Source organism: Ahaetulla prasina, chromosome 2, assembly GCF_028640845.1.
Source record: "Ahaetulla prasina isolate Xishuangbanna chromosome 2, ASM2864084v1, whole genome shotgun sequence".
NCBI classification, from domain to species: domain Eukaryota; kingdom Metazoa; phylum Chordata; class Lepidosauria; order Squamata; family Colubridae; genus Ahaetulla; species Ahaetulla prasina.
Window position 1 is genome coordinate 107,668,245 of NC_080540.1, and position 1,153,433 is coordinate 108,821,677.

A 1,153,433-nucleotide genomic window follows, 5' to 3' on the forward strand; every position below is an offset into this window, starting at 1 on the left:
AAACATGCTGCCACAAAGCTGGCTGCCAAGAAAGGAAAGTCGTGGTAAGAGCCGTGGTAGCGTAGTGGTTAGAGTGCAGTCCTGCAGGCTACTTCTGCTGATTGCTGGCTGCCAGCAGTTGGGCAGTTCGAATCTCACCAGATCTCACCAGGCTCAAGGGTGACTCGGCCTTCCATCCTTCCGAAGTGGGCAAAATGAGGATTCAGATTGTTGGGGGCAATATGCTGACTCTGTAAAACACTTAGAGAGGGCTGTAAAAGCACTATGAAGTGGTATATAAATCTAAGTGCTATTGCTATTAAATTGTCTCATGCGTAATTGTCAAATGTCCCTCAGGTCAGGCTCCCAGGCCATGGCCAAATGAAATACACTGCCTTATACAGTGTAAGCCGCCCTGAGTAAATGTAAATGTAATACAAAAAAAAAAAGTCTTGTTGTGGTCCATTATGAAATACCTTTTTCTAGCACTTCGCATGAGACTACAGCCTTTTTACATGTCACTGAACCACAATTCCCAGTTAGGTCAGCTCAGAAAGCTGCCAGTTAGGCTCGCACAACTTCTGGAAGGACACAAGGTGTTTCTTTTCCCCACCCTCCCTTTCACAAGCTATGAATTCAGGGCAGTTACTTTTTGAGTTGCCCGTTTCACTTTCACAAGTGTCCTTTTGTTTTTGTTGTTATTGTTGTTGCTCCGGTTAGTAAGAGTCGGAGAGCCCGAAGCTTTGGAGTAAACCCGCCTGGGACCCGAGCTGCGAAGGGCGAGCCCAAGAAGCCGCACCTGTTGCCTTTCTTCCCGTAGCCTACAGGATTTATAGCGGGTAGCTCCGGACAGTTTGGGAGCAACGAAGAGCGCTCACCCCTTTTGCCCCAGCTCAGCCCAGTTCAGCTCAGATCAGATCAGCTCAGCTAAGCTTTGGAGGGCGAGGAGGACGCTCCGCCGACTCGGGACAAGGAGTCATCAGAGACAGAGCCTCACCAGGAAGCACCAGAAAGCACGGCGGGAGCGTCGGCGCGCTCGACTCCAGGTGCTGAGAACAGCCGGGCGAGCAGAGCCCTTTTGCCTCCCGCTGCTTCTTCGCCTTCTTTCTTGTTTTTCCTCCTCCTCCTCCTCCTCTGTCTCCTCCGCCTCTTTCCTTCTGGAGCGGAGAGACTCCCGGCTGCAGTGAGCGCGCTGTGATTGGCCGCGCGGGGCGAAAAAGCAGGCAGAGCGCGCGGCGTTTCCTCCGGGAGAGAAGCCGAGTAGCGGGAGAGATCGAAGCCGGGAAGCTGGGCTGACTGAGCTCGCCTCGTACCTTTGGAGCCGGCTGGACGATCGGGGGTGGGTAGGGGGACTTACCGCCTTCCTCGCTCTCCGCTCGCTCCTTTAGGGACGGTAACTTTGCAAAGACTCACACGAGACTTGCAAAGGGACGGGGCGCCAAAAAAAAAAAAGACGCGGGAGCGGACCGGCTAAGGTAGAGTGCTCCTTCCTAACGCGATCGCTTCTCTACTTTACGAGGCGCTGCAGACAAGATGCAGCCGGCCGTCGCTAAGTGGTGAGCCGTACCCTGAATGGGGGCGCCCGGACTTCTCTTCCTGCCGTGGTAAGATAACAGATTCGGAATGCCTTCTCAACCGATCAAAGGGAATATTGCTATTCGGTTCGCTATGTCTAATTAATTGCTTTACTAATAATCATTACCCTCCGTTATCTCTCACCCACCGACTCCCCCCCACAAAAAAAGAAAGAAAGTAGCTAGCGATTTCTCCCACCGCAGTGGAATTGCCTATTTATTAAGCTTTGGTTACCTGGTGGTGAGAAAATACTCTGCATGCGTTCAGAGGTCCGCTTTTCTTTAGAGGTACCTGAACCTACATTTTTTTTAAAAAAAAAGAAGAAGAAGGATTGAAATGAAGTCTGAGAGCACACTTCTATTTCCAGATAGTTTGAGATCTAGAGAATGTCAGATACTGGGGATTCTAAAACAAGGCAGTTAGAAATTTGGGGAAGGTATTTCCTACCTCAAGGCTAGCCAGAGATAATTTAGGCCTGATTGGTGTGATGGTGAGAAATTTCCCTCCCCATAAGCCCTATAAGGCATGTCTGCTACCTGATGTGGACTGCTGAAATCAAAATGCACCAAATAGCAGCAAAGAATGTAGACTTTTCTTTGTCTCTTCATTGACATTGAGTGATAATTATTTGTACCCTTTTCAACCTATACCTTTTATGTTCAGAAGAGGCTGAAGTACCATCATCTTCAGACAAACAGGATGATGGGAGTTGTAGGCCATTGCAAACGGAGGAGGCTAAGGTTCCTAAAATTCCCCCAGAGAGCCCACCTCTAAATAAAGCTTCAGTGTAGCTCAATAGAGTACATCTTACTGCATCAACCTGTTGGAAAAATAGGACAGTAAAGGGACCTACCTCAGGAAAGCAATTCATACCACACGAAAGCCTGACTAGAAGATGCTGAAGGCACTGAATGAGATGAAAATAAGTATTTTCTTCAGCTTTGTATTACCTAAGTGTTGCTGCGGTATCTTTTTGTTTTGTGTAAGCAGAAAGTCTACAAAGAGGAACACAAAACAACTTGGAACTTTGCCTCATTTATGGTCTGTGTCCCTCTGTAGTCTCTTAGCAGGTCAGAGGACTGTTTTATTATTTCATTTATAATTGCATTAGGCATGGCTCAGATGCTACCAAAAAAAAAAAAAAAAAATTCCCACCCCTCTGACGTAATTAGAGAACCTCTTAAGTGTCTTCCTGAGTTATTTCAGCACCATTGAGTAGTGTTCATTCACAGAGAGATACAGTATATATATTGCAGCAGCAACAGAAGAGAAACAGATGCAATTCAAAAGATGCGGCGGTAAATAGTGGCAGTTTATTTTAAATGTGGAAAGAAATGTATTAAGAGGCTGTCCTGGAAAGATAAGAATGTGTCACTTCTGGAGTGGAAAGAAGAGAACTGACGATCATGAGAGCAAAATATGATTTCTAAGAAGGTGAGGACTGATGCAAAGAATAAAATTAAAGGACCCAAACTGTTTAGCAGTCTTAAGCCAAGCACAATCATCAGAAAGTGCTTCTGTATGTATTTCTCTTCGTTCTCCTGGTGTTCCCAGTGCAAAGAAAAATAATGGTAAAATACATTATCAAAGACAGACTGCTTTTGCAGAGCTGTTCTGCCTTGTATCGCGCACTAAAGTGGGATAGGTGGTTGGAAGAGGGAACCTAGTACAAGGTGTGTGTGTGTGTGTGTGTGTGTGTGTGTGTGTGAGAGAGAGAGAGAGAGAGAGAGTGAGAGAGAGAGAGAGCACTATTGAATTTGAAAATTCATTGTGCGTACTTGTTTCATTGCTTTGTTTCATCAGCAATTGTGGCTTGTGTTTGATATGTCCAAAATAATGAGCATGTGAAGGTATTCCGTTGGCAATACTGAGGAACAGTTTGCCAATCAGCATGTTTCATACTTCATATTGCAAAACTTTAATAAAATAAAAGGTCATGTCTTGAATGTACGGATGTGTTTTGGTCATATTATAAGAAAGGATAAATATTGCATAATGCATAATTGCAGTAAAAAACCCACAAAGATTAACTTGGCTGTTGCTTTCTTACAGAAATGAACTGGCTAATGTTGGTGACATTTTGACGATCCATGGAGAAGCAAGAGGGACCGGTTCTTTAACAAGCTGTCAGTCCCTGGCAGAGGGTAATGGAATCAGAAAGAAACAAAGTTGGACATGTGCTGGTAAGGAATATTCAGTGGAGACATGTTGAATTTCTATCTTTCTATCGATTGATAAATGCAGAAAGTTTGATGGATTTTTTCTTTGTCACCCTTCATTTTCTTTTGCCGTTGCTGTTAATAAAAGGAGAACTTCTCTGTTAGATGGAAAGAAGTTTCTGCAGATCTCCTCCCCCTCCCCACTCCAAACAAATGCAACTAAATGTTGTCAAACATTTTTCCTCTATATTGCCAGACTGGGAAATCCCGAGGACCTCCAGAAGTTGTTCAGTGGCAACCCAGTCAGTGTGGGAAAGAGTGAGCGTGGGATACTGGGAACCATTGTTCAGCCTTATCTAGAGGGCTACTGGTCCTTCATTGCTCCCTGAAAAGCTGCTAAATTAGACTCAAGCTCTGTGAATAGAATAAGAATAGAAGAGGAGAGGAGAGTTGGAAGGAACCTAGAAGGTCTTTTAATCCAACCTCCTACTTAGGTAGGAAACCCTATACCATTTCAGACAAATGGTTGTCCAATCTCTTCTTTAAAACTTCCAGTGTTGGAGTATCCACAACTTCTGAAGACAAGTTTTTCCACTGATTAATTGTTCTGTCAGGCAATTTCTTCTTAGTTCTAGGTTGCTTCTCTCTTTTATTAGTTTCCATCCCTTGCTCTTTCACAGCAAAAGCTCCATTGAAAGGGCTGGTTCCAGATTACTTCTTTTAATTTCTCTCCTCTATGAGTCCAAACAAGTCTGGGAGGGAAATTATTTACCTCATGGATGAAGGCCAAAGTAAGCAAGGATTAATTAAAATGACAGTTTTGTATTCATTATATCACAGTAGTACATAAATGTGATTTGTTTTTAATTGGGAGGTCATTATTTTCCCCATTTTATAGGCGGGAGCAATAAAAGCCAAACAGTAGTAGCAGTAGAACCAGTAGTAGCAGTAGGACCAGTATTGGACCACCAATACAAGGAAATACAAGCTTTCCTTGTATTAATTCCTATTTGTTGTCAAGCAAGATTGGAAGCCCTGCCGGTGCAGTGAGAGGCGGGCGGGGGCCGCCAGCCTTCTCAGCTGAGGGAGGAGGGTTTCAACCGGTAGGTGCCTCATTTCCCACCCTCGGCTTATACTCGAGTCCCCAGTTTACCCCAGTTTTTGGGGTAAAATTGGGGACCTCGGCTTATACTCGGATCGGCTTATATTCGAGTATATACGGTACCTCATGGATGAAGGCCAAAGTAAGCAAAGATTAATTAAAATGACAGTTTTGTATTCATTATATCACAGTAGTACATAAATGTGATTTGTTTTTAATTGGGAGGTCATTATTTTCCCCATTTTATAGGCGGGAGCAATAAAAGCCAAACAGTAGTAGCAGTAGGACCAGTATTGGACCACCAATACAAGGAAATACAAGCTTTCCTTGTATTAATTCCTATTTGTTTTCAAGCAAGATTGGAAGAAAGTGAGTCAGCTGTGATGTGAGGTAGGTTAGGTAACTATGTTCCTTGATTGCTAAGCAGCACCTAGTATTGTAGGAATGGGCATCTGTAGCTTTTATTGGTCTTTTTTTTAAGGAGGGGCCATTTGCAGTGCTTTGTTAGAAGGAGGAGGGAAGGCGGCTTAGCTTTTCCTCTTTGAATAACAATTAGAATCTGTCTGAAAGAGGGAAGTCAGAGAATGAGCCATTGAGCCAAGCTCTAGAAATTCATGACAAACTTCCATCCTTCCCATTTTCCATTCCTGTACCCTCAGCCACAACCTGAAGCAACATCTGTTTGTCATACTTAGAACCAGTGGAAAAGATCATTGTCTTGCTTTGAGCTTCTGCAGATGCTACAGATGCAAAATCTCATTGCCCAAGTCCAAAAGAAATGGAGGAAATAAAAAAAAAGAAAAAGATGGGCAGATGAACCAGGTAGAACTGACAAAGTCCTGTTTAGCTTTGCTCATTTTGTTTGGGTTACTGAAAGGGGGATGCACAGCTGTCAAACTAGCAATAGCTTAACACAAAGGACCCATAGAAGGAGTAGGTGCAGGGATGAAATCCAGCAGGTTCTGACAAGTTCTGAAGAACTAGTAGTGGAAATTTTGAGCAGTTTGGAGAACCGGTAGCGGAAATTTTGAGTAATTCGGAGAACTGGCAAATACCACCTCTGGCTGGCCACAGACTCGGGTGGGAATGGAGATTTTGCAGTATCCTTCCCCTGCCAAGCCCACCAAGCCACACCCACAGAACTGGTAGTAAAATTTTTTGGATTTCATCACTGGGTAGGCGAGGTTTTTCTTTTATGGGAAGTGGAGCTACATTATCATTAAAGCCAGCTAGAAATGAATGGGCTCACCTCTCCCACAGCACTGCTCACCCTGTTAGAATCCATAGCTCTGGAGCCGCTTTAAGACTGGCAGAGTCCTTGAGTGGATGTGTCCTTAGTGAGGCAGATATAACTGAGTAGAGGAAGGAGAATATATTGCTTGAAATGCCTCTCAAATAAACTGTTGCTCTTGCTTTTATAATCTGCGGGAGGAAGGTCCTTTCCTGCTCTTACATACACAGAACGATCATACTCCTAGTTGACTAAAGAAGTTGTAGAGCTGAAATACAGACTTACCTTTCTGGAATGAAGAGATCTTGCACCGATGATGTTACCCAGTAATGAAATGTATGCAAGAAAACAACCAAGCTCAGAGAGCACCAAGGACCCCTCAGATCTTACTCTGTGCAAAGTAATCTTTATGTATGTGACTCTGATTCACTTGGACTTTTTTTGTTTTTAAAAAGGCATTGTTCTAGATCATAGTACCTTTCTGGGACAATTTGACTGTATGGGTCTTGGAATACCATTTGTACTACCTCTGATCTAAAAGTCCTAGAACAGGGGTCCTCAAACTTGGCAGCTTTAAGACTTGTGGACTTCAACTCTATGGTAGCTGGAGAATTCTGGGAGTTGAAGTCCACAAGTCTTAAAGCTGTCAAGTTTGAAGACCTTTGTCCTAGAGGATGATGTTATAAGATTATTGCTTAGCCTCATGTCCTTGGCTCATGGAGCTGCTCAGGGTTCTGTATTGTCTTCCTTCCTGGGGAAAGGAGGAGGGGAGAGCCAGAACTCTGCTGCGGCATCTTGTCCCTATGGCGATAATGCTTAGTAGTTTGATTGATAATTTGGAATTTATAGAAAGCCTGATTCTGACCACAGTGAGGGATTAGGGAGAAACAGAGTTTCAGTTCAGATCAGAGCTGAAGTTTGTAGATGGAGCTGGCACTGTATGAAGTTGCAAGATCAGGTGTTACTTCAAAGAATTCTTGAGCGGATCCAACTTCCTGGCGGACACCAAGTGATTGCTGCAGCCAGGAGCACTGTGAATAGTTGTGGCTAGCTAGGCAGCAGTACCCTCTGGAAGAGAGAAGGTAGCCAAAGTGATTGATGTCTTCAACGCCTCTCATTTAGATCATTGTAACATGCTGCCCTTGAAAAGTGTAATGCATCAACAAATGATGATTCTATTGGATATAAGGTTTAGGAGAAAAATTATCACCTGTCTGGAGCCAAAAGTCTGTAGAGATTCTCAGTCATCCAGGTCATGGTTGTCCCAAAGGTGCTTTTTCAGGAAGCAACTGGACTTTCTTGTTTTTTCTTTGAAGACTTTTTGCTTCTCATCCAAGAAGCATCTTCTCTCTTAGCTATACAATTTGGGATGAACCCTTGGAATGATGTGGGAGTGGGAATGGATTTCCAGAGAAAAAATTGCAGATTACAGGAACCAGGAGCACTACTCAGATGAACCTGAGGACACAGATAAATGTTCAAGTGCTTCAAGGACCCTCTAAAAGGATGCAAATGACCAGCTGTCTGCAAGGAACATAAATCCTTCCATTCCCCACTGTCCTTCAGAGCTGAAGAAGCTTCTCGGATGAGAAGTGAAACATTGTCAAAGAAAAAACAAGAAAATCCAGTTGCCTCTTTGAAAAAGCACCTTTGGGACAGTTGGAACCATCTATATTTGCTTCGCTTTAGTTTCTGAACCTGGGTCTCTATTCTTGTTTTGGAAATCCTAAACAGGTTAGTGGTAGAATATCGGCGAAGATGCTACCTCATATATAAATATACCCTTATATACCTTCTTTATCATAAATGCTGTGCTACAACCTATCACAAGATTAGGTCAATCAGTATAAAGAAACTTTGCTGTGGCAACTGTGGGCTCTTGACTGTTGCTGCAATCTTTACTGGAATGTAGAAATGCAGAAAATCATATTGTTTCACTTGGGCTTTGATGAACAATGATTAATGTTAATATTGTTTTGTTCCGCTTTTTATTTTTGTTTTAAAGCCATTGCCTTTCATTTTATGTAATTTATTACAGGAGAAAAATCTCACTGGACAGGCAAGTGATTTATAGGTACTCAATAATAAAGAACAGAAGAACAAACTCATTTGAATGAATTACCACTTTTTATAATATATGGAAAGGTCAGCTAGAAGGAGGAAGGCAAACACTGAAATTAGAGGTCACGCTAAGCTATGATGTGGTTTGTTTGGCTTTGGCTAAATTTGCCTGCAAGCCATATCAAGCATGAGGTGCTTTGAGCATGAAACAGCTGTTTTGTGTGATTTGTGCATTGGAAAAAACCCTCACATATTTTGGATAAAACACAGAACAGTTGTTTCAGGTAGAAATCATTTGAGTGAGTTTTTTTTTAAGCGATGTGGCTGGAAGTTGTCTTGTCTCTTGCAATTGGAGTGTTAGCTTTTGAGTTCTCCTCAGCACAGCATTGGGCCATATTCTTGCTGCTCTTAGCTTACGTTTGGTGGAGCTGTATGAAGTGTTTAGAGCAAAGCAGCATGCAGTTCAGGAGCACATGGTCAGTCGGCATATTGAGGGAAGTGTTCTGGATCTAAGGGCCATTGAAGAATGGCTGTAGAAAAGTTGGGGGAAGAAATTGCTGTGAAAGACTCAGGCTCCGATTTTTGCTTCTGCTGGTCTGGTGCTCTTTTGTGCATAGTCTCTGGTGCCTGCCTGTTTCTAAAACAGTTTTCCCAGCCTGAATGCCAGCATATATTTCTTTTAGTTTCAACTTTGATTCAATGGGATGGCTAGTGATTTTACTCAGACACAAACAGGGGAGGGGAAAATCCCCCTTCCCAATCTCTTGATTTGCAATCAGCTCCCTTTTGATTTTAAATAAGATTTCCTTCGTATAATCCTCTTTTTTCTCAAATTAGGCCTACTTCCTTCTTTGGCCAAACTGATATTGTTAACTTTGCTGCTTGCTAGATATACATGGACACATTAAACTGAGTGCAGTAGTTAAGGTGCGGACTAGCCCAAAAGATACAGGTAGTCCTCGGCTTATGACCACAATTGAGCCCAAAATTTATGTTGTTAAGTCAGAGATTTGTTAAGTGAGTTTTGCCCATTTTAAGACCTTTCTTACCATAGTTGTTAAGTGACTCACTGCAATTGATAAGTTAGTAACCTGGTTGTTAAGTGAATTTGACTTCCATATTGACTTTGCTTGTCAGAAGGATAGTGTAACCATCATAAATATGAGTCAGTTGCCAAGAGTCTGAATTTTGAATTTTGGGGATATTGCAAAGGTCGTAACAGTCATAATTCACATTTTTCAGGGATGTTGTAACTTTGTGCTGTTGTAAGGCAAGGACTTCCTGTACCTACATTCAAGTCCACTTTGAACTATAGAAGCTTACTGGGTGATTTTGGACCAGACACCCTCTGTCCCAGGGCATGTTATTGAGGGAAAATACTTGGAGAAGGCAATACACCTGTCTCGAAAACTAAAGGCTGCTAATAATCCCCCCTTTGTTATTAAAAAAGCTTGAAAGCTTTTTCCCCAGTTCTAATTCCCAATTTAGAGCCAGCCAGGTGCACTCCCACAACTTTACACCCCTCCCCACTCATTAAGCACCTCCTGCCTGAGCGAACTAGGCCAGTTAGAGGGCTAGTCAGAGTAGGTGAGAGCAAGAATGTTTGTTTATTAAATTGCTATGGCCACCCATCTCAATTACATGGTTCAAAACAGCAAAACAATAAAAGTCACATATAATATAAAATAGCAGCTGACATTGTAATGACACAAAGTAGACCTTTACAATAAATACAGCCACAAAATGGGTTTCCCCCCTCCCAATAACAAGGCCTCAGGCTTGATTGCAAAACCAGTTCTTTAAAGCCTCGTGAAAAACCAATATCCAAAACCGATATTCAGGGGATGATGTTTCAGAGGGTGGGCAACAAAACAGAAAAGATTCCGTGATCTTGCCAGATGGCATTCCCTTCATGTCTTGCCTCTCCTGTCAGACTAAGGAGTCAGGTAAATCTCATTACGGAGGCACAATCTTATAATATTTGCTGATTTGGGGGAAAGACAGGAAGGCAACAATTGTAAGGAGGCTGGATTTTAAGAGGGCTCCATCATAAGCATAAGGTGAAGAAAGAGCATAGAGCTGGAAGAACTAGAAGAGGTAGTGATGATTCTGGGAGTCAGCCCATTCTCCTCTTACTACGAAGGGGCTAAGGACACAGATTAAGAGAAGGGGAATATCATTCCCTTCCAATAAACCAGAGTTCATGCCGTTTAGTGACATCCCAGTATCACCAAGGGAAGAATATTGTAGGCCTAAGGAACCTCATATTATGGGATTGTTTTAAGCTTCTTCTTGAAGACTATCCATTTTCTATGCAAAGCACCTGCCATCAGGAAGAAGGACAACATGCATCTTTTTATCTTGGATATCCTTTATAGACGCCATTCTAATTACTAATTAACAGTGAGTCACTTTCAGGTAAAAGTAGACTACCAGTAAGGCATTTTCAAGCAAAGCAAGCTGCCTGCAGGATGGTTATCCAAAGGCATCAGATGTGACATGTGATATCATGCAGATAAATGCTTGGAATGATCATGACCATTTGGCATGATGAAGGAGATGGGATTCCAAGACTTTTATCTGATGGTTTCTGACTATTCCCTCAAACACAGAAGGTGTTGGTACTCTTCCTGTATCAACACTGGGGAGAAGAAATGTTGGCTATGCTGTGAATAGAAGGCTGTTGTGCTTACTGTATAGCTTCTTCATCTTGGCATTTGGAAGACATGCTTATTGCCATCATCTCATAGTAGACTGGTTGGGGTGAAGGGCGGGATGTCTGCTATTGTAAATTGCAGCACTACTCATGTTATAGAACAACAGGTGGGTATTGTTTCATACCAATGTGCTGGGCAGGCTTCACATGGAATGAGATAAATGTAGCCATGAACTGCATGGCTGACAGCCAGCTTTCTGGGCAGCAGAGTTTCAACCATAGCTTCATAGTTATGGACAATGGAACCAGCATTAGAAGGGCAGCCCATGAGGCACAGCTTTGCTGTAGTGCTGCAGTGCTCACAAACTACATCTGTTTGTGCAGGCTGGGCCAACATCATAATTATCCCAACTGACATCAGATTTGCCACAAAGACTGTCAAGGTTAGGACCAGGTTACTTACGAGACCGCCTACTGCCACCGTTTGCCTCCCATCGACCCGTGTGCTCTCACAGGGAGGGACTCCTCAGGGTACCGTCAGCAAAGCAATGTCGACTAGCGGCCCCCAGGGGGAGGGCCTTCTTTGTGGGGGCTCCCATCCTGTGGAACAAACTTCCCCCAGGACTTCGTCAACTTCCTGACCTTCGGACCTTCCGCCGCGAGCTGAAGACATATTTATTTATTCGCGCAGGACTGGCATAGGATTTTAGATATTTTGTTTGGTTTTTAATCTTATTTAGGGTTTTATTGTTTTAAATATATTTTAATTCGGGCCAAATTTAATAAGTTTTTTAATTATTGTTTTATCTTGTATTTATTATTGTTGTTTTGTTTTATCTGGCTGTGAACCGCCCTGAGTCCTTCGGGAGAAGGACGGTATAAAAATCTAAATAAATAAATAAATAAATAAATAAATAAATAAATAAATAAATAAATAAATAAATGCTGTACAATTTCTGTTACTTTTTTACTGTGATTGTAAAGGGAAGGGGAATAGTAGACTAGTGCCTAGATTGAATCCCTACCTCAACATCTTATTACTTATGATGTCCCCATCTGGATGAACTTCACCAACCTAATGTTCAACTGTCTGCTTAAGAGCCAGTGGTTGTACAAGGCATGTGAAGCTACTTGAGTGGCTGTCTCCTCAACCATGGAGAAGTCATGGAGGCTGATGGTTGAGGCCTCTTAAGTACAGTTATGCTGGGACATGTTCATTTCTTAGAAGACAGAAGTCTAATGTAAAACCCAAGAAGGTGAACTCCAAGGACAGCAAAGATTAGGCAATTAATTTCACCCTGAAAGTCCTTTCCCAGCCTAGCATTTCTGCCTTTATTTATTAAGGGATGGTAGGCATGCTGGTGCTCTTATGCACGGCCCTTACAGACTTCTTAGGAATGGGGTAAGGTCAACAGTAGACAGTCTTAGGTTAAAGTTTTGGGGGGTTTGGGGTGAGACCACAGAGTCTGGTAATGCATTCCAGGCATTAACAACTCTGTTACTGAAGTCATATTTTCTGCAATCAAGTTTGGAGCAGTTCACTTTAAGTTTGTATCTACTGTGTGCTCATTTATTGTTATGGTTGAAGCTGAAGTAGTCATTGACAGGTAGGACATTGTAGCAAATGATTTTATGAGCTATGCTCAGGTCGTACCGAAGGCGAATAGTTCTAAATTTTCTAAACCCAGAATTTCAAGCCTGGTGGCATAAGGTATTTTGTTGTGAGCAGAGGAGTGGAAGACTCTTCTTGTGAAATATTTCTGGATGCGCTGAATTGTATTAATGTCTGATATGCAGTGTGGGTTCCAGACAGATGAGCTGTATTTGAGAATTGGTCTAGCAAGTGTTTTGTATGCTCTGGTTAGTAGTTCCAGCTTGTTCCTAGAAATCCTTCCTGACAAACTCATATAATAGGAAGAACTTTGGTTATGAAAGTGGTCAAAATGGAGGAGAAAAATTTAGATTGCATTTTGGAGGAAACAATAAGCTGCCTAGGTCATCCTTTTTGATCAGTCACAGAAGCCAGAATCCTGGCTCTGATTCCTTCAGCGGGAAAAGAAGTATTGTCTTTAGGCACGGCCAATAATGCAGAATCTTCTAGCCTGAGCTATTTGAGTAAATCAGAGGTGGGCGAACAATATACATACCTCAGTTTTTGGCAATTAATGACCTGATTTGGTGCTTTATTGCCTGGCAGTACTTCTCTTGCTCATCATCCTAACATCCTGAGCAAGAAAGTGTGCTCCAAGACAGGTGACCACTTACGTTGCATTAACTCATCTTCTACAACAGGGGTAGTCAACCTTTTTATACCTACCGCCCACTTTGGTATCTCTGTTAGTAGTAAAATTTTCTAACCACCCACCTATTCGTTCTCATTCTCACAAATCTAACTGTGTACTGACCAGTGTGACCGCAAACAAAAGAGCCTGCGCCGTGTATTGTCATCTGCGCGTGCCTCTTGCGCATTGTGGATTGGATTTGGGGGGGTGCTGGCTACTAGCTCTGCTTGTCTGTTACAGCTGGGTGGTGTGGGGGGAGATGCTCTTGTTTGCGGTCGCACTATAGTGCCATTTGGTTTCACTTACGTAACATGAACTAAACTTATGTGTGGGCGATACAATTAGTATATTTTCAGAAATTTAAATTGTCATGGGGAATTTTATGAAAACCTAATGAAAATGTTTTTAAATAATGCTATGAAATTTTTTTAAAAAGTCAATTAAATTAAAAAAAAGGAAAGTGCTTCAGTATCGGACAAAACCCCTACCACCCACCATGAAAGCTGGAACGCCCACTAGTGGGTGGTAGGGACCGGGTTGACTACCACTGTTCTACAAGATGAAGCTCCTCTTGCTGAACTTCTACTGGAGGGGAAATTTTGATCTAGATCTTTACCCTATTCTTCAATTTTATGGCAGCAGCGTGTCCACTATCCAGATATGGTGACTGCTATCCTTAAGCATACTTAAGTCACACTCTGAGCTAGACTTTTCCTTAATGGAATACCTCATACTAGGATGAGAGGCTCACATCACCTAAGAAATGCATACTGGCCATTTCTTTCAATTATGAGCGAACTTCTGAATGTGGCACAGTTTGGAAGACAGTCCATGTGGATTTATTTAGTCCCTGCAGCATCAACTGTGTTGCAATGTTGCATTCATTATCCCCTCCTCCCATAGCTCCTGACTCTTCCTCAGTCTCATTGCCTTGCCACTATCTATGATCCTTCACTTAAGGACAGGGATGACCCAGATGAGTGATACAAAGTGTATTGGATCTTAGGCCCCCATATATTGAGAGCATACACACATAACATTGTGTGTATGCATTGGTTGCCGGTGGTCTTCTGGGTGCGCTTCAAGGTGTTGGTTATCACCTTTAAAGCGCTCCATGGCATTGGACCGGGATATTTACGGGACCATCTGCTGCCGACAGTTACCTCCCATTGTCCGATACGTCCAGTGCGCACCCACAGGGAGGGTCTTCTTAGGGTGCCGTCGGCTAGTCAATGTCGGCTGGCGGCCCCCAGGGGAAGGGTTCTCTGTGGGGGCCCCGGCTTTATGGAATGAGCTGCCGGTGGGACTCCGTCTCCTCCCTGATCTCCGGACCTTTAAGCGCGAGCTCAAGACTTTCTTTTTTCACCAAGCGGGGCTGGCCTGATTGATTTTAGTATGGGGGTTTTAGTGGGTTTTAATAGGGTTTTTACCAAGGTTTTAGTTTTGATAAATTTTAGCTAATATTTTAAGTTACAGCGATTGAATCAGTTTTTTAAATTTGATAGTGTATTTTAAATTTGTTGGGATTTTTGTTGTTTTATTGGCTGTACACCGCCCTGAGTCTTCGGAGAAGGGCGGTATAAAAATACGAATAAATAAATAAATAAACATGGAAGTGACCAGCAGTGAACAGAGACCCGAAAGGAAAAGCAATACTATTCCTGATGGCCTGGAAAGTAAACCATTGTACTTTGGTAAACAGGAGTTTAACATGTATTTAATATACCTTTGAAAGAAAAACCAGTGATGTGCTGGAGGTCATTTCACTGGTTTGTTGTTTTTGTGTGCATCAGTACAATTGTCCCTGAGTTGACACCCAACTGATATGATTTCAAAACATGCTAGCACAATGCTGGTGTGATTAGTTTGTCAGTTGTATGTTCCATCTCTTTGTGTTGAATTCTGTGCATGGTCTTAGCTTTGGTTGGGATCCAACAAGCGTATGCAATGAATATGTTCAAAGGCAAGCTTGTCTACAGAACAAAAGAGCAGCAATAGAGAGCACATGCATGCATAGTCAACAATCATCAATGTAATTGTTATTTCTCTCCTATTCTCCTATTTTATGCTGGGTTGGTTTGGTTTAGTAGGTTGTTTTGGAGAGAGTTTTTTTTTTTAGTTTGGTATTATTCATATAGTTTGTTGCATTTTGTGTGTTGAATTCTCGTGCTCTTTTTGTTTATGGAAACTTTATACGGCATTGAAAAAGGCGGAAAGATAACTATGGCAAATCTGAAGTACATGTAAAGGGTGATATCTTATGTTCTTGGCTGTAAAATTAGATTTATCATATTGATTAAGTTTTATTTTTTTTAAAGCGTAAATGTAACTCTCATTTTGACTAAACATTAATTAGAGATTTTCTTCCAGGTTGTTCTCTTGCCCTGTAGGAAGTGATGGACTGAAAACATTGTGTCTTGTGTGAGAGATCAGAAACACAGCATTAGCCTAGCTGTCCTCACATTAAAGTAATTAAATTAGAATTCACATATGGCAGAAAGGCTAGCCCTAAGGCTACCAGATCTGAGCTGGACAAATCCAGGTGAACAGTAGATGACAGCAAAGATTTAACATTTTATGTATTTCTTTTCAAGGTATCTGATTTTTGCAGTTGTAGAGAATTATTCCAAGTAGCATTGAAACACTTGAAATTTTCTTGAATTTGGTTTTGTTGAAATACAGAATACCCAAACTGATTTAAGTTCAAACTTCAGCCAACTTTAAAAATAGGATTTGAACATTGAAAGAACTTTTGGTGTACAACATTTGTTTCAAGCTGAAAACAATGCACTTTGTCTGTTTCATACATGTCTTTAATATCTAGTCACCCCGACTTGTAAACATGGATAATGATTTGGTGTGTTATGTGACTCCAATCAATTGTACTGTAGTTGTCTATAATTCATGGTAATATGCTATAAATCAATTCATGCCAATTTATAATAACCAATTTTGGGGCAAGTAAGCTTAAATGGGAGGACTACCATTTGTAAAATAAAATACTGACACATTTATTGCTAACATTAAATTTTAAACATGAATTTTTCATTTACATTAATAATTAACAAAGAACAATCAGACCAGCTAGCTTATCTCACCTTTGTGGCTTCCAGATGTGTTGAATTAAAAGTGTCATTTATCTCCAATTATTTCCTCTATCTTGGTGTGTTGGTGCACTTCAAAATACCTTGAGTGGCATCTTGATTTCATTCCACTTTAAGAACATTTAAAAATGACTCCAAAGTAAATATTTTATAATAAAGCTCCATGAAAATCTGAGTCACTGAAATTTAGGAGCTGTATTTTTTGATACTTTGTAGCTAATATTAAAGGAATCTATTAACTGCTGGTATCTCAAAAAATCCCAGTAGCTATCCAGAGTACATTTGTTGGAGCATGTAAGTCCTTTTTCTTTAGATGTATAGGTAAAAAAAAGTTCATTATATTATCCCTAATATTATCAACTATCTCTAACAATTCGGTGTTATAGCCCATTATTTGGAAATTCCTCACATGGTCAATTACAGTGATCCCTTGGATATACAGAAGATCTTTGCTAAAGCTTTTGGAGCTGTGAAGGTATTATGAAGCTGATGGCAAGACTCCAGAATACCTTCATAAAATTGACTGCAGTTTTGTCTGAGCACTCGTCTTTAATTAAAAAAAAAATCCCTGCATATTGCTGCAGGCTGCAAAAATGCCAAGAAATCCAGAATAAATACAATTTGTGCAGTACCTATAAAGGACAATATTTGTAGTTCTGGGTTGAAATGGATGATGTTACCTAGTTTGGGTAATGAAACCTCTGCAAGAAATAATCAAGCTCAGAGAGTACCAAGGATCTCCCCCCTAATTTTGCCATGCCACAATGTTAGATTTAGCATTTTTCAGCTAATATTCTTGTACCGTCTCTCAAAATGAAAACACTTCGATATCTTTTTCCCCTTCTGGTGTTTTTTTCAACTACTCAAATTGTTTTTCTTTCTCTGGGTTTGGACTTTATAGCAAGTGTTGAGATGATGTTGGGTAGATAAATGCCTGAAGAGATTTGGGAATGATTTTCCTTCTGTGTTTTCTATAAATCCTTGCTCACCTTGTTGTTTGTTTACCTAGGCTTTCAAGGTCTGTGTGCTATTTAAAGTACAAATGATTTTGTGAGAATTATTTAACACAATGTGAGTTCTTGCACATCACAAGTGGAAACATACCATACCATATGGATCTTTAAAGCCTGCTACCAAAAAAAAAAAAAAAAAAAAAAGGCAGATTTTAATTTTCAAAAGCTTTAATTTTGGAAAGTTCACTTTTGAGATTTCTCTTAATAGCAGTCCCTGAATGTAGGGACACAGAAGATTATATTAGGAAGGCAATGATGGAAGAAAGAGATACAGTTGCTGAGCCATGAAGGGCTTTAAAGATGATAAACTTCATCTTGAGCTCAAGCAAACTAGTAACCAGTGTGGTCTCAAAATAGCGGATGTACAGAGAGAGATCATGTACTGCCTACAGCTGCTGGACCAGTGAATGAGAAGAGGCCACTCAGGTGCCATCTCACTTAAATCTGCAATTGCCCTCTCATTCCAGAAGGCAACTGCTCACCTAAGCTGTCATTATTACCACAGACTTTCATCAGATGATGCTGTGTTTCTAATCATTCATTGTGCGCAATCTGGCTTTAGAGGTTCTGCAGAATGTTTCTGGCATGTTTCAGGGTTGATTATCTTCCCTTTTAGAATAGCTGGTTTGCAATACAGAGACATCCATTCATATATATATATTTTTTAAATAGAGGAATATTCTCATGCTTTCCTTTTAGTGAAAAAGGCGATTCCAGTGAAATAAATTAACTTCAGAATAAATTGCCGAAGTGATAGTTGTGGTGATCAGTTGTAAGTCTTGGCCTTCATTCCTGGTAGCCTTTATTGAAGGGAAGATGCCCAGGTATTATTCCTAGTTTACTGTATTCAGAAAGATACTTATTGATCCCCTTTGGATGTAACACTTTGTAGTTGTTGGGAAAAAAATACAAAGCAGGAAACCCTTCTGTCCCAAGATGCTTTGTAACCTGAGACATAATCCGATGAAGGGGGAAAAAAGAAAGCAAAATTGAAGAGATTGCTTTCTTTCAATGCAGCTGCCTCTAATCTGGTCACATTACATAATCCATTACCCTTATTGTTATAATAAATAATTTCATTTAAATGAGAAAATAGTCCTAAATGAATAAGAGTGGCTGCAGATATACAAGTAGCAGAGGGAGATGCATCTAGTAATAAGTAGTGGAAAGTAAATTAATCTGAGAGAAGACAAATTGAGCTTAGACAGTTTATGTGATTAGGTGAACAATTATTGAAAATAATGGGAAATGTAATTACTACCCAGCTTGCACTATGATTAGGTGTTACAGTGGCAACACTATTCTTATTAAACAGTTCAGCACTGCAGAATTTCAGTGTGGGCTGTGCTTCTGGCCATACCTCAACTGAGCTGTGATTTCTATGCATGTTTATTCAGAGGTAAGTCCTACTGTGGAAGTAAGACCTCAGAAATGGCATGCGAAATAGAGTTTTAGAACTGGAGACCAAATCTGATTTACAGATACCAGATTCAAGGTGTTACTATTTTAAAGAAAATATGTCAGTTCTGAACAGACATATATTTCAGATTTTACAGTGGGGAATTATTTGGGGGGTGTGTGTGTGCATGTGTAGGAAAAGCCAGAAATATTTTAATACATCCTCCTCCATTCTTTCTAAAGTTTACAACTTTCTATATTGGGGTTGAGTATGTAGGAAAGACCAGAGCTCTATTGACATACCAGCCTCCATTCTTTTTTAAATTAAAATACTAAGTTTACACCTTATCACTTTCCATGTTATTCTCTCATCTTTAATATTTTTTTCCTCACACTTTTCCCTGAAGTAGGAGGAAAGCAGATGTTAGAAGGAATTGCCAACTGGTGCACTGCGTCCAAATGAAGCACTTTCTTCACTTTAAATGCTGATATATCTCTCATGTATGTCCATCACCAATGAAGAGACTCTAGAGACAAAAATCTTTACAATTTTTGCAAGTTTCTCTCAACTGATGGCAGAGTTTTTCTTCTCTTTTTTTTTAATGAGGAAGAAAAAGTCAATGTTATGTTTTTTCGTCTAGGAGTCTGCACTCTCTGAAAAATGTTTACAACACTATAGTAAAATATGAAGGGAAGACATTGTAAGGGTCTTTTTAAAATCAAATGAGAACATCCATGAGGTTGAAGAGCGATGGATAAAAGTGTACTAACAATCAATAGTATTACACGATTTTTCACTACCTCATAACAATAAAAGAAGCACAAAACTATATCCCAAAGAAGTCTGAAGAACCCTGAGAATGAGTTAGAAAAGTAGAAAGAAATTGTAAGGAGGATTTGGTATAGCATTAGTTCAAACTGTATTGCTGTAATGGAATGTAGTTTATTGTGGGTTAATATATTGTGTGAATTGAGACATGGTTGACAACTTAGCATGATATGCATGGCCTAATTAATTCTGGCTAATTTAACAAACCCTGGTTAAACAAGTGATAGCTTAGTACTGAAAACTGTGACTTCAGCCTTTGTTTTTATTTGCTGTGTCCTAATTCTCATTTTTTGAAGTTGGTGTCCTCCAGTGATGGCATGGGGGATGTGCAGAGACCACATTTCCCAGAATTCCCAGTCAGCATGATTGTAGCAAGGAGTCCTCTTGATATTTTGGTTTTACAGTATGATTTCAGTCCATGTTATTAAGCAAGCATATTCAAGGAGGCATACTGATTAATAACAGAAGTCTTTTTCTGATAATGGGCTACTCATAGATGGGAGATGACAGCAAGTTTTACTGCCATATGTTGAACTCTTATTTTAGTGTCTTGCATCCAGTTCTATATTTCCTAGGGCTTCTTAACAAATGCATTTTTGTTTCTTTTTGTTGTGTTTCCATGTTTAATGGAGTAAATCCTATGCTACTCCTACCTGCACTTATTCAGCTTATTCTACACTTGGTTAGACTGAAGATATGCCCCACACAAGCAGTATAAAGTTAATGTTATAGCTGGTGAAAACAAAGATATTTGTATGATTGTTCATGCTGGAGTAGCAGCATTTTCTACAGAGCAAGAGCTGATGCTTGCTTTAGTAAGGTAAATATTTCATTTAAATTCAGATTAAGCAAAGAAAAATAAAAGTGTATTTCCTCATCCTAGTGGTTAGACCGGACTTTATTCATTTCGTTGCCAGATTCAACTCTTGCAATTTACGTTTCTGTCTGTTGGCTGTTTTCATAGAAATAATTTACAAAGTTTAATTTGAGCTTCCAAGCTTCCAGTGTGGTTATCTTATGCTCTAGTTTTCATTTATATAAGCTTACAACCTGATAGCTTTTATTGGAAAATGACAGGTTTTTGATTTAAAAAAAATACAAGAACAGCATTTATGCTTTTGTAAGAAGTTTCTTCCTTTTTTTAAATAGTAGAGTAAATGTAATGCAGGACAGAGATGGGTTTGTTAAATTGTATAATTTTGGAAAAGGCAAACAGCATTGTGTTAAATTGTGTTCTTCTATGTATTATATCATGCCAAACTGTTAATCTTTTATAAAAATTGTAGTTAGAAGTTAGTGATCTGCATGGTGTTTTAGATACAGTTTCAACTACTGTAATCTGAAATGAAGCTATAAGATTGGCATTGTGTCTCTAAATAAATATAAAACTTAATTATTGCACAGAAATTAGGATAAAATTGCAAGAAGTCTGTTCCTGTAAATATTTACACAAACTGTTATTTTTTGGGGTGGGGTAGGGGTGGGGCAGGGAACAGATTTAGGAAAAAGATCTAATGAGCAGTTATTACCATCAAATAAAGGCTTGCTTCATTCTGGTATGCAAAGCAATCCTCTTAGATGGATCCTATAAGCATTCAGTGCTGGTCAGTAGATGTTGAGTATATTGCAATAATATAAGTCGGTGCTCTTTCTACTATTAATAAACTTAGGGGGTGGCTTCTCATGCATTTGATGTCATAAATCCACAGCATTTTTTTCTTATAGGTTTTTTAAAAATAAACATTGGCTATATTTTTATTACAGGTTCCTTGTTTTTCCAACTTTGTCCAAATGCTAATCTCTGATTATTGTCTTGATACTTTAGTTGTTTTGACCTTTTCCCAAAAAAATAATGGCAAATTTCTTTTTGAAAGATAAACATTCTCATAGATGAGTAACAGGAAAATTTAACCCTTCTCAAGTTTCCTGTAAATTCCCATCCTCTCACCATTTCTCTCCCTTTTGACTAGTTCTCGGTTATGTGATGGTGTAGGAACTGGAGTAGGGAAGCAAAAATCCTTACATGGGGATGGGAGCAAATAATTGGTGAGCTTAGAAAACAGGAAAGCTCAGGAATGCTTGGTATCAATAGTTGTCTTTCTCGCATTGCTGCCATAAATAAAAGACAGAGTAACTAATGTTCACATTCTTCTACATATGGCTCCATTATGGGCATCTTGACTAAACACTGGTATAAATATGAAGGTCAACATACATAAATTCCACAAGGTGCAATGTTAACATGTTTTGTATTGACTAAAAGCTGTCACCTCTTCATCTCTTATCTAAACAAACTCCTCCATAGAATTATATGTCAGAAACTCACCCCTTTTAAAACTGAATTAATGTAATATCAAGCCAGTTTTATGCCTTTCCCGATGTAATTAATGTATATCCAGAAACTTTTAATATAGAGTTAGATACCCTGGGTTACATCTGAAGTGTAGCACTAGCAATAGGACTTTTACACTGCTTCACAGGGCTTTACAGCCCTGTCTAAGATGTTTACAGACTCTGAGTATTGCCCACAACAATCTGGCTCCTCATTTTACCAACCTCAGAAGGATGGAAGGCTGAGTCAACCTTGAGCCTGGTGAGAATCTAACTGCTGGCAGTTGGCAGAACTAGCCTGCAATATTGCATTGCACCACAACAAGCTCTTAAAATCCAATGTATCAATATCCTTACCAAGCAACAAAACTTATCTCTTAAAAATATAAAAAGAGTTATATAGGATTCCCCACATCCTGATTGCATTGACTTCAGTGCACGCAATCATATAAAATTACACTGAATGGAAGAAGAAGAACAGTGTAATAACAAGGAATGTCCCATTGAACATTTTGCCCCTGAATTCCTCAGGACCTCTAAAGGCTCTGAATAGAGCTGTGTAATCCAAAGAAGATACAGGCATGCATGAGAAGGTGGAAAGATCAAAAGGGAACAGATATGTCCGATGTAATAGCAATAGCACTTATATACCACTTCACAGGGCTTTACAGCCCTGTCTAAGCGGTTTACAGAATCAGCATATTGCCCCCAATAATCTGGATCTTCATTTTACCAATCTTGGAAGGATGGGAGGCTGAGTCAACCTTGAGTTGGCGAGAATCGAACTGCTGAACTGCTGGCAGCCAGCAGTTTTTATTTATTTATTTATTTTTGTCACAACATCATACAAAAAAATTATATAGTATATAAACATATATATGAGTAAATATTAGGAGGTATAAGCATATATATATATATATAGGAAGAAGAAAAGAAAAACAATAGGACAGGAACGGTAGGCACGTTTGTGCGCTTATGCACGCCCCTTATGGTCCTCTTAGGAATGGGATGAGGTCAATAGTAGAAAGTTTTTGGTTAAAGCTTTTAGGATTATGGGAAGAGACCACAGAGTCAGGTAAAGTATTCCAAGCACTGATGATTCTGTTACAGAAATCATATTTTTTGCAATCTAGATTAAAGCGGTTGACATTAAGTTTAAATCTATTGGTTGCTCTTGTATTATTGCAATTAAAGCTGAAGTAGTCTTTAACAGGAAGGACATTACAATAGATGATTTTATGAAGTAGCCTGTATTACCACTGCTGGTAATAGTTGAGGGAGTAGAGCAGAGGTATCAAACAGGCGGCCTGGATACATCACGCGCAAGCCATGCCCATCCCAGCTCCGCAAAGGAAAAAAACAGTTGTGAAACATCACGTGATGTCAATGTGATGCCGCGAGTTTGAAATTCGTAGAGTGAGCACTTTAAGTAGACAGCATTAAGTAGCTAAAATTCATTTTTGATAAGAAGTTCCAAATAATTGGTATTGGGTTTATACTGTTTTGATACTCTAAGTCTTTCCAGCATTATAGCACTAAATGTATAGTTGCAGCCTGTGCCTAAGCAGCTACTGTATATTTTCTGAGAGATGATATTAAATACAATTTGGCATTGACTTCATCCAAGCCATATGAAATTCTTCATTCTACTTTGTACTTCCAGTGGGAAGAATTTGTCAGGCAGCATTTCAGTTCTTTAACATTTGGTTATCTCTAGAGAATTGAAAATGGACAGCAAATAATGTATCGCTCCCAAAAGAAGTTGTTTGAGGATTTAAATGCAATAATGAACTTGGTCTTGTTTCTAAATGCTGTTATTCACCCTAGCCAATTATTTTATGTTTTGTTATCTGCGCAAAGGATTGTGCACGAATATCAGGTCCTTGCAATATGCCTTGATTGAGAACTATCAAAAGAGAGAGAACTGTTGGGAAATATTAGTTATTTTTCCTTTTCTCCCATGCTTCTACTTGTTTTCTATAATTTTCTTGTACTCTGAGGGCAAACTGATGATGGGAGAGAAAGTGAATGCTTTCTCTGTAGCTCTGAACAAATCACAAAAGACATAAAACCATGCACCCAAATGAGTTATTTACATTCAATAAATTGGCTTAGAAATAAGAAGATAGGAAGAAACGAGGTTTTGCCTGTTGTTTTTAAAGTAAGCCAAAGACCATACTTTGGCAGTTCATTTTATAAAAAAACCTTCAGGAATCAGATAGCTGAAGTGAAAATACGTTAGATTCACCCTGAAAGTTGAACAACCATCTTGCCTAGTTGCTGTTGTAGCATGAAACTTCTACATCACCCTCAACTGACTTTGAACCAGAATATGCAAGAATATCAGAACCTTCCATGCTCTGTAAGACTCTCCTCAAATCCTTTGATGCTCAAAAGCTTGATCTCCTAATAGCCTGATCCCTATTCCTAAGTGTGCAAGATTTGCTGTTGCAGCATATCACCAATTCAATCCTAGAAAAGAATGGCTTTGCACTTGCAGCTGCTTGGTACTGTGATCTCCCCTATGGCTATGCTCTCCACATTGTAAGCGGCAAGAGGAACATTTTGGAAGAGCAACGAATCCTTTCAAGTCAGTGCCAGGATTTAACTGCTTATGTGCTATAATAAAAAGGGACCTGCAGACCTGTGTAGCCGATAGCTGAACAGACTAGTGTGTCTTTAATCAGCTTGCGGTGACAATAATAAATGAAACAGTTTATATCCTCTTCCTGGAGTTCATGCGTAAGCAGCACTTTCTGGAAGATAGTTCTAAGTAATTAACATTTTTCCAATCCATACTGCTTTCCTTTGGGAAATAATAAACAATTCTCTTTATTTTAATTGTGCTGAATGGGAAATAGACTCAAAGTTTTCTAGGTGTTATTTCGGTTAGACAAAAGTGTTTTTTTTAAAAAGTCAACTGCTAAATATTCATGACTGATTCTCTGTATGTTAATGCCTAGAGTTTCATCAGACTGAATCCTTTATATTATATGGATAACACTGTTTGAAAAATATTCAGATGATCAATTTTTAATGACATATTTAAGCCTAGATCACAGGAATCTGGCCCTTGGCACCTAGTGAATCATAATCAAATAGGAGTGAGACAATTGTGCAATGCATCCAAATTGTGTAGTTAAAAGAATATTTTCTTTACTTTGCTGGAACACAGCTGTTGAATACTCCAAAGCTGGATGAGTAATCTTAATCATAAGGTTTAGTTAGGAACAGCACAAGATAATATCAGGCTTATATAAATACAGTGTCAGAAACAAGTGCTTGGGTTATCACACTAAATAACTAGTTGATTATCAGGTAGCGTTGTTTGCCTAAGAAAGGGCTGATTACTTTCTCTTGTAGTATTTGGCAAAATTGTTTCATAGAACATTTTTCTGAATTGGTTTTGAAGCAGTCTAATGGTGAACTTGTGAAAGGCATGCTACAAGCACAAAGAGTGTGAGGAAGAGAAAAAGAAACATAATGTGTGCTGAGATAGTTTTGTTTACAAGTCCCATGGCTCCCTATTATTTACTGGAAGTTTGAGGCACCCTTCAGAATGATGGAGAATGTGCTATTTTTCTTTGCAGAGGTGAGCAAGGTTATCTACTTGATTTTAGTCTTAGGAGTCATGTACTCTTCCAGTGTTTCAGATACTTCACTAAAACAAATTATCATTTCCTGAGCATAGAAAGTTCATTGTCCAGCTTGCGTAGAATATTCTGACGGGTCTTAACAGATGCACTACTAAATTTGGCATTTTCCATGTTGCATTTCCTAATGCTTTAGAGGATTGTTGTATTGCTCGATGAGCAAAGATATACAGGTAGTCCTCAACTTACGACCACAATTGAGCCCCAGATTTCTGTTGGTAAGTGAGACAGTTGTTAAGTGAATTTTGCCCCATGTTACAACCTTGCTTGCCACAGTTGTTAAGTTAATCACTGCAGCTGTTATGATAATAACATGGATCTTAAGTGAATCTGGCTTCCCTGTTGACTTCGCTTGTCAGAAGAGCGCAAAAGACAGCATGATAGTGTGATCTCACCACACTGCGACCGTCATAAGTATAAATCAGTTGCCAAATGTCTGAATTTTGATCACAAGACCGTGGGGATCTTGCAGTGGTCGTAAGTGTGAAAAAAGGATCATAACTCACTTTTTCAGCGCTGTTGTGACTTCCGTTACTAAATGAACTGTTGTAAGTTGAGGACTACCTGTAAAATGATGTGGGGAAGAGAAAACAAAGGTGATTACCAAGAAAAACTCTCTGGAAAGAATTTTGTAAATAGAAAGCATACTAAGCAGTATTCAGTGATCAGAAAATATCAGTTCAGATACTGTTTCTAGACCAGGGGTCTCCAACCTTTTATTTTATTTATTTATTTTATTTTGTCATAACAATATATGTAGGTATCATACAAAAGATTGTATAGTATATAAACACATATATGAGTAAATATAAGGAGGTATAAGCATATATATAGGAAGAAGAAAATAAAAAAAACAATAGGACAGGAACGGTAGGCACGTTTGTGCGCTTATGCACGCCCCTTATGGTCCTCTTAGGAATGGGGTGAGGTCAATAGTAGAAAGTTTTTGGTTAAAGCTTTTAGGATTATGGGAAGAGACCACAGAGTCAGGTAAAGTATTCCAAGCACTGATGATTCTGTTACAGAAGTCATATTTTCTGCAATCTAGATTAAAGCGGTTGACATTAAGTTTAAATCTATTAGTTGCTCTAGTATTATTGCAATTAAAGCTGAAGTAGTCTTTAACAGGAAGGACATTACAATAGATGATTCTGTGAGTTAAACTTAGGTCTTGTCGAAGGCGACGGAGTTCCAAGTTTTCTAAGCCTAGGATTTCAAGTCTGGTGGGATAAGGTATTTTATTGTTTTCAGAGGAATGGAGAACTCTTCTTGTAAAATATTTCTGGACACGTTCAATTGTATTGATGTCAGAGATGTGGTGAGGGTTCCAAACAGGTGAGCTGTATTCTAGAATTGGTCTAGCAAATGTTTTATATGCTCTGGTTAGTAGTGTGGTGTTTTTGGAAAAGAAGCTATGCAAAATTAGGTTTACAACTCTTAGAGCTTTTTTTGCTATGTAGTTGCAGTGGGCTTTGGCACTTAGATCATTTGACATGAAAACTCCAAGGTCTTTAACAGGATGGGGGTCGTCTGTAAGGTAATGTCCATCTAGTATGTACTTAGTTTTTGGGTTCTTTTTTCTATATGTAAGATTGAGCATTTGCTGGTTGAAATTTGGAGCTGCCAATTTTTAGACCAAGCGGTTAGATGATCAAGGTCGTTTTGAATGATAGAAGTATTGTCTGTGGTGTTAAATAGTTTGACATCATCAGCAAAGAGAACACAATTACTTGAGATATGGTCACAAAGATCATTAATGTATAGTATAAAGAGTGTTGGTCCAAGGACGCTGCCTTGAGGAACGCCACTCTTGACAGGAACAGGATTTGATAAAGCATTGCCAATTTTGACCACTTGTTGTCTGTTAGACAGAAAAGCAGATATCCATTTGTGGAGGGGTCCTGAGATGCCATAGGATGTTAGTTTTAGGAGAAGTTTATCGTGTACTACTGAGTCAAAAGCTTTGCAGAAGTCTATGTAGATTGCATCTATTGATTTGCCTTGATCGAGATTTGAAGTCCATATGTTTTTGCAGTGGAGAAGTTGTAAGTTACATGATAATTTTTTCCTGAAACCAAATTGTTTGTTGGAGAGTAGGTTGTTAGTTTCTAAGTGTGAGGTAATGGATTGGTTGATGATAGATTCCATGACTTTGCAGGTGACGCAGCAAAGGGAGATCGGTCTGTAGTTTTCGACTAAGCTGGGGTCTCCTTTTTTGAAGATAGGGATGACTGTGGCTAGTGACCAAAGTTTGGGAAGAGAACTGGTAGTGAAAGCTTTATCAAAGATAATACTTAGAATCCCCCAGCAAGCAAATTTTGGGAGTTGAAGTTCTCCAGGCTTAAAGTTGCCAAGGCTGGAGACCCCTGGTCTAGATAACATAAACCTTTCTGTGTAATATTCCATGAAATTTTCCAGACATCTGCTTTGTGTCTCATTACCATAGCTGAGCCATATGGAGGAGTTCCATACTGTGATTTCTAAACAGGAAAAGTCTGCTCACAGTGGATCAGGCAAGTCTGGATAAGCAAGATCTCGAAGTCAACAAGTTTGGCAAAACCAGGGCCGGGATGCAAAGGAAATTAAAACCTTGGACCAGAAGGATGCTGTCTCACATTGCTGAGCTGCAATTCCCAGCATCCCTCTCTGTGGTTTAAGCAGCTGGAAGTTGTTTGTCAGCAGTAGCAGAGACCTTGACACTTGCCGTAAACTGAAGTCAGACATCTAAGATCTTGCATATGTTTAATTTTACTCCTTCTGGAGAAGCTCTTATGACAGTTTAAACACAAGTATCCTGGTTTTATTGTTTATTTGTTTTACACTTTGTCTTTCTGCAACCACAGAATTTTTGCAAGAGTAAGGAAAAAAAGAAAACCAGGGATGTGGTGGCTCAGTGGCTAAGATGCTAAGCTTGTAGATTGAAAGATTGGCCGTTCAGCGGTTCGAATCCCTAATGCTGCATAGGTTCTGCCAACCTAGCAGTTTGAAAGCACGTAAAAAAATGCAAGTAGAAAAATAGGGACCACCTTTGGTGGGAAGGTAAGTGTTCTGATTATCTTTGGCATTTAGTCATGCTGGTCACATGACCATGGAGACATCTTCGGACGGTGCTGGCTTTTTGGCTTTGAAACGGACATGAGCACTGCCCACAGAGTCGGGAATGACTAGCATATATGTGCGAGGGGAACCTTTACCTTTACCTTTAAGAAAAAAGATACTGAGATTTTGCTATGGGCTCATCTTCTGTGCTGGAAGTAAAGTAAAGCCTTGAACATGGAATGAACAATTATTCCTCTGAGAAAGCAGCCTGAACAAAGCTAATTTCTGTGCCCTTATTAAATTCAATTAGTAATGAAGTTTAATAAACTGAAATGTTCTTGATCAGCATAACTAAAATATTAAACCGAGCTATGCTATAGCTGTCTAATTATGACATATAATAGTGAGTCAATAACTGCCTGTGTTGTGTCCAGCTTTTATAAAAACTTTAATGTGATTTCTCAAAGTTAACTCTTTAAAAAAAAAGTATGAATTTTGATCTTTTTTTTTCATAGACATCACTGGAAATTTATCTGAGCATGTCACAGCATTGCCTTAAGAAAATATCGCTCTATCACAGCATCAGTGTGTAAAAAACGATAGTTCTATATTGAACCTCAACAACTGAGTTTCGTGAAAAAATGAAGAAAGTTGGACTGTGCTCTTACACTAGTCTATGTTGTTGGTTCTATAGACCAGGGGTCTCCAGTCTTGGCAACTTTAAGATTTGTGGACTTCAACTTACAGAATTCCTCAGCTAGCTTGCTGGCTGAGGAATTCTGGGAGTTGAAGTCCACAAGTCTTAAAGTTGCCAAGATTGGAGACCCCTGGGATAGACTCAACACATTGTGTGGTAGAGTGAGATTGGGTAGAATGCTATCAGTTTGTGGGAGAACACAGTTTAATGACAGATGGACATTTTTATTTATTTCCTTTTAAATTTATATGCCACCTATTTCACTGATAAGCTGACAATGCAATGAATATCTGTTACTTTGGCTTTTTTTTTAATTGAAAAAGTTTTAAAAAACAAACAACATTTTTCCCCCTTTCCCCCCCTCCCCTCTCAAAACTCCCTCCCCCCCTCCCTTCACCCTGCCCCCCGGCTTCCGGGTCAATCACAAGGTATTGTTACACATAAACCAAACATAGAATAAGATTTTCCCCTTCTAATCCAATTAACCTCATCCGAGTCTTTTCATTTCCTAACCTCCCCCGTAACATTCTAAAATAATACATCCTAATTATTCAAAGGCAATCTGATATCTCTTAATCTGATATCTATTTTGTAAATAATCAGTCCATTTTTTCCATTCAATTAAATATCTTTCCTGCGTATTGTCTTTCAAAAAGGCTGAGATTTTTCCCATCTCAGCCAAGTTGATAACTTTCAATATCCATTCTTCTATTGTAGGTAATTCTTTTTTCTTCCAATATTGTCCAATTAGCAGCCTTGCTGCTATTATTAAGTTCAAGATCAATTTAGTCTCAGTCACTGTACAATCTGTTATAATTCCCAAAAGGAAAAATTGCGGCGGGAACTTTATCTTCTTCTTCAAGACATTTTGAATAATCCACCAAATTCTTATCCAAAATGCCTTAATTTTCTTGCAAGTCCACCAAATATGAAAATATGTAGCATCATCACATTCACATCTCCAACATTTCGCTTGGATATCAGGATACATACATGATAATTTTTTGGGCTCTAAATGCCATCTATAAAACATCTTATAAAAATTTTCCCTTAGATTCTGTGGTTGTGTAAACTTAATATTTCTAACCCAGATTTTCTCCCATGTTGCCAACATTATTGGTTCCTGAATATTCTGTGCCCAATTTATCATACAGTCCTTTACCAAATCCTTTTCTGAATCTATTTCAAGCAACACATTATACAATCTCTTTATATGCTCCTGGGTCTGATTTCTAATTTGCTTTATTAAATTTTCCTCCCTTTGCATTATACCAACTTTTTGATCTTCTTTCCATCTAGCGCTTAGTTGCCCATATTGAAACCAAGTATATTTCCTCCCTTCTTCATTTAATACCTGTAAAGATTTTAATTGCAGGCTACCTCTTTCAGCATACAAGTGTTCTTTATAAGTAATCATTTCCTGTTTATGTTTACTTTGGCTTTTTGATTGCATTGGAAAGCAGACGAGGTCAGCTTTTCTGTAATGAAAGTCCAGAATTGAAAATTTAACTTTTTAAAGGGGGTATACTTGACACATCTACAAGTTGCATCAAAAGAACTACAAAAATTTGCACTTAACCGTTAAATGACTAGAAGGATGCCATAATATCATCGAAACTCACTAAAAAAGTTTATTATGACAATGATAAAAGCATTCATTGTTCAGGAAACAATTCTTTTGCCATTTTCTATACTAAATTAAATCTGCATAATTTGAAATCAAATCACAGGGATAGCATTTGTATAAGGGGACATTAGGGTGATTCTTTACTTTTTGTACAGTCCTGTTTCATGCCCAGATTGTAAAAGGGATTAGAGAATTATCAGTTTCAGCAACATTGCATTATAATGGTTATTTCTAATTTCTAACATTTGGCATTATCCTACGTGATTAATTTATTCACCGGGCACTTCAATAAAACATTGCTTGCTTTATATAAATTAGCATCTTGATTGTATACAGGCAGGTATTTAATTGTGGTGGATCTTAAAAAATGCTATGACAAAAAGGGCTGAATGGTAGTCTCTTTTTAGTAAGGAGACTGTCCATTGCTGACAATCTGAAAATGGGGAGGTCCAAAGATGTTTTATATCAAAATGTGACAAATGGTTGGGAAGAAGAAAAGAAATAGTTGAGATCTGTGATGGTGAACATATGGCATGCATACCTGAAGTGGCATGCGAAGCCATGTCACCTGGCACGCGTGGCATCGCCCGTTCCTGTTCTGGGTTTCTGGTGCGCATGCGCATGCGACAGTCAGCTTCCGTTTTCCTGCGTGAGCATGCACACCGGCCAGCTGATCATTGCGCATGCATGCATGCCAGAAACCCAGAAGAGAAGCTGGCTGAAACCGGAAGTTCAGCTGAAACCGGAAGTTCATTTTTGGGTACACGCATGTGCCCTGGGCAGCTCCTTTTCTGGATTGTGGCCCAGAAACACGGGCACTCCCTTTTTGGTACTCGGTGCCGAAAGGATTCGCCATCATTGGTTTAGATGAAGAACTCCTTAATTCATCCTGTCTTCAATGGCCTTCTGCATCATAGGTACTGAGAGCTAAAACGGAAGATGAAGGTATACTACGTTCGAAATGTTAATTTCTGTTGGATACACTATTTTTAATTAGAGGTAGGATTAACAGAAAAATATGACTCAGGTATCCTTTGTTGAAAAAAAAAAGGTTTAGGGCTCCCTGACCAATTTAGGATAACTAAATTGTGGAAATCTTTTAAATCTCCTTGGGGATTTTTTTGTTACACTATATATGTATCTGATAATCCCTGAGATAATATTATTTCAAAATATAGGACCAAAAATGAAATATTGAATAGATAAAATACAATTTTTAGCAGAGGTCTGGTCTGTGTCGTCCTGTTACCATTCTTCCTCCTAATAATATCCTATCCTTGAGAGTAAAAATTCTCTTTCAGTGTCAATGGTCCTGTATACATTTAGTGAAATAAACCATGAGCAACTACTTGACCAGAACTGAAGAGTCAAGGAAGCAGACAGGAATCTGCAGTCTTGCCTCCAACTCTGGAAAAACTGTGTGCTCCACTTCCAATTCCACTTCACATATGCAACAGTAGAAAAGAAATGTACTGTGTTAATTCTGCTATTTAAGGGGAAAAAATCCTTGATTAAGAGTTGTTGTTGTTGTTGTTGTTGTTGTTGTTGTTATTATTATTATTATTATTATTATTATTATTATTATTATTATTTATTGAATTTTTATACCGCCCTTCTCCCGAAGGACTCAGGGCGGTGTACAGTTATTTTTTAGATGAAAAATAATAAAATAAAAATAAAAGTAATTTCTAAAAGGGGTCTTCAGACTAGTTTCCCTTTTTAGAATTGCCATGAAAATGAAATTGAAATGAAAATGGTGAAAATGAAATTCAGTGGTGAAAAAAGTAAGGTTCTACATTTAGGCAAGAAAAACAAAATGCACAGATACAGTATATGTGGTACCTTGCTCAATAGTAGTACCTGTGAGAGGGATCTTGGAGTCCTAGTGGATAACCATTTAGATATGAGCCAGCAGTGTGCAGCAGCTGCTAAAAAAGCCAACACAGTTCTGGGCTGCATAAACAGAGGAATAGAATCAAGATCACGTGAAGTGTTAATACCACTTTATAATGCCTTGGTAAGGCCACACTTGGAATACTGCACCCAGTTGTAAAAAAATATGTGGAGACTCTAGAAAGAGTACAGAGAAGAGCAACAAAGATGATTAGAGGACTAGAGGCTAAAACATAAAAGAACGATTGCTGGAATTGGGTATGTCTAATTTAATGAAAAGAAGGACTAGGGGAGACATGATAGCAGTGTTCCGATATCTCAGGGGTTGCCACAAAGAAGAGGGAGTCAAACTATTCTCCAAAGCACCTGAGGGCAGGACAAGAAGCAATGAATGGAATGTAATCAAGGAGAGAAACACTGATAGTTAGAACAATTAACCAGTAGAACAACTTGTCCCTAAGTTGTGAATTCTCCCACGCTGGAAGTTTTTAAGAAGAGATTGGACAATCATTTGTCTGACATGGTATAGGATTTCTTGCCTGAGCAGAGGGTTGGACTAGAAGACTCCAAGGTCCCTTCCAACTATTCTATTCTATTCTATTCTATTCTATTCTATTCTATTCTATTCTATTCTATTCTATTCTATTCTATTCCATTCCATTCCATTCCATTCCATTCCATTCAATTAATCTATTACTATCTGTGTTCATCTGAATGCAATATTCTGGCACTGGCTACTCCAAAGTGACTCTGAATGGTACATTAAGAACATAAACCCATGATATTTACATTTCAGCCCTTTATATGAGATAAGTTTATCAATATTTTTAGGGTCTCACCTAATTCAAACTTATGATGGAACCTAGTCAGAAAATGTACCAGGTACCCAAAAATCTTAGTTTGAACAAATGGGACATAAGTCGAATTGCACTGAAACCAAAGAGCTTCCATTGTTGAGATTGATTGGAAGATATTTGATACTTGCTGATGTTGGGCTTTCTCTGGAAAACAGTAAAGAAAATGTGGAGGGAGTAATATTTTCAATAAAATAAGGCAAGCGCTGGTTTCCTCACCTCCTGATCTCCAAGCTCGTTGCTTTCTTAGAGTCAGAAAAGAGACTACCAGAGTATAAGGGCAACTGATATTACTTGCTGGATAATTGCTGCATTTTGGGAAGGTAGCAGCACTCTAGAATCTCTTTCCCTTGAATGTTTCCACTTGTGGAAGTGGACTTGGATGCTATAAAATGGCAACTTCCTAGAAGTATTAATCTGAATGAGAAAAAAATTAAGGAAGATAGTAGAACTTACTGTAATGATCAGAAACAGATTGCTACTCCAATAGAGTGCCTTTATTTAGAAATAAATTGGGTCCAAACTGATGCTCATTCAGCTATAATTTATTGCCAATATTTTCAGTTTTATAAAATGTAGCCATAGAAACTGCAAACTAAAGATGGAAAGCAGCTGTGTATGTGAGAACAGAAGCTTTCTAAAGTTTTTAAACACACACACACACACACACACACACAGACAAGTTCTTTGGCTGCTGAAGGAAAAGAATACAGTTATTTTTATTTTCCTTTTCTAAGTGAATATTGAGATTATTAGCAGAATAACAATATGAAATAAAAGTATTGCAATTCCTCTTTCTCTACCTTGTAACTTTTTTTTTAGTTTAGTTTTCCATCCTTAATGTTCCTTTGTTGCTTTTGAACTTAAAGGAAAACATAATGAAAAACTGACGAAGCTCGTTCACCTTTCTTTTTAATTTTAGGATTGTGCTTCTGCACTGCAAGGATGATAGTGCTACTGTATCGCAATGATTTTTTTTTTCTCCCTAGTAATTATATTCCATAAATACAACCTTTATTGGAGATCCAGGATGTAGATTGCAAGGATAAGATTAAGTTTACACATTGGTATAATGTGTTTGCTTATGAATTTGTGTACTGTGTGAATCTTGCCACTGTTCTTTATAAACCGTGGTTTACCTTTTCATACTGCGAGCGAAACTAAGAATGGAACCTGAAAGTCCAACCAGAATTTCCTCTCACTTCCCAATGGAAAAAATATGGCAATATGTCTAATTAACTCACAATTTGATTTTAAATAAGAACCCAGTGATACCCATGAAAGCAGATTTTGGTAGTGCTCATCATTCCTTTTAAGATAAAATGAACTACATGGCTGCTGTTGGATTTTGGGCTAAAAATCCAGATAACCACCAGATGGCAGCAAAGAGCGTATTGATAACTGTATAGGTAAAGGTAAAGGTTCCCCTTGCACATACGTGCTAGTCGTTGCCGACTCTAGGGGGCGGTGATCATCTCCGTTTCAAAGCCGAAGAGCCAGCACTGTCCGAAGACGTCTCCATGGTCATGTGGCCGGCATGACTCAACGCCAAAGGCGCACAGAACGCTATTACCTTCCCACCAAAGGTGGTCCCTATTTTTTCTACTTGCATTTTTGCGTGCTTTCGAAACTGCTAGGTTGGCAGAAGCTGGGACAAGTAACGGGAGCTCACCCCGTTACACTGCAGCACTAGGGATTCGATCTGCCAAGCTGCCGACCTTTCGATTGACAAGCTCAACGTCCTAGCCCCTTGAGTCACCGTGTCCCCTTGGTAACTGTATAGAGGTCATCAAAATTTTTGTAGTTCTAATAAAGCTGTTGCTGAAGTTTAGCAATAAGTATCGCTCTTGGCTCTTTATGCCTTATTTAGCAAATTTGCAAGTTAGGTGAATAATACAATGCACGTGTCATTCTCAGCTTCTGTGTCTTGTGTAGTGAGCCTCTTATCTCCATGGAGGAAGATGTTTGACTTATACACTTGGTTACACTTGGTTGATGATGGAAAGTTGGAGATGCTGGCAGTACAGTTGAATCTGCCATTTGTTAGTTCACAGTTAAGCACCCGGATCCTTCTGTTTCTGCATTACCAGACTTGTTATGATGACAGAAAGTTTCCAGAATAATAGACAAGTAGGCCTGTCTTTCTTCTTTGTTCCTATGTTATTCCTTAATGATTTTTTTAATGTGAAGATAATGACTGAATTAGAAAGAAAGAGAAAATGAACTGCACTTCAAGGAATTTGTTATTTTGATCAATGGAATAATTCATTTGATCTCTGAACAACAATTGGAGAGGAGGCAGACTGAAGGAAAGGAACTCTTATGGATAGCTTATGTTCTCTCAAAAGGTTGAATTTCTTATGCAAATATAAGTGATAGACAGATGGCAGGTTTAAAACTGCATATTTAATGCAGCTCCAAGATACTTTTGTAATGCAGAAACTTAATTTAATTTTTTAAAAAACAAACAATCTGTTCCACTATGAAGTTGCAGACATCACTAACTAATGAATATCCTGTTTTCCCCAAAATAAGACATCCCCTGATAATAAGCCCAATCGGGCTTTTGAGCGCATGGCAATAAGGCCAAACACTTATTTCAGGATTCAAAAAAATATAAGACAGGGTCTTATTTTTGGGGAAACACGGTATGCTTAGATAATCTTGAAAGAAATTGTCAACTATTAGACTTACATGGTATATATAAATTCATTCTGGATTTTAAAATCAGTACAAATCAATATTGGAATTAGGCATGTGTTCATTATTTCAGTATTCACTCTTCATTAATTCTTTTTTCCTTTTTAATTAAAGTATCAACACCAAAATTAGAAATAAAATGGTAATCAATCAATCGATTTAATGTCACTGTTCTTCTTCCATAAAGTTGATTTAAAAATTTGAGGGGAAATTTTTGTCTTTTTGAAGGGCTCCTTGATTTTGAGGTTTGAATGGGATGTATCATTCCAGGGTATTCTGGTGTTAAACAAGTCATATTAATCATATTCATCTAGAATTTATTGGAGTTTGGTGTTTTAATATGCAAATAATTGAACCACAAAATTAATAGTTTTTTTGGATCATACTTTGTATCTAGAAAATTACAAAATGTAGTTTATATTTAGTTTAAATAAATCAAATTAAGTACCTAAAAACAACCAAGCTGAATTAAAAGATTACAAGAAATGTATGAAAACTAGTTAATCTTGAAAACAGAAACAGAATTTAATTAGAAAAAAATCAATGTGAGCTTAAAAAAAAAAGTCCAGCTCTGCTAAACTATGCATCTTTGTGGTTTGCCAACTTCAGTAAGCATCTGATTTGATTTTAACTTTGTAAAGTGATCTCACATGAATAGCACTTGAATATTTCATTTTTTCCATCAGAACTTCGACATATTATACACCTACAACTGCCTAAGTAATTTCAACTGTTTCTTGGACATTTTCCCTCTCTGTAATGGCATCATGAGTTTGGTAGGCCTTGATGATGAAAACATTGTGCCATTTCTATATTTGTATCTGGTTCCACATACAGATATAATTATAGATATATTGCTGACGTATTGATTTTTTCCATTCTCTGTTATGTCATTATACTTGTTTGGTTTAGTATAGCAATTGTATTTTTTCTATTACTATAATAAATACAGAAACTGCTACAAAAGCTGATTGGTTTTATTTTTAAAATACTTTATTTATACAGAATTCTACCTGCACATCTGCAGTCCAAGGATATCATAAGCAAATTATCTGAAACAGAAACCCTTCTGAAACTATAATGTCAAAAATGCCTTTCGTAAAAGCCAATCCCAATATTTTAAATTTCTACTCCCACTTGGGATTTTACCCATTATATAATATACAATATCTTGCTAAAATTATATCATACCTCAGCCTGAAGATATATTTAATTCTTTAATGTTCAAGACCTCAGTTTTAGAATTTAATGTTAGTAAAGCAACTGAATGTAATCTGGTTCCAGAACTCAGTTTAATTGTATTTAGAAATTGAATCCAAATAGTTACACTTTATGACTGCACCAAGAAAAATGGCATAATCCCATATCCACATAGTTACATAGTACATAGTTACAAATAAAAAAAGAAATATCAGTTAAGTTGAAAATGCTAAGCTCACAGGGGTGTCCAGTTAGTTTAAGAGTGCAGTTCTTATTTGGAAAAATAATAGGTATAGGAAATGATCAGGCTGAGAGGTAAAACATGTCATCAGTCTCAAGTTCCTTCAGCCCACTTTGAATTCCATTGACTATTTGCTTTGACTGTTAGTTGTTCAGATTCTTGTAGAGACCATAAATTTACAATAAACTTTTCTATTCATTTGAACTGCCTAGACTTTCTGATGTTCCCCTGCTTGACAGTACGTTTATTTTGTGAACATCTGAATAGTGTTTTTAAGATGGAGAGAGGCTTCTTGAGATTTACTCAATTCAGGCTTTCAAACTTTAAAAAGGGCTTCAAGGAGTAAAAGTGGTGGAGACTTAAAGGTTTTGGCTGTCTTGAGAGAAACTTGAGGAATTTGCCCAAAAGATAAGTGGATTGTGGGGGGAGGGGGGAGAAGAGAAGAAATGAACTCGCCACAATTTATCTAGTTACACACTTAAGGGAGATAATTATTGATATTAAGGCTGTTTGTCCACTGTAAGTTTAAAGAAAGTTGTTCTTAAAAACCTATTCTTTTGTCTTTTTCTCTTTTACTGAGGTGGATGGGAGGTATATAGGAACAAATTATACACAGTTTATCAATACCCTGCCCTGCTTTTTCAAATCAAAGCATATTATTCAAAGCAGATAAAATAAATACAATGATTTTCTTGATCAGCTAATGCATGCTTGTTGACATTGCCACAGAGTTCATTCCAGCTTTAACTGCTTTAAGCTGATCATTCTCGGTTGTCATTAATTATTAATCATCGGTGTAGTTAGGTGTTGTGTCCTGCGTTCTGCACCAGGTCTTAAAACAATTGAGATAACAGATATTATAGCTTTGTGTGTGGGGTGTCTATTAATTGAACTATATCTACCTGTTAAAAGTATATGAAATAATAATTATTATTCAGTTCAATTAAATATTTCAATTATCTCCGGGAGGGGGGGGAGAAAGGCACAGTAGATACAATGCTATATCACTAATATCTTTTACAAACTCACAGTAGTGTGAATTTAATTTTTCTCTCCCATTAATAAACAATTTGCATTTATGTAATGAAATCAAGCCTCTTCGCCTACTTATTATATATTAATATTATAATGCCGTTAAACTACACAGTTTAACAGACAGCTCGTTCTTATTTTTCGTGTTTTATAATTTGATTATGCTGAATTAATTAAAAATGAAATATTTATAAAAAAATTAAAATAAAAAGGTTAAAACGAAGAATCCAGAGTAATACCGAAATAATCTAACTTCCAAAATAAAGAAGTACGATTAAGATGAAGAGAAAAAGAAGCTACCACCTGGAATATCATGTTATGAAGAGAACAAGCCCCAAAATATTGACTTGATTGCTTGAAAGTCTTTTTCTTTGCCCCTTTGTGAATATTTTTTTCTTTATAGCACTGCATAAAGATTAATCACTACTTCCAATTTATCCTTCTAAGATAAATTCCAGTAAAGTATAGGAAAGTGACGGGCGCATTTTGGAAATGTCTTGGAAAAAGTTATTTAAGACATACGTGACCCCAAGACCTGTGCTTTTTTTAGCCTTTCAGGAAATTGTTGCCGTTTAAGATTTACAGTACATCACTTTCATGAGTGGCCTTTTTGCCAAAGCAATGGGCAGATAAAAGAAATCTGAGTCAGGGTCAGAACTGTTACATATGTAAATATCTCAGGCAAGTTTCTCCCAATGGTGAAATCCAATTTTTTTTTTACTACCAGTTCTGTGGGCGTGGCTTGGTGGATGTGGTGTGGCTTGGTGGGCCTGCTGGGTGAAGGATACTGCAAAATCTCCCTTTCCACCCCACTCCAGGGGAAGGATACTGCAAAATCCTCATTCCCTCCCCACTCCTGGGGGAAGGGTATTGCAAAATCTCCATTCCCGTCCTACTCTGGGGCCAGCCAGAGGTGGTATTTGCTGGTTCTCCAAACTACTCAAAATTTCCACTACCGGTTCTCTGAACTGCTCAAAATTTCCACAACCGGTTCTTCAGAACCTGTCAGAACCTGCTGGATTTCACACCTGGTTTCTCCCTAGTTTACACAAAGAAAAAGGGAATGAGAGTAAGAATTCATACTTGGAAGATTCTGTTACTATAACTTCACAGTAAAAGTAATATTGGTCCCCATGACTTTGGCTTCCTAGTCTGGCCTGCCTTGATTTGCTGACAATGAGTAGCATTCCATTTGATCTTTATTAGCTATTTATTATGTTTGTTTTAAACATTCAGAAGAAAAATCCCATCTTCTACCTTTGATCTCATAACAGCCCTGAAAGATTATAACCAACCGATATCCATCCCATGATTTACACTGTTCAGCAGGAAAGGCTTGTAATGTTATAGAGCTTTCTTAATAATGAACCCACTTTCCTTCTTTTTTTAAATCTTAAAACAGATCTTTGTTGTTTCTGTTTTAGGAAGGGAGGACTGATGTATTATCAGACCATCCTTAGCGATCCCATAAAATGAACATCTGAAATGATCACATCATCATATGAAGTGCTTAAAGTAAGTGGCAGTTTCTTGATAGAATACAAGGTAAAAATAACAGGTACATTACCCTAAAGGCATTTCTGACATGGCTTATATAATATTCATAAAATGCATCCAAGTTCTCTTTTCGCAGTACATTCTTTCTGAGGATAAAGATTTCATAACCAAAGCACAGTTACTGCATTTCCAGTAATAAATATCTCAGTTCCTATTCTTATTAGCTCTGTTAAGGTTACATATGGCAGGATCAGGAAATTGCAGGCCACACAAACTTTTCTGTGTCTTCCCTGTACTTGCTGTTGGAATTCTCTGATGCAATTTGGCAGCAAAGTCAGTGCTGGTTTTTATTATTTGCAGCATTTTATATTCTAAATCTATTTGGCTGACGTCTAGTGTGAATGCTCTTGAACTAAGGGCATATCCAGTATGTTTTTGGGCTGTTGTGGACCCTCCACCATGTCATTCAGAGATCAAGAGTAGCCTTAGTTCCCCTCTCTAAAGAAAAAAAAAATCCTACCTCTACTCTGTAGTGATTTGTACATCAAGGCCATAGGCTGATCTGAACTGTGAAAAGCCCTACAAATCCATTATAGAACTGCTGTTATTAGCTCTCTTTTTGTCATCACTTCTTCTTCTGACACTCTAGGCTGGTGTAATAATATTCTTTTCCTGTATCACTGAAAATGGACCAAGACAGGGCTGTTAAAAGATACATGAAGGACACTATAGGTTATTAACCCCATATGTAGAGAACTTAAATAATTCATTTTAAAGCAATTTTCTGAATACCGGTAGTTGCCTACATTTTTCTAAGAGATGCAAGTAATTTTGAGGGGTCTCTATTTTTTAACTACTCTGCATTATCACCCAACCTTTCATTTTTATTACACCCATTTAATTTTATTTTGCTGCAAAATATACAGTATTTTCATAATCCTCAGGACTGGCATTGATGCTGGTGCGGGTGGGAAGGTGAAGGAGTTTAAAATCAGAAACCCTCCAAGGTTAAATACTGGAATTTGGTACAATGCTAAAATTAGAAGAAGAAGAAAACACTAAGGAACCCCAAAAAGGGAAAAAAAACCCTACAAACACCCTGTTCTGTGATTATCAGTCCTCAATTATAATAACATTCTGAACAGGACAGGTCTGAATACTGAATCGAGTACAATTGGGAACATTATTAGGACATATTCCAGGCAGAAATCTGAAAGCTTTGTGCCAGCTGCAGCTGCTTATAGTGACAGTTCTGAGGCACATCCTTCACCCACAATGTCCCAGCTATTCTTTGGAGAATATTTTACTTTGTGCTAATGCATTTATATTAAATATCTAGCTGTGAATAAAAGGATCTCTTGCTTTCAAGAGTCCCAAAAATCAAGAGGTATGAGAGAGGTATGCAGTTGAGTACCCCAGGGCTCTGTTTTAGGCCCAGTACCCTTCAACACCTTCATCAATGATTTGGACGAGGGTGTAGATGGGGAACTCATCAAACTTGCAGACGACACCAAGCTAGCAGGAATAGCCAACACTCCAGAAGATAGACTTAAGATACAGAAGGATCTTGAGAGATTTGAACATTGGGCGCTATCTAACAAAATAAAATTCAAAGGTGGAAAAAAAAAGGTTCTACATTTAGGCAAGAAAAACAAAATGCACAGGTACAGTATATGTGGTACCTTGCTCAATTAGTGGCGACTGTGAGAGGGATCTTGGAGTCCTAGTGGACAACCATTTAAATATGAGCCACCAGTGTGCTGCAGCTGCCAAAAAAGCCAGTTCTGCATAAACAGGGGGATAGAATCTAGATCATGTGATGTGTTAATACCACTTTATAATGCCTTGGTAGTGCAGAAAAGAGCAATAAAGATGATTAGGGGACTTGAAGATAAAACATACAAAGAATAGTTGCTGGAACTGGATAAGTTTAGTCTTATGAAAAGAAGGACTAGGGGAGACATGATAGCAGTGTTCTGATATCTCAGGGGCTGCCACAAAGAAGTGGGAGTCAAGCTATTCTCCAAAGCACCTGAAGGCAGGACAAGAAGCAACGGCTGGAAAATAATCAAGGAAAGAAGCAACTTAGAACTAAGGAGAAATTTCCTGACAGTTAGAACAATTGATCAGTTGCCTCCAGAAGTTGTAAATGCTCCAACACTGAAGTTTTTAAGAAGAGATTAGATAACCATTTGTCTGAAGTGGTGTAGAGTTTCCTGCCTAAGCAGGGGGTTGGATTAGAAGACCTCCAAGGTCCCTTCCAACTCTGTTATTCTAAGATTCTCAAGAGAATATGGAAAATGTTTACTCTTTTTAAAAACTTTCTTGTTCCTTTTCCTTTTATTGATTGTTTCCTAAGTGTATTTCCTAAGGGGAGAAAAACAATTATTTTCTTGTGAATTGCATTTAGCCATTATTCATTTTTATCTTATTCTGATCTGTGACCATAATAAAAGATTGATTGATTCATCTTTATCAGAAGAAAAATCCTGGGAAGCAATATTAGAAAAGACAAAGGGGCAGGATGTGGTCATCCCAAAGGTATTTTTCAAAAGGCAATTGGACTTTCTTGGGGTTTTTTTCCCCTTGAAAACATTTCTCTTCTCATCCAAAAAGCTTCTTCAGTTCTAATGAACTGAAGAGGCTTCTTGGATGAAAAGTGAACTATTGGAACATTCATGCTTCAGTCATGATTCACAAGAGGAACTTTGGAATATGTGAGAGGGCAAGTAAAGTCTTGTTTTATAGTATCTCTATCTGTTTTTAGATTTCCTTATGAGCCTAAATACACGAAAGCAACTGTATCTTTTTTGAAGCTTGTAGAGAAGTCTGAAGAAGAAATGAGTGCTTTAAAGAGGTGCTATACTCCCACATCAGAAAACCTTTTCTGAATCATTTTCACAATGTAGCCGCTACTTTAGCGTAATTTTTATAGTACTGTATGTAGTCCTGTAATTGAGGCAGGCCAGTCTGTTACATAATTATTGAAAAGGTCAGTCAGCTACAGCCACTGTAGCATTCTCAGTTAAAGCATTGATGACTGTCTACTCTCTATGTAGTGCATCCAGTGAAGGAAGGCTATCAGTTCTGTGGCTTGTTGGTTTCACTGCTGAACTGCAGTTACTATTAAGAAGATTCCTAAACAAGGAACATTTCTTTGTTCCTACAGGCTGTGCCTTCCTGTAACTTGAATCCATATTCTTTACTCAGGAATGAGAAAGAATAGACCTTGAACATCTTCATTATATGCTTTCAGGTATGTGAAGAGTGCTATCATATCTGCCATTAGTCATTATTTTTACTAAAGATGTCAGGCCTGGAAGCCATCTTTTTCATTGGGCCTTCAGGCTTGCCACGTTTCCCTCTGTGGGAAACTGGGAGGGAGGATTGTATGGAGCTAGGGTGATATATAGTCATAATAACATTCCTTTCTCAGAGAGTCAAGAACATCTTGCCCTGGACAGCTGGAACTGGGAGGCATCTCCAGTTGGGACAGAGCTTTAATTGGACCAAGTGATGGACATGTGGGTGCTGGACAGGGTCTTGAACTTTCCTTTGGGTGGGGAAAACCTGGAAGCTTTCAGATTCGGGTTTTCCCAGATGTGCCAATATGACATCTCTAATAAAATGGAACTTTGAAGAACTTCAAGCCTTGGAGTTTTCTTTCGTTGTGGGTGTTACTTGGAACCCTGACAAAAGGAACATCTGCATATTAATCAACTTGTCGTTCATTCACCTCATTTATTGAAATGTAGATGCTTGAAATCTATACGGTACTTGGGATTATGTTTTGGTACATCATTTGAGATTCTCAGAGTGTTGACCATATAGGTAAGAAATTCTGGAGCAATGAAGGTGACCTTCCCCCCCCTCCTGTATTTTTGCTCTTCCTGGCCAGAGTGTAACACCGATTTATCATCTGATATAAACTCTACCTTGCATTCTAAATAGGACAAACTAGTGCAAAGTCACTGTGCTAGTTTACAGATTTTTATCGAGAAAAGAGGCTATGAAAGAATGAGGTAGCCCTTTGGCCATTTGAATCAAACATGGCCTAGAATCCACAAGGACAATCCGTCACTTAGACAGGGCGTGACCTCTGTGAGGGTACAAAATCATTTTCTATGCATGAAGTTTGCTGAGAAGCATTTTTGCTTTTTTTAAAAAAAATTCCTTTGTTGCTTCCTTCTAGAACATCCTCCCCTATTGCTTAGTTTTCACAGTTGTGACACATACTACAGTTCCTTGAATTGCCCATCATTTGAATTTTCAGCTTCAGAGAGGCATTTCTGTGTTTGTTACTTCTCTTCATTGTTGCCAAGGCACTGAATGTGCTAAGTCACTTTCCTTAAACGTTTGTTGGTTGGAATTCATTCAGTTCACTGTTAGGCTGGTATAACGCGGAACATGTAAGGCATTGCCAATATGTAAATACGTATAATGTAAATTAAGATAGTCATTCCAAAAATACGAAGGCAAACATTGCTTGGGTTGCCATCTATACGCACTTACTGAAACTGTGTCTCACTCAATGTGAGGGGATTTACTGGAGAAATTAAGACGCACGGTTAGGCCAACTAATTTTACAAAAGAGGAAAGCCATTTTAAGACCGCTTTTGCCAAGAAACTCAGTCATAACGGCTTGTCTGTTTGTAATGCGCCTTTTGCTTATTTGCTCACATTAGTTTAGCATTGTTACTAATATTTTTCTTCTTTTGGAAAGCTAAAATAAACAATGAAAATTTAAAAAAATTCTAAAACTTGAAGCTTTGAGATATGCAACTAAGGAAAATGAGTCTCCCTTCACTAAGGAAGCAGATGGAAAATATGAGGGGGAAGGAATATTATACATGTTTGCCAGCTTGAGTTATTTATAAATAAAAGGCAGGATTAAAAAAATGTAATAAGTAATAAAACATTACTAAAGTGAAGAAAAAAAAGTAAAAATACTTTTTCCTCTTTAAGTAGTTAAATGTAAAGCACCGGTGGCAAAGAAGATAAAAAAACTATCAAGGGCAATATAAAGTTAGGCACAACACGAATTTATGTTCTAAGATGACCAGAATCAATTAGAGTCTGGTGCTATTTTAGTTGACTTAAATAAACAAATTAAAAGGCTGCATTTGCTAATAATATAGGACCCTCTGTTAGATACACCATTCCATCTTCAGTCTGAGGAGGAAACTTTTGCTATAGGATGATATTTCTGATGTTCTAATTCCCTGAGTTTTATTTTTGCTTGAAGAGGGTCTGACAATGTTGGGACAGGTGGTTCTTTGGCACTAGAAGATCACTACTATCCCATTGAGCTTTATGGGATTGTCTTCTGGTTTCGGACTAGATACAGGCCAACTGGCCCCCTCTCTAGGACCTAGGAACTGGTACCTGGCCTTCTTTGTATTTTGTACCTGCAGGTGCAGGTTGACATGGGATTAGTGGGCTATCTAGAGTGAAGGTGAGTGTGTTGTGTTGATTGTGAGTTTGTGGTGAGTTGGTGGATGATTGTTGTGAGTAGGATGGACCTGGGGATTTAACGGGGAACATCAAAACCATCTGCTTTGGTCAGATATGTTGAGATTTTGAAAGTAGGCTGCCATTTGGAATGCCTTTTTTGGAGAACGACCTTGAACTGTAGAATTATGCTTTTGCTATTCTTGCTAGTATTTTGCTATTCTTGCTAGCATTGCTTAACACTTTTCAAGGTAAGATTTATTTAAGATTCTTTGAGTTAAAATAAACTTTATTCATCAGAAGCAACCACTTCAATAGTCCTGTCCACTCACACTATGACTATCTAGGACAGCCACAAAAATATCATGAAGAAGTATAGATGGTATAAGACTGCAATATTGTGGATGGAAAAAAAGTGTTTTGAAATATCACGGAGTTGCAGAGAGCCCACATTTCACAGGAGACCAAGACAGAGAATCCATGTCAAGGGAATTTTCATTTATCAATTTCTATTTCAAATTCCATTTTGATTTTGGTATATAATACTTTCTGTGATAACCTTACCCAATTGGAATTTAAGATAGTAGTCTGCTTTAGTCTGAGCTTATTAAATCATATGTGAGCCAGAGATTGATTAACAACAATTTTTAGATAATTAAACAGGAGATAAGACAATGAAGTATATCAGATTTCAGCGTTATGCTTTTTCTCCCAGAAGTTTCTTTTCTTCTTCCTTAAACTCTTCTTTTTCTTCGAGATTGGAACTATAGTCTATCCATCCAATCTGAGTTACATTCTACCACAATTAACAGGATTGTCTATTTGGATGTAAGGATCAAACGTGTACTGAATCTAAATCTAAATGTGAGTGATGTTTAAAACTTAAATTTAACCGCGTCTTTAAAACTTCTTTAACTTACTCAAATATTATAACATTTCTTAACATCTTCAGTGGGTTGGGTAGGGAATTGTCTTCTGGCAAATAATCAAACATAGAGAGCACTAAGAACTTCGTAGTTAGGCCCCGAGCTATAGCTACTCTGATATATAATAAGAGATACTGACAGTAATTTTAGAAAATTGTTTTAAGAAAATACAATATGTGATTCCACACTTCACATTGCCTATGGGATGATGATTTACTACTGACATACTTCATTATTTATTTTATTGTCTTATCTTTTCTATGGTTCATTTTTTAAAATTAGATCTTGAACAGAACTGAATTTGTTTCTGATATGCAGAAAATGGACTTTTTATGACTTTCGCTAACTGGATAACATTATCAGCAGTAGATTTAGCATTTTTAGCTTTTTCTGTCTAGGGCACATGTATGTATGTATGTATGTATGTATGTATGTATGTATGTATGTATGTATGTATATAGAATTCTAGACAATAAGATATATTTAAAAATTATGAACATTTTGTTTCATTTTTTATTCTGCTGTAAATTATGATTGTTCAATTTTCTGGCTGAAAATGATAATGTTTATATGACCTTAATAAACTGTCACACCTATAACACAAAAAGGGAATTTGGGAATTGTCTTCAAATAGCAATAGCTCTTAGACATGTATACCGCTTCACAGTGCTTTAGACTTGTATACCACTTCACAGCCCTCTCTAAGTGGTTTACAGAGTCAGCATATTGCCCCCAACAATCTGGGTCCTCATTTTACTGACCTTGGAAGGATGGAAGGTTGAGTCAACCATGAGATTTGAACTGCCAAACTGCTGGTAGCCAGTGATCAGCAGAAATAGCCTTCAGTACTGCACTCTAACCACTGTGCCACTCTTAGGCAAGAGAATAACTTTGCTTCTCTGACCCTGTAACTGTACTACTACTTTTTCGTAATGCTAAATTACGACAATTAATTTTAAATTAATCTTTACATTATTTAATCTGCTTGGTTTACTTTTCAGAAATGCAAATATAACAAAGATTTTTAAAAATGGTATGTTTTTTTTCTATGTACTTTTATAATTCTATTTATAATTCCTCACGCAAGTTTGAATATATGGTGATCACATAATAGTATTTACTAGTGGAATAAGGGTGTATCACTGGTAGTAAAAATAGCTTTTAATAATGAAGGCTGCTTACGCTTCAGCTCTTTTTAAGAGGTTAGATGGGAATCATTTAAGATACTCCTAGGAAAAGGAATTTCAAAATATCTATAACTGTATTATTTCAAAGAGCCCTAATTTATTTTCCATACACATTTTTCAATTTTTTTTGTGACAGCAAATTCATGATGTTCTAAAGTAAACATGTATTTGTACAGCAAGCAACATGGTAATTTTAAAATAATTAAGCACGTTAAATTCTTAGGTTGCTTTTTTAAACTTGTCTGATAAAGATATGCCTTGCACACATAATACAGTTTTTGGATTGCTAAGTTTTAACATGTAGCATGAATAACAATTTCTGCAAATAAATTTTACAAACTTTTTTTTTCTAAGCTTTGGATAAATAAAATACAATTTTTATAAAAGAATCAAAACTGAATAAATAGAAAGTTCTGAAACTATCAAACATTTACAAGAGCTTTGGCTGACTAAAATATAGTTTAGGTAACATAAGGATAACCAATAAAATAGGAAAATCATAATAAACTTAGAAAATTAATACATTAAATAAAAACAGACTGTATTATCTAAAGGAACTGATAAAATATAATGTTTTTCAGAATACTAAATTCATTATATTAACAATTCTGATACTATTGAGCTAAAATGAATATTTTCAAATACATAAAACTTAACAGGCTTACTTCTGTTGCTTTTCAAATGTTTAATGAGAATTAAAAAACCCAAATTCTCCCCAAATTCAGATAACTTTAGTAGCTTCTAGATGAATTCTGAGTTCTAATACACTTCAAGTTGTTAACGCAATATGCAAATGACATAACAGAAAAGACAGCACGGTTGTTAAGTGAATCTGGCTTCCTCATTGATTTTGCTTGTCATAAAATAGTCATGACCCGGGACACTACAACCGTCGTAAATACGAACCAGTTGCCATGCATCCGAATGTAAATATATGACTATGGGGATGCTGCAGCGGTCATAAGTATGAAAAAATGTTCTTAAGTCACCCTTTTTAGTGCCTTTGTAACTTTGAATGGTCGTTTAATGAACTGTTATAAGCTGAGGACTATCTGTATATTTTAGCTAAATTATTTCATCTGTGATGAGTAATAGCTCATAATCACTGGAAATAGGTTGGGTTCCTAGAGGGTATTAGCTCGACATTTAGTAACAGTAGGCAAACATGCCTGAAAAATAGTTTGGTTATTACTAGTAATCTTTGTGTTGTACATATGGAATGCTCTTTACATAAAATCACCACATGACATTCGCTGTGTGCCAAGAGATTAATCTATAAGAAAGAAGTATTTGACATATACTGTGTTTGTTTCTATACTCTTGTCAAGATTGATTAATGTTTGTCTTAGGTACTGATTCAATATAAATAAGTCTTTCTCCATGAAGTATGTAAAGAAATGTGACATCATCAATGAATAACAGAAAGAGGCAGTATCTTTTATTGCCATTACAGAAAATCCTAGAAACTAAGTTAGGTGGCAGAAACAAGCCTTCTACTTAGAAAACCAAGACTAGTAAGCAGTGTGCAGATCTCTTTCTATATCAATTGCAAATTAGGTTAAATACTGTGGTTGAAAGCATCAGTTCATTCTATAAAGAACAGACTCTAGTATATTCATAAACATAATATTTGTATGAAGACATGACTCAACCTTTTTTGCAAGCTTATAGAACTCTTTGCTCTTAAATTGGAGTTGAAGCAACTCTATTTTAAGCAATTATAAGATGGAGTTGTTGAAAAAAAGTTGCCTGAAGATGTTTTGCAGACTGATTAAGCCTGTAATTTTCTTGTCAGTGAAATTTTAAATTTTATCATATATTTAAGCCTGCTTTCGATTTTTGAAAAGAATGCATGAAATAGGCACTGAATCACTTTATATTAAAAATTCTTTTTTGAGGATTAAATTGAACATATTTGAATTGTGTTCTTAGAATACTCTCCTGATAAAATTGGAACCTAGGGATGAATACGTGAAGAGGAAAGGATTTAAATAGTCTTTCATTTACTTTTCATCACAAGTTTTATTTTTATACAAGAATTTTATATAGCTGAATTATGGTCATTTTTAAAAAGAGCAGTTTAAATAGAGCAGTTTTTAAAAAGAATAACATTTATTGAATAAAAGCTGACCAATTACTTTTCTATATAAGTAAAAAGATTATTTTTTTAAATAAACAAAAAACAAAATCCATATATGTGGTACCTTGCTCAGTAGTAGTAACTGTGAGAAGGATCTTGGAGTCCTAGTGGACAACCATTTAGATATGAGCCAGCAGCGTGCTGCTGCCAAAAAAGCCAATACAGTTCTGGGCTGCGTAAACAGAGGGATAGAATCAAGATCACATGAAGTGTTAATACCACTTTATAATGCCTTGGTAAGGCCACACTTGGAATATTGCATTCAGTTTTGGTCGCCACGATGTAAAAAAGATGTTGAGACTCTAGAAAGAGTGCAGAGAAGAGCAACAAAGATGATTAGGGGACTGAAGGCTAAAACATACGAAGAAAAGTTGCAAGAACTCGGTATGCCTAGTTTAATGAAAAGAAGGACTAGGGGAGACATGATAGCAGTGTTCCAATATCTCAGGGGTTGCCACAAAGAAGAGGGAGTCAAACTATTCTCCAAAGCACCTGAGGGTAGAACAAGAAGCAGTGGGTGGAAATTTAATCAAGGAGAGAAGCAACTTAGAACTAAGGTGAAATTTCCTGACATAACAATTAATAAGTGGAACAATTTTCCTGCAGAAGTTGTGAATGCTCCAACACTGGAAATTTTTAAGAAAATGTTGGATAACCATTTGTCTGAAATGGTTTAGGGTTTCTTCCTGGGCAGGGGGTTGGACTAGAAGAACCTCAAGGTCCCTTCCAACTTTGTTATTATTATTATAATAGTGTGGGAGAAATGATACGAATGGGTAGAGGAAAGAGGTAAAAGGCAAGGAAAGATCAAATAAAGAAGATATAGGAGTAGAAATGTAACAACAAATAAGAGGAAGCAGAAAAAATGTAATTTGTAGAAATAAAATTGTGTACACTGTTATTTATATCTATATATGTAAATAAATTAATATTAGACTTTTATGTAAGGATACATTGAAATAAGGGAGGAAAAAGTGGACAAGTAAGAAATGATTAACCGTTGTGAAATTATTGGAATGAAACTATTGTTTAAAGACACTTTTTATTTTTTGAAAAATGTTTAATAAAAATTATTTTAAAAAAAGATTAATCGCTAAGGGTCCTTTATAGGTTTATTACTAGGACATTAGAAAACCATGATCCTTAAAATGTCTTAATATGTTTACTCAATGAGAATCATCACAATAAGGTTTCATACCTTTTTTTATTTAAATTTTTTATATGAACAGTGAACAACAAATATTAAAAAGAAAGAACTGTAATGAAAATAAATGAAGTACAGATGAGCAAATATTTAAAAATGTTTGCATGTTTAAAATGTATATTACATTTGAAATCTCAAGGAGAAATTCAAAATGTTAAAAGCGATTCCCTGTCTGAAGAGCTAAAACTTGATACTCAACATGATATTCACTGCAGTTAAGGGACTTATACCCTGTTAATCAGCTATTTATATAGCTTTAAGAAACTTGTTCTGCAATGCCTCTAAAATAATTTACATAATTTGGGTTGGGTTGGGATTACATGATATTCCCCCCTTCCCCCTAAACTGCTTCATTTTCACTAGGTGGAAACAGTCTTTTCTTCAAGGAATTGAACTTCAGTGAGCATCTAACTCCATTTCACATGACTACATTCATTCAAATTAGGAGGTCTGAATCAATCGGTGCCATTTGTAGCACTTGGAGATTGGTGCCTCTCAAATGTTACATGACAACAGTTAAAAGAAACAAGAAGATCAATGTTTTATGTTTGGGTTTTTCTGTCCCACTGCCATAATGTGAAATTAAATCAGTGAACCTGGTTTGTTTTTGTAATGAACCTCTGATGAGAGGACTCAGTAATTTTTATTGTCAGTTTGTGTTGTTTATGATGGAGCAAATGCATGAGGCTATTCATGATTCTGGGCTGACGACCTATAATACATTTTCTTCAATTCAATCATAGTGCAATACAGCAGCTAATGCTTTCTGTTGATCAAATAAATGTAATATCATTGCATGTAAGGACTAGTCATCCTTCTACCTCATTCTAACCCCAATTTGCAGAAATCCAGTTTAAGACATTTCCAAAGTACCCCCTTGCCGTTATCCTTGCTTCTGTCATGGTTGTTACATGTCAATACATGTACCTTGTATTGTATTTATTTATTAGATTTTTATCTCAGTTAATAAGTATCTCAAGGCAGTGAACGTACTTAATACTCCCTCCTCTTATTTTCCTTACAACAACAATCCTGTGAGGGGGTTTGGGCTGAGAGAGAATGACTGACCCAAAGTCATCGAGCCAGCTTTCATGATACTAAGGCAGAACTAGAACTTTCAGTCACCTGGTTTGTAGGGTAGCACGTTCACCACTACACTGCCTATTCAAATTATTATTCTGGTTTTGTGAAATAGTCAACCAGATGTTCAGATTGCATTGGGCATTTTTATCCATCCATGGAGACCTTTCCAAGTACTTGGGATAGGCAGATGTTGATGTTTGATGGTGTTAGAGGTATCATCACAGGATGTAAACTGCTTTTTGTAAAGTAAAACTGCTTTTTGCAACGGACTGCTGGTGAATTTGTCAATGCCAATGGTGTTCAAGTAGTGCTCTAATTGTTTTGGGATTGCACTCAAGCTGTCTATTACTATTGTTTTCTTTTGCCACATTCATTCTGTTTTCAGGTCTTTTTATTTTGCTATCTTCTCCAATTCTTTTTCTTCTATTCTGTTGTTTCCAATTACTGCCATGTCCATTATCCAGACTTTTTTGTCTTTCTTATCAGCAATTATTAACTTATGTGGCAAGTGCCTGCCTGAATTCTAAAGTCCCAGAGCATTTCAGCTTCTTCATTTTCTATTATTATTTTACGAACCCATCTGTTCATGCTTACAGGAATATGATATTTCTTACAGATCTTCCAATGTACCATTGTTGATACTTTGTCCTGCTGTTTTTTGAAGTCTGTGCAATCTTCTTGAAGCAGCTAACCTGGTGATGCACTCTTTCTTCAGCTTTTTTGCAGAGGTGGCACTGGCTGTGTGTTGCTGTCTTCTAGTTCTGGCTTTCTGTGCATTTGTTCTTTAAGGCTTGGTCTTATCCAGCCAGAATTTCTAAGAATCTTAATAGTAATTTGAATTTTGTATTGGATGTTACTATTTGATGGCTGAATTTCTCACAACACTGTGTTATATATTATATTTAAAAAGTGCATTTTAGTGCCTCAATGTTTAGATGTTTTCGTTTTTTGTGTGTCTGAACAAGTCCCTTCAGTTGTTGGCCATTGGCTCCTTCTTAGGGCTTAGAAAGAATGGCTGGTCCCAGTCACCCAACTACTTCTGCACCTAAGGTGGTACTAGAATTCATGGTCTCCCAATTTCTTGCCTGGTGCCTTATTTATTTATTTATTTATTTATTTGTCACAACAATATACATAGGTATCACACAAAAAGATTATACAGTATATAAACATATAGGGTGAGGTCAATGGTAGATAGTTTTTGGTTGAAGCTTTTGGGATTATGGGAAGAGACCACAGAGTCAGGTAATGTGTTCCAAGCACTGATGATTCTGTTACAGAAGTCATATTTTCTGATTTATGTTCTGCACCAAACTTTATTAGAATAATTAGATTTTTTTTTAAATTTCTTCATACTAGGATTGGATTGCCTACATTACTTGGTGGATACTGAACATTTCAATAGGGGCACCTATATTTTACATTGCCAGGGTTATACTTTTTGCTAATGGTAAATAGCAGATGAAAGATAGCTATGCAATTATATTAGAAATTGTAGCCATGAGTGGGAACATAAGGTTATTTTCAAAATGGACTAGTAGATTGTTGTTGCTAGATGGTCAAAAAATTGGATTAGATTGAGGATTCTGAAAATCTTTCTTCATTTAATTTATAGTTTGTATCACAGAGAGAAAGGCTTTTAATTTTCTATTTCTGTCTGCTAATCCTTGTAATTTGAAATCTGCCAAAGATAAAGCTTTTACAGGAAAGTCAGATTCTTGTATAGCAACTGAGCAGAGAGCTCTGCAAGGTATTGAGAAAGTGTTCACCAACACCTGACTCAAAGGACTTGTGTTCATTATATTGATATCAGCAATGCTGAATGTGTTTGAGGTGCATATGTCCTCATGTCTTTGTCCAGTGATTGATGATAGAGTTAAATGCTTTAAACATATTAACAAGTGGCTGTTTTGACCACACTGCTAGAACTATAAGAAACTTCCTTGAGTCAGTTCAAGCCAGGGGTGAAATGCTCCCAGTTTGGACCAGATCGCCCGATCTGGTAGCAATGGGAGCAGGTAGTTCAGAGAACCGGTAGCAAAAATCCCTACCCCCCCCATTGCCCATGCCTCGCTGTTCCTCTTCTCTGTTCCTGAAGCGCTAGGTGGTGATATAGCTGCAAATGGCCTTAAATGACTGCCTCGGCACTTCAAAGGGCCGCACTACAGCTGATCAGCGCTGTAGGAATCTAGTAGACCGGGGCCTCTATTTTTAAAGACCGGTGCCTCTCAGTAAAAGGAAAGTGATAGACCAGGGCCTCTATTTTTAAAGAAGGTAGACTGGTGCCTCTCAGTAAAACGCAATTGGTAGACTGAAGCCTCTATTTTTAAAGAAGGTAGACCGGTGTCTCCGAAGTTTTTTATACTTTATTATTTTTATTATTTATTATTATTGACCATGCTCATTCAGTCACCTGACCACCAAGCCACACCCACCAATTAAGCCACGCCCACAAAACCGGTAGGGAAAATTTTTAGATTTCACCCCTGGTTCAAGCTTATTGTCAGAGTCCTTGTAATTCAGGGCCAATAGTAAAATTGTAATTTTTGGAGTGTAGAATGGTAATTAAAGTAGAGATGATATTATATATAAAACTTCATTAAACCGATCGTTGCTTAGAGCTGGAGAATTTAAAAAAAATCATTAATAGTCAGATCTACTTATGTTATACATGGATTTTCTAACCTTATTTAAAGACTACAATAGCGTTTGAAGTTTATACCTTTTTAAACAAAACAAAGAACCAATGAGTCAACAAACTACTAAACCTCCAGTAATTAATCTTCTTTTATCTCAAGCTCCCTCATCTGTTATACTGTTTATTGCATGATGGTTCTGATAGACACTTCCCTTTTTTGCTCTACCTTTTTTTGCTTCCTCTTGGATGTGTTCCCAGGGAAAGATTGTTTGTTTTCAAGGAGAATCTCATTTTTAATTCTACTGGAGACATTTGTGGGCATGTATGTCGGAAGAACTAATTGTGATCTATAATTGTGGTCTCCAAGACACTGTTTGAGGGTAACAATTCAAAGTAAGCTTCCAAAAGCACGAAACATCTGCCATTTGTTTGCTAGATTTATTGTTTGCAAATAATTATAAGGGCCAGGCCACAAAAACACCCCAATGGAGATTTGTCTAGAGCAGGGGTGGGATTCATGTAATTTAGCTACCGGTTCGCCAAGCACCAAAAATGAACTCCTCCTTCTGTGTATGTGCTTTGCTAGCACATACGGCTTTCACACATGCGCATGGCTTGAAAATGTGGCTAAGTAGGATGGCATAGTGCCGGGGTAGGTGGGCGGGCCCACCCGCAGTTTGCTACTACCAGTTTGTCTAAACTGGTCCAAACTGGCTGAATACCACCTCTGGTCTAGAGGGAATAAGCATGTGACAATTTGATTAAACTGTTATAATTGTGGGGATCACATCAGAGTTACTTGAATTGGGAAATCTTTATGGCTGGTATTCACCTTAATGTGTTTCAATGCCTTGTCTGCACAACTCCCCCCACCCCAAATTTCCTTGTGCCCATTTTATGGTTTTATAGATATGTATTATAAAATACACTGGTTGATGCCATTGTTGTAGCAACAGCGTGTTTACAAAATATAGAGTTAGAAACACAAATACTTTTTCTATTTAATGCATAGGTTGGGTACTTTGGTTTATATTTTATCATATGGAATTGTCCTAATCTAGCTGTTAAAATCTGGACCCAGCTCCAATTTCAGTGCAAGATTATACACCACTGACAAGCTGGGTGATTAGCCAATTAGAGCTGGAAAACATTGCAGGGAAAGAAGTGAATGGTTTTGTTTTCTTATAATAAGCAAGCAACAGTGGGGTTAAATAAACAGTAATTTTGCAACAATCTTGTGATTAGAGAGCTGATTTGCAGTTGGCTACTTCTTAAGACAGAGTATGAAGTCCATGAGGAAACAGAGTGTTGTTTTCACGAATAAAACAAGCCAAGTGTATTTTGATGGAATGAAATGGTGATTGGCTTTCTTGGTTTTTCTGCAGGCAGTTTTATTTATTACAAGCTTGATTAGTTGATTTGTTTTGATAGATATGGAACTTTTTTTTAGTCCCGTACCTATTGTTGGAAGAAATATCCATCTGGGTTCAGTTCCAAGTGGGGACAAAGACACTGGAAACATGGAGGCTGCTTGGAAAGATGGTTTAATGGTGGCCAGGATCACATGACTTGAGTTCCTGAACAGAAAAGGGCTGAGATCCTGTGTGTTCCCTGGCTTTATGCTTTTTCTGAGCTTTGAACTTTCTGGGGCACAAGAAGAGTACCCTGATTGGCTGTCAGACTCCCAGGGGGTGGGGGTCTTAGCTAGCCTTGCTGGCTGATGTAATCTTCCCAGGTGCCATGTGGTGAGTTTCAGTTGCTAGATGGGTTCTATTATGATGCAGATGATGGTTGACAAAGGTGTCTTTAAAACATGTTTCTCCATTTCTCATCCAGGGAAATATATTCTGCCTTTTAAATATTTTCTAAAATATTTCATTCTTCTAGGAGGGGGGTGGGTGCTAAATTCCTACACTATCAATACGAATCAACTAAGCAAGCTATTTTTTGCAATGAATAAAACTGCCCACAGAAAAGCCAAGAAAACAAATCACCATTTCATTTTTTTAAAAAGAAGTCTCCATAGAGCTTTGTAAGATCTCTTTTCAAAAGTTGTACAATCTCCCCTCTCCCTTTGTTGTGTTAAACTAATTACAATATAGAAAAAAAAGGAGGGGGAGGAAATCCTAGGGTTTGTTCACTTACATTTTTGTGTGTTTTATATGTTTCCAAATTGAGTATATGAAAAGTGCTTGATTTGCAATTTTGCCTGATTGGAAGTCTGATATTTTCTTGCCTTTTAAAGACCATGAAAAAATATTACAATGTTTACTAGCTAGTAGAACTTTAGTAAAACTACATTTTCTATTTCAAAATAACTTGTTGATAAAGGCATATCGCAAAACATACATTTATACCACTGTTGGGATTGCTTTCCTAGAAATTAAGACTGTTTGAATTTGTAAATAGCTACTAGCAAGTAGCAACAGAATAATCTTTCAGCTTCACTTTAACTAGTTTTCCTTCCCTGCTTAAGTACTAAGTCAAGAGATGGATAAGTTACAGCCATATTTGCCTCCTATTTACAATTTATAAATCTCCATGGTATCATGTCCACATGGATATATGCCCAACTAATTTTTGGTGGCATAATATTTTTGTTCACTTGAATTCAGCCTCCATTAAAATCAGCCTGAATTTGTTCCCTTTAGCCCTGCAGCCATCGATTTTAATTATTTAAAAAAGAAAATACTAGAACCTTAAATTTGATAAATGCTTTTAAGAGGTTTTGACTAAACCACAGCACTTTGAAATGAAAACTTGGTGAAATGCCGCATATTGTTGGTATAAAGAGCCCCAAGGGTTCTGATATCTGTGCACATGTTCACCATTATCCATCAGGGGCCACGGTGCAGATTTGAGCACTAAGAACTCAATTGCCAAATCCAAAAACAACTTTTTTTAAAACCAACCAACCAACCAACCAACAAACAAACAGACACATTGACAGGTAAGCAGGTTAAACTAATCCATGGCAAAGAATAGAACAAGTTCCAGAGGGGAAAGAGATGTTGGAAGAAATATCCAGCTGGGTTCAGTTCCAAGTGGGGACAAAGACACTGGAAACATGGAGGCTGCTTGGAAAGATGGTTTAATGGTGGTCAGGATCACATGGCTTGAGATCCTGAACAGAAAAGGGCTGAGATGCTGTGCGCGCCCTGGCTTTATGCTTTTTCTGAGCTTTGAACTTTCTGGGGCACAAGAAGAGTACCCTGATTGGCTGTCAGACTCCCAGGGGGTGGGGGTCTTAGCTAGCCTTACTGGCTGATGTAATCTTCCCAGGTGCCATGTGGTGAGTTTCTGTTCTAGATGGGTTCTATTATGTTGCAGATGATGATGGCCCATTGAGAAAGGTGGGGAGAATGAGTGAGTTTAGCTGAGGCTTTAATGGCCCATTGACAAAGGTGGGGGGGGAGTCAGGAAGCTCCTTTGTCTTTAAAACATGTTTCTCCATTTCTCATCCAGGGAAATATATTCTGCCTTTTTAAATATTTTCTAAAATATTTCATTCTTCTAGGAGGGGGGTGGGTGCTAAATTCCTACAATCCCTACTTTTTTTTTTTTTTTCAAAACGTGAGTTTTGAAACATGCTCTTGGCAAAAAATTAAAATTGATCAAATCAATGGGTGCTTTTAATTTTTCTGATGCAAAGGAAGCCATTGATAGAGACAACAGAAAAAAGATTCCTTCAGTGGCTCCCAAAAGCTTTCAACCATGAAGGTCTAGCAGCCAGGGGAAAAGTTCTGGTAAGAATTTTACAGTATCCAATTTTCTATGCCAATTAATTTCAGCTGTTAGATATCACTTTCTGGGAGCTTCCAGTCAGGTTTCAAGCAAGCACACATCCCAAAATTTTCACAGCCATGGTTTTCCTTTAAATTACAGGCTGCCCATTTCCAAGGGTTGGTTACTGAACCTGCCCTAGCTCTTACTTTAGTGCATCCAGATTTTTTTAGTCCAAATTGAGGTTAATCAGTGTGCAATCCAGGCTTTTTCCTTTTTTTAAAAAAAAAAATTATACACAATGAGCCCTGGGACTTCTACTCATGAGACCACCAGTGCAACGTATCTTGCTTTACTGGGCAACTGGGCAGCATCATTTGTGAGTCATAGTCAGGGCTTGGGTTTTGGATATCACTTTTTCTGCTATCTCTTCAAGAGAGGAATTGCCTGAGGGGGATGCCCCTCCCCCATGGAATTAGCAGGGAGATCTGACTCCTTGGGCTTTTAGTGCCACAGAGCAAAAATCAACCTAGGAGAAGTCTTGTGTGGAGGTAAGTGAAGGGAATAGTTTCAGTCTAATTCTGAATGGTGTGTCTCTCTGTGTGTGCCTGTGTATGCAGCTACTTTTACAATACAGGCAATACAAACATTTTGGACATATTTCCCTCCCACCAGACAAAAATCTAAGGTGTTCAGAACTTGCTGTGGTAGCCACTCAAATACAATCCTTACATGAGTACTTTAGACTGATTACAATGTAAATGAGACAAGAAAGAAAACCTTACAATGAATTTTCCACCCTCCCGCCATAGTCTTTTCAGCTGTCTTCTGAGAATTGAAAAGAGTCTTTTAGTCTTTACTTATACATCTCAGGGTCCTTTCTTTCATATCTTTTGGGTAGCATGCTTGGTAATAAGGCTGGTTAGTCAGGCTTGGAAGGTCTGCTCCACTCTGGTTGCAGTGATGACTTTCAGTGGGGGCTGGATTCAAACTCAATTCCTGACTCCAACAAATGGAAGGTCTCCTCTGGGGGCAGCATCTGGAACCATGTGCTCTGCTTCCACAGTTGCAGAGTCATCTTTTCAGGGCTGAAAGACATTAGCACAGAATCTCCTCCCCACTTTTGTGGGTAATCTTCTCAGGAAAGGCATTGTAACAGGATTAAAAAAGGAGGGGGGTAGATATCTTGCAGGCAGAGTTTGAAAAGAAACAACACATCAATATTGCAGTTACTAAAAGATAATGCAGTTTCAACAAAATGCAGTTTCAACAACTGATGAGAAAGAAAAAACTGGATTCGCATGCTTCAGGAAGAGGATGAACAGGTAAAATCATTTAAACACACAGTAAATGCAAGACTGATTTTTTTTCTCTTGTAAGTGAACTTAAAACGTTTCCTCATAAACTTGAGTTGTTACTTTAAGATAAAGAGAGAGAAGGAGAAAAAAACAGAAATGAAGTTTCTCTGTACCCTATTCCCGGTGGCCACACAAAAACAGGGTAAAGCCTCTTTCTTTCTTTTCTCTCTCTCTCTTTTCCCATTTTCATTGCTTCAACCTTTTGTTTTTCTTTTTCCCTAACAATTTAAAATTCTTGTCTCTAGAGATCAGATACATTTTACAGTTACAATTACCTCAAGGGCCCACAAAGACAGACATACACACATAAAAAACAAGGAGGACAAAGAGAGGAAAACAAAACTGAGATTTACACACACACTGATCATTCCCGCCATAAATCTCAGTTAAATTAGGGAAGGCACAAATCTTAACAGACAGACCACGTGGTTCCATAGAAGACAGAGAAAGAGACAAACAAACAAACAAAACAAAAACCCAAACATTCCTATTTATATATTTCCCTTTTCTTTTAAGTACCTTTATTTAGCCAAATTTGTTTCCTATTCTCATCTCTTAGCAAAGCCCATTTATTACACAATTTCCTCAATTTCTTTTTCCGCATACCAGGCAAAACTGGCAGCCGCCTGGCATCCCAGGCCCCAAGCAGGTCTCCTAGGGGATTTCCCGCCACCCTCGAGCTACTGCTTCCCATGTTTCCCTCTCCGATGTGAGGTTTTATTTTTCACTTTGGCTTAGCCGGGTGGACCCTCCTACAGTTTTCAGAAAAAAAAGTTCTGGGAAGGACTTCGACTCCCTTCTGTCGAAGTATGGGCCCCTTCCTGTTAAGGGAGCTTCGTTTTGGATCAAAAAGGTGATCCCAGAGGACCTACTGCCCCTCCAGCAGGTACGAGCACCTCCTCAACACTGCTTCCTGCTTTGCTTTCTCTAAAATACACTAGTAAACTCTACTCTTTTTAATTGTCCCCTTCACACTCACTTTCCTTTTACTCGGCTCCCGTTCCTGATAAACACAAAGTTCCACGTTTGGCTTCCCCCCCTTGCTTTCTCTAGCCTACCGGTCACGGCTTGGTGGAGCTAGCAGTAGGCAGAGGTGCGGCTAGAGGTTGCTCAAAGAGGTGGAATCAGACTGTTTCCTCAGGTGGAATCCCACACACAGACTTCTTCCTTCCCTAACAGAAGGTCCTGTGCTCTGGCAAAACCCCCATGCTCTCCAGACTTTTGGTCTTTCTGCGGCTAGGAAATGCACAGAGGAAGCAAGATCCAGCTATGATTGGGAGAAGGGCTCTCTCATTCACACACATGCAGGCATACACATATTTCCCATGCTTTTCCATGCTTAAAATTAAAATTTAGAGGTACTCACCTTCTTTCCAAGCAGTCTTTGAGCTCAACACTCAAAACCCCTTTAAAACCTAGTTCCAAATGGCCAAGGTCCAGGAAAACTTACCCACAGACTCAATGGGTCTGCTGCTAGCAAGGGAGGCTTACCTGGGCCAGGTCCATTGGTTAGGTTAGCTTGGAGTCCCATCTGTGGGTGCCAATTGTTGGAAGAAATATCCATCTGGGTTCAGTTCCAAGTGGGGACAAAGACACTGGAAACATGGAGGCTGCTTGGAAAGATGGTTTAATGGTGGTCAGGATCACATGGCTTGAGATCCTGAACAGAAAAGGGCTGAGATCCTGTGTGCTCCCTGGCTTTATGCTTTTTCTGAGCTTTGAACTTTCTGGGGCACAGGAAGAGTATCCTGATTGGTTGTCAGACTCCCAGGGGGTGGGGGTCTTAGCTAGCCTTGCTGGCTGATGTAATCTTCCCAGGTGCCATGTGGTGAGTTTCTGTTCTAGATGGGTTCTATTATGTTGCAGATGATGATGGCCCATTGAGAAAGGTGGGGAGAATGAGTGAGCTTAGCTGAGGCTTTAATGGCCCATTGACAAAGGTGGGGGGGGGAGTCAGGAAGCTCCTTTGTCTTTAAAACATGTTTCTCCATTTCTCATCCAGGGAAATATATTCTGCCTTTTTAAATATTTTCTAAAATATTTCATTCTTCTAGGAGGGGGGTGGGTGCTAAATTCCTACAGAGGTTTGGTAGGATTCTCTGAAGGGAGATGAGCTGAGTAGCTTGGAAGGCATGGGACCAGGCTATCTTTGGAACCTGCCCATCCCACCTGCTCAGGCAGAGAAGGTATGTTACAAACCCTGTCAGTTAAATAACTTTGCCTTCATTTGTGAGAATCTTCTCTGTCATTGTCCCTGCCCATAGAATATTTTCCTCCCAGAGGTGAGGCAGGGCCCCATTCCAGCGGTGCGTTTCAAATTTTTTTACTACCGGTTCTGTGGGTGTGGCTTGGTGGGCATGGCAGGGGAAGGATACTGTAAAATCTGCATTCCCACCCCACTCCAGGGAAGGATACTGCAAAATCCCCATTTCCTCCTGATCAGCTGGGACTTTGGAGGCAGAGAATAGATGGGGATGGGAATTTTTACTATCGGTTCTCCAAACTACTCAAAATTTCCACTACCAGTTCTCCAGTTTAATTATTCTCGTGTCCTTCTTGAAATTTTAATTCTAATATTTTAATGCTTATATACTGTTTTTATATTGGTGCCTCTTTGAGGGAGAAATGTGATAAACAAACAAACCAAAAAAATAAAGGTAAGTTCTTAATTGGTGGTTTCTTAAGGCCTGGTGAAATCTTCTATGAAAAATGGTTTGTGTGATAGCTTATAGGGCACCCTTGAAGAATAGATGAACTTTAAACATTTGGGGAGGAATGCTGGTTCTGCTCTTGTTAGATTAAGGAACATCAGGTTAAAGTGAAAGTTTTACTTGTATAAGGATTATTCTTATATTATTCATGTTGTCTTGTATTCTTGTGTGGACTGCACCAGTAGAGGCTAAACCAATTTCATTGTATATGTGATGTACAATGAGAATAAAGGCTTTGAATTTGAACTTGAATTAACTATTCTCCACTCTTTGGAGGCCCAGCTGTGATTTCTGGCTGTCTAGTATGAGCTGCTGTGCTCTGCGATCATTTTGATTGAACAGTGACATCTTTTAGTACCAAGGAAGGAATACAGGTAATTCTTGACTTATAATAGTTCATTTAGTGACCATTCAAAAATGGCAGTGCAAAAAATGACTTATGACCGTGTTTCACACTTACAATCTTTGCAGCATCCCCATAGTCATGTGACCAAAGTTCAGATGCTTGGCAACTGACATATTTATGATGCTTGCAGTTTCCTAGGATCATGTGTTCACCTTTTGCAACCTTCTGACAAACAATGGGGAAACCAGTTTCACTTAACAACTGTGCTATTGACTTAACAACCATATTATTAACTTATCAACTGCAGTGATTCCCTGCAAGAATGGTTGTAAAATGAGGCAGAACTTCACTTAACCAATGTCTCACTTAACCACAGAAATTTTAGGATCAATTGTGGTTGTAAATCGAGGACTACCTGTATTTTCTCATGGTGCCTATCCTCTGGAATGAGATTCTCCCAAGACTTTTATGTGGTGGTGTTCCTGAAGACCTTGAAAGACCTTGATGGTGTTCCAGAAGACCTTGAAAACCTGTCTAGTCCCCCAGGCCCTTGAAGTAAGGTGGATGTGGTCCTCTTGTTAGCTGGATCTTTGGCTTTAGATTGTGTTGTCCAAATGGATGTTGCTCTGTACATTAATATATGACCCCCACTTGCAGATGACCCCCACCCTGTTAAAGACCTTGGAGTTTTCATATCAAATGATCTAAGTGCCAAAGCCCACTGCAACTACATAGCAAAAAAGGCTCTAAGAGTTGTAAACCTAATCTTGCGTAGCTGCGGTGTGGCTCAGGCTGTAAGAAGCCTGTTATTAAAACACAGCTGCCTGCAATTACTGCAGGTTCTAGTCCCACCAGGTCCAAGGTTGACTCAGCCTTCCATCCTTTATAAGGTAGGTAAAATGAGGACCCAGATTGGTGGGGGGGCAATAAGTTGACTTTGTAAATATACAAATAGAATGAGACTATTGCCTTACATACTGTAAACCGCCCTGAGTCTTCGGAGAAGGGCGGGATATAAATGTAAATAAAAAAAACACTACACTACTAACCAGAGCATATAAAACATTTGCTAGACCAATTCTAGAATACAGCTCGCCTGTCTGGAACCCTCACCACATTTCTGACATCAATACCATTGAGCGTGTCCAGAAATATTTTACAAGAAAAGTTCTTCATTCCTCTGAAAACAACAAAATACCTTATCCCACCAGACTTGAAATCCTAGGCTTAGAAAACTTGGAACTCCGTCGCCTTCGACAAGACCTAAGTTTAACTCACAGAATCATCTATTGTAATGTCCTTCCTGTTAAAGACTACTTCAGTTCTAATTGCAATAATACAAGAGCAACCAATAGATTTAAACTTAATATTAACCACTTTAATCTAGATTGCAGAAAATATGACTTCTGTAACAGAATCATCAGTGCTTGGAACACTTTACCTGACTCTGTGGTCTCTTCCTTCTGAAAGCCTCTGAAGCTCTGAAACGCAGCTTCAGAAAAAAAGCCTCTGAAGCTCTTTTTGGGAACTTCTTTTCTGAAGCTCTGTTTGGGGCTTTTTTTCTGAAGCTCCAGTTCTGATGCTTTTTTCACCCTCTGAAACCGCCATTTGAGAAGCTGGGCGGGGCTACATTCAGAGTATAAAATGCACCCAGATTTTCACCCTCTTTTTTGGGGGGGAAAATGAGTCTTTTATACTCCAAAAAATATGGTAGTTGACTGTAGTTGAGCAACTTATAAATAGCTAACTTGGCTTTGTTTAAAATGTCTCCACATTCATCTGTCTGGCTGTTCTTGTTATTCCAAGAAATGTGCTTAGGCTGGGCAAAGTTATTTTTAAGATGAGCATACTTTTAATGAATTACAGATCCAGTTGGTGAAGAACCAAGAAAGCAACAGTACCTAGAAACTGCTTTGTGACATATTTTTATAATAGAACATATTGAATAATTTAGTAATAGATATTTAGAAGGGATTTTATACCTTTTGAATACCTATTCAGCATCTATTGCCTAACAGTAAAAGTGCCTCATAAAATCACTTTTTCTCAAATAGTGGGAGCTCTTTTTAAAATGAATTGTAGGAGGGATTCAGCTGCACAGAGCATTCTTTGGTCTTCCAATGATGGAAGATGCAGCCACTTCCTTTGCTTGAACATCTACTTAAATACTGTTTAAATTATGGTGGTCCTCCGCAAAGTTGGGATGATTGTCAGCTGATCTCACAATAATGATTGCTATAATATCAGAAATGTAATGATAGCTACTTCTATGGATAAACTATGTCTAAAAGATGTTAAATCTGATGCAGAAATAGAAGAACCAGAAATAGTGAGTAATTTAAAGAAGTATGGATTACAGTATAGAATAAGCACTTACAGTGAAATGACAAATGACAAATCAAGAGAATGACTTTGATAAAGACTTTTTACGGGATATATAAAAGAAGTTGGTTAAGGTTTTGAAAATAAAAGTGAAAACAAAATTGATATATCCAGTGGTGGGTTTTTACTGATTTATTCCTGTTTGGGTGAACTGGTAGTGGCGGTGGCGGGAGGCTCCACCCACCCACATGGATGTCACCATGGTCTCCCTGCGCATGCGCCGAAGCACCACGTGTGAGTGAAGCAAGAGCGCACGCATGCTCACAGTTCCGAACCAGTAGAGAAGGTGAGTGGAATCTACTACTGGATATACCAAAGAATGATCCAAATAATAACTTTTTACTGGATTTACAAAAAGGATTATCTAAAGCCTTGGAGAAGGCTTTGGGATAGGAAAAGGAAAAAAAAAATCAGAGAGACCAAACCCTACAACAACTGAATGAATCAAAGATCACAATTGTTAGAAGTAAATGGAAAAAATATAAAATTGGTTTGTCGCTTTATTGGTTTGGTAACTTTATCTAGGTTAAAGTGATTTCTTTTAAAACAAAAAATAAATAAAATGATTGTATAAAGCTCTGGTAATCCTTTATGTACTTTTTGTTGACATCAGGACTGAAATGTGTAGAAGAGAAGAGATATTTGTATGTAATTTCATAGGGGTGAAAAGTTTATCAAATTTGTTTTTAGTTGTGATTAAGATCTGAAATTACTTCTTCATATATTTCTTTCCCTTTATTTTACTTTCTGGTTTTTTTGTTTTATTTTTTTTCCAGACTCCCCCCCCCCCATTTCTCTGTTTTCTGAGTTTAGTTTGTATTTGCTTTTACTATTGTGGCTAAAATCTTTAATAAAAATTATGGGGGGGGGGAAGAGTTAAGTATCTAAGCGGTGTAGATTTTTCATTCATAAAGGTCTTTTACTTGCAATTAAGTAGATTAGAAGATACTATATTAATTACTTCCTGCACAAATGAAAAGTAATTATCTCCCACAGAAAATTAGGTGCTGCATTCTTTTAAATATTTATCCAAATACATTTAAAACAATTAAAATAATCAGACGGGCTTGTCGATCACATACCTGGCTCTTTGCTGCGTGACTACAGTCCTACCCGAGTTGTTGGAGGTGCTTGCCGGAGTGGCGGTTGAGACCCCCAGACTTATGGTCATGGGGGATTTCAACTTGCCATCGACCGGCTTATCATCGACGGCGGCTCAGGAGTTCCAGGCTTCCATGACTGCCTTGGACCTGATTCAAGTAACTGATGGCCCTACGCACAGTGGGGGAGGCACACTGGACCTGATTTATATCTCTGGACAGTAGTTAAATGATCTGGATTTAGGAGATTTAGTAATAGAACCTGTGTCATGGTCAGATCATTTTCTCCTTCGACTGGACTTTCGGACCGCCAACCATCACTGCAGGGAGATGGAACCAATGCGTTGGTTCTGTCCCAGGTGCCTGATGGACCCTGAGAGGTTCCTGACGGAGCTTGGGCCGTTCCCTGAGGATCTGGCCCACGGCACGGCTGAAGAACTAGTTGTGGCCTGGGAACAGGCCACGGCTGGGGCTTTGGACCGTGTTGTGCCTTTGCGGCCTCTGACCCGGCGTAGATCTCAACCAGCCCCTTGGTTCTCTGAGGGGCTGAGAGAGATGAAACGCTGGAGAAGACGCCTAGAGAGTACCTGGAGGTCCAGCCATTCCGAAGCTGACCGGACACTAGTTAGGTCTTATTCTAAGACTTACCTAGTGGCACTGAGGGAGGCGAAGCGTTCTTACGTTTCCACCCTCATTGCGTTGGCAGATAACTGCCCGGCCGCCCTGTTTCGGGTGACCCACTCTCTGCTTCATCAGGAGGGGCGGGATGACCCCTTGCAGGGACGTGCAGAGGAGTTTAGTGGTTATCTATACGATAAAATCGTTCAGCTTCGGGATAGTTTGGACCAAAATTGCGATGATCCAAATGAGAGGACGGAGATGCGTCTTGCTGAGATTGTTTGGGATGAGATTGACCCTGTGGCTCTCGAGGACGTGGACAGGTCATTGGGGAGGTTACATGCCACCACATGTTTACTGGACCCGTGTCCCTCCTGGTTGGTGCTGGCCACACAGGAGGTGACACAAGGCTGGCTCCAGATGCTTAAGGCTTCCTTGTTGGAAGGGGTTTTCCCTGCCGCCTTGAAAGAGGCGGTGGTGAGGCCCCTCCTCAAGAAGCCTTCCCTGGACCCAGCTATTTTGGGAAATTATCGTCCAGTCTCCAACCTTCGCTTTGTTGCGAAGGTTGTAGAGAGTGTGGTGGCATGGCAGCTACCCCAATACCTGGATGAAGCTGTCTATCTAGACCCGTTCCAGTCCGGCTTCCGGTCCGGATATAGTACGGAGACAGCTTTGGTCGCGTTGGTGGATGACCTCTGGAGGGCCAGGGACAGGGGTTGTTCCTCTGCCCTGGTCCTATTAGATCTCTCAGCGGCTTTTGATACCATCGGCCATGGTATCTTGCTGCACCGGTTGGAGAGTTTGGGAGTGGGAGGCACCGTTTATCGGTGGTTCTCCTCCTATCTCTCTGACCGGTCGGATGGTGTTGACAGGGGGGGCAGAGATTGACCGCGAGGCACCTTACTTGTGGGGTGCCACAGGGGTTGATTCTCTCGCCTCTCCTGTTCAACATCTATATGAAGCCGCTGGGCGAAGTCATCAGTGGCTTTGGGGTGAGATACCAACTGTACGCTGACGACACTCAGCTGTACTTTTCCACACCGGGCCACCCCAACGAAGCTATCGAAGTGCTGTCCCGGTGCTTGGAAGCTGTACGGGTCTGGATGGGGAGAAACAGGCTCAAGCTCAATCCCTCCAAGACGGAGTGGCTGTGGATGCCGGCATCCCGGTACAGCCAGCTGCAACCACAGCTGACTGTTGGGGGCGAGTCATTGGCCCCAATGGAAAGGGTGCGCAACTTGGGTGTTCTCCTGGATGGACGGCTGTCATTTGAAGACCACCTGACGGCCGTCTCCAGGAGAGCTTTTCAACCAGGTTCGCTTGGTTCGCCAGTTGCACCCCTTCCTTGACCAGGATGCCTTATGCACGGTCACTCATGCTCTTGTCACCTCTCGCTTGGATTATTGCAATGCTCTCTACATGGGGCTCCCCTTGAAGTGCACTCAGAGGCTTCAGTTAGTTCAAAATGCAGCTGCGCGGGTGATAGAGGGAGCCGCATGCAGCTTCCATGTAACATCGCTCCTGCGCAGACTGCACTGGCTGCCTGTGGTCTTTTGGGTGCACTTTAAGGTTCTGGTTACTACCTTTAAAGCGCTCCATGGCTTAGGGCCTGGGGACTTACGGGACCGCCTGCTGTTACCTCATGCCTCCCAACGACCCATACGCTCGCACAGAGAGGGACTTCTCAGGGTGCCGTCCACCAAGCAATGTCGGCTGGCGGCCCCCCAGGGGAAGATCCTTCTCTGTGGGGGCTCTTACCCTCTGGAACGAACTCCCCCCTAGTTTGCGTCAATTGCCTGACCTTCGAAACTTCCGCCACGAGCTGAAAACACATTTATTTATTCGAGCGGGACTGGCTTAAACTTTTTAAATTCTTAAATTTTTTGATTTTAAATATTAATTTTAACTGGGGTTGTAATTTATATGAATTTTAAGGGTTTTTAGGTTTAAACATTTTAAATTTTGGCCAATTATATAATAAGTTTTTTAATTCTTTGTTTTAATTGTACACTGTTATTGTTTTATATTGGCTGTACACCGCCCTGAGTCCTTCGGGAGAAGGGCGGTATAAAAATCTAATAAATAAATAAATAAATAAATAAATAAAATATTATTTGGATTTTTAAAATTAAAATACATGATAAAAAAAACATTGTCAGTTTCTTCAAATCAGCAAATTGATTACCACCAGCCAATTTTCCATTGCTTAAAAACAAAATGATCAGGGTAATTTTTTGATCCTTTATTTTACTTTTACAAGACATTACTTTTTTTTATAGCATAACTGTAGATTTTTCACTCCAGCCTTATAACATAATGCAAAGTTTTGTTCACCTTTGCTTTTAAATGTGTGACTGTTTTTGATGACGTGTTCTTTGCTACTGTGGATTGGGAAACTGAAAATTCTGGGAATAAGGATAAAAAGTAGGTAATTTCTATGCAAATGATAAGCAGTGTGAGAAGTGTACATTATTTATTTTAGAGCAATTTTTGCAATTTATGAATAATATTTAAAATATGTTCCATGAATGAACATTATACAGTTTGTGCAGTTTGTACAGTTTGTGCAGTTCGTGCAGTTTGTACAGTTTGTGTTTGTGATAAAAATGATACACCACTTCTGCTTTGGATATGAAAGACTGATGTCATAAAGAAAGCAACTGATAATTTTCCAGTTTATGTTTAAATGAAGAAGTTTTTTAAAGTTACATATTTAGGTTTTAGGAGGTAGGGACAGGAAAGGGAAAACGTTGCCATCCTCTACCTCCCAAGCTATAGGACTTTAGGTTTCAGATGGAAATTCTCCTTATAAAAAAATTCCATTGGGCAAGTTAACTCAGATGTCTCACTTCTAAAGTGGCTGGGCAATTGTTTCTTTATAATAACAAATTTAAATAAACCATTTACTGTTCTTAGTCTACTTCTTTTAGTAAAAATCCCTGACAATTCCTGTTTTTTTGTCCCCAAGGTTCTTCCTTGCCATGAAAAGTATTGGCTTCTCTTTTTATTTTTCCCTTTTAGGAACACTTCTAATTACATCCCCCTCAGAAGCTGAAGTTACACTTCTTAACAAAGGCAAAACACATGGATTTGACCATGTTTTGGCATAGACAGTTGTGTGCCACTGAGTGATAAAGATATGCTGCACAAAAGTCTTCATTGGTCTGACTTGAGAGTGGTATAATTGGAATGTCAATTTTTGTTAGAGCTTTTATTGCAAACAGAGGACTTGTTGGAGACAAATTATCCCTTTCATCTTTGCATGTAATCAATAGACTTCAGATTGCGGGATGGAGGTCATACCATATTCAAAGACATCTAATGCAAAAACTTGGGACCTGCTTCAAGATAAGAGTTGCCTCTAGATGACATGGGCAGCACATAAATCTAATAAATAAATAGATAAAATAAAAAATAAGGGTGAAAAATATACATGCATACATTTCTCTTGATTTTTTGAAACTCAAATTCTCTTATAAGGAGGAAGACTTATTTCTTAATCAGATTGCTTGTTCAGCTCAAAAAATATCACATGCTCACAATAAAAAAGCTTAGACTACTGGAAACCCAAACATGGGCTTTCAATGACACAATTCCTGGCTCCTCAGGTATTGCCAAGGCAAAAAGCAGACCATAATGGCAGTGGTGAAATCTATTTTTTTTTACTACTGGTTCTGTGGGCGTGGCTTGGTGGGCATGGTTTGGCTTGGTGGGCTTGGCAGGGGAAGGATACTGCAAAATCTTCATTCTCTCCCCACTCCTGGGGGAAGGATATTGCAAAATCTCCATTTCCTTCCCACTCCAGGGGAAGGATGTTGCAAAATCTGCATTCCCACCCCACTCTGGGGCCAGCCAAAGGTGGTATTTACCAGTTCTCTGAACTTCTCAAAATTTCCACTACCAGTTCTCCAGAACCTGTCAGAACCTGCTGGATTTTACCCCTGCATAATGGTCCTTAAGAAATTGGAGTTCTTAATATGGTTTCTCTTCCATTGGGATATCTAATGAGAAAAGCATGGATTGTTTTGTTAAACTATGATTCTTTTGACCAATGAAATGTTTGAAGCTGTACTTCAGAGTCACCATTTGTTATGTATTTGAATTCTTGGAGGGAAATTTGGGCAGGAAAACTTTTTGCACGTTGCTAATTGGCTGGTGCCTCAGCCTGAACAGTATATAAGGAGGACTGTTCTCCTGTTTCCTTGCTGGGTTCTCACAATAAAGTTAAGAGCTGTTGTCACCAATGACTTGTCTCCTGCCTCCTCATTTCTCAAACTCAACACCATTTGTGCATGGAAGTTGTCAAGTGACCAAACCAAGAGATTGGCAAATAGTCCCTAGCAATATAAATGTTTAATCATTGTGGTTAAAAAAATAGTACTGAGCTAGTATATCTTTGACAGGCTCTGAAATAAGAACATCGTCATTGTTCATTAAACAGACTCCTGTTTCCCTTATAATGTAATTGTTGGGGGGAGTCATAGGGGGATGTCTTGTTAAGTGTTCAGGAGTAGTTTTCAGTAATTTTTAGTCCTTTGAAGTAGATCAGATCAGCCAAAAGAAATACTAAAGTTCTAGTTAATTATTTTGGCTATGATATACGTTTTGAAAACCTCCCAGTATTTTCCCTTCCCTCAAAAGAAAAACAAGGCAAGTGAATCTTGAATTTTCTTTCTCGTATTTTCCTGTGTTGAGCTTGTGTTTTTCGAATGGAAATGCAATAATATCAGTACACAACCAATTTGTGACTTTGGGCCAGTGTCCCTCAGTTCATCCTACCATGTAGAATGATATTTGTGAAGAAATAAAAAAAGGAGGGGAGAATATGTATACCACTCTGACTGAAGGAAAAATGTCATACGAATCAAATAAATAAATGGATTGCTGAAGGGTGCTAGAACAATCCTGGCTACTTCATACATGACACTTTGCCTTTGCTTTATTTTATTCTGCTTCACCCCAATATAACCTCCATGGCATAAACTATTTTTAATGAGGACGTGTCTCAATTAAATCAGAATAAAGCACACCACTAGCACAAAATGTGATTACTTACCACTCTAAGCAACCCTATTGCTTAAAAAATGATAAAATACTTTTATGGGAAATAATAGCTTATGGTGCAATTTTGGGGGAACCTGAAGCCAAGGTTTTGATGTGAATCTGCCATTTGTTTCACTATATTGAATATTTCAGGAGATTCTGGCAAAGATTCATGTAAGGCCTAGGTTTTTCTGAAAGAGAAAGAAAGATCTAACCGTCAGCTAGTTTGTTTAAAGCAGGAGTTGATATAATTCAAAAGTATATATATATATATATGTATGTATATATTTGTTTTCTGAGGTTTTCGCGGGTGTTTGTATGTGGGTCTTTGGTTATTCGGGTTTTCTCCCGCGTAAAATTGGAAGTGTCTTGGCGACGTTTCGACAAAGTCTCATTCATCTTCAGCTTCGTGCTTCTGGGAGCAATGTGTGATTGGAGCTGTTTCTTCCTTTTTAACTGCTAGTGGGGGTTTGAACTGATTGGGTGGGAGCTTGGCTGTGCTCTGATTGGATGGGGTTTTTTTGTGCTCTGATTGGCTGGGGGTGTGTCCTGTTTGGGTGGGGGCTTGGTTGTGCTCAGATTAGTCTGAGTTGCAGGGGGATTTGAGCTGGTGAGCTGCACTGCTGCTGTTTGGCTTCGTGTTCATGGTCGTGCTACATCTTCATAATGGGTGTCAGTCTGCTGCATGTATGGATTGGAGGGGTTTGAAATGGCTAATGTTGCAGCAGCGGTCTGGCTTCTGGTCTTTGGTCGTGCTTCCTGATCAGTGTGGGTTTGGGTCTGCTTTCTGGGTGGATGTGTGGTGGTGACATCCTGTGTGGACCTCGTGAATGTGGGTCTGGTGTCATTCCTCGTGTTAGGGACTCGTTTGTCAATAAGGGCGGGTTTCCAAATGGCTGGTAGGCGGGAGGTATCATCTCGTTTGTTCATGCTGTGTGGGCGTTTTTCTATCTCGATGGCTTCTCTGATTATTCTGTTGTTAAAGTGTTCAGTTTTGGCGATAGTTCTGGTCTTTTTAAAGTCAATATGTGGCTTTAAGGTGTTGGACCTGGGAAGAAGTTGGTTCCTCTTTTTTGACTGAGTTCTTGTGTTCTTCAATGCGTGCACTTATTCTTCTGTTGGTTTGTCCGATGTGTGTGGTGGGGCAGGCGGTGCATGGGATTTTATATACTCCTTGATTTTCTAACTCAATTTTGTCTTTGGGGTTTCTTAGGATGGTGGATATTTTTTTGGTTTGTGCAGAATGCTGTCTTGATGTTATGTTTGTGGAGGATCTTGCTGATTCTGTCTGTGGTGCCTTTTATATATGGGAGGAGGGCTGTGCCATTTTCTTGTTCTCTGTCTTGGATTTTAGTGGGGGGTTCTTTTTGGATTAGTTTGGTAATCTTATTTCTCTGGAATCCATTGGATGTTAGTACATTTGTGAGAGTGTGTAGTTCGGTTTTTAGGTGTTGTTCGTCAGCTAAGTGTTTTGTTCTAAAGATGAGTGTCATGGCTACGGAGTTGATCTGTGCTGGGTGGTGGTGTGAGAGTGCGTGCAGATAGCAGTTTGTGTGTGTTTTCTTCTGGTAGATGGTGTGTCCTAGGGAGCCATTGGGTTTCTTGTAGACTAGGAAGAAAATGGTAAGTGAACACCTGTCTACCCTAGACGAGTTCAAATCACCAGGACCGGATGGATTACACCCCAAGGTTCTGAAGGAACTGGCAGACGTGATCTCAGAACCACTGAACTATATCTTTCAAAGATCCTGGAGCACAGGGGAGCTGCCAGAGGACTGGAAAAGAGCTGATGTAGTTCCCATCTTCAAAAAAGGGAAAAAAACAGACCCAGGAAACTACAGACCTATCAGCCTGACCTCAATACTGGGGAAGATTCTAGAAAAGATAATCAAGCAACGAATCACCGAACACCTAGAAGCAAACAAAGTAATAACCAAAAGCCAACATGGGTTTGTCAAAAACAGATCATGCCAGACTAATCTTATCGCATTCTTTGACAAAATGACAAAATTAGTAGACCAGAGGAATGCTGTCGATATAATTTACTTGGACTTCAGTAAAGCATTTGATAAAGTAGACCATAACCTACTACTAGATAAAGTAGAAAAATGTGGGTTAGACAGCACCACCACCAGATGGATTCGTAACTGGCTGACCAACCGCACTCAACGTGTAGTCCTCAACGGAACTACATCCACATGGAGGGAAGTATGCAGTGGAGTACCCCAACGCTCTGTTTTAGGCCCAGTACTCTTCAACATCTTCATCAATGACTTGGACGAGGGGATAGATGGGGAACTCATCAAATTTGCAGATGACACCAAGCTGGCAGGAATAGCCAACACTCCAGAAGATAGGCTCAAATTACAGAAAGATCTTGACAAACTTGAACATTGGGCGCTATCTAACAAAATGAAATTCAACAGTGAAAAAAGTAAGATTCTACATTTAGGCAAAAAAACCAAAATGCACCGGTACCTTATATGCGGTACCTTGCTCAATAGTAGTACCTGTGAGAGGGATCTTGGAGTCCTAGTGGATAACCATTTAGATATGAGCCAGCAGTGTGCAGCAGCTGCTAAAAAAGCCAACACAGTTCTGGGCTGCATAAACAGAGGGATAAAATCAAGATCACGTGAAGTGTTAGTGCCACTTTATAATGCCTTGGTAAGGCCAGACTTGGAATATTGCATCCAGTTTTGGTCTCCACGATGTAAAAAAGATGTTGAGACTCTAGAAAGAGTGCAGAGAAGAGCAACAAAGATGATTAAAGGACTGGAGGCTAAAACATATGAAGAACGGTTGCAGGAACTGGGTATGTCTAGTTTAATAAAAAGAAGGACTAGGGGAGACATGATAGCTGTGTTCCAATATCTCAGGGGTTGCCACAAAGAAGAGGGAGTCGGGCTGTTCTCCAAAGCACCTGAGGGTAGAACAAGAAGCAATGGGTGGAAACTGATCAAAGAAAGAAGCAACTTAGAACTAAGGAGAAATTTCCTGACAGTTAGAACAATTAATAAGTGGAACGACTTGCCTGCAGAAGTTGTGAATGTTCCAACACTGGAAATTTTTAAGAAAATGTTGGATAACCATCTGACTGAGATGGTGTAGGGTTCCTGCCTAGGCAGGGGGTTGGACTAGAAGGCCTCCAAGGTCCCTTCCAACTCTGTTGTTATGTTATGTTATGTTATGTTAAGACATCTAGGAAGGGAAGTTGGTTGTTAACTTCTGTTTCCATGGTGAACTGTATTTTGGTGTGTAGGCTATTGAGGTGTGTGAGGAAGTTGTCAAGTTTTTCATGTATATGTATATGTATATATATAGCTCTTGATTGAACATTTTCAGTGACACCTCTGATGCAATTTTCACAAGCAGTGAATTAATTGCCACAAAGTTCATATTTTTCCACTAACCTTCTATAATGCATTATTTAAGGAACATAATTAAGCAACACTCAAATATTTATTGTTTCATTTTCTTTTGTTAAGGGTGAATCTGCTCCATAAGTGTATGAAAACAGAGCTTAGAAACATTCCATTTATTTCTTTAAAAACAGCAAAAACACTATATGATTTTTCTTTAACTCTTACTTCGGTATTTTTTAAAATGGATTGGGAATAAAATTTGTTCTTGAAGAATATCCTGCCCTATAATTGCTTGGGCTGGATCTGACAGTCATAGCCACGAGGGGATGATAAGATTCTGAAATCCTAAATGTGTAGTTGGTCTATTGTTAGCTCCTCTGATAACTTCGTATTACTTAAAAGGTCATGAAAGTTAAACAGTGTATGACTTGTGCCAATAATGAACCGGAATAGCATCACTCTTGTCTAAATAATATAATACAGGAGAAATCTTTGGATGTAGTACAGCCAAAATGATATACCTTTAAAGTCCAGTTAATTCTTTAAATTGGAGAGTTAAGTGTTTGACTTGGAAATTTATAGCAGAAAAATTAAGCCAGTGAAGAAAAGTACTCAATTTTAAAAATCCTGGATAAATTCTGTAAAAGTTAGATAATTGATAGAATTCATGCCTCAAACGGCATTCTATACCTATGCTCTTACGAGTTCTAGGTTAGATTGTTGCAATGTGTTACCTTATGCTTTGAAGACTAAAGCCCTCAAACAATTGAAAACTGAAGTGGCAGGAGGTACCAAAATATAGTAGACCACCTATTTGTGATGTAAAAGTTGCCATAATCACATAATACCAATGTTCTGGGTGATGTATTAATTGTTAGTAGATAAATTGAAGATACTGATTATCACCTACAAAGTGATCTATGTTGGCATATATATTCAGAATCACCACCTTCTAATAGAGCTGATCTGCCTAGAAACTGGAATATTGAGTCCCTCTCTCCATGTGACATTTGGGATATAGGACCAGGAAGCAATGTTTTTCTGTTTATGTTCTAGCTATCCCTGGATAATCGGATGGTAGTTTTCAGGAAAGTAGTAAAAACAAAGCTGTTCTGCAGAACTTTAATTTATAATCTTAATGTTTAGTTATAATGTGAGTCTGGACACTAGAGCTACTTATTTATTATGCAATCATTTTATTTTATCATATGGTTTTATGGCTTGTGTATATGTTGCAAAACGCTGGAAGTCCATGAATATTATAAATAAATCAGTAAATAGCAATAGCAATAGCACTTAGAATTATACACCACTTCACAGTGCTTTACAGCCCTCTAAAAGCAGTTAAAGGGTCAGCATATTGCCCCCAACAATCTAGGTCTTCATTTTACCAATCTCGGAAGTATGGAAGGCTGAGTCAACCTTGAGCCAGTTAAAATCGAACTCCAGACTATGGGCAGAGTTAGCCTACAATACTGTACTCTAACCACTGCACCACCAAAATAAATGCTGGCTATAATCCCATCTAACTGTACAATAACATTATGTACTTTTGCAGATAAGAATAACCAAGTGATGGGTTCTCTCTTCGTTGAGAGAAAGAAGTCTAAGAAAAATAACCCATTCTGTTGTTTGCAAGTTGTGTCTGTTGGCATTCCCATAGAGAGGGAAGGAAGATAAAGAGCAAGAAAATGGAATTATCTATAAACTAGTATCCATATCTTTATCTCAGCAGTGGTTATTTTTTACCATGTTTTATTATTAGCTGGTTTACATCAATATCCTTATTTTTTTCTGAATACTGTTTAAAGTGCAAGTCATTGCACTAAGCAATTGACAGAAGGCTATGCAGGCTAAGTTTGGTTGTTTAGGATTGGGGTTGAAAACTACCAGGAAATCCCTGGACTTGATTAGGAGATGGTAGGCTTGATTGGGAAGCCAAAAAACTAAACAGAAGAAAGCTTTGGGGGAACCGCCATTTTATGACTAAGAAAGCTACATGTGTGTACCAATGAGATCACCTGAAATTGAACTCAGTTGTTCAGCTTTACCTTTACCAAATCCAAATCTTAAAATGGTTCAGGGCTACGTTACTTAAAGAATAACTGTGAGCATGTAATTCCTGCAGTGAAATCCTTCACCATGACTCACCATGATCTGAATGCATTTGTTACATACATATAGGAGAGGTTTTTTATTGGTGATAATATTCAGAAAATAGAACTCTATCAGGATATGTATAACAAAATCTTATTCAGATAGGCCATCTATTTATGTTGATCAACAAAGTCCTTTTTAATGTTTTAAATATGATTTTCCCTCTGCTTCTTATGGGTGGCAACTGGAGCCCATAAATTTTAATATGTATATTGGCCATATCAAATGTGAAGAAGTATTAATACACTATTAATGAAAAGCTTGCACATTTGAAATTGGAAATAAAATAGTATTTAATCTATTTTTTAAAACAATTTTCTGTGGCCTACTAATAATCTGTGGGCAAATATTATAGTATAGTAAATCTATATATATAAAAGTGAAAATCATTCACACTGTAATCATGAAATCTCCAGAATCTTCAAGCCTACAAACTTGAAATTTGCCATGTATGTTCCTCTTGGCTTCTAGGTGCTCACTTAGAAAGGATTTTTTGAAATGACTATCAGAGCATTAGTATTTCCTATATTACGATTAACACACTCTGATGCTAAGGAGTTCTACTCCCCCTCCCCACCTGAAAATAAATTGTTCCAAATGCAAAATACAAGCAGAGAAGAGAAGTGGAGTTTCTCTTTCAGTTTTACTTTCACAGCAGCAACCAGGAGATAGGATAGGGGAGGTTTCTGTGGGGCAAGGCTGAGGGAGAGAAGGGGGGAGGAGAGGCCAATCTTAACTACTCATTAATTTTCAAGTTGTAAGTGCAGATTTATCAAGCCCAATCACATAGTTTCGTAATGAAGCATGGGTATCCAGCTAGTACTAAAAATATAAACTAAATTAGTACAATAAAATCATAATTTTAATGCATTATTAAAATAAAATCAGCAATTGCAAAACATTAAGAACCACCAATAAATACCTATAGCTAAATCTATGGAAACTGGAAAATCTCTTCAACTTGTGCCCTAAGGAATATAATATATGCATCAGGCATATATACATCAGGCAAACCTGTTGTTTGCAGACTTCCTGAGACAGATTTACTTGATCTTAGAGACTGTAGGTATGGAAGGAAGCAATTTTTTATGTGACCAGTGCCTAACTGTTCCAGGACTTCTCCTTTAGTTCAGAAATGGATTGATAGCTAGTACAGAAAGGGAACAATTGATATACAGGTAGTCCTCGACTTACGATTACAATTTAACCTGAAATTTCTGTTGCTAAGTGAAACATTTGTTAAATCAATTTTGTCCCATTTTATGACCTTTTGTTGCCACAGTTGTTCAATGAATGATTCTAGTTGTTAAGTTAGTAACATGATTGTTAAGTGAATTTGGCTTCCCCATTGACTTTGCAATGGGGAAGGTTGCAAAAAGTGATTTATACGAGACCATGAACTGCAACCGTCATAAATATGAGACAGTTGCCAAGGGTCTGGATTTTGATCAGGTGACCATGGGGATACTGCAAGGTTTTTATGTATGAAAAATAATCACAAGTCACTTTTTTTCAGTGACATTTATTTTAATAGACTTATGACTGGCAAATTAATTTATGCTAAAGAGGGCTCTGCGTGGAGCTGCCAGAATCCTTCCTGCCCTTTTCACGTAACCCCTCCTCATAAAGGACATACAGAAAACATTTTTCTTTCTCCTAATTTTTGAGCTTATTCTTCCTTTTAGCTTTTTTTCCTTTCTATCATTAAGGTATGTTCCATTGTGTACTTTTGAGGCTATGCTGTGCAACATAACAATTTTAATTAGGATAGGGTCATCCTAATTGGATATCAAAATATATAACAAGAGAGGAAAAAGGTGTGTGCGTGCATTTGTGAGGGAAGAAGAACAAGATGTTGCAGGGTACCTGATATCTTTGATTTGAGTGCAGATGGTGTGTGGGGGAGGCATCCTTCATCTGCAGAAAGCTATAGGTGGAATATCACTATAAGGGTAAGATTTATTTGATAATAGCAATTATATGATAAGTGAACAGAGTAGAAGGAATTTTTATTAGAAGACAGTTCTTTGAGGATATAAAGATTAGGCACTTTATGGTATTGTGGAGGAAATTCTTTAAGAGCCTAGATATGACAAGTACAGCAACAATTATTAAAACTGCAAAGAAAACCACACAGATGACATCTTTCCCAGCAGGACAGAAATTAATAGGAGACATATTGGGAAGTGAGAAAGCAGGATCCTCAATGAATTTAAAAAGTATGCAGTCGACATTGAACATGATTCAGGAGGTGATTTTCAAAACACAAGAGTCAATCAGGAAGACCCATGAGGAATTGAAGAATGACAAGGGAGAAGTAAAAGAAGATATAGGGAAATTAGACAATAGAATGGGAGAAATACAAGAGACAATTGGTAAAAACGAGCAGAGAATAAAATCGGTGGAGGTAAGAACAGAGCAAACAGAAGAAATTGGAAGATACAGAAAAAAGACTGTGGGCAGCAAACAGAAAACTCAAAGAGGCACTAACACACCTTGAATTAGATAAATCTGTGTTCTATCTAAGATTCCAAAACATAACAGAAAATAAAGAAGAAGACCTTATGAATCTTATGATGGAATTGTTGGCTGATAATTTGCGGATGAACAAATCTGAAATGCAGAATGGCATTGATGAGTTATACAGAGTGCACATTAACTATGCACGGCAACACAAGTTACCTCAAGAAGTGCATGTACGTTTTACAAAAAAAACGATCAGAGATGAAATTTACAGGAGGACACAGGATGCATTGTTGACCTATAAAGGGAAAGAAGTGCTGACTCTTAAGCAAGTACCTAGAAGTTTGAGAGAGCAGAAGCGAAATTATCATTTCCTCTCCTCACAACTTGTCAAATACAAGATTATGTTCTGGTGGCTAAATTAGAGTCGATACGCTTGACTCTTAAGCAAGTACCTAGAAGTTTGAGAGAGCAGAAGCGAAATTATCATTTCCTCTCCTCACAACTTGTCAAATACAAGATTATGTTCTGGTGGCTAAATTAGAGTCGATACGCTTGATAAAGCCCAAGAATTTTATGATCAATGTATAGTGACAGATGAGAAATGGGAGAGTGGAGCTCTTGCATAGAGAGAGAGAGAGAGAGAGAGAGAGAGAGAGAGAGAGAGAGAGAGAGAGAGAGAGAGAGGGAGCAGTATATATAAAAGATTGGCTACAACCAAGACAAATTTACAAAGATGATGACGGGAGAATTTTATTAATTGAAATAATAATAAGACAAAAACAGATTTTATTGGCAGCTATCTACGCAACAAATGCTAACCAGGGGGAATTTTATTATAATCTACATAGGAAAATAGTAGAATTAGAACCAGAAAATATTTGCTTATTAGGAGATTTCAATATGGTCGTAGATCCCCCCCCAAAAAAGGACTATATATCGGGGGGCAGGGGAGCATAAGAAGAAGAGGAAAACACTACTGACTACCTTTTTTGATATGATGCAAGAGTTGAATCTAAAGGAAGTTTGGAGAGAATTAAATCTACAAAGAAGACAGTACACCTTTTTCTCTAACCCATATGATTCATGGTTCAGGATAGACCTGGCATTTGGAAGTAAGTATTGGAACTAAGAACCTGGTATTTGGAACTAAGCAAAAATATAGAGGAGGTAGAGAAAATACCAAATACATGGGCAGATCATAACCCACTGATATTGAAATGGAAAGGAAGAGTAAAAAGGAGAGGGAGGTGGACCATGAATCAAAGGGTGTTAAAAGAGAAAAAAATATTTTTATTTTGTTGAGGTTGATTTGGGATCCAGTTGTTTTATAACTAGAAATGAATTTATTAATGCTGTATTTATTATGTTAAAAAAATAGGGTTTATGCAGTAGAAAAAATCGTGGCAGGCTATTTCTTAATTTCTCTGAATAGAAACATTTTAATTTAGCTACTTTCAGTTTCTATACCTAAATTTATACTTCATGTTTTTTTAATATATACATGATGCTTTAATATATACCAATAAGTTACTTCAGTCAAACTAATTAAAGTGTTTCTTATACTAGCTGTGCCTGACTGCGCTTGCAGATGGATTATAAGCTTTCTAACGGATAGGAAGCAGCAGGTGAAGTTAGGTTAAAATCACATTGAATACCCATTGAATTAGCACAGGAGCCCCTGTGGATGTGTGCTGTCTCTATTACTCTTTTCTCTATATTCCAATGATTGCACCTCAAAGGATCTCTCTGTAAAAGTACTGAAGTTTGCAGATGATACAACAGTCATTGGTCACATTCGTGACAATGATGTGTCTGTATATAGACGAGAGGTAGATCAACTGGCCCTGTGGTGCAGCTGGAACAAAGTGGAGCTGAACACTCTTAAAACTATAGAAATGATAGTAGATTTTAGAAGAAGCTCTCCTATTTTGCCACCTGTTACAATATTAGGCAACACAGTATCAATAGTAGAGACCTTCAAGTTTTAGGTTCTATTATCCCCAAGGACTTGAAATGGACACCTAACATTATAGAAGAATTATTGAGTCTGTCATTTGTACCTCAATAACTGTCTGGTTTGGCACAGCAACAAAACAGGACAAGTAAAGATTCAATGGATAGATAAAACTGCAGAAAAAACAACTGCGACCAGCCTGCCTTCTATTGAGGATCTGTACACTGCACAAACCAGAAAGAGGGCTGAGAAAATATTTACAGACCCCTAACATCCTGGACATAAACTGTTTCAATTTCTCCTCTCTGGATGCCCCTATAGGGCATTGTATGCCAAAACAATAAGACACAAAGACAGTTTTTTCCCTTGTGCCATCACTTTGCTGAACACCTAATTCCCACAACGTCCTAGGCCTAAAGATATTTGGCCTAGATATGTAGTAGGACTACATTGATATTATCCTTCCCATCTTCTAATCTTTCTCATCTTCTCACCTTTCCTACTAGCTTCTCCTATTGGTATCTATGATTTATCATTTCTAACTATCTGATGAAGTTTGTACCTGTTGTATTATGATTAATGAAAGTATCTATGATATATGACCTATCACTTTATACGTACACTGAGAGCTTATGCACCGGAGACAAATTCCTTATCCAATCATGGCCAATAAAGAATTCTATTCTGTTCTGTTCTGTTCTGTTCTGTTCTGTTCTATATATTGTAGGAGCTGTAACTATGCTAAGACATATGGATCTCACTATGCCTTTTTTGTCCTCCTGACTCTCAGATCTGTTGAGCTACACTTGCTGTAATTCTTTGTGTTGCAGGTTTGGGCAGGATACTTCTGAAACTCAGGGAACTCTATTCACTAAAAAATTATTATTACAAGCCCCTATATTAAACAAAATATAGGCTTGTAAGATAAACAATATCAGCAGGCACACTAAATGGTGCATTAATTCAAGTTCTATGGAGTTTAATGTTCTAATGCACACTAAATGGTGCATTAATTCAGTTCTATGGAGTTTACCTCCACATCCCAGGAAATACTTGTGTATGTTAGATGGCAAGTAAAGGTGAGCATTTGAAGATGTGTTTGCAAATTTGCTTAGAGCAATAAAAGGCCAACAATCTGTTTGAAAGGACAATATTTCCAAATGATATTTTCCATCTTTTCAAATCAGAGATATATTTTTCCTCCAGGTCTTGATATAAGAGCTTGTTTGAATTAATGTATTGCTATTTATATTCAGCCTGTTGTTCCCTTCCCTCCTGCTGCCTTCAACCTTTTCTTAAAAGCAGGAAGAAAATTTGGAATGCACCAAATATCTATTCAGTGTAGCATCTTGCTTCCATAATCATCAGTCAATGCTTTAAGGCAACCAGGAAACTAATTTAAAGCAATAATCATTTCCCAGTGTTGCTACCCAGCAACCAGTATGATGCATTTGAACTGAAATGTTATATTAACTGTAGGACAATGAATCAATTGCCATTCTATCAATTCAATCAAAATCTCCCTGCCTTCCTCTCTCCCTCCCTCCCCCCCCTCTCTCTCTCTCTGTGTGTGTGAGTGTGTGTGTGTGTGTGTCTTTCTCTCTGCCATCAGAGCTACTGAAGTTCTTGTCTCTTCCTGGACCCCATTCCTGCTATAGAATAAAAAGGAGAATATGACTCGTAGGAATAGTAAACCTGGTTTTTTTTCACAGAGATCCACATTATTGTGGGATGTATAAATATGCTTTTTACTAAAGTGAAGTTGTCCAGGATTTATCTGAAAGCTTTAAGAATTTCATAGCACTAATTTTCTGGAATGTCTTTCCTGATTCCAACATGGATCCTAAATATCCTGAAACTGAGAAATAGCAACAATATTTAGGCTTATATACCATCCCATAATGTCTTACAGCATTCTGTAGGTGGTTTACAAGATAGAAGCATTATTTGTATATTGCCCCCAACAATCTGGGTCCTTATTTTACCAACCTTGGATGGATAGATGTCTGAGTCAACCTTGAGCCCTGCTAGGATCGAACTCCAAGCTGTTGGCAGAGTTTGCCTGCAATACTGCATTTTAACCACTTGTACCAAGATTCATGTTATGTTTGAAAGTGGAATGTCCACATTTTTAATAGAGACAGTTACAGGGCAGAACTCTTCGAATTTAATGAGTAATATATTGACATTAACATTTTTGTATGAGGTAATATAAATGCTATTCAAAATAGTTTTGGGATGGCATGCTTCTGATTTTTAGGGATAGAATTCCATACCAGAGGCTTAGACATCCATTTATTTCCAGATGACTGTTGTCACAGCCATATTTGCCTTTCCATAAAACAGGGTGGAACATTACCCAGAGTGTTTACAGCATTTTAACAAAAGAAGAGAAGCTATATTTTAAGATTGTCTTTGATAAGAGGATATGGGAACAATGGAAACAGGAAACCTAAACAGCATTAAATCAGATCTGGGGAAAATGACCCATCCGCTTTATGTTCCCAGCTCTTTTAAGTATATGTCTGTTGACTGTAACTGTAAATATTAATGCTTCTATTTCCAGTTCTGTCCTGCTAACATTGCAGAGTAATACTGTATATTTTTGAAACCAAAGTATAAACAGACAGAGCTAACACAGATATTTAATTGGCTCCCCCAATCATTACTTTAGGAAGTTTTATTTCTTTGGATGGAAACTTCTCATCCCACTCTGCTTCAGATGATAAAATTGGAAACAGCAGATGACACTATATAGGAACAAGAGATATACCACCATAATTTTGCTTATGAGGAAAGGAAAAATTAGTCTGGCAATTGTAGATGGAAAATCTGTTTATTAGAAGACAAAACATTCTCACTGATTTCAAGTATAAACTTGTCAGCTTTATTTCTTTTATGTATTTCTAGGGTTAGATGATTAGGATTTTTCTAGGCTTCTTCACATTCTATACAATTCTTAGTTGCTAGATACAAGAGAAAACTTCAGCAAATAACTCTTTTTGCCAGCACAGCTTTGGAATGACTGTGTTGTTGTTATTATTCGAGTATATACTGTATATCTAGATTTTGCACCTGGCTTTAGTAGCCACCTCCTCACCTTTCCACAAAAAGATACTTTGGAGGTTGCAAATCCTCTGGAGAGATGGCTGAGACTGCTACATCTGTCATACTGCATGTTTTACATTAATTGAACCAAGGAGAAAGGCTCAAGATTTCAAAGTCTACCTATCGGATAATTTAGATGCTTCCAATTTAATTGTCTGTTTTGCTTCAGTAGTCAGTTATATTTATAGTTATTACTCTTATTCTTTAGTCACCTTTTATACATCTTTCTCTGCCAAAGATATCTTAAAGTACCACAGAGCTAGGATAAACATTCAGTAATTATGCTCTTTGGGAATATATATAGTCTTTAATAAGAATCTAATACGTGTCACTTGTAGTACTTCTTGAAATGTCAATGTATATAGAGGCTGCTCCCAAAATAATCACTTTTCCAGCAAAAGTCTGTCTGATTCTCACTTTTTGCCACACTTTTTGTGATTTTGCCATCACCAATAAGACCTACTTTGACTTGTCAAAGTATTTATATATCAACGCAATTTTAAACCTGGCACCAAAACTAAAAGGCAGCCTGGATGATTGCTTCTGCTTTGTGTAATATATGTGTAATCAAGATCTCTACGCATCCATATTTCACATAAGTGTACTAGCTGAAGTTTCAAGTACCAACAATTTAGCCATGTTTATTAATAGATAATATGTTTTTTTGAAAATATACCTTTGTTTTAAATAATGATAATAATATAGGCTTTTATTAAGAGCATTGTTGGTGTAGAGTAGAGTAGAGTAGAACAGAATAGAATTATTTTCTGAGTTGGCGAAGGAAGAACATTTTTTGTTGTGCTTTTTAATGACAATTTTGATGTTAGGTGTCCATTTTAAGTCCTGAGATATTATAGAATCTAGAAATTTGAAGATCTCTACTGCTGATACTGTGTTATTTAGTATTGTAAGAGGTGGTAGAATAGGAAGACTTTTCCTAAAATATTTCTTAATATTTTTAAAATGTATTTCTTAAAAGATCAAAAGAGAAATGAATATATATATATATATATATATGTATGTATGTATGTATGTATGTATGTCTGTCTGTCTGTCTGTCTGTCTTTGGTTATTCGGGTTTTCTCCTGCATAAAATTGGAAGTGTCTTGGCGACGTTTCGACGAAGTCTCATTCGTCATCTTCAGGCTTCAGCTTCGTGCTTCTGGGAGCAATTGCTCCCCATTGCTCCCAGAAGTACGAAGCTGAAGCCTGAAGATGACAAATGAGACTTCATTGAAACGTCACCAAGACACTTCCAATTTTACGCGGGAGAAAACCCAAATAACCAAAGACCTACATGCAAACACCCGCGAAAACCTCAGAAAACAAATATATATATATGGCAGTTCAAATCTCACCAGCTCAAGGTTGACTCAGCCTTCCATCCTTCCGAGATAGGTAAAATGAGGACCCAGATTATTGTTGGGGGCAATATGCTGACTCTGTAAAAAACACTTAGAGAGGGCTGTAAAAGTACTATGAAGTGATCTATAAGTCTAAGTGCTATTGCTATTGCTATGTGTGGGTGGGTGGGTGTCTATATACATATATACATACATACATACATACATACATACATACGTACATACATACGTACATATATATACATGTGTGTGTGTTTGTGTGTGTGTGTTTTTATATATTTTATATATGTATGTATGTATATATATATATATATATATATATATATATATATATATATATATATATATATATATATATATATATATATATATATATGTTTTCTGAGGTTTTCACGGTGTTTGTATATAGGTCTTTGGTTGTTCGGGTTTTCTCCACGTAAAATTGGAAGTGTCTTGGCGACATTTCGAAGTCTCATTCGTCATCTTCAGGCTTCAGCTTCGTGCTTCTGGGAGCAATGTGTGATCGCAGCTGTTTCTTCCTTTTAACTGCTAGTGGGGGTTTGAACTGATTGGATGGGAGCTTGGCTGTGCTCTGATTGGATGGGGGTTTTTTGTGCTCTGATTGGCTGGGGGTGTGTCCTGTGTTGGTGGGGGCTTGGTTGTGCTCAGTTTAGTCTGTGTTGCAGGGGGATTTGAGCTGGTGAGCTGCCTAGCTGTTGTTTGGCTTTGTGGTCGTGCTACATCTTCATAGTGGGTGTCAGTCTGCTGCATGTATGGATTGGAGGGGTTTGAAATGGCTAATGTTGCAGCTGCGGTCTGGCTTCTGGTCCTTGGTCGTGCTTCATGATCAGTGTGGGTTTGGGTCTGCTTTCTGGGTGGATGTGTGGTGGTGACATCCTGTGTGGACCTCGTGAGTGTGGGTCTGGTGTCATTCCTCATGTTAGGGACTCGTTTGTCAATAAGGGCGGGTTTCAAATGGCTGGTAGGCGGAGGTGTCATCTCGTTTGTTCATGCTGTGTGGGCGTTTTCTATCTCAATGGCTTCTCTGATTATTCTGTTGTTAAAGTGTTCAGTTTTGGCGATAGTTCTGGTCTTTTAAAGTCAATATCATGTCCTGTGACTTTAAAGTGTTGGACCAGGGAAGAAGTTGGTTCCTCTTTTTGAATGAGTTCTTGTGTTCTTCAATGCGTGCACTTATTCTTCTGTTGGTTTGTCCAATGTATGTGGTGGGGCAGGCGGTGCATGGGATTTCATATACTCCTTGATTTTCTAACTCAATTTTGTCTTTGGGGTTTCTTAGGATGGTGGATATTTTTGGTTTGTGCAGAATGCTGTCTTGATGTTGTGTTTGTGGAGGATCTTGCTGATTCTGTCTGTGGTGCCTTTTATATATGGGAGGAGGGCTGTGCCATTTTCTTGTTCTCTGTCTTGGATTTTAGTGGGGGTTCTTTTGGATTAGTTTGGTAATCTTATTTGTTTTGGAATCCATTGGATGTTAGTACGTTAGTGAGAGTGTCTAGTTCGGGTTTTAGGTGTTGTTCATCAGCTAAGCATTTTGTTCTAGAGATGAGTGTCTTGGCTACGGAGTTGATCTGTGCTGGGTGGTGGTGTGAGAGTGCATGCAGATAGCGGTTTGTGTGTGTTTTCTTCTGGTAGATGGTGTGTCCTAGGGAGCCATTGGGTTTCTGTAGACTAAGACATCTAGGAAGGAAGTTGGTTGTTAACTTCTGTTTCCATGGTGAACTGTATTTTGGGGTGTAGGCTATTGAGGTGTGTGAGGAAGTTGTCAAGTTTTTCTTTCCCGTGTGGCCAGATTATGAAGGTGTCGTCTACATATCTGAGCCAGAGTTTGGGTTTGTGATCAGATTTTTCTAGAGCTTGGGTTTCAAAGTGTTCCATGTAGAGGTTGGCAATGACAGGTGAGAGGGGTGATCCCATGGGTGCTCCTTCTATTTGTTTGTATTTTTGTCCATTATAGATGAAGTATGTGTTGGATAGGCAGTGGTTGGTCAGATCTAGGATGTGCTTGGGGGGGTTATATTTGTTTTGGATAGCTGTCAAGGCTTCTTTGATTGGCACTTGGGTGAAGAGGGATATGACATCAAAGCTCACGAGTAGGTCGCTGGGCTGTAAGTTTTGTTTCTTTATGATCTCTATGAACTGGAATGAGTTTTTTACATGTGAGGTGATGGATTCTGCATAGGGCTGTAGTTGTTTGGCGAGAAATTTGGCTAGGTTTTGTAGAGGTGAGCCTATGGAGCTGACTATGGGTCTGAGTGGGGTTCCTTCTTTGTGTATCTTGGGGAGGCCATAGAGCTTAGGGCATCTGGATGATTTCTCTCTGGGAATGATTCTTTGTTGGATTTCTTCGCTGATGGGGGAGGCTTTTATTTTGGATCTAGTGGTTTTTTCTAGGTAGGTGGTGGGGTCTGTGTTTAGGGGCTTGTATGCAGGGTCTTGGAGTAGGTTGGTTAATTTGGTTTGGTAGTCAGATGTGTTCATAACCACCGTGGCGTTGCCCTTGTCTGCTGGTAGGATTATTATGCTGGTATCTTTTTTCAGGTTAAGTAGTGCTGTCTGTTCCTCTTTGGGTAAGTTGCTTTTGGGTGGCTTGCTGGTGCAGAGGATGTTGGTGATCTCGAGTCTGATTTTGTTAGCGTCATCGGGGTTGATTTTGGTCAGGCTGGTTTCAACTCCGCATATAATGGTTTCGTGGGGATGTATTTTGGGAGTGACTGCAAAGTTGAATCCTTTGGAAAGGACATCGGTTTCAGCTTTGGTGAGGATCCTATCTGAGATGTTATGCACTGTTTGTTTCATGTGTTGCTGTGAGGGTGGAAGGGTTTGTTTCTGGCGTTCTTGTAGTCTTCGGAGCTTGTTGGTGTGCGTGTCTGTCTTGAGGGTGGTCTGTGTTTGACTCTCAGGCGGCAAGTTGTTTGGATTTGTCCCAAAGTGCAGGGTGCATCTTGTTGCTGAGTTTGAGGTGAAGTGTGAGGAGATCTTTGTTGATTTGATCTAGGAGGAATCTTTTTGTGTGAAGTTCATTTCTGATTAAGGCCAATTCTGTTCTTTTTAGGATGCGTTTGGTGGCTGCAGAGTTGGAGTGGAATTTCAATTGGAAGCATTTGGGGATTAAATTTTGATCGCGGCAGTTTCGTAGGAATGCGAGGTCACATAAAATGGAAGCTCTTTGAACTTCTAGTTTTTCATAGGTCCTGGTCAGATGGTGGATTTCCTCCCCGTAGAGGTGCAATATTTGTTTTCTGAGGTTTTCACGGGTGTTTGTATATAGGTCTTTGGTTGTTCGGGTTTTCTCCCGTGTAAAATTGGAAGTGTCTTGGCGACGTTTCGACGAAGTCTCATTCGTCATCTTCAGGCTTCAGCTTCGTGCTTCTGGGAGCAATGTGTGATCGCAGCTGTTTCTTCCTCTTAACTGCTAGTGCGGGTTTGAACTGATTGGGTGGGAGCTTGGCATGTATGGATTGGAGCAGACTGACACCCACTATGCAGCAGACTGACACCCACTATGAAGATGTAGCACGACCACGACCACGAAGCCAAACAACAGCAATGCAGCTCACCAGCTCAAATCCCCCTCAACTCATACTAATCTGAGCACAAACAAGCCCCCACCCAAACAGGACACACCTCCAGCCAATCAGAGCACAAAAAAACCCCATCCAATCAGAGCACAGCCAAGCTCCCACCCAATCAGTTCAAACCCTCACTAGCACTTAAAAAGGAAGAAACAGCTGCGATCACACATTGCTCCCAGAAGCACGAAGCTGAAGCCTAAAGATGACGAATGAGACTTCGTCGAAACGTCGCCAAGACACTTCCAATTTTACGCGGGAGAAAACCAAAGACCTACATACAAACACCCGCGAAAACCTCAGAAAATATATATATATATATGTTTTCTGAGGTTTTCACGGGTGTTTGTATATAGGTCTTTGGTTGTTCGGGTTTTCTCCCGTGTAAAATTGGAAGTGTCTTGGCGACGTTTCGACGAAATCTCATTCGTCATCTTCAGGCTTCAGCTTCGTGCTTCTGGGAGCAATGTGTGATCGCAGCTGTTTCTTCCTTTTAACTGCTAGTGGGGGTTTGAACTGATTGGGTGGGAGCTTGGCTGTATGGATTGGAGCAGACTGACACCCACTATGCAGCAGACTGACACCCACTATGAAGATGTAGCACGACCACGACCACGAAGCCAAACAACAGCAATGCAGCTCACCAGCTCAAATCCCCCTCAACTCATACTAATCTGAGCACAAACAAGCCCCCACCCAAACAGGACACACCTCCAGCCAATCAGAGCACAAAAAAACCCCATCCAATCAGAGCACAGCCAATCTCCCACCCAATCAGTTCAAACCCTCACTAGCACTTAAAAAGGAAGAAACAGCTGCGATCACACATTGCTCCCAGAAGCACGAAGCTGAAGCCTGAAGATGACGAATGAGACTTCGTCGAAACGTTGCCAAGACACTTCCAATTTTACACGGGAGAAAACCCAAACAACCAAAGACCTACATACAAACACCTGCGAAAACCTCAGAAAAATATATATATATGTTTTCTGAGGTTTTCACGGTGTTTGTATATAGGTCTTTGGTTGTTCGGGTTTTCTCCGTGTAAAATTGGAAGTGTCTAGTCTCATTCGTCATCTTCAGGCTTCAGTGCTTCTGGGAGCAATGTGTGATCGCAGCTGTTTCTTCCTCTTAACTGCTAGTGCGGGTTTGAACTGATTGGGTGGGAGCTTGGCATGTATGGATTGGAGCAGACTGACACCCACTATGCAGCAGACTGACACCCACTATGAAGATGTAGCACGACCACGACCACGAAGCCAAACAACAGCAATGCAGCTCACCAGCTCAAATCCCCCTCAACTCATACTAATCTGAGCACAAACAAGCCCCCACCCAAACAGGACACACCTCCAGCCAATCAGAGCACAAAAAAACCCCATCCAATCAGAGCACAGCCAATCTCCCACCCAATCAGTTCAAACCCTCACTAGCACTTAAAAAGGAAGAAACAGCTGCGATCACACATTGCTCCCAGAAGCACGAAGCTGAAGCCTGAAGATGACGAATGAGACTTCGTCGAAACGTTGCCAAGACACTTCCAATTTTACGTGGGAGAAAACCCGAACAACCAAAGACCTACATACAAACACCCGCGAAAACCTCAGAAATATATATATATATGTTTTCTGAGGTTTTCACGGGTGTTTGTATGTAGGTCTTTGGTTGTTCGGGTTTTCTCCCACGTAAAATTGGGAGTGTCTTGGCAACTTCGTCGAAACGTTGCCAAGACACTTCCAATTTTACACGGGAGAAAACCCTAACAACCAAAGACCTACATACATACATATATATATATATATATATCTGCCTACACTGTTTCATTGTTAAATAATTCAGTCCACTGGAACTGGGTGGCTAATATAAATAAATAAAACCAAAAAAAATATTTTTTTTAAATAGAAAAAAATAAAAATTTAGTCAACTTGAAATACAATACTACAATTCAAATGTCAGGTTGGAAATGCTGCTTCTTTTTCTTTCTTCTACTTAACTTTCTGCCTATAGAGCCCTCAAGATGGTGAATAAGTATTTTTTTTAAAAAGAAAATACACTTAAATACACACACAGTTTAAATTCAGTGTCAGCTAGATCAAAGTAAAAAGGCCTGGTGAAAGAGGAAGGTATTTATCCTTTTCCTAAAAGCAGATGAGTGGAGGCTGAGTACAGCTCCTGAGGAAATGCACTTCAAAACACAGGAACAACCCAAGGAGTAGCTTTTTTCCATCTTCCTGATAAAATACATTCTCGGAAATGAAGATACTTTCGAGAAGATCTACTGTACTGATTTGGTGCCCAAGTTGATTCATATCAGGATAGGTGATTCTTCAGCTATATTCCCTCTAAATATGTTGATAGATAACTATAGCAGGTTTGAGGAAAGGACAGCACGTAAGCTATCAAGAAAGAATTGAAAGAGTTAATGCAGGAGAAATTCTTTTTAAAAAATATTTTCACAAACTATATTTAAACAGTTTTTACTCCCTTGCATTTCTGAAAGGTCAATCATGGTATAATACTTACTGATTTGTCCCTTTGAAATAAAGTAAGCTTTGCATTCTCTGATCACTCAGTTTTTATGACAAGTGGAATAGTTGATGGGCCAATTGTTTCCTTCTTGGAAGGATGCCCTTTTCACTGGTTTCAGTGGGACACCAAGATAAGAAGGGCACATTGGTGAGGTTTGGCCGTCTCTAGATAGTAGTAGTTGGCAGCAGTGAGGCTTTTGGGTCATGTTAGCTGGCAGAAGCAAGCTAGCATAGTGCCAAAGAAATAGGCAGGCTGCACAGAAAGCCTTTGACAACCCTTGCTCCATCTTTTTTAAAAAAGTAATTGTTTGGCCCACATTTAATCAGTAAGATCTATAAAACCTAAACAAATTTCTATAATATAAACGAACATAACATTTTTGCTTTTCTCTTTTATGTCCGAGAAAATGTCTTCTTAAGTATGAGCCCCTCTGTTATAAGAGAGAAATGTTTCAGTTAAATATAAGCTTGTTATCAGCTCTTCATAATATTTTTATATCTTATTTATAAGACTTGGAAACGTGTTTCTAACCGGTCATGATGGAAGCTTCAGCGTGCTACTGCTGGACTACTTAAAATCAGTGACTATTTATCCCTAAGTTTCAATTTGCATTGCTGAATCAAGCAATACAGTATTTCCACAATTAAAAAAGAAGGAGAAGAAGGAGCAGAAAAAGGAGGAAAATAACAAAAACATATCACCATCATCTTCATCATCATCATCTCACCAAACTGCGATCATAAATGAAGGTGTAAATTCCCTTATCCCAAGACAGAATTCTAATCATGCATCCCATTCCCATTAAAAGTTACTTATAAAAAACATTGAATTATAAAAATGTTGTCACATCTAACCTGATCCTCAGGCAATGTAGATAGTACTGTGGTTTATCCACTGACTCTCTAAAACATGTTGCTATATGACTGTTAGATTGTAATATCACAAACAGTTTTCTGTTAGGTGAATCATCAGCTCTCTGTGCAAATAAGGCCATTCCTCATGTATTTTAACATGTATTTTAACAGTGAACCCAGATTCAGGAGATGTAAGTATTAAACAATCAACATTTGCTCATTCATTCTGAAACAAATTGGAATATGTCAGAACAGGGAAGAAACTTATCCTTTCTACTTAATCTGACATCACAGGCCACATTCATTTTTTCTCCAATTTAATTTAATCTTGCACAAACAAGATTGTGCAAGCCAATATGTTCAGGCAATACCATTAAGCAGCAATGGCATTTTTGTAATTAAGTTACAATAGACATGAATAAATGTTCCAATAGATATGGTCCAATAGACATGAATAAATGTTCTTGGGCAAAATGCATCTAAGTCATCAATTAATATTTTCTTCCTTTCTAGCTGTAGGTGCCAATGAAGTTATGATATGTTATCTAGCTTAACTGAGGGTGGAAAACGTGTTTTGGAAAGAGTATATGAACAGTTTTCAAAAAACAGGTTTTTTTTCTCCTTGGTTGGGCTTATATTATAGAGTAAATTATTCTCAAAATTTAGATTAGGTCTTAAATATAACATTAAATTAAAATAAAGTAAAAATTAACAAATATCTTTATTCAAGTCTGTGGCAAGTAACATTTGAAGTTTTCCTTAGGTGAGAAATTATTAGATCAGTATATACAAAACATAAATTCATTGGCTCAGATAAGCTTGTTGTGGGTTTCTAAAGTCAATATTTTATAGCTTGGTAGACTGATATTTTTGATTAAAGATGATATGCAATTCATGAGACTTAAACTTTAAATTATGCACCAGAGGGAACGCTGAGAGAATTAATTCTACATTAAATAGTTAGACTCCATTGGTTATTTTGAATTTATTTATAACACCATGAACATGTTCATGTTTTCTTGGCAGCAAAATGCAAATGGATTTCTACTTTCTTTTTGTACTTTCTTCCAGAGTGTTTTTCTATCTTCCCAATGTAGCCTTGAGGTTTCCTGGTAGTCTCCTATCCATCTACTGACCAGGCTTGATTCTTTTTAGCTTCTGAGTCCAGACAAAGTCAGTTAGATATTCAGTCAGACATCTGCTGAGATATTTATTATTTCCATACCACAGAGAATTTGTTGAGAATTGTTTCTTCAATATGTCCCTGCTTATAAAACTAACAATTTTGTTTTTAATAGGTTATTAAACTAAATATAATGTGTGATCCAACATGTGAATAAATCTAAAAAAAAGAAGGTGATTGTGGCGAAATGAGCATGAGAAAGAAATTGAAAGGAATAAGTCTTTTTTGCCTTAACACAAAGTCAAACTCAGAGGAAAATATCATCATTTATGTAGCTTCTGAGCAAGAATAGCTAAAAGAAAATAGCATAATCCTGTATAATTTCATATCATGCCCTTTCAATTATTACTGGCCACATCATTTAGAACATCTGTAGGCCCTGTGTACTATTTTATACCTTCACCAAGCCTAGCACTGTGAAACATCCTGTAATTCTGTTTTTAGTAGTTGCTGAATTCAACAGTTTTGTTGAGTTTTTATGACAACCTATGGATGATTTAATAAATATGGAGGAATCTGGAACTATAGATTAAAATTAAATTAAAACTGTTTCAACTCCTACCATCAAAACGATGCTATAGAGCATTGAACACCAGAACAACTAGACACAAGAACAGCTTTTTCCCAAAGGCCATCACTCTGCTAAACAAATAATTCCCTCAACAATGTCAAACTATTTACTAAATCTACACTACTATTAATCTTCTCATCGTTTCCATCACCAATCTCTTCCCACTTATGCCTGTATGACTGTAACTTTTTGTTGCTATCATTAAGGGTTAAATTGCAACCTATGACCATCATTTGGTCATAACACAATACCAATGAAGAAGAAAAATAGTAGATCTCAAAAGAAACCAGCATGGATGCATAAAGAACTGTCTAACAAATTGAAAGACAAAAAGGACAAATATAAAAAGTGGAAAGGGGGGCAAATAACTAAGGCAAAATATCAGCAAATAGCCCGAACCTATAAAGATGAAGTGAGGAAAGCTAAGGCTCACAATGAACAAAGGCTAGCGACAAAAGTAAAAAATAACAAAAAAAGCTTCTTCCAACATGTTAAAAACAAGAAAAAAGTCAAGGAAACAATTGGCCCATTGCTGGGAGAAAGTGGCAAGAAGATGACAAGCAACAGGGAGAAAGCAGATCTACTTAACTCATATTTTGCATCTGTCTTTACACAAAAGGAAAAAACAATCCAACCTATCAAAAACAGCACTACAAAAAACAGATTAGAAACACAAGTTAAAATAGGGAAGAAAATGGTAAGTGAACACCTGTCTACCCTAGACGAGTTCAAATCACCAGGACCGGATGGATTACACCCCAAGGTTCTGAAGGAACTGGCAGACGTGATCTCAGAACCACTGAACTATATCTTTCAAAGATCCTGGAGCACAGGAGCTGCCAGAGGACTGGAAAAGAGCTGATGTAGTTCCCATCTTCAAAAAAGGAAAAAAACAGATCCAGGAAACTACAGACCTATCAGTCTGACCTCAATACCGGGGAAGATTCTGGAAAAGATAATCAAGCAACGAATCACCGAACACCTAGAAGCAAACAAAGTAATAACCAAAAGCCAACATGGGTTTGTCAAAACAGATCATGCCAGACTAATCTTATCGCATTCTTTGACAAAATGACAAAATTAGTAGACCAGAGGAATGCTGTTGATATAATTTACTTGGACTTCAGTAAAGCATTTGATAAAGTAGACCATAACCTACTACTAGATAAAGTAGAAAAATGTGGGTTAGACAGCACCACCACCAGATGGATTCGTAACTGGCTGACCAACCGCACTCAACGTGTAGTCCTCAACGGAACTACATCCACATGGAGGGAAGTATGCAGTGGAGTACCCCAAGGCTCTGTTTTAGGCCCAGTACTCTTCAACATCTTCATCAATGACTTGGACGAGGGGATAGATGGGGAACTCATCAAATTTGCAGATGACACCAAGCTGGCAGGAATAGCCAAAACTCCAGAAGATAGGCTCAAGTTACAGAAAGATCTTGACAGACTTGAACATTGGGCGCTATCTAACAAAATGAAATTCAACAGTGAAAAAATTAAGGTTCTACATTTAGGCCAAAAAAACAAAATGCACCAGTACCGTATATGTGGTACCTTGCTCAATAGTAGTACCTGTGAGAGGGATCTTGGAGTCCTAGTGGATAACCATCTAGATATGAGCCAGCAGTGTGCAGCAGCTGTTAAAAAAGCCAACACAGTTCTGGGCTGCATAAACAGAGGATAGAATCAAGATCACGTGAAGTGTTAGTACCACTTTATAATGCCTTGGTAAGGCCACACTTGGAATATTGCATCCAGTTTTGGTCACCACGATGTAAAAAGATGTTGAGACCCTAGAAAGGGTGCAAAGAAGAGCATCAAAGATGATTAGGGGACTGGAGGATAAAACATATGAAGAACGGTTGCAGGAACTGGGTATGTCTAGTTTAACAAAAAGAAGGACTAGGGGAGACATGATAGCTGTGTTCCAATATCTCAGGGGCTGCCACAAAGAAGAGGGAATCGGGTTGTTCTCCAAAGCACCTGAGGGTAGAACAAGAAGCAATGGGTGGAAACTGATCAAAGAAAGAAGCAACTTAGAACTAAGGAGAAATTTCCTGACAGTTAGAACAATTAATAAGTGGAACGACTTGGCTTCAGAAGTTGTGAATGCTCCAACACTGGAAATTTTTAAGAAAATGTTGGATAACCATCTGACTGAGATGGTGTAGGGTTTCCTGCCTGGGCAGGGGGTTGGACTAGAAGGCCTCCAAGGTCCCTTCCAACTCTGATGTTATGTTATGTTATGTTATGTTATGTTATTTGTGTTGTAAATGTTGTACCTTTGATGAAGGTATTTTTTTTTTCTTTTATGTACACTGAGAGCATATGCACCAAAACAAATTCCTTGTGTGTCCAATCACACTTGGCCAATAAAATTCTATTCTATTCTATTCTAGTGTAGGCTGATTTGCTCTTAATAAAGAAATGCTGAAATGATTTCTCATGCAATATACAATTATTTACCCAACTTCCATATGTACTGTTCAGTTTGTATGATCAAAATGTTAAATATATTTGATTTATGCTACAGCTACTATAGGGCAATGGGCAGGATCCTGAACTAGGACTGGGAAAGTCCAGGATTACTAATCCTAACCCTGTGACTAAGAGGGGATTAAAAATATGAGAAGAATGTTGTTGTTGTTAGTTGCAGAGTCGTATCTGACCCATTGTGACCCCATGGAAAATGTTCCTCCAGTCCTTCCTGTCCTCTACCATCCTCTGGAGTCCATTTAAACTCACGCCAACAGCTTCAGTGACTCCATCCAGCCACCTCGTTCTCTGTCGTCCCGTTCTTCTTTTGCCCTCAATCTTTCCCAGCATTAGGCTCTTCTCTAGTGAGAAGAATAGTTCTATTAAATTTAAATTCTAAATTCATTAAGACTATGGTTGCTGAATATCTAAGGTGCTGCCACAAAGAAGATATCAGCCTATTCGGCAAAGCATGCAAAGGGAGAACAAGAAACAATGGATGGAAACAAATTAAGTAGAGAATCAAACCAAAACTAAGGAGATATTTCTTGACAGTTAGAACAATTGATCGGTGGAACCACTTGCCTCCAGAAGTTGTGGGTGCTCCAACAGTGGAGGTTTTTAAGAAGAGATTGGACACAACCATTTGTCTGAAATATTATAGGTTTCCTGCTTGAGCAGGGAGTCCACAAGACTTCCAAATTCTCTTCCAATAAGGAATCTGCTTTAGAAATTTATTTCTTTAAAATAATATTATTTTCCTTCCCATTTTCAAGCAGGATCTGCTTGGAAAAGAGATACTAGATAAATGTATATGAAATGCCAACTCTTTAATAATAATCCTCTCTCTTAGGACTACACTTCTTCTGTGGATGCTGAGGTCCCAGTTTTTCATGCCTGTTGCCTGTGATGGATGTGAGGTAAGAAATACTGTATAGTCTTGTTTTAGTAAAAAGTGAGCAATAGTAGTAAAATATGTTCAATGCACCCTTCATCTTTTCCTGTTACCCTGTGATGAAGCTCAGGGTAGAATAAGTCAGGAAACTGGAAGATATCTTTTAACGCATGTTGCTTAATTCTTTTCAAGAGGACACTTTAACAACTTCATAGGGCACATGCCAATCAAAGATGACTCTGCCTTATCTTTTGTGCCCTGCAAAGTAAAGGAAAACATTGGGCATTTTCATCATAGTATCACTAGCTAAAACACAAAGTATCTTCCCTACACTTATTCTACAGTTTATCAATGCCGCACTTTTGTGTGCTTGCTACTTCAGTTTTTATCTCCTTTTTCTGAAGTTGGAAATCCATCTGCAGAAAAGGTCAGGGTTTCCTAACCTAGTAACAATAAGATATGTGGATTTTGACTCTCAGAATTCCCTAGCCAGAATGGGTGGGATTTGATGAGGAGTCAAAGTCTACACATATCTTAAGGCTGCTGAAGTTGGAAACAACGGAATAGAAAATATACTAAGCCATGAACTTAAAGATCTAGAGCAGGGGTGAAATGCTCCTGGATCGGACCGGCTCACGCGATCCGGTAGCGATGGCGGCTGCTGGTTCGGAGGACCGGTAGCAAAAATCCCTGGCCCCGCCCCCCATCTCTGCTGAGCCACACCATCAGCAGAGGGGTTTTTTTTTACTTTTAAAAGAAGGTTTTGCTTCAGCCTAAACATGCCTTTAGAAGTAAAAAAAAGCCTTTGAGGATCCCGCCCCTTAGCTGAGATCGGCAGAGCCTTTAAACTTAAAAAAAAAATTAAAGGCTATTCTGAGGAGCTCACCTGAGTTCCTCATCAGCAGAACCTTAAAAAACATGTTTTCTGTAGAAAACATGCAGAAAACCTTCCTTTAAGAGAGTCTAAGGCACTTACCTGATTACTGATCGACCTCATGGCTTTTTTCCCAGCCGGAAAGCCTCAGTTTCATTTTCAGCACCAGACAGAACTCATCTAATTTAGCTAATCTATTTCATCACTGAGTGATTAATGCTGGCTGGCTTTGCTGGCTGAGGAACTCTGGGAATTGAAGTCCACAAACCTTAATAATAAAATAAAATCTTTGTGCAAGTGTGTTTCTGTAGTGTTTCTCTCTAACTACACAAACACACAAAATCTCAGAAAGCTGTATGTGGTATTGTGTGTGTGTGTGTGTGTGAGAGAGAGAGAGAGAGAGCTGTGTTGTGTTTTATTTATTTTATTTATTATTTATTTATTATTGGGTGTGTGTAAAGTGTGAAAGTTGGTTTTTGAGCTTTTTGTGGCTGTGTGAAGTGTGAAGTGCAGCTGCTTTTACATTATGTGTGAGTCGTGTTGTGTTGTGTTGTGTTGTGTGTGTGTAAAGTGTGAAAGTTGGTTTTTGGTACCTCTTATTGTTTTTTTATACTTTGTTTATTATTTTTATTATTTATTGTTATTGGCCACGCCCACCCAGCCATCTGACCACCAAGCCACACCCACCAATTAAGCTACGCCCAAAGAACCGGTAGGGAAAATTTTTAGATTTCACCCCTGATCTAGAGGTTATTGCTATTCTGACAAGCACTGATATGTTCTTTTACGAGGTAATAGAACAGGGAAGGAAACGAACTAGAAAGGAAAAATGGCCCAGCCTGAATAACTCTGACTTTCCTATTAAATCTGTAAAATTGATGACTTTATCAAGGTGGAAAGTTGGTAGGATCAAGCTGAAAATGTTGGCCAAGTCACATATGGCAGAAAAAAGTACTGAAGTGGTGAGTTCTTGATTAATACAACTTGTATGAAATTAACTTTTTCTGAAATATGCAGAATAGTATAGTATTTAGTTAATGCTTCAGCAAAACAGACTAATAAATTTTCAGTCCCAATTTATTTTTATCTGTAGGTACTGTATACTTTAAAACAAAATATATTGAACAAAATGTATTAAAATGAAAATGGGAATCAAACTGATCCCTTTTGCTTTTGCTTTTATACAGAAAAATTAGTATATAGTGTAAGAAGGCTAGTTTGTATACACTTTTAGTTGAGCTGGTTGAAGGAAATGTGTAACAATAGTATTAAGGTAATTGCCATTTTTAGCCTTTTAGTTAGTAATTGAAGCAAAATGATAGTGGTAAAGATATTTCTATCATGTTTGTTTTGTAATGGGTTTTGAGAACTAGACCTATCGGTCTAGAATATATACCAGTTATTTTTTTATTTGACTTCACTACCTCACTAACAAGACACTTGGTAGAACCTTAAAATTATTAAGTGCCCATTGCTATTTCTAATTTGGAACTCTTTAAACATCCACATTACAAAGGAATAATAAAACCTAGTTCACTCAAAAGCTACATTGTAAGCGCTCTCTGTGATACCCTATTTCCCTCAAAATAAGACATCCCCTGATAATAAGCCCAATTGGGCTTTTGAGTGCATGGCAATAAGGCCAAGTGCTTATTTCAGGGTTCAAAAAAATATAAGACAGGGTCTTATTTTCGGCGAAACACGGTAGTAGGTATAATTTTTTTTGTTCAGAGATGTCGTATTTGATTTAAAAGAATATATGTCTTAAAAAACAGCAAAGCAAGCTGATCCAAACAATAACAAAAATCAAAAAGATAAATATCATATATATTTATATGTAGGAAGATTTCTGTGTGTGCGTACATGTATTCATTTACTCTGATTCTACTTTAATATGGACATTTGGATATCAGTCTTTTTATTTTTGTATATGTATCTGATGCATAAATGAAGCACTGCAGTCACTGTCAACAGACAAAACAACAAAAAGGTTTAGAGCTATGCATTCCTAACAGCAGATGGCAGCAAAAAGTCTTCACTGGCTTTTGGTTTTTACACCTTCAAACCAAGACAACTTGCAATGTGAGACCCAATTATACTAGAGCCAGCTAGGATATAATTCATTGCTTCCCATCCTATTATTGATTTCATGTAAGAAAGATGACTATCTGTTTTTTTATTACAATCAACAGTAAATTTAGCTTAGGGGCTCATCTCAAGGTTTCAAACTTCCTATAAAGACACTTTTACTCCTACAGACTCTTTCATAACAAGCTCTTCAAAACTGCAATTATTTGGCTTAGTTTCAGTAATGAGTAAATTCAGCTGGTGGTGTTAATAGGGTAAATCTAGAAATGAATTACATGTTCTAAAATGCAATATTTCTAGCCTGGAATTGCCACAAAACTAGGTGTATCTGATAAAGATAAGATTTAGCACTACATGTAAGTGACAGTTCATCATAGAGGAAGTTGTCCATGGGTATATTATATGTGCATGTCTATTTTATGAATTGAGACATGTTAGATCTGAATCAAACTATAGCTGTTGAGATTGTAGAAATATACTGCATCCAGCTACAAATAAGAGTGAATGTTTTGATGTTTCCTTAAACAAAAATTAGATTCTGAGTAACATACTGAGTAACATACTAGACCAATACACTTCTTGTTATTTTGCAAGATTTTTTTAAAATATAGATGATTCTAAAAACAAGTTGCAGCCTGAAGATGAACAGTCTGCTCTGCTCCCCACATTCTCTTCCATGAGGGAATTGGATACATATGTAATCTGTGATTATTAACTTCAAAGTTCAGTGACATCATGATGTTGGACTGAGAGCAAGAACATCAAGTCCTAGTCTACCTCAGCCACAAAAGCTCAGCGATTGACTGTGATGTAGTCTCAATGCCTCACCTTACTTACCTCACAATGGTGATGTGAGGTAAATTGGAGTGGGGACTTGTATATTATCTTTGTTCTTGATGAACTCAATGAATTCCCTATTGACTTCTGTTGTGTTAAGAATCAGTAAGATGCTATATAAATCTGTGATCCTATTAACAATCACAAAAACAAAAAACTGTCAAATATTATGGGAAGGCAGTAATATGAATCCTAACAATGGAATATTAATATTCTCTTAATTTAGTTCCAGGAATTTACTCTAAAATAAAATATTTGTAGTCACACGTGGTGGTGTTTAAACATTTGGGAAATTAACAAAGAGCCAAGTTTCTTTGTTAAACTTGCTCACAAAAATGTGGATCCACAGTTCTTTACAATATAGCATTGTCTTTTTTATTTTTTTTGGCTACTTGATGTTTAACAGCAATTATTATGACATTAACAAAGACAAAAGAAAGCAAATGAATCCACTTGATATATGAATGGTTAAGAGACAGTTTAATATGCTTTTGTATTGATCACATCTGTGTGCACTTATAGAATTTTAATAACCAACAGTATGCATGTAAATTAGACATCTGGTTTACAGAAGAATAATTAAACACCAGCTCTCATGTAGTGCATGAAGAGAAATGAGTGACAGCTTTGATAGAAGGATCTAGTATAGTTTCATAGAATTATTCCCCCATCAGGAAGGGTTTATAGCAATGTGGGAAAATTGAGCTGCAGGTTCATTTCTACAGAGGAATCATTGAGTCTGTCAACTGCACTTTTATAACTGTCTGGTTTCGCTCTGCAACCAAACAAGACAGACATAGACTTCAACAGATAATTAAAACTGCAGAAAAAACAATTGCTACCAACCTGCCTTCCATTGAGGACCTGTATACTGCACTAGTCAAAAAGAGGTTTCTGAAAATATCTACAGACCCCTCACATCCTGGATTATAAATTGTTCAACGTCTATCCTCAAAACATGCTATAGGACACTGCACACCAGAACAACTAGGCATAAGGACAGTTTTTTCCCAAATGCCATCACTCTGTTAAACAACTAATTCCCACAACACTGCCAAATTATTTACTAAGACTGTATTACTATTATTCTTCTCATCTTTCCTAGTACCTATCTCCTCCTACTTATGACTGTTGCTTGTATCTTTACAATTTATATTGTTTTATTTGTTTCCTAGTATGATTTGATTGCTTATAGCAGGAGTAGTCAACCTTTTTATACCTACCTCCCACTTTTGTATCTCTGTTAGTAGTAAAATTTTCTAACTGCCCACCGGTTCCATAGTACTGTGCCGTGTAGCATCATCTGCGCATGCCTGTCGCACATCGTGAGTTGGGTTTGGGGGGGAGGCGCCGGCTACCAGCTCTGCTTGTCTGTTACAGCTGGGTGGTGTGGGGGGAGATGTGCGAGCTATTCTGGGATGAGGCTCTTTTGTTTGCGGTCGCACTATAGTGCCATTTAGTTTCACTTACGTAACATGAACTAAACTTATGCGTGGGCAATACAAATAGTATATTTTCAGAAATTTAAATTGTCACGGAGAATTTTATGAAAACCTAATGAAAATGTTTTTAAATAATGCTATGAATTTTTTTAAAAAAGTCAATTAAATTTAAAAAAAGGAAAGTGCTTCAGTATCAGACAAAACCCTACCGCCCACCATGAAAGCTGGAATGCCCACTAGTGGGCGGTAGGGACCAGGTTGACTACCACTGGCTTATAGTAACCTATGACTATCACTAAGTGTTGTATCCTATGATTCTTGAGGAATGCATTTTATTTTTCTTTATGTATACTAAGAGCATATGCACCAAAGACAAATTCCTGTGTGTCCAATCACACTTAGCCAATAAAGCATTCTATTCTATTCTAAATGAGATGCAAATATTATCTGATGTCATGATCTTTGCTGCTGGGAACAATTTATGGCTCTCTTTAAGAGTAATTGGGAAAGCACAGGATTTGACTCAGGAACACCTGATGCAGAACAGAATATAGTTGGCTGTAGGGACTACTCAGGTGTCTGCTATTTGCCTACAAGTTCCATGTAGTAAAACAGGAGAGAATATATTGCCATATATTATGATAATATTTTATATAGAATTATAGAATTCTTTATTGGCCAAGTGTGATTAGACACACAAGGAATTTGTCTTTGGTGCATATGCTCTCAGTGTACATAAAAAGAATACATTCATCAAGAATCATAAGATACAACACTTAGTTATACTCATTTTGTAAAATGGGTATAATGTTCAAAATGTTTTATCTGGACTATTTCACGAACTTTTTTTTTTAACTTTTAAAAGCATCAGCCGAAGAGGTTGTAAAAAAATGATTTTAAAAGGCTCTGATGATCCCAGCTGAGCCGTGTGATCCTCAGAGGCTTTTTTTTTTAACTTTTAAAAGTATTTTTTCGGCCGAAGAAAAAATGTTTTTAAAAGTTAAAAAAAAACATCATTTGATGATCGCGTGGCTCAGCTGTGCATGGGGGGGGGCAGGGATTTTTGGTACCGGTTCTCCGAACCACGCATCACAATTGCTATCAGATTGGATGATCTCATCCGAACTGGGAGCATTTCACCCTGGACTATATGGATTTTAAATTTTAATTAAATGTGACATAATTTAAAAGTTTAAACACTTTCTTAAATTGGCAATATGGAGTCTTAGATATGTGAGGAATTAATTGAGATGTTTAAAAATATGCGTGAGTCACTAAAGAGTAATAAAAAGTTAGAAATTTTGCTTAAACATGTAGAACAAGAAATAGGAGAGAAGGTGGCAGAAGACAGCATAAATGAAGAGTAAGAAAATAATATTGAATGAAAAGGAATTGAAGGCAAAAAGCAGTTAGATGATTTCACTGGGATTTACAGTGGCAAAAAAAGAGTGGATAGGAGGTAATACCCCCAAAAAGAATCAATCAAAGGGTAAAGAGGGAAATAGTGGAAAAATATTAGGAGAAAACATGGAGAGAACTGTTTTAATAATATATATAAAAGTGGGAAAAAAGAGTCAGAAGAAAGAAAAAGAAGAAGTTAAGAGAATGAGAAAAAAGGAGAAAATTATCAAGAAGTGGAATTTTGGAGCAACCAAGAGAAAATGGTTAAAGAAGAAAAGATTAGTGGAAAAGAGGAAGGGAAATAAGGTAAATATTAGTAGATTTAAGGGAACTGTATTAGTATTATTAATTATGGATGGTCAATTAAATTAAAGGGTCTTAATGTACGATTTTAATACGATGATGTATATTGTTTATAATAAAACAGAATAGCAAATGAAATGTGAAATGGTAATTTGTTTTAATTTTGAAGACAATTTTAATTAAAACACAAAGTTGAAATGTTAAAAAGTGGGATGGGGATTTTGAGAAATATATTTCTCAAAATAAGAAATAAGATAATTAATTGATGTTATTGTAAGAGATTACGAATTAAGGGTGGATAGTGATACTGTTTATGTATTATGTATTAAGAAAAATTAAGATAAGACAAAGAAATATGGAAAAAGAATATCATGGCTGAAATTGGAAATATGTAAAATGGACCGGGGGAAAAAGAACAATATGGTAGAAGTTGAAATAACAAGATAGGGTGAAAAATGATTAATTCATGATAAAGAACTATATGAAAGATATAAATGGAAAAAATGGGAAGATTGGAATAGATTAAAAAGATTAATATATATATAATGTATAAGATGTACCCGGTCAACACTGTTCATAAAATATGTATGATAAAGAAATTTTTTAATAAAACTTGTTTACAAAAAAAAGAACATTTGGCTTATATAGGTCATAATGTTTACATTCTACTGTAGTTCTCAAAGATATAGTGCTATCTTGGTATGCTATTTTTTTTACAATTTAGCAATGACTTTTAGGGGGAAAAACATAGGATGCCTGATAATCAGTATTGCTGCTATACCAATTTAAACAATATACTCAAACTACCCCACAATGTTTGAAAATTTTCATCACACTATTTTTCACATAATGCTATGTGAAATTGCAGCAATCAATCTACTTAGGAATTGCTACCTAATAATTGAGCTCATCTCTTGATGATGATGTGATTACATAGAATATATCCATCTTGTTTTCTTGTCAATGAAATAGGAAAGGTTTGGTATTGTTGTCTTCCCAAGCCAAATTTACATCTTTGGGATTTTTGAGTGAATTCCTATCCAAGTATTAGCCAGATCCAATAGGAGCAGTTTCTAAATATGCTATATAAAAATGTATTAAAATAAAACTTAGTTTTTTTTCAAGTGTTGACAAGGTTAACTAGGTCCTGCCACTCGCTTTATTTGAAGTCTGATCTATAATTTTCTAATTCTGCCTTTTATCTTCCTACTGCTATATTTGGTCCCTTCTTAGCCAATGTTACACATAATATTTCACATTTGATGCAATATTATTGGCATGAACTCCATTCATACCAAAAAAAACCAACCTTCTTGTAAAATGTTGTTCCGGCTAGCTGTACAATCCTAGCTGTACAATCTCATCTGTTTGCTTAAGCTATTATTTTTCCCCCCTAAATTCAAAGTCTTGTCCATCATGAAAATTAGTATGGGCCACTTGTTGCCTGGCAACATTCACATAAAAGTAGTATACATTTCAAATATGTGTCCTTTTTTATATACATCAGTATAATTTTCAATAAAATCATAGGTAATATAAAAAGTAGACAAAAAGATTGTGTCTGATGGGGAAGAGAAAGATTTCTGTTGCTTGAGATGTATCTTCAAAGGAGAAAAAATGAAGGGTAATATTGTTTATACATTTTCTTTTGCTGAAAAGCAATCATGTTGAATTATATCTAAATTTTTGAGATCCTGTAAGCAATGACGTTGGACCTTTATTTTTATTTTGGAGCAACAAACGGAGTCAGCCTTTGGCTGTTAATGTCTCTCCTTTATCAGGTTAGCAAGAGGTCTATTATATACTAGTTTAATTACTGGCAGATTAACTCTTTTATTCCCTTCTGCTCTTTCATTTCCATAATAGCTGCTTCATTTTTTATAGTAATGAATTTAGCAGGTTTAGCTGATGCACCAGCTGTGCCCTTTTCTAAATTGAGGTAGCTTGATAGTGACTGATATATTAGTAACTTCCAGTTTGAGCTACAGTGTTGTGTACAGTACAGTATTCTTGAAATCAGTTTAGAAAATTTGTCTGATAGAAAATTCAATTATAAAAGTTTTAGTTGGGCTTAAGATAGAACCAATTCTGAAGGAGCTATATTGGTTGACTCTCTATTTAAAGCCTTACATTTGAACATGCTTATCACCTACCCCAATATACATTTCTTCTTTATTCTCCTGTGTATAAGGGTAAACAAAGAGAGTCTTTCTTTCTGTTTATTCTTTTAGATAAATTCTTTTGCTATCTATCTATCTATCTATCTATCTATCTATCTATCTATCTATCTATCTATCTAATGCTGGTATCAAAAATTATTTTTCTTTTGCAGGTAATAAATCAGGATAAATTGTCAGTTATAGATCAACAATGTACTGAAGCCTAGGTATTAAGTAAATAAAGATATGGTTACTAGCGCATTCTATATTTTGAATTGTTTTTAATGAATTGCAAAGTCAGTTCAGTTCCATTATCCCTCATCTTCTAAGATGGTCCATGTTGATACACATGCTAAAAAGTCATTCCTGAGTGACGCTAGACATGATAACCAAAGCCTGGAGACAGATATTGAAAATCCTGCTTCTAAGAGAATGCATCACATCTATTGTACAGGAGTTTGGCTGTAGTTAATTATTTTGTTCCAAATGACCCAATTTTGCCTTTTTGTCAAAAGACAACTGGACTTTGTTTTTTTCTTGAAGACATTTCACTTCTCATCTAAGAAGCTTCTTCAGTTCTAACAGAACTGAATCTTGGGGACAACCAGAACCTAGATGACTGAAAATCTCCATAGACATCTTGTTCCAGATCTCATTTGGACTTCTTAAACTATGATCTGGGCTAGATTAGGTTGGATTCTACTTAGAAACATACTAGATATTTTCCAAATAAACCTTTATTACATATTTTTAATTTTCCCTCAACTAAGCATTATTTAAAAAATGATCTGAATATGACTAAATGCAGGTTCTGTTTCACTGAGGAACAGGTAATTTAGTAATCAACATTTAGGTGAATGAAAGGAAGAAAAACTTTTAAATTCGGGCCATTTTGGAGATGTCAGTTCTAGGATTGAGTAGAAGGATTGTAATTAAATTAGGTATTCAAATAATTAACATTTCTGTTTAGATTGCAGATCTATACATAACTCAGGATAAGCTTCACTGAAAAGAATGAAATTGTTTTGCCTTTTGGTTTATTTTTCATTTATTCTTGTGATAAACCTTCCTTGTTAAACAGGGCTAGGTTACTTTACTAGGTAAACAAAACACTTTGTGTCTATTATCATTCTTAGCCAGCTTTGTGGATAACACTGAATTATTCTAAATGGTGATATTCAAAGAAGAGAATGGAGCACATTGGACAAAAACACTCCTAGATTAACACTGTTGCTGGCATGGCAATAGTGGACCAAAAAATATCAATAATAAAGGTAGCATACTTTCTGCAAATTCAGTTGAGTTTGCAAAAAAAGTAGGAAAGCAGGAAAAAAAACCCAGACATTTTTGATTAAGGAATTATAGGGAAAGGATTGAAAATCTGTCTACTACGCTAATACTTAACATATAGCATTGGTGTGAAATATTATGGATTTTTCAATGTTTTTTCTCAGAGATGATTTAGTTTTGAAAAATAAAAGAGTAAGAAAAATAGGTTGTTCCACTATCTAAGAAAGCATATAGTATTTGCTCTTTTTTCTATAAAAAAAGATGACTGAAAAGAAACATGGTTAAAAATTTGGTGAACCTTATTACCAATTCATACTGACATGGCTTGAAAATCAGCTGAGCTCCCCAAATCCAAAATGGAAACTGCTTTATTTATGAATTAGTCAATGTGCATGTTTCTATAAATAGGTTGACAGAGTCAGCAGTAGTATTGAAATGGATAGAAGTCACATGGAGAAGGAATTGTGTGTGTATACCCAAGCCAGTTTTTGACGACCGGTAACTACCTGGACTAGGCCCTGAAGTTTTCTTGGGGAGCCTTTTCAGAAGACCACCCAAATACTTGCCACTACCAGCTCCCTAGGGCTGAGAGAAAGCGACTGACCCAAGATCAAATGGCTTTATGCATAAGGCAGGACTAGAACTCTCAATCTCCCAGTTTCTAGCCTGATGTTTAACCACAAGATCAAACTGTCTCCAAAGATAGAAAAGGGCAATTTTTTTTACTACCGATTCTGTGGGTGTAGCTTGGTGGATGTGGCATGGCTTGGTGGTGTGGCAGGGGAAAGATATTGTAAAATCTCCATTCTAAGCCTACTCCAGGGGAAGGATACTGTAAAATTTCCATTCCCTCCCCATGAGCTGGGACTTGGGAGGCAGAGAATAGATGGGGGCAGGGCCAGTCAGAATTTTTACTACCGGTTCTCCGAACTACTCAAAATTTCCGCTACCGGTTCTCCAAAACTGGTCAGAACCTGCTGAGACCCACCTCTGGAAAAGGAGGACTGTTTGGAATACAGCTGCTTTAGATTGTTTATTTGTGTTTTGTTCTCGTGAGCTGTCCAATATGTAGGTTAAATATTTTCCCATTTCTCTGGGGGGATGGGGGAAAGTTGAGCAGTGGGTGATTGCAGGCATGGAGACACTTTGCAGCAAGTCTGCTTCCAGAGTCCAGACCTCTAATTGCTTTCTAAGGCAAGAATTTGTCTGGAAAATATTATGACCTCCCCAATCATCTCTCAGGTAATGCGGTTGGCAGTCAAGGCCTAGTGTCCTGAAAGGCCCTTTCAATTAAACTGCCAGCTCTCTTTATATAAACTATAACTCTGTTGTATGATGACAGAATTATATGTGTTACTGTACTGCATGTTGTATAGGCTTTTAACAGAGTTGAATAAATTGATGGAAGTCAGGTCTAACAGTGGCTGATAGGCGTGATGGCTTACTGGCATTTTAGAACCAGAAGCAGGATATTTCTGAAAATTAGCCAAACAAGAACAGAAAACTATATCGCGGAGCAAGTGCAGCTTTCAGCTGTGATTGTTAGAAATAGGACCCTCACCTTCTTGAATGCCTATTTAAATGCAGCATTTAAAGCATTGTGCCACAGTAATAGGAATATTATTGAGGCACATTAAAATGATTTGCTAGAATGCAATAGGCTGTGAGAATAACTTTAGGAAGCAGGAGGAAGAGCTGTACATAGACAACAGTCTGACAAAATATATCTCAGTCTATATAAGGCAGGGAGGTAGAGAAAATACCTCAGAAAGGGCACTCCGTACTCCTTTGGAAAGTAAAGGAGGGGAGAGGGAAAGTACTTCCAGACTTGCAAGTTTCTGTTATTGTGATCTTACAATAAAGGTAGTGTTAGTACTCATGGTTTTGATGTCCTCTCTAGACTACCCTGAAGGGCTGACACAAAATGGTCTCTGGGCTTTTAAAGTTTTTATCCAACTAGTTAGACTAGCCTGATTTATCTGCTGCGATATTTCAAAGGCTGTATTGCAGTTGGGATGGAAAATGGATCTGAGTCCCAAATATGGAATCTGAGTCCGTTGTCCCAATTATTCCCTAGCAAGAACCTGACCACATCCATCCATCCATCCATCCATCCACATCTGATTCTCATCCTCTATCTTATGTTTAGCGACAGAATTGGTACACAGTTTATGAAGCATTAAATGTCATTTTGTTTTTATAAATCATGTTCTTGTCACTTTGATGCTTGCTGTGCTAGTATTCCCACTGGAAAACACAGTGTTTGCCTGTTTTACTATAATTGCATTGTGACTGGGGACCACATAGGCTTACAGGAAGGATAGCAAAACTTGGCTATTGCATTGACTAATGCACTGAAATCTTCAAAGACTATATGCAACCTATAGGTATCACCTGCAGGTTTGAAGAATTACAGATCAAGAGCACCCCAGGACAAAATTTTGCAAAGGGAACTGCTTGCTTTTCCTTTTTTAATTAATGATTTAATAGTTTCCTTAAAGAATTGAAGCACAGGAATGTAAAGATGTCCAAATTTTGAAACAGTAGCAACTGTTTAAGCATGAGCAGCTCCAAGCTAATGACCTGCTTCTTAACACCAGGAGAAACCCCTCAGTGGCGTGTCCAATTTTCCATCAGTATGGATTTTTCTTGCTGTCCTCTTTGTCCTTCTTACAAGGACCTCAGAAATGAAGTTTACTTTCCATGTGACACAGAAATACTTACACTTAATCTATTCATCTACTGTATATATATTTGGTATAACAAACCGGGCTGTCAGGTACACAGTTGAGCTAAATGAATTCTGCCACTTTTTCTTGTTTTCTCTAAAGAAAAGAGAAGTGATTTTTTTCCCTCTTAAGTCATCCATGTCGAGTTTTAGGATAGTATCTGACCACAACAGAAGTATTTCCGAAAAAACAGAATTTTATGTGTGGCAGCTATGTAAAATTCAGACAAATCATATGCAAAAACGATTGCTAGAGCAAATAACAGTCAGATTGTCTGTGTGTCAACTTGCCTTGTAAGAAATCTGTTATGTGTAGTTTTCTCATTCAGGGCCTGGGTGTGTGACAAACAAATGAAGAAACTGGCAGCTGGTTTAATATTTTCTGGATGAAGTTTCATATTTGAATTATGGAGAACAAAAGTAGTTCTCACTTTTAGTTATTGCTAATGGAAGATTTGGCAAGATAGTTATATATGCTGATTTCATATCTTTATGTTAAATTCCTACATTCGGTTTATAATATTTACATTAGAAAAGAGTGTCATCACATAACTCTGTCTTCCTCTCCATGATGATTTTATGGGTGTTTAAAATGTAACCCACAAGTTTAAGATAGTGTGACTCTGCCTGACATTCAGGTTAATCATAAGAATTACACAACAGTTGTTCTGAACAATTATATAAATATGCCAAGATAGAACTTTTCTACTTAGGACATATTAAGAACAGGAAGAAATTTGGTCATTCAGGTAGAATTTCCATCTTCTTTGGAAAAGATATTCAGATGCTGTGATTTGTCCATGCCCATTAAGATCAAACTTTTTTCCCCCTGTGAAAGTCCATGAAAGTGAAAGTTCAGCTTTGAAGAAGCCGGACAGAAAAATGTTTCTACTTTTGGCCATTGGTTGTCTAGGATTTTAGGGAATTCAAACCTTTATTGTCAGTGCACAACATATGTACAATGAGATTGGTTGAGCTCCCTTATACCATAGATAGAAAAAAAAATACAGCAAATGGATTATAGACAAAATAAGGTCAAAGTTCTCATTCAAGGCTCAAATCAGCAGGCTCAAATTACCTAATTTTGGACACATTATGCAAAGACTTAGGCTTTCTTGAGAATGGTAGGAAATGTAGAAGGAAAGAGAAGAGGTCAACCTTCAGCCAGGTGGATGGACCAATTCCTATAACAATGGGTTCATCACTGGAAGACCTGAAGGACGCAGCTGAAAAAAAAAATCTTTCATACATAGTTGCTAAGATGGCAGAAAATCAATCAATCAATCAGTCAGTCAATATTAATGTGTAAGGAATGACCTTGGGAGAAAGCAGGAAGAGCCATAGCCTATTAGTATTAACAGTAGAGACCTTCAAATTTCTAGGTTCTACCATATTGCAAGATCTAAAATAAACAGCTAATATCAAAAACATCATCAAAAAAGCACAACAAAGAATGTTCTTTCTGTGCCAATTCAAAAAGCTCAAACTGCCTAAGGAGCAGCTGATCCAGTTCTACAGAGGAATTATTGAGTCTCTCATCTGTAACTCTATAATTGTCTGGTTTGGTTCTGCAACCCAACAAGAGAGACACAGACTTCAGAGGATAATTAGAACTACAGAAAAAACAATTGCTACCAACCTGCCTTCCACTGAGGACCTGTATACCGCAGGAGTCAAAAAGAGAGCTGTGAAAATATTTACAGACCCCTCACATCCTGGACATAAACTGTTTCAACTCCTACTATCAAAATGACACTATAGAGCACTGCCCACCAGAACAACTAGACACAAGAACAGTTTTTTCCCGAACGCCATCACTCTGCTAAACAAATAATTCACCAACACTCAAACTATTTACTAAGTCTGCACTACTATTAATCTTCTCATCTTCTCATCGTTCCCATCACCCATCTCCTCCCACTTATGACTGTATGACTGTAACTTTGTTGCTTGTATCCTTACAATTTATATTGATATTGATTGTTTCCTAATTGATTATTTGTACCCTATGGCTATCATTAAGTGTTATACCTTATAATTCTTGATGAATGTATCTTTTATGTACACCGAGAGCATAAGCAGCAAGACAAATTCCTTGTGTCTTGTCCAAATTCCTTGGCCAATAAAAAATTCTGTTCTATTCTAGTCTTGTCTAGTCTAGTCTAGTCTAGTCTAGTCTAGTTTAGTCTATTCAATGGTCAGATGAAAGGTGGCTGAGCTTGCAGAAGGAATTGGGGTGAGGGGGCATGTCTTTCTAGTTTCTTACACTGTAAAGGCGAGAGAAGAGAAATGTATTTTCAGACTTGTAGCTAATAGTTCTGGGTATGCTTTTGTCCGGACTACTTTGGAGAGTTGACGGCAATCTTGAAATTCTGAAAGCTGATACATTGTCTCTTATCTAACCTCTGTGAGGCTACAGCTTTTCTTTCTGTCTCTCAAGATCATTTCCACAACAGTACAATCAATTTCCTTATTTTGTAAAGCATTCAAGTATTAGCTCTAAGTGCCATCTCTTTTGTATGTGTGTGTGAGACATCATGGTGCCTATAAAAAGGGATAGTTATAGTACTGTGATGGCAGAGTACTGCTTTGGTTTGTTATACATTATCTCCTTATATTGTCTAAGTTTTTTTCTGTTTCTGTGCTCTTCAATCTTCACTTAGGTAATATTGGTTTTCTTTAAAAAATATTATTTTGGCTTTCAAAAATGTAGATTATATGAAATATAAATCTTATATGAAAAGTAGTATTTAACAGTACAGTGTTTATAGTTGTATTTTAAACATTAAAGTATATCATTCTAATCTACCGTGTTTTCCCGAAAATAAGACCCTGTCTTATATTTTTTTCAACCCTGAAATAAGCGCTTGGCCTTATTGCCATACACTCAAAAGCCTGATTGGGCTTATTATCAGGGGATGTCTTATTTGGGGGGAAACAGGGTAGTTAGTTTCTCATCAATCTAAGTCTAAGTGCTAATGCTATTGCTATTGACTGAAGAAAAAGGAATGGCTAGGGTCACCCAGTCAATTTTAAAGGCAGGTTGTTAATTTCCTAGTCAAAGGTTTATATCATGTTCCAGTGTTGGATCTACCTTAAAATATGTCTCAGACACACTTTTTTTAAAAAAAATTTTTATTAAATTTCCAAAAGTTAAAATACACAATACAAAAAAAACCCCACAATATACACACACAAACACACACACACCACACACACACACACACACACACACACATATATATATATAAAACACATAAAGACAAACGCATCAAAATTACATTACTCATAATAGCTTTTCCTACATTGGTATCTCTTATTCTATTTAACCTCTATATACAGATTCTACTTCTAAGTATCTCTATAAACCAACATTCTTATTTACATTATCTTAACCTCTATTCAAAATTCAGTCTCATGGCAAAAATCTCCCTTAAGTTTTATGCTTACTCTCCAGCCAGGAATATTCAATAGTATTCAGTATCTTCCCTTTCCTTTATTTCCATTGATAATCTATCCATTTCTGCACATTCATATTTTTTTATTATAATTTGATCCGGTAGAATATCCGGATGGTTCCAATTCTATGCTATCACAATTCTACATGCCGTCAATATGTATATGATATATTGTATATTAGTTTCCATTTTCCCTTCTAGAATGCCCAATACAAATAGTTCTGTTTTGTTTTTTTCCCCTTTTTTCCCCCTGTTATTTCATCCAGCCAGTTTTTTATCTTCCCCCAAAATTTCTTAATCTTAGGGCAGGTCCACCACATGTGGTAGAACGTCCCTTGTTTGTGACCACATCTCCAACAATTTGGGGACCTATTTGGAAACATCCTGGCCAATCTCACTGGTGGCAAATGCTATCTATAAAACATTTTGTACAAATTTTCTTTATAAGCAGCTGACATCAGATAAATATGTCCAAAATTTCTTGCCTAACTGATCATTGTTTCTTTAACGATTTCTTCTTCCAGTTTGAATTTTAACAAAAAATTATACATTTTGGTAATCATTTTCCCCCCAGATCCCAGTAATATCTTATCAAGTTCCAATTGTTCTCTCTATATGCCAAATTGTTCCTTATCTTTTTTGTATTTTGTTCTGATCTATAGGTATGGCCACCAATCTATTTTTATTCCTTGTTTTCTTAAATCCTGTTCTAACTTTAAATTTCCATTTTCATCTAATAGATCCGAGTATCTGACTATTTTATTTAAACCCTATACATTGAGATAGATTATGGCCTCCATCGTTGATATCCAAATTGGAACTTTCATATAGCGATTTTTCTTTATAACATCCCAAATATTGATCAAGGCATTTCGCACTAGATATTTCTGGAAGTATGTATGCATCTTAATTTTCCCCTCCCAATTAGAGGTCACGGCCTTCCAGTATTAAAATTCTCTTATTTCTCAATTGAATCTAATCCTTTAACCAAGTTATTGCGGCTGCCTGATAATATGATTCCCAATCTGGTAGGCCGAAGCCTCCTTTGGTTCTGGAGTCCTGCAGAAGTTTATGTTTTATTCGGGCTTTTTCCCCCCGCCAAATAAATTTACCTATCATTATGTTTAGGTATTCAAAAAACTGTTTCCCTAGCCTAATTGGTATTGATTAAAATAGATATAACAATTTAGGTAATATATTCATCTTTTTATGGCTATTCTACCTATTAAAGGCTCAGACACACTTTTGTTGTTGTTATGCTTATTATAGAGTTTGGGTGGTTGCTGTTTCTCATATGCAGGAATGAACACCAAGTAAGTTTCCTGTTAATATTACAGGAATGTGAAGGAAATGTCAGACAAATTTAATATTAATTTGTAGGGGCCTCTGTGGCTCAGACTGGTAAGACAGTCTGTTATTAACACAGCTGCTTGCAATTACTGCAGGTTCTAGTCCCACCAGGCCCAAGGTTGACTCAGCCTTCCATCCTTTATAAGGTAGGTAAAATGAGGACCCAGATTGTTGTGGGTAATAAGTTGACTTTGTATATAAATATACAAATAGGATGAAGACTATTGCTAACATAGTGTAAGCCGCCCTGAGTCTTCGGAGAAGGGCGGGATATAAATGCAAATAAAAAAATATATTCAAGAACATAAGGCAAAATTCTATTTAGTATAGACAGAAATAGTTGAATGAATATTAGAAGAAATTTCATTATCATGTTTCATTCAAATGCTAAGAAACTAAGGAATGCTCTTTGAATCCAGAAAATTCTTTCTAGGTTAAAAACAACAACAGTTGTTAAGAAATGAGGAGCAATGATAAATTAAATGAAAAAAACCAGGATGTGATACAAGATGGAGAGAATTTTTCTTAGACTGTCAAAATGTGGAGATTTTATTTGTTGTTGATGTTAACCAAGAATATAACTTCTAATGAGAACGTCATATGTGGAAGGTGAAAAGATATATCAAGAATGTCTATGGAGGTTCTCAGTCATCCAGGTCATAGTTGTCCCAAAGGTGCTTTTTTCAAAGGCAACTGGATTTTGTTTTTCCTTGAAGAAGTTTCACTTTCTGAACTGAAGAAGCTTCTTGGATGAGAAGTGAAATGTTTTCAAGGAAAAGCAAAGTCCAGTTGCCTTTGGGTATAGTCCAATTCACAGAAACAAAGTACTTCAATCATGAATAGTCATCATAACTATAATTATACTCCAGTTTGTTATGGCCAGATCTCATAGGGAATATTCTGTTCAATTAGAACTACCGCATTTTAGAAGGGTATTAAAAAATGAAGGGAAGAAAAACTTTTTAACAATAAGAATGCTTAAACAATAAAATAGACTCGGGATTTGATAGGCTGTCCATCATTGGAATTATTTAAGTAAGTTCTTCACCACTTAAATAAATCCTGCCATCTCACTTTGTCTAAGTGCTGGGCAGAGAAGGACATTTCTAAATAAAGTACTGAATTGCAATGCCAAATATTTTTTACCCATTAAGGTAAAATGGATAAAGGTATAAAGCCCAGAAGTATTGTTGCATATAGGAATAATTCTGGAGGCTGGCATTTTCCTTCACAGCTTTATATGAGCTACATTTTATTATGTTTAGTTAAATGAATCTAAAAATAATAGAATCAGCTGAACACAAACACTGATGACAGTAAAAAAGTTATCCATGGACAGTTGTAGCTACAATATAGGCTCCAAGAATAGCTGGTTTACAAATTCTCTTGCAGTTCTGTGCTCTTGTTTCTCTCTACCTCACTGTCTGCCTCATTTTTAGGAGTTGATTTTACATGGCACAATACTCTGATTAAAAATGTGTGATATATAAAAATACAATATTTTTGTTCTGGGCAATCAAAACAACAAATATTATTGATAGTTATCAATTTCTAGCTGGAGAAGACAGTAAAAGAAGACAAATGATATATACTGAAGAATTCTAGAATTTTTTTTTGGGGGTTGCTGTACATCTAGATTTCCTTAACAATGATTAGCTGCCCTGAGAAATGAAAGAAGAAGAGGGGGAACAGAAAGCAGCATGATGATTTGTGGGAGAAGAAAGGAAAGAGAAATCAATAAGAAAGTTGTTACACACACAGTTAAATTTCTCAAGCAGTGTCTGTCACATGGCAGCTAATTTATAATGGCTCTTCAAAAACACCCACACTTTTCAGCAATGCTGTCTGAAGCAGTTGCTCTTCTTGTTCATTCCTTTGTTTTTAACAGCTTCTTCTTTTTTCACAGTGAAAGGTAAAATAACCCCTCTTCAACTAAAAAAAAATAGCTAATTTTTTAAGAAAAAAAACTTTGCATCAATACAATAACTCATTATCAGTCCTTAGATCCCCAAAAATACAGTGTGTCATATGCTGAAACAGGGAGTGTTAATTATTTTTTTAAATAGTCTACAATCAACTTCACTGACATATTGAGAAGGGGGCAGAAAGATGAAGTCCAGATAAAGTAATGCTTTCAAAAAACATCTTGATTTCAAGGAAATTCAAAATAATTTTATCCATTTGGCTTCTACATTTGTCTAGTTGCTTATTTTTTGGTATTGGAAGAAGATTAATGAGAACTATGTCATAGCTCTAATAGTACCTGACTTTCTCACAATGCTCCAAGCAAGCAATTAACTGATAAAAAAAACAACCTATGAAATATCATTGCCCTGTAATACAGACCTTTTCAGGTAATAGATTTAGATTTTAATCTAAAGCAAAGGTTTGTGTGTGTATCCTCCTCTGTTTTTGAAATGAAATATGTTTTCCATGAAAAGTATGAATACTAATTACATTTTCTTTTTAGAACTTTTTTTTTTTAATTATTTGCACTTATATCCCGCCCTTCTCCGAAGACTCAGGGCGGCTTACACTATGTTAGCAATAGTCTTCATCCTATTTGTATATTTATATACAAAGTTAACTTATTGCCCCCCCAACAATCTGGGTCCTCATTTTACCTACCTTATAAAGGATGGAAGGCTGAGTCAACCTTGGGCCTGGTGGGACTACAACCTGCAGTAATTGCAAGCAGCTGTGTTAATAACAGACTGCATTAGTCTGTTGAGCCACCAGAGCAGCAGAGGGTGTTTCCTGCTTTCTTTCGCTTTTATTGTTTCATTCTGGTGTTTTTCTCTCTTTGGAACTTGTCTCTGGATAGAATCTTTTAAAATTTAAAGTTTCTGCATTGTCCCTTCAGTTATACCTAGATGCCTTATTGAGTACACAGTTGTCTTATGCCGAAATGAAATTGCATCATATGTATATAAAAATAAACTGACTTATTTAGCCTTACTTCCTTTAAAGTTCTGCCATTAAGAAAATGATTATATGTAGGATGGCTTATGTTTCATGTGCTAGATGTGAAAATATGCAGATAGAGACACTTCAGTCATGGGATCTGGGTGATATGCATGCCAAACTCAGAAAAATAAAGAGAAAGAGCAATCAATAGATCAATTTATATACTATTTTACCTGTTCAAGCTATGTATTAACTGGTGCAAAAATTTCAAGCAACAACTTTTCCTTTGAAATTTCTAGATAAACTAGTTGGAATACAGTTAAGACAACCTGCCTGTTTGTTTCAATGACTGAAGGATAGAGAGTGTAGACGGAGGGATATTCTAGTTTGCCTCCTTTCATTCTCTCTTCTGCATAATATAAGGAAAATTGTAGCCTGATAGATGACTTATGATAAGGAATAGGTAATGGGAGCATAAGCCTAAAATCGAAACATAAGCCTAAAATTGAAAATCAGGCTTGTCAGATGCTACATCTTTTCTATCCTGCTCTATGGAGTGGAGAGTTGGTCTCTGATAGAAAGCCACTTGAAGAGACTAGAAGCATTTGAAATGTGGATTTACAGGAGGCTATTACACATAAATTGGGTTGACAAAATCAGAAATAAGGAGGTGATAAGCCGTCTGGGAAAGCCAAGGGAAATCATCAAAACCATAAAAAAGCGAAAGTTAGACTATTTTGGACATGTGGTACAACATCCAGAAAAATACGGCATACTTCACTTAATCCTCCAAGGAAAGATTAAAGGCAAACAAGGTCCAGGTAGAAGAAGAACATCATGGCTTCAAAATCCAAGGGATTAGTTTGGACAAAACTCAACAGCACTTTTTAGTGCAGCTGTTGATAAAAATAGGATCGCCAACATGATCGCCAACTTCCGATGACGGATATCACACAGGAAGAAGAAGAAGAAAAGAAGCATGAGTTCATGTGAATTTCTTAGTGGGTCTTGCTGACCATTGAATACTTCCAGAGTATGTCTGGGATCAGACTTGGAACAAAAATGTTATAATAGTTCTAACCTCCTTTGGAAATAAAAATCCCATAGTGAGGTGCTGGCTGCAATTTTGGCCACTAATATTTGGGTTTAAGTCTTGTACATTTTTCCTTAACTACCAGAAATCACTGAGAAAAATAATATTGAAGTATTTGGTAATATACACCAATGTATGAAAATGGTGTAGTTTTGTTTCTTTGCCAAGATGGCAAATATCTAGGGCCAGTTTGGGGATGGATGACAACTAACACTAACCCAGATTAGATGGAAATATTATACTATATGTTTTTCCCACTCAGATGGCTGCACCTGGCCTGCTTTGGCTGACTTTTTTTAAAATAAATTCAGCATAGTTAGTACATATATTGAAAATTAGGCCATCATACTCCTATAAAGTATCTTTACCTACTTGTGTTAAGAAATCTAATGAAGCAGACAGGAAATCTATTATTTTAGGCCTATCTGTCTTTTAATACCTCCGTGGTGTAGTTTAGATCAACAAATAATTATAGACTATTTTATTTATTTGGAATATAAAATACTGTACCACTGCAGAGTTGCACATGCAGTTACTATAAAGAACTTAAAAATAAATCATGGCTGCCTGAAATGGCCATTCAGGCAGAGAGGAAATTAAAACTGAAACTCACTTGATATTGGGAAATTAAACTGCTGTCCCTGAACTTTAATGGAGGCTTCCATGCCTGCATTAAATGATCTACATTCTTTCACAGCTTCATAAATTGGCATAGGGTGAACTGATTTTCTTTTAAAGGAAATCTGAGAAATATAGGTGATATTTCATTTCGGTCACAACTGGAGTGTTTTAGGTACCTCATGCTAAGACTATGAATAAAGTCTCACGCTCTAATCTACAGCCCTAGGCTACCTTGAAGGTCTCCCATCTATGTATTAGCGGCTTCAAAATTTGCAAAATATGTTGGGAAGATGAATGATTTAGTAAAATGCATTTTTGCCTCAATGTAGGTCAGCAAATATACTCCTTTCCCAATTTATGCATCAGCCTGTCCAGAACTGTAGAGAACAATGGGCAAAAAGAATGTTAGATATTTCCAAAAGATGAAAGCTATCTTATAGTCTTAGTTTGACATAACCCGTATCAGATATTCTATAACTTTGTGCTTCTGTGTTCTTGTTTCTTATCATGAGACTAGTGTCACAGCCTGGAACCCAATGGAAATTAATAGTTAGATTTTTTTTAAAAAAATCTAATAATCTAAAAATTGGGTTTCCATGTGGCTTCAAAATAATATAGGATGGAGGTACATTCATCCTTCATGGAGATCCAAGTAGTTCTGGGTACTTGGTTTGCCCATGTTCAGCCACTGCTGCACAAGCTATACTGACTCCTGGTTTCCTTCCTGATGCAATTCAAGGTGCTGGTTATCAACTAAATTGCCTGAGGCAAGGTTATCTCTGACAGCGCCTGTCCCTGAGGACATAGGCCTATTCTATCAGTTCAGATAAGGTAGACATGTTCCAGGCCCTTCCTTAAAGGTATCATCTGCAAGGACCTTGGATACATTCCCTTTTTGTTGTTTTTGCCACCCTGACTCTTTGGAACACCCCCTCCCCCAATATTCAGAGGTAACCCATGGTTTTGGAGAACTGTTCCAAAGAGTCAGAAGAGCACCCAAAAAAAAGCTTCTTACCCATACTTTTGGTTAGAATAAAGTGAGCTCACTGCCTGGTTCCAAAAATTAAGAAAGACACATTGAGATTATGGAGATTCTCAATTATCCAGGTCATAGTTGTCCCAAAGGTGCTTTTTCAAGAGGCAATTGGACTGTCTGCTTTTTCTGTTCTTTGAAGACATTTCATTCAAGAAGCTGAAAAAGTGAAACTTCTTTAAAAAAAAAAGATAAAAACCAGAAAGTCTAGTTGCCTGTTGAAAAAGCATCTTTGGGACACACATTGAGTTTCTTCTAAGCAGTTTATTTATTGTTTCTCACCTCCAGGCAGAAATCTCTTTTTTAATCTTTTATTTATTCTGTTTTTATTTAATATTATTGTGAACCTTCTAGAATTATCTTGAATAAGGTTGGCAGCTATCATCATTATGGTAGGCACCAAATCATCTTCTTCACCAAAGATCAGGGGTGAAATCCAGCAGGTTCTGGAGAACCAGTAGTGGAAATTTTGAGTAGTTCAGAGAACCAGCAAATACCACCTCTGGCTGGCCCCAGAGTGGGGTGGGAATGGAGATTTGGCAATATCCTTCCCCTGCCACACCCACCAAGCCACGCTCACAGAACCGGTAGGGAAAAATTTTGGATTTCACCCCTGCCAAAGATGGAAATTTTTCCCAAATTAGTATTTATTGAATTGTATTTATGTCTTCTGTCTGAAAAGAGTGATCAGGACAACTTCTAGCAACAGCATAAAATAAGAAATCAGGTTTAAAAGCATAGAATTAAGAAATGTAATTAAAATTTAAAGCAATCAAATTATCAATCATGTCATTGTTTTTAGACCAAGAATACCTTTTTAAAAATATTTTAGAACTTTTTCTCGGACTTTTAAAAGATGTCTCTTAAATTTGAGTCCCTGGAAGTGGAAGATTTTTTTTTAAATGTCATATTATGTAGAACTATATGGAATTTTATAAGTGTAATTATGAAAATCACTGATGTAAAAACAGGAAGAGAGAGGACTGGAGAGCCAAACTGACTACTTAGTTATACTCAACTCAAGGTATTTTGATCACTGCAGAATCAAACCAACTTGTTTCATAAACTGACCAAAATGCAGTGACCCAAAGTCTGGAGCAGGCATTGAAAGTAATTATAGAAAAGACTAGAAACCGTTCAGATTATAGCAGACAGCCTGACAGTCTCTGGTGTATTACTTGCTGAAGCCATAATTGCATTTTTAGTTAAGTTAAAGAATGCTCAGTGGGACAGAACTGCCTAATTAAGTGTAAGATTTCTCTAGATGCAGCCAGTTGTCATTTTATTTGAAGTTCTGCTACTGTCTTACCTATGGAAGCTGAAATCTCTCTTGGATAAAATATTCATGTTACTTTGTCATAATTTATTCTATGAATTACAAGACACAAATAGATGGAGGATAGTAGATTAAGTTGTTAACAGAAAGGCAGATTGAATGGAAAGGCCTATGAGTTGAGATTCAGGATAGCAATAGCGTTTAGTCTTATATACCGCCCCATAGTGCTTTACAGCCCTCGCTAAGCAATTTACAGAGTCAGCATAATGCCCCCCAACAATTTGATTCCTCATTTTATCAACCTCGGAAGGATGGAAGGCTGAGTCTACCTTCAGCTGGTTAGCATCAAACTGCCAAACTGCAGCCAGCCATCTGTCAACAGAATTAGCCTGTAATAATTTAATAATTTAATTTAATTTAATTTAATTAATAATAATAATAATAATAAATAAATAAATACTACATTCTAACCACTATGCCTCCACAGATGGCCTTTGAGTCTCCACAATCTAATATATGTGCCCTGAATGAATGTAGAAGACAGTCTTTTGCTAAATACCCCTGTTATATTAGAGGGTTAAAACCCTTCAACTGTTTCTGAAAAGTAAAATAGTATAAGTGGTAGATAATATCCTAGAAAACTTCACCTGATACAATTGAAAGAAAAACAATGCTTGTATTTTTTCTGAAAATCTCTTTTAAGAACTTTGAACTTACATCTTGTTGAACTTGTTGATCCATCAGCAATATTGATGTGCTACTTACCCTATGATTACATAAAGTAACCATATGGAAAGGAGCCATGCATGAATCCTTATCTTTAAAGCCATTCTCCTCCTGCCCTTCTACCATGTATAACATCTCAATTGGAAAGCCTTTTCTGACTGTAGAGACTCAGCACAGAAATTGGAGCACTATTTATACAAAATGCAAAATTGTGATTCTTCCATAAATTCAGGAAATGTAATTGTTATGCTGAATACAATGGTAGTTGTAACCCTGAATGACAAGGGTTAGGTGTGACTTAATTGTAAGGCAGTAACAGAGTTGGAAGGGTCCTTGGAGGTCATCTAGTCCAACCCCCTGTTCTCGCAGGAGACTTCTGATAAATGGCTGACCAGTCTCTTGTTAAAAGCCTCCAGTGATGGGACACCGACAACTTCTGAAGGCAATTTGTTCCACTGGTTCATTGTTTTCACTGTTAGGAATTTTCTCCTTAGTTCAAGGCTGCTTCTCTCCCTGGTTAATTTCCATCCATTGTTTCTTGTCCTGCCTACAGGTGCTTTGGTAAATAGGTTGGCTCCCTCTTCCTTGTGGGAGCATTTCAAATATTGGAAGACTGTCCAAGCTTTCCATCTATTAATAGAGGAGACTTATGAGTAGAAGCTACTAAATGGTGATGGACTATCACCATTTGGACCAAATGGTGGACCAAAGCCCTGAAGAAGTACAAAAACATCTTGTCCTGAAAATTTGTAGTAGTATAATAATAATAATAAAAATTCTCCAATTCTGTCTTGCTATGCAACCTCATCATGGGAGTTTACACATGTGGAGATTAGTGAAGAATGCAAAGAGTATATACCCCTGGCAGAGTCATCCAAGACATGAAAATATACCAACTGCTCAGCTAAAGCAAACAAACATTTACATTGGCAGCAGCAATATAGGAAAATATTGGATTTTCATGATTATCTGGTTAATCAGGACAAAAGGATCATTTCATGGTATATGGGAGAAAATAATGGTAAACCATTTCTATTTGCTATCAAGAAGACCAAATGGAAAAAAGTTAGATTTTGTGGACAACCCCTTTAGTGTGATATTCATCCAAATTTATGTTCACCTGGTGTAGTCTGAACTCAACAGAACATTTAAATGAGTTACAGTATGTTGCTTGGAGCTGCAGATTGGAATACCAAAAGTTGTCATAAAAAGGAAGAAAAGATAGTTCAGCTGTATGACCTAAGAAACAGAAATGAGATTGGCTTATCAGTTTCTGTCAACCCAATGATTTTTCAGTGCCTGGAACAATACCCCCCTTAAAATCCAACTCTTCAGTTATTTCAGAAGATTTTGAAGATCTGGCTTTGCTCCCAGGCCTAAGATCAGGATAGCAGCTCATGATAGTTACTGATTTCTTGCTAAGTTGTGTTTTTTTCTGGACGTATATGCTTTTTTTTCTGTTTTATTGTTTCCTGTCCTTGAATGTAAACCATTCAGACTCATCTAGGAGTCAGACCGCCCCTCCCCTCTTCAATGCAATAAATAAATAAATAGATAATAAATTCTTCTAGCAGGCAAACAGCATCTATCTACATGGAGGTTACCAGATGGAGTGGATAGAAATCAATTTGCTTTTTTTTATTGGTACAGAGAAGGGGAAGAACTCAATTATCACAGCAAAGACATGACCGGAACATATCACAAACTGTTCAAGTAAGAAAATAAAAGCAGCCAAATGAAGCTAACCAGTTTTCATGATACTATCTTGAGCACATGCCCACTCTTTTCATGATTTCATTTTTTTGGGGGGTAAATTATGTGTAAAGTTCTTACATCTATAACCTAATAATATGTACAATTTAAACAATCTAAATTATAGAAAACACATGTACTATATTTTAAATTCATATGACTGTTCAGTGCCCTTTGTAGCTGTGTGGACAATTAAATCTGGATTCAAATATGCTACACTTGTGCTTATATAGGGTAGGATTTTGCTTGCATTTTAAACTCTTAGGAAATTGATTTCAAATATGCTACACTTGTGCTTATATAGGGTAGGATTTTGCTTGCATTTTAAACTCTTAGGAAATTGAATTCAAATATAACTTGTGGACCCTAAGCTCCTTTCTGGAAAATAATCTATTACAATGCAGGCTTGCATAAAGAGTTAGCCGGTATGAATTGAGTTGCTGCTGAAAACATATGTAAATTTAGCTTATGTAATTTTGTATTAGAAAGGAAATAGTAGAAATAATGTACCACATTGCAAAAAGAAGTGTTTAAATTTCTTTACTCTAACAGTGAAAAAAAGGTTTACATTTTTGCAACCAAGTATAGAATATTAAAATAAGGTTCAACGAATTGCTACTGTGTAAGTTTGTCATTATAAATTTATGAACAGAAGACAGAACAGTTATAAGAACCCAATATTTTGTGAAGGAGAGGTGAAAGTTATTCCATTCCAAAGAGTATGATCACTTAATAATGGTTGAATTCAGATATTAATTGAAGTACTGTATAATTGTTCATTTCAGAATTATAACAGGCCATAATTAACGTTTTCATCTGATTCAACACTGTCTATAATAATTCATTAATGCATACTCAATTATGGTTTAATTTGTTCCAGTTTCTTCTTACTTAAAGATTCAGTAATTAATACGATTAGGAATTAAATCTACTTTCCCAGAATTCAGATTTGTGGTTTTTTTATTTTTTTATTTATTTTTGTCGCACAGTATATATAAGCATAAGCATGAAACAACTATACAACACATAAGCATATATATGAGTATGTAATAACTATATTAATTGGATATAACGAAGGAAAACAATAGGACAGGAACGGTAGGCACATTTGTGCTCTTATGCACGCCCCTTACAGACCTCTTAGGAATGGGGTGAGGTCAATGGTAGATAGTTTTTGGTTGAAGCTTTTGGGATTTTGGGAAGAGACCACAGAGTCAGGTAGTGTATTCCAGGCATTAACAACTCTGTTACTGGAGCGGTTAACATTAAGATTGGAGCGGTTAACATTAAGCTTAAATCTATTGTGTGCTCATGTATTGTTGCAATTGAAGCTGAAGTAGTCTTTGACAGGAAGGACATTGTAATAGATGATTCTATGAGTTAAACTCAGGTCATGTCGAAGGCGGCGTAGTTCTAAATTTTCTAAACCCAGGATTTCAAGTCTGGTGGCATAAGGTATTTTGTTGTATTCAGAGGAGTGGAGTACTCTTCTTGTAAAATATTTCTGGACATGTTCAATTGTATTGATGTCAGAAATGTGGTATGGGTTCAGACAGTCGAGCTGTATTCAAGAATTGGTCTAGCAAACGTTTTATATGCTCTGGTTAGTAGTGTAATATTTTTGGAGAAGCTACGCAAGATTAAGTTTACAACTTTTAAAGCCTTTTTTGCGATGTAGCTTTGGCACTTAGATCATTTGATATGAAAACTCCAAGATCTTTAACAGGATGGGGGTCATCAGTAAGGTAATGTCCATCAAGCTTGTACTTAGTGTTTAGGTTCTTTTTTCCAATATGTAAGACTGAGCATTTGCTGATTGAGATTTGGAGTTGCCAAGTTTTAGACCATTCAGATAAGAAGTCCAGGTCTTTTTGGAGGATAGATGCATTGTTGGTGTTGTTAAATAGTTTGACATCGTCAGCAAAGAGAACACAATTACTTGTAATTTGGTCACAGAGATCATTAATGTATAATATGAAGAGTGTTGGTCCAAGAACACTGCCTTGGAGAATGCCACTTTTAACAGGAACAGGGTTTGATAGAGCATTGCCAATTTTGACCACTTGTCTGTTTGATAGAAAAGCTGTTATCCAATTGTGGAGGGGTCCTAAGATTCTCTCTGGATATTCTTACATGGCAAGGTGACGTCCTTTAGACAACAGGTGCAATTTTTTTCTTTTTGCTTATCCAAGCAAAGAACAGTGAAGACACTTGTTATGATGGAAAAGACAAGTGTTGTTTGAATTACATTCTGCTTTGGCTATAAGAGATCCAAGAATGTCAAGCTGAATCTCTTGCTTCAAAGATTTCTATTTTCCTGACTTCAACTGAATGTTCATATCCGAGAACCACAACATGGCTGCATCACATAAATATACTGCTATGGGCACTCTCATTTTTCTGACACATTTCAAGAAAGCTATGGAAATCTTGGGGAACAATATTGAAGCTTAATCCAAAAAACAAACAACAAACAAAAGCAGGTTCATGTGATCAGTTGAGCAGAATGAATTCAACCTGTATGGGATTGAATGGCATTTCTCTTACATGCAAATTTGAAGTTGTTCTAATCTAACCATTAACATGAAAACCCAGAGTCTGACTGAGACCAATATTCCCATTATAGGCTAGTGCTTATTCCTGGAAAATGCTTATGTAGGCATGGTCATCACAACAGGTTTGCTGTTATATCTCTCTGCAAATGGCTTCCTTTTGAAGAGAGTTCCTGTAAAACATTGAATTGTTGAAACATTTGAACTGATTTGAGGGATTTGTTTTGGAATCCTATCCAACATGTTGGTAATGGCCTTGACTAGGGTACAACTTTTTTTGGGAGGGGGTATAATCTTCTATTATCAGCTTCTTGCTAATTTTCCCAGCACCATAAGAAATGGATGGAATTTTTTTTCATTTGGGGTTAGTGTGCTTGCTCTGATTGATTTGGGATTGACTGAGAGGATTTTGGGTGCAAACTAAGTAGGAAATTATCTTACAGTAATTTTCCAGCCCAAATATCATCATATAGGTACTGTCGGTTATATATTTTTGGTCAAAAAATTGAATATCTGAACAAGCTGTTTCAATAAAACTAAGGTATATAAATTTAATTTCTCTGTAATTAATTGAAGAATAATTTTGAATATAGATTGAAAAATTAATTACAAAAAATGCCTTAAAAATTTGTCCTGAAGTTTTGAACTACAAAATAGGAGTAGCATTAGGGATTGGTCACCCTACATGTAATGTTTTTTTTTCTTACTTTTCTACTTACCCTGTAAGTAGACCAATTTTCTTGTAAATTATGTTTATTTACAACCATTAAAGGTAAAGGTAAAGGTTCCCCTTGTACATACGTGCTAGTTGTTGCTGACTCTAGGGGGCAGTGCTCATCTCCATTTCAAAGCCGAAGTGCCAGCGCTGTCCGAAGACGTCTACGTGTCATGTGGCTGGCATTACTCAATGCCAAAGGTGCACGGAACGCTGTTACCTTTCCACCAAGGTGGTCCCTATTTTTTCTACTTGCATTTTTATGTGCTTTTGAAACTGCTAGGTTGGCAGAAGCTAGGACAAGTAATGGGCACTCACGGCAGCACCAGGGATTCGAACCGCTGAGCTGCCGACCTTTCGATCGACAAGCTCAATGTCCTAGCCCCTGAGCCACCGCATCCCTTCAACCATTACAACCATTAGTTGTTGGAAATTAGTGTGGTTTCTGCAGACGAAGAAGCTAAATTATGTACAGAGACTCAGAATAACCAAACCAATTTGGCACTGCCTATTTATATTCTTGAGGGTTTACATCTGTATCTTTTCTTTACAGCTCAACTGAAGGATTTGGCGTGGCAGAGAAGATTACACTGCTCACTTTTATTTCAGCAGTTATTCTTATGGCTATCCTGGGGAATCTACTGGTGATGGTTGCCGTATGCAGGGACAGGCAACTGAGGTGAGTCCTTGCATATGTTAGTGTCAATCTCTTTGCTTCAAAGAGGTTCAAAAAAATGAAATAAAAAGATGAAAAACAACACTGAATGTCAACAGTATGATAAAAAACATTCTGCTTCCCGCTCATGCCTGGCTGTTAGTGTCATATCAAACTTCTGATGTTTGCAGTGTGTTTGAGATTGGAATATATGTAGTTGGTCTGTACATGTCTAGCATTTATAATTCTGTTTTTTAAATGGCTTTTATTGAAGATTTCTAACAGTAGTAAAAGCTAATACAAAATGAAATTAATGAAAGAGAAAGAATGGAAAAAAGAAATATAGAGAAAAGAAAATTCAGAAAAGAAATGAAGAAAAGAAAAAGAACGAAAATATTTAAAGAGTGACTTCCAATCTTCCTTACATCAAGTGCCAGCAAATGTGAGACCCCTTCTCCCCCTTTGAAATTACTTTATATATATATCACTTCTTTCCATTTCAATCCAAAATCCAAAAACAGTGAATCTTTTCTAGTTTCAGCAAAAAACTCATAAAGGGTTTCTAATATTTTATAAAAAGTATTCATTACCTTCATCCCTCATCAAATAAATCAGTTTTATATTCTTTGCTCTTACATAGTGTTCTGACATTGTTAATCATTAATTTGATATTGAAATATTGTTCTTCAATATGGATATTCTCCAACCATATCTTTTATCTGTTTTTGTCTCCTCCTCCTCCCCCTCCCCCATCATCCTATTATTTCAAATTTAACTAAACCATTAAAACATTTAAATTCTTGGTAAGCTTTTTGTCAGGGCACAGTCTCTGTTTAAAGGGGTCCTTCAGTAATGGCTATTGAAAGGATAAAGCAATTCTGAATTTTGGGATCATTATGTGGGTAGTTAGCTGGTTGGAGAAGATGTGCAGAATGGCTCAAGAAGGTGTTTCTTGGTAGAACTGGAAAGTCTGCTTGAAGTTCTAAATCTATGGCCTGCTGTTTGAGATCAGCTTGTGTGCCTAACCCATCAAAGTGATAATAGGCCATGAAAAGCTATAGAGTTATAGTTTGGCATATGTTACTTGGCACCAGGGAGACTGAAAGCTGTCAATCATAATTAAAGGGGTCAAACCAGCTGAAAAAAAGAGAGAGCTTAAGCCAATAGGAGAAGATGAAAATCCAGACAGAAGTAGGCCAGTTTCATGGCGAAGGACCAATTTTGAAATGCAACAAGGGGATTAAAGAAATGGGTCTCAAAAACTTAAATTGAACTCTTTCCAAAAGAAGGAATGATCTGTAGGGGCCCAGCTGATGCCAAAAAGTAGCTGGACTTGGATCTTAGCCAAAAATATTTTAATCACTGCTGAGCTCCTTTTGAAGAATTGATTGATTTGATTAAATGTGCTGCACAATGTTCTTAAGGTGAAATCCTTTAGTAAAGATTCCATGGTCTCATTAGGATTAGAGCAGTGGTTCCCAACTTGTGGTCCTCAGAGCCCTGCAGGGCTGCCATGTCATCACAGGAGTTCTGTGAAGATTTGAAGACATATTATGATTTAAATTTTGGGGGACCTTGGCAACAAAGGGTATTTAAGGGAGTCCATGGTGAAGGAAAAAAAAAGCTAGACAGAGTACTAAAAAGCAGAGACATCACCCTGCCAACCAAAGTGCGTATAGTCAAAGCTATGGTTTTCCCAGTTGCAATGTATGGCTGTGAAGGTTGGACCATAAGAAAGGCTGAGCGCCGAAGAATTGAGGCCTTTGAACTCTGGTGCTGGAGAAGACTCCTGCGAGTCCCTTGGACTGCAAGGCGAACAAACAAGTCAGTTCTAGAGGAGATCAACCCTGACTGCTCTTTAGAAGGCCAGATCCTGAAGATGAAACTGAAATACTTTGGCCACCTAATGAGAAATAAGGACTCACTGGAGAAGAGCCTAATGCTGGGAAAGATTGAGGACAAAAGAAGAAGGGGATGACAGAGAACGAGGTGGCTGGATGGAGTCACTGAAGCAGTAGGCATAAGTTTAAATGGACTCCAGAGGATGGTAGAGGACAGGAAGGCCTGGAGAAATGTTGTCCATGGGGTCACGATGGGTCGGACATGACTTCGCAACTAACAACAATGGTGAAGAAAAAGTTGAGAACCACTGGATTAGGGTTTTCATTTTGACCTCTGCTGTCTGTATAAAAAAAATTCTAGACTATATGGACTTAAGAGAGAACAATGAAGGTTTTAAAGATGTGGATAAATTATCCAAAGAAAAATTGGATGTACTGAATTCACTTAAGCATTTAAAAACAAGAAAAATAAAACAACTGGAAAAATTTAATTCATGAGTATTTGACATCCATAGACCTCACACATCACTGTTCTGAGCAACAGTTGCCTTGATAACCACTAGGTACCACCACCCATTTAATTTGATTATGTTTTAGAGACTTTTATTGAAAAATAATTTAGAAAGAAACTAGTGTTTTATTGATGCCTTCCAGGAAATAGATATCTTTCAGAATTGATTAACATTTATTAACCTGTCAGAAAATTTCTTAATTTAGAGAAAAGAACAAAACCTAAAAACAAACTATTGTGGGATGTTTCTTTTCTTTCTTTCTTTTTTTGGAAGCATAGATTTTCATTTTTGAAAAACCTTGTTTTCAAGCTTGGTTAATTAAAGCATTACAACAGATAATTATACCATTACTTATCACTAATACATGATTTTATTTTTATTTTGCTTCTGTTTTGCCACACAAATCTTCATAGCAAAAAGGAGCCTTGAATAAAGTGAAGCACTTGTACAATGCTTGCTATTTTGATCACAACTTTTGAAGAACATTGTTTTTTATTAAAGCTATTTAATATTTAATATTTAACCAGAGTGTAAAGCATTTTAAAATATGAAAGAAAATAAATACCAATCAGCAATAGAGAAAATATATTAAAATGATTATATATCTTCAATCAAGTAAGGTGTCAACTTGAAAAGCATTCCTTTTTCAAGGCTGTATCCCAGGTTACCAGAACCAGGCGGAGAGGCTGATCTCTGCAGCCCGTGAAAGTGCTCCTTTGGAGAATGTCATTTATGATACACTCTGGGAGGAGGGGCGAAACAGGGTCATAGTTGGGCTGTAAATTACATGGGACAGAGCTGACTTCACTTGGGTACCTGCTGACATGTTGCTCCTAATAAATAACTGGATTTTTTTTTGAAACTTGGCTTGAGGCTCATGGTTTAATTAGGGCATCTGTCAGAACCCTGGCATAAGGATTGAAACAGGATATCTCTTTTTATTCTTTACACACACAGTTGCTGTTTTTTCTCTAAGTCGTGTCTGACTGTGTGACCCCATGGATCATGTTTCCAAAAATTTGCCCAAATTCATGTTCATTGCGTTGATGACACTTCCTAACCATCTCATCCTTTGCTGTCACCTTCTCCTTTTGCCTTCAATCTTTCCCAACATCTTGGGTCTTTTCCAGTGAGTCCTTTCTTCTGATTTGGTGACCAAAGTATTTGAGCTTCAGCATCAGTATCTGTCGTTTCCAAGAACAGGATTGATTTCCTTTAGGATTGATTGATTTGATCTCCTTGTGGTCTTCTCCATCACCACAATTTGAAAGCATCAATTCTTCAGTTCCTTATGGTCCACCTTTCGCAGTCATATATTACTATTTGGAAAACCGTAGCTTTAAATATATGTACCTTTGTCAACAAGGGGATGTCTCTGCTTTTTAATATGCTGCCATAGCTTTTCTCCCAAGGAGCAAGTGTCTTTTAATTTCATGGTTGCAGTCACTGTCTGCAGTGATATTAAACCCCACCCCACACCCCAATAAAATTTGTCACTGCTTCCATTCTTCCCGTTCTGGAAGTGATGAGATGGGAAGTCTTGAACTTAGCTTTTTTTTTAATGTTGAGTTTCAAGCCAACTTTTGCATCCTTCTCTTTTATCTTCATCCGTTCCTCTTCACTTTCTGCTATTAAAGTGATATTGTCTGCATATCTGAGGTTGTTGATATTTCTCCAAACAATCTTAATTCTGGCTTGTGATTCATCCAAGCCGGCATTTTGTATGATGTACTCTACATATAAGTTAAATAAGCAGTGTGACTTACACATAGAGAGACACAAGCAAATTAACTCCAAACAAGTATGTTATTTATGTCAAGTATTTTTATTTGATTAGATTGCCAACTTAATAATCTATTATTTCTTGGACAGTTACATCCAAAGCAAATATTACTGTATAGTGCTTTAAGAACAGAATTTCATAGCTGTTGCAGAGGAACAAAAGTGTGTCAGATTTTCTTTTCTTTTTATGTGTGCAGTATAGTAAAAGACTCCAAGCCTTCAAGGTAGCAATTAATATTAGAGTAAGGAAATGAGTAGTCCATTGTGTACTGATGTAGAAGGAAAGCTTTATTACATATTTCAAAAGCGGAAATACTTGAGTGGCAAGGGAATTTATGAGAAACGTTGGTAATTTTTTTCCAGGTTCTCAATTCATAGTTGTGACAGTTGCAGAGACAACTACAAACAAGAGTCTTGGTTTATATGTCATTCTCTTCTTGGCATCAATCTACATATCTTTTGATCCTAGCTAAAGCTTCTGGGGCTGCAAACTTTATATTGAAATAGTTACTGCAGTTCCAATACTAATTCTAGATTCTAAAGAATCTGTAATGTATGGATTGTTTTTAGTTTCTCCATTCAATCACGACCAGTTCTTGGAGACTAGCTGCACAAGTCTCTGTACGTTTCTTAGCAAGGCTTTTCAGAAGTGGCCTCCCTAAGATCATCTTGCTGGCTTTGTGCCCAAGGTGGGACTAGAATTCAGTCTCCTGGTTTCTAGCCTGGTGCCGTAACCACTATACCAAACTAGCTCTCTATATAGTCTGTAATGCTTGGCAAATACTGAAACGAAAATTTTCTCATGCATGAGTAATGACCACATTCAGGACCAGAAAACAGTTTTATACCATCTTTTTAGAAAATTCTATAGTCATAAACATTTTTAACAATACAATAGGATGCTTCAAAATGTATGAAATCAAGTTACTATCAGAATATTGTTAATTAAAATGCATCATTTTGATGGATAAATTATATTTTTTTACCTAATGTTTTCTGACCATGGTTGCTAATGACAATTGTTTTAAAAATGGGGTGGGGGAAAAGCACTTGAAGTGAGCTTGTTAAAATAGAAAAAGTACTAAAATATAAATCAGTTCTGTATGGTTGATGAGGGTAATCTGCAAATCAACAGATTAGATAATTTTCACCTTCAGAAGAAATAGAATTCCTTTTGGAGCAACTTTTATAAATGAACAAATATTAAATAATAAAATGTGCATTTGATTAATACAGAAATAATACAGTAAATGGTTAAACGATTTTAAATTCAGAACTAACTGCTGTCTAATACAGTACTTAATGCTTGTATATCTCATTTTACAGGAGAATCAAGACCAATTATTTCATAGTCTCTCTCGCCTTTGCTGACTTGCTAGTATCTGTTTTGGTAATGCCATTTGGAGCAATTGAACTGGTTCAAGATAACTGGATTTATGGAAGGATGTTCTGTTTGGTTCGCACTTCTCTTGATGTCCTCCTCACTACTGCATCAATTCTTCATCTGTGCTGTATATCATTAGACAGGTAGGAGCAAAGACATGTATATTTTATTTTATTTTGTACTGGTTCCTTACAATCTATACTTTTCAGTAAGATGTAAATTTAAGAATAGACTGTAGAGAACTATTTTATATGCAGTGCTTGCTTACTCTCTGCACCACCTGTCTTCATTAATAGGTGTTAATTCTGCATAAGGAGTGAACTATATAAGCTGGATACCCCACAATTGGCTGGAGGAAATTTTGTGTTCCTTTTTTGCTTTTGGGGAAAGTTTGAGAGTATTGATCATCATAGAAGCTTAAAATACCTGCCATACCTTTAAAATTCCAAACCCTCAAAAACATGCTGATTATTCCTAGGGTTTTATGTGTGTACTTACTTTTTGGGCTCTTAAAACCTCCTGAGGTTCGAAACATAAGAAAGCCCAACATGTTTGTTCTTGTTTATTACAAGTAATATCACAAGGTACTAGCTCTGCTCTTAATGGCCCCGGGCAGATAGCAGCTTTTCCAACTAGCAAATGTTATTTAAGACATAAACTTTCATGAGCTGTAGCTCTCCTCCTTAGAGCTGTCATTGCTTAATGCAGAAAAATATTGCCTTAATTTTAGAGTTTTATGACTACAGAAAGGGATTGTGGTTTTTATGTTGTTTCGTGGATTATTGTCACACAGGAGTGGTCCTGGGCTGCAATAAAGCAAGCTTCAGATGACCTTCAAAACATTATACTGCATACTATGTGTCTGTCCATATTGCACTTAGTCACATTACTACAATAAACAAAAGAGTTCCAAATGAGGGGATAATATGGGAACAGTAGCACCTCCAAGAGAGGAAGGTATTTCCCATTCTTTCTTCAAGAATACCCAGACTGCCCATCAGTTCACCATAAGGCTTGACATCCTACATCATAGGAAACAGACTTAGAAGGAATAGGCCAGTGGTGGGTTGCTACCAGTTTGCCCTGGATCAGGTGAACTGGTAGCGGTGGCAGCAGGAAGCTCTGCCCACCCACTTGGACGCTTCTGCGCATGCGCAGAAGCTTCTGCACATGCACATGCAAGTCACGAGTGTGCATGAGCACGCGTGTGCCCATGAGCGAACCAGTAGCAACAGGATTTGAAACTCACTGCCTGAATAGGCCATTCATCCAAAAGTGGGTTTTCTTCTCCAAGGACTAATTTCAAGCCATCTTTGCATTATCAAAGGCTGCTAAATGGAAAAGGGATAAGTACAATAGCCTTGAATACCGACAAATCATTTTTATGAAAAGGAAGACATGCAGGCTTTCATCCTGAAGGCAAGCTCTGAATTTTGATTAATAATGGAAAAGTGATCCATTATTCACACTGGGGTTAGGAATCTAAACGGCTCCTTCGAACTTTATGCTTCTATGATTTTATGATGCCAGAAAATGTGGGTTAGATACTTCACCTGGGAGCATATATAGTGTGGCATACATGAAGGCATGTCACTGATACTAACCACCCTGTTCTCCAAAGTAAAATTAGAAGTTGGTGACCAATTTTAAGACTAAGCTTAAAATGTCCTATCAGATCTCCTGCTCTTCTTTCTCTCTCTCTCTTTTGGTCCTGCCTCACTGCCCTAGGCAAATGATACTTGTGAAAGTGGTCTGTGATAATGACTCTGTTGCTTGTGTCTTAGCAGGAGCTGACAAGCCATTGTAACTAATTGTCAAAGCCATCTTAAGCACTGAGCTATATAATTGAAATTCACAGTACCAGGTTGCCAAAAGCAGTGATTTATTCCTTCAGAATTGTGACTGGATGCTTGAGAATATCGGCTTTTTCAGTGGGATTTATCTGCTTCTATATGTCAAGGGTTTTCTGTTATGGTTTTCGTGCTCTTTGCGTGTCATCTTTGCCTTCCTTTTGGGTCCTGACCCTCACTTTAAGGGCATCTCTTTTTCTGCAACTTTCATAAACTAGTTCAACTTCTTCCCTCAAGAAGACGCTATAGGGCATTGCACACCAAAACACCAAGACACAAGGACATTTCCTCTCCCCATGCCATCACTCTGCTAATTCCCTAATTCCCACAACACTATCAAACTACCTAGTAGGGCTATATTACTATTACTCTTCTCATCTTTCCTACAGGTAGTCCTCGACTTAAAACAGTTTGTTTAGTGACCATTCAAAGTTACAACAGCACTGAAAAAAGTTTCTTATGACCAGTTTTCACACTTTTGACCCCATGGTCATATGATCAAAATTCAGATGCTTAGCAATTGACTCATATTTATGACAGTTGCAGTGTCCTTTTGAGACCTTCTGAGAAGCAAAGTCAATAGGGAAGCCAGATTCACTTAACCACAATTTGAATTTAACAACTAATTTGTTAAATTAATTTAACAACTAATTTAACAACTACAGTGATTCCCTTAACAACAGTGGCAAGAAGAGGAAACTCACTGAACAAATGTTTCACTTAGCAACAGAAATTTTGGGCTCAATTGTGGTCATAAGTCGAGGACTACCTGTATTTCCTTATCTTCTTATGACTATAACTTTGTTGCTTTTATCTTACAATTTACATTATTTGTTTTATTTAGCATCCTAGTATGATTTATGTTAATTTCTTATTTATGAAATAAGAAACTATCACTCAACTATCGCTGAGTGTTGTATCTTATGATTTCGGGAGACTATATCTTATGATGATTATGATCATGATTTATCATTTGTTGCTTGTATGTACACTGAGAGCTTATGCACTAGGGACAATTTCCTTGTAGGTCCAATCACAGTTGGCCAGTAAAGAATTCTATTCTATTTTATTTTTTAAATGAATCTCTAAAAGAGTGCTAAAATTCAGCATAAGAAACTAATATTCTAATATTCCACTAAGGCTAAAATATTACTAAAAACAGTTTTTGCTGGTGGAGATATATAGATATATCGATATTTTTCCAACCAGTACAGAACTATTCCACTGATAGATTTGTCATTTGATGGTTCCTAGAGAGGCAAATATCTCGTGTATGTAAAATCCTTCCATTTTAAGCAAAGTAACCTTGTTAAGATGCTCACGTGAGATTCACATACATGGAAGATGTACTAGGAGAGCCATGCTGGCAAGTCAGGAGGAGTCCGATAACAGTTTTTCTAACTAAGACATTTTATTTAAAAATGTAAATTTATTTCAGTTTATTTAAATTAGTGCAGAGTTAAAAGAGGAGGAACGTACTTTTTTTTTTCCCCTGCAGGTGATATTTCCTGATTTTCAGTTCTCCATCTGAACCTGACTGTTTTTTTTCTCCTTCTCCTTTCTCTTAAGGAGGAATCTTTTAGAGATCCTGTTCCTGTTCCTTCTCAGTAGTAGAGAGGGAAGATTTGCAGAATGAAAACTAGTGATGGAGAGGGGCACATCTGCACACCCAAGTTCTGTTGCTTTGAAACAAAGCGCTATCTCTGGTGTAATTTTTGTGATCCATTGGCCTTGAAAAATATAAAAATATGAGCTGATCTTTGGAATTGTGCCAGCTTGTTCAATAATGACAGGAAGCAGCTGTGACAGAAATAAATGACAATTTAGTACATGGCCACAGCTGATATTCTTTATGAGACTTCTATGGACGATGCTAGCATTTCCAGGGTACAAAAATAGGAATTACAACAAAATTCTTCTGTTATTTTTTTATTCTTTATTCAGCATAATATATATAAATACTGCTGCACTCTCTCCTCTAATTACAATAGAACAGAAATGATATTATTCCCCAAATATTATACACAAGCACATAAAGTAAGCATATTCTTCTCATTTATCTAGCTATTTTCTTTGAATATTGATTTAATCCGATAACACCTTTATTAATTCAGTAAATTCTCCTTTCTATTGACCCATGGATAGTAATATACAGTATGTATATGATTACATTTCAGTACATAAAACATAGGAAGTATTCTTTGCATATTAAACACCATTTGTCTATGGGGACTAACTGCCTCACGAGAACCAGGGCTAGAGTCATTACTTCATTAAGCTATGTGATTAACTTATTAATGACTTGCCTCCTAAATTAGAGAGAGCTTCATTTCATCAGTGCTGGCCATCTGGGTTCTCATGCATCTATTGACCAGAACTGACCTGCTGTTTGTTTGTTTTTTTAAACAGGCAGAACCTTTTGTTCTCAGCCAGTGGAAGAAACCTAATGGCTGATTTTAGGCTTCCTGCAATCTATTTTATAGGGCAGTAAATGAAGGAATGACGTAATGGGTCAACATTCCTGCACCCAGCCTTTTCTTGCCCATGTGTGGACTGATGTGGGTGCATAAGTGCACCCGCGTGCCTACCATCCCTGTCCTAATATTCCTTTTTTTACTTACTCTTTTCATGTATCCAAATTATGTTTATACTTTTACTTGTTATCTTATATAAGATTGACAAAATAAATAAATAAAATAAAATTTTAATAAGATTTATTGGCCGTGGATGCCCCAAACCTTTCAATATATTAAACTGGGAATATATACCATAATGACATTTTTAACCAAGTTGCCTATTGTTTATGCTTTTATTGCTGATACGTTGTTTTATTTAGGGCTTTCTATTTTCTATAAACTACCTTGGGAAAAACTGTTTGAAGGGCAGCATACACCTTTTAATAATAAATATGATATTAGGAGTGTCAGTTCTCCTGCATATCCATCACATGCTGATAGAAATATATCATAGGACAGCTCTGTAGGAAAAAAGAACTAATGCAAATGTGGCCCAGTTCTTTCACTTGCAAATTCACTTGGCAGGAACTACATCAGTTTGCATTTTTGCTCAGTCAGAACTGAAGCTTTAGTCCTGAAACCCTGTATGAAGTCCACACAAAAAAAGGACAAGCAATAAATGATGAGAGGACAGACTTTTTCTGCCTAGAGGAATCTGATTCACGGAAGCATCTAAGGCACAATTCACTACTGGCAACACTCTAGATCTCAGAAAATATTCTGGAGAAGAACAGGATGTAAATGGATGTCAGATGGACCTTCCTAGGAGTTGCTTATCAGAAGGCCTGCTGCTCTTTGCCTGTATGCCCTAGCAAGTGTTTGCTTATTTTATTTTCTTTGGAATCTGTCTATTCTGTTTTTGGAACATCTATCATTCTTTCATGAAAATCCATTGTGTAATGTGAAATGTAGCCTTGCTTAGTTTCATCAGCTTGTTGATTGATAAAGAGTAAGCAAAAGAGGTTCTTTTGAGATAATAGAGTCTGGGAGATGTTTGTGAATCGTGCTAGTGCTGAATTCTCAGACTAAGAGTTTGGGGGCGTCTCTAAACAGATTTTTCCCCAGCTATTTTCCATTTTGTATCACATACTTGTGATAGGAAAGATGATGGCATGCAGTAGAACTTTCCACAATCTGGGAGAACTCTTTGTAAAATATAAATGCCTTTTTTGCTTTCCTTCCACCCCATCTTGCTTATTCATTTAATCCCCGTTAATGTCTACAATACATCTAGCAATTTGGCAAGGCAAGGGAGATAATGACTAGGCTCAGAAACAATTACTCAGGTTTGAAAAGGATTGTCATTAGCTTAAGAATGTAAAGCCATTCTTTAGCACAGTCCTAGAAAATTCTAACAGAAGAATTGTGTATTATTCCATGAAAGAACATTAATAGTTTCAACCTTTTGTATTAAAAGATCCGTTTAAGATTTAATTGATATCTAGTATCTGGAAAATAAAATATTAAGAAAAATAGGCCTTTCCTCTGATCTACGTAGAGATACTCTTATATCTGTGTGGCTGACATTTCATGATTGCAAAGTTCAACAGCTTTTTGCAGAGACATACCTTGTTCCCCTCTGCTAATAAATCTCTTTGAATATATAGAAATCCAAAACAAAGATTGTATCTGTAGTCCTAAAGCTACATAATATTGAGATATATTTCTTCCACATCTATTTTGCCTTGAAATTTCTGATTAAATGTGTACAGTAAATGATTAGTCCCTGTTTATCCCTCTAGCACCTCTGTGATCAAGGTCTAAGATCTTCAAATGCCGGTTCAGATCCTTCTCAGAGGTGTTAAATGTCATTGGCCGTGGTGTTCTTCTAAGCCACTTGCAAGACTTTGATGTTGGAGATACTATGTAGTCTATCTACCTGAGTGCACAAGTCCAACTGATAGTTATGGGGAGGGGAACATTCAAGTTTTTGGATATTCCAGTGTGTATCCCATAGAGTAAATTCTCAGTCTTAGTAAAGACTGAGATTCTTCTTAAAATCAAGTAGTTTTTGTAAATATCTTTACATAATCTCTAATATAGATTCCATTCTAGATGAGCCTGCTGAATTTTTCTACAGATGAAAACAAACCAAGAGCTGGAATTGAGCAGCTGGAATTAAAACAGATAAAAGTAATTAATTCCTAGTCCCAGCTATAAATGAACTACATTCCTCCTCCTAAGGTATTTTAGTTGTTCAGCTATAATGAAGGAGAGTTGCTGCAAAAAGGAAATGAAAGAAACAGGACTGATGTTGAAGGGCACAAATGAATCCTTGTAATTGGGACAGGAAATCACTGATGGAACATCTCGGTTCTACTCGGTTCAACAGTGTTTTACTAATCTGTTTTTAAATATATGAGAACAATAATTAATTATATTGTCACTGGCAGCCTCTCAGAATACTTTAGTGGAACCCTCTTGCAAAACATGCATGTATGTTAATAAATAGATTTTCTTAGCTCAGACTTATTAACATCACAGAAATAGGATCATGATTTAGACACATAGTGCAATACATGCTGTGCAAGGTTACAATTATTGATTTTTGCTCCTTCCTTAAAGCATGTATTTTGGCTCTTTAAGCCCTAAATAAATAGATCCAACCAAGCAAGACATTAGTAACTGAGTTTGCCACTCTGGGAGCAATTTCTTCAATGCCCAAGAAACACATCTAAATAATACAATTTGGGATAAGCAAAGCCCTCATAATTAAACAGATTTTGGTAATAAAATATGGTTTTGAATAAGATGAGTTTAATTGCAGCTGTGAAGTAAAATATTCTTTTGAATAGGCCAAGTCCCTTATTATTATCTTTATTATTTATTTAAATTAGAACTGCCCACTCCCATAGACTCATCTGAGCTCTTAATCAATTTCTGAAGATAATAAGTTGTTTGAATAAGGAAAGAGCTTGCCTGAAATACTTAGGCAGTTTTTAAAAATAAAATGAAAGATTTGATAATGAAATCTTTTACACATTTCAGTGACAGGGTCAGATCCTCAGAAAGTTTTATACACAACTGTCAAAATCATGCTGCATCTTTAAGTGTCTTGACACCGGCTTATGTACGTATCTAGATTCTCTTTCATTCAGTGTACTTTATATGTGAGCACTACTAAAGCCACATTCTTACATGTATGGAATAGAGAAGAACTTTATATACACTGCACCAAATTCAACAATAAGCATAGTACCCAATCCGGTACAAAATGGGAGAAGTGGATCAAGTTTTGCAATTTTTACGCCATGTACATATAACCACATGTTCCAGACAATCACAGAAAACACCAATGTGAATTCTTTGGAACCCTTAAGTTTTGCTACAGTACAGGGGTGTCAAACTCACGCCATCATGATGGCATCATGTGATATATCACAGCTTCTTTCCCCTTCACTAAACTGGGCATGGGTGTAGCCAGCGCATAACGCACCCAGCCTATGGGGCCACAAGTTTGACAGCCCTGCTACAGTAGGAGAGTAACCCTGAGATTCATCACAGAGACATCTGAGTTTTCTCACATTCATTTCTCACATTCATTCAATCCACCCTTAAACTCTCCCATCTCTAAATTCAAAGCTTGGTAAAAGTCTATGGAGATTCTCACTCATCCAGGTCATGATTGTCCAAAGGTGCTTTTTCAGGAGGCAACTGGACTTTCTTTTTTTTTTTCTTTTGAAGACATTTTGCTTCTCATCTAAGAAGCTTCTTCAGCTCTGACTAGATGATGGGGAATGGAAAGATTTATATTCCTTACACACAGCTGGTCATTTGCATTCTTTTAGGGAGTTGTTGAAGCACTTGGAAGTTTATTTCTGACCTCAGAGTCCCCTGATTAGTGCAAATGGTTCCTGTAGTCTGCAATTTTTTCTGGAAACTGCCACACCATTCGAGGGTGCTCATCCCAAAGTGCATAGCTAAAAGTCTATGGAGATTTTCAGGCATCCAGGTCATGATTGTCCCGAAGGATTTTTTCCAGGAAGCAACTAGACTTTCTTGTTTTTCCTTTGAAGAAGTTTAGCTTCACATCCAAATAACCCTTGGTAGATAAGCTATGTGTGGCATCAGCTGGCAGACATGGTGTGTGTACTTCTCATTCCATTTGGTTTTCCCCTTGTAGAAGGAGCACTCCTACATTACTATTTCATTTAGCTAACCAGCTAAACCCAATATATTACCTCCCAGCTCCTTCCAGGGATCTGAAACCAGCATTACACACTACATTACACACAAAACTTGCAATAGTGCCTATCCTGTTGGAGAATGATTTCTATCTTGGTCTACTGTAAATCTTCTCTTTGCTAAAAACATGTCCTCCTGAGGCATTCTTTTCAGGGGAAATAGTGCTTTTCTCAACTATGACCATGCCAGCTATTCTAGGATACTTGGGAATAGTGCTAGCTTGGTTTAGATTCTGCTTTGCCAAGAGTGTTATTATACATTATGTTGTCAAATTCTGTTTCCTAATTAGTTATCAGCAGCTCAAACAACATCTATTTATATGTCAAACTAGAAATGTTTTTCGAGTAAGTTCCTGTTTTTAACCATGCTGCACATTTTATTATATTTATCCACTTTAGAGAACTTCACAAATTTGTTTTGCTTTATATGTCTCTGATGGTATCAGCAAACTTGGCCAGTTTAGTTCTCATTTAGTTCTCCTCAGTTCTTAATTAAATTTGTGGAAATTATTACCACAATATTCAGGACTGGGATATTTTGGATATGGCAGGCTAGAAATTACTATTCTAAAATGCACATATGTTCTTCAGTCTGGTTTATTTCAATCTTATCTATCAGAAACCAGTTTTAACATTCTTCCACTAAAGTATAATTCTAGGATCCAACACAGCTCAGTTCTCAGCATTTCCCTTTGAATTCCACAACCCAAAGTACATGGAGTGCAATCTTTTATCGTCTTGAAGCTTCCCAATTCATTCGGTTAAATGAACTGCTGTTAATATTTTTTTTTTCTTTGCATTTATATCCCGCCCTTCTCCGAAGACTCAGGGCGGCTTACACTATGTTAAGCAATAGTCTTCATCCATTTGTATATTATATACAAAGTCAACTTGTTTTGCCCCCCAACAATCTGGGTCCTCATTTTACCTACCTTATAAAGGATGGAAGGCTGATGGGCCTGGTGGGACTTGAACCTGCAGTAATTGCAAGCAGCTGTGTTAATAACAGACTATCTTAGCAGTCTGAGCCACCAGAGGCCCTATAATCCATAATGGTCAATAGTTTTCAAAGAAATTCCTGATATCTGAGTAAGTATTTGACTTGGAGATGCTTTCCCCTTCCATAGATAAATGATAAAGGCAGATGCCTATGTGCAAGCTAATACAAGTCTATGCACTTTTAGCTGTATAATCTTTATCATCAAAGTTTGTTAGAGAGGATTGCTGCCTCTGAAGAGTGTATATATCCAATATATTCTGAAGTTCAACAAGATCATTAAAATTTCAGTGGAATTCTTCTTCAGAGAAAATCTAAACATGGGAATGTTTTTTCTTAAAACTTTACATTTTTTTTAGAAGTTGAACACATGGAACACAATAGAAAAGATATTAAGATAGCAGATATTTAGTATTTGTAAACAGATAAACAAAAAGACCACAAATTGGCAAGAATGCAGTGGGAGTGGGAGCGATTTCTGACTTCCTGCTAGTTTCCCCATTGATTTTGCTTGTAGGAAGCTGGCTGGAAGCACTGGTCATACAATCATGATCCAATGATTATAGGGACGTTGCAACTGCCACATCTTTGTGAATAAACATGATCTAAACATCATGGAAATTTCAATTCCAGAGAAATAAATAATGAGTCCTGGATTTTTTACATTTTTTTTAAGTTAGCAGATTTTAGGTATCTTGATTTAAAAATTGTTGGAATGTAGCTGTTCAGGCTAACTTGCAGGTACAAAAAGATAAACACAATGAGCGTTTTAATAGTATACAGATAGATAAATCTGAAGACTCACTGCAGTTTATAGAGGTAATAGAATTCTCTCTCTTCCCCCCCCCCCTACAACTGTACTCAATATATTACTAGAATTTCATTGTTACTAGTTAACTAAACATGTAGAGGATATCTTGAGCCTGTATTTATAACTATATGTGTGCAAATTTATGGAGAAATATGCCTATTAATGTGGGAACCCCAACAAATATGAAATTTTAAGATGACACTTTTATAGGCTTTGCTTTTATTAGTTATCATAACCTTACATGGCCCTGTCAGCTGCTGATGACCAAAAATTCATAAACCTATGAAGCAGAACAATCTGATTGAATTGTTTTCTCATTGTGGTTAAACTAGCAAAATTTCCCAATGGTTTCCATATCATTTTGCTACTTTAGTTTTAGTGAATTCAGAACCAGGGGATTTCCTGCTCATTTTCTGTCTCCACAGACAGAAAAGTACTTGTTGGTACTCCACAGACTGGTAAATATTCAATGCAAAATTGTTCCAAAGCCATTATCAGGTGCTATCCTTTATTTTTATTTATTTTTATTTTATTTATTTTGTCAAGCATGTATTTTATGACAGATACAAGTTTAAACATAATTATAAATACATGTAAAGGATATGAATAAAAGAAAACATTAGGACAGGAACCATCTCTTTAAATGTGAAAGAATTAATGATTTGACATCCTCAACAGGAACAGTCCTTAAAGCAGCTGTGTCAGACTCAAGGCCCAGGGCCTGGATCCGGCCCATGGGGTACTTAGATCTGGCCCACGGGGCCACCCTAGAAACAGTGAAGGACTGGCCTATAATGCTTCTGCCAGCAAATATTTGCTCCTAAGCTCTGTTTTCAGATTCCATCACCTCCTGCAACCCTCTGCCAGTGAAAATCGAGTTTTCCGTTTTCACTGGCAGAGGGTTGCAGGAGGCTGTGGCAGTCAAAAACGAAGCTGGGAGCCTGTTTTTACTGGCAGAGTACTTGGGTCACCACAAGCACCCCCTACAGGAATGATGTACATTCTTCTTCTGCGCATGCGCGTTATGGCGGCGTTCTGAGACTTCGCGGAGACGGCGGCTGAGAGTCCGCAGGCCGCAATGCCGTTCTGTGGGCCGCCTGGCTGCATGGTCTCGGCCCGGTATGCGATCCTTCCGCCACCCGAGAGCGAGGTCTTTGGCCCCCATTGAGCTCTCGGCTGCTGAGTACGGAGCCGAAGTCCTCTACAGCAGCGGATGGCGGCGGCCATGTTGGGGGGGGCGTGAGAAGACGCCCAGCCTGACTCAGCTGTTTGTCGGCCGTTTCGGCCGCGGATGCAATCAATCGGCTGGGGAGCGGGCCAACCGTCGACGGCGGTATGCTGGTATGCGGTATGCCGAGTCTTGGGTGTTGGACCGCAGGTAACATCGGTGGCTGGAGTGGGGCCTGCACGGGCATGATTATTGCCCCTCCCCCTACCCTTCTCTCCTCACTTAGCCCTAAATAAATAGATCCAACCAAGCAAGACATTAGTAACTGAGTTTGCCACTCTGGGAGCAATTTCTTCAATGCCCAAGAAACACATCTAAATAATACAATTTGGGATAAGCAAAGCCCTCATAATTAAACAGATTTTGGTAATAAAATATGGTTTTGAATAAGATGAGTTTAATTGCAGCTGTGAAGTAAAATATTCTTTTGAATAGGCCAAGTCCCTTATTATTATCTTTATTATTTATTTAAATTAGAACTGCCCACTCCCATAGACTCATCTGAGCTCTTAATCAATTTCTGAAGATAATAAGTTGTTTGAATAAGGAAAGAGCTTGCCTGAAATACTTAGGCAGTTTTTAAAAATAAAATGAAAGATTTGATAATGAAATCTTTTACACATTTCAGTGACAGGGTCAGATCCTCAGAAAGTTTTATACACAACTGTCAAAATCATGCTGCATCTTTAAGTGTCTTGACACCGGCTTATGTACGTATCTAGATTCTCTTTCATTCAGTGTACTTTATATGTGAGCACTACTAAAAGCCACATTCTTACATGTATGGAATAGAGAAGAACTTTATATACACTGCACCAAATTCAACAATAAGCATAGTACCCAATCCGGTACAAAATGGGAGAAGTGGATCAAGTTTTGCAATTTTTACGCCATGTACATATAACCACATGTTCCAGACAATCACAGAAAACACCAATGTGAATTCTTTGGAACCCTTAAGTTTTGCTACAGTACAGGGGTGTCAAACTCACGCCATCATGATGGCATCATGTGATATATCACAGCTTCTTTCCCCTTCACTAAACTGGGCATGGGTGTAGCCAGCGCATAACGCACCCAGCCTATGGGGCCACAAGTTTGACAGCCCTGCTACAGTAGGAGAGTAACCCTGAGATTCATCACAGAGACATCTGAGTTTTCTCACATTCATTTCTCACATTCATTCAATCCACCCTTAAACTCTCCCATCTCTAAATTCAAAGCTTGGTAAAAGTCTATGGAGATTCTCACTCATCCAGGTCATGATTGTCCAAAGGTACTTTTTCAGGAGGCAACTGGACTTTCTTTTTTTTTTGTTTTGAAGACATTTTGCTTCTCATCTAAGAAGCTTCTTCAGCTCTGACTAGATGATGGGGAATGGAAAGATTTATATTCCTTACACACAGCTGGTCATTTGCATTCTTTTAGGGAGTTGTTGAAGCACTTGGAAGTTTATTTCTGACCTCAGAGTCCCCTGATTAGTGCAAATGGTTCCTGTAGTCTGCAATTTTTTCTGGAAACTGCCACACCATTCGAGGGTGCTCATCCCAAAGTGCATAGCTAAAAGTCTATGGAGATTTTCAGGCATCCAGGTCATGATTGTCCCGAAGGATTTTTTCCAGGAAGCAACTAGACTTTCTTGTTTTTTCTTTGAAGAAGTTTAGCTTCACATCCAAGTAACCCTTGGTAGATAGGCTATGTGTGGCATCAGCTGGCAGACATGGGGTGTGTACTTCTCATTCCATTTGGTTTTCCCCTTGTAGAAGGAGCACTCCTACATTACTATTTCATTTAGCTAACCAGCTAAACCCAATATATTACCTCCCAGCTCCTTCCAGGGATCTGAAACCAGCATTACACACTACATTACACACAAAACTTGCAATAGTGCCTATCCTGTTGGAGAATGATTTCTATCTTGGTCTACTGTAAATCTTCTCTTTGCTAAAAACATGTCCTCCTGAGGCATTCTTTTCAGGGGAAATAGTGCTTTTCTCAACTATGACCATGCCAGCTATTCTAGGACACTTGGGAATAGTGCTAGCTTGGTTTAGATTCTGCTTTGCCAAGAGTGTTATTATACATTATGTTGTCAAATTCTGTTTCCTAATCAGTTATCAGCAGCTCAAACAACATCTATTTATATGTCAAACTAGAAATGTTTTTCGAGTAAGTTCCTGTTTTTAACCATGCTGCACATTTTATTATATTTATCCACTTTAGAGAACTTCACAAATTTGTTTTGCTTTATATGTCTCTGATGGTATCAGCAAACTTGGCCAGTTTAGTTCTCATTTAGTTCTCCTCAGTTCTTAATTAAATTTGTGGAAATTATTACCACAATATTTAGGACTGGGATATTTTGGATATGGCAGGCTAGAAATTACTATTCTAAAATGCACATATGTTCTTCAGTCTGGTTTATTTCAATCTTATCTATCAGAAACCAGTTTTAACATTCTTCCACTAAAGTATAATTCTAGGATCCAACACAGCTCAGTTCTCAGCATTTCCCTTTGAATTCCACAACCCAAAGTACATGGAGTGCAATCTTTTATCGTCTTGAAGCTTCCCAATTCATTCGGTTAAATGAACTGCTGTTAATATTTTTTTTTCCTTTGCATTTATATCCCGCCCTTCTCCGAAGACTCAGGGCGGCTTACACTATGTTAAGCAATAGTCTTCATCCATTTGTATATTATATACAAAGTCAACTTGTTTTGCCCCCCCAACAATCTGGGTCCTCATTTTACCTACCTTATAAAGGATGGAAGGCTGAGTCAACCTTGGGCCTGGTGGGACTTGAACCTGCAGTAATTGCAAGCAGCTGTGTTAATAACAGACTATCTTAGCAGTCTGAGCCACCAGAGGCCCTATAATCCATAATGGTCAATAGTTTTCAAAGAAATTCCTGATATCTGAGTAAGTATTTGACTTGGAGATGCTTTCCCCTTCCATAGATAAATGATAAAGGCAGATGCCTATGTATGCAAGCTAATACAAGTCCATGCACTTTTAGCTGTATAATCTTTATCATCAAAGTTTGTTAGAGAGGATTGCTGCCTCTGAAGAGTGTATATATCCAATATATTCTGAAGTTCAACAAGATCATTAAAATTTCAGTGGAATTCTTCTTCAGAGAAAATCTAAACATGGGAATGTTTTTTCTTAAAACTTTACATTTTTTTTAGAAGTTGAACACATGGAACACAATAGAAAAGATATTAAGATAGCAGATATTTAGTATTTGTAAACAGATAAACAAAAAGACCACAAATTGGCAAGAATGCAGTGGGAGTGGGAGCAATTTCTGACTTCCTGCTAGTTTCCCCATTGATTTTGCTTGTAGGAAGCTGGCTGGAAGCACTGGTCATACAATCATGATCCAATGATTATAGGAACGTTGCAACTGCCACATCTTTGTGAATAAACATGATCTAAACATCATGGAAATTTCAATTCCAGAGAAATAAATAATGAGTCCTGGATTTTTTACATTTTTTTTAAGTTAGCAGATTTTAGGTATCTTGATTTAAAAATTGTTGGAATGTAGCTGTTCAGGCTAACTTGCAGGTACAAAAAGATAAACACAATGAGCGTTTTAATAGTATACAGATAGATAAATCTGAGGACTCACTGCAGTTTATAGAGGTAATAGAATTCTCTCTCTTCCCCCCCCCCTACAACTGTACTCAATATATTACTAGAATTTCATTGTTACTAGTTAACTAAACATGTAGAGGATATCTTGAGCCTGTATTTATGACTATATGTGTGCAAATTTATGGAGAAATATGCCTATTAATGTGGGAACCCCAACAAATATGAAATTTTAAGATGACACTTTTATAGGCTTTGCTTTTATTAGTTATCATAACCTTACATGGCCCTGTCAGCTGCTGATGACCAAAAATTCATAAACCTATGAAGCAGAACAATCTGATTGAATTGTTTTCTCATTGTGGTTAAACTAGCAAAATTTCCCAATGGTTTCCATATCATTTTGCTACTTTAGTTTTAGTGAATTCAGAACCAGGGGATTTCCTGCTCATTTTCTGTCTCCACAGACAGAAAAGTACTTGTTGGTACTCCACAGACTGGTAAATATTCAATGCAAAATTGTTCCAAAGCCATTATCAGGTGCTATCCTTTATTTTTATTTATTTTTATTTTATTTATTTTGTCAAGCATGTATTTTATGACAGATACAAGTTTAAACATAATTATAAATACATGTAAAGGATATGAATAAAAGAAAACATTAGGACAGGAACCATCTCTTTAAATGTGAAAGAATTAATGATTTGACATCCTCAACAGGAACAGTCCTTAAAGCAGCTGTGTCAGACTCAAGGCCCAGGGCCTGGATCCGGCCCATGGGGTACTTAGATCTGGCCCACGGGGCCACCCTAGAAACAGTGAAGGACTGGCCTATAATGCTTCTGCCAGCAAATATTTGCTCCTAAGCTCTGTTTTCAGATTCCATCACCTCCTGCAACCCTCTGCCAGGGGAAATCGAGGTTTCCGTTTTCACTGGCAGAGGGTTCTGAAAACTAACAGTCAAAACGAAGCTGGGAGCCTGTTTTTACTGGCAGAGTGCTTGGGTCACCACAAGCACCCCCTACAGGAATGATGTCAAGCTGGCCACTCCAACCCTGGCCGCACCCACACCAGCCCCCTGAAGTCAAACACAATGCTGATGCAGCCCTCAATGAAATCAAATTTGACACCCCTGTCCATAAACCAGCTCCATTCCTCTGAACAGCAAACCACACAATTGAAGAAGCCTATAGGATTGTGGCCCAACAAGCCATAAAATTGTAAATAATGAAAACATAAGATTTCTTTTTAGACGAAGGCTTGTCACTGTCAGATTAAGTGGCCTGCTGGACCAACCTGTCTCTCTTGAAGTGTCTTAGTGTGTTATAACTTGGTTAATATGACAGTTGAAGTGAGGGAGTCCTTTTTGACTGAATGCTGTTGTTCCTATACTTTTCCTGTCCTCTCAAAGGGTCTAGTTTAGTATGCTCCTAAGAAGTGAATATGCTTCTATGGTATCAGACACAAACCTTTAGATTCTAAATACTTTGAGAGAGTGAAAGTGTATGTGTGCGCAGAGACATCTCTGTGTGTTATCTATTGTCTCAGTTTGTATGGGTACATCATCTACTAATGGCAAATATGGTCATAATAGGCAGATATGGTCATAGTAGGAGATTAAAGGAAAATCCACTTACCTTCCATATCTTGTTGGAAAAAAAATACTGTAAATTGCATATTCAGAATGGCTTTTGGAACTATCTTCAGAATCTTTACAACTTCTGTTCCTGAAGTGATACCATAATCTCTCCATATATTAGTACATTTTTATAATTTATCTCCTCCATTCTTTCATTAATAATGTGGAGACATTGCTAATGGGCTTCAGGTTACCACTTTTGATTTTTGTACACCAAACACATGTTCTTGCATAAAGATAGACAAATTCTAATAAAAATTACTGGAAATCTCAAAAAGAAAAGGAATATTTCTAATCTCCTCCCACTCATCTCATTTAAAATGTTCTTATATTTACTGCAAGTGGGGAAAATTAACACTTAATGGGAGAAGCACCTAGGATATGATATGCAGTTTCTTTTGGAAATGGCTATAAGAAGTATTACCTTACATGAGCATACTATGAATATGTCCATATTCTTGTGTTCTTTTTCAAAAGATTTATTGACAATCCTGAAGAATTTCTATGTATCTTTCCAGTTATTTTAAACAGTAAAACTTATCTCTGATCTTTACTCCATATATAATTGGCTAAAAAATTTACTTCCTTTATTGATTTAACATTTTTATTGCGTTATAAGATAAAATAAGATACAAAATACAAAAGTAAATAGAGAACTGTGGGGCGGTGGAGAGAAGTAAGGAAGGGTAGGGAAAGAAAGAAAAAGAAACATTGACTTCTGACTCTCTCTGTTGCAGTAAAATAAGCCCTTAATATCAAATCACAACTTTTTGTTTTTCATAATAATATAAACAAGCCATTTCTATAAAGAACTATCAATCTAATCGGTAAAACCCAAAATCAAAGTTTCATTCTTTCATTCACTTCAAAGCACAAAGTTCAGAAGCGGTCTCCATGTGGAAACAAAAGTACTTATATTCTTTTCTTTATTCAAAATAGACAATTTTGCCATTTCAGTCAACTCCATCAACTTCTGCAACCATTTGCCATGGTAGGAGTCAAAAGGTCCTTTCGTTTTTGTGTGTACAATAGTCTTGCTGTTGCCAACATATATAGTAACAAAATTCCAATTTTTTTCACCAGGTCTTTTTCCATTAGGCCCCCCCCCAAAAGTTCACTTCCTTTCTAACTGGGATGTATCCCATTATAAACTATCATTTTATCAGACTGCAATCTGCTACACCTCTGTTCACCTTTTTGGAGAACAAACTTTCATTCCCTGCTTACCTTTGTAAGAAGGGACCTTACTTCCAAAGTAAGTATTTTTATTTTATTTTATTTTCCAATAAAGCTGACAGAAACAGCATTTCCCAGCTTTTGATGTTTTAATCTGGATGCCACAGTGTCACAACACAAGCTCCTTTAGAATTATGGGCAACACTGCAACTCAGGTAGTGTAGATTGGCCTTGTGGTGCAATGCCGCAATGTGCTATAATTTCATGCACACACCCCATTTCATGGGAAATCTGCTGGTTGATGAAGTCCATTTGGGAACCATTGGTTGAAATGACGCTGGAAGCTCATGTTTTGCTTTGTAGCATGTGATTCTCTCTTTGGGTCGCCCCCTCCCCGCCCTCTCTCTCTCCACATAAAAGGTCAAGAAGGCGAAAACCCTGGGGGCCTCAAGGGAACTGCCAGCAGGCACTTCCAGGCTTCATGTTGGGGACTCAAGCCCTGGCACATGTTAAATAAATAAACACATTTTTTTGTATTTTAATGATCTCATCATACGGTCTCATATTATGCAGACACTGCTTTTAAACATTCATCTCCAGTAAGGATTTTACCTTTGAGTAGGCTCCCTGTGTGGAAAGCAACTTTTTTCTGTCTTTTTCTTCGTTCTATCAATAAGTTAAGTGCTAAGCTATCCTTAATGTTGACAATAGTGCCATGCTTTTCATTCTTGCCAGTATATGACCACCTGTGCAGACCTTTCGACACATTTAGCATAAACATCAGCAGGAGGGGAAAACTTTCCAAGACAAGAATCATTAAGATGTTCCTCAATAATGCTTTCCTGTGGTTCAAATAATGACAGTTGCCTCCCTATTCACCAAATATTTACATTTTTAATGCTACCACAGTGTGTCTGCCACACTCTGGAGGTGAGTTAGATGCTGCTTCAGATTTCTTGCATATCTCAAGGTTGTTTGCATGATGAAAATAAGAAGAGATGGAGCCCACAGAATTGAAAGAGAGAAAAATCCATAGAATAGAAACAGTTAAAATTCATTTCTATTATATGAATTTTTCTTTCTTTCCTCAAATTTGCTTTTCTTGAGACTTCTAGAGGCATTTAGTCCTCTAACCTTTCAAACTGGGTTAGATCAAAAGCAGAGTGGCCAGACCAGGTTAAACAAGGAAGGAAGGAAAGGAAGGTAGGTAGGTTCCATTAAACTCCATTAAGTTTTGCTTGAATAGTACAAGGTATTTTAGATATCTTACTGTTAGCTAAATGATAAACCAACAAACAAAGAAGATTGGGATAACAGTCCACAAAAAACGAGAAAGGAAAACTCCTGAAGGCTATAAAAATGAGCTTAGATAAATAGAAGACAGACACAGATTGCCATATCTCCCTTAATCTCTCTTTTTTTTTTGATCCTGTTGTGGTTGACTTCAGGGCAGAAAGATTCTTTCAAGACTGCTTGTGCATGTTGGCTTGTATGAATCAATAGAGCAGCATAAAGCCACATGAGTTCAGAGCAGCATTTCACAGGGAAAAAATAAGAATATAAAACCATCAGTAGCAGTTTAAAAAGCCAGATACCGTTAATTAAACATTGTAAGAAAACAGAGGAACGGTTTATAATGCTCTTTAGCTGGAGGGAGAGCCAAATGTTCATTCTTTGGGTAGGAGTTTTACAAAGAGGGCAACACTCTTATTAACTAATCTTGCAAAGCCCCAGCCTGCAGCCTTGAACATAAACAACCTTTCATAGTTTGTTTCATATTCTCACTGAAAGCATCCAAACTAAAACGAATGTACTTCTTTGAAAGAACAATAAGAAACCAATTTGAGTTTGGAGGTTTTGAGAAGAATGAAAAAGTTCATGAAGATTTTGTTCTGAATAGAAAATACTACTGTAACTTTCATCCACTTCTGAACCTTTTTCCCTACCAAGGAAATTCAGAAATGCATAAAGATGACATTTATTTCCCTATTGTTGGAAAAATCACTGTGACCGTATCGAAGAGCAGAAATAAAAACTATGAGGTACATGAAAGGAAACAGCAGGAGTAAGGGAAATCTCATTTGATTCAGACATGTGGCAAATTTTCTCATTTGTAAATTTTGTGTGCTTTAAATTTAAGACTATCAGACCTTTCATGTCCTCGGATAAAATAGGACAACATTCTAAAGCAGGGCTGTCAAACTCCCGGCCCGCAGGCCAGATGCGTCACGCACTGGCCATGCCTACCCTGGTTTTAGCAAAGGAGAAAAAAGTCCTGATACATCACATGATGACAACATGATAACACAAGTCTGACATCCCTGTTCTAAAGGAAGTGGGATATGAATGTGAGCAATGTGGAGATTCTCAGTCATCCAGGTGATGGTTGTCCCAAAGGTGCTTTTTCAAAAAGGCAACTGGACTTTTTTTCCCCTTCAAGATAGGATCCTTGAGTGTCTCAGACTGCTAAGACAGTCTGTTATTAACAGCTGCCTGCAATTACTGCAGGTTCTAGTCCCACCAGGCCCAAGGTTGACTCAGCCTTCCATCCTTTATAAGGTAGGTAAAATGGGGACCCAGATTGTTGGGGGCAATAAGTTGACTTTGTATATAATATACAAATGGATGAAGACTATTGCTTGACATAGTGTAAGCTGCCCTGAGTCTTCGGAGAAAGGTGGGATATAAATGCGAATTTAAAAAAAAGATGTTTCGCTTCTCATCCAAGAAGCTTCTTTAGCCAGAACTTCTTGGATGAGAAGCGAAATGTCTTCAAAGAAAAACAAAGTTTCAAAAAGTAAGCCATACCGATCTTGCTTTTGCTCTTTATTTATGCTAGTTTTCTCTTCTTGCCATTCCAGGTACTATGCCATCTGCTGCCAGCCATTGGTTTACAGGAATAAGATGACTCCACTACGCATTGCTCTATTGCTGAGTGGCTGCTGGGTAATCCCAATGTTTATTTCTTTTCTTCCTATAATGCAAGGCTGGAATAGCATTGGCATCATGGAGTTGGTGAGTAGATCTGATGTGATGTGAAACCTATTCCAGGTCAAAATCAGAATACTTTTATTTTGCCTACAGCCCTGCATAGCCTTGAATGATTGCATACCATTGTTACTGATTTACAAATGAAGGCAAAAATACATGTCCCAGGATAATGTTGCAGGACATTATTTGAGTCAGTCACCAGGACCAGAGGTTTAGACTTCCAAGCTTTTGGACTCATGCTAGAGTCCATCCTCAGGGAAGCTCTCTAGTAGTGTGTGTGCTTTGGGCTGTTCTGTGTGTGGTAATTACGTGGCACCTGTTGTGTGTGGCTTTTTATTGATTCAAATATAAATTACATAAATTATAAATGTAACATACATTTTGGAGGTATAAATCCTGCTCTAGGTTCTCAATATTATCTACAGTGGCACAGTGGTTAGAATGCAGTATTGCAGGCTAACTCTGCTCACATTTCCAGGAGTTCATTTCTCTCAGTCCTGACTGATTCAAGGTTGACTCAGCCTTCCATCCTTCCAAGGTAGGTAAAATGTGGACCCAGATTGTTGGAGGGAAATGCTGACTTTGTAAATCATTTAGATAGGGCTGTAAAGCACTATGAAGCGGTATATAAGTCTAAGTGCTATTGCTATATGTTTTCCATTCTAGGCCTTTTACAGTCAGCCTTTCTTCCCCCTTGGAGAAACCCTTGAAATAATGTTTGGGTCCTATAAAAATGGCAACCAATATTATAATTTCACAATACAGTTCATTTCGAACCTACACAACTCTGTCTACCACAGTGTAAAGCAGCAGGCCAGCAGCTGAGTCATGGTCTGTAAAAATTCCCATCACTGTGTGCACTAGACTTGTGCACTAAGCAAACTTTATTTTTCTGTGATGTTTTCTCGTAGTGACTTGTTGTGTAATTCTTGGATTCCACAAAATATCACTTATGAAAAACTGTTCTAGGTTCTCAATATTTAAAATTATATAATAATAATATTTAAAATTATATAATAATAATTGAAGAAGAAAATTGCAAAAAAAAAACCTAATAAAAAGCATTTTTGAAACAAGGCAAATAATGTTAACACCGATCTATAGTTCTGTAGATGATTTTAGTTTAGTTAAAGTATATCCCACTAAGATTTGAGCTAAACTAATCTCTGAGCTAAACTAATCTCTGGGGGGAAGGGAGAGCCTTTGAATTTTTTTAAGGATAACTCCATTTAATTCTTGTTTTGTAGCTGTTTAAATTAAAACTAGCACAGGCTCTGGGGTAGAACAGGAGGTGAATCTCATGTGATATTCTGACTTTTCTGAATAAATTGTTGGTTCTTTTTGAACTTTTGATTATTGTAGTGTTTTTATTATATTTTTTACTGTGTAAACTATTCAGAGTGATAAGAGATTAGGACAGCCTATAAATAATATAAAAATAATTAATGGTACTGTGCTCATCCAGTCCAAATATTTCAAAATGTTTCCAGATAACTTACATCATCATATTTGGGTAGCTAAATTTTTTTCCATATCATAGACCTGAGTAAATGTACCCTCCAAAATGTATGTTACTTGCATTTTTCTAATAGCTTTAACTAACAGGCTCATTCTTCAACTTGCCATTTTCTGCTATTTCTGTCTCATTGTAATTTGGATGATTACTATAAACTTGATTCCTTAGTTATTAAATGATTTCAGTCAAGGAAACAATTGGCCCATTGCTGGGAGAAAGTGGCAAGAAGGTGACAAGCAACAGGGAGAAAGCATATCTACTTAACTCATTTTTTGCATCTGTCTTTACACAAAAAGAAAAAACAATCCAACCTATCAAAAACAGCACCACAAAAAACAGATTAGGAACACAAGTTAAAATAGGGGGGGGAAGGTAAGTGAACACCTGTATACCCTAGACAAGTTCAAATCACCAGGACCAGATGGATTACACCCCAAGGTTCTGAAGGAACTGGCAGATGAGATCTCAGAACCACTGAACTATATCTTTCAAAGATCCTGGAGCACAGGGGAACTGCCAGAGGACTGGAAAAGAGTTGATGTAGTTCCCATCTTCAAAAAAGGAAAAAAAAATCAGATGCAGGAAACTACAGATCTATCAGCCTGACCTCAATACCAGGAAAGATTCTGGAAAAGATAATCAAGCAATGAATCACCGAACACCTAGAAGCAAACAAAGTAATAACCAAAAGCCAACATGGGTTTTGTTGTGTCTTGCCCGCCCTCAGAGCAGCCGGGGCCTTCTTATCTGCTCCCGAACACGGAGGAATGTATGCCTCCCGGCCCCAGTCCTGGCTTCATGCCCAGACAAACTGCAGAAGAAGGAGCACCTCCCGGCCCCAGCCCTGACTCCATGCCCAGGCAAACGGAGCAGCTAGACCCCTCCCCCTCCTCCACAGCATGTGAGCCTGAGGAGGGTTTATTACCAACAGCTGATTGGAGTGATCCTCGCATCAGAAGATTGGATAGGCGGAGGCAACAGAAGGAAGGGAGGGGCAGGCCTTAATGAGTGCTGAGTCATGGAGCCACACCCCATGGCCTATATAAAGGATCTGCTTTCTGGCAGTCTCTGAGTCAGGCAAAAGTCGAACTTATCTTGCTGAAGTCACTTACTGGTCTCCTGCCTGCTCTGAGGACTTTGCTAGGACTTTGGACAGAGCTGCAGAGGCAAGCCTGATTCGGATTTCCCTGACCCGGCCGTCAGCGGAGGAGTGGGACACAACAGGTTTGTCAAAAACAGATCATGCCAGACTAATCTCATTGCATTCTTTGACAAAGTGACAAAATTAGTGGACCAGAGGAATGCTGTCGATATAATTTACTTGGACTTCAGCAAAGCATTTGATAAAGTAGACCATAACGTACTACTAGATAAAGTAGAAAAATGTGGGTTAGACAGCACCACCACCAGATGGATTTGTAACTGGCTGACCAACCGCACTCAATGTGTAGTCCTCAATGGAACTACATCCACATGGAGGGAAGTATACAGTGGAGTACCCTAAGGCTCTGTTTTAGGCCCAGTACTCTTCAACATCTTCATCAATGACTTGGACGAAGGGATAGATGGGGAACTCATCAAATTTGCAGATGACATCAAGCTGGCAGGAATAGCCAACACTCCAGAAGATAGGCTCAAGATACAGAAGGATCTTGATAGACTTGAACATTGGGTGCTAACTAACAAAATGAAATTCAACAGTGAAAAAAGTAAGGTTCTACATTTAGGCAAAAAAAACCAAAATGCATAGGTACCGTATATATGGTACCTTGCTCAATAGTAGTAACTGTGAGAGGGATCTTGGAGTCCTAGTGGACAACCATTTAGATATGAGCCAGCAATGTGCAGCAGCTGCCAAAAAAGCCAACACAGTTCTGGGCTGCATAAACAGAGGGATAGAATCAAGATCATGTGAAGTGTTAATACCACTTTATAATGCCTTGGTAAGGCCACACTTGGAATATTGCATCCAGTTTTGGTCGCCACGATGTAAAAAAGATGTTGAGACTCTAGAAAGAGTGCAGAGAAGAGCAACAAAGATGATTAGGGGACTGGAGGCTAAAACATATGAAGAACGGTTGCAGGAACTGGGTATGTCTAGTTTAATGAAAAGAAGGACTAGGGGAGACATGATAGCAGTGTTCCAATATCTCAGGGGTTGCCACAAAGAAGAGGGAGTCAAACTATTCTCCAAAGCACCTGAGGGTAGAACAAGAAGCAATGGGTGGAAACTAATCAAGGAGAGAAGCAACTTAGAACTAAGGAGAAATTTCCTGACAGTTAGAACAATCAATAAGTGGAACAACTTGCCTGCAGAAGTTGTGAATGCTCCAACACTGGAATTTTTTTTTTAAATGTTGGATGACCATTTGTCTGAGATGGTGTAGGGTTTCCTGCCTGGGCAGGGGGTTGGATTAGAAGGCCTCCAGGGTCCCTTCCAACTCTGTTATTATGTTATGATTTAAATGACAATGAAAAGTTTGCTCCCTGAATCCAAGAAATGAAAATGTCTGTAAAGTGAAAGTACATTTAGTTCATACCAGTAGTCTGTGTTTATTCATTTTGAAATGTTTGATTAACAGTAAAAAAGTTAAAACAAGGCTGGAACATTCAAGACCTCAGAGATAGTTTACCACCTTTAAATCTGTTTTTATAAGCCCTGGTATTCTTTCTGGTCACAAAAATTATAGAATAGTATTCTATAAGACTGAGGTCAAAAGCACCCTAAAATAATGGTTAAACTGTAAAATAATTTCTTTCTCAAGCATCCCTCCAAGACTTAGGTGGAACAATAGGAAAGCCTGTATTCATTTTATACTTAATTCTAATGGGGGAGATCTTGGTTATATAAGATAGGGAGATGTCTGTTCTATCTCAGAGGTAGATCTGAGTATGTTTACTGCAAGAGGGTTTCCTTAAACAGGGGTGTCAAACTCGATTTCATTAAGGGCCACATCAGGGTTGCTTTTGACCTCAGAGAGCTGGGGTGGGTGTGGCCATGGTGGGCATGGCCAGCTCAACATCACTTGTGTTGGGGGGGGTGCCCATGATGGCCCGAGTGCTCTACCACTGAAAATGGATTCCTGAGCTCCGTTTTTGGCTGTGATGGCCCCCTGCAACTCTCTGCCAGCAAAAACGGAGCTCAGGAGGACCATGCGTGGCTCTCCTGAGTTCTGTTTTTGGCTGTGACAGCCTCCTGCAACCCTCTGCCAGTGAAAACAGAGCTCAGGAGGGCCATGTGCAGCCCTCCTGAACTCCATTTTTGCTGGCAGATGCACCATGGGCTTTTACTGTTTCCAAGGCGGCCCCATGTGCCAGATCTAAGCATCCCACTGAATGGATCTAGCCCACAGGCCTTGAGTTTGACACCCCTGTCCTTAAAGAACAATCCTTTCAGTTTAAGGATAAGCAACTTGTCCACCTTATCTAGCTTTCTGTATCGATAGTATACCCTGGGGATGGGGAGTCCTGGATCTTTGTTTTTGTACATGATAACTGCAGTAACATTATTGTATGCATAAAGATGGAAAGATTTGGCACTACTTAATATGGAGGAATGGTTAATGAAGATGATGGAACTTTCTGAGATGGCTAAATTGACTTCTTTGATAAAAGAAAATACAATATTTATGTTTATTGCTCTCATATGGACCTTTTGCATAAAACAGAAAATTGATAATTAGAGAGTACAGATTATAGAAAGAAGAAAATTATGTTTGAATGATAAAACAAGAGGTACATTTATCATCGTACTTTTAACTGCTGTAAAAAAAGACCAGAAGCTATTTCTTTGTATACTTTTTCTTTCTTTGCTATTTTTTTCTATTACTTTCTTGCACTTTTAGTTTTCTCTTTAATTCCTTTCTTACTTTATATTAGCTGTATTAGTACTTTTTCCTTTTAAAAATATTTAATAAACTATTTTATATTTCATAATAAATTTTTAATGTAGCAATGAACAGGACAAAAGTAAAATCTAATGGTCTGATACGAGGCTTTTGGGCAGCCAAAATCTTTAGATAGTCTCTGCCAGTCTGCTGAGATCATTAGAGCTACTAACCACATGGAAGCACAGGGAGGAAGGGTTTGTGGTTCTACTTATCCTTTTTGTCATATAGCCTAGAAAAGTGTTTGTTTGTTTTTTGTTTTTGAGAGGGAGGAATCACCAAAAACCATAAAATTTTGGACAGTTCTCTTTCAGCCGTGTGTTCTGTTTCTTTAGTTCTCTAACTACACAGATCCAAGAGCCTCTGAAAACTGAGTCTTTGGCAATTTTTGCACTGGAAAGCCTCTCTGAGCTGTGATGAATTTCAAGGATTTGAAAAAAAAAGAAAAGAATATGGGGTTTTGAGTGGTACCAGAACTCACTATAAAAACCTAGAATTTCTAAAAGTGAAAAGAAAAATATAAGTTTATGCAAACAGAGCTATAAGAAATACAAGCCTTTTTTCAGGAACTCAAAAAGATGGAACATATTTTATTCTGCAGGGTGTTTTTTTTTTTAATTCTCTTTCATCATTTATGGAAATAATGTTGTTAATCTACTTCCTAAAATTCTTGTTATTTTAACAAAATTTTCAAAAAGAGGCTTCCATAGCAATGTAACTCTTCATGATTGTAGACAGATAAATATAACTAACCATCAACAATGAGATCCAAACCGTTCCTGTCCTATTGTTTCTTTTCGTTATATCCAATTAATATAGTTATTACATACTCAAAGTCATATATATGCTTATATATTGTATAATTATTTCATGCTTATGCTTATAAATACTGTGTGACAAAATAAATAAAAAATAAAAATAAAATATTTGAGGCAATTATTAAGTCTACCTCTCTCCATAATATTGATGGAATTGTCATTCTGGAATCTTCCATATCTGAGATTTCTGGTTTTACAGCGCGGTAATCCTAGAAGATTATGATAGGAAAACAAAATTGCTCTTAATTTTTTTCCTCAATTCGTTTCAGAAATATTATAGCAGGATGAGGTTTTTTTACTATTAGACTTAAAAGAAAACAACAGTGCTTTGAATGCTGAGTCACACAGCATACATTGCATGGAAGAAACATTAATTCTTACATATATTCTGGATATCCTTTCTCCTTTGTTAGGCATACAGGATGATTGACTACATGTACAGCATTAGACTGCTTCCCAGAACACTTCAGTAGATCCATTGTTCAAATAAAACATTTGCTTCATTAATCCCCTCTCTATTCTCTATTCTAAAAGTTCATTTTTCTGTAGTTATTGCTTGACATTGACAGTATTGAAACTCTATTATTCTCTAGATGAAGGATTCTAATCCATGACAAAAACTGCTGTCAATAACACATGAGAGGCAATATTAACTCTTTTCATGGGTCTGATACAATTTTTGTTTAAATCATAGTAACCATGCAAATTCTATAGCTTTTGAGATTTTTTTTTAAAAAAATCACCTTTCCTGTCTCAGGAAACCATGAGCAGATGGAGAAAGTTCTGAACCAGTTTCCCTACTCAGCCTCTCCAAATGTATTGAAATCACAACTCCTAACATTCCCTTCCAGCATACAGTAGCTGAATGAAATAATACTGATATTTGATATCAATTCTGTTATAATGGTTTATTGCTTACGCAATGTGTAGAATAGTCTTTTCCAGCATGCTACCCTCTAAGTATTTTGAAACCATAGTTTCCTGATCAGGATATTACATTATCAGTCAGTGGCATTCATTGCAATAAAATACAATGTTTTCCTTAAAAGCTTAGTAATGATCAGTTTTCTTTCTCTTCCCATCCTTCCTCTCATCAAAACTGATATATGCTGGACAATAGAACAGATTTTTACAAACTCAAAAAATAGCCACTCAAAAATAACCACCCAAAATAACCAGATTTTGCTCAAAATCTGGCACCATAAAATTTTAATGAATAATTATTAATTGCACTTTATTTGTTCCCCGTTTTGATATTTTCTTTTTGAAGTAGTCCAAAAGTTGTTGAAAATAGAAAAAACATTCAAGAGAGTTAACAACAGTGGAAAAATAGAACAAATATGAATAGGACAAATCATAATTATAAAAGAAAAAATGGGTTAATTGTGAGATAAAAATTGTATTAGAGGTTGGTGAAGAAAGATCTGTGATGCTAACGTCATTTGTACGCAATGGGTAAATGAAGCTAAGAAAGAACATTTTATTTTCAGGGATATTTCAGTAAGCCTCTAATATTTCTGTGCTTTTTTGTGTTTGTTTGTTTACCTTCTCAGGTAGAGAAAAGGCAGTTCAACAATGCATCCAACTCAACTTACTGCATATTCATGGTGAACAAGCCGTATGCCATCACCTGCTCAGTCGTAGCTTTCTACATTCCATTTCTGCTAATGGTTCTAGCCTACTACCGAATATACATTACAGCAAGAGAGCATGCTCACCAGATACGAATCTTACAGCGTGCAGGAGCACCAACTGATGGACGACCCCAACACCCGGATCAGCATAGCACACACCGTATGAAGACTGAGACTAAAGCTGCAAAGACCCTCTGTATCATCATGGGGTGTTTCTGCTTGTGCTGGGCACCTTTCTTTATCACAAACATAATAGACCCTTTCATACATTATGCAGTTCCTGGTCAGATATGGACCGCTTTCTTGTGGCTGGGATACATCAATTCAGGACTGAATCCCTTCCTTTATGCATTCTTGAACAAGTCTTTCAGACGTGCCTTCCTCATCATCTTGTGTTGTGGTGATGAACGATATCGAAGACCTTCCATCTTGGAACAAACGGTACCTTGTTCTACCACTACTATCAATGGATCGACTCACGTACTCAGGTGAGTTCAAGACTATCTACTTTGATGGATGCTTAAAGAATAACATACTTCTTTTTTAAATACATGTTTGAGAAAATATGTTTTTCTAACTATGTTTTTGAATTCATAAAGGAAAGCTAAGATTTTTACTTTTCAGAGAAAAAGAGGTATATGTAATTTGTAATTTTGCAAATGATTGTATATACGTTTTCAGGTGGAGGGAGATAAGTTTTGTGAAACATTTACAGGAGAATAAAATTTCTTGTCCTAAAAAAAAAGAACTTTACTATCCTAAAATTTAAATTTTCAGAGAGATGTTTAAGGATGCAATATTTCATTTTTGTATGAGACAGGTTAAGGTAAAAGTATAGAGGTGGTGTGCTTGTGTGAACAAAATTATATTGTGTTAAATAAGAACATGGTTCAGTGAAAAACATAGGTCAAAAGATATATCTTAAACAGGTGCTGAAAGTTTAAAAGGTTCGGCACTCAGCGGCTTTTGATACCATCGACCATAGTATCCTGCTGCACCGGCTGGGGAGTTTGGGAGTGGGAGGCACCGTTTATCGGTGGTTCTCCTCCTATCTCTCTGACCGGTCGCAGACGGTGTTGGCAGGGGGGCAGAGATCGACCGCGAGGCGCCTCACGTGTGGGGTGCCGCAGGGGTCAATTCTCTCGCCTCTCCTGTTCAACATCTATATGAAGCCACTGGGTGAGATCATCAATGGTTTTGGAGTGAGGTACCAACTGTACGCTGATGATACGCAGCTGTACTTTTCCATCCCAGGCCACCCCAACGAAGCTGTCGAAGTACTGTCCCGGTGTCTGGAAGCCGTACGGGTCTGGATGGGGAGAAACAGGCTCAAGCTCAATCCCTCCAAGATGGAGTGGCTGTGGATGCCGGCACCCCGGTACAGTCAGCTGCAGCCTCGGCTGACTGTTGGGAGCGAATCATTGGCCCCGGTGGATAGGGTGCGCAACTTGGGCATTCTCCTGGATGGGTGGTTGTCTTTTGAAGATCACTTGACGACAGTCTCCAGGAGAGCTTTTTATCAGGTTTGCCTGATTCGCCAATTGTGCCCCTTCCTTGACCGGGATGCCCTATGCACGGTCACTCATGCTCTTGTTACCTCTCGCTTGGATTACTGCAATGCTCTCTACATGGGGCTCCCATGTAACACCACTCCTGCGCAGGCTGCACTGGCTACCTGTGGTCTTTCGGGTGCACTTCAAGGTTTTGGTTACTACCTTTAAAGCGCTCCATGGCTTAGGGCCGGGGTACTTACGGGACTGCCTACTGCTACTGAATGCCTCCCACCGACCCATGCGCTCGCACAGAGAGGGACTCCTCAGGGTGCCGTCCGCCAAGCAATGTCGGCTGGCAGCCCCCAGGGGGAGGGCCTTCTCTATGGGGGCTCCCACCCTCTGGAATGAACTTCCCCAGGACTTCGTCAACTGCCTGAACTTCGGACCTTCCGCCGAGAGACTTATTTGTTTATTTGTGCAGGACTGGCATAGAAATTTTAATAGCTTTTAATATTTGATATAAATTTTATGGGGTTTTTATGGTTTTAAATGGTTTTAATTTCGGCCTTATATTTAATAAGTTTTTTAACTATTGTTTTATTGTGTATATAACTGTTGTTTTATTTTGGCTGTTAACCGCCCTGAGTCCTTCGGGAGAAGGGCGGTATAAAAATTCAATAAATTTTAATCTAAATCTAAATCTACCATCCATAATGAAACAAGGAATGAATGCCAATGGGCTACTTATATACAAGTACAAAACACAGATTCCTGGGTCTTTGCATAGCAAATATCTGGCAGTTGCAGTACCTTCAAGATATCTCCTCTAGATCTCAGCTAGGAGGCAGACAAAACATTTCCTAAATTCCAATAAGCTTCTCATCTCTGCATTATCTAATCTCTGCGTAATGAAATGCTTTCTGAAAAATAGATAGATATTTGATCATAATGACAATTATTTTGAAGCATTTCCAATGGCAGCATCAGGTTAATTAATTTTTCTTGCTGATAGTGCTGTGGGATGAACAGTTTTGTTATTAAAAGAAAAAAAATGTTAATAGGTAAATAATGGACACTTTCTTGCTGCTGCAACTTTCATTCCTTAGTCTTTGAGGGGTTGTTCCTTTAAAAAAAAAACCTGATAATTCAAGCAGTTTAAGAGATGAAAATCAAATCACAAATCTCATCTGTTGAAAATAAAGATTCTGCAATAAAAAAAATTCTTTTAACATTATTCTATTAAAAAAGGAAAAGAAAAAAAGATAGGAAAATAACACAACCCACCTGTTCTTTTACATTGCCTGCCCCTTCCCTAAGAGAAGGGGGAAACTGACGGCATCTTAAAAATTTCACCTTTGCTGCTTTGCCTGTTACATGAAGTGGGATTTGCAAAACTGTCAAGGCAACCTTTCCTTCAGAGGAACTGGTGGGCAGTGATGTTCAGGAAGGCTAAAGCAAAACTTCTCCTTCCTTCTCCTAGTTTGCAGGCAGGCATCCTGTAGAGTGCTGTCTGAAAACTGTACAAAATTTTGTATGATATGTCTAGGAAATGTGAAAAATTGTAGGTCATACTAGTAGTTTCAATTACATAAGGAACATGTGTTGAATAATCCTGAAACCTTATTTGTTTATTTGAATTATTTACATCCTACATTTCACCACCTGATAAAGTTGTTTTCAAAATCCAGTTGCTCTTAAAAGGGGTATATGGTTTTAAAGGAAGCCATTTTAAAAAAAAAACCACAGCAAAAGAAAGGTTTGAAGAAAATACTCTTGATTGAAAGCTAAAAGAAGAAAACAGTCAATACTACATTAACATCTTTAAGTAAGTAAAATAAATTTGTATTTTAGGGCAAATCTCTCAGTTTTGTTTCTGCGCAGTTTTTTTTATTTTCCTCAGCAAACATTACATGAAATCTTGTGTATGCTTCTTCTAAAACTGATTTTTACATAAGAGTTTTCTGTCCTGTATACTTGCAAAAACATTTCTATTATGTAATGTATTATTTGTGCTGTACTTTTAACCATTGCTACATTTCATGAGTAGTTTTGGAATTGCAAACCACATCATCAAATTTCCAAAAATGTCAATTTCTGTGCACATGGAAAGATGTTGGAAATTGATTTACAAATCAGATTTCTTGTCCTGCGTAATGCACGGAAGCATCTGTAAAGCAGAGCCTCAGAAAAACTCAACCGATGGATAGATATGGAAGCAGACTGTTGGTGGGGCCTTTAGTCCCCCAATCTTTTTGTCTATATATGAAGATATTTAATACTACCCAGGATCATATATGCAATCAAGCAATTAGTATGAGTCATGGTGGAGAGACCTTTTTCTTACTTGCAGAAAGGTTTTATTGTTTACTTCTCCTACTTATGGTTGGAAGTTGTCTCATCTTTAGAAAATTAACTTCAGGAATTTCCTGCTTTAAGGTAGAAGCAGAGCCTTCTTAAAAATGTGGAAGTATGTGATACGTGTTGTGATATGTGTTACCTAGTCCAGGGATAGGTGGCTATTTGGTATCTTGGTAATATTTTTGCAGTTTGCATGGGATAAAAAACATGAAGAAAGACAAATCATGTCTATCGTATTCAGATGAGAGGGGTATGTTCTGTACTTTCTATTACCTTTTGTTTCTTTTCCTCAGGAGGGTATTTTTTATTTATTTTTATCCCACCTTTATTATTTATACAAATCACTAAAAGTGGCATACCTATCTAACAGTCCTCCATCTTCCTATTTTCCTCACAAAATCCAGTGAGGTGGGTTGGGGAGAGAGAGAGAGAGAGAGAGAGAGAGAGAGAGAGAGAGAGAGAGAGAGAGAGAGAGAGCGACTGGACCAAATCACCAACTTTTATAGCTGAAGTAGGACTGGAATTCATGGTCTCTCTTGCTTTTTAATCTGGAGCTTTAACCACCAGATCAAACCGGGTCTTTTTGTGTGTGGGGGGGTGGGGGGGTATTTTTTAAATTATTGTCCCAAGACATTTTGAAAAGGCAGCTATATAAAGAATCTAAACAACAATTGTAATATTATTTTTAATAGGGTTTTTTTCTTTTTAAATATTATATATTTTAGAGCTTACTAAACATCTTTTTTTCCTTTCCTCAAAATAATGGTAAATTGTTATATACAAAGGAAAAATTGCCCTGAAAAAAAGCTTTTTTCTTCTGAGTCACATAATTCTTATTTAATTTATGGAACCATATAGATATATCCGAGTCATCATTTGTCTGAGATTGCTGTTGTTTGTTGTAAAGATCATATGGACTTATGACCTTTAATTTTTACTTAGTTGCTATGAAGGATAATGCATAAATGTTTGAAGGGATCAGGTAGTTTTCCTTTTGCTGGTTCATCTTAAATAAATGTTAATGCCTCGATGTTTTCCAGACTCTATTTAACCATGAAAATTTGCTCCATCATCATGCCAACTCACTTCTATCCATCCTCTCTCAGCTGGAGACCCTTAATGATCGATCGAATATGACTGCACAGAAATGCGTGCTGTGCACCCGCTTCATCAAGCCGCAATTAGGTTTTGTTTCCTCAGCTTCCTAAACTGATGAAGAAGCTGTTTTGTTAGCTTCCTGTGTGACTAAAAACTTTAACTGAGAATTAAGGATGGAGACTCATCCTGATTTTGATTGGTGGTCCATTGTGCTCGCTTTAGAGGTGGGCTTAGATTATGTGAGCTTTTTTTTTTTTTTTAAAGAAAAAAGATGTCATTCAACTCACCCAACTGATAGTATTAGGAGGGCCTTCCTCCTACCCCAAGAGGCTTATTTTATACCTCTATCTATGTACCTGGGTTTGAATAGTGGAGTCTTATAAGTTAGTGGTTCCTCTGAAGTTATTATCAGAGCTGGAAAAAAACTTTCTCAGTGTATCATGGGAAAGGTATGGTTCTCCAGCTATGATCATCTCTGGTGTAGAAGAAAGCAACAAGTGTGCTTCATTGATTGACCAGCCACCTGCAGCTTACCAAGAAATCCAGCTTCCTAACTGTAATCTGTCACACAGGAAGATTTTTACAGCAACATTCTATCTCCAGTGGATCTATAGACTGGAATTTCTGGAAAGAAAATTAACATCACAACTTGGGATACAATGAGAGTTAGTGTTGTGGCTCCGCCCCCTGGGCCTGGCCTCCTGGAGCCGGATGACTCGGAGAGTGAGGAGGAGGAGCTGACAAGGCCTCCTTCCCCCACTGGACCTGCCTCCTCCCTGGCACCGTCTCAGGTTCCAGTTGCAGGCCAGGAGGAGAAGGAAGAGCTGACAAGGCCTCTTTCCCCTGACCCCTCCTCCTCCCTGGCAATGCCCAAAGAGCCAGCTGCGGAGGATCAATCTTGGCTCGATCCGAGACACCGACATCGAGAAAGGCGTGAGCAGCAGAGGAGGAGGTGGGGCAGGCCCAGGGAGTGCTGAGTCATGGAGCCACACCCCACAGGGGATAAAAGCGGGTGGGGTTGCTCTGTAGGCCCTTGTGTCGGACAAAGCTACGAGCTACTAGGGTGAGCTTCTTCATACTCTTGGATTGAAGGCTGGGATTTCTGTGTGAGTAACTTTTGGATTATTCTGTGGGCTCCTGGTTGCTTTGGCAACGGATTGTCAGCACTATGCCACTTGATGAGAGACTTGGCAAGCACATGAAGAAATGGTGCCAGAACTGTTCTCTACCAAAGGACACTCGGCCGATTGTAAATAAATTGCTGGCAGACGGCCTTGGCTGGTGCGTGCTCATTGGAAAGTTGGGGGAGGGGAACAGAACAGTTAGGATTCCTGGGATCCTGGAAACAATTCACAACTACTTTTTATTTCTTTGTTAAATGGTTGAATATTTTCTGCACCTCATAATACCAAATTTTCCATCCAAAAGAACATGTGGATTTGGTAAGAGAAAGAGAATATAAAGAAACTAGACTGAGTCATTATTTTGGTGATATCTCCTAACCTAATGCTTGTGTATCTCCATGCTTTCTCTCTGACCCATGCTATATCCCTATTAACCTCCCAAACACTCACTGTACCTCTTGCACACCCCTCGCACCACAACCTGTGCCCCTCCCTACACCTTTGTGCACCCTCGCTGACCAGTGCAGCCCTGATCCATGCATGCCTACAAGTCCTCTTTTACCATGTGGCATCTTAACCCCATTCCTAAGAGGTCTGTAAGGGGCGTGCATAAGAGCACAAATGTGCCTACCGTTCCTGTCCTATTGTTTCCTTTCGTTATATCCAATTACTATAGTTATTACATACTCATACTCATATATATGCTTATATATTGTATAATTGTTTCATGCTTATGCTTATATACACTTATAAATAAATAAATAAATAAATAAATCCTCCTCAACCTCCACATGCTTCTCATGCACAGCCTCACACCTTGCGCAATCTCCCCCACCAGGCAGCAGCCACTTACCTGCCTGCCAGCCTAGGATGTCCTGCCAGCTTCCCCACTGACTTTCTTCATGGGAAGTTGGCAGGGAGCTTTGGAAATGACAATAACCTGACCATGTTTGACTATGGTGGGGAGGCAGCATAGCAGCCCTGAAGCAGCCACAACTTTGCCAAAATTATGCCTTCTGTAAGTTAGCCCATTTGAAATAGAGGTAGTCCTTGACTTACAACAGTTCATTTAGTAACCGTTTAAAGTTACAACTGCACTGGAAAAAAGTGATATATGACCATTTTTCATACATACCACTTTATAATGCCTTGGTAAGGCCACACTTGGAATATTGCATTCAGTTTTGGTTGCCACAATGTAAAAACGATGCTGAGACTCTAGAAAGAGTGCAGAGAAGAGCAACAAAGATGATTAGGGGACTGGAGGCTAAAACATACGAAGAACAGTTGCAGGAACTGGGTATGTCTAGTTTAATGAAAAGAAGGACTAGGGGAGACATGATAGCAGTGTTCCAATATCTCAGGGGTTGCCACAAAGAAGAGGGAGTCAAACTATTCTCCAAAGCACCTGAGGGTAGAACAAGAAGCAATGGGTGGAAACTAATCAAGGAGAGAAGCAACTTAGAACTAAGGAGGAATTTCCTGACAGAACAATTAATAAGTGGAACAACTTGCCTGCAGAATTTGTAAATGCTCCAACACTGGAAATTTTTAAGAAAATGTTGGATGACCATCTGTCTGAGATGGTGTAGGGTTTCCTGCCTGGGCAGGGGGTTGGACTAAAAGACCTCCAAGGTCCCTTCAAACTCCGTTGTTATTATTATATTATTATTATTATTACTTATGACCAATGCAGCATCCCCATGGCCATATGATCAAAATTTGGATACTTAGCAAGTGACTCATATTTATGATGGTTGCAGTGTCTTGGGGTTATGTGATCACCTTTTGCAACCTTCTGATAAACAAATTCAGCAGGGAAGCCAGATTCATTTAACAACTGTGTTACTAACTTAACAACTCCAATGATTCACTTAACAAGGGTACCAAGAAAGATGATAAAAAGGGGCAAAACTCACTTAACAATTGTCTCACTTAAGAACAGAAAGTTGGGCTCAATTGTGTTTATAAGTTGAGGATTACCTGTATGTTAATTCAAAAACTGTTGCCCTATTATTTGATGTTTTGCTAATTGAAGATTACAAACAAAGAAACTGGCACGAGAGTTTTATTCTATATAGATTCAGCATAGTTTAATGGTTAAGGTGTTTGATTAGGAGTCAGGAGACTGTTCAAATCTAGCCACAACTGTAAACTCATGGCTGACTTTGGGCCAGTAACTCTCTATCAGCCCAAAGTACCTCACACGTTTGTTATTTTAAAAAAAATTGGGAAGAACGAATGCTATGTATGTTGCCTTATAAATACAGCACAAATTCTATCTTTGCAATTTATTTTCCCTGTGGGTGAAAATGTGTTACATTAAAAGAATATTTCCTGACATTCCTGAACTTATGGGTTATTGAGAAAAAAGAATAGCAAAGGTTTTTTTTGTGTGTGTGTAAATACAATATACAGTATAAGGTTCATCAGCAAATTGAGGGTGACTTTGATGATAACCTCTATTTTGATGTTATAAAAGATACATTCAGTCAAGCATTGAAGAATATTTTTCATTTATCTTCTGTAACTCTTGTCCTAATGTTTATTTCTGTATATATTTTCTAATTCTCTACATTTATATCTATATCTGTGTATGCATTTACTCATACGTTTATTCATCCTGCTGCAGTTATGGATTTGTATTAATTTACTTTTGTAGACATACCTACCCATTTAATATATTTGATAGTGTTGCTAGAAATAATGGATCAAAGTATGGGAAAGGAAAAGATTTTGAAATGGATTCACAAAGAAACTATTTAGAAATTTATTTCTAAATAAAAGTGTCAAATCAACACAATCAAATGCAGATAGATGTAGCACAGTAGTGGAAAATAATTTATTTACAAACCTCCTCCCCCCAAACTTTTATAAGGAAAAAAAGAACTGTGCAAATTCAAAAGCAATGTAATATTTACATTGATTCTGAACATTAATTAAGGAGATTACTAAACACTGTTTTGTATATTATTCTGAAACTGATTCAGTAAAGACTGCAGATTTGCAAGCATGTTCCAAGGATGTCAGAAAAAAATGCATTTCCATCAGAAATTAGACACTATGTAACCACAAATCAAAATTCCAGAGGAAACTAGCTCTTTTCCCCCAATGATGTCCTTGTGGTGTTGTCAGAAGCAAGGTTATGCATCTTTTAGAAGCCAGAACCACATACCAAGTTTCCTACCTTGTGTGGGAGTAATATTTTAGAAATATAAGTGCACATTTAATGACAAACTTTTAGTTTCTGTCTCAGATAGCATTCTCACTACAGAAGGAGTTAAGTGGCAACAGCTGGGGTATGTATGCAAAGACAAATTCCTTGTGTGTCCAATCACACTTGGCCAGTAAAAAATTCTATTCTATTCTATTCTATTCTATTCTATTCTATTCTATTCTATTCTATTCTATTCTATTCTATTCTAACTACAATGCTAAAATGTGGCCATTTTGAGATTTTTCTGAGACATGGTATAATAAAAGCCTCAATACACTGCAGAAAAAAGATGATTGAAGGTTTCTCAAGATAGATTACAATTAATATTCTGAATTTAGAATCAATGTGTCACACTGGCCAAATAGGTAACACAAAGATTTTTATCAGAACAATAAAAATATACCATTTCTAAAATCAAAGAAATACTTTAAAATTCAGGGAAATCTTTTTAAACCTGATGGATTTTTTTTTTTGGTGGGGGAGGCCAATTTAAAGCAAAGAGAAGCTATGAATTCAGAAAGAAGCTATGAATATGTGCCCCTAGTTTTTTTTTTAAAAAAATTTTTTTATCATAACTACTAGCATAACTAATGTTATAAGTAGATCCTTTCAGTGTGATGCTAAGGAAATGATCAAGCAAAGTCAGTCCTTGATAAATTGCTGCATATGATTTAAATAATTAAAGGACAACATTAGCCATTTGAACTAAATCCAGAAGTAAATCAATAATTGGTACAAACTACTATTTGAAGAGAAACAATATTTTTTTTCCTCAATGAAAGTGGATGAATATTTTAATTCATTTTATTTTTAATTTTTTTTATTTCTTAATCATCAGCACATTGCCACCCATCTCACTATCCAAAGTGACTCTTTAATTTTAAATTAAGAGTTGTGGGTTTTTTCCCCTTTTCAGGCAAAGATAGTAGTGTAATGTGCTCCATTAGTGATCAGCACAAGCAACTTGAATTCTGTTCCAAGGAAAGCTTTCAAAAAGTTTTGAAATTCAAGTTTTGAAATAAATTACCAGTACTTTATACATTGTTTAGTCTAGATGTAACAATTGTCATGCCTATTTTCTCCAGCTGAAAGCATTGTGAAATCATAGATGTAATAGTATCCATAACCACTTCCCTTCATATCCATCAACCAACCTTCCTTCCTTCCTCCCTCCCTCCCTCCCTCCCTCCCTCCCTTCCTTTAGGAACCAAATCCTTGTACACACTAATATTTATTTTTAGGATACATTTTATGTCTCACAACAGTCCCACTAGAATAGTAAAAAAAAAAAAATCCAAGGAGATTAATTTGCATTCTGGTAAATGAGCATTTTATAACAGATTGTGGCTATTGTGTTAATCATTTTAATAACAGATAACAAATAAATCTCCCCTAGGAGTTATTTGTAAATGGACTACTTTACTCTAATCATTCTAGATTTTTCCCCAGCCATTACCAATACTTGAGACAACATTAGTTAGCCAGCACTAGCAAACCAACATTAGCTGTGCAGTTTCCCACAGTTGTGCTAACACAAGATAGGCAAAAGTTCACAAATTACAATTTTGAGTTTTATATAGGAATGCAGAACTGGTTGTACAACCCTATTATGTTATAAGCTTGTTTTCAAAGCGGGGAAAAATAGTTACGATGGGGAGGTGTTTTTGTAGAATTAAAGAAACTACGCATTTGATCCTATTTGCAAGCTTTATGTATTTAGCAGCTACTGTATAAGTAGTGTGTTGTTAAAACAAAAGCCGCACTGTGCCAAACAGCAGACTTGAATGCACTCTAGCCAAAGTAGAATTGAAATGGGAGCCTTGACATTTGGATTTACTCTCCTGTTTACAAATATTAATGATAGGTTTAAGTTTCAGTTCCTTCCAGCATTAAAACAGCAAGTTTATTTAATGAAGCATGAATATGATGAAGCAGGAGAGCTTTTATTCCAGTCAGGCACAGATATATAAAACTGAAAAAAAAAGGCACCATCAGATATAAACTAAAACGGTTCATAGTTGAGCTTAAACCTTTTATGGTATACTGAACTGAATTTTGTAGAATTTTTGGATTTTGGGAAAATATGCCATTCTAAGAGTTGCATGTAACAAGTATAATTTATTTATCAACATTTTTATTGAATTATAAAGTATTATAAATGATAACAAATATAATCTAGTAGAATTCAACATTCAAGTGGTTACATCAAACTACAATATCTAGATATATGGCTATGTAAGTGCTTCTCAAAGTTGTAGAAAACCTCTCTAAGTTCAAGATCAGAATTTGGGGGTTTATAGAAGCCTGCCTAAAAAGAAAGCTAATTTTTCATGCAATAGAATTTATTTTATTTATTTTTATCCCACCTTCATTATTTTTATAAATAAGTCAAGGCAGAGAACATACATAATACTCCTTCTTCCTCCTATTGTACCCACAACAACAACTTCTAAATCAGTTGGGCTGAGATAAAGTGGCTGGCCTATAGTCACCCAACTGCCTTTCATGCCTAAGACTAGAACTCAGTTTTCTAGTTTTTAGCCTGATGTCTCAACCAATAAATCAAAAAAATTATCTATGGTTCAAATTAAAATCCTACCTGTAGAAGTTTTTCAAATAGTCATATCTCTCCAACCTCAAATTCTCAGCCCAGCAAGAATTTTCTCCTACCTGTACAAAATTGCTGGTCCTGGGCTGCCTTTGACAAAAATTATTGCAAAACTTTCCTGTTAATACAGAGGCCAACTAAGATTCATGCTTGCAAAGGGATCGTTAAAGGCCATTGTTCCTTGGGATAATCTCCCAGAGCCAACATACATAAGGGTGGATTTGGACTGTTACAACTCTTTTCTATGCTCAAAACCAGTGATCACTGGGGCTACCTGGTTACTTGTCTCTGCTTTCCAAAATCAAATAAAAATAGAATTAAAAAGGAAGTCCCACTGATAAAGAAATATGGATGCAGAAGACATTAATGAAACATGCCAAAACAGATCTCTTGAGATTTGATGCAAAAGACTGTTGGATGTTTAATGACATTACTTCCCTGTCACATACGGATTAATGAAGTACGTTGTGAAGATATTGTTTAAAAAGTAACCTGCAAAAGTTCAATTGAATAGAATTAGCGAGTTGTAACTGAAAGATTGTCTTCAGAGATTTGTATTCTTGTGAGAATTATTGCATCTCTGATGGATGGAATAAAAAATACTTTATTGAGAAAAGAAAATGATAGAAGTGGTACACCAGTTATTATTGAACTACAGCTCCAGGCAGCCTAGTCAATGTGGCCAATGAACCATGGGATGAATTTATGTACAGATGTTGCATTTTGGGAGCCTTTAAGATGCTATTTTGTGAACAGGTTTTTTTGTATATTTTGTACTGTATGACTGTTATATTTGTCAATAAGATGCAGTTCTTTTTAGTGCTATACTAGTGTGTGTGTGTGTGTGTGTGTGTGTGTGTGCATGAACATGTAAGAGAGAAAGCTGGCTCTCTAATTCAAAAAAATCTGAAAATAGCCAGTTCTTATTACAAATTCGTAAGTAAGAGGAAACATGCAACTATGTAGCTAGTCTTTCCTGCTGAACGTTTTCTCTTCTTACAAATTTGTAAAGAACACCCACCTTCTATGTTTGATCATTATCTTAACCAATGAGATTTTTTTTTTGCTCTTTGTTTCAAGACACTTCAAACTTCAGCATTGAGTTATACATTTTGAGGGCTGTAAGAGAAAGACAGTAGAGACGGTGCAACTAAATCTGCTGTGGTTTTGCCTGCTTATATTTAAATTGTCCCTGTGGTTTTTGTCCATAAGGATATTCTTGCCATAGGAAGCTTCATAAGATGTCATTGGAGGGCTCCAAGTTGACGTGAATTTCATTTCCATTGCTGTATCTAGCAATATTTGAAAGCATTTTGTCATCTTGACCTTTGGGGGAGGGGCATTCAAAGTAACTGCTGCATTCTCTGTTAAACTACGGGAAGTGATACCTTCTGTGCAATTTATCGTAATACAAATAGTCCTCGACTTAGAACAGTTTGCTTAGTGACCGTTCAAAATTACAACGGCATTGAAAAAAGTGGCTTATTTCACAGTTATGACCTATGCAGCGTGTCATCAAAATTCAAATGCTTGGCAACTGGTTCATATATATGACCGTTGTTGGGTCCCAAGGTCATGTGATCCCCTTTTGTGACCTTCTGACAAGTTAAGTCAATGGGGAAGCCAGATTCACTTAACAACTGGGTTACTAACTTACTAACTGCAGTAATTTACTGAACAACGGCAATAAAAGTTGTAAAGTGGGGCAAAACTCACTTAACAAATGTCTCACTTAACAACAGAAATGTTGGTCTCAATTGTGGTTGTAAGTCGAGGGCTACCTGTAGTTTACCTTTTCCTGTTTCTATTATTTTGAGTGGAGGGTATTTTATGCATTGTAAGTAAATGCAACTCAGGTAATGAGAGTCTTGGGAGTCAAGGGTGGCCTTGATAATCTGAAATAATTGGATTACAATAATGGGCTAACAAGATAAATTTCAACATGGAAAAATGCAAAATCCTTTATTTGGAAAAATCAAATGCATGAGTTTGGAATGGGAGAGATCATACTGGGCAGCATTATAAGCAAAAAAGAACTGGGTGTTTTAATGAATCAAAACTGAAGATGTAGAAGATTGGTTAGACTTTTTCGAGAAGTCAAAAAAAAGCTAAATTTTATTGGCATTGTTGTGACCCAGGCCCAAGTAGGTAGTAGGAAACTCAGTCAGTGAAAAAACAAACAAACTTTATTTGAACAGCTGAGAATTAGTTCATTCTCACCGTAGTTCAACTAAATTAAAACAAATTCCTCCCAACACAAATTCCTCAATCCTATCACAAACCTTGGTCCAATTAGGCAAACTGCCAAAGGCCTTTCTTGGCAAATGTTCAGAAGACACCGATACAAAAATAAATGCAAGAAAATGAAGTTGTTTTCCGGCAAAGCCCAAATGCCCTTGCTGGTCTGTTTTAAGCCTTATGGGAGGGGCCAATCATCTCTTGGCCCTACTCCTGAGTCTTCCTCTTTGCTTGAGCTGCTCTTGCCTTCTGGCAGATCTTCTCATGTGTGCATTAGGAACAGACTCCTCCTGTTCCTCTGCCTCACTACTATCAGTCTCTGGAGGCTCTCACTCCCCAATGGTCCTGGCCCCACTTCAGCCTCTGACACAGAGCCCGCATCTGGGTCTTCCCCAGCCTCATCACTGTCTGACTCCGTTGCCACCTCCACAGGCTGCTGGCAAACCACAACAGGCATCATGAAGAATTCCCTCTTTAAAAAGTAGAATATTTTGAAAGATCTTTAAAGATGGAGTAAGGATTTTGTAGCAGTGGATTCCTTTACTTCAAAGGGTTGGATAACATGATCACAAGGTCCTTTCAAATCCTCATATTCTATGAAAAAGGAATGAACTTACTTAAAATGCAGTGATTTTAAGGTAAGGATTCACCAAAGAAAACTCTTATAACTTAGTAAAGGGATTTAAGTGTTATGGATTTTGGGGGGAATGGCATGAAATAAAGGAACCTCCACAATATTTGAGGGTTTAACACAACAACATTGCCATGTTTCTAGGTTGCCTCAAAGGTGCTTTTTCAGAAGGCAACTGGACTTTCTTATTTTTTCTTTTGAAAACATTTCGCTTCTCATCCAAGAATCTTCTTCAGCTCAGTCCTTGAAAAAAGTTGGAGGTTTTAGAGGTCCATGATCCCCTAAAATGATGCAAATGACCAGCTGTCTGCAAGGAATATATACCATTCCATTGCCCACTATCCTGACAGAGCTGAAGAAGCTTCTTGGATGAAAAGCAAAGTGTCTTCAAAGAAAAAGCAAAGTCCAGTTGCCTCCTGAAAAAGCACCTTTGGGACAGCCTTGATCTAGATGGCTGAGAATCTCTACAGATGTTTCTAGGTTGTTTTATGTGCATGTAGAGGCGTATATACCTTCTGCCAATTAGTAAAAGCAGTTGTATATTGGCTTATCATGATTGCTGCCTAAGCCTGGTGAAAAAACGTCTCTTGCACTCAGGAGATTGTAGCCTTATTGATAGCATTCTCCATCTGCTGGTAGACTTACTGTTACTAAACTTCCATGAAATCCAACTGGTTTTTTTGTATTGTTGATATTTTTCACTTCCAAAAGGCTTTCATAGATTGACTCAGAAAGGGAGATTGTAGGACAGCACTTGTAGAGGGCAGCAGATTGGAGGAAGTAATTGTAAATTACATTTGCATTTGGATGGATTTTATTTTGACAGATTCCTGGATTAAGTATTCAGAGGCTTTAGATAATTTAAACAGACTTTCCACTATTGCAAATGGTCTAATCTAGCCAATACAAAGTCTAGCTCCCTATGGGAGACAAAGCACTGGTTACAATACAGCATTATTAAATGATGCTCCCTGTATAATGCAAGAACAGACAGTGGTTAGGGAGGGAAATAAAGACCAGTCAATGTCAATCTGGTGCCTCCATTATTTTTGAAATGATCTTTAAAAAGCTATGTAAGTGACAGCTGTAATTTTTGTGACTGCCGTGATTTTAAGTTCCTTTGTATTAGCTTTGTCTCCTGCATAATAAGTTGAAAGCCACTTGGCCTTCAAAATATATTTTTGGATAGTATTGAATAGTGCATCAGGTTTGTGAATAATTCCTTTCTGCTTCCTCCCTCTACTACCATTCCCATATTACGCCAGTAAAGTCTTTTCACTTAGAGTACTTCTAATTTGGCAAAATGTTTGGCTATGTCATAACAGGCACAGTCTCTTTAGATAAGGAAGCCATTGTTGAAGCCATCTGAACATTCCAGGATTCTTAAGAATAAAACTCTAGTTTAACTGGATATATATACCCTTAGTAGTGAGAGCAGAATGAATCTTGCTGTTTCACATAGGACTAATATGTGGTCAGATATTCCTGTCACCATTATGGATTAATCAATCTCACCCTCCCACCCATACTTGTAATAGGTCACAAAAAAAAAACAGTTGCAAAAAATGGTCCCCTGCCCATCGATGACTAGCAATCAATATTTATAATGTAACTGTTTGCCATTCTGAATCCTAAATCTAGACAGAAACTGATGGAAGATACATCAGGGGGTATTGTATTTTAGGACTGTGCAATTTGATGGGATTTGGTTTTGATGATGAAGAAGTACTTTAAATATACATGTGGCCGTGAACCTAGTATCTGTTTATAACTGATTAAGCAGTAATATGTATTTCCAAGTTCACACAGCTGCAATGCAAGTAGCCCTTAAGCAGCTGCATAATTCTAGGAAAAGGAAGTTTCCTTGATGTGTTGAAGACAACAGTTGTGTTGATTTTTCCATTCATTCCAAAGCATCTCTTCCCCATCAGATCCAAAGTATTGAACATGGACACTTCATTTTGCTCTTCCAGCATCATGATTAAAAATCCCAAGAAACATAACTTGACCTAAGAATAAGAGAGTAATAATATATAGACAAGCAATTACCTCTGTATTACAGGTATAGTCTTCTAATCTACAATATTTTGTAGTCCTGTTCAGATTTCATATTATACTAATACGTGGAGATGCCTCTGCCTGCCAATATTGCTCTTAAGAAATAAACTTTTGCAATTTCAAATGATCAGACATCATTTAGTGCTGATGTCTTCTACATGGCATAAAGTGTTACGTTATCAAGAGATTTAGCTTGCACAAAAGCCAGTAGACCCAAAAGCTTTATTCTGTTAATCCATTTCTTCCCCAGGGAAATAACAGTGGCAAGGTAGGGTTCTTGCAACTGATCAAGAGCTTATGGGAGACTGTGATGACCACTTTTCTAGGAATAGGATAGGCTAGGAGGGGAGACAATATGATACATGTCTTGGAAAGTCTTTGGAAAACTTAAACCCCCCCTTTTTTTAAAAAAAGAAAAAAGAAAACTCTTCTTGGGTTGGATATATTTTCTTTAAGATCAGATTTTTTAAAAATTAGAAGATCAACAAAAATGATTAGGAGAATGGAGGCACATATGAAGAATGGTTGCATGAATTGGGTATGTCTAGTCCGATGAAAAGGACTAGGGGCAGTAGTGGGATAATTTAACAACCGGTTCTCTGCCCTAATGATTTCTTCCAAGAACCAGTTTGCCAAACTGCTCAGGCAGTTAACAACCGGTTCTCCCGAAGTGGTGCGAACTGGCTGAATCCCACCACTGACTAGGGGTGACATTATAGCAGTCTTCCGGTATTGGAGGGATTGTCATAAAGAAGTCCTGAAGGCAGGACAAGAAGTAATAAATGGAAGGTAATCTAGGAGAGAAGCAACCTAGAAATAAGGAGAAATGCCCTGACAGTCAGAACAATTAGTCAGTGAAACTGTTTGTCTCCAGAAGTTGTGGTACTCCAACACTAGAGGTTTTCAAGACGATACTAGACAGCCATTTGTATAGTGTTTCCTGCTTGAGAAGGATTGGACTTGAAGACCTCCAAAGTCCTTTCCAACTCTGTTATTCTGATGTACCACAAAGAGTCCCCACTCATCAATTTTCCTCAAAGCTGGTGCTCTTCAGAATATCATTCCCCAAATTCTTGGCCTTCATGGCTCCTAATAGTAATCCATAATGTGGGTACTCCATTGCTGGAAGTTTTCAAGAAGAGATTGCACAGCCATTTGTCTGCAATGGTATAGGGTCTTCTGATCAAGGCCTAGAAGACCTCCAAGGTCTCTTCCAACTCTGTTATTCTGTGTGAACATTATCTAAGCAACGACAAGAGTGAATAATGTTTGGCATGAATGGGTTTGTAGAGGAATATATTTCAGGGCTGTCTTAATTCACCCACTCACAATGACGTTGCCCTGTACTCTGCAAAATGAAAAATGATTTTTTCCCCCTGAAGAAAGAACAAAATATTATCTCCTGTCTTTGCCATTTAAAATATTTTGTGTGGGGATAGGCGTATGTGGATTTGTGTCAAGGGAAATGCTTTGGTTTTAAGAAGTAAAAGTTCCTTCTGCAATTCCTGAAAATATGATCTTCCAGTGTATTTTCTCTATCAACAAATAATGCTATATTGAACAGCAGTTTCAGTTGTGAATGAAAAAATACTTTGATCCAGAAAGAAATATCAGCATCAAACTAATGCAGCTTTTTAAAATTCCACTCAGCAGCTGGCATCAGAAAGAAGTTTTGGTTCTGATTGCCCCAAATCCATTGGAATTGGTGATTCATATCTAAGCTTTTAATGTAATTTGAAATCCATATTTCCAGCCCATAGCAATTGCAACACAGCATTCCTGGGATAAAGCATAGCAATTCTCTCTTTTAAAGATACAGCAGGAGGCTAGTTAAGGCTTAAGAGATTTTGCAGCAACAAGATTCAACAAGAACCAGATAGTTCTTTTATCTCCATAGAGGATCAGACTGGTTTCCAATCTTAGGCTCTTTCCATTACTAATCATGAAAAATATTTACTGACTGAATGCAAGTTGATAAGAAGGCACAAATGTTTCAGCCATTCATTTCATTCCTAGACTCAATAATGGCATGAAGTTGAAAGGGGCAATTTAGATCAATGAAACCAACCCTGCACTTGGTACAGGAATCAGAATGAAACAAAAGCATTCCTGAGAAATATATATCCAGCTTGAACACATCTAGCAAAGATGGCCCTATTCACTGGTTTCTCTTTCAAGTTGTTATTTCCCACAGGGTTTTCTCTCCTTCTTTAGTAAACTTTGGTTTCTTTTTCTTTCTACATCTTCATATATCTATTAACATGGACTCTAATCCTTGAAAGGTAATGTTGAATCTGCACAACTTTATTCCTGTAGCAACGGTGTAACATGGTTGCCTTTTGGGGAAGATTCACCACCAAAAAACCCTTCCCGGAGCTGCATATGCCATTAGAACAATAGATTAGATGAACAAAAAAGTTAAAAGGAACCTTGGGGAACTCATGACCTAATTGTTAATGCCACTAAGTCAAACTGACCAGCAATCAGCTCCACAGGAAGGCTATTGAAATTGGCTGGATAACACAATCTCACAAGTCTGATTATGCTGCATCTTTTTTCCCTTCTTATACTCCAGTGAATTAGGGAGGTAGCTGTCTGAGCTGCTTCTAAATGTGGTCACTTTGCTCTAGACTTAAAAAGTGTTTCAGCACCTTTTGCCTAGGTAGCAGGGTTTTTTTTAATTATTTTTTTTTAATGTATATCCCGCCCTTCTCCGAAGACTCAGGGCGGCTTACATTGTGTTAAGCAGTAGTCTTCATCCATTTGTATATTATATACAAAGTCAACTTATTGCCCCCAACAATCTGGGTCCTCATTTTACCTACCTTATAAAGGATGGAAGGCTGAGTCAACCTTGGGCCTGGTGGGAATTGAACCTGCAGTAATTGCAAGCAGCTGCTGTTAATAACAGACAGACTTAGTCCGTTGAGCCACCAGAGGCCCAGTTCTTGCACATGTCTGATTTATTGCACATCTAAATATTTATTCCATCTTTAGACCGATTCCTCTCCAGATCTGTTGAATCTGGAGAGGAATCTCTGTTGAAGTATCTTCCATGCTCTTTCCACTAGTGCAAGAATCCAATGGGTTAAGGGTTTAGAAATACTACTCACTCCATTGTTTGTTTTTTTACTTCAGTTGCATACGTGGAAGGGATTTTGGTAATGTCAGACTTCTTTGGTCAAACTTCTTCTTTCTGATATTGCATGATTTGATTCTGAGCTTAGCCACCAACAATCCATAATCTGAATCACAATCAGCACTCAATCAGATATGCCCTGACAGCAAGGACTAAGCTGGACAAATCAATGCTTGCATAGGAAATAATCTGTCCGGTTATGGTGCAGTTTGTTTGATGAGATCCAAGTGTATAAGTGATGCTTATGCTGGTTGAATCAGCAGTTCATGATTTAAAAAAAAAAAAATTAAGGGTAAAACTGAACCAAATGATTACCTGCCTCATTCCTCTCTCTAAGTCCAAAGCTTCCAGTGATGCCTGCTTCTGCTTGTCTACAAACTTTTGCACTGAAATCATTTATATGTGTTTTGGAGGCATTTCCTTCAGAGATTTTTCAATGCTGACATAAAAAGCCCTCTAGTTCAAGCTCTGTTGCATCAGTTGTCAGGATGTAGACTTGGAGAATGGTGGTTTTGAGAGGTTTGGAAGAGATTCCAGTGGTCCTAATGCAGTCATTAATGATTGAGAAGCTTTCCACTGCTTGGGCATATTTCTTGCTTATGATACATGACATTACGTTCATTTTCCTGATCTCATGTTCTGAGTAATAGATAGTGAATTCCTCAGACTGGAAATAGCTGTTGTCTATCCAGACTAGCTTGTTGATACTAGGGAAGTCATCTGTTACAATGTTACAAAGAATCATTTATTACAATGTCCTTCCTGTTGAAGACTACTTCAGCTTCAATCGCAACAATACATGAGCACACAATAGATTTAAGCTTAATGTGAACTGCTCCAATCTTGATTGCAGAAAATATGACTTCAGTAACAGAGTTGTTAATGCCTGGAATGCACTACCAGACTCCGTGGTCTCTTCCCAAAATCCCCAAAGCTTTAACCAAAAACTAACTACTATTGACCTCACCCCATTCCTAAGAGGTCTGTAAGGGACGTGCATAAGAGCACCAACGTGCCTACCGTTCTTGTCCTAATGTTCCCCTTGATCGTATCCAACTCGTATAATTATTTCATTCTTATACTTATATATATGCTTATATGTCATATAGTTATTTTATGTTTATGCTTATATATACCATTGTGACAAAATAAATAAATAAAAATAAAATAAAATAAATAAGTCTATTTTCCATCTGGCCATCTCCCGTTTGATGATATCCAATTTACTCTGGCTCATCCCTCAGATATTCCACATTGCTATCCAATATGTCTTTGTGTAGCACAGATCCTCGCTTTCACCAATGGTTGTGTTAACAGCCAGGATCCCATCATTAGTGCCTTGATTACTAATTGCAGATCTTTGCTCTTTCTGAATAGCCAACAAGCTGGGGGTTCTATCATTGAGCATCATATCCAATTTATTTGAGAGGCCTTCCATAAAATTTTCTTGGCAAAGTTTTTACAAGGTAGATCCCTGGCTGTTGCCTCAACCTTCCCCATTTATCCAGGCTTGGGTCTGGAATGCAAGTGATTAATGCAAAAAAAAATATTTTATTTTTATTTTTTGTCACAACAGTATACACAAACAAATGTCATATATAAAACAGTATATCTTGAAGAAAATATATATATATATAATTAAAATTATGCATCAACTATATTAATTGGATATAATGAAGGGAACAATAGGACAGGAACGGTAGGCACATTTGTGCTCTTATGCACGCCCCTTATAGTCCTCTCAGGAATGGGGTGAGGTCAATAGTAAACAGCTTTTGGTTGAAGATTTTGGGATTTTGAGTAGAGACTATGGAGTCAGGTAATGAGTTCCAAGCATTAACAACTCTGTTACAGAAGTCATATTTTCTGCAATCAAGTTTGAAGCGGTTGACATTTAGCTTGAATCTATTTTTTGCTCTTGTAATATTGCGATTGAAGCTGAAGTAGTCTTTTATAGGAAGGATATTGCAATAGATGATTTTGTGTGTTAAACACAGGTCATGTCGAAGTCGATGGAGTTGTAAGTTTTCTAATCCCAGGATTTCAAGTCTGTCGGTATAAGGTATTTTGTTGTTTTCGGAGGAGTGAAGAACTCTTCTAGTAAAATATTTCTGGACTCGTTCTATTGTGTTTATGTCAGAGATGTGGTATGGGTTCCAGACGGATGAGCTGTATTCAAGAATAGGTCTGGCAAATGTTTTGTATGCTCTAGTTAGTAGTGTAGAGTTTTTTGAAAAGAAGCTGCGTAAAATTAGGTTTACAACTCTTAGGGCCTTTTTTGCTATGTATTTGCAGTGGGCTTTGGCATTAAGGTCATTTGATATGAGAACTCCAAGATCTTTGACAGGGTGGGGATCGTCAGGGGTGGGGTAATGTCCATCAAGTTTGTACTTGATGTTGGGGTTCTTTTTTCCAATATGTAAGACTGAGCATTTGCTGGTTGAGATTTGGAGTTTTAGCTGTAAAATATATCATATTGTCCTCTATTGAATTTTTTTAAAAAAATTAAGAGTTTTATTTCAATAGAAATATACTACTTGTTTCTATGTTTCTTCTCTTTGGTCTTTCTGATTTATAGTTTTCTCCTTGGACATTAAACAGAGATCTGGAGAGGAAACTGTCTAAAGATGAAATAAAGCCATTCATTAGATTTTCAGCAAATTGCTCTTAAACATTTAGGAGAGAAATGCTCTATTGGAGAAGACCATTTTTTTCCCCAGTTCCCAGGTCAGCTAAAGATAGCTTTTGTACTCCTTGATCTGTTCAGTATTTAAAAGGCAACTCTTTTATTGTTCATTTTCTTGGCTGTCCAATCTGCCTAGCCTCAAAGCTGCTTCTCTGGCTATTAATCACAATGTCCATATGTGTTTATAACTATTTAGGAAGATGTCTGGATTTTTCAAATGAGGTTATCTGTAGTAGGCTAGCTTTCTTATCTCTCTCCGGGCATGCCAGCTTTGGGGCAGCTGGTTTATGGTAGGTATAAAGAACAGCTGTTTGATAGAAAGTGAACAAATTCAACTTAGATGTTCCCCTGTAGTTAACTGTGGAATATGCCATCAAATGCATTCTTTTATTCTTTTATTCTCATGCACAATAAACCCTGGAGCAGGAAGCACTTAATTCTGACAGATTAAAAACAAATGGATTGGTAATTGAGAAGTTTTCTCATCTCTTCTCAAAAAAAAAAAAAAACCCAAACAAACCCCAAACTCCACTAATTCAATGGTTGAGAAAAACATGTATCCCTGGTTCATTGCTTCAGATCAAATACAATATTCTTCTTCTAGTGTTATAAAATAAATTCTGGATATTACCAGAACCCGACCCCTAACCCTAAAAAATTCCCAATTCTGGTTCTTTTGACAATGTTCTGCTACTGGGCATTTTGTCTAGAAGAACATAATGTCTTCTTGGAATATATTGATTCAGAGTCATATTAATATTCCAATTATATCTGCCAAAAATACACACACAAAAAAAAACCAGAACAAGACCAAGCCAATTTGGTCATATTTAATGATAATTCTGGATTTCACTTGAGATAATGGAACGTCTATCTTTCTAAGGAATAAGGTCATACATTTAATGTTAAATTTGGCTAATTTTCATAATTTGGGCCTATTAAAGGTGTTGGTTTTTTTGAAAGGTTGAAAAGGTTTGAGGTAATAATCATATTCATGTATTCTACTTTGACAGATATTACATGTTATCAGAACAATGGTATCCAGTTTAATTGTGATATTTATATTACAATAGATTTTTTTTTCTTTTTGCAACAGTTTATGAAAATGTCACTGCGCATTATTTCTTTATGCCTGTTTTTCTTTAATCTCTTTTTGTAAAAAGCTTTTAACTGGAAAATGATGGTAGAAACTTTCAGGAGTTTTATTGATTTAAAAAAAATCTGAAAATTACTAAATTCCCTGCAGCCATTTCAGTTAGTTCTGCAACTAATGCTCTTTATTTAAATAATTAATTTTCTCCCACGTCTGACTTAAATTAATCTTTTCAGATAAATCTACAGGTATAGAAAATCTGTGTTGCAATAGCAGACATTTAGAATACTCCGGCAATAGATTAAAAAGGCTTATGCATTGATGTGACATATTCAAAACTGTATGAATGGAATCTATACTGTATGATGAAGGCACAACTATAATATATCTCATCCTAACTGTCAATGTATCTAGTGCAGAGGTGTCAAACTCAAGGCCCGCAGGCCAGATCTGGCCCACAGGGTGCTTAGATCTGGTCCATGGGGCCACCCTGGAAACAGCAAAGGACCGGCCCATGGTGCCTCTGCCAGCAAAAATGGAGTGCAGGACGGTCGCGTGCATGTTTTCTGTTGTGATGGCCTTCAGCAGCCCTCTGCCATTGAAAATGGAGCTTGGGGAAGGCGCATGGTCTGTACTAGTTTCATATACTGAGAACCCTTCACAGAAGTTGTAATAGTAACTGGATCTTTCGTCAGGAAAATAAAACTTTGCAACATCAAATATATAGCAAAAATTATCTGTTTGGAAAAAAAAAAGCCTATTCTACTAAACTAAGGCGGTAGAACTCTCAATTGCAAAATCCAGACCATAATTCAGAGAGATTACAGTGCCCTCTTTTCATCAGAATGAGTTTAGTAGTGGTAGTGGAGCGGTAGAAGTGCCTGTTTGCACCTGAGCAAAGTATTCTTGTGCATTTCTTTTAAACCTGTGTAGTTGAGGGTTCCTACATTGTCCTTCAGGTGAAACACAAAACTTTGTGAAGTAGGGAAGATGATGTAAGTTACATCTAGCGTACTACCTAGGTATATGGTAGCAACCTAAAATGAAATAGAAAGTATTTTATAAGCCCGACTTTAAATAAATGTTAAATAAAGGAGTAGAACTTTTCTTCTCTAGGACCATGGCTATAATAACCATAATATCTAAGTTTATTTATAAAAAGACCAATTTATTAAAACATCAACCTTTATTAGCGTCTGCTTTGGAAATTTTATTGAAATGCCATGATAGTTAACAAAAATATAGGTTTTCTTTAATGAGCATCCTTGCAGATATTATAGATTTTTTAAAAAAATGTAAAAAGGGAGATTTGTCAGCATTGGTTGGTGCATGTTGCAGCATCTCAGAAAGTTTTGGCATTTTGCTGGATTTTGCATATTATCTGCCTGCAAGACAAGAAAATTTCATGCTCATCCACAAATAATGAGCACTATAGTATATAATGGGATTGGAATTTATGCTTCAAAACACAAGGTGTAAATCTGGATTTGAAATTTCCCTTTTTTGTAAGGAATTGTTGTGAATATTATTAGCAAATTCAGACCAGTGCCCCAACTTTAAAAGGCAAAAAGACATTGACAAGAGTTAACTTCCCTAATTAAAATATATATATATTGGAAATGATAATATTTTTATTAGTAACTCAAGATGGCATTATTCCAGCTTGCTAGTGTACAGTGTGGAGGGATTGTATCAGGGGTGAAATCCAGCAGGTTCTGACAGGTTCTGAAGAACCAATAGCAGAAATTTTCAGCAGTTCGGAGAACTGGCAGCGGAAATTTTGAGTTGTTTGGAGAACCAGCAAATACTACCTCTGGCTGGCCCTGGAGTGGGGTGGGAATGGAGATTTTGCAGTATCCTTCCCCGAGGAGTGGGGAGGGAATGGAGATTTTGCGGTATCCTTCCCCTGCCACACCCATCAAGTCACGCCCACAGAACCGGTAGTAAAAAAAAATTGATATCACCACTGGACTGTATTCTGTAAATGCAGATTATTCAGGAAGGCCTTTTATACCAGCTTAGCTGGTATAAAGTCGTATAAAGCAGAAATAGATACACCTCCCCACCCCCCAGATCACTTGTCATTTCTGCAAGTGATCTGGTACTTCTTTGGAAAGTTCTTTCATCTGAAATGTGATTAAACTTACCATTTTCTTTATTTGGTAGGATTTCTTTATTTCTTTTTTTGGTAGAAAAAAATTCTCTAGTTTGATGGCAGACTAATACAGAATTCAGAAATACTTGGTTGGATAGATCAGGGGTTTCCAACCTTGGCAACTTTAAGCCTGGAGGACTTCAACTCCCAGAATACTGGGAGTTGAAGTCCACCAGGCTTAAAGTTGCCAAGATTGGAGACCCCTGGTATAGATAGTGTTCTTGTAAGTGTATGTTCAATGTATCGTTTCTGGGTAAACAGCCAGCAAGTTCTTCTCAAAAAAGCTCCTTCATGACCGAAGATTGAGAGAAAATTCAGGATGCCTTCAGAACAGAGAAATATAAATAGGTGTGGAAAAGCAAATGCTGGGACATGAAAGGCAAGTAGAGAAACTCCCGAACTCCCTTAGCAGTGATCTTTGTCTCTCTCACTTTGCCTGCTGTTTTTCTGTCTGCTAGACATACACAGACTTTTTAGAAATGTTCTTATTATCCAGTCCTCCTAGCTCTTCGGTTTCCCATTTCCCAAGCATTTCTCAGCCTCTGTCCTAACTGTTAGTTAATTTGCACCACTATGAAAGCAGCAGAAATACAGCAATCCAATGAGTCGACTTGGTCTGTAGATGGCACAGACCTTGTCAGTTCATTAAACAACAGCAACAGGATCAAACTGCTGGCGGTTCATTAGCCCAGGTACCTCGTACTACTGTTTTAATCCACCAATCAGATGAAGAAAGATTGTAGGACAAAGAAGACAGTAATGTCTCTGGGCGAGAGATGGGAAAATTACTGGGAGAGGGTCAGATGTATCTCAGAAAAACTGGTAGAGATTTCTGCATCTTATGACTGAAGTAAAGTTGCATCCTTACAAGCCTAATGACTTGCATTTTCCTTTTAAATCAGTTGCTGCATACATTGACACTGTGGCAATTATATCAACCCAAAAAAATAATCACAAGAAAGTACTTTTTAAACTTTCATTAGGATTTCAGCTATTTATCTTGAGATATTTTTCCTCTCGATTTCTATCACTAAACTTCCTTTTTTTAAAAAAAAACATAAATTTTCTTAATTTTAATAAGGATTTCTCTTAATCCAGAGTTTTTCAGTTTAGACTTAATATCTTAAAAGTTCTTCAAATATATTCAGTTGATTATTGTAATTATTGAGATTTAACAATACAGGATATGTTACTGATTTTAGTTAAATTTATAATCATTCTTATATGGAGCAAAAACCACCTGCTATAATAACTGCATTCTTTTGTTCTTTTGCTATATATTATCCAACATCAAAAGGCTGCTTCAATTCCAAACAAGTAATAAGATAAGATAGATAAGATAAAATAACCTTTATTGTCACTTTTTCTGGGTATAAAGGTAATGCTAAATGTTCCCCTCGCACATATGTGCTCATCACTCTAGAAGGTGGTGCTCATCTCCGTTTCAAAGCGGAAGAGCCAGCGCTATCCGAAGACGTTTCCGTGGTCATGTGCCGGCTTGAATAAACGCCAAAGGCATGGACCAGTGTTACCTTCCCACCAAAGGTGGTCCCTATTTTTCTACTTGCAGTTTTTACGTGTGTTTGAACTGCTTGGTTGGCAGAAGTTGGGACAAGTAACAGGAGCTCACCCCATTACACGGCACTAGGATTTGAACCGCTGAACTGCCAACCTTTCGATCGACAACCTCAGCATCTTAGCCACTGAGCCACCACATCCCAATTATTTTGTGTATAGGCACACATTAAAAATGACATTCTCACAAATACATATACATTTGTACATATGTACAAATACATATACATATGCTTATACAATGAAATGCTGATGCCTGCTCTCAATCATATCTAGCGCTCTCTCTGTCTCTCTCTCTCCCATCCATCATCTATCTATCTATCTATCTATCTATCTATCTATCTATCTATCTATCTATCTATCATCTAACTTGTAATGGTGTTACTTAATGCCATATTTAATCTAAACAGAACAAATATGTTCCTGGTCCATAGAAAGACCTGGGTTAGGGAAGTAAGATGTGTACACAAACTTTCTTCAGCACCTATGATCTACCTTCCTTTTAATGCCTGCAGTGCTGTCCAGAGTATCCAGTGGAAAGTCTGTCATTTTTATCTGACAATTTCATATGCACTTTGACAATTTCATATGCACTTTGGACCCCAGCTCCTGAACAGGGAACAATCATTAACCAAACTTCAGTCACAGAGTTCTAACCTTCACAGTTAGCTCCAGTTTCCCTGAGCTGTAAAAAGGACTGCTATAAATTAGTTTGGGAGTCTCACTGGGGGGGGGGGAGTAAACAACTCCAAACAATGTGATTAGAGAAAGTCTATTGTAGCAGTGCTAAATTAAATCCAGATATTTATCTTTTACCATTGCGGAAAGGCAAAGGAAGCCTAGGAAACAAAAATTAGACTCTAAAACAGCACAAGTAAGATTAATGTATTTTTTGTAAATATCTACTCTGAAGGAAAGTGATAACATTGAAAATAAAACCTTTTGTTAGAAGATTTGAGATAAACCCTTCTTTTTGTGTTTCGTCTGACTTTGGAAATGAATATATTTATAATCAAAACATCTTGAAAGTTGGATTTCTATTGATGCACCAATGCAGCCAATTTATTTCCTTAACTAACTGCTGACACACTAGCAGGGCCAAAGCTGAAGGGAAGGGCAGGAGGTAAAACACAAAAGCCATGGGCCACCAAGATAGATTGGAATGTAGGATTTAATTGGTTTGCTCTGTATGAGTATGTATAAATAGCTTCATTATAAATGGAGGAGGAGGAGGAGGAAAAGGAGAAGGAGAAGGAGAAGGAGAAGGAGAAGAAGAAGAAGAAGAAGAAACCTCCACTGTCTTGTTTTCTGTGTCAGTGTCAGGGTTCCAAGTAATACATGGTGAACAAAACTCCGAGGCAGGTAGATTCCTCAAAGAATAGTTTTATTTGGGCATATATTGGCATAGTCCTGGTGAAAACCAACCCTGAAGGTTCCCATGGTTTTCTTTTCTTTTCTTTTTTAAATTTTTTATTTATAACACACACAACATAACAAACACAAAACACATAAGTTATATTCCCTTATTACAACTATTTTGTAGCGATAATCTTCTAATATTTACATTTTCTCTCATTTCCCCTAATAATATTTATATCCTTCTTGTCCCATTATGGCTTATTACTCTATAATTTCTGTCACTCATAATATTTAAATTTATACATTTTATACACTATCTTACAGACGTCTTTCACCTAATTAAAAGTAGAAGTTTTTTCCCCTCCCCAAACGAACAGTCACATGGTCCAATCAAGGTGCTGTTTGGTTGCCTGGTGACAATACTTCTCCTTCCTCTGACCAGGTATGAGAATGTCCTTGGTTCCCAAGAGAACGTATTTTATTTTGGCTACAAAACCCCAGCTATCTCTAATCCCCCATCCCTATCTCTCAGCTCCAATGTGGCAACACTGAAGCTCAAAGATGGCTTCCGCCAGGTCAGCTTCAGGGTTGACAGTCAATTGCTATCCTTGCAAAACAAAATACATACCCAGTTCAAAAAGGACCTTGTCAAAGCTATTATAGTGGATCACAAACTGAACATAAGAAAACCTGCAGAAACTTGAATGTAAAGACTGGCATACAAATCTTCAAAATAAATACACTAATGAATAAACATAAATGCTAGCAACAGTTGCAGATTGGCAAATTGATGTATTTTATGTATTTCTGTGGCTTTCCAACAAAAGATCTCCAACAAGGACCAAAAGTCTGAGACTATCCATTTTCATTGGATATTTAAAATTTTAAAAAGTTAGGGTTTAATTATGTATCCCATCTTCGCTATTTTTTACAACAATGAATTTTAGCAATAATGAATGCAAAAGGAGAAAACTAATTAGTTTCAGGCAACTAACTTCTCAAGAATAAAACACAGGTAAATGATATGATAAAATTACTGGCTATAATAAAAATATCTGAAGCAGTTGATTCTAGGTGACATGCCTAGGACCACCACATTACATCAATCGCCTTTCAATTGGGTGGCTTGCCAATCCATAAACTGTTTTCAGTAATAATCCTTATAGGTACTTCAGAGACAATCCAATCGTTTTACAGTTTTCTGCTCTTTTGCTTCACTTCCTGAAAGTCACATGAATAATTATTTTCTATCTAAAATGTATCTTATTCAATAATGTAAAAACCACCATATGCGTATTCATTAACAATGGATTAAAAAATCAGTGCTGTTTTGGAATGACAGTCTAACTTATTCTTTGAAAATGATTAGGAAGAAGTCCTTGGATCTTGTTGATGTGCAGTAGCTGTTTCTTCATCACAGCAGCCCAATCTACAGCAGGCTCTCTTATGAGCCTAAAAAAAAGGGCACTGTTTTTTAAAGAAAGGATCCCTTAAAGCAGGGGTCTCCAACCTTGGCAACTTTAAGAATTGTGGATTTCAGATTGTTGGGGGGGCAATAAGTTGACTTTGTAAAAATATACAAATAGAATGAGACTATTGCCTTATACACTGTAAGCTGCCCTGAGTCTTCGGAGAAGGGCGGGATATAAATGTAAATAAATAAAAAAAAAACTCCCAGAATTCCTCAGCCAGCAAAGTAAAGCTGGCTGAGGAATTCTGGGAGTTGAAGTCCACAAGTCTTAAAGTTGCCAAGGTTGGAGACCCCTGCCTTAAAGCCCCAGTGTCATTTTTTTTTTCAAGTTCACATGGATGATTGGGCTACTTTAACCAATAGCAAAATGGTTTGGTGTTTGTATTCATGCAATATCCCTCAGGCTTCTTCCATACCATTTCTTAAACACTCACTGCCCTAGTAATTTTTGTTTGGGTCACAGCCTAGAAATCCATTCCAGGCAGAGGTGGTATTCAGAGGGTTCGGAATAGTTCGGGAGAACCTGTAGCGGTGATTGCCGGTGGGCCCACCCTGCCCCCACCCCTTGCTCTGGCATAATGCTGTCCTGTTTAGCCATGTTTTTGAGGCCAGGTGCGTGCGCAGAAGGCACGCGTGTGAGCAAAACATGTGTGGAAGGTGGTAAGAATATGTGAAACCCATCGCTGATTCCAGGCCTTTTCAGTCCCTCTAGATTGAATGTGCTGAAAGATGAAGCAGGCACAGTTTCTCGTTCACATACACACCTGCCTGCAACTACAATGATTCAGTTACACCTACAACCCATTAGGGAGGGGAGAGGAGGATGGAGAAACAGGCAAAATCTTGTTTGCATATTCGTGAGCTCGGCATCTCTGATAATAAAGGACAGCTTCTGTCGTGCTGTGGCTGCACTGAATGCCTACTATTTCCTTGTTGTATGTCCTCTACAGTGGCATTTCTGATTTGAGTATGCTTTTTAAAAAAGTAATTTAAATGGTGTTTCAGCAAATTAAATCTTTCTGCTATTTCATATGCATGATTGTTTCCTGTTTCAATATGCTTTGCCCAGCCAGCTTGCATAATGAATTAATTCTTCACTTTGGGAGCATTAGCATGAAATAGGAGTATAATTTCCTTATGGGTTGCTGGAGCCCAATGGCAGCAGATTTCCAGGTGTTCCATTAATGCCTCCTTCACAGATAAAACACTGGCAGTGAGGTTTCTTCCCAGGGGCCTGGCTGGATCCACATTTGGGAATTCCTTAAGCTCTTCTGCTTTGCTGTCATGCATAAATAATCCCATAGAACAGGCTACGGTCTCTCCTCTGTGTTCTTTTTCTCCTTAGACCTTATTAATTGAAGTGTCACATTAGCTAAGATACTGAAAGCCTGAAAAGCTTCCATCATGACCTTACCTTCACATAAGACATTGCATTTGATTCTTTGGGGCTTATTAGTAAAATACATGGTCCTTATCTTGTGTTAGTTAAGTTGAAATAAAATTGTCATTAGCACAGAGGCTTGCAGGTTGTTGTCTATTGTCCTGGGATTCAGAAGTTGTGGGAGCTTCATCCCTGGAAGCTTTCAAGAAGAGACTAGACTGCGATCTGTCAGAAATGGTGTTGGGTCTCCTGCTTGGGGGTGGGGGTTGGACTAGATGACCTACAATAGGGCTGGGCAAATATGGCAGCATGCTGGCTGAGGAATTCTGGGAGTTGAAGTCCACAAGTCTTAAAGTTGCCAAGGTTGGAGACCCCTGCCTTAAAGCCCCAGTGTCATTTTTTTTTTCAAGTTCACATGGATGATTGGGCTACTTTAACCAATAGCAAAATGGTTTGGTGTTTGTATTCATGCAATATCCCTCAGGCTTCTTCCATACCATTTCTTAAACACTCACTGCCCTAGTAATTTTTGTTTGGGCCACAGCCTAGAAATCCATTCCAGGCAGAGGTGGTATTCAGAGGGTTCGGAATAGTTCGGGAGAACCTGTAGCGGTGATTGCAGGTGGGCCCACCCTGCCCCCACCCCTTGCTCTGGCATAATGCTGTCCTGTTTAAAGTTAGGAGGATCTGGGGATGAAACTGAAAGTTCAATAGCAACTTCAGACTTGATTTCAGAAAAGCCCAGAATTTAGTTGCAGATACTTGGATACTGCTTTTCCTGTATTTGCCCACGTTTGTTGGCTTCATAGGGGAATCTCTCTATAATATGCAGAATCAATATTGGTTCATGTTGAACATTAAAAGTCTGTTCACCCTTCCCATCTGTTCCTGCTATTCTTTTTTGAGTAGAACAGACATCACAATCAACCTGTCTTTATCTCCAAGCTGCTTAATTGGAAAGTTGACAATAGTATATTTTTCTAGGCATCTGGTATTATCATGCAAGGGATTTATCTTTAGATTTATTTTCAGACAGCTTTAGACATTTTTGATAGAAGACTTCTTTTGAATAAGGAAGAAACTTCAGATGGTAGTTTACTGATATTGGATCAGAATGTTTGGCATGATTTTGATCCAGAATATTCAATATGAGAGAACATATTCCAAGATGGCTGCCTATATAATGTGAGACAGTCTAGCTCAGTTATTTGCATCACAGTTCTCAATCCACTAGAACTGGCTTAGAGAAATCTCCCAGATTTTTCTTCCTGCAAATGTGACTTGCAGTTACAGAATGAAAAAAAAGCAATAACTAAATATTTAGGGTCTATACCGGAATGCACCATATAATAACATAATTATTGCAGTCATTGATAATCATATGACCTTTAAAAATATTTTTTTTATTGCTTGAGTTCTTTCGGTGGCAGTAGAATACATTGACTCCTAGTATCTGATAGGCCAACTATGTTCTGAATGTAGTTTGATAGAAGCAGAACAGAAATTTCAAAACAGGACTAGGCTATGAGTAGTAGGGATGTGCCTGAAATCAGAAACGCATTTGGAAAAAATGGTCATTTGGTACAAATCCTTTGTTTATGTAATTAGTATGTATAATTACACAATGATTACATAAAGAATGTGTGTACTGTATACATACACACATTTATATTCTGGGAATGCTCAGGAATCTTTGGTAGGAGACTGACCAGAAGCTATGGTAACAGTGCACTTAAAAAGGGCCTACTGGATCACCCCTGAGTGCGCATTTGCTACCACTTCAAAGAACTCAAAAAGCAAAGTGAGTTATTTTTTGCAAAAATCACACTGGCGAGTTCTGCCCACCTGTCCAGTCCTGTCTTTCTGCATGCTTAATCATTTTATCTGTAATAAGGTCCTTCCAGTATGCCCAGAAAGAGATGCTTAAGCTTATTTACATCTCTCTGTGGGATTTCCCCCCCACCCCAAAACTGTATACACAATTAGTAAATATAGTGGTTAGAACTTCAGTATTAAAGTTCTAACCACTATATTTGCTGGTTAGGGCTAGAGTTCTATTGTTCATTAGAAGTTATGGAAATTTTGTATTTTATTGGACATTTATGAATCTAAAGATGATTTTAATAGTGTGAAATGCACTATAGCAGTGATGGAGAACTTTTTCCGTATGGAGTGCAGAAAAGGGAGCACATGTGCACTTGTCAGGGCCGTGACCAGGAAGAGGAGCTGCCCAGGGGGCATGTGTGCCCCAGATAAGGTGCTTCTGGTTTCCAACGCCCACCTGTGTGCCGGAAAGCAAGTCTTCTGGTTACTGCCTCACATGCACACAAAGGCCAGCTGATTGGCGTGTGCACATGCACACCAGAAACCCGGAAGAGGAACGGGCAATGCTGCGCATGCCAGACTACATGGCTCCGCATACCACTTTGGGCAAGCATGCCAAAGGTTCGCCATCATGGCAATATAGCTAATGAAAAATTAAGTGAAAAATAATAATATAAATATAAAATACAATACTTAAAGCTGGCACATAGCCATAAAAATACCAAACACCATCAAGAAGAGAGAAGGTTTTTAGCAACAAGCCCCTCTTGCATTGAGTCAATAACAACAAATTCTAGCTCTGTTTGGACATTCTGGGACTCTGGCGACAGCAATGCAGATTCAGTGGTGGTGGGGACAGTCTTCTAATTTTTCCTGTGCAGAGGAAAGCTGCCTGTAACAAACTTCATTTTCTGTCTCTGTGGATCTTCAATACAGCCAAGTATTTTAGAAAAAGTTAGGCGCCCAATTAACATCATACTGGAAAGTCACTGAATAGCCAATTTAACTGAAAAAAATCCTTCTAGGGAATTTCCCATTCCCTTTTTACAGAGAACAACTGTTTAAAGGCTCTTTCTTAATATCTGTGCCTCTGTTAAGTTTGCAGCCACTTCTGAGTCTTTTCTATTACAAGGATGCATTTGAAAGTACACAAAACTAAAACAATAACTAAGGTATCAATACCTTTCACAAATCTGCTGCTTTCACAAAGAGATTGCTCTGTAGTTTTACAGAAACTACATTATTATCCATTATATTATCCATATTTATTCTACTGTATCAGGATTTTACAAATGGTGCTTTCAAACAGAGTTTTCTCCTCTCAGTATCTCTAAGAGGGGGATTATTTTTCTGAAAAGTAAACAGTTATATAGATGAAGTCCTATTTGCTTCTATTCCTCCTCCTTCACCTCAGCTATAATGTATGCACCACCCTGAGCAATCACTTTGCCAGTTTATAGACTCAGTCAGACTGATGCATTTACAATGAATGAGACTATTTCTGTGGTCTATGTGAAGAACAATGAGGTCAAGGATATTGGAGCAAGACAGCTTCTCTCATTTTGTTCCCATAAAAACCCTGTGAGTTAAGTTCAGATGAAATTTATTTTATTCATTCATTCATCAGCTATATATTTTACCTTTCTCAAGGGGACATACGCAGGTCAAGCTCCTCCCACTTTTCTTCACAGCAACAACCCTGTGAGTTTGTTGTGCTGAAAGAGACTGACTGCCCCTAAGTCAGCTGGTCGTTTTCAGGGTAATTCCAATTGTCTTTTAATATTCCAGTTGTAAAGCATTGGAAAAAAAAGAAACCGAGGGCTTCATTTTGGCTGCTCAAGAGCAAGTTATTCAAAGTAAGGAGATCAAGGACAGAACTGAAAAATTATCAAATAATTGAAAGTGCAGATTGTGCAAAGAAGCATAAAAACAGTACATCATATACTCATTATTTTTATTATAGACACAAAAATGTGGAATTGTAGCTGCCACTTCTTTAACTGGTGTTGGCCCTCATACACATCAGGTTCTTCCCAAGAACATAGGATATTGTGTAGTATTAGACATGATGCATAGTATTATACATCAACATATTATGTCTAGATCCAAACAGAAGGCAATTAACAGGTGGCAATTTGTCTCTGATTCTCTAAGTGCTGTCCTGTATTATTTTGGTTTTGCACCCAGTGTACCAATAACTACTAGGACCCTTAGGTGCCATTTATGTCATAATCTTTCAATTTTGATTTATTTTATGATCTTTTCAAATTCTTTTCTATTATCCCTTGATATTTCCACAGCGACTAGCCACACTTTCTTCTTTTCAACTACAGTTAGTTCTGCTGTGTTATACTCAGAACTTTATCAAATTGTATTCAGAAATTCCACAATATTTTAATCTGCTCGTTTTCAAGTACTTTTCCAACTCTGTGTTCCTAACAGTTTTTCATTTCCAGCATATCATAATTTTTTCAGATGTTTCAGTGAATCATTTTGTCAACTGTGTTATAGTGTTTATAATTAGTTTGTGCAATCTTCTTTCATGAGTTGAGCATATGAATCTATTGTTTCTTCTGCTTCTAGACACAATCTGAACTTTGAATAATTTGACAATTTTGCAGTTCGGCCCTTGACTGGTAACTTCAAATAGCTTGTTCTTGAGCAGCCAAAATCAAGTCTTCAGTTTCCTTTGTTAATGTTCCAGTTGTAAGCCATTGCCAGGTTTTATCTTTATCCATTTTCCCCTTTATCTTTTTGGGGGGGAAATGACCATATAATGCTTTTTCTTGCTAGCTTTCTGTTCTTGTTTTTATTGCATTATTTTGATATTCATGTTTTGTTTCCTATATATACAGTAAATTCTAACTCTTAACTTGTATCCATGTTTCTTCTGTTTATGTAATCAGCCAATGCCTGTTTTCTTTTTCAGCAATTTGTCAAAAGAAACAATGGATCATAAACTTATTATTATTATCTCTTTTATTCATTAAACATGAAACGCAGTCAACTGAACATTTAAAAATGTATCATAAATACCATTGATTGGTGCTAATGGTTGATATGGGTTGCCCCCAGCCTCCTAGGATCAACCAAGTATCTTCTTAAAATATACGATAGTCCGAGTAGCACAGTTTTTTGCAGTTCCGCTGGTGTTATTGCAGGAAGCAGCAATTTCTTGATGTGTTTTGTAAAATTCTTGGACATGGTATCAAATACCCCGATGACAATGGGTATCACTGTTACATGTTTCATCCATAACCGGGTAGTTTCAATGGCTAGGTCGAGATATTTCATGATTTTTTCCAGTTCTTTTTCTTCAATTCTGGCGTCTCCTGGTACAGCGATGATGATGGTGGTGGTGGTGGTGATGATGATGATGATTCAAAATCACATTGTTAATGGCTTGGTTAAGAATATTAATATAATATAAGATTATCAGAGAAAATTCATACTGGTTTGAGGCAAAGTATGTATTGAAGGCTAATCTCATTTTTTCAAGAAGACGTCAGAGTTAAAAAGTATTTTGCAAATTGAACTGCAAAGAATATTTAAATGGAATAATTTTATTTGCTATGCAAATTATGTTTCAGAATGTAACATCACGTCTGTGTAAATGCATACCTCCATCATTAATTTTAGATGGTTACATGATATTGAGCTACTACAGCTAAAGTAGTTTATTTTCTATACCTGGAATATATAGCAGACTTGTCTATAATACAGGGCGTGACATCTGATCTGCAGTTAGATAAAATAAAGTGTGAAATGCTTAAAGCATGACACTGCGAATATAAAAAAACAAATATCAGAGATGTTTTTTGACAGATCAAAAAAACCCTGTCCCCAGAAATTATTTTCACAACCAGCAAGGTTACTATTTAAGTTAATTTCACTTGCAATTATAAGACATTATAAGAAAAGAAAGGAAAGGAAAGAAAAGGAAAGGAAAGGAAAGGAAAGGAAAAAGTTTAAAGCTTTCCTAAACAATCCATCAGCACAAGAGAATATCTTTTGAGTACTTCCAGAAACCACCTATTAAAAAGATTATATTTAATCAGAGCATAAGAGAACCGTATCATAGATTAGGACTGACATATGTATGCCTTGCTTTTATCGATCTCAAAGCCTCTTTGCATTAAAGAATGTCCTGTTTTCTCCTTGAATACATTCTTTTTCATTAGCTTAGTCAAAACATAAGGATTTTCATTTGATCCACATTTGCACAGCCCTTTGACAAGCAAACCATAACTAACAATTTATTCAAAATAGTGTAATCTAAGAGACCATTTGGTAACATTAATTCCCAGATCAAATTTCTGTGCACATTGTTTTTCCTGAAGGTTAAAACAATATCTATAACTATTCTTGGCATTGCTTGTACATGGAGTCAATGAGAACACTGTTGTAAATAGAATGAATCTATGTGGGATTCTTTTTGTTGTTGCTAGCTAGCCAGTCTGATATGATGATGAGGGTTTTTGCTGGTTGCTTAGGGAACAAAATGAAAGAAGGGAAAGTTGTAATTACATTTGATGAAAACTTCACTATAGCTACTTAAAGAAAGTAATGTACATAGAGTTTTAAGCAAGTGTGATTCAAGTTCCAGCATCTTATGAGATCTACAAAGATTACATAGCAGCAAAAACTACTAAGGTGACATGCAAATTTTCTCCTACTTTATTGTCCACTTTCTTGTGTTGAGGTGGAAGATTTAATTTAGTTGAAGGAAACATGCAGAGAAGCAAGGGGACATGGGATACTAGGCTTTTTTGGGGGGATGGAACAGGCTATGTACATTTTTGGCTTTTGCTCAGCAGGCTAAATGCCCATGTTTTCTTCTGTTTAACTGGTATTCAGCTTTAAGGCTAAAAGTATAGGGTTGAGGACAAAGTTGAAAGCTGCCATCAACATACCTGCAGTCTGCCCCATCTGTAGATCTCCTATTAACTGTGAAAATATGCAGGGGGTTGTAATAAAATTCCATAGAATGCATTAAAAACTTTCCCATGGTGTCAACAGTAGCAATTACACACAATACGGAACCTGCTGATTTTTGTAGACTTCCCCTTGCCAGAATTAGATTGGGAAGTGGAAAGTCAGTAAGTCTATAGTTTCTATTCTCTGTTTTCACTGAATTAAAGGATTGTTCACTGCTGCCTCCCCAGTTTTGGGGATCTTGTTTCTAATCCTGTAGGCCTAATCATTAAACTACAATAAAGTATTGTGACTTTATATCCATGCTTGCTTTTGTGTGTTATTTTAATAAAACAATACTGTCTCTTATATACTGGATTTCTGAACAATTAAAATAATAGAAGTTGTGACAGACGGTGAGTCACAACAGAAGAATTGATACAAGGAAGGATTATCAAGTCAGTAGAAAGATAGTTATGGATCTCCAGACTACTGTGAACAAGTTTGAATCTCCCGAGACAGACCAGTTATACTGAAGAGCCTTGAAGATGTCAAAACCAAAGAAGCTTCTTGGATGAGAACTGAAATGTCTTCAAGGAAAAACAAAGAAAGTCCAGTTGCCTTTTGAAAAAGCACCTTTGGGACTCCATGATTCTGACCAGATCGTGAGATCCAGTAGCGATTGTGGCCTTTGGTTCAGCGATCCGGTAGCGATAGCCAAACCATCAGGGACACCCGCCGCCCAGGTGTCATTACGTTCTGGTTTTAACCAGGAAGTAATATGTTTTTTACCTTCTGCGCAAGTGCAGAAGGTTGTTGTGTCTGTGGGCCCTGAGCCGGGCTTCCTGGCAGAGAGTGACTCGGAGAGTGAGGGGGAAGAGCCGACAGGGCTTCCCTCTGCAGAAACTTCCTCTCTGACTCTGCTCCAGATTCCAGAGGCAGGCCAGGTGGAGGAGCAGGAGCTGACACGGCCTCTTTCCCCTGACCCCTCCTTCCCTCTGGCAACACCCCAAGAGCCAGCAGAGGAGGATCAATCGTGGCTAGATGCAAGGCAGCGATGCCGAGTGAAGCGTGCGCAGCAAAAGAAAGGAAGGGTGTGTTGAGTCACGGAAACTTCGGCTGCTTTATTGCGAGACTCAGGAATTGGCTTTTTGGCTTCTGTTTACTTCTGAACTCTGGGTTGCTCCAGCAACAGACCACAGTAGCATTGAAGAGATAAGGAGGACTTGGCAGACAATCGCAGGTTGCCAGAGCTGATATCCATAGCAAGAATAAATTGCTGGCAAATACAGTCAGCTCGTGTGTCTTCTGGGGGTGGGGTTGAGGGGGCAGAACTAAGGTTTTGCACATGCGCAGAAGGTCTGCAAGTGCATGTGACACTCATGCATGGGCGGGGCATGTGGATGTCCAAGCCAGTAAGGAAGGTAAGTCGATTTCACCGCTGTTGTGGACCCCTGGTCTACAGTGTATAGTCTTTTGTTTCTTTTGTTTCAAACAGGCTGTGATATTTGTTTTACCCCAGTGACCACAGGCATTTGCCTGGAATCACATATAGCACTGAAATTGCATAAGGAATGGAAACACATTTACTTCTAATTTTGCTATAAATTTTGCCTCTCTGTGTTCATGTGAATCTGTTCAATTTGATAACTGTAACTATGTTTAATCCGATAACTGTATGGAAATCTCTTAGGCTTTGGAGGAATGCAAATTGCAAACTATGCCTTTGCTCACAGCAGTGCATCTGCATAGGTTCATTGTGAAAAAAGAATCTTAAATAAGTTGTGGGTTTCCTATCTGCAAATTCCTCTTTCTATGCCTCCCACCCCCAGCTGCAAGATTAAAAAGGAGAAGGAATGTATCATTTTTCAACTTGCCCTGTTTGGAAGTACCTCTGCTACTCTGAAAAATTGATGTTATAATACCACTAGAAAAATTGTGTTGTTTATTACTTATAATTAAGAAATTCTATGAGCCGTGATGGCACAGTGGTTAGAGTGCAGTAGTGCAGGCTATTTCTGCTGACTGTTGGCTGCCTGCAATTTGGCAGTTTGAATCTCCCCAGACTCAAGATTGATTCAGCCTTCTGAGGTGGGTAAAATGAGGACTCAAGTTGTTGGGGGCAATAGGCTGACTCTGTAAACTGCTTAGAGAGGGCTATAAACAGTGGTGGGCTCCTGGTGGTTCGCACTGGTTCTCCTGAACCCTATGTTAATTTTCTGAGCAGTTCGGTGAACTGGTTGTTGGAAAAAATCTTTTCCCACTTCTCAGGGCTAATCCTGCAAGGAACACAGGAAGGAAAGATTCTAGTGTGCCTGTATTTCTAGCCTAATCCTTATCTTAATTGCTGCCCTTGCTGCCTTAAGTGTTTTCAGAAACTGCCCAGACTTTCTGTCTGTACCTGAGCTTCTCTGCATTCCCCCCCACCAGTTTTTTGTGGTAATTTTATTCCTGGGGCTTGAACAGCTATTTACAGAAGAGTTGGCATAGCCATAGAAGAAATGGCTGAGAGGCAGGATGAAAGCTTGGCATTCTGTCTGAATTTTTTACTGCCTTTCTGAGAAAATGTGATTTTTCCTTAAATCCGGATGATTACCTTAGGCTATCTTGTGAGGTGAGTGAGACCAGCTGGTATCTTTAAGTGGTACGAATGGATCTAAGGATTGCTTCTCCTGGGTGCTTTGTCAGTTCACTGAGCGCAGGAGTCTCTTGTCTATGGGGATTCTTCAGTCATCCAGGTCTTGGTTTCCAGAAAGTCCGGTTGCCTCTTGAAATAGCACCTTTGAGATAGGAGTCTCTTGCATTGCTTCAAAGTGACCAAGCTACATGATTGCTCACTGATATTAAGTGGATCTTCCTTCCAATTTGTTATAGTTTGCTCTCATGATAATATGGCATAGTAATATGGCACCAATTGTAAAAAGTTAGCACCACCACCATCCTCTCCTAGAAGAATAAAATATTTTGAGAAATAGTAAAAACGAAGAATATATTTCCCTGGATTAGAAACATGTTTTCTTGGAGTATAGTGACCAGATGTCCCGCTTTTGGCAGGACAGTCCCGCTTTTTAATAATTTGTCCCGTGTGCTGCGGCAATTCCAAAAAGTCCTGATTTTTTTTTTGTTTCACTCCCATTCTGAAATTGGGAGGCGGCAACGCAAGAGGAGGAGGCGGAGAAGGGGGAGTGGCGGAGAAGGGGGAGCGAGAGGGAGGAGAGACGCCGCTTGACTTCACCCGAGAGGAAGAGAAGAGCGGAGAGGAGAGCTGAGGAGATCCGAGCCTGCCTGGAAGAGCCGAGAGGAGAGCCGAGCCTGCCTGGAAGAGCGGAGAAGCAGCAGCCGCTCCTCCTTCTTCAGGCAGGTTGCAAGACTCAGCGTGCATGCGCAGCCCCCCCCCCACCATGGTGTCCCGCTTTGCCATCGCTGAAATCTGGTCACTTTATCTTAGAGGGAGAAAGCAACCCTCACCTTCCTTAATAGCAGATGTCAGCACTTAAGATATAAAGAGATAGATAGCTATATTCATAGGCAAAAATTCCCTATAGCAAGGTCTGAACAAAGACAGAATGGGATTAGCCTCACTCAAGTTGTTAATTTGTTAATTTGTCTCTTTAGCTCAGCATTTTGTAGCCCAAATATGCCCACTCACTTTCTTGAGAGCTTAAATGACTTCTGTGTTAAAGGGTTTCACTTTATGAGCAAGAGTTGGTTGTATTTTAACTATTTTAATTCTTCAATGTGCTCTGGCATGCTGCCTGATTTGTAACTCTGGGTTGCAGTATTGCTGAGGAAAAGGAAAGTATTCAGACAGAATGGTTTAGTTTTCCATGACAGCTGTGACTCATTGATCTTCAGTGTGTATTCCCACATTTCTAATTTAATGATTGGTATTTAGGGCAGCTTTTTGCAAGCAAAGAAACTTTTTGTATTTTTCTACAGGTAATCCTTGATTTACAACCATTCATTTAGTGACCGTTCAAAGTTACAATGGCACTGAAAAAAGTGACATGACTGTTTTTCACATTTACGACCATTGCAGCATCCCCATGGTCATGAGAGGCCGGGCGAGGCTAAGTTCCCCTTGACGTGAGTGACATCACTCAGTCAGTCACATGACCACCCTGCCACACCTATCCAGCTGGTCATTAGGGCAGAGAACCGGTTATTAAATCATTTGAAGCCCACAAGTAGCAATATATAAGTCTAAGTGCTATTGCTAGGTCCACCAAGCACAAAGAATCTACAGCATGATTACAAATCTCTCTTTTTAGAATATTGAAGGTAGTAAACTCTGATACTATTTGGAAAGAACAAATAGATCAGTTATAGACTTCTTTCTTACTTCCAGAAAGTTTATTTTAAACTGATGCTTAAAGGTAATACTTTTAAATTTGTCTCACTGTTTCTCTAGGAGTAAAATAATATTAAAGCAATATGGAAACCATGCCACATTAAAGGCAGAAATCCAAGACATTATGGCAGTATAGAAAAATGTTCATCTGGCTTTCTCAGAAGGATCTTGGTAATAGGCTTATCTGTAAAGGAAATGATTTCATCTTAATTTGAGTTAATCTGTCTGGAACTTCTAGTGGGAAGAGTTAGATATAAGGAAAGCATGTAGTCTGTGAGTTTGTTTACTATATGCCCTTATCAAATATGGGGATGAAATAAGAGAAAGCTCACATTTTGATCCATGGAGATTTTTGTGCATGGGCCCTAAACTTGTGAATGAAAGGACTAAATCTGCTGTTACTATCTGAAGAATGGATATAACTCTGCAGTGCATATGCTTTGTGTACAAAAGTCCCACTTCATTGTAACCCAGAGGAAATAATTGTTTTTGTCAACCCCTGAAACTGAGCTAGGTAGACCAGAAGACATGCAAACATCTACACTGTTAAATATGTAAAAAAAGAAGTCAATGAACACACATTTTATTCACAATTCAGAATAATGAGATAATATAACAAATTAATGAACTGCGGTGGCCGCAGTGCAGGCTACTTCTGCTGGCTGCCAGCCAAGTTCAAGTCTCACCGGTTCAAAGTTGACTCAGCCATCCATCCTTCCGATATCAGTAAAATGAGGACTCAGATTGTTGGGGGCAATAGGGAGACTCTGTAAAACTGCTTAGAGAGGGCTGTAAAAGCACCGTGAAGCAGTATATAATTCTTTTTTTTAAAGTTTTTTATTAATAATTCAAAATTAAAAACATTGGACATAGATATGACATCACTGGTTCCAAGCATCGTCCAACACTTTAAACTAATACATAATAAACTAGTGATAATATAATAATATATTTCTTAAACCTTGTATGTTATTTACACATAATATAATAATAATAATAATTTATACCTTATTTCTATGCAATTATGCATATCTATATATGCATGTACCTATCTATAAAATTCACATACCCATTTATCTATAATAACGTATATATTTCTAGTCTAACACTACACATTTGTCTCGGCTATCCTCTTTTTATCTAACCCATCATAGAATTTTACCCAGATTTTATAGTACAGTGTTTTGCTTTTATCCTTGAGTTCCAAGGTGAGTCTATCCATTTCTGCACAGTTGAAAAATTGTAGTAGTATTTCCTCTTCAGTTGGGGTATCTTTCTCTTTCCACTTCTGAGCAAAAGCTACCCGTGCCCCTGTAAGTATATGCAGTAATAGATAATTTATGTCTTTCTTGTATAAAGCAGTATATAATTCTAATTGCTCTTGCTGTTGCTAATAGGAAAGGATTCTTAATTAAAACTTAGACAACCCCACAATGTCAATCAAAATGAAATATGGCTTCGATAAATGACCAGAAAAAGCAAGCTCGTGCTTCTTTCTTTCACAATCTTGAAGAAAGAACTTCTCCTATTGAATTAGTTACCACTGTCAGAGTAATAAACTAGATAAAATACTAAGGACCATCATCTATACTTTCTTCCAGGAGCTGGTTGATGCATCATTCTGGTTATTCCATGTTATTTGCACAATCTTTGCTAGGAGTTTAATTATCTGATTATTTGTGCCTGTATCTCTCATTAATCCTGTTTTGTGTTTTTCTTTCCTTTCCTCCCTCGTCCCATTGTGTCTGTCTGTCCCTCCTTCCTGCACTAAAAGTGGCTGTTCCACTATCTCCAAGTTCCTCCTGCTGTTCTGCAATAGACCAGTTCCTGTCTAACCCTGAATATATTCTGTAAGTCTTTTATTTTATTACATAGGATTACACATACATGTATGTGCATGTTTGTGTACTTATCATTTTTAATAAACTTCCATAGCTTTTTTCATCATTTCATGGATCACATCTGGCATTTAGTTGGAAAGGACCCTGAAGAATTTGGCTTATAGGTCTTCTGCTTCCCTCTGATGATTTCACCAGAAAGTTTATGGAAAACGAGATAGGGAGTGTCTGTTTTATTGAAGCAAAAGATAGATGAGCCATATCTAGGACATCTTTATGTAGCAGAATATTTCTAGGTGGTCCTAAAAGAATGCTAGGAAAATATAATAGCAGCAACTGGAGTATCAGACTAGAAAAATGGCATCAAAATAACCGATGAACCTCAGTGTAATTTTCTATAGTGACAACTAAATATTTGTAAATAAATTCCTGAGTTAACAGTGATTAGCCAGAAAAAGGGTCTTAGGGATCATGGTCTTGGATAATTCAATGAAAGCATCCATCCAAAGTTCACCCACTGTAAATAAAGGCAAACTCTGCCATGGGATCATTAGGCAAAGAACAAAAATTGAAACTACTGATATGTAATGCTTTCCTAAGGATGTACTATACCAGTGATGGCTAACCTTTTTCCCGTCACGTGCTAAAAGCAGAAGGAGCGCGGGGGTCATGTGCGTATGTGCCCATACCCATAATTCAATGCCCCCTTGCATGTGCGTGTGACCTTCCTCCCCATGCCCTCCCCCCCGTTTTGGCACATGATGGCATGGTAGGCCCGTTTTTCCCTCCCAAGGCCCAAGAGGCTTTCTTGGAGCCTGGGGAGGGTGAAAACAGGCCTTCCACACTCCACTGGAGGCCCTCCAGAGGCCAGAAACCCCCCATGTGCTGACTTCCGGTGAGCCCAGAAGGCATGCACTGGAGCTGAGCTAGAGCAATGCTCGCCTGCCCACAGATATGGCTCTGCACGCCACCTGTGGCACGCGTGCCAGAGGTTCACCATCATGGTACTATACAGTTCTTATATCAAAATGGGGCTTGTTGAGCTGGGAAAAAAAAGAACCACCCCCACCCCCCCCCAAAAAAACCAGTCCAAATAATGAAGAAATTAAATCAATTCACCTGGAAAGAAAATCTTACAATATACATCACCAGAGTGGTTGGCTTTAAAAAAGACATTAGATTCATGGAACTTAATTTTAATAATGGCTACCGATCTTGATGATTTTATAGGATATTCTGTCCCATCTGAGGTTGCTGGGGAACATAAATGAGAAGATATTCATGCCTGCATAGCCTTCTTGTGGCTTCCCAATGACAGCCTGCTTGGCCACTTGGGAAATAAAATGCTGTGACTTCAGTAAATGTGTTTTGTCATTTGTCCCTCCGTGCCAGAACTTATTCTGGTCTTTCTGTAGCTCTCCTTGACAAAGCAAGACAGGAAATTATGTAGAATTTACTGCAAATTAGAGGATGTGTCAATTTCTAGCAAATCCAAAGGACAAGACAAGTGGCAATTGCTTTTATCGATACTTCTGGGCCTGAGTAAGTTGAGTGATAAGGATAAACTACCGTGATGCAGTAGAGGCACCAATCATGCACAAAAAGAGTTTTATCACATCAGGAGAAAGAAGGAAAGGAAGGTGGTTTTTTTTTTAATAATTTTGTTTTATGATTTTGTTTGTCCAGCTGTCTGCTCAGTAGAACAAAGATGATGGATTTTATCAGGGACACAACAAAGCAGAGAGCATAACATTGAATATCTGGCTGGATAGATTGATGGATTTATTTGTTTATTTACCTGTCCCGGAATGACACACAAGGAAAGTAGGAATTTTATACAGAGATGCAACTAAGTGCTATTTTTAATATAAATCCCATCCAGTTACCTGCCTTCCAAGTTGTCCATCACTTCTATTGAAATCTGTTTTATATGGACTTTTGCATTCAAGAAAATCTCTAAAATATAATTTATACAACAAGAGCCCTTAAATTAAAAAAAAGAGAGAGAGAGAGATCTGAAAAATGTCAACCTTGTTGCAGAGGATAATGGAAAGCAGTTAATTAAATGATATTATCAATATGTAGTGCTTCCTATTATGGAATTAGTTTTTTCCACTTAGTTATTTTGGATATTTTATTTTTATTTATTTATTTATTTGATTTCTATCAAATATCATGGATATCATGTTTGATGTCTGGGAATCTTGATATTATAATGACTATGAAATAAAAATATAGGATGGTAGAAATGTTTTAAAAAGAGAAGTCTCTCCTCCCCCACTTCTCCCCTAATTTTTTATTTTATTTTTATTTATATATTTATTTATCGAGTACATATTAGATAATATATATAAGCATGAATTGAATACATAAAATGAATACAGTTAAAGGGAACATTAGGACAGGGACGGTAGGCACACTGGTGCTTTTATGCATGCCCCTTACAGACCACTTAGGAATCGGATGAGGTCAACAATAGACAATCTAAAGTTAAAATTTTGGGTGTTCTGGGATGAAACCACAGAGTCAGGTAGTGCATTCCAGGCATTGACCACTCTGTTGCTGAAGCCATATTTTCTGCAATCGAGTTTGGAGCGGTTCACTTTAAGTTTGTATCTATTGTGTGCTCGTGTATTGTTGTGGTTGAAGCTGAAGTAGTCATTGACAGGTAGGATATTGTAGCAGATGATTTTATGAGCTACGCTTAGGTCATACTGAAGGCAGCATAGTTCTAAATTTTCTATGCCCAAAATTTCAAGTCTGGTGGCATAAGTTATTTTGTTGTTGTTTTTTGTGAGCATTTTGTGCATTTGAAATGAATGACACTGAATTAAGAGAAATAAGCTAAAAAGAGAGACGATGTAAACAAATTGCTGAGAGAGAGAAGCTAAAACAATTAGTGAAGAATTTGATTAAAAAGTCATGACTTCTTTAGAAATATTTTTTATTACTCAAAAAAACTGGAACACAGAGCCATTACATGGCTCAATCTAAAAGTTTATGGAATGAAGTATAACTTCACACAGCAGTTGTTAGAGAGGATAGCATTTATTGTACACTTTGGGACTTTTATAATGGAAAGCAGGCGAAAAGAATAAAACAGAATAAAATTTAGAACCATTTTTTTTCCTTCTGTGTATCTGTTATCAAATGGTCAGAATGTTGTCACTGGATTGATTCAAAGTATAATGTCAGATCAGTTCTTAGCAAAACATATGTCTATTTCATTTTAGCTTTTACAAGATGGAAGATACTTTTACTTCTTTTCATTTTGAATTGTTTAATGTTTGGTACTATTTTTTAAACATACCACTCTCTGATAAAATGGAATTAGGAGTGCTAATATATAGAGCCCAAAAGCTGTATAATATGTAAAAAGAAAAAGAAATATGGGGCAGCCTTGGTTGTCCAAATTGACCTGAAGCATTAAAACAACTGAAAATCGAACCCGCCAAAGAAAATTGCGAGTGACATAAATTACTAAAGCAATTCAAATATTTAGAATGATAACTATGGGAAATAAATAAATAAATTAATTAATTAATTAATTTAATTAATTCAGCAAGTACTATATCTAAAATACACAATAATCAGTATTCCATTCACTTTCGTTGCACAAGAAATATAAAGAAAACCTATTTAATGACTGCAGGTGTAGTCACAAGTCTTAGAATTAGAAATGAAGTATTGGATAGCTTCTGCCTTAAAGGAATTATCTATCAAGTAATATGCCATAGATTAGCTCTCATAGGATTATTGAAATCTTAGAAAAGATTTTCAAATATTGTGATGTGTCTGGACCTGCAAAGAGTGAAATCTTGAGACTGTGGTTTTCTATATGAAGTTCCACAGATGCAAAAGTTAGATTTTGGAAAGCAGCATAGAAAATGTATTGGAGCTTTTTAAATTTTATCTTGGAAAGAATTCTTGACAATACCATGAAGAGATGTGGAAAAAACAATTTGAGCATAAAACAAATCAATCCAGTGTCAAGGAACAAATCCAATCCAGTCAAGGCATAAATGATGGGCTCAAACTACCATAGTTTAGACTCATTATGCAAAAATCTAGTACCCTTGAGAAATCCATAATGCTCAGGAAAGTATAAAGAAATAGAAGGACAACCAGCAGCAAGATGGATGGGTTTGATAACAACAAATGCACCATTAAGAAACCTAAAAGGTCAGGGTGAGAATAGATCATCTTCAATGTTTTTATTTATTGATTTGATTTATGTATCTTCTCAGAATCACTTGTTGAGATGGACAGCTATAGGAATCAAATTATTAATTGATTGTATTTGACTTGATTTGATTTGTACTGCTACCCAGGATCACTTGTTGAGATGGGTGGCTGTAGAAATAAAATAAGTAAAATATTGAAGAAATATTTTATTCGCCACTGAGAGTTGACACTAACTTGATGGCACTTAATCTATCAATATCACCTCCAGTGATTTAGATAAAATATTTTAGTAGAAACAGAATTATCTATTTTAGAAGAACCCTTTAAAAGATGTTCAGGCTAAACAATGTCTTTTAACTGTTCAAATTATCATAGATATATTTATGTGGATGGTAATAATGATTAGGAAAATAAATGAGCTGAAAGATGCATTTGACACTCTTGGTAAGCTATGCAGAGAAAATATGCACCTAATTCCAATTGATAAAAATTCAGAGACTCTGACTATTAAAAAATAAGAATTGAACCCAATGAATAAAATGCAGCATGTCTCAAGAATCCTTACACATATAAACCAAACAAAATAACATTAAACATTGCTTATAACAGGAGTTGGTCATTTAATAGACTTCAAAGCAATGTCTTCGTAACAGCACTGATCTTAAGGGAAGTTACTCCCATGCTGTGGATGTAAGAAGAGTTTTGTTAACATCTGAGCATACCACCCTTCAAACTTCCCTGCTTTGTTGATATCTCTCCCATGCCTGTGTTCAAGGACAAAAAGAAATCAAATTCCCACGCTATTCCAAGGAGAGAGGGGGGGAGGGGGGGAGGAGGGAGGGGGGGGAGAGAAAGGGAGGGAGGGAGGGAGGGAAGCCAACTCTGAGCTCCAGCTATAATGTTTCAACACTTTCCAACTGTTAAGGTATTCACAGCCACTCAAGTACTCCCCTTTGTTGAGGCAGAACCAAGATGGCAACACTATGTCTGGCCTGAAAACAACCTGCTTACCTCCTTGAGTTTGATGCCATGGGAGGAACCCATTTTTTTGGCTTCTGCCTCCTTTCCTGCTGCCTCTTTCTCAGCCTGGCTGCCTTTAGTTTGACTCTCTGCTTTTCTTCTTGGGCCTTGGCGCTGCCTAATCCATCTATTTTTCATACAGCACTCCCAGGATGGCATCTTGTCTTTCTTCTTCTTCCTCCTGTTTGATTAGCAGTTGTGTTAGCCTGACACTGGGGGGAGGTTAAGAAGGGAGGGAAAGAAGGTGCACTAATGCTCTAATCTGTCAGGTCAATCTTTGCTGGAATGTTCACTTTATTCAGAGTAGAGCTGGAAGGGACTTTGGAGATCCTCTAATCCAGGGGTTCCCAACCTTTTGGACCACAGGGACCACTAAATTCATAATTTAAAATCCTATGGACCACTAATGTGACCTGCATAATGACTGGCTGGGTGGGCATGGCTAGGTGGTCATGTGACTGGGTGGGCATGGCCAACTCGATGTCACTCATATCACAGGGCACCTCACTGGCTTCTACTCACCCTTCTCTTCCCAGCCTCTCCTTGCCTGCCTACCCAGGCTCCTTAGGGCCCCAACAAGGAGCAGTTGTTGGAGTTAAGCAGCCACCACGAGAAAGAGTTGGCAAAACAACTCAGTTCAAATTGAATCTGACCAAGAAGGAGGCTCAGCAGAAGCACCTCACCGAGGACTATGATCATAGGCTTTCCAAGCAGAGGGAAGACCTGTGGGAGTGCAAGTCCAGGTACCGGCACTTGGAGGCTCAGCAAACTGAGATAGTCAGCCAGTTCCAGGCCATGATGCAGTCCCACTGGAACAAAGCTCTCTGGCTCTTCGCCACCAGGGGCACTTCCCTCCAGCCTTTGCCCAAAGTCCTGCACCAGGAGGCTGAAGTAGACCCCAAGATGCAATCTGATTGGTTTATTTCCGCATTCTTTTAGGCGGGAAAATTAGGGCTTCGCTATTGGTTGTTGTTTTGGACAGCTCACTATTTTAAGAGCTGTCAACTCTTTTTCTAGTGTTGATTCTGTTCTGGAGTTGCCTTGTTGTCAATAAATGGTTCATGTTACAAGCCATCTCCTCATTCATGCCGATCCTTGCTGAGATTATAATACTCATTACAAAAACAGGCAAACAAACAAACAAACAAACAGATATTTAGGAGGAAAAACTGATTAGAAGCATCAGTGTGCTTTCCTTCCCTCCCTTTTTAGCTCTCCTTCAGTGTCAGGCTAACAAAATTGCCAATCAAACGGAGGTGGGGGGAGAAGAAGAGGAACAAGATTCCTGCCTGGGAGGTCTGTGTGAAGAATAGATGGACTAGGCAGAGTCAAATCCCAAGAGGAAAAGCAGAGTCAAACTAAAGGCAGCCAGAAAGAGGCAGCAAGAAAGGAGGCAAGCAAGATCTGAGAAAATGAGTTTGAATTTTTATTTTTTTTATTTTTTTTGAGGGAAAAGTTCTAGCCATTTCCCTTGGCTGTAGCAGCTTCAGAAGAGAAGAGTCAAACCAAGACAGGAACAAACAAGCAAAAAAGGTGAAGAACAGAAATAGAAAATGGAAATTGAAATAAATAAATAAAGGGGTTATTCCTCTGCCCTGGTCCTATTAGACCTCTCAGCGGCTTTTGATACCATCGACCATGGTATCCTGCTGCACCAGCTGGGGAGTTTGGGAGTGGGAGGCACCGTTTATCGGTGGTTCTCCTCCTATCTCTCTGACCGGTCGCAGACGGTGTTGGCAGGGGGGCAGAGATCAACCACGAGGCGCCTCACGTGTGGGGTGCCGCAGGGGTCGATTCTCTCGCCTCTCCTGTTCAACATCTATATGAAGCCGCTGGGTGAGATCATCAATGGCTTTGGGGTGAGGTACCAACTGTACGCTGATGACACGTAGCTGTACTTCTCCACCCCAGGCCACCCCAACGAAGCTATCGAAGTACTGTCCCGGTGTCTGGAAGCCGTGCAGGTCTGGATGGGGAGAAACAGGCTCAAGCTCAATCCCTCCAAGACAGAGTGGCTGTGGATGCCGGCACCCCGGTACAGTCAGCTGCAGCCGCGGCTGACTGTTGGGGGCGAATCATTGGCCCCGGTGGAGAGGGTGCGCAACTTGGGCATTCTCCTGGATGGGCGGTTGTCTTTTGAAAAACACTTGACGACCGTCTCCAGGAGAGCTTTTTATTAGGTCCGCCTGATTCGCCAGTTGCGCCCCTTCCTTGACCGGGATGCCCTATGCACGGTCACTCATGCTCTTGTTACCTCTCGCTTGGATTACTGCAATGCTCTCTACATGGGGCTCCCCTTGAAGAGCACCCGGAGGCTCCAGTTGGTTCAGAATGCAGCTGCGCAGGTGATAGAGGGAGCCGCACGTGGCTCCCACGTAACACCACTCCTGCGCAGGCTGCACTGGCTACCTGTGGTCTTTCGGGTGCACTTCAAGGTTTTGGTTACTACCTTTAAAGCACGCCATGGCTTAGGGCCAGGGTATTTATGGGACCACCTACTGCTACCGAATGCCTCCCACCGACCCGTACGCTCGTACAGAGAGGGACTTCTCAGGGTGCCGTCCGCCAAGCAATGTCGGCTGGCGGCCCCCAGGGGAAGGGCCTTCTCTGTGGGGGCTCCCACCCTCTGGAATGAACTTCCCCCTGGACTTCGTTAATTGCCAGACCTTCGGACCTTCCGCTGCGAGCTGAAGACCTATCTGTTTATTCGTGCAGGACTGGCATAGGAATTTTAAGTGATTTTTAATATTTTATATAAATTTTATGGGGTTTTTATGATCTTAAATGTTTTAATCTGGCCTTATGTTTAATAAGTTTTTTAATCTATTGTTTTATTTGTATATAATTGCTGTTTTATCTTGGCTGTAAACCGCCTTGAGTCCTTTGGGAGAAGGGCGGTATAAAAATCCAATTAATAATAATAATAATAATAATAATAATAATAATAATAATAATAATAATAATAATAATAATAATAATAATAATAAAATAAAAAAGACAGATTGAGCTGCCGAATCAAGTATGCTCTATAGCATAAGGATGCATAAATTTTAAGACAAAAAAGTAGAGTTTGGCAAAACTCGAGACATAGAATAGAATGATATGAAGATTCAATGAAATTTAAAAATTTAGTGTAGATACAGGGGTAAGACAAAGTAGATGATTAAAAGAGAATATTGTAAAATATTAGGTTCTGAAATAGTTGAAAGCATTTGTAATTTACAGTTACTTTTCTTTTTGGTGATGGTGGGGGTTCTTGTTCTTGTAAAATAATGTCACCCATCCATTGAAAGGAAATACAAAACATTAAAAAAAAAGTCAACCAACTGTTCAGGTTTCCATTGCTTTTGTGTTTCTACTGAATCCGATTATTTGTAATTCAAAATAAATAAATAAATAAATCTGCGAGAAGATGAATTTTTGCATGATACTTTGCTCTAGAAAAATAAAGGAAATGTAAAGGAATCAAGCAACTGACCACTTTTTCCCCCATTTTTAATGAGCCAATCAGAACCCTCCTCTATTTATCATGTGCTTAAGCATATCAGCAATGAGAAGAGCAAGAGTATGCTCATCCCCATAGAAGCAGCAGTAAAAAGAGATTTTGATGGAAAGAGAATGCCATATACAAAAGGAGACTGCAAAAGGAGAATGTAATATGATAGATAGATAGATAGATAGATAGATAGATAGATAGACAGACAGACAGACAGACAGACAGACAGACAGACAGACAGACAGACAGACAGACAGACAGACAGATAAAAGATAAATGGACTCAGGATAAATGGACTCAAAAGACACCTTACTGCAAAAGGAGAATGTAATATGATAGATAGATAGATAGATAGATAGATAGATAGATAGATAGATAGATAGATAGACAGACAGACAGACAGACAGACAGACAGACAGACAGACAGACAGACAGACAGACAGGTAAAAGATAAATGGACTCAGGATAAATGGACTCAAAAGACACCTTACTGACCAGAATTTTAGCCATAATCGGCAAAAAACACGAACTAAGCCCTGTGGAGATTATTCCTCTGTTAAGTACAACTCTGGAGATTCAGGAGATTACAGTAATGGTGAAACAGATAATGCCAAGTCTGAAAATCATGTCTAAGGAGCACTCCTCAAAAAATTGTTTAAGATTGCCTGTTAATTCACATTTTTTAGGAATTGAGTATTTTTTCCCTAGAATATTGATTGGTATTTCCAAATGCAGGGTTAGATCTTTCATGGATTAGATTCCTAAGTGTAACATTATTTCTTTATAGAAGACACGGGCTGTGGAGGACACAGAACTTGACAATTATACTATATCATCTCTGAAACCTACTAGATACAGGAAAGGAAGTGGCTAAGTAGAGCAGTATATATATTTGGGTTTCATTGGTGGTGGAATTGAGATTCATTACTATGCTACAAGTCTCCAAATCAGATCTTGTTTTCCTATATTATTATTAATTTATTAATATTTATTTTCTTTAATCAGTACAAAAACAAAGGAAAGAAAAATGGTAAACATGTAGGTAAAATCTTTAATAGAACAGATGCCCAAAGCTCTGATCATACTAGTCAGCAATTTTGACACCAGGATTGGTACAAAGGATTATTTATTTAGGAATGTTGTAGCTCTTACCTCTTGTAAACCCAGAAACTTTTCTCTCTTTAACTCTAGAGATAGAGGAGTTAATTTTGCAGAGTGATGCTTGAGTCACTTAATAACTTAGATATGTTAATCTTGAATTGTATTTAGGACAGTAAGACCCTGAGAGATTCCACTTTTTGGTGTGACCTTGGAGTGTTTTTCATCTTGACCATGCATGGTTTCATTACAAAACTGTGGGCCAAATTAATCTCTTTTCTACTATTTCCAAGGAAATTCTTGGAGAACTTCTATAAAATTCCTGTTTTGTAGGCAGAATCCCTTTTCAAGTAGGGATCATGTTTATTCACATTAAACAGAAATCTAGAGAACTAGAATAAATTCCATTTTCTTCTCTGAACAGATGTTGGTGGTTTGTTCATCATATTGTTATTTCTGTGTTAAAACATCTTTGTGGGATGATGAATTCGAATGAAAAACACATTCTACAATTTCCATTAGCAAATTCTTAATGTTAATACCAGATCATATTTTTTTAGACTTCAAAGGCAGAGTGTTGATTAGACTCCGGCAGAAATACATTCATGTTGCTAAGGCAATTTAGGAACAGAGTGATTCATCTTAATAGGGAATTAGCAGTACTAATTATGATCAAATGATTAATGCTGACAGTCTGCAAAGGAAACATGGATAGGGAGGGGTAAAGGGAGCTGTGATTGTGGGAAACTGCCAAGTACATAAGTGAGGGATCATCAAGCTCATTCAAGGCTGATAAACATATAGAATAATTTTAATACATTATTGTTATGAGCCAAAGGACAGAATCCTTGTGAAAACTTTATTAGTGGAAAAAGAAATATGGAGAGAATAAGTTTAAGTTTTAATTTATAAAGCAGAAGCTTTTTGTGTGTATTATAGTGTTTAGCTGTATGTGATATTTTGTTGCTATTCCAACAGTTGACTGCATCAGCAGAATTTATTGGAAAGATGTCATAGGAATATTAAGCATTCATTAAGAAACATTTAGCAGGTTATCTGTTACTGCACTACAGTATGGGGCTCTCCATCCATGGTTTCCTCCTGAAGCATAGTTTACATCTATGAGACAATTTAATTCTTCTCTTACTGCATATCATAAATCTTTTCTGGACGGTTTGAGAATGTTGGGTCTCAGGAGTAGGAGATACAGGAAAATTATGTTGCATGAATGAGAATCCACTCATTCAGCACAAAGTTGTGCTGCTTGATATTTACTTCCATCATCTCAGTCCCTGGTCAGTGATGGTTCAATCAAAGGAAGTGCTGTTTTGAGATTAGGCTGAATATCTAAAGATGTAGCAATCGCAGAAGTAGGGTGGACAAAAGCCAAAACAAGATCCGTTAGGAGAAGTAATTAAGAAGGAACAAATCATTAAGGAAACAAAGGAGAAAAATGTCACCTTAATCAGGCAAAAGAAATTGGGCATGAGAACATGGAAAACCCATCCCCAAGTCCCATCAACAGCTACCAGACTTAAAAAATAGCAATGCAAGGACTTTGGGGAATAAAAGAGATCCTGAAATCTGTCTACTCTTGGACGCAACTTAGAATACAGACTTGGCAGCTTCCATCCCTTTGGCTAGTGGCTGCCAGCTGTGTTGACAAGAATGTGGATAAGTGTGGATGAGTGTGTGCATATGGGAAAGAGCATTTACTGTATATAGAAAGCATCTTTGAGACAACGAGGACTTGGATGATTGAGAATCTCCATAGACATTCTGTGTTGCTATTTTCCAGGGCTGTGAGTAAGTGACATTAACTGAACCTGGGAGCACATATAGCAATGTAAAAGTCAGCGGATCACAGAAATGTAAGACATTCAGAACAAGGGATCTGGATAGTTGTTCTAGATCAGGGATGTCCAAACTTGGCCCCTTGAAGAATGGTGGACTTCAACTCCCAGAATTCCCCAGCAAGCAACTTGCTCATGTTTATAGCTCATGCTGGCTGGGGAATTCTGGGAGTTGAAGTCCACCATTCTTCAAAGGCCAAGTTTGGACACCCCTGTTCTAGATACTTAGAAATTGCTATTCAGGACCATGGAGAGCGATTTGGATACAGATAAATTCAAATTATTCCAGCTCACTTCTGAAATAGTTGGCAACAAATAAATCTGGCTAGGAGATACCTTTTAGAACGTTATCATCTTCATGTCTTTTAATTTAGAATTGTATCTCTAATCATTTCCTTCTTTAGAGGGGTGCAAATCAGAGGAATTTGCTAGTGAATACTTGTCCATATGAGAATGCTTCTGAGATACTGGATTATCCTTGAGGGACCAACAGCACTTCCTTTGAATTCCTGGGACTGGGTAGGAGTTTTAGTCTAAAAAGCCAAGATGTCAGGAAGCCAGAAACTAATTTTGCTTTCTTGGATTTGCCACTCCCAAAAGTTGAGGATTTACTATCCTGAGTCATACATATATTATTGACATTATATTGAGTTAATGGGTGTTTTATTGAATGTAAATTCCAAACTGCTTAGCATAGGTAGTTTATAAATAATTGCAATAAATACTCCTTGGGAATTTTAGGTAATGAGAATTAAATTGATGAAAATCAGAATGCACAGATATATTTGAGAAGTCTGTCTTGTTGACCTGAGGTCTATATCAATAAATTATTGTGTATTTCTTCAATTTACACTCTGCTTTTTAAAGCAGCTTGAGTTTTGAATTTTTGTTAGAATAATTTCCACTTTCCAATAGAATCTATGTAAGGACTGTTACACTAGAGACTGTTGGTCTCTACTAGACATGGAATTGATCATGCAGACATGGAATTCTGTCCCTTCTTCTCCCTTTGCATTTTTAAGGCTTCAGGTTGTAGAAGGCTACAATAAAACTGAGACTACTACTTAATGTAAAACACTTGCTACTATAAGGGAATTCAAGATGTTCATACTTCAGTAATTCCAAGTATATGAGCAGAAAGCATTTGAATTATGTCAAATACATATAACCAGAATCTGAGAGAGTCAAAATGGATATCATAAATAATCTGACAATTTAGACAACGTAGTATTTTTGACCCACAATTGATGCTATTCTGAATTAGATAAGGATTAACATAGATAAGGATTAATAATTTTTCTTATCTAAAATGGTATAGGTTCTTCTGCTTGAGCAGGAGACTGGACTAGGACCTCCAAGATCCCTTCCAGCTCATTCTATTCTAAAAGAAATAACTGAATCTGATGGGCCTCTGGTGGCTCAGCAGATTAAGTCTGTCTGTTATTAACACAGCTGCTTGCAATTACTGCAAGTTCAAGTCCCACCAGGCCCAAGGTTGACTCAGCCTTCCATCCTTTATAAGGTAGGTAAAATGAGGACCCAGATTGTTGGGGGCAATAAAGTTGACTTTGTATATAATATACAAATAGATGAAGACTATTGCTTAACACAGTGTAAGCCGCCCTGAGTCTTCGGAGAAGGGCGGGATATAAATTTAAAAAAAAATCTAAATAACAATTAGCTTTAGTAGGTGATTGAACTTAAAAGTTAAGAATACCATGATTTTGTAAAGATCAGAAATAAAATAATTAAATTAGGTTCTTGATTTTGGTTTAATCAGTAGTAAAATATAGTAAATAAGTCAGAAACAACAGTACTTCATATTCTTAAATATAGCCCAGAAATCTCTTTGAGGTTCTTTATCTTGGTATGATTGTCCATTGTGATGGAATGTGCACCTGCAGGAGTGTGTGTGTGTGTGTGTGTGTGTGGTTTGGCAATACACAGCTTTCTCAGAAGGCGACCCAGATCAAGAAACTGCTCAGTCATACGCTGGAAGGGGGAGGAGGGAGAAGTTCAGTGTAACCACGCCCTAGTATCTGTCAGGATACATTTAGTAAGTTAGAAAATTATAGTTTTAGCTTGGCAAGATTCTATCTATTAGGAGTAAGAAAATAAAAGATTGAATTTGATGGCATTTATTGTCTCATCTCTGGACTAGGACCTCACATACCTCTAGTATTAATGTCTATAGATAGAAAATGGAAAATACAGAGATTCTGATACAAACTGAATTTCAAATTTTTCAAATAAGTTATGGTCATGAACAGGGACATTTTCTGAATACTAAAAAAAAGTGAACTGTGTGATCTATAAACAGTTCTAATATTTACCCTTGCACCCTTGCTTCTGAAGTTAGACTCTAATAGCAAATTGTTCAAAGTTGTTGGTTAGCAGGGGGGGAAGGCATCTTTTTAGTTTCTTAGATTCTAGTTAGTAAAACTAAGACATAGTTTTACTCCAGTCAAAATTCAAATTGGAAGCCTTACCAGCAACCAAGGTTCAACAGCAAGTTAATATATGCTTCTATTTCCAGAGAAAAATTAAGATTTCCAAAGAGATTTTGGCATCATACATGAAGCTTCATTCATGAAGATACTTAAATAAAAGACTCTCCCTATTTTCACAGCATTTCTGACTGTTTATCCCAAACCAGGTTACTGAATGAACCAACCAATTCCAGAGTAGATCATTCTGCATCAGATACCTCCTAATACAACTGCATATTCCTTTCTCCTTGCCTCCTGGCTAAATATGGATTGAGAGCGAATCCATATCTAGCCAGTTAATCCATCGACTGAGTCAATGAGATTCTAGTTCTGGTGTTCAGGGACAAAGTCATGGGTGGTAGGAGGGTATTTTTTCTTCTCCAATGGCTTTTCTGGGTCTGATCTGTTTAGTACCTTGTTTGCTCTTATCATAAATGAATAAAAATAAATTCCTGATGATTTCTGTAGAGAAATGTGGAAAAGTGGGAGCTGGATAGCATCACGCCTTCTTATGCAAAAGGAATATTATGTATTTAAATTATGTATTTAAGCATTGAAATGATAAAGAACTAAAGCATGCCTTCCAAGAAAATAGTAGACAAGTCAATATATCTTTTTCATTGAAGTGCTCTTGAAGAGAACTGTTTCTCCATCCGAAGCCCTCACACAGATGAATACCAGTGGAAATAGATAAGAAATTATTCAGCTTTGTGATTCTGCAATGTGACAGCCAGAATGGAAATTTCTCCACTCTCTGAAATTTGGACAATCGACTTTCTCACAGAGTCGGAAATATGTCGGTTCTTGCAATACTCGCTATGCTGTGCTTGTTTGTTTTTGTTTTTATTTCCAGCTGGTTAAGGGGAGGCTGGTGTGTTTATATCAGTAGCTAAACATTAACATGCTAGAGCAGCAGACTAAAGGATTGTCCATCTGCTTGAGCTCTTGTCTTCCTGGTGAATCATGGTGCAGATGGCAGCGCCATTTTCAGAGCTATAAACAGTATCATTGTCATAGCTCTTTGAATGGTACTGCCGTATGTACTGAAAAAACAGCATTTAAATGTATAAGGGTCTTGGGTCAAGCGGATTATCTTCCTAAATAATGTGGAATCCTGAAGTGGGACTGAATACTCCATGAAACTTCAGAGGAAATACTCCAAGGATGATTTTATTTGTTTAAACGAACTGCAAAGCTGCTACAGTGAGTTTATCAGACAAATGCATATGTTTTGATCCATGGGAAGAACAGCAAGAAGAAAATAGCAGGAGACAGTTTGTAGGAACTACAGTGTCCATGGGGTAATCTATTTCATTTTTTGGTATGTGTATGTGTAAATGTATGAGATAATTTTTTTCAATAAAGCAATGGGCCAAATCTATTCTTCTGTCTGTTTACCCTAGTGAATAACAATACCCATAATCTGTGCTGCAAACGCAGGGGGGAAAAACATTGAAAATGAAAGAAATTCTTCTGAATAGAGAGACTAGGCAGAACAAATAAAAACTTTCAATGGATAGAAACGTTCATTACATTGAAAGGAAATGTAAGCGCTATCATGACATAAAGTATATTTCAAAATAAAATTTCAATTTTTAAAAAAGTTTAGATTGGGAAGCGTCATTTCAAAGAGTATAATTTGATAAAACCTAAAGTTGGTCAAAGTTTTAATATACCTCTGAAGTAGAAATGGAGAAGTTAAAGGTGTTCTGACCTAGGCTTCCTTAAAAAGCATGAAGCAGAGTCTTGGTCCCGGCAAAACCCCTTTTATTTACACGACTGTGAATTCCTTTCATTCACAGTCAGCAAGGTTTGGCAAATAGTCTTTCAGAGGAATATTTATCAATACAAACCTTATCTCGCTTGGAAAGCTGCCAGATAACTAGTTTCCAAACGCAATTTAAGGCAAAATGTGGCACAGAGTCTCTTAGAGTCACGAACAGAACTTTCTAGTCTTGAAACGACCGATCAAACAAATTGTTTCCTGAAAAAGCCCACTCCATGTTCGCTCCTTTTTTGTTTCCTATGGGAGGAGCCAATTGAAGTCATAAATTGAGGCCTACCTGTACTGTAGAATATAGTAATAAGAGTTGGAAGGCACCTTGGAGGACTTCTAGTCCAACTCCCTGCCCAGGCAGGAAACCCTACACCATCTGAGACAGATGGTTATCCAACATTTTCTTAAAAATTTCCAGTGTTGGAGCATTCACAGCTTCTGGAGGAAAGTTGTTCCACTGATTTAATGGTTCTAACTGTCAGAAAATTTCTCCTTAGTTCTAAGTTGCTTCTCTCCTTGATTAATTTCCACCCATTGCTTCTTGTCCTACCCTCAGGTGCTTTGGAGAATAGTTTGACCTCTTCTTAGAGAAAATAGCCCCTGAGATATTGGAACACTGCTATCATGTCACTCCTAGTCCTTCTTTTCATTAAACTAGACATACCTAATTCCAGCAGCTGTTCTTTATATGTTTTAGCCTCCAGTTCCCTAATCATCTTTGTTGCTCTTCTCTGCACTCTTTCTAGAGTCTCCACATCTTTTTTTACATCGTGGCAACCAAAAGTGAATGCAGTATTCCAAGTGTGGCCTTACCAAAGTGGTATTAACATTTCACATGATCTTGATTCTATCCCTCTGTTTATGCAGCTTAGAACTTTATTGCTTTTTTGACAGCTGCAGCACACTGCTGGCTCATATTTAAATGGTTGTCCACTAGGACTCCAAGATCCCTCTCACAATTACTACTATTGAGCGCGATACCAAATATACTGTACCTGTGCATTTTGTTTTTCTTGCCTAAATGTAGAACCTTACTTTTTTCACCATTGAATTTCATTTTATTAGATAGCACCCAATGTTCAAGTCTGTCAAGATCCGTCTGTATCTTAATCCTGTCTTCTGGAGTGTTGGCTATTCCTGCTAGCTTGATGTTGTCTGCAAATTTTGTGAGTTTCCCATCTATCCCCTCGTCCAAATCATTGATGTATTCTTTAATGTAGATACAGCCCTTACTGATCTAAACTTTTCTTCTTACCATATTATGCATCAAAGAAATAAACATGTGGTAAACATCTCCTGTCATCTAAATATTCTTCTTTAGTCAGTGTTTTTCTCAAGAATTCTTTTTGGGTCTAAATATCCTAGTTTTTAATTTGTTGTTTTGTTGAGCAAGTAAGAATTGCAATAACAAATGAGCTGGGCAAATGGCCATCAAGTTTTTTCCTTACTGTTGCCAACAAGACGAGATTGGAAGACCAAAATTGGAGCAAATGCAACAACGGCAAAGCTGTCAGTATATATTCATAATACAAGCTTAAGTAAGTTCAAGCAGTAATGGTCCCTTATAGATAACATATTACACAGCAATTCAGAGATTTTGAATATGGGTTTTACAAAAGCAATTCCAATTAAAAAGCCAATTAGAAACAGATGGCATGATTTAAACAGATATATCAATAATCTCCAGTGTTTAATATTCAAAGTATGGTGTAAATATTTAGACACTGTTTAGCAGCTGTGACAATAAATGAAATAAATGGGAAGAATGCGTTATCATTTTTTTTAAAAAATAATGTTTTGACTTATGTTTTATTAGTTGTTTATCTTTTACTTTGTTTTTATATATTTATTCTTCTGTGATTTCTGTTTAAATAATCTGTCCTTGTGCAGTCAAAAAGCAATCTATCTGATCATTAGAGTACTGACTTGTTCTATTAAACCTGAGCATTGCCTTGAAACAATGTTCAAGTTTCTGATTTAATATTGATCAGTAGTAGCTGCTGCTGTTAAAAATGGAAATCCAATTTTGAAATTGAGCAGTACTTAAAAGTTTTTCTGTGACTGTCTCTTTCTGACAGTTTTTATACTGATAAGGTCTGCAACTTTCTGCCGAGTACTCTGATCAATAACTTTCTGCAGAATATTCTGAAGGTTTTGAAAGGATAATAGAACTAAACTATTTTAAGTGTCAAGATGAAAATATGTATAGAAACAGTATCTGTGATGAATTGATTACACACTAAAATATCCAGTCCTCAAGAATGGGTACTTGAAAGCCCATTGGCAAGCTACGCAGTTCATGTGTTAGCAGTGTTACAGGAGGGTATTAAGGTGTACTCATAACTATCGACACCACAGCATTTGAGAATAATCTTATTCAGCAGCTTCATCTAGAACAGAGGTGTCAACCTTGCGATGACACATCATCATGTGACATGTAGCAACTTTTTCCCCCTTCACTAAAATGGGTGGGCATGGCCAGCGCGTGACGCATCCGGCCCACGAGCCACAAGTTTGACACCTCTGATTTAGATATTAAACAGGAATGGGGAGAGAATTGAGCATAAGGAACAAGGAGAGCCAGCACAACACCATACCTCCTACTATCAACTTCTTAAGCCTGTCCAGAAGGACACCATCATTAATGGTACCAAAAGCTGCTAAGAAAGTAGCTTGTCCCAGCATGGATTATCAACATTTAATATCATCTCAGTACTGCACCCAGGTCTGAATCACATGTTAAAGAGATGCCCATCATATACTTCTTCCAGAGTCCTCTGCAATTGCAGTCTAACTACCTTCTTAGAAAGGAAAGTTTGAAATTGAATCCAACAATAACTCTTGAGGAGATAGATAATCACTCCCTTAAGCAGTGATATATGAATCAAACTACACAATGCCTTTGTTTCCATACATTCAAATTTATCAGAAGCCTGGGAAATGTTTGGCATTATACGTATATGAGATTATGTAGAAGACAAGATCAGTTATCTCTAGTAATGGGTATTAATTGGTTATTAATCCTGGATTTATGCATACACATGAATCATTTTGGTCCTCCAGTCCATTTGTTTTTGTTCTATGAGAGAAGCATTTTGGTTTTCCGCAGAAAGAAAATTGGTTCATGCATTTGGGTTGATAAACAATACGGTACCAAACAAATACCAAAATAATTTCAAGTTCTCAAATGTGTGTCATTAAATGCTTGCAACATAAATGCAAACTGTAAGATTTATGCAGTCTCTTTGTCATCTACCTACATCTATGAAACATCTTCTCTATGAAGAAAAGTAACTGTGGAAATCTAAATGCCAGTTATTTAAGACTGAAAAGATGAACACATTAGCTCTTACCTTGTTTCTTTCTATACCCTGAGAACCAATCAACCTCTTTGTTACTGGATGAATTAAAATATTGTGTAAAGTGTAATGCCTAAAGATAGAACAAAGTGTTACTACAATAAAATGAAAAAAAAATGACAGAGATAAAGAAATTTTGTGAAATACTTAATTAGAACTAATTAGGGAAAGTGATTTATAACAAAGAATGGGAATGAATAAAGCAGAAGTCTGAACATTGGCTCTAAGATACATTAGCTTTAAAATTTGCCTATGGCGAATGGGTTCACGCAAATAGTACACGCTGGAACAATTTGTGCAGTAACACACATTATTACTGAAAGCTAAGATTAAAATTTCAAAAATTATCGTACAAATTAATTTATTGAACATACTTTCCAAAATTCACAATATACAATTTATCAAGTTTTTTAGTAGGAAATCTGCTAATGAATGATGGATGCTAGAATCTGGTATTGGAGAAAATTAAATTATACGAGTAATTCATATTGTACTTCAGTTCTAAAACAATTAAGAGCAGAATTATTCAGCAGTAAGAACACTAATCTATGTGTGAATGTGTTTTTGTTCATATGCTGCAAATTCAGCAGGGTTTATAGAAGATATATGCACATTAAATATGCAATACTGAAACAAAAATAATTTGTTATAATTAAATTCCTTTTCTTACCGAAGCAATAAAAAACTATCCTGTGATCATAATATCAATCTCATCTGCCAAAGGACTGCTAAATTCTTGGGCATTTACCCACAGAATATACTGATATCACATAGCAATAGCACTTAGACTTATATATCACTTCACAGTTCTTTTACAGCCCCCACTAAGTGGTTTACAGAGTCAGCCTATTGCCCCCAACAATCTGGGTCCTCATTTTACCCACCTCGGAAGGATGGAAGGCTGAGTCAACCTTGAGCCTGGTGAGATTCGAACTGCCAAATTGCAGGCAGCCGGCAGTCAGCAGAAGTAGCCTTCAGTACTGCATTCTAACCACTGTGCCACTGCAGCTCATATGCAAGATTATTTCAAAATTTCTGGATGATGAAAAAGAATTGTTCCACATTAATGGTGATTTTAGTCCCCATTAAAAAGGATGAATAGAATAACAGAATTGGACGGGATCTAATCCAACTCCCTGCTCAGGCAGGAAACCTTATCCTATTTTAAACAACAGGTTATTCAATCTCTTCTTAAAAACTTTTAGTGTTGAAGCACCCAGAACTTCTGGGGGCAAGTCGTTCCACTGATTAATTGCTCTAACTGTCAGGAAATTCCTCCTTAGTTATAGGTTGTGTCTCTCCTTGTTTTTATCCACTGCTTCTTGTCCTGCCTTTAGGGGCCCGTCTTCTTTGTGGCATAAACATAACATTATTGTAGTGTAGTAAGTAGCTATCAGGTTAGCTAAAAGAAAAGATTTGTGCAGAAAGATTATTATGTGGGACTTCCCAAATACCATGCAAATCAAATCTTGCTTCAGAGAACATAATAGCATCCTGTACTGTAATGTTGTGGTAACTACTGCTGCTCTTGTTGTTCAGAGACAGCATGGGACTCTCTGGAGCTTAGACCAGTCAAATCTCTTTATTTTGATCGACTGGCATAATATGTTAGGCATATTAGGCAAGGGGTAAAATCCATCATAATTTTCTATTTTTCTTCCCCTGAAAGAAATGGAATACCACAAATATTCCAGTTCCTTTAACTGGAGACCTATTTAAAACTTCCTCATCTATGTTTGTGCTTAACCCCCAACCCTCATCCTCCATGATCTTCTGAAAAATTGAAGTTTATAAAAAAAAATAAGAGTGAGGATTATGCTAATTATCGGAAGCCAAAAATTATCTGGCTGTTGTTTTTCCATAAAGAGTTGGCTTTATCTCAAATGATGTGTCTCCTTGTGTCTTATCAACATTGCTGATAAGAAACCTGTTGCTTCTCTTCTCTTATAGCTTTTGCTTAATCTTAAAAGAGAAAGTTGATTGTTGTAACTTTGAAAGGGAAAGAAAGGTGGATGCAGTAGATGATTTCTAACATTTGCTCCTTGGACTATGTCTTCTTGAGCTTTAACCATTGATTTTATACAGGCCACTTTGGGGCAAGGAAGCGCTCTCTTATCATATAAGACAGTGAATTTTTGTTCTTTTATCTGCTGCTTTAAAGACAAAAATCATTCTCCAAATGTTACAATATCCATTCTAGAACAGGTTCCTAAAAAGTAAAGATGTTGGTACTATGCTTCTAAACTTCCAATTCCAACTGCTATCTCCTTAGATCCATCCAGACTTTCTCTGTTAAAGAAAACACTTTAACACAAGTGGTGTCTAATGCACTTTAGTGGGCATGAAAGATAATTTTCTACAAGAAACTATTGTAATGTACTAATTGGTTCTAAGTCTTTGACTGCTGTGTTTAATCACGAACTTCACAGAAAATGCTTTGTTGGCAGTAAATGTTGTGCCTAAGAGATATTTATTCTAAAAGCCTTGATTGCTGAAACTTGGCAAGCATTTTTGCTTTGTAAAACAGGAAGCATTAAGTGTAGGCAAGTTGGAATGCCTTTCACACTATCAAAGATTGTACCATGTTAAATGTAATGTTACTGATTGTTAATTCCAAAACATTGTTTTTAGATTTGTTGTACAAGCTTCCCTTTGTTTTACAAGCTACTCTGCCAAACAGAAACTCAGCCTCATATTGAAAGAAAAGCATTGTACTGATGGAGTACAATGCTGCTGGACAATTTAACAATTCAATTTAATTATTTAAAATGAATAAAAAATATTTTATTTTTTTGTCATTCACATTTTTTAAAATTTAACAATTCAATTTAATTATTTAAAATGAATAAAAAATATTTTATTTTTTTGTCATTCACATTTTTTTAAAATTTGAATTTATATCCCGCCCTTCTCCGAAGACTCAGGGCGGCTTACACTATGTCAAACAATAGTCTTCATCCATTTGTATATTATATACAAAGTCAACTTGTATTGCCCCTCCAACAATCTGGGTCCTCATTTTACCTACCTTATAAAGGATGGAAGGCTGAGTCAACCTTGGGCCTGGTGGGACTTGAACTTGCAGTAATTGCAAGCAGCTGTGTTAATAACAGACAGACTTAGTCTGCTGAGCCACCAGAGGCCCAAATCTGTCCTTCCTTTTGCATCCTTTCTTTAATGATTCCATTCCACAATTTCTTTGGTATCAGTGTAACTCTTGTCCTGTGATGAGATAGCCATGGCAAGTTGGCTGTGATAAGTTAGCCATGGTGAGTTGGCCACAGTGAGTTGGCTGTGGTGAGTTTTCATAGACCCTGTGTGGATTTATCCATACTTGGTTCATTTTAACCCATTCTTGTAACACTTAAAATTGGAAAAACGGTTTGCCTCATGCTAAGTTTTATTTGATGTTGGTTTGCCATGTGGTACAAACCCAGCCAATCATAGATTTACTCAGTAAATCTTATTAACCAACCCAATACATTGCAATCTTACGCCTAAGTGCAGATCATGAGTAAGTACACCAGACTTTATAATAGATTGATTTACTGATAATAGATTTACTGTAGTCATTTGGAAAGCGTTTTTTATTCCTATTATGGCCAATATCAGCAGCAAACTCTTTGGGGGTTTTATTGCATACCATAAATGTATGCTTATTGGGAACTCTGATTTGCAGAATGTGTAATCGTTGCAAATTTTAGTAATCTTTGACAATGACTCATGTTGATTCTGGCACTCCTCCTGTTTCTTGGAAGGTGGGAATCACTGTAGCCACCCATAATTTTATTTTTCTAAGAAAACATATGCAATATTTATGCAGCCAAAAGTTATTCTTGGAAATAAGGATGGTGATAGAAGTTAGAGCTTTGTGTTGCACATACAAGCTTATTCCATTTAAGGTGAAACCTCTGTTTAATGCATCAACAGGGGTTGTCCATTATACCCACTCAATTAAAGAGTATATAATTTCTTCAATGATATCGTTGTGCTAATAGAACTAAAGGATAAATTTCACCCATTGCATTCCAAATCAACTTCAGTTAGGTCACTTTCTCTGCATATATTTTTCCCCTACCCTTCCATAATAACTATATTATTTTGAAAAACTGTTTTGCCATTAATATATTTCAGTTAGTGTTCAGAATTCCAGAAAAGAATCAAAATACAAGCAAATAGGGATGCAGGAAATATAAAACATTTTAAACATTGAGAAACCAGAATTATAGGTAGTCCTCGACTTACAACAGTACATTTATTGACTGTTCAAAGTTACAACAGCACTTAAGAGACGTTGGCCATTTTTCACACTTACACACTTGTTGTAGCATCCCCCGATCACCTGATCAAAATTCAGACCCTTGGCAACAGACTCATATTTATGATGGGTGGCAGTGTCCCAGGGTCATGTGATCACCTTTTGCAAACTTCTGAGAAGCAAAGTCAATGGAAAAGCCACCCACACTTAACAACCATGTCACTAACTTAACAACTGCAGTAATTCACTTCACACCTGGGGCAAGCAACATTGTAAAATGAGGCAAAATTTACTTAATGTCTCACTTAGCAACATAAACTTTGGGCTCAATTGTGATATAAGTCAAGGACTACCTGTACAACTTAGGGTGTAATGTTTTCCATAAGAACACTTTTTTCTTGTTGCTGTACCTAGATCATTTCTCACAACTCGGAATAGATTATGATGTTGATAGAAAAGATCTTGCAACCTCTTTTGTGACTGAGTCTGAGAACAAGAGGAGCATACTATCTTCCTTTATCCAGGGGTGAAATCCACTTACCTTCACTACTGGTTCGCAAATGGGAGCGCACATGCGCAAGCACTTCGCTCACACACAACACCTGTGTGCATGCGCAGCACCTTCTCCCCATCGCAGAGCGTAAGAAACGGAACGTGATGACGTCCAGGTGGGTGGGCGGAGCCTCCCATCGCCGGCACTACAGGTTTGCCTGAGCCAGATAGAACCGGCTGCATTTCACTACTGCCTCTATCCTAGCAGAACAACTATATGGAAGAAGAGATGTGAGAGCTGTTCAAAAGCCGGAGTGTTTAGGCTATTATTCAAAATGTTGCAATCCCCACTTTTTTCATGCACATACATGAGCATACATATCCACAGCTATGTATTCCTCTAAAAAGCTGACAACATAAAATCAGACGCAGAAAATAGATGGATTAGCCAGGAAGGAAGAAATGTATAAGCCAATATACCCACATAGAAAACCCTCCCCATTTTAATTCACAGTTTATGTAATGACTTTTCTGCTCTCCTTTGAACTTCTGCAAAGTGCCACTTCACAATTTCTTGCAGGCATTAAAAATAGTATTAGCTCAGGGGTTGGCAACCTTAAACACTCAAAGAGCCACAAAGCTCCTAACTGGAAGCCCCCCGTTCAAATTCTGGAGCCAACAGGAAGTCCGGTTCTCCCACCATAGTCTCCTCCTAGCACTGCATCCTTTTTCCTCTGCCAACCAAAAATCCAGTTCCCCCACCATAGAGTCTCCATCTAGCGTGGCGTCCATTTTGCTCTGCCAACCAGAAGTCCGGTTCCTCCACCAAAGAGTCTGCTCCTAGCACGGAGTCCTTTTTTCCTCTACCTGTCCTAACTGAAAGCCCTATCAATTGAGGAGCCAAACAGCAACAGGGATACCAAATGGGAAAGACCAAGATGTGAGAGGTCTTTGATTTAAGAGGACTTTGAGGACTCTTTTTCTTTTTTTATCAAATAATGTTAATCCTATTTTAGGGCAACCAGTAGAATCCTAAATATTTCTGTGCTCAGCATAGCAGGAATCCTTGTCAACTGTTTTCAGCAACTGTGGGTGAATGTGGTTTTAAAGACCACAAAAAAAGAGTCTGCCAGTTTTCAATTATAGGAGCTAAGAAGAACCAGATCTTTTGAATATATTCATCTCAGATAAGACTATGTACACTATTTTAAATAAAGATTTGGAAGATCCTTTAAGGGCCTCAAGTGAGAAGCATGCAATCAAGTCCTTTCAAATCTTTCTTGCTATTATGGCAACTCAGTCCGGTGGTGCAAGCGAGATTTTATGATTATATACAATTGCTAAATTGTCTCATAAAGTTAAGCGTTCTGACTCAGGGGAAAAAAAGACACACTAGGGATATAGAAATAAGGACAAGTATGTAATTCCAAACCATTTGGCAGCAGAACAATCAGGCAGCCTTGGTGATAATAAAGTTTCAATTGCTCATGTAAATTTTGGAAGCTGAAATTTAATCATGGCACAAATCAAATTAAGATGCTAATAGCTCCCATGATAGACATAGCAGGGTAACCAAAATTATTTTGGTGGCGATCTCAACATAAATTAGTCTTTTCTTTGGCTTGTTTGCTAGGAACAGAACATGCCGTTGCATTTGAACGAATAGTTTAATATGACAAAACAGTGAGGCCCATTCTGTCAAACATGGAATTTGAAGTGGTACATTTGAAGATGTTGTAGGAGCCTTGGATGTGTAAATGTGTTTAAGGTTCTAGCATGAACAGCATGGACACAAAATTGAAGGCTTTTAACTCTTGGCAGTAATAAAACAGGTTGATAACTATGCTGTACGATTCTAAGACTTTAAAAATCATCTAGCGAAGCACACTCTCAAACATAGATTTGTGTGGGTGGGTGTGTCTGTGTGTGCATTTTATGGAAATATGGTTATCTATAGTTCTCTATATTTGTAAACAATGTTTGTCAGCAGCATAACTTTATGTGTTTATCCCAGATACACCCAAAATGGAATTTCAGATGAGATGCTACCCAAGATTGGTAGTCAATCCCCTCATATGCATAAGGAACTGCACATGAATGAAAACTAGAAAACTCAGATACTTTTCCTTAATTATTCCCTTCTATAGCAAAACCAAATGACATTTTTTTTTCTTTTCTTCTTCTTAGCCCACAGTTTAACTTCCAGAAGAAAGAAAGAGGCCAATACTTTCAAGTGATAAAGAGTGGTGTTGCATAAAGATACTGCTGTTGTTTTAGTCACGATCTTTGCTCCATATCATGAGTGTCAAACTTGATTGTGTCACGTGTTTTTTGGGGGCCTGTTTTTTCCTTTGCAGAGCTGGGGTGGGCATGGCCTCTGCATGATGCATCCAGCTTGCAGGCTGCCAGTTTGACATATGATATACTAAAAACCCTGCCTTTGATAGTAGTTCAAACCAACAGATCCAATTTGAGGTGCTCTGCTACGGAGCTTGCTGTACTATTTTTCTGCTAGTAAGTGTTGTTTCATTCAACAGTTATAGTGTGAAGAAAAATGCTCAGGGCAAGATACGACTTTTCAGCCACAGATTCCAGCAGAGACCTTTTAGAGGCTTAACCTTTGCAGGAATAGCCGCTCTGGGAAGGAGTCAGACCTTGCTCAGTAAAATCAACCACTCTAGACTCTGTGCTCTATGTCCAAAGAAACTTATCTTGGACAAGTCAAACTGCTGACAAATGTTCTTACTTTCACTATAGAGTTTTTTCAACCATTGAATGATTGACTAAAGCTTTATTATAAGCTAATAAGGCCTAGAATCAAACAGATATTTGTATTGTACAGTTTGTATTGAATAGTTGGAGGTTTTCTTTCTTCAAATCCATTAGGAAGCAATTGTATGGAACAGTGCAGATGGGAAGTTTTTTGAATTGTTTGTTGTATTATTTCATAAATGTTACTATTGTTTAAAAGGATGGGTGTGTCAGACCTGGAAGTCATCTTTTACATTTGGGTCTTCAGGCCTGCCACATATTCTTCTGTGGGAAAATGGGAGGGAGGATTGCATAGAGTATGGGTAAAATAACATTCCTTTCTGAGAGAGTCAAGGACGCCTTGCCCTAGCACCTGGAGTCAGATGACTTGGAGGTGTCTCCAGTTTGGATGGTGGATGATTGGACCATGTGATGGACATAAGGGTGCTGGGCAGGGACTTGGGTGGGGAAAACCTGGAAACTTTCAGATTCGGGTTTTCCCAGATATGCCAAGCCTCAGAGACTTCTTTCGTTGGGGATATTACTTGGAACCCTGACAGCATGTTAAATTAAAAACTTTACTTAATAGAACAGAATTTGGTCCAGTAAATTAATTAAAGAATACTTTTTTAAAAAAGTATTACAGAATATAAGATTTGGAATAGATTTTCGAGATTAACTACTCCATGTTTCTGACCAGGGTAGAAAGCCACAACACCAACAAATAACTACCCAACCTGTGTTTTAAACCCCCAGGCCATCCCTTCCAGTGAAGGAAAGTCCACCACTTCCTGAGGTGCGGCACTTGGTGTGGCAGCCCATATATTATAGATTTCTCTTTTTCCTCAGTGGTACATGCATTAACCATACTTAATAATTGGGTTTTGTGTGTAGGTATTTTTGTTTTGTATATTACACTGTCCTAAGTCCAAAGTGATAATTATAAGGAAGGAAGGAAGGAAGGAAGGAAGGAAGGAAGGAAGGAAGGAAGGAAGGAAGGAAGGAAGGAAGGAAGGAAGGAAGGAAGGAAGGAAACCTTATCTGAACAGCAGGAACCAAAATATTAGTTTAAAGCAGTGGTTAAATAGAAATTTTTTTACTGCCGGTGTGGGCATGGCTTGGTGGGCATGGCTTGGTGGGCATGGCTTGGTGGGATGGCAGGGGAAGGATATTGCAAAATCTCCATTCCTACCTCACTCCAGGGAAAGGATACTGCAAAATCTCCATTCCCATCCCACTCTGGAGCCAGCCAGAGGTGGTATTTGCCGGTACTCCAAACAATTCAAACTTTCAGCTACCAGTTCTCCGAAATGCTCAAAATTTCCGCTACTGGTTCTCCAGAACCTGTCAGAACCTTCTGGATTTCACCCCTAGTTTAAAAGTCATACATATTTACTGAGTGCTCACATATTCCAATAAGTCTTGTGTGTATAGTTGAAAAAGTTCAGTTCAGATTGATTTTAGCAAAGCATTTAAATGAAAGTTCACTGTCATGAAATAACAAAAGAATGTCAGGAACAAATTATTTATTAGCAAGGACAATGGAATAATAACATTTTAACATATCTGAAAAGCCTTCTTTTCAGTTTCCTATCAATTTCATTATTGTACACTTTTCAATGGATTTATAAACAGAACTGTTGTTATATGATTATATAAATATTATAATAATAATATCAGAGTTGGAAGGGACCTTGGAGGTCTTCTAGTCCAACCCCCTGCCCAGGCAGGAAACCCTACACCATTTCAGACAAATGGTTATCCAACATTTTCTTAAAAATTTCCAGTGTTGGAGCATTTACAACTTCTGCAGGCAAGTTGTTCCACTGATTAATTGTTCTAACTGTCAGGAAATTTCTCCTTAGTTCTAGGTTGCTTCTCTCCTTGATTAGTTTCCACCCATTACTTCTTGTTCCACCCCCAGGTGCTTTGGAGAATAGTTTGACTCCCTCTTCTTTGTGGCAACCTCTTAGATATTGGAACACTGCTATCATGTCTCCCCTAGTCCTTCTTTTCATTAAAATTTACATATTCAGTTCCTGCAACCGTTCTTCATATGTTTTAGCCTCCAGTCCCCTAATCATCTTCGTTGCTCTTCTCTGCACTCTTTCTAGAGTCTCAACATCCTTTTTACATCGTGGCGACCAAAACTGAATGCAATATTCCAAGTGTGGCCTTACCAAGGCATTATAAAGTGGTATTAACACTTCACGTGATCTTGATTCTATCCCTCTGTTTATGCAGCCCAGAACTGTGTTGGCTTTTTTGGCAGCTGCTGCACACTGCTGGCTCATATCTAAATAGTTGTCCACTAGGACTCCAAGATCCCTCTCACAGTTACTACTATTGAGCAAGGTACCACATATCCGGTACCTGTGCATTTTGTTTTTTTGGCCTAAATGTAGAACCTTACTTTCTTCACTGTTGAATTTCATTTTGTTGGATAGTGCCCAATGTTCAAGTTTGTCAAGATCTTTCTGTATCTTGAGCCTATCTTCTGGAGTGTTGGCTATTCCTACCAGCTTGGTGTCATCTGCAAATTTGATGAGTTCCCCATCTATCCCCTCATCCAAGTTTGCCAATATTAAATGGCAAATTCTTCCAAAGAGATGGGATTACCATTAATAAAGTCCACTTGTAGATTTCCCTCTGCCTGCAAGGGTAAAGAAGTCATAGTATTCCCTTCTGAGCTTTTTACTCAAGTCAGGAAGAATGTATATAAAAAAAAGATGATCCTGTAGGAAACAGTGAATATGTAGGTTTTCTCTGGACAATCCCCTTCACTCATTGCAGCCCAGAGAAGCCAAAAGTTTGGACCCATATTTTAGATCAGCGGTCTTCAACCTTTCTGGCTTTGTAGCCCAGTGGTGTGGGTGGGGGAGGAGAAGGGATAGTTCTGTGAAGTAGCAGGTGCTTGTGCTTGGACACGTATCTCCATTTGCATAAGTGAAGGACACATATCGCTCATGCAAGTGGAGCTGTGTGGGCTCATGTGTTTGCCCACCCCTTATGCAGCCCAGTTCTGAATGGGCTGCGTCCCAGTATGAGCAACAGCGTGGGGGTTGGAGACCATTGTTCTAGATCATCTTTCACATATTGCATAGATCCAACCTTGGGGTGGTGATGGGTGCACGAGTAACTCTCAATGAGACCTGCTACCTCAAAAAGGATTGCAACTAGTGTCCCAGATAAAGTTGTGCAAAGGCATGCAGGACTACAGTAGTGGTGGGTTCCAAATTTTTTTACTACCGGTTCTGTGGATGTGTCTTGGTGGGCATGGCATGGCTTGGTGGGCGTGGCAGAAGAAAGATACTGTAAAATCTCCATTCCCACCCCACTCCAGGGAAAGGATACTGCAAAATCCCCATTTCCTCCTGATCAGCTGGGACTTGGGAGGCAGAAAATAGATGGGAGCAGGGCCAGTCAGAATTTTTATTACCAGTTCTCCGAACTACTCAAAATTTCCGCTACCGGTTCTCCAGAACTGGTTAGAACCTTCTGAAACCCACCTCTGGACTACAGCTACAGTTTCTGCTGCTTAAACAAAATCCATGAATTCAGGTGAAATAGTTGGGGAACTGACCTGAAAAACTGTGATAAAGGATTTGTAGCATCAAAATGGAAAGCAGAATTGAGAAACTAAAGCCCCACCCTTTTTGAATAGGCATCTCATGCATTTACCAAAAAGACTGTTCACATCTATCCCTTTGATGCTGTTTGACTCCCCGTTGCAGATGTCCCAACTTCTATAGCTATCCACATTCAGTAGCCTCATGATCAGAACGCAGAGAGTTGTTGAAATAAATATTTAATAGTTATTCTGTAGGAAGCGATGCCAGATGCATACATCATTCTCGACTAATAGTAAGGGGCAGAAAATTAGCATTGTTGGAATGCAACCATGGAAACGGGCCTCTTTGGAAAAAAAGAAGCTAAAATCATAATGCATTCAGTAAAAGGGGCTTTTTGTAAGTCTAAATTGTTTGAGATCTATGACTTAAAGGCACTCTTATATTAATAAAAATAAATATAAGACACAACAAAACATAGGAAAACATAAATGCAATAATGAGTAGAATTCCTGACCATCTGTTCTTCTGTAATAGTTCACTTGAAAAGGCAATCTTTCTGTTCTCTAGTGAACAGCTTTGATAATTATCTTAATTACCTTAATATAGAGAGATAGAGAGATAGAGATGATAGAGATAGAGATGATAGAGATAGATAGATAGAATTTTTTATTGGCCATGTGTGATTGGACACACAAGGAATTTGTCTTGGTGCATATGCTCTCAGTGTACATAAAAGAAAAGATAACTTCATCTAGAATTCTAAGGTACAACACTTAATGATAGTCATAGGGTACAAATAAGCAATCAGGAAACAATATCAATATAAATCGTAAGGATACATGCAACAAAGCTACAGTCATACAATCATAAGTGGAAGGAGATGGGTACGATGATAAGATTAATAGTAGTGCAGATTTAGTAAATAGTTTGACAGTGTTGAGGGAATTATTTGTTTAGCAGAGTGATGGCATTCGGGAAGAAGCTGTTCTTGTGTCTAGTTGTTCTGGTGTATAGTGCTCTGTAGCGTCGTTTTGAGGGTAGGAGTTGAAACAGTTTATGTCCAGGATGTGAAGAGTCTGTAAATATTCTCACAGCCCTCTTTTTGACTCGTGCAGTATACAGGTCCTCAATGGAAGGCAGGTTGGTAGCAATTGTTTTTTCTGCAATTCTAATTATTCTCTGAAGTCTGTGTCTGTCTTGTTGGGTTGCAGAACCAAACCAGACAGTTATAGAAGTGCAGATGACAGACTCAATAATTCCTCTGTAGAACTGAATCAGCAGCTTTTTGGGCAGTTTGAGCTTTCTGAGTTGGCTCAGAAAGAACATTTTTTGTTGTGCTTTTTTGATGATATTTTTGATGTTAGCTGTCCATTTTAGATCTTGCAATATGGTACAACCTAGAAATTTAAATATAGATATAGATAGATATATAGATATATCTTGGACATAACTTGATTTTTAGCCAGGTATATATGGAGCTGAGTACCTTTCTGTATCATTAGCATCCATTGAGAAATTTGTATTTATCTCTATTTCCACACTACACAAACTGTATTATACCCATTCCAAGAAATGTGAACTAACCCTGAGATGAACTACCTCAACAAATGAATGAATGAATAGTATTTATTGCAGTCAGTGACCAGAAAGGCAAACAAGAACTACCTCAAATATTTATCTTTACTCCAGTCAGTATATCAACAACTGGCAGATGACCTGAATGAGTTTTACTGCAGGTTTGAAAGGAAACTACAGCCACCTATCTCCATAACCCCCATCTCAGACACACCAACAACAGCCAAGCCTCCTACAACTGACCCCATTTCATTGGGTTCACAACCCCTAGTGATCACAGAAAAGGAAGTGCAGGACCTATTTCACAGACAAAAGCCAGGAAAAGCTCCAGGCCCAGACAAGATAACTCCTTCTTGCTTAAAAGTCTGTGCTGACCAATTGGCCCCCATCTTCACCCATATTTTCAATAAATCACTAGAGATGTGCTATGTTCCTTCTTGCTTCAAACGCTCTACCATCATCCCAGTGCCGAAGAAGCCCACCATCAAGGAACTGAATGACTACAGACCAGTTGCTCTAACATCTGTAGTCATGAAAACCTTTGAAAGGCTAGTGCTTTCCTACCTGAAAACCATCACGAATCCGCTGTTAGACCCCTTGCAATTTGCATACCGAGCAAATAGATCAACAGATGATGCTGTTAATATGGCTCTGCACTACATCCTACAACATCTTGAGTCTCCAAAGACCTATGCAAGGGTCCTTTTAGTAGACTTTAGTTCAGCATTCAATACCATCATTCCAGACATTCTTCTAACTAAGCTAAACCAGCTACAGGTACCGGAACAGACTTGTAAGTGGATCACAAGCTTCCTAACAAACAGGAAGCAGCAGGTGAAGCTAAGCAAGATCACATCAAATACCTGTACAATTAGCACAGGGGCGCCCCAAGGCTGTGTGCTCTCCCCACTTCTCTTCTCTCTGTATACCAATGACTGCATCTCCAATGATCCATCTGTTAAGCTACTGAAGTTCGCAGATGACACAACAGTGATTGGTCTCATTCGAGACAATGACGAATCCGCATATAGACGAGAGGTGGAACGACTAGCCTTGTGGTGCAACCAAAACAATCTGGAACTGAACACACTCAAAACCGTAGAAATGGTGGTAGACTTTAGGAAAAACCCTTCCATACTTCCACCTCTCACAATACTTGACAACACAGTATCAACAGTAGAAACCTTCAAATTTCTGGGTTCTATCATATCGCAAGATCTCAAATGGACAGCTAACATCAAAACATCATTAAAAAGGACAACAAAGAATGTTCTTTCTGCCAACTCAGTAAGCTCAAACTGCCCAAGGAGCTGCTGATCCAATTCTACAGAGGAATTATTGAGTCTGTCATTTGCACCTCTATAACTGTCTGGTTCGGTTCTGCAACCCAACAAGAAAAAACACAGACTTCAGAGGATAATTAGAACTGCAGAAAAATAATTGCTACCAACTTGCCTTCCATTGAGGACCTGTATACTGCACGAATCAAGAAGAGGGCCGTGAAAATATTTGCAGATCCCTCGCATCCTGGACATAAACTGTTTCAACTCCTACCCTCAAAGCAGCTATAGAGCACTGCACACCAGAACAACTAGACACAAGAACAGTTTTTTCCCGAAGGCCATCACTCTGCTAAACAAATAATTCCCTCAACACTGTCAGACTATTTACTGAATCTGCACTACTATTAATCGTTTCATAGTTCCCATCACCAATCTCTTTCCACTTATGACTGTATGACTATAACTTGTTGCTGGCAATCCTTATGATTTATATTGATATATTGATCATCAATTGTGTTGTAAATGTTGTACCTTGATGAACGTATCTTTTCTTTTATGTACACTGACAGCATATGCACCAAGACAAATTCCTTGTGTGTCCAATCACACTTGGCCAATAAAAATTCTATTCTATTCTATTCTATTCTATATCGTCCAAATAGGTATGTAGAAAAATAAGACAGTTTATGATAACTGAAAGAAAAGTCAAAACCAAATGTAACTTCATCTGTGTTCCAAAACATTGAGCGCCATATAAAAAGCTTTCTCAGCATTCAAGACAATCATCTGCTGATCCAATTTATCCCATGTTAATATCAGAACTCTCCCATCCTAATTTGGAAATACTGGATGTGCATTCACTTAAAGGTGAAGAACACCTAATAGGTACCTCATATGAAGAGTATCAGATAGCTGAGGGAATCCCTTCCTGGTAAATTTGGGATGAATAAATAGCTGAGAGGCATTGTGATGTATGGACCGAAAGTTGGGTTACACAAGGATGGACATCTAATATGCAATAGTTTTGATCTCCGCAACTGATCTAGCTTTGTTATTATGGTAAGCATAAACAACTACAGGTAGTCCTCAACTTATGACAACAATTGAGCCCAAAATTTCTATTGTTAAGTGAGACATTTGTTAACTGAGTTTTGCCCCATTTTATGACCTTTCTTGCCACAGTTGTTAAGTGAATTACTGAAGTTGTTAAATTAGTAACTTAGATGTTGGCTTCCCCATTGACTTTGCTTGTCAGAAAGTCACAAAAGATGATCACATGAGCCTGGGACACAGCAATGGTCATAAGTATGAACCAGTTGCCAAGCATCTGAATTTTGATCACATGATCATGGGGATGCGTCAAAGATCATAACTGTGCAAAATGGTCATAAGTCATTTTTTTCAGTGCTGTTGCAATTTTGCCTTACACATTGTAAGCCGCTGTTTGCTGTTGCCTTACACACTGTAAGCCGCCCTGAGTCTTCGGAGATAAATGTAAATTTTAAAAAAAAAATTTGAACGGTCCACTAAATGAACTGTTGTAAGTCAACTGTTGTAAGTACCTGTACCTCCTGCTCAAAAATCAAAAACCAAAAAATCCCCACAAGATTGTTCCCTTCTCATTTTGAAAACTCAAATGTAGCACCTAAGCAGGTTTTGTTACCGTGGCTGCACTTATTTAGCAAAACATCTATGGAGATTCTGACTCTCCAGGTCATGGTTGTCCCAAAGGTGCTTTTTTCAGGAGGCAACTGCACTTCCTTATACTTTTAAGGGTATTCTTTGCATTTCAGTTGGAGATGTAGACAACACAGATTCATCTCAACAGCCTTTGTCTGTGAAGGGACACAGGGCAGAAAACATCCTGCAGCCAAGAAGGCTCCACACCCATTTGTGTTACTCAGGTGACCCGGAGGACACAGATAAACCTCCAAGTAGCCTCAACAATCCTCTAAAAGAATGCAAATGACCAGCTGTCTGCAAGGTATATAAATCCTTCCATTCCCCACCATCCAGTCAGAGGTAAAGAAGCATCTTGGATGAGAAGCGAAACGTCTTCAAAAGAAAAAAACAAGAAAGTCCTGTTGCCTCCTGAAAAACCACCTTTGGGATATTTCTATTTAGCACTTTATCATGCATGTGTGGATGTATGTATATTTCATATGTTGACACTCTAAAATGTATGCACCATTAAAGCATGGAGACTCACAGAATTGTGCTTATTGTTTGGGCAATCTAAATTATTGATTAAAATGGCTAAAACAATTTTTGTCTAAAACAATTAGAGATCTTTACTTGCTTACTTCAGAGGAAAAATGTATAAGTTTCAAATAACAGCAATTAGAAATATAGTCATCAGAGCTTGGTCATGTTGCTGTTTTCCAAAGGGATTTTTTTCAGTTATGATTCATCCTTTGCAGAAATACTGTGGGGTCTGTAAAGAGAAATTCTAAAAAAAGATATTAAAACCCTTTTAAAAAGCTGTGTGATGTATTCAAGATAACAATTGTATTATGCAGCAGATTTCAAACCCATCTTTGGGTTTGGCAAAACAAGTGGATTTTGATGCCTAATCCATTTCATATTGCTGCAACAATTTAAAACTCTGTGAGGATTGTCTCATTTCTAAAATATGAAAAAAAAATCCTTCTCTTGTATTGTTAAATCCAGAAATAACTCAACACTTTAGAGTAACAGCCATAATTCCATAGCTATTTCTGCTTCTCAGATATAGTAATGCAAGATAAACTATTAGGTAATCTCTGACGGCCTGAAAAGCAGGATTTAATGACTGCATTAGATGATGAAGAAACAGAGAGATATAATGCACTATGAAAATAGCTTTCTCTCATAACATTACTGCTCTGATAACATTCTCTTTCTACCACTAACGGATTTGAAATTCATGTTTGACTATCTATAGGATTTGCATATGCTGATTTTTTCAATTAATTACATTTAATTAATTTTGTTAATACTGGTTTATTTTAATATTAAGAAAGAATTGGATTTAATTTTGCTGATTATCGGTCAATACATACAATATGAAATATTGTATATGAAATGCAAAAGGGCATCAAATGCTTTTGATTCTTAATCCTGTGCTCCACAATATTTCTCTCTGCTTCCATATGACAGACCCAATTTGAGGATATTTCATGTTGGCAGCCAATAGCCAGCATAAATAAACTACTATGCGTCACTGAAGTACAGACATTTCTGTATATTGGTAGACTAGTTTTTTTATGTCATATGCAAAGCTATATCTTTCCCTTCTCACAAAGTCATGTTTCAGCTGAAATAATGAATGTGGAAAAGTTCTGTAAGAGGAAAGCTAGATTTCATTAAACATATGAATGTATTTGTAAAGTCAAACTCAAACACATTCACTGTTTTAAGAAAATCAAAATGTAGACAATTATTAAAATGTCAAAAACACTTTTTTAAGTGGGAGTAGATGCTTTCAGAGGGTTTCATAGAGTTAGTTGGATATCTTTACTTGGAAATTCTTTAACTAATCAGTGGCCTTAATTCTGATGTGGGTGATGCATAGACTTCAGCAGTTAACTCTTCAAATTTTGGATGGGAGATTTTTTTCTTTACAAAAGAGTAGAAATGGGAGTAGAAAATCATTAGGAAACACACTATTTCTATTTCTACATTCCAACCCACACAAATTCATACAGATTGCCCAAAATTATGTTGTTGAAATTCAGGCATTTTGGGTGTGAGGTTAGATGCCTAACGGGTTTTTGAATTAGAAGTGGGAGCAATTCGCCTTCCAGAGGCTTTTTTATCCAACCCTTAAAAGAAAAATGGTGGATGGATGGAGGAATAAATGAAGCTGAAAAATTGGTTTCTTTCTTCCTGTGAATCAACTAACATTCCCGTGCTTTTGCCTGTGGCCTTCTAGTTGTTCAAGGGAATAAACTGCAGCTCTTAATCCTGGGGATGTTTCAGCTGGATTTCTCATAGAAATTTGATTTCCCATATGACTGACATTATAATAGATAGAGCATCTAACCAGCCTTAGGTGATCTCAAGAGCTGGGTCACATTCTTGTAAGTGCCATGGTGAGCTGACGACTTACTGGCTTTTGCTGGCTAGGGAGACAGATTTTGAGAAGGGAATTGTACTGGATGCTGTATCCAAACCAGCATGATCTCTCCTGAGTAAAGGAGAGAGACATGAGGTTGTTTATATGACTCTATACAGCTGCTCCTCATGAGTAGATTACAAAAACTGCTATCTTTATGGTCAGCTAAGTAGCTGGAGTAGCTAAGTGGAGTAGCTAAGAGTCAGGATGACATCAAGGTCACACTTGCAAAGCAGCCATTATGAATATTAGGCTCCACCAAGCCTTATATATTAATCTTTTTTTAAAAAATTTTTTTGCATACTGGAGAGGTTAAAATCCATTGGACTGATAAGGTTTTATTGTAGTCATCTTGTGAGCTTCTACCTCCTTAAAAATAATGGTTTGGAAAGTTAACAATTGATTAAGGGACCAGAGGGAATTGGAATGATAGTTTTGCATTATTTAGAAGCTATTTTCTTATGGGAAAGTGGAGATTGCTTTTTTTCTTTTTCTTTTTTTTTTAATAATGAACCTTAAAGGCTGAACACTAGAGACAAAGGAAAAAGAAAATGGATCAGAAATCCTCAGGGAAAACTTTTGAATACTTTTTAGCTAAGTGTTTGGACAGAATGGATCAAATGCTTGATAAAATTGACAGGGCATGTATTAACGAAGTGTAAAACAAGAAGAGCTACAATGGATACCTATGAAATTAATTGGAATGGGGATTCAAATGTAATACAAATAGATCTGATGGATGACTCATTCCCTAAAAGGAGATGAATAGATATTAAACCAGGGAAATGATTTGGATTTTTTCTTTCCTTCTGGATATACAAAAGAGGTCTGCTAAAATTTGGAAGGACTCTTTTACAAATGACAAATACATTTTACTTATTAATACAAAAGAATGTTAATGTTCTGAAGGATTTTCTTTCAGACACAGATGAGCAACAAGCTACTTCTGAGAATTTTTTTTGAAGGGGGTTAAGGAATAATTTTAAATAGGGAAGATTTATAAGATTGCCTTGTTCAACCAGGATTAAAAGAAGAAAATAGTTATATCTGGTTGCTCTTACAGGTCTTTTGCTGACAAAGATTGATTGACGTAGCATTTGGACTTTGTTTTCTTTGTCAAGAGATGAATTATGAGAAGCAGAGAGATTACATTTTATTTAGAGATGATGATAAACTAATAAAATTGATTTTACCTACTGAGGTGAAGTTACTTCTTTTTTCCTTCTGATTCCCCCTTTATCCCTTATTATCTTTTATTTATTTATTTATTTATTTAGAACAGGGCTGTCAAACTTGTGGGCCATGGGCCCGATGCGTCATGCACTGGCCGTGCCCATGCCCAGTTTAGCGAAGGGGGAAAAGTCACAATATGTCATGTGACGACACCATGACTACGCAAGTTTGACACCCCTGATTTAGAAAAATGGTATTGCTGCCTACTTGCACATGGTGACTCAAGGCATCTTACAAGGACATAAAAACAAAATAAAAAAGAAATAAAAAGAAAAATAATAAAAAAGAAAAATAATAAAATAATAACCACACCTGCCCAACCCACCCTGGTGACAACACACACTCATACCAGCTATTTAATGGGCTCCATTCTGCTCTGGGTTCCCCAGACCCACTGGCAGAACCACATCTCCAGGGCCTTCTGAAAGAGTATTAGAGTGGGGGGCCAGTCTAATCTCTGGAGGGATAATTTTCCAGAGAGAGGGAGCCACCACAGAATAGACCTTTTTCTGGGGCCCACCAAATGTATCTCCTTAGAGGACAGGGACCCGCAACATTCCTTGCCTCCCTACTTAAGTGGGTCAGGTAGATGTGATCAGCAAGAGAAGGTCCCTCAGATAATCATGAAGAGCTTTAAAGGTGACAACCAGCACCTTGAATTGTAACCAAAAATAAATTGGCAACCAATGCAGCTTCTGCAGGAGCGATGATACATATGCATACCAAGGTCCGTACAAAACCATGTGGGCCACTGCATTTTGAGCTTCCAGATGCTTTTCAGGGGCAGGCCCATGTAGAGCATGTTGCAATAGTCAAGGCGGGAGGTGACTAGGGAATGAGTGACTGTGAGTAGGGATTGTTGGTCCAGGAAAGGGCATAACTGGTGCACTGCCCACAGTTACATAAAGGCCCTCCTGGCCACCTGCTCGAAAAGCAGGAGTACAAGTCCAGAAGAACACCCAGATTATACACAGGGTCTTTTTGGGGCAGTGTCACCCCATCCAAGACCAAAGGTGGCAATTCTCCATGGACCAAAGAACCTCAATCCAGAGCCAGTCAGTTTTCCCAGGATTCAGTTTCAACCTGCTGCTGCCCAACCAGCCCCTAACAGCCTCCAGGCACTGTGAGAGGAGGACACGGTATCACTGAACTCCCCACAAGCTGAGATATACAGCTGGTATCATCATCATATTGATGATATCTTGGTCCATGGTGATGGATGATCTCACCCAATGGCTTCATGTTGAATAGGTTCGGAGAGAGTACCAAGTCCTGTGGGACACCACAAAATAGTGGGTGAGGCTGGATCACTTGCATTCTAGTAACATCCCCCATTCCCAACCCCCCAAGATGCTCCAGAAGGATACCATGATCAATGGTACTGAAAGTTTCCAAGAGATCAAGTAGAGGAAGGATGGATACACTAGCCCCATCCCGCTCCTGCCAGAAATCATCAAAAAGTGTGATCAATATGATTTCTGTCCCATATCTAGTCCTAAATCCTGACTGGTAAGAGTCTAGATCAGGGGTGTCAAACGTCATCATGGTGGTGTCACATGACTTATCAGGAATTTTTTCCCCTTTGCTAAACTGGATGTCAGCGTGGCCAGCACATGATGCATCCGGTCTGCAGGCTAGGAGTTTGACAGCCCTGGTCTAGATAATCTGTTTCATTCAGAAACCTCTGGAGCTGCCACACAACCATCTTCTCAATAGTCTTTTATACCTTTCTCCTTCCTTCCTTCCTTCCTTCCTTCCTTCCTTCCTTCCTTCCTTCCTTCCTTCCTTCTTTTTCTTTCTTTCTTTCTTTTTGCATTTTTGTAGTTTGTTTTAACTTTCATTCTCTTTATTTATAATTCTAAATAAAATTACTGGGGAAATAAAAGAGATGAGCTTGGTTGATACTTAGATGGAAGACAGGCAGGAAATCCCAAGACTGTTGGCTAAAACTGGGATTTATTTTGAAAAAGGAATCTTGCATATACACACAGAACATACAGAACACACACACATGCACACAAACACACAGACACACAGGATTCCCACCTGTGCTCTAAGAAGGAGAGAGCAGATGCTTTGCAGTCTGCAATAACTAACAGAGTCATCTTAATCTTTGTGCTTTATGTCTTTATGATGCGATTGTGAATTATCTTGTTTGTGTTGTAATTAAAGAGCTGAGCAGATGGAGGAAGATTGATTTCAAGGCAAGACATCTACTGAAATAACCAAGTCAGGGTTCCCAATACAACCCTGATCTATTAAATGGAGGATTATGTACTCTCTGTTTTTTATTGAAGTAAGACGGCACAGAGACAGATATTCTTGAGAACAATGATCCATAGTGAAGTGTTACTTAATAGCACAATGGATAGGGTTGTTTTAGTCTTAATGTTGTTTTAGTTGAATGTGTATGCATCATGCAGATAATTAAAAATTAATCTTACTCTCCCTTTCTCTCTCAATGTTAACTGTTTCCCACAGTGATTCTAAAGCCATTTCTATCCCCAAAGGTAAAGTTTCCCCTCGCACATATGTGCTAGTCGTTCCTGACTCTAAGGGGGCAGTGCTCATCTCCATTTCAAAGCCGAAGAGCCAGCACTGTCTAAAGATGTCTCCGTGGTCATGTGGCTGGCATGACTAAACGCCAGAGGCGCACGGAACACTGTTACCTTCCCACCAAAGGTGGTTCCTATTTTTCTATTTGCATATTGCTTTCAAACTGCTAGGTTGGCAGAATCTGGGACAAGTAACAGGAGCTCACCCCGTTACATGGCACTAGGGGTTTGAACTGCTGAACTTCCAACCTTTCAATCAACAAGTGTCTTAGCCTCTGAGCCATCGCGTCCTTTTCTATCCCTAAGCCAGATGAAAAATCAACAGATCACCTTTTAATAAAAGTTTATTGAAATCTATCTTATTCCTAAAAGTTGAATTAAAGCCACTGCAATGTTTATTATTTTTTAAAACATCTGGGATGCATTGAATGCCACCCAGATTGTGCAGGGCAATGAAGTGAAATTGAATTGAGCGGTACTGAGTTGTCTTTTGCTTAGCAAAATTTGTATCGGTTAACTTGGAGTAACTGCATCCATCAAATGCTGCTCTTCATTTATTAATCAAAATTAGAGAAGAAAATCTGTGTAGCATTTTCCATCTTAGTAGTCGCACTGCGTTTTTACAATGAAAAGATAGGCATGTCTAGAACCTGAATGGTGCCCTCTTTTCTACAATAGAAATTAGGATTCTTAATAGAGTATGAGAGGAATCCAGAGCTGAGCCCGGGTGCTTCCTGTTTCCAAGAGGTGATAAACACTGTGGCAGAAAACATGGCATAGGAATGATGCTACACTTCTCAAAATATATGACACCCCCCACCCAATAATTTATGGCAGCCTTAGTTAAAATCAGGGCTGATAAAAGTAACAGTATTATAGGTCCATTTGGGAGCTAGGATATATAGGTAGTCTTTGACTTAGAATTTGTTTAATGATTGTTCGAAATTACAAGGGCACTGAAAAAAATGACTTATGACCATTTTTCACACCTAAAACCATTGCAGCATCACGTGATCAAAATTTAGACACTTAGCTGCTGACTCGTATTTATGACCTTTGCAGTGTGCTGGATTCATGTGATCACCTTTTGCGTCCTTTTGACAATCAAAGTCAATGGGGAAGCTAGATTCACTTAACAACCGTGTTGCTAACAACAACTGCCATGATTCACTTAACAACTTTGATAAGGAAGGTCATAAAATAGGGCCATAAAATGGGGGTCCCTTAACTATCCCATTTAGGAACAGAAAGTTGGCTCAATTGTGAGCAGTTGAGGACTAGCTGTATTAGGATAGGGATTAAGGCTAGGCTGGGATGAGTAGAAAGTTTGGGCTTCCAAAAAAAATAGGATAGCACTGAAATCTCCAGCACCATGGGAGTCACTGTTGTGGGGCAAACCTTATATTCCTTTTTCCTAGATGAAAATAAAAGTAGGAAAAATTGGCCAGCCAGTTCCAGGAGAGCTTTGCAACCTGGAGTTCGCAGAATTATCACAGCTGCTACAAACCCTGTCAGGAATTTCAAAACCACACCACAGTCTCTGCTGCTGAAAAAATGAGACGTAGATGAAAAAAGGGCAAGCCTGAGAACTGAAATTCTGGCTCTGCCCTCGCTTACTTGCTTCAAAGGAGCTTCAGGTGGGTCGAGAACAGCCAAATATCTTTTTCCAATTTAATTTCCAGTAGAGAAATCTGGCCATGAGCACAATGTTTTATGGACCTTTGTTTATTAAATGTGTGTCTGTAAAAATGAGTAGGCTTCTAGAAATGTATCTTCTTCTGCTCAACCTTTGTTAGAAGGTCCAGTGAAATCTGCCTAATGAGTTAAAAGAAAAAGAAGAAAGAAAAACCAGACAGCACAACAATTTATCTCACTAAAATACAAGACGTGCTAGCAGCTCTGTTCCCACAAACCTCTATCATTTGTTTTGTGTCCAGTGAAAACAAACTCTTCTGAGAGTTGATAGGAATGGGAGAAGAGTGATTGTACGAGCGATGTAAATATGTGCCTCCAAATGCAGTGGCGCCATTGCCATGGCAACATAAAAGCAAAGCTGGCTAGAAAAAAATTGAGCAGATGCACAAATGACATTGTGGTGCCACAGCTGCATTTAAACAATGTTCCGAATAGCTGTGACCCAAGACTTATTCCTGAAATAATGTAGGAAAGACAGTGAATAATAAATCATACCCAAATATTGGCAGGTTGGAAGCCAATTGCAATTGATGTATGTGCTTTGATTTGCTAGGAAATGGTTAAACTGACAGTGGAGTCAGGCTAGAAGCCAGAGGGCCCTGTGAAAATTTCATCTAATGGAAAATAGACTTTGCTGGCTGCAGAACTGTGGCTGTGAACCTCATGATGTTAGCAGCAAACTTGCATTGAGGCAGTGCTTCTCAAATAGTGGGGTGCGCCCCCCAGGGGGGGCGCAAGGCTCCGTAAAGGGGGGCGCATTTGACCTCGGCAAACACTGTCATAACAAGCTAAGCCCCGTGTTTTACAGTCGCGCGGGGGGCGCGAAAAATGTTTTCTTCTTCCTAGGGGGCATGACAGAAAATAATTGAGAAGCACTGCATTGAGGCAACATTTTAGTCTAAAACTGTATGTTTCTTCTGAGAGGAAATTCCTGGGGAGAAAGGTTGATATTTAGCTTTATAGATTACTGCATCATAAGGCCTTCTAATACATGCTGCTCGCTGGAAGTGACCTGTGACTAAATAAGGAAAATAAAGATTTTATCACATTTGCTTTTTACTTTCAAGTGGCTTGTTGTTTACTACTTTTCTAACTTGGTTGTTGTTTTTCTCACCATACATTAAATACATTTTAACGGGAGGCTCATGGAGCAGAGACGTTCTTTGAAGTAAGAATTAAAAGACGACAGGCTCAGCAGGTGGTAGCTTCTAACTGATCTTGACTGATTTGGAAAAAGGAAAATTAGGTGCACTTAATACTTGAATAGGAAAGGGTCAACTAATCATGGAGCTCCCAGTAGAAGGCAAACCTCATGTCCATGAAGTCACAAGGAATTAAGTTGATTCAAAAGGAATTTCTATGTACTTCACTTTTAAAGAATGCATAACTCTCAGGAAAAAAATAATAATAATTTGGTTAGGAGGAGATAAACTGAAGGGAAAGAGTTTATTTGTTTGTATACTGTATAGCAATGTTTCTCAACCTGGTCACTTGAAGATGTGACCTTTAACTCCACTTTAACTTTTAACTTTAACTTTAACTCTCTAATTCTCTGGGTAACCAGCATGGCTGACTGGAGAATTCTGGGAATTGAAGTCCACACATCTTCAAGTGGCCCAGGTTGAGAAACTATACAGAATATCTGCCAGCGTGGGTTGGGTGTCACCATGAGTTTGGGAGCATGAGGACGTGTGCTTAACCTGAGATTTAAGTGTAGCTGGGAGAATGCCCAATTTAGATTTCTTTTCTGAAACGTGTGTATTTCCCTGATTAATAACCATTGCATGTTGTGAAATTGTCATTCTGCTTTTATGTGAGCATGTGTGTATTTATGGTAGTGGAGAGATACGGAGCTCTAACCTATCACTAACTCATGAGTAGCAAGGGGAGGGATTCAGGTGATTAGCTGTTTCTCAGTTGGACAGGAAGGCCCTGCAAATTACTGTAGAAGCCCTCCTTTTTTTCTTCCTGATTGGGTTTGGGAAAACTGGAACCAGTAAGATAAAATTGCTAAAGAAAATATAGGCAAACACCTTCAAGATCTTTTCAGTGCTGCTTGGGCTCAGTTTGAGTCCTGTGTTAGACTTTGTTTACTCTGTCTGTTTACAGGTTAATAATTTATGCAGCTTGGTATAGCTAAGACTGTTTATGGAAGTCTTTGCTAGTTTTTGTCTAAATGGAAAAGAAAATCTTTTAGTTTTTGTTTCCCAGTGTTAGGTCTGTACTAGCACAATGCAGCTCCAAACTGCCTGGCCTTCTAATACAATGGGAAAGTGTATCCATATATTTAACTTTTACTCACAGAAAAGGAGAATTTGTTTCTTTGCCCCTATCCTGCTTCCAGTAAGAGGGCAACTCTCCTCTTAAGAAGAGGTGATGGTAGCATAACTACTCCCAGGTGCAATAGTCAAATCCAGACACCCAGAAACTCAGACTATGAGTCTGATGGGAATCTCAAAAAAGGCTATAGCAAATTGTGTAGATCAGGGGTGTCCAAACTTGGTCCCTTTAAGACTTGTGGACTTCAATTCCCAGAGTTCCTCAGCCAGCTTTGCTGGCTGAGGGACTCTGGGACTTGAAGTCCACAAGTCTTAAAGGGACCAAGTTTGGACACCCCTGGTGTAGATGTAGGAATCATATATCACTCCCTTTCTTTGCCACAAAGCACCTGATGTTCTATCAGTAAATTTTTCCTTAGTTCTAGGTTGCTTCTTTCCTTGATTAGTTTCCATCCATTTTTTCCTGTCCTGCCTTCAAGTGCTTTGGAAAACAGGTTGACCCCCTCTTCTTTGTGGTAGCCCGTTAAATATTGGAACTCTGCTATCATGTCATCCTTCTTTTCATTAAACTAGACATACCCAATTCCTGCAACTGTTCTTTGTATGTTTTAGCCTCTAGTCCCCTAATCATCTTTGTTGCTCTTTTCTGTACTCTTTCTAGAGTTTTGACATCTTTTTTATATTATGCCAACCAAAACTGGATGCAATATTCCAAGTGTGGTCTTGTCAAGGCATTATAAAGAGGTATTGACACTTTGTGTGATCTTGATTTATTGTTCATTGTAATGCACTTGCAATGTCTCTCCTATTATTATTAGGAGAGAATGGGTTTCTTAAGACTAAAACTGAGCATGGATCTGAGCTAGAAAAGAGAAACAGGATTTCCAAACATACATCACACCCATCAGCATCTCCTTAAATCAAACAGCATGAAAATGGCCCTGCATACCCCAAATCACCTTTTTCTCTTCCAAACATTATTGCTAAATAATAATTTTTCTTTGGACCTGAACATATGTGAACTTTGGAGGACTGAAAGCACATTGTTTCCAGCATGGTACATATGACCAAGCAAACTAAGTTTATTCCTAATGTCATTAATAGGTGTAATGCGGGGGTGGGGGGGAGGTTAGGTTAATCATCTTGGAAATTAAATTATACCCAAGTCTTCATTTATCCATGAATACATAAGTGGAGGGTTTCTGTGAGCTGTTTGATCTTCTTTTTCACAATCTTCCTAATTGTTGGACTGATCTATCTAAAAATAAGGCTGAAAAGTCCAACTGCTATTTTTGAAGATCTCCTCCTGTTTTCTCAAAGTCCTTCTCCAAATTGAAGAATTCCATTTTTTTAATATTAACCACCTGATCCCTTTTCCCATCACATAAATTCTCTGAATAGTAGAAGAAAAATATCAGGATCACTTACAAATCAAATCAAGCTTTTTGGTTTGTCAATGATTGTATTCATAAATATTTATCCCAAAATATTCCTGGATAAGAAAGGGTTACCTTCTTGATATACCATGGAGAATATTGTGGACCTTGGTATTTTTATATGCTGTGGAAAATGCTGAAAAAAAGAGGGGCATCTGAGATAGCAATGAGAAACACTTAAATGATCAGTGCATATTTCATCTTAAATTTGCTTTCCTGAATAACAGAGCTGTCCATTTTCATTCATAGCCTGTAGGGGGGAAAACTCTTTCAAGTCTAGCAGCGCTGATTATTATGTATTAGGTCCTCCTATGTGTATTTGTGATAAGCTGAATTTATCAGAAAAAGGAGAGGCAATTCAAGCTAATTTGTTCTGAGGAAAAAAGCACAAGGAAACACCGACTAGTGCTACAGTTGTGTTTAAGAAATCCCGAGCTGTATATTTAGTAACATTAGTAAAGAAAGAAATTAGACAACAATATCTGTTTTCTTTAACATTTTTGATATTTCAGCTCATATTCTCAATAAAAAACATAATCCAAAGACTGCGTGATAGTAGCTTTTGAGAAGAGCAACCACCTATTTAATTTTAAATTTGGATTTTCAGATTCTTGGAAAGTGAAGCATAAAGGATCTTCATGAAGAAAATGCAGCCTAGAACTTCATACAGGGGCATTCAAGGCATTTCTTTCACTGGTTTCTAATGTCATTTCCCCCCTTTTTATAGGTACACAGTCTTGTACAATGGTCATCACCTGGAACCTGACAAGCTTCCAATCCACAATGATCCAGAATCCCAAGAGTCCTGCTTCTAACAAGTGGTCTATGCTGAAAGACACAAGAGGTTCATGCATCAGGAACTTAAATGCCAGATTGATATTGTCTGCGTTGCCATAATGCTGTCTTGTATTGGCTTCACATTGGCACCAACAGCTCAAATGTGCTTTACAATAACATAGAGCGACATGGAGTGGTACAAAGTTACTGTTGCTTCTGATTGATGCTTGGAAGTCATAATGCTTTGCATGTGATGAACAAACGATAAGCGACATGCTTGATTGTCTTCGTGTTTGTTCTAAGTGATATGTCAGTCACACATCTTTTTCTTATGTGCTAACAATATACGTCTTTTCCCCAGACCTTGAAGTTTGACCTGAAAGTGCTAAAATGCAATTATATTTCTGCTTTACCAAAAACTGAGGTTGTTTCTCAATTATTTTTAATAACAAGCTTTGCCGGTAATGCAACAACAAAAAGGACGCATTGCTGTGTGTTGTTTTTCCTAGGCTGCCTGTAGATGCCAAAGAACATAAATAATATTCTTGAAGGTGAAATTGATGCAATACAATGTTCTGCAACCCCCATCAAAATGAACTACTGTAAGAAAAATAGTCAGTTAAAAAGACTCATTTTTCACCAGTCAGAGCCCATTAGCTTTAAATCTCCTGACATTCTCCTTAGGATTTTCATCTCCTGATCTTACTGATTTGAAGGAAAAGGGGACCTTAAAAGGGGATTGGGGACTTAAACAGTTGAGGAAACAAATAGCTCCTCTATATCAGCCAACTAACTGGCTTCTTGTGGTATGTTTACTTAGGCACATTGAAATCACCTCTGTAGTTTGATAATGTATTAGGAAGAACAATTGACTTGTTCCTTAGGTCATTTATTTCTCACCCCAATTGTCACAAACTGGGACATTCATTCTGGGATGGTGAACAATGAACATAAAAGCAACTCAAGTGTCTGAGTAAATCAGGATTTATTATGATCAGTGTCCCAAAGAATCAGGGCCGTAAAATAAATCAGGAGGAAGCCATCTCCAGGAACAAATGACAAAAGCTTCGGCAGATTGCTGAAATAGTAATGGAAGTAAGAACAGTGACTAATGAAGGACAGGATAGCAAGGAAAAGGTTAGTCTGCAGATTCTCAGTGGAAGATTAATTGACTGAGCTCCCACAACATTCTACATAGTAATGTGACTGGTGGACATGTGATTTAGGGTGTAAAACCCAGCCATTAAGGTTTGTAAACTGTGTTTTGTGGACCAGTATGTTGTGTGAGCTCTGAAGTTCAACAGGGTGAAGATCAGCAGCAGAGACTTTATAGAGCAGTGTTGGTGAACCTATGGCACTTCTACTTAGCTCTATAACAGTGTTGGCAAACCTTTGGCATTCTCACGTGCTGGCCGCGTGCCGAAAATGGCATGCAAAACTGTCTTGTACTGAATGTGTGGCCTCGCCGGCTCCTCATTGCATTCCTGTACTCAAACGCGCACCAGTCAGTTGATCGTCGCGTGCGCGGTGCCGACGGACCCCGGAAGTGTGGCGATCCATCACACATGCACACAGGCACCCGGCCCTCCGGGTTGGTGTTGCGCGCATACGCAATGACCGCTGCACTTCCAGGGTTGCTGGCACTGAGTGTGCGACAGCCAGCTAACCGGTGCGCATTTGAGCACAAGAACGCAACGGGAGCCAGCGAGGCTGCACATTCGGGATGGGACAGTTTTGCGTGCCACTTCCGGCACGCGGCCAGCACGCGAGAACGCCAAAGGTTTGCCAACACTGTTATAAAGCTAAATAGAAGTGCACCAGCACCTTGAGAAACCTAATGTGGTATCACATCACCTGCCTGGAACAGTAAAGCTGCAGTGTTGCCCCTCTGGATTAACAGATCAACCTATAGCTCCTTTGCTTGACGTGCAGGAGGACATTAGACGCTGGTTGCTGGGAATCTTAAGCTTTCAGATGCCTCGTCCCTTTCCTGTTGTAGTTGTTTTTCTTCTTCTTGCACATTGCAGAGCTATTTCTCAACATGACTGTCTGTTTCAAAGGATGAAAGAAGAATGTCATTGTCAACAGTTCTTTCTGTTGTGTCCTGCATGCAGATGTTACTCTCTATATTAAATTTTCCCCTTTTTTTCATGTTATATTGACAGGCATGGCTGAAGACCCAAGGGATGCTGGAAGGTTGATTTTCATGTTCTTGGAAAGAAACAGTTCAAGTATAAATTTGTAGGAGGGCTGTGCAACATTTCAGCATTGATTCCCAAAAGGTGGTTGGGAGACACAGGAGCACAAACGTAGCACCTGTCTGACATTATTGAAAACAGCTGCACGGTCCTGCCTGACAGGTGCTGTACTTGCACAGTTCCAAACACAGGAGCACCTTTTGGAAATTAGGTCTGAATCATTGCATTGTTCTTATTTGTCCTGTCCTTGACTGAAAATCTAACCCAAAGATGAGAACGGTGTTCAAGAAAGTGGATAGGTACTTTGTTACATTGTGTAATTATGTACAGACATTTTTTTTAATATACAGAAGATAATTCTGCATTATTTATTATTATTTTTAAAATAAATATTTGCCCATTAAAGGCTTCTACGTGTACAAGCTAACACCTTGTTAGTTTTTCTTTGTGCTTGCTATTTTATTATTCTGTGCTTCTGCGACAATTACTCAGAGGAAAAAGAAGAAAGTACCTTTTTAAAGGGAACAGAGCAAATGCAATTCAAAAATAGTGTTATTGGCCTGATCTTGGCAGGTGATCTGGTTGCAAGTTTTTTTATGCTGGCCTTCTGTTAGTCTCTGGGGTAAGTGCAACTGACTTTAATTTGAATGATTGACAATGTAACCTTTTTCACATCTGCTTAGAATCTCATTAACATCAGTAAGATTTAGTCCAAGCTAAGTGTGTGCCACAGACTTCAGTTTTGTTGTGTTCATTCCTTCCAATTGTACAAGATATATCCCACCATTGAACAGGAATATATATATATATATATATATATATATATATATATATATATATATATATATATATATATATATATATATATATATATATATATACATATATATACATATACATACATATACATATATACATATACATATACATATACATATACATATACATATACATATATATATATATATATATATATATATATATATATATATGTATGTAGGTCTTTGGTTATTCGGGTTTTCTCCCGCATAAAATTGGAAGTGTCTTGGTGACGTTTCAACAAAGTCTCATTCGTCATCTTCAGGCTTCAGCTTCATGCTTCTGGGAGCAATGTGTGATTGCAGCTGTTTCTTCCTTTTTAACTGCTAGTGGGGGTTTGAACTGATTGGGTGGGAGCTTGGCTGTGCTCTGATTGGATGGGGTTTTTTTGTGCTCTGATTGGCTGTGGGTGTGTCCTATTTGGGTGGGGGCTTGGTTGTGCTCAGATTAGTCTGAGTTGCAGGGGGATTTGAGCTGGTGAGCTGCATTGCTGTTGTTTGGCTTCGTGTTTGTGGTTGTGCTACATCTTCATAGTGGGTGTCTGTCTGCTGCATGTATGGATTGGAGGAGTTTGAAATGGCTAATGTTGCAGCTGCGGTCTGGCTTCTGGTTCTTGGTCGTGCTTCATGATCAGTGTGGGTTTGGGTCTGCTTTCTGGGTGGATGTGTGGTGGTGACATCCTGTGTGGACCTCGTGAGTGTGGGTCTGGTGTCATTCCTCGTGTTAGGGACTCGTTTGTCAATAAGGGCGGGTTTCCAAATGGCTGGTAGGCGGGAGGTATCATCTCGTTTGTTCATGCTGTGTGGGTGTTTTTCTATCTCGATGGCTTCTCTGATTATTCTGTTGTTAAAGTGTTCAGTTTTGGCGATAGTTCTGGTCTTTTTAAAGTCAATATCGTGTCCTGTGGCTTTAAGGTGTTGGACCAGGGAAGAAGTTGGTTCCTCTTTTTTGACTGAGTTCTTGTGTTCTTCAATGCGTGCACTTATTCTTCTGTTGGTTTGTCCAATGTATGTGGTGGGGCAGGCGGTGCATGGGATTTCATATACTCCTTGATTTTCTAACTCAATTTTGTCTTTGGGGTTTCTTAGGATGGTGGATATTTTTCGGTTTGTGCAGAATGCTGTCTTGATGTTGTGTTTGTGGAGGATCTTGCTGATTCTGTCTGTGGTGCCTTTTATATATGGGAGGAGGGCTGTGCCGTTTTCTTGTTCTCTGTCTTGGATTTTAGTGGGGGGTTCTTTTTGGATTAGTTTGGTAATCTTATTTCTCTGGAATCCATTGGATGTTAGTACGTTTATGAGAGCGTGTAGTTCGGTTTTTAGGTGTTGTTCGTCAGCTAAGCGTTTTGTTCTGGAGATGAGTGTCTTGGCTACGGAGTTGATCTGTGCTGGGTGGTGGTGTGAGAGTGCGTGCAGATAGCGGTTTGTGTGTGTTTTCTTCTGGTAGATGGTGTGTCCTAGGGAGCCATTGGGTTTCCTGTAGACTAAGACATCTAGGAAGGGAAGTTGGTTGTTAACTTCTGTTTCCATGGTGAACTGTATTTTGGGGTGTAGGCTATTGAGGTGTGTGAGGAAGTTGTCAAGTTTTTCTTTCCCGTGTGGCCAGATTATGAAGGTGTCGTCTACGTATCTGAGCCAGAGTTTGGGTTTGTGATCAGATTTTGGGTTTCAAAGTGTTCCATGAGAGGTTGGTAATGACAGGTGAGAGGGGTGATCCCATGGGTGCTCCTTCTATTTGTTTGTATTTTGTCCATTATAGATGAAGTATGTGTTGGATAGGCAGTGGTTGGTCAGATCTAGGATGTGCTTGGGGGTTATATTTGTTTTGGATAGCTGTCAAGGCTTCTTTGATTGGCACTTGGGTGAAGAGGATATGACATCAAAGCTCACGAGTAGGTCGCTGGGCTGTAAGTTTTGTTTCTTTATGATCTCTATGAACTGGAATGAGTTTTTTACGTGTGAGGCGATGGATTCTGCATAGGGCTGTAGGTGTTTGGCGAGAAATTTGGCTAGGTTTTGTAGAGGTGAGCCTATGGAGCTGACTATGGGTCTGAGTGGGGTTCCTTCAATCAGAGCACAGCCAAGTTCCCACCCAATCAGTTCAAATCCCCACTAGCAGTTAAAAAGGAAGAAACAGCTGCAATCACACATTGCTCCCAGAAGCACGAAGCTGAAGCCTGAAGATGACGAATGAGACTTCGTCGAAACGTCGCCAAGTCACTTCCAATTTTACGCGGGAGAAAACCCGAATAACCAAAGACCTACATACAAACACCCGCGAAAACGTCAGAAAACAAACAAATATATATATATATATATATATATACCCCTACCTACTCTGCTCTGCAGGCCCCATATAGCTATTAATTTCCACGGGTGAACACTTCTGTCCTGAAAAAAAAAGCCTTGATTTCACTTTTAAAGGGCAGAGAAAATTAAAAGCCTTTCTAGCTGGGTGGTTTTCTTGGCAACAGTAAGTCAGTGATTTCTTATTCTATTTTTGGAGGGATCGTTTTAAAAACTAACAGTGCTTAGTTTTTTGAGCTATGCTAATATCAGCAATGAATCTCTTAAAGGGAAGTTTAAACCAGGTTTCAACCTGGAGAATTAGAGAGCAAACTATGTAGAGCAGGTGTCTCCAACTTTGGCAACTTTAAGCTTGGGGGATTTCAACTCCCAGAATACCCCAGGCCAGCTTTGCTGGGAGTTGAAGTCCTCCAGACTTAAAGTTGCCAAGGTTGGAGACCCCTAATGTAGAGGGTACCAAATGCAATATTTATGAGTTTTAGCATAGATTTGAGTTAGGATAGGTCAGTGGGTTGGTCAAGTCATGCATCATGTACACTGGTATCTCTATTTCCAGTAATCAAGAAACTGGGGAAGAACCAGCTGCTGTTCTGTTCCTTTTTGCTCTCCATGGGAGGGCTTATAGCATGGGTGTGTTCTACTTACTTTTACTACCAGTTTGCAATGGGAGCGCGTGTGAATGTGCGCTTCTGTGCATGCGCAGATCGTCCATAATGACATCCGCTTTTACTACCGGTTCACAAGAACCGGACAGAAGCAGGATCAACCCACCACGGGCTTATAGGCTTTTTAATGGACTATGCTACTACCACATATATTCATTATACATATGTCTCTCTTAGGCCTTGGGAATTCTCTTAATCTTCTTCCCTCCATTCCCTAAGCAGCTTTGCTCATGTGGTGAGGCTGAGAACTACTGACCTGCACGAAGCACATGTAAGTAAAGAGCCAATAGCATCTTCACATCAAAACGTCCGACCATTCTCAGTTCCTTCCAAATATTTCTCCTCTCTTTTTCAGATGTTCTCCAAGACACATGGCATAGTAATACTCATCCATAGGAAAGTTCCATGTGCTTAAAAATTGTTTAAATGACTTGGGTGGGGTCCAATCACGCTGCAGTTTCTTAGGGGAATTAACCACAATAAGACTTGTACAAGGTTCTCTTATACAGCCCTGACACAGATAAAATAGTTGTCATGTGACTGGAAGAACAACTATTTTAGAATTATAAGTATGTTATAAAGTACTGTAGGGATTCTAGGGCTTCTAGATGTTGTTGAATGACCATTCCTAACATTTGTTAACATTGGACATTACACAAAGTTTCCATTCGTGATCACTTTTTATGTTTTCACCTGAATTTATTTGTACCATGCCAATAAGTCTGACAATTAGGTTTGATAAACAAGCAGGAACAATTTTTATATCCTGAAAAGTTCTTGTGCAAGCTTGGTTGCCTTAGATTAATGCCTAAGATTAATTAATTAATTCTAATTAAAGCACCTTTACCTGAACTCTTTAGAGGGTCTTCTTTTCTGTTGAATAAATCCATGTTTTGTTGAGGGTGTGCTGGTCATTCTTCCCAAGTAGAATTCTGCTGGATGTTTTATTTATTTTTATCATCTGCACACATTACACGGAGCAACAGGTTTGCCCCTACAATAGATTGAAGCTGCACTATGGATGGCAATCAGACTTGGAAAAATTCTTTTTCTAAGAATTACACTGTAGGTCATGCAAAATATATTCTGAAAGAGATTCTATTTTATGGAAATAACTTCTACGTGCGCAACAACTGATCTCTCCTGAATCCATTAGCTGTTTGTTTTTTCAAAGATGCAATAAAGGAAATTTAATTAATGTATTTTACAGAGAACATTAAAAAAAAACACTCTGAAAATTACTAAAAACTAAGAGAAGATGGTAAATACTTCAATTAAAAGTTGATCAAGCCTGCCTGGAAGCTGGATGGCAATAAGTGTGCAGCTTAAATGCCAGGATTGTAAAGCTACACAGCTTATTTGAGACATTCAGCTAAGCGTTTTGTTCTAGAGATGAGTGTCTTGGCTACGGAGTTGATCTGTGCTGGGTGGTGGTGTGAGAGTGCGTGCAGATAGCGGTTTGTGTGTGTTTTCTTCTGGTAGATGGTGTGTCCTAGGGAGCCATTGGGTTTCCTGTAGACTAAGACATCTAGGAAGGGAAGTTGGTTGTTAACTTCTGTTTCCATGGTGAACTGTATTTTGGGGTGTAGGCTATTGAGGTGTGTGAGGAAGTTGTCAAGTTTTTCTTGCCCATGTGGCCAGATTATGAAGGTGTCGTCTGCGTATCTGAGCCAGAGTTTGGGTTTGTGATCAGATTTTTCTAGTGTTTGGGTTTCAAAGTGTTCCATGTAGAGGTTGGCAATGACAGGTGAGAGGGGTGATCCCATGGGTGCTCCTTCTATTTGTTTGTATTTTTGTCCATTATAGATGAAGTATGTGTTGGATAGGCAGTGGTTGGTCAGATTTAGGATGTGCTTGGGGGGGTTATATTTGTTTTGGATAGCTGTCAAGGCTTCTTTGATTGGCACTTGGGTGAAGAGGGATATGACATCAAAGCTCACGAGTAGGTCGCTGGGCTGTAAGTTTTGTTTCTTTATGATCTCTATGAACTGGAATGAGTTTTTTACGTGTGAGGCGATGGATTCTGCATAGGGCTGTAGGTGTTTGGCGAGAAATTTGGCTAGGTTTTGTAGAGGTGAGCCTATGGAGCTGACTATGGGTCTGAGTGGGGTTCCTTCAATCAGAGCACAGCCAAGTTCCCACCCAATCAGTTCAAATCCCCACTAGCAGTTAAAAAGGAAGAAACAGCTGCAATCACACATTGCTCCCAGAAGCACGAAGCTGAAGCCTGAAGATGACGAATGAGACTTCGTCGAAACGTCGCCAAGTCACTTCCAATTTTACGCGGGAGAAAACCCGAATAACCAAAGACCTACATACAAACACCCGCGAAAACGTCAGAAAACAAACAAATATATATATATATATATATATACCCCTACCTACTCTGCTCTGCAGGCCCCATATAGCTATTAATTTCCACGGGTGAACACTTCTGTCCTGAAAAAAAAAGCCTTGATTTCACTTTTAAAGGGCAGAGAAAATTAAAAGCCTTTCTAGCTGGGTGGTTTTCTTGGCAACAGTAAGTCAGTGATTTCTTATTCTATTTTTGGAGGGATCGTTTTAAAAACTAACAGTGCTTAGTTTTTTGAGCTATGCTAATATCAGCAATGAATCTCTTAAAGGGAAGTTTAAACCAGGTTTCAACCTGGAGAATTAGAGAGCAAACTATGTAGAGCAGGTGTCTCCAACTTTGGCAACTTTAAGCTTGGAGGATTTCAACTCCCAGAATACCCCAGGCCAGCTTTGCTGGGAGTTGAAGTCCTCCAGACTTAAAGTTGCCAAGGTTGGAGACCCCTAATGTAGAGGGTACCAAATGCAATATTTATGAGTTTTAGCATAGATTTGAGTTAGGATAGGTCAGTGGGTTGGTCAAGTCATGCATCATGTACACTGGTATCTCTATTTCCAGTAATCAAGAAACTGGGGAAGAACCAGCTGCTGTTCTGTTCCTTTTTGCTCTCCATGGGAGGGCTTATAGCATGGGTGTGTTCTACTTACTTTTACTACCAGTTTGCAATGGGAGCGCGTGTGAATGTGCGCTTCTGTGCATGCGCAGATCGTCCATAATGACATCCGCTTTTACTACCGGTTCACAAGAACCGGACAGAAGCAGGATCAACCCACCACGGGCTTATAGGCTTTTTAATGGACTATGCTACTACCACATATATTCATTATACATATGTCTCTCTTAGGCCTTGGGAATTCTCTTAATCTTTTTCCCTCCATTCCCTAAGCAGCTTTGCTCATGTGGTGAGGCTGAGAACTACTGACCTGCATGAAGCACATGTAAGTAAAGAGCCAATAGCATCTTCACATCAAAACGTCCGACCATTCTCAGTTCCTTCCAAATATTTCTCCTCTCTTTTTCAGATGTTCTCCAAGACACATGGCATAGTAATACTCATCCATAGTAAAGTTCCATGTGCTTAAAAATTGTTTAAATGACTTGGGTGGGGTCCAATCACGCTGCAGTTTCTTAGGGGAATTAACCACAATAAGACTTGTACAAGGTTCTCTTATACAGCCCTGCACACAGATAAAATAGTTGTCATGTGACTGGAAGAACAACTATTTTAGAATTATAAGTATCTTATAAAGTACTGTAGGGAGCCTAGGGCTTCTAGATGTTGTTGAATGACCGTTCCTAACATTTGTTAAAATTGGACATTACACAAAGTTTCCATTCGTGATCACTTTTTATGTTTTCACCTGAATTTATTTGTACCATGCCAATAAGTCTGACAATTAGGTTTGATAAACAAGCAGGAACAATTTTTATATCCTGAAAAGTTCTTGTGCAAGCTTCGTTGCCTTAGATTAATGCCTAAGATTAATTAATTCTAATTAAAGCACCTTTACCTGATCTCTTTAGAGGGTCTTCTTTTCTGTTGAATAAATCCATGTTTTGTTGAGGGTGTGCTGGTCATTCTTCCCAAGTAGAATTCCGCTGGATGTTTTATTTATTTTTATCATCTGCACACATTACACGGAGCAACAGGTTTGCCCCTACAATAGATTGAAGCTGCACTATGGATGGCAATCAGACTTGGAAAAATTCTTTTTCTAAGAATTACACTGTAGCTCATGCAAAATATATTCTGAAAGAGATTCTATTTTATGGAAATAACTTCTACGTGCGCAACAACTGATCTCTCCTGAATCCATTAGCTGTTTGTTTTTTCAAAGATGCAATAAAGGAAATTTAATTAATGTATTTTACAGAGAACATTAAAAAAAAACACTCTGAAAATTACTAAAAACTAAGAGAAGATGGTAAATACTTCAATTAAAAGTTGATCAAGCCTGCCTGGAAGCTGGATGGCAATAAGTGTGCAGCTTAAATGCCAGGATTGTAAAGCTACACAGCTTATTTGAGACATTCAGCTAAGCAATTGCAGCAAGTCACAATCAGCTGCATACCAATGTAATAAATGACAAGCCATAAAATAAGATGATTTAAGGCTGGGAGTAACTGCATGTTGATGCCAGGAAGAAAACAGACATATAGGAGAAGCTCAAAGGCTGTAAGCAAAAAAAAAAAAGCCGAAGTAGTACTAGTTAAAACCTGAAAGGTCTTAACTAGTTGGATAATGAAACATCTGCAAAGAAACAGCCGAGCTAAGAGAGCAACAAAGACCCAAACAAAGGACTTGATTGTAACAGGAAATGTACATGGAACTATTCTGTCTAATCTGATTTTTCTTTAATAGTGATGTTACAATGGAAAAAGTTACCCCTAGCCAAATGCCAATGGCTTTGTCAAACCTGCCCTAGATAGGTCCCTAAGAAAGAAAGACCCTCGACTCCATTTGGTTGGAGTCCATTTGGTTCTTTTACCAAGAATTAGTGGTTGCAGCAAAACCAAGGCCAGAACTGAAGTTCCCACACACGCAAAGTGTTACAGAATTTCCCCTTCTCTCTGCCCCTCACTCCTGACTAGTCTGTCTTCATCAAATGGTATGCCGCATAGGTGTTTGGGGAACAGCTCAGATGTTTGGTGCCACTTGGTGCATTTTGCATTCCTATCTCAGGCTCTGAGGCCTTAAAGACAGGAATAGGCTGGTTCTCTCATCTCTGGCTTCCATCAAATTTGCCAGTCCCTCCCCTCCCCTTGCTCATCCCTACCCTCTGTATGCTAATTGCCTACTTCCTCTCCCCGCCCCCACCACTTCCTCTAACAATTTATGACAAGTTGCCAGCAAAGCCTAAGGTGAAGATTGCAGATCTGACAGGCTTTGTTATCAAGCCCTTCCTGGATATTATTTCAGTACTTGTGATGGACCAGGGGCTTCCATTGCATTGGAAGCAACAGATTCCTTCATGGGATACAAAGCAAGACACCAACCTTCTGTCCAGCCTCTTAATCCTGGTTTGAGCCCACAGCATTCCTGATCTAAAGCAAAGATCTCTACCTAAAGCAGCACTCACTCTGGAAATATAATCCCATTGAGGTCAGACACCTTGAGATAAATGGGGAGGGGATACTTTTTGAACAGGCCAGCCCACTTATGATGGACACTGTTTAGATTATCTGAATATTGGGTAGGTTGAATGCCACCACATGTTTACTGGACCCGTGTCCCTCCTGGTTGGTGCTGGCCACACAGGATGTGACACGAGGCTGGCTCCGGGGGCTTACAAATGCTTCTTTGCAGGAGGGGGTCTTTCCGGCCGCCTTGAAAGAGGCGGTGGTGAGGCCTCTCCTCAAGAAGCCTTCCCTGGACCCAGCTGTGTTAGGTAATTATTGTCCGGTCTCCAACCTTCGCTTCGCGGCGAAGGTTGTAGAGAGTGTGGTGGCATGTCAGCTACCTCGGTACCTGGAGGAAACCGTCTATTTAGACCCGTTCCAGTCCGGTTTCTGACCCGGTTACAGCACTGAGACGGCTTTGGTCGCGTTGGTGGATGATCTCTGGAGGGCCAGGGATAGGGGTTGTTCCTCTGCCTTGGTCCTATTAGACCTCTCAGCGGCTTTTGATACCATCGACCATGGTATCCTGCTGCACCGGTTGGAGGGATTGGGAGTGGGAGGCACCGTTTATTGGTGGTTCTCCTCCTATCTCTCCGATCGGTCGCAGACGGTGTTGACGGGGGGGCAGAGGTCGGCCCCAAGGCGCCTCACTTGTGGGGTGCTTCAGGGGTCAATTCTCTCGCCCCTCTTGTTCAACATCTACATGAAGCCGCTAGGTGAGATCATCAGTGGTTTCGATGTGAGGTACCAGCTGTACGCTGATGACACCCAGCTGTACTTTTCCACACCGGACCACCCCAGCGAAGCTATCGAGGTGCTGTCCCGGTGTCTGGAAGCCATACGGGTCTGGATGGGGAGAAACAGGCTCAAGCTCAATCCCTCCAAGACGGAGTGGCTGTGGATGCCGGCATCCCGGTACAGTCAGCTGCAGCCTCGGCTGACTGTTGGGGGTGAGTCATTGGCCCCAATGGAGAGGGTACGCAACTTGGGCGTTCTCCTGGATGGATGGCTGTCTTTCGAAGATCATCTGACGGCCGTCTCCAGGAGAGCTTTTTACCAGGTTCGCCTGGTCCGCCAGTTGCGCCTTTCTGAACCGGGATGCCTTATGCACGGTCACTCATGCTCGTGACATCTCGTCTGGACTACTGCAATGCTCTCTACATGGGGCTCCCTTGAGGAGCACCGGAGACTCAGGTAGTTCAGAATGCGGCTGCGCGGGTGATAGAGGAGCCCTCGTGGCGCCCATGTAACATCCCTCCTGCGCAGACTGCACTGGCTACCTGTGGTTTTCCGGGTGCGCTTCAAGGTTTTGGTAATGATCTTTAAAGCGCTCCATGGCATAGGGCCGGGTTATTTACGGGACCGTCTGCTGCCACCGAATGCCTCCCACCGACCGTGCGCTCCCACAGGAGGGACTCCTCAGGGTGCCGTCAGCTAGGCAGTGCCGACTGGCGGCGCCAGGGAAGGGCCTTTTCTGTGGGGGCTCCCACCCTCTGAACGAGCTTCCCCAGGACTTCGTCAACTTCCTGACCTTGGACCTTCCGCGAGCTTAAGACACATCTATTTATTTGCAGGACTGGACTAGATTCTTAAATTTTAATTGTTTAAATTTTAGATTTGGTTTTAACTTGGGGTTTTATTATTTATGTCTATTTTAAATATTCGGCCTATTTAATAAGTTTTTTAGATTAATGTTTTACTGTGTATATTTATGTTGTTTTTAGATGGCTGTACACTGCCCTGAGTCCCTAGGGAGATAGGGCGGTATAAAAATATGAATAAATAAATAAATAATAAATAAATATTCTTCCCAACTAGAATTGTCACCAGAATTGATAGATCATCTATAAAATGAGAAATTACTAACCAGGAAAATTAGGACCCCCTAGAAAGTTGTAGGCATCTCATTTTGGCCATTCTGACATGATTTTTAGGAGTGTCTGAAGGAGAGGAAAAGGGCATAGTCAATAGTCAAAATGACAGCAAGAGCCGAACACTTCATTTGAAGGAAGCTAGTTCTTCCTATAATTAAAGCAGATGAGTAAAGTCAGCCAAACTAGACTCCTGTCTTCCATTGGGGTTGATGGAATTACCCAGCTTTCTTTACTTAAGAAACCTGGTAGGAAAATAACTTTTAGTGACGCAAAAAATCAGCAGGCATTTTGTTGGTCCAAAGCCATTTTCTCCTCCTCAACAATTCAGGTGAACAATCATATAGTTGAGACCTGTGAGCAGCCACAATTCTTGTCATGTATACATCTCATCCCAAACATTTAGGCATCATTCAGTTTCCTGCCTTCCTTCCTTGGATGCATTACGGGCACAATTTGCTCCAGATAAGGAAAACTTGTTGCTTTTTAAAACAATAAACTTATGGAAAGTAGAGCTGGGGAATTCAAATTTTAGAGCCACTGGGTAAAGTTAGCAATTGTTCACCATTAAAAGAAAATAGCCTGTAACTATTCATGTTTTATTTACTCTGTTAGTCTTAACCTACCCTTTTATGTTGTGCACGATCCCCTGATTGAGAAACATCAATACAGGAAGAATAACCACTGAGAGAAGCCACTGAGGGAACCTGAGAGCTTTGTTCTACTGTAAAGAGTTTCTACAGAATATCCTACAAAAAAAGTAGAATATCCAGTCCTAAATCTAACCTTATATTTGGGGACGTTATCTGCTTTCTCTATATACCAATGTTCAAAGGTTACTCTGAAAGTAACAAAAAAAAGGTATGCCAAAAATCAAACAAAAGAATTATAATTTGTACAAAAAGAAAAGAAAAAAGAATTAAAATCCTTGCTGGATTTATACCTTAAAACTAAACAACATTCAGAGGTGCATAGAACAAAAGAGAACTCAAGAGACACCGACGTACATTTGGTCAGCAAAACAACTTTTCCTTTTACACCTGAAGTACTAAAGAGAAATTTCAGTAAACAGATAAAAAATCAGAAGCCAATACTTAAAATGGTTTTGCAACAAAATGTGCTATAAGCCATATCAAAGGTATACAACAGCATGAACAAAGTGCAGACATCTAACCATATCACATCTACCTAAAGTCTCACATTCTCCAGGAACAAAAACAGCACAGGAATGTTCAGAGCAAGACTGTCTTGCCCAATCAAATGCAAGGTTGCCCTTCTCATAGTGAGCATACTTTCCATAACTATGGACCCCCCCCCATTACATTGGCCCTTCCCACCTGGTCAGGCAGGGAATTCAATGTAGATCTCACAAAGATTTCAGCACTGTTCTGACCTAGGCTTCCTGAGACAATAAAAAGCACACATTAGTCCCCAAAACCCTCTTTTTATTTCAACGGCTGTGAATTATTGTTCATTCACAGCCCGTAATGAGTCACAAAAAGTTGGTGAAGAGTCCGACAGAAGTCTGCCACAGTCCTTCAGGATAAGGCTGATAAGTACCCACCTTTATCTCACTTGACGTGCCGCCAAAGACCTAATTGGCAATTAGCTTTGCAAGGAAGCACAGAGCCAAAACAGAGCTTCAGAATTTAAGCCAACCAGACGAACAACGTTGCTTCCTGCAAAGGCTCATGTGCCTTTGCTCCTCCTTATGGGAGGGCCAATCATCTCCAAGCCCTACTCCCAAGTCATCCCTTTTGTTTTAACTGTTCTTGCCTTCTGGCAGCTCTGCACATGCGTGCAGGCTCCCCTGTTCCTCTGCTTTGCTGATGCCTGACTCTGGAGGCTCCAGAGGTGAAATGCTCCCGATTTGCACTGGCTTGCCAGATTAGGTAGCGATGGCAGCTGCTGGTTCGGAGGACTGGTAGCAAAAATCCCTGGCCCCGCCCCCCCCGCCTCTGCTGAGCCACACCATCAACAGGTGTTTTTTTTAACTTTTAAAAGTTTTTCTTCAGCCGAAACATGCCTTTAAAAGTAAAAAAAAACCCTCTGATGATCGCGGAGCTGAGCAGAGATCATCAAAACCCTTTAAAAGTTTTTTTTTAAAAACCCTCTTCAGCCGAAGGGGGGAAAAAATGGGGAAAAAAACCACGAGGTTTTAAAAGCCTCCTCTGGAGATTCCAGAGGAGTTTCCTGATCCTCACAGGCTCTTAAACTCACTTTTTAACAGCCCCCACTTACAAGAGCCCCCACCCATGCCCAGCCAATTCCCCCTCCTCACTTACCTATAATTACTGCTCCTTTCGGCAACGGCATGCTTTTTCTTCAGCTACTGAAGAAAAAAAAAAGCTTGCTTTGACTTCCTGCTTTGCTGACTGAGGAACTCTGGGATTTGGAGTCTACAATAAAATAAAATAAAATAATAAAATAAAATAAAATATTTGTGCAGCTTTCTGAGATTTGGTGTGTTTCTGCAGTGTTTCACTCTATCTACACAAACTCACAAAATCTCAGAAAGCTGTATGTGGCATTTGTGTGTGTGTGTGTGTGTGTGTGTGTGTGTGTGTGTGTATGTGGTGTGTTTGTGTGTAAACTGTGAAAGTTGGTTTTTGAGCTTTTTGTGGCTGTGTGAAGTGTGAAGTGCAGCTGCTTTTACATTGTGTGTGTGTGAGTCAGTTGTGTTGTGTTGTGTGTGTGTAAAGTGTGAAAGTTAGTTTTTGATACCTCTTATTGTTTTTTATACTTTGTTTATTATTTGTTATTGGCCACACCCACCCAGTCATCTGACCACCAAGCCACGCCCACCAATTAAGCCATGCCCACAGAACCGGTAGGGAAAATTTTTAGATTTCACCCGTGCTCCAGAGGCAACACATAAGTCCCAGATGGTCCTGGCCCCCTCTCTGCCTCCATCGCAGAGCCCTCATCCAAGCCTTCTCCAGACTCCAGAACTGCCCATGTTCCTCCCCAACCTCCTCATTGTCTGACTCTGTTGCCACCTCTGCAGGCTGCCGGCGGACCACTACAAGTATTGGTGCAGGAATCCAACATCTGACAAAGGCTTTTGATCACTATCCTTAGTTTCTCTTTTCTATAATCTGATTAATATTAAATGACCTTTAATGAAATGATTGTATTTCTGAATTGCACCGTAATAACTAGACATCCATATATAACATTATTAATTTATGCTTTCATTTTCTTTATTGATTAACTGGATCCCTGCTCCTTCTCTACATTCACACTCTGACACAAATTGCTGAAATAGAATTTTATAGTTCCCTTAGTCTGTCCATTGCATAATGCAGCATATTCTGCTAAATTGCCTTACCTACAACAGTGTTGACTCACTACACCTACATTCACACCTACATGAATGTCGCACCTACATTCATATGTACGTGTAGTGATGACTTATCCTGTACTTTATCTGGAGCACACACATACATGCCATCACATTGCTTCAGTGTAGGAAACCTTTGTTCCCATTGTAATCTAGTTTTTCCTTGTAAAAAAATCAATTTAGAGAACACCTGCCACAAAGCAGATATTTATTTGCCTTCGTGCTGTAGCCTTTCCCAACCTGTGCATGATGCTATCCATCATTTTTGTGATTGGTGCAATATCAATAACCCAGAATCATAATTTTGGGAGGGGATGCTTAGATTCAGCCTTTGGCCCCAGGATTGAAGTGTCTCATCTGAATAAGGACACCAATTTGTGAGAATAATAGTCTACTTTTATTAGAAAGGAAGGTGGAAATATTTAGGCTGGAGTTTACTTAGGAATTCATATACAATGAATTATTGTTGAAGCTAGAATTGTTCTGTAGGCAATTGATTGTTATTTATTAAAAGTTTGGCAATAAGGACACATATCCAAGCATCTTGAAGAGATAAATCATTTTTTAAAGAATCAGTTGTCCTGAAGAAAGAGTTTATGAGACATGCTGGACCTCAAATATATCTCTGAAATCTATTCTTCCTGCTGTTTCAGATACTGTTACAACTTTGGTGTATTGTACTTTAAATCAAGTTACCTGGAAGTACACCTGGAATTGGGATGTCCTTTGGAACTGATATTTATTAGGTTATTCAAAGTTGGTGTTTTGCAAAGCAGATCCAACCTGCTTTGATCTGACACACAAACTCATTCCCCACAGTTTTAAAGCAGCTGCATAATTTGAAATATTTACCTTCATATGCCGATCCTGATTGTAAGCGTGAACCATGTTTCCTGTAGACTCACCAGTGTCATGTCTGTGCATGTAGAGACATTGTACAGTGTTTGACAGTTGACAGACATTCAAAGACATTGACAGTCTTTGAAGCAACTGTAGGTTTCTTCCACTGGATGTAGCTGCTTGAACAGCTTGAGAAGTATTTCACTAATAATAAAACATCACTGTGGACATAACATAACATCAGAGTTGGAAGGGACCTTGGAGGCCTTCTAGTGCAACCCCCTGCCCAGGCAGGAAACCCTACACCATCTCAGTCAGATGGTTATCCAACATTTTCTTAAAAATTTCCAGTGTTGGAGCATTCACAACTTCTGAAGGCAAGTCGTTCCACTTATTAATTGTTCTAACTGTCAGGAAATTTCTCCTTAGTTCTAAGTTGCTTCTTTCTTTGATCAGTTTCCACCCATTGCTTCTTGTTCTACCCTCAGGTGTTTTGGAGAACAGCCCGACTCCCTCTTCTTTGTGGCAGCCCCTGAGATATTGGAACACAGCTATCATGTCTCCCCTAGTCCTTTTTGTTAAACTAGACATACCCAGTTCCTGCAACCGTTCTTCAGATGTTTTATCCTCCAGTCCCCTAATCACCTTTGTTGCTCTTCTCTGCACTCTTTCTAGAGTCTCAACATCTTTTTCACATCGTGGCGACCAAAACTGGATGCAATATTCCAAGTGTGGCCTTACCAAGGCATTATAAAGTGGTACTAACACTTCACGTGATCTTGATTCTATCCCTCTGTTTATGCAGCCCAGAACTGTGTTGGCTTTTTTAACAGCTGCTGCACACTGCTGGCTCATATCTAAATGGTTATCCACTAAGACTCCAAGATCCCTCTCACAGGTACTACTATTAATCGTTTCATAGTTCCCATCACCAATCTCTTTCCACTTATGACTGTATGACTATAACTTGTTGCTGGCAATCCTTATGATTTATATTGATATATTGATCATCAATTGTGTTGTAAATGTTGTACCTTGATGAACGTATCTTTTCTTTTATGTACACTGAGAGCATATGCACCAAGACAAATTCCTTGTGTGTCCAATCACACTTGGCCAATAAAATTCTATTCTATTCTATTCTATTCTATTGAGCAAGGTACCACATATACGGTACTGGTGCATTTTGTTTTTTTGGCCTAAATGTGGAACCTTACTTTTTTCACTGTTGAATTTCATTTTGTTAGACAACGCCCAATGTTCAAGTCTGTCAAGATCTTTCTGTAACTTGAGCCTATCTTCTGGAGTGTTGGCTATTCCTGCCAGCTTGGTGTCATCTGCAAATTTGATGAGTTCCCCATCTATCCCCTCGTCCAAGTCATTGATGAAGATGTTGAAGAGTACTGGGCCTAAAACAGAGCCTTGGGGTACTCCACTGCATACTTCCCTCCATGTGGATGTAGTTCCGTTGAGGACTACACGTTGAGTGCGGTTGGTCAGCCAGTTACGAATCCATCTGGTGGTGGTGCTGTCTAACCCACATTTTTCTACTTTATCTAGTAGTAGGTTATGGTCTACTTTATCAAATGCTTTACTGAAGTCCAAGTAAATTATATCAACAGCATTCCTCTGGTCTACTAATTTTGTCAAAGAATGCGATAAGATTAGTCTGGCATGATCTGTTTTTGACAAACCCATGTTGGCTTTTGGTTATTACTTTGTTTGCTTCTAGGTGTTCGGTGATTTGTTGCTTGATTATCTTTTCCAGAATCTTCCCCGGTATTGAGGTCAGACTGATAGGTCTGTAGTTTCCTGGATCTGTTTTTTTTCCTTTTTTGAAGATGGGAACTACATCAGCTCTTTTCCAGTCCTCTGGCAGCTCCCCTGTGCTCCAGGATCTTTGAAAGATATAGTTCAGTGGTTCTGAGATCACATCTGCCAGTTCCTTCAGAACCTTGGGGTGTAATCCATCCGGTCCTGGTGATTTGAACTCGTCTAGGGTAGACAGGTGTTCACTTACCATTTTCTTCCCTATTTTAACTTGTGTTTCTAATCTGTTTTTTGTAGTGCTGTTTTTGATAGGTTGGATTGTTTTTTCCTTTTGTGTAAAGACAGATGCAAAATATGAGTTAAGTAGATCTGCTTTCTCCCTGTTGCTTGTCATCTTCTTGCCACTTTCTCCCAGCAATGGGCCAATTGTTTCCTTGACTTTTTTCTTGTTTTTAACATGTTGGAAGAAGCTTTTTTTATTATTTTTTACTTTTGTCGCTAGCCTTTGTTCATTGTGAGCCTTAGCTTTCCTCACTTCATCTTTACAGGCTTGGGCAGTCTCAGTATATCCAAGATTTTAGAGATTAACTTCTCAGTTTAATATAAATCAAAGTCTATGGGTTGTGTAATAAAAAAAAAGAGAAATTTCTTTTTCCAAATATCAAACTTGATTTTTCCAAATATGCAAACTAGGTTGCAGAAAACATGACTTCAGCAACAGAGTGGTCAATGCCTGGAATGTACCACCTGACTTTGTGGTTTCTTCCCCAAACCTCCAAAACTTTAACCTTAAACTGTCTATTGTTGATTTCACCCCATTCCTAAGAGGTCTGTAAGGAGTGTGCATAAGTGCACCAACGTGCCTATCATCCCTGTCCTACTGTCCCAATTTATTTGTATTCATTTCCTGTATTCATAATCATGTTTATACTTACATCTGTTATCTTATACCTGCTTGACAAAATAAATAAATAAAATAAATAAATATGTATCCAAAGATCATGATAATGATCCATTTGAAACAAACTAGTGCAAGATGTAGCCCTTTCATTGAGGATTATTGACCACAATCTACCACACTGGTCCAATGCAAGTTGATAGACAGATGTTCTTCAACTTGCCAGATAGCTTCCATATTGAAAAGAGAATTAGAAATAATCCTGACCTCACTCTTTATATAACACCAGCTCTTAATGACAGTATTACTTCATTGTATATGACTACTTTGAAGTAGCATTTTCTAAGGTCTTAAGCAATGACACGTCTTCTCTCTCTTGAATTGAAAATTCCAGGAATTGCTCCTGCATGTAAAACACCATCTTTAAGTTATGTCTGTACCCAAACTGAATTATTCTCTTCATATAACATATATGAAGCATCATTAATATTGGAAAATACTGTGTAAAGTTGTTGTTCTTGCTATCAATTCCTACCCACTTCGTATCTTTTGGTCTGAAAAGTAGAGCTACATGAGTCATTTTTGTTCGCAATATTGCTCATACACTAGATCAGACTTAAGTAGAAATCCAGGCTTATAAAATTATTCATCTAACTTCTGGTGCCCCTATTAATTTGTAAGCAAAGTATGGTAGAATTTTTTTTACAGGTTTAATTGTATGAGGGGGAAACATTTTCAAAATTGTGCAAGAGTGCATCCACCCACATGAGAAACAGAAAGAGAGAATCCTTTATTTCATATTACTGTGAAAAAAATTCATTACATTTTAAAAACCAATCAAATTGCCAAACAATTTTTTAGTTGCACTCCAAGCTGATTATCCTTGTCCTAGAACCATGTACAGACTCTAAGTACAGCATAATACTCATTAAATAGCTAATGAGAACAAACAGCTTAGATGTTTACTTCTGATTTAAAATGTTATTCAGTGGGTGGATCATCAATTCTATTCAAGATATATCCATCTACAAGTTCCCCCAAATACTGACATCCACTTATCAAGAACTTCTTGGGTCCAATATTTAAGTGGAAATAAGCTACAGCATCCTTTGCACCAACACATATGAAAATATTTTTAGGAATAGTTTTCAGTCACACTTGGAACAACAACAACAAAGCAAAACAAAAATATAATTTTCTCTCTCAATGTTACAAAACTACTCTATATTGCTCTCAATGAATTTGAAATCTTGTTTAATTTTAGTGAAAATGTCCATAAAAGGAAGATTTTTATTTCTCTTATAGTCTTCTGTAACAAGTAGTTGGATAAATCCTGCCTTTCTAAACTTTGTAATAAATAAAGTAATAAACTTTCTCATTTGATATAAGAGACAAGATTATTTTATTTCAGAACCATTCTCTACCACTAGATGGAATGTGGCAAATGTCTTTCAAGGAAAAAAGCAACTTAATTTATAGTTTTCACTATCTTTGGAAAAGTTGGGAGAGAGAGAAGTTTGGACAAATAAGGGAAATGTTTGTTCCATTTATCCATTTACTTGTATTTCATCTTTTCAAAGATCTTCAAAGAAAGGCCATAGCAGAACCCCTGCTTGAGGCTTAAACAATCAGTTTCTGTGGATGGGATTCATCTAAAATCAATTCCTTGCTAACTTCTGGACCTTTGAGATAAGAACAGTACAATTCCTGCCCTCCAGTGTAGCAAGAGAAGGCAGAAGATTCATATTGCTGTAATAAGAAGCCACCTTTTCAACTAACTTTCTGCTTTCAAAAATGAAAAAGATGGAAGAGAGACAGATGATCTCATTATGTTGACTGCGCCTTTAGATATCCTGTTTACTCTTTCTAGGTTTGTAAACTTCCATAGAAAAAGTAAAGCAACGAAGACCCATAGATCAGGAGTTATCAAAGGATGTTGTGCTCTAAGCTCTAGAATGATAAATGAGTTTGTGTAGATCCCTTCCTGTAAATAAAACAAATTATTTCTTTGGGGTTAAGAATAAAGTAGAAATAAATGTACCGCATATTTTCAGTAATAATAGTTTTAGTTGTACAGTATGTAAAACAATAATAGAATCTTGCAACTTGATAAAATTAAAACTTTAACTGATCACATCTAAAACCATGTTTTAAAGAGAAATGGAGATTTGCTTAGTTTTTCCTGATTCCTGAAATCTGGGTTTTATTTTTAGGTAGCTGTTCCCACTTCACTTTCCATGGTATAGATTAGTATTTTCTCTTCATAACAGCAACTATAGAAATTTCCAGCCTGGCTGCCATCTTGTCCAGACTGGCAGCAAATTCTGGTAGCAAGGGTTAAAATTAGGGCACTAACCATAGTGGTGCCAAAGCTCCCTGACACCAGTAACTATTTGTATAATCCAGTGACAGTTCAGGGTTAAGGAGCACCTCCAAACTCTGAACCTACTCTTTCCAGAGGAGTGCAATCTATCCAGGGCAAGGTTCACCTCAATCCTCAAGCTCACTTTTCTCCTTGCTGCTAACATTACTGGCTTGTCTGGATTTCAATTAAGTTTCCCTCATTATAAAGATTAGGAGGCATCAAGATTATTGATGACTTTCTTGGATTTTTTTGATGGGAAACAGTAGTGAAAAATGGATGGCACAATCCCACTATAAAACTTCAAATGATCATTGCAGACTGGGTAGCATGGGGACAATATATAATTGTGGGATAGATTAGGTCAACAGCCTATGTGTTTGACCAATAATCCTCTAGCACTACCTTCTGGACACATTCGAACAGGAAGGGCCAGTGTCCACAAAGGTCCAGCTCTTCCAGATAGCCAGAGAATATCAAGAGAAATGATATTAACAGCTATAGAGATATCTACAAAACTTACTTTTAGATATCATTATACATCAATGATTATATAATAATCATGAGCCAGGGTGGCACAGTGGTTAGAGGGCAGTCACTGCAGGCTACTTCTGCTGTCTTCCGGCTGCCTGCAATTTGGCAGTTCAAATCTCAGCAGGCTCCAGGTTGACTCAGCCTTCTGAGGTCAGTAAAATTAGGACCCAGATTGTTGTGAACAATATGCTGACTCTGTAAACCGCTTAGAGAGGGCAGTAAAGCACTGTAAAGCAGTATATAAGTCTAAGTGTAGTGCTATTGCTATTTCCCCCTCCCTCTCATAAGTTGCCTTAACCATTAGGGCTCCTAAAAGAATGAATCAATTTTATGTTGCACCATACCTTGGGAAGCACTTCTTTTACAGTACATCTGAAAAGCAGAATATCTACAATAACTTCTCCTTGGTAAATCTTTAGCAAACCTGTTCCTGTTGAGAGAATTAAGAGGTCAAGTGTTATCTTCTTTCCTTGAATACTGGACATACTTATAGAAAACATACACAAGGTATTTCTATCCTTTCATTATGTTCAATTTCAAGCCCTTCAATAATTTTTCTTACTTCTATTATTTGTTATGTCTTTTGAAGTCTCCACTGCACTTCCTTCATCAGGTCTTCTCTTTTTATGATCCATTCTCTTAGATTCTGCTGGGTCTACTCACTTCTTATCATGGTAGCTTTTTCTTCAATTCCTCCCTAATTCAGGCCTCATCTTGAGGGGCCACAACTGAGGAAGAGTTGCCCTGCAAGACTGCATTTGGGGGGGGGGGGCTATCCTTTTAGTCTTATGCTGCTTGCTGAAATTTCAGAGAGATGGTACTATTAATATCTCAGAAAAACCCTGAGAACCTGACAATTTTCTCCACTAAGATGTCTAGAGGAAAGAGGAATTTTGAGGTGAGTACAGCTTACTCAAGGAATTGAATTCCTGAACAGAGCCTTTTCATTATCTTCCCGCTCCAATTACTAATTCTTCAAAGTATGCCAGTGAAAGGATTCAGGGAGAAAAGGAATTGATACCTGCTAAATGGATTACAGGGAATAGAATAATCTGAGAATATAGTTGAGGTAATATATCACAAAATATCTAAGCATTTTGGAAAACACTTCTCATAAGCAAGCTTAAAAGAGTAGACCATGACAGAGGATACACTGTATAAATTAAATATTTTTAGAAACGCATATCCACCTACTCACCCACAGAATTGTCTGATTGGCAGTACAATGAAACTTTGATTTAACCAACTCCATTTAGTGGTCTTTGGCTGCAATGAAGCAAATTTCCATCTGGATATCCCTTGAAATAATGGACAAGACACTGAATAGGAAGAAGTCCACATGAGGTACTGAAATGTATGATAATTTACCTTAATTTTATGGCATTGTGTCATTTTTATCTTTATTGTTTAAATGACAGTAATGACAGGAAATGATGTCATTTGCATCAATTGTATAATGGTGCCATTATACAAATAGCATAAATTTCCATGATGATATACTTCTGTATTCACCCTAAACGGTCTATTCAGACAAGTTTTCACTGCAATATTTTACAAAGTTGGCTCCAATGATAGACAACTGCTAAATGAATAGGGTGTAAGCTCCAACAGTATTTTTTTATTTTTATAAGTTGCCAAAATTCTGGCGAGCAATTTATAGAATCTAATACACCTCACTTAAATAAGTAATACCTTAGTAGTCAATGTTAGCAGATATGTGATAAAACAATACTTTGACAAATATTGTGGCTTTTATATTACACAAGCAAAAAAAGGAGTTGATATACAGATGAGCAAGACTGTTGCACAGGTAAGTGACTTTATTTTTAGACCTTTTAGATCTGTAAAACAGCTACATCTAGTGGCTGAATTGTTTCTAGGTTTGATTCCATAGTTCTCTGATGGGGGAATTTAATAGGTGAAAAGCAAAGAACAAATCTAAAGCATCTTAGATAAGAGGATCTTAATCACTTTAATAATAAACTTATGTGATTTATATTTCAAAATATTGGAATGATTTATAGAATTCATTACTTAGAATGGAAAAAAACATCCATGAGATGTGGAATATCCTGAACATAAGAATACTTAAAATAAAGTCTAGGTTGATCCTGTAACATCAAGATACTGCTAGGCGGCCTTTAGCAGCCCATCTCAAATGGTTAACATTGGGATGGAGAAGACTCCAGGTTGAATCACTCGTTTCCTCATGCTTGATAAGGTGTAATCTAGACAATTTTACTAATTGTTTTCAAGGAGAGCGTAAAAGGCCATGGTTTAATAAGAGGAAAAATTAATTTGATACGATTAGATCTTGACTAGCTATTTAGGAAAAGGCATGATCAATAAATTTGGTGGGCTAGCTTATATCCTGTGCTAAGGAGATAACATTCATAATTATTTGGTTATTGGAATATGAACTGACTATATTAGAATCGGCTTTAATAGAAAGAAATGCAAAATTTTTCATTAAGGGAAAATATTACATGCACGAATATAGAATGGGGAACATACATACATGAAAGATTATTATAATGTATTATAATCAAGTTGTTTAGGAAAATCTTATGGATGTAAATATGAATATGAGTCTGCAGTGTCATATAGCTAAAAAATAGCCAAAAATAGGTTTGCAAAAATTTTGATTTTATATCATGGAATTTAACTGCTCCACTTTATTCTATATTGGTCAAACTCCACCACAAATATTATGTCCTTCTCCGGATCTACTCTTTAAGAGGAATTCAGGCAAAACTGAAAGGTTTATAGAATGATAACAAGGATAATCAGGATGCCAGAAACCATTCAAGCCTTGGGAAGACTGAACAGGGAATATCATAGCACTTTAAATATTTGCAGCTGTCACACAGAAGGCGTGATTAAAATCTGTCTTTCATCATCTTACACAACAGGATATGGAATAATAAGTTACAGAAAGCAGATTCGGACTAAATGTTAGAAAAATCTTTGAAACAGATCAAGCAGAAACTAACAGTGATGTTAGGAGTTAGTATGAATTCTTGCACTGAATTAGGAATCAGAAACCAAAGCAGCCCCTTCCAATTATGATTCAATTTATACCATATAAGCAATTTGACTTACTTAACTACAAAAATAGCTATGTCTAGTACTGAAGATTTATTCTGAGGAAAATTTCCAATATTTGACTTTCATATATTTAACTGAATAGAATAGAATAGAATAGAATTTTTTACTGGCCAAGTTTGATTGGACACGCAAGGAATTTGTCTTGGTGTATATGCTCTCAGCGTACATAAAAGAAAAGATACATTCATCAAGAATCATAAGATACAACACTTAATGATAGTCACAGGGTACAAATAAGCAATCAGGAAAGAATCAATAGCAATATAAATCGTAAGGATACAAGCAGCAAAGTTACAGTCATACAGACATAAGTGGAAGGAAATGGCTGATGGGAACGATGAGAAGATTAATAAGAGTTCAGATTTAGTAATAGTTTGACGGTGTTGAGGGAAATTATTTGTTTAGCAGAGTGATGGCGTTCAGGAAGAAACTGTTCTTGTGTCTAGTTGTTCTGGAGTGCAGTGCTCTATAGCGTCGTTTTGAGGGTAGGAGTTGAAACAGTTTATGTCCGGTTTATGTCCAGGATGCGAGGGGTCTGTAAATATTTTCACAGCCCTCTTTTTGACTCATGCAGTATACAGGTCTTCAATGGAAGGCAGGTTGGTATTTAACTTAACACATATATAATATTGACAATTGATTCTTACATATGCCAACTAATTTGAATAGAATTTACATAGAGAAAACTAAGAGTAGAATTACAGGTTTAGGAACAAGTAAAGGACAAGAGGGAAAGAAATAAATCCAGAGCAGATTGTGAATTGACAGGCAGGGGGAAGAACAGTTTATCAGTTATATTTATTAAAAGTGTAATCATATATCTGCTAACATCTATGTTCTTACATCAAAAATAAAAAGTTATAAATATGAAAATATAATTAATGAAAAAGATTTACAAACATATCCTCAGGAAAATATCCCCAGGTAATATCTTATAATACACTAAGTTCTCTATTTTAATATTGATTTTATACCCTGTCCTTTTACCAAGAAATAGAACTCACAGTCAGAAATCCATTTTACAATGGATGACAACTGTATCAATTGGCAGCTCTTAATATCTGACAGTTTAAATCTGTATAGTTTATCAAGAGTCTGGTTTCAAAGCAACCTCATCAATGTGGCATGTTGTTTTAATTACTATTTTATTAATAAGCTTAAATTCAAACTACTTGAACCAGAATCAGGATGCCCACAGGGAAATTGTCTTCCATGGATACCAAATTAAGATTCCTGGTCAGCAGTCATGGTTTGTTTGTTTGTTTTGGACATTGCCTGTTTACTATCTAATTGCAAACTGTACATACCAGATTTGCATTGACCTTGGTTGGCTTAATTCTTTACTTTATTGCTTCTACATTTAATTAAAATTTCCGAAAGATGTCTGTACAAGAGGCCCCTTTGGATTAACTCTACAAACTGCATCACAGATCTTTAAATAGTTTCAGGGAAACATACAGCAGTACATACACAAGAGAGTGGTGTGGTAGCCTAGTGGTGAAGATGCTCACCTCCCACTCACAGGGTTGAGAGTTCAGTCTTAGATAGAGGCAGATGTTTCTCTCCTAGGGCACAAAGAAAAAATATCTGCTGCAAACTCCACATGGGCGTCAAAAAGGGCATCCAGTCAGTAAACACTCAGCTCCATCCAGTCGCCCCAGCTCTACCCTGAATAAGGATTACACAGATATAAAAAAGGGAGTTTTTATACATACATGAATCTTGAAGAGTAAGAAGCATCTGTAAATGTTTTGGAACACAATATGTGAAAACAAAGAAGGTACACAGAAGTTAGGATTCATAAAAATTCCTCTCAAAATTAACTCATTCATACCATTAATAGTCGCTTTGCTACCCCATTTTTAGCATCAGACTTCCCTCTTCCCAAATTATAAGATTTGCAGGGACATAAGAATTCTATTAGCTACTGCTCTAGTAGGAAAACAAGTCTAGCGTATATTATTATGATAAGAAAAAACATATTGATGCTTTTGTTATAGCTTAGTTTCAGGTTTGGGAAACTACAGGTTGTCTGTGACTTAAAATAGTTCAATTAGTAATCGTTCAAAGTTACAAGGGCACTAAAAAAAGCCAATGGGGAAACCAGATTCACTTAACAACTCTATTACTAATTTAATTACAGTGATTCACTTAACAAATGTGGCAAGAAAAGTCATAAAATGGAGCCAAACTCACTTAACAAATTTCTCACTTAGCAACATAAATTTTGAGCTCAATTGTGGTCGTACATTGAGGACTATCTGTATCACAACTACAGGCAGTCCTCGCTTAATGACTAGTTAACAACATTCAAAGTTATGATGGACTCAGAAAGGATACTTTATGGCCTTTAAAACACTGTTTTTTATAAGCTGGATTCACTTAATAACTTGCTTTATGCCCATTGTAAACAAGATTGCAAAATTGCATTGTATCACATGCTGGACTTATGACTCAAATTCTGAGCCAATTGTAGTTGTAAATTGAGGAGTACCTGTATACCACTGCCTCCCCCAGACCTTTCCAACTGAGAAACTAGCCTCAACTTTGGTTGAAAACCATAATTTACCCTTAAAAATTGTATCCCTCCCCCAAAATAGAAAAAAATCAAGCTGCTAATCTTTGTAAAGTGTAATATGGGGAAATGATACAAAGGCATGTACACACATATATACACATTTTATTTTTGATCAAAGACCACTTGTCAATTTTACACTACACGTAATCAGGAAGACAATAAAAAAGAGAGAAAATGAAATTCTCAAACAATTAAAACACGGTGAGATTCTGATTTCCTATAACAATAATCTCCAAATAGGCAAAGCTTGAAGACTTTTCCTTAGATCTATGTCATGAAACATTTATTGATTTTCACAGTCCCAAGTCTGAGTAGTAGGTAGATCTCAAGCATGAGAAAGAAATTTTTAAGAAAGAGTGGAAAACAACTGCAAACCCTAGAATAAAAAGACTCTTAGCAGGCCACAGAAAACATCTCCAAGCTGTTATTTCTTCCAAAGGAAGTGCTTGCTAAAAAGCACTGATTGAAAGGGTGTCCAAACCTCTGTAACTGCCACAGTTCATTTTTTTTCACTAAAAAAAAATTCAGCATCAAAAGTAACTTTGTACCATGTAGAGATTCTGTTAGATTTTGTTCACTAAAGAATTTACTGAAGCATATAATTTGGCTAGAGCTCCCTAAACCTTTGCATGCAATTACTGTTTTCTGAAAATAATGGATTATCAAACCACAAAATGCAGCCAAGTTGTTTCCTTGACTATTTGGGCTAGTTTTGTGTATTGATCAATTAGGCCTTCCACCTGTTCTTTTTCACCAAGGTTTATAAGATTATTGTATTTGAAATAGAATGAAAGAAACAGTGTTGGCACCACATTTAGCCCAATGATGTACCTTCGAGCTTTTCTTCTATTGTCATGTTTAAAATATGTTGATGAAGAAATGATGGTTATAGAACAAATTTTTATCTGGTAAGAAAGATAAAGTACAGAATGTGGAACCACAAATGACAAGGCTGGAGAATGATTTCAAAAAGGATGCTTTCCTGGATACATACAAGAAGCCGACTGAGCAAATTAAAGGAAAAATACAAATGATAAACCATGACAATGGCCTGGAAAACATTTTCGTATTAGATCTACAAAAGGGGCTTGTTGTGGTGAAGATGATGTAACTTGTGTGGATGGTTAAATTAACTTCTTTGATGAGAGAAAAAACAAAATATACACTTATGGTTGATTGAAGCCCTTTAAAGACCACCTTGCATAAAATGGCACAAAATGCTTTTGTAAGTCTCTCTCTCTTTCTGTGTGTGTATACAAAATATGTGCAGTGGGATAAATAATTGAAATAAAATCTTACAACAGTATTCAGTTGAATTAAAAATTAAAACTTTTGGAAGTAAAAGGTAGGAATATAAGGTTGGCTTATGAGATCAAGGTTAAAATACTTTTTCTTTCAATGTTCTGCTAACCCTTTAGCAACCTGGCTATTTCCAGGATTGAAAAGTAGATGCTTTAAGGACTTGCTTATAGATAAAAGATGGGATATGGGATGAAGGGAGATCAGTTTAATCTTATAGGGGAGTGAGGTGTTATTAAATTTGGTTATACTTGTGAAGAAAGTTGGAAGTCACATTTTTATATATTTTTCTTTTATTTATGTTTTCCTTTTTAGCTTCTTCTTTAGTTTAGGCTGCATTAATTTTTATTGTTGTAATTAAAAAGCCCTTAAGATTCTTTTCTAGACTTGTTTAAGAATGATCATATTTAATCCTCCCATTAATTTTCTTGGATAAATAAAATGGAAGAAATATTAAAGCATCAAGTGGAGAGTGATCACTCTTGAAGCAAATATGAACAGCTTCAGCATTCGGACAAAGTGTCAATACTAAAACCACCAGCAATAACAACAACAGAATCAAAATACAGCAATGTCCGATCCCATACATGATCCGTAATGTTTCTCAGCTATTATTTATTTTTCTTGTAATTGTTGAGGGATACAAACCATTTTCAATGTTTAACAGTATCAAAATTATTAATAATCTCAAAATCCAAAGATCATTGCTTTTATAGTACATCCAACTGTATTCCAGGAAATGAGGATCTGTTGAGCTTCATATTACTTCAAGACTTTCCTTTACTTTACTGAACTGAATGAGACGTAAGCTGGTTTCATTTTTTAAAATTTTATCTTTTGTCCTAATTCATTTGCAAAGTTCCTCTTGACACATTTTGTTGGCTATTCTCCAAGTTCTTCTAGGCTACTAAGTCTTCTGCGACTGATTTATCAACTGTTCTCGATTCCTGTCCATTAAATGGGTGATATCATTTGGAGTGATTTGCCCTAACAAGCTTCCTCTTACAGATAGCTACATGGAATTATACAAATATTTGCTTTCTAATATTATATCTGCTCCATCTGTTCCTTCAGGTTCCTTGCCTGAGAGCTGGCAAAGCAACATTTTAACTGGGAGAGTTTGTGTATAGAATCATCAAGAAACAACTGTCAACCTACAAAGACTTTCAGCTTTGGTAATAAACTAAAAAAGTTGTTTAACACATCTGTTCCTGAAAATCTTAATACAGGCAATTTTTAAAACAATTGGCGCTCTAAATGTCACATTACCTAATTCTGTATACTTTTATAGTTCTCTTTCTTGGTAAACATTTGAGCATTTAAAATAAAATTGTGCTACATCACTTGCCCTTAGAAATGTTTCCAACTTTTTCAAATAAAGTTTCACAATGTAAAAGCTGGCTTAAGGAAAAGACACAACTACTTTTCAAACAGCCTTACCTTCCTTGGTTGACATTATATTTGACATGAAGTGCAAGCATGAGGTATCCTTCGTATTGGAATCCAGAGACTTCGACAACTTTATCACCCATATGTGTATCCATTTTTCTGTTGTAGTACAATTTAGTAGGGGAGTTTGGGATCTTAAATTGCAACTAGGCAATTGAAAGTATCATTCATTTCATAATGTGGCTATAACAGATTACATGTTCCTTTAAGATATCTTACGTTTTTATTGGGTGTCCAGAAGTTCTTTGTAGCCTGAAATGTTTCTCTATTTGCTTAGTCCACTTCTGGTCTTATTTATTTCAAACAAATACAGATAAGGAGGAGGAGGAAGAAATAATCAGTTAACAAGTGTACCAGTGGAACTTTTGAGGAACATCTAAACATTTGAAGGTTGAGGAGTTCTGATAAGTAAAAGACTTCATAAGTGACAATTATCCTTTTCAAATATAAATATTATTATTAAAAAAAATCTGTGGTTGGCTGGGCTTGAGGACATTTCCTCCGTTCTATTACTAAAGCCAATGTATTAACACAAGGGATGAACACTTGCTAATGGAATAATAGAATGTAAATATATCAACCATGAACTTAGGCCCAAGAGGTTTGCAAAGGAAATACCAATGATTTGATAGTTTGAAATGGTTACATCAGTCTTCGAAAGGTCACCATTGAAAAGTTAAACTTCAATGCTCTTTTAATTGCTCTTATAAAAAGCAAAATAGAAGTCAAATGACATCAGTATACGTATACGCTAGTGTGCAAACACTGACACTCACATCGAACACAACTCAACCACAGAGAAATATACATACAAATTCCTATTGTTTATACAATTAAAAAAATACAAATAAAATGAAGCCAACTTTTATCATGGGGCTTAGTTCTGTACTAATATAGAACGTAAATCCTTGACTATTCTTTTTATTCTTGCTTTTCACACCCCTCTTTTCAGTGGCACTAATGAATGCAAAAAGTATAATTATTGCTTCAGACCAGCATGAAAAAGCAGAGAGATAAGCTCTCTAGAGACATACATAATAGAAAAACACGATTGGACACCAATCACCATACATTTCCACTTGCTGAGCAGGAAACCTATTCATAGCTAACTGCTATTAAGAAATGGGTGTTTTTTTTGAACTTTGATTATTTAACTTTCAGTGTCAATATATTACTCGAGACAAACTGGTAATCTTGTTTTTGAAATGCCTAATTATGCGACTAATTTAGCTATCTCAAGGCCATCCAGAGAAGAAAGGAATATGCTGTCATTTTCAGAGTTCACAACACAGCAAATAAACAATGGAACTGAAGTGCAATTCTTCTTTTTGATTGTTGTTATAATAGAAATAAACGTCGCATCCATTAACATAAGAACATATTCAACAAAATGTTTATCTAATTATTATATAGTAAAATGCTATAAACTTCAGATGAATTAAATATCGTGACAGGACAATAACTATTGGCAATATTATTTGGTTTTGATACTAGTTATAAGCATAGAAATTATTACACAAGATATTATTTTTTGAGACTTTTCGGTCCCTATCAGAGGATGTTGAAAAGAATTATGATACCAAATGGACTCAGGAAACATGTTTTGGGTAAATCCAATCAAATAGATGTAAAAAGTAGCATCACAGAATTCAGGCAAAAGTAACAGGAGCAGCCATACATAGAAAACTATGTAAGTGGACTAGTTTGTTTGTTTTTTTAAAAAGAATATATTTGCATCTTTCCTGAAAGTAATACCTACTAAAGAAGAAAACTGCAACAGAGGAAATTCATTTATTAGTTTATTGCTTTTGAACCCTCTATCCCACCTGTGCTTTCATTTGAACACTCAGGCTGATTTTAATTTGGTTTCTGGGATAGCTTTCTACAAATCATTTGCATGGCTGCTCTTTTCCCCTTCTGCCATTTGACAGTGGTTTAAGGTCTTCCAATTTCACTTCCCCTTGAAAAATGCACAAGACTCAAAAAGCTGTTCAACAAATTTACTCAGAATGGACTCTTAGATGTGTAAGGGGGGCATGGTGGGGGAAGGCACAGATTAAAAGACTCTTGTGACTCCTGAACACAGCATATATAGGGTTTTGCTTCTGGCAAACCAACAAAAATACTGCTATGAATTATATGAGCTAAGAAATTCAAATGTTTTGCTTTGCCGTAATTAATTGCCTTCATTAAAATAAAATTTGAATTAAATCTCATAATATAAACATATGAAATAAAGTCAACTTCATGAGGATTTTTTTTTATGTAGGGTCCTCAGCATTCACTGCAACTTCTCCTGATACATTTACTATTGTTCCAATAGATGTTGGGGTAATCGTGAACCACATAAATTCGAAGATTTCTCAGTGCACTACAGCAGTGGGTGAAATCCATCTGGTTTCTATGCTTTGGCAATGCCAGTCAAACACAGGAAGGCTCCGAGAGAGCTTGCAGCTGGATGCATTCAGATGTAATCGTCCTCTACTGGCTCTCCATTAACATCACAGTAATGGATGAAGATAGCAACTACCCTCTGGAATACCCCTTTCTTCATCTGACGGAGTTCAGAGATTTCTTCACCTATCGTTTCCATGCAGATATCTGCTGACAGTTGTCCTTTTCTCCGGGGAGCGTAAATAGTAGCTAATTTTAGATGCAAAGAAAAAGAGAATGGAAACAAATTTAATTGTCACTGGAATGACAATTTAAAACAAATCCATAATAAATGCTACATCAGGCATAAGCATTCGTATTTAACAATCTATCATATAAAAATAGCTTCCCATTGAAAAATTAATAACATGATTTGAATTATTATGAGATATATAAATGTCCTTTTAAAGCCCAGCTTGATTAGACCTTTTCCTTTCTTGTTGGGCTTCAATGCTACTTAAAGCCAATATCATATAAAATATTTTCAAATATACATCTATAGAATTTGAAAAGATACAAATACAGTCTAGAATACCTTCCTACACTTTAGTACTCTAAATTCCTTTCTCAATTAACCATGGGGGAAAAAAATCGATAATTGACATATTGCTTCAGGAATTTTTTTTAGAAATACCGTAACTGATTTAGAAAATTAAAAGAAAAATCTAGGATGTTATGCAGAATGCAAAAACAAACCTGTGTTCTTTATCCAAAATTAACTACCTTCATATTCTGGATTTTATATTGCACTAGCTACAGACACTCCTATATAAATTACCCAAATTCATCTAAAGCCATAAATTGCTGCAGCCAGATTTGACTTCTTTAGGAAGGTCAGCTGATACCCCAACAGACAAACAGGGCAACACACATAACTATACCAGCAGACTGGAACTGCTATTCCAAAATTTGCTTTAACTGATGCTTTAAAGTCAGCTACTGAATAGCTAGCAAGGATGGCATTTTACAACATGAACACATATCTTATCAATTCCTTCAGAAATGAGCTTAGCAATTCGATAATGAATGGCAAATATCCTCTAACATTCCAGAAGTCAGGTTATAGAATAATGGATATAAATTACAGAAAGGCAGTTCCTGCAGGCAAAACGCCCTAAATGCAATTCACTATGGAGCCATTTACAAGATAAGTGATAAGAATCTTTCCCAGGCTGTGCTCAAGCCAAGTTTAGACAAACATCTACTGTGGATATGGATGCTTTGATCTAGAGTTTGAAACAGAGGGACTGCAAAGCCTAAATGAACACTTCAAACTGTGTTACTGCTATGGAAGTATTTAAAACAATTACATAAATACATCAATAAGAAGTACACAGGCAAAGATATTCCCTGTAACACTGTAAATATATTACTTTTGTTTAAAATGAAACTACATTATTATGTAATGCTTCAAGTTCCCTGGTAAACACAGGGCACTCAAACGTTTACTTACTCTTTTCATCATCTTCAAAATCATATCTTGCATAGCCATTAGGATCAGCTGTCCTCAGGGACCTCAACCATGGGAAATCTGTTATCATTGAATAGGGAGCTCCATCCACAACACCTACAGCAGAACAGCCAGAAAATAGGTCTCTGAACTTCTTTTTTCAATTGAAATAAGCTTGTCTTGCCTACAACTGTCTTAAACCTTTGATGAAGAAGCATTCATAAAATAATACAAATATTTGGTTATCTGCAAGATATACAAAATAGGATGAGGAGACATATAAGTTGCACCTCTTTTGTGTATCTGACTACACACTGATAGGTGAAACATGGCCTACATATACCTTCTATGCCTTTACATTATGTGTTGTTGTGGCACACATGTCACTTTTAACACAGAGAAGTCTGCCACTAGGAGGAAATTGCTCTTCTCCTGTGCTGTCATTTTGCTTTGCTGAACTGTACTGAACTAAGGAAATCTAAACGTTTGTAATACCATATGCATATCAACTGAAATTTTTCTTCCTTGCAGGCATTTCACATTTTCATCATGAAAAATAAATTAATTTTAAATATAATCTATATTTGAATATTTAAATATAAATACAATTTAAAATTTAAATGTAATTTATAATTTTTAAAAAATCTAAAGCTGGAATGAGCTATTTTTTGTTGTCTAACATATAGGCTATAATTTGAGAATCTTTTCTTAAGAAATTTTTATAACTGCTTTCAAGTTCTCTGTAATACCTTCTAGAGTGTAAATATCTCTCCCCCAGGGATATCTTGTATATTTTTTTAGATCGTCTTCTGTTCGTGTGGCTTCAGGAAAGAATTCATATTTAATAAGCTCTCTGAAGGACCAAATGAAGAAAACATATGCAAATAAGGTATTTATCAAAAACAATCTAAGATGTTGAAATTACAAACAGGACTTTCCCAAACTGACACTCTACAGATGTATCTTAACTCATGATTCCCAGCCTCCCTCTTTTGTTGGCAGTTGTTCGTCTTCAACTCCCATACATTTTATCGACTTATTCGATTTAGAATATTACTTAAGTAAATATTTAGGGTAATTGCAGAACATATAAGGGAATCAATTTGTGGACTCCTCTTACAGGCAATAACGTAACAAGTACAGCTGTGCTAGAGTGTGATTTAACCTTCCTCCATGTGTAAAATATAAGCTGAAAGTATTAATATAGATACCTATTCATTCACAAACACACACAAACTATACATGCACACATGAATGTATGTATCTACTGGCTCTTCACCCAGAGCTCTGGCAAGAAAGTGTGAGATCCCTCATTTCATCAGGCAGGGCACATTTTATATTTAAATTTTATATTTTATTGATTTGATTGTAATTTCTTTCATAGTTGTAAGGTGTTCAGTCATTGCAAGTTGGGAAGCATAAAAGTTTAAATAATAATACTACCACTACTGTTCTTTCTAAAACTCCAAAAGAACAAAATTTTTCAAAAGATGTCTGACTTTAAAGACTGCCATTAATATTTCAGGCTTCTTCTACCTGAACCAAATCAGACCAACTGTTTTATTTGAAAAAATCAATGCCATCATCCTGAAGCTGGAAGTTGTCTGTCCCATTCAATTCTGAGGAATGCATGTGCTCACAAACAGAAACACAAACAAAAATGTTTGGCGATAAAGAGCACATGTTTAGCTGACTTACTGATTGATATTTGCTATTGTGTCCATCCAGCTGCGAATCCGGACTTTATTGCGAACATTTGGAGGATTACTGAATTCATGAATGACACATATATGATATGGATAAGGACCACTAAATATTTTTTGCTCAAGAGTCAGTGTGTCAACCTGTAAAATGGGGAACAACATGCTTCTAACAACAGAAAATAGCAAACTACATTTCTGCAGACAGATAATTTCAGTAATTTTCACCATAAAGAATACTTTTGAAGATTTCTGAATCTATTTTACTAAACATAGTATAATTTAAATGTCCCTGTTATATGAGCGATAGATTTATGTGTCGTTACCCCCCCCCCAAAAAAACCCCTACTCTATATTTTATTACTGATCTCCAATAGAGCATATTTATAGAAGTGAGAAACAACATTTATTTAAAAGATATGTGCCCATTTTGGGTAATTTGCGCAGGTTTGGGAAGTACTGATATAATGGTGCAACAAATATAAGATGAATAAAAAAATCAATTAAAATATGCCGTTAAAGTCAGTTTATGCTAGTAGTCTTCTTATGCTAAGAAGAAAAAATAGCGGAGTATAGAACAATACACAAACTCTTTTGCTTAAGTGACAACTAGCTACATACCTGTTGCATTGGACGAAGGTAAATAATCCGGTTTCTTTCTGGAGGCATCCGGAGTATCTGATCTAGGACCTGATCCATATTTAATTTCTTGCACTGAGCATAATCGAAACGATTGACAATGGGTGCATTCTCTACTTTTAAGTGCTTAAGAACACGACACCTGGTGGCTAAAAGGAAAAAGCAACCAAGTAAACAATTACACATAAAAATTAGTCATTTAATATTACAGCTGTGGGAGACGAAATGAAGAAACTAATCTCAGATTGCCAAGCTTTATGAAACAGTTTAGCATGGACAGTTAGCTTACTTTGCATGAAGTTGCTTTGAAAAGGCAACAGTTGGGAGTCACCAACCTAGAAGAGTTATTGAGGGCAAGACAAAGGTATTAATCAGGGGTGGGTTCCAAATCCCGTTGCTACTGGTTCACTCATGTGCACGTGTGCACTTGTATGCGCAAAAGAGTCCAAACAGGTGGGCGGAGTCTCCCACTGCCAACGCTATCGGTTCACCTGATCCAGTGCGAATCAGTAGCAAACCTCACTGGTATGAATGTTTTAAATCTTTACATCCATGAGCCTCTTTATTTACTTAACTAGGAATAGAGGTAATGAGTGACATTTTAAATGCATTTAGCCCATAATGGTGTATCCAAATAACCAGAGAAGCAGTAGATACCTTTTCATGGAATGTACTTAAGCAGCTAGATTAACCTCCTGTACTGAGGAGATTGAATGTGATGACCTAAACCATCACTATATATTAACTCTATAATTCTACATTTTATTACTGATCTGATTTTCTCCAATAGAGCATGTTTATAGACATGGAGAAACCATATTATTTATTTTGTTTATTGATTTAAAAGACTTTTATGGTTCAGCTCGTTAAGAAGATTACTCCATAATTTCCACCAAATTTCAAAAATATTTCTCAAGCTTCAAGAAACAAAATGTATGACTTCTGCTTGATATCACGATGCTATCAGAAGCGAAAACTGGGACTCAGCGAACTCATGCCAAATCCCTTCATTGGAGGGCCCCATAAGGGGCTAAAGTCACCCTGTAAGGGTGACAAAGAGTGGAGGAGTGCCCTGCAGGTCATGAAGAGCAGCGGCTCTCTTACTTTATCCAGGGCTAATTCCCCCTCAGCCAACAACAAAGAGGAGTGGCGGCCATTATGGCTGCCGTGAAGCTTGGGCAGCCGAAGAAACTGTGCTGGAGCGGTGTGGATGAACAGTGACTGGAACTGGGTGAGGTGACTTTTTTTCCTATTTAAAACCTACCCCCAAAAAAATTAACTCTAGAAAAGAGACTCTTTGAAGAGTTTGTTTAAGCAGCAAACAATTACAGACATAAAAACTTTAAAAACACAGAAAGATTGGATCTCTAATTTTTATTGGCAGTAAGGCATTTTAAAATGCTGAAATTACTGTCAGAATTTTGATTGTTTGAATAAATACAAATGGAACTTGTTAGAATCTATGCAACGGTGAAGTTAAATGGAAGGTGCCATCTACTGGTGAATGGAATACAATACATCCCTACATCCCTAAGAAAAATACTGATAAGACACAGGAGAAAGTGAAAATAACATCTGTAGGACTGCTGTGCTATCTATTGCTTTATACTTATCTATTCCATGACTATTGGAGCTCTAATATTGAAAATACAGAAGACATTTAAGTAAAGTGACTTTTAAATATCAGGAGTTATGATTGAATTTATGGTGGGGACTTAAGGAGATATTTGGAAATTTTCCTTGATTACCTAAAAAGAGCTAAATTGACTAACTGTGGGGCATAAAGAACCGTATTACTGTATTTCTGGAGGAGCAACATCAGGACTGAGTAAATGGTTTCCCGATTAACTTTCTGAGGGCAAAAATAATTGGGACTCTGGGGCAATGAAAGAACATTGAAAGATTACTGAGCGATATTTGGACTTATCAAAAAAGAAGGCAAGATGTTTTAGCAGAGGGAAACAAGTTGGTTGCAAAAAAATTGGTGGCGATGTTTCAAAGAATTCATACTATGACAAGGAATCACAGAGAAATAATGGACTAACGTAAATGGGAAGTTAGAAAGTGTTCCACAAGGAATAATGATTAAAAAACCAAGGAAATAGAGGAGACAATGGAGAGACCAGGGGAAAAGGCAGAACTAAATAAACAAACAAAAGAAGAAGATAAGAGGGAGAAGGTAATAAAAACTTATGAAGCAATTCAGGGAAAGCTCATGTTAAAAAACCAAAAAATGAGACTGGATAAACAGAAAGATATCTTTGAAAAGAAAATGGAGAGTTGGACAAATCCTCTGGAGGCTTGGCAGTGAAAGATAGTACAGATGGAAGAAATATCTAAGCTAACCAGGAAAGAGGTAGACAGAGATGAAGACCCAAGGGAAGAATTTGGGAAGCAAGTCAAAAAACATATAAGAATTGAAATATTAAAATGGGCAAGAGATGACAGACAGAGGAAATGTTTTGTAACACAAGATTGGCTTTATATTAGGAGCTTATACAGAGGCAGACACAAGAAATACGGGAAATGTTATTATGCACATTTTAAAAATAATATATTAAAAGTAATAGCTACACACAAAGATTAGAAGTTGAAAGATGGTGATACTATGTACGTTCTAATGATACTTCTTGTTATTAGAATGGGGGACTAAAATGTTGAACAATTAAATAATGAAGGCTTATATTTTAATACAAAAATGTATAAGAATATTATTACAATTACATAAGTATGATTTAAATAACAAATAATATCAATATTATCATTACTACCTGTATTCAAATGAATGATACACAGATGCCTCACTGTTCATGTATTGATACTGATGTATATTAAGAAAAAAGAAACAAAATGTACATACCATGAATGAACATCATTTTAGGGCAGTCTTTCAGCACCAGGTCTGTTATGCCACAGTTAGTCAAGGTGATTCCAACAAGGTTTTTTGATTTTAGTGTTAAAACCTAGAGAATTTATTTTTTAGAGTTAAAAACTACTACATGGACCACATCAAATCAATTAACCAGTCAAATTATTAATTGCCAGGATACCTAATGCGGGGTGACAAAATGTGGGCAGCACTGAAAATGGAGATCTATATCTGAAATTCTCTTTTCTTAGAAAATCTTTCTCCTTCTCTCCTGGCATCTGCAACGTTCTTAACGGGAAAACACTAGCTACTCTGGCTGATACTGAAGTGTAAATTGCATGCAATCAACTTAGAAAGAAAATATATTTAGAAAAGACAAGTGTCAATCAACAATCTGACTGATTGTCCATAATTCTGACCCAAAGTACTCACCTGGATGTGGTCATCCTCAATCACAGGATCACTGGTGCTTGTAGATTTGTCAGCTGTCCGTTTTCTCTTCACTGAATGTCGAGATTTTGGTTTGGCTGCTTCTGAGAAGGCAAAATAAAATAAATGATTGGTTACAGTTGTGACAGTTTTAAAATACTGACAATAATGATGTATCTTGAAGATTTCCTTCGAAATTGCTAGATAGAATTAAGATTTCAAAATCAATTTCAGAATGGTGGGCAGTGACCAGTCAATGTGACAAAATATTAAGAACTACTTCTTTTGGAATGGTTTTTTTAAACATTTCAGTCTATCCCGAAATCCAAGAAAAGAAAATGAAATAGCACAATTTTATGGTGTTAGAAAACCATAAAATGTTAAAATGACACAAATAATTGGCTGAAGTTTTACCAAGTTTCATTTAGTCTGTTACAGAAAGCAGGAAAAGTTCTACATAGTATTTTCTATATATGACTTGCACAAATGGGATTAGATGTGTACTGTACAATTAAATAAAATGACATGATTCCAGGTGTAAGTTAGGTAATGCAAACATTTTAGGATTAAATATTTAAATATGTTAATGCATTAGAGAATATGAAACTGCCATATCAAACCTCAGATTACAGAAGGAATAGAGTAACTAATAATTAACCAATATTTACTTCATAATAGTGATAATAACTGCCAAAGTGTTGGAAGTAGTACTTCCCAAGAGATTTAACTGTTTCTTATGTCACTTTACAAACAAAAGTAAATTATACAAGCCCAGATGTAGTACCACAGATATGATTCAAAGCAAAAATGCCCCGGAAATGTTCATATTTTGGACCTCCACAGCTGAAACATATATGTTATTTTACTGTCTGTATAATTGCAATGAAGCAACGATGTGAGGATGACAGTCATTGTGGTAGAAATCATTTGCGTTCCACGTAAACAATGATGGAGGCATTCAGAATTCCTACTGTCATTATAATTGACAATGAAACGCCGGAGAAGACGCCTAGAGAGCTCCTGGAGGTCTAGCCGTTTAGAGGCTGATCGGACACTAGTTAGGTCCTATACTAGGACCTACCTGGTGGCACTGAGGGAAGCGAGGCGTTGCTACGCCTCCTCCCTCATTGCGTCGGCAGATAACCGCCCAGCCGCCCTGTTTCGGGTGACCCGTTCCCTCCTTCACCAGGGGGAGCGGGATGACCCGTTGCAGGGACGTGCTGAGGAGTTTAACGGTTATCTATACGATAAAATCGTTCAGCTTGAGGGCGGTCTAGACCAAAATTGCGATTCAGATGAGGCGCCTGAGGTGGTCTTGGTGACATTTTCTGGGATGAGTTTGACCCTGTGGCTCCCGAGGACATGGACAGGTTGTTGGGTAGGCTGAATGCCACCACGTGTTTACTGGACCCGTGCCCCTCCTGGCTGGTGCTGGCCACTCAGGAGGTGACACGAGGCTGGCTCCAGGCAATTACGAGCGCTTCCTTGTTGGAGGGAGTCTTTCCGGCCGCCTTGAAAGAGGCGGTGGTGAGGCCCCTCCTCAAGAAGCCCTCCCTGGACCCGGCTGTCTTAGGTAATTATCGTCCGGTCTCCAACCTTCGCTTCGCGGCGAAGGTTGTAGAGAGTATGGTGGCATATCAGTTTCCCCTGCACCTGGATGAAACTGTCTATCTAGACCCGTTCCAGTCCGGTTTCCGGCCCGGCTACAGCACGGAGACGGCTTTGGTCGCGTTGGTGGATGATCTCTGGAGGGCCAGGGATAGGGGTTGTTCCTCTGTCCTGGTCCTATTAGACCTCTCAGCGGCTTTCGATACCATCGACCATGGTATCCTGCTGCGCGGGTTGGAGGGATTGGGAGTGGGAGGCACCGTTTATCGGTGGTTCCCCTCCTATCTCTCCGACCGGCCGCAGACGGTGTTGACAGGGGGGCAGAGGTCGGCCCCGAGGCGCCTCACTTGTGGGGTGCCGCAGGGGTCGATTCTCTCGCCCCTTCTGTTCAACATCTATATGAAGCCGCTGGGTGAGATCATCAGTGGCTTCGTGTGAGGTACCAGCTGTCGCTGATGACCCCCAGCTGTACTTTTCCACCCCGCGCCCCCCCAATGAAGCTATCGAAGTGCTGTCCCGGTGTTTGGAAGCCGTACGGGTCTGGATGGGGAGAAACAGGCTCAAGCTCAATCCTTCCAAGACAGAGTGGCTGTGGATGCTGGCATCCCGGTACAGTCAGCTGGGTCCTCGGCTGACTGTTGGGGGCAGTCACTGCCCCGATGGAGAGGGTGCGCAATCTGGGCGTTCTCCTGGATGAACGGCTGTCTTTTGAAGACCATTTGACGGCCGTCTCCAGGAGAGCTTTCCACCAGGTTCGCCTGGTGCGCCAGTTGCGCCCCTTTCTAGACCGGGATGCCTTATGCACGGTCACTCACGCCCTCGTGACGTCTCGCCTGGATTACTGCAATGCTCTCTACATGGGGCTCCCTTGAGGGGCATCCGGAGGCTTCAGTTAGTCAGAATGCGGCTGCGGGTGATAGAGGAGCCTCGTGGCTCCCGTGTTACACCTATCCTGCGCAGACTGCACTGGCTACCTGTGGCCTTCCGGGTGCGCTTCAAGGTGCTGGTGACAATCTTTAAAGCGCTTCATGGCATAGGGCCAGGCTATTTACGGGACCGCCTACTGCTACCAAATACCTCCCACTGACCCGTGCGCTCTCACAGAGAGGGACTCCTCAGGGTGCCGTCAGCTAGGCAGTGCCGTCTGGCGACACCCAGGGGAAGGGCCTTCTCTGTGGGGGCTCCCACCCTCTGGAACGAACTCCCTCCAGGACTTCGTCAACTTCCGGACCTCCGAACCTTTCGTCGCGAGCTTAAAACACACTTATTCATCTGCGCGGGACTGGATTAGATTTTAAAGTTATGGGTTTTAAGGGGTTTTTATTATTTATACTATTTTAAATTTGGGCAATAGAATAAGTTTTTTAATTGTTGTTTTTAATCTGTATTTATATGTATTTTAACTGCCTGTGAACCGCCCTGAGTCCTTAGGGAGATAGGGCGGTATATAAATTTGAAAAATAAATAAATAAATAAATAATTAAAATACAGTACCTTTAATTTGGAAAATGAATAATCATGTAAGAAAGATGAAACATGCAGGAATTACCATTGGATATTTATTTCCCCGAGTATATATTTTAAATTGAAGAACTGACTATAGAACATGGTTAACAATATCTTTTTTGTGTGCTGACAGTATTTTTTGGTTCACCTTATTGGGAAGGTGTTCAACATTGCTAAAATTCTTAGGGAATAGTACAGGTTCTATGGGAGTCATACTAAAGTGGTTAGAGAATATCATTGAAAGAACTATACTGATGAAAACAAGTATAGAACTACAATGTAATACCATAATAGGACTCCTATATGAAATCAACTCAAAAATGTCATTCCAAAGCAGCTTTCGTTCTTCCATTTCTATTCATATGCAGATCTGTTAATACAAGAATTGGGATAATAATTTTAAGAAGGCATGTCTGCTATTATAATAATATATCACTTTTGTATTCTATACTTCTTTGGAGCTAGGATGACAAAGCAAGACTATTTATACAAGACAGTAATTTACATAATGTAATCTTACCTGGCTGAGACACCAAAGGCACATGGGTAAGTCTACTTCTGGCTCTTGTTAAAGGCCTACGAGGATAATCTTCATTGTATTCCATTTCAAACGGTGCTTGCTGTAAAGTATTGTCCTCCTCATTAGCAGTCCCACAGACACCCTCCTCAGTCCTCTCATTATTGGCTTCCCCTGAGGAATCACAGTTTGCTAATGTTCTCAGAGAAAGTTCTGCTCCTCCCACAGATGGTCCATTTGTATCACAGACTCCACTGGTAGATGGACATTCATCATCAGAGGCACCATTAGTTCTCTTTTGCTGGCTCTGAGGCACATAGCAGGAACACCTGGAGCATAAAGAATTTTCTTCATCATCCCGTTCGCTGGAATCTTCATTCCTACAGAGACACTTCTCAGAATCCTCTGCAGCTACAGAAAGGGACTCAGTAGAGCTATCTGCTTTCCTGACATCTTCCAGGCTTTGAGAAGCAGCAGAGGACGAGCTTCCTGGAGGTCCAGTATCCCCACCACAGCTTGGGTTACAATCTTTGTTTTTATTTTTTTCTGTGGTCACATCACTGGCTGCTTTCATATCTGCTTTAATCTGCTCACTGGTGACTTGACAGCCCTTTTCACAGCTGCTCTCCTCAGAAAGAAAAAGTTTCACCCGACTGGCACTACATCTTTTCCGAAGTGGAGCTTTGCCTTTACCACTCACGGCTGCAATATTGGAAAAGCAGAAGAGCAATATAAAGTAATGCAAAGCCTTCAACGCAGACAATTACAGGACACAGGACACATAAACGTAAGTCTTAGGTTCACTAGAATAGAAAACTCAGGATAAAAAGCTATGTAGTGATAGGAATTAAGATAGCAAAGGTCAGCGAGGGATAGCAGGGGCCAACAAATAGAGTGAGGGTAGTCAAAAAGGGCAAAGATGGGCAGGTAGGGAGAGCTGAAGCACAGGCTGTTTGTCAGGGCAGGAGAGGCATGAGGCCCCTGTGTAACTGCCATAGTTATCAAAACATTTTTTAAAAAAAAAATCAAATAATTTTAGATAGTGAATTTTACTGAAATTAACAAATGGGTTTTGGAATTTAAAGGCCACAAATTATTCTGTTGGAAACCCTAAACTTGAGTTAGAGGTGAGAAAAGTAAAAGTTGTAATTTTTGTTGCTCAAGGTTGAAATGAGGAGTCTTTGATGCTCTCAGAGCTTGGTTGTTTTCTTGCAGATATCAATGCTAGTGATGTTGATGTTACCTAGTTAGGGTAATGAAACATCTGCAAGAAAACAACCAAGCTCTCAGAACACCAAGGACCCCTCATTGTAATATTTTCCCCATCCAAACTCATGGGCCTCTGGAAATCCATCCCCGCATTTTAAAAACTTCCTGAAATTAGTTAAGTATTAACAGTCATTATGCCTCCCCATAAACCGATGTAAAGTTTAAATGTTAAGGCATTTGTAAATTTAGTAAATATTGTGAAGGTTTGAAATTCCTAGATACAACTAAAATTACCTACTTCATCATCCTTTTCTGTAACTATTATACCATATTTTTCAGATGGTAAGACTCACCTGACTATAAGACGGACCTAAATTTAGAAGAGGAAAACAACAACAACAAAAGTTTTTGGCCTACCCCTTTTCAGCCTTTTTTTCAGCCTGTTTCCTGTGGTTTTTTTTTTTTTTTTGTCCCATTTTCAAAGCTTTTTTTGGTCCGTTTTTGAGGCTTTTTGGGGACTTTTCCCTTTTTTGTTTTCTAGACTTTTTTGTTTTTTTCCAAAAAAATGGGCCAAAAAAAGCCCGGAAAACAGGCTGAAAAAAGCCTCAAAAATGGGCTCAAAAAGCCTCAAAAACAGGCCAAAAAACCCCTGAAAATGGGCTAAAAAAAGGCCTGAAAAAGGCCCGAAAACAGGACGTGCGGAGGCCAAAAAATGGCTGGCAGGTGGGCAGAGTTTTGGCAATATTTGGTCTAAGACACAGACATTTTCACCCCCTTTTGAGAGACAAAAAAGTGCAACTTATAGTCCGAAAAATACGGTAATTTATACAACAAAAATGCTAAGGTATGTGTTATTTCAAAAAAAAGGGGAAAAAATAAATATACTTGATATTAATATAATATCAAGGAATCATAGATCTGTCAGATTATCATTCTGAAACAAATTTGAACATATTGAGCATTTTACAAATTACTGTAAAACTTAATGGCTTAGTTCAGATTATTGCAAATGAACCTGTATAAATTCTGAAACACGCACATTCCCTTCACCTCATTAAAACCCAAGAGGAGAGAGAAAACGGCCACATTAAATCACAGTGTCTTCCTTTGTATGAATTTAAGAGAACTTATAGTATGATTTGATCCCTCAAACTTCGGTTTAATATCCTGTCTTATTTATTTAAAATTCCAAGATCTAGTTAAACTCAAAATACAATCCATGACTGGATTTAATTATAAACTCCTTTTAAAACAAACTAGACATCTATAATCTGCTGGGCCATCGTTTCAGAGACATTTCCTTACCTAACCAGAGAAACAGAATGGCCTTAGGAAGGCAAAAAAGCAGTGGGAACAGAAACAATTTTCAACTTCCTGTTGGCTTGCCCATTGATTTTTCTTGTACGAACTGGCAGGGAGTGTTGGAAAGGTGTGATCACGGCAGTATGGCCACACAGCAACACTGAAGCAACCACAATTCATGAGCCCTGGATTTTGGACATTTTTTGAAGTATGATGATTCAAAAATTGGTGCCCTATAATGCACGATTTGTCCAATTAATGGTTACAATTAATCAAACAGAAGAGTTTCAGTAGTGTATAGCCTGTACTCCAATATTAATTCTGAAAGGAATCTTTATTGAACAAGGCTGCTGTTAAGGTGATCGAAGCTGTAAGTATACCCTGCGTCTATATTATTATTATTATTATTTATTGAATTTTTATACCGCCCTTCTCCCGAAGGACTCAGGGCGGTGTACAGCCGGAGATAAAATACAAAATATGTACAATTAAAACAAATTAAAACATATCAAAATTACAAAAACGGCTAATAATTAAAATTAAATTTAAAATATTTAAGAATATTAATAAAACCCCAATTTAAAATCAAACTATTATGCCAGTCCCGCTTGAATAAATAAGTATGGTTTTTAGCTCACGACGGAAGGTCCGAAGATCAGGCACTTGACGTAGGTCAGGGGGGAGTTCATTCCAGAGCGTCGATGCTCCCACAGAGAAGGCCCTACCCCTGGGGGCCGCCAGCCGACACTGTTTGGCGGACGGCACCCTGAGGAGACCCTCTCTATGAGAGCGTACGGGTCGGTGGGAGGCATAGGGTAACAGCAGGCGGTCTCGTAAGTACCCGGGTCCTAAGCCATGGAGCGCTTTAAAGGTGGTAACCAAAATCTTGAAGCGCACCCGAAAGACCACAGGAAGCCAGTGCAGACTACGGAGCAGTGGTGTTACGTGGGAGCCACGAGCGGCTCCCATTACTACTCGCGCAGCCGCATTCTGGACTAACTGCAGCCTCCGGGTGCACCTCAAGGGCAGCCCCATGTAGAGAGCATTGCAGTAATCCAACCGAGACGTAACCAGAGCGTGAGTGACTGTGCATAAGGCATCCCGGTCAAGGAAGGGACGCAACTGGCGGACCAAGCGGACTTGGTAAAAGGCCCTCCTGGAGACGGCCGCCAGATGTTCATCAAAGGACAGCCGTCCATCCAGGAGGATGCCCAAGTTGCGAACCACCTCCTTTGGGGCCACTAACTCGCCCCCAACAGTCAGCTGCGGATGCAGCTGACTGTACCGGGGTACCGGCATCCACAGCCACTCCGTCTTGGAGGGATTGAGCTTGAGTCTGTTTCTCCCCATCCAGACCCGTACAGCTTCCAGGCACCGGGACAGCACTTCGACCGCTTCGTTGGGGTGGTCCGGGGTGGAAAAGTACAGCTGAGTATCATCAGCGTACAGATGATAACTCACCCCGAAACCACTGATGACCTCACCCAGCGGCTTCATATAGATGTTGAACAGGGTAGGTGAGAGAATCGACCCCTGAGGCACCCCACAAGTGAGGCGCCTCGCAGACGACATCCCCCCTGTCAACACCGTCTGCGACTGGTCGGAGAGATAGGAGGAGAACCACCGATAAACGGTGCCTCCCACTCCCAATCCCTCCAACCGGCGCAGCAAGATACCATGGTCGATGGTATCAAAAGCCGCTGAGAGATCTAATAGGACCAAGGCAGAGGAACAACCCCTGTCCCTGGCCCTCCAGAGGTCATCCACCAACGCGACCAAAGCCGTCTCCGTGCTGTAACCGGGTCGGAAGCCGGACTGGAACGGGTCTAGATAGACAGCTTCCTCCAGGTGCCGGGGGAGCTGCCACGCAACCACACTCTCTACAACCTTCGCCACAAAGCGAAGGTTGGAGACTGGACGGTAGTTTCCCAAAATAGCTGGGTCCAGGGAAGGCTTCTTCAGGAGAGGTCTCACCACCGCCTCTTTCAAGGCGGCGGGGAAAACCCCTTCAACCAAAGAAGCGTTTAAAATCCCCTGGAGCCAGCCTCGTGTCACTTCCTGAGCAGCCAGCACTAGCCAGGAAGGACATGGGTCCAGTAAACATGTAGTTGCATGCAACCTCCCCAGCAACCTGTCCACGTCCTCGAGAGCCACAGAATCAAACTCATCCCAAATAACCTCAACAAGACGTGTCTCCGCCATCTCGGTTGGATCATCGCAATCTTGGTCCAAGCTATCCCGAAGCTGAACGATTTTATCGTATAGATAACCGTTAAACTCCTCAGCCCGTCCCTGTAGGGGGTCATCCCATCCCTCCTGATGAAGGAGGGAACGGGTCACCCGAAACAGGGCGGCCGGGCGGTTATCTGCCGATGCAATGAGGGTGGAAACGTAGGAACGTTTCGCCTCCCTCATTGCCACTAGGTAGGTCTTAGTAAAAGACCTCACTAGTGTCCGATCAGCCTCGGAACGGCTGGACCTCCAGGTACTCTCTAGGCGTCTTCTCCGGCGTTTCATCTCTCTTAGCTCCTCGGAAAACCAGGGAGCCAATTGAGATCTACGCCGGGTCAGAGGCCGCAAAGGCACGACACGGTCCAAAGCCCCAGCCACGGCCTGTTCCCAAGCCGCAACCAGTTCTTCAGTCGTGCCGTGGGCAAGATCCTCAGGGAACGGCCCAAGCTCCGTCAGGAACCTCTCCGGGTCCATCAGGCGCCTGGGACGGAACCAACGTGTTGGCTCCATCTCCCTGCGGTGGTGAGCGGCGGTCCGAAAGTCTAGGCGAAGAAGAAAATGATCTGACCATGACACCGGTTCTTTCACTACATCTCCTAAATCCAGATCATTAACCCACTGACCAGAGATAAAAATCAAGTCTATCGCGCCTCCCCCAATGTGTGTAGGGCCATCAGTTACTTGAATCAGGTCCAAGGCCGTCATGGAGGCCTGGAACTCCTGAACCACCGTTGATGACAAGCCGGCCGATGGCAAGTTGAAATCCCCCAAGACTAGAAGTCTGGGAATCTCAACCGCCACGCCAGCAAGCACCTCTAGTAGCTCAGGTAGGGCTGTAGTCACGCAGCAAGGAGCCAGGTACGTGATCAACAGCCCCATCTGATTCCGATGGCCCCATTTCACAAGGAGGGATTCACAGCCAGCTATCTGAGGAACAGTGGACTCCCTCGGCTCCAGACTTTCTTTGATCACAACCGCCATCCCCCCACCCCTACCTTGGGTCCTCGGCTGATGGAATGCACGGAAACCCGGAGGGCACAGTTCAACCAGGGGTACACCCCCTTCTGCGCCCAACCAGGTCTCCGTAATGCCCATAAAGTCCGCGGACTCCCTCTGAATAAGGTCACAAATCAGGGGAGCCTTGTTGACCACGGACCAGGCATTGCAGAGCATCAGCCGAAGACCCAAGCTCTGAGGGTCTTGACCATCCGGGGAACGAGTGAGTACTGGGGGGCCGGAGCACGTGATCGCTTTTAAACATCGACCACGTGCTCCCAAAGGACGATACGGCCCCCTGCCTCTGCCATATCTGCCCCTCCCACTTACCGTACAGATGGGATAACACTCTCTGCTCTGTACAAACCCCTCCCCCCGTCTTCGGATCAACTGAAATAGTGTCGTGAGCACGTGCTGGGACTGGACATACCCTCCCCGAGGGGTTTCCCCCAACACCCACCCTCCCTCCCCCCCCCCAACCCAAGCCCGTCAATTTCCACCCTCCCCGTAAAATTCCCATTAAAACTCCCCTTAAAAAAACTCCCCTTAAAAAAACGGTTAAAACAATTAATTAAAAATCCCCTAAGTCTCCTATTCTTGGCATGCCATCTCTCGGGGTTCCAAAACCCGTCCTATAAAAAGTGTGAACATCCTATTAAAATAGGATTTGAAAAGCTATACTATTTACTATTTATTAATCAAAGATATGTAACTGCCCTTCTCACCAAAAGTGACTTGGGCAACACACAATTAGATAAAAACCACAAAACCTCAGATATTAGAAAACTGCTATCATGTCTCCTCTAACCTTGCTCTTCATTAGACTAAACATAACCAGTTCCCACAACTGTTCATTGTATGTTTTAGCTTCCCCTAATCATCTTTGTTCTTCTTCTCTGTAGTCCTAGAATCTCAATATCTTTTCTGTATCGTGGTGACCAAAACTCGATGCAATATTCCAAGTGTGGTCTTACCAGTGCACTATAAACCAGTACTAACACTTCACATAATCTTATCCCTCTGTTGATGCAGCCTCGGACTTCATTGGCTTTCTTTGGCAACTTCAACACATTGCTGGCTCATACTTAAGTGATTGTCCACTATTTATTTATTTATTTATTTATTTATTTATTTATTTATTTATTTAATCAAATTTTTATACCACCCTTCTCCTTCTCACTAAGATTCTGAGATGCCTCTCACAGTTATTGTTGAGCCAGGTGCTATCTATTCTATACTGGTGCATTTGGTTTTCCAAATGTTTTGGTATTTCAAAATTTCTCTTCTCAATAGAATTTGAAGCGCTACCCAGACTCATTTTGTAACACAGAAATTATTTTTCTACATACCCAAGGAAATTAAAACTCTCACCTAAGGGCTCCTGGATTTCCACTGGATCTCTAAGTCTTTCCTCTCCATCTGAGTAACTTTGTGCAATGCTGTTTGTGATACAGGATCTTGAGCTTGCCATGTTTTCATCTTCATCTTCACTGTCAGAATCATGGACTGTAATGGGTGCTAGGTTTACACTAGGCTGAAGACCACTAGGTCCTGAAAAAGACGAGAACATCAACAATCAATTATTCATGTTCCTTAAGTCATGATTCACCTTGATTGAGCATGTCTCACCTTGATTCAAACATGTATATAAGCTAGCTGGGTTTTGTATTAAGGTTTGGAATACCTACCCGGAGGAGTTTCCGCAGTCCATATATCTCTGTTTTTCTCTTCTTCAAGTTCCCTTCAAACACCACAGAGAGGAATAAAAACAAATGTGTACTCTGTTTTGTATCAAGCTGGAATGCTTTACAACCCTCCTTTAGACATTCACCTGAACATACTGAAGTCTTAAAAGCAGATTCACCACTGCTTCCAAACATTCAGGTGGGAGGTCTGAAGGGAGCTAGATGCATGTTCACATGAATGCAAACACAACTACTGGTGTGACATGTTCCTTGCTTTCTTCAGGCCCAGATGATATTCAGAGCTGAATATACAAGGGTAGTAATCCTTCAGACCTCCCACATGGGGGCCAGAGAGAGGTCGCATTGCATATATGACTCCAATCTCTATCTACTCTGAGTCCTTCACATGATTAGGCAAATTAGATTTTGTTTTTTGATGTTCTCCAAATCTTCTAGTTCCTTCCTGCCACAATCAATTAGTACCTATTAGTAATCTATGCAAATAGATTAATCCAGCTGTATATTTGTAAAATTATAAAAATGTATTCTGTTGCATAAATATAGCAAAAAAAGAGAAAAATGAAAGGTATCAGATGTTGCAATGACAACCAGCGATTACTAAAAGCCTTCTTGTTGGTTGGAAGTAATGTTTTCTTGGCCAGAAAACTACATTTCTAAGGTATCTCTGCACGACACCAATCCTCAAAGAAAAGGATGCATAATTGTATCTCAACTGAACAGCAAAGTAGCAAGTAAAGTGTATTAACACTCAGAACAAGGTTAATGTGGTATACCAGGCAGCAGTGCAAGCTTGAAATCCAAAGTTCTTATCTTGCTAGAACTATTAACTTATTATATATGTATAATGCAATATAATATAAATAAGCAAACAAACATGTTTTAACAATGAATCTCAACCTCCACATCAGCAATATAGGAAAATCTATGCAGTCGTTAGAAGTTAAAAATGACTTGATGGCACTTAATCAATTCAATGAATCAATGGTCTATTTCCAAAGTAATGTAACAATTGCTGTACAGAAAATTGATTTAATATTTGAAAGCAATTAATGTCAATATCAGATGTTTAACTTCAAACTGTTTTGGGCAACTACCGTCCAGTCTCCAACCTTCGCTTCGTGGCGAAGGTTGTTGAGAGTGTGGTGGCACATCAGTTACCCCAGTACCTGGATGAATCTGTCTATCTAGACCCATTCCAGTCCGGCTTCCGACCCGGGTACAGCACGGAGACAGCTTTGGTCACGTTGGTGGATGACCTCTGGAGGGCCCGGGATAGGGGTTATTCCTCTGCCCTGGTTCTCCTAGATCTCTCGGCGGCTTTTGATACCATCGACCATGGTATCCTGCTGCAATGGTTGGAGGGACTGGGAGTGGGAGGCACCGTATTTCGGTGGTTCTCATCCTATCTCTCCGACCGATCGCAGACGGTATTGGCAGGGGGGCAGAGATCGACCTCGAGGCGCCTCCTTTGTGGGGTGCTGCAGGGGTCAGTTCTCACGCCTCTCCTGTTCAACATCTACATGAAGCCGCTGGGTGAGGTCATCAGTGGTTTTGGGGTGAGTTACCAACTGTACGCGGATGACACCCAGCTGTACATTTCCACCCCTGACCACCCCAATGAAGCTGTCGAAGTGCTGTCTCGGTGTTTGGAGGCTGTACGGGTCTGGATGGGGAGAAACAGGCTCAAGCTCAACCCCTCCACGACTGAGTGGCTGTGGATGCCGGCATCCTGGTACAGTCAGCTGCAACCGCGGCTGACTGTTGGGGGCGAGTCATTGGCCCCAATGGAGAGGGTGCGCAATCTGGGTGTTCTCCTGGATGGACGGTTGTCTTTTGAAGAACACTTGGCGACCGTCTCCAGGAGAGCTTTTTACCAGGTTCGCCTGGTCCGCCAGTTGCGCCCCTTTCTAGACCGGGATGCCTTATGCACGGTCACTCACGCCCTCGTCACTTCTCGCCTGGACTACTGCAATGCTCTCTACATGGGGCTCCCCTTGAGGTGCACCCGGAGACTACAGTTGGTTCAGAATGCGGCCGCACGGGTGATAGAGGGAGCCGCTCGTGGCTCCCATATAACACCGATCCTGCGCAGGCTGCACTGGCTACTTGTGGTTTTCCGAGTGCACTTCAAGGTGTTGGTTACCACCTTTAAAGCGCTCCATGGCATAGGACCGGGATATCTTCGGGACCGCCTTCTGTTACCACATGCCTCCCACCGGCCGGTACGCTCCCATAGAGAGGGTCTTCTCAGGGTGCCGTCCGCCAAACAGTGTAGGCTGGTGACCCCCAGGGGGAGAGCCTTCTCTGTGGGCGCACCTACCCTCTGGAACGAGCTTCCCCCAGGACTTCGACAACACTATTAACCAGAGCATATAAAACATTTGCTAGACCAATTCTAGAATACAGCTCGCCTGTTTGGAACCCTCACCACATCTCTGACATCAATACAATTGAACGTGTCCAGAAATATTTTACAAGAAGAGTTCTCCATTCCTCTGAAAACAATAGAATACCCTATCCCACCAGACTTGAAATCCTAGGCTTAGAAAACTTGGAACTCCGTCGCCTTCGACAAGACCTAAGCTTAACTCACAGAATCATCTATTGTAATGTCCTTCGGGTTAAAGACTACTTCAGGTTTAATTGCAATAATACTAGAGCAACTAATAGATTTAAACTTAATGTCAACCGCTTTAATCTAGATTGCAGAAAATATGACTTCTGTAACAGAATCATCAGTGCTTGGAATACTTTACCTGACTCTGTGGTCTCTTCCCATAATCCTAAAAGCTTTATCCAAAAACTTTCTACTATTGACCTCACCCCATTCCTAAGAGGACCATAAGGGGCGTGCATAAGTGCACAAACGTGCCTACCGTTCCTGTCCTATTGTTTTTCTTTTCTTCTTTCTATATATATGCTTATACCTCCTTATATTTACCCATATATGTTTATATACTATATAATCTTTTGTATGATTCCTACATATATTGTTGTGACAAAATAAATAAAATAAATAAAATAAATAAAAAATAAAACTTCCTGACCTCCGGACCTTTCGCCGCGAGTTGAAGACATATCTATTCTTTTGAGCAGGACTGGCTTAAATAGGGTTTTTAAATATGGATTTTAGTGGGGTTTATTTCTTATATTTTGTATGGTATTTTAAATTTAGGCTATTTTGAATAAGTTTTTTAAAATGTGTTTTATTGTAATATATTGTATTATTTTATTTGCCTGTTCACCGCCCTGAGTCCTTCGGGAGAAGGGCGGTATAAAAATTAAATTATTATTATTATTATTATTATTATTATTATTATTATTATTATTATTATTATTATTATTATTATTATTATTATTATTATTATTATTATTATTATTAAACTATGCCACTTTAAACTGTACAATTTATTCTAATAGTAATAATATCTTGGTGAACCTTAACAGCAATAAACTGATTTGCATGCAACCAGTGAAAGAAGTAAATAAGAGAAGGATGTTGACAGGAAAATTACCTGCTTGTTCTTCATCAATTTCCATGGGAAGAAGTGCTTGATTAGTTGCAATTGCTTCACTGTGGCTCTCTACCAAAGCCACTCCATCTTCCTGCGCCACCTCCTCTATCTCATTCAGTGCTGTAAAAACAAATAAGAATGATCCAAATACAAACAAGAATACCTCTATCCATGAGTTGGTAGATGTTGTTCATGTATAGCTAGCTGTTCATGTAGGAAATCTTCCAAATGGAACGGCATCACTCTTAGCTTGGAAATAACTAATGGACCATTTTTAAATTTTAAATTTTGATGGAGGCTTTCCATGTTGTACTGTACAATGTAATCTGAGAGAGAAAATGTAGTTTCCAAACTAAAAGATAAGAATGCTTACAATAAAAAGATCATAATTCTACAAACTTTATAGTAATTCTAATGTACAGAATTGCAATATACTCTTTCCATCTTTGTTCTAATTTCTTTAAATTGGTTTCTATCTGTTCATTGACACTCTTTAGCGTACTAGTTCAAAACAGGAACTCTTTCAAGTTTGGAAAATGCTCCCACCCCCCCGTATTATTCTCTTTGTTCCTATCTTCAATCACTTTATAAATATAATAATATGAAAAAGACTGTCAGTTTGGTACAGTGGTTAAAGCACTATAAATCAGGAAACTGTGATCAATGGTGATCTCGGGCCAGTCACTTCCTCATAAAAAAAAGGTAATGGCAAATCACTTTTGAAAATTTTGCCAAGAAAACTTGGTAGCTTAACACTGCACTGGCTGAGCACATGCACAGCACATACAGATATTGAAATATTCTGCAAAGCTAACGTTTCAGTAGCAGTTCAGAATGGCAGCTGATAGTAACAGATGCCAAATGCATGTTACGTAAATTGTGGCTTATTATAGCTCAATAAGCACACTTGTATAACAAAAGGGAAATAAATTGTTTATAGGACACACTGTGATTTACATACACAACACACAGAAGGATGTGAACATAGATAGATTGTACAGGTTTAAGTATACCATGAAAACCAGTTTGGTGCAGGGGTTAGGGCATCAGGGTAGAAACTGGCAGATGTGAATTCTAGTCGTGCTGAAGAATAAAACTAGCTGTGTAATCTTGGGCTAGTCACTTTCTCTTGACCTAGGAAGGAGGCAATGGCAAACCATTTTTGAAAAACCTTGCCAAGAAAACTGTAGGGACTTGTCCAGACAATCTCTGAAAATTGGGCATGACCAAATGGAGAAAAAAAGCAGAGGATAAAAAATTAGTTTAGTGATAGGTATTAAGTTAAAAGTGAAGAAAAAGAAAGATGTGAAACTTCCTTGGAAGGAGAGGATGATACTTTTCTCCTTGTTTGTGGCCTATATACCATATATAGACACTCAATCACATTATTTAAAAAATATTAAAAATTATTAATAAAACTTACCATCTGCTGCATTCTGCTGTTCCTCCATCTGTTCCTCCTGTCGCAATTCATTCTCTTCATTTTGATCATTGGGTTGCTGATGGTTATTATGGTGAATATTGGCATTATTGTTCTGGTTATTGTTGTCGTTTTCATTGTTGGAGTTCTGGTTGCTCACCAAAGCAGAGGAAACTCCAATTCCTGTACCTGCACTCAGACCTACACGAGCACATCCCTGAAATACATTAAAGGATTATTGACAGGCTACTCACAAGAGTTGCCAGAACGGAATTAATCAAAGATCACAAGATTACAGAAAACTGTGACATTTGAACACAATGTGACTGTTTCTGACCTTCATAGATACTTCAATGCTCTTCTCCAGAGAAGACCGAATACTTCTGAAATGGCAGTGAACCCTTCTTGATGATAGGCTGTATAAACACTGCTCTTTTATCTTTGTGTGTTATTGGCTTAATATGAGGGTAAATAATACTTTTTAGTATTAAGAAAAGTGCCAAAGCAGCTTCTTTGAAGCTTCTTTGCCAAGTTATTCTGCAAAGCACAAATGTTTCCTTCTCATGCCGGATAGAAAAGCCTGAGTATTGTAACCTGACCTGGCTCTGCTGACAATGAAGCTATTTTGTCCAGTATTGGTTCACAACATGTGACCCACTCCTTCCCAGGCTGAGTTTTGCAGATCTTCAGAAGGTAAGTGAGGGATTCTGAGGGCCCTTGAAGAGGACCGTTTGGAATCTGGTGTGTCCAATGCCTTTGGGGACCTGGAAATGCAGGAAATTTGTGTGTGTGTGTGCACATGGGAAATTGATAGATGGGCGTTCTACGGCACCTCTGCAAAAATAAGAATTCTACAGAACCCACCCAGTCATTCTTCATTCTGTAGAATTCTTATAGCATTTTTTTTTTGGGGGGGGGGGTTTGCTGTAACTTTGAACAGTCATTAAATGATCTGTCGTACCTCGAGGATTACCTGTAGTTTTATAATCAGCCTCTTGTTTCATACTTCAATTGTAACTTGCAATACTGAACTAGTTTTCAACACTTATGTCTTATCATTATGCAGAATTAATCTGACTTGAGACGTGGAGTGCACACAAGTCCTGCTTCCAGATTCCGACCATCCTTGCTGCTTTCAACATTTTCTTTCAAATTATTATGAAAAAATACCAAAAAACAGGATGCAGGAAAACACTGGAAAATTACGATGAAGCTTATGGAAGGCTCATGTTTTCAACTCAGGCTTACTCTTTGTGTGAGTAGGTGATTGCCTGCATAGGATTTTAATTCCATACATTAACCAAATGAAATGTTATCTATTTAAAAGCACTCAGTAGAAGCTTAATGTACTGGGTTTTGGTGCACACTTCAAAACTTATCATTACTTTTTTATGATCACCTTGGGTGGTTCCCGAAACATCTGGTCCAGAGAGATAAACTCCAGGCTTGGTAGTAATTCAATAAACTGACTAAAAGAGTCTAGTTTTATTGCATGGCATCTCACCAGGGTGAGATCAAAAAGCCGAGTCCACCTTGAATGATCTAGAGAAAAAACAAATGGGCTTATCACAATATATTTTCCTAAATGCCCTTTCCAAGTTTGAATAAATAATTACTCTTCTTCGACCACATCAATTTCCTTCTTCACCGCTATCACTCCAAAAGAGGATTCCCAATTATTCTAATTAATCTATTTTTCTGAAAGGCTCTATTTTCACAGGTAGCTAGTTACAGAGAATAATAAATATTATTAAGACTTAAAAAAAACCCCACCCCTCTCAAACTTAAAATATATTCCCTTTGTTACAGTACAGATGAGACACAGAAAAATAACAAATCAAGCATCTTGGAAATTAATACTAATTATTTCAGAAGCTTAGAGTGGGAGCATTGAAAAATGAAGATTTTTTGTGACTGATCACAATGAGTTTAAAATCTATAGGTTACAATGAAATAATTCCTTCCATTAGCACAGCTTTCATTTCATGTTTCCTCTGTTCATGAATTGAGTAGATATTACTCACTGAATCATGAGTGGGTATCCATTTAATGTTCAAAGAATGCATTTAACACTCTCCTAGCTTTGTAATCAGGGGTTCATGGTCCAGGCAGGTTTATAAAAGCTACTAAGCTTTTCATAAAATGATCTGATATACTTTATTAAAATACATTTTATATGAGGCTATTCTTGAATGCTTTAGAAACTACAACTAATATTTAGGAACTAGAGCGCTCAATAACACTTCTTGGTTTACATATGCATTGAATACCAATTAAATACTGAGCTATACTCAATATATTATTAGTTTATAATTCCCTAAATAATCTAAGACCAAGTTGAGGAGCTGCCACTTTCAATACTTCCACCTAAGCTTACTTGCTCTTTATGTTCTATGGAAGATCCCTTTGTTATGATTACAATAGGTCTACAGACAGCTGAAGATAATTTAGTTTAAAAGATTTTTTTTTTAAAAAAACTATGGAACCATTATGAGGACTCTGTGTGCAACTACTTCTCTGACATTTTTAAAAAATATTTGCTTATGTATTTTACAATATATATCCAATATAAAATAACAATGACCTAGTTCTCATACAAATAATCATTACATTAGTATTCATTATAACCACTATGGTTCATTTGCTCTTCCCCTAATAGTTGTGATTTTATGGTTTTAATTTTTGACTCATTTATCATATGGGATTGTTCTATTTTTGTTACTTGTATTGTAAGCCACTTTAGATTTTACAAAAAAAGAACTAGAGGTATAGAATAACAATGTTAATGTCCGATAGTATTCATCACTCAGTAAAAAATGGAATAGTAGTGCTTCCTTTCATGACTATACGAATTAAAATAAAGTGGCATTTTTAGATCAGTCATGTAGGCTGACATGATGAAAACATATAGACCTCAAAATTGTCATATACACAACAAAAACAATTCTTAAAAATAATCCATTTATTTAAGGAGAGGATATATGAAATTTATTTTAGCAGATGTTAGTGAGTACAATACCTGTGATCCAGCTACTTGGATTATGTAAATGAGGGCAGTTGTATATGACAAGATATTTAATTGAAGAGAAGACTTCATTTACTGCTTTCATTCCTATGTCCGTGATAATGCCTGGATTTTCAACCACATCAGCTAATCCGTATTTCACCAGATCTGCATTGATCATTTTACCTAGACACAGAGAAAGGAAAAAAAGAACCATTTTTTTTCTATAACTTTATATGGCAATGCAGTCTGAATACTGGCCACAAAGCTATTTACCTCTTGGTCTTATAAAACAAGAATAGCAAAACGAAAGAAAAACGTATTTTTTAACAGTCACAAACTTAAGGACTGATCTGTAAGAGCTAACTTAACAAACTGTGCTAAGATTAAATTCTACCCAGCCCCTACTTTATTTCTGTTTTAAAAGTCACTCAACAACAATCAAGTTTAGCATAATTAATTATTCTATTAATGTTAAAGAATATGATAGAATGGGCTGCAAAGTTGAGATATACAAAAACAGTAAGATGAAACACCAATATCCCATTACAGCTACAAAGTTTCTGTGAAAGAATCTTTAGCAAATTTGTTATTTCCTTACTTTCCTGGCATACACAAAGAAATAAAGCTAGGTGTAAAACTCTACCATAGGCCTGCATAATATATAGCCTGCAAGCCACATATTTTCAAAAAGTAACCAACTAACTGCCACCAAATGTTACTGCCTGTAGGAAGGATCTACAGCTTCCAGCTAGTTTTCACATCCATGTCCATCTCAAAAGGCACATCAGTACCTCTAGGTTTCATGGACACTGCCAGCTTTGCTGCTGCCATTGTGCTGTTAGCTGCCAAAAAGCTAACTGGCCCACTAGTTATTTCTTTGTGATCCATGATTATTTTTAAGGTATGGTCCTTGGCAGTGATGGGTTTCAATTTTTTTTACTACCGGTTCTGTGGGTGTGGCTTGGTGGGCATGGCAGGGGAAGGTTACTGCAAAATCCCCATTTCTTCCCAATCAGCTGGGACTTGGGAGGCAGATAATAGATGGGGGCAGGGCCAGTCAGAATTTTTACTACCGGTTCTCCGAACTACTCAAAATTTTCGCTACCGGTTCTCCAGAACTGGTCAGAACCTGCTGAAACCCACCTCTGGTCCTTGGTCATTTGCAAATTGTGCAGGCCTGCTTTACCATATATTATTGCTAAAAAGACCCACCAGTATATACTTTGGTTATTTCCTTTGCACATGCTTGATTAAACCTTCTTTAGGAAATGAGAACTTCCAATATTTTTTTGCAATAAGACCTATGCACATTATCTCATTCTATGGTTTCATCAGACCAAGGTTTAATTTGCAAAAGAGAAATTCCCAATGATGTACAGAGAGTTTTCTGCAGCTAATCTCAAGAAATGAAATGCTGTCCAGGCCATGTATACATACTATTATAATCAAGATTCCTTCTCTAAATCCCAAGCAAGTTTGATGAGCAACCAAGACTTTAGGGTTGCCTCTAGATTACACAAGAATGTATCTTAACATTTGTACTCCTTTTAGGCAAATAATAAAATCCAGATCTACCCTAGCTGCTGATAGATAATCAACAGAAAGAGTGAAGGGTTTCATACACTGTAACAAAAACTCATCAACGTATCCAAGATGTAGTGTTTCAAACTGGGAAATTCCAATTCTGCCATTTTAGAGCAGAGAATACTCCATCTTTGGTTAGGGAAGGCTGAATTGCATTTCATGCAACCTGAAATAAATGAAAACCAAAAAGGAAGTAAATGTTAACGTGAGTCCATTGATATTAGAACCCCTGTTCAAAGCAAAGCAACAACAGAACACCTTTATTACATCAATATTATTTCTTGGTAACATCTTTTATGATATATATTACATGAATTAAGTAAATAGAGAACAAGCCATGGCAAAAAAGGCACATTTAAGAAAGCATAAACAAAACTGCATGGATGGTAATTGGCAAATGGTAATGGTTAATAGTAATGATTGAAGCCTCGTCAGTCAATAGGAGTGATGATTTACCCACCAGCTGATCAGGTACTTAAGAGCCAAGGACCTGGAGGTACAAGGAAACTATGGCCAACAATATTCTGTATTTCTCGGAGTATAAGACGCACACACACCCTTAAAAGTGGGTGGAAATGTCTGTGAGTCTTAGAGTGAATGCTGCTGAAGCCCCGCCCACCTGCCAGCACCCACCCGCCGACTGTTTTCAGCCTCTGTGTCTCATATTTTTGACCTCCACATGCCCAATTTAAGGCCCGTTCCAGGCTGCGGGGATCACCATAATCCATCGCTACTGATCGCTGCCTCCATGCGTCACATTTTCGGCCTCTGCACATCGCATTTTCAGCCTCTGCACGCATTTTTTGCCTCTGCACATCGCATTTTCGGCTGGTTCTAAGTGGTGGGGATTGGTGACAGTCCCCGCCGCCTGGAACGGGCCAAAACACAATGCACAGAGGCCAAAAACTGGCATGTGGAGGCCGAAAACATGATGCACAGAAGCCGAAAATGTGATGTGTGGAGGCGATGATCAGTGGTGATGTGCTGTGGTGATCCCTGCAGTATGGAATGGGCTTTAAAGGGAGTACGCATGGAGGCCAAAAACATGATACACAGAAGCACCGATGGGCTGTGGCGATCCCTGCAACCTGAAACAGCTGATTGGCAGTATTCCGGAAGGCCCATCCAACCACCAATCAGCTGCTCATGCTGAATCGGGCTGCAATGATGTGCTGAAGTTGACCAGGCTATTTGCTGTTTGCTGCAAGGATGCTAGCCAGATGAATACTGATGGATGCTGGTAGGAAGAGGCAGATTTTTTTTTCTTGTTTTCCTCCCCAAAAACTAATGTGTATCTTATACTCCGGAGAGTCTTATACTCCGAAAAATATGGTAATTACCTTCGTGCAGCAGTTATGATGAGGTAGCCAAGATCAACTTCCAAAGCATTCTTGCAAGCTCCTAGAACTATAGTGTGCAAATTTCTGAAGCCCCCTGAAAATCCAAAAAATAAAAAAGTAATAATTTCCATTGTGTTTCAGGAGCAATAATCACAGAAGAAATGTTGGAAGCAAAACTGAAAACCCAAACTTTTCATTTCTACTTTAGCATAGTATGTGAGTACTATTAGATAACAGATAATAATCTCAGTATTGGAAAAGATGTGACTTTGGAATATATGAAGCACTTGGAATTATTCCTGAAAAATAAATTCAACAGTCAAATGTTGACAAATACATACTTTTCTCCTGTACGTCAAACAATATAAACACACATCCTTCACTGCAACTCTACGCAAGTCTGAAACTTCTTTTCTAATATATTAAACAATTTTTAAAACATTTTGATTCACACTCCAGGATCATGGGGTTAGTCCAAAGCGAAATCATACTCCTAGATTAAAGAGAATAAAGAACATGTACACTAAGAAAACCTTTGGGGTGGGTGGAATGGGACTTATTTCTACTGTTGATACTGTGTTGTCAAGTATTGTGAGAGGTGGAAGTATGGAAGGGTTTTCCTAAAGTCTACCACCATTTCTACGGTTTTGAGTGTGTTCAGTTCCAGATTGTTTTGGTTGCACCACAAGGCTAGTCGTTCGACCTCTCGTCTATATCGGATTCGTCATTGTCTCGAATGAGACCAATCACTGTTGTGTCATCTGCGAACTTCAGTAGCTTAACAAATGGATCATTGGAGATGCAGTCATTGGTATACAGAGAGAGAGATGTGGCGAGAGCACACAGCCTTGGGGGGCCCCTGTGCTAATTGTACAGGTATTTGATGTGATCTTGCTTAGCTTCACCTGCTGCTTCCTGTTTGTTAGGAAGCTTGTGATCCACTTACAAGTCTGTTCCGGTACCTGTAGCTGGTTTAGCTTAGTTAGAAGAATGTCTGGAATGATGGTATTGAATGCTGAACTAAAGTCTACAAAGAGGACCCTTGCATAGGTCTTTGGAGACTCAAGATGTTGTAGGATGTAGTGCAGAGCCATATTAACAGCATCATCTGTTGATCTATTTGCTCGGTATGCAAATTGCAAGGGGTCTAAGAGCGGATTCGTGATGGTTTTCAGGTAGGAAAGCACTAGCCTTTCAAAGGTTTTCATGACTACAGATGTTAGAGCAACTGGTCTGTAGTCATTCAGTTCCTTGATGGTTCCTTGATGCCTTGATTAGCACAGCTTTCATTTCATGTTTCCTCTGTTCATGAATTGAGTAGATATTACTCACTGAATCATGAGTGGGCATCCATTTAATGTTCAAAGAATGCATTTAACACTCTCCTAGCTTTGTAATCAGGGGTTCATGGTCCAGGCAGGTTTATAAAAGCTACTAAGCTTTTCATAAAATGATCTGATATACTTTATTAAAATACATTTTATATGAGGCTATTCTTGAATGCTTTAGAAACTACAACTAATATTTAGGAACTAGAGCGCTCAATAACACTTCTTGGTTTACATATGCATTGAATACCAATTAAATACTGAGCTATACTCAATATATTATTAGTTTATAATTCCCTAAATAATCTAAGACCAAGTTGAGGAGCTGCCACTCTCAATACTTCCACCTAAGCTTACTTGCTCTTTATGTTCTATGGAAGATCCCTTTGTTATGATTACAATAGGTCTACAGACAGCTGAAGATAATTTAGTTTAAAAGAGTTTTTTAAAAAAAAACTATGGAACCATTATGAGGACTGTGTGCAACTACTTCTCTGACATTTTTAAAAAATATTTGCTTATGTATTTTACAATATATATCCAATATAAAATAACAATGACCTAGTTCTCATACAAATAATCATTACATTAGTATTCATTATAACCACTATGGTTCATTTGCTCTTCCCCTAATAGTTGTGATTTTATGGTTTTAATTTTTGACTCATTTATCATATGGGATTGTTCTATTTTTGTTACTTGTATTGTAAGCCACTTTAGATTTTACAAAAAAAGAACTAGAGGTATAGAATAACAATGTTAATGTCCGATAGTATTCATCACTCAGTAAAAAATGGAATAGTAGTGCTTCCTTTCATGACTATACGAATTAAAATAAAGTGGCATTTTTAGATCAGTCATGTAGGCTGACATGATGAAAACATATAGACCTCAAAATTGTCATATACACAACAAAAACAATTCTTAAAAATAATCCATTTATTTAAGGAGAGGATATATGAAATTTATTTTAGCAGATGTTAGTGAGTACAATACCTGTGATCCAGCTACTTGGATTATGTAAATGAGGGCAGTTGTATATGACAAGATATTTAATTGAAGAGAAGACTTCATTTACTGCTTTCATTCCTATGTCCGTGATAATGCCTGGATTTTCAACCACATCAGCTAATCCGTATTTCACCAGATCTGCATTGATCATTTTACCTAGACACAGAGAAAGGAAAAAAAGAACCATTTTTTTTCTATAACTTTATATGGCAATGCAGTCTGAATACTGGCCACACAGCTATTTACCTCTTGGTCTTATAAAACAAGAATAGCAAAACGAAAGAAAAACGTATTTTTTAACAGTCACAAACTTAAGGACTGATCTGTAAGAGCTAACTTAACAAACTGTGCTAAGATTAAATTCTACCCATCCCCTACTTTATTTCTGTTTTAAAAGTCACTCAACAACAATCAAGTTTAGCATAATTAATTATTCTATTAATATTAAAGAATATGACAGAATGGGCTGCAAAGTTGAGATATACAAAAACAGTAAGATGAAACACCAATATCCCATTACAGCTACAAAGTTTCTGTGAAAGAATCTTTAGCAAATTTGTTATTTCCTTACTTTCCTGGCATACACAAAGAAATAAAGCTAGGTGTAAAACTCTACCATAGGCCTGCATAATATATAGCCTGCAAGCCACATATTTTCAAAAAGTAACCAACTAACTGCCACCAAATGTTACTGCCTGTAGGAAGGATCTACAGCTTCCAGCTAGTTTTCACATCCATGTCCATCTCAAAAGGCACATCAGTACCTCTAGGTTTCATGGACACTGCCAGCTTTGCTGCTGCCATTGTGCTGTTAGCTGCCAAAAAGCTAACTGGCCCACTAGTTATTTCTTTGTGATCCATGATTATTTTTAAGGTATGGTCCTTGGCAGTGATGGGTTTCAATTTTTTTTACTACCGGTTCTGTGGGTGTGGCTTGGTGGGCATGGCAGGGGAAGGTTACTGCAAAATCCCCATTTCTTCCCAATCAGCTGGGACTTGGGAGGCAGATAATAGATGGGGGCAGGGCCAGTCAGAATTTTTACTACCGGTTCTCCGAACTACTCAAAATTTTCGCTACCGGTTCTCCAGAACTGGTCAGAATCTGCTGAAACCCACCTCTGGTCCTTGGTCATTTGCAAATTGTGCAGGCCTGCTTTACCATATATTATTGCTAAAAAGACCCACCAGTATATACTTTGGTTATTTCCTTTGCACATGCTTGATTAAACCTTCTTTAGGAAATGAGAACTTCCAATATTTTTTTGCAATAAGACCTATGCACATTATCTCATTCTATGGTTTCATCAGACCAAGGTTTAATTTGCAAAAGAGAAATTCCCAATGATGTACAGAGAGTTTTCTGCAGCTAATCTCAAGAAATGAAATGCTGTCCAGGCCATGTATACATACTATTATAATCAAGATTCCTTCTCTAAATCCCAAGCAAGTTTGATGAGCAACCAAGACTTTAGGGTTGCCTCTAGATTACACAAGAATGTATCTTAACATTTGTACTCCTTTTAGGCAAATAATAAAATCCAGATCTACCCTAGCTGCTGATAGATAATCAACAGAAAGAGTGAAGGGTTTCATACACTGTAACAAAAACTCATCAACGTATCCAAGATGTAGTGTTTCAAACTGGGGAAATTCCAATTCTGCCATTTTTAGAGCAGAGAATACTCCATCTTTGGTTAGGGAAGGCTGAATTCGTACTTCATGCAACCTGAAATAAATGAAAACCAAAAAAGGAAGTAAATGTTAACGTGAGTCCATTGATATTAGAACCCCTGTTCAAAGCAAAGCAACAACAGAACACCTTTATTACATCAATATTATTTCTTGGTAACATCTTTTATGATATATATTACATGAATTAAGTCAATAGAGAACAAGCCATGGCAAAAAAGGCACATTTAAGAAAGCATAAACAAAACTGCATGGATGGTAATTGGCAAATGGTAATGGTTAATAGTAATGATTGAAGCCTCGTCAGTCAATAGGAGTGATGATTTACCCACCAGCTGATCAGGTACTTAAGAGCCAAGGACCTGGAGGTACAAGGAAACTATGGCCAACAATATTCTGTATTTCTCGGAGTATAAGACGCACACACACCCTTAAAAGTGGGTGGAAATGTCTGTGAGTCTTAGAGTGAATGCTGCTGAAGCCCCGCCCACCTGCCAGCACCCACCCGCCGACTGTTTTCAGCCTCTGTGTCTCATATTTTTGACCTCTACATGCCCAATTTAAGGCCCGTTCCAGGCTGCGGGGATCACCATAATCCATCGCTACTGATCGCTGCCTCCATGCGTCACATTTTCGGCCTCTGCACATCGCATTTTCAGCCTCTGCACACATTTTTTGCCTCTGCACATCGCATTTTCAGCCTCTGCACACATTTTTTGCCTCTGCACATCGCATTTTCGGCTGGTTCTAAGTGGTGGGGATTGGTGACAGTCCCCGCCGCCTGGAACGGGCCAAAACACAATGCACAGAGGCCAAAAACTGGCATGTGGAGGCCGAAAACATGATGCACAGAAGCCGAAAATGCGATGTGTGGAGGCGATGATCAGTGGTGATGTGCTGTGGTGATCCCTGCAGTATGGAATGGGCTTTAAAGGGAGTACGCATGGAGGCCAAAAACATGATACACAGAAGCACCGATGGGCTGTGGCGATCCCTGCAACCTGAAACAGCTGATTGGCAGTATTCCGGAAGGCCCATCCAACCACCAATCAGCTGCTCATGCTGAATCGGGCTGCAATGATGTGCTGAAGTTGACCAGGCTATTTGCTGTTTGCTGCAAGGATGCTAGCCAGATGAATACTGATGGATGCTGGTAGGAAGAGGCAGATTTTTTTTTCTTGTTTTCCTCCCCAAAAACTAATGTGTATCTTATACTCCGGAGAGTCTTATACTCCGAAAAATATGGTAATTACCTTCGTGCAGCAGTTATGATGAGGTAGCCAAGATCAACTTCCAAAGCATTCTTGCAAGCTCCTAGAACTATAGTGTGCAAATTTCTGAAGCCCCCTGAAAATCCAAAAAATAAAAAAGTAATAATTTCCATTGTGTTTCAGGAGCAATAATCACAGAAGAAATGTTGGAAGCAAAACTGAAAACCCAAACTTTTCATTTCTACTTTAGCATAGTATGTGAGTACTATTAGATAACAGATAATAATCTCAGTATTGGAAAAGATGTGACTTTGGAATATATGAAGCACTTGGAATTATTCCTGAAAAAATAAATTCAACAGTCAAATGTTGACAAATACATACTTTTTCTCCCTGTACGTCAAACAATATAAACACACATCCTTCACTGCAATCTCTACGTACCAGTCTGAAACTTCTTTTCTAATATATTAAACAATTTTTTAAAACATTTTGATTCACACTCCAGGATCATGGGGTTAGTCCAAAGCGAAATCATACTCCTAGATTAAAGAGAATAAAGAACATGTACACTAAGAAAACCTTTGGGGGTGGGTGGGAATGGGACTTATTTCTACTGTTGTCCTCCATAACCCCATACCCTCTTCAGTCCCCACAGCTGCACTATTCTCCAACAACATAAATATGTTGCTTTATTGTTAGCCAACTTTCTCTATTTCAACAGTTAGCAAGTTCAGGAACTGCAGCCAAATTCGAACCTCTCACAAACACATGTTCACCAAGAGAACATTTTATCCCTTAAGCAGCCCAAGGGGAAGTATTAACTCCTTAAATTTCAAATATAAGAATTCTGTATAGTTAGATGTACCTAGTATTTTTTTTTACACTAAAAGCAACCCCTATCTGAAGATATTAGCAATATTAATTTCTATAAAGGAGATGAAGAAATAATGGAAAAGAACTGTTCTTAATTCCAAAGAATTTACATACCAGATCTCCAGCTGTCTTCTACAACATGCTGAATAAGTCCTCCAAGAAAAGGAACTCGAACCAATTCTAGATGTTCCAAGTTTCGAGCAGAAGCTAAGCCAGTGACCAGGGGAACATACTTCAATGAGTTTGTGGGTCCTATAGAAAAAAGAAAAATTGTAATTCACATTCAGAGGCAGCTAAACAGAAGCATAGAAATGTTAGCATATACTTTCTTTTTAAATAACATTTCAAGCATTTCCATTTATGTGACAAAACTGTTATTTTCTCAGTAAAGAATGCAAAAGCAGAAAATGCATAGATACAAAGATATTTTGCCTACATTTCTACATTCCAGTAATTCTGCAAAGTCATGTTTATTTTTGATATATGGGATAAAATTTCCCTGTTTACTCCAAATGACGTAACTAAATCTTGTGTCATATAGGAGAAGGCAGCTGACTCAACTTATCAGAAAAAAAATACTTCCATTTTCAAACTGTGAACAAGGAACAGCAATTTTAACAACTGAATCAGTATTAATCCGATTTGAAGCATAGACTGATACTGACATTACATATTAATAATTAATAATCCATTTCTTTACAAATGCTTGAAATGTTTAGGAAAATGTACCATATTTTAACCTAGATAATGTCTCAAACAGCAAGACTGCTTTTACCTGCACAATTTCTCATGACAAAAGTGCGTAAGCTGATGCAAAGGAAATCCTTAAAAGGTTGTGGTTTGGTGATATTTCAGTTAATAAATACCATTTAAGGTGTTAAGCTTCTTTTCTTTTTCAGCAGCAAAGTGAATTACAACTTTAAAGAACTTTATTACTTTATATTCATTTATTTTAAGTATAGATTTTAGATTTTTAAACAAATATGTTTAGAGCTTTTATATCTTTCAAGTTATTCAAATTATCCCCTCAGCAGGTATATAATGGCATCCAATTCCAATATCATGTTGGGGCTTTTGAGCAAGGGAGGAGGAACGTGAGCACTGGCATTCCGGGATTTCCCTTTGTTTAGAGCTGGGAATCCTCCTTCCCCCTTTTGCACTCCCTCCCTCCCTCCCTCTCTCTCTCTCTCTCACACACACACACACACACACACACACACACACACAGACTTCTAAAGTCGATTGGCACAATGAAAGGCAAAGACCACAATTGTTTTAAGAAAGAAGCTTTAGCAGGGAGGGGGGATGGGAGGGTGTTTTAAGTTTTGGCAAACAGCCAGGCCAACTGTATTGGAGAAGGTCACACAACTGGCCTTAACATTTTAGCTGCTGTCTTTTTCCTCACACTTGGGTTTAATGATATTAGAGACCCTTATTGCCCTGCCAAAAAAAAACAAGGAGCCACCCCAACGCCTATGAAAATTAACCTTCTCTGCCAAGAGACACTGTGCAGGGTATTTTCACTATTGGTGTGCATACAGGCTTAGATTTGTGCTGGGTTCTTAGTGCTTAGAGCACTGACCTTCAGAGGCACCCTGGTCCCTTGGAAGCTAAAGGAGGACTCATTTTCATGCTTGCAGTTGTATTGTCAATTTCTGTGAGACAATGTTGTTGAAGTAACTCACTCACTCATTCATTCATTCATTCATTCCTTGTGTGTCCAATCACACTTAGCCAATAAAAATTCTATTCTATTCTATTCTATTCATTCATTCATTCATTCATTTATTTTGTCAAATACATATTAATAATTATATAAATATAAGCATGAATTGAATACATAAAAGGAATACAACTAAAGGGAACATTAGGACAGGGACGGTAGGCACGCTGGTGCTCTTATGCACGCCCTTACAGACCTCTTAGGAATGGGGTGAGGTCAATACTAGATAGTCTTTGGTTAAGGCTTTGGGGATTTTGGGAAGAGACCACAGAGTCAGGTAGCACATTCAGGCATTAACAACTCTGTTACTGAAGTCACATTTTCTGCAATCTAGATTGGAGAGGTTCACTTTTAAGTTTGAATCTATTGTGTTCTCGTGTATTGTTGTGGTTGAAGCTGAAGTAGTCATTGATAGGAAGTACATTGTAGCAGATAATTTTATGAGCTATGCTCAGGTCATACCAAAGGCGGCGTAGTTCTAAATTTTCTAAAGCTGGGAATCCTCCTTCCCCCTTTTGCACTTTTATTGTTTTTCGTTCAAATAAATATTCATGTTATTTTACTTGGCTCTATCTTTATTTTTTACATTGACCAGTAGCTGCCTCATTTCCCACCCTCGGCTTATACTCGAGTCAATAGTTTTTCCCAGTTTTTGTGGTAAAATTAGGTGCCTCGGCTTATATTCGGATCGGCTTATACTCGAGTATATACGGTATGCATAAAAAATAACAGATCTAAATCTCCTTGTTAAAATTTATAGCCTGCTTTTCTAAGAACCCACAGCATAGCAACCAATAAAATTATAATTTAAGTATCCATAAAACAACTCTTCAGACTGTTATATAAAACTATATCCTCCAGGACTATTTTGATAAACCACATTGATACATTATAGCTAGTTACATTAAACTGGTCAATTTTTACAACTCCATTGCCAAATTATTTTTCCTCACTCTGCAACTATACACAAAGCAAACATAATCAGTGTATATATAATGTGATTTTATGTAATACACTGTTATTTCTATGCTATGTTTCATTCATAGATTGCAGACTTCTTATAGTAACAGATTGCATTTTAAGGGGCAACTTCCAGTTTAGTTGAAATACAAAATGCATGTGAGTTTTTAATTACAGTTGCTTCAGATGAAATCCAGATTCAAGGGCATAAATTTGATCCATAAAATACAAACCCATCTGTCCTTCCAAATTGTCTCCAGTATCTTCTAAATTTGTCCCCTTAATTCTTATCCAGAATGACAGCTGTCAAATGAAATTACATATTTATGTTTTGAACACATACCAAAAGATTTGGGCAAGCCTGTAAAGCTTCTAGTACCCCGGGAATGCTGAAGGCTTCATAACCCCGAACCCTACGTCTGTCAAGGTGCCTGGGATGAAGGCCATATAGCTGCTCAATGTCTGGCATTTTCTTCAGCAAGGTTAGGAAGCTGGAATCTGTGAATCCTACACAAACAATCCGTATTTCATTCTTTAAATTATAAACTGTTATGTAGATGCACAAAAACAAGTAACTATCTTTATTTTATCATATATACACCACCATTTCTATTTTGGCATATTCTTTTGTAATTTTAGAATTCAAAGACAGCAGTGCAGAAAGATGTTACTACTATTGAGGAAAAATTGAACTTATGCAAGAAGATAACATAATTGAAATAATAGTTTACAAATGGAAGGTGTTAAATATATATTTAATCAAATAAATATTTGATTCCCCAAAGTATAATTTGATAAGTGGTATCACAGATCTGTTATAATGGATTACAATGACTAGTTTTTTTCATCACACATCTTGGATGTGTGTGTGTGTGTGTGTGTGTGTGTGTGTGTGTGTGTGAGAGAGAGAGAGAGAGAGAGAGAGAGAGAGAGAGAGGGAAGGAGGTTTAATTTCCACTCAAGTACATTATTCATGTACTCCCAGTTTTAAATTTTCCTTCAAAAGGAAGAAAAGTTGGCTCATTGCTCTGCAAGGCTTCCTTATTCCCTACTTTAAAGGGATACTAAACTTGCCCTTTCTGAATCTGTAACTTCTCCTAAGTTTTTCTGACCTTTTAGAATGCCTGCAAAATTTTAGGCAATTTCAAATACTTTCCATAGCAATCTACAATAAATCCCCAGTGATTCAGGATAATGATTAATTTTTAAAAATAAAGTTCCATTTCAGAAGATCCCTATTTCATTACTTCTGCCTAGCTGACTGCCTAATCAAAAACTGCTTTCTCTTAAAATACATACATGTTACTAAGAGCTTCTGCCATCTCTTTAGTATTCAGGGAAGCTTTGCCATACACACATAACATTTGTGGAAATTGTTTTTTTTAATGCTATAGCTAAGCAGAAAATGTAATTAAAGTTGTCAAGTTTACAGCACCACTTACCAGTGGGCATATATTCCCACCAGCGACCTGCGCAGAGATCCACAACTTTTACTACTCTTAGATACAAGATGACAGCTTCCTTTAACTTCCGGGAGAGGCATTCCATGCACATGATATCCTGCAGGGGAAGATACCTTCAGGAAGGAAATAAAATGGGATTAATTCTTAGATGATTTCTTTCCTCTACTATTATACTAAAGAACAATTTGTATACTAAAGAATATCGATTAACAACTACAGCAAGAAATAAATTCAACAGAATGAAAACAGAACTGTAATAAAACAGGTCAGTTGATTTATTTATTCTTTTTCAATCATCAAGTAACAATTGTTCCTTTGAGAGAATCACATCCTAAAATATTAAAAAGACAAAGACATCACACGTGTAAACCTTGCCATTCAATCATGGCACCAGGGCTTCAAAATTACCAGGCTGAATTTTTAGAATACCTGGTAATTGTAATTTGTCAGGCAATGAAAAAACAATAAGTTACCAAAGAGGATATTTGATAAATGAATGCTGCTCTATCCAAAATAGAGAGAAAACCCTCTCTGCAGTACATTTTTTTTATTTCATAGGCCAATGATTATTCAGCAATGATAAATCATTACTACACCAAAAGAGATAATCTGAATCTTCTTTTGAAATGAAACTTTTAAAACAATTCAAAAGGCCTCAAAGGTAAAGGCAGGCCCTACTTTTAGAAAGCATTAAGACCTGGCTCTTTCAGAAGGCCTTTGGATATGGTGAGTATGGTTACTTGCTCCTGAAGAGTAATATCCTAAACAAGTGGCGCTAGGCACTGTGAATGATTATTATACTTTTTTTCTGCAGCACGAAGCGTTTCACAAAGTAATGCATGATGTATTGGCATACTGTTACCCAAACCTCTAAATGGAAGCAGTTAAATGTCAACATTAGGCAGATGCTTGTTATCACTGACCATTAGTGAATGAAAGGAGATATTAAAACTAAAACAAAATCTGTTTTCTTACCTAAAGATATGGCAAAGCACTTCATGTGAAAGCTGGTTCATGTAGTCTTTCAGCTCAGCAGCTTTGATGCATACAGGACTTTCCCGGCTTGTGGAATACACTTTCATGTTTTTCCGTCTAGGCCCCATTTTGATTGTATTTGCAGATTGCAGAGTACTGCACTTCTAAGGACAGTGGAACTGAAAGAGAAAATTAAAATAAGTGAACAATTTTAATGGCAATTTAAATTAACATAAAGCCTACGTAAAATTTATATCTGCACAAAGCTTAAAAAATATAATGCAAAACCGAAGAGCAGCCTTCTGGAAAGATGTGTTATACTCTCCACTATGCACAATATCTTCCATTTGGATGTAAGGATGGAAAACACTTTCTAATTAAAAGAAAATGAAACCCAAGTCACATCTCTTGTGAAAAAATCATTAGTGTTAGTGAAGAATTATAATTAGTGTTCCAAAGCCAAAGGAAAATGTTTTTTTTTTATTAGCCTAGTCCTGCATGACTCCCCTTAAGTTCTTAACAAATAATATCATGCATTCATATTCAGTCACAATCACAATTTATTCCAATGGGGCTTATCTCAAATTCAGAGAGAATTGCTAACATAAGTAATGAAGGATTAAAACTGGGTAGCAAATTTCAAAATACATTTGTTCTTATAAGAAAGTTATATACCAACTCTTCTGCTGTCTTAGAAATAAATCTCACTGAATTTAGCAAAGGATAGTTAAATCAATATTCATAAAATTAATTTAGAAATGCAAGTGGCCACTTTTTGTAAAAATTATTAGACTTTCTGTATAATTTCCCACCAAACTCTCTATTTACAATCTTCCCACAACTGTACACTGTGCAATCCAGATAACATGCCATGCCTCTCATAAAGTAGCCTATAATTTAAAAATAAAATACTGCATAACAAGTTCATCAGTATCACAAGATTTTGCATCTGTTTGAATCACAGTCTAGCAAAGATTCAATGCAGTAAATAAATGCATTATTCAAAGGAATTAACAATTATACTACAGAATATATACCAAGGGTTTTTTTTATTCATAATCCAAGAAATTCATTAGTTTCCCCTTCAATTTGGCTGAATCCACACAACCAAATAGATGATGCTCAGATGGATTCCAATTTATTCTGTGAAGCCAGTAATTGTATTTTGGTAACAACATGCAATTATGCACACTTGTTTTGTGATAATCCATGACCGTATTAAAATGGGAAAAATCATTATTTCAAATTCTGTAAACTGGCATCACCCATGTGCTAGCATTATAATCCCCTCTACCTACAAGATTGTAGGTCATTCCAAGGGTTTGAAGAGCCCATGAAAAGCAGAATAGAATAGAATAGAATAGTATTGGCCAAGTGTGATTGGACACACAAGGAATTTGTCTTGGTGCATATGCTCTCAGTGTACATAAAAGAAAAGATACCTTCATCAAGGTACAACACTTAATGACAGTCATAGGGTACAAATAAGCAATCAGGAAACAATCAATATCGATATAAATCGTAAGGATACAAGTGGAAGAAATAAAAAGACTCATTTGGTGCCGGGGGCAACAACGAAACCATAATAGAACTGACCCCCATCTCGCTTTTTTTTTTTTTAAGACAACAGGAATGAGGAAATCAGGAAAGAGTTGCTTGTCAAGTTTGGGAGACAAACAGCAAGACCAAATCCAACCTTCAACCTCAGCTGTGTAAACCTAAACAAGTCAGTAGGGGAGGGTTTGTGTGTGTTTGGGGTTAAGTGTCTTCCTTGCTCCTCCAGAAGAGACGAGGTGTGTGTGTGTGTCCCTTTCTCTTCCCTCCTGCCTTTTTTTAAGCTCCATCACCAACCCTTCGCCCTTCCTGGGCTCCCCAATAACCGCTGAGCATTCCTTCTCAGTCCGATAAGTAGGCCGCGGGTGCTCAAGCCAACAAGACACGGGAAAAAAGGCTGGTCATTCAAGAGCGTCATTTTTTTTTTTTACCCACCCCTTCTATTGACATCTCTGGGTTGTCCGGAAAGAGGGAAGGTCAGAAATCAGCGTTGACCCCCCCCTCCCCAAAAACGGTCTGCCGTAAGACACACACACACACCCCCCACCTCGAAAGCAACGGGCAAAACAGCCCTGCCTGCCCAACCGTCAACTGCCCTCCCCCAGAGCACCAACAGCGACCAAGTCCCAACCACCTCTTCCCCCGGCCGCCTACCTTTCCTCATTGAGACGCTAATCCGAGCAGCTCAAGAGACGCTTTCCCCCCCCACCCCATCCCATTGCCTCACAACACTTCCGCTTCCTGTCCATCCCTCATTACTTCCGCAAGATCTGTCCCGCCTCCCCAAGAAAGAGACCACAAAGAGAGGGGGAGAAAGGCGGACGAGTGGTCCCGCAACCTTCACTTCCGGCAAGCTAGCGACCAGATTTAAGATCCGGAGGGAAAGAGATTTATAAAAGCCGTCGCTGGGTGATTTTTTTTTTCCCATTCTCTTTCTGCCTTTTGCTCTTTAAACCGGATTCTCTCATTAATTTCAGCCTGGTTAGAAAATTGAGCACTTTCTCCCCACCAAGCATTGGCAAATCTATAATTTTGCTGATTATCCTAGCCTTAAAAGAGAATTCCCCAGCTGCAAAGAGATATTGCAGCTCTTTGCATCTTCGTTTTCGTTTCGCTTTTACTTGAAACTCATAGCATTGCATCAAAAGAAGTTTTTTTTTAAAAAAATTCTTGATCCTTTAAACCTCGACGCGGGTTCTTGTGTAAATGCTTGATCTGAAAACAATGGTCAGAACATTTTTTTAAAAATCCCGCAGAGGGAATTTTTGGACAAAGAGATTTATGCATTTTGCTTGCTTTTTCTTTTTGTTTTTTATTGAGGTGAACAGTGGTTTAGTAGAATGCCTTTCATTGAACAGCAACAACGGTGCTTTCGTGAGAGCATCCAATGAAGAGCAAGTGGGCGGTGCCCGGTGAAACTGTCCCCGCATATGGCGGACCGCATCACTCGGGAACCGGAAGTACACTCTTTGGACTGGGTCCCCTGCGTCCTGCTGCCCTCGCCAGCATGGCCACCGCGCTGCTCCTTCGCCGTCTGTCTTTGGCTATGGCCGCTCGGCCGCCCCGACGCTTTCTGGGCGCGGCGGCCACGGCGCATTTCCAGCACCTGCTGGTGGAGAAGAAGGGAGCCGGGCAGAGGGTGGCGGTGATCCAGCTGAACCGCCCGAAGGCCCTGAACGCGCTTTGCGACGACCTGATGAAAGAGCTGAACGAAGCGCTGGACGCGCTGGAGCGGGACCCCGGCGTGGGCGCCATCGTGTTGACGGGCAGCGAGAAAGCCTTCGCCGCTGGCGCCGACATCAAAGAGATGCAGCACCGGACTTTCCAAGAGTGCTACGGCGGCAACTTCCTCGCCCATTGGAACCGCCTGGCCAGCGTCCGAAAGCCGGTCATCGCCGCCGTCAATGGCTACGCGCTGGGCGGCGGCTGCGAGCTGGCCATGATGTGCGACATCATCTACGCGGGCGAGAAGGCGCAGTTCGGGCAGCCGGAGATCTTGCTGGGTACCATCCCGGGCGCCGGCGGGACGCAGAGGCTGACCCGAGCGGTCGGCAAGTCTCTGGCCATGGAGATGGTCCTGACCGGGGAACGGATCTCGGCCCAGGAAGCCAAGCTGGCCGGCCTCGTCAGTAAAGTCTGCCCGGTGGAAAAGCTGCTGGACGAAGCCATCGCCTGCGGGGAGAAGATCGCCCGCCACTCCAAGCTGGTGGCCGCCATGGCCAAAGAAGCGGTCAACGCCGCCTTCGAGCTCACCTTAGCCGAGGGCAGCCGGCTGGAAAAGAGGCTCTTCCACGCCACTTTTGCCACGGAGGACCGGAAAGAGGGGATGAACGCCTTTGTGGAGAAGAGAGAAGCCAAGTTTAAAGACCATTAATTCCTCCCACGTGTAGCCTTTTGGGAGGAGGGCTAGAGACGGTGGTGGGCTAGGAATGCAATTACCTTTATAGAAGACAGTATTGCCAAAAGAGGCCTTTGATTTGCAGTCTCTGGACCCTAAAATTACAGCTGTCTCCTTGCCAGAAAGTGGTCCCAGCTCTAATTATTGGCACCATGGTGGGCAAAAATCAATTTCTTTGGAAAGGTGGTAATTCAAAATAAAATTAACCCAATTTCCCTTAAAAGTGATCTTTGCAGAATGCCTGGGATTACATAAAAATGGAAGCTTTTGTGTCCACAGTAAATGGGCAAAAATTTAAGGTGAAAGGAATAGTTAGTACGGCACTAGAAGATGGATTGATCTATCCATAATTCTTTTAACTTGGTGATAAATCTGAGCTTTAGCTACCGCTATCCCATAGAAGCTGGTGTGATTGCGTGTGGTTAAAAAGTCCCTAAGCTCAGTTCTAATCAAGAATATGCTGGTGCATCAATGGAAGAGCTTCATAAACTAGAGTTAATAACAAACCAGTAAGTGAGAAACTGCTGTGTCATTGCAACAGAAACTTAGTTAAAACATTCTGTTCTGGATAGTGCTGTTTGTTTAGGTGGATTTTCAACATTTTGACTTATTGTCTTTTGAGAGCGGGCATCAGAATTTTAATTTTTAATGTGTGACAATGTGTTCGCAGAAAAAAAATGACAGTAAAGTTAATCGTATAAGCTAATGAAAAATGCAAAAACAGTATTCTCACGTACTCCACTGATTGCAATAAACACTTAATAAAATGATGTCATTTAAAAATAGATTGTATCCCTTGCCCGGTCTGCCTTTCATCTAATTTTTTTTTTAACAAATAGTTTTATTTGGATATATTCAGGAGTAACTGAGGTAAAAGGGGAGTTGCTTACTCCAATAGTGAACATCATATTTCTCTTTACTGCTGCTCTTAAAAGCTTTTTGCCCAAGATAGCTAATAGAACCGTCTCTGAATTTCAGCACTAGAGCATCAGCCATTGCTTTTTTGCCCTATAATTTTAGGAATAATCTGTATAATAAATTGTAACACTAAGTAATGTATTTTAGTTCACAAAGCCATGTGTAGGCCATTTCTGTCTTGGAAGGCAATCTTGTTCTGGATTGGTCCTGCTCAGCTATAGTTATGGCTTGGTGACCTCTCAGTAGAACTCACTGCGATGCACTTTAGATCGAGTTGTCCCTGAAGAACACTGAAAGCTACATCTGGTACAAAAGATACAAACCTCAATAGTTAGGAGCAAAACCTGATTTGTCTAAATGACACCTCTACTGCAAGAGTTGCACTGCAAGAGTTATTAGTAAGCTTTTTGGGTACAATTCAAGGTGCCAGTTGTCACATTTAAAACCTAATATATCTCGACCTGGGTCTGACAACATCGGGATATCTGACAGCTATTTCAAATGGATTGCCCCCTCAAGAAGAGCTGGAAGGGAAGGCTTGTTCTGGGTGTGATTCCTTTCTCAGGGTATTGCTACACTTTCTGAACAGCGTACCCCTGGAAATTAGAGCAAATGCAACCCTGGAAATATTTGGAAGACCATGAAGACCTGGCTTTTTCTCAGATTTCCAGAGGCGATGGTATCAATTCTCTTGTAGAAGGGATATTGATAGCTGGTTCACTGTTTCTTGGTGTTTTTTAATACTGTATTATAGTCTTTCACCCTGTTATTGTATGTATAGGTAGTCCTTAACTTACAATCACAATTAAGCCTAAAATTTCTGTTGCTAAGTGAGACATTTGTTCAGACATTTGTTTTGCCCCATTTTATGACCTTTCTTGCCACTCTTGTTAAGTGAATCACTGAGTCAGTTAAGTTACTAACACGGTTGCTAAGTAAATGTGGCTTCCCCATTGAGTTTGCTTGCCAGAAGGTCACAAAACCCTGGGATACTGCAACCGCCATAAATATGAGTCAGTTGCCAAGCATTCAAATTTTGATCACATGACCATAAGGATTCTGCAACGGTCGTAAGTGTGAGAAACAGTCATAAGTCATTTTTTTCAGTGCTGTTGTAACTTTGAACAGTCACTAAATGAACTATTGTAAGTCAAGGACAGCCAGTACTTGTGAAACTATTCAGCTATTGTTTATGAACTGAAATGGAAGTTAGGAAAACTGGTCAATGTCCAGAAATCAGGTTTCTTAGTAAAATATAGTATATTTACCTCAACATGGTGAACTTAAACCGAAAGCCCTGATCAACTTGGGACCAAGTAGAATAGCCCATTTACTTTCACATGAATCTATCCAGACCATATAGTTAAGACTCTCCACCGATAACACATTTCCATTCTTCATATGCATAGTCAGACTGTTGTCTAAACTTTAATAGGCCATTTTGCTTCTATACTGTAGAACACGAGTGTCAAACTCAATCGCGTCATGTGATGTATCACAGAGTTTTTTGCCTTTGTGGAGCCAGGGTGGGCGTGGCCTGCGCATGATGCATCTGGCTCACAGGCCTCCAGTTTGACACTCCTGCTGTAGAACGTTACAACCTGTAGTCTTTTTGACACCAATATTAGTTTATGATATGAGGAAAAACAATTTTCTTTTGACCTTTTTGTCCTTTTTGAACTGGTCTAAATTATAATCATAGAACCACTTTGAAAAATTTATATATATGACTAAATGTGTGACATCACAATGCAAGCTTCTCTCTTCCATATCTGAATCACAACATCACACACTTGGACAAAATTTATGTAGAGACTCACATTTTGTTGCTAACCTTCCTGCTGCACACAGTTATGTTAGTTGCGTCAATGTAAAACATCAGTTTATCACTTAGGTTTAACTTTTTATTCAGAGAAATAAGAGATATTAAAGGTATGTTTGAATTTGCAAGTCAACAGCTTTTTTTATTGCTAATTAGATAGACACTGGACCAAGAGTTGTTTCCAAAGCCTTTTTCATTCTTTAAAGATGTTCCATTCAACTTAGCACTTGGTCTTCTATTCCTAAATACAAGGAAGGAACAAGAAAAGAGAAAACTATTAGAAATCCTCATTACTAAGAAAGCATTTTTTTTTAATTTAAAAAAATGCATTTGCATTTATGCTTTTTTCCTTGATACTTGCAAGTAAAAAAATCCCAATAGTAGTAGAGATATAGTAGTTTTGGGTAAATCTGCTCTGTGTCCCATTAATTTTTATTTGTGCCACCACCTCCTTATTTTTCATATCAACATGACTTCTTCAATATTTTTTACCATATTTTTTACGCCTCTGAGTCAATTTTACGCTTCACAACTGCCTGAGCTACTCTGTAGGTGTTTTGGCAAGATTTAAGAGAGGGAGTGCCATTTTCTTCTTCCTAAGGCTGAGAAAGAATGTGACTGGCTCAAAGTCACCTACCTGGCTTCATATCTAAGGTTTCTGGTTCTCCTTTCTTCTGATTTTTAGCTTAGTGCCTTAACACCAAACTAGCTGTTTCTCAGATCAATACTGCTAAAAATTTAGAAACTCATGGCATATGAGTACATTTTTAAATCTGTGATCAAAGTTGATATTCTGCCATTTTCTATCCTAGGTAGATCTACTGGAGATTCATGCAATATGACAGATTGGATATACCTTTTTGGAGCATGCTCCTTCATGACGTACGCCAATTTTATGTCCAGTTGTCCTGTAACAGCAGAGAAGTAATTTGTGTGAATGACTAAAGCCTAGAACTGTACCGCTCCATTTTACAGGGATTATATTAATTGAAATGATATATAGAAAGTGCTTGAAGATTAAAAATATTTCTATTTCACCTTTTGGCTATATGATCCCCAAAGCATAGCATAAAATAATGGCATCTAAATTAAAAACTTACAATAAGATTCAATCAGGAAAGGAAGGAAGGAGGGAAGGGAAGGAAAGGGTAGGGAAGGAAGGAAGAAAGGAATAGTTCTAGTTAAAAACAACAATTTTATTATCTAATGGTAAAATAGTGACTGGGTTAATTGCTTAACAGATTTCAGGAGGTAATTCCATAAAGAAAATGCTTTATATGTTTTATATATATAAAATAATGAACTGATATAAATTATATAGAACAGTGAACTGGTGATCAGGTTTCTTATAGCATTCACCTATTGCCTTAAGCCCAGGTTGTCAAACTTCCAGCCCATGGGCTGGATGCATCATGCACTGGCCATGCCCACGCCCAGTTTAGTGAAGGGGGGGAAAAGTCCAGATACATAGTGTGAAACTGCCTTGATGTTTGACACCCCTGCCTTAAGCGATACTGTAATTTTTTTTAAAAAAAAACGTGATTTTGAAATCAACTATTATAGCTTATAAACTTAAATGTATTATTTTTATGCAAGAATCTGGCTACTTCAATAAACCATGCATGAACCAATGACTATGTGTGATATTCCTCCTTTATTTAGCGTTCTACATCATAATGTGGTGTTTGGCTTAATGTACTGTGTAAATCCACTTCATCATGATTAATTCACTAAGTCTTGATTTGAGAAACTGTAACTCAGTTTGAGGAAGTTAGGCAAGTTTGTAAGCCGTTCTTCAGAATCTGACCAGTTAGGTATAGGCCAAGGACAGAATTTTAGGAGGCTAAATCACATTAATCACATATTCATGATGAAAAATACAGCTACTTAAAATTTCAAAAAGCTTTCTAGACAGGATCAATGCCAGAGTATGAGTGGCCTTTTGGAGTAGTGATCCTGGACCACTAACTGTTCCACTGCCCTATATGGATATCTGTTCTCAAAGGTGATACCTATGCCACTAGTCAATAGAGCTGCAGCCTAATGTGACTGTCAAGCATAGCAATTATTTGCACATACCATAACAGCTGTTATACAAGCAGGGAACAGAAGGAAAAGGGTTTGCTCCCTACCATTCACCATATAAAGAAAAGAAGAGTGGTAGTGGACAGGCAAGATAGCAATGGTAGAATGAAAGGGCCAATGAAAAAATTAAGCCCCTATTGTTGCTGTTGGCTGGAGTCAGCCATTTCTTAATTTCTCCTAATGCTATATACTGATGCAGCCAGCATGGTGGGAAATGAAAATGAGGACTACACTTGGCAACTGATGCCATTCACCACATTTTCCTCTCAAAATTGGACGCAGCCAATGCCTGGCTGAGCATGCTGCAACTGATCCTGAACTTTACACAGATAAAGAGCTATGCTCAGAATAGGGAATGAGAGGTAAATACAACATAATGGGACCATACATTTGGAAAGGCAAGCTACTTACTGTATATGTACAACACTCATTGTCTAATGTTTCTTTCAGTTGAGTTTTGTTTTTCGCTGAGCTTACCAGATTCTAGCACACAAGACACACAGGTGGGGATAAGTCTTCCCATCAGTGCCACATACTGGCACATGATCTCGTGGGCAGTCTGGAGCCGTGCCCTTTTGTGGTTGTGGATATTTACTGCAGTCAACCTACAAAGATGTTCCAGACAGTTTTAACAAATGCTCTTTGGTATGGCTTATTTTGAACAATCTGAGAAGACAGCTGTCCAGATCTGCTTTCCTGTTTCCTTCATACTGGGCCCCTTATGGGCTCATAATTTTATTTATATGTATTTTGTTCATTTATCAAATTTATTTGCTCCCATTTCATAGCCCAGGCCACTCTGAGGGTCTTAATATCCAGATAAAACAAACATTCAATAATTATAAATATAAAAATGGATTAAAATTACAAAAAAGAAAACAAATTAAAAAATAAGGGTATGGAGGGGAGAGATTAGACTCTCTGTCAGTGTATCAACCATTTCCAGCCAATAGACCTCATGTCGGCCATCATAGCTGGCTTTTAAAGGCTTTATGAGCTAAAGGAGAGAGAATGGATCCTATCATCTGTGACAAGATGTTCCAAAGAACAAGAGCCAAATAAATAAATACTAGTAAATAAACAAACCCATTTCTGGATCCCATAGCCAAAAGTGGGACAAGTGGATCCTATTGGGAAAATTCAGTTCCACAGGTACCTTGTACCCATGTCATAGAGGGTTTTAAAGGTAATAACTAACACCTTGAATTGCACTCAGAAGCAGATCGCAGCCAGTGCAGCTCATGTAACCGTGGTATTATGTATGCCACCCTAGAGGCCTCTAAAACTGTCCTGCTGCATTTTGGACCAATTGTAGCTTCCAAATACTCTTCAAGAGTAGCGCCATGTAGAATGTGTGTGTGTATATATACCATGTTTCCCTGAAAATAAGCCCATCTTATTTTTTTTGAACCCTGAAATAAGATGTATATATGTCTGTGTGTGTGTATGCGTGTGTGTATGAAAAACATGTTTCACATCAGAATGAGATATAATTCAATTTTAAATTACATAATAGTAATACTTACACATTCTCCTTCATGTGCCATGTCTAGTTTGGGTTAACTTCTAAAAAAAGATCTGAATTTAGCAAATCTGACAGTCGAGTTTCAAAGTAAGATAGACAACATTTTAAAAATTAGCAATGCATATTCTAGGCATTGTTTTACATTCAAGAAATTTCTCTTATGCTAATGGTTACCACTATGTTAGTTAGTATCCAAACAGGTCAAGTGTTCCCCCCCATTTTTTACCTTCTGCTACCAAATGGGAAGAGATATACCCATGGCCTTTATAAGGCTGAGGATCAGTCTTCACATAACTCAAACATTGTTTAGTTAAATAATGTAGGTAAATAGAGGATTACACAAACTCTGTTTTGAGTTGTGACCTACAGATGCCCCTTAAAATATAAATCAACATGAATTTCTGCATTAGATTGTAGATTAAATTTTCTAGATGCTTGGCTCTTTTATTTTATCCTGGAGGCTAATGCCATTTTTTAACTAGTGTGCTGTTGTGTTTAAATAGAGGAAAGATGGAAGCACTTACAAGATTTTGGAACATAATTCACATTTGTTAGAATAAGTCTTGCCATCTGTTCCACACACTGGATCATAGATAGGAAGACAATCATACTGTTCTTTTTTATCTTTTGGATATTGGTTGCAAATAATCTGCAAAATAAATAAGGAGAAATCAGATTGCAATAGGAGTCCCTTTTTCTTTGTTATTTATATTTCAGAAAAGCAAAGTTTGCTGAATTAATGTCCCTGCTAATTTTGGAAGAAAGCCCAAAAGGGCATGTGCTATTTGCTTTAGGAATCTGTTTTTCTCTTTTGTTTTTTTATTTTAAGGGCTACCTGAGTTAAAAGGAATGTGGTTAACTATTAATGATTTAACTGGAATGTGGCACAATGGACTAACTTGTTGTGGAAAGAAGCCAATAATACACATTTAGAGGACAAGTAGTAATTTGTTAAAATAACAGCAACAGTTCTTCTTTCTCTAAACATGCCACTTTTTTTTTAACAGAGTAACAGAGTTGGAAGGGATCTTGCAGGTCATCTAGTCCAGGGGTCACCAACCTTTCGGACCTCAGGGACCACTAATTCATAATTTTAAATCCTATGGACCACTTATATGATCTGCCTAATGACCAGCTGGGTGGGCATGGCTAGGTGGTCATGTGACTGGGTAGGTGCGGCCAACTCAATGTCACTCATGTTGAGGGGCGCCTCGCCAGCCTCTACTCACCCCTCTCTTCCCAGCCAATCCTCACCTCCCCACCAGGGCTCCTTAGGGCCCCAACAGGAAGCAGTTGTTGGAACTAAGCAGCCACCCTGAGAAAGAGTTGGCAAAACAGCTCAGTTCAAATTGGATCTGACCAAGAAGAAGGCTCAGCAGAAGCACCTCTCTGAGGACTATGAGCATAGGCTTTCCAAGCAGAGGGAAGGCCTGCGTGAGTGCAAGACCAGGTATGTGCCTGAAGGCTCAGTGGGCTGTCATGGTCATCCAGTTCCAGGCCCACTGGAACAAGGCCCTCCGGCTCTTCACCACCAGTGGCACTTCCCTCCAACCTTCGCCCAAAGCCCTGCACCAGGAGGCTGAAGCAGACCCAAGTTGGAATTTCTGCCCCCCTTTGACCCGCACAAAAAGACCCAGAAGGGGGAGACTCTCTGCATCAACACAAACGTTCATTGCATGTATCCGGCCCAGGAGCCATAGTTTTGAGGACCCCTGATTTAGTGCAATATAAAAAATGCAAATAATTTTTCTGTTGACCACCAAAATTTTCTCACGGACCATCTGTGGTCCATGGACCACCAGTTGGTGACCACTGATTTAGTCCAACCCCCTACCTAAGCATCTGCATCTGGGCTCTACCTAGGATTGGACTCACAACCTCCTGATTGTGAGGCAAGAGCTCCACCTCTAGGCCACAGCAGCTCCTAAATAAATTAAACTAAACTAAAAGATCAGCATGCAACTTTGACACTAAAGATCAGCAATCTTCTTTAGTGAGTGTTGCTGCCAAGGTCACATAGTAGGTGAACTATAGGAAACAGTGATGGTTCAGAAGCCAAAGTGGGTGGCTTCTCTTTGTGACATCCTGCTTCTTCTGCTCTCCATCAGATATCCTCAATGGAAGTATCACTCCAAATCACAAGCAATAATCTTTCCGTACTTTATTCTGCTTTGGCCAGAACTCACCTTGAGTAATATCTAACTCTGAGTCCCCAACTTTACAGAAATTAGAATAAATCCAGAAAAAGGATATAGAACATATAAAAGCTAAAGGAACTGTTTAGAATTGAGACAAGAACACTGGAATTGGGCTGGTGATGGTATGCTTTGTAATAGCATTTTTCAAATACCTGAAGAAGGTCAAATTTATTTTCTCTCCCTGCAGAAATAGTGTATTTTTTTTTCCAAACCTGTACCTGCGTGGTTCTTCCCAAATGCAGGAAGACAGATTCATTTTATTTTGAGGAAAGCTTTGCAACAGTAGAATGGCACATGGGAATCAATTACTTTGAAAGATGGTGAACAGCCATCTATCTGGAAAGATTTAATTTGGGTTCCAGCACTGAGCAGGGAGGCTTGATGTTCTAGCTTCAATATAGCACCCTTTTAACTCTAAAATCCTGTTCTTCTATTCCTCCTTTCATTCCTTTTGGCCTGCTCTTCTGTTCTTTTAAGCGGCATGGTTGCATATGTTCTACTATAAGTTCTAAGAGCCGTGGTGGTGCTGTGGTCAGAGTGCAGTATTGCAGTCTACTTCTGCTGATCACTGGCTGCAAAGATGGGATTCACTTACCTTTTCTACCGGTTCGCAAATGTGAACAAGTGCGCTGCCTCTGCACATGTGCATGGCCTTCCACGCATGCTCTTTGCTTGCACATTATGTCTGGGTGGGTGGGCAGAGCCCCCCGCAGTCGCCACTACTGGTTTGCCCGAACCAGAAGAACCGGCTGAATCCCACCACTGACCAGCTGACAGCAATTTGGCAGATCGAATTTCACCAGGCTCAAGGTTTACTCAAATGAGGACCCAGATTGTTGTGGGCAATATACTGACTCTGTAAACCGCTTAGAGAAGGCAGTAAAGCACTGTGAAGCGGTATATAAGTCTAAGTTCTATTGCTATTGCTACCAGAATTGAAACTGACCATTTTAATTCCAGGATTTCAAACTGCAAATTACAGAAAATGGCTCTGAAACATAAAGGTCTCATCTTCAACAATTGCCCATCAAGCATTAGATTGTTTATATTTATTGTTACATAGAACAAAGAATCATAGCAAAATACTGAAACTTTAATTCCATGACTGTGAGCATAATTCAGCTGCTAAGCAAAATTGGAATATATATGTCAAACTATAAACTGACTTTATGTCCTGAGATCCCAGGAACTGAAAAATAATAAAATAAGCAAATAAATAAAAGCTGCCAAGACTAAAGGTTTATCTGCATTTAAAATGCTATCCTTCTTAATTCAAGCCATTTTAAGAAAACCTTGTCTTGACTGAGAGACTCTGGCAGCAGCTTGCAAGATATTCAGTCTGGACTACAGGTACCCATGTCTGCCAATGGACAGTTCTATTGCTGCTGCTGTGACCTCCCATTTCTCCAGTCCAGGAAATTCTCAATATCTTTCTTCCACTGAATTAACCTTACTTTTCACTTATACCAATTTATACACCAAATACACACAACTCTATATACATACATACATACATACATACATACATACATACATACATACATACATACATGTAGGTCTTTGGTTGTTCAGGTTTTCTCCCACCTTTCAGGCCACTGTAAAACAAGTGAATATCTCCCCAATCTATTTAATTATGCACTTATGCAGAGAAAGTCTATGGGACTTTACATCTAGGGAAATGGGGCATCTCTGCCTTCTCCATTTTTGTTCTTGTTAAATCAACTCCATATATTTTTAAACAAGCCTTGATCTAGGATTGGGGGGGGGGGAGAATAGGATGGTGGGGTTTGTTCTGCTTTTCTCTCCTTGTATTTAAAAGAATTCTGGAAATTTAAATAATATTTAAAACTGCAACAAGTCATCAATTTTAATGGCATTCAGCTTAAATATTTGGAATTTATCTGTTAGGTTCGGGAAGTAACGAGGCTGGAGACCAGGGTAGTGACAACAGCTCTTTAATATAGGGTGAACCCAGCAACTGGCTGGGAGAAAAACCTCTCCTTTTATACAGTTCTACTGGAGGCTTCGTCCAATCAGCAACGTGCTGATTTCCCGCTCAAATATTTAAAGGTACAAACATGAATACATAACACTCCTCCCCTCCCAGAAAACACTTTGCCTCTATTTACATATTTATTTACATGTTATTTTTCGACGTAGTCACGCAAATAACCTGGGCGTCTCCTAGTTCTTTCTGACCTGCGCGGTTCAGTTCTGGGTGGTGTTTTGAGCTGGTCGGAGGGCTGTTTCTCCTCCCAGCTCTTTCTCTGAGCCAACGGGCTCCGGATTATTGGCCGACTCTTTTCTTGGCCTTCCGGCCTTGGATTATTTTTGAACCTTTCCCTGCTGTTTCCCTCGGGAACCTGATGGCGTCGCTGGAACTCTGGGACCTCAGCTAAGTCTTGCGCCTCCCCCGGGTCATTGTCAGCTGTGAATTCAAATTGGTATTGGTCATGATCTGTTTCATTTGGTTCGGTTTGATCAGTTATTCGTTTCCTTATCTGATCTATGTGGCGCCTCCACACTCGGTTGTCTGGTAGCTCTACCACGTACGATTTTGGGCCGGTTATCTTTATTATTTGTCCTGCGAACCAACTAGGGCCGTCCCCATAGTTTCGGGCCCACACCCGGTCGCCTATGCTCATTTCCCTTGTCTTTTCTAGTTCCCCCTTGTAACCCTCTGGTGTGTAATGGGGATTCAAACGGTCAAGTGGGCACCGGAGTTTCCGTCCCATTAGTAATTCGGCTGGGCTTTTCCCGGTGGCCGTGCTTGGGGTTCTGTGCTGAACGGCCAGGAAAAGTCTATCTTTGTTTGCCAGTCACCTGGCTTGAGCCTGGACAATGCCTCCTTAGCGCTCCGGACGGAACGCTCTGCAAGGCCATTCGACGAGGGTGGAAAGGCGCAGAGAGGGCATGTCGGATGCCTCCTCTGCCAGGTATTCTTCAAACTGGGCTGCCGTGAATTGGGGCCCATTGTCGGACACCAGAGTGTCCGGCAACCCGTGAGTTGCAAATAGGTGGCGCAGGGCTGCGATTACTGCTCGGCCGTAGTGGATTTCATGAGTATGATCTCCAACCATTTAGAGAATGCATCAACAACCACTAGGAACGTTTGGCCGTGGAAGGGCCAGCAAAATCAATGTGGATTCTTGACCAGGGCCCTTGGGGCTTTTCCCATTCCTGACTGGGGCCGTTGGGGTAGAGGTCTGGACTCTTGGCAAGCCTGGCATTTCCCTACCCTCTCAGCAATCTCTGCGTCCATGAGTGGCCACCACACATAGCTTCTAGCTAACCCCTTCATCCTTACGATCCCTGGGTGACCCTCGTGGAGGAGGTCCAATACCTTTCCCCTTAATTTATCAGGAATTATTACACGATCACCCTATAACAGGCACCCCCCTTGAGCCGAGAGCTCATCTCGTTTTTTAACAAATTCTTTGAACTGTTCGCCCGGCGGCGGCCACCCTCTCTGTACCCAACCGAGTACAGTCCTTAACACAATGTCGGTATGATGCCGAGCCACTTCCTTAGATGTGACTGGGCCAGAGTCCAAAGAGTCAATAAGCAGATGGGCGCCCCCGGAGTGGGGTCTCGGTTGCCCCTGGTAGTGGGCATCGCTTAACGCCTGCATGCCCACTTCTTTTCCTGGTCGATGCTGCAGCTTGTACGAATAAGCGGCTAGGAATATAGTCCATCGGGTCAGTCGTGGAAAGTGCCACAGGCGTTGGCGATCGCCAGCCAGTATCCTAGTAGCGGTCTGTGGTCAGTCACGATTTCAAAATTCCGCCCAAAGACATATTCGTGGAATTTTTTAACCCTGACACAATGGCTAGTGCTTCTTTATCTAGCTGGCTGTAGTCTCTGGGAGGACATCGTTCTAGAGTAAAAGCTATAGGGGCTTCTGTGCCGCTTTGGAAGTCTATGGCTGAGTACAGCCCCCACCCCATAAGGGGAGGCATCGCAAACCAGCACTAGGGGTAATGAGTTGTGATATTGGATGAGCAGGCTATCACTTGAGAGCAGGTTCTTTACTGCTTCAAAAGCCCTATTTTCCGACTTTCCCCAAGACCAAACAGTATTTTTTCCTAAGAGCCTATGCAGCGGTTCCGCAACGGTTGCTTTGTTCTTTAAAAAGACCGCGTAAAAATTCACCAATCCCAGGAATGCCTGCAGCTCTGCTTTGTTTTTGGGCGCTGGAGCCTTCCTAATTGCCTTAACCTTGCTCTCAGTGGGGTGAATTCCTTTCTTGTCTATCCGGTAGCCCAAGAAATCGACGGATTCGACCCCTATCTGGCATTTGTTTGCCTTGACTTTTAATCCGGCTGTCCGGAAAATGCCCAAAACCTTTCTTAACCGCTCCCCCAATTCCTCCATGTTTTCCCCTGAAATTAGGACATCATCGAAGTAGGGAACTACCCCTGGGAGCCCCTGCAGTAGTCGTTCCATTAGGTTTTGGAACAGCCCTGGTGCCACACTAACCCCAAATTGCAACCGGGTGCACTTGAAGGCCCCCCTGTGCGTTACAATCGTTTGGGCTTCGGCTGTGCGGGCGTACTGGCAGTTGTTGGTAGGCTTGGGCCAAGTCTAACTTTGCAAAGACTTGCCCTTGCCCCAAAGAGTGCAATAAGTGTTGCACCAGGAACGGGTAAGCGCTTTTCTGTAAGGCTTTGTTAAGCGTCGCCTTGTAGTCAGCGCAAATTCTAATTGACCCGTCCGGTTTGATTGGGGTGACGATTGGCGTCTCCCACTTTGCGTGATCGACTGGCACCAAAATCCCTGATTTATGAGCTTGTTCAGCTCCTTATCGATTTTGGTTTTAGGGCAAAGGACTCTCCTCGCCTTAAGCCTAATGGGGGCTACCTGGGGTCTAAGTTGAAGGAAATAGGGGTCCCCTTGTACTTGCCCAGGCAGTCCTTGAAGACATCTTGAACTCGTTAAAGAGAATGTCTTTCAGGTTACAGTCACTTCTGTAGATGCAGTCACTCCCATGCCCAGGGCACGAAACCAGTCTAGTCCCAACAGACTGGGCAGAGTTCCTTCGGCGATCGTGATGGGCAGGGTCTTCTTGTGTGGACCGTACTCGACTCGGACGGAGGTGGTCCCTCGAACAGGGATGCGATTCCCTGGTAGTCGTGGACTCGTGGCCGTTGTGCTTGCAGGTGGCGCCGCGACAGACGGCAGTGACTTCGCCAAAGTGTCCCAGGACATGATGGTGATCGCTGATCCCGTGTCTACTTCAAGCCGGCACCGTACTCCCTCTATTTTGGCTTGGTGAAGATCTTCTTCTCCACTGGTTGGGCGCCTATGACCACAGTTGTTTGGTTGAATCGCGCCTTTTTGTTTGAGCCAATCGCGGGTCGCCTTGCCGATTCAGCGCTCTGATTGGCGATTTGAATTTTCGGCGGAAGGTTGGGCGCTCGACAAACTTGAGCTAGGTGCCCTTTCTTCCCACACCGCCCGGCATCGCGTCTTTAAACTTGCAGCGTTGCGCTGGTGTTGACCACCGCAGCTTCCGCATTCATCTCTGTCCCTTTGTCGCGTTTCTCGGTTCGGCAGACCCCTTCCTCATCTTCACCATCGGATTCGGTCTGAACCTCCTCCTGGTGCACGGGTTGCCTTGCGCTCGCCTTGGTGGAAGGCTTCTGCAGTGTCTCTGCCGCTTGGGTGGACATTTCATGTGCTCTGGCTTCGTCCAGGCGTTGGCCAGCATTAGGTTGCTCTTTGCTAGCAGCCGTTGCATCGGATGTCTTTGACCCTCGGATGAGTTGCTCGAGGAGCACCTCGTCTAGGTCACGGTATCCGCAGTCCTTGGGCGCTTTCTTAGGGCGGCCATGTAGTCACCGATGGATTCGCCTCCATCTGCCTTCGCTCTCCGAATTCAAACCGCCGCACGTATTTGGACGGGCGTTGGTGTCAGTGGTTTTTAGTAAAGTCTGTAGAGTTGGCCATGACACCGACTGCAACGGTGTTGGCTCTGCCAGGGCTTCCGCGATATCAATGACCTCCGGACCACAGTGGCTTAAGAAATAAGCCCTTTTTCGGTTATCTGGAACTCCTTGCAGTTCGTTGGCTTCTAGAAAGCTTTCGAAACGGGTCATATACGTTCCCCATTTCTCCTTGGCCGGGTCAAACGGTGCGGGCGGAGTGTAACTGGCCATCTCCGCTTTTCTGCCCTGAGTTTGCTGGGTTCGGGTCTATCGTGCTTCAGCTCGGTTCTGGTTCTCCTTAGCCTCGAAATCCCACCTTCGTCGCCAATGTTAGGTTCTGGAAGTAACGAGGCTGGAGACCAGGGTAGTGACAACAGCTCTTTAATATAGGGTGAACCCAGCAACTGGCTGGGAGAAAAACCTCTCCTTTTCTACCGGTTCGCAAATGTGAGCAAGTGAGCTGCCTCTGCACATGTGCATGGCCTTCCACGCATGCTCTTTGCTTGCACATTATGTCTGGGTGGGTGGGCAGAGCCCCCCGCAGTCGTCACTACTGGTTTGCCCGAACCGACTGAATCCCACCACTGACCAGCTGACAGCAATTTGGCAGATCGAATTTCACCAGGCTCAAGGTTTACTCAAATGAGGACCCAGATTGTTGTGGGCAATATACTGACTCTGTAAACCGCTTAGAGAAGGCAGTAAAGCACTGTGAAGCGGTATATAAGTCTAAGTTCTATTGCTATTGCTACCAGAATTGAAACTGACCATTTTAATTCCAGGATTTCAAACTGCAAATTACAGAAAATGGCTCTGAAACATAAAGGTCTCATCTTCAACAATTGCCCATCAAGCATTAGATTGTTTATATTTATTGTTACATAGAACAAAGAATCATAGCAAAATACTGAAACTTTAATTCCATGACTGTGAGCATAATTCAGCTGCTAAGCAAAATTGGAATATATATGTCAAACTATAAACTGACCTTATGTCCTGAGATCCCAGGAACTGAAAAATAATAAAATAAGCAAATAAATAAAAGCTGCCAAGACTAAAGGTTTATCTGCATTTAAAATGCTATCCTTCTTAATTCAAGCCATTTTAAGAAAACCTTGTCTTGACTGAAAGACTCTGGCAGCAGCTTGCAAGATATTCAGTCTGGACTACAGGTACCCATGTCTGCCAATGGACAGTTCTATTGCTGCTGCTGTGACCTCCCATTTCTCCAGTCCAGGAAATTCTCAATATCTTTCTTCCACTGAATTAACCTTACTTTTCACTTATACCAATTTATACACCAAATACACACAACTCTATATACATACATACATACATACATACATGTAGGTCTTTGGTTGTTCAGGTTTTCTCCCGCCTTTCAGGCCACTGTAAAACAAGTGAATATCTCCCCAATCTATTTAATTATGCACTTATGCAGAGAAAGTCTATGGGACTTTACATCTAGGGAAATGGGGCATCTCTGCCTTCTCCATTTTTGTTCTTGTTAAATCAACTCCATATATTTTTAAACAAGCCTTGATCTAGGATTGGGGGGGGGGGAGAATAGGATGGTGGGATTTGTTCTGCTTTTCTCTCCTTGTATTTAAAAGAATTCTGGAAATTTAAATAATATTTAAAACTGCAACAAGTCATCAATTTTAATGGCATTCAGCTTAAATATTTGGAATTTATCTATCTTGAATTATGCTGTCTAAGATACAGTTGTGATGTAAGATAACAATCATCAGTGGGTTTTTTTTAAATAACCTTCTTCGTGATTTTTTAAGAAAATTGTAGCATGAAATGATATGAGTGTTAAGAAAACTAGCCCAGGCATCTCATTCTGTATCTTTTAATACATCTATCAGAAAAAAACAGTATCAAGGCCAGCTGATTGAATCTTGTGTCTCAAAACAACAAAAAAAGTAATTCCTGCACACTTCATGTATTGGAATGTCCATATTTTGCTGTAGGTTTTATCTATTTCTTTTCATATTTCTGTCATCCCCTTCTGTAATAAACCTAAGGTCTATTAAAAAAATAAAGCAATAAATTATAACATTTGCCATCAGTAGTGAAATCATATAATAATCTTCCTGTACAGGGGAATAAGTATATTAATTATATTTTTACAGATATTAATTTGGGATTAATCAGAATCTTACCTAAAAATAAACAGCAGTTTACCAGGCAAAGGATCACACATGTCGTTGTGAACTTCATGGCTAGTGAACTCAGTATATTGTTCTCTCTGGATTTTGAGTACACTATCCAGTCCAAGTACAAATGTTTGCAGTCCTATTTATGCTAGAATACCTGAAAGCAACGTCATTCTTCATCTTAATCACAGTGACCTTTAACAGTGACCTTCTTAAATAATTTTGATGATGTAACCTAAGGTAGTTTGTTTGCTTTCCTCTTTTCATGCACAATAATTTAAAATATGAGTCAGGAGGAAATCTTGATGGCTTAAGTCCAATAACAGTTGTTTTGTTCAGCTGAGCCTTTTTGCTGGCTAAATGGGTAAGGAGGTAGTTTTCACCATTTCTCCCTCCCCTATATCAGCCATTATTGAAAATCCATTGTTCAGTGTTGGGATCTTTCCAAAACAGTAAAGAAGTTGACCTTAAGGTCTGCAAACATGGTAGGAATTGAAAGTAATGGGTTTATTTCTTTCAAAAAGGAGACTGTTCTGAATTGAATTCCTGATGGAAGCATTTCCGCTGGTAGAATATAATGTCTACGTCCAATCTTCTATTTATATATAACTGCTTTAAATTTCTATGTGGTATTGTATGTGAAATTTGGGCCTAGAAGGTGTGTAATATCACAGACAGCTAGAAAAGCAAAGAAATGGATCACAGAAGAACTAAGCTAAAATTCTCACTTGAAACACTAGTGACCAGTGTCCAACTATTATATTCTGAACACATTATGCACATCTCAGTTCCTTTCAGAAGTCCATAATGCTTGGGAAAGTTAAAAGAAACAAAGGAAGAAGATGGCCAGCTGCAAATGGAATGTATCCAAGTACACTAGCAATGAATGTACTACTGAGAGCTGTAAAGGGGCAAGTGGATGACAGATAAGAGTCAATATTGATTTGGTGGCACTTATCCATCCACCCACCCATCCATCCACCTACCATTCATCCATCCATCTGGAGTAAGAGCAACCTAGTAGGTCTTTGGATTTCAAAAACTGATAAAAATACAGAATAATAGAAAAAGAAAAATTAGAAAAAAGACAAGCAAGAAAAAGAAGAATTAAAAGTGTAACAAGAAAAAAACAAAATAAAACCACAACATGTAAAACATACGTAGTAACCAACAAAATAATATTACAAAATATTTCTACAATCAAAACAGATTTAGTCATCAAATCCCAAAATCATAATTTCATTTCTATCTCTATCCTTTTAAAGCAAGAAGTCCAAAAAAGGTTTGCAAATGGAAACAAAACTAAGACATTTTTTTTTGTTTTTCATCAAAGTGGTCAATTTTGCTATCTCAGCCAGCTCCATTAATGTCACACAATCTATTCTCTGTGCATATAGAAGTCTGGCTGATGTTATCATATATAAGAATAATATCCCAGGTTTCCTTTCAACCTGTGTATCCATCATACCTAAAAGAAAAACCTCTGGTTATAATTGGACATCGATTTTTAATATTTTCTGTATCAAAATATATTATTTGTTCCAATATTTCTTAGCACTCTTGTAAGCCCACCAAAACCCACTTCTCATTGGTTACATTTCCAACATTCTATTAGATATTATGCAAAAGTAAGGAACCGACACAAGTCTATATCTTATCAGAATCAGAGATTGCAAAATCCCCTTTAGAGGTTGAGAGGGCTTCTCTTTGCCACATTGCCCTTTCTCACATTACCAGGGAAGTTCCAGCAGAACCTGAAATATGAACATCCGGTCTATAAGGAAGGGTTTCTCCCCTTGCTTGGTTTAAAGAGGCTTACAAGGATTGCTTGGGATGGGACATAATTGAAATACTGGTTAATAACTATTGGTTAAATTTGTGAACTATGGTGGGAAGAACTTTTTGCACTGAAGATCAAACTAAACTATATGTGGCAGACTTCTGAGTTATTCCCTATGTTGTACATTTGTTCCCTGAAGGAAAAACTGCCAAACTGCACATTTCAGTAAAAAAAAAAAAAAAGTGGTCAAGAAGAAGCATTTTCTTTCCTCTTTCTAGGATATATCAATTTACATTTGTTATTCACACTAGCTTTCCTTCCTACAAAGGAAGATACACAGGTGAACAAATTGAGTAGAAGATGGCAAAATAGAGAAATAGAGAAAAAAGATTAAACAGCACTTAATCATCATAAATATGGGACAGTTCCCCAGGGAGGCCACTGTGAGGACCAGGGGTGAAATCCAGCAGGTTCTGACAGGTTCTGGAGAACCGGTAGCGGAAATTTTGAACTGTTCGGAAAACTGGCAAATACCACCTCTGGCTGGCCCCCGAGTGGGGTGGGAATGGAGATTTTGCAATATCCTACTCCTGCCATGCCCACCAAGCCATGCCCACAGAACTGGTAGTAAAAAAATTTGGATTTCATCACTGGTTAGGACCATCACATTTGGTCCAGTTGTACTTTTCAGTTGAGGGAGTTTATGTAAGGAAATATCTCTGAAATGATGACAAGTTGTATAGTAGTGTATACTTAACATTATTACACAACCTGTCATCATTTCCTTATCTAAACAATGGAACAAAATGGTCATGGGTGGGGAAAAAAGCAGTGGCAGTAGGAGCAACTTCGAACCATCTGTTAGCTTCCCCATAGATATTCCTTGTGGGCAGCTGGCAGGGAGCATCAGAATTCCTTCCTTCCTTCCTTCCTTCCTTCCTTCCTTCCTTCCTTCCTTCCTTCCTTCCTTCCTTCCTTCCTTCCTTCCTCCCCTCATCACTTACCTCAGGATATGCCAAACTAGATGTAGGAAAGCATGTAACTGCAAGTAGATAAATAGGTACCACTTTGGTGGGAAGTAACAGCATTCTGTGTTTTGCCATAGGTTCTACACTGCAGCATGATGACATGCTGGCCACGACTGGAATCATGATAGCGCTGGCTTACCATTTTGTACAATGGCCTACAAAAACAGAGATGAGCACTGTCCCCTAAAGTTGGCTATGACTAGCAAAGTAAAACCTGCAGGGATAGCTTTACCATTTTTTTTAACTTTCTTTACAAAGAGCAGGATATTTGGAGGTACTTTCTGCTGAAGTTCCCCTTTCGCAGAATGGGGAACTTAAATAAGGCCTTTATGATTATTTTATAATTATGTGTCAAATTTTTCAACTTTTGATTTCCAAACATTAAGGGTGCTCAAAAGTTGTGATATGCCTTGGGGATTTTAAAGATATTTTGGTTATTTTAATATAATTTAGATGTACTGAGTAATTAACTACATAAATATCATAACTTTTTAACATTTTGTTTCATGATATTGTGTATCATGTTACTGTGTGTTTGCTGTGCAGGGAATTAAGGAAGTTAACTCAATAGAAATATGCAACTTCCATTAAGGTGGCAATTAAAACCACAACAGACAGACATTTTAAGACCACAACAGACATACATAGTTCATAAGTGGCTCAGGCCAAGACCTTCCTAATTCTTGGAAATACTGTATAAGAGGAGATACAATACAATCATTCTTGCAAGTTTCCATTATTCTAGCAAATCTCAATAAAGCTACTTATAAGAAACCTGTGTTGATTTTTTTGATCTACTCTACCTAGTGGGATTGACATGCTGTGAGGTGCTTATGGTCAGAATGATTAAAGGAGCATAAAAGGATTCAAAACAAACAACACATAGTAATAAAGGAAGTTCCATCTACTTTCAGCCTGGTTTAAATTTTGGAAATCTAATTATTCAAATTCATCAATAGCACCTTTAACAATTAAGATAATTAAATTAATGGTCTCCTAGCAATTGTAATAAAAAGTTGTAAAACGATTTGTTTAAATAAAATAAAAATAAATAAAAATTGTTGGTGAAAAATAAAAGAAGCAGTGAAATAAAAGGAGGAGAAATATTACAACTACAAGTTCATCTCATCTGGACCATCATATTATTCAGCTAAGGAAACAGAATGATTGCTTCATGAAAGCTTCATTTAGAATAGACCCTATGGGTTAAGGTTAGGTTGCATCAGATTGCTAAAGCGCTACATTCTACTTTTGTAGAGGATTAAAACCCAGCCTTGAAGGAGGAATGCAAGAATAGCTAGGAAAACATCAATGTACTCTTGAGATGGTAGAAGTGATAAAGGAACTTTCTGTTTTGATTCTCTTTAGTATAAAAATGCTTCTATCAGATGTTCAAGATTCTGTTATTATATCATGCAACAATAGGCTTTCAGTAATTCTTGTGGTGTCTATTTCCTAACCTGGACAATCTTGAAGGGCTGACAATCTGCCACTTAGCATTCTGAATTAAGGCAAGAAACCGCCAAGCTAAGCCTGACATCTTGTGGCTACATAGGCATATCCACATAATATTTGTTTTGGTAAAAATACAATTTTTTTTTGTCATTGGGAACATTTGACAACTTCTCAGGTTTACAGCCTTGAGAGCTGAGTAATCAATACCGAGTTACTACCCAGTATTAACGAAATCTGAATCTGCTTAGTTTCTGAGCTTTAATAGCGATAGCACTTAGACTTATACACCGCTTCAAACTGCTTTACAGCCTTCTCTAAGCAGTTTACAGAGTCAGCATATTGCCCACAACAATCTGGATCCTCATTTTACCCACCTCAGAAGGATGGAAGGCTCAGTCGATCTTAAGCCTAGTGAGATTTGATCTGCCAAACTGCTGGCAGCCAGTGATCAGAAGAAGTAGCCTGCAGTACTGCACATCTTGGTTATCATTCCAAGATGGCGCCAATGAAGGCTGCCTCAGTGAAATGCTCTCTAATGGTTTCTTTATTTCTAATTATTTTCTGTGACTCACTACGGATTTCCTACTCATGAGACCATCTGCTAAAAATTAAGCAACATTTCTTTAAGGAGCAGCTTTCTGTAATCTCACCCCCCCACCCCCGTCTTTATAAACGCAGAGGAGATTCTAACACAGAAAGAAGCAATTTCTCCGGAGCCATGGATTACCAAAAAACCCAAACGACAGAAGTGGCAAAGGAGAGATAAATGAGAAGGAATTCTAATCAAACTAAGAAATAAGAGAAATAAAACTCCACTGCCTTCAGTTTTCCTAACCAATGTACGTTCACTTGCAAATAAGATGGATGAAATACTCCTCTTAAACAAATACAATTCTGATTTTCACAATTCAGCAGTCCTATGCTTCTCTGAAACCTGGTTAAATGAATCAATTGAAGATAGCAGCCTGCATATCCCAGGGTTTCAGACTGAATGATCAGACAGAATTACAGAAACATCTGGTAAAAAGAAGGGAGGAGGCTTATGCCTATATATTAACAGCAGCTGGTGTCAGGATTTAACTGTAATTTACAAATTCTGTGATGACAATTTAGAGACTTTAATTATCAACTGCAAACCATACTATTCACCTCATGAATTTTCCTCATTTCTTCTAATTGCTGTTTATGTCCCACCACAAGCCTATGTAAACAAGGCATTACGAAGTCTAGCTGACCAAATCATGGAGGCTGAAGCCAAATACCCCGATTCACTGGCCATTATTTTGGGAGATCTAAACAAGGCAAACTTAAGGAAAGAGCTACCAAAATACTTTCAGCATGTCAATTGTCCCATTAGAGGCAAGAATACTTTAGACCATCGCTACACAACACTAAAAGATGCTTATCTGTCTTTACCACGAGCAGCTGTAGGACACTCTGATCATTGCATGATTCATCTTGTACCTGCTTACAGGCAAAGACTTAAAACCGCAAAACTAACAATTAAATCAGTGAAGACCTGGACGGAGGAGGCAAAATTAAAGCTATAGGCCTGCTTTGACTGCACTGATTGGAATATTTTTGAAGATACCTCTGCAGACCTGGATGAACTCACAGATACTGTAACATCATATGTCAGCTTCTGTGAAGACCTATGTGTACCTACAAGAAACTTGCGAATATACAGTAACAACAAACCTTGGTTCACACCTAAACTTAAGCAGCTACATCATTCCAAACAGGAAGCCTACAGAAAAGGTGATAAAATGCTGTACAATCAGGCCAGAAATGCACTAACAAGGGAGATCAGAGCAGCAAAAAGAAGCTACTCTGAAAAGCTAAAGAATCAGTTCTCAACAAATGAACCAGCAAACATGTGGGAAACTCTTAAAAATATCACAGGCTATGGCAAACCTCCTTCCTAGGCTGAAGGAAATCAACAACTGGCAGATGACCTGAATAAGTTTTACTGCAGGTTTGAAAGGAAACTACAGCCACCTATCTCCACAATCCGCATCTCAGACACACCAACAACAGCCAAGCCTCCTACAACTGATTCCATCCCACTGGGTTCACAACCTCTAGTGATCACATAAAAGGAAGTGCAGGACCTATTTCACAGACAAAAGCCAGGAAAAGCTCCAGGCCCAGACAAGATAACTCCTTCTTGCTGAAAAGTCTGTACTTACCAATTGGCCCCATATCTTCAATGAATCACTAGAGATGTGCTATGTTCCTTTTTGCTTCAAACGCTCTACCATCATCCCAGTGCCGAAGAAGCCCACCATCAAGGAACTGAATGACTACACATCAGTTGCTTTAACATCTGTAGTCATGAAAACCTTTGAAAGGCTAGTGCTTTCCTACTTGAAAACCATCACGGATCCGCTGTTAGACCCCTTGCAATTTGCATACCGAGCAAATAGATCAACAGATGATGCTCTTAATATGGGTCTGCACTACATCCTACAACATCTTGAATCTCCAAAGACCTATGCAAGGGTCCTCTTTGTAGACTTTAGTTCAGCATTCAATACCATCATTCCAGATACTCTTCTAACTAAGCTAAACCAGCTACAGGCACCTGAACAGACTTGTAAATGGATCACAAGCTTCCTAACAAACAGGAAGCAGCAGGTGAAGCTAAGCAGGATCACATCAGATACCTGTACAATTAGCACAGGGGCCCCCAAAGGCTGTGTGCTCTCCCCACTTCTCTTCTCTCTGTATACCAATGACTGCAACGATCCATCTGTTAAACTACTGACGTTCGCAGATGACACAACAGTGATCGGTCTCATCCGAGACAATGATGAATCCGCATACAGATGGGAGGTTGAATGACTAGCCTCATGCGACCGAAACAATCTGGAACTGAACACACTCAAAACCGTAGAAATGGTGGTAGACTTTAGGAGAAACCCTTCCATACTTCCACCTCTCACAATACTAGACAACACAGTATCAACAGTAGAAACCTTCAAATTTCTAGGTTCTACCATATCACAAGATCTAAAATGGACAACTAACATCAAAAACATCATAAAAAAAGGACAACAAAGAATGTTCTTTCTGCGCCAACTCAGAAACCTCAAACTACCCAAGGAGCTGCTGATCCAGTTCTACAGAGGAATTATTGAGTCTGTCATTTGCACCTCTATAACTGTCTGGTTTGGTTCTGCAACCCAACAAGACAGACACAGACTTCAATTAATAATTAGAACTGCAGAAAAAACAATTGCTACAAAATTGCCTTCCATTGAGGACCTGTATACTGCATGAATCAAGAAGAGGGCCATAATAATATTTACAGATCCTTTCACATCCTGGACATAAACTGTTTCAACTCCTACCCTCAAAACAACGCTATAGAGCACTGCAGACCAGAACAACTAGACACAAAAACAGTTTTTCCCCAAACACCATCACTCTGCTAAACAAATAATTCCCTCAACTCTGTCAAACTATTTACTAAATCTGCACTACTATTAATCTTCTCATCATTCCCATCACCAATCTCTTTCCACTTATGACTGTAACTTTGTTGCTTGTATCCTTACGATTTATATTGATATGGATTGTTTCCTGATTGCTTATTTGAACCCTATGATTATCATTAAGTGTTGTACCTTATGATTCTTGATGAACGTATCTTTTCTTTTATGTACCCTGAGAGCATATGCACCAAGACAAATTCCTTGTGTGTCCAATCACACTTGGCCAATAAAAAAATTCTATTCTATTCTATTCTATTCTATTCTATTCTATTCTATTCTATTCTATTCTATTCTCTAACCACTGCACCACCACAGCTCTTTAATGTAGTAGGCCAGATGTAGAAATTAGCCTCCTTCATTATCCAAAAGAATTGGTGTGTTTTTAGTAAATAGCCCTCTTAACAAAATAGGATCTTTTGCCCATGAGGCAAATTACACATGAAACTTACTAAAACTTTTATTTAAAAAATAATTTCAAATATTATTTTGAAAGTTTTTCACATTTTGACTTGTTCCACTTTGTGCAACCTTTCTCTTTTTATTCTCTCTCCCCCCAGGAGGCACATTCACAATCAAACTGCAGTTCAGTTTAAAAATTAGAATATATGTTTCCAAGCCATTTACTGAGCATATTCCTTCTAATGAAAATAATTGACTCCCTTTTTTAAATGAAGGAGAATGGGTGCTATGGTATATGCACCAGGAAGCGTGAAAGCAGCATTTTTATCAAAGATTATTTTTCAGTGTACCAGGTAAAAGGTTCATGTAAATTGAATGAAGAGATATAATTTAGTTTAATTAACTTTATTCTATTAGCATATCAAGAAAATTGTTTTTTTTACAATAGACACTAAAGATAATATATCTTTGTACAGAAAAGCACAAGAATGTATTCTCCTTAAGAATAATGTTTTCTTTTTTTCAGTCTTCATTATTATCCATGTTCCTGAAAAATAAAAGGAGAACAGAACATACATGTAAGTTTTATCATAGCAACGAAGAAAGCTTCAGGTGAGTAGATAAAAGTGTCTGATAGAAAATACGTTCTAACTTAGAAGTGGAAATGAAATTTTAGCAGGCTTTAATCTATCCCTACCAAGATCAAATAGGAAAACAAAATCAGGCTCTTTTAACAGTTTGTGGAGTTAAGAAAGCTACAGCCATTTTCTGCAGACTAGAAGTCTTCTTTTTTCCCCCCTCCCTTCTTCCTTGCCGATGGTTAACAATGCTATCAGTAGCACAGTCTTAAAGATAGCTCCTTCTGGTATATCTGCTCTAGTTAAGTAGAAACCCAGACATGACTGGTCAGTTCTGGACAAAAGTAGTAATTCTCCTGTAAACTGTTTGGTAATGGGACTCTGAACAGGAATTTGCCCTTTCCGATCCTTGTCTTCAAAAAAAAGAAAAAAAAAGAATAAGGATTGGGGAATTGTGGAACTAACATTCTTCCCCCTTGCATCATGATCTGAGAAGGAAGCAAAATGCTTCAATAGTCACTCCAACAGCCTTGGTAAAGCTTGCAAAAGAAGCATCAAAGGAGACTTGCTTCCAATAATATATGTAGGTAAGATCTGCAGTTTATTTAGCCTCTTTCCCCTGCTCCCTCATGATAATGGATTGAGGCCTGGATATCCTGACTTCTAGCTAGAAATCTGGACCTCAGCACAATTCAGAAATGCTTAGCTTGAACACTTCACCTGCCAACATGATTCCACTGTTGATAACTACATCTTGTAAATTGTCCACACTAGGCTGCCTTGGTAAACTGGAGGAATTCTCTTTTTTGAAATATTTGGATGATATTTGGATGATAAGCTAAGTAATACTCCGAAATCAAAGAATGTAAGGGCAAATCACTTCCATAACATATCAGTGCACACATTTCTATCTGCTAAGTCAAGAGGTGTCCACTCCATAAAAAAAAGAGACTTGACTCTGTCAGACCCAATCATTCTCCCATATATATTTTTTCTTCCCTCAGGCCTATAGCACTTAGACTTATATACCACTTTACAGTGCTTTACAGCCCTCTCTAAGTGATTTACAGAGTCAGCATATTGCCCCCAACAATCTGGCTCCTCATTTTACCAACCTCGGAAGGATGGAAGGCTGAGTCAGTTTGAACTCCCAGACTGTAGGCAACTGGCAGTGAGCAGTGAGCAGTGAGCGGAAGTAGCCTGCAGTACTGCACTCTGACCACTGCACCACCGCAGCACTATACTATTATTATTATTGCTGCTGCTGACTTTTCTTTCCACTTTTCAGCTCTATCACCTGGCTGTCATTTTCCAGTTTAGAATTTCAAAGGAGCAGAAAAGTGCTTACCCTACCTTCAGAGAACACTGCCAGAGAGACATGGGGGAATTAGGGATGTGGGGGGAGAGAAAATGATAGATAAATATGTATATACATACCTAGTTCTATCACTCTGTCTTGCATTTGCCTTCATGTTCTAAGGCAGTATCAGGCATTGCCCTTGGAGGAAGAAAACAGAAATAAGAAGCCTCATGAGATGACTTCATCACATATTTCAGAAGCTGGCGTTACATATTGGGATAGAAATGCTTTCTGCCCCAAAGTCATCTGTAGCAATGAATCGAGGGCCTCAGGCCAAAAATAGATAATGTCCAAAAATGTCTTTGGGCTAGCTAGGATTTCCATTACAAAGTACTTGCAAATGCACACAAACTGCTTTTCCCGACATCTCAGACTCATATACAAATATACCCGATAGAATCTTTTTCTTTCTTTCTTTCTTTTTTTGCTGGCACAAGCCTGCTGAACAAGCCTGTCAACAACTGATTTGCAATAGGCTTGGCCAGAAGTAAGATTTGGGGCAAGCACACCTACTGCAGACTGATTTGCTTGCTCTCTAGTATTTTGCTGCAATTCCAAGATATTCTACACAAGCTGTCTGCTCCTGTGTTCAGGTTTAACCAGTGGTGGGATTCAGCCAGTTCGCACCACTTCAGGAGAACCGGTTGTTAACTTTCTGAGCAGTTTGGTGAACTGGTTGTTGGAAGAAATCATTAGGGCAGAGAACCGGTTGTTAAATTATTTGAATCCCACCACTGGGTTTAACTATCTAAGGGTGCCTATTATAGACATGGCAGCTATGAGCCAGACTTTACAAACACACTTCGCCATAGCATGTTGCACTACACTCTTGCTTTAGAGGTAAGCCACTGTGATTGTGGAGACTGACTACAAATGCCATGCCAGCTACTTACCTGGCAGACCTTCCTTTTGTGTACCGTTTTCTCACAGTGCTGGTAGAGCAAAACGTGTGAGTTCCTTGCCCTGGCAGATGTGATCAGCAGAGTTCAGCACATGACAAGAATATGCATTGTTCTTTTAGAATCCATTACCTCCAATCTCCTAGGCATGGCTCTTAGGAAAATAGATTTCCGAGGAAGTGTGTGCGATAATGTCTTTTTAAGAGCAGAACTTCAACTGATCTAGTTGTTAGCAACAAATCCTACAAATAGTTTGACTTACGTTTTCATATGACAAAGTGCGCATATATTGAAATAGGAAACACCTTGCTCGGAACAGACTGGTTCATATATTGTTGAACATAATTCTATTGGTTTGGCAAATATGCTGCATTCATCCTGCAATAATAATTCAATATTCTTAATTGAAAGTTGGAACAAATCAGTGAAAAAGAAGTAATAAGATGGTTAATTCCTCAGCTTGTGACTTAATAAAAGGGCATTTTGTGATTACCTGTTTTGAATAAGCAAGCAACTCTCCCATGGCAACTATACTGTGACTATACATTCAAATTCCAAATCAGGCCAGCAGATAAAATGTTGCTTCTCTGCTGGATATAAGTTGATAATAATGAATATCATATTTTCTGTTTGAATCAGTGGAGGCTTCCTACGCATTGCAAGTGATCAATGTGGAGTAGATAGTTCAGCTGGTACTGATACATTAAATTCCTGCCTATTTTCTATGATTCAGAGGTGCCCAGGTGCTCTTTTTATATAACAAGCAACATGCTCACAATAAGGAACAGGTTGCATTCAGCCCATTCACATGATTTCATTTTGATTTGAAAATAAGAAATCAAGTGATTGAATAGTCTGTTTCAGGGAAAATATGGTGCTTTGGGACATTACTGAATAATAATAATAATAATAATAATAATAATAATAATAATAATAATAATAATAATAATAATAATAATAATAATAATAATAATAATAATAATAATAATATAAAATAAAAGGTTGGGAAACAATCTTTGCAATATATTGCAATAATGTAAAAGAGAGTCTTACATTATTTTTGTATTGAATACAATTTGACGATTGTATATTGAGAATAATTCTGTGATAAAACAGGTGTTTCATATATGACTCATGATAAAATATTCATTATTACATACCTCATTTCCCCCGTTATTTTTCTCTCCCTCCTGTTCTTCTCCTTTCTTCTTCTGTTTTTCAGTTTGTTCTTGTTTCTTTTCTTCTCCTTTTTCTACATGCTCCTCCTGCTTGTTTTCTATGTCTTCCTGCTCTTCCTTTTTCTCACCTTCTTCTTCCTCTTCTTCCTCCTTTTTTTCATATGGCTCCCATTTCTCTCCTTCTTCTTCCTCGTCCACCTTCTTTTCTTCTTCCTCTTCCTCCTCCTCCTTTTTATGGTGTGGCTCCCATTTCTCTTCTTCTTCCTCCTCCTCCTCCTCCTCCTCCTCCTTTTTTTCTTCTTCCTCTTCTTCCTCCTCCTTTTTCTCATGTGGCTCCCATTTCTCTACTTCTTCCTCCTCCGCCTCCTTTACTTCTTCTTCTTCTTCCTCCTTTTTTTCCTGTGGCTCCCCTTTCTCTTCCTCCTCCTCCTCCTTCTCCTTCTTTTCTCCTTCTTCCTCCTCCTCCTCCTCCTTCTTTTCTTCTTCCTCCTTTTTATGGTGTGGCTCCCCTTTCTCTTCCTCCTCCTCCTCCTTCTTTTCTCCTTCCTCCTTCCTCCTCCTCCTTCTTTCTTCTTCCTCCTTTTATGGTGTGGCTCCCCTCTTCCTCCTCCTCCTCCTCCTTTTCTCCTTCTTCCTCCTCCTCCTTTCTTCTTCCTCCTTTTATGGTGTGGCTCCTCTTCTCTTCCTCCTCCTCCTTCTTTTCTTCTTCCTCCTTTTATGGTGTGGCTCCCTTTCTCTTCCTCCTCCTCCTCCTCTTCTTCCTCTTCTTCCTCCTTCCTCCTCCTCCTCCTTTCTTCTTCCTCCTTTTTATGGTGTGGCTCCCCTTTCTCTTCCTACTCCTCCTCCTCCTCCTCCTTCTTTTCTTCTTCCTCCTCCTCCTCCTTCTTTTCTTCTTCCTCCTTTTTATGGTGTGGCTCCCCTTTCTCTTCCTCCTCCTCCTCCTCCTTTTCTTCTTCCTCCTCCTCCTTCTTTTCTTCTTCCTCCTTTTTATGGTGTGGCTCCCCTTTCTCTTCCTCCTCCTCCTCCTTTTCTCCTTCTTCCTCCTCCTCCTCCTCCTCCTTTTCTTCTTCTTCCTTTTTATGGTGTGGCTCCCCTCTTCCTCCTCCTCCTCCTCCTTTTCTCCTTCTTCCTCCTCCTCCTTTTCTTCTTCCTCCTTTTATGGTGTGGCTCCTCTTCTCTTCCTCCTCCTCCTCCTTTTCTTCTTCCTCCTTTTATGGTGTGGCTCCCTTTCTCTTCCTCCTCCTCCTCCTCTTCTTCTTCTCCTTCTTCCTCCTCCTCCTTCTTTTCTTCTTCCTCCTTTTTATGGTGTGGCTCTTCCTCCTCCTCCTCCTCCTCCTCCTTCTTTTCTCCTTCCTCCTCCTCCTCCTTCTTTTCTTCTTCCTCCTTTTTATGGTGTGGCTCCCCTTTCTCTTCCTCCTCCTCCTCCTCCTCCTCCTCCTCCTCCTTCTTTTCTTCTTCCTCCTTTTATGGTGTGGCTCCCTTTCTCTTCCTCCTCCTCCTCCTTTCTTCTTCCTCCTTTTATGGTGTGGCTCCTCTTCTCTTCCTCCTCCTCCTTCTTTTCTTCTTCCTCCTCCTTGTTATGGTGTGGCTCCCTTTCTCTTCCTCCTCCTCCTCCTCCTTCTTTTCTCCTTCCTCCTCCTCCTCCTTTTCTTCTCCTCCTCCTTTTATGGTGTGGCTCCTCTTCTCTTCCTCCTCCTCCTTCTTTTCTTCTTCCTCCTTGTTATGGTGTGGCTCCCCTTTCTCTTCCTCCTCCTCCTCCTCTCCTTCTTTCTCCTCCTCCTCCTTTTCTTCTTCCCCCCTTTTTTGGTGTGTGTCTCCTTTCTCTTCTTCCTCCTCCTCCTCCTCCTCCTTCTTTTCTTCTTCCACTACCTCCTCCTCCTTTTTATGGTGTGACTCCCCTTTCTCTTCTTCCTCCTCCTCCTCCTCCTTCTTTTCTTCTTCTTCCTTTTTATGGTGTGGCTCCCATTTCTCCTCTTCTTGCTCCTCCTCCTTCTTTTCTTCTTCCACTACCTCCTCCTCCTTTTTATGATGTGGCTCCCCTTTCTCCTCTTCTTGCTCCTCCTCCTTCTTTTCTTCTTCCACTACCTCCTCCTCCTTTTTATGGTGTGGCTCCCATTTCTCCTCTTCTTGCTCCTCCTCCTTCTTTTCTTCTTCCACTACCTCCTCCTCCTTTTTATGGTGTGGCTCCCATTTCTCCTCTTCTTGCTCCTCCTCCTTCTTTTCTTCTTCCACTATCTCCTCCTCCTTTTTATGGTGTGGCTCCCATTTCTCCTCTTCTTGCTCCACCTCCTTCATTTCTTCTTCCACTACCTCCTCCTCCTTTTTATGGTGTGGCTCCCATTTCTCCTCTTCTTGCTCCACCTCCTTCTTTTCTTCTTCCACTATCTCCTCCTCCTTTTTATGGTGTGGCTGCCATTTCTCTTCCTCCTCTTTTTCTTCTTCCTGCTCCTCCTTTTTTTCATTTGGCTCCCATTTCTCTTCTTCTGGCTCCCATTTTTCTTCTTCTGGCTCCCATTTCTGTCTTTCTTCCTCCTCTTGTCCTTTCTGCTCACACTAATTGATAAAATATATTCATTTTTATATAGATATACAACTCCTGAGTTCTTTATCAGTTTCATAACTTTAAACTCCGAAGCAGTACATGACAAGAGTTTAAGACTTATCTCATTTCACTTAACAGGGTGGGAATTGTTGCTCCAATGACAGCAACCTACGTTAGTAGCAGCACTCAACATTATATTAAATATGACTGGGGAATAGTTTTGTGGAACATGCATTGTTCCAAATGGCAAAGGAATAGTTTCTATTCAGTATTCATATCTATGATAGATAATTTTCTTTGCATCAAGTGTTGTGAATGCTCCAACACTGGAAATTTTTAAGAAAATGTTGGATAACCATCTGACTGAGATGGTGTAGGGTTTCCTGCTTGGGCAGGGGGTTGGACTAGAAGGCCTCCAAGGTCCCTTCCAACTCTGTTGTTATATATTATATAAGTATACCATATCTTTAGGTGAGGGTTTCATTCCCAGTATGGAAACATTTGGAGTTACAGTGTAGAGCTGGAGTTAGCAGTTGGTAAGAATAAAGCCAAAAAATGATTGGTTTAAAAATGGCAGCCAGGCTTTGGTTTGGCCTGTCTCAAAAAGTATAGCATAACTCAAATTGCTGCACATGAGTTTTTGGTCAATGTGTTAACTAGTTGATTTGTGAGAAAGATTGAGCTGGTTGCCCTTTATATGTGTGTTGCCTCAGACTTCAGCTGCATGAAGCCACTGAATCAGGGTCAGGTGTCATCAGCCCGTGGATATACTCTGTTATAGATCTCATCCCTGACAGGTTCTTCTTGAAGAGTAGATAGCAGCCGTGGCTAGCAAGGCCTTCACATAGATTTATTTTGTGCACCTGTTGCATCTTTTCCTGGACTGGGATATTGTCTTATGCTTATTTATACTTTGATCACCTGTTAGATAGAGTACTACAATGTACTCTACATGGGACTGTGTTTGAAAGCCATTCAGAAGCTATAGCTGGTTCACAACAGATGACATGATCAGTGATGGGCAGGCCAGGTCTATAGGGATTAATTTTCATTTTGTTTGTATATGTTTGTATATGTCAAGCTGGCCAGATTCAGTGTAATTGGGTGGTCTAGAAACTTAAAGTGTATAAACATCTTCCTGATCTTTCTGTATCAAGTGCAAAGACATGAAAAAAGATGCTAAATCCATTAATCTCAACCCACAAAGTTAAGAGGAAAGAGTAGAACTCCATATACCTTATAAAAACCTTACTTCATATATTCATCTTGGTGTCTCAATTAGCGATTCTTTCTTTCTTCATTTACCTTCAACCTGTTTCTTTTATTTTCTCCTCTTTCTTTATTTTTCATTTCTCATCTTCCCGATTTCACTCATGTACTCCTTCTCCTTTTATTTTTTAATCTTATTTTCTGTTTTTTTTCTCCATGTCTCAATTAAACTCTCCAACAATGTCCAACATATGCAGAAGTTTCAATAAAGGAGAAGCAAATGCACATACATTTGCATACACCCCAACACACACACACACACACACACACCAGTCAAAGTCCTACTGTTCTGTACATAATGCACATATAAAAAGTGCTGCTATGATTGCCATCTTTTTGGCCATTCATGCAGGTATTAGTGCAGACCAGGAAAAGGACAAGGAGAAAAAAAACATCAGCATGGTAGAGAGCATTGGTGTCATCTCACAAGTAGACAAACAGTGCTCCATTCTGTGCTAAGAACTGATAGTTGCAGGTTCATGGTTCACATCAGACCATGTGTAAATTAAGATTTGTTTTGTACTTTAGCTTGTTTACGTGAAACTGGATTAATGCTTGTAATGTCTATTCACTGACTCTCCAAAGATGTTTTATTCTTTATATTTTTATCTCTCTATTCCACAAGTAATTGGGTGGGGCCAGCAATTTTGCCTTCTTTTCTTCTCACACCATGTATAGTATATTAATATATACTCTTTTTTGCTGGCGTGTGTATTATTTCCTCTCCCACATTCTTGAACAGGGCACGATAATGCATACTGAGTATTGACGGATAGGATATGCTGAGCATGGAAGAGTGAATAAATCAGTAACAGTGGACTTGACACTATGTCAACTCTGAAGTGAACCTGGCTGAAGCCATCTTGTACTGCACCGTAGTTGCCACGAAGCCTGAGAGGGGGAAGGGAGGGGGAAGTAAATAGCCCGGCTAACCGTCAAAACAAAAAGTTTTCCTGTGGGAACTAAGATCATTGTAACTGGTGGCTGTTGAAAGAGGAGACGAGCCTGCCATCCATCCTTAACTGGACAATGTGACCGGTGACATCTGAGAGGGGGATTTTACTTTTTTAATCAGGTGAAAATTACGGGAACTGTTAGAGTTGCTTTTCACCGGCTGTGCCAATATGATGTATCCAACAAACATATTCTTTGAGGAATCTACCTGTCTTGGAGTTCATCTTTCAATGGGTGCATTACTCAGAATGCCAATACACTATTTCAAAATAAAATTTAACAATCCCAATTTGCTGTAATATATACTATACACCAGATAAATCTTATATAGTGCTTTTGTAACCAATACTGATATTTCAGCAAGCTTCTGAAATCTCAGACAACCTAATCAACCCAAACTTTTTGCTTGGTGGGAGGCACTCCAGCTACCACTTGGCACATGAAAGTAATTCATTGGGGCCTCTGTGGCTCAGACTGCTAATGCAGTCTGTTATTAACAGCAGCTGCTTGCAATTACTGCAGGTTCAAGTCCCACCAGGCCCAAGGTTGACTCAGCCTTCCATCCTTTATAAGGTAGATAAAATGAGGACCCAGATTGTTGGGGGCAGTAAGTTGACTTTGTATATAAATATACAAATAGGATGAAGACTATTGCTAACATAGTGTAAGCCACCCTGGGTCTTCGGAGAAGGGCGAGATATAAATGCAAATAAAATTAAAAATTAAATTAAATTAAATTAAATTGTATTCAGGTATATTGAAGCTACTTTAGCCATATGAGCATAAGCAGAGAGACACCAATCAGTCTTTTTCAATCAAGCCTGTCACACAGCCTCTTCCATTGATGTCTGTCTGCAATATTTATTAAGAAGATGACTTCCTGCGGCCATATGGTAGATTCATTTATAATGCTTGAATAAAGATGTCAGGGTAGTGGAAGTAAGAGTAATCAGCAGAACCAAGTTTCTTTTAGGACTGTAACTAAAGTTGGCTCTATTTTGCTAGGAAAAGAATGGATGGTACAGATACAACCATCAACCTTTGAGTTGATAATGAAGATATCAAAGTGGAGAAAGGATTCTACCTTTTAGGATCAACCATTAACAGTAAAGGTACTTGCACTGAAGAAATATGCCAGAGACTAACAGCCATGAAGGCCTTGGAAAATTTTGTGATGTGTCTACACCTACAGCAATAAGAATTACGCAAGCCATGACATTCCTTGTGACATTCTGTGTTGGACTTTAAAGAAGCAGGATAGGAATAGTATTGATGCTTTGAAGTTTGGTGTTTGAGAAGACTACCAATAATACTGTGGACAGGAAGAAAATAAGCTAACGGATCATCGAACAAATCAATTCTTACTTGAGGCACAAATAAACTAGCTCAAATGATCCTACTCTGGATTCATTTTGTGCAAACCTAGCTCTTTGGAAAAGGCATTTATACTAGAAAGGGTGGAAGGAAAGAGAAGAAGGGGACGACCAGCAGCAAAAGTGGCTGAGCTCAGTTATAATGGTGAGGAGTGCATCATTAGGAGACCTGAAAGAAGAGGTTAGGGATAGATTGTGATAGAGAAATGTGGTCACAAGGAGTTGAAAACAACTAGATGACCCACATAATAAATTAAAACGCCTCGATAAACTTTATTAAGAATCGGAATGTTTAATATAAAGGAAAAATAAAAGGGTGTATTATAAAGGTATGAAAGGTCTACAAAGGAGAGACTTCTTTTTTTCCAAAGTGGGAGAAATGATACCATCTACTGGACACTACGAATAATTGAATAACCTGTCTTGTTCTAGCAAGTGAATGAGGTTACATTGCAGCTTGCAGGTCGTTTAGTGCTTATGATGTATATAAGAATAACCTTGGGAGACAGGGGAAAGAGATGTTGCCTACAGAATGGGCAGAAAAGAGGGGCCCCAGCTGCATAATGTGCACAGAAAAAGGATCAGAAGTGGCACACACACACACACACACCTTGCAAGTTCTCAGGCTGTGAGGGAGATCACAGGAGATTTGTACTTTCAGACTTGTGGATCAGTGGTGGTATTCAGCCAGTTCTATCCAGTTCGGACGAACTGGTAGTGGCGGTGGCGAGAGGCTCCACCCACTCGCACGGACATAATCACGTCCTGTTTTTGACGTTCTGCGCATGCGCACATGCTCACATTTGCGAACTGGTAACGAAGGTAAATGTATACCACCCCTGTTGTGGATTTATGTTAATGTAGCCTTACAATAAAACAGAATTAGCTCATCAGGTTGTGTTTCCTGTCTGGTCTACATGATAAGGAGGACACTTCTTCACAAATTAACACAGAAGAAATCAGAGAATAATAGGAAGTGTGGCTTTGTAGCTGAATAGAATAGCATCCTAAATGATTATTATTGATTATAAATTCTCATCCCTTTTAATTCTCTCTTTTATTTTGGTCTTTAGCAGTGATGGCCCCTTAAATTAAATCAGTATATTTGAAAAATCTTCAGGCTTCAGCTTCGTGCTTCTGGGAGCAATCCTGGGAGCACGAAGCTGAAGCCTGAAGATGACGAATGAGACTTTGTCGAAACGTCGCCAAGACACTTCCAATTTTACGCGGGAGAAAACCCGAATAACCAAAGACCTACATACAAACACCCGCAAAAACCTCAGAAAACAAATAGATATATATCTATCTATATCTATCTATATCTATATAGATATATATATATATTTACATATATATATATATATATATATATATATATATATATATATATGTCTTGGCATAGTCGGGTCTTTTCCCGTGTAAGGTTGAGAGTATCTTGGCGACGTTTCGATGAGGTCTTGTTCATCATCTTCAGGCTGGTGCTTTCGGCTTCGTGCTTCTGTAAGCAAAGCATGGTCGGAGCTGCCATCTCTCTATAAATACTGGTGGGGAGGTGGGGAGTGTTGCTGTGAGCGGGTTAGTTGGCTGTGTGGTTGCATCTTGATTGGTAGATGGAGTGGGAGTTTGCTTTCTTTGCGTGGGGATCAGAGGGGGCGCAGCAGCAGGTGGCTGCTGCGCCCCCTCTCCGATCCCTACACAAAGCAAGCTGACACACGCCATGAACACATGACAGGACCTCGGACTCGGAGCCAGGCCAGGGCCCGGGATGCTGCATCACAGCCATCTGCTCAAGACATCACAACACAGAACTCCAGAGGCCACAACACCAAAGCTCAGGAACAAAAGACTAGGATCACACCCACACAGGATGCTGTGAGGCAGCTGACCAATTTGCAAGCACCCACTCCATCTACCAATCAAGATGCAACCACACAGCCAACCACCCCACTCCCAGCAACACTCCCCACCTCCCTACCAGTATTTATAGTGAGACGGCAGCTGCGACCACGCTTTGCACACAGAAGCAGGAAGCCAAAAGCACCAGCCTGAAGATGATGAGTGAGACCTCATCGAAATGTTGCCAAGATACTTTCAACCGTACATGGGAAAAGACCCGAATATGCCAATACCTATACCCGTGAAAACCTATGAAAACATGCATACATACATACATACGTACGTACATACACACATACACACATATACATACATACATATACATATACATATACATATACATATACATACATACATACACACCAGTCTTTTGTGCATATTTCAGTTTATATATGAGGAAATAATTTTTCCTTAAGACCTTTTGTGATTTGATACAATAATTTTAAATTTTACTCAAGTCTCTTTACAGCAAGTTATTTTTTATATGGTAAAGTAGCCTAGCATATCTGGAAAATTATAGTAGCTTATGTATTTTGTTTTTAAAGCTGTTGCTATGATTTGGATATCTCAGTATTTATCTCCTGCAATATTCTGAAATCTAAAGCTTAAAAGAGTTATTATAATTTATTTGTTAATTTTATAAAATCAATTTTGATTTTGTGTAGTTTGTCTCCCTCAAAGGAAAGGAAAGAAAGTCATATATCTCTAAGCTATATAACCAGGCAATTGCACTGCAGAAATTACTTATTTGCAAAAGGAGTGGTAGTGTTAGTCTTACATTTAGTTGCAAAAAAAGGGCATCTTAGTTATAATAGTCTTGTCATTCTTAGACACTGAGATTAGGGGAAGGAGTCAAGTGAGGTATCCCTGCAAGGTAGGTGAATTTCAAGAAGTAAGCCAAAATAGGATTCAGGGGCAGGGTTTAAAGAGAATTTTTTGGGTGCGGGGGAATGTTTGGAACCTCTATCAATCTACTCTACAGCTTAGCCATTCTTCTATAACAGTATACATAATTTTATGAATGGAGTAATAATTTTAAAAGTTCCATGAAGGAACAAGCAGATTGGGAATGATTCCAGGTACACAAATTGGCACTTTTCCATGATATTTACCTCATGACATTTTTGTGTGCTATTTTGGGGTAACTTGCCTTTTCTATGCACTGTCCTCCATGCCGTATGTTAATAGTAGCTCCGTATTTCCTTAAAAAAAGGTAACATAAATGTTATCATTCAATCAATTAAATCACAAAAAATTATTAATCACTTCCACACAAATAATACTGCCCATGAACATTCAGGGACAGAGAGAGAGAGAGGGAGGGAGGGAGGGAGGGAGAGGGAGAGATGGTGGAAAAGTTTAGTACAAATAGTTGTCCATGTTTATTTATTAAATTGCACCCTTGCAATTATCCATATTTTACTAAATGCAAAATATACTGACCTCCACGCTTTGCAAAAGAGATATATATTAGCATACGTCACTCCATTAGTAGCACAGAGAGGGTCATGCTCATTAGTGCATATCCTTATTTCTGGGTAGATCCAGCAGAGATCTTGCTAAAGGAGTAATGGGGGAAAAAAAACACAAGACCCAAGCCATTGCATGAAAAGATTGCTGTATGCAAGTATACGTTTGACATGTAATGCTGATTAGCATGCTTAATTCTCATGTCATGTCCATTTCACTCAGGAAATTAAATCAAAGAATGTCAGATTTTTCTCTACCTTTTCCCATCTTTTTTATATAGCAAGAGGTTGAAACTTGCTATATTGAAGTTCGATCAAGGCTGTCAAACTCAATTTCATTAAGGGCCACATCAGGGTTGTGTTTGACCTCAGAGAGCCGGGGGGGGGGGCATGGGCATGGTGGACAGTGCCAGCTCGGGGACACCTGTGGTGGCCAAGTGCTAAGGCAGGACTTCCCTGAGACACTCCCTCACTCTTATTATAATTTCCTTCCTTCCTTCCTTCCTTCCTTCCTTCCTTCCTTCCTTCCTTCCTTCCTTCTCCTTCCCTCTTCTCCTTTCTTCTTCCTTCCCTTCTTTCCTTATTTTTCCTTCCTTGCTCTCTTCCCATTTTTCCTTCTTTTTCTTTCTTTCCTCTTTCCGTTTCTCCTTTCCTGTCCCTTCTTGCATGCTCAAATGCAATGCTCAAAAGGAAACATTTTTCCTTTTTTTGGTTTTAGTTTGTTCTGATAGCCCTCTGCCAACAAAAACGGAGCCCGTTTTCAGCTGCAACGGCCTCCTGCAGCCCTTTGCCAGTGAAAACAGGGCTCAGGGGTCCTTTTGGCCCCATGCCCCATTTTTGGCTGTGATGGCTTCCTGCATCTCTCTGCCAGCAAAAACAGAGTACAAGGGGTGCACACAGCCCCCCCCCCAGCTCCATTTTCACTGGCAGAGGCACCATGGACTAGTCCTTTTCTGGCTCCAAGCCAACCCTGTGGGCCAGATCTAAGCACCCCATGGGCCAGATGCAACCCACGGGCCTTGTGTCTGACACCCTGAGTTAGACTAATGGAAATGGCTTCAAGATACAGTGATGCTGAGTCATGATATTTTTAAAAGGCAGTCAACCTTATTACCATCTTTCACAGCAAAAGTAGTCAACCTTTTCTTCCGAGCTTCAAGAGACACATTTTTAGCTTTTTTAAAATATATTTGGACTGAGAGAAACTTTTATTCAAAATAGGTACTTTAAGCTCACAACACCAGCGTGCGCGCACACACACACACACTCACACACTCACAATCCCAAGAATTTAACTGCCAGAAATCGTTCATGGGATAAATACATATAAGGAAAATAGTATCAGCTTCCATTTTCACTGTTACGATATGCACACACACAAAACACATCCCCAGACACACTCCCATACACACCTACACACTATTTTTCTCCTTCTAAGCTTACAATATGATCATGATTTGCCTTCTGTACCTTGATGCTCCTATACTGCCATTACTTGTTCCCTAGTTAGCCTAAGCTTTAAGTGGATCCTTTTGTCTCTTTCATATAATAATGAATCCTTTAATTTCCCCTTTTAAATTCAAGTTAAATTCAAAGGATCAAAAAGTAAAAATCCATTACTTATGCTTTTCTAGATTTCAAATAATGTTAGCATTGTATTATGTTCTGTAAAACTTAGTACTGGATTTGCTATATATCTCCCATGATTTTAGTAAGGCTTTGATGGTGGGGAGTGTGAGTTTGAACTTCCTGCCAAACTATGGATTAGATCAGGGCTGTCAAACTCCTGGCCCATAGGCCAGATGCCTGATGCACTGGCCACGCCCAAGCCCACGCCCAGTTTAGCAAAGGGGGACAAAGTCCCAATACATCATGTGGTGACACCGTGACGCCATGATTTGACACCCCTGGACTAGATCATTAATGTTACTAATGGTTTTAGTATGTTCTCTCTCTCTCTCTCTCTCTCTCTCTCTCTCTCTCTCTTTCTCTCTCTCTCTCTCACACACACACAATTTAGCATCAGTTCTACCTTGAATCTCTGGTTACAGAATGAAAAGTCTATAGAAGTAGATTAAAATTCTAACATATACCTTGCATTCGCCTTTATAGCTTATGCCAATGTTAACTCCAGTTGTCCTTGCAGGGGAAATAGAAGGAACAAATGTAGCAATGAGTCTTAATTAAATTGACATTGATAACAATTTCATGTTCTCTTGTTGCATATTTTGGAACATGGCATTCAGTATGTTTGCTGCTCAGCAGTATACTTGAATCAAGCTGCGAGCTCTGGTGAAAAAAATAACTCATGAAGCAGATGAAGTGCCCAAGACACTGATGCACATGGCAGAACTTTGTTAGCAAAATCTCGATACATTACACAAATAATTAAATATTATTGCACTTCTAAAGACTGTTTATAAATTTCCTCTTACAGTAACCCATAAAAGATTAAGATGTTATTCCAATAGCTGAAGATGACTACTATATTGTTAGTGCCCTGCAGGTTAAGTAAAAATATCTATAATAATGTACAACATATATATTTATTTTATGCTTCAGTTTATATGTCACCCTATTTCCAAAGACCCTGAATGGCCGCCTCCTGGGAACTCTTCTTATAAATTGCTTACTTACCTTTTTTCAAAACAAAACATACATTTGTTATCATATGTTTTTCCATTGGTCCCACAGACTGGACTGTACTCCTTAGTGCACATTGTAAAGTACTTGGGAAATTCACTGCAATCATCCTGCAATGATAATGAAAATGTTCAGTGTTTATTCTCCAAACCAACTTGGTTTTTTTATATTTGTCCACCAATAACAACATACAGTCTTTCATGAAAAATAGAAGCATATCTTTTAAAAACATATGCAAAAGCATACTGATTAGAAATTACACATCAGAAAGGAGAAAAATTATACACAATTATATCAGAAAAAATGTGGCTACCCTATTGGACTGTAAATATCTAGATAATTATTAGCTAACAAACTATGTGGCCATCTCAATGTTGCCTGGAATTTTTTGGTTCAGAAATGGTAGCTTTGGAGAAAGTAATTTTGCCGAGAAAGGGGAAAAACACTAGTACAGGTAGTCCTCAACTTACAACAGTTCATTTAGTGACTGTTCAAAGTTACCATGACCCTGAAAAAAGCAACTTATGACAGTTTTTCCCATTTATGACATTTGCAGAATGCCCTTGGTCACATGATCAAAATTCAAAAATTTGAATATTTATGACAGTTGCACTGTCCAGGGGTCATGTGATCAGCTTTTGTGACCTTCTGACAAGCAAAGTCAATGGGGAAGCCAGATTCACTTAACAACAATGTTACTAACTTAACAACTGCAGTGATTCACTTAACATCTGTGGTAAGAAAGGTCATAAAATGGGGGTCATAACAAATGTTTCACTTAGCAACATAAATTTTGGACTCAAGTGTAGTCATAAATTGAGGACTAGCTATATTAATAATCTGTTTCCAGCAAAAAAAAAATATTCTTTATCCTTCTCTCTGTTATTAAATGGTACTATATTTTAAGGCAGATTGCTACTTGGCAAAAGTGCCTTTTAAAGTAGTCCTCAACTTATGGCAACAATTGGGACTGGAATTTCTATCGTAAGTCATTGAAGTCACAAAGCGAGATTTCACATGACTGTACTGACCAAATGATTGCAATCCTAGCTCTCCCCATTGCACTGATTAACTGAACACCCACCCCAATCTAAGCCATCTTGAGGTTGGTCCCTGCCATCCCCTAGCCTCAGTGAGGTAAGAGATGGCCTCCAACTCTCCCCGTGTGCCTATCAGCCTTCCCCATCTTTGTTCTTTTGGTCATCCTGCACTGGAAAGCAATTCCAGAACTGTGCAACTCTGCAGCTGCTTTCCTCAGGAAGCTTCAGGTAACAATCATTCACTAACTGCCTTCTCTCCCCAACTCCATGTTGCTCCCCAATCCACCCCATCAAACAAGTCTGCAAGTATTCTTTTATTCACTAACAAGCATTCATTTGCCCAGTTGCCTTCTCTCCCATTTCTCTTCATCAATCTTTCACCTTTTTGAGTCCAGCAGTTCATTGCCTTTGCTGTCTCCTTTTCAAACCCAGCATCTCTGGCAAACATTTCCTACCCATGGTTAACACTGCACTTTCTTCAGAAAGATTTGTGAAGACGGTGTAGCTTTAGCTACTTCAGAAATGGGAAGAAAGTCTTGTGAAGAAGGTGCAGCTTTGTGAAATAGCTAAAGCTGTGCTGTCTTCACAAACCTTTCCTTTCTCATTTCTCCAGTGACTCTTGCCTTTGCGTTATGTATCCAAAATACTTCACCTTTAACATCATTATTAAAACTTCCAGTAAGTAGCCTGGTATTTATTCATCTAGTATGGAAAGATTTGTTCTTCTGTTATCAATAACACCTGCCTACTCCAGATCCTTAGGAAGCCCTTGATAGGTAGATTAAAATATTAATATTTGAGGCCAGGAAAAATGGTAATTGGGTCAAACTATTTAAGAAACATGACTCTAAATCAATGAATGGGCAATACATTTTCTTTTTTATATTCATAGATTTCTTGGCAAGACTATATTAGTTTAGAATAAAATCAGGTTTTAGAAGCATTGTTTTCAGTGTATTTTGCATTTTATCCATTTACAAGATTCTATCTATTTCATAATGTAATCTGCCTCAGAAATCCTTCTGAAGAAAAGGTGGTATAGAAATTATTAATTACTAATACAGATTACTATTATAATTACAAGTCATATTCAAGTGTCTGAAAGAAATAGGAGGTCTTTTCAAAGGAATGTTTAAAAATTTGATTTCAAATTAAGTATAACAATAATACTTACACATCTTCCTCTATATGCTAGATCTATATAATTTCTGCACCTAAAGAAAAACCCTGAAATTAGCAGACATTTTACCATAATGATACTTATTCCTTATATAAAACTGTTCATTAATACATGTCACAATTGCACGCACACACATGTGTATGTATATGTATGTATGTGTACACACACACACACACACATATGGAACCTTTGATTTTGTAATACAACATAATCTTTTCCATAAATAGATATTGGGACATCTAGCTGCTGAAGATAAGATCCACCTCCAACATTCTGCCTTCCTGAAGGACTTTAAAAACTGGCTCTGCCATTTGGCCAGGGGCCTTGTTGAGGGCACTCTGTGCTGAGGATGGTTGGTTGAGTGAGAGACAATAGCCTATCCTTACGCCATTTATCCTCTTGGTTTTTATCCTTTAATTGTTGTTAAGTGTGATGTTTTTATATGTATGTGTTTATGTCATTGTAAGCTGCCCAGAATAAATTGGATAGCAGATAGCGAGATGGGTAGCATATTAAATAAATAAATACCATGTTCCAAATGTCTACTGCTATCTTAATCCAATTTTAATGAAACTATCTTTCATTTATATTAAGAATGTTGAAAAAGGAGAACTGATGATAATTTTAGAATTGCTCTTTCTCAACAGCTGAACTTATCTATTTTTTTCCATATATCTGTGTACCAGTGATGGATTTCAAATTTTTTTACTGCTGGTTCTGTGGGCGTGGCTTGGTGTCCGGGGCATGGCTTGGTGGGCATGGCTTGGTGGGCTTGGCAGGGAAAGGATACTGTAAAATCTCCATTCCCTCCCCAATCCAGGGAAGGTTACTGCAAAATCCCCATTTCCTCCCAATCAGGTGGGACTTGGGAGGCAGAGAATAGATGAGGGGGGGGGTGGCAATCAGAATTTTTAGTACCGGTTCTCCAAACTACTCAAAATTTCCGCTATTGGTTCTCTAGAACTGGTCAGAACCTGCTGAAACTCACCTCTGCTCTCTGCTGTGTGTGTGTGTACATACATTCACACATACATACGTACGTAGGCATACATTCATTTTGGAGTGCACATGATAAAACAGACTTTGGTTTACAACAGGTAGAAAGCACTTAAATCACTAGAGTACAAATAATAAAGTGAATTTTCCACTAAACATCTGTAATAATATGTCCAAGTTCCTTGGTGATCAAGAAGAATGGATTACTAAATGGAAAAGGCTTCTACTGTATAAACCCCACAATGGCTTAAAGTGACCTTCATTCAGCAGTCATATTGAATAACAGAACAGAATAACAGAGTTGGAAGGGAAGTTATAGGTCACCTAATCCAAACCCCCATCCAAGCAGGAGACCCTACACCATATTGCTTTCTGTCTCAACTGCTTTGCCATATTAATATCCATATTAATATTTCAGTGACAGGATACTAGTCAAATAGATTGGATGAAGCAGAGGTGTGTTAACCTGGATCTACTGAAAGAGATAATAAGATGACAGCTGAAGAACAGGTGTGATAGCAGTTTTTTTCTAAAAATTGTTACTATTAACCACCATTCTGCTGATTCCTACATTATTCACATTATCAAATATTCACATGATTTCGTTGCAAAGCATACATTCGTTGTCATAAGTATGTCCATCAGTTCCACAAACTGGCATATTCTCCTTATGGCAGTGAAGCAGGCCTTGCTTAGAGGTTTGGTACTGTCTGCAGTTAAGCTGGAAAAGGAAGGTGAAATGAGATCACAAAGTGCAATACACAGGATATTGTTATTTTCCTTAACATCGTAGGAGTAAAATTGACTGTTTTACTTATCTACTTATATTTATTTCTGAGTAGTTGGGCATTGGGTTGCACTCTAAGGGCCTGTATGTATTTCAATGGGTTTTACAGATTAGGCTCAGGTAGGAGCCTATATAATTCTCTTATCTCTTCAAATTATTAGTGCACTTCAGAGCTGAAGGCAAACCTGTACTTCAGAGCATGTGGGACATTCACTTAGCTCTCCTCTGCAACTTAAGGCAGCTGTGTCTTGTCCAGCAGTATCTACAGAGGTGGGATTCAAAAAGACAAAATAGTATTGGCAGCAGTAGTGGGTTCCTCTTACCTTCACTACTGGTTCGGAACTGGGAGCACATGCTAGCTTCGTTTGTGCATGGCGCTTCTGCACATGTGCAGGGTGGGTGGGCGGAGCATCCTGCCGCCACCACTACTGATTCGCCTGAACCGGTAGAAACCCACCACTGATTGGCAGCCATCAAAGCCCTTCTCCTTTTAAATGGATGTTCAGAATACCATGTAAATTGTCTTGCTTTTCTGATCCTTTTCACCTTGGAATATTGTGGTTTAATGGTGGAACAATGATTTAAAAAATGGGCGCAAATATGGTAAAGGTCTGGGGATTTATGTTGAATGGAGCAAATTGACTTTTCCCTATCTCCAGTGCTTTACAGTACTTTCTGAGTGGTTTACATTATCAGCATATTGCCCCAACAAATTGGGTCCTCATTTTACTAACCTCAGAAGACTGGAAGTCTGATCAAACTTTCTGGCTGTGGCAGAATTAGCTGCAATACTACATTCTAACCACTGTGCCACCATGCTCTATGACTGAAAATTTGGGGGCTTGTGTATCTCATCATCTCTGGAGGGAACTTGCTGAGGAAGGCACAAGGATTATGTGGTTTGGGATGAAGAAGTCCAGGAGTTACATGGAGTGCCTAATCATAAAATGGCTTTTGTGATACATACATGCCATTTCTCCCAAATTACCTGTAGCGTAATCATTGCAATACCTAATCTGTTTTCATTACTGCATGTAGTCCTTGACATGTAACCAGTCTTTTTTATGCCGGTTCAGAGTTATAACAGTGCTTTATGGCCCATAAACAACTTCTGGTCATAGTGAAATCTTGTTCTCCGGCAGTCATGTGACTGCTTTTCAGATGCTTGTCAATCATCTTGCCTTTACTATGGTTGTAGCATCCTGTAGTCACATGACTATGATCTGCAACTTTTTTTGCCAGTTTCCAGCACAAAAAAAACCCACAAACCCACCCATTAAGAAAAATTGATTTGCTTAATAATCATACTGTTCACCAGCAGCTGCATGATTCATTTAACAACCGCCATGAAAAATGTGGGAAAAACAGATCTAGTCACATTGGTGCCTCAACTTATAAACACAATGACTTATGATGGAATTTCCAGTCCCCCAAGTGCAGTCATAAATTATTATTGGCACAATGGTTAGATGACTAGAGGTTGGAAGTGGAGAAATGTTCAAAGAATAAAAATAGGAGATTAAAAGAAGCTGCTACAACAGCAGAAATGCAGAGAGAGCTTTAAAATACATTTCTTATGTTTCTGAATCAGTATCATCCATCCCCATGACGCTACCAAAATCTGCATCACCCAACACTCTCCACTCTTAAGAACTAGTCATTTTGTCTTTTTTCGGGTGATCCTTAAAGTTTCTCATTTATATTTCAAGGAATCAGATTCTCTATTCAGACCATAGGAATCCCTCCTTATTTTTTTTTTCTTTCCCTATCAGGTTAATCTTTAAATCTTCTTAATTTCTCCAATTGCTCTGCATTCTAACTTTAGTATTTCCTGTTTCCCTCTTGCATACTTTATTACATTACCTCATTTCCTGCTTTCTTTTATCCCCTGTTCTCTATTGGATTGTGCCATTTCTCAGAATAGGGAGTCTATGTTCCATCTTCCATCTCAGGTCACCTGTCTACCCTTCCTGATCAGACAACCGTAACAATCTGCCATCTTCTACTTTTTTATGAGTTTCCTGAAAGAGCTTCAGAAGAACTTGCCTCTGCCCAGCCATCTTTTTTACATATTACGAATGTATTTTGATTCTATGGGACTAAATACATTTTCTAACAGATGGATGACAGACATTTTAAGGTCAGCTGAACAGCTGTTGCTTTAAATGGCTTTCTAAATTATAAACTAATTTTTACAAATTTGTTTACCAAACAAATCAATAAAAGGTCCCTTCAGAATATTAGATCAACACAGGGACAGATGCCTGTAAACTGAATATGACACCACATTGACAGTCTCTAGGTTACAACTTCCTATAGAGCAGTGGTTCTCAACCTTTATAGTGCTGCGACCCCTTTAATACAATTCCCCACGATGTGGCGACTCCAACCGTAAAATTATTTTTTTTAGGCAGTGATCTCAGCGTGCCTCAGCAGCTGCAGAAGGGGGAAAAAGCAGCAAACTGTTTTTTTGAATTTATTGCACCTGAAGCCGTATTGGCTAGCGATCTGAACTGCTTGCGATTGCCTTGAGGATGGAGACATTAAAGCGGAGGCTCCTCCCCTATTAAGTTTATCACGCCTGAAGCCAGATTAGGCTAGCGATTGGGAGTGATTGCAGCTGGCTTGAGAGGGAGACATCAGAGCAAAGATTTCTTTTTTAATTCATCACTACTGAAGCCGAATTCGCGATTCTTCGACTCGCAAGTATACTTCCCATATTTCCGATGGTCTTAGGCGACCCCTGGCAAATCGTCATTCGACCCCCAACGGGGTCACGACCCCAAGTTGAGAACCGCTGCTATAAAGTTGCTTCTTGTTAAGCCAGTGTTCAGAATACCATCTGCACATTTCCTCCTTCTGTCTTAAGCTCTATGAGAGTTAATAACTTACTTTTTTTTTTACATGGAGGGTCGGTATATGAACCACTTTTTGGAACAAATGGCTTTTAGGTGGCATGGCCAGGATGTGGCCAAAACCTGACCAACCTGGCCAAATGTCAGTCTTAACCTGAGAGAAGGAAAAAAAAATCTGATTTAAGAACTAAATGGAAATTGATCTTTTAAAACACCATCTGCTTCTTGTAATCTAGTGAATCATGGGAATCTTCATTGAAACATGCAATGAAGCAGCTGAATTTTTTTTTTACTGCAGTCTTATATTTAACAGCATGGCTTGATAGCCATTGCTCACTCAAGATTAAGTCAAGTGTGCAGGCTATCAAGGAAATATGGCCTGCCCCTTCCCACTTTCACCAGCCAATTTGAATTACTTCTGGTCAGTGAAAAGAGAAGTCACTTTTTCCACAGCCGCCACAGAGATGCAGCAGCCTGTCAGAAAAGAGGCAAATCACCCTTTGCTTGAGATAAAACCCTTTTCCTTTTGCTCATCTGCTGTAAAGGCAGTAGACTTCAATTCCGTGCGGATTCTCTACTTCAATGGCAGAACATGGACTTCTGGCCTCTTAGCTAGAAAATACATTATTTTACAGGTTGCTGACTTTTATATATTTATTTACACAGTTGGTATATTGTGTGTTTATATGTCTGCATTTCAGGTTGATCTATGCAAAACAGCCTTTCATTTATTAAGTGCAGAGAACCAACTGAGATGACCTGCAAAAAAACCCTATATGTTGACAGTTAGCAAAACATGACTTAAGCGTAGGACCAAAAGAAAATATTAGGGGGAAAAAATTAAACTCCCTCCCTCATAATTCTTTATCGTAAAAGAGCAGGGGACAGATGTTGCTGTAAAAGCCTTTAAAATTCTGTTATTATATCCTATATCAGTACAGTTACAGCAGTGGAGTCTTTCTTGATCTTTCTTGATCTGACAAGTATCAAAGGGCTGACATCAAGTTTACACATGTGAAATTTCCATACAATCACTTCTTACAAAGGATAAGCCAAATTGGTACTTCCATTTTTCAATTTGCTTTATTGCATCTTTTCCTAATTTGATTCTTCTGCTAGGGGAGGAAATGACCTGTGACAATTCTGTGTGTTCATTTCTATGTATTTGGTTCTTGGTAACAATGCAGAGGATATGCAGCCTTGCAAATCTATTTATTAACAGTATCACAAGCAGGGGATTTCTTGAAGGGTAACAATAATCCTGTCACCCTTTCCCTGCTCTTACTCTTAAAATCTGAATGGTTTCATTTTGGGATTTGGTACTTAATCAAATTTTTAAGTACCAAGAAGTTTTTTTTAAGTTTCAACATGGTCTTCAGGCTTGTTTCCCTTGCCTAATTGTTGATTAAATTGAACCAGTCTATGATCCAGTTCCATTGGTTATATAAAATAAGCGTTTGTAGCTTTATCTGGTATGGAGCCATTCCCTGTGGCCAAACCTATCATCTTCATGTAGAAATGGGGCTACCGATCTGAGCTGCGAAAATACAGACAACGATACAGAGAAAGACATTCTGTCCTGCCGTTTCTTGATTGTCCATATATTTGCAACCCAAATCTGGTTGCCCTAATGGAAGGGAAGAATGAATTGGCATTACTATTCATTCCAGGACTATGTGCAGTTAAAAGCAGGGGAAGTCCCACAGCATATTAAGCAACTAATCTATTTCATAGATGTATATGCATTTCATGATATTCATTTTTGAGACAGTTCTTTTTGTTTCTGATATGAAGAATATGGGAGCTTTCTGTCCAGTTCCTAAATAAAAAAAGAAAAGAAAAGTGATATAAACAATATGTTACCTGACCTTTTCTGAAGCTTGAACAGCTGAAAAATAATTTCAGAAAGTATTAGAAATGTTCAGTTGCAAGGTATATTCAATCCCTCTTATCTCACAGTTTTATTAAGTACTTGCATTTTCAATTATTAAGATCTAATTATTAAAACATATGAAGAATGGCTGCAAGATTTGAGTTTGGCTAGTTTAAAGAAAAGAAGAATTAGGGGGTGATATGATAGCAGTATTCCAATATTTCAGGGGTTGCCACAAAGAGGGGGTCAATATTTTTTTATTTGTCACAACAGTATATATAAGCATAAGCATGAAAATAACTATATAATATATAAGCATATATATGAGCATAAGTATGTGATAACTATATTAATTGGATATAATGAAAGGAAACAATAGGACAGGAATGGTAGGCAGGCTCTTATGCACGCCCTTTATAGACCTCTTAGGAATGGGGTGAGGTCAATAGTAGAGAGTTTCTGGTTAAAGCTTTGGGGATTTTGAGAAGAGACCACAAAGTCAGGTAGTGTGTTCCAAGCACTGATAACTCTGTTACGGAAGTCATATTTTCTGCAATCAAGATTGAAACAGTTAATACTGAGTTTAAATCTATTATTATTATTATTATTATTATTATTATTATTATTATTATTATTATTATTATTATTATTATTATTATTATTATAATAATACAAACCACCAGAGGACAGGTCAAGAAACAATGGGCTGGAAACTAACCAAAGACAAAAGCAACCTGGAATTAAGGAGAAACTTCCTAACAGTGAGGACAATTAACCAGTGGAACAGCTTGCCTTCAGAAATCGTGGGCGCTCCATCACTGGAGGTTTTTAAGAAGAGACTAGACAATCATTTATCTGAAATAGTATAGGTTCTCCTGCTTCAGCAGGGGGCTGGACTAGAAGACTTCCAAGGTCCCTTTCAGCTCTATTCTAAGAGGCAATCATCAGATACTAAAAACAGTACCATAGAAAATTAATTAATGTTTCTATTGTCATTCACTACCCAGAGTCACTGGTTTGAGATGGGTGACTGTACAAATTGAATGAATGAATGAATGAATGAATGAATGAATGAATGAATGAATGAATGAATGAGCATTTGGCTTTCTGGTGATGTTTTGTTATGGCTGAATGTCCTCTGAGGTGTTTGCTCGGAAAATTAACAATACTGTCAGTACCCAAGGAACTTTATTGGGTCCATTGATTCTAAGTTCTCCCACCATAGGATCCTCAGCAGCCCTTCCTCATTGCTGCACTAAAAATGAAAATAGAACAATGATTCCCTGACCTTATTTACTCAGAAGAGGCTAACTGAGAGCTGTTCTTCCCAATGATATTCTACATGACCACTGTGGAATTTCCTTAGGAAGGCTATGAACAAGGTTGCAATTGAAAATGCTTATGTTCTGCTTCTTCATCTCTCTCTCTCTGTCACATGGTTCTTATGTGAAATATTAGCTGTCTGGATTACTTTCACAGAAAAGCTTGTCGATTGGGCAGATATAATAAATTACTGAATAAAACATCGATCTTTTAAAAATACTTTTTTGGCAAATTTCATGCTAATGGTTTCATGCCACGATAATAATAATTTCCCAGCATTTTCTCTTTTGGGTACTTGTATGATGTACTTCCTAAAAGGACCATTTCAATGTGATGCAAAAGTACCACTGCTCCTGCTTATTGTTTATTAAATGGACATTCTAACCAACATCTAGCAACTTGAGTGGTTTACAGTTGTTAAGAACATGGAAAAACAAAGAACAATGCAAAAATACAAAAACATCAGAAGACAAAAGAACAATGACGGCAAAGAAAACAAACCCAGAAGAGAACAAAAAGAAAAAAGGAAGGAACTTCAGTTGTCCTCATCAAAGGCCTAGGCAAAATGACTGGGGAACTTCATTCCAGAGGGCAGGTGTTACTACAGAAAAGACACACTTCTGGTATTCTGATAGGTGGATTGTTTAATTGATGGAACCTGGAGTGCACCAACCATGCAATATTGAACTAGGTAGGCTGATACTATAGGGCACACATGGTTCTTCAAGTAACCAGGCCCTATACCAGTGATGGCTAGCCTTTTCTGGACCGAGTGCCCAAAGCGTGTGCAAACACCCCCAAAATGCAATGCATGCACATGCCCCTGATGCGCCCCGCTCCCATGCATGCACGCTTGGCCCCCTGCACATGCCCTGCCCCATGCGCTGGTGTGGCAGAGACCCAAAGACCAGCTGGTGGGAGGTGCATGCGCATGCATGGCAGAGCTGAACTGGAGTGACAGCTCACGTGACCACAGAGGGCACTGTGTGCCACCTCTGGCACACGTCCCATAGGTTCGTCACCTATACCATGTACTATGCCATCTACTATTGGTGCTTTCACTGGGGTGGGAGGTGATTTTATTATATTAATTTATTATATGACTCTTCTTTTATTAGTTTTATTGTTTTTATATGAGGTTTTATATTCTGAAAGCCGCTTTGAGCTGCCATGTGCGAATAGGCAGCAATATAAATTTCCTAAATAAAAATACTATTATTTTTAAATGCTACTGCTGGTGGTAGGTTGAAGTAGTTTAGACAAGAAGCATAACCAGAGCAGCAGCACTATATTTTAGGGTTACATTAAACAGAATCATGCAAGACTGAAAGTATTTTCCCCTTCTCTCATTTTAGTCTTTAGTCCTTTCTGAAACACTTCCCATGTTTCCCCCTACCTGTTGACTGAACTTCCTTTTATCAGACCATTGCCGAGGCTGCCTCCAGTCTCCCAAGGTCATTCTCATGTACCACACAATATGAGACAGGCAGAGAGAAAGTATTTGCACATCACTCCTGGTCAACGTACTTGACAAAACTCATGAAAGAATGACCAGGTTTACCTCAGTGAATTCCTACAGCACCAGCAAACTTTGGTCTCAGACCCGATATGTTGAGATTTTCTCTCATTAGGTCTAATAACTTGGCTGATGAGCCTTTTCTAGGTTCTTTCATCATTATTGACTCAGAGCATATTTGCAGTACCCTTTCCAGTTGCAGTTTAAGTCTAAACCTATCCAGATTAAGATGACTGCAACATTTTGAAAAGGATACAATCTGGATTGGAGCCTTCCACATCTTGGACAGTTCCCCTGCTGCTATGCCCTCTTGATTTGTCTACCAGAGGAAAGTAGTGGACAATAGCCTTTTTTTTTTAGGAAGGTAAAAAAAAATGTGTGTGGTGTGTATGCATGTGTACTGTAAAATATACAGGCTCCTTTCTTGATGGGATCTAGGAGGTGTCCCTTTTCTGTTGCACAACCTGCCTTGTGAAAATCATCTCTTTCCCTTCACCCCTTGCTGTCCCCAAAAGTGTCTCCTATCCTTTTAAAGTTCAAGAAGGACCTGAAAACTTTAATGCATCTATACGTAGGCACAACAACCACTGTCCACTTTACATTTAGCCAGCTTCAAAAAGTACAATTACATTAAAGTATATTTCTTTCATTTTTAAAACTTTAAAACTTCAAAAAGGTGTTTTGCTGCCTTTCTTACAATGTTATTTCATTGGCCCAGTTGCACAGGCAGAATATCTGAAACCCTTCATATTTTTTTTAAACTACTTTTTCTCTGTCATCTTTTTCTTTCCTTTGCTTACTAAGTTCAGAATGCACCATTTCGTCACTTCTGCATTCATGGGGAGACCTGAATCTCCAATGTCCTTAAGATATTTATACAAGTGACTGCAGAAACAATGAAACAGTGCACCAACATTTACAGCCCAGGAAAAATAGAAAGATTAGGGAACAAAAAGCAGTAATTACAACAGCAACAATAACAACAATAAATATTCTGTTATGTTTCCAATCTTGAACATTATATATGCGAATCATGCATTCCAATTACTATTACTATTGAGATAACAATGTAAATGACAGCAAAGTACTTTTTTGAAGAAGCACATTGAAAAAGACAGCAAGGGGTGTCCTTTCTCTGCAGTGTAGCTAATAAAATATTATCGGGGAGTAAAGCACACCAGCAACTGGTGTGAGAAAATACAACAGGAAAATCACCTCCAAGGTTTGAAAATGGGAGCGGGGGGGGGGGATTAAAGAACAATGCTGTCCATTCCTAGAATCTAAAAATACAGTAATTGCTGCCCTGTTCTGTAACAGAACAATCAAGCCATAATAATAACATGAATTTATTTTGATACCAATTAATTTCTATAGGTGTTATTGCTACCTAGTCATAACTTAGACTGAAAGAACTAAACAAGGAAAGTTACTAGGACTAACCAAAGCCTCACTAATTTTAAAAATCCTAGTGTGACTAAGTGCGAATCCAGCCCACTGCCTTAAATTCAGTGTAGAAATTCACTATCCACCTTAATTCTTCTAACGACAATTTAATGCATCAGGCAGGCAATAGAGGCCGACTAGCCCAAGTGTGTCAAAAACACATCAGCATTTCATAAAGCAACACACTTATTACACTACCTTGTTATGGGTTTTTTTTTTTTTTTAAATGTGAACAAAGAGTTCTGTATGAAGTTATGATCACTTACAGAGATTTGAAAATCAAAGCATAATACTTACCTGAAAAAATACAGCAGTGTTTTAGAGAAAGAATCACAAATATTGTTATTACTATCTTCATGACTAATGAAGCCAGCCTTTTGTTCTTCCAAGATCCAGCTACTGACTCCCTCTAAGAACTTAGTGACAGCAATCATGAATGTACTTATAGCACTCCATATCTATAGAAGCCATCACACTCTCTCTCAACCAGGACAGAGTTTATCACCTTGCTCTTTAACAATGGGCAATCTTACGTTATTTCAGCAGGGCAGACGTAAGGAAACAGGAAAGCAGCCTCTTCTCAAAAACAGCTCAACAATGAGATATAAAAGAAGCCCTCCCACTCTCCTACTCAGTGAGTATCTTCTCAGGGATTGTAGGATAGTATTTTTTGAAATAGAATAGAATAGAATAACAGCGTTGGAAGGGACCTGGAAGAGGTCTTCAAGTCCAACCCCCTGCTTAGGCAGGAAATCCTATACCATTTCAGACAAATGGTTGGCCAATCACTTCTTAAAAACTTCCAGTGTTGGAGCATTCACAACTTCTGGAGGCAAGTTGTTCCACTGATTAATTGTTTTAACTGTCAGGAAATTTCTTCTTAGTTCTAGGTCTAATCTATGCCAATGGCACTACACATTATTACTGCTTTATGTCTTTTTGTAAAGATCACTACTACTTCTGTAAGCCTTGGGGTTTCCTTAAATGTGCTTGTAGACCCTCTTGTATTTGCATGCTGCAGTGCTCCCTTTTATTTAATTTGTTAGATTCCCATCTTTCCTTCAAGAACTTTAGATGACATTCATAATACTTACTGCTCCAATTTTTCCCCACAAAACAATGCTGTGAAGAAGGTTGGGTTGAGAGTGGTTGACCCAAAGTTACCTAATGAGTTTTCATCACTAAGGTTAAATTGAAATTTCAAATTCAACCCTTTCCCCTTTCAGTATATATGATTGTGCCTCAGTAGGTGGCAACATTTGGTCAACCTTGCTGATGTTGCAAATCAAACAGGACTAGTCCTGCTTAGTACTTAGCTAAGTTGCTAAAGTTATGCCAACTCTTTCCTCTTTCCTAGTGGCAAATTAATGCATTTTGGAAGATAATAATGTTGATTTAATTGTGAACAGATTTTTCTAACATGATGTTCATTGAATTCCATTTCCTTTGTGCTGATAGCTATTTCTCCTGTACACAATCACTTCCTGACTGCATTCTAAATGAATGTAGAATCTAGCCAATTGTGGTTATCTCAGAAAGGTAAGCCATAGCTAGATGAGGAAATATTTGTGAGTGGGACCAGCAGAAAATAACAGGCTGTTGGCAAGACAGGAAAGTCCAGAAAGCATGAGCCACGGTGGTGCAGTGGTTAGAGTGCAATACTGCAGGCTACTTCTGCTGAACACCAGCTGCCAGCAGTTTAGCAGATCGAATCTCACCAGGCTCAAGGTTGACTCAGCCTTCGATCCTTCCAAGGTGGGTAAAATGAGAACCCAGATTGTTGGGGACAATATGCTGACTCTATAAACCGCTTAGAGAGGGCTGTAAAGCACTATGAAGCAGTATATAAGTCTAAGTGCTATTGCTATCCTGAAGGCAGGTAATGGTGAATCATTTTCATAGCACCCACAGGAAAATAGCATGGAGCCATGCTCAAATCTAGGACATTGTTAATATATGATTACACACAATACATGGAAATGTTAATAAAGCATTTGTAGTGCACATTTTCATTTCTAGCACAAAAGAATGTGTCACTCAAACTTTCAATATAAAGAACACACTTGGGTTCCATTTGTACCTTTCTTTTGTATAAGTTAAGGAAGAAGGTTACTTGCAGGAATCAAGAATATATATCAATAGCCATCCATCCATCCATCCATCCATCCATCCATCCATCCATCCATCCATCCATCCATCCATCTATCCATCATCTATGGAGGGCCATCACATATTACCTTATATATGGGACACAAAAGTCCAAATGTCTTCTTGAGAAAATATCCTCAAACAGAAAAAATGAGCTGGACTGGTCCCAAGCCATGATTTGAATGGTACCCAGTAGATACTGTATATATTCACATATAAACCAAGAACTTTAGGTGCCAAAATACAGCCCCCATATTGGATTCAGTATATCCAAAGATGGCATTATCTATGAGTATGTATGCATGATGATACATAGAAAGAGTGGCTTTCTATGAGATGGTCATTCTCTCTCTCTCTCACACACACACACAAATATAATATATATATTTGTTTTCTGAGGTTTTCACGGGCATTTGTATGTAGGTCTTTGGTTGTTCGGGCTCCCACATTGCTCCCAGACGCACGAAGCTGAAGCCTGAAGATGACGAATGAAACTTCGTCGAAACGTCGCCAAGACACTTCCAATTTTACACGGGAGAAAACCCAAACAACCAAAGACCTACATATATATATATATATATATTTGTTTTCTGAGGTTTTCGCGGGTGTTTGTATGTAGATCTTTGGTTATTCGGGTTTGGTTATTCTTTGGTTATTTGGTTAAACGGCACAGCCCTCCTCCCATATATAAAAGGCACCACAGACAGAATCAGCAAGATCCTCCACAAACACAACATCAAGACAACATTCTGCACAAACCCAAAAATATCCATCATCCTAAGAAACCCCAAAGACAAAATTGAGTTAGAAAATCAAGGAGTATATGAAATCCCATGCACCGCCTGCCCCACCACATACATTGGACAAACCAACAGAAGAATAAGTGCTCGCATTGAAGAACACAAGAACTCAGTCAAAAAAGAGGAACCAACTTCTTCCCTCGTCCAACACCTTAAAGCCACAGGACATGATATTGACTTTAAAAAGACCAGAACTATCGCCAAAACTAAAAACACTTTAACAACAGAATAATCAGAGAAGCCATCGAGATAGAAAAACGCCCACACAGCATGAACAAACGAGATGATACCTCCCGCCTACCAGCCATTTGGAAACCTGCCCTTATTGACAAACGTGTCCCTAACATGAGGAATGACACCAGACCCACACTCATGAGGTCCACACAGGATGTCATCACCACACATCCACCCAGAAAGCAGACCCAAACCCACACTGATCATGAAGCACGACCAAGGACCAGAAGCCAGACCACAGCTGCAAGATTAACCATTTCAAACCCCTCCAATCCATACATGCATCAGACTGACACCCACTATGAAGATGTAGCACGACCACGAACACGAAGCCAAACAAGAGCTATGCAGCTCAACAGCTCAAATCCCCCTGCAGCTCAGACTAATCTGAGCACAACCAAGCCCCACCCAAAGAGGACACATCTCCATCCAATCAGAGCACCAAAAAAACCCCCATCCAATCAGAGCACAGCCAAGCTCCCACCCAATCAGTTCAAACCCCCACTAGCAGTTAAAAAGGAAGAAACAGCTGCAGTCACACATTGCTCCCAGAAGCACGAAGCTGAAGCCTGAAGATGACGAATGAGACTTCGTCGAAACGTCGCCAAGACACTTCCAATTTTACGCGGGAGAAAACCCGAAAAACCCGAATATATATATAAATGAACGATTCAATCAATCAATCAATTGATCAATCAATAGTATCTGTATATTCCATAGATCAGAGTGCTCTAACCTTTCCAGCTTTGCAGACCAGCTTTGGGAAGGAGAGAGGGAATGGTTCTATGCGATCAGCCAGCAAGTGCGCATATATGCATGCACAGTCCATTTGCACAAGTGGCAATTGCACGTGCCTTCCACTCTCGCAAATGGAGTGTGTGGCACATGCTCATCTGCTGCTTGCACAGATGGAGCATACGCTCACCTGCCACTTCCACAGTCCAATTCTGAACGGCTCATAGCCCAATAGTGGGCTACAGCTCAGGGATTGGGATACCTGTCATAGATAATCATGCATAAAGCCAGCTATAGATAAGCTGACTTTAATTCTTTTATCCAAAATACCACCAAAAAATGTGCTTCCTGGTATATGCCATTTGTGAAAAATTAAATCGTATAAAAATGTTGACAGTCATCTTATCTATGGATGGGCTTATATATAAGTATGTATGTTATGTTATAAATATTAAATATAAAGGGCTCTTATTTGTAAACCTTCTTTGAATATTGAATATCATTTATTACCTGTTTTATGTTTTCACTGAAACTTTATAAGAATTAACATGGATAGTGTGATGGGTAACTTACAGTCTGGCCCAGCACCAATCATCCTCCATGCACCTGCTTTCTCCTCTCTGAGTCAAGTAGAGAAACCTGAAGAGGGATTTTGCTTGTTTTCATTTGAATGTAAGCAGAATTAAGTTTATCAGTGCAGAAAAAGGCTACATTGTAGACTGGGAGGCCTTTATTTATTTATTTATTTATTTATTTATTTAATCATATTTATATACCACCCTATCTCCCGAAGGACTCAGGGCGGTTCACAGGCACTTAAAAACACATAAATACAATATAAAAGCAATTAAAAAACTTATTCTAAAAGCCCGTTAATTAAAATATAAAAATAAAACCCAATTAAAACCCATAAATTTAAAATCTAGCTCAGTCCTGCACAATTAAATAAGTATGTTTTAAGCCCGCGGCGGAAGGTCCGAAGGTCCGGAAGCTGACGAAGTCCGGGGGGTAGTTCGTTCCAGAGGGTGGGAGCCCCCACAGAGAAGGCCCTTCCCCTGGGCGTCGCCAGACGACATTGCCTCGCTGACGGCACCCTGAGGAGACCCTCTCTATGAGAGCGCACGGGTCGGTGAGAGGTATTCGGTAGCAGTAGGCGGTCCCGTAAATCTTTGATCTTATCCCATAAAACTAAAGACCTATTTGGATGAAAATGACAATAGACTCTAGCCAAATATTAGCTAAGCAAAATGTCTCTTTTGTACCTGCCTAGATATTTTCATTTTCTTTTCCTATGCATCATCTTCAGATCTTTTCTGAGAATCCTTAAATATGCCATGATCTGAAGCTATCACATGTGAATCCAGTGTCTGCTGAGAATCAAAAAGCAGCCAGAGATTATGGACATGCTCTTTCAAGAAAGTGTAACACCATCCCAGCTGAATTTCAATCCAGAGTCCAATTTTTATTAACCAATTACATTGTTTGGATTTAATTTCAGGTTATTCACTCTTATTCAGCCATTACTGACGTTTGGCAGTATTCAACAACTAGTTTCTTGCAGTTAGTTGGGAAAGACCAGTAAAGGCCAAATTCCAAGAATCTTCCCAGGGGTATGATTTACTTACCTTCCCTACCGGTTTGGAAGTGCACATGCCCTGCGCGCTTGCTTCACGCACATCACATGTGTGCGTGGACCCTCTACACATGCACAAACCATTCTGTGCATGTGCAGAGGGTAAAAAAACTGGTTACTTCCTGGTTTTAATGATGGATGGGTGGATGGAGCCTTTCACTGCCATCGCTACCGGTTTGCCAAACCAGTCCGAACCAGTAGGATTTCACCCCCTGAATCTTCCCCAGCAGATTCATAAAGGTTTGAACATCAATGCGGGCTGCGGAACGAGAAAGCAAGTTGAAGTTTGGTGACATACAATATGTTAACTGTGGTATTGAACTCTTGTATTGGACGTGGCATGATAGGAAGATCTAGGTCCACTGAAAATTAATGTCTCTGATATCCAGTTGGGTCAAAGAGCCTATAAGAATACTATGACTGATGATATCAAAACTCACCAAAAGAAGTGAGAGAATTGTGAGAACTATACCTCGCGTATCTTCTTTCCAGTATCAGTCATCCACCAATGCAATGAAAGCAGTTTTAGTACCATATTGAAGCCAAAAGGCAAAATTCAAATATGTGCAGGCAATCAATATTACTCAAATACAGCCAGAGTTTCAAGGCCACTACGTTCTTGATCTCCTATTTATAGGTAAGAGTCATTTAAAATGGGCCTCTGGTGGCTCAACAGACTAATGCAGTCTGTTATTAACACAGCTGCTTGCAATTACTGCAAGTTAAAGTCCCCCCAGGCCCAAGGTTGACTCAGCCTTCCATCCTTTATAAGGTAGGTAAAATGAGGACTCAGATTGTTGGGGGCAATAAAAGTTGACTTTGTATATAATATACAAATGGATGAGACTATTGCTTAACACAATGTAAGCCGCCCTGAGTCTTCGGAGAAGGGCGGGATATAAATTCAAATAAAAAAAAAATTGGGACAGATCTACGGTCATCAGGAAAGACTAGGAATCCCAAATTCCTCCTGAGTTAGCGATATCCTCAGTACAAGAAAGTTAGAATAATGCAATAATCCAATACTAAGTGGCATATAAATAAGGTGATATTGTTAGAACATTGCATTGGTTTTATTTAAAATAGCTTGTACAATTGTACCACTTCATATCAGAATAACAATGGGTACCATTTATGTAGAAAAATAACAGCATAAAATTTCCGATGGAACCCATCTCATTACTGATACTATGCAAGTTCAGTGAAGATTAAGTATGATTCAGATTTAAATGTGCTGGATTCCCCCCCCCCCCGGGGTATGATTATTTTAAACAGAGGTCTGTCAAGGTACAAAATAGATATACCCCCTTTTATCATATGCCCATAAAATTACAGGGCTAATTTGGTAATCCCTGGGTGTTATATGAAAACTTCATAGAAGAAGGAAGCATAGAGGACCTGAGACTTGTCAGTGAATCATTTTTGCTTTTATTTTCAGAATCTTCAAGCAATAGTTAGTGACTTTTTAGAAGAATATTTACTGAATCTTACAAACTGAACAATCAGTGAGAAATATTTTATTCTGTCCATATATCTGTGTGCCCATATTTTGAACAAAGCTTAGATTGAGTCACATTTGTAACAGCTGGAGAGTAGGTCCTATGTACTAGAAGGCTAGCTCTCTGGTTGCAAAGTTTGATTATACCAAATTAAAATGAATTTAGTAAAATTTGATTTATTGATCAGTAGAAATAAACTTTCTAACACTAGCAATTAAAAATCTAGGGAATAGTTTTAACAGAGATGCATATTTTTCTTCATCACAAATAGCACTTCCTGATTTGCAGTCAAGTCTTCTTTCATTTGTCTTGGAAAAGAAAAAGAAATCGTTACTCTAATGTCATTGAAGATAGTCATCTTCTTGAGCCTGTCATTTGCAGTATTGAGAAGAAATATTCTATTTACATGACTTCATTTTTCTTTCTCTTAACCTACTCATTTATATTTTAGTGTTCTAAGAGATAGTTTACTGTTTATATAGGAACTACAGTCTTAGTGTGGAAGATTTGCACTTGCCCTCCAAAGTAATTTCAGTCTTGCCTAAGATCCATCTGATAGCACCCTTAGTTACATAGGAATGACCACAGTGAAAGAATGGAACAATATTTAATGGAGCAACAATAATGTGCAAATATTTAGATTACAAAAGTTTTTTTCCAGGCCCTGGGCAGATTCTGACCAAGATTTAAGTATAGTATATTTTAGGTACTTGCATAAAGTTGGGCCTACAAGGAATGGACCCAGTACAAGACTTCAATTGCTCTCAGCTGTGGGACGATCAGAGGATCAAAACTGCTCCTATTTCATAATTTGTTCAACTGAAGGGCAGTCTCTCTGTCACAACATAAGCTTGAAAACCTTGAGATGTTTACAGAACTCTAAAGTTAATAGGATTACTTAGATGTAAATGCTAAAAAGGGAAATTATTACAACAAATATATGAAACACAGGTACTGAACTGATTTATTTTTGTGCTTCTCTATAGAATCAGTATTGGGGATAGTTTATCTATGCTTAGCTTTACAGTCAGAACAATAAAGGACAGGCTGTATAGTAAGCTTTTTCATAAATACCTCTTTTAGAAGTGTGTCCAAATCAAAATCTTTCTTCTATGTCTTTTATTTTCTGGTCAGTCTGCTGGGTAAATAAAATAATGAATGAAGCATTAAAATGTGCAGTGAAAATTGTGATGTGCTAGTATCATAAAATAGTATCATAAAATAGCATTTGTAAATCCAATATTATCTTTGGAACACATACCATAATTTAATTAAACAATCAGATTGATGGTTAAGGTGATCAAGATAGACCCTACAGTGGCCAACCCTCAATCACCATGAATGACTCCACCATTGAGACACATCAAGAACTTTTGAAAACATGTCTGCCTGGAGCAGAACCAGCTCAAACAATATATATATTACTTTTGCTGGTTCATATTAAAGGCCTCTCCAGTCCAATATCCTTTTATTCATGGTGCTCAACTGAATGCCTATCAGAAGGGAAGTAAAATCTTATTTCCATTTGGCTGTAATTTTTAATTCAGGTATATGTTTACAAACTACTTTAACATTAGGTACATGATAAATACAGTGATGACATTGCATCACTTATTTATTAAATTTAATATAATGTAATGAATGAAAGCCAGCCACTAGCCACAAAATAATACCATAGATGTAAACATGATTGGAAGTATATTCTTGTATATTTTCTTGATTCATAAAAACCATTATGAATTAGGAAAGGAAAATCAACTATGATTGAATAGAAGAATACCATCGTATATACGGTATTGTTAAAAGTCTTTAAGTACACCAGCAGACTCTTTCTACCTCCTCTGAAAATGTGGGCCTACAGAAGAAAGGTTGTTTTAACCTCACGTTTGGTTAAAACAATGGATAATTCATTTTGTCAGAGTCTCTGAATGTAAGAAAATGGCTGAAGTGCATTGTAAGTTGAAAGCTTCTGTTGCATAAAACTGAATTAACTACTTCAGAATGTATTTAATTTAATATATTTCATGGAACCTCTTCAAAGAATTGGTTAACAACATGACCTGGTTGAGGTCAAATGTGTTGTGAAGCATATTTTAATAGAACTTCATATACCATAGGATGAGAAGCTCATCATTTTTATCTTTTGATCACATTCACCATCATAAGGAAGTAAATAGGCATGCACATTGTGGCAGCATTTGGAGATGGGGCACCACAGGTATAATGATAGATTCTGATAGGAAACTCCCAGATCATCTTTCCTCATTATTTGTCCCCCCTCACTCCATAAGCCAAAGTTGTGGTTGCTTTGGTTCCATCCCTATGTCCTTTCAGATCAATCTCCTGGGATTCCCTATTCAACAGCAGCAGGAGCTGTCCATGTTATTTCTTTGCTTCAGAAACAAACAAAGTGAGCAGCCAAGGTCTACAAGTTTATAATGTTGACTAGACTACCGGGTTTTGCATGTTGTTGGCCAGCTGAAGGAGAGGGACTGTTGGCTGACTGACGTAGTAAAGTTCTCAGTAGCCAGAAGACAAGGACTCTTTTAAACTGGGCCAAGGATGCTTGTAAAGGTCTGAATCAGGCCTATCAGTACATGTATGGTGATAGATTTTCTCAGATCTTATTCCAAAATCTATTAGCTGGCAACAAACTCTGTGAACTGTTCATTAAGTGTCTTGCTAAACAACACCTGAATATATTGTTGTACGTCAAACCATTGGTGTCACAGCCTAGATTGAACTCCTTTGTGCAGCTTGTTAGGGATTTGAGAAAACTCTCTGTATTTATCCTTCAATCATAATTGGCAGTCAGCTTCAAAGGTTAAACAATTGAATGAAGAATAAGTATTGTGTTTCTCCCTCTCCCTATAATTGCAGAGATTATTTTGGTAAGAGTAGAGCTTCGTCATAAGATTTTCAAACATTTATTGTTAGCTCCACACAAATTCTTGTGCAAAACAAAATTAAGAAAACAACACCAGAAAACAGATGGAAAAAGACTTTTTCTTTTTTGGCAAATGGATCACATTTAGCTGAGCTAAATGTTTGATATTTAAATAAAAGTTGGCTTTATATTGTGGTAGCTTATTACAACTATGGCAGTATGTAAACATTTATGGTTATTGATTAATATAATTCAAAGAATTGCTAACAGGTTATGACGATCAGTTATTCTTTCCTTGGGATTTAGAAGCTGTATCTATTACAAAATATACTATATAGGGATATTGCAGGGTATGAAAATATGGAGTATAATGGTAAAAGGCAAAATTAACTCTTGCTCTATCTGCCAAATCAACAATCACCCTCTTCCACAACTGCAATTCTCCCTTGAAAGGGAAACTTCCTTTCTAAACAAATGTATCTTCCTTCACAGCTTCAGATCTGTGAGGAAGATGAAGAAGAAACATAAAAATATTAGATGCTGATACCAAGTACTTCTCCAATGTTTTCAGCAGGAGTTTTCCCAGACTCACTTGGAGAAACCAGTGACAGAAATTGGGGCCTGTGTAACGAGGAGGAACCAGATATTTGGAACTGCAACTCTCACAAACTTTTCTCGGGGCGTGCATAAGCGCACAAACGTGCCTACCGTTCCTGTCCTATTGTTTTTCTTTTCTGCTTCCTATATATGTTTATATGTGTATATATTATATAATCTTTTTGTATGATGTTGTGACAAAATAAATAAAATAAAAAATAAAAAAATAAATAAATATCTGGATTGGTGGGAGGCTGTACTTCAAAAATCAGGAAGACATTAGGATGCCTAACCTGGCTGCAGAGTAAATTCTGAGGGAATGAAATTTCTTTCTGATTAGTTCCTCTTGTTCCTCTTGTTCCACAGTGTATATTGATCCACTCTTAACATTAACATCCTCTTGTTCCACAGTGTATATTGATCCACTCTTAACATTACAATACTTTAAATACACAACAGTTCAGCTTGAGGAAAATCTATTACAATGGGTAAACAATGGGTGGAAACTAATCAAGGAGAGAAGCAACTTAGAACTAAGGAGAAATTTCCTGACAGTTAGAACAATTAATCAGTGGAACGACTTGCCCCCAGAAGTTGTGAATGCTCCAACACTGGAAAATTTTAAGAAAATGTTGGATAACCATTTGTCTGAAATGGTGTAGTGTCTACTGCCTGGGCAGGGGGTTGGACTAGAAGGCCTCCAAGGTCCCTTCCAACTCTGTTGTTGTTGTTGTTGTTGTTGTTGTTGTTGTTGTTGTTGTTGTTGTTATTATTATTATTATTATTATTCTCTCTTTTTTTGGCTTCTATTGTTTTCAAGTCAACCTGATTCTTTATTTTTACCTTCACTTTTGTCAAACTTTTCCACATATATGCTGCATAATTTTTAATTCTGTCTCTTTACTGCTGAAGTTACAAAGTGCTAATGGTGAGAAATTCTGAAGGTTGAAGTAACTTTTATTTGAAATATAAACTTATTTAGGCAGGTAATCCTTGGCTTGCAACCACAATGGAGCTTGGAGTTATGGTTGTAAGTTGTTGCAGTCATAAGTAGAGGCACACATGACTAGACACTATTTTACAACCATTCTTATGATGGCTATAAAGCAAATCACTGGGGCCATTAAGTGAATCACATGATCATTAAGCAAACCACACTGTTGTTAAGCATGTCCAATGGGCATTTTTGCCATTTTCTGCTGAAAAACAGCAAAAAATGTTGCAAATATAGTCACGTGACTGCAGAAACAGTTGTCAAGTGTCCAAATTCAATCACGTGACCAGGAGGGGAGGTAGCAGTCAAAACTTTAAAGATGGGCTGTAGGCAGGGGTGAAATGCTCCCGGTTCGGAACAGATTGGGCGATCCAGTAGCAATGGGGGTGGGTAGTTTGGAGAACCGGTAGCAAAAATCCCTGCTCCTCCTGCACATGCCCACTCAATCGCCATTTGCCTCCTACTTGGCAGCTTCCTGCTTCTTTCAGTATCGCTCGCTATTCTGGTCTTGCTTCAGCTGCTGCAATCAATTGCATCAGCTAGCAACTGAATCTGCCTGCCTGCAATCCATCTCATCGGTGAGCAACTCAATCTGCCTGCTTTTTCCCTTGAACTGGGTAAGTAAGGGGAGGAGCTTTAAAAAAATAGTTAATTGGGGTTTTTTTAAGGAGTTTTTTTTTTAGACATAGCAATTTAAAGTTAAGGAAGTTTTAAAGTTAAGGAAGTTTTAAATTTAGCTGCTTTTATCTAAAAATATAAATTAAATAAAATAAATATTTGTGCAGCTTTTTGAGATTTGGTGTGTTTCTGTAGTGTTTCACTCTAACTACACAAACACACAAAATCTCACAAAGCTGTATGTGGCATTTTGTGTGTGTGTGTGAGTCAGTTGTGTTGTGTTGTGCTGTATGTGTGTAAAGTGTCAAAGTTGGTTTTTGGGCTTTTTGCGGCCATGTGAGGTTCCTGCTTGTTGCAGGGGCCATTTTGGGTGAGGTGCAGCTGTTTTTACATTGTATGTGAGTCAGTTGTGTTGTGTCGTGTGTGTGTAAAGTTTGAAAGTTGGTTTTTGGTACCAATTATTGTTTTGTGTACTTTATTATTTTTATTATTTATTGTTATTGGCCACGTCCACCCGGTCACCTGACCACCAAGCCACACCCACCAATTAAGCCATGCCCACAGAACCAGTAGGGGAAATTTTTAGATTTCATCCCTGGCTGTAAGTAATCTATCATAACTTCAAACAGTCATTAAACAATTAGGCATAAGTTAAGGATTACCTATATCAAATGGTCACAGAAAAGTTTCACCACTACTGGATAATTTCCAGTTTAGTTTATAGCCAGCACAATCCCAATTAACCCTTGTATTCAGAGCAGAGCAAGCACACATGGCATTTTATACAGCTGACAAAAATGTGATTTGATGTGCTTCTTCAGTTATCCACCTCATCACTGCCAAATACAGCAGTTCTCAACTGTAAACATAGAATAAACAGCTAGTATTATGCTGCCCACTGCTAAAATAGAAACAGTTTGTAATTTCCTCTTGTTGTTTATTACTATTATAATTGTAATCAACCAATATAGCAAGTTAGCCAACTTTGGATGATTTAAAAAGTTATGCAGGACAGAAAGAAAGATATGCAAAGGAAAGAAAAACTATATAAGAAAAAATGCTAAAACATATCCAAACCATGTCAAAATATTTGAATGACTGTATATACTGAACTGAACTGAGCATAAACTTTGACTATAATACTATCCAAATTGAAACCAATAAAGAATACTACGAAAGGAAAAAAAAAGAAAACTAGAAAAGATAAATTATAAAATAGATTTGAACACTTTAATGTAGCCCTCCAAAGTTTCCAAAATAATTGAGTATACTGTCATAACCAAAGAAAAAGGATCTAGAATATGAACAAATATTTAAGAAAGAATATTTGAAAAGTTACTAAGGAGTACATTCCAAAGGGATCCATTCAGTTCAACTAAGCTTCTCTGTCTATTACAAAAAAAAAAAAAAAGGAGAGGAGGGGAGGGGAGAAGCTAAAGGAGAACATAGAAATGCCAAGAAGGCAGATAGGCAAGCTCAGTTACACTATAGTTCCCCTCAGGTGGCCACTCAGTTCCATTACAGTTCCCCTCATGTGGCCGCAACCATTTTTCTTAGCAAGGGACTTACCCCTTGTTCACATGGCCCTTGGTGGACTATTGTGATATTGTTTCCACTCAACCTGAAAGAAAGAAGAATTTGCCCTCTGATTCACGGGACACATGCAATGGCCGCAGCCGGGAGAAGTAATCGAGGTTGTCCCCTAGGATCTCTAAAGGTCTCAACAGAAGAGCCTTCAGAGTGATCTCCATGGGCTTTCCTCAGTCAATCTGACTTTTGTTGGGGACCCATTCATCTGGGCAGCAGGAGCCCCCCAGAGGAGATTTTCTCATCCAAGTGGACAAAGATCTCAATATCTAACCTTTTGGCGAAACAAAAAAAACATTTATTGGGGTGGGTGACACCATCACTGCCACAGATGGCAGCTGACTCCAAAGTGCATGGGTGGGGTTTGAGTTGCACTGTGAAATTGCTGCACTCATCCTGTGAAAAGAAGGAGAGAGGTTTTCTCCAGCATCCTTTTCCGAGGGGTAAGGAGGCTGATCCTTGGCATTATCAGGATTTTGGGGGCACGTTCTAAACTGGGAATGCTTGAGAACTTCTCTGCCTCCTTATGCTTCCAAGTTTAAGAGGCACGTCAAGGTCTATGGAAACCCGAGAAGGAGGAGAGGTGAGTCTAGTTGCTTTTCCCGTGTCATTTACCTTGACCGCAACTCTCCTTTGTGCCATATCTGAAGTTTTCCTCCACTTTCCCTTTAGAAACAGGAAAGAAGAACAGGTGAGGGGTGGGTCAGCCTGTTTCTGACACAGTCCTAAGGTTTGGGCAGCAGGGGGATACAGTAGTTGGCCCATGAGCTATCACTTGCTTGTAACGATGTGCCATTGAGTTCCAGAGTTAGAAAGCGACTCACCTCCTAGCTTTGCAGAATTCACAGAAGTTTAGATAAGTCACATCGTCAGTTCCACAGAGAGGATTGTATATTTTGGGGCAACCGGGCAAGTCCTGGAAATGGCTGCAGATGTCTACCTGAGGCGGCTGTTGACCCTAGGAAGGGAGAGCGATAAAATCCCCTTCTGAACTCCCCATTCTTTTGGAAAACACTTGATCATGAAGGTTGTCTGTTGCCTTCTCTGATGCAGCACCTTTCCTATGGAACAGCCATCCTACGGAGATTTTCATGGCTCCAATTCTGTGGGATTTTGGTCAGGCATTAAAATATGGGTGTTCCTCGCACATTGGAGCCTTGAGATAAGAAAGGACTGCGAAATGCCAGGAAGGGAGGTGGCATTCCTTTACCATCAAGAATCCATTATTCCTGACGGTAATGGATTCATTACCACTTTTGAGATGTGAGGTAAAGAAAGGACTGGGAATGCCAGGAAGGGAGATGGGCCACTCAGTTCCATTACAGTTCCCCTCATGTGGCCGCAACCATTTTTCTTAGCAAGGGACTTACCCCTTGTTCACATGGCCCTTGGTGGACTGTTGTGATATTGTTTCCACTCAACCTGAAAGAAAGAAGAATTTGCCCTCTGATTCACGGGACACATGCAATGGCCGCAGCCAGGAGAAGTAATCGAGGTTGTCTCCTAGGATCTCTAAAGGTCTCAACAGAAGAGCCTTCAGAGTGATCTCCATGGGCTTTCCTCAGTCAATCTGACTTTTGTTGGGGACCCATTCATCTGGGCAGCAGGAGCCCCCCAGAGGAGATTTTCTCATCCAAGATCTCAATATCTAACCTTTTGGCGAAACAAAAAAAACATTTATTGGGGTGGGTGACACCATCACTGCCACAGATGGCAGCTGACTCCAAAGTGCATGGGTGGGGTTTGAGTTGCACTGTGAAATTGCTGCACTCATCCTGTGAAAAGAAGGAGAGAGGTTTCCTCCAGCATCCTTTTCCGAGGGGTAAGGAGGCTGATCCTTGGCGTTATCAGGATTTTGGGGGCACGTTCTAAACTGGGAATGCTCGAGAACTTCTCTGCCTCCTTGTGCTTCCAAGTTTAAGAGGCACGTCAAGGTCTGTGGATATTATAGATATTCCCTAAGGATTACAATTTAATCACCAAGGTTATCAGATTCTTCTAGGGAACGGTTTAGATTGATTCTTTTTAAATTCCTCAATTAGAAAAGCTTCTAGCATGTAATTTGCCGTTTACACTCAGCCATTAATTTTTCTGTATTCTATTGTTAGATATGTCTAGTTTGCAAAAAAGATTTTAGGGAGTATTGTCATTATTGTAAGATATTATATAATCAATACCTTTTCTTTACATTCTCCTTTATATTTCACTTTTAGATCTTTCTCTTCTGACCTAAAAGAAAGGGGGGGGGGAAATAAATATTAAAATATATCAAAACTGTTAATTAGGTAGTGTCATTTAATTAAGGTTGTCAAGGACATATTGATAGTCTTTCTGCTGACTTTTATTGTTTATTGCATGTGCTATTCTAGATCCGAACTCTTGCGCCTGCGAGGTGCCCCCGCCTCGTGGGAACGGCCTGTTACCGAAGGCCGGCCTCAATGATGGGTCTTGGGACCCACAGAGGTGGCATGCGAAGAAGAAGAGCCTTTGGGGTTTTTTAGATAGGGCATTTTTAAGGGGTGGGAGGGTAAGGGTGGGTATTGGGGGAAACCCGTCGGGAGGGGGTCCAGTTCCTGCGTGTGCTCGCGGCGGTAAGTTAATAGGTTGGAAGGTCACGGGGGGGTTGTGTTCCGCCTGTTGAGGGTGGTTTTATTTGTACGGTAAGTGGGAGGGGCAGATATGGCGGAAGTGGGGGCTCATATCGTTCTATGGGGGCGCGCGCTCGATGTTTGCAGGCGGTCGCGCGCCCCGAGCCCTCAGACTTTCCCCGTTTCCCAGATGGTCAAGACCTTCGGAGCCCGGGCCTTCGGCTGATGTTATGCAACGCACGGTCCGTGGCCAATAAGGCCCCCCTAATTTATGATCTTATCCAGAAGGGTGCCGCGGACCTTATGGCCGTTACGGAGACCTGGTTGGGCGCAGAAGGGGGCGTGCCCCTTGTTCAAATGTGCCCGCCGGGTTTCTGAGCATTCCATCAGCCGAGGGCCCAGGGTAGGGGTGGAGGGGTGGCGGTTGTGATTAGAGAGAGTCTGGAGCCGAGGGAGACCACTGTACCTCAGATTGCCGGGTGTGAATCCCTCTTTGTGAGGTGGGGTCATAGATGTCAGATGGGCTAGTTTGTCACGTACCTGGCTCTTTGCGGCATGGCAGCAGCCCTGCCCGAGCTCCTGGAGGTACTTGCTGGAGTGGCGGTGAGACCCCCAGACTTATTGTCATGGGGGACTTTAACTTGCCATCGACCGGCTTGTCATCTTCAGCTGCTCTGGAGTTTACGGCTTCCATGATGGCCTTGGACCTGACTCAAGTAGTTGATGGCCCTACCCACATTGGGGGTGGCACCCTGGATTTGATTTTCATCTCTGGTCAGTGGTTGAAGGATCTGGACTTGAGGGATTTAGTCATTGAGCCTTTGTCATGGTCAGATCACTTCCTCCTTCGCCTAGACTTTCAGATCGCCACTCAACACCGCAGGGAGACGGAACCAATACGTTGGTTCCGTCCCAGGCACCTGATGGACCCGGAGAGGTTCCAGACAGAGCTTGGGCCGTTTCCTGAGGGTCTGGCTCATGGCTCGGCTGAGGAACTTGTCGCGGCTTGGGAACGAGCCGCGGCGGGGGCCTTGGATCGTGTCGTGCCTTTGCGGCCTCTGACCCGGCGTAGGTCTCAACCAGCTCCCTGGTATTCAGAGGAGCTGAGGGAGATGAAACGCCGTAGAAGACGCCTAGAGAGTTCCTGGAGGTCCAGTCGTTCGGAGGCTGATCGGACACTAGTTAGGTCCTATACTAGGACCTACCTAGTGGCAATGGGGGAAGCGAGACGTTGCTACGTCTCCTCCCTCATTGCGTCGGCAGATAACCGCCCGGCCGCCCTGTTTGGGTAACTCGCCTCTCCTTCAACAGGAGGCGGGATGACCCGTTGCAGGGACGTGCTGAGGAGTTTAGTGGTTATCTATAGGACAAAATCGTTCAGCTTCGGGACGGTCTGGACCAAAATTGGGTAGATCCGGGTGGGATGTCTGAGAGCCGTCTTGTTGAGGTTGTTTGGGATGAGTTTGACCCTGTGGCTCCCGAGGACATGGACAGGTTACTGGGTAGGCTGAATGCCACCACATGTTTACTGGACCCGTGTCCCTCCTGGTTGGTGCTGGCCGCATAGGATGTGACACGAGGCTGGCTCCAGGGGCTTACAAATGCTTCTTTGTTGGAGGGGGTCTTTCCGGCCGCCTTGAAAGAGGCGGTGGTGAGGCCTCTCCTCAAGAAGCCTTCCCTGGACCCAGCTGTGTTAGGTAATTATTGTCCGGTCTCCAACCTTCGCTTCGCGGTGAAGGTTGTAGAGAGTGTGGTGGCATGTCAGCTTCCCCGGTACCTGGAGGAAACCGTCTATCTAGACCCGTTCCAGTCCGGTTTCCGGCCCGGTTACAGCACTGAGACGGCTTTGGTTGCATTGGTGGATGATCTCTGGAGGGCCAGGGATAGGGGTTATTCCTCTGCCTTGGTCCTATTAGACCTCTCAGCGGCTTTTGATACCATCAACCATGGTATCCTGCTGCACCGGTTGGAGGGATTGGGAGTGGGAGGCACCGTTTATCGGTGGTTCTCCTCCTATCTCTCCGATCGGTCGCAGACGGTGTTGACGGGGGGCAGAGGTCGGCCCCGAGACACCTCACTTGTGGGGTGCCTCAGGGGTCGATTCTCTCGCCCCTCTTGTTCAACATCTATATGAAGCCGCTGGGTGAGATCATCAGTGGTTTCGGTGTGAGGTACCAGCTGTACGCTGACGACACTCAGCTGTACTTTTCCACACCGGACCACCCCAACGAAGCTATCGAGGTGTTGTCCCGGTTTCTGGAAGCCGTACGGGTCTGGATGGGGAGAAACAGGCTCAAGCTCAATCCCTCCAAGACGGAGTGGCTGTGGATGCCGGCATCCCGGTACAGTCAGTTGCAGCCTCGGCTGACTGTTGGGGGCAAGTCATTGGCCCCAATGGAGAGGGTACGCAACTTGGGCATTCTCCTGGATGGACGGCTGTCTTTTGAAGACCACTTGACGGCCGTCTCCAGGAGAGCCTTTCACCAGGTCCACCTGGTTCACCAGTTGCGTCCCTTTCCAGACCGGGATGCCTTATGCACGGTCACTCATGCTCTCGTGACATCTCGCCTGGACTATTGCAATGCTCTCTACATGGGGCTCCCCTTGAGGAGCACTCGGAGACTCCAGGTAGTTCAGAATGCGGCTGCGCAGGTGATAGAGGGAGCACCTCGTGGCTCCCATGTAACACCCCTCCTGCGCAGACTGCACTGGCTACCTGTGGTTTTCCGGGTGCGCTTCAAGGTTTTGGTAATGATCTTCAAAGCGCTCCATGGCATAGGTCCGGGTTACTTACGGGACCGTCTACGGCCACCGAATGCCTCCCACCGGCCCGTGCGCTCTCACAGGGAGGGACTCCTCATGGTGCCGTCGGCCAGGCAGTGCCGACTGGCGACGCCCAGGGGAAGAGCCTTTTCTGTGGGAGCTCCCAACCTCTGGAACGAGCTTCCCCCAGGACTTCGTCAAGTTCCTGACCTTCGGACCTTCCGCTGCGAGCTCAAGACACATCTACTCATTTGCGCAGGACTGGACTAGATTTTTAAAAATTTTAAATGTCTAAATTTTAGATTTGGTTTTAAATTGGGTTTTATTGTTTATATGTCTATTTTAAATTTTGGCCTATATAATAAGTTTTTTTAGATGAATGTTTTACTTTGTATATTTATGTGTTTTTATATGGCTGTACACCGCCCTGAGTCCCTAGGGAGATAGGGCAGTATAAAAGTATGAATAAATAAATAAATAAATAAATAAATAGTCTCTGCAGTAGCCTTAAATATTCAAAACAGTCAAGATTGTCTTGAGTGGTCAAGGCAGAGTTTGAAGAAACTGCAATGCCAAGCGTTTCTTACCTCATCGCACAGAATGCACATAAGTTGGAATAGGTCATTTTGTTTGTGGCACAGATAGGCATATAATCATCCATGCAGTAAATAGGTTTGCCTTTCATAAATTTCGGAAACTTACTGCAGTCATCCTGCCATCAAAATTAAATAAGAATTAGAATACTAAGTAAGTGGCTGTGGTTTAGATCATGGTGTTTATTTCAAAATGAGTAGAAGTGAATTTCTGACTGCTAGCACCAACTGCAAGATGAAACTTCTAAAGCTTGTTGGATGCTCTGCTGCTAAACAGCAACAACCACAACCTGTCTTTCTGTGAATGTTGAAAAGCATCACAGTAGAAGACAGTGATAAAACACTTTTGTTCTGCAGAAACAAAATGGACATCACCTGCAGTTCAACTTGAATGCAACTCACTTAATGTACTTTGATCTTTGCTGAGGGTCAGCTAGTGCCTCCATTTGTATTGTGGCCCATGTGAATCATAAAAAAATGATGCTGGTACTAACCTCTTCTCCATTTTTACTAGCAGTTCCTAGAATGAAAATATAGAGTTATACACTATAGACACCAGAAGGCAGTATCTCAAGAAAAGAAATACATAGATTCAAAGTTACACAAAAGCCTGTTGGACCATGACAAAAATTTACCCTACATTTATTAATTTTACTTCATCAATTTAGAAAAGAAAAGAAAGCTATAATTTTTTTCCCTTTGTTCAGAGAAAGGCAAATAGATTTCAGTTGAAGGAATTAGGAATCAAGGAAACTTTTTGTACTAGCCCAAGATGGTCTTTTGCCTTTGCCTTTGTAAGTTTGATGTCTATAAGTTGGACATACTTGGTGTTACTTGGAACCCTGATTCCTGGAGCTGAACCTGAGTCTTCTGGCACGAAAATCTGATTTCCACTAGTCTTACTATGCGTCTCGCCTCCCCCTACTGTCATTTCTTTGAAGTCGAATGTCACTTTTCCTGGGACCATGAGCTGCTATGGAGACCAAGAGGAGACACTGTTTCTTTAAGGAATTGCTGACAAGTGAAATGTTCATTCCACACATGTGCCAAATTGTCTTTTCATATTCATATCCAGATTATTGACAGCCTGTATCTAGATCATCTATAATGTCTAGATCATCTAGATCTATATTCGTCTCTATCTATAGCTATAGCTATAATCTACCTACCTACCTACCTACCCACCCCCAACCCCCTCTTCTTGAACCTCAACTCCCCTTTTCCATAAAAAGAGAAGAAAAAGGAAAATATTAATACTAATACAATTACCTTCTATTCATTAAAAGCTATTTAGTATTTTGTTATTTCAATCTCCATTATATATATCTTTCAAAAATAATCTTTCAAATATGGTGATAATTCTACCTTCTCATCTAAGTCCATTAAATTTAAAGTCCAATCTTCTGTAATAAACAATATCCCATCTTCCAATGTTGTAATATCAAAAATTATTCCTCAGTAAACCTTATAATCCATCATATTTATATATCCATCATACATAATAATAAACATCATCTTTCCTTATATGAATTTAACATTTACCTCATATTCTTCCCCATATTCCCCATACCATAACTTTCTAAACAATTTACACTCCATTTATCATACAATCCATAACTTCTTTCTACTTTTTATATTCAGAAATATCGCTTATAATTTACCCTATCCCATGAAAGGAAAATCTTTTCATTTGAAAATATTACTTCTTTACTCCTTGCTGTTTACGTTTAGTAGTTACAATCATACTTTGATCTTTCTCTACGGCTTTCTGTGTTTCTTCTCCCAAATTTACAGCTCCAATTTTAGGTTGTATTTGCTTTGCTTCCTTTTCCCCCTTTTTAAGCATTCCCACCTCTCCTTTCATTTTAACTTCTAACAATGGCAAACTTCCAACCTTCAATACTTTAGTATAAAAATCTCTTGCTTTAAAAACTATATTAAGACAATATCTCCCTCCCTTATAGTTTACTGTTAATCTAGCTGGTACATTCCATCTATACTGTATCTGGAGATTTCTAAACTGATCCACCAAAAAAGCATATTCTTTTCTATTTCTTAACATTTTAGGAGGAATTTCTTTCAATACCAATACCTCTTGTCCCAATATTTGAATTTTATTTTTATAAGAAACTTGTGAAATTTCATTCCTAATCTTCCTAGATGTAAAATAAATTACTACATCTCTTGGCAAATGTCTCAGCTTTGCAACCCATGAATTAACACGGTAATTTTTTTCAATTTGGATTTCACCAAGTCCACTGGTTTCTGTCCAATCAGCTGTGCAAAAATCTTTTTTAAGTCCTCTCATTTATTTTCTTTCAAACCTCTTACTCTCAATGCAAATTCCATAACTCTGTATTGCAATAGAACCCACTCTTCTTCTGCTCTCTCTGCCTTGATCTTTATTTTAATCTTGCCATTATGGAAACTTGGTGGGATGAAACTGACAAATGGAACATACAGCTAGAGGGATATAAATTATTTAAAAGAAATAAAAGAGGAGGTGGAGTTGTACTATATATAAGAAATAACTACATCTCTACAGAAATAGAGCACAACAATGATGAAAATCATCTTGAATGTATTTGGGTCAATATAAAAGGGGTGAAAAACGATATTGCCATAGGTCTATACTATAGGCCACCCAACCAAACAGAGGAAGTAGATGAACTTTTTGCTAGTCAGCTAACTAAGGTATGTAGGAAGCACATCACAGTAGTAATGGGGGATTTTAACTACCCTGACATCAACTGGGAAACAAACTCTGCACCAAGTGGAAGATCCAACAGGTTCCTAACAAACCTAGCAGACAACTTTGTTTCCCAAAAAATAGAGAAGGCAACAAGGGGATCAGCCATACTGGACTTAATTCTCACTAACAGAGATGAAATGATAGAAGGTGTTGAAGCTACAGGAACCTTGGGGGCAAGTGACCACGCAATATTGGAATTCGACATTAAGCAAATACAAGTAGTAGAACAAAGTCAAACTAGAGTCTTGGACTTTAAGAGAGCTAATTTCAATAAACTTAGAGAGAGCTTGAGAAGGATTCAATGGATGAGAATCCTCAGGGGGAAAACAACTCAAGAAGCTTGGGAAATTTTGAAAAGTGAGATTATAAAAGTGCAGTCTAACACAATACCAATGAAGAAGAAAAATAATAGATCTCAAAAGAAACCAGCATGGATGCATGAAGAACTATCTGACAAATTGAAAGACAAAAAGGACAAATATAAAAAGTGGAAAGAGGGACAAATAACTAAGGCAGAATATCAGCAAATAGCCCGAGCCTGTAAAGATGAAGTGAAGAAAGCTAAGGCTCACAATGAACAAAGGCTAGCGACAAAAGTAAAAAATAACAAAAAAAGCTTCTTCCAACATGTTAAAAACAAGAAAAAAGTCAAGGAAACAATTGGCCCATTACTGGGAGAAAGTGGCAAGAAGATGACAAGCAACAGGGAGAAAGCAGATCTACTTAACTCATTTTTTACATCTGTCTTTACACAAAAGGAAAAAACAATCCAACCTATCAAAAACAGCACCACAAAAAACAGATTAGAAACACAAGTTAAAATAGGGAAGCAAATGGTAAGTGAACACCTGTCTACCCTAGACGAGTTCAAATCACCAGGATTTCATCCAGTTTTGGTCGCCACGATGTAAAAAAGATGCTGAGACTCTAGAAAGAGTGCAGAGAAGAGCAACAAAGATGGTTAGGGGACTGGAGGCGAAAACATATGAAGAACGGTTGCAGGAACTGGGTATGTCTAGTTTAATAAAAAGAAGGACTAGGCGAGACATGATAGCAGTGTTCCAATATCTCAGGGGTTGCCACAAAGAAGAGGGAGTCGGGCTGTTCTCCAAAGCACCTGAGGGTAGAACAAGAAGCAATGGGTGGAAACTGATCAAAGAAAGAAGCAACTTAGAACTAAGGAGAAATTTCCTGACAGTTAGAACAGTTAATAAGTGGAACGACTTGTCTGCAGAAGTTGTGAATGCTCCAACACTGGAAATTTTTAAGAAAATGTTGGATAACCATCTGACTGAGATGGTGTAGGGTTTCCTGCCTGGGCAGGGGGTTGGACTAGAAGGCCTCCAAGGTCCCTTCCAACTCTGTTGTTATATTATATTATATTATATTATATTGATCTGGAGCACCTCTATTTTATTTTTTAAGTCCAAATTAACTTGATTAATTTTTTCAACTCTATCATCCAACTGCTTTATATTCTCTGCCTTGGTCTGAAACTCCTCTATTTTGCTTTCCCATTCAACTCTTTATTACTCCGTCAGAAATTACATCTGGAGTAATCGGAGTTCAAACACCAACGCGGAAGATTTGATAGACAAAACCATTCCATAAAGAAGACTATGAAACTGGCAAATAACTTTGTGCTTCTTGTACTAACCATCTGCTGCTTTTCTTTTGAAGCACATGTCTTCAAACCCAGCATTTTAGTTAGGACTACTAAGAGAAGAAATACACTTTCCTAAAGAGTCTCTTTTGTATTATGTGTTGGAAGAAAGGTCCATCTGGGTTCAGTTCCAAATGACACTGGAAATATGGAGACTACTTGAAAAGATGGTTTAATGGTGGACAGGACCACACAGTTTTGAGGTTCTGGGCAAAAAAAGGCATGTGTGTGTGTATGTGTGTGTGTGTGTGTGTGTGTGTGAGAGAGAGAGAGAGAGACAGAGAAAGAGAAAGAGAAAGAGAGAGAGAGAGATTGATTGATTGATTGATTGATTGATATCCTCTCCTGGGGCCCGCCTTGGAGCTTCCTGTTCCTGTGTAAGAAATGTATTCTGATTGGTTGTCAGATTCCCATGGGGCCATGCAGGGATACCTTTGTAGGTTGCCTTGAGTGGCAGGCTTGGCTGAATCTTGCTGAGTGATGAGGTAATGAAGCTACTATTATGTCCTGAGAGTGAAGGTCTTAATCCCATCACCCTGGAGCTGAAGTGGGGGGGGGGGGCAGGGAGCTGCAGGGAGCTGCTTTTTCTTATTCTTTTGTCATCCAGGGAAATATAATATTCTGCCTTTTTAATATTTCCTAGAATATTTCATTCTTCTAGGAGATGGGTGGATGCTAACTTTCTTACATATGGAAAACTTCCTTTGTAAAAGATCACATATATCTATGTGCCTTTTCTTACAAACATTCAGAGATACAGTTGAGGTTATATTATGAAATCAGGGCTTTAGATTTCACACACCTTTGTGCAATGTGGCCAATTAGTTTTGCTAAATAATAATCACAAGTTAGGGTAAGTATAGTATAATTCTAATAGCTGCAAATTATTAATATGCAGTTCCTTTTGGGATAGCCCCAATCTCTTCTTTCTTGCAAAGAGTTGTAAAATATCTACTGTTTACTTTTCTACTTTTTAGTATCATTTTCATCATTCTGGACCTGGAAAAGATAGATCTGCCAGTTAGCCTTAAACTGCAGATATAAAATATGATGAAAAGGTTTCTATGGCTTTGCTTAAATTATTTATTTATTTAATTTAAATATTTAATTCTTTATTTGGAAGTTTTTTTTACTGAAGCTGGGCCATCACATATTTTTGCACTAGGAAAGCAATAGTGAGAAAATACCTACTCTACATACATTCATTCATTCATATATACATACATACATACATACATACATACATACACACACACACACACACACACACACACACACACACACACTATACATGGGGGAAAATACCAACTATACAATGCTCACTTAAGCAAGCAATGTAAAACACAAAAATGCTGAAACGCATAACATTTAAAGAAGGTGAGGGAAAATTGCTAAACCATAACAAACTTAGCACACAAGGTGAAATAGCTCTCTTAGGCATGCTAAATGAAAACTTAGTTGCATCTTATGAGTTAAAGACTTAGTGCAACATTTTCCCTTCCTTTCGCCTTGAAAATCAATTTAAAAAAGTCACAGTGCTGAATTTTCATCGCATTACACTTGTGTCAGGAACAGCAAAGTACTTACAGCTTGAAAGGATTAGCTGGTGATATCAAGTTGCCTGGGGATACCCAGTATCAGGCTCCTTTCATATCTCCATCAGGAGCTGGAGTGAAGGACAGGAGCTCACCCCACCCCAAGGTAGCATTCAGGTCTTGAAGCGGGCTTGCTAACTTCTAAACCAGCATCCTAACTAAAATTTTTATTACTTGCGACCATAAATGATGTAGTGCAGGGGTCTCCAACCTTGGCAACTTTAAGACTTGCTGGTTGAGGAACTCTGGGAGTTGAAATCCACAAGTCTGAAAGTTGCCAAGGTTGGAGACCCCTGATGTAGTGTATCCTCATTTTATGCAACCATGGCCTACATGATAGTAGATTTCCCACTACTATAATATAATGTTGAAGTGGGTTCTTGACATGTAAATTGTGCCACAATATTGGTGGAGGGTTATTCCTGATAAAGTTGAGATAGGAATCTTTTTCAAAATGTCTTACGTCTGCAAAATCAAGGGCTTCTATTTTTTTTTTTTAAAAACAACTTCTAAAGTACTTTATCTTTAAAGGTGGAGGTAGGGAATTTGAACATACTTTTCCAAGGCAAAGATGAAAATAAATTACAGCTAATATTTATATTTGATCCTGTTTTAATTACATTTCCTTATTTCATTAAATGCCTCCCACCGACCTGTACGCTCGCACAGAGAGGGACTCCTTAGGATGCCATCCGCCAAGCAATGTCAGCTGGCAGCCCCCAGGGGGAGGGTCTTCTCTGTGGGGGCTCCCACCCTTTGGAACGAACTTCTCCCTGGACTTCGGCAACTGCCGGACCTTCGGACTTTCCGCCGAGAGCTGAAGACCTATTTGTTTGTTCGCGCAGGACTGGCATAGGATTTTAATAGGATTTTAATTAGTCTCAATGTTTTAACATTTTAAAATTTGGGTTTTTATTCTAAATGTTTTAATTCGGCCATTTGTATAATAAGTTTTTTAAACTATGGTTTTATGTGTATATTGCTGTTGTTTTTTATTATGGCTGTAAACCGCCCTGAGTCCTTCGGGAGAAGGGCGGTATAAAAATTAATAAATAATAAATTAAAAAAATTGATATAAAATAATGTAATTATATTAATGTAATTATGGGTATCACTTTACATGGTAAATATGTCAGTATATTTTGTAGATTGTCCTATTTGAAGACAGTCTGATAACATTTCTGTGTTTTTAGTTGAGCAAATAGCCCAACTCCTATTTGCATATTTCATAATTTTTTTAATCTAATCATTGTTAATTTGAAAAGTTATAAAATCAAATTTTAATCGCATTATTTAGAAGTTAAGCTTCTCTTAGCGAAGCTCTGAGGTAAGATTTTGGGTTAATCATTCACAATTAGTACTGTTTTCTTCTTGCCTCAGCTTTATTCTGTGAGCACATTATCATCTACATAGTCTGGAACATGTTGCTTTATTATTGTAATAATCTTTAATAAGCAGTCTTTAGGAATAATATCTAAATACTGCTAACTTTGGTGACTAGATTTCAAACTCCACTGACATTCGGAGAAACATTTTGTTTCAGTGCTGATTTAACTCTTTTCTATGGGTTCTTGACATGTAAATTGTGCCACAATATTGGTGGAGGGTTATTCCTGATAAAGTTGAGATAGGAATCTTTTTCAAAATGTCTTACGTCTGCAAAATCAAGGGCTTCTATTTTTTTTTTTTAAAAACAACTTCTAAAGTACTTTATCTTTAAAGGTGGAGGTAGGGAATTTGAACATACTTTTCCAAGGCAAAGATGAAAATAAATTACAGCTAATATTTATATTTGATCCTGTTTTAATTACATTTCCTTATTTCATTAAATGCCTCCCACCGACCTGTACGCTCGCACAGAGAGGGACTCCTTAGGATGCCATCCGCCAAGCAATGTCAGCTGGCAGCCCCCAGGGGGAGGGTCTTCTCTGTGGGGGCTCCCACCCTTTGGAACGAACTTCTCCCTGGACTTCGGCAACTGCCGGACCTTCGGACTTTCCGCCGAGAGCTGAAGACCTATTTGTTTGTTCGCGCAGGACTGGCATAGGATTTTAATAGGATTTTAATTAGTCTCAATGTTTTAACATTTTAAAATTTGGGTTTTTATTCTAAATGTTTTAATTCGGCCATTTGTATAATAAGTTTTTTAAACTATGGTTTTATGTGTATATTGCTGTTGTTTTTTATTATGGCTGTAAACCGCCCTGAGTCCTTCGGGAGAAGGGCGGTATAAAAATTAATAAATAATAAATTAAAAAAATTGATATAAAATAATGTAATTATATTAATGTAATTATGGGTATCACTTTACATGGTAAATATGTCAGTATATTTTGTAGATTGTCCTATTTGAAGACAGTCTGATAACATTTCTGTGTTTTTAGTTGAGCAAATAGCCCAACTCCTATTTGCATATTTCATAATTTTTTTAATCTAATCATTGTTAATTTGAAAAGTTATAAAATCAAATTTTAATCGCATTATTTAGAAGTTAAGCTTCTCTTAGCGAAGCTCTGAGGTAAGATTTTGGGTTAATCATTCACAATTAGTACTGTTTTCTTCTTGCCTCAGCTTTATTCTGTGAGCACATTATCATCTACATAGTCTGGAACATGTTGCTTTATTATTGTAATAATCTTTAATAAGCAGTCTTTAGGAATAATATCTAAATACTGCTAACTTTGGTGACTAGATTTCAAACTCCACTGACATTCGGAGAAACATTTTGTTTCAGTGCTGATTTAACTCTTTTCTATGGGTTCTTGACATGTAAATTGTGCCACAATGTTGGTGGACAGTTATTCCTGATAAAGTTGAGATAGGAATCTTTTTCAACATGTCTTACATCTGCAAAATCAAGGACTTCTATTTTTTTTTAAAGCAACAACTTCTAAAGTACTTTATCTGAGGTGGAGGTAGGGAAATTGGTCTACAGATTCCAATCCATTTTTTAACTTTAGCAATATTGCCAATCAGGTGTTCTACAAATTCTCCTTCATCTTTGTTTTTCCCATCTGTGCCAAAAAAAGTGTCCATCATTGTCCTTTCCATAGGTGGCTTGTTAAGGACATGAGGTTATCATTGATAGACCTTTTGTATGAGTTCCTTCTATTGAGTGTCCCTCATGCAACACTTGACACCTTCCCATTTGGTGTGTCCAATGGTAGATCATCATCTTTTAATGACCCCATAATCCCTTGCAGGATGGAGTCTGAGCAACTGAATGGAGCTGAGCGTTTACTGGCTGGATGCCCTTCTTGTCTCCAATGTGGAGTTATATTCAGCAGATATATCATCATTGTGCCCAGAGAGAGAAATATCTATCTCTACCTAGGATCGAATTCACAGCCTCTTGATTGTGAGGAGAGAGCTCCACCTCTAGGACACTGCACCACTCTCAGGTATATCCAATGGTAGATCTAGTGGAGAAAAAAAAATTTTTTGGGGTCACCACTTGGGGTAGAAGGAAAGGGAAAGGAAAGGAAAGGAAAGGAAAGGAAAGAAGGAAGGAAAGAAGGATTACATTTCAACATTTCACCATGCAACCAGTAAACTTGTAAACAGCCAAAAAAATGCCTAGGTTTTACTGTTTGATCCATGAACCTGTAAAAATAAACAGTTCATCCTGAAGGGCTATGTCATAGAGAAATGGATACTTCCAAACTTCTTTCATTATCTAATTAGAGTAGAAGTATTTGCCTATAATGGAATGAAACTCAGCTCTGCTAGTGTCATAAAATATGAGAAAGCACTATTTTTTTATTCAGAGCAAGAAGACAAGCAGGCTTTGCTTACACGGTAGCTTGAGGGCAAATAGAAGAAAATGGCATGTATTCCTGTCCCTGGAAAACGGTTAGTGGGTCCTTCTTGTGGGGAACAAATAGTAGTGGCAGATATGTGTGCTTTGCAAGTATGGAAAACAAAGTGCTACATAGTGTACTTTTCTAAAGCGTTTGAATACAGCACTTTGAAATGTTCAGTGTCACTGAGAATGGCAGGAAGTCACTTTTATGTGAACCTAGTTTAAATACTACATCAATAATTACTGAAATTCATAGATATGAAAACCTTCGGCTTTTCAGATTGTCAATACATGTTATTCAAGAGAAAACTCTCTGATTCTGATAGTTCTTTTTGGCACATTTAGTGAATTGAATTGAATACTTTATTTGGCCAAGTATGATTGGACACCCAAGGAATAATGATGATTATCATCATATAATCACAGTAACAGTAATAATAGGGGGAGTAAGAAGGAGAATCAGTTTTATGTGAGCATAGGTTAAATACTACATCAATAATTACTGAAATAGGAAAACCTTTGGCTTTTCAGATTGCCAGTAAATGTTATTCGGGAGAAAACCCTCTGATTCTGATAGTTCTATTTGGCACATTTAGTGAATGCTTTATTTGGCCAAGTATGTTTGGACACTCAAGGAATTTGTGCAGAAGCTCTCATTGTATGTGCAAAGCAACAGAATAACGATGATTATCACCATATAATCACCATAATAGTAATAATAAGAGGGGGAGTAAGAAGGAGAATAATAAGAATAAATAATAATGCTGCAGGCGTATTACATGGAGGTAAATACACATAGACATTAGGCAGCATTTTGAGAATTAGGTACAGCAGAGTAATGGCCTGAGGGGGAAAAACTCTGTTTCTGTGTCTAGTTGTTTTGGCCTGCAATGCCCTATAGCACGACCTACAAAGTGTGTATAAAATATTGAATATTGAATACAATAAAGTCAAATGATGCATCCTAATGCAAGAGATAAATAATGATTCTTGTCATTTAGAACTGGCCAGAGGTGGGTTCCAGCAGGTTCTGACCAGTTCTAAAGAACTGGTAGTGGAAATTTTGAGTGGTTTAGAGAACCAGTAAATACCACCTCTGACTGGCCCCACCCCCATCTATTCTCTGCCTCCCAGGTCCCAGCTGATTGGGAGGAAATGGGAATGGAGATTTTACAGTATCCTTCTCTGCCATGCTCACCAAGCCACGCCCACCAAGCCACACCCACAGAACCAGTAAAATTTAAACCCACCACTGGAACCGGTCTAACTACCAATTGCATAGTAATAATTTTCATGTTAATAATTATGCAGCAAACATTAGAATGGTCAAAAGCCACAGTTTGGGGCAGCTGAGGCACTTACTGAAGTGGGTTTTTTTCCCCAGCAGTCTTTGCTGACTCACCTCAAAAGGGGAAGCAGACTCTTGCATGTGAGCAAGCTGTGGGAAGGAAATCTGTTTGTCAGATTTATTTATTTTTTGTTTAACTTTTACCTTTCTGCTGATTTTTCTCTTGATTTCAAAAACCACTGGATATATATTGTTTTGAAAAATCTACCCAAGCATCTAGATTGATCCCCAAATACATCCTTTTATAGGCTTCTGCTCCATGGATCTGACAGAGGACTCTGATCTCAAAATCCCATATGGTAATTCATAGCTTTTATAATGCCTACAAAATAGCAGCACAGTTAACAGTACCACTATTGAAAATGGTGTTTTTTTTAAAAGTCTATTCTTGCTGTATATCACATTGCTGTTTTATAACTATTTGTGGTTTGTAAGTGCAACACACTAGGTCAGTGGTGGGGTTCAAGTAATTTAACAACCGGTTCTCTGCCCTAATGATTTCTTCCAACAACCAGTTTGCCAAACTGCTCAGAAAGCTAACAACCAGTTCTCCCGAAGTGGTGCGAACTGGCTGAATCCCACCACTGCACTAGTTGTTCTTTAGGTGTTCTGTAAAGGAAGGGTTGACCCAACTCTTCAGTTTTAATTGATAGGCTGAAATGTCCACAAGTAGAATATCTTATAATCCTGATATAAATTGTATTCAACAAAAATTGAGCATGGAACTGCAGAGAATGAGAAATAAGTGCAGAGCCTATGACAACTGAAAATCAATATATCAGTAAATTAATTACAACAATGTTTTAGATGAAATAGCATTACTAAATCATTTTGATGAAGGATCCACTATTAATTGTGTCATTGTATTATGTGTTTTTTATTTTATAAACTTTCTCCCTCCCTCCTGCCCTCCCTCCCTCCCTCCCTCCCTCCCTCCCTCACCACTGCTCAAAGTGATAGTGTAATTAGTAATATAGTGATTAACTATACCCATGTGGCATTTTACAATGCAGTAAAAATACAATGAAGTATAATCAAATATCCATAATATATATATTTAAATAATACAATACAATAAGATAAAATAAAATAAAGCATCAATAACAACGATAACAAAGCAAGGGTATCAATTCATCCTCCGTACATTCCTCTAAACAATTCAGTTTTTAAAAATTTATGGAAAACCAAGAATGAGGGAGGCAAATTTAATTTCCACCACCAATTCAGATAAATACACAGTAAATATATGAACTCAGTTACCACAGGACTTTAAAATATTTTAAATATTACATAAAAACAAAATCACAAAACTTTTTTCTTTAAACATTTTCTCTTACAGATTTCTGTAACAAAATTCTCAATTTATATTGCGTAGGCTTGGAATTTTTCCATCCTCCTGGCTGGGAATTCTGTGAGCTATTGTCCCAATATTGGGGACAGGCTTCTAGGTAAAGAAAACTGATACAATTCTAAAGGCATCAATTTTAAAAGTCCTTTATAAATATATAATAACAATTACAACAATACATAAATAAGTATAACAAAAACTTCAGCAGGTGTTAATTTTCAGTTCTGACACCTGCAATTTTTTTTTACTTCCTTCTGATCTCGTGGATGGAATTGTCTGGTTGATCTCACATGAGATTCCTGTGATGTCTAGTTGATCCGTTATCTAAAGTAAAATGGAGGGAGAAAGAACGGAATTTAAAATATAGCATCTTCAGCAACATATCTCTAGACAGATACTTGTTATCTCTAGCAAGTCCACTTGTAGAATTTGTCTTAATATTTTATCTCTATTCATATTATCTCTAAATAACCACTTTCTGTTATGAATTTTTTCCCAATCCTTTTGTACAGAAAGTGTAGTAATCTGGAAGACATATCACTGTTTTTATTTTAAAATACTTTTTGAGGACTGATGAGTTGGAGGCATTGGTGACTCTGGTGATTGTCTCAACTAGTCCCTGCAGTTTTCTTGGTAAGATTTCAGAATTGGTTTGCCATTGCCTACTTCCTAGGGCTGGCAGTGACTGCCTATCACCGTCAGCCCTGGGCGCATGATCACCCAGCTGGCTTTATGGCTAAGGCAAGACTTTGAAGTCCTCCAGAGTCTAGTTTAGTACCTTAATTATGACACAAAACTGGCTTTCATTAAAGCACAGGAAATAGTCATCTAATGACCATAATTTGGAACTGGCAATTGGATAATTAGGTAAAGTGGTTGCTAAGTGAAATAATGAACTGTGCATAACATCTTATTTCAGCTTGCTTTTGCTTAACCCATATCCCTTATTTAAAAGTAAGAGGAAAGAATCAATAAGCTCAAAGGCTGTTCAGTGTCATGACTTTCACCCATGGTTCTACTTTTTGAACACAGTCTGGGAGGAAGAAAAAAAAAAATCCAGGGGAGTTAAATATTGTATTGCAGAATTGTTATTGCTTGCAATATTCATTCCTCTCCCTTTCATCATACATTTAAACAGTTTTTCCATATATTTGAAATATCCACTGACCTGAAAAATCTGCTTGACCAGAGAGGACAAAAAAATAAATGGTTTGTGCTTCACAATCTTACTAAAATTTCAATATTCAGCAGTGTAAGTTAATTAATTTAAGATTCAGAGAAACTCTGTTGTGTTAACTTTCTTTCTCAATGTTTTTTTTAAAGAGTGGAGAAAAGCTAGTAAGTCCTCAAAATTTTCTGCTCTGATGAAAATGAAGCATAAAAGCCATAATTTTAGTAGACTGAATATATAAATTATGGGGGAAAATAAAACTTCGGAAGGAGATGGTGGGGAAACAGCACGTGGTCAAATTGTGGGAGATGACTAGGTTGAGGCTGAGAGACGGGTCAAATGTGTCATCAGTCTTGAGTCCCTTCGTTCCCACAAGAGATCTAAGCCTAAATCCACCTTGAATTCCATTGTCTCTTATGTATCGCCAATTTACTTTGACCATTATTACTTCAGATTCTTGTAGAGTGTTAACATGAATAAATCTTTATTCATTTGAACTGCTCTGGCTCCTGATTTTGTATGCAAAACTAGCAAATTAACCATTTTGTTTATTATATGTTATGAACAATATAGCAAATCATGTGGCTATATTGTTTCTCATATGAATCATTATCAATAAAAATTATTGGATTTTTAAAAATTATTAGTTAATATGTGCAAAATTATGAATTAGAACATTTGTATAATAAGGTTTATATTGAATAATCTATTGTGTGCAACACATTTTGTTTCTGCCTAAAAGAAATATTCAGGTTTTGCCAATAATATAAAGTGACTGTAAAAAAAAAACTCATATAAACCCATGCAATAAAACTGTGACCACTAAAAATGGTGGTGACCACTAAAAATGAGCTCTATTTAATCATACCTGCAATTTGACCAATTGCTCCAAGCAGAATGGGTGTTATAATAATCCCGGGATCGAATTAAGCAGTGGTAGCCAGAATAGCAACGCAGTTTCTTAGTAATGGTCATGATGTCTCCATGATCAAATAATGATTCTTCAGAAAACTGAGAATAAAATTACAACTTCCATTTAATGAATTGTAAATTCATTTACCAAGCACATAAACCTAAAAAGTATAGAGTCTCCAGAAAGGATGTGTCCATTCTCCTAAATCAAGACAGACAAGGATGGGGCCATTGAATTCAATTCAGTTCAATTCTGATTACAGACTGATTAAAGACAATTATAAATCCCTCCTTGTTCTGTTTGCATAACAAATCAGGGGTGAAATCCAGCAGGTTCTGACAGGTTCTGGAGAACCCGTAGCAGAAATTTTGAGCAGTTTGGAGAACCGGCAAATACCACCTCCGGCTGGCCCCAGAGTGGGGAGGGAATGGGGATTTTGCAATATCCTTCCCCTGCTACGTCCACCAAGCCATGCCCACCAAGACACACCACGCCCACCAAGCCATGTCCACAGAACTGGTAGTAAAAAAAATTGGATTTCACTGCTGTAACAAATCTATCAGGTTCAGTTGAGAGAATGTGACTGGTCCAACCTAGTGGGTTCTATGATCACATGGGGATTTGAGCCTAGGTCTCTTTAACCTCAATACCTTAATCAGTAGACCATCTGCTCCCTACAGATGATCTTTCCAGATTTTCATTATGCCCATTGAAATATATGAAAAGTGCTAAAACTGAATTGGCTGAAAATTCATGAGATTAATATCAGGCAATAGAAACTGAATCATTGAAATTTCCCAACCTTCACTATTAAGAGGTCTTCTGCTATGGAGCAGATGAAAAAAGATCACTGCCTTTCAAGAGTTCCAGATGTATCTATACAGGAAAGCAACAGGAAGCAACATTCCTAAAAATCTGGATCCTTGATTTAATCCAGAAAATTCATTTTGGAACGCTGCTATAGGCCATTGTATGCCAAGACAACTAGAGAGACAATTCCCGTGTACCTTCATTCTGCTGAACAGCTTATTCTCCATAGTACTGCCTTATGCTTAAGTATATTTACCCATGTTGTATGGCAGTTATTATTATTCTCATCTTCTTTACTACCCCTCTTATAGGTATCATTATTATGATTATTATTACTCTATTGCTTTGAATGCACATTGAAAGCTTTTGAACCAGAAAAGGTGTGTCTAATAACACTGTGTGTCTTGTGTGTCTAATAACACTGGGCCAATAAAATATTCTATTTCTATTAATTCATCAAAAATATATGAGATAAAACAGAGATAGACAACTTGATACTTGTCACAGATTTTGAGTTACTTCATTCTCAGCTAATTTGATTAAAGTTCAATGTTTCAGAAATTTGTATCCAAACTTTTATTGGATAGCAAAACTGCCTACACCAGATTGTCTGCTTCTAGTTCATCAACTATCTTATTTCCTGTTCTCATTATTGTCATAGTTCTGCTGCAGCTGTGTGTCTTAAAATATCTTCAAAGAAAGTACATGTGCTTAAAAAAATTACCTGTTCATTATTGTTGAAAACCATTTTGATTTGGTATGTAAGCCCAAAATAAGAAACTGGGGTGCTCCAGGTTGCAGGATGTAACAAAATCAATGTGCCATTTGTGGTAACTTGGCACGGAGAAATATCCGGCTTTACTGCATGAAACAAGTAAATGAATATTATATGTAACTGTATCTATTTTAGTTAAGACTTTTAAATTATTATATACTGTTAACATTTGTCATTTTTAATGAGCTCAGAAGGGTCACATTTATTTCAAGGCTGTAATATGATTGCATATTAGCTACTTGTTCTTTTATTATGGGAGAAAACTGGCATGAACCAACTCAAAGCAAATATTTCAGAATAAGAAAGGTGATTGTCAAAGAAAAGTCAACAGGTCGAAGTTCTTACGCTGATATGTAAGTTTCCTTGAAGCCTACAGTATAGTTTTTGTATGAAAATCTCGGTAGCCTATATCAGAATTAACACATTTGTGGACCTCTAAATATTCATTCATTCATTCATTCATTTGTCAACAAAAACAAGGAAACAAGTAACAGTATAGAAATAGACATGGACACATGAAAATTTGGCACACAAAAAAAGGATATAAATTGGCAAAACATAGCCATAAACACATAGAATGGATTACATATAATTGGGAACAGTAGGACAGGGATGGTAGGCACGCTGGTGCGCTTATGCACGCCCCCTTAGGGACCGCTTAAGAAACATGAAAGGTCCATGGTAGACAGTTTAAGGTAAAAGGTATGGGGATTAGAGAGACTAATGAAAGGATCAGGTAGAATGTTCCAGACATTTACTACTCTATTGCTGAAGTCCTATTTCCTACAAGTAAGATTAGAGCGAATTGAGTTTAAATCTAATGATAGCCCTTGTGTTATTATGGTTGAAATTAAAGTACTCATTTACAGGTAGAACGTTTTGGTAAATAATCTTAATTTAATAATTAATAATAATTAGTAATAATTAGTAATAATTATATTATTACTAGTAATAATTAATAATTAATAATTATTATAATTAGTAATAATTCTAGACTACAATTCTCAGAATCAGCATGGCTAATGATCAGATTAAGGGAGCTAGAGTCCAGTACGTTCAGAGGGAGCTCACCCAGATTACATACATGTGATTAAAAAATTATGCTCTAAGATCATCGTAAGTGTAAATGGTGTCAAATCTTTGTGAAAATTAGCCAGGTGGTCTGTGTGTTCACCTTGGCACGTAGTAAAAAGATTAAGCAGGCCTGATTATTACTGACTAACCTGGTTAGCACCTGATAAGAGACTATTTGGAATTCCCTTGGTAAGGAAAAGAAAGGCAATAGCAAATCACTTCCAGACAATTGTCAAGAAGCTATTTGAATGTGATCATGAAGTTATAGAAGTCAAACTCAGCTTTTGAGACTTGGATTTGAAATACATATGAAGAACGGTTGCAGGAACTGGGTATGTCTAGTTTAATTAAAAGAAGGACTAGAGTGACATGATAGCAGTGTTCCAATATCTCAGGGGCTGCCACAAAGAAGAGGGAGTCAAGCTATTCTCCAAAGCACCTGAGGGTAGAACAAGAAGCAATGGGTGGAAACTAATCAAGGAGAGAAGCAACTTAGAACTAAGGAGAAATTTCCTGACAGTTAGAACAATTAATCAGTGGAACAACTTGCCTTTAGAAGTTGTGGGTGGAAAGTTGTCTGGAAGTTTTTAAGAAGAGATTGGATAACCATTTGTCTGAAATTCTACAGGGTTTCCTGCCTAAGCAGAAGGCCTCCAAGGTCTTATTGGACTAGAAGGCCTCCAAGGTCTTATTATACATGAAAAATCAAAGACATTGTAAGCCTGATGGGCAGGGAGGTTTTCATATTTAAACATTATCCCTGAAATGAGACAATCCTGATTTGGATAAGTGCATTGTTTATTCTTGTCCCGCAAATAGTTTTGATTTGATTTCAAAAAAGCCACTCAGAAATTTTCATTGGAAAATGACACCTTCTTTTCTCTCAGAAAGACTCACGAACAAGCTTATGTTGCCCTCTACTGTCCATATTATATATTGCAGTCAAAAGGAGAAATTATTTTTGTACATTGTTATTTTTGGTTTGTTCTCTCAGCCTGTTGAATTGACAAAATGAAATATTTTGCATGACTTACAGATGTCCTTGATGAAGAAACGTCTAGTATGTTTCTCATAGACAAATACATCCGTCAAAAAAACATGAAGAAACACTACAATTGGTTCATACTCCTCAGTATATGAACAGGGATTTTCTCTTCTGCAGGAAGCCGAATATTCGGTGTTTGTTTTCTCAGAATTAATGTCACAAATTAGTGTTCCAGATCCAGACCTGCATTTGAAACCAAGATCCAATTGAGCCATGATTTGAACCTCTTCATTTTTAAAAAATCTTAACTAATAATCAGATTTAAAACATCCGCAATGAAAATAAATAAATATAGACTTCAGAAGATATGTTCTAGAACAGTGGTTCTCAACCTTTATAGTGCTGCAACCCCTTTAATACAATTCCCCATGATGTGGCGACCCCTTTAATACAATTTCCCATGATGTGGCGACCCCAACCATAAAATTATTTTCGTTTTGAATTTATCGCGCCTGAAGCCGTATTGGCTAGTGATCTGAACTGCTTGTGATTGCCTTGAGGACGGAGGCATTAAAGCGGAGACTCCTCCCCTATTAAGTTTATTGTGCCTGAAGCCAGATTAGGCTAGCGATTGGGAGTGATTGCAGCTGGCTTGAGAGGGAGACATCAGAACAAAGATTTCTCTCTTTTTTAATTCATCGCGCCTGAAGCCGAATTCGGCTAGCGATTTGAAGAGCTTGCAGCTGGCTTGTGGAGTCAACCATTGGAGCGCGATTCTTTGACTCGCAAGTATACTTCCCATATTTCTGATAGTCTTAGGCGACCCCTGGCAAATCGTCATTCGACCCCCAACGGGGTCCCGACCCACAGGTTGAGAACCGCTGTTCTAGAAGGTTACCCTTGTATTATTGTTAATATTAGTATTGTTAGTTACACTGAATTCACTTATGGGATCAGAACATTTAATAGCTCTATCCCACAGTTAGTTTTCATGGATTAGATAATTTTACCAGTAGATAAAGACTACACTTTATAATGATCATGAACATTCACTTTGCCCTAGTTTAAACAATATGACAAACCCAATGCTATCAGCCATTACATTATTGGCTCATTCGTCTCTTAAAAACATTTCATATACAATGCTTTACTATGTATTCTACTTCATTAACAAATTTTATTTTATTGACATTAATTGAGACCATTTTAAAGCGCATAAGCAATAGTTCCGAATTCTAATGAAGTTTCAAAAGGATGAAAATTGTACTATGACATCGCTGCTCCATCGTTCTTGCACTGCAACATCATATGAAAGTACATAAGAGGCAGAGTTTATGTCACAGTTCAAGCTTCATCACTTGTCCCTCCTTCACAAACAGCTTTCTAATCAGGGTATTTGCAAATTGCATATAATCTATGTATCCGTGCCTGATTCATGACCTTCCTTTTAACCTGCAGTTAACAATTATATGTGCAATATAATAATACATTAAATGACTTACTTCATTTGATTTCCATCTTCATATTCAATCCGAAATTTTAAGCTTGGATTTTGACTCTGCACTTTCCAAAAACATGTGAAGTTCCCTGAATAATTATTTGCTTCACAGTAGAAATAGGCCTTTTTCTCTGGATCTAGAGGGGAAAAATAAAATGGCCTTAAAATACAGCATGTTTTAGAACATGCTAGTGACTATTTCTAATTTATGATTTAATGCAGGGTATTTTCAGGGCATTGAAAGCATCAAGATGAATTTAAAAAATGTAAGAAATTATTTTGCGAATATAGGTAAAGGTAAAGCAATAGTTCCGAATTCTAATGAAGTTTCAAAAGGATGAAAATTGTACTATGACATCGCTGCTCCTCGCACATACGTGATAGTCGTTCCCGACTCTAGGGGGCGGTGCTCATCTCCATTTCAAAGCCGAAGAGCCAGTGCTGTCCGAAGACGTCTCTGTGGTCATGTGGCCGGCATAACTTGTGCTTTGATATGGCCTGTAGGCTAATCAAAGCTATCATTTTAAACTATATTTTATTCCAATTTCCTTTTAAATTGTTTTTATTTAGATTTTAGTAATAATTTGTGTCTGGAACTCTGCACTTTGATAGGGCCCAAGGGCTAATAAATAAAATAAAGTAAGTACCAGTCCAAACAATATTCCAAAATACATTATTGATTAGAAAAGCCCTTCCTATTCCCATCCTTAATTTTATTCCCTTTCCACAAGCAAGTAAAAAGTGTAAACAACCTTGCTGTTGAGTATTGAGAAATAGGCTGCGTTTGTCCATGTGAAGGAAGCAATGGGGGAAGTAATACTTTTCATTCTGTTCCTTCAGGGAAGAAGGAGATTGATGATGAAGATGATGATTATTATAGAGAGAGACGTGGAAAGATTGACAAAAGGACATGGGCATTTAGGACAAAACTTTCTGTCCCTGAAGTTCTGCCCATGATATCATAGCATCCGATTATTACATCCCTCATTTAGGATTCTTGTGCTAGCAAATCCTAGTGTCAAGGATCTGTATATAATGCCTTTATATTGGATAGTTTTGGGGTTCTGCAAGGTATACAGAGCATCTGCTTCCTTAGTTAACACTGTTGGATTAAATGTAGTTTTGGGGATCTCAATTCTCATGCTGAAGCTGTTTCCTAACTTTCTCACAGCTTAACGACAGCTATCAAGTCCATATAGCTGTTCCTGAACATCTTAATTTGGGGGATAGCCACTTGCCAGGTTATTGTGAATATGGATCATTGGTCAGATCTATGGGGCAAGAATAGACAATACCACCTGCTACTTGTCCTCACTTTACACTGTCATTATTATTTTTTTAATAAGTTGACTGGTGCATTGTTCAAATGCTATAATGTTTCTTTTTTTAACAGGCTGGGGTATTTAGGAGCCAGAGTGATATCCCTCTTTCTTATAAGTAGTAGCAAAATTGATGAAATGATATACCAATGAACTTGGGAAAAGAAAGAAAGAAAAAAGAAAACACATTAAAGTAGTTGACCCTGGGAAAGAAAGAAAAATATACTAAAAAAATAACAGGTTTTTCACAACTGATTTTATTTTTGCATGGCCAGGCAAATGTTATTAACGGAACATCATTGCTAATAACAACTGCAGTATTGACTTTGGAGCCCAACAGGGAAAATGGAAGAAAGGAACATTTATTTAAAACCTGATTGTTGTACTTGCATATTGATGCTTTAACTTTGTATTGCATTTTTTTCCAAAATGCATATAAACATATGCATGTCTAGTGAGAGAAAAAGGAACAGCGTAACAGCTGTGGAATTATCCAGCATCTTGATCTGGACAGAATTTTCTTAAAGTGGCTTCATGACTTTAGTGTGAGAATGGGGCACGATCATCTTAAGAATACAGTACGGAAGTACTCTTGTCAAGTAAGTGGGTTAGAGTCTTGTAATCTGATTCACCTGTAATCATAGGATCCCTTCATTTTGAAATTTAACTCTCACAACTTATTCAACTCTGTAGAAGTAGGAAATTCCATCTGTTTGGTGGAATTTGAAAAATTCCTGAACACTTTTAGGGGGATTTCTGGATTAACATTTTGGTTTTTTCTGCTAAATCCCTTCAGAGCTCTGAAAAACTTGGAACTGTTAGGCTAAATTTCATTGACAGGGTTTCTAAACTGAGAAAAAACTGTCAGAAACACCCCACAGTATCAAGTGCCCAAAAATACCTTTACGTGTCTCGGCACAGAAACATTTTATAGGAAAGAAACAGAAGCTAAAGAGAAATGATTAACCTAGTGAAAGTTGTTTGAACAAGAAAATGGAGAATATAAGATGAAATCAAAGAACAATTGGTTGTATAGGGATTTAGTTTTTACTACTTTTTGTATGCACAACTAGGAGAAAGATTCAAGTTAGATCAGCACATTTGAAATTAAGTTTCAAAAAGCAGAATTTGAAACTAAATTAAATACAAACGACAAGCAAGTCATTGCCAAAAGTTTTGCTAAAATTTAAAATGACAGATGAACAAGTGGAAAAAAAATGTATGGTAAACTGGCTAAGACTTTTGAAGATAAAATATTGTTGGAATAGTAGGAACATTTATATTATGCAATAACTTAAAAGAGAATAATATTTGTATTACTTTTATCTTGTTAAAATTCTTCAATAAAATTATAAAATTAAAGAAGAAACAGTACGCAGTATCGATACTGCTCAAAGGCCTTACCTTTCTTGAGAATTGGTTCATCTATTTCTCCTTTTTCATTCTTCTTTGTAATGTAAACAGCATTGGAACTTAGAAGCTCATGTGTAGTGTCACTCCAACAGGTATAATTGCCAGCATCTGGAGTCCCTCTGATTCTTATTGTCAAAGTCCTGCCATTTCCTACCCGTTTCAGGCCTTTCTTCCAATAAACTGATCCATGCTGACTTTCAGATGTGTCACAGATGAGCATCAGGTTTTTGGGACGTGCTGAATTATCTGAAGACCACTGGGATTCTACAAAGTATTCTGAACATTGCAAAATCATTAAGTTGTAAAAGGCAGGCAGTGGTCAACCAACTGGTTCATCTAGAGCCCAGTGCATGTACCTTAAAAATGCTAACACCTTTTTACATGACATTATATCACATGCAAATCAAAACAGTGCTTGTCCTTAAGCAGCTATCATAGTGAACCCATGAACAAAAGGCAACAGCTTCAGAAGAATCTAATAAAATGTGTAGTTTGGGAAAGGCTCTGTTTCTACCTCTGACCTGCATGAAAACTTGGCATGGATACAAATTAATATTTAATATCCCCCATATTGAAGGTACATCTAGCAGGAAGAGGTACATCTAACAGGACCAAGCAGAGCCTTCTCTGTGGTGGCTCTTTCCTTGTGTAACATTCCTGCAGAAATAGGTTTGGCCCCAGTTTGACACTTTTTCATAAAACCCTAAAGATCTGGTTTTGCCAATAGGTCCAGGGAGTCCAGAGTGGGATGGAACCTATCAAGTGGCTTATTTGATTGATCAGGGAATTGGAACTGTCATCAGGGTTAAACTTTTTAAAAAATATATATTATTTTTTTTATCTTTGTAAGCTACCCAGAGTCACTGAAAGTGAATTGAGTGGCGGTGTACATTTTCTTAAATATATAAATAAATAGTGAACTCTCATGAACATCTGTTATATGATAACACTATTATTATTATTTTTTGCTTTTGGTACAGAGTTACAAATAGCTGACAGTATAGACATTGTATACATGATCATTTGGTATAGTTTCATTTCTATCTCGAACCCCTGTGGAACAGAACGTTCTATTCAACATTTGCAATATGCCTACAAGTGATACTTGTAGTTACTCATTGTCAGATCCATTACTGCCATAGACTTACAGATAGTCTTCAACATATGATCATAATTGGGACCAGAATTTCTGTTGCAAAGCAAGGTGGTTATTAAGTAAGTCACACCTGATTTTACAACTGTTTTTGCTATGCTTGGTAAGCAAATCACTGCAGTTAAGTGAATCACACAATTGTTAAGCAAAGCCATCTTAGAATAACAGCATTGGAAGGGGCCTTGGTGGTCTTCTAGTCCAACCCCCTGCTTAGGCAGGAAACCCTGTAGAATTTCAGACAAATGGTTATCTAATCTCTTCTTAAAAACTTCCAGTGACAACTTTCCACCCACAACTTCTAGAGGCAAGTTGTTCCACTGATTAATTGTTTTAACTGTCAGGAAATTTCTCCTCAGTTCTAAAGTTGCTTTTCTCCTTGATTAGTTTCCACCCATTGCTTCTTGTCCTGCCCTCAGGTGCTTTGGAGAATAGCTTGACTGCAACTTCTTTGTGGCAACCCCTGAAATATTGGAACACTGCTGTCATGTCATCCTAGTCCTTCTTTTCATCAAACTACAAATACCCAATTTCAGCAACCATTCTTTACATGTTTTAGCCTCTTGTCTCCTAATCATCTTTGCTGCTCTTCTCTGCACTCTTTCTAGAGTCGCAACATCTTTTTTACATTGTGGCGACCAAAACTGGATACAGTACTCCAAGTGTGGCCTTACCAAGGCATTATAAAGTGATATTAACACTTCTCCCATTTATTTTGTTTGTTGTAAGCTAGCTGGGAAGGTCACAAATGGCGATCACATGACCCAGGGGACCGCAACCATTGTAATTACATGGCCATTGCAAAATTCTCAAATTTTGATCATGTGACCATAGGGATGCTGCACAATTCTTAAGTGCTAGGAGGACAGGGTGTAAGTTATTTTTTCCAGTGCCATTTTAACTCTGAACTGTTTCTAAATGAATAGTTGTAAGGACTACCTGCATTCCAAGTGTGGTAGTTGTCAATATGTCTTAAAGAAAAAATGAGGTATGTTTCTTTTTTCCTTTACTTTCTTGCCTTGGCCTAAGCTGATCAACAGAATAAGACCATCCTGGAAAACACTGCTGCTTAAAACACAACACAACTTCCTCTACATTTCTATTATTATTGAACAAGGAGAAGTCAACCACATCTTCTTCAGGGGAGAAATGGTCTGAAGTCTACTACTGGTTTGCTTCACGCGCATGACACCGCAGGCGCTACCGCGCAGCACTGAAAAAGGAGGTTTAAGAAGCCTTTTCTGAGTCTACAAATGTAAGTAGAACAGCGAGGGGGGGGGACAGCTGTGCTGCCTGATTTAGATTTGCTAAATTTGCTTTCTAGTGAATATAAACCGTGCGGCACAGCTGATCATCGGGAATACCACCGATTAATTATTGAATTCTTCTCTAACATAGGAGGTAAACTGTTTTATTGCAAAGTTTGAGCAGAAGCGAACATCATGACTTTAAATCAATTGTTCTACAATGATTATTATGACTTTTCCCCCAGCTTCAAATTGAACTCGGTGTTCTCAAGACCTGGCTCTTCCATTAGAATAGGACTGGGACAGAGCAATGTCAGGGTAAGATGGGAAATGTGGTTGTGGCATTTGTGTTTTTAATTTATTGTTGCTATATATATGGGTTTTTCCCATCAAAGTATGTATCTATATATACATATACATATACATATACATATACATATACATATACATATACATATACATATACATACATATACATATACATATACATATACATATACATATACACATATACATATAAACATACATATATATATATATATATTTGTTTTCTGAGGTTTTCGCGGGTGTTTGTATGTAGGTCTTTGGTTATTCGGGTTTTCTCCCACGTAAAATTGGAGGTGTCTTGGCGACGTTTCGATGAAGTCTTATTCGTCATCTTCAGGCTTCAGCTTCGTGCTTCTGGGAGCAAAAAGCTTTGTGCTTTTGCTCCCAGAAGCACGAAGCTGAAGCCTGAAGATGATGAATGAGACTTCGTCGAAACGTCGCCAAGACACCTCCAATTTTACACGGGAGAAAATCCGAATAACCAAAGACCTACATACATATATATGTACACACACAGATATATGTTCTAAGCTCTCCTGAGTTGGTTTTAAGATGAGCTATAGATTGGATACAAATGTTATTACTACATACAAATAAGATGGGATACAAATTTTATTACTACATAAATATTTTTTTCAAAAGAGGCATATTGATATAAGCAATATCACCATTTGAAATGATTTGCCTCTGAAATGCTCCATGTGGTGCATAGGATGGTTGTATCCAGTTTGTTTTGCTAAGGATTTTAGGGTTTATCAAATGTTGCATGGTAACGATGTATTAAAAATAAACCTTCGGGATTGCATTTGAAGTGCTCTAGGGCCTGCATAGCACAACCCTACACATTGTTAGTGTGGGGTAGTAGTTATGGTTTTGGTAAAGAAGATATTATTCAAGTCTGTTCTTAGTAATGGAAGCTTACTAGTGACTTCAAGCCAGTTTCATGCAAAACTATCTGGATTGTTGGGGAGAAAAATTGGAGGAAGTGTACGGTGTATGTCATTTTAAGTTTCTGGATGAAAAACGGAATCTTATCAAGTAATTAATACACTGCAATTTACTACGAAATTTCATTCAAAAACTCATTGACATACCATTTGTTCTTATTTCTTGTGTTGCTTCTGTGTAAGCAACCACAGTCAGTGTAAACATCAGGATACGTATGATGAATGTCATCTGTAAGGAAATATAAATAATTAAAAGTAAAGATTAAAAAGAGCAACTCTATATATGATCGCATCTATCATTATTTAAGAGGACTGCATATTTATAAATGAAGAGTCCAGACGTTTCATGGATTTATTTACATTGTGAACTGTCTTCCTCTGTGTCTTACAGCCAACCTATAGAATATGTCAGTTGCTAAATGCAAGGCTTAAAATATATAATGGAAATCATGCAATCTAGAGTTGCACCAAGCAACTTAGACTGAAAATAAAATGGAGCATCAAGGTGCTCAGATGGCATAAACATATTTTTCCCTCTGATGTTTGAATGGTCAGAGAAATGCAATGGTTTTGGTGCTGAAAACAGAAAGGGCTCAGTGCTAAGAAATGAAAATGATTGAGTTTGTGGTAACTCCAATAGCAAAAGAAAAATTATTTGTCCCACACTAGGAAGATTTGATGGGGCAAAAATAATCTGCATTTAATAGGCCTCTGGTGGCTCAGACTGCTAATGCAGTCTGTTATTAAAACACAGCTGCTTGCAATTACTGCAGGTTCGAGTCCCACCAGGCCCAAGGTTGACTCAGCCTTCTATCCTTTATAAGGTAGGTAAAATGAGGACCCAGATTGTTGGGGGGGCAATAAGTTGACTTTGTATATAAATATACAAATAGGATGAAGACTATTGCTAACATAGTGTAAGCCGCCCTGAATCTTCGGAGAAGGGCGGGATATAAATGCAAATAAATAAATAAATAAAAGTTTATTTTCAGTAAATTTAACATGATGTCTCTGTTTTAAATTATTCAGGGGTTGAAATTAGTCTTTCTTTCATATAATTTACAATTGATACATCTTAACTAGTTTCTTTGCATTGTTATTGGACCTGATTTGATTTTTTTAAAAAGGGAGCATATTAGAATAATTGCAATATATGCCACAAAAAATAAATAGAAAAACACAAGACATCATAGAAGTAAGAGAATCAAAGATAATCCGTCATTTCCTATTGAACACCTTCAACAGAAAAGACTTCATGATTCTGAGGAAACTGTACTATTTTTGTTCAGAGTTTTCCTGAAGTTCAGCAAAAAACTGTATCCTTGTAAGATTAAACCCATTGTTCATTACCCTTTCTTTGAAAAAGTCTTCCACATTTATTTCCTTAAAGAGGCCTGCCCAGAGTCTTCCCTTCACCAAACTAATCATTAAATCATTTCTAATAATTCCGTTCTAACTAAATATTTAAGGATCTGCTGGATACATTTTCCTCAAAGAAATACACCATCTATGGTCCACCAAGATCCCAGATCTTGCTAATATATACTGCTAGATAGATTTGCCTCTGATTCCAAATTCATGTCTTTGAATTATTCCTATACAAAGATTTTGTATTTGTCCCCGCTGAAATTCATTTTGCTTGTTTCTGCCCATTGCTCCAGTTTTCAAATCTTCCTGAATCCTGATATTTGTCCTTCTAGATGCTTGCTGTCCTTATTATCATTACATCATCTACAGATTGGATAATCACATTTTCTAACATCTCATCAAATAATTTACAAACATATTGAACAGTAAAGGAGTCTGGAATTCTATAGTGTGCCACTTATTATTTCCTATCATTCAGTTGTCCATCGGTTCATCTTCCTTCCTTCCTTCCTTCCTTCCTTCCTCTCTCCCTTCCTCCCTCCCTCCCTTCCTGGCTTCCCATCTTACAAGAAGTGACAACTAAATTGATACACAAATAAATATTGATGTACATTTCATATACACTTCTTGCTGGTCAGTACTCCAATCCTGGTAGGGCTGAATTTGGAAGAAAAATAAATACAGTCTTACCTTTTCAGCTAAGTCAGCTATTGCCAATGGTAGTGTAACCTCACTGAATTGAGTTCTATCTACTAAACACTGCTCGCCTTATATATTTATATATATATATACACTTAAATTCTGAAACCAAAAAAACACTTGGCTTAAACCACAGGGCCACAGAATTACAACATATAGAATAAGTTCCCTTTTTGCAAGCAATAAAAAATTTAAATACAAAAGAAACCGCTATGCAAAAATTGGGAGTCCCTAATAATTCTCAGAGAGGAAATAAGATTATTAGACTGACATTTATACTATGCAACAGGAATTTCCTTTCCTGCCTAATTTTCTTCCAGGCCATGCAAGCATTTGCTCTATGATTTTAGCATGACCTCACTGGAAATCCAGAATATGTTCTGAATTAGAGAAATGGAAATAACTGAATCTAGATGGATTTCAAGGTCCTGTTTTCACATGCATTAAAAGCAGGAGAAAACATAACTCAGATGCAGGCATTGTGCTCTAAAATGAAAATACATTTTAAAGTACAGGTAGTCCTCGATTAACCACCACAATTGAGCCCCAAATTTATGTTCTTAAGTGAGAATTTGTTAAGTTAGGTTTGCCCCATTTTATGACATTTCTTGACACAGCTGTTAAGTGAATCACTGCAGTTGATAAGTTAGTAACCCATTTGTTAAGTAAATCAGGTTTCCTCATTGACTTTGCTTGTCAGAAGGTGATCATATCACCCTGGGATGCTGTAGCAGTCATAAGTATGAACCAATTGCCAAGAGTCTGCATTTTGATCACATGATCATGGAGATGCTGCAAAGGCTGTAACTACGAAAAACGGTCATAAATCACTTTTTTCATTGCCACTGTAACTTTGAACGGTCACTAAACGAACTGTTGTAAGTCAAGGACTTCCTGTATTAGTTAAAATAGATAGTATTTAGGATAATATGCTGGACGATGAGCAGCAGATGGAACTCAATATGTAACTGAAGAAGAGTTGAGGGTCTTGCAGGGACTTTGGGACATCTAGTTGCAGGAAAAATTGCAAAAACAGAATTACAGTGGCAACATGGAATGTAAGAAGCATAAACATGGGAAAGCTCAGTATTGTTAAAGATGAAATGAGCCTAGTACAGTTTAGCACAGTTCGCAACAGTAAAATGAGATGGAGTGGAATTGGGCACTTTCAGTCAGAAGATTCACTATTTACTACTTAGGACATGGAAAACAAAGAGGGAACAGTGTTACTTACATAGTGAAGAAGGTTATAGCAAGAACAGTGCTTGGCTACAGTGACATCAATAGCTGAACAATATCAATTAGCCATCATGGATAACCCTTTAATATGACGATTATATAAGTTTATGTTCCAATGACTGGTTCAGAAAAAGGGGAAGTTGATGACTTGTATGATCAGGTTTAAATCAAAATTTACAAGAACATGTAAACCAGATTTGTTGTGCATGGACAAGACTGAAATGCTATTCTTGGAAATATTAAGGATGAAAATGTAGTTGGACCAAATGACTTAGAAAACTGAAATGAAGCAGGAAAATAACCTATATGTTTCTGCTAGTCCAGTGATTGTTGTTAACAGTCTTCATCTGAACAAATGCCAAAATATATAGACATAGAGGAGTATACCAAATTTTATTGGTAAAGTAAAGCTCAGTTATAACAGCCAAAATGGAGCAGCGGCTGACTGTGGAACAGATCATGAATTACAAGTTCAAAAGCTAAAATGGGAGAAAAAAGTCACCTAATTTCTATGATATGAACTTGAGCATATCCCAAGCCGTGGTGGCACAGTGTTTAGAATGCAATATTGCAGACTAATTTAGCTCACTGCTAGAGATTCAGTCCTCACCAGCTCAAGAGTGACTCAGTCTACCATCCTTCCAAGGTCAGTAAAATGAGGATCCAGATTGTTGGAGGCAATATGCTGACTCAGTAAACCGCTTAGAGAGTGCTGTAAAGCACTATGAGGTGGTATATAAGTCTGAGTGCTATTGCTATTTTCATGGAGAACATCAGGAATCTCTTTGAAGTCTTGAACATCATTGATCAGAACCAGAGAAACCATAGAATGAGCCTGCTGTTGTTAAAAAAATTAGGGATGAATGTGAAAAAAGACTGCCAAAGATCAGGAAACAGAAGAAAACTGGATTTTAAAACAAATTGTAGAAATTGCCAAGAAGAGAATTGAAGTCAAAGTCAAGATAGAGAAAGATCTCAAGAAGGTACTTAAAAAAAGAATTTTGGAGAATTGCTAGAAGTCTCAGGAAGCAATATTAAAACAATTTTGAAGACATCTAGGGTAAAAACAGGGATGGAAAAACAAGAAAAGTCTTCCAAAAGATCTCTGAGCTCAGAAATAGGTTTAATATGTTTAAGGTCACCAATGGACAGATAGCCCAGAATTTTTTGATAGAGAGATGGGTGGCACACAAATTTAATTAATAAATAAATAGTAACTGATTTCAAGAAGATCAAGCAAAGAAGTGTTGTCAACCTACAGTAGTCAACCTCCAAGATTTATTAGAAGACAGTCCCTACTTATCTATAGTATTATCTATAGTATTAGATGATAGTTATATCAGCATTCTGGTCATTACCATTCAGGAAATTACAGGAATTGATGGAACATTTTCAGAAATATGGTAAGCAAGAGAAGAAATATCAGTAAACGTTGTAACGTTGTAATCTGGAGAATGATACATTGACCAAGAATAGCTCAATCTATATTCTGATATCAAACAAGGAGATTTAACTGACTGTGGAAACTAAAGTACAATATATTTAATTTTCCATTCTAGCAAATAATGCTACCATCATCCCACAAAAATTAAAGCCCTATATGGGGTTGACAGAAGTTCAAGTTTGCTTTACCAAAGGCCAAGGAATTGCTAATAATGCTGGATAATTAAGAGAGCCAAACAATACCAAAAAGAGATTAATATCTGCTTGAATAGAAGCTGTGGAATATACTTAAATAAACAGGAATCCTCAGACTATCTCACTGTTGTCATGCAAAAATCTATACATGGCTCAAAAAGGCACATTACAGATAGAACAAGGTGAAATAGCGTAGCGTAGCATAGCGTAGCATAGCAGAGAATAGAATTCTTTATTGGCCAAGTGTGATTGGACACACAATTATTGTATCTACAGTTCACCATACACTACTATAATTAATAAGAACATAAAACTGATAAAATTAGCCATTTGCTATGAATGAAGCCATCTCCTATCCCCCATATAGACAACTAAGCAATATTGCAACAGTGTATTAGAAGCATTAGATGAAATTATGCACAAATGCTCTCAGTGTACATAAAAGGAAAAAAAGAAAAAAGAAAAAAATATAGTCATCAAGAATCATAAGATGCTACACTTAGTCATAGTCATAGGTTACTAGTAAGCAATCAAATCATACTAGGAAACAAACAGAACAATATAAATTGTAAAAATACAAGCAATATGGTTATAGTCATAAGTGGGAGGAGATAGGTAATAGGAAGGATGAGAAGAATAATAGTAATATAGTCTTAGTAAATAGTTTGACAGTGTTGTGGGGATTAGTTGTTTGCCAGAGTGATGGCATTCAGGAAAAAACTCCTTCTGTCTAGTTGTTCTGATATGCAGTGCCCTATAGTATAATTTTGAGGGCAGAAGTTGAAACAATTTATGTCCAGAATGTGAGGGGTCTATAGATATTTTCTCAGCCCTCTTTTTGAGTCGTGCAGTATACAGGTCCTCAATGGAAGGCAGGTTGGTAGCAATTATTTTTTCTGCAGTTCTAATTATTAATTGAAGTCTGTGTCTGTCTTGTTTGGTTGCAGAGCCAAACCAGACAGTTACAGAGGTGAAGATGACAGACTCAATCATTCGTCTGTAGAACTGAATTAGCAGCTGTTTGGGCAGTTTGAGCTTTCTGAGTTGGCGCAGAAAGAACATTCTTTGTTATGCTTTTTTGATGACGTTTTTGATGTTAGGTGTCCATTTTAAGTCATAAGATATGATAGAACCTAGAAACGTGAAGGTCTCTACTGTTGATACTGTGTTGTCTAGTATAGTAAGAGGTGGTAGTATAGGAGGGTTTCTCCTAAAATATACCACCATTTCTACGTGGTTTTGAGTATGTTTAGTTCAAGATTGTTCCGGCTGCATCACAAGGCTAGTTGTTCAACCGCCCATCTCTATGCAGATTCGTCATTGTCTCAAATGAGACCAATCACTGTTGTATCATCTGCAAACTTCAGTACTTTAACTGAGGAATCTTTCAAGATGCAGTCTGGCGGGTTGGTAAAGGATTAGTAAACAGCCTGGAGGATTGGTAAATGAGTGAGCAAGGCTGTATATTTTCTTCTTATTTCTTCAACCTATATGTGAAATATACTGTATATTGAGGGTAGCCGGGTTGGAAGAAGATGAATGTAATTTTAAAACCAGAGGAAGAAACATCATAGCCTGTGCTATGTTGAAGTGTTAAAGACCAGTGGTTGCATTCAGCTGGTTCTATCTGGTTTGGGTGAACCGGTAACGGCGGCTGTGAAAGGCTCTGCTCACCCGCCCGGATGTCGTCACGTCCCGTTTTTGATGCTCTGCATATGCGCATAAGGTCCTGTGCATGTGCAGAGGTATTGTGCATGAGTGAAGTGAGCACGCATGCACGTGGCCATATTTGTGAACTGGTAGCGAAGGTAAGTCAATACCACCACTGTTGAAGACACTTCACTGAGGTGCTGATTTCATCAAAGACTGAACATAATACTCGTTGCAAAGATGGGTTGCTTTATCAAGTTTCGGAATTCATGGAGAATTGCACTTGGTTTCAAAGGACTGTTGGTATAATCTTAATGCTCATGTTCTAAGACTCAGTATGTCAAATCTAATTCAGTGACCTGAAGGATGTAAACTGGGCTTCAAAAATCCAATTGACTACCAGTAGGTAACAGGAAGATACAGAAAATTCTGCCTTTCTCTACATAATCTAGAACAGCAGCCCCCAACCTTTCCAGCTTGGTGGCCTGGCACAGGGAGGAGAGAAACAATGGTTCCATGTGGGTGGCAGGCACACACATGCACACAGCTCCACTTATGCAAGTGGCAGATTGCGTATCTACTGCTTATGTGAATGAAGTTTCGTTTATGAACAAAAGCCCCCACTGCTTGTGCGAGTGGAACTTCTCATGTGAACTCAAGTGCCTTCCGCTTGTGCAACTCAGTTCCAAATGGGCTACGGCCTGACAGAGGGCTGTGGTCCAGGCATTAGGGACCCCTGATCTAGATTTTTGCAACTCAGTTCATGTGGTCATAGAATAACATACAGGAAATTTATTGTCTAGTGTGAGTTCAAATTAAAGCAATTCAACAGTAACTAAGGAATTTATAGTAAGCTGGACTTGGATCTCTTGGGCACAAAGGAAATCATGACTGACGGTGCAAGTGACCCTTCCCTCAGGCTCAACCTGGTCATCTCCTACATTTATACCCTTACAAATTCCTGAAGAGGGCTCCGAGGGAAACTGCTTTGTTAGTAATAATAAAAAGGCAGGCTACTTTGTTATGTACAACAGTCTTTTAAAATGGAAAATTTAGAATTGCCATTTGTGCATAATTTCATCTAATGCTTCTAATGGACTGTTGCAATATTAGTTAGTTGTCTATCTGGGGGATAGGAGATAGCTTCTTTCGTAGCAAATGGCTAAAGTTGTCATTTTATGTGCTTATTAATTATAATAATATGGCAAACTGTAAATACAATAATTTTATCTAGGGTGTCAGTTAAGACCTGAAAATTATTTCAAGGATTCCTCAAAGGAAAAATGGTTGAGAAAGGCTGATTCAGAATATAAGAGAAAGTTTTAATCCTTTCCAAGGATCTTTCCAAAAAACCACAGTTTGAGAGGGGGAGAACCAGCAGTCTATGAATGAATGAATGAATGAATGGTCAGAATTCTATATGAGAGTGGAATATACTAGATTCTTAGAAATTGTGTTGGGATCTAAACTATGGAATTTTCATATAAATGAGAGTATAGTTTTTATTAAAATGTCCAGATTGCAAGATGGTTTCCCATTATGATGTCATAAACTTTTATGGGGAATTTAGAGAATATAGAAGATTCCATTTTATCCTGCTTCCCTGTAACACTGACAAAATGAGTCAGAGCCGATTGATTCTCAAAACTAGTTTTCCTGACATGCAGTCTCTTTTTTTATCTCAGTCTCTAATCCTGTTTTTTCCATTACCTGTCAATAATAAATATTTATTTATGTGTGAAATCAGGTACCCACTAAACAAATAATTCCCCCAACACTGTCAAACTATTCACTAAGTCTGCATTACTATTACTATTAATCTTCTCATCCTTCCTATCAGCCATCTCCCACTTATGACTGTATGACTGTAACTTGTTGCTGTATCCTTATGATTTATGTTGATTGTTTCCTAGTATGATTTGATTGCTTATTTGCACGTTATGACTATCATTAAGTGTTGTAACTTATGATTCTTAATGAATGTACCTTTTCTTTTTATGTACACTGAGACCATATGCACCAAAGACAAATTCCTTGTGTGTCCAATCATACTTGGCCAATAAAGAATTGTATTGTATTGTATTGTATTGTATTGTATTGTATTGTATTGTATTGTATTGTATTGTATTGTATTGTATTGTATTGTATTGTATTGTATTGTATTGTATTGTATTAATGAGCATCGTCCCAAAACAAGACACAAAACAGATTTAGAAACTACTATGTAACAACAATCTTATAAAATCAAGCAGTTAAATTATTGAATAAGAACAAGGGACACAGCAGCATAGATTTGCCTTAAAAAAATGTGGAAGCAAAAAAGGTTCTGCTATGAAGGAACAGGAAGAGAATTTTGTTTTTATGATTATTTTAACAATGTTCTTAAGCCTTATACAGTACTACAAGTCCCTTATACTTGGCTTAATAGCCAATTAGTATTTCATTTCCAAACAGATTAATGTGTCATTAGAGTCTATTTTCTTTGGAAACCTAAATCCAAGCTTTCCCTTCCTACCTCAGTGCCATATAAAATATATTATAATAGTCTGACTTTGTCACTGCAGGAAGAAGAACTGGAAAAGAGACATTTTGTCATGAAATTGCTTGCCTTAGCTGAACCTGAAAGCTCAAAGGACAGATTAGAGAACCTTTCCTCATTATAAACAGAGACCTCCACACAGAATCATTCTGTCATGATTTTAGTAATACAGTTTATTAACCCAGGGTGTGCATTTTCAATATCCAAAAATGAAACTATAATTGATAATCAGTACAATTTTAAATGAGGTTAATTATATATACAACAGTCAAACAATGAAAATTTAATAATGTATTTGAACGGTCACCTGCAAAATATTTGATGCTAATACCATCTAAGCTAAACATGTAAGAGGATGTTAATCATCTATTTGAAGAATTCACACATTATATTGTTCAGTGAGAGGGAGATGAAGAAGTTGTTCAATACAACAAAATTTTAAAGTGGAACTAAAACCTAAGCAAAATGTCAAAGTATGGCAGGAATTAGTTGAATTGGTAAAAAGGGTACGTGTATCATTTGATTTGGACAGAAAGAAATCAAAAATTTTGCCAGAACATATTCAACTGGAGAAACAGCCTACTAATGAGAAACAGAAAACTGCACTGAAGATAAAGATATTGATAAACAATTAAATGATTACATTGGGAGTAACAATGTAAAAAAGAGAGAGATCAGAATGGCACAACCAATAAAAAAGAAAATTAAGAGAAGGAAAGGACAGAGAGAAACACATTTCTAATGATTACACAGGGATTAACAGTGGGGAAAAAGACAAGGTGAAAAGAGAAAAGGGAAATAGATCAGATGGGAATATAGGTCAAAATAAGCAAGTAATGGACTTAAAAGTTAAAGGAAGGAAACAGGAGAAAAGATAATAATTACAAAAAGAAAAAAAGAAAAAGAAGAAAAGGAGGGAATGGAATAAAAGGAGGGGAATTGTAAGAAGTGGTTTGATAGATGGACCAGGATAAAATGGTTAAAAGGAATATAATATATAAGTATGGTAATAATGGCATTATGATTAATATTGGTGGTTCTAATATTTGAATAACTTGAAATATATTCTTTAATATGAATGTAGAAAAATAATGGTTGTGAAATATAAAATGATATATTTAAAAGAGGTTAAGAGATGGAAAGTTAAATGAAATTGAAATTAAAATTGAAATTGTATTATTACTATGTATATATCTGAATGAATTGTAGGGGAAGATGATTGGAAATGATAATAAAATTGTAAATATAATGATTTATTTAGAAAAGAAAATTTAAATGAAATGGAAATGGAAGATAGGTTTAATTAAATGTGAAATGATAATTTGAAATTATTTACTTAGTGGAGAAGATGATTGGAAATGATGATAGAAATGATGATTTATGTAGAAGGGATTTATTTAGAAGATGTAATGGAAATCTAAATGAAATGGAAATGGAATAAGATATTTTTATTTAAAAAAGATGATGTGGAAGACAAAATTGAAGAAATATATTGTTGAAAGGGTAAAATGATTAATAAGGAAATAAGATATGATAATCTGGTCCACCTTTAGAAAACAATGGATATTCAGAAATAAGTGTGAAATATCAAAATAATTGTGTAAAAATTAAAGGGTTTCAATAGAATAAAGAAATATTGAAAAATATATGTGATAAAGGAAGAAATAAAAGAATGAAATGAAAGAAGATTAAGATTAGGAGGTTAGGGTGGATGGTAATTCTGATTATATATTAAATATAAAATAGAGATGAAAAAGGGGAAAGTAGAAAAGGAATACAATGGCAGGAATTGAAATATATAAATACATTTGGGGAAAATAAGAAGCTGTATGAATTTTGACCTGGTCAATACTCTACTCAGAAAAAAATGTATTGTATGTTTGTTTATTTTAAAAAAATAAAAAACTTTTTTTTTAAAAAAGAAGTTGTTCAGTGAGTGACAGGAAAACTGGAGGAAAAGTAGAGTTAAATAATTTTACAGATGACTCGGTCCTAGAAGATAAAAACAGAAAGAAAAGCACACTATTGCCAGAACAAAGGTCAAAATATTTCAGACATTTTCATACAACAATGAAGGAAACATATACCAGATGTAGCTTTTGATAGTCATAGACATAACATATGCTAAGGGAGAGTATCTTTTGTACAGTCTTCATATAATCTAGGAAAGGAGAAAACACTGAATAGAAAAGAAAAAAAAACAGAAGGAAAATGAATCACCTTTTCTTTTCAATGCTGAACTGCTTACACAGACCTGGTCTTGAAGGCTGGTGTTAGATGGCTCCTCCAACAGTTGGACAGGAAAGATGATACGGAATCAGTAGTTGCTTCTTGATACTATTTTGCCTAGGTCAGTTTGATGTGGTCCCAAGCTTTCTGAGGACACAATTCTCTTGGTAACTCAAATCTGTTTGCATATTATTACTATTACTTTGATTCTGGATAAAGCTGAAGCCAGTGAACCTTTCCAGGATATGGAACCCAACTTAGCAAAAACTAGAGGCAGAGAAGTCTATACTTTTAAACTTTATAAAGGTAATGTGCTATAGGCAATTGGTTTAGCTCCTGTAAGGCTCCTTGGCTTTATAATTTAGTGAAAGACACTGACCAACTTCTTCTACTCACTGGGTTCATGTCCAGACTGCTGAGGGAAATCTGACTTCAGATGTTTTGAAGAGGCTTCTCTCTGAGATAAACAAATAACTGGCAGGTGAAGAGAAAAGTTCAGGGCTGGCTGTTTCTCTTTGGAGTCCTGAAAGATTTCACCTATTAATTGAAAGGAGAAATAAAAGAATGAAATGAAAGAAGATTAAGATTAGGAGGTTAGGGTGGATGGTAATTCTGATTATTTATTAAATATAAAATAGAGATGAAAAAGGGAAAAGTAGAAAAGGAATACAAGGGCAGGAATTGAAATATATAAATTAAATTTGGGGAAAATAAGCTGTATGAATTTTGACCTGGTCAATACTCTACTCAGAAAAAAATGTATTGTATGTTTGTTTATTTTAAAAAAATAAAAAACTTTTTTTTTAAAAAAGAAGTTGTTCAGTGAGTGACAGGAAAACTGGAGGAAAAGTAGAGTTAAATAATTTTACAGATGACTCGGTCCTAGAAGATAAAAACAGAAAGAAAAGCACACTATTGCCAGAACAAAGGTCAAAATATTTCAGACATTTTCATACAACAATGAAGGAAACATATACCAGATGTAGCTTTTGATAGTCATAGACATAACATATGCTAAGGGAGAGTATCTTTTGTACAGTCTTCATATAATCTAGGAAAGGAGAAAACACTGAATAGAAAAGAAAAAAAAACAGAAGGAAAATGAATCACCTTTTCTTTTCAATGCTGAACTGCTTACACAGACCTGGTCTTGAAGGCTGGTGTTAGATGGCTCCTCCAACAGTTGGACAGGAAAGATGATACGGAATCAGTAGTTGCTTCTTGATACTATTTTGCCTAGGTCAGTTTGATGTGGTCCCAAGCTTTCTGAGGACACAATTCTCTTGGTAACTCAAATCTGTTTGCATATTATTACTATTACTTTGATTCTGGATAAAGCTGAAGCCAGTGAACCTTTCCAGGATATGGAACCCAACTTAGCAAAAACTAGAGGCAGAGAAGTCTATACTTTTAAACTTTATAAAGGTAATGTGCTATAGGCAATTGGTTTAGCTCCTGTAAGGCTCCTTGGCTTTATAATTTAGTGAAAGACACTGACCAACTTCTTCTACTCACTGGGTTCATGTCCAGACTGCTGAGGGAAATCTGACTTCAGATGTTTTGAAGAGGCTTCTCTCTGAGATAAACAAATAACTGGCAGGTGAAGAGAAAAGTTCAGGGCTGGCTGTTTCTCTTTGGAGTCCTGAAAGATTTCACCTATTAATTGAAAGGAGAGAAGCTCTTCTTTTATAGAAGATTCCTGCCCTGAGGCAAAGGTAAATGAGGTAATACTTCCTGAAAAAGGGGCAGGACAAAAAAGGTGTCCAGAAAGATATGAAACCGAAAAGGTTATGTTAAAGTGGGTTGGGCTTCCTGCCTTCCAGAATTTGCCAAAATTCTGATTGCCGAAGTCCTCTAATGATTTGGATTAACAAGAGAGGATGCAATGAAGGGCAATGAGTCACTGAAAAGGAAGCAAAGATAATGTCTAATAAAAGAAATGGTCCAAGAATTCATGGCCCTAGCAATAAGCAGACACAACTGCCACTGTTTTATCAAAGTCCAGCAATAAGCCAAGCAATGAAGGAAACGAGGAACACTCACCCTTCTCAAGCCCTGATGAAGGGCATCCACTAGTATGAATAATGTTGTTTTCATTACTTATTTGGGCTTGAAAATACTAGATCATGCCTGTATCATAGGCAATGGTAAGTGAAACCTCACCATCTTTTCAATTCCTTGATAAGCTGTGGTGTCACAGTGGTTTGAATGCAATATTTATTTATTTTATTTATTTATTTATTTATATTTATATACCGCCCTATCTCCCTAAGGACTCAGGGCGGTTCATAGGCAGTTAAAACACATATAAATACAGATTAAAAACAACAATTAAAAAACTTATTCTATAGCCAAATTTTTAAAACAATATAAATAATAAAAACCCCTTAAAACCAATTTTTTAAAAATCTAATCCAGTCCCGCGCAGATGAATAGGTGTGTTTTAAGCTCGCGACGAAAGGTTCGGAGGTCCGGAAGTTGACGAAGTCCTGGAGGGAGTTCGTTCCAGAGGGTGGGAGCCCCCACAGAGAAGGCCCTTCCCCTGGGTGTCGCCAGACGGCACTGCCTAGCTGACGGCACCCTGAGGAGTCCCTCCCTGTGAGAGCGCACGGGTCGGTGAGAGGTATTTGGTAGCAATAGGCGGTCCCGTAAATAGCCCGGCCCTATGCCATGGAGCGCTTTAAAGATTGTCACCAGCACCTTGAAGCGCACCCGGAAGGCCACAGGTAGCCAGTGCAGTCTGCGCGAGGGGCTCCCTCTATCACCCGCGCAGCCGCATTCTGGACTAACTGAAGCCTCCGGATGCCCCTCAAGGGGAGCCCCAAGAGGAGCCCCATTGCAGCCCATATTGCAGGCTAATTCTGCTGACTGCCAGCAATTCTAATCCTGATCAGCTCAAAGTTGACTCAGCCTTCCATTCTTCCAAGGTCGGTAAAATGAGGACCCAGATTGTTGTTGGGAGCAATATGCTGACTGTATAAAACAATTTAGAGAGGGCTATAAAGCACCGTGAAGTGGTATATAAGGAGTATATAATAAGCTATTGCTATTGCTTACCTTAAAAAAAAAAAGGGATGTGGTGGCTCAGGGGCTAGGATGTTGAGCTTGTCGATCGAAAGGTCGGCAGCTCAGCGGTTCAAATCCCTAGTGCTGCTATGTAACGGGGTGAGCTCCCGTTACTTGTCCCAGCTTCTGCTAACCTAGCAGTTTCGAAAGCACATAAAAATGCAAGTAGAAAAAATAGGGACCACCTTTGGTTGGAAGGTAACAATGTTCCGTGCGCCTTTGATGTTGAGTCATGCCGGCCACATGACCACGGAGACGTCTTCGGACAGCGCTGGCTCTTTGGCTTTGAAACAGAGATGAGCACCTCCCCCTAGAGTCGGCGACGACTAGCACGTATGTGGGAGGGGAACCTTTACCTTTACCTTAAAAAAAGAAAAGATTGTAGTTCAGATGCAGTTGCCTAAAATGGATGATTCCAAAGAAAGAATCTTACGAAGAAACGACATCACTGTTTTCATCAGGATTCCTCCATTGAGACACTGAAACTTCCTGGATCAAGTTTCTTACTTTCTCTCCATCCCCAAAGCAACCAAGAAGGCTTGGCTCAAACTCAGAGGTAGATGAAATCATGCTAGATAGCACTCTACCAACAGAGTCTGCTATATGCCATCCCAATCCTCAGGATGAAGGTTACATTAGAAAAATGTAGCCCCAGTGGACTTTGACTCAGATATGGTCTGAGTGTCAAGAAAAATATTGTGCAATGTATCACTGTGGCAAATGTTGTACATGGCATATTGACAAAATGTGCAATGCATCATGGTAGCCTGATGTTCTTCCAGTTCTTCCAGTCCATCAGGTAGGATAGATCAGCCCCACTATGTAATCAGACTAAGAAATCAACTCCACAGGACTACTTTTATTAAGAATGGCTATAACAGAATTTCATCTGATTATGTTGTGCTTTCTTCTCCTACTTATAGTTCAGTGAATTAGGGTAGTATCTATCATATCTGCTTAGGGAGTCCATTGTGAACTTAAAATATGTTTCCCACTCATTATTGTGGCATCTGGATCTTGCATATCCCCATAAAATCATCACCATTTCTCTTTACAGGTTGCAGGCTACCTCAAACAGGGTCACTGAATGATAAGGCCCCAACACAAGGATGGAAGAACACAAACACTTCTCTCCTTGTCTAGATCTGATGAATTCTTTTCCATGTATTTTTCTTTCTTTCTTCATATCTCTTCTGCCATTTCATCTCAACAAAATGAAGATCCTGGGTTCAGAAGACAGAGGGGAAATTGCATTCAATACTCTGGTTATTCAGCATCATTAGCAAACTGATGGCAGTCTGAGCATCTTAACTAGACCTCTACCCCACCCTTTGTATTAATGTTAAACAGCACCATGGAATAAAATGGAAAAAAGAAAGGGTTAGGGTTAGGGTTAGGGTTAGGGTTAGGGTTAGCAGAACCAAACATTTTAATTGCCACATGACTTAGTATAAGCATCCAATGATTGCCATGCAAGTAAGAACTGAACCAGTGTGTTCATCTGCTTCAGAATCCCCAAGAAAAGTCTGTGTCCAGAATTGTGCTTCTATAGTTAATGATCTACAGCTGGCACCTGTAAAAAATAAGGGGGGGAGGTTTGAGGGAATTAGTCACCAAAGTTATAAATTAAGAGTTTATGACACTTTCATGAGTTTATGATCTGATTTTAACAATACATTAATGGTGACTAATTAAAATGTTGGTGTTTTCATGGACAAGTTAATGGAATATAAAAAATTATCTCGCTTTAAAATTAAAAAAAAAAAGAAAAACCACCTCTAAGTTATTAAATAAAAATGTGACAGTGGAAACTGTTAGTGGATTTGATTGGTTTTGTCCTGGAACCTAAGATAGTTAAATATTTGGGAGTAAATATGTCCAAAGTGAATACCTGTTTGTTTAAAAATAATTATAAAAAAGTTTCAAGGGATGTAAAAAAAAAGATTTAGTGATATGGTAAAAACTTAATTGGGGAGGATAGCAGCAATTAAATTAAATGTATTACCTATAATGCTTTTCTTGTTACAGACAATACTGTATTGAAAAAATGGTGTGCCTTTGGTACAAGGGCAAAAAAGATTTCAATAAATTCATATGAACACAACTGTTCAAAGTTACCACAGATTTGAAAAAAAGTTACTTATGCCATTTCCTCAAAGTTATCACTGCTGCACCATCCCATGGTCACGCGATCCTATTTTAAGCACTTGGCAACCAGATCATGTTTATGACTGGTTGCAGCATCCCATACAATTGTATTGTGTTACTTTCTTGCCGTTATCTGGGAATGAACACCCATTGGAAAGCTGGATTTGAAATTACAACCTCATATGATTCACTTCATGCCCATGGTGACCAACTTAACCTACTATACCGACTGTATAAATGACCATAATATTGAGTCTGGCCACATGGTAGCTCAACTTTATTTATTTATTATTTTATCTGACAACAAATACAAGAAAACAAGTAACAGAGTAGACACAGACATGGACACATGAAAATTTTTTGGCACACACACAAAAAGGATATAAATAGGCAAAATATAGCCATAAACACATAGAATGATTACAGATAATTGGGAACAGTAGGACAGGGACAGTAGGCTCGCTGGTGTGCTTATGCACGCCCCCTTAGTGACTACAATGATTTACAACCAAATTTCCAGGCTCAGTTGTGGTTGTAAATCAGGGATTACCTATTTTAAATATCTGGAATAAATATAAAACAAGGCTGTCCCCAAGATGATCATTGTACAGCACAACTCCAGAAGCAGGCCAAGAAAAATGCTTAAATTATGAGCATTTGCTGGCAAACCTGTATTTTACAGGTTATAAATTCGATTTGGTTGGCCTATGCAAAAATAAGGACGCAATTTGAGAAAGGAAAAGAGAAGGTATAGGAGGGATTAGAGATGAATTTGAAATAGTTTTATACAAAGGTGACAAAGAATTTATAAAATTAAAATATGATACAGAACCAAAGGAAATAATCTTGGATTCCTGAGATGTTTCTTTGCGGTATTGAGCGACATATCTCCCCCCTGACAAGTGTCTCCTATAAATCAAGAGGAGGGGGCAGTTTGGGAATGCTAGACACAAAAAAGAAAAACATTTCTCATTACAAATGTATAAGATGTATATATACAATGTCATATATACAAATGTATATGAGATAACAAACTTTGGCCTTATATTTCTTTACGTCAACTTTATTTAATCAGTTCCACACACTTAGGAACTAATTTTCCTCACAACCCTTCTCTTTCATTTTGACCTTTAACATACATATCTGACAGAGGAACAGGGTTGAAACAATGACTAAACATTGCTATTAAGTATGCCCTACAAAACCTAGGTGACATGGCCAACTCAATGTCACTCACTCCCACCCAGTCATATGTCTCCCAGCCCCAGCCATGCCTACCCAGGTTTTGTGGCTCCCAGTGTTTTCTTTTCTATAGGAAACAGGTATCTCTCTCCCTCTCTCTCTCTCTCTTTCTCGATCTCTCTCTTTCTCCCCCTTCTCCCCCCCTCTCATCTCTTTCTCTCTCTCATGTCTCCCTCTCTCCCCCCACTCTCCGATCTCTCTTTCTTTCTCTATCTCCCTCCCCTCTTTTTCATCTCTCTTTCTCTCTCTGATCTCTCTCTCTCTCACATACCCTCTCCCTCCCCCCCTCTCTCTCTTTCTTTCTTTCTTTTTCTTTTTCTCTCTCTCCCCCTCCCTCCCTCTCCCCCACTCCCCACGCAACCCACTTTCCAATCCACACACCTAGGGAATAACTGTAAGGAAATTTGGCCACGTTCTGTCTCTGAAAAGATACAAAATAAACATTGCATTGCAAAAGGGCCGTAATAGCTCAGGCTGTAAGGAGCCTGTTATTAGAACACAGTAGCCTGCAATTACTGCAGGTTCAAGCCCGGCCCAAGGTTGACTCAGCCTTCCATCCTTTATAAGGTAGGTAAAAATGAGGACCCAGATTGTTGGGGGGCAATAAGTTGACTTTGTAAATATACAAATAGAATGAGACTATTGCCTTATACACTGTAAGCTGCCCTGAGTCTTCGGAGAAGGGTGGGATATAAATCTATATATATATAAAAAAAGGAGTGACTGCCAGGCTGTTACATCACAGCACCATGAGGTTGCTGCCTTACATTATCATACGAACTGCAGAGAAGCATCATCCAAGCAGCAGCACACACTCACACAGACACACATACGCATCCTGCAACTCAGTCCAAAGTGGCTAGAAAATATAGTCCTTGGGCGCCCCAAAGCCACTTGGCAGACAAAGTATGGGACAACCCCCCCCCCCCAAAGTTGCCAAGAGGAAAGAAAAGAAGCTTATCACTATCTCGGTAAACCCAGCATGCTCTCCTTGGGGCTATTCACTACCCCTTTTTCTTTCTTCCTTTTGGAAATCCAGGCTAGCTGAGGAACAAGCGCAAGCCATAGTGGAAGCTTCCTCCCTCCCTTTCCCCCTCCTTCTCCTCTTGTGTTCACCCTCCCAGCCCGCCACAGCTGGGCAGGGGGTCACAAGAGGAGGAGAGAGAGGAGGGGAAGGAGGAGGAAGAGGAGGGAAGCCTTTGCCTCAGCTTGTGCTTGTTCCTCAGCCAGCCCAGATTTCCAAAAGGAAGAAAAAAAAGGGAGTATCAAAGAGCCCAAAGGAGAGCATGCTGGGCTTTCTGAGAGAGTGAGAAGAGACTCAGAGATAGAGAGCAAAAGAGAGTGAGAGATACATACACACACGCACACATACATACAGAGACACACACAGAGAGGCAGCGAGAGATACAGAGAGAGGGAGACTGGCTGATGAGTGAGCGTCTTTGGCGAGGGCCCTCTGACTTTCTCCAAGCCTGACCCCCAGGGTGGGCATATGAGGTTCAGTGGGGAAAACCCCCTTTTCCTTCTGCCCTGAGCTTCTTAAAGCCGTGGATGGGTGCTATGGGCCCATCCCCCTTTCCATTGTCCCCTCCTCCTGGATCCCATTCCCACCCTACCAGCCCTCATGTTAGTGAGGCCGGTGTTGTTCGTGGCTGGGTTGGATACAAAATAGGGTCTTAGGGTGGAGAGCAGGTTGCGCATCTCCCCAAGTGACAGAGGCATGTCCGGCACCAACAAGGGCTGGAAAAAGCTCCAGCAAGAGGGAGGCACTGGAGAATCATCACAGCCACTTCTCCATCCCATGCTGTCACCCTTATCTTGTCAGGCCAGGTGAGGAGTGACTGGGAGGGGAGGACGAAGGGCAGGGTCAGCCAGTGATGGTACAGATTTAATAGATTTCAACTTAATGTTAACCGCTTCAATCTTTATTGCAGAAAATACGATTTCTGTAACAGAGTTGTTAATACTTGGAACACACTACCTGACTCTGTGGTCTCTTCTCAAAATCCCCAAAGCTTCAACCAAAAACTGTCTACTATTGACCTCACCCCATTCCTAATGTGCCTACCGTTCCTGTCCTATTGTTTTCTTTCATTATATCCAATTAATATAGTTATTGCATGCTTATGCTTATATATATATGCTTATATATTATATAGTTACTTTCATGCTTATGCTTTTATATATTGTTGTGACAAAATAAACAAATAAAATAAATAAATACAGGGAGCCACAGCTCTAGAGCCATGAATTGCTGACACCCACCCTATGTAAAGTGATAACATAATGCTTGCCAGAAGAATTAGGTATCCTAGAGTCAAGTTTTGCAATCAACCTGTCCCAAGTAACCATGAACTAAGTCAATTGCATTAAATACTTGGGGCTTGTTCTATAGCTTGCTTTTCCAAATCTCTCCTTTACCATGGCTTTTATTTTGAAGGAACGGCCAGTGAGATTAAAGCAACACACACTTGGAAATTCGTCACAGCCATGGGCAATTTTGAATAGCATAAAATCAAAGGCCATTCCATTCTGAAAAATTGCTATTCTTAGCTTTTCATGGTCCACGTTCAGGAGAAATATAGCATCTGTCACACACCAGACATGTCAGTAGAAGCCAAAATCACAAGCTACATCTGATTTACTTTGGCTATGTCACGCGGCCAAATTCATTGGAAAAGTCAATGATGCTGGGAATGGACTGGCTTGATAATATAAAGACTGATGCAAAGATGAACATCCAACACAAAAAAATTCTCTAGGAGTAATAAAAGAATGAATTAAAGTGAAACAAGAGTTATTGGTTGGCTACCAATCCAGTGGCTGTTGTGTTCTATACCTTGGTAATTGTAAATAGACACGCTGGTCGACCTAGATACAAATTTTAGCAGACCCATTGCTTTTCTGGAAAACAGAAAAGTAATGGAAAGAAAGAATATGAATATACTAAAACAAATCAAATACAATAGTTTCAAGGGCCTAAATATCAAAATTAGACTCTTACAAGGAATATTGCCTCAAAGTCCATTAAGTTTTATCTTCAAAACTCTTCAGGATCTCATAACTTCACCTTTGTTTCTTCTGCTCTCTTCTCAGGAACCTAGAACAATGGTGGTGCTTGTTTCTGGGCTTCTGCAGCTGGCATGTGCTTTAGGTGAACCTAAGGTCATGCCTTTAAGCTTGGCACTTCTATGAGAAACTAATAATGCAAAGTATGGGGCTTTCCACCTTGGAGACAATTTTTTCTCCCATCCATTTTGCTGATACACTCACTTTCTTGCTTGCACCTGCCCATAGGCTGGAATCTCGGGTAGCATTCTGATCCTGATGCAATCTGTCTTGTGCTTGGGCCAGGTGCTGCTCCTGTTGAAAACATTATACAGCAATAAGTGATTAAATTAGGATGAACACCTTCTGGGATTGTGTGTGTGTGTGTGTGTGTGTGTGTTTTAGATGTGTGTGTGTAAAGTGTGAAAGTTGGTTTTTGAGTTTTTTGTGGCTGTGTGAAGTGTGAAGTGCAGCTGCTTTTACATTGTGTGTGAGTCAGTTGTGTTGTGTTGTGTTGTGTGTGTGTAAAGTGTGAAAGTTGGTTTTTGAGCTTTTTGTGGCTATGTGAAGTGTGAAGTGCAGCTGCTTTTACATTGTGTGTGAGTCAGTTGTGTTGTGTTGTGTGTGTGTAAAGTGTGAAAGTTGGTTTTTGGTACCTCTTATTGTTTTTTTATACTTTGTTTACTATTTTTATTATTTATTGTTATTTGCCACGCCCTTCCAGCCATCTGACCACCAAGCTACGCCCACCAATTAAGCCATGCCCACAGAAACGGTAGGGAAAATTTTTAGATTTCACCCCTAGTGTAATGTTAAAGTTTCTAAACATGAATGGTCTTACCAATCTAGGCAGTAAGCAAGGGCAACTAAATATTTCATTATGATTCTATGAGTCTGCCAGCCTTCCTACGTACAGCAGTTAAGCTGGTATATACTAGGAAATACAGTCAAATAAGCTAATTTTACTTTATTGTAAAACTACCAACAGAATCTTGTAAGTCTGAAAGTATCAATAGAATAGAATATAAAGTATGCAGCTTGGGACTGAACTCTTGAGGAAGCAGCAGGTGAAGCTAAGCAGAATCATATCAGATACTTGTATAATTAGCACAGGGGCCCGGAAGGCTGTGTGCTCTCCCCACTTCTCTCTATATACCAATTACTGCATCTCTAACAATCCATCTGTTAAACTACTGAAGTTTGCAGATGACACAACAGTGATCAATCTCATTTGAGACAATGATGAATCCACATACAGATGGGAGGTTGAACAACTAGCCTCATGGAGTGACTGGAACAATCTGGAACTGAACACACTCAAAACTGTAGAAATGGTGGTAGACTTTAGGAGAAACCCTTCTATACTTCCACCTCTTATAATACTAGACAACACCGTATCAACGGTAGAGACCTTCAAATTTTTAGGTTCTACCATATCACAATATCTAAAATGGACAACTAACATCAAAAATGTCATCAAAAAAGCACAACAAAGAATGTTCTTTCTGCGCCAACTCAGAAAACTCAAACTGCCCAAGGAGCTGGTGATCCAGTTCTACAGAGGAATTATTGAGTCTGTCATTTGCACCTCTATAACTGTCTGGTTTGGTTCTGCAACCCAACAAGACAGACACAGACTTCAGTTAATAATTAGAACTGCAGAAAAAACAATGGCTACCAACCTGCCTTCCATTGAGGACCTGTATACTGCACGAGTCAAAAAGACTGTTGTGAAAATATTTATAGACCCCTCACATCCTGGATATAAACTGTTTCAACGCCTACCCTCAAATGATGCTAAAGAGTACCTCACACCAGAAAGAGTACCTGACACAAGAACAGTTTTTTCCCTGAACGTCATCTCTCTGCTAAACAAATAATTCCCTCAACACTGTCAAACTAGTTACTAAGTCTGTGTTACTATTAATCTTCTCATCGTTCCCCATCACCCATCTCCTTCCACCTATGATTGTATGACTGTAACTTTGTTGCTTGTATCCTTATGATTTATATTGATATTGATTGTTTCCTAATTGCTTATTGTACCCTATGACTATCAATAAGTGTTGTACCTTATGATTCTTGATAAATGTATCTTTTCTTTTATGTACACTGAGAGCATATGCACCAAGACAAATTCCTTGTGTGTCCAATCACACTTGGCCAATAAAAAATTCTATTCTATTCTATTCTATTCTATTCTATTCTATTCTATTCTATTCTATTCTATTCTATTCTATTCTATTCTACTGGTGCTCTCTAAATTTGGCTGTTTGTTTGCAGACATTTTGTTACCTCAAAGGATCTTCTTTTGTTAAAGATGCAGTTTCTTCGTCCTTAACAGCCATCATAGAAACCTCAGAAAGGAGTCACTCCTTTAAGTCATTTCAAACCATTCATATATTGCAGAAATCTCTTTAGTACTACAGCTAGGGGAACAACTTTAGCAACAAACCTGTCATAAATTTGGTTCCTGTGTCTGTATTACTGGGCAATACAGTATGGATGCTGATAAATAACTCTATTAGCTTGTTCATCAGAAAGACTCTCCATGACTCTAAGATTCTTGTAAGTATCATTGGTGATACAGGTAGCCTTTGGCTTACAACTGTTCATTTAGTGACTATTTAAAGTTACAACGGCACTGAAAAAAGTGACTTATGAGTGTTTTTCACACTTACGATCAATGCAGCATCTCCACGGTCAAAAACTGGACACTTAGTAACTATCATACATTTATGACAGTTGTGGTGTCACGGGGTCACGTGATCAGTGTTTGCAACCTTCTGACAGGCAAAATCAATGGGAAAAACCAGATTCACTTAACAGCCATGTTATTAGCTTAACAACAAAAAAGATCATAAAATGAGGCAAAAGTCATTTCACTACTAACTTGCTTAGCAACATAAAGTTTGGGCTCAGTTATGGTCGTAAGATGAGGATTACCTGTATTTGGCTCTGACAGTTTTAAGCAACAAGGGTATTCCATGTTATTATTATTTTTTCTCTTCTCCATCTGAATTCTAGCAATTTTATCCCTGGATATTATTGAGCCTTTCGCATCTCCTTCCATTCATCCCTGGCTTCACTGTCTGCTTTGTTTGATTCAGAATGTCTGATTTAAAACTCATGACTGTAAAGCTAAATGTGATGAATCTGAATGGGTACAAGAATATCATGAGGCATGGCAATGGATACTGCCTTGTGTTCTGGGAAGAAGCAGGAAGCATGTAGGATCATAGGCATTTGCTCCTAATCTCTACGATGGGAAGATAACAAAACTTGTGATGTTTTGACACAAGCCCCATCCTTTTCTACTTGTCATATTATTATTGGCAGGAACCGGAAGGGTGCAGTCTGTATTATGCAATTCTGACACATTTTTTTTTTACGGGCCCCTCCTTGCCCCTCCATATCTCTACATGTAAGATGTGTTGCAATCAGTAGATTTGCAATATAAAGTGGATTGGTTGTGCCTCTTATATGCCTCATAAGTCTGTGGAGCATATACTGTTGCATGATGTCATTTAAGACACAGGTGGATGGTGTATATTTGCTGTCTGTGAAGCAAAATAGCTGTGCATACATATGTATACCCATGTGCAAAGAACATAGAAAAGAAGTTATGCCAGCCCCTCCAAGGGATACAGTTATTTTAATGTGAAGAAGAGTGCTTTACTAATGCTAGCATATTTTTGAAATGTTCCTTTAAATGCATGTGTAGAGATGACAATCCAAGATCAAGATAACTAATGTTGAGTGCTTTGGCCAAGATCAGAAAGTTCCTAGAGAACTTTCCCAAGAGAATCCAATGAGGCATTAAGAACGTCTGAGGGCAAGCATTAAAAAATGGAACACGCATCCAACACTATTTCCTCCTTTACAGAATAGCCAAAAATTAACAAATGAAACAAAACAATTTGGAAAGAAAGAAAACTGAAAGGAAGATGGAGTGTTCATTTATGCTCTTCTTCTTGCGTAAGGTTATGTAAAATAACAGGACTGCTGATGGCAGCCCAGCCACTATTTTAGTTTAATCCTTTGCAATTCTAAAAAAAGAAAGAAAGAAAGAAAAAAAGTGGGATGGTATCCATGAAATAAAACTTCCATCTGCTTCCCAGAAGACTTTCCTTTTTGTTTAAAAATAAAAAATACAGCTGCACATACAGGCCCAACTGTTCATGTGCTTCCTGCTCCCACCACACAATTGCCTGCTTCCTCTTCCTCTTCCTTTTTTTTTTTTAGTAAAAAAGTTTTATTTTTACAATCATGTCAAACAATTCATTCAATGTACAGTTATATACATTTAGTCAGGCCTGCCCAGTCACCACCCCCCTTTTTAACACTCCCCTCTTCTACCTTCTTTTACTATCCAAACCTTCCTCTCCTTCTCTTATCTACATCCTCTCCTCCCTCCACCCTACACCTTCCTTCTCCCTCTTCTACCCCTCTTCCTTCCTCTTCTCCTCTTTCCTACCTCCTACTCTCTCTTTTCTCCCTCCCCACCGTTCTAAAATGGTAACTGGGCAGACCCGACCCTACATTAATTATATTTATACATCTTCAATAATCCCTGTACATTCACCATCACTCCATCTCTAGCCTCAACCCCCCAATTCCCCTCCCCCATACCCCCCGCCCCCCACCCCGACTTCCCAGAACAAAATGCAGGGTATCAAAACTAACAATCATAATCTAAAATAATTCCTAAATTATAATCTCTAGTCTCTCCACACTTAATCACACTCTCAATTCCCCTCTCCTTCAGAAATATATCTAATACAAAATATTTCCTAAATTTACTCATATGCTATTCGATATTTTTTTATCTGATACTTATTTTGAATATAATCAATCCACATTTTCCATTCTAAAATATATTTTTCTTGTGTATAGTCTTTCAAATAAGCAGAGATTTTTGCCATTTCTGCCAGATTTGATACTTTAAGTGTCCATTCTTCAATTGTAGGTAATTCTTCTTTCTTCCAATATTGAGCAATCAAAAGTCTTGCGGCTGTTATTAAGTTCAAAATCAATTTAGTCTCTATAACTGTACAGTCCATAATTATCCCTAGAACTGCGGAGTAAACTTAATCTTCTTTTTCAAAATATTCTGCATGATCCACCATACTTTAATCCAAAATGCTTTAACTTTTTTACAAGTCCACCATATATGGTAATAAGTGGCATCTTCACAATCGCATCTCCAACATTTAGCCTGTACATTAGGATACATACATGACAATTTTTTTGGGTCTATATGCCATCTATAAAACATCTTATAAAAATTTTCTCTCATATTTTGCGCTTGTGTAAATTTAACATTCCTCACCCAAATTCTTTCCCAAGTTTCCAACATTATTGGTTGCTGAAAATTTTGTGCCCACTTAATCATACAATCCTTAACCAATTCAGTCTCTGAGTCTATTTCTACTAATACATTATACAACCTCTTAATATGCTGTTGGCCTTGATCTCTCATTTGTTTTAACAAATTATCCTCAATTTGCTTAACACCTATTTTTTGATCTAATTTCCATCTAGCTTGTAATTGTCCATATTGGAACCATGTATAATTTTTCCCTTCTTCCCCCATCTTTTCTCTAGATTTTAATTGTAATTCTCCCTTTTCCATCCAAAGAAGTTCTTTATAGGTAACTACCTCCATCTTTTGATATATATTTATATTTTCTATCATGTGTCTCGGGATTGCCCATATTGGAATCTTTCCATCTAATTTATATTGATATTTCCTCCAAACCCTCAATAATGCATTTCTAATTATATTATTTTTAAATATTTTATCTACTTTCTTATCATATAATAAATAGGCATGCCACCCATATAACAAACCATAACCTTCTATATTCAAAACTCTTTCCTCAGTTAAATTAATCCAATCAGTAATTAATGATAAGACAACTGCTTCATAATACAATTTTAAGTTAGGCATTTTAAGACCCCCCCTTTCCCTTGTATCCTGCATTATTTTTAATTTTATTCTTGGTTTTTTGCCCATCCATACAAATTTATTAATCCCCTTTTGCCATTCCTGTAATTTAATATCATTCTTAAGCACCGGTATCATTTGAAACAAAAATAAAAACCTGGGCAAAACATTCATTTTTATAGCCGCTATTCTTCCCAGCAAAGATAGTTGTAACTTCTTCCAACTCTCCATTTCTTTCCATACCTTCTGCCACAATACCTCATAATTATTTTTGTATAATTTAACATTTGAAGTTGTAATATATATTCCTAAATATTTAACCTTTTTAACAATTTCAAAACCTGTAGTTCTTTCTAACTCTTCTTTTTGTTGTATATTCATATTTTTAGTTATCATCTTTGTCTTTTGCTGATTCACCTTAAATCCAGATACTTTGCCATACTGACCAATTATATCTTTTAAACCAGTAACTGAGTATATTGGTTGAGATACAGTAACAACCAGGTCATCTGCAAAAGCTCTTAATCTGTAATCTTGATGTTTAACTCTAATTCCCTTTATTCGATCGGAACCACGTATTTTATTCAGAAGAATTTCTAAAGTTAAAATAAAAAGTAATGGGGACAAGGGACATCCCTGTCTCGTCCCTTTCCCAATTTTAAAAGTTTCTGTTAACCCACCATGATTGCCTGCTTCCTCTTCCATTCTCCTGTCGTATCCTCCTTTCTCTCATAGTTTCTTTTTCTCCCACAAATATATCATTCCCAACATAGGTTCTCTTCATCCACCCACATACTTTCTTTTCTACTCTACAATCTCTGTCTTTCATTCTCAAACCACATACTTTTTCTTCTTCCACTGGAACATGTACTTTTTCCCCCTCAGCACACAAATTCTCTTCCCTCCCTCAGAAAAATACTGTCTTGCTGTTTTGTTTCCATATGTTAATTCACTCTCACATGTGTGTGACTGCTTGGAGCTGTACATTCTTGATGTTCTACCTTGTATCTTGCCTTGCAAGTCCTACACTGCTTTGGAGATGGACAGGACCCTTCTGTCCCCAATCGAGGTGCATATTGAGAGATTGGGAAGCCATAACAATTATCTATCAGTTTGTCTTTTTAGAAAAAAATAATAGAATTATGAAGTTACATAAGGGACCACCAGGATCATCTACTTCAACCTTACACAATGTGCAATAAACCTCCAGATGTGGAGAACTCACATGCTTCATTGTTTTAAAGATCTTAACAGTTTTTCCTTATTTGAATGAAATCTAAGTAGCTCAAATAATACTTACTATTTTTGTCCTAATTTTTGTAGAGATAGAAAGTGGTTTCTGACCCATCTTCCCTGTTTAGCTTTTCTCTTAACTACCCGAACACTGATTTAATGTCCCCACTGAGTCTTCTTTTCTCTAAACTAACAGTCCTATCATTCAATCTGTCCTCATAGGGCACATGGGCAAGTCTCTGTATCATCTTTGTTGCTGTTCTCTGAACCTATTCAAATCTGTCAATATCTTTCCAGAAATGTGGTACCCAGAATTATACACGGTACTGTGGTGTAGCCACACCAGTCAAGGGATAAGAAGCAATTCTGTCTTTGGTACAGTGTTTCTTCTAAAGCAGCCCTACTAACATATCCAAGCAGCGGTCTCATACTGTTGACTTATATTGTTTTTTCTTTCTTTATGTATACATTGCCAAAGAGGAGAGAAAAAGGAATACTTAAAAAGCACTTTCACAAAAAATGAAAGAAATGTGATAAAAAAGAGAGAAAGTGGGATCTGTCATTATAATAGTAAACAGATGCAATTCCATATTCACTTTTCTAATGCAAATTTGTGGGTCAGCTTATCTGTGGATAGCTTATCCATAAGTAAATTTGGTATTGGGCCACTTAGTAGAGAGCTTATCTTTGAACTGTTATTCATATAATTGACAGCTAATCATGACCTTCTATTGACATCCTTACAGATATTTTAAGAACGCTGTCTAAAGTCCCACCTCCTTCAGCCTGTGTTCACAGGACTTAATAACTCACTTCCTAATATAATCCTCACTGTCTTTCTCAGAATCAGTTCCTACTTTTCAGAATCATTCATAAAATAAAAAACAAACAAACAAACAAAAAACAACAACCCAGTGCTAGATGCGGGGCCTGACAAATACAGAATAAAGGTGCAACATAAATCATTTGTGATTTTGAAAGCATACTTCTGTGGTTGCAGCTTACAATTTTATCCGGTTTCTTGACATTGTATCACACTCATTCTTCATACTGAGTTAGTAAACAGTGACAAACCAATATGTCCTACGTAGGTGTTTATTAATTTTGTATGCCATGAAATCCTGACAACCAATTGCTTACCACAAAATTAAATACAGTAAAAACATCTCCTGTAAAGAAAAAAAACCTAAAAGCAAATGTAATAAACTTATTACGATATGAACAGGGGGAAAAAGTATCCTCCCACAACACTGGGACCCAAAAGAACTGGGCATTCAGATGGTCATTTGCTTCTGATTTTCAGAAAGTCTGTGGGACTTCATTTTACTAATATTTGGACTAGGGCTGCTGTGACTCTCTCTCTGGATGACTACCTATTTTTATTTGATGGTTTGAAAAGCTGGGCTCGTGGTGTATATAGGCAGAAGAACACATTGTCTGTAACATTACCTCTGGGATGACGTTAGCCCTCAGACTCAAGCAGCCTCCACCCTGTTGGAGTTTTAAAGGGCCTTGAAGACATGGCTCTTTGCCCAGGGGTTTGGCAAACATGACTTTAGCTCCCTTAAGACAATGAGGGCTGTTTTCCTTTGTTCTCATTTTGTTTAGTCATCTTGCCATTCTTATCTTTGTTTTTGCCTCATGTTCTCCTTGTTTTTAATATTTTAAACAATGTGTAAACTACCCAGAATCGCTGGGGTTGGTTAGTATATAAATTTAATAAATTATTATTATTATATGGTGGTTTTATAATGTATGATCTTGGTTTTAATTTTGGGATATTAAGTATTTATTTTAACCCAAATTATAAATGCAGTTCAGAGTCCATTGACTGGAACAGTCTAGAATCCTGTACATAAACAAGCTGGGGAAAAAAGAGCTAACAACAAGAAGAACAAAAACATAATAAAGACCAACTGATGATGGGAAAAGATCACATCCCAAATGTAATCACAATTCAGCCTTTTCTTGTCTCCAGAAGTCTTATTATCAAGGACACCTAGCTAAAGCTACATTTCTAAACTTCGCAATCTAAAGATGTATGAATTTCAACTCTAGAATTCTGAAATCAGCAAGGCTAGGCCAGGTTTTTTCATCCTATACAAAATGCATTCACTAAGCTTCATACTGGGAAGAGGGGAGGGGGGAAGCAAGATATTTTTGAAGAGCTGTGGTGGTGCTGTGGTTAAAATGCAGTATTGCAGGCTGATTCTGCCCAGTCTGGAGTTCGACCCTGACTGACTTAAGTTTGACTGAGCCTGCCATCTGTCCATGGTTGGTAAAATGAAGACCCAGATTATTGAGGGCAACATGCGGACTCTGTAAACCGCTTAGAGAGTGCTGTAAAGCAGTATGGAACAGTATATAAATCTAAGTGCTATTACTATTGATATTTTTCTGCACATCAGTGCCCTCAAAAATCTTCCAAACAACTGAAGACATTTTAGTTCCTCTCAAAAAGTCTAAATTGGTAAATGATAATGATATCTTTTCTCTAACCACTAGAAGGTAAATTACTGTATTTTTAAGACGCTCCAGAGTATAAGACACACATTAGTTTTTGGGGAGGAAAACAAGAAAAAAAATTCTGCCTCTGCCTACCAGCATCGACTGGTATTCATCTGGCTAGCAGCAAATAGCAAACAGCCTGGTAAGCTTCAGCACATTATCGCAGCCTGATACAGCTAGAGCAGCTAATTGGCAGGTGGATCGGCCGCCCGGAATACCCCCAAATCAGCTGTTTCAGGCTGCAGGGATTGCTACAGACCATTGACGCCTCCGTGCCTTGCATTTTTGGTCTCTGTGCCTCATGTTTTCAGCCTCTGATCGGTGCCCAGTTCACTGCTGCCTGGAACTGCCTGAAAATGCAATGCATGGAGGCCAAAAACAGGGCGTGTAGAGGTTGAAAACACAATGCACGGAGGCGGCAATCAGTGGCAATGTGCTGTGGCAATCCCCACAGCCTGGAACAGGTCTAAAATGGAGCATTCAGAAGCCAAAAATGTGATGAATGGAGGCCAAAAATATGACACAAGGAGGCCAAAAACACAAGGCATGGAGGCAGTGATGTGCTGTGCCGATCCCCGCAGCCTGGAATAGGTCTAAAACAGCACGCGGAGGCCGAAAACGGCTGCAGGGTGGGGGCTGGTGGGTGGGCGTATAAGACGCACCCAAATTTTCACCCTCTTTTAGGGGGGGGAAACTGCATCTTATATGCTGAATATGGTATTTCTCTTCCTCCTCAACTGCTTCTGAATCTTCCCTCAGAAAGATACCTCAGATGACTGCCAAATTTACTAGTCAGGATATGCCTAAATTGAAGCAGTCTGAGTCAATTTCTCTGGATGTACTCCTAATAGTGTAATAAGGTCTCCTATTTTCTGAAACAATTATTAACCTTATAAATAAACTTACAATCATAACTGAACAATTTAACTTGTTTCAACATTCTTTAACTGCTTCCTCAAAGGGTAACACAGAAGGGAGTCAGAGGTTTCTTTTAAAAAAAGAAAAGAAAAAGAAAATCTCTGAATTGTACAGAAACAAGCAGAGAGGGATCATTTTTTCCCCACCAAGAAATAAGATCAGGATTCTCCCTGTATATTTCAAGCAGACCAAATTATGCTCCTTAATAAAGGAAAACTACTTTCTTTGAAAGGAACTGTTAAGTCCTCAGGGCTACGCCACCACATAGAGACTGGCTGGCCACCAGGCGATCCTGATTGGCTAAGTCGTGAACTATTGAAAAGCGGGAAACCCGAAGCCCTGTCATTGGTTCAGCCATCTGACAGCTCCATATTTAAGAGCCTGCCAGACAGCACTGTTGCCTTCATTGAAGTTTAGCCTGTTAGCTGTTTATTCTGTTACCATTAAAGGTTGTTATTGTTACTCACAACCTGTCTAGCCTCAGTTCTCCATACAGAGCAAGAACAAACTTTTCCCTAAGCTAAACCAACTTTTACTTGTCAAATGTCTCAGGTGGACTGGTAAAATGGCTGGAAGGATCTACAACAACAGCAAAGTTTTGCTAAAGTTTAAAAACAAACCTGTTCTCCCAATATTCTTTAACATTCTTATGTTTCTGGACTTTTCCAAAGTTATCCAAATTGTGTCATCACAGATTTGGCAGGCTGACCCATCATGATAATGCAATAGAGCAAGTAAGGAGTGGTTGCAGAAAAAGGGAGTGTAAGTATTATAATAACCCATGAAAACTGCCCCATCCTGGAGATATTACTAAAGAAGTCACTTTAAATTTAGGTAGCTTCTAAAAGATATGTAGATTAAAATTTTAAGCAAGTTAGGTGATATAAAATATTCTTTGGCAAAACCATATGCAGTAATTTTTTTCAATAAATAGCTTCAACTTAAACCTGCCCAGTATGTATATGGATCAATCTACTGTACACTGAAGGAAAAGCCTTTGATTGTGTCAACCAATATCAAGATTCAAATTAATTCACAATAATCTAAGTATTTGAAATGTGAGAGGAAGTGGAGTTTGAAAAACTCTTTAGATTCTTAGATCACTGTGTGGTATATAATTAGGGCCTGTAAACTCAGGAGTCTGGTTTTATCCCAAGCCTATAGGAAACTACAAGTCTACAAGTCTGGAAATTTCTAAAATGTATTACAGAGAGACAGTCTATCCTTTACAAATTAAATCAATACCTCTAATCTCCTTAAAACCAACAGAACAGCTCTCATTTTTGCAAGGTGAACTAATAGTGGAGGATTATGAAATAACTACTCTGGATTAACTGCTAAGCAAACAGATGATCTCCCTTATCTCGTTGAACATTGATGGATGGAGTAAAAATAGAATCTGGATTGACAGCTTTGAATTTGTCTTCTTTCAAAATAACTATGGAACATGACTAAGTTAGATGGAATGCCCTCATACAATGCAAGCCAGATGCCAAGCACTGAATTGTAATCATGTGACTGCAACTTTGAAGGCTGGTTGTAAGCCCCTGTTATGACCTAGGATTGGCACACAAGCAACATGTGCTAGGCAAAAACTTGTCAGCCTTTTTTCAACCACCCTTCCCCAAAAATCCCCATAATCCAGCAATTCTTGGTTCGTTCCCTAAAGTCTTTGGCCACAGGACACACCTACAGTCCAAGTCCATTAATCAAAATTCAGGTGCTTGGTGACCAGCCCATGTTTCTGACTGCTGCAGCATCTCCCAGTCATATGATCACCATTTGTGACCTGCCCTATCAGCTTCTGAGAAGCAGGAAGTCATAAGACATGGTCACATGAAGCCACACTTAATGACCTGTGTGGTCCTTGCTTAAAAACTACACAAAAATGCTAAAAACACTGTAATGTCAACATGGTCCTCACTTTATGATTGTTTCATTCAGCAACAGAATTTCTGGTTTTAGGGTTATTAAGTGAGTATTAAATTGTATTAAACTTGTATGTCACTTAACTCTCAATGACTCTGGACTTCTTGGTCATTTTTTTTCAATCAGTTACTCTTGGGCTGTCTTTTCCAGATAACTCCTGGTCTTTGTTGTCCAATCCTTTATCAACCACTCTGCTGCCCAGTCGTTCTTCCAATTTTGCTTGGGGTCTTTACTTTACTTTACTTTACTGTCATTGCACATGGTACAACAAAATTAAATGCTGATTTCAGTATACATTATTATAAAAATAAAAACACAAACATACATCCTTTACATTCTATATAATTGAAATTGAAAACCCGATATTGCACTATATTGTAAAATATTGTTATTGCCCTGGGATAAAAGTTGTTTTTCAGCCTATTTGTCCTTGTTTTTATTATCCTGTATCATCTGCCAGATGGTAATAGTTCCAAAAAAGGGTGCCCAGGATGAGGTGGATCTTTAAGAATGTTTTGAGCTTTCTTAAGGCAGAGGGAGCTATAAAGCTCTTCCAAAGAGGGGAGAAGGCAACCAATGATTCAGACACATTGCTCATTCCTTCAGTGATCCTCTCCTAAACTCCATTACCTATTGTCCTCCAGGGGCTTAACCCCTTCTGTTTGATGTATATACTACACCCCCAGTTCACCAGAAATATAAATCACAGAGCAAACAAGACTCTATCCCTTAGGAGTCTTGGCTTAGAAAGCAGGTGCAGTTGTTCGTAGGTGTTCTAACAAATCCAAGAATCTTGTATATTGTCAGATGACACCTTTCATATATTTAATAACATACCTCTAACCTTCAAAGAAACTTTCATTCTGCCTCAGTGCTATGTTAATTATATACCATTGACTTTTCTTTAACATCAAAATCTGTCTTAGGGGAATACACTTTTTATTATGCTTGTAACAATGTTGTGAGAAAGATTTGTCTGACAATGATTAGCCCAGGGAACGCTAGAAAGTTTCAAAGACATTTGAAGCTACATGTCTTTGGGCATAACTTGACTATCCACCCTTAGCATACTTAATCCAAAACTGATTTTTCTAGCAATCCCTTTTTTCATACTGAGAATCTTTACAACACCCCAACTGCAGTGGTGGGATTCAGCCAGTTTGCACCACTTTGGGAGAACCGGTTGTTAACTTTATTTTATTTTTATTTATTTATTATTTATTTATTTTTTCACATAGTATATATAAGCATAAGCATGAAATAACTATACAATATATAAGCATATATATAAGTATGAGTATGTAATAGCTATATTAATTGGATATAACAAAAGGAAACAATAGGACAGGAACGGTAGGCATGCTTGTGCTCTTATGCACGCCCCTTACAGACTTCTTAGGAATGGGGTGAGGTCAATGGTAGACAGTTTTTGGTTGAAGCTTTGGGGATTTCTGGAAGAGACCACAGAGTCAGGTAGTGTATTCCAAGCATTAACAACTCTGTTACTGAAGTCATATTTTCTGCAATCAAGATTGGAGCGGTTAACATTAAGCTTAAATCTATTGTGTGCTCGTGTATTGTTGCAATTGAAGCTGAAGTAGTCTTTGAGAGGAAGGACATTGTAAGAGATGATTCTATGAGTTAAACTCAGGTCATGTCGAAAGCGGCATAGTTCTAAATTTTCTAAACCCAGGATTTCAAGTCTGGTGGCATAAGGTATTTTGTTGTATTCAGAGGAGTGGAGAACTCTTCTTATAAAATATTTCTGGACACGTTCAGTTGTACTGATGTCAGAAATGTGGTATGGGTTCCAGACAGTCAAGCTGTATTCAAGAATTGGTCTAGCAAATGTTTTATATGCTCTGGTTAGTAGTGTAGTGTATTTGGAGAAGAAGCTATGCAAGATTAGGTTTACAACTCTTAGAGCCTTTTTTGTGATGTAGTTGTAGTGGGCTTTGGCACTTAGATCATTTGATATGAAAACTCCAAGGTCTTTAACAGGGTGGGGGTCATTTGTAAGGTAACGTCCATCAAGCTTGTACTTAGTGTTTAGGTTCTTTTTTCCAATATGTAAGATTTAGCATTTGCTGGTTGAGATTTGGAGTTGCCAAGTTTTAGACCATTCAGATACAAAGTCAAGGTCTTTTTGAAGGGTAGTTGTATTGTTGGTGGTGTTAAATAGTTTGACATCATCAACAAAGAGAACACAATTACTTGTAATATTGTCACAGAGATCATTAATGTATAATGTGAAGAGTGTTGGTCCAAGAACTCTGCCTTGGGGAACTTTTGACAGGAACAGGATTTGATAGAGCATTGCCAATTTTGACCACTTGCTGTCTGTTTGACAGGAAAGCTGTTATCCAATTGTGGAGGGGTCCTGAGATGCCATAGGATTTTAGTTTTAGGAGAAGTTTATCATGTATTACTGAGTCAAAAGCTTTACAGAAGTCTATGTAGATTGCATAGTCTATGTAGATTCTGAACAGTTTGGCAAACTGGTTGTTGGAAGAAATCATTAGGGCAGAGAATCGGTTGTTAAATTACTTGAATCCCACCACTGCCCAACTGTTATGATGGAATACCTGGGAGATTCCTGGGCATAGAAGGGTTAGGATGACAGTTAAGGGAGGAAACAGGATCATCAAAGAAGATAATTTTGAGCCTAGAAGAGGAGGCAAGTATGAAAAAGAGACTCAGAAGTAGTCTGCCTTAATTATCCCAAGTCATGCAGGAAAATTAGCTTGGTAGGCTTTTCAGATTCTACTATATTATTCTACTAGCAATAAAAATCTAAGTAATTCTTGTTTTCTGAATTTGCCAACCTCCCAGGGCTGGATTCCTGCATCTAGAAGTGGTGTAGTTTACTGTACTGTCCAAGGATGATACCTTTTCAGTCTACGACTCTCGTAGGCTGAAACATATATTAGCTTCCCAAATAACTTTATTTTTTATTTTTATCTTTGTTTCCATCTTCCTAGAAGTGCTTTACAAAACACCTAAAAAATAATCTTAGATAAATCTATCAAGTGTAAAAGCAACAGTCCCAAAATACAGTAACACTTTAAAAAAAAAAGATTGGTTTTAAGAGCCTTGCTTTTCAATTTTTTAATAATGATGATATACATGTGGGTAACCCTTATTTCATTTTTAGTCTAGGTTTTTGATGTAATTCACTTCTGCTTTTCATCAGACTTTTTGATGTCTTTTCCTAGGAAGCAAAGTTTTATTTTCATTATATGTTTAGGACTTTGAATTTATTTGCATATTATGCATGGCATAAACAGCTCATGAGTTACAAGTTCCTCTTTCTTCTCTTATGACTCAATTTGCTCCATAATCAAGAGTGCAGACATTTTTTTAATATATAATTGATATGTCTTCCATTAGCCACTATTTATTCCTGACCACTTTCTCAGTTCATCCTGAGTTCATCATGATCCTACATGCTAGATCTAACTGCTGTTTATAGTAATAATTCAGGTTTAGTTCCAAAACAAAACAAAAAAGCTTTGTAATATACAAAGACATAAAACACACAATTTATCTTTGTTGTTGTTAGTTGCGAAGTCGTTTCTGACCCATCGCGGCCCCATGGAAAACATTCTTCCAGGCCTTCCTGTCCTCTATTATCCTCTGGAGTCCATTTAAACTCATGCCTACTGCTTCAGTGACTCCATCCGGCCACCTCGTTCTCTGTCATCTCGTTCTGCTTTTGCCCTCAATCTTTCTTTTACACAATTATCTACAATTTTTCAAAGCAGCCCAGACCTTGTCCTAAGATTATAGTTCTGAGCAATGAGAAAAATGTGACATAGACCTAGATTTTTGGGTCTGATATTCCTCCGAGTTTCCTACTGTCTAAATAAAATGAAACTCCCAAGTATAAAATACAAAGCTTTGATCCAAAATAAAGCAGTATCTCTGGAACTGCTGGTTGATGATCTACATTTCTGTGGAAGAACAGGACTGATTCTATAAACTAGATTCAGATTTCCTATTATTGATTTTATATTCCATTTTTAATTAAAAATCAACAGATATGTTTTAATAGATCTTGGGGGGGGGGAAGCAATGCCGTGGTCAATGTCTTATATCACTAGGATAAATGGCTACATTCATGTCATGTGAGTGGATTTCAGATGGTATTTACACAAATCTCTCAATCTCTCGAGCTGTTGGAGGTACTGGCTGCTGTGGCGGTTGAGACCCCCAAACTTATAGTCATGGGGGATTTCAACTTGCCATCAGCTGGCTTGTCATCGACGGCAGCTCGGGAGTTCCAGGCTTCCATGACGGCCTTGGACCTGATTCGAGTAAATGATGGCCCTACGCACACAGGGGGAGGCATGCTGGATCTGATTTATATCTCTGGACAGTGGTTAAATGATCTGGTATTAGATGATTTAGTAACAGAACCAATGTCATGGTTGGATCATTTTCTCCTTCGCCTAGACTTCCGAACCGCCATTCACCACCGCAGGGAGACGGAACCTATACGGTGGTTCCATCCCAGGCGCCTGATGGACCCTGAGAGGTTCCAGATGGAGCTTGGGCCATTCCCTGAGGATCTGGCCCACGGCACGACTGAGGAACTGGTCGTGGCCTGGGAGCAGGCCGCGGCCGGGGCCCTGGACCGTGTCACGCCTTTGCGGCCTCTGACCCGGCATAGATCTCGTCCGGCCCCTTGGTTCTCCGAGGGGCTGAGGGAGATGAAACGCCGGAGAAGACGCCTAGAGAGCACCTGGAGGTCCAGTCGCTCCGAAGCTGATCGGACACTAGTTAGGACCTATTCTAGGACATACCTAGTGGCAATGAGGGAAGCGAGGCGTTCCTACGCCTCCACCCTCATTGCGTCGGCAGATAACCGCCCGGCCGCCCTGTTTCGGGTGACCCGCTCTCTCCTACATCAGGAGGTGCAGGATGACCCTTTGCAGGGACGAGCCGAGGAGTTTAGTGGTTATCTATACGATAAAATCGCTCAGCTGAGGGACAGTCTGGACCGAATTTGGGATGATCCAAGCGAGGGAGAGGAGGCACGTCTTGTTGAGCACATTTGGGATGAGTTTGACCCTGTGGCTCCCGAGGACGTGGACAGGTTGTTGGGGAGGCTTCACGGCACGACATGTTTACTGGACCCGTGCCCTTTCTGGCTGGTACTGGCCACTCAGGCGGTGACACGAGGCTGGCTCCAGAGGATTATCAACGCTTCTTTGTTGGACGGGGTTTTCCCTGCCGCCTTGAAAGAGGCGGTGGTGAGACCCCTCCTTAAGAAGCCCTCTTTGGACCCAGCTATTTTGGGTAATTATCGTCCAGTCTCCAACCTTCGCTTTGTTGAGAAGGTTGTAGAGAGTGCCGTGGCGCGACAGCACCTGGATGAAGATGTCTATCTAGACCCGTTCCAGTCCGGCTTCCGACCCGGATACAGCACGGAGACAGCTTTGGTCGCATTGGTGGATGATCTCTGGAGGGCCAGGGACAGGGGATATTCCTCTGCCCTGGTCCTATTAGACCTCTCAGCGGCGTTCGATACCATCGATCATGGTATCCTGCTGCGCCGGTTGGGGGGATTGGGAGTGGGAGGCACCGTATATCGGTGGTTCTCCTCCTATCTCTCCGACCGGTCACAGACGGTGTTGACGGGGGGGCAGAGGTCGACCGCGAGGGGCCTCACTTGTGGGGTCCCACAGGGGTCGATTCTCTCGCCCCTGCTGTTCAACATCTACATGAAGCCGTTGGGTGAGATCATCAGTGGTTTCGGGGTGAGATACCAGCAGTAAGCTGACGACACCCAGCTGTACTTTTCCACCCCGGACCACCCCAATGAAGTTGTTGAAGTGCTGTCCCGGTGTTTGGAAGCTGTATGGGTCTGGATGGGGAGAAACAGGCTCAAGCTTAATCCCTCCAAGACGGAGTGGCTGTGGATGCCGGCACCCCGATTCAGTCAGCTGCAGCCGCGGCTGGCTGTTGGAGGCGAGCTACTGGCCCCAAAGGATACGGTGCGCAACTTGGGCGTCCTCCTGGATGATCGGCTGTCGTTTGAAGACCATTTGACGGCCGTCTCCAGGAGGGCCTTCCACCAGGTTCGCCTGGTTCGGCAGTTGCGCCCCTTCCTTGATCGGGATGCCTTATGCACAGTCACTCATGCGCTCGTTACCTCTCGCTTGGATTACTGTAATGCTCTCTACATGGGGCTCCCCTTGAAGTGCGCTCGGAGGCTTCAGTTAGTCCAGAATGCAGCTGCGCGGGTTATAGAGGGAGCTACGCGTAGCTCCCATGTAACACCGCTCCTGCGCAGACTGCACTGGCTGCCTGTGGCCTTCCGGGTGCACTTTAAGGTGTTGGTTATGACCTTTAAAGCGCTCCATGGCTTAGGGCCTGGGTACTTACGGGACCGCCTGCTGTTACCACACGCCTCCCACCGACCCGTACGCTCCCACAGAGAGGGACTTCTCAGGGTGCCGTCCGCCAAACAATGTCGGCTGGCGGCCCCCAGGGGAAGGGCCTTCTCTGTGGGGGCTCCCACACTCTGGAACGAGCTTCCCCCGGGTTTACGCCAAATACCTGACCTTCGGACATTTCGTCGCGAACTCAAGACTCATCTTTTTATCCGCGCGGGGCTGGCTTAAATTGGGATTTTAATGTTAAATCTATTAATTTTAAATGGGGTTTTAGTTTGGTAAATTTTAATCACTGGGCTAATTTAAATAAGTTTTTTAAATCGTATTTTAAACTTGTATATTGTATTGTCGGTTTTATTATGCCTGTACACCGCCCTGAGTCCTTCGGGAGAAGGGCGGTATAAAAATAAAATAAAATAAAATAAATAAATAAATAAATAAATAAATTCTATCTTCTGCCTCCATTCAATATACCACATTGGCATTTAGTTTGGAGATTCTCACAATTTGGTAGATTGGAGGGAATCATTTGTTTTTCATTTATGTATAGGTATTTATAAAACTGCCCAACTTATGAAAACTCTAGGCAGCATATAAACACACCTCCTGGGTCCAATCAGATAATACTACTTTAAATATGGGACCTGGGGCATGCCAGCCTATTGGGGCTTATTGGACAGACAGAAACCATAGGAGATAGTCACTCCCTTCAATAATGAGACCCTATGCCAGGAAGGGCCTTATAAGTAACAACCAGGTCATTAAACAATACTGATAACTAATACAGCTTGTGCCGCAGAGATACATCCATAACTGCCGCTTTGTGGATGAGCTGAAGCGTCTTTGTTGCCTGTAGAGTCCAATCCCTTGTAGACTTCACTTGAGTTGCTTCAAAGGGAAAGTTCTACCAGTGATATCCTTTCATTACTCAATAAACCATGCCGTTTATAATATTAAAAAACATTTAAAAAATCAAATATATGACATAATATCATAATGTCCATTCATGACTTTTGTAAATTCATTGCGTGCAGTTAATAATAGCCATATAACTTTCAGGACATTTAGCTTTATGCAATTTTCACCAGACAAGTTCATGTTTCTTACTTCTGTGGTCACAGTGTAGAAATTTACAAATGCCATCAGAGGAAGTGTATGTCTAGTTCTACTAGGTTCCCGTTCTGTAATAAAGAGAGTTTCTATCTTTGCTATATCATTTTCCCCTTCTACTTATGTAAATTTAACAACCAAAGATTTTTCTGAAAAAACTCCCAGATATATACTACTAGGAATTCTGGTAGATAATCTAATGTTTTCTTTCAGGCATAGAAACCTGGTGCTGGTATAAATGGGCAGTGAGATGACTTGGAAATTCATTATCATTATCTTTTCACACATCATTCTGAGGTTGCTAATAAAGAGAAGACAGTCCTCAGTAGAGCTGTCTGTTATGTCCTGTGCTGGAGGTGGCGTCCCCTAGTGGGGGAGATGGTTCCTTGTTATATTCTGATTGGCTCCCGCTTTGACAGCTGATTATAAAAAGAGCTGTCAAAGCGGGCGCGTTCGTTCTGTTGTTGTTGTCAGTCTCTGTGAGTGAATTGAGTTAAAATAAACGTTGCGTGTTGAACATCTGTGGCGCCTTAGTCATGACAGAATCCACAAGAATATAATACGGTCCTTTTAAAATACAAAAAGAGATGCTTGTTATAGGTGGCAAATGTGATCCCCTCAAATTAGTTTACATAACATAGTACTTTCTAAAGTAAAGAACACACTACAGCCAATTTTCCGTAGAGAAAATATATCAACAAAAAGAAATGGATTTTAGGGATTGGCTGATCATTTGTGGAAGCATTCATTCCCTTAGGTCAGCAGTCTCCAACTTTGCTGGCTCTATAGACCACCAGCACTGGCAGCAGCTGAGGCAGAAGGGATGTGCCTCTGCCATTTGCACATATAGAGCTTCATACGCTTGTGCACTTGCCCACCAATTACACAGACCAGTTCACAATGGGCCGCAGACCAGTACTGGACCACAAACCGGCAGTTGGGGATCCCTGGCTTCAGTAATTTTACCTAGTGATGGGATTCAGCTGGTTAACACTGGTTTGGATGAACCAGTTGTTAAATTACACACACACACACACACACACACACACACACACACACACACACGCTCTATCAAAATGGATCCTGGGTGCTGCACTGCAACGGAGAAATGGGCAACGGAGCAGCCAGCGCAAGGGAAGCAGAAGGCCGCTTTCCCTCTTTCTTCTCCCTGCTTCTCCTCCTTCCTTTGTGCTGGATGCTCCATTGTCCATTTCTCCATTGGAGCACAGTGCAGCACCCAGGATCCACTTTGATAGTGGGGTGGGAGGTGTAATAATTTGCCTGGCCAAACTAACCCCGCAGTCTCCCCTACATTGGCCCCAGCTTCGATCATGCTGCCAACTCAATTCCTTGCCCCTCTCACTTTTGCCTACAGACTGACCAACACACCCCGCACCCAGCTCCATGGGGAGGGGGGGACCCCTCCTTCCACTTCCGCCCAATTCTTCACTTTCCTGTGCGAAATCTCAGGAGCATCAACTCCTTGTCTCTATGGTAACCTCCCTCCTTGTTCCTCAGAAACCTCACCTCTTAAAGGAGCCATCCAGAAGGCTGAAACAGCCATAAGACCAATGTGCAGACAAGCACCCTTGGAAAGTTTTGGCAAAGGTGGAGATTTAACAACCGGTTCGGCCAGGGTCAGGTTAGCCGTCATGGGAGGCTCATCCCACATGTGCGGCGGAGCTGGAAGACAGGGATTGGCCATGCCTCCCATGATGGTCAACTTGAACCTGGGCAAACCGGTTGTTAAATTATTTGAATCCCACCACTGATTTCACCCCATTTTACTTACTGAAGAAAATACAAGATTGTCAGCTCATTCTTGTAACACAACTTTTAGTTGTTTAAATTCTTATCTAGCTCTTTTACTTATTTAAGTTTTTATCTAGCTTATTTTCAGAAAGTAGAGCAAGTTACAGCATTACAGTAAATATAGGAAAATAAAACATGTATCTCCTGTCTGCATCTACCTTTTGTCTTTTTGACTAATCTTGTTAGAGCAGTGAATGTTTCAAACATGATTTAGAAACTGTGCTTTGGAATTAGTGGAAGCATGAGCACAGGTCATTTTTAAAACAGATATGTCCTGTTGAAAGCTTCCATGTGAGCTTAAAAATAGACTTGACTACTTTAGTGAGTGGCATTGAAGATAAAGTGGCATTCATATATCAACTCCTTAAAGCAAACAAGTGCTTTTTCAGAATTATGGAGAAAAATGCAACTACTTAAAATAGCCACATTGAAGTAAGAAAAATGTGCAATGTATTTAGCAATAAGTCTCCCAATCACTTCTAAAACACTAAAATATGTTACATCATTGAACAATGAATTTAAAATGTTTGATTGCCTAATTTAGGGTTTTTTCTTTTATAACCATAAATTTCCCGTTTAACTGTTACTTGCATCATAGTATATAATAATATAATACATCATAATGAACAGGCATTACAATAGATATTAATCAAAACCATGTGCTATATTAATTTCTCACTTCTGAGATAATTTTCTTACACAAGATCCTGCAGCTTTGTAGAGCATTGTTGTATACTTTAGAAATAAATAACATTTGGGAAGTTTTCTTTTCCTTATTGCACTGGGAATATTTGCATAGATAGTAGATATGGGTCAAATGAAAAACTTCCTTTCTGAGCTGAAAAAGGGAAAAGTTGAAGGTTTAATGTGATTAATTTATATACAAATTAGTTCTACATTTAAAGGTAGTGTTTGGTACTGCTGTTATTAAGGATTTTATTTTTTTATCTCCATAACTGTGCAATTGTATGATCTTCATTGGTTCACTGGTGACTGTGCTTATGAAAATGACTACTTTGCTATTTATTGCAAATTACATCATAGATGAAGACACAAAACTATTGAGGCAATTATCTCCTAATCAGCTAACAAATCCATGATTCCAGTTACTCGAAAATTAACTTTGCTTCCTTATCTAGCTCATGGTGCCCATCTGCCTGCTTCTCTTTTGATATTTGTATACATTATAGCTACCCATCGGGCATCTATAATGCATTTTATCTGGTGTAAGAAAAGCATTGTTTTCACCCAGGTATTTCAGCTTATCTGCTCTTTAGTTATTAAGTTTTTTTAAAAAAAATAGTTATGTTACCTTTATAATTGGTTATTTATTAGTATAATCACTTCTATATTGATTTTCAAGGAGACAGAGTAGTTTATAAAGAGATATTGCACTGACTGGTCTCTTGGTGGGATGAGCGCATATAAATTTAATAAATACATAAAATAAAATAATTTTTAAAAGCATGAAGGATGGTGCCATTCTTGATGTTGCAACACTAAGGTGCTATTTAAACAGATTTTACTGATGGATTTATTAGTAGTACCCAGTAAGTGGGTGTGTTATGCAAGTTGAAACAGACATACAAAATGTCAGTTTATAGATAGGTGAAAGTTCACATGAATGACTTCCTTCTAAATAATTTTCAAGGCAGACTCCCTTCCAAATAGAGAGTAAACAGCAGTTCTCAAGAAGCGTCATTTACAAGAAAATCATTAAGGTAGTGATAACCTGAGGCTTCTGTGGCTTGAATCCAATGTTCTCCTGTGCGCAGCTTAGAGAGTCCAAGCAATGGGTGATAACTGTTAGATTTGGGCAATAACGAGGCAGGAGACCAGATGAGTGACAACAGCTCTTTAGTTTATAGTGAACCCAGCAGCGAACAACAGAAAAACCCCTCTTTATATACAGTTCAGTCGGAGGCAGCGGCCAATCAGCAACGTGCTATTTCCCGCTCTAATTTCCCTCCAAAACTCTTAAAGATACATTACACTCCTTCCCTCCCAGAAAACATCTTACCCCTATTTGCATCAAATTAACATCTTATTTTTCTACGTAGTCACGCAAGTAGACTGGGCATCTCCTAACTCTTTCAGACCTGCGCAATTCATTCTCTGGGAGTGAGTCGAGCTGGCCGGAGGGACTGTTTGTTCCTCTCAGCTCCTCCTCTAGGCCATCCGGCCCTGGATTATTTGCAGAATCGTCCCTGCTTTCTTCAGGAGGGACCGGTTGGTGTCGCTGGACCTCATCGAACTCAGATAAGTCCCGCGTTTGCCCCGGGTTTGAGTCAGCTGTGGATTCAAACATTGGATAGTCAGGGCCTGTTTCTGGACTTTTGGTTGTTCTTTTTCTTAATTGGTCTATGTGGCGCTTCCAAACCCGGCCATCCTCTATCTCTACCCGATACGATTTGGGTCCGGTTGTTTCAAGGATTGTCCCCTTTACCCAATTTGGGCCTTCTCCGTAATTGTGTGTCCATACTGGACTTCCCACTTGTTTTACCGTTTGTCCCTTTGTACCCGTCTGGGGTGTAGTTTGGGTTTAACCGGTCTAATGGGCACCTAAGCTTCCTGCCCATCAATAGCTCTGCTGGGCTGCGGCCAGTTGCTACACAGGAGGTTCTGTGTTGTACTGCTAGGAAGGTGTCAATTTTTAATTGCCAATCGCCTGGCCTGATTCTGGACAATGCTTCCTTTGCACTCCGTACGAAACGTTCTGCAAGGCCGTTCGTCGCAGGGTGGAACGGCGCCGAGAGGACATGCCGGATGCCCTCTTCTGCCAAGTACCCCTCAAACAGTGTCGCTGTGAATTGAGGGCCGTTGTCGGAAACTAGGGTGTCGGGAAACCCGTGGGTTACAAATAGGCGCCGCAGGACTGAGATTACGGCCTCGGCTGTCATGGATCTCATAAGAATGATTTCCAGCCATTTGGAATAGGCATCGACTACCACTAGGAATGTTTGCCCATGGAAGGGGCCAGAAAAATCGATGTGGATCCTAGACCATGGGCCCTGGGGTCTCTCCCACTCCCGAGTTGGGGCCGTTGATGGTAGTGGTCTGGACTCCTGGCAGGCTTGGCATTTTCCTACCCTGTCACTAATCTCCGTGTCCATCAAGGGCCACCACACATAGCTCCTTGCTAAACCCTTCATTCTCACGATCCCAGGGTGGCCCTCGTGCAGGAGTTCCAAAACTTTTTTCTGCAATTTCTCCGGGATCACCACTCTATCCCCCCAGAGCAGACACCCTCCTTGAGCCGACAACTCCCCGCGTTTCTTTACATATTCCTTAAACCGCTCGCCCGGCGCAGCGGGCCATCCTCTTTGCACCCAACCAATTACAGTTCTTATTGTAATGTCCTTGTAAGAAGCCCGAGCCACCTCCTTGGAAGTGACTGGACCCGAGTCCAAAGAGTCAATTAGCAGGATGGGTGTGCCCGGAGTGGGGTCTTCGATAGTCTCTGGTAGAGGGCATCTGCTCAAAGCATCTGCATGCCCTAATTCTTTTCCTGGCCGATGCAACAATTTGTAAGAATACGCAGCCAGAAAGATAGTCCATCGGGTCAGTCTAGGCGAAAGTGCTACGGGCGTTGGGCGGTCGCCTGCCAACAGGCCCAGTAGGGGTCTATGGTCTGTGACGATTTCGAAATCACGGCCAAATACATATTCATGGAACTTCTTTACCCCGGAAACTATGGCCAAGGCTTCTCTATCTAGCTGACTATAGTTTCTTTCAGCCGATGACATTGTTCGGGAGTAAAATGCTATAGGGGCTTCTGTGCCATTTGGCAACCTGTGGCTGAGCACAGCCCCACCCGTAGGGAGATGCATCACAAACTAACACCAATGGCAGCGTGCCATTGTATTGAATCAGTAGGCTATCGCTAGACAGAAGGTTTTTTACTGCTTCGAATGCCCTAGCTTCCGCCTTTCCCCAAGACCACACAGCTGTCTTCGTTAGTAATTTGTGTAGCGGTTCGGCTATAGTGCCTTATTTTTAAAAATACCGCGTAAAAATTGACCAGACCTAAGAACGCCTGTAACTCCGTTTTGTTTTGGGGAGCTGGGGCCTTCCTGATTGCCCTAACCTTGCTCTCAGTGGGGTGGATTCCTTCCTTGTCTATCCGATAGCCCAGGAATTCCACGGATCCTACCCCGATCTGGCATTTATTCAGTTTGACTTTGAGACCGGCGGACTGGAAAATGCCCAAAACTTTTCTCAGCCGTACCCCTAAGTCTTCTAGATTGTCGGCGGATACCAGTACGTCATCAAAGTACGGTACCACCCCGGGGAGTCCCTGCAATAGCCGCTCCATTAGGTTCTGAAATAACCCTGGAGCCACACTAACCCCAAACTGTAACCGGGTGCATTTAAAAGCACCCCTGTGCGTTACGATTGTTTGTGCTTCGGCCGTGTTGCTATCTACGGGTAACTGCTGATAGGCTTGGGCCAAATCTAGCTTGGCGAAGACCTGGCCTTGCCCCAAAGAGTGCAGTAAGTGTTGTACTACTGGGACGGGGTAGGCACTCTTCTGCAACGCTTTATTAAGCGTTGCCTTGTAGTCAGCACAAATCCGGACCGACCCGTCCGGTTTGATTGGGGTGACTATGGGTGTCTCCCACTTTGCATGGTCAACTGGCACTAGTATTCCCTGGCTTACTAGTTTGTCCAGCTCCCGGTCAATTTTGGGCTTTAGGGCGAACGGAACCCTCCTAGCCTTTAACTGGATAGGGGCAACCTGTGGGTCAAGGTTAAAGGAGATTGGGGTCCCCTCGTACTTGCCCAAACAGTCTTTGAAGACGTCCCCGAACTCTTTCATTAGTGCGTCCTTTAGGTCAACGTCGTTCCGGAAGACTCCGGTCACTCCCATGCCCAATGCCCGGAACCAGTCCAGTCCCAACAAGCTCGGCAAGGTTCCGTCGACCACGGTGATGGGCAGGGTCTTGTTGTGTTGTCCATACTTGACTTGGACGGACGTTACCCCTCGGACGGGGATGCGATTTCCTTGGTAATCTTGTACCCTTAGTTTCTGTGGTTGCAGCTTGCGCTCTGCGACGGCCGGCAAACGTTTCACGAGAGTGTCCCAGGACATGATCGTGATCGATGAACCGGTGTCCACTTCCATTCGGCACGGCACCCCTTCAATGTGCGTTTTAGTAAAAATCTTTTTTTCAAGGCTGCTTGGCCTACTCTCACGGCAGTCTGATTAAGTTTCGCGCCTTTTTTGAATCGACCAATCACGGGCCTCTTCGTCGTTCCCGCGCTCTGATTGGTCGGTTTGAATTTTTGGCGGGAAGGTTGGGGCGCTCGACAGGCCTGCGCTATGTGCCCCTTCCTTTCGCACCGCCGACAAGTCGCATCCTTAAACTTGCAGTCTTGTCGTTTGTGTTGTCCCCCGCAACTCGCGCATTCGCCCCGGTCTTCTTTCTCTGGCCTCCCGGTGTGGAAGACTTCTTCCTCTTCCTCGCCTTCCTCCTCGGCCTGGACTTCCTCATTGTGGACCGGGGTTGTTTCGCCCAGTCCTGGCGCGATGGGCGTTTGCAGGGTTCCGGCCGGTGGGGTGGACATCTCAGGAGCCCTGGCCTCGCCCAAGGCGACTGCCAGTGTTAGGTTGCTTCTGGACAGCAGCCGCCGTCGCAATCGGATGTCTCTGACGCCGCAAATGAGTTGGTCGAGTAATGCGTCTTCCAAGTCTCGATATTCGCAATGGTTGGCGGCTTTTCTCAGCGCTGCCATGTACACGCGAATCGATTCGCCCTCTCGTTGCATCCGTTGCCGCAATTCGAACCTTTGAACAAATTTTGAGGGCGTCGGTGCGTAGTGAGCCCGAAGGGCGGTCTGCAGGGTTTGCCACGGTACCGACTGTACCGGCGTTGGCTCCGAAAGCGACTCTGCGGTGTCGAAAACTTCCGAACCGCAGTGGCTTAGGAAGTACGCTCTCTTCCTGTTGTCGGAGACCCCCTGGAGTTCGTTTGCTTCGAGGAAACACTCGAAACGAGCCATGTATGACCCCCATTTTTCTTTGGCTGGGTCGAATGGCGCTGGCGGTGTGTAGCTGGACATCGCTGCTATCCGCCCTTATTTTGCTGGGTTCGCGTATTCCTGGTTAGCTCAGCTCTTTCCTGGCGCTCTTTTGCCTCGAGATCCCACCTTCGTCGCCAGTGTTAGATTCGGGCAATAACGAGGCAGGAGACCAGATGAGTGACAACAGCTCTTTAGTTTATAGTGAACCCAGCAGCGAACAACAGAAAAACCCCTCTTTATATACAGTTCAGTCGGAGGCAGCGGCCAATCAGCAACGTGCTATTTCCCGCTCTAATTTCCCTCCAAAACTCTTAAAGATACATTACAATAATTTATTTATTTATTTATTTATTTATTATTTAAATTTGTATACCGCCCTTCTCCCGAAGGACTCAGGGCGGTTCACAGCCAAGTAAAAATACAATACTATAAATACAAATTAAAATACAGTTAAAAAACTTATTAAATTGGCCACAATTAAAATTTAAAACTAAAACCCATTAAAACCCATAAACTTAAAACACTAACCCAGTCCAGCGCAGATGAATAAGTAGGTTTTAAGCTCGCGGCGAAAGGTTCGGAGGTCCGGAAGTTGACGAAGTCCTGGGGGGAGTTCGTTCCAGAGGCGGAGCCCCACAGAGAAGGCCCTTCCCCTGGGTGTCACCAGACGACACTGTCGCGCCGATGGCACCCTGAGGAGTCCCTCTCTGTGAGAGCGCACGGGTCGGTGAGAGGTATTCGGTAGCAGCAGGCGGTCCCGTAAATAACCTTGTCCAATTGGCCAGAGACTGGGTTGTAGTTTGTTTAGACATGCCTTCTCCTTCCTGTTTAACTCCAGTTTGTTAACTGAGTTGGCCTAGAGAGACTTATTCTGATTATCTCCATTGCTTGGACTTTCTTTTACAATGCATAGAAGAGTTTTATATGTCAAAAGGTTTTGTTTCTGCTGGGAAGCAATTTCTGGCACTGTGCCCAGCCAAGCACCGCTCAGTTTAGCCGCGGGGCTCCATGGTGGTGAATTTTACTGCAGAGAGGCCTGTGCGGTGTATGGAGCCTTCAATCTCTTCCTTCATTCCGGAGGCTATAGTAATATAGTATTATATATAGTACTTTAGTATATAGTATAGTAAGTTTTGGCATCAGATTAGCATGGGGAGAACCGTGGTGCTGGCTCTGTGCTCCTTTATTGGGCAAGGATCTGTGGTGTCAGATTCCAGATCCCTGGGCAGGCTGTGGTAGTTTATTTCACACTTACAAGCTGTAGGCTTGCACCATTTTGTTCCCCCCCCCTGCAGCCTTTATTCTAATCCACTTTAAAGCCATGATGTCAGCTTGGCGTGCCTGAAGCCCTAAAGCTGTCCCCGTACTGGTGTTTTCGTATATCAGGGAGGTGATTTCAAAAGCAATTGGCAGCAATTAATAGAGATAATTCAAGGAGGGATTTTGCTGCTATTTCACAGCTACCTCATGTTTCTGAAAATGGTGTCTTGCAGTAGATCTTCTTCTCGCACCTCTACTCCCCCTCCCTCAGGCATCATGCCTCAAATCTGCATGTGCCCATCAGACCGTCCCACAGGAGATTCCTCAGGTTCTCCTATGTGGGACTACATTACCAATACAAAACTGTGCCCTTTGGACTATTGTCCGCCCCCAGAGTCACAAAACTTCTAGACATGGTAGCTGCTCACTTGTGGAAAAAACCCATTCATTTGTTATGTAATTTTGAATATGAAAACATTTTGGTTCTGTCTTCATTCCCTCAGCAGGCAAGTCTAGATCTCTAGATCATAGTTCAAACCCACCGAGACCATGAATTGACCTTGAATTGGGAAAAAAGTCACATGATACCCTCCACCAACCTGGTCCATCTGGGAGCAAGGATCGATACTCAGGCCAGCTTCGTCTTCCTCTCCCAGGAGCATCGCTCCAGCATCCACACAACCATCAGGCAAGTCAGAATCCTCAAAAGGGTACCATTGATGCTCCTTTCCCAATTGTTAGGCAAAATGATTTCCTACCTGCAGATTGTACCTTGGGCGAGGTTGCATTCCTGACCTCTTTAATGGTTTCTATGACCAAGTCAATGGGCAGGCCTCAGCAACTCCCCCAAACAGATCAGAGTTCCCTTCAAGGTAATCAGATCCTTGGAGTAGCGGACATCAGCAGCCATAGAGCAGGGGTGTTCCTTCAAAGAGCACCCCCGCCTAACCCTGACCACAGATGCCAGCCTTTTTGGATGGGGTACTCATCTACAATCTCGAGGGACCCAGGGTCTATGGTCTCCAAATGACCTCCTCAAAGACATCAACTGGCTGGAGCTGAGAGCCGCTTATCTGGCTCTCTGCCACTTCCAAGATCAATTGTCAGGGCATCATGTGCTTTTACTGATGGACAATCAGCACACGTGAACCATCAGGTGGGCACCCGCTCCAGGGTACTGATTCATGAGGCTGCTGTGATAGGTCTATGGGTGTACAAACACGCTGGGGTCTCCAACATCCAAGCAGATTGGTTGAGCAGAATGACCATTGATCAGGCAGAATGGAAGCTTCATCCAGATCTGTTCCTACAGCTGCCAACCAAATTCGGCCCACCCCAAGTAGACCTTTTTGCCAGCCCAGTGAACTGCACAACTTCCACAATTCTACACCAGATTCCAATCCCCAGGAGCCGAAGGGATGGATGCCCTCCATTGTCCATGGCCCCAGGGACTATTGTACACATTTCCCCCAATCCACTAATACATCAGGAAGATCCTGGAGAAAGGTGCAGAAGTTCTCCTCATAGCTCCTCACTGGCCCAGAGGGATCTGGTTTGCGGACCTATTGACCCTATCAATATCATCTTCCTGGAGATGATCTCCCTCAGCCAGGGGGCCATGCTACACCCAGAACCTCAATGGTTTCAGCTGGTTCTCTAGCACTTGAGAGGGAGATCCTGAAAAAGGACTGATTCTCTAAGAAGGTAATCTCTACCATCCTTGCTTCCCGACGTCTGTTGACAACCTGCATATACAACGCCACGTGGAATTCTTTTTGCTGCTGGTGCACTAGAAAGGTGCTGGCCCAACATCAGCCTCTTTACCTCAGGTATTAGATTTCCTGCAGGAAGGGTTAGAGGCAGGATTAGCAGTTAATACCCTATATAGAAAAGTAGCCACTTTGGCAACTATTCTGTCCTGTGAAGAGAGAATCCTCTCTCAACACCTGAGGATTCATAGCCTTTTAAAAGGGCTTCCAATCTGTGACCTCTGCCTGTTCACAGATACCCGTCTTGGGATCTGTCTCTAGTCATACAGGCACTCATATCCTCTCTGTTCGAGCCGTTGAGTTCTGCCAGCCTCAGGTTTCTGACCTTTAAGGTCATCTTTCTCATTACCATCACTTCTGCTCAAAGGATCTCGGAACTGGCGGCTCTCTCAGTATGGAAGTATTATCCATCCTGAGAGTCATCCTTTGACTGGACCCGAAATTTGTGCCAAAAATCAACTCCTGGTTCCACCGGGCCCAAGAGGTCATCTTACCAGATTTTTGTCCAAATCCTAAACATCCCAGAAAACGCCAGTGGCACACCTTGTACACAGGGCCCTGTGCATATAAATCACCAGGATGGCACCGTTCTGGAAAACAGAGGTGTTATTTGTCTCTTTTCAGCCCAATTCTCTGGGCCTGAAGGTGTCTCCATCCACCATTGATTGCTGGTTCAAGGCCTGTATTTCTATGGCTTACCATCATCAGGGTCGACCTATTCCGGCCCACATTATGGCCCATTCTACTAGAAGTGCAGCCACAACAGCGGCCTGGGTCACTCAAGCCTCTATACTAGAGATTTGCAGGGCAGCTACTTGGGCTTCGCCTTCTCCCTTCATTAGAAACTACAGACTCATGTTTGCCTCAGCAGAGGCGGCCTTTGGGAGATGGGTCTTGCAGCAGGTTGTTCCAGTTGACAGGACCCTGGAGGTTTCTACTCCCCACCCTAGGGATAGTTAGCTTGGGCATATCCCATTGCTTGGATTCTCTAAGCAGCACACAGAAGAAGGAATGTTCTACTTACCTGAATGTTTGTTCTATGTGCGCTGCATGAGAGTCCAACCCTTCCCTATTTTTCTAATGGGTCCAGGATGTTTTTTTATCATTACAGGTTATGTCTTGTCCATATCCAGACTATCATTAGCAAACTGGAGCTAAACAGGAAGGAGAAGGCATATCTAAGCAAATTACAGAACATTTGAAAGATATTTATGTGGATGACTTTTGAAAATCCTGAGGCATAACAAGTGGTTGATCATTGCTGAAGATCAGAGTGCTGGCCAAATAAATCTTGATGTATTCAAGCAAGGCAGATTCTTTTTTTCTGAAAATGAATTTTTTTGTTTGTTCAGAAAGCAATTTCTACCCCATTCTCTTTAACTATGGATAATACCACAAATCTAGTTCTTTCCCCACTCCATGTTCATATTTGTTTTTCTAGTCTTATTGTATGTATACTTCAGTGACATTGTGATATTTCTTACAGAAAAGTCCAAGAAGGCTCCCTTTTATCCAATTCTTGATCAGAACAGGAAACCAAGCTATTACGATTGCATAACTGCTATACGTTCTCAGTGTGGTTCAGGGGAGATAATGAGATCATCTTTCTAAAGAACATCTGTCTCCTGTGGAAACATCTGAAATTACTGATGACTTAGTTCAGAACAGAACAAGGAAATCCCATCTGATGATTACTATCTCCTCCATAATGCAATAGGTAAGATCCCAAAATTCATCCAAATGTATTCAGTCATAAAACTAAAAGAGAAAGTGTTTAAGGCTTTACCTCAGGAATACTAGCAGCTTGTTTGTTGTGTTCAAACTAAACACCTGCCTCTTTTGATGATGTTGCATATTAGGGGATGCAAAACATTAAAGATCAAGTCTTCCCAGTTTTCCTCCACACCAATGGTATAAAACAGGAGATTTTTTTGTTATTTGGAGAGGAGTGTTAAAAGTTTTGCCAATGATAGTTTTGTTACTTTTCCTTCAGTTCCCTTAACTATAAGATGCCAGACTCGGTCAAGAAGCATTGTTCCCAACTTTATCTGACTGCCAATATCACACAAATTTCACTGGCTTCGTAGCGTCACTGTTAAAGCAGATCAAACCATGAGTAACACTTCTATTCACAGCTCTTAAAGATAAAAATAATGCAGCAATAAAAAGTGCAGTCTTTGAACTGGCGTCTCATGGAACAGGCAGTGGAAATAAAGCATATGTACCACTGTGATTAGTTGAATGGCAAATCTTCCAAGTTCATTTTCCCCCCAGTTTCTTATTTTTGTGAATTTGATTCTTCAGACTTGGCAGCTATTTGTTAAAGTTTACATTGAAATAAAATTCTTTGCATTGTCTCTAATATGATGCTTTTTGCACATATTTTTTCCTGGGTATCTCTGTGTACATAGATAAATTGCACTGGAAATTCTTTAACCAGTCATCTTCAATTTTCTGAGTCCATCTTAAAACCAGATGGAAAAGGGCATGAATGAGCCATTCTATATTATGAAAACATGTAGAACACTATATAAACCTGTTTAAATGAAACATTAATTTCATCGCAGATACAATAGTATGACTATTTATTATTTACTCAGGATAAGATCAACCAATAACACCTGAGAATAAGAGCTGCTTAGTTCAGTCTTGTAAGGCAGTTGGCATTTATCACAAGTTGAACCTCCTCATTATTATGCCAAGTTAGGGATATGTTCCTTGAAATGTCTTAGCTTTCTTTTTTTTTCCAGTATCAGGGTTCCGAGTAACACACCCAACAAAATCTAACTCCAAGGCTTGAGTTTCCTCAAAGCTAATTTTTATTAGACATGTCATATTGGCACACTTGGGAAAACCCAAATCTGAGAGCTTCCGGGTTTTCCTCACCCCAAAAAATGTTCAAGTCCTTGCCCATCATCCACATGTCCATCACACAAACCAATCAGGTACCCTCCAGAACAGAAGATACCTCCTCATTCTTCTCAGCACAGCTGCAGGGCACAACGGCCTTGAATTTCTGGAAAGAATGCTATTTTGACTAGATATCATCTTCTCTCCATACAATTCCCTTCCCATTTTCCCACAGTAGAATTTGAGGCAGGCCTGAAGACTCAAAGGTAAAAGATAATTTCCAGGTCTGACATCCAGATCAAATCTGAATCCAAGCTGATTTATAATAAACATGGTTAATTCATCTCTTACGGTTTCTTGTAAATGAACATCTGGTGCCAGCAGAAACACTGAATTCCTGTGTAGGATCGATAATGTGCTAGATATCCAGAGATGGCCAAACAAATCAAATAAACAATTTATGTCTTCTGTATCAGTGGTTCTCAATCTTTTCTTTACCACGGACCTCCTTTAAATACCTTTTGTGGCCATGGACCATGGCCAGAGACTCCCAATGCTTAAGATTTAAATCTGCAATAAAAAATATAATCCATTTAAACAATGGCAGAAGGATATGTCCAGGTTTATATGGAAAGGGAAAAAAACAACCAAGAATTAGATACAAGCTATTGCAAGATACTAAGGAAAAAGGGAGTTTGGGTTTACCAGACTTGAAATTGTATTTCGAGGCATGCTGTCTGGCCTGGTTAAAAGAGTGGGTGAACTTTCAGAACAAGAAGTTACTTGAATTAGAGGGCCATGAATTAAGGTTTGGATGGCACAGTTATCCATGGTATATTTATTTATGTATTTATGTACTTATATATTTATTTATGTATTTATTTATGTATTTATTTATGTATTTATTTATTTATTTACTTATTTATTATTATTATTATTATTTATTAGATTTCTATACCGCCCTTCTCCCGAAGGACTCAGGGCGGTTTACAGCCAAATAAAACACAAACAATATACAATTAAGAACAAAATTAAAAAACTTATTATACAATTGGCCGAAATTATAAAAACATTTAAAATCTAAAAACCCATTAAAATTCATCTAGAAATTTAGAAATTTAAAAAATTTAACAAAAAACTTAGGCCAGCCCCACGCGAGTAAATAAATACGTTTTCAACTCGCGGCGAAAGGTCCGAAGATCAGGTATTTGGCGCAAGCCAGGGGGAAGTTCGTTCCAGAGGGTAGGAGCCCCCACAGAGAAGGATCTTCCCCTGGGGGCTGCCAGCCGGCATTGTTTGGCGGACGGCACCCTGAGAAGTCCCTCTCTTTGTGAGCGTATGGGTCGGTGGGAGGCATGGGGTAACAGTAGGCGGTCCCGTAAGTACCCAGGCCCCAAGCCATGGAGCGCTTTAAAGGTAGTAACCAGAACCTTAAAGTGCACCCGAAAGACCACAGGCAGCCAGTGCAGTCTGCGCAGGAGTGGAGTTACATGGGAGCCACGTGGGGCTCCCTCTATCACCCACGCAGCTGCATTCTGGACTAACTGAAGCCTCCAAGTGCACTTCAAGGGGAGCCCCATGTAGAGAGCATTGCAATGTAGAGAGCATTGCAATTTATTTAGTCAAGCTTATATAAGATTACAGATAAAAGTATAAACATGATTATGAATACATGAAATGGATACAAATAAAAGGGGAGATTAGGACAGGGACGGTAGGCACGTTGGTGTGCTTATGCACACCCCTTTACAGACCTCTTAGGAATGGGGTGAGGTCCACAATAGACAGTCTAAGATTAAAATTTTGGGGGTTTGGGGAAGAAACCACAGAGTCAGGTAGTGCATTCCAGGCACTGACCACTCTGTGGCTGAAGTCATATTTTCTGCAAGCAAGTTTGGAGGGGTTTACATTAAGTTTGTATCTATTGTGTGCTCGTATATTGTTGTGGTTGAAGCTGAAGTAGTCACTGACAGGCAGGACATCGTGGCAGATAATTTTATGTACTACGCTTAGGTCAGACCGAAGGTGGCGTAGCTTAACTTTTCTAAGCCCAAGATTTCAAGTCTTGTGGCATAAGGTATTCTATTGAGAGCAGAGGAGTGGAGGATTCTTCTCGTGAAATATCTCTGGACTCTCTCAATTGTATTAATGTCCGATATGCAGTGCGGGTTCCAGACAGATGAGCTATATTCGAGAATTGGTCTAGCAAATGTTTTTTATGCTCTAGTTATGTAAATAAATAAATAGTTATAAATAAATTTATAGTATAATAAAACTAAAGGTAATGCTTATTTTAATAATCACTTTGCTGGACGTGCCATACTAAATGTTTGGAATAAATATAAAACAAGGTTTTCTATGAAGTTACCTCTTTGGGTGTCCCCCTGGGAAGCTTTTTTTTTTTTTTAGAAAAGAAATGGTGGTGAAGTCAGACTGGTGGACAGATGATAAAATACTATCTTTCAACTCTGGTGATCCTACGCTAAAATCGAGAGAAGAACTTGAATCAGAAGGTTATGTTTGCTATTGGTTTACATATCAACTGAAAGAAAGATTTAAATTAGATAAAAAGAGTTTGATTTCATTAAAAATGAATTGGAAATCTTACAATGAACATATTATTGCTAAGATCTGTTAAATGTTATTGACATTGAATTTGGAAAGTGAACATGTAAAACATTATATGATTTAGTAGACAAAGAATTTTGGATAACAACAACAACAACAACAAGAGAGTTAGAAAGCAGATTGGAGGTCTTCTAGTTCAACCCCCTGCCTAGGCAGGAAACCCTAGACCACTTCAAACAAATGGTTATCCAACATCTTCTTAAAAATTTCCAGTGTTGGAGCATTCACAACTTCTGGAGGCAAGTTGTTCCACTTACTAATTTTTCTAACTGTCAGGAAATTTCTCCTTAGTTCTAGGTTGCTTCTCTCCTTGATTAGTTTCCACTCATTGCTTCTTGTTCTACCCTCAGGTGCAGGATATAATGTGATGCTTGAGCAATGGGAAAATATGTGGACAAAGGATTTAAAATTTACATTAAACTATAATTTAAAAGAAAAAAATTATAAGATGATGTATTACTAATATTTAACACCAGATAAGTTATCTAGAATGTATAAAGGTATTTCAAATGAATGTTGGAAGAAGGGACTTTTTATCATTTATGGAGGACATGTGAAAAAGCAAAGAAATCGATCATATTTTAATACAGAAAATTATTAAAACATATTAAAAATGAAACCAGAAACTTTTCTTTTGAGGTTAATGGAAAAAGACTTGGAGAAAAGAAAATGGGAACTTTGACCTTATATAGGTTGACAGCAGCAAGACGAATGGCTGCAGAAGCTGATTAAGTTGGCAGAAATGGCCAAATTGAATAGAATAGCATAGAATAGAATTATTTATTGGCCAAGTGTGATTGGACACACAAGGAATTTGTCTTGGTGCATATGCTCTCAGTGTACATAAAAGAAAAGATACATTCATGAAGGTACAACATTTACAACACAATTGATGGTCAATATATCAATATAAATCATAAGGATTGCCAGCAATCCTTATGATTTATAAATATAAATTCATAATCCTTATGATTTATGACCATTTTGATTAAAGAAAATAAAATAAGTATCTTTGTTGCCACATTGAGACTGCTTCTGAACTTAGTGCTTGAGATGATCAACTACACTAAATATGTAGTCCTTAATGGAACTGTATCTACATGGAGGGAAGTATGCAGTGTGGTACCCCAAGGCTCTGTCTTAGGCTCAGTACTCTTCAATATCTTCATCAATGACTTGGACAAGAGGATAGATAGGGGACTCATCAAATTTGCAGATGACACCAAACTGGCAGGAATAGCCAACATAGATCTCAAGATATAGAAGTATCTCACCAACTTGAACATTGGATCCTATCTAGCAAAATGAAATTCAATGGTGAGAAAATAAAGTTCTACATTTAGGCAAGAAAAACAACAACAAGAGAGTTAGAAAGCAGATTGGAGGTCTTCTAGTTCAACCCTCTGCCTAGGCAGGAAACCCTAGACCACTTCAAACAAATGGTTATCCAACATCTTCTTAAAAATTTCCAGTGTTGGAGCATTCACAACTTTTGGAGGCAAGTTGTTCCACTTACTAATTTTTCTAACTGTCAGGAAATTTCTCCTTAGTTCTAGGTTGCTTCTCTCCTTGATTAGTTTCCACTCATTGCTTCTTGTTCTACCCTCAGGTGTAGGATATAATGTGATGCTTGAGCAATGGGAAAATATGTGGACAAAGGATTTAAAATTTACACTAAACTATAATTTAAAAGAAAAAAATTATAAGATGATGTATTACTAATATTTAACACCAGATAAGTTATCTAGAATGTATAAAGGTATTTCAAATGAATGTTGGAAGAAGGGACTTTTTATCATTTATGGAGGACATGTGAAAAAGCAAAGAAATCGATCATATTTTAATACAGAAAATTATTAAAACAAAGTTAAAAATGAAACCAGAAACTTTTCTTTTGGGGTTAATGGAAAAAGACTTGGAGAAAAGAAAATGGGAACTTTGACCTTATATAGGTTGACAGCAGCAAGACGAATGGCTGCAGAAGCTGATTAAGTTGGCAGAAATGGCCAAATTGAATAGAATAGCATAGAATAGAATTATTTATTGGCCAAGTGTGATTGGACACACAAGGAATTTGTCTTGGTGCATATGCTCTCAGTGTACATAAAAGAAAAGATACATTCATGAAGGTACAACATTTACAACACAATTGATGGTCAATATATCAATATAAATCATAAGGATTGCCAGCAATCCTTATGATTTATAAATATAAATTCATAATCCTTATGATTTATGACCATTTTGATTAAAGAAAATAAAATAAGTATCTTTGTTGCCACATTGAGACTGCTTCTGAACTTAGTGCTTGAGATGATCAACTACACTAAATATGTAGTCCTTAATGGAACTGTATCTACATGGAGGGAAGTATGCAGTGTGGTACCCCAAGGCTCTGTCTTAGGCTCAGTACTCTTCAATATCTTCATCAATGACTTGGACAAGAGGATAGATAGGGGACTCATCAAATTTGCAGATGACACCAAACTGGCAGGAATAGCCAACATAGATCTCAAGATATAGAAGTATCTCACCAACTTGAACATTGGATCCTATCTAGCAAAATGAAATTCAATGGTGAGAAAATAAAGTTCTACATTTAGGCAAGAAAAACAAAATGCATAGATATAGAATAGATGGTACCTGGTTCAATAGTAGTAACTGTGAGAGGGATCTAGAAGTCCTAGTGGACAACTTAGTGGAGTCAGCAGTGTGCTGCAGCTACCAAAAAAGCCAATGTGGTCCTAGGCTGCATTAACAGAGGAACAGCATCAAGATCACATAAAGTGTTAGTACCACTTCATAATGATTTGATGAGACTTTGTATATTGCAACCAATTTTGGATACCACAATATAAAAAAGATGTTAGAAAGAGTGCAGAGAAGAGCAACAAATATGATTAGTGGACTGGTATCTAAAACATATGAAGAATGGTTGCAGAATTAAGTATGTGTAGTTTTATAAAAAAAAGGACTAGGGGTAACATGATAGCAGTGTTCAAATATCTAAGGGGCTGCCACAAAGAAGAGGGGGTCATCTTATTGTCCACCTGAAGGCAGGACAAGAAACAATGGATGAAAACTAATGAAGGAAAGAACCAAGTTAGAACTAAGGAGAAATTTCCTTTCAGTTAGAACAATTAATCAATGGAACGACTCGCCTCCAGAAGTTGTGGGTGCTCCAACACTAGAGGTTTTTAAGAAGAGATTGAGTCCATTTACTTAAATAGTATATGGTTTTCTGCTTGAGCAGGGAGTTGGACTGGAAGACCTCCAAGGTCCCTTCCAACTTTTTGTTCTATTCTGTTCTGTATCCATGTCACTGCCAACCACATCAATTGCTTACATTTCTTTTTGATGAAATAAAAAAGAAAAATATTTCTAGAGAAAAATGCAAAATATATAAACATGGTGCTAATCTTCTTAAATTATCAAACAGTGTATGATAATTAAACATTTATCAACATTTCTAGGATGTTGTCCAAGTATTTAAAAATGTCTCCATGCAAAGTAACTGATGGTAAATGTCATGAATTCCATGCAAAGCAGCTGATTACATAAACACTTTAGTAACAGCAAAAAAACAACTGTATTTACTGGCATCAATGATGGACAGTTGTAATGACTTGTATCAGTCCTGCAAAACAGTTCCTAAGAAGTGGGGGATAAAATCAATTGAAACCTTACAATATTGGATCTTACCTGTAAACATTCTCTCTGTAAACATTCTCCTATATGAAGAACATGGATGGAGACCCTTCCTTGAGATAACATAAAATTATTATGTCCCCTGCATAAATATGACATATAAATTATATACTTTGTATACAAATGGTAGAATCATAGGTCTGGAAGGGACCTTGGAGGTCTTCTAGTCCAACCCCTGCCCAAGACAGGAATTCTTATGGCATCCTGCACAAATGGTTGCTTAATCTTTTCTTGAAAACCTCCAGCGATAGACCAACTGCAACACCGGGAAGCAAGCTGTTCCATTGATTAATCATTTTTACTGTCAGGAAATTCCTCCTGATTTCTGGGTTGAATCTCCCTCTGATGAGCTTCCACCCATGGCTACTTATCTTGCCATCAAGTACTATGGAGAATAAATCAACACCTTTTCCTTGTAATAGCAGTTCCAATGTTGGAAGATTACTATTGTGTTTCCTTTAGTTAGGCTAAAAGTGATACTATCTTTTCTGATGATTTTGATACTATCCCTCTGTTGAGGCAGTCTAGAACTGGGTTGGCTTTTTTGTACATATTTACTGACTCATATTTAGGGAGTTATCCACCAGGACACCTAGATCCCTCTCGCAATTACTACTATTGAGCCGGGTACCTCCTATTCTATTTGTTTTTTCCTGCTTAAGAGCAAGATGTTACTTTTCTCACCACAGAACTTCATCTTTTTGGATAGGATCCAGTGCTCAAGTCTGTCAAGATCCTTCTGAATCTTGAGTTTTCCATCCTTCTGAATCTTGAATCTACCTTCCAAAATGTTGACAATTCCTCTCAGTTTCCTGCCTGGGCAGGGGGTTGGACTAGAAAACCTCCAAGGTCCCTTCCAACTCTGTTCTATTTTACCAAGAAGTGGTCTACAATACCTTTTGAAGTCCAAGTATACTATATCCATTTCCCTGATCTACTAATTTAATAACTTTAACGAAGAAGGCAATAACAACCTATGCTGGGTTCCAGTAATTGCCTTGTTCATTTCTAGTTGGTCATGAATCCACTGTTTGATTTCTTTTCCAGAATTTCCTCAGGTATTAATATAATATAACAACAGAGTTGGAAGGGACCTTGGAGGCCTTCTAGTCCAATCCCCTGCCCAGGCAGAAAACCCTACACCATCTCAGACAGATGGTTATCCAACATTTTCTTAAAAATTTCCAGTGTTGGAGCATTTACAACTTCTGCAGGCAAGTCGTTCCACTTATTAATTGTTCTAACTATCAGGAAATTTCTCCTTAGTTCTAAGTTGCTTCTTTCCTTGATCAGTTTCCACCCATTGCTTCTTGTTCTACCCTCAGGTGCTTTGGAGACCAGCCCGACTCCCTCTTCTTTGTGGCAACCCCTGAGATATTGGAACACTGCTATCATGTCTCCCCTAGTCCTTCTTTTTATTAAACTAGACATACCCAGTTCCTGCAACCGTTCTTCATATGTTTTAGCCTCCAGTCCCCTAATCATCTTTATTGCTCTTCTCTGCACTCTTTCTAGAGTCTCAGCATCTTTTTTACATCGCGGCAACTAAAACTAAATGCAATATTCCAAGTGTGGCCTTACCAAGGCATTATAAAGTGGCACTAACACTTCACATGATCTTGATTCTATCCCTCTGTTTATGCAGCCCAGAACTGTGTTGGCTTTTTTGGCGGCTGCTGCACACTGCTGGCTCATATCTAAATGGTTATCCACTAGGACTCCAAGATCCCTCTCAGAGGTACTACTATTGAGCAAGGTACCACATATACGGTACCTGTGCATTTTGAGTTTTTTTGCCTAAATGTAGAACCTTACTTTTTTCACTCTTGAATTTCATTTTGTTAGATAGCGCCCAGTGTTCAAGTCTGTCAAGATCTTTATGTAACTTGAGCCTATCTTCTGGAGTCTTGGCTATTCCTGCCAGCTTGGTGTCATCTGCAAATTTGATGAGTTCCCCATCTATCCCCTCGTCCAAGTCATTGATGAAGATGTTGAAGAGTACTGGGCCTAAAACAGAGCCTTGGGATACTCCACTGCATACTTCCCTCCATGTGGATATAGTTCTGATGAGGATGACACGTTGAGTGTGGTTGGTCAGCCAGTTACGAATCCATCTGGTGGTGGTGCTGTCTAACCCACATTTTTCTACTTTATCTAGTAGTAGGTTATGGTCTATATCAAATGCTTACTGACGTCCAAGTAAATTATATCGACAGCATTCCTCTGGTCTACTAATTTTGTCACTTTGTCAAAGAATGCAATAAGATTAGTCTGGCATGATCTGTTTTTGACAAACCCATGTTGGCTTTTGGTTATTACTTTGTTTGCTTCTAGGTGTTCGGTGATTCATTGCTTGATTATCTTTTCCAGAATCTTCCCCGGTATTGAGGTCAGGCTGATAGATCTGTAGTTTCCTGGATCTGTTTTTTTCCTTTTTTGAAGATGGGAGCTACATCAGCTCTTTTCCAGTCCTCTGGCAGCTCCCCTGTGCTCCAGGATCTTTGAAAGATATAGTTCAGTGGTTCTGAGATCACGTCTGCCAGTTCCTTCAGAACCTTGGGGTGTAATCCATCCAGTCCTGGTGATTTGAACTCATCTAGGGTAGACAGGTATTCACTTACCATTTTCTTCCCTATTTAACTTTTAACTTTCTAATCTGTTTTTTATGGTGGTGTTTTTGATAGGTTGGATTGTTTTTTCCTTTTGGGTATTGATGTCAAGCTGCTTGATCTTTAGTTTCCTGTATCCATTTACCCGCCTTTTTTGAATATTGGAATCACATCAGCTCTTTTCCAATCCTCTGGAATTCACCTAAATTGCAGGAGGACTGAAATATTTAATTCAGTGGTTCCAAATTAACATCTGCCAACATCTTTGATACCTTAGGATGAAACCATCTGCTCCAAAAGATCTGAACTTGTCCAGAGCAGATAGGTGTTCTCTTATCAATTTCTTGCCTGTTTTGATATACATTTCTGTTCTGTCTTCCATGGTGCTTTTAATATCTTGGGCTATTTTTTCCTTTTTATGTAAAGACATATGCGAAGATGGACTTAAGCAGTTCTGCTTTCTTTCTCCTTCTTGCCACCTTCTCCCATTAGTGGATCAACCATTTCCTTGACTTGCTCCTTACATATTGAAATAAACCTTTTTGTTATTTTTGGCATTAGTTGCAAGTCTGAGTTCATTCTGAGCCTTAGCTTTCCTGACTCTCTCTTTGCAGATTTGGGCTATTTGCTGTATTCTGCTCTAGTTGTACAGTATACACTTCTTTTCACTTTTTATACTTGCCCTAGTTTGTCAGAGAGCTGTTTGTGCAAACATGCTGGTCTCATCTGAAATCTTTTTTTCTTTCTCTGTAGTATTGATTTTTTGTTTGGACCTTTATTATCTCGAAGTCCAGTCCTTTAAAGTTTAAACAGAAGTCTGACTTTGTTTAGTTATAGGTGCCTGCAAATTCTAGTGTGATATGGTCCAGTATTAAATCCAGTATTGCTGACCCTCTAGTACTATCATGTATCTTTTGGGAGACAAACTTGTCAGCTAGGCACATCTGAAACCTGTTTAATCTCCCACTCCCTGAAGAGTTTGTTTCCCAGCTGATGTCAGAGTACCTAAAATCCCCCATTACAACACTGGTGTGTTTCCTGCATGCCTCAATTAACTCTTTTGTGAAAAGTTTATCCATTTCCTCAGCTTCGTTGGGTAGACTGTTGTACAACACCTATAGCAATGCCATTATCTCCTCCCCCCTAAAATTCATCCAACTACTTTCAAGATGCTTTGATCCTTGATATTGTGTATTTCTGCAGAGATTGAGCAGTTCTTTATATACATTGCAACTCCTCCCCCTCTTTTGTTGAATCTGTTTCCTTTGAACAATGTATATCCTAGTAGTATATTATATTTGGTTCCATGTCACCAAATGTCAGTAATAGCTACAATATCATACCTGCCCTTATATATTAAAACCTCAATTTCTCCCTCTTTGGGCCCTATATTTTGAACATTAGGCTATAGGCATCTGAATCCTTTATGGCTAACTCTGCATTTGCTTCCTGTATCGCCTGTTATATGCCTGAGCACTCCTTACTTTTTACTACTCCCTTCCTCATTGTTTGATTTGTTGACTTGGGATATATGCTTTGCTCCTAAAAATTGATCTTACAGTCAAGTAAAATATAATTATTTCAGATAATAAAACCTCCTACTCATAATATACTATAATGTGCATTTTACAAAAAAATCATGTGTGACATTCATTTACTTTGTATTTTATTGATTTATTTCCATTTTTATAGCTACCCATCTCAAGATACAACAATGTGGGATTCACATTTAAAAACAATATAAACATACCACAATAATATAGAAATTTAAGAACAATTTTAAAAGCCATATAAAACCATAAAACCCATATTGAAAAATTCATAGATTGCATCATACAATGAGGAATGAGGATATGAAAATTAATGTATCAATCTTACAGGAAAACAGAGGGAACAATTGCAAGACTTTTCCTAAATGGTTAGAGGTAGAGCAAATAGATTAATTAATGTGTCCCCCCCTCTTTTTTTTTTAGCAAAAGGAAAATGAATGGAAAATTTTTGGCTGTGCAAATGTTGGCAGACAAGTAGGTAATAGCTCAGTTGTGAGGAATTCATGCCTATATAAGTGTCAACTTTGCTAAGTGGTAGTGAGAACTAAATATGTCAGAGAAACATAAAAGTAGGACAAATACAGTGATGTAAGAAATATGTACTGTATTTTTTGGACTATAAGATGCTCCAGAGCAGGGGTCTCCAACCTTGGTCCCTTTAAGACTTGTGGACTTCAACTCCCAGAGTTCCTCAGCCAGCTTTGCTGGCTGAGGGACTGTGGGAGTTGAAGTCCACAAGTCTTAAAGGAACCAAGGTTGGAGACCCCTGCTCCAGAGTATAAGAAGCACATTAGCTTTAGAGGAGAAAAACAAGAAAAAAAATCTGCCTCTATTTGTTCAACACGGCCCATTCGCCACAGCACAATTCACCACCATTTGTTCACCACCACCCTTTCGATGTGGCCCATTCGCCTCCACCACGGCTCGTTCACCGCCACGGTCCATTCACCACGGCCCATTCACCACTGCCATGTTCTGTACTCCACAGCCCGTTCACCACTGATCACCAGCTGACTGGCACTGCACCAACCCCCCTTCTCCCCACAGCAATATTTGCTCTATAAGAAGCACAGACATTTCCACCCACTTTTTCTTAGGGGGTGTGTGTGTGCACCTTACAGTCCGAAAAATACAATATATTAAAACAAAAACAGAGGAGGTTCAAGAATAAGCAGGTAACTGAATGAGTGCCACTTTGATATAGTGGTTGAGACTAGAAACTGGGAACACCTTAGACACAAAGCAAACTGGGTGACCTTGAAACAGTCACTCTCTCTAAGACCTCAGAAGCAGGAAATGACAAACCATTTCTGAAATTTTTCCAAGAAAACTATAGGGACTAATCCAGGCAGTCATCAGGCGTCAACTCTGACTTGAAATAATTCCCTCTGCCCCACCCCCAAATGAATGTCAATTGTACACAAAAGCACAATGAAAGTATGTTGATCTGTTTTTATCATGTAGAGAGAAGGATTGAGAATGGAATCATAAAAATATGTGATAAAAAGATGAATGGATGGAGGGGAAAGAAAAGAATGAGAAAGATGTGGCTAGATGGAGTTAATAAAATCTTAAAGACAAAGAAGTCTTTAAGAAATAAAATGCAATATATGAAGTGCGGTTTATAAGGACAAAGGTGTATTGAGAAGTCTATCAAATTGAATCGTTTTAAACTAGATCAGATATTTTTCTTTTCATTTTCTTACTTAAGTCAGAAGTCTCCTGTATTACAGTATTTGAAATTTTGGGATAAATACGCCCAGGACTGCAATCTTAATGTTTCTTTTCCCAGATTTTTTTAATACTGCTAAAGTGTAACAGTGAAAACGATGAAAGCTGTTTAAGTAGTCATCTTGAACTGTTGTAGCATTGGTATTTTTAATCTTTTTTGTTTATATCCCCCTCTGGTGGTTTGTGTAATGCTTATATGCATCATACATACATGCATACATACATATACATATACATATACATATACATATACATATACATATACATATACATATACATATACATATACATATACATATACATATACATATACATATACATATACACACACACACACACACACACACACACACACACACACACACACACACATGTTTTGGTGTGTTCGGGTCTTTTCCCGTGTAAGATTGGAAGTATTTAGGCAACGTTTCAATGAGATCTCACTCATCATCTTCAGGCTTTGGCTTTGTTCTTATGTGAGCAAAGTGTGGATTTTAACTGCTGTTTCTCTATAAATACTGGTGGGGGGGATGTTTTTTGAATTGCAGACCTAGCTGTTGCAAGCTGATTGGTTGGCTGTGTTGCTACATATTGATTGGTTAATGGAGTTTTTTGACTTGCTGACCTAGCTGTTGCAAACTGATTGGTTGGCTGTGTTGCTGATTGGTTAATGGGGTTGATGTTTGTGTGGGAAGTAGCATTTTGGGCCCTGGTCTGGTTCGAGGTCCTGTCATGTGTTCGAGGTCCTGTCATGTGTTGGTGTCAATTTTTATAGCTGGGATTCGTTTCTTGACTAGTGCTAGTTTCCAGATGTTTGGTAAGCGGAAGGTATCCTCATGTTTATTCATGTTATGGGGGTGTTTCTCTATTTCTATGGCTTCCATAATTATTCTCTTGTGATAGTGTTCAGTTTTGGAGATTAATTTGGTTCCTTCAAAATCAATGTTATGACCTGTTGCTTTAAGGTGTTGGAAAAGAGATGAAGTTTTTTCTTCTTTTTTGACTGCAATCTTGTGTTCTGCTATGCGTGCATTTATTCTCCTATTAGTTTGTCCAATATATGTTGCTGGGCAGATTTTGCAAGGTATTTCATAGACTCCTTGGTTTTCTAGCTGGATCTTGTCTTTGGGGTTTCTTAAGATGTTGGCTATTTTTTGGTCTGTGCAGAAGGCTGTCTTGATGTTGTGTTTGTGGAGAATTTTGCTGATTTTATCTGTAGTGCCTTTGATATATGGGAGGAGGGCGATGTCATTGTTTTGTTCTGTGTCTTGGTTTTTGGGTTGAGTGTCTCTTTGGATTAGGTTTGTAATTGTGTTTCTTTGGAATCCGTTTGAGATTAGTATGTTTGTAAGTGTGTGTAATTCAGTTTCTAGATGGTCTTTGTCAGCTAGGTGTTTGGTTCTGGAAATGAGAGTCTTGGCTACAGAGTTGATCTGTCCCGGGTGGTGATGTGATTGTGCATTTAAATAGTGGTTGGTGTGTGTTTTTTTCTGGTAGATTGTGTGTCCTAGGGAGCCGTTTGGTTTTTTGTAGATTAGGACGTCTAGAAAGGGGAGTTGGTTGTTCACTTCTATTTCCATGGTAAATTGTATTTTGGGGTGAAGGCTGTTGAGATGTGTGAGGAAGTTATCCGGTTCTTTCTTTCCATGTGGCCAAATTAAAAAGGTGTCATCTACATATCTGAGCCAGAGTTATCTAAAGTGTTGGTTTCAAAGTGTTCCATGTATGGGTTTGCGATGACAGGTGAGAGGGGTGATCCCATGGGTGCTCCTTCTACCTGTTTGTATCTTTGTCCATTGTGGATGAAGTATGTGTTGGTTAGGCAGTGGTTGGTCAGATCTAGGATGTGTTTGGGGGTGTTGTATTTGTTTTGGATAGCTGTCAATGCTTCTTTAATAGGTATTTGGGTGAAGAGGGATATGACATCGAAGCTCACAAGTAGGTTGCTGGGTTGAAGGTTTTGTTTCTTTATTGTTTCTATGAAGTGGAGTGAATTTTGTACGTGTGAGGTGATGGCATCTGTGTAGGGCTGAAGTTGTTTGGCAAGGAATTTGGCAAGATTCTGTAGAGGTGAGCCTATGGAGCTGACTATGGGTCTGAGTGGTGTTCCTTCTTTGTGTATCTTGGGGAGGCCATAGAGTTTGGGGCATATGGATGATTTTTCTCTGGGGAAGATTCTTTGCTGGATCTCTTCACTGATGGGGGAGGCTTTTATTTTGGATTTGGTGGTTTTTTTCAGGTGGGTGGTGGGGTCTCTGTTTAGAGGTTTGTAAGCAGAGTCTTGGAGTAGGTTGATTAGTTTGGATTGGTAGTTAGATGTGTTCATCACCACTGTGGCATTGCCTTTGTCTGCTGGGAGAATGATTATGTTATTGTCTTTTTTCAAGTTGATGAGTGCTTTTTGTTCTTCTTTGTGTAAGTTGCTTCTGGGTGGGTTGCTGGAGCAGAGGACGTTGGTGACTTCCAGTCTGATTTTATTGGCTTCATTTGGGTTGATTTTGGTTAGGCTAGCTTCAACTCCGCATATAATATTTTCAATGGGGATGCGTTTGGGGGCGATTGCAAAGTTGAATCCTTTGGAGAGAACATTGGTTTCTGCTGTGGTGAGGGTCCTATCTGATATGTTGTATACTGTTTGTATCATGAGTTGTTGTGGAGGGGGGTTGGCTTTCTGGTGTTTTTCTAGTTTTTGGAGTTTGTTGGTGTGTGTGTCAGTTTTGTGGCAGATTTCTGTTTTGGCTCTCCAGAAGGCTAGTTGTTTGAATTTGGGTGGATTTTGTTGCTGAGTTTAAGGTGCAGGGAAAGTAGGTTTTTGTTGGTTTGGTCTAGTAGGAATCTTTTTCTGTGGATTTCATTTCTGATCAGGGCTAATTCAGTTCTTTTCAGGATCCTTTCGGTGGCTGGGGTTTTAGAATGGAATTTTATTTGGAAGCTTCTGGGGATCACATTTTTGTTTCGGCAGTTGCGTAGGAATGTGAGGTCGCATAAGATGGTGGCTCTTTGGACTTCGAGTTTCTCATAGGTCCTGGTTAGTCGGAAGGTTTCCTCCTCGTAGAGGTGGGATATTTGTTTTCATAGGTTTTCACAGGTATATGTATGCAGGTTTTGGTATGTTCGGGTCTTTTCCCGTGTAAGATTGGAAGTATTTAGGCAACGTTTCAATGAGATCTCACTCATCATCTTCAGGCTTTGGCTTTGTTCTTATGTGAGCAAAGTGTGGATTTTAACTGCTGTTTCTCTATAAATAGTGGTGGGGGGGATGTTTTTTGAATTGCAGGCCTAGCTGTTGCAAGCTGATTGGTTGGCTGTGTTGCTACATATTGATTGGTTAATGGAGTTTTTTGACTTGCTGGCCTAGCTGTTGCAAGCTGATTGGTTGGCTGTGTTGCTGATTGGTTAATGGGGTTGATGTTTGTGTGGGGAGTAGCATTTTGGGCCCTGGTCTGGTTCTGAGTTCGAGGTCTTGTCATGTGTGGATGTTTGTGTGGGGAGTAGCATTTTGGGTTCTGGTCTGGTTCCGAGTTCGAGATCCTGTTGTGTGTTGGTGTTAATTTTTGTAGCTGGGATTCATTTCTTGACTAGTGCTAGTTGCCAGATGTTTGGTAAGCGGGAGGTATCATCACGTTTATTCATATTATAGGGGTGTTTCTCATTTCTATGGCTTCCATAATTATTCTCTTGTGATAGAGTTCAGTTTTGGAGATTAATTTGGTTCCTTCAAAATACTTCCAATCTTACATGGGAAAAGACCCGAACATACCAAAACCTGCATACATATACCCGTTGATGGAAGACTTTTGAACTGCCTTTTCACAATAATTATAATGTTTATGACAGTTTTAAAGATTAAAACATTTTGTCTAGCAGGGACATGAAATGAAGGATCCTTGGTGCACGCTGAGCTTGCTTGTTTTCTTGCAGATGTTTCATCACCCTAACTAGGTAACATAGTAAGGAGTGGAGTTTTCTCTCAGTTTATATATTTTTTTAATTCGCATTTATATCCCGCCCTTCTCTGAAGACTCAGGGCAGCTTACACTATGTTAGCAATAGTCTTCATCCTATTTGTATATTTATATACAAAGTCAACTTATTGCCCCCAACAATCTGGGTCCTCATTTTACCTGCCTTATAAAGAATGGAAGGCTGAGTCAACCTTGGGCCTGGTGGGACTAGAACCTGCAGTAATTGCAGGCAGTTGTGTTAATAACAGACTGCATTAGTCTGTTGAGCCACAAGAGGCCCAGATATTCTGATGTCTTGCCTGCTTGTGTGGGTGGGTGGGGGCAATCTTAGAGATTCTTTGGTTGGGCTGTTTACTGATGGCTCTTTGGCCGTTCTTGATTGGAGTATTGCTTACTTGATTGTTGGTCTGAAGTTAACTTTGGAATTAATCTATGCTGATCTGAGTGTTGGTTACTGGTGGAGAGGTGATGAAATCTTTTTCTCTTTGGGGCTAGTTGATTGTTTCTTTTGCATATTCTATAGATGCTGTTAATATCTATGTATCTACTGGTGGCTAATCTGCGAAAGTGCCAGGCTTCTAGATATTCCCTGGTATTTTGGGACTTGGGCCTGGTCTAGGATTGTCACATTTTTCCCAATTGAAACTATGATTAAATCTATGTGTTGTGAAATTAATTTTCATCATGTCTCCTGGCTGCCAGTTGGTGTTCATGGATGCGTTCGGCCAGACTTCCGCCTGTTTGTCCTATGTAAGAATTGTTGCAGTTCTTACATTGTATGTTGTAGATGTTTTTCTTCTGCGGTTGCTGGGTCTTTTGGTTTGCTTAAGATGTTTTGAAGGGCTTTAGTTGGCTTGTGTGCTACATGTAGTTGTAGTAGTCTGTTGGTGGTTTCTGAGATATTCTTGATGTATGGCAGTGTAATTTTTTTTAGGGTTTGTGTTGGTTGTGCTGTATTGAGTTGAATGGTCAGGGATTTTCTGATAAAGCTGTGTGAGTATCCATTTTGTTGGAATGTATAGATGCTCCATTTCCTTTTTCTGCTGTTCTGGGTTGCTGCATGTGTTGGTCTTGTTTAAATAAAGTCCTTACACAGTTTCTCTTGTGGGAGGTTGGATTGTTACTTTGGTAGTGGAACACCTAGTTAGTATGGGTGGTTTTTCTGTAGACTTACATTTCTAGTTTGCCATTGTGGTCTCTGCTGATCAGGATGTCCAGGAAGGGTAGTGAGTTGGTGTTTTTTTTCTTCTCTAGTAAACTGGATTCCTTTTAAAAATATTATTGATGGTTCTGTGGGTGTTCTCTAATTGGTCCTTTTTTATTATGGTTATGAAAATTTCTCCATATATGTGTACTGTATAATTCCTTTAACATGGTAATAGTATGTAAGTTAGCAGATCTCTTATCTCCCTCTTTCCTGCTTCTTTCTTTTTCTTTACTCTCTTTAATAAATATTATTCATTATTGCTTCTGATAGATACTGCAGCATGAAAAGCACTCGCCTTTTAATAATTTTGAAATAAAAACCAACCAAAATACTAAAATGACACAACCAGCTCATGCATGGCTTTCTATATTTAGAAATATCTTCTTTCTCCTTGCTGTTAAACTATAACCACATTTCTCTTTTAAAACAGGTGAGCTGTTTTTTTAAATCTGGCAAGAGCTGTTCATTTTTTAAAGTTTTACTAACTAATATGTGGAATAAGAAAAGGCAACTAAAGACAAGCCCAAAGAACCCAAAAATGTTTGGGCTCTGGGCAGTGGAGAATTTTATTGGCAGATGACTAAATTCATTGGATTCCCTTGAAGTTTCAAATCTGTATGCTCTGTTCATTGAGGCATTGCCTGATAAGAGTATGGAAGAATTTGTCTCTAATGATGAAATCAAGGAGCTGAAGATGTATGCTTAAGTTCAATTGGGCAAGATCTATCCAAAGCAGTCTTAAAGTGTGGTGACATTCATGGAAATTACCTAGAGACTTGTAAATAATATTTTTCTTCCTCCATTATCTCCCTCAATAGAACTTGTTGTCAAGAAGTGCCTTTTGATGTCAGAGACTCTATCACCATTATTTACAAAATTAGCATCATGCATGAAACTGTGGAAGACTGAATGAGCTGAACAATAGGGATATTTGCATACAACTGATACCACTACTAAAACAAATTTTTCCTAATCTTACAAGCCCAGGCAAGGGATTGTAATAATATAGATGAGTAATGTATTCCAGAATGTTGGGAAACAAACAGTGTATATTTTACTGGGTTTTTGTTTAGAAGACAACCCCACCTAATTTACTTGCTATGTGTGAAGTAACTTTATGGCCCATAGCACAAGAGAAAATTATTGATTAAGTTTAAACAACCTGTTAGTAGAATATTTTGACATCAGGAGATGCTGCTTCAATCAGACATTTTTCAGTCAAGATGAGACTTCAAGCATGGCTGACACTTTTTTCTTTACACGACATGAAGAAGAAATAGATGTGACATCATCTCATACAGACCTTTTCAAGAATAACCTTAAACACTGGCACTTACTGACAAAACCAAAAAATATATTATAAAACAGAGTATATTTGTGTTATTTGTTGCTTATGTGATAGTGTATAATAGTAGCCTAACACCCTCATTCAACAAATACTTCTCTTTCAAATCCCATCCTTCTTCTGAGTTCTTCAAATCAGAGTCTTGGGAATGACTTTGTCATCACATCTTCATCTTCATCACATCTTCAACATTTCCTTTTCATCTGCAAACAAGTTCTGTATTTCCTTCCATCTTAGTGGCTGTTGTTGATCGGGGTGGGTAGGTTATTTTATTTTCTTTGTTTTACTTTATTTTTATTTCTTTTATTTTAATTTGTTTTCCAATTCTTGAAAAGTAAATAAAAAAACATTATGACGTGGTTTTGAAGATTAGATAATACAGATTATAGAAAGAAGTCCCATTGTAACTTTAAATTTACAATTATAATTGTGTAAATAAAACCAGGTCACTCTTTCATGTCTGTTTTGTTTCTTTTCTATTTTCTTTCTTTCTTTCTTTCTTTCTTTTTCCTTCCTTCCTTCCTTCCTTCCTTCCTTCCTTCCTTCCTTCCTTCCTTCCTTCCTTCCTTCCTTCCTTCTTTTTTCTTCTTTCTGCATTTAGCTTTCCTGATTCTTTTCTTCTTATTATTCTATTATAGCTTGTATTATTCTTGTTTTTAAAGCTTTCAATAAAGTTATATGTAAAAAGAAAGAAATCCATTTGCCTAATTCTTCTCTTCCTAAATCATTAATAACGATTATAAATTACTATAGCAATAATTATTTTTATGTAAGAAATAACACATCAAAGAAATTGGTAGATGCAAATTTTATGGACTCTTATTCCTGACACTTTTGATGATGCTAACTCTTTTGGGTAGAGATACCTATCTTATTTATTTATTTATTATTATTATTTTGCATCTTTAGCTTTTCATCATCTGACATAGGTTAACCTTCTACTATTTAGGCACCTTTGTTTTAACCAGTTCATTTTGAGCCATGTAGTAGAAACAGGAAACTATCCATACTCTGGAGGTGATTCCCCATGACTAAGCAGCACTAAAGTGAATGCAGAGTCATTTTAGATGTTGTGCCTAAGACATTCTTTCATGACTAGAGAAATGCATACTAGAATATACAGTTATATTTTAAACTGAAAATCTGGCATTGTTTCTGCAGCATAATATTGGAATAATCCTCTATTTTAAATGAAAGCAATCAGTAACCACACTGTGGCACCAAAGGAAAGCAAATCTAAGGAATGCTATAAAAGTGTTTTCTCTAAATTCAAACTCGTGAAATCCCATGGATCCTCCTATGTTATAGAGAAGCACCCTGACCAATGTTGCATTATTTTGCGTTTTCACACATTGTTTTAAAAAACAAATGAAAATAAATCAAGGCCAGCTCCAAAGCTGAGTTGTGGGGCATCTGCCTCAGACAGATTTGTCTGTCTACTCTTTCTCTTCCAATGTGAAGTAAATTTGAAGTACATATCTGTGTAGGTAGAATTTGCAAGAGGAGAAGCTTATGTCAGCTCCTGTACAGAAGATACATTGCAGGATTGAGGAATCTTTTTTTTCGTCAAGATTTGCAGTGCTATACTTTGAGCTTGTCGGGATTCATATGTCAGCTACATACATGACTGAACAAGTGGCATATTAAGCCACTTTAATAGCAAGCCGCATTAACATTCCCCCAATCAATGCCCATATGCACAAATCCATCAGTCTTTCCCTCCCTTTCCCTCTCCTAATCTCCCTGTGGTTGCTTGTTCATCCTCTGCCTCATTTTCTTTCTCTCCTTTTCTAGCATAACTTAGGGACCACTGCCTTCTTTCTTATTTTCAACATTATAAACGTCAGCCTTGGTGATATAACCACTGCAGCATTTTCACAGAAGTTGGTGAGGAGACACCAGGGACATCCATAGTTACCAGCACCTGAATAGATGCAAAGCTGTATTTATTTATTTATTTATTTATTTATTTAAAAGATTGATATGACTGCCCATTTTGTAGACTACAACTTGGGGTAGCTCCCAATAATAATAAAAGGGGGGAAAACCAGTAAGAAAATACAAAAAAAAAAAAAAAGGGAAAAAAGAAAAAAAGAAAAAGTTAAATTTCTAAACAATTATATATATATATATCCAATGCATCAATTGACACAATCCTTGAACTCCAATCTTATTCTATCCTAGACCCTCAGGAAAAAGTCACCCCTTTACTGCTTTTCTAGAAGTCTAAAGAGGAGGGGACTGGTCAGATCCCAAAGTGAAGAGTGTTCCACAAGGCAGGGGTTACTATAGAAAATGCATGTACCTAAGTCCTACTGTTGGAAATAAATTCAGCCAACAAGCATGGGTCGATGAAAATAAGATATTTTATTAGAAAAAATAATAATAAAAGCAATTTTGCAAAATAGGGTGGTATCCCAGCAGATCTCAACAAAGGAGTTTGAGCCAGGAAGCCACACCTGAAATTTCAAAAGCATTACATTTTATAGTCCCCTTCCCCACCCCCCCCCCCCCATGCCACTCCTACATCGGATCCAGTGACAGATCACAGCTAATCTGGGGCACCTTCAGAGACAACATTAACTCTTTCTCTAATTTCATGTTCATCAACACTTCCCTATAACTATCCATAAAATATTTTGCATCTTTAGCTTTTCATCATCTGACATAGGTTAACCTTCTACTATTTAGGCACCTTTGTTTTAACCAGTTCATTTTGAGCCATGTAGTAGAAACAGGAAACTATCCATACTCTGGAGGTGATTCCCCATGACTAAGCAGCACTAAAGTGAATGCAGAGTCATTTTAGATGTTGTGCCTAAGACATTCTTTCATGACTAGAGAAATGCATACTAGAATATACAGTTATATTTTAAACTGAAAATCTGGCATTGTTTCTGCAGCATAATATTGGAATAATCCTCTATTTTAAATGAAAGCAATCAGTAACCACACTGTGGCACCAAAGGAAAGCAAATCTAAGGAATGCTATAAAAGTGTTTTCTCTAAATTCAAACTCGTGAAATCCCATGGATCCTCCTATGTTATAGAAGCACCCTGACCAATGTTGCATTATTTTGCGTTTTCACACATTGTTTTAAAAACAAATGAAAATAAATCAAGGCCAGCTCAAAGCTGAGTTGTGGGGCATCTGCCTCAGACAGATTTGTCTGTCTACTCTTTCTCTTCAATGTGAAGTAAATTTGAAGTACATATCTGTGTAGGTAGAATTTGCAAGAGGAGAAGCTTATGTCAGCTCCTGTACAGAAGATACATTGCAGGATTGAGGAATCTTTTTTTTCGTCAAGATTTGCAGTGCTATACTTTGAGCTTGTCGGGATTCATATGTCAGCTACATACATGACTGAACAAGTGGCATATTAAGCCACTTTAATAGCAAGCCGCATTAACATTCCCCCAATCAATGCCCATATGCACAAATCCATCAGTCTTTCCCTCCCTTTCCCTCTCCTAATCTCCCTGTGGTTGCTTGTTCATCCTCTGCCTCATTTTCTTTCTCTCCTTTTCTAGCATAACTTAGGGACCACTGCCTTCTTTCTTATTTTCAACATTATAAACGTCAGCCTTGGTGATATAACCACTGCAGCATTTTCACAGAAGTTGGTGAGGAGACACCAGGGACATCCATAGTTACCAGCACCTGAATAGATGCAAAGCTGTATTTATTTATTTATTTATTTATTTATTTAAAAGATTGATATGACTGCCCATTTTGTAGACTACAACTTGGGGTAGCTCCCAATAATAATAAAAGGGGGGAAAACCAGTAAGAAAATACAACAAAAAAAAAAGGGAAAAAAGAAAAAAAGAAAAAGTTAAATTTCTAAACAATTATATATATATATATATCCAATGCATCAATTGACACAATCCTTGAACTCCAATCTTATTCTATCCTAGACCCTCAGGAAAAAGTCACCCCTTTACTGCTTTTCTAGAAGTCTAAAGAGGAGGGGACTGGTCAGATCCCAAAGTGAAGAGTGTTCCACAAGGCAGGGGTTACTATAGAAAATGCATGTACCTAAGTCCTACTGTTGGAAATAAATTCAGCCAACAAGCATGGGTCGATGAAAATAAGATATTTTATTAGAAAAAATAATAATAAAAGCAATTTTGCAAAATAGGGTGGTATCCCAGCAGATCTCAACAAAGGAGTTTGAGCCAGGAAGCCACACCTGAAATTTCAAAAGCATTACATTTTATAGTTCCCTATCCCAACGCCCCCCCCCCATGCCACTCCTACATCGGATCCAGTGACAGATCACAGCTAATCTGGGGCACCTTCAGAGACAACATTAACTCTTTCTCTAATTTCATGTTCATCAACACTTCCCTATAACTATCCATAAAATATTTTGCAAGCATGGCTCTTCCTTATCTTTACTGCCTTGGCATTAAGGAATTTCCCTTTAGCTGGGCCTCTTTCTAACAGGCCTCAAACAAAGAAGATTTATTCTAATACAACATTGTTACATTTTCAGCATGTCTTTTCTCCACTATCTTAAAGCAGAATAATGTCTAAGAAATTTAACAGAGTAACAGAACTGGAAGGGACCCTGCAGGTCATCCAGTCCAACCCCTTGTCTAAGCAAAATTGAATCTCCGCTTATATGCATTTATAACCTATATGCCTACATACTATTTTATTTTTGAATTTTCTCATATCCTACACTACTAGATGACAACATTAAGGGATGGGACCTGGAGTGTAGGCCCACTCTTATCTAGCCTAGTGTAGTAGCTAGATACCCTTAGAGGAGGCAGTTCTACAAATAATATGGCCCTGTACTATCTAGGGTTTTAAAGATAATAACCAGTACCATGAATTGACAATGTTCTAGGTTTCTTGAACTGATCATAAAAATGCTGAAAGCCAATGGCTGAAAAAACAAGAAATGGTTTAAATATTTATTATTAATTTTACAGTGAATCGTTTTGATCTAGCACCTTGTCTTGCTCTATGTAAGATACACTTCTAGTTATATGCTCAGTGCATTTCATACTAGTAAAAGGCAAAAGATTTTACACAATCTGAAGGAAGTTTTTGAAGTCTGACATCAAGAAACTGCCTTTTAAAACTTTCAAGACAAACTATCAACTTGAAATATTATTTAAGTATAATATTGGGTTACCAAGATCTTTCTTTACAAGTACAACATTTAAGAAAAGACTGAGGCTGCAGGTACGTTTGCAAGAAAGAAAGTTATACCTTTTTTTAACATACTTTTTATCCAGCAATTTTGTTTTTCTTTTGGAGAATAGGAAAAAAAAACATTTACAAACGCTTCTGTTGTTGTGAATTTTTTTACAAGCTCTGAGTATTGCTCTGATACCAAATCTGGTGGGTACCAAACTTGTTTTTCTTCCTCTTCTTTTGTTTAGCAGTTGCTGCTACTATTGTATGTAAGCATAAATACTTACTTTTTATGTCTTTAGTTTCACACTCAAAAAAGAGGAGGGCAGTAATCTGCAAAATTGGAGGTTTAAAATGGATTTTTTCCCTTTTATTCTTTTTTAAAATAATATAGTTTCATTGGATATTTTCTCCTTTACCGTGCTTTTTTATTTCATGTTCAGTTTCTTTAATTTAGATCCATGTTATTTAAATGCTTTCCATTTGTGTATCTGCTATTAGAGTGCAGGACGCCTGCAATATTGTGAAACTGACCTTGAGAAATATTTTGTCAATATGAAGGGCATAGCACCACGAATCAGCTGGTAACTAAGTGGACTTTTTTTTCAAAAGGATGAATGTGTAATAACCTGAAAATGTTACAACCAGATATTTGAACAACATTTTTGAGGCCCCGGTGCTAGATTGGACAAACCTATTAGTGATTGGTCAAATAAAGCATGAAGGACAGTTACTACATTTGGTGGGAATTCTAAAATTGAAGTGGAATATAAAAACTGTGACAGTGAAGGATAATCTTTTTTTTAAATAAAGCATTCACCTTTATGGCTCCATTAAGGACAAACTTTTCCTGAGCTATACTCTGCAAACTATCAAACATATAATTTGTGCTGGTTTGTATGCCACTATTAAAAATAAAAAAAATAAAAAATGTATCTCATCTGTAGTGAACAGGAAGGCAATTAGAAACATTGGTATCTTTTGTAAATCCTACCTTATCATTCTGTGAATCCCTAACTTTAAGGGGGGGGGAACATCCTTCCAATCTCTATATGATACAAAATTAAACACAATATCTTTCTGCAAATGTGAATGAACACTTATTGATATCAATAAGTTGTGCAGTTGATAACAGAGTCATATTAAGAAACCAGGAACAAAAATTTTGGATCCCCATTCAGTCAGTGTATTGTATGTACACTGAATGTAATCACTGAATTCCAAAGAGAACAGAAAGGAAGCTAAACAATTTGAACTGTCCTTCACGGTCTCTGTGATTCATCTATTATTGAAAGTCTGCAGTAACATCTTGAATGTGCCATGCATTCAAGAGAACCTAATAATATATCTGAGATAGTCTAGAAAGGAGGAATATGGGGTGGGGGGCGGTATTCCAAAAACAAGGATAGGAAGACTTTTAAGAAATGTTTACAACTTGTTATTTCTATCAAAGGAAGTATTTTAAAAGTACTAACAGAAACGATTCATTCATTCATTCATTCATTCAATCAATCAATTTCTATCGATGCCAGTCTATAGGGTCAATGACTGGGCATCTTACAATACACACACACACACACACACCAATCAAAATACTAAAAGCATTTTAAAACAATAAAAAGAATGGAAACATCCAAAATAAACGTACTGTACCTAGGAGCCAAGATACTTGGCCAGTTAACAATACAGTTCTTGACAATAGAAATGGGACTCTTGATATATTCATCATCCCATGTTCGGGAACATATCAAGTTTTTAGAGCCTTTTGAAAGGCTACCAGAATTAGGGTTATTCTAATCTCTAAAAGGATGATGTTCCATAGATCAGGGGCCACTGTGGAAAAAAGGCCATCTTCTAGACCCCCACCAGTGGACAGTGTTTGGCTGATGGGATCTGGAGCATGCCCATTTTGCTAGTTCTAGTTGGATGGATAAAGGCTTAGGAAAAGGAGATCCCTCAGGTACTCCAGTTCCAAGCTATGTCAGGATTTAACCAGCACCTTGAATTGTACCCAAAAACATACCAGAAATAGATGTATCTCTGCTTGATAGCACAGAAAAGTTTCCTTCTTTCACTGTACTTTAATACAAGTTATCTATCTGCACAGGAAATGACCTCGAGAACTATCTAAAATAATTTCCCCACTTTAATGTAATTTAACAATACAATAGTTTTTTTATGGGATTCTTTTTTTTTTTTGCTGAAATGTTTTAATATTTATTCTTCTTTATTCCTCTTTGTATCGAACACTGAGATCCCATCTGTGGACAAATGGAGTCTTCTACATATAAAATTTCTTGTATGGTACCTTTTTCTCTCTGTTCCTGTGGCCAGGAATCTAATTTTTCAAATCTAATCCAATCAAACAACAGACTTAATTTAGTGAATGTTGTTCTAAATCAGAAGGAGATGGGTTATATTTAGTTTCACAATATGGTCCACCTGAGAATTATACCTTTGATATGAAAGTGGCAGCCTTAGAACACTTACCATTAAGCAGGTCCTCTGAATATAATGGGGATTGTTTGTAAGTAAACATGTACAGGATTACTCTGAAAATTAAGTGTCATCTGGGATGATGCTTAGTTGCACACAGTGTGGTCTATTTAAGGACAATAATTTCCATTGTGGTGAAGGGAAAACACCAGGCTCCTTGTAAGCCATAGCAGCAGAAGTATGAGTGTCTGGAAATTCAGGGCCACCCTAACAGCTGTTCTGTTGAAGAAGAAGGTGGCAGGGGCTGGAGGAAAAAGTTGTTGGAGAAGGCAGGTTTGAAGTTCAGAAACAGAAACCTGAAAATAAACCCTCTGGTAGATCATTCTTATCAGGCCTATATAAGTGAATTCACCTATTGTAACATATTGGCCAGATAGAAAAGAAAGCTAGTTCTTGAAACTAGAAAGCCTTCCTCATGTGAAAGGAAAGGAGTAAGACTTACAAGGAGCTGCTTATATGCCCACAGCTGAGAATGGAAGACTTATTGTGACGCTTGGGTGAGAGTGCAGGGCAGCAAACTGCTCATCCAGAAGAGATGATGTCTTTGGTTAGGCATTATTTTGACTGTTATTTTGAGTTCTTAGTTTGGACTGGTGAAGCTTCGAAGAACTATTTTTATTTTCAGATCATGACTTTGAATGCTCAGAGAATAAATTTTCCCAGGTTCTTTACACATATGGAGAGTCCAGAGATCGCTTTCAGTTACTCATTAGCCAGCTCCCCACTCTTTCCTTGTAAAGATCTCTGACACATCCATATGAAAGTGACAATATTAAGACCATTACCACGAAGCTTTTTGAATTTAATGGGGGTTGCTTCTAAGAAGGAACATAGAGGATTACAGTGAAATAGAAGCTTCGTGTAAATTTAATTTCTCTTATGAAGGTAGCTATGGGTAATTCACCTTTTACATCTGTCCCATCACTCTTCAAGACTATTCCTCACCAATCATTGACCAATGAATTCAGTTGTCATCTTACCTAGCCTTTGTAAATTTTCAACTGCATGAGGTCATTAGACATTACCAATGGCTCTTTTCTTTGTTGACCCATTGTGTGACTAACTCCCCTTTGCCTAGAAAAATTTGCTATAATTTTGTCTCTCTGGCTCAAGCAGGCTTGAGATTGAATACTCATAAAGAAGACAGTCACATCACCTTCTGTACATATTATATTCTTTTATTATTAAAACCAAAATCTTTGAAAATGTTCAACAAAATATTATACAAATTGCTGTTTGATCATAATATTTGTGGAAGTGGAACTATATGTTGCTGCTTCAATAGAATGGCTTTACTTATCATGAATGTTTCTTGATTTTTCTGATGAGCTCAAAAGCAATGGTGGTAGTTGCACACAAAGAAGGGAAGCTGTAACACTACTGCACATTTCTAATGTCAACACACTGGGGAAGTTTTTCGATAATATGAAGAAAATCTCCAAGATGCTTTTAATTTGCCATTCCAACTGAACAATGCAAATATCTTCTATCAATCCATTACAATCAGCATAATTCATGGTTACTCATGCAAATGAAATGAGTAACAGGAAAGCTAACATCCACAGCAGCAATCACATCAATTTTTTGCATCACTATTCTTATCATTTCTATTTTTATCAATCTGTTGCCCGCAATGTATATAATCATTATCTGGAAAAATGGATTTCCTGATTTAATTGTAATAACTCATAGCTAATGATCTGACAAATATTTTAGACACTGTCAAAACAATTACAGTTCTAAGCAGTTTTATGCAATGGAGAGCACTGATAATTTAAAACTTAAATCTCTCTTCCAAGGTTAGTTTCTATATATTGCAAGTATAATTCAGGATGAAGCAAAATTTGTTGATCATAGAATTTGAATTATTGTCATCAAGACTTTGTCATACATATTGCAAATATGAAAAATGAACATGCTTCTGAGCTCCAAAATGTTTATACTGGGTATGATTCAGATTAAAGTACACAGTTTTTTAACATCCAAGTTATAAACTTAGTTCTTTTCTACAGATAGTTGATCTCATCAATTTTCAGGTAGCACATAACCTGGGTTAGCACATGCTTCATGATACATGAGCTCATTTTTTAAATACTAAATGATACTATCATGAATAATGCATTTCTCTTTCTTTATTATTCAGGCTACATGCTACAGTCATGGATAAGAACTCCATTAACAACAAAGAGAAGAAATGAATGTATTAAGGACTCTGGTATCATCACAGAGTTTATAATTTAATATTGTTAGAAAGTGATAATGGCTTCAGTCTCCTTTTATGACATGTATTAATAAAGACCTCGAAAAGTAACATTAGTTATTTTTGGCTAGCAGCTGTTGTAAGCATCACTGCAGAGAGGCGATATATTCTATAAGGGCTTGTTGTGGTCACCAAGTTTGCCAATCAACTGGGCTAGGAAAAATATCTTATCATGCCATGTTAACCTTCTCCTCTTGCAGGATGTCTTGTTTTATAAAAGTTACGACTCCTTACAGCAGAAGACCTTGAACAACACTGAACAAAGGAACTTAGCTACCAGACTTTTAGAAGGTAGATTTTCATTTCATGTTTTTTTTTCTTTTTGTTAGCATAGTAGTATTGGAAAGAACTGTAGAGCTTTCTGATATTCAAGAGATGAATAATAGGAAGACTCTGTCATTGTGGGGAGAAAAGAGGAACTGTTTTACACACTGGCTCTTACTCTTTCCCCCATAGTTCAAATTTATTCTCAAGTAAATTTTACAAAGGCTCATAACCTCAATTTAATCCTCCCCCCCACTCCATCTTCCCAATCTGCAGTCTCATTCTCATGTCTTCTGCTTCCAACCTCATAGCTCAGCCCACATTAATGTGTACTATTAGCACAGCTGCAATACATGGAAAATTAGGAGACACAAAATAGATGCAACTATGGAAACTTTTACTTCTGAGAAAGTCAAAGGAAACAATATCTTTGCTTTTTGTCCGACTAAAAAGAAATTTAAAAATAGATCAACACTCAGATTAATTTATAACCCACGCAGTACAGTAGGTCTCAACCTACTTAGCAAAAGATACTAGGTTGATTGAAAAGTTGGCAGGCAAAATAATGCAAAGGATTTGTTACATAATGGCTACTAGATTTGGAGGACTATTTGATAGCAACAAGAATAACTCTTTCTGCTCCCATCTAGTAGCTGTCTGGACTTTTTAAAGGCAAGATCTGTTAACCTTACTTCATTAGTGGATAGCCTTTAGTTTTAATTATTTTTTAAAAAACTCAGACTACTCTTATTTAATCTATAAGGCAGTTATTATGACAGTGGACAAGTCATCTGAAAGTCAGCTGCTGATCTGACTCACAGCTTTAGTATGACACAAACTTCTCACTGACCAACCTACAAAAACCTCAGAATCAGTTCTAGAATTTAGTTTGTGATGAAACTAGATATAGCAAGGAAGTGCATTAGGCTTTTCAAAAGAACGAAACCTATCAATGTCAAGGAAATAAGTATATGTTATTTAGAACTAATCTTCATTTTTTATTTAAAAAATAATAATTTCCTTTCATTTTATTGAGGGATCCTTGGTTTTGATAGGGTTGGATAACACAAATATGCAGAGTTGCTCACTCTATAGAAAGCAATTTAATATCGAATTAGTTTGGGTCATACCGAAGAGTATCAGAGCATGAAGATATCACATCCAACTCAGAATTTACCTGAATCTGATACACATTCTTATTAAATATGCTGATTTATATAATGTAAAGTTTTACAAAAAGTGGGACTGCAATAGGATAAATTTGGAATATGTCTCTCCCTAGTAACCCCAGTGGGGTTCTCAACATTTCGGTCTGAACAATTGTTTGCATTGTGCGTCAGAATTTGTGAGAAATATGTTGTATTAAGAAGTTGTATGACCTTTTTTTCTCTTTCTTTTCTTGATTTTAGACAAAGGACTCTCCATCAGGAATTCAGAAGAGTTACTTTCAAAAGATGAATTCTGCAAAAGATATATATTTAATTTATTGCAGCAGCTAAACTTATCTAAAATTTGTCAGCTGTGTGTCTAATATATAAATTCTGATCTTTGGCTACAAATTCTGTCATCCTCAGCCCATATTTTGAGGAAAGGCTCATATAAACTTTGCTTCCAAAAAGTTACACCTGTTTAAATTTCATGGAAAATTATCATGCTGTAGCAATATTAACGTGGTGTCATTTTAATAGTTTAACTCATCTTCATCAAACCCTTAAATGGTTGAAGCTGGGGGAAATAGTCTTAATTTCCTTACCTCTTTCTCCTATATCTGTAATTATTTGCTTGTCTATCCCAACTTTACAAAGACTCATAAGTTCAATTTAATTCTCCTCCCCATTCCATTTTCCCAATCTGAAGTCTCTTTCTTGCTATATAGTAGAGCAGGTGTAGAGCGCGGACTAAGCAGTCAGTATTTCATATGCTAAACCATTAGAAAAAAGAAGAAAATCCTGCCACTTAATTGACAAAGAAGATAGAGAGGTGCAGAGGGGAATCCCTTTCTGGGGTTTTAGTTTGCAAAAAGGCCATGGTGGCTGCATTAGAGGGGAACCACATAAGTCTATCTGGAAAGTTACATATCTCTATACCTACAGTACTTTGATGGTGACCCTGCTTCCAAGGTTTGTCAGTGAATATTGGAACTAAAAAGCAATTGAGCCAGACACAGGAGGGACACTTAGGAACTGGAGAATCACTGGGGATAAAAACCTCCAAATATATTCTACAAGATATCTAAAGGGCATCTAAAAGTTTTCTGAGAACATGCCCGTTACATTACAAACCCAGTTACAGTAGTATCAGGTTTACAACTTTCTGTATAAAGACTTTACAGTTAATATGCTTTATAAAATATAGAACTATGAATGGTATTTTTAAAATATATTTTCCTTGCCAATAATACATAATCTGTTGTAAAAAATATAGCTAAAACCGTATTGAAAATATGATGGTCACAAGTTAGAACAATATAAGGAAAGCTACTTGCTGCAGCCCTTCGTCATTTTTTCCTCAGGAAAAAAAAAGTTGCCACTACTTTTCAAATAACTTCATTCCTGTGTATTTAAAAATGTATAATCTGAACGGTTTTTCCTAAACCAGGAAATCAAATCTAGTTTTAATTCTTATTTAGCTTAAGTAATTGTTCAATATTTTATTTTGTATGCATGACAATCCAGCTATAATCCCGCACAGTTAGTTCTTAAACTCAGCTAAAAGTTGCTACGTTATGCTCCAGAGCTGATTCTATCCACTTTCAGGAGAATGAGTGGGAGAATAGTGGCCATGGTTTTTATTGGTGATGGCTAACATGGTGCAGCATAGGATGTGAATCCCATATTAGACAGTTTCCTGTTGGTGTAAAATGTCTTCCCTGCCAAATTGGCTTGGGAGCCTCTGGGAAAGACAGGCTGAAAACTAGCTGCACATTTATCTGCCACTGGTGGAGAACAGACCTGAAGCTCCAGGACAGAATTGGGTTGGAAGGTCTCCCTTTCTCTTGACCTTTTGTCTAGCTTAACCATAGATCAGGCCCATTGTTTCACTTATCTGAAATAAAACACTATTTTGCTAGAACAAAAGGTATGCTAACAATATCTTAAGGTGGGTAAGGAAATGGAGACATACATATGTAGAACGAAGGTGTTGGGGTCGTATAAGCATCCCTTCGCATTCATATATTTCCAAGAATGACTTCTTTCTGGGTTCCTTTCTCCATGTGTTTCATTGCAAGATTGTGTTAGGCAAATAAACAGCCCTCAATAAATTCAGTTAAAGGTTTCTGCATACACTGGATGTACTGATTTTAAATGCTAAATCTATGGCTAATGCTGAAAGCAATTGTATCTGAATCAGTAAATTCAACCTTAACCAAGATTATTTGGAAGTGAATTCCATTAATACTTTGAGTAGAATTTATTTCAAAGCTACTTCGTTAAATTTGTTGCCTTAAAACACTGTTCTGTTTGCATTTCATTGGACTTCCATTTGAAAAAAATGGCATAGTAGTGTGCAGCATATCATGGTTAGATTTAGTTGACTAAAATTGTCATAATGTGAATGATATATATTGCATACAATTTAAAATGTAGTCTTGGACTTTGAAACCTCAAATTTCATTTTAAAAACATCTATCTTTCATCATGCTTTTCAGCATCAGCCATGTTAACTGCTAACAAAATTGCTCAAAATAACAGGTTGAATTTTTTTTTAAAATATTTGCATCTGAAAAGGGCTAAAACATCAATAAGATGTGAGATTTTTTAAAAAAACAATGTGCACACACACCCCCAAATCTCCAAACAGCAGTTGTTCATCCTGACTCTTAATACCCTTGTATTAAAAACTGGAACCCTCAGTTTCAGTAAAATCAAGGTTTGCTTAAAGATAGATTGGAATTTTAAGACTTTTATATTCTGCAACACAATCTAAGTTGCTTTAATTATGAAACTATGAACTATGCAGTGACTTTGTTTCCACATATAGGGACCAGTATGGCTGGTTTTGTGCTTGAAAACTGTAGGTTTTCACAATATACAAAGGAGCTTAAATGCACATTTCAGCTTAAACGCAAGGCATAAAAACTGGTGAATGTTTTGTTAAATGAAATAATATCTTATATGTTGTACTGAGCAATGACTTAGAAGAGTTGGATATTTCATTCTCCTGAAACATTTCAAAAGCCTGAAGCTTGGTTCTATACCTTTAGGTCAATTGGAACAATAAGGCAAAACCATTGTCCTATTTAGCTAAATATTTTCCTGACATTTTCTGCAAAAAGTGTGCTGTAGTCTGTTTTTATGTGAGTCTCAGTTTCATATGAATAATCGCCAGAAGGCACAGAGGAAAAACCTAAACTGGACTTTTTGAAAGCAAAAAAGGGAGTGATTAAATACTTTGAAAAGATACGAGGGAAATATTTTGGAATTCCTGTGAGAGTATCACTTCTCTGCTACATGTTAAAGCAGTCTTTAAAGAACCATTTTAAAAAAAAATTCAACTCTTAAGGCAACTGCATGACCAGGTTTGATAAAGAATGGGACAACTGGCTTCAAGCCCTCTAAATATTATTTCAAAGCACATGGTCTTCTTTTATAGTAATACTTTTTCAAGTCAAAAGCAATAAAACACTAGGCTTACCTATACAGTAGGTTATGGTATTGACTGTCCTTGATTCTTTCCTCTTTCCATTGCATCAGATGTACTCAGCCCGCAGACGAAACTCCCACAACAGCTGGCACTTAGTAATCAGATAGCAAAAACACACCTACACATGCTTTTCAGTTTCACCTTTGGTAACCCTTCTCTTGCATAGGCCCAGCCCCAAGTTATTAATTTCACTTGAACATGCTTGAACATTTGCTCTGGGTGAGAGGGAGAAGCTATTGTGGCAGTTTTGAAATGGACCAGCTTGTCAAATCTTTGCCTTGAAAAGTGACAATTTTAGTATACATGGAAATACCCTTTTGCAGGTAGATTCCAGATTGCAACTATTTTGTTAGTGGTGAAAAGAAATGTATATTTCCAGCAACAGTCTAAATGCTAAGAAAATACAGTTTTGCTGAATGGAAAGCCTTTTCTTGGGTAAACAAATGCCTGAATCTGGTACAATAAATTAGTCACTGCTCTACATTTATTGCCCAGCAAATATTTGTGCAATAAATATAAATAAATAATTGTCCAGACAGGTTATAAATGAATTAAACCCCCCATTTACCATCTTATATTTGTGTCAGTTTGTAAAAGTAGCACGAACTTTTTCAGTACCATCAAAGGAAAACATTAACACAATGTGATGATACAAAAACACAACGGATGATTAAAGAAGCTACTGATGCTGTGTTACCATATGCAATCCAGCTTGCTAGAGTCAAAGCAGCAGAATTTTTTTTGTGATTAGCTAATAGAATATTGAATATTATTTCAATAATTTAAACTTCAATAATTTATTAAACTTTAAGCAGCAGGTCTCTCTGGTCAGATTTTATTAGCATGCTTCTAAATGAAATAAATTCTAGTCAGTGTCTCTTGAGGAGGCAAGAGTTTGTTGCATTCAGAGACACAGCTCAGTTTGCAGTATCATACAAAATCCTTATACACTGAGTCTGTCCAAGTAGTAAAAAGCTTTCATCAAAAAAGATGGTGGGGAGAAAAATCTTGACTTGTTTTCTTCAGGATCTCAGTACATATAAAGTCTCAGATTTCTAGACTGCTCTTCAGCTGCTGTTACATGACATTTTCAAAAAGCTGTAAGGATCTCATGATATTCTCATCCTGGAAACAACAAGAAAATACAATATACATATTTTAATTGCTGACATAGTTTTGTCCAGTCTGTGATAGTGATGGGGGATTGTTTTTAAAGGCCCACAGATGATCCAGTGTACACATTATCATGTATGAGTCTGAATGTATGGTGAGGCAAAAGTGTGAGATGTTTACTCTGAAAAAGAGCAGTCAGTACAAAGTCCAGTTTCTCTGATCCCATGCATCTGTCCTAATGGTTTTGGGACTCATTAATTTTAAGCTTCGGGATATATTTAACATGTCAGAATGTTATATTGCTTTGGCCGATTTCCTGAATTCTGGTCTCTCTCTCTCTCTCTCTCTCTCTCTCTCTCTCTCTCTCTCTCTGTGTGTGTGTGTGTGTGTGTGTGTGTACATACATACTCTAAATATATATTTTTTGTTATAATGTTAATACAGTTACATATTTTAGCAGATTTTATGGGTGAAGGCTTTGAACCCTATGCATAACCAAAAGCTCCAGCAAAAAAGGAACATTTTATCCCTGACCAATTGGCTGAAAAAACAACAACCACCAAGCAGCCCTCTTGTCAAGAGACATTGACTATCTCTGTACCTGCTGAAAAATGGGCATAAGCATGATTCTGATCTGATTTTAATTCTTTAAAACACTAAGGAGGTTTCTTGGTCTGTTAAGTATTATAGAATGGTAGCCGTTAAGTATAATAGAATGCTATATAAATTGCAAGCCATCTGGGGTTGTAGAAATAAATTGATACATGTTGCCAACTTTGATGCCCATGTCCAGTACTTTAGGAAACCTGACAATATTTTATAAACCATTCAGTTAATTTATTGTCTATACATTTAATGCATATTAGTATGGGAATCTTATTTATCACATTTGAACCCAGATGCACCCAGATATAGACTTTTAATTAATTTGTTTCAGTTTCACTGTTAGTGACTAGATTTGTTATTACAAAACAATGGGAATCTGAAGTGCATCTCATATAAAGTATTTCAGAGGTATTTCAATGTGGGAAGTTGCCCAGTCGGAAGAATTAACAGTAAGAGCTTTGGAAAACTCTACAATAAAAGAAAATTCAATCACATTTGGTCATCATTACTACTAAAATATTAATAATATTTTCCTTACAGATTACCTTTATGTGTTGTATATATATACTCTTTTGAAAAGAAAGATTGATGGTGGGACTAAAAAAAAATTGGATATTGCATTTCTTTTTAAATGCATTTCTCTTTTCCTTCCTCTTAATATAATATAACAAGAGTTGGAAGGGACCTTGGAGGCCTTCTAGTCCAACCCCCTGCCCAGGCAGGAAACCCTATACCATCTCAGTCAGATGGTTATCCAACATTTTCTTTAAAATTTCCAGTGTTGGAGCATTCACAACTTCTGCAGGCAAGTCGTTCCACTTATTAATTGTTCTAACTGTCAGGAAATTTCTCCTTAGTTCTAAGTTGCTTCTTTCTTTGATCAGTTTCCACCCATTGCTTCTTGTTCTACCCTCAGGTGCTTTGGAGAACAGCCCGACTCCCTCTTCTTTGTGGCAACCCCTGAGATATTGGAACACAGTTATCATGTCTCCCCTAGTCCTTCTTTTTATTAAACTAGACATACCCAGTTCCTGCAACCGTTCTTCATATGTTTTAGCCTCCAGTCCCCTAATCATCTTTGTTGCTCTTCTCTGCACTCTTTGTAGAGTCTCAACATCTTCTTTTATATGAGTTTGTTGTCAGTGTTTATTAACATCAATAACAATCTTGTTTCTGATACTCTTGTTGTTATAATTTTTTATTTCTTCTTATGACATAAACATATTTTTTAAAAATGATTCTACCTTCTGCAAACTCAAGTTTCTACATTTCTAGGAAACTGAGCCCTGGTTTTTTATAAGAAAGTGATGAACCTGTTTCCAGCTCTTTGTCCTGAATCATTTTCTTCAATTCCATAACAAATTGCCATTTAATTACTACAATTTACTCTGTTATTCAGACCCCATACTTTAAGCTTGGGAATATGATTAGTGAATATGGGCAAATACTGTAGAATATGGGCAAATATGACCATAACAGTTCAAGGTGCCCCAATAACTTTTATGGGCACTAATTATTTACTAAGTCTGCACTATTATTAATCTTGTCATCGTTCTTATCACCCATCTCCTCCCATTTATGACTGCATGACTGTAACCTTGTTGCTGGTATCCTTACGATTTATATTGACTGTTTCCTAATATGAGTAGATTGCTTATTTGTACCCTGTGACTGTCATTAAATGTTGTACCTTATGATTCTTGATGAATGTATCTTTTCTTTTATGTAGACTGAGAGCACATGCACCAAGACAAATTCCTTGTGTGTCCAATCACACTTGGCCAATAAAGAATTCTATTCTATTCTATTCTATTCTATTCTATTCTATAGTGTGCTATTAAAGTACTTTTCTTTATGCCCTAATTCTTCCAAGAAGCAATGGCTGGAAGCTGGTCAGATGGAGAACCAAATTGGAAATAAGAAGAATTTTCCTGACAACAAGAACGCTTAATTAGTGGAACAATTTGCCTTCCACAATTGTTCCAGTGCTCCATCACTGGGGATTTTCAATAAAAGAATAGACAACCATTTGCCCAGGATAATATAAAGACTTCTGCCTTTGGCAAGGGTTTGGACTACAAGAACTCCAAAGACCCTTCTAGCTCTACGATTTTATGATCATCAACTGACTCATAGAAGTTTTTGTTGCCAGGGGCCTGTGATAATCTGGAAAAAGGTGATAATTTCATTTTTACAAATAAAATAGGGTGCATGATAATCTGGGAAAGGGTTAGCATGACAGATCAAACAATGCTGAGGAAAGATGGATGCTGAAGAAGGACATATGTGATACAGCTGGTGTTTCTCTACCAGAATAGAAGGCCAATGAAATAGGCAAACATGAACAAATGATGTAGGAGAACTACAGAATGTGTTCAGATAATGTTTATTCATTTTGTTTACCCCAGGGCCTGTTTCCTGGAGATAAGGAAATGTAATTGTAAATTTGAATAGTTATAAAAGTTTGATCTGCCGATTCTGTACAACTACTTTACTCTTGTTTGGGATTTGGGCTTAAATAAAATAGACTCAAATTCGAATTTATTGTGATAGGAGCTAATAGATTTATTATAAATGTTCTCTTTCTGAGAAAATTGCTTCTTGTACTGGGTTCAATTGGAATTGCTTTGCTCAGATGGTAATACAAGAAATCAGAAAGGGAAAGAAAAAAAAACCTGCCTATGTCTTCTTGGTAGTCTAATGAGACAAGGGAGGTTAAAACTAATTTTAAAGAACCGGCTGCTAAGACTGAAACCGAGACTGAAAAATAGGAAGTCTGTCACAGACAATGTCTAAGTAAAGGGAAATGCAATCGGTCTTGTAAGAGAAGCTGGTCACACTTGTTTACTTTTTTAAAAAAAAGTTAAGCAAACATGAATTCCCAAGTAGCTGCAGCAACATGGGGTAACTCTACTCTCCTGTACTTTGGAGCAAGGGTCTCCAACCTTGGCAACTTTAAGACTTGTGGACTTCAACTCCCAGAATTCCTCAGCCAGCTTTGCTGGCAGAGGTATTCTGGGAGTTGAAGTCCACAAGTCTTAAAGTTGCCAAGGTTGGAGACCCCTGCTTTGGAGTACAGAAAAGATAACTTTGACCTACTCTAAGAGAAGAGGATGACTAGCAGAAAGGTAATCCATTCAGTTATAATCAGTGGTGGGATTCAGCTTGTTTGGGCCTGTTCAGCCGAACCAACTGTTAATTTGCTGGCTGCCCCCCCCACAACACCCGCCCCTTCCAGGAGTCCCCATGCTCCCATTTTGGTTCTCAGGTAAGTGCAGAGAGGCCTACTAGGCCCAAAATGGGGCATGGGGGATGAAGTATCCCCCCACCCTGGCCCATTTTTGCTGCAGGAGGCTGCAGGAAGGCCTATTAGGCCAAAAATGGGGCATGGGGGGGCAGTGCCCTCATGGCCCATTTTTGCTCCCAGAGGGATGCAGGAGGCAAAGTGCTGCCTGTCACACCCCTGGCTACCATGGCCATGCCTACCCAGCCAGTCATTAGGGCAGAGAACCGGTTGTTAAATTATCTGAATCCCACCACTGGTTATAATGGTAATGGTTGCAACATTGGAATACTTGAAAGGCCAGGGTAGGGACAGCTCATCAAGAAGAAAATATATCTGTGTGGCTGCTTGGAGTTGAACATGACTTGATGGCACATAATCAAGAATGATAACTTGAGTACAATATTCTCTTGTCAACAGACTACAAGACAAATTCCTTGTGTGTCCAATCACACTTGGCCAATAAAAAATTCTATTCTATTCTATTCTATTCTATTCTATTCTATTCTATTCTATTCTATTCTATTCTATTCTATTCTATTCTATTCTACTGTTGATCATTCTTTGCAAGTAGCTACAGGGGAGAATCTGGATGCTATGATCAAAACACGGCTGATTCTTTTTAAAAGGAGCAATAGAAAGATAATTTCTTCTTCTGAAGCAAAGTAGGAAATGAAGGATTTTAATTTTGTTCCCACTCTTTCTAAACTGAGTAAATTAACGGGGATCAGATGTTTTGCTATTGTCTTGTCTGTTGTGCTAAATGAGGAAACTAAAATGATATTAATTTATTGCCATCATAATATTGAATAAGGTGATCTGAATGCTCGTATTCAATAAATTAAGGAAATTCGATTTTACAAGCTAATAATAACTACCGAAATTAAAATTAACATCAAAATGTCTACTGGGAATCTGAGATGTACAAGCAAATGCTTCTAATAAAAATATGAAGGTCCTCATCACAGGACTGTAAAGCAGGGGTGTCAAACTGGCGGCCCATGGGCCAGATGCATCATCTGCAGGCTATGCCCACCCCAGCTCCGTGAGTGGGAAAAATGTCACAAAATGTCACGTGACGGGCAACGTGATGTGGCGAGTTTGACATCCGTGCTGTAAAAGAAGAACTAAGCTTCTATGCCCCACTCAAAAAAGTCCCCACTTTACATATAAAGGTAATCCTTTACATTTTTATTACCTATATATTTTCATTATATTTATGGGATTTTGTTACATACTTTTGTATTCTACCAAATATCATCAGCATGAAGAATTATTTGAAAAACAGTGTTTATATGCAATGTTTAATTAGATCTGCAAGGCCCAGCAAAGCAACTGATCATCAAGTATTCTTCTGATAAACAATTATAGGAAGAAAAAAAATTATAAAATATATGCTATGTATTTAATGAAGTTTAGCTACTGTAATTAAGGAGAATGCAAAGTGATCTCCTAAGGGAATATTAGAGATCTCTATTGGATGCAAGTTATTCTTAAAGAATAAAAGAGTTGTTAGGAAGCAGATGGATTACACTTTTCAATTTTTAATGAAATTCTAAATATGTTTACACAATTATTTTGCTGATTGCCCTTTCAGTTACATTTTGATAATATCTGTAGCAGGGGTGAAATTCAGCAGGTTCTGATAGGTTCTGGAGAACTAACAGCGAAAATTTTGAGTAGTTCCAAGAACTGGCAAATATCACTTCTGGCTGGTCCCAGAGTGGGGTGGGAATGGAGATTTTGCAGTATCTTTCCCCTGCCATGCCACCAAGCCACGCCCACAGTAAAGAAATTGGATTTCACCACTGAACTGTAGTCTTTTTTACATATACTGTAAAGGCAGAAAAGCAATGGCTTTCTGAAATATACAGTTCTTTTCACTTACCAACAGTACTCTTCACTTGTTCAGCACTTGTTCAAACTTACAGTGGTGCTGAAAAATAAGTTTATGACCATCCGTTGAGCTTATGACCATTGCAGCATCCCCACAGTTTCAAAACAGTGATTTAGGTGTTTTGCAGCTACTGCACGTTTATAATGGTTGAAGTGTCCTGTGGTCACCTGTTTGCCATTTGCAACCTTCAAAGCTAGTTTCCAACAGGCAAAGTCAATGGGAAAGCCAGCAGGAAGTTGCAAGTCAGTCACATGACATCAATCTTATGATTCATAGTGATTTGTTCTAGTCCTTATTGCGGTTGGTAAGCCAGAATGACCTGTACCAGAAGTGTCAAAATCAAGAAAGCAGAGCAGTAGAAGCAATTTTTAGGGCAAATCCCTCCATGGTTAGTTTTTAAAAAATTACTAGAATAAAGGATTTTTAAACACTGGGAGAGATTAGAAACAGAATGTTTTCTTGAGCCTTCATTATTTTCTTTTCAAGAAGTTACTGTCTGTATTTTGTTCATTGTATAGCAATGATGATTCCCTTCCCTCTCCAATGAATAAAACAAACTGAGTTCACTGAGATTAGAATTGGACAAGAAATAAATAGACCATTCGGCTTGTGCTCTTTCCTACAAATTTCATGCGCCAGTTAATTATCTCCATTTGTTTCAGCTATTTCAGTACATTTTTCCACATCACATGATCAGAGTTAATGTTATGACTTAATGACTGACAGTTACCTTTGTGAATATAGATATTCTACAGCACAAGCACAACAAGAATATTGAGCCAATCAATTAAATCTGGTGTGGGGAAAAAAACATTTGGGCATGAGATTTTAACCCTAGTGGCAGGCAAAAAAAGGAAGTACTGACTTTTTACTATTACTAATTACATTTTCATTTTCATTTATATATTCCACAGTTTTCCAAACTTTGCAATACCTCGACTGCCTAATGCAGATTTGGGCAGGCACAGCCCCCAAAAGAAATTTTGAAAATGCTCCTGCCTTGCCTATATTGCTGGATTATTGCAATGCTCTCTACATGGGGCTGCCCTTGAGGTGCACCCGGAGGCTGCAGTTAGTCCAGAATGCAGCTGCGCGAGTGGTAACGGGAGCCGTTCGTGGCTCCCATGTAACACCACTGCTCCGTAGTCTGCACTGGCTTCCTGTAGTCTTTCGGGTGCGCTTCAAGATTCTGGTTACCACCTTTAAAGCGCTCCATGGCTTAGGACCCGGGTACTTACGAGACCGCCTGCTGCTACCTTATGCCTCCCACCGACCCGTACGCTCTCACAGAGAGGGCCTTCTCAGGGTGCCGTCCGCCAAACAATGTCGGCTGGCGGCCCCCAGGAGTAGGGCCTTCTCTGTGGGAGCACCAACACTCTGGAACGAACTCCCCCCTGGCTTACGTCAAGTGCCTGATCTTCGGACCTTTCGTCGTGAGCTTAAAACATATTTATTCATTCAAGCAGGACTGGCATAAATAGTTGTTTTAAATTGGGGTTTTAATAATATTTTAAATTTTTAAATGTTTTAATAATCGGCCGCACAGTAATAGTTCTTTTTAAATTCTTTTAATTGTATATATTCTGTGTTTTATTTTGGCTGTACACCGCCCTGAGTCCTTCGGGAGAAGGGCGGTATAGAAATTTAATAAAATAAAATAAATAAAATAAATATGGTCCTTACCTCCTGGCATGACTCAATAAACTCATCCAAAGTTACAATGCCATCTTTGTTTTTGTCCATTTTCTGTAAAGAAAAAGAAAGAAAAATGGAAACATTTTCACTCTGTATTGGCTTTGAAGCATAGTTCTACATTCTGCAGATATCTACAGATTGTATTTTCCAAATAAGAAACTATTAAAAATATAAATCTTCAATGTAGAAACACATGAATATTACCTGGAAAAATACTTCTACATGTTGTCTTGGAGCATCTTCCTTCAGCACTGGGTAAGTATACTTGCCCATCATGTCATAAATTGCCTTTACTATGTCCATCATTTCCTGAAATTATGACAATTGAAACACAAGAGAGATCTCAAATAAGATTAATTTTAAAATCCAGTACAGCTATGGCAATGATACCCTAGAAATCTATTTTTTTTTCTTTGAGTGCTGATTTTCCACAACAAAACAATACTAAAATGGCAATATTCCATTAGGAGGACTGTGATTTAAAGCTGCACATAACGCAGAACTGTTTCAATTAGAAGGTTTATTGAGTTCATAGCTGTGATATGGATATTTTCAAATGAAAGTTTAAAACATAAACGCAGAGCAATATGTAAGTATTATGTTATGTTATGTTATGCATACTTGCATTTTAATTCTTTCGTTAGAAAATGTCTACTTAGTAACTTTGAATTCAATAAACCTTTATACTTAAAACAAAATTTGTTCGGCATGCCCAGACCTGGTGCTATATTTGGCCTTGTCAGAGATCTTGTAAGGCACAGGCTGAAAATTACTTGCATTTGCAAGACCATGGACTGGATTTCTGATAACTATTGTTTACAGATCAGTATTCTGAATTGTTATTTCTAAGTTAGATTGTCAGCAGTTATATCCAATGACAGTTTTGCATCAGCGAAACCCATTTTTCTTTATCCAAGATGGATCATCTAGTCTTTTCAGTTTTCCTATCTCTTTTTGCTCCCTATACTAGATCCTTACAGTTATGGAGTATTACTTCAGTTCTGAAGACCAGTTTTTTAATTGGCACCTGTATTTAATAATGTAATTATTTGTTAATGCAACTGGATATTACTGGTCAGTCTCATCAGTACAGTACAGTCAACAATTATATGTACCTAAGAAAATGTCAGTTGTGTTGAATGCAACCCTTTGTTTGTTTCACATAAGTAAGCAGTAAGATGGCCAAGTGCTGTTACTCCACTAAAAGTAAAAATCTTGCAGCACATTAAAAGCTAACACATCTATTGTAACATAAACTTCAAGGACTTGCTGTTCATTCTGTCGCATATTTTATTTGATCCTATTTATCAACTGCACGCATACCTTAATACATTTTTTAATCCAAAAAGGTGCTGCTGCAAAACTCTAGTACAACTCTCTGGAAAATTATCTTCATGTATTTTACTAACTTGTTTTGTGCATATACTAACCTGAATCAATGAGCCAATAGGTCATTGTGAAGATTTTGGTGCTCTCTGAGTTTAGCTGTTTGCTTGCAGATATTTCACTTTCCAAATAGGTAATATTATCAGTGTGAATGAGGTGGGGTTTGCTGCCTGTTTGTACATAGTAGCTCGTGAGGTAATGATGAGGGTGTAGTTTGCTCCTTGGTTAGATTTGATTATAGATTTTTGCCCAATTGTTTATCTCATGCTGATTTCTGCTCCTAGGTATTACTATACATCCTTTAAAAAGTATTTTTGCAAGGAAATTAAAATGTTTTAATCTAATGGTTAAAATATTTTAATTTCCCTGCAAAAATGAAAACAGTATTATACCTACTATATGATCCATGCTAGTTTTTTGAGTAAGACATTCTGGCTTTTGTTCATTCTCCCTTGAAAAACACAATATACCCCTCAGAATCTCAATAGAACATAGAAAAATAGAGTTTGAAAGGACTTTGGAGGTTTTCTAGTCAACCCCCTGGTTGAGCAGGAAACTCTATACCATTTCAGACAAATATTGTACCTTCATCAAGGTACAAATGTTGTACCTTGATGAAGGTATCTTTTCTTTTATGTACACTGAAAGCAAATCCACCAAGTCAAATTCCTTGTGTGTCCAAACACTCTTGGCCAATAAAAAAATCTATTCTAGTCTATTCTATTCTATTCTATTCTATTCTATTCTATTCTATTCTATTCTATTCTATTCTATTCTATTCTATTCTATATTTGTCCAGTCTCTTTTTATAAACCTCCAGTGATGGACTACCCACAACTTCTGAAGGCAAGCTGTTCCATTGGTTGATTGCTCCCACCATTAGAAAAATTTTCCTCAGTTTCTCAGTTCTAATTTAATTTAATAAGTCTCACTTGGATTAAACTGGACTAATATATGTAGAAACTCTGCTGTCACAAAATTCAACCCAATTATTGGATGAATCTGATGTTTGGCTGTTCCACTTCAAAGAACAGCACAGAAATTCCTTGCAAACGTTTCCTGGAATAGTGTGTGGCTCAGAAGGGATAATGAGCTTGTGTAATTTATTGAACATATTGAGGGAAGTTGTTGCCATGTAAATTTGTAAAGGGCTAAAATGGCCAAGTTGACATATGGTGCTTTGTACATTGAAAATTTGTCTGTGAGATAATTACTGGAGCCATAAATGTGCTATGTACTTCTCTCTTTGTATTCCTGTTTTTCCAAAGAAATAATTTTGCTGAGATGAAAGTCAGAGATTGTGTTCTTCCAAAAAGCTTTGTTTGGGACAAGACACCCAGAAATCAGATTGCTTTCTGCTCTGCTATGTTGTTATTATTTTTTTTGCAATATACGCTATTCAATTCCATGTTATGGTTCAAATTATCTCAATTTTGTTAATATCTATAGAGATGTGTTTCCTATCTATGGTGTGATCTGGACAAAGTTAAAATGCCTCTGCAGTTAAAGAGAATGAAGTAAGATTTAAAGCTTATTGCCCATTCTTATGTTATGGGTACATAAACCCCAATAACAGACATGAGAAGCCTTGCCAGGCTTTGTCTTAACTAGGTTCACCATCCCTAATTTCTATATTGAATGGGTAGGGCAGTGTTGATCTTCCATTTATGACATTTTGAGTGCTGATAAGAGTTAATTGTTTCCATAAGAATTAAGACAACTTGAAGGTACCAATATGAGTTAGACAGTGAAAGAAAAAAGTAGAGGGACCATAATTATGTGACCAACACACATAATTAGAACTCTGATAACTCATCTCATCTCATCAACTCATCTCAACTCATCTCATCTCAACTCAACTCAACTCAACTCAACTCAACTCAACTCAACTCAACTCTTTTGGAATTGCATGGATAGAAGTAAAAGCCCCTCCAGACAACCTCTTTTCAACATGGGAAGACTAGTGATAATACAGATGCTATTTGTAAGTATGGCCTAAAAACCCTGAGCAAAGCTGTTGTATCTGCGACATGTGTTACAGTGTGATCTGTCTCCTTCTTTCTTTTTCACTGTCTATCTCATAATGGCACCTTCTAGGGTCTTAATCCTTATAAAACCAATAAAACATATTGTATGCTGAAAGTTATGGCACATTTAAAATAATTGTTTTATTAATGAATTCCAGAAAAATTAAGATACTTGCTTTTAATATTGCCTTCCTTCAATGTTTGTTTTAAGCATTGAGTGGTTTTCTCAGTTAGCCCTGAACTAAAGCAACATGGAAAACAAGATCAGTCTCTGGGCAAAACAGATTTCCTCCTTGTAGCAAGGCAGATTTTAGCTCCAACAGGGAGTAGGAAAAAATCTTAATGCCCTTTGTCTATATGGATCTAACATTCATTCTATATTTTGTACAATAGATGTTTGAAATGTTTGACAAGATGGTTAGAAATGCACATATACTGATAATTTATATATTCTAAAGCTTCATTATTATTTTTTTAAAGAAATATTTAATCCAGAGCTAGTAATAGAAAACTTTTTAGTAGGTAGGTTGATGCCAAGCCTGAATTGCATTTTGCAGGTTTAATCAGCAGCCAAAAGCCTGGAGAGGACGATAAACCACCTTACCTCCTTGTTTATATAGCCATCCTTATTTATGTCATAGAGATTAAATGTCCATCGTAGCTTTTCATGAACTGTTCCTCTCAAAAGAATGGAGAGTGCCATCACAAAATCCTGTGAATCCAGGAATACAAATCTGATTTAACTGAATGCTGATTTGCTTTAACCAAATGAAAATGCTTTCCCCAAGCTTTTCAATAGAGCAATGTTGCAAATGATGCTTTATTAAAACCAAGATCTTATATAAAAATATTCAGTTATATTTAACAATGCCTTTGTTCAATTTTAAGGTCAGACCAGTATGGTTCAGGTTCTGACAACTTTTCCAAAACAGCTGAAAGAATGGGAAGTCAGATGATTATATTATTAAATTCTCAAATGGCAGAAAGTGAAAGAAAATTTGCTATATTTTAGGCATGCTTAAGAAGCCTATGATAGGCATTGAATCAGGTATGCATAAATATTTAGTTATACATTTTAGAATTCATAACTTTACTGATTAAATCAATTATCGCAAGTATTTGCATTGTAAAATATTGATGCAACAGGTAAAAAGCCCCAAAATCCATTCCTATGCATCACCTCTATTCATCTTGTATAGGAAATAACAATATAATATAATATAATATAATATATTATAATATAATATAATATAATATAATATAATATAATATAATATAATATAATATAATATAATAATATAATATAATATAATATAATATAATATAATATAATATAATATAATATAATATAATATAATATAATATAATATAATATAATATAACAACAACAGAGTTGGAAGGGACCTTGGAGGCCTTCTAGTCCAACCCCCTGTCCAGGCAGGAAACTCTACACCATCTCAGTCAGATGGTTATCCAACATTTTCTTAAAAATTTCCAGTGTTGGAGCATTCACAACTTCTGCAGGCAAGTCGTTCCACTTATTAATTGTTCTAACTGTCAGGAAATTTCTCCTTAGTTCTAAGTTGCTTCTTTCTTTGATCAGTTTCCACCCATTGCTTCTTGTTCTACCCTCAGGTGCTTTGGAGAACAGCCCAACTCCCTCTTCTTCGTGGCAACCCCTGAGATATTGGAACACAGCTATCATGTCTCCCCTAGTCCTTCTTTTTATTAAACTAGACATACCCAGTTCCTGCAACCGTTCTTCATATGTGTTCGCCTCCAGTCCCCTAATCATCTTTGTTGCTCTTCTCTACACTCTTTCTAAAGTTTCAACATCTTTTTTACATCGTGGCGACCAAAACTGGATGCAATATTCCAAGTGTGGCCTTACCAAGGCATTATAAAGTGGCACTAACACTTCACGTGATCTTGATTCTATCCCTCTGTTTATGCAGCCCAGAACTGTGTTGGCTTTTTTGGCAGCTGCTGCTGCACACTGCTGGCTCATAACTAAATGGTTATCCACTAGGACTCCAAGATCCCTCTCAGAGGTACTACTATTGAGCAAGGTACCACATATACGGTACCTGTGCATTTTGGGTTTTTTGCCTAAATGTAGAACCTTACTTTTTTCACTGTTGAATTTCATTTTGTTAGATAGCGCCCAATGTTCAAGTCTGTCAAGATCTTTCTGTAACTTGAGCCTATCTTCTGGAGTGTTGGCTATTCCTGCCAGCTTGGTGTCATCTGCAAATTTGATGAGTTCCCCATCTATCCCCTCGTCCAAGTCATTGATGAAGATGTTGAAGAGTACTGGGCCTAAAACAGAGCCTTGGGGTACTCCACTGCATACTTCCCTCCATGTGGATGTAGTTCCGTTGAGGACTACACGTTGAGTGCGGTTGGTCAGCCAGTTACGAATCCATCTGGTGGTGGTGCTGTCTAACCCACATTTTTCTACTTTATCTAGTAGTAGGTTATGGTCTACTTTATCAAATGCTTTACTGAAGTCCAAGTAAATTATATCGACAGCATTCCTCTGGTCTACTAATTTTGTCATTTTGTCAAAGAATGTGATAAGATTAGTCTGGCATGATCTGTTTTTGACAAACCCATGTTGGCTTTTGGTTATTACTTTGTTTGCTTCTAGGTGTTCGGTGATTCGTTGCTTGATTATCTTTTCCAGAATCTTCCCCGGTATTGAGATCAGGCTGATAGGTCTGTAATTTCCTGGATCTGTTTTTTTTCCTTTTTTGAAGATGGGAACTACATCAGCTCTTTTCCAGTCCTCTGGCAGCTCCCCTGTGCTCCAGGATCTTTGAAAGATATAGTTCAGTGGTTCTGAAATCACGTCTGCCAGTTCCTTCAGAACCTTGGGGTGTAATCCATCCGGTCCTGGTGATTTGAACTCGTCTAGGGTAGACAGGTGTTCACTTACCATTTTCTTCCCTATTTTAACTTGTGTTTCTAATCTGTTTTTTGTAGTGCTGTTTTTGATAGGTTGGATTGTTTTTTCCTTTTGTGTTTTTTCCTTATTAATTTGTATCCTATGACTATCATTAAGTGTTGTAAGTGTTGCACCTTGATGAACATATCTTTTATTTTATGTACACTGAGAGCATATGCACCAAGACAAATTCCTTGTGTGTCCAATCACCACTTGGCCAATAAAAAAAATTCTATTCTAAAGAGATCCTAGTGGCCTCATGTAGGTGTATACGCCCATAAATTTGCACAGATAGACATAAACACGCAAACTAATGCTTGTTGGCTCATATTAAGGACAAATAGCCAATTTATCAGCAATTTAAAACATGGTATTTGGTACAATCACCTGGAGATTATTATGATTTCTTTACCTCAAATTTCACAGATCCATTCTGCGCTGTATCAAATGCATTAAAAAGATAATGGGCATACATACTAGCATCTGAAAAACACAAGACAATTGAAGATTATAATATTAAAATAATGAAAGTAAACCTATGCAGAGTTGAGCGGAATATCCTCTGGGTTCATTTTGATTCTGATTTAACTTATGTGCTTTCCTTCTTTCCCAGTTCCCATACTTCTCTTTCAGGAACTATAGATTGAGAAAATGTATCTTCAGTTCTGCCTAACTAACTAACTCATGAGTGCTCTTGTCAATAAAAGAAATGCTGTCACTCACCACCATGAGGGAAAAACTGTGCATAGATCTGTTTGAATGTTTCTTCATTAACAGCTCCACTAGGGCATTCCTATGGGGAAACAAGGAGTAAAAGCTGTTGTTGTTTTTATTTATAGTATCCCCTGGTCCCCACTATACTCTTACCATCCTATTTCTGACCACTGAGTGCTATATGCTTAGAACTGAAGAAACTCTCTTACAGCAGTTTTAATCAATACTTCCTCTCTTTGCTCAATAAGCAATTTCTTTTGGCATTACCATGCAAATCAAACTTAAGTCAAAGCCCTTGTTCTGTTGGAGGGGTGCTAAAATCCATTTTGCTGCCTGGAACAAAGACCTGCAGAGATTATTCTGAGCTGGATCCCCTCAGGCAATTCATTTCATTTGATCCCCACAAAAAAAGGAATGACAGAATCAAAGCTAATTAGAGAACAATTGATTGTCTGAAGAGACACAGTTGTTTTGCAATCTACCTGTAGGTAAAACTGTCTATAAATGTGCAGCATAACAAGATTCTGATCTCATCTAAGGTGGGGAGGGCGACTGTTGCTCGTATTAGCACTGCTGGCTATTGGAAACCAAAGCGGAACTACAGAGATACAGAAAAACACTCTCCCATGCTGTTAACAAGATTTAGGCTCTGGCTATGCCTTCTGGTTCTAGTGTTACAGCACTTATGTTCACCTCTGTTACCTTGCTTGCTTATTGAGAGATTGGAAAGAATTGATCATTAAACTACAATACTTTTGGCACTCAGTTCTTGTTGTTCCTCTCTGCATCATCCTGGTGCCATTGCCACAGCCTCAAGAAAGATCAGCCTTAAGGAAACCCCAAAACTTTCCATTTGTACTTAGCAAAATATCTGGAAATGCAAATTTTCCAGGAAAAGATGTGTTTGCTTTTAGATATTTAAATATCTTTGGGACAGAAGATGCTTGGCCAGAAGAGAACAAAAAGAACAAATGAAAATTAAAGTAATTCCTCAGAAGCAGGTATCATCTGCTGACAAATAGCAAAAATTGAAGTGCTAAGGAGTGATAGCTTTTGAAGGAGCAAATGAGTTCGAACCCACTGAGGGCAAGCAAAATTAAGCCCTATTGATTTTATTGGAAAGCTTTAAAAATACTTTTAAGTAGGATAAATTAGCAAATGCTCTTTAGAACAGTAATAAAAGGAGAGAGAAAAATTGCACTTAAAATGTCTTTTTGACTTTTCTCTGTCACAAGGGCCCAATTGGGCATTGTGAAGATTTTGGTGCTCTCTGAGTTTAGCTGTTTGCTTGCAGATATTTCACTTTCCAAATAGGTAATATTATCAGTGTGAATGAGGTGGGGTTTGCTGCCTGTTTGTACATAGTAGCTCGTGAGGTAATGATGAGGGTGTAGTTTGCTCCTTGGTTAGATTTGATTATAGATTTTTGCCCAATTGTTTATCTCATGCTGATTTCTGCTCCTAGGTATTACTATACATCCTTTAAAAAGTATTTTTGCAAGGAAATTAAAATGTTTTAATCTAATGGTTAAAATATTTTAATTTCCCTGCAAAAATGAAAACAGTATTATACCTACTATATGATCCATGCTAGTTTTTTGAGTAAGACATTCTGGCTTTTGTTCATTCTCCCTTGAAAAACACAATATACCCCTCAGAATCTCAATAGAACATAGAAAAATAGAGTTTGAAAGGACTTTGGAGGTTTTCTAATCAACCCCCTGGTTGAGCAGGAAACTCTATACCATTTCAGACAAATATTGTACCTTCATCAAGGTACAAATGTTGTACCTTGATGAACGTATCTTTTCTTTTATGTACACTGAAAGCAAATGCACCAAGACAAATTCCTTGTGTGTCCAATCACACTTGGCCAATAAAAAATTCTATTCTATTCTATTCTATTCTATTCTATTCTATTCTATTCTATTCTATTCTATTCTATTCTATTCTATTCTATTCTATATTTGTCCAGTCTCTTTTTATAAACCTCCAGTGATGGACTACCCACAACTTCTGAAGGCAAGCTGTTCCATTGGTTGATTGCTCCCACCATTAGAAAAATTTTCCTCAGTTTCTCAGTTCTAATTTAATTTAATAAGTCTCACTTGGATTAAACTGGACTAATATATGTAGAAACTCTGCTGTCACAAAATTCAACCCAATTATTGGATGAATCTGATGTTTGGCTGTTCCACTTCAAAGAACAGCACAGAAATTCCTTGCAAACGTTTCCTGGAATAGTGTGTGGCTCAGAAGAGATAATGAGCTTGTGTAATTTATTGAACATATTGAGGGAAGTTGTTGCCATGTAAATTTGTAAAGGGCTAAAATGGCCAAGTTGACATATGGTGCTTTGTACATTGAAAATTTGTCTGTGAGATAATTACTGGAGCCATAAATGTGCTATGTACTTCTCTCTTTGTATTCCTGTTTTTCCAAAGAAATAATTTTGCTGAGATGAAAGTCAGAGATTGTGTTCTTCCAAAAAGCTTTGTTTGGGACAAGACACCCAGAAATCAGATTGCTTTCTGCTCTGCTATGTTGTTATTATTTTTTTTGCAATATACGCTATTCAATTCCATGTTATGGTTCAAATTATCTCAATTTTGTTAATATCTATAGAGATGTGTTTCCTATCTATGGTGTGATCTGGACAAAGTTAAAATGCCTCTGCAGTTAAAGAGAATGAAGTAAGATTTAAAGCCTATTGCCCATTCTTATGTTATGGGTACATAAACCCCAATAACAGACATGAGAAGCCTTGCCAGGCTTTGTCTTAACTAGGTTCACCATCCCTAATTTCTATATTGAATGGGTAGGGCAGTGTTGATCTTCCATTTATGACATTTTGAGTGCTGATAAGAGTTAATTGTTTCCATAAGAATTAAGACAACTTGAAGGTACCAATATGAGTTAGACAGTGAAAGAAAAAAGTAGAGGGACCATAATTATGTGACCAACACACATAATTAGAACTCTGATAACTCATCTCATCTCATCTCATCTCATCTCATCTCATCTCATCAACTCATCTCAACTCAACTCAACTCAACTCAACTCAACTCAACTCAACTCTTTTGGAATTGCATGGATAGAAGTAAAAGCCCCTCCAGACAACCTCTTTTCAACATGGGAAGACTAGTGATAATACAGATGCTATTTGTAAGTATGGCCTAAAAACCCTGAGCAAAGCTGTTGTATCTGTGACATGTGTTACAGTGTGATCTGTCTCCTTCTTTCTTTCACTGTCTATCTCATAATGGCACCTTCTAGGGTCTTAATCCTTATAAAACCAATAAAACATATTGTATGCTGAAAGTTATGGCACATTTAAAATAATTGTTTTATTAATGAATTCCAGAAAAATTAAGATACTTGCTTTTAATATTGCCTTCCTTCAATGTTTGTTTTAAGCATTGAGTGGTTTTCTCAGTTAGCCCTGAACTAAAGCAACATGGAAAGCAAGATCAGTCTCTGGGCAAAACAGATTTTCTCCTTGTAGCAAGGCAGATTTTAGCTCCAACAGGGAGTAGGAAAAAATCTTAATGCCCTTTGTCTATATGGATCTAACATTCATTCTATATTTTGTACAATAGATGTTTGAAATGTTTGACAAGATGGTTAGAAATGCACAGATACTGATAATTTATATATTCTAAAGCTTCATTATTATTTTTTTAAAGAAATATTTAATCCAGAGCTAGTAATAGAAAACTTTTTAGTAGGTAGGTTGATGCCAAGCCTGAATTGCATTTTGCAGGTTTAATCAGCAGCCAAAAGCCTGGAGAGGACGATAAACCACCTTACCTCCTTGTTTATATAGCCATCCTTATTTATGTCATAGAGATTAAATGTCCATCGTAGCTTTTCATGAACTGTTCCTCTCAAAAGAATGGAGAGTGCCATCACAAAATCCTGTGAATCCAGGAATACAAATCTGATTTAACTGAATGCTGATTTGCTTTAACCAAATGAAAATGCTTTCCCCAAGCTTTTCAATAGAGCAATGTTGCAAATGATGCTTTATTAAAACCAAGATCTTATATAAAAATATTCAGTTATATTTAACAATGCCTTTGTTCAATTTTAAGGTCAGACCAGTATGGTTCAGGTTCTGACAACTTTTCCAAAACAGCTGAAAGAATGGGAAGTCAGATGATTATATTATTAAATTCTCAAATGGCAGAAAGTGAAAGAAAATTTGCTATATTTTAGGCATGCTTAAGAAACCCATGATAGGCATTGAATCAGGTATGCATAAATATTTAGTTATACATTTTAGAATTCATAACTTTACTGATTAAATCAATTATCGCAAGTATTTGCATTGTAAAATATTGATGCAACAGGTAAAAAGCCCCAAAATCCATTCCTATGCATCACCTCTATTCATCTTGTATAGGAAATAAATTTAATATAATATAATATAATATAATATATTATAATATAATATAATATAATATAATATAATATAATATAATATAATATAATATAATATAATATAATATAATATAATATAATATAATATAATATAATATAATATAATATAATATAATATAATATAATATAATATAATATAATATAATATAACAACAACAGAGTTGGAAGGGACCTTGGAGGCCTTCTAGTCCAACCCCCTGCCCAGGCAGGAAACCCTACACCATCTCAGTCAGATGGTTATCCAACATTTTCTTAAAAATTTCCAGTGTTGGAGCATTCACAACTTCTGCAGGCAAGTCGTTCCACTTATTAATTGTTCTAACTGTCAGGAAATTTCTCCTTAGTTCTAAGTTGCTTCTTTCTTTGATCAGTTTCCACCCATTGCTTCTTGTTCTACCCTCAGGTGCTTTGGAGAACAGCCCGACTCCTCTTCTTCGTGGCAACCCCTGAGATATTGGAACACAGCTATCATGTCTCCCTAGTCCTTCTTTTATTAAACTAGACATATCCAGTTCCAACAACCATTCTTCAGATGTTTTAGCCTCCAGTCCCTAATCATCTTTGTTGACTTCTCTGCAGTCTTTCTAGACTCTCAGCATTTTTTTTACATCGTGGCGACCAAAACTGGATGCAATATTCCAAGTGTGGACTTACCAAGGCATTATAAAGTGGCACTAACACTTCACGTGATCTTGATTCTATCCCTCTGTTTATGCAGCCCAGAACTGTGTTGGCTTTTTCGGCAGCTGCTGCACACTGCTGGCTCATATCTAAATGGTTATCCACTAGGACTCCAAGATCCCTCTCACAGGTACTACTATTGAGCAAGGTACCACATATTCGGTACCTGTGCATTTTGGGTTTTGCCTAAAGGTAGAACCTTACTTTTTTCACTGTTGAATTTCATTTTGTTAGATAGCGCCCAATGTTCAAGTCTGTCAAGATCTTTCTGTATCTTGAGCCTATCTTCTGGAGTGTTGGCTATTCCTGCCAGCTTGGTGTCATCTGCAAATTTGATGAGTTCCCCATCTATCCCCTCGTCCAAGTCATTGATGAAGATGTTGAAGAGTACTGGGCCTAAAACAGAGCCTTGGGGTACTCCACTGCATACTTCCCTTCATGTGGATGTAGTTCTGTTGAGGACTACACGTTGAGTGCAGTTGGTCAGCCAGTTATGAATCCATCTAGTGGTGGTGCTGTCTAGCCCACATTTTTCTACTTTGTCTAGTAGTAGGTTATGGTCTACTTTATCAAATGCTTTACTGAAGTCCAAGTAAATTATATCGACAGCATTCCTCTGGTCTACTAATTTTGTCATTTTGTCAAAGAATGCGATAAGATTAGTCTGGCATGATCTGTTTCTGACAAACCCATGTTGGCTTTTGGTTATTACTTTGTTTGCTTCTAGGTGTTCGGTGATTCGTTGCTTTTCCAGAATCTTCCCCGGTATTGAGGTCAGGCTGATAGGTCTGTAGTTTCCTGGATCTGTTTTTTTCCTTTTTTGAAGATGGGAACTACATCAGCTCTTTTCCAGTCCTCTGGCAGCTCCCCTGTGCTCCAGGATCTTTGAAAGATATAGTTCAGTGGTTCTGAAATCACGTCTGCCAGTTCCTTCAGAACCTTGGGGTGTAATCCATCCGGTCCTGGTGATTTGAACTCGTCTAGGGTAGACAGGTGTTCACTTACCATTTTCTTCCCTATTTTAACTTGTGTTTCTAATCTGTTTTTTGTAGTGCTGTTTTTGATAGGTTGTATTGTTTTTTCCTTTTGTGTTTTTTCCTTATTAATTTGTATCCTATGACTATCATTAAGTGTTGTAAGTGTTGCACCTTGATGAACATATCTTTTATTTTATGTACACTGAGAGCATATGCACCAAGACAAATTCCTTGTGTGTCCAATCACCACTTGGCCAATAAAAAAAATTCTATTCTAAAGAGATCCTAGTGGCCTCATGTAGGTGTATACGCCCATAAATTTGCACAGATAGACATAAACACGCAAACTAATGCTTGTTGGCTCATATTAAGGACAAATAGCCAATTTATCAGCAATTTAAAACATGGTATTTGGTACAATCACCTGGAGATTATTATGATTTCTTTACCTCAAATTTCACAGATCCATTCTGCGCTGTATCAAATGCATTAAAAAGATAATGGGCATACATACTAGCATCTGAAAAACACAAGACAATTGAAGATTATAATATTAAAATAATGAAAGTAAACCTATGCAGAGTTGAACGGAATATCCTCTGGGTTCATTTTTGATTCTGATTTAACTTATGTGTGCTTTCCTTCTTTCCCAGTTCCCATACTTCTCTTTCAGGAACTATAGATTGAGAAAATGTATCTTCAGTTCTGCCTAACTAACTAACTCATGAGTGCTCTTGTCAATAAAAGAAATGCTGTCACTCACCACCATGAGGGAAAAACTGTGCATAGATCTGTTTGAATGTTTCTTCATTAACAGCTCCACTAGGGCATTCCTATGGGGAAACAAGGAGTAAAAGCTGTTGTTGTTTTTATTTATAGTATCCCCTGGTCCCCACTATACTCTTACCATCCTATTTCTGACCACTGAGTGCTATATGCTTAGAACTGAAGAAACTCTCTTGCAGCAGTTTTAATCAATACTTCCTCTCTTTGCTCAATAAGCAATTTCTTTTGGCATTACCATGCAAATCAAACTTAAGTCAAAGCCCTTGTTCTGTTGGAGGGGTGCTAAAATCCATTTTGCTGCCTGGAACAAAGACCTGCAGAGACTATTCTGAGCTGGATCCCCTCAGGCAATTAATTTCATTTGATCCCCACAAAAAAAGGAATGACAGAATCAAAGCTAATTACAGAACAATTGATTGTCTGAAGAGACACAGTTGTTTTGCAATCTACCTGTAGGTAAAACTGTCTATAAATGTGCAGCATAACAAGATTCTGATCTCATCTAAGGTGGGGAGAGCGACTGTTGCTCGTATTAGCACTGCTGGCTATTGGAAACCAAAGCGGAACTACAGAGATACAGAAAAACACTCTCCCATGCTGTTAACAAGATTTAGGCTCTGGCTATGCCTTCTGGTTCTAGTGTTACAGCACTTATGTTCACCTCTGTTACCTTGCTTGCTTATTGAGAGATTGGAAAGAATTGATCATTAAACTACAATACTTTTGGCACTCAGTTCTTGTTGTTCCTCTCTGCATCATCCTGGTGCCATTGCCACAGCCTCAAGAAAGATCAGCCTTAAGGAAACCCCAAAACTTTCCATTTGTACTTAGCAAAATATCTGGAAATCCAAATTTTCCAGGAAAAGATGTGTTTGCTTTTAGATATTTAAATATCTTTGGGACAGAAGATGCTTGGCCAGAAGAGAACAAAAAGAACAAATGAAAATTAAAGTAATTCCTCAGAAGCAGGCATCATCTGCTGACAAATAGCAAAAATTGAAATGCTAAGGAGTGATAGCTTTTGAAGGAGCAAATGAGTTCGAACCCACTGAGGGCAAGCAAAATTAAGCCCTATTGATTTTATTGGAAAGCTTTAAAAATACTTTTAAGTAGGATAAATTAGCAAATGCTCTTTAGAACAGTAATAAAAGGAGAGAGAAAAATTGCACTTAAAATGTCTTTTTGACTTTTCTCTGTCACAAGGGCCCAATTGGGCATAGATTTCTGGGGAAGAAATGGTAAAATGAAGATGGGTCTATTTTTAGTGTTACAGATTGATGACTGTGGTGAAACGGTTAAGATACGCTGTTTTTAAATGATGATATGGAATAAGAACATGATAGATATTTTACTGAACAAGATTGAGACTGATCCGAAAGTGGATTTAAAAATTATAAGCAACAAAAATGACATGGCAAAAGAAGCTACGCTAGTTATACAAATGAAACCAGCTTTTGTCTTAATAACTAAAATTAAAATTGATATAGAATAACAACTATCCAAAGAGTGGCTAGGATAATTTTCCCATATTGGAATAATGTAAAAGAGTTGTTATATTTTAAGAGAAGATGATAAATTCTAAAATTATTTATATTTGTTGTGATGAAGAGGGAAGTTGTTTGTTTATATACAGTATCTACTTCTCCTTTACCATATTATTTTTTCTTCTCTATTTTTATTTCTTTTTTCTTTTTTTCCTGCAATAAATAAATATATATATGTGCATATTATTTTTATCTTTTTTATTGTAATGCTTAATAAAATTACAATTAAAAATGACCCAGTGGTCACCATCTATAGAAAAGGAATTGTGACATTATGAAGCAAGTTATAAAATAGAGGTTTATATTTTGTATTTATAGATCAGAAATCTATTACAACTATGTACAAACATTGTTGGTACAAGAGTATCTCTAAATTGATAGGTATTTGTGATACCAATGTTGCCATTTTTTTGTGAAAATGATAAAAAAAATGGAAAAAGGGGTGAGACTTCATGGAGGAGTACATGTGGAAAATGGCTATAAGTCTGGAAGTCTTATAAAATTCTATGCTTGAAGCATGTTGAAGCCTTCTATCTTTCTTTTTTATATATATATAAATAATTTTATTTCCATTTTCCAACATCATATTTATGTACAAACTATTATCCATCATTAATCATTAAATTTTTATTTATTACTGATTCAGGCCTGCCCGATTGCCACTTCCTTTCTTCACAACCTCCCTCTCTACCCTCTACTACTTTCCTATCCATCCTCATCTCCTTCACTTTACTACTTACTCTCCTCCTTCTCCACTCCTCCCTTCTTCCACCCTATCTAGCCTTCTTATTCCCCTCCTCCTTCTCTACTCATTCCTACCTACTTTCTTCCCTCCTTCTACTCCTCTCTCCTTTTCTTCCTGAAATGGCAGTCGAGCATCCCCAATATCATTTAAAATTTTTAATTTCATATCTTCAAAAATTGCTGTACATTAATAATCAATCCATGTATCATTTCCCCCCCCTTCCCCCCCTCCCCCCTCCCCCCCAGACTTCCCAGAGCAAATACCGGGTATTATGACCAACAATCACAAACTAGCGTATACAAAATATACATAACCTCCCACCTTTAAAAATTTAAAACTTTAGATCCCCTCACAATAAAAATAAAAAGATAGGAAAGAATAATAAAAAAAAGAAAAGAAGAGAAGCAATACCAACTTCACATATTACTTCTTCTTTCAGTCCATTTTTAAAATTAATCCATCTTCTCAAATTCCATTTTTTTCCCACTTGTATATTCCTTCAAATTTCATAAGTCCATTTCTCAAATTACTGTCCATCTTCTCGAACTCAAATTTTTATCACTTATATATTTCTTCAATTGCCATAACATTTAATGTCCATTCTTCTTACAGTCCATTTTAAAAATTCTGTTATGGCTCCGCTTCATGGAGAGCAGCTATGATTTAGCTGCTAACTCCCTAATCAGTAGAGCTGTCAGGACATCGTAAATCTGGGTCCGACAGCTTGGAATTCTCTCCTTCGGGCAAAGAAGGAAAGATGAGCATTCAGGTTTGAAGTTGAGACATCCTAATAAGCTTCTAAGGCTTATGGGGAGTTCTCCTTCCATAGCCTGATAAGCTCCTGGCTGGGCGAGGCTTCTGCCTTTATGGCAGACAAATGAAGCGTCCAATTTCCACGGCTGGAGTTGATTTATGATGGACTGTAACGTGGATGGAACAGAAACTGGAGTTTTAACACTTGTTTGTAAGAAGACTGCAAGCCCCTGAGGATATATTTGCTGCGAAGATAGGAGAGAAGAAAGCAAATGGCGGTTTTGTGGAATGTGTGTATTGAAAACGAAAGTTAAAGCTAACAGCTAGTGTCGAAATAGAAGATATATAGGAATGATTAAATGGAAGAAACGAGAATCTTATGATTTATATTTTTTCTTCTTCTTTGGGATTATAGTGATTTAGAAGAAAAGTTTTTTTAATTTTTCTTTTTTAATTTTTTTTTTCTTCTTCTTGGTCCATTATCAAGCTATATTTTTTTTTAAAAAAAATGGCTTTTAAGCAAATAGTGCCAAAAGTCATTAAAAACTTTGAAATTTCTTCAGCTCAGATTCAAAAATTAAAAGAAGAAATTAAAAAGGAATTAAGAAATTCTTTACAGGAGTTTTTGGAGAGTCATTTTTTAGAAATAGATCAAAAATTTGATGAAACAGAGAAAGAGATGTTGGATTTTAAGGAAGTGGTGGAAGAGCAGAAGAGGGAAATGAAAATGGTAAAGGATGCAATTGCACAAATATTGAGTTCTTGTATTCAGATGGAGGATGATCTTGCAGAAATTAATAAAGCTAATTTAGAGTTGCAAAGGAAAATAGAAGAAATTCAAAAAAATCAAAACAATTGGAACTTAGATAATAAGATGGAAGATATACAGGCAAAGGTAGATAGGGCAGATGAAGAAAGAGTAATATTACAATATAGATTAATGGAATATGCTATAAGGGTGAGGGGGTTGAAACAAAATAGGAAGGAAAATTTAAAGGAGATTTTTACGCAAGCCTTTGCTCAGATAAAGGGTGTGGAGCCGGAAGATTTTGAGACTAATATTGAAAGAATTTATCGTGTTAATTCTTGGTGGGCAAGACAAAATAGAGTACCGAGGGATGTGGTTATTTATTTTACAACTAAAAAGGTTAGGTATGAAATTTTGCAAGCCTTTTATAAAAATAAATTCCAAATATTGGGACAAGATATAAAAATGATGAAGGAAATTCCTCCTAAAATGTTAAGAAAGAGAAGAGAATTTGCTTTTTTAGTGGATGAGTTTAAGAAACATCAGATATATTTTAGATGGGAAGTCCCAATGGGTTTGTCAGTGAATTTTAGAGGCAGAAAGTATTTTCTTAATTCAGTTATGAAAGCGAGACATTTTTATATTAATGTTTTAAAGAGTGGGAATCCTTTGTTGTTAGATGCTAAGTTAATTGGTTTGGAAATGATGGAAAATAGAATGGGAGAGGGGAGGAATGTTTAAGATGTGAATATGATGATTATGGTTAATTTTTGGAATTGATTTGTTTAGGATATAAATTATAGGATTTTTGTTATTTGCTATTTGTATGGTATAAATTTATGGGATGATATTATTCAATTGTGAAGGATGGAAAGTGAAATTTATGAATCTAGATAATGTGGATGTAATGATTTTAACTGCTTACTGGATGTAGTTTAAATGATTATTTGTTTTAAATGATACGTTTATAGATAGTAAAAGTTACGAAGTTAAGCTGGAAATACTATATTTGAGAGATTTTATTGAAAATGATATTTGATTGATGGAGTAGTATTGGAAGATTGGATATTAAATCTTATGACAATTGAAGAAATATATAAGTGATGAAAATTTGAATTTGAGAAGCTGGATTGTAAATTAAGAAATGGACTTATGAAATTTGAAGGAATATACAAGTGGCTGAAAAAAAAAATTGAACTTTAGAAGATGGACTAATTTTTAGAAGCCTTCCATCTTTCTCAGGTTGGTAAAATGAGGAGCCAGAGTGTTGGAGGCAATGTACTGACTCAGTAAACGGCTTAGAGAGGTCTGCAAAGCACTATGGAATTGGAATATAAACCTAAGTGCTATCACTATTGCTACTTATTAAATATTACATTTTACTTTATGCAGAACTATTATCACTTTCAAGGACTGCCCCAGTGGTGAAATGTAAAATTTATTACTACCGGTTCTGTGGGCATGGCTTGGTGGTGGTGGGGTAATGTGACTGGGTGGTCGTGGCCAACTTTTTCTTTTTTAACTTTTAAAAGCCTTTTTTCTACAACCTCTTTGGCTGAAGAGGTGGTAGAAAAAATCTTTTTAAAAGGCTCCTCTGACGATCCCAGCTGAGTTGCCTGATCGTCAGAGGCTTTTCTTTTCTTTTAAAAGCATTTTTTTTGCCTTTAAAATGCTTTTAAAAGGCTCTGATGATCATCAGAGGCTTTTTTTATTTTAAAAGCATTTTTTTGGCCAAAGAAAAAGCACTTTTAAAAGTAAAAAAAAAAACACCCTCTGATGATCATGCTGCATGACTCAGCTGGGCATAGTGTGTGGGGGCAGGAATTTTTGCTACCAGTTCTCCAAACCATCCGCTGTGATTGCTACGTATCGGACGATCTGATCTGAACCGGGAGCATTTCACCCCTGGACTGCCCCATTCAATTCTAATTTACAAGTAAAGAACTGTTTTAGAAAGGAAACCGAGGATATTGAAGCAGTCCATCAACAGTCAATATCCAAAAAAAAACACCCCAGACTAAACAGACATATAGATGACCTGGTGTCACATAAAACAAACAAAATGTTAAAAAGTTATGTTTATGTAATTATCGGCTGCAGAGGCCTTCATGAAAGCCTTGCCGGCCTCAGAAGAAATTCCTGAAGGCCTCTGACAGCTAAAAGGAGGCCGGGGGTGGTGGTGGTGGTGACACGTGCAAGTGAGGTGAGTCAGTGGATGACCCCCCCCAAAAAAAAAATAAGGCCTGGTGCCTTTTTTGTGGCAAAAAAATATATAAGACAGGGTCTTATTTTTGGGGAAACATGGTACTTACCAAGCACATCTAAATTATATTAAGTAACCAAAATATCTTTACAATCCCCGAGGCATGTCACAACGTTTGAGCCCCCTTAGTTTTTCAAAATTGAAAGTTGAAAAATTTGACATGCCCTAGACAGTACCTACCAAATTGTTTGGTATTTCTGTTTAAAACACAGTAAAACAATCTCTAATTTTTTAATTTTTTATTATTTAAAATCTAATTTTTTTATGTTATTCTAATAAATATGCAAAACTAAATGTGCTCTTTTGGCAATGTGTAGTTTTCATTCTTTAGGGAAAAGAGAATTTATTTTATTGATTTATTTTTTATTTATTTATTAGATTTTTATACCGCCCTTCTCCCGAAGGACTCAGGGCGGTTTACAGCCAAAAATTAAAACAATAGAATAACTATAATTGCCAAACAATATCCTCAAGCTATGACTTTTCAGGGTGTTTTCATTCTTGGCCTGAAGGGTAACAATGGTTTCCTGCATAGCTGAAATTTTTGATGTCCCCCCCTCCATATATATATATAAATTTTTGGAAGTTCGGATAATTTTTGGCAAGATTTAAATAAACCTTTCTGAGTGTCAAAGTGAACATGTACTTTTAATTTTCAGTCTTTGGACTGCTTTCAAATGCGCCTACTAGTTCCAATTCATTTATACTTAAATGGTCACAGTTTTGTTTCACAAGAGTCAAGAATGCTCAAGAGATCTCATTAGCAATAGAGAGAATAACTTAATACAGCTAAATCTTCAGACTTATTTCTTGGGAAATCAAGCAGGTATTCCCCTTCATGTAATTTCTACATAACTATGACAAAACTAGTTCATTAAGAATTTTGATGAATATTCTGTCTGGTTAATTATGCACAATCCTACATAACTAGAAATTTGTGCGTATCAGGGGTAATTGGGGTATTCCGATGCTCTTCTGCAATTCCATAAATCGAGAATTTTCACAGCTAGGGTATGAAACTTTATGGGAAAATAACAAGTTACTTTTTAGCCCTTTTTTCTTACCTATCCAGAAGATAACCAGAAGATTTTTTCCCATAAAAGTATTTTTTTAAAAAATCAGTGCAGTCTTATACTATGCAACATTATACCATCATACAATTGCTTTTTTTATAAACACATTTTGATGAGAAACCTACATATCAAGATCTTTTGCATTTCAGTGCAAGAAAGAGTGAGCCTTCGACTAGGATTGATCAATCAAGTGCTCTCAACACTAACAACCATGTTATGCGTTGATATAGGTCCTCAGTGTTCTTGGCTCTTGTAACTAAACCATGTGGAGACATAAAAATAAATGCTTGATTGTATAGAGAAAAATTGGGCATAGCCAGGATACTTCATATCACCCTGCTATTGGACTCAGAAATGATCATGTCAGCTATGTCCAGAAGTTCCTGAATTTAAGGTCTCCTCTAAGAGCAAACTAGCATTAAAACTTTTGGAAGTTCAAATCCACCAGCTTACTGTCTTATTAGTACCTCATCACATACTGACCACAAGAAGACAGTAGATTTATTTATTTGTGAGAATTTTATGCTGCCTTTAAAGGTAAAGATTCCCCTCGTACATACATGCTAGTTGTTCCCGACTCTAGGGGGTGGTGCTCATCTTCGTTTCAAAGCCGAAGAACCAGCACTGTCCGAAGATGTTTCTGTGGTCATGTGGCCGGCATGACTAAACGCCAAAGGCGCATGGAATGCTGTTACCTTCCCACCAAAGGTGGTCCCTATTTTTCTACTTGCATTTTTTATGTGCTTTCAAACTGTTAGGTTGGCAGAAGCTGGAACAAGTAACGGGAGCTCACCCCATTTCACGGCATTAGGGATTCGAACCGCTGAACTGCCAACCTTTTGATTGACAAGCTCAGCATCTTAGCCATTGAGCCAACGCCTCCCGATGTTCTTCCTTTATTGTATTACAAATCAAGATTTGTATACCATTCCCCCTGCTTTTTGTCTGAGACAGTGTTAATCTGAGTTCATTTCTATCTGCCTTTCATCTTAGCTGCACATACACAGAGTCATCCATACTGTTTACTATCCTCCTAATAAAATGTAGTTAGCTAGATCAGGTTTTCCCTGACACTATCAGGTATTTCCCTGAATAAGTCTCCTTACTGTTGCCAACAGGAATAAAACTTGCTTCATCACTTTTTACAAGACGGGATTCCCACTTTGTGTAACACTTACAGGAAAACACCCAACACAGCTTCCAACATTCCAGGACAGCCTAGGTTTTTGCATATTTGAGACTTAATTTTCAACTGTGCTCCACCTAGTGCCTGAAATGTAGTCCTTGCTATGAACTGTTGTTGGAAGATGAATGCTGCCTTCCTCTAGCTAACAGGAGGCAGATGTTTGCCTCTTATGCTTACGAAAAATCTGTCTCCAGCCTAAGGGGCCAAGGACAGTCTTGGATTAACCATTAAGCAAAGTAACACAGCAGTATGGAGCATTCCACATTATAGTAAGTGTATAAAATGTATCATGGCTTTTGGTAGAAGTAAACCCATAATCTAACACCTGGTGCTGTGAATGGTCAACAGGAAGCAAATAGACACCAATGATTATGGTATACATTGATGCCATGAGAAAGGTGTGAAAAGGTAGCAGTAAAGTCAATCACAAAGCTTGTCAAAGCACTCCAGAGGAAATGGAACTGGCTGAATACATTACCACCCTCCCCCCCCCACTTTATCTTTCTGTTACCTATCTGTTTAAATGTTATTGCCAACATATATAACATGAGGAGCGGGCTTGTTCAGAGTTCTCTCTTGCAGGCTGCCAGGAATCCAGTGACTCACTGTAAGTATTTACACTAAAATATATTTTGTTGTTTCTATTTTTCAAATACCTTGGTTGCTTTTAGTTAGGGTTTTCCTCACAGCAATAAATTAGGGCATTCTCACTGGAGGCTCAAACTATTTTATTTCTCACACATTATGTAAAGATCTAGCTCTCTGGGGAAGGCTGGAATTGCTGGAAAAGGTGGAAGAAGATGTCCAACAATAAGATGGATGAATTCTGTTAAAGTGATAATGAGTACACCATTGGAAGAACTGTAAGACCAGGTTGGGGACAGATCATCATGGAGAAAATTTGCTGGGAGTTGGCCATGAATTGATGAAGTATAAACATCAGAACCAAGAGAAAGTGTAGGGGCACCACAGATTTTTTCCCCTTAGCTATCATGTCCTTAACTCTTTCACTGACACACTCAACTTTACTTTTCATCACTTAAATGTCTTGTCATTTAAGCAATGGAAGGATTGGGGGATACCACTATATGCTGACCAAGGGCACTCTAGGTTTTACATTTTTTGTTACATGAACATTGCTGATTTCTTAAAGAAAATAATAGGTTCATAAGTTGTCAAATTCTGCTCCAGCAAATAAAAGCTATTCGTGGGCAATTTTTGTTTGAAGATATTGAATTGTATAAGAATGTTATTGGTTTGCCATACACCAAGATTTGGATCTATCCTGACCCTGAAAAGCTTTGGCAAAATGATTGAGATAAAACAGCAAAATACATCCCCCTTAGAAATATTGAAATGAGGATGAAGCAAAAACTTCATTACCGCACACCTTATCAATAAATACTAATGTTATGAAACATTTTTCTTTTTATGAAATTAATATATTTCAGTCAATGATACTTATAGTTCATTACTGAAGTAGAAATTTGATCTGATAGTCATGTTTCTTTGCAATCTCAACAGTCCAGCACACTGTGTATACCTATAGCTGCCCAAACTTTTAGACTAAGATAAATTACAACATATATATCTATTTTTTCTTCCTAAATTGGGCTCTATTCATCTGAATCCACTACATTTAATAATATACATAGTGAAAACAATACAATTGTACCTTTTGAATAAATTTTGAAAAATTGTGGCAGAATCAAATTATTAATTAGTGTGAGTCTTTTTAATATGCTGCTTGAATAGTGAGCTATCACTATGGAGAGCGATAGCTCACTGTTCAAGCTGTGTCTTAAAGACTCACATTAATTAATAATGGAAAGTAGGATTTGGCGAAGAGAGGGAGGGAGGGAAGAAGGAAGGAAGGAAGGAAGGAAGGAAGGAAGGAAGAAGGAAGGAGAAATTTAACATTTTATCTTTGACGTAATCATATTATCCCTTCTGCCTCCCACCCCCAAGAAAAAAAGCATCTTCATAATACTCTGGAAGGAAAAGAGAACTTCAGTGAAAATTGGAGCTTACAAATACTTATTTTGTTACGTCATTCATTCTGTTATTGTCAAACAATTTATACAGATACGTTTAGCTCCTCAGCAATTAATTTTAAATGCTTGGATTTTTTTTAAAAAAACATATGACCTGAATGGGATATGACCACAGTTGTGAAATACAAAATATGTCCAAAGTAACAATGGACTGTCCCAAAATCTAATTTGACACAATGAAGAAGCAATAACCTTGGCTGAAATTGCCAGGTTACAGAGCTATTAAGTCATCCACTACGTACATGAAAAAATTACAACATATTACATTACATACATGCTACATTTAACAGGTGAGCGGCATGTTTTCAGCCTGGCCTCCTTTTAAATCTATCTTTATGACATTAAAAATAGGCACAATAGCCTTTTATCTGTCTGATCTTAGATCTAAAGAAGGACTTCAGAAAAAAATCCCTCTCCTGTTCCAATTTACTAGTCAGTTCATAATAAGTATATTTTACCATCTTACATTTTTGAATCCTCTGTAAAGCACTTGAAGTTCCTTCTTTGTGAAATTGGTTTGTGCCTCAAGTTGTTCTAATCCTTCTGGTCGATGACATACTGTTGTCATTTCCAATTCATCTTCAATTTTATCTAAAACAAGGACAGAGTTTGATTTGGAACACCATACTGTTTGAGAAGTAGTATAAGGAATTAAACAAAACAATTAATTTGGACATAATTACACATTAAGATGTATAATCATCCAGTTCCATTTAACATAAAATCAACACAAGAAGCAGAGGCATATTGCATATTTTTATAAGAGTTATTGTCACACAAACTATTATTATTACATTCCTGTAGTAATGAACTATTCCTTAATGACATTTGAAACATGTTTCAAATTCAACCAGAAGATAAGAGTCAAGTTCCTGTTCACTGATTTGAAAATATTTCTCAACATGCAGCAACATTTTTAGAACAATATCACAAATTGCAGATAGAACAAGGACCCAACGTGCTAAAACAGAGTAGACAAAAAGGTGTGAAATCCCCCTCTAACACACTAATGTGGCAATGTGTACTGCTTAACAGATATAAATTACTTCCACATAATATATTTAAGATCAGAACGAACAATTATTACATTCAGCAGGCATGGAGATCCATTTTTCTTTTGTTATGCAACAAAAGAGACGCAGAAGACGTTCTAATTAATACAGTGTTAGCAAAGACCAGTGTAAATTATTTTGGAATTATTTTCCCCAATATGTGGCTTTTTTTCCTGCTAACTGAAGAAATAGCAAAAAGATAATAAGTTCCAGAAATGTATAGGTTGTGAATTAAGTATATCTTGCCTATGTTATAGATCAGCCTTCCCAAAAGAAGCTACATTAATTAGACTTGATATTATTATTGCTGAATTACTATTCTAGAAGTTAAGTCAGTGCTAATTCTAAGGATATATGTTTATATTGATCCATGTTAGTTGTTCTTAATTTTTATATGTGTTATATATTATTGATATTTTATGATTATATATTGTACATTATATTGTTCAATTCTTTTATATATTGCCTAGAGTCACATGACTGCAGTGGTTTAGAAAACTAAATATATAATTATTTCTTTAAAGTGGGAGGCAGTGACACTGAGGAGAACATTTCTTTTCTGCAAAGTCTTGCTTTTCTGTGTAATAATTGAGCACTGCTACTATTTACATATATCTTATCCATAGATGGAATAGTAACTTTCTAAGATAATGAGCAAAGAGCAATTTCAATGTAATTAGATATTGTCTTCTATGTTTGATTGTATGTATTTCTAATTACAATTAGGAGTTTGCATTCAGCTTGGGGACTTGTAGCAAAGTGCCTCATTGCATTCTATGGCTATATACAATCCATCACTTGGAAATCAGATAGGATGAAAATGAAAACATTTTAGAACCTATGAAGTTGACTTCATTGTATGAATATGTAGATCAATATCAATTTAATCTACAGATTTGTTCACCTACATAACCCTTTAAAAATGGCGAAAAAGCTGAAGTAAAAGTTATAACTTTCCTTAACATCCATAATTTCTGTAGGTAAGTTATATAGTTGTTAACACAGATTCTGAGATATTTTTTTAAAGTTGTCTTAATAATGAACTTTTTTACATACATTTCCCCAATGCATACTTCAGGGCGAACAATTACATTTTGAATCCAACTTTAAGAAAGAAAGATGAAATGTTCATCAAGTTAAGATTGACTCCTGGTAATCTAAGTCTTCACATATATATATATATATTATAATGCTGGAATAATATGTCCTCTTCTGTAATGCTTCTTCAATTATCCAGTTTTTCCAAGTGTCTGGGTATTCAACAGGGGATCTTTGTAATGAAAAAGCAAGTAGATGACTGGGATATTTTTTTCCATTCCATTCATTTGTGCCAAATCTCAAACTGCCTGGAAGTCCCAGCCCAGGATTGGACATGTCCCTGCAGTATTTTTGACAAGGTTTTTCGGAAACAGTTTAACATTGACTCTTTCCTAGGGCTGGTGAGCATGATTGGCCCAAGATCACCAAGCCAGCTTTGTGCCAAAAGCAGGACTAGAACTAACAGTCCCCTGGTTTCTATCATACACCTTAACCATTCCACCAAACTGGCTCTTGTGAGGCATTATTAGTAGCTAGCAGTTTATTTTCAGCTATCCAATATACTTTGCAGATTCGTGTTTTCCATTTTTTATTCATATTTTGATAGAGTTTGAAATTCAAGGAAGACATTGTTTTTGTGGTTTTCATAGATGGAGATAAATGCAAGGAGTGAGAATTGATCTCTTGCCAATGTTAGGAAATTGTATCTCAGAAAAAAGTATCATTTATAGTACAGATAATATCGGTGAACATATTATATCTGGGCATTGTCTCAGGCTCTTTCCTAAATCTCTCTTTCCCTCTGTACATATATGTACACATACATAAACACCCCAAAATTGAAAATGGATTTTTGATACCGGGATAGATGTTTATTTCATGCTGAGCCAAGTCACTGATGCTATGAGCACAAAGTACCAGCAGAAATAATCTTAGCTCAGAAATAACCTTAGCTCCATGTCTTCATATAGAAAGTAACACATTGAAAGCTAAGAAACACTGAAAAGCCTCTCCATAAATTCATGTTATCTATGTGCTAATTATCTCAGCATCTCTTCCACAAGATTGCCTCCTCTCTTATGGCACTAAAACATGTCCTCTTTGTATATTCTTATCCACAGACCAGGGAGATGGTTGAGGAAACTCTCTTGCCTCATAATCTTATTTGGGGGCCAGTTTATGCCAGGCCCTGCTAGGATGTATCACACTGATCCCTATGTAGCCCAATCTAGCAACAACAAAAAACAATTAATGTGGCAAAATGAGAGCTTTTATTGAACACAATGGTATGGAGAACCTGAAATAGATAGGCACGTGTGCGAGGTTGCGAATTAGTCTCTCCAGAAGAACATCTGTGGCTTGACAAACAATAAGATACCAGATTGATTGTTCTCAATGGCCTCAATTCCTTGTTAGAAATACCTTCACTTGTTGCCTACCTATTTTTCATGGAGCCTGCAAAGATACAGGAGCCTGTCTAGAGCATAATTCCTTGGAAAACCCCCCAGCAAGAATAAATTCTATACATTGCTGCTGGTTATGGGGTGGACTTCCATCTAGGTTTCATGAAAGAAGCAGCTGAATGGATCTTGTACTTCTGGGACAGCAGCCTAAGAAGAGTAAGGGGTGAGAGGAAAAAGTAGAGAAGGAAAGACTCATGAGCAACCAGCAGCAGCTACTTGAAAAGCCCTCTTTCAACTGGAGACTGTTAGAAATCACCCTTTGCATTGCTGCATTCAAACTAAGCATCAGCAAAGCAAAAGGTGTACAACAGACTTTGGCCAGCGCTAGCAATCATTGGCGTGGAATGCAAGAGAGAACTTAACTGGAAGAAAGGATGAATGTTTTCCCTATGTATGGGAGACACCACTCCTGACAGTGGGGAGTGGCGGAAAAATGGTTGTAGTAATACTAATGAATATTAGTAATATAAGAAGGTTGTAGTCAGATATGACAATGGATGCCAAGATCAATAGAGATTATATTTGGAAACTCCCTTCCTTACCTGTGTGATGACCAAGCACCTGGCATCCTCAGCTCCTGAAGTGAGTTAAGAACTTCATGTAGGACAAGATATCTATATGCATTCTAGACAGAGAAGTGTTAGCCATATGGACACTCACCAAATCTGTTGTCATATTAAATTGGTTTTATGAGGTAGCTTTTCCTTCATAGTTTCCAATCATTGAAGTTAGTTTTAGGTATGCATGATCGGCATTTAGCATCTGTGTGGTTGCATTTAGTAATTTATATGCCAATTGTGACTTGAGGTGAGATATGTCTGTCTGTCTGTCTGTCTGTCTGTATAGGACAGGTTATAAAATTTATAACTGTCCTAATAGAATAATGTCAGAATCTTAAGGAACCCATTTTCCTACCTATATATATAGCTAAGGAACACATGGTACCATATGGTTATTATAGAAAAAACATTTTCCTAATAGTTTTTTAATACAAAAGATCAATACTATTGACTAATGGATTTCTTTTAAAACATAGGTGCCCCTCCTATATTACTATCAGCTAAATCATCAAAGCTTTTGTTATTTTCGTTCTAATCATGCTTATGTCTTTTATAAGTATGCAGTGCAGATATTTCACAAACTCAAGCAGGTCTCATTTAAAGCTGATGAAACTTATCTCCAGTGATTATTGGAAAAGGCGTTCTTGTTCCATTCAATAGCTTTAATCTATACTAATGCTGTGTTCTTGTTTTCCCTTTTATCCCTTTTTTCTCTGTCAAGCTTTAATTGGCTCTAAGTAACTTTTTTTTTCTTTGAACTTTCCTAATTTGCAGTTCAGCTTCGTTTGTGGGTATCCACTCCTCCTTTGGGGACAGTGATGGTCTGCAGCTGATGGATGGCAGCTTGGGAGTGAAGTTACTTGATTATCTATTCTGTCTTCTTTACTCATTTTCACATTTATTAAATTTATTAAATTTACCTGCTATTAAGAATGGAATTACCCATTCTGATTTTGTTCAGTTTTCCATTGTTCAGTATTAAATTTAGTTTGATGTACCAGTTTCTGACTTTTTCAAACTAACTAACCCAGCATAAAAATCTGGGTAGATTTTTGTACGCAATACATGTATTTAGGGATACTCTTTGGAAGACAGTTTCAATCTTACTTTTCTATGCAACTTTTGAGTTTCAAACTTCATTTGGAAACTCATTTTGCCAGTTTTAGAACTGTCATATCTGGGTGGAAAAAATCCAGATGGCCATTAAATGGCAGTACAGGTAGGAAATACATAATATTCTAACCCTTTGTTGCAATCTAAAGGATTATGCAGAGTTTGCTTGCAGTCCAGGTATGACTGCCTTAGTCAGAGATCTGTTCTCACTTGCAAACTGAATTGCAAAATGGAATGTCCATCAGAGTAGATCAGGGGTGTCAAACTCAAGGCCTCGGGGCTGGATCCAGCCCAAGAGGTGCTTAGATCTGGCCTGCAGGGCTGACCTGGAAACAGCGAAGGACCGGCCCTCTGTCAGCAGAAATGTAGCTCGGAAGGGCTGCATGCGGCTGTGCCGAGCTCCATTTTCACTGGCCGTCAAAGCCGAAAATTGCTGGCAGAGCACTCGGGCCACCACAGGCACCCGTGACACGAGTGAAATTGATATGGCCATGCTACCCTGGCCCCCTAAAGTCAAACAAAATCCTGATGCGGCCCTCGATGAAATCAAATTTGATATCCCTGGACTAGATAATAGTCATCATCAAATTAAAAATCGGAAGACCATAACTTCTACTCTGGCCTTGGCATCGATCTAACTGCATAACCTTGGCCCAGTAATTCTTACTCAGGAAGAAGGCATGGATCAATCACTTCTAAAATCTTGCCATGAAAATGGCAGTAACTTGCCAGGACTCAACACACTTCTTGAGGCCTCCACTCCCAAAAAAGGAGAGGCAAGCAGAACATTTTTTAATCTCCCATCACCAATATATGTTGTTAGATTCTAGCCACATGTGTTTTCTTATATTCTGTCCTCTTTCTTTGTATACAAATTCCAGAACAAGTTACTGAATGTCTTTTATTCCACAATATTAGAAGAAGCAGTGTTTCAAAATCTAAACTGAGGTCATTATTCTCGAGAATGTTTAGAATTTCTTAACTGATGCAGCTCCCGTGACAATAACTAAACTGTTTGGTCAAAGCAGGGCAAGCTTGAGACAAACTGAATCCCGGGGAGTTAAAGACAAAAACTTTGAAATAAGGCTTGAAGGTGAATGCATACATTTGAGAAAGAAACAGGAGCATTTAATAGGAAGCGTGTAATAGGAACTATAAATGAGAAAAATAGGAGAGAATATGGGTTCAATATCCATGTCTTTCATTATTTAAACATTAATGCTTAGCGTATGAGTCATTGAGATGGCATGTATTACTTAATAAGCATATTTGAGATTTGGCGGGATAACTCCCATGATTAGAATTGAGCAATCAAAGCATGCCATTTATTCAGATTGAAACGGAGAAGAGGTGTTACATTTTGCGCTAAATTTTCACACTTGCTGTGAATGAATGTGTGGGTACTATAAAATGCATCTGAGTTAAAATGTGTTCTCAAATGAGAAATGAACAGCTACATCACAAAATGTAGATTTCCATGGTTACTTTTTTTATTTTTTTTATTTTTGAACAATGTCCAGGTTCTGGTGTATGAGCCAATGACTGCATCCTGATATTCCACAAGCCATGCTTTCAGAGCAGATCTTGGCAACACATGTCAAGGCAGCACAGGTGGTGAGAGCCCTCTCTCTCACACACCCTGGTATCATGGGGTAGACAACAGATGAGGCAGTCCCTGGAAATAACTGATGGCAGTTCACATTTCCAAGTTGCTACCCAAAGCAGTAACTGGAACCAGCACATTAAAATGTTTGACGCCTGCTGTTTTGTATGCTGTAGTCAGAGCCAACAACTACAGATTGTATATAATCTGTAGATATTTCCAGTGGGATTACTATAGCCTCTTGCTATTATTGTGACTCGGATTCCTTTCGTTTAGTGTAGCCTGATGATATAAATAAGATTCCTATAATTGTCAATATTCATTGTCTATTTATTTAATAAATTTATATGGCCACCCATTTCAAATACATGACTTTGGAAGGTTAACCATTAGAAGTAAAATAAAAACCAGGATAAAAGAAAGACAGTTTTTTTTTTAAAAAAACAACATCTATAGCATGGAATAGCTGCCAAGAATATTCACAAGGACCTATATTCAAATGTGTCATAAGATGAGCTCACCCAGACTGTCAGGCCCTAGGCTTGATAGCAAGGTGTTTTTTTTTTAATATCTTGGAAAACAACAGCAAGATCAGGGCAAGTCTCATTTCAAGACAGATGATATTCCAGAAAGCAGGTGCCATGGCCAAAAAGACTCTTCCTGGGTTCTGCCAGATTGAACTCTCTAGCTGATTAATTCTACATGACAGGCTCATTACACCTTATTTTCTATGCCATTTAGCTATATGAAATCATTGGGAAATTTTCCGTGAGAATTTGGCACTCTGTATCATCATTTATGGATGATAACTTTTATTTATTTATTTTCATTTACTGGAATCTCAGTGATTCATGGATTCTCTGTGTCAAAAATTAAATTATACCTACATTAAAAAAGTTTTCAATAAGCTACAAATGAATTGATCTAAGAATTGATAACAAGCCTATTCTGGATGGAGACCCGTTTTCCCAGTGAAATGGACTTAAAAGATTTGGGAAGTTTTAGAACTCTCAGTAATAGCCAGATGCTGTGCCTGATATTCTAACTGCATACTCTCCTGTATAACCGATTTCTGGCTACCCTGAGCAAAGTATTTAATGGGGCCGCCTATGAAGGATACTGCTTGATTTATGTTTTTGTGTATAGTTTGAAACAAGAGCCAGTGTCGTGTAGTGGTTAAGGTGTTAGACTGAGGAGTTCCAAGGTGAAGTGTATCTCTACCCATGAATACTGTAATCTTAGGACTAGTCTTTTGCTTTCAGCCCAAGGAATTGTCTAGGAATTCTTCTTGTGGAAAAAAAATTGCAAGGTGAGTATTATGTACACCATCATGAGTAGCAATAGCTCTTAGACTTATATACTGCTTCACAGTGCTTTACAGCAGAGGTCTCCAACCTTGGTCCCTTTGAGACTTGTGGACTTCAACTCCCAGAGTTCCTCAGCCAGCTTTGCTGGCTGAGGGATTCTGGGAGTTGAAGTCTACAAGTCTTAAAGGGACCAAGGTTGGAGACCCCTGCTTTACAGCACTCTCTAAGCGGTTTACAGAGTCATCATATTGCCCCAACAATCTGGGTCCTCATTTTACCCATCGCAGAAGGATGGAAGGCTGATTCAACCTTGAGCCTGGTGAGATTCAGTCTGCCAAGCTGCTGGCAGCCAGTGATCAGCAGAAATAGCCAGCAGTACTGCACTCTAACTACTGTGCCACCGTGGTTGGAAGAAAGATAGAATCTTATACTTGGAAGAAAGATGGAATCTAAATAGATATTTGTTATATTTTCCTTTAAATATCATGTAGTATACTTGAGTTAGTAAAATTGGCCACGCACATATCTATTCATACAGTGTTTGAGAGAGAAAAATACCTTATTAAAGCTATTCAGATAAACTATCAGGTGAAGATATTAAGAATGACAAAATTTCTTTATATTAAAAATTGTACTTTTATTGAAATTATTGCATTTATATGAACAATACATCACAACATAAACAAACTAACACAAACTTGTCTCCTATTTTTAAATGAGAATTGAAGAATTTATTCCAGTATAATAACAATCATGAACTGTGAATAAAATGCAACAAGAACAAATTTTAAAGACCATGGAACTGAGCACAATTACTCAAATAATTCATAAATGGGACATAAATAATTATCACAAAGAGCATATTACTTTCTCACAAACCTCAGACAAGAGAGATGTGTTTCTAAAGTCAGATACTAGATAAATCCTTGTTGGAAGTTACAAATAAATAATGAATTTAAACTGCATTTGACAGAACCATTAATTGTTTTTAATTTATTATTTTTATTAAATTGGCACCACTTTGGGATTGTTTTAAGAAAACATTCAGGATAGAAGTATTTTTTAAAATATATTTTTTAATGAACTGTTATCAGTTAGATGGCATTTGACTTCACTTGGCAGAAGTTAAAGACATTTGATTGGTATGCAACACTTACTGCTAAACTTTATTTTTATAAATATTCTGTCACTGAAAACAATGCTCAGTTCCCATTCTGGCTATCCATAAGTGGTTTAAACTTAATGCACCCAGAATGGTCTGAAGATCCATTAACAGGAGTCTAAAAGCATGATGCTAAATACAATGGCTGCTGTGAAAGAGGCACGTATAACAGTTTATCCTGCTGGCAAGCTTTTATGCCCAAGCTGTATGCCTCCATAGTAGTCAAAAAGCTTTTAGGAAATGGACTGAAAGTGCTGCTGAGGCATTGCTTGATAACAATATCTGAATTTAGTAATCATTTATTCCAGTTACATTAACCTGTCCCTCCTGGTCAGACAGAACGAGCATGTTGTGGACCCCATGGATTAAAGAATTTTGACAGGCAGGGTCAAAAAAAGAGAGGCTTCTCTGTCATTGCCCTACTGAACATCTTTCCCCTGAGGTGAACTTGGCACCCCTCTGTTGGCTTTCCAGAAGTGTATTTAGATCTGGCTCTGTCAGCTAGCATGGTGATCCTAGAATGGGAGGCAATCTTATGGTGGTTGGTGCTTGAGAATGTTCTTCACATCTTTTTAATTTTGTTTATTTTGTATGGATTTTTGTTTTGTTTTTATACTTGTAAATCTCCCATAGTCACTGATTAATAAATGATCTACCAATATACATTAAAACATGATTCTGCATTTTACTCTGATAGAATTTTATTTGTCTAAAATTCTGATAGAACTATGTGTGTGTGTGTACACATACACACATATATACATATATATACGTACATACATACATTATATATATATATATATATATATATATATATATATATATATATATATATATATATAAATTTTATATGTTTTAATATTATTATATTACATGATTATATTACTATAATTACTGATTACTATATTATATTATATAACATGATATATAACATTATATTATATATTACTTTGTTGTTTGTATGTACTCTGAGAACTTATCCATTGGAGATGAATTTATTGTATTTCCAATCACCTGGCCAATAAATTATTCTATTCTAAGACACTCTTTAGGGAGCATTTTCTTCAAATCAGTTATGGATTGTATATTATCCTTTTTGGGAGCATTCACAGTTTATTCATCCTACTTGACAGCCTCATCACAAGAAGAGTTGTTTTTGGAGGGCAAGAATTGGTGACATTGTATGAATGTTGCATTCATTGTAAATGCAATCTCCAGTCATGCTTTACTCTTGTCATTTTAAATATTCTTTATTCTTTCCCTGTTATGTCACCTTGAATGTTCTTATCAGTTTCAGCTGGTGTGCTTTACTTTGTTACAGGATAACCTTAGCAGTTCAATTGCTATTTTGCAGAGAGAGAAATGCCTCACCACTGAATCAATGTTTTCTAAGTTCACTAGTGTCTTCCAGAACTAGACTTTTGAATTATGCTACAATGGCACCATAACTGTAACACCTGCCTAGGCTTTTCTATTTTTATTATTGGCTCCCCGCTCCAGGTGTCATCCTTTTTTCTTAGGCTTTTTGAAAATAAACCCAATTATGCATCATTTATTTTATTTGGGCTATTTGGGAATTGAGGGTAAAACCCTTGCCTGGAAAGATGGTGAAATGGTGCAATGCAGGACTTACATTCTATATGAAGACAGGAGGCCAGAGAAAAGTAACAAGTTCAGGGGAAAGAAAAATAGTAATTAAAATATTCTGGTTTCAATTCAGCAAACTTCAATTTTCAACAAAAGTGCTATAACTATTATGCTGTTATAGGACTTCTGGTTCTAGCATAGGCTGCACTTAAGTGCAGTCAAGGAAAGTAACAATTTTTCTAAGGTACAGTTCTTGATTGTTTTTTTTTAAATTAAGTAACAGGTTCTCTAATTTGGATAACTTAGAAAACCCTTACTTTAGGAGACAATAAAGGCCAACATGGCATTAAGAAAGCGAATTTTATTTTAAAGCTGATTATGTGATGTTGGTGTATCTGATTTTTGTACTTTCTACAGCATATATACATTCAATTTACAAAATTAAAACAAAAGCAGTTTACGTGTGCAGCGTAGATGTGGCAGAAATAATTTTTTATCTCTGTTGAGAATGTTTAAATTTCCTATCTAATTAGCCAGAAGCTTTTCACATCATTTTTTTTTTTAATTTAAAGGAAAGATGATTTATTTCTCAACTTTTAAGGGTATATATATAAATGAAATTTCCACTTAGGCAAGGAAAGAAAATGATTACATGAACAAACATATATCTGAAATGACTATCTTTACTTATAAAATTGCTATGAATTGAAGAAACGGGATGAATTTATCATTATAGGAGAAAGATTTGATATTATATGTGAAGTTTATATAAAAATATTTATTATTAGATACAGGTTAAGAATAAACTTGGAATTATTTCCCATTTGTCAGTTACTTTAAAATGATTGGTTTTAAGATTCTCCTGGCTTAAAATCTTGTTCTAACACCTATAGCTACTCAAAGCTTGTTTAAAATTTTAATTGCAACTACCTGAAGAGAAAAGTTACTTTCATTTCTAAGCTATAGCTGGCCTCTTTGGCAGATTGAGTACCTACAGAAGAAAATGCAATGAAACAATATATTGTTCCACATCATGCTTATCGTTCTTGCACTTCAAAGACCTTTTTTCATTTCTGGGTCATGACCCCAGTATCATGTTTGCAGAGAATTTTTTTTTAATCATCTGCATTTACTTCAATGATTTCTAGTTCACTGGTTAAATAACCTGATTCAAAGTAACTTTTTAACGCCTCTGAATACTTATGCATAAATAAGCATAGTTAACAGTTTACATAAAAGTAACTTCATCAGGATACATAAATTTGAGTTCTAATAGCGAGCCATACCACACAAAGATCTGGTTGGTTTACTAGCTTTCAGAAATGCATTTTAAAGTCCAATACAGGATACATATGTAGACCTATACAACCTTACCCTCTATGGCTGCAATCCATGTTCCTCCATATTGAAAAGCTGGGAGACTGGGGACATGATAGGGCACAAAGATCTTCGGTTGCAAATCAAAGGTTGGAGACATATGATTGTCAAGGGTTTTCTTCTGATACAACTTTGGGCTAATTGCAACAAGCCACCACCTGATTGTAGGTAGTGGTGAGAAAGGAATGAGAGCACCTCTTGGACCAGTACAGGATCTTTCCTGCTTGTAGGAACACTTAAGGAAGAGCTTGCTTGCTTGCTGTAACCATGCATAGTTTTACCTCAAATACTTGCATGAATTATATATGTCTACAACTGGAACATTTTGTGATTTTATATTTCAGTAATCTGCTTTGTATGAGGACCATACTCCAATTCTACATCCACAGACTTACTAGAAATCCATGAAAGGTGTCTTGGTCTTAATAATAAGACTGAGGAAGATGGTGGAAGAACTCAGTCGATTAATGCTAAAGTGTTAGTTGGTTTTCTTTGTTAGGAATATTTGCAAGAGATCGTTATTGGTTATTCCGTGTCAATTTCCTCTTAATGTATCTGCATATGCACTCTGCAATAGATCAAAAGCATGGTTTGTACCTGTAACTTCCAGGTCCCAGCCTACTTTTCCAGTTTAAACAGAACCTTGGTGGTGGGAAATTGCAACAACCATTTATATCATATTAGAATAAAAAGGGGGGAAATTATTTTGAAGGTTAGTCAAATTGATTTAAATTTTACCTCTCTGAGACAGGTAATACCACCGGGCGAATTCTAGGAAAAAGTAAGAAAACAATTTAACAAAAAAAGGGCCATAGACACTTTAATCTTTTTTTCCCCCAAAAAAATGTCAATGTAAAAGTTGATGGGATCCTATTCTTGATATGAAAAGAGCCCTAGCTTCTATATGGTATGTTTGGTTTTTGTTCACTGGATATGGACTTTTTCATTTGAATGGCCCCTGCTGTCTTTCCCAGATAGAGATAACAAACGTGAAGCTTTTCCCTTGCATGAAACCACAGGACAATGAATGACAAGACAAAACAGGAAGGCAACAGGCCATCTGCTCATGCAACCATGCAATTGAAGAAAAGGTTCATGAAACAGTCGGAGAAGTAATGATTCCTGAAATCATGAGGATCTTTTAAAGATACGAAAGGACACCTTTCATGCAACTTCAAGAGTTTATCAAGGGGATTGGAAAGGTTCAGGGTTCTATTTTCCAATATGGAAGAGTTGAATCTTCTGCTTCTGGTCAGTAGTAGAAAGGAAGAATGACCCCTGCAAAGAAAGCCTACCTCTAATCAATTCTGGTTTTTTTTTTTACCAAAGTGATAAAAGTATTGTCAATAGCCAAAAACGCTCCATCTTTTCCTAAGAAGAAAGAAAGTGTTTAGCAATAAAGCAGGGGGGAAAAAAGAGACAAAGAAGCATCTATTGTCCATGTTTCAGTTCAAAAATCCTGCAAATTAGATAATGGTAAGCCCTGGAAAGAAAAGTAGAACTAGTTAGAATTGCTCCGAATAACAGCCACATTTTTTCCAGCCTTGAATTTATAATACAGAAATCTGCTTCTATGAAAATCCAGTTGTTTAGTACTGTTTGATCTGTGCTATGAATATGAAATTTCACTCCATTTTTTTTCTCTCTCTAGACCATAACAACCAGCTTTTTCCAACTCTCTAAAAGCTACAATACAGATCTCCTGTGTCTTGTTTATAGGCTTCATTTATCCAAGTGCAACCTGTGGTGTTGCATGAATATGTTGCAATTTACAGCCACTTTGGAATTGCACAAAAATTCTATTAACACTCTCAGTAGGGGCATAAGCAATTTAATCAACCACAAAGCTATGAAAAAAAGAAACACCAGGTATACACAAAGGTTGGCAAATGCAGGAAAAAAGTTTGTATTGTTAACTGTTTGTCATGTGCCTGACTTCCCTGTTATTCTTAAGTGCTTTAATTGTTCACTTTGCATTCATATTACAAACTGCAACTTGCTAAAGTTGCACATATATGGTTAAAATTAATACCACTCAAACCATACAGAACTCTTGCCAAGATATTTCCCTTACTGAGACATAGCTGTAAGCCATCATGTTTTAGTAATATGGAACTGATCCACTTGCATTTTGTAAACCACAGTTTGTTTCTTAGGTGTAAGAAGGGTTATCACGTTTGCACATGTGCTGTTAAAATTAATCAGGATGGCCCACATGCCGATATATTTATCAACTTCCAAAAAGGACAACATATTCAAGTTAGCCAACACTAACTTTCTCCGGTGCTAAAGCAACAACAAAATAATGAAAATTACAGTGAGCAAGTAAAAGAGCCTCATATTCTTAAGTGTAGGAAGATGGGGAATTGTAACTACTATTGGTTTTTCTGTCTCAGAATCTTCACTTTTATCCCTAAACAAGATCAGTGAAATTACCAATACAAACACTGGAGAAAATATATCTCCTTTCTTAAACAACAACAACAATAATAATGTATGAATAATTTGTTGAAGATTCACATTAGTAAAGAGATAACACACAAGCGGGGAAGAAAGTGAAAGAAGGATCATGTGGTTTCTACAGCATTAGGTTTGTAGTGATTAGCCAACATAAACAGTGACATTTATAGTAATCAGCAACATCAGCACAAGGTTGGCAAGAACTATAAGCAGAATAGAACTAAATAGAAGACAAATTATATGGAGTTAAAAAGTTTTCTTTGGGCTGTAAATTACTTTTACAATATATTTTCTCTTAAAGCACAAACGTAAGTTTACAAACAAACACTACTTGTCAGCCATTTATGAGGTAGCTAAGCTTTGCCTCAAAGAATTGCTTCATGACAAGCTACAAAAACTTATTCCTTACAAAGGCATAATATCTTGGTTCAAGCTTTGATTTTTTTTCTTTGGCTTATTTATTGAGGAGATGTAGAAGTATCTCACCATACTAATTCTCCAAAATGAAACACTACTTAAGTAGCTCAGCAAACTGTTATTTATGATTTGAAATGACAGATTCCTAAAAAGCTATAGAAAAGGAAGAGGAATGACATGATTTTCATATTTTGTAGGGATAAAGGATTACCCATGGATGGAAACTTTTCATCCTCATTGTTTTAGGGTAGGTAGGCACCTCTGATTTGTTTCTATGTAATTCATGCTTCTAGGAGCAAAGCTGACAACACCAGCCTGAAGATGATGAATGAGACTTCGTCGAAACGTCGCCAAGACACTTCCAATTTTACGTGGGAGAAAACCTGAATAACCAAAGACCTAAATACAAACATCCTCAAAAACCTCAGAAAACACACACACACACACACACACACACACATATATATATATATATATTCAGGAAATCTAGTCCTGAATTAGATTCCTTCCTTCCTTCCTTCCTTCCTTCCTGTGTTGGCTATCTCATCTGTTCTATGATGTAGAGTAGATTAACTCCAATAAACTTTCCTCAATGAATTATCAGCAGCTCATATTTGGCATTCTACACTGAAGCAGGGACTACTATTCTAAAGTTAATTATATGGTTACTTTTTTCTGTATTTTGCTGGCATCTTGGCTATCATATGAGTTATGGACATGGTGAAGACTCTACGTTTCCTGGGGTTGTGAAAACTTTACCCAAACCCTAGAGGTAAATTGCTTATCCTTTGGATAGGATTACAGAAAATGTTGCAAGTCATCCAATGACTTGTTACCTGAAACATAGACTCAATCCCTTACCAATTTCATTTTCAAAAAAGAAAGCTAAGTCACTGCTTCAAGCAGACAAAACATTGCCCAGAGGAATTCTGAGCGGATTTTCAAAGTGAATGGCAGGAGAACTGCCAAACTCTGCCAAACCAACTACATGGAATGGTGATTTGGCTTGTCTTTAAAAAACAGAAATAGAACAAGAATCATGATCAGCATTTGCCCACCTTGTTCAATTATATGTAATTCTTCTCTTAAACATCATATCATTTCCTCAATCCCATCAGACCTATGCCAACGTTTGCAGACAGTTACAAGATTAAGAAAAGTAGAGGGAGATAGTTTACGCATAATTTCACCTTTTAATTAAAGGGATGGAGTGGATTTGGAATTTGGCCAGTCTTTATCTGAAATAGCTTATATGCCTTGTTATTTTCAGGTTTTCTAATTGATCTTTAAAGAAATGATTGAGCTTGCTTTAGAATAAGGCAAGCAGTTTTGTTTGTCAAATTAGGGATATGCAGGTGTTGGATTGATGATAATGCCATGAAGACACCAGAAAAAATCTTGAAGGGGAGGGGCTGGGGAATTACTTTAGATGGATCTTAAGCTTATTTTCCATTCACTTTTCATTGAAGTCAGAAGGAAATACCTGTTTCATTTTGACATTTTGCTGCCGGATTTTAATACTGTAATCTTCGAGATGATGAAGGCTGGGAGGAAAAACACGTGTTTTTCACCATGTTTTAGAGGATTACCAGTTACTTAAAAATGTGGATTATAAAACATCTTTTCTTGCCTATTACTTATGATTTCCCTTTAAAAAAATATGTTTGTTTTCATTTGGTTGACCAAAAAAAAGCACCCTTTTTGTTATATAAATTATTATATTTTATATTGCACAAAAGGACTATCACACTGAAACTATTTAATACAGGAAAAATTACAGTATGAAAAACAAGACTTCATTCACTTTCTTCTTTTTATTTTGGATCCTTCTTGGATGAATGAAAAGATCCATATTTCTTATTTAAAAGTGTCTGGGTTTTCTTTGTGAAGTCACAATATTGTAATTAGCAGTATTAATCAGTTTTCAGAGTTTGGGTTCCCAATGACAAAACAAACAATGCATTTATTTGGGACTTTCAATACTAACTTCTTACATTTTATGTAATGAAAGATGATGAAGAATTCTAGTTGGTAAGGCATTTGTTAGCTAATAGCAAAAGTAAAATGAAAGAAGCATTTAGGTAGCCATAGAACCAAATATGTTTATCTGCATGTAGCTTGAATTAGCATACTCTATTTTAAAATCTAGGGTTAATGTTTGTTGCAGGTCAGTTAATTGCATTTCATTTCTCTTTTATACTTAATTTGTTATAACATTCTCTCTGAATTATGGTATGAATGTTGAATAGTAACATTCTCAATACAGGTGTTCTCACTTAATAACTGCCCTGTTTATAATAACTGCCCATAAGTTTTCAAAGTTAAGACAGTGCTGAAAAAGTAGCTTTATGACTGGTCCTCACATTTTTAAACATTGCAGTCACTAGGAGTGTGTGTGTGGTTTATGATCATCAGTGTTTCACAATGATGTGATCACCATAGGCTTGCTTTGTACCCAGCTTTCAGCAAGCAGAGTCAACGGAGAATCCAGCAGTAAAACAGTAAGTTGTGGTCACATAATGTGATGGAATGCACGGAAACCTGGCTGGGCACGGAAGGGGGTGTGCCCCTTGTTGAGATGTGCCCGCCAGGTTTCCGTGCATTCCATCAGCCAAGGGCCCAGGGTAGGGGTGGAGGGGTGGCGGTTGTGATTAGAGAGAGCCTAGAGCCGAGGGAGACCACTGTACCTCAGATTGCTGGGTGCGAATCCCTCTTTGTGAGATGGGGTCATAGGTGTCAGGTGGGATTACTGATCGCGTACCTGGCTCCTTGCTACGTGACAGTCGCCCTGCCCGAGCTCCTGGAGGTGCTGGCCGGGGTGGCAGTTGAGACCCCCAGACTTTTAGTCATGGGGGACTTTAACTTGCCATCTTCCGGCTCGTCATCGACAGCAGCTCGGGAGTTCATGGCTTCCATGACGGCCTTGGACCTGACCCAAGTAGTTGATGGCCCTACTCACATTGGGGGTGGCACTCTGGACTTGATTTTTGTCTCTGGTCAGTGGTTGAGAGATCTGGACTTGAAGGAAATAGTCATTGAACCTTTGTCATGGTCAGATCACTCTCTTCTTCGCCTGGACTTTCTGACCGCTACTCCCCACCGCAGGGAGACGGAGCCGATGCGTTGGTTCCGTCCCAGGCGCCTGATGGACCCGGAGGGTTCCGGACGGAGCTTGGGCCATTCCTGAGGTCTGGCTCACGGCTCGGCTGAGGAACTTGTTGCGGCCTGGGAACGGGCGCGGCGGGGCCTTAGACCGAGTCGTGCCTTTGCGACCTCTGACCCGGCGCGGGTCCCAACCGGCTCCTTGGTTCTCCGAGGAGCTGCGAGGATGAAGCGCCAGAGAAGGCGCCTAGAGAGTTCCTGGAGGTCTAGCCGTTCGAGGCTGATCGGACACTAGTGAAGTCCTATACTAGGACTTACCTAGTGGCATTGAGGAAGCGCGTAGCTCGCCTCCTCCCTCATTGCATCGGCAGATAACCGCCCAGCCGCCCTGTTTGGGTGACTCGCTCCCTTTACATCAGGGGCGGGATGACCCGTTGCAGGGGCGTGCTGAGGAGTTTAACGGTTATCTATACGATAAAATCGTTCAGCTTCGGGATGGTCTGGACCAGAATTGTAGTAGCGGGTGAGGCGGCTGAGGCGGTCTTGGTGACATTTATGGGATGAGTTTGACCCTGTGGCTCCGAGGACATGGACAGGTTGTTGGGTAGGTTGAATGCCACCACGTGTTTACTGGACCCGTGCCCCTCCTGGTTGGTGCTGGCCACTCAGGAGGTGACACGAGGCTGGCTCAGGCAATTACAAGCGCTTCCTTGGTGGAGGAGTCTTCCGGCCGCCTTGAAAGAGGCGGTGGTGAGACCCTCCTCAAGAAGCCTTCCCTGGACCCGGCTGTTTTAGGTAATTATCGTCCGGTCTCAACCTTCGCCGCGGCGAAGGTTGTAGAAATATGGTGGCATATCAGTTTCCCCTACACCTGGATGAAACTGTCTATCTAGACCCGTTCCAGTCCGGCTTCCGGCCGGTTACAGCACTGAGGCGGCTTTGGTCGCGTTGGTGGATGATCTCTGGAGGGCCAGGGATAGGGGATGTTCCTCTGCCCTGGTCCTGTTAGACCTCTCAGCGGCTTTTGATACCATCGACCATGGTATCCTGCTGCGCCGATTGGGGGGATTGGGAGTGGGAGGCACCGTTTATCGGTGGTTCTCCTCCTATCTCTCCGATCGGTCGCAGACGGTGTTGACGGGGGGGCAGAGGTCGGCTCCGCGGCGCCTCACTTGTGGGGTGCCGCAGGGGTCGATCCTCTCGCCCCTTTTGTTCAACATCTATATGAAGCCGCTGGGTGAGATCATCAGTGGCTTCGGTGTGAGGTACCAGCTGTACGCTGATGACACCCAGCTGTACTTTTCCACACCGGGCCACCCCAACGAAGCTATCGAAGTGTTGTCCCGGTGCTTGGAGGCCGTACGGGTCTGGATGGGGAGAAACAGGCTCAAGCTCAATCCCTCCAAGACAGAGTGGCTGTGGATGCCGGCATCCCGGTACAGTCAGCTGAGTCCTCGGCTGACTGTTGGGGGCGAGTCATTGGCCCCGATGGAGAGGGTGCGCAACTTGGGCGTCCTCCTGGATGAGCGGCGGTCTTGGGAAGATCGTTTGACGGCCGTCTCCAGGAGAGCTTTTTACCAGGTTCGCCTGGTGCGCCAGTTGCGCCCCTTTCTAAACTGGGATGCCCTATGCACGGTCACTCACGCCCTCGTGACGTCTCGCCTGGATTACTGCAATGCTCTCTACATGGGGCTCCCCTTGAAGGGCATCCGGAGGCTGCAGTTAGTTCAGAATGTGGCTGCGCGGGTTATAGAGGGAGCCCCTCGTGGGTCCCGTGACACCTATCCTCGCAGACTGCACTGGCTACCTGTGGCCTTCGGGTGCGCTTCAGGGTGTTGGTAACCACCTTTAAAGCGCTCCATGGCATAGGGCCGGGTTATCTGCGGGACCGCCTACTGCTATCGAATACCTCTCACCGACCTGTGCGCTCTCACAGAGAGGGACTCCTCAGGGTGCCGTCAGCTAGACAGTGTCGTCTGGCGGCGCCCAGGAAGGGCCTTCTCTGTGGGGCTCCCACCCTCTGGAACGAACTCCCCAGGACTCCGTCAACTTCCGGACCTCCGAACCTTCCGTCATGAGCTTAAGGCGCATTTATTTATCTGTGCAGGACTGGCTTAGATTTTAAATTTAGATTTTAAATTTATAGATTTTTAAATTTACAGGGGTTTAAATTTGGTTTTAAGATTTATATTTATATTTTTAATATTTGGCATTAGAATAAGTTTTTTAATAGTTATTTTAATTGTATATAAATGTTTTATGTGCCTGTGAACCGCCCTGAGTCCTTCGGGAGATAGGGCGGTATACAAATTTGAATAAATAAATAAATAAATAAATAAATTACAGACAACCAGTTATAAAGAAACTCAGTATGAATATCTTTTGGGTAGAGAGAACGAAGCATTACGTTCTTTAATAACCAAAACTATTCTAAACCAGTGTTGTGAAGCATCTAAAAGGGAAACCACATGTGTGTTGGAGATACCTTAAGCAAAAATTCTTGGAAATGCCTAGCAGCTACATGGTTGCTACATGGGCCAAAAAAAAAAAAAAAAAAGACAGAGCTGCTTTAACATGTTTTTATCAGGGGCTATATGCATGGCCATGTCTGCTCTGAATCCATTTTTCCTTTCCAGCCCAGATCTCTTCATCATGCTCTTATTCTCAGGCAGTGTAACACTTGCCAAGAATAAGGAATACAAGAAGATTTCATGTATTCCTTTGGATTCTTTTCTAAATCCCTTTAAACAGTACAATAGTAGTAATAAAGAATGTAAATAGCCTTAAACAATAAACAAATGTGCCTATAAATCCTCACCTCTCCAATTAAAACTGAATTTCACTGATTAATTATAAACATTTAGCTGATTGACCTCCTAATTAAAGTTTATGGTTCTCTTGAGCATTTTGTAGTTTAATGTAGAGTTTTACTGATATGTTGAAGTGGCTGTTTCTGAATTGCAAGTAAACATTTAAAAGAGACAGCTTAAATCTGCACAACTTTCAGCCTGCAATTAACCCATTTTCTGGGTTCACACAGTGCACTGACCATAAAAGAACCAAACAGGCAGGGTTCATATAACGCACTAATAAACACATATGAATCAGAGTTGTTTTTAGTATTGTATGTGTTGTTGCTGTATTTTATTTTGGCTGTAAACCGCCCTGAGTCCTTCGGGAGAAGGGCGGTATACAAATTAAATTATTATTATTATTATTATTATTATTATTATTATTATTATTATTATTATTATTATTATTATTATTATTATTATTATTATTATTATTATTAAAATTAACCACTCACGGTTGAACTGTGACAGCTAGATGAAAAATCAGCTATAGATAGGTTGATTTTGAGCAAAATGAAAAAAAAAACAACGGGACTAAATATTAGTTAACATTCTGATGTTATTATATAGTAACTTGGAAAGAAGCTATATTCATCCTGTAATTAACAAATTCCCATTAAGGCATGTTAAGTGAATTCAGCTATTATATAAAAATAAATACAAAGAAAATAAAGAAAAATATAAAGAAACTTTGATCTATTCATTCATTCAACGGTGGGGACTTTTAATCTTTTTTTCCTTTGCCTAATAGTTGAAGATGATTAAAACTGAACTTAAATAACTCTAAAGGTTTTTTTTAATAAATCATCACAATACGTGAAGGTTATTTTATAGCACTAAGTGCCAGAGTTTTGTGTTCTGGGTAGGACAGAAGTTTTCTAGTCTCTGTTTGGTATTTATAATCAAAATGGTCATACAATAAAATAGTTTGGATGATTATGCTATTTATGAGCCACTATGGCACAATGGTTAGAGTGCAGTACTGCAGGGTACTTCTGCTGCCTGCCAGCTGCCTGAAATTTGGCAATTCTACTCTCACCAGGCTCAAGGTTGACTCAGCTTCCATCCTTCTGAGCTTGGTAAAATGAGGACCCAGATTGTTGGGAGCAATAGGCTGACTCTGAAAACCACTTAGAAAGGGCTGTAAAGCACTGTAAAGCATCATATAAGTCTAAGTGTTATTGTTACTATTCACTGAAAAACAGCACTGACAATAGAGGAGCAATAGATAAAGGGGACTGTTTTTTTTAATTGTCTGTCTGCTCAAAATCAATCCAGGATGAGCTGATTTTTTTTTTACAAGAAACTCACTATTGCTGTAATAGCTCTTACATATCTTTATTTATTGCATTTATTCCATTTTGTTTCCAAGATCTGAACACTACAATGTTCTCTAACATCCTATTCTTTTTTTAAAAAAATAATTTAAAAAAAACTTCAGTTTTACCTTCATAGAAAATGTGTGGGCAAATTAGAGTAATTAATTCAATTTCACCAGGCAGATTTCATGATTAAACCGAGATTTGAATTCAGGTGTTTCTCTCTCATCCAATATTCTATTTTCTATACTACACTAAAATAGAAAAGAGTTAATCAGTTTTGCAATATATGAAGCTCCTCTTTATTACTGTAATTTTTGATGTGTAACTCTGAGCAAATCTTAAACTGAAATACAGACACATCGAGAGATTTCTAAACTGCATGTCATCTAATTTGGTCCACAGCTTGGAAAAAATGAAAAGAAGAGATTTGGAAAAAAACACCTTGCCCTATTCTGTCTTGTTTTTAAACGGACTTTATAGCTAATAGATATACCTTCTGTTTATATTGCAGTAAATAAGATCAGAATCAGACAGTGTGTAGTGCTACATTGTCACTGACTCCTGAAAGAAAATGGATTACAGTCTCAAGTGCTCAGCAAAACTGTTTTATTGTCTCTTTATTATTCAGGCAGACAGTCAAAAAGACCCTATAAATCTAGCAATTCAGAACCTATGTTAGCCAATATTTTTTTATGGCTCAGTTGGGTGATAAGATCTCTTTCAAGAGACAGAAATATAATACTGCCTTCAATGACAAGCGCAAAGACAAATGAGCAGGTATAAATTGTGTAAGAAAGATTTAGTAAATTATTGAAAAAAAATTTTTTAGTTAAGCGACAATAAAATTCAGATCAGAGGATCAGCTTCCCTTCCTGTGGAAAATCCCTATTTCCTGTTACTAGCTTCATGACACAAAATAGTTTCTCATATAAAACCCTTTGTTCAGTCCCATGGAAATGAACAACCCAAAATTCAAAATTCAGTGTATTTTGGACCCAGATTGTTGGGGGGCAATATGCTGACTCTGTAAACTGCTTAGAGAGGGCTTTGAAGCGATATATAAGTCTAAGTGCTATTGCTATTAGCATGCAGTTTCTCTCAGTGCTGATCTGAACAATAGCTGCAAAGTACAATTCAAATTTTAAAAAACATTCTTTTTTTTTAATAAAGTTTTTATTTTTATTTCTTATAAACATATTTGAATGTAGTCTCTTACCCATCGTTTTCCATTCATCCTTATATTTTTACTTTCATTTTTCGTTGTTCGGGGCTGCTCTTTTACCATTTACCCTCTTATTTTTCCGCAAACTTTCCTCTTCCTCTCCCTTTCTCTTCCTTCTTCCATCTCTTCCTACCTTCTTCATTCCTCCTCTCCTCTCCTCTCCTTCCCTTTCCTACTTCCCCTTCCCTTCCCCCACTCCTGTCTTCTTCCTCCCTTTCTAACCCTCTCTCCTACTCCTCTTCCCCTGCCTTTTCTTCCTCTCTTTTCCCCCTCTTCTATCTTACCTTCTCCTTTCCTCTCTTCTCCCCTCCTCTCTCTCTACTCTGGGGGTCTGGGAGGCAAAAAGTTTGATTCTTATAAAAGTGTACATAAATGATGGAATAGATGTAATTACTAATCAAATAAGAAACTGAAATGAAGAGGGATGTAAATAGAAAATCGGGGCTGCTCGAATACCATTCTAGATTGAATTGAAAAATGAAACAAGAGAGAGGGAAAGGAAAAAAATGTTCATCCTTCAAAAGTACCTTTGAAAATGAAAAAAAGCAAAGGTGGCTGTGTAGCAGCCTGTAAAAATACCATCCAGAATTTGAAGTGAACCATTACCTTTATTAGGCTATTTAAAATGTCAGAAATAGCAAGAAAGTTTTGATTTCCCCCAATTTTCTGCTAGCCGTAATATCCCAAAAGTCAGAAAGTTGAGTTTTCATTAATAAAGAAGACAATACATTTCATCATTAAAATTTGCTCACAAGATGATAAAAGAAATGAAGAATGTGCTCAGATATAACAGCTTTCTGGTCTTCCTTCTTCCTTAGCCACAACATTCTGTCAAGGAAGAATTTCTCTTGCAACTGGGAGAGTTATTTACATATTGTTCAGAGAGAAACATATGTTTGAATAATTGATATTTCTTTTATTATGGAATGAGAAACTCTGGCCCTCCAAATGTTCCTGAATTAAAGCTTCCTGCTGAGCATCCCCAAATTGGAAATAAATGTTTCTCCTAGCTGGGTATCAATCATTCAGAGCCAATAGGATAGAAATATCAAGGAAAGTCCAGACAATATTACAGAATTACAGAGTTGGAAGGGACCCTCGAGGTCTTCTAGTCCAACCCCCTGTTCAGGCAGGAAATCCTATTAGACACCCATTTGTCTGAAATGATATAGGGTTTCATGCCTGAGCAGGGAGTTGGATTAGAAGACCTCCAAGGAGGTCCCTTCCAACTCTGTAATTCTGTAATATTGGCTGGGCTTTCCTTTCCCTGTTATTTTTATCCTATTGGCTCTGAATGACTGATACCCCAGCTAGGAGAAACCTTTATTTCCACTTTGGGGACTATAAAGACTCTCTGTTTTGTTTCCTTTTGGTTTCCATTAGCCTTCACAGCTTGAATAAAAGCCAGTAGGTTTTGTCATGGCTTAGTATAGCAAGTGTGTGAACTCTGCTGTAATTCTGCAATGTTTGGTGATTTGAAAAAAATCAGATGCTTGCAAGTCTCCATCACAAGCACTCCTAAAGAAAACTCTCACTGTTGCTCAAGATCATTACATACCATACAAAGCTGTTATTCTTCTTGATATAATCTTATCAGCATTCTAATTAACCTAAATTCCAAAGAAGTGCTTTGTCCAAATAAAGAGCACAAGAACTTGGAAAACTGTACTGATGGATAAGACACAAGTCCAATATTATATCCGATTTAGTGGCTAAGTATATTTAAGAAGCTCAGAGATGTACACAAAACAGGATAAACCCATTCAATTGTTCTTTCTTAGGTATTCCAGATATGTGATTCCATGATTTCAGAGAGAGCAAATATCCCTAAAGAGTAGTAAACATCCAATCTTTCATGGGTTTTCCCCCCATAAGTCTATTAAAACCAAGTAAATTCAGAGCCAGCATCAAATTGAGAGCAGGAATTCCACTATCAAGTGAAAGCAAATTCCTTTAACTGATTCCAATTCCTCCATTACTTTAATTGATTCCTAATAATTAATTTTAATGGGTGACCCCAAGTTCTGACATTGTAATCTATAATCACCTCATCAATTCCATTTATATTTTTATATACCTATATCATTTCTTCCCATATTTTCTTTCAGTCCAAGCTCAAAATCATGAGACAATCTTAGTTTTTTGGTTTTGGTTGGATAGCTTATCTATCTCCTAATCATTTCAGTAGATTTCTTCATACACTAGATTTTGGCTCTGACAAATATGGATGGGACGGTACATTTGAAGGGCATAGAGTGAATTTTCAGGATCTGCAATTATGAATTGGGAGAAATGTACCTTTGAAGCGGGGACTGTCTTTTAGTGTCTAGTTCTGTGGGAACTAACAGCAGTTTTACAACAGTAAATGCTCCCCAAGTTAGCCAAAAACCAGTCAATTACTAAACTTTGATCCCTTTTCAAAAGTAGATTTGAGAGTCAATGTCCTTATTAAACAAAGCTAAAACATTCTGAATTATAAATGAAGTTATTCAGTTTTAATTGTTTTCTTTCTTGCAAAGGTTACAGTGAATTTCCTATGACAAGCTCAAATAAACACCATGTTCCCTGCAGAACTCTTGCATTTAATAAGGATTTGACCTCACTGAAAAGAGTAGAGTTTCTTGATTTATTAATACCTTGGTTTTTTAGGTGTCAGCATATTTTAAGCATTTGGATAGAAAAATGAATGAGGCACCCTGGCTGATGATAAATCATAAATATAGCATGAACTTGAATAGAGGCATTAGAAGCGATTGCACACAAAGGACAGATGAGCTTCGAAATAGTTGAGCTCTTAGTATTGAAACTACAAAAAACTTTTACAATCGGGATGTAGTAGTTTTATGACTAAGGAACTAATTATGGGGTTTTTTTCTTACTGTGTGCAAGAACAAATATGAATGAAATTACAACTCCCTGGGACAGTAGTGGGATTCAAATCCCATCACTACCAGTTTGCTCATAGGCATTTGATGCTTCTATGCATGCGTAGAAACTTCTGCGCATGCGCAGAGATGTCCAGACAGGTGGGTGGAGTCTCCCACCACCACCACTACAGGTTCGCCCAATCTGGGGCAAACTGGTAGCAACTCACCACTGCCCTGGAAATCTAAAGCTCCCAATTAGGAATGTTCATTCAATATGTGTGAGTAAGCATCAGTTGCCAAATTGGATTGTTGTATTTTGCAAGAATTCTGGGGTTACTTTGTACTATGGTTATCAACTGTACAATGTTGAGATGAAGTAGTTGTAATATATTTAGAAAAAAATATAGCTTAAAAATTTGGCTTTGCAACAATTAATTTTCATATGTAAAAGGTCCTTCTATATACATGCAAAAAGATGTTTTCACCTCACAGAGAAGTCTGACAGTCTGACTAAACTGGTCTCTATTTCACTAACAGCAGCTAATAGTAGCTGTTCCAACTCAGAGAAGAGAATTGGGATATTGCTTGGCCTTTGTGACTTTGTGTTGAAGGTATATCTGAATCAAATCCTTCCTGTGGTGAAAGGCACCATCAACGATCTCTAACAACAATAATTCAACCCAATGAAGCATGAGACATACTATCCAGTGAGGCAATCCTAGAGAATATGTATTATTCTTACTTTTGCTGCCTGCTTGGTCGATCTTAACCCCCAAGTGTGAACTAGTTGCTAGGCAAAATTGAAAACCCTATTTGGAAGAATAATAAAAAATAAGATTACTACTCTCATGGCAAAGCTGTATCTGAATAAGAGTTACATAAATCTATATTAAATATAGCTGTATTGTATAAGGAGTTAGAATTAGGATTAGAAGTATTTGGTGTTTAAAAGCATTGGAAAATTGCAGAAATAAACTGTCTTATTCTTCACAGTTACAGATACTATATCATAATAACTTAAAGGGGGAATGTTGAACATTTAACTTTCTGCTTCAAAACTTAGCCCTTCATTATGGTTTTCTGCTAGTCTTCTTCAATAGCTATTAGCTTGGATGTCTCTGAAGGCCATCTGCTAGGAGACTAGTGAGCTTCCTTATGCAGTTCACTGGCCACTGTATAAACAGACAAAATTAACCAGGGTTCTGATCCAGCAGGAAACTTCTTGTGTTTTTAAGTCACTGTTCTTTCAGCTGTGGCTTCTTTGTACAGTATGAAGTTGATAATATTACCCGGCTATATAAAATACAGAATAATAGGTTGCAAGGGATCTTGGAGGTCTTCCAGCCCAGTCTCCTGTCCATTGCAGGATATCCTATACCAGTGATGGCGAACCTTTTCCAGACCAAGTGCCCAAAGCATGCATGCCCAAACCCCAAAGTGCAATGTGCACATGGCCCACGTGCATGCACGTGCACCCCGTGCATCAGCCCACCCCCTGCACATGCACATACGCCCCATGCATGTGCCTTGCCCCCATGCATGCACAACAGAGACCCGAATACCAGCTGGCCAGCAGGAGACACGCGGATGTGTGGCAGAGCTGAACTGGGGCAACTGGGGATTGCGTGCCCACAGAGAGGGCACTGTGTGCCACCTGTGGCACGTGTGTCAAAGGTTCACCATCACAGTCCTATACCATTCCTGACAAATGGTTGTCTATGCTCTTCTTGAAAGCCTCCAGTGATGGACCACCACACTTTCCAGAGGCAAGCCATTCCACTGATTAATTGTTCTCACTATCAGGAAATTTCTCCTTAATTCTAGGGTGAATCTCTCTTTAATGATCTTTCAGGTGCTTTGGAAAATAAATTGACTCCCTGTTCTCTGTGACAGCCCCTCTAATACTGGAATACCATCATCATATCACTCCCTAGTCTTTCTCTTTGTCAGACTAGACATACTGTACCTAGCTAGTTCCCTTGGTTGTTTATCATATGATTTAGCAGTCCTGTATCACTGGCTCAAAAAATAAATAAATAATGAAAGGTTTATGGCCAAGTACTGAAAAAGCATAAGTATACATTTCAAAAGAAATGGTTAGTTTGCTATCCTAGATTAAAGTATTGTAGCACTGGCAGCATTTAGAAAACTCTGAGAAAGCTGGATAGAAGGAAAGAAAATACATTCAGCCTAATGAAATTAAGAATGAATTAACAGAAGGAGTCAGGAACCAAAGCATGTGTGAGAAAGACTGGATGACAAAGGATGCATCTGTAGCCCAAGAACAGATGGGAAGGGATTCAACACTTCCACTAAGAACAGGAAGACAACTACTTAGAAAGATTTATCTTAGTGGCAACAAGACCCAGTATGGTTAAAGCTAAATTTATTTCTATGCATTCATAAGTGATCATCTTACAGACTTTTCTGGTTCTATTAAAAGCATTTTGGTCAGTTTCTTATACAGTATTTCTACTGTTTAGGCAATGATAATGATGAATACAATGCCCTAAAGGAACAAAGAGAAACCAGAGAGAAGACAAGACAAAGCTGAGAAAGAAAGGTTTAGTGGCTTCTCTGTCCCTAGATGCAGAATAAATGAACAATTAACAGCATATGTTTAATTAAACTGATGAAGAAAATTGATGCAAGGAAAAAAAAGACAAGAACTGAGCAAAATCTTTTAATAACAAGTCTTCGTGGATTTACTTAGCTCTGTTTTTTGGATGTAGCTCAAGAAAGGTAGATCTGTTCTGACCTAGGCTTTCTTAGAAAGTACAGCACAAACTTAGTCCTGGTAAACTTCTTTAATTCAAAGGACATTAAATTATTGTCATTCCCAGTCTGAAAGGCTTTTCAAGATTGACTGGGATAGACAGTCAATCAGTCTATCTCCTTTGGAATGCTGCCAGGGAACTAATTGCCAAACGCAGGGCAAGGCCAAACTTAGTACAGAGTCAAACCCAGCTTTTCCAGATCAGATGAACTAATTACTTCCTGCAAAAGTTCACATCCTGTTCGCTTCTCTTTTATGTCGAAAGAAGAGGCCAATCATCTCCAAGCCTTACTCCCAAATCGACCCTGTTTTCTTAATTGTTTCTGTCTTCTGACAGCTCTGTGCGTGCACACACTGGGAATAGGCTGATGCTGTGTTTCTGCCTCGCTGATGTCAGACTCCTGAGACTCCGGAGGCAGCAAAGAACTATCAGATGGCCTTGGTTGCCTTTCTGCCTCTGAATCAGAGCCCTTGTCCGAGCCTTCCCCAGACTCCAGGACTGGCCCATGTTCCTCCCCAAACTCCTCACTGTCTGAATCTGCTGCCAGCTCTGCTGGCTGCTGGTGGGCCACAACAAGATGTTTCAAAATCAGGAGATACGAAAAGCACAACCATAAATCCAATAAATATGACCAAATGCTAATAAAAATAGAATTATTTGGGTCAGATTTTGGATCAGTTTTCTCGAACAAAAAAGTAGGAATTCTATCACATCACTTAAGAGCCAGATAGTGGTAGAACTGAAGTTTGAAATTAATAGAAAGATGGTCAGGGATCGCTCATTATTTTGAATTAATTTATATCTTAAGGATCATGATAATTGCATACTATGGTATTAAAAGAGGTTATAATATTTGAAAAATAATATAAATCATATAATACAATCAAATTGACAAATGTTCTAATCTTCAAAAAAAGGAGATAAATATTAGTACCTAGAAAGATTCCGTAACCAAAAAGTAAGCCATCTCTAAGCGCCTCAAATAATTATGTCATTTCTCAAAGACAGCATAGATGTTTGAAAACTTAACATAACATAACAACAGAGTTGGAAGAAACCTTGGAGGCCTTCTAGTCCAACCCCCTGCCCAGGCAGGAAACCCTATACCATCTCAGTCAGATGGTTATCCAACATTTTCTTAAAAATTTCCAGTGTTGGAGCATTCACAACTTCTGAAGGCAAGTCGTTCCACTTATTAATTGTTCTAACTGTCAGGAAATTTCTCCTTAGTTCTAAGTTGCTTCTTTCTTTGTTCAGTTTCCACCCATTGCTTCTTGTTCTACCCTCAGGTGCTTTGGAGAACAGCCCGACTCCCTCTTCTTTGTGGAAACCCCTGAGATATTGGAACACAGCTATCATGTCTCCCCTAGTCCTTCTTTTTATTAAACTAGACATACCCAATTCCTGCAACCGTTCTTCATATGTTTTAGCCTCCAGTCCCCTAATCATCTTTGTTGCTCTTCTCTGCACTCTTTCTAGAGTCTCAACATCTTTTTTACATCGTGGCGACCAAAACTGGATGCAATATTCCAAGTGTGGCCTTACCAAGGCATTATAAAGTGGTACTAACACTTCACGTGATCTTGATTCTATCCCTCTGTTTATGCAGCCCAGAACTGTGTTGGCTTTTTTAGCAGCTGCTGCACACTGCTGGCTCATATCTAAATGGTTATCCACTAGGACTCCAAGATCCCTCTCACAGGTACTACTATTGAGCAAGGTACCACATATACAGTACCTGTGCATTTTGTTTTTTTGGCCTAAATGTAGAACCTTACTTTTTTCACTGTTGAATTTCATTTTGTTAGATAGCGCCCAATGTTCAAGTCTGTCAAGATCTTTCTGTAACTTGAGCCTATCTTCTGGAGTGTTGGCTATTCCTGCCAGCTTGGTGTCATCTGCAAATTTGATGAGTTCCCCATCTATCCCCTCGTCCAAGTCATTGATGAAAATGTTGAAGAGTACTGGGCCTAAAACAGAGCCTTGGGGTACTCCACTGCATACTTCCCTCCATGTGGATGTAGTTCCGTTGAGGACTACACGTTGAGTGCGGTTGGTCAGCCAGTTACGAATCCATTTGGTGGTGGTGCTGTCTAACCCACATTTTTCTACTTTATCTAGTAGTAGGTTATGGTCTACTTTATCAAATGCTTTACCGTTAAAAATGATTTATCAAATGCTTTACTTGTTTAGCTAATCTGATGTTACATCTTTTTCTGATTGGGTAACTTCCCCAGTAGATTACGGGAATGCTGCAGATGTAAATTATCTTTAATAAATATACTGAAATCTGTGTCAGATCAGGATTGCTTAATCATGATGTTCTAATTAACCACTCTAGACAAATAAGGAAATGAAAGGATGGCACTAATTTGATGGCACTAATAATAAACTGGCTAACCAGCTGATTAAAAAAAAGTTATTTCAAAGAATGCATTTCAGTTGTGCCTCACAAACAGTATAGTATCAGGTGGATAACAAGGTTCAGTCTTGGATCTTGCATTTAGCCTTGAGATTTGTGTTTGTTAACATTTATATAAATGAACAGAACAAAAGACAAAAGCAAAAATTTATAAAATATACAGATTTATAAAAAATTGGGATACTTAATATACTAAGAGACAGAAATGAAATTCAAGTGAACTTCATAGGAGAAATAGGCTAAAATAATAACATGGAATTTAATACAATGAAATTCTAAATGTATAACAAGAAATTGGTTTGGAAATACTACTTTCGAAAAAGATCTAGGGATAGTATTTAATTACAAAGTAAATGGGTGAATCACTTGTGTGATGTGGCAGGAAAAAAAGGGGAATGCAATTTTAAGCTGCATTCATAAAAGCATAATCCCTTTATCTTGGGCAATAGAAGCTCTGCCATATTATACACTGGACAGACCTGTTTAAAAAATAGTATTCTCTTCTGGGCAGCATAGTTTGTCTGAATCCTTATTAAATGTGAACAGATGCAGAGAATGGCAAAGCAGGTGAATAGAGACTATGAGATGATTTAGCTTTGAGAACAAAACACTGAGATGGGGGAATATAATAGCATTCTTAATACTTGAGTGGATGTCGCACAGAAGGTCGAGAATGCAAGGTGTGTAATAATGTCTTTGAACTGCGGGATCTCCCAATCCCCCCTGAATGTTAGGAAAAACTTTCTAATATTTTGAAGAACTCAACAGTAGAACCAATTACTCAGAGACCTGATGGGCTTCTTTCATTGGATATGCTCAAACTAAAGCTATATACCACCTGTCATAGATTCCGTAATTGGTATTCCTACAGTGAGCAGGAATACAATATACTTGAAATATAGTTGAAAGTAGTACCTTGAATGACCTTTCCAGACTGTGTAATTCTATGTTCTTGTACAATTGCTTTAGAGCATGATTGTTTTAGCATAACGTGGTGCCTATTTTAAGACAAATTTAAGTTGAAAAATAGTATTCAAATATAATAAGAATTGTAAAGTCAACACAGCTCAGATATAAACAGCATCTTCTCTTAATCACTCATCCATTTGTGGCTAAATTATATCAAACATTTCATCCAAAATGTTTAGAGCTTCAAGAACTAATAACATTGAGCTTCTGGATTAGAAAACAGTTCACTTGAATGAGTTTTACTCAAAAATCATTGACACAGAGAATATATGTAATACCAGGTACAATCACAGGAAGACATTATTTCATCAAAATAACGAAATGGGAGTTATGATGTCATGGGGAGAAACAGGCTCAAGCTCAATCCCGCCAAGACAGAGTGGCTGTGGATGCCGGCATCCCGGTACAGTCAGCTAAATCCGCGGCTGAACATCGGTGGCGAGTCATTGGCCCCGATGGAGAGGGTCCGCAACTTAGGCGTCCTCCTGGATGAACGGCTGTCTCTAGAAGAGCATTTGACGGCCGTCTCCAGGAGAGCGTTCTACCAGGTTCGCCTGGTACGCCAGTTGCGCCCCTTTCTGGACCGGGATGCCCTATCCACGGTTACTCACGCACTCGTGACGTCTCGCCTGGATTACTGCAACGCTCTCTACATGGGGCTCCCCTTGAGGGGCATCCGGAGGCTACAGTTAGTCCAGAATGCAGCTGCGTGGGTGATAGATGGAGCCCTCGTGGCTCCCATATGACACCTATCCTGCGCAGACTGCACTGGCTTCCTGTGGCCTTCGGGTGCGCTTCAAGGTTTTGGTGACCACCTTTAAAGCGCTCCATGGCATAGGGCCGGGTTATTTACGGACCGCCTACTGCAACCGAATACCTCCCACCGTCCGTGCGCTCTCACAGAGAGGTCTCCTCAGGGTGCCGTCAGCGAGGCAATGTCGTCTGGCGGCGCCCAGGGAAAGCCTTCTGTGGGGCTCCCACCCTCTGGAACGATCTACCCCCGGACTTCGTCAGCTTTGGACCTTGGACCTTCCATGTGGGCTTAAAACATACTTATTTAATTGTGCAGGACTGAGCTAGATTTTAAATTTTGGGTTTTAAATTGGGTTTTATTTCTATTTTTAATTGGACGGGCTTTAGAATAAGTTTTTTAAATGTTTTATATTGTATTTATATTCTATTTATCTGTTTTTAGTGCCTGTAAACCGCCCTGAGTCCCTTGGGAGATAGGGCGGTATATAAATATGATTAAATAAATAAATAAATAAAAATAATTCATTTTTTTTTTATTTGTGCCTCCTTGCTACCCCCTAGGTAATAAATCCTTAAAAGGAATTTCTGTGCAGCATAGTCATCCTTTAACAGGGACTACTACCTCTATTTTTCAATCCCTTCCATAATCATTAATAGCTTGCTGTTGAGACCCTGGATTTATTTAATTTAATATAATCGATTTCTTATATTTTTTTGAAAAATTCTGCCTTTATTTTGCTTTCCTTGCAGCCACACACATTATGGCTTTGGATCCATCTTTATGCTTTTGCTGATTCTGCTCTCTTATGTTGATTTTGATCTTGAATTGTCCTACTGTGTAAAACCTGGAACAAGAATTCCCATGTTGATTTGCTTTCAAGTATTTTTCTCTGACATGCCTCTTTATATTACAGAAATGGTTTGCCATAGAAACTGATCCAATTTACTCATGGAGTGCAAATAGAGCCCTTCTAATTAATAAAGATGAAATGGCTGAAGTCGTTGGCTTGGATCCCCAAAGCAGACACCTTTCAGTTCAAGTAGAGTACTATCTCAGATGTATCTTTTATTAGTCCTAACATTTCTCTATGATATTTGTGATATATGGTATTTCTCTATGATATTTGAAAAGGGGATGGCACACTGAGAGTAATATCTTGTTGAAAGAAAAGGTCTTGTAACTTGCATACACATCCAACTTAGCCAAACTTTCTAAAACAAGGACTTCTAAGATATGTCACCCATATTCCACAGATATGAAGGAGCAATAAGTCCAGAGACTATTTTTCCATACAAACCTTAATTGTTAACAAGAGATTGTTTATCCCACTGCAGTAAATCTAAAATTCATGTGTGTTTGTAAGGGAGCAAGTACAATACATATAGTGCACTATGTTTCAAAACATTATTATATATTTACACATGTCTTAGGAAATATGATTGCACTGAATTCTGGGAATTAAAAGAAAAGATTTAGTCTAGGTTTTTACAATTAACTTGCAGCAGGAAAAAAAATAAATCAGGCCAGAATTTAAGCTGTTCTGTCTCATAGTTTATGCCTGACACAGCTAAGCTTTTCACTGTATCCGAGCAGAGTCTGTTAGCTTCACTTGCATTTAGATTTTATTTTGTTCTTGCTTTTCATTTTGATCTGCATAAATTTTGATTAAATGTTATCAGTCAAGGAGAATTGCATAGAATATTTAATATCCCATGGGATTAAAAGGTAAAAGCTTGAGGAGAAAATGCAGCATTTTACCTAATATAAATTGCAGGGAAATAGCACAAATTGCTATGTGTGAAATAAATCATGTGCCTTGATTTATTTGAAGCATTTATTTATAATCAACTTGGGTCATGTGGGCTTTTTTTCTCATTTCCAATCCTTTCCCCAAGTTTTCTAATAAGATTTCGTATATACAACGTGACATACAATTGAGATCAATAGTTCAAATCATGGTGTATAGGTAATGCGCTTACTCCTAGCTGACTGAATAAGTGATTTCACTGCAGATAGGGCATGGTAGATAAACTGAAGCAAAAATTTACCCATTTGGGAGTTGGAATTCTTTGTGCAAGCTTATAATTTTCCCACACTCAGTCACTTAGCAAACTTTCCCCAGTTGCTCTTCCCTGGATCCATAACTAACTATCCACCATTTGGTTGGAAATTCTGCTAGCTGCAATCCCAATAACTCATAGAGATAGCAGAATCAGGAAGGTTACTTTAGCTCTGGATACAGATTCTGATAGGTTCCCATGCAAGAATGGAGCTTAATAATTAAAAAAGTATTGGACTGCACCAAAATGGACAAAATGACTCTTGAATTGAAAGGATTGATGGATTCGGATTTTTACGTAATATGGAGAAATGGTACAATTGGATTGAAAATAGAAGGAAAAAATAGGGAATAGAACTCTAAATAGAATGTAAATTAGTATAAATGTAGAGAACATAGGTGAATATTAATAGGAGGATATAAAAATGGTCACAGTCATGTATAAGTGGTGAATAAGATGTGTTTTATTGTAAAAGCTTAATTAAAAAAAAAGAATGTTTTTTTCTCAAAATGCCACGTTTCCATTTAGATATGAACCATTTAGTGTTCACAATTGAAATGAATGTATAGTTGCAGAACCAGACAGACAAGGAAGTATATAATGCCTTGCCTATAATGCATCTATTCCTCAATAATAATAGTAACAGTCAAAACAAACCAGATTTGTTTTAACAATTCTGCAAGGTAAGCCACTTTTTAAACTGGTCTTGTTTATGCAGAATGTAAGCCAGAATTCTTCAGAATTTTAATCTTAACAGCTTACTATTGTTTGAAGTGCTTATGGAAGGGCTTTTTTTTTTTTTTACTGTATAACCGGGCACAGTTGATAATGCACTGATGATATTACCTAGTTTGGTAATCAAACAGCTTCAACCAAGCTCAGGAAGCACCAAGGACCCCACAGTTAACCTGAAGCTACAAATATTGTCTTCTATCAATACAGCTGATAAACCTGGATGATGGCAGGTTTATTGCAAAGATTGGGACTAAGATACAGTGGCATAATTAAAACATAATTAGACCTGGTTTTTTTAATCTGCATTTATAAGACCTCCCAATTGTCAACAGTGACTAACTTTTCAGAATTTTAAGTGAGACTTCTAGCCTCATGTGGAGATGCCTTAAACCTATGACATTCTGAATAGAAAAACAGATTATTTTTCCATGAGTAATAGATGAAGGACATGAACCAGAATATTGTTCATTCACTTGTAAGCCATTTTCAGCACACATAATTAATCGATCGATCCATCCATTGATCCATCGATGCATCCATCAGGTTGGAAGCTGAAGTATTAATTTCTTGGAGACTGGAATGGGTCTGAAGCTAAGGCAGGTTTGCCTATAGACTCAAATCAGTCTCCTACATCTTTTTTCCTTTTTGGGGCAGTTAATTCTTGCAACACACTCTTTGCCAAGAAAAAAGTCCTTACTGCTTTTAAACAATATATTTGCTTTAACGCTGCTGCCGGAGGGCCTGAAAAATGCTTGTTGATAAAAGTTTTGATGTTCCCCAAATTCCTGCTTGCAATTGTTGAGTGCACTGCTGTTACGTTCTCTCCAAATGTATGAGGCTCAAATGTGCAATTCTAAGCACCATTTACAGCAATTCTGAATTTCTAAAACTCCTGAATTTTTAACATCTAAGTCTGTGATTTTGGGCAAAATCAAGTGCAACGCAATCGAAGTGCAATATAAAGTCTAGCAGTATGATTTATTCAATGAATTGTAGCTATGTGATCTAAAACAGCTGTGCTTTGGAGCATTTTTTATCCTAATTTATGAAATTCAAAATTTATCCCCTCATTCTGTTTAAAAACGATACCTTACACAAATGACAGTAACTGTTGTTTATTTTTGGCAGATCCTGGAAAGTTGAAGCCTTGAAGAGTCATTAAATCAGTTAGTAAAGCCTGCTGGTGCTTGAAGTAGGATCTCTGAAATGAAGTTTCATTAAAAAAAAAAAAAATAAAAGATGCTGTCAGCTATACTGTTAGCTGTTGCGCAATAAACGTCACTCTGTCTCACACACACTGGAATAAAATTTCTGTTACAGGCTTAGAAAAATCTGTAATGAAGCAATTTATGTTTTATGGAAACATAAGGGGTTAAAATTAAGGGGTTTATAACTGTTAATTTCTAAAAGTCTTATTATCACCTAGTTTTTCTCTACTTAAAAAGGATTGATGTAATTCTATATGCACCAGTGGTAGAATTCAATTTTTTTTTTTACTACCGGTTCTGAGGGTGTGGTTTGGTGGGCATGACGTGGCTTGGTGGGTGTGGCAGGGGAAGGATACTGCAAAATCTCCATTCCCTCCCCACTCCTGGGGGAAGGATATTGCAAAATCTCCATTCCCACCCCACTCTGGGGCCAGCTAGAGGTGGTATTTTGCCGGTTCTCAGAACTACTCAAAATTTCCACTACTGGTTCTCCAGAACCTGTCAGAACCTGCTGGATTTCACCCTTGGTATGCACACATGAACTAACCCATACACACTGTCAAAAGCCAAGGTTGAGAAGACACAGAGAAAATTCAAGATTGTATTTATTTATTTCAAATGATAAATACAGCTACTGTATGGTGCTGATGCTCCAGAATTAGGGAAGGATCTTTTAAAAACTCTTTGGCTCCATTTCAATGATAATAGTAAACTCTTGCATATAACTACAGGGAAAGTAGCGACTTCTAAAGGACATATAATACCAGGAGAGAAAATACAAGCTGAGAAAATATTAAAACAGGCCAAATCTTTCACCAATATCGCAAATCAGATTTGAAATGTGTTATGTTTGGGTATTGACGAGGCAGGAGACCAGGTTAGTGACAACAGCTCTTTAATATAGTGTGACCCAGCAAAACTCTGGAGAAAAACCTCTCCTTATATACACTTCAGCCTGAGGCTGCATCCAATCAGAAACGAGATATTTCCCGCCTAAAACTCCCGCCAAAACTTACAGTAATACATTACACTCCTTCCCTCCCAGAAGGCACTTTGCCAATATTTGCATATTACTTCTCTACGTAGTCCTGCAGGTACGTGGGGCGTCTCCTGACTCTCCCGGACCTGCGCAGTTCACTTTCTGGAGTTGAGTCGAGCTTGCCGGAGGGACTTTTCGTTCCTCTGAGCTCCTCCTCCCGGCCATCCGGCCCTGGATTATTCGCCGGCTCGGACCTGCTGTCCTCTAGAGGGACCGGAGGGTGTCGCTGGACCTCGCCTGACTCAGATAAGTCTCTGTTTGGTTCTTTGCTTACGCTTTCTGTTTGTTCTTGGCTCCGGTCAGCTGTGGGGTTAATTAAATCATAATCAGGGCTGTTCTCGCCTAATTCTGCCTTATCGCTCAATCTGTTTCTTAATTGATCTATGTGGCGCCCAGATTCTGCCATCGTCTAGTTCCACTAGATAAGATTTGGGGCCCGTTTGTCTATGACTATCCCCTCTTCCAGTTGGGCCGTCGCTGTAATTATGTGCCCACACCGAGTCTCCTATGTTTAACTCTCGGATTCTATCTGGTTTTGTTTTGAACCCGTCCTGTACGTAGTTCGGGTGTAGCCGGTCTAGCGGGCACCGTAGCTTCCGCCCCATTAATAGCTCGGCTGGGCTGCGGCCGGTGGCCACACAGGGGGTCCTGTGTTGGACGGTTAGGAATGCGTCGATTTGTGCCTGCCAATCGCCGGGGCCGCTTCGTGATAGCGCTTCTTTCGCACTCCGGACAAAACGTTCAGCAAGGCCGTTCGACGCAGGGTGGAACGGCGCTGAGAGGGCATGTCGGATGCCCTCTTCAGCCAGGTACCCTTCAAATAATGCTGCGGTGAACTGTGGCCCGTTATCGGACACGAGGGTGTCCGGTAGCCCGTGCGTGGCGAAAAGGTGTTTTAGTGCTGAGATGACAGCTCCCGCGGTTGTGGATTTCATTAGAATGATCTCCAGCCATTTGGAGAATGCATCCACCACAATTAGAAATGTTTGGCCGTGGAAGGGCGGCAAAATCAATGTGTATGCGGGACCAAGGGCCTTGGGGTTTCTCCCACTCCAACACTGGGGCCGTGGTGGTAGTGGTCTGGATTCCTGACATACCTGGCATCGGCCAACCCTGTCACTGATTTCCCTGTCCATTAGGGGCCACCAGACATAGCTCCTGGCTAGCCCTTCATCCTTACAATTCCTGGGTGACCCTCATGCAGTAGTTCCAGGACTTTTTCTCAGCTTCTCTGGAACTACCACCCTATCCCCCAGAGCAGGCACCCCTTGCACAGACAATTCCCTTTTTCTTTACAAATTCCTTGAAACGTCGCCCGGCGCAGCGGCCATCCCTTGAACCCAACTGATTACAGTTCTTAAAACAACGTCCCGGTAGGAGGCCCGAGCCACTTCCTGCGATGTGACTGGGCCAGAGTCCCAAGAGTCAATTAGTAGAACGGTGTGCCCGGGTGGGGTCCTCGATTTCCCTGGCAATGGGCATCTGCTCAATGCGTCCGCATGCCCCAGCTCTTTCCAGGCCGATGCTGCAGTTTGTAGGAGTATGCGGTCAAAAAATAGTCCATCTGGTCAGTCTAGGTGAGAGTGCTACTGGCGTTGGGCGGTCGCCAGCCAGTAACCCCAATAGCGGTCTGTGATCAGTAACAATTTCAAATCTCTCCCAAAACGTATTCGTGAAATTTTTCACCCTGACACTATTAGAGCCTCCTATCTAGCTGGCTGTAATTCCTCTCAGCCGGGACATCGTTCGTGAATAGAACGCTATAGGGGCTTCAGTGCCGTTTGGGAGTCTGTGGCTAAGTACAGCTCCTACTCCATAGGGGACGATCACAAACCAATACTAACGGCAGTCTGTTGTTGTATTGTATTAACAGGCTATCGCTTGATAGCAAACTTTTACTGCCTCAAATGCCCTATTCTCTGACTTCCCCACGACCAAACAGTGTTTTTCCAAGCAATTTATGCAGCGGTTCAGCAACGGTTGCCTTGTCTTTTAAAAACACGGCGTAAAGTTTACCAGACCCAGGAAAGCCTGGAGTTCTGTCTTGTTTTTGGGTGCTGGGGCTCTCTTTATCGCCTTGACTTTGCTCTCAGTGGGGTGAATCCTTTTTGTCTATTCTATAGCCCAAAATTCAACAGATTCGACCCCTATCTGACACTTGCTTGCTTTGACTTTTAATCCTGCCGACCTAAAAATGGCCAAAACTTTCCTTAATCGCTTCCCCAGTTCTCTTAAATCTTCCCCTGATACCAACACATCATCGAAATAGGGTACGACTCCCGGTAACCCTTGTAGGAGCCGCTCCATCAACTTTTGGGATAGCCCCGGGCCACACTCACCCGAACTGTAACGGGTGCACTTAAAGGCACCCGGTGCGTTACAATGGTCGGGGCTCCAGCTGTGCTAGCATCTCCGGGTAGCTGTTGGTACGCTTGTGCCAAGTCTAATTTGGCGAAAACTTGTCCGTGCCCTAGTGAGTGCAATAAGTGTTGCACTACTGGAACTGGGTAGGCGCTCTTTTGCAATGCTTTGTTCAAGGTAGCCTTGTAATCAGCGCAAATTCTTATGGACCCGTCTGGTTTTATAGGGTGACGATTGGCGTCTCCCATTTGGCATGGTCAACTGGCACTAGTATCCCTGGCTGACTAATTTATCTAACTCTTTGTCGATTTTAGGTTTGAGTGCAAAGGAACCCTCCTTGCCTTTAACCTAATGGGAGCTATTTGGGGTCTAAATTGAAGGAGATAGGGGTCCCCTTGTACTTGCCTAAACGGTCCTCGAATCGTCTGCGAATTCCTCCATTAGGGCATTTTGCAGGTTGCATCCGCTCCGTGGACGCCAGTCACCCCATTCCCAACGCCCGGAACCAGTCTAGCCCCAGCAAGCTTGGCAAGGTTCCCTCGACTAACGTGATGGGCAGGGTCTTTTCGTATGTCCCGTACTTGACCTCGGCGGTCGTTGTCCTCGAACAGGGATGCGGTTGCCCTGGTAATCCTGCACCCGGGCCGTTGTTTCTGTAGCTTGCGCTTTGCGATGTCGGCAAGGCTTTCACAAAAGTGTCCCAGGACATGATTGTGATAGCTGATCCTGTGTCTACTTCCAGTCGGCACGGTACGCCTTCAATTGTCGGGTTTGTGAAGATCTTTTCTTGATGCGGGTAGCTGCGTGGTCTATGGTAACAGTCATTCGGTTTGACTTGCGCTCTTTCTTTCCTGGCCAATCGCTGGTCGCCTCGCCGATCTCGCGCTCTGATTGGCTGGTTTGAAATTTCGGCGGAATGTGGGGTTTGCATCTCTGACTCAGAGCCGCTCTGATTGGCGATTTGAATTTTCGGCGGGAAGGTTGGGGTGCTCGGCAGACTTGAGCCAGGTGCCCTTCCTTTCACACCGCCGCAAATGGCGTCCCTGAACTTACATCTTTGGCGCTGATGTCGCCCGCAACTTCCGCATTCCTCCGGGTCTTCCCTTGTCGATTTTCCGGTGTAGTGGACTTCTTCCTCCTCTTCGCTGGTTGACTCACGATAGGTTTCTTCGTGGTGGACTGTGCTCGGCTTTGCGCCCGCCATCGGCGTGAGTCGCTTTTGTAAGGTGTCTGCTGCATGGTTGGACATCTCATGGGCTCTGGCTTCGTCCAGGCGTTTGCCAATGTCAGGTTGCTCTTGGCTAGCAACCGTCTCCTCAAACGGATGTCTCTGACCCCCCGTATAAGTTGTTCCAGCAGCTCTTCGTCCAGATCGCGGTACTCGCAATGCTTGGAGGCTTGTCTCAGGGCTGCCATGTAGTCGCTGATAGACTCGCCTTCTTGTTGCCTGCGCTCCCCAAACTCGTTCCCTCGAGCGTGTTTGGGACGGGCTGGTGCGTAGTGATTCTTCAGGAGGGTCTGAAGGGTCTGCCACGATACGGAGTGTAGCGGTGTTGGCTCCGCTAGGGCTTCTGCGACGGCGATGACTGCTGACCCACAGTGGCTTATGAAGTAAGCCCGTTTGCGGTTGTCGGAGACTCCCTGTAGCTCGTTTGCCTCCAGGAAACTTTCGAAACGGGTCATATATATTCCCCATGTCTCCTGGGCAGGGTCAAACGGAGTGGGTGGCGTGTAGCCGGTCATCGCTGCATTCGCCGTCACCTTGCTGGGTTTGATTCTCGTAGTGAGTTCAGCTCTGTTCTGGTGCTCTGCCTCAAGATCCCACCTTCGTCGCCAATGTTATGTTTGGGTATTGACGAGGCAGGAGACCAGGTTAGTGACAACAGCTCTTTAATATAGTGTGACCCAGCAAAACTCTGGAGAAAAACCTCTCCTTATATACACTTCAGCCTGAGGCTGCATCCAATCAGAAACGAGATATTTCCCGCCTAAAACTCCCGCCAAAACTTACAGTAATACATTACAAAATGAATGTTTTTTCCTTAAGAAAAGGAAACAAAAAACAAAAAACAAACCAACAGAACAGCCCCTTACAATATGATAGCTGTAGTGTAATCACAGATTTAACAATAAAAATTTGATTCAATCAAAAATATTTTTTTCTATTAGTGAATACGAAGAACTTCAACTATTCCAAATCCTTTCTCAACATATTCCTACATAATCACAGCCCTGGACTACTAGTGCTGACATAGCCCTTCTGGGGTCTAACTGCTCATTATAAGATAGAACAGTACTCTCTTAGCAGTTCCAATGATGACTGCATTTCTTTCTAATAGCAATAGCACTTAGACTTACATACTACATCACAGTGCTTTACAGCCCTCTCTAAGCAGTTTACAGAGTCAGCATATTGCTCCCAACAATCTGGGTCCTCATTTTACTGACCTCAGAAGAATGGAAGGCTGAGTCAACCTTGATCTGGTCAGGACTGAACTTCTAGCAATCAGCAGAATTAGCCTGCAATACTGCATTCTAACCACTGCACCATCACGGCTCAATAGGGCCTGTAGTAGAGCCTGTTTTTTAGAGGGTGATTTAAGGAACCCCCCACGAGGGGTCCCAAGGCCCGCTGAGGGGTCCACAAATCAACATTATTTACTAGGCTGAGCTGAATAATAATACAATATTAACATCCCATTAAACAACTGAGAGATGTGGTAGTGGGAGCGAATGAGTCTATTTTAATTTTTACCATGGTAAATATTGAACGATGTTATTATACAAACAAAAGCTCTTTGGGGATTCTCCTTAATTTTGAAAAGTGGGGAAAAGCCCTGAGAGAAAATTGTTTTAAGAAACTTTGTAGTAAGGGAATATCAGATGCCAAACTGGGGGGAAAAAAAATCCACTCTTTTCCTGAAGCCTGTGAATAACCTATAAAGATATAACCTATTATACATTCCAAGGAAGAATATGGAATAGAGGATGGTTTTTCTGTTGCTCAAGGGAAAGTGATGGAATGTTTGATTGATGGGACTTTTGAGTGGGTAGCTGTTGTGACTCGTCCTCCCTCCTCTCCTCAGCCAGGGGTGGGACACGACAGTAGCATATTCACAGCACTTCTTGTAACTTCATCTAACGTGAACTATACTTCCAAGAAACACAAGACCACTAAAAGGTGAACTCAAGTCAAACATACGATCTAAAATTACTTCCTTAGTTCCCGTATAAAAGTAAGCAAGAAACTCTCTGACAAAATTAATCAAAATCTAGCTAAAATCTTCAAATGCATCTGATTCCCAATCTCAAATACCAGGAACAGTCCTCCAAGGAAATACAAAATTCAAAATTCGATAGCAATTAAGCAGCAGCTGCATAGGCAAAACAATTGTTCAGCATTGTCATGTAATTGTACAATTGTTATACACAGAGCAAGAACTGCTGTTCATTTGGCAAGCAGTTCTGGAAACCTAGCAAGTACCTGAAGGGAAGAAAAGCATCGTAGTCAGGTCCTATTCCCTCCTTATCAATTTTGCAATGGCATGTATTCTCAGGGCCTCAGCTTCAAATTCTTTAAATCAGTATTTTTCAAACTTGCAGTTTTAAGTGAGCTTCGACTCCTAGAATTCCCCAGCCGGCATCCATGCATTTTAAATTTGCCAAGTTTGAAAAACACTGTTTTAAATTAAACATTGTTAGTAAGAACGACCATTTCATTCATTTCCTTTGAACTGGGTTCAAAACTATAAAGTGATAACCAGGGCTCAAGCAAATACAGGGTAAACGTTTGGATTTGGGGGAATGTGTCTCCATTATAAACTAATTAGTTTTAGCAGTTTATATAGCCACATGCACATTTCTCTCTTAGCTTATATATCTACATACAAATAAAGCTAAATAGCTTGAGGAACAGGGTGCATAAATGAATCTGCCTCTGCATGCCTTGAATATTCATGCATTGACCACCAAGTATTTCATGAAGATAGACTCCTTTGTAGAGCTTTGTGCATAAATGTGCAAACACATCGATATATAGGATGCTGGGAATTGAAGTTTATGTATATGCCCTCTTACCTCCAAATTACTATTATAAAGTACCATATTCAGATTAATATACAATTAACTATGATATATAATTCTTTCTGTTAGTCTCTTCCACAAATGCTACTTATCTATTTTGTTTTTATTTTTTTAGCTTGCCTTTTTCACTCAGGTGGTGAATATCCCAATACTCCTTCCTTCTCCTATGAGCCATGGTGGTGGTGCAGTAGTTAGAATACAGTATTGCAGCCTAATTTTGCTGACTGCCAGGATTTTGATCCTGAACGACTCAAGTTTGACTCAACCTTCCATCCTTCCGAGGTCGGTAATAGCTATTGCTATTTTCCCCACAACAACCACCTTGTGAAATAAATTTCACTGGGCTGAGAGTGTGAAATTCATACATTCAAATTCATACTGAATTTGAGGGACATAAATGTGTGACTCATTCCTAGGCATTTCTGTATATATACAATTACTACAATAGCTTTCACCAATAGCAGCCTGCCTGCCTGTGAGTACAATTTCACAGATTATATGGTTAAACAGTAAAGCTGGCAGGATTTTGATTAGTTTCCCTTAAACTGGGGATGCAGGATTTTGCTATGGCTTTTTTAATGCAAATGACTGGATCTGAATTTTGAGTAATATGCTGCAGGATATACTCTAGAGAATAAGCAGAGCAAAAAACTCAGTACGGCAAAACTTTAATTTCATTTATATTTTAAATGTAATAAAAATAAATACAGTAAATAGGAATATTCCTTATTTAATAATTTCCCCTAGCAGCATTAAAAATGGTAATTTGGTGGCCACACTTCAAGGACTATATCTGTTTTGCTGCGATTTAACTGCAGCAAAGCTCTCTGAAGTAGGGAAGATGATTTTATAGCAATCATGTTAGACAGTTCTTATTCAAAGTCCATGAGTTCAGTATTAGGGCTAGAGATTGCCAGAAGATGTTATTATGAACTGCATGACGTTTGGGCAAAGTATGATCTGGATACTGAAAGACTGCACTCTGCCCTGGGGAATGGACTAAAGTCAGATGCTGTAAGGCAACATTTCTCTTTTGAAGAGCCAAGTTAGGTATGTTGTGTCTAGAGACATGAAAATGCCTTTAGGAAAGTAACTAACTTATCTAGCCCCTTCTTCCATCCTCTCAATTCTTACAAAATACCAATGCATTCTTGATAGAAACTTGGGAGTCATTTCCCATTGTTCAAGGGGTCCTGAATATAGGAACATGCAGGGAGCCCTAATTGGCATGCTGTGGCCATAGTTTTGTGAAATGTCTTTGCCTGTGGGTGATCACGCTAATTGTTCAAAGAAGGAAGGGGCCAGCTTTTAGGTTCTGCAGCTATAGTTCAGTCTTAACTGAGGAAGATAAAATATACTTTCATGTTCTCTCACATCCCTCAGCAAGAGAACGGTTCTTCAACCTCATTTAATTTCTTATGCTCTCACGATGCAGGCATACAGTAGTGTAGATAGAAAGTCCCAATAACATGGTCACTGACTGTGGTTATAAAAAGGTTGGGCAGACAAAACTGCTCATTCAGCACTTGGAGGCTGCCAGGTCTTATGTGGATCTCCTTGTGAATGACTTGTGCAAGAAGAATTGCATGTGAGACATCTTACCTTCAGGATTTTCTTAAAAACAAATCAGCAGGTGGAAGGAACAAATGGCTGCATACTGCATTTCTGAGGTTATCTTTGAAATCTGAGAAATTTGAACTCTTTTTGTAAAATCTAAATTCTGGATCTATCCTTCCTTCCTTCCTTCCTTCCTTCCTTCCTTCCTTCCTTCCTTCCTTCCTTCCTTCCTTCCTTCCTTCCTTTCTCCAGTCCAAAATTCCCTTCTTCTCATTTCTTCCAGTTCTGCATCTCATTTCACTTCCCTTCCTTCCCAATCAAACTATCCCTTCATTTATCCTCTCTTTTTCTTCCTCTCCTTTAGTGTTTTTGCTGCAGTTCTATGTCTATGCTTGGAAGAAGCTGTTGGGAAATCAGTTTCTTTTATGAAGAGGATATCCTATTTTGTAGACACTTCATTTTAACCCACGTTTAAATGAATATTCTTTTTAAAACTGGGTCCTGACCTTTTCTGGTCATGCAGCTTCTAGGAAGTAGATACGTATTCTGACACCCACATGCTCAAGCACATTCACATTTAAGCAAGTATGTCACATCCACAAATTAATAACATTGCACAGCTTTTGCACATTTATTCTTTCCTTTGCAGCATGGAGGGACCTTTATAATATCAGAGTCATCTTCCTTTTGGTTAAGTAGAATTATTTTATTCAGACATATAATTTTCTTTCCTCACTCTTAAATAGGGTGGGTGATTGGGTGTCCTGTTACCCATATCACATTTGCTTAATGTTTATACTCAAGATATCCATTTCTTTTCATTTCTCATTAATCTGGGAATCTGCACATATACAGCCCATTTCAGTTAATTTTAGGTGTTTTTTGTAGGAGATTAGCAGAACTTGATGGAGGGGTCAAGCACATCATGAGTCTCGAGTCCCTTTGTGCCCACAAGAAATACAGGTCCAGCCCATCTTGAATTCCATGACCCTTATTTAGCCTCAATTCGCTTTGACTGTTAGTGGATCAGATTCTTATAGAGAGCATAGCATACAATAAACCTATATTCATTTGAACTGCCTGGACCCCTGATTTCCTGTGCTTAACGTTTTTCCTCCCAAAAGAGTATGTCAGAACATCTTGAGAATAATTAAGATTCAACCTGCATATCTATCTGAAAGGTATGATCAGGTAGACATCTTGGAATTTCCATTGATTATATCAGGGGTCTGCAAACTTGGCTCTTTTAAGACTTGTGGACTTCAACTCCCAGAGTTCCTCAGCCGGCTTTGCTGATACTAAATAGTATCTAATACTAATACTAAATAGTATTAATTTAGCAGCGGGACTAGTACTTTAATCTTTATTAGATATATATCCTGCCATTCATCTTGAATTCCTGCTTTTTCCAATTTTTCCAATAGTATTAATCCTTCAAGGTAGGCTAGGATAAGAGATAATAATTGGGTCAAAGTCGTCTTGTGCATTTTCACAACTGAGGATGAATCTCCCAGGTCCAAATCCAACATCTTATGCATTTGGGAGGATTGTTTAGCTTAAGTTGGATGTGAAGAGAATCCCTGAGATTCTTGGAATTAATAGTTAAGCATTTTTCAGCTAAGTGCATGAGGTTGATATACATGCTTAAGGTGAACATTGAAAAGATTTTTGAACATTCATGTGTTTACCTGTTCTCATGGTATCTAAGGTCATACAAGCCTTTATTTTCTAAACCACAAAACAAAACCCAAAACAACGAAGAAAACTAAGTACAGGTATCCCTCAATTTACAACCATAATTGAGCACAAACTTTCTGTTCTTAAGTGAGACATTTGTTAGGTGAGTTTTACCCCATTTCTTGCCACATTTGTTAAGTGCATCATTGCAGTTGGTAAGTTAGTGACCCGGTTGTTAAGTGAATCCAGTTTCCCCATTGACTTTATTTGTCAAAAGGTTGTAAAAGGTGACTACATGACCTTGGAAAACAGTAATAGTCATAAGTATGAACCAGTTGCCAAGCATCTGAATTTTGATCACATGATCATGGAGATGCTGCAAAGGTCATAACTGTGAAAAATGGTCATGTTACTTTTTTCAGTGGTGGTGTAACTTTGAACAGTCAGAACTGTTGTAAATCAAGGTCTACCTGTATATTATCAATTTTCTACATATCCAAACTACTATCCAAATTATAGCTCAATACACACACAAAAACCATCTGAACAAACCTGTACTTATATTAAAAGAAAAGCTGGTGATTAAAATACTTCAGGCAAGTACTGAGTACTAAACAAGGAAGGAAAAAGAAAGCTTTAGTAGAAGACCTTAGACACAAGCTGTTTCTAGGTTTCTGCTGCAGTTTCAGCTCTGAACTTTGCGTTTTCTGGCTGTTCTGGGAAAAGACTCTAGAGTATTGATTTTGCCCATGGAAGGTTCCTGCTCAATTCCTGTTACTCAGAAAAGACAAAAAACAAAATCTGAAACAGAATTTCAGATTCAGAATAAGCAGCTGTTGATGTTCCTATTACCAGGAGTGTATCTTTCAAAGACATTATGATGTACAAATCCAATAGCAGTGTATTATAGAAATGGACACCACAGAGATAGACAAGCTGTATGAATCATTCCCTCAACAGTAAGACTGACGATCCTTTCAAAATGGGATTGGATATTCTTCTTAGCCAGGTCTCCTTATATAAAGCCTTGTTTCCCCTGGGGTTGTCCTCTTCTGCTTGTCTACCTGCACATAACATCTGTCTAAATCATACTTCCATTTGTGAAAGGAACCTAAATCAACCTTCATTTGTTGGCATTATGAGTTGATATATACAGTACTATTTTGGATTTGCCAGCTCATTTCAAAGCAGGGATCTTTGTTATGTGTCACTAGAATTGTATCTTACGGAGGCAAAACAACAGCAACAACCACCACCCTTGGCATTAGAATAGATCTTCAATTAGATGGTTATAAATGTAAACAATAACAGCCAACTTAAAAAGAGTGCTTGGATCTGCACAAACTGCATGAGGAATTTTATTTTTATTTTTTATTTGTTTATTTTGTCAAGCATGTATTTTATGACAGATACAAGTGTAAACATAATTATAAATACATGTAAATAAAAGAATAAAAGAAAGCATTAGGGCAGGGACGGTAGGCACGCTGGTGCTCTTACGTAAGCCCCTTACAGACCTCTTAGGAATGGGGTGAGGTCTACAGTAGACAGTCTAAGGTTAAAGTTTTGGGGATTTGGGGAGTACAATTTTAAAATACAATACAGGCAGAAAAGTGTAATAGTTGTTTAGTAATGCAATAAGTAATTTAAATCATTAGTACCTTCAGTGTAATGGTAAGAATGTACTAATCCTTTAGGGATTAAGAGATCAAGAATATGGCTTTCCCATAGGAAGTGGCAAAAATCAATAGCCCATTTAAACCCATACCTATTGAAATGTGAAATTAAGCCAGCTTGAAAGACTAAAACAGCATGAGACTCCAGCTTACCACCTCTATGTGGTTAGTTTGTAGAGTTTGGAAACATAATACTGTATAGTAGAGTTCTCTAGCCATTTGTTTCTAGTAAAATTAATGGGGGTCTATGAAGTAAATGAAGTGGGCAGGTCAGAATGCAGCGGAGGGAGGGGAGAGAGAAAGAGAGATCGTTTAGGATACTGTACTCCCATTTTATGGAGGCAAGAGGTTCTCTATGTGATTTATAAAAAAACTAAAGTAAAATCACCTACAGCAGGAGGAGAAATTGCGTAGGGTTCACATGGAATCCAGATTGTTTAGGAAGAATTTCATTTTCTTTGTTTTTCTTTGGTGGAGTTTCAGGCAACATCTCCCCCCCACCTCTCTCTCTCTCTCCCTCCCTCCCTTCCTCTCCCCGTGAGCTATGAAAGTGAAACTGATGGAAGGAGATTTCTGTTGCTGGCAGCTCAGTCTTTAAGTCAACTTCAATAACTCTCGCCCCTTCTGTTCAACATCTATATGAAGCCGCTGGGTGAGATCATCAGTGGCTTCGGTGTGAGGTACCAGCTGTACGCTGATGACACCCAGCTGTACTTTTCCACACCGGGCCACCCCAACGGTTATCAAGTGTTGTCCCGGTGCTTGGAAGCCGTACGGGTCTGGATGGGGAGAACCAGGCCCAGGCCCAATCCCTCCAAGACAGAGTGGCTGTGGATGCCGGCATCTCGGTACAGTCAGCTGAGTCCTCAGCTGACTGTCGGGGGCGAGTCATTGGCCCCGATGGAACGGGTGCGCAACTTGGGCGTCCTCCTGGATGAACGGCTGTCTTTTGAAGATCACTTGACGGCCGCCTCCAGGAGAGCTTTTTACCAGGTTCGCCTGGTGCGCCAGTTGCGCCCCTTTCTAGACCGGGATGCCCTGTGCACGGTCACTCACGCCCTCGTGACGTCTCGCCTGGATTACTGCAATGCTCTCTACATGGGGCTCCCCTTGAAGAGCATCCGGAGGCTTCAGTTAGTCCAGAATGCAGCTGCGCGGGTGATAGAGGAGCCCTCGTGGCTCCCGTGTGACACCTATCCTGCGCAGACTGCACTGGCTGCCTGTGGCCTTCGGGTGCGCTTCAAGGTTCTGGTGAACATCTTCAAAGCGCCCATGGCATAGGGCGGGTTACTTACGGGACCGCCTACTGCTACCGGATACCTCTCACCGTCCGTGCGCTCTCACAGAGAGGGACTCCTCAGGGTGCCGTCAGCGAGACAGTGTCGCCTGGCGACACCCAGGGAAGGGCCTTCTCTGTGGGGCTCCCGCCTCTGGAACGAACTCCCCAGGACTTCGTCAACTTCCGGACCTCCAACCTTCCGTCATGAGCTTAAAACTTATTTGTTCATCTGCGCAGGACTGGATTAGTTTTTAAATTCGTGGGTTTTAAGGGTTTTAAATGGGTTTTGAATGGGTTTTAATGGGTTTTATTATTTGCTAAATTTTAATTATGCCAATTTGAATAAGTTTTTTAGTGGTATTTTAATAGTATTTATTTTGTAATAGTACTGTCATTTTATCTGGCTGTAAACCGCCCTGAGTCCCTCGGGAGAAGGGCGGTATAAAAATTTAAATAATAAATAAAAAATAAATAAAATAAATAAATAAAAACTTGTGAAGAAAAAAAACAAAGAAAATAAGTAAAAGAAATGGGGGGGGAAGAGAAAGAACATGGCTGATTAGCTGTATCTTGTCTTGTCTGTGAGGAATACAGCCTTTTTAGCCCAACCAACCTCCAGCTAGGATATGGGCCTCAGAGGATCTCTAAAATGTTTCTGTCACAGGCTATGCCACCTCCAGATGAACTTTCTCCTAATAAGAGTGCTGATTTACATTTTCTTCAGCAAGAGAAAAATGTAATGAGGCAGAACCTAGGAGGAATGCTGGCAAAGAATCTTGTCATATTTTCAAGAGGCCCAAGTTATCCAACAAGCAGTCTAGCCCAACTCTTTATTATAATAATTATAATAATTATATAATAATTATAATAATCTACAACTATAGCAATCTACAACTTCTCTACTGTAAAAACCTATGGACTACTAATCTTGATCTAGGTAAATCAATAGATGCAATATACATAGACTTCTGCAAAGCTTTTGACTCAGTAGTACATGATAAACTTCTCCTAAAATTAAAATCCTATGGCATTTCAGGACCCTTACACCACTGGATATCTGCTTTTTTATCAAACAGACAACAAATAGTTAAAATTGGTAATGCTCTTTCAAATCCTGTTCCTGTCAAGAGTGGTGTTCCTCAAGGCAGCGTTCTTGGACCTACTCTCTTTATAATATACATAAATGATCTTTGTATTCATATCTCAAGTAACTGTGTTCTCTTTGCTGATGATGTCAAACTTTTCAACACCACTGACAATGCATCCACAATTCAAAAGGACCTTGATCATCTATCTGCCTGGTCTAAAATTTGGCAACTACAAATTTCAACCAGTAAATGCTCAGTCTTGCACATTGGAAGAAAGAACCCAATCACAAAGTACATGCTTGATGGACATTGCCTCGCAGATGACCCCACCCTGTCAAAGACCTTGGAGTTTTTACATCTAACGATTTAAGTTCCAAAGCCCACTGCAACTACATAGCTAAGAAGGCTCTAAGAGTTGTCAACTTAATTTTACGTAGCTTCTTTTCAAAAAACACCACGCTACTGACCAGAGCATATAAAACATTTGTTAGGCCAATTCTTGATTACTGCTCTCCTGTCTGGAACCCTTACCATATATCTGACATCAACACAGTTGAGCGTGTCCAAAGGTATTTTACGAGAAGAATTCTCCATTCCTCTGAAACTAATAAAATACCTTATTCCACCAGACTTGATATCTTGGGTCTAGAAAACTTGGAACTTCGTCGCCTTCGACTGGATCTGGGTTTAGCATATAAAATCATCCGTTGTAATGTCCTTCCTGTCAATGACTTTTTTAGTTTCAATAACAATATCACAAGAGCTACAAACAGATTCAAACTCAATGTCAACCGTTCCAGTTTAGATTGCAGAAAACACGATTTCTGTAACAGAATTGTATATACTTGGAATGCATTACCTGACTCTGTGGTTTCTTCTCATAACCCCAAAGGTTTCACTCAAAAACTGTCCACGGTTGACCTCACCACTTTCCTAAGAGGACTCTAAAGGGGCGTGCATAAGAGCACAAACGTGCCTACCGTTCCTGTCCTACTGTTTCTTTCCCTATGTATATATACGTTTTTAGTACCTCATTTCTCCTCATATATACGTTCATATATTTATAACCCTTTATGCAACGCTTGTATATATTGTTATGACAAATAAATAAATAAATAAATAAAAATAAATAAATAATGGAAATTCAATCTTATGAGAGTTATAGAATTCCAGTGTTGTGCAGACAGAAGAAAGAACATGAAAACAGTTTTGGAGTGACATTTGGAATAAATCTACTCCTATTACCAAAAAGCAGTATTTTTTTTTAATTGAGTGGAAAACCAAATTAAGTTACATCAGCTAATTGACTTGCTGAAACTACATTAAATAACTACTGGAAATATAATGAAAACTATAAAAATATAATGTATAATGGAGATTTCTACCTAATGCTATCGTGAGGCCCCCACCTCTCTTTATCTCTCTCTCCTACCTATAAACAAGGACTAACAACTCATGGACACTAACATAAGATGATAAAATTTCTATCAGCCCAAGGACTGAATAATTTTTCAACAGATAGAGCCCAACTGATAAATGTTACAATCTGTCAGGCGGTAGACAAGCAGAAAAGCAGATGATTTATGAAACTCTTGGGGATCTGTTTTACTGAAGTTATAGGTTTCATTTGGATTAGGAAAGTTGTTCATGCCTTGTCAAGTTCCTGTGTAGATCTAGGAGAAATAACTTCCAGTTCTCTTCTTTAAATGATGGCTAATTATGTGCTACAGTAGAACCTTTTGTAAAAGTTAGAACTGTTAGTGCTTAGCTTTTAGGACTCTATTCTGGGAAAGGTAAGCTGGTGTCTACGAACAATTCCTTTCATGCATACCAGATTCCCCACCTGAGCCTACTTTTTGTGTTTCTCTTCATTAGAAAAAGAAAATAATGCAGCCAAATAATGTTCCAGGCTTTAGCCTCATTTGTTCTGACTTAGGCTTCCTTAAAAAGTATAAAACAGAGTCTTGGTCCTGGCAAAACCCCTTTTATTTACAAGACTGTGAATTCCTTTCATTCACAGTCAGCAAGGCTTGCCAAACAGTTTTTCAGAGGAATATGTATCAACACAAAGCTTATCTCACTTGGAAAGCTGCCAGATAACTAATTTCCAAAGGCAGCGTAAGGCAAAACTTGGAAGAGTCTCTTAGAGTCACGAACAGAACTTTCTTGAAATGACCAAGCAAATGAATTGTTCCCTGCAAAAGCCCACTCCCCATTCGCTCCTCTTTTGTTTACTATGAGAAGGGCCAATCACCTCCAAGGTGTGACTTTAGTCCCAAGTCGAGCCTGCTTTTTCAGTTGTTCTTGTCTTCTGGCAGGTGCACACTGGGAATAGGCTCAAGCTGTTCCTCACTGCTATCTAGCTCCCTCTCTGCCTCTAACGCAGAGCCTTCGTCCAAGCTTTCCCCAGTCCCCAGGACTGGCCCATGTTTCTCCCCAACATTCTTACTATCCGACTCTGCTGCCAGCTCTTCTGGCAGCTGGAGGGCAACAACATCATCATCCTTTGAACTCCACTTATTTCCTATAGGCTTTCTTAGAAAATGAAATTAGTGAAAAACTGTAGATCAATGCTGTATTGGAAAAGTATGCTGGTTTGCTGAGATTATGGATGCTGAAACCCAGAATATTTGGAAGACATTGGGAAATGTGTGATTGCTGAAAATTGCAATACCAATATATAATACCCGTATATAAAAATGTGTTACAATAATACAGCTAATTAAATATGAGAATGGAAAAGAGTGCAACAGATTGGCTCAGTTCATAAGGTTATGAGAATAGTAAGCAGAAGATAATTGCAAAATTAAACCTCTTATATTTTATCTGCACTTACATATTTTGTCTCAAAAGGGAGTTGAATGCAGTGTAGCTCTGAGCCCCTTAAAAGCTAATGTCTCTAAAACCAGCAGCTAGCCTTTTCATAACCTCATATAAGAACACAATATTTCAGACATAAGCAAACTCTCTGTGTTATATAGAAAGATGTGCATAAAGCCTGAGCCAGTGAATAGAAAAATGTGATTTTTAAATTAATTAAAAATATTTAAAAATCTTAAGAATAATGGGTTTGCATCTGAGGGATAGCTTGATATTCTGCAGTTAAATTGCAACAATATCCTCTGTAGATAATATAGAAAGGAGAGTCTGATAGTAATTGATAGTGCACCAGGGAAAATAAAGCATGTAAAATGTAAATATAAAGCTGATTGAGAAGCAGTGAATGCCCATATGTTGATAGAAACATATCAATTTTTCCCTGGAACTAATTGGACATTATATTTTTCCCCCTATAAAAAGCTCACAGCACTTTCTAGTCAACTGCCCATTGTGACAAATGACAAGATGAAATCTATCTAGATTGCTCAAAAACATGGCTTTCTGTCATGCACCATTAGATTATCTTTCTACTCCTTTCAGGAATTATTCTGAGTATGGTATGAAAATGCTAGCAACTTCAGTAAATGTAATACCCTACTTAATTGATTAAAGATTACTGAAAATGAACTTTTCTTAAAGGATTTAAAAACAGCAGTGGAATAGGATTTATTTTTATTATTTATGTTTTTATTTATTAAATATATATCTCAGTCAAGCACTTCTGGGTGGTTTAAAATATCATAAAAGCAGCATATAAAACAATTTAAATATAAAAAAAACTTTAAAAGCATTAAAAATTAAAAGATGCTAAACAATATTGCTTGAACAAACAATATTTTGTGGAAGAATTTTATTTAAAGAATAAATAACCCACTAATTTCACTTCTATATTGTTCTGCTTTACATTTTCACTGTTAAGGAAATATTTCTTTTAATGGACAGAAATAAAAAAAAATTCTACCTAATGCCATCACTCCATTTGTCATGATTCTTACCATACTCAGATTGTCAGTATTCCAAATGAATGAAAATGAAAATGAAATTCAAGGACTCAGGAGGTGATCAAAGATACTCAGTTGCATCATTTCTATTTTAGTATATTTCAATACAAAACAAATAGACCTACACTGAAAACATTTTGGTACATAAAACATTGGTTGGTTCCTCTTATAAAACTATACATACAAAGGATTATTGAAATGATTCAACCAACACAAGTTAATTTAGATCAGCAAAGATTGCAAATCAATAACTGAATTCCATTCAGAAGGTCCCAGGTTCAGTGCCATTATCTCCATGGAAATGACTGCTAGTCAGTAATGACTTATATGGAGTAATGTTCTGGCCTAAAATATAAAATATGGTCTGACTCAAATTGTGATTCTAATTGTTCTGGGCTAAAATATAAAATATGTTGCTGTAGCCTAAAATATAATTGTTCTGGTCTACAATACAAAATATGTTCTGACCCAAATCCTAAAAACATTGCAACTTTTTCCTGTTCCTAAGTCCCAGGCATCTGGTTAGAAACTTCATATCTTTACAGGTCACATATATTATCTTCAGTACCTGACAAATCTCTTAGGACCTCTTTTTTATACTTTCTTCTTCTGGAGAATAGACTTTTTATAGAAACAAGACACCATAATGGGAGATCTAAGAATCTGCCACATCAAAAGCTAACTCTCTGCGGCCTGCACTTTCCAGAAAAGTAAACAAAAGTTTCTCAGTGAAGACTCTATGTCTTATTGTGCCATTTTATCAATATTAACACCTCTCAAGGGTATATATAATATTTAAGAGAAATAAAAAATTACCCAGTTGTTTGACAGTGGCTCTGGCAAGGAAAGAGAATAAGAACCAAACTTATTAAATTCATCCACCAGAGCTAAGTAAATGAAAACTTTCTTGCTGCTTGGCCTGCTAAAATTGTCTCAGTATATCAGTGACTATTAGCTATGTCAAAAGGCCAGAGCCTTTTTACTGATGACATTGTAGGAGGAGAGCCATATTAATCTAGGGTAGCCAAAAATTAGGTAAATTGGGCAAAACCTTGTATTAAAAGACACACTTTCATGAGCTGTGGCTCACAGCCCTTTTAATGAAATGTGTTAAGTGAGAAATGATGCCACTAGACACCTCTTGATGTTTTGGTCTCACTGAGATCATTTGCTCTCCTATTCAGTGTCTTTATTCTTAAGAATATAAGAAAACAATTAATTGCATGGAAGAGTTTTAAGCCTCCAGTGACCGTTTTAGAAATGACAACATGCAAAGCAATGCCACTCAAAAGGCTGGGTTTTGTTGAAGCTGGAATGTTCAAATTGGCCATTTTGAGATAGAACAAGTTAAGGTTGACATATTCCACATATCCTATATCCTCGCTACATAAATATTCAGATGTACTTAGCAATATATAATTTTATGTAAATTTTAGGAGGTATATTTGGATGAAGTATTTTTGTTTAATCTTTTTAGAAACCCCTGGCAATGATCCGTTAGATTAAAAAAAAACATATCTGCATCTTGTCAGAAATAAGTCTCATTAAATTCAGCGAGTCTTATTCCCAGATGAGTGCATGCAGCCTAGTCTATTATACTATCATGATCATCAAAACACGCATGATTCAACAGATTTAACAGGAAATGATTTAAACAACAAGTGGAAACCATCTTCAGTGCTCTTATTATTGATTTTTCCCCTCTCTGTTTTTATATTCATGATAAGGCATTTTACAGAGTTTGGAACCTCATTTTAAACTAGTGATTTTCACCACAGTTTGCAATTATTTAGTACGGAATGTAAATTTTCCTACCTTGCAATTCTTGAATATATAATAAAACTCTGGTACATCTATCATATTCCTGTGAGGCAATGAAAACAGCTATAGTATCAAACAAGATGTAGCTTTTCAGTTTACATTATTAATTTATTCAAGTATCTCTATAATGCATTTGAATAAGAAAAAAAATCAGAATTTGGAGCTAATTCTTTGACAAAATACAGCAAATTTAAGGAGTCACTTTAGAATTTGTGTATCTATGTGTGTATACATGCATGTTTTACCATTACATAGGACTTTTCCTGTTATTTTTTAAATTAAAATGTAAAATTTTACAAATTACACAACATGATTAATTAGATTGGTTAAGGATCCAATAAGGTCTGTGAACTAATAAATCTAGTCATATTGTGATGAAAGATCAGTTTTAACCCAGTATTGTACCGGATCATTTGTGAATCCATCCCTGTTCTTTGAACCTTTCAACCTTGTGGGATTAAGTCTTCCCCAAACAATCCTCTAAGAGAATAAAATGAAAAAGCACAGAATAATGGGATTATCAAGACAAGGAAACACAGAAGATCTCCAAAGATGATTGGCAGCAATATTCAATCACACTCACTGCTGTTATGGTAGAAAAGAGTCACTATTACAATGAAGCTGTACTAGTATTCTCCTCACACAAGAGTTTAAAAGACACCAGGCAGGACTAGATGAAACGAATAGCTCTTCCCCCAAATTATGACTGTGACTCACTTAGCAGGCTGTTAGTATTTTAAATTCATATATATTCTTTGCTTTAAAAATAAGTTGCATGTACTTTACTACAAAATTCACATGGCTGAGTTTTATATAAGAAAACAAATGAGGCCCACCTCAAAATAAAATAATTTCTTCACCCTGCCAATACATATATCAACAGATGAATGATGCCTAAACATACATTTTTTAAAAACTTGATTATTTAATAAGAACTCATGAATTTACAGAGTATGAATAAGAGTTCAGCCTACAGGAAAAGAACTAGGGAGAATACAAACTAGACGTTTGGCATGAGAGACTTCAAGAATTGAGGAAATTATTCTCCACAACCTGCAAATTAAGTTTGCCATTTTGTTGACCTATTTTCACCCTCCTCATATGCAAAGTGAATCTCTGTAGAGCCTCTTTGATCCCAAATTCCTAATTTTGCAGAATATAGAGTCCCTTTTTAGAACGTCAGTCTGGACTCAAGGAAAATCATGAGAACATGGTGAGGCAGAACTTGCATGGTCATTTTTGTCCTCCATGGTGGGTGTTGTAGGAAGTCTTAAAGGGTCAACTGACTGCCAATTAGAGTTATGACTGAAAGCAATTGCTTAGAATTTCAGTTGAAAATTTGCCTTTTTCACAAAAGTAAAGAAAATTAAGGAGAGGGAAAACATGGATACATGTTATCTATGATTATATATCTTTCAGCCAAATATGTGAAGAGCTCTTCAAAGCTCTTGTTCTAGGGCACTAGAACGCTAAACAGGATAGATAAACTCAAACCAGAATAGATAAATATCACCTAAGGGTGATGATAGGCTACAATATCTTGTAACCAAATTAATATTATAATTAATCATCATTAACTGATGATTAATTTAATTTATTTAATTTAACCCCCCAAGTTTGGTCAGTCAATAATTTGCCACCTATAAAAGGGGTGTCAAGCCCATGGCATCATGGCGTCATCACGTGACATATTCCCCTTCCCTAAACAGGGTATCCGACCCGACCTGTGGACCATAAATTTGACAGCCCTGATCTAGAGTCTAGAAATGCCATTAAAAAAAAAAATAGGACCTTGTAGAACATTAATTAAATAATGCCTTCCTTTGCGTAAACCATGTATATCCTTCCTTATGTTTGCTCCAATATAAATTTGCCTGCTGTGGTCTTACTAATATTTTTGACCAGTTTACTTTCACCCAAACATTGGATTGGAGACAAATTTATAATCACACTCGCTGCTACAATACTTTGCAAAACTTTCTATAAACATCTACTTTCAAAAGTTTTGGAATTATAATTCTCGCATCCCATCATATTAAAAGCAACTAAGAAGAGAAAAGCTAGTCTGGAACTTTTGTCTGCTTAATTCCGTGACATCATTTCAAATACAATTCATTCATTCTAGGAGATTCTTTTCATATACTTGCTCTTTGGCTTGGTTTTGGACTCCAATTAGAAATTTTAGAAGGCTGGAGAGAAAAATAAAACCAGAACATTGAAGCTATTTAACAGCATGTTGCAAAACATACTGCCAAACCCAGGAGGACACTTTTACAACCAAGAGGTAGCTGCAATTAACAACCAGAGCAGTACATGAGATGTCTATTAGCACAGAGAGATGTTGGATTAGTGCATGCTGGTTACTGCAAATATTACATGTAAATTAAATTGCAGTATTTGAATGGAGTTGAATGGTGCTACTCCAAAGCTGAATAGTTTCCAATATTTATCTAATCCAGGATTTTTTAACAGGAAGCAATTCAATGGTTTTAAAATGAAATCATGCTCTCAGCATACTTTGACATATGGATTAAATATTATAGCTTCCTCTATGAAGTTATTATAGTACTTTGATTTATATTGTAACAGGTTATTGACAACTGATTTATCTTCCAGGTAATCACAGAAGTTCACAGATGGATTTACCATAAATTTACCATAAAGAAGAGAGGGGGGAGGAAGTCTTGCACTCATACAGATGTACTCCAAAACATAAGCTCCTATGGAATCCCATACAGTTTTGCTTTCCTTCACAGTCCACCCAGGTGAGTCCTTTCCTTCATAGCATCTACGCTATTATTAGCCTTTCCATTTGGTAGGTTCCCTGTTAGATTTAATTTCATATCACGGTAATATTATCTACATTCATGTTTACAGTGCTAATGCTCAAAGACTTATGAACAATCTACATAATATCTAGATTTTTTTAAAAAGAAAAAGGATAGGCTAGCCTTGCTATTGCTTTGGTGCCCAAGGCAATTTTTAAAAACTCTATATAAAGACACAACAACAGTTTATATAAGAGAGATCTCCTCTTTCGCGTGATAGATGATAAAACACATTTCTCACTAAATGAATACCAAGAAATCATCTGTAACTCTGTTTTATATTTAATTCTTGCTGGATAAATTCAAGAACAAAGGTTCAAAGATTTCCCTTGCTAAATTTATTTTAATTTTAAGCACTAGCATGTCAACAGATATCTATTGTTGTTTTTTATGCCTCATGGGAATGTGTTCCAATGGGAACACATTCAGTGGGAATATGGAATTTGGCTGCTAAATGCCATGTAAACTATAAATATCAAACAACAAACTAGCATCCAACATTTTTAACAAAAGGAGGGTAAATGTATTTAATGTAAAAGTTTCTGTATTATTTCTCTCACTAATTTGTTAAAGTGTTCTTTGTACCAAATACAGACTCCTCCTCCTTATCCTCCCCATTCTCTTTCTCATCACCCTTTGTACTTTTTCAAGAGGTATGTCCTCCAGAACTGACTGAGACTTACTTGGCAAGAAAACATGCTTAGATCCAGGCAGTTAAGACATCACTAATGCTTCTCTCTGTCAAACACTGTACTCCTTAAGTTCAGTGATGTACAGACATCCCAAGGGAGGCATATTCCACTAAACAAGAACTCAGGGTAGTAGAGTGAATTGTAATGGAAGGAGGATGACACTTTTATATACATTTTTTTTTAAAAAAAAGTTAAATCTGAGGATCCCAGAAGCCTACAAAAAGCAAAATTCAGCACTGCAGAATTCAGTTGGAAGGATATATAAAAATAAAACTGATTATTTTTTCCCCCTAAAACAAACAAATTTGTGCCACAATACTATGAATCTAAACTCGAGTTTGATGAGCTTACCGTAACTCCCAGTGAATGGGCACAAGGCTTAAATCTCAGCACGTTATAACATTACATTAGATGATATTAATTATATCACGTTCACATGCACACACACGTACACAAACAACTGCATCAAGTTTTGAGGAGCGGATAAAAGTTGTAGAGTTTCTTACCATCTGACAAGTCTATTAGTCCAAGGTAGTGCAAAAGTTTCAGAGAGGAACAAATCACCACCACAATCCCTAAAGTCTGGAGCCCTTCCGACTCGCCTTTGCTCCACATCCTTTAATGTAGCACACCAATCTGGTATGCTAAGAAAACGGCAGGCAGGAGTCGAAAGCAGGCGGAAAATCAGCCGTTTGATGCCTTTCTTCCTGCTGCTCTGTTAGTGCAAGCCTCATTTTCCTTCATTCATCCCTCTGCTTCGCTCCGTGTGTGCGGGAGTGTGAATCTCACCCTTCCCCTGTTTCCCTCTTCCTTCGCCTTCCCTCCTCCCCTAATACCCACTCTTAAGGCTTATCATTTCTATATTTTAACTGATGATTTAGTCTCTCTCTGCATCTCCAGAGCAGTTTTTATCGTTCACTTAGAACAAAACTCCACCTTGCTAGTCATACAGCAGTGTCTGTGGTGGAGCTGTTATTTTCCACTAGGGATTATTTGTTTAACTCTTTTTCTTCTAGCTTTCGTTGCTTTGTATGATGGAAGATGGGGTAGGAAATCTCTCCCCAGTTCCCTTTCCCCTAATGTACACTTCTCGATGCTCCAAGTAAGATATCTGAGTCTCAAGACTTCCATTCGGAAATAGGCAGCTGGTCCAACTGAAGGCTTCAAATATGCCCAGGGGTCAGCTCAAGAAATTGCAGGACCGAGCTAAGCAAAACCTGTGTTTCACTTGCTGCTGATACTACTACTAGCCGTCCAGTTACTCAGTTCCACTATTGGTCAATGCATGTAAAAACAGGGAGAGGGTAACTTATTAACTTATTTTAATATGTCCCCAGTTGTCCAAAGCATATGTATTTTGTCCTGGATTAATAACGAGGCCCTCATTAGTCAAGTTAAGCCTTATTAACAAGCCTTTTAGGACTGTGAAGAGAATAGATCTTTCCTTTTTAAATGCTGAAATCCAAGATTTTAGAGTTTGTGCCTTGAAGCCTCGCCAGATATCCAGCAAACATCCCATAATTTTGTAGGATAATTTCAGCTTCATTAAAATTATTTTAATTTTTATTAAAACTGGTTATCCGGTGTCTGAAAAGACTGCTGACTCTGCCCCATTCATATTAGATATTTGTACTTGCATTATCTTTTCCCCCCCAGATGGTTAAATCCAGTCTTCCATCCAGCCTATGTTTTTAGATGTCAGAACTGTAGCTTGGGGAACTGGAAGCTGAATTGATAATTGTCTTTGTTCATGTAAATTTATGTTCCATGTAAGCATGTCTTATTTAATTTTGAATGTTAAGACAACGGGACACAGCTATCCGATTCCAATTCCACTAACATATTTTTCTATGCAGATTTTTTTTTATTATCTACACCTTGTGTATGTGTATGCTTAGTGAAAGGAGAAATTTCTTAAGGATAAATTTCCTGACAGAACATTAATCAGTAGAATAATATGCCTCCAGAAGTTGTGAATGCTCTAACATTGCAGGCTTTTAAGAAAAGACTGGACAAGCATTTGTCTGAAATAGTATATGGTTTCCTACATGAGCAGGGGTTGGGCTAGAAGACCTCCAAGATCCCTTCCAACTCTGTTATTCTGTTAAGTTACATTTATGCTTACTTTATGCTATTGTATTCCTTTAAGATCATAACTTTTGGGTTGCACATCAATTCTTAACATATACTAGATTTTTTAAAAAATATAGTCAACTGGTCTGGGCTTAGTATACCTGTATTTATTTCAAAATTTTGTTGGTGTAAATTTCTTCTTTTAAAAATCCTAAAAATATATCCCTTGGATAATACTTAAAGGACTATAAAGATCTTGGAGAGGAAAATGTAATTCTCTATCTACGTAAGCTCCTATATCAGGGAGTCATCATACATACTTTCATGTATGTCCTTTCTTTCTTTAATCAAATTATATTTTTATTGAATCTTGGAAAAAAACAACTTAGAACATTGTTGCAGTGTTAAATTAGATATGAATAGCAAATGCAGAATGGAAATGATACTATTAAAGAATAATGATGAAATGTATCTGCACATTTTTTCTTTCTTTATTTGGGTGCTATCTTACACAGCAAACACACCACTTAAAGGTCAATCTTGTCAATCCAATTTAAACACTCATGTGGATTTAAGTCTTTTTGCTGCTTCCTGGTTATTTTAACTCTCAACATTTCCATCCAATGCATAGGCAGAAACAATATGAGATTTTTACTTGTGTTCCACTGAACACTATATAAATTTCCTATTCATATATTGTTATTCAATGCTGCAAAATCTAAAAATGAGAGGATAAGTTTTGTGTGTGGTGACATGAAAGGACTGGCATGCACAGCATTATTTCATTCTTAGCATGGTCAGCTATGCTTTTCAAAATCTATTCTATGATGCCATAAAATGTCATTCCTAGGTAGGTATAACTGGATAGCTTACATTTTTAAAAAATGTGTTAAAATCACTTGAAAAGTAAAATGTCTACTCAAGGTGAGTTTCAGACCACTACATTTTTTTTCTTTTGCAAAAGTTCAAGAATACTGAGATATTCATCCAGAAAAGGAAAAAAAATGAAAGTGTTATCTTAGAAGACAGAAGAAATACTGAAAGTGTTTTCTGAAGTGCCATCTGATATAATAATACATACAATTTCTTACATTATTCATCAGACTGCCGTCCCATTTTTCTATGAGATCACATTCTTTAAACCCAAGAACCCAAATGTACTGCTCAGTTGAGAGAAGTCCTAAAGGAAATAGTTTGAGTCTAATAAGCTTTTCAAGGATGCTTATTGTGGAGCCCAACTTGAGTTACTTACGATCTTCAAGCAAGAAATAAATAGGCATTGCCATTTTAAGTGCATTGGCATATCAGTTTATCTGGCACTTGAGAGCATGCAATTTTTCAAAAGCTTGGTTCCTTCCAGGCAGAGGAAGAGCGCAAGAAATGAATCAGATTTGTCAGCTGTGTCATGGATTTTACATTCTGTTTCTACTCTTGATACTCCCACCCAGGAACTGTGTGCAATTGTGAAGCCAGATCCTTCCTTGTGAACAACAGATATGGGAAACATTAAGAATATATAACAGTAGCAGAGTTGGAAGGGACCTTGGAGGTTATCTAGTCCACCCCTGCTCATGCAGGAGACCTATACTAGGGATTTGAACCGCTGAACTGCAACCTTTCTGATCAATAAGCTCAGTGTCTTAGCCACTGAGCTGTCTAGCCAGACCTTAGCCATCTAGAGTCCCTATTCCTGAAGTGCTGTCTACTAATTTTTCTGCCCATTGTGGTTTCTGGTTGAAAATGTTTTTAGTATTTCAAACCTTCCCAATACCATTGCAAGACAACAGACCGTATCTTCATCTTCATCTTCATCTCTATCTCTATCTATCCTCTCTATCTCTATCAAGTATCTTCCAATTTCTCACAAAAGAATCTGTATTTCCAGGTTGTATTTTCCTTGCAGGACCGAGTACCATTTCAGAAAAAGGAGTAATAACCCTGTTTAGTTATAGAATTAGAATTATTATTATTTAAGTTTTCTCCAGTATTAATAACTAGTGTAGTGTTACAGAACTTAATATTTCTTTCTGATATTTCATCGTTTGTGATAAATCGTTTTCCCTGCTGATACAATATTCCAGGAATGGACGTTGATACTTAGGAACTGTATCTAGTTTCATTTGACAGCTCTAAGGAGGAGCAATCAGTTATAGGTAGAATTCCTGCGATTGTCCCGATTTTCATCTTAAATTACTCTCAAAGATAGGGTGGTAGGTTGATTATTAGCATACATCTAGGCTTCCCTTTCCTTTAGAATTTAGAGTCTGGGAATGGGAAAAGCCAATGCAAGTCTCTATGTAACTTTTGATTGCTTCCACCCCTCCATCTTTATATTTGAAACATGTGCCACATACACCTCACATGCATATAATGTTATTGTTTGGATTTGGATATGAATAACACCTATGGATAATGTGGACTTGGATATGTACAGCACATTCAAAGTTATTCTTTATGAACAATGGCTTTCACTAGGTTTCATTGGTGTATTCCTCAGTTCTCTTTATCTTCCAAATCCTCCAAAATGACAATTCATGTAGAAGATTCAGGAAATGAAATGAAAAATAAATGGAAGGAAGTCTTGGAAAAACACACTTTCCTTTGGAGACGAGTAATATAAGAGAGATCAAAAATGCCGAATTATTTAATATAAACAAGTGAGAATGATGCTTTATTGCCTTCCTTCCAATCTTTACTTTGAGATCTAAGCATTCCCCTGACTTTAATTCATGACAGCCAAATCAGGAGGCAACTTTTGTTAAACAATCTATCTTTGCATAGTCAATTGATGAGAGAAAGAAGTCCAATGGTGTAGAGTAGGAGTCCTCAAACTTTTTAAACAGGGGGCCAATTCACAGTCCCTCAGACTGTTGGGGGACTGGACTAGGTGGGTGGGTGTGGCTAGGTGGTCATGTGACTGGGTGGGCATGGCAAATTAAACTTTAATTTGTTATGCTCCTTGGGGTGGAAAGCAGGTTAGTGAAAGGTTGTGGCTGCCTTGGGGGGGGGGAGTGAGGGACTTCTGTTTGTGTGTGTGTGTGTGTGTGTCCTCCCTCCCTCTCCCCCATGTCTCTCTCTCTCTCTCTCTCTCTCTCTTTCTCTCTGGAGCCTAGGGAGGGTAACGGTAAAAATCCAGTACCACTCTGGTACTGCCCAAAAAACGAGCTCGTTTTTGGCCTCTTCAGGCCTCTGTGCATCCTGTTTTTGGCTCCCTCGTCCTCCAGAAGGCGGGTGGGGGCCAATGGATAGATGGGATGATGTGGGTGGGGCAGCCTCATGGTCCCGCATGGGCCAGATTAATGCTTTGGCGGGCCGCATCTAGCCTGCGGGCCATAGTTTGAGGACCCCTAGTGTAGAAGTTTGCAGTTTGATCTAACATGCCATGGCTCAAGTTTTTTTTGAAGCTTCACAAAATTTACTCAAATAAATTATTCTGGGACTATTATCAGGATCACAAACAATCTTCATAATACCAGCATTATGAACAGGCATTGGTTTGAGTTACCTTCCACTTGTATCTTTCTTCTTTACTCAGCTTTCCCACTACCCCCCGCCCCAAATCATTTGAAGAAACTCTCAAAAAAGCATAGATCAGTCATGCTCCTAAGTGCCTTACAATGGTCTGTAAAAGTTAAATGTGGCCAGAAGTTTCTCTATAAGAAAATAATAATAAAATGCTACATAAAATATAAAATTATAAATTTTGGTGACAGGTTATTGATTGGCTCCATCTCCCTGTGGATCTTGGACAAACTCTGACCTTCTTGATTTGCCTTGAACTCAGCTAGATTTCTTCTCCTCAATAGCATACAACCAAGCCAATGGTGGGTTCTAACCAGTGTTACTTCCGGTTCGCTTTGCGCAAGTGCATTGAATTGCTGAACAGCTGAGGCATGGCAATCTGCTCTGCCGCACCTTTCAACTAGGCTAAAAATGAAGGAATAAAGGTAGGTATAGTGCAGGGGCAGGTGGGAGGGCCCAGCTGATGGTCGGAGTGAACTGGTTTGTTCTCACATCAACATTTTCACTACTGGCTCTCCCAAACTGGGGAGAACTGGTAGCAACCCACCACTGAACCAAGCTCTATTCTCTAGCACTAATTCATCGTGCGCCTGAAACTGAAAGATACATGAAAACAACTAATAAATGAAAATAATGTTTCCCATGTTCAACACATACACACACCCCTACCTCTTTTTTTGGGGGGGGGGCGGTTATGAGGAACGACAACTCTAGGCTGATCTCTAGTGTTCTTAGTATTTCACCTTGACACTACATAGTGACCTGAATGAACAAATGAACATAAAGGGCAGAGGACTTGTCTCTGAGACGTTTCCTAACCTTTAGACACTGGCCCTGCCTTCTGCCTCTTGTAGTTCTGGCTGCCACTATTTATCTTTTAGGAGGCATCTTATTTAGCAACCTCTTCCTAATTACAGTATGTTGTGTGAAAGAAGCAAGAGGCTCCCACAACCTGCTTGTTTTTCTGACAAATCGAAAAGAGGAAAAAAAATGAGAATATATTCTATAATGCCATTATGCAACATTAAGGTGTAAGGTGGGGGGAAAATCAGCATCCTTCTACCTTTTTCTTTTTGCACAATAGACAAACTTGATTTTTTAAAAAAGAGAGAAGAAATAATGTAGAATTCCCTTATATCTTTAAGTAGGCACATGCAAAACTTTTCAGCAGCAAAGGCGATAAAATATAGAGTTGTTCAAATCACAGATAATGACTTAAAAGGATTCCCCATACACAGACATAAAAATAAAAAGCTTTGGGCAAACCACAAAATACTTGATCGCTCCTAATTTAGAGGCAACTTTGCTATAAAGAAGTTCCACATTATATAAACAGCACACTCACTAGGTTTATATGGGGGGAAAAATACCCAGAAAACAAAGAGTAAAATTCTAACTCAATCATCCACCATAAGAAGCAAAAGCCTTCTTGCCTCTCTGAGCTTTTTCCAATTTCTTATCAAATTCAGCCTTTAATCAAGGACTCAGAAGGATAACATTAATAAGTCTGGTAACCATTTTCTGCCTTTGTTCTAAAAGTCTCTACCAGAAATGGTGTAAGATAAGACAACCTCTCTGTCTTTATGATTCCTCAATTGGTTTGAATGTAGATTGAAATTCATATAGGCAGTGAGAAAATGGAATCTCATTTGACCATTCATTACAATGGAAATGAATGAAATAAGCCTACTGGTAAAGAGCCATCCAGTCCTAACTAATGGGGGGGACTAAAGGTAATATCTTCCATCCAGAAACATAATCTTGCCTGCTATTACTATAGATGTCTCATAAATTTTCAATAGAATAAGTGCTACCCCAAGCTTAGAAGCTTGCAGTTTTGTATTGATACCTCCCATGATCTAAATTGCATCTTATTAGATATACCTTATGTCTCAGAGAATAACATTCAGATTTAAGGTATGAAATGCATTCAGATTTTATTTGGAAAGTTTCCCAGATACATAAGAAACCAAAAAAATGCAAAGTTCTTTTTGGTATATTTTGAAGAAAGTCAGACTTTTTCAATTCTACTTAATTATGAAGTGTCCAGATCAAATTTATGTACTAAGAATATATATACACATACACGCACAGCATATATAATACAAACTTTTTAAAAACATAATTTATTAAACTTATCAAATATAAAATACAAACAAAAATGAAGAGTGAGAAAACAGGGAAGGGGAAAAGGGGAGAGAGAGCAGTGAAGGATAAAGGGGGGAAAAGAAAGAAAAACATTAACTTCACACTTTTCAGCGCAGTTGAATAAAAATAACATTACAACCTCAACTTTTTACTTTTGCATATTTAATATGTATTAACCACTTCTATAACAACAAACTTGTCTAAACAGCAAATCCCAAAGTTAAAGTTTCATTTTTTTTTCTGTCTCAAGCACAAAATCCAGAAGTAGTTTCCAGGTAGGAAAAAATATAATACAAACTTAATTGACTTCAAAGTGACAATTCTGGATGACTATAGGAGTTTGATGATAGCTTGAAATGGCTCCCAGGAATATTTTTAAAACAGAGGACAAAGTAATATGGATTATCATAAAGCACATCCTATATTCTTATTCTTAACACATTATTCTTAATAAATAACACTTTATTTATTTCATTTCCATACCAGAATCCCATTAGAATGTCACTAAACTATTTCATCAGCCTTTGTATGTCATATTAGAGAATGACAGCAGTGAGGAATCACTGCACTTTATTGATTCTCATCCCTGAAATCTTTCCTCCCACAGCAGTAAGCACATGAAGTAGTAAGTAGCTAAAAACATATTGTCAAGAATACTTTGAGTTGGATTATTGCAACAGAGGAAGCAATTGGTGGGAATTATCTGAATGGCCCTTCCAAATGCTGTAATTCTATGCTTCTCTGAAACTGTTTTTGGATAGCATGATTGTTTTAATACTATTGGGAACTATGCTATAATGGAAAAATAGTATTCAAGTATTAAAAGCATTCTAAGGTTGGTAAACTCTGAGGTAAACAGATCTCTATTCTAGCCACTCACCCATTGTTCGATGGCTTCCATAATGTGTAGAGATCCATTTCATGAGCCACCAGAACTATTAATTTGTTACTAGGCAATAAAGGCAGAAAAAAAGTTTCATCATTACAAAGAGAAGTCATGTAATATTATGGCTACCAATCGCTTAAAAGATTTTTAATATGACTCTATCTTGGTATAAAATAAGGATAAATTTCCTGAACATTATATTAAGGATTGTAATCTTGAAATTTAACCCCTTACAATTCAGAAAGTCCCTTATTCTTTGATCACGTTAACAATTTGTGAAAAACACATTGTACCTTTCTTTGATGTTCTGCATCCCCTGGCACTGAATACAAAGGATACTATCTTTGAAAAGAACACCACTTCCAGTTGTACTTTCTGTAAAATAATTTTGACTAATGGCATTCATATTCTATCCATCAAGATTTCTAGGAGGAAAGAGTGATCTGCAATTTTTCGTTCTGACAGAGTTTTTAAATGCAGTCCAACTGCCATCCATATTTGACTTTAGTATCATTTGCCTGAATTATTTACATAAATCTGTAAAGGATTGTAAAAAGAAATGATAGAATTCATAGAAGCAAATATATCTGCAATGATATGCAAGCGGTACTATCGAAAATCCTTTCTAATGCTGCTCGCTCTAACAAGATTGCTGCAACATTGCCAGTTTCATGCCTATTCCTTTTGAAGGCTCCTTATCCCCCTCATTCTGCCTTATCAAGCCATTATTGTTTTTGGAGATGAAGAGACTTTCCAATAGGAAAATACTGAGGAACATAAAATTATTTATTAGACGCCTTCTGGCCCCAAGGTAATGTAACAAATATGCAGAACAATATAAAAATGAATGTACTAAATGGAGAAAAAAGTTGAAAATTACACCACTACAGAGCCCGGAATCCTAAACCTGAAGAGTTCCATAACTGGCATGCAATCATATAGCAGAAACTGTACTTATTTCCATCTGCCTTATTCCTGTTGGATAAGAATGGTGGTGCTTATGCCTCTAGTTGTACATAAAGTGATTTAGTACTGAGTTTGTGAGGTATTTCATATGAGTCTTTTTCTGGCATCATCCGGATGCTTCTTGAATGCAAAGCATGTTGTTTAGCTATAGTCCAGTTCTACTCCATCGTTTGAATCAAAGACCATCTGTGAATCTGAAGTAAAATGATAAAACAGTGATATGAGAATAAATCCATAGTAGATATTAGATATAATGGCTATGCTCATATCAAGAGAAAAAGAGTTCCCTATTTTGTAGGGACATTCACAAAAAGACAGTTGGATACTCCCTCCAGCAGCTGTTATCTTTTAATGGGATTGTGCAGCTGCCTTCCCAAATGCAGCATGACGTTAGTAAAGCCATAGGAACTGTCAAACATTGCCAACCAATACTACCTGCCTGATATCAAGCAGTGCACTGTACTACAAAATAAACACTTTCCTTATAAAATTTCTCTTGCAAGCAGATTCTGCAATGCACTACAAGTACAAATGTTTCATTTTTATCAATCTTCCCATGCCTCAGATACTAATAAGATAGGAATGCTAAAGTTGGCATGCATCTTCTGTTTCCCATCTACCCAAATCCAGTGGGCAATGCCATTCATCAGTTTGGGGTCAATTAGCATTAATATGCTGATGATAGCCTGCTATATATCTTGAACCAGGACCAATCAAGTAATTCTGTTGAAGCCTTACCCCAATGTCTGGAGACTGCGAAGAACTGGATGGAGAGGAACAAACTGATGCTGAATTCTAGCAAGACTATGAGTCTGTGGGCATTTGGGCCCTTCGACCTAGAAATCTTCTATCTTTAATCCTGGGTGAAATAAAGTTGAACCTGGGACTGGTACGGAATCTGAGGGTTTTCTTGGAGTTGCAGCTGATGCTTAATGAGACAGTGGCAGCTACGACAAAGAAGAACTTTGTACAGATTCATCTTATACAGTTGCTTCAGTTGCTGAATATGGAGGCCCTCCAGGCAGCACTCACACCCTAATTGCTTTATGGGTAGATTATTGCAATGTGATCTACATGAGTCTGTCCTTGAAGATCACTCAGAAGTTAAAGCTGATCCAGCCTTCCTTGGTTTATGCATGAGATATGACAACCAGTGGTGGTACTCAGGGCGAACCAGTAGTGGCGGCTGCAAGAGGCTCTGCCCACCTGCCCAGACATCATCACACCCTTTTTTGACCCTCTGCGTGGAAGGCTCTGCACGTGTGTGGAGGTGGCACATCCGAGTGAAGCGAGCACGCACACATGAGCTCACATTTGTGAACCAGTAGCGAAGGTAAGTGAATACCACCACTGATCACAACTGCATAAGATACATTGGTTGCTAATTAGTTTCTGGGTTCAATTCAAGTGCATAGGGCCTGCTTATTTAAGGGACTGCCTATCTCTGTTAGTAACCATCCATCCATCCAGTCATGATCAATCAGAATGAGTGCACTCTGGATCTCTTTGGTTAAACCATGCTACCTGATGGGACCCAGGAAGTATGCCTTTCTGTCATGGTGTCTCCTATCTAGAACAGAATTGCCCCAGCCCCTGAGACATGGTTCACACCTTGCTGATGTTCAAGAAAGTCTCTGAAAACCCAGCTGTTACTTCAGGCTTTGGCTAGGATGGATGTTGATTCCCTATAAGATTTTATCTGTTTGAAGAATTGCCTTTTCAGGATGTATACGGCTGGCGTTGTCTACTGTTTCATTAAGTTTTAGAGTTGTACACCATCCAGAGTCTTAGGGACAATAAATAAATAAATAAATGGGCTATCTCATGTGAAAGGCACCTTTTTGGTTTCCTGTCACAGTATGCTCATGGCTACAAATTTTGTAGCATCAATAGTTGAATGCTCCCCAAAACAACTAAGAAAGCGGAGAAGCTGGAAGTACATTAGAATTACATTGACCCAGAGAAGCCCAACTGTTAGCAATTGGAACCCTGAATTTTTAACTAACTACAGTCTTCAGATCAAAAGCAGTGCCATGCAAAATGCATTAGAATGATGTAACTGGGATGTTAATAAGCATGCATGGCGATAGCTCTGTATGTTTTCTCCGGGAAAAGAAATTGACTTTCCCAGCTAAAGCTGATGAAAAGGGTCCCTGGTTACCAACACTGTTTGGGTATCCAGAAGCAATGTCAAATCCAGGAGCCATAACTGTGGACCTAACTCTTACAGAAGAATGCAATTTTCATTTAAAACAGAAATAAATTCTAAGAAAAGATCCCCCCCCCCAAGAAATGTGTATCTAGCTTACCCACACCCAGTCCATATGCTATAGAATTATTTCTGCTCAGTTATCTTCTTTATGTATTCTCTGCCCCCCCCTTCTGCCTATTCTATGATAATACTAGTTTACATGCAATGTGCCGGTATGCAGGAATCATTTCAATTATTCCATCTCAAGTACTTCATCCTGTATTTGTCAGCACTTGAATTTCAACAGCTGCTAATTTATCGAGTAGCATCCTCATTTTTCTCCTTGTAGCCTTAACTATTTGAAACCAATTTCTGTCATGTCAAGAATTAGTTGATAAAATGCATTCATCAATAAGCTCGGCTCAGTGTAGATATACAGTGGAAATCAACAAGCAGGAATAGAGTTATGAGAACTTAGTTTGCTAGCATATTAATATATTCTTGCAAAAATTCAAATATGTGTGCTGAAAATTCCTTTCTGGAGAGCATTGAAGATAACCATCAGGCTTGCCAGCAGCTTTCTCTTGTGTTATTGGGTGACCAGGGAGGGTGAAAGACACCCTCCCCCACATTCCACTATGATCATAGATTGCTAAAAAAAACACCACTGTATTACAAATATGTAATAGACATTGAAAAATAAGATTGAGACACTTTCATTGACATTCAATTGTCCATGCATATCCATGCAGGAAGAAAGTCTTTGTAAATAAGATTGCATGTATACTGGCTTCTATTCAAAGAAGCCAATATGGTTTTCATCTTAAAAGATAAAGGTTCTCCATACACATATGTGCTAGTCGTTCCCGACTCTAGGGGCAGTGCTCATCTCCATTTTAAAGCTGAAGAGCCAGCACTGTCCGAAGATGTCTCCGTGGTCATGTGGCTGCCATGACTAAATGCCAAAGGCGCACGGAACACTTTTACCTTCCCACCAAAGGTGGTCCTTATTTTTCTACTTGCATTTTTTACGTGCTTTCAAATTGCTTTTGCCAAACTGCTGTTGGCAGAAGCAGGGACAAGTAACAGGAGCTCACCTCGTTACGCAGCACTAGGGATTCAAACCGCTGAACTGCCAACCTTTCGATCAACAAGCTCAGTGTCTTAGCCACTAAGCCATTGATCCCTAACTTACATCTTACATATACTTTAAATTTTATAAATATTCACATACTGAAAAAAAATGCCCCCTTATTTTTGAAGGCCACTATCGGACAAGTACAATTTATGCTAACATTATTCCAAAAGACTTAAAAATTTTATATTATGTTCTAATTGTTTTTAATCTAAAGCATGGACTGAAGTGAGATAGAACGAATGGGGCCAATGAAAAGAAAGAGAAGTCCGACAGCTACTGTACAAGCAAGAAACGAAGATACATAAGCTCACAGGCAAGTATATATTACCTTGCTTCCCACTTCTTGCAAATAAGATGCAATTATATAATATACATTTTAGAGATGATTATTTAAATTGACAAACTTGCATCAATTTTAATTAGAATGCATTACCTTGTACATGAATCAGAGAGTGAGAAGATAATGAACAGATGGTTTCATCTGGGACTTTATTTACCTGGAACCATATTTCACAAGTTCTGATATTTTCAACTCATAAAATTTAATTATTGAAGGTATTTAAGCAGTCATTTCAATTTTAAAGAGAACCCACAATCAGTTCATACCATCATACGAAATGAGATTATCTTCTACCTAGTCAAATTAAACTTTGCTTGTGGCTGCAATGCCACACACACAGACTCTCTCTCTCTCTCTCTCTCTCTCTCTCTCTCTCTCAATAATTTTAACAGATGTTCAAAATTTTGGGAGTTCTTTTCCAACTGAACTCTACTTTTCCCATCTAAACTCAGAAAAGCAATTACTTTTCCTCAACTCATACTTTACTACATTACTCATAAAGACCACCAGAGGACCATCTTTAGGTAATATTGGATATAATTTCCCCTCCTACTTTTGATGCTCAGCTGCTATCAGTTATTCTGAAGAATGAAATATCTTTTCTCATAAAGAAAAATGCAGGGCATTGCAGACAAGAACTCCTTTTTTAATCTGTACCTCCTCCTCGCATCTTTCAGCAAAGTTAAGGTCACCTTTTTCATACTACATTGGTATAGTTGATTACAACTACATCATAATGTGATGTGCTGTTAAATAGATGGTAAAATTATTTTTATACAATATTGTTTGGATCAAAGCACACATATGCCTGAAGTACACTGTGTGACTATCAAACATTTTGCATATGCCAAACACTTTGAATATACCATAGTTAATTTTTTTTTGATAACGACAGGATAAATTTCTTGTAATACCAGATTATTCATGTGCTGACTAAAACTATATTTAAAGAAGTCAGAGAATGTGGGGAAATGTACTAGCTATAACCAAATTCAGTAATACTTCATTTTCTTCTAACCAGATGAAAAAGGAGTTATTAAAGTAGCATATGCTATCTGGAAAAGATTGCAGTGAATTATTTCCACGAGTTTGGAGGAGACACATAAAGTTTTTCTGTTGTAAAGGCAAAACTCTCCTTAGGGACAATGCTTGGATGATGGGCTTGGTGACATTTGTGGAATTGTGAGTTCTTCAAGGATGGGAAAGAAATTGGAGTTGAATTTAGATAAAGTTGAAACTGCAATATTTGTGCAGTCAAATTGTGCCCATGAACATTCCTTGAGTAACAAAATATGGCTGTACCCCCTGACTTACTACATATAAAATATTCAGCATATCTATAAACAGCTAGTGGGTTTCTTTAGCCTTTGAACATTTCACTTTTTTTTACTACACCATCATTAGCCAATAATGAAGTATTTGCTATGACTGACAAATTTATCTTGAGTTGAGGCTAGCATACTATAGAGTTCATATGAATATTAATATCTCCAGAGAGGTAATCTGTTGCAGAACAGACTTTTTATAATTCATACCAAAGAGAATATTCCCTATTTATTCTCTCCAGAAACACTAGAGCAAAAAACATTCCTTAAGTTATTCATCCCTATAGCTAATGGCCACTACAGATATTTCTTTGCAGATATACAGTTTCCAAGAATTAACATTATGGCACCAACTCTAGAGACTTCAGTTTGATTTTGATTTTTTAAAATTATCATTACAACCGGTTCTTTTTAAGCCATTTTCAAAAATTATTGAATTGAAAAATAATTTTTATATTTTCAATTAAGGACATGACTTTCCTTTTACTATATTAGAAGTTGCATGTATCAAGCTGTGCTCTTTTCATGCTTAATAAAGCATTTGCCTCTTTCAAGGGATATCAGCATTGCACAGTTGCAATAATAATGATTTTAAGCTGCCAATTAGCTATGTACATCTAATGTTGATGTTTGATTTATGCTGCCTGTAATCAGAATTCTTGGTGCTGTTTCTAAACATTAGAAGTATGAAAGGAAACAGATCTTTAAATGTTAAAAATCAGAAAATTGCATATATGTTTCTTTAAATTTTACAGAATCCAATGGGCTTACCCCTATTTAGGGGAGTATGGGTTTGTAGTTGAAATCACACATTATGATGTAAGAAATAGTTATTATTTGGGTGAAAAATAAGTGACACATTCTAGAAATACCTCTCTTTCCTCTATTGCTTAGCCTTTGTGTGGCCTATCACGATAAATCTTAGTGCTAGAAAACAGCTGAGTCAGGAGGAAGCAATGACTGAAAAAATAAGTGACACATTCTAGAAATACCTCTCTTTCCTCTATTGCTTAGCCTTTGTGTGGCCTATCACGATAAATCTTAGTGCTAGAAAACAGCTGAGTCAGGAGGAAGCAATGACTGAAAAAATAAGTTCAAATCTTCATCACTGTTCTGTCTTCTGGTACTGTATGTGAGAAGTGATGGAAAGAAGGAAATTTTGGACATAACAAGAAGCACATTTTTAAATCTTTTCCTTCCTTAGTATTTAGTCATATTCAGCCCACTGCCACCTTCATTCTAGTTACAGCATACGCATGTGCCTTCCTAGAGGATCATGTCATGTGATGTATTATGATGGATCACGACGATTTTTGCCTTTCTGGAGCTGGGGTGGGCATGGCCTGTGCATGATGTATCTGGCCTGCAGGTCACCAGTTTGACAAGGTCTGCACTAAAGGCAAAGGATATTCTAATTTGTATCAACTGATCGTCCTGTCTCAATCTGATTTCTCGGAATTTGTAAATAAAGCTCTTTTTTACTGGATATTTTTCTAGCTGCAACAAAAGTCTTCAGATTAACATTTTACATCTACATAGTCACTTTGAAGCATGTGATTTGAAGGTCCACTAATGACTATAAATCTTAATAATTCTTTCAATCAAAATGTAGAAAACAGAGCATACGTTAGCAGGGTGTGCAAGGCATTTTGTGAAGCACGGCTGTAGTAATACTTCAAAGAGGAGTACTTCAGACAGATTTTCATGTTTTCCAAAGCACTTCTTTCAAACGCTCTGTACACAGCCTACATACTAGGAAGACAGTCACATATAGCTGCCAATTGCTATTATAGATGAAATCAATTATGGGGAAGCTGAGTAACTAATTGCAGAACAAAGAGAAACGTCATTCTATCCTTCTTCTAAGAATGTGTAATAAGATAGTCATTTCTTAAGAAATGGTGATGGCCACTCCTAGCCTTTTAAGCAAAATCAAAATTTGTGGAAATTCAGCCAACAACAGTTAAGCATTATGGAAAAGTGGCAATTGTGTCCTGAGGACGGAAACAAAGAATTACTTAGTCACAAAGCATGATAAAAGTATTGTTTTTGTGCACTTTTGTGCTTTCAAGAGAACCTGAAAGCAGACTGTTGGGATTCTTGGTATAATACAACCGTGTCTTAGGTACTGACATGTTGTAATAGACTGGAGTAGCTCTATTCAGAGTAGATTTGAGGAGTGCCTTGAAAGGACTGAAAATGGTGTGTTTTTAAAATGTGTGAAAAACTCATGTTCAAAAGAACACTTCTGCTACTATAACCCAAATGTGCCACGGATTTGTCAGAAGTGTGCATCAGTACACACACACAAATTAAATAGCCTCAGGTAATAAAATGCTACTTTCTAACCATCCATGCTCACTGGCCATAGATCAAAGCTATGTTTCTCTCCCCATACTTTCCCATGAATAAAAGATAGGTGGTATTTCAAGAGATATGATATGATCAGATGTTTATCCAAGCACAGGCAAACTCTATCAATATTTAAGGCAGTTCAGGCTTGAGTCTAAACCGCTTGAAGGATTTTTACATAAACCCTATTATAAACTATAACACTGCCTGGAATATTTTAATAAGTGAAATTCAATTGATTCACTCTAATTCCTGAAAATATACCATCAAATAATTTCAAAAACTCACCAAAAGATCCTGCATATTTGATATAATTCTTCTCTATATGCAGGATATGATATGCTTGATATAGTTCTTTCCAAATAGTTTTATATCGTATAATAGAAGTTTGTGTGCAGAGGAACAGAATTAAGCACTTTTACCAGAAAGCAAAGGAGCTATTAAAGTAAAATTTTAGCGTTAAGTGAGAGTTGATTGAAGAGCTGGATGGAAAACTATGGAGTGGTGTGAATATCTGGAAGAAGGGAATAACTGGGAACTGACAAATGTACTTTCAGAGGAAAATACCAGGCTGGTGGCATAGAAGAAATTGACTGTTAGGTGGCATAAATTTTGCAGACTCTATGACTAAAGACTGAGTAACATTCAAAGCAACTATGGCATCAGAGGAGCAAATGTAAACCATTGCCTGGAAACCAGTAGCTGGGGGAGGATATTAAAATCAGTGTTGGTGCCAGAATAAAAACTGAGGTAACACTTTTTGGAAGAAGAACAGAGTGGCTTGGAGGAATTTTTCACTTAAGAATAGAAGATTTGATTTTGGTGAGGGACTATTGTTTTCTTTATAGACTTCTTATTGCTGAGGGTGCTGAGATTCTTCCTGAGCAGAAGAGGTCATGGTCAGCCTCAGTGATGCAAACTGGGAGTCTGATGGAAAGAGGGAAGATACCTCCAGATTCCTTTTCGATTGGGTCAGCCATGGATATTCTGTGGCAAGGACAGCTAAATGATCACAGTGGGGCAGTGATGGTAGAAGTCAAGTGAAATTCCACTTGGGAAACTTGACTGGTTGAATCATGATTGTATGTGAGGGACTCCAATTACTTTACATTAGATTAAGAGATTTCCTGTGGTGCAACTCATTGAAAGAGTTGCACCACAGGAAGATTTGAAGGGTGGCTTATGGTTGCTCTCTTGGGTTTGCATTGTGGGGTGGATGGCTCCGTGGATTGGAGGCGAGACGTCCGTGGAAGGACCTGGTTAAATTACTGCCCAGGAGGAAATGTTCTCCTGAACCCAGTGAGAACAGCTGCAGACACTTGAAAGATGATTGGTTTCCCATTTTTGAGACAACTGAATAATCTTCATACTGTTGCTACTAGGAATAAATATCTCAACACCAGAATACAGTCACACATAGGATTTATCAGCTGGAGAAGCATAGGTCATTTGTGTATGCAACAGAGATTTTCCTTTTTACCTTTTTGTAGAGCAGTTAGTTTGGTCATAGAATCAACCCATTTGCATAAATTTACACCCTCCTCAATTATTCAGATTAAAACTAATCAAACTTATCTCCCTCTGCAAAAACATCTGCCAGGTTCAGCTGACCTGATTAAAGTGGCTAGGCAAGCCCAGCTTTTAAATGAAAGTGGACTCCATTTGCCCCTTATTGAGACAGCTGCTATTGTTTCTCCATGGACTGATTAAAAGAGAAATTTCGCTAATTCTATTGAATCTAATTGCTGTTCAAGTGCTTTTTTCTTTTTAAACTAATTTGGGGGCTCTGCTTTGTTTCCAGCATTACAAGAGTTTGCTGAAAAGTATCCAACTCAATTTGCATCCCAATTCCAGCGGCCCAGCAGTTGGGTAACTACCACTATGCAGCAGAACAGCTGGGCTTTTCATTCTGATTGGGTAATTGTTCTAAATATAAGCCATTATAATAAGGTTTTCTTTGGCTGTTTGTGGTTATAGTGCAGGGGTGTCAAACTCACGTCATCATGGCAGTGTCACATGATGTATCAGGACTCCCCCACCTTTGCTAAACTGGGTGTGGCCAGCTCATGATGCATTCAGCCTGTGGCTGGGAGTTTGACAATCCTGTTATAGACGGTCAGGGTTGAAAAAAAGTTTAAGTTTTTAACATCTTTAAGTAAATTATAGCAGTAGCAGATTAAAAACTAAGCCTCAGGTCCTGATGACCGATCCGGATTAGATCCTGCAATCATGGAACATGTATATTTGCCGTCATTCGTATAGCAGTAGCCCTCATGGAAATGGGTTTGTTTGTTTCTCTCTAATTTTTTGGTGTCTTCAAGTCAGTGTTGACTTTTGGTGACTGCCTGGAAAAGTCTTTGCAGTTTTCTTGGCAAGATTTTCAGGAGTAGGTTGCCTGCTTCCTAGAACTGAAAAATACCTGCTGGCCTAAGGTCACTCAGTTGGCTTCATGACAGGACTAGAACTCATGGTCTCCCAGTTTCTGGCCTGGTGTCTTAACTACTACACCAAACTGGCAGTTACTGGGAACTAAACTCCCACTGAGGTGAGGTCAGAGATGGAAGGGAAGGGGGTATAATTCTCTGGCTGAAGATCAGTGGTGTCAAAGTCACATCATTACAGCAGCAGGACTTTTGATAGATCGGGACTTTTTTCCCCTTCTCTAAACAGTGAAGTTTAGCAGTTCTGCTAAAGATGAACAAAGCAGGAGTTTGGCAGTTCTGCTGAAGATGAACAAAGCAAACATTTTTGCAGCCTGCTCTATCAACTGGTAAATCATATTTTCTTTTGTCCCTCTTCTCAGCAAAATATCATGCAATGTTTGGTATGAATCAAAAGGATGTTTTGTTTCAGGTGTTGCTTTATATTGTGTATTACAAAATGATACACAATGATTTTGTCTCTTTCATCTTGCCTTTCTTTCAGCAAGAACAGCATGACAGCATAATATGTCATGTCAAGAAATACTACATGCTAAGTATTAGAGCAGTGTGATGCCTTGGATTCCAAAATGGCACTTCTGAGCATGGGCAGATGAAATTGTACTTACAGAGGCATCTCTTTAAGGCAGCTGTGTCTTTTTGCTAGGATCTTGCAGAAGGCCACTATGCAGAAATAGGACGAAGAGAGCTGCTTTTTAGAGTTAGACTATCTTTGGGATCCTGCACACTCTGAAATGCTTTTTATTAAACATTTTCAAAGTGCTGCAGCATTCCGTTAGGTGCCCCAACAAAAGGCCTTCTCAACTCATTCCCATCAATCAAATCTCAGGCAAAGTGACATACAAAAGGGCAGAACTATATTTATACTAAAACATTCATCCTCTATTGCCAAGGAAATTGAGGCAGCTGAAGTAATCTGGATACAAATGATTAGGAGAGCAAGTTAATATTGAAGATAAGCCAGTGGAACTCAGGATACTGCAATGTATCTTCCTCTTCACTACTAAAAAGATTATGGTCATGAATTCAAGGAGATCAGGTTTATGTCTTTCCATAACAGCACAATGTTCTGCATATATAATTGTTCTTTTTCCATAGTAAGCTCTCTCTGTCTCTGTCTCTCTCCACCCTAATGTCTGACACACTTTCTGTACATAAGACTGAAACAGAGAAATAGGATATGTTATGGTTAACATCCAGCCTGCAAAAATAACTGGGGAAAAGTTCTTGCAGAAATGTGCAATGCAAAGCAAAGGTAGTAGAATACATGATGTTGCTTTTAGTTGCTTCTTTCTTTGTGTGTCTTACACATATATGTTAAACTGAAAACTGCACCTTTTCTAAATTTTATTGGTGAACAATCTTCGCCCAGTTTAGTGCAAAGCCAAATATAAATACACTTCCCCACAAGCATATGTTTTACAACAATGTAAAATGAAATCTATAAATGAATGACTATACATTGATCGAGATCTTGGTCTTTTCATAGACAGCCATTCTACCCTCTAAACTAGCTTCATGTAGGAAGTCCCTTCTATGTTCACCTTAAGGCTCATTCGTGATCTGAAATTCAGATTAGCCCAGTGTTATTCCTGATGGCTACAGGTATCAGAAATAAACATTTAATTTTCTATCTATTATTGAACCTAAGTTGAGGATATGGTAAGTAGTGAATAAATTATTTTCCGTTCTTTTCCGTTCTTTCTACGCTTACTGGAAAACTAACCTTTGCCTTGTAAATTGCTCAATATGTGTTAATTATGCTAATTCAGCATAATTTCTGCATTGGCTAAGAAACATATACATAGAGATGTTATAAATTATGAAAATCAATCAATTACATCCAGACAGAACTTTCTGAATTCTTAGGGTATAAAACCAGGAAGTTTACAAAATAACACAATGCCAATAATTGAAGCAATCAAGGCAATCTATGGCCATAATTCCAAAGTTTATAGCAGGAGAGATATCAAGTACATTAACCTCCTGACCAGAAAGCTTTATTATATCATTACTAGTTCATAAGGTTAACCACAGTGATCAAGAAAAACACTGTCTAAAAAGGCAGCCTGAGGAAGCTTTTAACATAAAACTTAGCTCTATCAGTAAATTTTAATATGCAGATGAGATTCCATTTTTTTGTTACTACTTCTCAACATCATGTTGGTTACACGGCGAACTATACATAACATTAGGGTTATGCAAATCCCTTGAGTTTTTGAAGACACTGAAAAAAGAGAGGGTTTTTATCCCAGTGAAATAAAGTGGTTGTGGATGGACATGCATGTGAAATCTGATGAGAATGACTTCCAAAACACCCTGGGAAAGGGTATGGCTGCTTTAATAAGTTGACAATAAGTGTTTTAGTAACCTTCTCGTGCATACCAAAACACCCATTTTTAATTATTTACATAGCTCTACTGTAATATCTTAACACAATTGTAATATCTTGGTAATGGATGCTCCTGCCTTTTTATGCCAGAATGAGGTTAGTTTGATCCCTGTAATGTTAATTTGCATCCTCCTTTATTATTTTTACAAATAACTCAAGTGGGCAAACATATCCTGCACACCTTCCTGCTCGTATTCCTCAACACCTGGCTATGTTATCAGGCCTGGGGACCAAGTGGATCAGTGACATCTTGAAGTGATTTTACTGATAAATAAATAAAACATGTTGCATGAGCAAGACTACTATCTTTAAACAATTAAAAAAAAGGAAGCAGAGGCTGATAAAACAATTTTTTCATTACTTTTTCATTACATTAATTTCAGAAAGCAACGACTTCCATACATAAAAATGGCCTGTTCAGTGGGCAATATGCATTACACAGATTTAGAATCTTGAAATTAATTAACTGGAACTTTTTGAAAATCCTAGATCCTTAATTAATTAACTGAATGAGCTCCTGTGACCTCCTGTTTGTTCTTTTGATTTTCATTTTTTTTCATTTTTGCTGTAGTGTATCACTCTGTAAATCAATTATAGTGAGATTCAGATTTCACTATTTTATTAAGCTAGAAAACATTCTACAAAGGCACTCAAAACACATTCTATAATTACATTTTTTTTCAAAATCAAAAGCTTATTTCTTAAGTTTACTGAATTGAAAACTAAAAATTAGGTTTTCTTTTATTACATCAGAGGCAGTCTTGTAATATAATTGCTTTTAGCAAAATAGAAAATATCAGAAAAAAGTATACATGTAAATCACTGATAAAGTGATAATATGTAAATATAGTTTAAGACAAATATTTTTATTTTATTATTTAGGATATAATGACTATGGGATTAGTCAATAATTTTTATTACAAATATTTGATATTTGTAATTGCCATAATTGTAATCATTACAGAAAGTGGAAAATTACATAACGCACTTGCATAATTTGGTCTAAACAAATAAACTGTTTTATATGCTTTTTAATATTTTTAATATTTTTTTTCAGAAAAGAAAGTTTATCAGCCACTTTTACAGTAGATATTTTAAACCTGTTCATACAGAAAGGATGGTACTCCAGTTGATTTGTCTTTGTGGAAAATTTACCATAAATTTTGTACAATTTACATATCAAAGATTAAAATATCCCATTTCTTATGAGTTACAAATTTATAGATGATTTACAAATGTAATATTATTCATTCTGGAATAAATCAACATAATAGCTAAGGTCTATAATTTATGAGGTAATAGCTTAGCCTATTTCTCCTCTTAGTAAGATTTGTGAATCATGGACTGATTTTGAGTTCTGCACTATATTCTCCTGTCATGCTATAACTAATGAGCTGTTCTTCAATTTCAAGTCTATATTTTTGTAATATTTTGTTCATAATACTTTGGAATACCAAATTAATAAAATTAAAGAGATTTTTTTAAAAATTCAGGTACTTTGAAACGGCCAGTCTTATGAATCATTACTTGGACCTTTATTGGATGGTAACCATTTTATATATCACCTCATAATTATGTCATAAAATTCATCTCTTCTAGAAGATTTCACAGAAGATAATGTTGGAAAAGCTCTTCATAACTTAAAACCATCACTATCTACTGGACCTGATGGACTATGTGCATACTTCTTTAAAAAACTTTCCATTAATATAGCAGAACCCCTAAGTATTATCTTTGATAAAGCTTTCACTACCAGTTCCCTTCCCAAACTTTGGTCACTAGCCACAGTCATCCCTATCTTCAAAAAAGGAGACCCCAGCTTAGTCGAAAATTACAGACCGATCTCTCTTTGCTGCGTCACCTGCAAAGTCATGGAATCAATCATCAACCAATCCATTACCTCACACTTAGAAACTAACAACCTACTCTCCAATAAACAATTTGGTTTCAGGAAAAAATTATCATGCAACTTACAACTTCTCCACTGTAAAAACATATGGACTACAAATCTTGATCAAGGCAAATCAATAGATGCAATCTACATAGACTTCTGCAAAACTTTTGACTCAGTAGTACACGATAAACTTCTCCTAAAACTAACATCCTATGGCATCTCAGGACCCCTTCACAAATGGATATCTGCTTTTCTGTCTAACAGACAACAAGTGGTCAAAATTGGCAATGCTTTATCAAATCCTGTTCCTGTCAAGAGTGGTGTTCCTCAAGGCAGCGTCCTTGGACCAATACTCTTTATACTATATATTAATGATCTTTGTGACCACATATCAAGTAATTGTGTTCTCTTTGCTGACGATGTCAAACTATTTAATACCACAGACAACACTTCTATCATTCAAAACGACCTTGATCATCTAACTGCTTGGTCTAAAAATTGGCAGCTCCAAATTTCATCCAGCAAATGCTCAGTCTTACATATAGGAAAAAAGAACCCAAAAACTAAGTACATACTAGATGGACATTACCTTACTGACGACCCCCATCCCGTTAAAGACCTTGGAGTTTTCATGTCAAATGATCTAAGTGCCAAAGCCCACTTCAACTACATAGCAAAAAAAGCTCTAAGAGTTGTAAACCTAATCTTGCGTAGCTTCTTTTCCAAAAACACCACACTACTAACCAGAGCATATAAAACATTTGCTAGACCAATTCTAGAATACAGCTCACCTGTTTGGAACCCTCACCACATCTCTGACATCAATACAATTGAACGTGTCCAGAAATATTTTACAAGAAGAGTTCTCCATTCCTCTGAAAACAACAAAATACCTTATCCCACCAGACTTGAAATCCTAGGCTTAGAAAGCTTGGAACTCCGTCGCCTCCAACAAGACCTAAGTTTAACTCACAGAATCATCTATTGTAATGTCCTTCCTGTTAAAGACTACTTCAGCTTTAATTGCAATAATACTAGAGCAACTAATAGATTTAAACTTAATGTCAACCGCTTTAATCTAGATTGCAGAAAATATGACTTCTGTAACAGAATCATCAGTGCTTGGAATACTTTACCTGACTCTGTGGTCTCTTCCCATAATCCTAAAAGCTTTAACCAAAAACTTTCTACTATTGACCTCACCCCATTCCTAAGAGGACCATAAGGGGCGTGCATAAGCGCACAAACGTGCCTACCATTCCTGTCCTATTGTTTTTTTTCTTTTCTTCTTCCTATATATATATATATGCTTATACTTCCTAATATTTACTCATATATGTGTTTATATGCTATATAATCTTTTGTATGATACCTACATATATTGTTGTGACAAAATAAATAAATAAATAAAAATAAGTGTTGGGGATTAGCATACTTAAATATACCCTATCCAGGTGATTAGCATTATTCTTTTTGGGACTCCTTCTGGTCATATTTATGTCATGAATAGATCAGATCAAACTGCTGCTAGTTGGTAGAAATCACCATCCAGCTTTTTAGAGTATTTTTTATAGAATCAATTCCCAAATTAGACCATTTAATCTGTCTAGAGTCTTAGTTATAGTAGTTAGAACAGGGATGTCAAACTGGATTTCTTTGAGGGCTGGATCAGCATTATAGTTGTCTTCTGTGGGCTGGCCAGGGCTGTGGGGAGACAGGTTGGATGGCTCCTGCAGCATTCTGCCAGCCGAAATTGGCCATGGGGAGGCCACATGCCCTGTTTTCAACCTGAACGGGCTCTCCTGCAGCACTCTGCTGGCCAAAATGCACAGGGGGCCAATATGTGGCCCTCCTGCATCCTATTTTTTGTCTGGACAGTCTCCTGCAGCATTCTGCCAGCCAAAATGGGGTGCAGGGGGCCACTCGTGCCCCCTCCCATGCCTCTTTTTCACTGGGCCAGAGGCACTGCCGGCCAATCCTTTGCTATTTCCAGACTAGTCCCATAAGCCAGATCTAAGCATCCGTGGGCCAGATTTGGCCCTGAGTTAGACCTATATAACTTATACTTGTATATTTATACTGGAACTTAATTGAAACTACTGCAAAGCTTTTGACTCAGTAGTACACGATAAACTTCTCCTAAAACTAACATCCTATGGCATCCCAGGACCCCTTCACAAATGGATATCTGCTTTTCTGTCTAACAGACAACAAGTGGTCAAAATTGGCAATGCTTTATCAAATCCTGTTCCTGTCAAGAGTGGTGTTCCTCAAGGCAGCGTCCTTGGACCAACACTCTTTATACTATACATTAATGATCTTTGTGACCATATCTCAAGTAATTGTGTTCTCTTTGCTGACGATGTCAAACTATTTAACACCACAGACAACACTTCTATCATTCAAAACGACCTTGATCATCTAACCGCTTGGTCTAAAATTGGCAGCTCAAATTTCAACCAGCAAATGCTCAGTCTTACATATAGGAAAAAAGAACCCAAAAACTAAGTACATACTAGATGGACATTACCTTACAGACGACCCCCATCCCGTTAAAGACCTTGGAGTTTTCATGTCAAATGATCTAAGTGCCAAAGCCCACTGCAACTACATAGCAAAAAAAGCTCTAAGAGTTGTAAACCTAATCTTGCGTAGCTTCTTTTCCAAAAACACCACACTACTAACCAGAGCATATAAAACATTTGCTAGACCAATTCTAGAATACAGCTCACCTGTTTGGAACCCTCACCACATCTCTGACATCAATACAATTGAACGTGTCCAGAAATATTTTACAAGAAGAGTTCTCCATTCCTCTGAAAACAACAAAATACCTTATCCCACCAGACTTGAAATCCTAGGCTTAGAAAACTTGGAACTCCGTCGCCTCCAACAAGACCTAAGTTTAACTCACAGAATCATCTATTGTAATGTCCTTCCTGTTAAAGACTACTTCAGCTTTAATTGCAATAATACTAGAGCAACTAATAGATTTAAACTTAATGTCAACCGCTTTAATCTAGATTGCAGAAAATATGACTTCTGTAACAGAATCATCAGTGCTTGGAATACTTTACCTGACTCTGTGGTCTCTTCTCATAATCCTAAAAGCTTTAACCAAAAACTTTCTACTATTGACCTCACCCCATTCCTAAGAGGACCATAAGGGGCGTGCATAAGCGCACAAACGTGCCTACCGTTCCTGTTCTATTGTTTTTCTTTTCTTCTTCCTATATATATATATATGCTTATACTTCCTAATATTTACTCATATATGTGTTTATATGCTATATAATCTTTTTGTATGATACCTACATATATTGTTTTGACAAAATAAAATAAATAAATAAAAATAAGTGTTGGGGATTAGCATACTTAAATATACCCTATCCAGGTGATTAGCATTATTCTTTTTGGGACTCCTTCTGGTCATATTTATGTCATGAATAGATCAGATCAAACTGCTGCTAGTTGGTAGAAATCACCATCCAGCTTTTTAGAGTATTTTTTATAGAATCAATTCCCAAATTAGACCATTTAATCTGTCTAGAGTCTTAGTTATAGTAGTTAGAACAGGGATGTCAAACTGGATTTCTTTGAGGGCTGGATCAGCATTATAGTTGTCTTCTGTGGGCTGGCCAGGGCTGTGGGGAGACAGGTTGGATGGCTCCTGCAGCATTCTGCCAGCCGAAATTGGCCATGGGGAGGCCACATGCCCTGTTTTCAACCTGAACGGGCTCTCCTGCAGCACTCTGCTGGCCAAAATGCACAGGGGGCCAATATGTGGCCCTCCTGCATCCTATTTTTTGTCTGGACAGTCTCCTGCAGCATTCTGCCAGCCAAAATGGGGTGCAGGGGGCCACTCGTGCCCCCTCCCATGCCTCTTTTTCACTGGGCCAGAGGCACTGCCGGCCAATCCTTTGCTATTTCCAGACTAGTCCCATAAGCCAGATCTAAGCATCCGTGGGCCAGATTTGGCCCTGAGTTAGACCTATATAACTTATGCTTGTATATTTATACTGGAACTTAATTGAAACTACTGCACTTCAGTTCTGAAAATGGTATTTTCATTAAAGGCAACATAATTTTCAATATCATTTTTTCAATTATGATATTTGAAAACCCATATGCAATTTCTTGAAATTCTTGAAATCTAATATAATTCTGTTTCAGTCTTCAAGAAGGCAGTGGCATACATTTGTATTTCTTCCCAGAATCATGAAAAGATCAGCATCAAGATGTCACCTCAGTTAGTTTCTTTAGCAAATACTAGCATAAATATGGTCACTCATGCCCTTGTCACTTCCCGCTTGGACTATTGCAATGCTCTCTACATGGGGCTGCCCTTGAAGTGCACCCGGAGGCTGCAGCTAGTCCAGAATGCAGCTGCGCGGGTAATAGTGGGGGCAACTCGTTGCTCCCATGTAACACCAATCCTGCGCAGCTTGCACTGGCTTCCTGTGGTCTTTCGGGTGCGCTTCAAGATTTTGGTTACCACCTTTAAAGCGCTCCATGGCTTAGGACCCGGGTACTTACGGGACCGCCTGCTGTTACCTTGTGCCTCCCACCGACCCGTACGCTCACACAGAGAGGGCCTTTTCAGGGTGCCGTCCGCCAAGCTGGCGGCCCCCAGGGGAAGGGCCTTCTCTGTTGGAGCTCCTACGCTCTGGAATGAACTTCCCCCCGGTTTACGTCAATTGCCTGATCTTCGGACCTTTCGGCATGAGCTGAAAACGCACCTATTTATTCAAGCGGGACTGGATTGAAATTGTATTGGGGTATTTATGTTTTAAGATTTTAAATGGTTTTAAAATTTCGGCCACATTATAATATTTCTTTTTAACCTCTTTTTAATGTTTATATATTGAATTTTTACTTGGCTGTACACCGCCCTGAGTCCTCCGGGAGAAGGGCGGTATAAAAATCGAAATAAATAAATAAATAAATAAATAGTTATGATGTTATCCCATTGCTACAGAAGGAATGACTTTTGATATCTCCCAAAATATTTAGAAATACACGATAGAATAGACATCGGAGCTATATCTACTGTTATCTCCCTCCCTCCTCCTCCCCCCTCTCATATATATTTTACGCGGGAGAAAACCCGAATAACCAAAGATATGTATATATATATATATATATATATATATATATATATATATATATATATATATATATATATATATATATATATATATATATATATATATATATATATATATATATATATATATATATATATGTTTTCTGAGGTTTCGCGGTGTTTGTATGTAGGTCTTTGGTTGTTTGGGTTTTCTCCCATGTAAAATTGGAAGTGTCTTGGCGGCGTTTTGTGAAGTCTCATTCGTCATCTTCAGGCTTCAGCCGTGCTCCCAGAAGCACGAAGCTCCCAGAAGCACGAAGCTGAAGCCTGAAGATGACAAATGAGACTTCGTCGAAACGTCGCCAAGACACTTCCAATTTTACACGGGAGAAAACCCGAACCAAAGACAGACAGACATATATCTATATATCTATATATCTATATCTATATCTATATATTTATATATTTATATTTTCAAGCTGACAGACTCTTGTTTTATTTCTGATTGTATTTTAAGGTATGAAGTAGCTCAGAGAGAGATAGCTATCAATACAAGAGAATATTTGTAGCTCAGGGTTGAGCTGTTGAATCTTTAGTGCTCTCTGAGTTTGATTGTTTTCTTGCAGATGCAGTGAATTGACTGTAAGAAAAGAACCAAGCTCAGGGAGCACCAAGGACTCTGAACTGCCAACTATCTCTTAAGGCTGTCATTCAAGAATTACAATAAAGGTAATCATATTTGTCCAAATTGTTGGTGGAATTTTACCATAGTTTAGTTTTTCACTGATCCACCCTTAGAATATCAAAACTCCACCCTTCAGACAGTTATCAATGCAATGTCTTACAATGTTTTAATTATTGCCAGTCTTATTTGCCAGCATATTTCACCAAGAATCTCAGGTGCCTGCAATACAACAAATACAATCTAATATCCATGGATATCCAATGAAGAATTAAATCAATTTAAACTATATTAAAACATTCACGGAAATAATTCTCCATAAGCAACTAAGACCATTAAGACATTAAGACAAAGTCAACAGTCAGCATCATATAAGCCGTCATCAAAAGATGCCACCTAAAGTTGCTATTATACTGAGATGGGTGGCATACGAACTTAATCAATAAAATAAAATAATTAAAAGTTCTCTGGAAAAGTTTTATTCTTAACCAAAATTGCTCATTAATGGGTCCAATTTCTTAGGAAAGGCAGTTTTATAGAACCAAGACCCTAACAGGTAAACAATACCTCTTAATTATACAATTAAAGAGTTATGCTGTAAACAAGTTTTGTGTCTTCCTAATCAGTTAATCCTCTCCACCCACATACAGTCTTTGATAAACCCCAAAACTATATTAGCGATAACCTTGCCAGGTCCTATTTTCGTAACTGCTTGATAAGCAAATCTTTCACTTGAATCAATTTTTAAAAAATGTTATTTCTGTTTTAGAACTGTGTTAAATGTAGTTCAATATAAATTTTAAATTGGCAACTTCTCCTTTCTTCAGGCAGCAATTCAAAGAAGGCAGCATTATCAAAAGCAGCTTAAAAAACCTCTTATCGTCAGAAAACCAAATTCTTATCTCATTTATCCTAGTTTAAATCCAGAATAAGCGATTCAGCTGAAAGTGCTAATTCAACTGTGATAACAGACATTTATATTGACACTTAAATCTGCTTTTCACTCTAGTCAATTAATACTACCAGCATAAAACTTAATCCCATTTTTAATTCTGCTGAACAAACTTTTCTTCTTGGCTCTGGGTTCTTCTTTGATTTAAAGCTAGGAACTAATTAAAACTTACAGACTGGTCCAGATAAACAACCTTAATTTTCCATCAATAAACTTCTGCTGAAGTGTTTAAGTTCTTGTGATAGTACAAGTGAAGGCTAAACAAGATAATGAAAACTGGCAAGGATTTATTTTGTCATGAACCTACCAAAATGAACATTGGCATTGCATAAATGGAATCTCTCTAGTGTAACTGCTGTTCTCCCCTTGAAAAGTACATTAAAATAGTGTAGAGCTGGGCAAACTACAAAAGCAAAAGCATAGGGTTCTTTCTATTTAAATATCAGATATGTAAGTACTTTTTAAAAAAGGGAATTGTATAAAGTGACATAGAACAGATATATATGGCAGTAATTTTTTTTTAGAAGAATGAATCTCTCCTGATAGTTATTTATCATTTAAACATATTCATTGCTGAAAAATATGCAATTTTAACAACAGAAAAATGATGTCTTTTAAAAATGTTTAAAGAATTTAACAATAACGAGTCAGTCAATTATTGGGACATTACAAACCGTTTTTCCATTGCTCCACGCCAAATAATGGTGATGCCAGATTATAAAAGCTCTGGAAATGGGAATTGTGGATAGAAAACGGGCTATTGCAGAAGGAAAAGTGGTCCAAAAGTAAAATAATCAGTATAAAACTTTGGTAAAAGTCAGTTGGCCAGTTGAGTTTTAAGACTACAATTCATTTTGTTTAATCATGAACATATTTAAAAAAGTAAGCTATGAAAACAATACAAGTAGTTGAATGATGTTGGTGCTATGAGTAGCAAGCAGTTTTCCTGACATTTTAATAGTTACTGCTGCTTAAATAGTAAGAAAAACATGATTCCTGGATGAATATACACAGAGTTGTGAAGACAATTTGGTGCCAAATGAATCCTGAAAGATTGAACCATCTGGAAAGTCACATCACATTAGAATTCACATTTGTTTTCATTTCTCTCTATCAGATCCAGAAGGTATAGGTCAGGGGGGAATTCTCTAGAGAAGAACCATGTTACATAAATCAAATTTTACTGTATGAGCTATCAATTCATGGTGAATTTTATGTTACAGATCAGTGCTTGCTGTCACTGATCACTTTTTCAAATTGTGCATTTCAAAAACTCCATTCACATACCTAATAACTATGAGACAGATTCCATACTGCTATTAAAGTACTAAATAAATCATTCTAGTTATGCTTTACCAGATCTCAACATTTTAGCTAAGTTCACATAGCATCAATGCTATCCTTAGAATATACAGTATTCTAAGTTAATGAATATATATACCTTGTCTGAAGACATTTCCATGGTTATGTGGCCAGCATGACTATATACGGAGGCTCATGGACTGCTGTTACTTTCCTACCAAGTAGTATCTATTTACTCACATTTGCATGCTAGGTGGACAGGAACTGGGACAAGGATGGGAGCTCACATCATCATGCAGTGCTTGGGTCTCAAACCCCTGCTGTCAGCTTTCCAGCTGAAAAACTCAGCAACTTTAATCACCAAGCCATTGCGTCCCCCAGGTGACAATAAAAAGGTAAAGGTAAAGGTTCCCCTCACACATATGTACTAGTCTTTCCCGACTCTAGGGGGCAGATCTCTGTTTCAAAGCCGAAGAGCCAGTGCTGTCAGAAGACATATCCATGGTCATGTGGCCAGCATGACTCAACACCAAAGGCGCATGGAACGCTTTTACCTTCCCACCACAGGTGGTCCCTATTTTTCTACTTATATTTTTACATGCTTTCGAACTGCTAGGATGGCAGAAGCTGGGACAAGTAATGTGAACTCACCCCATTACGTGGCACTAGGGATTCAAACCGCTGAACTGCCGACCTTTCGATTGACAAGCTCACCAACTTACCCACTAAGCCACCACATCCCTTTTCGGGGTGACAATACCTTTGCTCAAAAATCTTTAAAATATGACTCTCACTCTTCGTAACGTATAATGATGACAGAATCCCATCACAATGGAGAATCAAATCTACTACTCATAATGAAGGAAAATATTTCTAGCTTAGGGTTGACTTGAGGGGTCCTTGATGCTCCCTGAGTTGGGTTGTGTTCTTACATGTTTCATTAAAACATCTACAAGAACACAACCCAGCTCAGAGAGCACCAAGGATCCCTCAGAATCAAGAGTGTCAGTACACATTATAATGAACATTTCTTGAAAAACATAGAAGTAAAACCAGTTTCTTATTTTTATTTGTTGAGAAGGTATTTTGAGGGTGGGTGGTTTTTCTTTGGTGTGTGTGTTTTTTGCAAGACAAAAATGTGAACCCAAGAAACCTGCGTAGAAGTTACTGTCTCCTATTCTCTCTGTTTTTGGCTTCATATCAGCTGCATATTGTTAGTGAGTGAGACGGAGAAAAGGTAGAAACAATTAGCCACTGGGAATTGGGAAATGAGATAAAACTTGAAAGCACTTCTTAATCTTTCATTAACTGGTTCATCCTGGGATTTTCAATGCCATAAAAGAATGATTTGCCATGGCTTGCAGAGTTTTAATTTGAAAGTCATGTAAAATATCAATTTTTGGTTCATTCAGGACCTATAGTTTAAAATCTCTTAAACTTGTTAAAATTTGGATCAGAAACATTAGGAGTTTGCATCTCCCCTCTGATGTGAGAACTCTATTTCTCTGGAACAAGTGAAAAGTCCAGAAATCTGCACTTAGGAAGTATAATTAAAAAATCACTGCTGGAATATAGCCTCAGAATAACACCCTGTAGGTTTAAAACATGCACCTGCAGTGATGGACACAGAAATAGCACCTAGAACTTCTAATAGGAAGTGACGAATGGCCCCAGCTGTCAAGAAAATTAAGGATCTTTTGGGAAAAAACCACAAATAGCTTCAGATCAGTGGTGAAATCCAATTATTTTTACTAGTGGTTCTGTGGGCGTGGCTTGGTGGGCGTGATGTGGCTTGGTGGGTGTGGCTTAATGGGTGTAGCAGGAGAAGGATACTGCAAAATCCCCATTCCCTCCCCACCCCTGGGGGAAGAATATTGCAAAATCTCCATTCCCATCCCACCCTGGGGCCAGCCAGAGGTGGTATTTGCCGTTTCCCTGAATTGCTCAAAATTCCGCTACTGGTTCTCCGAACTGCTCAAAATTTCTGCTACCGGTTCTCCAGAACCTGTCAGAACCTGCTGGATTTCACCCCTGCTTCAGATTCTTTTCAAGGAGCTTGGGTTTTTTTCTTTCCAGATTTCTTAGGAGAGGAGGCAAAGCTGCTGCTGTTACTTTAAGAACTTATATAGATTAAAAACAACCTCTCTACTTCTTTATATCCCTGCAGGAACCTGGACATAATGGGGTTCTTCTAATGTATATCAGAGATGTGCCATAGGGAGAGAGTCACCATTTTTACCACTTGATTAAAAAAAATGAACAGAATAACAAATATGTTGGCTTGGTCTTTCACTACAACAGCTAGATAGCTACTAGGAACGAATAGGTGACCAAGCTATAGTGCTCAATGCATAAGTACCAGGGTAGTTATGCTTCTAAAATAATGGTAATCTTCCCCTTTTCTCTCTGTTCCAAGGGTAGGCAATTTAAAGAGAATACTGCCAGAAAGAAGAAAAATGTGACAAAAACATACAAAGAAATGTGCAACTTTTCTCTTTCTAATTAGGAAGCATAGACATCTCCTATAACTAATAATGATTCAGATTTCTATTTCTTGAAAGGACAATTTTGCAATCAGGTATAATTATTGAGGAAAAAGTGTTCTGTCCATTAAGCATCTTCACTTTTTCCTCCTTCCTTCATGTCCTAACCCAGCGAAACTTTTTAAAAGAAAAATGATGGTAAAATGTTGACAATAGTCTTAATACAACAACAACAACAACAACAACAACAACAATAATAGTTTTATAACATGCTTGATTGGAAGTTACTGAATCTGCTATACTGGTCATTTTATAACATATCCCGATTGTCTCTTATTTTGTTATCAGAATTAGCTTATGTCAGCTCCACTAGGTAGAAAAAAACCAAAGAATCAACTTCACAGAAAAGTTAAAAAGCCATCTTCCCTGTGAAAGGCCCACAGCTATTGGAAGATTGCTATCATTTCACCTTTAGTCCTTCTCTTTGTTATACTAGATGTATCTAGTTCCCACAACCATACACCATATGGTTTAGCCTCCAGACCCTTTATCATCTTTATTGCTGTTCTCTGTACTCTATCTAGAGTCTCAACATCACTTTGTGTCGTGACCAGAACTGGATGTTATATTCCAAGTATGGTTTTACCAGTGTAGTATAAAGCAGCATTATCACTTCATGTGATCTTAATGGTACATCTCTCTTGATGCAGCCTAGGACTTTTTCAGCAGCTGCAACACACTGCAGTCTCATACATGTGGTTGCCCCTTAGGAAACCTAGACCTCTCTCACAGTCACTACTATTGAGCCAGTTTCTCTTTATTCTATAACCGTGCATCTGGTTTTTCTCGCTAAGGGTAAGATTTTACTTTTGCCAATTGCATTTTGTTGGATAGGTCCAGTGTTCAACTCAGTCAAGAGCCTTCTGATTCTTTAGTTTATCTTCTAAAATGGTAGCTATTCACCACAATTTGGTGTTATCTGCAAATTTGATGAGTTCCCCTTGTAGCCCCTAAGCTAAATAATTTGTGATGATGTTGAAGCATACTGGCCTAAGTCAGAATCTTGAACCATTGTATGCTTTCCTCCACTTAGATGTAGTTTCCATTGAGGATCACACATTGAGTGCAGTTAATTGTCCCATTGCAAATCCATCTGGTAGTGATACTGTCTATCCCACATTGTTCTATTTACCAAGAAATCAAATACCTTACTGAAGTTTGAGTGTCCACAGCAGTTCCCTGAAGCACTAATTCAGTCCATTGTCAAAGAAGGCACTAAGGTTTATCTGGCATGATCTGTTTTTAACAAACCCATATTGACTTCTAGTTATCACTCTGCTCATTTCTAGGTGCTCACAAATTCTCTGCTTAATTATCATTTACGGGACCGCCTACTGCCACCGACTGCCTCCCACCGACCCGTACGCTCTCACAGAGAGGGACTCCTTAGGGTGCCGTCCGCCAGACAGTGCCGACTGGCAACACCCAGGGGAAGGGCTTTCTCTGTGGGGGCTCCCACCCTCTGGAACGAGCTTCCCCCAGGACTTCGCCAACTTCCTGACCTTCGAACCTTCCGCCGAAAGGTTAAGACACATCTATTTATTTGTGCGGAGCTGGCCTAGAGTTTAGTTTTAAAGTTAGTTTTAATTGGGGTGTTGTACTATTTTAACGACAGTTTTAAATTCGGCCTAATGTAATAAGTTTTTTAAATGTTGTTTTAATTTGTATTTATTCTTATGTTTTTTATAAGGCTGTGAACCGCCCTGAGTCCTTTGGGAGATAGGGTGGTATAAAAATTTGAATAATAAATAAATAAATAAAATAAAAATAATAAAATCATTTCCAGGATTTTCCCAAGTATTGATATCAGGCTGATTTGGTCTGTAATTTCCAGGATCAATCTACTCTTCCCCCATTTTTTGGAATCACATCTGTAGGAGGGGAGAGGTCAAACATGACAGTCCATATTTTTTGGAGAATAAGACGCACCTTTCCCCCCCCAAAAAAAGAGGGTGAAAATTTGGGTGCATCTTATACTCCGAATGTAGCCCCACCCAGCTTCTCAAACAGAGGTTTCAGAAACTGAAAAAAGTATCAGAAACGAAGCTTCAGAAATGAAGCCCCCAAACAGAGCTTCAGAAAAGAAGCTCCCAAACAGAGCTTCAGAAAAGAAGCCCCCAAACAGAGCTTCAGAAAAGAAGCCCCCAAACAGAGCTTCAGAAAAGAAGCTCCCAAACAGAGCTTTAGAGGCTTTTTTTCTGAAGCTCTGTTTTTGGAGGCTTTCAGAGGCAGAAAAAAGTTTTTTTTTTTATACAGAGTTTCAGAGGCAGAAAAAACAAGCAAAAAAACCCAAAAAAACCAAGGCACAGAGCTCACAACCAAGGAATTTGTTGCTAAAATTCACCTCTGGGAACAGCTGATTGGGGGTATTCCGGGAGGCCAATCCACCTGCCAATCAGCTTTTTTCTTATTTTCCTCCCCAAAAACTAATCTGCGTCTTATACTCCGGTGTGTCTTATACTCCGAAAAATACATTAAGTCATGAGTCCGTTCATGCCTGCAAGAGATCTAAGTCCAGCCCACCTTGAATGCCTCTCTTATCTCCCATTCATTTCTCTTGACTGCTACTTGGTCAGATTCTTGTAGAGAGTTTAAGCTTGCAATAAATTTTTATACTCATTTGAACTGCCTGAATCTCCTGATTTCCCCAGTGCTTGATATCAGCTCTTTTCCAGTTCTCGGTAGTTCCCTAGGGTTACTCAAGCTTTGAAAGATTTTGTTCAGTGTTTCCAAAATCACATCTGCTAGATTCTTTAGAATCCTGAGATTAAACAATCTGGTCTTGCTGATTTGAACTCGTCTATAGCAGATAGGTGTTCTTTTACCATTTTCTTGCGTATTTTGTCTTGTATTCCTTTTCTGTCTTTTGTGATATTGCTTTTGATAGATTGGATTATTTTTTTTCCTTTTGCATCAAGACAGATGCAAAAAATGAATTAAGCAGTTCTGCTTTCTCCCTGCTAACCGTCCCCTTCTTGCCATCTTCTCCCATTAGCAGACCAATCATTTCTTTGATATTTTTTTCTTGTTTCTTACATATTGAAACAAACTTTTAAATTGCTTTTGGCATTTACTGAGTTCCTTCTGAGTCTTAGCTTTTTCTTCCTTTCATCTCAAGTGCTCCTGTCTGTCTGAGTTAGAGCGCTGCAGTTTAAAGTCAAAGGTTCATTGGCTACTACCATTTCAAATGAGCCTTGTGTTTAATGTTAGCTCTAATAGCACTAAATGCTTCAACCTTATAAACATACATTTAATTCTAATGTACTGTATTGCAATATGCATATAGTATATATACTATATATCAGAAGACCCACCAGCAGGAAAGAATATGATTAGTGGAGGGTGCAATAGGTAATAAGTGCACAAAAGTGCCTACCGTTCCTGTCCTATTTTTTCCTTTCAATACATGTTCCTGTATATAATGTTGTGACAAATAAATAAATAAATAAATAAAATAAAAATAGCAGGGGAACTGTCTAAATGGGAGAAGGTAGTATCCAGACTGAATATTTTGCAAACTATTGCCCAAAAAAGCTTAATACAGGCAGTTTAGGATCAAGATGTCATGATCCTATATTCAATAAAACCAGTTTAGGGTCAAGCTGGCACGAATATAGGATATAAGCAGCTTAAATGAGAAATACAGATATACCTAATATCACTCTTATTTGTGTAAAAAACCATGTACAGAAAACTGCAATAGGGAGATAATTAGGGGAAATAATTGCTCTCTATATATTACTGGTGCATTGCCACTATTCTCTCATAATGGGAATTCTGATGCTTTTTATATAAACCAAAAGTACCCAAACTGGGGGCTGATTAAAGAAAATATAAAATATAGCTTTGCATGTAATGTTCATAAAATTGCCAATTGCTGCTGCTGCTAAATATGTATTGGCATTTTATTCCCCTTTTCCTCCCAAGTTCAGTAATTTGATCATCTAAATTAATGTCTTGTGTTATTTGTTAAGGGATTCCTTAATGTAAATGTCCCTTTTTATTTTGTGAACAAAATGATTTGTAATGAATAATGGAGCTGCCAAATAGTTTGGACAAAATAAATTCAAATGAATGCATAGACAGATAAAGTTTCTGTCCTAAATCCTGTTGTTAATGGATCTTAAAAAATTCTTCTAGCAAATTATAAGTAATACAAATCTGGAAAAACAATGGTTAGTTATAAGACATGGATTTATAAGACTTCAGAGGATAATTAGAACTGCAGAAAAAATAATTGCTACCAACCTGCCTTCCATTGAGGACCTGTATACTGCACGAATCAAGAAGAGGGGCGTGAAAATATTTACAGATCCCTCACATCCTGTTTCAACTCCTAGCCTCAAAACGACACTATAGAGCACTGCAAACAGAACAACTAGACACAAGAACAGTTTTCCCCCAAAGGCCATCACTCTGCTAAACAAATAATTCCCTCAACACTGTCAAACTATTTACTAAATCTGCACTACTATTAATCTTCTCATGGTTCCCATCACCAATCTCTTTCCGCTGATGACTGTATGACTGTAACTTTGTTTCTGGTAATCCTTATGATTTATATTGATATATTGACAATCAATTGTGTTGTAAATGTTGTACCTTGATGAAGGTATCTTTTCTTTTATGTACACTGAGAGCATATGCACCAAGATAAATTCCTTGTGTGTCCAATCACACTTGGCCAATAAAAAAAAAAATTCAATTCTATTCTATTCTATTTTAAATCATTTTACATTACATTACATACATTACATTACATTTGCTCAATGCATGCTTTTGCAAAGAAGTTGACGTTCATTTTTCTGTTGAATACCTGTGATCTTGAAAAAAAAACCCATGTTTGTTTCCTTTATTGCTTGCTAGCTTCTACAGCATAAAACATCTGCCCTGTTTGCTCTAATAAAACTAGCCCTCACAGCATCAGAGGAAAACTTGATGATAAGATGTCTAAAGTGAGTTCACTATTTCGAGCCAAAATTCTCTGTTGTTCTGCTGTCAGAAATGAGGAATGGTGAAAGCAGCTGTTGTATCACCAAATATCTCATCGGGATTTGTAGTTTCTCTGGAATCTGAATACAATGGGCAAATTTCCTAAAAGAAACTTTATCCTGCATTTCTCCAATGCATCACATGGCAACTGTACTGCTAAATATTACTTTTAATCTGAGATGCTGAGACTGGAATTAGGACTGTTTGATTGGACACTGTATTAGGAAATTTAGATAGGAGGTAGGTTTTGGCTTTCATATTTGAACAGTATTGTTTTCATTGTAACTGTAAATAAAGCATATACTGACTTTATTCTTTTCATATAATTTAAACTGCTGTTTGATTCTTGTTTGTTACTTTTTGTTACGGTGGGATTGTACTCTGCTGGACAATTCCTTATGAATAATGTTTGATTTGATACAAATTTTATAGGCAGCCCAAATCAATGAGTGGGCTCCACACCCAAAATTGTGCAATTGATAGAAATCGAAACCACCAAAGCAAAAATTTAAATAAGTCTTCTTAAAGTCCAGTGGAAATACTCAATTTAGCAAGAAATAACCCAACAATAATAGTGATATATATGCAGCATGAATTCTACATCTTGGATCACATTGTTAGCAAGTGATTGAATTCTGATTCATCCATAAGTAACAAATGCAAGTACTTCGTGTCCTGCTGCATCCTATAGGAGCACCTATGGGGCATGTAGAAATACATAATGAGATTATTTGTACACAAAACAAAACAATAATTTCTTGTCTAATGAGGTCTTCAGGTTTGCCCACATTGTCTACATAGATTTGTGCTTTGGACATATATAGAAGACTTATTATCCTTGAATACTTCTAAATACTGAATAGGAAATGCACATTCAAAGGAAATTGCTTTGTGTGCCTTAAATCCTTGATGTATTGTTCTTTGATAAATTCAAAACTAATCCAAGATATTTAATTGCCTGAGGTGATAGACCAAATGCCCCTGTCCCTGCTGTATATAAAAGATGATGCAGTTTTCCTTAACTTTCTACTAAATATTGAAATCTTTCTTAGAAGGCTAAGCTGCCCATAGTTGCTCTACAAATGAGATAAGTGGCATATAAATTTAAAATATATATAAGTAAAATAATCTGAACGACATACAACAATTCAGTAACTTGCTGCTTCTTTTCTGCATATACCACCTGAGAGAACTGATTCCTTTATTCCTATACCTGACAGACTTTCAGCTATTATGTTATTATTATGCCTGTACAGTAAAAGAAGGGCAGTTGTGATGTTTGGTTTATGGTGCATGGCAGCAGTTTCTTGTATTATTGTTTTCCTTAAATTATGGCTGAGAAAAAAAGAGATCTTTAATAGTATACTAACACCTCAAGTGACATTTAAATTTACATAACCGATCACTGATGTTCATATGTAGTTAAAAATTACTAGAAATAAATAAGGGTTGGTTTCAGATTTATAACTGGTTTCTTTCAGCCCCAGAAGGGTCTCTTCAGAATGAAGAAACACATTTTGATTATTTTTTCCTTCCTTCTACAGTTTCTAACATTAGCCTTTTTTCTTTGGATTCCCAAACCCTCCCAGAGCAAAAATTTTGAGGACTGTAGGGAGCAAATTGAAATTGGTAAAAAATGTCTTCTTTTGGTGCAAACTTCTCACAAATGAAATGATAAATCCACCATACAGAACTTTCTAGCACATTTAGCTATTGCCAATTCATCAACTCATTTAATTAAAGTTAAAAACAATTACCACAGAAGAGTTATGTTTTCACAGCATCATTGTGGCACATTTTTCTCCAATTGTTAGAAAACACAATAAATATAACTTGAATATTAGCCATTTTCTCTGCCTGGCATTTCTCAAGCAAGTTTCATTTAATGACTTCTTAGTCAGCCAAAATATTAAGGAGAAAAAATCATCTTATTGAGGTATAACTAATAGTCAGCATTATCATGTTATGGAATTTATATTCATTGAATAAGACTTTTTTTATTACTAACAGATGATGAAAATTCCAAAAATAAATGCTTTTGCTGCATGTATTGAGGACAATAAGCTATTAATGGTTCCAGTAAGCATAGAAACTCACCTATCAAGAAAATGAGACAAGTCTCATTATTTATTTATTTTTCCATCAGTTGTCTTGCCTTATGCTGTCATCTCTCATACAGAAAGGCAAGCCTTTCTCCTGATTTTGAAAGTTAAAAAAAAAAGAAGGGACAAGACATTTCTGACTCCCTAGCATGAAAAAATGAAGCTGGTTCCAGATCAAGCTGTCAACACTTTTGGGTTTTGTTGTTTTGTTATCACTTAGAAGGATTAGGAATGGGAACCTAGGCTAAATCTGGGATCCAGGTCATAGTTATTTATTTAGTTAGTTTGTCAAACTTGTATGAGATAACAGTTATAAGTATAAATATGGATATGAACACAGGAAATGGGTACAAATAAATGGGGACAGTAGGATAGGGACAGTAGGCACGCTGGTGCACTTATACACACCCCTAACAGTCCTCTTAGGAATGGGGTGAGGTCCACAGTAGACAATCTAAGGTTAAAGCTATGGGGGTTTGAGGATGTAGCAACAGAGTCAGGTAGTGTCAACATTCCAGAAAACCCCCTCCTGCAGAAAAGACTCCAAAGCAAACATCTTTCAAAGTTCTTTTACTAGCATAGGTAAACTGGCACAACTGGATAAACTCCGAATCTGGAGATCCGGGTTTTTCCTCAGTAAGACAAACTCCAAAATCCCCACCCCCTTGACCCCTCTGCCGATCACATGCTCCAATCGCCAACAGTCACATCTCGAGACATCACTCCGGCCACTCCTTCTCCAGATGTAGGCTCAGCCTGACCTTGACCGGTAGGAAGAATGTTATTATGTCTATTATGGGAAAGTGTCAGCGCGGAAGCCTTCAGCCTAGTATGGCTTCCAAAGCTGACAGGTAGTGCATTCCACACATTGATCACTCTGTTGCTGAAGTCGTATTTTCTGCAATCGAGTTTGGAGCGGACGGTTTTATATATTGACTTTGTTATGTATTTACTGAAAAATGTTTTTTAAAAGTCAGTATTGGTACTAGAAACAAAGGTAGAATAAGACTCTTTTGACTCAAAACATAAAGGTGTCAAGGGCATGACCCAGGGGTGAAATGTAAAATTTGTTACTACCGGTTCTGTGGGCGTGGCTTGGTGTGGAGGGTAATGTGACTGGATGAGTGTGGCCAACTTTTTTTTTACTTTTAAAAGCATTTTTTCTACAACCTCTTCAGCTGAATGTTCTAAAGGGTTCTGGCAATCCCAGCTGAGCTGCACGATCATCAGAGGCTTTTTTTTTTTTTTTACTTTTAAGGGTATTTTTTCAGCCAAAGAAAAAATGCTTCTGATGAAAAAAAAAAACCTCTGATGATCGCGCAGCTCAGCTGGGCAGGGGTGGGGGGGCGCAGGGATTTTTGCTGCCGGCTCTTTGAACCACCCGCTGCCATCGCTACTGGATCAGGTAATCCGGTCCGAACCGGGAGCATTTCACTCATGGCGTGACCCATCATTCCTGAGTTTCTAAAATCATTTATAAATCATAAATCATTCATAAATCATTTACTTTCCATGGCTATGAACCACAACTTGATGGATTTGATTTAACCTTAACCAGTGATTTATTCTAATTTAAAGTCGACTCTTCTTCTCCTAATTGTGCCACAGGAGGAGGAAGGAGGGAGAGGAAAACAGAAGCCCCAGTTTGCTGTGTTCCATTTCATTTTACATGGCAAGACTGACATGGATACTAATCAACAGAAATAAAGAGTCCTAACAATGTGTAAAGAAAGATCATGAACATAAAGATAAAAGAATTCATTCAAATAATAGGTAACTTTTGCATATATTTGATAAAGGTCACTTCCTTTTGTTTTCCAATTGAATTCTGTAGCGCTTGCCTTTGTATTTTTTAATTGAATTCACTAGGATTCCCCCACCCCCTCCCTTTCCCCCCCAGTTTCCATCCCCTTTCTTTGCTCTCCTTTTCTTTCATCTTGCCCTTTGGGGAAGGTGGGGGAATTTATTTTCAATTAAATCACCATTTCACTTATGGAAACTTCAAGGATGATTCAACATTTCATCCACTTTTATCAGGCCTTAGAGAAAGAGAATGCTTTTAAAATGCTTTATTCTGATGGTCTGTTTCACAGGCAATGTTTATTAGAACAAGTAAAAAGGCATTCCGACCCCTCAAGGTGAATAACCATCTTAAAACCAATATTCGGTAAAATCTAGATATAAACAATGTGCTAAAATATTAGAAATATCTTTGATGAATTTTGCATTCCTTAACTGGAGTTTTCAAAACTACAAGCCAGACAAGTGGAAAGTATAAAGACATGCTGTCTTGCTGTGCTTGCTTTGTCAATAAACACAATCACCATCCTTAAGTGTTAAAAAGGCTCAATGCAGTGGTGAAATCCAAAATATTTTACTACCGGTTTTGTGGGCATGGCTTGGTGGGTGTGGCAGGGGAAGGATACTGCAAAATATCCATTCCTACCTCACTCCAGGGGAAGGATATTGCAAAATATCCATTCCCACCCCACTCTGGGGCCAGCCAGAGGTGGTATTTGCTGGTTCTCCTAACTACTCAAAATTTCCACTACTGGTTCTCCAAACTGCTCAAAATTTCCGCTACCAGTCCTCCAGAACCTGTCAGAACCTGCTGGATTTCACCCCTGCCCAAATATATATATTAAAAGTTATGTGTACAGACAGGAGTCATGATAAGAAGCTTTCTACATCTTTGGTAAATTGTCTCCCCAAGTAAGTCATGTGGTGATGTTTGATGGAATAGTTTTGTTTTGTTTTTAATTATGACTGATCTGTCATGGCTTATTAATGAATATTAAATGCTCTCATCAAATTGTCTAGAGATGAAGAACCTCAGTCATGGTGTCACTTCCCTTTGTTGTGGGAATACTCAGGGGTGGGCTTCAAAAAATTTAGCAAGGTGTTCTCTGCCCAGTTGCTGGGTGGGCGTGGCCATGGTGGGTGTGGCCTAGTTGGCCTCTTGCACCACAGCAGAGGGAGGTGTTTTTCCTTCCCTGGGCCCTGGAGGCTTTCCTTGAGCCTTCAGGAGGGCAAAAATGGCCTCCCCAGGCTCCAAAGGCCCTCTGGAGGCCCAGAGGCCCATTTCTGGCTTTTCCAAACTTCCGGTAGGCCTGTTTTTTGCCTTCCCTGAGCCTCTGTGCAGGTCCTGCACTTATCTGCATTCAAAATGCGCTGCCTGGGGACTCCTGGGAAGGGTGAGGTGGGAGGGGCCAGCCAGGAGTGGGAATTGGGGGTTCTCCGAAGTGCATAGAATCTTAGCTAGAGGTTCTCCTGAACCCTGAGCAGCCCACCATTGGGAATACTGATCTTTGGCTGGAATGTATCATTCACATTGTTCATAGATCCCAACAGAGGACGGGTTCCAGAGAAAGAGTACTTTTAGCCAAGGTCCTTTAGAAACTTTAGCATCTTTCCCTGAGATGGTTCTGTAACCAAAAACACACATCTGGAAAACTATGGAATTTCTTCTGGGTAAACATGGCTGGGAAACAACAGCTGGCAGAAAGGTATAGCAAAGGCTTACTATTTGTGATGGAAACAAATTGGAAAATGAAAAGTAAGATTCAGACTAGACAGGTTTTCATCTGAAGCCTAGGAGAGTCTGAGTTAAAACAGATAAATAAATAACCAAGAAAACAGGAGCAGAGGGAGAGGAAGCTAAATTAAAATTGTAGCATGGGAGAAGGTTCTTTAATCATGAGCTTCTCCTGAAGGTTCATCCTGCAGTTAGTCCCTTTTATTGGTTTACTGTATTGGGAACAAAGCTTTCACTACATTCTGTTATGCAAAAGATTAAAAACATCCCTGCTACATTCAGCCCTTCCTTTCCAGCCATTCATTAAAAATGTAAGAGAAACTACAAAGATATGAATAACATCATGAGTGGTTTAGCACTGAGCCAAGGGAAATAAACAAATAATAGAGAAATAAATCAAATGAAGATATTGGTAAATGCAATAAAACTAAAATATGCAGACATTGTGGCCCATTAGTAGACAAGGAGCACTCAGAAAGGATACAAATCTATTAAGTGTGAAAGTGCTAATTTTTTTAACAGAAATATATCATATGTCCTTCAGAGAACTGGAAAATGGCCAATGCAAAAACAATTTTTAAAAAGGGAAGTAGGATGTAACGTATTTATCAACAAATTTTTATAACTTTCTCCCACTTGGCAAATTAGTGAAAAGCATTATTAAAGCCAAAATCCTTAAGCACATAGAAGATCAAACCTCAATGAAATAGACTCAACTTGGCTTGGCAAAAGTTAAGCTGTACTTCATTAATATTTTATAATTCTTCAAAGGTTTAAACATGGAAAGTTTATGATTTAACAGTTAAGATTTATGCAGACCACAGATGACAGGAATTTTTGTATGATCAACATTTCTATTGAAACTGGTCAAAATAGTTTGAACTGGATGTTTGTTCCTCAAATGCAGAGAATGCAGGGAAAATGGCTTAAATCCACCTGCACTTATCCTCTTTTCCTGATTACCTAAAATATAATTCAATCCATGCCATAGAGTAATAAGAATGCCATCAGCCTCGCAGTTATCTCTAACAAAAGGGAAACTGAATAAACTATATTTTCCCTATTTATGTTTTTGGAAGGGGATTGCCTCTGAGTTGTGGACTCCTGGCAATTGCCTGGATAAGTCCCTGTAGTTTTCTTGGCAAGATTTTGGAAGTAGCTTGTCATTGCCTGCTTTCTAGTACTGAGAGAGAGTGACTTGTCGAAGCTCATTCTGGATGAGTGCTTAAGGCAGGACTAGAACTCATGGTGTCCCAGTTTCTAGTCTGATGCTTATATATAGTATACTGTATAGTATACTATAGTATATACTATATATAGTATATATATAGTATAGTATAGTATACTATAGTATACTATATTATAGTATACTATAGTATATACTATATATATACTATACTATACTATATATATATAGTATAGTATACTATAGTATATATACAAAATCAGACTTGAAATCACCAACATCCTCTGCAGCAGCAAGCCACCCAAAAGCAACTTACCCAAAGAGGAACAGACAGCACTACTTAACCTGAAAAAAGACACCAGCATAATAGTCCTACCAGCAGACAAGGGGAACGCCACGGTGGTTATGAACACATCTGACTACCAAACCAAATTAACCAACCTACTCCAAGACCCGGCATACAAGCCCCTAAAAACAGACCCCACCACCTACCTAGAAAAAACCACTAGATCCAAAATAAAAGCCTCCCCCATCAGCAAAGAAATCCAACAAAGAATCATTCCCAGAGAGAAATCATCCAGATGCCCTAAGCTCTACGGCCTCCCCAAGATACACAAAGAAGGAACCCCACTCAGACCCATAGTCAGCTCCATAGGCTCACCTCTACAAAACCTAGCCAAATTTCTCGCCAAACAACTACAGCCCTATGCAGAATCCATCGCCTCACACGTAAAAACTCATTCCAGTTCATAGAGATCATAAAGAAACAAAACTTACAGCCCAGCGACCTACTCGTGAGCTTTGATGTCATATCCTCTTCACCCAAGTGCCAATCAAAGAAGCCTTGACAGCTATCCAAAACAAATATAACCCCCAAGCACATCCTAGATCTGACCAACCACTGCCTATCCAACACATACTTCATCTATAACGGACAAAAATACAAACAAATAGAAGGAGCACCCATGGGATCACCTCTCTCACCTGTCATTGCCACCCTCTACATCCCACACTTTGCACCCAAGCACTAGAAAAATCTGATCACAAACCCAAACTCTGGCTCAGATCGTGAGCGACACCTTCATAATCTGGCCACACGGAAAGAAAAACTTGACAACTTCCTCACACACCTCAATAGCCTACACCCCAAAATACAGTTCACCATGGAAACAGAAGTTAACAACCAACTTCCTTCCTAGATGTCTTAGTCTACAGGAAACCCAATGGCTCCCTAGGACACACCATCTACCAGAAGAAAACACACACAAACCGCTATCTGCACGCACTCTCACACCACCACCCAGCACAGATCAACTCCGTAGCCAAGACACTCATCTCTAGAACAAAATGCTTAGCTGACGAACAACACCAAAAAACCGAACTACACACTCTCACAAACGTACTAACATCCAATGGATTCCAGAGAAATAAGATTACCAAACTAATCCAAAAGAACCCCCACTAAAACCCAAGACAGAGAACAAGAAAATGGCACAGCCCTCCTCCCATATATAAAAGGCACCACAGACAAAATCAGCAAGATCCTCCACAAACATAACATCAAGACAGCATTCTGCACAAACCAAAAAATATCCACCATCCTAAGAAACCCCAAAGACAAAATTGAGTTAGAAAATCAAGGAGTATGTGAAATCCATGCACCGCCTTCCCCACCACATACATCGGACAAACCAACAGAAGAATAAGTGCACGCATTGAAGAACACAAGAACTCAGTCAAAAAAGAGGAACCAACTTCTTCCCTGGTCCAACACCTTAAAGCCACAGGACACGATATTGACTTTAAAAAGACCAGAACTATCGCCAAAACTGAACACTTTAACAACAGAATAATCAGAGAAGCCATCGAGATAGAAAAACGCCCACACAGCATGAACAAACGAGATGATACCTCCCGCCTACCAGCCATTTGGAAACCCGCCCTTATTAACAAACGAGTCCTCAACACGAGGAATGACACCAGACCCACACTCACGAGGTCCACACAGGATGTCACCACCACACTATCACCCAGAAAGCAGACCCAAACCCACACTGATCAGGAAGCACGACCAAGGACCAGAAGCCAGACCGCAGCTGCAACATTAACCATTTCAAACCCCTCCAATCCATACATGCAGTAGACTGACACCCACTACGAAGATGTAGCACGACCACGAACACAAAGCCAAACAGCAGCAGTGCAGCTCACCAGCTCAAATCCCCCTGCAACTCAGACTAATCTGAGCACAACCAAGCCCCCACCCAAACAGGACACACCCCCAGCCAATCAGAGCACAAAAAAACCCCCATCCAATCAGAGCACAGCCAAGCTCCCACCCAATCAGTTCCAACCCCCACTAGCAGTTAAAAAGGAAGAAACAGCTGCAATCACACATTGCTCCCAGAAGCCTGAAGATGACGAATGAGACTTCGTCGAAACGTCGCCAAGACACTTCCAATTTTACGCGGGAGAAAACCCGATTAACCAAAGACCTATATATATATATATATATATATATATATATATATATATATATAAATATATATATATATATATATATATATATATATATATACAATGTATACGTGTATATATGTATGTATATGTATATATGTGTATGTATCTTTATGTATATGTGTATATATGTCTCTCTCTCTGCGTGTGTACAAACTCTACAAACTGGCTCTCTTTTGGCAAAAATATTTGAGCAAAGATCAATTGCACAGAGTTTAAAGAAATCTCTTAAAGGCTTCCTAGATGCCTTTATATACCATTTTTTAGGTTGTATGGAAAAGCCTTTGTGCATGGGGATGGGAAGACACAACAACAGATACTGAAAGAGCCAAACTCCAGGAACAGATCACTGGATCTTTATGTGAGGACTGAAAGAGATTTGTGAATGATTTAAATCCCAGAGATTCTTTTGGGTGATGGTGGGGGGAGGGGGAGGAGAAGCAAGAATTCTCACCAATGTAAAAATTTATCACTCACCTCAGAAATTCAGAAGAAAGGGTAAAAGTTGCTGCAATTTCCAACAACCAGAAATGAATAATTATTTATTACGAATAATAAATAATTACCTCAGCTCCTAAAAACAGCCAGTGGGGCGATATCACTCAGATCCAAAGCCAGCCCTAAACTAGTACAGAACACCTGTGTAGAAGGTTTCCAGGGCTCTTAAGGAGTCTTATTAATTACAGGATAATAAAAGAATTCTTCTAGATATATCATTCAACATTACAAATCTATCAAGAGTAAGAAACAGAAACTGTACTTTCTTGTGAATAATTATACAGTATACATTGATGCAGATGCAAGCAATCACTGTCTGAGAGACTGCAGTGAATAATTTGATGGAAAGTATTCACCAGATATGTGAATTTTCAAGTCAGAAAGTGAAGGGAAAAAGAAGGCAAGTTCACTCTTGGTAATCATTAAGAAAAGAACTGAAAATAATGTCTAACATCATAATGATACCAGGGGTGGGTGTTGTGGTCTGCCAGCAGCCTGCGGAGCTGGCAACTAATTCAGACAGCGATGAGGCTGAGGTGGGGACAGCGCCATCGGGGAGTGAGGTGCGGACTCCAGAGTGTCCAGAGACTGATAGTAGTGAGGCACAGGAACAGGAGGAGTCTGTTCCTAATGCACACATGAGAAGAGCTGCCAGAAGGCAAGAGCAGCTCAAGCAAAGAGGATGACTCAGAAGTAGGGCTAAGAGATGATTGGCCCCTCCCATAAGGCTTAAAACAGACCAGCAAGGGCATTTGGGCTTTGCCAGAAAACAACATTGGTAGCTTCGTCTTCTTGCATTTATTTTTGTATCTGTGACTTCTGAACGTTTGCCAAGAAAGGCCTTTGGCAGTTTGCCTAATTGGACCAAAGTTTGCAATAGGACTGAGGAATTTGTGTTGGAAGGAATTTGCTTTAATTTAGTTGAACTACGCTGGGAATGAACTAATTCATTCGAATAAAGTTTGTTTGTTTTTTCACTGACTGAGTTTCCTACTACCTACTTGGGCCTGGGTCACAACAGTGGGGAAATATTGAATGGCAAATATATGAGGTGACCAAGCAGGAAAAGCCTTCAAAGCAGCTACTTAAGCGTGAAAAAAGTTGGAGGAGCTGCTTAACTTTTCCAAATATATGTTTCAAATGTATTGACACCACCCCCCGCCACCCCCCCAAAAATCAGAAGCTTTTAATCCAAGGCTAAATTTTCCTAAAGAAAGAAATACTGCTATTCAACAATATTATTAGAAATAATGAAACAGATGGATTGCAGGCCTTGGAAATGTTTTTACAGCATCTTTTTTTTTAAAAAAAAAATCTGGATATTACAAGCAATGGTAGATATAAACACTGAGGCTAAGACAAGGATAACACGCCCTCGGCACAGAAAGATAGATAGATCTGAGTCATGGACAGATACTATTTTATAGATAGATGAGGATAATTTGGAATGAAAAAAAACTGTGCAAAAGAAAAAATACATTTATCAGTGAACTGAAATTTATAGAATATTGAAAAGCAAGGCAAAATATTTTACATTTTCTAAACTGAAGTTCCTGATTATAGCTTGAGTTTAGAATTTTTATAGGAAACAAATAGCTGAATTGTAACTAGGATGTTAAAGAGAGATGATCAATTAAAGAAAATAACTATATGAATATACAAACTGTAGCTTACTAGTAAAATGACTTGATGACCCACAGTAAATCAATACCCAGATATTCCCTTCTATCACCATGTTTCTGTGCTTTTTTAAAAATTTCCCTTTTTTTCCTCAGTCCCTTCTTTCTTTTTCACCTCTTTCAAGTAATTCCTTTGATTATATTTCTCATTTAATTTTAAAATATTTTGTAAAGACCCTTTGGAGAAAGGTTTCAAGAGTTGTCACCCTATTCTTCATAACTTGATGAGGAAAAATATGGGCAGTAAAAAGAAAAAGGAAAACATAGCACAATGTGGAAGATGGATTGGGAGCTAAATGAGAAACGGAGGAATTGTGAATTTATTTGTACCTGAAGGGTTTGTCAGCCTTTATTGCACTAGTAGTCCAGAACAGTGGAATAACTTAAGTTATTAAGTTATTAAGTTAACTCTTAAGTTAACTTAACTTAAGAGTTTAGCCTGATATAAGTTCTGTTTGCTAGAATAGAATAGAATAGAATAGATTTTTTTTTTATTGGCCAAGTGCGATTGGACACACAAGGAATTTGTCTTGGTGCATATGCTCTCGTGTACATAAAACAAAAAATAGGTATATTGTATTGTTGAATGTGATGGAGAGAAATCCTGTGTGGAATTTCCTTGAGCATTATAAAATATGCTAAATAGCTAAAGTCTTCTCTCCTTATGTATATTTCAGAATGCTCCCATATTCTGAGGAAAGGCTGGCACTTGCTCATAGTAGCTCAACTGGTTGAATTATGAGTGTAAGATTAATGTCCTAGATCAGTGCTTCTCAAGGAGAATCCTGAGGTTCCTTGAGATCCTTTCAGAAGGGTTGTAATCTCAAATAAATAAATAAATATGGTTAATTTCTTGGGTGGCGAACAGAAAATATTGATAGATACAACTCACATAAATCAAAGCTCTGAGTTCATCATTAATTTTTAAGAAAGTAAAGAGGTACTGAGATCAAAATGTTTACAAACTATAGCTCTAAATGAAAGTTGTAGTGATTAAAAAAACATTTCCCATCATGCTTTTCTGGAAACACACAATAGAAACTAATTAAATTCCTTTTCCTCCAACTATTCTAATATTCTTCTAATTTCTTTAAATCAGAGTGAAGAACATTGGTTTTTCATAAAAAAAAGCCAAAACAAAACCTGATGCCAACAAGATTTCAAACTCTTGTAAATTGGTTCCTTCATTTGACAAGCTAAACATTTCTTCCGTTATATTTCTCAAATGAAGAACCTATTGAGAGAAGTTTAAACATTTCTTTTATACCAAAGTCATAACATAATCTCAACAATGCCCAAATATTTTGAAAATCCTACTTGCATAAGTGGTAGATTAATTGCAATACAACCAGTGTTGTCATTTGTTCTGATCTCACCAATGCTTGAGTTAATTAGTGTAATTAAAATACTCTGACTAAACCAAATAAGAACATTTTAAAGTAATGTCTTCAAGGATAAGAAGAATCATCTTATTCATACAAATAACTCTTGGGAGAGAATCGTAACTAAATACACTGCCACCAAAATGTCTATCTATATCGTATAATAGCACTGTTGAATGTAGTAGTTTGATACTTTATGTGTGATGAATTGAAGCCAGTGAACCTATTATATGAAGCTATTATAGCTTGTGAACATATGGTAAATGAATCTCTCCAACATCCTGCTTCATTCATCAAATATGAGGAACATGTCAGGAATCCTGGTTTGCATAACTGAGCTTCTGAAGCTTGTTCAGTCAATGGTGGAAGAAGCCAAATATATAATTCAAAGTGAATGAGAATTTTGTGAAATTCTGATCTATTATGGGATGCAGGCGCAATCAATAAACAACCCACATTTTGGCTTGCTTTAAAAATGGATTGATTTTTACCCATTTATTATGAATATTTGGTTTGATTAATCTTATATGCTACCCTGAGAAACTTGAAATAAATGATATTAGATAAAAATAAAAGTGTATGGGGAGGGAAGGATCCATCTTGATTTATAAATTATTAAATACACTGATCATATTATACAATAATAGTTTGTCATTCAGCTTTCATCAGACAGACCTTACCTGTATAAACATTTAGTGAAGATTCAATCTTTTTTCCATAATTAAAAGCTGCCACTCATACATTGGAAAATTTAGTTTGGAAATTTAACAAAGTACACATGCTAAGAAAATGATCAGACAAAGGTTTTTATACTAAGATAATAAAATGAGCATTGTTTGCTTTCAGAACCTATCAGAGAATGAGCAAAATATTCGAGAGGGAAACTGGGTAGTTGTATCATGACAATAACTTTGCCATGCCAACAACTTGTTTGGAACTAGATTTAGCATCTTAACAAAACTTTTAGTGGGAAAATTAATAAAGCCTCTATAACTTGCTATAACAGCCTCTTCAGTACTAATAGAAATAGAAATAGCACTTATATACTGCTTCACAGAGTGCTTTTACAGCCATCTCTAAGCAGTTTACAGAGTCAGCATATTGCCCCCCAAGAATCTGGTTCCTCATTTTACCCACCTCATAAGGATGGAAGGCTGAATCAACCTTGAGCCGGTGAGATTTGAACTCCCGAACTGCAGCTAGCAGTCAGCTGAAATAGCCTGCAGTGCTGCACTCTAACCATTGCGCCACATTGGCTCTAATGCTGTTAAATCCATTTATCATGCAGTGCTTTTTTGTAAAATTGCAAATATCTCTTTTCTTATTCCCCATGTTCAAGCTGGCCTGATAAATTTTATGTTAATTTTCTTTCATTAAACCAAAAAACTTTGGTTGCAAATTTTGGCATAGCATCTGCCTATAACTAAAAACATGTGACCAAATAAAAGCCCATATGAACGTCTACAGGCAATGTTTACATTATTGGGATTTAATTATCATTTTGTCCTTGTTTCCAATACTTGATCAAATTGAATTGAATTAATTAATTGAACTATGATCCTTATTCAAAACAAAAGTGATTACTTCAAGATAGTCCATTTATTATAGGCCACCTAAAATCGGCCAAACTGTACAATGTATATAAATTCAACAAATTAAAAAAATCTAATTTCATAATCACAGGAAAATCTTGATTTGGTTTGTTTTTGAGAAAGGAGACAACAAGGATATTAATGTGTTAGATCAGCTTATTATCAATGTGTTTTTTACTGTAACTGATGCTTTGCAAGAATTTCTGCGCATCAAAATGAACAACGAATATTAAAGCTTCTTTTAATTTCATGCACATAAACAACACAATTTATTTTTATTTTTTCCCTTTTCTAACTATTTTAAGTTTTATTTTAACAATTTTACTGTAAATTCCCCCCAAAGCTACTTATGACCCATTCTGAGAGTCCAAAAACCACTCCTACTGTGGTCATGTGACCAAATTTTAGGTGCTCAGTTACCAACCTGCATTTACAACTTGCAGTTCCCCATGATATTAATGACTCCTGAAAAAAGTGTCATAAAATCAGATTGGTTACCTGATGATCTATTTTATGACTGTCATAACTTATCACTATTATTGTCAAGCTCAGTTATAGTTAGAATGATAGTGATTTATGTTTCTGTCTTTTCTTTAAAATAGGTCATTTTCATTATTTTTTAAAATTGTAAGCCACCCAGAATCACTGTAGTGATAGGTACTTTCAAAATTATCATCTTCTGCGCATGCGCGTTATGGCGGCTTCCTGAAAATCTCGTGGAGCTGGAGGCTGGAAATCCTTGGCACGATGCCGTTCAGCCGCTCGCCCCGCTGCCTGGCTTCGGACTCCGGTCTTGCCATCTTCTCGGCCACCGGGAGCGAGGTCCTTGGGCCTCTTTGAACTCCCGGTTGCCGAGTACGGAGTTTGTTTTCCGGCAGCGAAAGGCGGCGGCGGCGGCCATGTTGGGGGGGGCTGAACAGCGGCTGGAAGTCCTCGGCTACGATATCCTTTAGCCGCTCGCCCAGCTGCTTGTCTTCGGGCCCCGGTCTTGTCATTCTCTCGGCTACCGAGAGTGAGGTCTGCGGGCCTCATTGAACTCTCGGCTGCCGAGCACGGAGCCGGAGTTTGCCCTTAGGCAGCGAACGGCGGCGGCCATGTTGGGGGGGGCCTGCGGAGACGCCCGGCATGAATCAGCAGTTTTCGGGCCGTTGTGGCCATAGATATCAACTGGACACCAACAACGGACACAAACAATGGCTGAGGCGCCCGAACACCGACGGAGGACGGTAATGGTGGTATGCTGGACACCGGGTGCTCGGGTTGCTATTAAGTTTTGGTGCTGGGACGGGACTCGTATGGGCATGAACAACGCCCCCTCCCCCCCTCCCCCCTCCCCCCCTCATGGTCATGGACTGGAACATCGTTTTCTCCCCTACTCTGACTTTTGTTATGCCCTGCCAACATTCCGCAATCGTCATCAGCGGTTCACCTCTCTTTGAGCTATTTTATTCCATCAGTGACGGAGAGGTGGTTGGCTTGGACAAATTGGACAATTTGTTACAGCAGCAGAGCGGCATGTGGGGCCATTTTGGGTCCAGAGGATAATCTGCCGACGTAGGGGTGGAGACATGGACGGCGTACATCTTGACGGCTAAGGATGGACATTTTGCCACGACTTTTGGGCCTATTTCTCCATGAGATATTCATTTGCCGATCTACTACGACTGCGAGGTTCCCCCGCCTCGCAGGAATGGCCCTCCAAGCTATCGAGGGCTTACCTTAACGAAGGGTCTTGGGACCCAGAGAGGTGGCATGCGGCTAAGAAGAATTTGTGGGGCTTTTTAAATAGTTTTTTAAATAAGGGTTTTTTAAGGGGGGGGAGGGTTTCGACGGGTGGGGGGGAGGACCCGTCGGGGAGGGATCCAGCCCCTGTGCTAGTTCGCGACATTACGCCATCTTGTCTGAAGGCAGGGGGGGAGGACGTTCCAGGTTTAGAGGGCTGTTCGATCTGTACGGTAAGTGGGAGAGGCAGATATGGCGGGGGGGAGGGGCCGTATCGAGTTATGGGGGCACGTGCTCGAAGTTTGAGAGCGATCACGTGCTCCGGCCCCTCAGTCCCTACCCGTTCCCCGGGTGGCCATGATCCTCAGAGCTTGGACCTTCGGCTGATGCTATGTAATGCCCGGTCCGTGGTTAATAAGGCTCCCCTGATTTGTGACCTTATTCAGGGGAGGCCCGCGGCCCCCATGGGCATTACGGAGACCTGGTTGGGCCCTGAGGGGGGGGTCCCCCTTGTTGAGATGTGCCCTCCAGGCTTCCGAGCATTTCATCAGCCGAGAGTCCAAGGTAGGGGTGGGGGGGTGGCGGTTGTTATTAAGGAAGATCTAGAGCCGAGGGAGACCACTGTTCCTCAGATTGCTGGCTGCGAATCCCTCTGTGTGCGCTGGGGCTATAGGAATCAGTTGGGCTTGGTGATCGCGTACCTGGCTCCTTGCTGCGTGACCACAGCCCTGCCCGAGCTGTTGGAGGTACTGGCTGCCGTGGCGGTTGAGACCCCCAAACTTATAGTTATGGGGGATTTCAACTTGCCATCGGTTGGCCTGTCATCAACGGCAGCTCGGGAGTTCCAGGCTTCCATGACGGCCTTGGACCTGATTCGAGTAAATGATGGCCCTACGCACAGGGGAGGCATGCTAGATATGATTTTTATCTCTGGACAGTGGTTAAATGATCTGGTATTAGATGATTTAGTAACAGAACCAATGTCATGGTCGGATCATTTTCTCCTTCGCCTAGACTTCCGAACCGCTATTCACCACCGCAGGGAGACGGAACCTATACGGTGGTTCCGTCCCAGGCGCCTGATGGACCCTGAGAGGTTCCAGACGGAGCTTGGGCCATTTCCTGAGGATCTGGCCCACGGCACGACTGAGGAACTGGTCGTGGCCTGGGAGGAGGCAGCGGCGGGGCCGCTGGCCCGTGTCGCGCCTTTGCGGCCTCTGCCCCGGCGTAGGTCTCGTCCGGCCCCTTGGTTCCCCGAGGGGCGGAGGGAGATGAAACGCCGGAGAAGACGCCTAGAGAGCACCTGGAGGTCTAGTCGCTCCGAAGCTGATCGGACACTAGTTAGGACCTATACTAGGACCTACCTAGTGGCAATGAGGGAAGCGAGGCGCTCCTACGCCTCTACCCTCATTGCGTCGGCAGATAACCGCCCGGCCGCCCTGTTTGGTGACCCGCTCTCTCCTACATCAGGAGGTGCGGGATGACCCTTGCAGGACGAGCTGAGGAGTTTAGTGGTTATCTATACGATAAAATCGTTCAGCTGAGGGACGGTCTGGACCGAATTTGGGATGATCCAAGCGAGGAGAGGAGGCACGCCTTGTTGAGCACATTTGGGATGAGTTTGACCCTGTGGCTCCGAGGGCGTGGACAGGTTGTTGGGGAGGCTTCACGGCACGACATGTTTACTGGACCCGTGCCCTTCCTGGCTGGTACTGGCCACTCAGGCGGTGACACGAGGCTGGCTCCAGAGGATTATCAACGCTTCTTTGTTGGATGGGGTTTTCCCTGCCGCCTTGAAAGAGGCGGTGGTGAGACCCCTCCTTAAGAAGCCCTCTTTGGACCCAGCTATTTTGGCTAATTATCGTCAGTCTCCAACCTTCGCTTTGTTGCGAAGGTTGTAGAGAGTGCCGTGGCGCGACAGCTGCCCCAACACCTGGATGAAGATGTCTATCTAGACCCGTTCCAGTCCGGCTTCCGACCCGGATACAGCACGGAGACAGCTTTGGTCGCATTGGTGGATGATCTCTGGAGGGCCAGGGACAAGGGATATTCCTCTGCCCTGGTCCTATTAGACCTCTCAGCGGCGTTCGATACCATCGATCATGGTATCCTGCTGCGCCGGTTGGAGGGATTGGGAGTGGGAGGCACCGTATATCGGTGGTTCTCCTCCTATCTCTCCGACCGGTCGCAGACGGTGTTGACAGGGGGGCAGAGGTCGACCGCGAGGGGCCTCACTTGTGGGGTCCTCAGGGTCGATTCTCTCGCCCCTGCTGTTCAACATCTACATGAAGCCGCTGGGTGAGATCATCAGTGGTTTCGGGGTGAGATACCAGCAGTACGCTGATGACACTCAGCTGTACCTTTCCACCCCGGACCACCCCAATGAAGCTGTTGAAGTGCTGTCCCGGTGTTTGGAGGCTGTACGGGTCTGGATGGGGAGAAACAGGCTCAAACTTAATCCCTCCAAGACGGAGTGGCTGTGGATGCCGGCACCCCGATTCAGTCAGCTGCAGCCGCGGCTGGCTGTTGGTGGCGAGTTACTGGCCCCAAAGGATAGGGTGCGCAACTTGGGTGTCCTTCTGGATGATCGGCTGTCGTTTGACGATCATTTGACGGCCGTCTCCAGGAGGGCCTTCCACCAGGTTCGCCTGGTCCGGCAGTTGCGCCCCTTCCTTGATCGGGATGCCTTATGCACGGTCACTCATGCGCTCGTTACCTCTCGCTTGGATTACTGTAATGCTCTCTACATGGGGCTCCCCTTGAAGTGCGCTCGGAGGCTTCAGTTAGTCAGAATGCAGCTGCGCGGGTGATAGAGGAGCTACGTAGCTCCCATGTAACACCGCTCCTGCGCAGACTGCACTGGCTGCCTGTGGCCTTCCGGGTGCACTTTAAGGTGTTGGTTACGACCTTTAAAGCGCTCCATGGCTTAGGACCTGGGTACTTACGGGACCGCCTGCTGTTACCATACGCCTCCCACCGACCCGTACGCTCCCACAGAGGGACTTCTCAGGGTGCCGTCCGCCAAACAATGTCGGCTGGCGGCCCCAGGAAGGGCCTTCTCTGTGGGGCTCCACTCTGGAACGAAGCTTCCCCCGGGCTTACGCCAAATTCCTGACCTTCGGACATTTCGTCGCGAACTCAAGACTCACCTTTTTATCCGCGCGGGGCTGGCTTAAATTGGGATTTTAAATTTTAAATTTATTAATTTTAAATGGGGTTTTAGTAGAGTAAATTTTAATCATTGGGCTAATTTAAATAAGTTTTTTAAATGGGATTTTAAATTTGTATATTGTATTGCTGGTTTTTATTATGCCTGTACACCGCCCTGAGTCCTTCGGGAGAAGGGCGGTATAAAAATTAAATAAAATAAATAAATAAATAAAAATAAATAAATAAATAAATAAAATATTATTATTTATACTAATAAAATAATAAATAATAAAATAATATAAAATTATTTATAATATTTTTTTTCAGAAACCAGTGTTTATTACCATTTTCAGCAAAAACTGCTCATATCAAACAATGGGTTTTCTTAATGACCACAGCATTTACTTAATGACTCCTGAAAAAAGTGTCATAAAATCAGATTGGTTACCTGATGATCTATTTTATGACTGTCATAACTTATCACTATTATTGTCAAGCTCAGTTATAGTTAGAATGATAGTGATTTATGTTTCTGTCTTTTCTTTAAAATAGGTCATTTTCATTATTTTTTAAAATTGTAAGCCACCCAGAATCACTGTAGTGATAGGTACTTTCAAAATTTGAATAATATTCTGCATTAATAGGTTCAAATATGGCTGAAATTGCTTTATCAGTTTTCTCTCATTGCATCCATCTTGTCAATGACAAGAAGTATAAAAATTGAAGTTAATCCAAGAAAGTTACAAAATTTGTTGTTGGCCTTAAATACAGTTTTTCAGAGAAGTGGCAATTTGTCTGGAAAAAGGCTTTCTCTGCAAAGTCTTAAAATGTTTGAGAACAAATAAGGCAATAACTAAGGCAGAATATCAGCAAATAGCCCGAGCCTGTAAAGATGAAGTGAGGAAAGCTAAGGCTCACAATGAACAAAGGCTAGCGACAAAAGTAAAAAATAACAAAAAAAGCTTCTTCCAACATGTTAAAAACAAGAAAAAAGTCAAGGAAACAATTGGCCCATTGCTGGGAGAAAGTGGCAAGAAGATGACAAGCAACAGGGAGAAAGCAGATCTACTTAACTCATATTTTGCATCTGTCTTTACACAAAAGGAAAAAACAATCCAACCTATCAAAAACAGCACTACAAAAAACAGATTAGAAACACAAGTTAAAATAGGGAAGAAAATGGTAAGTGAACACCTGTCTACCCTAGACGAGTTCAAATCACCAGGACCGGATGGATTACACCCCAAGGTTCTGAAGGAACTGGCAGACATGATTTCAGAACCACTGAACTATATCTTTCAAAGATCCTGGAGCACAGGGGAGCTGCCAGAGGACTGGAAAAGAGCTGATGTAGTTCCCATCTTCAAAAAAGGAAAAAAAAAACAGATCCAGGAAACTACAGACCTATTAGCCTGACCTCAATACCGGGGAAGGTTCTGGAAAAGATAATCAAGCAACGAATCACCGAACACCTAGAAGCAAACAAAGTAATAACCAAAAGCCAACATGGGTTTGTCAAAAACAGATCATGCCAGACTAATCTTATCGCATTCTTTGACAAAATGACAAAATTAGTAGACCAGAGGAATGCTGTCGATATAATTTACTTGGACTTCAGTAAAGCATTTGATAAAGTAGACCATAACCTACTACTAGATAAAGTAGAAAAATGTGGGTTAGACAGCACCACCACCAGATGGATTCGTAACTGGCTGACCAACCACACTCAACGTGTAGTCCTCAACGGAACTACATCCACATGGAGGGAAGTATGCAGTGGAGTACCCCAAGGCTCTGTTTTAGGCCCAGTACTCTTCAACATCTTCATCAATGACTTGGACGAGGGGATAGATGGGGAACTCATCAAATTTGCAGATGACCCCAAGCTGGCAGGAATAGCCAACACTCCAGAAGACAGACTCAAGTTACAGAAAGATCTTGACAGACTTGAACATTGGGCGCTATCTAACAAAATGAAATTCAACAGTGAAAAAAGTAAGGTTCTACATTTAGGCCAAAAAAACAAAATGCACAGGTACCGTATATGTGGTACCTTGCTCAATAGTAGTACCTGTGAGAGGGATCTTGGAGTCCTAGTGGATAACCATTTAGATATGAGCCAGCAGTGTGCAGCAGCTGCTAAAAAAGCCAACTGGGCTGCATAAACAGAGGGATAGAATCAAGATCACGTGAAGTGTTAGTACCACTTTATAATGCCTTGGTAAGGCCACACTTGGAATATTGCATCCAGTTTTGGTCGCCACAATGTAAAAAAGATGTTGAGACTCTAGAAAGAGTGCAGAGAAGAGGAACAAAGATGATTAAGGGACTGGAGGCTAAAACGTATGAAGAACGGTTGCAGGAACTGGGTACGTCTAGTTTAATAAAAAGAAGGACCAGGGGAGACATGATAGCTGTGTTCCAATATCTCAGGGGTTGCCACAAAGAAGAGGGAGTCAGGCTGTTCTCCAAAGCACCTGAGGGGTAGAACAAGAAGCAATGGGTGGAAACTGATCAAAGAAAGAAGCAACTTAGAACTAAGGAGAAATTTCCTGACAGTTAGAACAATTAGTAAGTGGAACGACTTGCCTGCAGAAGTTGTGAATGCTCCAACACTGGAAATTTTTAAGAAAATGTTGGATAACCATCTGACTGGGATGGTGTAGGGTTTCCTGCCTGGACAGGGGGTTGGACTAGAAGGCCTCCAAGGTCCCTTCCAACTCTGTTGTTATGTTATGTTATGTTATGTTATGTTATGTTAATAATTTACTCTCCAGAAATGCATTTAAATTACTACTGAACACATTTCTCAAAGCCAAATTATAGGCTGAAAGTTAGAATCAGGGGTTCATAACCTGTATAGGTCTCAAAGCGGTAGAGTGCTGCATATTGGCCAGGTGTTCAAAGGAAAAGGGAAAATAGCTGCTCTGATTTCTCTTTGTTACAGTTTCAGTGACTGGCCACCCAGCTTGGTGTTAAGACAGAAGATTATCCAATGCAGATAAAAGATCAGAATCTTAAATGCAAACTGTGCGTTTGGTTCAACCATCTCACGAAAACATAGCCTATTCTCACAATTCTTTTTTGGTTTTGGAAGATAGCAACCACTTTACAAAACTAAAAAGGCAATAGATTTGCCAAAGGCACATATTAAGGACAAGGCAAGAAAATAATGTTGGGCCCAAACTATAATACCTTCACTTCCTTTAAATATAATGGAATGCTTGTTATTACTTATAAAGCTTTGTTGTTGTGACCTAGGCTCACTTAGACATAAAAGACACACTTAGTCTTAAACAACCCTATTTTATTGTAACAGCTGGGAATTACTTCATTCCCAGCTTACTCCAAATTAATTCCAAAACAAGTCCTTCAGAAAAAGTCCCCTGGCTTTATCACAAACCTTTATCTGCTTTGGCACCCTGCCAAAGGCTTTTCTTGTCAAAGCCCCACGAAGTTCAGAAACAAGAGATGCTGACTAAAAACAGATGTACTAACATTGCTTTCCTACAAACAGCCCAAGAGCCACTGCTGCTCTTTAAGCCTTATGGGAGGGGCCAATCATCTCTTGGCCTTACTCCTGAGTCACCCTTTTTGCTTTAGCTGCTCTTGCCTTCTGGCAGCTCTTCGCATGTGTGCAGTAGGAACAGGCTCATCCTGTTCCTCTCCTTTTCTGCTGTCCTCCTCTTGAGGCTCTGGAATCTGTGCATCGCTCCCAGATGGCCTTGGCCCCATCTCTGCCTCTGATGCAGAGTCCTCATCTGGGACTTCCCCTGAATCCAGGACTGGCCCATTGTCCTCCCCAGCCTCCTCACTGTCTGACTCTGCTGCGAGCTCCACAGGCTGCTGGTGGACCACAACATTTGTAAAGGGATTGAATATCTATGAGACCATGTATCTCACACAGATTCTGCCTGTCCCATCCAAGTGAGCAGACAACACCTGCTGAAGGCCCCCAAAAGTATGGCAGGAGAAGGTTTGGAAATAGTCTGTGGGAGCTTCTATCCTGAGAACTAGCATGAGGCACTTTCCCACTTTATGGCATTACAAAAGCTTTTGATTATTCTAGCAGGCCTTGGGTAGATGAAATATCAGGGCCAGATGGGCCTGAGTATGTTTAATCTATTTTAATGTAAAGTCTAATGGAAGATCAATGATCTATATACTATTAAAACTCTCCTGTCTGCTTGTAACCTTCATTTGGATGAAACGGCATCACAATTTTTGAAATAAGGTACTGGGTGGATTACCTTAAAGAGGGCATCCAAAGTCTGAGTCCCATTACTTCTCCAGAGATGAAATCTCAAGGATCTTCAGACCAGTTGTATTTGTAAGATTGTGGCCCCTGCAGCACGGCTGTGGTCAGATGCCATTACATAATTGTAATTTCAGATGCTTCCTGCCAGCTTCCCACAAGCAAAGTCAATGGGGAAGGTGGCAGAGACTTCTGCTTTTACTCCAACTGCTGCCTGGGGTCATTCTGTTTATTGCTTTAGGTAGGAACTATCTTTGAAACCATGTGTCGTGTGTTGTTAGTTAATGTTTTCATTTGTATGCAGTATATAAAGTTTTTGGCTCTTACTACTTTCAAAGCTCTTGTCGTTCATAAACAAGGCTTTATTAATTGAATCACACTATTTCCATAACAAGTTATGATTTATTTGAGAATTAAGTGAGGTTTCATGACTAATACAAATGTTGTAATGCTGATAACATTCCATAGATTTTGCCTCTGAAAGGGTGGTCTGCTGTCATGACACACCTTCAAAACCCTGTGTTATCAGTGTGCGTGGGTGTGTATGACATGATACATCTGCCACATTTGATGTTTGCATTCTGTACAAACTGGCATCTGCCACATTTTAATTTATACATATTCATATATACAAAGCTGGCAAAAGTCATATTAAACTTGATATAAACAACAAATGTATTCAAGTACAATATGCACAGAACTACAGGACTGTATACAGAGTGCTTATTTCCACAGAACTATAGTAAGATAGGCTTCAGGGCAATTAACTATCCAGCCTTGTTTTCTATTACCAATGGAATTCAATACTTATACTGAAAAATTCAAATATTAATTTTCCCAACAAGCAATAGATTTTCAGGATGAAAAGCACACATGTTTTAATGTGTTTAAATACCTGTTTTTGATGAGGTGGCTTTAAAGATAACAGTTATTGTAAGTGAAATGAATTCATCATGTGCATTCATTTGCGATTACTTGTTCTTCCATGTTATTGCCCTTATTCTGTTGTTTATATCCTCCTACCTCTCAAACTTTAGATATGCCTTCCTGGATTTTCTAAAGTGTTATCACATCAATGGTCTCCCAGATGTCTAAAGGCAATCAATATTACTTAAGTTGTCAGCAAGGTACCAATTCTAGCTGTATGTAATTGAGAAGCCTGTATGCTATTATAAATATACTATTTGTAATGGGGAAAAGGTGAATTAATTACCGTAGGTAAGTATTCTATGATTTTTTTTAAAGTTAAATAAGATCTTGTAAGCAAGCCCTTTGGAAGCACATACACGAAAGTCCAGAATGGGAGTTCCACTGGGACTGGACAGGCAAAATCAAGTTTAGATCCCTTTAGTCAAGTACGTCAGATTCAGAAAACATATATGAATACAATGTGTGAATATACCTCTGGGTATACAGATATAGAGACGTTGATCATGATATGTAGATACCAACCCCATCCTTCTTATTCATTTCTTTTCTCCAGATATTCTAGTACAGGAGAAAGAAAAGGACTGTGGTCAGTGAGATTCATAGTTTTCTTTAGTTGACTTTCTAAGAGATTGGACTGCCATATGTCAGAAATGGTGTAGGCTCTACTGCTTGGGCTGGGGGTTGGACTAGATGACCTACAAGATCCCTTCCAACTCTGTTAATCTGTAATCTGTAATCTGTAATTTGCACACATACAAGGAGTAAAGTCAAACTTCCCATGGGGGATTTTTTTCTGAGAGGGGCAGAACATTTTATTATTACCCTCTTATTCCCCCAGTTTTTTACCATTCAATTTGTCCTAAGCTTAGTTACAACTGCATGGAGACTTGAAGGACTTATTCTCACCAATTCTGGTTCTTTGCAGCAAAGCAAAAATAGCTAGCAATTGGTTGAATGGCAATACAATTATTTCAAGTACAATTTAATCCTTACTTTGCAGATTCATGAGAACTCCTGTTATTGTTATTCCAATGGAGTACACACAACAAGCTAATTTCAAAGCCACAAAATGCAGTCATATGGATTGTTTACATGAATCAGCAACAGTCAAATTTAAAAGTATAAGAAATCTATCAAAGTTCCTGATTGTAGGTTTTAATTTCACATATAACTTTTCTTTTGCTACCTTTAGAATTTTGCATCAAAATATTTTTTAAAAAATAATATAAAATTGGGCTCAATGAAAATAAAATAAAAAAGAACCAAAGTAGCATAGTATTGAATTTAACATATTGGGGTTTTTTTTGTTCACTTTTTTCCTTATATTATTGTGCTTTTGATTCTTGGTGAAGACATCTTTATTATCTCCAGCCTTTTAATAGTGTGTTAATGCTGCCAGATATTTAAAGCTTCTTTTTTTATCTAGTGTTTTGCAAGTCTGGATATATACCTAATAAAAACTGAATAGTTCACAATAAGACCTACAAACAGGAAGAACCATAATCTCAATGATATAAATGCAACTATATAATTTGCAGGGATTTTCACTTAACAAGAATTACTGTGATAACATAAAATAACACATTAGAATAAAATATGAGAAAACAAAACAAATCAAGTAAAAATAAAGGCTGTAGCCACAGAATATAAATTAGAAGCTGCTTTGACAGCCCATCCTCTTTTACAGACAAGTGTTTTTCTGCCTCTTTTAGCAATTAATTATAAAAAGAGGTAATAAGAGGCACTGGGCTGAAATGATTCTTTTAAAAAAAATCAATTCAATAGTTCCTGAGTTGCCATAAAATAACTGAAAATAAATAAGAAGTGTTGAAAAAACTTGCTTGCAGGGAGTTGGGCCATTCTTAACATATGTTAGGTGGAATTTTGCCCTGTTGAATTTTTTGAGCTTTTGTTTAAATGCATTTGTAAAAGACTGGGAATCCTACAACAAATAATTGAATAGGTCCTTGAAACCTCTTAATTCGACCAAATTGCGATGTTCTAATGCAGAACCAAGTGTTTTCATTTTTAGAAAAATAAAAATAAATGTATTACTTGTTTCTAATGAAATGATGCTAGGCTGTTTTCAAGAAGCAGAAAGCAGGACTGAAAACCATAAAGGAAACTTTCACTATATATCAAGGCCTCTTCCATTAGGGGTAGAAGGATAAACAATAGGACAGGAATATGTACAGTCAATGCTTAATCTCTCATCACAAGATCACAAGATTTACCTTTTCAGTTCCTGGATCACATTCTGGATTAATGCCACATCACCTGGATTTGGATGCATATTGCCTGTATACTCTAGGCTCATTAAAATTGGCAACTGTTATAAATACATGCCAAATGCTAAACACCCAAATTTGGATCATATGATCAAAATGATTATAAAATAATAATTATGTGCAGCGTTTGAGTCCTGTTATTGTTTTTCATAAAAAAATGACATTCAGAAAACAGAATTACTGCATCAGCAAACCCTACATGTTAGCAAGAAATCTGTTTGGAAGCATTTCAAAAACTCTGCCCTAATTAAGTTCCTTTTTTATGGCTCTGTAATCCCTTAATTCAGGACAGAGTCAGGGTGACTGGGTGGAGTTGAACATTTACTGGTTCCTGATGCACGCTAGGAGAGAAATATATACTGCTACCTAGGATTGAACTCTCAACCCTCCAAGTAGGAGGCAAGCATTTTCACCATTGTCCTAAATGAAGGCACTTACACATTTTGCATGAAGAATACAAGTACAGGTAGCTTTCAATTTACAACCATTTAGTAACTGTTCAAAGTTGCAGCAACACTGAAATGAGTGACTTGTCTTTTCACATTTACCACTGTTGCAACATTCCCATGATCACGTGATCAGAATTTGGGTGTTTGTCCATTGTCATGTATTTATGACAGTTGCACTGTCTGGGGGGGTCATGTCATCACCATTTAAAATCTTCCTGATTGGCTTCCGACAAGCAAAGTCAATGGAAGAAGCCAGATTTTCTTAACAACCACATGATTCCCTTAACAACTGCAGCAACTTGCTTAACAAGAAGTGGCAAGAGAAAGGTGCGACTCACTTAACAAGTGTCTTGCTTAGTAATGGAAACTTTGGAGTCAATCGTGATCATAAATCAAAGGCTACCTGTAATAACAATATCAATACAAGTAGCCTTCTTTCCTGCCTGTACAATTAAAAAGCAAAACAAAACAGAAAATAACTTTTAAAGTGCTTACCCACAATCATTTGTGGAAGAAAATATCAGTATTCTACTCCTTATTAAATGCATGAATTGGCCTGAAATAGAGGTTGTGCACTTCCACTAATCTATTGACATTTCTACCCAAGGTGCTAAATTCTTGTCCATTATAATTGTTTTTAGAAGGTGCTACTTAAGCCTTACTTCCACTTGATGATCAGGCGTGCTATGTTAGAGATCAAGGGCTAATAACTTTTTAATGTCAGCCACTAATTCCATCTCCCTAATGTGCTGACTTCTCACTTTGTCTATTTGTACATAACGTATTTGTGATTCCCTTTAGTCTTGAACTGTAAATGTAATAAAATGAATATCTTTGTCACAGAAAGTGACTTGAACATCTTTCACTGCCTTTTGCTACGTATTATTATTATATAAGCTGCATTTTTCAATCCAAATTACAGAATTAGTTTCTTTGTAGAAAAATGCGGCTTTCAGTATGAATCCATAATATTCTAAACATCAATTTAAATCCCCCCAAAGACATATGAAGGAAAATGGAAAAACAACAGAATAATAAGGAAAATGCAGCTGTAACTTGAATCTAAATAAGAGAATAGGCATACTGTCATGAAACAGCTGTGCCTCAAAGATATGGCCAAGGTTTGTATGCAATATAATATTTCATTTATAACCTGGTTTTCTCTATGAAGAGCTGACTGTAGCCTCTTTCCTTCCAGTTTTAACATACATCAAGCTTGCAAAGTAGGCTAGCTGAGAGACAATGACCGATAATCTCATTATGAACCTGGATCTCTCCAGTTCTAATCTGATGCTCTAGTTTGAGATCATTTTTGTTCCTCTGTTTTTTTGTTTTTTTTAAAAAAAACACCTCTTTCTCAATGAGTTTGACTTCTGGCAATTGGATCAACACATCCATGTCATTGTTACAGCAACAATTTTGAACTTTTTTTTGCCATTGCTTATGAGCTGTTTTCAGATGGTCAGAGAACAACAACATAATAAAATTCAGGCTATCTGCTAAACAAGGGACAGATGCAACTCAGAACCTCCCCTTGCCCAAAGCCAGCCCCAAGAAGTCTGTTAACATAGGATGCAAAAGGGTTTAAATCTATAAATATGTTTGCCTTGCAAAACTGTAGCTGTATAATTCTTTTGGTATATCTTATAAAAACTACTTACCAGGAGTTCTAGGATTCTTATGAGCTCATAAATTGATCCTGGGTTTGTCTGTCAGGTGAACCCCTGCCATTCTCTTCTTCTAGAACCTTTTTTTAAAAAAAAATACTATCTCTAGCTTATATCCCTAGGATTTCCTTGTGGCCCCCTATCCACGCGACAAACAGCTTTAACATTCTTTGTTAGAGAAGGCTAGCCAGGTGCTACAATTCTGCTACAATTTAGCAAAAAAGATACTAGAACTGTCTTCAGTAGCAGCATTTTCCAGAAAGGTAGAGTGGAAGCTATTAAGAATTCTTAATTTTTCCCCCCTGTACACAGTTATGTACATCTCCTCCCCCCTTGTGAAATCTAAAACATTAAAGTACTGGATACCAGGCTCAGCATGACATTACCATTCCCTTGAGGTGTCCAAGCCAAGTAATTTGCTGTATTATGAATACTCAGAAAACTCATTTACCAATTAGGTTCTGCAATATAGAGCCAATAACTAGCATCTGTGTTCTCTGAATTATAAATATGCCTACTGTTTGCCTAAAACTATCCTCTTCTTTGCATACCACATTCGTATTAATGTATAATGAGAATATTAGTTTCTTACAATTAAACAAGGAAATAAAAGCTATTTATTACAAGCAGTTGTGTGCTTTGGTGTCTAACTATATTATCTAAGTCTCTACACCTTTGACCTTAATGGTTCCCTTTCTCAGAAAAGAAAAAGAATCTGCCAAGTATGGTTACTGCTGTAGCTTTAAAAAGGTCTGGGAATGGATCCATCTTTCCAAGCATCAGTCCGACATGTACATTTAATCCTATACATGTTGTTGTTAGCTGCAAAGTCGTGTCCAAACCATTGCGACCTCATGGACAATATTCGTCCAGGCCTTCCTGTCCTCTACCATCCTCTGTAGTCCACTTAAGCTCATGCCTACTGCTTCAGTGACTCCATCCAGCCACCTCATTCTCTGCTATACATGTTTGGTCAAGTCAAATATCTAATGTATTCATGAGTGGGTTTTACTCATTAAAGTATTTTACATTGTAATTACTTCATGTTAGTTAACAAAGGCATCACTAACACACCATGAAGTTGTCCATTGTCTCTCCAAACAACATTCATAACTCCATAAAACTAAATGAAAATGAAAATAATTTTAAAATAGTAACAAGAACTTCAGTGTCAACATTCGACAGTCCCACATGAGTTTCCATGAGATTTCAGTGTTCTTATTTGTGACAGGGTGATAAGGAACAATATAAAACTAATTTTGAGAGGAGATATGTTCAAAGCAGTAACAGGTATGTGATAATGTGTGGGACTTGAAAACCTTTTTAGTTCTGGTTTCTGTCCTATAAAACAATTTCCCACTAAGATTTAACTACCCCAACTCTGCCCCAACCTTCCTTTCAGAAAGGTTTTGATGTCCTGGCTATTTTTCCAAATGTTGGGATCAGGATGTTAGGTGAGTTTGTTATAAGTGGTGGAGCATATGTTGGTGTGCCCCAGTTGGTGTGTTTTGCTGTTGTTGTCTGGATTTTGTGACTTTGTATTTATTGTTGTAGGCAGTCACATTCTGCAAGTTAGATGGACACATAAATCTTTAAACAAAAAAAAAACCTTTTTAATTTTATATTATTAGTTTTGTAGGTAAAATGCATGAAGAATGATCAGAATTATGGTTTTGATGACTCCCTTCAGTCTTCTATACTTTTATGTGCAATGCATCTTCACTTATTCCCCTAATTGTGTATTTATAAAGTGTATGGAATCAGAAATCTGAATGAAAAGAAGAAAGAAAGTAATTGAAATTCTCAATCAAATATCCACCGTGGATGGATAAATAAGATTATTCTGATTTTTCCCAAAATGTGCTAATAGCACCTGGAATACCAGAGTCTCAAGTAGATGAATCAGGCTATGGTATTGGCACTTTGAGATCCCTACCCAACCAGACCTGGGAATATTTCTACTTGATTGCAAATGATTTTTACAAGACTCTGCTCTTTAAAGATATTTCAAAGTTTGTAAAAGACAGATTGATACAAAGGTCTTCATGTCTAATAACTTGTTTTTAGTCAATTAGCCTTTTTTCACGTTTGAAGTGTGATCTATTTTTCATGACTTGGCAGTCCTTATCTTGCCCCTATTGCATCTGTTCTGTTTCATTGCCAGATGCTACTGTCCTGATTTTCCCTGTGGAGTGCATGATAAGTAAAATAATGGTTGGATTTTTTTGGCTTTCTTGGCCTCCTTTTTCTAAAAAACACCAATTGGCAAGGAAACCATCTGCCCATAATAATGCTGCAGAATGAAGTGGGTTTGGCTACAGGATTTTGACATCTCAAAACCTCTTCCCTTGACCTTCCTCCTTCTGCCATAGTTCAAGTTGTATAGGGGAAAAATCAAATTAAAGGAATAAAGTAAATGCATTAATTATTTAAGATTTATATTAAACCGATAATAGCCAAAGAGTAAAAGCATGTATTATTGGATCAGTGTTCTAGTACTATTGTGCAATTAGCAATCAGTCATCAATAGATATATTGATTGATGAACTGATTATGGGCCTCAAGTTGTTTTCAACTCCTATCAATCCCATAGAAATTCCCCTAACCTGTTCTTTCAAGTCTGCCAATGATGCACTCACTCACTCTTTCAAGTCTGCCAATGATGCACTCACTACCATGTAGATATAAAGAAATAAATCCTATTTACATACTATTTAAACAATGAAATCAAAAGCCTAGGAATGAAATAAATAGTTTTGAACAGAGCCTTACAGCAGCCAACAGCAGCAGTTAAACAATCAATCAAGAAACAATAACCTGATCAATATCAATAATCAAGGAACCCTCAAGGAAGAAGCCACATCTATACCATGACGGCAGCTAACACTACTCTTTTTTTTTTATTTGTCACAACAGTATACGCAAATATTGACATAAAACAACAACACATCATATAAATGTATATATAAGCAAAAGTATGCAACAACTATATTAATTTGATATAATGAAAGGGAACAATAGGACAGGAACAGTAGGCACTTTTGTGCTCTTATGCATGCCCTTTATAGTCCTCTTAGGAATGGGGTGAGGTCAATAATAGACGGTTTTTGATTGAAGTTTTTGGGATTTTGAGAAGAGACCACAGAGTCAGGTAGTGACTCTTAGGAATGGGGTGAGGTCAATAGTAGATAGTTTTTGATTGAAGTTTTTGGGATTTTGAGAAGAAACCACAGACTCTTCCCAACACTGATGATATTACAGGAAGAAAACATCCAAGAGAGCACAGAGAACCCAACAGTTTCATCAAATTTTGTGTGAAAGATTTTTTTTTAATTTTGAGAATGCATTTTATAACTTCTGGTTATTAACCTGTTCAAGGGTTGAAAATTATGAAATAGATGGCACACTTGACTTAGACTGCTGCTCTTGAAAAACTGCTAAAATTAAGGGGGGTATTTTATTTTCTTATTATTTTAGGTTTACACCTTTAACAATTTTTTTAAAAAGTTACAACAGAATAAAGATTAAAAAAACAAAGCGAAAAAAATGTATAAACAGGGAGTGATGCATTCCCCCCTCCTTTTCCATTCGCTTAACTGCTAATCAGAAATTAAATATTTCAATTTTACACAGAACATTGAATATCAAAGCTTATTGCTAGTATTTCTTTAAGTCATTTCTTCTATTATGTTAATTGATCTCATAACTCTTTTCCTAGAATACCATTCCAAATGTCCATAATAGAAGGTAACCCCCATTTGAGCAAAGAGGCCTCTCTTATTTAATAAACATTGTACAAATATTTACATTATTTGGGTAGCCTGTTTTCCTTATGATATATATTTACTGGTATATGTATTATTTTCCTGCTGGAAAGAGTTAATGAAGTGGAGTGACTAAACCAAAGCATTCTGCATAACAACATTCTGCTTTAGTTCCACTGTAAGAAAATGCCAACTTTAATAAGGAATCAAAGTGATGGGAGATAGTCAAACTCAAGTATCCTTTATTGGTACAGTGATTGCTGGGCTCCTTGCCAAAGAAATATAAAATAGAAATATAAAAGAGCCCTGAACAAAACAAGGTTACAAACTATATACAACCATAGACTATATCATTTGTTATACAGGAATGATGTAAAAATGTTGCAAATCATACTGTGACCTCTATAACTGGAACGTCTGGCACAATACTAAGGAGATTACTTTTCTGAGGTCCCCTTACATTCTTCTAACCTATTTCTGTCTTAGATATTAACATCAGGTAGCATAAAGCAAGGACATGTATTGTGCTAATATGCTGTGTCCTTTCAAGGCTTGAAAGACAAGAGCCTGATTTTTGTGACTTGTCTCCTTTCTAGATTCATCGTTTCATCTGTCTATCGGGAAATTTATGTTAAATTTAAGTGAACCTGAACACCTAAAATTCTAAAGAAAGGAACATGAGGAAAAGTTGCCAAGATCTAAAGCTGCATTGGGATGAATATTTTTAAATAAATCTTGAATGGTCCAAATCAGTGTTTCCAGCATTAAAGCAGTCTAGAAATATACATAGATTCCTTAGCTTAAGAAATAGTCATTTTTAAATCTAAGTGATATCGCACAATTGACCTATCAACAGTGAGGTTCCCGCCAGAAACCTTCTTTGTATTCGCAGACGCTTACAGAGTGGATCTTTACCTCCCTCTGGTGATTGGTCTATAAAATTTATTTTAAGTCTGTGTAACATTTGGCAGAACATTGCAACATATTTTGGTTTGTTTTATTTTTAATCTTTTATTGAACTAAATTCAGGGAGTTGTATTTGCTCAGCTCACATATAGAATAGAATAGAATAGAATAGAATAGAATAGAATAGAATAGAATAGAATAGAATAGAATAGAATTTTTTATTGGCCAAGTGTGATTGGACACACAAGGAATCTGTCTTGGTATATAGATGATTTATAAGGCACAAAAAGAGTTACAAACACCAATGGAAGGAAAAGAAGTCTAATTTGAATGGCCAATTGCTCCAGTGGCAATCTCCATACTGTGTTTGCAGTATGAGAAATACATTTTATCTGCATTGTGCCATAAATAAATATCTGCTGATTAAATTAATCTTGTTATATACTAAAATGCTCATTGTCAATAACTTTATAATATATAGTACAACTTAATATGAAGTATTAATATCACTTTATCCATAGTGTCCAGGATTTTTCAGATTTTAGCCTACTTGAATTATCAATATCTGAGAATCTAGTAGGTAATAAATAAAAAGCGTGTTTACAAAAATGAATCCTGAAGAAAGTACTTGAAATTAAATCCCACTTAATTTGGTGGCTTTGAAATCATTTATATACATTAGGACAGGAAAATATTACACAGTTATAGATAGTTACCATCACATGTCTGTGTTTCTACAGAAAGGCCAAAAAGAGTAATATTTTTAATTATGTTACTGTATTAATACTTGTAGCACATGAGAGTTGTTTGTTCTATTGTCCATAACCATAATCAGCAAGGTATATAAAAGAGTGTTCTTTTTATGTACACAAAAAGCAGTCATGCTGAAATAAACATGCTGGGGTTGTATTGCTATTTGAAAGTTATTGGGGTGTGTGTGGTTGTTCAGCAGTCACTGCTTAATACTGCGGTGATTTTTCCTAGCCAAAATCTATTTCACATACAGGAACAGAGGCTAATTAATTATGTCTGGTATATCTCCTGTGTGTCATCTTTGGGATTTCCAAATAATCCACAAGTTCATTTTCTTCTCCACCTTATTCATGTTGCTTAACATCCATAAAGGATTGTAAAGCATTTGGACAAATCACTACCGATTATGAAAATAACATTACCAATGAAAGCAGGTGGAAATCAAATGCTCAGAAATTGTGGGCAGGATCTTAATTCTCAGCAGCACAAACATGCATATAAAATATTTGCAGATCCCTCGCATCCTGGACATAAACTGTTTCAACTCCTACCCTCAAAACGACGCTATAGAGCACTGCACACCAGAACAACTAGACACAAGAACAGTTTTTTCCCGAAGGCCATCACTCTGCTAAACAAATAATTCCCTCAACACTGTCAAACTATTTACTGAATCTGCACTACTATTAATCGTTTCATAGTTCCCATCACCAATCTCTTTCCACTTATGACTGTATGACTATAACTTGTTGCTGGCAATCCTTATGATTTATATTGATATATTGATCATCAATTGTGTTGTAAATGTTGTACCTTGATGAACGTATCTTTTCTTTTATGTACACTGAGAGCATATGCACCAAGACAAATTCCTTGTGTGTCCAATCACACTTGGCCAATAAAATTCTATTCTATTCTATTCTATTCATAGGTGTTCTTCACATCTGTTGTTTACTTCAGCAGAAGGTCTCCAGGAAAAAGAAACTGACTCTCCCACCAATTCCAATGTACTTCAGAATGGAAGAAAGTTATGCAGGTAATTCTGTCCTATTGTTTAGGCCCAGACCATGTACAGAGTTGAAAGCTGGCTACTCTCTAATTCAGAATAGGCTATTTGTATTTTCTGTTAGTTACAATTGGTTAAAAAAATTCAATAAAATAAAATAAAATAAAAATCCTCACACACCAAAAACCAGTCAAATTACGACCATAATTGAACCCCAAATTTATGTTGCTATTTGTTCTGTGTTTTGCCTCATTTTACGACTTTTTTAGCCACATTTCTTTTTTTTTTTTTTTATTACTTTTTTTGCAACAAACAAACAAAAAGAAAATACATTATTACACCCTTGTGCTATACATAAAAGGAAGATTTGGGTCTTCGGATATATCCTCATGATTGCCAAAATCCACGTTCTCGAGGTACAGGTACTGAAGCGTCCAATGTTCCAAGCGCAAAGTCCACAAATGGTTTCCAAGTCTTCCAAAAAATATCTTCTTTATACACACCACTTCTAATTTTAATATCACATGTCATTTTATCATTTAAAGCTAATTTCCACATTTCAGAATTCCACTCTTCTATTCTAAAAATCACATCTAGTTTCCAATATCTAGCTATTATAATTCTACCTATTATAATCATAATTCTAATCAATTCTTTTCATATTTTGTTAATTCTATTTCCTTAATTACCAACAATAATATAGTTTCCACTCTCAATGTTATTACTTTCCCCATCATTTCAAATATCATTTCCTCCAATTGTTGCCAAAACTTTTTAACCTTATCACAATTATACCACATATGTTCATAAGTCCCCAATTCCATCTCACATCTCCAACATTTTTTACTAATTTTTTTATCCATTTGTGACAATCTTACTGGAGTCAAATACCATTTCAAACAACTTTATAATTGTGCTCTTTAATCCTTATAGATAAAGTTCTCATAATTCTACTCTTCCAATTCACATTCCAATCTGACTCTGGTATTTCAATATTAAGGTCTTTTTCCCAATTTGTCCTCATCACTCTTTGTAATTTTTCATCAGAATTTATAATCTTATAAACCCTACTAACGAGTCCCTTTAGCCCAATTTCATCTTTCATAATCCGAGATACTAAATATTCAAATTCAGTTTCACATCTATTTATCGAATAATTTTCCTTAGTTTTTTGTCCATTTTCTATCTGTATTTTTCAAACCAACTTAACCCTAATTTTTCAATAATTTCTTTATTCCTCCTTTCATTTCCATAACTTTTATCCAATCTCTAATAATTTCTATATTTTCCTCTTTAATCACTTCATTCGTATTATATTATTTTTAATTGGCCAAATTCCAATTGTCTCCCCAAAAGATTATATCCGAATTAAAATTTTAACAAATTTATTCCACATTTTTACTTAATCCCTTTAACCAATAACTTCTACTTACACATTTTAAATTTGCTTTATCTAAAACCACCTTGATCCAAATTTCTCTATATCCTTAACTCTAAGTCTCTCCAATAGTTATCTTCACCTTTAATATTTTTACCACTATCCGGATACCATATGCACAATAATAATTAAATAATTTGGGGATTCCTAATCCACCTTCCTTTTGATTTTGATACCACATTTTCTTCACTAATCTAGGTCTTTTGCCACCGTTACAAATTTATCCAGTTTTTCTGATATCCTTCAATATCTTTCTCTGTCAAATTTAGTGGTAGCATCTCGAATAAAAGTTGAACTTGGGCAGCAACATCATCTTACACATTGCAATTCTACCAAACCAAGACAACTTTAAAATTTTATATTTATCTATCTTCTTCTCAATTTCGTTAATCACCACATCATAATTAAGTTTTTTCAATTCTTTAACCTTAAGTGAAAGCACTATACCCAAATATTTCAATGTGTGTTTAATCCTTATCCCAAATTGCTCTTGCATATTCTCAGACTCATTACCATTACTATCCATCAATAATTCTGACTTTGACCAATTTACTTTCAATCCTGTCATTTCCTCAAATTCTATCAAATGCTTATATATCTTTTTCAGATCTTTCTCTACATTTTTCAAAATAATTAAAGTATCATCCGCATACAAATTTATCTTATACCCTTTATATCCTTCTAATTCTTCATCTTTTTCTATCATTTTTGTCAATATTTCCATAGCCAATAAAAATAATGTTGGGGACAGGGGACATCCTTGTCTCGTGCCAGCTTCTAATTTTATCTCTTCAGTTAATATTCCATTCACCTTCACTCTTGCACTGCTCTTTTGGTACAATTTTGAAATAACATGTATAAACTTATTACCAAAGCCTAAAGCCTCCACAATTACTTTAATAGTTTCCCATTGTACAGAATCAAAAGCTTTAAAAATATCCAATGATACTATTTTTTAGCCACATTTCTTAAGTGAATCACTGCAGTTATTAAATTACTAACAGGGTTGTTAAGTAAATCTGGTTTCCCCATTGACTTTCTTGTCAGAAAGTTGCAAAATGGGACCACATGACCCTGGGACATTGCAATATTCATAAATATGAGCCAGTTTCTAAGTGTCTGAATTCTGAATATGTGACCATGAGGATGCTGCAATGGTCATAAGTGTGAAAAATGGTCATAAGTCATTTTTTTCAGTGTTGTTGTAACTTTGAACCGTCAAGTCAATTGTCCTAAGTTGAGGACTACTTATAATAGTAGAGTTATGATGTTTTAAAAAATTGAGAAGTAAAATGAGTAGGAAGAAGAAAAAGAGAGATTATTTCTAATCTGTTCCAAGGCAGCGGCAGGAAGAAAATTAATATACCCGCTTTAAAAAGCAGAACTTGCCAATTTGCTAGTTGTGTCAATGTAATCTTATTAGAATTTTTTTTATTGGCCAAGTGTGATTGGACACACAAGGAATTTGTCTTGGTGCATATGCTCTCAGTGTACATAAAAGAAAAGATACGTTCATCAAGGTACAACATTTACAACACAATTGATGGTCAATATATCAATATAAATCATAAGGATTGCCAGCAACAAGTTATAGTCATACAGTCATAAATGGAAAGAGATTGGTGATGGGAACTATGAGAAGATTAATAGTAGTGCAGATTCAGTAAATAGTTTGACAGTGTTGATGGAATTATTTGTTTAGCAGAGTGATGGCCTTCGGGAAAAAACTGTGCTTGTGTCTAGTTGTTCTGGTGTGCAGTGCTCTATAACGTCGTTTTGAGGGTAGGAGTTGAAACAGTTTATGTCCAGGATGCGAGGAATCTGTAAATATTTTCACGGCCCTCTTCTTGATTCGTGCAGTATACAGGTTCTCAATGGAAGGCAGGTTGGTAGCAATTATTTTTTCTGCAATTCTAATTATCCTCTGAAGTCTGTGTTTTTCTTGTTGAGTTGCAGAACCGAACCAGACAGTTATAGAGGTGCAAATGACAGACTCAATAATTCCTCTGTAGAACTGAATCAGCAGCTCCTTGGGCAGTTTGAGTTGTATCTTTTTCCCAAAAAAATTTCATACATACATAAAGTGATTTTCCTGTCCTTTGACCATGATGAGTCTTGTTGTCTTTGGAACATTTGCACCAGAAGTGAGAAAACATTAAGACTACAGAAGAATAGAAAATTAGACTAAATTGATTTATTCTAGCAATCATTATATTTGACTGCAATTCAAATTAATGTTTGATGTTTTTCATCCAGTAGATGAGGTTATCTCAGTCTAAGGATTTTTTTTCTCTCAGTATTTTTTGAAGAAAAAAGGAAAGGCAAGAAAAAAATGCAAGCCCAAATGAAAGTACCTCCTAATTTAATATTTTCTTGGAATATGAATCTTTAACCTAATCTCCATATCCATGATGTACAAGTATAAGTATAATTTTCACTGAACAAAGGAACAAACTATGCACTAACATCTCATTTACCTGCCTATAATCTTATGAAAAAACAAAGGTATAATTTGGTACCCAGGCTTTTTCTTCCAAATGGTTGGATAGATGCCAGAAGCAAGATTTTTAATCTATCCCTATCTATCATCTATCATGAAGCAGGGCATGAATTGCATTCTGGGAAGAAGGCAGAGCACATGATTACATTGGACAATAGCATAATTAGTATAGCATTTGTGGCAAGCTTCAGGAAAGATCCTGCAGTCTTTGACTTGTGAGCGGTCCATGACCCGTACGCTCTCACAGAGAGGGTCTCCTCAGGGTGCCGTCCGCCAAGCAATGCTGGCTGGCGGCCCCCAGGGGGAGGGCCTTCTCTGTTGGAGCACCTACGCTCTGGAACGACCTTCCCCCCAGTTTGCGCCAAATATCTGACCTTCGGACCTTTCGCCGGGAATTAAAAACTCACTTATTTATTCAAGCGGGATTGGACTGATTTTTTAAATTCTAAATTTTAAAGTTTTAATCCTTTGTAATTTTATATGGGGTATTTTAGGTTAGGTCAATCTGATGGTTTTAATTCGGCCATTATGGAATAGGTATTTTAAATTGATATTTTAACTTTGTATATTTGCTGTTTTTATTTTTGGCTGTACACCGCCCTGAGTCCTTCGGGAGAAGGGCGGTATAAAAATTTAAATAAATAAAATAAATAAAATAAATGAATGATTAAAAGTTAAGAAGCATTTACTGCATGGTGGAGTGGTACTAGCAGCTGATATATCCAATTCCAAAGAAATAGTTGTGCAATTCAAAAGAATTAAATCATATAAAAATTGCATTATGCTAGCTGAACTGATGGAAAGAGTGACTAGACGAGTCTAAAACATAGGAGTCTAAGCTTCTGAACAATCCCAGGTCTGATTTAAGCCCCAACTTAGAATATTACTTTGGTTTTATAATTATTATGTACTGAATGTATGCCATATAACCATCATTCCTCTTCTAAATTTAAATTTAAAATGTGTGTGTCTGTGTATTTGATGGCTGAAATCTCGTAACCTTATTAGATGGTCTCATATGATAACTTCTGCAAGAACAGTGACAAGCCCTAGATTAAAATGCAAACCTCGGTTTTGAAAAGACAATTAATTATATGACTGATAAAGTACTTGGTCAATTAATATGTGTTGATATCCCTGAATTGAGTACAGGTAGTCCTCAATTTACAACAGTTCTTTAGTGACCATTCCAAGTTACAACGGCACTGAAGAAAGTGACTTATAACTGTTTTTCACAGTTATGACCTTTCCAGCATCCTCATGATCACGTGATCAAGATGCTCGGCAACTGGTTCATATTTATTACCATAAGTTGTGTCCCAAGGTCATGGGATCCTCCTTTGCGACCTTCTGACAAACAAAGTCAATGTGGAAGCCAGATTCATTTAACAACTTAGTAACTTATCAACTGCAGTGATTCACTTAACAAATTGAAAGGTTAATAATTAATCATAATCACTTAATAATTGTCTTACTTAGCAATAAATTTTTTTGGCTCAATTGTAGTTGTAAGTTGAGGACTACCTGTATTGAAAGATAATGTATTACAACTTTCTACTTTCACCAATGAAGAGAAAACCTGCCATTGAAAGGCTACCTAGATTTGCAGCCTATTTTTATATAGGGATTATGAATTTCCTAGCCAAGAGTCATTCTGTTCTAAACAGGAATCTTATGTCATATAAACCAATTGCTCTTCTATCAACTCTGGGGATCAAAACATCCATCAGCTTTCGTGGTGCCTTTGGCTTGCTAGCATCCAGCATGTTAAATGATGGATGGTAGCAAAAGCTCAAGCCTGGAAATAGAGTGTTCTTCTCTAATTATAAAAAAGAACAAGGTAATTACCCTTTGATATAGTTGGAAAAACAAACCATCCCTAAGGCAAAATGCCTGTTTTCATGATATACAGTAAACAAAATAGCTATTGTGTATGAATGATGGGAAAAACAAAACAAAACAAAAACCCAGCCCCTTCAAAATCTTAATCATACAAGTTTTTGTTTTTTCTTTTACATTAGATTTTGCAAACACAAGAGGAAAAGAATGTTCTGATTCGCAACTCTCATTTTCTTCCCATTGAAATGTTAATAACAACAATAGCGGGAACAGGAATGATGATATAATGATAATGAAATAGAAGTAGAAAGACTGTGGCAAAAGAAAGCAAAAATAATGCCAATAGTAATAGGTGCCTTGGGTGTAATCCCAAAACAAAATGGAGCACTATCTGAATACCATCAATGCTGACAAAATCATCATTGGTCAAATTGCAAAGGGCATCTTTACTTGGAACATCCTGCAACAATACTTTTAACCCCATCAATCAAGAACATATGCCTATCCCTGGTCCTTGGGAAGTATTCAACAGGTGGATAAAAATGCCAAATCCAGTCTGGATGAATTATTATGCAATTAACCATAATAATAATACTGCATTAGCCAGAATTAATGCATACAAAGCCAGAACTGAGAAGATAGCAACAGATAGCAAATGCCGCCTCTGCAAAGAAGCTGATGGAACACCTGGTTAACTGCTGCAAGAAGATTACACAGACTGTCTACAAACAATAGCATGACAAAGTAGCAATAATGGCCCATTGGCAGATCTGCAAGAAATACCATCTGCCTGCAAGCAAGAATTGCTGGGACTATAAAATAGAAAAAAATCCTAGAAAATGGAGAAGCTGAAGTGCTCTACCACTTTAGAATTCAAACAGACAGGTTCTTCCCATATACCGGTAACACCTCAGTAGTCAATAAGAAAGGCAAAAAAGTCTGGGTAGTAGATGTGGCAATACCTGGAGAGAGCAGAATAGAAGAAAAAGAAATGGAGAAGATAACAAATTCCAAAGACCTGCAAATAAAAATAGAATGATTGTGGCAGAAGAAAGCAAAAGTAGTACCAATGTAATAGGCGTCTTGAGTGCAATCCCAAAACAATTGAAGCACCATTTGAACAACATCGACATTGACAAAATCACCACCAGTCAATTGCAAAAGGCAGCTTTGCTGGGAACAGCTTACATCCTGTATCTTTAAGAGTATCAAACATTCACTTTTGCCTATCCCAGGTCCTTGGAAAGGACTCAATAGCTGAATAAAAATGCCAAATCTAATTTGGCTTATTGTGTGATGAACCATAATATTACTAGTATTTTCTATACTTAATATTTTATATGAAAAAATTAAAGAATTTAATATTTATTTGTTTAAATGTTCAAGCTACCAAGGCTAGAAGCTAGCTGGGCTTCCAGGGGAGTTATGTGAAAGTTAAGCCACTGATCGTGGCAAAGAACCAAGGAATGGGGTCTAGGCCAGTTCATTCAAACCTATCTGGATAAGGAGAGATTGGAAGATTGTCCACATGTTCTGGATGGCTGTTCATGATACGTCCACAGATACCCAATACTGACCAGAACTGTACATGAAGAAAGGAAGAAAACCTCTATTATGTGGTGGCTCCAATTTTCAATTCTTGGAGTTGTGTCAGAAAGAGATCAAATTGTACCAAAAGCCACTGAGAGATCAGGAAGCACAAACCACCACTATATGGGCTCTGCCATAGGTCATCAACAAGCATGATCAAGGCCATCTCCACAATGCAAGAAGTGTAGTTGATCACAAGCTGAATCTAACTAAGCAGAGTTATGCTCTAGCAATAAGGCAAATGCAATCATAGGTTATATCAAAATTGGGGGAGGGGGACTTTCTATTTTATTCTCCATTGGTCAACTCCCAAGCTGCTATATTGGCTGAATTACCTTTTAAAGTAGAATTAAGTTATTTTCTATACTTAGAATGCCCTTAATGCCATGTGTGCTCATCTGACCCATCTCTTTCTGTAGTCTTAGTTGTGGGGAAGGGGAGGAGAGGAAAAATTCAAGGGGAATATATATTGGATTCCAGAGGTAGAAAGGGCAAATTGCAGTATCTAAATCACTGGATTTACAATTGATCAAAACAGCTCAGGTCAATCCCAGTGATTGTGATTGTAAAGTGAAATCAATAGAATAGTGTACAGTTGTTTGATTATTTGTGAAATACAACTATACAACTATATGGACTTTGTGCAGGGGATCTGCAAAGTTCTTAAGTCTCTTTTCTCTTTTAAGAGCCTGTCAACAAACTGCAATGATGGATAAGAGCCATCTATTGGGAGGGAGGCTGAGCAAAGAGTTCCTAACAGTGGGGAAAAGATCAGTCACAAGCTATGCAGATCATCACTATTGCATTTTATGTTTCAATGTTTGCATATTTGTGTGCGCCACACTGAACCGGAAACACATCTACTACTGAGTGGAGATGATAAAATGAGAACAGATATGTTCCAATCTCATTGTGGAATAGTACCAAAACCCAGGGGTGGGTTCCACTTACCTTTATTACCAGTTTGCAATGGGAGCTTCTGCGCATGCGCAGATCGTCAGTGATGACATTGGGGCAGGTGGGCAGAGCCTCCCGCTACCATTACTACCGGTTCGCAAAAACCGGACCAAACTGGGAGCAACCCACCACTGCCAAAAACCAATGTAACATTGCCAGTGACATGTATGAAACAGAGGGAAGCAGATATGTTCATTCTTGAAAGTACCTGACTAAAACAGGAAACAATAGCATCTTTTCCAGTGCCTGAATGCAAACTACCCAGAAAATAGCAGGGAGCTCTTCTCTATCATCTCTTGATACAGAATACTGAATAATGAATTTAAGTTACATGAACATTGACTCTAGTGGTATGTTAGGAAAACCTTTCTGAAGTTAAGAGCTTATTGACAGCAAAACCAATGGCTGTAGAAGATGCAGTCTATCCCAGGCTGGATAGACATCAGGTAGTTATTTTAATTTGGACCCTTCATTAAGCAGAGGATCAGACCCGTGGTGAAATCCAATTTTTTTTACTACTGGTTCTGTGGCCAAGGCTTGGTGGGCATGCTGTGGCTTGGTGGGTGTGGCTTGGTGGGCATGGCAGTGGAAGGATACTGCAAAATCTCCATTCCCACCCCACTCTGGGACCAGCCAGAGGTGGCATTTGCTGGTTCTCTGAACTACTCAAAACTACCAGTTTTCCAGAATCTGTAAGAACCCGCTGGATTTCACCCCTGGATCAGACCCTGTGATTTAACAGGTCCTATGGAAGAAGACTTTACCATCACTAGTTTGGTTAAATTATGTATACTTTTAAATGAAAAATACAGCTTCATTGTAAAACCTTTTCCCCCTCCATGCATGGTCACTGGGCTAGCTTATATTGTCTGCGTTCACATTTCTCTCCCTCCTCTTTGTTATGAAACCAGGACTGAGTATCCATCTCAGATAGTGACATATCTAAAAATAGGCAAAATCTTTATTCATTTATTTGCAAGTAACTCTCAATACCAACCCAGTTCAAAACCAAGGACAAACTATATGTGAAAATAAAACCAGAACAATATACAGCAACTAAAACCCAGGACAAACTATAAAGTTAAATAAAACAATGCAACTAATGCTAAATAATATCAAACAAAACAAAGGGAAAAGATATGAGCCATTTCAGTGTATCAAGTAGTAAACAATACATGAAAAATTCAAATTAAAACAAAATCCCCAATTTTTGTAAGTTATTAGGAAATCTGTGTAAAGAGAAATATTTTGCATCATTTTTCAATTAGCTGTTAAAATGCTTTTTTTTAGGAAGGAGTTTTTGAGAGCCAGGCGCAATAAGGTTCCATCAGCATTCCTATAAGGTAGATTCATTAAGGTACTCTGCCCATGCGACTTTTGGGAAATAGAAACATATATTGTTTCAAGGTAATTTTACAGAGATCTGTGTAAGGAGTCTATTTCACTCTCCTGCAGCATCTTCCAAGAAAGACAGTAATATATTACTTCCATCTTCTTTGTTCAGATCCCAGCAGTGGTGAAATTCAGCCAGATTTATCTGGTTTGTGCGATCCAGAAGGGCTGGCAGTGGGAGATAATCACGTCCATTTTTGACCCTCTGAGCATGTGCACAAGGGTCTGTGCATGCGTGGAGGAGGCGCACGCTCACATTAGCAATCCAGTAGCAAACGTAAGTGCATTTTACCCCTGGACCCTGTCCATGCTTCTATTCAACAGAAGCCAATTTTTTTGTGGCTCGAGTGAGAACATGGCAGCAACTGTGCAAATGTGACAAATCCGTCAGTATGAATCTAAACCCCCTAATTCTACTTTATTAATTTTATTTTCTAGTTTTATTCATCTTATTCTGCTTTATTCTGACATTCTGAGCTTTGACCACAATAACAACATTTGGTTTGGTTTGGTTTGAGTTGAGTTAAGTTACTTGTTCAAAAATGGATCAATTGCACATTATTTTATTTATTTGTATCACACCTTCCTTATTTACATAAATAACTCAAGGTGGTGAAGATAGCCAACACAACCTCCTCCTCTTATTTTCCCTATAACAGCCACCCTGTGAAGTGGATTGGGCTTAGTGAGAGTGACTGGCTCAAGGTCAGCCAGCTGGCTTTCAAGGTATGGGCAGGACTAGGGTTCCTTTTCTCCTACTTTCTAGTGAAATGATGTTGTAATGCTTCTATTTTGTTTATATTCCAATGGAAGATATCATTCAGTTTCTCTCTATCCCAAAAGAACAACTTCAAAGCCCTCCAAATTCAGACTACTTCCAAATAATTTTATGCCAATATGTTCAAGTATCTTACAATTCAATTTTTATACTGTACAACTTTTAATCCACAATCCAACAGCTCCGTTTATCAGGTCAACTTGATTATAAGTAGGAACTGTGAATGATTTCCATTTTCTTTGCCTGATCCTAAGCATGGTGATAAGGAGGTTACTTTTTATTTTAATGCAGAACCAATATGGGAAAGGAGGAGGAGCTATCTTATTTACAGATATATTATTATATATCTGTACCTGCTTTAATGCAATGTTTTTTTAACATTTAAAGCAACATTAAAAAAAACCACACAATTAAAATCAAATGTTTTATTTGCAAATATCCGTATTTTCACATGGTACTCATTACTAATAGGTACTCAGGCTCTGAATCTGAATGAACTCAGGTTTGCATTATCATTTATGTAAATTTTGTGTTTGACATTCTGAAAATTGAATCAAAAATGTATGGCTGCCATCCACCTCTTTTCACTATAGAATCAATCATTTTTTGTCCACAAGGTCTTGTGTCTAATGACCTTCCCCAAAGAAAGTGTCTATGTGATGAAGCACGTGCCTTCTGGAATTAATGGGGAAAATGCTATGCTACAAAGAAACATATTTTTCAGCAGTGTCTCCTTCTAAAAATCACTGCACGTAAAACATGAATCCAGGTGGAAAAGTATGTACCCACATTTTTAAAAAGTCATCAGTAGAGATCTTTGTATTTGATCATTCTTACAATTTCTTCTGTATTTTTCTAGGTATGCAAAAACAAGCAAGCTCAGCGAGCACCAAGGAGCCCTCATTTTACTCATGACTTTATAGGTCTTCCATTCTACATGTAAAATATGTCAACCTGAGAGAAAATGACTTGCCTGAGTCATGCTTGATAACTAGGCAGAGAAGTGGGGCTTTTAAAATTACCAAATCTGACACCCAATCCCCACGCCCAGTATTAGTTAAATATAGCTTTCTGTAATTTTTATAAAACAACAGTTAAAAAGGTTAAAATGACAGATAAGACTCCAGATCTTCTCTATGCCCTATTATAATCGAAATGCAGTTTTCAGGGCCACTGTACTTCAAATGGGAATTGTAATGAAATGTATGGATGACCTTGAGCAGTGGTCAGTTTCAAATTTTTTTACTACCAGTTCTCTGGGTGTGGCTTGGTGGGCGTGGCATGGCTTGGTGGGCGTGGCACGAGAAGGTTACTGTAAAATCTCCATTCCCACCCCACTCCAGGGGAAGGATACTATAAAATCCCCATTTCCTCCTGATTAGCTATGACTTGGGAGGCAAGGAATAGATGGGGGTGGGGCGAGTCAGTTTTACTACCAGTTCTCCGAACTATTCAAAATTTCTGCTACCGGTTCCCCAGAACTAGTCAGAACCTGCTGAAACCCACCTCTGACCTTGAGGAATGAGGGACATTACCTAAAACTGGAAAGAGAGGGAAGAATCCCTAGTGGCTTAATGGTCAGAGAAACTTAGGAAGTGCCCACTTTAATGGGTCAAGCAGATAAAAGTGGAAGTGGGAGGTTTGTACTTTCAGACTTGCCAAAATCTGTTAATGTAGTCTGCAAAGAAGTAGAATTAGTTTAGCTAGGAAGGCTGACAGGAATGAACAATGCTATGCTCACTATACTCAGCATTCAACATTCTCGGCATTCAACCTACTCGGCATTCAACAGTTTCAGCAGAATGATGAAGTCTTATGATGTCAAAACTTAAACTGTATTCCTTACATACAAACATGCAATATCATAATGCACATACAAAAGAGACAGTATCTATGCTGTAGTGTGGCAATGCTCATTTAGTCATTTCCCTCCACCACCCACTATCTGCCTGGAAGATGCAAATCAGAGATCAGACATCTAAGACAGTAGATGCTTCTTAAAATCTATTTCCATTTTATTCATTCTTCCAGCAGATTAGAACAATGTAAATCTAACTTTTATTAAAATTAAGTAACTGTCACTTCTCCAAGACAGATGAATTTAGCTCAATAATTTGCTGGTGGTTAGTCTGTGTTGTTGCATTAATAAAAATGAAGCAGATTCTTTCAGTGCCCATCACATGCTAAATGTTTAAGGAAACAACAGAAGTACCCTGCTGACCATTTTTAAAAATCATAGATGTCTTTACTATTAGAAAATATGTGTGATCTCAAAGCACAAAAAAAAGTGGAAAGTCCACACAATATATGACTATCACCATTAATCTTTCTTTCTTTCTTTTTTTTAAAGATGACACAATTCACAATGAGTTTTGCAATAGAAAATCTGATTTCTTTTTAAGTAGATTAAGAAATTAGAATTAAGTTCTGTACTTTTCTCCACAGCTTAAAAAGACACCTGCATACTGTGTACAATTGGTTGCAATTTGATTTGAATGGCTGATTTGATTGAATCAAGTTGACTCACTCTGCGATATTGATTCAACTTGAAAAGTCAATTGATTTGATGTTTTGAATTAAATACTTCAGTTGGAGCAATTTGATTTGGAAAGTCAAATCAATTCCAATTGTTGACCTGACTTCTGAAGGAACTCCTAATTCTGAAGTTTAATAGATTTCTTTTCCAAATCAAATGTCCAAACTGAAGTTTTGAATGGTCTTGCTGTGCATCACTTCTGCCTTCATTTTTGGGATAAGAAACAAATGAAATAAATGGTCTGTTTTTTTAATTATTTGCTTCAGGAGTTCAGTTCAACGAATTATTGCTTCCACACACATTCATTCCAGCCATTAGGTGATAAGAGTGACAGTCTGTACTGTTAAGGAACACAGATTATGAGACAGAATTTTGTATTAATTCTGTCTGTATTAAGGCCTGTTCTTCCCTTTAGGTATTTAGATTCTGAGGTAATTTGTGTATGGGGATAAACAATAAAAGGAAAATTAAATGTCCTTGCTGTCACCATCCCCTCACTATAGACTATTTTCTCATCTCCACACCATTCTTTCAGGACAGCCAGTGAAGACCAAAGGACAAATCCTCATGTCATTCTCCAATGGATGGAGAAATGGATATGCTACTGTTTATGAGTGAGAAGTCCTGCTAACACAACCTTATTTGAGTTTTTAATTAGTGAGGTGCTAATTTGGGGGGCTATACTCTTCAACATTTTTATTAATGATTTGAAGGAACAAGCTAAAAGAAGGCTGAGCAGGGGAATAGCACACAAGATGAGATTAAGGGAAATGATAAAGTTTATCTTTAACAAAAGAAAATTGTAAGCAGACATGGTGAAGAGATAGTAGCACTCTTCAAAGATTTGAAAAGGTGTTAGAAAAATATCGGGACCTATTCTTTATTGCTTCAGAGAAAAGGACAAAGAAGAATGGTTTATTTTATAGTGGGATTCTGATTTAATAGTAGAAGGCCTTCTTAACAATAAGAGCAGTTTGACATTGGAATTAATTATCTAGAGAATTGATGGGCTTCCTTTCATGAAAGTGTTCAAGTAAAGGCTAGGTAACTGAGGAAGATTTTTAAAAAAGATTCCTGAATGGAGTAAGGGTTAGAAAGGTGGCATTCTATGAATTATAGAATCTAATTTAGGGTCACCTGCAATATTTTTCCTTTCACTCTTCTTTCATATTATTAAGAAATAGGTTAATTGACAGAGAACACAAGACTGAAATTTGTGGTACCATATCTCCCTCCAGATGGATAAGAAGCTATTGATGTGCATTCTTTGAGTACAAATTTTAATTTCTACTTTAATTGTTGTACATCCCGCTTATACTTCACTAGCTTGTTAATCAGATTTGTTTGCTGAAATCGGTACATAAAATCTTATATTAGGTCCACAACATTCTCATAACCTGGTTAGGAACCTACTAGATCTTTTCAGTGAAGTAAGTCTTATTCTTGATAGATCCTTCTTGACTTCTGGAAATTTGCTGAAGTTAATTTTGATGCTAGATCAAACTTTTGCTCAGAGATGTTAATCTCCAATTGCCTTATGAGGTCTTATATTTTAGATAAGTGCTACATTTTATTGTATTTGATGTGGTTTTATTAAGAGGGTTCTCATTATTTACAGGATAAAGGACAGTATGGAAATGTTTACACACATAATGAAGAGGAAATAAAATTTAAAAAAGCAGATTTGGATGCAAAAGTATCATTTGTTGGAAATGTGTGGGTGCTTGTTAGAAATTATATAAAACTCAAAGTGAGTAAAATATGTAACACATGCAAATCTCAGAGTTCTCATCTTTTATTATATAGAACTAAAATATATAATTATATTATATATTATAAATATATAAATAAAATAAAAAATATAAAACAATATCCATGTTGAAACACAGCATGGCTTCCTGTGAGAGCCCGGTGTTTGGAAACTAAAAGGCCAGCTATCTATGCAGTTAACTCAAATGTTCCTCAATGGATGTGATACTGAAAGCAATAATAAGCTGAACAAAATAATAATGTCTTCTGCCAAGGATCTTCTGGATAATACCTTGAAAATTACATCAATTACATTTAGACTTTGAAAATTAGAAATATTAAAAATATATACTGGAGAAGGATTAGATGCAGAAAATGATCCCTTACTGGATTCTTCCATGGGTTCACTCAAGGTCCTCATTTAATAGTTCAGAACTTTCTAAATTAGAAAGAAAAATATCTGATTTATCAGATATTTATGCTAGCACTGCACAAAGTTGTCACTTAGAAACAGACTGAAGTAGATCATTGAAGGTTATTTTCAATAAAAAAAGGCACTGACCTATGGAAGGCCCATGTGAAGTAAAACACCATTCCCGGCATATAAAATGCTGAATAATAACTCAAAAACAAAATTCTACATTGCAAAAAGATACTTTATAGATTAATTGTAAAAGTTGGGATTTGAAATATGTTCTGCAATCTGCCTTGAAGTGAATAAATCAAAAAGTGAATAAATCAAAAAGTGAATAAATAGTCGCACAAACTGATAAGTAATTTAAAATAGCAATATCACCTAATCTATTGACAGATAGTCCTCAACTTACAATCACCATTCGAGACCGGAATCTCAATCGCTTCGCTTCTAGTGGCAGTCATTAAGTGAGAATTGCAGGTCATTAAGCAGACTGAATCCCAGGTAAGAAGCATAGGTTACCTCAGAGATGTGGCAATCGTCCTGGACGGAAAGCTGTGGCACCCTGATCCAACAGCACTTATGTCTACAGAGATGCTGCAACTCTATCCCACCACTTATCTCCCTTTGAGCTATGCTCTTTTTGCTGCAACAGTGGTAGTCAATGGTGACAGTGTCAGGGGTACGCCTAAAGTTGAATGAAGCCTGGGCCTGCAGTAGTCTTAGCTACTACCCTGAGACTCTACTTCCACCCCTCAGCTGCTGCTGCACTGAGAAATGCCATCCAAAACTCTATACCATGCCTTGTCATTCAAGCAGCATTCCACAAAATCTCAATTGTCCCTGCCAGACCTTCTAACCAAGGCACCTTGTGCCATTCTCCAATCCAGCATCCCATTCTCACAATACTTCTGAAGCCTCATTTCCAATTTCTGTGGGGAATTGCAAGAATAGAGCCCACCTAGAAGGAAATTGACAAGAAGTTCCATGTGTCAGCTAAGGAGAAGGAGGAGAAGCCCCCTTCATTAAGGCTCTCCTTAGGATCATGAGTGGAGGATAAGCAGCAGATATGTTAGTGTTCAAAAAAAAAAAACTCCAACTCCAAGTAAAAACTCCAAAGCAAGCATCTTTCAAAGTTCTATTTACTAGGATAGGTAAACTGGCACATCTGGGAAAACCCGAATCTGAGAGGTCCAGGTTTTCCCTCAGTAAATCAAAAAACCCCAAACCATTCCCTAACTCCACAGTCGATCACATGCTCCAATCGCCAACCAACCCATCTTGAGATAGAACTCCGACCACTCCTTCTCCAGATGCAGGATCGGCCTAACCTTGACCGACAGGAAGAATGCTATTATGTCTAAAGACAACCCCTCTACTAAATCACCTCTCCTACTTTTCCACACATGAGAAAGTGGCAGCCCGGAAGCTTCGGGCCTAATATGGCTTCCAAAACGGACAGCAGAAGCCTATAATGTATACAGATAGAAGAATGACCCAACAGACCACAGGTTGTCTAGTAACTTCTTTTAAAGAAGCAACAAAACTGAAAGCTTCTCATTGCATATTATAAATGTGATGTGGTAATTATAGCTTCTTTTATATTAGGGACCAACTGTGAATAAAACTATGCTTATATTGCAAGGCATTCCTAACTTAGGTTTTCTGCTGCACCCCAATCTGCCACCCTAAATCCACTCCTGAAAACACAGTGAACTTTGAGAAAGTATGCAAGAGTTACAGGAGAGCAATTAATGCCGGAATGTATAAGCATTCTTTGCTCTGGTATAATTATTGTCCCATTAGCACTGTACAACCTTGGACAATCCAGCAGCTGAACTTCAAAAAGAATATCTTAATGCAACCATCCCAATCTTGCTGCCCCACAGAATTTCTAGCTATCATCTGTTGCTTGTTTTAATCTTAGTGATATCAATGAACAGATAATTCAGAACTTGTGGCTCTTGTTTAATTCCTGAAATGTGAACAGTACTAAGAAAAGAGTACTAAGAATGTAAAAATCCACTCAGAACTATGAGTAACTTGAAAGGCACATATTTCATGGTACACTCAGAAAATATTCATTAAAACATCTCTGCAGCCACAAGTAAAGGAATAACATTTAGTAACCTGGTTGTATGTATTCTTGGTGTTGTCTGCTCAATTATAGTAACTGTCTTATGCTTTTTCTCTTGTACCCTATAGGACAGCCCTTGTTGCAAGTTTGTTTTGTTTTGTATTACCTTGTTTAGTAACCTTTCCATCCTTTCAAAGCATAACCTTCCCTTCTCAATCCTCTGAAGTTGCTCTTTATACCATGCCTAGCATAGCTGATGAGCAAACTCAGGTGCAAGACATGCCTGGGCTAAATATTCTGGGTGCATTATGTCTATCTAAAGAACTCCTTATGAACTCCTTATGGCAGTATTTTTGCCTCCACAACTACACAAAACTGCCTTCTCCAGTTGGTTTTTAACACTGAAAACTGAATATCTATATAATAACATCTCTATATGTGGAAACCTCCATATCAAGTCTAGTTTTCCCCCATATAAAAGTAGGTAGGGACTATACAAGTTGGTTATGAAGCAAAAAGATGGGTGTCGTTAAATTTGGACCAGCTACATAGCATGATTTCTACATTTTTTATGATTGCATGAAAGGGGTGGACCCTTACTATGACAAAAACTAAACCTTCCATTTCTTGAGACAGCAGAGCGTGCATTACCAAAGAAAAGAAGATGTTTCAGATAATTCCAGGTAAATAATAATAATAATAATCTAATCATAATAATTACACTGAAAAATATTCTGTTTCAAATGAATTTAAAATAGGTATAATGTGACAGCCATTTCTTATATGTATGTGTGTTTGTACAGAAGTATCACATATAAACAAAGTAAGCATGCAATAGGTATCTTACAAAAACAAAATGCATAATTATGCAACCTTCCTAAAAATTTCAGTATTTGTTTTGCTTTTGTATCTCATTTTTTCCATTTCAATACTTGACAGAACATCAAATGAGTTTTGTAAATGCATGCACACAAAATATGTTTTCCTTGAAAATAAAAACAAAACAAAACAATACCTTGGTGTAGCTGCAGATGAATTTTACTGTCCTCACAGTGCATTTATAACCTTTTCTGATGTGTGTTTACAGCCTCTTGAAAGCAATAGAAGGCAAAACAAAAATATTTTTCTACATGCATTGCCTGCTTTGCAATCTTAACAGGCAGATAAGCCTAACAATAAATCTGGTAGTTTATAATATATGTCCAATATATGGCTTCAATATTATGTACTTTCTTCTTTAAACCTTAAATTCATATGATACAATGCAACTGTTATAAGAATAATGCATATTAACAGGCAAGTTATATATTAATTAAAGCATTTTAACTTCAATGAAGTTTTGTTTTCAAAGAATCTAAGACTATATATACTGATAGGGACCATCATTAACTGCTCCATATACTTTATTTTTTTAGTGTGTATGGGGCTAATATGTGTTATGGACTTTGGAACAAAAATTAAATGCATGTTTATATTTTAAACATTATATATATATATATATATATATATATATATATATATATATATATATATATATATATATATATATATATGTATATATGTATATGTATATGTATATGTATATGCATATGTATATGCATATGTATATGTATGTATATATATATATATACTCTCTTTATGTATGTATTATTGTATATATATATATATATATACTCTCTTATGTATGTATTATTGTATATACAAAAGCACATTTCACATAAATCATATTTCTATAACACCAATACCTCTTCTAAAAGTGCTGTTCTTTTTAATTTTTTTAAAATGTACATTCATATTTAATGCCATCTATTTCTGTTTTTATGGCAGTGTAAAGTATACTTTCCTCAAAAGCAACAATAGTCAAGAGTTTCTCTAAACACGTAGCATCTATTCATAACTTCACATTGATATTTTTGTGAACTCGATGTTGACATTTTTCTGTGAAGTTTTTTTTGTTGGGGTTGTTGTTAAAGGCTCCCAAGTCTCAGGTTAAGATTTTGCAAACATATCAATTTGCTAAAAAGTATAATGATATAGAAAAAGAAAAATCAATGCAAAAAGCTTAGAATATTATTGTGGTAGGTAAACATATTTGGTAAATAAGGTTTCCTGCAGTAGTTGCCTTTGAAATAGACTGGGGTATCAAAGTTTATGAACGGAGAGATTAGGGGTAACAAAATATTGTTTTTACCATTTATGCATAACATACTGTTGTGCAATAATGTTATTAAAAAACAATTTAGTACACTAATCTCACTTGTTGAAAACAAAGCTACATATTGGCAGTATCAAACATACATTCAAACACACACACATTTATATCTAGGGATCTCTTAGATGGCTTTTTAACAATCATGAAGCTCACTTGTAATTTTCTCCCTTCCAGCTTTATTGCGGGTAAAAAAACAAAACAAAACCCAAAGTGATTATCCTTCGGAAAAAAAGCTTTTCCAGCAACCCCCCCCCCAAAGCCCCCCCCCCACACCAAAAATTTTTCTTTAGCATCCTACCTGCATCTGTATCTTCCAGCAGTCCCATATGTTCCAGGGCTTTCACAAATGCCACAATTATCACCAGAACAACAATCATTTCAAGTCCTTCCAAGTTCATCTTGAAAAATTATTTGTGTGAGAGCATCTTTTCGTAGGGCAGCATGCTGACTTTGGAGTTAGGAGACCTTCATGAAAAGCTGTCCCGGATTATGTTACGCTAGACAACCAGGTTACTCTACAATGCAAAGGAAGCCCTACACTTTGCCCCCCAAAAACAGTACTATTGACAGCGAGATGAAGAGAGCAATGCAAGGAAGTCATATCTTACCATGTCTGCATCACTTGCCTGCACGGATAGGATACAGATGTTTCAGTCTCTAAGGCAACAGAAATATACAGGAGCTACTTTGTTTAGCACACACACACACACCATTTATGCCAAAGTTTACAAAATAGTGGTTTAGCTAGAACTGATGGCATTTTTCAATATGTTTGTTATAAACGAAGCTCCATTACTGCATGCAAAAACAACATCTGTCTAGTTTCAGTCTAAAATAAGGGCACTCGAAGCAATAGCATTAGATTATTTTGCTACAGCTACTACAATTGCTTTGCAACATTATGGGCAGAGGTCTAAAATAAAATAAGTGACTGATTACAGAGGACATCATTCAAATATGTATATTTTCCAGTTAACTTATTTTTGGAAGTTTGAAAAATGGTCAGCGATAAAGATTTATTCCTTTCATTTATAAGCTATTTTTTCTTCTGAGGAAGCATGAATCACTGTCCAGCAAAGCAATTTGTTACAAAATAAAATGAAATGCAGTGTTTTAGTTTTACCACGATTAAACAGTTTTATTCAGAAAGACAGCCTGACCCCGACAAATGTACAAGTGAAAAAGATTCCTTCAGTTCTAATTTCTTATAACCACACTGTGCATAAGAACCACAGGTAACACCCCTGAAAAAGGATCTCCCCAGATCATCTTAACATTAAGGCTTGGTGACACTATTAATGATTTAGGACTCGGTGACATGGAGCAGGTAGCTTTTGGGCAACCAGTGTAATACATTTGGTTCTTCTCCTTAACAGCAGCATGTCCTGTATGTGCTGCAATTTCAATGCATACATACACGCATACCTACATAAATAAATAAATACATACATATATACATAAACCTCCATACATGATGGGTCAGTCTAATGAAGGCCAGATCCTGAAGATGAAACTGAAGTACTTTGGCCACCTAATGAGAAAGAAGGACTCACTGGAGAAGAGCCTAATGCTGGGAAAGATTGAGGGGACAAGAAGAAGGGAACGACAGAGAACGAGGTGGTTGGATGGAGTCACTGAAGCAGTAGGCATGAGTTTAAATGGACTCCAGAGGATGGTAGAGGACAGGAAGGCCTGGAGGAATGTTGTCCATGGGATCGCGATGGGTCGGACATGACTTCGCAATTAACAACAACAATGAAGTGGTAAGTAATGCAAGATCGGAAAATGTGGAGAGGCCTGGCCCATAGAATCACCAAGAGTCAGATATGACTGAATGCATAACATCATCATCATCATCATCACCATCACCATCATCAAAATGGTAGCTCACTTGATGCGCATAAGGATCAAGCCACAGTCATTGCAAATCATTCCAAAAATATTAGTCCAGATGATATTACCACATAACACAAAGGTTCAGCAGAAATTCGGGCATATAATTTCAAACTTTACCTTCATAAGTAGGCTATGAAATAGTCAACTGAGTTTGCCTCTAGACTGCTAAGTGTAACCTGTAAACCAGTTGAGAAGGCTAACTAAGTAGTTCATAAAAGATACAATAAAAGTAGAGCTGTCTTTAACACCACTGTTGCTCCATAATAGGTGTAACTACGCATTTTCACCTGGATGTCACTGAATGCCCCACAATATTTATCCTATTTGCAGTGTAGCTATCTTCCAGTTCTTTCAAATGAACAGATAGTCTCAGGAAACCAAAAACTGAAGAGAACATTCAAGAGCCACAGTGAAAAAGTGGGACTGTGGCTTAATCACTATCCATGTTGCAAGGTTGATGAATGGTCCATCTATAGGTAGTCCTTGACTTACCAATTGAGCTCAAAGTTACTGTTGTTAAGTGAGACATTTGTTAAGTAAGTTTTGTCCCATTTTATAATCTTTCTAGCCACAATTGTTAAGTGAATCGCTGCTGTTAAGTATATGTGGCTTCCCCATTGACTTTGCTTTGAAGGTCCAAAAAGAGATCACATTACACTGGAACACAGCAAAGGTCATACATACGAACCTGGTACCAAGCATCTGAATGCTGATCACATGACCTGCTGCAAAGGTCATAACTGTGAAAAACGGTTACAAGTCCCATTTTTCAGGGCCGTGTAACTTTGAATGGTCACTAAACAAACTATTGTAAGTCGATAATTACTTGTATTCCAAGAAACTTCTGACATACTAGTTGGGTTTCTTTTCAGCAAATTATCTGACTATGATATGGAAAGACTCTGAGCCTTCCAACAATGATTTCACTTCTAATCCATCCTATCCTCAAAACCAGATGAAAGCATGCTTTAGAACATGTATTCAACCTACATTTTGGGAAGCACCATGTTAGTCAAAGCCACTATTAAATGCTGAGCTGGATTTGGGTAGACAGTCATAGTATAGATATTGACATCACTTGTGACAACTAATCTGGGATTTTCCATCTCAAACATTTTGGATGGAAGGGATGGGGAACCTCTATGAAGAAGATATACTGTATACTGTGCCCTTATGAGTCAAGATCAAGGTATGTAAGTTATTAGACTACAACATGCACCATCTCTGGAAACGGGCATTTGGAACATAGGGAAGATTACATTTACTTATGTATGTTTGAACTGAACACATCATTCAACAATTATTATTTTTTTTGCATATTCAAAAATGGGGGGACCCATAGGTGGATAAAAGTGTGCTGTTCTTCTCTTTTGTCATTATTCCTAGCTAAGAAGGAAAAAGTAACACGGCTGATACCACGTTTCAGGGATTTGGTTTGGCAGATTACCGATCTGGAAAGATTCGTTTGTCATACTTGCAAGAACCTCTACACTTGGGACATACATTTTCAACAGCAACTTTCAATTACATGTGAAATTCACCTTCAATATGATGTTTGACAAATAGTTACCTCTTAAACAGTAAAATATAAACCTCCCACATGGTGAAAAAGTCTAACATTCACAAGAACATGCAAAGGAAACTGGAGAGGGGAAAAAAACTAGAAAAGAAATTAAATAGACAGCCAAAGGTGGTCAGCCTGAAATAAGGCTGTCCTCATCTGTAAGGGGGCAGACCTGGTATGTATTGTATTAGATGGGAGTGGAGGAAGGAGGCTTCCTCTTGGAATGTGCCCACCTGAGTTTGGTTTCAAGTATAGCAGCAGCTGGGATCACAAGGCAGGGCTGGGAGAATGGCTCTTACTCAATGGTGGGATTCAAGTAATTTAACAACTGGTTCACTGCCCTAATGATTTCTTCCAACAACCAGTTTGCCAAACTGTTCAGAAAGTTAACAACTGGTTCTCACGAAGTGGTGCAAACTGGCTGAATCCCACCACTGCTCTTACTGTATCTTCTGGGAGATTCTTGCAACACTGCTTCTCGGATAATTTCATGTGAGATCCTATGTATGAACTTGGCCTCTAGGGAAGAGGTGGGATGGCTGCTCCTCTCTTGGCCTCCTTGCCTAACTGTTCAGTGCTGTGACTGAAATGACAGTGGAGTTCCCCCAAATAATAATAAAATAACTAATAAAAAATATCAATAGAAAGAAGCTGAAGGAACTATGGACCACCTAGTTGGCTGCTGCAAGATGATGCACAGACTGACTACAAACAATGGCATTACAAAACAGCAACAATAGGGCATCGGAAGATCTGCAAGAAGTATTACTTGTCTGCGAGCAAGAATTGGTGGGACCGCAAAATAGACAAAGTAACAGAAAATGAAGAAGCTAAGGTGATCTGGACTTTAAACAGACAAGCATCTGCCCCACAACACTCCCGGCATAACAACTGTTGATAAGAAAGACAGAAAATGTCTGCTAGCAATAGTACTTAGTCTTATATACCACTTCATAGTGCTTTACAGCCCTCTGAAATTGCCATACCTGGATACAGAAGAATAGAAAAGAAAACTGGGGGGGGGGGGGATCACAAAATATAAAGACTGGAAAAAGAAATAAATGACTGTAGCAAAAGAAAGAAAATGTAGTACCAGTAGTAATAAGTTCCATGGGTACAATCTCAAAACATCTGGAATATCACCTGTACACCATCAACATTGACAAGATACTCATCAGTCATTCACAAAAGGCAGGTTTACTTGAAACAGCGTATATCCTGTGATGATACCTTTATCACCATCAAACAACATTTCCCTATTTCAGGTCTTTGGAAAGAACTTGACAGGTGAACAAAAATGCCATGTAAACCTCTGGCTGACTGTGTGACCAACCATAATAATTTATTAAATGTATATGTTGCCTAACACCCAGTGACTCTGAGTGATTGATACTGGCAATCTCTCAACTTGATACTGTTTTCTCTGAACAATATCTTCTTGGGAGTTCATGGTTCTGTAAATTAGGTTCTCCCTAATTCTGTAGGATTAGGGGGAGTCTGCAAAAGTGATCAACCCAGAGAGGCATCTGTCCTACTATGGAGATCATGCAAATGATGTCTACTCAAGGCAGCGATCAAGATGAAGCTGAATGCTGGGGGGAAGCCTCTGCCAAGTCCTACCCAGGAGCAAACTCTGCTGAACGGAAGGAGGAAGCTGTAAGCCTGGGGGACTTATCTAAGCCTAGATGGTCCATATGCATTGGAAAGAAGGCAACTGGGATGGGAAAACAAAGGGAATCAATATCACCTGAGGCAGTCATCAGCGCAGAGAGAAAGACGAGCTGGAGGCACTGGAAGTTGAAGAGGAGGAAGGGGACAAACCTGACCATGCTGACCTTCTCATGAAACAAGCCATGAAATGGGTGCCTTCCAGAGCCTGAAGGCACAAAATGCTTTAGCCCGGGTGTTGGGAGATGACGGCTATCAGAGCAGACCAGAGGATGGATCTAGCTTGTCATCTTGACTGGCCAGAAGGCATCCTAGTGAGCTGTTTAAAGATGGGTTGAACAACAACCTGTACACCGCTTGAATTGCAAGAGGGCCCCCAGCTTGTCTCCATGACTAGTGCTTGCTAGCCAAAGAAGTAGAGATCGGCCAAGCTCCTGGGGTCCAGAATGAATGGGTAGATAAATGGCATGTTAAGGCCCCTAGATTGTTTAAATGGTTCCACAATTAATACCCTGATAATGGACCATAACCATTTTTTTCTTTTCCTGCATTACTATTTTCTTTCCTTCAGGTACGGATCTCTTTCTTCTGGGAAGGCAGCATGTCAGGTTCCCACTGGAATGCTGACATTCTGAAGGGGAGGGGGTGCTTCTTGGGGGATGAATGCTTTGAATGCTTTCACTTTTGCTGTAACTTCTTGGGAAATTAGGGGGGGACCATCAGGATGCCTTCTCTACCAGCTGGTTCCAGCCTATTACCCAAGGCCACGGCACCCCAAGGGTGACCAGTTATCATTATCCCACCTCAGAGTTCTCATAACACCTTTGTGGCATCATATTAGCTAATTGTGGACATGGGGTACTGGGTGGGGGTTGAACAGGGGAAATTAGCTTAATGCTTTGCGCAGGAATTTTCAGACTCCGCCTGACAATCACTGTCTCTCAGTAAAAGTTCCTTTTAAAATGCAAATTGCTTCAAGAGTCATGTTTTCCTGAGAAGGTAGCTGAGGCAGGTCCTTACAGGCACTCAGTTCTCTTTCCTGGTTTAAACCATCATCCTGTGCAGCACAGAACTAGTTCAGTCTCAAGAGAGAATTGGTCCTGACTTTTAAACACAGAACTATTTTTTTAAAAAAAAGCCTGCTAAAGCCATGTTTACAAAAACAAGTCTAGTACACATTCAAAGTAGCTTTAAGCTTGGGTATATAAGGAAGTCAGGTAAAACTTGACAAATATTTTCAAAAGTATTACACATCCAGATATTCCTGCAGGAGTTAAGGGTCTGTTATCTCTTGCAGTCCAAGCCAGGGTTTGTTTTTTTTTAATAATGGGCAGAAATCAAAGGAGAGAAGCCCACAGAAGATTAATGTGGCCAAAAGGAGTGGACCGATCTCAGCCATAATTGAATCACCAACTAAATCTTATCCTTGGCAAAAATTGTATCTGGAGAACATCAGACCACCTGAACTAAAAGTGTTTTTTCCCCTCCAATGATAAATGTTGCAGGATTCTCTTCAGCACGATTATCATGACAGAAAAATTGAAACAATACTCAAATGAAGTATTTTCAGTTCAGAAGTAAAACATCCATGCATATCTTAAGACAGTCTTTTTATCACAGCCTCATGGTGGACTGGAAACAAGGGAGTCTTTTCCTTGCTAAAGGGAGACCCTGCAGCTGTGGCTTGATAGCTTTATTTATTTTATTTATTTAGTTCGTCAATGTATGAGATAACAGGTATAAGTATAAACATGGATATGAACACAGGAAATTGGTACAAATAAAGGGGGACAGTAGGACAGGGATGGTAGGCACATTGGTGAGCTTATGCATGCCCCATTCTTAGGAATGGGGTGAGTTTAGTAATAGACAGTTTAAGGTTAAAGTTATGGAGGTTTGAGGATGTATCAACAGAGTCAGGTAGTGCATTCCAGGCATTGACCACTCTGTTGCTCAAGTCGTATTTTCTACAATCAAGTTGGGGCAGTTTACCTTGAGTCTTTATCAGACTGAGAACTGTCTCATGTAAAAAAGAGGAAAAACACTATTTTAAAACAGGGATGGCTAAAGTCAGCTTTAAGCAGCCTCCGCTGTGGGCTGGAGATGACATGAGGGCATGCCTCTAACTGTAGCACTAAGATGCCATCTTTATTACAGCATATAAAAAATATTACTGAAGCATGTTCTTACTGCAGTGAGGAGGGCATTAAGGATGAGCCCTAAGTAGCAGGAAGATTCAAAGAAAATGTGCAGAAGGTGAAAAAGAGTTTTCCAAATGAGAAGAAAAAAAAGTTTCAAATTAGAAGGTTAAACATGAGCACACCTCTGGGAATATTTTCAACCTTTTGATATTTGATTTTGCTGAGAACATTTTTGGCTTTCTTGTTGCCCTTTGCTTTATGAAATCATTTTTTAGCCTATTTTCTCAACATTTTTCTCCTCCCAATCTAATTTAACCTGGCCTTGATATACTGGACTATACTCCATTAATGAAGTCATGAATAGAGATAAAGAAGCATCAAGCCAACATAAATTCTTTCAGATCTTGGCATCTTTTTTTTAAACTTCCTTCACTGCTAATATGCTATTTTTTTTCCATCCTGTTTGGAATGAATGAAAGAAAAAAGACAGAGGGGGAAGGGCAATGAAGAGATCTATGTTTTAAAAAAAAAGGGAAGCTATCTGCTGAAGTCTTTTTAAACCAAAGGTGTATTTTCCTGAGATTACGTAGTTGTTGCTGTAGAAGAACTGACACAGTTTCTTTAAGGAATTATAACAGGTGTAATGTGAACATCCAGGCACATTCTAAATCACCTTTTCCTCTTTGAATCTTTATACAACCTATTGTATAAGTAAGATATAGTAGAGCTTCTCCAAATAACCACTGATGGGAATCATTGAGAGCTATTGGTAGGGTATAAAGTATAGCATTACATTTTATCTTAGAATGGGAAACATAGTTCCACTCCCCTTTCCCAAATCAATAGAGAAATCACAAACATTCACAGAGCATCTAACAATGATTCTGAACAAAAATATTTATTCCTTTGTCAGTCAGGAGAAATAACCACTTCCATAATGGGACCTTTATGAGATAGAAGAATATAAAACACCATTGGCTGAAGAAATGATGAGATGCAAGATGCAGAGCTGTGCTACACCACTGCCCGCCTTGCCTACAACCAACTGAAAGACACTTAAAGCCAGGATGAATTATTTCCATATTATAGCCATGCATGCAGATAGAGTTGCCTTCAGATAGAGTTGCATGTCATTGGTTTTTCTTCTGTTGGAAAACAACTGAACACATAAATTGTTGAGACAATCAACCTCCCCTTCCCATCCCCAGAGAATTTCTAGCAAAACACAGTCCTGGAAACAGTGGGATGTGGGGGATAGGGAGATTCATTGCATAATGTGCTCATTCAAGTGTGTATGACAAAGCATACATCTACACATGCCTACAAACACATCTTCATTCTTAAAAATGCCTACAAATATAGTATGAAGACCTTTCTTTCAGCCTTCTCTGAGGGGTGAGCAAACAAAATCTGGGACAGGAGGAACTAGTTCCATGGGTTAGTGCAGTACATTCCTGCTGGCATCATGCACTACATTAGTTGACAGCACCACTACCAGCTGGGTCTGTAACTAGCTGACAAATTATATTCAAAATGTGGTCCTCAATGGAACTACATTTACATGGGGAGAAGTAAGTAGTGTGATACCCAAAGATTCCATTTTGGGCTGACTACTCTTCAATATCTTCATAAATGATGAGGGAATAGAAGGATATCCATCAAATTTGCAGATGATACTAAACTGGCAGGAATAGCCAACACATTAGAATACAAACTCATGACCCAAAAGATCTTGACAGATTTGAATACTCGGCCCTCTCTAACAAAATGAAATTCAACATAGATAAAAGTAAGGGTCTACACTTAGGCAAGAAAAACCAACTGTATATGTATGGACTAATGCCAGTAATTAGTGAGCAGGATCTTAGAGTACTAGTGGACAATCACTTAAATATGAACCAACAGCAGCCAAAAAAGCCAGTGCAATCTTAGGCTGCATTAATAGAGGGATAAAATCAAGATCACGTGAATTTCTAGTACCACTTTACAAAACCTTAGTAAGTCCACACTTGGAATATTGCATCCAGTTCTGATCACCATAATATAAAAAAGATGTTGAGACTCTGGAAAGAGTGCAGAGAACAGCAACAAAAATAATTAGAAGGTTATACATATGAAAAATGTTACAGGAATTGAGTATGTCTAGAGAAAAGACCAAGGAGGAAAATGGATTAAAATGTCTTCAAATGGTACTTTAAAAATGTATTAATACAAGTATCCCTAAATATATCCCTAACTATATATAATTTATATAGTTGTATATATTTGTATGCCAGTTTATTTAATCATTCTAAGTGGTTCACAACCTAACACACACACACACACACCATAAATATAAGCCAGACAAAATCCAGCAGCTTTCCTGGTTTCTCATTCCACTGATTCACTAATTACTACCTCTTCAATCACACATCCTCCCTGAAGGATTTCTCCAAAATTACTGTTTTTTAACTGCATTTTAAAATAAGAGAAAGAAACCCTTCCAGTTTTATTTTAAAGATCACACTGCATTCAGCATACATAATTACTTCCATTTATTTCCCCAAAGCTACATTTTACCTTCCATAAACTACATAGAAGAGAAAGAGAGAGAGAGAGAGAGAGAGAGAGAGAGAGAGAGAGAGAGAGAGAGAACTGTTTTGAGTTCCAATTATCTCTCCGACTTCATAGCACCCATAAAATGTGTGTCTAATCTTTTAAAACAAACATCAGCTATTAAAAGTTTATGGATCTGGGTGAGAAAGAAGTTAATAGAAAAAAGGAGCTTGCTACACATAGTTTGATGCAAGGTTTCTTAACACTGAAAAGTAAATGTTAATAGCTGCTGTATGTTACTCTGGCATGGGCACAATCATTTTGTTGCAAGCTGTTGAAGACTGAAAAAAGAAATCTATAGACGTAAAAGTTCCAGCTTACATTTAGATAAGCATTGTATTGTTCCCTGCAATGATTGGAATTGAATTCATTATGCTAGACCTTTAATTGCAAGTTAACCAGGGGTGAAATTCAGCAGGTTCTGGAGAACCGGTAGTGGAAATTTTGAGCAGTTCAGAAAACGGCAAATACCACCTCTGGCTGGCCCCAGAGTGGGGTGGAAATGAAGATTTTGCAATATCCTTCCCAGGGGTGAAATCTAAAAATTTTCCCTAACGGTTCTGTGGACGTGGCTTAATTGGTGGGCGTGGCTTGGTGGTCAGATGACTGGGTGGGTGTGGCCAATAACAATAAATAAAAATAATAAACAAAGTATAAAAAACAATAAGCGGTACCAAAAACCAACTTTCACACTTTACACACACACAACACAACATAACTGACTCACACACAATGTAAAAGCAGCTGCACTTCACACTTCACACAGCCACAAAAAGCTCAAAAACCAACTTTCACACTTTACACATACACACCACACACACAAAATGCCACATACAGCTTTCTGAGATTTTAGGTGTTTGTATAGTTAGAGTGAAACACTACAGAAACACACCAAATCTCAGAAAGCTGCACAAATATTTTATTTTATTTTATTTTATTTTATTTTATTTTATTTTATTTTATTTTATTTTATTATTCTATTCTATTCTATTCTATTCTATTCTATTCTATTCTATTCTATTCTATTCTATTTTATTGTGGACTTCAAATCCCAGAGTTCCTCAGCCAGCAAAGCCAGCCAGTTGATCACCGAGGAAATAGATTAGCTAAGCGATTGATTCTGTCTGGCTGAAAATGAAACTTCTTTCGGGCTGGAAAAAGAGCCATGCGTTCATCAGTAATCAGGTAAGTGGCTTAGAATCTCTACTCTTACTTGTAGAAAACATGTTTCTGGTTCTGCTGATGAGGAACTCAGGTGACATCGCCAGAGGAGATTTTAATTTTTTTTTTAAGCTTAAAATCTCTGCCGATCTCAGCTGAGGGGCGGGATCCTTAAAGGCTTTTTTTTTACTTTTAAAGGCATGTTTCGGCTGAAGCAAAACCAGCTTTTAAAAGTAAAAAAAAAACAACCTTTGCTGATGGTGTGGCTCAGCAGAGGCAGAGGCGGGGGGTGGGGCTGGTTCCTCCGAACCAGCAGCCACCATCGCTACCGGATCGCGCGAGCCAGTCCGATCCGGGAGCATTTCACCCCTGATCCTTCCCCCAGGAATGGGGAGGGAATGGGGATTTTGCAGTATCTGTCTCCTGGAGTGGTGTGGGAATGGAGATTTTGCAATATCCTTCCCCTGCCATGCCCACCAAGCCACGCCCACCAAGCCACACCACGCCCACCAAGCCACACCATGCCTACCAAGCCACACCACGCCCACCAAACTACGCCCACAGAACCAGTAGTAAAAAAAATTGGATTGCACCACTGAAGTTAACTGAGCTTAGCAAGCAATCCTTGCTGGTGTTTAATGTCAATAAATTCCAGGACACTTTAAATTTTGGATCAAGACTTTCACAATTTCTGAAAGAGCTGCTTCATCAGCCTGATGGCCATTCGATGTGCTAGACTATCATTGTCTCAAGCCTAGACTTAGCCTTCTTGGCAAGAAAGTAAATTGGGAAAGGCTGCTCTTTCTGAAAGGAGAGAAGAAATGGATTTAGAGAAGATGTGCCCAAGGCTCCATGCCGTTATTAAAGTCACTAGTGGCAGAACACCTTAAGCAGAGACAGCATGAATTGGCTATATGCAGCTAAAGGCCAAAATACACTCTCAGTTCTTTTGGACTACAGATGACATGATAACAGTGTTCTAATATATAAGAAGCTGTCATAAAGAACAGTATGTCAACCTATTCTCCAAAGCACCTGAAGGCAGAACAAGAAGCAATGGATGGAAACTAATCAAAGAGAAAAGCAACCTAGAATTAAGAAGGAATTTCCTGACAGAATAATTAATCAGGGGAATGACTGGCCTCCAGAAGTTGTGGGTGCTCTTAACACTGGAGGTTTTAAAGAAGAGATTGGACTGCCATTTGTCTGAAATATAGGGCTTCCTGCTTGAGCAGGGGTTTGGACTAGAAGACCTCCAAGGTCTGTCCCATTTCTGTTTCCTGCCATTCAGTTTCATTAGCGTTTCCATTTACTGTAAGTATCCTGACATCCTAATCTTGAGTTATGTTCTAACAGTGATATTGCATTTATCAAAGTCCTTTATATCATCTGTTAGATCAGGCCTTAGTAAAAAACAACAACAACAAACAGTTCCCCAAATAAGGGGAACTGTTTGTGTTTCTGAACTGAACATCAAATTATTAGAAATCTCAGAGTGTTTATTTTTCCTTAATTGCAGAACACAAATTGTTATCAGCAGAGGCCTAAAAAGGAAACAATTCCTTCAAGATGGCAGGGAGAAAGAGCAGACTGCAATTCTACGTTAAAGGAAAGAGCATCTCAGCTCATAATACAGACTTAGACTCTTTGGAAGTAATACTTTGGTTGCAGTTCTATATATGAGTTTCTTCATATCCTTTCTTTAAAAAAAAAAGTATTTCCCAAATAAATGCAATGTTGACTGTATTATTGTCTGAGTAATGATTTAATTTTCTTCTGCCTATGGCTATATTTTAAAAAGAAATAATTTATGTTAAAAAAAAAACTGTTGACGTTCACTCAGACAGAACATGCCACTTCAATATTTCCACGGTCCTATAATATCATTCATATTTCTTGAAATGCTAAGAAAGTATTATATTCAAGAGCAATTTATTTTGTGCTCAAAAGTGACACTCAGTGATTATCTTTTTATTACTTACAGTGGTATAATCCAATATGCTGAGAGTTTAATGCAAATAAAGCCTTAGAATGCAAGAACTGATGCCTTTTCCAATTTTAATGCAGTGCTAACTGAAAGTTCAAAAGAATAATGGTTAACAGTCCAGGGCCATTATTGGATTTCCGTACTTTATAATACATAGGAGAAAGCAATATTATATTCTCCTGTAGACTTCGAAACCCCATTTACTTCTTATTACTACACAGTAATAGAGGTGAGATCAGCAATGCTTGGTATCTATTTTCAAAATAATTCATAATCAAAGAAATAAAATAGTAGGCGATATACCTTATGTACCTTAGAGTTCTTGACAAATGTATCTTTTCTTTTATGTACACTGAGAGCATATACACCAAGATAAATTCCTTGTGTGTCCAATTCCACTTGGCCAATAAAGAATTCTATTCTATTCTATTCTATTCTATTCTATTCTATTCTATTCTATTCTATTCTATTCTATTCAAACACGATAAGTAATTGTACTGTAATACTGTGCCTTTCCCATTTTTTATACTTTTTTTCTTCGTTCCTGTTTATGTAACCAGATTCCTTTTGCTAAAAAGTAAAGCAAGATATTAGCACCTTCAAGTTAGAGAGCTTAGAAAGCAGTGGGTTACCACAAATTTAATATACTGCTATTTTTAGCTGGTTTCTGAACCAACCAACCAACCAACCAACCAACCAACCTTTCCTAATTGGATACTGTCTCAGGTTATTTGAAGACAGAGTATCTCCATTAGAGTTGTAGTCCATATATCTAATGGTTGAAAAATTGGCAAGACTGATGGAGACTGATGGAGCAATCACTTTGATCACACCATTTGCTATTTTATGGGTTGCATCTTTGTACTGCCTTGATTTGATATATCTTTGAAATCTTGCCCTATTTCATATTATGTAGAATAAATATGTAGAAAACTCTGTAAAGCAAAATGAACATGAGTCATCAGGATGATGGAGGAAGAAGAGGAGGAGGAAGACAAAGTAGTAATAGTAACAGTAGTAATGTAGGAGGAGGAAGATAAACCAATTTTGGCTACATCAAGAGAAAAATAGTTTTCAAGTAAGGAGAATTAATAGCTCCACCCAATTTTGCATTAATCAAATTCTACTCCAATTAGTGTGTTCTGAGCAAAATGTTTTAAGAAGGATTCAGAGAAATGTAAGCAGAGAAGGACAAAAAGGATTATTAGAGGATCAGAAACTAAGTCCTATTAAGAGAGAAAGAAGGCATTGGAAATGTTTGGAAATGTTGAAAAAAATGAAGGGGAAGAAGATTGCACTCTTCAAATCCTTGAAACTGTAGAAGTTCAAGAACTCTTGTTTATCATTCCTGGGTGAAGGACATGGAAGGATGGACATATATTACAGAAGGACTGTTCTAGTAGTTAAAAAAATAATTTGTAACAGGAAGAGTATTTGACAGTGTGATCAATTATTCAGAGAAATAGAATGTCCACAATTTATGTTTATGCAGAAGCTAGAGAGTTAGCTGTTGTGGATGCTTTATTCTGCACAGAACAAGGGCATAGACTTGAAAGCCTACATAGCTTCTTCTAACTGTAATGTTTAAAATTATTTTAAGTCAGTAACATTTTTTTAAAGGAGGGAAGTTGTTCATATCCTTGACATGATTTAACCACAATTTGCTGAATTGGCTATGGCTTGATGAATTCATACATCATGCTAAGCTAAAACTAAACAAAACAAATTATGATGTAGGCAATATGTGAATCAAGTCACTAGATGGTACAAGTAAAACTTCTTTTCCTGAAGACCTTATTCCTTTTTAAAAATTTTGTGTTGATTACTTTCAAAGTTTTCAGGCAACCTGGTTGAATGGACTTCTCAACTCACCTGGAGACTACCTCAGATGTGGTTGAAGACAGATTTATAGTTAACATTCATGGATCAATATTTATTTTGTAAAGCTATGCAAGTCATTGCAATGTTGATTCAATTCAGCAAACCTTTACTAGTATCTGTACAAAATACATTCTAATATGACCATTTTTGTCTTCTTGGGCCCTTCTATCAAAATTAGACTTTTGACTCAATTTCAAAGTGATTCAGATGCTCAGATCAATTTAAATATTGAAATAAAATAAATATGATTGAATGTATTTTAAACTTAATTCATTCAAGTAATCAGAACCGATCCAATTCAAACAGGCCTGCCAACTAACTAGTGTTTAGATTCAGAGTGTACTTTACTGCATGTAAAGTGCATCTATTATATATATGCTTTTATGGTGCAGTTCTGTTCTCTATGACTTACATCATATTTTAATTTGGTTTACCGTATATACTCGAGTATAAGCCGAGTTTTTCAGCACATTTTTTGTGCTGAAAAACGTCCCCTCGGCTTATACTCGGGTCTATACGGCTTATACTCAAGTTTTTTTTTTTTTTAAGCCCCTCGGCTTATACTCGAGTATATACGGCTTATACTCGAGTTTTTTTTTCTTCTTTTTTTCACATTTTACCGGACTGAAGCCCTGCCGGTGCAGTGAGAGGGCGGGGCGGGGGAGCCGCCAGCCTTCTCAGCTGAGGGAGGGAGGGTTTCCCCAACCGGTAGGTGCCTCATTTCCCACCCTCGGCTTATACTCGAGTCCCCAGTTTACCCCAGTTTTTGGGGTAAAATTGGGGACCTCGGCTTATACTCGGATCGGCTTATATTCGAGTATATACGGTACTTCAGACATTAAAACTCAGGGTAATAGCTATTCAATAGCTATTGAAAGCTATTTAGCTGTTTCATAGGTTAACAATGTGACATATCACATTCCAGCTTCATATTTTGTTGTGAAAATAGAAAATGGATTCTGCCTTAACGTTATTTATTCATCAGGTTTATAGAGCTGCCCATCCCACAAGAAATAATTTGTTTCAATAAAGAAACAAATTGTCAGCATCATCTACTTCATATGCAAGACTACTGTATGTCCACTTGTCTATATGTTATACCTACAGGTCACTGGCAGAATGCATATGCTGAAATATATAAATGTCCCTGGCAACACCTGGGAAGGCTGACAACATACCTACTGCTGATAAGGTTCAAATCTACAAAAAGGGGGAAATGGATCCAGGAAATTATAGGCCAATCAGCTTAACATCAATACCAGGGAAAATCCTGGACAAGACAATTAAGCAAAGCATTGTGAGCACTTAGAAATGAACAAGGTGATTGCTAGAAGCCAGCACAGGTCTGCTAAAAACAGATCATGCCTGACAAACCTTATTGCCTTTTCTTGATAAAGTAACTAAACTAGTGAACCAGCAAAATGCTATGGACATAATAAACTTGGATTTCATTAAGGTATTTGACAAAACAGAACACAACCTACTTCTTGGTCAGATGTGGGATGTGGGATAGACAGTATCATCACCACATGGATTCCTAATTGTTTTGACAAACTATACCTGAACATGTAATCCTCAATGGAACTGCATGGAGGGAAGCATGCAGTGGGTTACCTCGAGGTTCTGTCATGGGTCCAATACTCTTAATCATCTTCATAAATGAGGACATAAAAGGAGAATCATCATATTTACAGATGACAGCAAGTTGATAAAGACTGGGCCCTATCAAACAAGTTGCAGTTCAGTGGTAAGAAAAGTAAAGTCCTGCACTAGGTAGAAAAAAACCAAACATATATTTAAAGAATAGGTGGGACTTGGCTCATGAGTAATAACTATGGGAGAGATCTAGATGTCCTAGTGGACTACCACTTAGCAATATGCTGCATCTGCCAAAAAAGCCAACATAATCCTAGGTTGCATCAATAGAGGAATATGATCAAGATTATGAAAAGTTATAGTACTACTTTATGTCATACTGATAAGACCAAACTTGAAATACTGCATGCAGTTCTGGTCACCATGATACAAAAACCATGTTGAGACCCTGGAAAATGTGCAGAGAAGAGCAACGAAGATAGCAATAGCACTTAAACGTATATACTGCTTCACAGTGCCTTACAGTCCCCTCTAAGTGGTTTACAGAGTCAGCATATTGCCCCAACAATCTGGGTCCTCATTTTACCCACCTCAGAAGGATGGAAGCAGTGGTGGGATTCAGCCAGTTCGTGCCTATTTGGGAGAACCAGTTGTTAACTTTCTAAGCAGCTCAGAGAACCAGTTGTCAGAAAAAATCTTATTTTGTTTTTTCCACTGTACAGAGCTAATCCTGTAAGGAAGGCAGGAAGGAAATATTCTGGTGTGTTTCTAGCCTAATCTTTATTCCCCTGCCTCTCTGGTTAACCCTTAGTACATTGTAACAGCTAAGGTGAAGCACCCATCAACGTGAGTGATGTTGAGCTGGCCATGCCCACACGGTCACGTGACCACCGAGCCATGCCTACCCAGCTGGTCATTAGGGCAGAGAACTGGTTGTTAAATTATTTGAATACCACCACTGGATGGAAGGCTGAATAATCCTTGAGCCTGGTGAGATTCTATCTGCCAAACTGCTGGCAGCTGATGATCAGCAGAAGTACTGCAGTACTGCACTCTAACCACTGCACTACTGCGGCTCTTGTGGTAATTTAAAGGGTCTGGAGACTAAATTGTACGATGAAAGGTTGAGTAGGCTAGATATGTCAAATGCATTGGAGAGAAGGATTAACTGGGGGCATGAAAGCTTTCCTCCAGTACTCGAGGAACATAGAGAAGAAGGGATCAACTTATTCTCCAAAGCACTAGAGGGCACGACAAAAAATAATGGATGGAAGCTTGTTAAAGAGAGATCCAGCCTAGAAATAAGGAGAAGTTTCATGACAGAAAGATGAAAGCTGAAGTAGTATGCTCCATCCCATAATTGGGTAGACCAGGTTGCCCTGATATACCGGTCCTCACTTTGTATAGCCGACAAAGCGAGGAGAACCCATGGCTTAGAGGTTAATACATCTATCTAATATGCAAGTAGCCCAGGTTTAAATCCCAGAAGGGTAGGGCTAGCTGATGAGAGCGAAATAGCTTGAAATACATCTATACTAGTCTCCCTTTATTTCTTTGTTGGTAAACATAATTTCAGCACAAAATGGTTCATTGTGAAAGTGACTGCCTGCAAAGGCCCCAGGATTGGGGCTGAAAATTAATAGGTTTATGTGTATCTTATTTGGTATGAAATGGATACTAATGTGGTATATGCTAAACTAAGAAAGAACAGCATGAATAAACACGATCAGCACGCATTTAGGATAAGATAGCACAGCTCAGAGATATTTCTGAAAAAGTAATTTGACTCAGAGGTGGTATTCAGAAAGTTATGACCAGTTCTGGAGAACCTGTAGTAGAAATTTTGAGTAGTTTGGAGAACCAGTAAATACCACCTCTCACTGGCCCTGCCCCCATTTATTATCTGCCTCCCGAATCCCAGCTGATCGGGAGAAAATGGGGATTTTGCAGTAATCTTCCCCTGGAGTGGGGAGGGAATGGAGATTTTACAGTATCCTTCCCCTGACACACCCACCAAGCCACGCCCACAGAACCGGTAGTAAAAAAATTTGAATTCCACCACTGATTAGACTGCAAGACCTCAGAGATCTATTCCAGCCCTATGATGCTATGTTCTATGTATGTATGTTCTATGATGTATGTAATTAGTGTCAACTGTACTGGCTTGTATGAGATCAATAATTTAAGTTATAATGCAATGCCTTCAGTTTCACTGATTTTAATGTGTTTTCCCATTGTAAACTGCACATATAAACTGCATTCTCACACAATACTCCTAATATATTTAGCTGCATATAAGACCCATGAAGCTTATTTTAGGGTAGAGCTAGAAAGAAAGGGAACTATTTCTATATTATTAGAAGTTTAGCTATGTGTTTTAAAACATAATATATATGCTGCAACAAGGGCCCATGTTCTTTCAGTCTATTGGAAATTCCATGTTTCTTAATAGGAAACATTAATTGCATATCAGATATCTGTTATTAACCTGCTTCTGTTTTCATCTAATAAGTCAGTGTAGAGCTTTCTAGCAAAGAAATTAATTTCAAAAAGAGAAACCAGAAAATATGCTTCCATATAGTGAGAATCATGTTCACATTAAGTAACATGGGACAAATGAATGAAGATGCAGTAGAGTCTTTTGACAAGCCAGATTTGACAAGAGTTTAATATCTGTTTGATGAGCCTAAATCCATCTCTTTTGCTTACTTGTTCACTATCTCTTTTTTCTTGGGAGCAGCTTTCTCTGAAATGAATCACAACAAAGCTTTTTGAGGTTATCAAATGAAAATGTTTTTTTGGCAGCTTTTGCTCTGAAACTTAAAACGAAAAAGCAAATCAAAGCCAAGAGAGTTTCTTTCTGGAAATGTTTCTTTCTGGAAAACCAGTTTTCTTATCACAGAAAAAACAAAAACATGCCACATGTTAGAACATTTAGGGACTGAAGCCGTCTGACAGCCCTGGTGTCACAGGATCACACTTAGAAGGTAAAGTCAGTTATGTACAGAGATTAAAAATGGTGGGGCAAAATATATAATTATCAGCCAGTCTCTGGCAAGGTCCTTTGAATAAGATTGTATTCATGAATATGTCCCAAATAACTCAGTTTTCTTTGTTTGAGGAAGTTTTTCTCCTCAACCATCTCTTCACAGATTTAATCTTTTGTAACTCCCAGGAAATCACATTTCATCCTGTCCTCAGCCTACTAAAGTATTGTCCTTATTTCATAGATTGATTCACACTTCCCCTCCCACATGTGACTATCTGCTATTTAAAAAAAGAGTCCATAATGGCTAAACAAACCATGGAAGGTCCTTCCATGGTCTGATCAGTATATAATCTGTATACCAAAAACTCAGATTTGTTCTACTTCTAATAAGCCAGTGAAAAACTATCCTTTGACCTTAGCCTCTGGCTCCTAGCTTGTTTTGAAGAAATGAGTTAGGGACTTTGGATTCCATGATAAAATAAACAAATAATGATGGAAGCTTCTCGAGATATGAGCCAAACAGGGGTGGGCTTCAAAAATTTTAGCAAGGGGTGCTCTGCCCAGTTGCTGGGTGGGCGTGGCCATGGTAGGCATGGCCTAGTTGGCCTCCTGCACCATGGTGGGGGGAGTGTTTTTGCCCTCCCCAGGCTCCGGAGGCTTTTTTCGAGCCTCCAGGAGGCGAAAACAGCCTCCTCAGTCTCCGGAGGCCCTCTGGAGGGACCAAAGCTGGCCTTCCTTCTGGTAGGCCCATTTTTTGCCCTCCCCAAGCCTCTGTGCGCACCCTGCACTTAACTGCATCCAAAAGGATTGGGATGTGGGGATTCTCCAAACTGCACAAAATCTTAGCTAGAGGTTCTCCCAAACCCTTGTGAGCCCCCAGCAGCCCACCCCTGGAGCCAAACAGATACAACTGAGTAGTGTGAACCTTTCCAGCGTGGCAGAATGCTAAAAAAATATATGCTAGTTTATTCCATTATCTTAACTCAGAGAGTCAGTTGTCCTTAGCAGTTATAAATATTAGCTACTATTATAAAATACTAACTACTGTATAAAAAAGGACTACCTCTTTTGCTAGACCTCCAACCACATTGAACTGGAATTCTAAGTATCATATATCTATAAGTTCCTGCTTATGTTTTCCTGTAGATTTTTTTAAGGGATGAAGCATGTTGTTTGCCTAGTGGAGAAGACAGGATAGGATTCTGGAAGACAACTAGCCACAGAGTTGGGGCAGGAAAAGAATTTAAGGAATTTAGGGATATCCATTTCTCAAAAGGATTACTTTAAAAATCTGAAGACTGAAAAAGACTACAATTGTAATTAATTTGACAAAATGCTTGATTGAGTAAGAAGGAACCTGACTTTTTACAGTATATTAATCAGACTTTGCTAATCTATAACAGATTGAGCAGTTGTTCTAAGAGCAGTTATTTACATTTCCTGAATGTCTCTCAATCAAAATTATAGACAACAAATAATAAGGGATCCTCGTTGCTCTATGAGCTTAGTTGTTTTCTTGCAGACGTTTCATTACCCTAACTAGGTAACATCTGTCACTAGCACTGATGATGTTACCTATTTAGGGAAATGAAACATCTGCAAGAAAACAACCAAGCTCAGAGAGCAACAAGGGCCCCTCATGTCAACCCTGAGCTACAAATATTCTCCTTTATTGGTACATCAAATCATAGCACATTTTATTTTATGCACTTCTTATCTACCTTTAAAATTGAAGTACTTGCACACAAGTTTCATCAATACTGAGTTACAATTATTATATATATTTTTTAAACATATGCTTTTTTTGAGGGGGAAAATAGTTACATGTTGTTCTTGACTTATGATTGGTCAATTTACAACTATTCAAAATCATGAATAGTAGTTCAGAGCTATTTAAGGCCCTTTTTTAAAGTTATGAAGATTGCATACATGTACACACCAGAGGTGGCATTTAGCCGGTTTGGACCAGTTCAGGTGAATCGGAAGTGGAAATCGTGGGTGGGCCTGCCCCCGCCCTCTCCCCCCCCCTGGCTCTATGCCATCCTATTTAGACACATTTTTTTAGGCCGGATGCATGTGCGGAAGGCAGCCATGTACGTGAAACAGGCGCGCATGCAAGGCAAACCAGTAGTAACAAAATGTGAAACTCACGGCTGGTACACACCATGATTACATGATCACATTTTGGGTGCTTGGCAATCGACTCAACTTTATAGCTGTTTGTAAAGACACGTGATCATGTGACCAAAATTTCCAACTTTCTTTGCTGGTTTCTGGCAAATAACAACCATTGGAAAAAATACAACCATTGTGTACACATAAAAACCACCTTAAAAAAAAGCCCAAACATCAAATCTAGTCATGTGATGCTTGACTTAAGATGATAACCATCATGACTGCAATTCCTCATTTACTATCTTAAGTTGAGGACTACTTTTTGTTGTTGTTTTTTATATTTTTTATATATATTTTTAATTTTCTTATACACATGTTGTAAATGCACATTCTCTTGTCCATAAATAATCATACATATTTTCTCTGAAGAATTTTTGATGAAGGGAATTTCCACAAGACAGACGTTGCTGCCAAGGAAGGCAAAACTATATTATAATCAGATAGGGGTATTCTCAGAGTAACAAGAAAAAGATGGAAATAGATAACTAAGTGAAGAAAAAATATCAAGAAGCAAAAACAGGTTGTGTATAAGTAGGTCAGAGTCTTTGTTTGGATTGTTTTAGTGATATTTTTTCCCCATGAGCTATAAAACAAGGTGCTACTTTGGAGAGAATGTTGCTAGGGTAATTGGTTGTACAGGAAGGGCAAAATTGTATTATTTATGACTTATTTATACCCAATATATAATACAGGCCCAATTTTTTTGCAGTTCTATTGTTACTTTCATAATAATAATTCAAGATCATATTTGGCTCTTAGAAACGATAGCTACTCCATTCGATATGTATCCCACTAACCCTTCACGAAGATCTCTCTCCTTCTAATAGCAATTCGTTATTAAGCATTCCAATAAGAGATTTTATCATTTCTCAGAAGAAACCAGTTGATGAAACATTTCTTCCTAGCTGCTAGATTAATATGCATGGGTTTTTTCCCCCCTCCCCAATATTTTCTTCTTCGCACCAACAGCTTCAAAACTGAATGCAAAGCAGATGGGTGATCTACCAAGTCATTTTCCCCACAGTGCTGATATATATCTGCCGTTTTGTGATACTTTTGCTATTACGATGGCACAGAAGTGTTGGGTAGACAAAAACAACTTGTCACCCTGAATGATAATTTCTCCACTCTCATTCTCTCCCTGTTCCCATGTCGCTGATAATCCCATCCAATTTTCTGGGTGAAGGGATAAATGTTTCAGCCACAGTTGTGTGAGGAATTAATAACTCCTCATTAAGATAAACAGCGCTGGCACAATTTTAACATTCAGAATGCTTACCTGACAGCTGTGTTAGAAACTAGTGAATATTAGCTCACACCAATGTGTCTTTTTGTTCCTGCCAAAAGGAAATGATATTTGCTATTCATAGCCTCATTCTGCATACATTTTGTCAACTAGTACTCTTCAGATATATTGAGTGCAGCTTCTAGGACTGCCAGTCAGCCAAAAGGACACCAGGGTGGCTAAGTCTACTCTACATGTCTTAATCCTTTCAGTTACTAATGACTGAACCCAAAATGATGGTTGATAGAAAGAGATTTAATATCTTCATGCACTTTTGGGGAGCCTTAAGGCTCTCCTTTCTGACTTCACCAATTTCATAAGTCTTTAGTAATAGAAGAAGGAGTGTATAGAAATTCTTAATCATCCAGATCATGGCACCTTTGGGACAACCATGACCTGGATGACTGAGAATCTCTACAGACTTTTAGCTATACAATTTGGGATGAACACTCTTTGAATAGCTTGGAGTAGGAATGGATTTCCAGAAGAAAAATTGCAGACTATAGGAACCAGGAACACTACTCAGGTGACACTGAGGACACAGATAAACCTCCAAGTGCTTCAACCATCCTCTAAAAAAAAAATGCAAATTATCAGATGTCTGCAAGAAATATAAATCTTTCCATTCCCCACTATCCTGTCAGAGCTGAAGAAGCTTCTTGGATGAAAAGTGAAACATCTTCAAAAGAAAAAAAAAACAAGAACAAGAAAGTCCAATTGCCTCCTGAAAAAAGCACCTTTGGGAGGGGAAGGAGTGGTTCCCATCCATTTTCTCTTCACTCTTAATTCCAGGTTTCTTCTGATTCTGACCTTCAGTTTCAGAATTTCTTTCCCTCCTATTTTAGATAGGTCATCTAGACTGTTTTCCCCAAAGCCATATTTTCAAATGGTTCCTGCACTTATTTTTAGCACTTTGATTTTGTCAGCATCAAGCATTGTGCAGCTGGCATTGATGACCTGGCAAATCACACTTGGCTCTTAGGTTCCATCAGAAGCTTTGCTTCTCCTATCATGAGAAGCTAGAGAAGACTTGTGACACCACCTGGCCAATTTGAAACCAAAGTCATATCAGTGCTCTTGCTTGCTGAGGAATGTTATTAGGTAATCTCTGTGAACTGCCAAGTATCTGTTACTGTATCTGCCTTTGAATCTGAGAACTCTGATTCAACCCAAAGGCTTGTGCAAGGTTTCAAAGAAGGGCTCTGCCTCAGCAAAGCTTTAACAGAATTACCTCACTGAAACAAACTCACAGATCAAAGGGGAAGCTTCCTGTACAGTGGCAAATCAAATCACATGACTCTGAAGAGCCTTGCAGCCTTTCAGTACTTTGCATGCTTGACAGCTTTCCTGCTGCGTCTGGCAGGGATACAAGCAATATACAGTATTTCAGTTTCACTTCCATATATGGAAATGCTGAAGAGATCAAAAGATACTGTCAGATTTCTGACACTGACAGGAAGAGTTGGCCAATAAGTTGGATCACAATACCAAGAGTATAATTTAAATTAGGAAACAGATTCATTTTTATTTGGAATCATTGGGTTCATCTCTATTTCTTCTATCCCCAAATGCATAAGCCTGACTGCAGTGATTATTCCTAATTCTTGATCCATATGTAATAATAAGCAAATTACTCTAAACTATGCCACCTGTTGCCTCCTTCAATTCCCATTCATGGAAAGACATTGTCCTCTCTGGCAAGAAATAGAAGACATTTTTGCCCATGAGAACTCTTTTTAGCATAGACAGCTAATACTGTTTGGGTTTCATTCATTTGCTCAAGAATTAAGTAATTCAATGCAATTGGTCTTCTTCTAATGCAATGTTACACCACCAATACAATTAAGACTGATTCACACGAACTGATTATGCAAAACCATTACGTCAAAAAAACCCTATGCTCTTTTTTTTTTTTTAAAAGTATATGCTATTTTTATGTCAGCATCATTGTTTCTAAACAGATCCTCAGATATGGATGTGGAATGACACTAATTAATGCTGTAATTCTAATGGTCATACAGTTGGTTCTGCTTTTGTGTTCAGACAAGTGATGCATACTTTCGTTGTATTATTTTTAACATTTTCTAATGATTATTAAATTCTTAGAAAAAAATAGACTCATGGAATTCCTGATGAATACGTGTGGTTTTTGCTTGCAATAGGACATAATGCAAGAGGGTATGATGTCTGCAAAAAGGCTCTTACTGTTCTTGGTTAGCAAAAATAAGTGAAAATGGTAGCTGATATTTGCACAAGGGCAGAGAAGTGGCAAATATTCTCTACCCCTTTGCTTACAAAGGGGTGGGCTGCTTCAGGTTCGCAGGGGTTCAGGAGAACCTCTAACTAAGATTTTGTGCAGTTCCGAAAACTCCCAAATCTCACTCCTGGCTGGCCCCACTCACCCCGCCCCTCCCAGGAGTCCCCACATGGCCTGTTTTGGATGCAGGTTAAGTGCAGGGAGAGCATGGAGGCTTGGGAAGGGCAAAAAATGGGCCTACCGGAAGTTTGGGAAGGCCGGAAACAGGGCCTATGGAGCCTGGGGAGGCTGTTTTCGCCCTCCCAGAGGCTCAAGGAAAGCCTCCAGAGCCTGGGGAAGGCAAAAATACACCCCCCCCCGGTGTGGTGCAGGAGGTCGACTAGGCCATGCCCACCATGGCCGCAGCCACCCAGCAGCCGGGCAGAGAACCCTTTGCTAAAATTTTGGAAGCCCACCCCTGTTCAGATGCCAATGCACGTGTGAAAATCCTGTTAGCATTGTATTATAAAGAAAGACAGTTTATCCAGCAAAATTGGATGAATTTTCATTCATTGGAGAAATTAGATTTTTGTCTTAACATAAGTGATTAACCCATTGACAAAGATGATGCATTAGTAGTGATGGTCATTTGAAACACACAGAATAAACTTCTACAAAATTCAGATCTATACACATTTATCTACTAGTTTGCATTCTACACCTGCATAGAATTGCCCCACCATTGTGTTAAAGAGTATATATAATCATTTAATCGTAACATTACAAAAATACTTGATACATCTTTAGGGAACTTCCAGAAGCTTCTTCTTATAAAACAGTCCACACCTGGACAAAGGAAAGATACAATCTAAACCAAATCAAGTTCACCCATTAATATCAGAAGACAGTTTCATTTCTTGGAAAGAGTAATGTGTAAAGGAAATTAAGCAGAATATAAGAAATGGTTAAGTTTTCATTGAGACAAAGATGCCACTTCCTTTACAAACTCCTGTCAGTTCCTTCTGTAGGTGAGGTCCAATTCTGTATACTTTATTACTTGGGAATTATTTCAGAGTACCTGGTTGGGCTGGAGAGAAAAGCAAGAGGTGTGGACCCTGGAATAAAATTAGATTTAGCACAATGGCAAAAGGAAATATGGCAACTGGTTCAATGAATTGAAGGAGCTGATTTTGATACCAAGATGCATGAGAGAACTTGCTCATGGCAGCAGTAGTTGTTTAGAGCAGAATGGCCAAATAGGAAGCAAGGCATGCCTGTTCCACAGCAGTCAAATAATGGTTAAGAGGAGAAGCAATGTTCTTGGCTTGATGAGTTGAGGAAGCTAGCCACTCTTAGCTGGCCCTCAAAGTAAGCTTTTCAACATATGGCCTGTTAACTTAGGGCATGGCAGGCTAGAAGGAGCCTTTTTTTTTTTTAGAAAGAGCTAATACATAAGGGAAGAACATCAGAAATAGAATCATCAGCCTTCTAGGGCACATACATGTAGATATATGCACATTAATAGCGAGGCATTTGGATGTAGTGCTGTGAGGCTTTGATTCAGGCTTTCCAAGTAGATCTCTTAACAATCTGGAAAACAAACTCAATTGAATACAATCCACCACTGAACGCAGCAGAGCTGATTATTGTTAATTTGATGGGTGGCATATTCTGCATTTTAGTTGCTTAAATAGCTGGGGCAGAGCAAACTTTAAGATGACAGTCTAACCTTGTTAACAGGCTGCGACAGCTTGATGAAGGCTTACTTTGGTTCCTTATATCCCCAAATTGCACATTTCACCAAATAGCCCAATCCTGACTTACCTGCAAAGAAAAAAAGAGAAACATAGTCATTGCTTTGATTAGTGCTCGAGCTTCTGCACAAATGGGTGTCAACAACTATAGGAAAATAATCACTCACATTATGGAAAAGAGCTCCAAATCATTGTACAACAAACTCTGATAATTTTAATTGTTTATTTAAGGAGAGTGGTGGGTTGCTTTGGGTGGTGGGTTGATTTATGGAGAGTGTTGGGTTGCAACCCAGTGGTGGGTTTCTCTGGGTTCGCCCCAGTTCAGGCGAACCGGTAGTGGTGGTGGTGGGAGGTTCCATCTACCCACCCAGACATCATCAAAAACGCTCTGCACACGCGCAGAAACACCATGCACCACCAATAGCAAAGTGGTAGCGCTGGGATTTGAATCCAACTACTGGAGAGATTATGTTGAAAGTAATTGAAATTGCCTTTTCTTTTTTGTAATTTAATTTGAAAAGGACATGTACTAAAAAAATCTATTATGTGTGCCAACTTCCCAGAACTTTAGTTATCTCCCATGCCAAGATGTACTACTGAGCTAGTTGGAGATAACTAGCTCAGCTCTATTCTTATTTCTTCCTCTATTCTTTATACTGAGTAAATGTTGTTTCCATAATATTCATTGGCAGATGCACATGAACCTGTACTAGCCTTTGTGTTCCATTTTAATTTTTTGAAAAGTCATGGAAAAGATGATCTATCTGCTATCACGAAATTGATATTCTTGGATAGGAAATGAATTTTTCATCATATCCATAACAAGATGACTCATTTGTCCTTCAATGTTACATCTGTATATCATCAGTCTCAAAGCAATTAAACATTTCAGTATAAAGCAGTAGAGACAGGAGAAAATATTTAACCAATGTACTTGAGGTAAATCAATGGGATTTCAGTAACCATAATATTTTTTGAATAAAGACATCTTATATTATAAGATTACTATTGTCATGATGCCACTTGCAACTAAACCCACCAGATATTTGGAGATGTAAGTCTGTAGTCACTCTGTTTCAATACAACTGAAACTGTTATAATGCTTAGCCTCAACCCCTACTAGTAGTAAAATTTCACATACACTACACAAACCTGAACTTCTTTTGGCATACTGCCTCAGTCTCCATATTGTATACTTCATACTGCCATGAAGCAAAAGCATTTTTCAATTGAGAGTCACATTCATCCAGACAGCTGTCAAATCATTCTTTCTGTCAAATTACAAATTATACAGTATGTGCAATGGCAATTGTTGAAGGGATTCCAGAGACTATCCTCTAGGCAACTGGTACTGGGGCTTGTTGAAGTGTAAATATACATAACTAAAGCAAATATATATACATCCCCATTGTATTTCTCCTTTTCTATTGTATCTCTGAGCTAAAATTTGATGGTTAGTTTATCAGGTAAGGATCTACAATCTTATAAATGACTAGGGCTAATTTGATAGGACTGTGTAGCATCATAAGCCATTTCTTTGTTCTCTGCACCACAAATTAACTTTAGTAAAGCATTTAAACATTTTTACAACACTCTACATGTATGTCAATATGCTGCATGTTCCTCCTAGTTGATACAATGAGGGGAACAGTGTGTTGGTCTACAAGGTAATCTTGCCAGAAAATCCATATCGGAGGACGATAAAAAGATAATGCCACAAATGCACTTACTTCTACAGGTAAATTCTACAGTTTATTCAGGGTTAATATTAATATACAGCCAATCAAAATCCTATTCAGCTCTTCTCTCAGAAACGATTTGGATTTTAAGGCAAAATATACACTGTGATAAGTGTAGAGTGGGCAGGCTTACATCCATGAATGTTTGGCAAATCTAAGAAAATAGTTCATATGAGAAAACATTTACAGATAGGTCCCACAGGTGCTTTTTTCCCCTCTCCCCAAAAGTCAACTGGACTTTCTAGTTTTTGCTTTGAAGACGTTCCGCTTCTCATCCAAGAAGCTTCTTCAGCTCTGAAGGTATTTACAGACATGCTTTCCTTTTAAACAAATATTAAATACATGGTCAAAAATGGTCAGATTATGACTAGAAAAGACTTCAAATACATTTCTTTGATCATAAATCAACAGTAGCTAGATTCTCAATTTGCCAACAGCAATGGTCAGGTTCTGACCCCACTTATACTCACAGTTCACAAAGCCTGGGCTAACTATGTTCCCTTTTTCACAGACTTACAACCAGGGCTACAAGCAGGAAAAGTTCCTTGATTTAGGAAATCCTGATGCTTTTCAAACATGTCTTACATTTTTCACCACACTATCATTCCTGCAATGAGGAGAGAGTTGTATCCTGACCTTCTTCTGCACTTTGGAAAGACATTAAACAATATTCATGTGCTATCTAGAGAGAGTCCAGAAATGACATACTATGAAGACTAGTTCTGGAAACTCTACACTACTAACCAGAGCATACAAAACATTTGCCAGACCTATTCTTGAATACAGCTTATCTGTCTGGAACCCATACCACATCTCTGACATTAATACAATCGAACGTGTCCAGAAATATTTTACTAGAAGAGTTCTTCACTCCTCCGAAAACAACAAAATACCTTATGCCACCAAACTTGAAATCCTGGGGATTAGAAAACTTAGAACTCTGCCGACTTCGACATGACCTGTGTTTAACACACAGAATCATCTATTGCAATATCCTTCCTGTAAAAGACTACCTCAGCTTCAATCACAATAATACAAGAGCAAAGAATAGATTCAAACTTAATGTCAACTGCTTCAAACTTTATTGCAGAAAATATGACTTCTGTAACAGAGTTGTTAACGCTTGGAACTCATTACCAGACTCTATAGTCTCTACTCAAAATCCCAAATCTTCAACCAAAAACTGTCTACTATTGACCTCACCCCATTCCTAAGAGGACAATAAGGGGCATGCATAAGAGCACAAATGTGCCTACCGTTCCTGTCCTATTGTTCCCTTTCGTTATAACAAATTAACATGGTTGTTGCATACTTTTGCTTATATATATATATATTCTTTTATAATGTGTTGTTTTTCTTATGTTGATGTTTGTGTACACTATTGTGACAAAATGAAATAAAACAACAACAACAAACAAAAAAACCTAAGACCCCATTAAATGCTCTCTTGGGATATCTATGGGTGGGTTCTTGCTTTTTCTGTTGTTGTTATTATTATTTCTTTTTAATGTGGAGGGTGTAAGGAAAGAATGATCGGTCGGTCACTGGCAGTGTGAAGGATTTACTGTTTGTCTACTAACCAGAGCATATAAAACATTTGCTAGGCCAATTCTTGAATACAGCTCAACTGTCTGGAACCCACACCACATTTCTGACATCAATACAATTGAACATGTCCAGAAATATTTTACAAGAAGAGTTCTCCACTCCTCTGAATACAACAAAATACCTTATGCCACCAGACTTGAAATCCTGGGTTTAGAAAACTTAGAACTCCGTCGCCTTCGACAAGACCTAAGCTTAACTCATAGAATCATCTATTGTAATGTCTTTCCTGTTAAAGACTACTTCAGCTTCAATGGCAATAATACAAGAGCAACCAATAGATTTAAACTTAATGTTAACCGCTTCAATCTAGATTGTAGAAAATATGACTTCTGTAACAGAGTTATCAGTGCTTGGAACACATTACTTGACTCTGTGGTCTCTTCTCATAATCCCAAATACTTTAACCAAAAACTTTCTACTATTGACCTCATCCCATTCCTAAAAGGACTATAAGGGGCCTGCATAAGAGCACAAACGTGCCTATTGTTCCTGTCCTATTGGGGTTTTTTTTCTTATACATACATACATACATACATACATACATACATACATACATACATACATACATACATACATATATATATATATATATATATATATATATATATATATATTTGTTTTCTGAGGTTTTCGCGGGTGTTTGTATGTAGGTCTTTGGTTATTCGGGTTTTCTCCTGCGTAAAATTGGAAGTGTCTTGGCGACGTTTCGACAAAGTCTCATTCGTCATCTTCAGGCTTCAGCTTCGTGCTTCTGGGAAGCACGCCAAGACACTTCCAATTTTACGCGGGAGAAAACCCGAATAACCAAAGACCTACATATATATATATGCTTATACTTCCTTATATTTCCTCATATATATGTTTATATACTATATAATCTTTTTGTGCGATGCTTATGTATATTGTTATGACAAAATAAATAAATAAAATAAATAAAATAAAGATGATAAAACTGGTAAAAGGCAAAATAGGAACCCTGTCCAAATCTGGTCCCTCTTTGCCCGATAAAGCATGTAATGATGAGGAAATTGAGTAGCTGGGAACCAAAGCTATCCCATCTAGCAGGCTCACTGCCAGTTGATACAAACAAAGTGAGACTGAAAGCCCAGAATTGTAGCTAAACACATTTATCTAGCCATCTGTCAAAACTACCTGTCAATCAAGGCAACACTTGAATAAATGATTGATGATTAGTAAATTGTTTCTTGCCAGTTGGTAATTTAATTTTGTTTAGTGTCTGGGAGGTTGGTGGTGGAGAAAAAAATCATTTATAATTTAAGGTGCATCACATCAGAATGTTTAAGAATAGGAATTATAATCCCCCTAAGACATTAAAGTGTCTTAATCTGAATTGCTGAATGAAGTTCTTCCTTGTTGCAAAGAAAAGCTTGCCACCCAAAGCTGCTTGGTAACTTTTAAAAGAGAGATGTCTCAGTCTTTCTCTTCCCTTTGCTTAAGCAATGGACTAAACAATAAGATTTCTACTGGACCAAGCGTAATAAAATTCTGCTAGAGAAATTTATTACAGCATTAATATTTTATTAAGAGCTAAACTTATTTACAAGCTTCACTAATTTAATAGCTCAAGCAGGTACAGCAGATGTAAACTGCAGTCCTTTCATGACACTATCACTCGCTATAAAATATCAGGTCTAATGCTGCCCTCTGCTGCTTATTAAAGCTCAAGATGCCAATAAATCTTGTTTGCATTCCTCTAGAACTTTCCTACCGTTTATCAGAAAGACTCATGGTCTTCCCCCACAATTTAATAAACAAATCCCCAAATCCTGCATGGATACATTTCTTTTGGTGCTATACTTAGATAAATTATGATTCTGGCTCCATCAGTCATCTGTATCTTTCCTATTCATCTTATGCCTCCACTGCGTTTTTAAATGGATATATTAACATTTACATTTAAATAGTATTTTAAAAAGACATCTCAAAAGATGCAGTTCTAAATTTTCATATAAATGGGCTTTCCTAATGAACCTTATATGAGGTTTCAGCTAAAAATGGCACTGCAAAATTTAAAGAGGTGCAAATTACAATGGATAGCTGCATTCAGATTTGCATAAAATTCAGCTATGTTTGCAGTTTAACAGATTTACAGATTAGCAGAGTTGGAAGGGACCTTATAGGTCATCTAGTCCAACCCCCCACTCAAGCAGGAGACCCTATACCATTTCTGACAAATGGTAGTCCAATCTTTTCTTGAAAGTCTCAAATGATGAAGCTCCCACAACTTTTGAAGGCAAGCTGTTCCACTGAGTGATTGTTCTCACTTTCAGAAAGTTCCTCCTCATTTCTAGGTTGAATCTCTCCTTGGTCAGTTTCCATCCATTATTCATTGTCTGGCCTTCTGGTGCTTCTGGTGCTTTGGAAAACAGCTTGACCCCCTCCTCTCTGTGGCAGCCCCTCAAGTATTGAAAGATGGCTATCATGTCTCCCAGGTCCTCTTCACTAGACTAGCCATGCCCAGTTCATGTAACCATTCTTCATATGTTTTCGTGTTCAGTCCCCTAATCATCCTGGTTGCTCTCCTCTGCACTTTTTCTAGAGTCTTTTTTATAGTGTGGTGACCAAAATTGGATGCAGTACTCTAGGTTTTTGAATTGGCCAAATTAACCAGAGGCAGTCTCTATTAAAAGCAAAGAGAGAGGCTACCACCCTGAAGGGCAAAAGCAGAGCAAAATATATCCTTCATTATATAGGGTTGTGAAGGAAGGGAGATGGCTGGCTGACATCCTTTTTTTTCCTGCTAACAACATTATGTAAAATACTATAGATCTCTCATACTTCCCTGAAACAACCAACTTTCCTGTACATGCCATATTTCACTGAAGGAAAAGAAGCCTGAATTGAGCACAAAGGAATATTCATTTTCTATATTTCATCAATTTAAGCTCTAGATTAGGGGTGTCAAACTCAATTTCATTGAGGGCTGCATCAGGGTTGTGTTTGACCTTGGGAGGGAGGTGGAGTGGGCGTGACCAGGGTGGGCATGGCCAGGTTGTCATCACTCATGTTGGGGGTGGTGGTGCTGTGGTGGCCCGAGTACTGTATCAGCAAAAATGGGCTCCTGAGCTCCGTTTGTGGCTGGGATGGCCTCCTGCAACCCTCTGCCAGTAAAAACAGGGCTCATGAGGGCCCTCTTAAGCTCTGTTTCTCCTGGCAAAGACACTGCAGGCTGATCCTTCACTGTTTCCAGGGCACCCCCACAGGCTAAATCTAAGCACCCTGTGGGCCGAATCCAGTTCCTGGGCCTTTGAGTTTGGCACCCCTGCTCTAGATGAAACTTCTGGAGATTTTTCCCTCTCCTCCATAAATTTTGCTTATTGACACCCTTGTATAGATTAGGGCTACTAGATCTTGGCTATAAAAGTTGGGGTGAACACTATATGACAGCAAAGAATATTCCGTATGCCTTTGCAGCTGTCTTCTGATTGTATGGATATTTGTAGTATAGATCTAAAGGCACTGTTTTTTATTTCTTTTCATTTTCTTTCTTTTTTTTGCCTTTGAGTCAGTCTTGACTCCTAGACCAATATGTCCCTGCAGTTTTTCTTGGCAACATTTCAATAGCCCTCCTTCCTGGGGCTAAGACAGAGTGACTGGCCCAAGGCCACCCAAGGTCATAGTCTCCTGGTTTCTAGCCTAATGCCTTAACCATTATACTAACTTGGCTCTGATAACATGTTTTAAATATGTGCCAGAAGCCAAAATCTAGAAAAAAGGAAATTACTAACTGCTAATAAAATGATTTGCCTGTAACCAATGGTCTTTTCAGACAGAAGTCAAAATCAACAAGATGGCAGCTAGAGCATTAAAATGCAAGTCCCACCTATTTTCATAATCCATATGGTGATCTGCACAATTAAAAAAGTGTTGGGGCTTTTTTTGCAATGCTAAGATTTTAATCCTCTAATCTAAATTCTGCTGCCTATAAACCTGCTATAAAGGCTTGTACTATGAAATGAATTGATTCTCATCTACACACAGAAATCATTTCCTCTCATATTCAAACCATTATCAGGAACAGAATTAGAGAACACATATGCTTTCGCCTTCCCTCTTTCAAAAATAGTTAAAAAAGAAGTCAAATAACACTCAAACGAAGTATGGAAATAGGATGAGAGGAAGGTGTAGGGGCAGTAGGAAGGGGCAAGAAAGGAAATTTATTTATTTAGTTTCCTGTCTTTATTATTTTAAATAATAATAATAATAACCTTTATTGTCCCTGCACAACATATGTACAATGATATTGGTGGAGCTCACTCAGTGCACTCCTCCAATACAACAATACAACTCACAATGAAGAAAATCCCTAACCCAATAAATCATATTAATAAACACCCAGTCCTATTGCACCAGTGTGAACATGTTACACGTTGCGCCAGCCCTGCAAGTCAATCCTACTACGTACTTATGATGTTATTTTGCATTCAGGAGTCTGACAGCTCATGGATTAAAACTGTTCTTCAGCCTGTTTATGCAGCTGGCTATGCTTCTATATCTCCTTCCTAATGGTAGGAGGGTAAAGAAGTGGTGACCAGGGTGAGAGTCATCCCTGAGAATTTTCCTCACTCTAAGATTTATTTTACAAATAATTCAAAGTGGCGAACATATACAACACACGTGTTCTGTCCCCCTCCCCAACCAGAACTAAGAAGACACGCAAGCTGACTATATCTGCCAGCAATTTACTCCTACAAGAGATATCAGTTCTGGCAACGAACCTGCAATTGCCTGCCAAGTTTTCTTATCTCCTCAGAAGCTAGCGTAACTCCAGTTCATTGCTGGAGCAACCAAGAGTTCAGAAAGAAACAGAAATTCAGAAGCCAAATTCTTAGTCTCGAAATATTGCAGCCAAAGTTTCCAAGAGTCAGTTTTTGTCCATCACAAGAAGCTATAGAGCAGCTCCTCCTGCTTTTATACCCTATGGGGTGTGGCTCCGTGACTCAGAACTCTCTAGGCCTGCCCCACGTCTTCTTTTGTTGTTCCCGTTCTCCTTTCTGCGATGCCTGGGATTTAACCAGGACTGATTATCAGCAGCTGAGTCTTGAGGCATTGCCTGGGAGGGGGAAGGTACAGGAGAAAGAGGCCTCATTGTCTCCTCCACCTGGCCTGCCTCTGGAACCTGGAGTGGAGCCAGAGAGGAAGGTCCTACAGAGGGAAGCCCTGTTGGCTCTTCCCCCTCACTCTCTGAGTCACTCTCTGCCAAGAGGCCAGGCTCAGGAGCCGAAGACACAACAACACATTCCTCCTCCTATTTTCCGCACAATAACAACCCTGTGAACTTGATTGGGCTTTCATGGCTAAGATTGGATTTGAACTCAGTCTTCAGTCTTTCTAGTTTATTTATTTATTATTTATTTATTTATTTATTTATTGAATTTGTATACCGCCCTTCTCCCAAAGGACTCAGGGCGGTTCACAGCCAAGTAAAATAGACAATATATAAATACAATTAAAATGCAGCTAAAAAACTTATTAAAATTGGCCACGATTAAAATTTAGAGCTAAAACCCGTTTAAAAAACCCATAAATTTAAAAACTAACCCAGGCCAGCGCAGATGAATAAGTAGGTTTTAAGCTCGCGGCGAAAGGTTCGGAGGTCCGGAAGTTGGCGAAGTCCTGGGGGGAGTTCGTTCCAGAGGGCGGGAGCCCCCACAGAGAAGGCCCTTCCCCTGGGCGTCGCCAGACGACACTGTCGCGCCGACGGCACCCTGAGGAGTCCCTCTCTGTGAGAGCGCACGGGTCGGTGAGAGGTATTCGGTAGCAGCAGGCGGTCCCGTAAGTAACCCGGCCCTATGCCATGGAGCGCTTTAAAGACGTTCACCAAGACCTTGAAGCGCACCCGGAAGGCCACAGGCAGCCAGTGCAGCCTGCGCAGGATAGGTGTCACTCGGGAGCCACGAGGGGCTCCCTCTATCACCCGCGCAGCTGCGTTCTGGACTAACTGTAGCCTCCGGATGCCCCTCAAGGGGAGCCCCATGTAGAGAGCATTGCAGTAATCCAGACGAGACGTCACAAGGGCGTGAGTGACTGTGCACAAGGCATCCCGGTCTAGAAAGGGGCGCAATTGGCGCACCAGGCGAACCTGGTGGAAAGCTCTCCTGGAGACGGCCGTCAGGTGTTCATCAAAAGACAGCCGTTCATCCAGGAGAACGCCCAAATTGCGCACCCTCTCCATCGGGGCCAATGCCCCGCCCCCGACAGTCAGCCGCGGACCCAGCTGACTGTACCGAGATGCCGGCATCCACAGCCACTCTGTCTTGGAGGGATTGAGCTTGAGCCTGTTTCTCCCCATCCAGACCCGTACGGCTTCCAAACATTGGGACAGCACTTCGATAGCTTCATTGGGGTGGCCCGGTGTGGAAAAGTACAGCTGGGTGTCATCAGCGTACAGCTGGTACCTCACACCGAAACCACTGATGATCTCACCCAGCGGCTTCATATAGATGTTGAACAGAAGGGGCGAGAGAATCGACCCCTGCGGCACCCCACAAGTGAGGCGCCCCGGTGACCTCTGCCCGTCAACACCGTCTGCGACCGGTCGGAGAGATAGGAGGAGAACCACCGATAAACGGTGCCTCCCACTCCCAATCCCCCCAACCGGCGCAGCAGGATACCATGGTCGATGGTATCGAAAGCCGCCGAGAGGTCTAATAGGACCAGGGCAGAGGAATAACCCCTGTCCCTGGCCCTCCAGAGATCATCCACCAACGCGACCAAAGCCGTCTCAGTGCTGTAACCAGGCCGGAAGCCGGACTGGAACGGGTCCAGATAGACAGTTTCCTCCAGGTGCAGGGGAAACTGATATGCCACCATACTCTCTACAACCTTCGCCGCGAAGCGAAGGTTGGAGACCGGACGATAATTACCTAAAACAGCCGGGTCCAGGGAAGGCTTCTTGAGGAGGGGCCTCACCACCGCCTCTTTCAAGGCGGCCGGAAAGGCTCCCTCCAACAAGGAAGCACTCGTAATCCCCTGGAGCCAGCCTCGTGTCACCTCCCGAGTGGCCAGCACCAGCCAGGAGGGGCACGGGTCCAGTAAACACGTGGTGGCATTCAATCTACCCAGCAACCTGTCCATGTCCTCGGGAGTCACAGGGTCAAACTCATCCCAAACAACATCACCAAGACCGCCCTCAGACGCCCCATCCGAATCGCCACAATTTTGGTCCAGACCGTCCTTAAGCTGAACGATTTTATCGTATAGATAACCGTTAAACTCCTCAGCACGTCCCTGCAACGGGTCATCCCGCTCCCCCTGGTGAAGGAGGGAGCGGGTCACCCGAAACAGGGCAGCTGGGCGGTTATCTGCCGACGCAATGAGGGAGGAGGCGTAGCAACGCCTCGCTTCCCTCAATGCCACTAGGTAGGTCCTAGTATAGGATCTAACTAGTGTCCGATCAGCCTCTGAGCGGCTGGACCTCCAGGAACTCTCTAGGCGTCTTCTCTGATGTTTTAACCACTAAACCAAACTGGCTCTATGAAGTAGGGAAAAGCTACTGGAAAAGAGACAAATCCAAGAAAGAAATAGTAGGAAAAAGCCTGCTTAGACATCAAAAGAAGGGTTAAATTCATCAGACAAACAAACCCACTGATACTTTTCAGCAGGAATATTTACAAGCCATTTCATCTTTTGCTCATTTTTTTAAATTTTTTATTTATTTTTCTACTTGCTTCTTCTTATCAGATGATGTAAGATCCCACTCCCATGTTCACAACAGAAATGAAAAAACTAATTTTCTTAGGTAAATGAAGTAATATATATTGTATTCATAAAATGTAACTAGGTATGAGACAATTTTTTGCTCGGTGCTACATTTTGTAAACTTAAAGCATATTTTTCTCACAATCATTCTACAGTTGGGTGCTTACAATTCTTTTTTCTTCTTCTAATAGTGTAGGGGCAAGAATCGTGATTATCTCATCCTCTGTTATTTCACAAATTTCAACAGTAATGTTGCAACAGTTCTCTCTTCATAGAAACATTAGTGCTGATTCACTACTCCTACACATTGCTGAAGGCAACATGTTTTTTTATGTAATTGGTAGAGTTACTCTGCAGTAGCTTTACGTTGTTACTACTTCAAAACTGTAAGGCAGATTGTGGTTATTGTTGAAATTATTTTGAGAAATATAATTATCTAACAATTTTTTTTAGAATAGAATAGAATAGAATAGAATAGAATAGAATAGAATAGAATTTTTTATTGGCCAAGTGTGATTGGACACACAAGGAATTTGTCTTGGTGCATATGCTCAGTGTACATAAAAGAAAAGATATGTTCATCAAGGTACAACATTTACAACACAATTGATGGTCAATATATCAATATAAATCATAAGGATTGCCAGCAACAAGTTACAGTCACACAGTCATAAATGGAAAGAGATTAGTGATGGGAACTATGAGAAGATTAATAGTAGTGCAGATTCAGTAAATAGTTTGACAGTGTTGATGGAATTATTTGTTTAGCAGAGTGATGGCTTTAGGGGAAAAAACTGTTCTTGTGTCTAGTTGTTCTGGTGTGCAGTGCTCTATAGTGTCGTTTTGAGGGTAGGAGTTGAAACAGTTTATGTCCAGGATGCGAGGGGTCTGTAAATATTTTCACGGCCCTCTTCTTGATTCGTGCAGTATACAGGTCCTCAATGGAAGACAGATTTATTTATTTATTTATTTATTTAATCATATTTATATACCGCCCTATCTCCCGAAGGACTCAGGGCGGTTTACAGGCACTTAAAAAACACATAAACACATAAATACAATATAAAAACAATTAAAAAACTTATTCTATAAGCCCGTTAATTAAAATATAAAATAAAACCCAATTAAAACCCATAAATTTAAAATCTAGCTCAGTCCTGCACAATTAAATAGGTATGTTTTAAGCCCGCGGCGGAAGGTCCGAAGGTCCGGAAGCTGACGAAGTCCGGGGGGTAGTTCGTTCCAGAGGTGGGAGCCCCACAGAGAAGGCCCTTCCCTGGGCGCCGCCAGACGACATTGCCTCGCTGACGGCACCCTGAGGAGACCCTCTATGAGAGCGCACGGGTCGGTGAGAGGTATTCGGTAGCAGTAGGCGGTCCCAGAATAACCCGCCCAATGCCATGGAGCGCTTTAAAGGTGGTCACCAAAACCTTGAAGCGCACCGAAGGCCACAGGTAGCCAGTGCAGTCTGCGCAGGATGGGTGTCATGCGGAGCCACGAGGGCTCCATCTATCACCCGCAGCCGCATTCTGACTAACTGTAGCCTCCGGATGCCCTTCAAGGAGCCCCATGTAGAGAGCATTGCAGTAATCCAGGCGAGACGTCACGAGTGCGTGGGTGACCGTGCATAGGGCATCCCGGTCCAGAAAGGGGCGCAACTGGCGTACCAGGCGAACCTGGTAGAACGCTCTCCTGGAGACGGCTGTCAAATGATCTTCTAGAGACAGCCGTTCATCCAGGAGGACGCCTAAGTTGCGAACCCTCTCCATCGGGGCCACTGACTCACCACCGATGGTCAGCCGCGGATTTAGCTGACTGTACCGGGATGCCGGCATCCACAGCCATGGTACCACAGATTGGTAGCAATTATTTTTTCTGCAGTTCTAATTATCCTCTGAAGTCTGTGTTTTTCTTGTTGGGTTGCAGAACCGAACCAGACCGTTATAGAGGTGCAAATGACAGACTCAATAATTCCTCTGTAGAACTGGATCAGCAGCTCCTTGGGCAGTTTGAGCTTACTGAGTTGGCGCAGAAAGAACATTCTTTGTTGTCTTTTTTTAATGACGTTTTTGATGTTAGCTGTCCATTTTAGATCTTGCGATATGATAGAACCTAGAAATTTGAAGGTTTCTACTGTTGATACTGTGTTGTCTAGTATTGTGAGAGGTGGAAGTATGGAAGGGTTTTGCCTAAAGTCTACCACCATTTCTACAGTTTTGAGTGTGTTCAGTTCCAGATTGTTTTGGTTGCACCACAAGGCTAGTCGTTCGACCTCTCGTCTATATGCGGATTCGTCATTGTCTCGAATGAGACCAATCACTGTTGTGTCATCTGCGAACTTCAGTAGCTTAACAGATGGATCATTGGAGATGCAGTCATTGGTATACAGAGAGAAGAGAAGTGGGGAGAGCACACAGCCTTGGGGGCCCCTGTGCTAATTGTACAGGTATTTGATGTGATCTTGCTTAGCTTCACCTGCTGCTTCCTGTTTGTTAGGAAGCTTGTGATCCACTTACAAGTCTGTTCCGGTACCTGTAGCTGGTTTAGCTTAGTTAGAAGAATGTCTGGAATGATGGTATTGAATGCTGAACTAAAGTCTACAAAAAGGACCCTTGCATAGGTCTTTGGAGACTCAAGATGTTGTAGGATGTAGTGCAGAGCCATATTAACAGCATCATCTGTTGATCTATTTGCTCGGTATGCAAATTGCAAGGGGTCTAACAGCGGATCCGTGATGGTTTTCAAGTAGGAAAGCACTAGCCTTTCAAAGGTTTTCATGACTACAGATGTTAAAGCAACTGGTCTGTAGTCATTCAGTTCCTTGATGGTGGGCTTCTTCGGCACTGGGATGATGGTAGAGCATTTGAAGCAAGAAGGAACATAGCACATCTCTAGTGATTTATTGAAAATATGGGTGAAGATGGGGGCCAATTGGTCAGCACAGACTTTTAAGCAAGAAGGAGTTATCTTGTCTGGGCCTGGAGCTTTTCCTGGATTTTGTCTGTGAAATAGGTCCTGTGCTTCCTTTTCTGTGATCACTAGGGGTTGGGAACCCAATGAAATGGGGTCAGTTGTAGGAGGCTTGGCTGTTGTTGGTGTGTCTGAGATGGGGGTTGTGGAGATAGGTGGCTGTAGTTTCCTTTCAAACCTGCAGTAAAACATATTCAGGTCATCTGCCAGTTGTTGATTACCTTCAGCCTGGGAAGGAGGTTTGCCATAGCCGGTGATACTTTTAAGAGTTTTCCACATGTTTGCTGGTTCATTTGCTGAAAACTGATTCTTCAGCTTTTCAGAGTAGCTTCTTTTTGCTGCTCTGATCTCTCTTGTTAGTGCATTTCTGGCCTGATTGTACAGCATTTTATCACCTTTTCTGTAGGCTTCCTCTTTGGAATGGCATAGCTGCTTAAGTTTAGGTGTGAACCAAGGTTTGTTGTTACTGTATATTCGCAAGTTCCTTGTAGGTACACATAGGTCTTCACAGAAGCTGACATATGATGTTACAGTATCTGTGAGTTCATCCAGGTCTGCAGAGGTATCTTCAAAAATATTCCAATCAGTGCAGTCAAAACATGCCTGTAGCTTTAATTTTGATTCCTCCGTCCAGGTCTTCTAATTTATATGCTTGCCCATAGCAAAACCCAACAATTATGGGAGGTTTTTTTTTACAATTTCATAAAAGCAGAAATATAAAACATTAAAAGGTTAAATTGTTAAACCACTGAACATTAAAACTGGGTAAGATAGGAAACAATACACAAAATGGGGCGGAGATGGGATTTTCTTGTACTACTATCTCCAGCATGAGATGTTCCCATTGAGGTCCAAAGCCAGTTGGCAGAACCAGGTTTTCAGACCTTTTTGGAAGGCCAAGAGTGGGGCTCTCTTGGAGGGTTTGAAGCATGTCCCCTCTGCCTAAATGAGTGGGGCAGGCTATTCCCATTAGGGTAAGATGGTATATATTGTGAGTAAATTTAAAATAAATACTCTGATGCATCCCATGGCAGCCTGTGCAATATATGGGGCCTTTCCTTTTACAAATACAGAATGTTTTATATTGTGTTTCAGCTATCCAGCCCATCTGTGTCTAGTTCATGGAGGGAAGATCTGTGCCTTCCCAACGCTTTTGTACTTTAATTTCTATCAGCCCTTATTCAGAATTCTTATTGGTAACCAAGTGATAGATGATAGGACTTTAGCATAATTTGAAGGATGCTAAATACTCTGACAGGCCATGCCTCTCCAGAAATACACTCTTACTAATTGAAATTACTTATATTTGGAAGTGTCAGGGGATAAACCTGACCCTGGGACGGAAAATATCAAACTTCATGATTGAACTATGTTTCCTTCCCATGTGCATGGACATGCAGAGGAAAGGTCTCAGGCGTTTAACTTTTAACGGCGTTAAGAGGAAATAAGAGACTAACTCCAGCAATTACAATCACCCATGAAATTTATTGGATGATTTAGCTACCTATTTAGTCTAATCTAACTCATCAATTTTGAGAATAAAATGACTCTCCTGGTATCTTTGCAGGAGTAGCAAGATATAAATTTGGCATGTATTCATGCAATAAACCACTGACAGAACCTCACCTTATCTTTATCCTAGGCCTGTTTATTATTCTTAAAGGATACCTTGGCAAGCATTTTCATTAAATGATCTATGGAGAAGAATATCATACAATTTTTTTTTAAATACTCCCCTGAGAAGCCAAGATATTTTCTACTAACTATAGTAGATAAATGTTCCTTAATGCCCTATTTTGTTCAAGAACAGGTTACTCAAGTGCAGCTGATACCCACTCTTTTAATTACAAGGAGTTGGCACAGCACTTATTTAGGACTAAAAGCTACTATACTATGTAAGGAGGAAGAGGAAGGGATATATATATAAAGCTTGTAAGTGGCTAATTCTTCTTTATCCAAAGTAATTTACACTTATGATCTCTATAATCCCAAAGGCCATTAAACATTATATCCCCTGAGTAATTCATGATACATGAAACTAGTAAATTATTCTTTTTTGTAACTATATGACTGCTACTAAATAATGGGAAATGCTATCACATAAATAAGAGCAAACAGTAACAAATAAGAGTGAAGTGATCACCTCTAATAAAACACTAGCTGAAAAATGAAAAAAAAAACAGGCATAAACAAATATGGCTTAATAGTTGGTGCTGAAATCCTTTTTTCATTACCTGTGGAATATACTTGAATAAACTCATACCTTAGAAGAACTCGCCAAGGACCAAATATTAAGACTTCATAACTCCACCCTTGAATGAAGGGACTTCTATACACCTTTTGGCATGCCAATATAGAGCTTTTCCATCATGAAAGATTCTTTCCCAGTCAGATTTCTTTCTCACATGAAGTTGTTCTGTGTACATCGTACATGTACTGTATATACATGTATGGTGACTCCTTCTTTAAAGAACATGACCAGAACATGTGACCAGTACATTTTGAATGCTGGTGAGGGAAGCTGGGAGATACAATTCAGAACATCTGGAATTCCAAACACAAATTCAGGATCTAGAGCTTCTACAGAGCTCTGTACATTTTTCAGTGGTGGATAGGGATTTAAAATATATTACAGTCACAATGATAATTGTTTACAAAAAAATCTAAATATACTAAAAATACACTGTATTTCTTGTAGATTTATTTATGATCACGGCACAACTCTTATAAACCTTCCAAAAGTTGCCAAATGGTACCTGAGAAAAGGAACAAGTCAAATATGACTCTTTGAAACTTAAAGAAGCAAAAGTTTGTATACCTGATATTCCGTAAAATTACTTTTATGATCTAATTATCTACATCGTAAGCGCTGAGACCGTACTGTGTCCCCCCCCCCTTTTCTAAACAGTTGAATCCAAACAGCACCATTCCAGTGAGAGACATTCTCCACAAAGATCCGTTACAAACTTCAGGGCAGCATTCTATGATATCATTGAGAAATATTAGAACTACAGTTTGCAATATTCATAGCTAGCCTAGTTATTAGTTAGGAACTGCACTCCCTGTATGTAGTAGCATCTGTAGAAAGCCTGGGGATGCTAACAAATGTGTGATGATGTAGTTACACAAATGCCATCAAGATGAACTTGTGTCAGTTATCTGATGCTAGTAAGTCATTGATAGCATGTTCATGGTTACGTTGTTACTAAGTACCATTATTTGATGCCTTTTCAACCTCTCCCCCCCAAATATGCAAGTTTTGGGAGGCTGTCATAAAGTCTGTATAAAGATTCCTGCCACAATTTTTCCTTTTGGGAATTATAATGGATTGTACAGGGATTGAGACTAAATTGATTTTGAACTTAATAACAGCAGCAAGACTGTTGATTGGACAATACTGGAAGAAAGAAGAGATACCTACAATAGAAGAATGGATATTGAAAGTTATTAATTTGGCTGAGATGGCTAAAATCTCAGTGTTTTTAAAAGACAATACGCAGGAAAGATATTTAATTGAATGGAAAAAATGGATTGATTATCTACAAAACAGATATCAGATTAAGAAATATCAGATTGCCTTTGAATAATTAGAAAGTTATTTTATGTAATGGGGAGGGGGTTGGGAGACGAAAAGCTTTGGATGTGGTTATTTGGATTGGAAGGGAAAATTTTATTCTATGTTTGGTTTATGTATAACTTTACCTTGTGATTGACCCGGGAAGCCGGGGGGTGGGGGAGGGAGGGGGGTGTTTTGTTTTTTTTTGGGAGGGAGGGGGAAAAAAGGGGGAAAAATGTTTTTGTTTTTTTAAAACTCTTTCAATAAAAAAAAAAATCTGTATAAAGATCAGAGAGAATTTCTAATTGACTGATTATATATAGTCCAATGTGTCCCCATAGCAAAGTCTGTTACAATACCAATATGCAAAACAATGTCCACTCAGGGTATAAAATCAGTAATAAAATCAATTTTTCAATTTACTTATTTCCCCATAAGTAGAAGATGCAGGTGCTGCCTTTTCATTGCAAAATGTAAACAAAGCATGACTTTTTGATATATTGTACTGTTTACAGATTGAATACTTCTGAAATGCAAAGGCTAACACTTTAAAAATTGTATGATAGATAGGTTTATCTATCCTCAACTAAAAATCACTTTGTCTTTTTTTAAGAAGCAAAATAACACAGCAATGTATACAATTGTTTAGTTTAGTTTAAATTTGAAATGGACTATGGAGAAATTCATCTCAACTGTCTATGTTGTACTCCCCTTAAAATAAACTATAAGTGCTCTTTCTAGAATCCGCAACCCAATTTTTTAAAAATATCCTACATATTTGTAATTTTCTAAACACATCTATAGACAGCTGTCCATGTTGTCAGACATTTAATTTTATAGACCTTCTCTTCTAATTACAGCTCACTATCAACAAAGACCATTTATATTCCTTATTTCATCAGCTAACTTTTCCTGTTCTTTGTCCTTAAATATTAATATTTAGATGCATGCTGTTAGCATTTCCTCTTTTTTTGTTTTTTTTGGAACAGAAAATTCACCGATGAAAAACAAGTTTCTATCTCTATTTCTGTATCCTGTCTTGAACACTAGATGGCAATCCAGTGTTACTAACTTTCTATAAACATCTGGAAAATTTCATTTCAGGATGTAGGAAGTGACAGGAAGATATTCTTTCAATGATCAGTTTAAAGGAAATTGAAATTCTCCCTCCTAGGCTCATGTTATATGTATGTATAACAAGTATGTTATAAGAAGATCAAATCTAAAATCCCGTTAAAGTTTACAGAATGGAAATGGATGCCTCTGCATCAAATGTGTATTAGGGCACAGGTACTCCATTCTTGATTTCAACAAATTTTACACAGCTTTTATGTATCAACCACAGAATTTAATTTGGATTTTTTTTTCACAATGGAAAACCTTCAACTTGTTTGGAGGCTCTTTAACTCAACTTGAAGACAAGACTAAAATGAAATTTCAAAGCCCAAAGCTTCTCACTTACTATCCCAAAGGTGCTTTTTTCTCAAGACTTTCTAGTTTTTCTTTGAAGACATTTCACTTCTCATCCAAGAAGCTTCTTCAGCTCTGACTGGATGGTGGGGAATGGAAGGATTTATACTCCTTGCAGACAGCTGATCATTTGCATTCTTTAAGCAGGTTGTTAAGGTCACCTGGAGGTTTATCTGCGTCAGCAGGGTCACCTGAGTGGTGCAAATTGGTGTGGAACTGTTGAAAGGACTGTGTTGTAGGTTGGAGATAGATGATGTCGTATCCCTCCCCCTCTCCTGAGAGAGGACTGTTCAGTTTTAACGTAGATGGCCTCTTTAACCCTTCTTTCAAACCAGAGATCCTCTTTGTCCAAAATATGGAGTTTGTTGTCTTCAAAAGAGTGCCCATCCAGTCAGAGATGAAGAAGCTTCTTGGATGAGAAGCGAAATGTCTTCAAAGAAAAACTAGAAAGTCCAGTTGCCTCTTGAAAGAAAGAAAAAAAAAAACCTTTGGGACAATCATGACCTGGATGACTGAGAATCTCCATAGGACTTCTCACTTACTAATTTTTCATTTTTGTTTGTGAGTATAAGTGAAGATAATTTTAAAATCCTGGGTATTACCCAGGTGAGATTTTTTTTATGAGAAAGAGATGAAAATTAAAAGGAAAAATATATTAAACTTAATTCACTGAAATAATATTTTCAGATGGTAGATAAGATTAAATTTCAGGATTTGGACAATGCTGAAGAACAGAGATGCATCAATGTGATGCATCTCTATTGATGCTTTTTCTCAAGACTTTCTAGTTTTTCTTTTAAGACATTTCACTTCTCATCCAAGAAGCTTCTTCAGCTCTGACTGGATGGTGGGGAATGGAAGGATTTATACTCCTTGCAGACAGCTGATCATTTGCATTCTTTAAGCAGGTTGTTAAGGTCACCTGGAGGTTTATCTGCGTCAGCAGGGTCACCTGAGTGGTGCAAATTGGTGTGGAACTGTTGAAAGGACTGTGTTGTAGGTTGGAGATAGATGATGTCGTATCCCTCCCCCTCTCCTGAGAGAGGACTGTTCAGTTTTAACGTAGATGGCCTCTTTAACCCTTCTTTCAAACCAGAGATCCTCTTTGTCCAAAATATGGAGTTTGTTGTCTTCAAAAGAGTGCCCATCCAGTCAGAGATGAAGAAGCTTCTTGGATGAGAAGCGAAATGTCTTCAAAGAAAAACTAGAAAGTCCAGTTGCCTCTTGAAAGAAAGAAAAAAAAAAACCTTTGGGACAATCATGACCTGGATGACTGAGAATCTCCATAGGACTTCTCACTTACTAATTTTTCATTTTTGTTTGTGAGTATAAGTGAAGATAATTTTAAAATCCTGGGTATTACCCAGGTGAGATTTTTTTTATGAGAAAGAGATGAAAATTAAAAGGAAAAATATATTAAACTTAATTCACTGAAATAATATTTTCAGATGGTAGATAAGATTAAATTTCAGGATTTGGACAATGCTGAAGAACAGAGATGCATCAATGTGATGCATCTCTATTGATGCTTTTCTCTATTGAGGCTTTGATATGAATAAAGACACATTTATTTGAGACTAATTACCACTTATTTGGTAAGTGGGAAAAGTGATGGACACCCCATGGTGAATTAGGTAGACCCTCTTTATATTCAGAACAACAGTCAAATAAAATTGGACAATTTGTTGAGTTTTGTTTTGGTCAACAATGACATTATAGAAAGCCAGCCAAATTTGATGGACATTGTGTATTACTTAAATTCAGAAGCCCATCGAATGCTCTTTTGTATTAAGACAAACAAGCAGTAACCAATCAAAGAGAAAACAACAATCCTGTCAACAATGTCAGGGCAAGCTATTGTATATAAGCAGAGAAGAAATCCCACTCCCTTCTAGCACTGAAGATATTAACTAGTTTGGTAAAAAAAAGCTTGTAAGCAAACAACAAGGTCAGAGACCACCAAGGACTTCATAATAGTTCTAACTGGAAAAATTCTAACTTCAGGTTTGTTGAGATTAAAATTGGGCAACGTGGGAAATTTCCTGAAGAGGTGAAAGAGTCATCATCTACAATAGGTACTAATATATATTTCAATAGCCTTGAGTAGCCACAGTTCATAGATCTCTGAGTGACAAGTGCTGGAAGCAATTGACAAGGGAAGCTATTTTCTCTCTCTCTGTTATAACAAGCACCTAGGTAACTTTTCCTAGATCCAATCATTTAACAACTTAATATTATGAATTATGCAAAAAAGTGTTATTTTTGTAAAATCACTTTTACCCGGTCAAAGAAAGTTATTCTCAATTCAGTGTTTAACCAGAACTATAAAGCATAAGCATGTTGTTGTCAAAATATCCGAAGCAGACTACACAAGAAAAAAATTAAAATAAGGCTTCTATCCTTTGATGTGCTGCAGTTTAAAAAGTGACATTCACCATTTCAATAAATAGCATATAAGCAGTGGTGTAGATAAGTCTTTACTCTAGTGTTAATGGAACTATAGAATAAGATCCATTTAAACTCCTGCATGGTACATTAATTGATGCACCATATTTTTCAGAGTATAAGACGCATCTTTCCCCCCCCTAAAAGGGGCTAAAAATTTGGATGCGTCTAATACACCGAATGTAGCCCCTCCCATCCACTGGCCCCCACCCTTTGGCCTCTGCCTCCTAGCAATTTACCTCCTTGCAGCAAGCAGCAAGAAGAAACAGCCCATTTCAGCTTCAGCACAGTCTAATCAGCACAAGTTGATTGCCTGTTGGATCCGCCTCCCGACTCTCAGCTGTTTCAGGCTGCAGGGATTGCCATTGCCTATTGTTGCGCGAGCCTCTGCTGCTTGCTGCAAGGAGGTAAATTGCTGGGAGTAGATTTTTTTCTTCTTGTGCTAAGCAAGCTACGCTGAAAACAAAAATGAAAGTAAAGCTTGCTGTTTGCTGTAACAAGGCAAAATTGTTGGGAGGCAGAGGCAGATTTCTTTTCCTTGTTTTCCTAACCAAAAAAGGTAGGTGCGTCTTATAGTCCAATGTGTCTTATATGCCAAAATTTACAGTATGTGCAAAAAAGCTTCTAGGGAAAGTATTATAGGAAATTGTTCAGTGACTATTCAAAGTTACAAAAGCATTGAATAAAGTGACTTATGACCATTTTTCACAACCATTGCAACATCCCCATGATCACATGATCAAAATTTGGAAGCTTGGCAACCCACATGCATTTATGATGGTTGCAGTGTCCCGGGATCAAGTGATCACCTTTTGCGACCCTCTGACAAGCAAAGCCAATGGGGAAACCAGATTCACTTAACATCTGTGGCCAGAAAGGTTGTACAATGAGGCAAAACTCACTTAACCACTGACTTGCTTAGCAAGAGAAATTTTGGGCCCAAAATTTCAAAAGTTGAAGACTACCTGTAGTTACTTGAGGGTTCAAGTGAGAGATAAGCTGGAATTCCAATACATGAAGACACCATTTTCATATTTCCATAGAAATACCAAGAAAATTATAAGCAGATAGTCATCAGGAATCAAGCTGAGTTTGAAGTTTTTTATTTTCTGGTTTCATTCTGGTCTGCAGTTATTTTCAATATTTTTGTAACTGGAGGGAGGCATTTGATGTTCTGTATTTTATTATCTTTGACAAGCTTATTCTAGTAAAAGAAACTGTGTTCTATATAAATTGTGGTCCAGAAATTTTTGAATCATAAAATAAACCTATTGTTTAGATGAAAAAATATTCAATATCCATTTCATACTTGAGCACAATCTAGCAGTATTTCAAAAAAAAAAATACATTTTCACCGAGAAGGTTTTATTTTCATAGATGCTGCAATTAATTCGAGTTTTTTTTATTGTAAACATCAGTTCTAATATATTGCACTTCTGCTTTTTTTAATATTTCCCCCCAGGTGTATATTATTGCCAACTATACCAGCTTTTCTTTCATTCTGAATTCAAAAATCCTTTTTAATAATATGATCCTGATGGGGTAAATATGCAGCATTATCTTTTGATATTTTATTTCTTAGGAGGAGAATGCAGTAATTGGGTCAGCTATATCTTTTTAATCTCAAGTCTACTTCCCACCTGTCTTTCATATAGAATATAATATATTTCACTGCCTCTTTCTTGATATCCAGGAATTTAAACACTGGCAAAGGGGGAAAAACTGGGAAGTGGGCATATGGTTTGATTGTACATTTCCAACTGAAAATTGGATATTCAACAGTTCTGATCCATTTTTTTTAAAGAAAAATAGTCAACTTGATGCCTTGCAAGTATCTTGGTACCTTGTGCACAACGTTTAGCACAAAAGACCAAAAAAGCATCTGGAAAGTGAAAATGTTCTTCTAAATTTGTTATGTCTTGAGAATAGATGAATACACAAATTCATAAAGATGGTTTTTAATATTATGGCCTTTTAACGAACAGTTTTGTATATTTTATAAATGTAACATATTTTATTATGGATTGCAACATTATTTTCTACTACTACACTTCTACTAGACAACTTATGACACACTGAGCCATCCTTAATCAATATTTACTTACTTAAAGAGAGAAGGAGAATGACCATGAACGGGCAAATACAAAAAAAACAAAAAACAGTGGGAATGGCTTCCAAATTCTTGCCAGCTTTCCAACTGACTTTGTTTGTATGAAGCTGGCAGCGGACATCAGAAATTACAAAGACCATAGTTGATTACGGCAGCCCTGCAGTAGCCTCAACTTTTCAAATACAACTAGTCTGAAGATCCTTGAAATTTTAATTCTACGGGAGAAATGGTTTCCAGATTTTGTACATATGCTTTAAATTAGTATACACCAGGGGTGAAATTCTCCCGGTTTGGACTGGATCACCCGATCTGGTAGCGACGGCAGTGGGTGGTTCGGAGAACCAGTAGCAAAAATCCCTGCCCCTCTCATGCCCAGCTGAGCTGCGCGATCATCAGAGGTTCTGGGTTTTTTTTTTACTTTTAAAAGCATTTTTTTCTTCAGATGAAAAAATGCTTTTAAAAGTAAAAAAAAAGTCTCTGATGATCGCTCAGCTCAGCGTGCATTCCATATGCAGGCCAGTTTGACAGGCCTGCTATATGACATTCTGTATTATGTCACAAAATAATTTATGATGATCTTTGTGTCATGGAATATTTTATAAATTTGTCAATATCAATTTGATGGGAGTCGCAGATCCTGGAATTTGGATGCATTCTGTAAGTTAGCTCATTTTCAACCAAGTACCTTGGTTGAGAAATTATTGCTCATTAGTACAGAGATAGATATAATAGCAATGTTCTCAAAAATAGTTTATATGAGTTGGAACCTATGTTCTTTGAAGAAATACCTTAGATCAGTCTGATAAATGATTATTCTGGATCTTTTAAAAACATCATTTCACTTTGAATTCTCACTATCAACCAGGTACTAAGCTCATAACAAGGACTGTATCTCTTTATAATCTGTTTTAAATTTGGGGGGAAAAAAGAACCTGATAACTAAAACTTATTCTTACAAAACTGCATAACAATTCTTTTTAACTAAATGTCCTCTGGGTTATCCACCTGGCAGATGACTTCAGGATTCTCCAAGAGAGGTGCTTGATGGGATTCTATGAGCAACTAAGGAAAAAGAAGTAATAACTTTAAGGCGGCTAATTTGCTTTGACTAGGGTTTTGTCTCAAGATCAGGGGAACCAGGATTTTTTTTTTAAAGTAACCGGTTTCAAAGGGTGAAAAAGTTTGAAAACTCATCATCTTTAGCATGAAAAGCATTGCCTCACAAGAGAAGATTTTTAAATCTTCAAAGTTTAGAGGATCTGGTATTGGGTCTTTTCCCCCCGCTCAGCATGAATCCTGCTTAGTCTGATATGAATATATGAGAAATGGACCATGATACAGCAGAACATCAGTGGAGGTTTCACATATTGTTACCACTGGTTCGGCAAGCGCACCTTCCATGCATGTCCCCCGCCTTCTGCGCATGCACTTTGCTCTCATGCGTGCCTTCCGCACATGCGCCCAGCCTCAAAAACGTGGCTAAATAGGACAGAATCACATCAGGGCGTGTGGGCGGGACCACCTGCAGTCGCTGCTACCAATTCACCCGACCCAGTCTGAACCAGCTGAATACTACCTCTGCAGAACATAAAATATACTTAGCATCTTTTTAATTATTATTGGTGGAATTTGATCTAGTGGCTATGGCACCAGATTAGACACCAGAAGACTGTGAGTTCTAGTACTGTGTTAGGCATGAAAGCTGGCTGGTTGGTTTGGGGGCAGTTATTTTCTCTTAGCCTAATCTATCTCACAGGGCTCTTGTGGGGAAAATAGGAGGAGGAAGAAATATTATATATGTCCATTGCCTTTATTACTTCTAAAGTAATAAAAGTGGGATAAAAAAATCTAATAAAAATAAATTATCATTTTGATGGATTTGAAAAGTCCTTGTGATTATAGAAACTGCTTCATGATAATTCCCCAAGATACTTGCAAGCATGTTCATGTCCAGGGATAGTCATAATTATTGTGTGAACTAACTCTGTGCTTAATTTCACAAAGGTTGAAGGATATATTTGTAGCACTCCCAATAATTTGTTAAGGGAACAAATGTGTGATTAAGTTCAGGAGTTCGGTATTCACAATGCATTGTCTACATCGTGTTTAATTACTGACATTTTCCTAATGCACAGGAAATCATAATTCAGTTAACATCTAAGTGGCCTGCAGTTTCTGAATTATAGCCCTTGTAATTGGCTCCTACTCAAACTATTGATCTAAATTGTTGCACTGGAAAGCATACTGACAGCTTTCCATGCTGGATACATTGCACATCAACAGCATGTGTGGAAGATAAGGATGTTCCTATTGTTTTCTAAGGATGTTTGAATACAATTATCAAAGGCAGTAAATGGTGCAGTGTTGTGGTAGATTTTGAAAGTAGCCATAAATATAATAAATGCAATGCAGGTTGTTCTTTCTCAATATATTCTCATTTATGTTATAATGATCACTTTATATTCCTAATATATTAAACTATAATTCTCAACAGACTTATTGGGGTGCAAATATTATTTAATTCAGTCAGATTTATAGTGATCTTAAGAATCTTGTTGCACCTCTCAGTTACATTCTCGCATTATAGATTAAATAATCATTTTCCAGGGAAACATTTGAGACAATCTAATAGCAACTTGGTACCTGAAATTGCAGCATATTACAGCGGATAGAGTTATCTAGAAATGTCTACTATGCTATTTTTACATTGTGCCATTGGAGATATCGTCTCTAACTTTTCTCCAATTTGGTTGAAACAAAAAAGAGAATTTGATATGGAAAGTACACATTTTGAAGCCACGTGCATATTTCATCTGCATGTAGAGCAATTCTGATGCTATAAAAATATGTGCTTTGATTGAAAGAAATTATTCCCTTGAATCAACATATTTTCTGTAGTCTAACTTCATAACCATTTTTTCTGCACTCAGGGTGCTTACTAATCAAGTGTTTTCTCAAAGCACAAGCCATTTTGGAAAAACATGTGAATAAATTAGTCAAGGTTCAGGTTTCAATAAGCCACTATGCAATACTTTGTAGTTCATAGAACAATTTAAGCAAATGTCATATTGGAGAAATTACTGTCCTTCCAAGCAGAGCTATATCAATGCAGCTTTAGAATGCCAACAGGGATGCTCTGTTCCTTTATTCATACAACACATAAAACAAGTCTAAAACTTTTTTTTCAATTTGGCTTTGCATGAAAAATTACAGGAGTCTAGGGATGTTTATGTTCTGACTACTAATGTACCACAACAAAGTTACTTGGAAGCTGACTCAAGCATTTCAACTAGTAAATAGATTGAAGTATCACATTTGCCAACCTTCTGCATATGCCAAAAGCTTTCCAAGTTATTACTCATGTCCCAATCAAAGCTAGGAATTGAGATTAGCACTGACATATTTACAGTTAAAATATAGCTGGAATAGCATCTTAAAGCAGGGGTCTCCAAGCTTGACAACTTTAAGACTTGTGACTTCAACTCCCAGAACACCTCAGCCAGCAAAGCTGGCTAAGGAATTCTGGGAGTTGAAGTCCACAAGTCTTAAAGTTGTCAAGCTTGGAGACCCCTGTCTTAAAGGAATATCAAATTTTTAATGTCAAATGTTTCTGTACTGTTAATTGATGACAGTTTGAATCAGAAAATCAAACTGAACCTAAATTCAGCACCAGCTCAGTAAGTTGCTTCCTGACCTACCTATCCTTCTACCGTGCTCACAAGTGAAAGAAAAATAAGAACAATAAGAGAAAAACAACAAAAGACAATCCCATGAGTCTGGACAAAAGGCCCCTGTTTCTACTGGAAGCTGCTTCTGGACTTTGTGCTTGAGGTAGAAAAAAAATGATTTTGGGTTTAACCGATTAGATAGATTTGTTTTTATAGAAATGGCTAGTTTAAACTACTAAATAAAAGCAAACAGTTGTGGTTTGATGTTACAACCCTATTCTTCTGCACCAAAGAGAGTCAGAAGTCAATGTCTTTTCTCCCTCCCCATTCTTTTCCACACTTTTCCCTTCCCTATTTTTCCTATTTGCTTTTGTATATTTTTTGTATGTTATATTAAAAACCAATAAAATTGTTAAAAACAAAAAGGCCCCTTTAACAACAAAAATTATTACCATCAAAGCTCCACAACCCCAACCCCTGGGTTATTTGTTAAAGGGAATTATCATGAGAAAATCACCACCACCATTGAAGAAGACTACCTGCAGATGCCTTCAAAAATGCTTTAGAAGTTAGAAAAAGGACACAGGGAATATAATGACTCTTTCCCTTCTGATCCATTGAGTAACCTCATCTAGCACACCAGAATCATGTCAAGCTTAACATAGTGATGGTGAACCTATGGCATGCATGTCCAAGGAGACATACCACAATGTTTTGGGTGAAATGCCAGAATTTATCAAGATCTGACAACAATTATTTTGAAAGCAAGCCCCATTCTTGCATGATTTTCAGATACTGTGGCGGCTGTGTGAGAATAGGGTATGCTCTCACATGGCCTCTGGATCTTCCAGAAGTCATGTGAAGAAGCTCCGTAGCCTGCAAAGTCTCTGAAAATCATTTAAGGATGGAGAATGTTTTCACATGGTTTTTGAAGTCTGCAGAGGCTATGGAAGAGCATTGTTCAAAGCCACTTCAAGAATGAAGAACTCATATGACTCAGAGGTGACTCAAGTAAGCCACAGGTGCCTGTCAACAGAAAAAGAATACCATCTCAAGAATACCACACATCATATACATAAGATTGTATTGTATTTTTAAATAGGAACAACTTGTTTCTCTTTTGTTCAGGAATAAGAATCAACTTTTATTCATTCATTCATTCATCTAATTTATATAGCCTCTCATCTCACCAAAATTGACTCTGGGTGGCATACAACAATTTGATGACACTTAATCTTTTATTTCCATCATGAAGCACATTGGATTTTAGAGAACCCCAAATGCTTCATTTGGGATGAGTTTGCTGCTGTCTAACAATTTGCTGAATTCCTGCTATTAACCCTCAGTGCAGATTTTTTTTCATCAAGAAGGGAGAAGTTGAAGCTTGAGTAAGTGGGGCATTTACACTGCATTGAGCTTATCATTTCCTGCATGCGCTTTTAAAGGAATATTTTAAAACAACCGTAACATTGAGGAGGAAACTGATATACATGTTTTCCATATTTTATCCTGATCCAGTTGAGACAGCTTCCCATTCAAGACTGTACTAAAATCTAATAGGAAAAAAGGATGAGCTAATCTGGAATGTCATACATATTTGTATTTCCTAACAAATAAACACAAGTATGATTGAGTTTTCAATCCAAAATCCTGGATAGTGGATGATAATGAAGATGATTTATGTTATTCTTATGCTATTCTGGAAAGATGTGGGTTTTTCAGGGTGCCTTTTGAGATTGACTCTAGAGTTATCGATACACATTTAAGTTTAATTACATTTACAATATATATTGTTATATTTATATTATTTTATTATTGTATTTTCTTATATGCACTGTAAACCACCTAGCTCTGCATTGAAACAGTGACATTATAAATGAATATTCATTATTAATGCTTCTTCAGACATATAAAATATCCAACAGACCAGGGGTGTCAAACTCACATCGTCACGGCATTGTCACATGACATATTGTGACTTTCCCCCCCTTCACTAAACTGGGTGTGGGCGTGGCCAGCACAGCATCTGTCCTGTGGGCTATGAGTTTGACATCCCTGCAATAGACTAAAAGTTTATATATTTTTTTCAGTTATTTTTCAAAGCCAATAAGGAGAACCATGAAAACAAATTGTAGCACACAGTGCAGTTTAGCACCATACTACATTTGAGAAAAGATTCTTCTATCCCATTGCTAGAGAATATCTGTGAAATTATAGATAACCTTACTAGAATTCCTTTGTTTACCTTCTAAAGAAAAAAATTATGTTAATGCCTCTCATTGCTATGCCTGCACAGTCCCATTTTTGTTTTACCTGTACGTCCAAAACATAGTTTTCCAAATAGAGATGTATCAGGTCCAGTTAGCCATAGATGGAACATTCCAATATTGTCCTATTTGAGTTTAAATGAATATATTCGTAAGTTAATATGAAATCTGGAGAAAAAATTACATTGACACTGAAATAAAAAACAAAGCCACATATTTTACATCACTCATCACTATCCAGAGATACTGTACTCAGATATACAAAGAAAGTAAAACTGCTATTTCATTTTTCTACTTTTCTGTGCTAGTCACTTTTTAAAAAATGCCTTTACTGTCTAAATTTGGTAAATAGAATAGAATAGAATTTTATTGGCCAAGTGTGATTGGACACACAAGGAATTTGTCTTGGTGCATATGCTCCGTGTACATAAAAGAAAAGACACGTTCATCAAGGTACAACATTTACAACACAGTTGATGGTCAATATATCAATATAAATCATAAGGATTGCCAGCAACAAGTTATAGTCATACAGTCGTAAGTGGAAAGAGATTGATGATGGGAACTATGAGACGATTAATAGTAGTGCAGATTCAGTAAATAGTTTGACAGTGTTGAGGGAATTATTTGTTTAGCAGAGTGATGTCCTTCGGGGAAAAACTGTTCTTGTGTCTAGTTGTTCTGGTGTGCAGTGCTCTATAGCGTTGTTTTGAGGGTAGGAGTTGAAACAGTTTATGTCCAGGATGTGAGGGATCTGTAAATATTTTCACGCCCTCTTCTTGATTCGTGCATATACAGGTCCTCAATGGAAGGCAGGTTGGTAGCAATTATTTTTTCTGCAGTTCTAATTATCCTCTGAAGTCTGTGTTTTTCTTGTTGGGTTGCAGAACAAATATGCAAATACACAAATACACTGCATGAAATTGTTGATGCTACTATATGAAAACCAATGTACGTTTGAACCAAGCCTGAAATATTTATCATTGTCCTCACTTTATAAAAATTATATTCAATTGTAAATTTATCATTTAACAGTATGGAATAGAATAGAATAGAATAGATTATCATGAAGCAAATCTCTCTAGTGTCCCCTAATATATTCTGGCATCGGAAGTTAGCTTTTGAATAGATAAGATTAGCCACAGCCACAAGCAGCATGCATCCTGGCTCTATCATTCAACACACTGAAAGCCAGCCAGTTATATGCCACACAATCTATTCTACTCTGAAACAAAGCCAAGGCATTTTATTTCTAGATACAGAGGGAAGCAATAGAACAGTGAAAGTAAGTCCGTATTTCATGGTACAGGCTTCAGCTAGTAGGGAATTCATGCTTTTCAAAGCATGCTATAGTACAGCTTTATTTATAAATTATAGTATGGTTTATTTGGCTGTGGCTCAATGTGCTGAATGAATAAATGAAATACAAGGTTCGCTGGAGTACCTCTCTCCTACTACCTACTCCCTTCCTTCATACTCCATTCTATATCTATGTCATTTTTTTCACTATTGTGTTTGTTCTCCACGGAAATCAATAGTGTAGAATGGTGAGCGTGTGAGGAGACCTGATTAACTGAAGTAATTCTTGTCATTACATTGCAAGTAGTTTTTTTTTAATTGAAGGAAAAAGATCAATTCATCTGAACATTTCAAATGCCAAATTATACTTCAGTTGCAGATCTTTCCATGTATACAGACCAAGGCAATTGTCATTCCTTTTAAAAAAACCCTGGAGCTCAATCATTATAGATTACGACAATTGATCACTTGGCATTATGTATAAATCAAGCCTATTGTGTCTTATTCTACAAAACATGCTTTAGCTTTTCATTAAAATCAACTAAAGACACCTATGTAATCACCGGTTCAATTTTCCTGCAAGGTTTAGAATAGAAAAAGTTCAAAGATAACCCTACATTTGGTTCATTTTTTAAATCAAGTAATCCTTCAGATTTTTCTCTTTTACCCTTTACCCTTTATTCTTTCTTTATTTTTTTTCCTTCCCACAAAATAGCAAGGTAAAATGCATACAACTGTTGAATTATATCTATACTAGAAGTGATCTCAAAATATCGTTCCATTTTAAGCACAGCTAAGTTTGAAATAAGGAGGACCATATCTGTTAGGGTAATAACAGATATGGGTCTGTTAGGTCTTCTTCTGCGAATGCCCGAGTATGGTGTCGTTTTGAGCTCCGTGGAGACAGCGGGTCGGGTTTCCTGAGCCGGGAAGCCGCGTGGAGCCGACCACCGAGCTGCCGAAGCCCTCCGCCTCATATTCGATCTTCCCGGCGGCCGATGGAGAGGTTTTGGATCTCGTCGGTTCCTCGGCCGCCGAGAACGAGGCTGGAGCCCTGACTGGGCAGTGGATGGCGGCGGCCATTTTGGGGGGTGCGGAATGGTGCTCCCTGAAGACGGCCTACCTGAAGACGGCCTGCCGGCCTGCTGGCTTGCTGGCTTGCTGGTTTACAGGCTTGCCGCTGAGAACGCCAAGAACGAGGCTGGAGCCCTGACTGGGCAGCGGACGGCGGTGGCCATTTTGGGGGGTGCGGAACGGCGCTCCCTGAAGACGGCCTGCCTGAAGACGGCCTGCTGGCCTGCTGGCTTGCTGGTTTGCTGGCTTGCTGGTTTACAGGCTTTCTGGTTTGCTGGTTTGCTGGCTTGCCGGCCTGCTGGCTTGCCGGCTTGTTGGTCTGCTGGATTGCTGCTTTTGCCGCGAAAGACATCGGCGGTTGGAACTTTTAGCCGGACTTAACAACATCGGCCTGGTCATCAGCCCGGACATCGGCTTGGACATCGGCCCGGACATTGGCTTGGACATCGATTAGGACATCGGCAGCTCTGACGGTTCTGGCATGTGGTAATAACTAATTCACCGCGAATGGCATCGGCGGGGTTACCATCTATTAATTTATGAACGACATCGGTGGCCTTTTCCGCCACGTCAGGCATTAAGGCCTGGATTGTGGCTGACTTTGGCAGACGGAATTCTGCACTATATTTGGCATCGGTGGCATTGTGGACATAATTCTCATCAGTCCGAGGTAATTAAACTCCGAATTCCGGTCGCTCCATACGGTGATTTCCTGGCAGCAGCGTACCGGACCTCTAATTTCATCAGCGGTCTTCGGACAGTTCGATCCCTGATTAATATATCTGCTTGATGGACTTTCCTTCGGTTGTTTTGGACTTGTCGGGCCTTTAAGGGTCCTATGACCACTTTGCGGTATGGGTCAGCTTTACCGGCCTTGTCGGGCCTGTTCCCTAGGTCGCAATTGTCATCTGCGGCTGAATTGGTGGGCCCTGACTTTGGCCGTGTTAGTCAGCTACTTTAGCCAAGTAGCCAGTTTCCCTACCTGGACTCTTGGCCATGGTTTGACCCTGGTCGCAACTTCCATCTGCGACATAATAACATCAACGACAAGTTTAAGTAATAACAACTTTCTGAACAACGATGTGATAGGAACTAAGCAGACAGTGGGGTTGGTTTTATTACATCTGCAGTTTTTATGCCGGCTTGGGATGCCCTTTTTTTCCGCTGTTATTTTAATCCTCCATGAGTTACTCGTCTCTCGAGCTTTTACGACTGCGAGGTTCCCCCGCCTCACAGGAATGGCCCTTTGATCTATTAAGGGCCTACCTTAATGAAGGGTCTTCGGACCCAGAGAGGTGGCATGCATCGAAGAAGAATCTTTGGGGGTTTTTTAATAGGTTTTTTAAAAAGGGGCTTTTAAGGGGGGGAGGGTAGTGACGGGTAGGGGGAGAAACCCGTCGGGGAGGGTATGTCCAGTCCCAGCGCGTGCTCATGGCATTACTCTATCTGGTCCGAAGACAGGCGGGGAGGGGGGTGTTCAGAGCGTAGAGTGTCATTCCATCTGTACGGTAAGTGGAGAGGCAGATATGGCGGAGGCAAGGGGCTGTATCATTCTTTGGGAGCATGTGTTCGATGTTTAAAAGTGATCACGTGCTCCGGCCCCTCAGTCCTTACTCATTCCCCGGATGGTCAAGACCCTCAGAGCTTGGGTCTTTGGCTGATGCTGTGCAATGCCCGGTCCGTGGTTAATAAGGCTCCCCTGATTTGTGACCTTATTCAGAGGGAGTCCATGGACTTTACGGGCATTACGGAGACCTGGTTGGGCACAGAGGAGAGTGTACCCCTGGTTGAATTGTGCCCTCCGGGTTTCCGTGCATTCCATCAGCCGAGGGCCCAGGGTAGGGGTGGAGGGGTGGCAGTTGCGATTAAAGAAAGCCTAGAGCCAAGGGAGTCCACTGTGTCTCAGATAGCTGGTTGTGAATCCCTCCTTGTGAAGTGGGGCCATAGGAATCAGATGGGTCTGTTGATCACGTACCTGGCTCCTTGCTGCGTGACTACAGCCCTACCTGAGCTGCTGGAGGTGCTTGCCGGGGTGGCGGTTGAGATTCCCAGACTTTTGGTCAAGGGGGATTTCAACTTGCCATCGGCCGGCTTGTCATCAACAGTGGTCCAGGAGTTCCAGGCTTCCATGACGGCCTTGGACCTGATTCAAGTAACTGATGACCCTACACATACTGGGGGAGGCACACTAGATCTGATTTTTATTTCTGGACAGTGGTTTAATGATCTGGAATTAGGAGATTTAGTGACAGAACCAGTGTCATGGTCAGATCATTTTCTCCTTCGCCTGGGCTTTCAGACCGCCGCTCACCACCGCAGGGTGATGGAGCCAATGCGTTGGTTCTGTCCCAGGTGCCTGATGGACCCGGAGAAGTTCCAGATGGAGCTTGGGCCATTCCCTGAGGATCTTGCCTACGGCACAACCGAAGAACTAGTTGCGGCCTGGGAACGGGCCACGGCTGGGGCTTTGGACCGTGTCATGCCTTTGCGGCCTCTGACCCGGCATAGATCTCAATTGGCTCCTTGGTTTTCTGAGGAGCTGAGGGAGATGAAACGCCGGAGAAGACGCCTAGAGAGTACCTGGAGGTCTAGCCGTTCCGAGGCTGATTGGACACTAGTGAGGTCCTTTACTAAGACCTACATAGTGGCATTGAGGGAGGTGAAACGTTCTTACGTTTCCACCCTCATTGCATCGGCAGATAACCGTCCAGCCGCCCTGTTTCGGGTGACTCACTCCCTCCTTCATCAGGAGGGGCGGGATGACCCCTTACAGGGTCGTGCTGAGGAGTTTAACAGTTATCTATATGATAAAATCGTTCAGCTTCGGAATAGTTTAGACCAAAATTGCGATGATCCAAGTGAGATGACGGAGACACATCTTGTTGAGGTTGTTTGGGATGAGTTTGATTCTGTGGCTCTCGAGGACGTGGACAGGTTACTGGGGAGGTTACATGCAACTACATGTTTACTGGACCCATGTCCTTCCTGGTTGGTGCTGGCTATCAGGAAGTGACACGAGGCTGGCTCCGGGGAATTATAAATGCTTCTTTGTTGGAAGGGGTTTTCCCCGCTGCCTTGAAAGAGGCAGTGGTGAGACCCCTCCTCAAGAAGCCTTCCCTGGATCCAACTATTTTGGGAAATTATCGTCCAGTCTCCAACCTTCGCTTTGTGGCGAAGGTTGTAGAGAGTGTGGTTGCATGGCAGCTTCCCCAGTACCTGGATGAAGCTGTCTATCTAGACCCGTTCCAGTCCGGGTTCCGGCCCGGTCATAGTACGGAGACAGCTTTGGTCGCGTTGGTGGATGACCTCTGGAGGGCCAGGGATAGAAGTTGTTCCTCTGCCCTGGTCCTATTAGATCTCTCAGCGGCTTTTGATACCATTGACCATGGTATCTTGCTGCACTGGTTGGAGAGTTTGGGAGTGGGAGGCACCCTTTATCGGTGGTTCTCCTCCTATCTCTCTGACTGGTCGCAGACGGTGTTGACAGGGGGGCAGAGATCGACCGCAAGGCGCCTTACTTGTGGGGTGCCTCAGGGGTCGATTCTCTCGCCTCTCCTGTTCAACATCTATATGAAGCTGCTGGGCGAGGTCATCAGTGGCTTTGGGGTGAGTTACCATCTGTACGCTGATGACACGCAGCTGTACTTTTCCACCCCGGGCCACCCCAACGAAGCTGTCGAAGTGCTGTCCCGGTGCCTGGAAGCCGTACGGGTCTGGATGGGGAGAAACAGACTCAAGCTCAATCCCTCCAAGACGGAGTGGCTGTGGATGCCGGCATCCCGGTACAGTCAGCTGCAACCGCAGCTGACTGTTGGGGGCGAGTTATTGGCCCCAATGGAAAGGGTGCGCAACTTGGGTGTCCTCCTGGATGGACGACTGTCGTTTGAAGACCATCTGGCGGCCGTCTCCAGGAGGGCCTTTTACCAAGTACGCTTGGTCCACCAGTTGCGCCCCTTCCTTGACCGGGATGCCTTATGCACAGTCACTCACGCTCTCGTTTGGATTATTGCAATGCTCTCTACATGGGGCTGCCCTTGAAGTGCACCCAGAGGCTTCAGCTAGTTCAGAATGCAGCTGCGCGGGTAATAGAGGGAGCCATACGTTGCTCCCATGTAACACCACACCTGCGCAGCCTGCACTGGCTTCCTGTGGTCTTTCGGGTGCGCTTTAAGATTTTGGTTACCACCTTTAAAGTGCTCCATGGCTTAGGACCCGGGTACTTACGGGGCCACCTGTTGTTACCTTATGCCTCCCACCGACCCGTACGCTCACACAGAGAGGGTCTACTCAGGGTGCCGTCCGCCAAACAATGTCAGCTGGCGGCCCCCAGGGGTAGGGCCTTCTCTGTTGGAGCTCCTACTCTTTGGAACGAACTTCCCCCTGGTTTACGCCAATTGCCTGATCTTCGGACCTTTCGCCGTGAGCTGAAAACACATTTATTTATTCAAGCGGGACTGGCTTAAAAGTTTTATTAAATTTTATTGGGGCTATGTATGAATTTTAGGGTTTTAAAATTGACTGTTTTAAATTTCGGCCATTTATATAATTATGCTTGGTTTTAAGTTTTTTGTTTTAATGTGTATATTGTATGGTTTTATTACTTGGCTGTACACCGCCCTGAGTCCTTCGGGAGAAGGGCAGTATAAAAATCTAAATAAAACTAAACTAAACTAAACTAATATGTCGGTCTGGACAACTATGAAGAAATAAAATGATGGCGGGTGGGAAAAGTTTCACTGCCATTGATGCTTTCTTTGAATCTGAGAGTTGGGCAAGAAATATCATTTGGGGCCTATTTTTCTCCCTAATCAGAGGGCATCATTTAAGCAGACCTCCAAAATAGTATCTCCTCTATGTTACCTGAATATTGTCCAGCTGTTATTGTCGCCTACACTCTCCATATACAAATACGTCACCAGGGACTCAACAAATAAGCTACCCCATGCCTGACAACAAAGCAAACTTCAAGGACTTACAACATCCTTTGTAGAATCATTAGGAGATGCTCTGCCAGAAGGCAGGTGCCACAAAAAAAAATGCTAAAGGAAAAGGAAACAAATTGGCTTAGTTTCTGAAGAAATATTGCTCAAAGAGCCAGAGATGCAGTGGTGGGATTCAGCCAGTTCGCACCACTTCGGGAGAACCGGTTGTTAACTTTCTGAGCAGTTTGGTGAACTGGTTGTCAGAAGAAATCATTAGGGCAGAGAACCGGCTGTTAAATTATTTGAATCCCACCACTGCAGAGATGTCAAAATACTGTATTCTAATCTTTTTCACCGAATACCAAATAATAACATAGCTTCATAATTAGAAATTATTCACTTGTCTATACGTAGTGATGAGAAGCATCCATTAAACAAAACCATTTCAGATTTTGAATAACCTAATCAGAGGCCTAACAGTGAAGTTTATTTATTTCCTTCTGTCCTCTAGTGAAAGGGGATGGGCACAGAGTTGTTTGTAAAACCGTCTTGAGAAAGGCTATTCGGCTATTCTAGTAAAAAAGTAAGGAGAAAAAAAATGGTCCGATGGAAATCTCACCTTCCAAAAACCATAAACCATGTTATGCTATGATTCGTAGTTTCTGAAGTCTTTCATTTCTATTACAGTTAAAAGAACAATTATTATTTTCAATTTGTTTTTAAAAATGGCACCTTTTATTCTTTATAACACTAGGGCTGTGTAGCAATATGGATTTGATGGACAAAATAGGGGAGTGCACAAAAACCTAGGTGTCAGGAAGAGTGCAAATCAAGTGTGCTCTGTTATTTGTGCAACGTTTTACATGTTGGCACAAGTCCATTCCTAATCATATTTTATTTGACTGAAATGCACTATAAATGAATATTTCTTTGTGTGAGATTTTGGGGCAAAACCTTTCCATTGCTTTTATATGATAATTTAGTACTCACCCCTGTAGGGAAAACTGAAGACTGATGTAACGTAGTTGTCATGTTGTAAACTTTCATCAACAGACATATTTAACTTCTAGCACAGTGAATTCTTAAAAATTGTCTTTCCAAACCCTGTTGCCAGTGTATTTGGATAGAGCAAAGCAGCGGTCTGCCTGAAACCCCCTTTTTTCCAGTTGAAATCAAAACAGTAGGAGATTTGAGGAGAACATTTCAGCCCTTTAGAAGGCCACAGCATGTGAAAGTCTAAAGACATCCATCGATGTGGATTCTCTGTTGTAGTATTCACTTCTAAATAACACAACTAGTGTTCATGGCAGGTGGCATAACATTGGTATATTGATTGTTCATCTTATTCAAGGGAAGACAAGGTTTTCAACTCCCCCTTTCTGCCATACAAATAATATGAAGCATACTATATTTGCTAAACTGTGACCCAAATAAACGTATAAATAACCAGTGCTCTGACTAAACAAATTTAAAATCAGTAGAAGTTCGGTAGCACCTTTTCAGACTAATGGATTTGATTAAAAATGGCTCTTCCCAACCTCCCTCCCTCCCAGCCCTGGTGAAATGAGTTGCAACTCATGAAAGCTTATGTCTTTTAATAAAATTTGTTCGTATAAAAAAATGTGATGTGACCAGACCCCTTCTGAATTTTGGCCATACCATTCCTCTTCAACGATGTCTACTAAGAAAGAAACTAAAACTGTGTTATTAGAAATTGTTACATTAAATGGTCTTCTTCAGAAGATATTTGGTTTCACATATAAAAATATGGGATCATTTCTGGATTTTTTTAAAAAATCAGTTATAGAATATGTATTTTGTTTGAAGAAAACTCAGATTGAACTCCTGGCACCTCCAATTATGTAGCATAGTAAGGTTCAATTCAACTTTAGGCAGAGCTACAGTATGTCGGTACAATATCTTCCACTAACAATATTGAGGAGTTGGAAAGTAGTGTCATATGTCCTACACTCCTAATGTCTTGCTACTTTCAGATGTGGGGAAGGATGTCATCATTTTCCATTATGAAAGCATGGTTTAGATTATACCAAATTGCGTAAATGTTTGCTAGGCTCCAAAAACCAAGGAAGACACATAGTGATTCTCCTTTGTTTCACACTTATAGACAGAGTCTTGCCAAACTGAAGCAGACTACTATCTACATGAAGCATATATTTTAGGAAAAATTAAGGAGGGGTTCTTCACCCTCTTTCTTTCACACAAACTATTTGAACTGAGTTGCCACTTACTACTCTGGAATGCATTCCCTCTGGGAATCCAGACTGCATTGTGGAAGGATACTTTGATTCCTACAATGGACCAAATGGCTGCAAACATTGATGGTGTTAGCAAAGATGGCAAAAATGACTGCTTTGATTAAAGAAAAGATTACAATTAATTTTGTTTCTGTTTGGAACTGCTGTTGGGCTTTGTGTTTGAGGTGGAAAAATGAAACTTTGATTTTGGGTTTGGCTGATTAGGTTTGTTGTTATAGAAATGCTAGTATATATTACTACGTAAAAGTAAAAAATTGTATGTTATTACCTTATTCTATTGCAACAAAAGGAGTCAGAAGTCAATGCTTTTCTTTTTCTTTTCCCCTTTCCCCTACACTTTTTCCTTTTTCCCTATTTTCTAGTTATTTTCATTTATTTTTGGTAAGTTTTGTATTTTATATTCTGAAAAGCTAATAAAATATAAAAATGGGATCCAGACTGCATTAAATCACTGTGTTTGGGACAAGAAAATAGGCAGACAATTGCAATTTAGGACAAATCAGTAGGACATAGTGATGAATCTGTGTCTAAACAGTAAGTAGGCAACATAATTGAAAGAAATGGATATGTACATCTCACTCAACACTTAGCTAAATGTGGGTGCAGCATTTTCAGGTTGCCATGAGGGAACATGACTTCCTTCAATGGATAGGTGTGTGTGTGTGTGTGTGTGTGTGTGTGTGTGTGTGTGTGTATAGCAAGTGTGTGATCTTGAGAAGGCTAAGAGAGTTAGATCTGGTCGGGATATAAATTCAAATTAAAAAAAAAATACCATAAACTGAAGATGCTGAAGATAACATGTAATATTGTTTGTCCTTGAAATTCTCTGAAGATGTTCCAGTACTAATAAACAAGAATATAGGAACAGCTGGCCAAAAGAAGACAATCGTCAGGCTGTAAGAACAGAATCATTTTAATACCAATGCATTAATCACCCTTCATTTCCAATTTTCTAAACAGAAGCCAAGGGTGACTCTGTCCTTACCTTCTCAGGGTACATTATCCACTGTAAATTTGCATATTAGCAATGGTTAAATTTGAAAAAAATAAATAAAGAAAGAATAGAGAGTTGCTGCTAAATGCAAAAAGGATTTTTGAGAAGGAAAAACATCCTTATTTGTATTATTCATGATAGGCTCCATCATTACTATTTGGGGATGAATTAATCATTAATGGCTTCATAGGCAAAACTAAGGTTATTGATAATGAAAGAATTTAGCAAATAAAAGTATTGCAGTCAAGGATGGAAACAGTTTACTGCATCCATTCTGCATGATACTGCATCCATTCTGCATAACCCCCCCTTCCCTTCCTAAACCAGATGGGGAGCAAGACATTCTGGGCAATGTAGTTCTTGAGGCCCTCCATCCCCAATCAGGCAGCCCGCTCCATCCTGAAATCCCTAGGGAGGGGGAGATGCAAAGACAAAGGAGAGTGGAGCCGAGCAGTGGGAGTGAGGGGGTCGTTGGAAACACAGCAGGTCACCGGAGCTATTTCAAATGGAAAGGCAATTTTGGGGAGCGGATTTCTTGCAAACTCTGTGACCTCTCCCCATCTCGACTTCTCCCCATCTGGATCCAGTCCCTGTCTTTGCTGGGGCACCTGCCTCTTTGGGAAGGGGTGGTGGATCTTCACCCCGGCTCTTTCTTGGGGTTTTCCAACACCACTAAATCACAACTCAAGGACCTAGGAGTACTCATTTCAAAAGATTTAACCCCCCAGAGCTCATTGTAATAGCATTGCCAAAAAGGCATTAACAGTTGTGTTAACCTAATTTTATGAAGCTTCTTCTCCAGTAACATTGTACTGCAAACCAGGGCATACAAAACCTTTGCCAGACCAATTCTAGACTACAGCTCATCTGCCTGGAATCTACACTATATAATGGACATTAATACAATTGAATGAGTCCAGAGGTATTTCACAAGAAGTGTACTCCACTCCTCTGCTTTCAATAGAATACTTTGAAATTTTTTTTTTTTTGGTTTACATTTATACCCCGCCCTTCTCCGAAGACTCAGGGCGGCTTACAATGTATAAGGCAATAGTCTCATTCTATTTGTATATATTTTTTTACAAAGTCAACTTATTGCCCCCCCAACAATCTGGGTCCTCATTTTTCCTACCTTATAAAGGGTGGAAGGCTGAGTCAACCTTGGGCCGGGCTCGAACCTGCAGTAATTGCAGGCTCTGTGTTCTAATAACAGGCTTCTCTACTGCCTGAGCTATCCCGGCCCCTGGACAGCCTAGAACTACACTGCTATGGTCTGACCTAAGCTTAGTACATAAAATCGTCTTCTACAATGTCCTACCTGTCAATGACTACTTCACTTCAACCACAATATTTTCCACAGAATTCAAAGTTAAATGCAGCAGAGAGAATGCAAACTTTTCTCTCCACTCACAATGGAGATGCTGCAACCTGACTCTTTAAAGTAGTCTCCAGGAGGGAGGGGGCCAGGAGGGAACCATAATGGGGGCAGCAGCTCTGTTGTGAATGGAGGAAGAAAAGTTAGTATTCTCTCTGCCACAGAATTCAATGTTAAATGCAGCAGAGAGAATGCTAACTTCTCCCTCCATTCACAATGGAGCTTGTTAAGTTCGGGCAATGAAGAGGCAGGATACGATACAAGTGACAACAACTCTTTAGTTTATTGTGATCCCAGCAAAAGACCAACAGGCAAAACCTCTCTTTAAATAGTAATTTGGCTGAGGCACCAGCCAATCAGCAACGTGCTTTTTCCCCCGCCTGTTTCCCTCCTGAAATTCAAATACATTACACTCCTCCCCTCCCAGAACACATTTTACCATATTTACATAAGTTTTGCATAACATTTGCATGTTATCTCTCCACGTAGTCACGCAGGTAGACAGGGCGTCTCCTAACTCTTTCTGACCTGCGCAATTCATTCCCTGGGAGTGAGTCGAGCTGGTTGGAGGGACTGTTTGTTCCTCCCAGCTCCTCCTCTGGGCCCTCCGCCCCTGGATTATTTGCAGAGTCGTCCCTGCTGTCCTCTGGAGGAACCGGTTGGAGTCGCTGGACTTCGTCAGCCTCAGCTAAGTTCTCCGACCGCCTCGGGGTTGAGCTAGCTGTTGGTTCAAATATTTGGTAGTCAGGGTCTGGCTGTTTGGTTTCTGGATCGTTTTGTATTCTTTTTCGTACTTGATCTATGTGGCGTCTCCACACTCGGCCATCCCCCATGTCCACTAAGTATGACTTTGGGCCCGTCACTCCTACAATTGTTCCCCTAAGCCACGCTGGGCCCTCACTATAGTTATGTGCCCATACTGGGTCACCTGTTGTCATTGTTCTGGTTTTTCCTTTCGTGCTTTGGTACCCATCAGGGGAGTATGTTGGGTTTAACCAATCTAGGGGGCACCGGAGTCTTCTACCCATTAATAACTCTGATGAGCTGCGGCCGGTGGTCACACAGGGCGTTCTATGTTGGACTGCCAGGAAGGTATCAATTTTGGATTGCCAATCTCCTGGGCTAATTCTCGATAGCGCTTCCTTGGCACTGCGTACGAAACGTTCTGCAAGTCTGTTCGTCGCCGGGTGGAAAGGTGCCGAGAGGACACGTCAGATGCCCTCTCCTGCTAAGTACCCCTGAAACTGGGTCGCCGTGAATTGCGGGCCGTTATCGGACACTAGCGTGTCGGGTAACCCGTGTGTCACAAATAGATGCCTCAAGACTGTGATTACAGCTTCCGCTGTTGTGGTTTTCATGAGTAAAATTTCTAACCACTTCGAGTAGGCATCTACCACAATTAAAAAGGTCTGCCCATGGAACGGCCCGGCAAAATCTATGTGAATCCTGGACCATGGACCCTGGGGTTTCTCCCATTCCCTGATGGGGGCTGTTGGGGGTAGTGGCCTTGATTCCTGACAAGCTTGGCATTTCCCTACCCGGTCGCTAATGTCTTTGTCCATTTGTGGCCACCACACATAACTTCTCGCTAGGCTTTTCATCCTCACAATCCCTGGGTGGCCCACATGCAATAGCTCCAACACATGCCCTCTAATTTCTCCGGAATAACCACTCTATCCCCCCATAATAAATAATTCCCTCAACAAATAATTCCCTCAACACTGTCAGACTATTTACTGAATCTGCACTACTATTAATCGTTTCATAGTTCCCATCACCAATCTCTTTCCACTTATGACTGTATGACTATAACTTGTTGCTGGCAATCCTTATGATTTATATTTGTATATTGACCATCAATTGTGTTGTAAATGTTGTACCTTGATGAACGTATCTTTTCTTTTATGTACACTGAGAGCATATGCACCAAGACAAATTCCTTGTGTGTCCAATCACACTTGGCCAATAAAATTCTATTCTATTCTAATAGACAACCCCCTTGTACCGACAGTTCCGAACGTTTCTTTGTAAACTCTTTGAAACGATCCCCCGGTGCAGCGGGCCATCCCCTCTGCACCCAACCGATCACAGTCCTTACAATAATATCTTTGTAAGATGCCCTAGTCACTTCCGTGGATGTGATTGGGCCAGAGTCCAAAGAGTCAATTAACAAGACAGGCGTCCCTGGGGTCGGGTCTTCAATAGTCTCTGGCAACGGGCATCTACTTAAAGCGTCCGCATGTCCCAAATCCTTGCCCTGTCGGTGAGACAGTTGGTACGAATATGCTGCCAGGAAAATAGTCCAACGGGTCAGCCTGGGTGATAATGCAACCGGTGTTGGATGGTCCCCCGCCAAGAGTCCCAATAAAGGTCTGTGGTCTGTGACTATTTCAAATTGCCGCCCTAACAGGTACTCGTGGAATTTTTTAACCCCAGAGACTATAGCAAGGGCTTCCCGGTCTAGTTGGCTATAGTTCCTTTCTGCTGCGGACATCGTGCAGGAAAAATTTGCGATAGGGGCTTCTGAACCGTTCGGTAACCTGTGGCTGAGGAAAGCCCCTACCCCGTAGGGTGATGCATCACAAACTAGTACTAGTGGCAACGTCCCATTGTACTGAATTAAAAGGCTATCGCTGGACAGAAGATTCTTAACGCCTTCAAATGCCTTAGCCTCAACCCTGCCCCAAGTCCAAACAGATTTTTTCGCTAGCAGTTTATGTAGCGGTTCGGCTACCGTTGCCTTATTTTTTAAAAATACCGCATAGAAGTTTACAAGCCCCCAAAATGCTTGTAATTCTGTTTTGTTTTTTGGGGATGGGGCCTTTCTAATGGCTCGCACTTTGCTCTCAGTTGGGTGGATGCCTTCCTTATCTATCCGGTAACCCAAGAATTCTACAGATTCAACTCCTATCTGACATTTGTTGAGTTTAACTTTAAGCCCCGCAGACCTGAAAATGCCCAAAACCTTCCACAATTTGACCCCTAATTCTTCCAAGTTTTCTGCTGATATCAGTACATCGTCAAAATATGGAACTACTCCCGGTAGACCTTGTAGGAGCCGTTCCATTAGGTTTTGGAATAACCCGGGGGCTACACTAACTCCGAACTGAAGTCAAGCGCATTTAAAAGCGCCCCGGTGTGTGACAATCGTCTGTGCTTCAGCCGTTTCGTTGTCAACTGGTAGTTGTTGGTAGGCTTGAGCCAGGTCTAGTTTGGCAAAAACCTGTCCCTGTCCTAACTAGTGCAACAAATGTTGGACTATGGGGACGGGGTAAGCACTCTTCTGCAATGCCTTGTTAAGCGTTGCCTTATAGTAAGCACAAATCCAGACCGATCCGTCCAGTTTGACTGGGGTCACTATTGGTGTCTCCCATTTTGCATGGTCGACGGGGACTAGTATTCCCTGGTTTACTAGTTTGTCTAATTCCCTGTCTATCTTGGGTTTGAGAGCGAACGGAACTCTCCTAGCTTTTAATCTAATGGGAGCTACCTGGGGGTCTAAATTGAATGAGATGGGTGTCCCCACGTACTTGCCCAGGCTGTCTTGAAAAACGTCCTCGAATTCCCTCAACAATTCATCCTTCAGGTTGACTCCATTGCTGTGGATCCCAGTTATGCCCATTCCTAGGGCTCGAAACCATTCCAGTCCCAGTAAGCTGGGCAGGCTTCCGTCAACGATGGTGATTGGCAGGGTTTTCTTGAATTGTCCATATCTTACTCTGACCGTTGTGGCTCCTTTAACAGGGATCCGGTTTCCCTGGTAGTCTTGCACTCTCAGCTTTTGGGGTTGCAGCTGTCGTTTCGCGACTTCTGGCAGGTCCCGTGCAATCGTGTCCCAGGACATAATCGTGATTGATGAGCCAGTATCCACCTCCATTTTACACTGCACTCCTTCGATGTAGGTCTTAGTGAATATTTTCTTTTCTAGTCGTGTCGATGCGTGGCCCACTCGCACAGTGGTGTGATTTGACTTCGCGCCTTTTTTGAACTGGCCAATCCCTGGCTGCTTCGCGGAACCGGCGCCCTGTTGATTGGCTGGTTTGAATTTTTGGCGGGGAGGTTGGGAGGCTCGGCAGGTTTGAGCTATATGTCCTTTCTTTTCACACTGCTGACAAATTGCGTCCTTGAACCTGCAATTCTGTCGTTGGTGTTGGCCTCCGCAACTTACACACTCGTCACGGTCGCCTCTTTCCGGCCTCCCGGTGTGGAAAACCTCTTCCTCTTCTTCCTCTTCCCATTCTGCCTGGATCTCTTCACTGTGTTGCTTTCGCCGAGGGACTTTGTGCGTTCGGCTTCTGTAAGGTCTCTGCCGCTTTGGTGGACATCTCATGTGCCCTGGCCTCATCCAGGGCTATCACCAGGGTTAGGTTGCTTTTCGACAGCAGCCGCCTCTGTAATCGGATGTCCCTGACCCCACAAATGAGTTGTTCCAATAAAGTGTCCTCCAAGTCCCTATACTCACAGTGGGTTGTGGCTTTCCTTAATGCAGCCATGTACACGCTTATCGATTCGCCCTCTCGCTGAATTCTTTGCCTTAACTCGAACCGTTGCACAAACTTCGATGGCACCAGCGCGTAGTGTGCTCGTAGCATCGTCTGTAGCACTGGCCATGGCACCGACTGTACAGGCATTGGTTCCGACAGCGATTCAGCGGTATCGAAGACTTCTGGCCCACAGTGGCTCAGGAAGTAAGCGCGCTTCCGATTATCCAATACTCCTTGCAGTTTGTTACCTTCGAGGAAACACTCAAAACGAGCCATATACGACCCCCATTTCTCCTTGGCTGGGTTGAATGGCGCTGGCGGTGTATAGCTAGACATCGCTATGTATCCGCTCTGGATGACTGACTGGGTTTGAAACTAAGTTGCTCCTTCAGCTCTTTTCCTAGTCTCACTGCCTTCAATATCCCATCCTCGTCACCAAAGTTAAGTTCGGGCAATGAAGAGGCAGGAGACGATACAAGTGACAACAGCTCTTTAGTTTATTGTGATCCCAGCAAAAGACCAACAGGCAAAACCTCTCTTTAAATAGTAATTTGGCTGAGGCACCAGCCAATCAGCAACGTGCTTTTTTCCCGCCTAAGTTTCCCTCCTGAAATTCAAATACATTACAGAGCTGGTGCAGCCTGTCCCTTTTAAGATAGTCCCAAGAAGGAAGGGGATGTGGGGGGAGCAGCTGGAATGGAGCCATTTTTGTGAAAGGCGGGAAAATGGGGAAGGGGATTTTCCTGTCTGTCATCCATTCCTCAATCTCAGCACAGACTGAGGGAAGGATGGTAGGCAGGAATATTCCCCTCCCCATTTTCCTGTCATTCGCGACAAGGAGTGGCTGGGAGGAGAGGGGTCGGTGAGGATCCCTTTGATGTGAGTGATGTTGAGTTGGCCATGCCCACCCAGTCACATGACCTTCCCCCAACAAGCCATGCCCATAGAACCAGTAGGGAAAATGTTTAAATTTCACCCCTGGCTCAGACCCCCAAAACTTTAAGCTTAAACTGTCTATCTTGGACCTCACCCCATTCCTAAGAGGTCTGTAAAGGGGTGTGTGTAAGTGGACCAGCATGCCTACTTTCCCTGTCCTACTGTTCCCATTTATTTGTACTCATTTCTTATGTATATACCTATACCTCTTTATACTTATATGTTATGTTCATAATTATACTTGCTTTCTCATACATGCTTGACAAAATAAATAAATAAATAAAATAAATAAAAATAAAATAATTGATACATGTTCTATGCAAAACAGGTGGATAAAATTAAAGCATGCATTTGAGACGGGGGTTTCAGTGGAGGGGAAATGGCTATTATCCATAATAATGTTATGGATGTAATAATGTAATAAGCCGCGGTGTGGCTCAGGCTGTAAGAAGCCTGTTATTAAACACAGCTGCTTGCAATCACTGCAGGTTCTAGTCCCACCAGGTCCAAGGTTGACTCAGTCTTCCATCCTTTATAAGGTAGGTAAAATGAGGACCCAGATTGTTGGGGGGGCAATAAGTTGACTTTGTATATAAATATACAAATAGGATGAGACTATTGCCTTACACAATGTAAGCCGCCCTGAGTCTTCGGAGAAGGGCGGGATATAAATGTGAATAAAATAAAATAAAATTATCCACTCAGAGTGACTTGTGAGACTCACTGAATTCCAAGACCTCTGTAATACGTAGGATCTTGATCTACTTTATTTCTATATCATTTTTTCCTCATATAAAAACAGAATCTGAATTCGGTAACTTGCATTAGGCTTAACATTGGCTTATATAAGAATAAACAATTGGTCTAAAGAGAGTTATCTATGTGTCCAAGAAATGTAATCAAATTCCTTTAATTTTTCCCTTTTCATAAGTTTTACATTTTGTGCCACGTTAGCCATTAACACTTCTTTGTTTATAGGAAGTACCCTTTTAACTATCTTAAGAAAATATGAATTGTTTAAAAAAGTTCAGCTTCAAAGTTCTCTGAAAAGCTTTGGCATTATTGGTTTTTCAAGAACCCTGAATATCTTTAGTAACCAAGCTCTTTTTCCAAATTTAAAGGATAATATGGATTTATATGAACATATGTTGATGAACAAACCATACCACCCACTTGCCCATAAATCCTACAGCCTTTTCTGTTCAAAGCCAGATGAATCCTCATCAGAAAATAACTGCAACTCATAACTACCAAGAGTAATTACTTTCTTCACAAATTTGGCATGGATTTTTTTTTTGGTTTCTTTTTTTTTTTGTAAAAACCTTTTCCCCATCTCAAATCTAGAGAATTATATGGAGCACTGTTTATCTAAATCAGATGGCTTAAGCCTTCCTTAGTGATTGAATACTAAACTATATTCCCCCTTTGAACAGAAAAGATTGCAGAAAATTTTCAAGAAAAGCCACGGCTGCCTCTTAAATTCTATAGCTTCCGTCCTCAATGTGGAGTTTGAAGTAGCATTAATCAGTTTGGAATAATGAGGCTCTTGTAGGCAGAACAATTTCCTTATTCACTTTAATTATAACATAAGAATTTAATGCTGGGAGTTTGACAAATGAGGAAGCAGGAAGACTCATTGCTTTAAGGGCAATTATGGTCAGATGGAGCGATATATTAAATTTCAGTGAAATGAAGTTCTTTCTCTAGCAGCCCAAGGAGAGAGGACAATGGTTGTCATGATGGATAGGGCAGATAGATGACAGATAGACAGAGACAGAGACAGATAGACAAGTAGAAAGAGATAATAGAAGACAGTTATAAGAGAGGGAGGGAGGGAGTGGGGGGAGAGAGAGAGAGAGAGAGGGAGAGGGAGAGGGAGAGGGAGGGAGGGAGAAATATTAAATGTGTATATTTACTAGGAAGAATGAAAATTTGTGGAAAAAATGGAGACAGTAGTCCAAATGGTGAGTTTGAGTGAGTTTCTATACTTTCTCAATGATTGCTTACAGGACTCAGTACTAAGCCGGATTTGATTCATGGTGTAAAGAGGAAAAGGGAAGGGAAGATTCTAAAGAAACAGCTTCAGATTTCCTTGACAGCAGTTACAGATATATTTAAAATTTACCCTCTCTCTAATATTATATTTTTTTTCCTTCCATAAACTATGCTTTCTGGTCTCCAAACTCATAAATCTCAAGCTAATTTTTCTCTTTTTCAGCTAAAAAAAATCCTTAAGGAGTTTCCAGTCACCATTCAATATAGTTATTGATCTTTCTCTAATCAAACAAGTTAATTTTGGCATCTCTGCTAGTTCTGTAATCTTTTAACCAATCAGCTCTGTTATGTGGATATTTCAGACTCTTTCCATTTTTTGTGCATATAATAGTCTCACATCACAGTCATATAGAAAAATAATCTTCCATGGTTCTTTTTTAATTGTTCATTAATCCTAGCAAGAAAATTCTGGTTTCAGTTGAATGTTGAAAATTCTTTGTATCTTTATAAAATTCTTTAAAATTCTTTGTATCATTCTATGTATTTGAACTCAAATTTCTGGTTTTTTTTACAAGACCACCAAACATGATAAAATGACCCTTCACATTGTGCATCTTTCCAACATAAATCAAAAGTACATTGATAATTCTAGACATTTTTTTCTGAAGTCATATACTAACAGTGCATCATTTATTAAAAATTATTTTAAATTACTACATAATGTAAATTTCAATCATTTTAACCACATATATCCCCATTGTTCCCCCAATATGCTATGCGCAAAGTTCTTACCCTTTTTTTTATAATCTTTCACTTGTTCTTTTTCTATTTCAACTTTCAATAAAAGTTTATACATTTTAGCAATTACATGTTCACCTTTTTCTTTTCATAGTTCAACTCAAATTCTGTGTTCTGCTGCTCAGTTCCAAATGTCCTATAATCCACCTTAAAAGTTTCTTTCAACTGAACTGGTCATAAATCAAGGACTACCTGTATGATTTTTTTTTTCTAGTATGTGTTTCTTGCAAATGTTCTATATCTCATTTTACCTTTTCAAAATGGTGAAACAATTTTCTTCTTTTCTGAGGAACATTTGGTCCATTTATATTTCAAATGAGGCATTTATAATCCACATTTATGCCAAGAATACATCTCAAAAAAATGTACTGTACTGTACAGTACTGTAATGTAATGTACTGCCTAACATGGTATTTCCCTCAGGTTCTTGTAGCTGTTCAGAGTCTAGAATGCTAGATCTTTTTGTGATTTTCATTTGCATTTTTTTCAAATTTCCCTTTAAACTTTTTTAAAAATTCTTTTGCTTTTTGGAATAAGTTCAGTTGATATTATGTTTAATCTTCAGAGGTTGTTAACTATGTAACTCATTTAAAGCATTAGCTAGTTTTATTTTTTCCAAACATACTTGCAGTAAAAAACCTTTTCAAAGAGAGGGGGTTCATCTCTGAAATATAAATTTTTGCTTTATAAAGAGTGAAATGTGGTTTTCTGACAACAAGAGAGATTGTGAAAATAGAAAAGTGAGAGAGGAGCAGTGAGATCTTAATCAGATGGATCTCATGGCAGAAGTGATGAAATGTGTTTCAGAAGATGACCAAACTAAAGCTTGTTTCTAGCTAATGATGTCTGACTACCTGATCCACTGTCAAAGTACAGTCAGAAAAAAACGTAATATTTTAAATACTTGGAGATGAGATCATTCTACAGTCTGATATGGCATCTGAAAGAAACACTGTCCCAATTTAATTTGACATTTCCCTATATCAAATGTATTTTCTAGATAAGAAAAATTCATCCAGCATTTAGCTTAGTTCCTTCTTTTTCTTCTTCAGCTATTGCTTGGAAACTTTTCCTGCAAAGCTATAGTGGTGGCAATGGTGATGCCTAGTGGCATGTAAGATTCCATGCTTTATCTAGACCAAATTTATGCCAATATATTGGGGAGTACAGTAGCTCAGCAGTTAAGACTGAAAAACTGGCAGCCCAGATCTGAGATCCAAGCTGTTGTGACTCGTCCTCCCTCCTCTCCTCAGCCGGGCCCCTCCCGTCTCCAACCGGGCCTGTTATCAGACTCCGAGTCTGATAATGAAGATGAATGGCCTGTCATGCCTCCAGTTCCTGGCCCTGGCCCCATGCCCAGAGGGGATTCCAGGAGTGAACAAACAAGCCCGATAAACCTCACTCATACGGCGTGTGTTCCTTTGGCTCAGCCGTCAGAGGAAGCAGCCAGGGATTGGAATTGCTCAGGCCTACTCCTTCTGACCCCTCCCTTTCCCAAACAGCAGAAGACAATTCAAAGTGGGAGGATCCTCGCTTCCGGAGATCTGAGAGGCGACACCAGCAGAAGGAAGGGAGGGGCAGGCCTGGATAAATGCTGAGCCATGGAGCCACACCCCACAGCCTATATAAAGGACCTGCTTTTGGCATTCCAACATTGAGTCAAGCAAAGTCTCATCTAGTTTGCTGATTTCAGACTCTATCGCTGAAGACACAACTTGGACTCCTGCCTGCCCTGATAAACCTCGAAGGAATTTGGCAAGCTGCAGAGGCTTTGTGGCCACGTTTGATATGGACTTCCTTCACCTGGTCATCGGAGGGGAAGTGGGAAACGACACAAGCGCCATACGATGGAGTGAGTTCCTGTCCTTGACCCAGCGAGAAATTGCCAATCTAGGAATTCAAAAGCATGCAAATGAAAGTAGATAAGTTCCACTTCAGTGGGAAGGTAACAGCACTTTGGGACGTCATGCTGGCCACATGACTGAAGCTATGTTCTTCAGACAGCTCTGGTTCAAAGAGATGAGCACACTCCCTATAGTCAGCAATAGTTAGCAGAGTAAAATCCACAAGGGATTCCTGGACAAAATTATCTACTCAGTTCTCTGGTAAAGAGCTATTTGGTCCAAGATTCTAAGCTGGTTCTTCATGGAGCTTGCCAAGCACTTATTGTAGAGACAGCTTTGCTACAATAATGGTGAAATTACTGAAAAGACCAATAGGTTCAGGTAATGAAGTGAAACAAAATATTCCCCCCAAAATCTACAGTTATTAGATCAATAGGCATTGTGATACTGAACTGAAATGACTATCAACTTTCCTAAATCATTCAGCTGAATAAGAGAAGAGAGAAAAACACAATCTAACTTATATTTGGTTAAAAGAAAAAAGAAAATCCAGACTAAATATTTGGAATGTAACGTATGAACAGCTCTGGTAAACCAGACTAAGTCACTTCAAAATCTTACTTCTCACAGTGACCCAATAAGCTTCAGGAAGGAATAAAAGTTACTATCCTTTCAACTCCTCCTCAGCATAGTATATGATACCATATTGTATATGATACCATATTGTGTCTGAGCTTGAGATCACTATACTGCATTAACATATTCTCTAGTTTGATTTTGGCTTCAAATGTTAGTTGGTACAACCAGTTCTACTTTTTTTACTTCTCCTTCCCTTTTCCCTTCTCTCTTCAGTTTCAAGTTATATCATTTCTAATTGCCAGGACAATAAAGAAGTTGATGACATCAGAAACATGATTGAAGGCAGTAAAACTGAAAAGGATTTTTTAAGACCTTGAGCATCAAACCTTAATAAATTTTCCATGATTTTTTTTTAATCTCAAGCAATTTGCCTCCAGTTTCTGAAGAAACTTGCAAATTTCATATTCTTAATAAAAAGACAATGAGATAGATATAATCAAGTAAATAGTCAAGATATAACTAGTGGAAGGAGTCACTTGGGTGGCAACCAAAAAATGAAGAGCTTGCAAAACAATTGCAAGGTTTGTATCTTTGTATCTAATATTGTGATGTGGTTTGCTTTTTTAAAAAAAATAATATTCTTATTCTCTTATTTCTCTACTATACAAAAAAGAGAAAGAAAAAGAAAGAAAAGGAAAGAAAGAAAAAATGCAAAAAGAAATAGAGGCAAAATAAGAAAAAATGACAGCTAAAGCATATTGTCTAATATATGGGGAGGATCACCCTAATTTTTAAATGATTAGATTAAAATGTTATCATCTGAAGTAATATTTATAAGTTATTTCACTATATTACTTTACAGCTAGCTCATAAACAGAAAGATTTGGCGACCCAAGATTGCAAATTACAACAATCAAAAGTGATCTCTTTTTTTCTAGATCACCCCATTCAATAAATCTATAATTATTCTTATTGTAATAAGTTCCAAGTTTTTTGTAATTCATAGGTACATCATATCCTCAAACCACACTCAGGTTTATAAAACTTAATTAATAGATTATAATTGGTATAAAATCAAATGGGGGCAAGAATAGGACAAGCCTATATCATTATTCCTCTCATCATTTTTTACCTCAACATAAAGTTAAAAGCCAACCCCTTTATTAACATTTCTTGAGATGCTCAGTCAGCATAAAGATATTTTTAATTTGGGTTATTCTATAATACAAAATACACTTAATTTATACTAGTATGATATCTTGAGGTCAATTCTATTTTTGCCAGTTGCAAAGGCAGATATGTACATTAAATTGAGCCCCTTCCTTGACCGGGAGTCCTTACGCATGGTCACTCACGCCCTCGTCACTTCTCGCCTGGACTATTGCAATGCTCTCTACATGGGGCTCCCCTTGAAGAGCACCAGGAGGCTCCAGCTAGTCCAGAATGCGGCTGCGCGGGTAATAGAGGGAGCACCACATTGCTCCCATATAACACCTATCCTGCGTGGCCTGCACTGGTTGCCGGTAGCCTTCCGGGTGCAATTCAAGGTGCTAGTGACCACCTTCAAAGCACTCCATGGCTTAGGACCGGGTTATCTATGAGACCACCTTCTGCCACCGATAGCCTCCCAATGACCTGTGCGCTCCCACAGAGTGGGCCTGCTCCGGGTGCCATCAGCCAAACAATGTCAGTTGGTGGCCCCCAGGGGGAGAGCCTTCTCTGTGGAACGAGTTACCTCCGGGGTTATGCCAACTCCCCGACCTCCGAACCTTCAAGCGGGAATTGAAGACTTTATTATTCAATCGTGCGGGACTAGCCTAAGTGCATTTTAATTAATTTATTTATTATAATTTTAAATTTTAAAGGGTTTTATCGGTCTAGGACCGTTTTAGTGAATTGGCCTATTAAATATTTCATTTTAAATTTTAAATCTGTTATTTATATTTTGTATTATTGTATTTTAATATAGCTGTAAACCGCCCTGAGTCCTTCGGGAGAAGGGTGGTATAGAAATTAAATTATAAATAAATAAATAAATAAAATTGCAGCACAGAATATTTATTCAATCCTATACACAAGAATCTAATCAGCTAATGGTCAGTACTAAACTGACACTAGATAAAAACTGACACTAAACAGAATTCAAGGGGTGGGGGCTGGACTTGGACCATATTTTAAGGTGATGACACATTTAACTTTGTCCTCCAGCTCTGCTTGCTCTTTTCCTACAATTTCCTGACTTTTTGGTCTCATCTTGGAAACCAGATATCTGGAGTGCTAAGTATCTTTGCCTCTGGCTGATGCTATTGAATACAAAATTATTTGGAAGAATAGTATCATCCATGATTTGGTTGTAGATGAGAATATAGTTCATGTATATCTTTCTGTCATGTATAAAGATTTATTGCAAGCTTAAGTTCTCTACAAGAATCTGAACTACTCCAGGGGAAGAGAAATGAGAGAGAGTTAAGAGAATAATTCAAGGTAGGTTGGATTTAGATCTCTTATGGGCATGCAGGGACTCATGACTGATGACACATTTTACTCCTCCTTAGGGCTTGTCCTGGTCATCTCCTACAGTTACTGAGATATCTGAGAAGTCTGAAGCTGATTATTTTTTTATTAGTAGTATTAATGTGATTTAGAGTCAAAACTGATTGAAGCAGCAACGTTTAATAAACAAATAAAGTATTAGATTTATTTATATGAATTAATCATTATCTATTCTAAAGTTATTGCTAACTAATAATACCCAGAATTCCATTTGAGTTCATGTTAAAGAGGAGTAATTCACACAAATAAACTTATTATTTATTAGCATCTTCTACCACTGGACTTGAGATAATTAAGTCTATGGCCACAGTAATTTACATTCAATAATGCTTTTTGCAAAGGCATTGACTCATAGGAATTATCAGGATTGTATGAATGCATACACAAGGCAAAATATATTGACTAGTCATAGTCACTGAAATAAATTCAATATCCCTATATGGAATAGCTAGAAAAAAATATTAAGCATTTCCCAGTCCTATGATACGATCTTTAATGTAGTTTGCAAATAAAAGAAAGATAATTGTGAAAGACCTTGAAAGGCCACAGTGGCAGATATTTGAAAACATAGCATTTGTTCTACCATGTTCATTGTAGTGATTGATTTTTCCATTATTTCTCTAATGTCAGGCTGTCTTGTTATGCCTGGCATAGCATTTATTTAAAAAACACTTACCATAAAACATCCATCTTAGTATGTTGTTGCTTTAAGGAGCTGGATGAAAGAATTTTCTGTGATAAACTGGTGTTTCACTTAAATCTATTAACTTTTATACTATCTGTTTGATAGTAATGAGTGAATCATTCAGACTGCTTAAGAATGAGTTTGGAGATAATAATTTAATTTGGTGAGCAGCTGTTCAGTTTCCTACCTGAAATTGTTTTATTCATGAGAAACTCCTGGGACTAAGTGATGGCTCACCTGACAATGGCCCCATAAAAATGTGCCTTATTTGCATTTTACAGTAATAGAAATAAGCCAAACTTCCAACCTAATATTTGTCGATCTAAACAGGCACACATTAGGGCACATGAAATATTAAAGGTTATATATGCTAAGGAAATGCATGCAAAAATGTATACATTAGGAGAAATAAATGTAGAAGCACATTTGAATTTTCATGTAGAACCAGAAAAAAAGCATAGATAAAGAATTTTAAGCCTTAAAGTTACAGAAAGTACACATGTATTTTCTAGATGCTTCTGTAGATGAGAGTAACATCTCTGACCTCACCACATCTCTGACATCAATAAAATTTAACGTGTCCAGAAATATTTTACAAGAAGAGTTCTCCATTCCTCTGAAAACAACAAAATACCTTACCCCACCAGACTTGAAATCCTAGGCTTAGAAAGCTTGGAACTCCGTCGCCTCCAACAAGACCTAAGTTTAACTCACAGAATCATCTATTGTAATGTCCTTCCTGTTAAAGACTACTTCAGCTTTAATTGCAATAATACTAGAGCAACTAATAGATTTAAACTAAATGTCAACCGCTTTAATCTAGATTGCAGAAAATATGACTTCTGTAACAGAATCATCAGTGCTTGGAATACTTTACCTGACTCTGTGGTCTCTTCTCATAATCCTAAAAGCTTTAACCAAAAACTTTCTACTATTGACCTCACCCCATTCCTAAGAGGACCATAAGGGGCGTGCATAAGCGCACAAACGTGCCTACCATTCCTGTCCTATTGTTTTTCTTTTCTTCTTCCTATATATATATATGCTTATACCTCCTAATATTTACTCATATATGTGTTTATATGCTATATAATCTTTTTGTATGATACCTACATATATTGTTGTGACAAAATAAATAAATAAAATAAATAAATAAAATAAATAGAGTGGATTTGAATCGGGATCTCCCCATCCTTATTCTAATAATAAATGCTATGCCATAGTAGACTCCAGGCATTTCTCTTTCACCATGGAAAGATTCTGGGGGTCTGTAAGAAAAAACTGGTGATGAAAAGTTGGAGGAGTCGCATATGTTTAAGAAGGAAAGAGAAAATTCTGAGGAGTTATATAACTGGCATGCCAAAATTGTTCAATTGCATAATTTATTTTGTTAAAATGAAAGAAAAGAGAGATCCCTTTTATGGCCACTGCCGCTTGACTACTGCAATATGGATTATATTTCAAGTGAAACTAATTCATTTGATCTGCTATGGATAAATATGAAACTCTTTTGAGGAAAAAATACAGTATTTTTTTAAAAATCCCATTTGTTTCTCATGAATTTCTTATCTCAAACTGACAGATTACCTCTCCTAGCAGCTTCATATTGATGTTAAACAGGAAAGGAGAAAGAACTAAGCCTGCGGCACCTCAAATAATAGGGGACACAGGCTGCACTTCTCCTTCCTTATCAACACTAACTGGAATCAACCCCAGGAGGAGGATCAAGTGGCAACACAACATGGTGCTAGCTACCCCCAACATTCAGAGCCACTCCAGGAGAGTACCACGATTGATGGAATTGAAAGTAGGTGAGAGGTTAAGAACACCAAGGACAGAGATAGGTCTTTTGATTCTATTTCTTGGTGTACTAATTTTTGCTTTGATAATTTCTACTTGCACTAGGTGTGAATGACAAATAATCTGTAATCTGTTGTTATTTATAACAACAAATAATTCAGAAAACAGCATTTTTTCACAGAATTCTTTTCATATCATCCTCCTATTTTAACAGCTTTGAAGAAATATGGCTGATAATTTAGTTTGGCTAGTAGATATGGAAATTGATGATGACTATACAGCATTAGATAAATTTCATTGGGGCACTGTGCTGTGCTTCTGAGTGTTTTAACTATGGTTCAGACAAAACCGAATATATTTTGGAAAGGGTAAGTACAATGCTAGATAAAGGGTTACAGGCAAAGAACTAAGTAATGGAATCCTTGAATCTTTGAGTTTAATGACCCATTTAGACCATTACATTTAAGTTCCTCCTCTATTATAGCATCTGCTATAGAGATCTATCTGGCTTGAACACATCCAAGATGGGTAACTTGCTCTCCTCATGACATAATGAGTCGTTGTGACAAAATAAATAAATAAATAAAATAAAATAAACTGCTGTTGCTGTTGGGAAGATTTCTGTTAACTTTCATTCATGATCTTCCTTCTAGAATATTAGCTTCATTATTCTCCCATTATTGTTCTGCATTCTGAAACAACAGACGACAGTTGTTTCCTTGTTTTATAGAACATTCCATCCTCAAAGAGGGTAAGATATGCTCTCTTCAGTTTTCTCTTTTTAAAGCTAACCAAATCCATGTCTTTCATAGTTTAAAAATGATATTTCCACCTCCTTCCTTATTTATTCAGTATTGACATCATGGTTCTAAATACAGCAGCCCTATGGACTTGGCTTTTACTTTCTAGCATGTGTAGTTTCATGCTGTGTGTTATTTTTGAAGGATTATTTCATTATGCATTCAGCGGGCTAAACTTCGTTCCAAACCTTCTCATTTAATTTGACATGTGTTCTTCAGTGGTTAGGCTTGCCTGAAATCTGTTGTGATTGTTTATGCTTTATAAAGCCTAGATTTCCCTGTCATTCAAATGTGCACAAATCTTTCTCTTCATGGGAAAATGGGCAGATTTTGACAGCCAAACTATGTATCTGTGCTTGTCCTAAAACAAAAAAACAAAACAAAAAAAAACTTACCTTGTTCAGTTTTGACAGCTTGACTATCATAAAGCTTTGCTCACTGGTTAAATATGGATTTCATTTTTAAAATGTTTCACTATATTTTAGAAAAGCTTTAGGTTTACCAACTGCTATTTATTCATTTAACAAGGCTTTAATCAATGCCATTTGGTACAAAATGATTTGAGACACACCTCACCCAGATTTATTTTAGAAACTGTGACTGGAGCTGTCATTGAAAAAAAAAGATGGAAATCCCCCCACCCCCAAAATCTTAAGTACAGGTCTTTCCCACTGTATCTGTCACTGTATTGTATCTTTATTACATTCAGTGTAATCTGTTTACAGCCACTACACAGAAATGACATGAGATAAGCATTAGTATCACTTGATGATTCTAGTATCTACTCTTGAATATGGCAGTGTTTTGTCTTGAGCAGGGGCTGTGCATCATGGAATCAGTTCCATTTTCTTCAATGAGGTGCTTTTATCCAGCAGTTCCAGACAACCAAAGCACTGTTTGACCATTTGTGGCAGTTTTAATTTACTTCTTCTGCTCTTCCCACTTATGGTGCAATTTAATATCTTGAAAGAATAAAAATAAAAGAACATAAGTAAGAAAAAATATAGGACCCATTAAAAAGAAATGATGATGTAATTATCTCTTTGGAACTGGGCCTGAATATACTTAGTTAACAGAACTAATCACTGACAAAACTATAATAGGCAGCAATAAGTTAAATCAGCACTAAAAACCAGTCTAAAATTTAATTCCATGGATAAAGGGACAAAAATCACATTTTGGATAGTATACCAATCAATATATACCATTATAATCCAAGAATGATTATAATTACATTTTGCATCAGATTTATTTTTATATCTATGATCTACGGACTCGTAGTTTCAGAAATAATTCCTCACCTAAACAGAAAAACTGAATGACCATGGGTAAGCAAAAAAGCAGTGGCAATAGGAGCCACTTTTTTTCCGCTGTACTTTTTACTTTTTATTTCTTTATTTTTGTTTTAGTTTGTATTCTTGTAAATTTAATAAAATTACTAAAAAGTATCCAAAACAACTTTGAAGGGGTGCTTCAGATAACCCTACATTCAAAGTATTGCACAGCCCTAGCGGCTATTAAAATGTACAAAAGCAAGTGTAGTCTGAACATCAGCACTGCCTCAGAGCAGAAGTTGTAATAAGTATTTATACTGTATTTATATTAAACTATATGGTATATTTATTTATATTTATTTAGAGGCAGAGATCCATAATCTGCAACCTCTTAAATAAATCCTCCAAATTCTAATTCCAGCCTGATAAAAAAAGGAAGTGATAAAAATATGGAGAATAATTATTGTAAGGCTATTCAATTTAAAACAAACTGCTTCTTATTGCATTATCCTGTCAATGCCCAGCAAAGATAATTCTAATTATAGTTTAATCCAATTATCAATAACCTTTACATTTAATAATTAAAATTAACAATGAAGCTACAGTGGAGCTTTTCAGCCAATGCCAGTTTAGCCGTTTCTAGAGTCTGTGTATTTCTTGGTCTTTTTAGCTCAAAGTTTAAATTGCCGTCCCCCGCCCCTCCATGTGTGGAGATACACATTTAAATCAAGAGCTAGGCTGTAGCTGCTCACCTTTTTATTTTGTAAGAATGTCAGTGGGGCTTGTAAATAAAGATTTCTACTACTTCAGTTCTCCACTTTTAAATGTAGATGAGGCACAGAGTTTGATTGCTACATTGCCAACTTCTGATTGGATTTCAATTTCATCTTAACATTTAAGTTTATCTAAGGATACTCCAAATTCTAAATTATGATTCTAACCCTTTGTAAAAACTTCAGCACTCAGACACCTGAAGTAGTTACAGTATTTCACTGTTTCTTGCCACCTAAAGCATACTGTCATGGAGCCTAACAGATGGCACAGAGTTGGCAGTTGTTTGAAAGCTATAGAAATGCAGCATTTGGCAGTAACTCAAAAACCTCATCTGAGAAAGGAATTAGAAGGTTGAGGTGCCCAGATTGGCAAACCTACACAAGGAAGTAATGCTGAAAGAAACAGCTTTGAAGAATTTAGCAGACAAAGGGATACGCTAGATCAAAATGTTAATTGTAATGGATGCTATCCCATACCAGGATTTTCAGAAAATGAATCTCCATTGGGATCTCTGCAATTTCCTGTCTGGCTTAATTTCAGAAGAAACGTCACCGTTTTTATTTTTGTACTGTTACAATTTTGAAGGTTCAGCAACATAAGTGTTAGGAATATAGCAGATGCTGCCTTAAACGATTGCTGTTAAGAGTGAATGTCAATGGAATTCTGCAATCCCTTCTGCAGACTGGGAACAAGTACTGTGGTGAGCTACGAGACAAAAGACAGGATGATGTTACACTTCTTGCAGAATCAGAAGTGTAATCTCCCAAATCCAATGCTCTCATAGGAAATATTAAGGAAGGTGTTATATGATCCATAATGAGCCTTTCTTTCCTCTCCTCATTTATTAATGAACTCCCAAGGAGCATGGATGAGGATGATTTTCCAAAGCAGAACCAAGCAAAAGAAGGCTGGAAATATTCTAGTACAGTGCCTTCATAAAATTTCCATACATTTTATAGCAGCAGCATGTATGTCTTATTTTTTTAAAAAAATTATTCAATTTCCACAACATCCATCTGACCTAAGTGACTCTGGGCAGCTTACAATATTCTATCTCTGTATAAAGGATCAAAGAAAGAATAAGAACAAATGAAAGAATTTGGTATGTGCTCTGGACATGTTTCCGGCAAGAATGTGTAGCCCAAAAGGAAGGCATTTCTTTTTAGTAATCCTCATTAATATGGGATGTAGTGATTTCTGCACCGCTGTCTCAGACCTAGATAAGTTGAATAAATTCAAGATGAATTCTAGATTCAGTATGGTGAAGTAGCAACCTACATACGATCCATCTGGAAAAACTTTCACACTTCCCTACAAATAGATTTTTTTAAAAAAATATGTTAGTACTTCATTATACCTTTATTATATCCAAGTGGATAAAATATAATGAGAGGCTGAAAAGTGCAAAATAACATTTAAAAGAAAACATTCCCATTTTTTTAATAAGTGCAGTGAAATATTAAAGTTGCTTTGGCCAATAAGCCTTCTCATTCACAGAGGGACAAATGTTTATTTTAATTGTTTTCCCATTCTAATGGACTCTGCCTCCTTCTTTCTAAAAGATAAACGCAGAAATGGTCAACATTGCAACAGACTGAATCCATATACTGCTTTTGCATATGTAATTAAACAATGTGATGGACCCAGCTTTTGATGGCACTGAGATTCAAAACATATCTAACTTTCTTGTTAGTTATATACACACATTTATCTTGTTTCTTTCCCATATTTAAATAAGCAAGAACAAATATTTATTTACTTATGACACTTTCCTTTGCCCTAAAAGGTTTACCAAATCAAATAGAGCACTTCTGAATTATTATGGATTAAAGGTCCGTGTGTGTACAAACTGAAAAAGAACGACCTCAAGATACAAGAGAAATAAAAAGTTTCAAGAAAACAGAACACTAAAATAATGAACAAAATGTTTTTGACAATATGTATTAGCTGAACATTTAAACTAATGTGAAAAGATAATTCTACCTTCAAGGTCACTGAACCGTAATTATTGAAAGTCAGTATGCTGGCCAGAATAATGGTAATAAAAACCCAGAGGACATATGTAAGATGAATCATCTGTAGTTTCCAGGAAATTGTCTTTATAGTGGAAGAAAAATATTCATCTAAAAACAGATGATTCTAATGAAACAGGTGGCTGTGAAAATACTTCAACAAAGGTTATATGTTTGTCTTTTTAATACTAATTATTATTAATTATCTCCATGCCCTATATATTAATATATTGTCTGCTCAAAAGTAATTGTTCAGGGTTTTTTTTTTTATGATCCTGAAATCCTATATATTCTTGCCTGGGAGTAATTCTAATTAGATCTAAGAAAATATAATTATATCTAGAATAAAATGATAATACAATTTATATATTACATATATGGTTACATAAACTGTACATTTTAAAACAAATTGGCATGCTTGTAAGAAGCAGCAGGGTATGTTAGGGTTTGGCAGGGTTACATTGGGCAAATACCTCTGTTGCTAAGCGCTCAACCCCCGTTCCTTGCTGCACTGCCAAAGGAAGGGTTGGGCCAGGGGACCAGAATTGGGTACTAAGCTGATGTCTCTGAAGGTATAAAAGGATGCCATACTTTGCCCAAGGCTTGGCCTTTCACTGCATGCTCTTTGTCTGTATGTAGTAGTATGGTCTGCCCAGCTCTTCTTTGTACAAATTAAAGCTGATATTTTTCCAAGCCTCTTCTTGAGTCTCTCTCTTCGGCATTCTGGTGACTCAGGTACATTTTGGGACCTTACAAAACTTTTTATTTTAATGGTGAAATATTTCAGGATTAAGCAGCATTTTAATTTTCCACTTCAGCCAATCAGGTTTTTGTTTGTTTTTGGAAAAAATGCAATGTATCAAAACCGGTATTTTATTACTCATTTTGATTGCAGCAATCCATTATAATCAGTCATAACAACACATGCCTCTTTTTTCCACATAAGTGATCAGCTCCAAGGTATTCTAATTGTTTATCCTGATTTTTAAGGGACTACTCCCAACCCTGACTCCATTCAGTTTTGGAATGCTGGGTTTGTGGAACCCACTTAAGTCAATGTACACATAGTCCATCTTTTTGCAAGACTTTCCACAGCAGCTGCCTCAAATGAGATTTAGACTGCCACTGTGTGCTATCTGTCTATTTCCTTGATAACAGTGGTCATTTATCATCTGAAGTTGAAAGCTTAGTGGCACAAGTAGAAAAATAGCTGGAGATCTATTATGCTCTCAGGGCATACTAATTGCATATTTGAGAAAGAGCTAACACATTACTCCATGAGCTAGTAGCCAAGTTTCATTTGTAATTATGAATTCTGCTGAAGAACCCCAGGATCTTTGATTTGCAATCACAGAAAGGATTGTTTGAATTATGTTCATGATGGATGTGAACAGGTGCATGGTGATTTGGTTAGTAGAAAATTGTCTTACATGATCTAGCTAAATGTAGAATTTCTAAGCCTTAGGTTCTGCCAAGGATGTCTAACTAACTTTATGATCACCTCAGGCCTCATACAGTTTTGTAGATCCTTGTAAAAGGTTACATACCACAGAGTCAAACATTTTATGCCAGTCAGATAAATATGAGGTAAACTGCTCAACTGGTAGTGATTTTAGACATTGATTTAATTTTCTCTATGTAAAGTTAATGTACCAAAATTGATCAAGAACTGAAAGCAAGAATAGCAAGCTTGAAAGGGACAGAAAAAAGCAGCAACATCACAAAGCCTAGTAGAGATCCACTTTGAAGTGGTGCTTAAAGCACCAGGCTAGAAACTGTGCATTTTAGCTCTACCTTAGGCACATAGTCAATTGGGTGACCTTGGAGCAGTCACTCTCTCTCTCTCTCAGCCCTAGGGAGGACAATGGCAAACCACTTCCAAAATACCTTGCCAAGAAACTGCAGGGACTACAGTTGTACACACTTTGGTCAGTATGCTACATGAACTTCTGAAATTCATTTTTACTGCAGGTATGTTCATACAGTTTCACACACTCAGAATAGAGAGGTATCTCAATAGATAGTATTATATAGCTTAACTCTGGTAGTTATATTGTTTAAAGGAGTCTTCACTGCACTATTTAGCCTTTATATAAAGTTTCTTAGAGTAGATATTGAGGGGGATAAGTGTCATTCATACACTTATCTCTACTCACCATAAGATCTGAAACAGAAAAGTTATAAACATTTTGCAATACTGTTTAGACAGTGATAGTGTGAGGAAGGGCAATAAATTGAGATGGCATTCTGACAAAACAGACTTTTTGAGTTCCCAGGTAAACAAATGGAAAGTTTCTTTATTCCTAATAGTGTTGCACTTTTCTAGAAAGAACGGGTTTGTAATTTGGGCATGTTCTTAGGTTCATTATTTCTGTTTATTTATTTGTTGAATTTATATTGCTGCCTAGTTGCACATGGTGATTCAAGGTAGCTTACAGAATATAAAACCTCATTTAAAACAATAAAACTAATAAAAAAGAATCAAATAAATTAATATAATAAAATCACCCCCACCCCCCACCCCGTTGACAGCAGATCACCTGAGCCATTTAATGGGCTCCATCCCGCTCTGGGTTCCCCAGGCCTGCTGGCAGAACCAGGTCTTCAGGGCCTTCCGGAAGAGTGTTAGACAGGGGACCATTCTAATCTCTGGGGGAATGATGTTTCAGAGAGAGGGAGCCACCATGGAAAAGGCCCTTCTTTTGGGTCCCACCAGGTGTATCTTCCTAGGGGATGGGATCTGTAGCATTCCCTGCTTCCCTGCTCTGAAGGGTTGGGTAGATGTGACTGGCAAGAGACAGTTAAGAGGCCCAAGGAATTACTGTAACTGCAAGTATCTATTAGCTGTTATAATAGTTATTCCGTTTTTCTGGACAGAGATAAGCTAGCTATGGTTCATACTCTGGTACTCTTAATTTTAAATTGTGAAATATGCTCCTATGGGGATATTCTTGAGCTTGATCCAGAAGCTCCAGCTGTTACTAAATGCAGGTTGCTGACATAAGGCATCTGGCCTTGACGCAAACTCTACTGTTGAAAAAAGTGTGTTAGTTGCCAAATAGATGCTGAGCCAGCTTCAAGGTTTTGCTTATGACATATAAAGTTCTGAACAAGAGACCTGACAAGGCAACTACTAAGATTTTTAGGGGAAATTTTTTTTTTCCCTAAGGCAACCACTAAGATTTTTAGGAAAAATGTGTGAAATAGGCAGAATCCCATTTTGTAGTAACTTGCATGGCTTCACTATAGTGGTATCTGCATTCTGCAATGGTCTCCTCCTTGAAATTCATGAAATAAGTATCATTACATCTTTGAGATGCTGTTATCTGCCTATTGCTTCAGCCTGGCAATATTGGATGGATTCTATTTCCCTCAATCAAAACCTTTTTATGACTTTGTTTTTTTAAAAAAACAAAAATACTATTTTAATTCATTTTTATTATTGCATTTGAATTGCTTTATCCTAAATTATGTTATCGATATATGAATGAAATAACACTATTCTTGTGGCAAGGGGAAGTGTAATGAAATATGTGTGTTGGGGGGTGACTTTTGGAGACCTGAGGAAGCGCCACAGGTTAGGCAACAGTCAGATGAAGTAGCAGCTGAGCACACAGAAGGAGTGTGGGTATGGTAAATGACTCAGAAGGGATACTCACTAGTTTCTTGGACTCTAAAGATGAGATGAAGGAGAGATGTACTTTGACTTGCAAGCTTCTGGTATGGTAACTTGACAATAGAGTCAGAGATAGTACTTCTGGTGTGTTTCTTATCTGAACTATCTCACAAAAAGTTTATTTTCCCGTTTCTCAATATGAGATGTAACTCACATCGAACTAACTTATGAAAGGCAAGTACCTGGATTTCGTTGGAAATGCAAGTGAGTGTCTAAAAGAATGCAAATGACCAGCTGTCTGCAAGGAGCATAAATCCTTCCAGTCCCCACCATCCAGTCAGGCTGAAGAAGCTACTCGATGAGAAGTGAAACATCTTCAAAGAAAAACCAGAAAATCCAATTGCCTCTTGACAAAGCACCTCTGGAACTGTATTTGAGTTTTATAGTTTGCTAACTTAATGAATAATATGTATTTTTCCTCTGTTCATTAATGTATTAATTTTCATATATTTTTAGTCCAGGTTTCCATGCATTTGCATACGGTATTCTCAGTATCTGCTTTGAATAATTAGATTTTTTTTGCACTTTATTGTTTTGTTATACGTTTGATTATAGATTCACCTTAAAGGACACTTTTCAGTACAAAACAGCACAAAGCTTTTGCTTGCAGCTCCAAATTAATCTTTTATATAGACATGTAGAATTGTATCGAATCCCACTTCTCGATCTTTTAATACGCACAAGAAAGTGCTGCTATTGAAAAGGAGTTAAATTATTTTTTAACAATATTAAAAAAAAATTCTCTAGCGTTCAGGACAGATGCAAAAGTTCAGTCTACCATGGTAATTAAATAGTCTCCAAGCCAGTTCAACTAAGAATTTTCAGAGAGAATGCTGCAAGATGGTTGGGCTGGTCATCTAGCTAGTCATTTTTTCTGCATCAATATAAAGTTTCATTAAAGAAAGTTAAAATGACTTCATCAGATGTTGAGATGGGTGGTGGCATTCTGATCAGATGGAGACAGCTTATCAATACACTTAGGTTTTATTCTTGTTATTAACAGTTTTGAGAGGTTTTATTGGCTTCTGATTGTATTTTGTTGCTGTCGTTATTGTGGTGTCTATCTAGAAAGTTTCCCCTATACAGAAATGCTAACTTTGGTAATGAAATATATGAATTCATAGCATAATTTTCTAATTTCCCAAGTAACATATTGATGAAAATCTTATTTCCCTATGTTGAATGTCTTAAAACCTTAAAAAAACCCAGGAATGTGACAATTTCACATTCAATATTCAATTACTTTGAATCTTTTAAAAAGTGTTCTTACTGTATGATTATAATTTAAGGGAATTTCCAGTACCATACAGAATAAAATAGAGAATAATCTTCCACTGGAAAAGGTGGGAGGGTGGGGCAAATCCTTATTAGCCCAGAGTAGCGGAAAATCAGCACAATCAAATGTACAGAGAGCTACAGAGCTCTTCTTATTTGCAATCTGAAGCAATATAACCAATGCATATTTATTATGGCATGAATAAAAACAATGAATTTAGATATTTATGTAAAAACAATGAATTGAGAGAAAAACCAGTTTGGCGTAGTAGTTAAGACATCAGGCTAAAAATCAGGATATAAGGGCCGGATAGCTCAGGCTGGTAAGGCCTGTTATTAAGACCTGTTATTAAGAACACAAAGCCTGCAATTACTGCAGGTTCAAGCCCGGCCCAAGGTTGACTCAGCCTTCCATCCTTTATAAGGTAGGTAAAATGAGGACCCAGATTGTTGGGGGGGGGGCAATAAGTTGACTTTGTAAAAATATATACAAATAGAATGAGATTATTGCCCTATACACTGAGTCTTCGGAGAAGGGCGGGGTATAAATGTAAACAAAATAAAAAATAAAAAAAAAATAATGAAATCTAGTCCCTTCTGAGGCATGGAACCAGCTGGGCGTTTTGGGGCTAGTCATTGAGCCATAGGAAGGAGATAATGGTGAATCACTTCTGAAAAATCTTGCTAAGGAAACTGCAGGAAATTCAGGCACAAGGAATCAACACTCAACAGTATCTCAAAGCATCCATGCGTGCGCGCGCACACACACACACACACACACACACACACACACACACACACAGAGGAGATCTGCCCAATTCACCGCACAGAGCTATTGTTGTGAGAGAAATAGGAGGAAGAAGGAGTATTAGATAAGTTTGCTACCTTGTGTTGCTTATAATAACATAATAAAGACAGGATATCAATAAAAATAAATAAATAAATAATAGTCTGGGCTCTATAAATAATAAAAATGATTTCTCTGGATAATGTATTTTAATTAAATGAAAGAAAATGAATTCAATAACAGTTTTACATAAAAACATGGTGTTATTCAAATGGGGAAAATACTGTTAATACACTTAGGTAAATCATAGTACAAATTATTACAAGTAACCATTACCAGTTTTCATATATCAGAGATCAGATATAATTTTTGCTAAATTATCAGTCAGCGGGCAGCTTAAACGTTCTTGCCTGGAAAATGAAATATTTACTGCAGGGTTAATTAATTAAGCAAAAATATAATTAGCTAATATTTATTCCCAAAGATCACTTTCCATATTTTTCTTTTTATTTTGGGTTCATACAAAATTCTGTGCCATCACACTTCCCTTGCTACTTTCCCTCGCTACTTTCTTTGTGACTGAATAGAAAAAAATCAAGATTGGATGGCATAATCGCTATTTTGGATAATATTTTATCCTTTTTAAAGTTTTTAAAGTTTTCTTTGATGTCTACCAAATCTGGTATTTCTGACGCTGGTTAACCTTGGCTGCTCCTGGTGAACTGAAGATCTGAAGAGGTTTGGATACTGGTTAGTACCTGTTGGATACTAGAAATTTGCCAGCAATCATAGAGTCATAGGACTGGAAGAGACCTTGGAGGCGTTTTAGCTCAACCTGAAGGCAGCAAGTTGCCAAGTGTCAAGTTTTACATGAAGGAGTCTTTGCTTTAAGGTTGTATGAACACATCTCTCCCCTCCTTCCATCCTGAACCTTTTCCTTCTTTCTCCTGTCCAAAAGAAGATGCCATTTAGTCAGTGGGAGCAATTAATTGGCTATAACCACACACTTCGTTTTTATGAAATAAATAGGTGCTCATAGCTTGTAATATACATGTGCATAGTTTTTCCCCTCTTAACTTTCAATATGATTATTGAACTTATTTTCCCCTTACTCTCATACACAGTAGAGCGTTTTTATTTTTTTAAATAGACAATACCTTATGAAGACAAATTTAATATGAGTTGGCAAATTGTCCTAATGGGCATTTGCAAGTATAAATGAACTGAATACTCTGCATCAATCTAAAACTAGATTAAATTTATGTTTATGAATATTCTAGTCATGTTTTTCTATTATGGCTACATTTTCCTATTCAATCAGACCATCTCATTTTATCATAAGCAACTAAATGTCTGGGGACAGCTGGCAGCTGATAGCACATCTAATCACTTGGTCCAGTAATTAGTTTTAAATGTTATGTTCCTAAAGACATATTCTTCTTTATATACCCTTAACTCCAAAGATATTTTCTACACTTGGCTTATTATCCAAATGTCAAGGATTTTAATGTTTAAATGACAAGAAGGTAGAAACAAACAGATTTCTGAATTAGGCTGTAAATCCTTTTGCCTAAGATGAATCATAGGTTTTGCTTGTCTTTTTCATTAGAGGATTCCTCAGGGACCCTCCCCAAGGCCAATGCTACATGTATCACAATGTAAATAATATTTTTCTGAATGTCTCACTTTCATTTCTTCCCCATAAAAGAAATTATGGTAACTACATCTATCTTTAAATTTCACCATTAGTCTGCTGGCTAAATTTCCTAGAGGTGAGAATTCAACGATTAGAAAATCATACTAGAAAAAGATTGCTCATCTCTCTTGAAATGTAGAGCATGTTTTCACCATTATAGCAACTATGTTTTATATCTGAGAAAATATAAACAATCATGTATCTAGAAATGGCTTGTTATTTTGATAAGACTTCTGAATGTCTGCATTTGTGATTGAAGGCTGTCAAACAGGATTTACATTTGTATAGCAAGCACGTAACATCTTTTCTACACCATTGATTTAAATTACTGGAAATTTTCTTCATCTTGGAATAATTTTTCTGTGACAAAGTTCATTATCATATATTTTGAGAGCAATGGATATTGCCACCCAGTTACTACTCCTTTGCCATGTTTTCACTTCTTCATTTAGTAGTGGCACTTTAAAAATTCTCATTTGACATTTTCCCTGGATTGATGCATTCAGAACTGTTGACCTTGTTTTCAAAATAAAATGGATGCTTAATGGTCTTTGGTCCTTCTTAATTTTATATTGCAGCATACAGACTACTCTTCAAATAAGAAAGAAGACATAGCATTTTGTTCTTTTCTTTTTTTTAATTCCTGTTCAGGAAATTTTAAAATTTTTGATAGGGATAGCTCCTCCAAAATTCTGACAAGACAAGGCAAATGCCTTCATGCTTACTTTAGCCAAAGTACAAAAAAGAAGAAACTTTTGTGGAGAAACTTTATTTTGAGACAAAACAACAGTTTAAATGATTTCAGAACAGGCTCGCTGTCATATAACAGAAATATTGTGGAATTGTTTAGATGGCTAGCTATAAAGAGGTTCTTTTATTGTGTCTTCCAAGAAGCAAGACTTCCCACTTCTACTTCTCCATTTTATTGGGGTAAGAAGGAGAAAAACAAGGTATCTCCCATGTCATCACATATAAGCCAAACAATTACAGAGAAAGATTAAAGTCTGGAGGAATGCAAAGAAAGCCTTCCTGTAGAAAGCATACACAGACTTGAAAATTACATGAACATTGCTATCTGTATGAAAGTATTCTTGTGGTGCACATTTAGCTGTGATTTGTTTTATAAGAAAGAATTTTTTTCCTTGGAACTTTTTCCCAATTTCGACCTGAGACCTTTGATTGTACTCTTTTGGTATATACCACAAAATAGTAATAAGCACTTTTAAATGTGAAATTCGTGGTGCTCTTTGAACTTGATTATTTGCTTGCAGTAATTTTCATTGCCCAACTAGATATCCTCCTCTTCCTCCTCTTCCTCACATTCCACAGTTTAATGCTGAGCTACACATATTCTCCTTTATCATCATCTTCCCAATAGTTTCATCTAAGATTGAAGTCGACTTATTACCACATACCTACTGGACATACATGAACGTGTAAATATAATTAAATACCATTACACATTTACAGCTACATAAATCTAAACATGCATATGAACCACTTTGCATGCCCAACTAAAAATTCTGAGAATACTTCAGCTCATGAGCATACTTTATGAACAGCAGACCGACAAATAAAGGCTTCCTTAGAAGTGCATTATTCACTTTCTTGCAAAACACTTTGTCTTTAAGAAATTTGATAATTATCTGCAGTTGGCTAGGAAACTGGAAATATCAATGTTAAATATTATATAATTAATAAAAAAGTGGAACTAGATCAACTGCAAGAATACAACATCTACTCTAACTGTTTTTGCATTAAGACATCTTTTGATAAAATTTCCCCTTCCAAGTAATTGAAAGAAAGATACTGCAGAATACAGACACTGTATTCTGATATACATTTTCAAATAATCCATAAGAAATTGCAATGCAGCACACAGTATTCAATTATACCTCAAGCAAACAACCTGTCAGTTTAGGAAAACTGACGAAAAACTCCATCATGTTTCAATGAACCTGTAGATATGAGCAACAGTATGTTTCTGATTGTCATATCTATCCCACTTTGCTGAACCCCTTATTCAGAATTGAAATTATTGGGCAAGATCTGGTAGATGGTTGCCTATCCTATTTCCCCCAAAATAAGATACCCCCTGATAATAAGCTCAATAGGGTTTTGAGCGCATGGCAATAAGGCCAAGTGCTTATTTCAGGGTTCAAAAAAATATAAGACAGGGTCTTATTTTCGGGGAAACAGGTATCTTCCTTGCTCCCAACATTGGTAGTGATAGTATTAATAAGTTTCTGAAATTCCATTAAGTTTTCAATAACAATATAAATATTATATCTAGGTGTCTAGTCCAAGTAGAAAGCAGATCTGAATATCTTTCAGTCAGGATTTAGGTCCTAAGCATCCTGATTGATGACCTTCATCTGGACTTGGATGGGGAGAGTTTGTCTCATCCAGACCTTTTAGAACCTTCAATGTAACTGACCCAGGAATTCTTCTGAACTACCTATGAAGATTGGTAGGAGGGAACACTATTTTACCATACTGCTTGCTCCTTCCTAAACCAGTTGCTTCTGAAAGTGCCAGAGGGAAGCAGAACTTTGTTTTAATTTACAACTTAGTACATCTCTCCTTTGTCTTTCAGCATTTACATAAAGATCTGGGGAAAACAATCTATTGATTGGGAGTGAAAGGAATCATTAATATAAATCAGTACCCCAGGCTAGGAAACTATTGATTGGCACCTGCAGGCTGAGATAGACAGAATGGGAAAGAACAAACTGAAATTAAATCCCTGCAACACAGAAACATTGTTTGTCTAGAAACCATCAGGCTCCTTTTTCTGCTCTAGATATAATTTTGCATCAGATAGTATTTCTCATAAAAGATCAAGTCTACATCTTGTGGTTTCTTAGGGCTCCATCTAGATTCATGGCTACTGCTAGAGAAGCAAAGAAGCCATAGCAAAGAGGTTTTTACCCAGTTTTGGCCAGTGCTTCAATTATAGCACTATCTGGAGCAGGAAGCCCTGTCGATGGTCCCTGTTGCCTTAGTCCCTTCTTGTTTGGACCAGTGCAATACGTTCTACATGTAGCTACCCTTAAAGAGTATTTTGAAATTTCAACTGTTTCAGAATGTAGCAACACACACAGTTTAAGGAGCATCATGCTATGTCCATCTGTCCTCACTGCTTCACAAACTGCATTGGTTTCCAGTAGGCTTTGGAGTAAAATTCAAGGTGCTGGTTATCATTTACAAAAGCTTAATGGGATAGAGTTATTTGCTGGACTACCTGTCTCCCATTGCTTTTGCCTGTTCCACCAGATCCTCAAGAGCAATATCAGGTGCCTCTATGAGGTCCCTCTATGAGTGACATCTAAGGGGATCCTTTCTGCCACAGCACCTGCCCTAGAAGAATACCATTCCCTCCCAGAATCCATGAAACTCCAAATCTGTTGGTATCCTGTAAGGACCTACACATCTGGATGCTACTTCATACCTCAAACTTGGATGCTAGATGAGTTTGGTTTGTATGATTTGCATGTTCTTTTTAATCACAGCTCAATGCTATTGTATAATTTAATAACTTCTTACTCTCATTCTATTTATCTGAGTCAGTTTTAGCATGTGTTGATAGCTGTCCATCATCATTTATATTATAGATAGATAGACAGACAGACAGACAGACAGATACAATTGGTACAAATGTTTTTGGTGGGTGAGAACAACCATAATCTTTTACTATCCAATGCAGCTATGCAGGCACTGCATTGAATGCTAACTGATTTCTAAGCACCATTCAGAGTGCAGGCTTTGACATGGGACCCCATAATAAATAGCTTTAAGATCTGAAGAATTATCACAGAAAACTCCCTAGAAAAATATTTTCTTACTTCTTATTGAAAAGTAGCCTCTAGCTCTTTCAAATACTGCCAATATTTATTGCTGCACAAAGTTTAATAAATTGACAGAATAACGTCAGTTATTTTATGGACTAACAAACAAATTATATTAAAGATCCTGTCTCTTAAGCGGGCTGGAATGGCATCAATAAATATTGTTTATTAAGTTAATATGTCTCAGTTCAAAGGTTTATTAAATTTATTTTAAAAAGACTAGGGGGAAAATCCACTAGCTTCTTTTGAACTCTTCCAAGAAATGAAATAATTAGAGGCTACAAGCTCGCATAACTCTGCAAACATGGCAATAAATTCTTTTAGTGATGTTTACTTTTGAATATTCAGGTTTCAGTAATAAATACTGACTTATTTAAGAATTCCATCCTAGTGTAAATGTTAAGATGCTGAACTAGGATCTTGAAGATACAGCTCTGAGTCAAACTCTGAAGTGCACTGGGTGAACTTTAGACCAATCACATTTTCTCAGTCTACAGTCTCTCACAAATTCCTTGTGAGAAAGAAATGGAGGGAGGGATAGTTTGTAGAGGGACATACAAATAAAACATGGAAGAAAACATGATAATAATTAGCAAATAATAATTTTTAAGAATCTAACCATAACCATTCAGTAGTTTCTTTGCAATAAGACTGAAAATATTAAATAGCAAAAGCACTTACACCCATACCAATTCACACTGCTTTACAGCCCTCTCTATGCAGTTTACAGAATCAGCATATTGCCCCCAACAATTTGGGACCTTGGAAGGATGGAAGGCTGAGTCTTTAACCTTCAGTTGGTCAGAACTGAACTGTTGGCAGCCAGGAAAGTCAGCCTGCAATATTGCAATCTAACCACTGCACTACTGCAGGTCTTAAAAGGGGAAGACAGATGCCATCGCTCTAATATAAACAATGGTGACCAGCCACCTTGCAATGAATTACAATGGCAGCTTTAAATTAATCAGTTTTGGTGGAAACTCTACACCCCTGAATTATTCACACTATCTCAACACAGGATATTGTTTGATTCCAAGTACATTTATAAAATCCCTGATTCGTAAGAATGGATTGAGCAGTCAGTCAGCCTTTGTCCTGGATTCAGAATTCTGAAAGAATGAACCACAATATTAGTATCTCCTGAATCCTTCAGGGATTCATTCTCTCATTGTGTCCTTGCTATTACCCAGCTCCATGATCCATCTGGATTTTGCCCAGGATCCATGGCACCTCATCTACTCCTATCCAGAACACATTTCCTGGTAGGTAATTAATTTTGCATATTTTGTATCAATGTCAGGCTCCAAGTAATTGCACCCATTGCAAATCGATTCCCAGACATCGGACGATCAATACCTTGGCTGATGTGCTCAGACAACTAGTAATTAGTAGACGATCCTACTTCCTCTTCGTCTACACATTGGGTTTTTTTATCTGCTTTTATATTAATTTTAATGTTTTAACTTTTAATGCTCAATGTTTTAATCCTGCGGTTGTTTTATTCAGTTATTTATGGCCCTGTAAGCCAACCAGAGTTGCTTGATAGTGAGATGAGAAGCAGCATACAAATTTAAGCTGCTTATGAAAAGGAGGCATCATTAATATACATCATTATCCTAGGCCAGGAAAATATTGATTGGCACCGGTAAAAGAGTGGATAGGAAAATATTATATTTAAATATTATTATTCATTTGTGAATAAACACATCCTTCGGACTTCTTTGTTCCTAAAATACTTTCTCCATTTTGTTGGAAATATAACATCTTTATGCATATCCCATCTCTGTTTATTTTTTAGGATTAGTGACTGCAAATGACGGTGCCCTTAGTTAAAGCGCATATAAATGAGAACTTTCAAATGCCTCCTTCTCACAAGCAACTTAAATTTGTATCTGCTGATCATTTCACTATCAAGCAACTCTGAATGGCTTAAAATGCCATAAATCTAGTGTCTGTCCATACATTTGGAGAATCAGTTCATGCTGTGAGTCCCTCAGAGTGGCCCAAACAAGTTTTTGATTGATACAGAGCTTCAACACTTCGAGCAGTATCCTTCAAATAAGTTTATAGACCACTAACAATCAATATCGTAATTTGAATGATTCTAATGGATAGGATAAGGTTCTTAAGACATTCTTTATGCTGCCATTGTAACGAAGATTAAGATGTCAAAGAGGGAACTAAGAAAGTCAGGAGCTTAACTGTTTCTAAGAGATTCAGCACAGAATATGTCAATGTAAAATTATTTTAAAAACACCCTCTATTATGGTCTAATTCATACCTAAAAATTCTTAGATGGTGATAAAAAGATTTGCAGGTGTGAAAGTATGACATTAATTCTCCTTGCTTGTTACTTGCAGATAATAAACTGCATTTATCTGGACCTTACAATTATCTGTTATATGTTACACAGTAGGGATTCTGTGGGCTAGCCTGCATGAAGATAATGCTAATAATTTAGCGTTTCTTTCTGACACTGAGAACACAGATTGTGTCAGAGTATTTTCAGCCCCCAAGCCATTGACTATGTACCATGATAGAATAATTCAGTGATACAAATTAAGCCTCAGCCAATGTATATTTTGTCTTGAAGATTAGTATGTCATTAAGATCAGTTTTAAAATGAGGAATATAAAGAAGCTGCACTGAGGGAAAATACTTGATAATATTAAAAAATTCATAGGAGGAAACTAATGATCAATCTATTTCATTTTGAGATCCTACCTTCTCTCATATGCTATATAATGAAACTTTTTAAAATGACTTGATTCCAGTGATGTATATTCCTCAGTATGGCAAGGTCGACTGAATGAATTTTTCTGTCTCTTCCTCTCCTTGTCTGTAGGTTCAAGATTAATAATAGGTTCAGCTCTTGCAACATCTAATGTAAATTATAGGTTATCCCTGCATTCTTGCTTATTGATGAAAATAATCATTCACGGAGTATTTAGAGATTCATAAAGCCGATAAATTAGGGGATGTTGTATTTAAAGACACACGTCAAGCAAGATTTATTTCTAGATGTTTATATCAGCAGTTTACACTGGGATTGTGTGTGTGTGTGTGTGTGTGTGTGTGTGTGTGTGTGCAATTTGCAGATAAATATGCATTTTTAGTTGGTAAATAATTCACAAGCTTCTGATTTTACTCTATTCCTAAATCAATTAAGCTGCAAAAGAAAATAACTAGGATATCGATCACTATTGCTGAGGAAGTACGTAGTTTGGGGAGGGTTGCCCCTGTGAGCTGATGTTTCTGATAGAACTACAGATATATCAGTAGCTGTTGTAAGGAGCTTGGTTTTTTTGTTTTGTTTTGTTTTTTAGTTTTGGGCTGGATGAAATTTATTTATTTATTTATTTAGATTTTTATACCGCCCTTCTCCCGAAGGACTCAGGGCGGTGTACAGCCAAATTATAAAAACAATACAGTATACAATTAAAACAAAAACTTAAAACAAGCATATTCCATGAATGGCCGAAATTTAAAACGATCAAATTTAAAACCCTTAAAATTCATAAATAATAACCCCCATAAATTATTTAGAATTAAAATTTTAAAATTTAAGCCAGTCCCACTTGAATAAACAAATGCGTTTTCAGCTCACGGCGAAAGGTCCGAAGGTCGGGTAATTGGCGCGGACCAGTTCGTTCCAAAGAGTAGGAGCTCCTACAGAGAAGGCCCTTAGCCTGGGGGCCGTCAGCCGACATTGCTTGGTGGACGGCACCCTGAGAAGACCCTCTCTGTGTGAGCGTGTGGGTCGGTGGGAGGCATGAAGTAACAGCAGGCGGTCCTGTAAGTACCCGGGCCCTAAGCCATGGAGCGCTTTAAAGGTGGTAACCAAAACCTTAAAGCGCACCCAAAAGACCACAGGAAGCCAGTGCAGACTGCGCAGGAGCGGTGTTACGTGGGAGCAGCGTGTGGCTCCCTCAATCACCCGCACAGCTGCATTCTGAACTAACTGAAGCCTCCGGGTGCACTTCAAGGGGAGCCCCATGTAGAGAGCATTGCAATAATCCAAACGAGAAGTGACAAGAGTGTGAGTGACCGTGCATAAGGCATCCCGGTCAAGGAAGGGACGCAACTGGCAGACCAGGCGCACCTGGTAAAAAGCTCTCCTGGAGACGGCCGCCAAATGATCTTCAAACGACAGCCGTCCATCCAGGAGAACATCCAAGTTGCGCACCCTTTCCATTGGGGCCAATGACTCGTCCCCAACAGTCAGCTGCGGTTGCAGCTGACTGTACCGGGGTGCCGGCATCCACAGCCACTCCGTCTTGGAGGGATTGAGCTTGAGCCTGTTTCTCCCCATCCAGACCCGTACGGCTTCCAGGCACCGGGACAGCACTTCGACAGCTTCGTTGGGGTGGCCCGGGGTGGAAAAGTACAGCTGCGTGTCATCAGCGTACAGATGGTAACTCACCCCGAAGCCACTGATGACCTCACCCAGCGGCTTCATATAGATGTTGAACAGGAGAGGCAAGAGAATCGACCCCTGAGCCACCCCACAAATCAATGCTTGCTATAGATATTCAGGTCAGTTGAAATTACTGTAACGTGTTTGATGGGAGCCTGGCTTTCAAAAGTATTTGGTATGAAATGTTGCCATCTGAGTGTTATAGAATGTTTACATATTATATTTGTCTTGTTTGGTCTGCATCCATTTTTACCTTGTTTCTGGGTTCAAGAATTTTTTTTTTTTATTTACATTTATATCCCGCCCTTCTCCAAAGACTCAGGGCGGCTTACAGTGTGTAAGGCAATAGTCTCATTCTATTTGTATATTTACAAAGTCAACGGGGTGAGTCATTGGCCCCGATGGAGAAAGTATGCAACTTTGGCGTGCTCCTGGATGGTCGGTTGTCCTTTGAAGATCATTTGGCAACCATCTCCAGGAGAGCTTTTCATCAGGTTCGCTTGATCCGCCAGTTGGGTCCCTTCCTGGACCGGGATGCCTTATGCACGGTCACTCATGCTCTCGTTACTTCTCGCCTGGACTACTGCAATGCTCTCTACGTGGGGCTCCCCTTGAAGAGGACCCGGAGACTTCAGCTAGTCCAGAATGCGGCTGTGCGGGTTATTGAGGGAGCGGTTCGGAGCTCCCACGTAACACCTCTCCTGCGCAGACTGCACTGGCTGCCTGTCGTTTTCCGGGTGCGCTTCAAGGTATTGGTTACCACCTTTAAAGTGCTCCATGGCTTAGGACCGGGCTACTTATGGGACCGTCTACTGCCGGCTTCTATCTCCCAGCGTCCGGTGCGTTCCCACAGAGAGGGACTCCTCAGGGTGCCGTCAGCCAAACAGTGTCGACTGGCGGCCCCCAGGGGGAGGGCCTTCTCTGTGGGGGCTCCGACCCTGTGGAACGAACTTCCCCTCGGGCTTCAACAACTACCTGACCTTAGGACCTTTTGCCGCGAACTTAAAACCTATTTCTTTCGTATGGCTGGACTAGCTTGATTTTAATTGGATGATAGGTTTTAAATTTTGGTAATTTTATGGGGTGTATTGTTATTTTAAATTTCTGGGCAAGTTTAAATCAGTTTTTTAAGGGGTTGTTTTAATTATTGTGTATGTTTTGTATTTTATCTGCCTGTTCACCGCCCTGAGTCCTTCGGGAGAAGGGCGGTATACAAATTAAAATAATATTATTATTATTATTATTATTATTATTATTATTATTATTATTATTATTATTATTATTATTATTATTATTATTATTATTATTATTATTATTTCTCACCCAACAATCTGGGTCCTCATTTTACCTACCTTATAAAGGATGGAAGGCTGAGTCAGCCTTGGACCTGGTGGGATTCGAGCCTGCAGTAATTGCAGGCTGCTGTGTTTTAATAACAGGCTATCTTACAGCCTGAGCCACCACGGAATTGTTTTATCTTTTCAAACTGGAAAGAGTTTGGAATTGGGGTGTCATTCCAATACAACAGAACAGCAAGTGTGTAAAGGTAAGGAAAATATGCTTTTTGAATTGGAACACCTTTCTTACTTTGCCTTTTGGTTTTTAATGTGAATTTATGGGTTGTTTTTAATTTCATAATTAAAATTATACACGAGTCAAAAAGAGGGTTGTGAAAATATTTACATCCTGGATAAATACTGTTTCAACTCCTACCCTCAAAATGACGCTACAGAGCACTGCACACCAGAACAACGAGAAAAAAGAATAGTTTCTTCCCGAACGCCATCACTCTGCTAAACAAATAATTCCAACACTGTCAAACTAGTTACTAAATCTGCAGTACTATTAATCTTCTCATCGTTCCCATCACCCATCTCCTTCCACTTAAGACTGTATGACTGTAACTTTGTTGCTTGTATCCTTACGATTTATATTGATATTGTTTCCTGATAGCTTATTTGTAACCTATGACTATCATTAAATGTATGTTAGAATTCTTGATGAACGTATCTTTTGTTTTATGCAAACTGAGAGCATATGCACCAAAGACAAATTCCTTGTATGTCCAATCACACTTGGCCAACAAAAAATTCAATTCTATTCTATTCTATTCTATTCTATTCTATTCTATTCTATTCTATTCTATTCTATTCTATTCTATTCTATTCTAAAATATGAACTATGGAAATGATTTTTGAGAATATAAGATTCATGAAAATCTTCATTCTCATAACATTCTGCTCTGAGGAATTTAGCTTATTTCTTATTTAAAGGAGCAGACCTTGTTTGGTTTCAGTAGTTTAGTTTAACAAAAACTGCACCATTCATTTTAATTCTCCCATCCCTAACACAGAGACATTATTTTTCTTATTTGAAATCTGGGGATTGCAGTCTGAACTGGAATCTTAGTATGGAGGGCTCCCCTGCTGCTGCTCTGATCTATATTCATGGCCGTGCACTGGAAATTTGTATGTCAATGTTTGTTTGTTTTTTATGATGCAAATAATAGATTGGGAGATGGTGATCCAGACTGTGGCAATTAGGGCCAATTCAGGCATTCATGCTGACTTTTCCCTAAGTAAAAAAAAAAATGTAAGCAAGTAAGTAAGAAAGGTAAATGATTGCTCCTATTAAAGACCAAATACCGTTTAAGCTTGTTTAGCTCCATTTACACTATGACTCCAAAGCGCTACGTCTCTCCTTTCTCTTTTCTTGTCATGCAACTTACTTATTATTATAGTTAAGTTGAACCTTGGGGAAAAAATCTAATAGAAAAGTCTATGAAAGTTGAGAAAAGACAAGTCACAGATCATTGAGTATGCTCATCTGGCAATATTCCCAGTTAACAGTGATCCAGGAGCAAAAGGAGAAGAGAAGTATCACCGTGGTGGTGCAGTGGTTAGAATGGAGTACTGCAGGAACTTCTGCTGCCTGCCGGCTGCCTGCAATTTGGTAGTTCGAATCTCACCAGGCTCAAGGTTTCACTCAGCCTTTCTTCCTTCCGAGTTCAGTAAAATGAGGACCCAGATTGTTGGGGAAATATGCTGACTATGTAAACCACCTAGAGAGGGCTGTAAAGCACTATGAAGCAGTATATAAGTCTAAGTGTTATTGCTATTACCATCACACCACCATTCATATTTATGACACATTCATCCCAGCTTTAAAAAGCTGGCTTGCTGGAATCTTGCCAAACATGTGTGATTTCTACTTTTAAAGTAAAATAAAGAAAAGCCTTATTGCCTATTCCTCAAGGATCCCAATATGTCATAGATCTGTTTTGAGAGTTGAAACAGAGTGCCAGCATTAAATTTTCTCTTTCCAGATAATTTCCCAAAAGAACAGCCTGAAGAAAAATGTTTGCTGTTCTTTTGGTTTATTAGCATGAAATACAACAATACTGAAGGCATCAACAGCTCTAATTCATCTAGGTTTTTATGTGCTATAATGTTTATCATATTCTGCAGCCTTCTGAAGGAAGAGAATGGACAATTCTTTTAAAAAGAAATTTACTTTATCCATATGACTATGAGATTTGGGTGGGAGGTGGGAATAGATCTGCTTCATCATGAGATTCTGGGTAGTATTTGTGTTCTGTCCTCCTTCGCCTCCATCCGAGTGATGGCTTAATTAGCCGGCACTATCAGCTCTGGCAGCAGAATAGCTAGTATCTGCCAAGTGTCTTTGTTATCTCCCTCGACGCCGATGAGTCACCCAGGAACAACCTTCAGCTGTTAGTTAATCAATTGATTTGCCTACTACAAAGAGGCACAGCAGTTCTTGCTGCCTTTATATCCTGTGGGGTGTGGCTCCATGACTCAGTACTTCCTAGGCCTGCCCCACCCCTGCTCTGTTGTTCCCTCCTCTCCTGCCTATGAAACCTAGGGTCCAACCAAGCCTGATTGCCATCAGCTGGGTCTGAAGGTGTGGCCTGGGGGGGGGAAGAGTCAGGGGACAGAGGCCTCGTTATCTCTTCCACCTGGCCTGCCTCTGGCTTCTGGAGCTGAGCCGGGGAAGCCGGTGCTCCCGAGGTAAGTCCTGACAGCCCTTCCCCCTCACTTTCCAAGTCACTTTCTGGCAGGAGGCCTGGCTTCTAGTCACTTTCTGGCAGGAGGCCCAGCTCGGGGGGCGCAGACACAACAATTTGCATGCATGCAGTTGAGTGCAAAAAAACAATTAACTCTATATCAGTCCTTACTTTGCTTTCATAAATCTAACCTTATCTAGATATTTCTTCTACATCATGCCAGAATACCAGTTCTGGTTTGGATAGTCATGTAAGGAATGACATAATAGTCATGTAAGGAATCCATAAAAACATCTCAATAGCAAAATAGTAGTTTGCTGCAAACCCACCTGAATGATAAACTCTTTGCAACTGCTCTGTCACATATATGCGAACAGAAGATTCATAATGATTACACCTGCAGTGGTGAAGTCTCAGCCTTCTACTTATTAAACACCCCTTGTGACATTCCCTCTAGTCTTGGCAAACAATAAATAATTATGATAATCACCGCTCAGGTGTAAGCACTCCAAATTAGTTTGTTTTATTATTTATACTCCATTATGGAAAGGCAAATTTTATGACCTAGAGCAAGTCGGGTGGCTTTTTCTCTCATCTGGAATATGAAAAAGACAACAAAATAAAAGATTGCTGCAGGAATTGGCAATGAAATGCACATAGGTGTCTGTCATGCCCTTGTCAGATTCCTTGCCAGAGCAGAGGAGGACAAGCTGAAGCTGGAATCGATGGAGATCAAGGGAGTGGCTTCATTGGCTTTGGATGAATGTGGGGAGGAACAGTCCAAGACAGCCCAGGGCCCCTCAGAATTGGAAAGACTTGTTAGCAGGGAGAATCAGGGGAAGGATGACTGATAGAGGGCAAGCAGTGGACATGAGGAGCAATAGAGCTCAGGCAATGATCCTGATCCCCAAGCATGGAGAGTGGAGAGAAGAAGGGAACAGCACAGGCCAACCTGATGACTCGGTAGGAGGGTGCCCCACCCCTTTCACTGGGCATACCTGGAAACTGAGATTTAAGGAGATTCTGTGAGGAGGGCCATTTGTTGGGAAAAATGCTGAATTGGTAGGAGTTTGGTGTGCTGGTACAGACATTTGGAATTTGCAGGACTAACTGCTTCTTCCTTACTTTGTGGACTCATTGTTTGTTCCTTGGTTCGTAGACTCATTTCCTTGTTCCTTTGTTTTGCTGGACAGGGCGCAGCCAGAGGCTGCCATGTGTGTGCATGTGTGTGCGCACACACGTTTTGCTCTGAGTCTTGCCAAGAATGTGGATGTGTTAGGGCAGAAATTTGGAGCATTAAAGGTGAGTTTGAACTCTCAGCTGGCTGTGTGACCTTCATGCCTTGTCCTGGGTCATCACAGATGTCAGAATATTTGCAAGATATTGATAGCTCCTCTGAGCTGAATAAAAAAAATGTCAAAGTAAAAATCTTAATTCCTATTAAGTTTCTATATATTATTATATGAGAGCTTAAACGTTTTTTAACATATTAAAAGTTATGTATTTTGCCAATCCCTGGCTTACATCCTAGGCAATGAGCAATAAGTGGCAGTTGGCTTAAGAATGTTATTATTTATTTTAAAAATGATAGAAGAATCTGTCTTGTAATTTTGCTGCTGAATCCTAAAAAGACGGTATCATACATAAGATTCAAAATTTATGACATTTTTTTTTAAAAGTGTTAAAAAAAATCCATATATACATACTTCCTTCTGTAGTACAAAATTCAGTGATGTTGCCAGCAATACAGATGGATGCTAAACAAGGTTTTATGTTCATCTACACAGCAGCTTTAATCAGCACAAATAACAGCCATGTACCATTTGCTGGTAAATGGTTTTCATATTGGAAATTTCACATCATAGGTAGCTTATTGCTACTGATGAAATAAATAAACATTTTAATACTACCAAACGATTATGAAAAATAATTTTTAAAGCATATAAAATTACTACACTAACATTGTAAAATATTGCAAAATCCATATCAAAAAAAGAACATACCATTTTGATTGGTTAAATAATGCCTTTTTTAAATGCCAAACTTTAATGTCTGGAATAAGATTACTTTCCCACTTATTCCACTCAGAATATTTCCCTCTTCCCCTCCTGTCCAATGCCTAGTACAACTACAGTTTCACAGTAATAGATTCCAAAAAATTGATACAATTCCATATCACATTAATGTCTTTAATATTAATGATTTTCCTATAAATCTACTTATGGACCCTGAAATCCCAATACAAAATTATACCAATACTTCACAAGATGAAATCACATGGATCAGTGATCCATCAATTTTTTTCACATCGTCAACAAAGAATATCTGACATTTCTTTCAAATATACAGTATTCCTTCAATATTCAGTATTCAAATATACAGTATTCCAACAGACTCAAAAAATGATTTTGGGATGAATATATTTTAAATCTGTTGATATCAATTTAATGTTAAAAATAACAATTTAATGCAGAAAAAATAATTGCTACCAACCTGCCTTCCATTGAGGACCTGTATACTGCACGAATCAAGAAGAGGGCTGTGAAAATATTTACAGACCCCTCACATCCTGGACATAAACTGTTTCAACTCCTACCCTCAAAACGACGCTATAGAGCACTGCACACAAGAACAACTAGACATAAGAAAAGTTTTTTCCCGAAGGCCATCACTCTGCTAAACAAATAATTCCCTCAACACTGTCAAACTATTTACTAAATCTACACTACTATTAATCTTCTCATCGTTTCCATCACCAATCTCTTTCCACTTATGACTGTATGACTGTAACTTTTTGTTAAATTGTACATAGGGTTAAATTGTACCCTATGACCATAATTTGTGTTGTAAATGTTGTACCTTGATGAAGGTATTTTTTTCTTTTTCTTTTATGTACACTGAAAGCATATGCACCAAAACAAATTCCTTGTGTGTCCAATCACACTTGGCCAATAAATTCTATTCTATTCTATTCTATTCTATTCTATTCTATTCTATTCTATTCTATTCTATTCTATTCTATTCTATTCTATTCTATTCTATGTATTTAAAGACTTATAACCTTTAATTGTAGCATTATCATAAATTCCATTTTTTTTTTGGTCTGTGATTGAAAAATCCATTAGGTTGCCTGACTGGTTGACCTGCAGGTATAAAGTCCTGAAACCTCTGGCTCAGCTAATAAAGGGAGGAGAACTTGTGGCTCAGAGGTTAATACAACTGCCTAATATGCAGGTAGCCCAAGTTTGAATCCGAGTAAGGGTATGGCTAGCTGATGAAATTACATCTTTAATTTACAGTTAAAGTTACATCTGTACAAAGTTTATTTCACTGTAGAGCCTCCTGGATTATAGCACCTGTGGTGTATGCCAATTTATTAGTTTGAATTATGATGATAGTGAGAATTCTTGTGACTGCTCTATTGGCATCTTCTAGCTTACTATCTGATAGTAGCTCTCCAATGAACCTTCATAATGAATCTTGAGGGTTGCCACTAACTAATTTACCCATGATTTTATTCTATATATTTATAGCTGTTATGCTTTGTAATAGAGGGTGATGTGGCAGTGATATTCTAGATCAGGTATTGGCTGCACACCTAGTTATTCTCCTGGATCTTCTGAGTCCGGGATGTAATGTGTAATTGCTCTATCTCATGTTGAAACAACAGCTTCCTTTTCATTATGTTGAGAAGTTAAGTAACAAACTTTTCCTAAATTAGTATAGATATAGATCTTCTGTCCATCCATAGTTCTCTCATATGTTTCACATATCCGCTCTCATTAGGTCTAATGTTGCAATAGCATTCCATCAATCCCAAGTTATTTTGCCTCATCCATTAATGGCTTGTTCCAGTAGCCCGCTTGCTGCCAGATTGGCTTAGTTCCTCAACATCTGATGAGGACCTTGTTAAACTGGACGATGTCTGAGCCAAACCAGTGATACAGCATTTATTCCAATTACAGAGCTATATTGCCATTGGGGCCTGGATCTTTTCCAGTTCTCATATTGTTTCCTAAAGAGATATAGGTGCAACCAACCAACCAATTTGATCCTATGTAATTTTTGGAAAGGTATTAAAACTGGTTAACTTTTTCCTCTATAGCCTTAACATATAACTAGAAACCTAAGTATGGAAGTGAAAATATGGTATATTTTACCCTAAATATTCTTGACTGTATGAATAATATTGCTTAGAGGTAGCCGTTTCCATCAGAAGCTAGTAATTTAACAGACCATTTCTTTTGCTCTTAATATCTGTTTTATGTGATTCAGTAGATATAATTTATCAGGGTATAGACAAAATTAACTGCCTGTTTAGCAAAAACAAGTAGTTTAAACTGCATTCAGAAGTTTATTGCAATCAGTGCAAGGCTGTAGGCAATGATATAATATATTCTTGGCGAATGATGCCAATCTCCACTCAGGCTGCCACATTCTGTATTGAAGCAGCTTCAGAGTGACCTTCAGAGATCTCCCCACACAGAGTATATTGCAGTGGTCTACACTGCACAAAGCACAAAGCTCATCAACCTGTGCAGGTGATACATTCAGCACACATGGCTGGATATTGACAGAGAAATATGTTCCAGGTAATTCTTTCTTCTGAGTTGGTCAGGATTTGTCTTCCTACTACTCTCTAAACAAACTTCTGCCCGAAAAGATGTATCTCTGTGTTAGCCTGTGTGTAAGAGAGAGGGAGGGAGGGACGGAGGGAGAGGGAGATGGTGGGAGAGATGGAGAGAGGGAGGGGGAGAGAGAGAGAGAGAGAGGGAGGGAGAGAGGGAGGGAGAGAGAGATCTCCATAAAAGGCTTCCTAAGGATTTGGTGTATCATAGCCTTCTTCAAGTATGCAGGAAATATGTCCTGCCTGTCTTTAGCCCACTTGCCCCTCAAAGGGATCCAGCCTGCAGATAGAGAGACATACTAGAGTCTACAGACCGAAAGGAGTCCTAGTTACCACTTCAAGGCATCACCCTGTTCACAATGTTAGATTCTGCTCTGAAGAGTTAAGAGTAAGACAAATCTAATTAATAAATAGAATATAAATATTGAAAAATATAATTGCTGCTATTGCAAAAAGTATGTTAGTTGATCATAAATTACTGTTTCTACTGCACATTTTTTAAAAGTGATAATCAGAGTTATACAGGACTAGATGATTTCAAATAGCAATAGCACTTAGACTTATTTACCACTTCACAGTACTTTAGAGCCCTCTCTAAGCAGTTTACAGAGTCAGCATATTGCCCCCCAACAATCTAGCTCCTCATTTTACTGACCTCAGAAGGCTGGAAGTCTGAGGTACCCCTGAGCCACTCAGAATCGAACTCCTGGAGTAAGCAATGAGTTAGACCTACAGTACTGCATTCTACCTAACTACTGTGCCACCATGGCACTTTGTTCACTTATTTGCTTGACCAACATACAGAAAATACGTTTTAAGTAAAAAAGCAACTTCAGCTTTTTAATTGCTCAGTTTAGTACCTAAACACTTTTGAAGAACAGTTAAAGCATTTTATATTGCATGAGATGATTAAAGAGGTTAAAAGTAAAAGCAACAACAATAACAACAACACCCTATATGTAGCATCCACACCTCAATATTTGCACAAATCAGTGAATTAAAAAAAAATCTATTGAGCTAGGCCAAATGTCTATGGAAATTCTCAATCAACCAGGTCATTGTTGTCCCAAAGGTGCTTTTTCCCAACTTTAGTCCAGTTGCTTTTTGAGAATTAGGCCAAACTCTTTAAAGAACTAAAAGGAAAAAATAAAAGTTACGCATAACGAAAGAGGATTCAAATTAGAAAAATACTTTAAAATAAAGAAAAAAAATACAAAACTAAAAGAAAAGCTAAAATCATTGGATGAATGTTTGAAATATAGGGTAAACCATGGTAAAACATTTCCATCTAAAAATTAAAAAAAAGTTAGATGTTTACTACTTAGCTGATCCCCAAGCAACACATTTTTCTACAGCTTCTGCATCAATAAATAATATTTTTACCCCAAAATTCATACAGATGAAAAAGGGAAAAATTCCACTTTCTTTAGCTGTCCTCTGAGATTTATTGAATAACTTCTGATACTGAATAAATTGTGGATACAGGCCTAGAGATATTATGCTCACCTTTCCAGTTCAGCACAATGATTGACATTGCCATGAAAAATGCAGCCTGTGTCCCACTGTGTAAATTTCAAAAAAAAAATCACAATGACTAAATGTTTGTGTTGACTGGAAACAAAACATGATAACTAGCTTTGGTCTGAAGCTTGCAGATTGAAAATCTTATATAAACATATCTATGAAAGAGTACTATAGACCAAGGGTCCCCAACCTTTTGGACCTCAGGGACTACCAAGTCCATAATTTTAAATCCCGGGGACCACTAATACGAATCCAGCACGTTGCTTGCTGAAGCACCTGGACTCCCGGTGATGGGATGGGGTCCTTTAGGTACTGTCCCTCCTCTTTCTCCCTCCTCCCCTCTCTCTCCCACTCTTTCTTTCTCATTCTCTCATTCTCTCTACCCCCTCTCTTTCTCACACTCATTCTGTCATCTTGCTTTCTTTCCCCCCCTTTCTCTCTTTCTTTCTCTCGCTCTCCCTCTCTTTCTTTCTCTCTCTCTTTCTCCCCTCTCTTTCTCTCTCTCTCCTCCCTCTTTCTCCCTCATTCTCTTTCCTACCTCTCTTTCTCTCTCTCTTTCCCCCACTCTTTCTCTCTCTTTCTCTCTTACTGTCTCTCCCCTATTTCTCTCTCTCATCTCTCTTCTCCCTTTCTCTCTCTCTCCCACTTTCTCTCTCTCTCTGCTACTCTTTCTCATTCTCTCCCTCTCTCTCTCATTCTCTTTCTCTGTCATCTCATGGGCCAGCCAGTGTCTTGGGGCTGAGAGGAAGTCAAGCGTCTCCCCGAGAGACCGAGGTGCAGGAGCACCAACAAGGGCTGGAAGAAACAGCCACGAAATTCAGCTCCCACTCTGGAATATGGAGCGAATTTCCATTCCTCCCCTTCCCTTGCCAGGCGAGGAGTGACTGGGAAGGGAGGGTAAGAGGTGGGGACAGCCACTGGTGGGTTCATTCCAGGGGTGAAATCACAAAATTGTTTTTGTGCGTGTGTGTGTGAGGGAGGGAGGGAGCGATCTGAAGCCCGGCCACCCAAACTTCTGGTAGAGGTGGGGATGGCTTCTGAGCAGCCCTGAATCACCCAGCTCCACCTGACCTATTCCCTGAGTCTCGCCGTTCTCCTTGCCCCTACCCCACCCCACTCAAGCAGCAGCATTTCTTTTCTGCTTCTCTCTGGATGCTGGTGCAGGCACCATAGATGCAACTTCAGCTGACAGGAAGCTATAGCAGTGGAAATAAACAGCCCAGGGTTCCCGCCACCTGTTGCTTTGGCCCGCCTGCACTGTCACTCCCCCTTTCCCCATTATCTCATTCCAGCCAGCAAGGGCTGTGCTGCAGTTACAAATTGCCCGAACTTCCCTCAACAGCGGAGATTTACAGCCCCACCATGAGCTGCCTGGCCAGTCCCATCTTCCAGAGCTCTAGTCACAGTTGCTTATCCAGGAGCAGTTCTTCCACCTGGGTGCGCTGCAGACCACCAGCATTTTCTCATGGACCACTGGTTGGTGACCACTGCTATAGACTGATATTGCCCAGTATTGTAAGAAATATTTAGAAAGTGCAACTGTTTCTCTGATTTAGACACAAGAGGTTGGTTTGTCCCGAATCACTTTAAGTACTGACTAGTCTCTCCATATCTATGGCATGCTGTTTTTCAAAATGTTCACACTGAGTAACTTTTATTGAAATGAGAATCAGCCACCAATATTTCAAATTCCACTATTTTCATGTGCCATATCAAGACTGTTTTAATTATTCACTGATATATTCATCTAAGTAAATTCTATCATTCCAAAAGCACATAATCTTGGGAAGAAGCTTCTAAAAAATAAGTAACTGCACCTAAGTGTCTCAGTAATTTTCTCCCTTAGTCTGAAGCTTCTTCTTTCTACTCACTGCAGAAGTAGTTGTACCCCTAAGAAAAAGGGGAATTGTTTTTTTTTTCTCTTATCCAGATTGTTGGAGGCAATACGCTGACTCTGTAAACCACTTAGAGAGGGCTATAAAAGCACTATGAAGCGGTATATAAGTCTGAGTGCTATTGCTATCTCATTTTCAAATGTATGAAGAATCAACCAAGAGGCAACCAATGCAGTAATTGAAAGAGACATTGTTTTTAAAAGAAGAAGAGATAGAGTAGAGTAGAGTAGAGTAGAGTAGAGTAGAATAAAATAGAATTCTTTATTGGCCAAGTGTGATTGGACACACAAAGAATTTGTCTTGGTGCATACGCTCTCGGAGTATATAAAAGAAAAGATACATTCGTCAATAATCACAAGGTACAACACTTAATAGTAGTCATAGGGAAACAGTCAATATAAATCTTAAGGATACCAGCGACAAGTTTATAGTCATACAGTCATAAGTGGAAGGAGAGGGTGATGGGAACAATGAGAAGATTAATAGTAATGCAGATAGTTCTTAGCTTGGAAGAGGACTGAGACCATCAATTTCTATGTTTCTGTAAAAGCATCATGTAGCAACTAAAAGCATCATGTATCATCTATAAAAGCACCAGCAGCATTCTGCAAGCATAAATAAGCAAGTGTAGGAGACTCAACTGTTATGCATTCATAAGCTATTTCCAAGTCACAGTGTTTTATCTAGTTGACCTCACACTGACACTGACATTTCAGATTAAAAATAATATCAGCTTTTGTTTTGCAACAGAAGCTTTCTTCCCCTACAAAGATATCCCAAGGAATTGAGCATTGCATACAAACTCTTGCTTTACACATACAGGCTGAGACATGAAGAAGCATGAGAAAATACATCCAAGTTAACAAATTTTACAGCAACAATCCAAGACAGGTTTTTCTACTACAAAATAGCTTCCCTCCCAACTTTGATCTCAGTAGGAGCTTTCTTTACACTAAAAAAAACCCCTCAGTGAATTCCTTTATGATATAGTATGGACTCAGCAACAAATAGGTGACTAGAGTCTAATGAGTGCAAGTATAGAGACTGATATGAGTTGAAAAACCTTCTATATCAAATGAGGAATATACAATTGCGTTTTTAAAAAAGCCCTAAGGATGGAGGGTTGCTCTTTTCTTAAAAATAAATTGCTGCAAACAATTAATTCATCTCCATCTCAGTTGTGAGAGGTTCTGTTAATGAATGGCAACCTTTTCTATATACTGTAACAGTTTTTCAGTTTAATTTTGTAATTTATAAATTCACAACAGCATATTATATCAGTCAAGATATAGTTTTTCTCTATGCCAATGTGAATATCCAAATGCCTGCAGGACTGTTCCTTTCTCTGTCTCACAAATTAAGAGTTACTTTCTTCAGTGTTTGGTGGCCTTGAAATTAGAGTACTGTATTTTTTGGACTATAAGATGCACCAGAGTAGAAGACACATCACCTTTTTGAGGAAAGAAAATAAGAAAAAAAAATCTGCCTTTGCCCATTTGCCACCACCTGTTTGCAGCAACCCATTTGCTGCCACCGCGGCCCATTCACCGCTGCCATGGCCTGTTTGGTACAGCCCATTTGCTACCACTGTGGCCCATTCAGTGTGACTCAATTGCCACAGCCTGTTCACCACCACGGCCCATTTGGCGAGGCCCTTTCACACCCTGGCACAGCTTGTTTGCCACCACCTGTTTGCTGTGGTCTGTTTGCTCCACCACAGCCCATTCGCCACGGCCCATTCAGTGCGGCCCATTCACCACAGCCTGTTTGCCGCTGCTGATCCACACCTCCTGGAACCGGCCGAAATACACGGAAGCCAAAAACAGCCAAAGGGTGGGGGCCGGTGGGTGGGCGCGGCTTCAGCAACATTCAGTGTATAAGATGCACCCCAATTTTCACCCACTTTGGTGGGGGGAAGTGTGTCTTATACTCCAAAGAGTATGGTAATTCTTCAATGTTTACACAACTGCCTATCAAGCTCTGGGTCAGAAATGGCAATCTCCTGTCAACCTCCAAAATGGCAACCACTGAAAGTGCCGTCTTGGGGTTCCCACTGTCTTTTTCTCAGGGAAAGCAACAACATTCCTGACAAATAGTATAAATTCAAGTTGAATTGTTATTTTTCTTGTGCTCAAAAAAACCCCAAAACCCAACTTTCCCGACTTTACCATAACCGTCCTTTTCAGAACATCCTTAATTCTAGATAAGTCTCTTTGCTGGAAGTCAGATGTAACCATGTTGGATTTCCTTGACAATGATTTATTTACTGAGACAGTTACTTTTATTAGAATTTTGATTTGCAAAATTCTTATCTAGACTGCATTTTCTATCAAGTCCTGGGCAGCATTTAAGAATACGTCTAAGTTTACTCTGAATGGTTGAGAACACAACCGGGGTGAAATGCTCCCAGTTCGGACCGGATCGCACAATCTGGTAGCGATCGTGGGCAGTGGTTTGGTGATCCGGTAGCAATGGCAGAGCAAAGCTCCGCCCACTCACCCAGGTGCCATTACTTCCTGGTTTTAACCAGGAAGTAATGTGTTTTTTACCTTCTGCGCATGCACAGGTTATGTGCATGCGCAGGTTTGCGTGCACATATGATGTGCGTGCACACTTCCAAACCGGTAAGGAAAGTAAATAGATTTCATCCCTGAACAGAACCAGCCTGTGCAGACATTTGGGCACCAAAAATATTACTTCTATGAACAGAACATGCATTTGCCCAATCAGTGTGAAGATCATTGATGCAGCTTCCTACTAAAATATTTTTTTTCATTAGCTGCAGCCTTTATTTATTTTTTAACTCAAATTTATCCTGATCAATATCTAACAACTGGTAAATGTTGGAAATATTCATTAGAAATTCCAATATGAAAGTCTGTACCAAAAGTAAAAAAAAGGGGGGAGGTTATTGAATAGGACTTTTAAAGTACATACAAGTCTAATGAATATTTTCTCAGATAGATTTTCTTTGATTTAAGCTATCCCCTCAAACTAAGACATCTGAAATAATATGTCATCTTGAGCATCAGCTGAGATTCTCTACTTAAAGGACAAAGCTAGAATGAAGACAAACAAGCTAAGAAGAGCTCTGACATTTGCCGTCAGTGTTCAAATAAATGGATTTATCTCATCCAATCAAATGTTTGACTCAATGTATCCAGGCAACACAAGCTTTTGAGTTCAATAATAGATGCTCAAACCAAATCCTAACTCAGAAGCTAAAACAACATTCCATTTAGTATGGCTTTATGTTATTATTTTGAAGTAGTGAGACTGTTGTTCTTTTATTACCAAAATAATTCATTACCAAAAGATTCATTGACTTACTTAGCATTCTGCTGAGCTTGGTATGTTTAGGTTAATTTAGCATTGAAAAATCTGTTCTGTGTTTACCAATTCCTGCACAGCATATGATCTTATATTTAAGCTATAAACTGGAGTACTTGTCAAAATAACAGAGAATGATGATTATACTCATATTCTTAGTTTCCTGGAAGGCAGATTGGAAAGTCTAAGTTAAACAGAACTGCTATTGGTTCCCTTTGGCCTTGAATGACATGTCCGAATTTCACACATCTCCAAAGGTGCAACACTTGTTTGAGCTTGTATAAAATTGAAGCATATCACTATCAATATATAACTGAGCTAAGCTTCAAGTAGAACACTGAATAATTTAAAAAAATGGTGAATAACGCACAAATTCATACGTGTACATTCATTTAAATTAAAATTTATGTTCAAACTTCAATGAACCACTCGGTCATTAGGTATCAAATTTAAAAGCACAACAGCAGTAATTTTTGAAGGCATTCTATCTTCACTAGGATTGTTCATGTTGGCTTTGTATATACTAGCACACACCATGGTAACTGCTTAATTGTGAGAGATGGCAGTCACTATACATTTCTATTCCACATCTCTTTCTTGTTCTGCTATCTTTCTCACATCTTATGTTTCTTCACCTAAATTTGTGGGACATTCTTGAGCTATGGAACAGTCCCTTCATGATCTCTTCCCTTGGGAATTGAAAATCAGAGAATAGAGACCACACAAGACAGATTTGCATAATTTAAGTAAGGTGAGTTATAAAAGAAATGTGCACTCTTGATAGCTGTCTAATTCAGCTTGCTCAACATTTATTCTCCGTGTAGTTGATTCACAGTGGAGTGCATTGCCTCTTATTGTTTTTTTTTAATAAAAGTATCTTGTAAACTGTAATAAATAGCATCTAGAAAACATAATTAACAATAATTTCTCATAAAATATAGGATGATGTCAGGTTGCTAATAAAGAATGTTTATTAAAATATTCAAACCGGGCATAATAGTAACTATTTACTAGGTTTTGTAATAACAAAATATGATGAACAAAAATGTTTTTCTTTTCTTTTTTAGGTAATGAATACATTCTATAAGCTATATAGAGTTGTACACAGACTACTTTGACACATTAAAGTTTTTCTTCTCCACTTGCATATCACTGAGGAAGAAAACAGAATATTACTGTGAGATCAATTACGGATTGATTGCACAAAGAAAATAAAAACACTTGTACACAGAGGAAAAGCTTCAAAATAAGTGATAAATTATAAAGAACACCTCAGGGTATTGAAAGCAATACTTTTTACAAGACAAAATGAATATATTTTGTTTTTCCAGGAGATTACCACTTTCTCTCTCACTCTTTCCCCACATTGTATGTTTATTTTTCCCCATTGAGCTATAGAAGAAAAATCTTCCTAATGCACCATCTATTATGATAGAAAAATATTAATAACCTGGAATAGTGACAAATATTTTAGGAGCAATTAAACCGCCACTGAAATATGCTGAAGAAAAACTCTAAAGGGAAAAGTAATTAAAAGGTGATATTTGTGTGCTTCAAAATCTATGAAATTTGTAAAAAGAATGGGAAGTGCAGGAAGAATCTAGAAAATGGCAATCAGTTTGTTATTTTGTTCAAGATACTGCAGAAAATTATGCACTGTAAGAATAACTATCAGGAAGTTTGGTTAATTGTGGTAAAACTTCAGATTTAAAGAAGACACTTTGTTGTGTGTACATGAAGGTGGTTCTGTACTCCTAGTCTGGAGGCACAGAATCTAGCACAAAAGGGGCAATGAAAAATCTATTGTTGCAGTCATTTGGGTGTTATTCTGTAATGCTGTTCACAATTTTCTATCAGCTTTTGTTGGCACCAGTCTTCAGAGCTGGTTGAGGCTTCAGAGCTCTGGGCTCATCAGAGGCTCCTGTCAGTAGTCACAGCTCCTAGTTCCCCTGTTTGGGTGTCACAATGGCAAAACATTTCTTTTACAGTGTCTCTGAAGCATCTGTGTGGTCAAACTTGAGGTCTCTTCCCAGATTCCAGTATATTATAGAGCGGTGATGGCTAACCCACACCCATAATTATAGGCACCCTACCGCACACATGCACACATGCCCCCCTCCCCCCTTCTCCTGGTACACGATGGCCCAGTAGGCCCATTTTTCTCTTTCACCTGGCTCCAGAGCCTCTCTATGAGTTTGGAGAGGGCAAAAATGGCCTTCCCCACCCCCACTCCTGGAGGCCCTCCAGAGGCCAGAAATGGCCCATTTCCCAACTTCCAGTTGGACAGGAGGTGACTTTTTTGCTATCCCCAGCCTCCATAGACTTCTAGAGCAAAAAATGTCACTTCCTGTCCACCTGGAAGTTGGGAAAAAGTCCATTTCTGGTCTCAGGAGGGCCTGGGGGGGGAAAACCATTTTGTCCCTCCCCAGACTCATATAGAGGCTCTGGAGCTAGGTGAGAGAAAAAAATGGGCCTTTCCCATCACCCCCCAGGCCCTCCGGAGACAGGAAACAGCCTCTTCCCTACTTCTGTTGGGCCCAGGAGGCCCAAAAATCAGCTGGCAGAGCTGAGCTTGTATGCCCACTGATATGGCTACATGTGCCACCTGTGGCACATGTGCCATAGGTTCGCCATCACAGCTGTAGAGTAACTGGCAAGACATATGGTGGTCATTCTATTTTGATGATGTGTCCAATCCACTTATCTGGGCTCTGAACAATGATTCAATGCTGGTGGAGTCCATGTGACCTCCAGATTGGAAAAGCAGTCTTCCCAACAAATACAGCAGATGGAACAGAGAGCAGGCATGTGAATTTTTTCCAGTTTTCTGATGTTTAGTACAGAGTCCAGGACTTATATCCATATAGGAGTTGAGGGATAACAACAGCTGTGTAGGCTTTCAGCTTTGTGGAGCTATAAAAATTGTGTTGACTGAGCACTCTGGTACATATCTGTCTCAGTGTCTGAATGGCCTTGCTTATCTTAGAGGCAATATCTTTGTTTAAAGAACCATCTCTCAAAATGATGCTTCCCAAGTATTGCAAGCTGTTTACTTTTGTTGTCTGGCTGTTGTCAATAATGAGTTTTGGTTCTACTGATTTGGTATCTGGCATAGGCTAATAAAGTATTTTATTCTTGTTCTGGCTAATAGTCACACTGAAAAGCAATTCTCCCATGAATTTGAGAATTTGTTCATCATCAGCTGTAGATAATTGTCATGTGCCAGGAACACATCGTCTTCAGCAAAGAGCATTTTTTGAATGAAGTATGCAGACACTTCATCCAAGCAATAAGCAGAGAAGGTCAAAGGGAGAGCTGTCTAATCTGTACCTGATATACACTCGTTCCTTTAGACCTTGTACAATGATATATGCTGATGGATAGATACAGCTGATAGATACAGCTTTTCTATATTCATTTCCTGAAATTTCTGAAAGTATGTATTCTTAGTATTTAATGTGCCTTTCGAATCATAACAGGGTAGGGTAAGGTACCATTCTACTTTCAAGTTTTATTTATTTATTTATTTATTTATTAAATTTTTATACCGCCCTTCTAAAGTTTATCATTAGACACAAATTAACAAGGGATATTTGGAAGGAAAGCAACTCACACTGCATTATAGCAACACAAAATGTTATCATTTTCAAAAAAAATCTTCTGATTCTCAAGTGTAGTTTAATCAGAATAGAGGTGTAAGGGACCTTGGAGGTCTTCTAGTTCAAGCCTCTGCTCAAGCAGGAGGCCTTCTACTATTTCAGAGAAGTGGCTGTCCAGTGTCTTCTTAAAAACCTCCAGTGATAAAGCAGCCGTAATTTCTGAAGGCAAGCTGTTCCACTGGTTAATTGTTCTCACTGTTAGGATTGCTTGTCTCCTTGATTCGTTTCCATCCATTATTTCTTGTCTTGCCTTCTGGTGCTTTGTAAAATAAGTTGACCCCCATCTTCTTTGTGGCAAACCCTCAAAGACTGGAATACTACTATCATGTCACCATTAATCCTTCTTTTCTCTAGACTAGCCATACCCAATTCCTGCAATTGTTTTTCATATGTTTTGGTTTCCGGGCATTTAATCATCTAAGTTGTTCTTCTCTGCACTTTTTACAAAATCTCAACTTTTTTTGTGTAACATGGCGACCAAAACTGAATGCAATATTCCAGGTGTGGTCTTACTCAGGTTTTATAAAGATTACTAATTTTATAAGTAATTTTATAAAGTTTTATAAGTAATTACTACTTCCAAAAACACAATTGCATAAGTATGAATGTTTTCTGACTTCATCCATTTTTAAAAAGCCAACTCAGAGATGAATTTAGCAGTAATCTTGGTACTGTAAATAAATATGTTTCACAACATTCAATTTTAACATTTCAAATGTAAATAATAGTTATTTGAAATCTGTTTATATATTAGAGCTCGTGATTTTTGTTATGGATTAGCAAAGAAAATGAAATATACTGCCAGAGATATAAGAATTAAAATATTGTCTACTGCAAGACATTCAGATTTAAGAGTAGTTTTGATGCAAATAACCACTGAAAAACTATAATCTTGAATACAGCCATTTAATTTGGAAACCATGTAAACACTCCAGGAGTAAATGGATATGTGCAGTTCACCTGACAAAAGTCCCAAATACTGCCTTTTATCTATTAGGGAAGAGGCAAAGAAAAATGATCATTCCCATCAAATATTTTGAATTAATTCATAGGGATAACAATCATTTTGAAAAAAAGGTTTTCTTTCTGCTCCGTTTCCTTTTTTGAGAACAACCCATTTCAGAGATCACTTAAGGCTAAGAAATTCAAGGTCTGAGAAGAAATTAGGAGTAGGGAAATTTCTCTCTGTCTCAAGGGAGCTTTGTTCTTGCCTACCAGAAGAGAATAACCATTGAGGGAAAAATAGTACTAAATATGATTTAAGATATATTTTTCATCAATCCTATTATGGATTGACCTTGAAATATGTGTGTGTGTGTGTGTGTGTGTGTGTGTGTGTGTGTGTGTGTGTGAGAGAGAGAGAGAGAGAGAGAGAGAGAGAGAGAGAGGGAGGGGGGGAGGGAGGGATGGATCAGACTTGTTCTGTTCTACCAGATTGTATACGTGTATGAATGTTGCCTGGAAGAATATTTGTGAAATGAAGCTTGCAGAATTCAAATTCCAGTTTGTCCTTGCTTTTAGTTCTCAATTAACAACTGAACCTGAAATCCATAATCTTCTATCTTATATCATCCTCTGAACTGGCACTCTCATTTTGACAGGGAACATAGCCTACCTCACAAATCAGCCATTCTACTGGTCACAGAAGCCAAGAAGTCAAGAGCAAAGAGTTTCCTCCTCTAAAAAGACTCAGAAAAGAAATATGGCGGGAAAGAGTTGGTGGTGCACCAACTAGATTCCACTCTTCAAGACTATAAATGGGTGCAAAATTAAAATTCTGTGGGAAGGCCTTAGGGGTCCCAGCTTGAGGTGGTCAATTCACCACATCTGCATATATATTTAAGTACATCTTCACTGAAATTTGGTAAAATACATAGTTAAAATCAGTTCCTCAGAGAGACCTATCTTCAGGAAAATAATGTTAACCACATTATACAATTTCAATTTGTTTATATAGCTTGTTAGAATTTGCAGCAATCCAACCAGCACACAAGTAAATAATTCAGCAGGATTCGTTTATATAAGAAACTTTTTTATATACAATAATATAAAGCATGATGCATGTATACAATACCCATACAGCAGAAGCCAGAACCAGAACTCAGAATCCAGAAGTACAGAATCAATATAATCACAGAAGCAATAATGCAAGGACAAACCAACTCTTTTATACATAACAGTCAAGCTAAGCCACGCCCAGGCTCCAAACTGTCTGAGTCACATAACATAACATAACATAACATCAGAGTTGGAAGGGACCTTGGAGGCCTTCTAGTCCAACCCCCTGCCCAGGCAGGAAACCCTACACCATCTCAGTCAGATGGTTATCCAACATTTTCTTAAAAATTTCCAGTGTTGGAGCATTCACAACTTCTGAAGGCAAGTCGTTCCACTTATTAATTGTTCTAACTGTCAGGAAATTTCTCCTTAGTTCTAAGTTGCTTCTTTCTTTGACCCATTGCTTCTTGTTCTATCCTCAGGTGCTTTGGAGAACAGCCCGACTCCCTCTTCTTTGTGGCAGCCCCTGAGATATTGGAAAACAGCTATCATGTCTCCCCTAGTCCTTCTTTTTGTTAAACTAGACATACCCAGTTCCTGCAACCGTTCTTCATATGTTTTATCCTCCAGTCCCCTAATCATCTTTGTTGCTCTTCTCTGCACTCTTTCTAGAGTCTCAACATCTTTTTTACATCGTGGCAACCAAAACTGGATGCAATATTCCAAGTGTGGCCTTACCAAGGCATTATAAAGTGGTACTAACACTTCACGTGATCTTGATTCTATCCCTCTGTTTATGCAGCCCAGAACTGTGTTGGCTTTTTTAACAGCTGCTGCACGCTGCTGGCTCATATCTAAATGGTTATCCACTAGGACTCCAAGATCCCTCTCACAGGTACTACTATTGAGCAAGGTACCACATATATGGTACTGGTGCATTTTGTTTTTGGCCTAAATGTAGAACCTTACTTTTTCACTGTTGAATTTCATTTTGTTAGATAGCGCCCAATGTTCAAGTCTGTCAAGATCTTTCTGTAACTTGAGCCTATCTTCTGGAGTGTTGGCTATTCCTGCCAGCTTGGTGTCATCTGCAAATTTGATGAGTTCCCCATCTATCCCTCGTCCAAGTCATTGATGAAGATGTTGAAGAGTACTGGGCCTAAAACAGAGCCTTGGGGTACTCCACTGCATACTTCCTCCATGTGGATGTAGTTCCGTTGAGGACTACACGTTGAGTGCGTTGGTCAGCCAGTTACGAATCCATCTGGTGGTGGTGCTGTCTAACCCACATTTTCTACTTTATCTAGTAGTAGGTTATGGTCTACTTTATCAAATGCTTTACTGAAGTCCAAGTAAATTATATCAACAGCATTCCTCTGGTCTACTAATTTTGTCATTTTGTCAAAGAATGCGATAAGATTAGTCTGGCATGATCTGTTTTGACAAACCCATGTTGGCTTTTGGTTATTACTTTGTTTGCTTCTAGGTGTTCGGTGATTCGTTGCTTGATTATCTTTTCCAGAATCTTCCCGGTATTGAGGTCAGACTGATAGGTCTGTAGTTTCCTGGATCTGTTTTTCCTTTTTGAAGATGGGAACTACATCAGCTCTTTTCCAGTCCTCTGGCAGCTCCCCTGTGCTCCAGGATCTTTGAAAGATATAGTTCAGTGGTTCTGAGATCACGTCTGCCAGTTCCTTCAGAACCTTGGGGTGTAATCCATCCGGTCCTGGTGATTTGAACTCGTCTAGGGTAGACAGGTGTTCACTTACCATTTTCTTCCCTATTTTAACTTGTGTTTCTAATCTGTTTTTGTAGTGCTGTTTTGATAGGTTGGATTGTTTTTCCTTTTGTGTAAAGACAGATGCAAAATATGAGTTAAGTAGATCTGCTTTCTCCCTGTTGCTTGTCATCTTCTTGCTACTTTCTCCCAGCAATGGGCCAATTGTTTCCTTGACTTTTTTTTTGTTTTTAACATGTTGGAAGAAGCTTTTTTTGTTATTTTTTACTTTTGTCGCTAGCCTTTGTTCATTGTGAGCCTTAGCTTTCCTCACTTCATCTTTACAGGCTCGGGCTATTTGCTGATATTCTGGCTTAATTATTTGCCCCTCTTTCCACTTTTTATATTTGTCCTTTTTGTCTTTCAATTTGTCAGATAGTTCTTTATGCATCCATGCTGGTTTCTTTTGAGATCTACTATTTTTCTTCTTCATTGGTATTGTGTTAGACTGTGCTTTTATAATCTCACTTTTCAAAATTTCCCAAGCTTCTTGAGTTGTTTTCCCCCTGAGGATTCTCATCCATTGAATCCTTCTCAAGCTCTCTCTAAGTTTATTGAAATTAGCTCTCTTAAAGTCCAAGACTCTAGTTTGACTTTGTTCTACTACTTGTAGAGTCACCAAACAATCCCCATTGGCTGACCTGTTGCCATGTCTATTCCAATTCATGAATTCTTATATACTGACATAGCTTAAGTGAGAGAATTGAGAAATAAGTTCTAAGCAAGTCTAGAATAAATTCATAGAGTGTGAGGCTGTTTACAGCCTCCTTACTATATTATTGAATAGAGGTTGGCTTGAAACTTCTAGGAAAGCAATGGATTCTTAAAACATCTTTCTTTCCATATAAAGGAGAGGACTAAGATCATCCATAAAGTTGTTTCACATAGAGACTTCCCATGAAGAGGTCATAAAATAGCCATCTCCAGTAGATTTGAGAGCTGGAGGAAATTCATCTTGCCTAATGATGGTTTAAAATAAATCTGTAGTGGTTTCTGGTAGCGAGTAAAGCCACTTTTTTATTTTTTGGCACTTTTTGAATGATATGATTTTGAAGATTGCTTTTTGTTTTTTCCTTTATTTCTTAGAGAAAGTGATAAGTTGAAATATAAAATAGATTTGTTTGATTAAAATATACACTAATATATTACTATTTCTAGTAACTCTTAATCGACTGATTAGGACTGGATGATGAGTTTTTACAATATGCTTATTGATAAGAGATGAGATATGGGAAGATTGCTTTTATTTAAATATTAGAAAAGGTATTAAGTTACTGAAGTTGTTTAAACTTCTCTGGTGGGAAGGGGGGGAGTCACTGCTTTATGTCTTTTTTTTTTACTTTTGTCTCTTTGCACTTTTCTTTCTTTTCTCTCTGCTTTATATATTTTTCTTAATTTCTATTAGTCTTTATATTTGCACTCATAAACTTTAATACAATTATTATAAAAAAAGAAGAGAGCTTGGCTTGCATTGTTCAGATTCATAAATTAAGGGAATACCACAATGTCATTGGAGCAAAGAATACAGAAACTCTGTAGAAAATATCATACTGGGATTAAACTCTTAATTGTAAAATGTGCTCCTCTTTAATAGACAAATTTATAAACCAAAGATTGCACGGGTTTTAGAAACTTGTCCTCTAATAGTCAAGAGATCAGATTTTATTTTTAACACTAATGATCAAAGTTTATCTGGTTTACATCTAAGCAGCAATTTACATCTATTGTAATGACCCATCATGAAACTACATTTCACAAAACAGATGCCTCAAAGGCCCAGGTAGTTTCAATTTGCAGGTTAAAAGTGGCCACACTTGTGTACTTCTGGGATATAAGAAGCTGTCACAGTAAATTTCTTGTCAGAGAGCATTAGCTTCAAGCAGGTATTATTTGGATTATCCTATTTTAGACTTCAAAGATATTATGGAATTTTTTTGCCTCCAAGACAGACAGAAAAAAGCTCTTCCAAACTGAGTCTTCACTGGCTGAAACTTACCAAAGAGTATTGTTTTGTACTTTTCCATACTGTCACTAAATTGTCCTCATTCAAATCATTATAAAGAAAGTGGTATCACTGACAATAATTTAGAACAAAGTCTGATTATTTGGTGTTCTCCTGATGTTCTGGGATCAGTTATATGAAAAATTGTAATCTACAACATCGGTAGGGTGCTGAATTGCTCTTGATTTGATGAAGATATATCCTAATTTCATTACTATAAATCAATGCTAGATTTTGGTTATGGAACTAATATTTAAATTAAAGATTTGGTATACATCCTTTACCAGTTCTATCATAACGGGCCGTGGCTGGGGCTTTGGACTGTGTCGTGCCTTTGCGGCCTCTGACCCGACGTAGGTCTCAATTGGCTCCTTGGTTTTCTGAGGAGCTGAGGGAGATGAAACGCCGGAGAAGACACCTAGAGAGTTCTTGGAGGTCTAGCCGTTCCGAAGCTGATCGGACACTAGTGAGATCTTTTACTAAGACCTACCTAGTGGCAATGAAGGAGGCGAAACGTTCCTACGTTTCCACTCTCATTGCATCAGCAGATAACTGCCCGGCCGCCCTGTTTCGGGTGACTCGCTCCCTCCTTCACCAGGGGGGCGGGAGGACCCCCTGCAGGGATGTGCTGAGGAGTTTAACGGTTATCTATACGATAAAATCGTTCAGCTTCGGGATAGCTTAGACCAAAATTGTGATGATCCAGGCGGGATGACGGATGCACGTCTTGTTGAGGTCGTTTGGGATGAGTTTGAGTCTGTGGCTCCCGAGGACGTGGACAGGTTGCTGGGGAGGTTACATGCAACCACATATTTACTGGACCCGTGTCCTTCCTGGCTGGTGCTGGCCACTCAGGAAGTGACATGAGGCTGGCTCCAGGGAATTATAAATGCTTCATTGTTGGAAGGGGTTTTCCCCACTGCCTTGAAAGAGGCGGTGGTGAGACCCTTCCTCAAGAAGCCTTCCCTGGACCCAGCTATTTTGGGAAATTATCGTCCAGTCTCCAATCTTCGCTTTGTGGCGAAGGTTGTAGAGAGTGTGGTTGCGTGGCAGCTTCCCCGGTACCTGGATGAAGCCGTCTATCTAGACCCGTTCCAGTCCGGCTTCCGGTCCGGACATAGTACGGAGACAGCTTTGGTCGCATTGGTGGATGACCTCTGGAGGGCCAGGGATAGAGGTTGTTCCTCTGCCCTGGTCCTATTAGATCTCTCAGCGGCTTTCGATACCATTGACCATGGTATCTTGCTGCACCGGTTGGAGAGTTTGGGGGTGGGAGGCACCGTTTATTGGTGGTTCTCCTCCTATCTCTCCGACCGGACGCAGACGGTGTTGACAGGGGGGCAGAGGTCGACCGCGAAGCGACTTACTTGTGGGGTGCCTCAGGGGTCGATTCTCTCACCCCTCCTGTTCAACATCTATATGAAGCCGCTGGGTGAGGTCATCAGTGGTTTCAGGGTGAGTTATCATCTGTACGCTGACGACACGCAGCTGTACTTTTCCACCTCGAACCACCCCAACGAAGCTGTCGAAGTGCTATCCCGGTGTCTGGAAGCCGTACGGGTCTGGATGGGGAGAAACAGACTCAAGCTCAATCCCTCCAAGACGGAGCGGCTGTGGATGCCGGCACCCTGGTATAGTCAGCTGCAACCGCGGCTGACTGTGGGGGGCGAGTTATTGGCCCCAATGGAAAGGGTGCGCAACTTGGGTGTCCTCTTGGATGGGTGGCTGTTGTTTGATGATCATTTGGCGGCCGTCTCCAAGAGGGCCTTCCACCAAGTACGCTTGGTGCGCCAGTTGTGCCCCTTCCTTGACCGGGATGCCTTATGCATGGTCACTCATGCTCTTGTCACTTCCCGTTTGGATTATTGCAATGCTCTCTACATGGGGCTGCCCTTGAAGTGCACCCGGAGGCTGCAGCTAGTCCAGAATGCAGCTGCGCGGGTAGTAACGGGAGCCACTCGTTGCTCCCATGTAACACCACTCCTGCGCAGTTTGCACTGGCTCCCTGTGGTCTTCCGGGTGCGCTTCAAGATTTTGGTTACCACCTTTAAAGCGCTCCATGGCTTAGGACCCGGGTACTTACGGGACCGCCTGCTGTTACCTTTTGCCTCCCACCGACCCATACGCTCACACAGAGAGGGCCTTCTCAGGGTGCCGTCCGCCAAGCAATGTCGGTTGGCGGCCCCCAGAGGAAGGGCCTTCTCTGTGGGAGCTCCTACGCTTTGGAATGAACTTCCCCCTGGTTTAGGTCAAGTGCCTAATCTTCGGACTTTTCACCGTGAGCTGAAAACGCACCTATTTATTCAAGCAGGACTGGATTAAAATTTTATTGGGGTTATTTATATTTTTAGATTTTAAATTGTTTTAAATTTTTTGGCCACATCATAATATGTTCCTTTTAAATTTCTTTTAATTTGTATACAGTGTATTTTTACTTGGCTGTACACCGCCCTGAGTCCTTCGGGAGAAGGGCGGTATAAAAATCGAAATAAATAAATAAATAAATAAATATGTCATGATACTCATGCAGAGATTTGGGTTTTCTTTTCATCTCTGCTATGACTACCATGAGTCAATTGATTTTACTGATATACAATAAATATATACAAAATTATTTGGGCAGTTATAGCATCATGGATGGCTCAAGAGTTGTTCTCTGCTTAAATGATGATTTCCTGTAATCTCTCCTTTCTAAATAATCAGAATATCATTATAAGAATAGATAAAACTATCTATTTTAGTTTTTGAGACATCTTCCTTTCTGATTATTTAGACACTTGTCAGGTTCCTTGGTCCATCCATTAGATGTTTGCTTAAAACAAACCAAACAACGAATGAACAAATCAGCAAATTCAAAGAAAAGTAACAGACTTAATCTAAGAATGTTTATCTGCAAAATCAATTAAATAAACATTTTAACTTTCTTGGTTTTAATTTGTAACACAGAAGATATTGATGGATGCAACCCACATAAAGCAATGTTTGAGATCCTCTCTCATTTAAAGAAAGTAAAAGGGTTCTACGATCAAAATATTTGAGAATCACTGTTATATTTTATCGATTTAGATTAGAACTGTTACACTCAGAATGAATACTTTCCCAGATGTAACTTAGTTATTGAAGATGACATTTTACAAATATTAAGTTTTTGAAAAACTTCCATCATTAAGTGTTAAATTTGTACCCCATGACTAATATTAAGTGTTGTAAGTGTTGTACCTTGATAAAGGTATCTTTTCTTTTATGTACACTGAGAGCATATGCACCAAGACAAATTCCTTGTGTGTCCAATCACATCTGGCCAATAAAAATTCTATTCTATTGTATCAGATATTTTCCCCTTCAAACAGTTTTCAAGATGTCTCGATTTTATCAAAATGATGTTTGGGGCCCTCAGGACATCATTTCACAAATGATGTGAATTAGGCACTTGTGTAATAATGCCTCCAAACTATAAAAATACTAGATACAAGACCTAGCATCTGTTTTTAAGAACTTGTTCTAATTCCTTCTTCGTATCTTTTGTATATGAATACAAATCCTGAAGATGAATCTGAAATACTTTGGCCACCTAATGAGAAAGAAGAACTCACTGGAGAAGAGCCTAATGCTGGGAAAGATTGAGGGCAAAAGAAGAAGGGGACGACAGAGAACGAGGTGGCTGGATGGAGTCACTGAAGGCATGAGTTTAAATGGACTCCAGAGGATGGTAGAGGACAGGAAGGCCTGGAGGAATGTTGTCCATGAGGTCGCAATGGGTCAGACATGACTTCGCAACTAACAACAACATCTTTTGGATATTTTCTGTGTTTGATAGCTAGCTGTGGTTGAAAGCATGGTAGATTCTGCAGATTGGAGTTGACCTTGAAATAGGACCCTCTTAGCCTTGCAGGACAAATTAATTTAGTTGATGAACTTTATAGGAAAAAAATAAACCTTCGATTGGGCTTATTATCAGCGGATGACTTATTTTGGGGAAAACAAGGTACCTGATCACATTTTTTCTTTAAAGACTAAAACAAAGATGATTACAAAAAGATGATAAGCACTTGAATTAAGCTACTGAAAATTGTATGGCATGTGGAATTCAAGATTAGATTTGATTGGTCCTTTTTTTATTAATCATTAATGTTGAAACCATTATTATGCAATGGTAATAACTTTGTTATTTTCCAGAACCAGCAACACAATTCTCAATAAATCTAAGTATCTAAGGCTATCCAACTTATTTTGACAATTGAATCAAAGTGTCCAATAAACATCTTTCTCTTTTCCTGACAATAAAATATTTTAAATAAACAATGTATCTATCAATATTTAACAATATAGAGATACCTGAAGCAACTATATTGGCTATATCCCTCACATCCAGGACATAAACTGTTTCAATTCCTACCCTCAAAACGACGCTATAGAGCACTGCACACCAGAACAACTAGACACAAGAACAGTTTTTTCCCGAAGGCCATCACTCTGCTAAACAAATAAATCCCTCAGCACTGTCAAACTATTTACTAAATCTGCACTACTATTAATCTTCTCGTCGTTCCCATCACCAATCTCTTTCCACTTATGACTGTGTGACTGTAACTTTATTGCTGGCAATCCTTATGATTTATATTGATATATTGACCATCAATTGTGTTGTAAATGTTGTACCTTGATGAACGTATCTTTTCTTTTATGTACACTAAGAGCACATGCACCAAGTCAAATTCCTTCTGTGTCCAATCACACTTGGCCAATAAAAATTCTATTCTATTCTATTCTATTCTATTCTATTCTATTCTATTCTATTCTATTCTATTCTATTCTATTCTATTCTAATGGTAAAGTTAGATCTGTGGGGTCCTTGCTGCTCCCTGAGCATGGTGGTTTTCTTGTAAACAGTTCATTACCAGACTAGGTAACATCATCAGTGCTAGTTAGATAATGAAACATCTGCAAGAAAACCACCAAGCTCAGAGAGCAGCAAGGATCGCACAGTTCAAACCTGAGCTACAAATATTCTCTTCTATCAAAGCTGGCTCTGCCCTGTATTCATTCATTAATGCAGTCATAGCTCTTCTACACCTTCTACACTAAATTAATGGAACATTCATACCCAGTTGGTTTTTTTTATAGTACAGTTATTATGGATAGTACTAAAAATGTAATCTTGCTTATAAAAAAGTTGTTTTGTCCTGTTCTCATTGCTAATCCATTGACTCAGACACTACAAAATTATTGCAATAATATACAGATGACCTGGAATCAAACCTGTTAAGAGATCTAAAACACATTCTCAGAAGAGCAGCTTTAATTAAGTCTGAAGGAAAGCTATCCCCAGGTCTCAGGTCTCACTAAGCTAAAATGCTGAGCTTTTAAAAAGTTGGTTGCTGAAGTTGAATCTAAAAATAAACCTAATCAATTGTTAGTCAACACAGTGACAAACTCCTGACAATTTGTATGACTGTAAACCTGTTAATGCTGCCAAAAAGTTCCCACTAGCCTGCAATGTGGACATGACTGAAGGACATGATATTCAACTCAAACTTAGACAGATATACTTATCTCTGCCTATAATTTTAAAAGCTATGTTTTGGAAGGGCATTCTAAATGTTTATATTCCATGCTTTATTACACTCATTTTAAAATTTAGAACAGAAAAGGAAGGTCATGAAGAGACTGAAATACTAATTTATACCATTTTTAAAAAATCTTCCAAATTCTCTAATCAGAATGGCTCTGGTAACACCTTTTCCACATAAAAGATTTTTTTTTAAAGCCATAAGCTTTTTTGAGCAGCATCTCACTACATCATATGAAAAAAAAGTTTGCCTTTTAATAAAATTTATCAGAGAAAGATGCTACCAGACTTCTGTTGATTTTTGCTATCGGAGACTAATATGGGTTTTTTTTTTCTGCAATGCCAAACCCTTTAAATAATCCACAGTTTAAGAAAATATTTTCAGAAGATTAAAAATAATTTAGATAGCAAAGTCATATGAACTTGCAGAATACTTAAGGAGAACAGTCTCGGGAAAGTAATTCCTTGGTTAGAAAGATAACATTACTGTATGTAAAATTATTCTTAGCTTGTCACAAAGAAGTATAGTGAATTATTTTAGCATTAATTTATCCAAAGCAAGGAGAGATTATACAAGAAGTATGGTAGATAAATTGTTTGCAAAAATATTTCAATGCCAGTAGAGGAAATTTGAGTTCAGTTGAACGAGAGTGATTATTTCTACGGATTTAATTCATAGTAGAATCCCCAAATCTTTCCAAATTAATTATTCCGGTACCTAAAGGATTTTACAAAACTTTACATTTCCTTATGAAGCTATATTTGATGCTATTTATTGTGCTGTTCTATTTATTCCGGGGGGGGGAGGAGTTTATTTTTGATAAAAATGTCATTGGATTGTGCATTCCAATAAATAATGACCATTCTCTAAATCAACTTCTGTTTGTTACCCTTTGCCAAATTCTAAAGGGGAAGACAACATAGAAAAGAAAAGAAAAGAAAAGAAAAGAAAAGAAAAGAAAAGAAAAGAAAAGAAAAGAAAAGAACTTTTCACTGGAGAACATTTTCTACGTGGATCAGCTAATAGTTAAGCAACTTCAGAACTTAAGACTTCCAGAAATGCAATTTATTAACAGACTAAATTAAACAAATAGTGACAGGTAAGTAACTAATTTGCCATCAAATCTTGAAAATCTTAAACTAAAGAGCAATTAAAATGTGATACCTACTCTACCGCAGTTCTATAAATCTCACTGGCATTTGCATGCTAATCTTTTCAGACAGCCTCAGAATAAGGGTTTCTAGTTAGCATGGCATTAACTTTTAGAAAATTCCGAGTTCTGAAGTCAGCTCTTGTTATTGTTATTCAGTTGCTCTGAAATATAGCCTTTGTTCCAGCACAAAGCAATATGGTAATTAAACAAATCATCACGTGAGCAAACCTGATTTTACAACCACTTTTACTGCAGTGATTAAGCAAATCCAACTCGCCCAATTGACTTTGCTTGTCAGAAACTGGCTGGAAGAATTGAAAACCAAGGGCCACAGTAGGCATCTTGGAGAGAAGGTTGAGGGCAAACATGTGCGTAATACTGAGATTTGGTAGGTGGTGATAGCTGTTGTTTTAATTATGCCATGCCTATTTTAAAAGCTTCCATACAATACCATGTTTCTTGATTCAAATGCCATTCGTTTTCTGCAATCCAGGGGGTTTCGAAAGATCAGCAAACAGGAAGAGAGTGACAGTTTATCATCCCTGCTTTAAAAAGAGAGTTACCATATTTTCAAAGTTACCATATATTCAAACTATAAGATGCTTTGGACTATAAGACGCACCTAGCTTTTGGGGAGGAAAACAAGAAAAAAAATCTGCCTCTGCCTCTACCTCCTTGCAGCAAATAGCAAACAGCATGGTCAGCTTCAGAACAGTCTGATTTAGCACAAGCAACTGATTGGCAGTTGGACAGCCTCCCAGAATGCCAACAATCAGCTGTTCTAGGCTGCGGGGATCACCGCCACCTATTGCCACATCCGCGTGCCCCATTTTTGGCCTCCACACATCCTGTTTTCGGCCTCCACACACCCCGATTTTGGCCTCCGCACATCCTGTTTTTGGCGCATTCCAGACAATGGGGATTGCCATCATCACCTATCACCACCAAAAGGGATGCATGGAAAACAGGACACGCAGAAGCCAAGAATGGGACATGCGGAGGCTTAAAATGGGATGCATGGAGGCTGAAAATGGGGTGTGCGGAGGCCAATCCAATGCCAATCAGCTGCTCGTGCTAAATCAGGCTGTGTTGAAGCTGACCAGTCTGTTTGCTGTTTGCTGCAAGGAGGCAAATTGCTGAGAGGAAGAGGCCGAAGGGTGAGGGCTGGTGGGTGGGCAGGGCTTCAGTGACATTCACTCTATAAGACACACAGAAATTTCCACCCACATTTTTTTTTTGGGGGGGAGTGCATCTTATAGTCTGAAAAATACAAGTTATTATGTAGGGTTATACCTAGGTTTCCTATTCTCTTCATTTTCAAAGCATTTAGCAGCGCATGGTTTCACCAGCAGTTTGAATGGTATTCATGCCAATCTGTCTATTTTTATTTCTTTCAACAGTAAACAGTTAATACCCTTCTACAAAAACTACCAACACCCCATCTTTATATTAACCTGCAAAGAGAGTGATAACACTCAATACTGACAATCTTCAGCTCATTTCTATAATATGGTGATGATTCTATCATGATATAAAGAAATAAGAATATGCAATATGGATGCACTTAATAAAACCTTGGTGCTGGAGAAGACTCCTGTGAATCCCTTGGACTGCAAGGCAAACAAACAAGTCAGTCCTAGAGGAGATCAACCCTGACTGCTCTTTAGAAGGCCAAATCCTGAAGATGAAACTCAAATACTTTGGCCACCTAATGAGAAGGAAGGACTCCCTGGAGAAGAGCCTAATGCTGGGAAAGATTGAGGACAAAAGAAGAAGGGGACAACAGAGAATGAGGTGGCTGGATGGAATCACTGAAGCAGTAAGCGTGAGCTTAAATGACCTCCAGAGGATGGTAGAGGATAGGAAGGCCTGGAGGAACGTTGTCCATGGGGTCGTGATGGGTCAGACATGACTTCGCAACTAACAACAATAACAACAATAAAACCTTGATAATCATATATTGTGCGACACAGAAGTAGTAACTTATGACTTCTAACAAATGGTTTCAAATTCTATACCATGAATACCAGAGGTACAATATTATACTTTCAATAATTGGTCTTATAAATTGACAAAGAAAAATTTAATAAACATCAGAGCTACTATAGTAGACTATATAATGAAATATTCTAGGTTCATATTTTCCTCCCAAAGTGCCATGATTTTTGCTGACAAAGGTTCAGAATCATAGAAACAATACAACATCCTTCAGTGCACATCACTGGCTTTTTTCAATGAGTCATGGAAGGTATTACGTAAAAGAAGCAGGATAATTTTACTCTGAGTTAGAATTATTTCTCTGTTAACTGGCACACCACTAAAGTAGGAAATGTAATTCCATTCTCTTAACTTATGTATTAGTGTTGATTCATGTTCCAAATTACTAAGCAAAAAACTCACTCCACCCTGAATCTTGATTTGATATTTAAGTGAGTGAGTGAGTGAGAGAGCTGCTATTGACATATTTGATTTATAATTCATGAACTACCCTGGCAAAATGTGAATTGCTCTTCTGCTTTAAATTGGTTTTCTGTTCAATCAATGGAAATGTCAAGGCATCCATTGCACTTCAAATCAATACTGTTTTAATTTGCCAGGGCTAAATTCTTGCTGAGGCAGTAAAGTTTTCTTTCAGTTCAAGTAGTTACTTTTGAAGAGAGATCCTAAATTTCCTGCTTTTCAGTGGTTTTCTTAACCTTAGCACCAAATTAAATTGCTTCCCATTTTCCAGCTGAGAACTTCAGGAAATTCAGATCCTACATAAAGTCAATTACTTGCTCTCACCAAAGCAACAGTAATGAGCAATCTGAGATTCTTTTTTAGCTGGGACAAGAAACTTAATTCAGACTGAATTGTGCACTGTTCCAGATACATTACATGGTGAGATTTTAATGGTTGCTAAATTTAGACTGAAAATAAGAAATATTGATGCCAAAACACAGATGACATTAGGGTTGCTTAGAAGAAGAAGAAATGAAGAGGAACAACTTTTGAAAGTATTATTGCATGAGCTGATAATCAAAGTCAGGTGATGAAGCATAAAAATAAATTTCAAATACAAAATTGAAGATAGTTTTTGAACCCTTAGCCTTAGGATTAATCCTAAATCTGTTCATTTTCATCCAGACCTTACACTGGGCTAGCATTTTGATCAAGATGCAAAACAGTATCATCAGCCTACTGGTAATACCTGACCCCATGTCAACAGATAACCTTTCTTTCAGGGGTGAAATACTCCCGGTTCAGACTGGCTCGCTCGATCTGGTAGCGATTTTGGCTGCTGGTTCGGATGACGGGTAGCAAAAATCCCTGGCCCCACCCTCTACCTCTGCTGAGCCGGACCATCAGCAGAGGTTTTTTTTTTACTTTTAAAAGCAGTTTTTCTTCAGCTGAAAACATGCCTTTAAAAGTAAAAAAAAAAAAAAGCTTTGAGGATCCCGCAGCTCAGCTGAGATCAGCAGAGCCTTTAAACTCTTTTTTAAAAAACTTTTTTTAAAAAAAGTTTTAAAAGGCTCTTCTGGCGATCTCACCTGAGTTCCTCATCACCAGAACCTTTAAAAACATATTTTCTACAAGCTCTTCGGCCGAAGAGCTTGTTAAAACAATGATTTTAAGAGGTTCTGGGCTGCTATGAGGGAACTTCAGCTGAGATCGTCAAAAGAGCTTTTAAAATCTTTTTTACCTCTGGTGATTCCAGATGAGTTTCCTGATCCTCACAGGCTTTTAAAATCACTTAACAGCCCGCACTTACAAGAGCCCCCAACCATGCCCACCCAATGCCCCCTCCTCACTTACCTATAATTTTTTTTATTTATTTATTTTATTTCATTTTGTCACAACAGTATACACAAACATCAACATAAGAAAATCAACACATTATAAAAGAAAAAAATAAATATAAGCAAAAATATGCAACAACCATGTTAATTTGTTATAACGAAAGGGAACAATAGGACAGGAACAGTAGGCACATTTGTGCTCTTATGCATGCCCCTTATTGTCCTCTTAGGAATGGGGTGAGGTCAATAGTAGACAGTTTTTGGTTGAAGATTTTGGGATTTTGGGTAGAGACTATAGAGTCTGGTAATGAATTCCAAGCATTAACAACTCTGTTACAGAAGTCATATTTTCTGCAATCAAGTTTGAAGCGGTTGACATTAAATTTGAATCTATTGTTTGCTCTTGTATTATTGCGATTGAAGCTGAAGTAGTCATTTACAGGAAGGATATTGCAATAGATGATTCTGTGTGTTAAACACAGGTCATGTCGAAGTCGGCGGAGTTCTAAGTTTTCTAATCCCAGGATTTCAAGTCTGGTAGCATAAGGTAATTTGTTGTTTTCGGAGGAGCGAAGAACTCTTCTAGTAAAATATTTTTGGACACATTCGATTGTATTAATGTCAGAGATGTGGTATGGGTTCCAGACAGATGAGCTGTATTCAAGAATAGGTCTGGCAAATGTTTTGTATGCTCTGGTTAGTAGTGTAGAGTTTTTGGAAAAGAAGCTGTGTAAGATTAGGTTTACAACTCTTAGAGCCTTTATTGCTATGTAGTTGCAGTGGGCTTTGGCATTTAGGTCATTTGATATGAAAACTCCAAGGTCTTTGACAGGGTGGGGGTCATCAGTAAGGTAATGTCCATCAAACTTGTACTTGTTGTTAGGGTTCTTTTTTCCAATATGTAAGACTGAGCATTTGCTGGTTGAGATTTGGAGTTGCCAAGCTGGAGTTACCAATCGGATACAAAGTCAAGGTCTTCTTGGAGGGTAGAAGTATTGTTAGTGGTATTGAATAGTTTGATATCATCAGCAAAGAGAACACAATAACCTGAATTACTTAATTTATTGAATTAATAAATTACTGCTCCTTTTGGGCTGGCAATGCCATGCTTTACTTCAGCTACTGATTACAGCCTGCTTTGACTGCCTGCTTTGCTGAATGAGGAACTCTGGGATTGAAGTCCACAGACATTAAAGTTACTAAGGTTGGAGACCCATGATCTAAAAAAATAAATAAATAAAATAATAAAATAAAATATTTGTGCAGCTTTCTGAGATTTGGTGTGTTTCTGTAGTGTTTCACTCTAACTACACAAACACACAGAATCTCACAAAGCTGTATGTGGCATTTTGTCTCTGTGTGTGAGTCAGTTGTGTTGGGTGTGTGTAAAGTGTGAAAGTGTGAGGTTCCTGCTTGTTGCAGGGGCCATTTTGGGTGAAGTGCAGCTGCTTTTACATTGTGTGTGAGTCAGTTGTGTTGTACTGTGTGTGTGTAAAGTGTGAAAGTTTGTTTTTGGTACCTCTTATTGTTTTGTATACTTTGTTTATTATTTTTATTATCTATTGTCATTGGCCATGCCCACCCAGTCATCTGACCACCAAGCCATACCCACCAATTAAGCCATGCCCACAGAACCGGTAGGGAAAATTTTTAGATTTCACCCCTGCTTTCTTGTATAGTTGCTAAACAGAAATGGGGAGAGTATCAATCATATTAAAAAACCCTAAGTGGGATTCCTATGGCTCAATCTCTCACTCCTTCCACAATCAAATGGGACCACTCTTTTAGGAAGAAGGAAAACCACTGCAAAACAGTGATGTCCTCTCAAGCCTTAGAGGTAATGCATGGTAATACCATGATGGAGAGTATCAAAAGTAATTGAGTGATCAAGCATCATTAGGTAGGCTGCATTACCTCTAATCTGTTTTCCTAAGGTCACCTACCAATGAGATCAATATTGTCTTGGTTCCATATCTGTTTCTGAAACAAGCTGTAATAGGTCTGAATAATCTTTATCTCCTTATCTTAATATCTCCCAAAGGGGCTAAAGGGAAGAGGGATTGATGTTCACTGTCTATAAGAATAAGATTCACAAATGCAAGTGCAATGAAGATTAAAGAGAATAGAGAGAGACCAGTTCATCAAATCCAGAAGGATAAAGGAAAAATGTGCTAAATTTTATACATAGCTCTTGCCAATATATAATTTGTGTTTTTTTCCTCCACCGGTCAATAATTCTGAGGCCAGAGTTATTACAATCAATGAATGAGGCTTTAACATCTTGCCCTTCAGCTCTCTAGTGGTTCGCTTTGCTCACAGCTCAGAGTTCTCTGCAATCAGGAAAAAACTATTATGGAATAGATAGATTCTGGGTTGGGAGAATAGTCGGTGTCCCTCTTGCTATAATATGCAGGGAATGTAGCTTCTTTACAATCTTGGTCCCAATGGTTGAGACCAGGGCATGTTTCTATTCATTTCTTTGAATATAGGACAATTTAAATCGTCATTCTCCTGCTTTGATCCAAACTATGCCACATTAGTATCTTAAGTCCATTTTTTTTATTCCACATAATGTCTTGGTGACCATTTAAAAGTAATTTCATGCCATGCAGAGTATCCTTCCATGGTATATTATAGTCTCTCCTCAGCAAGGATTCAGTATTCAACTAGTCTGTGCATTTACCTTCCACATTGATTTTTCAGATTTAAATTCTAGAAATGCAGCATGTAAGGTGTGACTGTTTTACAAAACTGACAAGGTTTCAGAAATGAGAAGCTGGTCAGTTGAGCCTGTCAGACTCCCACTTTTCCATTCTACAATCTGAGAGAACCTAAATTGAACATTTGATGTAATCAATGCACAGAAATACTTAATATCAATATTAAATGATTCATTTAATATTTACCAGCTGCATGTCCTATGATGCCTCCTGAACCTACTGGTCTCCAGGTGTGCAAATCTCTAAATTTTGGGTGTCTGGAAAACTATGTGAATCAGCATGACATGGGTTGGAAAGACAAGCCCAATCTATGTGAATGGTACCAAGTTGAGAGAGGCTATTGGAGTGATCCGTGAAATCTGTTGAAAACAACAACAGTGCTTCAAATGTACGATATGATTCATCCCAGTAAAAAAGTAATGCCCCTCAAATCAAAATGTCTTGTTCTGCACACTATAGAAGTGATTTGCTAAGATCCAGAATGTGATCTTATCTTCTCAATCTAACCTTGATTGTAGCCTTGAGATTTTCCTAGTGGATTCCAATCCAAGTGCTAACAAAGTTAAGCTGAACTTAAATTTTCGAGATCAGTGAAGATGGCCCCATCAGCCAAGTAATGCATTTCACTGGAAATTCTTATTGTAAATGCTTTTATATCCATAGTCTATGTAGTCAATCAGGTAGAGTGGAGTAGAGTCAGATCTTCTGTTGTCTCCCTTTCAATACACACTACAGACTTTCAATATACAATCAACTTATTTTGACTGCTCTTCAATTGGAAATACTGTGTGTTTAAGAGTCACCCAGTGAAGACCAGATCTGTGGGTAAATTATATTGTCTTATTCAGAAGGCTGCCATAGTCTGCTTCCATGGTTACTTGAGTTATGAGTAACATGTAGTTTAGATTTAACACTCAGGCACCATGGTATTCAGGTTTAAATACCTTTATCAAGAAATTGCTTTTCAAATACCTTTATCAATACTTGATTTTCTTTTGGCTAAACTGGTCTTATTGTAAGTTAGATATATACAATTCTATGTTAATCTCCTTCCCCATCTGATTATCAATAATGTGAGAGAGGGAGAGGGAGGGAGGGAGAGAGAGAGGAAGAGAGGGAGAGAGAGAGAGAGAGAGAGAGAGAGAGAGAGAGAGAGAGAGAGAGAGAGAGAGATTGTCAAAATATGTGTGTGGGAAAGCAATATTATCCCTGCTCACAGCCAAACCTTGCACCCACAAGAAACTGGCAATGCTACGATACTTGGATTTAGCCAGTGTGGTGGCAGAAGGGTTGGAAAATGTTGACACGTATTTCTTAAGACTCTAATTATATTTTACTTTATTGAAATTATGATTGCCCCTGCAAGTGCTTGTGTATGCCAAGTACAGAGATGGCACTGTAAGAGGCATAACAATACAGTTAATAATCTTCAGCCACCCACTGGTGCAAAGTTCTCTGCCAAAATGTTATTCTGTCTGAAAAGTGACTCATACCGACTTTCTGGCAGCATTTTTCAGATTGCATCCGAAAACAATTAAAGCAACATTGGGTAAATGTCTTTTTTGATGCAGATTCCAATTTGATTTTTGAAGTGCCACAATCAAGCTCTGTATACTGTGCAGGCCCAGCTCCTGAACTAAACATTATTTTCTGGTTGAGGGAAGCTGCAACTTAAGTAACAGAGTTATGTGTTATAAACCAGAGATTGTCTTAGATAATCAACATTTTAACTTTGATTTTATGTTCAGCTCTTCCCAATGACTGCCATCTGATTTTGGACTATAGCTCTCTGTATCATTTTCCTTTGCAACTAGACCCTTATCAAAGTTACACTTCTTATTTGTCTCAGGTCAAACAGTGACTGACTGATATGTCTAACTACAGAGGTAATATATCTCTGCAGTGTCTAAACCTTGTGCAATCTCTATGAACTTAATTCTGAAATCAATTATCTCTTTTCCCCCCCATAGGCATTTATTTCCAGTTTTCAAGGACTTGGTATTACTCCTTCAATCATGGCAAAGTAGGTTTAAAATTATTCCCAAGGGGAAAGGGATATGAAAAATATTGAAACAGGATTAGACAAATCTGCCAATGTTTTCCCCCCGGGAAAGTACTTTTGATTCCTGCTATCTGCTCATCTACTATATTCAGTAATTAATTTGTAGATCACTTCCAGCTAAGTGGAAGTGGGAAAAATGATGCTGTCCTGAAATGCCCAGAATTATCAGTGTTATTAGTGGTGAAAAATTCTGGGAATTATAATTCTGTAATAGTTCTGTCCTGGGCTATCTCATTAAGGGACACAGGGAATAATTTGCCTTCTCCAAAGGCATATACATTTTCACAAATCTGTATGGACTTTTCCTACGTCTTTTGTATCCTTTTAAATAGGAAGTGTAGGCACTTCAATATGGGTCTCTCATTTTTTACACATGTTCTTTCTGCCTTTAATTTAGGATACTGTATGTATTGGTTATTTTTGTGGGAAACAATATCAGGACAACCTTGTCTGTATTCAGATGCTAAGCAAGAACAGGACTGCTTAGCTCTTAGAAGGGAGATTTTCAGAATTAGGCTAAGTTGCAAAGTTGAAAAAAAGCACAGGAAATGATAGTGGCAGAACAAGCAAGGGGAGCATCCTTTGCATTGCCTCTTGGTCAAATGAAATTCGAGCAGAAGGTGGTGATGTCTATATATTTGCCACTTATACATGGGGACACCACCAGAAGCTGTGTGAAAGGGGTAGATGATTCAATTCAGGCAAGTTGAAGTGCATATATATATATATATATACATATATGTAGGTCTTTGGTTATTCGGGTTTTCTCCCGCGTATAATTGGAAGTGTCTTGGCGACGTTTCAACGAAGTTTCATTCGTCATCTTCAGGCTGGTGTTTACAGCTTCGTGCTTCTAGGAGCAATGTGTGATCGCAGCTGTTTCTTCCTTTTAACTGCTAGTAGGGGTTATACAATATACAGTACACTCCAATATACAATACAGTATATTGGTACTAGGGGGACGTGGTGGCTCAAGGGCTAGAACATTGAGCTTGTCGATCGAAAGGTCGGCAGCTCAGTGGTTCGAATCCCTAGTGCTACCGTGTGAGCTCCGTTACTTGGCCCAGCTTCTGCCAACCTAGCAGTTTCGAAAGCACATAAAAATGCAAGTAGAAAAAATAGGGACCACCTTTGGTGGGAAGGTAACAGCGTTCCGTGTGCCTTTGGCGTTGAGTCATGCCGGCCACATGACCATGGAGACGTCTTCGGACAGCGCTGGCTCTTCAGCTTTGAAACGGACGTAAGCACCGCCCCCTAGAATCGGCAACGACTAGCACTTATGTGCGAGGAGAACCTTTACCTTCATATTGGTACTAGGCTAGTAGTACCAATTTTTGATCAGCTGGGTTGGTATAAATATAGAAACTACTGTATTATAGTAATTATTATAGCAGAGAGAAAACAAAGCAAGAATATGTCCAGTGCAGAAACAAGAGATACTCCTCCAGATATATTCTGAGCTCATTTTCATATATTTGTCATAACAAGAAGGAATTACAAGCCAATTTAAGTTGCTCTTTGAGAACTTGGAAAATATAGTATAGCTTAAAGACCTATATATATTCTACATTATTTTTGTTGGCAGAACCAGAGATAATTGATTACAATCCTTGTATATATTTCCCAGCAACAAATGATCCCAGTATAAAATCTCACTTGCAGGTTAATGTATGCAACAAAATGACTTTATTATTGTTAGCAAAGATGGTAGAATTGGCAGCGAGAATGCTATGTTAGTTATAAATAGAATGAGACTATTGCCTTATACATTGTAAGCCGCCCTGAGTCTTCGGAGAAGGGCGGGGTATAAATGTAAACAAAAAAAAATAAATAAGTGCCATTTTATATGAGATCCAGCTTAAATTATTTTCATTTGATAAACCGGTGGCAAATGTGACAATGACAAGCTATCGACAGCTGATAGAAATCTAATTTCTAGCTTCTTTTTAATTCTCACACAAATTCTAGCTTCTGGAACATTCTGCTTCTTCATTTATAAGAACCATTACCTGTCCACATCAAAGGACAATTGTATATAATGAAATCCTATAGTTGTTCATAATTCAACTTTCTGAACTTGGGCCTTCTAAATATATTGTTCCAATATATTTGAAAGATGACAAGTTTTTTTAATGAGGAACAAGATTGTGAATTATATAAATGCAGCAGTAAACTCATTTAATTTTTCTTTGTCATTGCTAGCACTGTGGATATCCTACTCTTTCTTCACTTAGGGCAAAAACTTTTGTGTACTCCAGATTTTCAAAACTTACCACAGCTCATATGAACATCTCAAGGTATCAGCTTCTCCTAACCTGTTCAAAAACTTCTAGGCATACTGAAGAAGTAGCTCCAACTCTGGAAATCATATGTATTTCTGAACCTAAAAGTTATAAATGCTTAGAAATTCTAGAATACTCAAGCACCCATTATTCTATTTTTATTCTATTATTTGTAGGTTCCCTCCTCAATATCACTCAAAATACCTCCATTTCAATTTCCCTTTCAGTTTAGAACCTTCTCCGTTTACTTTCTTGCATATGTTCCCTTCAATTTTCTTGAAATGCTAAAATATGTGGCTTGATAATCTGATTGCTGATATTCAGTATTGCTAAATCAAATCAGAAAATATTAAATATATTGCACACAGCACAGATTATAACTGCCTAATCAAGTTAATAATAAAATCAATGCAAATTCTATGGCAGAGAGAGAAGATAGGAAGCTACTTGCTCATATAATTTCTGCAATAAATTTTGCTATTAGGAATATGCCCAAAAGTTCATTCATAGCATCACATACTTTCTCTAGTATTCACAAATCATTCTCAAAGGGTGCTTGTGAAAATCCTTTTGTTTTCATTTTTCATATTCATTGAAAAGTGAATAGGGCAGCAGACAGGAAGTGAGGGGATTATCTTCTTAAAGTGTCTGGGTTTAGACCTTGATATAAATGGCAGTGAGTTGTGTATCCATATTCATATTTACAGTAAGGAGGCTGGAGTTCTTAGAGGGGCAGGCGACTTGAGAACTCCAGATTTTCTTTTTTAAAACAAATTATTTTATTTTATTCAAAACATTAAAATCCAAACCCAAAAGAAAAATATTGAACAGAGACAGATCAAAGCAAAACAAAAACATTAAGATTTTATCATAGATTTTATCTGTTATGTATTACTTTATTCTTGAATTTTTAATTGTATATTTACTGAGTGTTTGTTATTTGTTCTGGCCTATGGCTGTAATAAACTGAAATAGAATTGAACATTAAGAAAAAAATTGTGAATTAAAAAAACAAACAAAGGGCAAAACCACATATTGTTTATTACCTCTAGTTGAACCCTGAGAAATCTATTTCAACAATAAAGATTTTCTTGAATCATAAACCCTAGCATAAACCACATTAACTAGATATGTGGTAAATAACAAAGTTCAACAATATCTAGAGGGCACAGATCCCTCAGGAAGAAATGAGTGGAAGATATAAGTAACAATAATATCACCATTTAAATGACAGTCAGCTACACAACTTTAGAGAAGTCCACAAAGTTGAACTGTTGAACAGTCCTTGCTGTTCTTACCAACACAAAATCTAATTAAATGATTCAGTTGCATGATGAGTGGAAATTAAACCCACTTTGTTCAATATGATACTCTGACTTTCTATAGTTATAACAGAATAAAAGATATTCTACACAATATAAATGAGAGATGTATAGACCCCAAATAATTGTGTTCCAAATGTTAAGCCAATTCTCTATTCTCCAGACAATATACATTATTAATATTTAGTTATGAGTCACTTTTGTTTCTTTTTTTAAAAATGTTAGAGGACTGTCAGCTTACTAACAATACAAGACTCAACAACTGCCTTGACCTCATCTTCTGCAACAATCCAAACTCAATTTACGGTATACAAATTAAAGAACCTTTTTCAAACAGTGACCACTGCATGATTGATTTTCGTCTCAATATACGTCCATACTTAAATCGTCATAACACCAGAACTCCCAACTACAACTTCAAGAAAGCCAATTACGACCTTATAAACAACGATCTTTCACTTCTGAACTGGCAAAATCTGTTTGCAACCTGCATAACCGCTGATGACCTCTATAGAATCTTCCTACTTGAAATCAATAGAGTCATTAAATTATATGTACCACGAATGACTACCATGTCCAAGAAAAACAAACTACCCATATCAATAAAAAAGCTTCAATCAAAAAAAAAATCCCTCTGGAAAAGAAACAAAAAAGGCTATGTTACAAACTTCAGAAACCGTTACAGAAACATATGCAACCAAATTAAAACTGAATGCACAAATTACCACACCAAGCAAGAAGAAAACCTTCTACGCACAAATTCCAATCGTGCCTTTTATAATTTTGTCAACAGTAAACTTAAAGATTCAAGATCCATCCCACCACTAAAAGATTCTAACAACAAAGAATGCAATGACGAAACAGTCAAAGCAAACCTCTTCAACATTTTCTTTGGCTCAGTTTTTGTTAACTCCGATAACACATATCCAACATTCCACAAACGAACCAGCAATGACTATGATGATTTAACTCATATAGATTTCACAGAAGACAACGTTGGTAAAGCTCTTCACAACTTAAAACCATCGCTTTCTATTGGACCTGATGGTCTATGTGCATATTTCTTAAAAAAACTTTCCATTAATATAGCTGAACCCCTAAGTATTATCTTTGATAAAGCTTTCACTACCAGTTCTCTTCCCAAACTTTGGTCACTAGCCACAGTCATCCCCATCTTCAAAAAAGGAGACCCCAGCTTAGTCGAAAACTACAGACCGATCTCCCTTTGCTCGTCACCTGCAAAGTCATGGAATCTATCATCAATCAATCCATTACCTCACACTTAGAAACTAACAACCTACTCTCCAACAAACAATTTGGTTTCAGGAAAAAGTTATCATGTAACTTACAACTTCTCCACTGCAAAAACATATGGACTTCAAATCTAGATCAAGGCAAATCAATAGATGCAATCTACATAGACTTCTGCAAAGCTTTTGACTCAGTAGTACACGATAAACTTCTCCTTAAACTAACATCCTATGGCATCTCAGGACCCCTCCACAAATGGATATCTGCTTTTCTGTCTAACAGACAACAAGTGGTCAAAATTGGCAATGCTTTATCAAATCCTGTTCCTGTCAAGAGTGGCGTTCCTCAAGGCAGCGTCCTTGGACCAACACTCTTTATTCTATACATTAATGATCTTTGTGACCATATCTCAAGTAATTGTGTTCTCTTTGCTGACGATGTCAAACTATTTAACACCACAGACAACACTTCTATCATTCAAAACGACCTTGACCATCTAACCGCTTGGTCTAAAATTGGCAGCTCCAAATTTCAACCAGCAAATGCTCAGTCTTACATATAGGAAAAAAGAACTCTAAAACTAAGTACATACTAGATGGACATTACCTTACAGATGACCCCCATCCCGTTAAAGACCTTGGAGTTTTCATGTCAAATGATCTAAGTGCCAAAGCCCACTGCAACTACATAGCAAAAAAAGCTCTAAGAGTTGTAAACCTAATTTTGCGCAGCTTCTTTTCCAAAAACACCACACTACTAACCAGAGCATATAAAACATTTGCTAGACCAATTCTAGAATACAGCTCACCTGTTTGGAACCCTCACCACATCTCTGACATCAATACAATTGAACGTGTCCAGAAATATTTTACAAGAAGAGTTCTCCATTCCTCTGAAAACAACAAAATACCTTATCCCACCAGACTTGAAATCCTAGGTGGAGACGACTTCCGGTATCCGGTGGCAACGGACGTCTGGAAGGCTTCTCCTGCCTCCAGTGTCCGAATCCGGCCGCCGCCGAGGCCCTTAGGGGCCAGGTGTTCCGAAAAGGACACCTGCCGCACGGACGGCTCGCCAGGGGTCTCCCAGCCGATATACAGGACTGGGGGGACCGATGCTGGCGCGTCCTAGGCTCGGCGGGGTTCGGAGGCCACAGGCCGCAGCCATTATTTTGGTCGTCGCCTGGGCCGCTGTGCTCGGTGACACCGGGGCTTTGGATTTATAATTGCAGCAGCCTGGTGGTGAACAGGGAACGGAGAAGAATTGAGGAATGAAGAAGGAAGGATATCGGCAAATGTGGTGGAGTACTCCGGTGCGGGGGTTTTCTCCCCTGCGACTGGAAGAATCTGAATCACTTTGGAGAGAGGAGAACTTAAAATAACAAGATTACCGGTTTTGTGGAGCTCTGGAGAAAGAGGTGATGGAGAAATTTAGGAGGGAGGGTTTGAGGCCCCCCCTCCCTCTGGGGAACAATGGTGGCGTCCAGCTTCCGCCTTCACTATGAGAATCTTGATGACATCACTTCCCTTCGGCTTCCTGGTTGACTAACTGTACTCTGGACTCGTTGCTCCTGTGAGTGCCCCCTGGTGGATCCGGAGGAAATTATAAGGATACTGTGCTTGCCTGAGGATTTTAAAATTTTTTTTTTTTAAATGGCAAAAGGTCAGAGACCAACTGCTGGAGAAATGGAGAATTCTGGAAAAGTTATCTAATATGGACAAGAAACTGGATGAAATAAGAGCAGAAATTGTGACTATCCAAAAGGATTTAAAGGATACTCAACAAGTCTCAGCAGAAAATAAGCAGAAAGTGGAAGGTCTGGAGGGTGAGATGCGGGCAGTGCAGAAAAGAGGAGGCGACAAGCAATGCTGTGCTTGGACTACAGATGGATAAAATGTCTTATTTCTTAGGTTTCAAAATTTGGAAGAAGTGGACCAAGAAGACTTGAGAGATGTTGTGACTAAACTGTTGGGAGAATTTCTTGGGAGAGGTGTTGATTTTATGAATTGGGATGTGGATCGAGTTTATAGAGTTAATTCACAATATGCACGCACGCATGCAGTTCCTAGAGAGGTTCATGTCAAATTTGTGAAAAGAGGAGAGATGAAATTCTTAGAAAACATAGGAGTGGGGCACTGACTTATAGGGGCAGGGAGATAGCCATTCTGAGGCAGATTCCCAGACAGGTACGTGAAATGAGAAAGAAATATTATTTTTTATCAAGCAAATTGTACCAGAAGGGAGTGGGCTTCAGATGGCTGATGCCAGAGGGATTGATGATTTTCCGGGAGGGCATTACGGAAAAAATTAGTACAATTGCGGAGGCTGCGGCCTACGTGGAGGAACACAAAGCCCTCCTGGATTTAGATGACCCAGGAATTGAAGAAGGGGAGGTTATAGACCATGGGGCGGAGGCGGCTGCCGCTGTTGCGGCCCTGGAGTTGGGTCAGGCTGAACCCAGAGTTCTGAGATCCAAAACTAGGAAGTGACAAAGATATTTGGTATTGTGTTGGTTTTCCTTATTCTCTTTCGTATGATATTCTGATTATTCTTGACCCTTCCTTATTGTGTAAGATTGAAACTTAGCTACTTCGTATCACCTGCTTGCCATATGGCTGTTGTATGTGTTTAAAATTTTGAGTAAAATTCTTATCATGTATAAGAAAAATGAAAATTTACCATACCTGATATGTATTTGCATAAATTTTTTTTGACCAATAAAAACTTTTTATAATAAAAAAAAAAAAAAAAGAAATCCTAGGCTTAGAAAACTTGGAACTCCGTCGCCTTCGACAAGACCTAAGTTTAGCTCACAGAATCATCTATTGTAATGTCCTTCCTGTCAAAGACTACTTCAGCTTTAATTGCAATAATACAAGGGCAACCAATAGATTTAAACTTAATGTAAACCGCTTTAATCTAGATTGCAGAAAATACGACTTCTGCAACAGAATCATCAGTGCTTGGAATACTTTACCTGACTCTGTGGTCTCTTCCCATAATCCTAACAGCTTTAACCAAAAACTTTCTACTATTGACCTCACCCCATTCCTAAGAGGACCATAAGGGGCGTGCATAAGCGCACAAACGTGCCTACCGTTCCTGTCCTATTGTTTTTCTTTTCTTCTTCCTATATATGTTTATATGTGTATATACTATATAATCTTTTTGTATGATGTTGTGACAAAATAAATAAATAAATAAATAAAAATACTATGGAAAGCTTTACAATGTCTGAAGTGATATACAGACATTTGCTTGTGCTGCAACGCCAAAGCTATTGCAGAAAGCAGACTAAAAAGGATCTAGAACATGTGTTAACTCTAAAGCTCACTGACTCCTTGGCCTGTCCAGCACCAGAGCAGCTCACTATTTTCTGATTTCTTGGGTCTATGTTCACATCCTTCACTCATATCTCAATGTCACTCCTCAGCTGAGACATCCTAAGGAAATGTAAAGGTGTCACATTCTAGAAGGGATATTTTTCCTATTATCCCATGTCATGTGAGATAGGACCAGAGGTGGGTTTCAGCAGGTTCTGACCAGTCCTGGAGAACCAGCAGTGGAAATTTTGAGTAGTTCAGAGAACCAGTAGTAAAAATTCTGACTGGCCCTGCCCCCATCTATTCTCTGCCTCCCAAGTCCCAGCTGATTGGGAGGAAATGGGGATTTTACAATATCCTTCGCCTGGAGTGGGGTGGGAATGAAGATTTTACAGTATCCTCCCCCTGTCACACCCACAAAGCCATACCCACAGAACCAGTAGTAAAAAAATTTGAAACCCACCACTGGATAGAATATATAAGTCATGTTGGAAGCTGGCAATTATATCCATTTTGTCAGCAAACCAGTGGCTCCATTAGTTTCTGCCAGTTTTTTGGGGCCATTCTTTTAGTATTTGACTGTCCCCCAGTCCTGTTTTGGCTGCAAAGAAAACTGGAACTCTGACTTCTGCAGCCATTTCCCCTCCCCCTTTTTTTTTTAAAAAAATCACTTTATTATTTATTTATTTACTTAGTCGAGTACATATTAGATAATATATAAGTATAATCATGAATTGAATACATAAAATGAATAAAATTAAAGGGAACATTAGGACAGGGACAGTAGGCATGCTGGTGCTCTTTCAGACCTCTTAGGAATGGGTCAGTTGACTGCCAACTTATCAATCATGAAAGTCTGAAGTTCACTAGATTTGACAAGTGTTAAACTTGAATTAACACCTTTAGTGGGAAGTATAATTGAAAGAATTCAGCTTCAAAGTGGGCAGTTGAAAATTCTCTTTCCAATGGCTGCTGCTCCCAGGGAAATCCTGTCTCCTATTTCTTTTTCTCAAGTTATGTTCTTAGAATAATTTACCGTTTCCATGTGGTACTGATAGCTAAACTTTTCTTAAATGCTAGCTCTTCAGTAGCACTCTGGCTGATCTTGGTTGCACATATCTGAATAACCTCTGGATCAGGGATCTCCAACCTTGGTTCCTTTAAGACTTGTGGACTTCAACTCCCAGAGTCCCTCAGCCAGCAAACCTGGCTGAGGAACTCTGGGAGTTGAAGTCCACAGGTCTTAAAGGAACCAAGGTTGGAGACCCCTGCTCTAGATGATAACCAATAGATGCTATCCGCCTACAACTCTTTGCTCCCATCTTTGCTCCCATCCTTCGGGAGATAGGGCGGTATACAAATATGAATAATAAATAAATAAATAAATCTAATGGTTTATATGTTGAACAGTTTCAAGAAAACTTGTGTTTTAAGAGTGCCTATGGAGATTCCTATGGAAATTATCAGTCATTGAGGTCATGGGTGTCCCACATACCATGTTTCACTTCTCATCCAAGAAGCTTCTTCAGCTGAAGAAACTTCCTGGATGGGAAGGGAAATGTCTTCAAGGAAAAAAACTGTTTGGTTGCCTTTTGGAAAAGCACTTTTGGATCACGATTTAAGAATTAACAAACAAATTTTAATTGCTCAATGATAAATAAAAGGGGGAGAATGCAATGCATAGAGTGTGCACAGCTTTCTGCATGCCAGTTAGAGAAGGCTTTTCATGGGCTGGATGAGGAAAAATATAAAACCAATCGCAACCTGCCTGTTATCAGTGCATCATATCCACTATAAATGTAGAACACATTTCTACATATATTATGGATGTTACTGTTGTTTTTGATGAAGAATGTCACTGAATTAATATTATTGACAGTATTATTCCTTTTTTAAAATTTCTTCATGATTTGCTCCTATGGTTTAGCTGAATGATTACTTTTTCTTCTTCTGTTATTATTAATTTGGCTTTAAATTTATCTGAGTGGAATTGTATGCCACTCAGAATAATCTTGAACTAGAGAGCTTCCAATGAAAGAAGGAAATAAATCAATTATTTCCTGCCAATTCTAGAATGGAAGAGAAACAAAGAAAATCTTAATCTTCAGCCTTAGTTTAGCTACTGTGTCGCTCATAGGATTGCATCTTAAATAAGGAATTCACCATCTTTAAGGTGTTGGAAATTCTGCTTCCTGCAGAATAAGTGTTACTAAACTTATAGGGAAATTTGCAAACAAATCTAACTGGCAAATAAGAGAATTAGAAGGTGCTCTGACATTCCTTTGATCTCCAAAAAAGGACCAAACTTAGCATAAATCTAAGGAATTGAACTGATCTATGAAGAGTTATACAGACTATTTATAATGGAGTTCAGAAGATGTTAGATCAAAAACATTATTGCTGAGGTCAATAGCACTATTATATGCCTAAAGTCTTGAAGAACTTGGTCTTCCTTCGTCAAGAAACCCATCACTTCGATTCTTCCTTGATTGCTCTAGGTTTGTGTAAGTTTTGATAAAGTGCCTATATACTGTAAAATCAGATTGGTTTCTGGACCAGAAATAATGTCAATTCATCACACTACCTAGGAATTCAGGGACTTTTAGTCTAACATCTTGGAAAAGATACCGAGTTGGGGAAGGCTAGTTTACAATTTTGTCTCCTGTTAGGAAGACTTTTTTGAGGTTCTAGTTTTCAAGCTATAGTTCCATGATATTAAATAGTAAGCACTATTTAAATGGTAATTAATCTAATTGGAGTTATTTGGGCAGTTGCTTATTATTTACGAATAAAGTTACAAGGGCCGAAATGCATCTTGTGGAAGCACTTCTATAGTATGTCCCAGAAAGGTTACACGTAAACATTGAAGGAGCCAAGAGGATGTCGGTATTTGCTATAGGTAGTTACTGTTGACTTCAGGTATTTCTTCAGAATTACACACACTTGCATAAGCCTTTCAAATCCTTTGTGGATAAAATGAGGAGGCAATATCTAGTTCTCAAGTATCATGGACTGTTTAGACAACTGATTCACAAGCTCCAACTTCAATTAGAAAACAACAATACAGATATAAACTAAGCACTCAAGCCCTGTGTAAATGCCATTTTAAATGAGATGTCAAGGACACGTAAAGCTTAGCCAGTCTCTAATGGAATAAAACTGCATTGAAAAAAATATTTGAAAAAGCCTATGGTTTGCTCATTTATGTGTAGTTAGCAATGCTTATGTGACTTCTCTCTTATCCATTGATGACTTAATATGTACTGGGAAAAAATCACTCATAAACTTATTGTAATTCTTAAGAGGAACTAAAGCTATAAATGTATATGCTAGTTTATATGATTAATTTCCTTTCCTCTTCCACTATTAAGTACGTTGACTTAAATCTTAATAATTCATTTACCTATGGTACTACTTCTGCTATAGCTATATATCAGATGCTTGAAAAGAGACTCATCTGTTTTATCTACAGTCATTAAGTTTTGTACATGGGAGAGAGAGAGATGCTTACCATCCTGCCCCGCCCCCACTTCGTCTTATCCACTCCAGGGACTTTTAATGTGAAGAATCCAAGCATGATTGATTGTCTTGAGACTCAAATTGCTGGAGCAAACTTTTCCACGTCTCTCTCAGCTGGACTGAGTCGAAAAACTGGAGCTCAGCCGAGCAGAGAAGGCGAGGCCAAGAAAGTTCTAGCAACTCAATCTCTGGCAATGGGATTGAAGTCAACCCACATTTGGATTCTCTAAGCAGCACACTGGAGAAGCTTACCATCCTTGGAGTCAAGACCAACACAAGATATTTTTCTGCCTGAAACGAAGATCAAAATGAAATTTTACATACATACTTACATATGTTTCACATACAGAGAAGCTATGTCTACTTATGCAATTCTGTGGCCACGACCGCATGTGAAAGCAACAAGATTGCTGAGAAAATTCAGAAAGCATCCAATACTTTGTCCTCCATGATCTCATTGCTGTCTTCTCACGTTTGCAGCTCAGGCAGCCAACTCACTCTACATAATGGAAAAGCCTTTATTGTTTGACCGTTCTAATACCTGCCTCATAAATGAATATTTATGCCATTTAGCTTCTTAACCAAAGGAACAGGAACTTTTCTGTCTGCCTTTACAAGCGCTCATATACTCCAAACACAATGTCAATACAATGCACTAATATGACAACTTCCTATTTGTTATTTATTTTAAAAGACCTTTTAAGGCATAGAGTGTTAAATCTGTCTAGAGAAGCTGCTTAAAAACTTTTAACGTGACAAACTATTTATTCTGAGCTGATTGCAGGGTAGAAAACAGCTTGTGTCTAATTTACTTAGCAAAATATTGCATTTCTCAAAGGGAAAATGTAGAAAATAACTGGGTGTTGCACAAAGTTTATTGTACAACTTAGATTTTTTAAAAAACAAATATTTGCTTATCAAATAATTCACAATCTTTGAAAAACTAAAATTCAAAGTTTGCTATCAATCATCCAAATACATCCAAGTAACATATTATAGAGGTAACTAGTGGTTAAGAAATTATTTACTATAATTCTCTATTCATTTATCTAGATAAAAGTCTCATTGAACTCAATAATGCTAATTTCTATATAAACACATCTTGGATTTCACTATAAACTAAAAATATATATTTTCATGATCTTTCTTTATACCTTGGGTATTAATTTAAAATCTAATATATGTGAATGTATGAGCAATGCTCGTTTGGAGCTGAAATTATCAATAGCAGAACCAAAACATGAGATTTTGTTCCTATAGATTTCTATTTTAATGTGATAAGGGAGGAGGCAGTAATTATCTAGCTTATCTTAAACTCAACTATAGTTTCACCAAATTGATCTCAGTTCCTTTCAATAATATACAATTATAACAATGGACTCAATCGGATGAAATACTACCAGTTCGGAATGGTTCCCTTGAACCAGTAATAAAAAATGCTACCGGTACAGGCGAACCGGTATTTCCAATGATCAGCTGTGATGCGCAATTTATATTAGCTAAAATCATTGGATTTCCTGCTTTCTAGCTAATCTAAATCGTGTGGCACAGCGGATTCCCACCCCTCACTGTTCTACTTACCTTTGCAGACTTGGAAGGCTTCAAAATGTTCCTTTTTTAGCGCTGCACAGGCATGGCTTAGGTGTGCATGCATGTGTGTAGGAGACTCACAGAACTGGTAGCAGACTTCAGAGAATTTTACCACTGGACTCAATCAAACAATATTTCCCTCCTCATGTCTATAGTTTATTTATGGCCTCAGTTTTATGACCATAATCCTAAATACCCCACTCTTTCCACTCTTTTTGTAAGCTGGCTCCACATATCCATTCAGAGTTAGAAGACAGTTTAAAGACATATTTTGTATTGTATCATATATCCAATGTTCATATAAAAAATCTCTACTATTGTTCCTCAGCAATTTATGAGTTTCACTTTAAAAACACTGAAAAGTATTATGCACCAAAATCAACCCTTTTCTTAATTTTATCATGAATTCAAAATTCAAAGCTGCTCATAAAGTATACATATTAAAGAAGAGCAAGCATAAATATAGTTTTTATGGGAGTTTTTTTTAATAAAAAAACTCCTCATACATTCATACAGAAATGGATGGAAGAAACTTAAAAGTACAACAATGCTTTTAAATAGACCATAATTTACTAAAGAAAACGTGAGGGGGGAAGACCCTGAAGTATATTTGTTCCAAAGGAATTTCGTTCATGTCACTCTCTCCACTGCACTGCAACAAACAAAAGGAAAAAATCAAGACTTTTTACAAAAGCTACAAGATAGTCAATATCTGGCCTATAAGTTGATTTTGTGGACCATGACACCCCCACAATCTAAAAACAATCTTGCTACTCTTCTGCTGCTTCCCAATGTTTATCTTTTGGTAAGCATGTGGAAGGGGGTTTCCTTTGCCTCTTGGGAAGACACCACCACCACAACAGCTTATATATGTATCACTGTGACTTTACACTTGCTGACTTGATTCATGGATATGTTATAGCCATGATGGCAAACCTATGGCATGGGTGCCAGAGGTGGCATACAGAGTCCTCTCTGTGGGCACATGCACTGTCGACAGCTGTTCTTCTGGTTTCCGGCATGCACATGCGCGCTGGCCAGCTGGTCTTTGCGGGCTCTGGTGCGCCTGAAAATGGCCCAGAAAACAGCCAAAATACAGGTTATTTATTTATTTATTTATTTAGTCATAACAGCATATATAAGCATAAGCATGAAGTAGCTATATAATATATAAGCATATATATGAGTATAAGTATGAAATAACTATATAAATTGGATATAATTTATTTTATTTTATTTATTTATTTTTGTCACAACATTATATAAAAAGGATTATATAGTATATGAACATATGTATGAGTAAATATTAGGAGGTATAAGCATCAATATATATATAGGAAGAAGAAAAGAAAAACAATAGGACAGGAACGGTAGGCACGTTTGTGCGCTTATGCACGCCCCTTATGGTCCTCTTAGGAATGGGGTGAGGTCAACAGTAGACAGTTTTTGGTTAAAGTTTTGGGGATTTTGAGTAGATACCACAGGGTCTGGTAGTGTGTTCCAAGCATTAATAACTCTGTTATTATATGAAGTCATATTTTCTGCAATCAAGATTGAAGGGTTAACATTAAGTTTAAATCTATTTTTTGCTCTTGTATTGTTGTGATTGAAGCTGAAGTAATCCTCAACAGGAAGGACATTGCAATAGATGATTCTATGAGTTAAATATAGATCCTGTCGAAGGCGGTGGAGTTCTAAGTTTTCTAAACCCAAGATTTCAAGTCTGGTGGTATAAGGTATTTTGTTATATTCAGAGGAGTGGAGAACTCTTCTTGTAAAATATTTCTGGACACGTTCAATTGTATTGATGTCTGAAATGTGGTATGGGTTCCAGACAGGCGAGCTGTATTCAAGTATTGGTCTAGCAAATGTTTTATAAGCTCTGGTTAGTAGTGTAGTGTTTCTGGAGAAGAAGCTACGTAAGATTAGGTTAACAACTCTTAATGCCTTTTTTGCGATGTAGTTGCAGTGGGCTTTGGCACTTAGGTCATTGGATATGAAGACTCCAAGGTCTTTGACTGGGTGGGGGTCATCTGTAAGGTAATGTCCGTCGAGTTTGTATTTAGTGTTTGGATTCTTTTTTCCAGTGTGTAAGACAGAGCATTTGCTGGTTGAGATTTGAAGTTGCCAGGTTTTAGACCATTCTGACACAAAGTTAAGGTCTTTTTGAAGAGTAGCTGTATTATTAGTAGTGTTAAATAGTTTGACATCGTCAGCAAAGAGAACACAATTACTTTTAATATGGTCACAGAGATCATTAATGTATAATATGAAGAGTGTTGGTCCAAGAACACTGCCTTGGGAAACGCCGCTATTGACAGGAACAGGATTTGATAGGGCACTGCCTATTTTGACCATTTGTTGTCTGTTTGACAGGAACGCTGTTATCCAGTTGTGGAGGCGTCTGGAGATGCCGTAGGATTTTAGTTTTAGGAGAAGTTTGTCGTGTACCACTGAGTCAAAAGCTTTACAGAAGTCTATGTATATTGCATCTATTGTTTTGCCTTGATCAAGATTTGTAGTCCATATGTTTTTGCAGTGAAGAAGTTGTAAGTTACATGATAATTTTTTTCTGAAACCAAATTGTTTATCAGAGAGTAGATTGTTTGTTTCTAGGTGGAGGGTAATGGATTGGTTGATGATAGATTCCATAACTTTACATGTGACGCGGCATAGAGATAGGTCTGTAATTTTCAACTAAACTGGGGTCTCCTTTTTTGAAGACAGGGATGACTGTGGCTAGTGACCAAAGTTTGGGAAGGGAACTGGTCGTAAAGGCTTTTTCAAAGATTATGCTTAGGGGTTCTGCTATATTAGTGGAAAGCTTTTTTAAGAAGTATGCACATAGTCCATCAGGTTCAATAGATAGGGATGGTTTCAGTTTGCGAAGAGCTTTTTCAACATTTTCTTCAGTGAAATCTATATGTTAGGTTGTTTTTGGTGCGGTTAGGAAATTTCGGGTATATGCCATTGCTGTTGACAAAGACTGAGCCGAAGAATGTGTTAAAGAGGTTTGCTTTAACTGTTTCATCATTATTTTCTTTGCCGTTAGGTTCTTTTAGTGGTGGGATGGATCTCGAGTCATTAAGTTTGTTGTTCACAAAATTATAAAAAGCACAATTAGAATTTGTGCGCAGAAGGTCGTCTTCTTGTTTGGTGTGGTAATTGGTGCATTCAATTTTTATTTGGTTGCATATATCTCTGTAGCGGTTTTTGAAATTAGCTACATGTCCCTTTTTGTTTTTTCTCCAAAGGGATTTTTTTTTTTGATTGAAGCTTTTTTATTGATATGGGTAATTTGTTTTTCCTGATTTTGATGGTGGTTTGTGGTATGTAGAGTTTAATGACACTATTGACTTCGAGTAGGAAAACTTTGTAGTGGTCTTCAGCAGTGATACAGGTTGAGAATAGATTTTTGGCCCATTTTCCGGGCTATCTTCCAGCCGTTTTCTGGTCACTTTTAAGGCTGTTTTTCAGGCCAAAAACAGTCTGAAAAATGGCTTGAAAATCGCCTGAGAAACAGCCTGAGAAACAGCCCAAAAACAGGCATGTGTGCACCGGCCAGCTGGTTTTCGGTTTTTTGGTGCCCCGGCATGCACACACATGCACGCTCGTTCCAGTTTGGGCAGTCGGTGCTGAAAAGGTTCGCCATCACTGTGTGATGGCGTGTTTAACTTGTATGTTTCAGACTAAACATTTCCTAAAACATTTGTTATACCAATTCATCACTTGTTGCAAACCTTCATAATTACTGAAATAACAATAATAATTTATTATATAATAAGGAAACAGCACAAAAACAAAAGGAAACAGATGGCCAATAAACTTAGATGGAAACAAAGAAAAAGAAGACAGGATCATCCTTGCCTAAGGCCTGAGCCAAAAGTAACATCTCTGGGGCCCTTTGACATACCAATAGGCCAGAGGGCATTCAAACCTTGGGAAAAACTTCATTCCGGACATCAAGTACAGAGAAGGTGCACTGCCTGATAGATGAGATTGCTTCATCAAAGGTATAATAGAAAACTTTCATCTTAAAGTGAGGAGACGAGACCATGAAGGATTTGAGAAACAAGAATTAATTTATTATTTGTGCAAATAGAACACAGACCCCCACTCACGTGGAAAACAAAGGTCTGAGCTTCGAGCAAGGCTCAAGCATAATCTTTTATACCTTTGGTTACAGATATCATCATAAGAAAAGAAGAAGTTATCCTAATTGGTTGTCACAGACAAAAGCCCATATATGGACTACCATTATCATACACCATCCAGATACATATGTTGATGCATATGTTGCTATCAATGCCCCTTTTTTTACCACATATAGTTACTGGAACAGGTTACAAAGAACAGCATGTAGAAATATTCCTGTGCTTTACAGAAAGCTTGCAACACCACACCTCTGCCAAGCAATATACTTCCGCTTTTATGTGACACGTCGACTTCTATCTCTAATACATCTTGTTATAATCCTAACAAATAAACATAAAGCACTTGTATTTTAAAGAATTGGGGTCCTGCTTCAAAGGAACCTGGAGCATATCAACCCTATATGATCAAAGTGGTCAGGTGTTTCTGGAAAACTAATATGGCTTTTTGAATTGAAGACAACTATTCTGCTGTATAATGAATATTAATGTACAATATTACAAATATTGCACACTTGAGATATTAAGTCCAAAATAACAGCAGTTACAAAAAGCTAGACAATTGCTACTCATTAAACCAGTAGCAAATTTTATATAATAGTTGGGATATTTTTTCTCTCTATTTCTGTGATAATTATTTAGATTTATTAATTCTATTGTGAAGTATCTAATGATGAACTATGATAAATATGCTCATTCCCTCAATGAAATCTTTGTTAAAAATTTGCATGCATCTCATTTGTTACCATAAAGACCTTAATCACACTAGGGAATTTATTTTTCTTTCCAAGAAATATGTAATCAAATCTGACAGGTAATTTCTTTTCTAGCACCTATTAATGCTCAATATGCATCTTTGCAGTATTAGCTGGTAGAAAGCTGCTTATATAATAAGCTAGTTGAAACTAAGTCAAAGTCAATAAATTCAATAAATTTCCAGGGGAAAGGTAGGAAATGCATTTTTAAAAGGCCCCCATGGACTAAAATAAAATCTATAATAATTTGAGCTAAATAAATTAGTTTATCTCTTGTAGCTTCAGTGATTGTGTCAATTCTAGTGTTATAACTTAGTCTCGCTGAAGAATATCTATTGATATCCCAAAACAATTCCATTAAAACCTAAATGCCATTTATTGGGTCAAAACAGACATTTGATTGTCTTCACTGTGCTTAGTGGCTTTAATATTTTAAAAAAAATATTTTAAAAGGCAGAGGAAATAAAATATAAAATAAAAGCATCATGAAAAACACAAATTATATCGTTTATACAGTCCCAGATACTATCTGCATCTATTTACCAATCACCAAGTGCCTTTTCCGAGAGTTCTCTGCCATATGCATCTGTTGCAGTAAACTGATACCCACAAAAACTTGATAGATTTAAGACGTCACAAGATGCTTTCCTATTTTCATTTTGTTGTTTTGTTTTTCACGAATAGTCAGTCTGAGCACAGGGGGATCAGTTGTTCCATTTATTGTTTTTACTAATCTTTGATTTTGTTCTGACATTTTAATATAAAAACGTTGACTGGCTTCAGGGAAAGATTTCTGCTGTGACATTTTTTTTTTTTGGAATAATGATAAATGCTCGCATTACATCCACAAATTAAAATCTGTACTACAGATGCTCATTCATGTCTTTCTAGTTGACCACATTTCCCATGCACTTATGAATACCCTTGGACTTTCCATATTACAGGTACAAAAATGGAACTCCAAGGTGAAAAAACTCTATTTTTAAAAAGAAAGCAAAAGTATACTTTCTTATTCGACTATCTGGAATGGAAAATATTCAGACGTAAAAAGAAAGATAATTTTATTTACTAGTATTTAATTAAGCGTATATATGTGTATATGTATATATGTATGTACACACGTACATACTCAGATATACAGATTAACAGAGTGGGAAGGGGCCTTGTAAATCATTTAGTCCAACCCCCCAGGCCAAGCCGGAGACCTTATACCATTTCTGACAGATGACAGGCCAGTCTCTTCTTGAAAGCTTCCAGTGATGAAGCTCCCATAACTTCTGAAGGCAACTTCTGTTCCATTCGTTGATTGCTCTCACTGTGAGAAAATTTCTCCTTATTTCCAGGTTGAATCTCTCCTTGTTCAGTTTCCAGCTATTATTCTGACCTTCAGGTGCTTTGGAAAATACACAAACACACACACACACACACTGAGTTGGGAAGAGTGATTATGGTAGCAAGGTTGAGAGAAATTGTTTTTGAGTCTCATACAGTGAAGCCATTGCAGTTCAAGAAAATCAGATACCTAAGGAACAGAACTATGCCACACAATAATTAGCCTCCTCTCTCTTATTTTGATTCAATTTTGAGCCAGTCAGACTGGACAATGTCTGCTTATGTTGATTGTAAAACATAAGGATGGAAATGAGGTTAGTTTTCTAATTGAGATCAAGTCTCCACAACATTCAAAATATTGATTTTCTCCCAATTCCAGATCATTATGAATGTATTATAAAAAACCACATACCACTTTCCCATGAGTGGCTCAAGTTTTAAGCCTTTGGCAGCCCACCAACATTATTTTTTAAAAAATAATAAAGTCTTTGCTATTTCTGCCTTAAAAAGGGCTACTGCATACCTCCAAATAACAGTGGCAGATATTTCTTTGTGGATTTTTATTTTATTTATTTATTTATTTATTTATTTATTTATTCGAATTTTTATACCGCCCTATCTCCCGAAGGACTCAGGGCGGTTCACAGCCAGATAAAAACATGTGAATAATACAAGTAAAAACAACAATTAAAAAACTTATTAACTGGCCGAATTAAAAATATCACTAAAATAAAATAATATAAAACCCCATTAAAAACTAAATTTAAAACTAAAACCCTAGACTAGCCCTGCGCAAATAAATAGATGTGTCTTAAGCTCGTGGCGGAAGGTTCGGAGGTCAGGAAGTTGGCGAAGCCCTGGGGGAAGCTTGTTCCAGAAGGTGGGAGCCCCCACAGAGAAAGCCCTTCCTCTGGGTGTCGCCAGTCGGCACTGCCTGGCGGATGGCACCCTAAGGAGTCCCTCTCTGTGAGAGCGTACGGGTCGGTGGGAGGCGATCGGTGGCAGTAGGCGGTCCCGTAAATAACCCGGCCCTATGCCATGGAGCGCTTTAAAGATGGTAACCAAAACCTTGAAGCGCACCCGAAAGGCCACAGGTAGCCAGTGCAGTCTGCGCAGGAATGGTGTAACATGGGAGCCACGAGGGGCTCCCTCTATCATGTTGCATTCTGAACCAACTGAAGCCTCCAGATGCCCTTCAAGGGGAGCCCCATGTAGAGAGCGTTGCAGTAATCCAAGCGAGATGTCACGAGCGCATGAGTGACCGTGCATAAGGCATCCCGGTCCAGGAAGGGGCGCAACTGGCGGACCAGGCGAACTTGGTAAAAAGCTCTCCTGGAGACGGCCATCAAATGATCTTCAAAAGACAGCTGTCCATCCAGGAGAACGCCCAAGTTGCGCACCCTTTCCATCGGGGCCAATAACTCGCCCCCAACAGTCAGCTGCGGATGCAACTGACTGTACCGGGGTGCCAGCATCCACAGCCACTCCGTCTCATGACTAATGACTAATTTAACGTATTCACGTATTCACGTGGCCCTTTCCCTCTACAAATTGTTCAGAACTGTTTTGAAATATTGACAAAATGTGCAAAATCTAAAATTACTATTGAAACTCCCCATTTTCATTAGTTTTTTTTCCCCCTCTCTACTCCTGCCATCCATGATGCTTTTAGAGGGCTTAAACTCCAATTATGGATTTTTTAAAAATGGACTCTAAAATAGACTGTTAAAAACAACCTCAAAGCCTTCAGCTGGACTGTAGCTGGGAGATAAATTTTAACAGAAAGCAAAAGAATGAGGAAAAAGCGAAGAGAAAATAAATAGAGCTTCTTTCCTCATTTGTTTCTCTACCCAACTGGGGGTTCATCCCTGGCCTAGTTCCCAGGTTTTCCTATACTTCTACCTGGGCTGTAGCTGCCAGATGAATTTGAGCAGGAAGCATGAAAGCAAAGCAAAGCAAGATGAAATGGCCTTCGTAGGCCATTATTTTTTTTTAATACTCCTGATGTTTATTTGTCAGGTCCCCTCAGGCTGCCATAAGCATAAAGGTCAAGAGATGGGTTTAGTCTGTAATTTTGGGAAATGATTTGCAAAGAGAACAGCAGCGCAACAGATGAAACGATCTCTGCAATTCACAGAGGACCTGTTAAGGAGAAGATAAAAATGCCCTGTGTTGACTGCCTGTAGCCAAGCAACTTCCCACAAAAGCTTTCTCATTGTTTAATTAATTTAGACCATTAATTTAGTGAGCCCCATTAAAAGTTAAAAGCCCTGCTTATAAAATATACATTTAGGCTAAGATATTTAAGTAAAAAATAAGCAAACACTGAACAGTACAAAAATATTGATCAGCCTCAAATCAAAGCTGAAATCGGATAACTTCTTATGCTGGTCTCTCCCTCTTTCTCCCTCCCTCCCTCGCTCTTTCGCTCTCTCTTTCACACACACAGACACACACAAAGAAAGCTTTCTCATTAGTAGCAATCCATCGCTACTACTGTCTTTTCACCTAATTAATTATCAACCAAAAAATTTGCTTCACTTGTCATATGCATCCCAATCCTGTTACTTAACATTGTCATGAATCGGTCGATATAACTCTCTGGACAGCAATGCTCCCAGAAGCACGAAGCTGAAGCCTGAAGATGACGAATGAGACTTCGTCGAAACGTCGCCAAGACACTTCCAATTTTACGTGGGAGAAAACCCGAATAACCAAAGATCTACATATATATATATGTATATATATACATATATATATATATATAAACTGCTGTATTGTTATTTCTCTCTGTCTTGTGAAAATGTTTTGATGCTAGAGCTATGTAACTTCATAATGCAAGCTTGTTAAACTATTATCTTGGGGAATATTTTTCTTTTCTCACTTGGTTTAGTCTTTCTTTCAATCAATCAATCAATCAATCCTCATCTGTTTCTCTAGGACAGGGTCCCCAACTCCTGATCGATGGACTGGCACCAGTCTGCAGCATGCCAGCAACTGGGCTGTGCAAACAAGCAAAGGCCCATCTACAGGATACAGGATGTAGGCAGCACACAAAACCATGTGTGATATAGGCACCACACAAAATTTTTCTCCACAGAACCAGTTCCTGGTGCCCAAAAAGGTTGGGGACCGCTGCTCTAGGATATACATTAACCACATATACATGTGTCCTATACCATTTTCCTCTGTTCCAAAATATAGGCCAGAGAGATGGACCTCTAAACAAACAGGAACTACAATGCAGATCTTCCTCTTTGAAATTCAATCTTTGTCATTACCAAGAGTCTAGATATAGCAGAATGGCTGTGTTTTATTAAAGCAAGGAGGAAAAATTGGCATATAGATTTTGGAGATAAAATCCCCAGAGAAGGTCGACATATTCACAGATAATCACTGTGTTCTCCATCATCAGGCATTTGAATTGGAAGAGCATTTCTATTTAACTGAATCTTGGAGGGAATTAGAGATATGGAAGAAACATAATCTTTGAGTCTGCTTCAGTGTCTCCAAATAACCAACTTAATACTAGGACATTTAAGACTGTGATGGCGAACATATGGCATGTGTGCTGGAAGTGTCACGCACAGCCATGTTGCCCAGCACACGTGGTGTCACCCACTTCCAGGTTTCCAGGGCACTCATGTACATCAGCCAGCTAGTTACTGGTGCACATGCGCACAACAATCAGCTTGCTTTAATGTCTTACCATGGATGTGCAGTGGCCATGCTGTCGTCGCCCGCATGCAGCCCCGGGACATCCACCCCTTGCCAGCCATGAGTGCTGCCACCAGTTACTCCCTTGTACCCAGCTGCCTGCCTGCCTTGTCACAGCTACTGCCACTGAGATGAAAGGCCCCAAAGCTATGCTGCCTGGGATCCATGTGAGCTGCAGCAGGGGGAGGCCAGGTATGGCTGGCTGGACGCTGCCCAGAATGCGAGGCTGGCAGAAGGAGCCGGCGCTGTTTCTTAGCCAGCGTGAATGGCTGCTGCCACAGCCTGCCATCACCCTCTCCTCCCCAGTTGCTCCTGTGAGGGGGCAGCGGTGGCAAGGATGGGCGGTCTGGGGCCTGTCTCCCCATCCGAGCGGGCTTCTAGTGCAACCTCAGGCCTCCAGCACCCCCAGGCCTCTGGGGGGAGGGAAGGAAGCCCCGGCTTGCTGCTCCTGCCGCTGTCACCCCCTCGCCCCTGGCACCAGTGGTTCTTGTGCTGCCACTTCCCCACTGGTGAGAAGGCAAGCATGGCTGGCATGGCTGGATACTGCCCAGAGCGCGAGGTGGGCTGACCATTCGCACCAGCAAAGGTTGGTGCAACTCTCTCTCGCCAGGGAGCATGACCACTTCCTGGCTGGCACGCCTCTTACCACTCACCTCCCTAGTGGTGGTTTCTCCTTCTGCTGGCTGCTCCAGGAGCAGCCTCTGTCTCTTAGCCAGTGCGAACAGCCTGTGCCGCAGCCTGCCACCACCCAATCTGCCCTGCCAGCTGCTCCTGGTGCTGCTAAGGAAGTGGGAGCACAAGAACCACTGTTGCTGGGAGTGAGGGGGTGGCGGCAGCAGGAGCAACAGGCTGGGGCTTCCCTCCGTCCCCTGAGGTCTGGGGCTACCCCAGAGCCCACTTGGGTGGGGAGACAGTGAAGCTCCAGCCCACCCATCCGTGCTGCCACCTCCCCTTCACCCTTGATCAATCTGCTCCTTTCAGAAATTTGCTTTTCTTCCAATGCCAAGACTTGGATCCAGAGGACTGCAGACCGCCTATGAGCACATGCAGAATGGAAGACTGCTACCCTTCAGGGCTGAATGTGAAAAAAGCCACCCCAAGGCAAGGGCTGAGTGACAGGAAGAAGCTGCTGCCAGTTCCGGACCTGGCAACCCACAGGCTCAGCCTGAGCTTTACAAATCCCTGTGGTAACCGCACAGACTCATCAGCTCACCAGAAAGCCCACTGCATACAGACAGAGCAACAATCGGTTGGGCCAATCAGCCCTGCTTCGGAATAATGACTTTCCAGGCCCAAAACGGGGTGCGGGGGGCGAAGTGCATGTGCACGGGTGCACATGCGCAATGCAGGGTGCATGCATGGGACAAGCAAGGGGGGGGTCATGTATGCATGCACATATGGGGTTCGCATTGCATTTTGGGTGCTGGCACACCGATGCGCTATTGCGCGCACACACAAACACTTCCGGCATGCAACAACAAAAAAAAAGGTTTGCCATCACTGATTATGTGATCACCGTTCCTTACGGTGATTGCCTGCCAGCGGTGTACCGGTCCGCTAATTCCATCAGCGGACTTCGGACAGTTTGATCCCCGTTTGAATTACATCTTATATGGACTGGGGGGTCAGTTCTATTACACCTGTAGTGACCTGCCGGCTTGGGATACCCTTCTCTTCCGTTGTTATCTGCACTTTCTATGAGTTACTCGGCGCTTGAGCTCTTACGGCTGTGAGGTTCCCCCGCCTCGCAGGAGTGGCCCTCTGTTTTATCGAGGGCCTACCTTAATGAAGGGTCTTGGGACCCAGAGAGGTGGCATGCTTCGAAGAAGAATCTTTGGGGGTTTTTTAATAGGTTTTTTAATAAGGGGTTTTTAAGGGGGGGAGGGGATTGACGGGTAGGGGGAGTAACCCGTCGGGGAGGGTATGTCCAGTCCCAGCGCGGGCTCACGACACCATTTTAGTTGGTCCGAAGACAGGGGGGGAGGGGATTGTGCAGAGCAGAGAACGCTATTCCATCTGTACGGTAAGTGGGAGGGACAGATATGGCGGAGGCAGGGGGCCGTATCGTTTTTCGGGAGCACGTGTTCGATGTCTAAAAGCGATCACGTGCTCCGGCCCCTCAGTCCTCACTCGTTCCCTGGATGGTCAAGACCCTCAGAGCTTGGGTCTTCGGCTGATGCTTTGCAATGCCCGGTCCGTGGTTAATAAGGCTCCCCTGATTTGTGACCTTATTCAGAGGGAGTCCGCGGACCTTATGGGCATTACGGAGACCTGGCTGGGCACAGAAGGGGGTGTACCCCTGGTTGAACTGTGCCCTCCGGGTTTCCGTGCATTCCATCAGCCGAGGGCCCAAGGTAGGGGTGGGGGGGTGGCGGTTGTGATTAAAGAAAGTCTGGAGCCGAGGGAGTCCACTGTTCCTCAGATAGCTGGCTGTGAATCCCTCCTTGTGAAGTGGGGCCACCGGAATCATATGGGGCTGTTGATCACGTACCTGGCTCCTTGCTGCGTGACTACAGCCCTACCTGAACTACTAGAGGTGCTTGCTGGTGTGGCGGTTGAGATCCCCAGACTTTTGGTCTTGGGGGATTTCAACCTGCCATCTGCCGGCTTGTCGTCAACGGTGGTTCAGGAGTTCCAGGCCTCCATGACGGCCTTGGACCTGATTCAAGTAACTGATGGCCCTACACACATTGGGGGAGGCGCGCTAGATTTGATTTTTATCTCTGGTCAGTGGGTAAATGATCTGGATTTAGGAGATATAGTGAAAGAACTGGTGTCATGGTCAGATCATTTTCTTCTTCGCCTAGACTTTCGGACCACCACTCACCACCGCAGGGAGACGGAGCCAATGCGTTGGTTGGACCCAGAGAGGTTCCTGACGGAGCTTGGGCCGTTTCCTGAGGATCTTACCCACGGCACGACTGAAGAACTGGTTGCGGCCTGGGAACGGGCCGCGGCTGGGGCTTTGGATCGTGTCGTGCCTTTGCGGCCTCTGACCCGGCATAGATCTCAATTGGCTCCCTGGTTTTCCGAGGAGCTGAGAATGATGAAATGCCGGAGAAGACGCCTAGAGAGTACTTGGAGGTCTAGCTGTTCCGAGGCTGATCGGACACTAGTGAGGTCCTTTACTAGGACCTACCTAGTGGCAATGAGGGAGGCGAAGCGTTCCTATGTTTCCACCCTCATTGCACCGGCAGATAACCACCCGGCCGCCCTGTTTCAGGTGAACCGTTCCCTCCTCTGTCAAGAGGGACGGGATGACCCCTTACAGGGACGAGCTGAGGAGTTTAACGGTTATCTATACGATAAAATCGTTCAGCTTCGGGATAGTTTGGACCAAGATTGCGATGATCCAACCGAGATGACGGAGACACGTCTTGTTGAGGTTATTTGGGATGAGTTTGAGTCTGTGGCTCCCGAGGACATGGACAGGTTGCTGGGGAGGTTACATGCAACTACATGTTTACTGGACCCGTGCCCTTCCTGGTTAGTGCTGGCTGCTCAGGAAGTGACACGAGGCTGGCTCCAGGGGATTATAAATGCTTCTTTGATGGAAGGGGTTTTCCCCGCCGCCTTGAAAGAGGCGGTGGTGAGACCTCTCCTCAAGAAGCCTTCCCTGGACCCAGCTATTTTGGGTAATTACCGTCCAGTCTCCAACCTTCGCTTTGTGGCGAAGGTTGTAGAGAGTGTGGTTGCATGGCAGCTCCCCCGGCACCTGGAGGAAACTGTCTATCTAGACCCGTTCCAGTCCGGCTTCCGACCCGGTTATAGCACGGAGACGGCTTTGGTCGCGTTGGTGGATGACCTCTGGAGGGCCAGGGACAGGGGTTTTTCCTCTGCCTTGGTCCTATTAGATCTCTCAGCGGCCTTCGATACCATCGACCATGGTATCCTGCTGCGCCGGTTGGAGGGATTGGGAGTGGGGGCACCGTTTATCGGTGGTTCTCCTCCTATCTCTCTGACCGGTCGCAGACGGTGTTGACAGGGGGGCAGAGGTCATCCTGGAGGCGCCTCACTTGTGGGGTCCTCAGGGGTCGATTCTCTCGCCTACCCTGTTCAACATCTATATGAAGCCGCTGGGTGAGGTTATCAGTGGTTTCGGGGTGAGTTATCATCTGTACGCTGATGATACTCAGCTGTACTTTTCCACCCCGGACCACCCCAACAAAGCGGTTGAAGTGCTGTCCCGTTGTCTGGAAGCTGTACGGGTCTGGATGGGGAGAAACAGACTCAAGCTCAATCCCTCCAAGACGGAGTGGCTGTGGATGCCGGCATCCCGATACAGTCAGCTGCATCCGCAGCTGACTGTTGGGGGTGAGTTAGTGGCCCCAAAGGAGGTGGTTCGCAACTTGGGCGTCCTCCTGGATGGACGGCTGTCTTTTGATGAACACCTGGCGGCCATCGCCAGGAGGGCCTTTTACCAAGTTCGCTTGGTTCGCCAGTTGCGTCCCTTCCTTGACCGGGGTGCCTTATGCACGGTCACTCACGCTCTGGTTACGTCTAGGCTGGATTATTGCAATGCTCTCTACATGGGGCTGCCCTTGAGGTGCACCCGGAGGCTCCAGTTAGTCCAGAATGCGGCTGCGCGAGTAGTAACGGGAGACGCTCGTGGCTCCCACGTGACATCGCTGCTTGCACTGGCTTCCTGTGGTCTTTCAGGTGCGCTTCAAGATTTTGGTAACTATCTTTAAAGCGCTCCATGGCTTAGGACCCGGGTACTTACGAGACTGCCTGCTGTTACCCTTTGCCTCCCACCGACCCATACGCTCTCACAGAGAAGGTCTCCTCAGGGTGCCGTCCGCCAAACAGTGTCGGCTGGCGGCCCCCAGGAGTAGGGCCTTCTCTGTAGGGGCAGTGATGCTCTGGAACGAACTTCCCCCTGGCCTGCGTCAAGTGCCTGATCTTCGGACCTTCCGTCGTGAGCTCAAAACATATTTATTCATTAAAGCGGGACTGGCATAATTAGTGATGAATTTTAATTGGGTATTCTTAATATTTTTAAATTTTTAAATTTAAATTTTAATAATCAGCCTTTAAAATTTGCTCTTTTAAAATGTTGTTTTAAATTGTATATATTTTGTTTTTATTTTGGCTGTATACCGCCCTGAGTCCTTCGGGAGAAGGGCGGTATAAAAATTTAATAAATAAATAAATAAATAAATAAATTAAAGATGACCTTCATACTTGTATCACTGCTAAGTTCGAGAAGCGCTCATGCACAATTTTTTAAGGAAATGCTGCAATAGAGATAAAAACTACACAATCTGTATTTTCATGATGGTTAAAATAACGCATGTGGTCAGTCCAAGAAACATCTCATAACATAACTTACTTCAGTATTTTGCTACATTCAATATTTAATAATCATATCTGCACAATTGATACAAAATGATTTTAAGGAATATCTATGTATCCAGATGTACTCTCATGACATTCTAAATAGCTGTGGCTAAAGATGACCAGCTGGGATATAAAATAAATTACTAACTTATTTTCAAATGAAGTGCTATCATTTGTCAAAATTAATATGGCACAGAGAAATATATCATGCACAACATCTATAATGTCCATCTCAAAATGCTTTTCAATTTTCAAAAAAAATGCATACTATGTTTTACAGGAAAAAAAGCATACATTTGGGGAGCCAAGTTCAACAACAAATGCATTGTGTGCATGTGTTTCAATAATGAGCAGAAAAGTTAATTCGGAGGACAAAAGCTTGAAAGATTGCTATACCAACATGTATTTAAAATGATCTTTATATTCCTAATTAGAAGTATCTGCTTTCTATAGGCTTCAATTCCACAATACAATGGAAAAATGACTTTTGGCTGGAAAATAAATATTACATTAATTCAAACAGAAAACATGAATCCACCCAGCATATACTTCAAAAGACAAAGGTGTGGATTATAGGACCTTCAATTTCCATTAACTATCCTTCAGGATAATCTAGTTGTGCTCTTAATATTACATTTCTTGAGATGGCACTAACGGCTTGCAAAGTTGAAGATGTGCAACCAGTTAGAAATAATGCACTGAATTTTCTTAAAGGTGAGGTACAGCAGCTTCTTAAAAGTTGGTACAGCTTTGTAGTTTTCCAAAATCTGTAATAAAACTATGACAGTTCTAAAGGGTGGATCATTTCGATTCTATGAGAAATGATATTGAAGAAGTAAAAGAAGTTGAATCTGAGGCAAGGGACAGCATCACAGCAGTGCAGCCTAAACTTCCCATGTGAAGTATCATACCAAAAGATAACATACAATTTACACCTTTCTAGAATTTAAGTACCGTATCTCCTTTTTTTAATGAAAGACAGTAAGATGTCAACTGATTGAAAATCTTTCTATTTTACCACTAGTTTTAGGTAGCCAACTTTACCGTTTTCATCTAATAAATATACCTATCCTTGAACAAATCCAAAGTTCTGTTAATACACTGATTTCATAAAAAACGAATTACCAGCACTCAATTCTCAAGTTACTTTAGGATTATAATTTTATAATTAAAGTATGAGGGGCTTTAAATCAAGGCTAAAGTATAAGAGGTTTTAAATCAATGTTAGGAAACAGATACTATAAGAACTATTGAAAGTCTAGTTTATTGTTGTAGGTTATAGTAACAGAATCTTGAAAGCCTGAGAGAGTTTCTCTCTTTCCCTCTTACGTCACAGAAAACTAAGGTGGTATAATCTTGATTTCCTCTTTGTCAGGGCCAAATTGGTATTTACATAACCACCCACACAATTCTTCTTCAAGGTTATCTCTGTATTTCTTTACATTTGTACATGATGACTGATTCAAACACAGCAAATACTAAGGCTTAAATTCCCTATTATTTCAGGAGGAACTTATGCCCTTTCCATTTCCTTTCTACATGTCAAATCTCAATAACTTATGTTCACTACCAATATTATATAAGATAGTTTCACAAGGTTATATTACTTACTTTGCTATTGGGCATATTAAAGTGCTGTTTAAATTATGCATGTCGTGTTCTTAAGCATTCATAATCCCTAGATTCTCTACTAATTTTCTTCTTCATAAGGAGCTGACGTTTCTGCCTGAGTTATTATAAATTGTTTATGCCACCTATACAGTAGTATGAGATTTGAAGAAAAAAAAAGATTTATATTTCTGGAAGAAGATTATGATAAAGTTATTTTGTATATCTATAGAAACATAATGCACAATTGCTTGTACTCTACACAAGTCATACATTTACATTTAATGTCTGCAAATAATATTGTGTATATACTGTTCTTGTTTAGAGAATGATTTGTTTAGATGGCGATGGCAGTTATGATGGTGATGAAAAAGTAACTTACAACCAGTCATTGCATTTACAACCTTTGCAGGTTTGTAAAGCAAAAAGAAAGAAGTAAGATCATAAACACGGCACAGTTTTACTTAGTGATCTCTTTGCTTAACAACCAAATGTTAGTCCCAATTGGAGTCTCAAAATGAGGTCTACCTGTACACTTTTACCCTTGTGAGTATGACAAAAAGCAGCAGTAGTTTTAGCTATGTGGTGAAGTAGGCAATGCTGCTTGTTGCATTCAATGCTTGCTTCAATGGAGGATCACAAAGAACTCACTGTGAATTATTTTAGCTCTGGCGGATAGTAGCAATTTTGATGGTTTATGGTATCTCAAGACAATAATCACCTAACAATTTGCTTGCTTACTTGCTTTTCCCCCTCCTCTCCTCTGATTTTTGCCTTCAGGGCTGATTTACAGTCTGGCTTCAGGCTTTATCCTAAGAAAGTACTTGACTGCTGGCTTGTGTACACTTTTACCTCACCATCAACATTTATATTCTATGATATTTTTTCTTTCTCATCCACTAGCAAACCGATCACACAGAAAGGTCTGCAAGAAAGATGAATAACAGTTGACCACAGTCATGGGTTAATTTTCTAAGGACAGGAAAGAAAGTATTGAGTTTTCCTCTCCCCAAAAGGAGGCTGGGCTTCATTTGCTCATCTTATTTCACTCAGAAGAGCTGGAAAAACACACTGAAAAATGAAGAACACATCGCTAATGAGTCAGAGGAAAACAATGGCTCATGTAGGGAGGACCATAGCATTATTTAGACTCTATATGCATGCATTAAACTGGATGATGGACAGGCCATTGATTTGTCCGTAGTCTTCATTTCCAATTAAGGCATCTTTCCTATCACTGCCTAGAAAGGTCAGAAGACCAAGTATGATCTTCTGCATAGAAAGTATATCTGCTCAGCCAGAGCCTTTCTACATCTCTGTCGTGTCCCAATCCTCCGCTGACGGCCGGGTTGGAGAAGTCCGTATCAAGCGTGCCTCTGCAGCTCTGCCAAAGTCCTATCAGAGTTCTCAAGGCAGGCAGGAAACCAGGAAGTGACTTCAGCAATCCAAGTTAGACTTTGCCTGACTCAGAGAATGCCAGAAAGCAGATCCTTTATATAGGCCATGGGGTGTGGCTCCATGACTCAGCACTTATCCAGGCCTGCCCCTCCCTTCCTTTTGGTGACGTCGCCTCTCCATTCTCCGGAAGCGTGGGTCTATCCATTGCATCGTTTCGTCTCCAGCTGTTGGTAATCTCAGCTTGTGGCTGGCTTCAGGCGCACATGCTATCGGAGGGAGGTTTGTTTGTTGGGCCTGTCCGGGCATGGTGCCAGGGCTATGGGCTGGAGGCATGCCAGGACATTCTTCAGCACTGTCAGCATCTGGCAGGAAATAAGAGGGGCCCGGCTGCGGCAGGGGGAGCGAGTGAGACACAACAATCTCTGACCACTGCTTTTCCATTGAGTGTAAGCTCTACTACATTCGGGATGATGGATGTTCTGTTGTTTGTTGCAGTGCTTTTGGGTGGGTTCTTTATAACCTCACCATCACCATGACCTTCAACTATTGTGGTGTACAACATAATAAAATATTTATCACACTCTATTCATTTTTTTGTGCAATGTAGAGCACATTACAACCGAGTCTGGTATAAAGCACACAATAGTATGTATGTATGCTTTGCTGGCCTTCCTAAGAAGCAGGCAATTGCAAACTGCTTCTAAAAGCTTGCCAAGAAAACTTCAGGGACTGTTCCAACGCAGTTGCCAGGAGTCAACCCTGATTCACACGCCCACACCACACAGAGATACTAAAATTCTCAACTACAAAAACACTGAAATAAAATCACACAGTAGAGCATATCTGGCAATCTCAGAAGGCAAACACCTCTAAATTACATTACATTACAGGAGAATCTAACAATTCCCTTTGTAGCAGAGGTCCCCAACTTTTTGGGCACCAGGAACTGGTTCCGTGGAGAGAGGTTTTTCCACGGACTGGAGGAGGCATGTTTTCACGTGCGGCCTGCATCCCATGGGTGGGGCTTCACGTATTTGCGCAGTCCCGTTTCTGGCATGCTGCGACCCAGTACCAGTCCATGGACTGGGGTTGAGGACCCCTGCTATATAGCACATGTTTATAGGATTTGATTAAACACTTAAAACTATTCTCTTTGTAGCGTTTAATCAGAAAAAAGAGTTTAAAGGGTTCTGATGATCCCAGCTGAGCCGTGAGTTCATCAAAGGCTTTTTTTTTTTTACTTTTAAAGGCATTTTTTTTGGCTGAAGAAAAAATGCTTTTAAAAGTTAAAAAAAAACTTCTGATGGTGGCACGGCTCAGCAGGGGCAGGGGGCGGGGGCAGGGATTTTTGCTACCGGTTCTCCGAACCACCAGCCGCCATCACTACTGGATTGGGTGATCCAGTTCGAACCGGGAGCATTTCACCCCTGCCCCAAATGTATATGGAAATCAGGGATGGAAGTCAACCAATTTGGAACGGATCACGCATACCAGTAGCAGCAATTTGAAGTGATTCGTCGAACAGGTGAAAACTACCCCTGGTTGGCCCCACCCACCCCCACCTGCTGCTCACCCCTTCTGCTCTGTGTGTATGCCCAAGAAGGAGGAAAAGACCTGGCCGAACTTTTCTTCCTCCCTTCGCAGTGAAGGGAAGGGAGCCTGCTTGGACGGGAGCTGCATCAGCCTGCCTGTCCCTTTAAGATACTTCAACCCCAGGGAGGAAGGGGGACCATAAAGGGAGCAGTGAATGGAGGCTTTTCTCTGCCACAGCATTCAATGTTAAACGCTGCGGCAGAGAGAATCTGAAATTTTTTCCCTCCATTTACAGCAGAGCTGCTGCAGCCTGTCCCTTTAAGTTAGTCCCCGGGAGGGAGGGGGCCAGGGAAGGACCATAGCTCTGCTGTGAATGGAGGCTTCTCTCTGCCACAGCATTAAATTAAACTGATTCTCTCTTCCTTCTCAGGGTCATACACACAGAGCAAACATGAGAAGGAGACGAGAAGCAACCAGGATGAATGCTAGAAGCCTTGGCCGAACTTTTCTGGTGGTTCTGTGGGTGTGGCTTGATGGCTGTGGCTTGGTGCCGCCCCACCTTGCTGTGAGTGATGTCAAGTTGGTCACGTCCACTCAGTCACATGACCCCACTAAGCCACGCCAACAGAATTGGTAGGGAAAAAAATTGAATGTCACCCCTGATGGAAAGATCTGTTTCTTTGAATGTAAAATAATATGAGCAGGTGCACTTGAAAGAGGCCTGTCCTGGTGTCCATCTTGCACAATGGTGCAATAAATAAGAACTACAAATGTAGAAATAAAATATACATTTGTGGATGGATGCTTATCTGCTTAAGCAAACAAGTCCCTTCCAATCAGAAGCTTCATATAATCAGTCCTAAAACACCAGGCTATTTTCTCCTGCTGTGCTTTTTAGTCTGAAGCATGGATCTAGCACTTTTCTTAACTAGCCAGTTCCAATGAAGTATATCTTCTGTTGACATCCTATTCCACTCTCCTGGCATCTTCATCAGTCGTATCTGCCATTCCTTTATAGGCATGTTATAAATCAAGTAACAGACTATTTGCCAGCCATATGTCTTGTTACTCTGCATTCTGAGCACTTTGCCATTACTTTGGCAATCCTTCAAATACATTGTGACAGATGCTTTAACCGCTTCCAACCCACTGTACACTAGCTAAGGATTCTGAGATTTGTAGTCCCAACATATCTAAAACTGTATAAAGACTGACCAATCTGCTTACTTAAAGGTCTTACTGAAATAGTAGGACTTATTAGCAGGCAAATGTCACTACATGAATGTATATGTATATATATATATATGTATGTATGTATGTATGTATGTATGTATGTATGTATGTATGTATGTATGTATGTATGTATATATATTGAAGCCTGAAGATGACGAATGAGACTTCGTCGAAACGTCGCCAAGACACTTCCAATTTTACGCGGGAGAAAACCCGAATAACCAAAGACCTACATACAAACACCTGCGAAAACCTCAGAAAACAAATATATATATATATATGTATGTATGTATGTATGTATGTAATCGATAAATTTAAAAAATTAAAATAGCATGTACTGCTGCCTTCAATATTTACTGGCGCTTGGTTTAATTTGCAAAATCTATACCTAGATATCAAGAAATATCAGAAAAATAAGTATATGAAAAATAACAAATTGTGCTCTCTTACCTTACCCTTACCCTTACTCTTACCGTACCCTTTACTGGACAAATGGAATTCCCATATTGCAACAGCATGGGATATCAAATCCAAACAGCACATAACAGCAATGTGAAATTTATTTTGTATGGCAAGGTGAAATTTATTTTGTATGCTGTCAGTTAAGGTATTCTTTGACAACATGACAAGAATGGTAACATTGGACAAATCGATTGAACAATTATGTGGCAACTATTCCCGGTCACTTTTTTAATTTGGGTAGTTCTATCTTCTGTTTTCAATAGAGGCTAAACTTAAAAGGGGTTATAAAGCTGCATGTAGCACAGTGGTAGGATTCAAGTAATTTAACAACCGGTTCTCTGCCCTAATAATTTCTTCCAACAACCACTTTGCCAAACTGCTCAGTAAGTTAACAACCGGTTCTCCCGAAGTAGTGCGAACTGGTTGAATCCCACCACTGATGTAGCATATATGAATAGTAATAGCAACAGCACTTATATACTGCTTCATAGTACTTTATAGCCCTCTGTAAGCAGTTTACAGAGTCAGCATATTGCCCCCAATAATCTTGATCCTCATTTTACCCACTTTGGAAGGGTAAAAGGCTAAATGAACCTTGAGCCAGTGAGAATTGAACTCCCTGCAGTGGACAGAGCTTGTAATACTGCATTCTAACCACTGTGTTACCGTGGTTCTATATGACCTATATGAATGCTCTAAAAGAACCACAGCCATTCCTGAGCTATGCACACTAACAGAAGTGCAGCATGCTTCTTTGGTAGCTTGGAAAAAAATGCTACTACTTTAAGAGTCATACTAACTTGAATGAATGCCCATTTTCTTCCTAATACTTAGGGAAGCCAAAAAAACTAGATCACTTTAATGACTAGCATAAGCAAGCTAAGCTCGTGTACAGTCCTAATATTTCTGAATTATTTCTGAAGCTTTATTCTCCCAAAATTAATATCTGTAACATCATTGGTTAATATCCGATATAGTTTTTCTGATATAGTGTTTCTGATTTAGTTTAATGTAAATACATTCCACTCCATTCCATTCTACAGTTTGCATTAATCCCACACTGTGCTGGAACAGCTTTGCATAGCATTTAAGATTTGACTGGCTAGCTGAGCTCCAGCATAAAGAAAATAATTTGAAATAGAAGAAATATTTTCAACCTGGATGTTTCTGAGAGTATACAATGTGTAGGAATCATGATGGCATTCATTATATATTGTCCAGTTTCAAAGGCTTGTAATCACCGACTTTGGAAGTACTGGGAATATTGATTATTTCAAACTATATGAATGCAGAGGAAGAGGATTCATTTACCCTTCTGGAAGTTAATTCATTTTAATGAAAATTCTGCTAGCCTTATATAGAGACAGCTTTTGTTCTTACAATTAGTTAGAACTGAAGAAGCTTCTTGGGTGACAAGTGAAATGTCTTCAAGAAAAATGAAGAGATTCCTTACCTTTTAAAACACCTTTGGAATAGGTAATTCAAGGTTCTACTGTAAATTATCATCATCATCATTATCATCGAGCATTTCCATCAACAACACAACTCAAAGAAAGAAAATCTCCTCTTGATATAAATATACCCTAACGTTTTGTTTTTCCTGGACTATATGATGCAGAGCCTTCATAATTGATATATAAACAGTAGAACCACCATTGGTTCTTAAAATTTAATTAGCAACCACAATGTAAAATTATTCTAAAGGCATAAAACAAAATGAAGCAAACACTGTCAATTCTATGAGCCTCTAAAATAAGCTTTCAGCCTTAATTCATTACTACTAGCAATGACAGTTAACCCACAACCTTTTCTGAGACACCAATTGTAAGAACAAAAAAACAAACAAAAAAATATTATTGTTGTGCAGATATTAAAACATATTAACTTTCAGAATGAGGGGCAGTGTTTGGATTTGATATTAAATATACAATTGTATTGAAAAAGTAAGGCCAAACAAACCCTATTATTTACCGATACAATCAGAAAGTGCAGGAAATGTTTACATTTAACATAAAAACCCACAGGCTGTGGGTTTGACACCCTGGCTTAGGAGATATTAATATAATTGCAATCTCTTACAAACCTAAAGTAAAAACCTAGCTTAAGATTTTATTATGTTAAAATCATGATAATAAAGCAACAGGAAATAGGAAATATATATAATGACAACTGAAAATTAAACATTGTAAAACTTTTCTTTGCGCTCCAAATGATCCCAGATTGATGACTAAATATTCATAGTCTGTTAGTCCTACCGTAGCTGTGAGAAACTAACAACAACAAAAATGCAATTATTTGGAAAATGTTGCTAGCAGCTTGATTCTTAAGGTGAGGCATACTATTGTTAGGGAAGAATGGGCCACCGTAAGATGATAGATGTGCAGATATAATCATTCATGTTCACTCAGAGTTGAAAGCTAGTGAAGGATGACATTCTACAATCCTTACCAATTAGGACTGAACTGATCCTGAGAAAGTATAGAAAGTCCTTGATAATATGAAGTATGTCACCTGTGGGTTAGCTCCCTATCTCTCCTGACTTATAAGGGTAAATAAGGAGATGACTCCAGGTCATTGTCACTGTGAGTATAGTTGCTTGTATTCCTGAAGAGAGCACTTTCTTCTTAAGGAGATGGCTGTGGATATACCTACTGTACCTACAGTTAGGTAATGACAATCTTCAATGCCATCTTCAATGCTCCTCTTTTCAATTCTATAGACTGGGGTTGCAAAACAACCCTTGTATCTATAGACTAACTGCATAACAATGTGCCTTCTTCCAACCTAAGGGACTAACTATATGTTAGTTCCTTGACAAAAATCAGATATTTCTCCTTGTTATGATTACATTAAAAACCAGATTTGGACTGAATGACCTTTCAAAGAGAGCAGCCTTTCAAATACAAGACAGCTCTCTGGTAAAGTATAACACATGAATATTTCCACAGAGGATAGAAATTAAGACAGATGCCTACTTGTTCTCTCAGCTGGCACAAATGCCCTCTTGTTGCTCAGATGAATTGGAGGATTTCTAAGGTATCATTCAATTTACTATGTTCTATTAAGGTTAATAGGATCCTCTGCTGGTTCCTGGTGCAGAAAATGAATACAAAATCTTTCAAAGTGCCATCTTCTGCATACTTATTCAGAAACAAGTCCTACTGTGTTCAGTGAAGCATATCGCCAGGGCACAGAATGGTAGCTATGAACATAACAATCAGAATTCAGCCAAAATGCATGCACTTACTCCTAAACAAGCAAATGAAATAAATGGGCATAAAACTACAACTTTAGAAAATTAGAAGACAAGAGGGTAATGCTCCTGAGCATCATAACCAAATTACTATAGAAGATGACCAGGCTGAGCTTGGGGATAGGATCAAACACATCAGAAGTCTGGAACTGATACATGCTTGAAAGAGACCTAAGATCAGCCTCCCTTGAAGTCCATTGACTCTTATCTGTCGCCAATTTGCCTTGACAGTTAGTAGATCAGATTCTTGTACAGGCTGCGTGTAATCATCTGGTAGTGCTTTTGACGAACTCTACCTTGGCTTCTGGTTTTTGTGTCTGACATTTACATATATATTGTTTATAAAGAAGTGAATGCTCTTAAAAGTAGCCACTATTCTTTCTTTAGAATATTGTCTATAGATCAAATTCTGCTTACAGTGTGGTAAGAAGAAAACCCTGCTTACCTACTATTTTTCTCACTATGAGCTCTCACCACAAAGGTATTTTACAACTTCCCAAAGACTGTTTCTAACAGCATATATGTCCTAATGTTATTTAAAGGTAACTAGCTCATCATCTGTTACCGCATGCCTCCCACCGACCCGTACGCTCTCACAGAGAGGGACTTCTCAAGCAATGTCGGCTGGCGGCCCCCAGGGGAAGGTCCTTCTCTGTGGGGGCTCCCACACTCTGGAACGAGCTTCCCCCGGGTTTACGCCAAATACCTGACCTTCGGACCTTCCGTCGCGAACTGAAGACACATCTTTTCATTCGCGCGGGGCTGGCTTAAATTTTATTGATTTTAAATTTTCTATTAATAATTTTAAATGGGGTTTTAGTTTATTATATATTTTAAACCTTTTTAGGCCAATTATAAAATAAGTTTTTTAATCTGCATTTTAAATTGTACATTGTATTGCCTGTTTTTTACTTTTGCCTGTACACCACCCTGAGTCCTTCGGGAGAAGGGCAGTATAAAAATCAAATTAATAATAATAATAATAATAATAATAATAATAATAATAATAATAATAATAATAATAATAATAATAATAATAATAATAATAATATTTTCTGCCATTTCTGCCCATGTTGAAATTACAAACATTTAATTTGGGAAATAATTATGAAATATTTGATTTAGTCAAATTATAAGGATTGTTTTTTCTGTGGGTGGGTGGGAGGTTTGTTCCTTAAGTAGCTTTGACTATACTGTTTTACCTACCAAGCAGGGGTGAAATCCAGCAGGTTCTGACAGCTTCTGGAGAACCGGTAGCAGAAATTTTGAGTAGTTTGGAAAACTGGAAAATACCATCTCTGGCTGGTCTCAGAGTGGGGTGGGAATGGAGATTTTGCAATATCTTTCTCCCAGGAGTAGGGAGGGAAAGGGGATTTTGCAGTATCCTTCCCTTACTATGCCCACCAAGCCACACCACATCCACCAAGCCACGCCCACAGAACCGGTATTAAAAAAAATGAATTTCACCATTGCTACCAACTTATAAACATGGTTTTGTGGGAAAAACTTAACTTTTTCCAAACAAGTACATTTAATGCCTTCTCAATCAACAACATAAATATAAAACGTAACTTTAAGCTCTATTATTTAAGACTCACATTTTGCTTCTATCTGATTGGGAAGAAATGCATTAAAATTAAAATTAAACTAAAAGTTAACAATGCCCCTTTATTCCACATTTGCAGGCATATCTTTGCGTAAGTGTACCTGTATAATGTTGGAGGTAGAAATCTGGAAGGTATTGGGAAGACAATTCAGTTTTGAGCAACCAGGGTTTCATGCAAAAAAAATACTGAATGTATTAATGCATAAGACAAATCTTTAGGATTGATTTCATGCTTTTGTGTATGCAAATTATAATTTTGAATGATAGCTTTACTTTACTTTTGGAAAAGGGAAACATGCTTATCATCAAACCCAATTATTTATTCAGGAATCAGTTTCACAGAATTCAGATTCCTCCATCACTTTTTCTCAACAGTGAAAAGAGAAGTGTTGAACCAGAGAAACTCACACACGAAGACAAAAAGTGTGTGGAACAACTGTCATGACACCTACAGGGAAGAAGATTTGATCTGAAGAAGAAAAATAAATCATGTCTGTGTTGTTCATTCTTAGATGACTTTTCTGTTTTCATTTATGTGGCTTTTAGATTATTGCTTAAATGAGCTTGTGTAGAGCTGTGAAACAATTGCTTTAATCAATCTCTTTTCCTCAGACAGATAACTCAGGCAGGCAGGCTGACAAGAGCTGAAATGGATGAATAGGAAATGAAAAGAGAAATCCTCTCCATGCCAAATGTTCTGTACAAGCTAACAAGAGAAGAACTTCAAAAAGTGTTTTGCTAATACTATGCAGAATGAAATTTGAACACTGACATTTTTATAAGTAGTTTGGAATTTGCTCTCTTCAAAAATCACATTTTTTTAAACCTGATGAGTCCTCCTGTATATTGAAAGCGATAGAGAGAATAAATGGTAAACCAGGTATGATGACCTTGAGAATTCATTCTGTCTCACTCCAGAAAATAAATACTAAATGAAAAAGAAAATGGCCCAACTCAGTTGTAGTTGAGCAGTTCCAAATATGGCTGGATTATATCTTATTTGGAAATCAGAATAGGGCAGTCTTTCCCAGGTTGGGCATTTTTCAGATCTGGGAACTTCAAATACCAGAAAAAACTTCAATAGCCATACTGGCTGAAGTCCACATGGGAAATCTGGTAATAGGCAGGACTGAATCCAGAGGAAAAAATATGGCTTGATGTAAATCAGTGTTTAAAGAAATTTTCCATTTTTCTGTTTGTGCAGCTAAATCAGAATCAAATTATTTTGATACAACTGAAAAAGTATAGATCAGGGGAATTGGTTTGGGGATATCTGTTCCCACAGAAGATAACAAATTTTAATAAGTCAAGATTAGACTACAAATGGAATCGCAAATAAATAATAAATGTTTAATTTTATCCTGCTTTTACTTTGGGTTCAACTATCAGATTAGTATACTAATGGAATGTAAATACATATATTTCATGAAATCACAACGAAAATAAATTATTTCAGAGTAAATAAGTTCTGTTGAAATATTCTACCATGCACTATATTTTATAGCTACATCTTAGTTATTGTTTGCTTTCATTGTCCACTTGATATGACTTCTACTTAATTGAAGTCAATATTCTGATGTTCCATATATTTTCTCAAGCATATAAATTATAATGTTTCCAGGGAAGTTGTGTGCTGTATTAAATTAAACTGATTGAATCAGTTTAATTGCTGTATTAAACTGATTGAATCAGTTTTTTAAACTTAATATTTTATTTTAATTTGTTAGGATTCTTGTCGTTTCATTGGCTGTACACCGCCCTGAGTCTTCGGAGAAGGGCGGTATAAAAATATGAATAAATAAATAAATAAAAATATTAATCATAGCTCCATCACCTATTTTTCTACTGAGATATATGAGGGAATACAATAATTGTGTGAGCCTATGATAAAGCAGTTTTCCTCACCTGGTTACTCCCAGATGTGTTGGGACTGTGGCCTGTAAGTTTTCCAGAGCTCTGGGAAATGAAGAACTCCAGCTGTTTGGAAGAAGGGAGATGGGGTGAGGTGGGGACAGATATTGCATCTGTATGTTTTCTAAATGTTTCACAGAACTTGACAGAGCTAGTGTGCCAGGCAAACTTGGAAAGCTTTGAAAACAGCTTCTGAAAGAGTGCCCTGAAGGCTGCCAAATAAGTGAAGAAAGACTCAAAAATTGGAACAACGTTCAAAGCAATATCTACTTGGCACAGAAATCTTGAAATATAGAAATGCCATCTAACCTTTAATTGAACATTGAGGCAAAAATGAATTGAAAGATGCCCAAGGCAATTTAGTACTACTGTCAAATAACCATCAATTAAGAAGGTTCTCTTTCCATTAAATTTGCATCTGTCACTTCCCTTCCTTCTACTAACAAGTTTTTAAACTTAACATAGGGCCCTCTAGTGTTGTTTGATTTCGACTCCCGTGATTCTCAGGCAATATGGCCTGCTTTATAGAAAAATAGGCATTGAAATCTCACAGATCCAAAAGGTATATTGGAGAAAGGCTGCTCTGAAGCAATAAAAAACAAGTCTCTTTGATAATTCTTCCAGTACTTGAAGACCTCAGTGATATCCTATCTTCCCTTAACATCTCCTTTTCCGAAACAGTTGCCCATTTCAACCCTTAATGTTCACAGAACTGGTTTCACATTGGCATTCTTTAGCAGAGAAATAAGTATTTTTTTTTAAAAAAAAATCTAGTTATGAGATGTTTGATATTGTGGTATATAAGCACATTTTTTGTTCCATTTTATTTATACATTGCCCTCTAAGCCTTCAAAAGGAGGGCTACCAATATGCGTAAGCAAATGCAATGAAATATTCAAGGCTGTACATTTCATAATGAGTTTTTCAGGTCAGAGAAGTAGCTCTTTTTTTTTCTTTACAGTCAGGCTGTGCAAAAGAAGCATTTAGGCTGATGCTAGCAGAACTCAGCTGCACAAAGTCTATTGGAAACGGGGGATGAAAGGCTCTCTCAGCTTATGTTCTGGAAGAAAAAAAAATGTGGAAGGATGCATGGTATCTAAAGTACTCATAACCCCTCCTTCTCTGCACCCCCATTCCCTTCAACACACCATTATTCTTTCTGGAAAACTGGACCTTTAGAAAGGTCTGCTTAAAGAGAAGACTGGGATGATGGGGTGTTTCAAAAAGAAGGCGGAGAATGAAAGATGTTAGAGATAAAGAAAGAAGATTGCAGTGAAAGAGGAAATAGCAATAGGAAGTCCACTAATTGTTTGTGCTGCTCAGATCCTGGCAACTAAAGTCCATGTGTTACGCACACAGTCTAGATATTGATTTACCCAAATAAAAGTCCAGGGATAACATTCAAAGTGTCAGTAAGTGGCCCTATGTAGTCACGTCTCCAAGCAGCTCAGCTACATTCTAAAGTATCTGACAGTAATGAAAATTTTGCACAAGAGGCCTGCTTCAACTCTCTATATAGACAACCAGAGGCCACTTAAGTGACTGGGATACAGTGTGAATTGGGTTGGGCAGTCACAAGCCAAACAGAAAAAAAAAAGATTAAATTGAAACTTGGAGCAACCTATATAGTAGGATAAGGTTACAAGTACTGAAAACTATAGATCTAGAATTATAAGATGTAAATTGTGGAGCATAAGTATAAACCTCATTGATATGATATGAATATAGATTTAAAAAACCAGGTAATAGGCAACTACTGTATAGAAAGGGTTAATAGGCAACTACTGTATAGAAAGGGTGGTGGGATTCAAGTAATTTAACAACCAGTTCTCTGCCCTAATGATTTCTTCCAACAACTAGTTTGCCAAACTGCTCAGAAAGTTAACAACCGGTTCTCCCGAAGTGGTGTGAACTGGCTGAATCCCACCACTGGTTAAGAAGATGCAAATAGTCATCATTTAACCACTGCAACTGGGATTGGCAATTCAGCCACTAAACAAAGAGGTGGTTATGTGAAAAATTACATAACTACAAATGTTCTTTTTTCCCCACTCCTCTGATCTTTGAAATGTTCACCTTGGTGCTAGAATAATAAACAAGGAGGTTTGCATTTATATTCATTGGAGAGGAAGGGATTATAAGAGAATAGGCAGGCACACAATGGGGAATACACATAGAATGTTCTAACGTGAAACTGATTAAGATATTGTCAATTTCAAGAAGCAGCTGCCAGGGAACATGAAATTAGCAATTTTTAGGGAACTATGGAAAAAAGCAACTCAGAAAGAGATATTTTTTTAAGCAATCTCTCCATTCTGCAAGGAAGAAAAAGAGGAAAAAAATGGATTGGGCACCAGACAATGTGTATTAACTGACTATAATGGTGCATGTGTCACTGAGAGACAGGTGCTGTGAAAACTAAATGTAGGCATTGATTACAAAGGTTTTTTTATTACCATGATAATGCAAAGCCTTGCTGTCCAAGGCAATTTCTGAATAAGGACTGCCTATAGAAATTAGGGGACAGGTGGCTCAGGGGCTAGGGTGTTGAGCTTGTTGATCGAAAGGTCGGCAGCTCGGGGGTTCGAATCCCTAGTGCTGCCATGTAATGGGGTGAGCTCCTGTTACTTGTCCCAGATTCTGCCAACCTAGCAGTTTCGAAAGCACGTAAAAATGCAAGTAGAAAAAATAGGGACCACCTTTGGTGGAAAGGTAACAGCGTTCCGTGCGTCTTTGGCGTTGAGTCATGCCGGCCACATGACCACGGAGATGTCTTCAGAAAGCGCTGGCTCTTCGGCTTTGAAATGGAAATGAGCACCGCCCCCTAGAGTCGGCAACGACTAGCATGTACGTGCGAGGGGAACCTTTATCTTTACCTTATAGAAATGCATATTAGAAACTAAAGAATTACAAAAACTTTTAAACATATCAGAAGAAAATTAAACTCTTTGAGTTGTAAATATTTTTCTAACAAAATTCCCATTTAGAAGGGATTTGTATATCAACCTGCCTCTGACTCATAACCTCTCAAAGTTAAATCTATGACAAACTTTCACAGATAGACAAATTCAGATATGAGTCTAGACATAGATGAATCTGTACAAGAAATCCTCAAATGTAAGGAGTGCAGCTGCTATCTCCTTTTATTTTAAGAAGCCAACTGTGTCTTTGATGAAGATTATGCGAACTTTGTAGGAAGAAATGACATTTAATAAGAGCTTTTCCTGCTTTCAAAGATAAGTTTCTTTCAAAGACAAACAATAACAACTGAGATGGCAATGAATACATTAGTACCAACAGAGTAAAAAAAAAAAAACTACACTGAAAAGAATGAATATATACAAAGTGCTAGGATAACCAGAATGATTGAAATGGTGCAAACCATATGGACGATTTAGAGACATGCTATATTTGCAAATTGCTTTTTTTTCCAAATGCTGCTTTAGCTACGGAAGCATCCTAAAAGTTGCTGCAATGAAATAACATCTTTCTCCAGATTTCAGGCTTCACCAATTTTTCAGCCTTACCAGAAGATCTGGAGTTTTAAAGTATAAAGCTGATGAACTATTACTGTCCTACAGTAGATTACTCCTGATGTCTGAAGCAAAGCATCTAAATATTTTATATATCAAAACATCTTGTTCAGTAGTGGGTTGCTACCAGTTTGCCCGTTTGGGAGAACCAATAGCAGCGATGGTGGGAGGCTCTGCCACCTGCCCATATGTCATCAAATACACTCTGCTCATGTGCAGAAGCTTTGAATCAGTAGCAAAAGTAAGTGAAACCCACCACTGATCTTGGTGATGTCAGGGACAGCACCTTCTACAGTACCTGTGTTCTGCCTTACCATGGAAGCTCACTTGTGTGTGTTAATAGAAAAGAATAGAAAAGAAACTTTGTAGCTCAGGGTTGAACTGTGGGGTTTTTGGTGTGTTCTTGTTTTATTACCAAACTAGGTAACATCATCAGTGCAATAAGGGTGTGGGATTTGCTCTCATTTTATATACTAGTGTTGGTGAGAGCAGTCTTCATGGTTCCTTGATTAGATGGTGGTTCACTGTTAGAATTAATTTTTTTTTTATTGGCCAAGTGTGACTGGACACACAAGGAATTTGTCTTGGTGCATATGCTTTCAGTGTACATAAAAGAAAAGGTATGTTCCTCAAGGTACAACACTTAATGATAGGGTACAAATTTAACACTTAATGATACAACACTTAATGATAGTCATAGGCTACAATTAAGCAATCAGGAAACAATCAATTAAAGTAAAAATTGTAAGGATACAAGCAACAAAGTTACAGTCATATAGTCATAAGTGAAAGGACATGAGTGATGGCAACGATGAGAAAATTAATAGTAGTGGAGATTTAGTAAATAGTTTATTTATTTGAATTTGTGGTTCCTTGATGGGGTATTCTCAGGGGTGAAATGCTCCCAGATGGGACCGGCTCGCGCGATCCGGTAGCGATGGCGACTGCTGGTTCAGAGGACCAGTAGCAAAAATCCCTGGCCCCGCCCCCCCGCCTCTGCTGAGCCGCACCATCTGCAGAGGTTGTTTTTTTTTACTTTTAAAAGCCGGTTTTGCTTTAGCCGAAACAGGCCTTTAAAAGTAAAAAAAAAGCCTTTGAGGATCCCGCCCCTCAGCTGAGATCGGCAGAGACTTCTCTGGCGATCTCACCTGAGTTCCTCATCAGCAGGAACCACCTTTATCACCGCCCTGAGTCCTTCGGGAGAAGGGCGGTATACAAATTAAAACATTATTATTATTATTATTATTAGCAGAACCTTACTTGTACTCTTACTTCTAGAAAACATGTTTTCTACAAGTAAGAGTAGAGATTCTAAGGCACTTACCTGATTACTGATGAAGGCATGGCTCTTTTTCCAGCCCCAAAGCAGTTTCACTTTCAGCCAGACAGAATCAATCGCTTAGCTAATCTATTTCCTCGGTGATCAACTGGCTGGCTTTGCTGGCTGAAGAACTATGGGATTTGAAGTCCACAATAAAATAAAATAAAATAATAAAATAAAATATTTGTGCAGCTTTCTGAGATTTGGTGTGTTTCTGTAGTGTTTCACTATAACTACACAAACACACAAAATCTCAGAAAGCTGTATGTGGCATTTTGTGTGTGTGTGTGTGTGTGTGTGTGTGTGTGTGTGTGAGAGAGAGAGAGAGAGAGAGAGAGAGAGAGGTGTGTGTATGTAAAGTGTGAAAGTTGGTTTTTGAGCTTTTTGTGGCTGTGTAAAGTGTGAAATGCAGCTGCTTTTACATTGTGTGTGAGTCAGTTGTGTTGTGTTGTGTGTGTGTAAAGTGTGAAAGTTGGTTTTTGGTGCCTCTTATTGTTTTTTATACTTTGTTAATTATTTTTATTATTTGTTGTTATTGGCCACGCCCACCCAGTCATCTGACCACCAAGCCACGCCCACCAATTAAGCCACGCCCATAGAACCAGTAGGGAAAATTTTTAAATTTCACCCCTGAGTATTCTCTTTTCTAGTGTTTTGCAATTTCAGATATTCAGCAGTAAACGTCAAAGGAAAAAAGTAGTTTTGAACAAGTTGGTCAATTTGAAATGTAATGAGTCTACATGCTTCTTTCTGCTCCTCTTACCTGTTGCCAATTTTCTGGTTCTTCATTTATCCTTTCTAACCCACTTATCCTTACCCAATCATAAACTCTCTCCCCCACCCCATTTTTGACTATGCACAAGTCGTCAGCTATTGATACCATCCTCAGGTAAGTATTCACCTCATCCATCTTGGTTGACTTCTGAAGGCAGCTGAAGAGCAAACAACTAAAATGTTAGTTTTTAACTCCACCAAAGTTAAAGCAGGTAAGTTCTGAGATTCTAACTAGAAGAGGTTGGAATCATACTTTTAAAAAGTAGCACTTGGGCTTCCGGGTGGCTCCACCTCTTCGCTGAGCCCTAATTAAAGGGGCTCCGCACTGAACATCGTAAAAGCCAGGAAAAGCCGGCTTTAATCTTTTTCCCTGGATGAAAGGGGGAAGATAAGAGCGCAGGAAATGTTGGTAGACCTCCCCAGAGGCTTTGTTTTAATTAAGCAGAGCCTCGAAGGGTCGACGGGTCCCATAAATATTCCTGCCATCTCCGACTTCAGTGCGTGTCTGCAAAAGCAGGAAAAGAAGAAGGTGTCCATCTCTGCTAATTGTCTTATCTTTATGGATCTCTTTAAGCAGACGGAATGAGTGCAAGCGGACGATTATTGGATTGCAAGTATTTTTGATTTCCGGACTTCTACCTTTTAAAAAAGAGGAATTTTTTTTTCCTTTGTTTTAATTGACTCTTAAAGATGGCGCCTGAACGGGAGTGAAAATGACGAATAAGAAGATAAGAAAAGTTATGTGTGGATTTTAATGAAGTGAACTGAGCTCTCCTATACTTAAAGGGGAAAAGAGAAGTTTCTAGACTTATACTTTGTGAATTTTAAAACTGAAATGGCTACTAAACCACCTAAGACTGGGGGCAGAAGGGGTTCTGAACTAGCTTTAGAAGATCTGATTAAAGAGCAAGGGAAAGTGTCTGAAGATTAAGACTCAGATTAATCTCCTTAAGATTAAGGAGATTATGGATAATAATGAGAAAATAAGAGAAGAAATAAAAGAGAATAATAAAAAAATAAGAGAAGATATCTTGATGGCTTTTCAAGGTTTGGCAAAAAGATTGGAGGTGGTGGAGGAGGAGGTGCAAGAAATTGTTCAGTCAAATCAACAAATAGAAAATAGAATGGGGGGAATGCAAATCAAATTGGATAAAAATGAAGATCAAGTGGTGGTGATGCAGTATAGAATGATGGAAGGAGCTCTGAGAATTAGGGGTTTGAATGAGGAAAAAGGGGAAGATTTAAAAAAAATTTTATCAGAAGCTCTGGCTGAATTTATTGAACTTGATCCACAAGAGGTTGTTTATCAAATTGACAAAATTTATAGAGTTAATTCTTGGATTGCTAGGCAAAAGAAACTTCCTAGAGACATCGTGGTTTATTTTTTGAAAAGAACAGTGAGGAATCAAATTTTGCAAGTTGCTTTTCAGAAAAACTTGAAAATAGGGGAACAGGAGTTGAAGGTTTTGAAAGAGATCCCTCCCAAGATGTTAAGGGATAGAAAAGACTTTACATTTTTTACACAAGAACTTAAGAAATACCAGATTCAATTTAGATGGGAGGTTCCAGTTGGCTTGACAGTGTATTATCAAGGAAGAAGATATCGTATTGACACAGTGCTTAAGGCCAAAGATTTTCTTTCTACAGTGCTGAAATTTGAAATAGAAATAATAGAAAAAAGAATTCAAGAGACTCAAATGGGTGTGGAAGCTGAGGTGATTCCAGTGATGTTACCATCAGAGGAACAACCACAAGAACAAAGACTGACGAGGGGAGCCCTTAAGCGTAAAGAAAAGGAGCAACAAACTCAAAGTAAAGTTCAGGACTCTGCTACAGAAGCGGTGGGAGGAGCACGGCCGAAGATACAGGAGGACGATCTTCAGTTGATTGCCCAAAGGCTTCAGCAGCCCAGTAATGGCAAATAAAATCTTGACTTGGAATGTCAATGGTTTGAACTCAGCTCAGAAGAGAAGAAAAATATTTCATTATTTGAAACAATTTAAAAATGATGTTATTTGCTTACAAGAAACGCATATTAAATTATCAGATCAAAAGTACCTAATAAACTCAAAGTTAGGTAAACATTTTGTTGCTTCAGCTTTGGAGAAAAAACATGGCATAGTGGTTTATTTGAGAAAAGATATACCAGCCAAGTTAATAGAGGCAGATATTTATGGAAGATATATTGCTATTGAACTTACAATAGAAACAAAAAGGACTCTCTTGCTTGGTATATATGCACCCAACCAGCAACAAGAAAAATTTTATAGAATGTTATATGATAAGTTGACTCTATGGGATTATAAATCGTGTATTATATTGGGAGATTGGAATGGAGTAATAGATACACGAAAGGACAAGAGAACTTCTTCCAAGAAGATACCTGCACATGCAAAGCTGCCTAAATCCTTTTTTGATATGATAGAAGATTTTGAGTTAAGAGATGTATGGAGACTGCGGAATTTGGAGGAAAGAGACTATACTTTTTTCTCTGATAGGCATCAATCCTTCTCACGTATTGATTTTATTTTAATTTCTAATGATTTGCTTTTTAGGGTGAAGAAAACTAAGATATTTCCAAGATGTTTGTCTGATCATAGTCCTGTTTGGATGGAATTGCAATATGGAAAAGAGGGTAGAAGAACTTGGAGATTAAATGAAAATTTGTTTAGATATCAGGATAATGTAAATCAATGTAAAAAGCAGATGAAAGAATTTTTTGATTATAATTTGAATAATGAAACATCGATAGAAATGGTTTGGGACTGCAGTAAAGCTTTTATGAGAGGTGTATTAATATATCTTAATAATAGACAGAGAAATAAGCAACAAAGACAGCGAGGTATTTAGAAGAGGAAATATATAAGAAACAACAATTATTAATACATAACCCACATGATCAAAAACTTAAAGATGCAATAAAGTTACTACAGAATCAATTTAATATGATAATGGCTGATCAGGTGGCAACAAATATACAATATGCCAAACATAATACTTTTGTAACGCAAATAGACCTGGTAGGTGGTTAGCATACACTTTAAGGAAAAGACAAAACAACGTACTATAGAGAAAATAGAATACAAAGGTAAAGAGATATCAACAGGATAAAATTAAAAAGCTTTTTAGAATATTATACAAATTTATATCTTAAAGATAATATATTGAATAGGGATATTGATAAATATTTGAAGGAATATAAGGTTAAAAATTTAACTTTAGAACAAGCGGATGAATTGAATCGGCCTATAACCTCGGAAGAAATTATTTTGGTAATTAAACAATTAAAATGGGGAAAACTCCTGGTACGGATGGGCTTACAGTTAGTTATTATAGGAATTTACAGGATGAGATGTTAGGTCCACTTAAGGAATTATTTAATCAGATACAACTAGGAGAATTCCCCTCATGGAGAACCTCTTTTATTTCATTGATACCAAAGAGGAACAGGATTGTTCTAAACCTGGGAATTATAGGCCAATCTCACTTTTAAATAATGATTATAAGATTTTGTTAAAATAATAGCTAATAGATTAATGTTGATTCTGCAGCGAAGAATTCATAATGATCAATCTGGATTTATAAAAGGGAGACAGATGAGGAATAATGTTAGGCAGATTGTTAATTTACTGGAGTACTTAGAAAAGAAAAATTTTATTCCAGCAGCATTTATTTTTCTCGATGCAGAGAAAGCTTTTGATCGATTGCATTGGGATTTTTTATTTAAATTAATAGAAAAGATGCAATTTGGAGATGGTTTTTTAAGAATAATTAGGGCAATTTATGGAGAGCAAACAGCACAGATTATAATCAATGGTAGCTTAACAGAACCTTTTAAGATTGCGAAAGGAACAAGACAGGGATGTCCTTTATCACCATTATTGTTTATTTTAACTCTAGAACCATTATTGGATAAAATACGAGAAGTAAAGGAGATAGATGGAATTAGAGTTATACAGAAAGTATATAAGTTAAGAGCTATTGCAGTTGATTTGGTGATTACTTTAACAAACCCTATAAATTCTAGTAAATCTTTGTTGAAATAATTGATCAATATGGGAATGTCTCAGGGTTTAAGGTAAATCAGAAAAGACAAAAGTGATAATAAAAATATGGCCAGACAACAGAAAGAAAAACTAGAGGAAGTAACAGGATTTGAAATTGTAAAGAAGGTTAAGTACTTAGGGGTTTATATTACGTCATCAAATGTGAAATTGTATAAGAATAACTATGAGGTTTTATGGCAAAAGTTCAGAAGGAGTTGATTGTTTGGAAAAATTGCAATTATCTTTGCTGGGAGAATTGCTGCTATTAAAATGAATGTTTTACCTAGATTTTTATTCCTCTTTCAGATGATACCAATAATTAAGAAAGATAAGAATCTTGAGGAATGGCAGAAGGAATTAACAAATTTATATGGGAAGGTAAAAAGCTAGGGTTAAAATGAAAATAATTCAAGATTCTCGGAAAGGGAGGTTTAAAATGCCTAATTTTAAATTATATTATGAAGCAGCTGCTCTCTGCAATAAGTGATTGGTTTAATTTAACAGAGGACAGAATTTTGAATATAGAAGGTTATGATTTGTTATATGGATGGCATGCATATTTAATTTATGACAAAAAGTGGATAAGGCCTTTAAAAATCATGTGCTAAGAAATGCCCTTCATGTGTTTGGAAAAATACTCTTATAAACTAAATTATAAGGTTCCTATATGGGCATGTCCTAGACATACAGTAGAAAATATAAACATAGAACAGAAGCAGGAAATGATTACATATAAAGATCTTTTGTATACTGAAAGAGGTAATTTGCAGTTAAAATCTCTGCAAGTATTAAGAGAGGAAGGGAAAAATTATACTTGGTTTCAATATGAGCAATTACGTGCTAGATGGAAGGGAGATCAGAAAATTGGTATAGAGCAGAACGAGGAAAATTTGGTAAAGCAAATTAGAAATCAGTCTCAGGAGCACATAAAGAGATTGTATAATGTGTTACTTGAAATAGATTCTGAAAGGGACTTGGTAAAGGACTGTATGATAAAGTGGGCACAAAATTTTCAGGAGCCAATATTATTGGAAACGTGGGAAAGAATTTGGGTTAGAAATGTTAAATTCACGAGGCACAGAATCTGAGGAAAATTTTTATAAAATGTTTTATAGATGGCATCTAGATCCTAAAAAATTATCGTGTATGTATCCAGAAATGCAAGCAAAATGTTGGAGATGTAATTGTGATGACGCTACATATTTTCACATTTGGTGGACTTGTAACGACATAAAGGCCTTTTGGATAAAAATTTGGTGGATTTTACAAAATGTTCTGAAAAAGAAGATAAAGTTCCTGCCGCAATTTTTCTTGTTGGGAATTATTACGGATTGTACAGTAATTGAGACTAAATTGATTTTAAATCTAATAACTGCAGCAAGATTACTAATAGGACAATATTGGAAGAAAAAAGAAGTACCAACAATACAAGAATGGATATTGAAAGTTGCCAATTTGGCTGAGATGGCGAAGATATCAGCCTTTTTGAAAGACAATACGCAAGAAAGATACTTAAAGGAATGGAAAAAATGGATTGACTATATTCAACGTAGATATCAGACTAAGAGTTATCAGACTGTTTTGAATGATTATGATGTATTATGTTTGATTGCTTTGGGGAAGTTAGGAATTGATGATTGTAGGGGTATAATTAAGTTGGGACGAAAATTTTTAGCATATGTTTGTTTTACTTTTAACTATACCTTGTGCTTGTTCCGGGAAGTCGGGGGAGGGGTTGCGAAGGGAGGGGGGAGGAGGGGGGGAAAGGGGGGGAAAAATTTTGTAAAACTTTTTGAATAAAAAGTAGCACTTGAAAAGGGATTAGTAAAGAAAGATATGGGATTAAAAAGAAATGAAACAACAGGCAGTTGATGTGAATGAAAGTACTTATGCAAAAATGGTAATGAAAACCATTGGAAGCAAATGTTTTAAATCAAACATCGAGGCATCAGATATGCTCTATTCAAATGTTTGGGTTTAAATACTATGTGAAAATGGGCATCTGTTAATGCCACACTAAACAGTTTATTTGCTGTATTAATTATTCATGTTTTAGCTCTGTGTGAATTCTAGAAGTTGGTGACACATCAGACAAATGGAATAAGGAAATTATTTTTCAGAAGGATAAAGGAATAGCATAAAAGCTAACTACAAACAGTCGCTGTGACAATCCATCATCTTGTGTATTTTAAGAAAGTAACAAATGCAGATGGTGCATTTGCTCTAGAAAGTTGGAATGTATTTTCTGTTGTGAATATAACCAAAGCAGCTAGAAAATATAATCGTATTGCCATTGTCATTTCCCCCACTAAAAAGCATACTGTATGGACATTGAAATGCAAATAAGCAAATAAATACCAAAACTACAGTAATGGTTCATATGTGCATTGCTTAAAAAAGAACATGAACAGCTCTTTCTTTTCAACGCTGTATACCTGATTTCCCAATCATTTACATGTGAAGACAAATGTAGGGAATAAAGGAATGGGTTGTTTTTTTGTTTGTTTGTTTGCAAAATGCCGAAGACTTAGGATACCTTGCATTCCCAAATACGAGGGGGATAGATATTTACAATGAATAGTAAAGGAAGTCATGAATTCAGCATAATTTTAGAAACGCTCATGACTTAGTAAAGTCCAGAAGATGCCCAATTTTGTTTTGTTTTCAGATTATCAAGCAGTCAATTCAGTTTGATTGAAGCTAAAGAATAAAACAAGGGAACAAATCGTAGTAATGAGGGAAACTGCAGATGGTTAGGGAAACCACTCTTTGAAGGATCTGTCAGTTCCCTATCAAAAACACCTGCAACTTTTCCCATCAATTTGCCTTACATAGATCAGTCCATTGTACCATCTTCCAGGCTGGTAAACAGATGTGAATGAATATCATTGAGAAGAAAAAGCTTAACTTCTTGGAGCACTTCTTCCTGTCTCACAGCTACACTTTCCACCTTCCCATCCTACTGAATTTCCTCAGGCAGCAGCATGAGTCTTCCCCGCCTTTGCAATCTTCACAGGGAGAAAAATATCACTTGGGTTATTTTAGTGTCACAAAGAAGTAGATGGGCTTTTAATTATTCAAATATTTGCCAGGTTTGAAAAATAATGGGAAGATTGTCTTGAGAAGGCATAGGGCAGAGATGGCTAGCCTTTTTGCCATCGTGTGCCAAAAGTGGGAGGAGTCGCACATGCGCGTGCCCACATCCATAATTCTATGTACCTCATGTGCTCCCCCCACATTCCAGCCTGCTTTTGGCATGCAATGGCATGATGGGCCCAGTAGGCCCATTTTTCACTCTCCTCAGGCTCCAGAGCCTTTCTAGGAGCCTGGGGAGGGTGAAAACAGTCTTCCCCACCCACCTCCAGAAGCGGGAAACTGCCCGTTTGCTGACTTCCAGTGGGACTAGAAGGCCTGCTTTTGAGCTTGCATGCCCACCAATATGGCTTCACGTGCAACCTGCAGCGCGTGTGCCATAGGTTCGCCATCACAGGCATAAGGGAAAGGCTGCAATGTGTTAGTCTTTCCGACTAAGAGAAGCAGCCAATGGTCCTGAAAATGAGAGTCCGGGTCATATTTTTGAGTGGGTAAATCTGCAAGCAGATTTATGCATACAACGTTCATATTACGAGCCTCTGAGTTACGTCCTGCAGAAAGGCAGGAGTAACAACTGAGCTCCCTAGCAGAAGGGGAGCTCAAAAAAGGGGGGCCCTGGTCCTTCAAGTACCACATCAACTTCAAACAAACCAATGTCCCAGCCAAATGCCAGCATACTTTAATAAAGGCAGGTATGTCTGCATCTGGGTGCAAAAAAGAGCAAAAGCTGTTATATAATGTACATTATCTCATTCAAGTGGCTGTCAGTCAAGAGCAGGATTACTGGGACAGCTCAAAGCATAGGCAGGACATGCTGTAATTCTCTGATGCCAATGGCTCTGCTTCTCCTTTCTCCCAAGCATCTATTTAGATTCTAACAGTATTTTCTCTTCCACGATCATACACAGAGTTGCAAAGACAGACTTTATGTATTCTGGTATGTTATGCTACTTTTCTATCCAGAGGCAATGGACATCCAAAGATAAATGCAGATTGATGATGCCTTTTGTTTACTTTCTGAACGAAAAGCTTCAGTTATCACAAATCCTGGATACCCACCTACATACTCATCATGCTATTCCCTTTTGGGGTAAGTAGTGTTGTGAAAAGTGCAGAAAAACAGTAAGAGGTCAGAGCAAACTAAACACAGGAAATTAGGGAAAATAGAACTATAGTAATGTAGTAATATTCAATATAAATGTTCACACTTGTTAACTACCTTTTCTACCATATACAGCTTCATATATTATTTTTATTCTCTTTTCTATAATAGTCTATGACATCTATTTATTTCATTTAATTCAATAATTTATCTTTTTTCTATGTCTTTATATTATACTCCAAATCACCATGTTCTATATGCCGCCGCCAGATGAGCCAATAGAAATTGAATGCTGCCACTCATGGCTTTGGTCAGTTAAGATTTGTACATATTATTTTTAGTAATATGCATAATGTATAAACCAGGTTACTAATCTTGATCATACTGTGTCACATATTACATTCCATGTTAATTTTAAGGACAGTATCAGTGAGTTTGATAGCCTGGCCAGCATATCAAAAATTAAATCCAAGCCCAACTTTATCAATGATGCTGACACTACTCTATGCAAGCTAGGATCCCTAGAGATGACCTAAGAAGCCAACCTATGTGCCATCATCTTGTAGATAGCAGCAGTTACATGCCGTTTCATGAACTTGGGATGTCATTTGTATGTTGTCAACTCTACCAGGCTAGTTTAAATTCCAGGAATACTAAACTGGAACCCTTTCTGAAGACCGTATTTCAATGGGCCTCTGGTGGCTCAACAGGCTAATGCAGCCTGTTATTAACAGCAACTGCCTGCAATATTGCAGGTTCAAGTCCCACCAGGCCCAAGGTTGACTCAGCCTTCCATCCTTTATAAGGTAGGTAAAATGAGGACCCAAATTGTTGGGGGGCAATAAGTTGACTTTGTATATAGTATACAAATGGATGAAGACTATTGCCTGACATAGTGTAAGCCGCCCTGAGTCTTCGGAGAAGGGCGGGATATAAATGCAAATAAAAAAAAATAATGGTGAAATGGTGAAATCCAGCAGGTTCTGACAGGTTCTGGAGAATTTTCCAGTGGAAATTTTGAGTAGTTTGGGGAACCAGTAGCGGAAATTTTGAGTAGTATGGAGAAGCAGCAAATAGCACCTCTGGCTGGCCCCAGAGTGGGGTAAGAATGGAGATTTTGCAATATCCTTCCCCCAGAAATGGAGAAGGAATGGGGATTTTGCAGTATCCTTCCCCTGGAGTGGGGATTCTGCAATATCCTTCCCCTGCCACGCCCACCAAGCCACACCCACAGAACCAGTAGTAAAAAAAAATGGATTTCACCATTGCATATTTCTCCAAATCTTTTGCTGTGCCATGTCAGAGGTCCTCATCCTGGTATTTTCCCCCATATTGCACACACTGAAATTGTAATGTATTTGAATTTTAGGAGGGAAATTTGGGCAGGAAAATGCACGTTGCTGATTGGCTGATGCCTCAGACAAAATACTATTTAAAGAGGAGTTTTTGCCCGTTGGCTTTTGCTGGGATCACAATAAACTACAGAGCTGTTGTCACTTGTATCGTCTCCTGCATCGTCATTGCCCGAACTTAACATTGGCAACGAGGATGGGATTTTGAAGGCAGCGAGACTAGGAAAAGAGCTGAAGGAGCGACTTAGTTTAAAACCCAGCCAGTAGTAAGAGCGGATACATAGCGATGTCTAGCTATACGCCACCAGCGCCATTTGACCCAGCCAAGGAGAAATGGGGGTCGTACATGGCTCGTTTCAAGTGTTTCCTCGAAGCTAACAAACTGCAAGGAGTATCGGATAATCGGAAGCGCACTTACTTCCTGAGCCACTGTGGGCCAGAAGTCTTCGATACCGCCAAATCGCTGTCGGAACCAACGCCGGTACAGTCGGTGCCATGGCAAACGCTACAGACGACGCTACGAGCACACTACTTGCCGGTGCCATCAAAGTTTGTACAACGGTTCGAGTTGAGGCAAAGAGTTCAGCGAGAGGGCGAATCGATAAGCGTCTACATTAAGGAAAGCCGCAAACCACTGTGAGTATAGGGACTTGGATAACTCTATTAGAACAACTCATTTGTGGGGTCAGGGACATCCGACTACAGAGACGGCTGCTGTCGAAAAGCAACCTAAACCTGGCGATAGCCCTGGATGAGGCCAGGGCACACAAGATGTCCACCAAAGCGGCGGAAACTTTACAAAAGCCGAACATGCCGAATGCCGCGGCGAAAGCAACGCCAGTCCACAGCGAAGAAATCCAGGCCGAATCGGACGGTGAGGAAGAGGAGGAGGTTTTCCACACCAGGAGGCCGGAGAGAGGCGACCGGGATGAGTGCGTGAGTTGCGGAGGCCAACACCAATGACAGAATTGCAGGTTCAAAGACGTGATTTGTCGGCGGTGTGGAAAGAAAGGACACATAGCTCAGGCCTGTCGAGCCTCCCAACCTTCCCGCCAAAGATTCAAACCGGCCAATCAACAGGGCGCCGGTTCAGCGAAGTGGCCAGGGATTGGCCAATTCAAAAAAGGCGCGAAGTTGAACCAGACCACTGTGAGAGTGGGCCACGCATCAACACGGCTAGAAAAGAAAATATTCACCAAGACATACATCGAAGGAGTGCAGTGTAAAATGGAGGTGGATACCGGCTCATCAATCACGACTATGTCTTGGGACACAATCGCAAAGGACCTGCCAGACGTCACGAAACGCGAGCTGCAACCCCAAAAGCTGAGAGTGCAAGACTATCAGGGGAACCGAATCCCTGTGCGAGGAGTCACGTCCGTCAGAGTGAAATATGGACAATTCAAGAAAACCCTGCTGATCACCATCGTAGATGGAAACCTGCCCAGTTTGCTAGGTCTGGACTGGTTCAGAGCCTTGGGCATGGAAGTAACCGGGGTTCACAGAAGCGGAGTCAACCTGAAGGATGAATTATTGAGAGAATTCGAGGACGTTTTCCAAGACTGCCTGGGCAAGTACGTGGGGATCCCCATCTCATTCAATTTGGACCCCCAGGTGGCTCCCATTAGATTAAAGGCTAGGAGGGTTCCGTTCGCCCTCAAACCCAAGATTGACAGGGAACTAGACAAATTAGTAAGCCAGGGAATACTAGTCCCCATCGATCATGCAAAATGGGAGACACCAATAGTGACCCCAGTCAAACCGGACGGATCAGTCCGTATTTGTGCTGACTATAAGGCAACGCTTAACAAAGCATTGCAAAAGAGTGCTTACCCCGTTCCCGTAGTGCAACATTTGTTGCACTCGTTAGGGCAGGGACAGGTCTTCGCCAAACTCGATCTGGCCCAAGCCTACCAACAATTACCGGTAGAAAACGGAACGGCTGAAGCGCAGACAATTGTCACACATCGGGGCACATTTAAATGCACTCGACTTCAGTTCGGAGTTAGTGTAGCCCCTGGGTTATTCCAAAACCTAATGGAGAGACTCCTACAAGGTCTACCAGGAGTAGTTCCATATTTCGACGATGTACTGATATCGGCGGAAAACTTGGAAGAATTAGGGGTCAAATTGCGGAAGGTTTGGGCATTTTCAGGTCTGCGGGGCTTAAGGTTAAACTCAACAAATGCCAGATAGGAGTTGAATCTGTAGAATTCTTGGGTTACCGGATAGATAAGGAAGGCATCCACCCAAAGGAGAGCAAAGTGCGAGCCATTAGAAAGGCCCCAACCCCAAAAAACAAAACAGAATTACAAGCATTTTTGGGGCTTGTAAATTTCTATGCGGTATTTTTAAAAAATAAGGCAACGGTAGCCGAACCGCTACATAAACTGCTAGCGAAAAAAGCTGTTTGGATTTGGGGCAGGGTTGAGGCTAAGGCATTTGAAGGAGTTAAGAATCTCTTGTCCAGCGATAGCCTTCTTATTCAGTACAATGGGACATTGCCACTAGTACTAATTTGTGATGCATCACCCTATGGGGTAGGGGCTGTCCTCAGCCACAGGTTACCGAACGGGTCAGAAGCCCCTATCGCATATTTTTCCCACACGATGTCCGCAGCGGAAAGGAACTATAGCCAACTAGACCGGGAAGCCCTTGCTATAGTTTCTGGGGTTAAAAAATTCCATGAGTACCTGTTTGGGCGGCAATTTGAAATAGTCACAGACCACAGACCTTTATTGGGACTCTTGGCGGGGGACCGTCCAACACTGGTTGCATTATCACCCAGGCTGACCCGTTGGACTATTTTCCTGGCAGCATATTCGTACAAACTGTCTCACCGACCGGGCAAGGATTTGGGACATGTGGATGCTTTAAGTAGATGCCCGTTGCCAGAGACTATTGAAGACCCGACCCCAGGGACGCCCGTCTTGTTAATTGATTCTTTCGACATCTACGGAAGTGACTAGGGCATCTTACAAAGACATTGTCATAAGAACTGTGATCGGTTGGGTGCAGAGGGGATGGCCCACTGCACCGGGGGATCGTTTCAAAGAATTTACAAAAAAGCGTTCGGAACTGTCGGTACAAGGGGGTTGTCTGTTATGGAGGAATAGAGTGGTTATTCCAGAGAAATTACGAGGGCATGTGTTGGAACTATTGCATGTGGGCCACCCGGGGATTGTAAGGATGAAAAGCCTAGCGAGAAGTTACGTGTGGTGGCCACAAATGGATAAAGACATTAGCGACCGGGTAGGGAAATGCCAAGCATGTCAAGAATCAAGGCCACTACCCCCAACAGCCCCCATAAGGGATTGGGAGAAACCCCAGAGTCCTTGGTCCAGGATCCATATAGATTTTGCCGGGCCGTTCCATGGGCAGACCTTCTTAATTGTGGTAGATGCCTCCTCGAAGTGGTTAGAAATTTTACTTATGAAAACCACAACAGCGGAAGCTGTAATCACAGTATTGAGACATCTATTTGTGACACAGGGGTTGCCCGACACTCTAGTATCCGATAATGGACCACAATTTACGGCCACCCAGTTTATTTATTTATTTATTTATTTATTTTATTAGATTTTTATACCGCCCTTCTCCCGAAGGACTCAGGGCGGTGTACAGCCGGAATAAAATACAGAATATATACAATTAAAAGAAATTAAAAGAAACGATTAATAAACGGCCGATAATTTAAAAAATTTAAAAATTTAAAATCACTAAAACCCCAATTTAAAATCAACAATTTATGCCAGTCCTGCTTGAGTGAATAAATATGTTTTTAGCTCACGACGAAAGGTCCGAAGATCAGGCACTTGACGTAAGCCAGGGGGGAGTTCGTTCCAGAGCGTCGGTGCTCCCACAGAGAAGGCCCTACCCCTGGGGGCCGCCAGCCAACATTGTTTGGCAGACGGCACCCTGAGAAGGCCCTCTCTGTGAGAGCGTATGGGTCGATGGGAGGCATAAGGTAACAGCAGGCGGTCTCGTAAGTACCCGGGTCCTAAGCCATGGAGCGCTTTAAAGGTGGTAACCAGGATCTTGAAGCACACCCGAAAGACCACAGGAAGCCAGTGCAGACTATGGAGCAGTGGTGTAACGTGGGAGCCATGAGCGGCTCCCATTACCACTCGCGCAGTTGCATTCTGGACTAACTGCAGCCTCCAGGTGCACCTCAAGGGCAGCCCCATGTAGAGAGCATTGCAATAATCCAGTCGAGACGTAACCAGAGTGTGAGTGACCATGCATAAGGCATCCCGGTCAAGGAAGGGATGCAACTGGCGAACCAAGCGAACTTGGTAAAAAGCCCTCCTGGTGACGGCCGCCAGATGTTCATCAAAGGACAGCCGACCATCCAGGAGGACGCCCAAGTTGCGAACCACCTCCTTTGGGGCCACTAACTCGCCCCCAACAGTCAGCTGCGGGTGCAGCTGACTGTACCGAGGTGCCGGAATCCACAGCCACTCCATCTTGGAGGGATTGAGCTTGAGTCTGTTTCTCCCCATCCAGACCCGTACAGTTTGAGGGGTACTTGGCAGAAAAGGGCATCCGACATGTCCTCTCGGCGCCTTTCCACCCGGCAACGAACGGACTTGCAGAACGTTTCGTACGCAGTGCCAAGGAAGCACTATCTAGAATTAGCCCAGGAGATTGGCAATCCAAAATTGATACCTTCCTGGCAGTCCAACATAGAACTCCCTGTGTGACCACTGGCCGCAGCCCATCGGAGTTATTAATGGGTAGAAGACTCCGGTGCCCCCTAGATCGGTTAAACCCAACATACTCCCATGATGGGTACCAAGGCACAAAGGAAAAAACCAGAACAATGACAACAGATGACCCAGTATGGGCACATAACTATAGTGAGGGCCCAGCGTGGCTAAAGAGAACAATTGAAGGAGTGACGGGCCCAAATCATACATAGTGGACATGGGGGATGGCCGAGTGTGGAGACGCCACATAGATCAATTACGAAAAAGAATACAAAACAATCCAGAAACCAAACAGCCAGACCCTGACTACCCAATATTTGAACCAACAGCTAACTCAACCCCGAGGCGATCGGAGGACTTAGCTGAGTCTGAAGAAGTCCAGCGACGCCAACCGGCTCCTCCAGAGGACAGCAGGAATGGATAATAATCCAGGGCCAGATGGCCCAGAGGAGGAGCTGGGAGGAACAAACAGTCCCTCCGACCAGCTCGACTCACTCCCAGGGAATGAATTGCGCAGGTCAGAAAGAGTTGAGAGACGCCCTGTCTACCTGCGTGACTACGTGGAAAAATAACATGCAAATGTTATGCAAAAAACTATGTAAATATGGTACAATGTGTTCTGGGAGGGGAGGAGTGTAATGTATTTGAATTTTAGGAGGGAAATTTGGGCGGGAAAATGCACATTGCTGATTGGCTGATGCCTCAGCCAAAATACTATTTAAAGAGGGGTTTTTGCCTGTTGGCTTTTGCTGGGATCACAATAAACTACAGAGCTGTTGTCACTTGTATCGTCTCCTGCCTCGTCATTGCCCGAACTTAACAGAAATCTTCCTACATTCCTGTTTGTTTACACCTTCACACAAATATAAGGTGGAAGATAGTACAATAAAACAGAAGTAATCACTTGGTGGCATATAGATTCAAAGAAAAGTCCAGCACATTTTGAAAACAAATAAAAGAAAACATAAGGCTCAGTAAATCCTCTGAAACTGCTGCTTCTAGAAAACTGGTTTTGTAGCCCTTAAGGCAATAATGGAGAGATGCTGAAGGCAGCACCAACAGCTCCCCAGCTATTCTTTTGAGCCTGCCAACCATTCCTCTCGGTCTATTAGAAGACAGTTCCCCCCGGAGCCTCCTAAACTAATGTGCAATTCTCAGGTGAGGTGAAAAGCCCTAACGTAATGCCTTTTTTGGCGTTCATTTCAGCTAGCTTCTCTCCCTGTAGGGGAAGAGGTGCTATCTCTTCCTTTGCATTAGGCAGCAAGGTCTCTTGGGAAACATGTTAGTTTTATCTTGCATGAGTTTTGTCCAGAAAAATATTATCTAGCTTTTCCAACTTGCAGATTTGCTAAAACTAGCTCCACTAGAGCAATGAATTGTCAGTAAACAAAAACTGATCTTCCCTAGTCAGCAGCAGCCTGAGGTTGGGCACACGAACAGGATTGCAGCTTGAGGTGGGCCACTAACTGCCTATAATGTCACAGATTTCTGCATAAATGAAAGGGCAAACGGTTGGGCGTCCAGTATTTTTATTAGTACAGACAAAACTGCATTTAGCTTTGGAATTCTTGAACTGCTACTTGCTCGCTACCTTCTGCTACTGAATTTACAGCAGATTAAGCTTTCTGACTTGGCCATTTTTCCACCAATTACCATATGGCCATGTATTTCCTGTTTCTGACATGTTGATAACACTAATTTTGTGCACATCATACCCAGTATATTTTTTAAATATTACAGCTCTTATTTTTCTTAAAATAAAACAAGTTGTGCTTACGAAGACCCCTTTCAAGTGTCAGCACTGAGGTGTTGAATCACACAATTAAACAAATGAAAAGAAGTGCATTCATCTTTTCGATGAAAACTGTTAACTATCAAACACATTAATTTCCACCTTCCAAATCTTTCAAATTTTATCATATCTGTATCTGGAAATAGCACAGCAATAATTACACGAATGCTATCACAATATTTAATCTTGTACAATGTAATATTATTTCCTGCAAATAGCTACAAGAAACTCAAATCTATCACACCATAGAAAAATGTGATTTCTGCACACAGAGTGTACAATCTCAGCTATGGTATGTTCACACTAATCACTTTGTCCTTGGTGTAAGGCACCAAAACACTTTTTTCCAGTGCTATTACCGAAGTGGGAATTGAACTAATTTCCAGATGCTACTGCCAAAGACTTGCTATATTGTTATCCCAGTAGGAAAGAATGTCAGCAACATTTTGTGAATGCTTCCAGCATTACTGAAAACACTTTCAGGAGAGCTTTTTGAAGCCCAGTTTCCATGCCTGCGGTTTCTTTCCATTTTTTGAGCAAATGGTTTCAATCAAAGGTCCTCACCTAATCCAGTGACGTTTTTCTTAGTTTCAAAGAGAAAGAAATAGAAGTGCAGAGTCAGTGATGTGGGACACTGGAGGCTAAATGGGATGAGAAACTAAGACATCCTCCTGAGGATCAGTGAAGGAGAAGCCTTTGAATGCCTTCCTTTTCTGCTTGTAAGTTAAAAAACAACTTTTCTTTATGTTGCCATTGCAAAATATCTTGGGTTTTTTTTTTGTAGCTAGGGGTTTGGTTCCCATCAGCATGGTTCCAGAGCTTTAAAACACAATCAGAGGTGTTTTTTTTTTTTCTCATATTTATAGTTGAGAACAGGGGTGCTATTCAGCAGATTCTGACAGGTTCTGAAGAACCGGTAGCGGAAATTTTGAGTAGTTTGGAGAACTGGCAAATATCACTCCTGGCTGGCCCCCGAGTGGGGTGGGAATGGAGATTTTGCAATATCCTTCCCCCAGGAGTGGGGAAAGGAATGGGGATTTTGTAATATCCTTCCCCTGGAGTGAGGTGGGAATGGAGATTTTGCAGTATCCTTCCCCTGCCCACCACACCACACCATGACCACCAAGTCACGCTCACAGAACCGATAGTAAAAAAATTTGAATTCCACCACTGGTTGAGAAGCTTTAAAAAAGATACAAAAAAGGGGGAATAGCAAGAAAAAGCTAAAAAGAAGTACTCATGAGGATTCAGCTTGATGGCATCACTTCCATAGACATTCATTCTTGGCTATAATACCATAACTTTCAGTATATAAATTACAGTACAAAAGTAATGCCACAGTAATGCCACTGTTTTCAGCTCTTGATTCTTCCATTATTTTGTAAACAATGAAGAATAGTAATAGTAGCATGAAAGAACCGAACTGTAGAATTATTAACATTTTAAAAAGCATAGACACCTGCTCATTTTACACACAGAATGTAAATAAACTAATAGCGAGGCTGGGCAAAGTTGCAAAAGGACTGTCCAGTGATTCAGAATTTTAAAAAATGTGATCCAGGGCACAGTTGCCTGTTCAAATTAATACATGCTGGCATCTCCTTGCATCTATTAATCCAGTGTTTTTTTTCATTTTTTGCCAACATAAAATAAAGTCCAACACACAGTCATTCATAAAATTTTAAATTATTTCTACAATATAGAAACAATCTCGTTAAATAAATCCTACCTTAAGATCATGTGACAATAGCTATATAATCTGCTAAAAAGTACAATTATCTAGCCATACTTACCTACTCTAAATCATTCCAAAGGTGCTTTTTTTCCAAAGGACAACTATACTTAGTTTTTCCTTGAAGATGTTTCACTTCTCATCCAAGAAGCTTCTTTAGTCCTGACTCCAATCAGGACTGAAGAAGCTTCTTGGATGAAAAGCAAAATGTCTTCAAGGAAAAACAAAGTCCAGTTGCCTTTGAAAAAGAAGCACTTTTGGGACAACTATGACCTGGATGACTGAGAATTTCTAGACACACACTTTCAAATCACTTTCCATCTCCAAATCTGGATCAGGGGACAGTCAGACTGCAAAACATCAAAGATGCTTTGATTTCACAGCATTTCCATGGAATTATCCCCAATGAACCAGACTAGGGATTCAAAGCAGGGACTGAAGCAGATTGTTGAATCAGACATGCTTCCAAAGACTTTTTATAGCGTTTGCAGATTCTGTGGCTTCTTTGCTGTTTGCAAAGTTGCTTGATAATAATGTTATGTAATATTCAACTTCATTTTTATATATGTAATAACTTTGTCATCTTCTTAAGCTATTCTGTCAATCTTGTGAACAAAACTATTGCGTAGTAGGATCTGTGCTGCTAATCTCTTGTATCTAAGCTTTTGCTCAAGAACCATTTTCCTCCCACAACAACTTTGTAAGATAAGTAAGACTATGTAACTAGAATATGCGTAGATTTTTCAACAATGAAAGGAGACTTTGATGTTGGCTTAGAAGTTTAACTGCTTTTAAGACTGGTTTAGATAGCGCTATAAATGCCATTTTTTGCTATGCCAGACTATTTCTTTGTCATTATATCTCACTTGCTACCCTGATTCTAAAATGCATGCTAATGAATATTTGCTGATCAATGATTGAAATAAAATAACCGAGACTGAGACTACTAATGAATACAGATTACTGCCCATAAACTTAACATACCCTAGTTCTGGCAGTAATGACAAGGTCCTGGCCAATCCTCTTTGCATAAAACTAGTGATCTGGCACAATGAAGCTATACTAAACAACAAGGATAAATCCAAATGGTCCATGAATGAGCATTTGGTAAATCCAAATGCTTTCTAGATATATTGACAATCTGTCCTGCCTAGTTTGGTACTCAACTAAAGCTAGCAATGAGGTGGTCTTTTCCAGAAGTGGCCGAGTTTACTAATCAGCTATGCCAACTTTCTTAGTACGCTGAAAAACCTACTGATCATAGGCGGCAAAATCACTCACCGAAAGGAACAAGTTAATGGTCTTCTTCTTCAGCATTATGCCAAGCCTGGCGCTTTAGAAAGGCAACTGGAAAAATGCTTGCTTTCTAAACAGGGCTTGGAAGTTGTTGTTGTTGTTGTTGTTGTTGTTGTTGTTATTAGGTTGCAACAGGACATTTTGTACAGCAGATCAGCACAATTTGTTGGATAGTTTGAAGGCTGCTGTGGTGTTCTTTCCTCATCCCTGCTATCTATGTTTTAAGAGAGTACTGGGAGAATCATTAAAAAAATTACTATAGTGAACCATTTGAAGAGATCCGCTGAAACCTGGATGAGTTAATGGACTCTAAAATATCTATCACCTGCTACTTTTATCCCATTTTTCCCAAAGAAAAAAAGTAGATATTTTGATGTATCCTTGTTACAGCTGATACACAGATCTTTTGCCAAACCAAATCTCAAAGCAGATTTCACTAACCTGGCTTGTTTTTTAAATTTTGCCTTAGATTCTCAAATTGAATGTCTTTTTTTTTTTGGTCCTCTAATTAAAATTAAATAAAGATTTATTCACAGTGATCTAACTGACATGTTCATCCCCTTTTAACTTAGATAATGAAGCATCTACCTTTTCCTCCTCTACTTTTGACGACAGATTAAGTTTAAAGAGCCATGGTGGCACAGTGTTACAATGCAGTACTGCAGGCAAACTCTGCCTACAGCCAGGACTGGCTCATGGTTGACTCAGCTTTCCATCCTTCCAAGGTCAGTAAAATCAGGACCCAGATTGTTGGGGGCAATATGCTGACACTGTAAACCACTCAGATAATGCTGTAGAGTGCTATGGAGAGTTATATAAGTCTAAGTGCTATCGCTATTAAAGATTGTCAAAAAGGATTGCTGGAGATTCATGGAAATGTTGGAAAAATTCTGTCCTGTTTTCAGCAAACTGTATGTTCCCTTACTAATTATATAGCTGAGCAGTTGCTTTCTTAGAAAGTGTACAAAAATATTTGATAGTGCTGCCCACTAAAATATAAATTTTACACATATTCAAAGAAAATTAGTGATTATCTAAACAGGGTTAAAGCCTGCTTGATAGTTACTAATGAAACATTTCCAGTGAAAGTGCAAGAAATATAAATGTTAACTAAATTGCCAGTTCCTTTCTTTCTATGATGCCACATGTAAAAACTACATCTTTAGAGATCACACACAGTTCTACAGTTCACAAATAATTTATGAAGAGACATAAATTGTATGACAGTGTAATCTTTTCATCTTCTGTTATCTCAAAACAAAATAGTAAAACCACTTCCTTTATTTTTCTAATTGAAATCTAAAACCATTCTGAAGGTCTTGAAGTGGAGTTATGGCCTACTTGTGAGTAGGCATTTTCTAAAATAACCCACCAAAAATTCTGCCTCACATTTATTACCAAGCACTTTTATTTCCTGAACTTTTGCTTCAGTGCGGTGTTTTCATCTGCTATTTAGTTTTCATCTGTTCCATCTGCTATTAACCAATGTTTTAATTAGTTACTGTTTTATTATGAGCATATCTGTTAGTGTCATCAGCATCCAATGAGATTTAGTGTGTTTCAGGAAATGCAATTTAAATGGAGTATTATTACCTCTTCAGTCCATTTAGCACTATAGCAGATAATTTTATAAACTTAGAGTCAATAGCTGGTGTCAGTGACACTGAAAAGCAAAGCAGGGAGGAAGCCTTCCATAAACAGGCCAGAAATAAAAAGCTTGTTCATTATAAGAAGAAGGTAGTTTTCCTAGGCAAGACTTTGGTGCTACACTGCAAATCTATGGAAAAGTAACTTCTAAGCTGATTTTTAAAAGCCACAATCTACCAGAATCTTACTAGTCTCAGACTCAACTGAGTCTCTGTGGGGGCCCCGGCTCTGTGGAACGAGCAGCCGGTGGGACTCCGTCTTCTCCCTGATCTACAGACCTTTAAACGCGAGCTCAAGACCTTCTTTTTTCACCAAGCGGGGCTGGCCTGATTGATTGATTTTAATAATTGGGGATTTTAGCGGGTTTTTAACAGGGGTTTTATCTTTGTATTTTTTACCTAATAGTTTTAAGTATACAGCAGTTTAATTAGATTTTTAATTTTGTTATGGTATTTTAAATGGTTTTTTGTATTATTGTCGTTTTATTTGCTGTACACCGCCCTGAGTCTTCGGAGAAGGGTGTATAAAAATGTGAATAAATAAATAAATAAATAAATAACTGTTGGTTGCAAAGTGGCTGAAGATTTTGAAACTCTAACAGTAGAAATTGTTATAACATGGGGAAAGAGATGGATCTCTTCCATAAACAGCTACAATTTTTGCAGAAACTGGCAACTTGCCCTCCTGGAGCTGCTTATCTTGGGAAATGTTTTTCATATTGCTGCCAAGGAACTGAAAAATATAGTTTATACTTTCCATGAAATCAGAATTCCACCTTGTTCTGTAAAGATCTGTATTATTGACTCATTTATCTATACTGTTAATAATAATGTCTTATCACTCTATATCTATTCCAACTAAAAGTATAGAAGTTATTCATACTATAATACCATGTTTGGTATTAATAATAACACAACAAGAACACACACACACACATTTGAAGCTTAAAGCAGGGCATTTTCATACAGCACTGTTTCTCCAGAGGCAGTTTGAAGGCTACCCCTGATTGTCCTCAGTTTTGGAAGGTGAGACAAGGAATGAAAAATTATTGGCTTACCCCCAACCTGCTGCAGATACAATAGCAATAAAACACCCTCACCTACATTCTATATAAAATAAAAAGGGAGGAGAAGGAGCAGCAAAATAGCTTAATCTTTTAAAAACTGTTGATTTTGTGCTACTTGTTATGTCTAACATACTGAGGAAGGCCTGCAAAGTCATAAAGCTAAAATTTCCTTTATAAGATCTGAAGTTCAGAAGCAAGAAAATTCTTCCCAACTGAGATCATAGCATCTCCACGAAACAAAACCCCTCAACTTTACACAGTCACAATACCCTGAATTGGAAACAAATGACCTCTCTTCTCAAATGCTGCCGATGTCTTAGGAACACTGAAGGGTAAGAAGCTACTTTCAAAAAGGTACAGATTCTTCTTCTTGAAAAAGCCCTCAGAAAATATAGCCGTGCTTCTGGCCATTTGAAACTAAGATTAGGGAATACGGATTTAATCTGCCTTGGTAGAATTCTCATGAATCTGGATAAACTCCTAAATTTTAATCTCAGTTTTCTTATGTTCAGATGTTCAGCAATAATCAGGTCTACAGTATACTTGCGCTGCTAAGGTTAGTGGGGCAATTCCTTCTGCCAACAAGTCAGATACAGCACTATCATAAATGTAGTTCATTCCATTTGGACTGCAATGCTCCAGAAGCAAAATTATCCTTTAGAAATATTGCATACGTGCGACTGACTTTGAAAACTATCTGAAAGTTTCTACTGATTAAGAATATTGACAATTAGACTACAGACTTGGCTGGTTCTATACAGCATCTGACTGCTTTGTAAATTGCAATATAGCAAGATAACTGGGTTTTTTAGTACAATTACAGACACAGTTAAAAACCAGCAGGATCTATAAAACTCCACATGACTTGTAATCACCATTTTTTGAAAGTCTATATTTGTCTGTGCATTTTTTAAAAAAAAAATGAATCAAAATGCATTATTTAAAAGAACTTCCAAAAGATCTAAAAACATTGCAGGATACCAATGAAATCTAATTATATACATACCATCCACCAAAAATCTTTATCTTGTTACAATTCAAGCCAATATATTCAAGATCCACTTCTTAAATGCCACAGCCTCCAATATATTTTATTGAAATCATAGATATCATTTTGTATTAGTTCTTAAATAAATTTGTTTTAAACTGGTAGAAGATTAAAAACAAAGCTTGGGTTTCATAATATTTACTGTTATAGCATCTTTTAACCTTTTTCTACACTTGATCTTGAAAAAAGTAAGGCTTCGTTTATGGAAGTAAATACATTATGAAGCCTTCTTATGCAATTTATCTGTTTCAGTCAATTAACTTACTTAAATATGTTTGATTCAAGGTGGGGTAGAACCATCCATCATGTAGTCCACTTTTTCATCTATAATTTCTGCACTTCTTTGTTGCACAATTATTTTCACCAGTGGTGGATTCCACTTACCTCCGCTAATATTTTGGAACTGTGACTGCACACGCAACACTTCTGCACATGTGCAGAACCTTCTGCACATGCGCAGAGCGTCCATGATGATGTCTGGATGGGTGGGCAGAGCCTCCTGCCGCCGCCACTACAGATTCACCCAAACCGGGACAAGCCAGTAGAAAGCAACCACTGGTTTCCAAATATATAAAATAAAAAGGGAGGAGAAGGAGCAGCAAAATAGCTTAATCTTTTAAAAACTGTTGATTTTGTGCTACTTGTTATGTCTAACATACTGAGGAAGGCCTGCAAACTCATAAAGCTAAAATTTCCTTTATAAGATCTGAAGTTCAGAAGCAAGAAAATTCTTCCCAACTGAGATCATAGCATCTCCACGAAACAAAACCCCTCAACTTTACACAGTCACAATACCCTGAATTGGAAACAAATGACCTCTCTTCTCAAATGCTGCCGATGTCTTAGGAACACTGAAGGGTAAGAAGCTACTTTCAAAAAGGTACAGATTCTTCTTCTTGAAAAAGCCCTCAGAAAATATAGCCGTGCTTCTGGCCATTTGAAACTAAGATTAGGGAATACGGATTTAATCTGCCTTGGTAGAATTCTCATGAATCTGGATAAACTCCTAAATTTTAATCTCAGTTTTCTTATGTTCAGATGTTCAGCAATAATCAGGTCTACAGTATACTTGCGCTGCTAAGGTTAGTGGGGCAATTCCTTCTGCCAACAAGTCAGATACAGCACTATCATAAATGTAGTTCATTCCATTTGGACTGCAATGCTCCAGAAGCAAAATTATCCTTTAGAAATATTGCATATGTGCGACTGACTTTGAAAACTATCTGAAAGTTTCTACTGATTAAGAATATTGACAATTAGACTACAGACTTGGCTGGTTCTATACAGCATCTGACTGCTTTGTAAATTGCAATATAGCAAGATAACTGGGTTTTTTAGTACAATTACAGACACAGTTAAAAACCAGCAGGATCTATAAAACTCCACATGACTTGTAATCACCATTTTTTGAAAGTCTATATTTGTCTGTGCATTTTTTTTAAAAAAAATGAATCAAAATGCATTATTTAAAAGAACTTCCAAAAGATCTAAAAACATTGCAGGATACCAATGAAATCTAATTATATACATACCATCCACCAAAAATCTTTATCTTGTTACAATTCAAGCCAATATATTCAAGATCCACTTCTTAAATGCCACAGCCTCCAATATATTTTATTGAAATCATAGATATCATTTTGTATTAGTTCTTAAATAAATTTGTTTTAAACTGGTAGAAGATTAAAAACAAAGCTTGGGTTTCATAATATTTACTGTTATAGCATCTTTTAACCTTTTTCTACACTTGATCTTGAAAAAAGTAAGGCTTCGTTTATGGAAGTAAATACATTATGAAGCCTTCTTATGCAATTTATCTGTTTCAGTCAATTAACTTACTTAAATATGTTTGATTCAAGGTGGAGTAGAACCATCCATCATGTAGTCCATTTTTTCATCTATAATTTCTGCACTTCTTTGTTGCACAATTATTTTCACCAGTGGTGGATTCCACTTACCTCCGCTAATATTTTGGAACTGTGACTGCACACGCAACACTTCTGCACATGTGCAGAACCTTCTGCACATGCGCAGAGCGTCCATGATGATGTCTGGATGGGTGGGCAGAGCCTCCTGCTGCCGCCGCCACTACAGATTCACCCAAACCGGGACAAGCCAGTAGAAAGCAACCACTGGTTTCCAAATATATAAAAAATAAAAACACTTCATTTCATAAATATCTTGTACACTATATTTCCCAAAAGATGGCTGCTTCTCCAAAGTTACCATTAAAATCTTAATAAAATATCTACAATATGTCATTCATCATTCAACATTTAGCAGTACAGAATATTTGATGAGGTATGCAAATGTGTTTTTTTAATTAACTATTTATATATTTTTAAAAGTTTGCAGTAACAAATACTGTTTATAAGGAAATAAACATTTTCTTATTAGAACATGGAAATTTGTCAACATAAGCTTGAAATATTGTTCTATAATTAGTCAAATATAATTTTTCATCCAGGGCTGAGTATGAGCCATCAAACTAGTGTTGACTGATAGTGACCACATATATAGTTTTTCAGAAAAATAGGGACAAGCTGCCCCTAACCTAATCTTTCAGGGTTTCAGTGGTGCACTTATTCCACCATAACTGAATCTTGTCACTAGTCATCTGCTTCTTCTCTTTCTTCTCTTTCCTTTCATCTTTCCCAGCATTAGACCCTCTACAGAGCTAGGTTTCACATAATATGATCCAGAGGTATCATTAAAATAATAAAGAACTTTAAAATACCTTGGATTATCCCAATATAATCCTACACTGATAGAATATTGTATCTGAAGTCCTAATAGGGTTAATTATTATTAAGAACTATCAAATATTAAGGAATGAACTTTTTTGAAAAAATCAGTGGACCAGACTACATAAGAAAGTTCTATACTTGGAATTTCTGGAATTTAGCTTCTTTGGCCATATGTTCAGTTTCAAATACTCCATTTTATATTTTGCAAGCTTTCTGAAATCAACAAATATTCGATCCCCATAAGTCAGTTAACAGCATCATTGTTAAAGCAAGATTATTGCCATTTGAGCTTTTGTTGTTAAATGATGAAGTGTGGGTATTTTTATAGTTTGTATGCTATTTTCTTAATAGGTTTCTATTTATTTATTTATTTATTTATTTTTCATATTTATATACCGCCCTATCTCCCTAGGGACTCAGGGCGGTTCACAGGCAATTAAAAATACATATAAATACAAACTAAAATGACAATTAAAAAACTTATTCTATAGCCAAATTATTAAAAAACAGTATAAATAATAAAAACCCATTTAAAACCAGTAAATTTAAAATCTAATCCAGTCCCGCGCAGATGAATAAGTGTGTTGTCAACTGTTCAGTAAAAATGCATTTTTAAATGTTTAAAAAGAAAGGCTAAAGCAATTTCTTGTATCCCAGCTTGAGAGCTATTAAGTATCATTGGACATCAAATGTCAAGTTACTCCAACTTCACCATTACCAGCTGCTTCTGTTGCTTTTAGACTTGGATAAGAAGACTCCAATCTATCTGGACATTCTTTTCATTGGGCCTCAGAGATCCAAGTCAGTTTGGATGATTATTACTGTTATCCCACCTTTATTTACTGCAACTCAATTAGGCCTGGACCAGCTCTCATAGCAGAGCAGCAACTGTACTAGCAACAGTAGGGAAGGCCTTGGGAAGAGGACAGCTGCCTGGGCATTCTTTTTACTGGTGGGAAGAAGGAACTTGATAGCTTAGGTGAGCATGCCTCTCCTGGTTGAGAGGCATGGAGAATGAGAGTTCAGAGAAAGGGAGGCCAGGAGATGGAGAGGTGAGATGGGCAATCTCTGCAGTCAATCTCTGCAGTCCATGCTGCTGAAGTGCTATCTGCGCATGTCCAAGATGGCGCCGCGCCGCTGAACAGCTGTGACGGCGACGGGCCTATCTTGGACCCGACCGGGTCGGGGGGGGTCTTTTGGACAGCTTTGACCCCCCGCCCGGGTAGAGGACAGTACGACGGATCGGAGGATGGGCGTGGTGAAGCGGGGCGCCTCCGGGTTCCTTCGGGAGGAGTCCCGGAGCATTCCCCCTCCCCCCGGCGGTGATAAGACCGGCGGCGGCCTGGCATTCTCCAGCGGCGGCGGCGGCGGCGGTGGCGGCGGCGGCGGCGCTTTTCGGTGGCTGCAGCGGCGGCCTCGCTTAGCTCTGCCCTAGGAAGGGCTTTAGAGCCTCTCCTCTTCGCCCCTTGGTCTGCGGTGTCGGAGGTGGGGCCTTTTTCCAACGGCGGCGGCGGCGGTCGAGTTTTCGGCGGCCTGGCCTGGCGTTGCTCCTGGAGGAGCCTTGGAGCTCTCCCTCCGGTGGTGGCAGCGATGGTGGCGGCCTGGCGGACCGGCCTGGTGGGGGCCTAGCCTGTCGGTGGGCGGCTGGGTCTCGCGGTGGCATGACCCAGCAGGCCCGGCGGGTGAGTGGCCTACTTCAGCTGGCGGCCTGGCTTAGCGACCATGAAGAGGCCCGGTGGTCACCTTCTTTGCCACTCTGAAGGTTATCCACGGGCCTAGGGGACGCCCTCCCTACCATCTTGAGGGCGTCTATGGCTGTCTGTGGGGGCTTTTTTGAGTCCTTTGCCCCCCCCCGGATTTTGGGAGAGAGGCGTCTCGTCGGTGGAGTAGCTGGCCATTAGGCACGTGCCCGTCCTCTTTGTCATCTTGAAGGACGATCACGGCCAAGCGGGCGCCTTTTTTCCATCATTTTAGAGGACGCCTAAGGGCCGGCTACAAGGGGACTTTTTTAAGATCTTTGGCCCCAGTGGGGTGAATTGAGACGGGTCCTGGACAATCCTAGCTGGACTATTGTAGGACTTTATCCTTTTCCCCCATTTCCTCGTCCATAGTCCACCCCTCGAGATAGGAGGGGTTGGTGCTCTGATTTACTCATGGCGGTTTTTCATCTACCGCCTAAGAACTATATTTCGTCTGTCTTTCACCCGGAACTACTGGTGTGTCAATTTCCATCGTGACAGGTCCAGGATGGGTCTACTTGCCGGACTTTTAGCATGCGGACATTTACTGCGGCTGACCTTCTTGCCCTGCGAGATTCCCCTCTCTCGCGGGTTTGGCCCTCCACGCTATCGAGGGCCCATCTTGAGGACGGGTTTTGGAACCCCGAGAGATGGCATGCCAAAAATAGGAGACTCAGGGGTTTTTTAATTAATTGTTTTAATAGATTTTTTAAGGGGAATTTTAATGGGAATTTTAAGGGGAGGGTGGGGGGGAGGGATTCGACGGGTGGGGGAGAGAACCCGTCGGGAGGGTGGGAGGTTGAGGCGGGCGTTGGGGTAGCCCGTCGGGAGGAGCCAGTCCTTGCAGCGTGCTCGTGGCGGTTTTTAATAGGTTCGGAGGTTAGGGGAGATTGCGTTCCTGTTGGTGAGGGTGGCCTGATTTCCACGGTAAGTGGGAGGGGCAGATATGGCGGAAGGGGGATCATATCGTTCTGGGGGCGCGCCCGATGTGTGCAAGCGGTCGCGCGCCCCGATCCCCCGTCCTTTTCCCGTTCCCCGGATGGTCAAGACCCCCAGAGCCTGGGCCTTCGGCTGATGTTATGCAACGCACGGTCCGTAGTTAATAAGGCCCCCCTAATATACGACCTTATCCAGGGGGGCGCTGCGGACCTTATAGGCGTTACGGAAACCTGGTTGGGCACGGAAGGGGGTGTGCCCCTTGTCGAGATGTGCCCACCGGGTTTCCGTGCATTTCATCAGCCGAGGGCCCAGGGTAGGGGTGGGGGGGTGGCGGTTGTGATTAGAGAGAGCCTAGAGCCGAGGGAGACCACTGTACCTCAGTGGTTTTTGGCTCTGCGCATGCGCAAGATGGCATGCGCAAGATGGCATGCGCATGCGCAAGATGGCTGCCTAACCGGGAGATCGGGAGGACGACGATCCGGTGAAGTGGGGGATGGCGACGCTCAGGCGGCCTGCCGAGCAGCCTACGCCCCCTGGCTAGGTCTATTATCATCTGAGCAGCCGTGAGAGGGGTCTTAGGACCTCCTTGGACTCACGGCTGCCGAGACCGAAGCCGGGGAAGAGCGAGCTGCGAACGGCGGCCATTTTACTATTCGGCCGGGCGGGAGCCGAAGAAGGAAACAGCTGGGCATGGAGGAAGGACGCCAGTACCTAGGTGGCCTGCCGAGCGGTTTCGCCCCCCAATCCGGTATGTCATCTTTCGGGCAGCCGGGGGAGAGGTCTGGGAGCCTCTTTGGACCCCCGACTGCCGGGAACGAGGCCGAGGGATGGGCGAGCTGCGGATGGCAGCCACTGGGCTACGGACGAGGCTGCGGCTTGGATTTGGCTGTTGGAAGCCGCAGCTGGGTTTTTCCCCCCGTTTCGTTGCTTTCTTGGCATCTGACGTCTTCGGATGGTTTCTGGGCTCTCCAGCTCTTCTGGACTTCCCCTGACCCCCTCTGGACTTGGTGGAGGGGCCTAGGGGGAAGGGCTGTGAAAGATCCCTCTTGTGGCCCCCACCGGAGGTGTCCTGGCCTAGCTTGGCCTGGTCAGGCCTAGCGGGGCCTGCCTCTTCTCGGACTAGGAGTTGCATTACCATCTGCAACATGGGTCAGCTGCATTTGTCATCTTGCACTTTATATGGCCGGCTGGAGTTAGGGTTATGGCCATTGGGACTGTCCGGAAGGTGACTGGAGACCGAATGGTGTATTGGGGCCCTACTCTGCAACATCTTTTGAGGAAACATCTACTTTGAAATCTCGGTGACGCCATTTAACGGGGAGATGAATACCACCTCTATTAGGATGGATTTTAGGACTGAGCTTTCCATGAGTCACAATAACTTCTTACTATCAGACTGCATCTGCGACTTATACCAGCTTGTACCAGCTTTAGGCCAGCCACCATCTGAAGACATTTTGGAAGATGGGTATCCACTTGGACTTGGCATTACATCCTGCCACCCCAGACTTTACCTTGCTACCTCACGTCGTCTTCTCTCTCCTGTTTATGCTTTTAACTTATTTATGCGATATTCTGCCTTAGAACTCTTGCGCCTGCAGGTGCCCCGCCGCAGGAATGGCCCACAGATTATCAAGGGCCGGCCTCAATGACGGGTCCTGGGACCCACAGAGGTGGCATGAAAAAAAGAGCCTTTGGGGTTTTAGATAGGGCTTTTAAGGGGTGGGAGGGTTAGGGCGGGCTTTGGGGTAGCCCGTCGGGAGGAGCCAGTCCTTGCGCGTGCTCGTGACGGTTCTTTAATAGGTTCGGAGGTTAGGGGAGATTGCGTTCCTGTTGATGAGGGTGGCCCAATTTTCACGGTAAGTGGGAGGGGCAGATATGGCGGAAGGGGGGGATCATATCGTTCTGGGGGCGCGCCCGATGTTTGCAAGCGGTCGCGCGCCCGATCCCCGTCCTTTCCCGTTCCCGGATGGTCAAGACCCCCAGAGCCTGGGCCTTCGGCTGATGTTATGCAACGCACGGTCCGTAGTTAATAAGGCCCCCCTAATATACGACCTTATCCAGGGGGGCGCTGCGGACCTTATAGGCGTTACGGGAACCTGGGTGGGGGCGGGAGGGGGGGTGCCCCTTGTCGAGATGTGCCCACCGGGTTTCCGTGCATTTCATCAGCCGAGGGCCCAGGGTAGGGGTGGGGGGGTGGCGGTTGTGATTAGAGAGAGCCTAGAGCCGAGGGAGACCACTGTACCTCAGTGGTTTTGGCTCTGCGCATGCGCAAGATGGCATGCGCAAGATGGCATGCGCATGCGCAAGATGGCTGCCTAACCGGGAGATCGGGAGGACGACGATCCGGTGAAGTGGGGATGGCGACGCCAGGCGGCCTGCCGAGCAGCCTCGCCCCTGGCTAGGTCTATTATCATCTGAGCAGCCGTGAGAGGGTCTTGGGACCTCCTTGACTCACGGCTGCCGAGACCGAAGCCGGGGAAGAGCGAGCTGCGAACGGCGGCCATTTTACTATTCGGCCGGGCGGGAGCCGAAGAAGGAAACAGCTGGGCATGGAGGAAGGACGCCGGTACCTAGGTGGCCTGCCGAGCGGTTTCGCCCCCCAATCCGGTATGTCATCTTTCGGGCAGCCGGGGGAGAGGTCTGGGAGCCTCTCTGGGCCCCCCACTGCCCGGAACGAGGCCGAGGATGGGCGAGCTGCGGATGGCAGCCACTGGGCTACGGACGAGGCTGCGGCTTGGATTTGGCTGTTGGAAGCCGCAGCTGGGTTTTCCCCCCCGTTTCGTTGCTTTCTTGGCATCTGACGTCTTCGGATGGTTTCTGGGCTCTCCAGCTCTTCTTGACTTCCCCTGACCCCCTCTGGACTTGGTGGAGGGGCCTAGGGTGAAGGGCTGTGAAAGATCCCTCTTGTGGCCCCCACCGGAGGTGTCCTGGCCTAGCTTGGCCTGGTCAGGCCTAGCGGGGCCTGCCTCTTCTCGGACTAGGAGTTGCATTACCATCTGCAACATGGGTCAGCTGCATTTGTCATCTTGCACTTTATATGGCCGGCTGGAGTTAGGGGTTATGGCCATTGGGACTGTCCGGAAGGTGACTGGAGACCGAATGGTGTATTGGGGCCCTACTCTGCAACATCTTTTGAGGAAACATCTACTTTGAAATCTCGGTGACGCCATTTAACGGGGAGATGAATACCACCTCTATTAGGATGGATTTTAGGACTGAGCTTTCCATGAGTCACAATAACTTTTTACTATCAGATTGCATCTGCGACTTATACCAGCTTGTACCAGCTTTAAGCCAGCCACCATCTGAAGACATTTTGGAAGATGGGTATCCACTTGGACTTGGCATTACATCCTGCCACCCCAGACTTTACCTTGCTACCTCACGTCGTCTTCTCTCTCCTGTTTATGGTTTTTTCCTATTTATGCGATATTCTGCCTTAGAAATCCTGCGGCTGCAGTGCCCCGCCTCGCAGGAATGGCATTATCAAGGGCCGGCCTCAATGAGGGGTCCTGGGACCCACAGAGGTGGCATGCGAAAAAAAAGAGCCTTTGGGGGTTTTTAGATAGGGCTTTTTTAAGGGGTGGGAGGGTTAGGGCGGGCGTTGGGGGTAGCCCGTCGGGAGGGGAGCCAGTCCTTGCGCGTGCTCGTGACGGTTCTTTAATAGGTTCGGAGGTTAGGGGGGGAGATTGCGTTCCTGTTGATGAGGGTGGCCCAATTTTCACGGTAAGTGGGAGGGGCAGATATGGCGGAAGGGGGGGATCATATCGTTCTGGGGGCGCGCCCGATGTTTGCAAGCGGTCGCGCGCCCGATCCCCGTCCTTTCCCGTTCCCCGGATGGTCAAGACCCCCAGAGCCTGGGCCTTCGGCTGATGTTATGCAACGCACGGTCCGTAGTTAATAAGGCCCCCCTAATATACGACCTTATCCAGGGGGGCGCTGCGGACCTTATAGGCGTTACGGAAACCTGGTTGGGCACGGAAGGGGGTGTGCCCCTTGTCGAGATGTGCCCACCGGGTTCCCGTGCATTTCACCAGCCGAGGGCCCAGGGTAGGGGTGGGGGGGTGGCGGTTGTGATTAGAGAGAGCCTAGAGCCGAGGGAGACCACTGTACCTCAGTGGTTTTTGGCTCTGCGCATGCGCAAGATGGCATGCGCAAGATGGCATGCGCAGATGGCATGCGCAAGATGGCATGCGCAGATGGCATGCGCAGATGGCATGCGCAAGATGGCTGCCTAACCGGGAGATCGGGAGGACGACGATCCGTGAAGTGGGGATGGCGACGCCAGGCGGCCTGCCGAGCAGCCTCGCCCCTGGCTGGGTTTTTTATCATCTGAGCAGCCGTGAGAGGGGTCTTGGGACCTCCTTGGACTCACGGCTGCCGAGACCGAAGCCGGGGAAGAGCGAGCTGCGAACGGCGGCCATTTTACTATTCGGCCGGGCGGGAGCCGAAGAAGGAAACAGCTGGGCATGGAGGAAGGACGCCGGTACCTAGGTGGCCTGCCGAGCGGTTTCGCCCCCCAATCCGGTATGTCATCTTTCGGGCAGCCGGGGGAGAGGTCTGGGAGCCTCTCTGGACCCCCGACTGCCGGGAACGAGGCCGAGGGATGGGCGAGCTGCGGATGGCAGCCACTGGGCTACGGACGAGGCTGCGGCTTGGATTTGGCTGTTGGAAGCCGCAGCTGGGTTTTTCCCCCCGTTTCGTTGCTTTCTTGGCATCTGACGTCTTCGGATGGTTTCTGGGCTCTCCAGCTCTTCTTGACTTCCCCTGACCCCCTCTGGACTTGGTGGAGGGGCCTAGGGTGAAGGGCTGTGAAAGATCCCTCTTGTGGCCCCCACCGGAGGTGTCCTGGCCTAGCTTGGCCTGGTCAGGCCTAGCGGGGCCTGCCTCTTCTCGGACTAGGAGTTGCATTACCATCTGCAACATGGGTCAGCTGCATTTGTCATCTTGCACTTTATATGGCCGGCTGGAGTTAGGGGTTATGGCCATTTTTGGGACTGTCCGGGAAGGTGACTGGAGACCGAATGGTGTATTGGGGCCCTACTCTGCAACATCTTTTGAGGAAACATCTACTTTGAAATCTCGGTGACGCCACGAACGGGGGAGATGAATACCACCTCTATTAGGATGGATTTTAGGACTGAGCTTTCCATGAGTCACAATAACTTTTTACTATCAGATTGCATCTGCGACTTATACCAGCTTGTACCAGCTTTAAGCCAGCCACCATCTGAAGACATTTTGGAAGATGGGTATCCACTTGGACTTGGCATTACATCCTGCCACCCCAGACTTTACCTTGCTACCTCACGTCGTCTTCTCTCTCCTGTTTATGCTTTTAACCTATTTATGCGATATTCTGCCTTAGAACTCTTGCGCCTGCGAGGTGCCCCCGCCGCAGGAATGGCCCCGCATTATCAAGGGCCGGCCTCAATGACGGGTCCTGGGACCCACAGAGGTGGCATGCGAAAAAAGAGCCTTTGGGGTTTTAGATAGGGCTTTTTAAGGGGTGGGAGGGTTAGGCGGGCTTTGGGGTAGCCCGTCGGGAGGGGAGCCAGTCCTTGCGCGTGCTCGTGACGGTTCTTTAATAGGTTCGGAGGTTAGGGGGGGAGATTGCGTTCCTGTTGATGAGGGTGGCCCAATTTTCACGGTAAGTGGGAGGGGCAGATATGGCGGAAGGGGGGGATCATATCGTTCTGGGGGGGCGCGCGCCCGATGTTTGCAAGCGGGCGCGCCCGATCCTCGCCCTTTCCTGCCCCCGGATGGTCAAGACCCCCAGAGCCTGGGCCTGCGGCTGATGTTATGCAACGCACGGTCCGTAGTTAATAAGGCCCCCCTAATATATGACCTTATCCAGGGGGGCGCTGCGGACCTTATAGGCGTTACGGAAACCTGGCTGGGCACGGAAGGGGGTGTGCCCCTTGTGGAGATGTGCCCGCCGGGTTTCCGTGCATTCCATCAGCCGAGGGCTCAGGGTAGGGGTGGCGGGGTGGCGGTTGTGATTAGAGAGAGTCTAGAGCCGAGGGAGACCACTGTACCTCAGATTGCCGGGTGCGAATCCCTCTTTGTGAGATGGGGTCATAGGTGCCAGATGGGTTTGCTGATCACGTACCTGGCTCCTTGCTGCGTGACAGCTGCCCTGCCCGAGCTCCTGGAGGTGCTGGCCGGGTGGTAGTTGAGACCCCAGACTTTTAGTCATGGGGACTTTAACTGCCATCGTCCGCCTGCCACCGACGGCAGCTCGGGAGTTCATGGCTTCCATGACGGCCTTGGACCTGACCCAAGTAGTTGATGGCCCTACTCACATTGGGGGTGGCACTCTGGACCTGATTTTTGTCTCTGGTCAGTGGTCGAGAGATCTGGACTTAAAGGAAATAGTCACTGAACCTTTGTCATGGTCAGATCACTCTCTCCTTCGTCTGGACTTTCTGACCGCCATTCACCACCGCAGGGAGACGGAGCTGACACGCTGGTTCCGTCCCAGGCGCCTGATGGACCCGGAGGGGTTCCGGACGGAGCTTGGGCCATTTCCTGAGGGTCTGGCTCACGGCTCGGCTGAGGGACTTGTTGCGGCCTGGGAACAGGCCGCGCGGGGCCCTTAGACCGTGTCGTGCCTTTGCGCCCTCTGACCCGGCGCAGGTCCCAACCGGCTCCTTGGTTCTCCGAGGAGCTGAGAGGGATGAAGCGCCGGAGAAGACGCCTAGAGAGTTCCTGGAGGTCCAGCCGTTCAGAAGCTGATCGGACACTAGTGAAGTCCTATACTAGGGCTTACCTAGTGGCATTGAGGGAAGCGAGGCGTAGCTACGCCTCCTCCCTCATTGCATCGGCAGATAACCGCCCAGCCGCCCTGTTTCGGGTGACCCGCTCCCTCCTACACCAGGGGGAGCGGGATGACCCGTTGCAGGGACGTGCTGAGGAGTTTAACGGTTATCTATACGATAAAATCGTTCAGCTTCGGGATGGTTTGGACCAAGATTGCGGTGATACGGGTGAGACGGCTGAGGGTGGTCTTGGTGACATTTTATGGGATGAGTTTGACCCTGTCGCTCCCGAGGACATGGACAGGTTGTTGGGGAGGCTGAATGCCACCACGTGTTTACTGGACCCGTGCCCCTCCTGGTTGGTGCTGGCCACGCAGGAGGTGACACGAGGCTGGCTCCAGGCGATTACGAGCGCTTCCTTGGTGGAGGGTGTCTTTCCGGCCGCCTTGAAAGAGGCGGTGGTGAGGCCCCTCCTCAAGAAGCCTTCCCTGGACCCTGCTGTTTTAGGTAATTATCGTCCGGTCTCCAACCCGCCGGCGAAGGTTGTAGAGAGTATGGTGGCATATCAGTTTCCTTGCACCTGGATGAAACTGTCTATCTAGACCCGCTCCAGTCCGGTTTCCGGCCCGGTTACAGCACGGAGACGGCTTTGGTCGCGTTGGTGGATGATCTCTGGAGGGCCAGGGATAGGGGTTGTTCCTCTGCCCTGGTCCTATTAGACCTCTCAGCGGCTTTTGATACCATCGACCATGGTATCCTGCTGCGCCGGTTGGAGGGATTGGGAGTGGGAGGCACCGTTTATCGGTGGTTCTCCTCCTATCTCTCCGACCGGTCGCAGTCGGTGTTGACAGGGGGGCAGAGGTCGGCCCCGAGGTGCCTCACTTGTGGGGTGCCGCAGGGATCGATCCTCTCGCCTTCTGTTCAACATCTACATGAAGCCGCTGGGTGAGATCATCAGTGGGTTCGTGTGAGGTACCAGCTGTATGCGGATGACACCCAGCTGTACTTTTCCACACCGGACCACCCCAACGGTTATCAAGTGCTGTCCCGGTGTCTGGAGGCCGACGGGTCTGGATGGGGAGAAACAGGCTCAAGCTCAATCCTCCAAGACAGAGTGGCTGTGGATGCCGGCACCCCGGTACAGTCAGCTAAATCCGCGGCTGACCATCGGTGGCGAGTCACTGGCCCCGATGGAGAGGGTGCGCAACTTAGCGTCCTCCTGGATGAACGGCTGTCTCTAGAAGATCATTTGACGGCCGCCTCCAGGAGAGCGTTCTACCAGGTTCGCCTGGTGCGCCAGTTGCGCCTTTCTGGACCGGGAGGCCCTATGCACGGTCACCACGCCTCGTGACGCCTCGCCTGGATTACTGCAACGCCTCTACATGGGGCTTCCTTGAAGGGCATCCGGAGGCTACAGTTAGTCCAGAATGCGGCTGCGCTGGTGATAGATGGAGCCCTCGTGGCTCCCGTGATAACACCCATCCTGCGCAGGCTGCACTGGCTACCTGTGGCCTTCCGGTGCGCTTCAAGGTTTTGGTGACCACCTTTAAAGCGCTCCATGGCATAGGGCCGGGTTATCTACGGGACCGCCTACTGCGACCAGATACCTCTCACCGACCCGTGCGCTCTCACAGGGAGGGACTCCTCAGGGTGCCGTCAGCTAGGCAGTGTCGTCTGGCGGCGCCCAGGGGAAGGGCCTTCTCTGTGGGGGCTCCCACCCTCTGGAACGAACTCCCCCCAGGACTCCGTCAACTTCCAGATCTTCGGACCTTCCGTCGCGAGCTCAAGACTCATTTATTCATCTGTGCAGGACTGGCTTAGATTTTTAAATTTAGAGGGGTTTTAAATTGATTTTAATATTTATATTTCTATTTTTAACAATTGGTATTATTAATTATTGGCATTAGAATAAGTCTTTTAATGATTATTTTAATTTGTATATTGATGTTTTTATATGCCTGTAAACCGCCCTGAGTCCTTTGGGAGATAGGGCGGTATATAAGTTTAAATAATAAATAAATAAATAAATAGATTGCCGGGTGCGAATCCCTCTTTGTGAGATGGGGTCATAGGTGCCAGATGGGTTTGCTGATCACGTACCTGGCTCCTTGCTGCGTGACAGCTGCCCTGCCCGAGCTCCTGGAGGTGCTGGCCGGGGTGGCAGTGGAGCCCCCAGACTTTTAGTCATGGGGGACTTTAACTTGCCATCGTCCGGCTCGTCATCGACAGCAGCTCGGGAGTTCATGGCTTCCATGACGGCCTTGGACCTGACCCAAGTAGTTGATGGCCCTACTCACATTGGGGGTGGCACTCTGGACCTGATTTTTGTCTCTGGTCAGTGGTTGAGAGATCTGGACTTAAAGGAAATAGTCACTGAACCTTTGTCATGGTCAGATCACTCTCTTCTTCGCCTGGACTTTCTGACCGCCATTCACCACCGCAGGGAGACGGAGCCGACACGTTGGTTCCGTCCCAGGCGCCTGATGGACCCGGAGGGGTTCCGGACGGAGCTTGGGCCATTTCCTGAGAGTCTGGCTCACGGCTCGGTGGAGGAACTTGTTGCGGCCTGGGAGCGGGCGCGGCGGGGCCCTTAGACCGGGCCGTGCCTTTGCGGCCTCTGACCCGGCGCAGGCCCCAACCGGCTCCTTGGTTCCCCGAGGAGCTGAGAGGGATGAAGCGCCGGAGAAGACGCCTAGAGAGTTCCTGGAGGTCTAGCCGTTCAGAAGCTGATCGGACACTAGTGAAGTCCTATACTAGGACTTACCTAGTGGCATTGAGGGAAGCGAGGCGTAGCTCGCCTCCTCCCTCATTGCATCGGCAGATAACCGCCCAGCCGCCCTGTTTGGGTGACCCGCTCCCTCCTACACCAGGGGAGCGGGATGACCCGCTGCAGGGACGTGCTGAGGAGTTTAACGGTTATCTATACGATAAAATCGCTCAGCTTCGGGATGGTTTGGACCAAGATTGCGTGATACGGGTGAGACGGCTGAGGGTGGTCTTGGTGACATTTTATGGGATGAGTTTGACCCTGTTGCTCCGAGGACATGGACAGGTTGTTGGGGAGGCTGAATGCCACCACATGTTTACTGGACCCGTGCCCTCCTGGTTGGTGCTGGCCACGCAGGAGGTGACACGAGGCTGGCTCCAGGCGATTACGAGCGCTACTTTGGTGGAGGGTGTCTTCCGCCGCCTTGAAAGAGGCGGTGGTGAGGCCCTCCTCAAGAAGCCTTCCTGACCCGCTGTTTTAGGTAATTATCGTCCGGTCTCCAACCCGCCGCGCGAAGGTTGTAGAGAGTATGGTGGCATATCAGTTTCCTTGCACCTGGATGAAACTGTCTATCTAGACCTGCTCCAGTCCGGTTTCCGGCCCGGTTACAGCACGGAGACGGCTTTGGTCGCGTTGGTGGATGATCTCTGGAGGGCCAGGGATAGGGGTTGTTCCTCTGCCCTGGTCCTATTAGACCTCTCAGCGGCTTTCGATACCATCGACCATGGTATCCTGCTGCGCGGTTGGAGGATTGGGAGTGGGAGGCACCGTTTATCGGTGGTTCTCCTCCTATCTCTCCGACCGGTCGCAGTCGGTGTTGACAGGGGCAGAGGTCGGCCCCGAGGCGCCTCACTTGTGGGGTGCCGAGGGATCGATCCTCTCGCCTTCTGTTCAACATCTACATGAAGCCGCTGGGTGAGATCATCAGTGGGTTCGGTGTGAGGTACCAGCTGTACGCGGATGACACCCAGCTGTACTTTTCCACACCGACCACCCCAACGGTTATCAAGTGCTGTCCCGGTGCCTGGAGGCCGACGGGTCTGGATGGGGAGAAACAGGCTCAAGCTCAATCCTCCAAGACAGAGTGGCTGTGGATGCGGCATCCCGGTACAGTCAGCTAAATCCGGCTGACCATCGGTGGCGAGTCATTGGCCCCGATGGAGAGGGTGCGTCCTCCTGGATGAACGGCTGTCTCTAGAAGATCATTTGACGGCCGTCTCCAGGAGAGCGTTCTACCAGGTTTGCCTGGTGCGCCAGTTGCGCCCCTTTCTGGACCGGGAGGCCCTATGCACGGTCACTCACGCCTGTGACGTCTCGCCTGGATTACTGCAACGCCTCTACATGGGGCTTCCTTGAAGGGCATCCGGAGGCTGCAGTTAGTTCAGAATGCGGCTGCGGGTGATAGAGGAGCCCTCGTGGCTCCCGTGATAACACCCATCCTGCGCAGGCTGCACTGGCTACCTGTGGCCTTCGGGTGCGCTTCAAGGTTTTGGTGACCACCTTTAACGCGCCCCATGGCATAGGGCCGGGTTATCTACGGGACCGCCTACTGCGACCAGATACCTCTCACCGACCCGTGCGCTCTCACAGAGAGGGACTCCTCAGGGTGCCGTCAGCTAGGCAGTGTCGTTTGGCGACGCCCAGGAAGGGCCTTCTCTGTGGGGCTCCCACCCTCTGGAACGAACTCCCCAGGACTCCGTCAACTTCCTGACCTTGAACCTTCCGTCATGAGCTCAAGACACATTTATTCATCTGTGCAGGACTGGCTTAGATTTTAAATTTAGAGGGTTTTAAATTGATTTTAATATTTATATTTATATTTATATTTCTATTTTAATAATTGGGCTAGAATAAGTTTTTTAAGGATTATTTTAATTTGTATATTGATATTGATGTTTTATATGCCTGTGAACCGCCCTGAGTCCTTTGGGAGATAGGGCGGTATATAAATTCGAATAATAAATAAATAAATAAATAAATAAATAAGTAACTTTGGCAAGATAGCAGAAAGACACTAGGTACCACCAGTGAGAATGGGAGAGGCCCTGTGGGGGATGAAAATAAATGGGGGAAGATCATAGCAGTGGTAGCAAAAAGAGATATGATGGGCAGCAGAGGATTACAGTAGGAGAATCAGAAATTTAGATCCAATCTTTTCTTCTATCCCCTCAGCCTCAGTCCAAGGAAATCCAATGCTGGATTTCTAAAGGCCTAGAATTGGATTGCTAGAATCTGATTCTACCTCTAGATTCTGAATGCTAGAATCCTCTTACTCCTCCTCTAAGTGTAGAGGTAGCATCGGACTTGCCATGGCCATACAAGTTGGAAATGTTTCTCTAAGAACTGTCCAGTGAGATTTCAGGAACTTCATCAGCTTCAATACTAAGGATGGGCAGGATATTCTGTGACTATTTTTTTTTCTGTGGCTAGATATGAATTCCTATATGTGAACTTGGGTGCTAATACATCATGCCTTTTTTATTGTTATTGTTATTTTATTGTTATACGTAATATGAGCATGTATAGAGTACAGTATCTCTAGCTCATTTTCCTTGATGTAAGTCATCATTGATGAATTAATTTATTTGTATTTATTAAACAAATATAAATAGCTGCTCATCTACCAAATGGAATTCTGGGTTGCCAACAAGAATAAAAAAAGAATGCAATTATCAAAAACTATTACAATGAAAAAGACTATATATCAAGTAAAATAGACAGTGATAGATGTGAATATAGATTTTATACAAGTGATAAATATTTGAAAAGGCAATCAGAAATTTTGAGAAGATCGTATCAATCAGTTATAAACACTAACATTATAAAACATTGTTGTTGTAATGAAATTTAATATATACAAATTTAAAAGGGGGAGGGGGAATAAATTGCTGTGTATGGCATTTATGCCAGCTCTCTACACTGACTTTTTACACTTTTTACACTAACTTTTTACACTCTACACTGAATCTAGTTTGGTGGAAATCATAGCAAAAAATATCTTTTGTTTTCTTCTCCCTAATCCAAGTTGTGTAGGGACATATATTAGCAGTCTCTTTATTACAACTTCACTTCATATTGAGAACATGATTTTGAATTAAATTTGATACCAAGACTGAGCTACAAACAGTCCTCTATAAGAAAAAAAGGGTATTTTCAAAATTGAATTTCATCTCTCCCAAGCTACCAGACCAGGCCTGTAAAAGTCTAGATAACTAGATGGGAGTTCAGATTTCTGTCTCTTCCTGCTATTATCCAGAGTACATTTTTTTTATCCACTTCTAGTAGTACTACAAATCTCATTTCTGGACTCTTTTTCTTTTCCTTCTATAGTTTTGTTCCTTAGTGCTCTCTTTCTTGCTCCAGTTCTTCCTTTTTAGAACACTCCGCCAGTAATTGCTTTTCATACATTTTTAAATCGTGGGTAGAAGAATTCCCACCCACAAGTACAAATTGTGCTTCTAAACAAACAGAAAGCCTACTTTAAAAGGGAAGTGCAGTCAAAGGTCTTTTCGTGGATGGTCTCATTCTTTCCCTCTGGATTTAACAGAATGCTAACTATAAAAATATAGTTCTATACCCTTTTGACTTAAAGCTGCCTTCTTTCCCTATCATGGGTCATGGGTTTATTTTGTACTACCTAGTGACAGGCTTTTTTTTTTTTTTGTACTCAAATAGTTTTCCTATTAAATAAACTAGGAACTCCAATGACTATTTGCCCATCTCCAGATTAGACTGAGTCCAAAGTAATTAACTCCTGGAAGACCCTATCAACTTTAACAAAGCCATGACTAAAAGCTGCCTCTACCAGAAAAATAAAATTTTATAAAAGATGCAAGAAGCAAGACCTATTCCACACTTTAGTATTATTCTCTGTTATTCGTAACAGTATCTGCTGCGCTGAGCAAATTTTATTATATTTGCAAAGTATGTCAACTGGATGGTCTCTCACAGAATTGATGTACATGATAGTTTCCACAACTCTGTTTCCCAGTCCCCAGATCATTGATTTGAGAACAGATGCTAATATTGGCGAAACAGCTTCTTGTAATGCAGGCTATCTTCTCTGCCACAAAGATTAGACTTGAAGGATGCAATTGCTCCATTTTTAAAGCTTTCCAGAGTAGTGAAATGAATGTTAAAAGTAACAATTATTATGAATTTTGAAATTGATATTAAACTTGCCAGAAATTTGGAGTGGTTAAATAGTTGCAAAATGTTGGTTTGTTATCTCTACTTGAGGCCTCGTAACACTTTATTTCAGTATTTGATAACTTGACACCTATTAAATTGGACATTTTGCAACAGGATTTAATCTTTGATAGCTGATGCAAACCAATAAATTACAATGTGCCTTTCCAACTTTATAACTATAAGGAACACTTTTCACATTGATTTTTTTTTTTGGCCAAGTGAACTGCCTCTGGCTAGATGACTCTATTGGACACCTGCGTGCTTCAAGATGGATGAGGCTAAAAATTGATGCTTAATACAGATTAGATTATAATAATTGGATAAAGAAACTATGCTAATCTAGATAGTTTGACACCCTTTGAAGGATTCAGTTCCTGATTTCAGGATGCTTGTGTATTGCACACTTTTTGAAAAAGCTGTGATCGTCAGAAGTAATGCTTGACATCTTTGATCAGAAAATCACTTCCAAATTTATTAGAGGCCATACATTTGATTCTTTCAACTCGTCTTATTCATTCAGTTTGGATATGTATGTATTCTTCAGTCTAAAATGTTTTATGGAAATCACAAAGATCTGATTTTGTGAATGCCAATTAGAAAAACTTGAATAAAAAATAAAAAGATCAAAATTTAAAAGCGCTATTTAGTAACAATTAGGAAATACTTCCAAGAAATATCAAAAGGAATCGATGTAACAGCAATAGTAGACTGCTGTTCCAGAAACACTGCTGCTGTAAGAGTGTGCAAATGGTATTGCAGTTCCCCTCTTGCTTATGGGAAAAATATGAATTATTGCTCAGATTCACTGGATATTCAGGTCTATAAACATTTCTAACTCACCTGCTCTGAATTCAGGCGCTTATGCATTGGCAGTGTTGAGAGCACATAATGCTTACTTGTTGTTCTGTCATAATGTGAAAAAGAGTTGCAATATAATATTGGAGAAAGACAAGGAAAGAAAACAGATTATTTCTAAGACTTCCCCCTCTGTGGGAAGTTGGCTGCATCTATTCGCAACAAGAGGAACCAAAGAACTAAAGAAAACATGTAAATATATATCCCCAGTTCTTCTACCAGTCCCACCCACTCTGGCAGGAGGTCCCAGCTGCCACTGGCCAAGGAATGTCAGCTGGCAGGGGCCAGGAGGAGGCCCTTTTGTGCCATACCGCCTGTCCTTGGAAGATAATAATTTATTAAATTCATATCACAACAAATTCCCAAAATAATTCCTCCTGAGATTAGCCCTGACTGTGCTGACCTTTTGCAACGCCCAAAATTAATTTTATGTCTGGCCCTGGTTGTATAGTAAGCCGATCTCTTGACTTTGTGGGATAGTCATTTTGTAATGCTTGACTGCTATGTATTTTTCTTTTTTATATTATGTAGTTTGTTTTATCTATTTTATGGTAAGCCTTCTAGAGTCGCATATGTGAGATGGGTGACTATATAAATCAAATAAAATAAAAGACATCTCCTCGATCCCATAGTGCATTGTTCATGAAAATGCCCTATGTTTCTCAGCCTTGGAGCTTAATGAACCAGACAAGCTATTTGTGTTGATCCCTAATGAGTGATAAGAAATGAAATCATAACTCCATGGTTGTAATTTATTTTGATACAGGATATGGAGGAACAAAAAGAATAATTTTATTGAACTTTCTAAATATCAGTTAAAAGCAATATTATTTCTAACTTCTTCCTAAGTAATGGGTGAGACTGATAATCACAAAGACTGGTTCCATTCACCTCGAGTTAAAATTTCACAAACATCCTATTTCTTCAAACTCAGCAACTGCTTGCCGGTATACTCCTTTTTGTTTGCCTTGTTTGTCACATAAAAAAGTCAAGTATTATTTGATTTACAAATTCTAGTTGCAAATACTGCACGATTTTACAAGTCTAACACTGTAACAGCAATGGTGACAAGTGCAATCTGACAACATTTCTTGTTATGCAGAACCATGAATTAATTTAAACGGAGCATCATTTAAAATCAGCCCACCAACCGACAAGCGTACAATACCCAAGATTTAGTTTTATAGTTCAATGATCGCTGCATAATTTTATCCAGATGAAATAAAATTTTCGATTGAAGAGAGCCACTCAACAGAACAATAAGTATGAATAATAAATTTATCATTCATATGTATCATTCATACTTATTGTTTTCCTAAGAATGAAATGTGGGACTTTACTGTTATGGAGGAGTTCTCATCAGTTGGAATTGATCTTAAAGAGTTCAGATTACTATATAAATGTGCACACATAATACATAAATATCAAATAACGTCTCTCTAAAGTGTTTAACAATGTGATACTGCTGTTGTTATTAGGTACCAAAGCTTCAGTTACATATAACAATAAGCAGAGATATTTTAAATACTTGTTTATTGAATAAGCCATAATGACATAGTTCATAACGTTATTGGTAAACTATAATGGATAAATTCATATGTCACATTAAGCCAGAAACCAACAATTTAATAATTTTACACAGTAAGTGAATCCTGCCAAGAAATGGAAATTGGATGCCTTTTAAATCTCACACGTACAATAAAATGTGTGTATCCACCAAAACATAGACATTGGCCCTTTCTGCATAAATATGTATTTTGGCTTCCACTAGACAACTACACTAGGATTTGGCTTGGAAGGAAGCCAAAGTACATGAAGTCATTATAAAATCCTTCTCATTATAAATGTCCCTTTTCTGGGTTCAGATAATTTATGGAACATTTTCACAGAGGTGACTTCAGATGTGGCATTATTTAGACTGGCCTAGACCTGTCTCCATTTTTAGGTTGGTGCACATATACAGTGTTAACAATGTATTGGCTTTGGTTCAGTATAAATGTATACTAACTTCTATTTTTAATATTAATTAAATACATGTAAAACTGATATGATATAACGCAAAGAACCAGTTACAGCATCATCTTTATTTCCCAAGTGCTTTTGGATTCTATATAAATTCTTCTAACATAGAAATGCTAAGTGGTTGCAGCAAAGTGATTCCAGCCCATTAATAAAGATTAGGAGAAGTATGCAAAGGGTTCTAAAGGGGATTTGGGGAAGAAAAATCTCGACAGTTACCTTTTGGGAAGGGTGTTTTATGTTTGACCAAAGCCATTGAGTAGTAAATTCCTACAAGGGCCCAAAATGCTTTCAGGTGTACTAGAAAACATAACAGTGTTTCCCTAGGCTTTGAAGTACCCACATTCTCGTTATTTTAACTGCAAAACAGAATTCTAAAAAAAAAAATCACAATCATCAAATAATAAGAGTAAGATCAACTTTCTGAATAGGAGAAAATGGTTTTAATGTGTTCAAGCTATTAAATCCATATTTCCTGAGATTTCTGAACTGCATTTGCACTTTGGGTGAAAGATAATTTATACATCTATATTTCACATTTGAATTTGTAGTCACATGTATATACCCTAAACTATTGACTATAATGTAAATAATGATATGTACAAGGATAGGATAGCTACATGCTGTTACATTATACAGCAGATAGTATTTAGAGATATATAATTTTATTGCTTCATCTAATCTAACCTTTCAACTCATAACCTCTTATCAAAACTTAGAAAAGGATAGAATTTACAATTTTCTGATAAATTACAGGAAAAAATGGAAATAATGCATAAACAATTGTGTCTGTGTGCTTTGGACCAATATATTTTTTCAGAGATGTAGCAGTGAGGCTCAATTTATCATTTATTATCCAACACTTTAAAAGTAGTATATCTGTACATATGTCTGCATGCATGCATATGTATGTAGGTGTTTGTATAGATACAGGTAGTTCTCTACTTACAACAGTTTGTTTTTTGACCATTCAAGGTTACAACGGCACTGAAAAAAAGTGAGTTATGATCATTTTTCACACTTATGACCATTGCAACATCCCCATTGTCATGTGATTTACATTTGGATGGTTGACAACTCACTTGGCTGCAATGTCCCAGGATCATGTGAACATTTTACCACCTTCTGACAAGCAAAGTCAATGGGGAAACCAGATTCACTTAACAACTGGGTTACTAATTTCACAACTGCAGTGGTTCATTTAAATGGAACAAGAAAAGTCATAAAATGGAGCAAAACTCCATTTTACAATTTTTTCACTTAACAACATAAAATCTTGGGCTCAATTGTGGTCATAAATTGAGGACCATATTTGCTTTTAGAAATTGTTTCTGTGTACACCTACACACACCTATACACACTAACTTCTGAAAGCAAATCTTAGCAAAAGCTTCTAGTATAAGTAGCAGGCTGAACAAGAAAAGTTTAAGAAGTTATGTGGTTTTTCATGTACACTGAAAACTAAAGAGATAGGAGTACACATTTACCATGAGCAATGCCTTGCCTTTGAAACAAAACAATTTTGGGATGCTCCCACTTAAAATCTTCAAAATTGCCATGCTAGTCATCATCTATAATGGGGTGTTGATTGGGGACTTTTTTAATATAAAGTTCTTTCTGTACAACAATGTAATAGCACCTGCTACCTATTGTGCAGGGGATTAAGAAGAATAGATTTGATTATAGTTTCCTCGCCCAGCATTCACTATTCATGTAAAAGGGAAACCTGACATTCATTACAGTCAATCAGCTGCTAAGGCCTCCAGAACATTATTACTGACATAGACAAGTGAATATATGGGATTCATGGAATGTCAAAGCGCGCTGGTGTTTTTATATTTTTGCAGCAGGAAACAAAATGAAATATTTTCTCAGCACGGGCTTCCTGAGAAACTGCAGCTAAGATTTAACATATCATTAGTTGTTCTCCACAGTGTGAAGCAGCAGTCTGAAAGTAGAGAGTGATACTACTTCCTTGCTTAGTTCATGCAAACTGTTCTCAATGGACGATTTTTAGAATCTGCTAATTGGCTTCAATTTTGTTGACTGCTGAAAGAAAAGCCCCCATTTCATTCCATCAGTCCTTCCACTTACATGAAGTCTAAGAGTGACTGCTTATCACCCTGGAGTTCTTGCCATAAAGTGTTTGAAAGCAGGCGAGGGCTCTCCTTCCCCTACTGTAACCAACAACGTCATGTAGGACATGTAGAACTTCAGGACTATTCCTATGTTAAGAGGGGTCACACCACATGGGAACACAGCTAGGCTGTTGCAGTTTATTTCCCAGGCAAGCATTATGGCTCCTATTTGGATAAGGACAAGAGACAAACATGCCTTGCTTGCACAACATTTGGACTTCTTTAAAGACATGGAGCAAGGAAAGGTAACTTGGCCACCTTAGAAAAATGTAAGGAAAGGGGTAAAAATCCACAGATCCTGACTCACCCCTTTTGGAGACCAAAGCAAAGTATCTATTTAGAAACTTAAAAACCAACAAAAAATAATAACCCAGACTTCAGGAAAGCCCAACATTATTTTCAGCTTTAAAACTGCATCTCCAAGAACACTGCTAAATAAAGACTTTAAGGAAAATTACTGATGATACAGCTGAAAGAGAATCACTACCCCCCCCAGGTCAAATATTCATAATGAATAAGTATTAATAAAGTAATCTAGTCACCAGCCATTTCAAGCTGTTTCCTCCTTCCCCATAGGACCACCTGTTGTAAAATGGTGGAAGCAGAAAACTGCAAACTCAAAAATCCTCCACTATTTCAGGTTAAATCAGAATGGTAGCCTGCATGCAGAAAAATAAACAGCATTTATTTTTTACCTTGGTCTTTAGTATCAACAATTAGTAAAATTATGCAAAGTATTATGTATATATCAAGTGAATTTATTTCAGTAAAGCTCAGCTAAATTCTAAAGTACTCCTATCACCTCAACAGGTTTAACATGTGGATTGAGATACTCTTAAGTATTACTTAGCAATTGCCTTCACACTAGTATCTATGAAAAAAAAACATGGGCAGCAAACATGGATACCTATAAGCCATTTAAATCTTGGTGACTTCAGTGGGATATAGGAAGTTGTGGGAAGGATGGCAGCCAAAAATCTAAAAAAGGACTTCTGACTGGGGAAATGTTGACCTTTTTAGTCATTGTACTTCCATCACACTACACTTCTTTATTCCATCAATCCACAATGAATGTGGATCTACAAACTGGTTCTCCCATCGCTGCCATTGGAAGATCAGTGGAACTGATCTTCTCCCACAAAAAGAAACCTTACTTTTTAAAAAGCTACCCACAACTCTACGGCCTCGTCCATGGAACATTTGCATTTTTATGCTGTTTCTAGAGCCAATTTGAGAGAACTGAACACATAAAGTTGATTTAGAAAACAAAACAAAATTAAACCTACTGCCATCTTGTACAACTTGTTTTCTTTCATCTTACCCCTTAGTGAGCCTCCCAACTTTGGATTCCCCAATTCTCTTCAACTCTGGTGTTAATACCAGTAAGGAAATGGGTTTAAAAAAAGCCACCCTCTCCTAAACAGTCCACACTTAACAGAATATTAGCATGCTATATACAAATCTTGCCAATTTCTGGATTTGAAAAAGGATTGGGGTGTGAGAGAGCGAGCTTAAAATGCTGCTTGCTTGACTGCTCTCTCACTTCCACTGCTCCGCAAATCTATCACTCCTTTTCTCTCCCTCCCTCTCCAAAAAAGGCAAACATTTGACATCCACGGCAGCATTTCTTACACATCTTTTTCAGAAGTAATGTCTCCCCCCCTCTTTTTTTTTTTTAAAGTGATCCTCAAAGGCAGCTGGTAAATGCTTTTTTTTTTCCTGTGTTGATGCTACCCCTCAGGAACCACACACACAGCATGGGACCCAGAGTAAACAGGTTTCTTCTGCAACTGCTCTGCCCAGCTGGCTACCTCTCTAGTTCTCCGCCTTACACATGCTTGTATGCTGGCTTTACAACATTTTAGGCACACCTTCCCTCTTCCGAACAACCACAACGAAGACCCCAAGGAAACTACCCCCTTTCTTCCTTCTGCAGCTCCTAACACAGAAACAGGCATACACAGAAAGAGAGAGACGCATGCTAGCTTTCATCGTTTGCTGCAAATTTCCTCCAAACGATCGGCGTTCGCTGTGTTAGTTGCAAGTGGCACATGCTTCGGTCTTTTTTTTTTTTTTAATCCCCTCGGTTTCTAAAGCAAAAGGGGTAACATTGAATCCTCACTAATAACACCTGGGGGAAAGGAGGAGGGGGAACGGTCCTTACCTCTCGAGGGTCTTCTTTGTTTGGTTTGCAGAGAAGAGAACGTGCCCATTACAGCACCCATTGCAACTGCTACTTGGGTGAGGGGCTATATTTTTTTGTTCCTCCCCTTCAGTGAGCAAGACAAAAAAAATCAGTTTGGAATATCTACTAGAAAGAGGAGGAGGAGGAGAAGGAGTGGTGGTGGTGGCAAAAGCAAAGCACTGCAGCTCAGCGTTCAGCAGGCATTAAGCTTTTAGATTTTTTTCCCCCTTCAGTCAACACACATGCACTGACTCACAGCCGGCTGCACTCTTATTATTCAAAACAGCTCGCCATCAAAATTTAAATGCTAGGTAGATTCCCTCAGACCAGTGCTGGCAGCAGATGCATCAAAATATTTACTGGAGCAGAGCTACACAAACACACAGGCTAATTCTTCCTCTCGTTCCTTTATGGCTGCAACCAGAAGCTTGTAGATCTATAGAGAAAGCATCAATAAATCTTTTTGCATTCTAGATTAAACTACCTCTTGGGATGGCGAGGCGAAGGTCTCCAGGGGATGCTTGAGCAATAATCAGTGAGTGAATGACTGAATGACAACTTACTGAATGAAAAATAAGAGAGAAGCAGATGTCAAAGTTGTGGTTCTGCATAAACCTCCTTCCTGGTAATTAAACAGTCTCATACAGGGCAGGGGTGGAGTGTGAGCAAGAAATAATTCTGTCTTAAAATCTTCTAAGGCCAGGACATAAGGCAACAACTTGTTTCAATCAGAATACAAAAATTAATAAACCTTATTATGGCTGTAGTCCATCCAATTCAGTTCTTTTGTGTACCGGAGATATCTCCACCGCAAATGCATTTGGCAGATAATTCAAGGTGTGCAAAAGTGGATGCAAATTATATAGAATGGAAATTCAGTAGTATAAAATGGACAAATTCCATGAAAGATTATCCTTATTTTGAAATCCATTCTTTTTATTATTCACAACTGAAATGCAACCTCCATCTTTCCTGTCAGTCATACACCATCATTCTTCATCTGGATTATGTCCATGAGTTTAAAGGAAAGTAGATTACACTGGCAGAGTCAACTGCTGCCTAACATTGCATATGTTGATCATTTGACAATAAGAATAAAAATTGGAGACATGCCAGGAAAAATTCAGGGTCCAAGTAGTAGAGTTAGAATAATCATTCACGCTTTGATTATGCAACATAATTATTGCATTTTATCTTGAGGAAAAGGCCTATGCTTGGATACAAAGATTCTCTGAATTACCAGAATTTAAGAAAGCAGATTTTAGATCTGAACTCTGATGCCCAAGAAGAGAGAGAGCTAAAGAGTTCACAACAAGGAAAAAAAAAGGTTTTTGGCTAAAGCACCTGGCTTAATTTCTCGTTCTTCTGCATCTGCTGCTTTTTATAACACTTGGCTCAATAATGAGGTGTGGGAAATTCAAAAACTGGCCCACTGTTTTATGTCATCTTGATTGGCTCTAATAATGGTACTATTATGGGTTTTTTTCCTCTCATGGCCCAAAATGGCTATAATTATTATTAAAAAAAACCAGTTCAGCATAGTTAATATTCCATCCTTTCAGGGTGACGCTTCCTACTACTAAAAGATAGGCCAAATTAATGCTTAAACACAGAATTTATGACTAAGATGTGACCACCCACCCTCAAATTATATTTGGGTTTTACATGGTTTTAGGATTTCCTGATGCTCTTTATTTTAGGTTTACATAATGTGTCTAAAATAATGAAACATGCCTAAAATTATCATATATCTAAAATTCAATAGAATTGAAGAAGCACAATAGTATACAAGGCAGAGCAAATGGAAATCCATTTGAAAAATGCACAAATCCATAAGGTGTGAGTAAAATCCATGATTAAATTGTGGGGGAGATGATGGCCCATAAATGTTGATTTTGTTCATTTACATTAGGGCTGTCAAACTTGCGGCCCATTGGCAGGATATGTGCTGGCCACACCCATGTCCAGTTTAGCAAAGGGGGAAAAAGTCCCAAAATGTCACGTGATGATATGAGTTTGACACCCCTGAACTACATGAACCAAAAGAAGTGTATTTTTAAAAAGGTAAAAAGTTAACCAATCTACTAGCAAGCAATACTACAATATTGTGCTCATGCAAGCTATAAATTTGGGCTCCAGAATCTAATGTGATATTTCTCTAGATGCCAAATGTTAGGCTAGGCAAACCACTGGTGAGGATCATATTCTGTAAATTGGGATTCTTGTTTAGAATTCTGGGAGTTGAAAATCTATCCATTTGGAGGAAACCTAATTTGGGAAAGACTTATATAAAAGTAGATGGTCAAGGCATGATTTCTTATGATTTAAAGTGTTATAGAAACATTAAGGATAAAACGTCTAACCTCTGCATGGCATGATGACAGAAACCAAACTAAGATCTGTAATTCAACAACAGACGAGGAAATATCCTCTGACAGATAAACAGGGATTAACACCAGACAAACAATCAGAAAACAATACTGTAATAAAGGCACTACCAAGGAGAAATCACATTCCCACCAACACAGGCAGGGCAAGTTACAGGGACCAAATCCAACACTAATTAGCAATGATGATGTGACCTAATTATATAATGAAACATCTACAAGCAAACTAAGCTCAGAAAGCACAAAGGACTCCATAATTCAGCTACATATATTCTCTTCTATTGTTCTTTGAAATGTCTGTAGCTGTTTCACCTAATTTGCCAGAAGCAATGTAGTAACAAATATATGTGGACAAAGCCCAATAAATAACAGTAATATTTATCCTTAATATTATTCACTTGTAGAATCTTAATGTTCTCTAACATCTCTAACATCTCTAATGTTCTCTAAAATTGCTAGAATAGCAATTCACCTACGTGGAACAATACATATTTCTCTCAAATATCTACTTTTTTTTTTCAAACTTCAGAGGCAACTGGCAATGCTAATTATAGTACATACAACATGGATTTCACTATCTAAAATAGGATGAAAGTTTAATCTGCGATTAGTAAAGAAGGCTTGAAAGCCAAGTAAATGTTTCCAAAAACGCCAGCAGCTGAACTGCAATAGATTTTTCTCTCCTATTTCTAATGCCTTTCCTAAGGGGGAAAAAAAAGGAGGAGCTTCCAATTCTCTGCCACATGCTCAGGAAGATTGTATTTCAGCCTCCTTTGGGGCAAGGTAGTTTCTAATTCAATAAAGCTCCTTCAACTTCCATTGAAGGAGTTCCTTTTCCCTATCTTTTCTAGCAAATTAATTGAAACTTGAGAAATGCAGAGCCGTAGACTACTAGAGACAATCCTAGCTACTTCATAAAAGTGCATGATGTGCACCCATTCCATATCCCACCAAAGAGAATTTTATCAAGTTTTTCTTCTAAGAAAAAGAAAAGAAATAAGTAAACACAAATTGTTCTCTGTTAAGCTGCCCAAAATAACCAAAAAGAAATAGGGGTAAAAGAAATGTTAGCATAGCACTAAAGAGAGTAGAAGGGAGTAACCAAAGATCACAACCACCAAAGGAATAGAGTGAGTAAGTAAGCTGTCTCTGGATAAGTCATATACATATCAAAATTTACCTCACAAGAAATCAATAACCTGTCTTTTCTTCTGCATAAGCAGCTAATGTTAATGTTAAGAGAGAACTATCTCTTCTGAGAATGGGCTGGGGTGTAAAAAGCACAGCTCTGAATAATAATCTTGGCCCTTAAAAGTCAGTGATTAATTATTCTTATGATTCCCAGGTCACGTATCGGGTCTGGATGGGGACAACAGGCTCCGATTCAACCCATCCAAAACGGAGTGGCTGTGGATGCCAGTGTCCTGGCACAGTCAGCTTACTCCATCGCTGACTGTGGGGGGCGAATCGTTAGCCCCCAGGGAATCGGTGCGCAATTTAGGCGTTCTCCTGGATGCACGGCTGTCTTTAGATCACTTGACAGCCGTCGCCAGGGGAACTTTTCATCAGGTTCGCCTGATTCGCCAATTGCACGCTTTCTTGGACCGGGACGTGTTATGCACGGTCACTCATGCCCTCGTCACTTCCCGTCTGGATTACTGCAATGCTCTCTACATGGGGCTCCCCTTGAGGAGCACCCGGAGGCTCCAACTGGTGCAGAATGCGGCCGCGCGGGGGATTGAGGGAGCTCTTCGTAGCTCCCATGTAACACCTCTCCTGCGCAGGCTGCATTGGTTGCCGGTGGTCTTCCGGGTGCGCTTCAAGGTGTTGGTTATCACCTTTAAAGCGCTCCATGGCATTGGACCGGGATATTTACGGGACCGCCTGCTGCCGACAGTTACCTCCCATTGTCCGATACATCCAGTGCGCGCCCACAGGGAGGTCTTCTTAGGGTGCCGTCGGCTAGTCAATGTCGGCTGACGGCCCCCAGGGGAAGGGCGTTCTCTGTGGGGGCCCCGGCTTTATGGAATGAGCTGCCAGTGGGACTCCGTCTCCTCCCTGATCTCCGGACCTTTAAGCGCGAACTCAAGACTCTTTTTTCACCAAGCGGGGATGGCCTGATTGATTTTAGTATGGGGTTTTTAGTGGGTTTTAATAGGGTTTTTACCAAGGTTTTAGTTTTGATAAATTTTAGCTAATATTTTAAGTTACAGCGATTGAATCAGTTTTTTAAATTTGATAGTGTATTTTAAATTTGTTGGGATTTTTGTCGTTTTATTGGCTGTACATCGCCCTGAGTCTTCGGAGAAGGGCGGTATAAAAATATGAATAAATAAATAAATAAATAAATAAATAAATGTATAACTTTAACTCATTATGATTCATGCGCACAGTTTAACACTATGATGTGGTTAACTATATAGATGTCATCCTTAAAAAAAGGTAAGAAATCTAGCTATGGGGATGACTAAATTGGCAAAGGCCAAAAGAATAGCTAAAAGAGGAAAAAGAAATGTATCTTTCAACTTCCTTTCAAATCATGAAGGACAAGCAGAGCAGGAACATACCTATCAAGCTGCCAATTGTTTCTGTAGTTTCATTCATGGCTAACGCTTAGTAACGGCAATCTATATTCTCACAGCAGACAATTTACCGGTTGAAATAGAGGTTTTAATTTTTAATTTTCTTATCATTTATTATTTTATTCCAAATTGCTTTTAGTGTGAAAGAAGGAACATCAGCAGGGAGCACATTAGTTGCCATCTGTCTCTTGTTGCTTAGGATCTATCTGCCCATAGACCATTTGTATTTCCCAGCACCCAAAATATAATTGTACTGCACCAACATGTGGTATTGTAAAAGCTCAGTTTACAGCCTTGGCAAATTTTATCTTGATGTTTCATCCAAATCTCCACTGCTCTTCAGCTCAAGGAAGTAACTGTAACTGAAGAAGCACTGCAATTAGATAAATTTAGGGCCTAGACTTGATAGTCTCATGAAAGGTCTCTTCTGGTGACAACTTCAGCTGTGAAGTATTAAATGCAGGAGAAAAAAAAAAGAATGTCCAGCCAACAAATCTTAATTAAAACAAGAAGAAAAGACAGATGTTGCTAAGCATCAGTCCTAATTTGAGGTTGAGATCCCTATACAAATCTAGAATTGTTTATGGAGATCACAGAGTAAAGCACTTTCATTTGTGTATGTGTATGTGTCATTATAAACTAACAAAAAGTTTAAACAAGTAAAGATTTTTATTGCTTTTGCTAAACCAACACAAATGAAAGTTAAATTAGTACTGAGGCATTAACAGAAGGGCTTAATACTTAGTACTTCAAAATAATTATTAGAATGGCAGTAGAACACACCGAGATGGCTAGCAAAGGGTTAAATTGCAGAAATGTGCAAAATGTAGCATTTTGGCCATGAGTGTTTATGAGGCAGGGAGAGGGAGAAATGATGGCATGTGAGTTGCAGCAAACTCAATACAAAGTCCACCAATTCTGAACTTGCGTTGTGACATTGCAGAAAAGTATATATGGGGTAGAGCCTGCATAGTTACATCCTAACACCCAATTCATTATTTTGACACAAGCTCTGTTAGTCACAAACACCTGTTTTTCTACCATGTGATATTTTGAAGAGACCAAAACATTGAGATTCCATTAATCTGGTTGCTGTGAATGTGATGTGACTACTTCTTGAAATAAATCTTGAAGAACTGATTGTGATGTTCTGGACAGACTGTATATGGAGCATTCACAAATCTCTTGAAAATTTTCTTATGCTGAAATATCCATCTGCAGTATAAAATACTTTATATCTATTAAATTGCTAAGGTGTTTATCTAGTATGCATGCATTTTTAAGAACAGGAAGACAGCTATTGAGAAGACGATTCTTATGAACTGTTGTCCATTGGGTCACAAAATGTCAGTAGCATCTGAATGACCGAACAACAAAAAATTAAATGGCTATGGCCAGTGTTCCCTAGCAACCATCCAATTTGCTTTGTATATTCTATAACTCTTAAAGTTTCATCTAATAGGAAGCCATTCTACTCTTTTTTTATATATAGGCCTCTTGGCCTTTCTTATAAAGCTATAAACCTGTGTTTATCACCATTCTATTTTGGCAAAGGCTTTCAAACTTGATCTAATTAAGATCACATTTTGTTTATTCAGATACTTTGTATCTGCTAACAGCTATAAGATGCATTATTCTATCTTTTAAAATAATGAGGATGACTGAACCCTATTGCAATACTTCTCCAGGTCTTATGGTGTGGTTGGGTTTAAAAAAAAGAATAAATATACTGGTACAGATGATACCTGGAGTATTAAGTTCCTAAAGTATTCTTGACAAAGTTTTTCAGAAGTGGTTTGCCATTGCCTTCTTCCTAGGTTGAGAGAGAGGGACTGGCTCAAGGTCACCCAGATGGTTTCATGCCCAAGGTGGACTAGAACTCACAATGCCCTGTTTCTATCCCGATGCCTTAATCACTTCACCAAACTAAATTTATATTAGTAAGATATAATTGATAGTTCTATGTATGTTTACTTGGAATCCTACTTAGTGGAACTTACTCATAGCGAAATATATTTAAGACTGTGAACTCAGTTAATAGCAGCTAAAGCTGGCAAAAACTTGCATATCCTTATAGCAGTGTAGAGACATACTGTGCACTGCAGGGGATGCTGCCTATTACCTATTTCTTCATACTGCACAGTTGTATTTTCTAATGGAGCACCATGGCATCTTTTCCCTTCTGTCACAGTCTTGGATATATCAGTCCGGCTGCTGAAACTCTTCCAAAAATAATTTGGTTCTATGTCACAATTCCCATTCTAAAGGACAAAATGGAACTTATTGTGCATGATATGGATATATAAGTATCTCAGGGCATTTCTTCAACCATTCCTTTGATACCTATCTAGGTAAATCTTAATAGTGTTTTTACAGGTGGTTAAATGGGATATTTATCGATATAATAACCTCAGTTACGAAAAGATTCACAATCTACATAAGTGTTTCTCAACTTTGCCACTTTTACAAACATGAAAACAGATTGATCTATGCCTTGTTGGAGTGATATTAAGCAATTGTTGCTCCTTACTTTTTTTGGTAGGAATGTTTTTGGTAGGACACTATTACAAGGAACCTGATTGGAATTTAATAAAATCTGTCCTTCTTATAGAGTTTCTCCTTTTTCACAATATCAAGCCAGATATCCATTAGTCCTGTGCATGCATATTTTGTTTTGTTTTATAGCAGATAGGAGTGAATATCTTGAAATAAGCATCCTGTTGATGTTGATGGCCAGTATGAGCAACAGTTGACTGAAAGTTGCTGAAAGCTATAGAAACATGCCACAGGACAGTTGCAAAACATATTTCCCCATTCTTTGCATTAGTTATCACTATACATTCAGCAGCAGAGACCCAAAATCCAATTAAAAAATTAACTCAAATGGTAGTCCTTGCCCATAATGCAATGATTCTCCAATAGAAGAGTATTAGCAAGATCATTGCTATCATATATTAAATCAGAAATCCAGAGCCTGATTTATTCTTGCTTATCTAGGAAATATGAAATGGAGTGTGTATTTGTTTTCTTCATTAGTCTAATTCTAATTAATCCAAGAAAATTGATCTTCTGTTGAGAGTTGGAAAATAAACTTTACAGAGCTTTCTAGATCTGCAGTGTCATCAAGGTCAGAGGTCTAGAGTTATCAAGAAACATTCAAATATGGACTTCCTGTTGGCTCTTCTTCATTGATGGCGGTCTTTTTTAGACCGCTAACCCCGTAGTCTGTAGAGCTGCCAGGACAGCATCAATCAGCTGTCTGGCAGCTTGAAATCTCCAAAGAGGGAGGGAGGGAGAGGAGAGGGAGAGATGAGCATTCGGGCTGAAGTTCAGCCACCTGAAGAAGCCCCAGAAAAGTTTCTGGAGGCTCGAGGGGAGTGCTCCTTCTAAAGCCTGAAAGAAGCTCCGGACTCGGAGGGCATCTGCCTTTTGACAGAAAAAAACGTAGCGTCCAATCTCCACGGCAGAAATGGATTTGTGATGGATTGTAACGCGGATAGAGCAGAAACTGGAGTTCTAGCATTTGTTTGCAAGAAGATTGTAAGCCCCTAATAGAGGACACATTTGTTGCGAAGATAGGAGAGAAGAAAGCAAATGGTGTTTTGTGGAATGCAAGCAAATGGCGATTTGTGTATTGGAAACGAAAGTTAAGGAAATGCTTATTAACAGCCAGTGTGGAACTAGGAGATATACAAGAAGATACTGACTAAATGGAAGATATGAGAATTTTATGATTTATATTTTTTCTTCTTCTTTGGGATTATAGAGATTTAGAAGAATTTTTTTTTTGAATCTTTCCTTTTTAACCCTTTTTTGTCCCCTGTTACTGGGTAGGTTATATATTTTTAAAAAATGGTTTTTAAGCAAATAGTACCAAAAGCCACTAAAAATTTTGAAATTTCTTCAGTTCAGATAAGAAAAATAAAAGAAGACATCAAAGAGAAATTAAGAAATTTTTTTACAGGAGTTTCTGGATACTCATTTTTCAGAAATAGATCAAAAATTTGATGAAATAGAGAAAGAGATGTTGGATTTTAAGGAAGTGGTGGAAGAGCAGAAGAGGGAAATGAAAATGGTAAAGGATGCAATTTTGCAAATATTAAGATCTTGTATTCAGATGGAGGATAGTTTGGAAGAACTTAATAAAGTTAATTTAGAGTTGCAAAAGAAAATAGAGGAAATTCAAAAGAATCAAAACAATTGGAAGTTAGATAATAAGATGGAAGATATACAGGCAAAGGTAGATAGGGCAGATAAAGAAAGAGTAATATTACAATATAGATTAATGGAATATGCCATAAGGGTGAGGGGGTTGAAGGAAAGTAGGAAGGAAAATTTAAAAGAGATTTTTACGCAAGCTTTTGCTCAGATAAAGAGTGTGGAGACAGAAGACTTTGAGATTAATATTGAAAAAAAATATTGTGTTAATTCTTGGTGGGCAAGACAAAATAGATTACTGAGGGATGTGGTTATTTATTTTACAACTAAAAAGGTTAGGTATGAAATCTTGCAAGCCTTTTATAAAAATAAATTTCAAATATTGGGACAAGATATAAAAATGATGAAGGAAATTCCTCCTAAAATGTTAAGAAAGAGAAGAGAATTTGCTTTTTTAGTGGATGAGTTTAAGAAATATCAGATATATTTTAGATGGGAAGTTCCAATGGGTTTGTCAGTGAATTTTAGAGGTAGAAAGTATTTTCTTAGTACAGTTATGAAAGCAAGACATTTCTATATTAATGTTTTAAAGAGTGGGAATCCTTTTTTGTTAGATGCTAAGTTAACTGGTTTGGAGATGATGGAAAATAAAATAGGAGACGGAAGGAATGTTTAAGATGTGAATATGATGATTATGGTTAATTTCTAGAATTGATTTGTTTAGGATATAAATTATAGGACTTTTGTTATTTGTTATTTGTAAGGTATAAACCTATGGGATGATACTATTTAATTTTGATGGATGGAAATTAAAATTTATGAATTTAGATAATGTTGTGGATGTAATGATGTTAATTGTTTATTGTTATATTGTGGATGTAACTTAAATGATTATTCGTTTTAATTGATACACTTTGGATATAAGTTTATAGACAGCAAAAGTTATGAAGTTAAGTTGGAAATATCGTATCTGAGCGACTTTATTCATAATGATATTTGACTGATGGAGTAATATTGGAAGATTGGACATTAAATGTTATGACAATTGAAGAAATATATAAGTGATGAAAATTTGAGCTTGAGAAAATGGACTGTAATTTAAGTAATGGACTTATGAAATTTGAAGGAATATGCAAGTGGAGAAAATTTGAATTTGAGAAGATGGACTAATTTTAAAAATGGTCTGTGAGAAGAAGTAATATGTGAAGGGAAGATTGTATTGGTATTGTTCCTTTTCTTTCTTTTTCTTTTTATTAGTCTTTCTTATCTCTTTATCCTTATTGTGAGGGGATTTAAAGTTTTAGAGAGGGGTGGGAGTTTATGTATATTTTGTATATTTTAGCTTATGATTGTTGGTCATAATACCTGGTGTTTGCTCTAGGAAGTCCGGGGGGGGGAATGATACATGGATTGGTTATTAATGTACAGTAATGATTGAAGATATGAAATTAAAATTTGAAATGATATTGGGGCTACTCGACTGCCATTTCAGAAAGAAAGGGAGAGAGGAGTAGAAGGAGGGAAGAAAGTAGGTAGGAAAAAGTTAAGAAGGAGGAGGGGAATAAGAAGGTTAGAAAGGGTGGAAGAAGGAGGAGTAGAGAAGGAGGAGAGGAAGTAGTAAAGTGAAGGAGATGAAGGAGGGGAAAGTAGTAGAGGGTAGAGGGAGGTTGTGAAGAAAGGAAGTGGCAGTCAGGCAGGCCTGAATCAGCAATAAATAAAAATTAATGATTAATGATAGATAACAGATTGTACATAAATATGATGTTGGAAAATGGAAATATATATTTTTTTTAAAAAAAAGAAGAAACATTCAAATATTACAAAATCTAATCTGGGCCACCATTAAATTAAATAATATGTCCCAAATAAAGCCGAGTTCATTGAAAAACTGACACCATTTTAAGAGATTTAATTTATAATTAAAGCTGATCTTTCCAAATCTACTTAGTGACAGGATCAACAATATAGAAAGTAATAAGGCAGAATAATTTGAGTAAAGAGTGTTTTCACTATGAAAAAGTTGTTAAACAATTTATTAGTACAACTACATGAGCCCAAAGCAAAAGTTCTCCTCAGATCTTGAAAACCATCCCATAAAATATGCAAAATAAAGCTGCCATGTTTTCCCTTGACTTTCAGAAGAAAAAAATAAAAATGCCAAGTGAATTAAAAAGCCCAGAAAAGCTTTGAGGTCGATTTGGAGCATAATATGAAGGATGCCTAGAACTGATAGCTAAGGAGAACCTCCAATGTTTTCTTTTCGCCTTTTTTTATTCTCAGAATGAATGAAAGGCCAAGACCCAGTTTGCATTTAATAATTGATTAGAGCCGTTATTAGTATATTGGGGCACCTTGCTCTGTTGTTCATTTTCATGTTCCAACCAATGCTCTGAATAAAAGACAGCCTGACTAAGACGTATTTCCTAAAATTATACTGAAAAAGCTTTGAAAAAAGTAATTGATGCTAGGATTTGTAATTGTAATTGTAAAATTTGTAATTGTAACTGTAAAAGGTAATTGATCCCTTGGCGTAGAAATGGCACCATGCCCTAGAGCCTCACAGGAGTGACAGGGAAACCTTCATCTTTTTACTAGGATGTCTGAGGATTTCTATTCACTCCGTCAAGTGTCATGTTCTAAAATATGCAGTTGGCAAATGTAACTTTTAGCTACATAAGGCTGCTGGCATCCGGGACTGTAAAGTAGATTTAGCATGAAGCCCAGTGATGATAAAAAGTTATACCCCAAAGAGAAGACTGGCTTTCACAGGGTTTCACTCCACCTGGCTCTGATCACATGATAAGTGAAAGATTAAAAATCACTTTGCAGAGACATCATTTTCAAGTTCTAATGGCAAGCAGGCAATAAAAGACTACATCAACCAGTAAATGTGTCATTTTCACTCAGTTGTAACCCTGGAGCAAGCTACTAGAGCATCGATACATCTACTCATTTATTTCTGAATATTCTCTTTCCTTTGCTAAACTGCATGGCATGCTATTTCCATTTTGTAAAGGAAATGCTTAAAGAAGAGTGCTTAAATTACTTGTTCAAGATAACATGAGCTGTGGAAAGCAACAATGAATGTGACTTATTAAATAAATCTGGGGTCTGCATAGCCACACCAAACAACCTTTATCTCAACATTATTTGCACTTCCATAAAAATCTGCAAGGTGGAAATATTTTGGTCTTCTTTCAGCCATCAATCCAAGAAACTAAGTGCTGGTGAATACTTAGAATGCCCAATTAAAACTGGAGGCAGAACACAAAAAGGAGGTAAAGAAAACACAAAGGCCAAGCTAGTTAAAAGCTAATTTCATCTCCTGCTTCAGTTCAGAACCAATAACGCTAGCCAGAGAGACAATTTGCAGCTCAGGTAGGGCTGATGGGACAATAAAAAAAGAGAGAGTTGTGTTTCCTAGTTTGCCTGCATCTCCTAGCATCTTAAGTACTTGGCTCAGAAGTGCCAGAAGTGTTCGGTAAATCAGGTCACTGAACAGCTCTGCACCTCTGTAAGCAAGGTGGTCATTCTGCAGACTACATTTGCTTCCAAAGAGCCTTCCACTGTTTGCCACAGATTTGTGGTCTGAAGCATAAATCCTCTCCTCTTACCAAGTTAAAAAAATGTGCATTGAGAAAAGAAGCAAACCCGGACATCATGCTACTTACAAACTAGTTTTAAAAAAATGTGAAAAGGTGATAATGTCATTGGTTACCAGCAAGGAATTATAAAAGCACAGGTTTATTTTGTGTATTGGATTATTTAAATTGATATTAGAATCAGGGAATTAAAAAAGGACTATGGAGATAATCCAGATGGGGCTTCAATTAAATGATGAACCTGCAATGCCCAAGGCAAAACCAATTTTCTTGACAGGTAGCTTTCTAGCTTATGATTAAGCCTTTCAACTTCTGGAGGGCCTCCTAAGAGTATTTAACTGCTCATCAATCACTTCTTTCTAGGAGATAGGTTCATTTCCACACCATCTTTCTGGTTCTACATCTTGGAACAAAGAGATTTGCTCTGTTCTGTCTTCAGCATGATACAACTTTCTCATCTATCAAAATGATTTTTTTTTCTCCAAGCCAAGAATAACAAATACAAAGTTCACAGACCTGCTGCAGCAAAAAGTCATTTTTTTCCTACACATCTTCTGGTTTTTAAAATACAGTGCACAGATCAGGGCCCAAGACACCATATACTCTGTGTGTGTGTGTGTGTGTGTGTGTGTGTGTGTGTGTGTGTGTGTGTGTGTGTGTGTATCTCCTTCCATCCTTGTGAAGTTGGTAAAATAAGTACAGTGATGGCTAACCTTTTCTGGACCAAGTGCCCAAATCCCCAAAATGTAACGCGTGTGCCCCCCCCCCGAATGTGCCTTACCCACCCCTGTGGATGTGTACATGCCCAATGTGCCCTGCCCCTGCGTATGTGTGGCAGAGACCCCTGGCGACCAGCTGGCCAGCTGGAGGTGCATGCGAATGCGTGGCAGAGCTGAATTAGGGTGATGGCTCACATGCCCATAGAGAGGGCACTGTGTGCCACCTATGGCACGCACGCCATAGGTTCGCCTTCACAGGAGTAATATACAAGTCTAAATGCTATTGCCAGATAGCCTTAAGTGGGGGGGTGAAATGCTCCCGGTTCGGACCGGCTCACCCGATCCGGTAGCGATGGCAGTGGGTGGTTCGGAGAACCGGTAGCAAAAATCCCTGCCCCACCACCATGCCCAGATCAGCCGCGCAATCATCAGGCGAAGAAAAAATGCTTTAAAAGTTTAAAAAAAAAACACCCTTTGATGATTGCGCAACTCAGCTGGGTGCTAGCCAAAAAACGGGGGGGGGTCCGTTTTTCCTCCCAGCAGGCTTCCCTGAAGTTTCCCTGAAGCCTACTGGGAGGAAAAACGGACTTCCCACCCCCCTACACCCCGTTTTTAGCTTTGCCTAGCAAGGCTGCTGGAAGGGAAAATGGGGTGTGAGGGAGGGGTTTCAGAGAGACAGAGAGAAAGAATGGAGGCAAAGAAGGAAGGAAGGAAGGAGTACAAACCTGGCACTAGACACAGCTTTAGAGGATAATCCAGGGCTGGAAGGGACCTGGAGGTCATCTAGTCCAACCCTGCTCCAGCAGGACATTGCTAGTGAGTTTCTGTTGTTTGATCCCCCAGTCATATAGCCACGCCCACCCAGTCACATGACCCCCACCAAGCCACGCCCCACCAAGCCACGGCCACAGAACCAGTAGCAAAAAAAATTAGATTTCACCCCTGCTTAAGTGACTGTAAACTCCTGCAGAAATTATAATTCCAGGTAGCCCTTGAAATACATTCATTTGTTTAGCAGCCATTCAAAGTTATATCAATACTGAAACAAATAACCGGTCCCTGAATTTATGACATCCCATGGTCATGTGATCAAAATTTGGGTGCTTGGCAACCAACATGTATTTACCATGCTTGCAAGTATCCTATAGTCATGTGATTGCCATTTGTGACATTCCCTGGCTTCCGACAAAGAAAGTCAATGGGGGAAAGATGGATTTACTTCACAGACGTATGAGTCACAAAACAACTGCAGTCATTTGCTTAACCACAATGGAAAATAAGACTGTATAATTGTGCATATTTCGCTTAACCACTGCCTTGCTCAGCAATGTACATACGGATCCCAAGTGTAGTCATATATTGAGGACTTAACTCTATGTAGAAAAACCTCTACAATTTGGCCTTCTGGCTATTAGTCCAACTGTAGTACAAGCTAGATGAAGCTGGAAAGAATATTCAGACAGGTATAGATAACTGGTCATCAGAGGCATTTGTTCCTGTTATTGTCATACTAGAGGGCATCCTAGCAGTGGGTATTTAGATAAAACAGGAAAGCACACGCTGCTGCTGCTGCCGCCACTAACTTAATTGCTTTATGAAGCAAATATCTGAGATTCCTTGACACAAGTGTTGCTATATCCTGCACAGAAGGAGGGCTCCTTGAATGCAGCCTGAATTTTTAAGGGATGGCTATCTGACTGGCATTAAGCTCCAGCAGCAATTTGGTTCTGCAAATGATAGAGTTTATCTTCCCCTGGGTAGAGAGTATTACACGGGGATGCATCGCAGTGATTACATAAACTGAAAAAAAGGTCAGGCATTTCTTCTATCCATTCCCACTGATGTAATCTGCGTGCAGTGTTACGGAGAAGAATGTGCCCTGCTTTAACTGGGGTCTATTTCAAAGGCAAGAAAATGTTGCTGAGAAGAGAAGATTATGTAAATATCTGGACTGATCACAGCAAATCCTTCCTGCCAAAGCAAATTGAGACAGAAGCTATAACTGTAGCACAAGAAAAGGGAAACCAGAAATAACCATAACTGTGAATATGCTTCAGGAGATGGTTGTATAATTTTAAAGAGCCACCAATGCTAGACTCATCACAAAGATTACACAGTCTCCCTTTGTCAGAATTCAATTGTATTGATGTTACTACAGAGAAGAAAGTAAAATAAAAGCTAAAAGGAGTCTTTTCAGATCAATAATCCAACTCAATGGATCCTCACTGTAATCTTGATGCACAACAGGATATTGATTAGATTTTCATGTTGCACTGAGCGATAGAACACAGAACAGAGTTATCATTCACTGAAGAGATCAAATTTAATTTTTCCGCTAGATTCCATCAATTCACTGATCCTGGAAATCTCGATAAAGCAACACCACAATGGTTGACTTAAGATAATATCAGAGGCCAAACCTAAATATGTCACATTTTGGCTTACAAAAACATGTGGAGTGGAACAAAATAGCAATCTGTTTTGCCCTGTCCCATAATTCAAGGCAAATATGTCATACCATTTGTCTTTTTGTAACACTTGTCTTTTTCTTTTGTCCTTCTCCAGTAAAATCCTTCAAGACTTTAACTCTTTAGTATATCCAATGAGAAAAAAAAACCCCAAATCCATTTCCTAATAATCAATAATTATACATCAGCTTTATAAAATAAACCCATCAATTCATTTGTATATCCATATTTTTCTCCATTATCATTGTTTGTCATAGTTAAGTCCCTCTTCAAAATAATTTCAGATTTATTTATGGGTTTTAGCCTGTTTTTGTTCTGTAATTTAACTGCAATATACTTTGTTCATTTTATCAAGAAGTTTATATTTTCAAAAATGGTTGACAAAAGTTCAGCTGGTTCTGTTATAGTTTTGCTTCATTCTTTTCTTCATTCTCTTGCTCCCTCTAGTGTCCAACCTTCAAGGTCCCCTTGTCATATAATCCTTAAAATAGGCATTTTCTCATGAGATTTTTTTTCTAATTAAATCAAACTACAATTTTAAATCAATATGCACCCTTAAACCATTGTTAACTTTCTGAAATTCATATTCTAACCATCTTTTTGTGGTGTAATCCAAAAAAAATCATATATTTCAATTTTTTAAAAAAAAAAATCAAATTTGTATTTTCCTCTAAGGTATACTTTCTCCAAAGTAGCTAAAATTTACCCAATAAATACAGAAAAGGCTTGCTAATCCAAAGGGTATTAGTCTTTCCAGTATAACAATTTTTAAAAATGCAGAAAATGATTAAGAAATGAGCTTAATATCTGTATAAGGCTGTATTGTACAGGTCAAGTTAGTTTAATTTTGACTCTCAGTCCAAAGTCATGAGTATGGTATCAATGATCTTTTCTTTCTATGGATGGTTTTCACTGGTCTGGACCCTTCCCTGGCCTAGCATCCAACCATAGTTTTCCTCACATACACACACGGTTCAGAGCAGTTCTTTTATCATTAAAAAGTAATTTCAATACATTGTAAATGTCCAGTCAATAAGTTATTGTTAAATAAACAAGAGATTTCTACCTTTAAAATTATGGTCGTTTGTGTCTAGGTTTTGAAGCTAAACACAATAAAGAATGGTTGGATAGGAATCTTTCGGGAAGGGTTTATTAAGTTGTTTGTAGCAATAGGACTTCTGTTCCACGAGCTTTTTTTGCATTGTTGCACTGTATGAACGAGCAAAATGACCTCAATCACAAAGCAAAATTATGTATGTGATATAATAATATACTGTATCAAAGAATATTATAATTTGTTGGTCACTAGTATGTGTCATTTTTAGAATGGATAATTGATGTTACATCAGATGAATGAAATTGGATAATATTTAGTGAGGATATGAAATAGACAGTTTACTCCTCACAGTTTATCGTTCTGATACTCAAATATTACAATACGTGGCGAGACTTAACAGCTTATTTGAGGCTGATTATGAGGCTACTTAAAAACAGAAATACTTAAACTGGGCAATTTAACAATTAAATATTCTTATTTGTACATTAACATTATTGAATACAAAAAAATTTGAAGAAAGAGAGACAGCGATTACAACGTATAACAGAAGATGAAGAAATGAGAAAAGAAGTAGAGAGCACTGGAGCTGATCAAGGCATTTCCTTTGAAATTCATGGACAAGGTACATAAACCCCAATGGACATCATCGTTAATGATGCAGTTGGGGTCAGAATGATGACAGTCTTTGTGAAGAAGCCAAAATGTATTCTGTCATAGAGGGATCAAATAAAAAGACGCCAGTTATTCTGAAAACAAATTTTATCTACCGAAACTCTCATGCTAAAATGAGGTGCCTACTTTTCTGGTTGGTGTAAGTACCCCATTGATCCTGCATCCTGGAAAGAAGACTGTGTCAATCTGAGATCTGCTTTTGCTAATGTCAGTCCATCTCAAAATTTTGATATTGGTACTTTTCCATGACAAGAAATATAAAGAAAAAATTAGTAAACATTCGGGAAATAGGAAGGTTCTAGTTAGTAAATCAACTGTACTGATTTGTGTGCAAACTATTGATCAGCAGTAAGTGTTGTAATGAATTTGAAACTGATCTTGATTATTGGAAGAATGCAAATATCAGGGTAATTGCTGGTGGAAAAAAAATCTAATACTTTATTAATATTGTACTGCACAATATAAAATACTGGACTGAGTAGAGTTGCCTCAACTCTTACAAAGAGAAGATTAAAATTTCATAGAGATATGATATTGTGCAATCCACAACCTGAATTTGTTTGGAATATCTGTTGCTGCATATGTGTTATACTGAAGCAAATGAAGCTTTCTGTGTATGTTTTGCAATCTTAACTTCCATATTACTAACATATGTTTTTATTTATCAAAAATGGCAAGGTTAAAGAAGAATACAAAAGAAAAATTCCATGTCATTTAAAACTTATCAGAAGCAAGGTGATTCATAAGAAATAATGGAACTGAAACATGATATGAGCGTTATTCTGATATTCAATAAATTTGAAAGTAACGTGTGATTGCTTGTAGCTATCCATGCAGCAAAATGACTAGCAAAGTGACACAACGTTGATCTTCACCTTTTGGAATAATGTTCTGCAACTGCCAGACATTGGAAACAAAACTTTGTAGGAGCAGGGAGTGACTTGTGTACCAGTGTGAAAGTAGATGGTATACTTCTATATTATGTTCATAATATACAATTTGATGGATTAAGAAACTGGGAATAATGACCAAAGAGCACACAATACATGGCCTAAATAGTTTTGCATGGAAGAGTAAACCATTTTGCATTGATATAATTGTGCAGAATCCAATTCTATATCCAGTGCTTCTCTTGCATAATGGATGCATTAATTATGGACAAAAATGCATATGGCAGACTAAATAAACAATTCAGTTTCCTTAAGGATAGATTGCTGTTCAAAGAAACATTGTGAAGGGGGGATGTGATTTTTTTTCAAAGCTAAAACTAATTTTATAAAAATAACGTGGGCACTTGTCTATACAAACATTATACTTTTCATTGAGAATTGGGATTGTATTAAAAAAACCATGATTTTAAGATGTTACTGTTGATTCTGTTGGAGAAAAAAATCTCAAAAAATGTATCTCTGGTGGTGGTGCTTTTACACTTTAAAAAATTAACACCAGCATGAGATACTTTTTGTGGAAACACTGTACCTTTCTTTGTTGTGCATATATTTGTTTAAACAGCTATCTTTCTTATACACAGGTGTACCTTTTGTTTTTATAGAACTCAAGAGTGGTGTCCCACTTTATCTTCGATCACCAGCTTCATTGAAATCAGTCACAGGGATGTTAACTTTTCCACTGTTGTGGCCATCTGAAAACCAGATTAACTATCACTTCTCAAGACATACAACCTAAGGACATATTCTACCTGACTACAACTCCTTCTCACTTAAAACTAAATTGATAACTTTGCAATATTATTTTTAATACTTACCTTGCTTCTTTTTTCCTCACGCTACCTTTCTACCTCTTGCTTATCTTAGCTCACAATTTGCACTGATGGCAGTGGTGAGATTCAAGTAATTTAACAACCGGTTCTCTGCCCTAATGATTTCTTCCAACAACCAGTTTGCCAAACTGCTCAGAAAGTTAACAACCGGTTCTCCCGAAGTGGTGCAAACTGGCTGAATCCCACCACTGACTGATGGTGAAGACTGCAGCTCCTCCCCCTCCAACCTTCTTCTATTTTAGTTTTCATATTTGTCAGCTGGCTACAGAGAATATTTTTAGCTGTAATTAAAAGGAATTATTTTAATTTCACCAAAGCTCTTAACAATGGACATTTTACATTCTTAACTTATCTTAGCGGCACTGTAGGAAGAAAGTGAGCTATGGCTGCAGTATTGGCTGAGTTACCGAATAGGGTGGTGGTGGTGTGAAACAATAAAACCCAATTTGCATAAATTGATGAGCCCATATTGAAGAGAAGCTTAAAGACTTGCAAAGCTAATCTCCCTTATTTTTGTAAAGATATCAACACAGGATATATTGCTTCCTTTTCCCATAACCATGGAGACTTAATAACTCAAAGGAGAAAATAAAAGGAAGATGCTGTGCTATTGTTATGTATAATATATGCTTAGTTTGATTAATGCAAACACATTGCTCATGATTCTCTCAACTCACAGCAGAACATTATTCTTTATTTTGGGAGGCTGCCTCTGTTATTTAGCTATTTAGAACAGAGAACATAGAATAATAGGGTTGGAAAGGATCTTTCAGTCCTCTAGTCCATTCGGCTTTGTCTAGGTTCAGAAGCTAATTATGGATGTGCCCAGTTTAGTACTGGGAGATCACTAGAGAATAGGGAGGCAATGGGAAAGCTGAAAGACATCTTAGAAGAAGACAACATCAATGAACTTCCATGAGATTGACATATTCATATTCAAAGTCAACTCAAATAAGACTTTGCCTGTATTTTTTGTTGAAATATATAGGTCATGCTCAGAAAATCCTAACATAATGTCTGGATGGTTTTTCTATAGACAAGAAGTGTTGTTTGAGAGAAGAATGATCATTTGCTGCCTGAAATAGTTTCAAAGCCTTCCTCAAAAAAACTTATTTCTCAAGTGAAATATTTGTGAGTAAAATAAATATATATAGGTAAAGACATAAAAGACGTTTTGAAAAAAAATTCCTTCAAGGAACTCAGAGACTATCCCCAGCTCATAACTATACATTTCTCATTTCTATTCATTAGACAGAAGCTTCAATGGAGAATTGAATAGTCAGCTGTACGTATGCAGCTGAGAGCCATGAGGAACTGAGGATCCAAAGTGGGATAGACTTCATGCTGTGCCTTTTCCAAATCTCCTATATATGAATCTCCTATATACAAATCTCCTATATAAAATGTGACTTTTGGTGCTGTTTGATTATGGCAAGGTATGTTTGAATGGAGTATCTACAGCCATAGATACTCATTTCATTCATATCTATTTTTATCGAACAGAACCTGACATTGAAAGATTCTTGATAGTTTATAATATCTGCAAATGAACTTTTTAAAGATATTATGTGGAACCCAAGCATATCATTGGAGGGACTAATAGGTACTCCGAAAGGAGAACTGAATTGATAGATATGATTCTATTGTTTCTTCCATGTAGTACATGTATGTGGTAAGAAGACTTGTACTCACCAAAACTACCATACAAAATAAGATAAATTAAATGGTTCTTCATATCATTGTGACAACCCTATATTTAACATTCCTTTTGCCCAGTATACTGAATGCTTTAGCCCGAAGAGTACTAATTTACAAATCAGGGTGGAACAAACCATTGACTTATTCATGACCATTATGTAGACTTTCTTACATACAGTCAAAGCAACATTTTGACAATTTAGGGTTGTTGTAAACAACATTGAATGATGCATTAATTGGGTTAGAGTAATAAGGTTCTCTTTACCATAAAAAATTTACAGTGGATGAGTGCAGAGGCTAGAGTCCATACATATATGTACTGAATATATGCATGTTTGTGTGTCTGTGTGTGCATCAATGCTTCTGAATTTTTATCTTTGTTTTTCATTTTTAACTTGTTTTTAATTCTGTATTTTAACTGTGCTTTTAGTCATGTGTTTATATTATTACTATGCTGTTTTCAAGTGACAGACAGAGTCACTTACGTTAGATGGCCAATGTAGAAATTTAATCAATCAATCAATAATCCAGGACTTCTAGGCTTTCTAAGAGTGAGTCATCTACAACAGCATCAAGATTTCATTTACTCATCTGTGATAGTTATCACCTGTCAGATATTTTGTAAAATGTGGAGTCTCATATACTTCATATCTGCATTATTATCTCATCAGAAAAAAAGTCATCTACTCAATATCCATTCACAACATGCTGATTACAAATCATCAGTCCACTCAAAATTTGCATTCTTCTAAAATTCTTTCATCAATTTTATGTAACAGAACAGCTATCAGTTGTTAAACAGATGTCATCATTCCAAATTTGTGCTAGTAGACTTGAACAGCTTTTTAAAAGATTACCACTGTGTTATTACAAATATGATACCTCGTACTTAAATTTCCAAAGGACTAGCTCTCACGATAAGTATGGGCATATGTGACAAATATATCTATTATCTTCACAGTGTATCAGTTTTCAGTCATCAATTGCCAGGACAGAAAAGGTTCTATTTAGAGAATAGAAATTACTTTAACGGGGTGATTATCTAAACATCAGTCAATAATACACAGATTATAGCTTTGACGCAACTGAGGGTGAACATTAGCCCATTTGGTGACCAGGAATTGAATTCCATTCATGGCACTTAATTTGCTTGATTATGAAGCAATGAATATTACAAAGAATAATCAAACACAATATTCAAACTAATGGTTCCATTACAACAGTTCATTTAGTGACTGTTCAAACTTACAACAGCACTAGAAAAAGTGATTAAGACCTTTTTTCACACTTATGACCTTTGCAGCATCCCCATGGTCACATGATCAAAATTTTGATGCTTGGCAACTAACTCATATTTATGACAGTTGCATAAATGTGCAACTGTGATCCCTTTTTGTGACCTTCTGACAAGCAAAGTCAATGGGAAAGCCGGATTCACGTAACAACTTTGTTACTAACTTAACAACTGCAGTTATTCACTTAACAACTGCGGCAAGAAAGGTCATAAAATTGGGCAAAACTCATTTAGCAAATGTTTCACTTAGCAACAGAAATTTTGGGCTCAATTGTGGTCCTAAGTCAAGAACTACCGCTTCTCCTCCTATTCTCATGAAAATGGTGGTGTCAATTTAAGCTACTTTCAAATTCCTTCTGCATTTTTTGGGTTTAGGACATATTTTTCTTATTACTTTGGCAATAGATTTCACCTATATTTGTCAGTCATTTTCTTTATTCTCTACACTAACTCTCTTTTTATCACTCAGACAACACGGCATTAATTGTTTGATCGATCGATGGATGGATTATAACAATTTACATGCTGCCTACTCACTAGACTCTAGGTAGCTATTGTCTTTTCCTAATTATCAAACTCTCATTCACATCCTGTACAAAAATAATATGCTTCTTAATATTTAATTGTTAAAAAGTACCATTAAAATTATACAGCATTATTTGTTCTTTTAAGCCTTCTGTTGCTAATATACATTTATAGAATTTACTTCCTATTGTGGAAGACTTAGTTCCTAGTTTATGAGTCATATTCAATTGTAGCCTAAATTGCTCTGTTTTGTACTGCTGTTTTTAAAATATTAGATGCCAGTCGTTCATTCTGGACAATTTTGAAAGCATTATATGTCATTATTTTCTGTTTCATTTTTATCCCATTTTTCTTCTGAAGAAATCCTTCAAAAGATAATTTGAATAGAGTAGTTTTGTATAGGTCACTAGGGCTATTAAAGCTCTCCCTTTTATGGTTGTAATTAAAAAAAACTGAAGAATATTTATGAAGAAATGAGTTCAGAATTGATTTAATGTTTAATTACTGATTAATGATATGATTTAATTACTGGCTGTAAGAAAACAAAAAAGATGAAGATGCCCAATAGAAAAGTCCTTCTCTTATGTGCACCCTTCTCATTTGCTTCATGCCTTTTAGTCTATGCATTTGGAAGGAAAATAATGATGACTGGAGAGGGAAAGGTAGAGAAAGAGACTCATCTTATAAGGTAATATTGTTGATTATATTAGGTCTCAGTTGTGCAGGAGAATTACACTGGTAAAGCAAACTGCTTGGAAAAAAAAATGCAGGGCCCCATAGTTCCTTCTTTCTCTTCCATTGGAGGCTTTTCCCAACCTCAACATGGAGGAGTTGCCAATAAAGCAATTATCTGGAGGCAAATGTGGCAGGAGATATGTGTTTAGGGCAGGGGTGAAATCCAGCAGGTTCTGACAGGTTCTGGGGAACCGGTAGCAGAAATTTTGAGTAGTTCGGAGAACCGGCTCTGGCTGGTCCTAGAGGGGTGGGAATGGAGATTTTGCAATATCCTTCCCCCAGGAGTGTGGAGGGAATGTGGATTTTGCAGCATCCGTCCCCTGGAGTTGGGTGGGAATGGAGATTTTGCAGTATCCTTCCCTGCCATGCCGACCAAGCCAAACCATGCCCACTAAGCTACACCCACAGAACTGGTAGTAAAAAAATTTGAATTTCACCACTGATTTGGAGGCTCTCAGCCACCAGCAAACTGAGTACAGCAGTCAAATGAAAGAAGGCATTTTTCATTGAGAAAGCGTGAGTGGCCCAAAAAAGGCAGGGAAAGAAGCCCAGCAAGACAAAGCACAACATAAAAAAAGAAAAAGATACAAGAACTCTGCATGCTGACCATTAACAGAAAAAGAAAAACAAATCTCAGAGAGAAAGCTCAGAGAGGGGGCGCTTAAGACGGAATAAGTTTATGAAGGTAAACTTGCTGTATATTGGTAATAGTATATAGGTGTAGGTATAGGTCATAATCTATAGGTAATTGTAATAGAGTAATAGGTAATAGTAAAATAGTATATTGAATAATATATAGTATAAGCATTGCCATAGAAATAATAATTGAATAATAAGACAATGGAATATAATAATTGTCATAGAAGTATGGGAAGAATATAGGAAGCAGTCACCTATAATTTTTTAATGTTTATTTTTAGAAAATTAAACATCTCTTCAATCCTTTCAGGGAGATATCTGTTCAGGGTTCAGTGCTTTTGTGTCTCTTTTGAGTTTGGGCCAATCTAATTGGGTAAATTAAAAAAAAAAAGAACTTGTGACAATAAACTTGGGTACTAGATTTTTTTTTTTTTACATTATCCTATTAACAGTCAAAATCTTTCCAAAAATTCAAGTAATTTTGGGGAGTTTTTCTTTTTGAATTTGAGAGCAAACTAGGACACCCAAAGGTTATCCTTACTGCTGTGTTTTCACCAGATATGTTTTGTATAGAATAGCTGCAGGCATGCAAAGTTCCATGGTATAAAATTCCACTTACACCCCCTACCCCCCCCCAAATTTCTTTTTCTCTTTTTCAATCTTGGAAATATTATATTCCTGCTTTCTCACATGGATTCTTTCTGTACATAAATAAGGGTACTGCAGGGAGGGGTTGGGTTTTGTTAAAATTCACCCTCCAATAGAGACCTTGTGCAGAATGCAATTTGAATACCAGGGAGCATGTGCGTGCTGGAAACCAAAAGCTCAGCACTGGGGAACTGCTATTCTAGTTTCCAGTGCACCTGCATGCGCACACACTCCCATTTCAGCACTCAGTGCCGAAAAGGTTTGCCAACACTTGGACAATCAGTCTGAAATGGTATAGGGCTTCCTGCCTGAGCCATTCCAGACCTCCCAGATCCATTCCAGCTCTGTCATTTTGTTATTATAAACTGCAACTCTAGTGGTTCTAAATTCTAAAATAAGAGATAAGTCTATTTTAACTACACTGTATCATAGTTTATTTATGCAGCATAAATTCTTCCTCAAAGTATTTAATACTCAGGGAATGTTACATTCTTAGAATCAGTCTTAAGTATTTTATAAACAAAGAATAAAGGCAGAAGACCAAATATATACCAAAGTGTAATTTACAAGACTGAACACAAAGTCAAAATAATTAATCTTGATTTCACTGTGTTATTTCTAAGATTAGAAGCAGCATAAAGAGGCTGCCATTAAAGAATGGACCATTGTCTTCATGTCCAGCTTGTGGACAGAAAAGAGTGGATATATCAATGTTCTTTTACCAAATTTTTTGTTTTCTCACTCACAAGTTCTACCTGCAAAAGCTACACAAAAATGGATCTGCATTTTAGTCCTCGACTTATGACCACAATTGGGACTGGAACTTCTGGTACCCATCAGTATGGTCATTAAGTGAGTCATGCCCAATGTTATCTTTTTTGCTATGGTTGTTAAGCAAGTCACATGGTTATTGAGCAAATCCAGATTCCTCATTAGCCTTGCTTGTTGGAAGCACCTGGGAAGAGTGTAAATGCTGATTACCTGACCTTGAGACACTGAAATTGTAAATACTTGCCTGTTGCCAAGTGTCCACATTTTGATTCTACTGTTAACATTGCTCTGTACATAGCATAGATTCTTATACACATTTCCAGTCTGTGAAGCTAATTCTTATAAAAAATTCATAGCAAATGAATGCTTTCTTCCTCTCTCATGTGGTCTTCTCATAGGTATCTAGCTGAATCCTGATACAGTGAGACATCCCACAACTATGATTGCAGTTTTATAGCTCCATTGACTCTACTTGTGGGAAGCTGGTTGTGAAATACACAGTGGCAATCATGTGACCAGGGGATACTGTGATGGCCGTAAATGTGAGGACTGGTCATAAAGATACTTTTTCATCTCTTTAAATAATCACTAAACAAGATAGTCATTAGGTGAAGCCTTCGATATGCAAGACTGGAACCAGAGTTTGGAACAAAACAGAATGGAGGAGGCAGAGATTGGAAATTAAACAAAACTTATACATTTCTTCTATGATGTTGCTTCAGCAATGATTCACAATCAACTGAGCTCTTAATAGTACAAATAGCAACACATCCATACTCACTTAAAAAGGACCATACAACCATACCTTTAGATTTAAATGTTGGTTGCAGTGTGCCTGATCCGTTGTAAATGAAATTTAGAGTTTTCATCTGTTTCTGTGACTGAAAATAGGGAAGGAATTGTAGTAGAGTCTCAAAAAGGGGAATCAATGGCTATCTGGATCACCTTCTTTGTCGGAAGCAGATGTTAAAGAGTCGGGAATTATAATCCAATAAAAATGGGATGCTGAGTAAAATAGGCTTTTTGTCTGTTGCATAGCAGCATTTTGTACTATGATCTTACTATTGTTAACTTAGTTGGATTTGAGAGTTTAACAGCTAAGAAAATAGGTCTATATTTTTTTCTTCAGAATCAAGAATTCAGTATTTTTAGAAGGTCAGAGTACCATCACAGAATCCAAATCCAACTACATTGTCCATGCAGAACTTTCACTAAAAAGAAACCAAGCAGAGGCTGAATAGCTTTTGTCCTGGTGATGGACTCTTCTGCTCACTGAAAAGACAATGATGTTGTCGGTTTTACTATTGAGAAAAAAATAGCTGTCAAAATAACAACACTCTAGGTGTATGTTACGAAATAGATGTCAGCCATTTGCAGTTAAAGGGGGGTGAGCAAGAGGAGGTGAATGGTAAAGTGTAAATGAGGCTGATTAAAACCTGTGGACAAAATGCTGAGAGTCAAGAAGAAAGATGATAAGTCTTAATGTCAGTCGGGGCGGGTTTCAAAACCTGTTGCTACAGGTTCACTCGTGGGTGGGCGTGCACTCACAATGTTCAGGTGGGTGGGCGGAGACTCTTGCCACCACCACTACTGGTTCACCTGATCATCAGTCAATATAATGGATAGGAAGAAGCAAAATCTATTTGGATTTAAATTAGGCAAAAACAATCTGATGTCAAGGTTCCAGAAAAACCTCTTCTGCATAAAAAAAACTCAGAAGCCATTGTCTTTCAGAGTTCTTTACTAGCATGAGGAAACTGGCACATGATGAGTGAAATTCCAAAACTGAACTTCCGGATCCTTTTCCCAGTTATACAAACCCCAAGAGTCCCACCCCCCAACCCCTTTGCTGGTCACATGGTCCCACATTCTCCCAGTTCATTCGAATATCTTCTCGCCACTCCTCCTGCAGATGTGAACACCATCCAACCTTGACCGCTTGAAGAATGTTACCATACCCCTCAACCCCCCTTCTTCCCCTCAGGGGAAAAAATGTGGCAGCGTCTGGAACCCTAAAGTCTAGTATGGTTTCCAGGCCTGACATCTGAAGCTTGGAGTATCATGTTCAATATGTGCATTTACAGGAAAAATTTTAAATATATAAAGAAATCTGGATGAGAACAGAAAAAGAGAAAGAGAGAGAGAGAGAGAGGCCATAAACTGACACAAGGAGTTAACAAAATGGTATTACTGGAGGTACACAAAGTACAATTGTAGGCAAAGTTATGGGTCAAATATATTCAAATATATTGTGTAAGGTAATAAAATATTGTGTAAGGTAAAATGGAAAAGAAAAAAGAAAAGCTTTTCTTTTCTTTTTCTTTTCCCCCTTTCCTTATACATTTTCTTCTTACCTTTCTCCTCCCCTATTTTCCCATTATTTTCATTTTTTTCCATATTTTTGTATTTTTTAGTTTCATAAACTAATAAAAATTTGAACTGACCAGGATTCAAGTATATTGTGAACAACTGTGCCATCTTCAAAAACAAAGCCCCTTATTTATTTTTTTAAGGTGCAGAAGTTTAGCAGTTATCAGGCATGCTTAATGTTTCCAAAGTACACTGTCAAACTTTCCTGGAGATCTATGCCTCTATGGATTATGAAACTCAAAACAATATCAAAACATTTCAGAGTTAGTTCAGGCATGGCAGAGCATTCACTTAATCAAATCATTAATGCATTTCTACATCTCAGCTTGTAAATTATTGATAGGTCTAGCCAAACTAGACATAAGCATGAAGGAACTGAGCTGGCCTTTTGCAGTACATTCTTTCTAATATAATACAGACTTAATAGTTCCTGTCTCCCATTTGACAGGTATTTATGAACAGACAACCTGAGAGAATGTATTTTCTCCCACATCATCGAATTGTCTTGCATCAAGCATCTTTATCAAAGTATTTCTCGTGTAGAGATTCATAAATAAAATCATTCTCTCAATATTTGGAATATTTGTATTGTGGTCCTTTAACAACTTTTCTTTTTCTTTTTAGATATGTTATCTAATTGTATAAGAAATGCATCTTTGACACCATCTATTTTAGGACTCTTCCTGGCCATGCTACTTTTGCTAATATGTATCACCGGTTAACTTGGGTCAGAGTTATAAAACAGTTGTTTTCTACCAAAAAGCTGTCAGATTTTTTCTACCCACTTTCCTTCACATTTCATTCTCCCGGTTCATGCTTCTTCTTGGTGGCTTTCTGCATTTGATTTATGATGAAAATTATGGAATTCATTTAATTTATTCAACATTCAACAGCACTGATAATGCTTCTTCTCTCATAATAATCTCTCTATTAGCAGGCAAGATCCTAAGTGTAGAGCAGTAAGACATTATTCCATAGGTAGTTAGTACCTAAAAGAGCTCTGCAAAGCTTCAAATTCAAAGGCAAAATGTTATCTTGGAGTATAGAGGAACAGATATATGGCGGCTGTCTGCAGCTCTTTATATAAGCTGCACTGCGGAGCTCACAAGTCTGCCCTCCATAAAAGCATCATAATTCCAGAAAAAGAGCAACTAATGGGTTGTAGACATGTGTTATATGTGCCCTCCATCCACATTCTGAAGCCTTGAATTCAAGGTGTTGCACAGCCTACTACACAGAGAGACCACCATAAGTTATTTAAGCATTTGCCTGCTCTCAGGCATCCAGACATTTGAAATATTGGAAATTATGATCAGTATCAGTTGGGCTGCATTCAAGTACAGCTAGTACTGATCACAATTAGTTGCAGGAAGTGAGCTATTCAGGAAATATGACCCAATAGACCAGGGGTTTCCAACCTTAGTAATTTTAAGATTGTGGACCTCAACTCCCAGAGGTCCACAAACCTTGAGATCTGGGAATTGAAATCCACAAGCCTTAAAGATACAAAGGTTGGAGACCCCTGCATGCCTTCCAATAATCAGTAATCACAAAGGGTACTGCAAGCAACCTACTATTTTAGTGTCTTGGTGCTATAGATGAAGTGGAGTCGAAATCCCTCACTGCAAAATCTGGAATTTTAAGCCTTGACTCTTGCTTGCCTCCTGTGCTACTGCCTGGTTAACTCAATAGTACTTCATCTAGATTTTACTTTGTCCTCCTCCTGTTTCTTGTAAGAAGAACCAGTGAAGAAGGCCATGGGAGTCTAACCACATTTAATTAACAGAATTGGAAAACCTTGGAAGTCTTCTAGTACAATCCCCTGTTGAAGCAGGAGACCCTAAATTATTTTAGACAAATGTTCGTCCAAAGCCACAGGTCCTTTGGGTTAATTATTATTAGTGTGGGAACAGTAATTGTCAATTCCGTATGTGTGCAAGCCACTGAAGATAGGTGCTACTAAATGACTCACCCAAGTAAATAAATCAATCAAGCCTCCAAGTCCTATGAACCAGGTGATTAGAAAAAGATGATTCTGAGTTAATACTTACAGTAGTTGCACATCTTTCTTAGCAGTCGATGCCTGAAATGAGTCATCAGCCTATCCATGTCTGTTAGATGTTTTGGTAGCCAGCTGGCCTTTTTTCTTCAAGTTAGATTGTTTCTGGTACTAATCACGTGGGTATGTTGCTATCAAAGTTCCTGAAGGAGATGTGCTACATAAAGCTTTCTTGCTTCTTCTTAGGTTTCATATTCAAATTTATGCCTCTCAACTGGCCTTTCTACAGCAATGCTCGTAGCTCGTGGTTGCCATCATGTACTAAAATCATGCTCACAGTAGTTATTTAGTTGACTTTATGATTGAAGGGGATAATTAGTAAATCATAGCAGGCATGTGATTTATTAACCTTTCCTGCTGTACCAATTGCTGATACATTCACAGAATAGAATTGCTGTGAGAAAGTATGGAATATCTTGTTAATGACTTAGCATTTGCAATTGAATTTATCACTAACTGAAAGAGGAAATTCCAGGAATCTAACCTTTTAAGCAGCCACTGACTTAAAATCTGAATTTAATTAAGCTACTATGGAAGCCCCTAGAAACCAAAAAGCCACCTGTAATGTAAGAAAGACAACCAAATACCACAATGAAAAACCCAAATATGCAATATAATTAAGGCTCTCAGATACAAGGTAATCTTAGTGTCATGAAAAAAAAATTAACTGTCCCTTAATTCAAGGTACATGGGAAGACTGAATATAATTAGTAATTGATATTCCACATAGAATCAAATAATACATGTCCTATTTTTAAAAAAATCAATTTTCACTCATGTTGTAAAAACCAGATCATGGAAAAATAATACCTCATTTCATGTGTCACAGAAATTATAAAGATTGTAATTAATTTGCAAGTCACAGTCTCTGCACTCACAATTTGGATTGGTCTCCAAATCATATTGGTATGGGAACTTATGCAGGCAGAAATTCAATTTTAACTGAGGAACAAAATACCAGGCCAAAATTATCCGACAATGAGTTTCTCTTGTAAATGTCAGATTTTATGCTTGCCAGACAGATGCAGATATAAAATATGTAGCTTCATAAGAAAGAGAAATGTGGGGGGGTGTTTTCTGTCATATGCAGAGATAGATACTCCATTCTATATTTTGGAAGAAAAAAAATAATCTTTTAAGGCAAAGACTGAAGTTGCTAGGCGGTAACTGATAAAAGAAGTAACTTTTCCCAAACCTCCAGATTAAATATTGTAATTTCCAGAAAAAGAGGGAGTCCAGGAAATCTAAAGTAGAAAAACAGATGCCTTGGGGTAAGAATTCTAGGAAGAAACTTTGAAATTTATTTTCCTATGCTGTGTAAATTTCCGGTGATGATTCACAAAGTCTTAAGCTTAGATTGAACCGGATTTGTTTAGACCACCTATTTTTCGGAATCAATCTACAAGTCTTAAAGTTCATCTCTGCAACAAATCGCAACATGTAGTCATTTCTCCTCAAGTCCAGCTGCATCCTCTGTCACTTTTGATGAAAGGATGCATCAATCTTGGATTTATCAAAAAGGCTAAGCAAGATCAGAGTCAGGGCTTTATGCTAGACTTGGATTTTGTTTTAAAGCTTTCTGGAGGTAGCAAAAGTAGTTCTACATTGTTACCAAAAATAATATGGAAATGTCCATAAAAGCAGCAAGATAGACACTTCCTGGGTTCCATAAGACCTGATTTGCATAAACCTGACAAAACAAATTTGTTCATTTCCTAAAAAGCCATAAATCAAACAAATTTGTCGCACTCGCCTGATGTCGAATGATGAAGGGGCATATGATATATGAATGAATACTACAGAATGAGGTAATAGCCGGAGTGGGCTGCTGGGGGTTTGCAGGGGCTCGTGAGAACCTCTAGCTAAGATTCTGAGCAGTTCAGGAAACCCTCAAATCCCACTCCTGGCTGGCCCCACCCACCCCACCCCACCCCTCCCAGGAGTCCCCATGTGGCCCGTTTAGGATGCAGATAAATGCAGGGCATGCGCAGAGGCTCGGGAAGGGTGAAAAACGGGCCTACTGGAAGTTTGGGAAGGCTGGAAAACGGCCTGTTCCCAGCCTCCAGAAGGCTTCCAGAGCCTGGGGAGGCTGTTTTTGCCCTCCCAGAGGCTCAAGGAAAGCCTCCAGAGCCCAGGGAGGGCAAAAATTTCCCCTCCACAGTGGTGTAGGAGGCTAACTAAGCCATGCCCACAATGGCCATGCCCACCCAGCAACCGGGCAGAGAATTCCTTGCTAAAAGTTTTGAAGCCCACCCCTTCAAAAATTAGGTTAGGCAACATTAGATATTAGGTTGGGCAACATCTTTACAAGAAACCCTTATTTAGAGACTTTCTGCTGCTGATCTCAGACCTTCAAGGTAGATCAGACTAGAAAACCAAAGTCATGCAGATACAACCTACTTTTATTATAAAATTATAATAACAAAATGTTGCAGTCTCCTGTGTTTAAGGTCATTCTTTCTGCCCACTATACCATCTTTTATCTAATCATTTTTCAAGACAGTTGTAAATTTGGTTTGGGGGCAGCTGCTCTATTTGATTTATTTTTAAAAAAAATGAGGTTATACAATTTTTTTAATTGCATGGTTATATAAACTGGGGAATGTCTATAAAACATTTTCTTGAGATAGTAAGAAGAAAAAAAGCACATTATAAAACTGTATATCTATATAATATGTGTGTATATATATATTATCTATACACACATATTTTAATAACACATCACATACATTCTCTCTCTCTCTCTTCTTTTACTCCCATAAATATTGCACACTTATATATGTGTATCAACAAAAGCTTGGTGCAGTGCAGCATTATAGCTAATTAGGTTAATCCTAGATGCAATTATTGCTACTTGAAATATATTAAGGACAAGAACAAAAATAAAAGATTTCAACACTGAGAATCTGAAGTGACTCTTCATTAGCACAGCACACTACAATAAAACTGCATTACAAGCACTAGGTGAAGTCAAATATAAACATAGGTACAAAGAATACATAATTTTACACAAGCACATAATAATACGGCTTCATTGAATATGGTACCAAACACAGATACATTTTGTTGTTAGTTGTGAAGTCTTGTCTGACCCATCGCGACCCATGGACAAGGTTCCTCGAGGCCTTCCTGTCCTCTACCATCCTCTGGAGTCCATTTAAGGTCACACCTACTACTTCAGTGACTCCATCCAGCCACCTCATTCTCTGCTGTCCCCTCCTTCTTTTATCCTCAATCGTTCCCAGCATTAGGCTCTTCTCCAATGAGTCCTTCCTTCTCATTAGGTGTCCAAAGTATTTGAGTTTCATCTTCAGGATCTGGCCTTCTAAAGAGCAGTCACGGTTGATCTCCTCTATGATTGACTGATTTGTTCACCTTACAGTCCAAGGGACTCACAGAAGTCTTCTCCAGCACCATAGTTCAAAGGCCTCAATTCTTTGGCGCTCAGCCTTTCTTATGGTCCAACTTTCACAGCCATACATTGCAAATGGGAAAAACATGGCCTTGACTATACACAGTTTTGTTAGCAGTGTGATATCTCTGCTTTTTAGTATGCTATCTAGATTTGCCATAGCTATCCTCCCCAGGAGCAAGTGTCTTTTCTTGGCTGCAGTCCCCATCTGTGATAATCTTTGAGCCCAGGAAAATAAAACCTGTCACTACCGCCATTTCTTCCCCATCTATTTGCCAGGGATTGAGAGGGCTATATGCCATGATCTTAGTTTTCTTAATGCTGAGTTTCAAACCAACTTTTGCATTCTCCTTCTTTACCTCATCAAGAGGCTCTTTAGTTCCTCTTCACTTTCTACCATTAAAGTGGTATCATCTGCATATCTGAGGTTGTTGATATTTCTTCTGGCAATCTTAACTCCAATTTTTGATTCATCTAGCCTTTCTCATGATGTGCACTGCATATAAGTTAGATAGGTTAAATAGTATACAGCCTTGCCGGACTCCTTTCCCAATTTTGAACCAATCAATGGTTCAATGTCCTGTTCTCACTGTTGCTTCTTGACCCATAAATAGGTTTCTCAAGAGACAAATAAGATACAATACATTGCACAGTGCTAAAATGGCATGATTAAACTGAATGCTGTGGTATGTTGGATAACTTCCAGCTTTATTCTTACCATGTTGTCTGAACCAATGATATAATCAGTTATTAAAAGTGTACCTCGCTGTATATTTTCTTTTTTGGGGGGAAATGTTTCTTTTTTTCTGTAGGATTAGATCCTGCAAGATACAATTTTCACAATACTATGGCATTATATGATGATAGTTTAATCTCACCCTTTTTATATAACTGAAGTGAACATGACTAACAGTTCTACTTTCCCATAACAACAAAGTATTTTTAATGAATTGGATTATAGATACAGGTAGTTCTCGACATACAATCACAATTGGGATTGGGATTTTCATTGCCATGTGTCTATAAAGCGAGATTCACATGACATCATTATCATGTCATATCATAATCTTACCACTCCTAGCTGTTGTTGTTAACCAAGAAACATGTGTCAAATACAGGGAGTCCTGGGTAAGGAGTGCAGGGGTGCTAAAGGGGGCCGAAGAGGCAGGGAAACAGAAGCGTTGCAATGAGACTGGCTGAAAAATAGCAGGCTCTGACAAGCCTTGCGAAAATCCAACCAGACAAACCACTATTGTGGGGGTCTTCAGACCAGATCCGTCTTGTAGGGACAGTGAAGAAGGAGAGGCACCTCGAATGACCAAGAGGAACAAGCAAGTTCCTCAGAGGTTGGAGGAAACTCTTTGATCCAGCAGTGGAGGTGGCGGCCATTACGACTGTCATGAAGCTGGGGCAACCAGAATAAGATTTGTGCAGAAGTTTTGGATGGAGTATTGGTACTGGGTGAGTGATTGGCCAAATCACAGGTAAAAAGGAAGTATTTTAAAATTTTCAAAAGAAGTCCTGGTGAGGAAATAGCAGCTAATTGGCATTGGGGAATATTACTGGAGGGAGAAGAACAAAACGGAAGTTAAAGCACTAAAGCCCAGAACAGAGCTTGATATTTGGATTGGAAATCAGATTTGGAGATTTTAAAATTATTATAACAAAAAGAAACCCAAAAGAAAATAGTTTTTGAACAAGATTGGACATAATTTTAAAATTTTTGAACTTTAAAGGAAGAACAAAGAAAAATTCAAAAGCCCTGTAAAGGAAATTTTTCAATTGGATTTGAAATTGGATTTTAAACTGGAATTTGGGATATATAAAATTAAGAAGAGAAAGAAGAAACTTGAAAAGCATTTGATAAGCGGGTTTAATACACAATTGGATATTTTGTTGATTTGAAACTTTTGGATTGGAAAGAGACATCTGCTGGCGGAAAAAAAGCACTAAAATGGAAAAAAATACAGGGACCTTGAGCTACAAGAGACATGGAAAGTTTGAAGGAGGATTTGTTTTCTTTTAAGCTGTTTGATCTCAACAACCAAAGGAGGTGGAAAATAACAAAACTGTAAATTGGAGTTTAAAACAAACCAGAATGTCAAAATGTGGCAGGAACTAATTGAGATGGTCAAAATGCATGCATCATTTAGTATTGATAGAAAACAAGAAATTGTGTCAGTACATATTCAATTGGATAAAGAGGGTAAGAACAAGAAGCAATAAAACAGCACTGAAGATAAAGACATTGATGATGAAAAATTAAATGATTACATTGGGAGTAACAATGAAAAAAAGAGAAGGGATAGGAGGAAACAACTTACAAAAAAGAAGCAAACTAAGGGAAGAAAAGGAAAGGAGAAAAGGCTAGACGAAAATATGTTTAATGATTAAACTGGGATTAACAGTGGCAAAAATAGAGAGGATAGGATGAAGCAAAAGAGAAAAAAGGGAAAGGATTAGGCACAAAAATGTTAAATGATTACACTCAGATCAACAGTGAGGAAATAAGAAAAGTGAGGGGAGAAAAGGGGAAAAGATCAGATAGGAACTTAGGGCAAATTAGATGAGTAAAGGATTTAAAAGTCAAAGAAAGGGTACAGAGAAAAAAACACAATAATTATAAAAAGGAAAAAAAAGGAAAAAAAAGAAAATGAGAGAATGAGAGAATGGGATAAAGGAGGAAAATTTTAAGAGATGGATTGCTGGATGGACCAAGAGAAAATGGTTAAAAGGAGTAATTAATGGAAAGGAGGAAGGGTAATATGATATATATCACCTATAGTAATAAGTGAACTGTATTATTATTAATATTTGTAATTGTAATACAAAATATATTGTGTAATACAAATGGTAGAATGGAGTAAAACAAGGGAAAGGAGGAAAGGAAATATGCTATATACCTACAGAATTAAATGAATTGTATTAATATCAGTATTGTAAAAACTGAATTATGATATAAATTGTAAAATACAAAAAGAATTGTAGAAGGGTTAATATGACCTTATTATGATGTATTTAGAAAGGGTTAAGATATGGAACTTCAAATTAAATTGAAATTGAAATTGAATAAGATATTAATAGAAATTAAGAAAAAGAAGATGATTAAGAGATTAAGATTATATTTGTATCTGAAAAAGGTGGTGTGAAAAACAAATCTGAAGAAATATATTATTTTTGGAAAAATGGTAAAATGAATTAATAGGGAAATAAGAAACGATAAATTGGTCCACCTTAGAAAATAATTGACATTAAGAGATAAATGTGAAATATCAAGTTATAATAAAAAATAGAAACTAAGGATGGAAATGACTATGTTTAAATCAAACGGTTTCGATACAAAAAAGGAAAGAAGAGAAAAATTGATGATAGTTTACAAATGTGGTGATTTTGAGAAATATATTTGATAAATGGAGAAATAAGATAATGAAATGAAATCAGATTAAGATTGGAAGCTAGGGAAGATAATAATAGTGATTATATATTAAATATTAAGTAGAGGTGAAAAATAAAAAAGTAGAAAAAAAGAATATTATGGCAAAAATTGAAATATATAAATTATATTTGGGAAATACTTATGTTATAAGCTGTAAATTTTGACTCGGTCAATACTCTATTCAGAAAAATGTACTGTTTGTATGTTTGTTTGTTTTAAAAAATAAAAAAAAATATTTATAAAAAGGGGGGGTGCTGAAGAGGTCTTGGGAAATCAGAAACAGGCTGCGCATGAGATGGGGATGTACTGCAGTATGGTGCAAAACCAAATCCATCCCTGGAAGTCTCAGATACTCTGTGTCACAATTCTTGCAACCCCTCCCACCCATGTATTACACTATTTCTGCCCTTTTGGCTGTCCTTGCAAAGTGACAGCAGCAGATGTGCAACTTCCACCACACCCAGACCTTTACTTCACCCACAGCATCATTGCTGCCCATGAGAAATGCCACCTGAAGTCCCACACTATTGACCTTCGCACCTCATGCTGTTCGCCAAGCCACATGACCCATACTTTTCCCAAGCCACATGTCCCATTCTTGCAAATCTTCAGAAACCTTTGGGTCTTTCCCAGATCTTGAAAGAATGGGTGTACTATTTAGAGGAGGAATAGCATCCCTAATTTAGAGAATGAGATCTTCTGAAGCACCTAAGTATGGAGCTCCTGCCACAGTGACGTTCATTGGTGATAGCAATGGCCAGTGGTGTGGGCTTGAAATGGTATTTCTCAGTAGCAGCAATGGTGCTTGGACTGAAATAGAGGCCTGGGTGAGGTGGCAGCTATCTGAGACTGCTTAAGTTCCTGGGTCTCTACTTCAGCCCCACTCTCAGTGATGCCACCAAAATGTGTGTTGTACAGGTCAGCCAAAAGCAGTGGTGAAATTCAAACTTTTTTTACTATCAGTTCTGTGGGCATGGCTCAGTGGGCATGGTGTGGCTCGATGGGCATGGCTTGGTGCACGTGACAGGGGAAGGTACTGCAAAATCTCCATTCCTATCCCATTCCAGGGGAAGGATACTGCAAAATCTCCATTCCCGTCCTACTTCAGGGAAGGGTATTGCAAAATCCCCATTCCTTCCCCTCTCCTGGCGGAAGGATATTGCAAAATCTCCATTCCCACCCCACTCTGGGGCCAGACAGAGATGGTATTTGCCAGTTCTCCAAACTACTCAAAAATTCTTCTACTGGTTCTCCAGAACCTGTCAGAACCTGCTGAATAGCGCCCATAGCCAAAAGTGCATAAATACAGTAGGTGGGGGATGAAATAGTGCAGTGTCCCTGTGTCTCAGATGTGTAGGTAAGTTGTCAAACACTCAAATTTTGATCACATGACCATGTGATGCTAGAATGACGAAAACTTCAGGCATGAGTCATAAACCTCCCCCTCCCCCTTTTTTTTAAAAAAAAGAAAATGCCCACCATATATCTTTTTGCTTGCTAGGAATTTGATACTCCTCACTCTGTATTCTTTCATGTATTTCTCTTAAATAACAAAACCAGATCAAAGAGGCCATTATTTCCCTTTCCTAAAGGCTTTTCTAAGGCTCCCAACATTTCAATTAGATACTTCTGCAATTCTTTTGCTTATAAAATGGGCTGTTTAGCCATACATAGAAAGGTGTTTTTATTTTTAAAGGTGTATAGCTGAAATCTTAAGGAGGTATAGATTTCTAAATATGTGTTTTTTGTGTGTATACATTCATTTGTTCAGTCAGTCAGTCAACACATCACATACAGTATTCCAATAGTTTGTTTCCCTCGTAAACTACATTGTTTGGATTTTTTTCCTTGCCAAATCATCCTTTTCATCACTGCAAGTAAACTAAGTGTCTGTACTCTGGAATATGCAGAGTGAGAAAACAAGATTTAAAGTAATTCTCAGTATTATATATGCAGGAACAGTTATGTAATGATATCCATTTTTCACCATTATAAGAGACAATAACCTCCACATTGTAGAATCCATCATATCTTTCCTAAACATTTAGATAAATGTGGTTTTAAGAAATTCTTGGCTGCCTTGTTATTTAAGAGCTTTCTAGTATTAGGATGGCAGGAAGCTAAGTATTCTCCATTGATCTATTTTACTTCTCTTTGGTCAGCAAAATGTTCTGTGTTAATTTGTGGACAAAATTTTTCTGCTGCTCCCATTATTCTGTTCCAAATATTATATATATTATTATATTATTCTGTTCCAAATTTCAACCAAGAAGCACTGTGAGTTTTTCTTATGAATAGTGCAGATATTTTAGAAGCTTGATGATCAGCACTTATGCTTTTCTGATTTTTCCAAATCTAATTGTATTTTGCCTGATAACGATACAACTGCTGACTGGGAGCAAAGCTAAGACAAGTACCAGTAATTCAGAATCCAGTTTTGATCCTTTTTATTGCTCAAGCTTTATCCAAGTGATTTTCCCCTTGCAAATGCATATTTAGTTTTTAATCAGTTTTTATTAACTGAATCCAAAAAAACCAACAAAAATAAAATATATAACAAAAACATAGAAGTACACAAAATGTATGTTTAAAGATATGCATATAACAGTAAATTGAGCAGTAATCCATTACAGTTATTTGTTGTTGTGGATATGCATTTATTTTAAAGAAAAATGTTGATAAGAACAGGACACTTATTTGTGGCACTTTAATTTACACACACACACACACACACATACACACACCACTCATAGCTAATCAATCCCAGCAACAATTTCTTCTACATTAAAATATTTCCCATCATTAGGTAATATCTCTGAATATTTATCTTATTCTCTCAAGCATTCCAAATAGGTTATGTAAATCTTAACGAGATTGGGAAGCTTGGGAAAATGATTCGTGAACATTTTAAACAAAATGAACATTCATCAGGCCTAGAACTTTCCATTCGAGCTCATTTCACACACAGTTATGAAAAAGCTGCCACTTTCAAAGGACTTTGAAACAAAGGAATAGGATAAAGAGAGACAGAACTGTCCCTTTCACTTCAAGTGTTCATAGGCCCAGAGTTTATGACGAATTAACTATATCTGTTAATCTTACCTTTCCAGCAACAGATAAACAATGATAAACAAACACAAAATACAAAATGAGTGGACATTACCTTGTAGATGACCCTCACTCTTGAAGGTCATCTACCTTGGAGTACTCATATCAAATGATCTAAGTGCCAAAACCCACTATAACAACATTGCCAAAAAGGCATTAAGGGTTGTAAACCTAATCTTACATAGCTTCTTCTCCGGTAATATTACATTACTAACCAGAGCATACAAAACATTTGCTAGACCAATTCTTGAATACAGCTTGTCTGTCTGGAACCCACACTGCATATCAGACATTAATACAATTGAACGTGTCCAGAAATATTTCACAAGAAGAGTCCTCCACTCCTCCGCTCACAACAAAATACCTTATGCCACCAGACTTGAAATTTTGGGCTTAGAAAATTTAGAACTATGCCCCCTTCCGTATGACCTAAGGATAGCTCATAAAATCATCTGCTACAATGTCCTACCTGTCAATGACTACTTCAGCTTCAACCACAACAATACACGAGCACACAATAGATACCAACTTTAAGTGAACCACAAACTCTATTGCAGAAAATATAACTTCAGCAACAAAGTGGTCAATGCCTGGAATGCACTACATGACTCCATGGTTTCATCTCCAAATCCCCCAAATTTTAATCTTAGACTGGTTATTGTTTTTTTTTTATATATATATATTTTTCCTTGTTTTTTTTTTTATGTAAAAAGTTTTATTTTCATTTTCCAACAACCTATTCAATATACAGTCTCTTATTCAACATTAATCATTAACTTTCATTTGTTACTTATTCGGACCTGCCCAGCTACCACTTCCTTCCTTAACAAACCTTCTTCCTCCCTTCTCTACTTTCTTCTACTTTCTTCATCCTTCCTCTCCTTCGCTTTTCTACGTCCTCTCCTCTTTCCCTACTCTTCTCTTCCACCCTTTCTAACCCTCTCTCTTTCCCCTTTCTTCTTCCTCTCCTTCGCTTTTCTACGTCCTCTCCTCTTTCCTACCTGCTTTCTTCCTTCACTCCTCCTCTCCTCTCCATTCCTTCTGAAATGGCAGCTGAGCAGCCCGCTTTCATTTCAAATTATTTCTATTTCTTAATTACATATCTTCAATCATTCCTTTACATTGATCCTTCATCTCCCCTCCCCCACCCCCGAGACTTCCCAGAACAAAGTACAGGGTATAAAATTAACAATCATAAATTAAAATACAACATAAGTCAAGACCTTAACTCCCTTCCAAAACAAAACAAAACATTCTTCTTCCAGTCCATTATATATCAGTCCATTCCACTCCTAAAATCTTCAGAATCATCCAATTAAGTTAGTATTTTCAGTTCATCAATAAAATATCTTCATCAATTAAGACCAAATAAATATCCAATCTTCATCGATCAAGACCAAAACGATATTCCATCTTCCAGTATTCATCAAAATTCTTCTATAATATACCTTTCTTCCTTAACAGTGTCCCAAACATAATTCATATTTCCAGCTTAAATTCTTAAATTTTATCCAATCTCCAAAAGTAAACAATATTCTATCTTCTCATATCTTTAATATCACTTACCTAAATCAAATAACATTGCTAATATTAATATTTCTTCAATTTACCTTACAATTAAACCCTATATATATATATATATAAAAAAAAGATACCATCAAAATCACATCTTAAACATTCTCCTTCCCTTGTCTTCTATCTTACATTTCCTTACATTTTCAATCTCCAAAATATCACTTACATAAATCAAATAACATTACAAATATTAATATTTCTTCAATTTACCTTACATCTAACAAATAACATTATTAAAATTATAACTTATATCCAAAATATATCAATTATAACAATTAAATTCTATTTAACCAAATACCAACATTACATCCATAAATTTTTCTATCTGTCCTCCAAAAGTTAAACAATATTCCATCTTCCCATTCCTTTATACCTCACATATATCAAATAGTGATATACCCAAAATAAGTCAGTTGTAAAAATTAAACCCTCTGTATATATATTAAAAAAAAGAAAATACCATCAAAATCACCTTAAGCATTCTCCTTCCCCTTGTCTTCTATCTTACACATTTCCTTACACATTTCCTTACACATTCTCCTCCATCTGCTCACCCAATCAGCTTAACATCTAACAATAAAGACTTTCCAATCCTTAATATATTGGTGTAAAAATCTCTTGTTTAAAAACTTATTAAGAAAAGATAAGCCTCCAAAAGTTCCTATTAAAAAAAAAAAAAGAAGAGAATAAAAAAAAAGATCCATATTTAAAATAAAGAAGTTTGCAAGATTTTAATAGTTAGTTCTGTTTGCTTAAGAGCCATTCATAAACTGTAAAATCTACCAAAAAAGAAAAAGAAAAATTTCAATAAACTTTTCTTCTTAAACATTGTGATAAAGAAAAAGGTAAAAGGAGAAAAAAATTATTAACAGTTCTTGTAAAAGTAGCTTGTTATATTCTTCTTCTTTATAGTTTCGTTTTCCTTTGTTTATTGCAAACGCCATTTTAAATCCACTCAAGTTGAAAGTTAGTTGTGAAAATCATTAACAGTTCTTGTTCATTTCATTTCATTTTAAAAAGTAGCTTGTTATGCTCTTCTTTATAGCTTCGCTTTCCTTTGTATATTGCAAACGCCATTTTAAATCCACTCAAGTTGAAAGTTAGTTCAAAGGAAAGCTATTTAAGAGCTGAAGTTAAAATTTATTACTTGCAAATTCTCTATTAAAAAAAATAAAAATAAAATAAAAAAAGATCCATATTTAAAATGAAAAGTTTGCAAGATTTTAATAGTTAGTTCTGTTTGCTTAAGAGCCATTCATAAACTGTAAAATCTACCAAAAAAGAAAAAGAAAAATTTCAATAAACTTTTCTTCTTAAACATTGTGATAAAGAAAAAGGTAAAAGGAGAAAAAAATTATTAACAGTTCTTGTAAAAGTAGCTTGTTATATTCTTCTTCTTTATAGTTTCGTTTTCCTTTGTTTATTGCAAACGCCATTTTAAATCCACTCAAGTTGAAAGTTAGTTGTGAAAATCATTAACAGTTCTTGTTCATTTCATTTCATTTTAAAAAGTAGCTTGTTATGCTCTTCTTTATAGCTTCGCTTTCCTTTGTATATTGCAAACGCCATTTTAAATCCACTCAAGTTGAAAGTTAGTTCAAAGGAAAGCTATTTAAGAGCTGAAGTTAAAATTTATTACTTGCAAATTCTCTATTAAAAAAAAATAAAAAATAAAAAAAAGATCCATATTTAAAATGAAAAAGTTTGCAAGATTTTAATAGTTAGTTCTGTTTGCTTAAGAGCCATTCATAAACTGTAAAATCTACCAAAAGAGAAAAAGAAAAATTTCAATAAACTTTCTTCTTAAACATTGTGATAAAGAAAAAGGTAAAAGGAGAAAAAAATTATTAACAGTTCTTGTAAAAGTAGCTTGTTATATTCTTCTTCTTTATAGTTTCGTTTTCCTTTGTTTATTGCAAACGCCATTTTAAATCCACTCAAGTTGAAAGTTAGTTCAAAGGAAAGCTATTTATGAGCTGAAGTTAAGATTTATTACTTGCAAATTCTTGCTAGTCCTCCTGCTCTGTTCTGTCTGTGTTGAATTCTCTTTTAGGAATAAATCTTGACACAGAGATGGTCGCGGCTTCTTGTTCTGTGTAAACAGAAGCACCCTGGGCACGGAGCTTCGTCAGGCTATAGGGGAGCTCTCACCCTTCGATCCCCTGGTTAAATTCCAGGGGATCCCGGGGAGCTCTACCCAAATCCTGACCACTCTTCCCTCTCCCTTCATCCGGGGGAGGGAATCACAAACCGTTTGACAGCCCATGTACGCTGTCAGGGACGGTTTGACAAAACCCAGGGCAGACGATCCCAAGGGAACGTCCGCGAAGCCTGCGTTGCCAGCGGAAGTCTCCCTTAGACTGGTTATTGTTGACCTCACCCCATTCCTAAGAGGTCTGTAAGGGGCGTGCATAAGAGCACCAGCGTACCTACTGTTCCTGTCCTAATGTTCCCTTTAATTGTATTCATTTTATGTATTCAATTCATGCTTATATATATTATCTAATACGTACTCAACAAATAAATAATAATAATAATTTTTAAAAAGCACATACAGCATTACTATATTTTGTAATACATAATTTGCTCTTGTATTTTACTCTGTCTGGATTTTGAAGGTTATAATTTTGTGCACTGCAAAAATTAGGTTATTGAAGTAGTGTTAAAGAGAGCCAAGTTCAAGTCCATGAGGACCAGCTGTTCAAGTGTGACTGAATGGTTGTACAAGCAGAGGCATTGCTCAGTGCACAATGGACAGTGCCTGTTTTCACCTTCTATTCACTGTGAAAGCAACCTCAAGGTGTATTTTCCTGTAATGGTTTTCAAGTATTGTTTTTCCTTTATATTTTCTAATATGATCCTTCTAGTTTGCCTAGAGCATTCTAATAAGCTAACTCTAGCAGATCACTAGCTATTCTGCAGAAGACCTGTTTCTTCAATTGTGTCAACAGTCGATCTTTAATGACTTTGGAACTTCTTCTTAACCCACTGCTGAAATAGGACAGTGGCTATGTTCTTTGTGTATTATATAGAAGATTACTAGGTCAAAACCCAGCATAAATATTTTGAAAATTACTGTTTTTCTTTTTCTATGCTAGTCAGCTCTAAGTGTGCTAGATCAAGTTGTGTACCATTTCAAAAAAAATTTCCCAATCAAATAAAAATGTTGCAAACCCAGCTCCCAAATAATCAGTCTGACCTCCAATTAGCAACCACCCACAGTTCTGTAGTCTACAGCAATGTTTTTCAAACTTGGCGTATGTAAGATATGTATACTTCAAGTCTCGGGATTTCTGGAGTTAACGTCCATATATCTTAAAGTTGCCAAGCTAGAGAAACACTGCTTTATCTCTGCAAATACTCCTGCAAATAATAATAATAATAAAAGACTCTTTTATTCCATCGTGCAGGGCTAGCTTAAATATAATTTTTAATTTTTAATGGGGTTTTATTTATTTTAAATTTTACCCATACATTGAATTAGTTTTTTAAATGATTTTTAACTTTTGTTATATGTGTTTTTATCGGCTATAAACCGCTCTGAGTCCTTCGGGAGAAGGGCGGTATAAAAATCTAAATAATAATAATAATAATAATAATAATAATAATAATAATAATAATAATAATAATAATAATAATAATAATAATAATAATAAGAAGAAGAAGAAGAAGAAGAAGAAGAAGAAGAAGAAGAAGAAGAAGAAGAAGAAGAAGAAGAAGAAGAAGAAGAAGAAGAAGAAGAAGAAGTACCCCTCCAAATTCTCCTGGCATTTCCATCTGCTTGTTATGTGATATTATAGAATAGAATAGAATAGATTTTTTTTGGGGGGGCCAAGTGTGATTGGACACACAAGGAATTTGTCTTGGTGCATATGCTCTCAGTGTATATAAAAGAAAATATACCTTCATCAAGGTACAACACTTATAAATACAAATAAGCAATCAGGATACAAGCAACAAAGTTAAGTCATACAGTCATATGTGGAAGGAGATGGGTGATGGGAATGATGAGAAGATTAATAACAGTACAGATTTAGTAAATAATTTGACAGTGTTGAGGGAATTATTTCTTTAGCAGAGTGATGGCCTTCGGGAAAAAACTGTTCTTGTGTCTAGTTGTTCTGCTGTGAGGTGCTCTATAGTGTCGTTTTGAGGATAGGAGTTGAAAGTTTATGTCCAGGATGTGAGAGTTTTCCCAGCCCTCTTTTAACTCGTATCAAAATAACTGTCTTTGGCAATGAGCAAAGATATCAAGGTGGATTCTTCTATCTCACTATCTGACATAAATGAATGGTTAGGTCCCAGAATCAATCTTTTTTCATTATTATTACATGCATTAGTTGACTGATGTACATAAATACAATCTTCAGCAAGCTGCATTGGATTGAATTATACAGTATCCTGGTGGTTTTTCCTCACCCTTTCTTAAAGAAAGAGATGGACTAGAATTACCAGCCAAGATTAAGTAGGCTAATTCTATTACCGAAAATAAGATAGATGAAGTAAAATATTCTTCATGTCTTTGTTAAGTGGTAAGAGAATCTTAACTTTTATCACCAAGTGATGAGACATTAATATTCAAGAGCTGAATTATTGGAGGGGAGATCCATTAAAGGAATTAAAAAGTGCAGAGTAAAGCTTTGCATAGAGCAAGTTTTTGCAGCCTCATGTGCAGCAAGGACATGTTGCCAATACTCAGGATACAAAGGCATTTTTCCTGCTTCTACTTGACAGTGAAAGATGTTTGATTTAAACAATGACTTCCTCACTTAATTTATTTTTAATGACCCACTGGCGTATTGCCTAGAAAGATAGCTCGATTTCAGCCAGAACTGCTTTTCAACATTTGTCTTAAATGGCAGAGTAATAAATGAGATGTACTGGGGCATCTCTCTCAATAGGAGCAACATCTGGCTGACCCGTCTGGGCTCAAGCGTTTAGCAGAGTTGGACCTGGTTAAGAGCTGGATGAGTAATCACTGAGTAGTACAAACACTCAGCTAAACTAGAAATTTTAAAAAATGGCAAACCACTCCTTATCTATTGCCAAGCACTCAGGTAAGTCCATGAAGTTGCAAAGAATTATGCTTGGCTCAGAGGAGATTTTACATAGGCATCTGGTTCCTAGCTGATTTAGGAACAAGGAGAATATAGTTTTCTGGCTTCTAATGCTTTCATGGAGAGGGGAGGAAAAGGAAGAGAACAACAATTCCAAGTTAGAAATTGTATTGCCCCCAGCTACATACACATTGTTTTTCCCTGTTGTAAAGCATGATGGAGTCCATATTCTTCCAACAAGACTCAAGGCTTCTGAATCATCAAAATAGAATTCCTTGGTTTAATTAGATGTCATTACATTGTAATATACTGCTTAAATATTCTTAGGGCATTTTAGGGGAAGAGAGCAGAGAGGGTAGAACTACAATTCTATGACCTTATAAACTCTCATTTCTTGACGGCATAATCTGTTCTCAACCTGCATCACTGCAGAAGACCAATATAAAGTTTTCCTACTTGAAGTCAATAGAGTCATTAATCTTTACATACCACAAATCATCACCAAAACCAGAAAAAGCAAATTACCCATATCAATAAAAAAGCTTCAATCCAAAAAATAAATAAATAAACCCTCTGGAGAAGAAACAAAAAGGGCTATGTAGCAAATTTCAAAAACCGCTATAGAAATATATGCAATCAAATAAAAACTGAATGCACCAATTACCACAACAAGCAAGAAGACCTTTTGCACACAAATTCCAATCATGCTTTTTATAATTTTGTGAACAACAAACTTAAAGACTCAAGATCCAACCCACCACTAAAAGATTCTAATGACAAAGAATATAATGATGAAACAGTTAAAGCAAACCTCTTCAGCACATTCTTTGGCACAATCTTTGTTAACAGTAATGACTTATACCCGACATTCTCCAATCATACCAACAATGAGTACAACGACCTAACACATATGTTAGATTTCACAGAAGATAATGTTGAAAAAGCTGTTCGCAAATTGAAACCATTCCTATCTATTGGACCTGATAGACTATGTGCATACTTCTGGAATGAGCTTCCCCCAGGACTTCGACAACTTCCAGACCTCCGGACTTTTCGCCGCGAGCTTAAAACATATCTATTCTTTCGAGCAGGACTGGCTTAATAGGGTTTTAAATATGGATTTTATTGGGGTTTATTTTATATTTTGTATTGTATTTTAAATTTAGGCTATTGGAATAAGTTTTTTATAATATTGTTTTTATTGAATGTATTGTCTTTATTTTATCTGCCTGTTCACCACCCTGAGTCCTCCGGGAGAAGGGCGGTATACAAATTAAATTATTATTATTATTATTATTATTATTATTAAAAAAGATTTCCACTAATATACCTGAACCCCTAAGCAAAATTTTTGAAAAAGCTTTCACGACCAGTTCCCTTCCCAAACTTTGGTCACTTGCCATGGTCATCCCTATCTTCAAAAAAGGAGACCCCAGCCTAGTTGAAAATTGCAGACCTATCTCTCTTTGCTGTGTCACCTGCAAAGTAATGGAATCTATCATCAACCAATCCATTACCCTCCATCTAGAAACAAACAACCTACTCTCCAATAAACAATTTGGTTTCAGAAAAAAATTATCATGTAATTTACAACTTCTTCACTGCAAAAACATATGGACTATAAATCTTGATCAAGGCAAAGCAATAGATGGAATCTACATAGACTTCTGTAAAGCTTTCGACTCAGTAGTACATGATAAACTTCTCCTAAAACTAAAATCCTACGGCATCTCAGGACCCCTACACAATTGGATAACAGCTTTTCTATCAAACAGACATCAAGTGGTCAAAATTGGCAATGCTCTATCAAATCCTGTTCCTGTTAAAAGTGGAGTTTCCCCAAGGCAACGTTCTTGGACCAACACTCTTCATATTATACATTAATGATCTCTGTGACCAAATTACAAGTAATTGTGTTCTCTTTGCTGATGATGTCAAACTATTTAACACCACCAATACAGCTATCCTCCAAAAAGACCTTGACTTTTTATCTGAATGGTCTAAAACTTGGCAACTCCAAATCTCTACCAGCAAATGCTCAGTCTTACGTATTGGAAAAAAGAACCTAAACACTAAGTACAAGCTTGATGGACATTACCTTACTGATGACCCCCATCCTGTTAAAGATCTTTGAGTTTTTATATCAAATGATCTAAGTGCAAAAGCCCACTGTAACTACATCGCAAAAAAGGCCTTAAAAGTTGCAAACCTAATCTTGCGCAGCTTCTTCTTCAAAAACACTACACTATTAACCAGAGCATATAAAACATTTGCTAGACCAATTCTTGAATACAGCTCGACTGTTTGGAACCCATACCACATTTCTGACATCAATACAATTGAACGTGTCCAGAAATATTTTACAAGAAGAGTACTCCACTCCTCCGAATACAACAAAATATCTTATGTCACCAGACTTGAAATCCTGGGTTTAGAAAATTTAGAACTATGCCGCTTTCGACATGACCCGAGTTTAACTCATAGAATCATCTTTTACAATGTCCTTCCTGTCAAAGACTACTTCAGCTTCAATTACAACAATAAACGAGCACACAATAGATTTAAGCTTAATGTTAACCGCTCCAATCTTGATTGCAGAAAATATGACTTCAGTAACAGAGTTGTTAATGCCTGGAATACACTACCTGACTCTGTGGTCTCTTCCCAAAATCCCCAAAGCTTCAACCAAAAACTATCTACCACTGACCTCACCCCATTCCTAAGAGGTCTGTAAGGGGCGTGCATAAGAGCACAAACATGCCTACTGTTCCTGTCCTATTGTTTCCTTTCGCTATATCCAATTAATACAGTCATTACATACTCATACTCATATATATGCTTATATACTGTACAATTATTTCATGCTTATGCTTATATATACTGTGTGACAAAATAAAATAAATAAATAAATAAACAATGATCCTAGCAAAAAAAAAGGAATTAGTGTGCTGTGTAAAAGAAGTGGGTCTATCTGTCTATCATCTTTATCTATCATATCTATCATATCATATCTATCTATCTATCTATCAAAAGAGAGGGAGAAAAAAAATTATAAGAAAAGAATGGCAGATTTACAAACAAAATGTAGAATCCTATTAAATATTTCCCCTTCATCAACCACTTTATCTTTTTAGAACGGCTATCTAATTCACGTAAGAGCTTCTCATCCATAATATTGTTAATTGTGGCTACAGCCTTGTACATCCCTTTGCCTGCCTGCTGTTCATTATAATTATTTATGAAACAGTACTACCCATCAGAGAGTACAGTTAAACAAGGATTCATTTAGCTAAGCTGCAAAATGGACGACTACCAGTTTAATCAAATACATTTCCCATTCAGCAGTATTCTGAACTAAAACATTTATGTAATCAATCTGGTGTCCATTCTGCACTTGCAACTAAGACATGACACAACCAAATATTGGAACTGTCAATAAAAATACATATATTATACACACAACACACACATGTACGAACACATCCACGGATCTATATTTCTGAATTAACTTAATACATTAATATAGTGGGTTTTTGGTTCATCAACTTTTTGTGTATAGTTTTTATTCATCTCTTCTTAAAATATATGCAACCCATATTATATGTCCAATGTGCAAAATATTCTAAAACAAATAGTTAAATGAACAGACATTTAAACATTAACATTGACTTTAGAAACTGTTGGGCTGGAGATAGGAAAAGAAATGTTAAATATTTGAGATGCAATACTTACTCCTCTGTGTTATCTCAGAAGACAATATTTTCTTTCATTTTTGTTGTCAAAGAGTGAAATGCAGATCTGAATAAGAGGACTTTTCCTGGCAGTGGACGCAATCTAAATTGCAAAGCAGTTAAATACAGCTCAGTCACCCAGAAAGGTACAATATTGTATTGTTATCCTAGAGCAGGGGTCTCCAACCTTGACAACTTTAAGACTTGTGGACTTCAACTCCCAGAGTTCCTCAGCCAACAAAGCTGGCTGAGAAACTCTGGGAGTTGAAGTCCACAAGTCTTAAAGTTGCCAAGGTTGGAGACCCCTGTCTTAGAGTAATTTTTAGAGGAATTCCATACTACAGCCTAAGCTACTGATCTCCCATGGTGCTCCCTAATCCAAGATCAGAAATTATGGCCTACTTGCAGCGGGTTGAGAATAGAGCTGACTGCTGCTTGGTCACAGCAAAACGTATTCATTCCTCTGTTTCTTTCCATCCATGGAAAGAAGGGATGTCTCACAAGATGGTTCCCGTGCGGAGAGTCTTTTTCTCTTAAGGATTGTTCCCTCCTCAGTGGTCCCCATGTCTTTCCTTCACTTTCCCAGATGTTTCTATAGATAGATGCCTTCATGTATCTATTCTGCTCAGGTTTCAGCTTTCTTAGCCTTTACCCTAGCATGATGGTTGAGATGAGGAGGCACCAATGGAAATTGTGATTAAAAGAAAGTTCCTTGAAATGCAGCAGTAGTAAAGATAGCAGCACAATACCTAAGTTAGACATTTTTAATTAGACAAATAACTTTTAAGTATTTTCCTGTTCTGGCACACTTTTCTTCAATTTGAGCAATTGCTTAGCAAAAGCATTTCAGTGGGATAATTCCCAGGATTATGATTAAAAAGCCCTTGCTTTTGTTCTAAGCTCTCCCCAAAGTTTAAATATGTTAATGCAACTGAACTGAAAATGCCAGGGTTATGAAATGCTTAGAACAAATCTTTCATAATCTTACAATTCTTGTTTGCAGTGATGAAAACATGACTATAAAGCATGAAAAACATCCCAACCAAAGCATTAGAATACCTAAGATGTCTAAGTCAAGATTTAAGCAAAACTAGAGCAAAATAAAAATACTTTTAAACTTTCATTTTTATTTTGATTTTTTGATTTTTGCCAATATATTCTTTTTCTAAGATGTTTATGTTCATGGGAAGTTTGCATGTACTTCACACTAAGCAATTTCACATTGTGAGATTTTGGTCCCGTCTTCCATATTTTAAATTTTAAATACTACTGACATATGCTTGCTATATGGCTAAGTCCTTCTTGTGACTCAAGGAAAAATAAGATTATTTAATGAGATATTAAATCATTTTCAACTGGGTCAAACTGATTTAATAATCATGAATATAATTACAATTAACAGCAGGCTTTTTTTCTGACACATCTTCCTTGCAGTTGGGAATAAAAAATGGAAAATGAGTATGTGCATGGAAAGTTTAGATATGAAATGTTGGTCCTCATCCATTTAGATGCTGTACTTTTGGAGTATAAGACACACTTTCCCACCCCCTCAAAAGGGGCTGAAAGTTTGGGGACATCTTATATTCCGAATGTAGCTTTTTCAAAGCTTTTTTTCAGCCCTAACGAGGCACTAGCGAGTGAAGTGATCTTCCACGCTTTGCCTGTTTTTCTCATTGCTGCTCCCTCATTGCTGCTGTGCTTTAGAAGCTTTTTTAGCCCTAATGAGGTGCTAGAGAGTGAAGCGATCTTCTGTGCTTCACCTGCTTTTCTCATTGCTTCTCTCTCTGACAATCAGCTGTAATTTAGAAGCTGTTTTTATCCCCAAATAACGTGTGCTCAAAACCAGCGAACTAATGTCCTGAAGCTGACCAGATTAAGGACGCTAGCCAGATGAATACCTGGTAGGAAGAATTTTTTTCCCCTACTTTCCTGCCCAAAAACTAAGGTGCATCTTACATTCCAGTGCATCTGATACTCCAGAAAATATGGTACATTCATGCATTTCACTGTGACACGTCAAAGCTTTATCTTTTAACATCAACCTGGAGTGTAGCTACAGAAATCTATTTCAGAGAATCTGAACTTTTTCCCCATCTGTCTTGCTCGTCCCTCCTCCCATTATTTATTAGTTTTATTTTAAACATTTCTGTTCTACCTTTCAAGAAATGTTACATCAACTCCAACAAAGAGCCTAGCTCTGAAATCGCAAGTATGTCAGTCGAGAGAGAACATTGCTTGGAGCCACCCACTTCATTTTAGGAAACAAAAGGGCCCTTATTTTCTGCAGGAATGAGGTTGACCATAAGAATAAAATACATCATGATTTGTCACATATAAGTGGAAATATTGCAACTGTTAAAAAAGCAAAACAGGAGAGTGTTTCCAATAAATTAACACTATATATATATATATGTAGGTCTTCGGTTATTCAGGTTTTCTCCCGCGTAAAATTTGAAGTGTCCTGGCAACGTTTCGACGAAGTCTCATTCGTCATCTTCAGGCTTCAGCTTCGTGCTTCTGGGAGCAATGTGTGATTGCAGCTGTTTCTTCCTTTTTAACTGCTGGTGGGGGTTTGAACTGATTGGGTGGGAGCTTGGCTGTGCTCTGATTGGCTGGGGGTGTGTCCTGTGTTGGTGGGGGCTTGGTTGTGCTCAAATTAGTCTGAGTTGCAGGGGGATTTGAGCTGGTGAGCTGCATTGCTGTTGTTTGGCTTCGTGTTTGTGGTCATGCTACATCTTCATAGTGGGTGTCTGTCTGCTGTATGTATGGATTGGAGGGGTTTGAAATGGCTAATGTTGCAGCTGTGGTCTGGCTTCTGGTCCTTGGTCGTGCTTTCTGATCAGTGTGGGTTTGGGTCTGCTTTCTGGGTGGATGTGTGGTGGTGACATCCTGTGTGGACCTCGTGAGAGAGGGTCTGGTGTCATTCCTCGTGTTAGGGACTTGTCTGTCAATAAGGGCGGGTTTCCAAATGGCTGGTAGGCGGGAGGTATCATCTCGTTTGTTCATGCTGTGTGGGCGTTTTTCTATCTCAATGGCTTCTCTGATTATTCTGTTGTTAAAGTGTTCAGTTTTGGTGATAGTTCTGGTCTTTTTAAAGTCAATATCGTGTCCTGTGGCTTTAAGGTGTTGGACCAGGGAAGAAGTTGGTTCCTCTTTTTTGACTGAGTTCTTGTGTTCTTCAATGCGTGCCCTTATTCTTCTGTTGGTTTGTCCGATGTATGTGGTGGGGCAGGCGGTGCATGGGATTTCATATACTCCTTGATTTTCTAACTCAATTTTGTCTTTGGGGTTTCTTAGGATGGTGGATATTTTTTGATTTGTGCAGAATGCTGTCTTGATGTTATGTTTGTAGAGGATCTTGTTGATTCTGTCTGTGGTGCCTTTTATATATGGGAGGAGGGCTGTGCCGTTTTCTTGTTCTCTGTCTTGGATTTTAGTGGGGGTTTCTTTTTGGTTTAGTTTGGTAATCTTATTTCTCTGGAATCCAAATCCCTCCAATCCATACATACAGCAGACAGACACCCACTATGAAGATGTAGCACAGGGATGTCCAAACTTGGCCCCTTGAAGAGTAGTGGACTTCAACTCCCAGAATTCCCTAGCCAGCATGAGCTATAAATATGAGCAAGTTGCTGGCTGGGGAATTCTGGGAGTTGAAGTCCACCACTCTTCAAGGGGCCAAGTTTGGACATCCCTGATGTAGCACGACCACAAACACGAAGCCAAGCAACAGCAATGCAGCTCACCAGCTCAAATCCCCCTGCAACTCAGACTAATTTGAGTACAACCAAGCCCCCACCAACACAGGACACACCCCCAGCCAATCAGAGCACAAAAAAACCCCATCCAATCAGAGCACAGCCAAGCTCCCACCCAATCAGTTCAAACCCCCACCAGCAGTTAAAAAGGAAGAAACAGCTGCAATCACACATTGCTCCCAGAAGCACGAAGCTGAAGCCTGAAGATGACGAATGAGACTTTGTCGAAACGTCGCCAAGACACTTCAAATTTTACGCGGGAGAAAACCCGAATAACCGAAGACCTACATACAAACACTCGCGAAAACCTCAGAAAACAAATATATATGTGTGTGTGTGTGTGTGTGTGTGTGTGTGTGTGTGTGTGTGTGGTATTTAGGCAATGTTTCGATGAGGTCTCACTCATCATCTTCAGGCTGGAGTTTTTGGCTTTGTTCTTATGTGAGCAAAGTTTACTCACATAAGAACAAAGCCAAAAACTCCAGCCTAAAGATGATGAGTGAGACCTCATCGAAACGTTGCCTAAATACTTTCAACCTTACATGGGAAAAAACCCAAACATACCAAAACCTGCATACATATACATACATATACTTGTGAAAACTTACGAATATATATATATTTGTTATCGCTTTCAGTGTAGAAATGAAAAGAAGTCTTTTAAAAACATTTTTTCTTTCCAATAACCTAATACCAAAAAAGAACGTCACTCTTACAAAGAAGGTAGCATAGACTAATTCCCTTTCTGATCTAACGGCTCTGTGGTTCAGAAACCATCTTTCCGCCAGCAACAGCACTGGTGAAATGACAGTGTGTCTAAGATGTATTTCACAATGTAGCTCCTACTAACTCCTCAAAGAGTTCCTCAACCAGTTCAACTTACCAGGCAACCTCTAGCCCTTCAATCAACTTTTAACTTCTTTCCTTTTCAGATTCTCTTCTCCCTCTGGGCATCTCAACTGGGAAAACAGATTCCTTACTACAACCTCCTTCATTTCAGTGTCCCTCAATCATTCCTTGTAACTTCAGCAGTCTCTAGACTGCCTAAATCCATATTTGCTCCTTAATCCCTTTCAACTGTCTCCCCCCACGAGAGACTATAAAACCAAATAAAACCTTTATTACAGTCACAGAGCAGCATAAGGAAGGTAGGGTACAGTCTTTAAAATCATAGAGGATACATCAGAGCAAAAAAATAAAAATCTAAAAACACAATGAAAAGCTGGAAGATATAAAAGATGCATGAATTAAAAACAAAGTGTGAGAGATTGTCAACAATTAAAGTTAAAAAAGAACACAATCTTCAGAAAAAAGGGTGAAAAAATGTCTTTTACTTCCTAGCCACAGATTATCATCATAAGTACAGTTTGTATGTTTGGCAGGTTATATAGCAAAATGACATAGTACTTATATGTACAGTGGAAGCTTTAAATAGTTTTTCTCATGATGCCTGTACAGGCCACACTAAATACGGATGGAAAAAAATAATCTTGTAAGAATCAAAATTGTAAAAAAAAAGAAAATAAAAAGAAAATAAAAAATAAGAGAAAAAAAAGGGGTCAACCTATTCTCCGAAGCACCTGAAAGCAGAACAAGAAATAATGGCTGGAAACTAATCAAAGAGAGGACCAAACCTAGAACTAAGGAGACATTTCCTAACAATCAATGAATGGAATAGCTTGCCTTCAAAAGTTGTGTGTGTGCTCCAACACTGGAAGTTTTTAAGAAGAGACCGGGCAACCAGTCTGAATGGTCTGAATGATATAGTCTCCTGTTTGAGCAGGAACTTAGACTAGAAGACTCCAAAGTAGAGGTGGTATTCAGCAGGTCCTGACCAGTTCTGGAGAACTGGTAGTAGAAATTTTGAGTAGTTTGGAGAACCAGTAAATACCACCTCTGCCTGGCCCCACCCCCATGTATTCTCTACCTCCCGAGTCCCAGCTAATCGGGAGGAAATGGGGATTTTACAGTATTCTTCCCCTGGAGTGGGGTGGGAATGGAGATTTTACAGTATCCTTCCTCTGCCACGCTCAAGCCATGCTGACCAAGCCATGCCACGCCCACCAAACCACACCCATAGAACCGGAGTAAAACCTTTGAATCCCACCACTGCTCCAAGGTCCATTCCAACTCTGCTATTCTGTTAAAATAGCTAAAGAATTTCAAGGGTATTATTATTAATAAAACAAAAGTACTAAACCAATATGAGGAGTAAAATTATAAATATAATATGTACCTGTCTCTCTTAAATTAGGAGCTCCCATAGGTCACAATGATCATTCAATATAACTTAGATAAATAAAACCTTGATTCAATGGACCAACTAGGAGGAAGATATGTTAATGATTAATAGCTATTGAATCTAAATTTATGTAATGTACATACTTCTTAGGGAAAAAGGTTTTCCCTAAGTAATCTTGTAGTAATTAAAAGCACCAAGCTAGCAACTAATGTAAGTTCAGTCACTATTTCTAAGCCCTAGGATGATCCCTAATGGTTTTGCCTACAAAACTGCAGGGATTTGTCCAGTCTTCAGGAGTCAAGAATGATACAAAAGTCCACCAAACTTTGTTATGTGATTTATACAAAGATGTCATTTACATAAATCCCATAAAATTGATATAAATTATGCAAAGTACATAAACATTGTCCAAAGTGCTTTATCAAGTTCAATGATTCACTGAATTCGTTCCAAATTCAGATTTTTTTTTCCTGTTGTAACCAAAACCCACTTAATAAGGTTAGTGAGACTAAATGTCCCAGAGTATTAGTGTCATAATTAACTGCTGTGTTGGAAATACTCCATCTTCCTTGACGGAATAATTATAAAACAATATCTATTCTAGTTATTCTTTATTAAAAAGAACTTGCTTTGGGACTTTCTGCCATTTATGGAAGATAATATGAGAGTTCTAATTGGAAACAAACAAATCATTAAATTTTGGTAAAAATTCTAAAAGTGACAATTAAGTGAGGTTTCTTTTTTTTAAACTATTTTAATGAGGTATATGAAATTAAATTCCCTAATAGTTTTAATTTATATTTTTCAAGTTTCAAACAACTTGGTAAACACAAGCTGTTGCTCTGCCTGTTTTATTCCTCAGTGTTTGGATTTCTTCTCTACAAGCAGTTTTATCAGGATTTAATTTCTGATTAATTCTCTCTACTTTCCATTTATTTCAGGAACAAGAAACACTTTTAAAATGAACTAAAGCATCTGAAAATCTTCTAAACTCTGAAGACTTTGGTCTGTTTCTACCCGTTAATTGTTGACAATGATTTAGCTATCTCTACAAGGTCTCTCTCACACACACACTTAATTCTGTTATAGAATTTTTATTCTTGGAACATTAAGTCTCTTTCCACTGTTAAAATTCATAAACTCTGTGATGCCTTTTTTGCTCCAGAGATTATAAAAAAAGATAAAGCAACGTTGAAAGGTTAGCAATCTTTTTTCTTTTTTTTTTGCTCAGTGTTCTTTTGCAATATGCAATACCTGGCCATTAACAGCTTCACTGCTTTATGAAGCATTCATAACTTTGCTATAATAGCAGGCCAGGGAAGAGCCTGACACATCTCAGCACAGACTGTACAGAATAAAGTCAACTTCATAATTAAATGTTGCCTTCCTTAGTGCTTTTGACTTTGTGACTTACTGTCTAAGACTTAAAGTTATAGGTAAGAAATGATACTTTTTTGTGTTCTTTGTGGCTAGACAGAAGAGACAAGACAACATAGGAGAACAAACACATCAGGACTAGATTCAGCAGTCCACCTGCATTTAAAAGACACAGGCCATTCTTTTGAAGACAACGAAGTCCATATTTTGGACAGAGGATCACTGATTTGAAAGAGGGGCCAAAGAGGCCATCTATGTCAAAACTGAACAGACCTCTCTCAACAGAGGGGGAGGGATACAACATCATCCATCTCCAATCTACAACACAGTCCTTTCAACAGTTCCAAGAAGACTCCACACCCATTTGCACAGGTGACCCTCATGACACAGAAAAACCTCCAGATGACCTTAACAACTGGCTACAAGAATGCAAAGGACAGTTGTCTGCAAGGAGTATAAATCATTCCATTCTCCACCATCCAGTCAGAGCTGAAGAAGCTTCTTGGATGAGAAGTGAACCATCTTCAAAGAAAAACCAGAAAGTCCAGTTGCCTCTTGAAAAAAGCACCTTTGGGATAGGATATCACCATGGTATTCATTGGTTGGTTGGTTGGTTGGTTGGTTGGTGATGTCATCCTATACGATCCTGGAAGATCCTGGGAAGATGCTTGGATTTCTTGGCTCCAATCTCAGATCTTCATATCCAGCATTTGATGAGTTTCTTTGATCACACAAACATACACGATCTGTAATGTCCCATTTTAAATTCATTGCATTTTGATTTGAAGCAAATTAATATTCCAACACTTCCAACATTAAAAGAAGATAACATTGTTCAAAAGATGGTTATGTATTCTGACCTAGAACTATAATCTAGGGCATGCCGCATTACACACACACACACACACACACACAGACAGAATCTAGTCGATGAATTAATGATTTCTTATAATCTAAACTGAAGTGTTCCTATATGGCTTTAGGTGTAATTTAGCATTAACCTCAGGCAGTCAGAAGTGTGAAGGGCAAGCAGTAGTATCATTTGTAAGCATTTCCCCAGAGATAAAACACTCAAACTGTGCAAAGATGAGAAATTTTTCTATCATTGCCAGGATATTGAAGGACTCTCATAGTGACCTTTCCATCCCTGGGCTTGCAGCACTGTTAACTAATTTGACACCAGTGAGATGGGCAGCAAGTATCTCCAAAGAAAATTGTGTCACTTAAGCAGGGGCCACTTAAGGTATTAGTGCTATTGCATTCTTCTCATTCAAAACACTTCTAAGGTTGCTTCTTTTGAGGCCAGCTTTTTCCTATCGATCATTTCTCCTATATTATGAAACTAGAATAAAGGAGTTAAAGAAACCTCATACCCTTGAATGAAGATATACATGCTATGTTGTAGATGCCTTCTTGTGGGAAGGAGAGCCAGTTTGATCTAGTAATTAAGGCACCAGACTAAAAAGTGGAAGACTATGAGTTCAACTTTTGCTTTAGCCATGAAAGCCAGTTGGTGACCTTAGGTTAATCATGCTGTCTCAGCCCAACCCATCTCCCAGGGTTGCTGTTGTGGCAAAAAATAGGAGGAGGAAGGTATGTTGAATATGTTCGCTGCCTTGAGTTCCTTATAGGAATAATAAAGCCACAAAATAAAAAAACAAACAAATGGAAATGGAAAGCATTAAAATAGGAAAGCAGTGAATGCTGTCAAAAATGCAGCTTCAATTGCATCAATCCAACTAGTATTACAGCTTAAGTTATCTTGATAGGCTTTTGTCTCAAAAAGTCAAAGATAACTTCCGGCAATATATGATTAGAGGTCCTTGACTTGCGACCACAATTGAGCCCAAAATTTCTGTTCCTAAGCAAGACATTTGTCTTGTAGGGTCTTTCTCACTTCATTACAAATAGGCAAGTGACTCTGCAAACAATTCTGATAAACTCTGTCTACTTCTTAGAGCCAACATGGTCAAATAAATAATAAAGAGATTTTTCTCTGTAAATGACTACAAAATATGTACTCATATTGCTCATCCAGCTTACATTCCTTTTGAGTAGAGTGCCAATTCCCATTAGCCAACTAAAGTCCTTAACTGTTCAATTGCCTCTGATACCACAAAAATATATTTCATTAACCTTTTCCCAACAGGAAAAATGAAATAATAGATTAAATTTAGTTGATATTAATAAAGTACTCAGATCAATATGCATTAACTCATAATTGCCAAGAAGCATAGCTAACCTTGAAAAAAAATCACTGAATGATGCTCTAAAAATATTGATGTCCTGTACAACAATCAATTTACTCAAATAGTAAGTTAGAAAGTGAATCGTGAAAGCATTCCCTACAATAATGAAAAGTATGCTGAAACTATTTAGTAATTAATTATTAAGTAATATCCCCAAATTTTGGAAACAGATAATTTAGACATGAAAAACAGGATAATAAGGGTGCAGTTCTGTTTGAAAATTAGACTAAAACTGCTAATAATTTTTTCCTGTATGCAAGCATATGTTAGATAGAATCTCTTTACTTTGTCCACAGATATAGGATATATTTTCCGTGACATTCTCCTCCTCCTCCTCCTCTTCTTCTTCTCCTTCTCTTCTTTCATTATTTTTTTTTCATTTCCCTTTATGTTTCTATATAATCTACATTGGACACATATGCTATACTCCACAACCAACAACATCCACAGGGAAGTTATCCAAGCCCTGCCCATTTATAAATGTGTCTGATATCAATGAACATACAAAAAGGATGAGATTTCAGTCCTACTGCTTGTGACTATAATCTTTTTAAACAACCACCCAGGGAATGCTACTGTCCACCATATTAAACATGATTTTAGCACTTCGCACTAGCACTTAGACTTATATACCACTCCACAGTGCTTTTTATAGCCCTCTCTAAGCAGTTTACAGAGTTAGCATATTGCTCCAACAATCTGGGTCCTCATTTTACCCACCTCAGAAGGATGGAAGTCTGAGTCAACCTTGAACTGGTGAGATTTGAACTACCAAATTGCAGCTAGCAATCAGCTTAAGTAGCCTGCAGTACTGCACTCTAACCACTGTGCCACCTCTATTTTGATTTATTTTCCTCATTTGCAAAACTCTCGCTGATCCTTCATTTTTCTTGCAAATGAATAAGAAAACAAAACACAGATTTCGTCATGTATACATATAAAAATTATAAGAATTTTCAAAAATATATCAAGAATAGAATGTTGAGAGAGCTTTTCAAATGTAAATAACCGATAGAGGTAAATTTCAATCTTGTTTTACCTTGTGTACCTCCTTGTTGCACTCTTCAAAAATAAATTGCCTACCTTCCTTGACTACATGTGAACAGATTTATAGATGTTCACTTGCAGACAATGAACTTATTTGTTCCATAGAAAAATTGTGAAGGACAGTATCTCAAGTTCCTCAACTCCTTGAGTAAGATAAATGGAATGCTCAGAAGGCATGGGAGACAATGCAGCCTGTCTCATAAATCATGTATTTGTTCCCAATACTACATAACAGTTTAGGAGAACATAGGAGGCCTTTGTAGAACTTACTTTCCTTTTTTTTTTCTGGAAAAAATGAACACATAGTTATGTCCATCACTGAAGACCAAAATTGGGAAATGGGGATCGAAACAGAAAACACATAGCTAATTATCAAGCGAGATATAGCAATAGCACTTGGACTTGTATACCACTTTATAATGCTTTATAGCCCTCTCTGAGTGGTTTTACAGAGTCAGCATATTGCCCCCAACAATCTGGGTCTTCATTTTATCCACCTTGGAAGGATGGAAGGCTGAGTTAACCTTGTTGACTCAACTGGTGACTCAACTGGTGGGATTTGAACTACCAAATTGTAGGCAGCCGGTAGTCAGCAGAACTGGCCTGCAGTACTGCACTCTAACCACTGCGCCACCAAGGCTCATATAATAATTAAAGATATCTGTCTCATTAACATTTGACAAAGAAGTGGATGTTGAAGTACCCGAAGACAGTATAAGAGAAAGAACAGGAGAAAACCACAAGATACCAAGACCTGCAAATAGAAGTAGAGCAACCATGGCAAAAGAAAGCAAAGATAGTACCAACAGTAATAGAAGCCTTCGGAGCAATCCCCAAACATCTGGGTCCCACTTTAATACCATCAGATTGACAAAATCACCATCAGTCAATCATTTGGAAGAGTTTAAACCCTGTGGCAATAACATCATCAAACAACAGCATCTGCCTATTCCAGGTCCTTGGGAAGGACTCAATGGGTGGATAAAAATGTGAAATCCAGTCTAAATATCTGTTTGACTGCAACAAATCAATAACAATGAAGAACAGTTGAAATCTCCAGAGGGATGCTGCCCATTTAATAGAGTACTCAGTGTATAATACATCAAGGCTTTGGTTACATCTGACCTGAATTACTACATTTTCTTTACACAATATTCTTGAAACAGAATATACTTCACACTAAAGACTGATAATGATTGGGATTTATATAATCCAGTAACTATCCAAAGCCACAACAATCTTCTCATGCCTCTGTATGTGCAAGCAAAATGCCATAAGCATTTGTATGTCTCTGGTATCAACATTCTTTTGAAACCAATACCATGTTTCTCCGAAAATAAGTCCTGTCTTGGCCTTATTTTCAGGGAGGTCTTATTATTTTGGGACACATGGAGCAAGATAGGGGTCCTCTTGCCGTCTTACCTGATTTCCAGTTCTGCATTTAAATATTTTCAGGGAGGGCTTATTTTTGTGTTGAGGCTTATTTTGGCACACGTGCTGAAAAGCCTGATAGGGCTTATTATCAAGGGATGTCTTATTTTCAGAGAAACAGCCTGTTGAACACAAAATATCCCACATGAAATAATCACCCTAAATATTAGCAACACCACCTTTAGCATTTACAGTTTTATGCCCCACGTCAGGCTTGCATAACTTATAGAGAGCAGACAGGGCCACGTTGATGAATGAAAAATCATTGCAGGCCACAAAGAAATACCCAGTATGTCACCAGCTATTTGATGGCTACAGGAGTGATGACAGCAACTGCAGTTAGTAGCAGTGGTAAGATTGGAGCCACTCAGCGGTGTTTTTTCAGATGGAGATGCAAGCCTGTCATTAAAGTACTTAGTTTTTTAGGGGGGGAAATGACAATGGGCTGCATAAGACAGCTTTGTGGGTCCCATATGGTTCATTAAGCCTATGCTGTGCAGTTCTGCCCTGGAGTATGGCTTGCCACACTATCTGGGTTTCAAAATTCTGAATGGAGCTCTATATAACAGAACAGCTTGAATTGCATGGAACTTGGAATTTGCTCTGATTAACCCGGGAACTCATGATGCAAGACAAGCTGGCCATCACGGCACTATGCAAAGCTCTTGGTTTTATATGGCACATGATGGAGCAGAAGAGTTTTTTTTTAATTATTATTATTATTATTATTATTATTATTATTATTATTATTATTATTATTATTATTATTATTATTATTATTATTTCCCATTTGAAAATCTTTTCCTTCAGTCTGGACTTAAACTGTTTCTCCTTTGTGTTGTCCCCTAATAATCTTTCAATCTTTCTGGTGATTCCCAAGCAGAATAAAAAAGGTCTAAGGAATTATTTATTTTCTGAGGGTTACAATTTAGGATCTACAATTTACAGTTGGAGGGGACACCGGCACTAAACACAGCAGGAGAACTAATAATGCAAAAGTTAAGACTAGCACATTCATTCCATATACCTCTGCCAAAGCCCCCACTGAAGTCAGGTCTGTCACATTTATCGTTCTTTGTGAACAACTGTTCTCTATGCACAAATAAGCTTCATCTCTGTACCTAAAATTTGGCATGGCAATTCATCACAGTCTGTCCCTAGATAACAAAGTTACATGATCGTTAAAAAAAACAACAGAATGAAAAGAAATAAAGCTTTAAAAAAAATCCCTCTACACCAATTTCTATGAATTCCAATATGCATCATTCTCTCATAAATTTCTCACTTGCATGGAAACCTTTCTCTCTGATTTTCTTAGCATTATATGGAAGAGGTTACCCATTGCTCCCCACTGACCTTCCAGTCCTAGAAACCCAAATAGTCTTAAGCCAAGCACTAAACAGGTTTAGTGTTTGAGATCAGAGATGCATTGATCTGAAGTCTGAAAAATAGATGTTAAAAATTCAGTGTTTTATTAAGGACTAGACAACTTGTGTCCTCATTTCAAAGATATTTTCTTACCTTACCAGGTGGGAAAAAAGTAGTGGGAGTGGGAGCAACTTGAACTTCCTGCCAGATTCCCCATTGAGTTTCCATGTGGGAAACAGGCAAGAAGCATCAAAAACCCTCCCTCCCTCCCTCCCTCCCTTCTCTCCCCATCCCCTTTCCTCCCTCCCTCCTTCCCTCCCTCCCTCCCTCCCTCCCTCCCTCCCTCCCTTTCTTCCTTACTTCCTTACCTTCTCCTTTCATTCTGTCATTATCTTTATACATGATTGCCTTCTTACCTTTTTTGCTTCCTTCCTTAGAGTTTCTGCTGGCTTCCCCATTTGCTTGTAGGAAGCTGGCAAGGAGAAAGTTAGTGGAAAGCCAGCAGGAAGCTTCAAGTCCAAGGCCAGCAGGTAGCTAAATGACTGGTACTGGATGAGGAAGCAAGGGAGAACATGGGGTTATGGATCAGAAATGGTATATGGGATGTATGAAAGATATTGTGGCAGCTAGAAAGGGTGGGGAATGAAACCCAAGAGGTACTGTAGCAAGCAAGTAAGTGGTTGATCATGAGTGGTGGAGGGAGTGAGGGATTGCAAGACTAGCTGGGAAACTGTCACATAATGTTGTAAATGAAGATCACCGGACCACAGCAGCAACAGCAGCAACTAGTAGCACTAAGGAGCCAAAAATTCTCCAAATTTCACTCCTGCATGAGTAGACATGAGTCCTAGTTTTTGGGTACATTTTATAAATCAGCTCATCTGAGGTAACTTGATTCAAAAATTGTTGCCGTTTAGTGCATTTCTCCCCCAAATTAAAGGTCATGACAAGAGTTGTAGTAATATATAGATCTGCTACCTTGTTTTCCCCAAAATAAGACATCCCCTGAAAATAAGTCCAATTGGGCTTTTGAGAGCATGGCGGTAAGGTCAAGCACTTATTTTAGGGTTCAAAAAATATAAGGCAGGGTCTTATTTTTGGGTAAGCATAGTATTTAATTATTAAGCTCATTAAATAAGAAGCATTGTGTTTTTTTTTCTGGCTCATAGAAAGCCCTTCCCTGTGAAGACATGTATGCTTTAATAAACAGCATTCATGTCCAAAACATTTCTTTCCAATCATTTGCAAAGTATGCTCAGTTCTCATATAGATAGGAGAGAGAGACCTAGGCAAATAAAGCTCTAGGCAAAGGTGAATTCCAATGGATAATTAAGTCCCAATAGATGAATATTAAATATGTATATCATGCCTTTGATGCACAAATTCACAAAGTTAGAATGCTGGGTCAGTATCTTCACTGAATTATCAACCACTGGAGCAACCTAGAAAGAAGACTGACAACTAAACAGATCCAGATCAACCCCTTATTAAAATAATAATTCATGTTGTATCTGATTAATCAATGTAATAATCTTTACAGAAGAACATTCCAAAACAAAAAAAAATGAGGTCCTACCTCCTTGAAATTCTGCTTTTTTCTACTACCTACTTTCCTATTTTTACATTTTGAAAGAAACTTTTTTTGACATTAGTTGCAAGTCTTAGTTCATTGTGAGTCTTAGCTTTCCTGACTTAGCACATTCAGGCTATTTGCTGGTATTCGGCTTAAGACATTTGTTCCTCTTTTCATTTTTTATACTGTACTTGTGGTTTTTGTCTCTCAATTTAGCAATGAATTCTTTATGCAATCATGCTGATTTCATCTGGAAACTCTTATTTTTCTTTCTCAATGGTATTGTTCTAGACTGGACTTTTATAATCTCATTTTTCTGAGTTTCCCAAGCTTCTTGAATTTTATTCCCTCTTAAGATTTCCATCCATGAAGTTCTTCTTAAGATCTAAGTTTGTTGAAATCAGTTCTACTAAAATCTAAGAGACTTGTTTGATTTTGTTGTAGTATTTGTGCCTGCATTCCAATATGACCTGGTCACTGTCCCCAAAGTTCTTGCAACTTCAAACCCCACTATCACTTTATCATTATTAGTAACTATTAAATCCAGTATACCTGGCTGTCTGGTTCCCTCCTCTACCTTTTGGATGACAAATTCTTGCTGTAGAAAACAGATATCTAAATTGACTTGTAAACATGAGATATATCTGATGTGAACTGAACCAACAGTAATAATGCCATGTATATTGCCACTTTGGGTGGATTATTTCTGAGCTCAAATCCTATTCCACAAGAATAATCTTGGGAGCATGGAGATGGTCCAAAGTCTATTCTTCCCTAGATAAAAGGTACAGCATCAATTATTTTCAGTATAAACACAGTCCTTGTATTATTGCTTTTACTTCAAATCCTTCTCTAGTAATTATTTCTAAATGGTAGAAGGAGATTGAATGTTCTTTGTAAAAGAGTTTTCCCTCTCCCATTCATCCCCAAAGGTCTCAGAGAAGATACACGCATTTTGATATAATACATTTTTTTTGAAAGAGAGACATGAGCTATAGAATGAAAACATGTTGAAAATTGGATTTCATTCTGCAGCAGCTGGAATTAGCAGTAGGCATTTTTTGTTCCTATTTCTTTTTTATATATACATATAATCTTTATTAATTTTTTAAGCAGAATAAAAAGCAAGCATTAATATTTAAAATAAAAAAAGAAGAAAGAAGGAAAAAAACAAGGCAAAGGTGCACAAATCAAAAGAAAAAAAGTATGTGAAAGATGTGATTTCTGATTTTCTTATAGCAGTTATAAATACAAATAGAAAAAAATCTCTTATTCTATGGTTACAAAAAATTTGTTCTTGTTTCTAAAGCCTCACACACACTTTGCCCCTTGCCTCCCCGGGCATCTAGGGTTCCTTGGTTTATTCACTTCCTTTTGCAATGAAAACTTTTTCCCACACTCTTCTGGTGTCATAAACAAACTGATAATCGCGCAATGTAATGATGAGCTGGAAGAAATGTCTTTTTTTGTAATTAGAAATAACCCTGATAATATATAAAAAGGCAAATATTTCATTGATCCAGAGGTACAGCCTGGCTCATTGGAAGACTTCCCTGAATTACTGCAGTTTAAACACACATTTTTTTCTCTGTGTGTGTCTCTTATTTTTTATCATTTGTACTATCTGTGACCTGAAGAATCACCTCATAATTTAACTGCTTGCTTTCAGGCACTTCCTTAAAGCTGTTAGCTGGTTACTTACAGTATATTTTACAAGTGACTTCCTTGAGATCATTCAAGACCCCCAACCTCCACTTCATTAAGCCAAATATCCAAAGGACACTAGCATAGAAGACACTGAGAAGCGTCTCTCAGAGTTGGGTTTTGTTTTTTTCAGCAGTCCCCATGGCAATACTATTGATTCAAGAAGTGTGATTTTTTCCCCCCTGTGAAATATAACAATGTCTCAAGGGCAAAGCTGAGAAAAATAACTCCCGTTAGCTATAAAAAAGAAAGAGCTTTGTAGGTCAGGTGCTGAAGTATAATTACATGTAGTTAATTCAACACAGAAAGGTATTCCAATTAATTTTCTTTATAAAGATTTTTGTAACGTAATAATGTTCACTGGAGATCAGACTGAGGATGAGGAGCAGAGATTATTTGTGTTGTATCTGAGTACAGCACAGAATAAATACAATGAAATGAATTAAACTCTTTGCATATCAAGAAGTACAAAAACTATTTGTTATTCTGGGTCTAATACCTAACCCAGATGCAGTCAGTCTTGTTTGAATGCAACGTATTGACATTCAGATACATTAACATTTTTCATGATCAAGTATTATCAATGCATTTGGCTATGTTCGGCTTTGGGAACTGACATTTTAAAAATGACACTAGTTCTTTTTAAGGTACTTACATGCACCACTCCACATTTCTTACCTACATTGTCTTTTTACCTTTGTTTCTAGAATGTTACAAATGGAGGGTCTATTTGCCTTAAACTGAAGGAAAAAGGAAGGAATTCATGGGAAAAAACAAAGGAAAATCAAATTTGAGTTTTCTACTTTTTCCCTCCCTCCCTCCCTCCCTCCCTCCCTCCCTCTTCCTTCCTTCCTTCCTTCCTTCCTTCCTTCCTTCCTTCCTTCCTTCCTTCCTTCCTTCCTTCCTTCCTTTCTGTCTTCAAGTCAGGGTTGACTCCTGGCAACTGTCTGAACAAAATCCTGCATATTTTGTGGCAAGGTTGCAGAAGTGGGTTTGCCATTACCTGCTTTCTAGAACTGAGAGAGACTTACTGGCACAGTTACCTAGGTGGCTTTGTGTCTAAGGTGTAGAACTCACAGTCTCCTGGTTTCTTGCCTGATGCCTTATGGCAAGAATATCCTGGGTATTTCTTCCTTTCATAATTTTTTTTAACTAAGAAACAGCATTATTTTAACTGCAGCAGTTTTTTATTACAGTGTTAGAAATTCTTTCCTGTTCTTACTCAATAGGTGCTGTAGGAACTGTGGGATGAAATATTATTCTATTATTTTTTTCAATGTAGTCTATAATCTATAGTCTATAAATATTTACATGACCCCAGAGTCACCTTAAATAGTGAGATGTTTGGCATATAAATTTAATCAATAAAATAAAGAGCAAATGTATCCTGATCAGCCCTACCTAGCCCCTAGTTAATATTCAGGTAGTCCTTGACTTATAAGCATTCATTTAATGAACTATGATGGACTGGAAAAGTGATTTATGACCTGTCCTTGAAGTGATGACTGTTGCACCACCTCCATGACCATGTGATCACAATCAGAGCACTTGGCAACTGGCTCACATTTACACAGTAAATGTGAGCCACAGGAACCACAGTATCTTGTGGTTATAAGATCAGGATTTGCGACCTCCCCAGCCAGCGTCCAACAAGCAATGTCATTGGGAAAACTGGTTTCACTTAATGACCGTGTGATCTGCTTAATGATGGCAATAAAAATGGTCATAAAATCATTTAACAAATTAAATTCCAACCCCAATTGTGGCAGTGAGTTGAGGATTACCTGTAGACCTGCATCAGCCATTGAATGACCACCCTGCTCCAAACCTTGACTGATCTGTCTTATCAATGGATGACATACAGCTAAATTAGGCCATGGATATTCTTTTTTTTTATTTCATTTTGTCACAACAGTATACACAAACATTGTCATAAATAAAACAACGTATCATGAAGAATATATATGTAAAAAAATATATGCATCAGCTATAATAATTTGATATAATGAAGGGAACAATAGGACAGGAACGGTAGGCACTTTTGTGCTCTTATGCAAGCCCCTTGCTTATGCACGCCCCTTGCCCCTTATACTCTTGCCCACTAAAAACTCTTGACTTCTTTTGGGCAAAGCAATAGAGGCAAGGATCTGTATCTCTTCACTTTTACATCCTCAGATAACACACTCATAGTCCATTTTCATGGACCACTATGACTCAAGGGAGATTTTTACCATACCCTATGACCTCCTTAAATCAACTCTGATGATGCTTTGAGGAAGGGAAAGCAGATACGAGTAGAAGAACTGTGATAAAAACCCTTCACTTTTGTTACAACTTTCAAGGAGGGCTGAGATAAAATATTCAGTTCTAGATAAAAGCTGAGAAAAACAGAATATATATGAGTAATGATGTTCACTATGGAAACCATCTTCAGTAACGATGTGTGCATTGCTTTTAACAATGTTCAGCTTTAATCAGTAATTGTAGTTATGTTTTTAGTTGGAAACTTCATCTTTTTCATGAATGCCTTTATATCTTTTGATATAAATAACATATCTTTCCTTATAGTTCCTATTTTTCAGAAAAGCACATGTGTAAGATGGAACTGTATATCCTAAGGCTGTCTTACTCAGCTTAGAATCTTCCAGATGTGCTGAAATGCAATCCCAGAGTTCCCAATTATGTTGGCTGAGAATTCTTAGCAGCGTGTCTAAGAATTTAAAATTTTGTTACAAACAACTCAACATTTTAAAAATGTTCTAAGATCCAGCAGAAAAAGCAGGACATGCCCCACAGTTGACTTCCAGTTCCTGGTCCATTTCCAGCTTGTTAGTATCTAAGTTGACTGAGTCTACTTCAATTTTCAAACTGCAGCTAAAACTAGATTGAAATAGATATACTATATTTCATGCAGAAAAGCATGCAGCTAAGAAGATTTATATCCCACTTTTTGCTCCTACCGTAATCAGGATCCAAGGTAAGAATTAAAAATATCCAAAGTAATAGTAATTGTAACTGCTATAGCAAAACAACATCTCAGACTAAATTCTTTTCTTTGCAATGAAAAACTACAGGATATTTTGCATAGTGCTCAATCAAATGTCCAGGGAAAACCCATATGTTCTCCAACAGCTTCAATATCTCCAGATATACTGGAGATAGCGGTTAGCTCTTGGGACATTGATGACCTTATTCTCCATTAATTTACCTATCACATTTTATTACCAGTTACCTTTATTAATATTATTTCACAGCACTGCTATCCTTCATCGGAAGAAGTATTTTCTGTTACTCGTTCAGAATAATGATTTCATTGGGTGATTTCCAGTTTTATTATTATGATAGAGGGAGGAACTCTTTCTATCCACATGTACCTACTTTATGTATAGTTTTCTAAAGTGCTATGATGGCTTCATAATGTGCTTGTCCTAAACAAAATACTTCCCCAATATTATTCTTTCTTCATATCTCCTTAACAAGTACATTAGATAATGTGCTTGTTTGTCTCAACCTTATTTATTTTAATTCACAAAACATTTTCTCCCAGCAGACTCTAGTCTCTTATCTAAGAGACTATATATTTATATCTAAGAGACTATTATATTTCTATATTTGTTCATCCATTACAAGTGGCCTATTATCCATTCAGTCAGGCATCAGTCATTACCTCTAATTTTATGTGTTCTCAGTATGTGATTATAAGATTGGCAATTTTTCATATATATATATATACCTTACAACAAACTGTTCTAGCTCTTATAAATATGTCAAGCTATAAAGCACAAGCCAACTTTAAGGAAAGTTCTTTACATGCCCAGAATATAGATACTGCAGAATTCTGAACTATTAGTAGTTAACTTGATATATTTACCAATGCATCAAACCAAAATCCTTTCTCAGAGAAAAATAGGGTTGTTTTATGCAAACAGCTACTGAAAACAACATACACTTATTAACATACACCAAGAGTTGACATAGCAAGGTTATTCATTTCTGTAAGTTTCTACACTGCCTCTACCCGTGGGCTGTTTTGAATTTTCTTTTATATTTAAAGCTTAGACACATTCATTCACTTAGCTGTAATCTCCAAGGACATGGTTATGGTGACTGTTTCATGTTTCAAGGAACCCGAAGTAAGGCTTTATGTAAATTTGCAAATCAAAAACAGAGAAAGGGGGGAAAAAATACTGCCTAGCATTTAAGATCAAAACCATATCCTAAGGTCAATGGAACTGCTTTGGAGGAATAAGAATTATATAGTAAAATGTACAACTTCATCTTTGTACTTTGCAATTATTGGGTGAAATATCTACACAGGGGAGGAGAGGATGAGACAGGCTGAAGATATGTAAAGAATTCTTGCTTTCAAACACTTCAGAAGATATGCAAATTTCAAAAGACATTATAGTTGCAATTAATTAGCTATCTCTGCCTGTTAATATGGTCCTGTTACTTCAAATTCTATGAAAATTTAAAAGGCAATTTCATATTTGTCTGACATCTGAAACTGTTCTATTTTTCCTTCTCCAGCCCCATGTTACAGATATACGTTAATCAAATAAACTGAATCCCTTAGTTTAGTTATTCAGTGAATCTAAATATAAATATTAACAAAGGAAAGAACAATAAATTGGTTTGATGAACACATACACAAATGTGTTTAAAAAATATCAATGTAAGATCTGAAAAAAAATATTGCCATAAATATAAGTTATTCCCTTTGATGGGATGGTCATGAAAAAAATGAAAATTGTACATGATGTTATTATACCATACCAGTCGTGCACTGTTTCTGTGAACAAGAATCTGCAAAATAACAAAATCAGTTTCTATACTAGTTCATCACTGACATTTGCCATGATAGGTTCAGTTTGAGAAGAGTTAATTTTGTCTAATGGTTAAAGCACCAGGCTAGAACCAGGAGACCATGAGTTCTAGATATGATAGATATGATATGCCTAGTTTTATATATGAAAGCCAGCTGGGTGACTTTGGGCCATTCACTCTCTCTCAGCCCAATCCACTTCATAGAATTGTGGCTGTGGGAAAAAAAGGAGGAAGGAAGAGGATTAAGTATGTTCGTCATTTTTATTTATTTTTATTTATTTATTTTGTCACACAGTATATATAAGCGTAAGCATAAAATAACTATACAATATATAAGTATATATATAAGTATGAGTATGTAATAACTAAATTAATTGGATATAACGAAAGGAAGCAATAGGACAGGAATGGTAGGCACTCTTGTACTCTTATGCATGCCCCTTACAGACCTTTAGGAATGGGGTGAGGTCAATAGTAGACAGTTTTTGGTTGAAGATTTTGGGATTTTGGGAAGAGACCACAGAGTCAGGTAGTATTCCAGGCATTAATAACTCTGTTACTGAACTCATATTTTTTGCAATCAAGATTGGAGCGGTTAACATTAAGCTTAAATCTATAGTGTGCTCGTGTATTGTTGCAATTGAAGCTGAAGTAGTCTTTGACAGGAAGGACATTGTAATAGATGATTCTATGAGTTAAACTCAAGTCATGTCGAAAGCAGCATAGTTTTAAATTTTCTAAACCCAGGATTTCAAGTCTGGTGACATAAAGTATTTTGTTGTATTCAGAGGAGTGGGGTACTCTTCTTGTAAAATATTTCTGGAAACATTCAATTGTATTGATATCAGAAATGTGGTATGGGTTCCAGACAGTCGAGCTGTATTCAAGAATTGGTCTAGCAAATGTTTTATATGCTCTGGTTAGTAGAGTAGTGTTTTTGGAGAAGAAGCTACACAAGATTAGATTTACAACTCTTAAAGCTTTTTTTGCGATGTAGTTGCAGTGGGCTTTGGCACTTAGATCATTTGATATGAAAACTCCAAGGTCTTTAACAGGGTGGGGGTCATCTGTAAGGTAATGTCCATCAAGCTTGTACTTAGTGTTTGGGTTCTTTTTTCCAATATGTAAGACTGAGCATTTGCTGGTAGAGATTTGGAGTTACCAAGTTTTAGACCATTCAGATACAAAGTCAAGGTCTTTTTGAAGAGTAGCTGTATTATTGGTGGTGTTAAATAGTTTGACATCATCAGCAAAGAGAACACAATTACTTGTAATTTGGTCACAGAGATCATTAATGTATAATATGAAGAGTGTTGGTCCAAGAACACTGCCTTGGGGAACGCCATTTTTGACAGGAACAGGATTTGATATAGCATTGCCAATTTTGACCACTTGTTGTCTGTTTGACAGACAACAAGTGGTCAAAATTGAGTGAGCTATTGATAAAAAATAATTAAAATGGGGTAAAAAACAAATAAATGAAATCTAATATGCATTGTCAAAAAGCATAGTTAGATCAAAGCAACTGCTCAGCAGCCAGCAGTTCTTCATCAGTGAACCACTTCCAAAGGAGCAGTTTTCTGCCACAAGTCCAGGTAATTCGGGAAGCAGAAGTTTCCTTAGCTTTGGAGAAAGAATGGGAAGGTATCTGCAGCATAAGATTGTTGGTGAACTGAGTTTGCAAAAGCAACTGAGTGTGCCAAATAAGTGAAGAAGGGAGAGGACGTTTTGAAAAGCAAGAAATGTCAGGATGTTCATCAGCTCTCCTGCAGGGTACCTGTCTGAGTATGAAATCTTTTTCAAAATCTCTTATCATAAAAATGAAAAGAAAAAGTATGAGACATAAATAATCAGAAACACCTGTCTAATTTAATCTTTCTATGGACGCAGTGGCTCAGGGGCTAGGACGTTGAGCTTGTCGATCAAAAGGTCAGCAGCTCGGCGGTTCAAATCCCTGATGCTGCCGTGTAACGGGCTGAGCTCCCGTTACTTGTCCCAGCTTCTGCCAACCTAGCAGTTTCGAAAGCACGTAAAAATACAAGTAGAAAAAATAGGGACCACCTTTGGTGGGAAGGTAACAGCGTTCCGTGCGCCTTTGGCGTTGAGTCATGCTGGCCACAAGACCACGGAGATGTCTTCGGACAGCGCTGGCTCTTTGGCTTTGAAACGGAGATGAGCATCGCCCCCTAGAGTCGGCAACAACTAGCACGTATGTGCGAGGGGAACCTTTACCTTTACCTTATGTTCCTTTCAATGACAATGAGCAATATTTTCTGAAGGAAACCACTCATTTGAATCTAACAATAAAGAAATTTGCTTAAAATGTTACCATTCATTTTGAATAAAATCATGAATGAATATAAAAGGAATATAATCATATATGTTCTGATGTTTTCAGACTGCCAGTATCTCATCAGCAGTAATGCTCATTAAGCAAATGCTTACGTTTTTCCTTTCCAGGAGCACCAGGAGCATCAAAACAGAACCTATAAGTCAGTGGTGAAATCCAATTTTTTTTCACTACCGGTTCTGTGGGCGTGGCTTGGTGGGCTTGGTGGGCATGGCTTGATGGGCATGGCTTGGTGGCATGGCAGGGGAAGGATTCTGCAACATCCCCATTCCCACCCTACTCCTGGGGAAAGGATATTGCAAACTCTCCATTCCCTCCCCACTCTGGGACCCAGACAGAGGTGGTATTTGCCAGTTCTCGGAACTACTCAAAATTTCTGTTATCAGTTCTTTGAACTGGTCAAAATTTCCACTTCCAGTTCTCCAGAACCTGTCAGAACCTGCTGGATTTCACCCTTGCTACAAGTTACTTATGCATGGAAAATATATTGGATACATTTTGTTTAAGCCACCAGGAACCTTGCTTTTGCAGAATTTGAGAGCTCTCAAAGCTCACAAGTGTGAAGATGGGCTACTATTACAATTAAGAGCTCACAATCTTCAAATATCCATTGGATTTTAATATCTAGCAGCAGACCAATCACTTTCATAAACAGGAACTCGAAAGGGAAGAAATCCAAACAGGAGACAAAAATTGTCTTAAAATAGTGGCCTAAAGTTGAAAATGTTTATTCTAAAATGGAAAATACTGAAGTTCCATTATCTTCAAATAAAAAATACACTTTTTAAACTTCTGGGCTAATTTTGAGAAATTCTTTTTTTGGGGTGGGGGGTGGGGGGGAAGGGCTGTCTTCAAGGAAGCCTATCCTATTTAGGTCTTTCTCTCCATATCTGTCTTGTGAGCTGATATTTATTCCCTGGGAGAATGTATTAAGCTACATGTCTTTTAATCCCACGATACATTGTACACCCTGTAGAATTTTAAGGTCAGTGTGTCTTAACCATACTTTGGGCAAGCCCTCATGACTTCTAACAACAGTAGAAGCTACTTCTTCCAGTTTCAATTAACTTTAATCAATCATCTTAGGTATTCAAAAATAATTTCTATAATTTCTTTAACCCTACAGATAGATTCAAATATTTATTATGTTTTTATACTGAAAAGATGTTTATTTTAGTTTTTAATGTTATTTTAAATAGTTAAGTATTATTTTTCTTTTCCTAGCATATTTATCTTTACATGGGATGTTACCTAGATTCATAAAGATGCAAACAAGATTGAGCTAGAAAAAATAATCCACAACTATGTACTGCAATTATAGCTCAGTTCTAAGATATGGTATATTTTCAGCACATTGTATGTCAACATAAAAAAAAACATTAAGGTTTACATCGTATTCTACCAAAATAAGTCAAGAATTTTGAAATACCATTTCTCGTTTCAAAGTTTTTATTTTACCCCACTAGTGAAATGTCACTAGAGGACAAATTCCAAATTCAATATAAAATGGATCTCTAAGCAATACCAAGAGGACAGACAAGATTAGTTTTAGGAGGGCATTTGCCAGGCTGTGTATGTGTGTTGGGTTATGTATAAAACTACCTGGATATAATGGATGTGTCTGTGATGATATTACAGTCAACTTGGAAGAGCCCTTACCTTTAAGATAAGGATAGGGAATGAATAGTTCTCAATTCTTGTAGAATTCAGTTTCCCACATTCTTCATCACTGGTTATGGCCGATGATGGTTGGGGCTGCCAAGATATGAGGACTAGTCTTGGCATAAGATGATACCAGTTCTTGCTCACTTCTATTGGACAATAAAGATGTTAAATAATTCCATGCTAAATTTGTCTTGCATAATTATATGGTATTGCATGATAAAACCAGGAGGAAAGCATTTGAGCACAAAAGCTTTCCTGACCTTTTCTTCTCTAGAATTTTAATGTCCTACTTAAAAAAAAACCCAAAAAACCCCACAAACCAATATTTTTCTCTGAGAAAAACCACTGATATTTATTCCAAGATTCTTGAACTAATCTTTCTATTTTAACAGGAAATGAGACTACCAGGAAACTGAAAGGTAGGCAAGATAAATTGACTCAGGTGTCAATAGTAAAAAAATGCCCTTTGAAGGCTTTGGAGATACATTCCTTAATCCTAAATATGCTATTGAAGCATTTTAGCTGTCTGATATTGACACTGCATAAATAAAGAATCAAGCTATTGCAAATTCATTAGATATTGTAATAGTAATAGAAACAGGTGATATAACTCAGTGGTAGGTTTTAATTTTTTTTACTACCGGTTCTGTGGGTGTGGCTTGGTGGGCGTGGCTTGGTGGGCATGGCAGGGGAAGGTTACTGCAAAATCCCCATTTCTTCCTGATCAGCTGGGACTCGGGCGGCAGAGAATAGATGGGGGCGGGGCCAGTCAGCATTTTTACTACCGGTTCTTCAAACTACTTAAAATTTCCACTACAGGTTCTCCAGAACTGGTCAGAACCTGCTGAAACCCACCTCTGATATAACTACATCTCCACCAAATATTACCCAAATGTTTTTTTTTTTTCTTCAGAGAAAAAAAGAGCTAAAGGAGTGCAATTTAAATAAGAAAAACTTTCCAAGAGTGAGAAGTTGAAGGTAGACCTTGTGTCTTATTGGCAGGCTTTAAAAGTCCGCCTTCCTCCCACAGATTACAAAAAAAGTAACAGAAAGAAAATTAAAATCAGAATAAAATAATAAATGGACCAAAAGTGGATGGCATCAATAAATGCCCTTAGCACAAGTCAATTTTCATGAACCACTGGAGGCCATCACAATGAATGCTAATCTGTTTTCAAGGGGAAGGTCCTTCCAGAAGAAAGAGTGCAACATTTGACTACAAGCTCCTGCCCCAGTTATTTGCTGGTAGTAAGGCACCACAACAGTGGTAGGATTCAAAAAAAATTACTATTGGTTCTGTGGGCATGGCTTGGTGGGCATGGCAGAGAAAGGATACTGTAAAATCTCCATTCCCACCCCACTCCAAGGGAGGTTACTGCAAAATCCCCATTTCCTCCCAATCAGCTGGGATTCAGGAGGCAGAGAATAGATGGGGGTGGGGCCAGTCAGAGGTGGTATTTACCGGTTCTCCGAACTACTCAAAATTTCCACTACCGGTTCTCCAGAACTGGTCAGAACCTGCTGAATACCACCTCTGGACCACAATAAGATATTGTCAAGGCTATCCACTTGGCACAAGAGATGATCCTGAAGGAAATGCTGAAAAGAAAGTGGATCCTACAGTAGCAGCAACACCCATCCCTCACCCCACACAGAAGAAAAATAAGGAAAGGAGGGGGAATTCTAACCCAGTTGCCTGGCAACTGAACAGATAGCAGAAGCCAAGATACCTGCCAATGTCACCTCTGTTTTTCTAGGCCCCTGAGAGTGAGCTGCAAGTCAGGCAACTCTTTTTCTTACAGCAGTAGCTCCCAACCTTTTGGGCACCAGGCACCAGTTCCATGATCTGCTACAGAGAAAGATTCTTTTATTTTTTTTATTTAATTTTGTCATAACAATATACACAAGCATCACACAAAAAGATTATATAATATATAAACATATATATGAGGAGAAACAAGGAAGTATAAGCATATATATATATATATATATATATATATATATAAGGAAAGAAACAATAGGACAGGAACGGTAGGCACGTTTGTGCTCTTATGCACGCCCCTTAAAGTCCTCTTAGGAACGGGGTGAGGTCAACAGTGGATAGATTTTTCCATTCTAAATGGAAAAGGGTGTTTGAAATAGAGCAAGAAAGTTAAGGGTAGCTTAAGGTTAGCAGGACATTTAGAAATCTATTTACCTAATCAGGGGTATTATATGTGTGTATGTGTATGTGTATATGCGTGTGTGTGTACAATAGTAAAAAAAACTGCAAGAAAAAAGAAAGAAAAAAGAGAAAACAAAGAATATGCTAAAGAAAAATCTTATATAAAGAACTGACTTCCAACCTTCATTACAACAATGAAGTAACTTCACCCGCTAGAAAGTTACAAATAGAAATATCTTCATCCTATATCCTATCCCTTATCTATAAGCAAATCCATAAAACATCAACTTTTCAATCCTGGTGTCTTTCCTTTTCCTTAAAATAGTCTTATTCTTTACTTCATTCATAAGAAAACATTTTCTAAGACATTCTCTTGGTTTGCCGTTTGTCATCATTTACATTTTAAAACTTCAGTCAGGTTTGGGTTATTTTTTTGCGGGTTGTTTTTTTTTTGGGGTATATCCAATAAAACATCCTTTTCCAGATCATTATTTTGGCTTACAATTTGTAATTTGATTTTATGTACTTTCTGTCTTGCTCCACATCTGACATTCTCTCGTTAACATCTTTTGAATATAATCTTAGTCATAGAATCAGAAATTATTATTGACACTGTTAATATTGCAGCTAATATTTGACTCCATTCTTCAAAGAATTCCCTTAATATTTCCAATGTTATGAGAATTGGTGTCATTTTGTAACTTCCAGTTAATTGACATCAAAAACAGGCTTGTATTTCTTTTCTTCTTTTGCATACTTTAGCCCTCTCTAGTGTCCAGTTTCTAAAATCATAAAGGTACTTATTTTATCAAGATTCAAAATAGCTAAAATAAATCTGTTTCACAAGAGAAGCTATCTATGTTTTACAGTTAATTCCAAAATCTTACAGTAAAAGTCCATATTCCATATTCATAATCTATTTGTAACTTTCTTAGATCAAAATCCTATTTAGCTTTTTGCTGTCTATTTCACATTTTTTCTTAAGCTTGTAATTAAATTTTCTTTTGTTCAAAGTTGAAACTAAACTGACCTAGCAACTTTTCAAAGTTGTTGTTCTGAAGGTCTCCAATACCTTTAAAATGGTTAATAGCCAATTTTCAAATGTGATTAGAAAGTGAAAATTGCAAACTAACTGTTCTTTAAAAGGCTCCATTATGGTTGAAAGCAAGATTGTTAATCCCTTTGTCTCCCAGTACTCAAATCTATGGAGGACTGGTGTCTTGCGGTCTCCTTGCAAGAAGCAGCCATCCAGGCAACATCTCCTTATACACAGAATTCGGAAGAACTGTCTATTCACAGATTGCTTGTTCTTTGCCATGCTGGTCTGCTTGATGTCTTTAATGTCTTTTTTAACAAGGGTGTTATCCAATGAGTTAAATTTAGTTTGTTTGAATGATAATTTGTTTCCTATCCCATTTGGTGGTGCTAGATAGTGGTCAGCAACAATATTGAGGCTACATAGGCATCCTATCCATACACTCCAATATCACCTGTCTCAAAAGATGCAGCAGAGACCACTATTGTGGAGCTGTTTTTGGCTGATTCCAATGGTAGGCTTTGGTTTCTGGGTTTTTGAGTTGTTCAATCCATGAAAAAATAAATAAAACTATTTGAAGAACAGAAGCATTTGATCAATAGGAGAAAAATGTTTCTGACCCAGATTCAGTTGATTGGCTGATTAGATGGTTCTACAGATACAAAAAGAAAATTAACAGAATAGCAAAATTTAAATGAACTTCAGAGATCTTTTAATCCAAATGCCCGCTAAAGCAGGAGACCCTATACCATTTCAGACAAATCATTGTCCAGTCTCTTTTTGAAAGACTCCAGTGATAGAGCATCCACAACTTCTGAAGGTAAGCTATTCCATTGGTTGATTGCTCTCATTGTTAGAAATTTTCTCCTTATTTCTAAGTTGCTTCTCTCTTTAGATAGTTTCCACCCAATGTTTCTTGCCTTGCCTTGCTTTGAAAATAGTTTGACTCCCTAGGAGCCCCTCAAATATTGAAACACTATCATGTCACCCCCTAGTCCTTTATTTCATTAGATTACAATATATCCAATTACTGTAACTGTTCTTCATGTTTTAGCTTCTAGCCGCTAATCATCTTTATTGCTCTTCTCCTTACTCTTTCTATAGACTCCACATCTTTTTTATATTATGGCAACTAAAACTGGATGCAATTTTCCAAGTGTGGCCTTAGCAAGGCATTATAAGGGGCACTAACACTTCATGTGATCTTGATTCTATCCCTATATTAATACTGCCTAAGATTGAATTGGCTTTTTTTGGCTGTTACGGCACACTGCTGGCTCATATTTAAATAAGTAAATGATTAAGTTGGTACAAATAAAGTCAGGATATTCCTTTCAGGATTTTATTTTCTGGAAGAGCATACTTGGCTGCATTTGCTAGAATTTCACAAAAAAGTGAGAAAATATAATCAAGAATAAAGCTAAATAATTTCATTGCTAATTAGTAGGAAAATTACACCTACTATAACTGCTGATAAGGGTAAGATTAAAAATCCTTGGCTGCATGATAATAGGAGCAAATAATAATCAGGTTGGAAAAAAAACTAATATTGGTAATAAAAGATTGTTATTTATTTCTTTGTTAATAAGGTTCTGTTGTAAAACTCTACTAGCTAGGGGTGGGTTGCTGGGGGTACGCAGGGGTTTGGGAAAACCTCTAGCTAAGATTTTGTGCAGTTTGGAAAATCCCCAAATTCCACTCCTGGCTGGCCCCACCTACTCTGCTCCTCCCCTCCCAGGAATCCCCACGCGGCCTGTTTTGGATGCAGGTAAGTACAGGGCATGTACGGAGGCTCAGGAAGGGTGAAAAACAAGCCTACCAGAAGTTTGGGAATGCTGGAAATGGGCCCGTTTCCAGCTTCCAAAGGGCCTCTGGAGTCTGGGGGCCATTTTCGCCTTCCTGGAGACCCGAGGAAAGCCTCCAGAGCCTGGGGAAGGAAAAAATGCTCCTCCCCTCCATGGTACAGAAGGCTGACTAGACCACGCCCACCATGGCTATGCCCATCCAGCAACCAAGCAGAGAATCGCTTGCTAAAATTTTGGAAGCCCACCTCTGCTACTAGAATAAATAAGTTTCCAAAAAGTGATTCTATTTTTTTGAGCTCACGGATTTTGACACATTTCTAGTCCAATACTTTAATACTGTGACTGGGCCAATCAACTCACCAAATTATCAGGCTGGATGAGAATTCTGAAAATGGCAATCCTAGTACATCTGGAGTGCAGCCAGTTTCACTGGAATGAAACTTTTGTAGGAAGCAATATGGCTCTGAGGATGGAAAATTAGAAGCGTAGTCAAAGCTTACCTACTAAAAGGGAAGAAAACTACGCCATTTTCTTTTGAACACATATACTGGTGCTGTTTAATCTAACATGAGAGAGCAATGCCCAAGTGTGTTAATAAGGAACTCAAGTGATGGAGAAACTAAAAAACATTCTTAATGGAAGAATAAGTGCAACCCTTAAGTTTTTTGCAGATGCACCAAAGATTTTAATGTGCACTTCTGCTCTGCGTATTATGGAGGAGACATTAATCACATTCTGATTTCAAGCCAGACAAAGAGACATGTGCCCTGAAATAATGACTCAGTGATTTCTGAATGACACATTAAGTATACAAAGACTCAACACCATAGATATATACATTTCTCTTGGAGAAGGTGCTGGATTGCATCTCTTGGTAGTCAGGTTTACAATGCAGTTGCCATTGCCTCCTGATTTCTACTGCTTCAACTACTCTTTTTGAAAGGAAGTAACCAAATATCAGGCTCCAACTGCTTTTAATGCATGGTAGGTGAAGAGTGTTCCATTTAGGGAGGTTGTGCTATTGATTCCCATCATATCAAAAGCTTTTCAGATCCCCCGTTTCTGGTCTTTTGGGAAATCAATCTGAAATGTGGTGTTCTTCCTCTTGTACTTGCCTCTAGCACAGCCTTTCCATTTCAAAAAAAATCTTCTCTTCCCAAGAGGAAATCATAACTTCCACAGGCAAAGGATAAAAAGAGCAAATAAACATTTGTAGATATACTGATGAGACTTTGAAAGCATAAATGTTATGAGCTAGAACCTCTGCATCTCATGAAGCACCACCTCTAATTGTTAGATATCCTTTTTGTCCAGAAAAGCTCTCTTTAAAAAAAAAAACTGAATGAAAGAAATAGGAAATTAAGGAAAATCCTAAATCAGATCTTACTGGATTTTAAATAGCAACAGAGACTGCTATGTTGTTGTTGTTGTTGTTTAAATTTACATTTATATCCCGCCCTTTTCCGAAGACTCAGGGCGGCTTACATTGTGTAAGGCAATGTACGCTTATTATGAAATCTTCTATACCTTTCTTTAAGAGGCACCTGTTTCTACATGGACTAATAAGCATTTAATGCTTTTAAGAAAGCTCTTATTATCACTCTAGGTAAGGTTTATACTTGTATCTTGTGTTCTCAGTTAAACTGGTCTGTCAAACCTATATTAAAAAAATTGAACACAATAATAAAAACCAACAGTGTAATATGAAAATACTATGCAGCAAGATCTTTTAAAAGAGGTAGTCGTTCAAAGAGCTATGCCCAAATTCTTACTCCTTTATCTAGAACCCCCATGTGTGATTATATTTACATGAATGAAAATAGGGCCGAGTATGCTACTTCTGGGGTAGCTGCATTCTCTCCACTCCTCCTCACACCTACACACATATACTGAACCCATTTTCCTCCATAACTAGGCTTCTAAATCATGTAGAGATCCCCCAGATCAGTAAAACCTTTTGCCCAATGCATTGCTCTACCCTTCACCTTCACCTTTAGAGAAAAGTGCTCACTTAAATTAAAGACCAAATTAATTGGAGTTAGATGCAACATGTATTTTTTATTGACATGCACAAATCATAGTAGTATCTGGGCTTTGTGCCACTCCAAATTCAGCAGTGTTACCAAACATAACAGTATATGTAGCATATATGCCTAGATGTGTTACATAAAAAGCTATGTAAATCATATTGTGACTTTTACAGCTGAAATATAGCAACTGACAACAATATAGGATGAATTTACTATGATTTGATTCAGTGCCTCTAAATTGTACATTTCTACAAGGGCTCTAAGCCCTGGCCCTTCTACTAACAGGAACACATTCTAATATGTTCCTTATTATACCCTTGTTCCCTCTCCTTTCACCCCCTTTCCAGAAAGGGCAACAATCTGGTTTCTGTCATTTATCTCCTTATCATTTGGCATCATCAAGCTTTTTTGGTTCTTCTGCCCTTTCTAATATAAATTTTAGAACCATATAGAAAGGGTCGGATATGATTTACCACCCATAAACTTTGGCATGTTAATTATAGGAGAGAGTTAAATGTTCAGGTAGCATTCTAACCTAGAGAAATGCTGATGATTCATCTTCCAAATGTCAAAAGAGATAAGGCCAGGTAGGCAACTGGTGCATGAAACTTCACAGATAAAGTCTCATCCCAGAGCCAGGATTCTAATAGCTGTTGTTTTACGATGGAAGAAGAAAAATGAAGCAGATGTCAGAGATTAAGAAAAAAACATATGTTTAGAGTCATAACTTTAATCTCGATGGGACAAATACTGCAATGTTCAAATAAGTCTACAGTATGTGCATTCTTTATAGAAGAATGTGCATTCTTCCACCATTGTATCTCTGCATCCTCCAGCTCTTCATCCTCCACCCTGCAGCTTCCACCACTGTATCTCTGCATCCTCTGGTGGGCCACAGGTTCCTTATCTTTATAAGTAGATCGGGTAAGGATGGGTACCAAATGCAGGCAAGAATGGAGGTAAGAATGGAGGGTGAACTGAAGATTCCCACCATTATCATACTCAACGGTATATGCTATTAAGCTCAGATACAAAGCTAAGCTTTAATACAGATGAAAGAGGCTCTTTATTGGATTTCTATTTATTTATATTCCTAAATGAAGCTAGAGAGCCAGTCTGGAATAGTGGTTAATGCACCAGCGTAGAAACAGAGAGCCCATGACTTGAATGCCCTACTTAGGCATGAAGCCAGCTGGGTGATTTTGGACCAGTCACTCAGAAATATGTCCAACACATCTCTCTCCTCCTATTTCTCCCACAACAACAATCCTGTGAGGTGGCTTGGGCTGAGAGACAATGACCGGCCCAAAGTTCCCCAGCAGTTTCATGGTTAAGATGGAATTTGAACCCATGCTCTCCTGCTTTGCAGCCTGGTGCCTTCACCACTAGACCAACTATTGCAAAGGCTCCTGCAACCAACCAAGAAAATCACCACTCTCGATCTAGGGGGTTCCAGTTTTCCATCATGCTTTTGAAGATTTCTCTCAAGGATTCTGCCAAAACTTGCCTCTGGCCCCGTATAGAACTCCCCTGAAGTTTGTATGACTCATAGAAACGTTCTATCTCTTCTGGGTGATCTCTGCTTCAACGAATAAAAAACTACCTCACCTGTGAGAATTCATTCAATACACATGCTTTACTGAGGTTTGAGTGCTAAAATTGCAGCCAAGTTTTATACTGGTAATGTGATGCTTATAGAGGATTTAGAAAGGGATACAGGACAAATGAAATATGATCCATGAAGATGATGATGATGATTACTGAATTTGAAAAGTCATATAGTCCTATAAAACACATCTAACACACACCAAATCAATTAACAATGGTATTTTGAAGGATTTTGGCTACCAATGACTCCCTTGAAAAATACAAATAAAATGCTACATAGACATTTATTAAGCAATAGTTCATATGTGGATGTGATAGAATGTGGATAGTAATAGTGATGAAGTCATAAGTCAGTGAGCCTATACTGGGGGTTATTGCACATCCTGTAGATTGTCTAGAATTATCCTGGAAAGTGTGAAAATGCTTTACAGCAACAGAGTGCCCTTCAGATATATGGGGTTGTAATTTCCATAATTTTCAATTAAATGGACCTTGGACTTATAATCTCCCATATCTGTAAACCAGGGGTGAAATTTTCCCCTACTGGTTCTATGGGCATGGTTTGGTAGGTGTGGCAGGGGAAGGATATTGCAAAATCCTCATTCCATCCCCACTCCTAGGGAAGGATCCTGCAAAATCCCCATTCCATCCCCACTCCTGGGTCCAACCAGAGGTGGTATTTGCCAGTTCTCCGAACTACTCAAAAGTTCCGCTTCCGGTTATCCAGAATCTGTTAGGACCTGCTGGATTTCACCCCTGCTGTAAATTATCAGATTAGAAAAAAACTGAGCTAATGCCTCAGGATTGCTTGTCAGAAGTTTTCTAAGGTTCCAGTAAAGGTTTGGGTTGTTGTTGTTGTTGTTTTTTTGTCCTAATCTACCTGCAAATGCCAGGAGCTGGATGGAGGATCTTACATATACAAAATATTACTCTATAAACACCCCTCCCAAATCATGCCTGACCAGCTGAACAGAGAAGAAATATTTCTAGATCAACGGGCACTGCTTTCAACAGCCTTTATTTTTCATTTTAAAATATAAGCAGTATCTGGACCGAATAGCACCTTCTTTCCACCAGTACGTGAATTCATGATTTTTCTGTAGTGGAGGAGGAGTCTTTGGTTTCAACACTGTATAAATGCAAACCAATTCTGGATCTGATGTAATAATGTACATGGTTAAGCAAAGAGAGAAACATCTATTATTCTGGTCAAAGGAATATTTACCCAGACACACTGCAGCAATTTTTCTGCAGCCCGTCCAGGCTGTAAGGGCTACAAATGATTCCATCGCATGTTGCAAATCAAAGGAACAATTGAGACTCCATCAAGATATAAAAAAAGGAACCATGCTGCACTCTACTGCATGCTTCTGGAACTGGTCAGCTCAGATACAGTACATTAAACAAATGCATTAAGAATTATTATTTTGGTAAGACAAGTGAAAGGCTGAGCTTTTCTGGGGGGAAAAATGTGCTCCTTTTATAGAGTCTTCTAGTTACTTTGAATTCCAAACTGAAACTATTTATTCAAAAGTAGATATAACTTGATATATCCTAGAGTCAGGAATGACCAGCACGTATTTGCAAGGGGAACCTTTACTTTTACCTATAACTTGATAAATATGAAGTTCAAATTAACAATAAATGACAGAGAGCTTTCTTGTTACAAAATACTTAATTTTCCATGAACTTTCAATGAAAGTTTCAATGAACTTTCAGTACTAAAATTAAATTTTCAAAGAAGCTACTCTTATCTTATTTGTCTTCAGATCTGATTAATATTGTCTTTTTAAATTCATAAATTCCCATTTATTATTCTGCACTAACTTAGTAAAAAATTTAGAAGTTATCAAACAAGCCCAGGACATCCTGTAGCTGGGCATGTATCCATATTGGAAACAATTCACATAAATAATGTGTATTATTATCTGGTACAGTTCTACTTAGCATGCCATGTTCAACCCTGGTTAGCAAAAGGAATTTAAAACAACATTGTAAAAATGAATAAGGTGCAAGAGAAAGAGCAAACAATATTGTAGACTGGAGAAACTGATAGTAAATGAAAGAATTACTATCTCATGATTTTAAATTTAGAAAAAGGAATCTGTTCTAGTCTTGCCTTAATCAGCTGGGTGCCCTTGAAATAGTCCTCTCTCACTTCTAAAGAGACAGTGGCTTGCCATGAAAAACCTTGCCATGAAAATCCCAAAGGTGCTTTTCCAAGAGGCAACTGGACTTTCTACTTTTTCTTTGAAGATGTTTCACTTCTCATCCAAGAAGCTTTTTCAGCTCTGACTGAATGGTGGGGAATGAAGGAAAAACCAGAAATTCCAGTTGCCTCTTGAGAAAAAAAAGCACCTTTGGGACAACCATGACCTGGATGACTGGATAAGAATCCCGATAGACACTTGCCAGGAAAACTGCAGGAGATATAATCCAGGAAGTCGCCAGGAGTCTAAAACTGAACTAAAAGCAGAAAGAAAAGAAAAAGATAGGCAAGGTATTTCATTCTACCACATTTAATCAAAGTTTCTGAAAAAGCTCCATAACGTAAATTGACATGTTTAAATTTGCTGAAATTTATTTAAGCATTGTCAGAGAGTACCAGTTTCTATGAACACATTCATAGTAAAACATGGAACCAGGAAAACGTGAGAAAGATTCCCACAACTGCCTCATTGTTGACTCTCTTTGGTGTAAAAGAGAAAGAGAAACTTTGTTAGGCTTTCAAGAATTTGTTAATATCAACAACATCAAAAGGCTGATAATATAGCATGAAACAATACATATCATATTATGCACATTTCTGTTAGAAAAATTGTATGCAAAGTGTGCACATTAGGAAAAGTATACTAAAAAGCATTTAAGATTATTTTGGGGCAGGACTAACTAGAACAAGTAATATTCAAATTCAGAAAATATTAAAAGAAAGCACTCCTATCAAATTCATGTGCACAAGAGCCAAGCAGAATTTGCAGGCAGTAAAACGAGAAACTTATCAAGTCTAAAATCAAAAGACTAGCTCACTTGTTCCAAAATTATAAACTTTTTAAAGACTGCAAATGAATTTCTTTTTAATTGTGGTAGCAGTGATGGCAAATGAACCACTGATTAAAACCCTGAAATTAATCCTAGTGATATTTTAAGAACATGTAGGAATTAAATATTAATTAGCTTATACAACAACTGAGGAATTGGTAATGTTCTATTTGCCTGCGGTGATGCTTTCTTACTTGTGCTATAGATGTTTATAGCATATTTCAGTGCAATCTGTGAACAGCAGAGAGCAGTGTTATCTAGATTATTCAACACAGCACTTTGAACTTAAGGTGCTTTATATCAGTCACAGAATACAATTTTGCCGTAACTTTAAATCCACCCCGATTAACTCTCTTATCTTCAAAGCCTGAAGAACAAAAAGTAATAACCACCAAACATTAGATTTACTAACCTAGTTGAAAAGAGCATATTATAGTTAAGTAAATAGAAAACAGATTTCCCTGAACACTTGTGTCTGATTCAATGGAGCGGTGCTCATTTTTGTTTCTTGGCAGAGAGAGCCAGCCTTGTCCGAAGACATTTTCTGTGGTCATGTGGTCAGCATGGCTATATGCCAAAGGGGCATATAGCCTTCCTACTGAAGTGGAGCCTATTAATCTACTCACATTTGCATGCTTTCGAACTGCTAGGTGGGCAGGAGCTGGGGCAGGAACAGGAATTCACCCATCAAGCGGCGTTTGGGAAACGAACCCAGGCAAAGCTTAGTATCTTTAACCACTGAGACACTGCACCTCCCTAAGTAAATAAAAGCAGGGTAATTATACATTAGTGCTGAATCTAGGCACATGGATCACTGACTAAAATGATTAGCAGACTGCTGGAAGATCAGCACGAATATATTCTACCAGCTCATTCAGTTGAAAACAACTCCTTCCTTGTCATGAAGGAATCTAAAAATAAATTCTAAGATGCATTGTGCAAAAAAAGAAAGAAAAATGTTTCCTGTTATTATCTGAATGGAAATAACAGCCATGAATGTCTTGGCTAAGCTATAGTAGAATTTCCTAATTATACTGATTTTATTTAAAAAAAAAATTCTTTCAAAGAATATTCTTCTAACTGACATGAATCTGTCCTTCTCAGTTTCTCAACTGATTGTTGACCTTCTTCCTTCATTTAAATTATGTGCTACAGATTTCAGGGAATGAAAATGATTTGCTATTCATAAGAAAAGGGTCCGGGCTGACCTGGCTAGTTCTTATTCAATCAATTTGCCAGGTGTGATCGATAAACTCTGTTCAACGTCTTTATTATAAAGCACTGAATTGGAAAAAATAGGGAAAGTAAAGTGGGTTTAGAGAAGAAAGGTCTGTATTATATTAGAACGGGTGTCAAACACATTGCATCATGTTGCCATTACATGATGTTTTGTGGCAGAGTTGGGGTGGGCGTGGCCTGCACATGATGCATCCAACCCATGGGCTACCAGTTTGATACCTCTGTAATTAGAATATTCTGCCTAATCTCAATAGATGGCAACACTTTACTGGATTTGAAAACTGCAAGGTCAGGAGCAGTCAGCATTTAGGCTTAGAATTTTTCAGGGAATCCCATGGCTGAACCTTATATTAGAACGTTCCCCATTCCATCCCACCCTGATCCCCCAAAAGCCATTTAATGTAATAAAATAACAAAAACACATTAGTGAAGTCACCATAGTTAAACTTTATGTTTGTATTATTCTTCACAATTTAAGAAAGGAAAGTATTGTACTCCCTGTGAAGCGTGTTATATTTGTACATGAACTTAAAAATCAGCATTTGATCCAGTCATCACAGATAGTCTCTGAAGGAAATTGGAACAACCTCCCATCCATCAAAGGAAGTCTGTACTTTATCCGCCAACATATGTATCCAGAAAGATATAAAAGGAAGAAATCTTACTGTCCTTCTCTGGTTGACTCTGTGATTCCAACACTGAGTACAGTGTACTTTGTGTGTATGTGTGTTGTATGTATATATACACATGCACAATGCATTTCATTGTCCAAAGCATTTTTTAATGTCAATGATATAGCTGTCCTTACAATAACTTTATACTGAGAGCAAGCATACCAAGTTCTTAAGAGAATTTGACACTATACTGTAGCAAAGGTGGCTGTTTTCATTTAGCAACTTTTAAACCACAAGTAGAGATGGATAATTGATGGTAATAGTTTAAATGAGGTCAGGTTTTTCAAATACCTTGAGGTTTTCCCCAAGAAACCAACATGATTCCTCTCAGATGACATGGATTGAATACATTGCCTTTTGGTGTTTTATATTTGTTTGTTTATATGAAGATGAACTCATACCACGCAAATGGATTCCAGGTCTGTGTTTAAAAAATATACATGCCTGGGAACAAAACTGCTTAACTGCTATATTCCACGGTACTTGGTGTTTCAAATCCCTACAAAGCCTGTGTGTTAATCTGCCGTTTCAATTAATGGCTAAAGCTAATTCTCACTGCTGGGTCCCTTGCTATGCTGGCTTTGTGGAAGAGGTGGGTTTCATTTTGAAGGAAGCAAATAAAAATAATGATCTAAGACAATACAAATTATTTAGCCAAATTCTGATAACTCTGGATGTCAAAAGGACTAATGCTGATTTTAGAAAATGAAAACTTGATACAGTCAGTCCCTTCCTTCTCAGTTGGGAGCTTCAAAGGAAAGGATTTTCACTAGCCTTTTATCTTATTTATTTATTTATTTATTTATTTATTTATTTATTTATTTATTTATTTATTTATTTATTTATAATTTAATTTCTATACCACCCTTCTCCTGAAGGACTCAGGGCGGTTTACAGCCATATTAAAACACAGAATATAAATAACAAATTTAAAAAGGAATTAAAAACAAATATTTAGTAGGCCAAATTAACTCAAACGGTCATTAGACCGACATAAAACCCCTTTAAAATTACAATTAAAGAACACTTAAAATACACTTAGGCTAGTCCCGCACGATGAAATAATAAAATCTTCAGTTCACGTTTGAAGGTCCGGAGGTCGGGGAGTTGGCGTAACCCCGGAGGCAACTCATTCCAACTCTGCCACAGAGAAGGCTCTCCCCCTGGGGGCCACCAACCGACATTGTTTGGCCGACGGCACCCTGAGGAGGCCCACTCTGTGGGAGTGCACAGGTCGTTGGGAGGCTATCGGTGGCAGAAGGTGATCTCGTAGATAGCCCGGTCCTAAGCCATGGAGCACTTTAAAGGTGGTCACTAACACCTTGAATTGCATCCGGAAGGCTACCAGCAGCCAGTGCAGGCCACGCAGGATAGGTGTTATACGGGAGCAACACGGTTCTCCCTCTATCACGCGTTCTGGACTACCTGGAGCCTCCTGGTGCTCTTCAAAGGGAGCCCCATGTTGAGAGCATTGCAATAGTCCAGGCGGGAGGTAACGAGGGCATGAGTGACCGTGCGTAAGGAGTCCCAGTCAAGGAAGGGGTGCAACTGGCGAATCAGGAGAACCTGATAAAATGCTCCCCTGGCGATGGCCATCAAATGTTCTTCTAAGGGCAGCCGATCGTCCAGGAGAATGCCCAAGTTGCGCACCCTCCCCCTGGGGGCCAATACTTCACCCCCAACAGTCAGCGAAGGCGTAAGCCTGTACCGGGACGCCGGAACCCACAGCCACTCTGTCTTGGAGGGGTTGAGCTGGAGCCTGTTCCTCCCCATCCAGACCCGCATGGCTTCAAGACACCGGGCCATCACCTCGACGGCTTCGTTGGGGTGGTTCGGGGTGGAAATGTACAGCTGAGTATCATCAGCGTACAGATGGTATTCCATCCTGAAACTACGGATAACCTCACCCATTTTATCTGCATAAAATCATCAATTTATTTTGCCAAACAATTTTTCCCCCTTTCTCTTGACTTAACATTCTACCCTGAAAGCTTTCAGAATAAAAATAGGATAACACTTCTAACAGTTTAAAGGCAATGCTTATGTGAAGTGGGAAAAAGCATAAGGCACACATGCTGTTCTACTGTTGTTCTGTAAAAATAAAGCTGTGGGAGATGTAATTATTTATTTACTACATTATTTACTTTGTGTAACTATGATGTAAAGTATAACCTTAATGTTAGTTACTCCCACTGAGTCGGCTTCAGAAGAATAGACAAAATTGTAGTCTGGACTTCAATTCCAAATGTTGTTTCAAAAGCAGGGTGAAAAATTAATTCAACTTATGTCTTTTATGTAAGCATATATTTTTTGTGTAATTCTATTAAATAAATTATAAGATGTAATTATGCAAATAATTTAAATTATTAGATTGAACTAGATTAATTAGGCACATTTGACCTTAACCAATAAATTGAGATGAGGAGATTTAATAACATCAAAATAATGTATGTTTAGGTTCAGAAATCTATTGTACAAGTGTGGAAGAAATGGCAGGACAACACAGGTGTGACATACTTATTTTTCTTTACATATACAAGATAAATATCCTATATTCTTGTTATAAAGTATTTCATAACAAGGATCATAAATTGTGTTACTGAATCTTATCTTATAATCACTTTCCCTTTTTGAAATTCATAACTACAATATACCCTGCAATATTTGAGACAAAAATAATAGCACATACTCCATAGTCCATAGCTGAAGAAAATAAGCAACAGTATGTCTCCATTAGAATGTATCTGGTATCTTGATTAACTTTTGGACTACAAGTAGCTGCTACATTTCATGAAATGGTTAAGTCACAAGGCTACAAATCAGCAGATTGTGACTTCTAGTCTTGCCTTGGGTATCAAAGCCAGCTGGATGACTTTAGGCCAATCATTCTCTCTCAGCACAATTCACCTCACAGAGTTGTTGCTGTGGGGAAAATATGAGGACTATTAGGTATATGTTGAGTTTCTCATAAAGTAATAAAGGCAAAATAAAAATCAAATAAATAAAGGTAGCATCTAAATATCTCTAGGTGTTGTGCCCATCCTCTGAAAACGTAACAAAAAGAACAAGAAATCCCAGCTAATTTGAATCTTGCACTGACCTAAGGAAATCATAATGAATCATAAATCATAACAATGGAATGATTGTAACAGTTGTTACAATAAATCTTTTGAAAGTGTTTTAGTTTTAACCAGCAAGCAGCTTCTAAAGACATCAATAAATTTTGAAAGATGTTTTTCATCTTGATACTCAACGCATTTTGACTAGAAAATTTTGTCCCAGTACTTGTCACTTGTTTGATACTCAATGCAAAAGCTAGAACTTTGTTGGTGTCGATTTCCTCTCATGTTACTACACTTTTCAGCCAAAACAAAGGGTGACACATTAGTCACATGGTTGCTCTTGCCTGTACGCATCCCCTTGTAGTCTTGCCTTAGCTTCTTGGTCCTTTTGTGTATTATTTTTTTTCTCATCAGTACAGATAAAGTGAATTTTTTATTTAAGTATTCATTAATTTTTAGGTCTATTTCTCATGTAAAGTAATGATATACAACCCTATCTTTTTACATATTGCCATTAAAATGTGCATTGCCTATGGTTTAGAAATGCATTAAATTTATTTACATTATTCCTTATGGGAAAAATTTGCTCGGTACTTATCATTTTTGGTACTCATCGTGCCTCCCGGAACCAATTAATGACAAGTACCAAGGTGCCTCTCTATATGAATTTGAATTAATATTCGAAGTCTCCTTGCCAATCTTCCTCCTTGAAGCAAAGTTCTGAAACAGACCTGTTAGAATTTTCAAACATACCCAGCAGAAGAAGGCTTAATAATAAAAAAAAAGTCTGCCATAAAAACAAATTATAAAAATGATTTCCATAAAGGAAAGGTGATGCTGTATGTGGGAATATGGACATGAACATTTCATGCATGGAAACATTTCAACATTTGAGCAGTATGTTGATGCAAAGTAGACCAGCCAGGATTGTGGTTAAATGATTTCACAAACTGGAGGTAGTTGAGTTCTTGGTATGGGTGACCAATTTGAAAAGTCTATCTATGCTATCATTTTAGTTTCTTTCTTATTGCAAAATATCAGGAAATTGTAGCAGACATTCCTGAAAAAACATTCCCAAAATAACACCACATAATCAGGGAGGAATCTGGGATCACAAATAAGTGTTCAAGGACTACATGTGGATGTAAAACTGCAGGTTGCTCACCCCATGCTTAGCTCACTTCAGAATGCACATTATGCCTAATTCATAATTAAATGAAACCAAATTTGAGCTTGGCTTTATAAGTGAATGTCCCAGTTATCACCACAAATTTATTTTGCTCACTAATAATATCTTGAAATTGAAACAAAAGATTGTTGGATCAACTAGCATTTATCACAATTACATCCCACTGAAATATCAGAGATTAGGTATCAGGCTACTAATGTAATGTTCATTAGCCACCGCTTGTTCAGGGCCATGGCAAACCAAAGTACAGCGGGTATAAAATACGCAACATTTATTGTAAAAAAATAAACAAGCTGACTTCTTTTAAACATACAAAAACGTGAAGTAAAACAACCCCCACATTTTCAATCCATTCTGAATGAATCCCCCTCACAAATAATGGTAACCAGTTTATTGAAAAAGAATAGCAGTTTTGTTTGGAAGAAAACATTTTATTTCCTTCCTGGTAACCTCAGATGCCATAAATTCTTTTATTATCCATGTTCTATTTCAAAAGCATCAGGCTTGCAGCATGAACAATTCATTCAAATGGCTGCCTACAATTCCAACTACAAGTTCATAATTCTTAATATTTTTCTCTTGCTTTGGAAAAGTGCTGATAGCTGAAGAGGCAGATTTTTTTTCATAGAGTAAAGCTCATTAACATGATAACAGAATAGCAGAATTGGAAGGGACTTTGGAGGCCTTCTAATCTAAGCCCCTGCTCAGGCAGGAAACCCTATACCATTTTAGACAAATGGTTGTCTGATCTTTTCTTTAAAAATTGCAGTGTTGGAGCACCCACAACTTCTGGAGGCAAGTCGTTCCATTGACTAATTGTTCTAACTTCAATTAATGGAACTCATCTTTTTTCCCCAAAGGCCCACTTATGCATGCATCATGGTGAAATACTTGATACAACCAATCTAAGGGGGGTGGGATTTTTAAGCCAAAAAAGCTAGAACGATGTGACATAACCTTGCATAAAAGCTTAAAGAATGAACAATACAGTTTTTGCACTTACTACTTTCAGCTGCCAGCTTTACTTTGAACAGCTTACATGCTGTGACCATACCTTTAACACCATCAAACAACAATTGCCTATTCCAGATCTTTGGAAGGACTCAATAGGACTCAAATTCAACCTAAACATTTGTTGACAAACTCTGTGGCTCAGACTGCTAATGCAGTCTGTTATTAACAGCAGCTGCCTGCAATTACTGCAGGTTCTAGTCCCACCAGGCCCAAGGTTGACTCAGCCTTCCATCCTTTATAAGGTAGGTAAAATGAGGACCCAGATTGTTGGGGGCAATAAGCTGACTTTGTATATAAATATACAAATAGAATAAAGACTATTGCTAACATAGTGTAAGCCGCCTTGAGTCTTCGGAGAAGGGCGGGATATAAATGCAATTTTTTTAAAAAAATAGTAATATATAGATTGACATTTATATCATCAATATAGTCGCCTTATAAACACTGATCAACATCGTTTCTCTTAAGCAAATTGTTTTTCCTCGTGTGTCTTCTATCCTACCTACAGTGTTTATCAATCTCAACAAATTTATAATGTATGGACTACAACTCCCTAAATTCTGGAAGTTGTAGGCCATACATTATAAACTTGCTGAGATTGACAAGCACTGCAGGGGCGGGTTTCAAAACCTGTTGCTACTGGTTCGCTTGTGGGTACACGCATCCAGGCGGGTGGGCAGAGCCTCCTGATGTTCGGCCAATCCGGGCGAACCCACCACTGAAGCACTGCTCTAGTAGTCAACTATCTGTGGTCAACATCCATGCTTCTCTTTCAAAACCATGTTTGTCATAGGATACTGTAGTATTTGTTCTCTCAAAAAAAGCAGGTGCACAAAATGCTGTGCATTGCAATTAATGCTATGCTGAAAATACTTTCTGCATTGTGTTCAACCATTTCTTATACAAACTGAAAGAAAATACTTTTCTCTTATTTTAGAAAAAAAGAAGATGCAAATCGGGCTGAAATCCTCACAGGAGGAACATGGATGAAGATGATTAAGTGGTGTAGAAGCCAAAGCCAGTTTTTCATTGTATAATCATTTCTTTTGCAGACTGCCTGATTTCCCTAAAGGAGACACCAGGAGGAAAATTTGTACCCTCCTGGGCTTTTTCAAAGCATGAAATATCAGAAGCCCTGGAAAGTTCAGAATAATATATAACAGAAGAATAAAACAAGGTTATCACAGCCTAAACCAAGTCTCAATAATACGTATCATCCTCTAAAATGCCTTACAAAATAAGATTGGCACAAAATACCTAAAGAATTTTATTCCTAGAAAAGCAATAGTAAAATAGAAGTCTCCTTTAGCAATAAATAAATAAATAAAATTGAAAACTGGAGATGAGTTAAGAGTATTGCAGTATTCCCTAACTTTTCTGGCTTGGTGGACTGGCACTGGTGGCAGGAGGGACAGGATCAGGAGATGGTTTTACAAATGTAGTTTTGTGTACACATGCACCCAGTTGCCCATTTCTATGACCCATTCCCAACGGACTGTGGCCTGGCACAGGGCCACGGACCAAGGGCTGGAGAACCCTGGGGTATTGGACCTGTATGTAATGTTATTATCACATAGAAATGCAAATTAAGTATTTCTAGATGAATTACTGTTTTTAGCACTTTGTCAGGGAGAAGGAGGTAATGAGAAGTTATAGGGTGATTTTAATATTTTTCCCCAGTGATTTTAAAGTAAGATTGCTTTTGTTGAATATTAGGATATAGTTCTAGTCTACATCTGCTTACACTTTGAGATGGGAACAGCCATCCAACTGAAAGAATGATGCAGTAATGCCTACTTGTATATCTCAATAGCAATAGCACTTAGACTTATATACCGCTTCACAGTGCTTTACAGCCCTCTCTAAGCAGTTTACAGTGTCAGCATATTGCCCCCAACAAGCTGGGTCCTCATTTTACTCACTTCGGAAGGATGGACAGCTGAGTCAATCTTGAACCAGTGAGAACTGAACTGCCAAACTACAGCCAGTAGTCAGCAGAAGTAGCTTGCAGTATTATATTCTAACCACTGCACCACCACAGCTCATTTACATTTAGATACATCAGAATACATTTAGCTTGTTTTATATCAGTTCTCCATATATGGATCTATAAATCCAAAAGTATCTAAATTTTCTCAAATGTATAAGGCAAGATTAAATGCATGTTTTAACACATGTGCACGCAATGCTAGTAAGTCAAATAGGAAAAGGTGGGACAAATGTGAAGGATTTTAATGGGAAGGAAAGGTTTAGTATCTAGATGGAATCCTCACAGGTGGAATGTGGAAGAAGATGGTTAAGTGGTGCAGAAATCAAGGCCAGTTTTTCATTGTACAAATCATTTATTTTGCAGAGTGCCTGATTTCCCTACAGGAAACATCAAGAGGAAAATCTGCATTCTCCTGAGCTTTTTCAAACCATGAAATATCACCAGAAGTACCATGGTATCTCTATCTCATTATCAGGATGGGCTGAGGATTTTAATAGGGTGCAAAAAAGAGCAGGTTAAATAGCAAATATCCTTCAGGAGTCATACATGGCTACATGAGAATGTATCTGTTTGCACAAGCTGTGTGCCAAGTACTAGGTTAGATTTATTTAAACTATTTATATGGCTGCCTAATTTGTCAACTGCAGCTCTAGATGGCTTATGTAGGATACAACTGAGGCCAATCAGCAAAATATTCCTACATATTGCCTAACCTTTGTTGTCTGTCGCTTGATTAAATTCCAAGAGTGAGTCCTCTGCAATTGAGGGAAACCCAAATTTCCACAATCTGGAAGATTGTGCTATGTTCAGAAGAAGGACTCTGATGAGTTGATAGAAAACTGTAAATACAGCAACACTAGATTTGTTCCATTTTTTAAGTTAGATATTAAATGAACCGGTCATAAAATGCAAGGTCCAGCACTTGGGTTATATTTTCATCATTCTGTGAATGTAGATAAATGGAACACCAAGTTGTTTTTTTAAAAAATTAAGGAATAGCTATTTAATACTTATAAAAGGCCCCCAATGGTCAGCAGTTACAGATGCTGAGCTTGTCAACTGGAAAGCCCAGGCTTAAGACCCAAGCTCCGCATGATGGGGTGAGTTCCCATCCTTGCCCCAGCTCCTGTCTATCTAGCAGTTAGAAAGCATGCAAATGCGTGTACATAAACATACCACTTCAGTGGTAAGGCAACAGCATTTTGTGCACCTCAGCATGTTGGCCATATGATCACGGAAATGTCTTCAGACAATGCTGACTACCTTAGCTAAGAAATATAGATGAGCACAGTGCCCTAGAGTCGGACAAAACAGGAGAAATCTTTACTTATCTAGTATGTACAGTATTTTCCTATCCAGTATTTTTTTTCTTTTTTATGACCCTGTAATCCCTTAATTCAGGTAGAGTGAGGGTGGGATTCAGCCGATTCTGTCTGGTTCAGGCGAACCTGTAATGGCGACTGTGCGAGGCTCTGCCCACTTGTCTGGATGTGCACTGAAGACCGTGCACATGCACAGAAGAGGCACGTGCGAGCGAAGCAAGTGTGTGCACGTGCATGCTCACATTTACAAACTGGTAGAGAAGATAAGTGAATCCCACCTCTGAGATGGAGCTGAGTGTTTTCTGACCAGATACCCTTCCTGACGCCTATGTGGATTTCACAGCAATTTTTTTTAATTTGTGCCCTAAGAGAGAAGCATCCTCCACAACCTAGGATTGAACTCTCAATTTTCTGAGTGGGAGGTGAACTTCTTCACCACTAGGCCACCAAATTGCTCACTTTCCTACCCAGTATGAAACTGTTAACACAACATAATAACGTAACATAATAACAGAGTTGGAAGGGACCTTGGAGGCCTTCTAGTCCAACCCCCTGCCCAGGCAGGAAACCCTACACCACTTCAGACAAATGGCTATCCAACGTCTTTTTAAAAAAATTTCCAGTGTTGGAGCATTCACAACTTCTGCAGGCAAGTTGTTCCACTTATTAATTGTTCTAACTGTCAGGAAATTTCTCCTTAGTTCTAAGTTGCTTCTTTCCTTGATTAATTTCCATCCATTGCTTCTTGTCCTACCCTCAGGTGCTTTGGAGACCAGCCCAATCCCCTCTTCTTTGTGGCAACCCCTGAGATATTGGAACACTGCTATCATTTCTCCCCTAGTCCTTCTTTTCATTAAACTAGGCATACCCAGTTCCTGCAACTGTTCTTCATATGTTTTAGCCTCCAATCCCCTAATCTTCCTTGTTGCTCTTCTCTGCACTCTTTCTAGAGTCTCAACATATTTTTTACATCGTGTTTTTTAAAAAAAGATTTAAATGAGCACATGCTTCCATCAGTATTAATTCAGATATCAAGGGAATTCCACTGAAAGCCTGAACTCAAAACACAACTAAAAATATTTACCAGAAAAAGAAATGGCTTCTCTGCTGAGACATCCTGCCCCTACTGAGAATACCAGCTTTAGCAACAAATCCAGAAATGCTTGCAGCAGTCAATCCAAGGCTAAAATAAAAGAGCATCCATTCCTGAGAGAACGGAATTTTGCCTGCATCTTACTTTGGAATGGAAACCCAGAAACAAGAAATCTTATCGGAAGAGCAACTTATTTCAGTTGCCCTATAAAAGCCACTCTAGCATCTGACACACATGTCAGCCTCTGGAAAAAAAGGAGCTGAAGTCTTTTAAGCTTCTTGGGTCTTTCCTCCTCATCTTTTCCAGATGGCAAGGCATCCCCACCACCACTCATTTATGAATAAATGCTAATCATATTGCCAAGAGGGGACCTATCTCATATCATTTTGTCTCATCCTGTTCTGTTGCATTCTGTTCTGCTAACTGATCCGAGAAGTTACTTTTCAACCATGCTGCCTTTTGATTCTGTTTAAGACAAGAGATTAAGGAGGATTTTATCCCTTCTCTATACAAGTTATTTAGATCATCACAATTAAGTCGTGGGATTTGCATACATTATTGCAAATTGACCATACCTTTCCTTGGTTCTGTATTTGGATTGGCTGGGTGACTGACCAGAAGCATGGCACAGGAACAATATGTACCCCTAGGATAAGGAGACCCTCATCTGAGCACATGCTCTGGGCTCAAAAACCATGAGGTGCTTCACCGCTAAACCTGTCTGGTATGTGGCCTTCACATAGAGGGAGAAGAACTGAATTTGACATTTGATTCCTGTAATGAGTGTCATCTTTCTTTGGGCAATTCTCAAACTGCCTACCTTGACAGGAATTCTTACATTCTATAATGGGCAGGGTTGGGTCTGTTTCCTTGTACCAGTGGTGGGTTGCTACAGGTTCGCCCAGGATTGGGTGAACCAGTAGCAGCAGCAGGAGGAGGCTCTGCCCACCCACCCGGATGTCTCTGCACATGCGTGCACGAACTGGTAGTGGTGGGATATGAATCCCACTACTGCCTTGTACCCTCCCCCCCCCCCAATCCTTGAAGTTTCATCATCATGACACTGGGCTTACTTCCTTTTCTTTTTAAATCCTACAATCCAAATCTGGCTTCTTCATTTTGGGATAAGAGAACAAAACCATCTGCTTTTTCTTGCAGATTCAGCGTTGTTCCTGGTCTGACATTATTTAATGAGAATTGTGATCAGCAAAGAGAGAGCAGCAATTCTTGGGTGGGTTTTTTTTTAAGTTTCTGCCTACCTCCCACCCTATCTTTTCCTTGCAGGGAACAAAGACAAAACGGCACTGTTGATTGCTGCCTTGAGAAAATAATAGGCACAACTCTCAACCCACTGAGGTTATGCTAATCTAGATCAACTGGTGATCTAGCTCAGAGGACCAAACCAAACTTTTAGGTAGCTGATAATGCAAAAATTTTGAGGTTGTCAGCAAAACCTAGAGGTCTTTTGGACAAAATGTTTTTTAAGGCTTCAACACCAACCTTCTGCTTTAGTTAAGAAAAAGACTGTCTGGAGGTTTCATCTGGCAAGCAGGGAGGAAAAATAAACAGCTCAGGCCTTCTTTGCAGGAAGAAATGCTGAGTAATCAAAGATAAAAAAACTGTATAATAAGGTGGTTATGCTGACTTTTGAACAGGTTTGTTGCCACTCTAGTTTTATAGTGTATTAGTTAATTTTATGCTAGGAAAATATCAGAACATTACAGTATCTGGTAAGCTTCAAGTTAAGTATGTATATTCATACTTAAATATACATCAACAGGAAAAACAGATCTGGAAAAGATAGGGGAAAAAAGGCAAATCAAGTAAGATTGAATTTGGGGCTATCAGGTTTGACTCCAAACAAGATTCCAGAAATCTGATTCATGCCTTTGACATTTCTTTTAACAATCTGGAATGGAGTTATCAGGCACAGTATAGAGAATATAGTAATAATGAAAAGATGATTTTAGAGCTGAAATGTGGAGAGCTTTAAACTTCTAATTTCTGGCTTCTTTTTTAAAAAGGAAAAAGGAGAAGGTCTATACCGGTTTTATTTCCTGGATAAAATTATGTATTTTTTCCAGGCTCAAATAAGGTCTAAGCAACAAGACCTGCTATTTCCTTTAGTACATTATGGAAAATATCTATGAAAACTTTATATGTTTTAGAGCTGTAGGTTAGTAAGGTATTATATATACATTTAGAATATTTTGGATTTTCAGATATTGTTGCCCAAGGGTATTATGAATTTTTGTAGAATTTTACTTTTTAAAAAAAATTCTGAAAGTTTAGGGATTTTTGTGGTTTTTAGTTTTTTATGCAGCACCAAGGATATTGTGTGTAATATGTGTGTACAACTCCTTCTATTTATATACAAACAGAGAAAGACATAAAGTATATGAACATATATAAACCCACACACTATATATATATAAAAACCCATACTTTAACACATATATGCGGTTGGTAGGTCGGTAGATAAGAGAGAGAGAGAGAGAGAGAGAGAGAGAGAGAGAGAGAGAGAGAGAGAGAGAGAGAGAGAGAGAAAGAAAATAGTGTTGTGACCCAGGCCCAAGTAGTTATTACCAGATACTGTATAATCAGTCCTAAACAAACATATTTTATTAGAACAGCTGAGAAGTACTTCATTCTCAGCTTAGTCCAAAATAAAGTCCTTCATAAAAAGACCTTCGGCCTTATCACAAACCTTTCTCTTCTTTGGCACCCTGCCAAAGGCTTTTCTGAACCCCACAAGTTCAGAAACAGGAGACAAGAAACAATTGTAGCAACATTGCTTTCCTACAAAGCACCCAAGAGCCGTTGCTGCTCTTTTTAGCCTTATGGGAGGGGCCAATCATCTCCTGGCCTTACTCCTGAGTCGTCCTTTTTGCTTTAGCTGCTCTTGCCTTCTGGCAGCTCTTCATATGTGTGCACTAGGACAGGCTCCTCCTGTTCCTTTGCCTCTCTGCTTTGAAGGCTCCAGAGTCCACTTATCGCTCCCAGATGGCCCTGGCCCCATCTTTGCCTCCGACACAGAGCCCTTCACCCGGGCCTTCCTCTGACTCCAGCACTGACTGATTGTCCTCCGCAGCCTCCTCACTGTCCAACTCTGCTGCCAGCTCCATAGGCTGCTGGCGGACCATAACAGACAGATGATAGATAGATAGATAGATAGATAGATAGATAGATAGATAGATAGATAGATAGATAGATAGATAGGCAGGCAGGCAGGCAGGCAGGCAGACAGGCAGAGAGACAGACAACATAGAGGGGGTTATTGCATTCCAGCAACTGTACAATGTTTGGTTGTTTTGGGTCTGATTTATATACTGTACATTATACATTGCTTTATTCTGATGTTATCAGTGACTCTGTTCCTGTTTTTATCTTGATTTGTTTTCCTTTGCAAATATGCTGTCTACTTTTCTATAGGACACCAACATGAACTTCCTGAAATTGTAAATTCAGAATTGCCCACTTGATAAAAAGCACCTCAGAATTGTTTAGAACCACCTTACTCTGAAGCGAGATGCAGAGCCTTAGTGCAAACAGGGAGTCCTTGTTAGAAATAATAAGGGATGGAGAGTCACAGGCATAAGCGGTGTCTCCTTGTATACTGAAGAGTCTTAAAGGTGATTCCATTCACAGATAACTAATCATTTTTTTTAAAAAAAGCAGGGTTTATTCATGCTACTTGACTATTGATTAGACATAATTAAGCCAGAAGACCTTATTACAAAGTTATGTACCCATTAATTGTTTCCCTTTAAGAAAATAGTTCTGAATCCAAGCACCACTAACTTGGATTAGATGCCATGGCATCTAATTTCAAGGTTTACCTACAGTATGTCTAAATGGTAAAGCTTCAAATGCACACATGTAATAAAACACAAAAGAGACTGGTATATAAATAAACAAGTAGAATGTTTATTAAAAAGAAGTCTATTCCAATTCATGTTCAAAGCAGTCTTGCTACATTGGTCATTATTTGTTTCATTTTTTAGCTGAAAAACTAAGACTAAAGGAATTGCAGATCCACCCGGGGAGGTGAAGGTGATGCTGGCATTTGAGATGGTAATGGATAGAAGTTATAGTTCTAGTAAGCATTTCACAGTTTCCCATATAATTACGTTTTTCTCAGAGATTTAACAACTGCGCAAAATTATGGGCTCTTTTTTTCCCTGCTGGTCTTTCACATAGGTTGTACAGAATGCAAGCAGAGAACTCTGTCCTTCTGGGAGTTTGCAATTTGTTTCCAAGATCAAAGCAAGCAATCTATAAGCTGGCTGCTCACATAACGAGTCTGTCTTCTGATTTTTTATGTCCTTGCTTGCAATCTAGGTATTACACAATAAAACACAGGGATGAAGATCCTCTATTAATTGGCACATTATAAACAAAACAACAAAACAAAACAGAGGGCATCAAGTAATGCGTTATGCTTGAAAGCCATTTGTTCACCCTAACTGTCTTTCTGATGAAACATCTCCTTGCCTCCCACCTTGGGTTGTTACTTCTGATCATGTTCGTAAATTCTGATCTGTGTAAGAAGCAATGAAGCCTGGTAATACTAAAGGTCATCAAGCGTAAGAAACCTTCAGGTAAGAACTCACTTATTGTGAAGTGATGAAAGAACAGCAGAATCTAGATGCATCAATTAACTTCATCTGCCATATGTATTATTTATTGTAAAATCCTACTAATGCAAAATCAGGAACAATAGAATTCCAATGGAGTTAATTCTTTTAAAAAAAATCAATAAGGTAAAGGTAATCAATAAGGTAAAGGGGGGGCAGAGATCAGCCGCAAGGCGCCTCTTATGTGGGGTGCCTCAGGGGTCGGTTCTCTCGCCTCTCCTGTTCAACATCTACATGAAGCCGCTGGGTGAGATCATCCATGGTTTTGGGGTGCGGTGTCACCTGTACGCTGATGATACACAGCTGTGCATTTCCACCCCTAACCACCCCAACGAAGCCGTTGAAGTGATGTCCTGGTGTCTGGAGGCCACGCGGGTCTGGATGGGGAAAAACAGGCTCTGACTCAACCCTTCCAAGACCGAGTGGCTGTGGATGCCGGCATCCCGGTACAGCCAGCTGATTCCATCGCTGACTGTAGGGGGCGAGTCATTGGCCCCCACGGAGAGGGTCCGCAATCTAGGCGTCCTTCTGGATGTATGGCTGTCATTAGAAGAGCATATGACGGCCGTCGCCAGAGGAGCTTTTTATCAGGTTCGCCTGATACGCCAGTTGCGTCCCTTCTTAGACCGGGATTCCCTATGCACAGTCACTCACGCCCTAATCACTTCCCGCCTGGACTACTGCAATGCTCTCTACATGGGGCTCCCCTTAAAGAGCACCCGGAGGCTCCAACTGGTTCAGAATGCGGCCTCGCGGGTGATAGAGGGAGCAACTCGAGGCTCCCATATAAAACCTCTCCTGCGCAGGCTGAACTGGCTTCCGGTGGTCTTCCGGGTGCAATTCAAGGTGTTGGTTACTACCTTTAAAGCGCTCCATGGCATAGGACCGGGTTATTTATGGGACCGCCTGCTGCTACCAGTGGCCTCCCATCGACCAGTGTGCTCCCATAGGGAGGGTTTCCTTAGGGTGCCGTCGGTCAGACAATGTCGGCTGGCGACCCCCAGGGGGAGGGCCTTCTCTGTGGGGGCTCCTGCCCTCTGGAACATGCTACCTCCAGGGATACGCCAACTCCCTGACTTCCAGACCTTCCAACGTGAGCTGAAGACGTTTTTGTTCCATCGCGCAGGACTGGCCTAATAGTTTTTAATCGGAGTTTTTTATTGGAGTTTTAATGTTCTTAGCCAAATTTGAATTAGTTTTTTAAATTTATTTTTAATTTTTGTATCTGTTGTTTTACCTGGCTGTAAACCACCCTGAGTCCTTTGGGAGAAGGGCGGTATAGAAATTGAAATAATAAAATAAATAAATAAATAAATAAATAAATAAATAAATAAATAAATAAATAAATAAATAAATAAATAAATAAATAAATAAATAAATAAATAAATAAAGGTTCCCCTTGCACATACGTGCTAGTCGTTCCCGACTCTAGGGTGCAGTGCTCATCTCCGTTTCGAAGCTGAAGAGCCAGTGCTGTCAGAAGATGTCTCCGTGGTCATGTGGCTGGCATGACTCAACGCCAAAGGTGCATGGAACACTGTTGCCTTCCCACTTATTTTTCTACTTGCATTTTTTACGTGCTTTCAAACTGCTAGGTTGGTAGAAGCTGGGACAAGTAATGGGAGCTCACCCCGTTACGCAGCACTAGGGATTTGAGCCGCTGAACTGCCGACCTTTCGATTGACAAGCTCAACGTCTTACCCACTAAGCCACTGCATCCGTTTTTTTAAAAAATCAATATGATTTTTAATAATAAAAATAATTTTTTAAAAAATCAATAGCATGTTAATAAACTAGCATTAAATGCAAGCTATTTGCATGTAGGATGATGAGGTAGGGTGACATAATTTGGACTAGATTTGCCCTTCCTTAAAGAAGAACAGTCTTTTCTCATGGGATTATAGAGTTTCCAAGGAAACTTTTTCAGGATGTTACTATACCTTTCTTTCTTAGGTCTGATAGATTAACTGGTGCAAAGTCACCCAAATTTCATAGCTAGATCAGGATTAGAATCCATAGCCTCACAACCTCTAATACCAAGGCAACTCTCAGTTTTTAGATACTTACATATATAAAATATCATTACATAGAAGGAAAGAAAAAGAACGTTGTATCTTAAGAACAGGCAGGTTTCTTCTCATACAAGTATAATCTTTGTGTGTAGGCTATTTGGTTCATTAGTAGAGGGGGCATGCATAAGTGCAGTAACGTGCCTATTGTCCCTGTCATTGTATTTTTAATCTTTTATTCTTGTTCTCATTTTTGTTTGACAAATTATAATAAATAAAATAAATAAATAAAATTAAATACAACGCCATGTTATGTTAAAGGGAAAAGATCCTTAGCTATACTATATATTTCAGATGACGGTTTCATTACCAATTTCTTGTCCTGGGTATTCAAAACATTGTTTTGTTTTTTTAAAAAAATTAGTATTAGCTAGTTGATTGGCTGATTGGTGCAAAAAGCTTCTTTTTCTTTATTTTATATTCACTTCTCTTGTTTAAAAATCCCTCTCATTGTCCAATAAATATACAAATTTTGTGGTAAAGTGCAAATTGGAAAGATTGGCTTACGAATATCATTTGAATTTTCTTACTAATCGGCAATGTATGTTACAACAAAATTTAAGTTTAAAAAAAAAACTGTTAAAATGGGGACAAGTTGAAGTGTCCCAGGATTTTGTCAGCTGGAATGGATTTGGCACTATTGAAAAAAACTTAAAACTTCTTTTTATTTATTTTATTTATTTATTTAATTTTGTCATAACAATATACACAAGCATAACAAGCATAACACAAAAGATTATATAATATATAAACATATATATGAGGAGAAACAAGGTAGTATAAGCACATATATATAGGACAGAAACAACAGGACAGGTAAGCACATTTGTGCTCTTATGCACACCCCTTAGAGTCCTCTTAGGAATGTGGTGAGGTCAACAGTGGATAGATTTTTAATAAAACTTTTGGGGTTATGAGAAGAGACCACAAAGTCAGGTAATGTATTCCAAGCATAGATAATTCTGTTATAGAAATCGTGTTTTCTGCAATCTAAACTGGTGCGGTTGACATTAAGTTTAAATCTGTTGGTAGCTCTTGTGTTATTGTAGTTGAAACTGAAGTAGTCATTGGCAGGAAGGACATTACAACGGATATTCTATAAGCTAAACCCAGGTCCTGTCGAAGGCGACGAAGTTCCAAGTTTTCTAGACCCACGATATCAAGTCTGGTGGAATAAGGTATTTTATTGGTTTCGGAGGAGTGAAGAACTCTTCTCGTAAAATACCTTTGGACACGCTCAACTGTATTGATATCAGATATATGGTATGGGTTCCAGACAGGCGAGCAGTAATCAAGAATTGGCCTAGCAAAAGTTTTATATGCTCTGGTCAGTAGCGTGGTGTTTTTGGAAAAGAAGCTACGTAGAATTAAGTTAACAACTTTTAGAGCCTTTTTTTGCTATATAGTTGCAGTGGGCTTTAGCACTTAGATCATTAGATATAAAAACTCCAAGGTCTTTGACTGGGTGGGGGTCATCTGTGAGGTAATGTCCATCAAGCATGTACTTAGTGATTGGGTTCTTTCTTCCAATATGTAGGACTGAGCATTTGCTGGTTGAGATTCGTAGTTGCCAAATTTTAGACCAAGCGGTTAGATGAGCAAGGTCTTTTTGAATTGTAGATGTATTGTCAGTGGTGTTAAAAAGTTTGACATCATCAGCAAAGAGAACACAGTCACTTGAGATGTGATCACAAAGATCATTTATGAATCCTATAAAGAGAGTTGGTCCAAGAATGCTACCTTGAGGAACACCACTCTTGACAGGAAAAGGATTTGATATAGCACTACCAACCTTAACCACTTGTTGTCTGTTCAACAGAAAAGCAGATATCCAGTTGTGTAAGGGTCCTGAAATGCCATAGGATTTTAATTTTAGGAGAAGTTTATCATGTACTACTGAGTCAAAAGCTTTACAGAAGTCTATGTATATTGCATCTATTGTTTTACCTAGATCAAGATTTGTAGTCCATAGGTTTTTACAATGGAGAAGTTTCAAATTGCATGATAATTTTTTTCTGAAGCCAAATTGTTTATTTGAGAGTAAGTTGTGTAATTCTAGTGCAAGATAATGGATTGGTTGATGATGGATTCCATTACTTTGCAGGCGACGCAGTATAGGGAGATTAGTCTATAATTTTCAATTAAGCTGGGGTCGCCTTTTTTGAAAATTGGAATGACTGTGGCTAGTGATCAGAGATTGGGAAGGGAACTGGTTGTGAAAGTTTTATTAAAGATTATCCTTAGGGGTTCTGCTAAATTACTGGAAAGTTTTTTTTAAGAAGTAGGCACAAAGTCCATCAGGTCCAATGGATAGAGATGGTTTCAAGTTGCGAAGAAACCTTTTCAAAAAGAAACTTTTGAAGCCTGAACTTGAATTTGGAGAATGCTGTTTGCCAATTTGTTCAGTTTAAATATCTGTTATTTGAGCTGTTCGGTCACGATGTTATTGCTGCTTTTGCACTTCCATATTTATTAAGAAGAAATTTTATTAGATGTTCTAAATTAGTAATTTATCTATCAGAAATGGAAAGGTACAGACAAGATGACCAGGATAACACAAACAATCTTTTAAAATTGTCTTCATTAGGCCACCAATTCAAGCAAACAAGCAAGCAAAAGCAAAGCAATGTTATATACAGAATGCAGATGCTCAGTCTAGTGGCCTGAATTCATTTTGGGTAAGTGCTGTCTCTCTGGATGATGAGTCCCCTATTTGTAGACAATCAGATGAAACTGAAATGATATAACCTAAGATGAGATTAACCTAAGATGGCGCCGACGAAGGCTGCCTCGGTGAAATGCTCTCTAATTGTTTCTTTATTTCTAATTGTTCTCTGTGACTCACTACGGATTTCCTACTCACGAGACCATCTGCTAAAAATTAAGGAACATTTCTTTAAGGAGCAGCTTTCTTTAATCTCACCCCCGCCTGTCTTTACAAACACGGAGGAGATTCTAACACAGGAGGAGGCAATTCCCACGGAGCCATGGATTACTAAAAAAACCAAACGACGGAAACGAAGGAAACGAGGTAAACGATCTGGGATCTTAATCAAGCTAAGAACTCGCACTAAAACTCCTCTGCCTTCAATTTTCCTAACAAATATACGCTCACTTGCAAATAAGATGGATGAAATACTCCTCTTAAACAAATACTATTCTGATTTTCGCAATTCAGCAGTCCTATGCTTCTCTGAAACCTGGTTAAATGAATCCATTGAAAATAGCAGCCTGAACATTCCAGGATTTCAAATTGAACGATCAGACAGGGTTCCAGAAACATCTGGTAAATAGAAAGGAGGAGGCTTATGCCTATATATTAATTCAACCTGGTGTCAAGATTTTAACATAATTTACAAATTCTGTGACAACAATTTAGAGACTCTAATTATCAATTGCAAACCTTACTATTCGCCTCGTGAATTTTCCTCATTTCTTCTAATTGCTGTTTATGTCCCACCACAAGCCTGTGTAAACAAGGCATTACGAACTCTAGCTGACCAAATCATGGAGGCTGAAGCCAAACACCCTGATTCACTGGCCATTGTTTTGGGAGATCTAAACAAGGCAAACTTAAGGAAAGAACTACCAAAATACTTTCAGCATGTCAATTGTCCCACCAGAGGCAAGAATACTCTAGACCACTGCTACACAACACTAAAAGATGCCTATCGGTCTTTACCACGTGCAGCTGTAGGACACTCTGATCATTGCATGATTCACCTTGTACCTGCTTACAGGCAAAGACTTAAAGCCATAAAACCAATAATTAAATCAGTGAAAACGTGGACGGAGGAATCAGAATTAAAGCTACAGGCATGTTTTGACTGCACTGATTGGAATATTTTTAAAGATACCTCTGCAGACCTGGATGAACTCACAGATACTGTAACATCATATGTCAGCTTCTGTGAAGACCTATGTGTACCTACAAGGAACTTGCGAATACACAGTAATAACAAACCTTGGTTTACACCTAAACTTAAGCAGCTACGACATTCCAAAGAGGAAGCCTACAGAAAAGGTGATAAAATGCTGTACAATCAGGCCAGAAATGCACTAACAAGGAGATAAGAGCAGCAAAAGAAGCTACTCTGAAAAGCTAAAGAATCAATTTTCAGCAAATGAACCAGCAAACATGTGGAAAACTCTTAAAAATATCACCGGCTATGGCAAACCTCCTTCCCAGGCTGAAGGTAATCAACAACTGGCAGATGACCTGAATGAGTTTTACTGCAGGTTTGAAAGGAAACTACAGCCACCTATCTCCACAACCCCCATCTCAGACACAGCAACAACAGCCAAGCCTCCTACAACTGACCCCATTTCATTGGGTTCACAACCCCTAGTGATCACAGAAAAGGAAGTGCAGGACCTATTTCACAGACAAAAGCCAGGAAAAGCGCCAGGCCCAGACAAGATAACTCCTTCTTGCTTAAAAGTCTGTGCTGACCAATTGGCCCCCATCTTCACCCATATTTTCAATAAATCACTAGAGATGTGCTATGTTCCTTCTTGCTTCAAACGCTCTACCATCATCCCAGTGCCGAAGAAGCCCACCATCAAGGAACTGAATGACTACAGACCAGTTGCTCTAACATCTGTAGTCATGAAAACCTTTGAAAGGCTAGTGCTTTCCTACCTGAAAACCATCACGAATCCGCTTTTAGACCCCTTGCAATTTGCATACCGAGCAAATAGATCAACAGATGATGCTGTTAATATGGCTCTGCACTACATCCTACAACATCTTGAGTCTCCAAAGACCTATGCAAGGGTCCTCTTTGTAGACTTTAGTTCAGCATTCAATACCATCATTCCAGACATTCTCCTAACTAAGCTAAACCAGCTACAGGTACCGGAACAGACTTGTAAGTGGATCACAAGCTTCCTAACAAACAGGAAGCAGCAGGTGAAGCTAAGCAAGATCACATCAAATACCTGTACAATTAGCACAGGGGCCCCCCAAGGCTGTGTGCTCTCCCCACTTCTCTTCTCTCTGTATACCAATGACTGCATCTCCAATGATCCATTTGTTAAGCTACTGAAGTTCGCAGATGACACAACAGTGATTGGTCTCATTCGAGACAATGACGAATCCGCATATAGACGAGAGGTCGAACGACTAGCCTTGTGGTGCAACCAAAACAATCTGGAACTGAACACACTCAAAACCGTAGAAATGGTGGTAGATTTTAGGAAAAACCCTTCCATACTTCCACCTCTCACAATACTTGACAACACAGTATCAACAGTAGAAACCTTCAAATTTCTGGGTTCTATCATATCGCAAGATCTCAAATGGACAGCTAACATCAAAAACATCATTAAAAAAGGACAACAAAGAATGTTCTTTCTGCGCCAACTCAGTAAGCTCAAACTGCCCAAGGAGCTGCTGATCCAGTTCTACAGAGGAATTATTGAGTCTGTCATTTGCACCTCTATAACTGTCTGGTTCGGTTCTGCAACCCAACAAGAAAAACACAGACTTCAGAGGATAATTAGAACTGCAGAAAAAATAATTGCTACCAACTTGCCTTCCATTGAGGACCTGTATACTGCACGAATCAAGAAGAGAGGCGTGAAAATATTTGCAGATCCCTCGCATCCTGGACATAAACTGTTTCAACTCCTACCCTCAAAACGACGCTATAGAGCACTGCACACCAGAACAACTAGACACAAGAACAGTTTTTTCCCGAAGGCCATCACTCTGCTAAACAAATAATTCCCTCAACACTGTCAGACTATTTACTGAATCTGCACTACTATTAATCGTTTCATAGTTCCCATCACCAATCTCTTTCCACTTATGACTGTATGACTATAACTTGTTGCTGGCAATCCTTATGATTTATATTGATATATTGACCATCAATTGTGTTGTAAATGTTGTACCTTGATGAACGTATCTTTTCTTTTATGTACACTGAGAGCATATGCACCAAGACAAATTCCTTGTGTGTCCAATCACACTTGGCCAATAAAAATTCTATTCTATTCTATTCTATTCTATTCTATTCTATAATAAAGCATCTTTCAAGGAAGCTCTGTTCAACTTTAGTTCTTTAGGGAGCATGAAACAAATTTGGACAAGGAGAGCAGAAGATCATGAGGTATTCAAAGCAGGAATGCAACTGTTTACATCACACTGAGATGGTGAAGTCCATGAAATGGAAAAGATGCAAATGCTGGAACAAGTTCCAGTGCCTGGAAACTCTGTATGGATTTTTGCTGAAAATGCAAAAGAACACAATGAATTATTAATTTATTGATTTGACGATTACTTTTTTCCCACCAACACAACTTCTTCCTTTTACAGTCACTGTAATCTATCTATTTAGCTACAGTATATGAAAAGATAGGATTTAGCACTTTAAAAAAAGATGCAGGAAACTTTCATAATTGTTCTGAATTCTAAATTCTGCTTTGCTTTTAAAAAATTACATCTTTTCCTTGTTTTAAAATGCTCTATGGTGACAAAATAGAAGGTTTTCAGAGCTTTAGATCTCTACGCACAAAGGCTTTGTGCAACTCTTTAAACATATATTTTGCTAGGATCACAAAACAGAAAGGAGATAGGTAGATAGCGGATGCATTTTTCGGAAAAAAAGTTATGGCTACTTCAACGAGTTGCAGACAGGCACTATCCTTGTCACTTGTATGCTCTGAACCCTCTTGTGCCTTTGCATCCCAAATGCTGGATATCCATACCCAAAATATGTGTCAGTATGCATCACAGGCCACAAACTTTATTGTAAATTTAAAGAAAAAAGTATTTGGTCATCATATTGATAAATATAGCAGTTATGGTTCCTGTCTGTTTTGGTAATCACAGCAATATTTATAACTTTGTGGAAGCAGCCACAACATTTTGTTGACTCATGCATTTAATCTAGTATTCAATTATTTATATATTTATTCAGCTTTGTTCTATCCATTCTTTCTTTCTTCTATCCACTTGTGAGAATTCACAGACGCATAAGCTTTAATACAACTCTTGCCCCTTAGTAGGAAAGATAGACAATCTGTGATATACAGTAAACCAGCAGTCCCTAACCTTTCTGGCTTTGCAGACCGGTGGCGGTGCAGAGCAGTGGAGGAGACGGGATTGTTCCTTGCAAGCAACAGGCGAGTGTGCTCTCAAGCTCCATTTGTATAAACAGTGCATACATGCACCAACCGCTCATACATATGGAGTTGTGTGTGCTTACATGCTTGCCTACCATTTGTGTAGCCCGGTTCCAAACAGACTGCGACCTGGTACCCAGCCGCAGATGAGGGGTTAGGAACCCCTGGTATAAACTATCAAATTGAACTAACACAATTTTAAAAATGCACATTCCCGTCAAGAAGCACAAGGAAAACACACAGAAAGCCACAGATGTGATGCAGCCCTGCAAATTCCACTTTATGACTCTAGACATTGGCGCTTTTAACCCTAGAAGAAGCATAAGAATAATAATAGTGATCCTTATTATCAAAAAGCCACCCATGAATAAGTTCCTACACTCACTTTGACCATCAATGTGTCCAACTATCTTCTCATCGACTTTAAATATTCCATGACCTGAAGCAATTTACTCTGTTTCTGGACAAATCATGCCGACATTTTGTCAAAATGACCAACATGCCTCATAATGTCATTAGGGAAACTCCACACAATGCACATTTCATCATTTGTTTCATATTGCTCCCTTGTGAATGCCCATGCTCCCTTTTTTTTCCAAATATTACTGTGGAATTAGCAGAACCCGATTCATAAATCATAAATATCATCTGGGCAAGTGGGAGGAGGGAGGAGTCATCAGAAAAGATGTGATCATTTCTGATGACTGCCATCTTCCATTGACAAATATTTATTGAGTTCTGCTATGTTTCAGTAACTAGTTCTTACGTACCTAATATGAATCTTTTCGGACTTAAAATAAACACAACAAAGTTGTGATGAATCAAATGGAATCAACTGCATTACATCTGAATAAACAAATTAACTTCTAGCAGAGGGAAAATAAATTAAAAAGCCAACCAAAGCCACTATCGTCTCTCAAAGAACATGTTTTTAAAAATGATCAGGTTTAAATTCTGATTCTCTGAGGACTGTCTGGAATTTAATATTTCAAGCACTTAAAGGAAGAACTGGTTCCCCCCCCCATATTAATAGAAATTCAAGTGTTCACTCAATGAACAAATATAACTATAGAACTCCACTACCCAAAATGGAGATCAAACTATAAACAAATAAAATAAATCATAGCATTTCAGGGAAAATGTCCTCTTTTGTTCCCTGGCAATAAATACAACTTCCTAAATGCAATTGGGTTCCATTCTGGCTTGGGGCAACTGAAGCCAGAATTTAAGCATTAAGTTTTGATTTGGTTTGATTTGATTTGATCTGAAGCCTCTAGCGTTCCATTATCTCTCAATGAAGTATTTTTCCTCTTTATTGCTATTTTTCTCTTCCAAATCTCTAATGCTATAGTTTGCTCATAAAATAAAATTAAGACTTGCTGCATTTGTATATCAGGCATTTGCACTACTGTGAATTAGCCCAACTACTGCATTTGTATTTATATTGTATGACTTGGGGAATGGGAAAGTAGCAAGTCAAATTGTCTATGCAAAGCAACTATGACAGCTTGAGTAAGTGAGAAGATGGAACTGCCTAGCTCTGAGGAAACTCCAATGCACCCCACTGCCTGAAAGCCAATGGCTCTTGGAACATCTACCTATCTATAGTATTTTTTTTATTCTTATTGATTAGCTTCAGAAAATGTCTTTCCAAACCATGTTTGGGAAATACAAACAATAAAATGGTCCTATCAAATGCTAGCTAATATATACCATACTTTTCGAAGTATAAGACACACTCCCCTCCCGCCATAAAAAAGTGGGTGGGGTGGCTTCTGGTGGCTCCGCTCTCTCCGAAGGACGCCCTAAGGGCGCCCGCGCTGGGATTCTGTAAAAGCCGGCGAAATCAACGGCTGAAAGTACCTTCCCCGGTAAGGAGAAGGGAAAGAGCAGAAGAGGGAAGGGTAGAGCTCTCTCTAGAGGCCCCGTTTGGGGAACTCGAAAGGGAAAGTTCCCTGAATTCCTTCTGCAAAGCTCCAGCCCCAGTGTGTTTCTGCTTTAAGCAGACAGAGAAGAGAGCGACCACTTCTGCTTCAATTGATTGTTATGGATATTTATAAGCAGACGGAATAAAACACAGGAGATCAGTCATTTAAATTGCAAGTATTAAATCTGACTTCTATTTTTTCTTTTAAAAAAAATAATATTTTTTTTTCTCTCATCTACAATCAACACAATGAAATAAAATGGCGTTTACTTGTTGAGAAAGTGAAACTGAATGGAGATTTTATCTTATTGTACTGGACTGTGGATTGTTGGATTATTTTAGTTTGTTTAAGTATTTCATAAGGGGATTTTCAGCAAGAACTTTGCCATGAAGAATGGATTCGAACTTTTTCAGAAGAATGGATTCGTGACTTTATACAGGATTATACAGAAAGAATGTATTTAATTATTCAACAATACGAATTGGAAAAAAATGGAGGCGTTTTGGATGAGAGTTTGGAGGAAATTAACCAAAGTAATCAGGACTTGGAATATGGAATGGATGTAAAGAAGCCTTTTTAAAAGTTTGGATGAAAAGCCTGAAGTTGTGCTACAGGAGGCTGTCTCCGAAATGGAAAAATTCACAGGGTTAATGCTTTCCAAGAGTTCTCTTTTCGGATTGAGGAATATCGGCAGTAACTCGTGGATTCTTGGACATAAGGAACTATTAGGAAATATTGTGACTGACTTTTCAAAAGGAGTAATGAAGGAAAGACAGAGACTAATGCATCAAAAATGGCAAGAGACAAAAGTATCATTTTGAAAGAATTTTTTTTGAAATATTAACAGAAAAGATTTTAGCCTTTCTGAAAGACAATACGTAAGGAAGATTTGGAAGAAATGGGTTGATTATATGTTTTATAACCATGATAAAAGACTAGATATTTGGATTTATACTGGATTTTGACGAGGAGGACTAAAGTTGAACAGATATTGTAATTTCCTGTATTGAAATTCTATAATTTGTTGTATTGAATTTTAAATAGAATATTCTCGAAAGATCTTATGTAAGAAAGACTTGGGGGGAAAATTATATGGTTATAGAAGTTATAAGGGAGAGATTCTCTGAATTGGATTGGATTTTTATGCTTTAGCTGGGTTTAAATATTTTAGGATTAATTTGTTCTACTGATCTATATATTTTATTACTGTTTATTGTTAATTTTTTGAAGGATTTTGGTTATGTAAGGAGGAAGTCAGAGCTAGAGAGGGAGAATTGGTATAATAGTTTTGGGGAAAAAAATTTTTTTAGCATATGGTTGTTTTATTTTTAACTATACCTTGTGTTTGTTCCGGGAAGCCAGGGGGGCAGGGGGGAGGGGGTTTGTGAAGGGAGAGGGGTTGGGGGGAAAGGGGGGAAAAAAAATTTTTGTAAAACTTTTTGAATAAAAAAAAAATGTGGGTGGAAATGTCTGTGCATTTTATACAGCAAATGTTGCTGAAGCACCACTCACCTGTCGGCTCCCACCCTTTGGCCTCTGCCTCCCAGCACTTTACCTCCTTGCAGCAAGCAGCAAACAGCTTCAGCACAGCCTGATTTAGCAGAAGCAGCTGATTGGCGATTGGATCGGCCTCCCAGAATACCTCCTATCAGCTATTCCAGGCTTCAGGGATGACCGCCGCTCACTGGTGCTGGCATTGCCAATCACCACTGTCACCTATTGCTGCTTCTACACGCCCCATTTTTTACCTCCGTGCATCCCATTTTGGCCTCTGTGCATCCCATTTTCATCCTGTTCCAGGCCATGGAGATAGGCAGCAGCAGCGATCCCCACCACCTGGAACGGGCCAAAAATGGGACACATGGAGGCCAAAAATGGGGCACATGGAGGCTGAAAATGGGGTGTGCGGAGGTGGTGATAGATGACAGCGGCGATAGTTGGAGGTGGTGATGGGTGACACCACTGCTGATGGGCAGTGGTGATATCCGCAGCCTGGAATAGCTGATAGGAGGTATTCCCGGGAGGCAGATCCAACCGCCAATCAGCTGTGCATGCTAAATCAGGCTGTGCTGAAGCTGACCACGCGGTTTGCTGTTTGCTGCAAGGAGGCAAATTGCTGGGAGGCAGATGCAGATTTTTTTTCTTGTTTTACTCCCCAAAAACTAGGTGCATCTTATACTTCAAAGCATCTTATAGTCCAAAAAATACAGTATACAGCATTAATCACAGCAGCTAGTGCAAAGAATTGCAAGAAGAACTGGCAAATACTCTTAAATTAACAAATACCACAACTTAAATGCTCATTTTACAGAATGATATTTTGAAAGATTGCTGAAGCCAATTCAAAGCAATTCATGTTCAGCTCCATCTTTCCTAAAGAATTGTAGTTTTGTGTTTGAAAAACTGACACAGAAAAATTTGGAAAAACAGACATCTTCTTGGTCAAACCTATTAATCAATCATGAATCCAAAAATTTTCAGATTGGTTTACATTTATTGATGTACCCATTAAAATTACAGTAACCGGAAATATAAAAACAGGGTTTTCTTTACATCTTTGTTAAAACATCAGACATCAAATCCACTGTTTAAAATTAACACTGGTAACTATTTTTAAAAAATGATCATGATTTGCACAGTTTTAAAGTCTACAGCTTTTCATTCCATTTGGACTAGTGCCTAAGTGAATAATAATGGAAACATCCATTCTATAGTATTCTCCAAAGTTATAATAATACTCTTGTTTTTCCACAGCTTGATGTAGGATAATGGGAACAGAAGATTCTATTGAAAAAATATATGGAAAACTCCAGATAACTACTAAAGAAGTGTATCAGTGCATGAAATTAAGTGGGAAAACTACATTCAGAGCTGGTTTCACTTGAAATACTGTGACCTTTTTTCTTCTGTTAGTGATACAAACTTGGAAACCTTAACTTTTTTTAATGTTGCTATGAGGCCAGAGTCATAGTCCAATTATTTTATCAGTTCCTCATGTCAATTTTCATTAAGCCTAATCCAATCCATGTATTTAATTTTTTTGTTTTAATTTTTTTTTTATACCGCCCTTCTCCCGAAGGACTCAGGGCGGTTTACAACCAGGGTAAAAACACAACTCAACTCAGAAAAGTTAAAAAAACATATAAAAACTACTTAAATTAAAAACTAAAGGAATAAAGACTATAATAAAACCCCAACAAAAACTTCATTAAGCCAGCCCTGCACGATAAAATAGAAAGGTCTTTAGCTCGTGGCGAAAGGTCCGGAGATCAAGCAGTTGACGTATCCTCGGAGGCAGCTCATTCCAGAGGGCAGGAGCCCCCACAGCGAAGGCTCACCCCCTGGGGGTCGCCAGTCTACATTGTTTGACTGACGGCACCCTGAGGAGATCCTCTCTATGGGAGCGCACGGGTTCATGGGAGGCTATTGGTAGCAGCAGGCGGTCTCGTAAATAACCCAGTCCTATGCCATGGAGCACTTTAAAGGTGATAACCAACACCTTGAATTGCACCCGGAAGACCACCGGAAGCCAGTGCAGCTCATGCAGGACAGGTGTTACATGGGAGCCTTGGGTTGTTCCCACTATTACCCGCACGGCTGCATTCTGAAGCAGTTGGAACCTCCGGGTGCTCTTCAAGGGGAGACCCATGTAGACAGCGTTACAGTAGTCCAGGCGGGAAGTGACAAGTGTGAGTGACCATGCATAAAGAATCCCATTCCAGAAAGGGACGCAACTGGCATATCAGGCGAACCTGATAAAAAGCCCCCCTGGCAAAAGCCATCATATGCTCTTCTAAAGACAGCCATACATCCAAGAGGACACCTAGATTGCGAGCCCTCTCTGTGGGTGCCAATGACTCGCCCCCAACAGCCAGCGATGGCGTTAGCTGGCTATATCAGGACACCGGCATCCATAGCCACTCAGTCTTGGAAGGGTTGAGTCGAAGCCTGTTTCTCCCCATCCAGACACGCACGGCCTCCAGACACCGGGATATCACTTCAGCGGCATCGTTGGGATGGTTTGGGGTGGAAATGTACAGCTGAGTATTGTCAGCGTACAGATGGCATTGCACCCCAAAACCACGGATGATCTCCTCTAGCGGCTTCACATAGATGTTGAACAGAAGAGGCGAGAGAATCGACCCCTGTGGCACCCCACATAAGAGGCACCTCGCAGCCGATCTCTGCCCTCTTGCCAACAGCGTCTGCGACCAATCAGAAAGATAGGAGGAGGACCACCGCAGAACAGTGCCCCCCACTCCTAAACCCTCCAACTGGCACAGCAAAATACCATGGTCAGTGGTATCATTTAAGAACTGTATTGGATTCTGATGTATTGATATCAATCAAATGTGTTGATATATGATAGACTTGAACATTGGGCCCTATCTAACAAAATGAAATTCAATGTTGAAAGAAGCAAGGTTCTACATTTGAAAGAAAAACAAAATGCACAGGTACAGTATATGTGGTACCACATTCAATAGTAGTAATTGTGAGAGGGATCTTGAAGTCCTAGTGGACAATAATTTAAATATGAGCAACAAATATAATTAGGGAGCTGGAGGCTAAAACATATGAAGAACAGTTGCTGGAATTGGGTCTGTCTAGTTTAATGAAAAGAAAAACTAGGGGTCACATGATAGCAGTGTTCCAATATTTCAGGGGTTGCCACAAAGAAGTCAAGCTATACTCCAAAATACCTGAAGGCAGGACAAGAAGCAATGGATGGAAACCTAAGCAAGGACAGAAGCAACCTAGAACTGAGGAGAAATTTCCTGACAGTTAGAACAATTAATCAGTGGAACAATTTCTCTCCAGTAGTTGTGAATGCTCCAACACTGGAAATTTTAAAGAAGAGATTGGACAACGATTTGTCTGAAATGGTATAGGGTTAACAGCCTAAGCAGGGGTTTGGACTAGAAGATCTCCAAGGTCCCTTCCAACTCTGTTATTCTATTCTAAATAGAAAATGGGAGGCTGCCTATATGCTTTACCAACTGGGTTATTTGGATAAATTAATCCTAAACCTGTTTCCCAATCTGGTGAAAGACGTCTACAGTTAACAGGAGAAGATATAGCTTATGCATACTAACTTGAAGAATAATTTAAATAAAAATTCAAAATTTCTAAATCCAATTCTGAATCATACAAAGATTTTTAACAACATTTTATCAAATTCACGATCAACACTATTATTTAAACTTTAAAGGGCCGGTTTAGCTCTGCCTGGTAAGGCCTGTTATTAAGAACACAAAGCCTGCAATTACTGCAGGTTCGAGCCCGGCCCAAGGTTGACTCAGCCTTCCATCCTTTATAAGGTAGGTAAAATGAGGACCCAGATTGTTGGGGGGGCAATAAGTTGACTTTGTAAATATATACAAATAGAATGAGACTATTGCCCTATACATTGTAAGCCGCCCTGAGTCTTCGGAGAAGGGCGGGGTATAAATGTAAACAAAAAAAAAAAAAAAAAAAAAAAAAAGTGTTTTCAAGCTTGGAATGCTTCTGTCAAGTTATTGTAATTTCAACAGTGGAATACCCACACGGAAAACAGAATTGTCTACTTCAGACTTAAATTCAAAACATTTTCATACCTTTAATAATGTCTATAGCTCAAATTTGTGGGACGTGAACTGCCAATTACTATCCATGACTTAAAAATTTAAATATGCACAACTTTCTCCAGAAAGGGCATTTTATTAGTGATGCTGTTTATTCCATTGTAGCTAATGCTAATAATCTTCTGCACAGGCTATTTGTTTTGATACTGTACGTATGTATGGTATGTATTGTATAAATATTATTTTATTAATATATTCCAGTTACAGTTGGAAATTATACACATACAAACACACCAGGCTATTTTTTTTCTGGACAGAGTTCTTTTTAGCCCAGCAAATTAAATGATGCACATACCAATGTATTTAATCACTTGTTGTAGTTGAAGATGTTGCACCATAGGAGGAAAAGACTTCATTCTCATAATTATTCTCATAATCATCATTCAAAAAAAAAAGTTGAAATACACATTTATTCCCTTCTAATCTGCCTCCTGTGGCTTATTGCAAAATCAACTTGTCTTTTACTCACTGGGAAGATTATAACAGCAACTGGCTCTTCAAATAATGTGAAGTGGAAGGTTAAAATGCTAAATACTCAAAATAAGAGGAGCAAATATCTCTACTGGGAAAGTAAAAGGAGATTTACCTATGGTACCCTTATAATATTTATTTATTTATTTATTTTGTCACAACATTATATACAAGAACATATATTGAAAGGAAACAATAGGGCAGGAATGGTAGGCACTTTTGTGCACTTATGCACGCCCCTTATAGTCCTCTTAGGAATGGGGTGAGGTCAATGGTAGATAGTTTTTGGTTAAAGCTTTTGGGACTTGGAGAAGAGACCACAGAGTCAGGTGGTGTATTCCAAGCATTAACAATTCTATTACAAAAGTCATATTTTCTGCAATCAAGATTGAAGCGGTTAACATTAAGTTTGAATCTATTGTTTGCTCTTGTATTATTGCTATTGAAGCTGAAGTAGTCTTTAACAGGAAGGACATTGAAATAGATGATTCTGTGTGTTAAACACAGGTCTTGTCGGAGTCGGCGTAGTTCTAAGTTTTCTAATCCCAGGATTTCAAGTCTGGTGGAATAAGGTATTTGTTGTTTACAGAGGAGTGGAGAACTCGTCTTGTAAAATATTTCTGGACTTGTTCAATTGTATTAATGTCAGAGATGTGGTATGGGTTCCAGACAGATGAGCTGTATTCAAGAATGGGTATGGCAAATGTTTTGAATGCTCTGGTTAGTAGTGTAGAGTTTTTGGAAAAGAAGCTACGCAGAATTAGGTTTACAACTCTTAGAGCCTTTTTTGCTATATAGTTGCAGTGGGCTTTGGCACTTAGATCATTTGATATGAAAACTCCAAGGTCTTTAACAGGGTGGGGTCATCTGTAAGATAATGTCCATGAAGCTTGTACTTAGTGTTTGGGTTCTTTTTTCCAATATGTAAGACTGAGCATTTGCTGGTTGAGATTTGGAGTTGCCAAGTTTTAGACCAATCGGATATCAATCAAGGTCTTTTTGAAGGGTAGTAGTATTGTTGGTGGTGTTAAATAGTTTGACATCGTCAGCAAAGAGAACACAATAACTTGAGATATGGTCACAGAGATCATTTATGTATAGTATAAAGAGCGTTGGTCCAAGAACGCTGCCTTGAGGAACATATGTTGAGGAAAATATGCTAAATATGTATATTATCTGGGTATGGACCCTGTGCTTCACCTCCAATGATATCAAACCTCAAAACCATGAATAATACATGGTGATTCTTCCAAGCTAAGTACATTATTGTTTCTAGACCTATAGACAGAATCTTGCCAGATGAAGCACTCTACTATCTGTATCTACCATATGTTCTGGAAACTATTAGGAATGGGCTGTCTTCATGATTCTTCCTTCATACAAAATAACTGGATTGAATTGGGGTATATTCCTCTGGGATATACCCCGACCTCCTACTGGAAATCCCAGCCTACTACATTTCATCACATACAGTAGGAACTTGGCCATGTTGCCTGTGGGATCTGGACAACATCATACCAGGGAAAGTAGTTGCATCATATACCAAATGGGAGATATTGCCATACTGCTTGAAAACAAAGCCACATGGATGCCACTGCTTATTGTAGCTGATCTTGTCATTGACTCTTATTTGAATTTTGGTGATGGAAAAGCATTTTCCACCACAATGGAAAATGGCAGTCTAGCTTCAAAATTCTCAGGAAGACTGCATGGTATGCATTTGCTCTCCATACCACCTGCTTAAAACTGACCAAACATGAAATTGGCAACATAGCATTATCCAATGCAATGAAATTTAACATTGGAGATAATTTGATTTTGATGGTTGTCTACTGAATAAGGGCCATTGAAAACAAAGGACATCCAGATTTGCCATTGCCCTGTTTTCACTACAGGTGTATGGAAAAAGTTGGAGGATTCAGTTGCTTCTGCATGTCCTGATATGCTGATTTGTAATTGCTAATATGTTCATGGGGTCACAAAGAGACAGACATAACTTAGCAACTGAATAACATGTCCAAAATAATGTATTGTAAAAAGTGTTCGTTAAATCAGATTCAGTGTATATCCATTTTTGAAAGAGCAGCTGCCATTCAATGAGCAAATGCATTCTTCAGCATCAACCCTTTCCCAAAATGTTGCACTCCCCTGATGTAAAATTAAGGGTTAGTCCTGTCTATCTCTTTTTCCAATACTTTTAAAAGCATGGGCAGTGGATGAAGAATTACAAGCCAGCCCAGAAATACAGACTAAAATCAAACAAGTCTCTTTTCATTTCTCATCTCAGTCTGGAGAAATCTAAAATGATCCATTTGCCATCACACCATACCAAACTACATGGGCTGTGCCACCCTAACAAAGGAAACTAAATTATTTTATTTTATTTTTTTAGGCCTCTGGAATTCTCCATTCTCAAACAGTTGGATTTTTATAAAGTTTCATATTTCTAGCTAAATGTGTTATTACAAAGACCATGTAGCTAGAAATACAATCATATAAACAAAAATGCTTTGTTTACTATTGTGCATCTTTTAAAAGCTAGTCAACAAGTGCCCATCACTAGCACCAGCCCTGCATTCCTTGCAATTTTTTACCCACTGGGATAAAATGGATGAAAAAAAATGAAAACCATTTCGGCATCACAGAAAAAAAGGAATGAAAAAGCCAATAACAGCATTATAAATTTATACCATATTACAAGTGCCTTGATGCAGAAAACTAATTCCCCACAGTGGCTTAATAGTAGTAAATACGATTGACATTAAAGAGAATGGGGATCGTTATAAAGGAAACAGGTCTAAGACTGGACTAGCGAAGGATGATTATGTTCTGAATGCATTGGTATAAATATTAAATTTCAAAAACATACAATGTATTTGGAAGTACTGCATCTCTCAGAGTACCAAAAATATTAATGTGACATTGATATATTATGTTCTGAATTAAGAATACAATACGGCTTGCAATAAAATTATACCCACATCCATATCTCTTTCACTTTCCCTATATGCTTAAATAAATAATAAACAAACAAGTAAGTAAATAAAAACAAATAATTAAAAGTTATGTCCATGGAAACTCCCAGTTTGCTTGCTGAAAGAAAATAAGGGCTTTTATTTCCCATCTTTCCATGTCTTTTTTGAATAAGCATACTCCTCCCCGTAAAAAGAATGGAAATAACACTCAAGTGTTTGTATTCTCTTTGGTTTGCAGTGGACTCATGCAAAACAGGTGAAACTATAACACAGTGCAGCCTTCATGTTCCAGTGTGGAGCAGGGGGTGGGGTGGGGGGCAGTTGCTTCTTTTATTTATTTTTATTTATTTATTTATTTTGTCACAACAATATATATAAGTATCATACAGAAAGGTTATATAGTATATAAACATATATATGAGTAAATATTAGGAGGTATAAGCATATATATATATATATAGGAAGAAGAAAAGAAAAACAATAGGACAGGAATGGTAGGCACGTTTGTGCTCTTATGCACGCCCCTTAAAGTCCTCTTAGGAATGGGGTGAGGTCAACAGTAGATAGTTTTTGGTTAAAGCTTTTGGGATTATGAGAAGAGACCACAGAATCAGGTAATGCGCTCCAAGCAAAGATAACTCTGTTACAGAAGTCATATTTTCTGCAATCCAAATTGGAGCAGTTGACATTAAGTTTAAATCTATTGGTTGCTCTAGTATTATTGCAATTAAAGCTGAAGTAATCTTTAACAGGAAGGACATTACAATAGATGATTCTATGAGTTAAACTTGTCAAAGGCGACAGAGTTCCAAGTTTTCTAAGCCTAGGATTTCAAGTCTAGTGGGATAAGGTATTTTGTTGTTTACAGAGGAATGGAAAACTCTTCTTGTAAAATATTTCTGGACACGTTCAATTGTATTGATGTCAGAGATATGGTGAGGGTTCCAAACAGGTTTTTGGATGTATGTACTTAATGGTTCTACTTTGTCTACAATCTATCCATATAATGGCAGCGGAGTTTATTCTACAAGGAAAGACATGTGTTTATTTAAAGGAGTCAACATTTAGGGATTAGAAATGTAGAAATATGTTTTAATTGATTGTCCTCCAAGTCATGGTAGTCTGAAATATTTAGTGTTTTGAAATACTGGTCCTTAAGAACAACTTCATGAGAAACTCCAGACTGAACTAAAATTTGGACATACATAAGATGAAGGGGTCCATGTATGTTTAAAAAGAGCCATTTATTATTTTATATTATTTATATTATATATAAAAGAGAATTCTCAAAAAAGAAATCTGCTTTAAAATTATAGCCTACCTTTAAATCCAAACAAATTAGATACCTATCGAAATATGGATCTATGCAACTCTGTTTGCTACTTGGCAGAACTGGGACAATTAGCAGTTAAATCATACAACCTAGTAATATTTAAGTCATATGGTTACATATTAAAAAAAACATATCAAAAGCATATCAATTTTGATTCAACATTCGGTATTTCAAAGTAAAATAAGCACTATTCCTATTTAAATCAATTTAACTTTGCTGTTTTGGATCGAAATAAGAAATAATTGCTTTTAGAAAATGCCTAAAGAGTCAATAATGAAGTCCAAATGACCTCTTATTGTTTATTGACTGTCAATATATTCACACCGAACTCTTGTGAGCCTTTCATGAGCATATGGAATTAGTTTTCAAAGGAAAAAAAATTGAGAAAAGAGATTAATGGTTTCTTCAATAATTGGGTGCTTATAAAGATAGATCATCAGAACAAAACCTTGTGAACTCACCAAGCTTTAGGATTTGATTTGGTTACTCGAGGGATTATTTTGTGAATTGAAGCCAATGCATTTCATGTTCAAGTCTGATCCAGCAATAGCATTGTGATAGGTTTTAATTTTAAATGTTTTGCCAAAAACATGTTTTACATGCCCTCTGAGCATTTTGTTGGTTTATCCCTCTCACTCATGCCAGGAACCAAGTGTGAATCTCTTTCCTTACTATGGGTGGCTCTTATAGGACATATGAAATGACAATGAAGGACACACTCACAGAATTTATTGAAAACAGCCAGGAATACACCTGTACTATAGGGTTAGAAGAAAAGCATTTTTTTTTCAATTATCATTTTTCTTTCTCTGAACTACCAAATTTTCTACTAGGTTTTTCTTTTTCTTTTTTTTTTAAAAATCAATGCACCAGTGGATCACTGGCTTTTTAAAAACATGCAGGTAAATGTACCTGCAGGTAAATGTAGTTCTAGGTCCTTTGCCTTAAGTGAGCTGTGAAATGAGCTAGACTAGAATGAGCTGCTGCAGAGACTCAGCAAAAGTTTTAAGTGAGCAGCCTTCATTAACCTGAGCACACATGATATATATTAGACTAAGCAACCATTACTTTTGGTTAATAGATGGGTTGCTTAAAGTAGAATAAATACATACAGAAGGTAACAAAGTTTTTCTCCTCATAAAATTTGGCAAATAAACATCTTCCAGCAAAGAACATTTTTAAAGGAAAGCAGATTCTCACAGTAGCTTCATTATTATTTATTTATTTATTTTATTAGATTTTTATACCGCCCTTCTCCCGAAGGACTCAGGGCGGTGTACAGCCAGAAAATAAAACCCACAATATACACAAATTAAAACAGAAATTAAGACGAGCATATTACAAAAATGGCCGACATTTAAAATTTTAAAACCCTAAAAAATTAATAAATAACCCCAATTAAAATTTACTAAAACTTTTAAGCCAGTCCCGCTTGAATAAATAAATGCGTTTTCAGCTCACGGCGAAAAGTCCGAAGATCAGGCACTTGGCATAAACCAGGGGGAAGTTCGTTCCAAAGTGTAGGAGCTCCAACAGAGAAGGCTTCATCAACAGTAGCTTCATTAATTAAAATGTCAACTTGCCTATGGAGAAATCAGTTCATCAACCTGACATGATGCTTCCCTGTAAAGAATATCAGAATATATTCGCATAAAATTTATATGCAAAATATTAATTACTGCATGAAATATAGAAAGCAACTACTGTAAATCCACCAGTAATAATCAGTCAGATATGATAAATGATGGGTACATTTACAATCCTCCATTTGGAAAGGAAGTCAAATGATTTCCTCAAAGTAAATCAAATATTTACAATACCTCTTTCTCATGCAAAGATTGGCGAAAATATGAACTCCTGGCTTAAATGTGTGTCTGTCAATGCATACAGTTTGCCTTAGAATTTGGGCAAAATTATCTCTATGTATATTCACATGTCTATTAAATTGATACAGGTATAATATAAAGAGATACATACCTTGAATCTCTATAAACACCCCATGTGGTTGGGTTGATTCCATTCTCGGGATCCTTATTCTATATATTTCTTGGCCTTGCCTACTTTAGAGCAGGGGTCTCCAACCTTGGTCCCTTTAAGACTTGTGGACTTCAACTCCCAGAGTCCCTCAGCCAGCTTTGCTGACTGTCAGATTTTCACCTGAAGGAGTGCTCACAACTCAAAGGTGAGGTTCAAGCTCTAGCTAACAGCCTAGATATTTCTGGTTGGAGACTATATGACCAGGCTCAAAAGAAGCTTTTATTCTGATTCTCATTTTGGATTCTGGCTTTGCTTTTTATCAAAGAAGCTTCTAAAAATTTACAGTATTCTTTCCAGTTTTTGATTCCTTGTTTGGGAACACTGTGGCTTTATTTTGTTTTTCCTGATGGGATTTTAGAGCCAAAGGACAGCAGTGTGATCTCCTGAAGCAAGGAACACAATGATATAGACCTGGAAGTCATGTGTTTAGGATTTATACATTTAAGTCTATGAGAAATTCCTTCCCTCACTCCTCTACACCCCTCAAAGTCTATGGGCCTATCACTAAAGATGGAAGTCAGACTCCAAGATATTGACAGTAACCTGCCAAAAAACACAGCCCCTTTGAATGTGTGTTGAAAAATGAAAAGAAATGGAAGATGGTTTTAGAAACAACAACAGGGAACAACAAAATCTAAACATGCTTCATTGACAGCTCAAGTACAAGTCTGCAACAAATTAATGGAGATTCACTCTATAAGTTTACTTCAGACTGCTGCCTTAGAGGCTTTACTCCTAAATCATAGTAGGTAATATTTAATCATAAGTCTCTATATGATTCCAGCTCATTATATTATGAAGTTTAGTTCTAATAATCAGAGTTTATTGACTGATAAAAATACTGTTCTGAAGCTGAATTTTACAGTGTACAGAAGTTTTCATTAAATACTAAGAACTAATACTGTGAAGAATAATTGGCAGAAATTTCCCTGCATTTTCCATATGGCTTGAAAAAAGTAGCTTTTTACTTCTTTACACTTGATTATACACTGATTATACACTTTATACACTGGCATAAAATGGAAATCCACTATTAATTTTAATGGGTTTTTTTATGGTTTTACTGTGTATTTTAATTAATGGGCCAAATTGAATAGGTTTTTTTATAATTGGTTTTAATTGTATATTGTACTTTTTACTGTGTTTTACTTGGCTGTAAACCGCCCTGAGTCCTTCGGGAGAAGGGCGGTATAGAAATTAAATTATTGTTTTTATATTATTATTATTATTATTATTATTATTATTATTATTATTATTATTATTATTATTATTATTATTATTATTATTATTATATCGTGCTGTTTCAGATTCATCTGAATTTTCAATTTTGCGGGTTTTATATTAGCCTAAGAATTCCAGTAAAAACCCAATCTTATAACTCTGCATTATATACAAATATAGATGCATTACATACAACCCTGCATTATATACAAATATAGAGACAGATGTGACATGATTCATTTTCTCATTATATAGCAATTTAGCAAAAGCCCACATAGCATAGCAGCCAGTGTGTTGAACTGGGAATGACAAGACTTGAAATTCAAATCCCAGGAATCATCATTGAAGCTCATTATGTCTTCATATTTATATCCCTAAGTCATTACACGTAATTCAATTAACTTTTTTTTAATTAAAATGAATAGCCTATCCTGAATAGGATCACTCTTCAATTGCTGATTAACCTTACCTAGACCACTGTGAGTCTCCACAAACCTTGAAAAACAGGATAATGGGAGCTAGGAAGAAAAGATGTGTCTGTTGAGAAACAAGGTCTGGTGCAAAAGCATCCAACAGAACCCTATATTTTTATTTTGGCTTTAGTTCTGGCCATTTAGCCAGAAATCCCTATGTGCATCAGCTCTGGAAGTTTTTTTTTTTTTTTTTTTACATTTATATCCCGCCCTTCTCCGAAGACTCAGGGCGGCTTACAGTGTATAAGGCAATAGTCTCATTCTATTTGTATATTTACAAAGTCAACTTATTGCCCCCCCAATAATCTGGGTCCTCATTTTACCTACCTTATAAAGGATGGAAGGCTGAGTCAACCTTGGGCCGGGCTTGAACCTGCAGTAATTGCAGGCTAGTGTGTTCTAATAACAGGCTCCTTACAGCCTGAGCTATTCCGGCCCTTTCTCTATCCTATGTTTCCCAGGTTTAATTAAACTGATCTTTTGGTTCAAGCTCCTGTCCATTAAAACTATAGTGAAACTCACCCACCCCTGGAAAAAAAAAAAGACAATTTTCCATTGTTTCTTCTAAAATTGCCTGGTTAGATACAAAAAGCTCCATTAACGATTAGATGGTTTTAATTTAGTCCTAAGAGCAATGTCTCTTTCTCTCAATCCCTGCGGCTAAAGAATTAATTGGAAGCACTTTCCAAGTAGATTAATTGTTTCACTATTTGCTCTTCAGGTCAAAAAGTATCAGAGTTATAGGCTGAAATCTGACTAACCTTCCCAAATGGTGTAGTTGAGTTCCAACCATATTGCAAAGTTGACTTAGAGTTATGGGATTTATAATGCAACATATGGAGAAAGCTAGAAAAGGTATTGCTTAAGAATAGATGTGTCAGTCTGTTTACAGCTTGGTGATTTTCACACAGATTCACTAATAAATCTATTATGTTCTTATTTTTACACAAGGGTTTTTAAACGGTTTCCTCTGAAAATGCTTCAATCTGACATATTTTAAAAATTCATTTTAGAATATTTCTTATTAAAATATAGATTTTTACATATATTCTTAAAAATCTTTTAAGCTTTGTTAAAAGTCCATGCTTTGGGTTGATTTAGTTTTTTATTTTCATGGGAATGAAGCCAACATTAACTCAGTCTTAAGTTAATGTTGGGCTCAAGTCCATGACAGGTGAAAGGTGGACAAAACAGCACCAGAACTAAACTACAGCTGGTAAGAAAGGGAAATAAATGAGTAAAGCAAGAAAGAGAATATTTATCTTTTAGTAGTGAAGGGGACACGGTGGCTCAGGGGCTAGGACATTGAGCTTGTCAATCGAAAGGTCGGCAGTTCGGCGGTTCGAATCTCTAGTGCTGCCATGTAACGGGGTGAGCTCCCATTACTTGTCCCAGCTTCTGCCAACCTAGCAGTTTCGAAAGCACGTAAAAATGCAAGTAGAAAAAATGGGGAACACCTTTGATGGGAAGGTAACAGCGTTCCGTGCACCTTTGGCATTTAGTCATGCCGGCCACATGACCACGGAGACGTCTTTGGACAGCATTAGCTCTTCGGCTTTGAAACGGAGATGAACACCGTCCCCTAGAGTCGGGAACGACTAGCACGTATGTACGAAGGGAACCTTTACCTTTACCTAGTGAAGGTGAATTGGGCATCATCATTGTTATGTTACAGAAAACTTTGTTGAATGTTAAAAAAAAGACAGCTGTGAAACTGGGACTACAGTGTGAATGAAACAGTTGTGTTGCTGAGAAACTCATATTGATTTCTTGCCACAGGATACATGTTGGAGATTGTGAGTGACCAGGAATCAATGTTTGCTGAAACAGGACACTAACAAGTAGTTTTAGTATTCTATTCAGCACAAGACATATTCCAAGTAATTGTGTCTGGCTAACCACAGCTGCAGCCACGCCAATGACAGAGACAAAAATACTGCTGTAAAAATCTTCCTCCTGCTGCTGAGACTTGATTGTGATGCAGCCCGAAATTTTGCAGAGGCAACTTCCTCTGTACTTCACTGTGGGACACTGGTCATAATGTTCCCCAAAATTTTGCAGCATAGCAATAGCCATTGGACCGCAATTTAGATTTACTCAGGAAGACTGAAATGGGAGGAAAGTGCTAAGGATTACAGAATAACTGTAACGTTGACTAGGCATTTTATTTTCTTGGTAATTTATTTGCAGTTAAACAAATAGTATCAGTTAGCTACATATTAGAGTTATGCTGAAAGGCAAAGAGAGATTGAGATTCAAATAGTCAAATTGCAGCCAACAAAACTGTGTATAGTCAAGGCTATTGTTTTCCCAGTTGCAATGTATGGCTGTGAAAGTTGGACCATAAGAAAGGCTGAGCGCCAAAGAATTGAGGCCTTTGAACTATGGTGCTGGAGAAGACTCCTGAGAGTCTCTTGGACTGCAAGGCAATCAAACTGGTCAGTCCTAGAGGAAATCAACCCTGACTGCTCTTTAGAAGGCCAGATCCTGAAGATGAAACTGAAATACTTTGGCCACCTATGAGAAGGAAGGACTCAGTGGAGAAGAGCCTAATGCTGGGAACGATTGAGGGCAAAAGAAGAAGGGGACAACAGAAAATGAGGTCACTGAAGCAGTAGGCATGAGCTTAAATGGACTCAGATAATGGTAAAGAACAGGAAGGCCTGGAGGAACATTGTCCATGGGGTCGCGATCGGTAAGACACAACTTTGCAACTAACAGCAACAACAGATCCAAGGTTTACATGTTCTGCTTCTGGTCTAAATAAAGCTAAAGTACAGGACCCAGTGATTCCAGCTAGAGAAACTGTTATGTCAACATAGATTAAAATGCCTCTCAAAGCCATCAAAAGAACAATCAAGTATCTGATAACTCAGGCTGAAGAAAATTTTTTAGAGTTAATATCCTGGAGCATACAGTCTACTATAGTGGACAAATAATCTCGTATATTGCTTGAATGTATGTGTCTGAGAGTCTACTGACAATTAAACTGATTCTTTAATATAGAATAAATGTTGGAGATTGTGAGTGACCAGGAATCAATGTTTGCTGAAACAGGACACTAACAAGTAGTTTTAGTATTCTATTCAGCACAAGACATATTCCAAGTAATTGTGTCTGGCTAACCACAGCTGCAGCCACGCCAATGACAGAGACAAAAATACTGCTGTAAAAATCTTCCTCCTGCTGCTGAGACTTGATTGTGATGCAGCCCGAAATTTTGCAGAGGCAACTTCCTCTGTACTTCACTGTGGGACACTGGTCATAATGTTCCCCAAAATTTTGCAGCATAGCAATAGCCATTGGACCGCAATTTAGATTTACTCAGGAAGACTGAAATGGGAGGAAAGTGCTAAGGATTACAGAATAACTGTAACGTTGACTAGGCATTTTATTTTCTTGGTAATTTATTTGCAGTTAAACAAATAGTATCAGTTAGCTACATATTAGAGTTATGCTGAAAGGCAAAGAGAGATTGAGATTCAAATAGTCAAATTGCAGCCAACAAAACTGTGTATAGTCAAGGCTATTGTTTTCCCAGTTGCAATGTATGGCTGTGAAAGTTGGACCATAAGAAAGGCTGAGCGCCAAAGAATTGAGGCCTTTGAACTATGGTGCTGGAGAAGACTCCTGAGAGTCTCTTGGACTGCAAGGCAATCAAACTGGTCAGTCCTAGAGGAAATCAACCCTGACTGCTCTTTAGAAGGCCAGATCCTGAAGATGAAACTGAAATACTTTGGCCACCTATGAGAAGGAAGGACTCAGTGGAGAAGAGCCTAATGCTGGGAACGATTGAGGGCAAAAGAAGAAGGGGACAACAGAAAATGAGGTCACTGAAGCAGTAGGCATGAGCTTAAATGGACTCCAGATAATGGTAAAGAACAGGAAGGCCTGGAGGAACATTGTCCATGGGGTCGCGATCGGTAAGACACAACTTTGCAACTAACAGCAACAACAGATCCAAGGTTTACATGTTCTGCTTCTGGTCTAAATAAAGCTAAAGTACAGGACCCAGTGATTCCAGCTAGAGAAACTGTTATGTCAACATAGATTAAAATGCCTCTCAAAGCCATCAAAAGAACAATCAAGTATCTGATAACTCAGGCTGAAGAAAATTTTTTAGAGTTAATATCCTGGAGCATACAGTCTACTATAGTGGACAAATAATCTCGTATATTGCTTGAATGTATGTGTCTGAGAGTCTACTGACAATTAAACTGATTCTTTAATATAGAATAAATATCTGGAAAGCTGAGATTCACAGCTGAGTCTTGTAATAAGCCTTTAATCATTAAGGAGATCATAGAACATAGAATAATAGAGATGGAAGGGATCTTGAAGGTCTTCTAGTCCAACCCACTGCTTGAGCAGGAATCCTTATACCATTTCAGAGAAATGATTGTTCAGTCTCTTTTTGAAAGCTGCCAGCGATGAAGCAGCCACAACTTCTGGAGGCAAATTATTCCATTGGTTGGTTGCTCTCACCATTAAAAAATTTCTCCTTAGGTTAATTTCTAGGTTAATTTTCTCCTTGGTTAGGTTCCAACCATTATTTCTTGTCTTCCCTTTTGGTACTTTGGAAAACAGTTTGACCTCTTTGTCTGTGTAGGAGCCTCTCAAATGTCAAAACAGTAATATCATGTCACCCCTAGTCCTTCTTTTCATTAGATTAGACTAGACTAAATTAAGAGAGTTGGAAGGGACCTTGGAGGTCTTCTAGTCCAACCCGTTGCTTAGACAGGATACCCTACACCACTTCAGACAAATAGTTATTCAATCTCTTCTTAAAACCTTCCAGTGTTGGAACATTTACAACTTCTGGAGGCAAGTTGTTCCACTGATTAATTGTTCTAACTGTCAGGAAATTTCTCCTTAGTTCTAGGTTGCTTCTCTCCTTGATTAGTTTCCACTCATTGCTTCTTGTCCTATCCTCAGGTGCTTTAAAGAATAGTTTGACTCCCTCTTCTTTGTGACAACCCCTGAGATATTGGAACACTGCTATCATGTCACCCCAGTCCTTATTTTCATCAGACTAGACATACCCAATTCCTGTAACCATTCTTCCTATGTTTTAGCTCCAGCTCCCTAATCATTTTGGTTGCTCTTCTCTACAATCTTTCCAGAGTCTGAACATCTTTTTTTATATTATGGTGACCGGAACTGGATGCAGTATTCCAAGTGTGGTCTTATTAAGGCTTTGTAAAAAAAAAACTTCACACAATTTTGATTATATCAAGATATAAACCTTATGTCAGTTCAATTGGCAATAAAATCATCTTAACTGAGAGACAGTTTGTAGTGAGTGAGGAGAGCATTCCTCAACATTTCTGTTTATGAATTCCCATGTCACCTTCACAGATGAGCAACAGCATGTCAAGAGAAGAGGGGCAGGAGGGCATGGCTTCATATCTATCTCTTGCACTGAACTGTGTGGAGCAACATTATTTCTATTATTAAAAAGAGGAAGAAAAAGTAATTTTTGCAACTTCTACCGAACACTAGCACTATATGCAACAATCGCACTCCCCACAGGATTCTAAAAGTAGCAGTAACTGATACAGACAGAAGATACCAAGAAATGAAAAAAAAGGATGTGGTCATTTCTATAAGAAACAGTGCCTAATCACTGTTGTAATGTTAAATTAAATCAATCTTTCTTTGAATCTTCAAATTGTGCGTTTGTGTCTCTCTCCCTTATGTTACCCCTTTCCAGCTACACTTCAATCCAACAGGAGGAAGACAATCTCCAAATGAAACAGATATATTAAAAACCTTTTATGGAGATCGAACACCCTTCCTGGCCTCAACATGTTCCCGGCGAGTTTACTGGTGCAACTACAGAATGCCAAATTGCATTAATTTTACACAAATGGAAAGAAACATCTTTCTTCTTTGCATTTCACTATAAATAATTAAAGCTTGGGCCAACTGAGGTGTCTCAAAAATTATTCGTGCTGCCACATTCTGGATGAGCTGTAGCTTCAGTTCAAGCAAAGAGTCATTAAATTATGAGTGATTATGAGCGTGGCTCACAACTAGAAGTCAGGAGGGTCTTTCCAAGCTGTAGCTGATGGGATGGGATGGGATGGGATGGGATGGGATGGGATGGGATGGGCATGCAAATCAGGATTCCCCCCCCCCCACATAGCTTAGATCCAGGTTGCAATTCAGTCTGCTAATGTTAATATGTGTTTTGAATTGTCTGAAGTTATCTAGAATTCCAGCACATTTTTCATAATTGCATGAGCAGCCCTGACATAAGGTTTGACAGTACACTAAAGTTCCTTGGCAACATGAATTGAGACACCCAATATTGATACATGGTTATGCATGAGAAGCTCTATGGATTGCTATGTGATTTGCTAGATTGGTTTGCATTATATTCAGCATGTCAAAGTAAGGATCATCTCTGAATAAAAATAAATCAAGCTGTTGTAGTCTTTCTCTCGGTGTTGTTTAAAGTACTCCCTAAAGTTTGACAAGATATGTTTACCTGTTTTATCCTACAGATATGACTAAACCTAATAAAATCTATATCTAGATGATAATGGCACTCTTTAAAATTCACTGGGGAGAAAACCCCTCATAACTGTATCCTTCCAGGCCAGTTTCATTATCTCTCTTTTTTTTATCCAAAAGGTTTTACAAACATTTTTACCCATACTTCCCCCCCTCCTCCCTCCAACCCTCACCCTATCCCCTCCCTCCAGCCCCCTTCACCTAATCCCCCAACTCCCCAACCACGGACTTCCCAGAGCAAAATACAGGATATATCACCTAACAATGATAAACTAGAATAAGCAAACAATCCATAAACTTCCATCCCTCCCCTAGTACCTTAACTCCCCTTATCTATTAAAAAAAAAGAAAAGAAAAGAAAAGAAAAGAGAACAAACTATTACAATTACATTCTATCCATTCTTAAGCTTTTCAATCCTTCTTCTCCATTCCATTACCTTATTTTTTATCCAAATTAATTTAAATTTTAACAAATCCACATATAATCAACTAGCATTACTACAATCACTCCAACATTTAGAACATAAATTCAAACAATACCATTTACATTTAATTCAATTCTTCCCCATATTTCCAACACTATAAATTACCAAATAATTTATAGCCATTTTCATGCATTTCTTAATTAAGTCCATTTCTTGTTCTGTTTTTATCGAGACACCCCCAAATCAAATAATTCAGTTGTTGACAATTCAAGCATAAATAACTTGAAATAACATCACTACGGTCACATCTCCAACATTTAAATTATAAATTCAAACAGATACAAATAAATTTTACAAACTCCAAATAACTATTCTTACAAACATATATAAGTTAACAAAAGTTAATTATAATTTAACCTTTCCCATAAAGAGAAACTCTGTTCACTTGAAGTTTCCAAGATGGCGCCAATGAAGGCTGCCTCGGTGAAAGGCTCTCTAATGGTTTCTTTATTGTGATTCACTACGGATTTCCTACTCACGAGACCATCTGCTAAAAATTAAGCAATATTTCTTTAAGGAGCAGCTTTCTTTGCTCTCACCCCCACCTGTCTTTACAAACACGAAGGAGATTCCAACACAGGAGGAGGCAATTCCCACGGAGCCATGGATTACTAAAAAAACCAAACGAGGGAAACGAAGGAAGAGAGGTAAACGAAGGAAGAGAGGTAAACGATCTGGGATTTTAAACAGGCTTAGAAGTCGCATTAAAACTCCTCGGCCTTCAATTTTCCTAACAAATATACGCTGACTTGCAAATAAGATGGATGAAATACTCCTCTTAAACAAATACTATTCTGATTTTTGCAATTTAGCAGTCCTATGCTTCTCTGAAACCTGGTTAAATGAATCAATTGAAAATAGCAGCCTGAACATTCCAGGGTTTCAGATTGAACGATCAGACAGAGTTCCAGAAACATCTGGTAAAAAGAAAGGAGGAGGCTTATGCCTATATATTAACAGCAATATGTCAAGATTTTAAAATAATTTACAAATTCTGTGACAACAATTTAGAGACTTTAATTATCAACTGCAATCCATACTATTCGACTCGTGAATTTTCCTCATTTCTTCTAATTGCTGTTTATGTCCCACCACAAGCCTGTGTAAACAAGGCATTACAAACTCTAGCTGATTAAATCATGGAAGCTGAAGCCAAACACCCTGATTCACTGGCCATTGTTTTGGGAGATCTAAACAAGGCAACCTTAAGGCAAGAGCTACCAAAATACTTTCAGCATGTCAATTGTCCCATCAGAGGCAAAAATACTCTAGACCATTGCTACACAACACTAAAAGATGCTTATCGGTCTTTACCACGTGCAGCTGATCATTGCATGATTCACTTTGTACCTGCTTACAGGCAAAGACTTAAAACCACAAAACCAGCAATTAAATCAGTGAAGACCTGGACGGAGGAGGCAAAATTAAAGCTGCAGGCATGCTTTGACTGCACTGATTGGAATATCTTTGAAGATACCTCTGCAGACCTGTATGAACTCATAGATTCTGTAACATCATATGTCAGCTTCTGTGAAGACCTATGTGTACCTACAAGGAACTTGCGAATATACAGTAACAACAAACCTTGGTTCACACCTAAACTTAAGCAGCTATGACATTCCAAAGAGGAAGCCCACAGAAAAGGTGATAAAATGCTGTACAATCAGGCCAGAAATGCACTAACAAGGGAGATCAGAGCAGCAAAAAGAAGCTACTCTGAAAAGCTAAAGAATCAGTTTTCAGCAAATGAACCAGCAAACATGTGGAAAACTCTTTAAAATATCACCGGCTATGGCAAACCTCCTTCTCAGGCTGAAGGTAATCAACAATTGGCAGATGAGTTTTACTGCAGGTTTGAAAGGAAACTACAGCCACCTATCTCCACAACCCCCATCTCAGGCACACCAACAACAGCCAAGCCTCCTACAACTGACCCCATTTCATTGGGTTCACAACCCCTAGTGATCAGAGAAAAGGAAGTGCAGGACCTATTTCACAGACAAAAGCCAGGAAAAGCTCCAGGCCCAGACAAGATAACTCCTTCTTGCTTAAAAGTCTGTGCTGACCAATTGGCCCCCATCTTCACCCATATTTTCAATAAATCACTAGAGATGTGCTATGTTCCTTCTTGCTTCAAACGCTCTACCATCATCCCAGTGCCGAAGAAGCCCACCATCAAGGAACTGAATGACTATAGACCAGTTGCTTTAACATCTGTAGTCATGAAAACCTTTGAAAGGCTAGTGCTGTCTTACTTGAAAACCATCACGGATCCGCTGTTAGATCCCTTGCAATTTGCATACCGAGCAAATAGATCAACAGATGATGCTGTTAATATGGCTCTGCACTACATCCTACAACATCTTGGGTCTCCAAAGACCTATGCAAGGGTCCTTTTTGTAGACTTTAGTTCAGCATTCAATACCATCATTCCAGACATCCTTCTAACTAAGCTAAACCAGCTACAGGTACCGGAACAGACTTGTAAGTGGATCACAAGCTTCCTAACAAACAGGAAGCAGCAGGTGAAGCTAAGCAAGATCACATCAAATACCTGTACAATTAGCACAGGGGCCCCCCAAGGCTGTGTGCTCTCCCCACTTCTCTTCTCTCTGTATACCAATGACTGCATCTCCAATGATCCATCTGTTAAGCTACTGAAGTTCGCAGATGACACAACAGTGATCGGTCTCATTCGAGACAATGACGAATCCACATATAGATGAGAGGTCAAACGACTAGCCTTGTGGTGCAACCAAAACAATCTGAAACTGAACACACTCAAAACCGTAGAAATGGTGGTAGACTTTAGGAGAAACCCTTCCATACTTCCACCTCTCACAATACTAGACAACACAGTATCAACAGTAGAAACCTTCACATTTCTAGGTTCTATCATATCGCAAGATCTAAAATGGACAGCTAACATAAAAAACACCATTAAAAAAGGACAACAAAGAATGTTCTTTCTGTGACAACTCAGTAAGCTCAAACTGCCCAAGGAGCTGCTGATCCAATTCTACAGAGGAATTATTGAGTCTGTCATTTGCACCTCTATAACTGTCTGGTTCGGTTCTGCAACCCAACAAGAAAAACACAGACTTCAGAGGATAATTAGAACTGCAGAAAAAATAATTGCTACCAACCTGCCTTCCATTGGGGACTTGTATACTGCACGAATCAAGAAGAGGGCCAAGAAAATATTTACAGACCCCTCACATCCTGGACATAAACTGTTTCAACTCCTACCCTCAAAATGACGCTATAGACCACTGCACACCAGAACAACTAGACACAAGAACAGTTTTTTCCCGAAGGCCATCACTCTTCTAAACAAATAATTCCCTCAACACTGTCAAACTATTTACTAAATCTGCACTACTATTAATCTTCTCATAGTTCCCATCACCAATCTCTTTCCACTTATGACTGGATGACTATAACTTGTTGCTGGCAATCCTTATGATTTATATTGATATATTGACCATCAATTGTGTTGTAAATGTTGTACCTTGATGAACGTATCTTTTCTTTTATGTACACTGAGAGCATATGCACCAAGACAAATTCCGTGTGTGTTCAATCACACTTGGCCAATAAAAATTCTATTCTATTCTATTCTATTGAAATTGTTGCTTCTTTACTCCTTGTTCTTTACATTTAATAACCATTTGACTCGATCTTTTCTCCTTTACATCCCCTACCTTTTCCAATGCTTCTTCTGCATCAGTTTTAATCCCAACAATTTGATGTGGACTTCCAGCCTTTAATACATTAATATAAAAATCTCTTGCTTTAGGTACTGTATTAAGACAATATCTTCTTCCTATGTGATTTACTGTTAAACCAGCTGGAACATCCCATCTAAACCATATCTGACGATTTCTAAGCTCATCCACCAAAAAAGCAAAATCCTTTCTACTTCTTAACATTTTAATAGGAATTTCTTTCAAAATTAATATCTCATGCCCTAATATTTGGATTTTATTTTTATAATATGCTTGTAAAATTTTATTCCTCATCCTCCTGGTTGTAAACTAAATCACTATATCTCTTGGTAGCTGTTTCTGTATGGCAACCTTAGAATTAACATGATATATTTTTTCAATTTGGATTACAACTTCTGGTTGCTCTCCAGTCACCTGTGCAAAAACCTCTGCAAACATTTCTTTTAAATTCTCTTGCTTATTTTCTTTAAATCCCCTAACACTCAGAGCAAACTCCATTGATTTAAATTGCAACACCACCAATTCATTGTCTACCTTCTCCACCTTTGTCTGAACCTCCTCTATTTTATTTTCCAAATTCAAATTAACTTGATTAATTTCTTCTACTCTTTCATCCAACTGGATCACACATTCACACAGTCGTTTAAATGCTGCCAACACATCATTTCTTATATCCTCATTCTGATCTTTAATTTCCAGGATTTCATCTTGAATCTGCTTAAATTTTTGATCTATAATCAAAAATTGTGACTCCAAAGCTTCCTTTAAAAGTCCCTTTAAATTTTTTTTCATATCTTCCTGTAGCTTATATATTTGAAATGACGAGACTCCACCATTCTTAACATTAAATTTTGTATATTTAAGATCCATTTCTCAGTTTAATTTTATACTTTGCAACAATTTCAGTAAGTCTGTAATCTTTTCAAAAAAAAAAAAGAGAATATCTTATTCTCCTTATAAAATCTTCATGTAAGTGTAAATTCCAGCAAGTTTAAACGGAGTGAAGAGTGCTAGCCTTGTTAATGAGAACTTCCTTAACTTTCGCTTTCACACCCTTTTAGATAGAAACGCCATTTAGATAGAGACATTGCTCTGCCTGTGTTGCCATTTATCAATTTAAATTATCATATTGATCGCAGAGATGGTCGCGGTGATTTGGTCTGCTAAAAAGCAGACTCATCCCAGATCCAGAGTTCTCGGGCTTAAACAGGGAGCTCTCACCCTCAAGCCCCTAGAATCACTCCTGGGGCTTTCCGGGGAGCTCTACCTCCGCCCGTACGCTCACCTTTGCCTCTTCTCCCTAGGGAAAGGTTTCCGAGCCATCAGACAGCTGATTTGCGCTGTCTAGATGGCTCTAACGTGATCTCAGGACTGGCAGTCTAAAAAGACCATCTCCATCACCAACGGAGCCAACCAGAAGTCCCAGGCCAGTTTCATTCTCAGGTATAAGGATGAAGGAGCAATTAATTTATGAATGACAAGAATTAAGTAATGAAGAAGGAAAAGCTCAATACTTCAAAGCAACAAATGTTTAAAAAATCATAAAATCCAGCAATAAATGCATTCTAAATGTGTTGAAATAGTAAAACCCTGAATGTATTTTGAAAGGCCAAGATAAATATGTTAATTAATCTTATTCTTGCTCCTTAGCAACTGCTTCTACATTTGCTTTGATTTATTGTTTTATTATGTATGTGATCCTTCTGGTTTTAGCTTAAAGATATTGGCTTTTGGTGTGTCTTGAAGCTGCCCTGTGAAAGATAATTTGTTTTGAAGGGAGGCACATAATTTTTTAAATCCATAAAATAAATACTGTTCCAATAATCCCTTGCCGCTGGACATGCTAGAAGATGATGAGAAATGAAATAAATGAAGTGAAAATATTTGGAGAGCACCATGTGATTTATAAATCTAGAACTCATTCAAGAAATCATAACGTGATTTGTCAATTTTCCTTAAGGGTATATAGTTGTATTTCCAGAGGAAAGAAAGCATTTGAGAGTTCCAATATTTTAAAGTCAAATCAATATATTCCAGGTGGATTTCATTAGACATAGCTATCTTTGATCTGCATCTCAGGAAACAATCAGCATAAATAAACTGATTCCAACTAGTAGCATTTTATTTACAGGCGTAATAGTTTTCTATGCTTATTTCACCTAATCAACTGATCTTTTTCCTGTACCAGGTTTACAAAGGTAATCAGTCACCTACAAAGCTGACCTATAAAACATGTTAGATCATGAAGGAATGAGGAGCTTTCTTCATTGCTGATATCAGCAAAAGTTTTCTATCTGAAGATTAGAAAATATTCTCATTTGATAGAGTCTGTCTTCATTCATGCTAATATGATAAGAGGGTTGATGCAGGCTATGACATCAAAAAACTGGCTGTGCCCATTACCATCTGCTTAATTTTTCATCATGCAATTTCTATTATTAATAGTTGTAGTACTGAAGAATTTATTAAGCATGCTTATAGCACTTCATCAGATTTTTCTGCATTTAGTTTAGTAATTAGTGGGAAAGAAACAAAACAATCCAAGAAGCTTCTTGGATGAGAAGCAAAACATTTCTCATCCAACTCTGAAGAAGTTTTTGGATGAAACTTTTTCAAGGAAAAAAACCCAAGAAAACCCAGTTGCCTTTTGGAAAAGCACCTTTGGGTCTCACACTATGACAATTATAACTGTGGATAACTGTGTAAATGGAAGGGCTTTCAGAGAAGCTTCTTAGATGAGAAGGGAAAATCACGAAAGTCCAGTTGCCTTTTGGAAAAGCCCCTTTGGGACAACCATGACTTGGATGATTGAGAATCTCCAGAGACAGTCCCAGGATAAGAGTTACATTGTTCAGGGAAAGGGAAACTCCCACTGAACTCCTATCAATAGATGAACAGCTAAACCTAATATAGGTTGAGTCCTAAATCCGTTTTTTATAGTCTAATGGGTATCATGCGATAGAATATGGTTGAACAGGTCAAAAACAAATAAAACAAGAGTTTTTAGGTTAGATCTAGAGATGAGTCACCCTGCTTCTGAATTCTTCAGTTCCTCCAGACTTCTCCAGTTCTGGTACGTTATTAATAGAGTCAACTTATTGTTGAGATGGGTGTCATACAAATGTAATGAATAAAATAAATAAATAATTAAATGGTCTTATCATTTATATAACAGAATGCTTAAACTAAAAGAAAATGGAATATGGGTTCTAACCATTAATTTTTAAAGCCAAAGACTGCAAAATTAAAGCTTTAACTCTTGGTATCAGCTGCTGATCCTGTGCTTTATTTGTGGATGTTACTTAACAAGGGAAGAAGAAATTGCAAAAAAAGAGAAAAAACCTTCCACATGACCATGAATGATAACTAGAGTCCAAAGAAATGGTCAACAACAGTAATGCAGCCAGAAATGTGGACTATTGAGACACTTTGATCAAGAGTAGTTAAAATCTTGAATTTACATTCATCGTGGTACCGTACGTCCATTGATTTTATAAACTGTGAATAAAACAAATCTTTATGAAGGATTGAAATTTAGTGGATTTTCCACTGTCAGTTATATACAGTATTTAAGCATCAAGGATTCGTTTAAGGTTCCTTCATTTCCACTAATATAACAAAACTTTTTCTAATAACTACAGTCAATTAAAATTACGCAGATATTGCTGAATATAAGAACATTTGTCAAATATTCAACTTCAGAACTGAAAGAAAATTCTGGAAGTTTATGTGCAAGTTCATTTCAGAAGTGTGATCGAATTGGGAAGAAATGACAAAAGAAAAAAACTTCATACAAAAAGGAGCCAAATTATTTTATTTATGTGAAACAGCTTAAATCAACAAAAACATCAAATATTAATGAAGTGGGGAGCCTGATTTGAGATCTTTAAAGAACAGTAGAAGCTTATTTCCCGATACATCAACAGTACAACACAAGGTTTCTTTGCCTGCATGGAGCAAAAATGCTTTCATTGCGGTTAAGTTTGATTTCCATTTCTAATATTCTGTTTCAGTTAAGCTCTTTATAGTTACTTACAATTTAATGCATTTTATATTAGTATATTTCTGCTGTAAAGCCTAAAGAGCTCCAAGATATACAGTATTTCATGTTAGTGATAATTCTTCTTAATGGTAATAATCACTGATAACAGAGTTAAATGATTGACAACTATGTAGTACAGCTTCGTAATTGGTCTAAAATATTAAATTTGTAGTAGAGCCTTTGAGTCTTGTCGTAGAAGCTTCTTGTCTGCTGCAATGCAGGTATACACTGTGGTTTTATGCTGTGCGGAATGGACTATAGAAAAGCTTTCTAAAATTGAACTGTAACCCAAAGTGTAAATCACTTTGGTTTTTCCTTGTCATTGTCCAACTGCCATCACAACTTTCTTATCCACTTCATAATTAGCAACTTGTAGAGACAGGAGATGATAATTTATATTTTCTGGCTTCTGTTCCCAGGGGAAAAAAATGATTGTTTATATACTAAACTTCTTATATGCTAACTGCCCAGAGTCTCTTTGGATAGTGAGATGTAGGTGGCATAAAACTTAATAAATAAAATACATAAATGGTAAAAATACTGTAAAATTAAATCAATTAATTTTCATGAAGTTGTGATCACAATCTATAGGCAAGTAAGCCCATATGGATAATCCCATGGAGCTAACAACCTTACATTCACAATTAAATAAATGTTGCCCATTCCTAAAAATCTAAGAAACACTTGGTTAAAAATTACTCATAATAGTATTTAAAAACAGAACAGGCAGTGGTGGGATTCAGCCAGTTTGCACCACTTCGGGAGAACCAGCTGTTAACTTTTTGAGCAGTTTGGCAATCTGGTTGTTGGAAAAAATCATTAGGGCAGAGAATCGGTTGTTAAATTACTTGAACAGGTTTATTAGTACCTTTTTAAGGTACTAATATACCTGTTCAAGTAATTTTAAGATTTTTTTAAGATTAACACTCATGCCATCAGTCAAAAGGAATTTTATTTATTTATTAAATTTATTAATTTGAGTTTATCCATTTCTTTATTAAATTTCTACATCACTCATCTCATTTAACCTGGTGCTGGTTGGTTTACAACAATATGAAAAAACCATATTATATACATGAATAAAACCATAGTTTAAAAATCAGATCAAAAAGGCCGGTTTAGCTCTGCCTGGTAAGGCCTGTTATTAAGAACACAAAGCCTGCAATTACTGCAGGTTCGAGCCCGGCCCAAGGTTGACTCAGCCTTCCATCCTTTATAAGGTAGGTAAAATGAGGACCCAGATTGTTGGGGGGGCAATAAGTTGACTTTGTAAATATATACAAATAGAATGAGACTATTGCCCTATACATTGTAAGCCGCCCTGAGTCTTCGGAGAAGGGCGGGGTATAAATGTAAACAAAAAAAAAAAAAAAAAAAAAAACAAGTTAAATTTTACAACTAAAAATGAGCCAGGTTAAAGTTCAAAGGCTATGAGGGAACAGGGCAGCTACCAGCTATCCCCAAGACTGTATCATGCTAGATCCCCATGGTAATTGGCACGGCCAGGCCTTAATACTTTTCCAGAAAACTGGAAGTGTTGGGGTTCACTTCACCTCTGGAAATAAGTTATTCTATAAGGCAAGAGCAGTAGCTGAAAAGGCCCTCATCCCACCCATTGAAATTCCCTGACCAATGAGATACATAGCATGCTGCTGCACTGAGTGGAACAGGTTGATGGAATTGGGATGAGACATTTCTCAGGTGTTTAGTTTCCACGCCATTAAGGGTTTCAAAGCAACAGTTTGAATTGGACCTGGGAGCAAACTGACATCTAGTACAGCTTGTGTTGCAGAGATGTTATAGGAGCCACCTTAGGAGCTCAAAACTGCTCACACTACTGCATTGTGCACCAGTTGCAGCTTCTGGATAATCCCCAAGGGTCATCCCATGTAGTCTATTTGGGAGATGACCAGGGCATGATGATTGTGAGAAAGGCTTTTTGATCCAAGAAAGAGCATAACTGGTGAATAACATTCAGCAAAAACCCTCCTGGCTATGATTGCCACCTTCTCAAACAGAAGTTGTGAATCCAGGAGGGCCCACAAATTATGCACTGGGGCATAGTGCTACTTCATCCAAAATCAAAGATAGTGAAACTCCAGATACAGAGGAGCCACCTAGCAACAGTCACTGTCTTATCAGGGTAGAGCTGAAACGTGTTATCTCCCATTCAGGCCCTCACAGTCTCTAGGCATCAAGAAAGAGCATCTATAGTATTGCCTAATTTGCCCAGGATGGAAATGTATATCTTGGTATAATCAGCATATTGATGTGCCTCATCCTGTAGCAACAGATCATCTCACTCAGCGGCTCCATGTAGATGTTAAAAAGGAACCGAGAAAGTGCCAATCCCTGTGGCATTCCACAAACCAGGGCCTGTAAACTGGACCTCTTACTCCCTATCAACACTGATTCAGATGGTCCCAGAGGAAGGACGTCACAAAACTGTGTCATCCATCTCAAATTCTCAGAGCTGACCCAAGAGTTGCTTCTGGCACAAAACCCTCTCTGTTTGTTAAAGCCCATGCTGGAAAGAATCCAGTTTGCTTCAGAGGAAGGTAGGGGCAGAGGACACTGTTTGGAAACTTGCAAAAGCTTTTAGCATTTGGACATGATTAACCCTCTCACAAGGGAGGCTGCGGGAAATGAAAAGCTCTGCATTGGCTATATTGACCTGTACTGCAGTGGAGCCAGTAATGAGAAATCCAGTTCTGCCAGAGATTTAAAACAAAACAAAACAAAACAAAAAGGTAAAAGGGCTTCTAAGACAGTTTAAAATAAAATAATTTGTGGTTGCATAAACCTCTTTTTAGGGCAGAATTTACTTAATCAAGCAGAGAGATCTGAAAAAGGAATGATCCCAGCTGAATTCCATTCGGCCTTTGCCTGAATTTCTAGATTTGATTTGTAAACCCAGCTGGGTTTCCACATTGAACTTGTATTCACAAATTATCCTAATATAAGCCACACAGTTGCTTAACACTGACTCGTATTTTTATGAATCTAATTTGGTACATTTGCATAAGAATTAAGCTATAACTGTTGCTGGGAGCAGAGAAGCTTGGGAGGATTCACATAGTACAGTGAAGTATTTTTTTTTTTTTGTTTACATTTATATCCCGCCCTTCTCCGAAGACTCAGGGCGGCTTACAGTGTGTAAGGCAATAGTCTCATTCTATTTGTATATTTACAAAGTCAACTTATTGCCCCCCCAACAATCTGGGTCCTCATTTTACCTACCTTATAAAGGATGGAAGGCTGAGTCAACCTTGGACCTGGTGGGGCTTGAACCTGCAGTAATTGCAGGCAGCTGGTTTTAATAACAGGCTTCTTACAGCCTTGAGCCACCACGGCCCTTATTCTAGATCCCAACTCACCACTACAAGTATTGGGGGGGGGGGAATATTAAGAGCTCTTCCTTTTATCATGCAAGTTTGCTAAATTGCAGTATTAACCAAAATATGTTCTGAAATTAACATTTTGCTTTAGAATGAGGCAGATCCATTTTACAGTGTTTTCAAAACATTTTGATGCTATTTATCACATTATAGTACAAAGGTTGGGAAGGTTAAAGAAATAGGAAAGACCTCTGGCAGATGCTGTACCTGTTGCTTCACTTAACAACCAAAGGTAAAAATCATAAGCCCACTTATGATTTGTTTAATGATCGTGGCAAACAGCAAGGTGGTGAGTTCATCATGGTTACATGGTACCCCACTTAAATTCTGTATCACTTAACAACACCTTTTCAGGTCCCTATTGTGATTGTTAGCTGAGGGTTGTCTGTACCATATGCTGTTTGAAATTATTTTTGTCTTCTTACTATTTAACATTTAATATGGAAAGCAGAAAATTAAGACTTTTGTCATGAGGCCCTTTTCTAAATCTTTCTTCTTTTTCCAGTCCTTCCCGGAGTAGATCCAGAGAGACTTCACTACTAGCCAATGAAGTTTCTGACTTTCTTGGGCCAAATATAGCTCTCATTCCAAATTACAAAAAACCTGCAGGAAATATTGGGAGAAGGAATTCTATGAGCTCGTGGAGAAAGGGCAATTATATATCTGTCAAGCCCGAAACTGACATATGTGTAGCCATTTTATTTAGCTCTCTATTTTACTCATTTATTCCTTTACTTTCTCTTTACTATGTAAGGGGTTTTTTGGGGGGCTCCTCACATTCTTATGGTGAGGGGGAAGGAGCGAACAGATAGTGAGGATTGTTTTAGCTACATGATCTTCTTTTCTGTGGGAACAGAGGCTGCTCCTGGTGAGAAAGGAAGGTAGAGTTTGAAGACACTGGGCAATGTGGATTTTGCTTTTATTGGGGAATGTGACTTTTGTGGGATGTTTCTAAATCTCAATATTATATGGTGTAATTCCGGTTTGTATCAGATCCTAAATTACAAAAGTCTTTGCCAATTTGATGCCCACCTAAATAAGATGGACTTTGCCTATTTCTTTTTTGAATGGATGTCATCACTTGGAAACCTGACAATATCTCTGATAAATAGCTAGCCACCAAGTTGCCTTTGGCAAGATTGGTAGCATACAAGTCTGATAAATAAACAAACCAAAACTCTGGCACACACTCTCCTGGAGAGAAGTTCCTTGAGGATGGGCTCTATCCTAAATCCAAAAGCTCAGAAGACTAAACCTCTGGTCCAGAGACCAATCCAGATTGGATCCTGCAAATAAAAGCTATCTCAGATAGTTAGTTGTTTTGGCTTATTTTGATTCCCACTGTCATCTTTTCCAATCCTACTGTTCTTAAAAAGTATTTGCTGTATAGTTGTGAGGACAATATGCATCCTTGTTTCATTCCCTTTCCTATATGGAATTAGTATGTGTCTCCTAGTTCAGTTTTTACCAGCTTCTCATTCATTGCAAAGGCTTTTCGAGAAAAATAACCAAGTGTTCTGGCATATCCTTTTCTGTTTGATGTTGGAACTCTTTGTTCAATCATTACATATCCTTGACGCCAAGCCTTTCATGTTGTCTTTCTTTGAGAATCATAATAGCTTGTTCAGAAACTCACTTGAAACTTTACTTCTCTGATATGTTCATTTATTTTGCTTTTTTAAAAAAATTAAATTTTCTTTTGCATAATATTAACATGCAAAGTCTGTTTCTTACAAATTTTTAAATATTCTTTCAGGTCAAATACTACAGACACACATATTCACATTAATTTTCTATGTTTAACGTGTTTATTTGACACAAATAATTCATGGCTTTTAGTAGAATTTGTCCCAGAAAAATCCTGGCTGACTGAATCATGCTTCTCCATCTTCTGTTTCTTTGACATAGTTGATTCAATTCCAAAATGTGTCTGGTGATGTCCAGGCATAGAGTCTGTATTGATATGGCTTGAAGAAGGTACGGAGAAGGTACAAACAATTCTTTTCAGAAAGCTCTATCTCCCACATTACTATAATTTCTCCATCCAAATGTGCACGCAATTCCAAATTCATTAATTCCAAAAGCATCCAAGCTCAGTGCTCTTTCTCTCCTCTTGCTTCTTGCTTCTCACATTCCATGTTTCATGTAAATACATCTTTCGTTAAAATGGTTTTATAGATATCATCAGATTTCCTTGCAGAGGCATCAGGAAAGGCATCCAGCCAGTAAACACTCCACTCCATTTAGTCACCCCAACTCCACCCTGATAAAAAAGATTACAGGTCGTAAAATGAAAAGAAAATCCTACCCCTTAAGATCTTATCTTAAGTAGACTCAAATGTTTTTGTGAAAGTTGAGATTTTTTTCTTGTAATTAGAACAATGCTCTCCAGCTTAAGATTCTCAATAAATGGTACTCAAATGGGAGAGTGGAAAAATACTTTGCTCCAATTTCCTCCTTCCTTGATTTTGGAGTTCCTTTCCTTTGGTTGGTCAGTTGGCTTCCTTCCAGCAGAAATTCATCCTATTATAGATTATCCTTAGCTTCCTTCTCTCTCTTTTTTTAATATGGTAATAGGAAAAATCTATAGCATTTTAGTGTTTTTTTTCTTTTCTCTCTTCTCTCCCCTCTCTTTTCTCTTTCATGTTATATTCTTTCCTATCCTAAGTTTAAAAGCTGTCTTATTTCTGCTGATCTGTAAGCTGCTTTATGAAACTTTCTCATTAAAATAAACACACACACACATAAATATACAAATAAATTTGGGAACTGCTTTTACTTTGGTGTCAGCTAGTGCACTGTAGTGAATAAGACTGAAATAATAGGGAGAGATAAACAAAATATTCCCAATTCAATTGCCATGATATAAAATTTGAAAGCTTTGAGGATGTTGCAGAAATGCATATTTTCCACTTTGAGAGATGTTGGAAGGGACATGTAAAGAAATGCCCAATTCTGAATTAATTTGAAGCTGTTCCACAAACCAATAGCCTGCCAATTGTGATGATGCTATTGTCAACAATCTTCTATTTCACTAGTACCATGATGGCGAACCTATGGCACGCGTGCCCAAAGTGGCACACGAAGCCATGTCACCTGGCATGCGCGGTCTTGCTTGTCTTCAGGGTTTCTGGCATGCACGTGTGCGAGGCAGTGCTGAAAACCAGGGAGCACATGCATGATCCGGCCAGCTGATCGTCGGGTGTGCATGCGTCCTAGAACCCAGAAGCTCAGCTTTTCCGGAGCACGGCCCCAATGAGGGCGCACGTGCACATGCACAATGTTTCTATGCAATCTTTTTGGCGCTCGGTGCCGAAAAGGTTCGCCATCACTGCACTAGTACAACACCCATGTGTATAGATTCCCAAAGCAAGAAGTAAAGTTTCTTTTAAGTCAAAATCTTCTCCTGGTCATTTTAAGATATGTCCATGTTTTGTTTTTGTGTGTGTGTGTGTGTGTGTGTGTTTGTGTTGTTATGGTTTTTTGCATCAACAAATAACAATCAGTGCTATTTTCCTTTTTCTAGAACTTTTTCAATGTCCTTTTCTAGTCTGAAGGCCTGGAAAACCCTCATGGTATCCTATCCACTAAACACGTCTCCTTGGTTTCAGAAACCAAACAAGGTCTGACAGGTGTTGACCCCTGCTAGACAAAACAGGAAGGCAAATTAAATAACTTGGTTTGACTACCAATTTATTTGGATTTATTCAAGAAGATGCTCCACAAGCCGGTATCTGTAACATGAGGCTGCCCTTATTCAAATAACAACTAACTCCTCAAAGATATATATGACCCTTGATTATCGCAAGAATAGAAAAGATAACACAAATTATCAAACAGCCTTTCTGAATGTCATTTGATTTGGAGGGCATGAATAGTAAGAAACATGACTTTGTGTCTGCCAATAACGCTCCTAGCTGATGCAGAAAAGTTCTCTTACAAAGTACATTTTGTGTTCTTGTAATATATATTACAAAATATATGCATACAATAGTTTCACTTTCCAATTTAAACCACAGTCCTGACCTTGAATATCTGATTTAAATTAATTCAGGTGAAGCACTATCCATACCTCTTCATTACTTTTTTGTGTGCTCAGGATGAACTTCAGAAACAGGGACATATTTTTTTTATCAGTGGAGACGGACTATGATGGAAAAAAATCTCATTTTTACTGTGATTACATAGCGTGCAGCACTTTCATGGATAAAATAGGCTCTTCACTTCCAATGGTCATCCTCAGCATCTATAATAATAACAAATCAGAAGCTGTGAAAGGCCTTTCTCACTTTCCTTTGGATCTGATGCTATTAAGTAAACTTAGAAGTTCTTAAAAGGACTTTGTTAAATTAATAAAATAATTTGGGTAGCTTTGATGTCCAAATTAAAGTGCACGAGGTACAGTCAGGTAACTATATAAAGTAGGACACAATAAGTTTTAATGGAATGCATTATAAATCTCTTGAGGACAACAATGAAATATTGTCACCATTAGTACAAACCCCCAGTAGCTTTTCCTCTGAAACAAATAAAATAGAACAAGAATCTGTATTGTTATGCCATGAAACAATTTCTATGAGCATCTCTGGATGATATATTTAAAGGAGAAAAAGTTTGCATTCTTGTTTTCTCATAATTCTCCTGATCAAACGCTTGTGATTGTAAAAACTATAAAATATAGAACAATTGTAAAATTTCTTACTTTGTAAGAAAGCTGTTATGCCAGCTAACAAAGCAAATGCAGGTACTGGACAGATTTAGCTAACACAGCACCAATGGAATTAGCAATGTTTTAAAAACTGAGCTGAAGTGGGACCTGAGACTCCAAAATATATGAGATGCATGAGATCACAGAGCAGTTCCCCAGTGAAATTAATTCCATGGTAACCATTTTTAAAACAAAAATTAATATCTTACCTTTCATTCAGAAGGTCAAGTTGCCATACACAGAATTCCTTACTCATATCCCCCCACCCCCAGACACACAAGAACCTTCGACTCTGGACCAAGAAAGAGAAAGTGACTGACCCAAATCACTCAATGTGTTTGTGACTGAGGTTGAACTAGAATCTGGATCTCCTTGCTTCTCATCCATTTTTCTGCTACACTACACTGTCTCACAAGCCTGTTTCTGAATACTCAGTTCAGAAATAATAAGCCATGCTTTGCAAAATGTATCTTCGGTGAGAAAAGCTGCATTCAGATCTTTAAAAGTTTTAGAACTCTCATGCCATTGCAACTCTATAAAATAGATCCAGACTACACAGTAGATGCCTAATTCGGACTCTCCAAATAGGTTTGTGCTATCTCTAATCATACTACTCAGAAACCTTGAGAGTTGCAGCCTCAGCCAAACATTGTCAATATGAAGAAGTTTGGAGAAGTGGCTCCTGAGATTTTAAGAATTGCTGATAATTTCTTTCAGCATGCTATATATGACAGTTATTATAAGCCTGGCCACTTCATAATTTTTCATTCTCAATAATAATAGTAATAGCAATAGCAGTTAGACTTATATACCGCTTCACAGTGCTTTAGAGAGTCAGCATATTGCTCCCAACCATCTGGGTCCTCATTTTATCAACCTTGGAAGGATGGAAGGCTGAGTCAACCTTGAGCCTGGTAAGATTCGAACTGCCAAATTGCCTCCAACCAGCAGGCAGCGGGCAACATTAGCCTGCAGTACTGAATTCTAACCACTGTGCCACCATGGCTCATAATACATAACAACAGTTACTGTATGAAGTGAGTTTGCAGCATATTGAATTTCCTAAGCTTTTCAACTAGTCATCAGTGATACAAAATGGAGGAAGAACAAAATGTATCTATAACTGTCTATTGGGAGTGACAAAAGTGGGTAAATGCATTTATGTAATTATTTCCATGGTTAATAAAGATTATAAAAAGCACACTTATTATTAGATGGCATAATAAATGTTGCATTGCACAATTTGAGAAAAGGAAGGCAGACATTAGGATGCACCCCTTGGCTGGCCAGATTTCCATGATATAACAACAGGAAGCAAATGTTTATTAGTGCTGGATAGTAAATGACTGTCTGCTCCTTACATTTTGTCAAAGAGCTATCCTACATCTTTCCAACCTAAACAGTCTGTTTCTATCTTTACTGCTTCTCAAGAAACATAAGGTGTTATGATAGTATTATGCCAGTTTCCTCTGACAATATGTTCCAGCAGCTGAAGCATTCATCTTCAATACTACAGAATCACCAGCAACCATTGTAATTTGTATTATCATAGTATTTGACACTGCTAATAAAAGTTTTAAGATGCTGCTGCTTAGGCAATAATTTTATTTAGATTTGAAGCTATTTAAAAACAGATCATTTTATCTAAAATGCTAAGTCAGAGTCTTGAAATAGCAACTCTCGTAGTATGATGCAAATTCCTTAATATCAGCTGAGTTTTATCCATTGCAGGTAGCCAGAAGCTACCTGCAATGGATAAACACAACAGCAGGGAAAATATGCCAGAATGTCTTTATAGGTTTTCTACTTTTAAACGGGTTGCGAGGTGACAAAATTCGAATGTTCCATTACAGAAATATTAATGCAATGGAGATTTTTAAAAGTTTCTTTGTAGCATTTCCATATTCATGCTCACATTTTTTTCCTTTTTTAAAAAAATATGAAAAGCAATGTCTTTACCTTCACTTATGATTTTTTTTTGGGGGGGGCGCTTTTAAGCTTTGGTACAATGTCATATCATGTTATCCAAACAAGAAAACAAAGGGAGATGATGGATTGGTTAGACTGACAAAAGCAGTGTCATAGTCCCAGATTATTCATCCTTTTCAGTGAGTCTTGCAAAATGTCACTACTATCATGAAACAGAAAAGACCTTAGATGTCTCTATAATATGCTTATCAAACTGAGCAACCAAAAGTCTGAACTTTTTTTTTTTACAAGACTCCTATATTTGTTTGCAAGAGATGAATCTCTAATGGATGGGATAGGTAGATGAAGTATACATAAGTCAAAATTCAAGAGCTGAAGATCATTCAAAGTTATCCGCAAGAGAGCTTTGATAATTTTAACAAGTATTCAAAGTCTAGTGGAAAAAAATAAATTAGAAAAAAAAAGTTTATTAAAAATGGAATTTGGTACTTAAGGATTTTTTTACAAATATACAGTACATTATTGTGATTTTACTAAGTTTATTTTAAGTGTATTATATACATACATGCTTTGGAGAACCAGTTTGATGTAATACTTAAAGCAGTCAAACTCAATTTCATGGAGGGCCGCATCAGGGTTGTGTTTGATTTTGAGGGCCAGGGTGGACGTAGCCAGGGTGGGCATGGCTAGCTCGATGTCACTCATGCTGGGTGGCCCGAGTGCTCTACAAGCAAAAATGGGTTCGCAAGCTTTGTTTGGCTTTGTTTGTTTGGTTGTGCTGGCTTCCTGCAATCCTCTGCCAGCAAAAACGGAGCTCAGGAAGGCCGTTGGTGGCCCTCCTGAACTCTGTTTTTACTGGCAGAGGCACTGTGGATAGGTCTTTCTGTCAGGGTTCCAAGTAACACCTCCAATGAAAGAAAACTCAGAGGCTTAAGTTTCCTCAAATTTACATTTATTAGAGATGTCATCTTGGCACATCTGGGAAAACCCAAATCTGAAAGTTTCCAGGTTTTCCCCACCCAAAGAAAAGTTCAAGACCCTGCCCAACACCCACAAGTCCATCACATGGTCCAATCAGACATTGTCCCAACTGAAGATGCTACCCAGCTCCAGGCTCCCAGGTGCAGGGAAAACTCCAGGCTTGACTTCTTGAGAAAGGAATGTTATTATGACTACCTATCACCCTACTCCACACAATTCCCCCTCCCAGTTTCCCACAGTAGTATATGTGTCAGGTCTGAAGGCCTAATACAAAAGGTGGCTTCCAGGTTGACACCTTCATTGTTCCAGGGTGGCCCCAAGGCCAGAAACAGCCCGCCAGCCTTGTTTTTGACACCCCTCTCTTAAGGCATGAAACTAGAGTTTGGAATGAGTGTATTTAAGTGGGATTCCAATGATAATTCCTAATACAAAAGGATAAATTATTGAGAAAGTTTTGATGGCAGGCCAAAATCTCTTAATATCTTCGGCCAAATTGCACTTGCTTTACAATGACATTTTCAGCTTTACCATTGGGTTCTCATTTTAACATCTACTTTTCTGTGGAATACCAACTTTTTAAAATATTGCCTCTTTGGGGCCAATTATAGAGTAATTGTGATGCCTTTGAAATCTTGGCAAGGTTTATGATCAAGTGAAGCAGGGATTTTCTTATCCAGCCTATCTGCTAAGCATGTTTAGTTATTAATAGATAAGCAGTTAAGTTTGATTGAAAATCGCATGGGAAATAGATACTGTGGAATAATCCAAGTCTGAAGACAGAAGGAAAGATGCTGTATAAGAAATGCTGCGCTAAGCAAGCAATAAGTATATCAGTTGATTTATTATGGCTGTTTTAAAGATTTTGAGAGATTACATTCTAGCTATGACCTACCCATAATTTTTGTCTAGCAATATATACAATTCAATCATGTACTGACCTGATGTATTCCTAGAATTCATAAAAAAAAACAGAGGACTTGATGTGAAGTCACCAATTTAATTTAACACGGAATTAGAATATTGGATGACAATTAACCTTGGTTATATGCTTGAGATGTAGAACGCAGAAGGGAATATCCTGGCTTAGAAAAACAATGGCTCCAAGTTTTAAGAAAATTAAAATCTACTTTTATGTTTTAAGAATGAAATTAATTTTCCCACTTTTCAATGGTGGAAACACAGGGCAACCCCAGATTTACTATCTTGGATCACAGAAAGGTATGAATGATAATATAATTGAATTACTTGAATACAACAAGATCTGAAATAATAAGGGATTTATTGATGTCTTTATTTTTAAAAATTATAGCCATTTTGTATGATACAGGAATATTTAAGAAATAGGAGCTGGACATATATACAAAAGAATACATAAGGTAAGACAGGATGTTTGCCTCAATTTTATGTTTGAGTTCTCACATTTCTGGAGAACATAGGAAGAGGACGCTATCTCTTTTGTTTGAACTTGACTCCAATTTTCAAACCTGCCTCAGAAACCTGGCAAACGGAACTATCTCCCCACTTCCTACTCTCACCTGTGGTCTCCTCCTCCTCTTCTTCTCCCACCGCTGCCACCCTTTTTGAAATAGATTAAAAATATGTACCTTTGCATCTATTGCCTCAGGAAAAGGTTGCTGCAAATTACAGACCATTATCCCACCAAACATTGTGCTAAAAGGGCAGCTAACACTCCTTATAATGTTATTTTTGGTGGATTTGATTTCTTGGATAAAGCCTAAGATAATCTTGTTAATTTTGTGAGAGGTTTAGAATAAAGTTTGTGTAATGGGGTCTTAAATTAACCCCCAATTTGTAGCTCCAGTGAAAGCACCATCAATCTTATTATAGAGAGAGAATGATTATAAATTTTCATTAGCTTGGGTAATGAAAGAAATGTTAAAGGGAAACTAAACAGATTTTGTTGTTAAGTTCTTCCATCAGTGAAAGATTCTTGATAGAGAACAGAAGCCAGTGTTCTAATTTGCTATCTTCTGAGTCAGTAGAAAGAGAAGGAATACTTTATCTGTCCAGCAAGTTAACTGGTCCGCATTTTATACAATCTAGCATTAAGATAATGAGGAAACACATTGATCACTCATTAGTTGTAGAGAATTAGCTGTCTTCAGCTGCATAAAAGTGATAAGCACAAGACTATTAACCCTGAGAACAATTGAGATGCTATACTCTGTTAAGTTCTTGGTTGGAGAATAACAACATCTTAAATCAGAGTTATAACATCAGCATGTTCTAACCACAGCTTTTATTTTCCTTTAACTTGGTTTTAATTTTTACACAATTACATGGGATAAGATGGACTTTATGAAGTATTTCTTACATGGAAAAAAAAAGAAACGATAGGGACTTTTTGTTATATTTTGGAAATCCTGCCACATTAGGAACCACTTTCCTGACCTTTATTTGAATTCTGTTGTTCATTGATTATTTCTGCTCTTATAACAATGAAATTTTTCAGTGCTCCCATGAATTTATGCACTTTTTAATCTACCAGAAAATTTTATTTTAGATAAATTTTAACATAGAGTAATATATTTTCCAACTTTTATTTCATATTTGGTAGTAAGTAATGACGTTCTTGTATACACTGTATTGACATTGTTGAGCAGGCTGGCAGATGAGAGCTGCAGGTAAAAGCTATGAGCCTTGGGTACATTGGGCAGGCACTGAAGCAGGGGTGGTATTCAGCAGGTTCTGACCAGTTCTGGAGAACTGGTAGTGGAACTTTTGAGTAGTTCAGAGAACCGATAAATACCATTTCTGACTGGCCCCATCCCCATCTATTCTGTCTCCCAAGTCCCAACCAATCAGGAGGAAATGGAGATTTTGCAGTAATCTTCCCTTGGAGTGGGGTGGGAATGGAAATTTTACAGTATCCTTCCCAGTGGTGAAATCCAATTTTTTTTACTACTGGTTCTGTGGGTATGGTTTGGTGGGTGTGGTATGGTATGGCTTGGTGGGCATGACAGGGGAAGGATACTGCAAAATCTCCATTCCCTCCCCACTCCTGGGGGAAGGATATTGCAAAATCTCCATTCCCATCCCACTCTGGGGCCAGCCAGAGGTGGCATTTTCCAGTTCTCTGAACTACTCAAAATTTCCACTACCAGTTCTCCAGAACCTTTCAGAACCTGTTGGATTTCACCTCTGATCCTTCTCCTACCATGCCCACCCAAGCGAGGCCCACAGAACCTATAGTAAAAAAGTTTTCAATCCCACACTGCACTGTAGAACACAAAGATGTGCACCGATGCTTTGAGGACAACTGGGATTGCTATGGGCAGGTACTATGGAGGGTAGAAAGTGAAAAAGCAGCAGGAGAGTCTTCTGACTTCCTCAGAAATCACAATCATTTGACTCCCATCGCACTGCAATAGCACTTAGATTTATATACCGCTTCACAGTGCTTTTACAGCCCTCTCTAAGCAGTTTACAGAGTCAGCATGTTGCCCCCAGCAATCTGAGTCTACATTTTACCAACCTTGGAAGGATGGAAGGCTGAGTCAAACTTGAGGATCAGCAGAGTCGCAAGCTGAGCACCAAACATCCAGATTGTGATCATGTGACCACTAGGATGTTATGATAGCCACTACTTTGCATGCCGATCGTATGTCCTACATATTTACCACTGTCATAGCCGAACACTGTGAATTGAGGATTCACTGTATCTCAGTTTAATTTTCCTCAGTATGTTGTCCAACAACAATGTAAATTAGAAGAGTGGGATGTTTCTCCTTAATCCCATGGTATATGGTGGTGACATTGATGACATTCAAATGTTATCATGATCTGATGGAAATTATAAAGTATCGGTTTGTTGTTTGGACTAAGTAATAGCTGAATAAAGGACTGGCTGGGTTAAAACCAAGAAGGTCTTTTGAAAGAGGCAACACAAGTAAATTGATTCCTTGTCTACACATTGTTATGCATTAATCCAGGAGAACTTCTTCAACACTGATTAAAAAACAAACAAACACATACTTGGGGATGACTCCCAACATAAACAAGTAGATTGGGAATTGTCATATTTCCAATTCTAGTTTTTCTCAGATAGATCACAATGATCTCTGCCCTAGTAATTTCACATTTGGAGTCTAGCATTGAGTATGTTTCAAAAGTTTTAATTTTTAGAAGTTCAACAAACAGAATTCTGACCAGTTTGAAAACTATCATGAGCAATAATTCGGCTGTTTAGTCACTGATACGCCTTTATAGCATTCCTGACTTGGGCCCCAAACAGCTAAAGGAGATTTTCTTGTATCCTTCCGTATTTGTATTAAACTTTCAAAAGTGATCCTTTTTTAAACATATCATTCTCCTACATAAATCTATAAGAACTGTGCATTCTTTTACAATCAGGAAGCACATTAAACAGAGAGAGTTGAGCCTAGATAGCTTCATAAATCAGGAACCAAATGAAGGAAGCCATCTCAGAATAATCAGATTTCAACTAGTAAATCAGAGTAAAGCAATATTACAGGAACAAAAGACAAAACCCAGACATCATGGTATCAGAAGCCAATTTTAAGAATCATCAGAAAACCTAAATATAATTAAAGGAAGTATCTCTACTTGGAGTATTTTCTACATCTGCTTTATTTTGGCTTGCTTTGATGCAAGTATCCTTCCTTCCTTCCTTCCTTCCTTCCTTCCTTCCTTCCTTCCTTCCTTCCTTCCTTCCTTCCTTTCTTCTCTGTGGAGGATGTTTCATATTCTTTTGTGAATTGCTGAATGGAATTTTTGTCATTTCCGGTTCAAATGCTCATATCTTTTAAATTTCCTGTTCTTTTTTTGGATACATGACAATATGTGGAAATCATATTTTTTATCTTTCCAAAGGAGAAGAGCTATGTGACACTGTCAAACAATACCAGGAGCAATTCTAACACCATCATAATCAAGTCTAATTCAGCCAGCTGGTAGCACAACCAGCCCAACTAACAATCAAAAGAGTAGTTGGTAGTGTAACTGAGAGTAATATGAAGTTAAGACAGAGATAGCACATTAGACTAATCACTCCAAAATGAGAGTATTAAGAGAATATTAAGAATATTAGATAGAAAATGTTAAAAAATGGAAATTAGGTAGTATGAATTTAGGAAGTTCTATGGAAAAATGGTAAAATATAAGTCAACAGAAAGAGATAAACAAAACAGGATAGAGATTTGAAGACTAAAATAGCCCATCAAAAGAATAAAAAGACACTGTTTTGGTAGTCTCTCTTTTGTAACAAAAAACAACGTATTTTAAAAATAATATAGCACTTTCTGACTAGATCTGATGTGTGTGCCTCCTGCTTAAGACCTATACCATCCTTGTTCCCATGACAGGTCTTTTATTTGTTGTCCCTCTACTATTCTGTGAAACTAAAGAGAAAAACTTAACTTCCAGCATTAAAAGTCCAAAACAAATTACCTTATCTATTTCAGTCCCTGAAGAAAAGTATTTCAGATGCTTTTAAAAGTAGAAAGACCTGTCTTAACAGTGGCTGAAATATTTATTCTTAACCATTACATGATTTTAAAAAAAATTTCCTTTTTCAGGCGTCTCCATGAATTACACTATGGAGAATAGGCTGTTACTCTGGTATATACTATTTTATCTACATGCACCTTAAATTACCATTCATTTTTCTGTGTGAAATGTTTGAATTCTTTAACATTGTAGCCTCCATTTTATTCATATGGGATTATGACTTTTTTTTTACTCTCTCCAGTTAGTTATCTTCAAAAACAAGAATTTTCTACAGTCACTTTCAGAAGATTCTTATTTATATTTCTTTTCTTTTGCAATTATAGTTTGTAGCATTAGAAAGACTATTAACTATGTCCTGTTGATGTACTGTATTTTGTCTGTGGCTTTTTTCTAAGTTTAGAAATATTCTGATTCTATAATTCACTGACTCTTTAGCAACAAGAAAAAAGTCCTATCCCTGATATCCCTGATAGGAATTTAACAATCCAATTCAGTTAAAACATTTATTAACCCACCTTTTAAAAATAAATTTCAATATTTTTCTGCACATGCTATTTGCATATGGTATCTATCAATGCATAGGGTATCCAAAAACATTATTTACCCTGCAGTTAGATCACTCAGTTTCATTATCCAATAAAGTACAGTCAACACTTAGTTATTAGTCTATATAGCCTGAAGTGTGAAAGACTCTTTCCTTTCATCCCAGTCTTTTGATAAAATTATGTAGTTTTACATTTTGTACATTTTTGCAACAGAAAGAGTTGGAATATTTAATGAATAATAATTACAATCTCCACATTCCATCTTCAGTCCAGTAGGATTAGTTTCTGAGAAAAAAAAATATATGTATTCACAGTCATTTATTTTCCCATTGAAATTAAAATCAGGTTGTAGGAAGGCAATTTGGAAATAAAAAACTAATATTAGTAACGCAATTTGGAAGTAAAAAAATAATATTAGTATATATTACCTTTTCCTTCTTTTCCTCCTGAGGTCTGCTATGGAGGGGACGAGGCAAGAAGGAAGGAAGATAGTTACTTGATAGGCATTATCCTTTTACATATGTTGTTTTAACTTATGATTTGGACTGGTCCAGAGTTAGTTAAGTGATGGACAGCTTATAAATGTTTTAAATAAATACATGTAAATGTAAATAAGGGATGTTAAGCCGAAGCTTGAGTGGACATGCAAATTATTCTACAAGCTATTATCAATTTGTTTTGTGTTGATTTGGAAGAGGATGACCACCACGTACAATTAGTAGGTAAAGGCATGAAAACACTTGTGATTTCAAAAATTCAAACTTCTACCATACCATTTTCTGGTTGTCTTACTACAAGGCACTCTACATGGGCCGGCCCTTGAAGACTATCTGAAAACTACAACCGGTTCAGAACGTGACAACACTTGAGTTCTGAGCACTTCACAGTCTCCTCCTATTACACCATTACACCATCTCTGTGTAAATGGCATTGGCTTCTTTCCAGATGCAATTCGAGGGGCTGGTTATCATATTTAAAATCTATATGCCATTGCTAACATCGCAACTCTCCAGGAACTGCTCCAACTTTATCTCAGTACAGTGATAGGCAAAACTGCCTGGAGAAAGAAAAAGTCCACATTTCACACATTGATTTGAAATTAGCAGCCAGATATGCGATATATTTCCTATTACACTAAATTTCAGGGAAATCCCAGAAAACCTCTATGCAACTAATCATGTATTAACTATATAAATAGTCCACCTTTAAATTTACCTTTGAATTTGTAAATGAAGTAAAAGGTTTCATATTTGTTCGTTGAAAATGTGGTGTGCTTTTTAACATTTAACCATATGTTAAATAAATAATAAGTGTATTTCCTGTACTCCAAATCAAAAGGAAGGCCTGCAGAATGATGTATGGTTTTCAGACTTTTTTTTAAAGCAACTACCCCCAGTTTCTGAGGGTTTAATCTGAACTTTAAATGGGATTGAATGAACAGTAACTTTATTTATTTTATTTTTATTTTATTTATTTGTTGACTACGTATTAGATAATATATATATAAGTATAATCATGAACTGAATACATAAAATGAATACAATTAAAGGGAACATTAGGACAGGGACGGTAGGCACGCTGGTGCTCTTATGCACCATTATTAATGTGATTATTATTATTAATTATTATTTATTAACTATTAACAATATTATTAGTATTATTAATATTATTATCTTGTTTACCTTCCCTCTTTTTCCTTTGTGTCAAAGTTTAACTAATATAGAGTAATCTGCAGGAGTACTGATAATTGTTAGTTTTATCTGAAAAGTACCATGGATAAAAGTAGCATAAGTAGGAAGCAGTATTCAGTCCAAAGTGCTAGCCTAGTAATCAGCAGTCTAGAAAAAAGGGGAGATGAGAAAACCTCTCTTCATTTGAATCATGAGTACTCTGTTTATTTCACTCCAGCTTGATTTTTTAGCACCTTTGCTATGGTGCTAAAATGGTAGCACGGTGGCTTATATCTATGGAAAACATTGCTCTCTTATTCAAAGGGTGTTTTCATTTGATGAACAAAAAAACTATTCGTGGTGCACTGACGTGAACTGGGACTGAATGCTGAAAGACCAGGCCCAACTTTTCTGCTAAAGTTGTTGTTTAACTAATTTGAGTTAAACTCCAAGAAAAATATATGACTTCCAAGATTTTATTTGTTAAATATAATGTATTATTACCAGACAATATTGATTAGTGGATGAAAAAAGGAGCCCAGCTGAATGCCCCCAGACTAATGCAAAAATTGTACAATCCCAAAAGGAAACACAGCTACTTTAAAGAACATATTAAAAAAATAGAGTTTTGCTTGCAATATTTTGCTGGAATTTTTCACTATTTAAACATCATCTTCTCAAAATTTCTGCCATCTTTTAGTAAACTGTTGGAAGAAATATCCATCTGGGTTCAGTTCCAAGTGGGAACAAAGACACTGGAAACATGGAGGCTGCTTGGAAAGATGGTTTAATGTTGGTCAGGATCACATGGCTTGAGATCCTGAACAGAAAAGGGATGAGATCCTGTGCGCTCCCTGGCTTTATGCTTTCTCTGAGCTTTGAATTTCCTGGGCACAAGAAGAGTATCCTGATTGGTTGTCAGACTCCCAGGGGGTGGGGGTCTTAGCTAGCCTTGCTGGCTGATGTAATCTTCCCAGGTGCCATGTGGTAAGTTTCTGTTGCTAGGTGGGTCCTATTGTGTTGCAGATGATGATGGCCCATTGACAAAGGTGGGGAGAATGAGTTTCTACCTTTGACCCATTGACAAAGGTGGGGGGAAATGAGTGAGCTTGGCTGAGGCTTTAATGGCCCATTGACAAAGGTGGGGGGAGTCAGGAAGCTGCTTTGTCTTTAAAACATGTTTCTCCATTTCTCATCCAGGGAAATATATTCTACCTTTTAAATATTTTCTAAAATATTTCATTCTTCTAGGAGGAGGGTGGGTGCTAAATTCTTACAATCCCTCCTTTTTTTTTTTCTTCAAAAAACGATGGTATTAAAACATGACCATTCATTTGCATATTTTTTCTGAATTCTAAATCTTTTTGCATCCATATCTGCAAGCATATGGATTCTTTAAATTTCTACATACAATTATCAGACAGATTCAGTAATAACTTTTAACTTGGATGAAAAAGGTGGCAGTCAAGAAGTAACAATCAAGTAAACATAATCTTTGGGGAATCTTTGGCCCATTCTTATCAAAACCTTTCTAATTTTTTTATTATTATTATTTCTGTTTTCTTCATTTGCTGAGAGGCATGTTGCCACGAGGAAAATTAATAATCACTAAGGTAACATCACTGTTTATCATGTTTTGAAGTCCAAGAGAATCAACACTTCGTGTTCAATTGTTCATATAAATCCAAATGCATACTTCCTTCAGATTTATATGAATAATAGAACACAAACCTTATCTTAATATAAAAATGAGAAGAAGAAAAGTAATGACTGGGCAGTAGAACCTCTTTAAAGTTAATATTTAGAAAATGCCACAGTTTCTCAGTTACTTTAAAAAGTATGCCAGTGCATGGAGATTATATTTAGCTGCATTATAATATACAAAGCAGGAATCTTTCCATTTCCAGCACAAAGGAATAGAGGATTCTGGCTTACAATTGTTCATAACACATCAGTCCCTGCATTGCACTATTAATCTTGTAAACGCCTGCACATTTCCATACCTTACCATTTATGGTAGCAGAAATCTCATATTAGGAAAGTTAGCTAAACATCCATTTTCAAAAATCACCAACAGCAAGTTTGAAGGAAGGCAGTCGTTTTACAGCTACAGATTTGCTACTTGGGGGCCCAGCATGTAGCTGATCTTTGAAGATCAGTTTTTTCCCAAAAATTCCTGAACTTCTCAGCCACATTTCAAAGGCGGTAAGCATCACTTCTGAAAAGTTTCTTTTCAGCAATCCTGTGTATACAACGCTTCTGAATAACATGAACATTTGAACTGTTAGACTCTTATTAGAGTCTTTCCAGAGTTCAGAAACATTTAAACCTTATTTTAAGTAAGAAGAGAAACAAAAAACACAAGATGTTTTCCTTTTTTATCAATATATATTTTCTAAATGAAAAAAAAAACAGAATAGTTTTGTGTTTATGATGTTAAGATGATGAGTTTTAGTTTATGGGCACATAGTGGCAGCACTGTAGCTTTATTTATATTATATTTATATTTTATTTAATTCTAGTGATAATTAAATATATGTAATATTTTAATGAAAGGGATTTGAACTGTATGTTTCTCAAAATGTCCATTCCTGCTTTCTTGAAGGAATTTGGTGTTTTGAAATCTTTCATTTTCTTTAATGACATTATTTTAGAATGCAAATTACTATTGAGGAAGTCTATAGTAAGTGCAGATAATATAAAATACAGAAATGTCTAGGGAGCCAATTGTGGAAGTTAGATATTTACAGCAAGAAAGTAACAGTTTTGAGGGTGAGGGGTGGATTGTTTTAATTTTAGGTAATCAGATGTTAAATGGATTTCTTTAAAGTACATTGTTTACCATCTAATTTGGATTTCAACTTTTTTAGTACATTAGGGTTATTAATCTTGTAATGACAGCATTAAATTGGAACATTATTCCACTGTTTCATGTCAAAAGTTATGCCTGTGGTTCTGTTATCAACAGTGTTTTTATCATTGAACTATAATATAATGTACAGATAAAGGAAAATGTGACCTGGAACCAAATGTTATATAATAGAGATTATTCCTATTCAACAGTGATCTCAATTTAATCCAGTCCGTCTCACTAACTTTTTTTTATCTATATCTCCAAATCTCTCTTCAGTGTTTTTCTAAATGTACAGTTTTGAAACTTAACAAATTTCCAATGTAGATTCTCTCTTGCCTTTCCCCTCCCCCTATATACAGTTTGGCACATAGAGAACTCATATTTGTAGAAATATTTGTTCACTTTATAAAATAAGTACATAGAGAGATTGATATTTTAAAGATTAAGGAAAGGATGATGGCGAGAGATTTACAATATGTTCTTGTCCTTGGTATAGAAGGCACAGGTATTGAGATTCAAATTGAGATTCAATTGGCTGGAAGTCCAAGAGTTCAAGAACTATGGGTTCTAAAATTCATGATGGCAGGACTTAAATAAGGTGGAGGAGTGTTATCTTCTCTTCCCTACCATCTACATTCCTTTAATCCCTGAGAACGAGTATATTTAATGTACAGTACTTGTGTGTAATTAATAGTGGTTCCTTTTTTCTGGTCTATTTTAACACTTAATGGAATAAGGCCCTCTTTTACTGTTTGCATTGCATTGCATTCTTGTGATTTTTTCTTAAGAATATGCCTTTTTATTACTCATGCTGAACATTGTTATAAGGCGAATTAATGGATTCAATAAGTTTTTCGTGAACTTTTCTGAAAATGTTTTAAAAGGGCAATATGAAGAGAACTTTTCTTTTTTTAAAAAAAGATCAGATCAGACTCTAGAAGAATGGAAAAAAGTATGATAAAAACCAATAAACTGATGTACAGGAATCCTGCAACCAAGATTGATTATGTGCCATCAAAGTCAATGTCAATGTTAAGAACCACATGGATTTTCTCCTCTAGGATCTTTTCTCAACCTAATCATACAGATATTCCAATGGCACACCCACTGTCACTATAACCAAGTCCTTCCACCTCCCCAAGCATTAGAGCCTTCTCTAAAAAGAGAGGTTTTCATATAATCTGAGGTAGGATCATTTGCACCTGATGTCTGTGCCTCTAGTGAAAACTCTGGCTTGATGTAGTCAATTGCCTAATTGTCTATTTTCTTATCCCCCCCATGGTATACTCGGGAATCTTCTCCAATACCAACGGGCAAAAACTTCGATACAATTTCTATCCTGTTTTTTCAAAGTCCAACTTCTACTTCCATGGAGACTTAGGAAAAACCATTGCCTGCAATATTCTGATCTTCATAGATCAGAATGTATACACACATGTATACACACATCAACAACATCTGAGTATCTTTTCCAAAGCCTTCCTGGCTGCTCTATTACTAGTCTGTGCTAGTCTGTTAGTCTAATTCTCGACAACCAATTTATTTAGTGTTGATGATTCTAGGCAGAAGCTATTCACCCTTTCAGTATCTTCACTGTCAATTCTAAAGCTGGTTGCTTTTTTTGTGATCATTAGTTTGGTCTTCTTTATGTTTAATCTTACTCCTATTTTTTTCTCTCTGTGCTCCTTAACTTTCATTACTAGAGCTTGTAGATTATTTGCACTTTCAGCTATCAGACAGTATCATCAATTTGGCACAGGTTATTGAATCCCCCTTTCCAAGTTTTAAAGCCATGCTCATCTTCTTCCTATCAATTTAGCTGAGGAATCTAAAGCTCTAGACTCTTGGACTTAACACATGAGAACTGTATTAAAATTTGAAATCAGTTTATTATCCAGCAGCCTGTGAGAGAAATGATGGGGAAATAATATGGAAGAAATGTTTGGCACAGCCCTGTTCTTAGAGAAGAAGCTGACATATTTTAGGTTCATAGCATTGTACACTGGAAGTTATTCAAGGGTGTCCATTAAGAAGTATATTATGTCTATCTCCCTTTCACAGCAGGCCCAAATGACATAGTTACATGGCCTCCGAGCTGCAGTAGACTTTACAAATACACTCTTCAAGGATTGTTATAAATAGTTTCATTATTTGGATGACTTTGGGGGATTGCACAAGACTGCGATTCAATTGAAAGGAGAGCCTGAGGGTGAATTAAAATGAATCACAACCTCTCCACTGTCACCAACCCCAGTACCACTGATATGCCCTTCTCAAATGAATCTGTCTTCCTTCCAAACTTATAAACAAATTCCTGAAACCCAGACTACAGGGAAAGGAGAACTTCATTCTGCCTGCCACAGCTCTGACAAAAATACTTCTAAAGCTGTTTTGTACCAAAAGAGGATAGGGTATTACCTAGCAAAAGAAGGAAAAGCATAGCAGAACTTTGCATATCAATGACTTCTATGCTTAACTGAGTCTCTAGCATAGCTGAACATTGTTAATTTGTCAACTTTTGCTCCATGGCTGTCAGGGGAAAGGGGCCAAATATTTTTATTTATTTTTCAAGAACGTATTAGGTAATAAGTATAAGCATGGATTGGATACATAAAATAGATACAAATAGAGAAAACATTAAGACAGGGACGGTAAGAACATTGGTGCTCTTACGCATGCCCCTTACAGACCTCCTAGGAATGGGGTGAGGTCAACAGTGGACAGTCTTAGGTTAAAATTTTGGAGGTTTTGGGATGAAACCACAGAGTCAGGTAGTGCATTCCGGGCATTGACCACTCTGTTGCTGAAGTCATATTTTCTGCAATTGAGTTTGATGCGGTTTACCTTAAGTTTGTATCTATTGAGTGCTCGTCTATTGTTGTGGTTGAAGCTGAAGTAGTCATTGACAGATAGGACATTGTAGCAGATAATTTTATGAGCTACACTTAGGTTATACCGAAGCGTAGTTCCAAGTTTTCTAAGCCCAGAATCTCAAGTCTCGTGGCATAAGGTATTTTGTTGCGAGCAGAGGAATGGAAGACCCTTCTTGTGATATATTTCTGGGCACATTCAATTACATTAATGTCCAATATGCAGTGTGGGATCCAGACAGATGAGCTGTATTGGAGAATTGGTCTAGCAAAAGTTTTATATGCTCTGGTTAGTCTGATATTATTGGAGAAAAAGCTACACAAGATTAGGTTTACAACTCTTAATGCCTTTTTGGCAATGAAGTTACAGTGGGCTTTGGCACTTAGATTATTAGATATGAGTACTCCAAGGTCCTTGACAGCGAGAGGGTCATCTACAAGGTCATGTCCATTCAGCTTGTATTTTGTGTTTTGCCAATGTGTAAGACAGAAGATTTGTTGGTTATATCTTATCCATTCCACTCAGTGGTGGGATTCAAGTAATTTAACAACCAGTTCTCTACCCTAATGATTTCTTCCAACAACCAGTTTGCCAGACTGCTCAGAAAGTTAACAACCAGTTCTCCAGAAGTGGTGCGAACTGGCTGAATCCCACCACTGATTCCACTGTCTCTTGGTCAGTTGGAACATTCATCTCCTCACTCTATTCCTAAAGAATAAACCTTCATTCTATTTCAGAAGAATATTATTAACTCAGATATTCTCATAATAGCTTGAATATTTGAGCATTGTTTTTATCTCACCTTATACTACTAAAGTTTAGTCAGAAAGCAAATTCTTCAGCCAAGCAATGTTGAAATTCTGTGTGACAGCATGTAATAGTTTTCAAGTGCTAGTTGTGCATGGGATGGGATGGGATGGGATGGGATGGGATGGGATGGGACGGGATGGGATGGGATGGGATTCAAGTGCTAGTTGTGCATGGGATGAGAACCACTGGTTTCAGGAAATGAAATTTAGAATTTTGGCTGAAAAAATTCACCAGCATTTACAAATGAAACACGAAACTGTTCCTATTGGGGAAAAAATACTTAATGGTCTAAGAATCTGATACGTGATTTTTGATGTTACCCTTGAAAATATGAGTAAATACTATTGTATACCTTGCAGGATTGGGCTTGTTCTCGAGTTTTTATTTTTGGAAAGCCAAATGATATGCAATCCCTAAGGAGAGGATGAATTTACTTTTTGTATGAACTATCATACAAGCAAACCTAATGGATTTGATTATATTTTTATGCAGAGATAAGAACGACAGAAGCATCCCAAGAAGCCATGTTACAGAAAAAGGTGGTGGCAGCACAGAAACGAGGGGAGACCAGGGCCCTATGGCTAGGTTTGGGAATGATGGCCTGCTCAGCAATGATGTATCTTTTTATTCTTATCGTCCTGGAGCCTTTACACAGAAGAAGGTAAAAAAAAAAAGTTATTTCTTAAACCATGCAAAAAAAAAAAAAAGGGTTTCCAAGCAGCAAGTGAGTCTGTTTGGAAGCTTAAAACTCCAAACTTTAGCAGAAGACACTTGCTTAGTGGAAAGATGAGAAAATTTCTTTCTTCTGTGCTGTGGGATGTTTAGGTACAAAACGTGTGCCCTATTTCCATGATTTATTTCCTCTCAGAGTTTTGCAGAGGTGGAGAAACTAAATTAATCGGTTTTTAATGCATCATTTGTCCCTTTAAAATGCTGGGGAAAGGAAAGATACCAATAGAGCAGGGATCTCCAATTTTGGTCCCTTTAAGATTTGTGGACTTCAACTCCCAGAGTCCCTCAGCCAGCAAAGCAAAGCTGGCTGAGGGACTCTGGGAATTGAAGTCCGCAAGTCTTAAAGGGACCAAGGTTGGAGACCCCTGCAATAGAGGGTATGTTCATCTCCAGTGAATAGCTAGCTGGATTATACAAATGAATCTGATGTCATGTAGCTCTGAACAGTCTGCCTCTCAAACTGGAAATTCTATTGTACTCAGAAAGCATTTAATAAATAATCTTCATTAATGTTAAAGCTGAACCATAAATTGTTAAACTGGAAGCTGTGTTGGTTAAATGGAAGAAGTTTTTGCTTCTAGAACACAGGAATTATCATCTTTCTTTCATAGTTAAGAACTTAATAATGTACTTGTATGGCAATAGTATAACTGGGCCAGGATTTCTCCTTCATTCTTTTTTTCCCGAGGCCAACTTGTAACAATAGGTTGAGGAAAGTCCAAGCATGACAACATAAAGCTGACTCATTAAATATCTGTGTGAGATTTATATACACAGTTTAAAATGTATGTTTAGATGAGTATATGTCTCTGTATAACTGCATAAACCCACACACACAGAGGGTAAGGACAAAAAAGTAAATTAATGCTAATTAAATTAATAATAATGAGCATATGTCTCTGTATAACTGCATAAACCCACACACACAGAGGGTAAGGACAAAAAAGTAAATTAATGCTAATTAAATTAATCAAACTAACTGCATGTAAAATAAAATACTCCATTTAACAAAACTGATTCATCCCTATCTGCACATATCAGGCACAGAAATCCACCAGAAATGGACTTTCCCTCCATTTCAGAAAAAAAGAGCAAAAAGGGAGAAAATAAGAGAAAGATGGAATGACAGAAAGACATCTCAACTGGGGCTGAGGAATGTTGTTGATTAAAGAAAAGTATGGAAAAGTATCCGTGTGTGTGAGAGAGAAAAAGACCATTCCTGAAATTTGATCTGACAATGGTGATTTATTTCCAGGAAATAAATGAGAAGGATAGGAAAAGCCTAGCACCTTGTGGGTCTAGCTTAGCCGTGTCCTAGCAGAAGCACAATCTTACAGCACGGACTCCCCTTGTTTGTGCTGAGAACAAAGGCAATAGGAAGTGACTTCAAGTTAGCAATCTCTTAAACCAGGGGTCTCCAATCTTGGCAACTTTAAGACTTATGGATTTCAACTTCCAGAAAGCTGGCTGAGGAACTCTGGGAGTTGAAGTCCACAAGTCTTAAAGTTGCCAAGGTTGGAGACCTCTGTCTTAGACAAAGAGTAGGCAACGTGATACATAAAAAGGAGATCCAGAATAAATCCTTAACTTTCTACTCATTCTGTACTACCTTCTTGAGGTCAGTAGATCATGAGATCCTAAAGAGTTAATAGCATTGGATTTTGATCTCCAATAGAGAAAAACAGTATAAATTAACTAGGAAGATACATTTACATGGAGTGGGAGGAGGCATTGTAAAAGAATATCAAAATCAAGAGTCAATGGCCTTCAGCATCAAACTAATATGCAAAGTCATCCAATATTTTTAGGAAATAGGAAAATACTGTTTGTAAGCCAACAAACCCAGGTTTAATACTTCCCACATTGGTACACAATAGTACCCATTGGTCTTCATCTATCTCAAATATCAGTACAACAAAGCAAGATAATGGAGTTACATAACCATGTATGAAACTACTGTGTTTCTCCGAAAATAAAACCCTGTCTTATATTTTTTTGAACCCTGAAATAAGTGCTTGGCCTTATTGCCATGCCCTAAAAAGCCTGACTGGGCTTATTATCAGGGGATGTCTTATTTTGGGGAAAACAAGATACGCCTCATCAGAATGTCAGTAATAGCATCAGCTGAGAGACTATAATCTAAGACACACAGTATGAAGGACATTACCCCCCCTTTCTCTCCCTCCCTCTCTCTCCCTCTCCCTCTCCCTCTTCCTCTCACACACATAAGTATTTCTTCAAACACCAGAACAACTAGACACAAGAACAGTTTTTTCCCGAAGGCCATCACTCTGCTAAACAAATAATTCCCTCAACACTGTCAAACTATTTACTAAATCTACACTACTATTAATTTTCTCATCATTTCCATCACCCATCTCCTTCCAATTATGACTGTATGACTGTAACTTTTTGTTGCTATCATTAAGGGTTAAATTGCAACCTATGACCATCATTTGTGTTGTAAATGTTGTACCTTTGATGAAGGTATTTTTTTTCTTTTGCTTTTATGTACACTGAGAGCATATGCACCAAAACAAATTCCTTGTGTGTCCAATCACACTTGGCCAATAAATTCTATTCTATTCTATTCTATTCTATTCTATTCTATTCTATTCTATTCTATATTCCCAAATAATCTTTTTAATTCCGAAACTGTCTTAGCTTCTACAATTCTTCATGAATACTACAAGACCTACTTTTCTACAACTTATTCACATACTACAATAATCATCTCTTTTTAAAAAATATATATATATAATTGTATTCAAATGTCCCTTCTCAAAAACATTTGAACTCCTGGTCATTCATAATGTCCATCACAGGCCTCAGGCAGCCACAGAAAAGGTATAAAAATCTGCACCCTGGTGGGCACAGTTTTGGAACTGAAGCCTTGTCCATTTTTCCACATGCATGTCAATATCACTGCAGAGGAGGCAGGGCTTTGATCATGAAACCACATCTGTTGTCTTACAGATTTGAACACACCTCTGTGGTTACCACTTTTCCACTATTCCTTCATCTTTTGCAGATGAGCCAAATACTTAATTCTGAAAAATCTACATCATATACTATGTTAAGTCCTTTCTAAAAGAAAATGTCAATCCTCCATATGTTTTTGACCTCAGCATTAATACAGACTCTGATTTCAGTGATGCATCTGGAGCATTAAGATGCATCCCAGCCTTTAGGAGGGGGAAGCTGCTAAGAACATTTGCAATTCTATAAAGGTTGCCCCACGTGTCACCCAGGGGTGGGTTCTACTTACCTTTACTACCGGTTCGCATCGTAGCCGCACGTGCGCACTCATTCCGCTCACATACACGCCCGCTCTTCTGCGCATGCACAGTTCATTTTTGATGACGTTTGGGTCAGTGGGCGGAGCCTCTCGCCGGTTTTACTATCGGTTCTATAGAACCAGTCCAAACCGGGGGCAACCCACCACTGGTGTCACCATGACAGTCCTTTTTCTTTCATTTCTCTAGCAGCTAATAATCTTTTACCTGGTGTCACCATTTTGGTCACCACATTACAAAAAAGATGTTGAGCCTTTGAAAAATGTGCAGAACAGAGCAACTACGATTAAAGGCCTGGAGACTAAAACATATGAAGAACGGATGCAGGATTTGGGTTTGGCTAGTCTAGAGAAAAGAAGAACTAGGGGGACATGATAGCAATATTTTAGTATTTGAAAGGCTGCCACAAAAAGGAGAGTATTTCCTAAGTGAGGACAATTAACCAGTGGAACAGCTTGCTGTCAGAAGTTGTGAGCGCTTCATCACTGGAGGTTGACAACCACTTGTCTGAAATGGTATAGGGTTTCCTGCTTGAGCAGGGGGTTGGACTAGATACCTCCAAGATGCTTCCAGCTCAATTCTGATTGATGGATGGATTGATTGTGCTTTTTCCAGCGTTTACTCATAGTCACTCTTATTCACAAAACTCGATGACTTGCAATTGCATGAAATCTGCTTCCTATGTTAAGAATCAGAGATCCCTAAACTGCTATGGATTTTATTCTGAGGCACCGTGGGATCCCAGGTAGGATTTTTTTTTTCTATAGAGACCATTCCTATCTCCACTTGAGCCATCAAATCCATCAGGAAGTAACGTTCTTTTCCGCATTATTCCAAACTGATCTGAATGTGGAAAGGAATCCTGAACGAATTCTAATCACTTAATTATCAATCTCTCCATCGTATCTGTTTTGAAATATCTGTCTATTCAATATTTAATAAACTTAATTAAATAAACATGAGAGCCAGTTTGGTGTAGTGGTTGAGCCATCAGGCTAGAAAGGCCAGGAGACTGTGATTTCTAGTCCCACTTTAAGCAGGAAATCCAACTGGGTGATTTTGAGCTGGTCATTCTCTCAGTTCAACCCACCTCACAGGGTTGCTGTGGACAAAATAGGAAGATGCAGCATTAAGTACGTTTATAAAAGTAATAAATGTGGGATTTAAAAAAATATGATGGTGTCACCCTAAAGAAATACATTAATCGTTGCATAAATTCCATATATTAAGAGGATCACAAAAAATGCATGTGTGAATTTTTCTAACAGACTAAACCAAATGCATTTCTGAAAACACAGACATTATTTAAAGACTTTGTATTTTATTGGCCTATCAGATAATAGGAAAAGCATACATACATACATGCATACATACACACACACACACACACACACACACACGTGAAACAGTATATACTGTAAGTCTAAGTACTACTGTGATTACTATTTGCCTTTACTCACATGGACAATATAATTTTAATACTGTTTTGTCTCACCCCATTTTTCACACAAGATGTGCTGACAATATCAAAAACTGATATTTATGTACTATCAGGCTTAAGTTATGCATAAATTCTTAATAAATTTGTCTCTGCAGTGTCTGGGCTGATGAAAGTGAATGCAATGTAGTGAAAGCTAACATCAAGGAAAAAATCCATTGTTCATTCATTGAAGGCTCTGAAGATAAAGATATTTTTCACTATCCTTGTCTGGAAATCTATGTGAATTTAACTCATTTAGGGCAAGTAGTAATGCTCTACCACACAGAGAACACTGTGGATAGAAATCCCAAGGTTTGTATGCTATATATTAAGGCTGTAAGTTCTACTGCTACTCAGCAAATTCTAACCATTCTTGCCAAGTTATCCTTTTTTGTCTTGAAATATCATTGAAGCAAAAGCAAAACTCTATGGTAGATTTTTGTCTGTCTGGTAGAATAGTTTCTGAATAGTAATGAACTTTGTTCAACCACAATCCTGAATTCCTATCCTGCCAATGATGGGCAATTTTGATGGTATTTATACCGTTGTTACTTGCATAAAAGTCAGATATCACTTGGGCTCAAAGGTATTTAAGTAATAGTTTGATGGAAGGCAGCATTGTTTTGCCTTAGTAAAGTTCCCCACATAAATACATTTATACTGGCTTTGCCTCAACTCCTAGACATACTTCATATAGCAGCTTTGAAAGAATGTTATACTTAAACCAATAATGTTATCCTCTTCATATATTATATTTCTGAATGGCTTGTGTCCCTCAAAGAGGGACTCTGGGCAGTGTACAATAAATAAAAGTCATTATTATTCAGTATCACTACTGAAAGGTTACATGTGCAGGAATTATTTCTGTCCTCCCAAATCCACATTTTCTTCTGGAATTCTGAGTGATACAGATCATCAGAGATTATATAGCAGAATAAAACTAAACATGTTCATCCTTGTACTATGTAAGAGCAATTCAGAATTATATCAAATACTATAAACTGTGTATATTAGCTATAATATATAAATGCTGTTTCCTTTACCTTTCTCCTTCTTTAAAATTAATCATGTTTTACATTCCTTCATTTTCAGGCTCATTTCTTATGAAACCCATCACTTTGCTATAATTCATAGCAGAATCATTTCATTTACACATAATCTATAATTCTGTAGATAAAAACAATGAAGCAAATTTCCCTAAGGGCCAGCTTAACATTTACTTTAAGGCCTTGAAATAGTGCTTACACATTCAATCTCCAGCAGGCAAGAACAATTAAAAAGAGAAATCAGGAATACTCACGCTGTATTCAGTTACTTCCTTCAAGTAACCTCAGATTTCCCACCTTTTCAATTAAACAGTCCTAATTTTAAGAGAGTACTTATTTTTTATGTAAATTAAATGTTACCACGAGCTAATTCATCTTAAGTAAAATTGGATCTCTAAGGTAGAAATGCTGCTTCATTTATCTTCATCATTTGAGTTTGTAAATAAAAATAAACATGTTTCAAATTTTATATTACAACAATATATTGGACATTCCAAGGCATTCTACCCAAGGCACTGGATCGTCATGCGATTCATAACACTAGACTTTTGTCCTTTCCTTCTCCAATATTATAGAATCCTACTAATACTAAATATTTAGAATTTTCTCAAAATATTTATTGTGTATTATATAATATTTATTATTTAGACAATTGACACTACACTTAGCAGAACATCAAATTCATCTCACCAAAAGTTCACATCGTCTCTGATATCAATGGCTAACCTAACTTTTCAGCATGCTAAAAATTTTAACAGCATCATTCTATATATGTTTATCCCCCAAGAAATTTATAGTTTAAAGTATATATTAGTCCACTTTAATGGCAATATTTGTAATTTTTTCTTCATGAAACTGTACCCACACCTTTATGTGTATTGGGGGAAAAGTGAAAACACAAGCTATAACATTATAAATATCCACTGTATATCCCAATTTATCCTGTAGGATTTACTCCCTAAGGCTACAGATCAAACATCTGTAGAAAATTATAAGGAAGCGAACTATACATTAAATTTAATTGCAAGAATAGACATAGTGTTCCCTTTATTGTTTACAATTGAGAAAGTCTCACTATCAGAGGCTTCATAACTCTTAAGATGAAATTCAAATGTTTAATTCCAAAACATTAAGTATAAATTTCAAATTTCAAAAATGTATAAAATTGTAGTACTGTTAAAAAGTCTTATAATATTTTCCCCTTCGTATGTAAAATTTTATGAATCCATTTTCCTCTAATCTAAAATCTTGCTTATTAGCAAATGTGTTCATTCATTCCTAATGTTCTATTTGTAAGCTGTCCACAGTTATGCAGATGAAATAGGTGGTGTACAGATTTGATAACTAAATAAACAACTTCCCTTCTATTTATGCTCACATAAATAATATTCCGAAGGAAGGAAGGAAGGAAGGAAGGAAGGAAGGAAGGAAGGAAGGAAGGAAATCTATGATCCCAGTTTTTTTCCAAGTAATATTTTCCTTGAAGCCTATACTACATGTGTAGAACAAATAGTTCCTTTAGTTCCAATCACAGCAGAGGAAAAGATTTTTGATTCCTTAATTGCTTGTAAGAACAGGTTGAGTTATGATCTTCCTCTGACCCTGAAAAACCCTGATTAACAAGTAAATAAAGGATAGCTTTGGAAAGTTCATGGATTCCCCTACAAAAGTCGCAATAGGATATATGTAGTATTTATAATCTAGCTCACCACAGCCACAGTGCAGAAAAAAAAAACAATATTAAGGCAGCACTGATTAAAAGTATCCCCAAATTACTGTTTTACTCTCACTTAATAATTTTGAAAAGCAGTACCATGAGTTTTCTTTCTTTTTTCTGCAGTGCTCTTACATACCACCTGATATGGAGAATTATAAACAAGTTCAGCAGCACGTAGAAAAGATAAGAGACAATTTCAGAAAGCATCAGAGGTTTCCTTGCCATTATGACCCATCAAGAAAAGAAGAGAGCGTCCTTTTCAAGAGATTGTACCCCCCAGAAGGCCTTCTCATTGCTTTTGCCTGGCCAACTGTGCTACTGATTGGTGGAATCTTGATAGTCATCTTGGTGAAACTAAGCCAGTATCTTGCCTTACTCTCTGCTAAACAACGCAGAACACTCATATAGCTTTTTCTAGCTAAGATCTGGGCTTTGTATTCACTTTTGTACAGGTAGTCCTCGACTTACAACAGTGCATTTAGTGACTGCTCAAAGTTACAAATGGCACTGGAAAAGGGGACTTATTTTTCACACGTATGACCCTTATGGCATCCCCATGGTCATGTGATCAAAATTTGGAAGCTTGGCAGCCGACTCGTATTTATGATGATTGCAGTGTCCAGGTGTCATGTTTTGAAATCTTCTTACAAGCCAAATCAGTGGGGAAGCCAGATTCACTTAACAACTGTGTTACTAACTTAACAACTGCAACTGCAATAATTCACTTAACAACTGTGGCAAAGGTTGTAAAATGGTGCAAAATTCACTTAACACATTTTTTACTTAGCAACAGAAATGTTGGGCTGAGTTATGGTCATAAATCAAGGATTACCTGTATTAGAGGCGAATCAGGAGTAAGTTCACAAGTTTACACTAAGGATAAACAACACTCTAGTAAAGATAAGGAAAATATAGATAAGAGGAGACCTCAAATTAGACAGGAGACATTCCAATTATACTTCTCTGAGTTCACCACATTTTTTACAAGTTCAGTTATAGTATTTAAATTTGAGAAAATACCTTTTGTTAATATTTTTAGTCATGGTGAGGAATTTGGGTGAGGTAGCTAATTTTTACTTACACGGTCACTGAACCATATAAGCACTGACTCAATTGAAGGGGCGTTCTTTCCTCGGTAAAATAGCTAATGAATTTCTGAGGTTACCCTGAACAAACTGAAGCAAGCTATCCCAAAGAAACAGAAGTGCTCTAGGCAACGTAACATGGAAAATTGTGTTTGGAAAGTGGAGCAGAAAAATGCACCATGAGTTACTTTGATATTCAGTATGGAGTTAACAGGATTGGTTGCTGTCTGTTTCTGTCCTCCAGAAAATGAGGTTTGGTCTATTTGTGGTGACATGACAACCAGGCAACATATTATTATTATTATTATTATTATTATTATTATTATTATTATTATTATTATTATTATTATTATTATTATTATTATTATTATTATTATTTTAAATCAGTTTATTCTAAGCATATTCCAAATTTGTTTTTAAGAAAATGAACATCTAAGTATCTGATTAACCTTGAGTTAATAAGTAAGTGAAAGTGAACTTACATTTTTTTCCCTAACCTTCTTCATTAGAGGTCATTTCAAAATTCAGGTGATAATAAAAAGATTTTGGATCTGAAGTTTAGAAAACTAGACAGTTACTGAGGCATATTAATGCAGCACACACTTTTATCCCTGCAAGATCAGTTTATTATATGGAATGGCAGATTCTGTTAAACTGATGATAACAAAAACTATCTATTCAGTAATTGTGGGATGGAAGAACATACATTTTTCAGTTGTAACGAATCTGCAGGGAGTAAAAATGCATTTATTTTAATTAGATTATTCAAGGTGCAGTTTATGTGATTTTCTTCACCAGCCTTAAAGCAAGCACCATAAAAAACTCAATGTACTAGTAAATTACTATGATGCACTACTGTAGTCATTATCATTAGCTGTGCATTAAGCTAACATTTATAGCTTTAGTGCTCAGTGAGCTGCACAGCTGCCTGCCTACGTGTTGCCTAAAGCCATAGTTAACACATTCACAGAAGCTTCTTAAAAGCAGATACTAACTATCAGGCCAATAGCAGCTTGAGCTAAAGAAATTATGTCTGTGCAATGTTTTCTGATGAGCAACTCTTCACTGCTTACTACAAAGCAATTATTTTGCCATAATGAATTGGCACTTGCAATAAAAAACATGGGTTGGTTAAAGGGATATTACTTGCTTTGAACACCAATTTGTTCAGCATTCTTTCTTCTCTCATAAGGTTTATCATTGCCCAGCAAATCACTGATTTAGATCTAAAATTAAGACTGGACTGAATTCTCCCAGCACACGTATTCCCACATTTATTCTTTCTAGTATATGAACTCAGCCTAAACTAGACCCAATTTGTTAATCATAGACCATCTCTTCATGATCAGAATTCTCTGTGTTGCTTTTGAATCACTGTCCCAACAATAGTTAGAAATGTATCCACTCAGCTTTATTTGTTCTGCCAGTTTCACTATTTTTATGATGTATAATTTTAGTAAGTATGATGATTATAATGGTAAAATGTAATACAAACAAAAATTAGAAATAGAAAGAAAGAATAAAAGGTGCAAGGAAACAAGAGAAGAAATTAATATTTCTATAATAAAAAAATATAAAGAAATGACTTCCAACCTTTGTCACAAGACTAAACAAATTTAGTGATTCTTCATTTCCTCTTACGGTAGTTTACAAACAATTAACTCTTCAACCTATATCCCATCAGTTATCTATAGACAAATTCATAAAGCATTATCATTTAAGTTCATAAAGAGTTGCCAGAGATAACAACATATCTTATTTTAACCTTGATCAAATAAACCAACTTTATATTCCTTGTTTTTATTTCTAACACTTCATCTTTAGCCAATTCAAATATTTTTATCTATTTATTGGTATTCCATCTTTATTATTGTTGCAAAATTTGTTTTTTCATTATTGCTTTTTTTGTCCCATCACACAGAATTTTAATAAGCCTCTTTTGTAAATCAAATGAGAAAGAAATAGTCTCAGTCACTCGCTTGGTTTATAATTTGTATTTCTCTCTAGTCAGATAAAATTTGTTCTACATCTGTCATTTCTTTAATAGCATCTAGTATCCAGTTTTTAAATCATGAAATTACACATTTCTGTCTTCCAAAAACACATCTATTACTCATGAGAAGCTGTTTGTTCTTCATAAATAATTCCAAAATCTTGTTGAAAAAGTTTCAGCATTCAAAATTTATATAGAACTTTATTTATAACTTTCTAAGATCAAAATCTTATCAGTTTTTTGCTCTTGATTTCAAATTCCATATGTTCTTAAGCTTGCAATTAATTTTTCTTTTGTTCAGAGTTGAAGTTAATTCTCCCAACAAGACTTTTCAAACGTCATTCTAAAGATCTTTAACAGCTTTGAAGTTGTTGCAATTTCCAAAGGTGATAAGAATTGAGGTTGCAACTTTGTGTCCTTTAAAAGGCCCCATTACAGTTCCAAGCAAGATGGGCAATCCCTACATGTCCCAGCCATCAAATCTACAGAAAAGCACTGTCTTGTGGTCTTCTCACCCGTGGGCAATCTACTGTTCATTCCTATTCAAAGAAGTTTCCAGGAACTGGTCTACTCATCAGTTCCTTGGTCTTTGCTGCTGTTGTTGGCACTTCAGTTCATCATTCATCCCCCAGAAGTCCAGCTTCACTGTCTTTAAGAAGGCAGGTCATGAATTACCACATACTGACTTACTTAGCTTATTGTAAAGAATTTAGCATGGACCATTGTCCCGCAAATATAATATAATGCAAAAAATACTTGTCAGAAAATTGTTTTATAGATCACATTGTATCAACTTTGGGTCAACTTTACTCCTGGCTTCACATCCCATTTCATACTTACTGATTTTAAATTTATAAAGACATTAATGGTCACTATAGCCATTATGTGTCATTCCATATGAAACTGTTCTGTAATTTGTAATTGTCATCAGAAGCTCTGGGATACATCTCATCACTTTGATAACAACTTAGTAGACCTTTTGGGTAGTTGCTAAATTATCTGCATTGAACATATTGTCTCTCTCAATTATGATAGATTTAATGTTGCTTTAATGTTGCCTTTTTAAAAATTTTGTGCACCTTACCCCTTAATTTGAGAATCATTCTCAATTGTTTGGCATGTTAATCTCTTCTTTTGTGTTTTAGGCTACCATTAATTTTATAACGTATTTTCATGTACCTTATCACAGACATCACTTAAATAATAACAACAAATATATTAAAATGCCTGCTATTTCTAGAGAAGTCACAATGGCTATTACACCCAGAAGCTGTTTGTCCTTTGAATAACCAAGGAATGTATTGTTGTTTCTTTTTATTGAAAAAGTTTTAAAAAAACAAAAACATTTTCCCCTTTTTCCCCCCTCCCAAAAACCCTCTTCCCCTTTTTCCCCTCCTCCCCACCCCGGCTTCCCGGTCAATCACAAGGTATTGTTATACATAAACCAAACATAGAATAAAATTTTCCTTCCAATCCAAATAACCACATCCAAAGCTTTTCATCTCCCAACCCCTCCCATTACATAAAATAACTTTCTAATTATTCAAAGGCAATCTGATATTTCTTAATCTGATATCTGTTTTGTAGATAATCAATCCATTTTTCCATTCAATTAAATATCTTTCCTGCGTATTGTCTTTTAAAAAGCTGAGATTTTAGCCATCTCAGCCAAATTAATAACTTTCAATATCCATTCTTCTATTGTAGGTATCTCTTCTTTCTTCCAGTATTGTCCAATCAACAGTCTTGCTGCTGTTATTAAATTCAGAATCAATTTAGTCTCAATCCCTGTACAATCCGTTATAATTCCCAAAAGGAAAAATTGTGGCAGGAACTTTATCTTCTTCTTCAGTACATTTTGAATAATCCACCAAATTCTTATCCAAAAGACCTTAATTTTCTTGCAAGTCCACCAAATATGAAAATATGTAGCATCATCACAATCACACCTCCAACATTTCGCTTGGATATTAGGATACATACATGATAATTTTTTGGGATCTAAATGCCATCTATAAAACATCTTATAAAAATTTTCCTTAAATTCTGTGCTTGTGTAAACTTAACATTTCTAACCCAAATTTTCTCCCATGTTTCCAACATTATTGGTTCCTGAATATTCTGTGCCCATTTTATCATACAATCCTTTACCAAATCCTTTTCCGAATCTATTTCAAGCAACACATTATACAATCTCTTTATATGCTCCTGGGTCTGATTTCTAATTTGCTTCATTAAATTTTCCTCCTTTGCATTATACCAATTTTTTGATCTTCTTTCCATCTAGCACTTATTTGCCCATATTGAAACCAAGTATAATTCCTCCCTTCTTCATTTAATACCTGTAATGATTTTAATTGCAATCTACCTCCTTCAGCATACAAAAGTTCTTTATAAGTAATCATTTCCTGTTTCTGTTCTATATTTATATTCTCTATTGCATGTCTAGGGCTCGCCCATATAGGAATCTTGTAATCTAATTTATAGGAATATTTTTCCAGACCAAAAGAGCACTTCTCAACACATGATTCTTAAAAGCCCTATCCACTTTTTTTTCATAAAATAAATACGCATGCCATCCATATAACAAGTCATAACCTTCTATATTCAAAATTCTTTCCTCTGTTAAGTTAAACCAGTCACTTATTACTGAAAGGGCTACTGCTTCATAATATAGTTTAAAGTTAGGCATTCTTAAACCACCTCTTTCCCGTGAGTCCTGTATTATTTTCATTTTAACCCTCGCCTTTTTACCCTGCCATATAAATTTATTAATCCCAATCTGCCAATCTTCCAAATTTTTATCCTTTTTAATTATTGGTATCATCTGGAACAGAAACAAAAATCTAGGTAACACATTCATTTTAATAGCCGCAATCCTTCCCAATAGGGATAACTGCAATTTCTTCCAGCCACTCATATCATTCTGAACTTTTTGCCATAGCAAGTCATAATTATTCTTATAAAGTTTCTTGTTCGATGAGCTAATATAGACCCCTAAATATTTAACCTTTTTTACTACCTCAAATCCTGTCATTTCCTCTAGTTTTTGTTTCTGTTGTATAGACATATTTTTAATTATCACTTTTGTTTTATTCTGATTTATTTTAAATCCTGATACCTTTCCATATTTATCAATTACTTCCAACAAAAATCTACTTGAATTTATAGGATTTGTTAAAGTAACCACTACATCATCTGCAAAAGCTCTAACTTTATACTCATATTGTCTAATCTTAATTCTCTCTATTTTCATTAATTCTCGTATTTTATCTAATAATGGTTCCAGAGTCAAAACAAACAATAATGGTGATAAGGGACATCCCTGTCTCGTTCCTTTCGCAATCTTAATAACTTCTGTCAAACTACCATTTATTATAATCTGTGCTGTTTGCTCTCCATAAATCGCTTTAATTATTCTAACAAAGAAGTCTCCAAAATGCATTTTCTCTATTAATTTAAATAAAAATCCCAATGCAATCGATCAAAGGCTTTCTGCATCCAAAAAATAAGTGCTGCTGAAGTATTCTTCCTTTCCAAATATTCCAATATATTAATAATCTGTCTAACATTATTCCTCATCTGCCTCCCTTTTATAAAACCAGATTGATCAGTATGAATTCTTTGTTGTAAAACTAACATTAATCTATTTGCTATTATTTTTACAAAATCTTATAATCATTATTTAAAAGTGAAATCGGCCTGTAGTTACCAGGTTTAGAGCAATCTTGCTCCTCTTTGGTATCAGTGAAATAAAAGATGTTTTCCATGACGGGGTATTCCACCCTAATTGTATCTGATTAAATAATTCTTTAAGTGGGCCTAATATTTCATCCTGTGTTTTTATAATAAGTTGCTGTAAGACCATCTGTACCAGGGTTTTCCCATTTTAATTGTTTAATTGCCTCCACTATTTCTCCAGTAGCTATCGGCCGATTCAGCTCCTCCTCTGTTCTAATGTTAGAATATTAACCTTATAATCTTTCAAATAATCATAAATGTCCCTATTCAATATTTTGTCTTTTGCATATAGTGCAGTGTAAAATTCTGAGAATGCCTTTTAATTTTATCCTGTTGATATATCTCTTTACCTTTATATTCTATTTTTGTATGACACGTGCTTTCTGTTTTTCCTTAAATTATATGCCAACCATCTCCCAGGTTTATTTGCATTACAAAAGGTATTATGTTTAGCATATTGTATATTCGTTGCCACCTGGTCTGCCATTAACATATTAAATTGACTCTGTAATATTTTATAGCCTCTTTAAGTTTGTGATCTTGTGGGTTTTGAATTAATAACTGTTGCTTCCTTTGAATTTCTTCTTCCAAATACCTACGCTGCCTTTGTTTTATTATTCCTTTGCCTATTGTCCAAATAAAATCAATATCCTCTAATAAACGCTTTGCTCGCCTCCCACACAGTTCCTATAGGTGTCCCTTTGTACATATTAAAATCAAAAAATTCTTTCAACTGTTTCTTACAATAATTTACATTATCCTCATATCTAAACAGATTTTCATTCAACCTCCATGTTCTATCACCTTTTTTCCCTTGTAATAATTCCATCCATACTGGGCTATGGTCAGTTAAACACCTCGGAAATATCTTCATTTTCTTCACCCTAGAAAGCAAGTCATTAGAAATTAAAATAAAATCAATACGTGAAAAAGATTGATGCCTATTGGAAAAAAAAGTAAAATCTCTCTCATCTGGATTCCGTAACCTCCATATGTCTCTAAACTCAAAGTCTTCCATCATTTCAAAAAAGGATTTTGGTAGTTTTGCATGTATAGGTATCTTCTTGGAGGAGGTTCTCTTATCCCTTCTTGAAGAACCAAGGAATGTATTGTTATTTACTGAGTTTTCACAGAAGGATGGTATATACTTCAATTTATTTCACAATTTCTGAAACAAAGTGTTTCAAGGATGCTTAGTTCTTCTACCATTCCTTGTAGAATAATGGTTTGTTTCTTTGCAATGACCCTCAATGAATTTCAACAGAAAAACCTTCAAGCAGCACTGTAGACTAAATCTTACCATACCTTCTATCCTTGATACATTATCTGGATATTTCTATTATTGAGTGGTACTTTATTTGGTTGCTACTTTTGTTTTAATTTGCTATTTTCATTTAACTATCATGTATACATAGTAAACCTAACTTTGTAGACAAATTAATATTCTATTATTTAAGTATATCATTAAAAATTTTCTTCCAGAAATTTGAAAGATTATCCCATTCCCACTAAAACAATGTTCTCTACAGTTTGCAATGATGACAATATAATTCTTCAGAAATAGATGCCACTATTCAGGATATTTTTATTTATTTATTTATTTATTTATTTGTCACAACAGTATATATAAGCATAAGCATGAAATAACTATATGATATATAAGCATAAATATAATCATAAGTATGTAATAACTATATGAAATTGGATACAATCAAAGAGAACATTAGGATAGGCACGTTGGTGCTCTTATGCATGCCCCTTTAATTTAATTTAATTTAATTTAATCCAATTCTCCAAGTTGCCTTCAATTGCCTTCTCACAACATCAGTCAATTCGGGTTATTTATTGCAATCTGCTTCAGGGTTCGCCAAACCCTAGGCTATGTTCCAATACCGGGCTATGGCCTGTTTAGAACTGGGCTATGCGAATGGCAGGCAAGTGCACACCCAGCTCCATTTGTATGAGCGGTGGGAGTGTCTGCCTGCTGCTCTCCCAAATGGAGCTGCATGCGCCACTCACCTACTGCTTGTAGGAACCATCCCCACCCCCACTAGTCTGAAAAGCCAGAAATGTTGGAAACATTTCAAATGTTGTTGGTCCCATTGGCAATGAAAATGAGAGCCTTGTGGCTATTCTGAACTTCATATTCAAAGAGGGATCCTTCAGGCTTTGTATGAGTTGGAGAGGTTTTATGGAATTCCCTACTCAGAGAGACTCAACTGACACTCACACTAGTATCATTTCAGACCATGTGAACACCTTTCTGTTTCTTCAGGCTTTTTAACTAGTTTTAAATTGTAGTGTAATTGCATTTTAATTCATATTCTTTTTGTTTTTGGATGATGCCTTTCAGCCACCTAGTTTACATGATATTTCTCACAACCTCTTTTGTGTGATATGATGGTGATCTGGCTATGATACCTGTCACCCCATTGATCACCAGGATTGATTCAGCTGAACTTCTTTTTTGATGTTGTAAAGCTTTATGTTTTATGTAAAACATAAAAATTGATATAAGGATTTCTTCTGAATAACTGTTGAAGAATTTCAGATTTTACCCATACAGCATTTTCTAAATGCCCTAAATACTGAATAACTTGAACCCATAAGAAAACTAGTTCTTTTTCATCTAGGTTCCAGCCAAGTATTTAATCCAATATTGGATTGGCTGTTTAAAAGTGTTGCCCTTTTCAAAAGCAATCTACATTTATATATTGACCTGAAATTGTTTCATCATTAATCTCATCCACAGTCTTTAACTCTCCAAATCTTCCCTTTTAAAAAGTATATCATTTAATCCTGCAATGCTAAAATACATATCAAGCCATGAATGATCACTACTGAATTATATCTTTGAGGAGAGGCATTTAATTAATTTAATATTAATTAAACCTAAGTAAATAAATTATTCTACATATCTAAATAAGCTCTGATTTATTAATTGATAAGAAAAAATGTAAGTACATTTCTAGTTTGAATAACATAGCTCTATAATTTATTCCATCATCACCTTTTGCAATCTTAAGAGGTATAATTCAATACTTAGACATTGTTCAAAATATTTTTCTAATTGTTTTTCTAATTAATCCCTGTGTGGCCTTGCATGTTGATATGCAGTTTTCTTTAATATAGTTGCATTTATTTGCATTTATTTGTATTTTCAAAGTGTTCATTATGTCATATTAAGCATTTTCTTTGTTCAGCTGTTATGGCATTTCATAAGACATCTTAAATTGCTTTGAAGAAGCAAGTTAGTAACTTCTCAGTAGGTTTCCTGCAATTCCAATAAAGCCTAATCAATTATTCTCTCAAAATCCATGATGCCACACTTTTACATTTTGCCTTTCCGTGTTTAAGAGTAAGTAAAGTATGGTCTGCTGAATATGCACACAATCCTTGATATACGTTAAAAAATGAAGATTAAATTTGTGTGCAAAAACCATGAGGAGGAACTTCTTCACAGACTTATACCCTCAACAACTTACATCCTGCAAATGCTTGTTATTTATTCTAGTTTTTTAAACGATAGACACACAATCTCATTTCTGGTCTATGTGACTGTTCCAGTAATTCTTACTCCAACGTAAGGCTCCTGCTCAGAAAATATGCATTGGATGAACCTGCATTAAAACGAAAGTCTTCCACTGATAAAACTTTCCTCAAGTTTTCTCTCCCATTGCTTGGGACCTGTAAGGCCAAGAGTGGGTGATTATAGTGAGTTATAAACTGGGTTAGGGTAAGGTGATTCTAATTTAAGACTGACATTTCATCAATGGGGAGAATTGGTCAGAAAGTGGGCTTTGGGAGGGTGGGAATTGGGGCTATTTATTTGTGAGAGGACTCGTCATATCCCAACTTTGCATCTTGCCTGTTACTTTTATTAGTCATCACATAATAGACAACAGGATTGATGAAGGTACATCATGCCACTAAAAAGAGGGATGAGTCAGCACCCAATTACAAGTGTATTGCTTCTGAAAGAATGTGCACCTATTTGTAAGCATATGTGGATTTTTGAGGAAGGCGAAGAATGGAAAATAACACTTTTAAACAGTTCAAAAATTTTACTAATTCAAAGTAACAAGATCCTCTAGATTAAACAAGAACATTAAGAATTGGGAACATTCTAGACTGGCCAATAAGCTTAAAATAAGCTGAATAGTTGCTACAATCCATACTAGTGATAGGCCATAACAGCAATTGCACAAAAAACATCTGAAGACACTTCTCCTGATAGGGGATTAAATCAGTAGTGGGTTTGAAATCCCATTGCTACTGGTATGTTTGTGGGTGCGCGTGCGCTAGCGCACGTGGCACTTCTGCACATGTGCAGAAGCATCTGGGCCAGTGGTGTGTTGCTACCGGTTCGCACCGGTTTGTGCAAACCGTTAGCGAAAATTTGGCCAAGGTCGTCGAACTGTTAACGATGACCGGCTGGCCATGCTCTCGAACTGGTCTCCCAGTCACCGCTCGCTCGCCCCAGCTGCCATGTTCGTCGCCACCATGTTTTTCGCGCATGCGCATCCCATTGCCTTGCAAGTCCGATGACGATGTGGGAGTGCCTGGCCTCCCAACTGCCCCATCCCCACCCTCTGGAATGGCTGCAGCAGCTTCAGAAGAGGGCAGAAACAGCCTTGTGTTGTGCTACTCGGCTGCCTTGGGAGAAAGAAGGATAAAGAGACCAGCTGGCAGCCTGAAGCATTGCTTGCTTTGCTCTCCCATCTCTTGCAAGTTTCACTGCCCTTTCTCCTGCTGTGTGGGGCTCCCAATCTTTGAGACTGCAGCTTCTCCCTAAATGAGAAATCTGGCTGCAAGATGAGGGGAGCTGAGAAAAGGGAAGGGAAGCAGGTGAGCAAAGCAAGCAGGTGAATCTTTACCTGCTGGCCTCCTTATTTCCTCTTGCTCCTGAGTGAAAAGGAAGGCGGTAAAAAAAGTGGAGGGTGCCCCTTGTGCACGTGCCTCCTAGGCTTTGCCTGTATGTGCTACCTCTAAAGCAGATGTCTTCAAACTTGGCAGAATTCTGGAAATTGAAGACCACAAGTCTTAAAGCTGCCAAGTTTGAAGACCTCTGCTCTAAAGTGTGAGTTAAAAAAACAAGGCTGTGGGGGAGAGAAAAAGGCGATCTATTGCTCTGGAAGGACATGCGTCATTTGGTCACTTTTGCTTCTCCATTAAAGCCTATGCCTCAGGAAAGAGAAGAGGGGGCTTCAGCCCTGCAGGCGCTGCAAGGGGAATGGCCAGCTTGTGGGGGAGGGGGAAAGAAGAAGAGAGCAAGACCACAACAAGAGGGTGGGGAAAGAGGAAGGGACAGTTGTGATGTTGGTGCTCAGGGCCGTGAGGCAGTCTCAAACCCCTTCCTGTGCCAGGGTAGTGGATGGCTCTGTTGTCTATCAGATTTGCATATGCATGCGCGCGTGTGCACACACACACACACACACACACACACACACACACACACACACGCGAGAGGAGAGGAGAGGAGAGGAGAGGAGAGGAGAGGAGAGGAGAAAGAGAGCGATGAGAAAGAGAGAATACAAGAGAAAGAGAGGGAGAAAGATGAGAGAGAAAGTGAGGAAGAGAAAGAGAGAGATGAGAACGAGAGGGAAAGATAGAGAAAGAGAGAGATGAGAACGAGAGGGAAAGATAGAGAAAGAGAGAATAAGAGAGAAAGAGAGGGGGGACAAAGAGAGAGATATGAAAGAGAGAGAGGGAATAAGAAGAATTGGGTGGAAACTAATGAAGAAGCATCTTAGAACTAAGGAGAAATTTCCTGACAGTTAGAACAACTAATCAGTGGAACAACTTGCCTCCAGAAGTTGTGAATGCTCCAACACTGGAAGTTTTTAAGAAGATGTTGTATAACCATTTTTCTGCTTCAGCGAGCGCTCCTCGAGAGATTAGAGCTTGCAGGGGCCCGATCTGGATTATCCAATATCTTTTTTTTTTTTTGTTTACATTTATATCCTGCCCTTCTCCGAAGACTCAGGGCGGCTTACAGTGTGTAAGGCAATAGTCTCATTCTATTTGTATATTTACAAAGTCAACTTTGTATCTTCACAAAATCTTCACAAATCTTCACAAAATCCACAAGAAAACTTCAACATAAAATAAGGTATTAATTGGGATCAAGAACAGGGGTCTAGAACTGGCTGAGGAACTCTGGGAGTTGAAGTCCGCAAGTCTTAAAGGGACCAAGGTTGGAGACCCCTGATCTAGAACATAAAATATTTAATATATAAAGTCCTGTATGATGAACAAGAGTATCTGAAGAATATAAATTCTTCCAATTATTCAAAAACGCACTATAGGCATAACTTTTCTCACTTACTTCTGGTGATGCATTCACTTTAGGTGAGTTGCTCTGACCTTAAGATGTATCAGATAACCCAAAAATCTACAAAACTAAAATTGTATCTAAAATGTCTTTGAAGAAACTCTAGTTAACTACTAACACAAAAAACTGCTGTTCTGAAAAGGATGTGCTAAATTATTTTTTAGCAAGATTGATTTTTAATGTGCAGTCAAATTCTGCTTGCAGAGGGTTTAATACACTACAAAGTTAAAGTAATCTGTAAACTAATAGTTACAGGAGAAGATTAACACTATATTTTTTTCTGCTTTCTATCTTCTACAAATAGATCCATTTATCTTTATATTTATCTCAGCAGGAAATCATTCCTCAACCTGACATTATCATCCTGGTAGATATATCACCACAAATAAAATAAAAGGAAACAAAATCAAAAGTAAGTAGAGGAGGGAAAGTTATTAAATCCACTTTGGACATCAGTGGAATTTCACGTAAAGCAATACTGTAATACAACTCTGAATGAAAAAATAAATGTACATTTCAGCTTCCTTGGCAAATGGTGCATTTTGCTGATAAATGCCGTGATAGCTCAGGCCGTGATAGCTCAGGCCGTGATAGCTCAGGCTGTAAGAAGCCTGTTATTAGAACACAGCAGCCTGCAATTACTGCAGGTTCAAGCCCGGCCCGAGGTTGACTCAGCCTTCCATCCTTTATAAGGTAGGTAAAATGAGGACCCAGATTTTTGGGGGGGCAATAAGTTGACTTTGTAAATATACAAATAGAATGAGACTATTGCCTTATACACTGTAAGCCGCCCTGAGTCTTCGGAGAAGGGCGGGATATAAATGTAAATAAAAAATAAAAAAATAAAATAAAAAAAATAAAAAAAAACCAGTAAAGGGGCAAAGGTCAGGATAAATGGATGGATGGATGGATATCTACCTAATTATATATCTTCACTACCCTAAACTACTTTAATCAGAAGAACAGAATACAGAAAATGTAAACAAAAATATTCTGAGATGAACATATTTTGCTCAATAAAAAAGCTATGAGGGGGGTGTCAAAAATTCCAGTTTTAGGGTTTATTTATTACTAATGCTATTTAAAGAAATCAACCTTTCAAAAAATGGTCTTCTAACATGGACACATGTAGAAACCATGACTAGCAACTCCCCCTTCCTATCAGCCCCAGAAGATGGTTTTATAGTATAATGAAGGATATCAGAGCTGGGGTTGAAATAGAGAACAGCATGTTAGTAGAGCAAGTTTGTGCCTTTCACTTGTGTGAAGGAAGATACTATCCATTTACAACTACATACGTGAAAGGGCTTTTCCATGGATTGAGAAGAGCACTAGGAGAACGGGTACAGGGTGCCCACAATAACCTCAAGTGAACAACTGAAGGTGGGTATGTGTCAGATAGACCAGACTAAGAAATCAAAGTTATGAATGCTAGCACTACTTTTATTGCAGAGTTACATAACGGAATCTTGTATGTCTGAATGTGCCTCTCCCTCCCTGTCTTTATCTTTAAGAAAACTAGGGAAGGTCAAAACTGAGATGTTTCACAAATTATGTTTGTGTTTGGGCTCAAATTCCTTTATCCAATTACTGTCTTGATTGTGACTCTTTCTCCTGCTCCTCAAGCTTTACTCTTACAATCCATTACATCAGGGCCTTGCTTCCAAACTGACCTCCACAGAATGCTTGCACCAGAGGTGGGTTTCAGCAGGTTCTGACCAGTTCTGAGAACCAGTAGTGGAAATTTTGAGTAGTTCGGAGAACCGGTAATAAAAATTCTGACTGGCCCCGCCCCCATCTATTCTCTGCCTCCCAAGTCCCAGCTGATCAAGAGGAAATGGGGATTTTATAGTACCCTTCCTCTGCCAGGCCCAGCAAGCCACACCCACCAAGCCATGTCACACCCAACAAGCCACATCCACAGAACCGGTAGTAAAATATTTTGAAACCCACCACTGTCTTGCACCCATAGAAATTTAGAAGGAGCACTTTTGTCATAGACCAAGGAAAGATGAGAAGAGCAGCTTTCATTTAAGATTATGTCTCACATTCATGTCTTCAACAAAATAGTTAGTGAGGTATCTTCACACAGAGGCAAGCAGGATGTGTGGATGAGCTCTCAGACACTGTTAAGACCGACCACTAATTAGCAGGTAATTGAACAAGAAAATCATTTTTATTTTCCAATTGGATAAATACAGTACACAAGAGAAGAAATCTGTTTCTGCAATCCTATTTGTCTAGTTGCTGCCTGGTTATGGCTTTTATTCAGGGATGAAATTCAAAAATTTTCCCTACCGGTTCTGTGGGCGCGGCTTAATGGGCATGGCAGGGGAAGGATACTGCAAAATCTCCATTCCCATCCCATTCCAGGGGAAGGATACTGCAAAATCTCTATTCCCACCCCACTCTGGGGCCAGTCAGAGGTGGTATTTGCTGGTTCTCCGAACTATTAAAAATTTCTGCTACTGGAACCTGCTGGATTTCACCTCTGCTTTTATTTCGGTTGAAGATTGTTTTTCAATCTCAGCAACTTGAAGATGTGTGGACTTCCACTCTCAGAATTCCCCAGCAGGGGTGCCCGCACATCGGTTGGGGAATTCTGAGAGTGGAAGTCTACGCATCTTCAAGTTGCTGAAGTTGATAAATACCATGTGAGAACTTCTCCATAGTCTGTGCAGATATAGCAAAAAAAAAAAAAAAGAATGGTCCAATCTTTCAAACTAGCTCCTGCTGTTTTATTATTCAATCTACGTCTGGCCCAAAATGAGACTGCAGTTGCAGTTAACACCATTCGCCTCACAAAATTTAAAACTGTCTGCAAACAGAGAAGCCCAATACTGGACTGGCTTTCCACTTCTCTTTCACCACAACAGTAACCTTTTTTATATATAAATTCACAGCATTTCAGGAGACCAGTTTCAGTTTCAGTTTTGAATCTTGCTCTTTTACTAACTATGCAGATTGGGAACATTTTTCAGTGGACTGTAGATTGTTACTATTTGGAAAGCTGATTGCTTTCCTTCAATCTATTAAAATGCAGGCTACTGCTTTTATTGTATTTGGACTATCTGAAATTAAAGTATTATGATTCAGCTGCACATTTTAAAGAAATGTCTGAATAACAAGCAACTGACTGCAGTTGCTTGTTATCAGTTAATTGGAGGCCATTGTCGACTTATGACCATTTGATTAATGGCGGTTTGAAGTTACGATGGTGCTGAAAAAAGTCATTGAGAGTCCCCATGGTTCATGTTCATGTTCATGTGATCATCATTTGGGCAGGAGGCAACCAGTATGTTGCAATATCATGGGTCATGTGATTGCCATTGAAAACCTTCTCAAGGAAGCTGGGTGCTTCCGACCAGCAAAATTAATGGGAGAAGCTGGCTTAGCTTACCGACGGTACGATTTGCTTAACCCATAGGGCAAAAACAGTTTTAAAATCAAGCATCACTCATTGTAAGAAATACATCTCTTAGCAACTGAAGTTCCATCCCAATTGTAATTGTAAGTCAAAGACTAACTAGACAGAACATGCCTATTTTCTGATCAGCCTACAGACACCAATGCTATCAAGGTGAGTATCGTCTTCTGCTGCAGTTGGTTGCACAGGAAACAAGAAGGAAAGCTTTGCTTGCTGGGGGATTCTGGGAGTTGAAGTCCGCCAGGCTTAAAGTTGCCAAGGTTGGAGACTCCTGCAATAGATAGATGGCTTCGTCTACCACACTTTCTAGGCTTATATTATGGAGACAATTCTTTTTCATAGGCAGAATGTCACTTTGCAGTCCATATCAAACCCTGTCATATCACAAGACAAACCACCATGGCTGTTTTCAAAAAGCTAAGCAGGGTCAGTACTGATTAGTACTTGGGTAGGAGATCAACAGAAACCTCACGACTGGGAAATCAGATAAACAGCCTCAAAAAAAGGCACTAGCAAGCTCATTCTATACAGCTCATACGCAACAGAAATCGATATCAATTTGATGGGAATACACAGAGAGAGAGGGGGAGATGTGTGTGTGTGTGTGTGTCTGTGATTTATTTATTTATTGAATTTATATGGTCACCCATCTCAAGCACGTTGTCTTGTAAATGAATGAATGGAATGAGAATGAGAATGAAAATGAAAAATAGAATAAAAACAAAAAACATTCACATCACATACAAATTAAATAGAAAGTGCACAGGCAGGAGGACCAGTTAAACAACATGTGTTAAATGCTGGTTGTCTTTATATTATAAGGAGATTTTTTTTTTAACTCATTGGGACATATTTTACAAGCCAATTCCAGAGTGGCGCATCCCAGATTTCCATGAGAAATTTGAGACAATAACTGCATGACGAGCTCGTATTGCTAGCTGTGGCTAGGCAAGAACACTGCGATTACATGCTTCATAAACTCATGGTAGAAGATAATTTAAGAGAAACTCTTGGCTAAACCAATCATCATGTGACATTTGCGCCTTTATTTTGTAATTTAATGACATGATTTTTACATTATGTAATTAGTAACACCTGGGCAAATAGCAATAAAAGCTTAAAAAACTATCTCAAGCTCAGATGGAGAGGGGTGGAAGGGACAACAGTAGTTCTGACATAATAAATTAAACCAGCAAAAGCATAGCAGAGAAAAAGTAAAATAATAAAAGTCTTAAAAAGCCATTAAAATTGTTAGGAAGACATGGTGGGATTTTTTTTAAAATGATGATGTGACCAAAATGTTCATTATATAAAGTCAGTACTGTATTAGAATTCAACAAACATGTTTCAGCAAATATATTTCTGCATAAACAGTATGCATACAGTCAGGAAAACAACAATTATCAGAATAGAGTGTTCTTAATCAGAAATTTATGAAAGAGAAAATCAAAAATCCTATCCATTGAGTAGATACATCTTTTGGGAAAGATCCGTTAGTATTATTTTTCCCTTTCATAGACTGATAGGACTTTTCCCCTCACTTTTGTCAGAGTAATATGCCTACTGTTATATTGTTATATTTTGTGGTTATATTACTTAGACACCATATTGACGTTTCTAACTAGGTTCAATGCCTAGACTCATTTTTGGAAAATGGGTGGCCATGAAAATTAAAATTCTTTCTCCCTCTCCCTCCTCCCCCCATCTCTCTCTGTGTATTCCCATCAAATTGATATTGATTTCTGTTGGTTAGCGATATAGAATTAGCTTGTCACTGCCTTTTTTTAGGATTTCTCTCTTTCTCTCTCTCTCTCCCTCTCTCTCTCCCCCCTCCCTCCCTCCCTCTCCCTCTCCCCCCCATCTTTCTCTGTGTATTCCCATCAAATTGATATTGATTTCTGTTGGTTAGCGATGTAGAATTAGCTTGTCACTGCCTTTTTTAAGGATCTCTCTCTCTCTCTCTCTCTCTCTTTCTCTCTCTCTCTCTCGTGTGTTTGTGTGTGTTGCAGTTGGAATTCCTACATGTGTCCTACATGTCACTTTGACATTTCCTGGGGTTTTCAGTTTGATTTCAATCATGCTTGGCATCACACCAATCTACTGGGAAAGAATGGGAATTATCATCTTCATGACACTACCTCCATCCATCGTTTTCCACTAAACTATAAAATTACCTGTTTTCTCTATAACTTCATAGAATAAAGTAATTTTGGCTTGAAAACATGGATCATTTCTGCTAAATAAAAGACCATCCATATGACAATTTTTCTCTTACCTGATAGAGAGCTCTGGAGGACTCCAAAGCTTGAATTAATGTGTGTGTGGGTGTGGAAAAATAACTTGAATTGGCCTAATCTTTATTTATTAGATAAGATTTATATCTCAGCTTTTCTCTAGAAGTTTGAATCAGCTCACCTGGAAGCTTCCTTTCACTTTATGCCCACAACAACAACCTTGTATGAGTTCAACTACGCTGAGGGGCGATTTGTGGTTTTAAGTTTCAACTTTAAAGCTGAATCTGCCCAGTCCAAGTTCAGCACCTTAATCACTTCCTATATGCCCTCCTGGTAGATTTAAGATATGACTTGAATATTAGGATATATTTTTTTCTACTAGTCAGTACTAATATTTTTTCTTTATGAATTACAGCAAACCCTGTTTCTCCCCCTACCTACTCATGTAGTCCAAGTTTGTTTTGTGACCATTCAAAGTTACAACAACACTGTAAAAGTGACTTATGACCATTGCAGCAATCTCCATGGTCAGGTGATCAAAATTTAGCCCCTTGGCCACTGGTTCATATTTATGACAGTTGCAGTGCCCTGGGGTCTTGTGAGCCCCTTCTGCAACCTTCTGATAAGCAAAGTCAATGGGGAAGCCAGATTCACTTAAAAACCCCGTTACTAACTTCAGAACTGCAGTGATTCAAGTAACAATTTTGAAAAGAAAAGTCGTAACATGGGGCAAAACTCACTTAACAATTCTCTCACTTAGCAACAGAACTTTTGGGCTCAATTGTGGTCGTAAGTCAAGGATTACGTGTATTGTTATTGTACTCATCTATTGAAGGGGTAATACTATTGCCAGTAAGCTCGAAAATGTTCCATAAAAAGTCTCACATTCAAAAGAACTTTATCATTTTGTTGTTTGCTTCATCTAGATCAAACTAGTCTGCTTAGTAAAACAGCATGTGGCAAAAGCATATGCAGTTAAAATATTAATCCATAGCTTGGCTGTATATACTGTAACCAGTATACATTTATTCCACTATTCATTCCAGCTTTTCTCTACTGAGAAAGTATTCACATTTGAAAACATATCTGTTTTCTTGTTTGCTTTCCAGAGTAACTCCTTTTACAACAAATAAATGTACATAATATGTAAATTTATGCAAACAATAATACATGTCTTGATGCTTATATTTTACAATTGCTATGAAAAATACGGATGCATTCTTAAAATACACATATATTTATGCTACATAAAATATTCTAATTTTTACCTGAAGAGCCCAACTAGACTGTTTTTTATCCAGTTATGCTATCGATTAAAAACACTAAAAACATCATTCTTTTAATGGAACCCTAGGATGAAGGGATGATCTCAAAATAGTAATGTTCTCCTGGGATTCTTGCCAGATATTAAATACAAGTGATCCAGGAATAAAATTAACCAACTAAAGCAATTACAGGTAATTCTTCAGTTGTGATTATGACAAATGCCACCAAATAATCTCTGCCAGTATAGCAAGGCAAGGATACCTGAACTACCTTGGAATCAACCTGCTTATTCTTTTCGAAGTTCACTTAAGTCATTTTGGAGCATTTATAAGCAATAGCTGAACACTCAAAGTGTGTGTATTCATGAGGCTAAGACCTTAACGATGAGTTATAGGTTTAATAGAAAAGAATCAGCACAGCACTTATGGAACTGAGAAAGAAAAATGTGCAAAACATTAATGCTCTTGGAGGGTAATAGAAAGCCTTTATTTTAAGTTTATGCATTCATTAATGGATACAATATTCAAATATGCAGATTTCCAGCCTAATATTGCCATAATAGAAAATCACAAAGGAAGGATTAAGGTCAAATACTTATTACAAGAGTATAGGTACCACATTGACCATAGGCTTCAGTGTAGCAGCAGATACCTACATCCTTGGTGTCCCCCCAGGTCCCTGCGTCACTGGACTTTTTAAAAAAAATATTTAAATTAAAAATAATAATAAAACTGGTGTGCTGAAACTGTCAACCTCCGGCATTCTCTTCATCTGCAAGCATGCCTCTGTACTCACACAGATACAAGAGCCACTGTAAGAGAGTGAATGTTGGGTGGCCCCAATCTAAAATGCATTTGGAAGTGTGCCTATTTCAAAAAACAAATGAAGGCAAAAAGGAAGCTAAGACTTGCCAAACATCATCCTAGAGGCAGGGGTGTCAAACTCAAGCCCTGCGGGCCGCATTCGGCCCACGGGGTGCTTGAATCTAGTCCGAGGGACCGGCTTGGAAATATCAAAGGACCGGCCTGCGATGCCTCTGGCAGATAAAACGGGCTGTGTGTGGGGGGGGTGTCCATGTGCATCCCTCCTGCACCTCATTCTGACCCTCCATGGCCTCCTGAAGCACTCTGCCCACCAAAAACCGAGCAGAAAATGGCTGGCAGAGTGCTGCAGGGGGCCTTGGGGGGTGAAAATGAGGTCCAAGAGGGATGCACGTGGACCCCTGCACTCCATTTTGGCCAGCAGGGTGCTGCAGAAGGCTTCTGCCCACCCACCACCCCACCGGCTCTCAGAGGAGAACTACAATGCTGATCTGGCCCTCGAAGAAATCCAGTTTGACACCCCTGTCCTAGAGTTTAATGGGAAATGATTCTTTTGTGATAAACTATAGCCAATATGGTATTAGCAATTTTGTGAAAATACTATCTCTCTCTTTTTTTAAAAAAACAAACAAACTCATTAGCCTCAAAGGCTTGTTTACTCCTGTTGTAAATAGTTTTATCAATATTAAAGTTCACCCTTATTTTAGGATGCCAACAAAATTGCAGATGAACAAGGATTAAGATTAAATCCCTGGGTTCCATAACTTAAAAGTAAACTATGTTGAACTAAGAAGAATATATTAGAAGTAGTACATATTATGTTAGTTTTTTTAGCACGCTCATAATCCCCTCTATGGTAAACAGCAAAAATAAGGGAGTACAGATTGCTCTTGAGAGCAAGAAGGTTAAAGTTAGAATATGAAAAAATAAACGTGCGTATTTATTCATGGCATTTATATTCCACCTTTCCACCAACAAGTGGCACTCAAAATAGCTATCTATATAATGTGAAATCCCTAAAAACATATCACACATGTTAAGGCATATCATGAATACACACTAGCACACTCAACATTTCAAGGCCCGTCTACATTACAATATTTTTGCCTGCTGGCAAAAGGATAACAAAGAGAAACTAATCTGTTTTCCTGGATTTGAATTGCTGAGGAACACTCCCCTACTACAAAATACTTTCAACATTAAAAAAAAATTAATAGAGCAAGGCAAGACTAAAACTAGAAGAAAAATTATGAACAAATTTTAGGAAAAGCCAGTTTGGTCTACAGATTAAGGCACCAGGTTAAAAAGAAAAAAAGAAAACTAGGATACTGTGAGTTCTAGTTCCGCATTAGGCATGAAAGTTGGCTGGCTATCGTTAGCAGTCACTATCTCTACTGGGTCAACTGACAAGCTAGTTGGTAAATTTCTGTCACAGAAATTTGGATTAAAAGCAGACCTTTCTTGCACTTGCAGGAAAATGTTAGTGCTGTGTACTTAGAGGTCAAAGCATTGTCAGAGACCCCACACATCCATTTTATGATCTGTTTCTGTTGCTCCCCTCTTGGAGGAGGTTTTGAAGCATTTCTAGCAGGACTATGAGATTTTGTAACAGCTTTGTTCCCTATGCCATCCATCTGGTAAACTTGCAAGTTTTGTTTCTCTCGCCATGTACATATATACATTGGGACTAGACTGTGTTGTTTCTTTGTGTCATATATGTGGGTATATGCATAACTTTTTATTTATTTATTTTATTTATTTATTTTAACATGTTTAGGTGGTGTATATTGGACCCTTTGGGAGCTGTATGCAATGAAATGTCATTTTAATGTATGCCAATTAGTGTACATCAAAGGGACAATAAAGTTATTCTATCAATCGATCGATCAGGAAGGGGGGGGAAAGACATGCCAATAGGCTAGCAGCCTTCAATACAAGGTAAAGTATTCAGAAAAGAAAAAGCAATTTAAATCCGAGGACTGAAAAATAATACTAAAGTTAAATGACTTTTCTTACAACTGGGGAAAAATAGCTAGCTAGCTTCGCATCAGAAAGAACAAGGTGTCAGGGTTCCGACCAATGCCCTAATAAAATCAGAAGCCTCAAGCCATTGTGCAAGAAAAATCCAGCTGTTTATTAGGAGTGTCATGTTGGCATGACCTAGGTGAAGCCAGCTCTGACTTCACCCAGTTCGCGCCTTGCCTCTGACCCAGTTGCTCTCACCCCTCCCCCCCCCAAGGTGTGTCACCAGTCACATCCCCAGCAAAGCAATTTTGCGAGTCGTAGAAGTCACTCCCTTCAACCATTGCAGGTCTCCGTGGAGATGGCCTTGACTTCGGATGGCTAGGATGTGTTTTGTTTTGACTGAGGTGTGAATTCCTCAGTGCAGCTGCGAGATGCAATTTCCTCTCCCTCTGCCTATTGCAACTCGTGAGCAGGTCAGGAAAGCTTCGCGAATTGAGACAAGGATAAATTGATGAACAATTCTTCTGTTTAATTTTTTTTTCTTTGTCATTAAAACACAGATGGGGGCATCAATATGATTTAATTCTTCCTATCTTATTCTGAAATTAAAGCCCCTGTTCATCAATGACAACTGCCTAAAGCATTCGATTGTAACAGCAATAAATACATTGGCAAAATAAAGACATGTATATCTTTCTGTTTCAGATACTGTATGCCCCAGTGCATTCTCAATATAGCAATTCCACACAACACTCAGTGATCAATTACAGGCAATATACTTAAATTATGCCTACAGGTCTGAGACAGAACATTTGGGAGTTACAGGACATTCCCCTTTTAACGCTTCAGAAGGTCTTTTGCTATTTCTCTTAGGAAAACATCGACTTGAATTTTGCTCTTTTTAAAAAAATAAAATGAAATGGAAAGCACTCTACAAAATCTGGGTGTTATAGAAAGTCAGCACCAACCCACCCTCCTAGAGAATGAAATATTTTGGGGAATATTAAAAAGGCAGAATAAAATTTTTCCTCTAAAGGAGAAATGGGGGGAAAATCTTAAGGGAGCCAGAAACTGCCCTGTGGAAACTAAGGCCGCCAGCTTTTAGAAATGCAGATTTGGTAATCCATTTAGAAAGTCTGGGTCAGACA

At 38.4% G+C, this 1,153,433-nt stretch overlaps 7 protein-coding genes, 1 long non-coding RNA gene and 1 other non-coding gene across 19 annotated transcripts; 5 read left to right on the forward strand and 4 right to left on the reverse strand.

Annotated features, from left to right (window-relative positions):
* Window positions 1–1,259: 1,259 nt before the first annotated feature.
* HTR4 (5-hydroxytryptamine receptor 4) lies at window positions 1,260–258,674 on the forward strand. Of its 4 annotated transcripts, none has more exons than XM_058173134.1 (9): window positions 1,260–1,583; window positions 3,607–3,737; window positions 98,544–98,610; window positions 129,744–129,869; window positions 135,307–135,507; window positions 156,227–156,380; window positions 164,131–164,699; window positions 256,052–256,168; window positions 258,267–258,674. In XM_058173134.1, the coding sequence occupies exons 3-8, from the start codon at window positions 98,600–98,602 to the stop codon at window positions 256,137–256,139; spliced, it is 1,149 nt and encodes a 382-aa protein (XP_058029117.1). In that variant the 5' UTR covers window positions 1,260–1,583; window positions 3,607–3,737; window positions 98,544–98,599; the 3' UTR covers window positions 256,140–256,168; window positions 258,267–258,674. The 4 variants fall into 4 exon arrangements, with proteins under 4 accessions (XP_058029117.1, XP_058029118.1, XP_058029116.1 ...); XM_058173135.1 differs by lacking the exon at window positions 258,267–258,674 and adding an exon at window positions 43,323–43,409 and having other exon boundaries at window positions 256,052–257,762; XM_058173133.1 differs by lacking the exon at window positions 258,267–258,674 and having other exon boundaries at window positions 256,052–257,762.
* Window positions 77,054–77,155, forward strand: LOC131193790 (U6atac minor spliceosomal RNA). Its single transcript, XR_009154040.1, has one exon. It is a non-coding gene; the product is annotated as a U6atac minor spliceosomal RNA (small nuclear RNA).
* A 28,086-nt stretch (window positions 258,675–286,760) lies between the features above and the next one.
* Window positions 286,761–332,603, reverse strand: FBXO38 (F-box protein 38). Its single transcript, XM_058167871.1, has 21 exons — window positions 332,521–332,603; window positions 330,313–330,491; window positions 329,317–329,450; window positions 328,195–328,381; window positions 325,967–326,043; window positions 325,306–325,443; window positions 324,358–324,451; window positions 323,011–323,141; window positions 321,401–321,571; window positions 314,545–314,687; window positions 313,149–313,362; window positions 311,726–311,845; window positions 307,876–308,055; window positions 300,769–301,467; window positions 297,138–297,238; window positions 296,697–296,799; window positions 293,819–293,985; window positions 293,196–293,341; window positions 292,247–292,350; window positions 291,501–291,614; window positions 286,761–290,257 (listed from the first exon to the last, which is right to left on the reverse strand). The coding sequence occupies exons 2-21, from the start codon at window positions 330,438–330,440 to the stop codon at window positions 290,079–290,081; spliced, it is 3,330 nt and encodes a 1,109-aa protein (XP_058023854.1). The 5' UTR covers window positions 330,441–330,491; window positions 332,521–332,603; the 3' UTR covers window positions 286,761–290,078.
* Window positions 332,604–333,323: 720 nt separating this feature from the next.
* ECHS1 (enoyl-CoA hydratase, short chain 1) lies at window positions 333,324–338,630 on the forward strand. The gene is made up of 2 exons (XM_058170958.1): window positions 333,324–334,419; window positions 337,817–338,630. The coding sequence occupies exon 1, from the start codon at window positions 333,374–333,376 to the stop codon at window positions 334,238–334,240; it is 867 nt and encodes a 288-aa protein (XP_058026941.1). The 5' UTR covers window positions 333,324–333,373; the 3' UTR covers window positions 334,241–334,419; window positions 337,817–338,630.
* Window positions 337,834–350,965, reverse strand: LOC131190536 (ovomucoid-like). Its single transcript, XM_058167872.1, is given in 6 exon segments — window positions 337,834–337,912; window positions 339,567–339,694; window positions 340,616–340,655; window positions 341,139–341,263; window positions 349,728–349,750; window positions 350,908–350,965. Coding segments are annotated over 6 exon segments (453 nt in total).
* Window positions 350,966–420,174: 69,209 nt separating this feature from the next.
* Window positions 420,175–522,971, reverse strand: LOC131191152 (interleukin-12 subunit beta-like). 7 transcript variants are annotated; one of them, XM_058168987.1, is made up of 11 exons: window positions 522,231–522,971; window positions 455,139–455,228; window positions 449,545–450,048; window positions 448,661–448,837; window positions 434,195–434,276; window positions 430,368–430,652; window positions 427,649–427,781; window positions 426,196–426,389; window positions 424,037–424,173; window positions 422,458–422,600; window positions 420,175–420,742 (listed from the first exon to the last, which is right to left on the reverse strand). In XM_058168987.1, exons 5-11 carry the CDS (start codon window positions 434,274–434,276, stop codon window positions 420,739–420,741), a joined length of 978 nt encoding a protein of 325 aa, XP_058024970.1. In that variant the 5' UTR covers window positions 448,661–448,837; window positions 449,545–450,048; window positions 455,139–455,228; window positions 522,231–522,971; the 3' UTR covers window positions 420,175–420,738. The 7 variants fall into 7 exon arrangements, with proteins under 7 accessions (XP_058024970.1, XP_058024971.1, XP_058024969.1 ...); XM_058168988.1 differs by lacking the exon at window positions 522,231–522,971 and adding an exon at window positions 486,322–486,395; XM_058168986.1 differs by lacking the exon at window positions 522,231–522,971 and adding an exon at window positions 464,698–464,931.
* On the forward strand, window positions 497,337–521,121 carry LOC131191153 (uncharacterized). Of its 2 annotated transcripts, none has more exons than XR_009153438.1 (3): window positions 497,337–497,622; window positions 517,215–517,622; window positions 519,005–521,121. It is a non-coding gene; the product is annotated as an uncharacterized LOC131191153 (long non-coding RNA). The 2 variants fall into 2 exon arrangements; XR_009153437.1 differs by having other exon boundaries at window positions 517,532–517,622.
* Window positions 522,972–523,136: 165 nt separating the features above from the next.
* KCNIP1 (potassium voltage-gated channel interacting protein 1) lies at window positions 523,137–952,062 on the reverse strand. The gene is made up of 12 exons (XM_058167874.1): window positions 951,860–952,062; window positions 568,161–568,193; window positions 555,627–555,751; window positions 544,772–544,841; window positions 544,458–544,528; window positions 541,718–541,825; window positions 537,917–537,986; window positions 537,606–537,676; window positions 534,851–534,958; window positions 531,038–531,142; window positions 530,822–530,884; window positions 523,137–523,364 (listed from the first exon to the last, which is right to left on the reverse strand). The coding sequence occupies exons 1-12, from the start codon at window positions 951,918–951,920 to the stop codon at window positions 523,317–523,319; spliced, it is 933 nt and encodes a 310-aa protein (XP_058023857.1). The 5' UTR covers window positions 951,921–952,062; the 3' UTR covers window positions 523,137–523,316.
* Window positions 952,063–1,116,687: 164,625 nt separating this feature from the next.
* Window positions 1,116,688–1,133,852, forward strand: KCNMB1 (potassium calcium-activated channel subfamily M regulatory beta subunit 1). Its single transcript, XM_058168925.1, has 4 exons — window positions 1,116,688–1,116,818; window positions 1,121,641–1,121,809; window positions 1,126,773–1,126,968; window positions 1,129,543–1,133,852. The coding sequence occupies exons 2-4, from the start codon at window positions 1,121,673–1,121,675 to the stop codon at window positions 1,129,825–1,129,827; spliced, it is 618 nt and encodes a 205-aa protein (XP_058024908.1). The 5' UTR covers window positions 1,116,688–1,116,818; window positions 1,121,641–1,121,672; the 3' UTR covers window positions 1,129,828–1,133,852.
* Window positions 1,133,853–1,153,433: the final 19,581 nt, after the last annotated feature.

What these genes read in the sequence shown, in the direction of transcription:
- HTR4 (XM_058173134.1), top strand. An exon ending in TGCTGTATATCATTAGACAG is followed by an intron (nt 135,508 to 156,226) that starts GTAGGAGCAAAG and finishes TTGCCATTCCAG; the next exon opens with GTACTATGCCATCTGCTGCC. An exon ending in GGATCGACTCACGTACTCAG is followed by an intron (nt 164,700 to 256,051) that starts GTGAGTTCAAGA and finishes CCCTTTTTATAG; the next exon opens with GTACACAGTCTTGTACAATG.
- FBXO38 (XM_058167871.1), bottom strand. Translation starts at nt 330,440, where the DNA reads ATGGGGCCTAGACGGAAAAACATGAAAGTGTATTCCACAAGCCGGGAA. An exon ending in GTGCTTTGCCATATCTTTAG is followed by an intron (nt 329,451 to 330,312) that starts GTAAGAAAACAG and finishes TCCTTCCTGAAG; the next exon opens with GTATCTTCCCCTGCAGGATA. An exon ending in ATCATAACTGCTGCACGAAG is followed by an intron (nt 323,142 to 324,357) that starts GTAATTACCATA and finishes CATTTATTTCAG; the next exon opens with GTTGCATGAAGTACGAATTC.
- ECHS1 (XM_058170958.1), top strand. Translation starts at nt 333,374, where the DNA reads ATGGCCACCGCGCTGCTCCTTCGCCGTCTGTCTTTGGCTATGGCCGCT.
- LOC131191152 (XM_058168987.1), bottom strand. Translation starts at nt 434,276, where the DNA reads ATGACATTCATCATACGTATCCTGATGTTTACACTGACTGTGGTTGCT. An exon ending in TGAACCAATTCTCAAGAAAG is followed by an intron (nt 427,782 to 430,367) that starts GTAAGGCCTTTG and finishes TTTCCCCTCTAG; the next exon opens with ATCCAGAGAAAAAGGCCTAT. An exon ending in TTTCTTCATCAAGGACATCT is followed by an intron (nt 424,174 to 426,195) that starts GTAAGTCATGCA and finishes TGTTTCATGCAG; the next exon opens with TAAAGCCGGATATTTCTCCG.
- KCNIP1 (XM_058167874.1), bottom strand. Translation starts at nt 951,920, where the DNA reads ATGGGTGCTGTAATGGGCACGTTCTCTTCTCTGCAAACCAAACAAAGA. An exon ending in ATGGATCTGTGAAATTTGAG is followed by an intron (nt 541,826 to 544,457) that starts GTAAAGAAATCA and finishes CTGGATTCACAG; the next exon opens with GATTTTGTGATGGCACTCTC. An exon ending in TTATTGAGTCATGCCAGGAG is followed by an intron (nt 523,365 to 530,821) that starts GTAAGGACCATA and finishes TGTTGTTTCCAG; the next exon opens with GATGAGAATATCATGAGATC.
- KCNMB1 (XM_058168925.1), top strand. Translation starts at nt 1,121,673, where the DNA reads ATGTTACAGAAAAAGGTGGTGGCAGCACAGAAACGAGGGGAGACCAGG. An exon ending in GAGCCTTTACACAGAAGAAG is followed by an intron (nt 1,121,810 to 1,126,772) that starts GTAAAAAAAAAA and finishes TTGTCTCTGCAG; the next exon opens with TGTCTGGGCTGATGAAAGTG. An exon ending in CTGTGGATAGAAATCCCAAG is followed by an intron (nt 1,126,969 to 1,129,542) that starts GTTTGTATGCTA and finishes TTTTTTCTGCAG; the next exon opens with TGCTCTTACATACCACCTGA.